Source organism: Eschrichtius robustus, chromosome 20 (genome assembly GCF_028021215.1).
Source record: "Eschrichtius robustus isolate mEscRob2 chromosome 20, mEscRob2.pri, whole genome shotgun sequence".
Lineage (NCBI taxonomy): Eukaryota > Metazoa > Chordata > Mammalia > Artiodactyla > Eschrichtiidae > Eschrichtius > Eschrichtius robustus.
The window spans coordinates 52,471,712-53,550,675 of record NC_090843.1 but is presented as its reverse complement, the minus strand read 5'-3'; the positions used below and the strand labels follow the sequence as shown (position 1 = coordinate 53,550,675).

The window sequence follows — 1,078,964 nt, the reverse complement described above, 5'->3', positions numbered from 1 at the left end:
AAAGATAAACTCTTTGTACAGACAGATAAAAGTTTTGGGTTTTTTTTTTTTTTGGCCGTGCCAAGCAGCTTATGGGATCTTAGTTCCCCAACGAGGGGTTGAACCTGAGCCCTCAGCAGTGAGAGCACAGAGTCCTAACCAGTGGACAGCCAGGGAATTCCCCAGATAAAAGTTTTTTGTTTGTGGGGTTTCTGTTGTTGTTAAGTATCTTCTTTTTTTTTTTTATAATGTTAATTTTTTTCCTTTTTCTTTTTTTTTTTTTTATTATTTTTGGCTGCGTTGGGTCTTCATTGCTGTGTGCGGGCTTTCTCTAGTTGCGGCCAGCTGGGGCTACTCTTCCTTGCAGTGTGCAGGCTTCTCATTGCGGTGGCTTCTCTTGTTGTGGAGCACGGGCTCTAGGCACGCGGGCTTCAGTAGTTGCAGCATGCAGGCTCAGTAGTTGCGACACGTGGGCTCAGTAGTTGTGGCACTTAGTTGTGGGCTTAGTTGCTCTGCGACATGTGGCATCTTCCCAACCCGGGGATCGAACGTGCGTCCCCTGCATTGGCAGGCGGATTTTCAACCACTGCGCCACCAGGGACGTCCTGTTTGTGTTTTTTAACTATCAAAAATGGTATCATTCATGCACCCAATGTTCACAGCAGCACTATTTACAATAGCCAGGACATGGAAGCAACATCAGTATCCATCAATAGATGAATGGATAAAGAAGGTGTGGTCTAGGACTTCAGGTTCGAGCCCTGGTCCGGGAAGATCCCAAATGCCATGGAGCAACTAAGCCCATGCGCCATAACTACTGAGCCAGCGCTCTAGAGCCCATGAGCCACAACTACTGAGTCCGCGTGCCACAACTACTGAAGCCCGCGCACCTAGCACCCGTGCTCTGCAACAAGAGAAGCCACCGCAATGAGAAGCCTGCGCACCGCAACAAAGAGTTGCCCCCTCTCACATCAACTAGAGAAAGCTTGCGCACAGCAAGGAAGACCCAACACAGCCATAAATTAATTAATTAATTTTTAAAAAAGAAGACGTGGTCTATATACAATGGAATATTACTCAGCCATAAGAAAGAATGAATGTTGCCATTTGCAGCAAAATGGATGGACCTAGAGATTATCATAGTAATTGAAGTAAGTCAGACAAAGAAAAATATCAAATGAGATCACTTATATGTGGAATCTAAAAAAATGATACAAATGAACTTATCTACAAAAGAGAAATAGACTCACAGACATAAAAACAAGATTAAGGTTACCAAAGGGGAGGGAGGGAGGGATAAATTAGGAGTATGGGATTAACATATATACACTACTATATATAAAATATAAACAACAAGGTCCTACTGAATAACACAGGGAACTATATTCAATATCTTGTAATAAACTGTAGTGAAAAAGAATCTGAAAAAGAATACATATATATATTGGGAATTTTCTGACGGTCCACTGGTTAGGGCTCCACGCTTCTACTGCCGGGGACACAGGTTCGATCCCTAGTCAGGGAACTAAGATCCCACATGCCGTGCTGCACGGCCAAAAAAAAAAAAAAAAAAAAAAAAAAAATATATATATATATATATATATATATATATATATATATATATATAAAATTGAATCACTAAAAAAAATGAAAAAAATAAGATCATTAAAATGTGAATTCTATGACTATTCTAAGACTGAGCTTCTTTTCATATCTTTAAAGTTATTTGTATTTTTCCTATAGATGATTTGGTTATATTCTTTCCCCAATTTTCTTTTTCTTTTTTTTTCTAAATTAATTAATTAATTTATTTATTTTTGGCTGCATTGGGTCTTCGTTGCTGTGCACGGGCTTTCTCTAGTTCCGGTGAGCGGGGGCTGTTCTTCGTTGTGGTGCGCGGGCTTCTCATTGCGGTGGCTTCTCTTGTTGCAGAGCACAGCCTCTAGGCGCGCAGGCTTCAGTAGTTGTGGCACGCGGGCTCAGTAGTTGTGGCTCGCGGGTTCTAGAGCGCAGACTCAGTAGTTGTGGCGCATGGGCTTAGTTGCTCCACGGCATGTGGGATCTTCCCGGACCAGGGCTTGAACCCGTGTCCCCTGCATTGCAGGTGGATTCTTAACCACTGCACCACCAGGGAAGCCCTTTCCCCAATTTTCAATTGAGGTGTTCATTTTTTTCTCATTGATTTATAAGTGCCTTTATATCAAGGATATTCTTTTTTATTTTTATTTAAAAATTTTTTTTATTGGGATACAGTTGTTTTACAATGTTGTGTTAGTTTCTACTGTACAGTGGAGTTCCCTGTGCTATACAGCAGGTTCTCATTAGTTATCTGTTTTATATATATTAGTGTACATATGTCAACCCCAGTCTCCCAATTCATCCCACCCCCACTTCCCCACTTGGTGTCTATACGTTTGTTCTCTACATCTGCGTCTCTATTTCTGCTCAAGGATATTAATTCTTCGCCTGGTTTGTGATTGGTCTTTTAATGCTGTTTATAGTTTCTTTCTTCTTTTTCTCCATAGAAATTAAAAGTTTAAATTTAGACAAGTCTTTTTCTTTTTGACTTCTGGGTTTAATGTCACGTGTAATGGAAAGATGGAAAGGCTTTCTCTACCTTAAAATCAGTGAAATAATCTTCTACATTTTCTTTTAGTACTTTAGTGGTTTTATTTCTTTATGAATTTTTAATTGAAGTATAGTTGTACAATATTATATGTTACACATGTACAATATAGTGATTCACAATTTTTAAAGGTTATGCTCCATTTATAGTTATTATAAAATATTGGCTATATTCCCTGTGTTGAGCAACATATCCTTGTTGTTATTTTATACATAATAATTTATTTCTTTATGATTTGCCAGCAGTGCTGGTGTGGTGCCTTTAACACTGCTGACAAAAAGACTGAAAAAAACCCCAAACCCAGGGAATTCCCTGGTGGTCCAGTAGTTAGGACTTGGCACTTTCACTGTCCTGGCCCAGGTTCAATCCCTGGTTGGGGAAAGATCCCACAAGCCACAAGGCTCGGCCAGAACAAACAAACAAACAAACACCCAGAATTCCATTCAAATTAGACTTGGATTCAAATCTCAGTTCTGACATATTTGTTTTGTGACTTTGGAAATGTTACTTAAAGCTTGTTTTTTCATCTGAAAAATGCGGATGTGGCTATCTCCCAGGTTATGGTAGGGATTAAATGAAAAAGTATGTAAAGCACCTAGTGAATTTTTGACTCTCAATAAAGGTTCATTATTATTGGCATTACATCATTCTCCCAGCTTTGAATCCTTTGTCCCTAGAAGCTGACACCTTTCTCCTCTTCATTTATTCATGTTTTCATTCAACAAACTCATATTGTGCGTCAGCTTTGTGCTTTCTTCTGTATTAAGGGCTGGTTATACAATACAAAGCTGAATAAGACACAGTTCATGCCTCCAAAGAGTTCATAGTCAATGGGAAAAGGGAGAGACAAACAGATGAACAGATAATTGTAAAACAAAGCAATCAGTGGACAAAGATAATGGACAATATCGTGAGGAGTAGTTAGGGAAGGCTTCCTGGAGGAGGTGCTGTTCCAGAAAGGACTATGTTTAAGGGTCAGAGGTGAAAGAACAGCACCTGCAGGAACTACAAGCAATTCCATGTGACTGGAACATCTAAGTCAGCCAGGGTGGGGGAGGAGCCTGTGTAGGTCAGGTTGGAGAACTTGAACTTTATCCTGCAGGACAAATGGTAAAGAGTTTCTGAAGCATTTTAGCGAGGTCAGATTTATGTAGCTCACCGGGATGGAGTTGGGTGGAGAGATGGATTTGAGTGGCTGAGATTGGAACCTGGATGAACAGCAGTTGCAGTCATAGACATACATAGGCAAATTAGATAAGCACTTACGAGATACGGATTGTCTGGGTGGGGTGGGGGTGGGAAGGAGAGGGAGAGTAACAGCAGGTACCCAACAAATATTTGTTGAAAAGATGGTTCACGGTATCTGACTTCAGTAGGTAGTGATGCTACTATCTGAAAAAGTATGGGAGGAACAGTTTTGGGGGGTGGGGGTGGAGAAAGTGAACTATTTCAGAGATGTGTTTGAAACAGTTTAGAAATGTGTATGGAACAACTGCCTGGAGACAGCCCTCAGGCAGGTGGCTCTAGGAGGGAGGGAGGGAGGGAAAGATTGAAGTTAGTCAAGAGACAGTTACAACCCTGTGAGCGGGTGAGATTAACGGGATAGGTAACCAGCCAGGATCCCCCAAGCCCACAATGTCAAGCGTGGTCTGAGCAAGGTTGCCAACGGTGGGTTCATGGCGGCAGGGGGCGCACTCGGACTCAGGGACGTGGAGCAGGAGGCTGCTGGGTCTCCCACAGCCCTGGGATGACAAGCCAGCTCCCAGAGCAGTGCCAGAGAGACCAAGCTGAATCTGCGGGAGACCGAGGGCCCTCCGAGGTTGTTGGACTAGTGCCTTCGATGGGCGAGATCCTCCAAATGAAGCTGAACCTCCAGAGCCTAGGTTCCATACCCCTGCCCTGGCAGTTCCTCGGGGCACGTCCAGGTCGCTTATCAGAGCAGGAGCCTGGAGCCCTCCAGACCCCGCTCACTTTCCCGGAGACCTGACTTGTGCTTTGCAGTTTGGCGCTGCCCACCGCGTCAACCTGCAGAGAGAGCCCTAACCTGAAGGAGATGTCAGGGAATGGGGAGTAAGGGGGTGGAGGTGGTGCCGGGCAGTGGGAATGGGGTGGTCAACTCCAGCAGGGAGCACCAAGATGACCGGTCTGGGTGAAGGTCCCCGAGGGGACCAAGGAGAGAGGGAACGGGGTGCGGTCGGGGGGGTCAGAGTCTGGATGTGGCACCCGAGGAAACAACGTTCTAGGAGGCAGACAAGCCCCAAACTCCCACTTGGGGATCCCCGAGGGACACCTTCCAGGGACCGGGCAGATGGCACCCAGAAATGGGGTCGGTGAATCAGGAGAGCAGGGAAGAGGCACACCATGCCTGGATAGAGAGAGGTCCGGGGATCCAGAATGCGCAGACAGCGCCTGGATGAGGGTTACTAGGGGCAGGAGAGCGAGGATTCAGGGCACAAAGCCCAAGACAGACAGGATGGCAGCGTTGCGTGGGGAGGCAATGGAAGTGGCGGGAGCGGGACGACCCATGCGGCGCCAGAGCATCGGGCGTGGTGCCCAAGGCACAGGAGAAGCTGGGGACGACGAAGCGGGCCGGAGGAGAGCGGAGTGCGGGAGCTAAGCTAGGTGCGCGAGGCGGACCGGCGTGCAGCTAGGGGAAGTCCGAGGGAGCCGGAACGCCGAGCAGGGGACCCAATCCAGAGACAGGGCTTCGGGGCGAGGCTCTGAAGAGGCGATGGGGCAATGCCTCTGGGGGTTCCCGGCCCGGCCGTGACTCCAGTTTAAAGCACCAGACCAAAAACACCGCCCAACCCACCCCCGGCGCCCCCCCAGCTCCCTTGTTTGTCTCCTAGTCCGGCCGGAACCGGCTTCTGCTCGCCGCGGGGCGGGCGGGTGGCTGCTGATTGGATAAAGCCTGTTTCCAGCCCCCACTCAGCCAATCAGCGTGTGGCAGTGTTTTCATCTAGGGGTCGGAATAAAAGGGCTGGAATAAAAGGGGGGCAGAAAAGGCGCCGGCCGGGCCCGATACACACCAGTAAGAACCGGGTGAGCTGGATCCGGGGGACCTGGGCCCCGGGCTTGGGTGCTGGGGGACAGAAGGCGCACGAGTAAGGGCGTAGGTTGAAGATGTGTGCATAGGAAAGGAGAGAGATTGAATGGATGAAGAGCCGCCAGCAAAGAGTTGACGAATCGAGGAGGGAGCTGGGGGATGGAGGGACGGGGGTCCACTTCCATGGAAACGAGCTAATTGCCGAGGAAACGGCCCCGGATGGGGGTCGTGCGAGAGACTCGCGCCGCCGGTTTGAACCGGCTTCTCCTCGCCCATGCGGGGCTCGCGTGGCCGCAGCGCCTAGCGACCTAGACAGCGGCCAATGGCGCGGCAGTTCCTGTGCCGTCAGGCCAATGAGCGGGCCGTGGGCGGGCCGTTGTGGAACTCCGTGCGCTGATCTTGTGGTTCAGGGAGCCCGGTCTGGAAGAGGGTCTCCAGTGCCGGCGGGCGGGCGCCAGTGTGGGCCCCAGGGAGTGGCAGCCCTCAGGTATGCACCTGCCCAGGTATCCGGACCTCAGGCTGCCTCCCCTGCCAACCCCCAGGCTGTGTCAATCCTTCTGGGAGCCAGGACTAAGTCCACGTCCCTGAGCAGGCGTTAGTCCCTTCTTGTTTGCATGCCTCAGTTTCCCTCCGAGTGAGCCGAGGGAGAAGTCTCCCTGTCTGGCCGGGGCGGCTCTCCCGGAGCTGCGGGCAGGCGGACGAGCCAGCGGCGGAGAGGGTGGCCCAGGGCACGGGCAGGGCTGGGGCTTCCTTGCTGCGCGCACTTGCCTCCCGGGCCGCAGAGGGGTGACAAGCTCCGCGCGCTGCGGCAGCGGCCCGGGTTGGCCGACCCGGCTGCATAGTGCTGGGCGCTGACGCTGAGGTCTGTGCGCAGGTGGCTGCAGAGCCGCAGCCCGAGCCGGAGCCGGGCCGCCGCGCTTCGCCTCGCCATGGCGCCCACCCTGGCCACTGCCCATCGGCGCCGCTGGTGGATGGCCTGCACGGCCGTGTTGGAAAACCTCCTCTTCTCGGCAGTCCTCCTGGGCTGGGGCTCGCTGCTCATCATGCTCAAGTCGGAGGGTTTTTACTCCTACCTGTGTACTGAGCCAGGTGAGCCGGGTGTTTGGACTCGGGGTGGTTCCTGGAGTGGGGGCTTTGGGAGAGGGGGGATGGGGGTGTAGACCCAGCCAGCAAGACCACCTCACTGCGCAGCACCGCCTAGTTAGCAAAAGGCCCATTTGATCCTCACCCAGCTCACACACACCCACAGTGTGTGCTGAGTACACATCACTGTCCCTGTTTTGTGGCTGAAGAAACTGAGTCTCAGATCTTCTGACTTGTCTGAGGCCGCACAGCTGTAGACTGTAATAGATCCAGAACCCCTAAGTCCAGGGTGTTCTTTCCAGCACCTGGGAGCATGACTGGACTCCTCTCCTCCCAGTGCCTGGCACATCACTTGCTTTGCAGTAAACATGTTGCTCTCTGACTGTAAGAAAGAGGAACTCCTGACTCAGTGGCTGGGGTACAGCAAGAGAGAGGAAGTGGCTTGGCCTCCAGCCGGTGGAAGGTTCATCTAGAATCTAGATGTTTTTCTGTCAGGCCATCATGGAGTCTCTAAAGGGCTTTTCGGATACAATTTCTTGTCTATTTTTGCTGCTTTATGATTTTCCAAAGGACATTTCCTCCCACAGGCTGTGAGAACATCTCAGTGGCCTTCTACCCCCATGGGTCGGGGGGAGGAGAGAGGCAAGGAGGATATTTATGGAAAGGACACTAGGTCTGTCCTCTCCCTTTGCCACACATTGGTGTTGCTGAATGAAGGCCGAGGATGCTTGTCTACAAGAAATCTAACCCCCACCCCTATGTTCACACCCGGTGACCTTGTGAAAGGATCCTGATTGCTGAAGGTCAGTGGGGTTCAGCCAATCAGTGGGACCCAAGTGCCTCTCACCCACTACCCTGCTACCTGCCTTTCTAGGCAACCTTGATAGGAAATGTTTTCCTCTGCTCTCTGTCCCCAGCAGTGACTACGTAATGGTTGAACTCAGTAATGTCTCTCCCCAGTACTTTTGTCAGCAGCCCCTGCCCAAGTTCCTTTGGATGGAGATAGCCCAAGTCTGACTCCCTGAATCACACCACTGGCATGCCCTTTTTTTTTTTTTTTAATTTATTTATTATTTATTTTTGGCTGCATTGGGTCTTCATTGCTGCGTGCAGCTTTCTCTAGTTGTGGCGAGCGGGGGCTACTCTTCCTTGCGGTGCGGGCTTCTCACTGCGGTGGCTTCTCTTGTTGTGGAGCACGGGCTCTAGGCACGTGGGCTTCAGTAGTTGTGGCACGCGGGCTCAGTAGTTGTGGCTCACAGGCTCTAGAGCGCAGGCTCAGTAGTTGTGGCGCAAGGGCTTAGTTGCTCCGCGGCATGTGGGATCTTCCCGGACCAGGGCTCGAACCCGTGTCCCCTGCATTGGCAGGCGGATTCTTTACCACTGCGCTGCCAGGGAAGCCCATCATGCCTTTTTTTTTTTTCCTAGAGTTCTAACTTTGAGGGAAGAGAAAGCCCAGCTCATGCTGCCTGTCAGCCCGTGTAGAACCCTCCCTGGTTTCCTACTCTGATCCTCCTAGAAGATTCCTGAGCGTTCCAAGTCACTAGGGAAGCTTCAGCTGGGAGAGGTTAAGGACAGGAGAAAGGGAGGGGATGCTGAGGCTGCCTGAGGGCAGAGAGTATATCATTTATAACCTTTAGCCTTTAGCCACTCAGAAATATTTCCTAATAACCTTAGGGTTCTTGGCAGACCTTTCCCCACATCAGCAAGAAATCTTGGGAGATGGGAGAGTCACTCAGACCTTGTTCCTTGAACAAGCTTTCTGCTTTGCCTGAGAGATGTTAGGAGATTAATGACTCTGGAAGGGAACAGGTTGGAGTGTTAGGTACCTCCTCTCCCTCCCTCTCTCCTCTCCTCGTAGATCATGACCCTTCCTGCTTGCCTCTGATGGATTCTTTCAGGCTGCACAGAGGGGTTAAAAAACAGAAAGAAGCACCATCCCCAGATGAAGCTTTTCGCGTCTCATCCAGACTGGAGGACTGTTGTAGTCAATTTTTTTTTTTTTTTTTGACCTACTGTGGTGTCAGAAGGTCAGATTCTAGGGTTTTTTCCCTCACATTGTCCACTGATTTAATTTATCTTATGGTCTTGGCAGCGCTGGGGCTGGTCACTTCATTCCTGCCTCAGCCTTGGCTTCTTCCTTCGTTGAAGTGGGAGGAGTCCCAGAGATTGTGCCGACGCAGTGCTGAGTTGGTGTTTAAACCCTTGTGAGGCTTGCCTGGTCCCTCCTGTAAACCAAAGTGAAGGTGAAGGGTCAGGATTGTGGGTTGAACATCAACTTCTTATCCCGTGCCTTTTTTCCTGCCTCTGATTTTGGTTTTTCTGACTATCTGGCAAACCCGCTGACCCAGCATCCGTGGCAGGCAGGCCTGCTGATTCCACACAGCTTATCTCTCTGGCCTCCTTGCTCCTTGTTTCTTGGAGTCTGAGTAACCTGTTGCCTTTTGGGGCCAGGAGTCCCTGTGTCTTGCCTGGCTGGGAGTGCCCGGAGGATTTAGGATCAAGATTTCTGCTTAGGCCTAATATTTTCATGCTTGGGGGACAGCTGAATTGCAGAGAAGCAGTTAGGCCATTTATTACCTTTATTGAATTAAGCTTGTGAAAAGCTGACCGGTCTACAGCTGATTGAAATGCAAATTTGTCAGCTTTTTGTTGCTTTTAGGACTGATGCTTTGGTTTGTTCTCGAAAGAAAATTTGCCTGAACCTGTTGAAAGTTTCTCAGAACTCTTTCTCGGGACTCCAGCCAGAATCCGGCCACAGACACGGTGTCGGGTTCCAGCATGTCGAGGTGGGAGAAAGAAAGAAAGAGCTGGGTTTTCCATTTCCCCTCAGCTCTTTATCCCTGTCTCCCGGACAGTCAGGATGGATGACAGGGGCTGGGGACCTGGGGCTGGCACTTGGCTTTGCCTCCCCACTCCCCCCTGGAATGGACAGGAGACCGACTGGGTTCCCAGCCCCGGCTTTTCCAGAACTGTGTCCTTTTGGCCGCCGGATGGCCGCTGTCACCACCCACACCCAAACTCTTTCTTCATTTCCTCTGTCAACCGGTGGCCCACTTCGACAGGGTCAGCTCAGGGGGCTGGTGCTACCTGTGGATGTTTAATCTCCTCTTTCATCTGACCTATACATTCAGTAAACATTTTCTGAGGGGCTCTGCTGTGCGCAGAGCAATCCGGGCCCTCAGGGAGTCTGTAGTCTGCCAGCATCTAAGAGTCATCACACATAGGCCTACATGATTCCAAGTGGTGGTCCGACCCCAACAGAGAGCAGGGTGCCAGGGGTGAGAGCCACCGCGGGGATCTGGTTCAACTTGGGTGGTGGGGGGGCTCTGTGATATTTAAGCAGAAGCGTGGAGGGCCACAGGGGTGAGTCAGGAGAGGAGGGGGCAGTGAGCCTCCGGGGTAAGCTGTGTGTTGAAAGAGAGGAGAAGGCAGGAGATTACTGGAGATCTGGGAAGGGGCTAGGGCCTGCAGGCCCCTGGAGAGACTAGATTTTATTCTCAAGGCAGGAAGAAGCTCCTGAGGCAGAAGAGATGGTCAGATTCACCTGTTAGCCTCTCATGAATTGTTGAGGGCTTGCCACACGCCGGGTGCTGGGTGGGGTGGGGGTCCTGAAGGTGGGAGACGTGGCCTCTGCCCGAGGAAGCCACGGTCCAACCCAGCCATAGACCCCAAGGCAGACCCCAGTTCTGTGCTCTTGACCACCACAGTTACTCTGCTTGTGGTGGCCGGGGGGGTGGCACCCCTCACTGAAACAAAGCAGGAAGCTGGCCCCCGGGACCCTGAGAGAGCAGGGCCAGGCCTGGTCCCCACCAGGCCGGACCGAGGCTGCAGATGTGGACAGGAAATGGTCCGTGCCACTTGACGGCCCTCCCTTTTTATGGTCTCCTCCCACCCTCAAAGGCCACTGGTGGTAGCTTTTGAAAACCCATCGTTTCACATTGTGTGTGTGTGTGTGTGGCCACACCGCATGGCATATGCGGGATCCTAGTTCCCTGACCGGGGATCGAACCCATGTCCCCTGCAGTGGAAGCTCGGGGAGTCTTAACCACTGGACCACCAGGGAAGTCCTTTCACTTTTTTGCTGCGAATAGGACTGTTTTCACTCTCTCCCCCCAGTTTATTTTGGATTTTTTTTTTTTAACTCGGTACTTGGGGATCAAGGTTGGGGCCTCCAGCCTCGGGACGTGTCACAGAGGAGCTGGTGCCCTTGGCCCTCCCCACCCACCCTGCCTGCCTCCTTCCCATGACCTAATTTCCCTCCTCCACATCTGCTGGCCCTACCTGGCTTCTTGGTGTCCCATTAAGGTCCTGTCCAGCTTGGTTGGCTTTCAGGGACCTTGTGGGAGCATCTTGGGGGCAGTCCCATTCTCACTAAGTGACATTAAGGGCCACCTGGCATTGCCCCGACACTGATAGCCTTGTGCGTCTTTATTCTCTCAGCATTTTCTCTCTGAAATGCCTCTAACCCAGGTGGTACAGCGTCAGCACAGCCTGAAGGTTAAAAGCAGGAGCTTTGAGGTCCAACCACCTGGATTCAAGTCCAACTTCCCCATATACTGTCTATGAGACCTCAGGGAAGCGACTTATCTGCTCTGACACTGCTGGTATCTGGATGTGGAATATGGGGTGAGGGAATATGGGATGGCGCTCGGTGACACAGGAACCACTGGCACGGAGCACAGTGGCCAGCGCACGCCGGCACTCTGCGATCACAATGCGGGGGCTGGGCCCTGGCCTACCAGGCATGGTCCTCTGACTGTGTCCTGCCTCGGTTTGCTGTGTCTGAGGCTGACCTCTCACCTACATACCCCCTGCCAGACTGAGATGCTGCTTCCTGTTGCCGGATAGACTAAGGATTTGAGAGAGACAGGAGATCCTGGGGCAGAGACCATAGCAGGGGGTCCAGAGGCCTGCACTCTGGGGGCTGGGGGCGCAGCTCGGGTTTGCAGAGGCCTCCAACCCGGTGCCGCTTGCTCCCTTGAGCATCATACGGTCAGCTGTTCTGGTTTGTTTCCCTGGGGTCAGGGGAGCCCCCTCCTTGATCCAGGGAGGTTAGGGGAGCCTCAGGGGGACCACAGCACCCTCTTTTCTCCCCTGCTTTCTCTGTAAGGATTCCGTGTGTGAGTTCGGTGAGTGGGGCCGAACAGGGTAGGCACTGTTCTCTCTTCCCTGCCCCGGGTCTCCTCCTAAGCAGCCTTACGCCTGTTCTCTGCACACTCTGGACACGCCAGTTCCTTGCCTGTCTTCTTGGTTCACCTTCCCTGGCTGGGCTGGGCCGGGACGGGCCACTCTGGCCACATCTGTAATAAGCCGGTGCAGGTGAGGCACAGAGCAGCCTGGACCGGGGTGAGGGCTGAGGTCTAGGCTGGGAGCAGAGGGGCACCCCAAGGGCTTGGCACTTCCTGGGTGCTTATCTGTTTGGGTCTCTCTGGCCCACAGTGGCCCAGGTGGTAGCAGAGCGATAGAAGCAGCCTGGGTGTGACCGTGTTTGGGCATCTGCTGGATCTGTGATAATTCGTGTGGGCTGTTTACTGCCAACAAAGCTTCGGGCTCACGGAAGGTTTAGTTCCCTCTGGGGCGAGGGGCACTCTCGCACTGCTCCCTGGGCTGATGAGAGGCCACCTGGGCACCCTTACCCCCAGCTCATTTGTTGCTGGACATCACTGCCTGGAGCTAGGAGGGCAGAGGGCCAGGTGGCCCCGTTGGCAGGGATTTAAGAGAAGGCAGGTGGCCAAAAGTGTAAGGTCCCTGCTACTGTTGTAGCAGCTCTAGGATGAAAGATGGGAGGGACAGATTCCCTTCCCTCCACTCTGACTTCTCTCCCCCCGAGCCCCCCTGTCTAGTTACAGGGTGACCAGATCTCTAAACAATTCAAGATGTTTTCGTCCCCATCTTCACTTAGAGCAGATCAGGGAGTCTGCCTTGCATATGTGTGTTGCCTTGGGATTTCACCTTCTCTGTCTCTCGGGGAGTACAGTCATGGATTTAGGTCCAGCTGTGGTTCCTCTCTGGGGAAGCTAGGAGCAGAGCACCCTTGTGCCTTTACTCAGAGCCCGTGCTGCCTCGCCCCCTCTGCTCCCCATTCAACCATGGCTCCCTGCTTGTAGCAGCAGATCCCACAGCACTCCCAGCGCAGAGTGATTTCGTGTCCTCTAGCGCTCTCACAAGCCAGCGATCCCAGACCTGGGGGTGCCCCCTCCACCCCCATCCACTCTGTCGCACCCCTGTTGGTTTGCTTGCACCTGCACACCAACCTGGAGGTGGCCGTTGCTTTGCCGACACCCTGTCCTTCCGCTTTACATTCCAGTTCCTGTTGCTGCTGGCAGAGCTGACACCCGAAACCAGTGCCAACCTGTGAAGCGGCTCTGCTTTTCCAGAAGCGGCCTCGCTGTGGACAAGCAGCTCAGGCCTGCTGGCTAAGGCAGTGTGTGTGACAGTTCTGAGCTGGATCCTAATGGGCTCAGATGACCCTGTTTGTCATGTGTTTTGGCTGCCAGCATGGTGGGGCATCTTTTGGAAAGCTGAGAGAAAGTGGTGGTGGGGGCGCCGAGAATCTGGCTTGTTAGGTTTTGTTTCTTTGGCTTCAGGAGGTTAACGTTGGGGCTATAATCTCCTTCGATCCCCTCTGTCTTCAAGTTGGTTCCATGTGTCCTGTTTCATTTCTTCTTTCTTGATCCTTTTGGCCAATGTGATCTGATGCCACTGTTTTCATTCATTCAGTAAACAACTGCTGTGTACCAGGACCAAGGGGAGGTGCTGGGGACACAGGTGACTAGAACACAGTCCCTGTCCTTCAGGGCCCCCAGCCCAGTGGGAGACTAGACATGAATTCATGCTGTGGATGAATGGTCAGTTGCGGAACTCTGCTCCCAGTTAGTGTGTCCAGCTCTGCTGCCAGCCATTACCCCCATTCCGAGCCTCCAACAAGAGGAGTAGTAATAGTAGTAATAACAACTTTTACCTATTGTTTATTGAGCACTTTCTATGCCTATGTGAGCTCTAGAATGTTATCTGGATTTCTCTTTTATCTTCCTCAAAACTCTAGAAAGGTAGATGATTTTTTTATATTATGCCCATTTTACAGATAAAGAAACTGAGGTAGAGATGAAATCACTTCTCCAAGGTTATACAAATAGGAAGTGGAGGAACCAAAATTGGAACCCAGAGGCCAGGTCCAGGCACGCCACCCTCACCGTGCCCCCTGCAGGGCCTGTTGGTCAGAGGCTGGCATATAGCATGATTCACCCAAGGTGCATCTTTTCCCGTAACCTTGGGTCACCCCCGAGAGAGACCCGGGCAGGCCTTGCACACCTCAGATTTATAACCCTGGCGCCAGAGGGCCGCATTCAGGAGGCACGCAGTTATCTGAAGAGAGGTATTTGCTTGAGTCTCCCAGCACGACCTCACCTCCAATCAGAGGCTGCTCCTTTCTCTGCAGGATTAGTCAGCATCTCTTAACTAGCAGTCCCCGAGACGAGAGGGTTCCTCCGCCGCGTGGCGGCCTATCCTCTGCCCTCCCACCCTCCGCTGCTGCAGCATTTTTTCCTCCGTCTTTTCGTTGTCTTGGTGCCAGGTGGACTTTGGAGGGTATCATGAAGGACTGGGATTACAACACAGGCGTGGCCACAGGGGACAGTGACATCATGACCCCAGCGAGAAAAAGAAGAAAGGTGCACTTCAACAAGTGAAAGCAAATTACTTGGGACTTCTCTTTTTTTTAACAAAACAAAACAAAAACCCTTCCCAAGGGGTTCCATGATACAGTGTATGTGGTGGTTGGTGCTGTGAGAACATCGGGGAGAATTTAGCACAGGGACTGTGTGTTTGAGAAATCTGCCGTCCTGGGCAGTAAAGGAGGCCCACTCACCCTTCCCCTCGGTTGACCAAGGGCAGCGCAGTGAGACCAGCAGCTTGTCCTTCCCAGGTGGTCTAGGGTCGGCCTCCTGTATACTGGCTGCAGACTGTTTCCATGGACAGAGCTGCAGAGAAGGTTCTAGCCAGCCTGGGGTCCCACTCACAGCCCAGGCTGGGTCCCGAGGCCTACTCTTCTAGGTGTCGGTTACTCTAGAATGGGAATCCCAACCTGGGGCTCGTGGGTGCTGCAGGGGATGCCTGAAGGCCCTGAAACTGTGGGCAAGACTTTGTGCATTTTCTAAGGAGCAGGAGCGAAGCTTTCTTTATTGGATTCTCGAAAGCATCTGTGACCCCCCACACAGAAGTTAAGAATCTCTGCATTATCGCTCCAGGGAGCTTGGGCCAGATAGACATCCCAGCCTGCTGGGGGGGTAGCCAGATTCAGCCCTGGCATTCCCAGTGGGCTGACTCTGGGTGGGCACCTGCCCCTCTGATCTTTGGAGATCGCTGCCACGACCCTGTGGTCAGGTTTCCCTCCCTCTACACACAGAGGATGTCACCAATGGCACAGTGGGGGGTACAACAGAGCCGGAGCACGAGGAGGTGAGCCGAATGAATGGCTGGCTCAGCTGCAAGGCCCAGGATGAGATGCTAAACTTGGCCTTCACCGTGGGCTCCTTCCTGCTCAGTGCCATCACCCTGCCTCTGGGCATCGTCATGGACAAGTACGGCCCAAGGAAGCTCAGGCTGCTGGGCAGGTCAGTTCTAGGGGTGGGGGTGGGCAGGTGGGACCCCTGGGCTGAGATTCCCCACTGTGGGTAATCCTGGTACCTGCTCTCAGGTGCACTGTGGAGCCCCCTAAATGCCTGCCCAGGATGGGCTTCCTACCCCATGTGCAACCAAATCAATAGCTACTGTGATCCTTGTATTGTGCCGATCTGCATAAAAAGTCACAGGGCTCAGGCCTGCCTGGGAGGGCCTGGAATCGCTTGTCATTAAGAACACTGGTTTCCAGTCTTCCTGATCTTACACCTCCATGAGAAGAAAGAGTTTGAATACATACCTCTAATATAAGCACATGGAGTTGTCAGTAATATACACATATATCATTCTTAATGTTCTATGTGCTTTATTTTTTTCTTCCAATTCTATTGAGGTAATAATTGATGTACAGCCCTGTATAAGACTGAGGTACAGCATAATGATCAGACTTACATGCATCATTAAATGATGACCACAGTAAGTTTAGGGAACATCCATCATCTCATATGGTGTTTTATGTGCCTTATGATACATATACCAAAAAATAAAAATTAAAGTGGCTGAGATTTAAAATTATAAAATAGAAAATTATAAAATTTCTAAAATTATAAAATTGTAAAATGGTATTTCCCTACCTCTGGTACCTTAGTGGGTCATCTTATGTACCTCCTGGGATGTGTTCCTGGGCTATAAAGCTCCAGATTGCCAGTCTCAGGGTCAGTCCACCAAGCAGCTGGCCCTCTCTGGCCAAGGTACTCCCCAAGCCAGTCCCATTGGAAATGAGCATCGTGCAGGGCAGTGGTTTGCAGTGAGCGAGGCCTGTAGCCCTGAAGGGAATGGGTGGGGGACCAGTTTCATTCATTCTTTGGAGCTTAAGTAGACTTGGTCCCCAGGTTAGAGCCAAGCAGAGGGGATTTGGAAGCTGCCATTCATCGCCCCTTGCCCGGTGGGGTTCTGTCCGTCCCCTTTTGCTGAGCGGGCACGGGAGCCTGGGGAATTGATGGTGTCCTCTCTCGCTTCACAGCCTTGGCCCGCTCCAGTGGGGGGCAGTGCGGCGGGGTGTTTACCAGATCTGGCTTTGGGGCTTGAATTCCAGCTTAGCCACCTGCTAGCTAGGAGACCTTGGAGAATTTAGTTTTTGTGTTTGTTTTTTTCTAAGTATTTGAATACCTGTTTTTTAAAAAATTTATTTTATTGAAGTATAGTTCATTTACAATGTTGTGCTAATTTCTGCTGTACAGCAAACTGATTCAGTTACACATATATATACATTCTTTTTCATATTCTTTTCCATTATGGTTTATCACAGGATATTGAATATAGTTCCCTGTGCTATACAGTAGGACCTTGTTGTTTTGTTTTTGTTTTTTGAGTTTTATTTTTCTCATCAGTAAAATGGAGCCAGTTATACTCCGTAGAATTGTTAAATGAAAGAATGTATGTAAATTTTCTGAAAGCATCTGACCCATAACAAATACCTCCAAATAAGCAATATTAAGAAAACCAGTAATAACAATGTACTATTTCTGTTTCTTTTTAGTGCCTGCTTTGCTGTCTCCTGCTTGCTGATTGCATATGGAGCAAGTAACCCAGACTGTGAGTAAGCTTTTCCTCTACCCTTTTGTCAGGGACTGGGGAGAGAGTGCCCAGAGGTGCTTGTAGGCCCACCTGCTCTAGAAAGCTGGGCCAGGCCTGGTGCTCACTGCTCAAATTAGAGAGACACCTGTTAGGCCTTTACCCAGTGACTTATCTCTGATGGGTGGCTGGATAACCAAATAATGGCCCCAGACAGAGGTCTGAGAGAAGCTCCCAGGGGGTGAGAAACACCCATCGCATTGCCGAGCCAGGCCAGTCCCCGATGGCCTCATTGATGCCAACTGGAGAACTAGGCCAGCTGCAGGGGTGTGTCTGGAGGTCATGAGCTGAGCCCCTTGGGGCAGCCCAGGCCAGCACTTTAAAAATGACTTAGAAGCTGCCTGGTCCCTAACCCCGTTCAGGTGGAGCTGATGCTGCAGGGACTTTTAGAACAAACACCAAAATAGGATTTGAGTTTCACCAAAATCTTATCCAGGCTCATCTCCTGATTTTTGGGTACCTGTATTTTTGGTTTCAGTGAAGCAGCTTCTGTAGGCCTCTCCCTTGCTGCTAAGGTTAGTGGAGAAAGGAGGACGGGGATGCATCTTTTGCAAGAGCCCAAGCTCCATAAAATAGGCAAGAGGAGGATGAGGCAGAGGCTGGGCCAGCTCCCCAGGTGTCCGGACTAACGCCTGATGGCTTGTCAGTCACTCAGCTGCGTTTGTTTGGAGCCGGCTCCTTACCCGGCACTGGGTCAAGCCCCGGCCTTCCTGAAGCTCAGCCGTGGTTCCCCGCTTATGAGCTTTCTGCTTCATTCCAGCCCTCTCTGTGCTCATCTTCATCGCTCTGGCTCTGAATGGCTTTGGTGGGATGTGCATGACATTCACCTCATTAACAGTAAGTACCAATTTTTTTAGGAAGATCTCTAGTTCAGTCATCTTCTTGTGAATCTGAGGCAGCTTTTATTGGCTTTGATTTCCTTGCTTTCCATTTGCCTGCATCTGCCTGGGTATCCCAAGCAGTAGAGGGTCGCTGGTGGTGAAGCTGTGGCGGCAAAGCCAGCTTCGGCCTCCCAAGCTGGGGAGGTACTGCAGGCAGAATGGAAGGCAGCAGAGCGGGACTCGCAGAGTGGCCCGTCCCCTGCCTCCTGACCGTGACTGAGGTGCCGAGGGAGCCAACTCACTCGCCATGTGCCTAGAGAAGGCAGGACCAGGGAGAAAAAACCTGCCACCTGCTTTCTTTTCTCATATTTTCGGTGGCAGCTCTTGCTAACAGGGCAACCTAAAAACAAACCTCTCTTGGAATCACCCTGCCCCTAACTGTTGCTTTGTTCAGAACTGAATGAAAAACTCTGGGGAACACATAGGCTGCCTCTCTGCTGGGTTTTCTAAATGCTCGGGCACAGGGAGCCCTTCTGGGGAGGGAGATCCTTTCTCAGGATGCTGAGCTCCCTCTATGGTAGCACCAGAACGCCACAGAATGTGCTTCTTTTGGAAGCGGGAGAGGCTGCAGGAAGGTCCGGGTTAAAAGAAAGTCAAAGAAGGAGGAAGAAGGGAGCTGGCTGCAGGCTCACCTGGTCAGGCAGGTGTGCCTTTCAGAGCTGGCCATTGGGAAAGGAGTGAGAATGCTAGGCTTTCAGAGAGATTTCTCTGTCCAACAGGAAGGTCTGGACTGTCTGTTTCCCCCTGAGAAAGTATTTATGAAACAATACCTCCCATCACTATTTATTTGCAATGCATTCACTTCTGCTTTCTCTTTCCACTAATGAGTCAGGAGTCATGCTGTTGAAGGGCCCTCGTTTAGCTTTGAGGGAGCCCTGGGGACTTGCTGGTCTTCTTGTAAGGAGCCTGAAGAGCTACTGACATGTCTGTGACCCCTTGCCTGCAGGCTGTGAGCCAGAGGCCAGGCCTGGCCCAGTGCCTCTTCTGTTCACCCTTCCTACGTTTTGCTTTGTTAACTTTGTCCCGGTGGGAAGGATGAAGTGCCTGGGTCTGGGTCCATGGAAATGGAACACTCGATGGGGTCTGTGCTAGGTGAGAGAGGCTCGGCCCAGGACCACATATGTGCTGTGCTTGGGGAGTGGGGGACACGCACGTATCTGGGAACTCTGGTTGCCTTGCCCCTGGTGGTGTGAAGGAGACTGACTTTGCACTTTTTTGTACATTTTAATTTATTTATTTTTTTAAAGCTACTATTTTTTTAAAAAATTTTTTTAAAGGAACATTTATTTATTTATTTATTTATTTATTTATTGGCTGAGTTGGGTCTTCATTGCTGCGCGCGGGCTTTCTCTAGTTGAGGCGAGCAGGAGCTACACTTCGTTGCGGTGCACGGGCTTCTCATCGAGGTGGCTTCTCTTGTTGTGGAGCATGGGCTCTAGGCGCACGGGCTTCAGTAGTTGTGGCATGTGGGCTCAGTAGTTGTGGTGCACGGGCTTAGTTGCTCTGCGGCATGTGGGATCTTCCTGGACCAGGGGTCAAACCCGTGTCCCCTGTGTTGGCAGGCAGATTCTTAACCACTGCGCCACCAGGGAAGTCCCTATTTTTATTTTTTTAACCAGGTAGGTTTATAAAAGATGGGTATATCTCCCTCCCTCTCAAATTCCCAGGGGAAAACAAATGTTGAAACTGTAAGAAATATGTTAGAACTGTCAAACGTACACAGATTCCACTAAGTTGTATAAATTGTGAAGCAGGAGCCGTGGTTCTGTTTGGTTTTTGACAGTGTGAACACGACCACCTCTTTCATCAAAATGAAAAATAAAAATCTGGCATCACCCCCATTATTTGAGCCACACTATGCCTATGTGATGGCAGTTCTGAATTTCGGGATAAAAGAAAGAGATGGTCTTTGAGGAGTTTACGCTCTGAAATACAGAAAGATGCTTTACTGTAATAATGCCTAAGACAACTAGATAAGAACCACCACACCGTGAATCCCCTTTAAGAAAGTCTTTAACGGGAATAAAGACTCAGACCTACTAGAGAATGGACTTGAGGATACGGGGAGGGGGAAGGGTAAGCTGGGACAAAGTGAGAGAGTGGCATGGATATATATACACTACCAAACGTAAAATAGATAGCTAGTGGGAAGCAGCCGCATAGCACAGGGAGATCAGCTCCGTGCTTTGTGACCACCTAGAGGGGTGGGATAGGGAGGGTGGGAGGGAGGGAGATGCAAGAGGGAAGAGATATGGGGACATATGTACATGTATAACTGATTCACTTTGTTATAAAACAGAAACTAACACACCATTGTAAAGCAACTATACTCCAATAAAGATGTTCAAAAAAAAAAAAAAAAAAAGTCTTTAGAATGAGTTCATAGTTCTTGTCCAAGAAACCTTTAGGGGAGCCTAGTAGGCTCATAAGGATTCTTTTTCTTTTCTTTTCTTTTTATGATTATAAAACAAAAAGTAAAAAGTCACTCTTTTGGAAATACAAAATGTGGACTGTAAAATCCTATAAGCCTAACTTCATCGGTTTAGAATGTAGCTCTTCATTATGAAAAATATAAGAAAATCTGGATATACTGTTGCTCTTTTTAAAAGAAATACTGTTACAACTTGCCTTTTTCACTTAACAATGTATCTTTTTTTTAAACATCTTTATTGGAGTATAATTGCTTTACAATGGTGTGTTAGTTTCTGCTTTAAACAATGTATCTTTTATGTCTTTTCCTGCCAGTCCTTAGAAATCTACCCTATTATTTTAAACCATGGAGATTGGCCTCATTATTAAACAGTTCCATGTTATTCTGTAATATAGATGTGCCATAATTTACATAACCAGCTTCCTGCTAATGGACTTTTGGGTTGGTTTCCAATTTTTCTGATTTATGATGCTGCCGAAGTGAACATCCCTGTGCGTGTATTTCTGTAAACTAAATTCCTGGAAGTGGGATTGCTGGGCCCCAGGATCAGCATGTTTTAAATTTTAATATAGATTGTCAGATGGTCTTCCCAAAAGGTTATACACAGATGCTAGCCTTCCAGAATGTCTGAGAGGTTTTCCTCCACACCCCTTCCGATACCCTGTCATTAATCTTGCAAACATTAGCCAGTCTAATCTGGTGAAAACTGATATACTAGGATTTAAAATTTTTTTCTTTGTTAGTGAGGTGGAGCACCTTTTCACCTCTTTTTTGTGATCATTTGTATTTCTTCTGTGATTGCTTCTTTGTGTCATTTGTCTTTTTCTACAGGGTTGTTTCTCTCTCTTTTTGTGTGTGTTTTTGAGCACTCTTTCACATACAAAAAAATTAGTTCTCTTTCTGAGTGAGCAAGGGGTCTTACCCTAGGTTTTTTAGGCTTCTAGGTGGTCCATGAATAAGCTTCAGGAGGGCTGGGCACTCCGTTGAGATTCTCAGCAAGCAAGCAAATTGTGTGTGTGTCTGCACGCGCGCACGCATGCACACGTGCCGTGCAGGTGCGTTTTTCTAGAGGAGGGTCTGTTGCTTTCATCAGCCTCTAGTAGGTCTGTGTGAAGCCAAATGCACTGCAGCAGGAGTGTTCCTGTTAGCTCTTGGCTCTCCCAGAGGGAGGTAAAGGCTGCACAGGCCAGATAGTGACCAGGCAAGAAAACCATCTGATCATCACCTGAAGCATTTGGTTAGCAGGCATCTGTTTAAGGGGGGCTGGTGGCTTGTCCTCTAAGGTCCCCATTCTTGGATCTAGAGCAGAGGTCAGCAAACTGCTGCCCCCAGGCCACGTCCAGACCACTGCAGGTTTCTGTAAACAAAGTTTTACTGGCACAGAGCCACTCCCACTTGTTTCTTTTGTGCTGTGGCAGCAGAGTGAAGTCGTTGTACAGAGACCACATGGCCTGCAAAAGCTAAAATAGTTACTCTCTGTCCCTTTACAGAAAAGGTCCAACAACCTTTGGTCTAGAGGCACCAAGAAGCTGCTCAATCACAACTCCCTGTTGGAAAGCAGGGGTTGAGACCCACCCCCAGCCCCTGCTCACTCCCCTTCTAGTTTCATGGCCCAACTCCCTAAGCACTTTTTTTTTTTTAAGGTGTTTTTTTTTTTTAATTTATTTGTTTTTGGCTGCGTTGGGTCTTTGTTGCTCTGCGCGGGCTTTCTCTAATTGTGGTAAGTGGGAGCTACTGTTCTTTGTGGTGCGCGGGCTTCTCATTGCGGTGGCTTCTCTTGTTGCAGAGCACGGGCTCTAGGCGCCCAGGCTTCAGGAGTTGTAGCTCGCGGGCTCTGGAGCGCAGGCTCAGTAGTTGTGGCGCACGGACTTAGTTGCTCCACGGCATGTGGGATCTTCCTGGACCAGGGCTCGAACCCGTGTCCCCTGCATTGGCAGGCAGATTCTTAACCACTGCGCCACCAGGGAGCCCCCTAAGCACTTTTTATGTCATCCGTTTCCTCCTCCCCACGCTGCCCCTGGCCTGAGGGACCTCCTTGGGCATTCCTCTGTCCCGTGAGGCCTCAGATAAGGAGCCTCTCCAGAACAGACCCCAAAAGGGGAACGAGAAGCAGGTCAGTGAGGGCAGGGCTGGAGCTCTTGGGCAATGTTCCTGGGCTGGCCGAGGCTTCTGCTGAGCAGAGCTGAATCTCGTTCTGACACAGCCCAGGCCTTTAAGAAAGCAGAACTATAAGGATCGGCTCCCGGAGACGCCGAGCTTGCAGCACAACGGTACTTTCTGTTTGGGTCTCCCACCCATGTTCTAATTGTGGGGACAAAGGAGTCTCCAGGGTCGCCTTTAGGAGCTTCCTAAATCAAATCTCCTACAACAGCTCTGGGGCCATGGGTAATCACTCCATTATAACCTGGGAATCTGGGGGGAATGTTGCCAGGGAAACCTTAATTGGGGGACTTTCTGAGTCCCAAGGGGTTTTGTGTTGCATGGGCTGTGGTATAAATAAAGATGACCGGAGACAGTGAGCTGCTACCCCCATTGGTGGAGAGGGGGCCCCAAGTTGGCAGAATGCCTTTTCCCCACAGGCCTGTAGACCTCCCTGCAGAGCCGGAGAGGTGTGTACTCATAGGTGATCCTGCCCCCTAGAGCAGAGACTGGATCCCATCCAGATGGGCTGCTTAATGGCTAGAACTGGCTTTCCCAGGTCCCTGCCGCAGAGGGCCCCGGGCAATGCGACACCCTCAGAGGAGGAGGGTGCGGGTCATTGGTGGTGCAGGGCACACCCCGAGGTGCCGAGCCTCAGCCTCCCCCCGGACATCTGGACAGCACACTCTGGTCTGTTTGCTCAAGGCCTCGCATTTGCACAAGTTTTTAACTCGCTTCATTGGCTTGAGGAAAACACCAGCCGGTGGCCGAGGCGGCATCTCTGGGCCGCCATCCGACGATCCGGGGCCGGGGTTGCTTAGAGATGGGAACAGATGCCGCCAATGTTGTGAACATGTCATTTCCACTTCATTACTCTGACCCCTGTCAGTGTGGGTGAGACGGGGAGTTCTGAGCTGAAACCCTCCCAGAAAAGTGATTACAAAATGTTGCCAGGCTCCTTAATGAAAAATTTCTCTGTGGGCTTTCCCTATTTGATTCATTGAAGTCTTACTCTGAACCTGAGGAAGAAGTGATCCCACGGGAGTGGGGATCTGGGTTTGAAGAGAAATAAATATCTCTCTTCAAACACCTGAGAGAAGGGGGAGGGAAAGGATTCGGGGTACAGCAGTGAAGCGAATGCCCCCTGGGGGTGTGTGTGGGAGTTTAGCATTCCTGCTCAGGCCAGGAGAGGGTCCCCAAGGCATCCTACGTGCCCCAGGTGCCAGGTGAGCAGGACTCTGCCAGTGCCCAGAGCCAGCTCTGCCTCTGGGTTTCTGTTCTGAGCCTTGAGAACCCAGAGCAGTCAGCTGATCACCATTGGCCTGGGAAAAATTCCCCCATCAGAGTGCTCCACATTCCGAAGTTGCCCCAGCACGTGACTCGTTCAGGGGTGGACAGAACGTGTCGTGGGGACATCGGGGATGGACCTGGCTGGGAAAGCAGATGAGGTGACTGGGGGTGTGGAGCCCCTCCTCCCCACCCCTTCAGCAGTGGAGCGGAAAGGTGACCACAAGGACCTTCTCCGGGCAGTGTGTGCTTGGAGCTGCTAGTTGTGAAGGGTTAGAAAAGAGCCTGGCTTTGCTGAGTCCGCTTGTCCCGACTGGCACCTGGATCCTGGCCTGTTCAGGTTGCACAGAGCTCTGCGTGTGTACCGCCGCCACATGAGGACAAGGCTCACCTGTGGAAGGCGCCTGAGGGCCAGAATGCCAGCCCCTCGCCCACCCGGGGCGGCATGCGGCTGCTCCCTGAGTACCAGGGGGAGCCCCCAGCTGGTGGGCTGGGGAGATCACTGATTTGGAAAGTCGGTGCCAGGTGGCTACACAGCAGCTCTTCTGTCCCGCCTGCCAGCAAGCCCCAGGCCTGAGTTGGGGGCCCGTGGGAAGAGAGACATCTTAAAGAGGGTCCTCCAAGGAGGACAGCCCACCCTCACCGTGCTGGAGCCTAGGATTCTGGTGATTCTCATCCAGTAGCAGCGCTCTGTGGCCAGCACTCCAGGGGAGGGGCCATCTGCAGCTGCTGTTTTCCCCTCTGGGAAGGTCACACAGCCTGTTTACAGTGCAGCCCAGGGGCTGAGAGAATGAGTCACCACCGGCTCACGCAGGGATGGCCTCCGCATGTGAGCCGGGCCAGCACGGAGGGCCGGTTCTGCCTGGCTGAACCCCCTCCAGCCCTAGTCCTCCCCGAGGCAGCAGGGGTGGTGGTGGGAAGCACCCAGAGCCCGGGAGGGGGCCTGCGCCCCCCACCTGCAAGTGCAGTTGTGAGCCCAGGGTCAGGAAGCCGCCCCTGCTGAGTGTTTTCCCCGCATCTGTCATTGCAGCTCAGCTACAGCTTCCTACTTGGCAGAAGACATGGTTCTTCCCCCTCCGCCCGACCCTCAAGCCGGTACTAGGGCACTCTGCTCAGTACTCAGCCACCACTCACTCTTATCACCAGGGCTTCTGAGTGGCCATTGTGTACAGCTGAGGTCAGGCAGAGGCAGAAGGAGAGAGGAGGGAGGGAGGGAGGGAGGGTCATGTGGAGACCAATGGGGGAGGAGACTCAGACAAGAAGATGAAACAAGAGAGTCTACAGCCAAATGCAAGTCCACCTGACAGTGTGGCCCTGGACTGTGGGGAGGGCGGCCAAGGAAGGTCAAGGGGAGAGAAGGAGGCAGGTAGGTCTAAAAGGAGCATCAGAAAGGATAAAAGAAATCTCTGGTGGGGAGAGCAAACAGAATGCTTAATAAGGGACGCAGAGAGGTGTGAGAGATAAGGGTAATTGCCTTGGTCCCCCAAATCAAGTGTGTACCCTTCAAGGGCCATGTGAGTTGTCCAAGACACAGAGTAACCCAGTGGCTATAAACATAAGCTTGACCTGCTTTGAATTCCAAATTTGACCCTTACCAGCTTGGGGGAGTCCCTTGGCTTTTCTAATCCTAAAGTTTTGTACCATTAAGTGAGGGTAATAAGTGACACCTGGGGCTTCCCTGGTGGTGCAGTGGTTAAGAATCTGCCTGCCAACGTGGGGGACACGGGTTCGCGCCCTGGTCTGGGAAGATCCGACATGCTGTGGAGCAGCTAAGCCCACGTGCCACAGCTACTGAGCCCGCATGCCACAGCTACTGAAGCCCGCGCACCTAGAGCCCGTGCTCTGCAACAAGAGAAGCCATCGCAATGAGAAGCCCGCACACCGCAATGTAGAGTAGCCCCCGCTCGCTGCAACCAGAGAAAGCCTGCGCGCAACAACAAAGACCCAGCACAGCCAAAAATAAATAAATAAATAAGTTTTTTTTTTTTTTAAAGTGACACCTATCTGGTAAGGATGTTTTGAGGGCTTTTAGGATAATAATAGTTGCTATTATAATAATAATGCTATTATATGATTTAGTATATTAACATAACTATGTTACATTATTATATAACTTAACAATAAGGAAAAATCCTCTGATCGAGCTACTCCTGGGCACAGCAAATGGGGGAAATTTCCTCTGGCAGGCATGACAGCTTTGGGAGGAAGGGAAGGAAGTAGCTTAAAGGATAAAACACAATTAGTATTAACATATGAAAAATAATTAACGCCCTCAGGGAAAACTTCTCATCTCCTGTGCTTGCTATTTTGTGACCACACATTGACTACTGCCAGGATGTTTATGCTTTGGGTTTTGCTGGTCAAGGTCATCCTTGATACTGTTTTCAGAGAGATTTCATCTGACACAAATGTTAGGTAGTCCCTAAAAGCTGAAACAGACTTTGACTACCTATTTAAGCACTTATATTGGTTAAAAAAAAAAAAAAAAAACCCCACCACGAACTAAGAAGGTAAAGGACAAACTAAGAAAACGTACCTACAGTATATGGACAAACTCTGAGGGTCTTTAATATATAAAGAGCCTATGCCAAATCAATATGAACAAATTAACATCCTCATAGGAAGAAAGGACAATAGGAATATAAATGAGGAATATAAATGACTGATTTTAAAAACCGTAGAAAAAATGTTCAAAGTCATTAACAATCAATAAATGTAAGTTTTTTCAATTTCAATTGGTGTAAGTTTTCTGAAAGGCAGTTTGGCACAGAGCATCACAAAAACTTAAAAATGTGTATTCCCTTTTGCCAAATGATTCTACCTTGGGGAATTTACCTTAAGGAAATCGTAGCTATATGCATGTATGTTTATCTTCAAGAATGTTCATTACAATGTTATTTATGATAAAAATTAAAAAGGCTCTGAGAACATCAGAGAAATGGTTGTGTAAATTATAGACCATCCAGAAAAGGAAATACCGGATAGTTGTTACAAATTATGTTGAAGATGAATACTAAATTACAAAATATTTGTAATATATCAAGTAAAAAAGAAAAAGTTTATAAAATAATATGTAGCATATGATCCCAGTTTGGTTACAAAGCTATAGGTATTTATGGGGAAAAGATTGAAAGGAAATATATCAAAATGGTAACATGGCTATATCAGGGGAATTTTTATTTCATTCTTTTTTTAAAATTTATTTATTTATTTATTTTTGGCTGTGTTAGGTCTTCGTTTCTGTGCGAGGGCTTTCTCTAGTTGAGGCAAGCGGGGGCCACTCTTCATCGCGGTGCACGGGCCTCTCACTATCGCGGCCTCTCCTGTTGCGGAGCACAGGCTCCAGACGCGCAGTCTCAGTAGTTGTGGCTCACAGGCCCAGTCGCTCCGCGGCATGTGGGATCTTCCCAGACCAGGACTCGAACCCGTGTCCCCTGCATTGGCAGGCAGACTCTCAACCACTGCGCCACCAGGGAAGCCCCCTATTTCATTCTTTATGTGTACTTTTTTCCAGATGTTTTACAACGGACACGCATTGCTCTTCTAATCAGGAAAAATAATCGTAATTTACATACAAGATGTACATGTTGGTAAGAAGGCTGCATAGTGTGGTTTGCCCTGAGGCTCTGTACACCCTAGGAATGGCCCTGCTGACTAAAATACCATGTTAGGGAGGAGAATTTTCAGGGTGTTGCAAAGAATGTTCCAGGCAGGGAGAGGCAGGGAAGCAAGGAGGGCAGCTGGAAGGTTACTGCGCTTTTCCAGGCATGAGGGCAAGTGTCTCATCCAGGACCAGATGTCAAGTCAGTCTCCTCTCCCAGCTTCCTGTTCTTGCCTGTCCTGGATCCAGTTCTGGGGAGAAGACTCCAGAAGATGAGGTCAGAGTTGCCCACTAGCCCCAAGCCCCTGTTGTTCTGTTCTAGCTTGGGTTAGGGTAGAAGGAAAAGGGCTACCTAGCAAGCAGTCTGCTCTTCAGAAGTATCCCCTCGTCCTGTCAAAAATTTGGGGACACTCTTTTTGCCCAAAGGTGACTACTGCAACAAAACTGTTCCCTGGCTTGACGGCACCAAGCGGCTCTTGTCCTCCATCTGCTCTTCTGGTGGGGTACTAAGCCCTCTTTGACCCCTTTCTTCCTCCACATGCCCTGGCTGGAGTGGCATCCCAGGCTGGAACAGTTTCCTCTTTCCATACAAGCAGAACTAATCTTTGGATTCTCCCTGGGGCAGATGTGGCCCCAGAAATGCCTGAGGCTGCCTTGCTGGAGAAGCCAGCGTGGCACAGCCCAAATATGTGAGCTCAGAAACCGAGGCATGTCCTCTGAACCACAGCATACCTGGGAGGCAGGTGTGCAAAGAGTAAGATTGTGCACCTTTAGTGCTCACTTGGATGTGCCTGGGCACCCATGAGCACATCACATTTCCTCTGTCTTTGGCTGGGGGAGTTTCCATATGCTCCTTATCTCCCTCTGACCCTGTCTGAGAAGACTGAGTTGACACAGGGGGCTGGTAGAAGAGCTCTTTGTGTGCTGGGGATTCTTCGGGTAGGCTGGAGAGCCACCCTGGCTTCATGCCATAGGATGGATTTGTTGGCCATACACTATAGATTTTTTCATGTTCCTTTTAAATCCTGGGATCCCAAAACATCTCAAGTTTCTTATTCATGTTTTTTTTTTTCTTAACAGTGATATTGAGACGTAATTCACATACCATACAATTTACCTAAAGTATACAATTCAATGGTTTTTAGTTTATTTATAGAGCTACACAGTCATCACCAGAATCAATCATATCACCCCAAATCACATCTCTGTACCCATCAGCATTTCTTCCTATTCCTCCCAGCTTCTTCTACCCCAACCCTAGGCAACCCCTAATCTATTCTCTGTCTCTATGGATTTGCCTATTCTGGACATTTCATATGAATGGAATCATACAATTTTGTGCTCTTTCATGACTGGTTTCTTTCACGTAGCATAATGTTTTCAGGGCTTATCCATGTTGTATTGATAGCATGTATCGGTACTTCATTTGTTTTTGTGGCTGAATAATATTCCATTGTGTGAATATACTACATTTTGCTTATCCAGTCATTGATGGGCATGGAGGTTGTTTCCACTTTTTGTATATTATAAAGAATGGGGACTTCCCTGGCAGGCCAGTGGTTAAGATTCTGCGCTTCCACTGCAGGGGGTGTGGGTTCAATTCCTGGTCGGGGAACTGAGATCCTGCATGCCACAAGGTGCAGCCAAAAAAACAAAAAAAACAAGAAACACTGCTATAAACATTCATGTACACATGGGCATATATTTTCATCCCCCTTGGGTATATATATACCTAGGAGTGAAATTTCTGGGTCATATGGTAGCTCTCTGTTTAACTGAGGAACTGCCAGAGTGTTTTCCAAAGTGGCTGTGTACCATTTTACATTCCTACCAGTAGTGTAGGAGGGTTCTGATTCCTCTGTATCAGCACCAACATTTGTTATTATGTGTTGTGTTTTTTTTTTTTATTATTATAACCACCCTAGGGGGTATGAAGCGGTATCTCATTGTAGTTTTAATTTGCATTTCCCTATGATTAATGATATTGAGTATCTTTTCATACGGTTATTGGCCATTTGTATGTCTTCTTTGGAGAAATGTCTACTCAGAAATGTCTATTTGCCCATTTTTTAAAATAAATTTATTTATTTTATTATTATCATTATTATTTTTTTGGCTGCGTTGGGTCTTTGCTGTGCGCAGGCTTTCTCTAGTTGCGGCGAGCGGGGGCTACTCTTCGTTATGGTGCGCAGGCTTCTCATTGCGGTGGCTTCTCTTGTTGTGGAGCACGGGCTCTAGGCGCACGGGCTTCAGTAGCTGTAGCATGCAGGTTTCAGTAGTTGTGGCGTGTGGGCTTCAGTAGTTGTGGCTCGTGGGCTCTAGAGCGCAGGCTCAGTAGTTGTGGCGCACGGGCTTAGTTGCTCCACGGCATGCGGGATCCTCCTGGACCAGGGCTCGAACCCGTGTCCCCTGCATTGGCAGGCGGATTCTTAACCACTGTGCCACCAGGGAAGCCCTATTTGCCCATTTTAAAAATGGTTATATATGTTTTTTTTTACTGAGTTGTAGGAGTTCTTTATATACTGCAGATACAGGTGCCCTATCAGATAGATGATTTGTACAAATTTTCTCTCTTCTGTGCGTCTGTTCGTTTTCTTGATGGTGTCTTTGAAGCACAATTTTAAATTTTGATGATGCCCCTTCTTCATTTTTAATTGTGGTCAAAACAGGCAGAAATGATGAGGGGCAGGTAGATAAACACATTCAAACCGCCTCCGTTCAGCAATAGCAGATTAGCTTGCGGGCAGCCATCACGTGGTCCATGTTTGATAAAACCCCAAAATGATTCCAGACAGGGGGGGAGGGGAACATATATTAGGTCCATATAAACACCTGAGTTCAGTGAAACAGGTTGGCAGATCCAGGGAGCGATTCTCAATGCCAGGGACCTTGTGGGTGTGGCTGGGAAACCTTCACCACATGGTACGAGCTCCCCGCAGGTTAGCAAGAGCAGCCAAGACTGCCGTTTGGGGAGGATGCACTTTGCCCCATGTCTCTTTGGATCCATGACCGAGTTGCCATATTATACCATGTCTGGATTTGTATGGAATCACTGGGGGTTTTAGCTTCGCAGTCGTGTTGAGTGGACCCAGAACAAGCTGCTGTGAGATGGGAAGAGTGGCCTCACAGGGAAGAGAGCCTGAGCCTCTCTTGCCGTTGCTCTTTCCAGATGGAAAAGAGGAAAGCCCTCCTTGGACCTAGAAATTCAGACGCAGGACTTCCAGGCCAGCCCCCTTGTCCACGCTGGGGGCTGTAGAATTCTGATTGGCACCTTCCGGAGACCTACTCTTCTCAGAACCAAAAGCAGCCTTTGCTGACATCTGGTCCTTTTGGGACACTGATATTTTTATTTATAAAATGATGATCTCATCCTCACATAGATTCTTACTTCTAACAGCCTCGCTCCCTTTGAAGGTTGCTTCAGGCTCCCAGCTTGCTTGCCGGCATCTCCTTGTAACCCTGCAAAGGCGGAAGGACCTGGCTTGTGCCGGAGAAGAGAGGAGGGATGCTTGCCAGCCAGGAAGTCTACCAGCTCTGTCTTCATGTGCAGAGTCTGAGTTCTGTATTACTCTCCTCCCCTTCCTTTATCAACCTCAGTCTGGGAAGAAAAAACTTTCAGTTAGCCGAGATTACCCCTGGACTGATGCCCCCATGAATTACGCAGGGAGGAGAGCAGATAAGAAATGGTGCCTGAGGATGCCGTGATTCTTTCTTCCCCTCCTCTTTCATCCGTCCCTTGCCTGTTCTCTCAGCAGAAGTCTCCCTTGCTTCTTATCTTTCAGCTGCCCAACATGTTTGGTGACCTTCGGTCCACGTTTATTGCCTTGATGATTGGATCCTATGCCTCCTCGGCAGTCACCTTCCCAGGAGTCAAGGTGAGGGTGTGTACTAGTGTCTGAGCAGAGGCCTCTTTTTAAGACTCCTTCAGCGCTCCCAGAAGAGGGAAGTCATTGTGGGCGCTGGGGCCCCCCTTCCCCCAAGCCCCACCTGGGGGAAGGAAGCACCTGGGCACCATGGGGGTAAGAAAAGAAACCTGCTGGGCCGGGGTTGGGGGAGGGGGGGTGGGGGGTTGGGAAATCCAAGCATATGACTGCAAGGTGTGACTGAAGGCTGCCTTTGCGTTTCAGGGCTGGGGACAGAAAGGGGCTGAGTGTTTGTCCCCAGTCTTGAGTCTAACTCTAGCCCCCCCACCCCCAGGTCTGTTGTTGTTGGGCTGTATTGCTCCCCACTGCCAGAGCGCTGCTCTCAGCCAAGTTGGTTCAGCTGTTTCCCTCCCAGTCAGGATTCTGAGCCCGTGGAAGTCACACAGGGTCAGGATGGAGCAAACACCTCACTGTTCATCAGTCCCAGTTCCTGCTCCAAATCCTGTTGCTCCTGAAAGGGCTTCAGAAGGGGCTTCTCCCTTCTGTGGCACCAGCACCAAATAAATCCCCTTTCCTGAGAGGTCCAAGGGGGAGAGGCCATAGGGCAGGAGGAGGAGGAGTTACAGGAGGCGTGGGCCAGGGACTTCCCTGGGGGTCCAGTGGTGAAGACTCCACGCTTCCACTGCAGGGGGCACGGGTTCGATCCCTGGTCGGGGAACTAAGATCCTGCATGCCACACAGCGCGGCCAAAAAACAAAACAAAACAAAACAAAAAGACATGGGCCGGCCACCTGGGCATCGAGGTGCTTGGAGGGGCTGGGGCCAGACGTCTGTGGATTTTAGGGATCCTCGAGTTCCTGGAGTGCAGAGGAGCCTACAAGTTCCCCCTCCTCCTCTTCTCCATGTCTAACTGCTGGTCCCCTCCCTGGGTAGCTGGGCCGCTGTCTGCCACTACTCTGGGGACTCTTGTGCTGGAAATCAATGGCAATAATGACATTAACAGGCTTGCAGGCTTCTCACCTGTCAGGCCCTGTCCTGAGCCCTCTACCCGCTTGACCCCCACCTCAACACCATGAGGGTACATGCCAGTGTCACACCCATTTCACAGAGGAGCAAAGCGAGACTTCCAACTGTTCATTCCTTGAGTATTTTTGGGGTACCTACCGTGTGTATGCTTCAAGGTACCAGAGAAACATCAGTGGACAAAGCTGGAGGTTCCTCTCAGGGAGCTGGCCTAATAACAGATGAGGAAATGAATCAAGAAGTCAAAACTCTCAGCCAGGGCTGTTCACTGTGAGCCAGTGATGTGACAGTGATGGGTGATCTGGGAGGGCCTCTCCAAGGAGATGACATTTGGTCCAAGCTGGAGCCATTTGGTCCAGGGCGAGCTAAGATTATTGGAATGCAGGTGCCTGACGACCAATCACCCAGGCTGCTGGGGCCATGCCTCCCCTCGCAGCTGAGTGCAGGGAGAACAGGACTGCTGGGTGCCCCTACCCGCTGCCCACTCCGGCTTCCCTCTGCTAGCTCTGCCCTCCGCCCTGCCCCGACTCCAACTGCTACCCCGTTGTGCCTCTCAGGTCATCTACGACTTCGGTGCCTCCTTCATCATCATCCTCGTGGTCTGGGCCGGCTGCTCCGGGCTGGTTTTCCTCAACTGCTTCTTTAACTGGCCCCTGGAGCCCTTCCCGGGCCCAGAGGACATGGACTACACGTAAGTGGGCGTGCGGTCTGCCCCCACCCCTACGCCGGCTAGGGGCCCTGGCAGCGCGACAGACACTCTCCTGTGGCCTCCAGGGTGAAGATCAAGTTCAGCTGGCTGGGCTTTGACCACAAGATCACTGGGAAGCAGTTCTACAAGCAGGTGACCACGGTCGGGCGCCGCCTCAGCGTGGGCAGCTCCATGCGGAGCGCCAAGGAGCAGGCGGCACTGCAGGAGGGCCATAAGCTGTGCCTGTCCACCGTCGACCTGGAGGTCAAGTGCCAGCCCGATGCCGCAGGTACCCGTGTGCGGGCCCCGCCTCCCAAGCCTGCCTGAGCTGTCAGCAGGGGCTTCTGAACCCACACCCGCACCCCAGCGACAAGGAGGGGGCGGCCGGTCCAGATGCGGAAGCTGCAGACCCCTCGGGGGGACCAGTGCCCGCTGAGGGCTTTGTGGGTACCATCTCCCTTAATCCCCATTTCATCCCCAAAGGGCCGGTGGCACCATCCAGCCTGCCTTACAGACGAAGGGTCAGCGAGGGTGAGGGACTCACGCAGCTTGTTTCGTACGGCTGGGTGGCCTAACCCCTGCGCCCAGCCGTCCACCTCATCCAGCGTGATTTGGTGGGCAGAGCAGGGCTCTCAGCCCCACGCGCCCAGCCCCTGGGTGGCGGGCGGGCCGCGGCCACGGCGGCACGGCCCGGTTCTCTCTGAGCACCCCCTTCTCCCCGCAGCGGCCCCCTCGTTCATGCAGAGCATGTTCAGCCCCATCCTGCTGCTCAGCCTGGTCACCATGTGCGTCACTCAGCTGCGCCTCATCTTCTACATGGGCGCCATGAACAACATCCTCCAGTTCCTGGTCAGCGGCGACCAGGATGTAGGTAGGTGGCCTCCAGGCCCCAGGGCGCAGCCCATGAGCGGCGGTCACTCCTGCCCGCCTGAGGTTAAGCCCACTGCCCGGCTGGCTGGAGGGTGTTGGGCTGGGCTGGACCAGCAGGGCCATGAGATGGCAGAATCCAAGGGCCTGATTGTGTGTCAGAGCCATTTCATCACAGCCGGGCCCAACTGTCCTTTCATGTCCCCGTCAGAGTTTCCCGGTTTAGGAGGGAGGAGAGGACTAAAATAACTACGTGTGTTTGGGGTGTGGGGATGTGTTTTTTGTTGCCTGAGTGGGACGGTTGACGTGTTTGTAAATGAAAACACTGCACAGAATGCGGTACTCCACCTGAGAGCTTGTTGAAAGGCTATCAGTCAAACCCAACGCCAAGAATTCTCCGGGAAACCGCAGGGGTGCTGCGTGGAGAGGCTGGGGGCCAGATGGGGGCTGGGCTACTGCGGCTGGAGACTGGGGCTCCTGGGCCTGCACCGGATCTGTGCCCTGAACTGGGAAGCAGAGCCAGGTGGAGCCTTCCTCGTGGGTAATCCAGTCCAGGCTTGTTACTTCTGGTAAACAGAACTGATAACCCACCTGCCACTTTTCCAAAAGAACACACAAGCTGATTAGAGGTTTTGATTCTACAAAGAAAGTCAGTACTTCCTCAGGGCCTGAGCTGAGTCAGCTTTAGTTATCCCTAAGCGGGACAAACACATCTGATAAATCCTTTTTATTGGCTGTCTCATTGGTGTGCAACTTTTTGGTTGGTTTTCCCCCCGCCCCCGCCCCGGGAAGATCTGCTAGGCATTGTAAGTTTTTAAAGAGAATGAGAAACCCGGCCTTAAGAAAAGGGGAGGGTGACAAAGAGGCACAGATAATGCAGGTTCTACTCCAAAAATGGGTGTTCGGACGTGAAGCAATGTGGAAAAACCCTATCACGCGCCCTCGCAAAAATTCGTAGCAAACGCAAGGATAGGAAGAAAAATAACCTGTAGCTTTGTTTCATCCAATGATATATATTTCTATATTTCTACCACAGGGACCCTTTTATTATGTAACATTCATTAAAATCTGTGTGCCACGCTCTGGGGAGAGATGACCTATCGTGTCTATTTGCCCTCTATTGTAAACCCTGAGGCCCAGACAGGTGGAGACTCTGACAGGTACAGAGAAGGGCCCTCACTGGCCCTTGGAAGGCAAATCTCCCCGCTGCTGAGTCATGGCCTTTTACTCTCTGAGAACTCTTTTGCTGCCCAAGAGGCATTTTTTCCATCTGTTTCCCGCATTCAAAAAGTCAATTTCAAGAAGTAGAGGAAGTTGGTCCAGGAAGTTCGGTCTGCAGCTGACAGGGCATTGGTTTTCCCCATCCTCCTCCTGTGGGCAGTTGTGCCTGACATCACACACACACACACACACACACACACACACACAAACACACACGTCTGGCTATCAGGGCCAGGGGGCCAGTAGATGGACGGGAGACCAGCGCTGGCTAGTGAGATACTTGGGCTGGGTGTGGGGTGGATTCTTTGCCCTCGGAGGGAACAAGGGCAGCGAGGCCCAGGTTCTGCCAGGTCTTCTGCACCCACGCCGCTTTCCCATCACGGTCCCCTGCAAACACCACAGGCCTGATTCACCAGCCCGCCTGTGACGAGGCACCAGCTGCACACGAGTGAGGCCCCAGCTGGCAGGAAAACGTCCGCAGACACCCGCGCTGGGCACTCTTGAGAGTCGGGGCTTGGTGGGAAATGGCGTGTGAGCTGGGCCCAGAGCTAGCCTGCCTCCGTGCCCCATCCCCCTGTAACAACCTTTGACATTTCTGCTCCTGACTTCACTCCTGTCTGCTTTTTCACTTTTGCTTTCTTGATGCAGTGATGGCTACCGGTAAGCCAGTGGGGGCCGGGGACGGGGGATTGTCAGGGAACACATGACATCCTCTCCTAGCCGGTCTCTGTTCAACTGAGAAACACCTCTCCTTGAACTCCAGACATCCCTCGGCCAGCACTGTGTTTGGGGGTGGGGCAGTCAACATTCAGCTTCTGTTTGTCTGAGAAATCCCATCGTAATTTTAAGGCCCTTTGAAGATTGAAGCCCTTACGTCAGAGCCCCTGTGAGTGGTGCCTTCCTGGTATATTTCTAGAGGCAGAAAACTGATGGCCCGTCACACACAAAGCCTCAGTCCCAGGCATTGGTAATTTTGTGGTTCCCAAAGTCATAGAGACTTCCTGGAGCTTCTGGGGGAAGTCATTGTGACATACTGGATTTCATTCAGCTGTTTCTTGGAAATAGGCGAGGACTTTGGAGAAAAGAAAAGGGTGGCCTGCCCCTCGCTCCGGCTTTGATTTCAGAGGTTAAGGTCTCCAGGCTCCCCTCATGACCCACAGTGACAAGGGGGCGGTTCTGGAGAAGATCCCAGAAGGGCTTGTGGGGTCCCAGACTCTGCCCAGCGCCCACCCCAGGCCTCTGCCGGCAGCCCCCGTGACCCAGCCCGTCTTTGTCCTCAGTGGGCCTCTACACCTCCATCTTCGGCGTGCTCCAGCTGCTCTGCCTGCTCACGGCCCCGGTCATTGGCTACATCATGGACTGGAGGCTGAAGGAGTGTGAAGATGCCCCCGAGGAGCCCGAGGAGAAAGACGCCAACCAGTGCGTAGGCGGAGCTCATGCCCCGGGCCCCGCCCCCAGAGGGAGGAGCCCACCGGTCAGGGTCAGGTGTTAGGCAGCGTCAGCGCGGGTGGGTTAGGCTTTAAAGTCAGCAGGAGAGGCGAGAGAGGGCTGTGCTCAAAGCTGCCCTTGCCCTCGCTCAGCTCAACACACGTTTTGGTCTGTTGCTTCTGTAAGGAAAGTCTTTTGTATGCAAAAGTTTGGGAGGCACGGAGCTCTCGGAGAGAGAAGGAGAGAAACCAGAGGAAGGTCTGTGCAGACAGCTATCAAACGTCCTGCTTTTAGGGCTGCCCTCCGATCCTTAGCACAAGCAGTACACCGGCAGACATCCTTAGAGTGGTCCTGTTTGCCTGCAAGGTCTGCTCCACTGGCTGTGAGTAGTAAATGGCTATAACCTTAATACATATCAATAGATCTGTTCATGATTGTGAGAATTAAGCAAGGGACCGGAGCCCTACGTTACAGAAGGGTTGGGCTCTAAGATCAGAGGATGAGTTAAATGCTGTCTTCTCTGACTCCGCCTTAGTACAATAAGCTCCTCTTTACTGTATCAGGCCCTGTGCCAAGCCCTTAATGCACAACATCTCAGGTAAGCCTCCCAACACCTCGATGAGTTAGACCCATTTTACAGATGAGGGGACTGAAGCTAGGCGTCTGAGTGGCTTGCCTGAGGTCACATAGGGAGAAAGTGGTGGGTCTGGGCCTCCCTGCACATCTCTGAGCCCTTGGATGTCATACAGTTGTCCATGGGGTATCTTTGTGGGTGTTGAGGCTGGAATCAGTAATAGTGAATTCACAGGGAAATAATTACAGAGAATGCTCTGTTATGTAGGTCAGGTCCTACAGCCAGAAGGCTGTTGGTGCCCATTCCAGTTCCATCTGCCGCATACTCGTTGCTCCTTCGCCCCTTCCTGCCGCCCAAGGAGAAATCCACTCGCTCCCTTTTTTGGCTTATTATCTGGCTTAGTGTCAGCTCCCTGCAGGATTCAGGTGAAGTTGGAGCCAGTAGTGAAGGAGGCTTTGCCACACCCTGACCTGGGCGCACTCTCCTCCTCCCTCCCCATCATCGGACCTCAGTCTTCACTGAAGCTGCGCAGGGCGTTGACACCCGTCTCCTCGTGTCTTCTTGCGTCCGACCTCTCCACTGAGGTTCACACTCCGCGCTCAGTCCAGGGGGTGCAGTGGGGAGTGTCCCTCGTGCTGGTCTAGCCTCCACAGTCCCTAGCACATGCTTGCGGGTGGTCTCTGAGTCTTGCACTGTCCACAAGCTGTGACTCCCGGGACCTGACTTCCTGGGAGAGCCTGTCCTCCAGGGAGCCCCCAGCTCCAGTGTGTGCTCTGCGTTTCCACAGAGGTGAGAAGAAGAAGAAGCGGGACCGGCAGATCCAGAAGGTCACCAATGCCATGCGGGCCTTCGCCTTCACAAACCTGCTGCTCGTGGGCTTTGGGGTGACTTGCCTCATTCCCAACCTGCCTCTACAGGTGGGTATGGGGAGAGGGAGAAGCCTGGTGGGGTGTGGGGTGATGAGACTGAAAGGTGCGTGATGTCTCATGGGGGAGCCATCAGCAAAGAGAACAGTGACTTTTCATTTGTTTAATTCAACCAACCAACCTATCAACCAGCCCGCTGTGATTTACCAAGGGCCTCCTACCTGCCAGGCTCTGTACGTGCATGATGCTGGGAGCAAGCTGTAAATGAAACTCAGATTGCGTTTCACAGAAGACTCTTCTCTATGAAAGTACACCATTCTTCTTGGTCTTTAGGCATCTTGCATACCATGAATACCGTCATCTTACCATTTCTGGAACCATGTGGTGTGGTTGTGTGGCTGCTCGTTTTGCACGTGCTCAAACAGCTGAAGTCTGATGTCCAAAGAATTCTGGCTAGTCTGTGGCATTGGTGGGAACGTCTGCTCCTCCAGTACAGGGGAGCCGCAGGAAAAAGACCGATGATCCCTTGGCATCTGGGTTCAAAAGTTTAATTCCTTCTCACAAGATTTCCAGTACCTTTGGAACCTGACTTTTGGCAGAGGGTTTGAGAAAGGTAGATTTTGTTACCTGCCTGGCTCCACCCTTAGGTCCCCAGAAGTGTTCTAGTTCTGATCCCCAAGTTTATGAACTTGGAAGGGACACAAGTGATGGCATTGCTTCCAGATGGGTGTGACCCAAGTCCAGATGGTATCTTGAACCAGGTCCAGGAGGAAAGCAAGAGTCCCTTTCTACAAGTGGCCGCACGTAGAAGTTCATTGGAAATCCAGGTGTGCACCACCCACAGGTGCTACCGTGTGTTTGTGCCAACACCGCGTGCAGCCAGAGTAAACCACCGGAGGCTCTACCAGTTCCAGATGGGAGTATTGCTGCATCCCTGGTGCCCTCCCGGCCTCCTGGTGGTGGCCCTCTCCACAAGACCGGCAGACCCTTGCCCTGACCACCCTTGTCCAGTCGCGGGGCAATGCTCAGTGAGGACAGTCATCTGCTTTGTGTTTTATCCAGTTCTTATTGAAAGACAAGTTGTGAAAAGGCAGCAAGGCATTTGGAGTGGAAAGCGGAGCCTGCAGGAGGATGGATGCACATTCAGGCACAGACCTCTCGCAGCACTGCAGAGAGCAGCCCTCGCCGCCTCCGCTGCCCACATTCCCGGAAACGGGTCTTGGCTGCTGAGCCCGATGGCAGGGCTGTGTGCAAAGAGCAAACAAAGGGTCCTGGGAGCAAAGTAGACAGCTCGTGGCTCTCAGGAATCGTTAACAAGTGCTTGCTAAGCTTGCCAAGCTTGCCAGCAGTGACCTTTCCTCAGGAAAGCAGAGCTAGAGGGGAGAGAGACAGCCATCTACCAGTAGGGCCTGGGTGACCAGGCAGGGAGACCTGGGCACAGTCCTCAGGTCCGCAAAGGCAGGAGTTGTGATCAGTGACCTCCTGCTTAGTGCTGTGTCCATATGTACACTTAAGAGCAGACTGTAGATGGGGGCAGGATGGGCGGAGCCCTGGGTTTTAGTGTTTGCCAATTTCCGCGGTGCAAGTGCTCTCGGCGTGGCTGATATCAACCAATACGGTGTCACCAACTGTGGAGTTGGGAAGAGACGCAGTAACACACCATCATACGATATTTACAGTAGACTAAAAAACCTTAAGAGCGGGAATTCCCTGGTGGTCCAGTGGTTAGGACTCCACGCTTTCACTGCTGAGGGTGCGAGTTCAATCCCTGGTTGGGGGACTAAGATCCTGCAAGCTGCACAGCGCAGCCAAAAATAAAAATATAAAAAAATTTTTGGAAAACAAAAAAAAACCTTAAGAGCACGGCTAATGGTAAAACAGAATAAAATAATTAGGATGTGCTGGGTTTTGAGTATTCATTAACTTTGTTTTCAACGTACAGTTGACCCTTGAACAGCACAAGTTTGAACTGCGCGGGTCCACTCATACTCAGATGGTTTTCAATGGTAAATACTGAGTACCACGTGATCCGTGGGTGGTTGAATCCGAGGATACAGAACTGTGGATACAGAGGGCCGACTATAAGTTATATGTGGATTGTTGGCTGCGTGGAGGGTCGGCACCCCTAGCCCCCCGTGTTGTTTAAGGGTCAACTGTAATTTGTTGAATTGTACGTTTATTACAATTGAACTGTTAGTAGTGACTGTGTTTAACTTAAAATCGGCTCTCAAAATTCTTGGCAGTTCAGGATTTGGCCCTGGAAAGCTGGCACAAGCTGACTCCAGGGCGCCAGTGCTCCCACCGCTCAGGACCCCAGGAGCTCTGGGGCAAGGGGACGAGGTGAGACCCTCCATGTCTCCTGCTCACACTCTGCTCTCCCTCCCTCAGATCCTCTCCTTCATCCTGCACACGATTGTGCGAGGATTCATCCACTCTGCTGTCGGGGGCCTGTATGCCGCTGTGTAAGTCCTGGGAGCTGTGGGCGGCCTGGTGGCCGAGGGTAAGGGAATGACCTGAGAGAGGTTCCTGGTGGGACTGAGGGCCTGAAGGGGGCCATCTTGCCCGCTTGGGGTTCATCCTCTTGCCTTAGGTACCAGGGCTTCTGTTGGGTGTGTCAGGGAAAGGCCATACCTGGCAGGAGCAGGTCAGTGGGCAGACAGTTGGGTGCCCACAAGCCTTGGCATTTAACACGAAGTCAGTTCCCCCAGCCAAGGTGCCGCTCGTTATTGCCTCGGGGACTGCTGCTCAGCCGGGTTCTGAGGCTGCCTCTGGCTGCTTGTGGGAAGGGCAGGGGGGTGGGTTCTAGCAGCCCACAGCTCAATGGTGACCTTCAAGTGGGCTTCAGCGGCGGCAGTGACATGAATAACTGAGCCCAGGATATGCCTGACAGATCCCACCCAGGGCCTCAAAGGGCTGGTTCTGTCCACAGCCTTCTCAGGCCTTGGCTAAAATGAAACCTGCCTCCTTTTCCAAGAGGCCACACACGCCTAAGGAACCATAGTTGTTCCTTCTCCTTGGGCCGGGCCTTGGCTCAAACACTGGAACCCAAACACCATCCACTGTCTCCCTCTGACCAAAGACTAGCCCGTTCCTCCAGCCGTTCCTTGCTAGGAGTCCCTTCTCACCTCTGGGACCACGATGCCTGATGTGGCCCCAGAGTTCTGGCAAAATCTGGCTAAGATTTTGCCAGAACTCTCTCCCCCTCTCAACAGTATCCCATGGGGGTCATTCCAGGTCTGCATGTTCCACCCCCACCTACCCCCCAGGCCTGGAGGAAGTTGTGGCTGCCCTGGCAGAGTCTGAGGGAGTCGTCCAAGGGCTGTGATGCTATGTTTCCGTGATTACGCAACGCTCCTCTGGAAGAGGGTGCAGCCAGGCCAGGCCCAGCCTCCAACCTGCTCCCTGGGCCTGGTTCACAAGCTGCAGACTCCTGCTGGCACCACATTTTCCACTCGGCTTGGCCAGACACCCATGGGCCCCGGGGCCTCATGCTGGTCCAAAAGACAAATCCGCTTTGCAGAACTGCTCAGCAGAAAGCAATCCAAGGATGGACACCCCACCATTCTCTGAGGCTATTCCCACTTCTTCTCTGCCACCGGAGGTGCAGCCTGGGGGCACCAGCACCTGGGGCCAGGCTGAGGACAAGCATGTGGGAAGCCAGAGCATGGCCCCTGTGGTGACAGGTTCTCTACTGCCCTGGCAGGTACCCCTCCACGCAGTTTGGCAGCCTCACGGGCCTGCAGTCCCTGGTCAGTGCACTCTTCGCTCTCCTGCAGCAGCCCCTGTTTCTGGCTATGATGGGTCCCCTCCAAGGAGACCCTCTGTGGGTAAGAAGGATTGGGGGGCAGAGGGTTACGGGCATCCGCCCCACTCTGCTGATTGGGAGCTGGGAGGCATCACTCGGGGGCTTCTAGAACCCCAGGACAGGCAGTTTGGAACTTTGGTTAGGATCAATTCAGGGACCCCTTGTGAATGGGCAGGAGGGACAGGAGGAGAAGAGTGTCCTTTCTGGACCTGATTTTGGGGTAAATCGAACCAAGTTGCTATCCCTGCTCCTCCTGCCAAAGGCCCGGATTCTTAACCAGGTGCTGTGAGCTTGTCCCAATCCCGGCCCCGCCCCTAGAGATTCAGATCAGTACGGTGGCCTGGCCCGGCCGTGGACAGCTGGGGAATTCTGTTGCTGGAATGTGGAACGACGGGCCCTCTGACCTCTTGAAACTCCTTGTTTGTTTTTCCTCTCCTCTCCTGTGACCTTCTCCCCATTCCCAAACTTGAGAGTGAGGAAGGGGCTGGAACTGGGCTCTGCAAAGACCACAGCCCCTGCTAGCTCCCTCACCCCACCCCACCCCACCCCCTCCCTTGATGGCAACTCTCGTCCCTGGTCCCTGCCTCCGCAGGTGAATGTGGGGCTGCTTGTCGTGAGCATGCTGGGCTTCTGCCTTCCCCTCTACCTCATCTGCTACCGGCGCCAGCTGGAGAGGCAGCTGCAGCAGAAGAGGGAGAACGACAAGCTTTTCCTCAAGCTCAACGGCTCGTCCAACCGGGAGGCTTTTGTGTAGTGCCCACCACCTCGGAACTGTGGCGTCCCGCCCTTGCTTCAGTGACTCAACGGTGTCCTCCCCACCCCAGAGGACCTCCACGCACCCCTAGGATCCTGTCCTTCACCATATTGGAGTCCTCGCTCCCTCCCAGGGCCCTGGTCCTGCCTCGGAGCTCTGCGGTGGAAGGATGGGAGAGGGCCCGGTCAGGCGCTTCTCCTGCTGGAAGCAGAGGCGCTCTGGACTTCGCTCAGCCACCCTCGAGGGGCCCTGGAGCCTCGGGGCTCCGTGGTGCCTGCAGGAGCAGCCAGGAGGACCCCGGGCAGGCAGGCCCTCTCCCCCCAGTGTGTCGAGATTCCGCCTCTTGCCAAAGCAGAGGAGTCTGCCGTCTACTGCCCACCACCTGCCCCTCGGCTGCATGTCCACCAACCACGCCTGCTGAGGACAAAGGCTTGCACTGTCTGTACCCGCCTCGCCTGGCCCCTCACCTCCTCCCCCGGCCAGTCTGAGCTGCCTGAGGAAGGAAGGACCCGCTTCCTGTTGTTGGTGCTAACTCCTTTGTGATTCCAGCCCCCTGTGGCCTGTCCGTGGCCTGTCCTCCTGTTCGAGGCCTGTGGAGAAGGCCCCCTGGCTTAAAGCCTGGAGAGGGGATGGAGGGCTGGATGGTCACATGTGGCTCAGGAGCTGTGGTCAAGGCCGAGCAGCAGTCCCTTCCCTCCTCCCTGAGGGCCTGAGCCGGGGGCACGTTTCCGCTGCCACCCTCTGTCCAGTCTGTGACCTGAAGGGAATTAAAGGGGCACCACACACAAACACACGTGTGCGCGCACACACACGCACACACACAGTTGTTTTCGTGAGGGTGGAAGTGAAGATGTGGCTGACAGACGTGGAGGTCCAGGCCTGGGTGGGAAGGTGGATTTGTGAGAGACCTAGGGGTGTGTGTGCATGTGGGTTGTGCGTACGTGTCCTGTGCATGAGAGATGTGTGTGGGATGGTGGTGGGATGTGGGTGCTGGGTGTCTGCCCTTATCCTCCCAGAGCCACCCCCGAGCCAGCCAGGCCCACAGCAAGCCCAGCGCCCAGGAGCCAGCCCTGCTCAGGGTTGGGAGCTTGTCCCAGGCTGCAGGGCCACAGCGCCCCCTGCTGGCAGACTTTCCAAGGGCCCTGGAGCTGTTTATGTGGGCGAGGCCCCCTTTCCTCTGCCAGGCGGGCCTGGCTTACCAACCCACCCACCTTGACTGCCCTCAGAAATGTGTCCGAGGCTTCCTGGGAGTTCTGAGAGGGGTGGGTTGATTTTTAGGTTAATTGTTTTGGTGGTTTGTTTTTTTTTTTTTTCCTTTTAAGTTTTATCAGACTCCTTTTTATAAAGCAATAAATCCATTTTCCTCCTGGTAAGGGATGCCCCTTCTAGCATATCAGTTAATGACTACATGTACCTGTTTTGAGCTTGAGAAGAAAAGGCAAGACAAGATTTTCTGCCCCAGTCGTACCCAGCGGCTCACCATCTCTCTGGGTGTGACTGCTGTCTCGAGAGGGGCAGTGGGCCAGGAAAAGACCTTCCTCCCCCGCCCCACCCCCAAACAAATGGGGCTTGTGCAGACACCTTACAAGTGTGGCCATCCCCTCCTCTGCTGCTTATCCCAGCCAGACAGGCTAATCCTGACCCCCTTTCATCCCTGCTCAGACTTCCTGTCACCAGTCAACCATGCTGAGGGTTCCTCATAAGTTCAGGACACAGGGTGACCCCAGGAGAGCCGCAGGCTCAAGGAGAGCAGAGGCAGGATATGGCGGAGGAACGGGTGGCAACAGGAAGGGGCAGGGGCAGGCCCAGGCCCGAGCCCCTTGAACGCACCTAATCTCCCTAGGCTTCACCCACTCATATTCAAAAGCAAATATTTGTTTTAAACAGGCATTTTTAAAAAAAGGGAGAGCCTGAGATCAACATTTCCCAAAGCATTTCTCAGAATGCTAGTTCTGTGAGATGTTAAGGTTATTCTCTATTTTTAAAACAGCGTTATAGTCAGATTCGGGAAATGTTGAGATAAGGTCAAGTGAGTTCGGCACTGGTGGGCTGTGTGCCTCTCCAGGGGGGTGTGGTGTGTGGCTAAGGAATGGCTTTAACCATCACAGCCGTCCTCCACATGTGGCCCAATGACCACGTGCAGCAGGAGCTCTTGGGGTGCTGGTTAATAACGTAGTCTCTGGGCCTTGCCTCTGACTTAGAGGGAAACTGAAGTCTACACTTTGCTAAGCCCCACCTGGTGGTTCTGGTGCCCCCCCCCCCCAACATTTGAGACCCACTGACAAAGGAGTGCAGTTTGGGGAAGCGCTGATTAGCAAGGGCCCTTCCACCCTTCCAGCTGGGAGAATATGTTGAGCTTGTACAGATATGGCCTGTGCTGTTCCCAGCAGTGCCCAGCCCAGCCAAAGTGGGAGCTGTGGCCTCTCTTTCCCACCCACCTGCAGGGTGTGTGCACTTTGGGGGAAGAAGCAGGCATTAAGAAACCACAGTTCAGGGTGGGAGATAGTCTAGAGCCAATAGTGCGTGGGGATTAGAGGCATGAAAATGGGAGCAGGATACCAGATGGGTTGGGTACCACAGGTGCCCCCCCCACTCCCTTGCCTGTCATTCTGCTCTGACTGTACAGGGTTGATGGATTATGTATTTTCCCAGTACCATCACTGGATCATGCTAACAAGCCAGGAGTTCATACTACCCTCCCTAATTTACAGCTGGAGAAATTGAGGCCCAGGGAGGTGGAGTAACTTGCTCAAGGTGAGAGCCAGGACTCATATATGGTTCTTAAGTCATTGGAGCAGCCAAGGCCCTCTAGATCAGGACACTCCGTTCAGAGCAGCAGCCCCAGGGGCCACCAGGCCTTGCGATCAGGGCGAAACAGCCTGAGGAAGGGAAGCAAACACAGGCGAGGTGTCTGTTTCTTGGCGCCAAGAGCTTCCTTGGAGAGAGTGGGGTGAGCTCTACTTAGTAGAGTCATCTTGGCCCTAGAGGCTGATGGTAACTTGGGGGAGCAAGTCTCTGGTCGCCCCAACCCCTGAGAGGAGTGCCCTGGGGTGGGGAAGGGACCACATGGCCTCGGCCCTCCATCTTCCTCCTCATTCTCCAGGCTTCTGGTGGGAAGGAGCAGGAAGTCGTGCCCAGCCCTGCGGGCTCAGAGTGAGGAGGGGGGCCAGGTCGGCCTCAGGAGTGTTGCCCCGAGCCCCACTCCTCTCTAGTCTCCCTGGACTTGAGTCCAGGTGTTCCTTTGTGGTTAGCTTCCTCCAAGCCCTCCTGGCCTCTGCCTGTGGCTCTCGCTACCTGGGCCTGTACTAGGGAAGGTTCCCACCCTCGTAAAGGCCATAGATGGGGCTGCAGGTTGTGAGTTCCTTTCTGTTTCTCTTTTTGTTCCTCTTGTACCCGGTGTCAGCCTGGTGAAAACTTCTCCTCAAGCCCTCCTTGTCCTGGCCCTGGGCAGTGCAGTGTGAGGAGGGCATCCCGCTGCCCTGGGCCCCAAGCACACTGAAAATGGGGAGCCATCCAGTATTGGGGGTACATGTGCAGGACTGTCCCAGACAGCGGCACAAAAAGCCCAGTGGAGTTTTTGATGCACTTGCACATCAGCCTGCATGAATTTAAACAGATACACACCACCGGGGGCAGGGGAGGCTGTGGACCCCCTATGGTAAGGGGCTCCTGTCGGAGAACTCTGAGAAGTCTTCTCAGCAGAGTCAGGCTTCCGGGGCTGTTTAATACGGTGCATTCGCGTGGGCTCTGGGGCAGTAAGGCGCCTTCTCTGTGGGGTTAGGATTAGGAGCCCAGGACCCCCAAAGTGAGGGGATGGGTTTTCCACAGGCTGCAGCGCTCCCCTGGGGTGGGGGTGGGGTCAGGGTGAGCAGGCGGGCTCTGGAAGCCTGTCCCACCCAGGGACTCATGCCAAGCCCTGGGGTGACGACCTGGTGTCCGGAAGGAGGTGCAGCGTCCTCCACGTGGGTGGCCCGCCGCAGAGCAGACCTCTCCCGCCGCTGGCACACAACCACCGCCTGGGCCCTTGGTCTCTGCAGGCAGCATGTCCAGCCCCGAAGTTAGTCTTTCTCAGCCTCCCAGGCAGATCCAAGACCGAACCAGGGCCTCTGGCCGCTCCCAGCCCCTCAACCCTTCCCAGAGTGAGACCATCTCCCTGTGCTGAGGAGGCTGTGAGGGAAGGGCAGAGGTTAGAGGCCCCACCACACATACTATCTCATGACCTGAAGCAAGTCCTGAGCCTCAGTTTCCTCATCTGTAAAATGGCAGTAATACTCTCCCTGGGAGGCTGGGTGGACATGGACGTCAAGCAGTTGCACGTTATTGCACCTTGCACTTAATCGGCACTTAACAAGCAATAGCATTATTTTTATGACCCTGGAGGAGTGCAGAGAGCACCGGGGATGAGGACCACGCACACCCACCCTCCCCCGCCCATATAACATGACAGAATAGGCAGCTCTGACCGGGACAGCCTTGTGGCCAAGTAAAGGAAGTGAGGTCTGTTTCTGCTGACCCCTACCCCTCTCAGAACCCCCTCTCTAAGCAAAAGCCTTAAGCAGTTGTCCCCTTGTTCACTTTTACGTCTTGCACATTTTGTTAAGAGACTTGGCCAAAGCTTCTCAAGCTAACCTCTAACTGGTGGATATTCGGGCACTCTTGACAGTTTTATGTTGAGGTGGGTGACTCAGAGCACGGCTTGTAGGCAGTACCTCCATGCCACCTTGTGAAACTGCTTGGCCGTGCCTCTGTGTGTGTGCGTGTGTGCACACGTGTGTCGAAGTCTGAGGTGTATTCCAGGCACGTCAGGTGTGAATGTGTTTGGAGGAGTGTGTGGGAGCTTGTCTGTGTGCCTGTCTACCTGGACGAAGAGGGAGAGGGTCTCATGTCGCTGAATCCCTTTTGGTGGCTGGAAAGGCCTAGGCAGGCCCCGTCCAAGGACCCAGCCCAGGCTCTCAGAGTGGTGCCTGTAGGGTTAACATGTTCCTGTGTCAACGAGGGTCAGTGCAGTGTCACTGACAGCTCAGGAGCTGACCCTGACTCTTCCTGGCCCTTTGCTGTTTCTAGCACCTGGCTTACTTCCTGGCACACAGTAAGCACTTAATAAATGTCTGCCGAAAATGGCTAAGAACTGCTTCCTCCTCGGCCCCTGTGTCTAAGTCACTCATTCCCTTGCCACTTGTCTCTTGCCTGTCACTTGTCTGAAACGTGCTCCCTGACCCCCACTCTCCCCTAGGTTGCACTCATTGCGGCCCAGCTTTGCTGTTGGACCAGCTTTCAGCAGAGCTGGGGAAGGGACAGAGGAAGGGCCCTCTTGGGTGGGAAGCCCAAGGCTGCTGGGCATTCTGGTTCTAAGGTGGGTGCTCATCCTTGCCCCTTTTCTTTTGCCCTAGGTCAGTGGTCATGGGCACACCTGCTCCTCCTACAGGTTTCCCACGAAGCTGGCCACTGTCCTGCCAGGCCAGGGCCCTGGGCAGTGGCAGCAGAAAAGAAGAGCCACTGGGCTTCCCCAAAGAAGCCCCAAGGAGATCCCCACGGCCAGGGAGGGGAGAGGATGGCCTGGTTGTCTGAGGCCTGGCTCCTGAGCCTGCTGGGCAGAGGGGGCTTGAGGCCCAGGGGAGGGAGGTGGGTGGCCTCAGGGGCCAGCTGGGGGTGGGTGAGCAGCAGGCCCCCTGCACAGCAGGCAGGGCAGAGGTGCTAGATGGATGTGCATGAGGGCTTCTACTCGTCAGGATTGCGAGCTCAGAAGCCGGGGCTCTGCCACATCCCTTTGCTGTGTCCTTCATTTTCCCACTTTTGATGGAGACACCACGGGGAAATATTTCTCTAATATAAGTAGAGCCACAGCACAAGCTCTGTGATGACACAGGGGCAGCTAGACCTTGAGCTCTCTGCCAGACAAGAGGACTTGGTGGGCACCATGGGGACCTGGAAGCCACAGCCCCATCTAAGGATAGCCTTGACACAGCTGCAACCAATTAAGGCCCTGCGTGAGCGAGCCCGGTGTTGCCTGATCTTCTGATTTTTATAAGAGAAGCTGGGAGTCCCGAGTTTTATATAAAATATCCCTATTTTCAGATGCTGGCTCAAAAAACTTTTTTTTTAAATATCACAGCTGCTCCAGTAGCTTTTCACCGTGTGCAGGCCAGAGACAGGGAGAGGAGGGTGGAGGTAAAGCACCGCCCCACGGCTGTTTCCTCCACCCGGGCAGACGCTATGCATGTCTGAACTGCAGCCCCACGCAGGCTGGGACCCTTCTTTTTTGTCTCCCCCAGACCAACCTTTGTCTCCCCCAGCCTGGCGCATAATGAATGCTGTTACGTGAGCAAGTGGTTACGCATTCTAGTCTAGCTTCTAGAGTGACCCCCCAGTCCCTGTTTAGGGACAGGGAATCATCAAGGCCAGCACGGGGCAGAGCCAGCCAACCTCAGAGGCCCGAGTCCCTGCCCGCAGGCTGCCCGATGCACTCCTCTGGCCAGGGGGACAAGCCAGGCAGCCAGGGTCACACTTTGTCTGCTCTTCTGTCTTGTCTGTCTCCCCACTAGAACGAATGCCCCCTGAGCACTGGTACGTGCACTGCCTTGGTCACCATGATACCTCCAGTGCCTCGAAACGTGCCTGGCATGAAACAGCTGCTCAATAAATATTTGGAGGATGAAACTTAAAAAGAGAGAGAGAGAGAAATAAACCAAAAAGAGGCTGAAACTGACTGAGACAGAGGCTGGGAGAAGAGCATGCTCTCAGCAGCCAGGAAGGGACAGAACAGAAGATGGAAACAGTGAAATGCAGTCTCTCTGAGATACACAGAGATGGGTTACAGGTGTGGCTGTGACGAAGCGGTAACAAGGGCCAGCCAGCCAGGAGCAAGTGCGGGGGTGGTCCAGAACCGTGAGATGCACAGACAGCGAGACAAAGGGGAGAGAGAGAGAGAGTACAAGGCAGAACAGAGAGAGCAGGTCATTACCCAGAGCAGATGGCAGTGATGGGGAGAGACAGAGAGAGGGAAACATGGAGGGAGGTGAGACAGGAAGAGAGGTAAAGAGAGACAGAGAAACACAGAGAGATGGAGAGAGGAGAGATAACAAGAGAGATTAAAGAGAGAGAGAGCGAGAGGACAGAGTTACAGAGGAACAGAAAGAGAGAGAGACAGAGGGGGCACAGAGAGAGAACAAAAATAAAGAGACAGGGAGAGACAGAAAGAGATACAGAAAGAATTTTTTTTTTTTTTTTGCCAAGTCAACATTTTATTAAAAAACACACAAACACGTACACAATGGTAACAACAGGAAAGGAGCCAAGATCTCCTATTTGGGGACAGGCTGACCACATGGTGCTCCCATAGGCCTCACTTTAAGAAAGAAGGTACCTTCAAGACCAGATTTCCAAGAGAGATAAATTAAGAGGTGGCTGTGTTTTCACAAGAGGTGAGATAAAGAGAGATCGACAGAAAGAGAAACAGAGATACCAAGAGATGGAGAGGAGAGACAGAAGAGGAGGTAGCTAGAGAGATGGAGAGAAGGTGGGTACAAAGAGGGAGGGAGGGAGAGAGACAAAGAAAGAGAGGCATGCGAGACAGAAAGATCGCTGTGACACTGGAGAGTCACGTCCTTCTTGCCTGTTCAGCCTGGAGCACGTAGAAGTAGCCTCGAGGGGCAGTAGTGTCCATCCCTCCTTCCTCACAGCATCCTTTCCTCCAGAATGATAATACAGAAATGTGCATATCCTGCATGAAGTTGCTTTATGCACATTGCCTCATCTACGATGCCCAGCAACCCCACATGGTAGCCACTACCATCGTCCCCATTTTACAAATGAAGGAGCTGAGGCTCACAGAGGTTAAGGAACCTGCACAAGGTCACACAGTGGGAAGTGGTAGGGCTGGGACTCCAGGGCATCAGGCACCAGGGGGTCCGTTCCCACAGTGGTACTGTTGACTCACAGTGGGGCACCCTGGAGAGTGCTGTGGGCCCCGCATGTAAAGCCTAACTCACTCTCTCTTTCTTTCTTTCTTCTCTTGCTGCGGAGCACGGGCTCTAGGCGCACGGGCTTCAGTAGTTGTGACTCGTGGGCTCTAGAGCGCAGGCTCAGTAGTTGTGGCGCTCAGGCTTAGTTGCTCCATGGCATGTGGGATCTTCCCTGACTAGGGCTCGAACCTGTGTCTCCAGCATTGGCAGGCAGATTCTTAACCACTGTGCCACCAGGGAAGCCGCAGGCCTAACTCTTATGCACACCTGAAGCAAAGCTTGCTAGAGTGAGAGATGTAAGAAGCAGAGCAACTGAAAATAAAACGTGAAGGAAAAAAAAAATGCAGACTTGTTCAGATACTGATTGTATCTAAAATAAACTACAGAATTACATTTTTTAGACGATTAGGGAAATCTGAACTTGGTATGAGATAATATCAAGAAATTATTAATTTTGTTCAGTATGATCATGGCATTGTGGATTCATAAGAAAATATCCATATTTCTAGAATGCACACGGAAACATGGAGGGCGGAGATGCCACGATGTCTGAGATCTGCTTTAAAATGTTTCAGAAAAGAGATGAAGCAAGTGTGGCAAAATCTCGCTAACAGTTGATTCTGGATGATGAGGAGTGGGGATTCCTTAAGGCCAGATCTTGAACTTGGCACTCAAGTTCCCACACTCCGTCCCACCTGTGTGTGTGTCCACCACATGAACCACTCATGCTCTGACCAGGGGCTCTACCCTGGTCTCCCCACCCCACAAATTCCGCCCACATAGAACCCTGCCTCTGCACCTTTGCATATGTTCCTTTCCCTCCGAAGATGCCATTTCCCTTGTCTAGCCAAATCTGTCTCAAATCCCCCTTGTCCCCAGATACTTCCTACACCTTTTCAGCCCAGGAGGCCTCTCCTTGGACCCTTTCCAGCACTGTTCCTTGTGTCACACATGGTCACCTTTATGGCCAGCTACCTCGGTCACTAGGTACAGTTTTCTGCAAGTGCAAGGCCTCCTCTCCATGAGCTCCTCCAGATGGAGGCTGTTTCTCAGGTGTTTTAATGATTGTTTTGCTTTTTACTTCCCCCAGTGCCCTGCATGGCCCTCCAAGCTCCCTCATCTCAACTCATTCAGGTCTCTGTCTAAACATGGCCTCTTTTTTTTTTTTTTTAAATATTTATTTGGCTGCACTGGGTCTTAGTTGCGGCATGTGGGACCTAGTTCCCTGAACAGGGATCGAACCCGGGCCCCATGCATTGGGAGTGCAGAGTCTCAGCCACCGGACCACCAGGGAAGTCCCATGGCCTCTTGTTTTTGGCTGAAACTCATGGCTTGTGGGATCTTAATTCCCCCACAAGGGACTGAACCCGGCCCCCAGGCCCCCAGCAGTGAAAGCCTTGAGTCTTAACCACTGGACCGCCAGGGAATTCCCAAAACACGGCCTCTTAGAGTCTTTCTTGACCACCCAACTAATACCACCCACACTGCCCACAGTCACCCTGTTCAGCCTCTTCATAACATTCACCTCTACTTGAAGTTATTTCTGCATTTGTTTATATTCTGCCTCGCCCCACCGAACAAGGGAAGGACCTTGTTTTTCTTGGTCATCCCTATAACCTGAGTGCCTAGAGGAAGGCCCAGGACAGGGCAAGGAGTTCAATCAATATTTTACGGAGTGAGTAGATGTAGCTTTCCCAGCTAGACTGCAAGCTCCAGACGGCAGGGTTTGATTACTTCCTGGAGAGAGCCAGCACATGGCAATTGTTAAATAATGATTTACTGTATTGGGACTTCCCTGGTGGCGCAGTGGTTAAGAATCCACCTGCCAGTGCAGGGGATACAGGTTCGATCCCTGGTCCAGGAAGATCCCACATGCTGCAGAGCAACTAAGCCCGTGTGCCACAACTACTGAGCCTGTGCTCTAGAGCCCGTGAGCCACAACTACTGAGCCCTCATGCCACAGCTACTGAAGCCCATGTGCCTAGAGCCCTAGAGCTCCACAACAAGAGAAGCCACTGCAATGAGAAGCCAGCGCACCACAACGAAGAGTAACCCCTGCTCGCTGCACGCAGCAACGAAGAACCAACGCAGCCAAAAAGTAAAATAAATAAATAAATAAAATAAATTAAAAAAAAAAAAAAGAAAGACATTACACTAAGATAGCAAGGTGAAAATCTCTGCCCCATCACATGCTAGCTTTGGACTTGAGCAAGTCTCTCTCTTTTTTTTTTTTTTTTTTCTTGAGCAAGTCTCTTAAGCTCTGCCTCCGCCTCACCTGTCAATGCGGATAGTAATAATACATTTCTGGTAGAGCTGTTGTAAGGAGTCAAGCCCTTAGAAGAGCACGTGCACGTAAACTTGGCCATTATTAATATTTTTTGACACAACTTCTTCCTAGATCTCAAACCACACCACCGGGGAGGCCCAACCGTACAGGGGCATCTGTTCCGCCTGCAGATGAACAGTCACCCTTAGGACCCTGCGGCACACCTCGGTGTCGGTCCCACCTACTGCCCGGGTCTTGCGCACGCCTGGGACCCACCCTGGACGCGGATGCCAGCGCCGCGGCCCACTTAAGGACGGGAGGGGGCGGGCCCGGGGAGGTTCCGCCTCCGCGCTTAGGTCAGCGCGCAGCGCTGCGCGTGACGCTCTGGTTGCCGCAGAGACGCCCCGCCCCCGCGCGGCGCTGCGGAACTGGAGCTCCGGGCGGCGTCGGCAGCGGCGCGGAAGGCGGCGAGGCAGGGGCGGCAGGAGCCGGCGCGGCGACCGCAGCGAGAGCGGCGAGGACAGAGCAGACCACAACGAAGGCGCACAGGCAGCCGGGCCGGGCCACGGGGAGAGCGGCCGCCGGGAAGCGGGCGGGAGGCTGGGCGGGCAGCGGGCAGCCGCCGAGCTGCGAAGCGACATGGTGCTGCTCAAGGAGTAGTGAGTGTCCAGCCGGCCGTGCGGAAGCGAGGAGGGAGGGAGAGTCGAGGATGACGAGCAGGGAGGGTGATGGCCTGGCGGAGGACGGACGGGGCCCGACGGGATGGAGAGCGCTGGATGGGCGGCCCAGCAGGGGCTGAGGGGACAGCGAGGGTCGGATAGGGCCCGAGGTGGGCCGAACGGGGTTAAAGCGGGAGGGACAGCACCTGAGGTGGGGCCCAAGGGGCAGTGAGGGTCGAAGAGGCCTGAGGAGAGGCTGAGGGGACAAAGAGAGCCGGGCAGGCCTGAGATGAGGTCAAGGGGACAGTGAGAGCCGGACAGGGCATGAGGAGGGGCTGAGGGGATCGAGGGTGCTGGATGAGATGTGCGGTGGTCCTAGAGTGGAGGCTAAGGGAGGAAGGGGCCAGCCAGAGCTGCAGGACTGGCTGAGAGGACCCACTGGAGAGGGAGGAGTTGTCTGAGTGGCTGAGGAACGGTCAGACAAGGGCAGAGAGGGCTGGGGAGCCGGGGAGCCAGCCAGAGTGGAGAGGGGTTTGGGGCTGAACAAAATACCAAGGGGCACTGGGAGATCAGATAAGACAGCTTCAAGAATGGAGTTGGGATGATGGGGCTGAGTGTTGAGGGCAACCTGGGGTGTGAGGAGTGGCTGCCTTAGGCATCAGGGGAAGGATTGTGATAAGTAGACACAGGAAAAGGACTAGGGAGCCAGGGTCAGGCTGAGCGACAGGGGAAGGGTATAAGGAGATAGCAGAGGGGACAGATGGTGTGACATGGTGCCCACGTGGTGGGGGCAGAGGACGAGGTATTTGGGAAAAAAGGCTTAGGATGATTGCTTGGGACTTGGAGACACTTGGGTGAGAAGTCCAGAAAATATTGGGCAGGGGCTGAAGTGATATGAGGGAGTTATGGTGATGGAGAGAGCTAGGATGTTACCAGGGAGGAGAACAGTTTGGAAAAAGAGTATGTTTGTGAGTAAATATACATGTTATTGGAGTTGGGGTGCGGGACAGGGCCAGCGTGTCTCTGGGGGATTCTCAGTCTTGGTGCAAAGAGATGGGGAAATTGCTCTGAGGAATTGATATTTTCATAAAGCCATTGACTGAGGGAAAATGGTGAAGAGTGAGGGAGTTTCTGAGTAGTTAATGGGCGGTGGAGATGAGTGACTTCTGGTAGGAGCTGCAGGGAGATGGGCTTGCTCCTGAAATCCACGGGACTGGATGACAGGTGGGGATATTCGGATTGCTAATCTTTCAAATATGAGATGACCCGTTCCTGAAGCTCATGGTTTCAAGTAAACATCTTAGGACTTTTTTTTTTTTCTCTTCAAAGAGGAAAGATTGGGGGTGGGTGGAGAGGAGAGTTTGGATGTGTACGTGCAGAACTTTCAGTGAAACTGTGCTTCCCTGGAGGGGAGGGCAAGTGGGCAGCATTCGGCCAGAAGCCCAGAAAGTCCGGAAGTGGGAGGTGTCTGGGTAGAGAGCAACTGGTGGAATTCACTTGGTAGCCAGGCAGGTGTGCTGAGAGCTGTTTCCATTTTGTCAGTGAAGGGACTTTGCCCCATCCCATCTGGTTTGCTCCTTGGAGGTGTTTAGGACTTTTGGATATAGTGTGGAGCTTTGGATAGCAAAGGGAAGAGACCCAGGTGTCATCCCAGCTTGACACCTCATCTGAAGAGTGTTATTTCAAAGCCCTTCCACCTCTATTTCTTTCTTTTTCTTTTGTTTTTTTTTTTTGGCCACACTGTGCGGCTTGGGGGGTCTTAGTTCCCCGACCAGAGATCACACCAGGGATCGAACCCGTGCCCCCTGCAGTAGAAGCGTGGAGCCTTAACCACTGGACCGCCAGGGAAGTCCCCCCACCTCTATTTCTTGACATCCGATCTGATGCTGATCCAGCCAGCGTACAGAGTTTTGTGTGGTGAGAAGGAAGAATCTTGGGAATCCAACAAGAGGAGGGCATGGTGCACTTTGGATTTTAATCTTGACTGTACAGATGACAGACTTTTCCCATTCTCCTGATTCTTTTTTTCTATTCCCAGTTGAATCCTAGAATCTGTAGAAACCTGTAGGTTTTTTTGTAAAGAAGGTCAGGCAGGGAAAGGAAGGGACCTTCAGAAGAGATCTGAGTGAGTTTTGAAGAGAGGTCCTCCCTTCCCAGTCTTTGTTCTCCTCCCCTTGAAGTCTGCCAGGGAAAGGTCCAAGGTGCCAGGTATGCAGAGCCTGCCTGGCATCCGCATTTCCTTTCTGCCCAACTTGTGCCCTATGTGTGCTCGGGCGTGTGTGTGCATCCCTGGGCGGGGGACCAAGAGGGGGGCATCAGAGACACCTGGCTGTGGCTGCAGCGCTGCAGCTCTGGAGAGTGCAAGTGAAGGTCACACTGAAGTGAGCACCGCTCCGGTCCCAGCCCCGCACTGCCTCTGTGGCCCTGTCCTTTGGAATTGCACCCTATTGCTGCTGAAGTGGTTTTGCTGCCAAGGAGCCAGGGAGAAATGTCCGGGTGTGCAGCTGTCCTATAGCAGCCTCAGAACATCCTGTCAGGAACTGGCTGATGCCCATCTCTTTTTGGGGGAGACTTACTGCCCGCCCAGGGTCTGAAGTTTGTCCCTGTTGATTTTTCTGACACTTCCTGTAACAGGATTCTCCTTGATTTGATTTCTGCAAATTCTTGGATGTGATTTTTACTGCTGTTCTTGAAGATAAAAGGCTTATTGTTTTCTAGGAAGTTTCTCCTGAGGGTGCAGAAATTGTGGCCTCCAAGTTGGAAGTATTTTTCTGCCCTGTTGGCTTTCTCTAATGGGAGGACAGCATTAGTGGCAGCATCCAGTAACCTGCAGGATTTACATTATTTGAGTCATTCTGGAGGAAGGGGAGTTAGCAGGCAGTAGAGACCTGGGGCCCGTTTTGTTTTTCCTGCTACTTTTCTGCTCTTGCCTTGCCTTGAGTGTGAAGTTTTTCTCAGATCCCTCTGGGTGTCTTCTTGCTATCTGGGGACCTTTGTGGGACTAGAAACTAGTGAGCACGCTCTTTACCAGCCTGGAGCAAGGATCCCAATTGGCAGGACCGCTGCATAGGAAGGAGAGCATAGCAGCACGTGCTTCACCAAGCATGCTAGATGCGGGAGGCTCCAGGGGGTTCCACCTCGGGTCTGGGAACTGAGAATCTAAGCTTGGGAGCTGACTTGATTCGTAGGAATACAACCAAGCGTTTTTGTCTCAGCTCTCTGACCTCACAGTTCTGAGCTGGGGGTTGGCCGTTGCTCTGCACTACAAATGCAAGCCACCCAGAGAAGGGTCGCTGGCCCTCGCACCTCTGTGTGTGGAGTTCTGACCAGTGTGGGATTTTGCTGGCCATGGCTTCTCCATCAGGTGATTGATTGGTGGTACCTCCAACAATTGGTAGTCATTGAAATGGAGAAGGAAAAGAAAGTGATCAGTTGGGGTGTCTTTGGACAGCTTCTGGAGGTCAGGACATAAGTTAGGTGTCCTCTCTTGATGGCTTTGTGGTAGTAGCTTGTATTGTAATATCTGGCCCCAGAGCAGAGATGGTTGGTGCGTGCTCTTAGGGTGATTAATTCTCCAAGGAGCTTGGCCCCTTCCTAGACTTTCACCTTGAGGGCTGTTGTTGGGAGGTTGGGTCCACAGAGAGGTAAATCCCCAGGACCTGCTTCTTTGGGTCTGAATCCTCATCTTGGCTTCGGAGTTTGCAGGGGTGAGTCCTCCTGTGTTAACCTCCTATGTTAACGGAGAGAGGTAGACCCATTGGCGAGTTTTGTTGGGGAAGATATTAGTGGGAGAGAGGGAGAAGAAGACAGCTCCAAATGTGAGTCAGAGGCCTGGGAAGTAGCTGGTGAGGGGACAGGTTTGCACTGAATCACAGCGTTCTAAATGAAGTGCCAGAAGGAACAGAGGGTCGTAGCCTTGAAGCACTCAGGGGGCCATTCTCTGCTGGGTTTTTGACAGTGAGTGTAGTGGCACATGCAACGAAACATTTAATACCATTCTAAGATGATGCTTTGAGAGCAGGTTTCAGAGCGTGAAGTTGATACTCTTTTCCCTCTCTTGCAGTCGAGTCATCCTACCTGTGTCTGTAGAAGAGGTAAGTCCTTTTTCTTCTTTTTATTCATAGTTGGATATACTTGCTTGTGACCCTTAGCTCAGTTGGGCTCCTGGCGGCCCACAGTAGTATCTTCTTATGGTTTTCATGTTTGTTCTAGCATAGAGATAATCAGTACTTGATGTGAATTTTCCTGGTGCAATTTTCAGTTGAAGGAAGGCGCTTATGTATCTGACCAACTATGTGCAACCTGCCTCCAGCTGTTGACCAGCGAGATAACTTTGAATAGACACTAAACCAGCCCCTCTTACCTGCTAGAACTCAGCCTGTTTGGGGACCTATTACTGAGGGGATTAAGTACGTGCATTTCTAGGACCTCTGTGACTCAACAGGGAAGTGTGCCCGGCTCTCTCTGGTTGTGTGACAAACCAGCAGGACTGGAAATCTCTGAGGCCCTCCCTAGCCATACTCCACGTGACTGCTAGGAAGACCGAGGCCCAGAACCCTTCTTTTACGGAGGGCAGGGAATGACAGATGGGCTTGGCTTGCCCTCTGTCCTTTTATGGTTCTTGGGCCTGACGTTCCTGTGTATAGGGATTTGGCAGGATTTGCCACAAGAAGGTTCATAGGCCGTGCTGACTCAGAGTTGGTCTCTGGGACAGCAGAAGACTGTCACAGAGCCCCCCTTGTCCCGCCCTTTCTCTGAACTTCCTTCACTCTCCTCTCCCAGCTCAGCCTTGTTCTTTGCTCCCTTTGGAATCCACAGGCCCCTCAGCTTTCAGTTAAGCTCGACTTTGGGTGAAGCTGCTCAGCCAGTATGGTGCCCTCAGTCGCTCTCTTTCCTGCAGTGTCAGCTCTTGTGATAACTTCCACTCTGTTCCAAATATGAAATGGACCTTCGAAAAATGAGATCAGGCCAACAGAGCCCGCAGCACACTTGAGATGAGACAAATGGCCTCTTGGCGCCCAAAGAGGGTGGGCAGGCATTGGCCCCCCGGACGATTGTCTCTGGTGGTGGTGGGCTGTACATCTGTTAAGAGCTGTGAAAAAAAAAAAGAGCTGTGGAGACCTGGGGGAGGGGTCAGGGTGGGCCTCGAACGTGATGTGGGAGTTCTGGGAAAGGAGGATAAGAGAAATGAGACTGGGGAAGCTGGGGGAGGGGATGGCTGGGTAGATGCTGTGATCCCTGGAGGCCCCTGAGATGTACATGGGGCCTGGGAACCACAGGCTTGGGCTGAGAGCTGTTGACTTGGGGGAGCCCTGCTAACCCATCTCCTTTGGGGTCCTTGCTCTCTTTATGAAAAAACAGCAAGTGATGATTTTCCAAACCAGGAGGCCAAGCAGGAAGGCCCCAGCACGTTACTTGCCCTGAAACTTGGGCGTCCGATGCCTCTCTCTCTGCTGTACAGGAGGACCCCACACCCCAGTGAGGAAGATGTCCCCCGGGAGTTCAGGAGTTCCTCAAGTGGTGTTTAGGGGTGAAGTGGATCTTTTTTACAGGGCGTTTCTTTTTTTTAAAAATAAATTTATTTATTTTATTTATTTATTTTTGGCTGTGTTGGGTCTTCGCTGCTGCGCACGGACTTTCTCTAGTTGCGGTGAGCAGGGGCTACTCTTCGTTGTGGTGCGCGGGCTTCTCACTGTGGTGGCTTCTCTTGTTGCGGAGCACGGGCTCTAGGCGTGTGGGCTTCAGTAGTTGTGGCACGCGGGCTCAGTAGTTGTGGCTCACGGGCTTAGTTGCTCCGTGGCATGTGGGATCTTCCTGGACCAGGGATCGAACCTGTGTCCCCTGCATTGGCAGGCGGATTCTCAACCACTGTGCCACCAGGGAAGCCCCTGCAGGGAGTTTCTTGATGGAATGACAGGTGGGAGTGTCTCTGAGAGGTGTGGCAGACCCAGGAGGGCCAGCACTGTCCGTGGGCACCTCTTGGCTGATTGCTTATGGTGGAGCCAAGAATGGAGGGAAAGGGGAACTCACCTTGAGAGCGTCCACAATTGGCGGTTTTCAGTTTGTGGTGGTTTGTTTTTGGAGCATTGAGGAAATTGTGGGGTGAACTGAGCCTGAAAGCAGAAGCTTGGGAAGTAAGCACTGGTTACGATTCATCTGTAAGCCTGGTGATGGTCAACGCATTCTCAGCCATAAACCACTGATGAGAAAGCAGTGCTTGGCCTGTGCAGCGTTGAAGCAGGAGCTGCTCTTTCAGTGGCTTGAACCTTAGTTCCAGAAGATCAGAAAATCTTGAATGCGGAAGCCAAAGAAGAAATAAGTAATGACCAACCTTCTCAGAGTCTTTATCGATAACCCATCCTGACTAACGGTTCCCATGGGAACAGCCCAGTGTCATGTGGCTGTTGGATTCACTTCCCAATTGGAGGCCCTCAGAGCTTTCTGATTTGGAAGGGGAATGAAAAGAGAATAGAGAAGCCCCTGTCTTTATGACCATCAGGACACTGTGTGTCCACCAGTGGTTCCTTGCTCAGTTCAGCCCGCCTTTTCCCCCTACTGTGGGTAGGGTTGTTTTACTTCTCATTTCCAGAGATGCATGGCACCAGGCCCCTTTGGTGCCTGGGCTGGTAGGTCCATGGGGGTGGGACCAACAGCTGTGCTGTTTTTCATGACATGTTTCAGGCCCACCCACTATATCTTCCTGGGCTCCCACTCCCAGATTGCCAAAGTGGTGGAGTCTCTGTTTTCCTTAGCTGTCTTCTTTCTCGGGAACAACGGAGCAGATCTCCAGGGCAGGGAGCACTGTCCTGGGCCAGAGGAGGCTGGAATCCCCATCTCCTTGGGGCTGTTTATCTGATTTAATGTTCTGATCCCCATCCCCCACCTCTACCCCATCTGAGTCTGACTGCTTTCTGCTTTCCCAGGGTGCAGAGCCACGGTGCCAAAGGGAACCCTCTGACATGAAACGTGTCCCTTACTTGTAGCTTGCGGAGGCTAGTTTTACTCACCTCTTAGGATTAACAAAACTGCCTTACATGTCTCATTGGGATTAAAGGATCAGAATATCAAGAGAGATTAAAAGGGGAAGATGCCAGCCCAACACACTGATCCTCTTAGAGCCTGCCCTCTGATTCCTGCAGCTGAAGAGGAACCAAATGAAGGGGATTAGTCTCTGCCGGGGCCCTTCCGCAAGCAGCACCACCAGCCGGCCCCCCAGGCCCCTCCACCGGCCTGGTAAAACCGGCCTCCCCTTCCCTTTAGGATTGCTGAGTCAGTGGTTAGATGTTCTTATGACTCTTCTCTGAAACAGAATTACTGTTGCCTCCTAGGAACCCCTGGCTCAGCCAAATCCTGACCCACTTGATAGGGGTTTTCATGTATGCCTCTGTTAGGGGGTGGACTTGGAAAAGCAGAGGGACAGCTTGGGGTTCCCTGGGGACACTGAAGCAGCCCTGATGTTGCTCTGGATTAGCAAGGTCAAGGTGACTGGCTCTCACCCAGATGTTCCTCTTTACAGGATTAACCCAGCCTTGACGGTTTGCCTGGCCCTTTCCTTGGCATCCTGTACTGCGTTTTTGCTTTGGAAGTTAGGGCTCTTTCAGCTTCGTGGTGAACAATGAATTGTCCTGGTGTGCTGCCTTACCTCCTTCCATGTTTTGCCCAGAAACGTCCCTGTGGTACTTAGGAGGCTGCCAGGTAGAGCAGGCCTCAAAGGGAGAAAGACCTTTGTCTTTCACTCCTGAGAGTACCAGGAGCTTGGGGAGGGGGCGTGGAGGGTGAGGAAAATCGATCCCCAACCCCTCCCCAAACTATAGTCAAGTTTCTTTTTCTCATACTCCCTAAACTGTTGTGCCTGGTGGCATTGGCCGTGATAGGGAAGATGCATCCTTTGGTATAGGCGTAACTTCCTGCTTTAACGGTTGCTGTTTATTCTCTTTTCACCTCATTTTCCCCTCTAGACAGCTTCCCTCAGAGAGAAGGGAGCAGAAGGGCCAGGCCTGGGCACTGCCCAGGTCATTGGCCCTAATACTGAGTTGTCTTGAGGGATCAGAGGAGCCCAGTGATCTTGACTGGTGACTTGATAGGGTGGCATGTGACCCAAATAAAGGAAAACTAGGCTTTGGCCATCTAGTAAGTGCCAACATAGAGGGTGCACCCAGCCAGCCCTGTGGGATAGGAATCTGTGCTATCTAATACGGGAAGCAGGGCGCTTGCTTCAGCCCCACCAGGAATCAGGAAAGCATCAGGAGGTTTGGTTTCCTGCAGGACTGCTCTCTGAGCTGCTGGCAGGGTGAGGAGGGGCCCAACGCTGGAGAAGAAACAAGCAGATGAGCCAGTTTTATAGCAGGGGTTGTGGATTTCACAGTGCACTGGGTACCTTTCTTTACAAGAAGTCATGTGTTAGGATCTGTTTAAATGAACGGGATAAAGAGATTTCTAACAACCAACCCAGATCTTGTTTGGGGATCTGGGACCAAAGGCAGGTCCAGGGCAAAAACTACCTTGGACTCTATTTTCTGGATAGTGGTGTGAGATTAAGCATATTCACCTGCCTCCTTAAGCCTTGAAGTAGGATGGGAAAATGGGAAAGATGAAATTAAACACACCTGATGGCTAAAGAGAGGCCATGGAGCACCGTTTCTTAGTGGCTCTGGGCGGATTTGGGCAAGGCCACATGAGAAACTGCGGGATGAGCTCCCGGATCAGGGGGTCCCAGAGCGATCTAATTGGACAGTTCCTGGGAACTGGACTGTGTGCAGCCATCGAGAAGATTCTGCGTTGGCAGTAACTCCCGTCTCTCTGTTTCTTCAGTATCAAGTAGGGCAGCTGTATTCTGTGGCTGAGGCCAGCAAAAATGAAACGGGTGGTGGTGAAGGCGTGGAGGTCCTGGTGAATGAGCCCTATGAAAAGGACGGCGAGAAAGGCCAGTACACGCACAAGATCTACCACTTACAGAGGTAGGTGGCTGCGCGGCAGAGCGAAGGCGTCCTGGTATCAAAGTGGAGACAGCGGATCATTCGGGGTGTTTTCTGAGTTGTTAGCTGGTTGCTCAAGTTGCTTCACCTGTGAGAGTAGGTAGAGGTGGTTCTTCTTTGCTTATTTAAAGGGTTGTTTGTTTTTAAATAAAAGTAGTACTCACCCCACCAGGCTCCTAGTCCTTAGAAGTGTGGGCCCTTCCATTGTCTGAGTACCAGAGTTGTGTGTGTGCGTGTGTGTGTGTGTGTTCGTGTGCACACACTGTGTGTGTAAATGGCTGTTCATTTCCTTTGTTATCTGACAGAGATGGGATCTCTTCTTTCTTATCATGTCATGGCTCTTTCACTGTCAGCATATTTGGCCTCATTCTTTTAAAGTACACGTCGTATCTTTGAACAAATGTGCTAGAAGTTGTTTCACCAGTCTTCTCTTGACGTATATTTACAGTCATTTCCAGATGTTTACATACAGTACTCCACTAAAACTCCTTCTGCACGAATCTTTTGATATACTCAATGTGTGTAAATCTATAGTAAATGTTCCTACAAGTAGAATTGTGGAGTCAGGTAGTATTTTAAATTCTGATATTGTGAAATCAGCTACCGGCGAAATTTTGGTACCTCTCTTTGGATCAAAGGCATAAGTATTTAAGAGTATAGCTTGAACTGATTGTTGTACCAAAATCCATTGCAAACCACAGAATTGCTGAATCCCTCACCAAGACAGTAATATTTCAGTAAACTGTAAGCTGGCCCAAAGGACATTGAAAGCCATAGTAAACATACACCAGCTTGAATGGAAATTGAATCAATCTAGTTTTAGAAACTACCCAGTACTGGAAAAAATAAACCTGCTATTTTTTTTTAATTGTGGTAAAATGTACATAACACAAAATTAACCATTTTTACCATTTAAAAAAAAATATTTACTTATTTATTTATTTATCTGGTTGCACTGGATCTTAGTTGCGGCAGGCAGGCTCCTTAGTTGTGGCATGCATATGGGATTTAGTTCCCTGACCAGGGATCGAACCTGGGCCCCCTGTATTGGGAGCACGGAGTCTTATCCATTGTGCCACGAGGGGAGTCCCACCATTTTTAAGTTCAGTGGCATTAAGTAACATTCACATTGCTGTGCAACTTAAACCTGAACCTTAATCTCTAGTCAATTAAGCTGAGCAAAGCAGTTTCATTTTCATTTGGTAAAATCGCTGATTTAATGTAGTCTGCTGATCTAGGGATGTAAAAGTGCCAGCCCAGAGGGGTCCAGGATTTTGTGAGTGCCAGAGCCAGGAAGAGAACAACACTGAAGTGGGGAAAAAATCTCATCAAAGGACTTCCTGGTGGTCCAACGGTTAAGATTCCGTTCTTCCACTGCAGGGGGCATGGGTTTGATCCCTGGTCGGAGAACTAAGATCCCACATGCCGCGTGGTGTGGTCAAAAAGTTAAAAAACAAAACAAAAAAGACCAACTCACCAGGATCCCATTTCCTTGACATTGTGCTCTTTTCCCTCCATGCCTTCTCCTCGTCCTCCTCTGAGTTGACTGCCAACCAATCCTTACTGAGCCACTAACTGTTGATTAGAATAAGGCTTAAGACACACCTTCTGGGGCTTCCCCTGTGGCGCAGTGGTTAAGAATCCGCCTGCTAATTGCAGGGAACATGGGTTCGAGCCCTGGGCTGGGGAGATCCCACATTGCCGCGGAGCGACTAAACCCTGTGCCACAACTACTAAGCCTACGCTCTAGAACCCACAGGCCACAACTACTGAATCCCTTGTGCCACAGCTACTGAAGCCTGTGAACCTAGAGCCCGTGCTCCGCAACAGGAGAAGCCACTGCAATGAGAAGCCCGCGCACTGCAACAAAGAGTAGCCCCCGCTCACCGCAGCTAGAGAAAGCCTGCACGCAGCAACGAAGACCCAGCGCAGCCAAAAATTAATTAATGAATTAAAAAAAGACACACTTTCCCCATAGCACATTTGTATTTTTTAAAGAGGACTTTGAAAAGAGATAGTGAGGCTGGTAGTAGGGGCCAGTTGGTTCCTCAAGACTCAGTTGGTCCAACCAAAGTGGCAGAGAGGAGGTCTGTACATATGGAGGGTGGGACATGTCTCACCTTCTCCCTTATGGAGAGGGTGGAAACTTTGAACTGCTACCTACCACTACTCTTAACCCCAAAACACCCAATTGCCAAGAAAAGAAAAGAAAACCAACAGTGCTGAATGCCGTGACCACCTCCCCTCATGAAGACCAAAGCCGCTAGTTGTCCCAAATCAGAAACCATGGGTTCACAACACCCTCTTCCTTGTTCATCTTATCAAGTCCTTTTTTTTTTTAAAGATTTATTTATTATTTATTTATTTTATTTTATTTTTGGCTGCCTCGGGTCTTAGTTGCGGCACGTGGGATCTTTGTTGAGGCATGCGGGATCTTTCACTGTGGCGCACGAGCTTCTCTCTAGTTGTGGCGTGCAGGTTTTTCTCTCTCTAGTTGTGGTGCATGGGTTCCAGAGCACGTGGGCTCTGTAGTTTGCCACACACGGGCTCTCTAGTTGAGGCTCAAGAGCTCAGTAGTTGTGGTGCGTGGGCTTAGTTGCCCCGTGGCATGTGGGATCTTAGTTCCCTGACCACAGATCGAACCTGCGTCCCCTGCATTGTAAGGCAGATTCTTTAGCACTGGACCACCAGGGAAGTCCCTCATCAAGTCCTTTTGAGTCCATCTCCTTGGTTATCTCCAGCATTTCCATTTCCTTCCATCATCTCTTGTCTGGATTACCACAGCAGCTCCTATCTGGTCTCCATGCTTTCCACTTCTCCGCACAGCTCCAAGCGTTCTGTCCAGAAGAAGATCTGTTGCTCCCTAGCTTAAAAGCTATAGATGGCCCTTTGCCCTTGGGATAAAGTCCATCCTCTTTGATGCAGCTACAAGATCTTTTATGACCCAGCCTCTGCTTGTTCTCCTGTATTCCCCACCTCATACCTTACACCAGCTACTCTGAACTTCTCTCTCTTCCCCCCAGCTTTTCCCACCCAACTGCCATCCTCTTGTCTAGCTCAGTCCTACCCACTCGCTACTCTGTGTAAACCTTCCTTTCCCTGGGGAGCCTCGCCATGCACCGTGTTCTCACAGTGCTCTGCCTGGTTAGTTCCACTCCTCACTAGAACGGAAGCTCCCTGAGGGCAGGAGCCATGTCTGTGTGATTTCTACATGCATCGTGGTGCCTAACTCATAGAAATACTTACCTGAATGAGTGTGGCCACGAGTGAGTGGATCTCAGTGGGCTGCTCTGTTCGGAGTTAGCTGTGTCCTGGAGGTAGCTTTTTTTCTTAGGCCTCAGGCACTAAGCTGATGAGGTTGTCGGAGCCTGCTAAGACTGCGGAGATTACCAGTTAAAAGCTGAGGCAGAGGAATACACATACCTTTTTTTAAACAAAAGAAACAAAAAGAGCTCATACGGTACCTGCTGCTCTGTAGCCTGAGATAAGAATTGAATGGAAGAAAATATTTTGTCCTGGGAGGCAGATGGCCCTGAGGCCCTCCTGGCTGCCCAGAACTGACCGTAGCAGATCAAGTCATCTTGGATCCCATATTCCAAGTTAGTCAGCCAGTCACTCTGGTCCACTCTTGAAGACATCTCATCCTTGCGATGTGTAGTACCACGCCCTGGGCCCAGTGAGCTCTGGAAGAGTGCGTAATGATCGCGTAAGGACTGATAAGCCGTGGCAGGTAGCCCGGAGCCTCACCTGCTGTCCTGTTCCTGGTGGGTAGGGGGGCAAGTTGCGGGTGGATGTTAGTAGCCAGCCGAGCTGGGGTGTCGGGCTCTGACAGGTGGCTTTTCACACACAGAGTAACCTGCTGGTCTCAGGGGAACTTGCATGTCAGCTCCCCACGAAGAAGCTGGAGCTGCAGCTGCAGCCTGGAGAATGTGCAGTAGAAGCCCATTGTCTTCTAACTCTCTCCTCTGTTTCTCTTTATAACCCTTTTCTCACTACAGCAAAGTGCCCACATTTGTTCGAATGCTGGCCCCGGAGGGAGCCCTGAATATACATGAAAAAGCGTGGAATGCCTACCCTTATTGCAGAACAGGTGAGTGCAGAGCTGGAATTTGGGCCCCACGGTGGATGGAGGGTGTGGTCAAGTAGGCTCAGGGGTGGCAGTGAATTGGGGTTTTGTGTCCCACCTTCATTTTCCAGATTAAGCCAGTGGAAGGATGAGCTTGGGGCCTCCCTTCAGGCCGGTAGTGAGTGCCAGTGTTGTCTAGTGCAATTTGGCAGCCAGCTGGCTGGGAACCACCAAGTAGCCATGGCCCAAGATGCCATAGAACCAATCCCTCCAATTTGGGGATGGTATGATAATTTTGGTTTTTACTGATTACAAAAGTAACGTCCTCTGTCTTGGAGAATACATATAAACAAGAAAATAATCACCCATGATCCTTTCATTTCTAGTCACTTAACATTTTAGTGTCTTTCTAATCCTTTTTTAAAATGCTTTCATATACACATGTATATAAAGTCTCCAGACACGTTTTTCAGCCAAATTTTGGGTCAAATCATACTAATTATTAAATTGTTCATTTTTACTCAGTAAATGGGAAACCTTTTCTCTGTCACTACATTTAAAAACTTATTAATTTTTTAAAACTTAATAATTTTTTAAAAATTATTTTTAAAAACTTATTAATAGTTGCATAGTATTCCATTGTATGAATGTACTGGGATCTTTTTAAGCTACTCCCTTATTGTTAGATACTGAAATTTCCAGTTTTAATAGGATGTATTCATGTTTGGCTTGAAAAGCAGCAGTGAGGCCCAGGGACTTTTGAGAGAGGCAGTCGTAGGAAGGGGCCTTGCAGGGTGACCTTCCTGCACTGGAGAAGGGCCAGACCTAGACACCAAGAAAACATAGCAAAGAAAACCCTGATGTTGTTGGGGAAAAGTTGAAATAAGCCCAATATTTGATGACAAAGGGTTTAGAAACAGCTAGCCCCCAAGTATGTTATATAACACCTGCAGTCCGCACACCAGATTTGAGTGAGGGGGACCAGCAGGAGGGAAGTCACTTCTAAGAGCCCTGAATCAGTGGCTTCCACTAGACCAGCATGGTTTGGTTTTTTGTGGATTTTTTTGGCTGCACCATGTTGCTTGTGGGATCTCAGTTCCTTGACCAGGGATTGAACCCAGGCCTTGGCAGTGAAAGCTCCGAGTCCTAATTAGCGGACCACCAGGGAACTCCCTAGACCAGCATGTTCTATAGTTGAAGGTGGGAATAGGAGTGGAATTATTCTCTTAATCTTCCCTAGTCTTCTATCTGGAGTTTCTAGAAAGGAAAGATTTGAACCTTCACAGAGAACTTTCTATTCTAGACATTCTGGAATTCTAGCAGGGGGTTCTCTAGAGGTCCCCTGGAAGTCGACTGTGAGTTAAGTGGCTTTTCCCCCAGCCAATCTACATTTGTTGGCACAGACGGTCTGCCTGTGGGGTCCTCCTGCCAGCCTCTGCTTATACTTCTCTTATTTGTTGGGACCTGGCACTCCCTAGATTGTATCTGATGAAGAAGATACATGTTGGAGACTTTGACTTTGGGAATGACTAAAGTCTAGATCACAGGGTCATTGCTCTCTTCAATCCTACGCAGGTTCAAGAACCTTGTATCAGGAGGTGCACAGTCATTGGTGGGACCTGGGATGTGTAATGCTTAGAGTTTTATTGCTGTAGCTGAAAATGCAAACATCACTATTCCCTAAGCATCAGGCAGGAAGCTGTTCAATTCTTGGAAAAGAGGCACGTACACACTTTCTTAAAAGACAGTGTGCACAGTGGCTGGGTGTGTCTGGTCTAGGGCCAGAGGTGAATTTTCTTGATGTGTAAGTGAGTTGCATTGAGCATGTGTCGTAAGAACCTTAGCCAACTTTGGCATAAAGGAGGCAAACGGATAGGGTGGACTGCTGCATGCCTGGGGCGGGGTTCTGGGTACACAGCTTGTGCCAACTGAGAGATGCCACTGTCCTCTGTAATTCTGGGGAGAGTGTGCTGCAGCTGACATGGGCATTTTTCTAGACGCCACATGTTCATTCGCATCTTCTGATCCTTGGCCAAAAGAATAAAAATGTAATTTCTAAATATTCCATGAAGAGGAGAGGCAGGGAGTAGGGGAGAGGAGGTTGGCTTCTTCAGTGGGTGCTGACTTTACAGTCACAACCCAGCGTCATACAGAATGAATGTCTTTTTTATATAAATTTATTTATTTTATTTTTGGCTGCGTTGGGTCTTTGTTGCTGCGCGCAGGCTTTCTCTAGCTGCGGTGAGCGGGGGCCACTCTTTGTTGCAGTGTGCGGGCTTCTCATTGCGGTGGCTTCTCTTGTTGTGGAGCACGAGCTCTAGGTGCACAGGCTTCAGTAGTTGTGGCTGGCGGGCTCTAGAGCGCAGGCTCAGTAGTTGTGGCTCACGGGCCTAGTTGCTCCGCGGCATGTGGGATCTTCCCAGACCAGGGCTCAAACCCGTGTCCCCTGCATTGGCAGGCGGATTCTCAACCACTGCACCACCAGGGAAGTCCCGCCTTGTGTCTGTTGATTAGCACTTTCTGTCCCAACAGAGGCCAAACTAGGAGAAGGTTGCTCAGAGAGCATAGACTCAGAATCAGGTGGTTAGTGGGAGAACCTTGCGGGCTAGTGTCATCAAACCAGGCCAACCTGACACTCAGGATGGGGCTGCTAGATGTGCCATGTACACAGCCCAGGGCTCTTGCTCCCAGGACAGTGCTGGAGAATTTCTGCCAAACTGGTCTCTCTGGACTCGCCCTCGATGGATATCATACCCTTCATTTCCTTTTTTGTTAAACTAATAACAGGGCAGTTATTTCAATAGCCCTTTTAGTTATAATCTTGATCTGATGCTTTCTTGCAAGTATCTTTCGTTGGATTCAGGGAAATTACTGATAGTCTCTTGGGTCGTTTCTATACAAGGTGGATCTTATCCCTTATATTTCAAATTCTCCTCAATCTCAGAGGTAACCTTAGTTTCAGTTTTGGAGTTATGGAATTTGACTGTTAGCCCCATGTACTGTCAGATGGGGCAGTGTGGCATCCATCTGAAATTGCAATAACTGCTGAAGTCAGAGGGTACAGAATGATCTGGGCTGTGGTCAGGAGGAGGGCTAGTCTGTTCCCCAGTGACATTAGAGCTGCAGTCATTTTCTCTGATAAATAATTGAACGGTGCTTTCCGAGGGGGTCTCATTACAATGATCAGGAGTGTGGAGGGTGAGAGGTTTGGTTACAGTGAGAGGAAGGATGCAGAGGGCAGATAGACAGTGCCTGGCCTACAGTGCCCTGCTCTGTGCCCCGGGAAGTGGTGGTGGGGGGACACCAGGTGACACTCCGACGGCAGAGCAGCGGGTCTCCACGCTTCAGCTCATCAGAGCTGCTCCCTGTCTTTGCCCAACTGGGAAGAGTCCTGAGGAGCCTGTAGTGGCATCGCTTTAATTAAATTCCATATTTGGTCTTTGGGAACTTTTGTATGAGTGAAACTTGAGAGTTGCTGCATTTGAGGTACCAGATGTACTCGCTGGGGCTTGGAGAGTGACCGTGGAGTGCCCCAGGGAGTGGAGAATTCTTCGCTTCCGTGCTCCCTGGGGGTGAGGGGTGGATATTTTATTTATCCTCATTAATCTTTTTCTTTCTTTTTTCCACGTCCTTGCCTTGGAGCAGTTATTACAGTAAGTATTTTCAGGGGGGTTGGAACTGTAGATGATTTATAAGAAAAGGAAAAATAAAAATGGAACTGCCCCGGAGACTCCTGGGTATTCCTCTCTTTCTCTTGGGTGACTTTTGGAGCTTTTGAGGCTTAATCCTTTCAGTCCTAATGAGGAACTTGTTAATTGGCAAAAAGGCCTCTTGCTTGAATCTACATTGGCAGGTGGCTTTGTAGGTGCAGCAGTCAGGACTGCGGCATACTAGCCCCGGGTCTCACGTGTACAGAATGACGCAAGGCTCTCCCCTGCTTGCCCCAGGCTTGGCCTTCCCAGGGTTGTACAAGAAGCTTCAGTTCAGCTGACCCGATTGTGACTTTCCCATTGGGGCATTTGTTGACCCCAGAGATCACTGACCCTTGGCAAAATTGAGAAATCAGCGAGGTTTCTTTTCCAGACCCAGCCCCTCTGTCAGTGCCCCTTCTCTCCGCCGTTCAGCGTCCTCATCCAGGTGCCTTGTCCCTGCTGGTAAATGTAGGAAGTTTCTGGGAACCTAATTCCCGCTGAGGAGTTAGGGGGTTAACGTGTTCCTCCTTTGAGTAGTTCCAACTTTTTAAAAGCACGAAGGGAGGAAGCTGATAATTAGCATGAAGGGTTAAATTAGCAAAAGCCTGGCTGGGGAGAACGGGCGCAGGTGGGGAACACGTTTGGTTGCCTGGGAAGTCTCCCCGTGCTTTTCCCATGCTGCCAGTCAGGCGTTACACCCTGTGCATGAGCCAAATAGGAGAGATACACGGATTAAATACATGGATTTTGAAGCCAGACACAACTGAGTTTGAGGCCCAGCTCTGTCGTTATCTCTGTGCCATTGGACAAGTCCCCTCACGCCTTTGAACGTAACTTTTTGACTGTAAGATGAGGGTGGTATTACTACAGCCCTCGCAGGCTGGGGTGAGGATTGAACGAGATAACACTCACCCGGCGTACTGTGGGCTCCTGGTACAGTTAGCTGTTACTATAAGGCAAAGGCTGGGGTCTCTCGACTGCCCGTGAGCAAGTAGGGGGGATGGTTACTCTCCAACTTTGAGCCTGGTGACTGTAAGGTTTTTTTTTCCCCCTTCCAGAACGAGTACATGAAAGAAGACTTTCTGATTAAAATTGAAACCTGGCACAAACCAGATCTTGGCACCCAGGAGAATGTAAGTAGCACTTCCCAGGAGCCCCGAGGACTTCCAGGCCCCAGGACGGGGTGTTGAGGCTCCATCCCTGCCAAGGGGTCTGATCCGTGGCCCCCTTTTTCCTGGCCAGGCAGGCAGTAGCCTGTGCCCAGATCTGTCCTACCAGGATGGGATTGCTCTGTCTCTAATCTGAAAAATATGATCTCCAAGACTCTTTATAGGACCTCTCCTAGTGCTGGGATTGGTCTAAAAATGTAACTCCCGGCACAGAGGAGGTGAATTTTTAAAACACCAAAATTAGGGAATTCCCTGGCAGTCCAGTGGTTAGGACTTGGTGCTTTCACTGCCAGGGTGGGGGTTCAATCCCTGGTTGGGGAACTAAGATCCTGTAAGCCGGGCTTCCTTGGTGGCGCAGTGATTAAGAATCCGCCTGCCGATGCAGTGGGCACGGGTTCGAGCCCTGGTCCAGGAAGATCCCATGTGCCGTGGAGCAACTAAGCCCGTGCCCCACAACTACTGAGCCTGCGCTCTAGAGCCTGCGAGCTGCAACTACTGAAGCCCGCGTGCCTAGAGCCCGTGCTCCGCAACAAGAGAAGCCACTGCAATGAGAAGCCCGCGGACCGCAACAAAGAGTAGCCCCAGCTCGCTGCAACTAGAGAAAGCCCGTGCACAGCAACAAAGACCCAATGCAGCCAAAAATGATAAATAAGTAATATAAATAAATTTATAAAAAAAAAAAAAAAGATCCTGTAAGCCATGTGGAGTGGCCAAAAAAAAAAAAAAAAAAAATCAAAATTACAGCCTCTGTAGAGCACAATTTGCCAGTACTCTTTAAATTTAAAATACAGGGGCTTCCCTGGTGGCGCAGTGGTTGAGAGTCTGCCTGCCAATGCAGGGGACACGGGTTCGAGCCCTGGTCTGGGAAGATGCCACATGCCGTGGAGCAACTAAGCCCGTGTGCCACAACTACTGAGCCTGCGCCCTAGAGCCCACAAGCCACAACTACTGAGCCCGCGCTCTGGAGCCCACAAGCCACAACTACTGAGCCTGCGTGCCGAAACTACTGGAGCCCGTGCTCTGCAATGAGAAGCCACCACAGTGAGAAACCCGCGCACTGCTACAAAGAGTAGCTGCTCACTGCAACTAGAGGAAGCCCCCTTGGAGCAACGAAGACCCAACGCAGCCAAAAATAAATAAATAAAATAAATTTATTATAAGTAAATATAATAAAATACACCTATCCTTTACCCCAGCAATTCCACACCTAGGAATTTATACTACAGTTATGTTTTCACATGTATGAAATAACTTATATACAAGGAGATTCATCTCAGCATTCTTTGTGTACCCAAAGGTTAAAAACAACGTAAGAGCCCATCAGTAGGACCCTGTTAAATAAATTGTTGTGCAGCCATATAGTGGTATATTATGCAGCCATTAAAAAGAACCAGTAGGGAACAGTCTTCAACATACACTGTTTAGTGGAAAAAGCACGATGTGAAACAGTGTGTGTACATGCTACCATCTGTATTAAAAGAAAAATCTCTACACTTGAATGTTTAGCAGTGGTGGTACTTGGGAGTGGACTTGAAGACAAGAGAAAGAGTTACTCTTTATCATATCCTTTTGTGCATTTTGTAAATTTATTTATTTATTTTTGGCTGCGTTAGGTCTTCATTGCTGTGCGTGGGCTTTTCTCTAGTTGCGGAGAGCAGGGGCTACTCTTTGTTGTGGTGCACAGACTTCTCATTGCAGTGGCTTCTCCTGTTGCAGAGCACGGGCTCTAGGCGTGCGGGCTTCCAGTAGTTGTGGCTCGCAGGCTCTAGGGCGCAGGCTCAGTAGTTGTGGCACACGGGCTTAGTTGCTCCGCGGCATGTGGGATCTTCCCGGACCAGGGCTCAAACCCGTGTTCCCTGCATTGGCAGGTGGATTCTAAACCACTGTGCCACCAGGGAAGCCCCTTTTGTGCATTTTGAATTTGTATCAGAATTTCATAGCATGATTTTATATCTGGTGCCACCTATTTGAGTTAGTTAATTTTTAAGAGCATCAAAATAAGCAGTATATGGCTAACCAGGCAACATCCCCATGAGACAAATGTATAGTCTTTACAAAGGGGGAACATATGGAAACAAAGTAGGTGATAGGGGAGTCCGGAGAGTGTCTTGGGCTGCTGCAGTTGTACTTAGCATGAAAAATCAAAGCATTAGTTCTCAAATGTATGTCCACTTAAAATCCATCCTTCCACTCCTTTGGATAGTTTTGTATGTACCAGTAGGAATCTCGCATCTATGGCTATGGGAACAGCTGCTACTAGGTGTCCATTTTGGGTAAAGGGTGCTTCGTAGATGATAAAAACTACACAGTGGTCCTCCTTGTTCCTGCAGGTGCATAAACTGGAGCCTGAGGCTTGGAAACATGTGGAAGCCGTGTATATAGACATTGCAGATCGAAGCCAAGTACTTAGCAAGGTAGGAACTGTTCAGTGATATGGGTGGCCTTTGAGATGCAGAAATGACTTCTAAGTGTCAGAGAAACCAAAGAACCATACCCAACTTGGCTCAAAGGGAAGTTCTCTCTTGGGTATTTTATGTTTTAAATGAGTGTTAAGAATTGCCTTGCCTTGACTCAGGGATACCACTAGGAAAATAGTGGCCCAGATGTATGTGTCCTGTTTGGCCTCTGGAAATTGTCACTGGATGACGCAGGTACTGTCCGTAGCCCTGGGGGTGATTTGCCCTGCTGAAGTGACACTTAGCCTGAAACTAGTTCTCTTTCTAACCTTGTGATTAAAAATATATATTGCCTGCCTATTTTGTGTTTAGAATACTCTGTTCTGTGGGTTCCATGTTGGGGGGTTGCCAGTTACATGAAAAGACAAGTCCCCTGCCCTCAAGACGTTGGTGGTCACTTCTCAGAGTAACAGACATGGCAGCAGCCACCTGGAAAGGACAGTCCACTGCTAGACCATAAAGTTGGAGAGATGGGGGACCAGGTCTGTCCTGCTCACTGCCCAGGAGGTATTGGTTTAGGGAAGTAAAGGACTAGGTTTCCCCCATTCAGTACTCTTCCTATTTGACAGAGGCCTTTTGGAATCTGGGCACAGGAACTTGACTCTGCCCATTGGTAGGGAATAAGTGTTTGCTCTCTGTACCCCAGGGGTATGATACCTCTTTCCTGGAGTCACTCTGTGTGCCTAAGATATTTTGTTTTGTGCATTCCCAAATAGATATGAAAGCCATCTTGTGCTTCTTTGCCTAATATCCCCACACTTACCCTCAAAAGATTAGTGGATTTTTCAAAAAAATTTTTTTATTGAAGTATAACATATATAGCAAAGTGAATAGATCATAAGTGTGCAGCCTGATGAATTTCCTCAAACTGAACATCGCCAGATATTTCTCAAACAGAAATACTAGCCAAAAGTATGGTGCTTTGAGTATTTTGTTGACTGTTTGTTTCATGTGAGTGGAGAGAAGCAGAGGCGGGGAAGATTTAATAAATAATCTCCTTAGCTTTGGGAAATGCTTTATGATTGTGTGTGTGTGTGTGTGTGTGTGTGTGTATGTGTGTGATTTGATAGCTTCGTTATTTTTGTTAAGTAGATGCCATAAGGAGTTTGCTTTTCATTGCCCACATTAGTCAATGCAGAGGAACAGCCCAAGAGTAAACTTTTGTTACTGTTAATTAACACACAGCACTGACTGCATTTTAAATCAGTGAGGGGAGACTGACGACAGTACACAAGAGGATTAAGTCTGTACATTGAACATTTCCAATAATGATTTTATTAAAGCAAGGCAGTTTAAAAACAAAAACAAAACAAGCCAGAGGGAGATGGGACTAGAAGATTTCAGGAATGACTGCGGCCAGTTGTTCTCAGCTCAGGCTGCCGTTTTAGAATCACCTGGGGAGTTAAAAAAAAAAATGCATGCAACCCTCCCCTGCAGATGTTCTTATTCACTGGGTTTTAGGTGGAATGACCCAGAAATCTGTACAGTTGACCCTTGAACAACATGGGTTTGAACTGCGGGGGTCTACTTAAAAGCAGTTTTTTTTTCAGTATTAAATACAGTTGCACACGATCTGTGCTTGGTTGAATCCGAGGATGCAGAGGAACTGCGGGTACGGAGGGCAAACTGTCAGTTGGACTTTTGACTGCGTGGAGGGTCAGCACCCCTAACCCCTGCCTTGCTCAAGGGTCAACTGTATTTTGAAAACATCTTCCTTGGTCATATGAATGTTCACTCCAGGTTGCAAATCCCCATCTTAAACAGTGGAAATACGTGCCTGCTCACATAGTCTGGTAAAAGTGAAAACAGGCCCTGGCAGACAAAATCACAGAGAGCTCTCCTCTGAGGCAAATGTAAACAGTTCTATATCTTGTTTATAACACTTTCCCAGATTTTCTGTGAGCCAGCAGCGTCAAGAATGGTATGAACTGTACTCTGGTGGAAAATCTGATCTCTTTCTCTCTCTCTCTCTCTCTCTCCTCCTCCCTCCCCTTCCCCCTCTTTGTCCCTCCCCCCTCCAACTCCAACTTCTCTCAGGATTACAAGGCAGAGGAAGACCCAGCAAAATTTAAATCTATCAAAACAGGCCGAGGACCCTTGGGTCCCAATTGGAAGGTGCAGTTCACACCCTCACCACCAGGGGGGGTGGGCTGGGGCCAGTGTGTGTGGGCTTCCCCCATGGAGGAGGGGAATGGCCCGCCCGGGCTAAGGGGGATCCAGAGGTCTGCCCTCTTAGTTAACTGCTTGCCTGTGGGTGTGTTTCTAATACAGCAAGAACTTGTAAATCAGAAAGACTGCCCATACATGTGTGCATACAAACTGGTTACTGTCAAGTTCAAGTGGTGGGGCCTGCAGAACAAAGTGGAAAACTTTATACATAAGGTAAGTGACCAGGGTGGGAGGCCTTCCCAGTGTGTGTTAGTGGGGGGTGTTTTGCCCGACAAGAGAAGATCATACAACCCACGTGGCGTATATCAACCCACGTGGCTTGATATTTTGGTTTCAGTTCCCAGACCCCCACTCCCCCTTGCACTGAGCTGTCTTACAGTTTAATGCTGTCCATCCAAGGGTACCACATGTGAAAGGTAAGGAAACTGAGGCAAAAGAAGGAAACAGGAAGGGGCTTTGCTGTGATTAAATGACAAATTAAATTCAGCATCTTTTCTATTTATTTATTTAGTTGTGCTGGGTCTTAGTTGTGGCAGGTGGGCTCCTTAGTTGTGGCTTGTGGGCTCCTTAGTTGCGGTCCATGGGCTCCTTAGTTGCGGTCCGTGGGCTCCTTAGTTGTGGCATGTGAAGTCTTAGTTGCGGCATGCATGTGGGATCTAGTTCCCTGACCAGGGATCGAACCTGGGGCCCCTGCGTAGGGGGTGCGGCGTCTTAACCACTGCACCACCAGGGAAGTCCCTCAGCATCTTTTCTTGATGCCAAAAGGCAAGAAGCACTATGAACCAAATTCTCCAGTGCCCTGAATTACTGAACTAGACAGACCTAAGGAGTTTTTTCCTTTTTTCTTTTTTTAACAAGAGAATCTCAAACAAAAGTATAATAACATGTAAAAATGGGAGACCCAGGAAAACTGAGCAACTCGCCCAAATGACACCTAAGGAGTTTCTATAGCCTTATTTCTGATGTGTGAGTCTGGTGAAATTGGGCAACATTCATAGCTGCTGGCCAGTTTTAACCTGGCTTTAGGCTCAAGAGACAAGGAGGAAACTTTGCACAGTTGTTTTGGGACCTTGACTTGTGGACTGCCTGTCTTGGTAGCATTTTGGGCACAGAGCCTCGCGGTGAGGTAGGCACCAACCCTCTCCTGGGGGCTTCCCCTACTTGAGGCCATTCCTTTCAGACACATGGAGGCACAGGTCACTGACCTGAGGGACTGGAGGGCTGATCCAGATCAGCCAGCCAGGTATCACTCCCCCTGCCCCCGTAAAGTGTGGATACTGGCACAGAGGTCGTGGGGCAGAGGGCTGCAGCAGTGGCCTGCACCTTCCAGTTCTAACTTGGGTCCCTCCTTTTTATAGCAAGAGAGGCGTCTGTTTACAAACTTCCACAGGCAGCTCTTCTGTTGGCTTGATAAGTGGGTTGACCTGACTATGGACGACATTCGAAGGATGGAAGAAGAGACCAAGAGACAGCTGGATGAGGTATGTGGGAGGCCAGACGAGACTCTGGGACTGTCACCTAGATAACCGTGAACATTACGGAGACTGTCGTGCCAGGGCAGTTCACTGAGGGCACCATCCTGTGGTTCTAGGAACATGTCAGCGTCCACTGTGGGTAAGGTCTAATGCCAGGCGATATGGGAACTACAAGGAAGAAAGCAGCCTGTGCTCTTGAACTTGCAGTCTAGTCGAGGTCTTGGCATATCCAGAGAGACAAATATGGCGGGCTGTGCTGAATGCCAAGTGAGTAATACAGTTGCTGCAGTGGTTCTTCAGAGCCGGTGGGGTGGGATGGTGCTGGGCTGCAGAGATGGAGGCGGCCCTGGGAGGAGGCAGGCTGGGCTGGTCCACGAATGCCACGCACGTCACCCGCAGAGGACAGCAGCAGCACACAGAGCTAACCCCTCTATAAGGGTGCTGGGAGCTATTTTTAGAGTTTGGAGCCTTTGCCTTTTTTTTTTTTCTTGGCCGTGGCATGGATCCCAGAAGGAGAGCTATCTGCTGCTCCGTGGAAGCCTGAAGACCTAACACTCCTCTTGCCTCATTTGGGGAATTTGGGGCTGCTTCCCTGCAAGGCTCACTCTGAGGAGATGGTCAGTAAATAACATTCAGGCAGCCACTGTGTGTGAGACACTATTCGGAGGGCTTTTCCACGTCTTGTCCCATCTCCTGTGATCCTCACAACCCCTGTGAGGACGCGCCACTGTTACCCCCACTCTCAGATGAGGAGGTAGAGGTTCTCAGAGTTCAAGGCCGTACCCAGGGTCACACAGCCTGCACGTGATACAGTCAGGGGAAGAGCTGTAGCACTCAATCACTCTGTCTCTTCTCCCTCTAAATGCCATTTGGGGCTCCCTCCTGCCTCTCGGGGCTAAAAATAAGGCAGGAAGCTCTGTTTCATAGGAACTGCCATCCATTGCTCCCTCCTTTCCCTGGGAGGGTTGGCATGGAGCCTGGGTGTCTGGCAGGCATAGCTTTGCACAGCCTTGTCTGGCTCTCCAGCGGGGCCTCAGGTGAGATGCAGGCCCGGGTCCACGGTGCCCCACACTACACAGGTGCTCCCGCTGCACTGTGCTGGTCTCGGTGGAGAATGGGCCTGCGAGCTCTTCCTTCCTTGATTTTACCCTCCAGGATGACACTTCCTGGGCTGACTCACTGGTTACAGTGGTTTGCTGAGTTAGTTCCTGTTGTAGGCAGATGTTTTAGTTATTCATTCAGGTACATTTGGCAGGGAAGTGGCAGGATTTTGGACACAACTCCTGATTCTTCTGCTAAGGATCTTCAGGAAGTGGTAGATTTTAATGTCCAGGGCTCAGACGATTCTAACAATGTAAGAGGGAGACCTGAGTCTTGTGGTCACCCGATTCTTGAGAAAAAGAAAAGAAACAGGTTACCAAATGGAAGAACACGGAGCTTTCGGGGTTTAGCCTGTAGCTTCAGCTGCCCACTGCCTGGCAGGCCAGCCAGAAGTACACTGGGGTCATGCAAGTGTTTGCTGACAGCCTTTCACTCTTTGGGTCGAATTCGAATTCTTGGTGCTGGGAGAACTCTCCTGAGCATTTACTGGATCTGCCTCCCTCAGATCCAAAGTTTGAGAGCACTTGTCCTCGGGGAGTTCTTTTTTTAATCCCCACCCCTTGTCTTTGCCTGTTTCTCCGTTCTGTGGATAATTGTGCCAAAAGCTTAGATGATCTCTGTCCTCCAAGATAATTGCAAAATGCAGAAAACCCTCTTTGGAATTGGAATTTTTTAAATAGTTGGCAGTGGAAGAGAAAGCAAAGCCACTGGGGGACATGTTCTGACCCCTTTAGCAACTGTATGGGACCTTTGTGTGCTGACTGTACTTCTGGCTCACTTCTCTTTTTTCTTTATTTTTCCTCTTTCTAAAAATATTTTTATCAAAGTTTTATTTTCAGAATTATACTTTTTTCATTTTTAATTAAAAAAACACTTTATTGAAGTCTGATTGACTTACAAAGAGCTGCACCCATTTAATGTGTACATCTTGATGAGCTTGCAGATAAATAGACATCCGTGAAACCATCACCACAGTCAGTGCCAAAAGCATATCCACCACCTCCACAAGTATTTTTATAGTTTTAAAACTCAGGCAGTATCCCAGGCTTATGAGGAAGTTGCTGCCCTCCTCTGCCCTGTCCCTGTGCTCCTGCCCCCAGAAGTAGCCCCTTGAAGTTCTCACAGTTGTTTCTTTTGTTAGTTACCTCCGAGTTTCTAAATAATAGGTTTATCCTCTTAATTCACAGTTTTTCAACTTCAGCTGTTAATTGCTCGCTTCTTCCTGTGGAAGGTTTAGCTCTTTTACTCCACCCACCACTCACACGCTCCTCCTCTCCATCCTTCAGTGTCACAATTTGGGGTTAACTGGTCATTCAGCATTTATCATTATTATACCTTTGTCATTGTTTTTCCCAGCTGAACCCTTTCATCTACTCTGATCTTCATTCCTTCCTTGGATAATTTTCTTGTTTCGTTAGGAAGTTAGTAACCGCGTTCCTTCTCTTTGTTAGCTTAGTTCTCTGTATCATTAAGTTTTTGAGTCTCAACAGGGTGGTTGGTTGGGTTGGTTGCACAATAATGTAGTTGACGTTGGTTCATTCTCCTTCATTTTGCTCCCACTTGGTGGGCACTTTGAGCTAAAGATCTCTTTAGTTCTGGGAAATGTTTTTGTGTTACCCGTTTCATCATTTTCTCCCCTCTGTTCTCTTTGTTCTCTTTCTGGATTTTTTTTAGTTAGAAGTTGGACCTCATGAATTGACCTTCTAATTTTCTTGTTTTGTCTCCTTTTTCGTCTCCTTCCTAGGGGAGGTTTTCTGAAGTTAACTTTTCTCTTCTCTGTTGAACTTAAGACATTTTAAAGCATTTCTTGTGCTGTGTTCTTTTTTTAAGTATTTTTTCTTTTTTTCTGCTGGCATCATTTTCCTTTTCTGAAGCTCCGGGTTTTGGTTCTTGCTTGGCTTTGAGATATCTCTGCCACCTGAACATTCTTTGTGTTCTCTGAGCTCCTTTTTCCTATGGGACTCTGTGTTTTCTGTTAGGGGCTTCCCTCAAATGACTGGGGGTGGGGGGTCCTTGGCTGTCCGTTCAAAGTGAAGAGTGAAGCTCCAAAAAGTGGTTGGAAGCTCTCTGAGTCAGTGGCTGGGCTTATTGAAGGGTAATCAGGTGGTTCCATTGGGGTCCCCCACTTCAGGATCCTGAGTCTATTTTTCTTGGGCTGCTCATTTTGCTTTGAGAGGACTCCCCAGTCTTTTGCTCATGGGGATGGTCAGGGCCAGCATTCTGGGAGCTGAGCTGGAGAAGGGTCCTGGTGGGCTCACTATGCCATGGGGTGGCTCTGACTTAATCCCATTGTATTCTGCATCATGCCCACTTCACCCCTAGCTGAGCCTGGGGTCCTGAGTTCAAGACCTCAGTGCCTCCAGAGAGTGAATCCCTGGGCTTTGCAGGAAGAGGGGGCGTTACTTGACTGTGAAAACTGGGGGAGGGAACACCAGGGCACGCCAGGCCCAAATGGTTCTTTATTCCCACTTTCAATGAAGTCACCTGTTTTCACCCCTAGCTGCACTCCCACTTTTAGAGGCACCTGGTGCCGCCAGTGCCCAAGCCTCTGGGTGACCTGCAGCACCACTGGGTCCCCTCCTCACCGGCAGCTCCTGCTGCTCTGCAGATTAGTCATTGCTCATCCATCCTTTTTCATCTTCCAGAATGCCATTTCCATCTTGTATCTGTAGTTGTCTCCTCTGTTCTTGTTGTCTTTATAGTTTTCTATCTTTTTTTATTCCTTTACAGTCATTGTGGTAGGGTTTTGGGGAGGAATAGCAACAAATGCATGTATTCAATCTGCCATGATTAACTGCAAGTTTGTGATAGAAATTATGACAGTTAGGGAGTTCCCTGGTGGCCTAGTGGTTAGGATTCCAGGCTTTCACTGCTGTGGCCTGGGTTCAGTCCCTGGTTGGGGAACTGAGATCCTGCAAGCTGCGCGGCACGGCCAAAAAAAAAAAAAAAATCAGAGAAATTATGACTGTTATTCTTTAAACCAATGCATAGTAGTCTGGCGTGGGTGGGTTGTTTTGTGAGTTATGAGAGGTCACTATAAGGCCACAGTCACCACTGCCATAACTCTTGTCCCTCTGTGGGGGTGGACCCACCATTCTTGGATTGAGGCTCAAGGATTTGAGAAATGAGATCAGGAGACTGGTCCTGGGACTTCCCTGGTGGTGCTGTGGTTAAGAATCTGCCTGCCAATGCAGGGGACACGGGTTCGAGCCCTGGTCTGGGAAGATCCCACATGCCGCGGAGCAACTAAGCCCGTGCGCCACAACTACTGAGCCCACGTGCCACAGCTTCCGAAGCCCACGCACCTAGAGCCTGTGCTCCACAACAAGAGAAGCCACTGCAATGAGAAGCCCGCGCACCACAACAAAGAGTAGTCCCAGCTCACCGCAACTAGAGAAAGCCTGCGTGCAGCAACGAAGATCCAACACAGCCAAAAATTAATTAATTAATTAATTAATTTTTAAAAAAAGAGATTAGTGCTTTTCCCTAAAAACAAAAATGTCAGGAAATGTGTGCCTGTAGGGGAGCAGTGGCTCTCCCTCCTTCCCTCGCTCCTGATCTTAAGAAACTCAATCTCAAAAGTGGAAGAGGGTACCTTAAAGGTCATTTAGTCCAATTATATGTCCAGTGCTTGAGTCCTCTCTGCAGCTTTCTCACCAGCTTGTGCTTGATCACCTCCTGTAATGGGGAACTCACTGTCTTATGAACATGGTGGTAATAAACATATCTGTATTATTTTTTTAAATTGAAGTACAGTTGATTTACAATAACATCTGTATTATTAAGAGAAGCTAACATTGAGGTCTTACCATGTGCCTGTCATGTGTGGTAAACATTTGACATATATGGTCATGAAATGCTCATGGCTACCTGTGCCATAGGTATTATTTTCAGAGAAGTTAAGGATACCTTCTAGTTCAGAGAATAGGTACCTCCTGGGCCTTGGTCATTAACTCTAGGTAATGAGACTGGGAGAAGAGGACTCATTTTAAAAATCTTAAGAAAACTTGTTTCCCTACTTACTGGACTCTCTAGAACATTTGCTGAAAAACAGCAAAGAACACACGATTAAGATCCTGCCGCATTTTCTTCCCCAGCCTTCCCTTGTGGGTCTTCCTCTCTAAATCTGTTGGCTCCTCTGATCCCTCCATAGCCCATTCCTCCTGGACTTTGTACTTTGGGATGGAGCTCAGCGGCTACATGGCGCTCTTGCTCTGCTGGCCCACCCTGGGAGCTGTCTCTGAGCCTCCGAGTAGCCGGCCTTCCTGTCTGTTTGCTTGTGTGTGAATGTGCCTGTCCCTTTCTCATCAACTGAACTTTGACGAAGAGGGCCTTTGCTCCATCCTATGACTTTTTGACTGATGGATCACCATCAGTTTTAGATTTTAAGTCTTAAACTCTGGACCGGTTACGCAGCAATTGTATACGTGTCCCTGTGCAGTGAAGTGCCTGGCAGGACACTACATCCTAGTTTCCCGTTTGGGTTTGTGGTAGACAGAAGGTCTGAGGATAAAGAGAAACCACTCAGTGCCTAGCTCACCTGCTGGGCTGTGGGAGATTGGAATCTGAGATTCCCATAGCGCCTGCAGAGGGCAAAGCTAGGTCTTTTGAGGCCGAGGGATCCCTGTCTGTGGAGTCTTAATTCCTTCCGCCCTGCCCAGAAGTGATTGACCCCAGCCAGGGCAGACCACCTGCAACATTGACCAGCATCTTGAAATATAGGAGCAGCTTTCTTTTCTTTTTAAGTAGTTTCATTTTTCAATATTAAGGTAATATATAAGCATTAAACATTTTTTGGAAAAGAGTAAAAAGTAGAAAGAAAAAAAACACTTGTACTCTATTTAAAGATAAGTACTCTATTTAAAGATAACCATTTTAAGAATTCGTACACACTTTTACTTAGCTGTGATGGTATTCCATGTGCCTGGGTGGTTCTCTCACTTTTTTCTCTGAGCATTGTAACAAAGCATTTCCTGCTAAAAAAAAGTTTCTTCACATACATGTTTCTAACAACAGTGTACATATTGCTCTGTACTCTGTCATCACCCTGTGTTGGATTTTCCTTCATGTTGTTGTAGGTTCTCACTGTTTTTAAATAATGCTGTGATGAAAATTTTTTATGCACTCAGTTTTTTTGGTAATTAGGATTATTTACTTAGGATAAATTCCTACAAGTGGAATTAGAGAATTTAAGACTCTTGTTACCTATTGCCAAATTTCTTCCCCCAAAGGCTGAATCTGTTTATAGAGTGGCTTTCTAGAGAGGTTCTTTTTTTTTTTCTTTAAGATTTTTTTTCTTTTTTTTTTTGATGTGGACCATTTTTAAAGTCTTTATTGAATTTGTTACAATATTGTGTCTGTTTTATGTTTTGGTTTTTTGGCCATGAAGCATGTGGTGGGATCTTAGCTCCCAGACCAGGGATCGAACCCGCACCCCCTGCATTGGAAGGTGACGTCTTAACCATTGGACTGCCAGGGAAGTCCCTAGAGAGGTTCTAAAAACAATTCCACATTTGCCTCATATCTGTGCACTTTCAGAACTAACTGGTTTGTGGTTACTTTTCAGTGTCTTAAACTGATTGGGTTTTTTTATTTTTTTTTACTAGCTTTATTTTTTTATTGAACTTTTTATTTTGAGATGATTATAAGATTCACATGCAGGTATAAGAAATAATACAGAGAGGAGATCCGTTTCTCCCAGTGACATCTTGCAAAACAATAGTACAATATCACACCCAGGAAATTGGCATTGATACTTTTACAAGTTTCTTTAAGTAAAGGAGTATTTCATACTTATAGTAAAAGCAGTTTTCAAAAGATAGAGAAAAATGTTAAAATTATAAGTCCAAATAAATAAAGAAAATAAGTAGATGAATAAAAGTCCCTTTCTTCCAACCTTCGGCCTCATTCCCTAGAGGAAACCACTGCTAAAAACAAACAAACCAGGACTGGAGCTTCTATTTTCATGTTCCTCGACTATATGTATATATATAGCCTGCAGTGGTTTGATCCAAGGAACACTACAAACATCAGATAAAATCTCTTGTGTCATTTAGGCCCCAGGAAACAGGAAATAAGCATTCTTAGAGCATTTCATTATAAGAATGAAATAATGCATTTTTATTTCAGTGGCACCCTCTGTGGGGGGAACCTTGTCTCTGAGAGTAAAGGAAGCTATCCTGTTTCCTGATAGGAAGTTGCATCTTATTTCAAGCAGTAGGAAAACAGGACCTGGCTTCGCGTTAGTAAATTAAAGCCAGGTGGTGGACTCTCAGGGTATACAAGGATCTGCTTGAGGCCCAGGGAGCTTTGGTCCCATGATACTAAATCTTAGCCTCCCTGATTATTGAAAATTTACATGAATGGTCCTTAGTGAGCAGACATTTAAAGCGTGCTTTTCTGTCTTTAAAAAATTTTTATTTTGAAAGAGTTTCAAACTTACTAAAAATGACAAGAAGAATACGGAGAACTCCTGTATATTCTTGAACCCAGAGAACCCATTCCTTTAAAGGAAAGGGTACGACCCGGGATCACACACTGCACCCTTCTAGTCTCAGTCTGGTGCAGCTCCTCAGTTTTCTGGGACTTCTATGACCTTGACATTTGTGGAAGTTACAGGCTAGTCATTTTGTAGAATGTCTTTCAATTTGGGTTTGTCCAGTGATTCTGCGTGATTAGATCCAGTTTCTGTATTTTAGGCCAAAACATCAGACTTCGGTGTTCTTTTCATTGTATTCTGTCTTTCTGTCCAGTTCTGGTGAAGTTACCTTTGTTCACCTGAAGCACAGCAAGGTGTTCCAGGCTCGTCTTGCTCTTTCCATGACCAGCCCTAGAATCAGCTGTATCACCAAGGAGCCCTGGTTCCTTTAGTGGAGGATGGTGTTTGGGTGCTGAACGTGCTCATTACTGGTGGGGTGTTGCTGCTCCCAGACTTTCTCATAGGATGGAGCTGGGGGACTGTAACATCTGTAGTTATTTCTGTATCTAGCTGACATATTATGATCGCACAGATACTTCCCATTCCAACCTAACACCACAAGGTTAACTTCTTGTCTTTTAAAAAATGTGACAGTGCCCTTATCCTTAACAAAACAAAAGCTGAGGAGGCTGTAGCTTAAAAGTGCAGGTTCTTGAGAGCTGTGTACACACACATCCCCTTCACGACACTGTTTGGAACAAAGACATAACAACACAGATAACATGTACAGAGTGCCAAGCACTCTGCTGTGCTGAGTACTCCACGTGAATATCTTAATCTTCACCACAACCCCATGACATGTGTACTAGTATCTCTATTTTATTATTACAGTAATTGAGGCTTAGCAGTGAAGTCATTTGTTCAAGGCCACACAATTTAGTGATGGAGCCAGAATGTGATCCAGGCAGTTTGATTCCAGCGCTTATGCTCTGTGTGCTCAAAAGCTGTTGAATGAGTAAAGAATGAAAGTTGAGCAGAAAACTCACGGATAATGAAGACATATCTAATGGGAAGTTAAAATATACACGTTATAGACATCCTGCAATTAGAATTTTCAAGTTGGAAAGGATTTGAGAGAGATGGCCACCACAGTATCCCCAACAAGAAGTTGTGTCCTCTGCTGCTTGGAAGGTGCCGGGGCAGGGACCACTCAGTGCTTCCAGAGAAGATCCCACCCTGTTTTCCAGCAGCCTTGCACTTCTGCCAAGCTGAGATCCACTCCCTGCACTCTCGATCCCTGTGTTCTGATGCCAAACTCTGGTGCCAAACTCTGCCCACCTGGCTGACTAGGCAAAGCCTCTAAGCAGAGCTCAGGAGAGGGAATTGCTGTTCCCTCCGCCTGGAATGCTCCCTGCCCCCCACCCCCCAGAGGGCCCACGGGATTTCCCCCCTCACTTCCTTCAGGTCTCTACTCAAATGTCACTTATCAGAGAGGCCCTCCACAGCCGGCTCATAAAATAGCACTTTCCCACAGTCTCTCCGTCGCAGCAGCCTGCAGCCCCACCCGGCACAGTTTGTTCGTTCTCCCCGCACCTTGTCCCAGAGCGTAAGCTCCTTGAGGAGAGACTTGGTCTGTTTTGGTTCACGGCTGAATTCAGGCTGGTTCAGGCCTGGAGCAGTTCCTTGCACAAAAAAAGATGCTTCATAAATATTTGCTGAATGAATGAAAGAAAGAGAGGAGCTTAAGAACTAAACCCCAACGATGGGACGCAAGGGAGACAAATGGAAATCATGGATGGTGGGACCAATGACAGAGCTATAAATAGTATGGCTTTTGCCGTGTGTACACAGAATTCTATTCTTCTGATTTGCTTTGTGCACAAAAAAATGCTCTACCCTATCCACTGGCAGGATTGAGAAGAAGGAGGAATGTATTTGTTGTAGAGTTCCATCAACAGCAAAAGCCTTCAATTTTTCCTGTTTTTTCTGTTCCAGATGAGACAAAAGGACCCAGTGAAAGGAATGACAGCGGATGACTAAAGCCACTCCTCCCCCTTCTGCACTGTATGTACCGCATTTCTCACTGAGCATGACATAGACGCCAGAATCGGTTTGGGTCCTCAAGGCTTAGCAGCTCACTCTGGAGGCAGAAAGCCTGCTTCTTTCCTCATCCTGCCCTCTAGTATTAATGATGATCGCGATGCTTAATAGCACTCAGGCTTCGGAAAGAGGAAGAGGTTATGACTGTTAAGACATTTCAGGGATCTATGTGATTGTACAAAGAACCACTCAGAGACAAGGAAAGGGTGGTGGGAAGTGCGGCTGGGGTGGGGGCAGTGGATGAGAATCAAAGCTTATCTGCACCTAATTACTCTTCCTCTCGTAACTTGAGCCATTTCAAGTTGAAGCTGGCATTCTGGGTGCTCCCTGTACCCCCCTGTGCCAGAGCTGTTCCCTGCCTCTCCCTTGGAATTTGCCGTCCAGACAGCTTTTCCTAGTGGTCCTTGTTGGGTCTGGTGCTTCATTTCCTTTCTCTCCATACCCTCTGATCCCAGACAAAGTCGTTCAGAGGCAGCATCTTTCAGATACTTGGAGAGTGTTTCTGCCCAGGTCATAGGACCAGGATGGGATGTCTCTTGTTTCACGTGGTCACTCTTTCCCAAGACCCTACATTCTATTAGCACCCAGTGTCCTGCACACCTCCAGACTTGCTGTTATTCCAGCAGCTCAGAGGGGATTAGGCATGGAATGAGAAGCCTGGTCCTGCTCCCCATCAGGCTCTGAGAGAAAATTATGTTATCAAATAAAGCCTGGTTGTCCTCTAGCACTACGGTGCTAAGGAGGCCTGGGCTTTCACCAGCAGTGAAGCAAACCGCTGCTCACTCTCCCTGCCCCGTGTGCTTGAGGAGAACTTCTGGGAGATAAAACGGTAGGATGAAGTGGATTGAGGAGATGCCAGCTTCTCATCACTGCTTGGACCTTAGTTTCCTCTCCCCCCGACAGCCCCCCACCACACTGCCTGGCATCCTTCCTTCCTTTTGCAATTCCCCCATCAATGATTTACAGTGTGTTTCTGTTTTCCTCTGTTGCTTCTTTAATAATTGTATTTCTCTTCTAGTTTTGCAAGACAGTGGTCAACAGGAAGGCCCAGCAGCTCCACCCTCCTGAGTGACAGGCCATCTTCGGACGCAGCCTTTCTGTGCCCATTCTTCAGGCAACTTTGATCCCTTACTGTAGTTAATTCTAGATGCCCTTTAATATTGTGAACAAATAGACTGTCTGGTATTACGAAGCCCATGTGTGCGGGAGCCTGCCCCTCTGAGATATGTGGCGTGTAGGTGGCTGTATTTACAGCTCCTCCCTCTCCAACCATTGTGTTCTTGACCCATTTCTGTGTGCCCCCGCCCCCTTTATTTCCAAGTGACATTTTTAGTCATTCAAAATAGCTGCCTTTTGTGATGTGGTGATTTTAAACGATTTACTTTGTTAGTTTTCAACCTTGGGATAAACTTGAGGTATTTTGCTTCCTGGGCAAATCTTTGCAATTTTGAGTGCTCACCTGGGGAGAAGGGATGAGTTAGAAATACATATTTTTTTCCCCTCCAGTTCCACAGAACAGCAATGTGGCTTCATAACTCTGACCTCTGCTCCCAGTAACCCACTGTTAGAGCGCTCTAGGCACCATGGAAGTACCCAAGGCCCAGCCAACCTGTTTTGAAAATTAAACAAATACAAATAACCCCTGCCCCAGGCATTGCATCTCTGGTCACTAGTCTTAGAAATACCTATGGTTTCTTGGCCCTCCTGTTGCCCACTCTGTATCTCCGCAGAGCCCGTAATGTGCCCGGGGCAACTCTATCTGGAGGGAACTGTCCCGTGTGGCCCTTAGAATTGAGTCTGCCCCCCGAGGAGCTCTGTATGTCCACGCTCCTCTTCCCTTTTGGGCTGGTGCTGCCACTCAGCAATAATCCCCTTTTCGCTGTGCTTTCTTAGATTCCTGTCCTCTGTCTGAGGCTGGTCAGGACACAATGGGTCTTGATCTTTTCATGCTGCACAAAACAAGCATGCAAAAAGCTTTTTCCCAGAACATGTTCCCCCATGTCTCCAGTTGCTGGAAAGGAATTTGGGGGTCAAGAACTCAGCTCATCCTGCCCCCATGCTGAGTTCTGCCCTGGACAATCAAAAGCAAGTAGCGATCGTAGTACGGAGCTCTACCGAAGCTGGCTGGTGAGAAAGTCCAGGCTCCAGGGGAGCAGAAGCTGCCGAGTGCTTCACCGTTCCCTGGGACTTGGCAGAGCCCGAGTATGCCTTCCCAGTGGGAGAATCTGAGATAGCTGTGGTGTCACCTGACATTTCCCAAACCTTGTGAAGTTTGTTGGCCGAGTGTGCAGTGACTCAAGCCCATGCTAGCCTGGGTGCAACTGCTAATGCGAGACCAAATCTCTGTTGGGGGAGTGAGAAGTAGAATGGGATGATCTGTCCTTAGGTTTTTGTCAGTTTGTTTTGCCTTACTCATTTCTAAGTGCAATAAGGGAGTGTCACACAGGATGAAACCTGTGACTTCCTGATGGCTGCTTCCCTGTGGCCCTCCTGGGGGTGGACAGACTCAGCGTGGTTAGCTCCCACCTTCATTGAGGCCCCTCTGGGGCCGGGAGATATCCTGTCACAGTCTCCTCACCTTGTGGGGTCTATAGTAGTGGATCTGGGGCAATTCAGTTGGTTATTAGCATCCCAACTGCTGGTAGCATTAATTTGACTGGGAAAGTTGAAGAGACATTCCTACTGGAGAAAAATATAAATGTTTTCCTACAAGCTCTGTATTAGCTATAATTATATTTGTGCTTAAAGCTTTCCCTTCTTACATTCATCAACTAAGTGAAGTCCAGATGTGGGTTAGCCTGGGAGAAACAAACGGTGATATTCTAGGCGGACTATTGTTTATGTGGTTTGAGGGTCAGCAGTTGTCAGTCTCCTTCCTTCAGCTCTTCTCTGAGATCCACACATATCACTCCAACTGTAGGGGCGGGGCTCGCTCCTTGTCGGCCTTTTCTCTGGCTCCTCCACCTCCACCTGTTGCCCCAGTTCAGCATCCACAAGAGCTGAACTGGCGTTTCCTGAGGTCAGCTGGATTTGGGGCTCCAGCCCACATCAACATAAGAAGGGACGTGCCTGGTCTGTTCCGTCCCCATGGATAGTGTCGCTGCTGGGCAGCAGTGCTGGCTTCTTTTAAGTACCCCCCTTCCCTCCTTACCCACCCCCCAAACTGACTAGCACTCAGAGGGGCTTATGATGCAAGGCTCAGCTCCAGGGGTAGTACCTGAGGATGTGCCACGCCCCTTCAGACCAGCTGCTTTCAGGGCCGCAGTCCCAGTTGGAAGCAGCAGTGCCTCTGTAGGAGGGGTGCTGGGCTCTGGCCTTCTCATGGAGAGCGGCTGGGGACAGGGTCAGTATTGTGGACATGTGTATATCTTCCCAAATTCTCTTACAGTCCCTGCTGGGACTCCCTGACATATTTTGGTTGGTTCCTAGTGCTACTTCTTTTACAAAATACACTTTGTAGAACTGATTAGATTACCTTGTTTATTTAATGTGAGTTTGTGCCTTTTTGTCTCAATCTTCCAATATAGGTTATATTGGGGGAAAAAGCAGTCTAATAAAATCCTAGACAGAGCTTTCTGGAGTCCAGCTTATTGGTGATGTCCTTATGTCCATTTTACAACTTAGGTATCCTCAAACTCTTGCTCATCTCCCCGATTTTACCAGGGAAGGATTAGAAAGATACAGGATATCTCTGAAAATTGTTGGCATGTTGATTTCTGTAAACTAAAACAATCCCCTTATCATTTTACTTATGCAGATATCATATTTCTGAAAGTAATTTGGCCACTTTCTACTGGCAGTATTTCCTTTTTGCTTTTGTCTCCCCTCCTCTCCACATCCCTTTTACCCATCCTACCAAGGGAAACATTTATTTAAGGGAGTTCTTAACCCTGGCTTCCGAGTCTGTAAACCTCATGAAGCTTGTTTGTAAAGTTGTGGGGCATTTTTCTGGGGAGAGTCATGGCTCTCATCAGTTCTTCAAAGGAATCCCATGCACCGTCCTGCCCCCGCCCCCCCCCCCCCCCCCAAAATTAAGAACCAGTGATTTGAAAGAAATCATAGTCTTTGGCACAGTAAATAATCTTCATTTCATGTTTGGTCGTAAATAGAGGCAGTGACTTATTTTTCGTTCACTGATGTATAGTTTTCTGAGTCCAGGAGCCCCCAAACGTCCAGTGTGTAACAGTTTGCATGAGTTTGAAAAGCGGAAAACACTTGAACGTGAGAGTGGAGAATGGAGGCGCTCACTGACCAAGAGGAGAGAGATTACCTGTAGTTGGGAAAGAAACTGGATTACAGGCCGGACAGTGGGTGCCTGCGCCGCCTCCCCTCGCCCTCTGCCCCTCGGGACGTTGGGAACCTGCAGGCAGACAGCGCCGAGGGCCAAGACCTCACATTCTGCGCTAGTGAAACACGACGCGCCGGGGAGGGACGAGACGGCGGCTTCCGCCGGAAGACGACCTCTCCAGGCCGACGTCGCGCGGGGCACGCTGGGAGCCTCCTGGGCAGTGTCTGGCTCACGGCGCGCCCCGGCCGCCGGGCGGGGCAGTGTTGTATCGGGTTCTGGTGACACGAGGACACGCCTCTCTTACGTCCCCGTCCCCTAGGCCCCTTTCCCCTCAGCCTTTCACCGTTTCGCGCTCCTTGGAGAGTTCCGCCTCTTCCCCCGAGCCCGCCACCCAGAGCCCTCCGTGCGCTCAGACCCCGCCTCTTACGGAAGCCGAGGCGGAGGGTTGAAATCCGGAAGAAAAACAATCGGGAGAGGGAGCTGGCCGGCTGCACCTGCTGCCCGAGGGGGGCCGATCGGGCCAGGACAGGCTGCCGCGGGGAGACGCGAGCCGGCCGGGCCACCGCGTGGGGACGATGGCGGCCATGAACCCACAGACCGAGCTGAGAGTCAGGACGCTCAGGTGAGGAAGGCGACTGCGGGCAGGCCGGCCTGCTCGGGGCGGGATCACTGCCTCCGACCCAATCGGGGCTGCGGGGCTGGGGCAGAACCAGACTGGGAGAGAAGGGGCCAGACCTACAGGGCTGCTTCTAGTTCAGAGGCCTCCCACATTCTCCCAGGCCCGTATCGAGAGGGCTATGTTGGGCTCGAACCCCGCACCCCCTCCAAACTCAGGCCACCAAGTTCTTTCCCACTTGGACGCCCCAAGCAGGTGGCCCAGTTGGGTTCTGGAGGAGGCAGCAGTGTTGGGCTGTTTGAAGTTAAAAACATAACGAAGCATTCTTCCCTTAGCTCTAGAGTAGAAACCTTGTTCTTACTTTGGATCAGCACATACATCATGGGGTCTGCCTGATCCCGTTGTGACCTCCTGAAACCCAAAATCAGATTTAGATAAGATCCTTTAGTGAAGTGACAATAGCCTGGTCTCATGCTTGTTCTTTAACGAGGAACAACGCTAATCACCAACTTAGTGCCGGTCACGATGCAAGGATTTGCTGCTAATCGTGGGACCTAAAAGTGGGAACAAGAAATCCCGGCTTTGGCTCTCCATCCACTTAGAGCAGGTCCCTGGGAAAACAAGGAGCGTTAGAGTAAAAGAGCTGCCTCTTAATCCTCCGTTGGACAGCAGGGGGAGACCGTAAACAAACGAAGCACGGAACCTCTGGCTGAGTGCCTGGGAAGGTGGTTATTGTATTGTTTTATTGATGTTCATATGGAGGGGCAGGAAATTGCTTTAAGCTGGCCAAGAATTTCTTCAATTTGTGCTCTTTAGAACATGGACCTCTAAGAACAGGGTCTGGTGGAGAAAAGATGTTTGAGGACATCCTGCCCTTTTCTTCTCCCCCCCCGCCCCCATTCTACACCTTCCACTGTTACAGGTCCTCCTCCTTACGGTGTGCCTAGGACTCACCTGAGGCTTGGTGGTTCTTCTTGGTCTCTGCAGGGTTTGTAGCCCCTGCCTGTTCTGTACTCAGCACAATCTGGGGGCTTCCTGGGAGCATTACTGTAACTATTCAAATGAAGAGATTTGCAAGTCTCTCCATCCCCTGAGCTGCTGATTAGATCCGTTGTTTCGCTAGGGTTTATGTGATGCTGAGGTGGATGTTATCCAACTGATGACTTTTCCCAAAAGAGGGTAGAGTCTTGAGAGAGATGTTGAGAAACATGTTATTTAGAATCTTCTTAGGCTCTTCTGAAATGCTTGGCAGAATTGGTTGTGCTCCAGAGATGAGTGAGGAAGGAAATGTGGTGCTGTTATCTCTGTTATTTTTGAAATTCCCCTGTCTTGCAGTACTAAGGCCTCTCACAAGGTGAAAACTGAATCTCCAGAATCTTTCTGGTGGTTGTAGCATCCCGTGGATTGAAGAGTGGGGGTGGAAAGTTGCTGACTGAGCCATAGATGAAGGGCTGGTGGAATTAATAAATTCCTGACGGTCCACCCCATCCACACCCCTTCCCTTGCCTGACTCCGAAACCTTTAGCCCTGCTTTGGCAGCTCTCCTAGTGTCAGCAGCACCAGTGCTGCCAGGTGTAGGGAGCTGTACGCCTGCACGGAGGAGCCAGTCCAGGGTGGGAATTTCCTGCTTCGGGGGCAGAGGTGAAGATGAAGGGCTTGTAGTTCAGTGGCCCTATTCCCTCCCCCGGATGCAGAAACACACGTTTGCCATTCTGACTACAGCGGATTGTGGTGCAGCCGTTAGCAGGCGCAGTCCCCTGTCTGTTACCTGGACGAGGACTCATCCTCCTTCCTCCATGGCTTCCCTTCTCAGCATACATGTCGTGACATGGAACGTGGCCTCTGCAGCACCCCCTCCAGACCTCAGTGATCTGCTTCAGCTGAACAACCTGAACCTGAATCTGGACGTGTATGTCATTGGGTAGGTGTCTGCAGGGCCCGTCACGCATCCCTGTATCCGAGATCAGGTTAAGCCTGACCAGTCCCAAGTTGTCCCTGTGGGGAACCGCTGTAACCTGTACGCCCTCACTCTGGAGTCTGAAGGCCAGGAGCTTTCAGCCTGCATCAGGGCCAGGCAGCGTCAGTTGTCCTGGATCAGCAATGGCAAGGGGTTGGCAGTCAACAGCCAGGGGAGGGAGAGACCACGGTCATGAGAGCCCAAGGCTGGAAAGTCGGCTGAGGGCAGTGCTAAATGTCTGCGGCAGAGGCAGTGCCCTCCAGGCCAGGGGGAAGCCTCTGACCTGGGATGGGCAGTTTGCAGGAAATGAACTGTGGGATCATGAGCCTCCTTTCTGACACTGCCTTTGAAGACCCATGGAGCGGTTTCTTCATGGATGTGCTTTCCCCTCTGAGCTTCGTCAAGGTAACTTATAAGTTCATGGGCAATTGGGAAGTGTGTCTCATCTCTTATCACTGATCCCTAGTCCTTTGGTCTCCCACTCCAGCTTTCATGCCGTTTCCCTTTTATTTAAAGGCCCAAACCTCAGTTGCACATGGCTCCCTGGAGCTCCTGCCTGCCTTGTGTCGTTCAGAGGTAGCTGGAGCTGAGCTGGAACCCCAGGGGCTAGTTTAGCACCTTGATATTTTTCAGGTTAGGAGAATTCCTTGGGGAGGTGCAGCAGGGCTTAGTAACACCTCAGTGCCTACCCCACCCCTCGCCTCCGATCTCTACTCTCAGGCCCAGCCTGAAATCTCGGAGCATAATAACTGCCACCATCTAGCGAGTGCTTACTTGGTGTTAAGCATTATAAGCAAACTCTTCATATACATTATTTTAAAATCTTAACTCTTTTGAAATATGGGTATTATACAGGTAAAACCAAGACTCAGAGGTCTCACAGGATGTCTGGGGTTCAGATCCAGATCTTTCAAACTTCATAACCCATGTTCTTGGCTACTGTACTTTACTGCTGTACTGATGATGTCTAAGGCTGACAGGTATCCCATGACTCGCCTGCTGGTATCAGAGGGTGTCCTCTGATCATAAGGGATATGCACCTCAAATTCTTAGGGGCGAAGAGGTTAGGAGAGGGGACACAGGTGTGGAGGAAAAAGCTTCTCAGTCTGTAGGGCCAGTATTCTTTGGGGAATCTTTAGACCATAGGAGCATCTACAGGAAGGCTCTAGATTGCTGGATCTCACCTTTCTGCCCTGCGCAGCCAAGGGATGAAGCACACTCCCACTCAAAATACCTCCAAGAAGCAATGCTCCTTGGAAATACCAGAATTCCTTTCTTCCCTTCCCTGGGTGACTGGATTTCTTCAGAATTAATTCTATTACCCTAATTTGCCTAAGGGTGCTGAAGCAAGAGCTGTGAGTCCTCCCGAGGAGGGCAGAGCCAGGAGGATGGCAGACAAGGTTTGGTCCTGCTGCTGAGGCTAAAAAATGCCAGCCCCCAAGCCCTTGGCTCCCTCCACATCACACTCGGGTCTCTTGCTGCAGACTTGGAGCTGGACCTTCTCGGAGGGCAGAACCGCTTCTCTCTCACCAACCACTCCCTTTCCAAGACGGGAGGCCTCCTTGTACCTCGGCTAACTGGCAAGGGATTGGCAGGATGGAATTGAGCCAAGGAAATGAGCTCATCTTGCGGCATGGACACAGCTCATTCTATCCATGCGGCCTCCCGAGGTTGGGAGAGCAGCCTGAGGGCCTGGCACCCAAAGAGATGACCTTTCTTCCCCAGGCCAAGAGTGGAGGTGAAGGGCGAGCCCTGCCTGCAGCCTATTCCTTAGCCAGAAGTTGCCAGCCACGGGTTGAGAAGCCTGGGGCTGACCCCCTTGGCAGGCTCCTAGGCTCCCAGCCACCTCCCTCTAGTCCCTTCCTTAGCTCCTCCTACTTCATTTCCTCCACTGGAACTTCCCCCGCGAGCCTCCTCCTGCCTTTCCCCACAGCCCCACCCCCACCTCCATCCTCCCTGCGCCACGCCCCCTTCCCTGCGGCTTCACGAAGTGGGCTGGTGCCTTTGTGGTAGAGCCCATCGCCCCAACCCACTCTATGGGTTCAGATTCAGCTTGAAACTCTTCCTGAATCTTTTATCAGCTCCCTGGGAGTCAGTCCCTCATAGTCCAGCCCTTCGCCCACTTCCATTGTCATATTTGCACGCGAAGGGGAGAGACCGAGACCGGGGGTGGAGAGGGGGGCGGGGGACACATCTGAAGCAACCTCTGCCGAACCCTAGTTTCTCACACCTCCCTCCCTCGGTCTTGGATTTGGGGTTCCCCCTGCTTTGCCTCCTCCACCCAGAGCTCCTGGCCTGTGGGATCAAGTTTCATAATTCCTGGAAGGCCGCAGTACACACTCCCCACCCGGGGATTTCCTCCTTGGCCTCTGCACCTCATGCTCCGGAAATAGCTACTCGGGTGGTGGGTGTAGACAGCCTGCAGCTGAGAGGGAGGGTCACTGGCCCATTCCTACCCCACCTCCGCGGCCACAGAGAGCAGGGATTTTGGCAGTCCTGATCCTTTGAATATCCAGGTAGTCCTACTGGTTCCTTAGTCTCTTTGAGCCTCAGTCCTTCATGTGCAGAACAGGGACGGTGCTGCCTTGAAGGGTTGGCTAGAAGATTAAACGCGCAAGGCAGTGTGTCAGTGGACGGTAGCTACTCTCCCCAATCTGTGAACACACGTCCTCTGCGCTCGCTCTCATCCCCTCTGCGTGGCCTTCGTACACACCAACTGCCCACAGTCTATATTATTTTTCAGTAGCATTTTCTTAATTTTTTTCCACTGAGCTATAATGTATACAGAAATTAAGTGTACAGTTTGATGGATTTTTTTTTTTTTGGCCACGCCACGCAGCATGTGGAATCTTAGTTCCTTGACCAGGGTTGGAACCCGTGCCCCCTGCAGTGGAAGCGCAGAGTCTTAACCACAGGACCACCAGGGAAGTCCCCAGGTGGATTTTTATATGTATATGCAGAACATGTTACCACTGGTCAAATCAAGATACAGAACATTTTCAGCACCCTAGAAGGCTCTCTCATGCTTCTTCCCTGCATTTACTTTCAAGAATCCCTAAACCAAAAAAATAATAGCTGCCAGTTAATCCAGCATCTTTGAGATAGATTCCTGCTTTATTAATGAGAAAATAGGCTGAGACTTGCCCAATATCAAATACTAAGAGCCCAAGCTGGGATTTGAACCCAGATCTGGCCCTTAGCCACTGTCCCATAGAGCATCTTTGAAGTTCTTTGAGCCCCGGCACACAGTACCCATGGAAACTCAGGAGGGCACTGAGGAGAAGAGCACCTGACCGTGCCTGGGCCAGGGCCGAAGAGTCGGTGCCTTCCTGATGGCAGGGTCCCTGGCAGCCTTGTCTTCTCTGCCCTCCACCCTCAAGCCCAGGAGCAGAAACTGGAACTTGCTTAGCTTCCAGAATACATCATTTGGCAACTGAGACTCCATCTGCACTGAGATGCCATAGGCCCCTGGGGCAGGACATCCGTGTGGATCAGGGCTCTCTAGAGCGCCCAGCGCAGGGCCTGGAGGGACACAAATGACCGTTGCCCCTCTGTCCTGCAGGTCTCCAGTGTCCGCATGCAGGGGCTCCTCTTACTGATCTTTGCCAAGTATCAGCATTTGCCCTTTATCCAGATCCTCTCTACTAAATCCACCCCCACTGGCCTCTTCGGGTACTGGGTAAGGACTGAGCTGTTGTCTGAGTCAAGAGCTGGGGGGCCGTCTCTCACTGGGATGGGCAGGGCTGGGGGCTTTAGAGCTGGGCAAATGAAAAAGGGGGTGAAATGAATCTTGGCACTCTGTCCAGGCCAGTGCCCTGCATAGCCGCCTTCCCGCCTCAGCGGGGCTTAGCATCCCTAGGATGGCAGGTGGATGAGCTGGGCTCTGAGGATGGAGAGGCCACTCTGGGAGCTGAGTGTCTGACTCCTGGGAGATCCCACAGGAGGTCTAGGATGGGAAAAGAGAGGTGTGTCCCCCCTAGAATGGCTTCCCACCCTTCTGCCCACCTACCAGGGGAACAAAGGGGGCGTCAACATCTTCCTGAAGTTTTACGGCTACTATGTCAGCATCATCAACTGCCACCTGCCCCCCCACATGGCCAACAATGACCAGCGGCTGGAACACTTTGACCGGATCCTGGAGATGCAGAATTTTGAGGCACGGGATATCCCCAACATCCTGGACCACGAGTGAGCATGCCGTTGTGAACTGCCGCCCCTGCCCTCTCCCCCAGGCCAGCCCAGGCAAGCGTGCTCTGCCCGGTCACTGCTCCCCAGCCAGAGGCAGTCCGCCCCATCTCCCACCCTCTCCCAGCCTCTTCCCTGACACCCCATCTGCTCTCCTCTGCAGCTTTGCCTACCTGAGGTCTGCAACACCTTCCCTTTCCCTGGCCGCTCTGCCCTGCCTAGAAACTCTGGGCACTTCCGAACATCCCAGGTCAAGAACCTCGTGGTTCCTGAGGTCCCCGGAAGGGCTGGTTCTCAGCCTTTCCTGGTGCCCAGTTGAGGAGGGAGGGCTAGAGCCTTCTCCACATTTGCCACGTGCCCCTTGGGGCTCGTCTCTTCGGCTTAAATGGCGGCAGGGTGGGGGCCGTGAGAACAGTCCCGTGGGGCCCTGCCCTTGTCTTCACCTGATCTTCTCACCCACCCCTCGAGCTTTCTGCTCTCTGGCAGCCCTGCAGTGAGTGGCCAGAACCCCTGTGGTCCTGCCTTTTCTGACCTCGTCACAAACCTTCAGGCCGCCTGCTTTCCTTTCTTTCTGAAGCCTCATTCTCTGGTTTGGAGACATGAACTTTCGGATTGAGGACTTTGGGTTGCACTTTGTTCGGGAATCCATAAAAAATCAGTGCTACAGTGACCTGTGGGAGAAGGATCAGGTATCTGATGAGGGGAGGGCCCCGAAGGGTGGTCTGAGCCCATGGTGGGTGGAGGTCAACATGAGATGTGGGGAGGTTCTCTAGTGCCTGTTCTCCTTTCCCAGGCCGCCCAGGTCCCTGTTACCAGGCAGGGTGGGGTCTTACAGGGCTTCGCCTCGCCTCTGCGGGTGGGGCAGCCAGTCCTGTCCGGCCGCCCCAGTCCCCAGCTGGAGGAGCGAGGACGCAGCCACTGGGTGTGCGTGAGATTAGGGAGCGAGAAGGGCTTCGGCCTGCTGTGGCCTTGCGCCATCGCCAGCCCTCTCGTGTCCCTGTTGTCTTTCCCACCCCCAGCCTGGCTTGCCTCCTAGAGGATGAGATATCACCCCTTTGGGGGATCCTGGCTACCCCAGCCTCCCCTCTGTCACACGTCTGCTGGTGGCTGCCAGGGAGATGGAATTCAGAGCCTGGTCCCTATAGTCCAAGAACTGGGAAATGGCAGGCAGCTGCCTCCCCTGGGACCATGGGGTAATGTTTGCAAAAGGATCCAGCTGATCTCCCGGGGGTGAGGGCGCCGGGGGCTGGGGTGCCGAGGCTGCCGCTGGGGCAGTGAGGAGGTGGAGTGGCCGGGTTTGACTCTTGCCCCACTGCGATGGCATGTGCCAGCCCTTGACTGTAGCGTGGTGCCGGGCCGTTGGGGCAGGACTGCTGGGAGATGGGACTGTGCCTTTCCCTCCAGCTCAGCATTGCCAAGAGACACGACCCGCTGCTCCGGGAGTTCCAGGAGGGCCCCCTGCTCTTCCCGCCCACCTACAAGTTTGATAAGAACTCCAACAACTATGACACCAGGTGAGGGGGCTCCACCAGGAGAGGATCAGCCTGTCGCAGATCTGGGCCTGGGAAGTCAGATCGTGCTGGCCCTAGTGGCAGTGGGAGCTGCCTCCGAATAGAAGTGTCAGGGAAGCAGGAATCGATCCAGCCATCACCTCTCGGGAGTGGCACCACCCGCCCCCCTCATGAGATGCTGACCGTGGGAGCTGTCCCAGATTGTCCGCAGAGAGAGCAGGAAGGGGAGACACAGTGCTGGCAGGAATAGGGGTTGGGGGCAGGGCAGGTAGGTAGAGCCAAAAGGGAGGGAAGACAGTTGATTGCTGACTTGAGGGGACTGTACTTCAGCATTCTGGGAACCCCTGCCCCAGAATGTTGTCCCTGTTGTCCCCGCTCCCCAGGGCTCTCTGATCCTACCCAGACAGGGGGGCAGAAAGCTTGGCTCAGCCAATTACTGGTATTACATAGCCCTGCCCCAGCTGTGAGTGGGTCGGGTACTATTTAGGAAGGTGAAGTAGTAACTGTCAGGGGGGAAGTTAATGGGGAATAATGTAGAGATAGTACATCTGGTAGTTAGAAGCACAGCTCTGCCCTTCATCAACTGTATGACCTTGGACACGGTATTTGAGTCTCAATTTTGTCGTCTATAAAACGGGGATGATAACAATACCTATTTCACGGGGCTGAAGAGTAAATGAGACCTTGCATGTGCTCAGACCAGTGCCTGGCACCCGGTAAGCACTGTGGTAACTGCTGTTGTCATTTTTATTTTATTTTATTATTTATTTTTTATTTTTTTATAAATTTCTTTATTATTTATTTTTGGCTGTGTTGGGTCTTCGTTGCTGCACGTGGGCTTTCTCTAGATGCGGCGAGCGGGGGGCTACTCTTCGTAGCAGTGTGCAGGCTTCTCATTGCGGTGGCTTCTCTTGTTGCAGAGCACGGGCTCTAGGCGCTTGGGCTTCAGTAGTTGTGGCACGTGGGCTCAGTAGCTGTGGCTCGTGGGCTCTAGAGCACAGGCTCCATAGTTGTGGCGCACGGGCTTAGTTGCTCCATGGTATGTGGGATCTTCCCGGACCAGGGCTCGAACCCGTGTCCCCTGCATTGGCAGGCGGATTCTTAACCACTGCACCACCAGGGAAGTCCCTGTTGTTATTTTTAGATTCATGTCTTCAGGTGGCAGTTTTACTGAAAACCTTTCTCAGAAGCTGAGAAAGGGCCAAGTGACCACCAAAACCTTAGGCTTAGGCAGAGGGGCAAAAGTAGCTCTGGCAAGAGGTCCCTGGCCCAATTTAGGGCAAGGATCCTCATCTCTTTGAAGAAAAAGAACCCCCTACATGCTATGAGGCTCTCTGTTTCAGCTGGAGCAGCTCCTTCATGTATTCCCCTAGCAGGACTGTCTTACGAGGGAGGTAGGAGGCGCCTCCAGGGCGGCCCAGGCCTCTGGGATTTAGCAGGTGAGTAGGTATGTCCACAGCCAGCCTGGGGTGAGAGGAAGAGCTGCTGGCCCAGCGCTGGAAGCCGTGTGGCAGAGCCACGATGTCCCCACCAAGCAAGGGGGAGAGCATGAGCCATTTCAGGTGTGTGGAGCAAGACAGAGTGGGGTCACAGCCAGGGCAGTGCACACAAGAAGAGGCCACGAACACTGAAAACAGGGTCCAGCCTGAGCTACAGTATAAGCCAGAAAGAAGGGAGGAGGTCAGGCTCCAGCTGGCCTGCTGGCCAGGTCCACAGCTGACAGTCTCCCCAGCCATCCATTGGAAATGAGGGTCCAATGGACTCACTGTGGAAATTGTCAGGCCTCAGTGGGACAGGCTGGGGCCTTGGGGGCTGGGACCCTCTACCAACTGACTTCAAAACCTCGCTTGCCAGCAGGAAGAGAGCTGCTGACAGACCGTATGGCCAGGTGTCCTTCTGCCCACACCCCTGGTTATGGGAGGGACACCAGCAGGAGACTGGAAGTTACTGAGATGACGTAGAGAGGCTCCGAGATGTTCAAGGTCTTACCCAGGTGGCTCAGCTAGTGATGGCGGAGCTGGGGCTCAGACCCAATTCTCTGGACTGTGTTGCCCACGATGCCTTCCTCTAGCCCACAGTGCCTCTGGGTTCACAGCCAGTCTTGCCAGCAGCAGCAGAAAGGAGGGCAGGATCGGGGGAGCAAAGGCTTGCTAAGGAGAAGGCAGATATTATTTCCACATAATAGGTATAATCCACATTGTGACTGACATTATTGAGTGCTGACCATGGGCCAGGCATTGTGCAGAGTGCTTTGCCCGCATCAGTTCACTTCATTCATACTGTATCTTCATTAGGTAGACGCTGTTCATACTGACTTTTTACAAATAAGGAAACTGTGTCTCAGAAGATCTAAGTAAGGTAGTAACAGAGTAAGTGACAGAGCAAGAATTTGAACTGGAGTCTGTGTGAATCCAGTTCCCCTTGCCTGGAGCCCAGGAAATGAAGGTATGTCTGGACAGGAACAGGGGCCTTATCGGGGGACATCCTAACTGAAATATTCCCAGCTGGGAGCTTCTGTGGTGGGCAGGGCCTGAGCCCCACATAGTGAACAGAAGCATTCCTGTCTGATCAGTCTGTTATTCATCCTTGAAAGCCCAGTTCAGACATCATCTGAACCATCTGAAAAGCCTTTCCTGACCCTTGCCCATTTCACTGAGAGTTCTCTCCTTCCCTTATGCTCCCTGCAAGCCTTGCACACACCATGCTTTCAGTGTTGCTTTTAAGACACAGCGTGCCTTTCTTGCTGTGCTATGAATGCCCAGCGCACAGAGACTGGATCTGATTTATGACCGTCCCTGGTGTGTAGCGTAGTGCCTGGCATATGTTTGAACTGGGAGCCTGAGAGGACAAAAGGAAAAGATAAGGTATTTAAGGAGCAACCAGTCTAGTAGAGGGACCCACCCAGAGTGAGAGAGCCAAATAAACACTCTCAAGTCCAGGAGTTGGCCCATAGAAGGTTCCAGAACTCTGTGTGGAAGTGCTGAAGGAGGGTGAAGCAAATGGTAAGGAGGCGGGCAGCTGAAGCCAGGAGGAGTCAATGAGAGTTACTGTCAGGGAGGCAGAAAGGAGCGCAGGCATTCTGATCAGTCAGCAGCGCTGGTGAGAGGCATCTTGAGTGGAGCTGACCCGCTGTACAGAGGGACCGAGCTGCATGCAGGGCATGGTACGGAGCTTTGCCCGGCCTCGGCAGCATCCCGGAGCCAAGATGTAATGAGAAACGAGGTCAGCTCCATTACACGGGAGGGCGAAAGGGCTGAGGGCAGGAAATCCTATTAAAGTCAGGGATTGCAATGGTTTTGTTACAGTCGACAGGAACCCAGTCCACCTCTCCGCTAGGCAGTGAGCAGAGGATGTTATGATCAATCTATTCAAGACTCGACTCCAGAGTTCAACGAGACACTTAGAAGCCATCATAGGGAGCCGAAAGGAAAAGTGCTCTCAGACCCAAAAATGGAACACATCACTACTTTTGGGTCAGTACACTGGCTCAAGTTTTCTAGGCTCTTAAGCCAGGAGAATCTTGCAGAGCTCCTTGGTTTTAATTTTTAGAAAGTAAAGACATACTACAGGCATACCTGGGAGATATTGCGGGTTTGGTTCCATACCACCGCAGTAAGGCTAATATCACAATAAAGAGTCACACAAATGTTTTGGTTTCCTGATACATAAAAAAGTTATGTTTACACTATACTGTAGTCTGTTGAGTGTGCGATAGCATTATGTCTAAAAAAAATGTACATACCTTAATTTAAAAATACTTTATTGGTAAAAAAATGCTAACCATCATCTGAGCCTTCAACAAGTCATAATTTTTTTTCTCAATAGTAACATCAAAGATCACAGATCACCGTAACAATTACAACAATAATGAAAAAGCTTGAAATATTGTAAGAACTACCAAAATGTGACTCAGAGACATGAAGGGAGCAAATGCTGTTTAAAAAATGGTGCTGGGGCTTCCCTGGTGGCACAGTGGTTAAGAATCCGCCTGCCAATGCAGGCGACACGGGTTCAAGCCCTGGTCCGGGAAGATCCCACATGCCACGGAGCAACTAAGCCCGTGCGCCACGACTAGTGAGCCTGCGCTCTAGAGCCCACGAGCCACAACTACTGAGCCCACCTGCCACAACTACTGAAGCTCGCGTGCCTAGAGCCCGTGCTCCGCAACAAGAGAAGCCACTGCAATGAGAAGCCCACACACCACAACGAAGAGTAGCCCCTGCTCGCCGCAACTAGAGAAAGACCGTGTGCAACAACGAAGACCCAACGCAGCCAAAAATAAAATAAAAAATAAAATAAATTTATAAAAAAATTAAATAAATAAATAAAATAAAAAATGGTGCTAATGGTCTTGCTCGATGCAGGGTTGCCACAAACGTTCAATTTGTAAAAATCACAATATCGGCGCAGTACAAGAAAAGCGAAGCACAAGGAAACGAGGTGTGCCTGTAATCTCCAGAAAGAATTCTTGTACTCAGTCACGACCATTGAGCCAAAAAAAGCATTAGTGATGGGACTTCCCTGGTGGTGCAGTGGTTGAGAATCCGCCTGCCAATGCAGGGCACACGGGTTCGAGCCCTGGTCCGGGAAGATCCCACATGCTGCGGAGCAGCTAAGCCCGTGCACCACAACTACTGAGCCTGTGCTCTAGAGCCCGCGAGCCACAACTACTGAGCTCGCGTGCCACAACTACTGAAGCCTGCGCGCCTAGAGCCCAAGCTCTGCAACAAGAGAAGCCACTGCAATGAGAAGCCCGCGCACCGCAACAAAGAGTAGCCCCCGCTCACCGCAACTAGAGAAAGCTTGTGCGCAGCCATGAAGACCCAACATCGAAGACCCAATGCAGCCAAAAATAAATAAACAAATAAGTAAATAAATAAATTCATTAAAAAAAAAAAGAATGAACAATACAGGTGCCCAGTGATGAATGTGGACCAGTCCATGGCAAAGGAGGAAAGGGAGACAGGCTGAGGTCCCAAGGAGGAAGGAGAGCCAAGCTGAGGTACTGAGGGGGAAGGAGAGTCAGGCTGTGGTCAGGACTTGGGGAGGATCCTGACGGGACAGCAAGTATGGGCTCTTGACCATAATAGGGAAGTGGAGGGGGGAGGATGCTTTGAAAGGGAGAGTGGTACTTTCATGTGGTTCATTCCCAAGTTTTAAGAATTGCTAGGCACTGAATGTCCAAGATTGGTTTGGAGATTGAGTGTCTGTTGTCTCTGGGATGGGAATACCACATTCCGATATCCCCTGAACACTCCTCAGAAGAGTGAAGGATTGAAACAACCCAGGAGCCCCGAGCAGAGGTGGTTTAGCCAGTTCCCACTTCTTGACCACTCCCTCGACAATGTCTCTTTAAAGTAAGCACTGTTATCACCCCATCTTAAGAGTGGAAGAAGCTGAGGTTTGGAGTGATGAAGTCACTTGCCCAAGGGCAGAGCTTTGTTTTAGACTAAGTTACTGGTTTGTTGTAAAAGGATATAACTCAGAAGCAGGCAGATGGAAGAGATGTGTAGGACAAGGTGTGGGGAAGGGGAAGGAGCTTCCATGCCCTCTCCAAGGGCACCACTCCCCAGATTCACTAACCTGGAACCACACAGCTCTTAATTAACAGGGGCAGAACCTTCCCCCAGCTGGTCTCTGATACTAGAGTCCGAGTTCACCACCGAGGCACCATTCTGCCTCTGTTGCTGGAAAACCATATTGCTATTGAAGTGATGGAAGTATATCAGAAATGTTTGTTTAAAATAGTAAGTGAATAAAGCAGAAGACAAAATAGAATTTCAAACTGATTATAAGCATATGAAGCTGTATATGTTAAGATTAGGTGGGCAGGGCTTCCCTGGTGGCCCAGTGGTTAAGAATTCGCCTGCCAGTGCAGGGGACATGGGTTCCAGCCCTGGTCCGCGAAGATCCCACATGCCGCGGAGCAGCTAAGCCCGCGTGCCACAACTACTGAGCCTGGCTCTAGAGCCCGTGAGCCAGAACTGCTGAAGCCTGCACACCTAGAGCCTGTGCTCCGCAACAAGAGAAGCCACCGCAATGAGAAGCTTGCGCACCGCAACGAAGAGTAGCCCCCGCTCGCCGCAACTAGAGAAAGCCCGTGCACAGCAACGAAGACCCAACGCAGACAAAAATAAATAAAAATAAAATAAATTATTAAAAAAAGATTAAGTGGGCATTTTTCTAAAATATATTTTTCACTTTTTTTTAACCATTTTATTTATTTTTTTTAAGATTTAATTTTATTTATTTTTGGCTGCGTTGGGTCTTCGTTGCTGCATGCAGGCTTTCTCTAGTTGCGGCGAGTGGGGGCTACTCTTCTTTGCGGTGCGCGGGCTTCTCATTGCGGTGGCTTCTCTTGTTGCAGAGCACGGGCTGTAGGTCCAAGGGCTTCAGTAGTTGTGGCACACGGGCTCAGTAGTTGTGGCGCATGGACTTAGCTGCTCTGCGGCATGTGGGATCTTCCCGGACCAGGGATCGAACCCGTGTCGCCTGCGTTGGCAGGCGGATTCTTATCCACTACGCCACCAGGGAAGTCCCTAGGTGGGCATTTTTGAGGAAAGAGAATGAGCTTGGGTTTTTGTTTTTTTTTTAGTTCTTTGGGTTTCACGAGCACATGTTGAGTACCTACTGCATGCCAGGCTCTGTGCTAATGCTGAGGATACACAGGAGATGCCAAGCGTCCGTCCTTACCTTCCAAGCTCACATGCTAACTGATAGGCTGACTGGGAAACAGTAAACTACAATATAATGTAATAGGAGATGTACTTGTGTAGAATGCTTTGGAAGCAGAGAGGTCAGTGACGGCTTTATGACTAAAACAGCACTGGAACTGGGCCTCTCCCTGTGACAAAGGGAGTTATAGATAGCAAAAGCTGTAAGAGTAGAGGCCCAGAGGCTTGAGAGGCTCACCATGGTGAGGTGGGTCTGGGGCAGAGGAGGGAGATAAGGTAGCACAAGGGGTGTCAGACTCCTGCGCACCTTGAAAGCCACATTTGGAGACTTGAGCTTTATTCTGGAAGCAGTGAAGACTCCTTAAAGGTTTTAAAGCAGCGAATCATCTGACCAGGCTATATGGTCTCTCTTATGCCCGTCAGGGAAGCTGGTGAGTAAAGAACAGGTGGGAGGTCTTTCACTTGACTCTTGAGAACAAAGCATCACAATAGCCAGTGTATGCAGAGAGTTTATGTTGTACGAAGCATGGTGCTAAACATTTTTTGTGTTTCATCTCATTTAATCATCTCAGCAACCCTATGACATAACTACTATTATCTCCATTCTACAGAGGAGGAAGCTGAGGCCTAAGAGGGGTTGGCCTGGTGATTAAGGGCACATGCTCTGTGGTCATGCTGCCTGGCCTTGAGTCCTGGCTCTACCACTCAGTGGCTGTGTGACTTTGGGAAAGTTACTTCCCCTCCAAGACTCATTTTCTCCGCTTGTGAAGAGTGAAATAAATAGTTCTGGTTGCAGGCATGTAGTGAGCATTCCCTAAATGCTTCCCTTTCCTTCCCTAAGGTCGGGTCTTTAGTATGGGGGAAGCCAAATTCCAGCTCAGGTCTGTCTCACTCCAAATTCCAAACCTCAGCTTCTTTGATGTTCTGCTGCTTTTGTTCAAGAAATAAGAAGGGCTTTAAACGGGATGTTTCTGAGTCACAATTCGATTGTGACCCTCTAGTCTACTGAGGGTCCTTGGCCGAGTCTGACAAAGGCCAGCATACTTTTGGTTCCATTGGACACCCTCCTGCCTGCTGCCATGCTGGTCTCCAGCTCTGGCCCGGGGGGGTCTCGTGACTGCTGACAGGCCCTGGTGTTAGGGAATCCAGCAAGCTCGTGGGTCCCTTCCTGCTCACCTGCCAACCCTTCTCTCCCCATTCTTCCTCTCCTCCCACCCCCAGTGAGAAAAAGCGCAAGCCCGCATGGACCGACCGCATCCTGTGGAGGCTGAAGCGGCAGCCCCAGGCCGCCGTCCACACCCCGACGCTGTCAGCCCCCCACTTCACCCTGTTTCCGAGGAGCTACGTCAGCCACATGCTGTACAGCATCAGTGACCATAAGCCTGTCACTAGCACCTTTGACTTGGAGGTAAATTTCTGGGCTGCCCGGCACTTGGCAGAGGAGCAGCCGTGCTGGGCCACACCCCCAGACCCTCCCGCCCTGGGTTCTCATGTCAGCAGATGCCCCAGGGGAGACCTTTGGGAGGACATGATTGCCTTTCCTCCCGGGTCAGGTATCCCAGCTCTTCTTAGGAGCTGTTGATGGCTCTGTCTGTCAAAAATGTGTTCAAACCCTTTGTCAATAGGTTTCCATTTCCTCTTGGTACTGTCCCTTGGGGCTCCTGAGTTCCATTATGCTTATTACCTACCATGTGAAGTAGGACTTGCTTTCATTTGTCTTACACCTATCAGGCTCAGGTTGCAAAGGGAGCCCCCTCCATCCTTGTATCTTGCCATCTCATGACCAAGGCGGTGTTCACCTCCTTTGAGCTGCTGGCTGCCCTCTTACTGTTTGTCTGTCTTTATACCACTGTGTCCCTTCACATGCCTATAGCTGTTCTCACCAGAGGCCCCCAAATTGGATTTGGGCCTTTGGGTCAGGGACCGTGAAGGGCCTGCGAGCAACTCCCTGGCTTCTTTCTTCAACCTGTCGGCAGCGCCCCTGACCTCCCTGACCCTGACGTTCCTCAGCACTTGGCTCTCTGCTTCGTTACCCAGCCGGCCCCCAGTCTCGTCCTCCTGGCAGGGCCAGCCATCCCCGATCAGCCTTTGGCCCTTCTTTCCAGCTGGCCAGCCAAGGTCTGATACTCTAAGGGCAGCCTGGTAGAGTTCACCAGTGGGTGCCCCTCCATCCCTCCCCACTGACCCTGACCGTTGCAAGGGCACAGTAAGGACATTCATCTCAGGAAAGGGAATGATGCTGTGGGACTTCAACCCCTTCCCTCCCCTGTGTGTAGCTGAAGCCATTGGTATCTGCCCCACTGATCACCCTGCTGCCTGAGAGCCTGTGCACCGAGGAGAGCGACCTGCTGATCAGCTACTCCCTGACCGCAGACTTCCTCAGCAGCCCCTGGGACTGGATTGGCCTGTACAAGGTGACGTGGCAGGCGGGCAGGGAGCCCACCAGTCGCACCCCCCACCACCAGTTTATCTATTCTGAGTGCTAATGGGAGTTGGGCACAGAGACTGCAGAGCTACCCTCATCCACCCCAGGGGTCCTTGCCCACCGAGGGGCTAGCAGTGAAGGGGAAGAGGCAGGTGGTATGATGGCCAGCCTTAGAAATGAGACCATCCTCTCCGTAGGACTTGACATGGGTCCCGTGTCCTCCCAGACCACTGACCACCCGCCCGATCCCCCCTCCCACAGGTGGGGCTGCGCCACATTAATGACTACGTGTCGTATGTCTGGGTCAGGGACAACCAGGTCTCCTTCAGCGACGGGCTGAATCAGGTACCTGCCCCCTTTCCTGAGACAGGTATTCCACATCTCCAGCAGGCGGGCTTGTCTGACCTCTCCCCTGTCTTCTGGAAGGAGCAGAGAGCTGGATACCTAGTCGCTGAGAGCTGAATGGGGCCTGGGGCCGTGGAGCTGATCCACTTCCGTCTGTCCTTCCCTCCAGGTGTACATCGACGTTAGTGACATCCCTGAGACTGAGGATCAGTTTCTCCTTTTTTACTATAGCAACAACCTACATTCTGTGGTGGGGATAAGCAAACCCTTCAAGGTAATGGATGCTGGTGGGTAAGAGGAAGGGTAGCCCAGAAGACTTGAGCCCATCACCAGTTCCCTGAGGCCACGGGCTGAGGAGCCGACCCCTACCATGGAGCCGAATCCTTTGGGGGATGGGGGAGACAGAAGGCACGGAGTGAAGCCTGCCCTCGTCCCTTCCGCTCATTGCCTGTTTTACCCCTGCAGATCCAGCCTCGCTCCTTCTTGGCGGAGGGCCCCCTGGATGAAGCCCAACCACAGATCTGAGCCGGGATAGAGTGAATCCAGGGCGGAGGCTGGAGCTGGCAGCCAGCTCTGCCTACCACTGCCAGGAGTGCTGGGGGCCCAGCCCGGCCCCCTGAGGAGGCAGCGGTATCCTCCACCTCCCAGGGGGACCTCTAGCCACACTCCTTTGCTCTCTCCAGTCCAGATCTCTGGAATCGGCCCCTTAAATACAGGTTTTTTTTTGCTGAGGTGTGAGTGAAACCAGCTAGTTTGTCAACAGTGAAGATCTAGACAGTCCACTGGATGTGGGAAGGACCCTCTGGCCTGCATCTCATTTCTTGATTTCCCCCACACACACTTCCAGCCCCGCCCAAGCAGGCCTGCCAGGCACATGCCCCATCTGGCACAGGCCTGCATTCTTGTCACGCCACCCTGGGCCTTAGGCTGCCTGGGAGGGGGAGTGCTCCCATTTGTACAGGCTGCGGAGACTGGTTGGCCCACATAGCACTGGGTTCCAGGAGTCTTGGCATCTCGTTGCCTGTCCCCCTGAGGGGTGGGCAGAGGATCTGGGATCCCTGCTTTCAGCAGAAGCAGATGACTAAGTAGGCAGGATGGAGGAGCCCTCCACCCAGGCTCTTCTGTAGGGGTTGTGGGCAGGCTGATGTGTGTCCTTCTGCCAGCAGCACACACACCCCACCCCCACCCCTGGCTCAAGGAGTCCAACTCAGGAAGTTCCAGGGTCTGAGCAGAGGACTGGACCCAGGTTCGCTTCTGCTAGTGGGTCAGGCTCCATGCCCCCAACCTGCCCTCTTGTGAAGGGCTGGCAGGTGGTAGAGGACCTATGGCCACAGACTTTTCCAGGGTGGTCCTTGCCCCGTCCAGGTCGTCTGCCCCTACCCTCGCCTGCCATCACAGGCCAGAAACCTGCCCTTTGTCTAGATCACTCTGGGACCTAGAAGTGGGGGCAGGCGGAGAGGAGAGTCAGAATCAAGATGTTCTGGAGAATCTGGCCCGGGGGTCTTCAGAGAGCATTCTCCAGCTGCTGTGTGGACACGGCCCGGCCCCACTCCCACCATTTGCCTCCAGCCACCGTTGACTCTACAGCCTGTTTCCAAGGAGAAGACACCTCAGGGAGCCTGCTCTGTGACTATTAACACCCAGCCTATGACCCGAGACTGAGGGACACTCCAGTTGCTCTGCATTCCTACTTCACCCTGGGAGCCATCAGGAACTGTCCCTCTGGCTTCTAGCAGGCCATGGCCGTCTGTGTTCTGTGGCTGTTGCATTGGGGGATAATTAGAAACATGGCTTTTACACTTGTGACTCCTTCATGATAGTGGTGGGAACGGGCACACTCTCCTGGGCCCTTGCTAGACTCCAGGACGAGGGCCCTGTTATCCAGACTAGACGATGTCTGTGGATGACAGATGTTGCCCAGGTGGGAATGGGATGAGGTTCTGGGATGGTGGCCCTCTGAGTCCCTGGTCCAGGTGGGGCATGCCTCTTATGGTGTTGGACACTTCGTTTACTCTGCTGCTGAGTAGGTAGAATGGGTTTCTTGGGACTGAACTCTCAGAAAATGTGCATACTCTGCTCTCACCGATTCATCCCTCCTCACCCGGCACTCCCTCACACCTTAGTCTTGAGCCTTGGTCCTGGGTTAAGCTCTCCAAAAATGTCACCATCTCTTCTCTCTGCCCCACCTCTCCCCTAGATCCCTGTACCCTGAGGTCCCCACGATAACTTCTATCCCTGCCCCCAACACACATACCTGAGGGACCCTGAACCCTTGAACTCACCACCTGTTTCCTTCTCATGCACAACCATCGTGGGTGCTGCTACAGAGCACCCTTCACCTGTAGACGGGGAAACCAAAGCCCAGAGGAGTGGCGTGATCCCTCCGAACTTAGCCAGGGAGCTGTGGTGTCATGCAGGACCAGAAACACAGGAATGGGGTCAAGACCTGGGTTCGAATGACAGTTCCACCTCTGCCCTACTCTAGGAGTCTCAGTCTCTGTAAAATACAAACAATGTTCCGGTTCACAAGATTATCGTGAGAGAACAATTACAAAACAAAAACAAAACACTATCCAGCTCTTCATTCTGATTGATGTAGCCCTGGGGCTGGACCTCAGGGCTCCTGACTCCAGGGGTCCCCCTGTTTCTCCTGTTTCTGGATCATGCTTGTCCTCCAGGTGCCCACCTCTCCCCTTTGCCCTTAAGTCTTCACACACCCCTACCTCTGCCTCCCGTTAGCAGGGAGGGGTGAGTCCAGCAGTGACTGAGAGGCGGGAAGGGGAAGGGGGGGTGCTCTCCCTCCTCTTGGCCCCAGTCAGGATATGGCCGCTCTGGGCCCAGCCCTGACCCGCTGGGTGGAAACAGGAAATATGTGAGACTTGGTGTGCGCTGGGTCTCTGTGCCTGGCTCCACGGCTGATAAGGGCCATTGTGTGGCCGCCGGGGATGAGCCTGCCCTGGATAGATGTGCTTCCCGGAGGAAGGAAGGAATGAAGGAAGCTTTGCTGGCCTTTCCTGGGCGGGGGAAGCTGAAGGGAGGGAAGGAAGGGTGCCCGGGGAAAGGTGCCTGCCCAAGGGGGCCAGGGGCCAGCGGCACAGGCCCGCTGGACTCCACCCCTCCCCTGCCAGCATCTTCCTCTGGAAAGATCGCTTTCCCCATCCACTTCCCCCTTCACACTTCCTATAAGGAATGGCCGGAGACCCGAGGGCTCAGTCCCAGGCCAGGAAAGTGTCAGCTGTGATTTAGCAACAATAAAGATAGAAAAACAGGAACATTTGGGGGTGGGGAACACCTGAGGGTGCTGCGGAAAAGTAAGGGGCAAGCAAGATTAAGGCTCCCCAACGCCAAGCCACCCAGGAACCAACCTCAAGCATTTGAGGCTCCAGAGCAGGGTGGGACAGGGGCCTCCTCACAGTGCACTCCTGCCTCTCCAGCTAACCCCTCTGCCCAACATGGCCAGTCCCCAGCAGCCTGGCGCCTCAAACTCCAGGGGCTCACCTGCTGCTGTGGGAGGCGGACAAGCTGGGGGGGGGGGGACTGCTGCAGGAGGGGCAGTGCCTATTGATGGATCCTCTTGGCTTAGGGCAGGATGTATATTCTGACTTGGGGAGTGGTCACTGTGCTCTCCAGCTGATACCAGCGAGAGGGCAGCGGGAGAGGCCTGGCCATAGAGCTGCTGGGGGGAAAGGCCTCCTACCCTTTGACCTGGAGCCCAGGGTCCCCCATGGGTGGCTGCATCAGCTCCTCTGGTTACCTGGGACAACAAGCATTTCCTCCATCCCTCAGCCCCTCCTCTTCCTGCCCCAACCCTGCTGGACCAAGAGGCCTCCCAATCAGACCTGGGCTGTTCCAGCTGTGTCCTGAGGCACTGGACCAGACACATCCCCCGGGGCTGGAGTTGAAGCTGAACCAAGCGGCCATCCCAGCGTGAGACTAGATTCCTGGTTCCGGGAGCAGCCAGAACCAGCGGGCGGGCAGGCAGACGGGCTTTTGCTCAGAGGCCCCAGTGCTCAGCACGCTGGCTATCCACAGACGGAATGGCCCTGCAAGTGGAGCTGATACCCACCGGGGAGATCATCCGTGTGGTTCATCCCCACAGGCCCTGCAAGCTTGTAAGCTGGGATGCTCTGGGCTGGGAGGAAGGGTGGCAGTGGCTTGCCAGGGCCCGGCAGCTTCCTCTCAAGCAAACCCCTTGGGAAAGAGGTGAGCAGTGCGGAAGCATTCTGATCCTTGGTGGGACAGGAACAGACCAGACAAGAAGGGGTAAATGGAAGGAAGAGGGTAGGGTTTAAGCCCACCAGGAGCAGAGTGTTTCCAAGCGGGGTCTGGGTTTGAATCCCTTCTCCTCCAGCTCCCTGATCCTCAGTGGGCTGGCCTATGAACTGGACTAACAACACCGAGGTGACAGGGCCGCTCTGAGATCTAAGGACCAGCGCATGCAAAGCTCCAGGTGTATATAGTACAGGCTCAGTTAATGCTGCTGCTTTCCCGTCTGGCCTGAAGAACAGACACTGGCCGGCTCAGAGCAGTAGCGTGGGTGGAGAAGGAGGGTGAATGGAGCGAGGCAGAAAAGGGGAAGAATTGACTTGGCCTGGCACGCAGGGCAGGGTCGGGTTTGCTCTAGTGATGCAAAGGCGCCCTAGGATGAGAAGGGAGAACCCCATAAGACACCCGGCGCCCAGCACTACAGAGAGTGGGCCCGGTCGTCAGCCGGAGGAGGGTGCGTGTGTGCGTGTGTGTGAATGACTGTGATGCGCCTCGTCCCCGGGAGCTGGCTGCGGAGTGTGCTGCACCAAGCCGCCGCGGACACGGACGCGGGCCGGGGCCGGGGCCGGGGCCGGGGCCGGGGCCGGGGCCGGCACCGGGGCGGCCGGGGCGGGGCCGGAGGGTGCGCGCGCGCGCCGGGGCCTGGGCCCTGCCCGGGATGACGACAGGGTGCGGCCTGGCCCCGGGCGGGCCCTGGGCGGGGAGAGCGTGCCTGGGCCGCCGACTCCGGAGCCGGCCACGCCGCCTAGCCTGGCCCCCGCCCGCGCACCCGAGAAGCCAAGCCGGTGGGTACGCGGAACTCCGGGAGGGCCGCAGCCGCGTGGCCCCGGGGGTGGGGGGGTGCTCCGCTGGCGGGCGGGATGGAGGAGAGAGTAAGCGGCCGGGCGGCGAGCCAGGCCCGGAGCTACGGTTGGGGAGGCGGGGGTCGCCGGTCCAGGGATCGCTGGGGCCGAGGGTGGGCTCTGCCCGGCCCGTGCGGGGTCCCAGGACCCGGTGGCGCCGGGACTCGGCCTGTTGGAGACTTAGATTTCTTGCGCGTAACGTGAGGGCGGCGAGGAGCGGCTGGGGTCGCGTGACACAAGCGCCCCGCGCGCCTTCTGGGGCCCTCCGACTGCCGGCTGTGCCTCCGGGTTCCGGAGCAGCCGCCCGGGCCCCGCCCCTTCCCGTTCCCCGCCCCCCGGCCCAGCCGCGCCAGTGGCCTCTGCGTGTGAGTGCGGCGGCTGGGGGGCTCCGAGATGAATGAGAGAATGAATGGCTGGCCCACGGCCTATTCAACGCCCGGCACGCTCCGGCCTTCTGCTCACACTCCCGGGCTCTGTGATTCATTCATTCACACAGGCGTCCACGAGGGGTTATTGAGCTCCCACTGTGTGCTGGCCTGGAGCGGGAGCAGTCTCCTGGGAGAGACTGACAAGGAAACCTTCGATCAGAGCGGAATGCGATAAGGAGGGGACTGTGTGTTGCGGGGAGTCTGGAAGGGGTTCTGGAGGAAGTGATACCTGAGCCGAATCTTCAAGGATGACTAAGAGTCAGTCAGGTGGGGAGGGGTTTGGGTGCGAGGGCCAAGGAAGCTGCAGGTGCAAAGGCTTGAAGCTTAGAGCCACGCGGCTGGTGGCAAAGGCGGAAGCAGCTCCTCCTGGCTGTGTGTGGTGGTGAGGAAGACATGGGGAGAGAAGGGACTGGAGACGGCTGCCCCTGTACCCACACAGGAGCGCAGGAGCAGTGGAGTAAACTGAGGACACAGGGGGCTACTGGAGTCCACATACAGGGGCCTGGCAAGAAGCAGTGGGTGTGCTTGGCATATGGACAGGTGCCCTATAAACCTTCACTCTATTAACATGAGATGTTAACTGATCGGATTTGCATTTGTAAATACCACAGGCGGCTGTGGGAAAATGGATTGGAGGGAGGAAGGCAGGGAGGCCAGTTTGGAGGCTGCTTGCTTGGTCCAGGGGCAGAGCAGTGATGGAGGAACCAAGGGGAGGTTTTAGCAGGTAGTGACCCCTTGGTGTGAGGAGTGGAGCGAGGAGGGCAGGCCTTTTGATGCCAGGCAGTGATGACTAGCTGGAGGTGCCTGCCTCCTCTTATCTTACAGGATACTGAACAAGGAGGATAGGTTAGGGGGCAAGGCGCTTTGTTTACTTCTGCTGGACCCCCAGGCAGAGGTGTCTGGCAGGCAAAAGGCCCATGGTTCTGGAGCCAGAGTGTACAGCCCTTGACTGGGGCCCAGTGAGATATCAGGTAGAACCCCTAAGTCCCCACCTTTTCTTTCCATTCCCCCTCGCAACAGTTCCCTTGAGTCTGGAACAGTCCTTGGTGGGGCAGCCTGGGCCCAGACTTAAGATATGTTTGATAAAAAAAAAGCTGAACACCTGTTCTGTGCCCAGCATGCGCTGTGGGTGAGATAGGCTATGGTTCTTTCCGCTGCCCTAACAGGCCACGAGGCTGCCTCAGTGGAAATCAGTTTCTAGCAGCAATCTGGGGGTCCTCAGAACACCCTCTCCAGACCCGCATAGCCCTGAGCTGGGGGAACACCTGAGGCTGCCCACTGCCCTCCCCACTCCAGAGGGCAGGCTTGGGGGCACCTGGCCCATACTAGGTAACGGGCACTGGATGACCCAGGTCTGCTGGGCCTGCGCCAACTTTATGGGAAACACCTCCCCAGGTGGGAGGAGACTCAGGCATCCTTGGGAAATAAGTCCTGGGTCACTCAGGGGTCACAGCTGCACCCCAGCCTGCAGCCAGCCCCTAGGTCCAGGGCCATGCAGGGGGCACAGGTCATGGGCCACTCCCTAGCTGCTATTCCTAAGGCCTACATGTCAATAGTCACACAACACCGCCAAGGGTGGGTACTGGGCACTGCGGTCACGGGTTCGCTAAGGAAGGTCACGGCCTGGCAGGTAGCATGTTAACCCTGACAGAGAAGCTGGGAAATCCTCCAGCCGCTAGGCAGGCGTCTTTCCCTCAGGGCAGCCCTGCAGGAGTAGACTGTGGTAGACTTCCCGGTTCCAATCCCACCTCTCCTTTTACTAATCCTGGGATCTTGAACACGTCATTCGCCTGCCCAGCCTCAGTTTCCCCGTCTGTAGAATGGGGGTAATAATACAGACCTCATGGCTCGGGCTGAGGGCATTGAAAGGAGTACAGTACCAGGAGACAGCGCTCCGAACGCAGGAAGCGCCCGGCGCTGCAGCCTTGGCCGCGGTGTCTCTCACACCCTCTGTCCCCCGCCTCCCTACCCCCTCTCCCGGGCAGGCGCTTCCGTCCAGTGAGGCGAGGCGGCCTGGGGCGGTGGCCAGAGACTGTGGTCGGGGAGCAGGCCCTCTGGCCCGCCTGGCAGCGGAGACGCCCCCTCCTTCCGCCACCGGGCGGCGGCTGTAAGGAAGTCAGCGGGCATCCGGGGAATGCGGCGGCGGGGCTCAGGCGGGGGTGGCCGGCCGGACCCCTCCGCACGCGGATTCCCCTCATTCCTGCCGCTTGACGCGGCGGCGGCCGGAGCGGGCACTGCGGCCGCGAGGCCCCGCCCCTCTGCCAGCTCCTCGCCTCGGGCCCGCGGGCGGCTGCCAGCCGAGCCAGCCTAGTCCTTGTACCGCCCCAGAGCCGTGCTCCTGGTGGGGACCGGCTGGACCCCCTTCCTCCAGTCTTCCAAGGCCCTCCCCTCCGGGTGAGCGGGAGGCTGAGTCCCCTCGCGGAGGGGGCCTCCTCCCGCCCTCAGCCCGAAGCTGGTGGCATTTAAGACCCCAGCCCCCTCCGCTCCCACCCATCTCCCAGCTGCGCGCGGTGGCACCCAGTCCCCTCGCTCCCTCCAGAGGGCCCCATCTCCCAGCTGGCGCCCCCGCCGCGGGGTCCCCAGGGCCGCGGGCGGCTCCGGCCGGGCTGTTGTTCTCGAGGTAATGAGCCTTCCCCACGACGCTACAGCCCGCACCTGCCGCAACCTCACTCCCTCCCCGGGGAGCCCAGGTCCGAGAGAGGGGCACGCTGAGGCTTTGGGTCCCAGCCCTAAGCTTTGGCCCCCTAGGTCAAGTCAGCATCCGGCGATTGCGCCTCGGGTTCCTTATGTGTCAGGTGGGGCACAGGTAAAGTTCGAGAGCTCTTTGTTAACTGGCAGGCAGACACGCCTGAGGGGCTTTCCCCGCTATATAAGAAGTGTGACCTGTCTGGCCCAGGACCTGGCTCTTAGTAGGTCTGCTCCAAGCGTGTGTGCAAAGAGTGTCTGGCCGAGAGAGGGAAGTGGTGTTTACTGAAGGCCTGGGAGGTGCCTTGGCGCCCTATCTTAGCCTTCTCAACCGCCCTTTGAGACAGGTATTAGCCTCGTTTTAAGGCTGAAGGAGAGGCTCCCAGAAATTAACTGACCTGCTGGCAGTCATACAGCTTGTGAGAAGCAGCCCAGCCTTTTGGAAGAAGCACTAGCCATCACACCCCCACCAGCGCTGGGATCTGAGCTAGAGTTTGCCCCCCAGGCTGCTGCCCACCGAGAGCCCAGCGAGGGCGGGGCTGCTGGGGGCTGGTTTGGGTAGAGGGAGGATGTCCTGGGCAGAAAGTATGGAGAGGTCCAGAGGGAAAAGAGAGGGAGACCCTCTCCAGAGGAAGGAGAGAGGTGAAGAGCCCCTGGGCACAGGGGCCCTAGTCGGGATGTCCTCGATAGGGGAGAAAGGTATTGCCCCAAATGCTGGAAGTCGGACGTGGATTCCCCAGATGGAAAGCTGAGCCCTCCATGGAGGCCGGGCACGCACCGCGCTCGGCAAAGGTGCTCTGGCTGTCCTCGTCCCTGGGGTACGCGCTCTGTGCTGACGCGGGAAACTAAAGAGATTTTCTAGAGACTTAAAGACACGGGATCCACCCTCCAGAGAGTGTACGGGGGTGGACAGTGTCCCGCACGGAGGCTCCGCCCGCCTGGGCGCGCCGGCCGTATTTGGACATTTCGTTCTATTTTTAACTTTCCCGGGACTCGAGGTTGGAGTGAGGGGGGGGAGGGAAATCCTGCTTCCTCCGGGACCCACGGGCCTCTGCCTAGTGAGTCCCGCGCCTGGCCTAGTGCGTAGTGTAGACACAAGCCCGGAAGTGAGTTCCGGGTCAGTGTAGACGCGGCGGCCGCGCGGGTTCCGGGCCCCACCCTGGAACCAACGAAGTCCCTCCTGGAAAACCTGACTCAGGCGGAGCCCCTGCCCGGCGGGGAGCTCCGCCCCCGCCCCCACCCCCACCCTTGTACCCACCCACGCCGCGAGATCCCCCTTAGTTCCTGCCCCACCCCTACCAGCTGGGGAGGGACCCCCGAGTCCAAGCACCGAAGGAGGCGGGGGTGCCCGGGGAGTCCCGCGCCTCCGAGGCTCACGGAGGGGGCGGAACGGGGGGCGGGTCGGCCCCTCCCTCGTGACGCCGCCGCCGCCGCCGCCGCCGCCGCCGCCGCCGAGCCCCGAGGCGAGAGCACGGGCAGCGGAGCAGGGCGCCAGGCCGACCGGGCAGGATGCGCTACCGAGCGTCGGTGAGCGGGGCTGGTGAGCAGGGCGGGGGTCCCGGGCGTCCCTCCCGGCCTCGCGGCGCCGCCTCGGCCCCGCCAGGAAGCGGGCGCGGCCCAGGAATTTCGGGTGGAAAAACGTCCCGGAAAGTTGCAGGGGGAGGAGGCCGAGGCAGGGAGGGCCGTGAGGCTCTCGGACCTGGGCCGGGCGAATAGCTCCCGGGGAGGGCTGAGAGCGCCGAGACCCGTCACCCAGAGGGCAAGGGGGCTGGAGCTCGGGCCAGATTTGGCAGCAGCTTCGGGACAGTATTGGAGGGGGGAGGGGGCAGTGAGGGACAGGCCTAAGAGAGGCAGGCCCCTGGCCAGACCCTGAGGGGTTCCCGGGCCAGAGATCTGGGTGGTCTGCGGTTGGAGGAGGCCTAGTGGCCTCTTGGGTATCTACACCCCCCTCCCACCACGGCGGCCACCTTGCTCTTCTCTGACCCTTGACACTCTTGGTGTCAGTTTTCTAGAGCCCTCAGACCCTTTTGAAGAGTGTGCTGTGGGGTGAGGGCCTTGTTGAGCCTGTACTTCTCCCCACCCTCTGACGGGGTCCGGAGGGAGCTGGGTTTTCCGCGGTAAAATCCCCACTCCCTTGAGGCTTTCCGGGGCTCTCAGGGGAGGAGTGTGTCTGGGGAACCTGGCAGCTGGTGGGGAGGGCGTGGTTCAGCTGTGGGAGGGAGGGCCCTCCTTCTGGGGTGGGTGATGAGCCCAGCTGGGATGGGAGGTCCCCTGGGGGAATCTCTCTCCTGTGGCCTGGGGTGGCCTCTTGCTAGGTCCCTAGACACTCTCCCCCTGGAGACTTTGGGAGTGGGCATGGGAGAGATGGCCCCACCCTGCCTGTAGAACTCACTTTGAGCTATTTGTCCTACAAAGCACCTGTCACACGTGGCCCAGAGCTAAGGGACTTGAGGTCACTTGGTCTATCTCGACTCCTCCTTCTTGAGAAGGACACAGCCCAGAGAGAGGAGGGGTTTTGTCCAAGGTCAACAGAGCATTCCTTCTCTTATTCTCATGACCCCCCCTTTCTCTGCACAAAACCAGCGTCTCCCTGGATTCAGTGGTCTTGCCCCCGTGTCCTCTGGGTGCTCTGTGCTCCAGTGTCCTGTGTTCAGGTCCCATGTGGTCTTTGTTCCGGGACTCGCGTCCTCAGTGTTCCGTGTGCCAGCTTCCTGCCATCCAAGCCCACTGTACCCAGCCTGGTACACCCGTCTCCTGGGTGTTCCCTGCGTCGTGTGTCCAGGCCCCCTGTGTCCCTGTGCCCCTGGTTGTCCTCTCAGTCCCGCAGTCTATGCTAGAGGGGAGAAGTGGCCTTCCCTTAACCTGCTGCCGCTGACCCTCTCCCATGGCCCCTCCTTGCAGGCCCTGGGCAGTGACGGGGTGCGGGTGACCATGGAGAGTGCACTGACCGCCCGTGACCGGGTCGGGGTACAGGATTTCGTGCTGCTGGAGAACTTCACCAGCGAGGCAGCCTTCATCGAGAACCTGCGGCGACGCTTCCGGGAGAACCTCATCTACGTGAGGCCCGAGTGGGAAGATGCAGGGGGTGCTGGGGGCACAGATGCGGGCTGTGAGGGAAAGAGGCTCAGGGGCCTCTGGGAGAAACTTCTGACCCTCCTCCCCTGACCCCCAGACCTACATTGGCCCTGTGCTGGTCTCTGTCAACCCCTACCGGGACCTGCAGATCTACAGCCGGCAACACATGGAGCGTTACCGGGGCGTCAGCTTCTATGAGGTGCCACCCCACCTGTGAGTGACCCCCCCTCCTATGAGTGACCCCCTCATCTCCACCTGAGATGACTCCACCCGACCTCCCACATGGAATGAATCACAATTCACATCTGTGAGGAATGCCCAGTGCCCACCCAAGGTGAATCTCTCTACTCCATCTGGGCAGGACCCCCCCCCCCAGCCTCCACCCCAACTCACACCCATGACTTATTCCCCTAGCTCTACCTGAACATGGCCCTCCAACCTCAGTGACCCTCTGACCCCCACCTCTGAGGGACCTCCCAGCCCTACCTATGAGTGACCTCAACCTTCACCTGAATGACCTCCAATCCCCCCACCCATGAGTGATCCCCTCAATCCTCCATCTGAATATGACTCCCATCCTCAGCTGGGAAGGATCTCCCTTGACCCACACCTTGGAGGGTTCCCCCATCCTCAAGGGTACAGCCCCTTGTGAACCCCACTAGACATGGGAGTGCCCACCCCCGGTCCTACCTGTGGGACTCCCACTCCCTGCAGCCACTTGACCCCTGGCCCCCTAAGCTCCTGACGGGCCTCTGCCCTAGGTTCGCGGTGGCTGACACTGCGTACCGGGCACTGCGCACGGAGCGCCGGGACCAGGCAGTGATGATCTCTGGGGAAAGCGGGGCAGGCAAGACAGAGGCCACCAAGCGGCTGCTGCAGTTCTATGCTGAGACCTGCCCAGCCCCCGAGCGGGGTGGTGCCGTGCGTGACCGGCTGCTGCAGAGCAACCCCGTGCTGGAGGTGAGGGGACAGCAGCATCTGGGGGGTGGGAGGGGCAGAGAGAGACTGCCAGGCACCCCTCACACCCCCGTTCACTCCTAGGCCTTTGGAAATGCCAAGACCCTCCGGAACGATAACTCCAGCAGGTTCGGGAAGTACATGGATGTGCAGTTTGACTTCAAGGTACCTGTGGGTGGGGCAGGGCAGGGGGAGTGGGATTCCCACTCAGCAGGCGCCCACTGGCCAGGTCTTTGGCACCAGCAAATATTTATTGAGCACCTACTGTGTGCCAGGCGCTGTTCCAGGTGCTGGTGGTGCAGCAGTGAAACAAAACAGACAGAAATCCTGCCTCCAGGGATATAGACAGTAAACAGAAAAATGTAATTTAGCTGACAAGTGTCACGGCAAAAAATAAAATGAGGCAAGGGGCGGGAGCAGTTGCTGTTTTAAATGAGGCAGATACAGTAGGCACTGAGAAGGTGGCATTTGGTAAAAGCTTGACGGAGACAGAGGAATGAGCTGTGCAGATACCTAGGAGAGTCCGGGCAGAGGGCATCACCAGTGCAGAGGCTCTGATGGGGAAAGTGCTTGATATGTTCATGAACAGCAAAGAGGCCAGAGTGGCTGGAGAAGAGAGCAAGGGGCCAAGGAATAGAAGAGGAGGCTAGATGCTGTGGGTCCTTTTGGGTCTTTGTAAGAACTTTTTTTAAGCTCTGAGTGGAAGGGAGGCTAGAGAGTTGGGGTTTTTTTGGGGTTTTTTTTTTTTTTTTGGCCGTGCCCATGTGGCTTGTGGGATCTTAGTTCCCCGACCAGGGATCGAACCTGTGTCTCCTGCAGTGGAAGCACGGAGTCCTAACCACTGGACCATCAGGGAAGTCCCGAAAGTTTGAAACAGAAGTGTGTTATGACCTCACTTTCCTCTTAAAATGATCACTCTGGCGCTTTGTTGAGAATAGATGGTAGAGAACCAGGCTGAGCAAGGAAACCAGTTAGGAAGCTGATGATTATTAAATCTAGATGACAGATGATGGTGGCTGGGCCCAGTGTGGTGGCAGTGGTTGGATTCTGGAGGTTCTGAAGGTTAAGGCAGCAGGATTGGCTGTCCGACTGGATGTGAGGTGTGGGAGACAAAGAGGTTTCCAGGACTGCAGACTGCTTGGCCTGAACACCTAGAACGTTGACCGAGATGGGAAGAGGGAGCTAGTTTGAGGAGGGGAGATGAACTCAGTTTCAGGCCTGTTGAGACTGAGAAGCCTGTCAGACATCCAAGTGGAGCCGCCAGGTAGATAGGGCTGAGCGTCCTCATTTCTCAGAGAAGGAAACTGAGGCCAGAGGGGGCGACTTGCCTGAGCCATTGGCAGAGCTCGAATTCGGAGGGCAGGAGAGGAAGGGGAAGATGGGCTCTGTCCCCAGTCCCCCTGAGCAGTCGCTACATCCTGCCCTGCCCACAGGGCGCCCCTGTGGGTGGCCACATCCTCAGTTACCTCCTGGAGAAGTCCCGGGTGGTGCACCAGAATCACGGGGAGAGGAACTTCCACGTCTTCTACCAGCTGCTGGAGGGGGGCGAGGAGGAGACACTGCGCAGGCTGGGCCTGGAACGGAACCCCCAGAGCTACCTGTACCTGGTGAAGGTGAGTAGGGGCCAGGCAGTGCGGGTGCCACCCAGGGAGCCCAGTGCCACGGCTAGAACCCAGCTCTGCCCTTCCTCCAGGGCCAGTGCGCCAAAGTCTCCTCCATCAACGACAAGAATGATTGGAAGGTTGTCAGGAAGGCTCTGACGGTCATCGACTTCACCGAGGATGAGGTGGAGGTGAGGCCTCTGCTGGGACCCTCCCTTTCCTCCTGTCATACCCTGAAAATCTCCGTCTACCTTTACACCCCGTTTCTACTCTAGCCGCCTTTTCCTCTCAAATTTCCTTTACCACCTCTCCCGCCTCCTTTTTAAAATTTATTTTATCTTTGGCTGTGTTGGGTCTTCGTTGCTGCATGCAGGTACCATAGTCTCTGTTTATGTGAAAATAAGAAGAGGCAGAAGGAGTTCCATTTCTGCCAGAGACAGTCTGTCTTTTGCTAATTTTTTGAAAGCAATGGGTTCTTTTTTTTTAATTATTTTTTTTATTTTTGGCTTCATTGGGTGTTCATTGCTGCCCACGGGCTTTCTCTAGTTGCGGTGAACGGGGGCCACTCTTCATTGCAGTGCACAGGCTTCTCATTGCAGTGGCTTCTCTTGTTGTGGAGCACGGGCTCTAGGCGCGCGGGCTTCAGTAGTTGTGGCATGTGGGCTCAGTAGTTGTGGCTCGTGGGCTCTAGAGCGCATGCTCAGTAGTTGTGGTGCACGGGCTTAGTTGCTCCGTGGCATGTGGGATCTTCCTGAACCCGTGTCCCCTGCATTGGCAGGCGGATTCTTAACCACTGCGCCACCAGGGAAACCCCTCTCCCGGGTCCTTCTGACCATCCACTCTGTGCCCCTGTGGGGCTCTCAGCCCCTCTTGTAACCCCCACCTGCCCCCCCGCCCCCGTCCCCCCAGGACCTGCTGAGCATCGTGGCCAGTGTCCTGCATCTGGGCAACATCCACTTTGCTGCCGATGAGGAGAGCAACGCCCAGGTCACCACCGAGAACCAGCTCAAGTATCTGACCAGGGTGAGTGGGGCAAGCAGAGGGCGAGGGCAGGGCAGCTGGGGCGGGGGGAGTGCACCCTCACCAGGCCGACCCCTTCCCTTGGCAGCTCCTTGGTGTGGAAGGCTCAACGTTGCGGGAAGCCCTGACACACAGGAAGATCATCGCCAAGGGCGAAGAGGTGAGGCCCAGCGTTTGCTTCAGGAGCTAGTGGGGGCGGGAGCAGGTATTGTACGGCAGCCCCCCTCCCATCATCCCCTTCCTCTGGTCTGCTCAGCTGGTCTTAGCAATGCTGGAAGGACGTAAGGCGGGTGGCTCTGGGAGGCTCAGGGAGCTGGCCAAGGTCGCACAGCAAGAGGGTGAGGCTGGAAGGAAGACTCACCTCCAGGAATGAGGCCTCTTTTTTTTTTTTTTTTTTTTTTTTTCAGGAATGAGGTCTCTTGTCTTACACCACCTTCCCTCTGGTGGGGCCACTGTGTCCTCCCCTGGTGCCCCCCAACCCCAGACTCATTGGGGGCGGGGAGGGCAGAGTGGTCAGTTTCCTGAGTGCGAAGGGGCCAGGGGTGGGAAGGGGCTGCATTCATCTCCCCATCTCACTCTCCACCCCCAGCTCCTGAGCCCGCTAAACCTAGAACAGGCTGCGTACGCGCGAGACGCGCTCGCCAAGGCTGTGTACAGTCGCACCTTTACCTGGCTGGTCACGAAGATCAACAGGTCGCTGGCCTCCAAGGTGAGGGCTTGGCCCCTGCTGCTCCCAAGGTGGCAGGGAGGGCAGACCAGGGAGGCCCGGGGCTGGGAGCTGGCGAACGTTGGGACCCATGCTCTCGGTCAACTGGCCCTAGGATGCTGAGAGCCCCAGCTGGCGGAGTACCACGGTCCTCGGGCTCCTGGACATTTATGGCTTCGAAGTGTTTCAGAACAACAGGTCAGCGCCCCGCTGTCCCCTTCCTGTCTCTCCTCCCGTCTCCCCGCCTCTCCTCTTCCCCGGCCTCTCACATCCCTGCCAGTGTCTTCCCAGCCACCTGGGTCCTGCTCTGTGTTTCTTCCCTTAGAGCTGTGGGGCCTCATCCCACCCCTCCCCTGCTCCTGGTCCCATGTCCCCTGGAATTACTGAGGGCTCCTCCACTTCCCTCACAGCTTTGAGCAGTTCTGCATCAATTACTGCAATGAGAAGCTGCAGCAGCTCTTCATTGAGCTCACCCTCAAGTCGGAACAGGAGGAGTATGAGGCAGAGGGCATCGCGGTGAGTGCAAGCCTGCGGGCATCCCCATGTGCCATGGAATTGACGTCCAGGCGTCGGTCTCCCCAGGAGAGGTGCCAGGGCCCCATGATGATGCCTTCCTCCCCTCTTGCCCCTCAGTGGGAGCCTGTCCAGTATTTCAACAACAAGATCATCTGTGACCTGGTGGAGGAGAAGTTCAAGGGCATCATCTCCATTTTGGTGAGCCGTCTGCTCCTCCAAGGCCCCGTGTTGGGGGCTGGGTGGGATGACATCACCCCTTTCCCCTTGGTCTCCGGGCCTGTCCGCAGAGAGCCAGAGTTTGAGCAGAGACAGGACAGGGCTATCTGTGGAGGGTGAGGTGAGGTGCTGGCCAGGTCTGGGAGGCTCCCTGTGACCTGCCCCTTTCCTCTGTGTCTGCGCCTCCCATGGGGACCCCTGAGTCCCTGTGCTCTGCAGTCCCTCCCCGACACACCCTTAACCCTCTGCCACACCCCCCAGGATGAGGAGTGTCTGCGCCCCGGGGAGGCCACGGACCTGACCTTCCTGGAGAAGCTGGAGGACACAGTCAAGCACCATCCACACTTCCTGACGTGAGTGGGCTTGTGGGGCCGTCCTGGGGCAGAGCCTGTGGTCCTGACGTGAGTGGGCTTGTGGGGCCGTCCTGGGGCAGAGCCTGTGGTCCTGACGTGAGTGGGCTTGTGGGGCCGTCCTGGGGCAGAGCCTGTGAAAGCCTGCAGTGCCCCCTCATCACTGAACACCAGTCACAAGGGGATGACCAGAGGAGGCACTAAGGGAAGGACAGGCACACAGAGCCGCGGCTCCTGGTGCGTCCGCAGAGTCACAAGCGAGGAGCACAGCTTCCTCCTTATCCTTTTGAGAATGAAACTTCCTAAGATTTTCCTAGCTTCCTTATTTGGAAATTCCTTTATATTTAAGGAATCCCCTAAAGCAGAGTGAGGGGAGAAAAGAAACAAGCCTCTCTGTTCCAGCTCTGCCCTGTGTATTTTGAGTACATCACCTCCTCTAATCTGAAGCAACCCCTAGAGGAGGTTTTACTGAGGTTCAAAGAGATGAAGCCACTTGCCCGAGGTTATCTCACATCTAGTTAAGTCCAGAGCTGGGACTCAGGCCCAGGGCTGCAGATTAGTTCCCCGACTAGGGATCAAACCCGGGCCCTGGCAGTGAAAGTGCCAAGTCCTAACCACTGGACTGCCAGGGAACTCCTGAGCAATTTTTGCTTAAGGGAATATTAAAAACCTTTCTCTGGAGCGAGCAAGCAAGGGAACCTGTTGTTTGTTCTCACTCCCCCCACCTGCTGTAGCAGGGGCCCCAATAAAGCCTTGCCTGAAAAAAAAAGAAAAAAAGAAAAAAAAACACTTTTTCTGGCTGTAAAAATAATGTCCCTCATCAGAGAAAAGTTGGAACGTGTGCAAAAGCCACTTGTAATCCTGTCACCTAGAGGTCACCACTGTTAATAATTCGAGACATTTTCTTCCTGCCTTTTTCTATACATTTTTTTTTTCGTAGTTGAGAACTTATTGTGTGTAAGGCTCAGGATGATGTTATATCCTGAGTATCTTCCTGTATCATCAAACAGAAAAATTTCCTCAAAACAATTCCTCCAGCGGCTCTAAAGCAGATACTCCACTGCTCTCACCCAGCCTCTGGGGGCCCCGTCCAGCCTCCAGGTTTCTGCTGGGAAAACAGGGCTGCCACGAATATCTATCTCTGTGCCTTAAATCTCTGCCTGGTCTCTCTGGTTAGTTGCTTGGAATTGTTCTTAAAAGTAGAAAACGGGCTAAAGGGTATAAACATGCTTAAGACATAAGTAGTCTCTTGGGGCAGATTCCAGTCTTAAAATGTAGTGGGCAGCACTCAGCCCTCTGAGCAGAGCCATGTAACAGCCAAAAGCAACGCCAAGTAGCCCTCCACCCAGCATGCCCTGGTGGTGCGGAGGCCAAGGTCCCCGTCCTGGTGCTGTGTGACCCAGGACAAAGCCATCTACCTCTCTGAGCCTCTGTGGCGGCCTCTGTGCAGGGAGGTGGCCCCGCCTTGCCAGCTTTTTACGGGATGCCTGGTTCCTCTCTTGAAGTCTCTTCAGCAGGCAGGGTGCATGGCTCAGGCCTGCAATCTGCAGCTTCTTCTCCCTGTCACCCCCAGACACAAGCTGGCTGACCAGCGGACCAGGAAATCTCTGGGCCGCGGGGAGTTCCGCCTGCTGCACTATGCTGGGGAGGTGACCTACAACGTGACCGGTGAGGATCCTGGGGCTGGGTCCCCACGGTGGGCAGGGAGAGGGGCTCTCCCTCCCCTCACCTCTGCTCTCTCCTTCCAGGGTTTCTGGATAAAAACAATGACCTTCTCTTCCGGAACCTGAAGGAGGTGAGGAGGACCAGGGGGAGGGCTCGCGGTCTGGGCTCTGAATGACCTCTGCCCCAGGAATCTGACAGGCCTTACCCTTTGCTCCCACAATGACGCCCTGCTCTGCCCTCACAGACCATGTGCAGCTCGGAAAATCCCATCATGAGCCAGTGCTTCGACCGGAGCGAGCTCAGTGACAAGAAGCGGCCAGAGACGGTGTGAAGGCTGTGGGACCCGAGGGGGTGTGTGTGTGCACGGGAGCGGGACCAGTGCCTGCATGAGCTGCGAGTTAGCAGTGTGTGTGTGAGTTCGTGTGTTCACTGGTGCCTGGCTGTGCATCGGTGTGTGTCTGGGAGGCTGCCCGTGGGTGCATCTGTGCTTACTTCCATGTGTACCTGTGTGTGCACTGTCTCTAAGTGTGGACACCTGTGTCTGTGCGGGCACTTGCGTGCATTCACCCCCACAGCAGACATTTGTAGTGGACATTGCTGGGCACTTTGGATACAAAAATGAATAGGTGCTCTCCTAGAAATGTGCACAGGGTGCTATGAAAACTTAGGGAGCAGCAAATTGCCTGAGGGAGTAGAAGAGGGGAGGTGGTCATGGAGGGCTTCCTGGAGGAGGAAGCATCTGAGATAACTTGGGAATGAGTAGGTGCTTATCAGATAGACAGAGGGCCCCACACAGGTACACAGTCCAAAAAAAACCAGGAGGTGGACAGGAAAGTGACATTTTCAAGGAGAGAGACGGGGAAAAGCAGATATGGCCAGTGGTGCCAGATGCAGGGAGAGCTCCAGTGAGCTGTGGTCAGAGGTGTGGCTGCTGGGCTTGGCAGGAGGAGTGCCAGGGCAGTCCCAGGAAGAACAAGGTCATGGAGAGGTAGAAGCCACAGTGCTGCAGGCCGAGACATGCAGGCAGGGAGGCCATGGAGGCAGCATGTTGTCCAGAGTCTGACTCCCTGGGACCCTGCCCTCTGCTCCCCACCCCCGCCCCTTCCCTGAGCATTCTCATCCTTGGCCTCATATCCCCCTCCCTGACCCTCGTGAGGACACACCCACTCGATCCAGGCCTCTCCAGCAAGCCATAGATTCCACTGATCTCCAAGTGGCCTGCAGGCACTCCAGACCCCAGTAGTCTATAAAGGGCCCTTGACTACCCAGTGTCCCAGGCCTGCTCCTTCTGTTTCCCTAACTCAGGGCAGGGACCACCCTCCACCCAGTCCTGAAGGATAGAAACCTGGGCATCATCCCTGATTCTTCAGCCTCCCCCATTGCCCTCATCCTAACAACCGTTGGATCTTGCCGGTTTCTGCTGCCTGAATACCCTTGCCTCTCGGCCTCTCTGTAACCCTTACTTCAGTTCGGTCCTCTGAGCCAGCCACAGCCTCCTCTGTGGTCTCCTGGCTTCCCATCTGTCCTTACCAACCATCCTCCACCTGTCTGCTGTAGAGCTATTCCAAAAGGCAGATCTTTTCCTGTCATTCCCTCCCTCCAAATTCCTCTTTGGCTCCCTATTTCCCTCAGGATAGAATTTAATCTCCCTAATGTGGCTCTCGAGTCCTACCGTGATGCTGCCTCTCTAACACTATCTTTTTTTCTCCCTCTCTGGGTCCTTGCACTGCTTGTGGTTCCCTGTGTACACCAAGCCTTTGCTCACTCGGTTGCTCTGCCTGAATGCCATCCCCTCCTGCCTTCCTTCTGGCTGTCTCCTACTTATCCTTTAATTCTCAGCTGAAGGGTTATTTTCAGAAGACCCTTCCTGATGCCCCCTACCCCACAGACTGAAATAGTTGCCCCTTCCTGATGCTTCCAGAACCCCCAGGCATACGCCCCTGGCATTAATGGGACCACAATGGATTGCAAATCTTTGCTGAGGCATCCGCTTCTCCCACAGGCCTGAAGTCCTTGAAGCTCCTGCAGTGCAGTGTACAGGGATAACGGTTGAACGCATAGGAGTAGGACACATTGTTTAGGAATGCAGCCCTGAAATTCTAAAAAGAGAAAGAGTGGCTGCCAAAGGAAGACATAGGATTGAGGTTGCCAGGAGACCTGAGCAGGATTTTTAAGACGGGAATGAGGTTCTTAAACTGAGGTCTCTAGCTCGGCCAGAGGGATGCAGGTGATGTAGTCTGGCCCCTTTATTGTGACGGAGGGGTGATGGGAGAAGGGGATGTGGAGATTTTGTTGACCTTCATGGGTTTATAGCCTCTGTCTCTAAACAAAGTATGGAAATAGAGCTTTCATTTTGCTTTCATTTTTGTTTTGTTTTGTTTTCTCCCACTAAATAGAAATGAGGGTTCTTAGCCTGTTTCTGGCAATCTGTTAATTTATTAGGATAGTTGTCTTTCATTTGGTTTCCAATAGGCACAGTAAATTTAGTTGAAGAGCACATCTATACCCTACAACTTGATTACATCTTTTTTTCTGGCTTTTTTGCATTTTTTCTTTTACCAAGTTTCAGTTCCTGCATGTAGAATTAAATAAGAAACAAAACTTGTAAAGTTGTAACATTTCACGTGGAAATGCTGCCCAGTCTTCAGGAGCTTCAGAATTCTGACCTTTGCCGAAGCTGGAATAAAGTGTTGTAATTAAAAAATAAAAATAAAAAAAAAAGTAAGGGCCCACGCAGGGCAGGGGTAGTTGTGGGAACTGGTTCTGTTTTGCCCCAGGGAGGGGTCTCTGGGGGGGTTCGGAGCTCTGCCACAGGGAGTGGCATCTGCAGGGGTTAGCAGCCTCAGCCCAGCTCCAACCAACCTTCCGTTCATCTTGGCTGAGCAGGTGGCCACCCAGTTCAAGATGAGCCTCCTGCAGCTGGTGGAGATCCTGAAGTCTAAGGAGCCTGCCTACGTCCGCTGCATCAAGCCCAATGACGCCAAGCAGCCCGGTAAGCCCTCTGTCTCCTGGACCGGTGCAGGCTGTGCCTCCCCTGCAGAGGCAACGGCCGTATGGCGGCAAAAGCCCTCTGACCACCCGGTTATCCCTCCCCCAGGCCGCTTTGATGAGGTGCTGATCCGGCACCAGGTGAAGTACCTGGGGCTGATGGAGAACCTGCGCGTGCGCAGAGCCGGCTTTGCCTATCGCCGCAAATACGAGGCTTTCCTGCAGAGGTGGGGGCGGGGCCTGGCTCAGCGCCAGGGGAAAGGGGTGGGAGGGTCGTCGGAGGCTCCTAGATCCTGGGAGGGAGGACAGCGATTCTCAGCCCCATTCAGGGACGGGGCTCTGAGCTGCTGCGGGATCCACACCAGGGGCCCCTCCATGCTGCAGGCCTAATGTCAAGCTTGGTAGAGCAAAGACCAGCCCTCCCCACCCCCCCCAGGCCCTGCCCTCACAGAGCAGCTGCTCAGGGGTCCATGAAGCGTGCATATCCACATGCCTATCTATCACCAGCGGAGATAGTAAAAGCCTATGAAAAGGGCAGAGTTTCCAATCAGCTCAGAAAGGATAGAGCAGCTTTGGGGTTATCCTGAGTTTGGGGTCTGGGGAGTCAATCAGGTGTGAATTCTATCTCTACCACTTTCTAGCCCCATGACCTTCGGCAGATGAGAAACCTCAGTTTCCTCATCTTTAAAGTAGGGATAGTAACAGAGCGACCTCTCAGGCTTTCTGTGAGCTGTGAGTCAGTGGGAGCACCCAGCAGATGCCCGGGAAAGCTGGTTTGGGACCCCAGAGAAGGATGCTGGCAGGGGTGGGGGCTGAGTGCATTTCTGCCCCTCCTGTCCCCAGGTACAAGTCACTGTGCCCAGAGACATGGCCCATATGGGCAGGACGGCCCCAGGATGGGGTGGCTGTGCTGGTCAGGTACCTCGGCTACAAGCCGGAAGAGTACAAGATGGGCAGGTGAGTGGCTCCCACGCCTGGTGTTTGGGGGGCACGGGGGTGGCAACCAGGGGCTGATCAGTGCTGCCTTCACAGGACCAAGATCTTCATCCGCTTCCCCAAGACCCTGTTTGCCACAGAGGACGCCTTGGAGGTCCGGCGGCAGAGCCTGGGTGAGAGAGGGGCCCCACCCTTCCTATCCCAGTGGAGTCCATTCTGGGGAGCAGGAAAGAAATCACTGCATTTGGGCTCCTTCTCCAGGAAGTCCGCCACGCCCACATTCAGCTGCCCTCCTCGTCACCAGCCCCAGCACCCCCTCTCCTGCCCTTGGATACACACTCAGCATGTTCTCATGTTGCTTTGCTCGCTTCCTTGCTCTTTCATTTACTCTCCCTTCACTTAATGCTCATTCAGCCACTCCCCTCACTCATGCCACTCAGTGAGGTCTGACAGTGCCCGGCCCCCAGCCAGGTCCCTTGCGCTCTGGCCAAGTGACTTTCTTTCCCAACTACAGCCACGAAGATCCAGGCCACCTGGAGGGGCTTTCACTGGCGGCAGAAATTCCTCCGAGTGAAGCGATCAGGTTTGGGGGCCCAGGGGTCTTCAGGAGGGCAGGGGCTAGGGTAAGGGTGGGGAGGAGATAGAGGTCAGCCGTCTGTGGTCTCGGCAGCCATCTGCATCCAGTCGTGGTGGCGAGGAACGCTGGGCCGGAGGAAGGCAGCCAAGAGGAAGTGGGCAGCACAGACCATCCGGCGGTGAGCACTGGACGCCATGGGGCGCGGGGTGCAGAGTGTGTGTGTGCGGGGGTCCGTTACCAGGCTTCTCACCCCCACCCACAGGCTCATCCGCGGCTTCATTCTGCGCCACGCACCCCGTTGCCCCGAGAATGCCTTCTTCCTGGATCACGTGCGCACCTCTTTTTTGCTCAACCTGCGGCGGCAGCTGCCCCGGAATATCCTGGACACTTCCTGGCCCACACCGCCACCTGCCCTGCGTGAGGTCCGTGGGCCCTCCCTGCTGACCTGGGAACCACCAGCATGCTCAGCGGAGGGACCTAGTAACCATGTGACCAAAGGAGCCATCAGGGAAGGGAAGGGAACTGGAGCTGGGCTGCAGAGAACGAGTTCTTTTTTTTTTTTTTTTGTAAATTTATTCATTTTATTTATTTATTTTTTGCTGCGTTGGGTCTTTGTTGCTGCGCGCGGGCTTTCTCTGGTTGCAGCGAGTGGGGGCTACTCTTCGTTGCGGTGTGCGGGCGTCTCATTGCGGTGGTTTCTCTTGCTGCAGAGCATGGGCTCTAGGCACTAGGGCTTCAGTAGTTGTGGCACGCGGGCTCAGTAGTTGTGGCTCGCGGGCTCTAGAGCGCAGGCTCAGTAGTTGTGGCGCGCGGGCTTAGTTGCTCCACGGCATGTGGGATCTTCCCAGACCAGGGCTCGAACCTGTGTCCCCTGCATTGGCAGGCATATTCTTAACCACTGCGCCACCTGGGAAGTCCCAAGAATGAGTTCTTTGCAAAGAAACAACTCAGGAATGGAAGAGTGATCCAGGTTGAGGGGGTGTCACTTAGGCCAAGGCCTGATGGTAGGCACATGCCTGTTGTCTTCAGAGGGAAGGGAGCCAGGCTGCCTGGGTGCCCTGACCTCGCTCACGCCCACAGGCCTCGGAGCTGCTGCGGGAGCTGTGCAGGAAGAACATGGTGTGGAAGTACTGCCGGAGCATCAGCCCTGAGTGGAAGCAGCAGGTATGGGGCTGGGAGGCAGACACTGGGGGACTAGCCAGGGGGCCACTCGAAGAGTGCTGGCCTGGAGGACCTTCACCCCAATTTACCACGTGCCCTCAAATGGATCCCAGCCCGTTTGGCTTCATGTATGAAGCCGAGGCTGGAGTAGATTTTGCACAGCAAATAGGGTTTATCTTCTAGACCAGCTCCCCTGGCCTGGTAGAGGCTGCCCAGAGCCCTGTGTTGAAAAGGCTGCAGCTTGCGTCTGATAGAGTAGTTCCAGAGAGAGACATTGGTGGCTGACGTGCCTTGTATTTGCCAACTTAGTATAGGATGATGCTAAAGGACCCACGCAGCAGAGTTAACCTGCAGTAGTGTTTTTTTAAAAAAATTTTTAAATTTTTTTGGCCGCACCACGTGGCACGCAGGATCTTAGTTCCCCAACCAGGGATCGAACCTTTGCCCCCTGCAGTGGAAGCACAGAGTCTTAACCACTGCACTGCCAGGGAAATCCCAACCTGTAGTAGTTTTTTGAGTATTAGCAACCAGCCAGGTCCCAGGCCGGAGCTTTATCTCAGGGGCTCCAAGGCCTGCTATGATGGGGAATTATCCCCAAAGTGGGGCCTGAACCCTGACACTACTGTCTGTCATGACCTTTCTGAGGAGCCCTGTGCCTTGGTCAGTGGGGATGGGGGTAAGGGAGAGAAGGGGCTAAAGGGGAGTGTTGGTGGCAGGGCTTAGCCTCTGGTGCTGGGGCCAGAGAGAGGGTGAGGGAGGCTGTCTCAGTTCCTGAGGCTGGGCCTGTCCCTGCTGTGATGGTCGCCACCCCTCTGACAGCCCCCCTTCCCTGCCCTTGTCTCCTCAGCTGCAGCAGAAAGCCGTGGCTAGTGAGATCTTCAAGGGCAAGAAGGACAATTACCCCCAGAGTGTCCCCAGGCTCTTCATCAGCACACGGCTTGGTGAGCCCCTGACTTTCCAGTGCGTAAGCCCTCCGTCACCATCCTAGTCCCCTCTCTTCTCCTCTCACCTCCCCCTCCCCCATCTGGGTTGCAGGTGCAGATGAGATCAGCCCCAAAGTGCTGCAGGCCCTGGGCTCCGAGCCCATCCAGGTGAGACCCTGCCTGCCGGCCACCCTCCATCCCAAACAGTTCTGCTGCCCGAGGACTGGGTGGGGGAGTCAGGGCCCGGGCAGAAGGTGAGGAGGCCCCTCAGCCACCCTCTGTCCCCAGTACGCCGTGCCCGTCGTGAAATATGACCGCAAGGGCTACAAGCCCCGCTCCCGGCAGCTGCTGCTGACGCCCAACGCCGTGGTCATTGTGGAGGATGCCAAAGTCAAGCAGAGGATTGAGTACGCCAACCTGACCGGTGAGCCGGAGTCCAGGGCTGGCTGGGGGGGGCCCCTGCTCTGACCCTTGATCCCTGACCCCTGCCCTCCCCCCTCAGGAATCTCCGTCAGCAGCCTGAGCGACAGCCTCTTCGTGCTGCACGTGCAGCGGGAGGACAATAAGCAGAAGGTGCCCCTCGCCTGGGAGGCAGGGAGGGGGCGGCTCCTCCGGCTCTGGGCAGGGCCTGACCCTTGACCCCATCTGGGCCCCCAGGGGGACGTGGTGCTGCAGAGTGACCATGTGATTGAGACACTGACCAAGACGGCCCTCAGCGCCGACCGTGTGAACAGCATCAACATCAACCAGGGCAGGTGAGGCGGGGAGGGGCGGGGAGGGGGCTGTGTGCGCGTTGGGGGGGGACAGGCCTCACGCACCACCTTCCCTCCAGCATCACGTTCGCAGGGGGTCCCGGCAGGGATGGCATCATCGACTTCACGACCGGCTCGGAGCTGCTCATCACCAAGGCCAAGAACGGGCACCTGGCTGTGGTGAGTGGGGCCTGGCAGCAGCAGCTGCCTCCGGCTGAGGGCCCTGGGGCCAGGGCAGAGCCTCTGGCGGCCAAGCCTTCCAACCTCAGCAGTGCTGGGCAGAGCCTGGGCACCTCGCCGTGGGTCCTTTGAGCTCCCACAGTGCCGAGGGTCATAAAGATGGCAGCATGGGGGGTGGGGACCAAGGGGATGAGGGTGTGCTGGGGGGCAGGGAGGCCCGCTCTGGCCTGGGCAGTGGTTCCCGTGGGAATAGGGTTGGAGTCTCCAGCGCCGAGGCCTCTAGACCGCTCCCCCAGCTTGCCCCCGCGCGCTGTGACGTATCTAAGCCGTGAAGATGAGTGCTCGAAGCACCTCTGCTTCCTGCTCACCACGTGGGCTTCTCCCCCATCCCCCAGGTGGCCCCACGGCTGAACTCTCGGTGATGAAGGCGCCCACTGGACCCCCCACTCCCGCCTCCCAGTGCTTTGCTCATCCCCTTCTCCCCTTCCCAGTTACCAAAGACTCGAGCTTCCAGACAGGGACCCAGGGACACCTTGAAGCCCACCAACAAACTCCTGCCTGCCGCTTGCCCCTCTCTTGAGGGAGCAGCAGGGACCAGGGAGCTGCCCCAGGAGTGGGCCAGGCCGGGCCACAGCAATAGGAAAGCCGGGGCCAGAGGCAGCCACGCCAGCCCCACTGCCAATGCCAAATATTTGAGAGAAGGGAACTTTTGCTGAGGTTTTCTCTGAGATTTTTTGATGCTTTATAGGAAACTATTTTTTAAAGAAGCCGTCTTCCCACCCCCAAGACACACTGGATGTGTTTTCCCTGACTCCAGCAGGGCAGGGAATGGAGCTGAGAGGGTGGGCGGTCTGGGCCTTGGTGCCCTCTTCCCTGCCCAGGCCACCCTCTCCTCCTCGTTTCCTTGGCACCTTGTCTGTCTGTCTGCCTGCCCACCTGTAGCCCACTCCAACATCCCCCTGGGGGTTGAGACCACCCTTGCGTGCCCCCTCCTTCCTGCCTTAAAAATGCCCTTCTAATATCATCCCAGCCTGAGGGCATCCTGGAGTAGGGACAGGACCCCTAGGGCATAGAATTTGGACGAATCTAGGGCATAGAGTTTGGACGACTCTGAGAGATCACCTAGTCTAGTCTCCTGGTGTGACGAGCAAGAGACAGAGGCCCAGAGAGGGGAAGGGACTTGCCCAAGGTCATCCAGCAGGTTGGGGCAAAACCAGACTACAGCCCTGTCCTCAGCACACCTCACTGCCTCTCCCAGGGACGGGGGCCCCGTGAAACAGGCTCATGCCTTAAGGGTGCCTGTGGCTTCCTGACCAGCAATCACCCTTGGGGGCCACCAGGTGGGAGGAGCACTCCTGCCTGAGTCCATGCCTTAGGATGACAAACACCCTGCCCATATACTTTGGCCCCAATTCAAGGAAATAGGGCCTTTACTGGCCCCTGACCCCCCTCCCTATCCTGGGAGCCTGGGGAAGGGGCCAGCCTTGGGAGGAGCTGCAGGGGCATCACCTCTTTCTGCTGCTTCTCCCCCTCCCCCCCCCACCTCCCCAGAGGGGCTGGGGGACTGCCCAGCTGCCTCTGCCCTCCTGGGGGATCTCAGCCCACTGCTGACACTTCTGCAATCCAGAGAAACACTAAATAAAGCAATACGTGTTTGCCAACTTTGGTCTCCTTGTGAATGGTAGAAAAGGGAGGACTTCCCTGGTGGCGCAGTGGTTAAGAATCCGCCTGCCAGTGCAGGGGACACGGGTTCGATCCCTGGTCTGGGAAGATCCCACATGCCGCGGAGCAACCAAGCCCTGAGCCCACGTGCCTAGAGCCTGTGCTCTGCAACAAGAGAAGCCACTGCAATGAGAAGCCCGCGCACCACAGCGAAGAGCGGCCCCCACTCGCTGCAACTAGAGAAAGCCCGTGTGCAGCAACAAAGACCCAACGCGGCCAAAAATTTAAAAATTAATTAAAAAAAAAAAAGAGAGAGAGGACCCCTAGAAGGCAACCAGGGGTCTTGTATTATAATTTTTGCCTTATGCCCAGAAGGAAGGAGGCTGGGCTCCCTCCCTGGGGGAAAGAGTAGGAGTGACCAGTAGCTGCAACATGGCCTCCCTCTTTCATTGACTGTCCATGGAAAGGCCACTCAGCCTGGCCCAGTGCTGTGGCGGAGGGCGGATCGTCACACAGTCCCTGCCGTGTGGTCCTCAGCCTGGCAGGCAGGCCTAGTGAATGGAAACAGCCCAGTGTGGGAAGTACAGGCATCAAGGGCACACTGACGAGAGATTGACTCAGGTGGGGATGAGGGTTGCTGACACTTGAGAGAAGATAACATTTGAAGTGGGTCTCAAAGGGTAGTCTCCAAACTCCACTGCAAGCGACAAACCCAATTCAAACTGGCTTAAACAGAAAAGGACGTTTATTAGCATTAGCAGCTTAACAGTTCCAGGGTAGGGCTCCTTCCAGGCACTATCAGGAATGTGTCTGGAACCATCTCTTGGCTCAGCTTTCCTGGGTGGTGGTGGCTTCATTCTCAGGCGGTTCTCCCCTCATGTGGTGGCAGCAGCAGCCACGGGCAGCTCCAGGCTTGCATTCTGTAATTCAGCATCGGAAGCAGAAAAAGAAAGTGCCTCTTGGGCTTCCCTGGTGGCGCAGTGGTTGAGAGTCTGCCTGCCAATGCAGGGGACACGGGTTCGAGCCCTGGTCTGGGAAGATCCCACATGCCGCGGAGCAACTAGGCCCGTGAGCCACAATTACTGAGCCTGCGCGTCTGGAGCCTGTGCTCCGCAACGGGAGAGGCCGCGATAGTGAGAGGCCCGCGCACCGCGATGAAGAGTGGCCCCCACTCGCCGCAACTAGAGAAAGCCCTCACGCGGAAATGAAGACCCAACACAGCCATAAATAAATAAGTAAAAGACTTGCAAAAAAAAAAAAAGTGCCTCTTTCCCAGTGAAAGTCTCAGGTGATTCTCAGTGGAGCAGCTTGAATGAGGTGCTCTTCCTTGACCCGGTCCATGTAGTGAGGGAGAAGAGCTCATTCTGATATGTGTCTGCCGGACCTGGGTCATGTGCCTGCTCCCCCCAGGCAGAAGCATGAACCACACCTGATCGCAAGGACCAAGACTGGGAACAGATGATTTCCCCCCAAATCAGAGTGCTGCCTGCAGAAGAAAGGGAGTAAGTGTTGCAATCTGCAACCCCAAAGCTCCCCGGCAGGCTAAGAGTTTTCCCCAAAGAGAGGGGCCTTGTAGGTAGAAGGCATGGCAGGTGCAAGGCTTAAAGGCAAGGAAAGGTTTAGTTTGGAGTCAGGCTACCTGCCGAGGGGTTTAGATTCATCACCTAGGACAGAAGTTCCCAAAGAACGAGATACCACGTAATGTATGACTTATCTTGGGTTTGGCACAATCCTGTGAACACACCTAGATTTGGACACCTCCCTGCAAATTAAGTTACAGAAAAATGAAAGCACCACAATAAGTTGTTCACTCTCAGTTTCCAAGAAGCTGACACCAAGAAGCCGACAGATAAGATAAGCATTGTGATAGGTGCAATTACCAGCTTTACAACTGTAACAACACGCCTTCCTCTAGCAAGTTGGAGCACATGTGAGAGTGACGCCCCAGACATAGCCCAGATGCAGCCGAGGACATGTCCTTTTGAGAGGTAACCAAGAATGCTTTGCATCCCTTGCTTACCTCCTATGGGAAGTGCAGTGTCCTCCAGGAGATGCCTGACACTTACAGGAAGCTAACTTTGAACACGTGCCTCCACTGGACTCTCCTTTCATTCATTTCATCTTTCGACCAATATTCACTTAATGCCTATATGCCAGGCTCTATGCCAGGTACTTGAGATATAGCAGGAGCAAAAAGACCAAAATCCTTGCTCTTACGGAGCTTGCACTCTAGAGGGGAAGAAAGGACAACGCATAAAACAGATCTGTAAAATTAGAAGGGGATTAGTGCAAGGAAAATCAAGCAGAGAAGGGGGAGTGGGACAGTTGGGTATGCAGTTTGCAGTGTCAAATGGGCGGGTGAGGGAAGGTCTTCCTGAAGAGGCAACATTGGAGCAGAGACCAGAAGGAGGTCTCTGAGGGAGTGACTGTGGAGATCCGGGCAGAGGGAACAGCAAGTCAAAGCATGGAGGAAGAGGATGGTTAGTGGGACCAGAGAGGAGTGGGCAGGAGGAGAAGAGAAGAAGGTAGGCATACTTGCATCTCACCACCTTCAGATGTTCTCGATTTTTCTCAGCTCCACGAGGACAGAGACAAGGAAGTTGGCACCCTCTCCTTTTTTTTCTTTTTCTTTTTTTGGCTGCACCGTGTGGCATGCAAGATCTTAGTTCCCCTGCAGTGGAAGTACAGAGCTCTAACTGCTGGACCACCAGGGAATTCCCAGGCACCTTCTCCTTGTTTCCTCCCTGCAAAAGGCATCTGTGTGAGCAGCTCTCCTAAAGGATGGGGCAATCAGGGGGATTTACATCGTAGCAAAGCAGACAAATGATTCTCAAAAGCCCTGCAGCACGTCACCCCTGGAACATCTCACTGACCTTTCTAGGAAGGTCCCACCTCCTGCCTTGGTTCCCAGCATGCTCTCCTCCCCTCCACCTGCCTTGCAATCCCCTCACTTTTCTCCCCAGAGCTTCCCCCTAGTGTCTGCCTCCAGACCCTACCTTTGTACATCTTTAGACAGGTCCTTGTCTCTGCAAAACTATGGGCTACCCACTGGGGGTGGGACATCTCTCTTCTTCATTATCCAGAAACTCCAGCAGATACTTGGAGATTTTTCTGTCTCCTTTCTCTCTCCTCGTCTCCATCCATGGATGAAAACTGGGCAGAAGTGTACTTTCCCACCAATACCAGTGGTGCCTATACACCCACCAACTTTTGTCTCTCCCTTTCTCTCTCACACACACTTTGCAAGATGTGTCAGTTTTCTCTCTAAATAGCAATTTTTGTCATCTTCATACAAATAATCTTTTTTTTTTTTTGAAGGAAAAGCGAGTGTGAGTAGCCCAACTCCAGAGGGTTTCATTTACATAGTACCCTGGAGTTGTGCAGCGCATGACTTGCACAGATGTACGAGGCAGTTTTCATCATTTTAGGAGACACAGGCAGGAAAATAGGTCCTTGAACCTCTGCTCCTGGTCCTTTGCTAAAATAAGGAATGTGGAACTTCCCTGGTGGTGCACTGGTTCAGAATCCACCTGCCAATGCAGGGGACAGGGTTCGATCCCTGGTCTGGGAAGATCCCACATGCCGCAGAGCAACTAAGCCCGTGCACCACAACTACTGAGTCTGCGCTCTAGAGTCCGCAAACCACCATTACTGAGCCCGTGTGCCGCAACTACTGAGGCTGCGCTCTAGAGCCCGTGTAACACAGCTACTGAAGCCTGCGCGCCTAGAGCCCGTGCTCCACAACAAGAGAAGCCACCGCAATGAGAAGCCCGCGCACCGCAACGAAGAGTAGCACCCACTCACCGCAATTAGAGAAAGCCCGCCTGAGCGCAGCAGCAGACCCAACTCAGCCTAAGTAAATAAATAAATAACTTTATTTTAAAAATAAATAAAATAAGGAATGCCTTTCTTTTTCTTTTTTTTTTTTTTTTTTTTGCCACACCGCTTGTGGATCTTAGTTCCCCAACCGGGGATTGAACTGCCCTCGGTAGTGAAAGCACGGAGTCCTAACCTCTGGACTGACAGGGAATTCCCAGGAATGCCTTTCTTTGGTTAGAGGGGAGGGAGTAGAGGACTTTGGTGTGTTTTTCTCTTGAACAGGGAAGCCTTCCCTTTCTTTTCTCCTTTCATCTCTGCTTCTCCTTCAGGCAACTCCAGGAGCATCTTCCTAAACAAGAAGGTCACATTCTTTACATTCTTTGTAGGGCAGATCTCAGGCTTATCAGGGGCCAAAAGCCACCATTATAGCTGTAAATCCTTATGTATGAAGGGGAGAGGAGGAGGAGGAGGAGGAGAAGAGAAAGGAGGAAGGGGCAGGGAGGCTTGCCTTCTTCTTGTCCCAAGGCCATTCCTGTTCCCACCTTGTTGGCCTCTGAATTTATAGGTTCTCTGCGCTCCGAGGAAGAACACACTTGAATAGCTGCTTGGTGCTGGGTATCCCCTCCTTACCAATCTCCTTGCTTATTTTCCAGCTTAGTTATGATTTGTTCTCTCCTCCCTCTCTTCTGTCTTCTCTTTCTTTGTTTCTTTTCTTCCTTTCTTCCTTCCTTTCTTTCTTTCTCCCTCACCCCCTCTTTCTTTTCTTTTCTTTTAAGGTATTTTCTTCTGTCATGTCCATGTGGGGGCTTAGAGGCATGGCTTCAGATCCCCATAGGCAGTCACTGGTAAGGTCCTGCCTTAAAAGTCCAGTCATCCTGGGGAAATGAAGAGCAGGCATGTCTCTTTCCCAAAGGACCAGAATTCACCCTGGGCTGGCTTCTTCTGCTGGCTTGTGGTGACATGCTGTGACTAAGCCAGGGTCATGATGAATCACCCACAGCAGGGAAGTTGTCCTTGCTCCCCAGCCCTTTCCAGAGTAGGCCCAGGGGTGTGTGAAGTGGGTCTGGAATAGGTGTGTTATTCATATAAGACCATAAAACCCAGGGCTGACTGATTTAAAAAAAAAAATCTATTTCTGCCATCCTTTCCCCACCCCCATCTCTTGCCATTCCTATCCCAGAAGCCTGAGGATAGAGCAGAGTGACCATAGCTCTCTTCTCCTCCCAGGATTTGAATCCCGGCTCCCAACTCAGTGGCTATGTGTAGCTGGACAAGTCACCTAACTCTCTGGCTTCATCTGTAAAATGGGACCAACCCATAAGGTTGTTGAGAGGATTAAAAGAAATGATCTATCTAAGGGCAGTTAGCTCTATGCCTGGCAAGTAGTATTCCCTGAATAAATGTTAGCTGTTTATTTTTAAAATTTATTTATTTGCTTTTTTTTTTTTTTTGGCTGCGTTGGGTCTTCGTTGCTGTGTGCGGACTTTCTCTAGTTGCGGCAAGCGGGGGCTACTCTTTGTTGCAGTGCGTGGGCTTCTCATTTGTGTTGGCTTCTCTTGTTGCGGAGCACGGGCTCTAGGCGCACGGGCTTCAGTAGTTGTGGCACTCAGGCTCAGTAGTTCTGGCTCGCAGGCTCTAGAGCGCAGGTCAGTAGTTGTGGCGCACGGGCTTAGTTGCTCCACGGCATGTGGGATCTTCCTGTACCAGGGCTTGAACCCATGTCCCCTGCACTGGCAGGCGGATTCTTAACCACTGCGCCACCAGGGAAGCCCTGTTAGCTGTTATTATGAAATGATTATGGAGTGTGTCCTACACTAGATGCCTGGCCTTTGAGGAGATCTAGCATGAAATGCAGACCTGTAAATGAAAGATTACAGTATAACAGGTAAGAACTCTAATAGAGATAATATGGACATTGTGCTGTGGATGCAGAGAGGGAGTGATGTGATGGTCAGGAAAGGGGAGGCATTTGAGTTTGAGATCCCAAAAGGAGTGAAGGATATTCCAGAAAGAAGAAACACAAGATTCATGTAGGAGCGGTGAAGATGAGACTGTGGCCTGGTTTTATGCTGTGAGATAAACTGGGAGTTCTAACACCTGGAGACTGTTAAAAGTTTTACACAGGGTAGCAGCAGATTCAGAGCTATAATTTAGAAAGTGCAAACTGGCAGATGTGTGCTATGCGATTAGGGGCAGCAAGAGTATAGAACACCAGTGAGCAGCCTGTCACATGAATACAGATATAGATATGGGATACAGAGATAGAAATGATCTTGACGGCAGGGAGAGCAGAGGATACCCATGACCACAATTAGAGTTTAGAGAATCTGGGCAGATGACTGCGAGCCTCAACGGAGAGAACTCCATACTTCCACCTGGCTTGGCACACTCTGTTCCCTTTGTCTTGAATGCTCTTCCGCGATTGCCATTCAATATTCAGCTCAAGCCACCTCCTCTGGGAAGCCCTCTTGGATTCCTCTACAGAGTGGATTAGGGGGCCCTGCTCTGTATTCCTAGAGCCCCTTGTCCCTTCCCCATCGTATCACTTGTTATTCCTTCGTCATTAACTGTTTCCTGGTTCCTCCTACTGGTCTGAGAATTCGGTGAAGAAAGGGCCCAGCCTTGATGACCTTTGCACCAGCAGGACAAATGTGGTCAGCTGTTTGCTGAATGAATCAATGAAAACAAGAACTTTAGCAGGCCTGGGGAGAAGCTGGAGGAACCATCAGAAAAAGACTGTCTCAGGGAACTCAGGCCCTGGGGCCACATCACCTTTTCTACTCTAATTTTGTCTCCTAGTCTCTGCCTAGAAGCCTGGGCCTTCCAGGAACTTGAAACCCGGAGGAGCGAAGAACCGCGTGGCCAACAGTGGACTGGTAGCTGAGGTCCCGCCCCTCGGCCCTAGACTCCGCCTCTCCACCCTCTGCAGTCCCGGTCCCCGCCACGCGGCGACGCCCAAGAGGCCGCATGCGCAATGCGCGCAAGAGCGGTGCCTTGCCCTTCTCCCAATGGCGGGCCGCGGTCCCCTTCCCGGCATTCTCCCAGGGGCAGGGAGCGCGTCATTTCCGGTGGGGAAGGCCTGCGGCCTCCGCCGCCATTTCGGGCGCTGCTGTGAGGCTGAGACCCGAACCGGTCCGCTGGGCGGCGGGCGCCGGGGCTGGAGGTGCGCGCGCGGCTGCGGCGGCCCAGTGTGTAGGCGCGGAGGCGGCCATGGCGGGCAACTTCGACTCGGAGGAGCGGAGTAGCTGGTACTGGGGGCGGCTGAGTCGGCAGGAGGCGGTGGCGCTGTTGCAGGGCCAGCGGCACGGGGTGTTCCTGGTGCGGGACTCGAGCACCAGCCCCGGGGACTATGTGCTCAGCGTCTCCGAGAACTCGCGCGTCTCCCACTACATCATCAACAGCAGCGGCCCGCGCCCGCCGGTGCCACCGTCGCCCGCCCAGCCTCCGCCCGGTGAGGGACGGACGGGACGGGAGGCCCCGGGCGGGGGTGAGGGCCGCGTAACTCCCCAGCCTGGCCGGCTGCTCCTCGAGAGCTGACCCCCACGAGGGACGTAGGCAGAGGGCCGGAGTGACCGTGGCCGGGGGACAGCCAGCTGCCGGGGCTTGCTCCCACGGACGAGCGGGAGTGTGTGGGGGAGGAGGAGCCGCTGACCCAGGCCTCTGGGTGTGACTTGGGAGGACAGCCCAGGGGAAGGGGAACTGCTTCGGCCCCAGGGTGGGGCTAGCGCCCGAGCAGGGCCGAGCAACGTGGGGACAAAAGAGCTGAGGGGGATGTTGGCACTGCGGGGGCATCACTTGGCAGCGGTGCCCGGAATGAATCCGATAATCCTACAAGTGGCTTTTTAGGCTTGAAACATTTCCTGCAGTGTTGGAGAGCCGGGTTTGGCCATACTCCCCTGGTGGCCTTTGGTAGGAAGTCACCACATACTGGCCGGGAGGGATGGAGACACCCTCAGGAAACCGGTCAGCTTTTTCCTTTCTTGGGCATTTTTCCAAAATACTTTTACCGTCCTCTTCCCCCGCGGAGGACGAAGGTGGTGAGCTAAGTGCCTTGGTTATAAAAGAAAGGCCTCTGTGACCAGCCCAGAATAAGCTGATGACCGGCTGACTGTGTCCAAGAGATCTTAGCGTCCAGAGACTGTCCTCCACAATGAGAAGGTTCTAGTTTTCAAAGCGATTAGTGGAGGAAAGATTTTTTTTTCAGGAAATAATTCAGAAATAAGACAGTGAAGACAATCCCTTCCCTGAAAGTGAACGGAACTTCATTTTTTTCTTGGACCTCAACATTGTCAGTCTTGTACTCCAGGGCCTCTCCTTGTTCAGTAACTTTGAGGGCTGTGACCTGAGTCTTCCTAGATGTTGGGAACAGACCCTGCTGAGCTGATTCTCTGAGAATTTAAATTATCTGCACCGGATCTTCCTTGCCAAAGATTGAGATGTGACTCTCTTACCCATGCCATTGGAGTTGTTTGGGGAGTATTAAGGAGATTTAGGCACTTAGTACTTGAGATTTGTGAGGTACAGAGTAATTCTGAGGTTGCTATTATCTGTGTAACAGCACCAAGAGTCAGCACCTTCTCACTGTTTGCAAGTTGAAGCAGTTTCGTCCTGACCAGCTGAGACGAGATCCAGGCCAATCTCTTGTGAATTAGGAGGGTCCTGAACCAGCTTTTGCAGACTTGCCCTTTTAGGAGAGTCCTAATTGAGATTTATTCACTCTGGCCAGAAATGGGGAAATGGGGTAGTCTCTTTGTTGTTAACACATACCAATTTTAAAAAGAGAGTGGGGATATTTTTTTTTAACTTTTTTTCTTTTTTCTTTTTAATAAATTTATTTATTTATTTGTTTGTTTGTTTATTTTTGGCTGTGTTGGGTCTTCGTAGCTGTGTAGCTGTGTGCGGGCTTTCTCTAGTTGCAGTGAGCAGGGGCTACTCTTCATTGCGGTGCATGGGCTTCTCATTGTGGTGGCTTCTCCTGTTGCGGAGCACCAGCTCTATGCGTGCGGGCTCAGTAGTTGTGTCTCACGGGTTCTAGAGTGCAGACTCAGTAGTTGTGGCGCATGGGCTTAGCTGCTCCGCACCATGTGGGATCTTCCCAGACCAGGGCTCAAACCCATGTCCCCTGCATTGGCAGGCGGATACTTAACCACTGCGCCACCAGGGAAGTCCCAAGCGTGGGGATATTTAAGCCCACAAGTTATCTGAGGTCTTTCTCAGTCTGGTTGGTTTAATAGCATTATAACATGAGACGGGAGTATTTTTGTATTTACCCTAAATCAAATATGTTCTACTTTTTACCACCTTCATGGTGCCTAGGGTTTTGCATTACTGTGCAGTGACATGATGGCAAACGGTCCCTGAAACTCAATTCTCAACATTTTGTTTGTGTATGTGTTTTGTTGGTTGCAGAATGTGGAAATAGCAGCAGGCAGTTTTATTTGAGCTTTCCCCACGTCTTGGTGTTAACGACTTTAATCTCAGCTCTTACCTTAATATTGAGCTCCACCTTTTCAAAACAGATATGAGGTCAGATCCTTGGCCCAAGAGAGAAGGTGAGGATTGCTAAAGTTTGTGCATGGGGTGTGGAAAGTTCATGGGCATTGTGGTCATTTTTCTTTCTGCCATGTACCCTATTTTCCACATAGGGCAATTGATTCAGTTGCTGTCTTTATAAAAACTACTTAATCTTTGTTCTCCCCCTCCCCCATCCAGCTCTTATTCTTTTGAAACCGCACAGAAGAATTTCTTGAATTTTAGAAAGGCATATACAATATTAATAGCTAACATTTATTGACTGGTTAGTCTATGCCAGGCACTTTGCTGAATACTTTATGTGCCTTGTCTCATTTACTGTCTATAACAATCTAGTGAGGAAAGTATTATGATCTCCACTTATTAAAATATTTCCATTTTATAGATGAGGAAACTGAGAGAGATAAAGTAAATTGCCCAAAGTCACGCAGCTAGTAAATGACTGAGCCAGAATTTGAACCTAGGAATTGTGACCTGAGAGCTGACACTGTTACACTGTACTCCTTTCTGTCAAAGCCAATTTTCTTTTGAGATCCCACAGTGCACTTTGAGGACTCAACACTTTTGTCTCTGCCCTGGGTCCCAGGTTCTGTTTAAAGACCAAAAGGAAAGAATGACAAGAAGAAACTGGCTTTAGTGTTCAGAGAATACACATCTGCTATCTATAGTTGGTGACAGAGAGGCTTTTAATAACCTTATTTGGCAGATTGAATATGGAAAATGAGCTTTTTGTTTAGGATTATATAGTGTATTTTGTAGAGATAATGTAGAGGACGAATTTGTATGGAATGGCTTAGATACAGATTTTAGGGGCATAGGGACAAAATAGACCAGGTATTCTCAACCTTTTCCAGTGAACCTGTTTGGTGTTTTTTTGTTTTGTTTTTTTAAAATATTTAATTAATTTATTTCTTTGGCTGCGCTGGGTCTTAGTTGCGGCATGCAGGATCTTTAGTTGTGGCATGTGGGATCTAACCTGACCAGGGATCGAACCCGGGCCCCCTGCATTGGGAGCGTGGAGTCTTAACCACTGGACCACCAGGGAAGTCCCCACCAGTGAACCTGTTCTTAACTTAAGCGTTTAGCTCCCACAGGCTACCAGTGCTGCCATTGCCTGGAAGTGAGCTGACTGTGCCCCAGGGCCATAGGACAGGGCTTGGTCAAGTCTACTGGTCATACTCTGTCAGCTGTACCTCTTGGGAAGACTTTGCAATCATTGATGGATCCACTAGTTTTTTTCCTCTTGGAACATGAGGTTTTACTAGACCTTGTCCAGTAGACAATCAATAAAACTGAGTAAATACGAGTTGGGAAAGTAGTTATAAGCTTGTGCTCTGAAGCCTGGGTTTGAACCTTCCTTACCTGCTGCTTGCTACTCATATAGCTTTGGGCAGGTTCTTTAACTTCTCTCTGCCTCAGCTTCCTTATCTGTGAAAGAGGGGAAATAGTAATACTGACCTCATAGGGTTGTTTCGAGGATTCAGTGAGTTTTAGTGTATTAGGAATGGAACTGGCATATAGTAAGTACTCAGTAAGCATTAGGTATATTAATCTATGTGGTTGAGAGGGAAGAGTTGAAGCAAGGTGGAAAACTGTTCTCAGCTTTGAAAGGCTTACAGCATGTCTGAAGGAGTAAGTGCTGGGTGGAGGGGGGTGGGGTGCATCAAGAAGCGTGAAAGAACCTTGGATCCAGTACATGGAAATAGGATGGCACCTGCCGTCACCTGCTCAACCCAGAGCCTCCCACCTGGTGCTCTAGTGGGTGAGTGGACCATAAAAACTTGCCTCGTTTTGGGGGTGGGGGTAGAAGCTAGGGTGATAACTGTTTGTACTGCCTCTTCAAGGTGGTGCTGGGCCAAGCCACTTCTGGAGATCCTAGCGGACTGCCCGTTATTTACTGCTGCCTTTTTGTACCTTCAGCATCTGTTTCATTTGTTTACCTCATCTTTGTAGTTCTCAAATCTGGTCCTCATGATTTGCTCTTTAATATCAGAGTACCCTTCCATTCATTGGTTCTGGAGAAGTTCTCCAGTGAGTTACTTAAAGGTTTTAGACCAAAAAAAAAAAAAATTCCTTGGTAAAAGGAGGTGGGTTTATTTATTGCAGAACTTCTCCAAGCCTTTACTATGCTCATGTGAAATTATGACTCTAAGAGAGGCAGGTATTGGATACTGGGTCTTTCAAACCAATTTGACCACGGAACTTTTTGAGAAGCATCTTGAGATTCTGTGGAAGCTTCTCTGGGAAACAGTGCAGCAGACTCTGGATTTGGGGATGAATTGAAAATTTCTAAAGGAATTCAGAGGTTTGGGGGTGTGTGTTAAACTGATTTGCTTTTTATTGGGCACCTATAATATACCAGCTACTTTCAGGAACTTTATTAGTTAGGTATTAGGCCCCGTGAGAAGTTAAATAACAGCTAATATAGCTAGGAAATAGCAGAGACAGAATTCATCAAACCTAGGCAGTCTGAATCTGCAAAGTATACCATGCTGACATCCACTGTTTTTAGGAAGTTCTATTTGCTTAGGAAACCGTACATCTTGATACGTCTTCAGTATACTTTCTTTTTTTTTAACATTTTTATTGGCGTATGATTGCTTTACATTGTTGTGCTAGTTGCTGCTGTATAACAAAGTGAATCAGCTATATGTATACATATATCCCCATATCCCCTCCCTCTTGCGTCTCCCTCCCTCCCACCCTCCCTATCCCACCCCTCTAGGTGGTCACAAGGCACCGAGCTGATCTCCCTGTGCTATGCGGCTGCTTCCCACTAACTATCTACTTTATGTTCGATAGTGTATATATGTCCATGCCACTCTCTCACTTTATCCCAGCTTACCCTTCCCCCTCCCCATATCCTCAGGTCCGTTCTCTAGTAGGTCTGTGTCTTCATTCCCGTCTTGCCCCTAGGTTCTTCATGACCTTTTTTTTTTTTTTTTTTCCAGTATACTTTCTCAAATGGAAGTCAGTGGCCTTGTTAGCCCTTTGTATTGGACAGGTAGTGAGAGTGCTTAAGCAGCCTCTATAAATAGCATAGGCAGAGGAGAAAGAGGGAATGAGAAAGAGGAAAGGAAAGAAGAGGAAGTGCTGTGAGACTGAGAGGCTGATGATGGAGCCACTGTGGTGGTGCCCATGCCAGAAGTGGCCTGGCCTGTTTAGCCCACAGAGCTCTTGGGTGTTCTTCATAAAACCTCCGGAGAGTGGTCTTGTAAAAACTGATGTAACTTGAGGGCTGAAATGCTTAGAAGTAATGAGTTGAGCATGTACAACTCTTTTGGTTAAAAGATACTTCTGACTGCATTGATTTTGATTTCTGATTGTGTTCATAACTGCACATTCAGAATCCAGCACAGGTTTAATGTAGAACAAGTCAGTGAGGTTTTCCAAGTCCCAGCTATGAGAACTCTGTTGTTCTGTTCTCTAGACTGACTGACTGTATCTCCTTCCTTTCCCGCCCTTCTGTTTCCTGCCTTTGGCTGTTTGTGGTTGGAAGGAGATGAACTAGGGAAAAGGAACCAGAACGCATAGCTGTGGTGAGGTTTGGGCTTATCTGGGACTTATGTATGTTCTGTTCCCCCTCCTTCTCTTCTTCTGGATCAGCAAAGCTTGATTGCCCCATACATCTAACTCTAACTGCTGCAGCAGTACACCAAAACAGGTATTCCTCTATGGAATAATTATAGTGTCGTTAGAATAGGAAAAGAGGGAATCCCCTGGCAGTCCAGTGGTTAGGACTCCATGCTTTCATTGTCCTGGGCCTGGGTTTGATCCCTGGTTGGGGAACCAAGATCCCATAAGCCGCTTGGCGTGGCCAAAAAAAAAAAAAAGAAATATATATATATATATATATATATATATATATATACTTTTTTTTAAAAAAGGAAAGGTAAAGAATTTATAGGTAAATTTTCACTTGGTGTTTTCCTTGTATTTTTGTGTCTGTTGGAATTGTCAAGCAAAAATCAAACAAAAAAAAATAGTGGGCCCAGTTCACATCATGAAGCATTTGAGCAAGAAATGAATTGAACCAACTTGCTACCTTTCTGGCAGATGAACTGACAGTTTTTGTTTTCGGAATTCTCACACTGATCTTTTTAAGGGACTTGGCTTAGCGGTCTTATTTGTTCTTCTAAACCCTATCCCACCCCCCCACCCCCCCACCCCCCCCCCCAAAAAAAAACAAAACACATTTCACTTGGGATAGTACAGTAATTGGAGAAACTATAACAATGGATGAAAGGGAGTAGTTGCCATCTTAGAATGAAAAGAGTACCTTAGAAGCGTTCAGGGGACTTCCCTGACGGTCCAGTGGTTAGGACTCGGTGCTTTCACAGCTGGGGGCCTGGGTTCGATCCCTGGTGTGATCCCTGGTCGGGGAACTAAGACCCCCAAGCCACACAGTGTGGCCAAAAAAAAAAAAAACTGTTCAGGAACAGAAAGAGCTGCTCTTTTATTGTGATTTTGTTGTATCTTAGAACATAATTTGTTGTTGCCACTGTTTTTTGTAAGAGCATGTCTCCAGTTGGAAGTGAAAGCCAGGGGAAAAAAATAATGTCTTCCTAAGACATGCTGCTACACTCCTTGCTTACCAACCACACTGTGTATGCTTGAATCCCCAGCTACGCTGTGAGTTTCTCAAAGCTGGGAACAGATTTTGATTTAACTTTTCCTCACTTCAGAGCTATGTTCATTAAGAATAATATCTAACATGGGACTTCCCTGGTGGTCCAGTGGGTAAGACTCCATGCCCCCAATGCAGGGGGCCTGGGTTTGATCCCCGGTTGGGGAACTAGATCCCACATGCTGCAACTAAGATCCCGCGTGCCGCAACTAAGACTCAGTGCAGCCAAAATAAGTAAGTAATTAAATAAGTAAATAAAAATATTTAAAAAAAGAATAATATCTAACACTTAATAAGCACGTACAGTCTGCCAACCACTGTCCCAAAGGGGTGACTAGTGAAAACCATATTAGCTGTTGTACCTTGGAATGTAGTTGGGTAAACTCTAGCAAGGGAGCTTTTCTTCCCAGGTGTCATCAGGACCATTTTCTAAGCCGGGGTGTTCTGCTGGTGTGAAGGTTCTCCCTACCACTTTGCCCTGGAGGCTTTCTTGACCAGGCAGTGCTAAGTAGGTCTTCTTGGAGCTCACACTGACCCTGTCCTTAACATAGTTCCGCAGACCTGAAAGTTCACTATAGCCTAGCGGTGATAGGTGAGATGGCCATGCATCTCGTTTACCAGACTTGAATAGGAATAATTGCCCATCAGTGATCCGCTTTAGTGAAGAGAAACTCCAGAATATAGCACCACCATGCTCTGGTATGGTCATAACCAAAATCATCTCTCCAGTCCTGTACTTGGAACTATTGGGGTTGCATTATGCTGGTGTCTGATGAGTGTTTGCCATAGATGGACAATCCTGGGTTTGGGCATGTTATTTCAACATCTTGAGTTGGAGAGACAGCCAACATTATTGAATGTGGGCTATTAACTTGTTTTAGTTTACAGCCATGAATTCCACAGATGGACTTTTGCAATATAAGAAATGTACATCTGTCCTCTCAATTGTGTCTTGATCTTTCTTTCATTTGGGTGAAAAGAGAAGGCACTCATCAGTACTCATTCTGTATTGAGGACTTCTGATTAACTTCCAAAGTTTATCTCTTCACCTGTCTCCAGTAGAGAATTTTAAATGTACTTTTTCTGGTCTTTCTGGAAGAAGTGTTTTCTTCTAACATTGAACGAAATAATTTGGTCTCATTTTTTTATAGAGTGGCGAAGTGATTTAGACAGCTGGGCTACCACAATGTTCCTGTTTCACAGCATTAATAGCAAAGGGTTTTAGATGGGTGGGCTAGTCTTAATAGGAGTGGGGAGGGTAGATTGGCTGTTTCCCTTAACAAAGGAATCGAACAAGTAACTTTCACAAAAGAAGTACAAATAGTCAATAAACAAGAAAAACATCAAACAAAGATATTTAAGAAGAGATATCCCTGCTGTTTGGCAAGGATATGGGGGAAATGGGAACTCAAAAACTACTGGTGGGAGTGTAAAACTATACAAACTTTTTGGAGGACAGTTTGGCAACATAAACCTTAATGTTATTTTTTTTTTTTAAACCTGTTTATTTATTTATTTATTTATTTTGGCTGCGTTGGGTCTTTGCTGCTGTGCTGAGGCAGGCTTTCTCTAGTTGCGGCGAGTGGGGGCTACTCTTCGTTGTGGTGTGCGGGCTTCTCATTGCGGTGGCTTCACTTGTTGCAGAGCATGGGCTCTAGGCGCACGGGCTTCAGTAGGTGCAGGCTGTGGGCTCAGTAGTTGTGGCGCGTGGGCTTAGTTGCTCCATGGCATGTGGGATCTTCCCGGACCAGGGCTCGAACCCGTGTCCCCTGCGTTGGCAGGCGGATTCTTAACCACTGTGCCACCAGGGAAGTCCAACCTTAATGTTCTTAATTTTTTTTTTTTTTCTTTTTGATGTGGACCAGTTTTAAAGTCTTTATTGAATTTGTTACAGTATTGCTTCTGTTTTATGTTTTGGTTTTTTGGCCACGAGGCATGTGGGATCTTAGCTCCCCGACCTGGGATCGAACCCGAACCCCCTGCATTGGAAGGTGAAGTCTCAACCACTGGATCGCCAGGGAAGTCCCTAAACCTTAATGTTCTTACCCTTTGATCCAGCAATTGCATTTCAAGGAGTTTATCATAAGGAAGTAATAAAAATGTTCATTAGTAGACCAGAACAAAAACACTCATAACAGCATTGCTTGCAATAGTGAAAAGTTGGGAATATTTTATAGCCATTAAAAGTCATATTCTTGAAGAATATGGGGAAATTTTTATTATATAAATATTATATAATAGAATATTATATAAAGTAAAACATTTTTATTTTACAGTAGGAAAAGGGGTAAGGTATAAAATGATAGTAATCTAGTTATAAAAATGTATTTATGACGTGTGTGTGTGTATATATACCTATATAAAAAACCTGGGAGGTTGTAACTCAGTGGATTATAAGAGTGTCCTGTGGCAGGGTTAAGGCTGATTAAAAAATAAACTCCAGGGGCTTCCCTGGTGGTGCAGTGGTTGAGAGTCTGCCTGCCGATGCAGGGGACACGGGTTTGAGCCCTGGTCTGGGAAGATCCCACATGCCGCGGAGCAACTAGGCCCGTGAGCCACAATTACTGAGCCTGAGCGTCTGGAGCCTGTGCTCCGCAACAAGAGAGGCCGCGACAGTGAGAGGCCCGCGCACCGCGATGAAGAGTGGCCCCCACTTGCCGCAACTAGAGAAAGCCCTCGCACAGAAACGAAGACCCAACACAGCCATAAATAAATAAATAATAGGAAAAAAAAACAAAAAAAAAACCTCCATGAAAAACAGTGTTCTATAGAGCTGTGCATTCCTTTATCAGGAAACCAAATAGTAAAGAATCCAATTAAGATATTGATATTTTGGGTGCTTAGCAGAGTGCAAGTTAAAGGTTTGTATTCCTCATTAGAAACTTTGTTTCTTATTTGAAGCAAAATACATTCATTTATTATCCTTCAATTCTAGAATCTCAGGATAGGGAGGGAATGCAGTTTAAAGTATGCCCTGTGTCAAAGGCCTCACACATCTTTGTGTCATGTGAATTTTAAGCATTCCTAATATGTCCTTCCTCTTGGACCCTTAGTGTGTCATTAGTTTGAGGATTTTAACACTTCTTTATTTTCCTGAGCATCCTTGTTTACCTTTTTTCAAGACCTGTTTGTTTCTAAGGGGACAGTCCAGTTTCCATGTTTTATTTAAGTGAAGATCTTATGAGTTGATTTTCAAGCAGTTAGCTTCTTAGTTTTTCTTTTTAGTTGTCAGAAGTGATACTGAGGTCATTAATTGTAGATTAAAAAGATAGTCTAAAACTTTTTCTTATTAGGAATCGTACATTCTAGGTGTGAAGATACCAATGTATGATCCTGGTGTAGATACCAAGCTCTCCCCACCTCTTCCTGGGATAGCTGCTGGGACTTATGAAAAAGGAGAGCTTGCTACATTTCCTGAGGTTGAAAAGAAGATTGTAACACAGGCTTGAACCGTTTGTACCCTGTAAATGGAATAGCAACAGAACACTTGGGGAGAATGAACAAGAAGTCTCCATGTTGCTCTGTCTTTGATCCAGTATGAGAGCATGTCATGACTGGCGTGGTTGGTCTATCATAGCCTACTGACTCTGCTGCAGGTGGTGATAGGCATCTTTCTTCCCAGGGAATGTTTGAGCTACAAAGTATGATTTTTAGTTTACTATTAGGAGAAGCAGTTATTTATTCTAGACAGGTTTTTTGTTTGTTTCTTTCTTTCTTTCTGATTAAATATTGACTAAATGTGTTTGGGAAATGCTTAAAATCTACATTGCATCTCCAGTATAATGTATCTTTAAATAATACCCTGCTCTGTTTTTTTCCAGGGGTGAGCCCCTCCAGACTCCGAATAGGAGATCAAGAATTTGATTCATTGCCTGCTTTACTGGAATTCTACAAAATACACTATTTGGACACTACAACATTGATAGAACCAGTATCCAGATCCAGGCAGGGTAGTGGAGTGATTCTCAGGCAGGAGGAGGCAGAGTATGTACGAGCCCTCTTTGACTTTAATGGGAATGATGAAGAAGATCTTCCCTTTAAGAAAGGAGACATCCTGAGAATCCGGGATAAGCCTGAAGAGCAGTGGTGGAATGCGGAGGACAGCGAAGGCAAGAGGGGGATGATTCCAGTCCCTTACGTCGAGAAGTATAGACCTGCCTCCGCCTCAGTATCGGCTCTGATTGGAGGTAACCAGGAGGGTTCCCACCCACAGCCACTGGGTGGGCCGGAGCCCGGGCCCTATGCCCAACCCAGCGTCAACACTCCGCTCCCTAACCTCCAGAATGGGCCCATTTATGCCAGGGTAATCCAGAAGCGAGTCCCTAATGCCTACGACAAGACAGCCTTGGCTTTGGAGGTACATAATGTGCAAAATGTAGAAAGAAGAGATCTGCTACAGGGTCTCCCTTTCAGACCTCTTAGAGCTTTGTAGGAATGCTGAATACAAGCAACAGCATTGTGATGTTGTTATAGATGTCGAATGGTACTTTACCATTAAGTACTGATTTTGGCATTTAATGTTGGGTTTTCTCTTTTTTATAGAAAACCTATTTTGGAATGAGTAAGCTTAAAACTGTATAACTGAATGTTCTGATTGATCTACTAAACCATACTTTGGCTACTTTAATAACACTACCTGAATTCACAGGAATTAACCTAAAATATTTTTTCTCATCTTCTATGTTCTAATCTGTTTCTTTCTTTCTGTTTATCATTATCTAAAACAAGGTGGGCTCACACAGATTTGAGTACAATAAGTGGTCTCTATCAAAATACTTAAACTAATTTTCTTATAAAAATATAATGTTTTTACTTTAGGGGGTATGGGGTTTCTTACCATTGATTGATTGTATTCATCAAGTAATTCAGGAGGAACAGTAAAGTGTATAGATATGAAGAGATACATACCCAAAAGTATTAATTCCCAGGAGCAGCAGGTTTACTTGGTCTTTGTTGTTTAATGCATTTTATAGACATGAAGCCAGTTCCTCCTGAGGAATGAAGTTTTGCCTTTTACGGGTGAATAGTTATCCTTGGTAGCCCATCTCCTCTCGCCAACCATTGCATTGTATTTATTCCTGTCTTTAGCAGTCACAGCTTTGTCCCTTATCTCCTCTCTTTCTCCTTCCCTCCCTCCCTTCTTTTCTTCTTCCTTTCTGAGTTATGCAGAGCTAGTGGTTCAGCATAAAAGCTAGTGTAGAAGTAGCATGCTTTCCCATCTTTCAGAGCCTTTCAGATATGGTAACTTGAATGTAAGTAGCTAAATTTCATAAGCACAGGCTGAAGTTATGTGAGCACAAGTTAGCCGAGAAGGTGCAAAAGTATATTCTTGTAAACTGAAATCTCTAAATTTTGTTTCCTTTGGGTCATGTTTATACACTGAGGCGTGGGAGCATTAGCCTGTACAGTGAGCTGGAATTTATTTGAAGTAGTCTCTGATGTTACTGGATTTGAAATTTTTCTTTTATATTCTGAATAATGGGTGCAAAAGAGGGTTAGTTAGGTCTTACAGGTTTGACTGAAAAATGTGTGTTTTTAAGAGATCATGTTGTGACTTAAAAGAATTGTGTCCTGGTTTTGATGAGGAATGAAATGTATGTTGTCTAGGTCACACCACTTTTTCCCACTTAGAGTTTGGAGGATAAGGAAAACAAGTTTCTAGCCTCATGTTTTCATTCAAGTTCAGATGATGGCAACAACCAACATGGTGCTGTGCACATGACAGTTGTGACTCCTGACATTTATTGCAGACTCTGTTAGCACTGGGCTGGAGTGTGAAAATAGCATTCTTGGAACAAGCCAGCTGACACCCAGGAGAGAATAGTTATCACATTAATTTTGCTTCCATTTGCAATTCCTTTCTCAAAGAGAATTGTTTTGTTTTGTTTTGTTTTGTTTTGTCTTTTGGCTGCACTGTGTGGCTTGCGGGATCTTAGTTCCTCGACCAGGGATTGAACCCGGGCCCACTGCAGTGAAAGCGCCAAGTCCTAACCACTGGACCACGAGGGAATTACCAGAATTGTTTTTTGTTTTTTAATAAATTTATTTATTTATTTTTTGGCTGCATTGGGTTTTCGTTGCTGCACACGGGCTTTCTCTAGTTGCGGCGGGCGGGGGCGACTCTTTGTTGCGGTGCGTGGGCTTCTCATTGTGTTGGCTTCTCTTGTTGCGGAGCACAGGCTCTAGGCGTGTGGGCTTCAGTAGTTGTGGCACGTGGGCTCAGTAGTTGTGGCATGCGGGCTGTAGAGCTCAGGCTCAGTAGTTGTGGCGCATGGGCTTAGTCGCTCTGCGACATGTGGGATCTTCCCGGACCAGGGATCGAACCTGTGTCCCCTGCATTGGCAGGTGGATTCTTAACCACTACTCCACCAGAGAAGTCCCACCAGAATTGTTTTTAATGATGCCTGCCTTGATTAGAGGCTTTAGTACTCAAAGATGGTTGAGCTGTTCTGCTACTGTGAAACCTAAATCTTGCGAAATAAAAACTAAAGTGGAAGACTAGTTTATGATTTCAGTAAGTTTTTTTTTTTGATTGGATATTAGTTTTGAGCCACATGTGTTGATTGATGAAGATAGCTTCTTTCAAGTTAGAACAAATACCCCCAAATAATAGCTTTAAAACACTGTATGTACTTAAAAAACATGATGTTAGTTTAGCATCATAGAAATCTGGAGCTGGAAAAGACCTTAGATATCCTTATTCGTTGTATGAAAAAAACTTACGTTGAGACAAATCGAATGGGTTGTTTAAACTAGTTGGAGGTGGAGATACGAGGAACCCAGATCTACGTTGGTGCCTTTTCAACCATACCCAGATTCAATCTGCGATTCTTTTTGTTTTAGAACAGTGATGCTGCCCTCCTCAGTGTACGTTTCATGTGGTTTCACTGACAGCATATCCTCAGTTGTATTCTCTATGCAGGGAGGCAGTTTTCCTTTCCCAGCTCTGGTTTTTCATAGGAGCTGATGCCTTATCCCTATTGAGATGAGGCTAGGAGGTAAGATTAGGAGACTCTGGCTTTCTGACTGTAGCATTCTGATAAGAAAAACATTCATTGCTATATTTGACCCACTATAAATTTAGATCTGTAGGGGCTTCCCTGGTGGCGCAGTGGTTGAGAATCTGCCTGCCAATGCAGGGGACACGGGATCGAGCCCTGGTCTGGGAGGATCCCACATGCCGCGGAGCAACTAAGCCTGTGAGCCACAGCTACTGAGCCTGCGCGTCTGGAGCGCGTGCTCCGCAACAAGAGAGGCCACGACAGTGAGAGGCCCGCGCACCGCGATGAAGAGTGGCCCCCTCTCGCCGCAACTGGAGAAAGCCCTCGCACAGAAACGAAGACCCAACGCAGCCAAAAATAAATAAATTAATTAATTTAAAAAAAATTTAGATCTGTAGATGAGCTAGGCACGTTTTAGTGGAGTATTACAGTTAACTTGAAATTGATAAATTAGAATCATTGCATTTTAGAATTGGGCAGAACCCTAGACATAATAGGGTTCAGACTGCTCCACAGTGCCCTAACATTTCCCAGGAGGTAGCTGAGGATGCAGGGTTCTGGGTTCCCTCTCTTGCTTTAATCAAAGCAACTCTGTTTTTCACTGTGTTATATATCAGTGTCTCTCTAAGATTTTTTAAGTACAGAGGGTTTCTGTACTTAAAAAAATAAATTAAAAAAATTGTTCAAGATCCACCTGTCCTCATCTTACAGATGGATGTTTCCTGCATGGTATATTTGCTGTGAACGGAGCCCTCCAGTAGAATATAAGTTAATGCCTATTTCCTCTTTTCCTACCCATCAGATTTCTCTAGTAGGAATGAAGCCTGTTGGAAAGAAGGGATTAATTCTAGCTAACAACCAAAGTAGGGGTATTCCTCTGCCCACTGTAACTCTGGGGGAATATAACTGAACCAGGAAGACACCATCTGTTCCATCCATAGCTTCTAATGAAGACAGATTTTAAACAAATGTAGATATGCTGAGTGTTTTGAAGGAGAAACACTGGAAGTAACACTAGAACAGTGCAGAGGCACCTTTTATTTTTTTGATCTTAGATTTGATCTAAGATTTTTTTTTTTTTAAGAAATGGAAGTTTATTTTTTTTTTATTTTTTTCTGGCTGCGTTGGGTCTTTGTTGCTGCTTATGGGCTTTCTCTAGTGGCGAGCAGGGGCTACTCTTCATTATGGTGCACGGGCTTCTCATTGCGGTGGCTTCTCTTGTTGCAGAGCCGGGGCTCTAGGTGCGTGGGCTTCAGTAGTTGCGGCCCACAGGCTCAGTAGTTGAAGCAGTGGGCTCTAGAGCGCAGGCTCAGTAGTTGTGGCTCACGGGCTTAGTTGCTTCGCTGCTGATCTAAGATTTTGATTTGATTGTTTTTTGTTTCATGCTTATGGCTCCATGGGAACTTGAATAGTGAATTTATCTTGTAAATTGCAGGTGTTAAAATTTATTTTATGCCTCTGTAGACTGTCCAGAATAATCACATTATCTTTTTTCTTTTTTTTTAATATTTATTTATTTTTTGGCTGCATTGGGTCTTAGCTGTGGCACACAAGATCTTCGTTGAAGTGTGCGGGCTTTTCTCTAGTTGTGGCGTGTGGGCTCCAGAGTGCGTGGGCTCTGTAGTTATGGCACTTAGGCTGTCTAGTTGTGGTGCTCGGGCTTAATTGCCCTGTGGCATGTGGGATCTTAGTTCTCCGACCAGGGATCTAACTGGTGTCTCCTGCATTGCAAGACGGATTCTTAACCACTGGACCAACAAGGAAGTCCCTCACATTATCTTTTTAAATAAATTTATTTATTTATTTATTTTTGGCTGCATTGGGTCTTCCTTGCGGCATGCGGGCTTTCTCTGGTTGCAGTGAGCGGGGGCTACTCTTCATTGTGGTGTGCAGGCTTCTCCTTGCGGTGGCTTCTGGCACGCGGGCTCAGTAGTTGTGGCTCGTGGGCTCTAGAGCGCAGGCTCAGTAGTTGTGGCACACGGGCTTAGTTGCTCCACGGCATGTGGGATCTTCCCAGACCAGGGATCGAACCCTGTCCCCTGCATTGGCAGGCAGATTCTCAACCACTGCGCCACCAGGGAAACCCCCCTGACATTATCTTTATTTTTATTTATTTATTTTAAAAATTTATTTATTTGTTTATTTATGGCTGCATTGGGTCCTCATTGCGGTGCACGGGCTTCTCATTGTGGTGGCTTCTCTTGTTGTGGAGCATGGGCTCCAGGCACGGAGGCTTCAGTAGCTGTGGCATGTGGGCTCAGTAGTTGTGGCTCACGGGCTCTAGAGCGCAGGCTCAGTAGTTGTGGCGCACAGGCTTAGTTGCTCCACGGCATGTGGGATCTTCCCGGACCAGGGCTTGAACCCGTGTCCCCTGCATTGGCAGGCGGATTCTTAACCACTGCACCTCCAGGGAAGCCCCCCCATTATCTTTAAATGTACTAATCATGTAACTTCCATTTTCTGGCATCTTGCCTTTGGTAGATAAGACTTCTGAGTAACCAAGGAGCTTCTCAGGTGGACTTAGGCATGGACCTGTCCTTCAGGGCACAGATAAGGGAAGGTGTAAAGTGCTTTGGGTCCCTGATTATATGCAGCAGTGACTACATCAACTCTACATCTCCCCATGTGGAACTCTGTGAAGCCTAAGTTATTTAGGCCTTTTGACCTATGTATGGAAAAGTGGAGTGAAGACCTTAATTTTCCCTGTGATCCAAAGAGAAAAAATGAGATTAGAAAGTATAAGAACCTGAGTGACAAGTCTTGGCTGTGTTCAGTTTGTCTTTTTCTGGAATTGTAGCTGTAGATTTCTATATTGTTCATTGAGACAGGTGTCTGCTTTCCCTCTCCTTCCATCCTTTTTGGACTTCTTCATTTCAAATTACAGTATCTCAGTGGGAAGAGAGTTTGGAAGTAACTAATCCAGCTTCTTGGACATTGAAGGCAGGCCCTCTGGTATCCTTAGAGATAAATTAAAATAATTTTTTAAATTAAAGTATAGTTGATGTACCATATCATGTAAGTTATAGGTGTACAACATAGTGATTCACAATTTTTAAAGGTTATACTCCATTTATAGTTATTAGAAAATATTGGCTGTGTTCCCTGTGTTGTAAATATATCCTTGTAGCTTATTTTAGTTTTTGATAGTTTATTTTTGTTTTTTTGTTTGTTTGTTGTTTTTTTGGGGTTTTTTGGCCACGCCGCACGGCATGTGGGATCTTAGCTCCCCGACCAGGGATTGAACCCGCACCCACTGCAGTGGAAATGCAGAGTACCAACCCCTGGACCGCCGGGGAAGTCCCCCTTGTAGCTTGTTTTGTACATAATGGTTTGTACCTTCTTAATCCCGTATCCCTATCTCTCTGCCCCTCCGCCCCCAGATGATTTTTAAACATGTATTTGAATTATCTCTACTTTTGGGGAGCTCTCTATCATCCACAACAGTGTAGTCTAGAGGTTCCAGACTTTCTTGGATCATAGAACCCATAGTGTTTCAGTAATATTTTACAATGTTCCAGGCCAAATGAAATACTTAACAGTTCCATTTATTAAGTCAGTAGGTTCAAACAGCTTAAATATTTATATCTTAATAACTTAGTACCCACTTGAAAAAAATAATAAAAATAATTGGAAGAAAAATAATATTTTTGTTTTTATAAAATAACTTCAGTTATTTAACTAATGAGATGTGTACACCTCAGTTTCTCAAACCTTGGGATCATATGGAACATTGCCACCTTCATTTCCTGTTCTACACTTATTTTCATGAGGTACTTGATTTTTATCATAGCAACTGCCAAAACCCAGCTTTACAAAGATATGACATCTTTGAAAGGGATGTAGTATAATCTGATGTCAAAATTTTTAACTGCCTCGAGCTGGTAGTTCACATGGCATAACAGATGTCAAGTATTGCTGTGTTTCCCTCAAAAATTTAAAATACTTGGTGGCACCCCTCTGAATTTGCTGCAGTGCCTCTGACACTGTACAGTTTGGGAACCTCAGGTCTAGTTCACTGGACTAGTTCTTAGAAAATTCTTTATGTTGAGCTAAAATGTACCTGCTCTATGTGGTCATCTCCCCACCTCTCACCAAGGGGATGGGGAGCTTAGTTGCAGTCATTATCAGTTGTTGAACTATAGAAAATCTTTTCTGACTTGGACTAGAATCAGGGTAAGACCTATCTTCACCACACCTATCACCAAAAGTGTGGTGCTTTTGCTCTACACCAGGAAGCCTACCTACCAGTTAAATCTCAAAGACCTGCAACTTTCCACCAATATGAGCCATGCCCGTTTCAGTCCATCTCTGAGGCAAGTGAATCATTAAGGCTGAATTGTCGTCACTTGGTCTTCACTGATTTGAAAGATTTTAGATGGGCCGTAAATATCACCTATTCCTTAGATCAGGGGTCTGCAGACTTTTTCTGTAAAGGACTTTATAGGCCATCTGGCCTCTGTCACTTTGCCATTGTAGCTAGAAAGCAGTCGTAGAAAAACAACAAATGAGCTTGCTGTGTTCCAATAAAACTATTTACAGAGGGGGCAGCAAGCTGGTTGTGGCTTATGGGCCATAGTTTGCTGACCCCTGTCTTAGATTGCTGTAGTTTTCTTACCTTTTTTTCCTCCTTCAGTCAAATCTTGGAATATTTACTAAGTGTGTTCTTGGTGTGTTTGGATATATTTGAAAACAAGGTCCCTGTACTCCATCTCTGTACTTGGTTTCCCTGGTTTTATTTATATGAAGTTATGTGTGTTTCCTGCCCTGAGCTCACTGGAATCATGCAGCAAATCTGGATCAAAGGAACGTTGGCAACCGTTGATGCCTTTCATGTTAGAAGGCAAACTAGAAAAGCAGTCACCTGAGGTTACACCAGCTGACTAGGTCACACAGCTCCCTGATGTCTCCTGTTTAATGCCATTTGGGCTCTAATTTCTTTCTCATTATCACTGGAACTTACTGGTGAAGGTGAACTGGGTAATCTTTTGCTCCTAGATCAATTCTTTTTTTTTTTGGCTCGTAGATCAATTCTAGGTTTGACTAATCTGTACCAAGATCATGATTGACCTTGGGAACTACACAGAGCTAGGGAAGAAACCAGTGTGTTCCTCAAGTTCGCTGGGAGTGAAGAAACTGAAGTAACCACATTCAGTCCTCTTTACAGATGGTGCCATAATTTACTTGCACTCTCGCTCCTGAGGATGTGGTATATGGTTGAGAGGCTAGGAACTGACTGGACACTAAAATAGTACCTTGGTGGTGAAAGAATCATCACTCTCTCTCCTTTACAAGGTGTTAGTGAGGTCTGCCTCATAAAAGGAAAGGTTAACTGCTTCATAGTGCTTTAGGTCCTTTATAAGTTCTTTCTTTTTCATTAGTATGCAGATGAGGATTTTTTTTCCATCTATAACTTGAATTTTGAAATCAGTAGTGTTAGAACTACAGTTATTACTGCACTCACTGATTAGTACATTCTTTTGTGTCTTAAAATTGTAACATTTCTGGGGCAAGTATTCAGTTTTGCTTTCTTTGTCTTTGAAGTAGTACACCAAGCTTCAAACCTATATGCATCCCCTGGTCTGGCCTTGGGGAATTCTGCTTCAGAGTGTTGTTGCTTAACAGGAAGAGGAGCACAATTTATGGTGTCATTTCTGACTTGGAGAAAGAACTGGACTTAGTGGAGCACCATGTTCCTAGACTGCCCCATCCCCTCCTGCACTCAGCCCCAGGCTCGACAGCTACCCTTCCTTCCACCCTGTTGGAGCTCGAGGGCCTCATGTGTTCTAAAGGATAGTCATGTTGCCTTTGGGACTTGTCTGTTCTTGACCCCAAGAGTCCCCATGTGCTTTGAATATTTTGGAAGAAAGAACCCATAGGGTATTATACATAGGGTATTTAATCTTAATAAGGTCTTCCTCAAAGTATTTGTACTTCAAGGCCGCTTTGGGCAGGTCAATTAGCCTATTAACCACTTACAACTTTCTTCTTTTATCCATTTAAAAATCAGAATCGTTTCAGAGTCATGACACAGCTTTTTTTTCCCCACCCTGTGGTGGTTGGACTTCTCTGCCAAGAACCTAAGCAACTGTAAAAAAAGATTTTGGATTCTAGAAGATGGAGTGCTTTTCCTGAGCCCTTCTCTGTAGGGTAGAACCAAGAGAGTGTATACATCAGAGATGTTGTATGATGTCAGACTCTGATGTTGTCCAGGGGACTAATTTGCACTTCATTCATCCCCCCAGTAACATCTTGCCGTATGGGAGCCCCGACTCATTTCTCCCTTCGAACTCTGAAGGAAGAAAGGCCTGAGGGCAGATCAGCAGGTTTTGCCCTGTTTGTGGAGAAGCTAGTGTGGTTTTGTGGTACTGATTAACAGCAAGGGGGTGGGTGGTCCACATTTCTACCTACCTGTCACTTAGAGCTCTTTGGGATGTGATTTGAGACAACACTTTGAACGCTTAAGAATAATGGCAATCTTACAGTATAAGAGAGGTGTTTAAACCTAGATTTTGGTATCAAGTAGAATGGTGGGCTTAAGGATGTATCCTGAAGAACCATCTTTTACAAAACACCTAGAAAAGCTGGATAAAACATAACAAACATTCTTTTCTTTTCACTTTTTTATTTAGATATGAAATCATTTGGTAAAACGTACCAATCCTAAGTATATAAGTATATAGCTCAGTGAGTTTACATGTATATATACCTATGTGACAACCACCCAGATGGAAGTATAGAACATTTCCAGCACTCCAGAATGTTCCCTCATGTCCCTTGGGTGTGTTTTTAATATCATTAAAGTGATGGATTCAGATATGACAGCTGGGATGTCATTAAACCAGCTTCTTGAAAGAAACTGGCCCCTTCATCCCCATCTGGAGGGGAATCTGACATGAGTGGCAATTTAGATTTTTGACATGAGCAAACACATCCCCTCAAATGTTTTTTTCTTTCTTAAGGCCAGGGACTTGTGTTATTCTGGGTCCAGCTACCTGAATAGCACTTTAGTGTGACATGAGTGTTTTAACAGATAGTACAAATAAATAACAAAAACGGTGGTGGGAGTGCTGCACTTGATATAATTTACTGTATCATAGCAAGGGGCTAGCAGCACACGGGTATTTATTCCGGTAACATGTGTGTGTGTATGTGTGAAGAGTGGGGAGTCACAGATAGTTGACAGTTCAGAAACAAGGAAAATTCACTAAGGAATAGTCACATTATGGAGTTTATGTAGAGGCTAACTTCTTGCAACACTGCAAGAATTTTATTTTATTATTATTTTTTTCATATTCTTCCCCTCGCACTTTTTTTTAAAATTTATTTGGCTGCATTGGGTCTCAGTTGCGGCACTCAGGTTCTTTCGTTGCGGCACGCGGGGTTTTAATTGTGGCGTGGGGGCTTCTCTCTAGTTGTGGCCTGTGGGCTCAGTAGTTGTGGCACGCGGGCTTAGTTGCCCTGTGGCATATGGAATCTTAGTTCCCCAATCAGCGATCGAACCCGCATCCCTTGCACTGGAAGGCAGATTCTTAACCACTGGACCACCAGGGAAGTCCCAAGGATTTTAAAAAGAAGAGAGCAAGTGAGATAGTCTGAGAACTAGAATTGGGGATATAGGAAGAAATCTTTTAGATTGTTTTTACTACCAAGGAAATTTTCACTTGATGTTCTGGGCTTCCTCTCTTCAAAGACTGTTTGAAAATTTTTGCTTGTCATAGTTGGCCTGCTCAGATGTCAGGAACTGAATTGGAAGATTGCTGGGAATAAACAGAACCCTGGTACTAGCAGCCTATAGGAACTGGATCTGTTTGGAAAGATGTACATGCAATATCATTTTTCCCTCTCCTCCCCTTACACCATTAGACTTCACTATCAACAAATCAAGCTGCTGCTTTTTCTCACACTTGTGTCTTATCCCTTGCCTATCTAATATCCGATGGTTTCTGTCTTCCTTTTCTCAGCATCCTATGACCCCCACAACCACTTTAGACCTCTACGGTTTTCAGATAATTCTTTAGGAAATTGTAGACTGGCCAGTAGGCAGCCTGTTTCCTCTGTGAGTGAGATCAAGCTGGTTTTAGAGAAGGCCCCGGCCTAGACTTGGGTTGGCTTTGGCCAGTAGTTGGCCTGCATTCTTAGGGAAGGAACCCCCAGGGCTGTGGGAGCATAATTTGAACGTTCTTGGTATAGCAGAAAGAACATAAATGGGCTTGGGAGCCAGGTACTTCTGGCCTCAAATCTCAGCCCTGTCATTGGCTTTGTGACCCCAGGTATAATATGTAATTGCTCTGAACCTCAGTTTCTCGTATGTAAAATGAAAACAATTCCTGTCTTATAGGGGTATAATGATTATTAGAAAATAATTTATGTAAAATGCTCTCTATAGTACTTTATGAAAGTTAAATATATAGTAGTTATTAATTTAATAAAACCAAATGAACAGTAATGTTTAGAAAGAACTTGCCTGCTCAAAACTCCGATGTTCATAATTAAAGGATAGTCATAAAGTTCTTTAGTCCAGTGACATTTGGGGACTTATCTCACCATTGTTAAATACTTTGCTACAGGATGAATCCATTCATCAGACTCACCTTGTCTTAAGATTCATAATAAGATAGAGGTATATCCTAGATTGTCAAAAATATCTGATGTTGCAACAGGAAGCTTTTTGTAACAGCAAAAACGTGATGTCCCCTTATTGTTAATGAACAAGTACCAAGTGGCATTGAGGGAGCGACAAGGTCTGTCAGTACGTGGTGGGGTGGGAGTGAGGGGACAGGCAGGCAGTGGCCTGCCAAGTAAAACTTGCTGAAGAAGGTGGGGTCTTTCAGGGAGCTGATGGAATTTGGAGTCTTGGCCTGTACCTGCTCAAGTGGGAAAAGCCTTGCCTTGGTAGGAAGGTGATGGGAACACTTCATTTTCTGGGACCAAATGAAGTATGCTTCCCATGATTGCCTTCTGCTCTACAAGCAAAAGCAGGCCAGGATATGTGTACGAGAGTGGGCTGGGGGATTGTGCTGCTATATGCCAGCGATGGGAGGGCAGTGTGGGTCAGGCAGGAAGCTAAGAGTAGTGGGTACAAAGATAAGGAATACTAGATCATTCTAGGTAGGGTTGCTCCTCCAGAGACACTTGAGATTTCTAATCATGTTTTAAGATCCCTTCTATCTTCTGTACTCTGTGTTTTTCTGCACTGCTAAAATCACTTCTTCCTCCTGCCTGCATTAACCACAAGTAATTGGTCTGGTGGCTGGGGCTTGGGAGGCAGCGAATAGCCATTTCTGTGATATCAGCCCTAGAGCAATCACGTGGGCAGGGTATGGCTAACCAGGAATGGAGTTTTTCAGCTTGCATTCATAACTGGAAATAAAGTGTTGTCCTTATTCTCCTCCTGCAGGTCGGTGAGCTGGTAAAGGTTACGAAGATTAATGTGAGTGGTCAGTGGGAAGGGGAGTGTAATGGCAAACGAGGTCACTTCCCATTCACACATGTCCGTCTGCTGGATCAACAGAATCCTGATGAGGACTTCAGCTGAGTATAGCTCAACAAACAGTTTTGCTCACAGATGGGAACAATCTTTTTTTTTTTTTCCAATTGCCATCTATACAATTTTCATACAGACGTCAAAGCAGTCTAGTTTATATAAGCATTCTGTTACCTGTGATCTCTTTTAGACTGAACTACTCCATCCCTAGTCTTATTTACCATATTCAGGGTACGAAACTGGAGGGCTAGTGTGTTAACTTTTGAATTGGCAATTCTAGATGGTAGCAGCGTTGCCTGAGTGTATCTGAAGGGATAGGTATCTTGCCTTTTTTCTTTCAGGCAATATAAATCAACCTGTGGAAAACTGATGGACAGGAGAGAAGTGTTGCACACTGCTTACCCTGATTTATTCAATGGTTTTATTTTCATTCTGAAATCATGCTATCAAATGGCAATAGACTGTTCCCTTCCACCCCCTTGAAGTAATCATGCACCGTGTGATAGTACCCAGTGGGATTGCGTTTTCATTTATACAACATGACCATTGTATGACTCATTCTGACAGTTCAAATCCTGAGAATTCTGAGGACACTACAAGAGGCATTTGTCTTCCTTCCCAGTCAGTGCTTCATACTTTTTCTTGGGATTCTTTCAAGCCTTGTAATTCTTTTTCTCCAAACCTACAAATAGGTTGATTCTCAAGATAAGTGTTATTTTCATTCCAGATGATAAGCAGGATGTGCAGAGCACTTTATTCAGTGCATAGCTTTAAGCCAGTATTGGATTCACTGCATGGACAGCGAAACTCCCAGCTCTCTGCCATCCCTCAAGGGGTCATAGTAGGTTCACATTGCTACCACAGCTAAGTAGACTCCTGGCTAATGGGATCCAGCAGGGCCATTCTCCTGAGTGCCAGTATCCTATCAGGGGACTCTGGAATTCGTCGCTTGTGTGTAGAGTGGAAGGACCAATCACTTAGAATATTCCATAGATGGTTGGGGGGCCAAATTCTGCCCTTTGCTTTATGTACAACTTGTATAAAAGTCAAGTTAAAATTACATGAGTTTGGGGATAGGGTTAGTGGTTTGAAAAACATTTGAACCAATCATGAATTACTTATGTATTATTAATTTCATATGACCAGAATAGTGCTTGAAGTACATTACGTTATAAACTGCCTTCATTTGGGGCTCTTTTTCTTTGTGTTCAAGTTTAGTTTACAAACCCTTTTAAGTATGGAATGGTTTATATGGGGTCAGGTGCTCCAAAGAATTGACTTTTAAGACCAGAAATGATCTAGGCTATATAGACTACAGTATGAAACTTTCAAAGTTAGTTCCCAGTCTAGAGGCACTTACTGGTCTGTGGTGTGATATGACCAATAGAAACACCTTGTTTTTTGCTTTGGGCCTCATTTTAGAAAAGTAATGTAGCTTTCCAATTGTTTTGCATAGGTTAAGATTAATTTGCGTTCATTGAACATATGCCAAATCATGGTATCCCAGTGACTAGCACAATGCCTGGACAGTTGGTGTACAGATACTTGTGTGAGTGAATGAGGGTTGTGCAGAAGCTCATTATATGGCACAGGGAAGCCAGCTGGCACAGGATTACATACATTACCACAAGCAAACTAATGAGTTGACGCTAATTTAATATATTTTTACCTCACACTAAGGTAATGCTTGATAAGGACCTTAATACTCGACTTTTAAAATGTTAGCACAGTGCTATGCACATAGTGGGTGCTCAATAATGTTGAATGGACAGATTTGCAATACTAGACTTAATTCCATCTGACTACTCTGTTAAATTTTCAGTTAGAGCATAGATACTGTAAAATCCAAATACACATTAAATCTTGGTTTCCTAAAAGTATGACATTTAAAATATTTGTAGAAAAGCTTTGTCACAACTGATTTGAATGTTTGTATTTTCTTTTGCTTCAATTTTGATATTGGCTTGTAATGTCTCTCTTCATCATATGTAATATTGGTGGAACATGCAACTCTACCCAAATCATAAGAATTTCTCAATGATCGGTTGTCCAAAGCCATTACATGAACTGTTGGATTAGATTTGGCTGGGTGTGGCGGTTGTTGGACCTTAAGAAATCAAAGGACTTCTTAAAAGTATCTTCCAAAAGCAAATGCTAGAATCCTATTTAAGTGCATATGTACATTATCATAGAGCAAAATAAACTGAAATTGGCTGCTATATTTTATATAATAATTTCTGCAAAAGCCCGTTTTTTGGATACTAATATTTGACATGATTAATTCTTATTAATTTGTTGGAATTGTTTATTGTTAATAATGCAAATAAATAATTTTTAATTATCTTTAAGTAACATTTCACTGTTAATGGTTTGAAATGGATGATAAGCAAACCAATTTGAAATAAAATATGAACATGTGCCATTGTATTATAACACTATACACTTTCTTGACAGTTAAATTTTTAAAAAAATGTTTTTTTTTTGTAGCATGTATTGTATATGTTTATAGTATATGTAGTAAATAAAAATATGGCCAAATGTTTGGCTTGGTGATCTTTTGAAGAAAGTAATCTTTGAATATTTTTCACAAAAGAGCTAAATCTTTTATGCTTAGGGAATAAGAGATAAAGAAACAATTATACACGCTCTGTGGGTACTCATAAAAGATGGGATCAATCATTGGTGTTATTTTGAAGAGTCTCCAGAAGTCATGAAATGATGATTTGAGGGGACTATAAGAAGAATGATTATGTAATGATTGGAAAGCTGGAATGATGTGAACAGATAACATCAAACTTGTCCAGAAATGGTTATATGTGGGTATAAAGAAATGGATGTGGTAGGGGCTTTGTAAAGCAAATGAGAAGTGTGGATGTTATACAATAGGTTTTTACAATGTTAGGGTAGATATTCAGTGTAATTCCTTCTTTTTTATGTAAGTAACACTTTTTTCAGGTTAGATAATTTAGGAAATTTAAAAGAGTTAAACGTTATGTTCTTCCCATCCTTTCTCAAAGCACATGTATATTTAGATGCATAATAGTGTGTGAATATATATACCTAAAAGGTTGATTTTATACTCCATAGTCTTATGTCCTGTGGGTAGTGAAGTTTTAAAATGAAAAGGACAAGCTTTGCCAGTCATTTATAGAGTATTCTGCCTTGGACCCAAAACAAACATCTAGTTACTGCTGTATACATAGCAGAGTATCAACCCAGAGTTAAAGGAAACTCTTGCAAGGGGGCCATCTTTGCTGTACACACACTTAACAGCAAGGTGATTTAAGTATGTTTCCACTTTTTATCAATAAGAAGCTGCCAAATCTTGTGATAGGTTGAGTGCTGGGTTCCTTTACATAGCCTGGAGTGCTCATAACAGCTCTTAAATTTTGTGACCCTTATCTTCAGATTAAAGTCTATTCCTCTTACAGATGTGGAGAGAGAAGTGGCCCTGTCCACAGATGAAAATATGAAAATGGTCTTCCAAAGTTTGGCAGGAGGAAGCTAAGAATTTGGAACTCTGCTGCCACACATATCATGAAGAAAAAGAAATGGGGAGATAAGGTAGGGGGCCGAGAAGAGCTAGCTCTTAAGAAGAAGTGACGTTCAAAAAGAGCAGGGCTTAAGGATCCTCTAGGGATACAGGTCGAAGCGAGCTTAACTTGCCTCCCCCTCTGGCTTAAATGTCGCTTTCTCAGAGATGTCTCCCCTGAACCCCTAAATCCCGTTTATAATCATCACATCATTCACCTTCACAGAGCTCCTCTCAGACTGTAATTATTTCTGTGATTTCATTCCACCTCTTCCGTTAGACTAAATCAGTTCCATCAGGGCAGGAGCCACATCTAATTTGTTCATTATTCTATCGCCAGAGCCCAGCGCAGAGCTTGGCTCACAGCCGGCAATACATATTTGTTGATCAAATAATGTTTTCCTTAGCAGGGTTTGAGTCTGGGGAATAGGGACCCAACCGGTTACCTCTCAGCTGCTGTCCCCAGTATCCCTGGTCTTGTGTATGCTTGAAGGCTGTAGGTTCATTTTAATATTGGTCAGAATAACACCCATTTCCGAAGGTCTTTCTGTTGTAGAAACATGAAATGCTTGACAAAGCATAGTCTCAAGGGTTCTCGTGCTTTCCTGTTCTTTTTCCATAGAAAAGGAGGTGACTGGATTATTTAGAGGGGAGCTATATTCATACAATGAAGATTATTCACTGGTTGGTATTTTAATTTCTAATTTTGACAATATTTTCAAAAAGGCTGAATTTCATTAACAAAAATGTCAAGATTATGTCTAAATTATCTTGTTCTAAAATACCAATTGTAATGGAAGTAGCTTAATATAGCCTAAACAATATTCAAAGTAGTTATTCCTTATCCTGTTGTCATTTAGGTCTTCAATTACAGACCTCAGAGGCAGCAACTCAAGAAAGCACCTAAGAGGGGCAGGTAAATTCTCTCTGTGCATTATGGTAAAGGGCATGACCCCATTCTAATGTGAAAGTAGGTAGGAAGTAAAGACAAAATTGGCCTGAGTCTGAGGCCCAAGTCCTTTTATGAGCCTTGTGATATAAGGAGAAAAGGAGAGAGCCAGATCCCATCCCCAAAAAAGAAGGTAACAAGAGGAAGTGGTTTATGTAAATTCTTTGGCCACATCTTTTCTCCCACTAGAATCAAGTTCTTCCTCTACTTTCACTTTTTCTTTTGAATAAGAAATTGCCCCAGTTTCTTATTTCCCTTGTTAAACATGCCTGAGGGGTTAGGTTTATGGCTGAACCAGCTAGTTGTTTCTTGTTCCTTAGCAAGCTCTGCCATTTGATCAAGGGCAGTCTTTTTTGTTGTCATGGCAACCAACATTTACATAAGCAAGAACTAGGGGAAAACATTGGTTGTTTGGAATGATTTGTGGTAAATTTCATCGTAATGGAAAGATAAAACACCAACTTGGTGGGCTAGCAGCTAGAATTGGGAACAACAGGATGAACTTTTCCTGTTCTTTTTAGTGACATCTATTTGATAGGTACCACTTTTGGCTATCAAAAAAACCCTGATGTCTAGGAAAAAAGGAATGCATGTAATGATCTTTAGTTCTGTCCTTGATCACATTTTCAGTAGCAATTAGGATATGGTGTATGTGTGAGTGCCTGTTCTTCTAAAGCAGAGGTTATTGATCCAGAATCTTGATCCTTGGGGAATCCACAGATAGACTCATAAAGGGTGTGGCAGAGATTGCTCACTCAAAGCCATGTTCTTTTCTTCCTGTGCATCCTACATTTTCCAGGCTTCCTTGTATTACATATGACCATGTGATTGAGTTCAGCCAATGGACTGTGTACAGACGTGCCTGCACCACTTTCAGGCCTGGCCTATAGAAACCTCCCACAGGTGCTCCTCCATGCTCTTCCTTTCCATCAGGTGGGAACGGAGATGACACCCAGGGCAAATCCTTCATCCACCTGAGCCCAAAGTGACGACACAGAGAAGGGCCTCTTTGGCTTGGTAACTGGCTTAATTAGCAAGAAATAAACTTTTGTTCAACCATATGTTTTAAAGTCAAATAGTTACATTAGTTAGCCTACTCTGACTAATACAAGGGAGTTGAATTGGATAGGTGAGAGGTTGACCAACTGTCAGTTTGTTAGGACCACATGATGCCAAAGCTTTGTTGAAATCAATAAGATACTTCAGGCACCTCAGATAAATAATTTTTTAGTGTGTGCCCTATGTAATACCTGAAATTTAAATTTAACTGGGCATCCTGTAGTTTTATTTGCTAAATCTGGCAGTTCTATTCCTGGTCTCCCCTTTAGAGAAATGCTGCTGCAGGGCTGCTGCTCTTTCCTCCACGGGAATTGAATTCTTCTGAAGGAAAAACAATCCAAACCAGGACAGCTAGGGCCAACCAGCTCATTCCGTAGCTCACATTCTTGTCATCTTTGCTAATTGCCCCAAGTGTAAATCCCCCTAGTCACCTCTCATTTTGTCACTGGCATCCTCAAGCTGTACTGGGTCTTCTCTTCTGTCCCCCATTTTTGTACTTTACTCCATCTTTGAAGCTTTTGCCAACCTGTTAGGCTCCCTACCACTTTACTGTCGCCAATCAAATTTCTCCTCATTTATTAAAGATTTTTGACGTCTGGCCCACAGTGTTTCTTCTTGCCAAGGTCTGCTGTCTTCTGGGGTTACCCATCCATCAACTAGCTTTTCACTTTTTTGACCACCTCAAATCCATTATCTTGTACTGTTATATCCCCGGAATCTTAAACATCTTACTCCCTGACCACTACTTTCTAGCCTTCCAGTTCTCTCACTGTCTTCCCAAAGCCTTTGCTCTTCCATTTCAAGGCACCTTCTAGTTCCTAAACTCAACTATCAGCCATCTACTATCCTTTTTCTTTTTAGTTAGATAATGAAGAAATATATATAAAATATTGTCAGGTCTCAGATATATCCAACTGCCCACTGGACACCTTTTGGATATCTTGAAGGCACCTCAAACTCAGTATATTCCAAACTGGATTCATCATCCCTTCCTTATCTGCCCCTCATACACATTCCCTGTCTCAATGTCTATCACCAATTGGCTAAGCCAAAAACCTGGGGACTATCTTTTATTCCTTCCTCTCGAGAGTTCATCACCCCATTTCTAGTCATTTACCAAGTGCTAACTCCTGAGCATCTAAAATCAGTTTACTTACCTCCATCCCCACTGCTGCTACCTTCGTTCAAACTGCCAATGTTTCTCATCTGGATCACCTCAAAAGCCACCTGGGTGCCTTTAGTTTTGGTCCCCCCAATCCCTTTGTTATATTGCAGCCTTGGTGAGCTTTCTATAATTTATATTACATTAGATTATATTCTCCTTCAGCAGATATCTAAGCTCCCTGCAAAGGGATACAGAGCTCTTTATGTTCTAGTTCCTGCTCCTCTCTACAGCCTCCCCTCTCGTCACTTTCTCTGCTGTACTCTGGGCTCTAGCCATACTGAGCTTGTGTACTTTTTTACCTGACCCACCTGCTCACCCCTCCAGGCTTTTGTACAGTCTGTACCTCTGTATGGCTCACCTTCGATTACTAGTCTTATCAGACACTCTGATTTGGGTTATGTATCTGTTCCATGTCCTCTCTTGGCAATATGTGCTTACAGTTGTCACACTGAACTGAAATTGCCTGTGCATGTGTCTGTCACAAGACCAAGACTTCTCACTGTATTTCCAACACCCAGCCCTGCTTGACACACAGCAGATACCCAGGGTATGTATTTTGAACAAAAGAATGAAAAACAGGATAGGTGGGCTAGAGGGCATCAAAAGCCAGGTGGGAGCAGTGGGTAGTATTACTCCTAGGGACTTAAAGTTAGTGTCAGTTAGCTTTTGCGGCAAAATAAACCACATCAATACTTAATGGCTTAAAACAACAATCATTTATCTTAACAATTCTACAGCTCAGCAGTTTGTGTTGGGTTGGGTTCTGCTGGACGGTTCTTCTGGTCTGGTCTAGTCTCACTGACATATCTGAGGTCAGCTTCCGGTTGGCTGGGGGCTGGCTGGTCTTGGATGGCCCTTAGCTGACCGAGTTTAGTCTCTGCTTCCTGTGATCTTCCATCCTCCAACAGAGCAGCCCAGACTGGTTCTCATGGCTATTGACAGGGTTCCAAGAGAACAGATGGAATCACACAAGGCCTCATAAGGCCTAGCCTTAGAACTGACACAGTGTCAATTCCACTACATTCTGTTGCTTAAAGCAAGTCATAAGGCCAGCTCAGATTCAAGGAGTGAAAAAATAGATTTCACCTCTTGATGGGAGAAGCTATATAGTCATACTGCAAAGGGGTGTGGATATAGGAAGAGTGAAGGATTGTGGCCACTTTTGGAATCTACACAGCTACCCCAGAGAAACTATTTGACTAAAATGTGTGAAGAAGCACAGATTCCTAGGAAGCATCATCACTGGGTGAGTCAGTACCCAAATGTTCATAGTTTTTCTTCATTTTATTTTGTAACTTGAACATTTTGCATGTGTAATCATGATTTTTAGTACCTGCTAAAATAGGTGTTTGGAACTGGACCATGGGGACTGTATGAGAAGAAAGGCGCTTGCAGAAATGTCACTGAGAATGAAGACTCTGACAGGAAGCTTCACAAGGGAAGGGGCTGTGTCCACTTTATTAACTTTTATCTGTAGCATCTCACATGATTAGCACATGGAAAGCACTCAGCAAATATTTGTTGAATGGTTAATAGTAAACCTCTATTTACTGTTGTAAAGGAGAGCTGAATGTCTAGTCTTATTAGCAGTATGGCTGCGTGTGGACGTGCAGGTGATGCCCTTTCCAAGGACATGCCGAGCAAGGAGGAGTGAAGCCGAAATCCAACCTGCACTGGGCTAACCAAGAAGCAGGCCTGGTCCCTGGCTTCATCTACCTGCAGGAGGCATCATTTTAAATTCAAAAGCACATTTTGCTTGCTAAGCAGTGAGCCCCTAGGGCTGCATATATGTGGAAAGGGCACCTATTTTATAAGTCTCATAAAAGTGCCCTGTGGGCTAGCAGGGCCCTGATACTCAACCTAAGGTAGCAGAGAAATGGTTTCTGAGGAACATGAGATGGCACAAAATGCACAAAGCAAGAAAATTAAGTAAGCACAAAACACTGTTCTTACAAGTGGATCAAGATAAATGAATGAGGGATTGAGAGAAACAGGAGCAAGAAAAAAACAAAGACTTAGGTTAATATGTCTGAATCAAATTCAGAAACCAACTGAAAGTTAACAGACCAGAACATTGAAGCACCCAAAATATGATTTGTTTCTATAAAAGGCAAATCTATAGAGACAGAAAATAGATTAATGGTTGCCTGGGGCTGAGAGTAGGAATGGGGATTGACTGTAAATGCGCTCACAGTTTCATTTTAAGGTGATGGAAGTGTTCTAAAATTAGATTGTGGCCGTAGTTGTACAATTCTGTAAATGTACTAATGGTATATTGAATGGTATGCTTAAAATGGGTGGATTGTATGGTATGTAAATTATATCTCAATAAAGCCATTTTAAAAACATTGCCCCTTCAGTGTTAACGTCACTAAAAGCGAACAAGACATTGTTTCTGTTGTGATACAACAGGAAGCTCACAGCAAGCATCACCTCTGAGGCATTCAAACCCCCCAAAATTGACCCTGACTCTAATCCAGCTATTAGTTTACAGGAAATGTGAGGAATAGGGGAACAAGTTAAGTAACACCATAAGAAGTTGAAGAAACAAATCCAGGATGGGAGATATTCTATAAAACAAATGGCCCAGTTTCTTCTGAAATCAGTGACATGAAAAAGGACAGGAAGAGATATCTGTTATGGATAAAGAGACTTCACAGACCTATCAACTGACGCTCTCTGTGAATTTAGTTTGTATCCTGACTCAGGTAAACCAACCGGAGAAAAACACCAGACAAACATGGGGAAGTGAACATGGGTTGGATATTAGATGACGTTAAGAAATGTTAATCTTCTGGGGTGTAATAATGTTATTGTGATTATATTAACAAAATCTGTTAGTGATACTGTGGGAGACAAAATAATAGTCCCCCAAAGAGGTCTATATCCTGATCCCTGGAACTTGTTACCTTACATGACAAAGGGGGTTTTGCAGTTGTGATTAAGTTAAAGACCTTGACCTGAGGAAATTACCCTGGATTATCTTGGTGGGCCCAATGCAATCGCAAGTGTCTTTATAAGAGGGATACAAGAGGAGTCCATGAGAAAAAGGAGATGTGACAGTGGAACCAGAGGTTGCAATGAGGCACTTTGAAGATGGAGGAAGGGGCAGTCAGTCATGGAACGCAGGCAGACTAAGTTGGAAATGGCAAGGAAATGGAGACCCTTTTAGAGCCTCCAGAAGGAACACAGTCCTGCTGACACCTTGATTTTCTTATCCACCGGAAGCATAAAATAATATATTTGTGTGTAAACCACAAAACTTGTAATTTGCTGTAGTAGTTATAGGAAAGTATTACAAATATCTTCATGAATATAGCCTTTTGGTTCAACTGAATTATTTTTAGCACAAATTCCCAGGAGTAGGACTACTGGGTCATGGCTGTAACCACCATGATTATATTGCTCTCCAAAGGATGTTTACCAATCGTCAACACTGATAACAGAATAACCTAGAAAGTGTGGACCACCATTAAACTTTTAGAAGATAAGTTAGTGGACTTCCCTGGTGGTGCAGTGGTTAAGAATCCGCCTGCCAAGGCAGCGGTCATGGGTTCGATCTCTGGTCCAGAAAGATCCCACATGCCGCGGAGCAACTAAGCCCGTGCACCACAACTACTGAGCCTGCGCTCTAGAGACCGAGAGCCACAACTGCTGGGCCTGTGTGCCACAACTACTGAAGCCCGTGTGCCTAGAGCCCGTGCTCTGCAACAGGAGAAGCCACCGCAATGAGAAGCCTGCGCACCGCAACGAAGAGTAGCCGCCCCCAACTTGACACAACTAGAGAAAGCCCGCATGCAGCAACGAAGACCCAATGCAGCCAAAAATAAATAATAAATAAATAATTTTAAAAAATAAATAAATAAAAGATTATTTAGTATGCTTATAAGTATGCCTCCTATAGCAATGTGAACGTACTTAACACTACTGAACTCTATACTTAGAATTGGTTAAGATGATAACTTTGTTATGTGTATTTTACCACAATTAAATTTTTTATTTTAATTTTTAAAAAGAATTAAAACATTAAAAAAAATATTTAGTCGGTTGCGCCAGGTCTTTGTTGCGGCTCGCGGGCTCCTTCGTTGTGGCATGCGAACTCTTAGTTGCAGCATGTATGTGGGATCTAGTTCCCTAACCAGGGATTGAACCCAGGCCCCCTGCGTTGGGAGCGCGGAGTCCCATCCACTGTGCCATCAGCGAAGTCCCTAAGAATTTAAAAAAGTATATCTCAGCCACTTTATTTGTATATTTTTATTACCAGTGAAAATGAATCTATTTCCATTTATTTACTCCTTGAATTTCCTCATATATGAATTACCAGGTTATATCCTGTGCATATGTTATTTATTGGACTTACTGTTTATTCAAATAGTCGATTGTTACTTTTTTAAAAATAAATTTATTATTTATTTATTTATTTATTTTAGGCTGCGTTGGGTCTTCGTTGCTGCGTGCGGGCTTTTTCTCTAGTTGCGGCGAGCCGGGGCTACTCTTTTCGTTGTGGTGCGCGGGCTTCTCGTCGTGGTGGCTTCTCTTGTTGCGGAGCACGGGCTCTAGGCGCGTGGGCTTCAGCAGTTGCAGCACACAGGCCCTAGAGCACACGTGCTTCAGTAGTTGTGGCTCGCAGGCTCTAGAGCGCAGGCTCAGTAGTTGTGGCGCACGGGCTTAGTTGCTCCGTGGCATGTGGCATCTTCCTGGAGCAGGGCTTGAACCCATGTCCCCTGCATTGGCAGGCGGATTCTTAACCACTGCGCCACCAGAGAAGTCCAAAGACACAATAACCTTTTAAAAAAATAAGCCCTAAACTGCAAGATCCTGTAGGCAATGAGTAATCATATTTTTTAACATCTTATTTCCTTCTTGCAGTGGTTAGTACACTGCCGTGTATCGGCGATTATTTCCTCAAGACAGGTCAAATGAGTTATTTCTATTAAAGGAGATTCTTCAATAAAGTTGAAAGACTCCTATTTAGGGGTGTGACCTATTGACCTGGTGATGTTGGTGACATATCCATCAACACAGCAGCATGAGAAGTTCAGTACCATACTGCGGGAGCCACCCTCAGTTCAGCACCATGATTTTTTTTTATCAGTTTATAATCCCAGATGCTATATCATAAATGTTTCTCTTTATATTTTTGTTGCCCTGTCCACAATTTCTGCCCCTTTTAGTTCTGTTGGTTGAGAGAACAGGCAGTACAGTCAGAGGATCAATCTAAGTTTTCAGATTTCTGCCTTTTCAGCAGTTTCTGAAAAGGCACCTTGAGATAGACTTTAGCCAGTCTTGGGAGACTATTCAGGAGAGAAGACCCAGTGGTTAAAAAGGTGTTACTCCTAATCTCTGCACATCCTGTGGTCAATATGGCAGCAGGGCCAGCTTTGTAAGGTGGGGTGGGTTTTGCGAACATGTGGACCAACTCTATGATTTGGCCACCCCTATTGGGGGATCACCCCTATTAAATGATCACCCTCTACCTCTTCACTGCTACTCTTCTCAAGAGAACCCTACACTTACCAATTCCACGTTCTCGCCTTCTTTGTGCTTCAACCAAATGCAGTCTGGCTTCCAACACCCTTTTGAAACTGATCTTGAATGAAGGTCACTAATGACCTAATTGCTATATCCAGTGGCTTTTCCTCGGTGCTAATCTTGATGTCTCTGGAGAATTTAATTCGACCATCCCCTTATTTTTGAACTCTTCTTACTTGTATTTTATGACACTGACTTCTCCTGGTTCTTGCTCAAGCTTGAACCATACAAACATTAATAAACATAGCTAACATTCATTGGGTATCAGGTTCTTTTCTTGCAATCTACCACTTACAAGGAAAATTCCATTCTCATTTTATAGGTGAGAAAACTGATGTGTAAAGAAGTTGAGTAATAGGCTTCCATTGCACAGGTGATAAGGAGCCTTTGAACCCAGGGATTCCAAGAGCAGAGCCCATCACCTTTGCTGTGATGTGTCTGGGAGGGATTTCTAGAGGCCAGCAAATTCAGCTGTTTCACTTCATTTCTGCAAAAAATGCCATTGGGATTTTGATAGAGATTGCATTGAATCTGTAGATCACTTTGTGTAATAATGTTATCTTAACAATACTGAATCTTCTGATCTGAGAACACAGAGTGTCTTTCAATTCGTTTAGGTTTCCTTTAATTTCTTTCAGCAATGTTTTGTAGTTTTTCCAGGACGTCTTTCACCTTCTTGATCAGTTTATTCCTATTTTATTATTTTTGATACTGTTATGAATAGAATTGTTTTTCTTAATTTCCTCTTTGTATTGTTCATTTGCTACTGTATAAAAATACAACCGACTTGTGTGTTGCTTTTTGTATCCTCCAACTTTGCTGAATTTGTTTATTTTCTTACCATTTTTTTTTTTTTGTAGAACCCTTAGAGTTTTCTACATACAAGGTCATGTCTGTGAACAGAGATAATTTTGCTTCTTCCTTTACAATTTGGATGCCTTCTATTTCTTTTTATTCCCCAATTGCTCTGGCTAGAATTTCTAGAACTATGCTGAATATAAGTGGCAAAAGGGCGCATCTTATCTTGTTCATGATCTTAGGGTGAAGCTTTTGGTCTTTCACCATTGAGTATGATGTTAGCTGTGAGTTTCAAATATGGCCTTCATTATGTTGAGGAAGTTCCCTTCTATTCCTATCTTATTATTTTTATCATGAAAGGATGTTGGATTTCGTCACATTATTTTTTTTGCATCAATTGAGCTGATGATTTTTTTGTTCCCCTTCATTCTGTTTATGTAGGGTATCAATTACATGGATTGAATTTCTTGAAATAGCCTTCCATTCCTTGGTTAAATCCTACTTGGTCTTTTAATATGCTGCTGAATTTAGTTTGCTATTATTTTGTTGAAGATTTTTGCATCTGTATTCATAAAGGTTATTGGCTTGTAGTTTTCTTTTCTTGTAGTGTCTTTGTCTGGCTTTGGTATTAGAGGCCAGGTAATGCTGGTCTAACTAAATGAAATAGAAAGTATTCTATTTTTTTGGAAGAGTTTAAGAAGGATTAGTGTTAATTGTTTAAAGTGTTCCCCCCCCCCCCAAAATATTTATTTATTTATTTATTTTGGCTGCGTTGGGTTTTCGTTGCTGCACACAGGCTTTCTCTAGTTGCGGCGAGCGGGGGCTACTCTTCAATGTGGTGCACGGGCTTCTCATTGTGTTGGCTTCTCTTTGTTGCAGAGCACGGGCTCTGGGCATGCGGGCTTCAGTAGTTGTGGCATGCAGGCTCAGTAGTTGTAGCTCACAGGCTCTAGAGCGCAGGCTCAGTAGTTGTGGCGCACGGGCTTAGTTGCTCCGTGGCATGTGGGATCTTTCTGGACCAGGGCTTGAACCTGTGTCCCCTGCATTGACAGGTGGATTCTTAACCACTGCGCCACCAGGGAAGTCCCTGTTTAACGTGTTTTGTAGACACATTCACCAGTGAAGCCATCTAGTCCTGAGATTTTCTTTGTTGGAAGATTTTTTTTTCTTTGATTGTGGTAAAGCATGCATAACATAAAATTTACTATTTTAATAATTTTTTAGTGTACAGTTTAGTGGCATAAGTACATACATTCACATTGTTGTGCTGTTGGGAAGTTTTTGATTACTGATTCAATCTCCTTATTTGTTATACATCAGTTCAGATTTTCTATTTCTTCTTGAGTCAGTTTTGGTAGTTTGTGTGTATAATCTGTTTGTACACACAACATTTCTGATACCAAGTGTGTGTGTTTTCCACATCAAGCAGTTTTCCAATTCTCTGTGGATACCAACTGGGTGTTCTATAATTTCATTCATTTTTGACACTACCTGGAGTTAATACAACCAATTATACATTCAAATTAAGGGGAATAAAAAGTGCTGCTGGAAAATGGCACCGGTAGACTTGCTTGACCCAGGGTTGCCACAAACCTTCAATTTGTGAAAAAAAACACAGTGTCCGCAAAGTGCAATAAAGTGAAGTGCAACAAGACGAAGTATGCCCGTACAAGAGTTTTAGGAGCTCTCTGGTAAGAACCAAGGACAAAGACCAAATATATATTTCTTATTGTATCATGATATCACAGTGTGTTTCTAGGAATTTGTTCATTTCATTTGTTATCCAATTTATAAAACTCTTACACTCCTTATTTCGGTAAGGTTGGTGGTAACGTCCTCACTTTCATTTCTAATTTTAGTAATTTGAGTCTTCTTTTTTTCGTAGTCAGTCCAACTACAGGTTTTTCAGTTTTGTTGACCTTTTCAAAGAACCAGCTCAGTTTGTTGATTTTCTTTTTTTTTTCTGTTTTCTATTTTACTTATCTCCACTTTAATATTTTTTATTTCCTTATGTTGTACTTCTTGTAGTTCCTTAAGTTGTACAGTTAGGTTATCAATGTGAGAGCCTTCTTTTTTTTAATCTGTTTAACACATATATATTTTAATTGAAGTATAGTTGATTTACAATATTTCAGGTGTACAGCAAAGTGAATCAGTTATGTGTATATATATATATATGTATTCAGATTCTTTTCCATTACAGGTTATTACAAGGTATTAAATATAGTTCCTTGTGCTATATAGCAGGTCCTTGTTGTTTATCTGTTGTTTTTTTTTGGCTGTGCCACGCGGCTTCTGGGATCTTAGTTCCCTGACCAGGGATTGAACCGGGCCCTCGGCAGTGAAAGCGATGAGTCCTAACCACTGGACTGCCATATAGTAGTCTGTATCTGTTAATTCCAAACCGAAATTCCCAATTTATCCCCCCCCTTAACAAATATTTATTGAACACCGGAAGTGTGAGTGCTTAGATCTGATCCCCAACTCCTACGTGCTAATCGAGGTATTTACTCCTCACTCCCTCAGGTTTCCTAAGGATGAGACTGCTCAGAGGCTCTGACTGTACCCGCTGCATCACAGAGATCTACGCAGAGCACGATGGGCATGGGGGCTGAGGGAGGAACACCCATGTAGGCAGTGTGGATCTCACCAGGTACATTTATTCATGCCAGCAGGTCAGTGGCAGGTTCCCATCTGACACAGCTTGCTGAAATCTACAGCCAGACTGACGTTCCAGGTAAAGCTGGTTAATGATGACCATGAGCAGGCGCAGGACTTGAAGCTTTCAAAGCTTTACTTCTTTTATCAGTACTCCTGATTTTATAAATGAAGCCCATCAACCCCATTCCTACCCAAACCTCTTGGTAAGTTTGTGTATAGTAGGGCTTCACGGGGATCCAAATATTTTTAATAAAGCTTTGAAACATATGGGTGTAGAACCAAAGACTCAGGCTGCCCCAACCTGCAAGATCCTTCTGCTTTTTAAAAAATTTTTTTTTAACATTTTTTTGTTTGTTTGCGTTGGGTCTTTATTGCTGTGCGTGGGCTTCCTCTAGTTGTGGCGAGCGGGGGCTACTCTTCGTTGCGGTGCGCTGTCTTTTTGTTGCTGTGGCTTCTCTTGTTGCGGAGCAGGGACTCTAAGTGCGTGGGCTTCAGTAGTTGCAGCATGTGGGCTCAATAGTTGCGGCACACGGGCTCAGTAGTTGTGGCTTGTGGGCTCTAGAGTGCAGGCTCAGTAGTTGCGGTGCACAGGCTTAGTTGCTCTGCAGCATGTGGGATTTTCCCGGACCAGGGATCGAACCCATGTCCCCTGTGTTGGTAGGTGGGTTCCTAACCACTGTGCCACCAGGGAAGTCCCCTTCTTTTTTAATGTAGACATTTACAGCTATAAATTTCCCTTAGCAGGATTTTTGCTGCATCTCATAATTTTTGGTATAGTATATTTTCATTTTTATTCATTTCAAGGTATTTTCTAATTTCCCTTGTGATTTCTTCTTTGACCCATCAGTTAGTTAAGAGTGTTATTTAATTTCCACATATCTTCAGATTTTCCTAGTTCTCCTTCTCTTATTGATTTCCAACTTCATTCCATTGTGACAAGAAAAGACACTTTGTATGATTTCAATCTTTTAAGATTAAGACTTGTTTTGTGGCCTAACATATGGTCTCCAGTTAACTTTACAGATGAACATGAAGCTCAGAGGTGAAATGACTTTCTGAAGGTCACACATTTGTTTAGTTATAGAATTAGGGCTAGAACCCAGATCTTTTGATTCTTAGTCATTCATCATTGACATCTGATAAGATGTATTAAAAGTGTGAAGGGGCTTAAGGAGCCAAACTTTGCTGGCTCTTCTGCTTTCTCCTATCACTTGAAAGTAAGTATTCTCCAAGGTTTTGTTTGTCCTCCTACCTCCACACATTCTCTAGCTGCTTCCATTGCAGCCTCCCTCCAGCTTGGAATGCCAGTCCCCTTTTCCAATTCCATGCCTGTTATTTCTACTTTAGTGATATGTGAGAACCTTAGAACCAACATGTGATAAAAGGAACTCACGTTTTTCTCTGCATTCCGTCAGCAAATTTTCCTAGCATTCCTTTTTTTGTTGTTGTTAATGGTACTGCCACTCATTATCCCAGTGACTCAGGGTGGGAAGATTGAAGGTCAATTTTAATTTTTTTCCCTTCACAAGGTCTTCAAATCTGATTAGCTGCAAACTGTTGTGGTTTCCCTCTGTAATACTATTCCTATTTGTCCTTTCTTTCACATTTTCACTGCTATTCTATTACCTTTTGCCTGTATTATTGTAATAACCCGATAATTCATGCTGCTCTTTAATTACTGCTATACAATATTTATAGTCTTTTTAAAGAATAACTATGATGGTGTCATCCTCCTCGCAAAATCATCAAACAATAGCTTCCTTGCACCCACTGAATAAGGTGCAAACTTCTCAGCTTGCCATCCAGGGCTCCTCATAATTTTGTTCCAAGCTTTTTATTCCACATTTATTGCAGACTTTACCACACGGCATATGCTTTAATTACCTGAGCTTTAGTCTTGCAACACATACTGTATTGAGTACAAGGTGCTGCGAATCCATTGGGAAGCAAAACAGACCAGGTCCTTTCCCATTCCTGCCTCCTGGATCTCAATCTGATCTTGGACCTACTCTTCTGCACCTTGCACTCCAGACCAGGCTCCTCTAAGAACTTCCCTGTTCCTACCCATGGTGGGCCTAAAGGGGAAAAGGAGGCTGCGGGAGAGGAAGAGGAAAAGATTGCAAAGTGCGAAGGTGAAGTGTGAAAACTGCAGCCTTCCTTCCCCTATGAACTACAGCAGGGCCCAACTCTTTATCCCGGAGTTAAACGGGTCTGAATAAGGGCCAAGACTGGGCTTGGCTGAGAAAACGGGGCAATGGGAGAGAAGGTGGTTTCAGAGAGGAAGGCTTGCCATTTCAAAAACCGTTACAGCCTCTCGTTTCTCAGTCCGCAGTCCAGACTCTCCTGCTCACTCTCTCCTGGAGCGGTCCAAGCTGGCCTCACCCGGCCTCTCTCGCTCCCTCGTGGCGCTCTCCCTCCCCGCAGTCGCAGTTCCCGCCTAGAGCAGCCGCTGAGCCCACGGAGGAGGGGCGTCTTGCTGGTTACAGCCTCTTCGGGCGCTTAGCTCGCGGACCCGCCCCCCGCGCCAGTTGCCAGGGAGCGGTTGCCATAGAGCTGAGCAGTTGTCCGCGTGCGCAGGCGGAAGTCCCGGATTGAGGCGCCGCCATTTTTGCTGCCCGGGCGCGGAGCGAGAGGCTGAGAGTTGGAGACGCTATCCGCTGCCATCCGTCGCGCAGACCCTGCCGGAGCCGCTGCCGCTATGGATGATCGGGAGGATCTGGTGTACCAGGCGAAGCTGGCCGAGCAGGCTGAGCGATACGACGGTGAGTTGGCGGGGCAACGGGGGGCTGGAATTCTCGGACCCTATGCCGCCGCCCACAGAGGCCGGGAGCAGGAGACAAAATGGCGGCATCATCTCCAAGCCTGGCCCGGGGACGTGGATTCGGGAAGCAGGAAATGGCCTCTGGGCTCCCGGAGCGGTAGGAGGCTCAAGGCTCAGGAATTTGACCCTTTCGGAGTCCTCAGCTGCAGACATTCGCGAGCCGAGGAGACCAAGGCCATAGGGTGGAGGAGTTGGTTGTAAAATGGCGGCTGGGGGGAGGGCGAGTCCCGGGGCGGGGGCGGGGGAGGAGATGGCGGGTGCTGTCTCCGGGCGAGGAGTCCCCAGGGGAGTTTCTGGGCCGGTTTTGGGACGTGGTGAACAATTTGGTGGCGTGATGAGGGAAGAAACACCCGCCACATGGGGGAGAGTGGCGACTGGGCGCTGTAGCGCGGGCGCCTTTCAGGGAAATATGGCGGGTGGGGGCGGTGGCTTTTCCCCGGAGGCCCAAAGTGGGGCGGCGGCTGTGGAGTCTCACAAAGGAGAACCCTTGTGAGCGGAGGGCTTCTCTGGGCTTGTGGTGGGGGGCCGTCTTGGATGAGGGTGGGGGAAGGGGGGAGAGAGTGGGAATCACTGCAGTTCATCCTTGGGCGGAGGCCAGCTGAGATGTTATGGTCGGATTTCCTTCCCGTAGGCCGGCACACCTTGTAGCGGGGTTTTTTAGGCTTTCCGTTCAACCTCGCCTTTTTCTAGGGAGGTCTAGAAAAATCTCTTTCACGCTCCCTGTTCTCAGACTTATCCCAGAGAGCTCGAAGTTTCTGTAATCATTTTCTGGCTCCATAAGTTGTGGGTTCTGCTGGATAGAACATTGAACAGGAAACAAGGAGATCATGACTCTTAGTCCCTTTTCCATGCCTGTGCTTCAGTCTACCGGTATTTAAAAATGATGACTTTCCTGTTTACACGCAGCGTTATGACAGATGGAAGGACCTGTTGAAAAATAAAGTTTTTTCATGTAACGTGTAGTAACTATTTTGGTTGACTCCCCTGGCTTGGAATGCGTGTTCGTACTTCACTGGGGATATTCACTTATCCCAAAGCACTCAGCAGAGACTTGGGTTTTTGTATTAAGAACATAAGGGATCCCAGCAGATCCTGTTTCCTTTTCTCCAATTTTAGTAGACGGCTTTATGTACAGATTCGAACAGTTCTTCTTTGTTCATTGCTCCTTTGTCCCTAAAGGTGCTATAGTCATTTTTCAGAACTTTATCGAAGTGGCCATTGTGTCTGTTTGCTCAGTCCCAAACTGCTGCTTTTTTAAATTGCCCCTCCCGGCCTGGGTCCCTCCCTCCCCCCATTTTGGACCTAGGTATTTGAATTACCCCCACATCCGTTAAACTAGTATTATCAAAACAAAAAATCATATGTATGCTTTTTGTGTTTTTAATGCTGTTGTGGGGTGAGACATGGTTGGAATCAAGTGTCAGTGATCTTTGGATTTTTCTTCATTAAACCATTTATTTTTCAACATGCTGTGTGGGAACCTTGCTTTCCTTGAATGCCTGTTTAGTCATGTGAATAGCCTCAGGGCTAGTCCCAGTCTGTCATCATACATTAGGATTCAGGAATTTGAAAATTAGGAGAAAAGACCTCGAACTCAAATTCAGGAAAGATCACTAAATTTCGTTTTGTAAATCCTTAAATTGCCGTTTGTATTGAACAAGATTTCTGTTGGGAGGGGGAGGGGAATAAGATGGGGAAATACAGCTCAAGGTCAGACTTGTCTTTATTTCAGCGTTTAAAAGTCAAACAAATGTAGGTGTGCTTGTAATGGAAGTTTTTTTCTTCTTCCCCTCTCCTGCCCCAAATAGGTTCCCCTCTTAATCTACCAGTGCCCTTGGGAAGAAACTCTAAATTGTATTTGAATGTTTTTTGTTCTGTAGGGATTTAGGCTTTGAGTAAACCTGCTGTGATCACCAAAAAGGACATGGAGGAAGGTTTTTTTAAGAACTTGTTTTAAAAACTGATTTGGAAGCTTGTGATTGTAGCTTCCAAGTAAGTGACAGTTTAGTGTGAAAATCATATTTTTGGAATTGGGTGTTGAGGATTTTTGACCAAAGGCTTAATTGGTTATTCAACACAGGACTATAGAGCCACATCCTTACCGTTGTTTAAACATTAGGGTTGTCCTTCAGGATCTAAGGGTGGGGGGTATATAGGATGTCCCAGGTGGAGAGGATCTCTTGTGACCTTTGGGCACAAAATTGGGAGGGATTCATTGGAAAGGAAGAAGAGGAAAATAGTCATTAGGAATCATCCTCTACCTTTGTCCACTCCTTTATTGGGTGCAATAATTCAGTTTTGTTTGTGGTCACAAAAAAATGACCCCATAGTTATAGTTGCCAAACAATTTATCAGGTATGCGGAAGGTGAAGAGTGCTTTTGATGATTTGGTTTGGTGTAGTTGGATATACATATTGGCTTTTTTCCTTGTTCTTGCAGTACCTTTAGCTTTTATCTTGCATGTTATGTTGAACCTAGTACTTAAACTTTTTTGTGGCATCATTTAACTTTGTTCTGGGGAATTGGAATCAATTGATGCAGATTATTTAATGGTACTGGAGGACGAGCTAAGCTGTGTTCAGGAAAAGGGCAGTTTGGTGTTGCAGATGGGAAATATTGAAGTTTGGGGCTAGGACTGTTCACTTTGAAGATCAAATCTAGCATCTTATCATGTAACAACAGTAGTCTAAGGGGTGGTTTTTGTATTATTCATAACCATATTAAGCAAGCCCATCATCTCTTAGCATTTCTGAAGTCTTAACTTCTCATGTATATGAACCATATTAGTATGGGAAAGTGGGGAATATAGAGGGGGGAAAATGAGTAGTTTCTACATTTTTTGAGAATAGAGCGGTCAGCATAAGCTGCATTTGGGTTGTGGGGTAGTGCTGGTTTTGGCCTTTTTTCACTTTTCTTCTCCATGTGATGATTAGCTCCACATGAGGTAGGGGTAACATTTTGATGGTCGTGTTTGATTCAGTCTGTGAACGCAACACCAGGAATGCATCTGTTCTGTGTCACTTGAGAGCTGTCCTTTTAAGACACCAGAGCCTCATCTCTGGCTTATTTTGGTAGTCAGTGAGGGGTGGGGGGCACCCACCCCAACAAGGAGTTTTGAATTAGCTCCTTAATATACATCTTGTTAGGAAAAAAAAAATGGATGAGAGTAAATTGACTTTAGTAATGAGTTTAAAAGCACAGGTTAATTATCAGTTCTTTGACTATAGGCCAGTAATAATTTTTATTGTTGCTATTTCACTTAATGCTGAAATTAATTGCTATTTCAGTTAATGGAGTTAACTTTATTGAATACATTTCTTTTCTCCTACCTAAACATAAGCAGAGTTGGATAATGCAATTAAAAAATTTCTCCTACAAGTAGCTTTTGGTCTTTGTATTTAAGGTAGATGCTCTTTTGTGTATACTTTTGTGCATATACACAATGTATTATTCAGTGTATTTTGTTGGCTTACAAAACTATAGAATATAATGAAATCATGAATCATTGCAATTTGAGGTGGTGATGGGGTAAATTCTTACTGTGGACATTTCTAGGCACCCTTTTCACCTTTGAATTCTAGTATGGGGAAGAACACAGATACTAAACTGAGCAAATTTTGGATTCATTAAGTACAAGCTAACCCACTGAAAGTCCATACGAATAAGCAGGCTTTTCATAATTGTTTTATAGCTTGGTCAAGGGAATATGAAATATCTTAAAAATTTCTTGACTTTAACCTGGTGTATAGCAAGTGAAATTTCAGCACAGTGAATTAATGTATCTAATTTTACAAATGAGTTTCAAATACTTTAAGAAGCTGATCTGAAAGCATGATTTTATTTTTTTTTAAAGGGCTGTAAGGCTGATTTTCCAGCAATTTTTTAGCCTTATATTTAAGTAAAGTGTATTTAAACAGTAATGACAGGCATAGGATAAAGGTTAAAATTTTAAACTTTATGTTATATAATTTCATATTTATATAGAACTTCACATTTCACAGACCACTTTCAGAAAATTTTTTACTTATTTCATGTGATACTGAAGTAGGTAATGTTAATTCCATTTTATGGTTCAGGAAAGTGAATTTGAGAAGATTTAGTGATTTTTTTTTTTTATTTTAAATTTTCCTGTATCACATGATTAGTTGGCAAGTATATGGCAAAGCCAGAACTTGTCTGTCTGATGACCTTTAGACTGGTACTCTTATTTCTCCTGAGCCACTCACAAAAGACCCATGTGTAACTAAATCAGATGGTGCCTTGTGGGAGGAGGGGTATACTTATTTTTTTTAGCAGTTACTTCACATAATATGTTTTGGTATTTATGACTTGACTCATATCCATTGTAAATAGATAAGATATCTTCATACTTGTCTAAAGAAACCTCTTGTTTTCTTTCAAAAACAAGGCACAGTGAATGAAGTTAGAGTGATGAATTTTAGGTAGTCTCAGAGTGTGTTTGTATTTAGGTTTTTTTGCTTTATCACAATTTCTATATTGGGATATAACTTAATGCCATAAATTTCTGTAAAGTACTTCTAAAACGTTTCTGCCCCTTACCTTAGTCTTAATGAATGCAGCCCTTAAAGATATAGTTATAAAAATTTGAGGGGCAGGGAGGTTGGCAAATGATTCTCAAGTGTTCCAAATAGTAGCCTAGCTAGCTGTCAAGCAGAATCTATTAAGGGGTAGTGGGGAACAGAAACAAGATTGTTTTCACGGTTTTTGAAATGGTCAGTTAACAGTTTGATACAGTTAAATACAGATACATCCCAGTTGACAAATTGGTTTGCCAAGATAACATTACTTTGAGCTCATTAACTAAATATTCATGCAAGTCACTCTCCTAGGAACAATTTCAGAAGCTCGTTTAAGTTTACTAAGTTGTAATAACAGCTGCCATAATAATAGAAGGGTCATCATAATTTATTCAAGTCAGGATACCTTGAAATGAAGGGGTGCCAATTCATAATGGTGCTGAAACTACAAACTTGCCCTATGGTCGTCCTACTTAAGCTACTAGTTGTCTCATTTAGAAAGTTTCCTAGGCTCTGTCCATCCCTCTACCACCAAGATATCTTAGATCTGAATCCCCAGAATATTGGTTTTTTTCTTTCAAATGAAGTTATTATTTGGCAGAACATAAGACAGATCAAAGACAAAGTGAAAGCTTTCCTCCTCTCACTCCCCTTTCCCCCAAATGGGAGCTGGAAACGTCAAGAATACAGTAGTTGCTGAAAATAGAGCTTACTGGCGTACTAACTAGTCAATCAGACTGATAATGTCAAAGCCAAGTATGTTGGTTTTATGTATGTTTACCTTGAGCTAGATCTGTGTTTAAAAATACTTGACTTAGGTGCAGACCCTTAGCAGCAGGGTCTGTCTTAAGTTTAGAACTTTCCAAATAATATTTTTAAAGTCTCACCCACGTCTTGTTATGATCATTATGTTTAGAACACTGAATCCTGAATAGTTTAGAAAACGTATGATCATGATGCTGGTTTATCTTTTTGAAATTTAATCTTGAATTTATTGCCCTGCTTCCAGTGATCGATCCATCATAGTAGCTGGGCAGATCTGTCATTGGTAGGCTTCATTTGTGATCAGGACAGGATTTTATCTAGCTAAAGCAATATAAAATGTATTAAGCCCTTTTCTTCACATATAAAAATTTGGAGGAGACACGTTACTATGAATAAGAATTAATGACTTTTGGACTTCCCTGGTGGTGCAGTGGTTAAGAATCCGCCTGCCAGTGCAGGGGACACAGGTTCGAGCCCTGGTCCGGGAAGATCCCACATGCCGCGGAGCAGCTAAGCCCGTGCGCCACAACTACTGAGCCTGCGTTCTAGAGCCTGCGAGCCACCACTACTGAGCCCGTGTGCCATAACCACTGAAGCCCGCGCGTCTAGAGCCCGTGCTCCGCAAGGAGAAGCCACCGCAATGAGAAACCTGGGCGCCTCAACGAAGAGTAGCCCCCGCTCACCGCACCTAGAGAAAGCTGGCACGCGCAACGAAGACCCAATACAGCCAAAAGTAAATAAATAAATTTATAATAAATAAATAGTTACCTTGTTAAATTTGCTTGTTAGGAAGTCAGAATACTTAAAAAAAAAATGACTCATACTTTGGTGGATGTAATGTAGTGCAAAGGCCTTGGAATCATCTGGATTCCTCATCTGTAGATTGGGGATTAATGATATCTACCTTGCTTGGTAATTTCAAGGGTGGTTATGAAGTTGTGGGATTTTGTAAACTGCAAAGTATAATTATCAGGTAGTAGTATTAATTGTGAAAACTTCCTCTTACCCATTGTCGGAGATGAAGTAAATGTTTTTGCTGTTGATCTACATTCATATTAGAGGGTAACGTACCTTTTTTGAGTTATTCTGAGCAAGTGTATTCTCATGGGTTTAGTGTGCAAGTTACATTTGCATAAAGGTTAGTTCTCAAAACAAAATCCTTAATCTTAACTCATCTGTAAAATTGTATATCCAGAGGATGAAGGTTGTCCAGATTTATTCCCAAGCAGTATAACCTATACTTTGGCCATGTTGAGGTATGTAGTACTTGATTTTTTGGCTGCACCTTGTGGCATACAGGATCTTAGTTCCCTGACCAAGGATGGAACTTGCGCCTCCTGAAGTGGAAGTGCGGAGTCCTAACCATTGGACTGCCAGGGAAGTCCCTGGTATGTAGTTCTTCCTTTTTTCTTTTTAAATTTATTTATTTATTTTTCGTTGCGTTGGGTCTTCGTTGCTGCATGCGGGCTTTCTCTAGTTGCGGCGAGCAGGGGCTACTCTTCGTTGCACTGCATGGGCTTCTCATTGCAGTGGCTTCTCTTGTTGCAGAGCATGGGCTCTAGGCACGTGGGCTTCAGTAGTTCTGGCACTCGGGCTCAGTAGTTGTGGCTCTTGGGCTCTAGAGCGCAGGCTCAGTAGTTGCGGCACACGGGCTTAGTTGCTCCGCGGCATGCGGGATCTTCCTGGACCAGGGCTTGAACCCATGTCCCCTGCATTGGCAGGCGGATTCTTAACCACTGCCCCACCAGGGAAGCCCTAAAATTTTTTTAAGGCTAGACTTTTTTTTTTTTTTTTGGCCGGCTGTGCAGCTTGTGCTATCTTAGTTCCCCAACTATGGATCGAACCTGGGCCCTCAGCAGTGAAAGCGTGGAGTCCGAACCACTGGACCACCAGGGAATTCCCAAGGCTAAAAATTGTTTTACTCTTTTTTAAGGGAAAGTATGAGTTAATTTTAGAGTGAGAGGCTCCTCTGTTTTTAGGCTGGTGCATGAAGAAGAAAAATGGTACATATTTGAGTGTCAAGATTATTGTGTTTTGAAAAGCCTTAGTATTCAGAGTATGTACCAGGCACTGTTCTAGACAACTTGGGATGCACCAGTAAACAAAACAGACAAAAGGTCTGTTCAAGGGGCTTATTTTGCAGTGAATGTGTAAATGCTTTTAGAATTACTTTTCTGTTAGTATGTGTAATTAAGAGTTAATTTGAATTAGTAACAACAGTGGTGTTTGGTACAATGTAAGGCATTATACCTGGTGCTGGTCCCTGTCCCATATCAAATTCTTTCTTTATTGACTACTAGTGTTAAGTGGTATTAACAAACAAAAGTTTTCTCAAAAAATTATTTTCATTGACTCTGTGATAATAAAACCCTGTAACAGTACCATCTGCTATTTATTAAAAACTATTCCAGGTGCTTAACATTCTCTCAATCCTCAAAAGCAACCCTACAGAGTAGGTACTTTATTTATTTATTTTTATTTATTTATGGCTGTGTTGGGTCTTCGTTTCTGTGCGAGCGCTTTCTCTAGTTGCGGCAAGTGGGGGCCACTCTTTCCTCGCGGCGCGCGGGCCTCTCACTGTCGCGGCCTCTCTTGTTGCGGAACACAGGCTCCAGACACGCAGGCTCAGTAGTTGTGGCTCACGGGCCCAGTTGCTCCGCGGCATGTGGGATCTTCCCAGACCAGGGCTCCAACCCGTGTCCCCTGCACTGGCAGGCAGATTCTCAACCACTGCACCACCAGGGAAGCCCTCAGCCATTTTTGACCTACAAAAATGATCATTTTATATGATTTAACGTAATGTTAAGTTGTGGTTGGAAGGCCTGGAAGATGAGGCTTCAGTATACCCCAAAAGGCATCAAGCTTTTAAGGAAGCACCAGGATTAATGAAGGACTGTGCACGAATACTTTCCCTCAGAGGCTGGTTTAGCTTTTTTACTTACCTTACTTGAGTTGACCTATTTTCACTTTGTAGGTCTGTTCTCTGCTTTTTTTTTTTTTTCTTTTCTCACAATAATGGATTCAAATTTGCTGTATTTGCAATTCTTTTAATGCAGCACTTTCAGGGTCACTTTGGCATGATAAACTTCTCTTGGAACTGTGTGACATAGGGACCCCAGATACTTTGATCATTTTGGAGAAAAGGTGCTGCATAAAATACTGTTTTTTTCTCCTGAATAACATGAATGGAATTTCATCCTTTTTTGCTAGTTGTCAGGATAAAGAGAATGTACAAGGCTGCTACCCTCATTGTTCTTTCCAGAGGAGAGTTGGTCTCAGTATTATACTTTACAGTTGGTAAAATGCAGTTGTAAGAAAATGTTTGGATTTATTAGATTATGTAGTATTAATATGGTTCCTTAAGTGTAACCAGTGGAATCCCATTTATTAATGTGGAATTTTTCTTACTGTTTTATATTTTAAATTACTGTTGTCTTTCTGCTTTCCCCTTATGCATTGTGAGATTCTTTGTTTCTAGCTTTGAAATCTTAACTAGTGCTTATTCCTAAACCCCCTGGCTTTTTCACATGGCCATTGAAGATGTTCACATGTTATTTTATTTAATCAAGGAATAGAGAGATTATGGGACTTCCCTGGGGGCACAGTGGTTAAGAATCGTCCTGCCAATGCAGGGGACACGGGTTTGAGCCCTGGTCTGGGAAGATCCCCCATGGCATGGAGCAGCTAAGCCCGTGTGCTACAGCTACTGAGCTCGCGTGCTGCATCTACTGAAGCCTGCGCGCCTAGGCCCCGTGCTCCACAACAAGAGAAGCAACCGTGATAAGAAGCCCGCGCACCACAACAAAGAGTAGCCCCTGCTCCCCGCAACTAGAGAAAGCCCACATGCAGCAATGAAGACCCAACACAGCCATAAATAAATAAATAAATAAATAAATTAAATTTATAGAAAAAAAGGAATAGATTAAACAGTATTGAGTAGAAGAAAAATACCACTTTGTAATTTCTTATTTATTTATTTTTGGCTGCATTGGGTCTTCGTTGCTGCTTGTGGGCTTTCTCTAGTTGCGGCGAGCAGGGGCTACTCTTCGTTGTGGTGCGCAGGTTTCTCATTGCGGTGGCTTCTCTTGTTGCGGAGCACGGGCTCTAGGCGCACGGACTTCAGTAGTTGTGGCACATGGGCTCAGTAGTTGTGGCTCGTGAGCTCTAGAGCACAGGCTCAGTAGCTGTGGCACACGGGCTTAGTTGCTCCGAGGCATGTGGGATCTTCCCGGACCAAGGCTCAAACCCGTGTCCCCTGCGTTGGCAGGAGGATTCCTAACCACTGTGCCACCAGGGAAGCCCTCCCACTTTTCTAAAAAAAATATTTATTTTATATTTGGCTGCGTCAGGTCTTAGTTGTGGCATGTGGGATCTTTCGTTGCAGTGTGCGGGCTTCTCTCTAGTTGTGGCGCGCGTGGGCTCTGTAGTTGCCCTGCGGCATGTGAGATCTTAGTTCCCCCGAACGGGGATCAAATCTGCATCCCCTGCATTGGAAGGCGGATTCTTAACCACTGGACCACCAGGGAAGTCCACAATTTTCCCGATTCTTTTTTTTAACTACAGAAGCTAAAATTAAATATAAAAAAGTTAAACAAGTACAGCCCTATCAAGTAAAAAATATTGACAGCTACTCCAACCTGCCGGATGTATCTGTTGTTGACAGTTTGAATATACTTTTAGAACTTTGCTCAAGTGCCAATGCATGTATTCACAAACATACCTTGTTTTATTGACTCTAATGTTATTGATATAACATGCATCACACTAATACAGAAGAATGCTAAATGCATCATGACATGCCACTGACTAAGAGAAATCTGGGTTTCAGAGATGTTAATGTAAAAAAAAAGTGTCCTAAAGATAGATACATATTTATAGTATATACACATAATGTACTGCACTCTTTCATAGAAATCACATTATATATGTTATTCAGCCACATGCCTTTTTCCTTCAACAAAACATTGTGAATATAAAAAAGGTTTTTTAGAACAAAAATTGGGGACTTCCCTGGTGGTGCAGTGGTTAAAAATCTGCCTGCCAATGCAGGAGACACGGGTTCGATCCCTGGTCTGGGAAGATCCCACATGCTGTGGAGCAGCTAAGCCCATGAGCCACAACTACTGAGCCCACGAGCCACAACTACTGAGCCCGCATACCACAACTACTGAAGCCTGCATACTTAGAGCCTGTGCTCCGCAACGAAGACCCAACGCAGCCAAAAATAAATAAATTTATTTTCAAAAAAATTGGACCATTTCAACCAGACTAACATAAAAACTTTTAAAATGTCTGGTTTGTTCACCTATGTCAGTCTACCTTTAAAGAAGAAAACCTTCCCAAGGGATTTTACTGTGCAGCCAGGGTTGAGAAACACGGGAATAGATCGTTTCTCAAAGCCCTGACTAAGTCACTGAGGGTGCTTATTAAAAATTAAGGCATTTGATCAGTACTCAAATTTAATACATATCTCCGGGTATACAGCTAGATTTGACTAGATGACCTTGTAGAGCTCCCTTCTTGGAGGCTGTCTTAGCTGTTTTTTCAGCAGTGAATTGCCAGAGACCCTGAGTTGGAGAATATGGGAAATTCTGTGGCAATATTGCATAGTTTTTTGTTCAGTTTTTTTAAAAAAAGGATCAATTAACTCATTTTTGAGTGGTGCTGCATACTTTGAGTGTGGACCTCTTACTGTTTTTTCCCTTCATTTACGTAGTTTATTGATTTCTGTCGCTTTTCCCTGTATCTGCCTCTGTATTTTCATATTATGTTTTTTTAAAAAATATATTTATGGTGCATTGGGTCTTTGTTGCTGCATGCGGGCTTTCTCTAGTTGCGGCGAACGGGGTCTACTCTTCGTTGAGGTGTGCAGGCTTCTCATTGCGGTGTCTTCTCTTGTTGCAGAGCACGGGCTATAGGCGTGTGGGCTTCAGTAGTTGTGGCACGTGGGCTCAGTAGTTGTGGTTCATGGGCTCTAGAGCGCAGGCTCAGTAGCTGTGACGCATGGGCATAGTTGCTCCGCAGCATGTGGGATCTTCCCAGACCAGGGCTCGAACCCGTGTCCCCTGCATTGGCAGGCGGATTCTTAACCACTGCCCCACCAGGGAAGCCCCCAGAGGTCTTCTTTAAGTAGAGATTATAACAGGAGGGTTGTGATGGTGCCTGGGATTTCTCCTTTTTCATTAAGCCCCCAGGTGATGTCTGATGTTCCTGGTCTGTAGACTACACTTCCTGTAGCAAGGATTATAGACTATGTTCTTCAACTGCAACTTTGTCTTAGTTTGAGTTTCCCTAGAAGTGGACCCTAAAGCAAAGATTCAGGAGCCAATGATTTACTTTGTTGGGGAAGTAAACATCAGTTGGGGAGTGAGGGCCAGCAGATTGTCAATAAAGGTGTATTATCAGGCTAACTACCACTGTGGGCAACTGTAACTGAATGACCCTGGAGGAACTTTGAGAGCCATTGTCAAGCATATGTTTCATAGCCTTCTACTGGAAAAAGATCCCATCTGTGACTTTCATAGCTAGAGAGAAGTCAGGACCTGGCTTAAAAGCTTCAAAGGACAGGCTGACATTCTTATTAGGTGCTAATGCAGCTGGTGATTTGAAGTTGAAGCCAATGCTCATTTATTGATTTTTTTTCTTAAATTTATTTTATTTATTTATTTATTTTTGGCTGCGTTGGGTCTTTGTTGGTGCGTGTGGGCTTTCTGTAGTTGCGACGAGTGGGGGCTACTCTTTGTTGCGGTGCACGGGCTTCTCATTGCAGTGGCTTCTCTTGTTGCGGGGCACGGGCTCTAGGCGTGTGGTCTCAGTAGTTGTGGTGCTTGGGCTTAGTTGCTCTGCGGCATGTGGGATCTTCCCAGACCAGGGCTCGAACCCATGTCCACTGCACTGGCAGGCGAATTCTTAACCACTGCGCCCCCAGGGAAGCCCCACATTTATTGATTTCTGAAAATCCTAGGGCCCTTAAAAATTATGCTAAATTTACTCTGAGCTCTGTAAATGGAACAACAAAGCCTGGATGACAGCACATCTGTTTACAACATGGTTTATTGAATATTTTAAGCCCACTGTTGAGATCTACTGCTCAGAAAAAAAGATTCCTTTCAAAATATTGCTGCTCATTGACAATGCACCTGGTCACCCAAGAGCTCTGATAAGAGATGTACAATGAGATTAATGCTGTTTTCATGCCTGCTAACATAACATCCATTCTGCAGCCCGTGGATCAAGGAGTAATTTCGACTTTCAAGTCTTACTATTTTTTTTTTTTTTATTTAATGTGGGATCTTCCCGGACCAGGGCTCGAACCCATGTCCCCTGCATTAGCAGGTGGATTCTTAACCACTGCGCCACCAGGGAAGCCCCAAGTCTTACTATTTATGAAACATATTTTGTAAGGCTGTAGTTTCCATAGTTAGTGATTCCTGTGGTGGATCTGAGCAAAGTGAATTGAAAACCATTTGGAAAGGATTCAACATTGTAAATGCCATTAAGACCAAGTTCACTGTTCTTTATTTAGCTTATTACTGCTTCAAGCACAGTGTTAACACTTCTCTAAGTGCTTACATCTTCCTGGATTCCTGTTTGTTTGTTAAGTCTTAAAAGAGGCAAGCAAAGAAAAGGATTTTAACATATTGTTGAGTTCCTATTATGTGCCAGGGAGTTTACGATGCAATCTCATTTTAACTCTCGTGTGATGGGTATCTTCCAAGTTGTAGGTGAGTAAACAAGTTCATAGAGGTTAAGTGACATAGGTCAAATAGCATGTAAGTGAATATCTAAGCCAGAATGAAAATCTAATCTGCATCATTCTGGCTATAAATGTGGTTTCCTACCATGCCGTTTCCCAAAGTGTGTGTGTCTTTTGGTCCACCTAGTAACAGTACAAGTGATATGTAGATATGACAAGAATAGTAAAAATGTTACTGGAATAAAATATAAGACCTCTTTAGAGAGGCTTCCCAGATCTCCTGTTTTGTTTCAGCATCCTGTTCATTTCATATAGTACTCGACACAAAGTGTATTTAGATGTCAGATTTATTCTGTCAACTTTAAGCCATTTAAACTTTTGCTTGAAGAAGAATCCCAGGGACTTCCCTGGTGGCACAGTGGTTAAGAATCCGCTTGCCAATGCAGGCAATACGGGTTCAATCCCTGGTCTGGGAAGATCCCACGTGCTGTGGGGCAGCTAAGCCTGTGCACCACAACTACTGAAGCCCGTGCATCCTAGAGCCTGTGCGCTGCAACTACTGAGCCCATGCACCGCAACTACTGAGCCCACGTGCTTAGGGCCCATGCTCCACAACAGTAGAAGCCACTGCAATGAGAAGCCCGCACACTGCAACTAGAGAAAGCCTGCATGTGCCGCAACAAAGACCCAGCACAGCCAAAAATAAGTAAAAAATAAAAAACAAAACAAAACCCAGGAGTGGCTTCCAAATCTTGGCCAAACTGTTTACTCAGATTGCTTTTTAAAATAAGTCTTCTTGGGGGCTTCCCTGGTGACGCAGTGGTTGAGAATCTGCCTGCTGATGAAGGGGACACGGGTTCGAGCCCTGGTCTGGGAAGATCCCACATGCCGCAGAGCAGCTAGGCCTGTGAGTCACAATTACTGAGCCTGCGCGTCTGGAGCCTGTGCTCCGCAACAAGAGAGGCCACGATAGAGGCCCGCGCACCGTGATGAAGAGTGGCCCCTGCTTGCCACAACTAGAGAAAGCCCTCGCACAGAAACGAAGACTCAACACAGCCATAAATAAATAAATAAATAAAAATAAAAAAAAAAAGTCTTATTAATATATGTAAGATACATCTCAATATTTTGTTGGTTTTAACAAAGTATAACTAGTGATTACTATAGCTTTTTATCTCTCTAGGAAAATATGTGATATAAGTCTCCTAAAGCTACAAACATCAGCTTTTAACTGTATTTTTAGATCCTTTCCACATTATTTACTGTTGGAATTAAAGTAGTTAAGAATTTTTTTTATTTATTTTTTTTGGCTGCGCCGCATGGCTTGTGGGATCTTAGTTCCCCAGCCAGGATTGAACGTGGGCCCTCGGCAGTGAAAGCACTGACTCCTAACCACTGGACCACCAGGGCATTTCCCAGTTAAGAATTTTTTAATAGATTGACTCACAATTTTGAGTAATGTAAAATCTTAAATTGTGTTGTCGCACTCAGTGATTTGGAAGCACACTCATACAAGTGCAAAAAACATTTTAAAGTGATGGCATCACAAACTTTGTGCAGACTTAGGCAGGTGAATTATTAGTGATGAAACTAAATTGTCAAATTTGGCAGGGATTTAATGTTCAACAGCCAATTTAAGTCACGTTAGTTTTCTGAGAATGTTTTGTAACCAGCTTAATCTGATGGGCTTATGAGAGTATAGCTCTGTCAAAAATCATGTTCCGTAGGGATCATATTGAATTTCTTTTATTAGCTGACAATACCTGCCCTTAAAATTGTCCAAATCAAATTTCTTTTCCATGCTTTATGGTACAGAATTATTGGTGCCAGTGGAGTATTCGTCAGTGTGACAGAGAAAATGCATAGTTTTAGAAAAAATTTGGTTCTTACCTGTATATTCCTAAATATTAAGTCATTGCTACCAAGAGATACGACTCTTTTAGAAATCTGTAAGACAGGATGGTGATTGTCATTGGGTTATCCATATAAATTGATTGTTTAGTGGTTGTATAAATTTTGCTTAGCTGATAATTTCACTCATTTTTTGGAGGTTGTCTAAGTCCATCAGATCATCTGAAAGCAGCATAACACCTGGACATTCACATAGGTAACTTCTGTAGAAATGCTCTCATTGATTTCATGAGATCAGAAGTATCTGAGTGAAGACTGCTTCTCTTGTGTAAATCTAGTCAAACATTTTCTGTGACTTCCTTTTTACGTGAAGATCCATATGGTAAATTCCTCTTAGGTTTAGTACCTTGGAAATATTTTCTCCAACAAACTTGCATATTTCTTGTTATCAAATACAGGAACAAAATTTAGCTTGGGACATTTTATTTTATTTTTTTTATTTCTTTTTTTTTGGAGTTTTTAAAAATTTATTTTTGGCTGCATTGGGTCTTTGTTGCTGCGTGCGGGCTTTCTCTAGTTGCGGCGAGTGGGGGCTACTCTTTGTTGCGGTGGGCGGGCTTGTCATTGTGGTGGCTTGTTGTGGAGCACGGGCTCTAGGCATGTGGGCTTCAATAGTTGTGGCACATGGGCTTAGTTGCTCCGCGGCATGTGGGATCTTCCTGGACCAGGGCTCGAACCCGTGTCCCCTGCGTTGGCAGGTGGATTCTTAACCACTGTGCCACCAGGAAAGTCCAGCTTGGGACATTTTAAGTTGTTGCTTCAATTGTCATTAACCATAGACAAAATTCGTGGTCTGTGTTAATTAATTGCCCATAATTCCTATGCGTATCTGTGATCTTACAAGTAATGTCTGGTTTGATAGCCTTTTTTTTTTTTTTTTTAATAAATCTTAGTGTGGTTTCATTGGGGTTTTTTTTTTTTTTTTTTTAAGCTATATTGAGACACTGTAGTGCGCCCTCCCCCCTTCTTCCAACTTCTTGTACTTGGGCAACAGCAGGGTCATGTGAGCTGTTTGGCCAGTGAAATGTGAGCAGGAATTGTATGTGTAACTGTGTACACGTAAGTCCCTTACATACGAACTTGTTCTGTTCCGAGAGCGCGTTTGTAAGTCCAATTTGTTACTAAGCCCAACAAAGTTAGCCTAGGCACCCAACTAACACAATTTGCTGTATAGTACTGTACTGTAGTACGTTTATAATACTTTTCACAGAAATAATACATAAAACAAACAGTACCTTGAAAAGCACAGTAGTGCAGTACAACAGCTGGCATACAAGGGCTGGCATCGAGTGAACAGGCAAGAAGAGTTACTGACTGGAGGAGGGAGAGGAGGTGGGAGATGGTAGAGCTGAAGGATCATCAGCAATAGGAGACAGAGGGCAAGCTGCAATTTCACTCACACCTGACGTTGATGGCACAGGTTCTGGTTCCTTGATGGATTCAATTCTACCTACCCTCTTGAAAAAATGATCCAGTCATGTCTGGGTAGTAGCTCTTTTTTTCTCGTCGTAAATGACACGGTAGGACTGGATTGCAATCTGAACGGCTGCTGCAGTACCGTTCTACGTTTGGGTCCTGTGCCTCAAAAAACTAAAAGTGCCTCCTCAAGTAAAATCTCCTTGCCATTTCCCACATTGTGAGTCTCTTTGATTCTTCAGTTACTACTTCTTTTGTCTCTCTTCGTCCTTTCTGTGGGTCTCCGATTCCATCAGGTCTTCATTAGTAAGCTCCTCATGTTGCACGCAAGGAGTTCAATGAAGTCATCCTCTTGCAGATCTAGCTTGAAATAAAGACACTATACTATTGTACTCTATACAGTACTGTAAAGTACACAAAAGCACAACCACTTGTAAAGGTTGCATGCACGTGGCAGTGTACTCCAGAAAGGTGAACTGACTTAGGTGATTGGACATGCTAACGCATGTTCGTATCTTTGAAAGTTCACAACTTGAAGGTTCGTATGTGGGGGACTTAACAGAGACAGTGACCAACCCTTTCCTGATTCTTCTGTTTCTTCCCTTGCTTCCTTGACTAGAGAAGCCTCAAGTACCGAACTGTACAGCCCCAAGATGGTGAACTCTCACAAACATTTGAGTGAGAAAGAAACCTTTGTTGTGTCAAGGCTCTGAAATTTGGTGAATAATTTGGTTCCCAAGCTCACCTGTCCTATCCTTTGGGAATACAGAATTATCAATCACAATTCAGAAAAGGTTGAAAACGTGATTACTGTTTCTTGTACTTTCAATTGTGAGATATTAAGTAGATTACATCCAGGCCTCTCTGCTTTCCAGAATCTTAGGGGAGGCAGAGCTGTCTCAAAATTACATGCCAGCTTTTCTAAAGATCATCCTTTGGCTGGTATGTTAAATATGTGCATGCTATATGAAGGACATTTTGCTTTCATGGCATGCCTCAATATGAATGAATCATTAAAGGGCATAACACTTCCCCCTTCTGTGCACACTAAGTCTCTGGTGGATTTCCTTCTTTTCATTCCTTAATTTCTAAACCATATCTTTTCAGAACTAAGTATTGAGATTTTAAGGGAGATATTCATCACATTAAGCTCTCTGGCCAGCCTGAGCTCTTTCGTCTTAAGCCTTTTAGTTCTCCCCTTTGGTCCTCAATCTAGTTATTCTCTACTGTTGCTGGCACAAGTCTGGTTTTCTGCTTTTTATTCATTTGGGAACTCCCCCACCCCCCTACCCCAACCCATGCAAACATCAGGTTTTCCTTTGCTGCTGTACTTATCTTCCCCACTTTTGACCCAGAAAACACAAATATTTTTTCTGTGTATGGTACAAGAGACATTCACCTTCATACATCCCAGCTTTCAGTGTTTGGAAATGTTCCCAAAATTTAAACTTTTGACACTGGGGCATTCCCTGGTGGTCCAGTGGTTAGGCCTCCACGCTTTCACTGCAGGGGGTGCGGGGTTGATCCCTGGTCGGAGATCCCGCATGTGGTGCGGTGCTACCGAAAGAAAAAAAAAAAAACAAGTTTTTTCTTCAGCAACTGGGAAAATACTTCCAAGATATTTGTTCTCTTCCTTTTGCTGTTCTCTTCTAGTGCAGAATGGCTTTCTGTGACGGTGATTCTTTTCTCTTTATTATAGTATTATCCTTATTTGAGGTTTTTAGTTATTTTGTAAAGTGTCTCTAAGATAATAGTCATGTGATAAAGTGAAAAACTCAGTGTGAGGGGAAAATGGTGGTGTTATATTGAAAAGTATAGTTTTTACACTTCTATTTTAACAATAGATCTTTCTCTTTTGAAGAAGTACTCTCATTTAATATAAATACTAATATATCTTGGGGGAGGGGTAAAGACTTCTCTATATGTCAGTCCAGATGTATGCATATAAAATATATTCTGGGGCTTCCCTGGTGGCGCAGTGGTTAAGAATCTGCCTGCCAATGCAGGGGACACGGGTTTGATCCCTGGTCCCAGAAGATCCCACATGCTGCGGAGTAGCTAAGCCCGTGTGCCACAACTATGGAGCCTGTGCTCTACAGCCTGCGAGCCACAACTACTGAAGCATGTGCACTCTAGGGCCCGCGTGCTGCAACTGCTGAGCCCGTGTGCTGCAACTGCGGAAGCACGCACGCCTAGAGCTTGTGCTCCACAATAAGAGAAGCCACTGCAATGAGGAGCCTGTGCACCGCAATGAAGAGTAGCCCCTGCTCAACACAACTAGAGAAAGCCCGCGGACAGCAATGAAGACCCAATGCAAACAATACACACACACACACACACCCCCCACACGTATGTATGTATGTATGTACTGGGACTTCCCTGGTGGCACACTGGATAAGACTCTGTACTCCCAACGCAGGGGGCCTGGGTTTGATCCCTGGTCAGGGATCTAAATCCCACATGCATGCCACAACTAAGGAGCCCACATGCTGCAACTGTGGAGCTCGTGAGTCGCAACTAAGGAGCCTGCCTGCTGCAACTAAGACGTGGTGTAACCAAATAAATAAATAAATATTAAAAGAAATATTGTAACAAATTCAATAAAGACTTTAAAAATGGTCCCCATCCAAAGGAAATTAAAATATATATATATATATTCTGATAGATCCCAAACTAACAATTTCAAACAACCATGCCTGATAACTAATAATTGGTCTAGAGAGATTTTTACTGAGGTGATTTTTATCATTTCAACAAGGTGAATTTTACAGAGAGTTCTACAATTTACAGAGGTACCTTGGTTTTTTTCCCCTTGGCTTTTCCCATGATAGTTCTGCATCACCCCTGAGATAACTTTGCATTGTTTCCATTTGACATAATGATTTGGGAAGCTTGCCTTCATGCAAGCCAGAAATAAATTTATTGTCTTAAGTTTCTTCTCATGTTGGGTCTTTGGAGGAGTTTCTTTTCAACAGTCCCTACTTAACTGAAGATTTTATCAATACTATCATCATCATGTCTGTCATCTGGATTACTTTTCATTGAGAAGGGGGGACTACAGAGTTTGGGACAGAGCTACTTAGTTCATCTTCATCGTGTGTGTGTGAGAAAATACACATAACAAAATTTACCACGTTGATCATTTTTTTAAAACAGTGATACATATTTTTTAAAAATTATTTATTTATTTGGCTGCGCCAGATGTTGGCTGTGTTATGCGGGATCTTTGTTGCGGCATGTGAAATCTAGTTCACTGACCAGGGATTGAACCCTGGTCCCCTGCATTGGGAGCTCAGAGTCTTTTTTTTTTTTTAATTTATTTTTATTTATTTATTTTTTTTTAGCTGTGTTGTGTCTTCGTTTCATGCGAGGGCTTTCTCTAGTTGCGGCAAGCGGGGGCCACTCTTCATCGTGGTGCGCGGGCCTCTCACTATCGCGGCCCCTCCCGTTGCGGGGCACAGGCTCCAGACGCGCAGGCTCAGTAACTGTGACTCACGGGCCCAGTTGCTCCGCGGCATGTGGGATCTTCCCAGACCAGGGCTCGAACCCGTGTCCCCTGCATTAGCAGGCAGACTCTCAACCACTGCGCCACCAGGGAAGCCCAGCTCAGAGTCTTAACCACTGGAGCACCAGGGAAGTCCCACCACGTTGATCATTTTTTAGTGTATAGTTAAGTGGTGTTAAATACATTCACATTTTTGTGAAGCCATTACCATCCATCCCCATGATTCTTTCCATCTTGTAAAACCGAAACTGTATCCATTAAACAGTAACTTCCCATTGTGCCCTTAGCACCTGGAAACTAACATTATACTTTCTTTATGACTTATTTAAGTATCTCATATAAGTGGAATCATGCAGTGCTTGTGTTTTTGTGACTGGTTTCTTTCACTTAGTATAATGTTCTTACGGTTCGTTTATGTCGTAGCATATTGCAGAATTTCCTTTTTAATATTCCATTGCATATATATACCTACCTTTTGCTTATCTCTTCACCCGTCAGTGGACACTTGATTGCGTCCATGTTGTAGCTGTCATGAATAATGCTGCTATGAAAATATCCAGATATATCTGTTCAAGATCCTGCTTTCAGTTCTTTTTGGTATATACTCAGAAGTGGAATTGCTGGGTCATATGGTAATTCTGTTTTCAGAATTTTTCAAGGAACTACCATACTGGTTTACGCAGCAAATGTACCATTTTACACGCCCACCAACAGGGCATGGGGTCCAATTTCTCCACATTCTTGCCAACACCTGTTTTCTGGTTTCTTGATAGTGGCCATCCTAATGGTGTGAAGTGGTAGATGATCTTAGTCTTTTAAATAAAGGATAGAGCTAGATTTATTTCCCCCTTGATTGTCTTGCTCTAAATGCACCCTAGGAGGCTCTTGATTGGGAATCAAATCTGGTTATTATTTAAAGTGGCACTTTTGTATTCTCTGTTGTAGATTGCTTTGATGGGCTTATTTCCTACCCTCTCCTTTTTTTTTTTTTTTTTTTTAAACATCAACCAGCCACTTTTCCATATGAAAGACAAGTTATAACCCTTCACATTCTTTGTGCCTTTTCTTGATAATGTATAGCAGATGAATTGGTAAGCCTTCTAGACTACAGTATACCCAGTTCTCAGAATATCCCCAAATGCCTTGACTTTTGTAGTATGAAAGAGTTTTGGTCTTCTTTAGTCATTTCATGTACAGAATTCAAGATCAGATCATATAATACTAGATACTTCGTAAGTCCCTAAGATGCCATAGTCTTGTTAATTGGGTATATTATTTGAATGTACTATAGGCATTTAACTGAAGTTTGATAACATAGGACACCTATACTAAATTCCCCTTTATGTATTTAATGAACAGAATTCAGACCTTCAGGATGATTCTTTGGGTCTCAGAAACTTCATTAGGGACAGATATAGCTAAATTTTCTACAAAATAAAATGGGCTGCAGAAAAAGGGCATATTGAAATTGCTGAGAAGGGACTATAGAATCTCTTGTTCTATCTAAGGGGGGGGGATCCTTAAATAGGTTTCATTTATCTGTGATATAGTCAGGCCCACCAAAATATATTTCTCAATCTCTATTAACATAAGTTCAGTTTGCGTTCTTCATTCTTTCGTCAAATGTTTGTGTGCCATTTATATCATTAGATACTGTACTTTTCTGGGAATAGAGAGATAAAGACACAGTTAATGCCCTTTTAGGACGGTAGTATTTGATGGGAAGAAAAACACTGATCCTCAACACAGAGAAAGGAGTATGAACATGGGTTGGAGAGCACAGTAAGGCTTTGCAGAATAAGAACTTGATCCAGAGGAATGAATAGTGTCCTAGACAAAGAGGAAAGGTCATGGGTCAACTGATCAATCTTTACATAAAGCAAACCCAAGACCTCTCCAGAACCTTGAGTGACAGAACCTTTTTAAGGCAGTGTTTGATTCTGTGGCCCTTTTCTGTCCTTGGGGTGTTTGCCGTTAGTGTTTTTGGACTTAAGAATTTGTTTCTGTGAGCACACTACTTGGAAAGTTAGTTGAATGTGGTGGTTAAGAGGGAGCTCAGGCACTTAAGTTAGATTGTCTGGGTTCGAATTCTGGTTTTACCACTTAATAGCTGTGTGACTTTAGGCAAGTTACTTTCTCAGTTTTTTGTCTTTAAAGTCAGAATTATGTGTTCTGACAGCCGGCAGACATTTTTTTCCATGTTCAGAGAAATTATGGTTATGACCCTGTATACTTTGGTAGGAGGTACATGAGTCCTATTATCCAGTATAGAGCCCGCTTGTTTTCCTGTGACTGATTCTGAACAGTTTGCCTCCATCCTGAGTCTGGCTCTTACTAGAAACTGTAGGCCCCCCTTTAGATTTTGTACTCTGTCTTTATAAAATTAAGACTATTGGACCTCAGCAGAGACCTGTTTTACCATCTGGCAGGGACAGTCTTGGGAGAATCAAGTTTACTGGGATGTTGTTTACTGTTAGTGGCATGGGAGCATCTGCTCTCTGCTAGGCATTGGCAGTTAAGGTTTTTGAAGATAATGTTCTGGGAGGTTAACTTGTAGGGGGAAGAAGATGTAAGCAGGAATAAACCACATTTTAATGTATTAAGCGTGTATGTCTGTTGTCATTGAAATCATTTATCTTGCATCTATTCTTATAAAAGCAAACGAAAGGATCCCCATACAGATGAATTCAAATGTTCAAATCTGAGATAATATGATTAAATCAAAGCATGACTGTGGAGTCAGAGTGCCTGTTGTAATCCACTGAATTTGTGATTTTGAGCAAGTTTCACCCTCACAGTTTTTAGTTTCCTTTTATAAAATGGGGATAATACTGGTACCTACCTCAAAGGTCTGTTCAGATTCAGTGCATTCAGATTCAGTGTCTGTTCCGGTGCAAAGCATTTGGAACAGTGCCTACCGTGAGGTGTTTTATTTGTGAATGAGTATATCGAAGCAATGTGTAAATAGTTCAAAGAGCAAAAACCAAGAACTAAAGCTAAATTAAAGTTGGAGTGCAAAACATTTGACTCTCCTGGCAGGATAGTCAGTAACAAAAAGAAGCAAGCTGGTTTAATGTAATGGATGTCTAACTAGGCTATTATCACTCAATGAAGGAGAAATGACCTGGAACGAAACAAGCTTAGTATTTGGTTAAGATGTCCTTTGAGTTGTGAGGATTATATGTTTCAGAGTTTCTGTAACAGTGGTGATTTTCAGTCAGCTACCTGTTGTCCCCAAACTATCAAGAGTCCCAGAAATTATATTTTATTGCCCAAAACTCATGTACCAAACTGCGCATCCACAAGTAGTGATTTGACCATGAGTTGCAGTTCTCTGGTTCATAAATTGTGATCATATCTGCTGCAGATAGATTTGACAGCCTTCCGCCATCTGAGAAATGCTGAGATTGCATTGATAAAATAGTTGCTGCAATAATGATTTCATGAAATACTAGTGTTTGAGAAGGTTATGTGAATATAACTGGTGTTAGTCCTCTGCTGATGGAGGTTTTAAGGGTGTGGCTGGTCTAGAGTTTTGGATAAATTAGGGTTTTCACATACTTTTGGGGTATATTATAGTTAGGATTGTGTTTCTGTTGCTGGTGTTAAAAAAAGGATAAGGATGACACCAGTGTTATGAGAATTTCTTTATAGTCATAATTTGTACAGATTGGTACAAAGCACTGGTTGTAGAACTTCTAGCTCTTTTCTCTTCTGCTTCAGGCTACTACTATCCCTTAATCTAGTTCCTTCAGGAATGAAGAAATTCTGAAGATAAAGGGCTATGAGGAGTAGTTTGGCTTTTAAAAGTAACTACTACAACTCCGTAATAAAAAGGCAGATAACTCAAAAATTGTCATAACATCTGAATGGTATTTTCCAGAGAGCATACACAAATGGCCAGTTAGCATATGAAAAGATGCTCAACATCATTAGCCAAGGAAATGCGAATCAAAATCAGAGATAACCACTTCACGTCCACTAGGATGATTATTAAAAAAAAAAAAAAAAAAAAAAAGGAAACGTGTTGGTGAGAGTATGGAGGAATTAGAATCCTCTATTGCTGGTGGAATGTAAAAATGGTGCAGCCCCTGTTAAAAAGTTCAACAGCTCCTTCCTCAGAAAGTTATCATATGACCCCACAGTTCCACTTCTTAAATATATATTCAAGAGATTTGAATGCATACTTACATGAATGTTCATAGTAGCATTTTTCATAATAGCCAAAAAGTGGAAAGTCAACTCAAATGTCCGTTACCTGATGAATGGATAAGTAAAATGTGGTTAACACTTATATACATTCAGTAAATGAAGTATCGATAGATGCTGCTGCACTATGGCTGAACCTTGAAACATGCTAAGTGAAAGAAGCCAGTTACAGAAGACAACATACTATATAGTTCCATTTATATGAAATGTCCAAATAGGTAAATCCATAGAGATGGAAAGTGGATTGGTAGTTGCCTAGGGCTGAGGGATTTGGGGATAAATGGGGAATGACTGCTAATGTGTATGGAGCTTTTCTTTTTCGAATGATGAAAAATCGATTATAGTAATGGTTGCGCAAATTCTGTGAGTATACTAACAACCATTGAATTGTATGCTTTACATAGGTGAGTTGTATGTGCATTATAGAGCAGTAAAGCTGTTATTTAATAATAACAGATAACTGCTACTTTTCTATTTGTACCACAGTCTTTTGTGCATTGTTTCGTGGCTTTCTCAATGAAGGGAATTATATACTTAATTGAAGCTGCGATAGTAGAATATCATTGAGTATTTAAAATATATTTCTCCCCTCACATTGTAAAACCATTATATGATCATTGCTGAAAATTTCTAGAGCACAGAAAAATGAAAAAAATCTGTCATCTGGAATAGTACCCAGAGACATACCATTGTTAAACTTTTAGTGGTATTAGATATTTGGGTAAAGTTTTTCCATATGTAATGTTGCAGAGCTCTACAATTTAAAAGAATTATGGTCTTTTTTTGGTGTAGCTAGGTTACTTTTTAAATTGCTTTGTTGTTGGAACAACTTAGATGAATTACTGGTTCACTTCTGAGGCATGTTTAATTTGTTGTTAGTTTTTGAGAACTAGTATGGCAGTGAGCTTGAAATGATACCCTCTTTACTCCACTGCCACTAAATTTAGCCTTTTTTTCATGGCTGTGGTTAGAAAAAAAAAATGGATGTTTCAAATGAATGTGCTCAGGCTCCCACAGATGGTCTTATATATGCCTTAATATTTGTTTTTTTAATGCTTCAGAATTGCGTTAAATTCAGCTGTATTGAGGTAAAATTTATAATACACTACTTATACACATAAAATTCATTGTTTTTTTAAAAATTTATTTTTGGCTGAGTTGGGTCTTCGTTGGTGCGTGTGGGCTTTCTCTAGTTGCGGCGAGTGGGGCCTACTCCTCGTTGCAGGGCGTGGGCTTCTCATTGCGGTGGCCTCTCTTGTTGCAGAGCACAGGCTCTAAGTGCGTGGGCTTCAGTAGTTGTGGCTCACGGTCTCTAGAGCGCAGGCTCCGTAGTTGTGGCGTGCGTGCTTAGTCGCTCCATGGCATGTGGGATCCTCCTGGACCAGGGCTCGAACCCACGTCCCCTGCATTGGCAGGCGGATTCTTAACCACTGCGCCACCAGCGAAGTACCAATTTCATTGTTTTGATAAATGTATTCAGTTGTGTAACCACCACAGTAGAACAATTCTGTTACCCCCCAAATTTCCCTTGTACTCCTTTGCTCATAAGCCTCTCACTTCACCCCCATATCTTGGTAACCACTTACTTGCTTTCTGCCTTTATAGTTTTGCATTTTCTATAACTTGATTTAAATGGAATTATAGTCCTTTTTGGTCTGGCTTTTTTCCTTTTTTTTTTTTTTTAAATGTCTTTATGGGAGTATAATTGCTTTACAATGTTGTGTTAGTTTCTGTTGTACAACAAAGTGAATCAGCTATAAGTATACATATGTCCCCATATCCCCTCACCCTTGAGCCTCCCTCCCTGGTTTGGCTTTTTTCAGTTAGCATCATGTTGTTTGAAATTCATCCATGTTGTTACTTGCATCAGTAGTTCATTCTTTTTTATTCTTGAGTAGTATTCCATTGTATGGATGGACATTTGGGTTGTTTTCACCTTTTGGCTATTATGAATAAAGTTGCTGTGGACATGTATGTAAAAAAGTCTTTGTGAAGATATATATTCGTATCTCTTGGGTGATACCTAGGAGTGGGCTTGCTTAGTCTTACAGTGTTGAACTCTAAGAAACTACTGAATTGTTTTCTAAAGATCATACCATCTTAATATTTCTATTTAACTTCTATTTTTTTTTAAATTTTTATTTATTTATTTATTTATTTATTTATGGCTGTGTTGGGTCTTCATTTCTGTGCGAGGGCTTTCTCTAGTTGTGGCAAGCGGGGTCCACTCTTCATCGCGGTGCGCGGGCCTCTCTTGTTGCGGAGCACAGGCTCCAGACGCGCAGGCTCAGTAATTGTGGCTCACGGGCCCAGCCGCTCTGTGGCATGTGGGATCTTCCCAGACCAGGGCTCAAACCCGCGTCCCCTGCATTGGCAGGCAGACTCTCAACCACTGTGCCACCAGGGAAGCCCTTAACTTCTATTTTTAAAAAAATACTTATTTATTTATTTGGCTGGGTCAGGTCTTGGTTGCAGAATGCGGGATCTTCATTGCGGCATGTGGGATCTTTTGTTGCGGCACGTGGGCTCTTCGTTGCGGCACACTTGCTTTTCTTTAGTTGTGGTGCGCGGGCTCCAGAGTGCGTGGGCTCAGTAGTTGTGGCATGTAGGTTCTCTAGTTCTGGCTTGCCGGCTCAGTAGTTGTGGCACTCGGGCTTAGTTGCCCCCGCAGCATGTGGGATCTTAGTTCCCCGACCAGGGGCTGAACCTGAGTCCCCTGCATTGGAGGGTGGATTCTTAACCACTGCACCACCAGGGAACTCCCCCCACTATGTAACTTCTTGATATTCCTGAAGGGCTAATTTTTGGAAACATATCATTTCCTGGGATTACACATAATTTATCATATCATTAAGCAGTGTTTCATAAAGTCACCATCTGCATCGTACTTTAAGGTATGCTTATGCTTAGAATGTATGCTAAGGGTGCTTGTTAAAACGCAGATCCTTGGGTCTCATCACCAAAAATTCTGACTTAGTAAAAGTTGGAGAGCCACGTGCTAATATGGCATTTAGTTTTTTCTAAAAGCATAGTTTTCATTAATATATTTATTCAGTTAGTGTTTATTGAGCTGTTTTTGGCTCTTCCTTTGCGTTCACGTGCGTTTTATTAACTATTTTTTCCTGTACTTGGGATCTCCCAAGGTTTATCTGGGCCCCTTTCTTTGCTCGCCACCTAGTGGTGACAAATGAGAACCATACAAAACTTTGCTGATGAATGAATTCATAGGAGGTGGACAGTGCCCTTCTAAAGGAGGAAGGATTGCAAATACCCAGAGATAAGTTTGTGTTTGTGACTAACCAAATGCTCAGTATATGTTTGCTATATGAATGAATTCCCTTTTCTCCAGTGACTACTTTTTGGGGAAGTTCAGTTTATTTGTATTTAATTGGGGAATGATTTGTTTGAGAGAAAATGCATTTTAGAGCCTGTAAATTTAAAACTTTTGTTTTAAACTGCTAGCTGAATTATTTTTACTGGGAAACGGATAGGTGTGCACTCCTAGTTCTCTTAATATGGGAGAGATGCCTCCAAGCCATACTGAATTATACTTGATACTGTATGAAGTCATTTTGGTTCCATGCAATTTATATTCTAGATCCTGTTTTTTCTGGGCTCTTAATTTACTTTATCTTTTACATGGTTTTAGTTTTTTACTCATACTAGTTTTGATGATTGTGAAGTTATTTTGTTAAAAAATTTGTTTTTTGTTTTACATTAGCTTGACAGAAAAAGATCTACTGTGATAGGGATGTTTCAACAAAACATAGTTTGTACGGTCTCATTTTACTTTTCACTTATAGAAATGGTGGAATCAATGAAGAAAGTAGCAGGGATGGATGTGGAGTTGACAGTTGAAGAAAGAAATCTCCTATCTGTTGCATATAAAAATGTGATTGGAGCTAGAAGAGCTTCCTGGAGAATAATCAGCAGCATTGAACAGAAAGAAGAAAACAAGGGAGGAGAAGACAAACTAAAAATGATTCGGGAATATCGGCAAATGGTGAGATTGTCATATCCTAGACAAGTTTAAAGAATGATGTCTTAGGTGGTGGACTGTTTAGAACATAGCCTAGTACACACATTGTTGTATACCTGTGTAATGTATATTTTACATTTTAATGGATTTACATCTTTCACTCACCTGGATTGGGAATTACAGGCTATACAGTATTTCGGGACAGAGGAGAAGAACTTTTTTTTCTTGGAAGCTGCAGAGAGTAGTGTTGAGCACCACACAAGTAAAGAACTAACTAAATCTTTGTTTTTATTGTGGTAACTACAAAATACTTCATTGAGTGACTTGAAATTACCATTCAGGACAATTTAACAAATATTTGTGTGCCTATTGTATGCCACACCAGTTGCTAGGTGTTATGTGCAAAGTTGAGACAGTTACAGTTAATATCTTTATGGAAGATCAGTCTAGTCATTGTTTTTTTAATAGAATAGAAAGTATCAGAGGGCATTGGACATTATTTCATAAAGTTATTGTTTCACATATTACATGTGGGTATATACAGATATGTAATGTTTTTATTGTGGGTTTTGGTCAAGAAAGTTTGATCTAGTTCTCAACCAGAGGTGACTTTGCTCCTCAGAGGACATTTGGCAATGTCTAGAGACATTTTTGGTTGTCACAACTTGACAGTTCTGCTGGTATTTTAGTGGGTAGAAATGGGGATACTGCTGAGCATCCTGTTATGCATAGAATAGTCCCCCACTGTTGAGAAACTGATTCTAAACACACTCTTTAGAGTACAGTGAGGGGAATAACAGAAGCAGTCACAAAGTTAGCATGGGGAGTAGTAAACTTGGTAGGGGGAGGGAAAAGGGAAACGTTTATTGACTAACACGGGGAGATATTTGTAATATATATAATTGTGTAAGATACTGTATTTAATCTTTAAATGACCGTGTAAAGGGTAGGTATTACTCCATTTCATAGATGGGAAAACAGGTGTTCTGAGTGATTAACATACCTGGGGTTACAGAGAAGGTGGTTAGCTGGTACCAGTGTGACCATTACTTTCAAATATGTTGAAACAAACAATATGGATTGTCAGTAAACAAGTTTGGTGTCTCAGAGGGATGAGGAAATGAGAAAGTGCTAAAGCGGTAAGTCTGTGAACTAGATTGTGGGATTTGGGATAAGTAGGAAAGGAAACAGGAAACAAAGAGAGGAACTGGTAAATTGGAAGATGAAAGAGTCAAGAGGCTGGAATTTAAGACTTCCAGGATAGAACAGCATAGTTAGGAGTATGGACAAGTGAAGGTCATGGAGTTGAGATGAAGGAACTGTGTTGAAAGGAACATGATAATACCTTGGTGTGTGATACCCGGAATTGGAGAGGTAAGCTGTAGATACTCAGTGAATGTGGGTGAAGAGCCTGCGGAGATCTACTGATAACAGAAATTGAGAAATTAAAACATAGTGGATGAGCTTCCAAGGAGGAAGGGTTTGGAGTATTAGGAGAGCAGTCATACTGAGTCAGTGAGGAGTTAAAGAGATTCAGAAATCATCCTTCTCTTAGAGCAGTCTATCTTTACTTGAAAAGCCATAAAGAAGGTAGTTCATTCAGGAGAGAGCTGGTTTTACTTAGAATCAGAATGAGATTATAGGAGAAGAGAGAGTGGGCGAATTATTTACAGTGGGAAGGAGGAGGTTCCAGAGGGCATGAAATGAATTTGGAAAGGTTGAACAATGTCACTGTAGTAATAGAAAATGGAAAGCAGACTGTGTATATATGTTTAGGAGTAGTGTGCGTTTTTGGCATGATAAACGAATTGGGACGAGTGGCAATATTTCCTTTAGTTTACAGATTTTTGGTGTTGTAACTGGCTATGGATCTACCACTCAGGTGGTTGGCTGTTGAGCATAGTAGTGGTTAGAAATGTGAGCCTTGGAAGCAGAATACCTTGGTTTGAATTTTTATTCCATCCCTTACAAACTGTGACTCCAACCATGCAACCTTACCTGGGTTCAAGTTCTCACTCTGCCTCTAAGTTCTTTAAGTTAGTGATCTTTGGGCAAATATAGTAATCTTTGTTTTCCCATGTAAGTGGAGATAATAGTTGCTACCTCATTAAAGAAGCTACTTAATATAAATGTGCTGCACTTAGTAAGTAGTAATCACTGTTCTGTAGCTGAACCGTGAGGTTTTTTTTAAGCACTTAAGTAATGGCACATTAGGAAGAAAGACTTTCCATAAACCGGAGACAGCTTTTCTCTGCTTTTGTGTCAAGAGAGGGAAGGGCGGTTTGGAGAAGGGTATGCATGTTCTCTTCTCCAAAACAAGAGATAGAATGTGATAATTTATATATAATTTCTTAAACAATTTTTCTGACTTTTTTATCAGGTTGAGACTGAGCTAAAGTTAATCTGTTGTGACATTCTGGATGTACTGGACAAACACCTCATTCCAGCAGCTAACACTGGCGAGTCCAAGGTTTTCTATTATAAAATGTAGGTTCTATACTAGAAGGGAAAATGTCAGATTAAATGTTGGCTCTCTTAGAATCATCACTTTTTTATGTAGGTTTACAACATTTTATTTAATGTTGGAATGATAGTTACGGGAGGAGTGAGTCTCAAGAATTAAATTAATTTTTGAATACTCATTTGCAGATTCACTGCTAAGAAGAATCAATATTACTGCATTTAAGGTGGTCAGACTATTACTGTAAAAATGTACTAGGTTTCGCTTTACCTATTTATATTCATTTGCTTGTGTGGGGCTGCCCCCCTAGCTACAAGCAGTGCATTACACAGTTCAGTCTTAACAATTTATATGGAAGTTTTATTTCATGATTAACAAACTGTTGTGCCATTCTTTGGAACCACTTTTTATATTTAATTCTTGTCTATCAAGTGATAAATTTGTTGATTTTTGAGACTTTTCAGTTAATTTCTCTAGGATTTTGCTTATATTTGGCAATGTGAAATCTCTGAGGAGGAAAACTAAATAGATGAGTCAGTCATTCCTGAAAGAGACTTTTTGAAATTATTGAAGTGTACCTGTTTCATGTTTTTGTCACATACTTGATCTTATGTAATATAGAAAATTTTTAACAACTTATTTAAAAAGCATTATTCCTAATTCTGTTCTTTTATTTTTGTTTTGTTTTAGGAAAGGGGACTACCACAGGTATCTGGCTGAATTTGCCACAGGAAATGACAGGAAGGAAGCTGCGGAGAACAGCCTAGTGGCTTATAAAGCTGCTAGTGATATTGCAATGACAGAACTTCCACCAACACATCCCATTCGCTTAGGTCTTGCTCTCAATTTCTCCGTATTCTACTATGAAATTCTTAATTCCCCTGACCGTGCCTGCAGGTAGGTCATGAAAGAGAACAAACGCTCTCACTATGAAAGTAAAAAAGGTTACAAAGGAGAATAGCTACTTGTTTTTTGTCTTGTTCCTTGGGACTGCCTTCGTTGGCTTGGCCCTGTAATAAAGAATTATTTTGGCTTTTAATGCAGCTGTTTTGGATGATATGAAGACAGACCTATCTCATTTCACTAGGATAGCAGTTAGGATAATTATGTTGATGGGGAAAAATTTGATTGGTAGATTGAAAAGAATCTTGTTACAGAGTAAGAGGAAGGAATGAGGAATTTTCATAATAGAATTATCTTCATTTCTGTATATTAGCTTTCAGTCTTTATAGCATGTGTTTAATATAGTTATGCTCTTAGTGTACATGTCATTTTGTATTTTCTATCATAAAATTTGGCATTTTATTGACGTATGTAAAAGTACTCCACCATTTATACTTCAGATTGTTCCCAATTTTTGATACACATATAAATTTGAGGAATATTTTCATGTGCATAGCTTTTTACTTTTTAAATATACATAACATGAGGTTTAGCATTCTGTTTTTTTTTTTAAATTTAATTAATTAATTTATTTGTTTATTGGCTGCATTGGGTCTTCGTTGCGGTGCGTGGGCTTCTCGTTGCGGTGGCTTCTTTTGTTGCGGAGCACGGGCTCTAGGCGCGCGGGCTGCAGTAGTTGTGGCTTGCGGGCTCTAGAGCACAGGCTCAGTAGTTGTAGCACACAGGCTTAGTTGCTCCGCGGCATGTGGGATCTTCCTGGACCAGGGCTCAAACCCCTGTCCCCTGCATTGGCAGGCGGATTCTTAACCACTGCGCCATCAGGGAAGCCCTAGCATTTTGTTTTTAAATGTGCAATTCAGTGGCATTAAGTACACCCACAATATTGTCTGTCACCACTATTTCTAAAACTTTTTCATCACCTGAAACGAACTAATCACTAAACAATAACTCCATATTTCCCTCTGCCCCAGTCCCTGGTAATCTCTACTTTCTGTCTTTATGAGTTTGCCTATTTTAGATACCTCATGTAATAGGAATAATGTATTTGTTCTTTGTAACTTCAGTGTTCTTGAGTATGTAGGAATCAGATATTCCATGAAAGGATTTTCCTGATGTAAGGTGGATTCATTTGAATGCAAATAAATATTAATTTATCTAAAAACATTCTAAATGTTGCTAGTCGAGTTTGTCCGAACAGGTAATATGTCTTAACTAATAAAGAAGCTATAGCTGTTTAGCTGATAGTACTGGTCTTTCATTGCCATTCTCCAGGCTAGCTGTCCCACACGTAGCTTCAACTTAGTCCTTTCCATGCTTTTGCTTTAATCTGAAGTGTGCCATTTGTGCTCTTTTCCTACCCATTAATTAGTTCAAATATGACTTCCCCATTTGTTCCTCCTCTTGGGTCCCTAAAGTACTTTCTCCAGGATAGCACTTCATCCTCCTTTTATAGTAGTTATTTATGTGTCAGTCCCTCTATTCTTAGATGTTTTAAAAAGTTCATTGTGGACCCAGGTTATGTCTCTCTTTCCTCTTTTCTTTTCCCCACCCCGTGCCCATCGTCACTTGGTGTACATAGTACACAGTACTCAATAAGTGAATGTGAATTTTGTTTCGTTTTAACTGTAGTAATTGGCTTATATGATCACATTTTTGTGAGTTCTAGATTGCCTGTTATTCTTCCTTGCTCCATTAACATTAAATTCTATTGGATTAAACTGTGAGGTACTGTCCCAGAATTTTCTCTTTTTGCATTAAAACTTTGTTAAATAAGTGAACTGTTGACTAGAATTTGGAGATACCTTTAATATGCATGTATTTTGGTGATGGATTAGAATGGGATTTGGTCTGCTTGTCAAAAGCATAGTCATAAGTGGAACTCCAAAAGTTCCACTAGTTCCAAAGTTAATGGATTACAAAATTAAAAAGGGAGTTAATAGGAAGTTAATTTTCATCAGTTACATCTGCTTTTCCTTTATTTCAGTGCCTAAACCCAAGCATTCAGTGTCGCTATTACTGTGTGATAACTGAAGAAAAGACTGAAATTTAACTTACGTCATTTCCAATTCTGGTTTTGGACTTTTTTAGTTTATTTTTGTAATACATTTATGTAAACACTTGTAGGTTGGCAAAAGCAGCTTTTGATGATGCAATTGCAGAACTGGATACGCTGAGTGAAGAAAGCTATAAGGACTCTACGCTTATCATGCAGTTATTACGTGATAATCTGACACTATGGACTTCAGACATGCAGGGTGATGGTAAGGAGACTGAAGTTAAAGTGTTGTCTCTTTCAGTTGTTGGACCTGTTTACTCTTAGAAGTTGGGATTTCTTTACATTAAGCTACAATTTAGAGTCAACAGCCTATCCTCCAAACTATCAAATTTTGATTACTGCCTTTACCGGAAATGATATCAAAGTACAGTCTTCCATTTTGGTCTGTAAGATGATAAAATAAAATAACTTTGGGAAAGGGGATCTTTTGTTAATATTCAGAGATTTAAAGTTTTGCCTCTAATACTGTTTGCTAAACTTAGTTTACCTCTTCTCTCACACTGTGATTTGAAAGATGGAGGGAAAGGAAGTAGTTCATATTATCATTCCTCAGATTCAATTTTAGGGGGTCTAAGGTTAATTGTATTTGATTGTCATGATCACTGCTTTGGCTGACTGGTAATCCTCAGGTTAAAACTAGATAGTTAGGGGGAAGGGTAAGCTGTGACAAAGTGAGAGGGTGGCATGGACATATATACACTACCAAACGTAAAATAGATAGCTAGTGGGAAGCAGCCGCATAGCACAGGGAGATAAGCTCAGTGCTTTGTGACCACCTAGAGGGGTGGGATAGGGAGGGTGGGAGGGAGGGAGACGCAAGAGGGAAGAGATATGGGAACATATGTATATGTATAACTGATTCACTTTGTTATAAAGCAGAAACTAACGCACCATTGCAAAGCAATTATACTCCAATAAAGATGTTAAAAAAAAACAAAACAAAAAAACTAGATGGTTATAAGTAGATATTTATGAAGCATCTTTTCTGTGTGGAAATCTTATCTAAAAAAAGAACTAGTTTACCTCTGTATTCTACACAACAAATGGCATGTCCTGCCCATAGGTCCTTATTTAAGAGGTGTGGTGTAGTGTCTTGTTTTCTAGCATTGCAGTTGTAAATAGTTACTAGAATATTTTATAAAATTTAATCTTGTGATGGGTGGTGGGGTGGGGTGGGTGCTTAATGTTTCTTCCAGATGTAAAAGGCCAAATTTGTCACATTTCTTGATTTTAAAGGATATTTTATTCTGCCCATTTCTAAAGAATTGTTTTAATCCATGGTACATCATTGGGGGGGGGGATGGGACGGGGAGATGGACACAAACTAGTGTGGCATGATAATTATGAGAGTTTTTGTAGTTGGTGGTGGTGGTATGGCGAGTGGAAATAAAGTTTCTTGTCACTTTCAGCTACAGATCCTTTAAGAGTGTATTACCCAAACTGAAGCATATGTTGTATTGCTTGAGGCTAGCTGTACTTTCCATTGGTCAAACCAACATGTTGTACTGTATTTGGAAACATACTTTTTAAAGATGTATTTGAAAATGGGTGTCAGGGCATGTAGGTTGGCAGTGGAAGGATAGGGTCAGATTTTAGAATTATCTTGGGTCATGGTACTGAAGTGAGAATTAGGTGACTCAGCTTCTAAAGTGCACCAGCTTGATGAACTATTTAGAAACTTGACTAGGGTTGGCTTGAGATATGTGGCACATGTGACCTACTTGCACACTTTACCAACAAAGCCAGATGGAGCCACAGATGACTTTTCATTCAACACAGCACTTGAGGGGCAACCACTACCAGTCTGTGCGACTCAAAACCAATTTAACCGTCTCTGAACTAATGACTAAGGTTCCTTCCAGCTTTAAATTCTATTGTATTCTAACAATAACTACTAAGAAGAATGGCCAAATAGCTGTGGACTCTTCACAGTCACCCCCAGCTCAGAGAAGACTAATATCTCTCTGCCTGTTTGAGGGGCTAAAAGGAAAGCATGTGGAGAGTTTGGTAAGCAGTATTGACCTATAATATAAGTAAGCTCTATACCCCTTTGACCTCTGGGGATGTTTTTTTGAGGGTGAAAAATAACAAAAAGAAGGTGACTTTGAAAGGCAATTTTTTTTAGACATTTGATGCCAGCTCTTATGACTAAGTTGCTAGATTACAAAAATAAAGTCTGTATTTTTCATTATCACTCATAACCAAGAATTGATTGAGGGTAGACTGTATGTCACTCCATTTTTATACAGAACCAAAGATATGCTTTTTCTTGGTTATTGAGCATTGTTTTATGAAATGGATCATTTAAAAATAGGGTACCTTTAGATTTCTTACGTTTTCATAGTTGGGAAGGTTCTTTGTACAAAATATTTTATTACATTTTAGGATAGATTTCTCTTTAATCCTAAAACACTTAAAAATCTAGTGAAATTCAGTTGCATCAATTCCTTTTCACTTTGTAAATTGACCAATTAATTAAATTTGGTTGAAACAGACTGATTTTCATTTAAGAGGTTTGTCACAAAATATTTGGAATTATGAAGCAGTTTAATGTGAAAAATTGAAGTGGTCTATCTTGAAATTTTAGCAATATTAACAAGCTATCTGAATTTACAAATTGTTGTCGGTACTAGGAAATTATTTGCCAGTTTTGCTAAAAGGTAGAGTATTACATGTTTCATTAAACTGGTTTTGTGATTTAGAATCAATGCTGAATGTAGAAGAATTTTGGTCATGAAATTGGTCAGGATGTTACTTGCATTTATTTTAAGGATTATTTAGATGGTTTTCTCCTTTTTTACTTTAAATATGAAAAATGGTGTCAAAAACCTTTTGAATTGAGGGTTTCTAAAGGAAGAAAAGTATATGTTGTTCACAGGCCTTTACTTACACGTTTATATGTTTTTAACTGCAGAATATGTTAATGTCTGTCTGGGTCTGTTGAAACATAATTCTTTAAAGGGAGCACCACTTTCTCATCAAGTGATTTCAGTCCTTTTCTCTTAACCTGTGGTCAGAGGACTGTTAAATACACAAGTCCATAGAGAGGAAATGTGTTCTCTCTGCCCGTTCCCCTCCTCCCCCCCCCAAATCTAGAAACTGGGCAAAGAAATATGTATCTGAAGATATGTATGTATCTTTTTGCCCCCCTTCTGTATACCTTTTAAGAGGATATTATTTCTTCCTCTTAAAAAGGAACAGATTATTTCTTAGAGTGACGTTCATACAAAGTAAAAAGACCAAAATCTGACTCCCCTAAATCATTGATGTTTTCCTTTGTCCTGCTCTTGGTTTATTTTTCTTGTAATGTTGCTTTCATATGATTGTTCTCCCTCCCTTTCTCCTTGCAATATAGATTCCTAAAGGAAAATCCAACTCTTCCTTTCCTAAAAACTCTACTTTGTAAGTCATTATCATGGCACAGTGAATTCTGCTTTTGGTTTTGGTTCTTCACTAATCATGCCTGCATATCATCATCTTGTCGCTTAAAAAACTGCTTGTTCTACATTCCAGGATGTGAAACCTTCTAAGACATTTATGATCTGCTACCCCTGTCTACCTCTGTCTGGGTGTGACTTATGTGACAGTATTTTTATGCCAAAGTTACTTGGAACTTTTGGCAAATCTAATGGTTGCTTACGAGTAAATTAGAGTGTGCTCTATTGTTGTATGTTAACCGTATTTTGGCAGTGTATGGCTGTTAAAAATGAGAGTGAACATTCCTACCATTTCCTAAGTTTGAATACATTATTGTTCTTTGGGGGAACAGTTGGGTGGACCATCATTTCTTCCCTCAGTAAATAGTTACTTTTGTCTTTCCTTGCACGTCTTTTTCTAAATGTGAGTCGAAAATCTTTATGTACATTAAGTACTTTTAGACGTAAACAATCAATGTCAAATATTTTTATCACAAAAGAAATGTTAAAAACACTGAAACTACCTTTACTTAATAACCCTTATTGCCATGACAACATTTATTGTATCAAGGTCTTTAAGACTGTTTAAAAGCATTCCTCAGAGTTTTGCTTTATGTCTGTAGGCAGCCGGTCTTAGTGTCATTTGTCCATTCTAATTAAGTAATTTAACAAGCACTATGAATGGATGGGTTGTCTGAACTATCATATTATGATTGTTGGGTTAGTTAATTGATTTTTCATTTATTTTGATCAAACTAGTAACTACATAGGAATTACAAGTGGTTTGTTAAAGAAGAAGAATGTAACTTTTACCCGTTTATTTTTTGGCAGAAGCCTGCATGCTTCCTTATTATGGCTGACTTATTTAATGCTTATTAATAGGTAGATGATTCTCTGGTAAATAGGCTGGCTTTCTGTTGCATGTCATAGTGCAGTTGAAACTCCTCAGGCTAATCATCATGTTCAAAGGGAAAAGAAAAGTGGCATGAGAGAACTGGTCCAAATGCCCTTCTTTAATAACCTCAGTGGTCTGGTTTACTTTGAGCATGCTATTCCACTTTGGAGTGAGAAATTGTGGTTATGGTTTGGTGTGACTGTCCAGGATACAAAATGTGTAAAATACTCGTTTACAAAAGCAGAATCCTCCCTCTAAAACTGTAGAACTCCTTTGAAGAATTTTGCTGCTCAGTTCTCTTATTGAAACATTTCTGATAATGGGACCTGCAGAAAAATTAGATTTTGCAAAAAATTATGAAGTACTCTTGGTTCTTGAAGAGGTGAGGTTATTGAGAAAGAGTATTTTGACTCAAGATATACATGAAAGCTTGAAAATCATTTTAATAATATGGTTACCTTGGCTGTCTACTTAAGAGCTTTTTTAGCATAAAAACACTGACTTTTACTGTGCATCAGTTTTTTTTTTCATCCTGTTGATCATTCAGGACCTTGATCCAGCAGCACCTCTTGGCTTAGGCATCTCAGGTGTCAAGGTAGAAATCCTAGCAATTGTAGCAAATATAAGGAGTCTTTATGCTTGGAATGATACCTTTGTGACCACAACAGCCTAGTTTGCCTAGTTTAGTCATTATGAAATAACTAACTGTCATTCTTCTTTGCAGGTGAAGAGCAGAATAAAGAAGCGCTGCAGGATGTGGAAGATGAAAATCAGTGAGACATAAAAGCCAACAAGAGAAACCATCTCTGACCACCCCACACCTTCCCATCCCACCCCTCTTGGAAATTCCCCCATTGTCACTGAGAACCACCAAATCTGACTTTTACATTTGGTCTCAGAATTTAGGTTCCTGCCCTGTTGGTTTTTGTTTTTGTTTTTGTTTTTTAAAAAACAGTCTTCAAAAGTTCTTAAAGGCAAGAGTGAATTTCTGTGGATTTTACTGGTTCCAGCTTTTAGGTTCTTTAAGACACTAACAGGACTGCATAGAGGCTTTTTCAGCATTACTGTATTGTCTCCTGCCAGATGTGGCAAGATCACCATTAGAAATGGAAATTACATTTGAAAGCCATTAGACTTTTAGGTGATGCAAGCATCTAGGAGAAAGGTTAATCACACTGTAGAGGTGTATGTGGTATCATTTTCCCTTTTTCTAATTGTTTAAATTGAATTTTATACCAGTGTTTAAAATTAATTGGATGTTAGCTTGAGGTGGTTAAAGGTTGTTTGGGGAGTTTGTTGTAATGATTTTGCTGTAAAAAGTGTTTCAAACTCTGCTGAAATGTTGCTGAAAAGCATGGTGCTGGTAACAGTTCAACAATCCGTGGCTGCTCATTCTTGCCTACTTTACTCTCCCTCTGAAGCAGGTTAGCATTGAAGGTGGTAATGGAAAAAGCCTGCATGCGTGTTCAATTCTTTGTTTCTTCTCCTTCCCTCTCCCCCTGGGCCCCGTCCCTCCCCTCCTTCGCTCGCTCAACCTCTTTTGTTCAGTATGTGTAACTTGAAGCTAATTTGTACTACTGGATATCTGACTGGAGCCACAGATACAGAATCTGTATTGTTCTTACTGAAACACAGCATGGATTAACATTAAACTTAAATAAAACAAACCTAAATTAAAAATGCCAAACATCATTGCGCCTCCATCCTTTATCCTTCTAAAATAAAATCTCTAGTCTGAACATGTTGATGATACTATTTGCCTAAATGTGAAAAAGATCCCATTTATTTTTTTCCTTCCGTAAATCACTTGTCTGTTTCCCAAAAATGATGTATATTTCTGGGGGGAAAATACCTGTAACCTGGTTGTGAAGAACAAGTATAAGTAGTGCAAGTATCCTGTCTTCTAAACCAGATAACAACACGATGTTTATTTTAATCATTAAAGTGCCAGTGTGTATTTATAATACAAGGTGTAATTGTGGATCATCTAGCATGGAATTTTTGGGGTTGTGCAACCAAAGGCTGAATGTGTGAATGTGTCAGAATAATCCTCCTTAGGCTGAGGGAAAAATCCCCCCTGCCCCAATCAGTGACAGGAACAGAGAAGAATGATTAAATTCATTCTCAGTAGTACACGTACACATGGTAAAACAATAGTATGGTAGTCCCCTTTATTAGAAACACTCAATGTAAATAATATCTTCCAGAGATCATAGACATCAGTGTATATAGATATTTAATTAGTATAGATCGTTGTCAGGCATTGAGATCTGTCTCATTCAAATGACTGCCTCACATTGATGTACTCCTGATTTTTGGAAAAAACCAGTTGACTACTTTTGGACATTCAGATTATTTCCAGCCTTGCTATTGTAAATGGTGCTGCAGTAAATGCATGTGTATCTGTATGATACATTTCTAGATTTCGTGTGTCAGAAAACGTATACTTTTCAATTGGTAAATACTATCTCCCTCCAAGAATTGTTCCACATTATAGCCCCATCAACAATGTATGAGACTACTAGCTTCACCACACTTGACTCGTTGCTAAATGAGATGTTGACACCAAAAGTAAAACCTTGGGCTTGAGTTCTTTGTAGTAAAGACTTGGGAAATCAGTAGATTAGTGATGTACTGGTAGTTCTTATTAAAATAAGTGTAGAATAAACAATGTTTTTGTGAATTGCTTTTCCATCAGATAATTGGAGACGATTGTATATAAATTGTACTCTTTGGAGCTACCTCCAAGAAGATTATCAGATTTGTTTTTTTCCAGCAGTAAATGTTGCCAAGTGTTGTCTGCTGCATCTCAGTCCAAAACTAGAGGAATATGTTAAGCTCTATCACAGATTTTTAAACTGCTAATAGGATTCAGGGTTTTGCAGGCCGCTCCCACACTAAACACTAATGTGTGAATGCCTGGACTTGGAAGAGTTTGAATGAACACATAGGTCATCTTTTTACAAAATAGTCTGGTTTGTGGAGGTGATTCTGCCAAGTTGGGTTGTCACATGAATTTGTTGAGTGAAAGAGTTCCTTAGTTGACTGTGTAGACTTCTATTTGTGTTCAGCAAATTCAGGATGCCATGAGCATTTTCAGTGGTGTGGCAATCTTGGTATGGAGAAAAAAGAACTTGCCATCCAAAGAAACCAATGAAGGCACTTGGGAAGGACAATGGTGATTAGTACAGGTCTTTAGAAAGATCCCTGTCAAAGATTGCAAGACAGCGAGCGAAGACTGCAGAAAGGGGACAGCCCTGTGAGGGACAGTGTTACTTCACTTCCTGTATCTGTTGTCTGGGAGGTGGAGTGTTTTTTTCAGCTCCTGGTTTAGTCATCTGGGAGGATCAGTTGATTTCGATAGTTACCATTACAACTTGCATGCAGTTGTTTTGATATTTTGGTAATTGCTTTGAAAAAAGTTTTAAACCCAAAGGTTTTCTAAAATGTTAGGAGCAGCAACAAATGGGTTTATACCCATACTTGGGTTCTGTGATGGGTGGCCAGAAAGGAAGATTTCCAAAATTATATTTTGCTGCTTTCTAGGAAGACAAGAATTTAAGTTAGATCATAGTAAGGGCGTGTTGATGGAATAATATAAGCAGTGACTCCTGCTCTAGACGAATGCCGCTTGAGAGTTTTACAAAACAAAATCCCATATTAGTTGCTATGCTCTTGATCCTAGGACAGTAGAAGAGTGATCATGCTGAAAAAATTGCGTAAAGATGAATCTTGCTTTGTTTTGAAATTTTTAACAAGTTCACAGGGATCCCTGGTAAAATTCTGGGATGCTTCATTAAAGGAATTGTTTTTCTTTCTTTGATTTGGATTTAAAGTTTTATTTTCCCCCTCAAAATTTTCTTAAAAATTGAGGTATAGCTGATTTGCAGTATTAATGAGTTTCAGGTGTACAACAGTTTTTAAAGGTTATACTCCATTTATAGTTAAAATGTTGGCTATATGTATTGTTTACCTCTTAATTCCCTACCTCTGTCATGCCCCTCCCCCCTTCCTCTGCCTACTGAAAAGGAATTGTGAGCTTTTAGAGGAAGTGGTGATACTGGATCCAACCCAGATCAACAAAATTAAACCGTCTAACAAGATATAAGACATCTCTCTCATTTCTTTGAGTTCCTAGACTTGTGATTGGTATTGACAACTAATAGCTAACATTGAGTATCAGCTATGTACCAGGCACTGTGCTCATTAGGCAGTGTCTAGCACATAGGTACTTGATAATTAGGTAAGTTTTCCATCTGCGTTTTTTAAATAGGAAAACTGGGATGGGAGAAGTTGAGGAACTTGTCCAAAGCCACAAAGCTAGTAGTAGTCAAACAGGATTCAGAGTTGGGTTTGTATGATTCTTAACCATTAAGCATTCTTTTTCTTTTAGGCTGTTAGTGTTTTATTGAAATATATTTTCCCTACCCTAAAGTGATCATCTAAAAAATATATTTTAACATTTCTGAGATCAGTATATGGTTTACAATTGATATATGCCTTTTTTTTTTTTTTAATTTGTTTATTTATGGCTGTGTTGGGTCTTTGTTTCTGTGCGAGGGCTTTCTGTAGTTGCGGCAAGCGGGGGCCACTCCTCATCACGGTGCGTGGGCCTCTCACTATCGCGGCCTCTTTTGTTGCGGAGCACAGGCTCCAGACGCACAGGCTCAGTAATTGTGGCTCACGGGCCTAGTTGCTCCGCAGCATGTGGGATCTTCCCAGACCAGGGCTCGAACCCATGTCCCCTGCATTGGCAGGCAGATTTCTCAACCACTGCGCCACCAGGGAAGCCCATGCCTTTTTGAAAAGCTATAGTAGACATTAAGCTGTAGTATAAATAATTCATATTAGAATTGAGGAAATAGAATATAAATGATAAATACATTTAGGGCTCTTCAGTGGCTACCGTCTAAGAAGAGGATTACTGCCTAGATTAATTTTTTTGGCAATTTGTTTCTTAATCTGTAGCTTAATTTAGAAATTTAAAAATTAGTGTTTTTTTTAACAGGTGGAGCAGTTCTTCCAATTTAAAACAGTGTAGCTTGGACAAGTAGAGCCATAATCCAAATAGATAACCAGTGATTATGGATTGTCAAGTTGCTGCAGTGCTGTGACTGAGTTTTCCAGATAACCTAAGTCTTATTGTTCTTAAAAAGTTCCTTGGGTTTTGGGCATTTGTTTCTCACATAATTGATGTTAAGAATGTGTACTTGCACAACCCATGCGGTATGAGTCATGTCCGGGAGCTTTCTTCCTATGTCTAAAGCTATCATTGACCATTTTTTTCAGTTGTGCTGAAAAGTCTTGGAACTCATGCTTCCATCCCATATTGCTTGTTTCTGAGTCTTCCACAAAGACCCTTTTGCATTTAGAATTCTGGAGCTATAGGGTTGTGGTAGGGCTTATTTCAGCACCTAAGGCTTCTTTCCCATTAATTAGTGGTACATTTGTAGTGTTAACAGGCCACAATAACTGCTGAACTCCCTCAGAATTTGCTTTCAGCAGAGTTCAAGTAATAAACGTTTAAAAACTTTTTTTTCCACTTAACCTCATTCGTCATTAAGGATATGTAAGCCAAAACGAGATGCTAATTTCACCTTGCCTAAGATTATAATTATAGTTGGCAGTGATTAGATTTATAGAATACTTTGTTGTGAGGATGTAGAGAATACGTAAGACTATTGTTGGTATTTTTTTTAAGTAAAGTTTTTATTCAAGTATAAAGAAAAATACATCAAAGGTGTACAGCTTAGAATTTTTACAAAGGGAACACACCATTTAACCACCACTCATATCAAGAAATAGAACAGGACCAACATCCTAGAGCACTCCATGCCCTCATTAATTTATCCCCTTACCCCTACAACTGGAACCAGTATCTTGATATTGCCATTGATTAATTTTGCTTAGTTTTTGAACTTGATGTAAATGGCATATATACATAAATGGCTTGTTTTTTTTTCCTCTTAACATTAGGTTTGTGGGATTAGTCCATATTATTGCCTGTAATAATAGTGTATTTTTATGACTATGTAGTATTCTGTTGCATTAGTATACCACCACCTGTTCTATGGATGGACATTGGGTTATTTTCAGTTTTTGGATGTTACAAATAATGTTGCTGTGGCCATTCTTTTACCTGTCTTTTGGTATATACATGTATGAATGAATGTTGCATATATATCTAAGAATGGAATTGCTGGGTCATAGGGAATACATGTGTTCAGCTTAGTAGATACTGCAAAACAGTTTTCCAAAGTGGTTGTACTGTTTTACAGTCCTACCAGCAGTGTATTAGAATCCCAGTTGCTCTACATCCTCACTAGCATTTGGTGTGGTCACTGTTTTTAGTTGTAGCCTTCTGGTGGGTGTGTAGTGATATCATTCTGGATTTAATTTGTGTTTTCCTGATGACTAATGAGACTGAGTACTTTTTAATATGTTTATGGACATTTGGATATCTTCTTTTGCCTGTTTTTCTGTAGGTTGTCATTTTCTTATTGATTTGTGGGATGTCTTAATATGTTTAAGAATAGAGTGTATCTTTGTAGTTATTGCAATTATCTTCTCCCATTCTGTATCCTGCTTTTTTATTATCTTAATGATGTCTTTTGATGAGCAGGAGTTCTTAATTTTAATATAGTCCAATATATCTGTACTTTCCTTTAAGGTAAGTGCTTTATGTATCCTATTTAAGAAATATTTGTCTACCCCAAGATTGTTAATCTTTTGTTTTTCTAGAAGCATTGTTTGACCTATCATATCTAGATCTAGAATCATCTAGAACCTATTTTGTGCATGGTAATAGGGAGACGTTAAAAATAACATTTTTCCATATGGATATTCAATCGACCCAGCAACATTGTTCCATTGGTCTATTTGTCCTAGTGCCAGTGCAACACTGTAGGAATAAAATAATTCAATATCTGGTAATGTAAGTCCTCCAGTTTTTTTGTTGTTCACGATTGTACTGATTATTCTTGGCTCTTTGCATTTCCATATACACCTTAGAATCAGCTTGTTAATTTCAATGATAGAACAGCAACAACAAAAACCTGCTGGGATTTTGATTAGGTTTTTACTGAATCTATAAATAAATTTGGGAGAATTAACACAGTCTTTACACAATTATGTTCTTTTAATCCATGAACGTAGTATATTCTTCCATTTATTTAGATCTTTAATTTTTTCCAATAATGTTTTTTCTTTTCTTTTTTTTTGTGGCCGTGCTGTGTGGCTTGCGGGATCTTAGTTCCCCGACCAGGGGTCCAACCCAGGCCGCAGCAGTGATAGCACCGAATCCTAACCACTGGACCACCAGGGAATTCCCATGTTTTGTGGTTTCCTATGTAGAGGTGTGGTACTTTTTATTGGACAAATTTCTAGGTATTTGATTTTTTGTGTGTGTTATTTTAAATAGTATTTTTTTTCATTTTCCGGTTGTTGCTACTTACAGTAATACTATATATTGACTTTGTTTTCCATGACCTTGCTAAGTTAACTTATTAATTCTAACAGTTTTATGTAGATCCTGAGACAGGACAATATAAATGAAAGTTTTAAATGAATGCACCCTTTGCTTGTGTGTGTATGCTTACAAATAAATGTAAAATATGTTCACTTTGGCATTATAATAGCAAATTAGAAATAACCTAAATGAACATCAATTTTGGTTCACCCTTACTATGTATACTATGTTGCTGTTTTAAAAAAATTAGGCTAAAACATTTCTGCTAATGTCGTAAGTTGTTTGCATACAATGTTAGATGAGAATAGTAAGATACATAACATGCATAATCTTATATGTATAAAACAGGAAAATATTCTGTATGTGTATTAGCCTGTCTTTAGGAAATTTCTGAAAGATACAACTTCTTTTCATAAAACAGTTTTATTTGACTTAAAAAGTCATGTATGTAAACTATACAGTTTGAGAAGTTTGGGGATATGTATGCACTTGTAAAACCATCATCATAATCAAGATAGCCAAGATAGCCTTCAACCTCAAAAGTTTCCTTGTTGTACTTCGTAATTTCCTCCCTCCTGTTTCCCCTTCCTTTCATCCCCAAGCAACCACTAATCTGCTTTTTGTTGTTTTACATTAGTTTGCATTTTCTAGAGTTTTATATAAATGGAATCATATAATTCATGTACTCTTTTTTTTTTTTTTTTTAGGGGGGAGATGGTCTGGCTTCTTTCAGCATAATTATTTTGAGATTCATCCATGTTGCATGTGTCAGTAGTTTATTCCTTTTGTTGCTGGGAAGTATTCCACTGTTACGATATACCACAGTTTGTTTATTCACCTATTGATGGACATTTGGGTTGTTTCCAGTTTTTGTCTGTTACTAATAAAGCTGCTATGAATGTGACAAGTCTTTATGTGGGCATACATTTCCTTTTTTTTGTGGATAAATAGGAGTGGAATGGTTGGATAGTATGGTAGGTGTGTATTTAGCTTCTTAAGAAACTGCCAAACTGTTTTACAAAATGATTGTACCATTTTACATTTCCACCAGCAGTGTCTGAAATCTCCTGTTCCTCCACATCCTGTGCAGCACTTGGTATGGTTAGTCTTTTTGCAAGTACAACGTACTATCCATTGTACTGTAGAGCTGGCTTAGTCTTTTTAATTTTTCCATTCTAGTAGGTGTTTTTTTATTTGTATTTTCCTAATGACTAATGATGTTGAGCATCTTTTTATGTGCTTATCTGCCATCTGTATATTTTCTTTAGTGAGGTGTCTATTCTAATAACAATATTGAGTCTTCTGATCCATGAATAAGGTATATCTCTCTAATAGTTTAGGCCTTTTAAAATTCCAGCAGTGTTTTATACTGTTCAGTGTACAGGTCTTTCACTTCTTTTGTCATATTTGTCCCTAAGTATTTCATAATTTTTAATGTTTTTGTATGCTTTTTAAAATTCAATTTTTGATTGCTCATTGCTAGTGTATAGAAACAACATTGATATTTGTGTATTGATCTCATACCCTGCAGCCTTGCTAAACTCATTTAGTTTTAGTAGTAGTGTTTTGTTGTTTTTGTAGATCTCATCAGATTTTCTTCGTAGACAATTATATTTTCTGTTAATATAAAGTTTTAACTTATTTTCTTCTCCTGCTCTTATGTGTTTATCTTGCCCGATTGCACTGGCTGGAACCTCCAGCACAATGTTATATAGAAACGGTAAGAGCAGACATATTTGTATTGTTCTGATCTTGCGGAGAAAAACATTCTTTCACCATTAAATATGATGTTAGCTGTGAGTTTTTCATAGATGCTCTTTATTAGGTTGAGGAGTTCATTTCTGTTCCTTGTTTGCTGAGAGTTTTTATCAGGAATGGATGGATGTTGGATTTGTCAGATGCCTTTTCTTCATTTATTGAGAAGAGCATGTGTGTTTTCTTTTTTAGTTTAATGTAATGAATTATAATGCATATAATGAATTACAGTGATTGCTTTTTAAATACTAAACCAACCCTGCATTCCTGGTATAAACCCCAGTTGTTACGTATTGTCCTTTAAAAATATTTTTGGATTTGCATTGCTAAAATTTTGTTTAAATTTTTTTTTTTGCATTTATGTTCATGAGCCTGAAAGTTCTGGAGTGATGAAATGTAAATAGCACCAAAAGTTTTTCTTCTGTGGCATTAAGGACAAGATAAGAAGAGATGGATGGTCATAATAGATCTTCAAGAAGGAATGGAAGAACACCTGAAATGGTAATATGAAGGTAAGTTATAAAAGACTTATTTCTCAGTTTCTTTAAAAATCTTTCAAGTGTTTAAAGCAAAAATTATAACTATATTGTGGGATTGATAATGTATGTAGGTACATCATACATATGGTAACTATAGCATTAAGAGGCAGCCAAGGGATGGTCAATGGATACATTTTATTGTAAATTTCTTATATTTTACTTGAAGTGATACAATATGAATTCTCAGAAGACCTTGAGAGGTTGAGAATATATATGGTAATACTTAGGGCAAGCACTATATAGAAATAATGCAAAGAGGTATAGCTAAAAGTCAGTAGATAACAAAGATGGAATTCTAAAAATTATTTATTTAATCCAAAAGAAAGCAGGAGAGGACAAGAGCAGTTGTGCTCCCAGGTCTTCTCTCAGGGAGAGGTTGAAAGCTCAGTAAGACTTAATTTTGAGATTGGGAACTTCTATTAGGTTTTTTTTTTTTTTTTTTTTTAATGGCTGGAAAATTCTCAGCAGTGTTGACATTGGGAAATGAATCTTCTGAGGAGTTCACAGAATTGTTCTGCAGATTATACTATGTTGTGCTTGAAATGTTAAAGTCAGCTTTTAAAAACATGCCCAATAATTTTCGCATTTAAAAGTCTCTTTGCTGATTGAACTGACATTTCGGCTGCCACCCATTGCTAGTGAGACAATTTGCAATTTGATTTCAGTTGGGTAACTGCCTGATAAAAATTAATAGTCTTCAGAGGAACATAACAATCTAGAGTCCCATTCTTTACAATAACATGGATACAATCCAAAACTACTCAGTACATGAAAAAACAGGAAAACGTGACCCATACTCAAGAGAAAATCAATGGAGATTATCCCTGAGAAGACCCAGATAAGTAAATTAGCAAAGTCTTACTGTTGTTCTTCCACCATAGCAGATAAGAATTTTAAAGCTTCTAGTGTAACTGTGTTCAAGGATGAAAGGGAAAATATGTTTGTGCAAATTAAAAGAGGAAATTTCAGTAGAAATACTGTAATTATAATAAAGAACCAGGTGGACGTTTTGGAACTATAAAAAATACAATGTCTTGGGAAAAAACAAACGGGAATTCCGTGGTGGTCCAGTAGTTAGGAATCAGCGCTTCCACTGCCTGGGGCCCAGGTTCAATCCCTGGTCAGGGAACTAAGATCCTGCAAGCTGCACAGTGCAGCCAAAAAAAAAAAAAAGAAAAAAGTTAAAAAAATACAATATCTGAAATAAAAATTCACTGGATGGGCTTCACAGCAGAATAAGGAAAATAACAGAAGGATTCGTGAACCTGAAGTTAACTCAATAGAAATTTTCCAATCTGAAGGAGAAAGCAAAAGATTAAAAAAAAAAAAAGAGTACAGCCTCAGGGGAACCTGTGAGATAGTATACACATCAAAAGGTCTAGCATATGTGTAAATGTAGTTCCAGAAGGAGAGAAGAGAAAAAAATGGGATGGGAGGGAATTCCTTGGTTGTCCAGTGGTTTGGACTCTGCGTTCTCACTGCCAAGGGCCAAGGTTTGTTTCCTGGTCGGGGAACTAAAATCCCACAGGCTGCATGGTGTGGCCCAAAAAAAAAAAAGAGAAAAGAAAAAAATGGGATGGGAAAAGTATGCAAAGAATGACTAAAATTTTCTCACATTTTGTGGAAGACAAATATATAACAAGTCCAGTGAAAATAAGAAAAATAACTACAAAGAAAATGAATACTTGCTCACATTATAATTACACTGCTGAAAAATCAAAGGAAAAACATTGAAAACAGCATACATGTATGTTGACAAATGGACAAATCATATACAAGTGAGTATCATTTCAAATCACTGACTTTTCATTTGAAATAACAGAAGCCAGAGAACAGCAATATTAAAGTGCTCAAAGAAGAAAAAAGCCAGCCCAGAATTCTATACTGCTGAAAACATCTGTCAAGAATGAAAGTGAAATAAAGATATTTTCAGATAAAAGAAAACTAAAAATTATTTGGGAGCAGGTTTTACAGTAGGGAATGCTGAATAAAGTTCTTCAGGCTGAGAGGAGATGATATCAGAAGTGAAGATATTTAAGAAGGAGTGAGTGTTTAAAAGAGTAATATAGAAATATTACTTCTTTAAGAGAGCATATGACTGTTTAAAGCAAAAATTGTAACATTGTACTTTGGGGTTAATAGCGTGTAGCTGTAATAAATATGACACCAATAGCATAAGTACAAGAACTGATACACTGGAGGGCTTCAACAGAAGGTTTGAGCAGGCAGAAGAAACAATCAATGAACTTTTGAAGATAAAGCAATTAAAATTATTTAGTCTTTACTTCCCTGGTGGTGCAGTGGTTAAGAATCTATCTACCAATGCAGGGGACATGGGTTTGAGCCCTGGCCCGGGAAGATCCCACATGCCGTGGAGCAGCTAAGCCCATGCGCCACAACTACTGAGCCCGTGTGCTACAACTACTGAAGCCTGTGTGCCTAGAGCCCGTGCTTTGCAACGAGAGAAGCCACCGCAATGAGAAGCCTGCACACAGCAACAAAGAGTAGCCCCCACTCGCCGCAACTAGAGAAAGCCCGTGTGCAACGAAGACCCAACGCAGCCATCAATAAATAAATAAATTTATATATAAAAAAATTATTCAGTCTTAGGAGCGTATAGAAAAAAGAATGAAGAAAAATGAGTAGAGCTTGAGGGACATGTGGGATACCATCAGACATACCAACATATGTGTATTGGAATCCCAGAAGAAGAGGAAAAAGGGGAAGGGGCAGAAAAATCATTTGAAGAAATAATGGCCTCAAGCTTTGCAAATCTGAGGAAAGGCATGAATATACATGTGCAAGAAGCTCAATGAACTCCAAGTAGGATAAACCCCAAGAGATCAAATTGCTGAAATCCAAAGACCAAGAGAATTTGAAATAGGAAGAGAGAACTGATTCATCAGTGTAAGGGATCCTCAATAAGATTAGCAGCTGATTTTTCTTTAGGAACCATAGAGGCAAGAAGTCAATGGGATGACATATTTAAAGTCCTGAAAGATAAAACTGTCAAGCAAGAAGTCTATCTCTGGCAAAACTATCCTTCAAGAAGGAAGAAGAAATTAAGACATTCCTAGATAAACAAAAACAGAGGAAATTTATTACCAGTAGACCTGCCCTACAGGAAGAGCTAAAGGGAGGTCTTCAGGCTGAAGTGAAAGGATGGTAATTCGCAGCCACACAAGAAAATAAAGAACACTGGAAAAGGTAACTAGTAGGTAAATATAAAAGTTAGTGCTATTGTACTTTAGATATGGTTTGCAATTTCTCTTCCTTTTATATGATTTAATAGGCAAAAACATAAAACAATAATTATGAATACATGCAAATAGGCATTCAATGTACAGAGATGTCATCTGTACCAAAAACAGTATAAAGGGGAGGGACAGAGGTTTTTGATTAAAATGTATATTTCTGAAACTAAGTTGGTATTATTCAAAGTAGGTTGTTAGTAACCCTCAAGGTAACCACTGTGAAAATAACTTAAAAATATATAGGAAAGGAAAAGGGAATCAAAATGGTACACTACAAAAGATTACATATATATTTGAAAAAGCAGTAATGGTGAAATTGAGGAACGAAAACCATATAAGATATATAGAAAACAGATAGCAGAAGTAAATCCTATATCAATAATCACACTAAATATATGTGGATTTTTTTTCTCTTTTTTTTTGCTGCACCGCACAGCTTGTGGGATCTTAGTTCCCTGACCAGGGATTGAACCCAGGCCCTCTGCAGTGAAAGCGCAGAGTCCTAACCACTGGGCTGCCAGGGAATTCCCATAAATGTAAGTGGATTTAACTCTTCTATTAAAAGGCAGAGATTGACAGATTGGATTAAAAAATCCAATAGGACCCATATATGTGCCATCTATAGAAGACTCACTTTAGATATAAGGACACAAAAGAGAATGAAAATAAAATAAAAGGATGGAAAAAGATATTCCCTGCAGATAGTAACCATAAGAGAATTGGGATGGCTACATTATTGTCAGAATAAATAGAATTTAAATATAAAAAGGTTACAAGAGACAAAGGACATTATATGTTGATAAAAGTTTCAATATAACTAGAAGATATAACATTTATAAACACATGCACCTAACAAATGAGCCCCAAAATATGTGAAGTAAAAATTGACAGAATTGATGGGAAATAGACAGTTCTACAGTAATAGATGGAGACTTCAATACCCCCTTTCAGTAATAGGTAGTACAACCAGACAGAAGATCAATAAGGAAATAGAGAACTGGAACAACACTATAAACCAATTAGACCTAACCAACCAACCACAGGAGAATACACATTCTTCTAAAGTACATATGGAACTTTATAGGATAGACCATATATTAGGTAACAAAGCCTTAAGAAATTTAACAAGATTGCAATCATACCGATAACCTTTAAGCACAATGGAATGAAACTAGAAATCAATAACAGAAGGAAAACTGGAAAATTCACAAGCATGTGGATTTTAACACTCTATTATGCAACCAGTGGGTCAAAGAAGAAATCACAAGGGAAAATAGAATACACCTTGAGATGAATGAAAATGAAAAGACAACATACCAAAATGTAAGAAATGAAGGAACTGCAGTGCTATGAAGGGAATTTATAGCTGTAAATGCATACGTTAAAAAAGATGACACCATGAATTGCTTCTTTGAAAAGATAAACAAAATTGACAAACCTTTACCTACATTGACTAAGAAAAAGAAAGAAGACTCTAATAACTAAAATCAGAAATGAAGGAGGACATTACCAATTTTACAGAAATAAAAAGGACTATGAGGGTACTGTGGACAACTGTACACCATCAACTTGGATAATCTAGATGAAATGGACAAATTCCTAGAAACATACAACCTACCAAGGCTGATCCATGAAGAAATAGAAAATCTGAATAGACTTATAACTTGTAAGGAAATTGAATCAGTAATTAAAAATTTCCTAACAACAACAACAACAAAAGCCCAGGACCACATTGTTTCACTGGTGTATTTTACCAAAGATTTAACGAAGAATTAACACCAGTCTTTCTCAAACTCTTCCATAAAATTGAAGGGGAGGGAATACTTCCTAATTCATTCTATGAGGACAGTATTAACTCTGGTACCAAATCCAGACAAAGAAACTAAAAACTACAGATCAATATTTCTTATGAATATTGATGTAATAATCCTTAGGAAAATAGTAGCATACTGATTTGAGCCTCACATTAAAAGGATTATACACCATGACAAGTTAGGTTTTTTCCTGGAATACAAAGGTGGCTCAACATATGAAAATCAATTATACACAAAACCCCAAATAACCCAATTAAAAAATGGTCAGAAGACCTGAATCAATGTTTTTCCAAAGAGGGTATGCACATGGCCAACAGGCACATGACAAGATGCTCAACATGCTAATCATCAGGGAAATGCAAGTCAAAACCACAATGAGACATCACCTTACATCTGTCAGAATGGCTATCATCAGAAGAACACAAATAAGTGTTAGAGACGATGCTGAGAAAAGGGAACCCTCTTAAACTGTGGTTGGAAATGTAAATTGGTGCAGCCACTGTGGAAAATGGTATGGAGGTTTCTCAAAAAACTAAAAATAGAATTACCATATTATCCAGCAATTCTACTCCTGGGTATATATCCAAAAGAAGCAAAAACACTAATTTGAAACCCTTATGTTCATAGGAGTATTATTTACAATTGCCAAGATATGGAAGTAACCTAAATGTCCATCAGCAGATGATGGATAAAGAAGATGTGGTACACACACACACACACACACACACACACACACACTCTCAATGGAATACTACTCAGCCATAGAGAAGAATATAATTTTGCCACTTGCAGCAACATGGATGGACTTGGAGGGTATTGTGCCAAATGAAATGAGTCAGATAGAGAAAGACAAATATTGTATGATACCACTTATCTGTGGAATCTAAAAAATACAACGAACTAGTGAATATAACAAAAAAGAAACACAGGGCTTCCTTGGTGGCGCAGTAGTTAAGAATCCACCTGCTAATGCAGGGGACATGGGTTTGAGCCCCAGTCTGGGAAGATCCCACGTGCCGTGGAGCAACTAAACCCATGCACCACAACTACGGAGCCTGCGCTAGAGCCTGTGAGCCTCAACTACTGAAGCCCGTGTAGCTAGAGCCCATGCTCCACAACAAGAGAGCCCACTGCAATGAGAAGCCTGCACACTGTGACGAAGAGTAGCCCCCCCTCGCTGCAACTAGAGAAAGCCCACGCACAACAATGAAGACCCAATGCAGCCAAAAATAAGTAAATTTTAAAAATATATTAAAAAAGAAAAAAAGAAAGAAACAGACTCACAGATACAGAGAACAAATTAATGGTTACCAGTGGGGAGAGGGAAGGCAGGAAGGGCAATATAGGGGCAGGGGATTAAGAGGTACAAACCATTATGTATAAAATAACTTATAAGGATATACAACACAGGGAATATAGCCAATATTTTATAACTATAAATGGAGCATAACCTTTAAAATTTGTGAATCACAATATTGTACACTTGTAAAATATATAATATTGTACATCAACTATACTTCTATTTAAAAAATCACACAAAGAAAATCAATCAGTATAATACTCCACACTCACAGGATGAAGAAAAAATACCTTCGGTTGATGTAGACAAAACAGTTTACAACATTTAACACTCTTTAATGATAAAAAAGAAAAAATTCGGGCTTCCCTGGTGGCGCAATGGTTGAGAATCTGCCTGCCAGTGCAGGGGACACGGGTTCGAGCCCTGGTCTGGGAGGATCCCACATGCTGCGGAGCAACTAGGCCCGTGAGCCACAATTACTGAGCCTGCGCGTCTGGAGCCTGTGCTCCGCAACAAGAGAGGCCACGATAATGAGAGGCCCGCGCACCACGATGAGGAGTGGCCCCCACTTGCCGCAACTAGAGAAAGCCCTCGCACAGAAACGAAGACCCAACACAGCTGTAAATAAATAAATAAATAAATAAATAAATAAATAAACCCAAAGTTAAAAAAAAAAAAAGAATTTAGTAAAATAGGAATGGAAGGAAACTACAACATAATAAGAGCACATATGAAAAACCCACATCTAGTATCATAAGCAAAGGTGAAAGACTAAAATCTTTCCCCCTGAGGTCAGGAACAAGACAAGGATGCCCTTTTTTGCCATTTCTTTCTTTCTTTTTTTTTTTTTTTTTTAGCCACACGGCATGTGGGAATCTTAGTTCCCAGACCAGGGATTGAACCCGCACCCCCTGCATTGGAAGGTGGAGTCTTAACCACTGGACCACGAGGCAAGTCCCTGTTTTTTTGCCATTTCTGTTCAACACTGGAAGACCAGTGTACTGGAAGTTTTAGCCAGAGCAGTTAGTCAAGAAAAATGAAATAAAAGGCATCTAATTTGGAAAGGAGAAATAAAATTATCTCTGTGTGCAGATGACATATGATCGTTTTAAAAAAATTTTTATTGGAGTATAAAAAGTTGATTTACAGTGGCAGATGACACGATCTTATATTGGAAAGCCCTAAAAATTCCACAAAAAATTGTGAGAGCTAATAAACCAATTCAGCAAAGCTGCATGATACAAAATCAACATACAAAAATAAGTTGCATTCCTGTCAAGTAGCAATGAACAATCTGACAAGGAAATTAAGAAGACAATTCCACTTGCAATTGCATAAAAGAGAATCAAGTACTTAGGAATAAGTTTAAGAACAGTGTGAGGGACTTCCCTGGTGGCCAGTGGTTAAGAATCTGCCTGCCAATGCAGGGGACACGGGTTCGAGCCCTGGTCCGGGAAGATCCCACATGCTGCAGAGCAACTAAGCCCGTGAGCCACAACTACTGAGCCTGCGCTCTAGAGCCCTTGAGCCCTAGAGCCAGCGTGCCGCAACTACTGAGCCCCCATGGTGCAATTACTGAAGCTCACGTGCCTAGAGCCCGTGCTCCTTAACAAAAGAAGCCACATCAATGAGAAGCCCGTGCACCGCAACAAAGAGTAGCCCCCAAGAGTAGCCCCCGCTCACTGCAACTAGAGAAAGCCCGTGCACAGCAACAAAGACCCAACACAGACAAAAAAAAAAAAAGTGTGTGAAAGACTTGTACACTGAAAACTATAAATATTGCTGAAAGAAATTGAAGACAAATAAATGGAAGACATCTCCTTTTCATGAATTGGAAGACTTAATGTTACAGCGTCAATATTATCCAAGGTGATTTCCAGCATTACTCACAATAGCCAAAAGGTGGAAACAACCCAAGTGTTCATCAAAAGATGAATGGATAACCACAATGTGATATATTAATACAGTGGAATGTTACTCAGCCATAAAAAGGAACAAAGTTCTGATATATGATACATCATGGAGGAAACTTAGAAATATGAACCTGAAATAAACCAGACATAAAATGACAAATATTATGTGATGCCAATTATATGAGGTACCTAGAATAGGCAATTTCACAGAAAGTGAAATAGAGGATACCAAGAGATGGGGTAAGGGGGAAATGGGAAGTTACTGTTTAATGGATACAGAGTTTCCGTTTGGGATGATGAAAAAGTTCTGGAAATAGTGTTGATGGTTGCACTACATCGTAATATACTTAATGGCACTGAATTGTAAACTTAAAAATAGTTAAAATGATAAATTTTATGTATGTTTTACCACAATGAAAACATTGACAATGAAAAGGATTGCATCTACACTAAATTTTAATCCTTTGTTCCCTTCACTTTCTGTCACACATTTCCATGATACCTCAGTGCTCATAATTAAAAATGGGAACAGCTGCATGATATTCTAGCCTTCAGATGGACCATAATGGAATTTATTCACTCTTTGTTGATCACTTAGGTCATTTTCTTGTTTTTTTCGTGTTTGCTCTTGGCTGTTTATACTAGCTTTTTTTCTTTTTGAATGGTTGCTGTCCTAGGATACTTTGGCGCTGCTCTTTGGCTTCTTTCCTTTCTTTCCCTGAGCTGGCACCTCTCCTTCCTCATTTCCCACTGGCTCAGGGACTTCTTGTGAAAGACACATTTGACCCTATGTGCCTTGCCCACAGGCATGGTTTTATCCTGTGACCTCACCCTTGGGCTCTTTGACCCAAGGAGGTGAGTCATAACCTGGACTAAGCTGTTTCTGTCCAGAGAAGCTAAACTAAGATTCAGAAAACGTTCTTTGGTACCTGTGGAGACCCAAGCTGAAAGCCACTCTGACCTGGTGCTAGGCTACTATTTTGGATGATTTATGTGTTGATGAATCAGCTGAGAAAGTGTGCTGAGAGAGAGGCAGTAGGATGGAGGAGAGTGCAGAGTGGTGGAGAGGAGGCTTTGAGAGATCTTGGTTTCTCAGTTTTCTGCTTCCCATAATGCAGTAAGTTCACACTGGCTCACAGTTAGCTCCTGGGAAGCCACACAAGTGCTCCCCAGTTAGTTCCACATCTTCTCCAGATAAGAGATCTCGCCTGGCTGTGGCCAGGAATCCCACAGAGGGGAATTGGGGCTTGTGACAGATGGGAATCCATTGGGCAAAGATGAGTGTTGCATTCGGTCGAGACTGACAGCAAGGGCCATGAGGGTGAGCCCTGGATAATCTTCCTCAGCAGAGTGAGACCCTGCTAGTTTTTGGAGCTTGGTGGCAAGTGGGACCTAACCTGCAAGGGACCTGGTGGGACCTGAGAGTCTTCTACCAGGTCTGGCAACACCATCTCCCTCATCTAGCTGCATAGTATAGAAATAGGGTATGGACTGTGGAGCTACAAGTCTTCAAATACCAGTTCTATCCCTTAATTATCCTTGGGCATCCTCCACTGTTCCTCAGTTTTCCCATCTGTAAAATGGGGATTTTGATATAATTATGAGGATTAGATGAGTATAACATGTAGAGCAGTCTGCATATCTTACTGAGATATGCACTATATAGATATGCAGCATCTATGCAGTATATAGATATGCTGTATATAGATATGCACTCTATATATGGGTGTTATTGCTGCTGATACTGCAATTCTGGCACCTCCTGTCTGGTCAGTTATTTTCTTAGTGTTCTTAAGGACTCCCTTGTTTTGGCCGTGCCACTCTGCATATGGGATCTTACTTCCCCGACCAGAGATCGAACCTGAGCCCCCTGCAGCGGAAGCGTGGAGTCTTAACCACTGGACCACCAGGGAGGTCCCAAGGATTCCCTTCACGTTGAAGTCGCACAGGAACAAATTGCCCCCAAATAGTCCTCTTTTTCCCTCCTCTTGTGCTCAGGGCTCGTAGGGGCAGATGTGTGGGGTTGCTGCCTTTATTGTGGTGGAATATTTAGGGGGAGAGCAGAGTCCACCATAGCCTCTGCTGGTGCTGGAGCACCCTGGAGATTTGGGGGCTGTCCAGGGTGTCCTTTTGAGGAAACAATGCCCTGACCAGGCCTCAGTGTCCATGGAGGGTGGTCCCACTCCCAGAAGAGCACGTCTGCCCACGTTCCATCTGTCACCTGTCCCTGCCTCATGCATCCCAGGGGCCTTTCACAGCCTCTGAGCCTTATGTTAGTTTTGCCATCGGTGCCCCACCTCCATCTCCAGACTTGTTCTGTACAGTTTTCCTGACCAGGAGATGATCTGTTTTAACAGTCCCATAAAGAGCCTAACACATTTCCTGTTCATGCCCCAATGAATCTTAGTGATCAGGATGTTTACTACAACCCGGCTGCACTGGACCATGAGTCTGCTTCCTTGTGCCCATTGCTGCTGGCCATGGATGTGGGGACATGACCCTCCTGGTGTGATTTGTTTCTAGATCCCCCTTCAGTCCCTGCCTGGAGCACTCTCTCCCCCACCACTGGATAATAAGGAAAGCCATATCTTCTGCCCATCCTGGGCTGCCACCTCCCCTGGGGCTCTGAGTATGCAGTGGAGCTGGCCTTCCTCACCCCTGCCTGCTTTCTCGGCCCTTCCCAGGCCCATTTCTGCAACCATTCCCTTCTTTTCCTCCTTAGTCCCCCTCAGCCCTCCTCCTTTCTCTTTCTCTTCCTCCTTTCACTCTTTTTTTCCTTTTCCTTTTTTTTAATTGAAGTATAGTTGATTTACAATATTGTGTTTGTTTCAGGTGTACAGCATAGTACCTTAGTATTTTTGCAGATTATATTCCATTATAGGTTATTACAAGATAATGCATATAATTCCCTGAGCTATACAGTATATCCTTGCTGCTTCTTTATTTTATATATTGCAGTTTGTACCTGTTAATCCCATACCCCTAATTTGTCCCTCCCCCTTCCCCCTTCCCCCTTCCCCTTGGTAACCACAAGTTTTCTCTATGAGTCTGTTTCTGTTTTGCATATACATTCATTTGTATTATTATCGTTATTTTTTGTTGCGCCCCACGGCATGTAGGATCTTAGTTCCCTAACTAGGGATCGAACCCATGCCCCCTGCAGTGGAAGTGTGGAGTCTTAACCACTGGACTGCAGGGACGTCCCCATTTGTATTATTTTTTAGATTCCACATATAAGTTATATCCTATAGTATTTACCTTTCTCTGTCTGACTTACTTCACTAAGCATAATATTCTCTAGGTCCATCCATGTTGCTGCAAATGGCAGTATTTTATTCTTTTTTATGACTGAGTAATATTCCATATATATACGGTGTATATATATACACCACATCTTCTTAATCCAGTCATCCATTGATGGACACTTGGGTTGCTTCCATGTCTTGGCTATTATAAATGGTGCTTCTGTGAACATTGGGGTGATCTTTTCGAATTAGTGTTTTCATTTTTTATGGGTATATACCCAGGAGTGGAATTGCTGGATCTGTTTTTAGTTTTTTAGTTCTGTTTTTAGTTCCCATCAGGGAAGTACCTTCTGCCCATTTTTTGATCGGATTGTTTTTTTGATATTGAGTTGTATGAGTTGTCTGTATGTCGGATATAACCCCTTGTCAGTTGCATCATTTGAAAATATTTTCTCCCATTCTGTAGATTGTCTTTTCATTTTGTTGATGGTTTCCTTTGCTGTGCAAAAATTTTTAAGATTAATTAGGTCTCATTTGTTTATTTTTGCTTTTCTGTCTTTTGCTGTTGGAGACTGATCCAAGAAAATATTGCTACGATTTACGTCAGAGAGTTCTGCCCATGTTCTCTTCTAGGAGTCTTATAGTTTCAGGTCTTACATTTCGGTCTGTAAACCATTTTGAGTTTATTTTTGTATATGGTATGAGAGAATGTTCTAATATCATTGTTTTACATGCAGCTCTCCAGGTTTCTCTGCACCACTTGTTGAAGAAACTGTCTTTTCTCCATTATATATTCTTGCCTCCTTTATTGTAGATTAATTGACTGTAGGTATGTGGGTTTATTTCTGGCCTCTCTATTCTGCTCCATTGAACTGTGTGTCTGTTTTTGTGTCAATACCATGATGCTTTGATTACTGTAGCTTTGTAAGTATAGTCTGAAGTCTCCAGTTTTGTTCTTTTATCTCAGGATTGCTTTGGCAATTGGGGGTCTTGTGTGGTTCCATATAAATTTTAGGATTGTTCTAGTTCTGTGAAAAATGTCATGGGTATTTTGGTGGGGATTGCATTAAATCTGTAGATTGCTTTGGGTAGTATGGTCATTTTAATTAATTCTTCCAACACAAGAGCACAGGATAAATTTCCATTTCTTTGAATCATTTTCAATTTCCTTCGTCAGTGTTTTATAGTTTTCAGAGTATAGATCTTTCACATCCTTGGTTAAATTTATTCCTAGGTATTTTATTTATTTTTGATATGACTTTTTTTTTTTTTTAACTTTTGGGTTTATTTATTTATGGCTGTGTTGGGTCTTCATTTCTGTGCAAGGGCTTTCTCTAGTTGCGGCAAGTGGGGGCCGCTCTTCCTCGCGGCGCGCGGGCCTCTCACTGTCGCGGCCTCTCTTGTTGCGGAGCACAGGCTCCAGACGCGCAGGCTCAGTAGTTGTGGCTCACGGGCCCAGTTGCTCCGCGGCATGTGGGATCCTCCCAGACCAGGGCTCGAACCCGTGTCCCCTGCATTGGCAGGCAGATTCTCAACCACTGCGCCACCAGGGAAGCCCCTTTTGATGTGATTTTAAGTGAGATTTTTAAAAAACTTTCTGATGTTTCATTATTTGTGTATAGAAACGCAACAGATTTCTGTATATTACTCTTGTATCCTGCAACCTTGCTGAATTCATTTATTAATTCTAATAGTTTTTTTTTTAGGTGGAGACTTTAGGGTTTCTTATATAGAGTATCATGTCATCTGCAAATAGTGACAGTTTTGCCTCTTTCCTTACAACTTTGATACCTTTTATTTCTTTTTCTTGTCTGATTGCTGTGGCTAGGACTTCTAATACTATGTTAGAAGAAGCAGTGAGAGTGGGCATCCTTGTCTTGTTCCTGAATTTAGAGGAAATGCTTTCAGTTTTTCAGAGTGGTCTGTTGTATCATTTAAGACCTCTGTTGCCTTATTGATTTTGTTTTTTGTCTGCATGATCTGTCCATTGATGTCAGTAGGGTGTTAAAATCTCCTACTATTATCGTTGTATTGTCAACTTCTCCATTTATGTCTGTTAGTATTTGCTTTATATATTTAGGTGTTCCTGTATTGGGTACCTATATGTTAGTGAGTATAGTATCCTCTTCTTGTATTCATCCCTTTTTCATTATATAATGCTCTTCTTTGTCTTTTGTTATAGCCTTTTTAAAAAAATTTTTTTATTTTTATTTTTTAAAATTTATTTTACTTATTTTTTTGGCTGCATTGGGTCTTTGTTGCTGCGTGGGGGCTTTCTCTAGTTGTGGTGAGCAGGGGCTACTCTTCGTTGTGGTACGTGTGCTTCTCATTGTGGTGGCTTCTTTTGTTGCGGAGCATGGGCTCTAGGCGCTTGGGCTTCAGTAGTTGTGGCATGTGGGCTCAGTAGTTGTGGCTCCTGGGCTCTAGAGCGCAGGCTCAGTAGTTGTGGCGCATGGGTTTAGTTGCTCCGCAGCACGTGGGATTTTCCCGGACCAGGGCTTGAACCCATGTCTCCTGCATTGGCAGGCGGATTCTTAACCACTGAGCCACCAGGGATGTCCCTAGCCTTTGTTTGAAAGTTTATTTTGTCTGATATGAGTGTTGCTACCTCTGCTTTTTTGTTGTTTCTATTTGCATGAAATTTCTTTTTCCATCCCCGCACTTTGTCTTTTTTTTTTTTTTTATTTGGCTGCGTTGGGTCTTAGTTGTGGCACGTGGGATCTTCACTGCGGCATGCAGGATCTTTTGTTGCTGCACGTGGGCTTCTCTAGTTGTGGCATGTGGGCTCCAGAGCACGTGGGCTCAGTAGTTGTGGCGTGTGGGCTTAGTTGCCCTGTGGCATGTGAGATTTTAGTTCCCTGACCAGGGATAGAACCAGCGTCCCCTGCACTGGAAGGCAGATTTTTTTTCTTTTTAAAAAATTGTTTATTTATTTATTTATTCTTATTTTTGGCTGCGTTGGGTCTTCGTTGCTACGCGCAGGCTTTCTCTTAGTTGCGGCGAGTGGGGGCTACTCTTCATTGTGGTGCGTGGGCTTCTCATTGCAGTGGCTTCTCTTGTGCGGAGCACATGCTCTAGGTGCACGGGCTCTAGGTGCACGGGCTTCAGTAGTTGTGGCTTGCGGGCTCTAGAGTGCAGGCTCAGTAGTTGTGGTGCACGGGCTTAGTTGCTCCATGGCATGTGGGATCTTCCCAGACCAGGCAGGGCTTGAACCCGTGTCCCCTGCATTGACAGGCAGATTCTTAACCACTGCACCACCAGGGAAGCCCCTTATTGTAGGTTTTTGATTTGTGGTTACCATGGGGTTCATATATATTGACCTGTAATTATATCTAATTGCTTTAAACTGATAATCATATAAGTTCAAACATTCTAAAAGATCTACATTTTTTGCTCCCCTCCCCCACATTTTGAGTTTTTGATATCATTTTACATCTTTGTGCTTATCCCTTTACTGTTTATTGTAGTTGCTTCTTAAAATTAAAAAAAAATCTAAGTACTGGCTTATTTAAGTGATCTTTAATCCTTACTATATATTTGCCTTGCCTATTGGGATTTTCCCTCTCCTATAGATTCTTCTTTTCCATTTAGAGTAGACCCTTCAACGTTTCTTTTAGGGTAGGTTTAGTATTGCTGAATTCTTTTAGTTTCTGCTTGTCGGAGAAATTCTTTCCTTCTTTTCTAAATGATAATCTTGCTGAATAGAGTATCCTAGGTTGCAGGAGTTTCTTTTTTAGGGCTTTGAATGTATTATGCCACTTCCTTCTGCCCTGCAAAGTTTCTCCAGAGAAATGAGCTGATAGCCTTGTGGGGATTCCCTTGTATATGACTCTCTGTTTTTCTCCTGCTGCCTTTAGAATTCTCTCTTTACCTTTAATTTTGCCATTTTAATTATGATATGTCTTGTTGTGGGCCAGTTTGGGCTCATCTTGTTTGGGACTCTCTCTGCTTCCTGAAATTGGATATGTTTCCTTCTTTGGGTTTGGGAAGTTTCCAGCCATAATTTCTTCTAGTACATTTTTGATCCCTTTCTTCTTTTTCTGGAACCCCTATAATGTGAATATTGGCACATTTTATATTATCCCATAGATCTTGTATGTTGTTTTCTCCCTCCCTCCCCACCCGCTTTCTTCTTTCTTCTGTTCTTATTGGGTGATTTCTGTTATTTTATCTTCCAGGTCACTTATGCATTCTTCTGTGTCATTTAGTCTGCTATTCATTGCTTCTAGAGTGCTTTTTATCTCAGAGATTGAATTATCAATTTTTGATTGGGTCTTTTAAATTTCTAGTTCCTTGGTAGAATGATCTGTGCTTACCTCTGCTGTCTTAATTCAGTTAGCATTTTTATTACCAACTTTTTGAATTCATTGTCTGTAGACTGATTCTCTTTTTCATTATTTATTTCTTCAGGGGTTTTCTCCTGCTCTTTCAGCAGAGAGTAGTTCCTCTGCGTTTTCATTTTACTTAACTTTCTCTGTCTCTATGAATTGAGGTGCAACAGTTATCTGTTACGGTCTTGAAGGGGTGTTTTTATGTGGGAACATCCCTATGTAGACTGTGTAGACTGTGCCTAACATCTTTGGTGTGTGGGTTGAATTTGATGTGGATGCCAGCCCACTGCTTTCCTCAGGATGTGATGACAACTATCACCTTGATAGGGGGGTACGGCTGGCGTTGGAGGAGCCAAAGACTGTGCAGGGTGTGAGGCGAGACTTCCTGTCTCCTCACTGGCCGCAGTCGCCCTGTTGGGTGGGATCTGCTCCCAAGCTGCTGCAGTGGAAGCCCTGAGGGTCGGGCTGGAGCTGGCTCTGTTCCCTTCAGGTGTGTGTTTTTCCTTCTGCCCACACTGGAACCTTTGCCCCGAAGGAGGGGAGTGCTGCAGTAAGCAGGGTTTGTGTGCTTACACATGTCCAGTGTGCTGCTTGTGTAGGTATCTGCAGTCCCGCCCAGAATCGGATCAAGGTTGTCTTTTCCCCTATTGTGGTGGTCTCAGCTCTAGTGTAAGGTTGTGGCGTGGAGTGGGTGCGCTGGAGCGTTTGCTTGGGGATCATGGCATTGTGGTTGCAGGAGTCGAAGTGGCTGCACTGTCATCAGAAGTCTGGGCTACTTCTGTGGCGCTGAGTAAGCACCAACAATGGCCATCACTCAGCCTGTACCATACCCCAGGCCCATGGGTCACCTCTGTGTCCCTAGATCGAGTCTTTTTCCAGGATGTGGCTGCCCTAGATTCAGTGCCAAGCTGTGGTGTGGAGTGAGTGGGGCCAGGGGGTTCACTCAGCTTGGGTCAGAGAGTGTGGCAAGGTGGCAGCTGCTAGGGCAGACCTCTCTCCGCCGTTTGGTGGCAAGCCAGCACTGCGTACTCCTCACCAGTGCAGTCTAGGCTTCTCCAGCCTTTCTATGTGTCCCAGCTGTTCTCCAGGCAGCCGAAGGGTCTTGCCTCCTCTGTATAAGACCCCAGGACTAGAATGCCCAGTCTGTCTCTCAACCTGCTCACTCCCCAGGGTGAGTGTCCACCTGTACGATCTCCCTTTTCCTCTTAGTTCCCTCCCGGGGGCACAAGTCTCAACCTGATGCTTTTCTTCCCATCCTACCTGGGATGGGATTATGGGGGAATCTTTCTTGCAGCCTTGGTTGTATAGGAGTCCTTCTGCCAGTTTCCACGTAGTTTTTGGTGAGAATTGTTCTACATGTAGATGTATTTTTTGATGTGGGGGGGAGGTGAGCTCTATATCCTCTTACTCTGCCATCTTGATCCCCCTCCCACTCTTCCTTTCTCTCTCCTTTCCTCCTCTCATTCTCTCCCTTTCTCTACTCAGGGAACTCTGTGGTACTTGGGGTCATTTCTCATCTGTACCCCAGAAGTCTTTGGAGCTAACAGGAGTCTTGTGCATAGTCACCTGGGCTTGGATCCGCCATCTTCATAACCACATGCTCCAGACTCATGGATTTGGCTCCTTTCAAACAATGTCCATATTGGCAGCTTTCATCCATTCATTCAACAAATACTCGAGGCCTGCCCTACGCTCAGTCCTGGTCTGGGGTTACTGTGGTAAACAAGACAGGTGTGGCCCTTACTCTCATGAAGGTTAGTGAGGGGAGAAAGGAATAAGCAAATACACAAGGTGATTTTGGTGGTAAGTGCTGTGAAGAAAAGAAAGCAGGCTGATGCGGGAGAAAGTGACTGAGGTTGTCAAGACAGGCCTCACAAAGAGGTGATGCCCGAGACCTAGATGATCAGATTGCACTAGATCACCAGGCAGGTTTCTCTGTTGAAAATAACAGGATCCGACTCTAGTTAACGTAAGCAGAAAAGGAATGCACTGGAAGGGTACTGGGTACTTCAGAGAATGGGTGGGAGGCCTGGAAAATTAGGCCAGCACAGAGGCGGTTGCTAAGGGAGGTTGGCCAGGACACTGACCAAAATCATGCTACAGCTGGTTCTTGTTAGGACCCAGCCACCGCTGCTCTGGATACTGACCTCGAACCCTGGACCCACGGGCACACCACCACCAGAGGGACCTCCAAACTGGGCCTGATCACCGCAGACCACAGGTTGTTCACAGGTAAGCCAGGGTTGCTCCCATCTCACACAGAGTGAAAGCCACAGACTTTATAATGTCGTCCTTGATCCGGTCCCCTGTTCCCTATGCTCTCATCTACCCTTCTTTCCTCGCCCCAACCTGCTCCACCCACATCGCTCTCCTTGCAGTTCCTGTCGCCCCAAGCCTGCCCCCACCTCTAGGGGCACTGGCTGTTCCCTCCACTTGGAGCACTTCAAGTCTCCCCAGAACTACCCCCTTCACCTCCTCCAAGCCTAAGCTCAAAAGTCACCTTCTCTGGAGGCCCACCACATCTCCCTATTTAAGCCCAGCCTCCCCTGCCCACAGGATTCCTTTATGCCTTTTTTTTCCCTTGTCATCTTTTAACGTTATGTTTACTGTTTATTAACTGTCTTGCTGATGAATCTGCCCCAGGTGCCTAGACCAGTGTCTGTCTGGCCTTGGAGTTTACACTCCACAGCTGTTGGTTGGATGTGTAGATAATAACGTGTCATAAAATGTCTTGGGAGGCATAAGTTGAATCCTGGTCTGTCACTAACCAGCTGTGATTCTGCACAAATATTTTACGCATCTGTAACATGGGCACCTACCTCAAATGGATTCTTGGTTAAGAGTAAATGAGACAATGTGCAGAATAAGCCCTGGTTGCCGGGGTCTCGTTCTTTCCTGCTCACCCATTCAAATCTATTAAGATGAGTCTCCCAAGCCCATATGATCACAATGAACGTTTCCATTTACTTTGGATTATATGTCATTATAAATATTAACAAATAAGACTTAAAAAGGACACCTTCGGGTAGGTCAGACAAAAGTACAAAAATTGTGTGTGGGGCTGCAGTTTCAGGACTGTTTCTGCAGCCGTCACATGATAGCAAAACGGTGGTAAGCAGTGCACGAGTCTGCGTCGAAGACAGCCAGAGTCCATGCATCGGGAGGTTCTCTCGGTTGGAGAAGGAACAAAGGGAAGACATGCTCGGGCCAGGAGATGCAGTTCCTCGCTCTCGCCACTAGAGGTCAGGAGGTTACCGCTTCAGGGTTGGAAGACGGGCCCGTGGGGGATTGGCTAGTGGTGGTGGTGGGTGCTGAGACTAGGCAGGGGGGTGGGGGTGGCGGTGGATGCCACACACCTGGTGACCCCCCCTGGTTATTGACATCTGACTTTGGAATGACTTTGTTCTGTTTTGTTTTTGTTTGGCGTCAAATTCACCGTCTTTGTGGGGCTGAGGGAGCAGAGGAAAGATGCCAGGTTGGGGTCAAAGGGAGAGCTCACACTGCAGCTTCTCAAAGCGCCTTTTTCTCTAACAAACAGAGAGACAACCTGTAAGGGGTCCAGAACAGTGCCAGGGTCCTAGTGAAGGTTCTCCCTGGGAGGTCTTCTACCCAAGTGCCCCATCCTGCACTCAGGCTAGCTGTCCAGGAGCCCCACCTCCCAGCCTGACTGTCCCTGTGGTCAGCTGGGACCATGTTTAAGGACCAAATCTGCTCTTGCACAGTCTAGGGCAGTAGAAGGCCTTGGGCTGGGTGCCAGGTGTCCTGGGTTCTTATCCCAACTGGGTCCTGTGTAGGCCCCTTCTGCTTGCTAGGCCTTAGTTTCCCCACGTGTCTAACAAGGAAGTTGTACTAGGTGAGGCTCTAGGTGTACTTGTAACTTGGCCATTCAGCATTTCCGTGTGTTTGTTTACAGGGAATTCGTGAAGCTCCTCTCTGAATGAGAAACCTGCCCCCACCGCCCAAAAGGCAAAGCTAAGACGATAACCCAGAGTTCACCTAGACACAAGGTTCCTCATAAATAGACTCAGCCTCTCTGAATCTCCTTCCTCATCTGTCAAATGGCGATGGCAATTAAACCCATCTCACAGGGCTGTGAAGATTCATCAAGACAGTGGTTGTAAAACCCTTACCACACAAAGCCTTCTTAGGGAAAACCAAGACTCCCTGACCAGCAAAGTTTGCCAGGTACTGTATGGGGGCTGGAGTCCTGTTTCCCCTGCAAAATGGAAAAAGGCTGATGGGCACTTGGTGGGATTCACATCATCACCCCAGGCCTCAGATGGTAATGTGCTTTGTGTCTGCAGCATAAGGTCTAGCCCCAGTGCCCCTGTGAGCCCTGTACAAGCGTTGGTGTGGGTGTGGTGTCCAGAGCTCTGGGCTGGAGGTGGTGGGGCAGGGGCCATGGAACCTGGTCTGCCCCAGCTGTGGTAGGGCTGGAAGGCCTCAGGTAGATCACTTTCCCTCTCTGGGCTTTGTTTCCCATCAGTGCCAGTGATGGGTTGAACACAGAAATTCCTGGGTTCTGCATTTGTTCATCCAGCATTCCTGAAGGCCCCTTAGTCGGCAGGAAAAGTTTGGGGCTTCAGGCCTGGGCCCAAGATTCTGATGCCCTCAACCCCTTGCTGGAGACCTTCACCCAGGGTGCAGGGGGCTCTTTCGTAGCTCCTGGAAGACAGAACCAGCCCTTCCCAGAAACGAGGCCCTGGACTGCTGCTGAGTACTCCTGAAAGGGATCTCAGTAGGGCTAGGATGCAGGGGCAGCCACCTGGGGCTCCCCTCTTCCCAACCCTGAACCCAGAAGGGCCCTGGGTGGGGGGGGGGGGGCGGTGGGGGAAGGGGAGAGGAGGGTAAGGACAAGAAGGACTTTTTGGTTCTTTTCATGCAAAGAAAAACAGACTCTTTCTCTTCTTGACTGCAACTGACCTGATGCTTGAGCTTGGAGCGAGAGGCAGGATCCATCCTCCAGCTTCCTCAGGAGGAGAAAGATCAAAGGTAGGAGAGCTGGCTCTGAGAACTGAACTTGACCGTGCACCAACATCAGCTTAAGCCACTCCCCCTATGTCTACAAACCCAGTTGACCTGGCAGCTAGGGGTGGGGTGGGAGCAGGACTGGGTGCTGTTGCCCCTAACAAACACTGCTCCCTCTCCCAGAGAGACCCTGGGTCCCAGACAGTGCCCCTGGCCCACATCACCTTTCCCCTCCAGGCCTTGTATATGGTTCCCACTGCTTACACTGCTCTTCCCCCTTTGTCTGCCTAGAAACTCCACTCACTGTTCAAGGCCTTGCTAAAGCATCACTTCCTCCAGGAAGCCCTCCCTGCTCTCCCAGCCGAGTCAGCAGAATCCACAGAATGTGCAGGTGGGTCAGGCTGGCCTTGGCATTCCTCACACCCCCATTGTAATGGTTTGTTTCCAGCTCCCTGACTAGATGGGGACCTCCCTGAGGGCAGGCCCTGGGTCTCATTCATCCCCAGGGGCCTGTGGAATCACTGAGTGAAGCACTTGGACTGTGCCCACGTTCACTGGGAGCTCCAGGATCTTTACCAGACTCCTGGCTCTCAGGTCAACTTTTTTCCACCCACCCAGTCATGCCAGAGATGAACAGATACAGTCAGAACCTCCTTTTGGGAATGAACTTTCTTCAGAGTCCTGTCTTGCCCCTGCCCAAAGTCTCCTTCTCTTACTGCCCCTCTCCCTGATGGCACCCCTGCTCTCTCAGCCTGGGGTCCCCTGCAACTCACTGCTGACCTCTAGTAGGATCCTTGTCTTCTGGACTGCCCCATCTACTTCCTCCGGGTGGGTGCTGAGGCCAGGGTCCTCTTCTTCCACCTCTGGCCCTCTCAGGCCCCAGGGGGCCGAAAGCAGGCCCAGCTCTCTGCCCCCGCTGTCCCTCGGTGGGGCTGGGCCTTCCACGGCCTCTAAGTGGGGGCTGCAGTGGCTCTGTGTCCAAGCAGGCATCCTGGATCTCCCCAAACATGGGGGCGAGGCCCTTAGTGGCAGCTGAGGAAGCCCAGGGCCAGGCCTGTGCTGGGCCGGGCAGGGGTAGGTGCAGCGGGCAGGCGGGGGTGGGTCAGTCGCTGAGCACGGCCCCCGGGAGCTCGTTGGTGAGCGTGTGCCAGCGCTCGATCCGCTTGTCCTTGTTCTTCAGGCAATCAAACCAGTGCTTCAGGCGCTCGCCCTTGGCATTGATGCCCAGAACCACGCCGCCTGCAGAGGGGAGCCGAGAGGCAGCCGGGACAGGGTGACCTCTGACTCTCAGGGTTTCTCTGGAACCAGTACCCCCTGGCACCCCTCCCAGACTTTGTGCTCCAAGGCCAGACTCTCTTCCCTGCCCACCCGCTCTGAGGGTGGACCGTGGTCTGACTGCCACACTCTTGGAGCCCCACCCCCCCCACCCCCCCACTCCCCCAGTCAGGGCCCAGGGATCCTGCTCTTCCTTTACCCAGGACCAGAGCAGTACTGGGGGGCAGCACAGTGGCATGTGTTGGTGCCAGGGCAGCTCCACTGTGCACAGCCACCAAGCCCACCAGAAATTTGGGGCCACAAGGGCTCAGAGTCCAGCCTGAGGGGCTGACCATCATCACCTCTTACCCCTGCTCCGCCACAGACTGCTGTGTGACTCGGCCAGGCCTCTTTCCCTCTCTGGGCCTCTTTCTCTGTCACATGGGGTCAGGCTGGATCATGTCTATGGCCCCAACTTTCCCCACAGGCCAGGAAGGCGGGACTGTGGCCTGATTCAGGGCCCCTGCCCTTTGCTGAACCCAGGATGGGCATGTTGCTAAAGAGCATTCCCATCGTGTCCTCTCACCGATGAAATCGTTGGATTTTCCAATGTCATAATCCCAAACGGTGATCTCCAGGGTCTTCTTGGCCAGGTCCCCGTGCTTAATCTCATAACAGAATTCCTGGTGGCCAGAAGGGGAGTGTCAGGACCAATGACAAGTCGGCCGGTGGCCAGGAGGGTGGCCAGTGCACAGCAGTGGGTGATAATGGATTCTCACCCATCTCACCCACTTCCCTCTTAGAGCCCAGCTGAGATCCTCAGGGTCCCCCTTCCCTCTGACCCACCTGCCCCTTTGTCACTGAAGCTGCTTTTCTCAGGATCCTCAAGAGTCTCCTTATTGTAAGTCAACGCACACTTGGCAGCCTTGGCGTGCTTGACCTCTCTTGGGTCTGATTCTGCTGACCACGCCCTCCTTTGTGGAACCCTCTCTCCCACCAGCTTCCAGGATCCTTCAACATCTGGTGTCCCCCTCGCTCCCTGGCAGCACCTCCTCGGCCTTCTCTGCCTGCACCCGAGTCACTCAGGCTCTGTCAGAGGCTCTTCTCCCTCATCTCGTTCCTTGGAGCTCCTCTCCGGCTGCACCCACCGCCTGGGCTGAGGACCTGGGTATCTATCTGCGCCCACCTTCCTGGGGCCGCTCACATCCTCACACCACCCCCTCCACATCCAACATGGCTACAGTCCCATCAGTTCAATCCTCCGAAGAGTTTTCCAGGCCGCTCCTCACTTCTATCTGCACCACCTTGGCCTGGTTCAGCCTGGCCTCACTTCTCCCACCAGTCCTCCTATCCCACGGCTGGGGCCTCTCCTGTCAGTCCCTCCCCACCCTCCAGCTCCCACAGTGACCCTTGAAAAACCCAGTCCCTCCGGGGTCCCCTGTCCTGAGGGAGATTGAGTGGCTCATGGCTTCACCAGCCTCTCGTACCTCGTTGAACTCTGGGTTTAGGGTTTTCTTCTTTACTGCTGTCTTATGTTTGGATTTCTTGTCCACATCTGGCTTCAGGTATCTGGAATTATAACCAATCAATAGACAGAGGGTAAGAGAGAAGACACTCTTGAGTACACGTGGAGCCAGCAGGGCTTGGAAGAGAGAGATTCCCAGGCCTCCCGTTCATCCTAACCATCGGTGTCCCCAGCACTACTCTGTGACAAAGGTGAGCAGTCAGTGCAGTGGGAGAAGCAAGTGGGTCCTTCATCACCTGGACCTCTGTTCACAGCCCATTCCTGACGTCACAGAGCCCCTCCGTCCCCTAGGAAAGAGGATTTTCTTTATTTCTGGAAGTCTAATTTTCACAGCTCACATTTCCCACCAGAAAAACATTTTTAGCAAAGTTGGTCCCTTGCTAGAGCTCTTCTTTTTGTAATAGCAGATTATGGAGATAGAATTCACACGCTATAAAATTCATCTTTCTCAAGTGTATAACGCAGCGGTTTTTAGCATAGTCCCTGAGTTGTACAACCATTGCTGCTACCTCACTGGAGCTTTGAGGAAGGAAAAAAGGTCTTTTGGGCAGTGACAGCAGTGCTTCCTGCAGGGAAAGAGGGAAGCCCTGCTTGCGGGCCAGCTCCCTCCATGGGCATCAGCTCCTTAGACTTGGATGCAGAACAGCAGTCTTCATCCGGGGCTCAGAAAGGTGGAGGGACTCACCCAAGGTCACACAGCTGCTCGGCACAGGGCTGGTGCTCAGAAGCCAGGCCCTCTCCTTTGCAAAGCTTCTTACCCTGTCCCTGCATGGACACTAGTGACAATTGCCCTGCTCCTGCTGACAGGACCACATCTGTCTCACCCACCACCAGCTTCCGGTACCCAACTTGATGCCTGGCACTGGGTGGGATCAGTGAACATAGAAAGTGGCACCTCATTATTGCTTTTCTGTGCACTTTTTAAAAAAGTTGTGATTGTTATTACATAAGAAATACTGGTTCATTATAGAAACACTAGAAAATATGTATTAACAGAAGTTGGGGGTGGAGAGAGAAATGAATACACAGGTCTGCACAAAAACCTGTTCTTTAGCAGCTTTATACAGCCGTCAGAAACTGGGGACAGCCCCCATGCACTTCAACAGGAAGTGACCTGACGGACGACTACTTGGCAATGCAGACCTACAGACTGAACTCCGGGCTCAGGCACCACGCGGCTGGCTCCCCAGAGCATTAGGTTATGTAGGAGTTGCCTTTATAAGAAAGTCTGGAAAAGGCAAAACTGTCGCGACAGAAAACAAATCAGTGGTTGACTGGGGCCAGGGGACCTTTCTGGGGTGATGGTATCTGGGTCTTAACTGTGGTGGTGGTGACGAGATTGTATATACGTCAGTCAGTCACACTTCAAAAGGGGAGAAACCTACTGGATGTAAATTATACCTCAGTAAAGATGACTTTTTAAACAGGTTGGGGGGTTCCCTTAAACCCTCACCCAGAGATGGTGAATTTCTGCATTCCTTACAAGCTTCCATGCACTTCTTGACTCGTCTTTGCCTGTTTTATTTTGGGGGCCAGGAGGAGGGATGGGGGCGGTCCTGCACAATGGGAGTGTCTCCCAGCCCTGCCTCTGGAAGACCCTGAAGGGAAGCTGTCCCAGGCTCCCTCAGCGCTGCACGGCCAGTGTCCATCTAGTGAGCCTCACAGGGCCCCAGCTAGGGGTCATCGCCTGTCCTGCCCCCAGGCCTCTGTCTATGCTGTCTCCCTGCCTGGAGTCCCTTCTCGCCTCACCTCACCACTGTAGGGGAGCTTCCCGAGGGAGTGTGGCCTGTGTGGGCGAGAAGTGCACCCTGGCCACGCTCCAGGGGCCCGCGCATGGTTGCTCACCCTCGCTATCAATCAGCACCCCCTCCTGCCTTGGCCACCAGGGCTCATACAGCCTCCCTACCAGTGCCACCGCTGGTGCCTTCTGCACAGCGACTGCTGCTCACCTGAGGCCCCTAGCAGACAGACAGCAGACGGCTGGAGAAGGAAGGGGTTGCCCAGGGCAGCACAGCAAGTTGCTTTGAGCTTTCTCAGTGCCCCTGGGTGTGAGATGGAGATGGTAACAAGTACCGCACGGGGCTGCTGGGGGGCTTCAAAGAGGCCTAGCACAGCCCTGGCACCCGGCAATTACTCGGTACGTGTTAATGACGATTGTTTGTTAACCATCATCAGACCCTGAAGAACTGGACTTGGGGTCAGCTTCCAGCCTAGGGAAACTGAGGTAGCTGTCATCTGGGGTGAAGTTTATAAAAGTAAGGGTGCCGACAAAAGGTCTTGGCCCATCTAGCTTTGCCCCTCGGCATCCTCCACCTGGCACTTCCATGTAGTGCTCTTCTCGGGGCCCCAGATGCTCCGCTCAGAATCTCACCTGTGCCTTTATTTCCCCTACTTTTAGCAAAGAGAAGGCCCACGGTCCATGAAGGGGCCTTTCAGAGATAGGGAGCCCTGAGGAGGCCTGAGCAGCAGCCCCTGCAACTCACCCAGGGAATTTCAATCAGATGTAGGGGTTTCTAGGCTGCTGGGGGCCTCCCTCTGATACAGGGGGCCACCCACAGAGCTGCCTGTAAGGCCACGTTGACCCGGCCCATGGCTGGAGGGTGGGCCCAGCAACTACCACACCTGTGGCAGGGGGAGCCCCAGGCAGAGTGGACAGGCCCTGCCAGGGCTACCTCTCCCTGGCTGTGGGAGGTGGCTGGACCCTCTGTTGTACCAGGTGAGACCCTATTTTCTGGATAACCCAGCACGAGACCCTGGAATTCCTATCAACTTGGCAGGTGGGAACTGAGCCCGATTTAGAAATTTCACACCAGCCTTCCCTGGTGGCCCAGTGGTTAAGAATCCGCCTGCCAATGCAGGGGACACGGCTTCGAGCCCTGGTCTAGGAAGATACCACATGCCGCGGAGCAACTAAGCCTGTGCGCCACAACTACTGAGCCTGTGTGCCTAGAACCCGTGCTCCGCGACGAGAAGCCACCGCAATGAGAAGCCCACGCACTGCAACGAAGAGTAGCCCCCGCTCGCCGCAACTAGAGAAAGCCCAGCGCGCAGCAACGAAGACCCAACGCAGCCAAAAATAAATAAAATAAAAATTAAAAAAAAAAAAAACCTCTAGCATCACAGTTACAGGTGGAGGCACCGTCCTCCCTCCCCGGAGACAATCACTACAGTATCACACTGGTGCCCCCCACTACAGTTTGCTTTGGGCTCAGCATAGCTGTGTCCACGTTCATTCACCTGGTCCTCACTTATTCACTTCAATTGCATAGTACTCCACTGTACGCAGATGCCACATCTTATTAATCTGGTGAACACTAGGCTGTTTCCATCTTACCGCTATCACAAGCGATGCTGCAAAAGCAGCTGTACGCCAGGGCCTGGGTCTCTAGGACACAGGCCTGGAAGGGAAATGATGCGGCTACAGGGCGTACGCGTCTTCCTAGGTTACTGAGTGTCACTTACTTTCCCGCCACTGTTTTTAAGAGTCTAATTGTTTCCTGAGCTATTACAGCATTTCCGTTCCCAGTGGTCTCTGATCCGCTGGAAATCACTGTCTTGCTAATGGATGAAGTTGGGGCCCAACATTGTTTTTTAAGCAGAAAACCGGTAGTCCTTGTGATGGCCTCTGTCACCTGGGCCTCCTTACTGTCCCCTGAGGCCAGAACCATCCCTGCTTCTTAACTATCTTAAATCCTCTGTCCCTTTCCCTGAGCAGAAACACCTCCTTTCTGCTGAGCCAAATTTCTCCCCAAGTCCTACCCTTCAAGACAACCTCACTACGTCCATCTTTTGTCTGTGGAGCGCACCAAAGCACAGGTGGTGGTCACCAAAAAACAGGCTTTATCCCTCTCCAAACGGCCACCAGCTCCTGCCTGAGCTAGGATCACAGCCTGTCCTGACCCAGGTTCACGGCTCTGGGGCCCCTGAGTTAAGTCTCTCCCCAGTGCTACCAGAAGCCCCACCTGGCAGAGCTGGGTGGACCCCTCCCTATCTGTGTCTGTGGTACCATAGAGCATTGCCCACATGTGCCCAGCCCTAAGTCCTGATGGAGTCCCTTCACTGGATCTCCCGGCCTCCTGTCCCCTCCCCCAACCTGCTCACAGCCCTTCCTGGGCCCCATGACCACAGAGAGACCTGAACCAAACACCAGGAGATAACTGCTCTCTATCTGTGTGACTGGGCTGCCACTCAACTTCTGTGGACGTCAGTTTCCTCATCTGAGAAATGGGTTTGGCCAGACTCAACCCACAGAGTTGCCCAAGGAGCACAGAGGAGTATGACCTCGTGGGCACAGCACCCCCTGTGCTTCACACAACTACTTGCCACGTGGACTACTGATCTCGACGCATGGACCTCCCAGTCGCTGGAGGTGAGAAAGTGGGGAAGGAGGCGGCTGGCCTGGGCTGCACACTCACGTTTTCACGTAGGGGTCCGAGTAGCCGTTGGCGTCCATGGCAGCCAGGTGTGCGCAGCGCACGATGCCAACCAGCAGGCCCTGCTTCTGCGAACTGTACTTGAGGGAGATGAGGATGCGGCCCCGCTCCTCCAGGGACTTGTCTTCTGTCTTGTCCACCTGTGGGGCAGGTGGGCGGTCACTCGGCTGTCCTTGCCTGCTCCCACCTCTCCTGCAGCCACGGGCCCGGGCCAAATGGAGCCTGGTGGGTGGTGAGGGGTCACCCTGGCCCTGGCCCCCTGGAAGGTGCTTCTTGGAGCTTCTTAGGCACATTCCCAACCCCAGGGGGAGCTAGGAGGCAGGTGGGGTGTGGCCTAGGCCTGCGTCCTGCTCCTCCCTCCACCCCGCTGGTCTCCCCGCCCTGGCCCTCCACTCCCTCCCATTCTGAGGAGCCTGTTAAAATGCCCTCAGATGCCTTGGCCCCTGCCTAGCACCCTCCTGTGGCCCATCTCACTCAGGGATAAGGCCAGAGTCCTCCCAGCCTCCCCAACCCCCCAACCTCTGCTCTCAGCTCCCAGGACCCCCTCCTCTCACTCTCTCTGCCCCTCTCATTTGACCTCTTGCCTGTGCCTCCCACAGGCTGGGCGCTTTTCCATACAGGGCTTTGCACCTGCTGTTCCCTCTGCCTGGAATATTCCCTGCTCGCCAGGTGACCCCTCCCAGAGCACCCGTCTAACCCATTGACTCCTCTCATGCTTTCTTTCTCGGCCCTTATCCCTGCTGAACAGACTATCTGTTTGGGTGATTTATTTCATTTTTGGTCTGTCTCCTGCCCAAACTTCATGAGGGCAGGGAGATTTATCTGTCTCCCCGGCACCTGCAATTGTGCCAGGCACATAGTAGGTGCTCAATAAATGCTCCTGGGCCTGCGCTCACGGCAGGGTGGGCCTTGGACGGCTGCAGAGCCCACGACTGGAGGTTGTGGCCCACTCACCGGCAGCTGCTTCTCCAGGCAGATGCTGAACGTCTTGGTGTGGTTGGGCTTCAGCTTCTTGAGGGGCACCCGCGTCTCCCCGATGAACTCGTTGTGGCGGAATTTGTCCTCGTCACACACCGAGATCCTGGAGGGCAAGGGGCCTCTCAATTTGCTTCCAAAGTCAGTGCGGATTTGCAGGCGGTGGGCCGGGGGGTGTGGGGAGGGCCTGCCCTGTGGACAAGGCTGGGTGGGGTGGGGGAGCCGGTGGCCTGGGGTCTCACCCACCGCAGGGTCTTTCGGATCATGTCTTCGTCTGTGATCCCGTAGTAAGTGAGGGTCTCGTTCCATGTGGGGTTCAGAGTGTTTCGGAGGGTTTTCGTTCTGAGCTTATTTGCCTGGAGAGAGCAAAAATGATCCTCTGAGTGTCAGAGGGTGATGGGCAATGTAATGGCACCAAACACATCCCAATCCCCCAGATCCCGTGCGTAAGCACTCTCCCCTGGCAAAGGGGGATTAACGCTGTTGTTAATCAGCTGACTTTAAAACAGGCCGACTGGGGACTTCCCTGGCGATCCAGTGGTTAAGACGCTGCACTTCCAATACAGGGGATTTATCTGGATGAGGTGGGTGGGCCACGTCCCACGTCATCACAGGGCCCTTAAAAGTAGAAGAGGGAGGCGAGAGAAGAGTCCGAAGGAGCGTGACAAGGGGAGAAAGTCAGAGAGGCGACACTGGCTTTGAAGATGGAGGAAGGGGCCACGAGCCAAGCAAAGGGGGTGCCTCTAGAAGCTGGAAAGGAATGGGAAATAGCTTCTCCCCTCGAGCCTCCAGAATGGAACGCAGCCCTGCTGACACGTGATTGTAGCGCAGTGGGACCTATGTCAGACTCGCACCCTGCAGAACTGGAAGGTATGAGATTTGTGGTGTCATAACCCACCCAGTTGGTGGTCATTTGTTAGCGCAGCCCTAGGAAACTACAACAGGAGGATCCTGCCTCCCAGGTGCGTGCCCAGGTGTGTGGCGGGGGGGAGGGTGTCTGCAGGAGGTGTGGTCTGGGCGGCTGGGAAGCCTGGCTTGGACCTAGATTCTCTCCCTCAGCCTCCTTGCCTTCGCTCAGGCTGGCCCCTGCCGGGAAGGCACCTCTCCTGGAGGACGCCTGGGGGTTGCCTCCCCTCCTTCCTCAGTGCTTCCAGAGATCTTGGTTCTTAGACTCCTTACCTGCCTTGCCCCCTTCAGACCCTGACTTCCGTAGCCGATTCCCTTTGATGTCCCCCACAAACCGGCCCAGGCTTTGAGGTCAGACAGCCCTGGGTTCAGATCCCAGCTCCACCACTTACATAAGCTCTGTGGAGCCCAGTGGGTTACTGACCCTTTCTGAGGGTCAGGCTCCAGGGCGTAACACCACATCTCTCTCAGCCTGGTTTTTAGGACCTTCTCTATAAGGTGCTCTATGAAACTCTGCCCTACGAGGGAATCTATCCTATGGGTGGTCCCTAGGATTCAGCAGCCAGGTACTGCCGACTCGAGGTCCCAGGAGTCTAGAGACGCACGGTCACTGAGCCCCCGAGTTGGGCCCCTTCCCCTGGTCGCGTGGCCTTCACAGCCCTGGGGGGCCCCCCTGCAGCATGAGGACAGAGAGGCCTGGAGTGGGGAGCTTGCTCCTCCAGGTGTAGTGGGAGGGCCACTGCCCTTTCTCCCGCAGCCCTGCCTTCCCTTCTGGGGTGGCGCCCCCGGACCAGGGGGAGCCCGGGCCCCAGAGTTAACTCAGGCCCCAGCAGCCTGTGGCTCCTCAGCCCGGGGTGGCCACCTGGGGGTGGGACCCCCCAGTTGGTCTGCAATTGTCCTGAGCAGTGTTGGGGGAGGCCCTCTGCCCAGGGGGGTGCCCCCACTGCTGATTCTTCCTATCAGGTCACTCGAGGGCCAGGAAGGAACTCCCCAACTTTGGCTTCTCAGAAGGCGGCCAGGACAAGAACACCAGCCCCTGGGCTCTGCTGCTCACCCTCCTGTGTCCTGTGTCCCCTGTCCCTCTGCCTCCGCCCTGGTCTCTACTTGGAAACAAAGCTGCTGGGCTCCAGTTGAGTCCCCCCTGGCATGGGGTCTGCCCTACTCACCCCTTGAGGTATCTGTGGGCTAGGGAAGGACCCAATTCTGAAAAGATGTGACCTTCCCTTCCATGAGATTACAAATAAAACTACACTGAACTGTAAGATGTATGAAAGAAGTCTCATCAAGTTCTTATCTTCCAGTGCTGAAGGCCACCTTGTTGCTTTTCATAGAGAATTAAAAAAAATTTTTTTTTCCTCTCCTTTCATAGATGCACCTGTTGGGCTGGTCTGCTTGTCAGGTCATCTGGTACAGGAACAAGGGTTCTGTAGTCAAATAATTTGGGCAGTTGCTGACTACTCCATATCCCTTGTGGGGCATGACAGAGCAACCCATCAACACATTAAAGGCTCTGGTAAGTCCTGCAGTAAAGAAACCTGTTTAACAATGTTTCCCAGTGTTATCTGGCCACAGAACCCTTTGTTTGCGCATAGTATTAACGTCCAGCTGAGAGTGTTTCTTATAAAATGCTGGCCTAGAAATTCTCCCGGGGAGTTTCCCCAATTCAGTAGGCAGGTGGTGCTGACTCAAGGTCCCTGGGAGGCCTAGAGGGTGTGGGGGTGACTGGGTGCTCTGGGTGGAGGTGGAGTGAACCCCTCAACTTGCTTGGGCTCTGAGTGGGTGTGGGAGCTGTGGGCCTCCCTGGGTGCCCCAAGCCCAGCCTGGGCCCCAGTCACGACGGGCAGGCCCCTCACCTTACTGGCTCCTGGCAGCAGGTGCAGCTTGACATAGGGGTCTGCCAGCCCATTGTGGTCCATCGGCTTCAGGCCCTGAGCAGAGGAGAACAGCAAAGGGTGTCACTGGGGGCTTGGGGACACAGAGCAGCCAAGGCCTCCAGGCACCTGGGTCAGCAGGCATCCCCGCCCCCTGGGCCTCCTGGCTGGGTCCATTCATGACCCTCTTCACAGAAGCAATCCTGCCCCACACCCCCAGAATGGGGGATGGCGAGGAAGGCTCCGTGCTGGTGCGATCTCCCCCCCCCCCCGCCCCCCCAGACGTCTGGCCCTGGGCAGGCGACATGGGGTGCCTTTGTCAGATCAGCCTCTTTCTGTTTTCCTTATCTTGGAGGCCAGGTGACCACTTTCTCTGAATGAGGCCCTCGTTCTCCTGCTGTGGTCAGGCCTTTCCTTCTTCCCAATCCCCCTTCTCCCTGCTCCCCATGCACTGCGACTTCCCTCACCGACCCTAGGTCCTTGTGACCCTCTATTCGCTCATCCACATGCTTCCCTCTGCGGCCATGGGAAAACGTTGTGTCCCCAGAAGCCACACAAGCTGGCCGGCCGTGGAGGGTCCCTCCACAAGATGGCACCCCTCACTCACTCTCAACCACCAGTCAAGTGTGCACAGCCAAGGAACTCACGGAACCATAAACAGACAGGGGCCTAGGTGACCTCATGCTTGCTCCTGTTTGTGATAATCGTCTATTCTGCTTCCGGGATGGCACACGGGGATGGAGGAAGGCAGCTGGGGCATGTGTGGGGTAGAGCTGGCAACCCCACAACCTCATTCAAAGATGAGCTGCAAGTTGGCTGCTCATGACCAGCCCACCTCCCCCACCTCCCAGGGAAGCTGAGACTCTTCTCCCCCCTCCCCACCTTGGTTCGGAGGAGCTCCCAGGCAGGGGCTGAGATCTGAGGTGGGGCCTTCCGACTTCCAACGAGCACTGCTCTGCTACCCGGAAGGGGCCCACGGGTTTTAGAGCCAGGCTGGCCGGGGTTCAGGTCTCAGCTCCTGCACTTATCAGCTGGGTAAGTGGATGACTTCATCTGCCTCCTGAGCCTCGGCTTTATCATCTGTAAAATGGGATAATAGTCCCCACATCTCAGGGTTGTTGGGGGAGCTGAGGAGGCAATGCTGACGCGGGGCCTGCTGGTGGGGCATTTGCTCCCCTTCCCCTACATGCCGGGCCCCTTGAAAGATGCCGGAGAAGCGGCTGAGGGCAGAGGCATCTGAGCTGTGCCGGGAGCTGCCTGGGCTCCAGCTCTGCCCTGCTCCGTGGGGCCGGCTCCAGGACGAGGCTTGGCCGGGCGGCCCTGCGTGCACCGTGGCAGAGAGGCAGACCTTCCCAACACAGGCCTCTCATCCCGCCTCTCACCCTTTCGCACGAAGGTGGAACTTTCCAGTTCTGCTGTGGATATGAGTGCCCGTATGTGCGTGTGCGTGCGTGCGTGTGTGTGTGGTGCGGGGGGTGGGGGGGGGGGTGTCTGCCGCCAGGCCCTGTCCTGCAGGACAGCTTTAGGTACTGAGCACTCACTCATTTAATGCTCACAACCACCACATAGGTGGGGATGATTAACCCTATTTTACAGATAGCAAACTGAGGCAGCTCTGCTCACCTGGAGGGAGGGTGGCCAATCTAGGGTCCAGAGCTGGGGCATCTGGCATCCTCCCAGAGGCCCCCAAGGGGCTCTGCCTGTCGGCCTCAGCCTTCCTACCCCCTGGGGCTCCTCCTCACACCCCAGCCCAGCCCCAGCTCCTCCCATGCCTGCACCACCCCTCCCCTGCAGAACTGGATCTAAGCAGAGGATGAACTGGAGAATGTGGGAGCGACCATGGCTCAGGGTCCTCCCATCCCCCATCTCGAATGCCTTGAGTGATACAAACCCAAGTGGACACACGCGTGTGCACACACATACACACACACACCCCAGTACACCCACATAGCCCCTCTAGAGCCTGGGTAGGGAAGGCGGGGCACACAGCACAGGCGGGGCCTGGAGTCTGGGTGGGGAGAAGGGACGGCTCTGGCCAGAGCAGCCTGGCAGCCAGGGCCCATTCCCAGTCCCCAGGCCTGGACAACCTCTACACAGCTGGGTGGAGGGAGAGGGGAAGGGGTCTGCCGGGGCCGTGCACCCTGCCCTCCACCTCAGCACAGCTGGGGGTTATCAGATTCCCAGCTCTGTACCTAGGGCAGGTCTGGAGCCCTTTCGAGGAGGGCAGGGAGGAAGGCAGGGCACGCCCTGTGTCACAGCCCGGGCAGCTCCCAGAGGAGAGGGCAGGGGCGGGGATGGTGCTGGCCCACAGGGACACTGCTCACCGCTGCCACGGCAGTCCAGCCACGGCGGCCCAGGCCGGGTGGGGCACAGCCGGGGCAGAACGAGGCAGCCTGCCCCTCTGGGTGAGCAGAGCCACGGGCAGGGTGGGGGAGGGGCAGAGAAGCTCGCAGGTTGGGGGGCTGGTGGTGCGGGGCTGGGCGTGGGCAGCGATGCCGGAAGATCCTCGCCCCGAGCCGGGCCCAGGCCCTTCCACAGCTCTACCGGGAGGTCTACCAGGCCGCACGGCTGCCCTTACCTTGCGGGAGAGCATCAACTTGGGCACCTTCCTCCCAGGGGGAGCGTCGCGGTGTGGGGACGAAGGGAACAGCGTGGCTGAGAACAGAGCTGACCGTGCCAGCCCGGGGCAGGACCAGCGTGGGGTTTACAGACGCCCACGCCTCCACCCAGAGAGCAAGCTCAGGCCGGTGCGACCAGAGACTAATCCCCCGCCTGGCGTGGCGTCAGCGTCCAGAGCCTCCTCGGGGAGTCCAGAGGCACCCAAGTCCAACCCTTCCTCTTGGCCTGCAGGACAGGCCTGTCACCTCCCCGCCTGCCCTTCCCTCCTTCGACAGCTCCCCAGCTCTGGGGCCTCTGTCTCCTGAAAGCTGCCCGTCCCCCGCCATTCTCTCTGGCTTCTCTGTTCTACTCTTTCCCCCGAAAGCCTCGCTGTAGGGGAGGCAGCTACATCTCAGGAGCAGCTGAGATGACTGAAGCGAGAACTCCCTCCTCGCCCTTGGCGCACAGGTGGGGCCTACCTTGGCCTTGCTGATGGTGCAGTGGAGAGCGTTGTTCTCCTGGTCGTAGAGCAGGCTGAAGTCCAGCGTGCCCAGGGCGGCTGCAGAGAGGGAGGGCTCAGGTCACGCTGGGCCCACACGGTGGAGAAGTGTTACCCACCCCTGCGCGGCCGGACGAGGTGCCACAGTGACCGTGCTGACTGCCAACAGCAGAGCGCCTGCTGCATACTGACCCCAACCCTGGGAAGGAGGCTCGGGGGCGGGGGGGTTAGGCCCGTCACCTCCAGACACCGCGAGCGGTGAACTGAGAGTCAAAGCCGGGCAGTGGGCCCCTGACCCCTGCGCCGTGCCTCGCGGCCCATGGCTGGTCCAGGGTGGGGCCACGTGTGCCGCGCGCTCAGCTAAAGGGGTTCCTGTCCTCCTGGTGCAACCACCGGCCAGGGCTCCACACCTCAGCTCCCCCTGCCTCTTAACTGTCCCAGGAGTGTGCGAGAAGGCAGAGGGGTCAGTCTCTGCCGCACTGCAGGCCCCAGCCCGGCCGACTGGCTGGCCCACTCACCGCCCCCCAGCAGCACTTGGGGCTGCGGCTCCCTGGGCAGGCTGTGAGGAGCGAGGTAGGCCCGCGTGCTGCTGCCCCCAGCCTCTAAAAGGCAGCGAGTGATTCCCAAGGGCTGGGCAGAGGGTGCAGCAGTGATTGGATGCAGCTGCCACCCTCGGGCGTGATCACACACGGCAGCTGTGGCTTTTCTCACTGACATGGTTCCCGGCCTGAAGGCCAGGATTGTGGGTGGGAGCAGACCTCAGGCGCAAATCTCTTCCCCGCGAGGTACACATTCACAGGATGTCTTTAGAAGCCCAGACCCTCCTTGCAGGCTGCTGGGCTGGCCAACTGGCATCTCATTCATTCATTCATTCTTTACCAAGTGTTTACAATATGCCAGACTCCAGGAACGAAGATATCAATAAGACAGGGTTCCTGCCCCGAGGAAAGCGCAGCTTAATGGGAGGAACAGATGAAAAGGATTGGTCACAGCAAAGTTTCGTGGGCCAGGACTGATGGAGGGTTCACAGGGGATGCCTGGCCTGGATGTGAACTGGGGCCATCAGGAAAGGCTTCCTGGAGGAAGTGACGCTTCACCTGAGCCATGCAAGACGAGTAGGGCTTGGCCAGTGCACATTGGGGCTGGGGGAAGGGGCATTCCAACCACAGGCCACCCCAGAGGGTGGGGGGCGGAGTGGTTGGAGTGATGCTCGGGGGAGGCCAGGGGTGCCCAGTGTGCATCTAGAGCAAACCACAGCCTGCTGGCCGAGTCCAGCCACTACTTGTCTTGCACCCCAGCTCCTAATACAGGGTCAGGCACACAGCTCAGTGTCTCTGTCGTTGTCTGGCGGGGGCACCCGTAGGGTGCGAGACCTGCCCTCTGACGTCTGACCCTGGGTTCAAATCCTGGCTCTGCGCTTCCTTGCTGTGTGACCTTAGACAGTGTATCTAGTCTCAGTGTGCCTCAGTTTCCTCATCTGCAACATGGAGACACAACAGCATCCACCTCATGGCATTGTGCTTTAACACCATGCCTGGGGTACAGAAAGAACTCAGTAGATAATTATAGAAGGAGCAGATCCATTTAGGTGATTTATCTAGATAACTGTACTTGCCCCTCTGAGACACTTTCTGGAATGAACTCATTCTGAATTGGATCACTCCCCTCCCAGCCTTTGTGAGCAGAATACACAAATGGTCACTTACACTTTTCAGAATAACCTGAGTCATTGCTATGACTACGGTTACTGTTCTGTGTGTCAGAGTCCCAGCCCAGACACAGAAGGGCATGTGAGATGATTCCTCCACCGAGGGATCCCAGGTGGCCACTCTTTTTTGAGGTTTTCTTCATTTTTTCCGCCTCCTCCTTTGCCATCAGCTTGAAACTCCTGTTAGAGTACCTGCCCCTGGTAGCACAAACAGCTCTCGCTCCTATTCACTAGTTACTTGTTTCTTCTATGAAACCAGGTGAGAATACTTGTTAAAACTGTGTCTAAACTAAAAGTCAATAGGCCATGGGACTTCCCTGCTGGTGCAGTGGTTAAGAATCCGCCTGCCCATGCAGGGGACAGGGGTTTGAGCCCTGGTCCGGGAAGATCCCACATGCCGCGGAGCAACTAAGCCCGTGCACCACAAATACTGAGCCTGCGCTCTAGAGCCCGTTGAGCCACAACTACTGAGCCCGCACACCACAGCCACTGAAGCCCACATGCCTAGAGCCCGTGCTCTGCAACGAGAGGCCACCGAAATGAGAAACACGCGCACCGCAACGAAGAGTAGCCCCCGCTCACCGCAACTAGAGAAAGCCCGTGTGCAGCAACGAAGACCCAACTCAGCCAAAAAAAAAAAAACAAACTCAACAGGCCTTGAGTGGAGCCTAAAGTCCTTTTCCCTGAGTGCAGCATGCGTGCTTTAGTCCAGATGTATCTGGCCTCTTGCTGCCTGTATCCTAGCTCCCCTCCGTGCGGGTAAGCAGGTGAGGTGCTGTAAGGGAGTGTGATCTATCACCACGTCTGTAACAACTAACAGCCATGGGCCCAAGCTTCTCCAGGCCCAGGCTTTTGTAATAATAGTCTCTAAAGCTCTTGGCTTTGCACGACACTAAATCAGTCTGCTGTTCCCTTCAGACCTAACCTGTGGCTTGTGCCCCCCAGACATTAGCCTCCTGAGGGCAGGGACCATGCCTCGGCCACACCTCTGACACCGGCAAAGAGCAGATGTTCAATCTACACGGCCAGTCCATCCAAACCAACTCATTCTCCAGCTGCTCATGGGAGCAGAGATGTGGTGTGATGCTCATCTGTTAAAACACACAGTCCACGATCTCTGCCCGGTTCCCAATTCCAGAGGAGGACAAGCCAGCAGACAGAGTCCCCACTGGCAAATTCAGCTCCAGGCGCGGAGAGGGGTCCCTTCCACTGGCTCTACAGACATCCGTGTTTAAGGAAGGCCCGATGCTGCTCAGTGAAACCAACACTGGTATTCACTTCCCAGGAAGGAACAGCAAGCCCAGTGCTGCCCCAGGATGGGATTGATGAATTTCTTCGAACTCCAATGCAAGTTTTATAAGAAATAATAGTTTATAAATAGAAGCTCAGTCACCATTTTTAGAGACTTGCCGGTGGTGGAGCTCTCTCATTGCTCATAAATAAAAGCTCTCTCATCGCTCATAAATAAAAGTCTTTATTTCCTATTTGGAGAAACGAGGCTCAGAGAGGGGAGGTGATTTGGTCAGGGTGGCACAGCAGAGCTGGATGCAGAATCCAAGCCTCTTCACTTCCATCCTGATAGCTCCTGCCTTAAAGCTTAGTGGCTTCCAAAAATTTTTTGTCTGCTGCTTTGTTTAGCTGAACTCTTGAGAGGGTGCAACGCAGAAACAAAAGAGAGAAAAACAGAATTGCTCTTGGGGTGTGGGGAGCGGGAAGGGCTCAGCCACCGCCCTGGAGGAGCCTCTGAGTTGAAAAACCCCCTGGGCTTGTGCAGGCAAGGCGGGCCCTGAGGGCAGGTGAAGGTGCTTGTCTGTGTGAGCCACAGGGTCCTGTCCTCCAGCCACTCAAATCACACCTCCTGGCTAAAGTTAACATCCTTGGATAAATAATGAGGCTTGGTCACTAATGGGCCTTTGAGAGTTGTCACCAGCTTGTTGATAATTATAGAGCTTTAATGGGGCTAATTCAGAGACAATCAAGCTCCAGCCCCTGTCAGTTCCTCTAAGGCAGCACATTCCTCTGCTCTGCTGATGGAGACTGACAGCATCATTTTGACCTTGGTTTGCACCTGGACTTTCCTCACCCGTACACCCTTGGGGCTAGGAAACCAGCCCTGGTTTTGTCTTGTTTTGGTTTTTTAAGAAAAATGTCAGCCTCTGAAATAGTTTAAAAACAACAACAACAACAACAAAAAACATGGCAAGAACCACAGAAAATGATCAAGGCTGCGTTGAAAGCATTTCATAGTTGGGGAAACTGAGGCACTGACCAGGCGCTGCAGGGGGTACAAAGAGGAATGAGCCACACATCATATAGCCCTGCTTCTCGGGAGCTCAGAGGCAGAGGGTTAGGACTTCCATAAACCTATTCATTCTTTACATTGTTCAAAAATTTTCCACTGCCACCCGGACTCAGTTCAACCTCCTTGGTGTGGCATTCAAGGCCGTCTGTGATATGACCGCTTCGGCCTCATCATCAGAGGCCTTTTCCCCTTGCTCCAGCCACTCGACTCTTCCTCCTTCCACTAAGCCAGGCTGCGTCCTCCCTCCTCCCAGCCTCAGAGCACCCTCTCTGTGGGGGAACTCTGTGCAAGCCGGTGCTTCCCATTTGGGTTCCTGACTCCCTGTCCTCACTGCTGGGCTACTTGTGTGTCACGGTTTCCATGAACTCCCTGATGGCAGAGATCGTGTCTCAGGCATTCTGGAACCTCCACACTCAGCACAGCGCCCGACACCTAGTTGGTCTTATAAGGTTAAGTGCATAGAAATACGGTCCGGGTAGAATATGACTTGGCTCCAAGGAAAGGGAATCACAGCCAGCGGGTACAGGGAAATTATTCGAGCTGAGGGACTTCTGGGCAGGCCTAACAGCGATTCCTCCCCTCCATCCTTGCTCCAGGCCTCTGTGGGGATCAGTCCTGACCTAGCCCAGGGTGAATCATGCAGGGGCAGGTGTAAGCATGGGCAAGAGATGTAATTCTGGCCGAGACAGAAGGACAGATCTCCTGGGGACTTCTGGGAGAGGCTTCCTCACTTTTAAACTGAGACATGGGAGAGGAAACTGATCCTTATCAAATTTAGGATCTTATTGTTACATGTGATGTCTGGACCTGCAGCAGCCACCTTGAACCATGAGGGAGGTCAGCCTAAGAGGAAAAGGGCATGGCCAAGTGGAAAGACAGAACCATCACCACTGATGCTGCTGACGAGCGGCTGCATGAATCCACCCCAGTGCCACATGACCTCCATACTCCTCACTGTTTAAGGCACTCTGAATTTTTTTCTGTTACCTACAACCCCCAAATATCCGAGTCATTACAGCTTTGAAGAATGGACTGTTTCCACAGGTGGAGATTGGGTGGGAGGGCATCTCAGGCAGGGGAGCAGCACATGCGGAGGGTGGGACATAGGACCCATCAGGAGGGCAGCAAGCAGCGGAGTCCAGCTTAGCCAGGCTGCACTGTGGACCACTGGGAGGGGAAGGGCACTGGGGGGACACTTCTAACTGTAACATTTCTGCATCTTCTCCCCATCAGTGCTCCTCTATTAGATCAATTTGGAACCTGTCAATTTTGTGCTTATGCCTTGAGGTGACTTAATAAAGGATGGGCTTTAAAGAGAAGGAAAAAAAGGCCGAATAAATAAACAGCACTTCACTCTCAGCCTTGGACAACAGAGCAACCGTCCTAATTTCTTTTTGTTAGAACAGACATAATCCAATAATTAGGGCAGCAGATAGCATAACCCTGGCTAAAGCTGTAATGAACCATCTGGCTTGAATCATTTAGGCTTATTGTCGGGATCTGGTTGTCAGAGCTGAGACGGGGGTAAAGCCTGGAGTATCGGGTAGAGAGCGGTTCCACCCGGAACCTGGTCCCCCCATGGGCAGGAGCCAAGATTTCTGTGCTCCCATGGTGGGATGTTTATTCGGCCACTGAGGGGGTCTGAGCCCAGGGTGGCTGCCCCTTGAAGGGAATGAGGGGGCCAAGCTGGCCCTGGCTCAGCCACACACCGTCCACCTTGGCTCTTTTCAGCAGAGTGCCCTGGTGACATGGGTGTGGCCAGCCCATGGTTCAGGCTGGCAAGGCTGTGTCAGACCTTGTACCGCTGACCTCACGTGCGTCTTTCCCCTGGCAGGACAATGAGCTCTCTGGGTCCGGGGCCCCAGCCCTGTTCCCTCTCTGCTGCTAGGAGAGTGTTCTGTGAAGGACTGCTGAGTTGATGGACTGAAGATGGGGCACTTTCGGGTCCCCTCCTTGCCTGTGGGTTCAGGGACAGCCAAAAGAAGCAACCAGATTTCTCACCTCTTAGCCGTATGTCATCAGAGGGCCCTGAGTGGCACCAGGAGGGCCTGAAGCTCAGGCAGAAGCCCTGACCTGCTCGCTTGCTCCCTTGGCATAGCAGCAAAGATGCTGGAAATGGGAACAAGTTCCTCACCTCTTCTTCTGGAGCTGGCTGAAGATTCAGGGCATGCAAAGGGGTGACCTGGGTCTCAGTTAGGGCCTGCCCAAAGGCACAGCAAGTGCCTTGCCCAAGCTGCCAGGAGCTGGGGGGGGGGGCGGGTGAAGATTCAGGATACAGCCCGGAGGGCAATAAACTCTCCCGACCCAGTTTCCCCAGGCCGGCAGGAAAGTGGAGGGAGAGGACTGCTCCCCATCCCCATGCCCAGAGGGCAGGGCCTCATTACGCCAGGCTTTGGCCAGAGGGCTGTGGTCCAGGCCCGAGAAAGTGCAGAGCAGGCAGCTTCCCAGCACAGGCCCGGCTCTGAGCGACCCACGGTCTGACAAGCCTCCTCCCACTTGCTCCGCCTGGGCCTCCCTAGGTAGGGTGATGAGAGGTCGGGCCCCACCTCTTCCCGCAGTGGTCGCCCCCACTGTCAGCTTCCAAAGGCACATTTTATTCTGGGGGAAACTCCAGACCCCCAGCCTGAGGCCCGTGTGGGCATTCAAGCCAGACGCAGCCAGCCTCGCTGCGCTGCGCGGGGGATGGGACCCGGCAAGCCTGGGGGAAGTCGGCGAGCGACCCCTGCCCCGAGAAAGGTCCACCTCCCAGGCAGGGCCGGCGTCTGACTCGGGTTTTCCAGCTCTGAGAGTGACGCGGCTGGGGCTACAGCTGGGCTGGGGGCCTGGCGAGCAGCGCAGCCCCCACCCCCACCCCCACCCCCATCCCCATCCCGCGTAAACCCATCCCGCACCGCCCGGCGACCTCTTCGTTCTCGGTTTCCCTTCCAGTCCCGGCGCGGGCACCCTCAGAGCCCAGAAAGGCGCCAGGAGCGCCAGCCGGCCGGTCCTCGGCCCCGGAGGCCCCGGGAGCCCTGGCGCTTGCCTACTACCTGGGGCTCGGGGCTCGGGGCTCAGCCCCGGAGGAGGAGGCGCGGGCTGGGGTGGGGGGCCCTTCCCGGCCGGGGAAGCGGGTGTAACAGGTGGGCGAAGGTCGGCGGCCCGGTCGAGCGCAGCGGCGGGACCAACGGACGCAGGAGGAGGAACCACCAAGGTTTCTCCAAAGGACAAGCGGCCCCGCGGTCCCCTGGTCCTCGGCCCCCACGCCAGCCAAGCCGCCGCGCTCTGCGGCCGCCGGCCCCACCAGGGAGGCCGCCCGGCCCGGGCCCCGGGCGCCCTCTGCCTCTCGCCCAGCCCGACCCTCGGCCGAAGGGCCGGTCCGCCGCGGGCTCCGGAGCGGGGAGCGACCGCGCGGCCGGCAGCAACTGGTGTCTCCCCGGGGCGCAGTTCCGCCCTGCCTGGGAACAAAAGCCGCCGCCCGCGCCGGGGCTCCCGGCGGGCGGGCCGAGAGGGGGCGCGGCGCGGGCTCCGGGGAGCTGGGTCCCGGAAATGGGACACCCCCGGGGGGGCCCCCAAACTTCCCACCTCTCCGATCCGCTCGGGGGCGGTGTCGGGGCTGTGTGTGCCGGGCGCGCGGAGGGCGCGCGGAGATCGCACAGCGCGGCCGGGGGCAGCGACACAGCGGCGGGTGTGCCGGGGGAACCGAGGTCGCAGGGGAACCGAGGGCGGGCGAGGTCGGGAGCGCGAGCAGCCGCGCAGGGGAGGGGGCGAGAAGCCGGCGGGTGGGAAACTTACTGCAGTCGTCGGACTCGTAGCCGTCGGCGTCCGGCTCGTCCTCGGGCAGCTTGGCGGGCGGTCGCGCCGTGCTGCGGCCGGGGCCGGGGCCGGGGCTGGCGCCGTAGGCTCCAAACAGCTGGTCGACATCCTCGTCGTCGTCGCGGGCGCCGTCGGAGGGGCTGCGGCGGCCCGCGCTGGCCGCGGCCGGGCGCGCGGGGGCGTCCGGGGGTGCAGCGGCGCGGGGCCCGGCGTCCGGCGGCAGGCCCCGCGGGAAGCGGGGGAAGTAGTCGGAGATCTGCTTGATGGGCCGGATGGGGCCGGGGCACACGTCGATGGCCATATGCTCCTGGATGCTGATGGTCGCCTTCTCCCCGCGCCGCCGGAGGGTCATGCAGGCAGCGCGGCCCCGCCCGGGCGCGGCCCGGCCAGACCCGGCGCGGCCCCGGCCCGGGGGCGGCTCAGCAGGCCCGGCAGGGCGCGGCGGGGGCTGCGGGCATCGCCGGCGGCACCCCCGGACGGCCCTGACGCGGCTGCTGCCTGCTCGGCGGCGGCCGGCGCGAGTGAGTGCCAGGGGCCGGCAGGCAGGGGGCGGGCCCAGCCCGCGTCACCGGCAGCCGCCGAGCAGTGCGAGAGTGCGGGCGGCGAGGGCGGCGCGGCGCGGAGCGAGCTGAGCGGCGCCGCACTCACTCGCACTCACACCGGCGCGCACGCCGGCCCGGGACCCCGCGCGCGCACACTCGGCGGGCAGGGCCACCGGGCGCCTTCCACTCACGCACCGCAGGACGGGCGGGGAGCTGAGCAGGGACCCGCACATTCCCGCGCGTGCCCGCACTTTCTGGGCTCCGTTCACACAGGACACATACCGGTGTGCGAGGACACTCCCAGCGCACAGAAACGTGTGCAGAACTGGGCGGAAGCTCCCACTGCTCACACCTGCAGGACACACGTACCCGTACAGAGTTGCTTGAGGCTGCGGTGGCACCGTATACCCCCCAGTACACACACATCCCTAACAGGACACACAAACAGCACTCGTCGAGGTGGTCAGGGGACCCAGGGCACCCCTGTCCCCAGCACACCTAACAGGACGTACGAACACACCCAAAAAGTGATCAGGGGACTCAAGGCACCTCCCAACCCCCAATCTAGCAGGACACACAGCCACACTCCTAGGAGTGCCGGACAAGATGCTCACACACGAGCAAGACATCCACAGCTGTACAAGGTCACTACTGGCACAGTCTGTTCACCCTTCCTCTCAGGTCACATACAAACACACTCTCTGTAACCGGGAGTCAGTCTCTCACTTGGTCTGTGAGTAGGTTGAGGGACCCAGCCCCCGCCCGCCCGCCCCCCATGGTCAGGAGAGGATGAGGGCAGGCAGGGCTGGGCATCCCCAGGGAATGATGAGTGAGGCAGAGGTGGAGCGGTAGGGTGTGGCCGGCCCACAGGCTCAGGCTTCCCACATGGTCAGATAACCAAACAAATGCCCAGCCCTGGCTGCTGTCCTGCTTTCCCGGGAACAACGCTGTGTTGGGAACGGCTGCTGCTTATACAGGTGTGTCCCCAGAAAGCCCTGGGTACAGACGGAATCCTGTTCACTCTCTGGTTTCCACTGAACATCAGAAACGCTTATCTTCTTGGCTGGGTCCCTTCCAGGAAAACTGAATGCAGGACCCCAAGCCTGTGCCCCTCCACCCACCATAACCCCTGTGGAGGTGTGGAGAGCAGAGAGAAGAGAGAGGAGGCCTCACCTTCATCACTTCCAGTTGCATCATTCTGGCAGATCATTGGCTCTCTCTGAACCTCAGTTTCCTCAGCTGTGAAATGGGGCTACTTCCAACCTCACAGCATCGTGGGGAGGCCGCATCTAGCACAGAGCATGGCAGATAAGAGGTGCTCACCAGCGTCGGCTTTCTCTTCACCCTTCCCTTCGGGAGATGAGACTCATCGTGAGACATGTGATGGAGATCCGCATGTTGTTTCACGGCAAGTTCTGAAACGGATGGTGAAGGTCACCACCCACCCTTGAAACCTACGGTATACTCTGTCAAGAGCCTTCAACAGCTGTTATCTCACTGATTCCTTTTATCACCCCACGATGTAGGCAGGGTACGATGTTCCCATTTTGCAGGTGAGAAAATTAAGGCTCAGACACAGTGACTCGCCCAGGTGACTGCTGGCTGGTGGCAGAGCTGGGGTCCTGACTCTCTGGAGGCTCCCACTGCCCCGATCCCCGCCTCTCCCTCCTCACCCCTAGAGAGCAGAGCTGGAAACACAGGTAAAATCCTGCTCCCCAGAGCTCTTCCTGAGGCTTCTTGGCTGGGGACCGCCCAAACTGACGAGGAAGAGAGAGGGGGCCGAGAGTCTTAGGGGTTACAGTGGGAATGAACCAGCCTGGGAGCTCCCTAAGGACAATCTGGGATCCTGGTAGGAGAGAAATTCAGCCTTCCAAGAGTCAAAGGCCAAGCGAGGGACAGGAGAGCCTGGAAGCCTAACACAGCGAGTGGGTTTCCCATTCCCAGGGATGCGTAAGGGGATTAGTCCTTAAATAGGCGCAGAGTGGCTTCTGTGCTAGAGGTGGCTGCATCACAAAGCGATCATGTAATGACACGGGGCACTAAAGTACAGGCACTGAACCATCATTTCGTACTTCATTCACTTGAGGAGCACGAGAGTGTTGTCACCATCTTACAGATGGTGAAACTGAGGCTTCAGGAGGTCGAGTGACTGGGAATGAGAGCCTGGATTTCCTGACCCTGTGCCCTTTTGATGGCAAGGCTCTACCCGTGTGTTCACTGGGATGTGGGGACAGAGGGGGCTGATCACTTCCTCCTGGCTTCTTGACTTTCTGTGGGTCTGGCTTTCTGGAAGATCAGCCCCCGGCTCTTGGCTCTGCAGGTGCTGGCTCTAGGGAGGGTCTGGAAGAAGTGGGAGCCAGGATGACCACTGGAGAAACACGTGGCATATCTGAGGCCAACCTCCAGCAGGCGGCAGAGTCAAGGGCCACTCTGCGGTCTTACTTCATCCAGCTGTGAGCCCAGCTGAGGTGAGGTAGGGCTCCCTGGAGGGGTAGAATTGGTGTTATCTGGGCAGGTGTCTAGTTTCTAGAAAGAGTCTGGGCAGGGGAGTTAGGCAGACGGATTCAAAAGCCAGTGTCTCCCTCCTCCTAACTGTGTCTGATTTGGGGCAAGCTGCTTAACTTAGGCCCGCAGCGTCACCTGTGGAATGGGGGAGGCCATGAACAACCTCGTGAGAAATGAAGGTAGGGATGCCTATAAAGCGTCTGGCCCAGTGCCTGGCACGTAAGAGGCACTCAGTGAATCGTCATTCTCTTGCCCCTGCCTTCCCGGTGCAAACCATGGTTGGACGCCCTGTGCCTGCCTCTGTCTCTCCACCAGTGAAATGCAGTTGGCTGCCTTCTTTTCCTGTCCACTGCCAGGACCAGATGAGGACGCTGGGGAAAGTGCCTTGAGAAGTGAACGTACTGGCCAAGGATGGGGTGCCGGCTGGCATGTGTGGGGATCTTTAAACAGCTGGACATGTCCAGACCCCATCAATCATGTTGCCTTCCATCCCCCACACAGGGGTGGGCAGCTTGGCAGCTAGACTCGTCCTTGGCAAAGTTAAGTGGGTAGACTCACAGCCCTCAGGAACCCTGCACTCTTTTTTTTTGGCTGCGCTGCGCAGCATATGGGATCTCAGTTCCCTGAGCAGGGATGGAACCCGTGCCCACTAAAGTGGAAGTGCGGAGTCCTAACCACTGGACCGCCACGGAAGTCCATGGAACCCTGTACTCGATTCTCCCCCACGTGCTTCTCCTAACAGGCTTCTGCCCTCCCCCCTCCCTCCCCAACAGACTACAAAGGCCCCTGTCCAACAAGGTAGAAGTGGGTTCCTCAAAGGACGGCCCAGGTACCTGTATCCCTGGGATGCCTGCTAATAATGCAGATTCCAGGCCCCTACCTCACACCCACTAACTCAGATATGTGCGTGAAGACTCAGGGTGCATCTTAACAAGCACGCCTAGATTATTTTTATGCACAATTATTTTTATGAGAATCGCTGGGTTAGCAGGTGCAAATGGTTTAACATTCTCACCTGTTTTGCTGTCCCCACACTGTCCAACGTGCAACACTCAGCGGGGAGGGTTGGAATTTCTAGAGCGCTTTGGCAAAGTCCCAACAGGGAGTCTGAAACACCCCACATCAGGCATTGTGACTTCTTTCCTGGCTGAGAGCGACCAGTTAAAGCCTTTCCTTCCAGTAGGTGAGAGGCATTTAGGGGAAATGACCTCTACCCTGCACTTGGCTGGACGTCCTTGGTTGGCATCTCTGGCTGGTGTCCGTGTGCCCTGGGAGGAAGGACCCTCCCTGGCCCTGGTCTAACGTGTAACCCCAGTCTCCATCCTTCCCTGATTACTGGAGGAGCTCTGGGCTTGCTGTGCTGATAGAAGTTTCTCTGTACTGATAGGAAATTTTAACCCAAATGAGGGGCTGATGGAAAAATTCCAAGCACTTGCTGTTTGATGGAGAGGGGCCTTCTGGGGGCCCTTGTCCATTCATTTCTCTAAGAATCCACACTGTAACAAATATTTATTGAGCACCTACCCTGTGACAGGCTCCAGGCTGCGTCCTGCAGGGGGCCTGATGGTGAACAAAGCCCCATTTTTCTTTCGATTCCAGATGACAGAGGGCAAATCAGGAAGGGAGGGGAGCTATCCACTCTGGCCGCCCCCTGCCTCTTCCTCAGCCCACGCCGGGGCCTCAGCCCGGGAAGCGTGCAAGTCGATGCACAATAAGTCGATGGAAGCGGTTGCCATATAGCCTGTGGCTGCTGAGAGGCAAACTGGATATATTAAGCAATATTAAAAATGCAGCTCTTTCTGATAATTTATTATGCACATTTCATAAACATATTATACTCATCACAGTACATTTACTAGCACTGGGCCTACCAGTGGGGAAAAGTTAACACTTACCTAATGATGTTATTTCACAGATGTCAAATGTTCTTGGAGCTCTCGTGATGGGCTAAATGGCTCAAAGAGATGCTCGTCTCCTTCTCCTCCTGGGACACCTGTTCAGTGGTTTGCAGACCACAGGTCTGTCAGCACCCACAACTCCCACTTTCTGAGGCCTGGAGATGGAGGACCTGGCCCAAGGTCACGGGAGGCTGACCCAGGACTTAACACCCAGGGGCTGAGTGGAGGGACTACGGCTCTCTCTCCCTCTCCACATAGGCCATGGTCTGGGCTGCCGGATTGGAAAGAGGCCAAGGTGAGAAGCTCACCTGGCAGGAGGGGCTTAGCCCAGGATCAGGCTGCCTCTGGCTGGAGATCAGATGCCAGGGAGGGATAATGCTGAATCCTTAGGGGAAGCTCCAGAAATAACCTGCTGAAGGACAGGGTGTGTAGCCTGAGGCTTAGATGACAGCAAGGATGAGGCAGCACCCTCTGCCCCCACCCTAAGAGGCCTGGGGACTGCTGGAGCCCAGGGGCTGGTTCGAGTGTCTTCTAGAGTGGCGTGAACGTTTCAGCATTATGAATGGGCTAGAATGGGCAGGAGCTCTAACTGGCCGTTTTGAAACTGAGAGCCAATAGCCACGTATGTTCCCTCAAAGAGCTTTGAATTATGATGCAGTTCAGAAGATATTAACAATGCAAATGGTGGCTTCCAATTTTAACTCATTCTACTTTTGAAATCTATAAAATATTTCGGTCATAGAGAAAAGGCCTAGAGTATAACGTAAAGACCCACAAGCCAGCCTAAAAACAAAACATTTCAGGTTTCTCAAAAAGCTAAACATAGAATTACCATATGACCCAGCAATTCCACTACTAGGTACACATCCAAAAGAACTGAAAGCAGGGACTCAAACAGATACTTGTACACTAATGTTCACTGCAGCATCATTCACAACAGCCAAAAGGGAAACAACCCACGTGTCTACCAAGATATGAATGGAGAAACAAAATGTGGCATATCCATACGATGGGATATTATTCAGCCCTGAAAAGTAATGAGTTCTGCTCTATGCTACAACCTGGATGAAAGTTGAAAACACGTTAAGTGAAAGAAGATAGACACAAAAGCACAAATATTATATGACTTTCCTTATAGGAAATGTCTAGAATAGGCAAATTTATAAAGACAGAAAGTAGATTAGAGGTTACCAGGGTCTGGGGTGAGGGGAATGGGGAGCTTGATGGGCACAGAGTTTCTGCTTGGGGCGACGAAGGAAGTTTTAGAAATAGAGAGCAGTGATAGTTGCACAATATTGTGAATGTAATTAATGCCACTGAATGCTACACCTAAAAATGATTAAAATGGCAAATTTTGTGTTTTATATATATTTCACCACAATTTAAAAAATTACAGATGCATTTGAAATCCCCTGATCTTCCTCCTCCATCCCATTGCTCTCCCCGGGGGCCATCACTGTCTTGAATTCCATAATTATCGTTCCACACATTCATTTTTATGTTACTAAATATGTATGCATCCATAAACAATATATGATATTGTCTTGCACATCTTAAAACTTCATATAAATGGCATCATACTGTACACATCCTCATTCAACTGATTTTTTCACTTACCATGGTTTGTGAGATTTATTCCTGCTGATGCGTAAACTATAGTTTGTTTTCATTGCTGTATAACATTCCACTCTGTGACTACACCACAATTTATTTCTCCTTAGTCCCATCATTGGACATTTAGGTTGACTCCCACACTTTGCTATTGCAAACCTGTTGCCATGGATAGTCCTATCTCCTGGCCCACATGGGAGGGTTTCTTTGCAACTTCCTGGATAGGGAATTGCTGGGCTGAAGGATATATGTATCTTTAGCTTGACCAGATAATGCCAAACTGCTCTCCATAGTGGTTATGACCCTTTCATTCCTATCAGCTAGGTCTGAGGGTTCCACTTCCTCCACACCCCCATCAACACTTGATGTCGCCCGACTTTCGAATTTTTGCTGGTCTAATTGGTGTGAAAGGGCATCTCATCATGTTTAATTTGTTCTTCTTGCTAACTAGGTGCTGTTGCATTTTTTCCCCACTAAGAGTGGGTGTGAGCTGACAATAGATAAATGTAGCAAATTGAAAATTGAAGCATTTCTATTGATAAGGGGTAGGTTAAATACAGTATGACTCACCTTTACAATGGAATATTATTATGTAACCATTAAAAAGGACAAGGCAGCTCTGTGTGCACTAATATGGAGGACATATTGAGATGCTGATGCACTAAAAATCTTTTCATCACAGATATATTGTCTAATAAAAAAGGAAGAGGCATAAAACAGTGTGTTCTCTTTGTACATAAAGATGTATATACACATGTATTTATATATGCATAAGATACCTCTGAAAGAATAAACAGGAAATTGATAAAAACTGTTCATCTGTGAAGGGAATTGTAGGGTCAGGGAAATTTTTTTGCTCTGTGCATTTACACTACACATATGTATTACCCGTTAAACAAGAAATTCATAGAGACAGAAGGTAGAATAGAGGTTACCAGAGGCTTGGGGATGGAGAGTGGGAGGTTATTATTTAATAAGTACAGTTTCTCTTTGGGATGATGAGAAAGGTCTGGGAATGGATAGTGGTGATGGTTGTACAACACTGTGAATGTACTTAACCCACTGAATCATACACTTAAACATGGTTAAAGTGGCATATTTATGTTATCTATATTTTGCCACTATAAAAAAGTAGGAAAAGATGTTAAAAAAAAAAGTAGGAAAAGAATAAGCCCATGATGAAAAAAGATTTTAACTGTACCCTTTAAAAATAATAATTATTTAAAATGTTGTTCCTTTCTGAATCTCCGGCCCCTGAAGATAAGTCCTAATCCTGGCTCCACAGCGGGGATGGTGGGAGCTGGGAGCCAGGACCTGGATCTAGCGGGCAGGGGTCTCCACCGGACGGGAGTTGAGACTTCCAGAGTCCCCCAGAAGACAGAGATGCCAGCTCCTGAGGCCTCACCTTGGCTAAGCACTGCCTAAATCCCCATCAAGACTCTGGTCCCATGAACTTGGTGGCCTGGGTGGCCCATGCAGCTCTGTGGTTCCCCAGCCCCACACTTCCTTCCACTGCTGCTTGCCTCTCAGCCCTGTCCCCGTGGCTCGCAGATCCCTGCTTCTCCATAAACAAGACCTCTGATGACCTGGGCCTCTCCCACCATTTCGCCCAGCTTGGCCCTCCTCCATGCCTTGGCACTGGAGTCTCCCCAGATCCTTCTAATGCTCTGCCAACGTGTTGTGCCCTAGCGCCCACCCCCTCCGTGCCATTCTCACGGCTCCGGATGCCTTTGCCCCTCAACACGACAGCCCCGGCCCGGTACCCCTCCACCAGCAACCTCCCTCCCAAGGGCTTCACGTCAGCCGCCACTTCCCACGGCCACACCCCGGGCCCTGCCGTGCCCTGTCGCTGCGCTACTTCCTTAATCACATCTGCAGCCCAGGCAGGGTGGGGGGATCAGACACCAGAGAAGGAAGACCTGGTTCACAGGGCGAAGCAGCTTCCTTTAGTCTCCCTGCTGCTGCAGACACCTCGCCTGCAGGTCCCTGCATTTCCACCTGAAAACCTCTGCGGGTCCCAAGCCCCCAGCAAAAGCCCAAAGCACAGCCAAACAGAGGACACCCCGTAACCTGGCGTTCCCCAGCCTCTGTCACTTATGCACCAGCTTCTCAACTGGGACCTGCGTTATTATTTACTTTAAATCAACGTGCATTAAAAAAATGCTTTAAATACCCAGGTTAGCTTTGTCCTAACCATAATATCTGTGATGGGAATTGATGCACTGGTTATATTTCTCTACTGCACATTGAAATAAACATATAATTATTACAATAAAATTGTTTTCATTAAGTAAATAAGGTTAAGTCAATTGCCCAGGGTCTCATAACCAGAAAGAGGCAGAGCTAACACGTGGCTGACATCACTGTTCTCCCAGCCCCCATCAACCAGCCAAGTGTGCTGCACGGTGAAGCTGAAGACGACAGAACACAGCTCTGCGCAGGTGCGTTGCAGGGCGGGGCGAGCCTGTCTGAGGTTTGCTTGGCATCCTCGTGGCACCTGCCAGCTCTGCGCTGGCTCACCCCTGCACACACACACAGGGCAACGGCCCAGGGGCCTACGCTCCCACGGGGCCAGGCCTTGGTGCTCACCTTCTACCTCTTTAGAGAGCCCAGGGTCTGAGTCAGATTAGCAGCATGGCAGCCCTACCTCCCCTGCCCCCAGCTCTAGATCCCCAGCGACCAGCAGGCCCGCGCAGGAGGCAAGGGCTTGTCCTCAGTCCTGAAACGTGAAGGCAGAGAGTTAGGTCAGCAAACGGGGTGGACGGAGGAGGAAGGGGTCCCGGCAGAACGGCTGGCAGTTGAGCTGGCTGCAGCTTGGGCTGTGAAGCGGGGCGCTACAGGGGCGGGGGGTGGAGGCCTGATGGCCCTGCTGAGCCTTACACCGCCCCCCTCCTGGGGGTCTACTTTCCCGCGGGCTCCCCTGCCTGCTGGGTGAGTGTGTGAGCACTTCGCTGCGTCCGCTTTTAGAGTCAAAGACTCCAGGACGGTGCAGGGTCCTCACGGCTCCTCCAGCCTCCCCTTGCACTGCCAGCCCGGTGCCCAAACACACCCATCGCCCAGCCGGGCTGCTCCACCTCTGCCTGCTGCCCTCACCTCCCCCCCACCGCCCGCACACACCTGCGCTGCCCCGATGCTCAGGTGTTGTTCCTCCGAGGCCAGGAATTCTTTTCACGATGCCCCCTCGTGGCTGGGTCTGTGCCTCATTAGAGCTCTCTTCTCACTTTCCGTGACTTCTGTTCCAGCGTCTGTCTCCCCGAGTTTCTTGAGGGCCTCGAGGGACGGCTCCATCTTTGAGACCCTCAAGCTGTGCGCTCAAGGTTGACACGCCTCTGGAGCCCCGGGGGCTTTCCCAGGACTCACCCCCGGGAGCCCAGGCTGCAGCCCAGGGCGGCCCGGGAATCGCCCAGGGTCCCAGAGTTCAGAAGCTGGGGGGCAGGCAGCCTTCCACAACACAGCCAATGTTTGTTAACATGGAAACCTAGGCCCAGAGAGGTGACCTGACCTGTCCAAGGTTGCTCAGTAACTCTGAGGCAAGCCAGGGCTCGTGCCTCTGTGCCAGCCTCTGTCCTGGGGACAAAGAGGGTGGTTTTACCCTTTCCTGCCACTTGGGATTCTTTGGGTGCAGCCTCCAGCTCAGGATTTGAAGCACATCCCAGATACGCCGGTGGGGTTTTCCTGCTCCCTGGGCCCTGCCTGGGTTCTGGTGGCCCTGGTGGTGACTGGAACTTGACCCCTTCCCACAAGGCTTTGGCAGAGGATACTTAGTCCTGAAGAGGAATCCATTTCCTTTCCTTCATCCTATCCTCCTCTGTCCAGGCCCATTGATGCAAGCCTAGGTCTGCCTCAGGGCCTTTGCACTAGCCAGCAACTCCTCCAAAATATCCTTGTACCACATCATCTCATGGGGGGCTCATTCCCACCTTTTAGATTTCAGCTCAAGGCCATCTCCTCGAGAGGTCTGACAACCTGAACAAGGCAGCTGAGTTCAGGTCCTGTTTACTGTTCATTGTGGGTGAGCTCATTGGAGGTAGGGACGCAGCACAGTGCCTGGCCCATAGCTGGCAGGCACTCAATTCACAGTGGCTGAAGGAAAGAATCAAGCACATTAGCAGCCAGGCCAACCAGAACCAGCCGAGGTTGTTGGGGAGAACCTTGGGGTTACAGGCAGGGCAGCTGTGGAAGGAGGGAGGCAAGGCCAGCAGAGGCCTCGCCAGCCCGCCCGGCTTCTCCCTGCCTGCACAAGCTCCCACCCTGGGCAGGCGGTGGCCTTGGAGACAGCAGCGTCCAGAGGGAGGAGGGAGGGAGAGCAGAGGGTCATCCATCAGCCGGAGACGTGGAGAGCCTGGTAAATCAGGGAGGCTGTCTGAGGCTCCTCCACCAAACGTCTGCCTGGTGCTCCGGACGTCTGGGAGCCTGGTGGGCAGGCGGAGGGGCTGCTTCAGCCCAGCTCCTATGGGGACTGCGGACAGCCAAGGCAACCCCAGGGACACCCTGACTGAGGAAGGAGGACAATGCCCTCCCTCTCCCTGTACCCCCAGGCACCTCAGTGTATGGCCAGTGACCTTATACAACTTTCACCCCATCCTGCAAGGCAGGTCATTATTTTGTTTGACTTACGTTGAATTTCAATATACAAGAGTACAGAGGTTGACATATCACATCCCAAAACATACCCACCAAAATCAACATGTTCTTTTTTCAGAGACCTTTTTTAGCTTAAAAAATGTGAACTATAACAGAAAATTGCATAAAACGCAGATGCACAGTGTAATGAATAGTTATAAAGCAAACACCAGTGTAATCACCACCATTTCATCACAGAAGTCATGAAGTAGGGAGTTACGATCCCTCCCTGCCCAAGCTGTCCATGATGTGTCTGTCTCACTCCACGCTTCCCTTGCCCCCTACAAATTCTGATTTTTATGACACCATTGCCTAGATTTCCTGGTCTTTTAAATATATAAATACAATAAAACATTACAGACAAAAATGTCCCTTCCTGAGTCCCATCCACTCAGCGGGCAAGCATAATTATGATACATCATTCCAGGCTCTGTCTGATGTTCTTACTATGCATACTTGTATTAGAGAAATACTGTTTTATATAGTTTAAAACTTTTCACAAGTGGCATCAATACTGGGTGTATTATTCTGCAACTTGCTTCTTCACTCCTCTCTAAATGCTTTACCAAAAGACAGCTTTATTGAGGTATAATTTATACACCATAAAATTCAGCTGTTTCAAGTGTATGATTTAATGGTTTTGAGTAAATTTACAGAGTTGTGCAACCATCCGCACAGTCCAATTTCAGAACGTTTCCATCCCTCCAAAAAAGTCTAAATGCTTTCTTGTTTTCTCTCTTTTCCTCTAAACGCTTTTTTAAAAAAATAAGTTTATTTATTTATTTGTTTTTTATTTTTGGCTGTGTTGGGGTCTTCGTTGCTGCACGCGGGCTTTCTCTAGTTGCGGCGAGCGGGGTCTACTCTTTGTTGCGGTGCTCAGGTGGCTTCTCTTGTTGTGGAGCATGGGCTCCAGGCACGCGGGCCTCAGTAGTTGCGGCATGCGGGCTCAATAGATGTGGCTCACGGGCTTAGTTGCTCCGCGGCATGTGGGATCTTCCCGGACCAGGGCTGAACCCGTGTCCCCTGCATTGGCAGGCGGATTCTTAACCACTGTGCCACCAGGGAAGCCCTCTAAATGCTTTTTTTTTTTTTTTTTAATAAATTTATTTATTTATTTATTTATTATTTTTGGCTGTGTTGGGTCTTCGTTTCTGTGCGAGGGCTTTCTCTAGTTGTGGCAAGCGGGGGCCACTCTTCATCGCCGTGCGCGGGCCTCTCACTATCGCGGCCTCTCTTGTTGCGGAGCACAGGCTCCAGACGCGCAGGCTCAGTAGTTGTGGCTCATGGGCCTAGTTGCTCCGCGGCATGTGGGATCTTCCCAGACCAGGGCTCGAACCCGTGTCCCCTGCATTGGCAGGCAGACTCTCAACCACTGCGCCACCAGGGAAGCCCCCTCTAAATGCTTTTTGATACACATTTTAATATCTGCCCTCTATAAAGCTCCTACTACGTGCCATGTGTTCTAAGAGCGTTACCTATGTCACTCATTTAACCCTTGCAGAACCTCTGTCAGATGAGTTCAGAGAGGGTGAGGAACCGCCCAAGGTCCCTCTGCTAGAAACCGATGGAACAGGCCAGCAACCCAGCCACCTGAGCCCAGAGGCTGCAGAGCAGCTCCGTTCCCCGGGTGCTCTGAATTGCACGTTCTTCCTACTATAAGCTACGTTGGGCGAACACTTTCATCACACAGATGAGACACTGCAGCTCAGAGGAGCCAAGTGACTTGCTCGATATTCCCGGGGTGGGAACCGGCAGAGCTGGGATTCGGATCCAGGTCTTTGTGACTCCCAGGCTCCCCCTTTTCTGGTCCCCTCTGCTGCTTTTCTCTTTTCATTACAGAAAAGGGAAAAGGGAGGGAAAGGAGGGGGAGGCTGGGTGGAAAAGGAGAGAGAGATGTCAGAACCGACCTCTAAATTCGTGCATGTACCCACAAACACACTGACACAGCCGCACGTGCGCACAGAGGGCTGCACACACCTGTGTGGGTGCACATCCACCCAGGTGCACACGCACAGCTGCACACACACTCACCTGACCAGAGTCAGTGTTCAGAGGCCCCTTGTGCTCAAAATGAATAGAATGTCAGAGAGGGAGAGAGAGAGAGAGAGAGAGAGAGAGAGAGAGAGAGAGAGAGAGAGAGTGTGTGTGTGTGTGTGTGTGTGTGTGTGTGTGTGTGTGTGTGTGTGGAGTGGGGGATTCAGCCTTGCCGGGTCCCTCGGTGGCCCCTGTGTCAGGGTCCAGACCTGGGAAACGCTCCATCAGGGGCAGGGCCCCTCCCTGCGGGGGGGCTGGGCCTCCGTTCCCACAGCCCCCTCTCCTGTCCCGGTGTCTGCTGAGGGTCTTTGCTAAATAAAGTCTCAGTTCCAGGGAAACGGAGCTGGGCGTGATCTCCGGGGACTTCACGGAGCTGTTGGAGCCGCAGGGCCAGCCGGCTCCTGTGCTGCCAGGAGCCGAATCCACCGTGTCTCTGCTCACTGGTCTAGATGCCGCCTGTCCCCAAAGATCATTCCTGTCCCTGGACTCATGTGAACCTACACAGACATGCGAGGGGCATGGGAGCCCCGCTGAAAAAGCAAGAGCAAACGCTGAGTGAGCACGCGCTGTGTGCCAGACATACGGCCTCGACGCAGGTCTGTGAGGCGTGCACGGCGACCACTACCATTGCAAACATGGGGAAACCCAGGCGCTGGGGGCCTTCTGCAGGACCCTACAGCTAACAAGAGGTGGGCTCTGGATGCAGACGCGGGCTGTGTGTCTGCTCCACGTGGCACGGGGAATACCCAGCCCCCCAACCCGTGCAACAGCACAGTGAGTTCTGGCATCCAGCCCCCAAGCCTTGGTCCTGCCTGGTGACTTGCAGAAGCTGCTAAGCTGACAGGATCGCGACAAGGTTTTTACCCAGCTGCGGCAAAGTGGGAACAACAGAGGACAATGTCGTTACTTTCTCACAACGTTAAATTCCCTTAATTCAAAAAAGTTGGTCTTTTCTTGATTCTTTTTCCTTTCTTTTCTGAAATGAGAGTGATCTCATATGATGGTTATGATTTTATATTCTTATTTGGCAAGATAAAAATGTGAGCAGCTGCATGCCAGCCCCCAAATCTGCGGGAGGTTTTGTTTCTGGTTGATGGACCCCCGAAAGTTTGGGCCTCTTCAGGGTACCCACCACTCGGCCCACCTCAGCCTGGAATTGGGACTTCTCCTTCTGTATCAGTCCTCTCCAGTTTCATATTTGCATTTGCCAAAACAATCCAGTTGAGGAAGTCCTGTCCAGGATGTTTAAAATCTTTATGCTACCAGCTCAAACTCTGGATTGAATTAACAACGGAATAGAGGAAAACTTTCTTCTTCTTTAGTCGTCAAACTTCAAGGGAACCTCAACCTGGGAACTCAGCCAGTTCCTGGGAAGTGAAGAATCAAAGACCTCTGAGCAGTAAAGAAAAATGTCTTTAGAACAGAGCTCAGCTCGAAGTCCAAGCTTTGGCCTTAATGGACATGAAGAACACTGGTTTGGTAAAGCTTGTTTATCTCCCTTCCACCAGCTAACGCGGCGCCCCCAGGGGCAGCGGGCAGGAGGTTGGAAAGGAGGCCGGCAGGGCTGTCTGGGGCAGGTCTGTTTAGGGAAAGGCAGCAGCTCAATATACTGGGGCCATTTAGTACTGGGGGCCAAGGGATCTCCTCACGTCCACAGCACCCTGAGTAGTCAAGCAAAGTTTAGAAGACACTGATACGTTGACCTGGAAAAAAAGGGGTGCTCCTAATACACCTCAGAAAGATTTCCATGAAACTGGCTAAAAAGCAAGCACAAGACCAAAACCAAAACCAAATAGACAAGGGAAGGGATAAACTTCAGCTGTGTGGAAGCTTCGGAGAGAGTGGAGAACACTATAGGGTGAGTGCCTGGGCTGGGTGGGAGGTGGGGGGTCAGACAGCCCTCCCCCTCCCCCTGCCAAATTAGCAGTGCAGGGGCAGGAGCTTACCTGGGGGAGCTGCCTCCTGGCACGGGCCTGGTACCTCAGATGGTCCCAGGGTCATGTGTCCAACTGCAGTTCCCAGCCTCCCCTGTTGGAGCTTGCACCGGGAGCCTGGGAGCTATCCTGTCCCCCCGCTGATCATGTGAAGTGGGCGCAGCCAGAGAGAGCAGGCGAGGCAGGGCATTTACCGCTGTTATCATGAGTGAGGCACCAATCCGAGCAGGTGTCATGCATTACTTCCTGTAATCTTCACTATTGTTCTCTTCAGGAGACTGAGTCTCAGAGAGGTTAAGTTACTTGCCTAAGGTCACACAGCCAGTGGATGCCAGAGCTGGAAAAAGAACACAGCTTTGTCTGACTCCAGGGCCTGGGCTTTCTGCCCTTGACTCTTCAGCCAGCTGGTGGCAAATCCTGCCACCTGCAGCTTCCAGGGAGGACACACCTGCTTGGGCCCAGCTGTGCGCCAGGCCTGGGATTAACCTCACATTCTCTCTCACCCCTGGGGCTGCGCGGACAGCGGCAACCAGAAAGCTTTCATTTATCTTTCCCCAGATACCAGCTCTGACACCTCCAATTTCTACTGCAGTCACAGTGTTTTCTGAGTCAAGCAGGGTAAAAGGAAAATCGCTCTTTCCCTGGAATAATTTTTCATCTTGTTATTTCCATTAGCTGACTCTGCTTGAGCCTGTTCCACGTTTGAATTCCCAGCTTGGAAATCCCTGGGCTGGGCAGGAAATACTGCTTCCCTCCTAGGAGCGGATGAGGGGGGTGCTGCCAGCAGTTGGGGGGCAGGGCATGGAACACAGTGGGGAGGGGGGCTGATAAAAACCAGGGCAGGAAGGAGGGGGCATTTTTGTTTCTTCTGACTCCAGAGGAGGGTGTGTGGTGGAGTTCCACAGGGCTCTGCTGGGCTGATGGGTGTGGGTGGCAGAGGCCTGCTGGGACCCACAGCCAGGGGGCCCAAGGAAGGCAAAGCCATTGGCAGGAAGGGGGGTGGTTCCAGAACACTAGAGGACTCTAGACCCATGCCCCGGACCAGGGCACAGAGTAAGGCTGCTTGAGGATGCTGATTTCAGTTTTTGACAAGTTGAGAATCCTCAGGGGACCATGTAGATGAGCACAAGCTTAAGAGTAGGGGGCTGGGCTTCAAATCCTTGCTCTGCCACTTGCTAGCTGTGTTATCTCGTGCAAGTGGCTTAACCTTTCCCAGCCTCAGTTTCCTCATCTGAGAAGTGGGAGGAATATGTCTGCCTCCCACTGTCGTGAGGACTAATGGGGGTGAAGTGTGTGAGGGGCTTAGTCTAGCATCCAGTGTGGCCCGTGGGACCCAGATGTCAGCTGTTCACGGTGAGCGACCCTTCCCAGTGTGCCTGGGACCTTTCCAGGCTTTGACACCAGAAGTCCTGCATCCCAGGAAATCCCTTAGGTGTGGGGACACTGGGATGGGTGGTCATCCCGGATGCGGTCTCCATGCTCCTCAGATCCAGCAGGGGAGCCTTCAAAGTCCACTTAGGTGCTCTGGGAAAGGCTGAAGCCTTTGCTAAGGTTTCTGCAAAACCTGGGGTGTTTGCATCACCTCTGGCTCGGGGGTCTTGCTTTGGCCGGGTTGACTCCATATTGTGGAGTGGGTATCATTTCCATACTAAGATTCTGAACCACAGAGATTCAGATGTGAAATTCAGCCCCTTCTTCCCCCAAATCCGTCTCCACAAGGTACGTGGGTGTGCAGGTGACACTGTGGACGTTTCAGGTGGGGTGGGAGTGGCTTATATCACTGCAGAGCAAACAGCATCACAGGGAACAAGACAGGCCAGTCCTTCGGCCCCCTTGGGGGCGTGTGGCCATGTGGGGGGCAGTGGTGGCTTCACTCAGGGATCCCCAGCCCCACCCTATCTCTCTGGCATCACTCTCTGACCTCTCTTCCTTCCTCTAAATTCCTGTTCATTTCTATCTCTTCTGGGGCCTTGGGCCCCAGTTAGACTATGTTCTCAGGATCATCCACGATCAGCCTTAAAAAGTATTTTCCTAAACAAAGACAGTTCCTTCCCCAAGAAGAATGGTGGGGCCAACCATTCAGATAACAGCAGGTTGTTGCACATGAACTGTGTTGAATGATCTGTTTAGACTGGGAAGGACCTCAGGGTGGGGGAAGGCCACACTGGGGATCTGTTCCTGGTTGTGCAGGGCTCCCTTCCCTGGCTCTTTCAGAGACAGTGCCCCTGGGCTCCCATCGATTTCCCTCCTGGTGCTCCAGCCCCTGTAGCGGAGCTGCTGCTGTTGAGGGAGCCCTCTTTCCCAGGTGACACCTGCCCCAGGCTGGCTCTCACCCCGGAGCCACAAAGTCACCACCTTCAGGGCCGGAAGACCCTGGAGCACAGCTGGTTCAACCTTTTATTTAATGGGGAAACCGAGGCTCATGCTGGCAAGGCAACCTGTCTGTACCCACACGCTCGGGAGGCAGCAGAGTCAGGACAGTGAGGAGAGGGGTGCAGCCAGATGGGCAGCCGGACTTGCTTCTGCCACACCCCAGGCAGCAGCTGCTTTGGGGCCTGGAGGCCCGGCGCCCGGGCAGGGTACTAATGGAGGCTCCAAAGACCGGGTCCTCAGCAGCCCGGGTCTGTCTCAACATCGGCTCTCCCCTGGGAGCCTATCAGCTGCTTGGAACTGAGTGAGCCCCAGGCAGGGGACCCCACAGCTTGTGGAAAGTGTAGGCTCCTGATCTGCTGGCCTTTCCCTAGGGATGGAGAACAGACGGGCCCTGGACTTGGGAGTGTTTCTATCCATCCATCCATCCATCCTCCCTCAGGAGAGCAGTCCATCCTTCTGTCCATCCTCTGTTGTCTTTCAGTACACTGGTCCACACACAATAATCATTCACTTATCCATCTGCCCAACACTCCACCCATCCACCCCTCCCTCCTTCTCTCTCTCTCCCCCTTCCTCCACCCATCCACCCCTCCCTCCCTCCCTCTCCTCCTTCCCTCCCTCCCTCCCTCCATCCTTCCCTTCCTCCCTCCCCCCTTCCTCCATCCATCCTTCCCTTACTCTCTCCCTCCCTTCCTCCCTCCCCCCTTCCTCCATCCATCCTTCCCTTACTCTCTCCCTCCCTCCCTCTCTCTCCCTCTTCCTCCATCCATCCTTCCCTTACTCTCTCCCTGTCTCCCTCCCTCCCCGTTTACCCATCTCTCCACCCAGCAATATTTCTTGACAGCTAACCAGGGACTCAAAGATGCATAAGACATGACCCTGCCTTTAAGGAGATGGGGTGGGGGTACGGGTGGGGGGGGACGGACTCTAGGGAACCCAGCTCAGCTGCACCTCAACTAGAGGCAGCGCCCAGGCGGCAGGCGCTGGGTGCTGATCAGAGCAGGCTCTGCCTCGGGCGGGGGGCAGGGATGACAACACCCAGCTTTAGGTTCCCTTTTCCCCATTAAAGAGCCTGGGCAGAGAGGTGGAGAGGCCGGCAGTGGGGAGGGAGAGGCTTCACCCGTCAGCTGCTCAGCAGGTACAGTCAGATTTAAAATGTCCCCAAAGAGTGTCTGCTGAGAGGCAGGGGGTGAGCGCGCTGAATTATTTCTCCAGTAATTGGCACTGAAGCAGCTGCAGACATCCTGCGGTCTGCGTCAAAGAGCGCAGAGCTTGGCCTGTCTCGGTGAGGCCTTGGGGGCAGCTTGTCCAGGTCTCCCAGGGTTCTTCCAGCTTCCACCCGCCTCTCCACTCCCCCTGCCCGCCCTCCTCCCACTCCCCACCTCCTGGTACTGACGGAGCCACCAGTTCTCCCTGGCTTTCTGTACAAGGCAACCTGGGGGGCAGGGCTGGGCGCGTGCAGGTCGGAGCCCTGGCCAGCTGCTGGTGAAGGGACAGGGACGAGGACACTAGAGCACCGAGGCCCTTCACTGCAGGGGACAGCCTTGCGGGGGGCTCTGCCAGTGTGTGTCTGGCAGGGTCCCTTTCCCCAGATGGTCTGGGCAAGGCCAGTGCCAGGTTTTCCTTTAGTCCCATCCCTCCAGTGTGCAGAAGAGCCTTTGGTGGCCCTTCAGATGAGCAATTTGAACTGACTGGTCACACATGTTTTGTAAACGGTTGGATCTTTCTGTGTGCGTGTGCGTGTGCGTGTGCGTGTGCGTGTGTGTGCTGTCCATCTCCCCTGGCAAGGGCCCCTCCCAGTGCATTTCTGGCTGGTGCCTGGGGCACCTCTCCCACCGCGGGGCTCTCCACCTGGTCTCCTTATGCCGGAGGCTTCTCTCCCTCCCTGGGGGCGGAGCGCAGGGCTGGGGCGGCCCGGGGTGGAGGATCCAGACAGCTTGGTCAGTTTCCAGAGGCTTCCTTCCTGCCGCAGAACCAAACAGAGATCAGGTCAAAGGGAGCCCCTATGTTGGCAGTAGGGGTGGGGATGGGTCCCACCCCTGCCCCTGGGACTTCCCATCTCTCCACCCCCTCCCAAGGGACCTCCGGGGAGCAAAATTAGAAAACTACTTAGTGCAGTTGTCTCATCTCATAGATGGGCTGGCAGCAGGGCCAGACAACCGGTGTCCCCAGGCTGCCCCTCAGCAGAGTGTGAGGACCCTCCCCGTCAGGCCCTGACCGTGGATCTGGCCATACTCACAGGGTCTGCACCCAGAAAGAACAGCCAGGCCAGCCAGGACCAGCTACATAATTTGCGGGGCCCAGTGCAAAATGAAAACGTGGGGCCCCCTGTTCAACGTTATTGAGAATTTCGAGACAGTGACAGCAGAGCCTGAAACTGAGTGTGAGGCCCTGTGTGACTGTACAGGTTGTGCACGTGCCCGTGAGGCCAGCACTGAGGCCAGTCAGCTTCCAGCCATCGAGGGAGCCGCTCAGGTCCCCGGGTGACAGCTGTTCCCCATGCCATGAGCCACAGGGGGCAGAGAGATGCAGGACAGCTTCCTGCCTTAGAAGGAAAGGCAGAGCCTCGTGTGCTGCTGGTGGGAATAGAAAATGATGCAGCTGCCGTGGAAAACAGTGGCGATTCCTTAAGAAGTTAAGTGTAGAACTACCACATAATCTAGCAATCCCACGTAATCCAGCAATACACCCAAAAGAATTAAAAGCAGGGTCTCGAACAGATACTTGTATACCAATGTTCGTAACTGTCTTACTCACAATAGCCAAAAGGTGGAAAAAACCCAAATGACCATCAACAGATGAATGGAAAAACCATGTGACCTACCCAGTGGAATATTATTCAGCCATAAAACGGAATGAAATTCTGACACAGGCTACAACATGGATGGACCTTGAGAACACTAAGCTAAGTGAAATAAGCCAGACACAAAAGAACAAATACTGTATGATTCCACTTACATGAGGTACCTAGAGTAGTTAAGTTATAGAGACAGAAAGTAGAACGGGTGTGCCTGGGGGTGGGGAGGGAGGAATGGGGAGTTAGTGTTTAATGGGCACAGGGGTCACTCTGGGATGACGAGAACGCTCTGGAGATGACGGTGGTGATGGCTGCACAACAATGTGAATGGATTTAATGTCACTGAGCCGTACACTTAAAAATGGTTAAAATTTATGTTATGTGTATGTTACCACAATAAAAAAAAAATAAAGAGAATAAAGGAAAGAGGGGCAGGTGGCGTGGGAAGACAAGACAGTTGTGGAGGTTTGACAGTTGAGATGGGTTGGGGGCTGTGGAATTGCAGCTCCCGGTCCTGGAGTTCAGGGGTCATGTTCAGGTGCGGCTCCCACACCCCTGGGAGCAGTTGCAGGTCAGTCCAGAGACAGGCTCTGGCTCCAAAGGTGCTGAGAGGCTATTTGATTGATGGAAGCTCCTGGAAACCCTCTAAGCCAAATCCTCCTGCTTATACAGGCCTGAAAAGACAACTGCTTCCCTGAACCTTCCCTGGGTCTCCCGATAAGGGAGGACTCAGGAGAGCATGACGTGTGCTCAGCCTCGCTGGACACGAGACAGCGTCCAACGTGGGGGCAAAATCTCTGCGCAGTGACTGAACTTTATTCTCATTTGTTAATTAGCAGAAGGAAAATACCCCAGTGGGACAAGGGGCTGACTTTACCCTACTCATCTAGACATTATGATCTGTGTCTTTCTCTGCCTGCACAGACCTCCCTCCCCGCACTGAATCCTGATTTGTTCTCACCAGACCGCCCCACTGCTCAACCCAGCATGGTCTTTGGCATCTGACTGCTCCGCATTCAAATACAGGCACTCTTGACCTCCCTGGGCCTCAGTTTCCTCTTCTGTAAAATGGGAACATTAGAAGTATCTGCTGCATAGGTGGGTGAGGATACCTAAAGCATGCAGCAGGTGCCTGACTCAACAGATGGTGGCCATGACGATTATTACACAGCAAAATGCTTCATCTCTCCCAGGCCCTGGCTCAGTGGAATTGAGGGCACTCTTTGTTGTCAGCAAGCAAAGTGGTGTGAGGAGGCGGGAGCTGTGAGTGAAGCAAGGGAGGGCACCACCTGGGGTCCTTGATGGGCCTCCAGCCAGGCAGCTCTCCTCTCCACTGCCTGCTGCTCCCCGGCACGGCACTCGGGGAGAACACGTCGGAGACAGTTCACCGGAGAGGCAGGAACAGGAAGAGATAGAGATTTCAGGCTTCTGGGAACCTAGGGATGTGATGCCAGAAAGTGGGCGTTTTCTCCTTTGGGAAAGGTGCCAGCCCCCATCTCTGTGGGTAGAAGTGACTCACCTGCTTGGCCTGTGGATGCTCTTTGCTCCAGGGCTAAGGAACAGCTGGGGGCGGGGCCTCTGTCTAGGGGTGGGATGCGGCAGCAGGACTCGGTCCCAGGCTTGTCTCCTCGTCCAGTGGGGCACTGTGTTTCCTCTGCCAGCCGGGTCCTCATCACCCGCCCGCCGCTCCCCTGCCTGGGTCAGTCTAGGGGTGTCAGTCCAGGGAGACACAGGTAAACTGGTTCCACTAGATCCATGGGTCTTCAGAGCTGGTCTCCTGCACTTCCCTGGTGGCGCAGTGGTCAAGAAACTGCCTGCCAGTGCAGGGGACACAGGTTTGAGACCTGGTCCGGGGAGATCCCACATGCCGTGGAGCAACTAAGCCACAAAAAAAAAATGGGTGTGCCACAACTACTGAGCCTGTGAGCCGCAACTACTGAGCTCGTGTGCTGCAACTACTGAGGCCCGCGCGCCTAGAGCCTGTGCTCCGCAATAAGAGAAGCCACTGCTCAACGCAACTAGAGGAAGACCGCGTGCAGCAACGAAAACCCAACGCAACCAAATAAATTTAAAAATAATAATAATAATAATAATAATAATCTGCCTGCCAATGCAGGGGACACGGGTTCAATCCTTGGTCTGGTAAGATCCCACTTGTCGCGAAGCAACTAAACCCATGCGCCACAACTACTGAGCCTGCGCTCTGGAGCCCGCAAGCCACAACTACCGAGCCCGCGTGCCACAACTACTGAAGCCCTCGCACCTAGAGCCCGTGCTCTGCATCAAGAGAAGCCACCGCAAATAAGAAGCCCGTGCACCGCAACAAAGAGTAGCTCCTGCTCGCCGCAACTAGAGAAAGCCCGCGTGCCGCAACTAGAGAAAGCCCGCACGCAGCAACGAAGACCCAACGCAGCCAAAATAAAAAAAGTGGGTCTCCCAATGGGGAGCACCAGCATCACCTGGGAACTTAAAAATACACGTTCTCAGCCCCACCCTGGAGCTCTGAGCCAGAAGCTCTGGGGTGAGGTCCAGTGACCTGTGTTTTAACAAGCCCACCGGGTGACTTCGATGCTGCAGAAGGGTGGGGGCCACTACTGAACCTCAGCCTCTAACACTGCACTTGACACTTCGGCAGCTGCCCAGTCAATACTGGATAGATGAACCATTATTCCCTGAGGGGAAGAGCATGACCATCTGCTGTGTCCCAGGCTCCATGCAGCCACTGCACTTACCTTCTTACGTCATCTAAACAACTCTTGAGGCAAGTGCCACGTCTGAATCCTACGGGGGTCATGACTAATAGCAGTGGTAGGAGTTTTACAAGTGCTTTCAAGTTTTTAATTTCCACAACAATCCTGTGAAGGAAGTATTATCCCCATTTTACAGATGAGGAAGCTGAGACAGAGAAGTACCCATAATTTCAGGTACTAAGTAGTGGAGCTGGGATTCAAAATCAGGTATCCAAAGTTCATGAGCTTTCCACCTGTGGTCTCTTTCAGGGACTACTTGGGTTATCCAATATTTGGGACAAGTCAAGTCATTTCTGCGCTCCATGATTTTTACAGATGCCACAGACCATCCTCCACCCCTAACTGTGAGAGTCTCAGCTTCAAAAGTTAATTTGTGAGTTGGATGCTTGAGACTCAGAAAGCAACGATTTCTTGGTTCCCAGACCCACCATAAAGAACCCTTGACTCCTGGCAGCTCCCAGACCCTGGTGGAGGTATCTGCATCCCATCTCTGCCCTAAAGCTGAAGGCTTCCGGGGTTAACACATGATGAAACTGCTTCAGAACCCCATCAACCTGGGACACATCTCTAGGAAGCACATTTGGAATTCACCCTGGAGGCTGTAAGGATTGGGTCCTTCTCCTAGACTAGGTCTGGTCCAGGCACGGGGTTCTAGTGGGAGCTGAGTGTGGTGGCTTGTGCTACATCAGGTCTGAGGAGTCTAAAGGGGGTGTCGGTCCCAGCACGGAGGTTCCTGAGAGCCGGGAGGCAGAGGCAACAGCCCCTTACAGGCCGGGCATTTGGATAAAGGGACCTCTGGGGCTGTATTTTCTCTGCAAGGCAGGTCCTCATCGCCTCTTTATCTTACTTTCCTGCTATGGCTCCAGGGCTCTCACCCACATCCCACGGGTTTATCCTGTTTGATACATATTTTTCCACAAAAAATTCCACTGTTAGAAATATAATTTGGTACAAAGTTAAAAACTGTACTATAAAATTTGTAACATAGGGCAGCAATCTCCTGCACCACCCCCCATCCCCAGCCCAAGTCCCTCTCTAGGCAACCCTTAGAACTCAGCCATTTCTGCTGGTGTTTACCTTTGTACTGAAATCTCATGCTGATTCTACTTCTTGATTTTTCAGTTTTATATATTATTTTATATGTCATGCTATAGAATATCATGATATCATATTCAATCTCTCCAACACAGGTATGCTTCTTATCCTGTTTGTACATCCTTGGGTATCTCCCCTGTCCTCATGCTCCAATCTGGGCTGGCTGGCCTTGGCCTCTAGCCCCCACACACAGCCACTGCCAACATCCTGGGGACTCTCTTTGCCTCTCTCCTCTGTTGGATCCTCAGTTTCCTGTGTTCCTGCGTCCTGGTTTTCTCCCTTGTTTGGTTGGAGCACATCCTGTAGTAGCTGCCTGAGAAAGAATGTATGGGAGGTAAATTAAAAACAAAACAAAACAAAACTTCACAAGTCTGAAAATATCTTCATTCTACTGTCATTAAGATTTGGGTGGATATAAACCCAGATTAGAAATTATTTCCTGCCAGAATTCAGAAGATACTTCTTCACTATGTTCTGGCTTCAAAATCTGCTTTGAGAATTTCAAAGCCATGTTAATCCCTGACCCTTGGTATATGACGTGTTTCGAAAAATTTTTTTTCTCTTTGGAAGGTCTTAGGATTTTTTTTTCTTTAGGATTTTTATCCTGGTGTCCTGAAATTTCATGAGAAGGCTTGCTATAGTTCCCTAAATCTTTATTCTGAAAGATTTCAGACATATAAAAATAATTCAAATATGACATATAATGAAATATTATAAATATTACAAACCCATCTATCCATCGCTGAGATTAATGAAACATTATCAGTAAAGTTGAAACCGTTCCTTGTGCCTCTTCTTCTCAAGATGTATCTTGAAAGCTGTTGTTTATCCTTCCTATGCATTTCTTTATTCTTCCACTGCATAAAATATATGTTAATATATAACATTTTTGCATGTTTTAAAATCTCTACATAGACGGTGTCATAACATATTTATTTTTTCTGCCATCTGTTTCTTCGCTCAGCATTGTTTGTAAGAGTCATCTATACCGAGCGTGGCCTGACTATATCACAGTTTATGGATCTAGTCTTCTGCCGATGGTATTTAGGTTGTTCCCAGTTTTTAGCTAATAAAAAGGTACTGCTCTAAACATCCTGTGCACATCTTCTGGAACACACATAGAAGAGTTTCTATAGGGAAATGGTTCTTGGTTCTGCCAGCACGTGGAGCCATCTGGGGAGCTTTACAAAATCCTAAAGTCAAGGCTGGGCCCCAAATTGATTAAACCAGAATCTCTGGGGGCGCATCCAGCATGAGTGTGTGTAAGGCTGGCCGAGTGATTCCAATGAGCTGTCAGTGGCGACCACCACTGCTCTGGACCCGTGCTCCTCAGGGTATGTGGTCCTCCAGCCAGCAGCCTCATCTGGGAACTTGACAGACGTACATGCTCAGCCCCTGGCCCAGACTTGGTGGGTGAGAATCTGTTTTAGCAAGACTTCAGGTGATTGCACTGCACCTGCAGGCCAGGTGCATCTTCATCTACAGGTATTGCCACATGGCAGCTCACGATGGTTGTGGCCCACCGCACGGCTGTGGTTTTATGTCACTGTGCTTGGCACTCGGTGGGTTCTCGCTCTATGGAAGCTCCTTTCCTTCAGTCCTAGGAGATATTCTTGTATCATTTCTTCTACGATTTTCTCTCCTCTCTTTTCTGTTTCTTGGCTTGAAATTCCTATTAGTTGGAGGTTAGACCTTCTGCATGGATCTGATGTTTTGGTTGTCCAGTGGTCTTGACTTTTCCTTCTTTGTTTCGGTGTTTTACTTTCTGGGAGATTTTCTCACATCTTCCATCCCTTCTAATGCCTTTTAAAATTTCTGCTATCATATATATTTTTTAAATTTTCAAGAGCTTTAACACTTCCTTTTAAAAAATGACACTCTCTTCCTGTCTCACAGGCAAATATCTTCAGAGGATTGTTCTCTGACCCCTTTCTTCTGTGTACTGGAGTCTCTGTACCTTCGGCTGTTGGTTTTGGTCAACTGCTGGTGCCCCTGGCTGTTGCCACTATGTAACACAGCAAAGCTAACAGGAAGCTCTGTACATGTGGGTCGGGCTTGGGAATGGGGGCCTCATAGTGGTGACTGGGTAGAGACTGGGGAATTGTCAATATCAGGATCTGTCAGTCTTTTCTCTTTGCTCAGTTTCCCAGAGAGAAATTCAGTAATGTCCTGCCTTGGGGTGGCTGGATGGGAACAGGCCCAGCTGTCAGCAGAGGAAGGGGGCTGAGGGTCTCCCCATTAACCATCGCTTCACCCCAGCCTTTGGCTGGTCTTGGGGTTCCCAATCCAGAATCCTTCTAGTTCAACCTTGGCCAGCTGTACACCTGTCTTCTACCAGGATCAGAGGAGGGCAGTCATGTGCCATCTGGGCTCAGGTCTAGCCACTTCTTCCAACCAATACTATTTTCACAGCATCTTGAACTTCCACCTTAGGGATACCTGGTCCCTCCATGTTCTGAGCATTTGGGGGATTCTGCAGAGAAAATGGGCTTGTTAAGGGCTGCCAGCTCCCTTAGACACTTTGGGGAATGGGGGAAGGTGGCACTAAACAAGTTATACTCTTCCATCTTCCAAAGTTTTCAGACCTCTCTTACCTGCTGCCATCTTTGCAGTTCATGCCATTTTCATTCCTTTATGTCATTTTGGTGGGGTTTGGGGAGACGGAGGAAATACAGATGTGTTCAGTCCACAGTGTTTAACCACAAATCCTTGCCCATTTTACACGCATTTTGACACATGTACATATAAGTTCATAAAACTCATTTTGATTATTTGTACGTTTTATTTTTACTTAGATGGCCTTGTTTTTCCCATTCAACGTTAGGTTTGTGAGCCCTTCTAACCCACGCAGATCTAGCTCATTCCTTTTACTGTGGCTTAGCAAGTGTTCCAGCAACCAGCACATTTTTTTCCATCCATTTCTCTACTGATGCATCTCAGAAACACAAGCGATTGTGGCCTTTTGATCAACACGCTGGCTCAATGCAAATTCTAATCTTTATTGTTTTTATTCTGAAGCATAACTTGTCACAGGGAAACAGTGTTTTTATTACTTTTTTTTTTTTAACTGTCTGCCAGCGACAAGGGCAAAAGAGCTAATGGTGGGGGCCTGAGAGCCTGGAGAAGAAGGCCCTTCGAGGACCAGGCACGGGGTGGTCAGGAAGGAGGGTGTGGACGCCATACACACAGAAACACACATTCTCTCTCTTCCAGGAAAGGTTTTCCAGAAGCATCTGCCCACACTTTGAATTAGGTGTTTTTCTGCCAAACTGAGCCTACTGAAGAGGAGTGAATTAATGGCTTAGGGAGCTTCCCGCCCAGCAGGGGGCTCAGCTGAAGGCGGCTTGCTCTTCAGTGAGTGAATTCACAGCGTTCACCAGAACCCTTTCCAGCTCCACCAGCCCTCGGGGAGGCCAAGGAGGGCTTCCAAGAAACCTAACAGAGAGCCAGGTTCAAGAGCAGCTCCTGGGCCAGGAGGGAGGAGGCTGCATCCACGCTCAGAGCCGCAGGGGAAGGGGAAGGATGGCTGGATCTCTCATCCCACCTGCTCTGGGCTCCTCTCCGGGGGCCACGCTCAGGTGTGAAGGGTCACGCTCAGGCTTTGATTTCTTTTTCCGTGAATACAAATATGGAGAAAGCCCTGCCTGGCACCCTCTGGAATTGCAGTGCAGAGGGGAAGCCCCAGAAGGTGGGTCTGAAGGCCTTTCCAGTCCAACTAAGACGAGAGCAAACTTAAAATGAACATAGGGGTAGACTGGGGGTGGGGCTGGGGGCAATAAATAAAGGTCACGGCTGAGGGGAGTGACTGGGGTGGTGGTGGAGAGGGGGGCTCCCAGGAGAGAAGGGGTGCAGAAAGGCACTGGGTGGGGGGAAGCAGACTCAGCCCCGCAAACACTGGTTTGTTGAGTCAGAGGTCACGTCCGACAGGGCTGGCGGTGGAGGGCCCGGGGATTGGTCAGGAAGGAGCCGGCTAGGGTCTGGCTCCAGCTCTTGCTCTCTCTCTCAAGCTCTTCCACCGGAAAGCCTGCCCCATGCACCAAGCACGCCTCTGCTCAGGGCAGGCAGAGGGGACCGTCGGAGCCCACGTCAGCAGCAGGGGCTCGCCCAGGTGTGCCTTTTACCTTTGGGGGAGAGAAAAAAAGGCCACTATAGGGGGAGCAGAGGCAGAGTCCCACCCCAGTGACAGTGTGAACTTTGGGAATGAAATGCAGGGAAGGCTGACTCCTTGCTGGAGCGGCCCGCACCTGAAGCAGCTGCCCCATCTGAAACTAAGCAGGGGGCTGCCCGGGAGGGCCGGCGGCTGAGGGCTGGGCAGGGGGCGCCTGCATGCTGGGCCCAGCCCTGCTCCGCTGTGCTGTGTCATTGCAGGCAAGTCGCCCAGTCCCCGTGCTTCAGTGTGGCCATTGATACCTGGGCTAGTCAACACAGGTGATCTCGGGAGGCCAGCAGGAGCAAATGGACGTGGGAACATACAACCTTCGTCTAGGCCAGTCCTGTCCAAGTAACAGCTTAAGCCCTGGAACCCTGTCTATGTGCTGGGCCACACAGCCTGCCCCATGATTACTGGACATTTCCTGAAGACCCACTCAGGTAGGTACCCCACATGGACCCTGGATCTTACCCTCCCTGCAACCTGCAAGGGACACAATGTGGTCCCCATTTCAGTGATAATGGAACTGGGCACTGAGAGATCAAATATTAGGTTGAATCTTATGGATTGGCCAATATTTAACTGTTTTTGATCTACAAAAATGCAATTTCATGTGGTTCGACCTGATGGTTTGCCCAAGTTCCCATGGGTATGGGTGGCAGGGCTGGGACTGGAGCTTGGGCCTGCTTGATTCCAAACTGCCCTCTCTGGGGGATTGCAGGAGGCGAGGGTAGGGGGGAGAGGGTGCACGCCCACGGCGCCTCCCTCCCTGAGACCTGCGCACCCAGTGTCACAGTCTGTCTCTGTCCCTCGTGACCATCAAGAGGGGAAATGAGGGAGGAGGAGGGAGGGGAAGGGAAAGGGGAGGGGAGGAGCGCTCCCACAGGGTTTCCTGTGGGTACTCCCCACCCCAGCAGGCCTGCAGCCGTCCCCGTGCGCGGCAGGGGCACCAGATGCTGCGCTGACCCGCACAGTGTGCACCGTGGATCCTCTGGTTGTAGATGCACTAAGTCCAGCTGGGGCTTCTTTCTGGAAGGAGGCTAGGCGCCGATCGTGCACCTGCACAATTTTCTCCCGCTTGAGTGTGAGGACTCCCCTGCCCCCCAAGTGCATGGTGACCTCAGGTTGGCCGAGGCAGGTGGGAGCTTAGACTCTTGCCCTCGGCTTCCACACTGGAAGCCCATATCTTCCATATGGGGATAATGAGCCTCCTGTCTATTTGGCCAAGAGAACGAAAGTTGACCTTGGAAGTGCAAGGGCAGACCGGCCTCCATGCCGTCAGCTCTAGGGGTCCTGAATCCTCCCTCTTAGGATTTGGGCCTGCCCTGGCCTGGGCTCTGTTTTGGGTGAGTTGATTGGCCTTCCTCAGCTATGCGGTAGGTTTCTGGAGGTCAGGGACTGTCCCCCACCGCACCCGGCCCAGGCTGGGCACGCACTGCCTGGCGAATAGCAGCTGCTCTGAAAACGGAGTTACTGTGACTGTTAGGCAGGAAGGGAAATGCTCTGAAAGATTATACATTTCATAAAGCAGAGGATGGAAACAGCCAGCCATTGTTACAGTTACTGAGAACGGATAGGGACGGTCACCACTGTTCTTCTGGGTCCCTCTCTCTGTTCATTGTGGGCATGGATGGGTCTGGCTTGCCTCTGTTCGACTGGCACCTGGCACAGGGCTCGTAAATGCAGAGAACTGAAAACACCCCCTAGCACTCTCCAGCGCAGAGAACTGAAAACACCCCCTAGCACTCTCCAGCGCAGAGAACTGAAAACACCCCCTGGGTGGGGGCAGATAGAGAGGAAGTGGGTAGGTTGGAAGGAGGAGCTTGGTACTCACTGTGGCCTTTTGGGTCCGGCCAGGGTGGGGCACCCCACTGCGGGTCCGCAGAGCCGGTCCGGTCTCGATGGCCAGGCTGCTCTGGCTCCCTGAGAGGTGGCTGGGTGGGCGGGGAGGCCCCATCTTTGATGACTCCACGCTGCCACCTGCAAGAGACCACATGAATGGTTCAGGGCGGGGTCCTTTGGGCCTTGAACTGAGACAGGGACCATCTCAGCCTGACAAGGAGCTGATCTAAAGTCTCCTCATTTGGAATTGTGACCTGTATCTATGGGACCATCTGCCAGAGCCCCTTCCCCTGGGAACCGCCACCCCCTCTTCCCCATCCACATGGCTGCCATGTTCTAGTGGGACCCCACCCTCTGGCCACTGCCAACTGGCCCACAACCTACAAAGGCAGTCGAATGGGCCCTCAGGTCATCTCACTAAGGAACAAGTAGTTACCCACATGAAAACTGGCAGTGAGGTCGAGTCTGTCCTGCCCTCGGAGAAGGAGGGTGTCGTGGGGAAGCGTGTAAATTTCTGTTAACCCAACAAGAGGGACCTTCACTGCTGCCTCTGCAAACTAGAGAATCCTCACTCGGACACGGTTGTTAGCCCCTGCCCGGCCCAGAGAGCAGACGTGGGGCCTGCAGACTGCACTCCTTCTTTCCATCTCCTGACCCGCTTGGTCGCAGCTGAGAGCCCGTGTGAAGAGAGGGGACAAGAGCTGCGGTAGTGGGAGGTGAGGAGCGTAAAACCTGCCCTAGCAACCAAGGCTGGCAGGTAAGTGTCCTCCACACTTTTCTAAGAGAGAATCTGCAGCTTGAAGGGGCCTAAGAGACCGTCTAGTCCGGGGACAGTTTTCACCTCAGGCATCATCCCCGCCTACTGATACTGATCCCTGGGAAAACTGCATGGAGGAGGCTTCCGAAGCCATGTCAGGCTCTGGGAGAGAGTACCATGATCAACTAGTAATGTCTGCCATGGGCACAGGAGTGCCAGGCATTGGCATCTCTGACCTAGTCCAGACTGCCACCCCCGGCAGGAATTCCTTCCATATCAGTTCTGGCAGAAGATCACCCAGCCTTCCACTTCCCATTTCCTTCCAGTTTGAGGCAGTTATTGAAAAGCTTTCTTCTTAGGTATTAAATTCAGCCTGAAATGTCATGCAAGTATCCTAGTTCTAACCTTTGGAGGAACTCTGAATGAAGCTGGTCCTTTTCCTGGGAAGGTCCTTCCTGTGTCTAAAGGAAAGCAATGGAAAATGTGCCCCCAGGCCTTCTCTGCATATATACCTGAGCCTCCCTTCCATATGTTTTTTTTTTTGGCTGCTCTACACAGCTTGTGGGATCAGTTCCCTGACCAGGGATTGAACCCGGGCCATGGCAGTGAAAGCCCGAATCCTAACCATAGGCCGGCCGGGAACTCCCCTTTCCATCTGTTCTTGAGTGGTGCCAACACTTTAGCTCCTAGCCCTCCCAGCTGAAGGCCCATTTTGCCTCCCGGATCTAGAACAACTCCACAGACCCACCCACTGGGGAGCCACTAGGGAGCGGTAGCCTGAAGAAGCAGCAAAACCACTGCCCTGGGGGCTTGGGGAACAAACAGTGCAGCTTCCCACACTTACCCGATTCCCCCCAGGGTTTGTCGCCTTTCCGGTCCCTGACCCCAGTGGGTGGCAGTCTGTCCTCCAGGCTGGAGGAGCTGAGATCTGAGTCGCTGTCACTGTCGCTGGAAACCACTGGAAAAGAGACACCAGCACAGGAGGTCACCCCCACTGGCCACCACCGGCAGGCGTGTCAGACAGAGGGGACCGGGGCAGGCCTCTTCCTTCCAGGACAAAGTAGCATAGGACCTCCGCCGGCCCTGGTGTTCGGGGCATGGGGACAGTGGTCCGGGGATAGGGATGGCAGGGTACTCCTTTCTGTCAGTCAAAGAGGTGAGCCCCGGTGCGAGGAGGCTGGGACTCGGGGGGACGGTGCCCAGTATGACCAGCACCGGCAGGGAGGGCTCAGTCCTCAGGCAGCCCTCTCCACCCATCACCCCCTCCCTGTGGCTGAATCAGAAGCCTCTTGCTGGCAGGAGCTGATTACCCGCTTTGGTGCAGGTCCAACTGCACCTGGCAGCGTTTAAAGGTGCCCGGCCATGCTCTGCAGGAATAATTCCAGTCCTCGCTGACCCTGATGGAGGGCTCCAGGCCCCTGACATACACTAACTCAAGGAAGCTTCAGAACAACCCTGCAAGATAGGAAATAGCATTGTCCCCATTTCACAGGCAAGGAAACCGAGGCCCTTGCCCACAGTGGGATTCTTACTCTGGCGGGCTGGCTCCACAGCCTGTGTTTGTAACCACTCTGATTCCACCAGAAGAACTGAACTGGGAGCCAGCAGGCCTGGGCTCTCATCCCAGCTCATCCAGCAACTCCCAGTGGGGTCTTGTGAATGCAGAAGGAGCAAGGCTGGTGGGGCTGGAACCCCAGGAGAGGGAAGGGGAGGGGGAGCTCCCACAGCTGTGGCGGAAACCCTCTTTTCTGGACTAAATGCAACCATATTTGGCTGGTTAATCAACAGTGGGAGTCATAATACAGGATCTATTCACACATTAAACACTTTTAATTTTAAGCATAGAAATGTACATTCATTCGCCAATCTTTTGATGGAGGGCTTGGGTGCTTCTTTGAGATCGACCCACATGGTCTTTCGTGTTTAAACTGCATCCATATTGCATTGTGATTCTCAGGTTCAGTTTCTTTAAATTGGAGCAGATCTTGAAGACATGGGCAAGCAAGAATCCTCTGTTTTTCCATTTCTTTCTCTCTCTTTTTTTTTTTTTTTTTTACAGTTGTGCTGCCTACACCTAATTCAATAGCTTTTTTAAGCAAGTCACTTCTACCAAGTCTTTCCAAAGTCTTGGTTTTAATGAAACGACTCTGTGTCTTTTCTGACTTATTTCATCAATTTATATAACATTTAATTAAATGATGTAATTATAATAGCAAGTATAACCACACAGAAAGGTTTGGGATCACAGGTAACCAGCTCGCATAGGTGACTAACTCAGCGGGTGGGGTAAGAGTCAGTGTGTCTTCCCCAGGAATGCAATATGCTGGTTACGGAGGGAGTTGAGTGCTTTCTGCCAGGCACTGTGCTAGGCACCTGGGAAGCATTATCTTACTTGATCTGTAGAACAAACCTGAGCCATAGGGACATGTTTGGTGGGAGATGATACTGGAAACAAAATCAATCTATATCAAGGGCGGCTAATAGGTTTCATCTGATGCTCGAGGCCCCTCTGGAGCAGCGTGCAGAGGAGAATCCTGAAATTGCATTAAGGCCCAGCAGGGAGAGAGTCTGGTCAGTTAGGGAAGCCCACAGTGGTTACAGGAAGGGAAATGGCAGGACCTATGCCATGTAGCTTCCACCTGGATCTAGAGCCTTCTGGAAAGTCTTCATGCCTTCAGCCTGTGTCACCTTTCAGCTAAGGAAGTCACAAGTCATAGAACCAAGCAACCAGAGGGGCTGGAGCTGGCTGACCACTTCAGCCTAAGAGATCCTTGACCCTGTGCTTCCACAGCAGGGCAGCCATGCTTCGAAAGCTTTAATGACTAATTGGTTCTTCTCCCTCCCTCATTCCCACATCTTGCCAGTTTCACCTAAGCGGTTCTTCAATCAGTGGCCTCCTCACCCTGGTCGCTGCCCTTGCTTCACTCAAGGCCTCATCGTCTCCAGCCTGGATTGCTGTGACACCTCCCAGCTGGGCCCCATCCACAGGCACCTCCTTCTGCACAGGCTCCGCTAACACACAGGTCCCGGCTCACCCTTCTTTACAGGCTCCCCGGGACCTACAGGATCAAGCCTGAACTCCTGCGCTCCACTACTTCTTCAGCATCATCCCGCACAACTGGCTCTCCTATCTGGGGCTCCTCTGGCCCCACGCGGCCTGGAGCTCCTGCCAAACTGCCGGTCAGCACCTCCCGCAGGGACTGGCTTCCCTCTACCCAGAATGCCCTGCCCACCCCTCTTCTTCTGGCTTAGTTCGTGTACCACCTCCTCCAGGAAGCCTTCCCTATGGCTCCCACCTGTCTGGTTGAACGCCTTGTGTGTTCTGCTGCACCTGCAGCAACTACTTCCCGCTTTAAGTGTTCTGTGTGTGTTTCCCCCAGCAGACCGAGAGGCTCCTGGAGGGCAGGGGCCAAATTGCACCACAATTAAGGCCGGCGTGCTTCTCCTGCAGAGCCTGATCCGTGGGGGTGGGACGAGAACGATGTTAACAGGATTGTTTCCAGCTTTGCCTTCCTCTGTCTGCTCAAGGATTTTGCCTCTTCTGCTGTTTCTTTCCCTTCTTGCCCTCAAGGAAGAGTTCTGCTTTGGATTTCTGGGCTTTTGTGATGTAGAATCAAAAAGAGATGGGGACGGGAGGGGTTGTGGTCCACACGCCCCCTTTACAATATTTGAGAAACGCAAGTAAAGGCCTGACTTATTTTGCAATTGCTTTTCAGGTCCCAGACTGGGTTTCTTTGATTATGAATCCACCGAGACCCGATTTTATGGGCATCAGTTTTATAAGCATTTACGTATTTTTGGCTCATTCACTGACTGACTAAATGCCAACTCTGTGGGTCCCCAGACAAAGGGAGTGGGAGGTGGCAGGAGGTAGCAAGCAGCTCCCCACGTCTGCCTTGGGGCAGATGCAAAGGAACTGGGGAGGATTCTGCCCCCTCCCGCAGCAGGAGGAGGGGTGTCCAGCAGCCTGTTAAGCAGTGGGAAATCCCTGAGGGGAACACGGTTACTATTCTCCGCATTGGTTTCCCCGTCTCTTTGGCAGAGATGCTTACGGGTAATTTATTCCTTTTTCCTGACTTGGAATGTTCCGTCTCCCCCATGTTTGATATGCAGGACCTTCAAAATTCTGGGGCAGGGTGGAGAATATGAGGCTGAGGCAGTTGGGGGGGTAGGGGACATGACATGGGGCTCCATGGTATGGAAATAATGCCTGGATTCTTTGGTGCTAATGAGCAGACGCCACAGGGCACAACATACCAAGAGCTTGAAAGGAGGCGATGGGAAAGGACATCCCAGGACTCGGGTTATGGTGGCCCCTCATTCACCTCATTTCTTCGCTCTGCTCCCTGTTCTGTCATCTGTGGTACATGGTCACAGTGCTGAGCTAAGAGTGGGCTTAAGCTGCAAGAAGACTGCTATGCTATGTTGCAAGAGCATTTTTTGTTGGGAGGGGTATGTGTTGTCCAAGCACCAACCCTGGAGGTGGGGTTCGGGGGCCATATTGCCTAGTTCCCACTTGATGCCTATGCTGTGCAAGGTTTAGAAAAAATAAACCTCCCCAAGTGACAGTCAGTTGTCTTGTTTTTTGTCTCCTTTTATAGACAAGGGCCACAGCCATGGAAGTGGGGGAACAGCCCCAGATGACAAATGAGCTCACAAAGACATCACAGAGCAGAGAAGCAGCCAGCCAACGACTCATCCCTTTTGGATACGTCTCCCTCGGCTCAAGCATCCTTGCTCACTGTGTCTGCGATTTCAAGCAGGGGGCCAAGCCTCAGCTTAGAGGTCTCTGTGGTGCAGACTCAATCCCATTTCTAGTCCACTCTAATAAACCCCACTCGAAAGGAATAAACCCAAGGAAGTCGGCAGTGTCGACACCTGGCCTCGGCACTTATGTCAGTGGGAAAGAAACGCACCAAGGAGACACTGCAGAGAACATCCCTGGACACAGCCCAATGCAAACGCTGTTTATCCAAATACTCCTCCGGCAGCAAGGGAAGAACTTTTTCTTCTTTCTCCCCCTCCAAATGTTGCTGTAAAACCCGAACCTTGGCTAATTTGCCATTCGATTGCCGCTGCCACCTTTTTCTCTGCACAGCAGCTGCAATCGTAAATCTTCCAGGTCTATTAACAAAGCTTTTAGGCTGATAAATCTTTTGGTTCTTGTTCTTCCATCCTCAACAAAACACTCTGTGTGTCTGAAGGCTGATTTTTTTCCTCTAATTCCCCAAAGGCTGAGTCCAGGATGGCTCGGTCAGTAACGAGCGCTTGTATTCTGCCCACGCCTGATTTTCAGATTGGAAATGGGAAAACACTAGGGAGAAGACTGTCCCGATAGCTTCCCCAAGAAGGAGGTGTCACTAAATGGATTCACCCGGGCTCTGCCAGGAGGCAGGGAGGAGGGGGGCCTCCCCCTCTGCAGTGGCTTGAGCCCCCGGACCACTTGCTTGGGGACCTGGTGTCCCTGAGATTTTCCCATCATGCCGCAGCAGGGCTGCCCCACTCTGCCCAGCTCTCATCCTCAGAAGCGGACAGCCCCAGCACCAGCCATGCCTCCTTCTCTGGGGAGAGGCCAGCTTTTTTTTTTTTTCCCCCCCTGGCTCACTCTTAGATGGATTTGCAATTTGACTGTCACCATGGAAACTCAGAGTTTTGGTACATGAAGGTGGGGGGAAGTCTTCCCTTTTGGAAAGTCTTTCCTGACTGCCTCAGAGAACATGTGTGGCAGCTGCCGGCTTGTGGAGATACCTTGCCTGGGACGGTCCAGGGGACAGGCAGGATGCTGGCCACTTGACCTCACAGCACTGCACTGGGATTTGGGGGACCTGCTTCCTGCCTCTGCTCTGCCACCATCTCTCTTTGTGACCCTGGGGACACCTCTCAGGGCTTCATCACACACAAAAGGAGGCCAACCTAGACAGCCACTCCGGGTCTGAATCCTAGGATTTAACTTCGGGTCAGGTTTGTTCCATCAGTGGGGAGACCCCAGTGCCCCACTCTGGTTGAGAGGCGGGGAGATGTGACTTTTGGGCCACACAACATCTGCCTGCCTGGCACAAGGACAGCCAGCAGCCTGTAAGCTTGGGAGGCCCTTATAAGCATCTGCTGCTCTGCTTGGAGGCTCCCAAAGCCCCAAGAAATTACGGGAATTAGAGAGGAAGAGAGATATTTTCAGCAAACATTCTGCCAAAGGCAAAGCAGATGGTGGAAAATTTTGCATACTAAAAGCAAAAAAAAATTTTTTTTTAATGTAAAGGAAAGAGAAGGCCCTGGGGAATGCAGAGACGTCCCCAGTTAGCCTTACCCAGCCCTCCAGGCTGGCACGGCTGCAGAGAAGAGTCACAGAGCTGTCCCCAACAGGTGAGGGCTGCCCCACCTGGGAGTAGGGCCAGGCTTTCAGCCTGAAATCCCACCAAGATGCCTCCCAAGTCTGGGGCTCTGTTTGGTGGCAGCAGGAGCGAGGTGCGGGGGTGGTGAAGAGGCTCTGAGTCACACAGTGTCCTGGCTCTGCCACTTCCCAGCTGTGGGACTTTGGGTCGGTTTCTTCCCCTCTCTGTGCTCAGCAGGCCCACCTATGAAATGGGGCAATGATGGATCCTTTCCTGGGTTGTTGTGAGGATTAATAGAGATAACACAGGCAGTGTCTGGCACGTGGTAGGTGCTTGCTAAATGGGGGCTATTTTATTTGATGGGGGGGCATCCTGAACTCATGGCCCACACCATCTGGCACAGAGCTGGCCTCTGCACTCACCATGTTCGGTGCCCGGGCCAACTTCACAGGGGTGGACTCACCTTTTCCAGGGGAGCTTAGATTTCCAAGTTGTGTTTCATAAGACACTGGAGGCACTAGGTGCCTTCAGAGGCTGTTTGGAGGCCGAGCTGGGATTTGAACCCAGGCCTATCTATTGTTGGAATCTCCGCTCTTTCCTCCTCACCCAGGATGCAGGGCACCCCATGGGTCTGGCCTCACCCCAAGGGCTCTGGTCCCTTGCAGGCAGGTCAGTTCATCCTCTGTCTCCTCAACATGCCTTTTCCCGCCAGAGGCAGGGGCTGCAATGTGTGCGAGAAAAACGTCTAGTTCACTCCCAACATCTAGGGTTGAATTCTAGCTCTGCTTTGGACACTCCTGGGCAAATACCTTCATCTCCCTGAACCTCAATCTTCTCATCTGTAAAATGGAGACAATAACAACTACCGATAAAATAAGATCAAGAGATCAAGTAGGACAAAAAGCATTGCAAGTCTAAAAAGCCATACGAGCCTATACATATTTTTGAAAATTAGATTCCAATTCATCCTCCAGGAACCCATCCAAACCGTGCCTCTGTTGGAAAATTTCTCCAGCCCAAGGATGGAAGACAGGCCCTCCTTCACTCTCCCCACAACTGCTGGGGCAGCTCTTCTGGCCCCTCTCAGACAACCCGTCATTGCATTTCTTTTCCTACAAACACCTGCCTCGACTTCCCCAACTGTACCGGGAACCCCTTCAGGGCAGGGTCACGTCTTAATTGGCGTCTGGCTCCTTCCCTCAGCCCCCATCACTGGGCCTTGGGCCAAGCAGGCACTCAGCAAATACGTGTTGACTGCTTTCTGAAAGAGCCTCCCCAGGAGAGAACGCGGCACTGTGCAGAGACAGCAGGACTGATGGTGGTCAGCAAGGTGGTGGCGAGCCAGCTCGGGCTGGGCTCTCCACCAAGCAGGCGCCTCCTTGCAGCCTCTCCCAGAAGGACACTCAAGTGGGACGAGCGAGCCAGGCGATGGTGGCCTCAGCCTGAGCTAGGCACAGACTAATGGGGGGAGGGGCTGTAGGAGGCCGGTTGCCATGGACACGGGATGAGTGGGATCTGGGGAGAGGAATGCACTGTTCATGCAAAACCTTCTCTTCTTCCAAACCCCAGGCCCGAGGACAAGGACGGGCTCTTCCTTTGTTTTGGAAACTCCCTCCAGGGTCCCAGAGAGTCAGGGTCTGGACAATAAGAAATGTAGTCCCAAGGCCAGGGGGCCTGTCCTCATAGGGGTGGGCTGGGTGGAGCCAGAGAGGCTCAGAGCCCGCCCCCCTCCCTCCCTCCTGGACTCGGAGTCAGGAGATCCGGGTGACCCACCCTGTCCAGCGGCCTGATCACCCTGGGCCTCATTTCCTCACCTCTGAGGTGGGGATAGTCACAGGACCACCACAGAAGGAGGGGTGAAGGAGTGGGACCTGGGAGCTCTCCTTCCTTGGTTCCCCTTCCAGGCTGCCACCTGGGACCTCAGCAGGGACAGCACAGACCAGTCCAGGAATTGAGAGTTGGGGAGTGGAGGGTTTCCTGTGCTTGCTTATTCATTCGCCATTGATTTTAGTTAACTCCCTCCTTGGGGCTTGCAGACAGACAGGAGGCACCAGATAATGAAGATGAATCCTCAGATCAATAGCAATGGGGTAGCCAGCATTGAAATCCTGTGGCCCTGCCCTGGCTGGAGGAGCTCCAGGTAGAATGGGAGATGGACGGATGGAAGATAAGAACAGCTCCTTCCAGAGAGAACATGATACTCTGTAGGGGAAGCGGAGAGTGTTCAGGGAAAGAAGTCAGGAAGGACTTCCTGGAAGAGGTGGAATTTAAAGATGGGCATGATTTTGGCAGATAGAAATGCTGGGACTGGGGTGTGCCAGGCATCCCTGACAGAGAACAGGAAAGGCAAAGGCCAGGTGGTGGGCTTCTCCAGGGCCAGGATAGGCTCAAATGGAAGGCTCCAGACTCAGGCACCTAGGGGACGAGGGGCTGGTCTGGCTTGGATGTGCTCTGCACTATTTCTCTCTGGCAGGTTATTGCTTCTGATTTGTGGCAGAGATGAAGCAAAGTGGGCGCATACCTCCTGAGGGTTCCTTTGCTGGGATGCAAAACGCATCTTCATCCGCTCCATGACGTCAGTGCTCTCTCTCTGTCCTTCTTTAGGTCTCTGTGTGTCTCTGGGTCTTTGTCTTTGACTTCATCTCTTTGTGCCTCTCTTGTTGATGGTTTAAAAAAAAGCTCTCTCTCTGCCTTTGCTTCTCTTGTCTTTCTTTCCCTCCCTTGTGTGTCTTTGTGTCCCTGTGTGTTTTGAGTTTTCTTGGGTTTGTCTCTTGATCCTTATTTCTGTTTTGGTCGGTTTCTCTCACTCTCCAGTCTCTGCACATGTCTGTCCGTCTGTCTCTGGGTCTCCGTCTCTGTTTCTGTCTATCACGTCCCCTCAGAGTCTGGCCTCAGGGTGTATCCCTCAGGTTCCCTCACTGGGGCTGGAATCTCAGTCCCTGCTCAGGCCCATGGCATCTGATCTCAGAGCCTAGGTGGGGGGCTGGGCTGCCAGCTTTGCCCGGACTCCATGTGGACCCCAGGAGCCACTGAGGCAGCGGCGGCCCAGCCCCTCCTTCCTGTATGGAGATCACCGGACAGACAGCTTCTCCCAGCCTCTGCCGCCACTCCTGGACCAGCGAGCGGAAATCATCCTGGCCCCATCCGTGGGGCCGGCCTCCACCCCGTGATAGACAAGAGGCCCGGGGAGAGGACTGCTGAGCCGAGTGGAATCAGCACTATCTCCCAGGGCTTTCTTGGAGTCAGACAGGGCAGGCAGGCCCAGATTTATTCACTTCACCAGGTCCCCAAAGGCCGAGAAATCTAGAGTGGGCGGAATTAAGCTGTAGGTCCACACGGCGAGGCAGGTGAGCGGCTGGAGAGGGGTGTGCTCTATTGCACTTGGCCAGAGTTCTGCGGTCATCTGCTCAGCTGAAGCCGGGCTGCCTGGGGGTGGGGCCTGTTTCCCCAGTTCAGCTCAGATGGGGATTGCAGGGTTGGCGGGGGCAAGGAGTCCCAAGACCTCACCTTGCAGCTGAGGCTGTCATCGGGTTGGGACAAATTAGAAGCGATAGCCATGCCCCTGACCTCTGTGGTGTGGCTAATGAGGGCCTCCTGCTCTTGGAAAATCAACCCCCAGGCCAGCGAAGATGCCTAGGACAGGCAAGAGGGCTGCAGGGGGCAGGGGTGGGGCGCAGCAGTGGGGACAACGGTGGCTCCTGGAAGCTCAGGGCTTCTATTCTGGGGGTGGCCCCTCCATTCACACATGCCAGCATCGAGCTAGCGTTTGGCTTCACCAAGGGCTCCGAAGGTCAAGACAAATTAGTAACGCATGGGCTTCTCTTTCAAAACACAGCCACGCAAGACATGGCCAGGCCTCTGTTTCCCTGAGACTTGGGAAAAGGGCAAAGTTTCCCAAACACCATGGGGATTTCTCGTTCTGCCCACGCCGAGATTACAATGTAAATTATCTGCCTTAGTTTCCTCTTCTATAAAATGGGACGACAGTAGTACCCCCAGCACAGGTGTCAGGGGATTACACAAATGCACAGAGCCTGGCACGGGCTGCGGTCCACGGCGGCTGAAGCCTGAGACCTGCCTCTTTCACCTGCACAGACCAACAGGCAAGTGGCACCCAGGCCCTCAGCTGAGCCTGGAGGAACGGTGGCCGCACAGAAGACTGACTGTCGGTGTTTGCCCGAGCGGGGCTCACGGTGGGCTCGGGCAACTCAGCACCACCCACCCCCTCTCCTGCCCCCGGCGGGATGGATGGCGTCCCATCCCTAAACAGCTAGTGGGAGCCACAGACAGGACTGCCCAGCTAGGACGTGTTTTTGTTTATTTATTTTTTGGACCCAAACAGCCGACCTACACCGTGAAGACCGGGGTCAATGGCTTTCAGGGTGCCGGGCTGGGCACACAGCACCCTCCTCAGGTGGTTCAAAAGCAGCCGCTCGTCCCTCCTCTCTGAGCAGTCCTTTCTGGCTCACACCTGTCTGTGTGTATTTGGTGGTTTCTATTATATTTATACATTAAAAAAGCCCAGGTACTTCCAGCTGCCCAGGACTCTAGAACCCATGCAGGGTGTAAGACGAACTGAGACAGGGAAGGTGATAATGAAGCATTAGAGACAATCCTGGGGACAGGACCGTGAAAGGAAGATTCAGGAAGTTCATAAGCACTTAGTGACCGTCTTCCACAAACACAGGGCATGGGGTGGGGGGAGGGGGGATGGGATTCCACTGGCAGCACATACCCGGAGTGTGTGTGTGTGTGTGTGTGTGTGTGTGAGAGCACGTGTGTGTGTGTGTGCAAGCGCGTGTGCGTGTGTGTGCGTGTGTGTGTGTGAGAGAGAGACGGGGCCACTGCTGAAATGGGGCTGGTCTTTCCGGTAGACGCAGCCTCAATGTACAGTCTGGGAGCTGCTTTACCACCTGTCAGAAATTCCTCCATAAAGTCTCATCCCCTTGGATTTGGAACCGTGAGATATGAGAGCTGGAAGAGAACGGACTCTCTGTCCCAGTCGCCGTCATCCCCATCCTCCTCATGGGGAAACCAAGGCCCAGAGAGGAAGAAGGACTTTAAAAAACTAAAGTTTTCCTGCCCGGGGATCCCCTATTAAAACACAGGAGGGTCTGCAAGGCCTGACCCCTTAAGCCCTTATTGGCAAGGCCCTGGGGGCGACAGTGGTGGGTCACCTCCACAGAAGGCGCAGAACCACCGTGGGCAGGATTTGTGGGGTCAGGGTAGGAGGAAGGACCCCCAGATGTGCCATGGTCAGGCTCCTGCCTCCCACTGGTCAGGTGAAGGGTCAGTGAGTGAGGTGGGCTGGATGTGAGAAGCCTTCACTTCCACAGAGACGTGCGCCCACTGTTTTTGCAACAGGTGTCCCTGCTGGTCTAACTTCTATTCTCTCTCTTTCACTGGGATGTGGAAACAAGAACTATTTCACTTTCTCCTTAATAACCCAGCAAGGGTGATGATCAAAGAGCGTGAGAGACAATAGGGAGGGGTGGGGACTGCAGCAAACCAGAGACTGCAAGGCCTGGGTGAAGGGGGAAGCTGCCACTTAGCCTGTCCAATTTTTCCAGGGAGGGGCGGTATTGCCAGACCTTCTGATTTTCAAAAAAGAAGCCAGAACCCCATATTCTTTTTAATGAACATTCTCTACCTTTAAAAAAGTTGTCAATGAATTTAAAGCAGTGAGTCGGATCGAGTCACTGTTCCATCAGTTTGCGACCTATAACAATGGCAAATGTCCAACCCACCCAGGACAGATGGCATCCCACCTCCAAACGATGAAGCCCTCCTGCTCTACTCTGCCTCCTTCTCCAAGCCTTGGCCAGCCTGCCCCCACCCCCCGCCCATGCCTGCCCCCTACAACACACACTCCCAGCTGCTCTGAAGGCTGCAGGGAGTTCATGTACCACGTCCAGGCTGATGTGATAGAAACGGCAAGTCCTGAGTCTGCTGGGGAAACACTGGGGGTGAGTAGGGAGTGGGGGAGAGGGCGCCCCGAGGAGCTTCCAAAACGCTCATTTCTCAGGAATAGAGAGAGAAGGAAGGCGGCATAGCAACAACTGGCTGTGGGCAGTGAGCAATCCTGTCTGAAAATAAAACATTTTACAATCCACAACCGTGGCTCATTAAGAATGAATGGATCTACTGGTATAAATAGCATGCTGCGTTAAGAAGTCAGGAAACAGCATATGCGTTTGATGGAAAAACGGCTGCCGCGAAACTGCTTATTAGCTCAGTCGGCTGCAGCTCTGTGCTAACAAGACACAGGTCTCGGGTTCAAAGCCATGCGGCTTTCTCAATCTTGGGCCATAGACTGTGTCCTCATCCCCCCAGCCCTGGTCACAACATGGGGTCATAACTCTGGATACACAGTAACAAGCCCCACAGTAAGCTTCCCCCAGTTTCTGAGCCATAGTATATCCCTACTATAATATCCAGCCTCTGCTTGAATGCTCCCAGTGACAGGGAGCTCACTGCCCTGTAGGATACAAAACACCCAATTCTGTGATTCAATGGCTATTGAGCAAGAGATACAAATTTCTCCCTGCTCTGTCCCAGCTCTGCCTTTGGGGAAAGCAGCCTCAACTGGGCGTAACGGGCCACACCATCTATAATGTCTGACGGGTTACAGGCTTGATGCATAAAGGGCATCCTGAGCAGGAGGGAGTTGGGCCAATCACGTCCTCCCCAAGTGTGGACATGGGTCCTGAGAGTGGGGGCAGAGGCTGAGACTGAAGGGCATGCAGACTTGCAGCTGAGTACCAGCTGCTGGACGGGCAGCGGCTGGGGAATGGAGCTGATCCGAGAGTTCCCTGAGAAGCAGAAGAAGATGCTGCCATATCCCCCCATCCCCACAGGCCTCGAAAGCCTACCTCTCCATCCCTGCTTCTGGGAGAACTTCCTCAGCAGCCTGGCAACCAAAAACCCTTGAACCAAGTCCGAAAGGGGAAAGCCAGTGTGTGTGGCGATTTGGGCAATAGCTTTACTCTGAGCTACACTCAGAGGGGAGGAGAGTGGGCTGGGATTCAGGAGCCTGGATCCCAGGCCCTCTTAGCTGCAGCCTATGCGACCTTGGGCAGACATCCCCCTCCTCATCCATCACTTAGAGTCAATTTCACGTCCTTAGCTGCCCCATAGGCTGTTCTGAGCATCAGATGAGATAATGGCTGTGAGTCAAGGAGCGCTGGCTGAGGCCAATGCAGTACCAATGACTCGGCTTCTCCAGGGGGACAGGAGACGGCGGCGTCAGGGCGGGAAGGCTGGCTGAGGGGTCATTCAGGAAGGGCGGCCCCAGGAAAACATTTGCAGCTTAGCTGAGCCAGACCACTCAACCCAAACAACCCCGAAGCTTGCTTTCACTGGACTGCAAACAGAACCACAGTTCAGGATTTTAAAAAAATTTTTGTTTAAAACCTAGTGAACCAATAAAGTGGTAACAAAACTCTGATTTTTCTTAAAACTACCCAGCTGGAAAAAATCCAAAACCTCGAAGTACTTTTCCAGAACAGACCTTGAAGTGACCAGTGTGTCATTCTGTTCAGTTCCATCCAGGAAGCCTGTGCTCTGCTCAGGGGGATGACGGAGGGTGGGAGGAGGGAGGGTTCCTGCGGAGGGTCCTGGGGAGGGATTGCGCCCGGGGCCTCAGTGGGGAGGGGAAAGGGAATTTGCCTCGTGGCTACTGGGAGCTCAGAGCACCTGCCTGTGCTCAGCCGGGGGTTTTTGGGGTCTAGCGGGGCGGGCAGAATGGAAAGGCCTCCCCAGGCTGGCCAGGCCACAGGGCAGTGACGAAAGCTTTAGATGGCGATGGGCCTCCGGCCCCCACCCCCTGCCTGGCCCCAGGCTCCCTAAGAGAGGCGAATACAGCAAAGCCTCACAGATCCAGGAGTCGGTCTCCTAGGAACCTCGGCTCTCTGGCTCCCATCTGAGAAAAGGACACACACCCTAAAATACCCCCGGAGTACTGTATGGACCCGAGACTTGGGGCTTCAGCGCTGCCCCCACCCCATCGCAGGTGCACAGCCACAGCTGGCAAAGGCGGGGCAGGCCAGCCACAGAGCAGACCCAGGGCAGTGCTGTCTCCCAGTCACAGCACTGGGGGCTGAAGAAGATAAGCGCCATCATGTTAAGTGTCCTCGGCCTTGGAGGCAGAGAAGCACAAAATCCTATCTGAGCAAAACTGCCACACATAATGACTTCAGTCAGATCAATTCAGCTCTCCATCAATAGGGCATCAGGCTCCCCCAGCACAAGTACCAGCCTGCTTCTATTATAATGCAAGGCTGCAGAAGGGAAAAGCTTAAGTTTCCAGCCTCCTCTTTAATCTTTCTTCTTTTCCTTGTAGTAATGGCTGGAACTGTAGCAATCATCTTGTGACCATGAGGGAAAGAGCAAGAGATATCAAGACATCTGTCCTGACCTCACTGAGCTGCTGAACCAAAGCTGCAGTTGCCTCCTCTAAGCTTTCAAGTACATGAGAAGGGCTTTCCTCGTGGCACAGTGGTTAAGAATCCGCCTGCAAATGCAGGGGACATGGGTTCAAGCTCTGGTCCGAGAAGATCCCACATGCTGCAGAGCAACTAAGCCCGTGTGCCACAACTACTGAAGCCCGTGTGCCTAGAGCCCGTGCTCCACAACAAGAGAAGCCACTGCGACGAGAAGCCCGCGCACCGCAACGAAGAGTAGCCCCCGCTGGCTGCAACTAGAGAAAGCCCCCGCGCAGCAACAAAGACCCAACGCAGCCAAAAAAAAAAAAAAAAAAAAAAGTATATGAGAAAAAAATGTAATCTCTTATTACCCAAATATGCCAGATTAATATCCCTACACCCAGCAAATATCTTTCCACACACTGCCCGAGGGTGGGAATCCAGCTGAGAGGAAAGATGCCTGCAAAAGAGGTGGGTCCAACTCGAAAGAGATTAAGACCTAAGAGCCCACAGTACTGGTTCCACTATTTACACCTTATATTTCACAGGGGAACAAAGAGGCCTGGGAGTACACAAAAACTGACTATATTTATTGCTGCCATAAACTTGGAGCAACGACCTGCCAAGGGAAAGTAGCGCGGAGCACGCACTCCAGTTGGATTGATTGGGTGGGAGGGTGGAGCCCTTTCCCCAGAGGCAGCCAGGTCAGACCCAGGGTCAGTCACAGGAGGAACTCAGGTCACACTGTTTCCCTACCCTATCCTGGAGAAAGAACGAATGTCCTGCTGTGAGCAAGCTTGTAGGGGGCTCACCAAGGGGTCTGCACGCAAATCCTGGACCAAAATCAACACCCGGTGTCCACAGGAGGGAGAGCATAGCCAACTCAGGTAGTCAGCCTACCTGTCCTGTAGGCGCCAGAGTGTCTCTGAGTTTGACACAGAGGAAAGAAACACTTCTGATGTTTCTCTAATACATTCATTGTGTTATTTCTAACATTTAGATCTTTAATCTGTCTGCAATGCGTTTCTGGATACAGATGGAATGGGATGGAAATCTAATTATGCTAGCCCTGGCTGATAAATAAACCAGTTATTTCCCCATTGAACTGAAAAGCCACCTATGTTTAGCTTCCATACATCCTTAGGTCTATTATTTTTCTATTCTGTTCCACTTATCTATATAAATAGATATTCTATTTATTCTGGTGACAACACTACACTGTTTCTCTTCACTATAGTAACTTTAAAAAAAATTGAAGTACAGTTGATTTACAATGTTTCAGGTGTACAGCAAAGTGATTCAGTTATATATATACACACACACACACACACACACACACACACACACACACACTCTTTTTCAGATTCTTTTCCATTATAGGTTATTACAAGATATCGAATATAGTTCCCTATGCTATACAGTAGGTCCTTGTTTATCTCTTTTACATACAGTAGTGTGTATTTGTTAAACCCAAATCCCCAATTTATCCCTCCCCTCCTTTTCCCCTTTGGCAACTATAAGTTTGTTTTCTATGTCTGTGAGTCTATTTCTATTTTGTAAATAAGTTCACTTGTATCATTTTTTAAGATTCCACATATAAGTGATATCATATGATATTTATCTTTGTCTGACTTACTTCACTTAGTATGATAACCTCTAAGTCCATCCATGTTGCTGCAAATGGCATTATTTCATTCTTTTTTATGGCTGAGTAATATTCCATTGTGTGTCCTTTGATAAGAGTCTATAATTTTCTCCATGTTTGACCTATAATTCTTTTTTAAAATTTGTTTGTGGGCATTTTACAATTTTTGTGGCAATTATGAATGGATTTTTCCACTTCTACTTCTAATTAGTCAGTATAGAGTAAAACTGTTGATTTTTTGGTGTAAACTATTGATTTACTTTGTGTCCTGTCACTTCCCAAATTCTCTTATTAATCCTAGTGGGTTGTTTTAGTAGACCCTCTTGGGTTTTCTTGGTATACAATTACGTCACCTGCAAATAAGAGAATTTTTTCTTTTCCAATAGTGACAGATTATTTTATTTTCTGGCCTTGTTACATTAGTTAAATACTACAGAATATTGTTGAATGATGGTGATGGAGGTACTCTTGACTTGTATTTTGATAGAACATGGCTTCAGTGCTTTATCAGTTAATATGATATTTGGTGTTACATTTCTGCTTTTTGGGTAATTTTATCATATTTAAGTATTTCCTTTTATTCTCATACTACTTAAACTTTTTATTTAACAGATTTTTTTTTAACCTTGTAGAGGAAGACATTTCAAAGCAAGACAGGAAACCTATGAGCCACAAAGCAAAAGAAAGACATACTTGACTTCACAAAAATGAAAAGAAATTGTTTTTAACTGGCGAAATACTATCAGTAAACACTAAAGTCAAATAAAATGTAAAGTCAAGGAGAAAAAGGTTTGCAACCCATTTAATACCCCTAAGGAGCATCTACAAATCAGTAAGAGAAAATAAACAATATAATAAAAAATGAGCAATGAGTTTAAACAGGCAAGTTTTAAAAGAGGAAGCTTAAATAATCAATAAATAATAAGAGAGGAAGCTTAAATAATCAATAAATAATAAGACATGAAGAGACGTTCAAATGTACAAATTAGAAAAATGAAATATCCTTTTTCCTCTAGCCTACTGGCCAAAATGATAAACACCAAAAATATTCATGGCAGGCAAGGATGCAGGTATAGATGAGTATAAAAAACTATAACATTTTCAGAATATAGTTTGGTAATGTCTACTGAAATTTAAAACACACAATCCGTTTTTGGAAACCTGCCCTACGGAAATAGAAGCATCAGATACATATAAGGATGTTTCAGTACTGCCTGCAGTGGCAAAAAGCCAGAAATCATTTGAATGTCCATCAATAGGTGAATAATTAAATCACAATATATGATATGATGGGATTTTACTCAGCCATTAAAAAGAATAAAATAAAATCTATATATCGATTGACCTGGAGGGATGCCCATGATATTCTTTTAAGTGAAAAAAGCAACATGCAGAGTTACGGGTAAGAGGCTATTTTTGTTGTTAAAATAAAAACAAAAGAAAACATAACCCTATATCAAGTATATGTTGGTAGGAATAGGGAGAAAGGGGTTTGGAGATGATGTCAGGAGAGATTTTAATTCTTCATAGACTTTTGAATTGTTTAACTTGTTAAAAATTTATCAGGTATGCTCATGTAATTAAAAATTAACCAGGACAATTTAAAGGAGGAAGAAAAGGGACCTGCCACAAAAACATCAATACATTTCACTTGATTGCTCTGTGGCCTGCAAAGTTCTTGGCTTCTGTCTATTGATTCCCCTTCCTCTTCCAAGTGAAGTGAGCTGGGATGGGCGGGGGGAGAAGCTGGGAGGCACAGGTGTACCTGCCCAAGAGGGAGGGAGGGAGAGAAGAAGGTGGTGGGGAGAGAGAGAGAGTGAAAGAAAGAGGAGAGAGTGTTGCAAGGGGCGGTGAGGGGGGTGGTCAGAGAGAGGGAGCTGGTGTCAGGATCAGCTCCCACATCAGGGAGCAGGGACTGTGGGGCTAGCCCTGGAGACAGGAACGCGGGAGGAGAGCTGCCTCAGGAGAGCAAGGTGGTTTTCACAGCCTCCTGGGCTGTCCACCAGACCCCTGACCCACGGGAGCCTGAGGTCCTAATGAAAATCCTTCCATAGGCCTTTCAAACATCCCGGAGCAGGTGGGTAGTTCATTCCTTCATTCTTCCACTCAATCACCTAATAAGCATCTACCTTGTGCCTCTCCCATGCTACGTGCTGAGGAATCGGCCTGTTCAGGACAGACACGGCCCTGCCTGCAGATAGCTTCCAGCGTGGTTGGGGGAGCCCACACCCCAGTGCTGGTCACTCTGTTTCTGTCTGGCCCAAGCTCAGTTGGGGCTGAATGGGGTGCTACGAGGGCCAGGCTTAGCAGACAGGCTCTGATCTGGACCACAGACCGCAGCTCTGACCCCAGCCTGCTGCCTGGCACCCCGCACCATTGATGATGGGGCTGCAGATGGCGAGGGGAAGCCACTTTCCAGCGGCCTTGTGCTCTGGGGGCCTGGGGGGCTTCCAACCCAGTCTGCAGAGGGAGACCGAGTTCACACCGGGGTCGGGGGGACCTCCACGTTGCCTGGCCCGGCCTCACTGCAAAGTCAGTTAATAACGGTGCCAACTCCAAGTGTGTGGGCCGCTGGCCTCCTTGCCCACATAATTAAAAGGGCATCTGTGTGTCTGCGTGGCTGAGGAGGAGATGAGAGAAGGTCCTGCCCTTCCCTAGGGATGTGTGTGCGTGCGTGCGTGTGTGTGTGTGCATGCACGCGTGCTCACGTGTGCCGCACTGGTGCTGGAGCAGACAGGGCACTGAGGCCCCTCGGGGTGAGGCCTCAAGGTCTCTCCTCCTCAATCTACGGGAAACAACGTTCTAGACCCGCCAGTGTCCCCCAGCTTCAGCCTCCACAGCCGCATCTCTTCCCTCGGTCTGAGGGACACAGATGCACCCCGACCGGGCAGGGGCAGGAGAAAGCCCCAGCGCTGAGGGTGGAAAATCACTCCGCTCCGGCCGCCCGCTGCCCCCTGACTGCCCAGGTTGCACCTGCACTTGCCGTGGTCCCCACCGAGGCTGCTCTGTGGCAGTGATGGCAGGGAAGGTGAACTCATGGGAATTAGAAGTGCAAACAGAGCCCAGGAGAATTAGGCAGGAAGGCTGGCTGCAAAAACCCGGGTGATGCCGAGAAAAAATATCTGGAGAACAGACGCCAAGCTGTTAATGCCAGTTATGTCTGGAAGGGCTGACCTACAGGGGATTTTTACCTCTAAATTATATCATTTGACAACTTTCAAAACTGTATTAATAAACATGCCTTACTTCTGTAACAAGAAAACCAAAGTCCAAATGACATGAAGATAAATGCCAGGTCATAATCCAAACATGGAGATGTTCGAGAGCCCCTCAGAAGCAGCTGCCATGTCTACTCTCTTGGGTCCATCGTCCCCAGTAACAGGATAAGCCCTCATCCCTCCGGCTGCCATGTCTCATGTAGGACCCTCAGACCCTGAGTCTTGGGCTGAAACTCCCGACACTTCAGGGCAGAAGGAGCCAAAGCCCCAAGGGCAGGACCCCACCTTTTGGTTCCAGCTCTGCCACACCGAACTGAGAAAATCCCTCCTCTTCTCTGGGCCTCAGGCTACTCATCTATAAAATGGGGCTACAAAATACCTGTTCTGTCCACCTCCAGAGTCTGTTGTGAGACCAGGAACTTTGAAAATAAAATCACAAGCACTATAGCATCATGCAAGCAGTGGAGAGCCGTCCACCACCCCAAGCACTGTTATCATGACCCATGGGGCGCGTTCCCCTTCTGATGGTGGCCACTTAGGACACACCCACATCAGTGCAGTCACCACAAACACCAAGGGGCCCTGGGCACACCGTCACTTTGCTTGTTAAGACCAGGGAAGCCAGGAGTCCCCCGTCCTGAGACATAGACAAGCATTGAGAAGAGGTGGTACAGACCTGCCTTAGAAAGATGCATTTTCATACTTTGCAAAAAACCTCAACTGACATCACATTTCTGCACAGATCCATAGTGCTGTCCATGGCATTCCCGCCCCCAAATTAGTGCTTGCTGGTGAAACGGCCCCCAGGGGACCCTCCTGATGCAAGCAAGCACCCTGCTGAGGACCAGCCGCCCACGTGGTGCAGGCGGGGAGCCAAGGGCACAGAGAGGAACAAAGACCAGTGTGAGCCACATGGAGGGGTGGTGGGCCCTGGCCTGGTGCATGTGGCACTGCTTGGTTGGCTGATGGCTCAGATGTTGGTTGCCATCCCGGAGAGGGGGCAGTGGGGACTTACCTCTGTCTCGGGCCCACGTGTAGACGCGGCCGCTCTCAGTACTTCTGGGCTCTTGCTCTGCTGGCTCCATGGGCAATGGTCGGAAGTGGGGGTGATCGGCCTGGCCGGGGGTCTTCAGGGGCAGGATGTACTTGGGGATCCCTTTGTAGAACCAGGCCCCCGACCTCTTCCAGACCTGGAGGGGGAGACATCTGCTCAGAGCACAGGATGCAGAGCAGTCCTCCCTGTACCCTGCTCCCAGCCGGCCCCGCCTCCCAGAAGGCGCTCAAGAAGCCACTGCATTCCTCCGGCCTGCCCCTTCCCCTCGAGACTCTGGGCAGAGCGACAAGAGGTCAGAGGAAGAGCTGGGCTGGCCACGGCCTGGCATTGACCACGGTCTTGGAGAGCTTCTCGGGATGTGATCATCTCTGTGGGGGGCACAGACGGGCCCGGAGCTTACAGAGAGCCACAGATTAGAATTCAGAGCAGCGAGTGCAATAAGGTTCCTGAACCCTTAACGCCTGCTTCAGAAAACGCCAAGGGCTCTGTAATCTCTTTCCTGATGAAGGAAATGTGTTCAGGGTATTTATAAGAAGAGTGGGAGCATGTGAAGGAAGGAGGTGACCTTTTCTGAGAAGAGGAAGCCTTGGCAGCTCAGAGCAGATGTGTGGGTTTGAATCCTGGATCTGTCATCCCGCAGCCGGGGGATCTGGACGCATCAACCTTCGTGACCCTCAGTTTTATCATCGGTAGGTGGAAGGCAGGAACAGTGCCGGCTCCCAGGGCGGCCATGAGGGTCAGGCTTGCAAGTGAATGTAAATTCCCATAGCCTGGTGCCAGGCACAGAGCAGCCACTCGACAGACATGGTGCCCACTACTGTCACTGTCACCTTCCTCCTGTCATCTGACAAACGTGCACAGCTTTACAACCAGGGGACCAAGTCCCCTACTCAAAAGGGACAATTTAAAATCAAAAGGCCAATCATCAAAAAATCTACAAACAATAAATGCTGGAGAGGGTGTGGCGAAAAGGGAACACTCTTGCGCTGTTGGTGGGAATGTAAATTGACACAGCCACTATGGAGAACAGTATGGAGGTTCCTTAAAAAACTAAAAATAGAACTACCATACGACCCAGCAATCCCACTACTGGGCATATACCCTGAGAAAACCATAATTCAAAAAGAGTCATGTACCCCAATGTTCATTGCAGCTCTATTTACAATAGCCAGGACATGGAAGCAACCTAAGTGTCCATAGACAGACGAATGGATAAAGAAGATGTGGCACATATATACAATGGAATATTACTCAGCCATAAAAAGAAACGAAACTGAGTCATTTGTAGTGAGGCAGATGGACCTAGAGTCTGTCATACAGAGTGAAGTAAGTCAGAAAGAGAAAAACAAATACCGTATGCCAACACATATATATGGAATCTAAAAAAAAAAAAAAAAAAGGGTCTGAAGAACCTAGGGGCAGGACAGGAATAAAGACGCAGATGTAGAGAATGGCCTTGAGGACACAGGCAGGGGGAAGGGTAAGCTGGGACGAAGTGAGACAGTGGCATGGACATATATACACTACCAAATGTAAAATAGATAGCTAGAGGGAAGCAGCCACATAGCACAGGGAGATCAGCTCGGTGCTTTGTGACCACCTAGAGGGGTGGGATAGGGAGGGTGGGAGGGAGATGCAAGAGGGAGGAGATATGGGGATATATGTATATGTATAGCTGATTCACTTTGTTATAAAGCAGAAACTAACACACCATTGTAAAGCAATTATACTCTAATAAAGATGTTAAAAAACCCAAATCAAATCAAATCAAAAGGCCAGAGTCTGCCCTGATTCTCTAGAGGACAGTGTTTCCCACTCCCCAACTCCTCTACACCAACTGGATCTGTGGGATGTTAGCAGGGACCAAGCCAAAAAAAAAAAAAAGAAAGAAAAGAAAAAAGAAGAGTTCTCCATCATGTTCATCAAGAAGCACCAAGTTAAACCAAGCTCTGTTACTGCAGGACTTCTCAGAGCCTTTAATATACCAATGTGCACAGGGCTCTCCAACAGAGCAAAAGGACAGACAGTGCTTCCCACTTGGAACCTACCCAGCAAGTTTTCCTAGAGGAACTCAACCCTAGTAATGGGTCTGCAGAACCTTAACTGTAGCACTTACTGTTCCCTCGTGGAGTGAGGTGTATCTATTTCTCCAGGTAGACGGCAGTCACCTCCTTATGCTCCAGAGTGCCAGGCACAGGACCACTGAGTCCAAACACTGTCCTGGGCACGAGTCCCTCAGCCCTCCCTCCCAGCTTCCCTGCGCAGAAGGGTCTGCTTTTGTGTGTGGCTCTTGAATAACATAGAGATGAATGTTTCTCGGAGCCGCCTTGGAAAACCCTTTCTGATCCTCTCGCAGCCCTCCTACGATACGTAGTTATTTCTTTGAATCAGTAATACATGCACATGATCTAAAATTCACAAAGTGCGAAATTAAAAAGTCTCCTTTCCCATTCCCAGAGGCATCTGGTGATAACGGTTCCTTGAGGAAGCTCTATTATTATTCCCACTTTCCAGATGGGAAAACTGAGGCTCGGACAAGTTAAGCAACTTGCCCAAGGCCAGCCTACCATTCTATTGGCCTCTACTCCACACTGAAGGTTCCCGGAGTCTCATCCCAACAGTCTACAGATGTGAAGTAGGGGATTGCTAAATTGTGGCTGAGCAGGGGTAAATCCTCAGCGGGTCACACATCACCATCATGGATGCTAAGTGTCTAGATGCCTAGAGGGCAGGGAAGTGCCACATAGGGAGAGGAAATAAACACAAACAGCCGCCACCAAGGCTACCCTGTCCTTGTAGAGCTGCTGAGTGGCTCCTGAGACCAGGTGTCCAAGTCCAGGGCCATGGGGGGCTGGTGAGGGGCTCACTTGGCCTCCCTCTGCTAAGCGAAGGCCTGGGCATCCATCGGTGCTGGCTTTGCCTGCCCTCCCCTGGGCATGCCAGCCTCCTGCCCCCAACATGTCTGGGACTCGGGGGGACCAAGTGAAGCAAGCCCTCGAAAGTCATCTGTGAATGGTGGGGTCTGGGTGGGCTTAGGACCCTCATTGCACTGCCTCTCTGACCCCCACCATGGATGTTGCTTTGCCTTTTTTCCCCTGAGAAATACACACATATCATGCAAAATTAGGACAATAACAAAAAAGCAAAATGAGGAAGGTCACACAGATAGAGCCCTGCTTAACACTGTGTTGTGAATCTTCTTACACCCTTTCCTGGGCATATATACAATTCAGTTTTCCTCCCTCCCTCCTTTCCTTCCTTCCTTTTTGGAAGAATAGGGTCATGTAGGTGTTATTATATGATACTTAACTATATATCACAGCAGTTGTACTGTGTTAATACGTAATGGTCTCCACATGAAACTATGGTTCTATAGTTTGGATTTATTAAACTTAATTAAATCAACCCCCCACTGATGGGAGTTTAAATTGTTTCCAATTTTTTACTCTTCTGAACAGTGCTGCAAACGTCATTGTGGCACACCCATCATCAGACGGCTGTCGGTTACTGCCTTAGGAAATATCCCCAGGAGTGAAACTGCCGGGTCAAGGGATATGTATACATAGATGATGACGTATAGTGTACATAGATGATGACGTATATCGTCAGACTGCCCTCAGGAAGAAAAGTCAAATCCCCAGCGGGGCACTAAGTGACTTCAGGGGAGGGACCCCACATTACACTCTCAAGTGTGTTAAAATACACACATTATAAAATTTACCATCATAACCATTTTTAAGTGTACAGTTCAGTATGTTAAGTACATTCACATTGTTGGGTAGCCCATTTCCAGAACTCTTTTAATCTTGTAAAACTGAAACTTTACCCATTAAACAAGTCCCCATGCCTGTCTCCCCCAAACCCTGGTGACCACTGTTCTACTTTCTGTCTACGAATTAAGTGGAATCATACAGTACTTGCCTTTTTGACGTACATACAGTATTTGTTATTTCACTGAGCATAATGTCCCTAAGGTTCATCAACATGTGTCAGAACTTTCTTCCTTTTTTGAGGCTGAATAATATTCCGTTTTATGTATACACCACATTTTCTTTATCCACTCATCCACTGATGGACACTGGGTTGCTTCCACCTTTTGGCTGGTCCTTTATTTTTGTCTGTCTCTCCCACCAGAGTCTACCAGCCGGGAGGGAGGCCCAGGGCGTCTCTGCTCACCACTGGATCTTTAAGCTCCTAGCACACGCCTGACACACAGTAGGTGCTCCGTAAACACCGGCTGAATGACTGAATTGGCAGCCGTGGGTTGTTTGCTGGAGCGTGACCCAATCCATATAATCTGTCGCCTTCCTGGGGAACTGGCCGGAGGGTTTCACCCAAGTTCTTGTAATTAATCAAGTGGATTTACCACTTCAGATTCAAAGAGGGATAAAGAGGGAGTGCCTAGCAGGGCGTGCCAAGGTGCACATCCCTGACCTTGAACTTCAGGGCACAAGGCAGCCACGTGCTCCCAGTCTTTCCTCGAGCACCAGTGAGACCCACAGCCCCGGCTGCCCCTGCCCACCCTGGCATATCACAGCCAGCGGGCCCCATGCCATCAGCTTCATTTCCTGTTGCAACGATACACCTCCACCCGTACCACCCACCTAAAAAACACTGATCAGTCAAGTGCTTTTGGAAAACGGGATAAAGAGCACAAGATCCAAAGTATTAGGTTGAATTGCATGAAACTACTGATAGTCAACCTTTTTTGTGTGTGTGTGTGTTCAACCATTTTTGACCTATAAAAACCCCTGTCAGTTTCACACAATTCACCCCGATATTTATGCGCAGCAGGGGCCATGGCCCCACGGGTCTGCCAGGCGTGCAGCGCCTTCCTGGGGTCCAGAAGGCAGGTGAGTTCATTGTAACGGGGCCTTGGTCTGTCTGTTTCTCTCGTGCTGGCGCTGCAGTCGGGGTGGAAGGCCAGATACCGCTGTGATGGGCAGAGACCAGACCAGACTGGCTGGTGATCCCGGACCAGCTGGAGAAGCAGCATTTTCTGAGTCCCCAAGGCAGAGGGACGAGAGCACACAGGTGCATCACTTGGTATGGGGGGCACACCGTGTAGAGGTGCATTCAAGACACTGTCGGGTGTTTTGGAAAATGCCTTCCACATGGGAGAGTCAAACTGGTGAGGCGAGGGGTGAGGGACTCCCAGTTCTGAGCAGCCATCTCCCCTCCCCCCACACCAGTCCCCGCAAGTCCTCAGACCTTCTCCCGCCTTGCAGCCTGCCGCCACCCCATAAAATGCAGTAGCTTTTAATCATGTGATTTCTGCTATATGCATCCAAGTCTATCACCCACAGCCTGACATCAACACTTGACCCCGTCCCCAAGAACAGTGGTGGGAAAAGCCCTCCGTGGAAATTAACCCCCAACCATTCCTGTCTAGGGCCGCAGATGGGGAAAACCTTTGCTTTTTGGAGAAGCCGTGTGATTCTGCAAAGCCGCGCTCTGCTCCCCACGAGTGGTTCACTGTGATAAGGCCAGCAAAGCAGCTAGCCTTGAAAATGCCATTTAATGAGAAAAAACCCACACAGCCCCCATGGCACTTGCGGGAGGTCAGGGTGTGGGGTGGCTTCAGCCTTAAATCCTCCCCTCGCACCGCCTCGCGCTCTGTGCTCTGCCTCGAGGTTTTCATTCCAATTTCACCTCACTGCCAACCTGACAGCAGATACTGATGGATATTAGCCAAGCTGTTCCCAGGGAATTTTAATTACCATGATAACAATCGCTAATCATCGGCGTTTCCTGAACGGCTGTGGCTGGAGAAGGTGGTAATTGGCAGAGCCCGTTGGACAGAAGGGCAGGTCTAGGGCACTGGCCTCCAGGGAGGATGTGGGAGGGGTGGCCTAAGACCTCTGCCCCTGCTCACTGCTCTGCCTTCCGTGTGTTACCACCTCGCCCCACCTCCCACGCAACTCAGGAGTGCACCTGCGTCAACTCAGGGGAGGCGACCACGCTCTCTGCTCCTCACCCCAGGGCTGGGAGTGGGGGGGACAGTCTGGCCTTTGCACATGCTGTTCCTTGCACCTGGAGTGCCCTTCACCCTTGGCTCCATGAGGCAGGGACACTTCCCCTAGGAAGCCTTCAGTGCCACTTTGTGCATCATCAGAGCAGCTCTGCTGCCCCGTGGCTCTGCTGCCCCAGACCCTCACCCAGCTAAGAAGCTGTGAGCTCTTCCAGGGCAGGGCTGTGCCGGAGCCATCCCTGTATTCCCAGGACCCAGCTAGGAGGCTGTACGTGGCAGGAATGTTGCTGACTGAGTGACTGAATGAACAAACCAAGTTGGCAAAGCAAAGGAACTGTCCCCGGGGGACAGAGCGTGGGACTCTGCCTTCAGGGGGACCATGTTCTGTTTGCTTAACAAGATCCAGTCTTGAAAAGCCATGGGAAATGGCCTGTTACTGAATGTCTCTTAAAGGGTCCACCCACCCTGGCAGGGAGACAGCATAGCTCTCCCTACCCCATTACCTGAACACACACACACACACACACACATACACCTACACACACACACACATACACCTACACACACACACAAACACACACACAGTGCTGGCTTCCCAGGAGCTCTGACAGGCAAGCTAGACTCCACAACGTGGCAAATAAGACCCCAGAGCTCTGCCAGCTCCTGCCTCTCTCCCCAACACTGGGGATCAGCCAAACATAGCCACTCCCACTCCCGGACCACACTAAGCTGTCTCACGCCTCCAGGCCTTTGTACATGCTGATTCTTCTTCCTTCCCTGGGCTGGGAGAATGAAATCCAGCCTTTAGGAAATTACATTTATCCAGAAGCTTCCACAGAGCCAGGCAGGTCTCCCACTGCAGTGCACACACATTGTTATGAACGCCTATTTACATGTCTGTTTCTTGCACCAGACTGAAAGCACCGTGACAGCAGGAGCCCCCCAGGCCCCCCAGCACCTGCCAGCACATGCTAGATGCCTGACAAATACCCATCAGCTGAGACTACTGACCACATATCCAAATTTCAAGGCTTTAAGTAACTCAGCTCACTTAACAGAAACGCTGGCTCTTAGAGGGTGCTATGGACTGAACTGTGCCCCATCCCCAAATTCATATATTGAAGCCATAAACCCCAGGGTGATGGTATTTGGAGATGGGGGTCTTTGGGAGGTAATTAGGTTTAGATTAGGTCATAAGGGTGGGGCCCTCACGATGGGATTAATGTCCTTACAGGAAGAGATACCGGAGAGCTTGCCTTTCTCTCCTCTGTGTAAGGACACAGTGAGATGGCAGTCTGCAAGCCAGGAAGAGAGCCCTCACTGGGAACTAACTGTGCTGGCACCCTGATCTGGAACTTCCAGCCTCCAGAACTGTGAGAAATAAACTCCTATTAAGCCCCTTGTCTATGTTATTTTGTTATGGCAGCCCGAGTTAAGACAGAGGGAGACATTGCCTGGGAGGTTGTAGTAGATTAAACATGGTCCCAAATTATTTTCCTCTTTTCCCATCAAGAGGTGGAGTCTATTTTCCCCACCCCTTGAATCTGGTCTAGGCCTGTGATTTGCTTTGACACATAAAATGTGGCAGAAGTAACATGTGAAAACTTCTGACCGGTTTGGAACGCTGCTGCCATCATGAGACAGCCTAGTCCAGTGTACGGAGGACAAAAGGCCACACGGAGAAGAACCAAGACACCCCAGCCAACAGCCAGCACCGGTTGCAGAGGAGTGAGCCTTCTTGGACCCTGACCTCAGTCAAACTGTCAGATGACTACGGTCCATGAATGACACCAGGAGACACCAGCAAAAGGACCACCCTGCTGAGACCAGCCCAAGCTGCAGATGAGCAAATAAATGATTATTTTTTTAAGGCATTTAAGCCTCCACACCTCTGGTAGGACATCCAACCTCTACACACTTCTAGAAAAAGGAAACAATTGGATAGGTTGGTAATTAACTGAATAAAGTAGGAAAGTTAAATTCAGGGACTTAAAATATATATAGGCTCATTCATCAAATATGAACAACATGCTGCGAAAAAGGAACAACTGGAGAATAAGAAAAGGCCCCTAGAAATTAAAAATATAATGCAGAAATATAAAAATGTAAAATAGAGGCCGGAAGATAAAAATGAGAAAATCTGGAATGTGGAGCACAAAGATGAAGAAACAGAAAAAAGTGGAAGAAATGATGAAGACAAAAATGCTCAACTTGAGGGGTCAAATTCCTAATAATAGACTCCTCAGAAACAGAGCAATAGAAAAACATTTCCAAGAGCTGAAAGTGGACATGAGACTTCAGATTAAAAGGTTTTTAATTGAATTTAAGGCAGAAATAAAGCAAAGGAAAATACATACTCATAAAATCACTTAGTTATAAATATAAAAAGATCCTAGAAGCTTCCAGAAAGAAAAATAGGTCTCTTACAAGGAAACCAGAATTAGAACAGCATCAGACTTATCATCGGCACACTGGACACTAAAAGACTTTGCATCTAGAATTCTACCAAATTGTCAATCAAACAAGAGAATAGAGACATTTTTAGACTTGCAAGGACTCCAATTTTCCTATACATGGTCCCTTTTTAAGAAGTTACTTTAGGATGAGCTCCAACAAAACAGAGCTGAAAAACAAGAAAGAGGAAGACAAGATCCTAGAAAAAGTGTCTCCAACTCAGGAGGTGAGTCAAAGGGAAATGCCATGAAGACGGCTTTCAGTAAGTAGTGCAGGTTAGAGCCAGAAAAGGGTCTGCAGGGGTTTCTGACAGGAAAAGAGAAGGCTCCACGCAATAGAAGGTAAAATCAAGGAGCTGCATAAAAGGACATAGAGTTTCATTATTTTTTTGTCAATGAGAACAAAGGGCAATAAAAAACTCCAAGGGAAAACTAAAATCATACCAGAAAGTCATGGTCCAAATATTAGGGAACTTAAACTGTGACGTGGTTTAAGATATAAAGAGTTAAAAAGAAATCCATTTGATCATGATACTAGGAATGTTTTCCTTTGGATGGTCCAGGGGTCGAGGTGTCGCAAATTACCAAAATGTGATCTTCACATACCATTTGACCCTGAGATGTTTAATGTTTACAAAATGATAAAAAAATTTAAATCCCTAATAATTATTGAGCACTTTGTATGTGTCAGGCACCATTCCAAGAATTTTATATATAACTTATTTAACTCTCACAAAAATCCGATGAGGTGGGTAGTATTAACAGCTCTGTTTTACAGATGAGGAAATCAGGCACAGAGAGAACACATGACACAAACAGGGAAGAACAAAATAAAAACTGGACCCCAGGCAGTATAGCTCCAGAACCTGCCCTTTTCACCCTCTTACAAAATCATATACAGGTTTGTGAAATTAAATGCTATTTATTGATTTTCAGCTCTTAGAATTAATTAACCTAGAGACAAAGTGTTGTTTTCTTAGATTCTGTATTTGTCTATTTGGCATCCTTTAATCACAGGGCCAAACCAATGGCCCAAGCCGTTTACATCTCCCCTGTGATGCAGCTTTTGCAGGCATGTGAAAGTCATATTACAAACCCTCCAACCGATCCTGAGTCCACACTCTAACCACCCCCTTTACCTAACTCTCACTCACCAAGCCAATATTCCCCCTGCCCTAACTCAACCCAGGGCCAGGTACCAGGCAACCAGGGCCAGCCTCTATGCCCCAGCGGCCGCTGAAACTATTCAACCTAGCCCACCCTAAGATACTTACCCTGCCCTGCTCTGCCTTTCCCGTAGAAACCCCATTAAAGGCTGTGGCGCATGCTTTCCCTTCACTCCTTTCTGCCTCTGGTGCTTCGCCATGTGGCCCTGAGTGGCATGGAATGCCCCCTTCTTTTGGGAACTGTAAGCAATGAATTCTTCTTTCAATGGCATTAGCCTCTTCCTATCATCACTCAGTCACCTTTGTAAACTAAGATTGAGGCATAAATCACAAAGCATGGAAGAATTAACTACAGCAACAGAACAATCTAAACGTTCAATCCTGGCAATCTATTAGTAAGGGTGTCATCTAGAAAAGGAGGGAGGTGAGAGTAGGGGAGGGAAGAACAGAGGCATTCGTACCCACAACTCATGCAGAAGGAGTGGAGGTGTGAATGTTAAAGTTGATGGAAGAAGAAAGAGGCAAATAGTATAGAAAGTTACAAATGTAATCAAAGAGTTAATAAATAATAACAGTATCAGAAATTAGGAGGAGAGAGGGCAAGCAGAGTAGTCCAAGCTAGCCAGCTCCTCATCTTTCAGAGCATGGAGTCGAGTCCATAGAGAGTACCTAAAGCTGATAAATCAAGAAAGTCAGGGCATTGCTGGGTCGTATGGTAGCTCTATATGACCCAGCAATCCCACTACTGGGCATATACCCTGAGAAAACCATAATTCAAAAAGAGACATGTACCACAATGTTCACTGCAGCAATATTTACAATAGCCAGGACACGGAACCAACTTAAATGTCCATCGACAGATGAATGGATGAAGAAGATGTAGCACATATATACAATGGAATATTACTCATTCATAAAAAGAAACGATATTGAGTTATCTGTAGTGAGGTGGACGGACTTAGAGTCTGTCATACAGAGTGAAGTAAGAAAGAGAAAAAACAAATACCGTATTCTAACGCATATATATGGAATCTAAAAAAAAAAAAAATGGTACTGATGAACCTAGTTGCAGGGCACGAATAAAGATGTAGACATAGAGAATGGACTTGAGGACACGGGGTGGGAGGGGGAAGCTGGGGCGAAGTGAGAGTAGTACCGACATATATACACTACCGAATGTAAAATAGTTAGCTAGTGGGAAGCAGCAGCATAGCACAGGGAGATCAGCTCGGTGCTTTGTGACCACCTAGAGGGGTGGGAGGGAGACGCAAGAGGGAGGAGATATGGGGATATACGTGTGCATATGGCTGATTCACTTTGGTGTACAACAGAAACTAACGCAGTATTGTGAAGCAATTATACTCCAATAAAGATCTATTAAAAAAAAAAAAAAAAGTCAGGGCGGGAGTCAGCATGTGAACTAAAGCAAGCAGTCCATATGTGATGGGCTGGGTGAGGGAGGGGCGGGACAGGCGACTGCCATCCTCCAGCATAAGCTCTTCAGAACAATTGGATTTTTTCTTAAAAGCACATGCATGTATTACTTTGATTTAAACTAAAGTATAACAGATTGGTAATTGGATGTCAATGTTATTAAATCCCTGGGCTGCTTGGCAGGTTGACACATGGTGTTGGAACGGTCTGTGGCTGGTATGTTGAATCTGGATGTGCTGGTAGGGAAGGAAAAGAAAGCAGTAATTAAATTTTTTGTAGTGGGGCAAGATAGGAAAGGCTTAGTCAAGTGATGGTTAGTTTGAAAACACCAGCACGAGTTCACAACACTGACATTTCTGCCCCTGCAGAAAGACAAGCTCCCCCTCTGATGTCACTGCCCACCCCTAACCTCCAGGAGTCAGAATTTTGACAATGGGAAAACCCTGGACAACTTTTCAAAGGGAACCAGGGCTTCCCGGCATAAAGGCAGGCAGAGCTGGATCCCTCTGAAAAGAGAAAGGGCCCAGGGCATCACGCTGTTAGTTGGAAGAGACGCTTCTCTCAAGACTGCTGGGCAGTACTCAGTGACCAGGTTTCCGTGGTGACAAGCTGAGTATGAAAAGCCATGGTTACCGCCGAGGGCAACAAGCTGATACTGAGCAAGGCGAGTCAACACAAGATGTGCTAAGGTAACGTGCACATTTATTTTCAGCATTACTTTATGCCAGAAACGCTATCTGTCCAGTCAAACCAGATTAGGACCACACGACTTTACAGCTGGATTATCTGCTACCCTATGCAAACAGGATGGAGATGCGGCATGTATACGACGTGTGTGACTGTGGCACGGATGTGACTGTGCAGGTTTGTTTAGGGTGAGGAGCGAGCGGGGCAGAAGCAGGTCACAAGCCTGTGTCACACATGTGTAACCAGAGGCAGCCTGTGGAGACGGCATCACCTGCCGTCCTATGTGCCTAGGATGACGCCTCCACCTGCCTCTGTAATCAGAAAAGGGCTGTGATCCTCATCCCCCAAAGGTGCGTGGATCCTATCAGCAAAAACTGAAAACAGAGGTGCATCCAGTCTTCCTAAAAAATTGCTCAGTTGACAAACAGATGAATTAAAATAAAAAGCTCCAGAATCGGGGCTCAATGGTACCAGAAAACTCACCAGGATCGGTGAAATAAATGAAAGGTAGAATTCAGTCTAGATAACTAATGTAAATATAACTGAAAAGTAATAAAAATGTGAAAGAAATGATGCTTAGAAATAGGTAACAATAATAATCTGTCCCCAAATTTCAGATTGTCCCAACAAAAAGCAAGAAGTAGCTGGGAAGAAAAAAAGCATTGGGTTCCTCATTTTTCAGGGCAAGTGGAGTTAATAGGCACTGTTTCTACTGTAATGTAAGCGATTAGACAAATATTGGTTGGAATAATTAAAAAGCTATATATGCATATATACACCTATCTGTCTGCCTGTCCACCTAAGACAACTAGCAGAATTAAAACTAGAGAGTTTTTCATACTGAAATACTTGATTTTCTGATAGTTTTATTTTTCTTCTTTCTTTCCTTCATCTCTTCCTCTCTCACTTTCTTGTTTTGTTTTAAAATTTTTTCCTTTTTCTTCTTTTGGTAGGAATTAAGTTTAGAGCAGTCGTCTTTCCTCACGGCTTGCTTCCCCTCCCTCAGAAAGGCGAAGCTTACAAACAACTTCTGAAGAGGGAGTCTGCAGATATTCATTCATTCGAACAGCATTTATTCAGTACCTCCTATGTGTTAAGATTGAGCAATGGAGAGAAATGATCAAATGTCCTTGCAGATGGGTGGCCCCAGGACCTAAATCCACAAAGGGCTGGGGTCTGTGACTGTTTTTCGCTGCCATGTGAGAGTGTGTTCATGGCCTGCCCTCAGGAGCTATTCTGTCCGGGGAGGGTTTCCCTGTATTCATCCTCCCAGCACCTGGGGTGGAATCCTCAATCTTGCGGTGTAGAGCACAAGTAAGCAATCCAGAGTGAAGCCAGGGCAGCGGGGCAGAGCTCCCCTCCCAGCCCAGGCACCCACCAGCCACCCACCAGGTTCTGGCTCTCTACTAATCCCTTCTAAAGTGCTAACTAAGAATTGAGGTACTAGAGAAAGGACTTGAGGATATGGGGAGGGGGAAGGGTAAGCTGTGACAAAGTGAGAGAGTGGCATGGACATATATACACTACCAAACGTAAAATAGCTAGCTAGTGGGAAGCAGCCGCATAGCACAGGGAGATCAACTCGATGCTTTGTGACCACCTAGAGGGGTGGGATAGGGAGGGTGGGAGGGAGATGCAAGAGGGAAGAGATATGGGAACATATGTATATGTATAACTGATTCACTTTGTTATAAAGCAGAAACTAACACACCACTGTAAAGCAATTATACTCCAATAAAGATGTTAAAAAAAAAAAAAAAAGAATTGAGGTGTTAGGGGAAAGCTAAATGAGACCCCTCCCAGGAATATTTGCATATTTGTAATTTAAAGGATAACACTTTAAAACACATCAGGCAGGGCTTCCCTGGTGGTCCAGTGGTTAAGACTCCATGCTTCCACTGCAGGGGGACGTGGGTTCGATCCCTGGTGGGGGAACTAAGATTCTGCATGCCGCAACTAAAGATCCTGCGTGCCGCAACTAGGACCCGACACAGCCAAAAAAAAATCAGGCGTGTGTGTGTGTGTGTGTGTGTGTGTGTGTGTGTGTGTGTGTGTGTGTGTGTGTGTGCGCGCGCGGTGTTGGCAAGCCAGTGAGAACATCTCCACCATCCCCCCACCCACCCTTCCCCGTATTGCTGGCTGCTTTCAGGCTCCCTACACAGGGCCCAGGCCCCAGCCTCACCAGGAGACGGGCTAGAAATTAAGCCCCAGCAAAGACAAGAGGGCACGCACCTGCCCCTTCTTCCAATGCCCGTCCCTGCCCACCCCCCACCAGGAGCCAGAGCCCTCCCCAGGGCCTGAGAGAATTTCCCCTTCATTTCAAGTGTTTTTTTCTTTTTTTGCCTTTATTTATTTTTTATACAGCAGGTTCTTATTATCTATTTTATACATATTAGTGTATATGTGTCAATCCCAGTCTCCCAATTCATCCCCCCCACCCCCGCACACACACACACAGACACTTTCCCCCCCTTGGTGTCCATACGTTTCTTCTCTACATCTGTGTCTCTATTTCAACCAGGGCAGCCTGGGCGGCAGGCAATTGCTAACAGAGTGGAAACGAAAAAATGCAGTGAGAAGAAATATTCTGAGGGTGCTATCTGTTTTCCGGACAGATAATTAAAACCCCTTGGTTAGATAATTTCAGAACTGGAGGAAATGCTTTGGCTTCCATTAACCCCTGGTGAGGGGTATGCTCTGGCTAGGTTTCTGCACCATTACTGGTGAGGAGCGTTTGCCAGCTTCAGAGGGAGGTGGCATCCAATAAGGGCTCGTGATGGCTGCAGGGCCATGTGCCCCGGGGTCACAGGATTTCTGGGGCGGGCGGGTCAACCTCCAGCTCTGGCCTCACCCTCTGCCATGGCCTCCAGGGGTGCCCCGCTAGCCCTTGCACCTCCCAGATTATCTGTAACATGGAAAGGTCCCTACAAGTCACTGAGAACAGAGACCCCCTATCTTCCTTCTCTCTCTGGTCCCAGAGAGATTGTCTTCTCCTTTGTCTAGAATGGTCTTGGAAGTTTAACAAATCCACGGAGGAGAATGATGCTTTCACTACTGTTCTTAACTTTTTTTTTTTTAAGTAACTATTTCTTTTTTTTTAAAATTTTATTTATTTATTTATTTATTTATGGCTGCGTTGGGTCTTCGTTTCTGTGCGAGGGCTTCCTCTAGTTGCGGCAAGTGGGGGCCACTCTTCATCGCGGTGCGCCGGTCTCTCACTATCGCGGCCTCTCTTGTTGCAGAGCACAGGCTCCAGATGCGCAGGCTCAGTAATTGTGGCTCAAGGGCCTAGTTGCTCCGCGGCATGTGGGATCCTCCCGGACCAGGGCTCGAACCCGTGTCCCCTGAATTGGCAGGCAGATTCTCAACCACTGCGCCACCAGGGAAGCCCCACTACTGTTCTTTTTTTTTTTTTTAAATTTTTAATTTATTATTTATTTATTATTTTTATTTTTGGCTGTGTTGGGTCTTCGTTTCTGTGTGAGGGCTTTCTCCAGTTGCGGCGAGTGGGGGCCACTCTTCATCGCGGTGCGCGGGCCTCTCGCTATCGCGGCCTCTCTTGTTGCGGAGCAGAGGCTCCAGACGCTCAGGCTCAGTAGTTGTGGCTCACGGGCCCAGTTGCTCCGCGGCATGTGGGATCTTCCCGGACCAGGGCTCGAACCCGTGTCCCCTGCATTGGCAGGCAGATTCTCAATCACTGCGCCACCAGGGAAGCCCCCCCACTACTGTTCTTAATTACTTGCTTCATCAACACTGTACGCCCACCTCCTCTTAGTCTTTATTTGCATGCAGCATGAAATCCCTTTGAATCCCGAATATTTAACTATCTTCCCTGTTCCAGCACAGACCTGAGAGAGGGCAAGCGTGCCGCGGTGGTGTTTGGCTGCGAAGCCAGCCTCTGTTCCCAGATGGAGTGGGCCACACACGGCAGGTGAATAGGGCTGGAATCAGAAAACTGGACAGGCCGGCTATTCCCAGCCAGGTCTTTTCAGAGGAGCTTCGTGATTTTGATTCAATTCCCAGAACAACAAACATGCCTCTGTGCAAACACAGTCTCAGAAACATATTCCAAAGCCAACATGAAATGGTTTCTGGGCTGACCCCTACTTGGCAGAGCTCGTGGGTCTTCCGGTGTTCCGGCGTGTGGTCTTGAATCACGGACGCCTTCTTCGGTTATGGATTTGATTATTGCTTCATTTCCTATTGGTCTTGTTCCTTCTTGGGGAAAACCAATAATTCTGAGGTTCCGTTGCCTTCTCTGTCTTCCAGATTCATCATTGTCTCCGTTATTGTTTTTAGCTCTTTGGGGTTTTTTTTCCCCCCTGCATTCTGGGAGATTTTAAAGGTTTTTCTCCATATCACTGATTCAAGCTTTTTTGGGTCTGATTTTTGGTGATCTCCTGTTACCTTTTGGGTGTGTGCCTGTGAAATTTAGCGTACACACAAAACCGTATGAAAACACAGTGTGTTTCAAAGAACCACACTGAAGTAAACACCTGTGAACTCTTTAAGAAATTAAGGGCTTCCCTGGTGGCACAGTGGTTAAGAATCTGTCTGCCAATGAAGGGGACATGGGTTCAAGCCCTGGTCCGGGAAGATCCCACATGCCATGGAGCAACTAAGCCCATGTGCCACAACTACTGAACCTGTGCTCTAGGGCCCGCGAGCCACAACTACTGAGCCCACACGCCAAAACTACTGAAGCCCGTGCACCTAGAGCCCGTGCTCTGCAACAAGAGAAGCCACCACAATGAGAAGCCAGTGCATCGCAACAAAGAGTAGCCCCTGCTCACCGCAACTAGAGAAAGCCCTCACGCAGCAACGAAGACCCAACACAGCCAAAAAAATAAAAATAAATAAATTAAAAAAAAAAAAAAAAGAAATTAAATATGACCAGATCTGAGAAGGCCCCGTTGGCCCTCCCTGTCTTCCTTCCAAAAGTAACCACCATCTGGAATGTTGTGTGAAGCAATCCTTTGCTTTTCTTTCTATTTTTAAAAACTGCTTCTATGTATATTTCTAAGTAAAACATTTACCATTACCTGTTTTTGAACATCGCATTTTTGAATCACTGTGTATTCTTTAGTGACTTGCTTTTTTGCCCTTTTGCTCATTGGGTTTTTAATTCATCCGTTGAAATTTACCTGTCTATTCCACCATGAAAGGTCATTTGGGCGGTTCCCAGTTTTTTGTTGTTACAACAAATGCTGCTACGTGCGTTCTCGGTCATGTTTCCCGGGAAGCACGTGTGAGAGTTTCTCCAGGCTGTACAGCTAGGAGTAGCGTGTGAGGCTGAACGTCATACACAGACGACACTCAGGAGGTGCCAAGTGCAACGTGGAGACGAAGCAGCCGGGATGCCTACCGAATGGCCCTCTCATTTAGTTTGCAAACAGGAAGCATCAAGAGCAGGCCTATGACAATGACCCTTGGGTTGACGCAGGGCGGGGAGCAGCAGGCAAAGTTCAAGGGTCAAGAGGACAATCAGGTGCTGGGACCCAAAACCAGGTTCAGGGATGTAAGTAGTTAGATAACACTCAGGGCCAGGCTGGGCTTCAGCTGTGGGTGCGTTAGCCTGGGTTGGGATGTAATAACTTACAAAATCAGGGCAAGGAGAAGCGGGGCAAGGGACCCAGGGGTCCCCCAGACAGTCGGGGATCACTTCGTTGGCCACTGAGGGTGAAACCTCCCGTGTTCCTCCAGCCTGTGGGCCATCCTGGAATAGGAAGGCTGATTCTTGAAGGCAGTGGTCGCCAGCTTGGTAGAAATCAGGAGGAAGCTGGTCTAGTGGCAGTAGCCTTTTAGACAGCCCAGGTTCTGCCCGTCCTGCTGTGTCACCTTGGACCTGTCACTTAAGGTCCCAGAGCTTCCGTTTGGTGGGAGGAGTGGGGACACAGGGCCCCACATCTGGCCCAGACAAGGACCCCAATAAAGGCTGGTTCTCTTCTTCTTCCTTTTTTCACGGAAGGATTTTCTGGCATAGCAGGAGGACACGTGTCTTGAGTTATCTCCTTAGGAGAGGGGATGGTTGTGTATTTCCAGGGCTGGGCACCACCTAGGAGCTTAATAAATAGCTCCTAACGGATGGAGTCTCACTCTGCTCCCTAGTCCCCATCTGCCAGACAGCTGGCTAGTGGAAGGGGAACAATCGTGCCAGCCAATGTCATTTGGCATCTGGAAAACGTGCAGGAAAAGCTGATTATCCAAATTTTTATTCCAATTAACGCAAGAAAAGGACCACATTCAGATGCTTTCTCCCTAGCTTTTCGCCTGCCTCCCCAGGGCCATGTAAAAGAGGGTATCATAGCAGGGAAAGCCAGGTTGTGCAGGCCCAACAGGGGGGGAGAGGGGGGGTAAGCGGGTTGTGGTGTCAGGATGGTGTCACACCAACTGATCACAGGGTCAGTGAAGCTGCCACACCTTGTTATTCTCAAGCCTGGTCAAGGGGACCACAGGGTTCCCAGCCCCGTGGACCGCTGAGCACACCTGGGTGGCTGAGTAGGCGGCGGAGGGGCAGCCGGTGGTGCAAGAGCCAAATGCTAGGACCTGTGGGCCCTGTTCCTGGTGGGCCAAGGGCTTACTATTGGAGCACATCGACTCCCCGTGGCCAAAGAGCCTCCGGGGACCAACCCCTCCTCCACCTGCCTCGGGGGAACCCAGGACCCCCTCACGTGGAAGGAGGGGAGTCTCACTGGTTCCATGCTGTTCTGTGAACACAGGGCACTGGGTGTGGCCCCATCCTGGGCTGCTCCTTCCCCAGAGAGCCACTGGCCTCCCCGCTACACCTCCTTCAAGTCTTTGCTCACATCTCGCCTCCTCCAAGAGGCCAACCCTGGCCAGTCTCCACCCACACCCTTTTTTATAACTGTGGTAAAATGTACATAACATAAAATTTACCTTTCTAACCATTTTCAGGTGTACAGTCCAGGGGCATCCAGTGCATCCACACTGCTGTGCTACTGTCCCCACCATCCGTCTCCAGACCTTTTTCATCTTCCCATACTGAAACTCTGTGCCCGTTAAACAATAATTTCTCATTCTCCCACCCCCAGCCCCTGGCAACCACCCTTCTACTTTCTGTCTCTATGAATCTGACTATTCTATGGACCTCATATAAATGGAAATCCTGGGGACTTCCCTGGTGGTCCAGTGGGTAAGACTCTGCACTCCCAATGCAGGGGGCCCGGGTTCGATCCCTGGTCAGGAACTAGATCCCGCATGCTGCCACTAAAACACGCCGCAATGAAGATCACACGTGCCGCAACTAAGACCTGGTGCAGCCAAAACAAATAAATAAATATTAAAAAAAAAAAAAAGAGGAAATCCTACAATATGTGTCCTTTTGTGTCTAGCTTATTTCACTTAGCATAATATCCTCAAGGTTCTTCCATGTTGTAGCATGTGTCAGAATTCCATTCCTTTTTAAGGCTGAATAATATGAATAATAACAGGCATAGACCACATTTTGTTTACCCATTCATCCAATGGTAGATGCTTGGGTTGCTTCCGCCTTTAGGCTGTTGTGAACAATGCTGTAAGGAACACTGTATATACCCAGAAGTAGAATTGCTAGATCATTAATTTTTTGAGGAGCTGTCATACTGTGTTCCATAGGCTGAGCTATTGTACTTTCCCACCATCAACGCACAAGGGTTCAAATTTCTCCACATCCTCACCAACACTTGCTATTTTCTGCTTTTTAAATATTAGCCATCCTAATGGGTATGACATGGTGGTTGGTCTACTTTCAACACGGCTACCTCCCTCCCCACCCTGCACCCCACACTCCTGATCTCTTTGCTCTGTTCTACTCTCTTCTTCCCGTGCAACATCTAATATACTGTATAATTTGCTCATTTATTAAGTTTGGTTATATTAGGGGAACCACTGACTGAAACTGCCCACCCTGGCCAGGCAAGATAGTAGCCATTTGCGTGAGTTATCTTAACAACAGGAGGTCCTGGTAAGGAACGGGGAACTAACAAGCTACCACCAACCGGAAGAATTCAAGAAAGGTCAAAAGGAGAGAGGAGACGCCAGCCCATATGTCCTACCAACCTCCCAGAATCCTTCTCGCTGGAATCCATCTTGGCTGAGTGATGCGAGCGCCACCAGGAAAGACCCTGAGTCAGAATGAGTGGCCAGAGACAACCCGGAAACTAACCCCATTACCATAAAACCCGAGTCTGCGAGCCACATGGCAGAGCAGTTCTCCTGGGTTCCCTTACCCTCCTGCTCTCTGCCCGGGCGCCCCTTCCCAATTAAGTCTCTTGCTTTGTCAGCACGTGTGTCTCCTCGGACAATTCATTTCCAAGTGTTAGACAAGAGCCCACTCTTGGGCCCTGGAAGGGGTCCCCCTTCCTGCAACAGTTATGTTTATTGTCTGTTCCTTCTCTCCTCCCCTGGTCCCTGCTAAAATGTAAACTCAAGGCAGAGATATTTGGCTGATTCATTCATCACTATTTTCCAAGGGCCTAAGACAGTGCCCAGCACATAGTAAATACTCAATGACTATTATATGAATGAATGAATAAATGAATGAATGCATGAAGAGACAGTAGAGTTGTCAGAAGGAGTTTTGGAGGCAGACACACCTGGCTTCAACCCCTGCTCCATCAATTACTACCTGGTGTCTTTGGGCAAGTGACACGGGGACAAGAGTGAATACCTCACTGGGCTCCAGTGAGGATGAAGCGAGACACTGACTGGCCCACAGTGGGTGCTGAGTTAATGCCTGCTACTCAGAGCCAGACTGGACTCCCCAGCTAGGACACCAGGCTCAGCGGACTGGAGTGCAGCGGTGAGAAAGTCAGTTCCCTCTTGGATCAGGCAGCACCTCAGAGAGGAAAGTTCTTTCTCCAGCGCATGGATACAGGCTCAGGTAGGCACCCCAAATAAGGGGCAGGGAGGGGTGGGAGACCACTCTGCCTCCCCACAGGAGGAAGGGGGGCTGCTGGGCCCCAGGACCCTCCTCCTCCTGTTGCTTCCGCCTGTGTGGGAGGCCAGGAGCCTGCGTTGATAGCTGCTCCACTTGGCAGAGCAGGGCACGTGGGCGATGGCCAACACACTGAGGAAGTGTGACCATCCGGGTCCCCTGGGGCCGCAGTGGCAGCAGCCCAGAGCGAGCCAGACACAGATGGCGGGGCGCTCGGGCAGCCGCCCGCGTGCCAGCCTCCCACTCCTGCGCGCACTCCCGGGCCTCCGGAGGCGACCCTCTGGCAAAGCTGTTTGCAGCAAAAAGCCAAACTGCAAGTAACAGCAGGGCCAGAAGAGAACCAGAGTGGGGAAGCAGACGGCAGCTTGCGGTGAGCACGGGCTGCCCTCCTGGGAGCCAAGTGCCACGAGGATGCTGGGCTCGGCTGGCATGGCTGCTTCCCACGGGCTCCAGCTGGGAGCGAGGGAGCCCCTGATTCTCCCAGCCTCCTGCAGGCTTGTGCCAAGGTGGACCCTCCCCAGGGGCCCTAACTGGGCTACTGGTTACCCTTCAGCCTGGGGGTGGGGGGGGTTGAGATGATTTAAAAACCGCCATGTGAAGCCACTTTCCTACTCCACAAATTCCCCTTTCAGTCAATCAACAAGCCACAAGGAGAGAGGGGCCGGAAGCAGGAATACAGACCTAGCATCGATGGGCACTGCGGCACTGCGGGACCCCAGCCAGGGCCATCTGTGATAAGACTACAGGGAAATCAAAAGCCCCCTGCTGGGAAAAGGTTCTAAAGTGATCTAAACAAGGAACCCGCTTTCCTCTTTCGCAAATGTCTCTTTCAATCAGCAAACCTTTCCCGAACACCTTCCATATGAAAAGCCCTGCAGGAGACACAGTCAGTGTTGGTGCAGCCCAGCCTCTACTGAGTTATAATCAGGATGCGGAGTGAAACCGGGAAGGCACAGCTGACGCTGAGCGGAGAAGAGTGCTCTAATTGTATTAATCAGCTTCCAATTACTTACAAATTGGCCTTCTCCCCTTTCTAGCTCATCCCCCTCAGAGAATGCCTGCATCCTCAAAGAAGCCTTCCTACTCCAAAGGTACATTTTAGAGGCTGCAGGAATGGTTTCTAGAATCCTGGGGAATCTGGATTCCAATTAACTTTCCCCCTGATTACAGTATAACTTTGAGTGAGTCACTCTTTTTTTTTTTTTTAAATGAATCGGATTAAAGGCTAAACAATCAATGACGTGAATTTCTGGCTTGCAACGTCATGTGTTTAGAAGCCCCTGATGAGGTCCTTCCCAAGCTCGCACTAACACACCCAAGAAAGCTCGTGAATAAAGGGCACGCGAACACCAGCACAGGAGTGATCTGACATTTCACCTACAGTCAGTCTCCCCTCTGAAGACAGGCGAGTGGGATGGATGAAACGGGTGTCACTGGCCCACCCACCCTTGCCTGCCTAGCAGGGATCAGGGTGCAGGATTGGGGCTGCCCCTGGGCAGCCTTCCTGGCGTGGCATGACTACGGGTTTCTGGTGCTGCTCAGGGGCTGTCTTCCCTCCTCTAATTCCGTCTTTATGGATGGGAGATAGACTCCCAGCAAACAACCGGCAGCAGTGGGAAGGAGCTGGCAACAGTGAACTGCATCTGGGAAGGTGTGTTTTCTTAAGTAAAGCTCAATTGTGGGAGAGTGGGGAGAGGGGGGAGAGCCAAACTAGGGGCTACAGATTTCCAAGTCCTCCCTAGTTCTGATGGCCAGAGGGCCAGGTCCCAGGAGAATCAAGGTACCTCCTCCGTGGAGCAGAATCCCAGACAAAGGAGAGGGGCTGTGAGCAGTGCTTGAGCTGCTTCTGGTAAACCCTGGGCCTGCAGCTCTCACAGCATCAGGAGAGGGATAAAGGCACATGTGCAACCACCAAGACCAAACACAGGAAACCACCAAAGTCAGACCAAAAAAAAAAAAAAAAAAAAAGGAATCAGTGACATGGAAGAATAGTTTTAAGATTTTTCGGAATGGAGGGAAAAACGAAAAGAACTTGAAAATGACTTGGTAGAAGATGATAAATACACAAGGCAGAGAATGGAAATGCACTCTTCAAATTGTAAGTGCTCCCAAGAAGAGACCAGACTAGTTCAGGAACAAAGCAATAAGCAAAAACATAATTGAAAAGCTTTTCTGAATGGAAGATCCAAATATGTTTGTCCTAGACAAATATCAGTGAAAATGACCTAGGCATATCCAGATAAAATTATTAACTTCCAAATATAGGCATAAATAATACTACCAGGTTATTTAAAAGGGAATAAAAGCATACGCCTGGCTTCAGACTTCTCCCCCACGTCTCCGTTCTTGCCTTCAGAACTACTTTATGCTGAGCATCAGATCTTGTCAGGCTGCCTTCTCCTGTTCTCAGTTTTGACTTCACGGGCTACATCTGCTTGTTGCCTACACCGCATCCTGGAAACTGTCTTCTGGTTCACAAGGTCCTTCCCTGGGGTTCTGCAGGTGTGCCTGATGTGCTATTTAACCAGTCCACTGAGGGATGTCTCATTCCCTTCTCTTTCTTTCTTTCTTTTTTTTTTTAGATTTTTTTTTTTTGATGTGGATCATTTTTAAAGTCTTTTATTGAATTTGTTACAATATTGCTTCTGTTTTATGTTTTGGTTTTTTGGCCATGAGGCATGTGGGATTGAACCTGCACCCCCTGTATTGGAAGGCAAAGTCTTAACCACTGGATTGTCAGGGAAGTCCCTTATTCCCTTTTCTGTGTCTTTAAATCTTGAACTTACATCAGTTTATTAATTTGCTGACAAGGAAACCAGGAAAGTGACCAAAGAACGTGCCCATCCACAGAGGGAACAGAAATGAGGTGGGACAGGGAGCTGGGAGGCCGAACACTTACATAAGCAGCTGGTTTAATTAGGTAAAGACTGTAGTTTCGTGTGGTCACAAAAACATCATATTCATGGCAGTCAGTACAGTGGATATCAGGGGCCAGGGACGCCAAGCTGTTGGGAGTGCCATCCAGGGATCAAAAATAAAAAACAATGAATAAGAAGCAAATGATAAGGAAACATCTGTGTCTGTTAATGACAAGGTTTACTGCTCTAAAAAATTACTGAAGTATCATTTGATTGAGTTTGTGAATTCCTTAATAACATTTTTCATTTTTAGAAATGAAAATGGTTCATTTGGTTCTTTTTCAAATTTGCTCATTCTTTTTTCAAATGTCCTATTTGTTCAGTTTGGCTTCTATTGCTTCTCTTATCTCTTTTACTGAATTTAAAAACTTATTTGGACTTTCCTGGCAGTCCAGTGGTTAGGACTCTATCCATGCTTCCACTGCAGGGGGCACGGGCTCGATCCCTGGTCGGGGAGCTAAGATCCCACATGCCGTGCAGTGAGGCCAAAAAAAGAACCTTATTTATATTTCTTTCACGGTTTCACTATTATCTCTAGTTCTCTGGGCACTGATTCTCCTAGTCGTTACATTTGCCTACTCTCCCTCATGGTGGTTCTTTTCACATGTGGTTGGTTAGACAACAGAAGCCAAACTCACAGAATTTTGAGTGGGAAAGATTATGATCAATTGCATTATCAGTCAAGTCACTGTCTTTTTTGTATAAAGGCAACAGCTATTACCAGATAGCAAAAGACTCAGAAAATACACTGTCCACATGTCCTTATTTAAGATCACATAGCCAGCTAATTATAAGTCAAAAGCAGTAACTCAAGGGTCTATAGGAAAAGAGGGACTATAAACACTGATGTTTATTTTTCCCTTCTAAGTAACCATTCTGAGGACATAATCTCAAATGTAGGCAAAGAGCTCTGTACACAGATATATAAAGCAATTAGCAACGAGAAGGAAAAAAGGAAATAACTCAGATGGCTTAAATGAGCAGAATATCCATATGACAGAATGTTTACAAAGAGTTATTGATTACACTGAGAACTGCTTAGGATAAAATGTTAATTTTAAAACAGAGATTCAACAATATAAAGAAAAAAGACACAGAAAAAAGATAGAAAGTAATTATGCCAAAATGTTAACAGTGATTGTCTCTGGATGGTAAGATCATGGATTTTGGGAGGGTGTATATTTCTTTCTATACATTGTGAATGTCAGTGATCCGTATTAATTTTATAATCAGAAAAGAGTAAAATGTACAAAATATTTAAAATATGAAAACTTCTAAGGGTAACAACAGTCAAGAACTTAAATATCTGGGGTAATATTAAATAAGAAAGATGAAATATCATGGTACTAACTCTGACATTATAGTCTATAATTTATACTCAACACAGTAGCCAGAGTATCCTTTAAAAACTGGGGGAGGATTCAGGTCACGCCTCTCCTCTACTTCAGACCTTCGAGGGCTCCCCATTTCACTCAGAGTAAAAGCCAAAGTCCTTCCAAGGATCTACAAGGACCAACATGGTCTGACCCCCTGCCACGTCTCTGACCTCCTCTCCTGAACCTGACTTTGCTCCAGTCACACTGTTGTCCTTGCTGTTCCTCAAACCTACTAAGGACATACCTGCCTCAGGGCCTTTGCACTTGCAGTGCCCTTTACTTGGAGTGCTTTCTGTCCACACAGCCACATAGTGTGTTCCACACCTCAGCTCAAATGACATTTTATCAGTGAGCCCTTTCCTGACCCCTGTATAAAATAGCAGCTACCCCTATGTTCCCATCACCCCGTCCCCTTTACCAAGTACTTTTTCACCATCTGTGACATGGCAGAACTTACTTTATTGCGTATGTGGTCTCCATCTCCCATGAGAAGAGTTCTTTTGCCTGGTGCACAGAAGATGCCCAATAAATAAGCATTGAATGCCCGAACAAATAAATGCGTGAGACTGTAAGCTCCTCAAGAGCAGAGGGGCTGAAGCTGACACCACTGCATCACTGAAGTGCACACAACAGGCAGCAATGCCAACCTGACGGTCCCAGGGACATGTAACCAACATTCGACTCACTCCAGAAAAAAATACTTATAATTACAGCCAAAGATGACAGCAGAGAAGAGTCAAATGGAAAAAGATGATAAGGGTGTTTGGGCACAGTAATATGGGAGTTTCCATCAGAAAAGGCAAGATCTTCCATCAGGACATGGGTTTTGCTGCACGACAGAACTCCACATTTTTATCACAGACTCAGAACCAGCTCTATGTGGCACTTAAAATGACATTTCAAATGCTCTTTCTATTTAGCTATCTCTTTGTTGCGATTAGATATTTTTCTACGGAAAAAAAAAAAGGCATTAGGAAACCAATTTCCCTGGCACTCTCCCACCCCAAAAGCAGGCAGGAAAATGCAGTGCTTGGGTACGGTATCCACAGGCACCCGGACAGACACACATACTTTCAGGGCCCGTCCACGCCTCCTAAACGTCCACAGTCTGCCTGGTCCTGCAGAAAAGGAATACAGCATCCTTGATCTTGCTCAGTTTTATCAGCCTCTAGAAACTCAAGGACAAACTGATAGCATAGTGCACAGCTTCATATTCTTTACTTTAGGAAAGATAAGAAAATTCATCCTAAGCTATTTCAGACTTCTCCGGGCATTGGAGCGCTCGGAGATTAGGACGGGCTGGTGGTGGACGCTGCCTGCGGTAGCTCAGGACTGTTAATGAGCGTGAGGGTAACTCATGGTGGGGCTGGACGGGGGCAGCTGACCCCCACCCAAGCCCTCCACTAAGTTATTACATTTGCTAAATTTGTCTTTCCTCTCATCCCCCTCCTTTTCCTGGACAATTCCTTTATCTCTGTCCTCCCCACAGCTCAGCCGCGTCTTGTCATCCTGCTCAGGAGTCTCCTGCAAGATATTATTTTAGGGAATTTTCCTCTCTCGTGGATGCCTGCGTCTTAAAAGGGACCCCTTGAAGCCCAGAAGGACCTCAAGTTCAGAGGGGGAATTTCCAGCTGGGTAAGAGAGGTAGGCTTCTAATATTGATGGAGTGCCTATTCTAGGCTGGACATTCTGTACACTTTGTCTACTGTAATGACGTTGCTGAATTTTCACAGTATCTCCATGAAATAGGTATTATCGTCTCCATTTCAGGATGAGAAATCAGGGACTTCTGGGCAAGACAGACTAGAATGTTAGTTCACGCTTGGAGGCCCTGCCTACTATCTTCCCTGTTCCAAAGGCTCGGCAGTGACACATGAAAAGATTCCAACGAGGAAGCTCAACTGTGCTCAGAAGTAAGATCTATATCTCGATGGATCAGAAGCTCCAAATATTTACTATTTTGAGGGGCTGAAGGCACAGCCTGCTGACTCAGAACCCAGAAGCAGGTGGAGGGAGCTGGAAGATTGGTTTTCTAGGGGTACAGGGACCAAAAGTCTCCCATGGGAGGTGGGGGACCGGTCCCTGAAATGGGGGCTGGTAAAAGCATTTTCCATCTGAGAGAGGAAGTTGAAAAAAGCAGAGATACCACCTCACCACCGTCCTAAGACTGAAGCTTATCTGTGGATGTGAACAGTGAGAGAAGCTGGAAGAAGCACACACGTAGCCAGGGCCTGGCCAGACCGCCTATGGCTTTGACGATTGGCTCCAGGAATAATCCCATTATCGCTGTGAACACGCAGCTCATCACTAACCCAAGACAGCTGGCCCTGCGCCGGGGGACCCAGGACCTGGGTGGAGGCAACTTGAAATCACTTGGCAAGGAGAGCTGGGTGGAGGTGACGAGCAAGGAGAGGAAGAGAGAGAGACGGACTCCCACTCCAGATGAGCAGACAAACCCCAATTCCAAAACACCCGAGGAAAGCGGTCGCTGAGAGAGACAACCAACAAAGAGTCTCCAAGATTTAGCGAGCTGGAAAGCAGTACTGAAGAATTTACCCAGAAAGTATCTCAGAAAGGTAAAGAAAAAAACGAGAAAGCAGAGTTGGGAGCTACGGAGAATGGATGGAGAGGCTCGGAGCTGTATCCCACAGGGTTTCCAGGATGGGAGACTTGGAATGGCAGGGCAGCAATATTCCAGGATATCATGGCTGAGGATTTCCCCTAACTAAAGACACTTTATGGAGCCTCAGATGAAAGGCACATATTAATCACCAAGCAGATACGTAAAAAAAATAAATCCACATCCAGAAAACCTGGGGCATCTCCCTCTACCCGACTCCTTCTGTTCCTGAGATCCCTGGCCCATGACCTCCCCCAGGAGCTGCCTGACAATGTCCTCCACTGTTTTAGCCCCACTCCTGATCCTGGTACAGTGAGGAAAGCCCTGGGTTTGGGGTTGGGAGACGTAGGTTCGAGCCCCCCATCTGTTACTGCCTCAGAGTCCTTGCTGAGCCTTGATTTCTTCCCTTCAAATGGAATCAGAAGTAGAATGACAGAAACTTAGAACCAGAAGGGACTTTGGGGGCGGCGTCACCACAGCAGACCACGGCTGTCAGACCCACTAACTAGCTCGGTGCCCACAAGATACTTAACCTCCTGTGTCTCCATTTCCCCATCATTAAAAGGGGATAAAAACAGCACCGGCCCCGGGTGTTGCATAAGGACGAAATGAATTCATTCGTGTAAGGAACTTAGCACGGTGCCAGGCACAGAGTAAACCTTCAACCCGGGGCAGCCGTTTCTGTTATGATAATAATAACAGATGCCCATGAAATGCCACCTGCAACCTACACTCAGTGCGAGGGGCTCCCCACTGAAACCACGGACCCCAGGCAGAGCAGAACCAGGGCCCATTGCCCCCTCTGCACTGGGGAACAGGCAAGCCAGCCGGCTGTCCTCCCCACTCTCGTCCCGGGCAGCCCCTGGTAGGCCCTCCTTGGCCTTCTGAGAAGCCCCTCTCCGTGACCAACCATGAACTTCCCCGAATTCGTGCACGCCCCGGCCCCACCCAGGCCCCCCCCAGACCCCGCTGCCCCGGGTACCCTACCTCTCTCTGCTCACTGCAGATCTTACACAGCCACAGGGGCCGCTTCTGGCCGGGGGAGGCCTCGATCCCGCATTTGGTGCAGACTTTCTACAAGAGAGAGGACACGGGAACATAAGCACTCAGCCCCTTCCTCCTCAGCTGAGGGGCTGGGAAAACTATAACCAAGGAGCCCTTTGGCACCTTCTGAGGGGATGGCTTTTGCTTCAGGCCCCAAGGGGAGATAACCCAAAGGATACAGATCATCTAAAACCCGTAGCTGGCTTTGGGGCACAATAGGTGTGCCCATCCAAGGATCTCCGTGATAGAAATTCACCCGCACAGGTACATCCTGTTGGGATCACGTCAAAAAAAATAAGCTTGCTGAGAGTCACAGCTGCGTCATTTTCAATAGCAAGGAACTGGAAACAACCCAAACGCCCAATGCCAGAGGCCGATCCAGGCAAACACAACTGAATATGATACGGCCTTAACACAGCAGACTGTGTTGGTCCCTGGAAATGTGGGCAGGAAATGATGTTATTCAACAAAGAAAACAAAAACAAACAAACAAAAAAGAGCATGGAATAGTGAAAGGAAGGGGAAGACCAGGAACAAATAAATAAAAAAAAAAAAAAAAAAAAAAAAGAACATGGAGCAAAGAAAACAGACATTTGTATATAACCATGCAAAAAACTCGCTTGTGTGCCTGACAAGGTAAGACAATGATATGGTGAGAAATACCAGTGACCGCTTGGGCACTTCCTTGATGCCAAGGCCCTTCATTTAACGATCCCAGGACCCCTATTATATAAGAATTAGGCCCATTTTACAGGCAGTAGTTTGAGAATTGCTCAAGTTCATGCAGCAAGTAAGTAACAGACTCAGGTCTGCCTCTAGAGCTGCTGTATAACTGCCCCCAGACACGTAAGCAGCCAGAACCTAGTCTCTGCAGCGCTTCTCCTTCTACAGAGTTGCTGAAGATCATATAACTTCTCGGTACATATTTTGCTTCCCCAAGATGCACAGCCACAAGCCCTGGTGGGAAAAAGCCAGATGAAAAGCACCAGGAGGCAGAGGGGCACTTGGTGGGGCTGAGGCCTCTTCTGGGCTAACCCAGGCAGAGTCTGATTCAGGGACAGCGTGTCCTCCTCAGAGAACAGTCACACCAGCTAATCAATCCATCTTTCTGCCGCTGCGTGGAAGCCGCCCGGTCCCTGCGGGGCTTGGGGCTCTCTCCTTCTCTCTCCTGTCGAGGGAAGGCTACATCTGCGGCTTGGCCTTTTCTGCAGGCTGCCAACTGAGCAAGGAGCACACCTCTCCACGGAGAGGGAAATGTCACCAACTTGGCTTTTCAGAGCGTGTTGTCACCGCCTGATTGGGCAGTGGGACCACAGGAGGTGAGGAACCAGCTCGTGGCAGGAGGGGAGCTGTGACACGTTCGTGGGGGGTGTGCATTTGCTTCCATCAGACCCGCAGGTACAAGAAATGTCACTTTTCTTTTCTTTCTCCAAATAAACTGTAATCTGCTCCAAGCTCCTGTCCCCCTGGGTTGGCAGGAAAGTCCATCCCAGTCTGTCTGGGCTCGGCGCTCGCGAAGGTCCCAGGCTTGGGGTCTTTGGTGGCGCAGTACGTCTGGGAAGGGTCCCCTGGGTGCTGCCAGACCGCTCACTGCTGTGCTGCTCTCCCTCTGAGCTCCCACGGTCCCTCGGAGGGGGAAGGGGCCTGGCCACTTCTGTGTCAGGCCTGGGTTTGGGATCTGTGCCAGGCTGGGGTGCCGCCTCTCTGGGGGCCAGCAGCCTGTCCCCCTGGAGCCCCAAGCTACCAGTCTGGAGACTCTCCCTTCCCCACTAGAGCTGCCTCTTGCTACCCCTTCCAATGCTCACCCCAACCCTTCTACCTCTAGGACAGGGGCCCCCATAAGCCCATAAGATGGGCCTCAAGAAACACACACGGGCCCCTCCTTCCTGGGGTAAAGAGAGGAAGGAGGCGCTGAAGCCAGCTGGCTGTTTTTCCCGCTCATTCCCATGATCCCGTAGAGATGATACACATGGGAAAATTAGTGGAGCCATCTCAGAGAGGTGAGGTTTTCCTCTTGTGTTTTCTACATGCTTGTAGGGTTCGATGACAGCTTGTCCTCCAAGCGCGCAGTGTGCCCTGACCCCCTCCCAAGGCTGCTGAATCAGACGACGCTGCCGGGAATCGGGAGAGAAGACCAGTTCCTCCCATTATGGAGCACCAGGCCCTGCCACCCCGGCAACAGAGCGTGAAGGAGGTGGGTGTCATGATGTCCATCATACGGGCGAAGAAAATGAGGCTCAGAGATGTTGAAGACTGCCCGCAGTCCCACAGTTGGTAGCGACAATCAGGATTTGGGAAGCTCCCCTCTTCCGGACCTTAGGAGAGCTGAGCACCCACGTGGAGCACAGCCCTGTGTTGGGAGGGTGGGGCCCGGTGAGGCACCCAACGCTCAGTCCCAGGTCGGCCTGCCTGCCAGGCCAAAGGGCATGTCTGGCTGCCTTGAAGGAGTGACATTTCAGCAGGGTTTGAAGGATGGGTGTGCACGTGCCCTCGATAAATAGCATCTGATTGATTGACTGATCATCTATGCTGTTGGGCGGCAGGGAAAGAAGCTAGGAGAGAGTGCTTGAAAGCTGTGTCCTGTCTTCTACCCAGAGAACACAGCACATGGAACCACCTGACCCGGGGGCAGGAGCCGTGTGGACCAGTCGCCTTCCAGAGGCAGGGTCAAAGGCTGTTGGGTCAGCTCCCAGTCCTGGTGGGGGAGGGATGGATGGCATGTCCCAAATGTTCTCTCCTCCCCTTGTCCTGTGGGGTTCTGGAGGGAGTTGGGGGTGACATGACGGGGCATACCCTCCCTGGCCCATGGGCAGCCCTGTTTTCAGGCTGCCAGCCATCACTAGTGGAACCCCCGGTCAGTCCCGGCCATCTCTTGGTCCGTCTTTACAAGCTCCAGCATCTCCAGCTGGGGAATCCGGGCCAGCAAAAAGATAACATGCCCCAGTTCAAATAATACATAGTTGCTGTTCTATTAAATCTCGACCAAGAAGAGAATAACGAGCCTTTTCCCCTTATGGGCTTGGTCTTTGTTCCAGGTTCCAATAAAGAAAATTAAGCAGGTGGTATTTTAAAAAGCCAGTGAGAGAGAGCGTGAGCTGGCCACAACATCAACTCAGTGCAAAGGGAACACTGCACAGTCGTGTCAAGGACAGCCGGGCCTGGAGGTGGCCACCAGCTTCCCTGCCAAGTGGGTTTCCATTGAGCGGAATTGCCCCGGGTGAGTGAGCGCTGGCTTCCCGGGCTTGGCTCTCTCATGCTTCCTGCAGCCTCAAACTGTGTCTGAGCGTTAAACAAACCAAGTCTAGGGCTTCCCTGGTGGCGCAGTGGTTGAGAATCTGCCTGCCAATGCAGGGGACACAGGTTTGAGCCCTGGTCTGGGAAGATCCCACAGGCCGCGGAGCGACTAGGTCCATGTGCCACAGTTACTGAGCCTGCGCATCTGGAGCCTGTGCTCCGCAACAAGAGAGGCCGCGATAGTGAGAGGCCCGCGCAGCGCGATGAAGAGTGGCCCCCACTTGCCGCTACTAGAGAAAGCCCTCGCACAGAAACGAAGACCCAACACAGCCATAAATAAATAAGTAAATTAAAAAAAAAAACAACAAAAAAAAACAAAACCCAAGTCTAGCTTCTGGGCCTGACTCAGACGCTCCTTGCATTCCTTTTGCAAATGTACATCCCATCCCAGAACATGCACGGGGAAAGGGGGTGGCTCAGGGTGTAGCCCGCGGGACACAGGCTTTGGGGCAGGGGAGCACAGAGTCTGCCATTCAGATGCAAACTTGGACTTGTTACTAACCTTCTCTGAGCTTCATTTTCTTGTCCTGAAAACGGTGGTAACAGGCAGGCTCATGTCACACTTAGGAGGGTCAAGGGAGATGACTGACGAAAGCGCTCAGCACAGTATACGGTAAGGAGCAGGCAGCAACCACAGTCCTGCACAGCTGTCTCAGTGAAGGATGCCACACCCATCAGTCATATAATCCATCTCCAAGAACTCTAAATCTCACTAGAACTGTCCACTCTCCTCCAACACCCTCCCTACCCATACTGCCATCTCCGGGGCCTGCACCATGGCCCCACCCCACTTTGGCCAGCCTCCAGTTGGTTCCCAGCATGGAAGCCAGCGTGATCTTTTCAAGATGCAAATCTAGTCACGTCCTGTCTACCGTCCTTGCCAGCTTAAGAGCCTCCAGAGACTTCCTGTTGCCCTCTGGATGAAGACCACACCCTTCCACATGATGCATGATGCCTGCTCAGGGTAGACCTATCTCCTTGTGACCTCAGCTTGTACCCCTCTCCCCTAGTCTACTGCCTCGTTCTCCATCTCGAGCCCCAGCCGTGTTGGCCTGACTTCAGCCCCTGGTCCTCAATCTGCTTTTCCTGCCACTGGACCTTGGCATGTGCTGCTCTCTCTGTCTGGGATGTACCTGATCACACGCTCTCCTTATTAGCTTATGCATCCTTCAGACCTCAGCAAAAGCAAAAGCACCGCTTCTTCACGGAAGCCTTCCCTGCCTTCTTACCCGGTTGGAGCTTCCCTAACAGGCTCTTGCCTCTTCTCCTCCGCTGAGACTTACCCTCATTTGTGTGGCTGTGTAACTACGGTCGCTTCCCCTACTAGGTTGTCAACGACCAGAGGGCAGAGGCCGCGTCTGTTTCTGTTCACCTTCCTGTTTCTGGTATCTGGCATGATGAATTTTTGTGGAATAAACGAATGAACAAATGAGAGCCACTTTTAACATTTAACATTTACTTTTAACCTGAGAAGGCAAGATGTGGCCCCTCCTGGAATGTGCCAACCTGCTGGGGGGAAGAGATGCACAGAAACAGGAAACACTCACTGGGCAGCAGGGGGCAGGGGGTGCCCCGTCTGCACTGAGTGATGCTGATCGGTCAGGCGACGCGAGATCAGACAAGGAAGAGCCTCCTCTGGGGTGGGGTGTCAGGGGTGGTGGGACTGCTGCCCGGTGGGCCTCACTCTCAGTGGGCGGGGCAGGAATCCAGGCTGGGCTGGCCACAGAGGAAATGACACTGAGGGTCCTTTGCTAAGGGTGGGGGCAGAGATGTGTGCCCCGCCCTCCACGTGACCACTCCTGCCTGCCTCCCCAGGGGGGCATCCTGCAGGCTGCCTGTGTGTTCAGACGCTTTCCAAGGTCTGTGGGGTGCCCTCCTGGGCATCCTCATACCCTAGGCCACTTCGGTCACCCCAAGACTCCCTGGAACCCCGCCTCTCCATCCAACATCATCACCTTCACCTTCCCACACTGTAGGTCAGAGTCAGAGGCACGACAAGGTCTGGGAGACCACAGAGCTCGGGCACCTCACTCCCAGGCCGGCCTTCCCATCCCCACCGTGAGCCCCTGACTCATTCCACGCAGAGCCCTCACGCTCCACGGCGGAGTCCCCAAGCTGCCGCCGAGTAGAAGGGAGCAGGTGCGGTGCCCACGCGGGGGTGGGAACGAAACTGCTCGCACCCCTCCAGAGCACTTAGTACCCGGGAATCAGCCACGCCCTCCGTGACAGGCCCTGAAGGCTTCGCTGCGTCATCCATCACACAGAAAGCGGTGTTCCCGACACTCAGCCCACCAAAGAAAGACGAAATTGTGCTTAAATGTTCCATACAAGGAGGCCAGAAAAACGTACGCTGTGCTGCAGGAATGAATAATGGAGATGGTTAATTTGAAAATATTTGGTGCTTCAATTCAACAAACGTTTACTCAATACTGGATGGAAGGTGCTGTTCTAGGAATGGTGAGGATGAACAAGGCACGGCCCTTTGTCCTCAACGAGGGTTCCATCGAGCGGAGGACTTGATGAACGAGCAAAACTCATCTGGAAAAGGACTTGCCCAAGAGCTTCAAGTTTCACCGACTGAAATTTGTCAGTGAGACGGTCTCTCCTTAGGAACCAGGCAGCAATGATGCTCATGGAGTGGTCGCCCCCGACCCTCACCCCAGGAAAGCAGGGTAAAGAAATGGCTGTGTCCAGACGATCACAGCACAGGCACGAACAACGTGAAGAAATCAGCCCACGAGTGTGCATTTCACGCCAGCCAGTGTGTTCCCCATGCTAGAACTGGAATCTTCAGCAAGGAAAAAAATCCGATTGTGTTTTGGAGAAAGGTACTCGGCGATAAAAATGACGACGTAAACAGAAAGAATGAAAACAATCACGACGGAACTGTGTATATACTGACATGGAGCAATGTTCACAATAAATTAAGTTAAAAAAGCATGTTATAAACAGTAAGCCTAGTGTGATTCTCTACCATATAAATATGTATATGTGCCTATATCTATTTAGAAGTAGATATATGCACAGAAAAATATCTGGAAGGAGACCGGCCAAAACATAAATCGAATTGTGCTAAGTCGAAATCTATTTTAAATGGGTAAGCAGAATTCCTATTTAAAGGAAGGCTATGCTAAATGTTTTGGGAAATCACTTGCCCCGACTTCACTTTCTGACCCTATCTGGATTTTTGTGGGTCAGGATAGATTAAAGAAGCTGAAGGTATAGGCACGAACGGGAGGGAGACTGGACCTGTTGGTTGAGTGTGGCTCAAATGTAGATAGTCAGACTTGCCTCCACCCCCCTCCGCCTCCGCAGGTGGTGTCCACGGGTCACTGACCCCTCTGATCACAGGATCAGTCCTGTTCAACCCCAAGACATCAGCCAGGCTTGGAGGTTCATCACCAGCCCTGGAGGGCCAGGAATGCAGGGGCTAGACACGGCCTCCTTGCTATAGACAGACTCAGTATCTGGAACCCAGGTTCTGCTGCCAAATGGCTTTCAGTACGTTAGATATTGATGTACGTATTAAAAATATTTATATACTTTAGATATTGATGTACATATTATAAATATTTATATACTTTCTCGAGCCCTGGTGCTACACCAGGCATCAAGGTAGGTGCTTTATGTAGAATCTCACTTAATTTTCATAACCACACTAAGAAGTGGGTATTACGGTCCCTATTTTATCAACTCAGGATCTGAGGCTTGAGGCTAAGTAACCTGACCACGAGGAGCTGGGTTGTGAACCTTGTGCTCTTTGAGCCCCAGGTTTCTGCTCAGACAAGAGACTCATCCAAGCCTTCCTTCTCCACCGGCGGCTCAAGTGAAGGCAGGGCTGGCTCCCTAGGCCCCGGTCCCTCCTCCAGAACACCAGACTCGGTCAAGCCTCAAGTGGGAGAGGGCACAGCCAGGGCCCTCCTCTGTTCATTAGGACACAGTCTGGGGGCCAGCAGGGCTGAGGGCATGCTGACCTGAGCCCTGACCACTGCAAATACTGAGTCACCCAAAGACGCACAGCCTTAAGAATGCCAGCCACCTGCTGCCTGGCCTGAGACAGAAGCCAGGAGGCGACCGGAGAAGAATTTCAGAAGGAAGACAAGTCTCTCTGTGCTTCCAACACTGGTGCCATGCCGGGGAAACGCCAGCCTTCCTGTGTCCCGGCTGCGGGTGGCAGGTGTACTAACCCACGCAGGGCCACTCTTCACCTCGGTCTCTGGAAGGCTGCCCCGCCTCCTTTGAGTGAGCCCTCCCCAGCTCCCCACTAGATGAGCCGCTGATGCTGCGTGGGGACCACCTGCAGACCCCAGCCCTGGGCAGCCCCCAGCCACCTCTCCCAGCTGAAAGGCAGCACTGCAGATTTCAGGACTAGCCTCCAAAGCACAGCCTTCCATCTCCTGCCACTCGCTACCGTGAGCTCCGCATCCTGAGCAGAGAGGAGGGTTAAAAAGGCAATGGGGGGCTTCCCTGGTGGCGCAGTGGTTGAGAATCTGCCTGCCAATGCAGAGGACACGGGTTCGATCCCTGGTCCGGGAAGATCCCACGTGCCGCGGAGCAACTGGGCCCGTGAGCCACAATTACTGAGCCTGCGCGTCTGGAGCCTGTGCTTCGCAACAAGAGAGGCCGCGATAGTGAGAGGCCCGCGCAGCGCGATGAAGAGTGGCCCCCGCTCGCCGCAACTAGAGAGAGCCCTCGCACAGAAACGAAGACCCAACACAGCCATAAATAAATAAATACATAAATAAATTAATTAAAAAAAAAAAAGGCAATGGAGGGAGCTCGAGATGAACATTCATAAGCGCGTACTAAAAAGGCATGCCTAGGAGGTGGCTCTGGATCACCTCTGTGCTCGTGCCCCACTGCGTGCCTGATGGGACCTGGGGTACCTCGGGCAGGAAGAGGCTGCCAGGCTGCCGGGAGGTGGGGGCGCCGCTGGCTCCCCGCCCCCACCTGCCCTTGTTACTCTTCCTGGTCCTGCTTATCCTCAGCATCACCCCTCAAAACGGAGACTCCGTGCTCGGTTTTTGCCTCTTTCCCAGGCAAACGTGGGAAGCAAAGATTTGAGCTGTCTCGACGGGCCCTGGGGGCATGCCTGGTGGGTGACAGGGGGGCCAGTGGATGCACCACGGCTGCAGATGAGAGTTTGGGCAAAGGAGCGGAGACGGGTTATTCAGTCTGAAGCTGAGAGGGAGGTTTTAAAGACCAGCAAATCTAATAACGTACGATCAAAAGGGGGACCACGTGAGACACGGCCCTGGGTCTCGAGGAGTTCATTCATTCCTTCAGCAGGCGGCTGTGCGGGGCACGGTGGGTACTCAGCCCCTTGGGGGGAAGAGACATGCAAACACTGGATTGCGCAGACGGAGCACTGACTCCTGGTGAGACTGAAGCGCGCCAAGGCAGAAGCACTGGGTGGAAGGGAATTTTGCACAAATCATGGAAGGGATGAGGGCTGAGGGGATGGCCGGGGGAGCCGGTGCGTCTCAGGCGAGGGCCAACGTCGACCCCCGAGGCTGGGGTGTGCCCCTCTGAGGGCGTGCCAGACCCTCCAGGGCCGAGGACAGGACACTTGTAGCGGGAAAAGCACATTCAACAGTATGCTCACCTTTTTCAAACATAAAATATTATTTTGAAATTTCAAATAGCATTAAAAAAGGTGGATGGTTTCTACATTTATCTAAAGGGAGTCTGGGTTTTGAAAGGCTAAACGAAACTGCTCTGAAGTCCCGATGGGGAAGAAGGACAGGTGGGGACTCCACACTTCTCCCTCTCAACCTCTAAGGGGACCTTGGGTCTCACGGGGCCTTGTGTGGGGACAGGCGATGGCACTGACTCTCCCCAGGGGTGAATGAGGGTAGAAATCAATGGGCGTCAGACATAGAAAGCAAACTTATGGTTACGGAAGGGGAAGGGGGTGGGAAGGGATAAATTAGGAGTTAGAGATTAACAGACATACACTACTATGTATAAAACAGATAAACTACAAGGACCTACTGTATAGCACAGAGAACTCTACTTAATATCTTGTAATAACCTATAACGGAAAAGAATCTGAAAAAGAATGTATCTATATATGTTATATGCACATATAATATGTGTATATATAACTAACTGAATCACTTTGCTGTACACCTGAAACTAACACAACATTGTAAATCAACTATACTCTAAAATAAAATTAAAATTAAAAAAAAAAAAACCAAGGACCTACTCTATAGCACAGGGAACTATATTCGATGTCTGTAATAACCTAAGTGGAAAAGAATCCGAAAAAGAATATATCTATGTATATATAGCTGAATCACTTTGCTGTACACCTGAAACATTGTAAATAAACTATACTTCAATTAAAAAAACAAAGTAATCAGTGAATGGTTCTATAAGGGGTTCTCGGGCGCAACCCTCCTAAAGTCTCCCAGGCCTGGAGTGCACCCTAGGGCCCCCCCGTCCCTGGGCAACCTGCCGAGGGGGAAGACTCTGGGGTAGATGGAGTTCAGCCCACGCGAGGGCTCCCTGACCCGCGCTGAGCTTTCCTGAAGCTCTGACCGTGGCCGGCTCCTCCCCGCCTGGGTCCCGCCAGTCCTTCGGGGACGACTCCTGGAACCCTCACTAGCTCCTTCCAGCCCTAAAGGAAGAAACCCCTCGCTCCTGGAACTGACAGGGCCTGGGCCATGGTTGAGCTCATCGAGTCCTCTGGCCTCTCAGCCGCGGGCCCACATGGCTCCATCCAAATCCCTGGCCCAGCGGTCTCCCGGGACCACCACGTCACACGGCGGCCTGCAGCTCTCCCACCCCACTCTGGCCGGGAGGGAGTCAGGGCAGAGGAGGGCCCAGGTGGTGGAGGAAGCCGGCTCACATCCTCTTGCTCCCTGCCAGGTGGTTACTTAGAGTTACAACTCATGATAATGATAATAGTCACCGTTTACTGAGCACTTATTCCATGCCTGGCGCCCAGCTCAGCGCTCAACACACGTTATCACATTTAATCTCGTTTATGTTCACAACAGCCCTGTGAGGGAGTTTTTATGATCCGAATGCCTTGGATGAGGAAGGCATCCTCATCCTCAGAGATCTTGGGTAGCTTGGCTAAGTTCACGTCACCAGGAGGTGGCAGAGCCAGGATGGGGACCCAGGTTCATAATCATAAAAAGCAAGAGCTTATATAACACGTACTGCGTTGCTGGGCACGGCAGGAGTGCTTCACACAGATTAGTCACTCAGATGACGGCACTGGGGCAGACAGCCCAGGTAACTTGTCCGGGGCCACCCAAGGAGAGTAAGTGGAGGGCCAGACTGGGGTCCCAGTCCCCATCTTGCCTCTCACCCATGCCCGCTCTGACCCCCACCCTAGTTGAGAAGGATGCCGATGGGGCCAGGAAACGGATGTCCTGAGAGAGAGGAAGTGGATGGGGTTCTCCAGTGGACAGTGGTGGTCTGAAGACACATGGCCGAGACAGACACTGGCCATCCCGGGAACATGAACTCAGGGAATTAAAGGCCCCAGACACAGCCAGCTCCAGCCTCCCCCAGCCAGGCCATGGTTGCATAACCAACCTCTGTTTTCCCGAAGCATTGGGCTGGGGCCTCCCACAGATGATCTCTCACCCAGAGGCGTGCCTGCCACCTGGTAGCCGCCTGGCCCAGGCTCTGTTACAAGAGCACAGCCAAAGAAGAGGCTGGATCATTTTGGTTTTCTGTCCTCACAACCAGCATCCTAAAAACACCCTGCCCCTATCAGCAGCCTCCCAGCTAAGGCTACAAGTGAGCCTGGCTTCCTCTGGGGCTGGCCCAAAGCCATAACTTGGAGGGAGGGCCAGGCAAGGAGCCCCTGGCCAGGTGTGCCGAGCAGATCCTAGCTCCGAAATTCTATGGCTCTAGGGTGTGCGACCAGCCTGTGGGACGGACCCCCAAAGATACTGAAGTCGCAGCCCTGCTTTTGGAACGCTTGAAATCTCCATGGGAAGGCCAGGTGGGGGTCTCCGGTGGACCTTCACCATCCCTCCCCCTAGAATTCGGTGGGGGAGCAACTTTAGCTGCAGGTTGGGCCAATGACGTCAAGAGCATTCAGCAAACACTTCCTAAGGCCCTGCTGCTACCAGGCCCTGGACTAGGTGGAGAACACAGCGAGGCTCGCAGGCTGAGGGCACAGAAACGAGAAGACGGATGCACACATATGTGAGAGCCTTCCTCCTCGGCCCCTGCCTGACTCGCCAGCCTCACCAAGCCCACCATGCCAGCCCCAAACACCTCACTGCCTGTTCCCAACACTCTAGGTACTTCCCTGCCTCTATGCGTTCACCCAGGCTTTGCCTCATGACTAGCGAACTCCTACGCATCTTTCAGGAACAACTCAAATGTCTCCTCCTCTGTGACTCCTTCCTTGATTTCCCCCCAGGGGAAGCACTAGTTACTCCCTCCTGTGTGCTCCCAATATGGGTCAACATCTCTAGAGGAGTGTTAATTGCATCATATTGAAATTGCCTATCCCGTGACTTTGCCCCCTCTAGAAAAAGGACATTGTTGTTCTTGTTTAAATTCCTAAGTTTAGCAGGCGCCTGGCACGTAGTTGGCTAGGAAGGAAGGGAGGGGCTGACTGACAAGCATCATGGGCTGTGGGGTTGGGATTCTGCAGACATCTGGGGGCCGATGGTGGTTTTTAAGGAGGGGAGGGGCACGATCAGATCTGAGTTTCAGAAAAATCACCTTTGCTGAAAATACAGATTCAGTCACTCCTCGTCAATTTGTCCTCGGTATTCTCAGCAGAGGCTCTTTTTCCAGAACATTCCCAGATGCCTATGGAATTCCAATCCTAGCTGGGTACGGAAGGTGAGGAAAAGGAAGGACTCTGGTTCATTCTAGAGGCTGCCAGCTGGCCAACAGGATGGACGGTGGTCATGTTAACAGAGTGGGGACGAGCGGCCGGCAAAATATTCGGCTTTGGACACATGGATACTTGCAGTGCGAGCGGACTCCTTGGAAGAGCTGTCGCGCCGCAGGTGACACCCAGGTCCAGAGCTTGGGAGGAAGGCAGGGGACAGAGACGAGGGAGGGCCAGCACACGGCGTTGCCTGAAGCTTGGGAACGCAAGGCAAGTGAGAGGCCGTGTAGATGGGTGAACTTTCGATACTGATCTGAGTGCATCTACCGTCAGTTTCACCACCCTTAGAACAGGTGCTTCAGGAGGGGCCGAGGCTTGGCCTGACCCTGAGGTCACTCTGGAACTTGGACTGGTGCTTGGCACACTGTAGGTGCTCCGTAAATGTTTGTTTAGGCTGAAGGAGATATGAGCATTTGGGCTCTGATGGAGCTGGTGGCGGGGGAGGGCATAAGGAGGGGGAGGGGCCTCCGTGGGGGTGGGGCCAGGACCTGGGGGGGCAGGAGGGGCCCCAGCGCAGAACCAGAGGGGCGGGGCTGGATGCAGACAGTCGGCCAGACAACAAATTCAAGCTGCTGGGCCAAAGAGAACAGGGTGGGGAGTGGGGAGGGCTTGGGGAGACCAGGGAAGGCCAATCCAGGGTCCACAGGAAGCCAAGTTAGCACAGGTTCCCCCCACCAGCCCAGCGTGGACATTCAGCCCTCGGCAGCCTCACCTGTCCCAGGGTCAGCACCGTCTTCTCTGACTTTCCAGGGTTATCCTAACTCTCAAAAGGTCAGTTTATGTGAAAATACCCTCTCCCTTCTCTGTGCCCACTCCAGTGCCTGGACACAGTAAATGTCCTCGAAGCCAGTAAGTACCTGTCATTGGAACTGATTTTTTTTTAATTTGAAAAATACAGCGGACTTGACAAACACCCTAGGGCTTCTTAACAGTCCAGGAGCAACAGCACTAATGATCAACTAAGGGCCCTGGTGATGTGCAGGAACAGGGCTCCAGGGAGCGCGGTGACAGGTCTGGGCCAGGTGGAGTCAGGTCTGACCCTCAGGCCTCGGAACTCCCAGCCCGGTATGCAGTTTATGCTGCTAAGGTCAGCAGCCTGTGCTCAGGCGATGAATGGACTGAGGGCCCTGGATACCAAGTGGCGGCGGTTAGACTCTATTCTAGGCAGTAGAACACAGTCGCAGTAGACTGCCACTGAAGACTTCAGCCGGAGGGAAAAAGCCACGCTTGAGCAAGACGAAGAGCAGAGAAGCAGAGAATGAGCTAGAAAGCGGACGATACTCCACTGCAGGCAGTCAGGAGCCGGGCGGGGAGGCCCCGCAGTGGCAGGTAGGTGCTCGGGCCTCACTCCCTGGGGGCCCAGACTACACTCCTGTCTGCGCCTGGAAACTCAGCAAAGGCAGATGTGGTTCTTGGGCAGAGGGGTCTCTGGAAGGCTTGGCAGATCATAACCCCTCTCAGCCTCAGTTTCTGCATCTGTAACCTGGGAGAGTCATCCCTCCTATGGAAGGCAGGACGACAAGGGTGAGGAAAGGGTTTGGAAGGGGAGAGCTCAAAAGTCCCCTCTGAGAAAGGCCTGGCTCCTTCCTGGTTTGGAGGGCCGGGCTCAAGGGTGCCCTGGTGAGGACCCGCCTCCCGTGCTCCCCTCCGCTCCCTCTATCCGCAAGAGCGGCATCCTGGTTTACCCCGCGGGGAAACAGAAGGACAGGCTAAATCCACCTCCAGTTAAGGTCAGTGAACAGCAAACAGCTGTGCGGGAAGCGACACAGCAGGAAAAACAGGGGCAATTTGAGAGCGATGAAGAATCGCAGGGCCTGCGAAGGGTGGCAGCTTGCGGGGCGCAGCTGGCGAGGCGAGGGCCACGTGGGCGGCGCTGGCCACAGCTCGGACTGGAAATGTCATTATCTGTTATTTACCGTAACAGAGGACAAGAGGCTGCACAAAATTACCGTTCCTGGTAACAGCCGCTAAACAGATTTGCCAACACGGCTTCCTGCTGCCGGCGGGCTCGCTACACTGACCAGACCCCGGGAGAAGAGCCACTGAGGGGGGTAGCGAGGGGCCCAACGGGGTGCCGGACGGATGGATGTCTCAGTGGGAAGCCTGGCTGGTGTCCCCAAACCCAACCCAAGCCCAAGCCTACAGACACTCTGCCCACTCAGGGAGGGGCTGGCCTCACACTGACCAGTGACTCAACAACCACAAACACCCACGTGTGTTCAGCTGCTGCTCAGCCACCTTAAGGGTGTGACAAACTCTGGGGGGCAGGGTCCTGCCTCAGGGGTGCTCAGGGTGCCACACCTGTCTATGGATGGGGAGTCCTAGTGTTGGGGCTACCATCCCTTCCCCAGTGTTGCGGGCACTTAGCCAATGGCCTTTGCACTCCACGGACAAGCTGGCACCAGACAACACCTTCCTTTGGGGGTCTCCTGCGTGTCTTCAGCTCTCTTTACTTCCCAAAGGGCATGTGGGCAAAGTTCTGAACCAAGAGGTAGGAGGAACTGCAAGGCGCTGGCTGTGCCACCAGGAGCAAGTTATCCCTCTGAGCCTCAGTTTCTCCATCTGGAAAATGGGTATAATCACTGCCTTTTGCCTACCGACCTCCAGGGTACTCTGAGGGACTTATGGCATCACAGGAATATCAGGGGCAGAGGGGGCTTTCAGAAGCACATGCCGACCCCCACCCTGGCTTCCTCCTGCTGCAGACTCAATCACAGCCTGAGCCAAAGCCAATTGGGAAGCAAACCTGCCGTGGCTTTAAAATAACAACAAACCGAGCTGTGTTCCGGAGATGCAGAGAAATGAGCTTTAGCTCACAGCTGTGGCTGCTGCTGCTCCCTGATCTGTGCAGGCCCCCGGGGAGCAGGTTCTGGGGTGGTGATCCTGCAAGGACTGGGCCGACCTGAGCTTCACGGGAGGAAACTGCTGGACAGCCCAGGAGACCCTCTCCTCCAACCCCTCCAACTGCTTCCTTTCACAGGGAGCACGAGAGGCCCAGAGCGGGAAGGGATTTTAACCCGAGGTCACAGGGGGAGCCCAGGGCAGAGCTCTCCTGCACTCCTGACGCCCGGTCCACTCAGCGCAGGTGCAGGTGCAGCAGTCAGTATGAGTTTAGGCAACACTGGCCCCGCCCCTATCCCACCCCACCAGCTATGTCCATCCTCTGACATACACAGGGACCCGCGTCCTCAATTGGACTTCAGACACGGGTAGGATGTGTGTATCCGGGGAGAGTGCTGAGCAAAGGAAGGCAGCAGAAGCTGAAGTACAGAGGTCTGCGGCCCTGGGAGAGATGCAGACGAGGGGAGAGGCCAGGCCTAACAGGGAGCAGGATGAAGGGCGTCTGGAGCAAGAGAAGGTGGGCCCAGGCCCAGTGTCCCCACCCCAGTCCTGCCCCTGAAGGGCGTGTGAGCAGCCTGGAAAAGACGGAGTTACAGGGAAGGGAAGGGCGGCTGATAACTAAGCAGGGGCCTGGCCCGGCGTGAGCTCTCGATCACTGGCAGCTTTTGTTAACTCTTAACCATCTTTGGAGTCCCCATCCTGGTTGTTCTTGCCTGAATTCAGGCCTTTATTATTGCTAATTGGATAATTCGGCATCCGACAGGCTCTCTCCAACCCACTACACGTTCCCTCCTCCAAATCCACCTCTGGACTTAGGCTCCCCAGAGACCCACCTGACAGTCATCACCTGCTTAGCACCCTTTGATGGCTCTGCCGCCAACAGCCTGGCACACGGGGCCCCTTCGTGATCCTCGCTTCATTCTCTCCCTCCCTCAGCCTGCCTCTCGCCATCACCCCCTCCTTCTCCCTCCCTCCCCGACATGCACCACCTCTGCCAAGCGCCCACCAGTCCCTGCACTTCCTCCTGAAATGCACCACCCCTGCCCCTGGGTATCCACCCTTCCAGGCTCAGCTCAAAGTGAGCTCCACGCTGCAGCCTCCCGTACCTCTCAGGGGCCAGCCACCCCCGCCCCTCCACTCTGGGATCACTCCATGCCATCTGCATCTACAGCACTTGTCACACCGAGCTGCATTATCTGTCACCAGGTGAGTTCCTAGAGGGCAGGGCTTGGCCAGAAGGTGAGCTAAGTGGGCAGGGTCTCCAGATGGCCAATGACCATGGCGCTGGTCTCTCTCCAAGACACTCTGGGCCTTGCCACCGGGAGCCCAGACTGGCTCTCAGCAGCTCCTCCGCTGCCTTTGTCCTGATGACCCTGAGTTGGAGGTCAGTGTCAGATCGGGCTATCAGAAGGGCTCTGAACTGCACAAAGTGGAAAGAAAGAAGCTACTTTGGAGGAGGAAAAGCCACGGCCCAGGCACCAGGGCAGCAAGAAAGAAGGGTGCCTTGACGGAGACGTTCTGTTCGTCAGACTCCTGATGGAGGCAGATGTTCCAAGATGCTGTGTGGGGTCTGGTCCAATCCTCCCATCCCGGCAACGGCAGCCAAGTCAATTCCTGCCAAGCAGTCAGAGCGGGCCCTCGGGGCAGACGAATTAAGTGACTTTTTCCGGGAATTTAGGAAACAACGGTAGCTGAATGAAAAATCCATCTTCGTAATGAGGCACAAACACACGTCTCCTAACATCTGAATTAGGTCGAGGAGGAAAAAGGACATTGCAGGGCCAATTTGGAGGCAGCTCAGATGAAACAGCTGTTGCTCAGGAAGCTTGCTGTTTTTGCGGCCGCACCTGAGGGACAGAGATGCTGAGCGCTGGGTCTGGAAAGGGAGCCGAGGAAGACTTTCACTGCACCTCCCATTCGGGAGGGAGGCCCTGCAAAAAACTGCCCCCTCCTAACCCTCGTGCACTGTTGGTGCGATTGTAAAACGGTGCACCCGCCGGGGAAAACCGTATGACGGGTCCTCCAAAAACTAAACAGAATTCCCCCATGATCCAGCAATTCCACTTCTGGGTATACACCCACAAGAACTGAAAGCAGAGTCTCAAAGAGATATTTGCACACCGATATTCACAGGAGCACGATTCACGAGAGCTAAAACGTGGAAGCAAACCAAGTGTCCATTGCCAGATGAATGGATCAGCAAAACGTGTTACGTACACAATATTATTATTTAGCCTTCAAAAGGAAGGACGTTCTCACACGTGCTACCACATGGATGGACCTTGAAGACATTATGCAAAGTGACAGAAGCCAGTCACAAAAAGACAGATACTGCATGAATGCTTATATGAGGTACCCAGAGTAGTCAAACACATAGAGACAGAAAGAAGTGGGGTGCCAGGGCCTGGGGTGGGTGGGGATGGGGAGTTATCATTTAATGGGTATAGAACTTCAGTTCTGCAAGATGAAAAAGTTCTGGAGATGATGGTGGTGATGGCCGCACAACAATGTGAAGGTACTTAACGCCCCTGAACCCTACACATAAAAATGATTTAAATGGTACATTTTATGTTTGTACATTTTACCACAAATTTAACAATAAATAATTTTTTAACTTGCCTCTGATTTGGGGGAATCCAAATTAATCCAAGGAGCAGGGTGGGGCAGCTGCCACCACACAGACCCAGCAAGGGCCAGGCTACGGAGATGTGAAGGGTCATCGGTGGGGCCTCCCCCTTCCCTTGCCTCCCTGGCCTCCTTTCTGGTCCTCGCTTAACGCCGTGCTCTTTCCCGCCCAGTGCCCCGTCCACGCCGCTCCCCCTGCCTGGGATGCTTTCTGCCAGATCCTGCGTTTCCTCATTCCAGTCCCAGCTCAGACGTCACCTCTTCATAGAGGCCCATGCTGCGCAGCCGAAATAAAATAGCCGCCTTCCCACGCCCTCCCCACTGGCTGTTCGATGCCCCCCACCTTCAGTTTTTATGTTCCTGCCTCCCACTTTCTGGAGTTGTTGTATTTACTTGTCCATCTCGCCTTTCTAGCTCATAAACTCCATGGGGGAGATGTGGTACAGCGGTAATGGCCAGGATGCTCGGAACCAGACTGCCTGGGATCAAATCCTGGCTCCACGCCTGACCGGCTGAGTGATCTTGGGAAAGGTACTTAACCATTCTGAGCCTCAGTTTCCCCATCTGTAAAGGGGGGATGATAAAGGTGCTGAGCCCACTGGGTTGACGGGAGGACTGTTGTTGGGTTGATAGGAATGAGTTAACAAGTGAAAAGGCCTTAGAACAGAGTCTGGCACAGTACTGACAAGAGAGAAGTAAGGGGTCTCATTGTGACAAGTGGTGGGTACAAGGACAAGGCCTACCTTGCTCGTCACGGTACCTGCAGGGCCTGGCATATAGTCAGTACCCTATAAAACCTTAAAGAATGAATGAATCAAAAAACTCTGCAGAGAGATAAGACCTTCATGAAATTCAGTTTCATTTTCGAGGATGGGCCTATGGCGCTGAGTCAGCTCCCAAGGAGGTAAAAGTCCCCCAAGAGGGCTCCTCCATTCTCCTGCCCACATAGGCCTGGGCCCCTTGAGGTGGGCTCAACCCAGCCTCAGGTGCTTAGCTTTTGCATTGGGAACATCCTGAGAACATTCAGGCTGCTTCTGAAGGTCTTGGGAAAGTAGGTAGAAAAGCTGGTTCCCCCCAGTGGTGGTGAGGGCAGCTAGCCGGCCACTGCTGGTATCCACGGAATACAGGGGGAGGGTGGGCTCCGGACAAGGCCATGTGGGTGCACCTGGGGTCCTCAAATCTGCCACTGCTTCACCTTAAAGTGTGTTCTTTCTTTGTTATTTGTTTGCTTATTTATTTGTCCTCCCAAATATTATTTTACCTTTCACATCTAAATGTGAAATCAAGCTGGAATTGACTTTTGTGCCTAGTGGGAGGTAAAAATCAAGATCCATCTTTTCCATATCATAATCCGAATGACCATGCGTTATTTATCCAAAAGACCATTCTTTTCCCACTGCACATCCGTGTCTCCTTTGCCATACACTGGAATTCTTATTTTCGCTCATTTTTGCAGCAGGTGTATAGAAATACAGGCACACCTCATTTTATCGCGCTTTGCTTTACTGCACTTGGCAGATATCGCATTTTTTACAGATTGAAGGTTTGTGGCAACCCTACATTGAGCAAGTCTATCGGCGCCATTTTCCTGACGGCATTTGCTCACTTTGTGTCTCTGCATTACCTTTTGGTGATTCTCACGATATTTCAAATTGTTTCATTGTTATTATATTTGTTACGGTGATCTGTGATCAGTGATCTTTGATGTTACCCTACTCCCTGAGACACAACAATATTGAAATTAGGCCATTTAATAACCCTCCAATGGCCTCTAGGTGTTCAACTGAAAGGAAGAGTCACATGTCTCTCTCTTTAAATCAAAAGCTAGAAATGGTTAAGCTTGGTGAGGAAGCCATGTCAAAAGCCAAGCCAGGGGACTTCCCTGGTGGCACAGTGGGTAGGACTCCGCACTCCCAATGCAGGGGGCCAGGCTTCGATCCCTGGTCACGGAACTAGATCCCACATGCATGCCGCAACTAAGAGTTTGCATGCCACAACTAAGGAGCCCGTGTGATGCAACTAAGGAGCTGGCAAGCTGCAGCTAAGGAGCCTGTGAGCCACAACTAAGGAGACTGTGAGTCACAACTAAGGAGCCCACATGCTGCAACTAAGGAGTTGGCGCTCCGCAACTAAGGAGCCCGCCTGCCGCAACTAAGACCCAGTGCAACCAAATAAATCAATATTGAAAAAAAAAAAGAAAGCCAAGCCAGACTAAAGCTAGGTCTCTTGCACCAAACAGTTAGCCAAGTTGCGAATAAAAAGCAAAAGTTCTTGAAGGAAATAAAAAGTGCTACTCCAGTGAACCCATGAATGATAAGGAAGTGAAACAGCCTTATTTTGAATATGGAAAAAGTTTGAGTGGTCTGGATAGAAGATTAGACCAGCCACAACATTCCCTTAAGGAAGGGCTTAATCCAGAGCAAGGCCCTAACTCTATTCAATTCTATGAAGGCTGAGAGAGGTGAGGAAGCTGCAGAAGAAAAGTCTGAAGCTAGCAGAGGTTGGTTCATGAGGTTTAAGGAAAGAAGTCGTCTCCGTAACATAAAAGAGCAAGGTGAAGCAGCAAGTGCTGATGCAGAAGCTGCAGCAAGTCATCCAGGCGATCAAGCCAAGATAATTAATGAAGGTGGCTACACTCAACAGCAGATTTTCAACATAGATGAAACAGCCCTCTACTGGAAGGAGATGCCATAGCCAGAGAGAGGAAGTCAGTGCCCGGCTTCAAAGCTTCAAAGGGCAGGCTGACTCTCTTATTAGGGGCTAATGAAGATTTAAGTTAAAGACAATGCTCATTTACCATTCTGAAATCCTTGAGCCCTTCAGAATTATGCTAAATCTACCCTGCCTGAGCTCTATAAACGGAACAACAAAGCCTGATGACAGCACATCTGTATACAACATGGTTTACTGAATATTTTAAGCCCACTGTTGAGACCTACTTCTGAGAAAAAAAGATTCTGTTCAAAATATGACTGCTCATTGACAATGCATCTGCTCACCCAAGGGCTCTGATGGAGATGTACAATGAGATTAATGCTGTTTTCATGCCTGCTAACACAACATCCATTCTGCAGCCCATGGATCAGGGAGTAGTGTCGACTTTCAAATCTTATTATTTAAGAAATACATTTCATAAGGCTATAGCTGCCATTGATAGTGATTCCTCTGATGGATCTGGGCAAAGTCAATTGAAAACCTTCTGGAAAGTATTCACCATTCTAGATGCCACTAGAACATTCATGATTCATGGGAAGAGGTCAAAATATCAACATTATCAGGAATTTGGAAGTAGTTGAGTCCAATCCTCATGGATGACTTTGAGGGGTTCAAGACTTCTGTGGAGGAAGTAGATGTGGTGGAAGTAACAACAGAACTAGAATTAGAAGTGGAGCCTGAAGATGTGACTGAATTGCTGCAGTCTCATGATAAAACTTGTACAGATAAGGAGTTGTTTCTTATAGATGAGCAAAGAAAGTGGTTTCTTGAGATGGAATCTACTCCCGGGGAAGGGAGTAGATTGTTGAAGTGAAGATTGTTGAAATGACAACAAAGGATTTAGACTATCACATAAACTTAGTTGATAAAGCAGTGGCAGGGTTTCAAAGGATTGACTCCAATTTTAAAAGAAGTTCTATTATGGGTAAAATACTATCAAACAGCATCGAATACTGCAGAGAAACTGGTCATGAAAGGAAGACTCTAAAGTGTACATATAACTTTTATATGAACTGGGAAACCAAAAAATTTGTCACTGTATTGCAATATTTGCTTTACTGCAGTGGTGTGGAACCAAACCCACAGTATCTCTGAGGTACGCCTGTCTGGATTTTTTTGTATGTATATTAAACTTGTATACAACCACCTTGCTAAATTCACCAACTAATACTAACCATTTGTATTTAGAGTTTTTCAGATTTTCTAGTTATATAATCATGTTTTCATGATAATGACAGTCTTAGCTATTCTCCAATCCTTATGCTACACATTTCTTTTTCTTGTCTGATTGCAGTGGTTAGGTCTCCAGCACAATGTTGGATAGAAGTGGTGATAAAGATACATAGAACTTGTCTTATACCAGACTTTACGAGAAAAATTTTCAATAACTATTGAGTATGATGTTTCTTCTCCTGTGCTCTTTAATAAGATATCCCTGCTTCTCCAAGGAAGGGAAAGCATGAGATAATGAATGCTTTGGTCTGAAGCAATGGAGGCACAGCATGGCACAGCAACTCACCCTGGGGGACCCAGCTCCCCACTATCTGGCCAGGTGACCTGAGCAGCCCACACCACCTCAGCTGAGCCCCTGTTCTCCATCTGTGACTCTGGAACAGCCTCAGCAACCCTGATTCCCTTATGGCTTTGCCCTAAGGACCCAGAAGGATGACTTTTGTGAAAGTGCTTTATAAACTCCAAAGGACATCACAAGGTGAGACAGTGGCCTCCATGTTCACTGTTTGCAAGAGCGAGGATGGCCTGAGGGAGGATGCAGGAGACCCTAAGCTGAGGGTTTGGGGGTGTGGTGCAGGGGAGAACATGCGGAGGGCAAGGGGAGCAAGACAAGCAGAGGGAAGGCGGTCACTTGAGGTCCTTCACCACCACCCTGAGCCGGGCCTGGGGCTGGGACCTTAAAGCAGGGTTGTTGTGTTTTTTTTTTGGGGCTATGCCATGCAGTTTGTGGGATCTTAGTTCCCCGACCAGGGATTGAACCCAGGCCCTCAGCGGTGAGCGCACGGAGTCCTAACCACTAGACCTCCAGGGAATTCCCAGAGCAGGGGTTTTCCAGCCCAAGGAGGATCAGAATCCCCAGGAGTGTTGTTTGTTAAACACACTGCCTCTGTTGGCAGAGTTCCTATTCAGTGGGTGCTATGGATGAAGTGTTTGTGTCCCCTCAAAATTTGTGTGTTGAAGTCCTAACCCTCCATGTGATGGTGTTTGGAGGTGGGGCTTTGGGAGGTGATTAGAGTTCAATGAGAGGTCATGAGGGTGCGGCCCCCGTGATGGGATTAGTGGCTCCAGGGTTACTGCCTGCTGTGGGTCTGGGATGACCTCAGCAGGATACCGCTCCTCAGAGCCTTGAGCAGGGTTGGGGACAGGGATCAGTGTCTGCCCTGGCCCCTTTCCTCCAATGGCCCCCCATCCTGGGTGGGGGATGCCTGCCCACCCCACCCCACCCCACCCCCATCCCACAAGCTGGATGTCCCCTGAAGGCTTTGAGCAAAGTGCGGGGCTGCCTCACTCTTTTTCACCAGGACTCAGCACACATTACCGAGACCATCATTTCATGGGCAGGCTCCTCTGCCCCCACACGTGGAGCACATTTTAGCTGAGACCAGAGAAAAATCTGATTGCTTCCCCCGCACAGTGACAATGCCATCCTGGGCTCAGGCGGGCTCTCCAGCAGCCCTGCCCAGCCTCCCTATTATTGGTGAAGCCAGACTCTCAATGAAAGTGAAAGCTGGCAGACTCAGATCCTAAGCAATTAGGAGGGCCAGGCCTCTCTAATTAACCAGCCAGCCCCTCTCCCTTCCCACCACAGCCTTCTGATGATGAGAGCAGGCAGCCTGGGCATGCAGGCCCAATTAGAGGGGACGCTGCTCCGAGGACCAGCATCATGGGTTCCACCCGCACGCTCATTAGCTTGTGGCCGCCGAACACTGCCAGGGCTTTTGCTCGGGACACCGCCGTGTGGCCAGGAGCACCTGAGGATCTGCCCCCCTGACATGGATCTGGATGCTTCCCACGTCAGAGATCTCCCCAGCATCCCTTCTCTGCAGTCTGCCCTTGCCCACGCACCTCCTGGGAGCCAGTGCTATAGCCATTGCAAACGGTGGGGAGGTGGAGAGGAGAGATAGAAATAAATAGGGAGGCACCCCGGAAATTGGTGAGCCCAGAGTGGAGGGCTCCTGATACCCCCAATTTGGTCAGTACCTTGTTAGATCTCTCTCAGCCCCCGAGGGCTGCCTCTGAAACCCCAAACACAACTGTAATTAATTACCCATAATCATTTAACACCCACTGCCTAGAGGGCAGGCATCTGTGTGTCTTTACACTGTATCCCCAATGCCTGCACCAGTATATTGTCATATTTATAGGACGACACATATTTGTTGAAAGAGTGAATAGATGACATTGTCTACCCCTCCCAGACACCAGAGAGCCCCTGTACAAGGGCTAAAGCTTTGCAGGGGGCTGTGAGGTTAAGTCTGGGCCTCCCTCCTGATTGTCCAGAGACTTGGCTCCTAAGCGACCACCACCTGGCAGAGTGGCCCAGGGTGTCCTCCGTGTCTTCTGGGCCTGAATCCTCATAGTCAGGCACTTGCCCAGCCCATTTCCAGCTATATGCCTCTGCCGTGCTCTTCTCCCCTCCCTGGAATGCCCTTGGCTCTGCTTTCAGCCTCTCAGAAGCCTAACCAACTTTCAGGAGCCAGCTCCTCCAGGCAGCCCTCCTGATTGTTCTCAGTCCTGGAAACCCTGGTCCCAACCATAGTCAGCATCGCTCTAGAGGGTACTGTCTGCCCACCTTGACCATGAGGACCAGAGGGAAGTGGCCGTTCTGGACCCTTCTCCTTTTGGAGTCCCCTAACCCAGAATTAACTCAGAACAGGCTGAACAAGTGATTGAGTGTTAGGTTCACCTGAGGAACTTGCACAGAAATCAAGTTTGGTTTCCCTGCTTAAGACATCCAATCCTGGACAGCTACAAAGGCTTCCAGAGGGTTTTATATAGATTACAAAAAATTTGGGAATAACTGTGGGAACACCAATTTTCAGTTCAAGAAAACATGAATTGTACGGAATTCCATGGCAGTCCAGTGGTTAGGACTCAGCAGTTTCATTGCCGGGGCCCAGGTTCAATCCCTGGTCGGGGAAGTAAGATCCCGGGTAGAGGGGTAGGGAGGAGAGAGAGAGAGAGACAGAGAGAGAGAGACAGAGAGAGAGAGACAGAGAGAGAGAGAGAGAGAGAGAGAGAGAGAGAGAGAGAGAGAGAGATGAAGGAAGGAAGGAAGGAAGGAAGGAAGGAAGGAAGGAAGGAAGGAAGGAAGGAAGGAAGGAAAACATTAATTCTAAAAAGGAGAACATACGTTGCTATTGGCTGAATTGTGTCCCATCAAAATTCTTGTGTTGAAGCCCTAATCCCCAATGTGACTGTATTTGGAGACAGGGTCTTTAGTAGGTAATTAAGGTTAAATGAGGTCATAAGGGAGGGGCCCTGATCCAAACGGACTAGTGTCCTTATCTGAAGTAGGAGAGAGACCAGAGCTCTCTCTCCACCATGTGTGGACACAGTGAGAAGGTGGCCGTCTGCAAGCTAGGAGGAGAGTCCTCATCAGAAACCAGACTGGCCAGCCCACTGATCTTGGACTTCCCAGCCTCCAGAACTATGAGAAATCAATTTCTGTTGTTGAAGCCACCCAGTCTGTGGTCTTTTGTTATGGCAGCCTGAGCTGACTGATCCATGGGATATCACTAAACCTCTTCTGAGATGTATGTGAGGTTGGTTCTATTTTTGTAACACCTGGGCAGTCTGAACAGCCAGGACCTCGAAGCGAATTAATAATAATAACAGGAATCCTTTACTGAGTGTTTGCAATGGACCCGACACTAAGGGCTTCCCTGCATTAGCTCATCTACTCCTCACACCCACCCAGTGATGATGTAGTTCTATTTCCCCGTTTACAGATGAAGAAACAGAGGCCCAGAGAGGTTAAGTGGCTCATACAAGGTCACTGCAGTGTGCCCAAGCTGGAGCACAACCCAGGTCTCTCTGCATGAGAACAGCACTTACTGGCAACCCAGGAGGACCTCCGTCCCCTCACTGTGCAGGACCAAGTGACCTCTAGCCCTGGCCCATTGGGAATCTAGGACCCGCTTTCCTTCTTAAGACCCTCAATCACCCCTCTAACCCCTCCCTATTTGCTTAGAATACACTGAAGAGATTGATTCCCTTAGCGTATGGCCTTTGTCCCTATGTTGCCTTGTCCCCGACCTCATCATCTTCCAATGACAGCCATTGCCACCTAACTCATCTCCTGCTTTCCTTCTATGTCCCCCTGCAACGCACTTGCCAGACAGCAGCTAGGCTCTCCTCTTAAAAACACAAACCAGGTCACATTACATCCCTGCTTGAAACGCTCCACTGACATCCCATGAAACTTAGAATCACATCTCAACTCCTGACCTTGACTTAACAAAGCTCTTTGTGATTGGCTATGCCCACCGCTCGCTCCCTCTGCCCCAGATGCCTTCATTAGTTCCTTGAACATGCCCAGCTCATTTCTGCCTCAGGGCCTTGGTGCTTGCTGGTCCCTCTGCCTGCAACACTCCTCCACCTGGATCCTCCTGGGGCTGCCTCCTGCTTGTGGTCAGGTCTGAGCTCACAGAGACTCAACTTGAGCACCCTGTTTTAATTCACTACAGAGCCCTAGGTCTACATAACGTTATTTTATATTTGTTTATTGTCTGTCTTCTCCTACCCCTAGAAAACAGTCTCCATGAGAGCAAGGACTTTATCTTGTTCATGGTATCGCCAGAGCCTAGAACAGGGCCTGCACACAGTAGACCCTCTACTATTTGCATAATGAGTAAATGAATGACTGAATGAATGACACGGTCTTCTCAAGGATGGATGAAGATAACCCCCGCAAATGCCCATCATTCAGCTGTGGCCCTAATTGGCACGCTCTCCTCCCACTCTCACCCAAGAACAAGTCCCCTCAGAAACTCAGAGGGCTCCTTATCTCACCATCCAAGCCAGGACCAAGTCTTCAGCCTGCTGTGAAATAAGAACAATTTCAAATAGAAATGTCTTCCTGAAAACCATGGGGTGGGGGTGGCGAGAGTATCTGGAAGAGCATTCCCCCACCCCCACATCCACTGAGGTTCTCCCCTGGGACTCCCACTGTTGCCTAGGAAACGGCTCTGCAAGGAGCAGCGGGCATTAACCCTTCAGCAACCAGGGGCAGCAGCCTGTCTCTGCGGCAGAGGCCCCAAACTTTTCCAGGGAAAGGAGACAAGGCTCTGACAGCCTCTTCATGGTCCTGCAAACCCGGACATTTATAGTAGTCACGGAGTTGAGGGGCAGAAGGAGGAAACAGGCTGTTGGGCCTCATTCTCCCAGGCAGAAGTCACATACTAGAACCCCACCTGCCCAGGTGCTGGGAGCAAGACATTCCTGAGTCCCTGTGCCCAGTACCTCGTTGGTATCTATCTAGTCTAGGCCTATGGAGGCTTGCGGAGGAGCGGCACCAAAGTGCCCACCCCCTCCCTGACCCTCAGGCCCCTCCCACACCTCCACTGTTCTTGGGACCCCTCACCAGTTAATCCACATTCCTCAGCCCAGTTCACCACATGCGACAGAACAGGGGAAAAGGAACCTTAGCTGAAATCCTGGCTTTCCCACCTATTCATTTGGTACATTAACTTTTTTACACCTTGGTTCTCTCATCCAGATTTTGAACATCACTGAAAATGCCTTTGTCAAGGCTGCCAATGGCCTCTGCTGCCAAGTCCATGTTTACTTCTTTGACGTTCCCATATTTTACAGTCCTCTCAACTCTTAACGCCCCACCCCACCCTCAGTCTTCTGTTCCCTGTTAATTCTTTCCAGAATTTATTTCTTCCTGAAATCTTATCTATTACTCTACTATTTACTATTTACTTTATTTATTTACTTTACTATTTACTATTTATTATTACTTATTATCTATTACATTACTTTTTTTTGGTTCCCTCAAGAGAGAAAGTTCTTTCTGTGCCTTGTTCACCAAAATAACTCCAGGCTTAAAATAATGACTAGCACATGGAAGTTACTTGAGAATGGGTTCTGGTAAAACTAGAGTGAAAAACAAAAAAAGAAAAAGACATGGTGTCTTGGGAACAGTGCTTCTAACCTAGGAGGGCAGTAAAGGGAGGTCCCATGATGACAGCTATGCAGTAACTACTGTAGGCTAGAGCAGGAATAAGAGTCCAGAAGAGTTTCTGGCAGGGGAAAAAAAAGTAGGCTTCACACAGTAGAGAGTAAAATTCAGATGCTAAATAACCTTGAGGACTGGAAGGCACATTATTCTTTGGTCAATGTGAAAAGAAAGGCAATTAGAAACTCCAGGAAAAACAAAAAGTTATTTTAAGAAGTCTTGGACTCAATATTAATATGTGGCATAATTTAGAACAATCAGTGGAGTATAAGAAAAGGAGAAAATCCACTTGGCCTTGCTGCAAAGATCATTCTCATTTGAGTGGCCAGGGATCAAGAGAGCAGACCAATAGAATAGGAAGTATAATCTTAGCAAACTGTTTGGCCCTGAGGAAAATTGTATTTATTTAGTGACAACTAATAACATATCCTGAATACTTATATGCCAAACAAGGTTTTAAGAGCTTTGCATATAATATCTAATCCTCACAACTCTCTAAGATACATATTATCATTATCCCTATTTTATAGATGAGGAAGGTGAGGCTTAACATAGTAAATAAGTTTTCTGAGGTCATACAGCTAGTGGAAGAGCTGAATTCACACCCAAGCCTGTGAGACCCAGAGGTCCACTCCCCAGAGCTGGCACTAGAAGCCTGGCCATTTGACCTTCAGGCCCCAATCCTTCTTGCCAAGAAGCATAGGATACCATGTGTGCACACATGTATGCACGAACACGCACGCGCGCGCGCGCGCGCACACACACACACACACACACACACACACACACACACACACACACACTCCTGGGAGCCAGGATGCAAAGCCACAGAGTAACAGGGCTGGTCCAGGCTGGGAAGCCAGAGCAGGGCCTTACCTTCCTGCAGTCTTTGCAGAACACCGATGAGCTGCCCAGGAAGCCCAGCACCTCCCCACAGAGCAGACACTGGGAGAGGCCATTCCCCATCACATTGCTCCTCATGGTCTCCAGCCGCTCCACCAGCCGCCTGCAGCACAGGACACAGAGTCAGATGGCACGTGCTTCCTGTCTCCAACCAGACCCCTGCCCAGGTGCGGCTGCCACGGGGCCCCAATACTATACCACTTCGTGGGGGTTGTTCCCTCACCTGGGGTACTGTTCCCTGCCCCATCCCTTCCCCTGGCTAACTCCTAATCATTCACTCACTCACCAGCCATTAACTGGGCACCTACAACATGCCAGACACTGGGAATATCGTAGCAAACAAGCCAGAGATGGACACGGTCCCTGTTCTTATGGAATTTATGTTCAATAAAGGGAGAAAGTCCATAAACAAGCAAACTGACTTCAGAGGGGGGGGGGGTGTTATGAAATAAAATAAGTGGGGCTGGGAGGGAGCAGGGCATGTTAGATGGTGATTAGTGAAGGCCTCTCTGAGGACATTTGAACTGAGAGGTAAAGGATGACAAGGACCAAACACGTGAAGAGCTGGGGGAGCATCCCAGGCAGAGGGAACAGCAAGTACAAAGAGCGAGGCCCTGGCGCATTAGAATGGTGAGAAGGCCAGGGGGGCTACAGTGCCTGGGATGAAGGAGGCTGGAGGGGCGAGGAGGGGCCAGATTACACGGGGTTTGTAGGTTGGATTGGTCTTTGAAGTTTGGATTGTTTTCTAAGATCAACGCGAACCCACTGAAGAGTTTTAAGTAGAGGAGTGATCTGATCTCAGTGACATTTCTAAAAGCTCCCTCCAGCTGTTGTGAGAAGCTGGGATTACAGGGGGAGTCCGGTGAGGAAGCCGGCAGGAGGCGGCGGGAGGTCTGGGGAAGGAGGACGGAGAGCAGGACGGGCTGTATTTCAGAGTCATCGTGGATGGATTTGGGGGAGGAGAGGTAAGAGAAAGATCCAGGATGGAGTAGAGGCTTTTGGCTTAAGCACCTGGGTGGACAGAGAAGCTAGAGGGAGAAAGAGAAAGAGGTCCTCTTTGAACCCCACTGGGCCCAGGATAGGTGCCTTCCCTTGAGTCCCACGGCCCCCCAGCCCACCGTGACCCCTGTTTCATGACAACCTGTCATACAACACTGCCACGCCCACAACACGCGGCCACTTCTGCTTCTGTTTCGTTGGCCGCTGTGTTTCCAGTGCCCAGTGGATTCCCAGTGAGCATTCTTGAATGCACGGAAGACAGGGTGTGGGTACGTTACGTCCTGTCACTCTCATAACCGCCCAGCGCAGAGGATGCTGTTTCCCCCCCACTTTAAAGGTGAGAAGATTGAGGCTCCGAGATGTGAAGTCACTTGCCAGCGTTGCACAGCTCCTCAGAGGTAGAGCCAGGGCCACACTCAGGCCGCCCCAAGTCTCATGGCAACTCCACTCTCTCCCCTGGGGCGATCAGGCCCTGCCTGGGGGCCAACGGAGGGCAGACTGGGCGCCCAGGCTGCCTCTGCCCACCTGCTGGCACTCCTGACTTCCACAGGAATCACCGTCCCTCTTCCAGGGACCTGCAGGGTTCCGGGAGCAAAGCCGAGTTCGGCCCTGGCCTGACACACTTGTTTTTGGGGGACCCCCTCTCCGTACAGCCCTGTGACTCCCACTCATGGAAACACACAGGACGCACCTCCTCCTTCTGAGATGATTAGCTGCCTCCTGGGCCATTCCTGCCCCAGCCAAACCCAGTGCTCACAGCCAGGGCCAGACGACGTGAGCGGCACAGGGAAGGCAAAGGTGGCAGCCCAGAAGGGTGAGGGGGGGGGGTGCAAATGCTTCCCACAGCTGCGGGGAGCCCACGGGGGACACCCCTCACCAGCTCCCAGCACGCCCTCCTGGGGGAGCCGGAGGGATGTGGTGCTGGCCCATCAGTCATCAGCACAGGCACCTCGGAGACCTGCAGAGCCTTGCAGGACCCTCGGGCTAGGCCTGAGAGAGGGAGGGGCCCCAGCCAGGTGTGGTGGGGAGAAAAGAGCAAAAGACAATTAGTCTGTCAGATACAAACCCTTTTTGTAATGAAATGGTAGTAATACATCAGTGTTACGGAGGCACAGACAACAAACTGTTTGGACAGCAGTGGTCTTTGTAGTGGTGCTTTCACTTTCTAGAACTGTGCATTTCTACAATGTCTGACTTTTTAAAAATGATCATCTATTTAATAGAAAAAGATAAATAGAAAAAGAACAAGGAGACCAGAATCAAATTAATTCCTGCCAGTGCCCCTGCATTTATGTTTTCCTCCTTGTGCCTGCCTGTGTTTTTCAGATTGTCTAGGAAGTATGAATTGCTTTTGTAATTAAACAAAAAAAAAAGACACAACAAAACTGAAGACTATGTAGTAGACAGCTCTGGATGCCGGAGGCCGGAAGAGCTTAGAATAAGCTGGAGAACGGCTCCTGTTGGTCTTTGATGGGAGAACCCACAGTTCAGCCTCCACATCAATCTCTCCCCTGGCTGAACCACAGGGACCCTCCTTTGTGCAGAGCTAAACAGACCTTATCGTGTTTGACGGCACTCATTCATCCTCCCCACAGCCTGGGGCCCATACATCAGCCGCTATCCCCATCTTACAGAGGGGTATACTGAGGCTTGGACAGGCTGGGTTAGGAATCTGCACGCCAGGGGTGTTCAGGCAGAGCTGACTCACTCCCAGTGAAAAGCTGGAACTAGGAGCCAGGGCGCCAGACGCCCAGCCCACTGATCTGGCACTAAATGCCCTTGCTTCCCTCTCCACGGCCTCACTCCTGCCCCATCCTGGGAGCAGCCCTTACCCGATTCTCTGCTGTTCCAGGACGTCAAGCCGCTCGGCCCTCTGGATGACCTGCAGGATGGCCTCCACCTCAACTGGGCTGAGGCACTGGCTCTTCCTCTGCTTCTCTGTCTGGTAGGTGTGCACAGACCAGCCCGTCTGCAGCCTTGAGAGAGAACAACACAGAAGTGCAACCCCAGTGCAAACCGGCATCCCCGCCACATCCACAGAGGTCCCCTGAGCACAGTCTGTGTGTCAGGGGCAAGGGGTTCAGACACCAGCCTCCAAACGCTGCCTCTGCCACCCGCCAGCTCCCGGGTCCCACAAGGATAGCAGCACCCCCTTAGCACCTCGGGCGGGTTGGGGGGAGACAGGAGCATGGAATGTGCAGAAGGCCACGGCCACAGCATGAGCGGTTTCAAGGGAACAGCACAGAAGATGACCAAGAGAAGAATGAACACCCAGATCTGAGTTGTACAAGAAAGCGAGATGGAGTTTATTTACTATGGGACAGGAAAGACTGGTAATTAGGTTAAAAACAAGCGCTGACGATAAAAGGATATTCACGCAGCATTTTGAAAACTAGAGGGATGCAGGGCAGGAGGGTACCAGCAGCACAGGAGGGGCGGTGAGGGCTGGCCAGGGCGGCGAGGCAGGGCTGGGGCCCGGCCCAGAGCCCCAGGACTGAGGGGAAGAACTCCAACCCTTTCTATTTTTCTGGATGGTGAGAGTGGCAGCAGTGGACCAAGCCCCAACTCCCTGCCCTGGGGCCCAGCTTCTCCCAGACTTCCTGTGCCAGGTGGTGGGAACACAGAGACGGACAAGGTGGCAAGGTCACTGCCCTCCAGAACTACAATATTCTGGGGGAGACGGATGCCCGATCAGTTACAAAAAGTATTTATTTACTGAAAAATTCGGAGAGTGATTCATTCAATACCTATTTATTGAGCATCCACTGTGATGCCAGGCTCGCCAGGTGCTGGGACGAGCCACTGGGCAGGCCACGCAGGTGGGCGTGAGGAGGATGTACAAATAAGGGGAATTGACCCAGGTAGGGGAGCAGCTCTAGAAGGGCTCCCCTAAAGAAGCGGCAGCAGGCAAGAGATTGTGACACAGGATGCAGGGCAGGAAGATGAGGGTGTGGATGTCTTCCTGGTGGTTCCCTGAAACGGATGGACACTGGTGGTCTCACGTCACCACCCGGTCCAGCTCTTGCATCCAAGCGCTGCCGACACTGTGTAAGTTAGGAGAGCTAAAAAGCATGTCCTTTCTCTGTGAGTAGAGAGAAAGCCATCCCAGGCTGGTTAAGGTGAAGGACTCAGATTCTGAAGTCCAATGGATGGTCTGATCTTATGGCTCTGTCCCTTCCCAGGTACGAGAACTTGGACAGCTGCTCATCCTTGATTTCCTGATCTGTCTCTTTAAGGGATGCCAGGAAGATGAAATAAGGAGGGTATATAAAGTGCCCTGTACATAGCAAATGCCCAGTTGCTTAATAAGTGGCAGTTAGTGATGATTTTTGTAATGATCATGGGTGAGACCATTAGGAACAGCTTAACCAAAGAGGTAGCATTTGTGCTGGGTTTTGCAGGATGAATAGGAGCTCCCCCAATGGAAGCAGGGAGCTGGCATTCAGGCAAAGGACACTGAATGTGCAAAGGCATGAAGGCATAAAGTAATGTGCTGCATTGGAGAGATCCGGACTTCTAGACTGCCTATTTCTCCAATTAAAAAAAAATGCCTTGGTACAAACTGCTATGTACAAATAAATAAGCTACAAGGATATAGTGTACAGCACAGGGAATACAGCCAAAAATTTTTACAGTAACTTCAAATGGAGTATAATCTATAAAATATTGAACCACTATGTTGTACACCAGAAACTAATATAATACTGTAAATTGACTATACTTCAATTTAAAAAAATACCTTGCCCTAGACTAATACTTTTTTAAGTGACCCTCACAGAGCTGGGGAAAGCAAAGAATGGGAACGGGGCAGGACTCGCGGGGACAGGAAGGGAGGCCAGGCCTTGGAGTGGGCAGGGGTACACATTCACCTGTCCTCTGTGCACTGGGCGGACTCAGGGCGTTTTGGTCTCGAAAAGGGACCCTCCACCGCCCCACCCTTCTGGTTTTCTCCGTCTGAGCATTTCAGGGACACTGGCGGTTGGTGATTGGCCAGGGGGAGGAAAATTGTAAAACAGAGCCCCCGAGCTCAGGGGCACCCCACCTCCACCATGTGAAAAAGGCAGGCCAAGGAACACAGAGGTGGGAAGACGCCAGCACTGCTACCCGTCCTGGTGGGCACAACGCCTACACAGCCCAGGGCGCTGCGGACCTCCTCCCCCTGGACCCCCGTCATCCTGCAAGGCAGGCCTCCCCATCTCTCAGAGGAGGAAAGAGGCAGGGTGCAGTTAGATGGCTTTCCAAAGGCAAGGTGGAGGTCAGCACGCTTCCTGGCCTGGGGAACTTACATCCAGCGGCTGCCGACAGCCACACCAGGCTCTCCTTTTCTGCCTGCCTCTCACCCACAAGTCCCGACAGTTTACATCCTCTCATTCGACCTCCTTCCCAGGCTCACTACTCCTGGCCAGTCAGGCCCTGACTCCCGCTTACGGCCACGGCTGCCACCAAGCATCTTGCCCACGGCAGGGCACCTCCACACAGCCAAAGGAGGCCGACTCAAGGCTGCCAGACGTAGACGGGGCTGCAAACCCTGAGGAAGAAACTTCAGTGGCGCCCAGAGCCCATCTGTATGTCCCCTCACACAGTGTACATCGCCATCAACTGCTCCTGCTTCCCTTGTGTTCCGGGCTGCATGCTGTCTCCAGGCCTTTGCTCAGGCTGTGCCCTCCACCCGGGGTGCCTGCCCCTCTCCCTAAACCCCCTTTCCACTGGTTCACTCCTGTTCCTTTTTAGGACATCTTTTAGACGTGATCTTTACAGGAGGCTTTTCCTAGATCCCCTCCAAGACGATTTAAGAGTCCACTCTCGGAGTTCCCTAAGGCCCGGGCAAAGCTCCACCACTAGGCTTAAACGTTATTACAAGGCAAAGTGGGACCTTCTGTCTTGCCCTTTAGAATGTTAAGTCCCAAGGATCAGGCCCTGCCCCATCTGGCCCCTGCCCACCTCTCCATCTTCCTTCCATGCCATTCACCCCCTCGCTCTCTGCATTCAAGCCACAGTTGCCTCCTGCCAGGTCTTCTACATGCCATGTTCCTTCTACCTCAGGACCTTTGCACCTGCTGTTCCTTCTGCCTAGATGCTCTTCCCCCATATTCCCATCTAATATTTACCCCTCCCCCAGGATTCACCATAAGCATCACACTCTCAGGGAAGCCTCCCCCAAATCCCAGATTGTTAGCACCTCCCCTTCACCGGACTGCCTGTTTCCACCTTCAAAGCAGCTGCACAAGGGTAATTATGTGTATCATGCTCACTCCTCCCCATCAGTGCCTTAAGACAAAGGACCATATTGGTCTTGTTTACTGCGGCACAACAGTCCTGGCACATAGTAGGGGTTTAGAAAATGTCTGATGGTGGCTGGAGGATAGGAGGACAGACCTGAGCTGGAGCCAGGGAAAGTAACCTCCCCAGGCCTCACAGAGGCACAGCGCCTGGCTGCGGGGATTTGTAACACTCTCCTTTAAGGAGCCTGGCATTACAAGGCAGCACACCCCGGGGAGGAGATAAAAGCATTTACTCTTCTAAAAGGTGCTACGGGCTTCCCTGGTGGTGCAGTGGTTAAGAATCCCCCTGCCAATGCAGGGGACACGGGTTCGAGCCCTGGTCCAGGAACATCCCACATGCCGCGGAGCAACTAAGCACGTGCGCCACAACTACTGAGCCCGCGTACCACAACTACTGAATCCCGTGCACCTAGAGCCCGTCCTCTGCAACAAGAGAAGCCGCTGCAATGAAAAGCCCGCACACCACAACGAAGAATAGCCCCCCGCTCGCCGCAACTAGAGAAAGCCCACACGCAGCAACAAAGACCTAACTCAGCCAAAGATAAATAAATAAATAAAAGGTGCTACAACAGCTTCTGGCTGCTGCTGAGCGCAAGACCAGGTCATGGGGAACCAAAGGGAATGCCGGCGGGATCACCAGGGGTCACACTGGGCCCTCCTACAAGAGCACAGCTCTCGCCAGCTCCTCGCATCCAGCCACGGAGGACGCATCATCTCGCCTGGTGTCAGAGGAGAGAGGGAGAGAGGACCGTTTCACCCCTGGTCTCTCCCCCACAGAGGCCACACGGGGGCTGAAAGAGCCAAGCCATTCCAGTGAGCGGGACAAATTAACTGTGGTGCAGAGTCCTGCAAATCACGCAGGACTCCACTCTTCTTGGGCATTTCAGATTAATTTTTCTGTCCTCTTTTGCTGTTTCAGCTCTGTCCCCTGCAGGCTCACAATGTTTAATTGCAGATTTCTTGAACTTGGTCCCCACTTGGGAAATGCTGGCTCCTGTACCCGGCACGATTTGACAGATGAAGAGGCACTCTTGGGCTTATCTGACCCCAGGGACCCCCAACTCCCTGGAGGGACAGGAAGAGACTAGAAGGCTGGAGAGGCATCTGGGAGCCCCTGGTCTCCAGCCACGGAGGGGGGCAGTGGGTGGAGATGGGCTGATCTAACTACAGCCGAGGGGTCACCAGGCTGAGAGGTAACAGGAAAACTGGGGGCAAACCAGAACAAGAGAGACCCTGACACGAGCATGGCAGAGACCTGGGATGCTTCAAGGCCGGTTGCGTGTTTCAGCCCAGAGGGCAGCTCTTCATAAATTAGACAAGCCTTTGGTCTGTCAGCTCAACTATGAAGCGGGCGCTCAACTATGAAGTGGGCATCCAGAGATCAAGGGCTCCCCGCTGCCAGGGACTCAGGGACTGAAGGCTCAGTGATGGGGGATTTATACTCCTAACAGAGAAGGTAAAGGAAGTGGCCTGGCTCCCTGGAGCCTACTGTGATCGAAAGAACATAGGCGTGGGGTCAGATGGACCCAGGGGAGTCCCAGCCCTGCCACTCACAAGGTGGGTGAGGACCTCAGCCTCACTGTCCTCATCTGAGAAATGGGAATGCATTCCATTCGGCAGTTACATGAGTGAATGGCTGTTAGGCACCCAGCTCAGCGCCAGGAGTGTGGTGTGTATTAGACGGGCACTTGTCTCCAAACTGCTCTTTCTGGGGGCCTGGGACTGAATCTTGTTAAAGGAAGGAGGGGAACTAGGAGCGGGGGGAGGGAAGGGAGGGCCCGGCCAAGCCTCAGAGGTACGCACTTGGCTCGCAGGGCAAGCTGCCGATCATCGGGGCAAACCCACTGATCATTCCCACTGCCGAAGATGGTGTCGGCCATGACGTGGAGCACCCAGCCAGGGTGTGGAGTCACATCTGAGGGGAGAAGAGGGAAGAAGAGCGAGCACGTCATTGGCCGGGGTACGGACGGCAGACAGGGTCCCTCAGACGCCCAGAACCGGTACTTCCAACCTATCCCTGTCCCCTGCCCCGGCCCCTGCCCCGTCCCCTGCCCCGCCCCCACCCGAGGATGTCTGGAATCTCACCAGCAGAATCGCTCCTCCAGCTAAATGCTATTCCCTCAAAGCTCCTCTTTCAAAAGACTCGTGATTCTGGGAGGGGTAGCTAGGTGGATCACGCAGCTAAGTGACAAGGCTGGACCTGACTGGCAGGATGTCGAAGGGGCAGAATCGGAAAGGAGAGAAGAGGTACGCCTCAGCAGTTTTCAACTTAGCGGGCAAGCCCCAAGGGCGTTTGAGCCCTGCACCCTCCAAGTACTACCCCTGCTTTACTTCACAGGGACCACAATGAAGACGGCCCCCTTGGGAGTCCTGCAGGGAGGCGACCCTGCTCCAGAGCTTGCTGGTGGCTTAACTTGCGCAGCTTAGCTTCGCTGGCTTTCTCCTTGCCACCAACGATGTGCGTTGGTGGGGAGGGTAAGGAGGGGAAGAGAGAGGGATGAGTCTGAGGGAATCCCAATCCCAGAGCAAAGACGAGGGGCCGTACTGAGTTATCCGCACTCCCCCAGTCTAGTCCCCTCCAGACCAGTGGTTCTCAAACACAGGACTCCTTTACGCTCTTAAAAATCACTGAGGTTGGAAATTAGTCTGGCAGTTCCTTAAATGTTACATAGAGTGACCATAAGACCCAGAAAGGACCTTGAAGTACAAACACAGGAGAACAGGAAACATATGTCCACACATGAAATTGTACATGAATATTCACAGCAGCATTACTCACAACAGCCAAAGAGTGGAAGCAACTCAAATGTCCATTAACTGATGAATGCATAAAATGTGTACAATGAAATATTGCTTGGTCATAAAAGGGAATGGAGTACTGACACAGGCTACAACATGGATGAACCTTGAAAAGACGCTAAGTGAAAGAAGCCAGTTACAAAAGACCACATATTGTATGGTTCTATTTATGTAAAATGTCCAGAATGGGCAGATCCATAGAGACAGAAAGTAGATTAGTGGTTGCCAGGGGCTGGGGGTGGAGGGGAGGGAGGAATGCGAGTGACTGCTAACGGGCTCAGGGTTTCTTTTTTGGATGATGAAAATGTTCTGGAATTAGATAGTGGTGATGGTTGCACAACTTTGTGAATTCACTAAAACCACTGCACTGTACCCTTTAAATGTCCGAATTTTATGGTATGTGAACTACATCTCATTAAAAAATTCTATAAAAAAATTCTTGAGAACTCCAAATGATATGGGCTATATCTATTGATATTTACCATATTAGAAATTAACACTGAGAAAAAATTTTAATTGTCAATTCATCAAAAAATAATAAACCCATGAGATGCTCACATATTTTATTTAAAAACTATATTTTCAAAACAAAAACAGTTAGCGAGAATAATGGCATTGTTTTGCATTTTTAGAAATCTATGTAATGTTTGGCTAAACAAAAGTCAGTAGTCAGTTTCATATCTGACGTTTCATCCAATCTTTTGTGATATGTAGATTTGCTAAAGTACGTGAAGGACATCTAGACTCCCACAGATACATGCTATAGCTGGGAAAGGGTGGAGTATTTTAATAGCCTTCCCAGATAATTGTGGACATTCTTCTTTCATACTGTACACAAACTCAACAGATGGTAGTTTCTTAAAGATTAGTTCCAACGTGGCATTCATGCCAATGAACTTTTCACCTGTATAGTTGTGAGAGAACTTGACCAAGCGTATTATTATTATTAAAATAGTTTTTACTTTGTGGACCCCCCAAAAGGCGTTGGGAACCCCCAGAGATCCCTGGACCGTGGTTTGAGAACTGTTGTTCTAGACCAGTGTCACCTATTTCTGTGATGACCAGCAGGGGGCAGCGTGCAGACTGCAGCTAACTGACCCACTCAGGGACCAAGCCCACTACCTTGACCGCAGTGGGCTCTCTATTCCACTCGGCTGATCCAGGCACCCACTCCCCATTGTCAGCCACCTTGAGAGCGAGACCTGAGTTAACCCAGGCCCCAAAGAGTCGCGTGTGGAGTCCCCATGGCCAGGCCCAGTGCTGGGAGGGCTGCTGGTGCCCCCGTCACCAAAGGCCTCCTCACATTCAAAGTCTTGACCTTCTCCCAAAGGAGACTCACATCCAGTCCAGGAAAACACAGGTGGGCTCAAATATGACACGCTCATCAAACAACTTTAAACCAGTCCCATTTCAGCTACGATTTGTTTTGCTGTTTTTTTAAATAAGTTCTGTTATCTTGTGAATAGCGCAGTCACACTGCTGCACGGGTGTGAAAAGCGTTACTCTGTTCCAAGTAAACATTTAAAACACACTCATCTCAGTAGCCCTGTTTCCTTATTATTTTTAAAAAATATTCTGGGAGCTTCAAGAAATGGAAGTGATGGGGTGTCCCTAACGGGGACAGGCTGTGCCCAGGGTTAACTAGGTGTCCATCACCTCATAGGCGCTGCCATTCCTGCCGTGGCCTGCAGGGGGCACCGTGTCTCGGACCACTGCTCCCAGCGCTAGAAGGCCCTGAGCCTTCCTGCCCACCCTGCTGCAGCTGGGTGCAGTGAGTATGCAGGTGGCCCCTCTGCTCTGCCAGGCACCCTCACAAAAGCAGGGATGCACCAGTGGTGACCCAGAGGGAGGGGCAAGCCGGGGAATCTCAGGGTGGGAATTCCATCGTCTGCAGAAGCTTCTGAACCAAAAGGGAGTGGAGCTGAGCCGGGGGAGGAGGTGGGAAGAAAGAAGGGACCCTGTGCTCTCATGCTCGAACCTTCACCTCCTTTACAGCGGGACAGGTAGGGACGTCCAGGAGACAGCAGCAAACACAGGTGGAGAGGCACAGCACCTCACTGCCCCAAACACATCACCCCCAGATGAACCTCTAAAGAATGAACTTCTTTTGTCCCCTTTGGGTCACTTCTTTTTTTTTTTTTCTTTTTTGATGTGGACCATTTAAAAAGTCTTTATTGAATTTGTTACAATATTGCTTCTGTTTTATGTTTTGGTTTTTGGCCGCAAGGTATGTGGGATTTTAGCTCCCTGACCAGGGTTCAAAACCATACCCCCTGCATTGGAAAGCGAAGTCTTAAACACTGGACCGCCAGGGAAGTCCCTGGGTCACTTCTTAGGGGGCCAGAGTTTTGGGATCACTGACAAGAGAACCCCCAAACTTATAGTTATCTGTCCTCTGACCCATCTGAGGTCTATTCCTTTTCTTTGCTTTGTTTTTTTAACTCGAGCCAAAATGACTCTGCAACCACCCACAGGATCTGTTCTGTTCTTCATCAATCTAATTATTTTTTGTTGGGCAGAAGAGAAGAGAATGAGGATGAGAGACTGAGAAAAGGTCACACCTATGCGGGTCTGCTAACCCTTAACCAATACTACTTTTTCTGCATCGGGTCACCTTGCGCTGTAAGTATGAAGGGAAAGGTTTCGTGGCAGTGAGGATGACTCAACTAGGAGAGGAAAGACCTGGAAAGTCTGGCTTTTATGCAAACTTACTGGAAGACCAGGAACAATCAGTTATTTTCCCTGGGCCTCAGTTTTCCCATCGGTACCCGACGGAGCTGAGACAGACAGGCTGGAGGGATGGCCCTGGGCAATTCCAACAGATTCCCACCCGCCGAGTTGCAGGAGGGAGGCAGGGATAGCAGGCGGGGGACTGGAGAAGGATCCTGGGGTGGGAGGTTGGTCGCTGCTCCAACCCGGTGGGGGGATCTGAGTCCCCACCCCAGCCTGGTCCCCAGGGCAGGGAGGAGGAGGCATCCTGGGTCCCCCACCCTTCTCGCTTCTGGAGCTTTGAGGAAGATGAGCCCACGGAGCCAAACACCTCAGAGAGGTCCAGGGAGATGAGAGATGTCCCCTCCCGGGGCCTGGGGCCTTGGGCGCTGGTGGCAGGGTCTTCGACGATGGTAAGCTCACGGCTGAGCATGTCCACAGCGGTGGCTCCGAGCAAGAACTCAGGCCCCGTCCAGGGACTGCGGTGCCTGCCCCGGGCTGTGGCTGGCACCTCGGAAGGCACAGCTGTCCCTCGCCCACGCGGAGCAATCTCGGGACAGGTGGTGGGAGGGGAAGGGCAGCTTGGGGAAACATGTCTTAGGAAACTGCCAACAGAGTCAGCTTAGGTTCCCCAAACCTCTGCAGTCTGAGCTGGCTGCCAGCTCCTCGCCCGCCAGTTGGCCCCTGTCCCCGGCTTCCCACACCCCGCCTTCTGCCAAGCTGTGTGCTCACTACCACCCAACACACCTCCTGGGCTCTGCTCCGCCTCCAGCGGGGACCTCGAGGAGGAGCAGGGCAGGAGGTGCCCTTCCCAAGGTCCAGGCCCTCTTAAGAGCTGGGTCCTTCAAACTTCCAAAGAGCGGTCCATGTGAGCTGAATACGGACCGCACCCTTGTATTGACACACTTCAATCTGTCCTGGACAAAAATCAGATGATGAGGTGACTTCCCTGGTGGCACAGTGGTTAAGACTCCGCACTCCCAATGCAGGGGGCCCAGGTTCAATCCCTGGTCAGGGAACTAGATCCCACATGCACGCTGCAACTAAGAGTTCGCATGCCACAACAGAGGAGCTGGCAAGCCGCAACTAAGACCCGGAGCAACCAAATCAAGAAAGAAATTTAAAAAAAAAAAAAAAAAAAAAAAAGAATGGGATTTTTGCATAAGAGAGGTATAGATCCAATTTGGAAAAAAAAAAAAAAATCAAATGATGAAGGACCAAAACAGGGGCTTAAAGAAGGTAAGTAAAAAGCAGGAAGGCGAACCCACACATTCACAAGTGGAAATGGCCCAGAGCCTGGAGGGGGGCAGAGGCAGCAGGGTCTGCAGGCGGAGGGCTGCATGGGGGCTCTGGCCTTGCTCTAAATGAGGGGAGAAGCGGCACCTGGGGCCCAGCCTGTCTCGGAGGTCCTTCCAGCTGTGAGAGGGAAGAGGCCGAAGGATGGGGGTGTGTGTGCGTGTGCGCGCACGTGTTTGTGGGCTCCCTGGGGGGCCTGCATCCTCTCTCCATCCCTGCACAAGGCCGGCTACAAAGTAGGTGTTTAGTGAATAAACTGCAGTGGAGCTGATTTCATCAGACAAATGACCTTTCCCAGACAAGCAGGAACTCAGACAACACGCCAGACACGCTCGGAGCAGGGCTGGGCTCTCACTATGTTCTGTGGCGTGTTCACTCCCAGGCAGTCTGTTCCTCAGGATTCCCCACGTGGTAGTTAGCGCCCAGGTGCTCCGGCTGAGCCACCTCCCTGCAGAGGGGCCCACCGGGGCCTCCGGGTGCCGCCTGCACCCCGCTGGGCGAGACAAGCTGAGCAGCACCCTCCCCAGCGCTTCTAAACCCTGCAGCACAAGGGCTCAGGGGACCCTTGGGGGGACAGAATCACAAGTTGCCTGGTGCTGGTTTCCTGAGAAAATTCCTAGGGGGTGGAGGTTTGTGAGCCCCAGGAAACTTTCAAGGCAGATCTATGAAAGCGAACATTCTTACAGGGAGATCAACTCTCCTCTCCTTAAAGTCAAAAGCATGTCACCCTGGCATTAGTTGCTGCAGGCAAATGATGGAGTCACAGCCGACTCCACTGGGCAACAGTCAAAATGCAAGCTCCCTGTGGTCTCTCCCGGGCACTGCTGAATATGCACCCTAAACGCACTCAGCACCCACCCCCCAGATGAAGACTCACCATCTTCGTGTAAGATCTTCCCATGTTTTCCTAGGTGTCTTATACAGATTTTAAATAAAATTGGGTTCTTACTACACATGCTGTTTGCTCTGCTTTCTTATCATACTGCACATTCTCACCTTACTGAAAGTCCTCAAAAACATGATTCTTAATTGTAACTTAGTATTCTGGATGTATTTTATCACTTTCCTCCTGGGGGAGGCACACAGATTGTTTCCAATTTTGTTCTATTATATTCAGCCCTAAAATGGATATCCTGGGACATAAATCTTTGTGCCCACTTCTGATTATTTCCTTAGGATAAATTCCCCAAAGGGAAAGGAAATGTATTTTTTTTTGAAATGCACCTCCAAAGAGCATCTAGAATCATTCACTACAAAAAGTTCTGCTGCAGGCAGCTGTGTCCCGTCGGCCTCATGTGGACTTTTGTATTTTCAAACTCAGAACTCAGAGATGGAAGAATCTGTCTGTAAATCTCCAACAAGTTGCTTTTAATAATGTGTACAGTCCTAATCATTAAAAAAAAAAAAAAAAAAGACCTCTTCTCTGCAAACATTCAAGTCTACTTAAAAGAAGGCTTCTCCCTCTTAATGGACTTTGTGGGCTTAGAATCTGGTGAAGCCACACCGGCCTGAGAGCCTGGTGACCCGGTGGTCAGGTAACACCTCGTCAGCCGAGTTCTCTCTACAGAGGGCTGGGGTCTCCACCTCCACACAGGCCCGCAGAGAAGATGAAATGAAAACACACGCCTGTAACCTCCAAAGAACAGCTCCCATCATTACTAATCCAGGAAAACACTGCCGTTTGACCCAACCTTCCAAATCTTACAGTCTCTTTAACACAGCCTGGAAAACGTTTCTAGCCTGCAGCTGTCTCTGAGATGTACCAGATTCTGAAAAAGATACCGGAGGACAAAACAACCCGCCCCTCGAGAGGATCACACCCACGCACGGAGGCTCTGCCCTGCCTACAGGACCACAGGGACAAAGGCAACTACCAAGCAAGGAGAGCTCCTCATGGCCCGCACCTCCTCCTGGTGGGGCTCCCTTTCCACCTTCAGACCCTGGTGTTTTCACCTCCTTGGTTTTATTTCAGGGGAACTTTCACTGGTACATACAACTGAGCCATGTCTGACGCCCCAGGCTGGGATGTGAATGGAAGAGCTTTCATGGAGCCGTAGGGTCTGACCTTGTGGCAAGAGCAGAGATGATACAGGGAGAACAGCGAGAAAGAGGCGGGGGGGATGGAAGGGCTGCAAGGAGCCGCAGGGTCTAGGAGGGGACACCACGTGCAAAGGCAAACACAAGTCACCAACAAGTGCAGGACGCCGGGTCCAAACAGCCACTGAGAGAGAACAAAAGTGCATCTTTCCACACAGGTGCAGGTGGGTCTTCCGGGCGCGGATGAACCAGGATGAAGGAGACATGAGGCCCAGCCAAGAGCAGCAGCCATCCCACAGACTCAGAAGCGATAAAGAAATGTTGTAAACCTCCCAGTTAGGGAATGGATGTTACGTGGCATTACCATGGCAATAGGTAACTGATACAAATGGCATTTGGTAGACAAAATCCCAACCCTGACCTCAATATCCTGCTGAGTCCAAGTTCCCAGAGCTGTTTGGAGTTTGATCTGCAAACTGTGAGCGGTGGAAAAGCCAAAAGGCCAGATGAGGGAGGCAAAACAGGAGACACAAGAAGCAAGTAAAACCCATTCTGTGATCCTTTAGTCATGCCTGCCCTGGGTGTGGGAGGGGAGGGTGGCTGCCCGTTCACTGCTGCTGCTGGGTTTGCCATTCAGACAACTAACTGTGCCTGGGCAGGGGCGGCGGAGGGCGTGGTGGTGGTCAGGGGGAGGAAATGAGGGTCTAAAGGAGGGAGAAAAAGCAGGGACGAATATAAAAGCATACTGGCCACCCAGCCCGTGCTTCCCGAGGCCTCAAAGACACCGTCTAAGAGCCTGCAGTTCTACACCCAGGGTATTAATATTCCAGGGAACCCTTAGCAACAGGCCCTGACATCTGCTCTGTTACTATGATTCGGGAAACATGATAAGAGCAGCAAGATACGGTGAGCGGAGACATCAATGCTTCCTCCACCTGTCACACTGCACTCGGAGGATGAAAGATTCAGACAGGAAGCCTCAAAGGCCTGTCTGAAACCCGAGGGAACCTCTCTTGGGCTAATTATGCACGAGGCAAGGCTGGAGAGCATTCAGGAGATGAGACAGGAGTCCCGGGGAAGCTACTGCCTGACAAACGTCCCTAGGAGTCACCCTATCAGCGGGCACCGTGCCAGATTTGCTTCCTTGGGTGACTTCTCTCCCCCTCCCCATTCGATTCTCCCCCTATCTCTGCCCAGACTCTGGCAAAGGCTTCCCAGTTGGCCTTTGGACCTCCTGGGGCTCACCTCACCCCCTTCACTTGTAGCCAGAGAGATCATCCTTAAAGTGTAGGTCAGACCATGCAATTCCCTTGCTCTAAAACCTTCAATGGCTCCCCAGTGCCAAAGGGAAAAACCCAAGCTGCACTAAGGCCATCCATGATCTGGCCCAAACTATCCTTCCAGTCTCACCTGCCACCACATCCCTCCGCAAGGTCCACACTCTCGTCACTGGGAGCCTGGATGTGTTCTGGCTGCTCAGCTTTGTTTCTGGAAGTTCTCCCGTGACCCGCCTTCCCTGTACACTGTCTACCTGCAGAGGCCCAGCACCAACCCTCTGGGGATTCTCCTCCCCACCGAACCCCAACTCGGAATTGACCCCCTTTGTCTCCCCTCAGCATTTCACTCCACTCTGTGTCCTGGAGCGGGTGGGTCTTTACTTCTGTTAACCCCACGAAGAATGCAGCTCTTAGGACACAGGACGCAGGTCCACCTTTACAGAATGAATACTGACCTTCGAGAGTTTACCACAGCCCATGGAATAAAGCCCAGCATCCCTAGCCTAGAATTAAAGGCTGGGCACTGTGACCTCCCCCCGCCCCTTAACCTTCCTCCCAGCCACACACAGGCCCCTGCACTGAGCAGGTCTCACCTATCCTGCCTCAGGCCCACTCTGCAAAGCAGTTTATACCAACTAAAACTGTGGGATGGACTTCCCTGGTGGTCCAGTGGGTAAGACTCCACACTCCCAATGCAGGGGGCCCGGGTTCAATTCCTGCTCAGGGAATTAAGACCCCGCATGCAGGTCGCAACTAAAAGGGCCTGCATGCCGCAACTAAAGATCCTGTGTGCGGCAACTAAGACCCAACACAGCCAAATAAATAAATGAATTTTTTTTTTTTTTTTAAAGTTTGAAACCCCCAAAGGGCTCTAACTCTTGAATGGTCAACAGTAGCCCATCCGGCATAATGTCACAGTCAATGTTAAAAATGACAAATGACCTGGAAAAGGGTTTACAGCAAGAGTAAGTGCCAGACGTGTAGACCACATCATAGACACATTGACAGCACAATATAACAGTCATGGGCCCACAAGGAAAATGCAGAGTTCGTGTGTCAGAGAGTAGGGTTTGGGATTACAGGTGAATTTACTTCTGGAGCATTTTTCTAAGGATGACTTAGGAAGAGTCAAACAAATGAGGGCACCCTACCTGTCCTCATGGCCCACTCAGGTTCCTCCTCTCAGGTGGGGCTCTCTAAGACCCCTCAGCCCTAACTCAGATTCCTGCAGCCTTTCCTGTCTGTGCCCTGCAAAAAGCAGTCCATCCTAGACGCCCCAGGGCACATCCCCACTGAGGCACAGGGCTGAGTGTGCTGCTGGCCTCAGAAAGACAAGTGGTACTGCTTTTGTCTTCGTTGCCCTCATTCATTCATTCAACAAACAAGCTCTGAGTGTTGACTCTGCGCCAGGCACGTGCCACATCTCAGCTGGCTGCAGGGCGAGCCGGGGCAGCTCCCTGTACCCCTAGAAGGCCTCACAAGGTGCACAGGTAGAGCCCTACTTACCGCTGCAGGGTCTCCTCCCCGGGGAAGTAAATCCTCACCCCAAACGCCCACTCCAGTGGACCCAAATCCCTGCCCGTCTCTTTGTCTCGCTGAAACTGTTTTCTCACTTCCAGGCTGCAGCAGTACTTGCAGCCTCCAGCCGAAATGAGATGCAAAGCATCCCACTTCGTACCCCTCTTGCTTCAGGTGCCAGCCCTCCGAGTTTAACAGCCACAAGCTCTGCCTACGTGTCCCCAGAGGCACAGCTCACTTCTGTCATTTCTAAAAGGCCTGAAACAGAGCAGGTGGAGGTCCCAGATCAAGACGATCACAGAGTTGATGGCGGCCGACTCCAGGGCAACCAGGCTCCTCAGGCAGGACTCACCCTTGAACACACGGGAAGGAGGGGAGTCTCGTAGGCTGGCTGCCGGGCCCAAAGCAGTGGTCCAGTCCCCGTTGGACCACGTGGTATTAGTCTCCGACAGCCGCTGTAACAGGTACCACGAGCTGGGAGGCTTACAACAGTCCTAGAGCCTGGAAGTCCAAAACCGAGATGTGGGCAAGGCCAAGCTCTCTCTGCAGGATCCAGAGAAGAATCTGTCTAGAGAAGCATCTCCCTTAGCTTCTGCTGTTTGCTGGCAATGCTGGGTGTTCCTTGGCTCGTGGCTGCTTTGCGCCAGTCTCTGTCTTCATCTTCACATAGCATTCTTCCCTCTGTGTCTCCACGTGGCCGTCTCCCTGTGTTTCTATCATGTTGGATTAAGACCAAAGGAGATTCCAATATGACCTCATCTTAACTAATTACATCGGCAATGCCCCTATTTCCAAATAAGGTCACGTTCTGAGGTTCTGGGCATTAGGACTTCAACATGTCCCCTTGTGGGACACAATTCAACCCATAATACATGGGGAAAAGAGAACCCAGAGCCCTACTTTGGGGGTGGGGACAGCAGACATGGTGGGCCCTTTATGTACACATAGATGTTTAAGCTGGTCTAAAATGCCCCCTGGAGTTCCTGGGGTCCTCAGGACCAGGAGAGGGGTTTACATCTAAAACAGGGAGTTGTCATGGTTGATGCAAAAAGTGGATTCAGGAAAACAGTCTCCTTTGGTCATTGCTTGTCTTGGGAGTTCTTAACAAGGGAGCCATGAACTTGGATGGGAACAAACTGTATCTTCATTTTCATTAACCTGTAACTGAAATTACCTATTTCCTTTCATTATGAATATAGGCAACACACCAGAGTCATTCTAAAAGTACCTGTGTCTTAGTCATTGGTAGAATCACAGATATTTTCATACCACAATACTGAGCTGCAGATACCTCGAAATATTATTTATGCTCACCACTACTTTAAAATTACAATAGTTATTAGACCTACTGCAAGGCTGTTTACTTAATGATTCAAAAAAGAAGCACAGGGACTTCCCTGGTGGTCCAGTGGGTAAGACTCCACGCTCCCAATCAGGGGGCCTGGGTTCAATCCCTGGTCAGGGAACTAGATCCCACATGCATGCTGCAACTAAGAGTCCGCATGCCGCAACTATAAGCCTGCATGTTGCCACTAAAAGATCCCGCATGCTGCAACTAAGACCTGGTGCAGCCAAAATAAATAAATAAATAAAATAAATTAAAAAAAAAAAAAAAGAAATACATAGGTTACTGTATCAAAAGCTTGTTTTTTAAAAAAATATTCTGATAATGATAAGTCAATATAATTGGCATCCTCTGTAATCCTGTTTGTGCATTTAGAGCCATTATTTTGAGAAACATTCGATTGGATTCACCAGACTGTCAAAAAAGAAGTCTATGGCGGGCTTCCCTGGTGGCGCAATGGTTAAGAATCCACCTGCCAATTCAGGGAACACGGGTTTGAGCCCTGGGCCAGGAAGATGCCACATGCCGTGGAGCAACAAAGCCCGTGCGCCACAACTACTGAGCCCACGTGCCACAACTACTGAGCCCACGTGCCACAACTACTGAGCCCACGGTCTTAGAGCCCCTGCAACAAGGGAAGCCACCGCAATGAGAAGCCCGCACACCGCAACAAAGAGTAGCCCCCGCTCGCTGCAACTAGAGAAAGCCCGAGTGCAGCAACGAAGGCCCAATGCGGCCAAAGATAAATAAATACATATTTTAAAAAAAATTTTTTTAAAACAAAAAAGAAGTCGATGGCACAAAAAATAAAGAACAGGAGATGGAATTGAAACTCAGCTCAAAGGTTACCAGAATAAAAGCAAGCCTTCAGGGTAAGCAGGTGTCCGTGGCTCGGGGGACTCTGCTCAGAAAATGCCCAAGTCGCCCATCCCAGGGGCTGCCAGGCACCTGGCTTGGGGTGCACACTGAGGGGTGTGAAGGCTATTTGTCTTTTCACGCAGAAATATAAGCCTGTTTCCATCTTAGCAATTTGTGTGGAAAGTCCCAAGCAAACAGAGTTTTTGCAAAGGAAATCTGATTTCAGCTCATACCTGAGAGCTGCTTATTGGAGGAGCCCAAGAGAAACCTCTCCATGAAGCAGAGAAGCCTCTGGAAGGAAGAGAGGCCCACCCCTTCTCACCCAAGCCTCAGGTGTGACGACAGGGTACTCCTCCGTGTGCTCAGGTCCCGGGAGCGGCGGCCTCTGACAGCCCTGCCAGGATACCAGCTCTAGGCGGCTCTTCTCAGGCTCTGCCAGGTCCTTCAGCCCACTTCTTCCGCCTACTTCCCCAGAGCCGGGGCGGGGACCCTGGCCCTGGCTGTTTGCATAAAGCCAGGAGGCAAGGCAACCCCTGCTGACCTTGCTGCTATCTGTGGCCAGCTGTCCTCTCTCGTTCATGGAAACACAAACAGACGGTTCCCTGTTCCAGCTCCAAGGTTAAGTACGTGCTGCACAGGTGCCAGCTGTCAACTTCTCTGCACATGCCCTGTTCCTCTGGCAGAGGCTAAGACCCCAAAGAACTGGGGGTGCCCATCACGAACGACCACGGTGAGGACTGCCAAAGACTCAAGCCAGGCAGAGGGCCATCTGAGAGTGAGAAAGGGGACCACCCCCAGAATGTGGCTTGGTACAGAGAAGGTGAGTGGAGAAAAGGCCAAACAGGACCACCGGCATTTTGCAGGTAGTTTTGGAGGCTTTTAGAAGGAGCCGGCACATGCGCTGCACATGCGCAGCCTGGCCCTGAGCTGCCTAACTGGGAAGGGAAGGCAGCCGACTTTACAGGGCACTGCCTACCTGCCAGGTGCTGGCCACAGGCTGACCAAGTGAAACTCATCGCAATCCCAAGGGGATGGCACGCCATCATCCCCTTCCAGAGAAGAGGCTCGAGACCTGATGCTTGAGAGGTGCAGCCACTCGCTCAAGGCCACGCAGCTGGCTCCTGGCACTCTCTGTCACCCTCTCTGCCCCCAAGGAGCCCTGGCTGCAGCGTGTGACACCTAATGAAAGCAATAAGCCAGGGCGCATTCTCCAAGCCTCTCCCACGCTCCCAGCGCTCAGGAATTCACAGAAACCGAGACCTGCAGGAACTGGACGAAGAGGAGTTCTGAGAAGGCTCAGAGTTACCTGGGCTGGAGCAGGGCTGGACGTACCGCAGAGGATGCAGGCTGGCATGGGTTTCCCAGAGCAGGCAGCCAGTGGCTGGGATCAGAGGTGCGAGGCCCGGGAGATGGGCAGCAGGTGCTCAAGCGCTGCTGTGCCCCACCTATGCCCACAGGGCAGAGCGGCTTGAAGCCACAGGTCTCTGACAGCCCCTTGTTCCCCACCATTCCCACTGCCTGACCCAGGAGCTCACCCAGAGCTCAGTCACCCTACGATCCTAAGTGGTTCCCCTGCATCCTGGCTCCCCGCCCCCCGCCGACCCAGCCTTCCCTGCCACCAGAGAGGCCCTGCAAAGGCCCGGCTCTGCTCAGACACTTCCAAATCAAGCCCAATGTCCTCACTTGGGAGTGCATGGCCATCCACAGGCTCTACGCCACCTTGCCAAATTTATCTCCAGACAAACAGAAACACTTGGCATCATATCCTGTGACTAAGCCCAGGCCTCCTCCAGGCAGCCCCCCTGCTGCTCCCCAGGCCATACCCATTGCCCCAGCCTGAAGCAATGACTCCCTCCTCGGCACCTTCACAAACACTTTTTACCTCTTCCCAGCACTTCCCAGTTTTGGGTGGTTTATGAAAGCGTCTGACCTCGCCTTCTGGACCAAACACTCCCTGAGAGCAGGACAAACCTCGTGCCCAGATGACACTCAAAACACGTGCACCAGAATAGAATTGAGAGTCCAGAAATAAACCCATACATCTGTGATCAACTGATTTTTCAACAAGAGTGTCAAGACCACTCAAGGCAGAAAGAAGAGTCTTTTCAACAAATGGTGCTATGAAATCTGGGCAGCCACATGCAAAAGAATGAAGTTAGACCCTTATATCACACCATTTAAAAACTGGACTCTAAATGGATCAAAGAGCTAGTAAGAGCTAAAACTATAAAGTGCTTAGAAGCTAATAGAGGGGCAAATCTTCATGACCTCAGATTTGGCAGTGGGTTCTTAGAAATGAAAATGCAAACCCAAACCACAATGAGATACCCCTTCACACACCAAAAGCATAAGCAACAAAAGAAAAAAAATAAAGTGGATGTCATCGACATTCAAAAATGTTGTGCACCAAAGAACCAATGCTAATCCTAAATGTTTTCCTGAACATACGTCTATTTCAATATTTTCATGGTATATTTATAGAAAAATATTAAAAGAACAAAGGCTCACCATATACACCTTTTATTAAATTTCATAAACAGCAGAATTATTATTGCTTTCCATCTCTTACTTCCTATAACTTCCCTACTTCTGTAAACCTGATTCAAATTATTGTCCTGATTTTTATAACTCAGGTCTATCTCGGGTGTTGGAGAGAAAAATACAAATGTCTATTAATAAACGCTGCCTTTCAAGATTTTGAACAAACTGGGTGGCTTCGTTGCCTGTACCTTGCTACCCAGGCCCATACAGCCAGCACAACCCACCTTTTTCTCATGGGTATGAATCTTTAAAGTTGAGTATGTGACTATGTAACCCTGGAAGGTAAGGATGCTACAAAAGCTGCCACTCCGGTCTTGGAAATGTCTTCACCCCTCAAAATGTGTTCACTTGTGCAACAAAAGATAGGTATAAGTATGTTTGTAGTTAAATTGTCTTCAATGCACCCAAACAGGAATAGTTTCAAATGGCCATGTAGAGTGCGATAGAAATGATTCCTAAAATGGAAAAAAAGAAGGTGAAAAGATAACGCACAGAACGGAAAAAAAATATTTGCAAATCATATATCTGATAAAGGGCTAGTATCCAGAAAATATAAAGAACTCCTACAACTCAACAATAAAAAGACAACTCAATTAAAAAATGGGTAAAGGACTTGAATAGACATTTCTCCAAAGGAGAAATACACATGCCTAAAAGCACATGAAAAGATGCTTCTCATCATTAGCCATCAGGGAAACGCAAACCCAAACCACAGTGAGATACCACTTCACATCCACTAGGACGGCTATACTTTTAAGAATGGAAAATAACATGTGTTAGCAAGGATGTAGAGAAATGGGAACCCTCATTCATTGCTGGTGTGAACGTAAAGTGGTGCCGCCACTGGGGAAAACAGTTTGACAGTTCCTCAAAAAGTTAAATATAGAATTACAACATGACCCAGCAATTCTAATCATAGGTATATACCCAAAAGAACTGAAAACAGGTTTTCAAACAAAAACTTGTACACAGATGTTCATAGCAGCACTATTCACACTAGCCAAAAGGTAGAAACAACCCAAATGTCCATCAACTGGTGAACAGATAAACAAAATGTGGTGTAACCAACAATGGAATATTATTTGGCCATAAAAAAACAAAGTGCTGATTCATGCTACAACATCTATGAAGCTCAAAAACATTACACTAAAAGAAGCTGGCTGCAAAAGACAACATAGCAATATGACTCCATTTATATGAAATGTCTAGAATAGGCAAATCTATAGAGACAGAAAATAGATTAGTAGTTGCCTAGGGCTTAACGGGAAGGAGGACACGTAATAGCTAAAGGATATGGGGTTTCTCTTTGTGGAGATGAAAATGTTCTAAAACTGGCTGTGGTGATGGCTGCTCCCATCTGCGAATATACCAAAAACCACCAAATTGTATACTTTACATGGGTGACCTCTGTGGTATGTGAATTACATCTCAATAAAGCTGTTAAAAAACAAAGCGTGGGGCACCGTGAAGAATGAATCGGGGGTCTGGACAGGGCAACCAGCTACACAGTCTCCAGGGGACAAGGAACTGGCCACTTACATTTTACTGTCACCCTCTGGTGGCCTGGGGACAGATTAACTGCAAATTAACCTCAATAATAAAAAACAACAGATGGTGCATTTGTGAAAACACTGCGGGAGAGGGGCAGGGGAGAGAAAGAGAGAGAGAAAGCAAATATGGTCAAATGCTAAGAATGACTGAATCTAGGTGGAGGGATTTCTTTATACTGTTTGTCCAGCTTTTCTGTAAGGGTTGAAAACTTTCACAGCAAAACTTCCATAGTGAGCTCTCAAAGGCTAAAGCTGGAACACTTTGCACAACAAAAAAATAACAGTAGTATTGGATTATAACCCATAAGATAAAATAAATATCTGTGAGTCTTTATGATATAAATAATTGAATAAATATATAAATTAATAGGGAAAGGGGACAACTCTCTCTTACAGAAGGGCACCAATTAATAAATACAGGCACACCTCGTTTCGTTGCGCTTCACTTTATTGCGCTTTGCAGATACCGTGTTTCTTAACAACTTGAAGGTTTGTGGCAACCCTGCATCTAGCACGTCTATCGGGGCCATTTTTCCAATGGCATTTGCTCACTTTGTGTCTCTGTGCTACATTTTGGTGATTCTCACAATATTTCAAACTGTTTCATTATTATTATATTTGTTATGGTGATCTGTGATCAGTGATCTTTGATGTTACTACTGCAAAAAGATTACAACTTGCTGAAGGCTTGGATGATAGTTTGCATCTTTTAGCAATAAAGTATTTTTTAATTGAGGTAGGAACATTGTTTTTTTTTTAAGACAAAATGCTATTGCACACTTAATAGACTACAGTATCATGTAAACATAACTTTTATATGTACTGGGAAACCAAACAATTTGTGACTCACTTTATTTCGACATTTGCTTTATCCCAGTGGTCTGGAACTGAACCTGCAATATATCTGTAGTCTGTCTTGTACAGAAGGAATGAAGGGACAGAAGAATCAGCATTAAAACACACCAGTAGTAACTGTTGCAGGTCAGATCCATGGATGGACCCTAAAATGAGTAAGCAAAAGTTTGGGGAGAAACAGGACACTTACATAGTCTCAAGGTATCTCCCCTGGATAGTTATTAATTACAAAATAAAAAAGCAGTAACTTTACAGGGGAGAAAGCTGGCGGACACAACCTTAACCAAGTGATCAAGACTAATATCACCAGTGATAAGACATACGGACATCACATCCCTCCTGAAACAATGTACTGAGAAAGACATAACATCGTTTGGGTGGTATTCTTGCCCGAAATGCTAACTGCAATCTAATCATGAGAAAATACCAGACAAATCCAATCAGAGGGACATACTATAAAACAACTGACCAGGACTCTACAGAAACATGAAGGTCATAAACGATAAGGAAAAATTGAGAACAGTCGTATTCTTATATGAGATGTTAACAGGGCAAGCAGGGTGAGGGGTATGCAGGAACTCTCTGAACCATTCTTGTAACATTCATGGAAGCCTAAAATAATTCCAAAATAAAAAGCTTTAAAAAGTTTTCATAATTAAAAAGCAGCAGTTTTGATGAAAGGTGTCTGTTGTTTGGAATCATATATACCAAGCAGTACATGATGTGCTGTGCCCTCGTAGGACGGTGCCGACTGGGGTAACATCCCCTCCCTGCCCAAAGCAGTAGCTGAGGCCCATCTGGGGAAGGTGAGAGGGGACTGAAGGGGTGACCGTGAGGGCCCCCACTTCCTCGCATGGGATCTGGGCTGGAGGGAGCAGGAGATAGTGGAGGAAGGGGTGAGAGTATCTGCCAAGGTCTTTGCTTATTTCTGAGACAAAGGATGACTCCACAAAAGGGAAAGAGGACGTCATCTAGAATTTCACACATGTGGCCTTCTTTGTGTCTGACAATTTGTATGACTTTTATTGTTTGAAACTGTTGCACTTGTAGTATTTCTATACTTTCAGATGGCCTGGATTAAATACTAGACGACCTTTTTAACTAAATAACTTTCCAATCTACTTAGTAACTTGTTTTCACTAGTTTTGCTTTAACAGTGAGTAGGGTCATCCACGACCCTTTACCTCCCCCATTAACCTGGTTAATGAAGACCATGTTGTTTGATTACCACTGTCTATGCTATGAATGTGTTCTCCTCGTGGAGAATTTACAGTGTGTTCACTGACCCACCAGCCAGAGACGACACTGAACTGGGGTCCAGACAAGGGAAACAGAAGTGTGATAAAATGTTAATAGTAGAATCTAAAGTGGTGGGCATATAGGTGTACACGGCAAACTTCTTTCAACTTCGCTTTATATTTTAAATTTTTCATAATAAACCAGTGTTAAAAAAAAAAAGTAAAATTACAAATGAGTATCTTGGGCAAACAAACTGTAAACCCAGATTCACAGCCTCAGCGGGAGAATGCGCCTAGGAGGCTCCATTTGCAGAAAAACACGTGCACACCTGTCCCTTCTCCCCGCAGGTATCTGCAGGCGACAGGGCTGTGTCTGAAGGAAGGAGAAGCAGTGGGACGTCCCTGTCATGGCCAAGGCTGGAGGCCTGTAGACACAGTCTCCACATAAATACATTCAGCTCCTTGGGTTCAAACCAAGTCAGAAAATGGGTAACAGCCACAGGTTTTGTTAGCTCTGAATGAATTTGGCAATGGATGCGCAGGCTGACCAAGCAGGTCCCAACCTGGTCACATACCCTAGGTGGCCCTGCCAATGGCTGATGAATTCTCTTCTTCTGCCAAAAAATAAAGGGCGGTGGTTCCTTCTGAGTCTGTTCTTTGGGGCAGGTATCTGGGATCTACATTCTCACCCTGTGTGAATTATTAGCTCAGTGACCTTGGGCGGCTTCCTTCATTTCTCTAAGCCTCGGTTGCCTCACCTGTAAAATGAGTAGCAGCCTCCCGGCCTGTTGGGAAGAATAAATTAGATCAATGGTTCTGGAACAGGGTGATTTTGTTCCCCCACGAGACATGTGGCAGTGTCTGGAGACATCTCGGGGGCAGGGGTGCCACTGGCTACAACCCAGTGGGTAGAGGCCAGGATGCTGCTAAACATCCTACAATGCGCAGCTTAGCCCCCAACAACGTAAAATTATCCAGCTGAAAATGTCAAAGCGCCAAGTTAGAAAAACCCTGATTTAAATGGTACAGGTAACCCACCTAGCATAGGACCTGTAACACTGTGCGCTCTCGGTGCGGGGCTGCAATCATCGTCATCATCATCATCATCATCACCACCACCATCATCATCATCACTATCACCATCATCACTGTTATCATCACCATCACCACCAGCACCACCACTATCACCATCATCATCACCATCACTATCATCACCACCACCACCACCGCCATCACCACTGTTATCATCATCATCACCATCACTATCACCACCACCACCACCACCATCACCATCATCACTATCACCATCATCACTGTTATCATCATCACCACCACCACCACCATCACCATCATCATCACCATCACTATCATCATCATCACCACCACCATCACCATCAGTATTATTAGCCTGGAACTCCCAGTACCCAGAAGAGCACAGGTAGGGAGCATCAATGACAGCGTTTTACTAAACTGAACAAACAGGTCATTCCTTTGAGTTAAGGACATTCCAAAATGTCCCTTCAATCCCCTAAGCCAGTGGTCCCCAGCCTTTTTGGCACCAGGGACTGGTTTCATGGAAGACAATTTTTCCATGGACCGGGGGTGGGGTGATGGTTTCAGGATGATTCAAGCACATTATATTTATTGTGCAGTTTATTTCTATTATTAATTACATCAGCTCCACCTCAGATCATCAGGCATTAGGTCCTGGAGGTTGGGGACCCCTGCCCTAAGCTCACCTGAAGCATGTAGGAGCTGTGAGACAGGTAAGGGGAGTGGGAGTGGGGGTGCCCTGGGGAAAGGGTCCGAGCAGATGATGGCAATACCAGCCGACATCCTTATTTAACACCGAATGTGTGTGAGTTCTGTTCTAAGCATTTGACGTGTATTAATTCATTTTACTCTCTCAGTGACCAAGGAGGTCAGTTCATAACAGAATAACACATTCTAATAATATTCTATTATTACTCTCCACTATGATCATAACCACTGAACTGCTGTTTCCCTGATGGGAGGGAGCAGTGGCTTTGCAGAATTCACCCTCTGCCTGTGGCCAGCCCCGCCGCTTGCCTGACTGCTCTGCAAAGAACCTTAGAAGGCACGGTCCTGTCTCCCAGCAGCCTGCAGGGAATGTGGACGGTTTCCGGGCCTTCCGTTCAGTACTGTAGGAAATGCCCAGACAAGGTCATTTCTGGGCAGGGCAGATGCCTGGTGAGCAGAATGCATGTCGACTGGGAAGAGAAGCCAGCATGAGGGGAAAGGCCATGTGGCTTTCCAGAGAGGGGTGGGGGACATGTTGGTGAGGCCACCTCAGAAATCAACCCCAAGGCCCATCTCTAAAGGAGCCAGGAGCTGGCCAGTCTAGAGCCACTGCTGGGAGGACCCCACCAACCTGGTCATTTTCCTGCCTCTCTGCCTCTTCCTCACTGCCACCAGCAGGATCTCTACTGGGCCTAGGGTTCATCCTCAGAGAAGTCAAAATGGGTAATACCTGGGGTGCCTACACTTATAGCCAGCCTTGGAGACACAGGAGCCCAGGGGACATGGCGGATAGAAGGAGTGACCAAGAACAGATGAGTGGAACACATCTCGGGCTCCCGACAGGGAAATGAGAGGAGGCTGGGGAAGGGCTGAGGCTGAGCACTGGGTACCTGCTGGGACGTGGCAGGCTCCCCACATGCACACACACCCCAACTGTTCACTGTAAGCACAAATGGAATTCTAGTGGGTTCTGGGGTCTCAAAGACTAGGACACAAGGGAAACCCAAAATGTCACACAGGAGAAGCAAAAAGTATGTCTGTTAATTATCTATGAGAAGACCCACCATTTACTGAGCATTTACTATTTGTCAAGCTTGGTGCCAAGTGCTTTATAGAATCACCTTTATTTTTCACAGTAGGTTTTAACAACTCCATTTTACAGGGGAGCAAACTGAGGCTCAGAGAGGTGAATGATGTACCCAAAGCCATAGGAATTCAGTTAGTAGGTGACAACGCCCAGGATTTGAACTCCAAGCTCAAGCCCTTAATTTCAAGGGTATCCCAACTTCTTGGCACTAAACAGAACTATGTGTGTTTTGGGGCCTTATCCCATGCCAGTCACCCCCACTTACCCACACAATCTTTCCTTATCCTTTCAGCTAAGTCAGAGACAATGAGTAAGATTCTAAATAGGGAAAACACTATTTTTCAAAAAATAAGAAACCAAACAACCCAGTTAAAAATGGGCAAGAGACCTGAACAGAGACCTCACCAAAGAAGATATACAGATGGCAAATAAGCATAAAGATGCTCAATGTCATATGTCATTAAGGAACTGCAAATTAAGACAGCAATGAAATACCACTACAGACCTATTACACGGCCAAAATCCAGAACACTGACAACACCAAATGCTGACAAGGATGCGGAGCAACAGGAACTCTAATTCATTGCAAAATGGTCCAGGCTACTTTGGAAGGCAGTATCTTACAAAACTAAACATACTCTTACCATATGAGCCAGCAATTACATTCCTTGGTGTTTACCCAGAGAACTGAAAACCTACATACATACACATACACCACAAAATGGCACACTAATATCTATACCAGTTTTATTCATTATTGCCAAAACTTGGAAGCAACCAAGATGTCCTTCAACAGGTGATTGGATAAATAAACTGTGGTATATCCAGACAATGGGATAAAATTCAGCAACAAAAATCAGCCACCAAAAAGAAAAAAAAATTTAATAAATAACAAAATGAAAATGAGCTACCAAACCATGAAAAGACGTGGAAGAACCTTAAATGCATATTGCTAAATGAAAGAAGCCAATCCAAAAGGCTACATACTGTATGACATTCTAAAAAAGACAAAATTATGGCGGCAGTAAATAGATCAGAGGTTCGGGGGAGAGAGGGAAGGATGAATAGGTGGGGCGCAGGGGATTTTTAGGGCAGTGAAACTACTATTCTGTATGATGCTGTCATGGTGGATACATGTCATTATACATTTGTCAAAACCCATAGAACGTACAACACCAATAGTGACCCCCTTACTGAAATCTATGGGCTTTAGTTAATAATAATGTATCACTACCAGCTCATCACCTGCAACAAATGTGCCACATCAATGCAAGATGTTAATAATGAGAAATTGGGGTAAGTAGGGGGTACATGGGAACTCTGTACATTTCAATTTTTTTCTGTAAACGTAAAACTTTTTTTTTAAAGTCAAATGCTACCAATACAATGGAAAAAAATTTTTTTTAATTTTCTTCTACAGAGAAGAAAAAATATTGCCCTAATCTTCATCAACGGGAAAGAATCTTGAGATATTAATATTATTACAGTTAGATTTGTATAACGTGTCATACCTTTCAAATTGTTTTTGTGTTGATTAACAATTTGATCTCATCCCATCTGCAAACAAGGAAAGTGCATGCTGTTCGGGCCTTTAGTCCACAAACGTCTTGTCTGTCCACACCACGTGGCCCTCATGGGTGGGGGACACAGCCTAGTGCTGAAGATGGATAGGTCTTCATTGCATGTATCACAATTTGAATGTGTGCATTTATTTCTTTGTTTACTTGTTAATCTCTGGAGAGGGGCCACCTCTGTTTTGTTGGCTGTGAATACCCAGTGTGGACTATACATGAGTGAGATGAATTCTGAATGAATCAGACAATGGCTCTAATAGATGCTGGGACTGCACAAAGGACAGTGGGAGCAAAGAGCAGTCTCAGTTAGGACTTCTCTCTGTGGCAATCCCAGAGGGCTTCCAAGTGGAGGAGAGTCTGGCAGAGAGCTGAAAGGAAAAAGTAAGGCCTTGGCAGGCATTAGGCAGGCATTCCAGGAAGAGAGACATCCTGGTAGAACTGCTGGAAAGGAAGAAGCCTGTCTGAAAGTTAGAGCTGGAAACTAACTCAGAGAATGGCTAGTTAAGGTCAGAGGCAATTAGGACACAGCTTTCGGGCACTAATTTAGGGCAGGTGAGATCACAGACCTGGGGCCTCCTTGGAGCCAGGGGAAACAACAAGGGGCACCTTTATTCTCAAGCTTTCACCTAAGTCAGGCTGACAACAGAGGAAAGAGAACACAGATTTCCCCTTCTCTCTACACGCACATCCCCCGACATCCAGGGACGGGGAGTGTGGCCAGAAACAGGCAGGCCAAAGGCACAATGTCTCCAAGGTCAAATTTTCCCATTCTAAGCCGTATGTATTAATTATTTTAAAATTAAAACAATGCTTCTCCCCCACCCTAAGTGATATCCTCCCAAAAATGTCTCCCAGTAAAACTGATGTTCAGGATTGCAACTCTAGTTTTCTGTCTCACAGCAGTAAGAGCAGCTAACGCTGACACGGCACCTTAGCTATATCATAACTCATGCAATCCCTGCAGCAACACTGGGGGGGGCCAGCACCCCTATTTTACAGTCACACCCCAGCACACTGCATGGAGCAGCCCCACACCAGACAGGGGAGCAGAGACAGTGAATTCTTTCTCCCAGGTGGCATATCTGGTCCACAGTCTCATTCCTACAATGACACAAGTGCGTGTCTGGAATCAGGCGCTGCAGTGAACCGACTGTATAATTTGGGACAAGTCCTATTTCCCCACACCCTGCTTCATTCTCTGTACAATGCAGGTTTTGTCCAGGGTGAACACAGTAAAAGTTCCAAACACAGGGCCTGGCACACAGTAGGCCTTCAAAGGGAAGAAAAACAAAAACAACCCTGATTTTTAAACCAAGCCTGTCTCTGAACTCCTGGGGAAATTCTCTGCACTAGAAGGAAAAAAAATGGGAGAATTAAACAAACAACAACAATCTGTAACCCAGATGACCGCGGGTCCAGCTGATGAATGAAATCTTGGCCCAGGGCTGCCAGCCAGGCTGCCTGGGCCTAACTGTAGGGCAGGAATCAGCGCTCTGACCCAGAGAGGAGCTTCCTTCGGCCGACCCCACCCGCTTCCCCCAGAACATTCCACACTCAGCCAGGAGACCCCAGGAACAGGCCACTGGGCCCAGCCAGGAGAGGCAGGCACCTCCCTTCTAGGCCTCTATGCACAACCTCTGAGCAGCACCCCTGCCCGGCTCCCACTGCTTCCCTACAGAGAGACCCAGAGCTGGCTCCTCTGCCCCAGACCTGCCTCTCTCCAGCGTCTCTAGGCAGCCAGCCAGAGCCAGCAGGAGACAGGCCGGGGGGCTGAGCCGCTGGTCCTCAGCCATGGCTCTAGTTCGGCCGCTTACGCTCTCTTTCCTTAGGCCCCTACCTGGTCTTCCTGCCTCCAGTCCTGGTACCCACTACAAATAAATGAGTCTCTTCAGATAGTCATGAAGCACTCCCCGCCTCAAGCACCTTCAATGGCTCCCACTGTTCCCTGAATTAAGTTTGGGGTCTGTATCCTGGGATTCGAGACCCTCCACAATACAGTCTAAACCCGCCCTCCAGTCCCGACACGACCCATACGTCGCAACGAAAATGGATTATACCAAGATTTGCACACACGCATTTGCACACTTGCCAGTTCAGATGCACCCTCTCCCGCCTCCACCTCGCTGGATCCTACCCCTCCCCCACCCCAGCTTACTCTTCCAGGAGCCCTTTCCTTCCCGAGCCTCTGAATTTCTCCAGCGCGCTCTTCCCAAACCTCAGGTGTTCCCATGCCACCTGCCATCAGTACTACTCTTTACTTAATATTTTCCTTTAAATCAACACACTCTTTTACTTAAATTTATTTTCAAAGGAAACTTTATATCTCCACCATAAATAGAAAACCGTATCATTTGCTATAAATAGAAGGGAACTTTAAAAAGTTACGTTCTAATGCACATGAAAATACATAGTCATTAAAATGTTTTAAGTGCTCATCTGTGGAATATACTTAATAGTAATGTATAATATACTTAAAAATCCTCTCACACTCTAAGAAACGCCGCCTTGGCATGTCTTTATTTTTGCCTCCTTCCGGCCCTTGGTTTTTCTGGTCCTGTCCCACAGTTATCTGAGGACTTGTCACAATCTTATCCTGGTTGACCCCAAACAGCACTTGGGGGGCTGCAGCCCCTCTTCCAGTGCCTACACACAGCGTGACGTGCAATAAAAATATTTAACGAAAGTTCCATTTGCTCAGCTATAGTAACATGGCCCCTTTCTCCACCTGGCCCTGGGCCCATCTGCCTCTCAACTTTCCAAAATACACATCCTCTCCTCCAGCCACCCCTGAACCCACCCCTGTCCACTGGGGTCTCTCAGAGGATGGTACAGCGAGTGTGGCAACTGTCAGGGAGGTGCTCGGGGGCTCCCCCCCATTCTCCGACCCCTGCCACCTCTTCCTGGGAAGCAGCAGGCCCTGGGGTAACCCGGAAAAAGCAAGTCAACCATTAACGACACTCTCCCAGCACAGACACACCCTTCCCCGGTGTTAGCAAAGTTCTGGGAAAACTCCTGGCTCCAGAAAATACAAAATCTTCCCGTCACCTCATTGCCAAAGACCCCAAAACACCTACCAGGAACCGAGGGGGCCTGGCCTGGGCCTGGACCTGCTGGCACCCCAGGCAGAGGAGGTCCCGCTCCTGCCTACCACGTGTTGTCAGGGGCGACCCTGATGAAGATGAATCACTGGGACTTAAGTCAATAAGCGGCAGCTGCGGGAAGGCCCAGCTGGAGCCAAACCAAGGCCTGGATTCTCCTCGGTGGACGGTGGACGGAAGCCCAGCTGAAGCCCGGCCACGGCCAATCGTGGGTGACCAAGTCCCCCTAACGACATCTTCTAAAACTGAACAGATAAGGGACACTTTCTATTAGCGGGAGGCCTCCCTTGGGAACGTTTGCATTCTTTTTGGTTTTTTTTTTCTTTTTTTAAAGTCTTGCCACTTTTACAAGTTTCAAGGATTTTGTTGTTATTTAATTAATTAATTTATTTATTTATTTTTTGGTTATCCATTTTATTTTATTTTATTTTTTGTTGTTGTTTCTAAAAAGGGCACATTTTATGGAAAGGTATCAAAACCATTCATTCCAGGCAGTGGTCATACGTGGGGTGTCAGCATCTCGTGACTTCCTGAAACTTCAACTGCTGGGGGCGAGGCATCCATCTGGGTGTAGCTCCCCAGGAAGAAGGTTTACCGAGGCCCAGACAACGTGACCAATGCCGCAAATGGAGTGGCCTCCCACATGCAGCTCGAGGAGGACAAGGGTCATGAAGGGACAGCCTGACACCTGCCTGCAGGGAGAAGGAAGGTGACAAGGATCCCCTTCTTGCCCTTTTCATAGTGCGAACAAGCTAATGACAGAAAAAAATGTGGTGGTGAGAAGAAAAACACCACATCTAGCAACTATCCCTCATGGGGAACAAAATCAGGTGCTACAGAGAGGGATGGATGGACACAATCATGAAGAGGTTCTCAAACTGGGTTCCAAGGAGCCTTAGGGGGGGGTGCCATGTACCTCTCTGGGGCTGCTGATGTGAAATGAGGGGGAGGTGGATAAAGGGGATGTATTCCAACCTAGCCCAGGGCAAAGCTGCTCTTGTCAGCTTCCTCTACTGGATTTTCAGGGAAGACAGCCTTTGAAGAAAAGATTCTGTAGCTAAAAATGTTGAGAAGTGCTAATGTGTGATCCCGGTTGTATCACGTAGGAGAATGTGATGTGAGTCTCTCTGAGTCTGTGGAAAGCAGTCACCACATACCCAGGTGTGCCAGGAACCCGCTGGTCCTTCATCCTGAGTGGGTGCTCTGTCTGACTTTAGGAGAAGTGACAGGTCCAGCCTGGCCACTCTGCCCTTCTCCTGGCAGGACCACAGGCTGGAAACTGCAGGCACAATCAGGCCAAGCCTTGAGCTGAGTCAAACGTCCAGATAAGAGACTCCATAGAGATGGGGCCCAAACGCAGACATTAGAGGCAGATTTGTGGATCCAGGGACCAAAGGCCAAAGAGAAGTGAAAAGTGGTGTCAGTGACTGGAGGCGGCCTCTGGGACAGACACGGTGGAGAGAGGTTGGTTTCCACGTGCTCCCAGCAGCTTGCTGCACAGAAAGGCCGACCCTGTTTGAAGGTTCAGGATGGACCAGACCTGAGGATGTGAAGAGGCCCGAGTGTACATGCTCCACTCAACAGAGAACAGCGGGTGCGCTGCTGTCCTGCTGTGCAGTTGGCGCCCTGAAAGCTGCCTCCAGATGGCCGGGGCCTCTGCCAGCCTTTCACAATGGGCGTACATTCTGTCTGCCCAGCCTCCCTCTCTTTGAGAACGACTCCTCCTCAGGGCCAAGGAAATCATGCCCAGTTCTTCTGGGTGGGAGAAACAGGCCCTTCCTTCCTCTTCCTCAGGGTGAATGTGACTGGGGCCGGCTGATTAGAATATCCCCACCCACTGGGCACAGTGACTGACCGAGGCCCAGCTTCCCTGGGCTCTCACCAGAGTTACTGAGAAGTACCCTCCTTCTCTGTGACAGCAAGCTGTGAGAGCAATGTTGGCCTGAGATGGCCAATGGCCATCTTGCTGCCACTTGGAAACAGCCTGAGAATAAAGCCAAGCAGAGCTGAGAGATGGAGGGAGATAATCAACTGCTGGATCCAGCCATGCCTGAACCGCTCGTTTGGTTCCCAACTTGCCAGGTCCACAGAGTCCCCTTTTTGCTTAAACTAGTTGAGCTGGGTCTTTGTCATTTGCAATCAAGGGCCCTGGGTATGTCACCTATCCAGGAGCGGGAAGGGGTAAGAATGCACCACATGTACTAACCTGAGTGAGCCTGATGTCTTAACAGAAATGACAGGAGCCCTGGAAGTAAGCTTCCTGCTCCCATGCCAACTACCCCTTTGGAGCCCTGTGCCAGCAGCTGCCTGGCTCAGGCATGTCAGGGCGGCAGTTGCTTTCCTCTGAAGCACCCAGCGCTCATTCCTAGGCTTACTTTGGTTTCTCTGCAGCAGTCACGTGGTCCACAGGGAGCCCCCTCCACTGGGGGCTTCTTCCACGGTCCCTAGATGATGTGGCAGCCTCCCCTGTCTCAGCATCCGCCCAGACCACTGCAGGAAGTTGACGCACTTGTTCACACCCCCAGGGACACATGAAGCTGCCCTGGGTCATCCCAGACCCTTGGCTCATCTCCCAGGTTCCAAGTTCAGGCTCCATTGTCCACCTCTGGCCACCCCAGGTCGGCCGGTCTTCCGGGCTAACGCAACCGGAACGAACGTGGAAAGGAGGCCTCACGTGCTGGCTCGAGAACCTTCAGCACTAACACGTGAGCAGCGTGTGCATCCATTAGCATCTCTCCACCCTGCATCATCCTAGGATCCAGGGTCACAAGCAGCAAGGTCCCATTGCCATTGCGTCTCCTCACTCTCCAGTCAAAGCCTCACCAGGTGGGCCTGAACAGTGAAAGTAGGCGCCAAACTGCTTAACAAATCCACACATAAGATGTGCAAGAAGGAGGCCAAAAGGAATAAACTGAATGACCCATACGTGAAATGGAGTAATTTGATAATTAATATAAATAGTAAATAAAAGTTCCCTAGGTAAGCGACAGAAAACACACCTTAAAGAGTTCAAGAGGAAGGAAATTAGGAAAGCAAAGCTCTATCTGGAATATCAAAGACTATGCTCAAGATAACATGCTAGGACTTCCCTGGTGGCACAGTGGTTAAGAATCCACCTGCCAGTGCAGGGGACACGGGTTCGATCCCTGGTCCGGGAAGATCCCACATGCCTCAGAGCGACTAAGCTCGTGTGCCACTACTACTGAGCCTGCGCTCTAGAGCCTGCGAGCTACAACTACTGAGCCCTCGTGCCACAACTACTGAAGCCTGCGCGCCTAGAGCCCATGCTCCGCGACAAGAAAAGCCACTGCAATGAGAAGCCCGCACACTGCAACGAAGAGTAGCCCCCGCTCGCCACAACCAGAGAAAGCCCAGCACGCAGCAGCGAAGACCCAATGCAGCCAAAAATAAATAAATAAATTTAAAAAAAAATAATATGCTACATGTGATCAATGTACATTCTGTTTAAAATTAGAAATATGTTGGCCACAGTGCTATTGGGTAAATCAGCTACACAGAACCCCCTAGAGAGCTGGGCCAGGCTGGGGGCGGGGGAGGGCAGAGCATGGCTGGGGCTGAGTCCTGGGGCCAGAACCTGCAGAGGGTGGTCCCCAAGGGTCAACAGGCACAGGAGAGGAAGGAAGTAAACAAAGTCCAGGGAGCCCAGGCACTGCCTCCACCACCCCCAGGCCAAACTGGGGCCTCCCTGATTTCCCCAGCTCTCCCACCAGCCTGCCCCTGCCTGCCTGGGGCCCCTCCCACCCCATCCCTGCTCCACTCACGAATCTGCTGCCCAAATCAAGCCTGTGGGCAAAGCTCCAGCAGCTGGCTCAGACTCACCTTTCCTGGTGCCCTGAAAGCACCCCAAAGTCATTCTGGCTCTTCTCTCCTCCAGATCCACCTCTCTGCCTCGGCTCCTGCTGCCCCCAGGGCCCCAGATGTCCCTCCCTCCACCTCATCCTTCCAGACCCAGCAAAGGGTCCTGCTACACCATGGAGCCTGCCTTGCTTTCCCCTTCCCTCTGGTAGCAACCTCTCCTCCCCTGAAGTCCCTTAGCTCCTTGCCTGTCCCCTCCCTGTAGCACTGAGCATTTGACAACTTATACTTATGTTCTATCTTCTACTGGGCAGTCTGCAACCGCTTCACCTCTGCACTCTCTTTATTCTTTCATTCATTCATTCCACAAATATGTATTGAGCACCTACCATGTGCTGGACCGTGTGCTAGGGCTGGGGATACCATGATGAACAAGACAGACACTGTCCCTGCCACCTTGGAACTCACATCTCAGTGGGGGAAACACTAAACAAACAAACGTAAATAAATATATCCGTATGTGCTGTGATACGGGCCATGAGAGAAAGGCGCAAGGGGGCATGATTTGTGAGCTCTGATGTAGAGAAGAGTCAGGAAGGCATCTCTGAAAAAGTGATGTGAAACTGGGATGAGGCGGGTGAGCACAGTGGGTCAGGCACTCTTTCTAGGCGCATAATAGGTGTTTTCTAAATATCTGTGGAACAAGTAAATGACTGTAATGAGTCAGAAATTCCTAGTATGTTTCCTGTGTCCCTCCAGACGCACTTACGACCCATCATCACCCTGATGGGTCCCTCCGACTGGCACCTAGAGGCGGTTTACAGCAAACACACCTTCTATGGACAACAGGACATGGTGTCCACTCATGTCACCCCTGCAGAGGTGCTTGCCACGGCTTCCTGTGGCTCTCCACTCAGAATTCCCTCATGACTCCCAATACCACCATCACCCCCAGAGCTGGAATAGCAAGCAGGTGGTTTTGTCCTGTATGCCGACTCCACATCGTTGGTAATAGCCGCCTGGAACACCATGCTTGAAGGACTGCAAGGCTCTCTCTGGCCTCAGTGGGAAAGGACTGTGATTGATTAGTGATGTCTAGCGTGGGAGGAGGAACAGAGAGCAGGGGCACATGTGCCACGAATTTCCCTTGCCCCTCAGGGTCTCGTGGATGACCACCCAGGCAAGAAATTCCCTTCAGATCTAATTGCCTGGAAAAGCACTCAGCGTCTGGTTTCCGGCTCCTTATGGACCCCATGAACCGTGTAAATAATACATTTTTTTTCCTGCTTTGATCACTCATTAGCTCAGAGCTAAATCTGTGGTTCAACCATAGTAAACTGGGCATAGCTCTATGGCCTGAATATATGTCTTAACTCTCTTCCTGGTTGTGACCTTCCAGTTAATCTATGTTTTTCCTGATCTTATTCTTATGGGTTTCTATTTAATTACATACACACACACATACAAGCATATCTAAAAAATACCTATACATAGCTCTGGCATCAAGTATCTACTTTATACCTTTTTATTATAAATACACATTTCTCTAATTTCTTATACAGTCAAGATATATAGAGAAATATATGTTCTTGTTAGTATCTCAATCCCTTTATAGAACAAGACGGAGGCATAAATGGAGGGATGGATGGATGACAGACAGGAAAACCCGGAAGAATAAGCTACAGTCTGTGCCTGAGAGAATTCCGAAGATCGTTCCACTCTGTTGTGAACAGAGTCCGGGATCCAAAATCAGAAGGCAGGCTTTTAGTCCCAGCTCTGACCAGCTGTGTGGCTGTGAAGGGTAAACAATTACTCACACACCCCCTCCATCCCATGCCCAGGCAACCTGAGGGTTTATCAGCTATTAAATGCATATAAAACAATCTGCCCTACTTCCTTCACCAGGTTATAACAGAAATTAAATGCACAGGTTTGCGGCTGCTACTCAGAGGTGAGGCACGAGCTGCGCGCCACCAGCGTCATTATTAGCACTGGAAACAACATTCCAGGCAACCAGCACACGGCTGTAAAGAAGAAGACGCCAAACCGCTCAGCCTCCTATAAATGCTGCAGGAATTCAAAGAGAAACGGGCCTTTGGAACTCACATCTGCATGCAGTGTCCTTCCTTGTCCCCCACTCTCTGACGTCTGAGAGAGTATCTGACTAAAGGACTTCAAGTCCCTGCTTCTCACAGCGAGAGAAAAAGCCCCGTCCAGGATCAATCCCCCTCCTTACCACTGGAAATGGCTGTCCCGGGGTGAAGGGCCTGGGGCTCCCAGGGTCTCCCCGCCCCCAGTGGTCTCCCTTCCACAGCATTCCCTGCACAAAGGGCGGGCGGCACAGCACGCGTTACCGGCAGGCCTGCTGAAACCAATGAGCTGAGGCTGGAAACGGTGGGGCTGGGGACGTGATTGGCGGCTGACCCTCACACATGCCTCCCACTGGACCTCACAGACACTTCCTGTCCCCTCCTGTCCCCAGTCAGAGGCCCATTTATTCCGCAACCACCAGGGCTTCCAGGCATCCGACTCAGCGCCACTGAGTTTCACACAGCAGGTGAAGATGAGACAATGACAGTAACTGGGGTCCTTTTCAACAAGCTTTTCAGCAGGACATGAGCTGGACCTTGCTTTTCTGGGAGAATGGACAGAATTCACAAAGGCAGTAAGACTAATTCTAAATTCTGGAATGTTCCCTGCCCAGTTAAGGGCTGAAAGTGGAGGCCCAAAGGAGAGGGGAGATGGATAGTCAGAGGGCTGTTTACAAGCCAGTTCAAGTGATAAAATAAGGTCTCGTGTGGTTTATCCCTAGGGACAGACCCATCTTAGGCAGTGAGTTCTCCAAAGTGGGGGGGAGGGACCCTTGACACAAGGTCGCTTGCATCCCATTGGATGCCCCTTCTTCTCCCTGGTCTTACCAGCTGCCCAGCTGCCTTCAGGCGTGGGCTCCAGAAGCCTCAAATTTACACTGGGACCAGCCTCCTCAGGCCCAGCTGACTCTCCCAGGGGTGCACTCAGCCCAAGCTGGCATATTGAGGTCCCTTCCTTGAGAATCTAGGAAATGGGCTAAGAGACTTCAGTTTTAACTCAACTGCTCTCTGGAATAATAAGATGCAAATTTAGGAGCTGATGGAGGGGCCGTTTTCCCCAGGTGGGAACGCCCAGGGAAGAGAAAGGTGGTCTGCGGTGAGAGAAAAGGGAGAAGAGCCGAAATAGAGGATGAGCAGACACAAGGCAGAGGGAGGGCTCCTGGGTTTTCCTCTGGCCCATGTGCTTGATCCAAACCCTTCCAGGGGCCTGGGCTTCTGTGACATGCTCCAGTGTCCTGGCAATAAATCCCCATTTCTACTGTTTAATGTCTACTGTTTGCAGCAAGGCTGGCCCTAGTTAGCCACAAATCCTACTTAGCCTGATTAACACGATGTCCATTTCCCTCCCCCTCTCTCATTAAGCACAGAGATCTCAGCCACTCTCTGGGCTGATTAGGAATACCTGGGAGGATGCAAATCAGTGGCCTGTGGAGAGCAGAGGTTGCGTTGCCAGAGGGACCCAGGTCTGGCTCCATCTAGTGCGGTGACCTTGAACAATAACCTCCCTGACAGGTAGGTTCCTCTCTCACCTGGGCTACCGCAGATGCCTCCCCAAGTCCACTCCTGGCCCTTTCCAATCTGTTCACCAGGGCTTCGCTGGTGGCGCAGTGGTTGCGAATCCACCTGCCAATGCAGAGAACACGGGTTCGATCCCTGTTCCGGGAAGATCCCACATGCCGCGGAGCAACTAAGCCCGTGAGCCACAACTACTGAGCCCGTGTGCCGCAACTACTGAAGCCCGCGTGCCTAGAGCCTGTGCTCCCCAACAAGAGAAGCCACGGCAGTGAGAAGCCTGCTCACTGCAACGAAGAGTAGCCCCCACTCGCCGCAACTAAAGCCCGCGCACAGCAGCAAAGACCCAATGCAGCCAAAAATAAATAAAATAAATAAATTTATTTTTAAAAAAAAGTCACAATGAGCTCTTCAAAATGCCAGCCCTGCAACGGAGCCACCTACAGAAATCCTCCAGTGACTTTCTACCGCTCTAATGATAAAACCAAGGGCATCCCACCCCACCCCACCCCAGCCCAGCCCACCTGGGGCCTCTGTAACACACCACACTCTTTCCCCTTGGGGCCTGCAGACACCCTGATACTCCTCTCTGGGGAATGCTTCCCCTAACTCTACTCCCCCCAACCTCCTTCGCCTACTTACCCACTTTGATTTTTTTTTAACTAACACCATTATTGAGATTTAATTTAGGTACTATAAAATTCACCCTATTAAAATGTACAATTCAGTGGTTTTAGTATATTCACAGTTATGCAGCCATCACCACCCTCTCATTCCAGTACATTTTCATCTCCCCAAAAAGAAACCCTGTACACATTAGCACTCAGTCCCCATTCCCCCCTCTCCCCAGCCCCCAGAAACCACTAATCTTTCTGTTTCTATGGATTTGCATATTCTGGACATTTCATATAAATGGAATCACACAATCGGTGGTCTTTTCTATTCTTTATTTCCCTTTTTGTGCTCTAATCTTTATTACTTCTTTCCTTCTGCTTGCTTTGGATTTAGTTTGCTCTTCTTTTTCTACTCTAAGGTGGAACAAGGCTATTGATTTGAAGTCTCCTTTTTTAATATAGGCATTTACAGCTATAAATTTCCCCCTGAGCACTGCTTTAGCTGCATCCCATAAGTTTTGGTATGTTGTATTTTCTTTTTCATACATCTCAAAGTATTTTCTAATTTATCTTATGATTTCTTCTCTGACCCACTGGTTATTTAGGAATGTTTTTACTTTCCACATATTTGTGAATTTCCCAAATTTCCTTTTCATTATTGGTTTCTGATTCCATTCCACTGTAGTCAAAGAACATACTCTGTATGATTTCAATCCTTTTAAATGTACTGAGGCTTGTTTTATGATGCAATATATGTTCTCTCATGTGCACATGAAAAGAATGTGTATTCTGCTGTTGTTAGGTGGAGTGTTCTATAAATATCTGTTAGGTCTACTGGGTTTATAGTGTTCTTCAGGTCTTCTATTTCTCTATTGCTCCTCTGCCTACCAGTTCTGTCCATTATTGACAGTGGAATCTTGAAGTCTCCCAACTATCATTATTTCTCCCTTCATTTCTCTTAGTTTGTGCCTCATATATTTTGGGGGCCTGTTGTTAGGTGCATCATGTTTATAATTGGTATGTTTTCCTGATAAATTGACCCTTTTATCATTACAAAATATCCTTGTTTGTCTGTAGTAAATCTATTTTCTCTAATATGAGTGTGGCCACTTCAGGTTTCTATTAGTTACTGCTTGCATGGTATATCTTTATCTTTTTACTTTCCACCAATGTGTATCTTTGGATCTAAAGTGTTTTGTAGATAGCACAGACTGGGGTTTTTAACTTATTCTGTCAATCTCTTTTTATTGGAGTGTTTATTCCATTTGCATTTAATATAATTACTGATAAGATAGGATTTATGTCATTTTGCTACTTGTTTTCTATACAGTCTTATGTCTTTTTGTTCCTATACTCTTCCCTTATTGCCTTCTTTCCTGTTAAATAGGTATTTTCTAGCATACCATTTTAATTCTTTTTTTAAAAAAACTTAATTTTATTTATTTTTGGTTGCGTTGAGTCTTTATCGCTGTGCGCGGGCTTTCTCTAGTTGTGGTGAGTGGGGGCTACTCATTGCGGTGGCTTGTGGCTCACGGGCTTCCGTAGTTGTGGCACACGGGCTTTGTTGCTCTGCGGCACGTGGGATCTTCCTGCAGGGCTCGAACCCGTGTCCCCTGTGTTGGCAGGCAGATTCTTAACCACAGCGCCACCAGGGAAGCCCTTAATTCTCTTTTATTACATATTTTTTAGTTATTTTCTTAACAGTTGCCCTGGAGATTACAACTAACATTTTAACTTAAAAAAATCTAGGTCTGATTAATTCCAACCTAATTTCAATATATACAAAAACTTTGGTCTAATATAGCTGTTTCTTCCCCCTTCTTTTATGCTATTATTATTATACGAATTACATCTTTGTACATTATAAGTCTGTCAACACAGTTTCATAATTATTGCTTTACGCAGATAGGAGAAGAGTTACAACAAAATACATTTACACCTTTAAAGATGCTCCTTATTTCTTCTTGTGAATTTGAGTCACAGTCTAGTGTCCTTTCATTTCAGCCTGAAGGGCTCTCTATAGTATTTCTTGTAGGGCAGGTCTGATAGCAACAAATTCAGGTTTATTTATACAGGATGCCTTGATTTCTCCTTCATTTTTTTTAACATCTTTACTGGAGTATAATTGCTTTACAATGCTGTGTTACTTTTTGCTGTATAACAAAGTGAAACAGCTATATGTATACATATAACCCCATATCCCCTCCCTCTTGCATCTTCCTCCCACCCTCCCTATCCCACCCCTCTAGGTGGTCACAAAGCACCGAGCTGATCTCCCTGTGCTATGCGGCTTCTTCCCACTAGCTATCTGTTTTACATTTGGTAGTGTATATATGTCAATGCTACTCTCTCACTTCGTCCCAGCTTACCCTTCCCCCTGCCCGTGTCCTCAAGTCCATTCTCTACATCTGCATCTTTATTCCTGTCCTGCCCCCAGGTTCATCAGAAACTTTTTTTAGATTCCATATATATGTGTTAGCATACGGTATTTGTTTTTCTCTTTGTGACTTACTTCACTCTGTATGACAGACTCTAGGTCCATCCACCTCACTACAAATACTTCAATTTCATTTCTTCTCATGGCTGAGTAATATTCCATTGTATATATGTGCCACATCTTCTTTATCCATTCATCTGTTGATGGACACTTAGGTTGCTTCCGTGTCCTGGCTATTGTAAATAGTGCTGCAATGAACATTGTGGTACATGTCTCTTTTTGAATTATGGTTTTCTCAGGGTGTATGCCCAGTAGTGGGATTGCTGGGTCATATGGTAGTTCTAGTTTTAGTTTTTTAAGGAACCTCCATACTGTTCTCCATAGTGGCTGTATCAATTTACATTCCTACCAACAGTGCAAGAGGGTTCCCTTTTCTCCACACCCTCTCCAGCATTTATTGTTTGTAGATTTTTTGATGATGGCCATTCTGACTGGTGTGAGGTGATACCTCACTGTAGTTTTGATTTGCATTTCTCTAATAATTAGTGATGCTGAGCATCCTTTCATGTGTTTGTTGGCAATCTGTGTATCTTCTTTGGTCTTCTGCCCATTTTTGGATTGGGTTGTTTGTTTTTTTGATATTGAGCTGCATGAGCTGCTTGTATATTTTGGAGATTAATGCTTTGTCAGTTGCTTCGTTTAGAAATATTTTCTCCCATTCTGAGGGTTGTCTTTTCATCTTGTTGATGGTTTCCTTTGCTGTGCAAAAGCTTTTAAGTTTCATTAGGTCCCATTTGTTTATTTTTGTTTTTATTTCCATTTCTCTAGGAGGTGGGTCAAAAAGGATCTTGCTGTGATTTATGTCATAGAGTGTTCTGCCTATGTTTTCCTCTAAGAGTTTTATAGTGTCTGGTCTTACATTTAGGTCTTTAATCCATTTTGAGTTTATTTTTGTATACGGTGTTAGGAAGTGTTCTAATTTTATTCTTTTACATGTAGCTGTCCAGTTTTCCCAGCACCACTTACTGAAGAGGCTGTCTTTTCTCCATTGTATATTCTTGCATCCTTTATCAGAGATAAGGTGACCATATGTGCGTGGGTTTATCTCTGGGCTTTCTATCCTGTTCCATTGATCTATATTTCTATTTTTGTGCCAGTACCATACTGTCTTGATTACTATAGCTTTGTAGTATAGTCTGAAGTCAGGGAGCCTGTCTCCTTCATTTTTAAAGGATGTTTTTTCCAGATATAGACTTGGTTGATGGTCTTTTTGTCTCAGCACTTTGACTTTCATTCCATTGCCTTCTGGCTTCCACGGTTTCAGGTGAGAAGTCAATTGTTAATCTTATTAAGGATCCTTTGCCTAATTAGTCTTACCCTTCAATTCTGAGCTCAACCACCTCTTCCTCCCTGGACTAGGTCAGGCCTTTTGGTACATGCCCAGTGCTCTGTACTTGTCCCCTGCAGAGATGATCACAACTGTAGTTAAATAATTAATGATAGAAGTAGCTCTCCAGTTTGTTTCTATCACTAGACTGTAAGTTCTGTAAGGCAAGGGCCAAGCTTGCGTTTTTCACCACTCTATCCCCAGAGGCAACACAGTACCAATCATACTGTAGCCTTTCAAAAAAACATTTACTGAGCAAGTAATACTTTACTCATCCTAAAGTAGGCTGAATTATTGGTGTCAATTCTTCTCTCTGTAAGAGTATGAGATAGCCACGCTCTGCCATGGCTCAGTGGTAGGCAGGGTGATTCCCTGCCCCTTGGCTTGAGATTGGCCATGTGACTTGCTTTGGCCAAATGATGTCAGTGGTGATGATGTAAGCAGAGGCTTGAAATGTGCTTGTGCAACTGAGCTTGCACGCTTGCACTCCTGCCTGTAACTATGACACAAACATGCCTTGGTGGTCATTGGTCCAAGTGGGATAAGAGACACATGAAACAGGCCTAAACCCAACTCACAGCTTAAAGCCAACCAAGTCCCACTGAGAGCAGCCTAGGTCAGCCAAACCCCACCCAACCCACAGATACATGAGGGATGAATAAATACCTATTGCCAAATGCCAGTGGGTTTGGGGTTGGTTTGTTACACAGCAATATTGTGGCAAAAGATGACTGAGACATATGCTCTGGCAAGTCTGAAGAGTGGGAGGAAGTCCTGGGGAAGGTCTCGCACCTGACCCTTCATATGGCCCACAGTTGGGTCTGGGTTGACTCTACAATCGGATGCACATCCCGTCTCTAACTTACAGACTAAACTTCCCCAAATTCTACAGTCCCACAGTGGGGATACTCATCTACCAGCCTCCTGGAGCAGCCCAAAGTGTATTAAGCACCTACACAGTGACAGGTGCAGAGTGGGTACTTGATAAGAGTTAGTCTTTGTCCTCCTCCACCTCCTCCACCTTCTCACCCATTCCACCCCTGGGCCTGAGAGTGCACCTTCACAGCCAGAATATTTGCAGCCTCTTCTCTGCTGTGCACCCTAACCTGTCCCAGGGGCTGGCCCTTCTTATTGCCAACTGATCCCCCAGACTCAGGTAAGACGAGGAGACAGGGATGTGGCAGGTAGAGCATACCTCCTTACACTGTAACTCTGATTCCATGTATGATCTAAAATTATATTTATTCATTGGAAATTTATAACTGCCTATTTCAAGGAGGGCTTGAGGCAGCTTATGGGCTGAACACAATAAAAAAATAAACAACTTGAGGATCAAAGAGAACAGAGGCCAGGCAGAGAGCAGAAAGAGGAGGTGGCACCAGAAATCTGATGCAATACATCGGACTCTGAGATTTCCAGCAGGTGTAGAAACAAGACAAGCAAGCGGGCTACAAAATTCAATATAATGAAAGCAGCAGCCCTCAAGCCTGGGTGTGAACCCCATTCGCAGGCAACTCTGAGGCCAAAGGACATGCATCAGGCCAAACTGGGGAGACCGCAATACTAACAATAATAACCACCATCCATGCACCAAACACTGTTCGAAGTGCTTTGTACATGACTTCTCACGGAGTCCTCTGAACAATGAGACAGATACTATTATTATCTCCATTTTACAGATGAGCAAACAGAGGCAAAGCAACTTCTCAAGGGCACAGGGTGAGGGAGTGGCAGAGCCAGTACGAACGCCTGCAAGTCTGAGCCCAGAACCCTTAACCACTAAGCAAGTCAGCTTCTGCTTTGCTCACGCTGGGCCCAGCCACAACCCGGAGACACTGATCACTGGGCCTCTGGCTCTGAGTTGGCTGTAGGCCGACCTCCTTCCCTGTTGAGGCCTTATCCCCCACGCTTCTGAAGATCTGTCGCTAGCCTAGCCTGTTTGTCAGGACCCCATTACCTCCTGATAAGACCCTGCAGATGACCTGCCTCGGTTCCCACCTGCCACCCTCTGGAGATGTGCCTTATCTCCCTCCCCACCTAAACCTGCACTCCCAGAACATACCCCTTGCCACCCAGCCCTCCCCAAAGTGTATCAACTTCCAGCTCCTCTGACCTGCCTCAATTTGCTATCCATCCACATGCCTGTCCCAGATTCCAACACAAACTCTAAGAGTCCACGTTCTACATCTATCAGCAGAGCCCACCATTGAGAGTGATGTACAGTGAACGTCCTCTAAGGCCATGAACCCTGGAGTGCAAGCCTTCAGCCCCTGACTAGCTACCGTGTGAGCCCACGCTCCGGACACCAGGTCTGTACCAAGAAAGGCCAGCCCACAGTTTGGTCCTGCCTGCCCCCTGCGCCTGTCCTCTCTGCCCTGACCTCACAGTGTCCTGGATACAAAGTCTCAATTCTGTAAAGGCATTTTAGATTCCAAACAGGGAACTCTCACTCCTGAGTTACCCCCTTTGCTAAATTATCCCCCTTCACCCTGTCAGGGGTGACCCAGTTCACCACACGACACCCAAACCTGCAGATGGGCTTGGGGAAATCTGAGGCCGTTGCAGCCCACGAGGCCCTTTTACATGAAGTGAGAAGAGGTGACCCTCGGTGGAGGCGTGTCTCTTCCACCTGTTGGAAAGTTGCTGTCATAAACTGATAATGCTAAAACAAGATGTTTCACGGCCATGTGTGAGAAATTCGCCATCATAAACCACAATGGAAAGCCTCTTCCATGCAGTGCCCTTGTATGGCTCCCAACCCGCAAAAATGACTTTGGCAGACCTGCTGCGTCCACATCCATGGCAGCTCTGGCCAAGCAAGATACTCAAAGCAGCTAGTTTCCTGCTCCGCAGAACCCTGTAGACGCGGAGACCACGTGGTCAAGAATTACACCCACTTTCTGCTGTGCTCACGTTAAAAGTGGAAGGTCCTAACAAGCCCCAGGAATGGGAGAAAGGTCTTCGTGTCCAGGCTGGGGTCATCGGCCCCCAAGCAGTGGCTTCTGCAAATGAGGAAAACCGCCAGCAGGATTAGAACTGGCGGGTAGAGAAAGTCACCACAGGAACAGGCTCTCAAGAAAAGCCAAGGAATGAGACCTGGGAAACATGGAAAGCAGCTCCGTGGCTGCTCCAAGACACGGCCTGGGCTGATCACTACCATTTGGGGTTAGAAAGAATTTCACATTCATCTCTGACCTTTTCTTGGCAAGCCTCACCCATGGCACCGACCCCCGATCAAATACCTGCCCCGACCCTGACATTAATGAGGACAACCACTGACAATGCTGAGACCAGTTGAAATTGGGTCATTTCCTGTCACTAACCCGTGTGATTCAATGACATTAAAAAAGAAACCAGAAGAGAATTCATTTCTTTTTTTACTTGTAAATGAGGCCCCACTTAGAGCAGACCAATTTCAACGTTGAGCCTTCTGAGGCAAAGGGTCCCTGAGGGATGGCGTGAAAGAACTTGGGGCCTAGCCCTTGTTTTCTGATCATGGCACCAAACACCCCCTCATCCAACCCCCCTGTGCTCTACATTGAAGAGAAATAAACCCGGTTTCCAAAAATGAAGTCTGGAAAATAATACAGACTCCTACATTTCACCTTCTAAATTAAGCCAGTTACTTAAGCTATTAACTTTCCACTGGGGACTGAGAGAAAATTGTTTCAAAACTGGGAACTAAATATAAAGTTAGGCGGAATGGGACTTTGCTGGTGGTGCAGTGGTTAAGAATCCACCTGCCAATGCAGGGGACATGGGCTCGAGCCCTGGTCCAGGAAGATCCCACATGACGCGGAGCAACTAAGCCCATGCGCCACAACTACTGAGCCTGCACTCTAGAGCCCGTGAGCCACAACTACTGAGCCCGTGTGCCACAACTACTGAAGCCCACGCACCTAGAGTCGTGCTCCACTACAAGAGAAGCCACTGCAATGAGAAGCCCGTGCACCACAATGAAGAGTAGTCCCTGCTCGCCGCAACTAGAGAAAGCCTGCGTGCAGCAACAAAGACCCAACACAGCCAAAATAAATAAATAAATAAATAAATAAATAAATAAATAAATAAATAAATAAATAAATTTATATTAAAAAAAAAATAAGGTCATGTAAAAATTCAAGGATTAGCTAGACGCAGCTTCTACTCTGGGTTTTTAGCAATAGGAGGGGCACACTCCACCAAAGTTTTGGTGCTAGCAATTGGGCACACTGTATCCAAAAGGATTCTTCGATTGCAAGCAACAGAAACCAGGTCTGGCTGACTTCAGCAGAAAGGGATTTACTGGCAGGATACCTGGACGCTCAGAATTGATGGGAAGGCTGAAGGTCCTGATGTGGAAGAACACAGGAACCCCGGCAGCTGCAGAGCCTGGGCCTCAAGGTCTCATCAGCTGCCACCGTGGGAATAAGTGGCTCCAATACCCTTTCCCTTCCTGCTTCACTCTGCTTAGATTTCACATCTCACAAAGAATGGCCTAGCAGAGTAGCCCAGCTTGGGCCAACATCCCACCCCTTGACCTGGGTGATGGCTACGTGGCTGTGTTCACTTTGTAAAAATTAGACAAGCAGTACATTTAGAATTTATGCCGTTTTCTGAATGGATCTTATGCGTCAGTAAAACCAAAGATAAACCTAATCAGTAATTCCACTCCTAAAAGAAGTCAAACATGGAAGAGAAATAATACACATAAGAGAATGAAAACATATGTCAACAAGAAGACTTATGGCCACTCCATTTATTATAGCCCCAAACTTACCATATGACCAGCAATTCCATTCTAAAGTATACATCCAAGAGAAGGGAAAACATATGTCCACATAGAAACTTGTACATGAATGTTCATAGCAACATTCTTTATAATAGCCCAAAGTGGAAATAATCCAAATGTCCATCAACAGATGAATGGATAAACAAAATGTGGCATAACCATACAATGATATATTAGTTAGCCATAAAAAGGAATGAACCTTGAAAACATTACAAGTGAAAGTTAGGGAAAACCACATATTGTATTATTCTACTTATATGAAATGTCTAGAATAAGCAAATCCATAGAGACAGAAAATAGATTAGTGGTTTCCCAGGGCTGAGGAGGTTGTTGGGAGAATAAGGGGAGTGAATGCAAAGATACAGGCTTCTTTTTGGGGTAATGAAAATGTTCTGGGACTAGTTCGTGGTAATGGTTGTACAATCTTGTGAATATACTAAAAACCATTGAATTATATACTTAGAAATGGTGAAGTTTATAGTAAATAAACTATTGAATAAAAACAGGGACTTCCTGGTGGTCCAGTCATAAAGAATCCGCCTTCCAATGCAGGGGACGTGGGTTCGTAGGGGAACTAACATCCCACGTGCTGCGGGGCAACTAAGCCCCTGCGCGTCAACTAGAGAGGCCGAGTGCCGCAAACTACAGAGCCCACGTGCTCTGGAGCCCATGTGCCACAACTAGAGAGAAGCCCACACACCACAGCAAAGATCTCATGTGCCACAACTAAGTCCCAACACAGCCAAAAAAAAAAACATAAACGCAAATGCATCTATTAAAAAATGGAATACAGTGTGACTCCGTTTATAAAAGTTCAAAAGTATACAAAATTTTAAAACGTATTGTTTAAAGACATAAACCTACATGGTAAAGTTATAGAGAACAGCAGGCTAATAATGATAACAGAATTCAGGTTAGTGTATCCCCTGGGGATGAGGAGAGAGGAAAACCCACCTAAGGAGAGGCATAAAAACAGTTTCTAAAGGGCTGTTGATACTCTGTTTCTTCATTTGGCTGGGCATATGTCTGCTTTATTACTCTTCTTTAAACTGCACATATTTGTTTTATATGCATATATATCTATTTCACAATAATTTTTTAATCAAATACTTTCTTATATTCCAACAATATCCAGTTAAAGATAAGACTGGGGGGAAAAATGATCCTATTCCCTAGCAACAAAAAACATAAATCAGGGGCTTCCCTCGTGGCGCAGTGGTTGAGAATCTGCCTGCCAATGCAGGGGACACGGGTTCGAGCCCTGGTCTGGGAAGATCCCACGTGCCACGGAGCAACTAGGCCCGTGAGCCACAATTACCGAGCCTGCGCGTCTGGAGCCTGTGCTCCGCAACAGGAGAGACCGCGATAGTGAGAGGCCCGCGCACCGCGATGAAGAGTGGCCCCCACTTGCCACAACTAGAGAAAGCCCTCGCACAGAAACGAAGACCCAACACAACCATAAATAAATTTAAAAACAAAACAAAAGGGCTTCCCTGGTGACGCAGTGGTTGAGAGTCTGCCTGCTAATGCAGAGGACACCGGTTCGAGCCCTGGTCTGGGAAGATCCCACATGCCGCGGAGCAACTAGGCCCGTGAGCCACAATTACTGAGCCTGCGCGTCTGGAGCCTGTGCTCCGCAACAAGAGAGGCCGCGATAGTGAGAGGCCCGCGCACCGCGATGAAGAGTGGCCCCCGCTTGCCGCAACTAGAGAAGGCCCTCGCACAGAAACAAACATAAATAAATTTTAAAAAGTGCTGAGAATAAATTAATTTAAAAAACAAAACAAAACAAAACAAAACATAAAACACCTAGGAATAAACAAGAAATGTTCACAACCCCCATAAAGAAATCTATGAAACTTAAGTGGGTGCTATAAAAAAAGAGAATGACAGGAAGGAAGACACGAATCAGTAAGAGACAGACCATATTTCTAGAGAGGAAAACTCAATATCGTTATTATTTTAGAAATTTATTGTCATTCCAAATTAGATTCTAATGATATGTACAGAAGAGCTATAAAATGATTATAAATATCATAAAGAAGAACGACTAAATGGGCAAGCATAACCAAAGAAAAGCTGAGAAAGAATCTGCATGGCCAGGGGTTAAATTTAAAGTCATAATTTTAAAAATCTGATAGTAGAAGAAAGAGAGGTCAGTTAATGAAAAAAGAGAAAACCTGGAAGCTCATATGTTTGTGCACGATAATAAAGCTAACATTTAGAGTCAGTCGGGGGAAGGGTGAAGGAAATCTAGTCCAAGACCAAAATCTATTAACCTAATAACACAGGTTACTGGACCTGGGAGGCTAAGGGAGAGGGGGGAGGGAGACTCTCATGTTTTGCCTTTTTGAATTTTGAGCAACATGGTTGTAATGTACAGTTGACCCTAAACATGGCGGAGGAGGGTCAAGGGCATCAACCCCCTTGTAATTGAAAACTCCCGTATAACTTTACAGTCAGCGCTCCATATCCGCAGTTCCACATGCTCAGATTCAACTAACAACAGATTGTGTAGACCTGTAGTACTTATTTAGTGAAAAAAATCCATGTATAAGTAGACCCACAGAGTTCAAACCCGTGTTGTTCAAGGGTCAACTGAATAGTCCAAAAAAATTAAATTTCAATTTCAAATGTAGTTGGTAGGAAAAGAAACTGAACTAAAAGAACTGGCGGACAATTTGAGAAGAAATAAAATCAGGCTCTAATCTTATACCATAAACCAAAATAAATTTTGGTAGGATTAGAGTTGAATGTAAAAGAGAGAGCTGAGTGGAAACGCTGACACCAAATAAAGAACGAGAAGAAAATATAGGTGAATATTTATCTGAACGTGGGGTGGGGAAGACCTTTCGAACCCAAAAGCAAAGGAAGAAATCACAAAATGAAAGGACTGATAAGACTTAACCACATGGATCAGTCTGCTGGGGCTGCGAAAACAAAATACCATAGACTGGGAGGCTTAAAAAACAGAAATTTATTCCTCTCAGTTCTGGAGGCTGGAAGTTCAAGATCAAGGTGTCAGTCAATTCAGTTCCTGGTGAGGGCTCTCTTCCTGGCTTGTAGACAGCAGCCTTCTTGCTGTGTGTCCACATGGCCTTTCCTCAGTGCATGCGTGAGGACGGAAAGAGAAAGAGAGAGAGAGAGAGAGAGCTCTCGGCCGTCTCTTCTTATAAGGGCACTAATCCCATCATGCGGGCCCCACCCTCAGGGCCTCATCTAACCCTAAATACCTCCCAAACATTCCATCTCCAAATATTATCCAACTCTTGGAATTAGGGCTTCAACATATGCATTCAGGAGAACACAAACATTCAGTCCACAACAGCACATAAACATTAGAAACTTGTCTATGTTTAATAATAATAGTAGAAAAACAAACACTGAACTGAGAAAAAATGTATTACATATATGTCAGTCACTATTCTTATGGATAAATAAATGTTAAATAAAATATGGGTTATAAAATCATTCAGGGACTTCCCTGGAGGACCAGCAGTTAAGACTTCACCTTCCAGTGCAGGGGGTGCAGGTTTGATCCCTGGTCAGAGGGCTAAGATCCCACATGTCTTGCGACCAAAGAAGCCCCAAAACATAAAACAGAAGCAATATTGTAACAAATTCAATAAAGTTTTACTTTAAAAAAATAAAAAATAAAATCATTCATATAGAACGATCTCAATTTTTAAACATTAAACGTGGTTATCTCTGGAGGCTGAGAATCACAGATGTTTAATTTCTCCTTTGTGTTTTTGTGCATTTTCTAAATTTTCCATAATGAATACGAATTACTTTTAAGATTCAAAAAAACTACCATTATTTTTAAAAAGTGTCATGTCATGTTCAAGCAACATCGGGGGCCATAGGGTCCAGTTCTGCAAAACTTTAGGAGGATGTTTGATGGGCCAGGTGCCCAGCACGGCCTGGACTGTGATCCGTCTCACCCTATAGACTCTACAAGGAACCCCTGAAAGAGGCAAGTCCTTCTCCCTGGAGGAAGCAGGCATGATGGGGATCTTGCACCAGTGAAAATCCTGCCCCATGGAAAACAGACTTATTCGAGATGGCTCCAAAGGGACAGACCCAGAAGCGAAGTGACAAAGAGACAGATCTCAAGACCTCAGCTCAAAAGAGGGAACAATTTCTACCTCTATGAGCTGCCCCTAAATGCAAAACACCATACAGTGAGCTTCGTGTCACGGTCCATCCATGACTCAGGCATAGATGGAAGAAGGCTTCTTGCATGAGGAAGGGGGATAAATTAGACATTAATTTTTAATTGTGTAATTACTTTTCCTTTTAAAAATTTAAAACAGATTGTATACTTAAAATGAATGACTTATTTGAGGTATATAAATTATACATCAATGAAATTATTTTTAAAAGTTTAAATATCACAGAGAAGGCTAAATTTCTCTTTGATTCCCCCCACCACACACACACACACACAATCCTGATGCCCTTCCCCCTTCCCCGGAGATAACAGCTATTGTAAGTTTGGAATGCCTTTTTCTAGACCTTCTTATATTCTTTTACAAGTAGGTATGTGTTACTTATATTTGTATTCATATGAAGTATGAAGGACTATGTGAAAACGTTTCTATGAAAGGCATCATAATGTATTCAACACTTGGAAACTTGCTTTCTTCACCTTGTAATCCGAGAGATTCATCATTATTGTTATAGAGAGATCCAACTAATTCTTTCTCAAAGCTGCATAGGACTCCCAGGTATGAAAATGTGAGCTGATGTAGCGGGTGCTATTCCACCACCAGCAGACATTCAAACTGTGTAGAGTTTTTCACCGTGGACTGCAAACTGCCACAAAGGCTGTCTCAGAACTTTCCACCTGTGCACACATGCCAGGTTTCCTTTAGGGCAGACCCTGGGAAGTAGAATCCTTATGACGTAGGGCAGATGCTTTTTAATTTGACAGGTCCTGCCAAATTGCTGTCCTAGCCTCAGATCCCATGGCTTTAAAAACCTGATCCCTGTGAAATGTCTTCTTGTCAGCTTCAGCTCAGCGTTTCAGCCTACCTGGCATATTCTGCACCTTGGTTTTGTTCCATTGCTCTCCATAACTATTCAAATCATCCTCCAACCATGAGATGGGCTGCCCTGGTCACTGGCAGCACTCAAGCCAATGGCCACCCATGGAGGGGACCTCTTGAATGGGGAGGAGGCCCTTCTAAGCTTCTGTGAATCAGAAGATGCTCTGCCAGTAAATGAGAAGGGGATGAGGGCTGAGCAAGAAGAAACTGTACAAACCCCGGCATCAACTCAACTGCTTGGATGGGCTGGGCCTAAAGAGGAAAATGCAATCAACACGTTGGAAAAAAAAAAAAAAAAGCATCAACACGTAAATTAGGTGTGAGCGCAGCCGACTGAGTCAGGCAGGCCTGGATATTGACGATCGTTCACCCTCCTCACCAGGCAAGCCAACCACCAACTCTGTGATGATGCCCACCAAGGTCACCGAAACACCTGACCGATTAATTGTCTGCGCTATACTAAGTGCTTTTACATAAGGTGTTAACTCCGTAACTGTGGTCTTACATAAGGTGCTCCAGTATTTTTAGCAGCATATAACTGCCATGTGAAAGGAGGAGCTGATCTCCCGGTGAATGCCGCTCACTTTCCAGGCGGGCGCAGTCCTAGAAATGCTGATGTTTTGCAGGCAGCCAGCCCACTGCTGTTGGAGGGGTGAGGATGTCTGCACAGAGGGTGGCAGCAGCAGCCATATTCCGCAGTTTCTCCAGGCCAACCTGACACCCCGCTGACTAGCAGAAGGCGACCCACGTCACCTCCTTACCCCCAGGCCTCACGGCAGGGAGAAAAGGGCTGCTTCATGGGCAGAACCCAACCAGCCACCTCCGAGCTTAGCAAGCTCTCCCCAAACCCCATGGAGTAGATGGGGACGGGAGAAAACCAGAGCTGCCCCTGGCCCTGCTCCCACATCCCCAGAGCCGTCTGCCCCAGAACCTGGGTGCCTACCCTCATGTCACCTCCCACCTCTCACAAGATATCTAAGATTCCGGGTATAGTGTCAAGTGTGTGGCCCCTATGAGGGAGTGGAGAATCAGTACTCACGTCCTGGGTTGAGGGTCGCTGCTGCCTTTTTCTCTGTTTCAGTACATTTTATTGAAGTATCACACACACACAAGTACACATACTAAAATTGGTGAACGTCGAAAACATGAGCACACGTATGTGACCAACACCCAGATAGAGAAACCGACCATCACCAGCCTCCCAGAAGCCTTCCTTGTGCCCCTGGGAACTACGACTCCGACTTCGAACACCTTACATTCATTCTGCCTTTTTTGCACGTTATATAAATGGAATCCTACGGTACATGCTCTTTTCCGTCTGGCTCCTTTGCTCAGCAGTGTCTGCATGATTCCTCCATGACGTTCCATGTGGCTGCGGACTGTTCTGTGGTACAGTGTTCTATTGTATGCATTCACCCCACTGTATTTGTCCATTCTACTGCCAAAGGATGCTGGGTGATTTTCAGTTTTGTGGCTATTAAAAATAGTGCTGCTGTGAACACTCTAGTACGTGCCTTTTCACTGCAGCCTTTTGCCTCTCATAAGATATAAAAAGTTGAAAACAACTGCTTTAAATCAAACCTCGAGAAAGCCAACCTGCTCTATTTCTCCAATTCACCCTCTCATTCTTTTTTTTAAATAAATTTATTTATTTATTTTTATTTATTTTTGGCTGTGTTGGGTCTTCGTTTCTGTGCGAGGGCTTTCTCCAATTGCGGCGAGCGGGGTCCACTCTTCATCGCGGTGCGCGGGCCTCTCACTGTCGCGGCCTCTCTTGTTGCGGAGCACAGGCTCCAGACGCACAGGCTCAGTAGTTGTGGGTCACAGGCCTAGTCGCTCCGCGGCATGTGGGATCTTCCCAGACCAGGGCTCGAACCCGTGTCCCCTGCATTGGCAGGCAGATTCTTAACCACTGCGCCACCAGGGAAGCCCCACCCTCGCATTCTTTAAACGCAGTCTTTCCACTATCTACGTGGTACCAAGTAAAGAGCATGGGCCACAGGAGTCAGACTTCCTAGTACTAAAGCCCAACTCTACCGCCTACTTGCTCTGTGTCCTTGGGCAAGCACTTAACCTCTTTGTGCATCATTTTCTTTACCTGTAAAATGGGGAAAACAATAGTATTTCTGCCTTCATTTGGTTGAGGATTAAATAAAGGAATAAGGGCTGCACAAAATAAGCACCCATCAAAGTTAGTAGCTATGATTATGGCTAAAGGCACCCTGTCTCTCTCACCCCTGAGGCACCGTGTTCTGGGTGGCCTCTGTCAGGATAGCTGAGCAAGGCTCTCACACAGGAGGAGACAGCAACTAAAGACAAACAATTTCACCACCTCCAACTGGAACGAAGCTGTACCAAAAAGCCCTCCCTAATTCCCTGGCGGTCCAGTGGTTAGGACTCCATGCTTCCACTGCACGGGGCACAGGTTCGATCCCTGGTTGGGGAACTAAGATCCCACATGCCGTGTGGTGCAGCCAAAAAAAAAAAAAAAAAAAAAAAACTGTTCTAAAAAGACTCTTTTCTTTTCTGTTCTCTGTTCTCGGGGTTCTCTGTTACACCAGACCATGCGCTTTCCCTCTGTCTTTCCAGCCATCAAGGCTGCGTGGAGGCCACAGCTACTGTCCTTTTACCCACAGGGCACTGGATTTCATTCAAAATGTGACCTAAACCAGAGGCACCATTCGGGGTCATTATTAATGGTGTGCCAGCAGCCTGGTGACAAGCTGCTGGGGTGTTAACAGTGCCCAGAAATCACTGCCTGAAAAAAACCAATGTTTTAAATGTCCCCGCAGAAGGAGAGTCAAATGGTGTATTTCATTTTTTTAGGCGACAAAGATGGAAAAAGCCCCTAGAAGCATACGGTGCAGAGACCTAGGAGCGAGACTCTAGGCCTCGCATTACTGGTTGCCGTGGCAACTATATTTCACATCAGGAACTCATTTTCATATGATAGTGACCTGTGGAGGGAAGGGAAGGATAGCTCCTAAGGAAACTTAGTTGCAGGTGGTACTGTTTGGGGATAGGGTTGATTTTGTTTTCAAAAAAAAGCATTTAAAAGTGTCCTAAGGGGGACTTGCCTGGTGGCACAGTGGTTAAGAATCCGCCTTCCAATGCAGGGGACGTGGGTTCGATCCCTGGTCAGGAAACTAGATCTCACTTGCATGCCTCTACTAAGAGTTTGCATGCCACAACTAAGGAGCCGGTAAGCCACAACTAAGGAGCCTGCCTGCCACAACTAAGACCCGGTACAGGGGCTTCCCTGGTGGCACGGTGGTCAAGAATCCACCTGCCAATGCAGGGGACACGGGTTCGAGCCCTGGTCTGGGAAGATCCCTTAGAACAACTAAGCCCGTGCGCCACAACTACTGAGCCTGGGCTCTAGACCCCGTGAGCCACAACTACTGAGCCCACGTGCCACAACCACTGAAGCCCACATGCCACAACTACTGAAGCCCACGTGCCACAACTACTGAAGCCTGCACGCCTAGGGCCCTTGCTCCACAACAAGAAAAGCCACTGCGATGAGAAGCCCACGCACCACAACGAAGAGTAGCCCCCGCTCGCCACAACTAGAGAAAGCCCGCACGCAGCAACGAAGACCCAATGCAGCCAAAAATAAAATAAATAAAAATAAATAAATTTATTAAAAAAAAAGACTCGGTGCAACCAAAAATAAAATAAATAAAATAAATAAAAAATTTAAAAACCCTTACTAAAAAAAAAAAAAAAAAAAAAAGCATCCTAAGGGACAGAAATGACCTGAGGGCTCCTCGGGGTCCTCTGTTCCATAACTCTTACTTAAGACACACATACACACGGCCTGTTTTCGAAGGCCTCTGGGGCAGCTGTCACAGCCTCCCCTAGTCATTGGTCCCACCATTAAGCCTCTGTTCTGTTACAAAGTCCTTTCCTGGAGTCCAGTGGGGTCCCAAGCAACCAGATGACGACACCACCAGGACAGCCTGCACATCCGGGCCAGGTGCTAAGAGGACCTGTAACACGCTCCCTGGACTGAAGCGTATGCTTTCCTGGACAAATAGCAACCCCTACTATCAAAAAACAGTCTCAGGAGTCAGACAGACTTGAGTTTCAACCTCTGTTCCACCCACCTACAAGCTGTGTGGTTTAGGGAGGTCCCTGGACCTCACGGGGTTTGTGTCCTCATGGGGAGAATGAAAACAAGAATCCTAGCTCCTACCCCTCTGAGGGCTGCGCGAGTAACACACACGAGGGATTGCTTGGAAAGATCAGCACACGCCCAGCACATACCGACCACTCAATAAACAGCTGCTATGATTAAGAACCGGAAAAGCATCTCTCATACCCATGATACAACTGGAGGCTAATAGCAGAGAACAAAGTATTAAGATGGGTGGCACAAATGGTAATGAATCCATCCATGAGCCCAGAAGTGCAGGCCTGTGGGAATCTGAGACTCGAACAGTCCAGGAGGGAGGTGGGATTTGAACCAGACTCTGAAGGATGGCCAGAGGTGTTCTTGGAGGTTAAGGGGAGGAATTCCTTTATCGAGAGCCAACAGGATACCCAGTCCTGGAGACCCGGGAGGAAAGGAAGAGGCTTCAAGGACACAAAGGCGCCTGCGATCAGCAGCCAGACAGCCAGCCGTGGTCCTGAGGGCACGGTGGAGTGGGAAGGCCAGGAAAGAGGCCCCCAGGGCAGCTGGGAGAGGCAAAGCTTTCCCAGGGAGACAGCTCTGAGCTGGGTCTCTAAGACTAAGGCCGAGAGGGCCGACCATGGTAGGGAGGGAAGAAATCTCGGGACTGCAAAGTGGCTCTGGAGGGTGAGGCCACACGACTGAGGAGCTACAGGAGCTCAGCTTTGTGCGGGAGGAGACCAGGAGCCTCTGAAGATTTCCTAGGGGAGAGGGCTCAGCAACAGGGTAAAAGCAGTAGTCATCCAGAGACCACTGGTCTAGAGGTGACATGCCAGATGGACTGCGGCAGCTGGAAGGGATTCTGGCATCAGGCCAGCGAAGGGGCCTCTGACCTCCTGCCTGAGACATTCAAGGCCTGGAACAGTAGCCTGGTCACAAAGGGGCAGGGAGAGGCGAGACGCTGCAGGGAGAAGTGAGTGTGACAGAAGGGAAGGAAACCCACTGCTGGGGAGTAAGGAGGACACGGTGAGTTTGGGGTGTCACTGGGCATCCAAGGAGCCAGGACTAGAGCTAGAATGGGGGTGGGGCGGAGAGTTCCCTGAGGGATCCCGAAGCAAGTTCTCTGAGAAGATAAACACGGGGCCTCACACAACGTCCCAGAAAAGAGGGAAGGGGCGTCAGAAGAGGAGAAGGAATGATGGAGAAACAAGAACAAAATGTGGAGAGAAATCACAGCAGAGAAGGCTGCAAAGAGGGGCCTGCTTCCCGGGCAGAAGGACTTGGCAGCAGGATGAGGCCGACAAAAAAAATCGGTGTTTGGAAACAAGCTGACTTTCAGGGAAGCAGTTCCAGCAACGTGGTGGGGACAGCAGCTCAGGCTGCGCAGGAGTAAGAGGGGAGGCATGGGGCCAAGAGGCAGGCAGCAGGTGCAGAGCCCTTGCTGGGACAATGTGACAGGGAGAGAAAAGAGGAAACGAAGCTTTCTGCTCCATTGCATGGGTTTCCCCCCCCAAGAGATGGGAGGCCAAGTGGACGTCAGAGGCAGGAGGATGGAGGGGCACCCGGAGACCGGCACAATCTCTCAAGGTGTGTGTGGGGGGGAGGGGCAGAGACCAGACTGCAGCCCCGGCTCGGCCAATGCTCTTACCAGGGTGTCCCGAGACACTCTGACTCCCCCAGACCTCCAAATGCTGGGGGATCAAAAGTTCTCACGCAGCTGCACAGATGAAGCCTGATCACCCCCCCAGCCCTGAACTCACGGAGGATGGGTGCCCACCTCCCGCATCACACCTCTCCCCAGGGCCACCTCCAGCGGTGGGCATGTCACAGACCACACAGGTGGGAAAATCAGGACCTCCGCCTTCTGAGCCCCAAGCAGGGGACAAAATTCCCAGACTTCCCAGCAGAACCCTCGCTGCAGCCCAAGAAACGGGGCTTCCACACCCACAGCGCACGTGTCACAGGCACCACTGTGAGCCCAGAGTCTTCATCCTGAAGGCAGGGAGCCCCCCTGGATGGATCTCTACACTTCCTCCAAACCTTCGGCTGAGAAAAACAGAGCTTGGCCCGACTGCTGGGAGCAGGGTTTTGGGAAGACTGGAAAACAAACCCGGGGCAGGATTCTCAGGCTGAAAGAGGTGCTCAGGGTGAGGAATCCTGTCTGGCCATTGAGAGCTACCTCCATCCCGCCCTCCTCACACCCTCCTGGGCACCAAGTGCTATTCGATTCCCACTCCTGACCACTTAACTGGGGGCGAAAGCCCCGATGGCCAGGGCCCAGGCCCACCATCTGGAGCGCGGGATCCTCACCGAAGGCGAGGCCGAGCGCGGAGAGGTGGTGCGCGCCGTCCCCGCGGGGCCCCTCCCGCGCACGTGCGCGCCCCGCGGGTGGTCGGTAAACACCGTGCTTGTTGACGCGCTCGCCCGGAGCGCTCTCCCCAGCGCCGCCCGCGGTCCGCCGCCGGTCTCGGCCGCCCACTCGCTCCCCGCGACCCCCCAACGCGGGCGCACGACGCCCCCCACCCCCCGAGGGCCCCAGACAGGCTAAGGGCCGGACGCTGAGCACCAGGCGCTCCGGGGGCCGGGCCCAGGCGCTGGCCCGAGCCTCTCGAGACCAGTCCCGGGCTCCAGGCCAGGCGGGCGGCGGGCACGGCGGGAGGGAACGCGGCTCGGCCCTGCGCGCGCCCCGCGGCCCCCAGGCTCGTCCCCACCCCGCGCGCAACAGCTCCCCGGACCCACCCGCCGCTCCAGGGCCGCCCCACACGCCCCCGCGGTCCCCGCCACCGAGCCGAACGCACGCCCCGGCGCTCGCAGACCAGGCCCCGAAAGGGGGGCCGCCCCCGGGACGCCAGACTCACCCGGGGTCCGGCCGGCCTCCAGCACGCTCCCTGGCTGCCCTCTGGCGGCGGCCGCGGGAACCCGGCGCTCGACCCGCCCCGCCCCGCCCGGCCCGGGACCTGAGGCCTCCGGCGGAGGACCGGCCTGAGGTCACCCTGTAGGCCAGGGCCCTTCTGGGTGACTGTCCTCGCCGCCGAACCAGTCTCAACGACCCCTTCGTTTCTGGGTAACGAACATCCCTGTCTGTTCCCTAAGCAGCTCCAAGTCCCCAACCCCCCAAATGAGCCATTCTAACCGCCCAAGGTGCAAAAGGAGGGCAGGTATGACTTCTGGGGCCTGAGACAGCACCTGGCACCTGCTGCAGCTCAACGTGTGTTTGCTGAATGAATGAACGCTCCACTGACGGATGCCGGACAAGCTGTGGCAACTTGGCTCAGTCACTAAAGGAAACAGCCACAAAAAAAGACCCATCAGCCCTGTGTCTCAGCTCCCCTGTTTCAAGAACATCTGCCACATTCTCCACTTCCACCCACCCGGAGCCTCGGTGCCTGGCTTTGTATGCAGGTGGGGTGGGAGCGAGAAGCTTGGAGGGGCAGTGCTAGAGCCCTGTTACCCTTCATTCTCTATCAGGAAAACGATTCGACCCAAAACCTGTTTATGAACTGATTTCCTGAGATAACTCCAGCATCAGTTGCTGAGTGATGACCAGATCTGGAAGTCTTGGTTTCCAGACTCACACAGCAGCCTCCACCAGTACCTGGGTCAGACCTCCGTTTGGGTTCTGGATCTTGCCCATGGGAGAGGTGATCTTGGGTAAGTGAGCACATCTCTCTAAGCTACCACTGTCCAGTAAACTTTCTGCCATTATGGAAATGTCATACTGCCATGCTGTCCCCTAGCCAGCGGTCACATGGGATGAACTTTTTAATTTCATTTAATTTTACTTCGTTTAAGTTTTATTTCGCCAGTGCAGCTAGTGGCTAAGCCTCAGTTTCTTTATGTGCAAAAGGGACGTGATAGTCCCATTGGGAGGGTTGAGTGAGATCATGGAGAAGCCCCCGATTCTAGGCCTGGCTCACTGGAGGGGCTGTCGAGTCATTAGCATCATCTTCACCACCGTCATCACCTCACTCAGCCTGAAACCTCAAGGCTGTAGGGATTCTACAGGCTCTAGGCCACCTACCCACCACCCCACAACCGCCCCTGCAGGCAGGAGTCGCTCACACCGCTGCTTGCACAGCCCGTGACATGGCGCTCACCACCTCTGGGGGCACCTAGCCTCTCTTTGGACTGCTGACCATGGGAGAAAGATTTCTACACTGACCTGAAGTGGCCTCCCTGTAGCACCTCTTCCTGGCTCAAGTTGTACCTCTTTGGGGCTCAGAAAAAGTGAACCCCGCTAGCCTTCATCCCTTCAGTATCAAAGCTTTCAGCAAAGCACTGCTTGTCCTCTGCTCTGTGCCAGGCTCTGGCTAGACTGGGGATTCGCACTCATTTCACCGAACTGTTGTTTCCCCAGGCCTCACCACATTGTCCCAGTGACAGTAACAAAACAGCATTTGTCTGGCTCTGCCCCATGCCCCGGGGGTGACTCACCGGGGACAGCAGACACAGCCTCCCAGCTCGCTTAAAAAGCCACTTCCTGCTCTCCTGGCCCGGGGTTCATTCCCTTGGCCCGCAAGGCAGTACATTGGTCCCGGCCCATTCCTCCCCCCACACCCTCCACCATAACCTCCTCATCCTCTTGGTGTTGGGTCCGTCCTGCTCACTGCAGAGGGACACACGCTTCCACACATGCGCACACACCGGCACACACATGTACGTACCGCCCTCGAGCAGCCCCGAGCTGCTGCGCAGCCTCTCACTGCAGTGTCCTGGCGAGAGTCTGCTGCTGAGGCCCTTTCTTTTGACCAACTCCTCTTCCCATAGCTTGGGGAAGAGCACCCTGCCCGCACCACCTCCGCAGCCAAATTCAGAATGGCCTCCTCTCCTCTCTTTTTGCGACTTGGTCCAAATAAGCTCACGGCTCCTCTTTCTTCAGATGGATTTACGGGATGATGGAACAACAAAAACAGAAAACCCCTTCAAGAAATCAAGGGTGCCTATGAGAGGGGCATCTCGCTCCCCAGGTGGATGCTGGCTGAGCTGGTGACTCTCTGTAGCCCAGGAGCAGAGTACGGTGAGAGAAGAAGTTTAGGGGAGTTGACTCTGCCTCCTGGACTTTGGGGGCCAACGTGAACCTAGAAGAGGGTCACTCAACCGTAGCTCTATTGACATTTGGGCCAGTTAATCCTATGCTGTTGGCCGGGGGTGCTGTCCTGTGCCTCGTGGGATATGTAGTGGCATCCTTAGGCACCCACTCCCCAGTCATGACAAACAAAAATGCCTCCAGACCTTGTCAGTTATCCCCGGGTGGGGGGGGGTCCACCCTCCTATCTTCCACCCCCCATCATTGAGAACCATGGATCCAGAGCCTGGTGTATCTTTTTAGCCTAAAGAGTTATGGAGGGGAGGGCAGGAAACTGCTCTGTGCTTACAGTAGTGGGACAAACAGGATAGGGTAGGCAGGCCTGCATTTCCACTATTAGGCCAGGGGAGAGGCCAAGAGGAAACTGTGGAAAAGAGCTGTGTTTGGTCTTGAAGAAGTTCCTGTCCAAGAAAGTGGCTGGTGGGACAAGGGAACCCTAGCTGTCAGAGGCTGCAGGATGTTGCTTGGGAGTCAGGTGCTTAGAGGGAAGCAAGAGAATGCATCACATAGGGGCTCCTGGAGAAACCTTCAAATGCCTAATCCGGAGGAGATCAAAGCAGGAAAAAGATAAGGGAGGGAGAGAAGAGAGCTCGCCTCCTTCCTCCCTTGAGAAAAACAAGGCTATTTCCTGGATTGACATCATCAAGTTGAATTTGTTCAACAAATTCATTACACAATCAAATAAGAATATTTTTACCCAGACTTCTGCTTCGTTCAAGATGGAGTAACAGAGACCAGAGTTAGCTTCAGGCCTGAAACCACTAAAATATCAGACAAAATATATGAAACAACAACACTCAAGACATTGGACATCAGGCAACAAAGCAAAGTGATTCCTGGGAAAGAGGAAACAGCAAGGTGAACCCTACACTACTCAGCTTACTGCCTGGCGAGTTTCCAGACCATGGTTCAGAGAAGGAGGAACCTACCTGAATGGAAGAGACAGAGTTGGATTCTGGGGAAATGAAACCAGTTAGAATTCTCAGGGCAGAGGACTAGAGAGGAGAGAGATACACAGAGAGAGAGAAATCTAGAGATCTGCAGAAGTTCCCCCTCAAGTATTCAGTGAGTACTGCTCAGCACAGGCGTGTGAGAAAATTATGCGAGGCTGGGGGATGAACCACCCAAAAGGATTAGTGGGAACAATGCCTGGTGCTCACACAAGGCTGGAATAGTGCCTGTTCCCAAGAGCCAAAGTGGAAAACATCACAGTTCAGGGGCCACTAGTTAGAATACTAAGAAAGGTCTTGCTTTGAGGCTAGAGAAAAATTAACCTTAGACTAAATCCAGAAATCCAGTTCTGGTCCCACTTAAGAAAGCTTAAATTCAAGATCGGAAAGGATAAAACTCTTTCCCAGTAAGTTAACTGCCACAACCAAGTTCAAGAATGTTTATAGGAATTCAGAAATATTCTGTACCCAACAAGGTAAAATTCACAGTGTCTGGCATCCAACAAAAAATTACCAGAACACAAAAAAGAAGGAAAACACAACTCATAAAGAGGAACAAACTCAATTAATTGAAACTGACTCAGACATGACACAGATGATAGAATCAGTAGGCAAAGGCATTGAAACAGTTACATGTTCCAGAAGCTAGAGGAAGGCTTGAATATATTAGGTACAGATATGGAAGGGTTTTTTTAAAAAAAAAAAAGACCCAAATTGAACTTCTGGACATGAAAACTACAATGTCTGAAATGAAAAATACACTGAATAGGATTAACGGCGGATTAGACATTGCAGAAGAAAAAATGGGCAGCTCCCCTACAAAACCCTCAGTGAAGTCTGCTTAACTCGCTCACACTTTTGTGTGAGTTGATTTTGGTGGACAACTCAAAGAAAGTGTTGAGTTTTTTAAAGAAAGTGTCCTTGCACAACAGCAAGGACAGGGCCCAAGGCAGGAAGCCTTAAGACAGTAAGTGCTTCACATTAGGGACGGGTCCTGCTTTGATTTCAAAGCAGGCTTGGAGGAGCCCCAGCTGACACCCTAGTTATTAAGAGTTCTTTCCCAAATTTTCTTTGGTTGCTTCTGCAAATTTCACCCCCGCCCCCGTGCTGCCAAAAAGGCCCAGTGTTCCTGCGACCACAGCAGGTGTGTGACTTGGAGGAGCATTGAAATCTGCTACGTGAGGAAGATGGGTAAAATACTAGGTCTTCAAGAACCTCATAGTTCAATTGGGAAAACAGAAACATAAAGAAATCATCTCTGGGGCTTCCCTGGTGGTGCAGTGGTTAAGAATCTGCCTGCCAATGCAAGGGACATGGGTTCAAGCCCTGGTCCGGGGAAGATCCCACATGCCATGGAGCAACTAAGCCTGTGCGCCACAACTACTGAGCCTGTGCTCTGGAGCCCACAAGCCACAACTACTGAGCCCACGTGCCACAACTACTGAAGCCCGCACGCCTAGAGCCCATGCTCCACAGCAAGAGAAGCCACCGCAATGAGAAGCCCACACACCGCAACGAAGAGTAGCCCCCGCTCGTTGCAACTAGAGAAAGCCTGCGCACAGCAATGAAGACCCAACGTGGTCAAAAATAAATAAATAAAATAAATAAATTTTTTAAAAAAAGAAATCATCTCTGGACAATGGCGTGCAGGCTGTAACATGCTGCCTATTGTGTACTGATCTCATGGTAGACAGATGCCATAGAAGTAGGACATTGTTTATCTCCATTTTACTGCTATGATAGTTGAGACATAAACACCTTAAAGAATTTTCCCAAGGTCATACAGCAGGTAGTAGCAGGGCCATTATGCTACCTTACCCCTGTGGCTACATAAGATACAAAAGAAACAGAGGAGTGAACTACAGTGTGGCAGGGCTCAGATCCGGCTTTTCAGAGGAAACCCTTGTTCAGCCTCCCAAAGGAGTAGGAGTTTGCCAGGTGGGCCAGATAGGGAAGGACATTGCAGGTAGAAGGAACAGCAGGTGCAAAGGCTCAGAGAAGGCAAGAAAGGGGATGTTGAAAGGTTGGGAGTGGTGAATGGTGAGGCAGAGCAGAAAATGAGCCCAGAGTGGTAGGTAGGGACCAGTGGGAGAAGGGTCCCGGGCACCTGGCCAATGATGTGGATTACAGCTGGCCAATCATTTCCAGTCTCAGATTCTTGAATTCTGAGGCACCATCAAGAAGTAGAGAGAATCAGCAATCTATTTGTGTGTGTGTGTGTGTAAAGAAGACATGCCTCTTCTCTATTGAGTCTAAGAGACAAAGGTAAATAGATATTGGCTTACACAGATTCACTCCCACAGATGGGACTGCTTGCTAATGGAAGACTTTATGAATAAAATACATACTCATTATAGACTTTTATATATTTCCAAGTGCCACTGATTGATGTAATAATCTGTGGCATAGACATTCATGTCCTCAGGTTATAGACGTGCTCATTTATGTGCCCAGAGACACACTGGCACAAATTAGTGATTAAAGCTCAAACTCTCTTCTTACTTCAAGGCATGTGGTGTTCTTTTGGTCCAGTAAACCACAGCTCTTCTCTATGTCTCCTATGACACTTTCAGAAGATTGGAGATGGGGAGCAGGCAGTGTGGACAAGTTAGGTGGCAGGACACCACCAAGAGCCCGAGGATTTCTGGGTGCCTGTAGTGATCCAGGACCACATTGGCTGGCACCCTCTGGCCACCTAATCAGGTGGAAGACCCAGAAACCCTCACTCTTGGCTTCCCAAACTACAGGGACGACCTCATTGACTTCCACCTTCCATTTGACAAAGGCTCTTTCCTTGACCAAACTTCCATCAGGTACCTCTGAGCCCTCTTCTCAACTAGGCCTCAACCTTGGCCTGTGAGAACTGCAACTCCCAACACAAATGATTTTGTCCACTCTCCCACACACAGAGACTTGAAAAAAAAAATTCTAGCCTGGCTTCCAGCAGTCTAAGGCCATGGTGTCCCTGCAGTGACCCAGTCCCTCCCTCCCTCCCTCTTGAGTTTCTGTCTGAGAAAGCTCGTCTGCCAAGGGAATTTACCATTTGTTCCAGCCAACGCCTGCTGACAGGCTCCTGGCCTCCATTTCCTTAGAGCATTTATTTTGAAAACTTATTGTTGTAAATCCTTTCTCTGTGCCTTTGAGATGTATGTGTATCTCCTGGAACCCAGGAGTGTCTTTCTCATGGACCTGGGAACTATTCCTTTGAACTATAACCATCAGGGACAATGGGGCCCCTGTGTCTCAATCTCTGTAGGCAGGTCTCTTGGTTGAGTGCCAGTCACCAGACTAAGATGGCCTAATCATACTGACATTGACCACTTACTTGCTTTTTGTAATTTTTCACTGTCTTGACTCTGCTTGAGTCCTCACTCACTCCCCTTCCCTACTCCCTTACTCTCCCTTTAAAGGCCAAGTCCCCTCTACATAGATCAGAACCAAGCTCGGTTCTATTCTAAAGAAGTCTCTTTCCCCTGCTGCAGTAGTACTGAGTAAAATCCGTCTTTACCGCCATTAACTATTATCCAGCTTTGTTTTTCTTTAACACTTTCTAGAAATGTTCCTGGTGAGTCGGAGCCTTGGGGCTCCCTCATCACCTCAGAACCAACAGGCGTCCAGGATCGGTGTTAAATAGCAGCCCACAAAGGCAAACATGAGGGCAGCAATTTAGATCTTTGAGTTCCGGAAATAGACTGGGGGCCAAGATGTAGAACAATCAAGGAAAGTTCTGAAGGAAACTAAAGTCCCCAGGGAGGCTCCAGCATCCTCATCAGCGCAGCACTTAACTACAGACGGTGTGGGGAAGGGGCTGTACAAACAGAATTGCCTGTGTAGGTCCCAGCTCCCTGGGGTTTGTCATATGAAGAGACAAGCAGAAACGGCCCAGACGTGAGGAACAGACCATCACATCTGAAAAGCACCCAGACCCTGTGTAAAGAGGCATATTTGGGGGTGACATATTCTTCTACCCTTCAGGATGAAGGCAGGACATCTAGAGCAAGAGTGTTCAGGGGGAGGGAGCAGGAAGTCAAAGACCTGGGCTGAGACGTTTGGACATGTAGGAGAAACAGCTAGGCGGTCAGTGGGTCAGTGTGGTTGGAGGGGAGTGAGGAGAGGGTAGCAGGTGTTAGCAACCCCTTCACACTGCTCTACTTCTTCTCCAACGACACTCTCTTTGCCTTTGTCCCAAATCAGCCTAAACCAGGCTACCTCATTCTGTTTTAGAAGCTCCCAAGTAGTCTGCCATATGGCTATAATGCGATTTACTTAATAGGTTATAGGATTTTTCTTTTCCTTTTTTTTAAGGTACCATGAGGTACAAAGTGAAAATCAGGAAGCAGTTGGAGTGGCTTATAAAAGGAGGAAAAATAAAGAGCAAGCCTGCTCTCAACAGTTGCAAAGCCCGGGGCAAAAGTAGATGGAGGCCCACATACCACATGTCTAAATATTAAAAGTGATAAAATAAATTGACATCCTGTTAAATAAAATAAATACCATCTTTCTACCTTGACAAATAGACCTTCATACCAGTCTGGAAGGCCAGATTTAAATTTAGAATTTCTGGCTCTTTGGGGCTCTGCACCCAGCCCATGGCCTGCCCCCTCCTCTTCCGACACCCAGCTCCATCCTGCACTGAGAAGGCCCTTGAATACATAGGTCTGGACACCTCAGCCTGCCTATTGAGTTTCCACCTATGCTGCCCTTGGCCTAGGGCTACTCAGGAGGATGGACTCAGGAGTGAGGCCCAGATACATCCTACAAGCAGGCAGGGGTCATTTGGGCAAGAAATTCCAAGGTGCCAGGTACTCAGACTGTGGGCCACAAGCTGGAGGAGGAATGTGAGGTGCTGGGTGGGAAGGACCCCTTGATTCCACAGACTTCCTGTCCCTTAGGGAGGGATACAGTCGTGGGGGGAGAGTCAGAGCAGTGTCCTGTGAAGCACAAGGCCCAGGGCAGGAACCCCACTTGCCCAAGTCTAAGGCTGGTGCTGCTAAAGAGTGGACACTGCCTGTCTACCTTGGGGAAGGAACTGACAGCATGGAGAAAGTGGGCAGGAAAGAGCGAAGGGCTGGAACCAGCAGCCCAGCCAGCTGGGGGGACCAAGGTGGAGCAGGCATCAGGGAGGGACAAAGCTGCAAGCTCTACCCAAGCATGCCTACGTCAGCACTGGCCAAAGGGGACAACCTGATCCTTACAGAGGAAGAAACCTTAGCTCCTACCAGCTCATAACTATAACAACCACTGGAACCACAAAGAGAAAGTACAAACAAGGAAGCTGAAACAAATAATGAAAACACTATCATCTCTCCTGTTGGTCAGTGAACATCTTTGTAAAGTCACCTGTTTTCCTGCAAGATGCTAGATGTGTAAAACTGGGAAGGTGGACTCCAGGCCCAACTTGGAGGCTAATTAGCATTGAGAGGTGAGCAAGTCACTTTGCATCTCTCTGTTTCCTCATCTATCAAACAGGGATATACTTGCCCTATCTCTCTCTACTTGCAAGGGATTTTTGTGATTATTCCAAAAAAATGTATTCCTTTGCTGGATGTGAATTTTGTCTCTCGAAGCTGATTGGCTGGGTCAACATAACCTTGATGCAACCTTCACGAAAATCGGGAAGAGAAGTGGCCAAGCTGCCTCCTGCCAGATAAGCATCCAGGCGAAGAGGACCAGCTGAGAGGGAAGACAGGCCAGCCTTTCTTGGGAAAGGAGGGCAGCCGGTCTTTGTAAGCACCCGTCTTCGAGCACCAGGGTCAGCAGGGTAGGGTATCTGGAAAGCAAACCCCAGACATCTCCATTAGCAAGTGGTCACCTGCACAAAGGACCTCTGTGATTTCATTTCACTTAGCTCCTGGGGACAAAAGCAGACAGTCAAGGGACAGATTACAAGCACTCGCTGTGTGCAGAGCTGTAGGGGATACTTTAGGGAGCTTGACAGCAGGTGAGAGATGGAGGAAAACAGAAGAACAGAAAAGTCTTTTACAGAGCAATGTGTTCACTCATGCCTGTGTATGGATCAGTACTAATGACCATCCTCGCTGAGTACTAAGAGTGCCAAAATGTATAGATTTGATGCCATTCCCATCAAAATCCCAGCCGGCTATTTTGAAGAAACAGACAAGATGATTTGAAAATGTATATGGAAAAGCAAAGGCTCTAGAAGAGTCAAAACAATCTTCAAAAAGAACAAAGTTGGAGGACTTAACATTATTTAATATCAAGACTTACTATAAAGCTGCAATAATCAGGACACTGTAGTATTGCTGTAAGGAAAGACAAATAGATCAATGGAACAGAATAGAGCCCAGAAATAGAGTCACACATATACAATTAGTTGATTTTCTACCAAAGTGCCAAGTCAAGTCAGTGGGAAAGGAATGTTGTGGTGCTCCAAGGACAATGGTGCTTCAAGGACAAAGGATGACCCTGCCTGAAAAAGTGTCAGCGTTACACCCCCTACCGGACTCTTACTCGCCCTCCCCACCATGTTGCGACGGTTACGAAATTCCTGAGCCCACCTGGGTGATGCCCACCTGGGCAATGGGACCTGTCCCAAATAAGGAAAGGCATCTGGCCTGTCCCACTCCCACTCTATAGAAGGAAGGTATATGTGCCTCGACCAATCAGTAAACAAAATTTTCACCTCGGACCGTTCTTTTGTTTTCTGGCTATAAAAACTGATCAATAGCACATGTTCAGGCTTGACTCTACCAGACTACTAGGAAGTTGGCCCATTGTTCTGGCAGCAACCCTTCCCTCTAATAAATTCTATCTTCTTTACATTCTGCCTTGTGTCTGGAAATTCTTTTCCAACCCGCATTTGGACCACGACAAATGTCTTTTCAATGAAAATTTCTAGAACAACTGGAAATCCGTTTGGAAAAAAAATGAATCTCGATCCCTATCTGACTTTATTCACAAGATGAGTTTGAGATGGACGGTGGGCCTAACCCACAACCATAAAGCTTCTTGAAGAAAACAGAAGAGTACTTTTGTGATCTCGGAGTAGGGAAAGATTCCTTGGCCAGTATACAAAAAGAAAAAACTTATAAAATGGCTTCATCAGAATATAAAACTTCTGCTTACCACAAGACACCACTAAGAAAATGAATTGACAAGCTACAGACCTGGAAAAAAAAAATCTCTGCAGCAATATATGTGACAAAGGATTTATATCCAAGACATGGAAAGAGCTTTTACAAATCAACAATAAAAATATAAATATCCCAATGACAAAATGGGAGAAGACTTCAACAGACACTTTACAAACTAAGTTACACAAATGGCCAATAAGTAGTTTAACAAGTGCTCAACATCATTAGTCATCAGGGAAATGGCACTTAAAACGGCAGGGAAATATAACTTCATACACACTAGAATGGCTAAAATCAAAGACTGATGTTTCAGTTATCTATTGCTCCGTAACTTATCACCCCAAAACTTAGTAACTTAAACAATTACAATCATTTTATTATTTCTCACAGTTTCTTTGAGTCAGGAATTCAGGAAGGGCTTGGCTTGGTGGGGCTGGCTTGGGAGTCTCTCCTGCTGTTATAGTCAGACTATGGCTGGAGGTGGAAAAGTGGGGGCTGGAGTAGCTGGGGCATCTCTCTCTCTCTCCTTTTACATAGTCTGGGGGTCTCTCCATGTGGCCTAGTTTGGGCTTCCTCACAGCATGGTGGCCTCAGGGTACTCAGGCATCAGATGTCTTAGCAGGAGGCTCAGGTCTCCAGGAGCAAGTCTTCGGCTAACAAGGTGGACGTGCCGTACCTTTTATGACCTGGCCTAAGAAGTCACACGGTGTCACTTTCACCATATTCTACTGGCTACATGTGGCTCCACCAAGCCACCCTGATTGCGTGTGATGGCCCACTCCCCCCCCACCCCCCCGGAGGGTTTTAAGCAAGAGAGTGAAATTGTTCATCATCTTAAAAAGTTCCGGGCTTCCCTGGTGGTGCAGGTGGTTAAGAATCCACCTGCCAATGCAAGGAACATGGGTTTGAGCCTTGGTCTGGAAAGATCTCACATGCCGCCAAGCAACAAAGCCCATGCGCCACAACTACTAAGCCTGCGCTCTAGAGTCCGTGAGCCACAACTACTGAAGCCTGTGCGCTCTAGAGCCCGTGCTCAACAACAAGAGAAGACACCGCAATGAGAAGCCCGTGCACTGCAACAAAGAGTAGCCCCCGCTCGTCGCATCGAGAAAGCCCGCACGCAGCAACAAAGACCCAATGCAGCCAAAAATAAATAAATAAAATTATTAAAAAAGAAAAGTTCCTCCTAGCAGCTATGTGGATTTGGAAGCAGAGACCATTTAGGAAGGGGGTGCAGAAGTTCATGTCCCAGACACGGTGGTCAGCCCTAGCCTAGGTGAGGGTACAGGGAGAGGGTGGGGGTAAGGAAGACTGCCAGGGCTCTGGACTGACCAGTTGTTTTTGTTCACGGAGATGAAGAATGATGGAGAAATGAGTTTGTTTGGACACGGTGGGCTTGAAAGGCCAGGATAGACATATGAGATTGGAACTCGGGAGATTAAAATTTAGGAGAGAACACACAGCATTTAAAAGGGCACAGGGGACTTCCCTGGTGGTCCAGTGGTAAAGAATCCACCTTACAATGCAGGGGACGCGGGTTCGATCCCTGGTCAGGGAACTAGGATCTCACAGGCCACAGGGATGCAACTAAGCCTGCAGGCCGCAACTATTGAGCTCGCGTGCCTCAACTAGAGAGCCGACGTGCTGCAAAGTAGAGCCCACGCGCTCTGGAACCCGCACGCTACAACTAGAGAGAAGCCCTAGTGCCGCAATGAAGAGCCCGCATGCCTCAACCAAGCCCCTGCTTGCCACAACTAAGACGGAAGGCGGAAGAATGAAAGAAAGAAGGAAATAATGGAAAGATATATAGGAAATAAAGGAAAGAATGAAAGAAAGAAGGAAATAATAAAAGGGCACAGGAGTGGAAAATGAGTGTCAACCCAAGCATTCAGAATCTCGCTACCCACCCTTCCTCTTATCACCGCCGACCAAGCAAGCGCGCAGGATGAAATGCGCATGGGCACATCTCCACCAGCGGCTCCTGGGCGGCAGCCTGCGGATTGCGCACGCGCGCGGTGTGCAGCGGTCGCCGTGGAGACGCGTGGCCCTAGCCTGGCCCTCGGCGCCCGGAGCCTGCGGCTCAGCCGCAGCGGGTCTCGTGCTGCCCCAGGCGCGGGGGGCGGCCCCGCGGGCGGATGGACTGCGGCGGTGGGGCCGGGGCGCCGGGGGATGGCGAGAACGAGGAGGAGGAGCGAGAGGGCTGCATGGCGGCCTCGCAGGGGTCCAGACTGCCCCCCGTCTCGGGCTGCGCCTCAGAACTGACCAAACGGAAGGTGAAGAAGAAAAAGAAGAAAAAGACCAAGGGATCTGGGAAGGGGGACGGTAAGAGGAGCAGCTAGCGCGTCCGCCTCAGCTCCCATACCTGAGATTCTTCTCCGAGGACACCCACCCCACCCCTCAGAGACCCCCACCTACGTGGGGACCTTAAGCCCAGAAACAGAAACTCGCCAGTCCCAATCAGAGGTCCTCCCTCTCTCCGCACGATGATGATCCAGTCCTCCGCACAAAGACCATCCATGTCCGCAGAGACCCCAAATCCTGCGTCGAGAATTCTCAGCATCAATGGAGACCTTCAACCCCACACAGAGACACGCCACAGAGCCTCTCAGCCCCACCTGTGACTCCTAGCTTTACACACACACTCACTCATCTTCCTCATCCCTCAGTCCAAGCTTAAAATCCTGAACATCTATACCTTCCCCACAGAAATCTCAAGCCCTCCTACAGAGATGCCCCCATCCTCACACAGAGACTTTCCCCATCCACAGATACAAAGGCACTAGTGACAGATGCTCTCACTCATACACAGAAGCACAGGCTCCTGCCTTCCGCCTGGACACCCTCCTTTCACCCTCATTTGTTAGGGGCACCTGCCTCTGGTTGCTATGTAGACACCCAGGACATGCATATAAAGTATGCTCCCTGTACAGGCCGCCCTTCCTTTTCCCTCATCTACCAAGGCCACCCTTCGACTGCACACAAACACCATCACACCAGTCACTGCTACACACTCTTATAATCCCTGACACCCTCAACAACACCCCCTTCTATCAATATAATCACCAAATAAAGCTAAAGCACAGATACCCCAGCAGGCAGACACATTCACAGTCTGCACACACAAGCAGACACTCTGCTACATACTCATATGCCTAGACCTCTCCACTACACGTATGACCATACACGTGGGGTTCTCACTCCAGGCCCTCCTGTGGACACTTCATAGACGTACACCCACTAACAGCTGCCACAAAAGCACAGAGCCCTACGGCTCACCGAGCTCCTCTCATAGAACGCCCTGGGGGCTCGACAAAGGCCCTGAGCACCCATTTGTGGAGAGAGTGCAACAGTGACATAGAACACACCTGTCTACGGGTGCTGTAAGTCTCCACTGTCCTTGTGTGGTTCACCTCGGTGGCTCTTGTCAGGGAGGTAGGTCTCGTTGACCCTGGCACAGCTGCCCTGACCTCCAGCACGACTAGTCCTGGGTTCAAGTTTCTGGGTCCTGGCCCTCTTTGTACAGAACCAGCTCCCCTGACAAGCTGAAGGCAGAAGGAGCGACGGGCAGATTATAGTTACTTCTCCAGTTGGGATCATAAGAAAAAGGCAAGAAAACAATTCTGGAGTTTAGGTCAATAAGCTCCATGTGTATCTTTTTAGCTTAGCTTCTGCCTCTAAAGATTACAGCGGCATGTACCTCATACTGTCAGCAGGGGACACCAAATAATTTTCAGGGAGTAGGAAGGTATAGGAATGCCAAGAGAGGAATTTTTTCTTATTTTCTTCTCTCTTTTTTTGGTGGAGGGAGGGGGATTCCTCTCTCCCAAAGAAATAGGATGAGCTGATTAAAGAATCACAAGTAGTAGTATTGTATATGCATGTTATATAATTCAGAAGGGCTGTTAATATTTTTAAAAATCAGTGTAAGCCACACAGCAAAAGTATTTCCTGGCTTGGCAGAATGCTTTCCACAGTCAGATTTAGGAAGCTTTTCTGTTGTTCTTCATTTCTTCCATCATAAAGTGTCTGGGAGTCATAGGCTCCCAGAATTGGGCAGTACCTTGGCGAGCATGTGGGTAGGTGAGGTGGGGGGCAGTGTGGAAAGGACAGGGCCCTGGCAATCGGGTGTGTGTTCAAATCCCGGCTCTGCCACCTGCTTTGTGACATTGGCAACTGACTGAAACTTTGGGAGTCTGTTTCCTCACCTGGAAAATAGGGCTGACAGCCTTTACCCAGAGGACCTGGCTCATAGTACGTGCTCAATAAATGGTTCCTCCGTCCCCAAAATGCCAACCCAAAGCGTGTAGGCAGTGGATGTGTACGGGGCTGGTGGGCTTGGCCACCTGAGGCCCCAGGTGAGGAGGGGCCTCCAGGTCCCCCCTCACATCTTTAGTGGTTTGGGCATCACCGCCAAACAGGCTGAGGGCAGGCATCACAAACGCTAACACCACCCATCTGCTCAGCAGATAAACATCAGAGTCGAGGCCTGAAGACTCAGCAGCTGTCTCCATCCTTCCATGACATCTTAAGTCCCAGCAAAGATCATGGCCTGGGGCCAGAGCACAGACAGGACAGGGATGAAAGCAAGCTCACCCCCTCTTACTCCTCCGCCGTATGTCTCTCCCGCTTTGCCGAAATAGAAGAGACCCTTTCCAACCAGATCAACGAAAGTCTGCGTTGGGATGGCGTTCTCGCCGACCCAGAGGCAGAAAAGGAAAGGATTCGCATTTACAAGTGGAACCGGAGAGAGCGGTACCGGGTTTGGGCCCTGAAGGGCTTCCACTCTGACCCCGGTGACGAGGAGGCCCCAGAGGACCCAGCCTACCTCTCTGACCAGATGGCGGCAGCGGCGGCTGGCAGCCCTCGCTGACGACCAAGCGCCCCAATCACTGCTTTGAAGGAAACCTTATCCCGAAGTTCCTCCACCTTGATGCTCCACCTGGGTGAAAGCCCACCTGTGACACGGACAAGCTTATCATTTATCCTTACCACACATTTATGTGTTAAGAAAAAAAAGAATAAAAATAAAAGGAAATCAGACCTACCTCTGAAGGAAACATGTGTCTGGTGTGTTGATGAGCTCAGCTCACCTTCCACCAAAACGCCGCCTGAGGCCCCGGAAGCCACAGCTCCTTCCTGAAGAGTGTAAGCAAGTTAATGAACAAAATTCTTTTCTGAATGTCCTTTTTTTCTCAGATAAGCTGGCATCTCTTTGTTATTTAATTTCCCATCACAATTAGATATCTATAATCTCCCCCACCCACAAAAAAAGAGAATGTGTAGATTGTATCAATTCTAAATTTTAAACTAATTTCTTGGGTAAAATTCCTCACACAGCATGCTTTCAGAAGCCCAAGGAGAATGCCCCGAATTCCCTAAAGCCTTTTTTTTTTAAATTAAATATACTCCCTGCCATGTGTTGCCTTCAAAATAAGTGAGTTCCGGAACATCGTCTTTGGGAGGTTATTATGGAAAGTCTCAAAAGGAATATTGCTTCTCTTATCAATATGGGCCTCCTCTAATACCCCAAGACAGCATTTCAAGCAAAGTTCTGGAGCATTAAAAGGGCCCTACAACACTACTTGTTCTAAGTTAATATTCTTCCTTTCCACAAATATTGAGTGAGGGCCATGTGCTGCCTTAGTTTGGGTTCTTCCAGAAGCAGACAAAGACTGCACTGCAAGTAGATTATCTCAATGGAGAGGATGCAGGGAAGGGGAGACGGCCAATCCAGGACACTATTAAAGCAGCTTCCATACTGGGCAGCAGGGCCTCAATCCCACAGGGAAACACTGTCAGGATTATCCCCGCAGAGGGTGAGGGGGCTGGGGTGTTATACGCCCCAGAGGCACTGGCTGATGGGTCCTGGGGGTGTTGGTTTCCTGGCATTTCCAGCCTGCCACATGCGGACCAGAGAGCAACCTCAGCCGGGGGGGCGGGGAGCGGGGCGGGGGGGGGGAATCGCCCTCAGGCACAAAGCAGCAGCCTGAAAGCTCCAAGAGATAGAGGTGGTCTCTGGGATAGCATTGGACACCTGTGTCCAGCACAGTGCAGGCCCCGAGGGGGACGGAGTGGACATTTAGGATGAGATTCCTGCCTTCCAAGGAGGTAAAGACATACAGTGCACTCAGGAGAAGTTGAAAGCCAACACAAAACATCACAGAATGCCTATTTGAAAGTCAGGCGAAAGTGGTCCTCTTGGTCTCCGCTAGCCCCCAGCTGGCAGAGCAGCCCCCTACCCCTTCCTTAAAAGGACAGTGACGGTTTTCACGTCGGCCACCAGACCCTGGCAAGATAGACTGAGGGGCTTTCAGAAGAGCCCTCTCCTCCCCTGGACAGGAGGTTAGCAGCCGGGCCTGGCAGGGGCCCTCCCTGTGCCGAGGCTGGGCCTGTTCCCTGCTGCCAAGTTGGGGCGCACCCATGGAATCAAGCAAAGGGCACTGAGGGCTCAGGCACAGCTCCATGGGGAGGAGGAGATGGGAAGTATGCTAATACTCAGACCTCACCCAGTGAGCTGGGTTCAAGGTAAAGACAGCAGAGGGTGGGGCAGTTCAGTTGGCATTTCCTGTGCCCTCTGGCTCCGCCATGGTGGCTGGGGGTGCGGTGCATGTATGAGTCTGAGGGCACACCTGCCTCGGAATACCTTGGTCTCTTGGTATCGTCTTCCATGGGGCGTGGGTGGCCTGTGGCCACCTTTCCGCCATGAGATATTCTGGGATAATGGTGAAAATGATGCACTTTGACCTCAGAGCTGCATTTTTCTCTTTCCCACCACATGCTGTGTGACCTCAGACAAATTGCTTAACCTCTCTGAGCCTTAGTTACGACATCTGGAAACAGGGATGCAAATACCTACCTCAGTGTTGTGAGAATCAAATGCAGTAATTACATAAAGCATTTAGCACAGCGCCTGGCCCCTAGGAAGCGCTCAATCTATTGTAGGAGTTTTGAGCAATGATGTTTTAGGTGGGGTGGCTACACAGCCACCTCATCAAAGGGTGAGCTTCACAAAGAAACGTGGCTTCAGTGACTGGCTGATAGAATTCAAACAAACTGCAAAACAAATTACAGGGGTCTGGAGCAAGAGGGAATGTAGGAGGAATGAACCGAGGGTCTCAAAGTCCAGTGTTCTGGGGAGGGGGCTTTGAGCCAAACAAGAAAGTGCCTACTTGTAGCCTGGAACTAAAGGGGAGTCTGTGCTCAAGATATGAACAGAGGAAGCAGGTGGGGATTAACTCTTCCACAAGCACCGAACTGGCTCCAACTCAAACCACACTAGATTAGAAGTTTTAAGTATATTTCTCACATCCAGACTGTTTCAGTGAGGACTCTTTACCCAATGAAAACTGGCTTACTGACAAAACGGAGTGACTGATTTATAAGGCCAACAGTCCAGGGTTGGATATGGCTTCAGGCATGACTGGATCCAGGAGGTCATACTGTGTCATCAAAATTTGTCTCTTTCTCCACATCTTGCCTCTGCCTCTCTGATTAGCTTCATGTTCAGGCAGGTTCTCGTAACAGGATTGCAGAAATGGCCACTGACATCCTTATAGTTCATCGAAGAAACGAGAGTCACTCCTGTATCCATATCAACCCCAGAGAAGATCTCTGGCCTGGCACAGTTCATATACCCATCAATGGACTAATCACAGTGGTCAAGGAAATGGAGTATTTGCTGCAGAGACCTAGGGTATGGTGGGGACATGGCGGAGGAAGCCAACCCCACTGGACACATGTACTGAACAGATTGTCATAGAATCTATATAAAACCTACATAGAATACAGAGTGACTCCCTAAAGAGATGCCAAGTAGATTTGTCCATTACCCTCCAGGTGAAGAATGATTCATTTTTAAAAGAACTTGAGGAAGGGTCATGGGGGTGGATTGCATAGCATGAGTTAATCTCAACGACCCAGACTGACTGCACACTCATCTCCAGAACTACTGACCCTTGCCCAACACTATGGAATCTATTAACTAAAGATGAACAATACTGTGTAACCATGGGTCCGTGAGCTGTTTTGGAGCAGAATGTTATCAGCTGGTCAGCACAGTTTAGTAATAATTGGGTTTATGATTTGCACCTGGTTTTGGTGGCGCCTAGGGGGTGGATTTCAACCTTTAAGGCTAGAAGCTAGCCTTAAGGTCAGGTAGCTAGAATGTGCCTACATGACCAGCTCACTCTAAGACACTCCCACCCTAAGTAGCCCACGGGTTTCCACACTAGTAGTGGTTGGAGACTCGGGAACAAAGCGCTACTGTTTGAGCCTCGTGCATATCCACCGTGGACACTGCAGGAAAATTCCAGGGATGTTACGACTTCGGTGTGGATTGGCGTGGTAGATACGGCAAAAGTGATGGAATGTCTCTTCAGAGATGAGGTTACAAAAAGAGAATGTGTTTGCAGGAAGGAGGGAAGGATGAACAGGGCTGTGAAACTATTCTATACGAAACTGCAGTGGTGGATACATGTCATTACACATTTGTCCAAACCCATAGAAAGTATAACACCAAGACTGACTCCTAAACTATGGACTTTAGTTAATAATAATGTATCAATGTGGGCTAATTAATTATAACAAATGTACCAACTCATGCAAGACGTTAACAATTGGGGAAACTGGCGGGGGTGGGGGAGAGGTTCACGTGGCAAGGAATCCGCGTCCCCCGCCAACAGCCCACAGCCCCACGCGTGAGCTCGGAAGCACGTTCTACCCCTGTTAAGCCTTGAGGTACCACGCCCTGAGTGACATCTTGGATTACAGCCCGTGAGACCGGAAACCAGAGGCATCCAGCTGAGCGACACCCAGATCCCTGAACCACAGAAACTGTGTGATAATAAAGTTGTTTGAAGCCACTAAATCTGGGGGCGATTTTGTTACGAATACAGTTGGCTTCTTCCCTCACCATCAGCTGTGCTTCTCAGCAAGCTGCGTCCCCCTCGACCTGAGGGTGGAAAACCCGAAACCCAACCTTCTCCTAAAAGCCATGTATTATCGGGCACCCCAGACTCCCACCGCTGGTGCTCCGAGGAGGCTTAAGTTTATATCCAGAAGCAATGCTGTGCCCTGCAGGGTTGAGGGGGGCTGCTGGATGAGTTAAGTGACAGGTAAGACTGAACGGTTTCCACCTGTTACGCTCACACCTGGAGCTGTCGACAGCTATTTATATTTTCATGGTCTGTGTTTTGCCTCCCGCCCCGCACCTTGTAATTATAATATCTTAGGTCATTTTCTAGTTTATAGGTTCTTCTATCTCATTTGTTCCTCAGTCAAGATGTCCTCTGAGTGGTGGGAGCCATTATCTCCACGGTACGGTTTAGGCTTAAAGAGAAGAGGTGAATTGCTCAAGTCACACAACTTGTAAGAGATGGGCTCCAAGGTCTCCAATGGTCTTTTTAGAAAATGTGTATCAAGTCACTGCTCAGCCTGCAGTTCTCTGCTAATTGCTGCCAGGATACTGGGAATAACCATCTCGTGGGTCAGGCTCCTCCCCGTCCAGGAGTGGGGTCCAGGGGCGGTGTAGGTATCACACACCCAACATAATACGATTCCATCTCCGCAACCATCTCTGAGATGCGAGGTGTCGTGACCCCAATCACGCATAAGGAAATGGACACAGAAAGGGAAAGTGACCTGCTCAGCGTCACTCAGGGCCTAAGGGGAGGAGCTGGGATGTCACACCCAAGTCCGGTTCGTTCCAAAGGTCCAGCTCTTTTTTTTTTTTTTTTTTTACAAATGAACTTATTTACAAAACAGAAATAGACCCACAGACATAGAAAACAAATTTATGGCTACCAAAGGGGAAAGGGGTGGAGGAGGGATCAATTAGGAGGTTGGAATTAACATATACACACCACTATAAATAAAATAGATAACCAACAAGGACCTACTCTATAGCACAGGGAACTGTACTCAATGTTTTGTAATCGCCTATAAGGGAAAAGAATCTGTAAAAGAATATATGTATATCTATATCTATCTGTCTATCTATGTACATAACTGAATCACTTTGCTGTACACCTGAAACTAACACAGCATTGGAAACCAACTATACTTCAATAAAATAAAAAATAAAGATTTCTTCCAACAACAACTCAGTTTGACAGTGTATCCTCTTAGATGTATTAGTGTAATTTCTTTCTTCACATCGTACATTCAATTACTTTTCATGGCTCCCTCCTCTGTGTTTTCAAACACACAGTGCAAACTTCTGTTATAGCACTCATTGGAGGGTATTTGGGTTACCTGCGGTTCTAGTTACTATTGTTGAAAGGTCCAGCTCTTAATCGCTGTGCTGTGGTGCCTCAGATGGGCTCCCAAAGCAGCGGGGAGCCAAGCTGCACTCCCTCCTGGACTTCGACAGCCACGGAAAGAGGCAGATGAAGACAGAACGGGGGCTCGTCGGCAGGGCCGGTGGCTGAAGCCGGCTGGGGTGTAGTTGAAAGGAGGGAGTCCTTCCCGGGAACTGCGGCTGGCAGGGAAGCTTCCTGGGAAGAAGAGGCCTGGGGAGGTAGAAATCCCCACCCACTGGGCTCCAGAGGGCCCCAGGGTGATAGGAAAACACTCTCTGGGGCCTCCTGGCCATGCTGTGTACTTGTTCATGGTCAAATCTGGCCTTTGAAACTCCTGACACACTCCCTTCTGATCATCCCTGGGAAGGGCTTAGGAAGGATCCTCTCTCCCACCTCACCCCAGGCCCGCATGCCCACCTGTGACTACTTAGCGGCCACGCCTTGGCGCTGAGGACGGTGCCAAGGCCTCACTGTCAAAACAGGGGCCTGGGACCAGCAGCACCCACAGGGCCTGGAGCTTGTTAGAAACTCTCCGGCCCCAGGCCAGACTTCCCGAATCAGCTCCCCAGGTGACTCATACACGTTGATGTTTGAGCAGCTCTGGTGCTTGGGAGACAGTTTCCCCAGATCTCTCACGTGTTGCGCATCTTGTGAGGAGTCTCTGACCGCCTTTGTTTTTTCTTTTTTTTTTTTGGCCGCACCATGCAGATGCGGATCTTAGTTCCCAGACCAGGGATCCAACCTGCACCCCCTGCAGTGGAAGCGCGGATTCTTAACCACTGGACCGCCAGAGAAGTCTCTTTTTGTTTTCTTTTTTTTTTGCCTTTGTTCTTTGAAGGATGTTGGGGTGACCAACGGCCTTGGAAGATAGACAGGGTCTCGATTCCAGTTCCTAAGCTCAGAGTTCCTCTCCCGTCAAACACCCTTTATATCCCAGTGCCACCTGGCCCCCTCTGCATCATTCCGTGGGAATTGAGGCTCTGGAAACCAACAAACAAATGCTGACCCTCTAGCTATTGCTGTGACTCATAAATCATCCTTTGTCTCTGACCCAAGAGTCTCATGTCTTTAGCCAACATCCATGAAAGTGTGGAGGCTAATGTGTTAGCTTGCAAATAGTGTAAAAGCTCAGACGCTACACAGTTCTTAACACACTGACCATTTAACTCTCTGGTTTCTCTTCACTTAGATCACCAGAAAGCTGTACCATGTTCTACACGCAGGTTTTACTTCTCAAATTACACAGGAAATGCATATATATTACAGACAAATTAGAAATTACAGATAAGCAAAAAAATGTTTTAAAAACACCCAATAGTCTCACCATTCAGAGACACTGAGCCTCATCTGTTTGGTATCCATCCTTCCAGTCTTTTTCTATTCAAGTCTCTACATACAGGAAAACAAAATTAATGGGTTAATAATACATGTGTTGTCTTCTAATGATCCTCTTAAAAACATAGCATGAACATCTTTCCAAGTCACTAAATTGACATCCACAACAGACTTTGTAAAGCTTGCCTGATATTTTATTGTATAGACTATTTATTCAATCCCTATTTGTGGACATTTACTTGGTTTCCTACTTTTTGGCGATTCTGAACAATTTTGCAAAGATAATCCTTATATGCACATTTTAGTGCAATTGTCCAGTGCTTTGGGTACATTCTTGGAAGCGAAATTACAAGCCAAAAGATAATTAAAACAAGAAACACTGGTATGGCTCTTAACTCATGGCAGGTACTGTTCTAAGCACTTTGCATGTATTAACTCATTTAATCTTCACAAGCTGTCTATGAGAAAAGAACCCTTCTTATCCTCATTTTACAGAAAGTTTAAGGGACTTGCTAAGGTCACACAGCTAATAAACGATGGAGCTGGGATTTGAGTCCAGGTGGTCTGGTGAAGAGGTCTAGAATAGGCCACTCCAAAATATGCCACTTTGGCATAAAGATTATTTTGAGCTGAAGGCCACTGAGAATCAACAGATGTAGGAAAAGTTCTTTGCTTTCCCCTTATCTGCCTAAAAGCAGGGCATCAATTTCCCTTTGTGAAGTTGGCATAGGTTGCTCCCGCACCTCCTATACCATGATGAGGAGAGCAACTCTTGTCACCAGAGACAGAGGCACCGAGATGAATCTGCATAAACAGGCCTTGTTAAATAACCCTTATCTTCCATTGATTTCCCCAGTTATTTCCTAGTCATTTTCCCACAGTTTATTGGCCCTAGGCCCAAACTCCCTTTCCTTTTTCTAATGACTTCTCAATTTATCACCCTTTGTTAAAATGGTATATAAGCTCCTGAGTCTAATTTCCTTGGCTTTTCACTTCTGTGACAACCCCGTGTACGTAAAAAATATTAACATCAACAACACTGTATGCCTTTTCTCCTGTTAATCTGTTTTTTGTCAGTTTAATTCACAGGCACCATGCCCTAAACCTAAGAGGGTAAAGGAAAAGTTTTTTCCTCCCCTCCCCTGGCTCCAGAGTCTGTGTGTACCCTTACCATACATATAAGTGCCTATTTTAAATGCCCTCCTTGTTTTTCTCAAGAGTCCAATAGGAAATGGTACTGGAAGAATATACAGATCTTTGATTTTGTGCCCCTTAAATAGATACAGGTGGTGGGAAAGTCCTCTTTGAACTTAGTGCCAGGAAACAGCCCTGTCTTTAGAGGTTCACTGCCTTATACTAGATACTGTCACACAGTCTTCTTTCCATTTTGGCCATGCTTGTAAGGAAGCTCAAGACTAAGTTTTATCCTCACTTACAGCAGCTCTTTGTAGTCTGGATTCTGGTGAAGTTCCTCTCCAACCCCCCCACCCCTTCACTATCTGGCCTTTATCCTTTTACCCTGGTTTTAGTGCCTGTATCACATAGAGAGGGTCTTTTTTGTAGTCATCCCTATTCCCTTTTGAAAGTAAATAGATACAAATAAAGACTTGAAAAAAAATGAATAAAAGAACTCATTTCAACTAACTTTTTGGACCCTTATTGCTTTGTAAGAACTTCTCCAGGTTGGAAACAGTGGCGCTGGCATTCAGAACATCCTGTTATTTGTGCTGGCCAGCTTAATTACCTGCCCTAAGCCCCAGTGCTTTTGGAGAAAAGCAGTAATTTGTAATTACCAGCAATTGGTTTGACACACCCCAGACCCCTGCATTCTCCTGCATTCTCATTCTGAAAAAGAAACCAGCAAACGTAAAGAATAGAAACCTCCTGGGAACTGCCTGGCAGTCCAGTGGTTAGGACTCCGCCCTTCCACTGCTGGGGGACTGGGTTGGATCGCTGGTTGGGGAGCTAAGATCCTGCATGCCGCAAAGTGAGGCAAAAAAAAGAAAAAAAAATAAACAAAAAACCCTTTATGCTCTGATGACTAAAAGCAATGTTGTCTCTTAGACTGGTCCATTCAAACCACCATCAAAAGCTACAGTTCTCCAAAATCAGTAATGGTTTATCAGGGAAATAGGAGTGATTTTTATTTTCTCTAATATGTATTTTCCAATTTTTAAAAATGATCACTTATCAGTTGTGTCATAGAAACATTATTTAAGATATACTTTTTCCAGTATTTTAGTATCGAAAATTTCAAATATAAACAAAGCAGACATAGCATAATGAAACCCCATGTACCCATCACCCAGTTTCTAGAATTTTCATCTTCTACCATTCTCGCTTCATCTATATCCCCATCCATTCCCCACCCCTCTCACTTTTTATGGTTCTCTTTTCTTTGGGTAAAAAATTACATTAGAATGCATAGATCTAAATTGTATAATCTTGACAAAGTATATACCCACGCAACGTACCCCCATCATGGTATAAAACATTTCCATTCCTAAAGAAAGTTCCCTCACTTCTCTTCCCAGTCATCCAAACCACATACACCTAGGCAATCACAATTAATTGTTCAACTTAGTTTTGCCTGTTCTAGAATGTCCTGTATATGAAATCATACAGTATATATTCTTTGGTGCCTGTCAGCATTATGTCTATGAGATTCATCCATAATGTTTCATGTAGCAGTGATGTATTCCTTTTACTGCTAACTGGTATTACATTGTAGGAATATACACCAAGGTGGATCAGTTCTCCTATTGATGGATGGACATTCCAGTTCCTTCAACATATGACTGTTGCGAACAAAACTGTCGTGAACATTATATATTTTATGGACCTGCATTCATTTCTCTTGGGTAAGTATCTAATGGCATTTCATTGTGACTTTAATTTGCATTTCACTGCTAGCTAATGATGTGGAACACTTTTTCATGTGCTTATTTTCCATCTATATATCTTTCTTTATGAAGTATCTGTTCAAGTCTCTTTCCCATTTTTAACAGGGTTGTTGTCATTCTTATGTTGACTTGTAAGAGCTCTTTATATAGTCTGGATATAAGTCCTTTGTCAGATGTGAATTTTTTTTTCAGTGCATGGCCTATTTTTTATTCAATACTTTCTTAATGGAGTCTTTGAAGACAGAAATAAATAAATAAATAAATAAAATAAACAGTTTGCTTTTCTTTTCAGATTTTCTATTTCATCTCATGTCAGTTGGGTCAGATAAAGTTTTTTAAAGGAATTTTTCCTTTTTGCCTATGTTGTCAAATTTGTTGGCCTACAGTTGTTCCTAATATTATCTTATTATGCTTTTGGTGCCTGTAGGATCTCTATTCAGTCATGATATTGGTAATGTATGCTTTCTATTTCTTAATCAATCTAGCTGAGATTTATCAATTTTTTCAAAGAATCAAATTTTTGTTTTTAAAATTTTCACAATTGTTTGTCCGTTTCTATTTCATCAATAAGAATCTTTATTATTTTCTTTCTTCCTCTGACTTTGGGTTTAACTTGCTCATCTTTTTCTAGCGTCTTAAGGCAGAAATTGCCATAAGGGGGCGTTAGGGGTGGGAGCTGCTTCCTACAGTTACTAACAATTGGGATTACTTCCCCTTATTCTTTTAGCCTTCCAACATCTATGTGGTCAACTCTCTGTATGAAATCCCCTTTGTTGGAAACATCTTGTATGGTTTTAGTTTTCCAGACTGGGCTCTGATTGTTATACATACGAACTAGCATTTCTTAAAGTGCGTTCCAAAAAACACTAGTCCTATGAAATGCACATACGCTCTTTGGTCTAATGAGTTTGGAAAACGTTACATACTAGATCTTCCCTTTTGAAGATTATCAATGCATGTTACCACATTAAAGGCTAAGGTAGATTATTCTACAGCAAAAACTCACTACTTCTCACATCCATGGTGGAAGTATGGGTCCCTGACCCACTGATGTGAGCTTTAGCCATGCACCTTGCTTTGGCCAGTAGAAAGTGGGTGGAAGTACCAGGGTGCCAGTTCCTAGTGTAGACCTTAAGAGGTATCGTATGTTTCTACTTTCTCCTCTGGGAGCTTTTGACCTCTTCCATGAGAAGAATGCAACCTTCCCAGCCTACTTCAGAGACAAGGGGAACAAACTTGAACTCAACACCTAGCCTTGGGCAGAAATGCCCTATCAGACCCATAGACTCGTAAGCAAGAAAAAAATGCTTGCTGCTGTATATCACTGTGATTTTGTGGGGGATATTACATAGCAAGAGCTGATTAATACACGGGTTCCAAGAAGCCTTCAATAAGCATGTTTAGCATTGTTCAACTTTTCATTTCCCCAAACTTATTTGATCACAGAACCTTATTTTACTCCACAGAAAGCACTCTAGGAAATAATGATATATACAAACCACCTGATAATGATTATACACCAAAATAAAATTATGAGAATTTAATTTTGACAAGAGGCATTCCACACAATAGGAGTCATTACCTAATCAATAGAGTTATTCATTTCTTAAATTTCTGGGAAGTATACCAAAAGGGCTTTCTAAGATTTATCATATTACTATTAATTATACCTACTGCTGCTTCTCTTGAGGGCACCAGCTGAATCTGATACACTTAAAAAGGTTGAAAAATTGAAACATTATTAGCTTCAACACACTTTTGCCTCTCTCTCTCTCGCCACACACACACGCACACACACACACACACACACACACAAATTATAGCTTTAATCCTACAGGCTTTAAATATTTTTCCATCAAAACCTTGGAACTGCTGATTAGCTCATTCATTTTATGGAAAATTTACACCATATAACCTAAAAGGCAAAATTAGCCCTCATTGTCATCCCCATCAGCCAAGTTAGACTTAATTTCTATTAAAAAGAGACTGGCTTTTAAAATGTATTTGTAAGAATGGTAATATGTAATCCTGGGACATGTTTGTTTCTGAGTCGCAACTCAAAGACTAACGGAAGAGGCACAGAGCCTCGCCATGAGTTTGAGGCTGGAGTGAAATAAGATGCCTTCACTTTCAGTAGCTCTTACTGACCCTCTCTTTCGCTTTGCCCAAAGGGACTCTTCCTCAGGGAAGACAATAGTCTGAGACTGAAGAGATGTGGGTGGCCATGTGAAGTATCATCATTCTGACCGCCTCACTGTATGAGATATTGCAAATGAGAACTCCCAACGCGGGCCCACCTTGCTTCCACCACCATGACAATACATGTGCAGGACGCTTGCTGCAGGCATGCACAAAACCTACAGTGGATCCTGGTGCCCAGACACCATGTTTCTAGCTGTCCCTTTGTCCTACCTACAGGTTTTTCTAGCCCAGAGCAAAATACCACAATAATATTCAGGCTGGGTGGACTAAGGTGCGTATTTCTTCTGCAAAGTGGGAGGAAGGCGATTTGAAAGGGAAGGTGGGAAGGGGCTGGCCTGACAACGTCATTCACAGGTGCATCTCAGAGCAGATCGGCTTTGGGAAAGAGTACACATCAAATCTGGGAACAAATTCCTTAACATTCCTGTGCCCAGGAACCCCTTGGAAAATCTTCTTGTACCCCCAGGAGAACGCATGCCCCAGTCAGAAGTATTGTACTATTAATACATAATCACGTCTTAAAATTTCTCAAGAGGAGGAGCCGTTTCTCTCACTTTTCTCAACCAGGCATTATGAGTTTATTTTAAAAAAAGGAAGCATCTCCAAGTGTTTTTAAAGGATAATTTATTATTAAATGAAGAAGTCATAAAACAAAACGAAGTGAGACAGATGTCAAAGATAAATTTAAAAAGTCGTTTTCATCAAATACTATTCCTAAGGTGAGAAACAGGAAATGTATCAAATGAAAAGGTACTTATTCTTCTTCAAAGGTCTGTGATTTCAAAAGAAAACTTTGCTCTGAAAATACAAATCATCCTTATTACATAAAAGACATAACTTAAGAGTCTGAGAAAAAAGACTTTTTAACTCATAAGTAAACGGTATTTCCCAGACTCCCTTAGGAATGTTTGTTTTTCATCAGTGGGTTTTAAAAATCATCGCTTCCACCTTGCAAACTAACATGAATCCAGCACGGATCGGCAACATGCTATCCACCCTGACGTGTCCCCTTACGTCTTCACATGCTTCCTTTTCTGCAACTTTCAGCAAAGCAGATTTGGGGAAAAAGAAAGGATTTGAGAGAACTACAGTTTGGTCCCTAGTGAATAACTTAAAACAAAATCTGCTTTTCCATTCACATGACACATGTGCAGTCGCTCACTTCTACTTACTTTACTGATCTATTTCGTATCAAAAAATCTCATACATGCATCTCAGCACGGGGCTGTTTAAAGGCCGCGTTCTCTACCCCTCGTCTCTCTGGCCGAGCTGCCCATGACATTGTCCTGGGCTCATCAAGTGTCTCCACTGGGCCAGAGCAAAACCTTGGGAATTCTCTTACCATAGTTCAAAAATTACATTTACCACTTGTCTTAAATGACAAGATTATGAAATCAGAGAGAAAAACCCATTTTTAATCAATAAATGCTGCGTAATTTACTCTTCCAAACGCAGGAGGCTGCTCTGCATGAAGACAGGAGACTATGGGGTCTTGGAGTGACCCCTCGAGGGGTCCCTGCTGAGCTTCACGCTGGCAAACTCGGGACCATGGAGCTGATAGCAGGCTCCACGGAAGGGGTGCTTCCAACCAGGTGCACGACAGACTAAACACTGTTCAACCTGAAGAGGACAGCAGACCACTTGGCCCTCTAGGCCTCTGATGACTTTAAATGACAGTGATTATCATCACACCTGCTCTCCTCAGAACAGAAGTCCCTGCTGTGGCTCCAGGGTACCCAGAGAGCTCTCAATTCTGCTTTCAGGACAGATGGAAGCCATCAGCACAAACCCGGAGATGCAGCGGGAGTCCGAGCTTCCAGGACTCTGCAAGCCCCGAGCACTTGACATAACTTGGATGCATTCAAAGGAAATACCCACGGTTTTGTTCTCTCTGATATAAGAGCAAAAGCCATCTGCCACTTTCTTTACTCAAAATCCACAGGGATCGGCAGGAGAAAGAAGTACGGGCCGGGTGAGGCAGGGCGGGCAGGAGGCTGAAGGCCAGAGGCAGCCTGGCACCCGTGCCCTCCTGACCTGGCCCAGCCTGTGTCCCCGCTTCTGTGGCCTGTTCAGCTGAATTCACAGTTTCTTCCATTCACACGCGACGCCATGATTGTCACACTAAAACGAACGCTTAGACGTGTACGGTCACCCCAGCGCCCAGGCTTTGGAGCCTGACTCGTGGCGTCCTTCCCTATGCTCAATTCTCCTTTGCTTCCCTTGGCTGGAGGCAGGGAGGTGGATTTCCTTGCTTTTTCGCTTAGACCTCAGGCACCAGCAGAATTCCTCCGCAGTGTTGACCAAAGGTCACTGGAAAGGACGCCCAGCCTGATGAACCAGATCACCAGAGACATCTGTGTCCACCTCCTCCCCGGGGCTGTCAAGTCCTAGGTGTGACCGTCGGCTCCCACTGTGAGTGAAACGCCCCCTGTGGGCTCCCCCAAAAGTGTTTTCCCTAAGCAATCTTTCAAAATGCCATTTCTCTCCAAAGGACCCTCTGCTATGTTTCGCCTTATGAAAAAACTAGGAAAGTATTTGGAAACCCCAAAATACATATCAGGAGAGTTACACAAGCCTGTGGAGACATTACCAGACGCCAGGGGTTCAAGGCGCTTCGCCAGAGTCCGAGCTTGGAACCCACCCGTGGAAGGAACCAGAACCAAGCTGTTGCCCCCAGACTCAGCCACCAGTTGATCTGACCCCACTCTAGAGAAAAGTACAGGGTGAACGCCTTCCTTCCTTCCTTCCTTCCTTCCTGCCTTCCCCTTCCTTCCTTCCTCTCTTTCTTTTTTTTGAAAGGCATCTTATATTGTGGTTTGGGGTTTTTCGATATCACAAAAAAGATTTAGAGAATTCCAAGAGTTTTGGTTAACAGGAAATACAAATGGAAATTTAAAAAACCAGAATGGAACTCAACTCTCCAGATTGAACCCATATGGGTGTCACAGCTCACTGAATTAGCACCACTTTCGTAGTAGTGAAGACACCCGGGGCAGAAAGTTCTTCCAACTCACTTTTTCCATCTCAGAGATTTTTTCCACGCTCTTCCTCAGACAAACTGACTGATGGAAGAAGAGCGCTCCCCTCTTCCCTATTTCGAAGTGTGGCCATTTTCCTTTTGCTCTAGCCATCCTTTTATTTTCTCATCAAATTGAGACTTCGGGGCAGCTACGTAGCAGCAAACTAGGAAACACACTCCTTTTAAAAACAATTGGAAAAAATTGTAAAAAATCAAATTCTTTCAGTAATTAGAAGATGTTGTGACTTTTTTTTTTTTTTTTTTTTTATTCCCCAGGCTGGGCTTAGAGGTGTCTCTGGGTTAGACTCTTCTGGGGCTGGAGTGACACACAAGGGCAGCCTGGCCCAACCCAACCTGGACAGGAAAGCCGGGCCAGCCCCCCAGCCTGCTGCAGTCAGCTCTCCTCCGACAGGTAATCACCGCCCACGAACTCCATGGCTTCGAGCTCCACGCTGGACAGGAACCTCCTCAGTGTCTTGCGGCAGTTGTAATCCAGGGTGGTGGTGTAGACGGTCTTGGGGTACTTGGGGTAGACGATGGTGGTGCTGAGAAAGCGGGCAGGCTTGTGGCGCGGCTCAAAGCGCACCTCAGCCTTGTAGTTGCGCCACGTGCAACTGGGAATGCAGGTGATGGTCTGGCTGCAGGAGGCCACTGCCAGGCCCAGGGGCAGGTGGACGTCGTCGATGAAGTGTCGCTCTGAGTCATACTTGACTGAGGACGTGTACCTGAGCGGGAGACATAAGGCAGCGTGAAGCCGCTCCTCTGAGCTGGGGGCACAGGGATCCCTACCGTGAACTTGAACCTTGAGATGTGGTGACTCAAGGGAGAAGCCGCACGGAGTTTATAACGTGCTCACTGTGTGGTCCTGTCCTAGCACTTTACTTCCAGGATCTAATTTAATCTTCCCAACAACCCTGGGAGAAGAAATCGGGGTGCACAGGTTAAGGTCACAGTGGGAGGGAGCGGTAGAGCTGGGGTTTCAGTGCAGACATGCAGGATTCCCAAGTTCAACCCGCACTCACTGTTCCTCACTGCAGGCGGCAGCCCCTGGAGTCGGCTCCCACTGACTTAAGCTTTGAGACTTTGGCCAAGTTACTTAACTTCCAAGCCTGTTTCCTCTTTCTGAAAAAGGTGCCCAATAGAATGGGGGAGCGTGTTAACACAGCGACTGCTGTTGGTGGGAATGATTATATATAACAAGGCAGATTCTCCTGTCCACGGGGGATGAGTGGTTTCTCTGTCCCCTGAAGTGAACAATCAGCTCTTTGATGAGAGGAGAAGGGAACCCAGACATCCTGAATGCTGGTTCTGAAAGCTCGGTGATACCAAATACTAGTACTGGGGCCACCTCTGCCTTCGGTTTGGAGACTCTCTCAAACCCAGAGAACCGAGATCTGACCTTATCCATCACAGCCAATTACAGTCTTGTTTTCCATAAAATAAATTAACATCCATGTTCCTCAGCAGCTACTTTATAATTTTTTTAAAGTCCTTCTTGGGCAATTTGGGAATTTTTTTTTTTTTTGGAAGCAAAGCATGAATTCATATTACTTCCTAATTATGGCATCTTCATAGATACTAAAATATGCACAAGCGGGACCTCCCTGGCAGTCCAGTGGTTAGGACTCGACGATTCCACTGCAGGGGGCGAGGGTTCGATCCCTGGTCAGGGAACTAAGATCCCGCATGCTGCGAGGTGCGGCCAAGAAATTTTAAAAATTAAAAATATGCACAAGCATCACACATAGACAAACTGAACAGCACTGCCCCTCGCCAGCCCCTACCCACTGGTCAGAGAGTAAGAATCGGCACTCTTTTTTAAAATGAGTCCAGTGGAAACATCTCTTCGCCTTGGGCAAGTAGGTTAAAAGGCTGGGAAGCTCATGTCATTAAGTCACGTCCCCATTTTGTTCAAAATACAAGCTCCTCAGGAATAAAAGGCTGAACTGCTCACCTCCAAACTGGTGAGCCTCCTTTGTTCTGTGTCAAAGGGCCCTTTGTATTAATGCAACGGAACTCCATCTCTAAAGCCACCAGCTACCAAAAGTAAAATTCCTTTCTCTAAAAAGACGTATCTTTAATGGAGCCTCTCAATGGATCTCTGCCCCCAGATGAGCCTGGACGATAAATTCCCCGAGGAAGAAGAACAACGGTACTTGCCCAGTGAAATCAGAACCTGAGGCGAGGTCACAGCACCTTGACACTGGGGTGGGGTGGGGTGGGGTGAGGTGGGGGTGGGGAGATGTGGAAAGAAGCTTCTAGAAAGAGGAATTACTTTATTACAAATTTTTAAACATCTGATGGCCATGATAAGTGAAGTGCAAAAAGCAAGTTTGCAGGACTTTATGTATAACACGATCTCATTTTTATTTTAATAAGTGTATCTATATTCAAATGGTTAGAGTACAGAAAAAACATCCGAAAGAGTACCCACCAAACTATAAGAGTCTTTGGCATACTTCTGTCATTGACTATTTTTTTTTTAAATAACAAGCGTTAATCACTGGAACAAAAAATTGAAAATAGAAATAAAATGAAATCAGGGCCTGCTATATTTACCTTACTTCCGTTGGTGGTAAGGGGTCAAACTCCACTCCTTCGCCAAACGACAGGGGGCATAACCTCGGCGAGCAGCCAGAGCCCAGGGCGTTGGGGAGAGAAGCTGGATTCTGCAACAACAGAAAATGCAGTTAGATCACAGGCCCATCCGATGCTTTCCCCGCAGAAGGTCCTGGCTCTAGCCTCCAGCTGATGGGCCCAACTGAGATTTGTGTCACCCTCCAGGGAATGATGCCAGCGAAGGGCTGACCCACAGCACGGGAGGACCACTGGACAGGGCACGGAGGGTGCCAAGAGGTCTGCTCGAATCCCACGTCTATCATGAATGTGTGCCCTCAGCAGAGTCACAGCATATGCCCTGTGACCTTATTTGCACACAGGGGGTGTCCCTTTCCATCGATGAGGTTTTGTGGAAGGATGAAAAGAGGAAACAAATTAGAGCTCAGCGTCGTTACCGCTGCCAGACCCCGGGGCTGCTGCATCATCCCGCGGCAAGGCGGTGAGAAAACCGCCATGAACTGGGAGTTCACTAACCAGAACCTTCAATTATGTGCCCCCAACCCTGTCATTGTCTCAGCAACTCTTCAGAAAAGGCCAAAACCAACAAAGAGAAATGCTACAAGGGATTTTTTTTTTTTTTTTACACTGAAGATTCAGTCCAACTTCCCCCATGTCCTCTGCCTCTGAGGCTACCAGATAAATACCCAGCCAAGATGGAGGAAACTGCAAACTCATTGGGAAGATGAAAACCAGAAAGTTCTCCATGTCACCTTCCACTATCCAGAAAACTCAAAGAGCCAGAGCACAGCATCCCAGGGGTTCACCGCCTTCCAGCCTGGTCAGAGCATCGGGCTTTCTGATTCACCAAGTAGCCTGAGTAAGAGACGGGACCATCCTCCACACAGCTGCTGGTGTTTCACCTGATCTGACTGGAATCAGGGCTTCTGTGTTAAGCGAGCAACAGAGAGCAGCCCTTTGGGTTCCTGGGCTAACTGGGAGCTGTCATTTTCTTTGTCTGATTTGAGAGAAGAACCTACACTTGGGCCAGGGTATGGCGGTGGCAGCCCCACCCCCATGTCTTCCAGGAAGCAGACATTTCTAGAAGGTCGACTCTAAGACTCTTATGTTATACCAGGACAAGGTGTCAAGTGGGGGCATAGAGTGGACATGCAAAAGCCAAAGGGGACCAGGTAGGTCAGGGAGAGGCAGGGGGTCCCCAGGGTCCAGCCCTGAACTTGGTGGGGGGAGAGTTTAAGAAGCCTTCACTGGGGCTTGAGAACCCAGCTGGGGGAGGGGGTAAGGTGTGGGCACCGGCTGCCCCAGAGCTTTAGGAAACAGCCCCCAGTAGTGACAGGGGGCCCTGCGCTGCCCCAAGCTCTCTAGCTGCAAGACACTCCCCAACCTGGGGGTGCCTTCCGGGAGTCCTGGGGGCTGCAGGACGACGCAGCCACCAAGAGGAAGTAGGTGCCACCCAGCACTCACACGACAGCCTTCTTCCAGGTATCCAGACAAGCACTCGGTTCTCTTGCCCCTGCTTCCTCTGCTCCCTCATCCCTGCCACCCAACGCTCCCTGAGCACCCAGCCTGCTCCAGTGCATGCTGGGAGTGGGGCAGGGCAGCAGGAGTTCTACGCATGAACAAGGGGCCTACCAGGGAAAGGGGGCGAAGTCACAGCCTTTGGCATGGTTCTGGGAAGCATCCAGGAAGACTTCCCAGAGGAGGTGACAAGTTGGGCACTGCAGGGCTGGCAGGGGTTTGACAGGTGGAAAAGCCAGCTGGGTGTTGGGAGAGGTAGAAGGGGATGGCTGGGAGGGAAAAGGCACACCAGGGGGAGAAGCAGCATCAGAGGCACCGATGCGTGTATCTGCCTGTGGTCAGGGGATGTGGAAGAGGAGGCTAAAAAGGGCCAGATGGCGAGGGTTCTGAAGGCCACGATGAAGCAAGTGCTGCCTTCTAATGGAAATGAGAGGATGCACTGATGTCCACCGAGAGACAGGATCATTGGTCAAGAATTCCACGCACCATCAAAGGGGGTGGGTCCCTGAGGAGCAGCAGCTGCCACTGACTACTTCACCCAGGGGAGAAGGCTGCAAACACCCATCCCCAAGGGGGAGGGGTGGCCTCAGAGCCCCACTTTCAGCTTGACTGTAGGCAGGATGTGGGTCCCCTGGGCTCTAGGTAAAGGCAATAAACACCACCCTGTGAGCCATTTCTAAGGTAAAAGGGACCTCGTGTTTTTTCTTTAAATAAAAATTTTAAAATAAAGTAAAAGGACTCATTTTTGAAAGTTTCCACCCACCTAAAGGCCTCCCACCCATCATGTGCCAGACACGGGTTAGGTGACGGGACAAGAGGGACCACGGATCTGAAAAGGTCCCCTCCAAGGCCACTAACAGTCCCCCAAAGCTGGCCCCCTTTGCTCTCTGAATCGGGGAGCCCGAGTACACCCCTCTCCCCAGCACCGACCGGGAGGGGAAGCAGGCCCGTTGGAGCCACCGGGGGCGAGGGCAAAGCCCGGAGGTGCCTGGGGGAAGTTTGCTCTCGGTGTCCCTGGACCCCTCCAGCCCGGCAGGGTCAGGAATGTGGACGAGCCGCAGCCTGGAAGCCCCGGGGGCCGTCACCCCGAAGGGAGGAGGCGGTGGTCGCCTTTCCCGGGGCTCCCGGGCCTCCCAGGCGATGACAATTTTCCAGCCACCGGCTCCAGCTGGCCGGGCTCTCGCCGCGCTCCCGCCCCAGGCTCCCAGCGCTGGCCGACGCGCGGGCGGCGGCGGGGACAGCGTGCCGCGGTAGGGCCGATACGACCGCTGGGGGTCTCCGGGGCCCGGGCGCGGGGGAATGGAGAGGATGGGGGGAGGGGCCGAGGCGGGGTCACTCACCGGGGCCGCGGGGGTGGCCGCCGCGTCGGGCTCCAGCGCCCCAGGGGCCGGCGCCCGCTCCCCGCCGCCGCCGCCGCCGCCCCCAGCCGCCGCGAGTGCCCAGTGGCTGGGGCTGGGGCTGGGGGGCAGGCCCGAGTCCGGACTGTCCAGGACGCCGTCGCCCTTCTTCTTCGCGTCCACGAGCTCGGGCACATCCTGCAGGCTCAGCCGGCCCACCATGGCGGTGCGCGCGGCGGGGCCGGGGCCGCTGCCCGCCGGCCGCCCTCCCTGCCCGCCGCCCGCGCGCCGTCCGGGTCCGCCGGTCGCCGCGCTCCCAGGCCCGCCCCCTGCCCCGCCCCGCCCGGGGTCCGACCCGCCCGCCCGCAGTGGCGGAGCCGCCAGGCCGGGCGCCAGGGGCCGCTGCGCTCCCGCCGTGCGCAGCCCGCGCTGCGCTCCGCCCGGCCGCTCAGCCCGCCCCGAGCGGCCGATCACAGGAACGGGGGGCACCGGCCCGGGCCCCCGGCCCCCCGCTCCGCTCGGCCGCCCGCCCCGCAGCAAGCCGACCCTGTACCCCTCTCGCGCCGGGCCCGAGGGCGCCTTGTCCCCTCGCCCTGGCCCAGCCAGGCCGGCAGGCGCTCATATCTCGAGCCCTGGCGTCGGGCGGGAGGCAGAGTAGAGCCCGGGCCCGCAGAGGCCGGGGGAGCCGGCTGAACCCAGCGAGCAAACAACTGGAAATTATTAATAGTTAATGTGCTTCGTATGGTTCCAGCCGCCTCTTGGCTCAGCCGGGCGGGCTCTCAGTTTGTGTCTGGCTCTCATTTCTGCCCCGGAGGAAAAGAGCGCCTACTCCGTTTCTCCTCAGGGGGCTCAGGGGCTGGGGGCTGGGGGCGGAGCTGGGAGGAGCGCATCACTCCCTGGCCTGGGTGCTCAGCGGAACAGGCCGTGGCCACACCAGGCAGGAAAATTCTGCGTGGGCGCAGACTGGACCTCGAACCAGACGGACGGGCTCAGCAGGCTGCCCACCGGCTGTCTGAAGGGCCAGGGGCTCCCTGGTGGGGGTCACAGCTTTTCAGACGGGGGACTTCCTCCTTAGTTTGACAGAGAAGCCCTATCTGAGTGGGAACTTGCTGCAGTAGCTGCCAGCTGTAGAACTGGGCTGTTCTCAAATCTAAAAGTATTAGAAAGTTCGAGTACTGTTTCTAACAGAGACCTCCCTGATTATCAATAAGTATAGGAAGTCCCCACCTCCCGCCAGCCACTGTACCCTGGGGGTTTCTGATGGGTGCCCAGCTAGGGCCTCAAGCTGGAGCTTGCGCAGACCTAGCCCACAGGTGCCAGCTCTGAAGAGGAGCAGTGCCCTGGACTAGGGACTTCCCTGGCTAGATGAGAGGTGGGCGTGGTGCACACCCCACCATAGCAGGCCAGTCTGTGTCCTTGCAAAAACAAAGGATCCTTGTCCTGCTTGGGACCTGGTGAAGTCCAGATTTAGAGCAGGTAGATGTTCCAGATTTGCTGGGAAAGTTCAGCCCTCCTACCCTCCTCACTCATTACTTTCAGGTAAGGAAACGGAGAAGGAATTTGACTTGCGCCAAGTCACACCGCTGGTACAAGGCAGCTTGCTGTGACCAGAAAGCCCAGGATCATCCCCTCCATAGAGAATAAAACCGGGTACGTGCGGTTGTGTTGGAGGTCATTCATTCAGGACCTGCGGGAACAGATTATAAAATCAAGCGTGCACAGTCCTGGATCAATGGTTCCTGCAAGGACATACTGTAAGCAGTGGGTCTTAGAGACTGGGCCAACTGTGTGGCTACAATTCCCTACCCCTGTTGACCTCACCATCTGCACATCCCAGACTGCCCCCAACCCGGGGCATCACGGGAGGAATCTAAGAGCTTCCTGGGGGTGTGGAAAGGCGGTCTGCTGGCAGTGGCAGGACCCGGCGCCCTAGAGGGAGTTTGCCCACCAGCATTCCCAGGTAGATCCTGAGAACTCTTCCCTAAGCTTGGCCAGCTGGGAAAAGGTGTCCAGGAAGATGGCAATTGCTCCCTCTTCCAAGGTCATCAGTCCGGAAGAGGAGGATGAGACTGAGGAAGGTCATCATGCTAGGCCAGTGCAGCCACTGTCTCCACCAAAGCCTGGATCGTTGTGGATTGTCTTGGGAGGGATCGCCACCTGGACCCGCTAAAACATGGAATCTAGGGGGAGCCCTGAATTGCCACCTTCTGAGGGGAATTCTGAAGGTCTTAGATTACTCACATTCTGACAGAGATCCACAGAGACATCAAAGCTACCGAAGTGAGCAAGGGAGTGTGAAGCTGCCAGCTTTGGAGGGTCCAGGCAGATCAAGGGGACGCCTTTGAGGCACCCCTTCCTCCTTGGCACTGGGGTCATCAAGCAGGTGGCCCCGGACTTCACGTGGGCATCTCAGCCATCAAACTGGACCCAGGAAGCGTCTATGTCCCAAGCTCCAGCCTATGACAGTTCCGTCTGATCCCCAACATAACCTCTCCCCAACTCCAGAAGAACATCTTGGTTTAATAGAGATCAGGACATCCTCAGGCCTCAGGACAATTGCCAAGGAGCTCCCAAAGTGTAAGATGATTGCATACCCTGGCCTCCTTCCTTACAGAGTAGCCCAGCACTGATACACACACAGGAAACTGGAGGGGCTTGAAGAGGAATTCAGCCCGGGGACCTGACACTGACGGAGAAGCTGCACCAAAGTCTTCCCCTCCATGGTTCCCAGAACCCTGCTGAGCCAATCAGAAGACATCTGGGACCCCAGGTTTGTCCTCTCCTGTCCAGACTGTCTTCAAAGAGCTCAAAGATAAGCTGGAGCTGACTGGAAGCTGCTTGGGTTCAGAGGAGAACGTGCAGGGCATGCCCGGCCAGGCCCAGGTGTCCTGCCTGCACTTGCATCTCCGTGAACTCGTGGCAGTCCTGGTGGAGATGAGCAGAGGGCTTCTTACAACAGGAACCATCTGACTTCAGGCTGCCCATGAGCGCCCCTGGGTGGGAGAGCCATGCAGCACAGACCCTGGAAGACAGCTGTGTTTCGTCAACCCTGAGCCGTGAGTCCGCACTGCATATCTGCTATAGTCCTTGGGAAGAGCCCCACGCCCTGGGCTCATCATTGTCCTACATCTTCTGCCAGATTGTTTTCCAAAGGACGTTTCTTAAAAAAAAAAAAAAAAAAAACTCTAACCAAGGCTGGGGAAAGACAACGGATTCCACTTTACCCCCTCCTGGTCTGGCTTCAAAGACAGGCCTTCTTTTGAGGAGCATCTGGGTTGCACCTAGAAATCAGGGGTGAGTTGCACAAAACGAGACCACGGACCCTGCCGAAAGAGTGGCCTCTCCTCAAAGCTGTCCTTTCCGCGCGGCCATCATCCCCTGCCTGGATCACAGAGACTGGTGTCCTCATAGGACTTGGCTTCTGGCCCTGAGGCCTCTCCCAGCAGGGTCTGAGGAACAAAGCTGCGTCACAATGAATGCCAATCCTGCATTTTCCCTTTTTCTCCACTAAATTAAGCTGATGCCCAAACGGGAGTTGAGTCAGACAAGAGCAGGGCGGGACCCCCCACAATGGCGGCTGCTTATTGTTTTTGGAGCAGCGCGCTGGCGTGTGCCCAGGGCCCCAGGCACCTTGTGGTTTCAGCCCCCTGGGTCTCCGGGCTCCGGAAACCACGAGGCAGTGGCTTGGCCTTAGTATTAAACCAGGTCCCCCCTTGCCTTCGTATACACCCATGTCAACCAAAATGCTTAAAAAAATAGGACTTTATTTTGTTTCCTTAAGTGTCTTAAGATTAAGGTTACTGGTTTCAAAGAGCATGGAAAGGGAACTGCCATATTCGATAAAGAAAGAAACTGCATTAAAAAGATGTACTGACACAGCCCAGCCCACAGGAGTCTGTGCACACATGTGTTGGTGAGCTTGGTTCATACCTCTGTGCTCCCGGGACTCACAAAGGTGGCCTGAACTGGAGGCCAGGGACACCAAAGGCTGGCCATTTCAGAGCGAAATGGGCCTGAGGGAACAGGCTCCTTTTCTTTCTTTCTTTTTTAAAAAAAAAAATGTATTTATTTATTTATTTATTTATAATATTTATTTATTTATTTATTTATTTTTGGCTGGGTTGGGTCTTTGTTGCTATGCGTGGGCTTTCTCTAGTTGCAGTGAGCAGGGGCTACTCTCAGTTGCAGTACACGGGCTTCTCATTGAGGTGGCTTCTCTTGTTGCGGAGCACGGGCTCTAGGCACGCGGGCTTCAGTAGTTGCAGCACACAGGCTCAGTAGTTGTGGCTCACGGGCTCTAGAGCGCAGGCTCAGTAGTCATGGCGCACGGGCTTAGTTGCTCTGCGGCATGTGGGATCTTCCCGGACCAGGGCTTGAACCCGTGTCCCCTGCACAGGCAGGCAGATTCTTAACCACTGCGCCACCAGGGAAGCCCCCAGGCTCCTTTTCTGACCCCTCACCTGGGAGACCACCAGGTCAGGTGGAGAGGTGGGATCTGGCCCAGCCTCAGTGGCGACGCTCACCCAGACACCGAATGAAGCTTGGGGTGGAGTCAGGCCAGTGACCCCTGTGTGGGGAACCCGAGGACCCCAAATACAGGCTCCACCCTTGAGGCCTCCTATGTGTAAGCTGAGAGCTGTTCTCCCAAACGCTCCCTAGTTACACAGAAAAAGGGCCGTGGCATCTGCAAAATAAAACCCAGATGGGATTTTGCAAAGAGCTGGGGCTCACGGCCTCGTTGGAACGGCATCAATACACTTGCACTCCTGGCTCCGTTCTGCGTATTCACACCAGACAAGGACTTGCAGCCCAGAAAAACAGCCCTTAGTTGAGCAACTGAAGTTAAGACCCTTGGCTCCTTGGCTGAAGGGCGTGATAGAAGGGTGTGCAGGCAACAAATGGCCAGTCTGCACGGCCACTCTCCAAAGGCAGCCTCCAGGACCCCCGGGGGATTTCGGTCTGAAGGCTGCGTGGGAAAGGATGGAGAGTGGGAGCCCGGGGGTGGCCAACTGGCTCTGCTGTCCTTCCCTGGAGCCGGTGTCCCTAAGTGCATTCCTCTCCTCCCCCAAATTCAAAGCAGAATACCCACCAGCGGGAGGCGGCTGTGGTTTGCAGCTATGTACTGTTCGGAACTCCTGAGACTTGCTGAAGACATTTACATGCCTTTGAAGAAATGTTTTTTAGTTTTGAGGAAAATTAGCCAGGGGTCGGGTAGGAACTTGAGGTGAGAGAAGAGGGACCAAGGAAAAATTCCATGCGTCTCATGTTTTCCCAGGTCGTATCAGCTGGGGGTTAACTGGAATTTTATTGACTCTTGCCTTGCACTTCTGCAGGATGACCCCAACCAATGACAAGTATTTCTGGAGGTCTCTGTCTCTCATATGCTCATAAATAAACCTGGTTATATGCAGAGGATGCCTGCCATTAATTTTCTTTTCCTTTTCCTGCACCCACTGCCCCAGCCTCTGGTTCTAAGTTGGGTGACAGTGCCCTACACGGCGGCCCTCCAACAGGCTGCCCTTGCAGAGACCACCATCAGCTCCACCAGGCACTTAGAGAGGGGCTGCAGCCACGCCACCGCTGTGGGTACCAACGCCCCGGGCACTGTTGCCAGTGCTGGTGGCGGGGGGGAGGGCTACGTAGCTCGGAGGTGCCGGAGCTGTGCTGTGGTCCGCAACTAAGTGCCTCTCGCCCCTTCTGGTTGCGTTTATAGGGTGGTCCTGAGGCAGTGCGGCTTCCTTTATGCCTGCCTCCCGCCCTAGGATTCAACTTGAACCGTGCAGGTCTGGGCCAAGAGACAAATAGTAAAACAAGCAAGCAAAAAACCCCTTTGAATTCCAAATCCCTCTCCCCTGAGCCAGGCTTACCCTTCTGGGCCCTTCTCTTGGGATTTCTCCAAGATGCTTCCAGGTCCTGCATGCAAAGAGCGCGTCTGGACCTGAGAATGACGGGGATACTTGACTTCAGTCCCAGCTGGGCCCCCTGCCCCACCAGACACCCATCAAATATCACCCAACTCCCATCCCAACACCTTGCTTTTCAAAGACTGAAAGGTAGACTCTGCTATTTCCAGGGATGCCTTTTTTAGCATCAGGGCTGTCTGCCATCTGAGAAAGGACCTTCTGCTGTTAGCAGGCTGTGTTGGAAGCAGAAGCTTCTAGAATGTCAGATATCATCATCTTACAAACGCCAAGACAGGGCACAATTCTACCTATTCTCCACGCTTGTCATAAAAAGAGCAGTTAATACGAGCTCAGCCCGGGCCTTCCATCACACACGGACATTAAGGAATCTGGGCTTTGTGTTCCTCGTTGAAAGACTGTTTATCAGCAGATACCCTGTTCTTGTTCCCCAGAATCCATTTCACCTCTACTCCCAAGGCTGAGAGCTCTTACCAAAACCTGCTCTGGGTTAGAGTTTTTGGGGTTCGTGTGTGCTCTCCTGCTAGACCCATTCGTTCAATCAGCACCTACCAAGGGCCTACTTTGTGCGAGACAGAGTGTGAGAGCACAAAGGGAGCCTCACCAGCCTGGTGGAGAGAGGGAGGTGAAGATTGGGGGAAGATTTCTGGAGGGAGTGACACCTGTGCTGATACTAAAGCAGCAAATAAGGAACAGGCAGGCAAAGAAGGGAGGAGGAGGTGATGACCAAAGCTCTGCCATGAGGTCTCTGAAGATCTGGTCATCCTTCTCCCCTGGCTTAGATTCACTGAGTGGAGAGCATTGCAGACTTGACAAGTGCCCCAAGTTCACTGCCTCTGGAGTCAATTAGCTCCATTCCCGGACATGCATCCTGCAAAGTTGTTGCACTGGTGACAAAGGGAAGCAAGAGTTAGGGTGGCTGGTTTAGTCCAGCTGTGCTCCTGGAAATGCCATGTCAAGGACACGGCAGCAAGCTGTTACTTTTCCTTTTGCACTTGTCACGGGTGTTGTTTTGTGACTGTACTCTGGCATACAAAATATTAATTCTCTTTTTATTTTTTTAAACTGAGCTCAGTTTAGCTTGTAAACCCCCAGTTTCTCTCTAGACCGGAAAAGTGTCTTGCTCACAGTATAGTTCTTCTGGAAAATGACCAGTGGCTCTTGGGTAATTACTACTCTCATCCTTCCCTTTTGCCTGGGTGGCGTCTGGGGAGGCTTCTGTAACATCACAGCAGCAAGGATGGGGTGGCTGGTGGTGAGTGCCTGGTCCGTGGTCATCTTCCTACCTCTCTGGACACTACAGAGGAGAAATTTGCTCTGCTTGGCCAAGGAATGCCACCCTCTGCTTTTTTTTTTTTTTTTAAATGGCACTGGTTGGCGTTTGTGCCTCTACAACGTAGTTTTTTGTTTTGTTTTGCTTTTTTATTTAATATATTTTTGGCTGCATTGGGTCTTGGTTGCTGTGCATGGGCTTTCTCTAGTTGCGGCGACTGGGGGCCACTCCTCATCACGGTGGCTTCTCCCGTTGCGGAGCACGGGCTCTAGAGCGCAGGCTCAGTAGTTGTGGCGCGCAGGCTTAGTTGTTCCGCGGCATGTGGGATCCTCCCGGACCACGGCTCGAACCTGTGTCCCCTGCATTGGCAGGCAGATTCTTAACCACTGCGCCACCAGGGAAGCCCCACCCTCTGCTTTTCATGTCCATATGCCACCTGATCTGTACCCTAGTTGTCCCAGCCTGAGGTCTCTTCCAATGAGCTGGCCCTTTCATTACTTCTGGGAGCTCAGGGAGCTTGGAAGCCATCACCTCCCCATGATGGGGTGTGAGGGACTCTGTGAGGTGTGCCCGCCCTTGGGCCCACCTGGCCGGACAACACTCTCAGACACTATCTCTCCTCCTCAGGTGCCTTGTTGAACACCTCGCTTCTCTACAGGGACTGCAGTCTCCCAGGTTAATTGCTGGAAGCCAGGCAATGGCTTCTAGGTCAGGGTTTCCCTCAAACTTATGGGGGTTTCTCTTATACTGGGGCTCAGCCCAGAGTGGTAGGGTTCTGGATTTCTTCTCCATGACCTTCCAGCCTCAAAACAAGTCATATCCCCTCTAGTTCTTCCTTTTCTATTGATACCTGCTGGTCAAAAGCCCCCCTCCCCTCCCCTCTTTTTTTTAAAATAAATTTATTTATTTATTTATTTACTTTTGGCTGTGTTGGGTCTTCGTTTCTGTGCGAGGGCTTTCTCTAGCTGCGGCAAGCGGGGGCCACTCTTCATCGCGGTGCACGGGCCTTTCACTGTCGCGGCCTCTCTTGTTGCGGAGCACAGGCTCCAGACGCGCAGGCTCAGTAGTTGTGGCTCACGGGCCTGGTTGCTCCGCGGCATGTGGGATCTTCCCAGACCAGGGCTCAAACCCGTGTCCCCTGCATTGGCAGGCAGATTCTCAACCACTGCGCCACCAGGGAAGCCCCCACCTCTTTTTTTTTATGGAAGAAAATGTTTATGTCAAGATGCACTGTCCCTCTGCTGATGGTGCCGGCTGTGTGCAAAGTCCTCCAGCATTTTGGCCCTTAAAATGTAAAGGGTAACTTTTAGAATAAAGGACAAAAACAAAGCAAAACGCCATTCCAACAATTCTTGTAACTCTCGTGGCTTTCAAGACTTTCTTCGCTACTATAGAATCACAAAGTCTCTACAGGAGTTCAGAAGCTAAGAGTTTGAGCTGTTATCTCCAGAGCATCACTGCCAGAAGACAGTGCATACAGGGAGCCCTGCCTGCTGATGGGGTCTGGGGAAAGGGCAGAGATAAAGAACAGAAGGGATGCTCAATTGAATATCAAACTCTGCATATAGCAAGGATGACCGCTGCTTTCATGAGCGAACCAACAAAGCATGTCCTCTAGGAGCCCTGACCATGAGGGAAGCCATGGGGCTTTTGCTCAGTTAGAGTGGTTTCTTGCAGCAAGACACCGCACTGGTTGGGTCACATTTGGTTTTGTGCAATGAAAGCCAAAGGGGAACTTCTGCTTACTGGGTTTCTACAGATAGAGCTGCAACTACATCCTCTCAGTCAAGAAGCAGGAAAAAACATCTAGGGCAAGTGAGGATGTGGAGAAGAGGGTACACACGTACACAGGGTCGATGGCAGTGTGCAGCATAACAATCTTTGCAGAGGGCATTTTGGCGAGAGGTAGCAACATTTCAAATGTGCGTGCCCCTTAATCTTTTAAAATGGGAATTGAACGATTTTAGGAGAGTAGCCTACAAAAAGGTGGGCACAAGTAAGCAAAGATATTTACAGAAAGATTTTCACTGGCGATGTGTTTCTCATTGCCAAAAAACAGAAACCTATTTGTATACTGATAGGAGACTGGCTAAGTAAACGATGGTCTATCTCAACTATAAAACACCATGTAGCCTTAAAAAGAATGAATGGCTCTATATACGCTGAGGGAAAAGATATCCAAGATTTCTTGTTTAGCTGTAGAAAAATATGCAAATATGCTTAATATTGATTTTGTTTGCAAAGTGCCCTCCCCACACAGTGTAAGACAGAGAAAGTCTGGAAGGGGAGTAGGACTTTCGATATATTTCTATATTGTTTAAACTTATTAACATGAATACTGTGTACTTTAAAAATGAGTATTATTATTGCAATATTTTATAAGGTGAAGAAAATAGAAACAGCAGTGCAGAAACACTCAAAATCATTGGGGTTAGCAGTCATGAGAGGAGGTCAGTGGAGCGAGCCTTATGCCAGCTTCTTCGCAGAAGCCCTCAGAGCAAAGAGGAACTCCGTGGGCCCGGCTGGGAGACCACGGAGAAGGGCTTCCCCATGAGGAAACCCCACCTGCCAGGCCTGACTGGGACTGAGAGGCTTGATTTGCTGGGGCAACTTAGATTTTTCTCTTGGTTTCTGTGACTGGTGTTTGTATAATCATTAAGAAAATGTTTTACGATTAACTAACCATATTGGTTGACAAAGAGAGTTGTCAAGGGTGCCTGACTCTAAGGCCTTGAGACTGAGGAACTAGGAAAAGGAAGGGGGTGCCCTTTAGAGACGGGGAATTTCAGGAAGGGAGCCAAGTGTACCTGGAGATGCTCCGCCCAAGTCGATGATGGGACCTGCAAGCGCACTGGGGTCGGCTGAGGGGGACGGACAAGGGCTACAAATCTGAGAAACCTCAGAAGGCATAGCTGGTGTTTATGCCTGTGATGGGCAGAAAAGTTCTCTGAAGGAGTCTGGAGTGAAAAGCACAGGAGGCCTAAAACCTTGGGGCTTAACCACAGTCAAGGTTCAGAAGGAAAAGAGCGTCAGTGACGGAGACCAAGACATTAAGGGAGCCAGGAAAGCAAGGCATCGAGGGAGTGAAGGGGGAATTCCCAGGGGCAGGGAGGACTCACCAAATCCATGGAGAGTGCAAAGACGATGAAAGTGCGGCAAGAAGGTCATCCTTCCAGAGAAGTTTCTGGAAGGTAGTTGAGATGGATGCTGAATAAGAGGGAATGCACATAGGGGCTGGAGGTGATGGCTGTAACCTTTTGTTGGAAATGGTAACAAAGGCCACAAGAGAAGTAGCCCGGGGGCCTGGGAGGGTGGTGGGAGATCAAAGAAAGCATGGAAGCCCTGGTTCACTTCTTCAGGCAGAACGGAAAAGGGGACAAGCTCCGAGAAACTTGGTGGGAGTGCAGGAGGGGGGAGGAAGGGACGGGTGGGACTCCAGGGAAGGCCAGCCAGGGAGGGTGGAGTGGTGAGTGGCAAGTGGGATATACAAAGGTGGCTTGGATTTTGCCAGTCCTCTTGCACAGTGGAGGGCAAGCTCATGACTGGAACTCTCGAGGTCTCAGTTTCCCAACTGATAAATGAGGAAATTTGACCAAAGTTCTAAAAACAAATAAACCCACATACCACCCAACGCTGATGCTCCAATTCAGAGCTTCCCAACTAGAGAGCTGGGCCGTGGCCGGAGTGCACAGCAAATGCCCACATGGATCCCCTCAGCCCTGGCGAGCCGGTTGGCCGGGGCGGGGGCGGTCCCCTGAAGCAGCCACAGTCCCCAGGCCCATCAATATGGCCCCGGCAGCCTCTTCAATGGGTTTGGCCCAGTGTGATGCCAAGGGAGCACAAATGTCATCATTTCTATGCTTCAAGTCCTGAAAAGGTTGGGAAGCATTGCATGTACACAGACAGACGTGCGAGGCCTCAGGAGTAAGATTTGGGCCTTGTCGGGATTTTGAGAGAAGGATAGGCTTCCTTGCAAATGTTGCCCAAGCCCCCTCCCCCAGTTCCAGTTGCAGAGTTTTGTTCTTAGAAAAGAGCTGCCTCGCACAGGGGCGCGGGGGGGGGGGCGGGGGTCGGGGGTGGGTCCTTGCCCTCTGATGTCCTCTTTCTAAAGGCGGCAAGGCTCAACCCAGAAGGCGGCCTCCAGCGTGACTCGGACAGGATTTGGGTGACAGTTCAGGGGTGTTGGTGAGTGGGTTGTGGACCTCAGGTGAAAAGCTGCTCTCTCCTGTACAAAGGTGACACCGCCAAACACCTCCTCCCCTCTAGCAGCAGCCGCTGATGAGGGCAGCAGCTTCCAAACTGACTTCTGTGGAATCTGGAATTCTTGAGATGTTTTAGGGGGCAAAGGAGCTCCACAAGGCTTTGATTCTAACCTCCCTTTAAGGATGCATACTTTAAGCCTATTCTAAAAACTGAACATTCGAAAGTAATAACATAACATGCAAATGTGTCATTGGTGCAAATATAAGATTTTACAGATCCTTGGTGTGTTAACCTGCACTGCCAGGGCTGTTCCGTCCACGGAGACCTCAGGACAAAGAGTCCTTGTCACATCTGGGTAACCAAAGAGTATCTGGGATCGGGAGGAGGGCTTGTTTAAAACAAAACTGATACTGTTTGCAAATTCTTAGCTGGATTAAATCAAGATTTCTCTATTCTATGCAACCAAAGCAAAACACAGAAATAAACTGGATGCTGGGGTTGATGCATATCAATTGCCATCCAAAACCTTAGCTTTAAAATGCTTTCTATTTAACTGAAACAGTTTCAGTGTTCTCACTGATTTGCTTTGAAAGATACTTGAACTCACAAAATATATTAATAAAATACTTTTGTCTATTCGTAGAGTGAGAGTCCCATGTAAAGTTGGGTCTCATAAATTTGAAAACCACTTGCGAAGTGCAAAGAGCATGGACGACACCAGTCTTGGCTCTGCTACTCACGAGCCACACAGCCTTGGGCACATCATTTGCCCCCCAGGCTTCCAGGTCCACAGCCATAAAATCATACCCACTTAACAGGGGTTTTGATCCAATGAGGTCTCTTAACTATCCAGGAGGCAGTAAATACTCAGTTCCCTCCCCATCCAATAGCATGGAATGGCCTGGATCTCACAATCAGGTATTATTTGCATGCCAGACAGTAGCTGGGCTGCAACTATGGCCCAGGGCTTAATCCCCTGGGACCATAAGGCCCGTCAGCACCCTTCTCTGACGACTGAGCGAGCCAGCCAGCCGAGGGGCCAACGCTTGGGATCCGTTGAGAGCAGTGCCAGGGTTGCAGCAGGGCGTGGGTATGAGGTTGGGAGAGGGGGTGTCTCTGTGTGTGCACTCATGTTTTCTTTACACAACACTGGCCATTTTTCCATTTGCCTGCTAAAGCGCTTCGGTGGCTGCCCCAGGCAGCCCAATCGCAGGACTTTAGTCTGTGAAGAATTCCGTGGAATGCGGTCTCTTCAGCAGGTGGTGCGCTTCCCCTCTGCTTGAGAAGGGCCTTCCTTTTCCATCAGCACAAAGCAACCAAGCAGAAGAAGCTGGAGTTTCTCTCCACCGTCTCACCTGGTGCCCCTGAAAGTTGCAGCCTACTTGGTAAATACTTCTCATGGCCCCAGAAGTAAAGGGAAGTTTTGTTGAGAAGCTGTTCTTAATTTCTCACGTGTTGAAGAATTACCCCAAACACCAGGAGGCACCGGCGATTGTGCAAATTCTATTTGATTGCTGAGCAGAAGCTACCAGAGCTCTCAGATTAAGTGATAAACATTCCTAGGGGACAAAGCATTTACACAGCTTTTCCTCCGTATCACTCTTATCGCCCAGCATTCTCTGTATCAATATCCCCAAAGGGGATTGGAAGAACCAGGCGGGTACTTCTCAGCTGATTACAGGGATTCCGCGGGCCTTGGGAAAGGTCTGAACATCTTTGAAAGGCAACTGTGAAGTAATCCGAATAGCTGGTGAACTTCTGGCTTCCCTGTTAGGTCTGCCTGTCCCAAGATAATCTTGCTTAGCATTTTCTGGGCATTAAAGGTCCAAAAAAAAAAAAAAAAAAAGAGTGCAGGCAAGAATTTTGTCCCTGCCAGGACTGGCCAGTTGAAATCAGTTCTGTGGACACTGGACACCATTTCTAAAGACATGCTTTTTGGAAAGCAACCTTTGGCAATCCTTCTCATTTGCATTCAGAGGAAATGTGCCACATTTTCCGCAACAGGCAGTCCAGCCAACACCACCGGGGAGGGAGGAAGCTCTTTTCTCAGTGTCTGCAGGTTTATCCCTAAATGCTACGGAAATAGCAGCTGCCGAGGCAAGGGGAACAGAGGATGGAGAGTCTTTTAAAACGCTTGAGTTAAGTCGGATATCCCAGGCAGCAGACCTAAAAAGGCAAAGGCTCCATATTCCGGTGCTTGCTTCAGATGTGGTCTGCACCCAGCAGCAGGCTGTGTCGTCACATGGCCATCCTGTTCAAGTGAGCCCAGGGACAGAGCAAGCGCTGTGGCCACCCACTTGGGGTTCAGGCCTGGCGAGTGATAAGGAGCAGGTCACATTTCACACGGCCTCGTGGCTGACAGAGCATGTGCACAGCTGGCTCTTGTGTGACCTTCACGGCCCTGTTAATTATACGCGCCCCCCGCCCCATTTCATGGATTCTGAAAACTGCTTTTGTTTCAAACGGACACATTCTTTATATCCCACTACTTACCTGGTTATGTGTGTGAGAAGGAAGAGAACCTGGCAGGTCAATCATCTGGCAGCGTTCTTCTGGGTGGGGTATACGGAAATGTTTCTTTTCTCATCAGATTGATTTCTGGCTACCCTATTGAAGTGGTGAGCTGGTGAAAATAAAGAATGGAGACTAGGGAATGATCTTGAAGCCAACCTAATGGAAGCGCTGCCACAGATTTTCCAGGGCTGAGGGGAACATCAGACTTCCCCAGAGGTTCACTGCAAAATGCCCACCCAGCTATTAAGGAAACAGGATTGACTTACTGTGCACAGGACAGAAGGCCTCTGGCAGTCACATGGAGAAGCAGGCTGTGATTGGAACCGGGAGGCGGAGAAGGGAAAGTCAACGGGATAGAAATTCGGAGCACAGGGAGGATTCCGAATCAGAAGCAGAACGCTTTATACCTATTTACAGAGGGTTTCCACCACCGCTGGACATGCCGGGACATTGCCGATGAACATCACGTTCTGGTTTCGTGCTGTCAGGGAATGGGCGCATCTTCACCAGGCAGAAGGGCAGACGCCGAGAGGGGAGCCCGGGCTTCATGGGCTTCACGGGCTCGCTAATTCTTTCCCATAGCCTGTTCTGTTTTCTGTCAACAGTGAGGAAATACATCCTAGCAAATGACATCCAGTAATGCTTTAATTAACTGTAGTATTTTATGCTGCGATATGCACCACGAAGTCACTTCCAGATGGGGGAAAAATGAATGATATTTACACAAAAAAGCAATCCCTTTATTTCCAGGAATCGATATCTCCCAAAGGTATAGAACCTTGAGGGTCCAGGGGTCTTATCTATTTTGATAAATACTAGAAAGAGACTGGAAAAGTTTCCTTACTGTGTAAAACGTAACAGTACTCTTTCTGCACGCCAGCTTTTCATGTGTCCTTGTTTCCAAGGCTATTGTTTAAATGGCCCAACACAGTTCTAAGGATTTTATTTTTAGCAATCTGACTTGGAGGAGACAAGAAGTGTGAAACACTTGCTTTCACCCTCAAGCAAGTTGGTTATTTTGGAGATTTCTCTTCCTAGAGAGAGGAATTACATTTCCAGCTGTGAACTTGTGGCATTTTCCCTAGCGTGCCGTAAACGGGGGACCAGGGCTCCCTGTCCAATGGCAATTCAGGACGGGCTGGTGTCACGTCCCCTGCATCCCCTGCTCGCTCGCCCTGCCTGCCCGTCACTCTTACATTGGTCCTTGGACGTCTGCTTTCCGTCCTGTTCCACCTGCACCGAGGAGGCGCTGCCCGAGGCATGAGAAAGTCAGCGCCCTTTCCTGGGAAAGTCCCAGGTACTGGGTCTTTGTTCTTCAAGAGAGGGAGGCGTGGCAACAGTTAGCTTCAATTCCAGAACTGAATCTGGAGGTCAAAACACCCCGTCCATGGTGGTTCCCGTTTCCCTGTTATGATCCAAACAGAACTTTCTCCAGCCTGGGCACCTCTAACTAGTAATCAGGAAGTCTGTCCAGAGTAAAAACAGCAGTGAACTCTTTATCAATTATAAATTACGAATATTTATTTTAACCACATAAGGTGACTCTAAGTTTTTTTTTGTTTTTTTTTTTTAAGGGGCTAGAGAAAGCGGAGGGAAGGAACCGGTACAGTATCTATATAATTTAGCTGAATAACAGAGTTGTTAGCTACTGCTTTTATCAATGAGTGCTCCTTTATATATATTATTTCAAAGTGACAGTAATAAATAAACCTTCTGTTTGGGGCTTGATCATCAAAACAAGAAGAATCCTAGTCAGTATGGGGACAGCATGATTTCTGCCATGGTCCCTACCACCAACACAAATTCAAAACTCAAGCTGCTGGCTATCACCAAAAAGAAATCTTTACCATTTGGGTACCAGCTCAATTATACAGTAATTACACTTGCTTAGAGTCAGAAAAAATATACATTTATGAAAATGTGCAATAGGAACCCTTCAATAAAGCAAATTTCTGTTACAATGCTTCTTCACAAGAAGTAAGCATTATAATCACCTATGGAACTTTTAAACCTAGATGCTGGGCCCCACTCCAGACTTAACTGATTCACAATCTCCATGCATCTGTACTTGTAAAAAAAAAAAAAAAAAAGAGCCCCAGGTGATTCTGATGCAGACCCCCCAGATGAGAAACATGCTCTGTCTGTACAGGACGCACACAGGGCATGCAGCGCCCATCAACAAGACACTTAACGTAACTCCTACTGACTTCTGCTGGCTCCTTGGAGATTACTGACAGTGCAATAAATCAAGAAAGCAACTTCCCTGGCTGTGACCACCACCCAGGGGGCAAAACAGCAGCTTGACATCTCAATGCCATTATGGAGACTTCCAGAAAATGACTCCTCGTGAATGAAACACAAAGACAAGTGTGGATCTGTAAACACTGAGAGTGACAAGAACCAGGTGTGCGAGTCCACTGGGTTTCCAGCTCCCAGGCCGAGGACAGATGGCTGAAGTGGCTGTTTGGAGATGGGCCCATCACCCCTTCTTTCAAGAGTGGGAAGAGAACGTTAACCTCAATTAGCTCAGGCTGGATAACTTTACCAGAGCCACACCATGGCTATCTGGGCAGAGTGAAATTTATCGACTGAGCTGCCCAGGTGCCCCCCCCAGCCCCTTCCCTGCCCTTCCAGCGCTTTTCTTATTTAGCCAGCTTTTCCTACTAGGGCTTAGCTAAAGGCCACACCTCTTTCTTCCGTCACACCTGTAATCTTCCACTTCATCACTTGGGCCCTAGAGCCAAGCCCAGAGGACATCTCTTAAGGGTCCGGCCGCAGAGGGAACCTCACACAGCTGCAGGTGGAGGAAGGGGTGAGTTCCAGGCTTTCTCACCCACGGTGCTGGGATAGAAGCATGGAAAGGAACAGGACCACATGCCAGAGGGTGTGACTGCGGCGGTGAGGCTACAGAGTCAGTGACAACTGGACCAGTTGGGAGCAGCCCGGGACCAGCAAGTGAAGCCCACGGAACCTTCACCCCCAGCTGCCTCTGCTGCAGGAATCAGGGACCATCTCGACTGCCTTTTTATAATCTGACTGTTACCCGTCTTCTCCGATTAGGACAGGAATTAAGACAGGACATGGGAGAAACATGTGAATGACCCAAATGCCCCAGGAAGTTTCAAGACTGATGATCTGAGAGTCGGGGAAGCACAGGAGAGGTGGGGGGCTTCCGGGGATCTGGGTGCTGGTTGGGGGGGCGGTCACTGGCCAGGGGGAAAAGTGCCCCTTGGACGCTCCTACAGTCTCTTTTTAATTAGCTTCTCCAGTTTGCGGATGCGAGATGACTCCTGTTCTGGAGTTGGAGCCAGGAGGGACAGCGAGCCGGAGCCTTCGGGCCCTGAGGGCGGGGCGGGGAGCCTCTGGCGGAAGAGCTCCAGCATGCTGCTCTGCTCGCTCCTCTTCAGCCCCTGAGGTGGAGAGAGAGAGGAGGGTGACGTCAGCTCTGGCCCCGAAGGGCCCGAGGGCAAGCGCAGTAACTGGTATTCACTGGGCTGAGGATTAACGCTTTCTTCAGGGAGATACCAGCCCTGGGTGGCAGCCTGGGAGAGAATCAGAGGAAGAGAAGAGGCAGCAGGAGAGGAGGGAGAAGGGGCTGGGAGGGCGGAGGACAGGCGGCAGGATGCGGGAGGGTAGCCTCCTCTCCACCGAAGTCCCGCTGAGCCTGGCTCTCTGCTGGGCGCCATCAGAACGGGGACATTCACAGGCCCCGGTTCCTCCTCCTCCTTAAAAGCCTTCTGAGAGTTGGGTCTGCAGCCTGGGCCAGGCACGGGCACTTTGAGATAGCTCCCGGGGGGCCCATATCCCATCCCCCAGTTAACCACCGAGCGTGAGAAGAAGGTGCCCGGGGACGAAACAAAACGCGGAGCTAACCTTCATGTCCAGAATCTTCTGGAAGGTTTCTGTGTTGCAGTCCGTCAGGAGTTTGATGTAGTTGTCCACAAACACCACCAACGGCTCGTGAGGGGCCATCACGACCTACCGAGGGAGAGAGAAGAGAGTAGGCCTGCCGGGAACACTCGTGATCGGAGGCCGAGGATTATCCTTCCTCACTTGCAGGCCAATCACAAAAAGGACTCTGCACGATCTCCTTAGGTGGCAGCAGCAGCTGCAAACCCAGAAATGTCCTGACAGCCTGTTTCATCTCGACATTCAGGTAGAGCAATGTTTCCTAAATTTCCTAAATCATGAATGTAACCTGGATTGCTTCGTAAGTACAGCTTCCTATGTCCCTCCTCTGAAGGTTCTAAAACAGAGGGCCTGGGGGGAGTCCCACGTGACTTTTTAAATCTCAGGACCACGGGAAACACTCTGTTGCAGGGTCCCCTGTTTGAGACATTTCGTAGGTTCGTGGTACCTGCTCCTTCTGTCCTGATGTATCACTGTTCCCGAAGGATGGCCTCAAAAGGCACCGAATTAAGTGGATTTTCTCAAAAACAAAAACCCTAGAACAGCCTCACTCTTTTCAAGACTTAAAATCTGGAACTTCATTTAACTACATCCAATTCATGTACCAACAGCAGGAAAGCGATGGCATCGCAACCCTCACATTCACTGCCATTTGGTTTTCAGTGTGGTGTCTGATTTCCTTCCTCCAGCAGACTTTTTTTTTCCCCCAGAGGCAACCATTGCTTCAACTTTCTTTTTTTTTTTTTAATTTTAAAAAATTATTTAATTAATTAATTTATTTGGCTGCGTTGGGTCTTCCGTTGCGACGCATGGGCTTCTCTCTAGTTGCGGCGCGCGGGCTCCAGAGCAAGCAGGCCCAGTAGCTGCGGCGCGCCGGCCAGCAGGCTGGTTTTGTTTCGAATTTCTGAGAATATGACTCAGACTGGCAAGGAGTATTCACTCAGAAATTCTCTCTAAACCCTGCTCTCCACCCTGGTGAGTAAACCAGCTAGGGAAGAAATGGATTAGGCTGCTTCCAGTTTCCTCAGGCCAAAGCCTGAGGTCTGTGTGGGCCCCTCACCTGGTCCCACCCATGTCAGGGCCTGCCGCTACTCTTCACTCCTCCATTATTTGAGTCATTCTGTTTGGAGACAGACCTGAAGGGCCTGCAGGCCCTGGCCTTCTAAGAGCATCCCCTGGCAGTTCCGTTTTTTCTCCAGCCTTCTCTCCCCTCCCCAGTAGGCCCCCTTTCCCCTTGACACGTCCAGATGGAAATCATATGCAGGAGCTCAAAGCTTCAGACATTCTCAGCATCATCACCCCATGTATGTTTTATTAAATGGGGCTTTAGAAAACCCATTTGCTGATTAGAATCAGTTATGCAACATCTGTTCAAAGTTCCTCTAAAGTGGCAGAGTTTAGAGCGCCAAAGAGGCTTACGTGGACCGGAGTAACTGAGAGCTGGGCCACAAATCCCTGCTGAGAAGCAGAGAGATCCCTGACTTAGACGCTGATTCACAGTGGCAACGCCACCCAACCTCCAATCTTGGTCAAATCTTATTACAAGAGAATCCCACTACGATGAAGAATTCATTCGTCAGATAGAATTACTGACCCCCCAGTAACAGTGCACTGACTTTCAACAATATCTGATGAGGCCAAAGTCTGGTTCAGCCAAAGAATGTGGACAATCTTTTAGGACTGATAGGCATAGGTCCTAACCTGTGCTTTCAAAGACTAGTACTCAGTACTCCTTGGAATAAGCAATCAGATAACCAGGCCCTTTTAACCGAAACCTCCCCCCCCCGGCCCCCCCCCCCCCCCCCCCGAGGAAGACACAAGCCCCACCTTGAGGATCATCTCCGCTCGGGTCATGCCTTTCACCACGATCTTTGTGTAACTGGCTGGGGCTTTCCTCACCACCTGAGAGCCGATGGAAGGCAGATCGAGCAGGACCATCTTCAGCGAGTGGGTGTCCAGCAGCAGCTGAGGGAAGAGAGCAGAATAGAACCAGCCGCTTCACAGGGACACGATACCTAAGTGCACGCACACTGATAAATAACATTTTCCTGATTTTAAATGTAATACGCTCTCATTGGAGAAAATTCGGAAAATGAACAAATATAAAAGGAAAAACATGAGTGATAGTTACTATGACCCAGGAAAAAACAGTAAGATGCCACAGTTCAATGTGGTATCATTCCCACCAGTTTGTGTGTGTGTATAACAAGCTAGAGTTATACTGTATAGACAGTTTTACAACCTGGTTTTTCCACTTAATACATGATGTTTTTTGAATTCTATTTTCCCATCTTGGCAGTCTTTAAAAAAAAAATCATGATTTTCAATGGCTATACAGTACTCTATGCTGTGTGTGTGTGTGTAACTTTAATATTTTTAACCATTCCCCTACACTTTGTTTCTAGATTTTTATTATTATAAATAATAAATACTGTGATGAACAGCTGTGCAGATATAATTCTAGGTCTATCAGCGGCATTTCCTTAGGAGACAGTCTTTGGGACAGATCAAAGGATAGGACATTTGGAAGGTTCTTCTTACATATCCTGAACTGCTTTCTGAATGGAATGTACCTATTTACATAGTGCAGACTGCACCCACATCAGCACTGAAAACTGCCATAAAAATTTTGCTTATTCAACAGGCAAAAAATGGTAATTCCGTACTGCTCTATTTTGGATTTCTCTGGCTAGTGAGGATGTAGGAGATTAAATCAAATTTAAACATCAGTATCTTTGCAACAAACTGCCTTTTTCATTCTTTCTTTTTTTTTTTTTTGGTTCTCTTGGATGCCAATTACTTGGAAGGCTATCAACTTTCCTGATTGCCCACCAACTGCAGGCACAGAAATGGCATATATACACTGGCCTGTTCAGACAGTTTCGAAGAATGGAATCACATGCCCACCAACCAGACAAAGGTAGCAGTAGGGTGACAGTCTCGCTACTGCAACTCTGATGGTCAATCTTATGTTCAGGACAGGGCTTGCTGTATCTGCCACTGCCTGCTCCTCTCAGAAAGCTTTCCATAATTATATCAAGCAGGGGTGGAATGGTATCCCTTCAGGCCCTATGACACCCTGAATTCTCTCATTCTCCCTGTACTTTGCTATGGACAGGAGAGTTAACAACTAACGATAAGACAAACTCATTAATGAGAAACACTATTAACTTAATGGTCATGGTGATTATAATTTTGACAATGGTATCAAAATTTGGAGAAGCCATCAGTGTTTTACTTGGGATAACACAGAGGGAAATATTGCTCTCAAAAAATGGTGAGGTACTGAAACAGACTGATTCTGAAGTTTATATGGAGAGGCAAAAGACCCAGAATAGCTAACGCGATATTAAAGGAGAAGAACAAAGTTGGAGGACTGAGCCTATCCAACTTCCAGACTTATAATAAAGCTACAGTAGGGACTTCCCTGGTGGGCCAGTGGTTAAGACTCCGCACTCCCAATGCAGGGGGCCTGGGTTCGATCCCTGGTCAGGGAATTAGATCCCACATGCCACAGCTAAAAGATCCCGCGTGCCACAACTAAAGATCCTGCATGCTGCAATGAAGATCTCGCACATGGCAACGAAGATCCTGTGTGCCACAACTAAGACCAAGTGCAGCTAAATAAATAAATAAATAAAATAAAATAAAATAAAGCTACAGTAATCAAGACAGTTTAGTACTGGTGAAAGAATAGATAAATAGATCAACTGAGAAGAAAAGGCCCAGGAATAAATCCACGCAAATATAGTCAACTGATCATTCACAAAGGAGCAAAGGCAATTCAATGGAACAAAGACAGTCTTTCCAACAAATGGTGCTGGAACGGCTGGACATCTATGTTCGAAAAATAAAAATAAAAGGGAATCTAGACACAGACCTTACACTCTTCACAAAAACTAAATCAAAATGGATTACAGACCTAAATGTAAAACAAAAAACTATAAAACTCCTTGAAGATAACATAGGAGAAAACCTAGATGACCTTGGGTATGGTGATGACTTTTTAGATATAACACCAAAGATATGATCTGTGAAAGAAATAATCGATAAACTGGACTTCATTAAAATGAAAAACTTGGGCTTCCCTGGTGGCACAGTGGTTAAGAATCCGCCTGCCAATGCAGGGGACACGGGTTCGAGCCCTGGTCCGGGAAGATCCCACATGCCGCGGAGCAGCTAAGCCCGTGCGCCACAACTACTGAGCCTGCGCTCTAGAGCCTGCGAGCCACGACTACCGAGCCCACATGCCTGGAGCCTGTGCTCCGCGACAAGAGAAGCCACTGCAATGAGAAGCCCGCGCGCCGCAACGAAGAGTAGCCCGCGCTCGCTGCAACTAGAGAGAGCCTGCACACAGCAACGAAGACCTAACACAGCCAAAAACATTTAAAAATAAATAAATAAATAAATAAATAAATAAATAAATAAATAAAATTTACAAAAAAAATAATAATAAAATAAAATAAAATGAAAAACTTCTGCTATCCAAAAGACAATGTCAAGGGAATGAGAGGACAAGCCACAGACTGGGAGAAAATATTTGCAAAAGATACATCTTATAAAGGACTGTTATCTAAAATATACAAAGCTTTTTAAGAAACACTCAACAATAAGAAAACAAACGACCCAACTGAAAAATGGGCCCAAGAGCTTAACAGATACCTCACCAAAGAAGAGAAATAGATGACAAGTAAGCACTTGAAAAGATGCTCCATCCAGGGAAATGCAAATTAAATCAGCCACGAGACACCACTATACATCTATTAGAATGGCTAAAATCTGGAACACTGACAACATCAAATGCTGCTGAGGATGTAGAGCAACAGAACTCTCATTAACTGCTGGCGGAAACGCAAAATGTTACAGACACTTTGGAAGACACTTTGGTGGCTTCTTATAATAAAACTACACATACCCTAACCACACAATCTAGCAATCATGCTACTCGTTATTTGTCTAGAGTTGAAAACTTATGTTCAAAAACCTGCACACGGATGTTTTTAACAGCTTTATTCATAACTGCCAAAACTTGGAAGCAAACAAGATAACCTTCAGCAGCTGAATGGAGAAACTGTGGCACACCCAGACAATGGATTATTACTCAGTGCTAAAAAGAAATGAGCTATCAAGATATGAAGGAACCTTAGGGCCTTCCCTGATGGTGCAATGGTGGGGAATCTGCCTGCCAGTGCAGGGAACATGGGTTCGAGCCCTGGTCCGGGAAGATCCCACATGCTGCAGAGCAACTAAGCCCGTGCGCCACAACTACTGAGTCTGTGCTCCAGAGCCCACCAGCCACAACCACTGAGCCTGCGTCACAACTACTGAAGCCCACGCGCCTAGAGCCCGTGCTCCGCAACAAGAGAAGCCACCGCAGTTAGAAGCCCATGCACTGCAATGAAGAGTAGCCCCCACTCGCTGCAACTAGAGAAAGCCCGTGCACAGCAACGAAGACCCAACGCAGCCACCAAAAAAAAAAAGATATGAAGGAAACTTAAATGCACATGACTAAGTGAAAAGGCCAATCTGAAAAGGCTACATATTGTATGATTCCAACTCTATGACGTTCTGGCAAAGGCAAAACTATGGAGGAAGAAAAAGATCAGTGGTTGCCAGGGGTTGGGGGTGGTGGGTAAGATGAACTGGTGGAGCACAGAGGCTTTTTAGGGCAGTGAAACTGCTCTGTATAATACCATGATGGTGGATACATGTCATTATACATTTGTCCAAAGCCACAGACTGTATAACACCTAGAGTGTAAACTGTAACACTGTAATGTAAACTATAGACTTTGAATGATAATGATGTGTCAACACAAGTTCGTTGATTGTAACAAATGTACCACCCTGATAGGAGATGTTGATGATGCGGGAGGCTATGCTTCTGTGGGGCAGGGAGTATACGGGAACTCTCTGTACCTGCCCCTCGACTTTGCTGTGAACCTTAAACTGCTCTAGAAAATATAAAGCCTTAATTTTAAAAAACAGTGGGAAGCTACACTAAGGAAAGAGTAATTTCACGCACTAATGTTGCTATTCGAAGGCCTAAACTCTGTAGGTCATTCAATGGCAGACCAGGAAAGTGCTAGGATATTTTGGACTTTTCTAGGTTTCCAGAGATGAACATTCTCACTCTCCTAGTGTCTGTTTTTTGAGAAGGCCATGGGCTCACAGAGAAAGGCACCCAAGCATTCAGAAGGCAGATAAGTATAGACTGTCAGAGGCACCCCCACAAAGCGCCTGGTATCAGAGCAGTTCCCAGAGCCCCACTGGAAGTGAGCACTGCTCATCCTCAGAGGGAACCCAGCACGTGCCTCTAAAAAACAAGTACGCTCAATTCCATGCAGATTAAAAACCCAGATATAAAAAGAAAAACATTAAGAAGAAAACAGATTATTTCTGTAGGGAAGAGAAGAATGTGAGACAGAGGAAAGATGGAAAAATCTACCTTAAAATAACATAAGTCTATAACAAAAGACACATAAACAAAGTAAAAAGACACAAACCGGGAGAGGATGTCTGCAATACTGCCAAAGGGATAATACTCAGAACACATAAAGATTCCCGAAAATCAATAAGAAAAAGACCAGCAACCCCAGTAGCAAGAATAACAGCGGTGTGGCAAAGATCTGAACAGGCAACTCACACACACAAAAACAAAACAAAAACAAAAACAAACAAACCACAACTCAAGCACTCACAAGGTGTGTGAAATGATACTTAACCTTATTAGTAATCCAGTAAATCAAAACCACAATTGTGTACCATTTCGTACTCATCAGAAAGGCAAAAGTAAAAAGGTAAAAAATACCAAGTGTTGGCATGCATATGGTGCAATGAAACTCACACTTAGGATGAGAGTATAAATTGGTTGAGGCACTTTGGGGGAAACTCAGTACTATTTCCTTAGTGGAAGATGTGCATAACCCGTAACACAGCACTCATATCCTTTAGAAAAATTCCTGCCCATGTTAAAAAAAAAAAAACAAAAAAAAAACGATTCCCTGCATCCACTGTTTGTAAAAGCAGAAGACTGGAAACAACGTAAATGCCCCTCAACGGTAGAATGGATAAACAAATGGTGGCATATTCATGCAATGGAATATGATATTGAAGTTAAAATGAGTGAACACAAACAACCTATACCAACATAGACAAATCTCAGAAAACATTATGTTGGGCAAAAAAAGCAAGTGGGGAAATGATATGTATAGTACCATTTGTATAAAGTTTAAAAATATGTAAAACAAAATTATATATCTTTTGTGAATAGATACACATGTAACATATCAAAACACATACGGGAATGATAAAAATCAAAATCAGAATAGTGATTACCTCTGGGCATGTAGGGAGGTGAGCGGAAGGGTAGGGTCCACGGGGGACTTCAGCCATAACTGTAATGATTTACTTTATATAAAAAAGATCTAAAGCAAATGTGGGAACATGTTAAGATTTGACTAAGCTGAGCGGGAAGCTGATATTCTTGACATTATTTTCTATACTTTTATTAACTGGAACTATGTCTTTTTCTTCTTCTTCTTTTTTTTCCACACTATGTTATTTGAGGCCTAGTGAGGGTTCAACTTTATCTTCCATACAGCAAAATTTCAGAGCCTTGTCAAAATCAAAGGCATGTCTTGGCATTATTTGCTAGCAGGAAAAAAAAAATCAGTGATTATTTAAAACTGTATGGGGATACTTCCTGTTTTTTCTGTACTTTCTATTTCCCAGAGATATATTATATGCATAAATAATTGTACAGTCTTAAGTGACAGGAAGAGTTTTGAATGAGCCAGACATAACTCTCTAGTGTCTCCCATATTTTGAGAGATAGGACTTTTTCAATTCCCGGCCAGTCACAATAAAATTTTGTCCTCACCAGACAGCTGTACAGATGGAAACCTTCGTTTCAGGTTTTACCGGGAGTAATGTAGTCAGAAAAGGTGGGAGCTTGTCTGATAGGCTTAGCAGCTGTCTGTGGGCAATGAAGGTGAAAGGCCCCATTTATCATGAAAATCTGCTGGCTTTCATCTTTGAAAATAGCTAAAAGTTCATCCTCTTAGGCATGAGGCATTGGGCAAGAGGTGGCCATCCACCAAATTTGTTTGAGCCTCAGAGATAAATTTTGGGGTGGTGTGGCTCATGTTCTTGATGGGCTACTGGGGTGCAGATCTGGCCAGCATGCTATGCCTGGGAAGGGTCATCACCCAGCAATGGAAAGCTCTGAGGGGTTTACTTCTTAAAGAGCCCCTACCACTCTTGGGGGTCATCATGACTATCATAGTGACGGAAACCTTGAGTAGACAAGATAAAAGGCCCACTGCTAGAAGGTAAAGGGCCATATATACAACGCTAAGTTTCAAGGAAGTGACACAGAAGAGACAGTTCAAAATATGAAGAATGGATGGACCAAGGTGAGGACATGCCTAGTTTCTTTCCTCTTTTCTTTTTTTTAAAATTTAGGTGTAACTTTCATACAGTAAAGTACACAAAGACCAAGTACATAGCTTGATAAACTATTACATATGTATACACCTATTGCCTCATTAAAGATATGGGACATTTCTCCATTGACAGAAGAATGGATAAAGAGATGTGGCATATATATATATGGCATATAAGATGTTACGGAAAAACCCGAACGAACTTTTTGGCCAACCCAACACACACACGCACGCACGCACACACGCACGCAAAATGGAATACTACTCAGCCATAAAAAGAATGAAATAATGCCATTTGCAGCAACATGGATGGACCTAGAGATTATCATACTAAGTGAAGTAAGTCAGACAGAGAAAGACAAATATCATATGATATCACTTATATTTGGAATCTAAATGAAATGATACAAATGAACTTATTTACAAAACAGAAACAGACTCACAGACACAGAAAACAAACTTATGGTTACCAAAGGGGAAAGGGCAGGGGGATAAATTAGGAGTTTGGGATTAGCAGATACACACTACTATATATAAAATAGATTAACAATAAAGTTCTACTATATAGCACAGGGAACTATATTCAGTATCTTGTAATAACCTATAATGGAAAAGAGTATGAAAAAGAATATACACACATATAACTGAATCACTCTGCTGTACACCAGAAATTAATACAATATTATAAATCAACTATACTTCAATTTTTAAAAAATTAAAAAAAAAAAAAAAGATATGGGACATTTCTTGCATCCCAGAAGGCTCCCTCAGGTTCTCTTCCAGTCAACGCTCTCTCTTCCTTCCTAATAAAGATGACCACTCTTCTGCCCTCTGTCACTCAGGATTGGTTTACTGCTCACTAATGTGCTATGAACATTCTTGTATATGCCTTTGGTGGCCATACGCCCTTATTTCTCTGGGGTGGCATCTATGCAGAATTGCCGGTTCAAGGCGTAAGCATATGTTTAGCTTTAGTACAGACTGCCAGATAGTTTTCCAATTTGGTTGTGCCGATTTCCATTCCTACCAGCAATGCATGAAAGTTCCAGTTGCTTCACATCCTCACCAACACTTGGTATCGTTGACCTTTTTAATTTTAGCCATTCTAATATCATTGTGACTTTAATTTACATTTCCCTGGATGATTAATATGCTTTTTGGCTTTTTTGGTGAGCTTCTTTCTGAAGTGCCTATTCAAATCTTCTGTCATTTTTCTACTGATTGATCATCTTTTTCTAATTGATTTGTTGAGGTTTTTTTTTTAAGTAATTTTTTCAACTTTATTGAGGAATAATTGACAAATATACTTTAACTGCATATACTTAAAGTGTACAAGGCGATTATTTGATATACATATATATTGTGCAATGATAACCAAGATCAAGATAATTAACTCTCCTTTTGTGTATGTGGTAAGAATGCTTAAGATCTACTCTCAGTAAATTTCAAGTATATCATACCATATTATTAATTACAGTCACCATGCTGTACATTAGGTCCTTAGAACTTATTCATCTTAGAACTGAAAGTGTGTACCCTTTGACTTACATCTCCCCATTTCCCCCTTCCCCCAGCCCCTGGCAACTAACATTCTATTCCCTGTTTCTATGAAATTGGTTTTTTTTTTTTTCCTTTTAAGATTCCACATATAAGTGATATGTTGAGAGATTTTTAAAAGTATATACTTAGAATATGAGTACTTTGTTACATATATTGCAAATATCATCTGCTACTCTGGCTTGTCTTTTGAGAAAAAGAAGTCCTTAATTTTAAGTACTCCAAATTATCTCTTCTTTTATGATTGGTACTTTTAATGTTTTGTTAAGGAATCTTTGCCTAACCTACGGTCATAAAAATATTCTCTTATTAGCTTCCAGAAGTTTTGTTGTCTTATCTTTCACTTTCAGAGCTATAATCCACCTGGAATTGATTTTTTAAAAACTGAGATACAATATACCATAAAATTCACCTTTTAAAAGTGTACCATTCAGTTCCAGACATCTCAACACGCCACAAATAAATTCCATACTCATTAGTGATCACATCTCTTTTCCTCCTCTCCTCCACCCCTTGCCAACCATTAGTCTACTTTCTGTCTTGTGGATTTGCCTGTTCTGGACATTCCATATAAATGGAATCATATGTTATGTGACCTTTTGTCTGTGGCTTCTTTCACTTAGCATAATGTTCTCAAGGTTCATCTATGTTGTAGCATGTGTAAGTATTTCACTTCTATTTAGAGCTGAATAATATTCCCTTGTAAGGTTAAACCATTTTCTTTATCCATTCATCAACTGATGGGCATTTGAGTTGTTTCTACTTTTTGGCTATTATGAATAACGCTGCTTTGAATAATGCTGCACAAGTGTTTGCGTGAACATACTTTTCCAATTCTTTTGGGTTTCTATCTAGGAGTGGAATTGCTGGGTTACATGGGAACTCTATGTTTAACATTTTGAGAAAATGCCAAATTGTTTCCCAAAACGGCTGCAGCATTTTCCATTTCCGGTGTATGAGGGTTCTAATTTCTCCACGTCCTTGCTGGAACTGACTTTCCTATATGGTGTGTGGTTAAGGTCAAGATTAATTTTTTTTCCACATGGATATTCAATTACCCAGCACTGTTTACTGAGAAGACCATCCCTTCCCAACTGAATTAGTGCCGTTTTTGTCATAAATCAAGTGTCTATGTATGTGTGGGTCTATTTCTGAACTTGATTCTGTTCTGTTGGCCCATTTGTCCCTGTGTGCTTAATTAATTCAGCATTAAAATAAGTCTTGGTATCCTGAGGTTTAAATCCTCCAACTCTGTGCTCTCTCTTTAGAGTTATTTTAGCTATTCTTGGTCTCGGCACTTCCATCCAACGTTTAGAATCAACTTACCAATTTCCTTTCACACCCACATCCACCCACCCCTACTGGGATTTTACTGTATCTAGAGATTAATTTTGGAAGAATTGACATTTTAAAAATATTGAGTCCTTTAATACATGAATATGAGCTTTCCTGCCATTTTAAAGGTCTTCTTTAATGTCTCTTAATATTGTATCATTTTCTGTGTAGAAGACTAGCACATTTTTTAATCAACTTATTCCTAGCTATTTAATGTCTCCTAATGCTACTGTATATGGTTTCATTAAAAATTTTTCATTTTAAATTGTTTGTTGCTGTTATATGCAAATATTAAAAATAATTTAAATACTGACCTTATATCCCACACCCCTACTAAATTTATATTCTAATAGCTTGTCCGTAGATTCTTTTGGATATTGTCATTCACAATCACATTCTCTGTGAAATGTGAAAAATGACAGTTTTGTTTCTTCCATTCTAATCTGTGTACCTTTTATTTCTTTAAAACTTTCTTTTATTTTTTGTCTTATTGTTCTGGCTAGGACTTCAAGGGCAATGTGGGATAGAAATGGTGACAGCAGACATACTTGTCTTGTTCCTAATGTCAAGAGAAAATCTTTCTATATTTGACCATTAAGTGTGATGTTTATGGCAATTTTGTTTTTCATTAACTGATTCATTTCTTTCATGAGCTGGCTCGGTCTCCCCATCTCCAGGACCTTGGTGACCCTGCCAATGCTTGTAAACCCCTGTGGAGCATGGCTGTGCCTGTCTCTTTGCTCTGTGTGGCACAAAGGGAGGACCCTTTTGAATGGGTGATAGAAGAGGTTTCAAGCTCTCAGTGGGAAGGATGGCCTCATAAAAATCAAGATGGGCCAGAGCTTAATGAGACAGAGAAAAGCGAGCAGTTGGGTAGTTAAGAGATTCAACAAGGTCTTTAGGGACTTCCCTCGTGGCGCAGTGGTTAAGAATCTGCCTGCCAATGCAGGGGACATGGGTTCGAGCCCTGGTATGGGAAGATCCCACATGCCGCAGAGCAACTAAGCTCGTGCGCCACAACTACTGAGTCCGCGTGCCACAACTTGCCACAGCTGCTGAAGCCCGCGCGCCTAGAGCCCGTGCTCCGCAACAAAGAGAAGCCACCGCAATGAGACGCCCACGCACCGCAACGAAGAGTAGCCCCCGCTCGCCGCAACTAGAGAAAGCCCGCGTGCAGCAACGAAGACCCAATGCAGCCAAAAATAAATAAATAAATAAATAAATAAATAAATAGAAAGAAATGTAGATGTTAAAAAAAAAAAATCACGTTATTTAAAAAATAAATAAATTTATTTTTAAAAAAGTCAATATGGTCATAATGTGGTAATATGTATGATGGAATACTGTTCAGCCTTAAAAAGGAAGGAAATTCTGAAACATACTACAACATGAATAAACCCTGAAAGCATGCTAAGTGAAATAAGCCAGACACAAGTGGACAGATGTTGTATGATTCCACTTATAGGAGGTCCCTCGAGCAGTCATATTCATAGCGATAGAAAGGAGAATGGTCGCTGCCAGCAGCTGGGGCAGGAGGGGTGGGGAGTTAGTGTTTAATGGGAAGGGAGTTTCAGTTTGGGATGATGAAAAAGGTCTGGAAATGGATGGTTGCACAACAATGTGAATATACTTAATACTAGGAACTGTACACCTAAAATGGTTAAAATGTTAAATTTTATGTTATGTATGTTTTACCACAATAAAAAAAGTCAATATGGTATATAAAGATAATACAAAGGAAAATATTTATGGATCTAAAATATTTTGAGCAATACAGTTCATGTCTATACTTCATAGACATGAACTGTATTGCTCAAAATATTTTATTTTATTATTTTATTTTTATTTTTTTAAGAATTTTTTAAAAAAATATTTACTTATTTATTTGGTTGCGCTGGGTCTTAGTTGCAGCAGGTGGGCTCCTTAGTTGAGGCATGCGAACTCTTAGTTGTGGCATGCATGTGGGGTCTAGTTCCCTGACCAGGGATCAAACCCAGGCCCCCTGCATTGGGAGTGCAGAGTCTTAAACACTGTGCCACCCGGGAAGTCTCCTCAAAATATTTTAGATCCATAATACAATAGATCTAGAAGGAGGCGTGTGGAGAGTCTGATTCAGGGCTCTTATTTAAACATGAGGAAACTGAGTCCAGAGCAAGGAAGCAACTGCTCATGATCACAGGGACCATTAAAAGCAGAGCGGGGACTGGACCCCAAGTTTTAGGGTCCTTTTCCCGACACCACAATGTGTTGCTTCCTCTCTGGTAAGCAGTTTGTGCAAATGGATTCCTTTTTTAAAAATAATTAATTTATTTATTTTTGGCTGCGTTGGATCTTCGTTGCTGCGTGCGGGCTTTCTCTAGTTGCGGCGAGTGGGGGCCACTCTTCGTTGCAGTGCATGGGCTTCTCATTGCGGTGGCTTCTCTTGTTGCGGAGCACGGGCTCTAGGCGCGCAGGCCTCAGTAGTTGTGGCGTGTGGGCTCAGCAGTTGTGGCTCGTGGGCTCTAGAGCGCAGGCTCAGCAGTTGTGGCTCACAGGCTTAGTTGCTCCGCAGCACGTGGCATCTTCCCAGACCAGGGCCCGAACCCCTGTCCCCTGCATTGGCAGGCAGATTCTTAACCACTGCGCCACCAGGGAAGTCCCTGGATTCCTTTTCTACTGTGTGCTCGGTCATAGATACTGTGGCCAAAAGACTAATTAATGACCCTGCAAATCCCACAAGACTCTCTGAAAATCACAAACTAGCAAGAAGCATTACACATACTGGTATGGTTCAGCTCCACGTGCCCTTGCAATTGCTCAAGTGGACTCTGGGGCCCAAAGAGAAATAATTTACTTTATACAGTAATCAGGAAGAGAATCAAGAGCAGGAAAATGTCTCCTTTCCTATTTTTGGCACAAGTATTAAAGTGTAGTCTAAATTTAGGATCTAGTACTTCTGTGGCAAAGCAGAGGCATCTGAGATTAGGCCTCAATCTTTGCTTTGACTCTCACAGCTTTTGTTAAAGTTTGGATTACAGTTGCTGCAAGACTTGCGGCAGAATCTGTTTTAATCTGTGAACTTCTCTTTGTTAACTTCTTGGTTCCTATGGTTTTGCTGCCTGAGTGATCACGCCTCCAGCTCCGTGACTGCTTGGGTTTCTAAGGCCGGATACTCAGGGCAAGCACGGACCCAAGCTAAACCTGAACTTCATGTGGGAATCCTCCAAGGGCCACGTTGCCTTTAGTTCTCACCCACGGCCTCCCCCAGGCTGGGCCTGTTGAGATCTATGCTCTCCTGTCACCCACTCCTATTTGTCTGGGGTCTGAGAAAGTAAAACACCAGTTTCACAGATGGTTTTCTCATCCACATCTCAAAGCAGAAGTAAATACTGGCCAAATTGATATATTTCTGAAGGTGCGGGCTTTGAAGTCTGAGCCGATTATTTTAACATTCTTTTAAAGAAAAGAAAATCTGAGGAAAATAGATAAGACATTGGGTTCATGTGACAATATGAAAATATCATGCTACTGGACACTAAATGAGCTTGTAAGGCCTGGGCAGAGCTGCAAACTCATGGAAACATGCTCCCAATGAGTCAACTTTGTGTTCCAGTGGCTTCATCAAGTCTAGAGACAGAAACCTAGTAACTGAGAATCTAAAGCTTCTCTCAGACACACAGAGAGCAATCACTCCGCGTCCTCTCCTACCACACACAAAAGTGAGGTGAACAGAGCGGATTCCCGATAAACATGTGCTAATGAAACTGGGCGTGCTGGGGCATTATTCTGCTGTTTCCCGAGGACAGAATTCGTTCTGTGTTTATGACATGCAAGAGGTAAGAATTTCCAAACACTGACATTCTACACTCAGAGACAGTCGGTCAGTGTCTGAATCCACGCAACCTCCCAGGAAGTTTGCTGAGACAATATTTCTGACTCTGCTAAGCTGATCAGCCAGACAGCCTACAGCAAGCATCGACTAGATGTTTCTATGTGGGGAGATGGGCACTGACAGTGGAAACAAACTATCAGGAGTAACAGCTGGCATTTGTTGAGGGCTTCTCATATGCCTGACGTTGGGTCAAGCACTTCAGTGCATTATCCTGTTTAATCCTCACAACTACCCTGTGAGGCGCTGCTGGGAGTATCCCCATTTTATAGACGAAGAAACTAAAGCCCTGGAAGGTTAAGCAACTTGTCTAAGGACAAACACCTTAGGAGGTGCTCAATGAAAATGTTTTAAATAAATGGATGAATAATTTAAGCTGCCAGGTCATCATTCTGTCCTCAAAACAGGGAAATCAGTGATTTTACTTCTCCACGGTAGCTCTGTACTAGGAAGTTATGCAGTTTGATCTACGACAAAAGCCATAAGGAACAGTCCTATCCCAGTTTTGTCTTACCTGTTCTGCTCCCACCATGCTAATTGGCTTGCACTTGAAGAGGTGGGTGATGAACTTGGGAATGAAGGAGCTGTGGATAAAAAAGAAGTGACAAATTAGGCTTATATTCTCTTTGGTAAAGAACTGCAGAAACCTTTTTTTTTTTTCTTTTTTTAAGGCCCCACTTCCTTCTGTAAGAAAACTGAGAATTAAAGTAGACACTACTGTGGCCTACAAGCATCCATTCTTTTTCTTGCTAACTGTAGCCCTGGTTTTATTTAGGTAAATCTGGCCTTGGGATGCTGGGGAAAAGCTGATCCCTCCTGAACTACAGGGGTGAGTTCTAATCAGCCTCAGACAGGCGGAGCATGGGGTCCCTTGGTGACTGCTGTTGGTGCTGATGTGGCTTGTGATCGAAGCCCGCCGGAGGGAAGGACTTCATTGCACTGCTGGGGCAAGTCTCTCTTCTTCTTCAGGGTATTCGTGTATTTGGATTTAACATCTAGAGCTGCCATTTTACCACCGTTCTAAGGATGAAGCCAGGCCCAAGGAGAGCAGGGTAAGTAAAGAACCTGGGTCCTTAATGACATTGCTGAACCACTGAGGCAATCAGCTTTGGATCTGTCCTATCTCTGGACTTTGGTTATATGAAATAAAAAAATTCACCTCTGTTTAAGTCAGTCTGAGTCAGGGCTTCTATGACTAGTAGCTGAAAACATCCTAATAGATAATGATAGTCGAATATACGTGAGGTAGTTATGCGATCTTAAATGCAAAAAAACAGGAAATAAATGCTAAGGGAGTAACTGTCAGATCAGGGAACAAAATACATGATCTCTAAAAAATTTACTGGGGACTGAAGGGCAACCTGGGCCAGGTAGATGGATGATGCTGGTGTGGGGAAAGGGAGAATATGATTTTAATAGGTCAGGAGGGCTTTTTAGAAAAAAAAACTGCAGAGGCCTGTGTAGGGAAGGCTGAGTTGTACTGGTGCAGAACAGAAGATGTGGGAACCAGAAATGCCTATAATCAGGCCAGATTGAGAGTGAACGGACCAGGAGAAGAACACAGGGCCCACGACGAAGGGAGGACCATGGCAATAAAGGACCTGGATGTCGAGGTAAAGCCTGGCCAGCCTCTCCCTCTCCTCACTCTTCAAACGCTGCTCTCAGGCTTGTGCTCGCCATACTCTTTGCTCTCGCCACATTTTTTCCGGAATGCTGGTGCCCACTCTGATATCCAGTGGCCTATTGGACATCCCACTGGCATGGCACCAGTACCCCGACCCCAGCATATCCAAGACTCAGCCCCACCCCAAAACCAGGCTCAGGGGACTGGATCTCCTCTGCCCAGTCATCCAAGTCAGAAACCGCACCCTTGCCCTCAACCCCAATATCCAATCAGTTCCCAGCTCTTCCCTGAATGCCCACACCCACCCCTCCTGACCATCCCCCTGCTGCTGCCCTTCTCTTTCTCACTAGAGCTTTTGCAGTTGTTTCCTAACTGGTCTCCTAGCCTTTGGCCTTATCATTTCTAATCCATCAGCTGTCAAAGAAATTTATCAATATTTCAGATGCAAATATGATCAAGACGCTCCCCTGATTACTATTCTTGCAATGGCTGCAGACAGGCCTTCCTTCACTGTCTTGACTCTCTCTCCCCAGCCCCATCTTGCTAAGCCCTGGCACCCTGTGCTTCAAGCGGGTTGGGCCACTTGCAGACCCTGTTGACTCTGCAGAGGCTATTTGCTGCCTCTGTGCACTTGCTCCCACTGCTCCCTCTGCCTGGAATGCCCCTCCCCACGGCCTTGCAGGTCAGTGCACACACGTCTCCCGGACTCTGCTCGAGGACAGCTTTCCTACGAAGCCTTTCCTCAGTCACCTCCACCATACTCTGCAGAGTTCACAGACCTCTAGCCTCATATGTAACCTGCTCTGTTACACTTATTTGCTTACACGTCTACTTCCCTCCACTTGACCGTAAGGCAGATGAAGATAGGGACCACGTCTACCAAGCCAAAGCACTTAACTCTGCCTCTGGAACACAGCAGGTGCTCAACTGACTGCACGTTGAATAAATAATAAAAAATAATGGTAACAGCTAACACTTTTTAAATGTCAGCATGGTACCAGCACTTTACCAGGACGTTTTCAAGACTTCTGATTTTATCCCTCCAACCACTCCAGTAAGAGATCTATCATCTCCATGACTGAATGGAGGAGAATCAGCTGAGTGGATGAGGGAAGTCACTTATGGTTCAAACAGTCGTTTCAATCAGCGGGGTGATCCTGATGTCTAAACAGCAGAGACTGTGGTTGCTTCAGAGACCCAGTGGAGGCAAAAGGAAACATCTAAGGCTTTGCATTAGTGAGATGAGAAGGGAAGTTAAAAGGAAAGAAATGTCAGCTCCAGATATCAGATCTACGGGAATGCCTGCCGATTGATCAGGAGGGAGTGAGAACAAGGGCCTCTGTGGAAGGGATCCTTCAGGCTCTAAACCAGAGCCAAGTAGTGTGAGACTGCATTACGACTAATGGCAATGACGTACACAGTTTATAACCTATATTACTTCACACTAGAGTAGGCTTTGATTGTGCCCTTGAACTGGCTCTGTGTGCTAGACTATAGGGGGTGGGGTGGGGAAAATGTAGGGACCAGGGACATGTCTTTGTGGGAAGAGTTCCAGCAATGTGATGGGTAACTGCCAGAGGCTCCTCCAGGCCGTCGCAGTGGTGGCAGTTACTGCTCTTGGCTGGAGAAGGGTTTTCTCACAGCCCCCCATCTGAGGGTTCTGGTCTTCAGCTGGGATTTTATAATGATGAGAGGGTACCGTGGATTAGATGAGAAAACCACTTTCTAAATCACAGGTTAAACTTCTCCAGATGTGAGAGGTGGGCATCCTCTTCCCAGCTCACCCAATATGGGCTTAGTAATGAAAGCAAAGGGCTCTCAGAGAATGTGAGGCGGATGCCGGGACCAGGTAAGTAAGTGGACCCCTGACTCACTTTAACTTTAGCGCCATCAGACCCCTGTGCATCGCACTGGAGATTCTTGGCCACGGTCAATTTTTATAGAGACGCTGTTTCTACCCGGGGTTACGGGGAGTGTCACAGTGTGATTTATCAGCAATGCTTTTAACACGCGCTAAGGAGCACCCAGAGAGTGGAGGGAATGTCAGCTCCTGGTCCACCTGCCGCCCCGCACATGTTAATGCCTCCCGCGAGAGTCCACTCGAGCCTTTCCTGACAAACTGGGAACTGAAGCTTACGCCACAAGCCACTCCATAACTGTTGCTCCTTAGGGATTCGTTTGTGAGGGAAAGCCTTAATTGAATACAAATTGGGAGAGATCTGGGGAAGACAGAAACTTGGAGCCCTCAATCACCCTTTGGGACTTGGATGAGAACAACCTAAATTCAGTAGCTGGGACTGGGCCAATCTTCCTGAGGCCCTTGCCTGCGAAGTCTGCCAAAATGCTTGTCTGATACTTGGTCAGAGGAGGCACTGACCCTCCGCGGTGTTCGGTCTCCAGAGAAACAGTGCTATAGCCAGATGCTGACTGGCAAGGGACCAAACTATTTCCCCTCTTTAAAACAAGCCAGAAATGGCCACACAGGAGGACGTGGCAGGAAGACACGCAGCGCAGTGTTCACTCCACCTACTTGGCAATGGACTGGCTCCCTGACTTGCTCTTCCCGATTTCTAGTACCTTCCCTGGGCTCACGCATGTCCACAAGCGGATATATTCCAGCAGCCACAGTAACAAGTGCTACGAGGAAGGAGGAAGACAAGGCTCAAAAGAAACAACTCATGGTTCCTACCCTTAAAAAGCTTATCATCTAGTTGGAGAGACAAAATACATACATGAAATGTTGAAAAATAATTTTAATTATCCAAACCTGGGGGGAGGCAGGGGTGCCATTATGTCCACATAATTCAAATAACAGGAGCTCCCCACTCACTTCTGTCTGTCTTGAGGGGCTGGATGACCGTATGCCTGCTACTGTTATTTATGACTTTAAGCACCAAATTTGGTTTGATTATTACGCTTCTCTGGGGTACAAAAAAATTAGTTGGACGGCGGGGACACCTGGGTTGGGCGCATGCTGGCGGTCGGCATGGCACTCAGAACAACCCCGTGATGAGGACGTGCCGGGACTTACTTTGCAAATTTAATGCAGAACTGCGTGAAGTATTTCCGCGTGGAAGCCAGGTTGTCACGGATGATGGGGACGTTCTGTTTAATGTGAAGAATGACAGAGGTGACGTAGGGGCTCTGGTCACCAACATGCTCCACATTCTGCCACTGCATCTGAAAATGGAGACAGGGCAGGACAAGCCTTTAGATCCTGTGCTGAAGGAGAGCCTTACCTGTTAGCAAGGAAGGGGCAGGGGTGGTGGAAATGAGCCCGTGACTTGCTGTCACAGAGGCCGATTTGTCTTGGGGGGTTTGTCTCTCCCTGTCTATAGGAGCTAATCATGAATAGAAACAAGTAAGCCCACCTTTTCCCTGACAGTGAAATGTGCATCAGGTACCTTTTCCTACCCTGTCCCTCTCAGGCTTGAAGCAGGCTTCCCTCCTCACCTAAGTGCCATCTTCTTTCTAAAGGAACCCTCACCAGGCAGAGGAACTGGATCGTATTCTTCTACGAGCTCCTCCACCTGAAAGGGGCTGTGGGTGGACAGGGGAGAGACGTCTACTTCTGACCAGGCTGGCAGCTTGGGAAACCCGAGAGGTGGCTGGGCCACATGAAAGGAAACCTGGAGTGCCCTTCTCTCAGGTACACGGGGAGGAGTTGGGGATTTTTTTTTTTTAATTTATGGCTGTGTTGGGTCTTCGTTTCTGTGCGAGGGCTTTCTCCAATTGTGGCGAGCAGGGGCCACTCTTCATCGCGGTGCGCGGGCCTCTCACTATCGCGGCCTCTCTTGTTGCGGAGCACAGGCTCCAGACGCGCAGGCTCAGCAGTTGTGGCACACGGGCCCAGTCGCTCCGCGGCATGTGGGATCTTCCCAGACCAGGGCTCGAACCCGTGTCCCCTGCATTAGCAGACAGATTCTCAACCACTGCGCCACCAGGGAAGCCCCCCCTTTTTTTTTTTTTTTTTTTTTTTGCCGTACCCTGCAGCATGTGGGACCTTAGTTCCTCGACCAGGGATTGAACCCGCACCCCCTGCATTGGAAGGCTGAGTCTTAACCACTGGACCGCTGGGGAAGTCCCGAATTGGATATTTTTTTTTTTTTTTTTTTAAAAAGTAAACTAGAAACGATATGACGTGTGAGACTTGCTTCAAAATAATCTAGTGCTGGGAGGAGCAGATGAAACAAGATTAGTGAAGCTGGGTGGTGGGTACATGAGGTGCATTATACTGTTTTCTCTATTTTTTTTGAAGTGTAGTTGCTGTACAATGTTACGCAAGTTACAGGTGTACAATATAGCAATTCACAACTTCTAAAAGTTGACGTGTAGTTGATTTACAATGTTGTGTTGGTTTCTGAGCGATTCACAGGTTTGAAAGGTGGTGCTCTTTATAGTTCTTATAAAATATTGGCTATATCCCCTGTGCTGTACATTGTATCCTTGTAGCTTATTTTCTCTGCTTTCTGGTAGCTTATTTCTTCTACTTTTCTGTTTTCTCTACTTTTGTATATAATTGAAAATTTCCATAATCAAACATTAGACCCTTACTCCCAGAGCCTTCGGGGTTATGTGGGATTTCAATCAAGGGGAAGGAAAGAGGATCTCTGGCAAACACGAGGGGCAGGTCAGAGGTTAAGACAGTGCCACGGGGAACGGGGCAGGGACTGTGTGGATGGCAGGTGCGGGGGAGACGGGGATCACTGAGAAGCCCTGTGTGGCCCCTGACCAGGCCATGAACAAAAACGAGAGACCTGCTGGGCTTAAGTTCTCACAACCTGAGGAGAACTAGGGGAAATGCCCTGAAAACATGTACAGTAAAATGGAGAAAGAAGCAGTGGTGTGATACTGCCTCCGCCTCGGATACACACGGGAGAAGGGAGGTCTTACCGGCTCCCAGCCTGCCCCGCGCTGGGGCTCTGCTGAGTCAGCCTCTCAGAACGGAGCCGGGCTGTCTGGCAAAAAGACCCTAAGCCGGACACAAACCATGCAACACGTTCATAGAACGAGGGCAGTAGTTCTGAGGCCTCGATGTCTCTGGCAAGAAAATACTATTTTTACAGAGCTCTTGGGGAAAGGAAAAATTCAATCCTGAGAGAACTTGTTTAAAAGAATCATATTGTACATGGATGACCCCCCAGCTCCTGGGAAGCTCAAATGACTCTGTGTTTTACCCTAATGCTTCTTCAAGTCAGCAGATATTTATATCCTGAAAGCTTTCAGTCTGTGCAAGCACAGAACCATGGCAAAGCAGGAAGGCACCTCCGTCTTCATTTTACAGATAAGAAAACCAAGGCCCAGGCACATGAAGTCTTACGCAAGCTTTCATAGTGAGGCTCCAGAAAGAAAAGGGTCTCTAATGCTCTTATTGGGAAAAAAATAAAAATGAAGAATGGAGAGATGGTAGAAAAGTCTAATATGAACTGACTTTATATTCTAATTCTTTGGCTATGTGTAATGTTTTCCTCTTTTTCTTCTGTTTTATTCAAGAGGCTTCTTTTCCCATCTGATTTTAGAGATGTGACCCATCCAAACAAGGAACATCCTAGGGGGTTTTAAATGAGCGCACAGGGTTGAGGCCAGAATTGGCAGGTGCCGTTGGCACCTACGCTTCATCTTCTGCTCCCAGCTCGGCAGCGGCTCCGGAGCAGCAGGCCCCGGGACGGCACAGTCAACTGGGTCGAGAGCGGGACGCACCACCCCTCCACCCGATGCAAAGCTCGGCCACAGTAATGACCACTGTTTTCCAAGTCGGCAGCGGTTTATGTTTCAACAGCTCAAAAAGTTCGTAAACAGTTATCTACGCACGACGGTTCTCCACGGACAGAAGATGACCACAGAGGGAGGTGGTGGCATGTCCTGTCATCGGTTACAAAGCAGCTCAGGGGCAAGACGGAGTGTGCGGCGTGAGAGTTCAAGTTCCCGCTGGAGAGCTATCTCCTCTTGATCACCACTGGCCACGTCAATACGTGCCCACGTTGGGAATCGGTGTGAAAAGATTGGATTTGCCTTAATACTTAAGCCAGTTAGGACTCCACCGGTCAAGTTAAAGGAAGTATTGGCAAAAGTCAAGTAGATTCGCAAGTTTAAATTTAAGTCAGCTTTATGAAGTAAGAAAAGAATTTAAAGTACTGGAAAACAATGACAGTTGACATTGCTTGGACTATTTTCTAAAAAATGAACAAAATACAGTCAGCGGTGATGCTGTCCAGCCACTGCCTAGGATGGATGCTTTGCCGTCGCCCATCCCAGTGACTTCGGGTTTGGGTTGTAACTTGAGTGACCCAATATACCTACATCAGGGCCTACCGTGTGCAGGTCGCTTGGCCCGGCACTTTGCGTACATCATCTCATTACTATTCAGACATGATCTTACTCACAGCGGTCTTATTGACGAGGAGACTCAAAAAGCTCAAAGAGGAGAGGTCACCTGCCCAAAGTCACACAGCTAGTCAACAGCAGAGTGGAGGCAGCCCAGGCCCATCTAAAGCCCAAGCACTATACGAGGCCACTTCCTAGACACTTGTTAAAAAACGATTTAAAACAAAGAAAACAAAGAAAAAGAAAAAAGCACTCAACTGGCCCTAGCTCAAGGGGAGCCTGGTTTCTCACGGAGCAGCTAATGAAATACACGGTGATCAAGCAAAGTTCTCTTTCAAAAAGGGACACAAACGGTAGCTTGCACTGGAAGAACAAACATCCTGTAAAGCCATCAGTCGAAATAAGACTCCAACTTTTTCAGATGAACTTTGCATCTGACCTTTAAAATTTACCCCTCCATACTTCAACTTCTTCCTTCTGCACTTTTTGTTTAGAAGGTGGGGTGGGGTTGAATACCGCTGGTGCTATGTAAACAAGAAAAACAGTTTGCAAAAGAAGCGGTAACTAAGATGTAGGGGTGACAGAAACAGCAAGCAAGGAAAGGATCAAGATGACAATGCCAGAGCCTGTGGGATCCCGCACTTGGCCTCAGGGAGAGGCTGTGAGGCCCGGGGCGTCGCCAGCGCCCGTGGTTTCTGCCACCTGGGGAGGAGTGTGTGGCCGCACCTCACAAGGAGGGCCGGGTAGATGCTCACGCTTCCTGGCGAGAACCCACAGGAGCGGAGAATTCCGACCGTCCACTGATCAGAGGACAGGGCTCCACACTATGGAACTCACTTACCATGGAACTTGTGTTTCTGCATGGCTATGTAAAACTTACAAAGGGGTCTCCTAAGAAACTGATTTTCCTTAAGTGAGAATTCAAATTCCCAAGTACTCCTCTTGACCACGGGACTAGAGCTGTACAGAGCACGGACTCAGACATGTGGCGTCTGGGAACGCTGCAGGTCATCAGAGTCTTGTGCTACAGTTTAGGCTCCTGGGCCACTGGCCCCAGGCAGGCACACATGCACACGCACACACTCTCATGTCTGTCGGGGCTACTTGTACTCGTAGGACAAGCGTGTGCTATGTTTCTAGGCACCTTCCCCATGTGCAGCACTGAACCAAGTACTGTGGGCGGAATAAAAAAGAGGAGGGAACATCTATCGAGCACCTACTGTGCACCAAGCACCATGACTGGCATTTTCCTGTGAACCTACTGCTTATGATTATGCAGCGAAGAAGGTATTCTTACTCCTGCTTTACAGATGATAAGACAGGCTTGGGGACAATAAGGGACTGGTCTAATGAAGCATAACTGGTAAGTCCGAATGGTTGAGATCTAGCTATTGGTCTGACTAACTCCAAAGTCCATGTTCTTTCCGCTTTACCATGTTGCTTTCCAAAAGGAGTGTTACCACCTGAAATGAACTTGAAATTCGCTGAGGGATCTGGGGGGCAAGCAAAATCTATGTACAGAATGAGCTTGTCCGCAGTAGATGATGTAGTGGTGGTGATGGTGGTGCAGAGGGGGAGGAAAGGATGACTCTCCTCACCTCTTTGCTCAGGGATACACGTTCCTTAACTCCAGGAGGAAAACCGAGAAGACCCAGGATAGAAAGTGGAGCAAAAAAGGCTCTAAGAAGATATGTAGATATAGGGACTTCCCTGGTGGTGCAGTGGGTAAGACTGCACGCTCCCAATGCAGGGGGCCCGGGTTTGATCCCTGACAGGGGAACTAGACCCCGCATGCATGCCGCAACTAAGAGTTTGCATGCCGCAACAAAGATCCCACGTGCCACAACTAAGACCCGGAGCAGCCAAAATAACAAAATAAATAAATATTAAAAGAAGATAATATAGGCGTAGATTTTTTTTTCCCATTCACTGCTGGGCCAATGGGAAGGTGAATTTGTATAACCTTTCTTTTTTTTTAAAAATAAATTTATTTATTTTTATTATTTTATTTTTGGCTGCATTAGGTCTTCCTTGCTGCACGCGGGCTTTCTCTGGTTGCAGCAAGGGGTGGGGGCTACTCTTCGTTGCGGTGCAGGGGCTTCTCATTGCGGTGGCTTCTCTTTGTTTCGGAGCACGGGCTGTAGGCACACAGGCTTCAGTAGCTGTGGCACGCGGGCTCAGTAGTTGTGGCTCACGGGCTCTAGAGCGCAGGCACAGTAGTTGCGGTGCATGGGCTTAGTTGCTCCGCGGCAGGGGGGATCTTCCCAGACCAGGGCTCGAACCCGTGTCCCCTGCACTGGCAGACGGATTCTTAACCGCTGCGCCACCAGGGAAGTCCCTGTATAACCTTTCTTAAAGGCAATTTAAAAATATCTATCAAAAAATCTTAGCATTTTACATAGCTTTAGATCTCTGCAATTTCCTTTACGGCAGTTTATCTGAAGTTAATAATTACGAAGGCTCAGAAAACATACACACACACGAACTTTTCCACTGTCATACTGTTTATAAATGTGAAAAACTGGAAATAGCCTAAAAATCCATCAAAAGTGAAATGATCACATACATTTCAAGGGCAACAGATGATAGTACTTAGGATGAAGGAATCTGGAGTCACCAGTCATGAGTTCTAATACTGTCTGTGCAACTTGCTAAGTGAGTGACTTGGGCAAGTGACCAAACTCTCCGAGCCTCAGTTTTCTGACCCATAAAATTGGGATGATGATAATGTGTATAATCTATACAGTTATTGAAAGACAGCACAGCGAATGCTCGTAACATAGTACCTGGCATGTATTAATTCCATGGTAAGTGTTAACTACTGTTACGATTTTAACAGTAAATACTCTGTACTATGCAATACTATGCAATCACTAAAAGTATTATAGCTCTAGATCAAATGACACAGAAAACTATTAAAACCTGCTAAATGAGAAAAACAGGTTACATAGTAGCTAAAGTATAAACTTATTTCATTTAAAAATATATGCATAAAAAGAAAGACTGAAATATGTCTATTAATCAGAATTATGGGTGATTTAAATTTTCTTCCTTTTAAAAATCTGTAATTTTCTGTAATGAAGGTAATTTGTTTTGGTCATAATGAAAAAAAAAATCTCTTTTACGAAGAAAGAAAGATGTGCTTTGATTATAGGTGGTACATGAAATTGAGGATTTCTTAACCATGGAGCTCTGTGAGCCTCCTGAAACAGATCTACATTTTAATGACAGAGGGAAATGAGAACATATTTGAGGACTGACTGTTCTACCTATTTTGAAATGTCTTTGGGGGATAGTAAGGCGGCCTCCTAAATTAGTACATGTTCATGATCTTGAAACCTAATAGAAATTACATGCCAGGCTGTAAGGAAATTTAATTTGTTCAGTTTCTTCTTTCTGGTTTTTTTTTTTTTTTTTCTTAAAACTACCATTAATGGGCAAAAAGCTAAGTTTGTTTGATTTTGGACAGACTTAGATTCTTTAAATCTAGTGATGTGAGTAGCCCTAGGAAAAAGGACAGAGTGAGGAGAGGACCACAGGACCTTTTAAGGAAGCCGCAGTTTTTTTTTTAAATCCTACTTGTTAAAAAAAAAATCCTACGTAAGGCCATAAGCAGACATACTAATTCCTAAGAATTCACAGAATTTACATTTAAAAGACAGAACTCTTCACATTTCCACCAAAGCACTCCAAACAACTTCCTTTTCAAGAATCAGGAGACTTGGATTTATTTTTGGCTTCACTGTTATAAAGCTATATGGCTTTTTTTATGAAAAAGAAAACCAAGCAACACACACCCCAGAATGACAATTCATTAGTTTTAGGGAGAAACGTGCAGAGCAGACTGCACTACTTGGGTTGGCTGCTCCACCCGATTTCTCCCCTGTAGGAAAGTCATAGTGTCAGACTGAGAAATGCTGAAGACCAATATCTAACAGGACGCTTGTAAATGCTTGAAGAGCTCATAGTCAAAGTAAGCATGAATGCACACTCGTGTGAACCCAGCAGTACCGGGCACACACTGTCATCATTTCCCCACTTTTAGGCAAGTTACTTAAGCTCATTTTTGCCTCAGTTTCCACGTGTGCCAAAAACACTAACTCTTACTCTGTAAGTGCGGTGTGGTACAATCCTGCACAAAGGGGAGACCTGAGCCCTGGCTCTGCCACATGTTATCTAAGAGATCTGACAAGCGACCTAACTTCTCTGAGTTTCGGTTCCCTTATCTGTGAAAGAGGGAAGGAACTAACACAGGTACCTTACAAATTTGTCAGAATTAAATGAGATAATGCCTTTGGGTGCTGATTCCTGGTAAGCGCTCCGTAGATAACAACTTACTATCATCTCACAGAGCTCATCTAAGAGAATAATGCAATATGGGAGGGGAAAGTGGTCTGAAAGGTAATTTTGACATGACTCATCATCAACACTACTGTAATCTCCAGGTTACAGTTTCAGAGAAACCACTAAACTCTCCTCATATTTCACTTCCTCCATGTGGGCCTGGCCTGTTTAAAGACATTCCTGTGGATTTTCTACCAAACTTTGCCCCTCTGTGTTCTCCTCTCCTTTTCCAGCAGCAGGGCTCTTGCCCACAGCTGGGAAGCTAATAGCTAGATGTGGGCATTTCCTATTTCTGACTTTTCTTCAATCAGCTCCAGGATGCTACTTGTTGAAGAAAGAAGCCCTGCTATTAAGTACCATCCAGGAGCATCACATCATCCTCAACAGCACTTGGATGCGCCTGGAGGCTTCCGGGAGTCTACAATCCTGCCGTTTCCAATAAAGATGCCCAAGTTTCCTAACCTGTGTCTACCAGCTCTACCCAGCTAAATCTGTTCAGGAGAGTTACTACCTATGTCTCACTTTGTCACCATTCTTTGGTCAAATGGGTGTCTACAAACTTTTGTTCTTCCTGTCTTTTTTACTTTCAAAGTCATTCACGGAGTACTACAGTTAAACAAGAACTGTGCTGTGCTGTGGAGGTCAAAAAATGAGTAAGACACAGCCCGTGAGTTGTTCAAAGCTTAACGGGGGTGGGACACAGATATAAAAATAATTGTACAACAAAGTAGAGAGTTAGTATAGGTGCCGTGGTGTCTTGAGGGAGAAAAACACTCTGGATGAGACAAAAAATGGTGACATTGCAAAAGACTCAAAATAGCCAAAACAATCTTGAAAAAGAACAAAATTGGAAGACTCATACTTTCTGATTTTAAAGCTTACTACAAATCTATAATAATCAGAACAGTGTGGTACTGGCATGAGGAAAGACATACAGATCAATGGAATAGAATTGAGAGTCCAGAAGTAAACCCATGTACTTATGGTCAACCGATTTTTGACAAGAGTCTCAAGACCACCCAATGGGTAAAGAATAAATAGTCTTTTCAACAAATGGTACCGGGACAGTTGGACATCTACATGCAAAGGAATGAAACTGAATCCTTACTTCACACCATATACAAAAATTAACTCAAAATGGATTGAAGGCCTAAATGTAAGAGCTAAAACTATAAAATACTTAGAAGAAAATATAGGTGTAAATCTTCATAATTTTGGATTAGGTAATGGTATCATAGGTGTAACACCAAAAGCACAAGCACCAAAAGAAAAAATACAAAAATTGAACTTCATCAAAATTTAAAACTTTAGTGCTTCAATGCACATGATCAAGAAAGTAAAAAGACAACACATGGAAAAGGAGAAAATATCTGCAATTCATGTATCTGACAAGGGGTCTAGTATCCAGACTATAAAAAGAACTTTCACAACTCAACAACAGAAAGACAATCCAATTTTAAAATGGGCAAAGGAGTTGAACTGACATTTTTTCGAAGAAGATATACAGCTGCCCAGTAAGCACATGAGGAGCTGCTCAACGTGTCAGTCATCAGGGAAATGCAAATACAAGTTGAAACCGCAATGAGATGCCACTTCTCACCCACTAGAATGGCTATAATTTTTTTTTTTAAGTGTTGATGAGTGTTGATATAGAAAAATGAGAACCTTCACTCGTTGCTGGTAGGAATGTAAAACGGTGCAGCTGCTGTGGAAAACAGTTTGGCAGTTCCTCAAACGTCACACGTAGAGCTACCAGATGACCCAGCAGTTCTACTCCTAGGTATGTATACAAGAGAACTGAAAACATATTCACACAGAAACATGTACATGAATATTCATAGCATCATTCATAATAGTTAAAAAGTGGACTCAATCCAAATGTCCATTGACTGATCAGTGAATAATCCAAATGTGGTTTAACCATATACAAGGGAGTATTATTCAGCCATAGAAAGGAGTGAAGTACTGATACATGCTACCCCATAGATGAACATTGAAAACATTAGGCTAAGTGAAGAAATCCAGTCACAAAAGGCCACATACTGTTTGATTCTATTTATGTGAAATGTCCATAATAGGCAAATCCCTAGAGACAGAAAGTAGATTAGTGACTGTCAGGGAAATGGGGAGTGACTGCTAATGAGTATGGGGTTTCTTTTTCGTGTGATGAAGATGTCCTGGAATTAGATAGTGGTAGTGGTTCCACTGAATTATACATTTTAAAAGGATGAATTTTGTGGTATGTGAGTTATACCTCAATTTTCTAAAAGGAGGCAGACATTTGAACTGGATTTTAAAGTGTGAGATAACGGGGCAGACAAGGGTGGAAAGAGAATTCTAGGCAGAAAGAACAGAATGAGAAAAGGTGTGGAAGCCACAAAAAAAGTAATGCATTCAGAGAAAGAAAAGTGGCTCGGAGGCTGGAGTATAGTTATACACACAGGAGTGGCAGAACCAACAAGGTAGTGAAGGGACAAATCATGAAAGCCCAGTATGCTAACCAAGGAGATCATGGGGTGCCTTCAATGAGAAGGAGGTCTCCTCGCAGGAGGATGACGTAACTCAGTTGCTTGGCTCAATCCATCTTGCCAAAGAAGCCTCCTTCCCTCAACTCACAATCATCTAACGACACCACTCCACTTTGGCGAGCCCAATGCTCATTTTCTCACCGTTCATAAAATACATTTATTTACAGCACCAATTATTCTAAGTTTTTGCCCCACCAGAATATAAACTCCTTAAGGGCAGCCCTGTTTCCAGTCTTGACTGTGCAGGTGCAAGCACATACAGAGTTCTCTGTGGAATTCCAAAGATGTGTAAGGAGATTGGCAATTCTGACAAAGTTCTGAGTTTTCCTAACTTTATAAACCTTTGTTCATATTGTCACTCAGTTCAGAATGCCCTCCTAATCACAAATTTGTTCAAAACTTTGCCATCCTTGGTGGTCTATTTCAAATGCTACTTCCTTAAAAGAAGGCTTTCTTTGCTTCCCCACCTGGATGCGAACTCTCCTCCTTTTTTTTTTTGTTTGTTTGTTTTGTTTTGTTTTGGCCACGCTGCACGTGCGTGCGGGCACAACATGTGGGATCTTAGTTCCCCAACCAGGGATCGAACCCCGCAGTGGAAGCTCGGAGTACTAACCACCGGACCGCCAGGGAAGTCCTGAACTCTCCTCCTTTGAGAAGGGTGTATTTTGTACTTCTGGTACTGATTTCCTCATACCTTAACCCCCCCCTCATCTCACACATCTCTTACCCCACACTTTCTGGAATCTAAGCACCTTGGAATAAGGTCCACGTCTTTCCCAGCCTTGGGACTCCCAGCACTGTGCTGGGTAGAGTCTGAAATGAACTGTTCAACTAGCAGCAAAAATGATGGAATCTCAGACAGGAATAAGCATTATCACAAAACAAAAGTTTTTAAAAATCCTAGAAGAAACTACACAGAACAGAAGGCAGGCATAAATAACAGAGGGTATTTGTTGAATCGGTTTGTGACCACTTGGCTTGTTTATATCTGGTCATTTTCATCACATGGATTTCATTTTGCTAGAACTCCAGAAGACTCAGACAAAGAGTAACGGCCTCCCAGCTGCTGCCTTCCCACGTCTGTGGTTTTCCTATGATGTAAACAAAAGATTCTGGAGGTATGGTCTCTGTTAGTGTTTGCTGGTGGGTCTGGTGGAGAGATGGGTGGTGGGGGCAGTGTGAGGGAAATCCACCTAATGAACTGACAGTTCATATAAGCAACACCTGGAGTGTTAAACCCCCTACAACTGTTATTTTACTGAAAAAAAAATCCACTCTTCCTTTGGTAAATGTAAAAATTCTTTTGCCAGCTGCATTCCAATCTAAAGTGTGTGGCAGTGCAGGAGAGATGGCAGCTGGAACAGATCATGTTCAGGATGTAGGGAGCGTTCCCCAGCAGCGAGGGGATAATCAGAGCCCAGAAAACGAATCTTCAGAGTCACGTTCCTTTCAGAAAATGAGTGAGCCTCCGTTTGCCTGCTTGGAGTGTTCTGCTTGTAAACACTCGGATGCTGGAAACACACATCCATATCTGATTGGTGAAAGGAAGGGCCTTTTGAATGGAAACTCTGTGACATCAGCTACTCAGGACTCCCCACTGAGAGTCATAAAACTCCGAAGCTTAAGTTTTGGTCTTAGCCCTATTTTTGTTAAATATTTACAATCTACTACAAAACCAAATTCACAGCAAATGTCTGTTTACACAACCTTGTGGACACGGCCACTCCTCCTGACAAGAGGGTAAGAGGACTAACGTTTATTGGCACCAGGCCAGTCACTCTCCTCGTGCTCTGTCCTCACAATGCTCTGGAAGGCAGATCCCGGTATGTTTCACATACCGATGAGGTAACTTGGGCCCAGAGAGGTTGTTACTTGCTTAACACGCCCAAAGGAAAAATGGGAAGAGTTAAGTCTGTCTGATTCCGAAGCCAGTGTTCTTTCCACCGTACTCTGCTACTGGTCAGTATGCCCCAGAGAAGTTCTTCCTCTAGAATTTGTAAGAATGCTCCAAGAGTCTACAATTCTAGAATAGGCATTGGCAAACTTTTTCTGTAAAGGGCCAGACTGTTTATATCTTAGGCTTTGCGAGTCATCTAGTCTCAGTTGCAATTACTTAACTCTGCCGTTGTAGCACAAAAGCAGCCATAGATAATATATAAATGAATGAGCGTGGCCGTGTTCCAATAAAACTTTATCTGGCAGCGGACCAGATTTGGCTCACTGGCTGTAGTCTGCCGACCCCTGCTCTAGAAGGTTCAAAGAGTGGGCAACTTCGTGTTATTTGGCTTAGAAATCAATGAAGAATTGCCTACCTCCAACTTAATTAATCAACAAGTATGAGTCTTCTCTATTCTACATGGTCCATGAACTTAAGGAATTGATATTCTTTTAGGAAGAAAAGACACAGGCACGTAAAAGCCAAAGAGCAACATGAAGCTGCACGTGGTAAGCGCCAAAGGAGGGGCCTGGGGACTGAGGGCTGACTGACGGGCCACCAAGATATTAGAAAACCAGGGTCTGCAACCTGATCAAATGATCCTGCACCGGCACGAGAGCGCAGAAAGAGTCGGACAAACTTCTCAGTGGGCAGGAATGAAAATGAGTCCGAAGTGACCGCCGTAAGCACAAGTTATTCTGGTGAGGCCACACGAAGGGTTTTTGGCACGTGTCAGATGCTGATCAAAGGCGACCTCACGGACTTCCCTGGTGGAGCAGTGGTTAAGAATCTGCCTGCCAATGCAGGGGACACGGGCTCGAGCCCTGGTCTGGGAAGATCCCACATGCTGCGGAGCAACTAAGCCCGTGCGCTACAACTACTGAGCCTGTGCTCTAGAGCCTGTGAGCCACAACTACGGAGCCCCAGAGCCACAACTACTGAAGCCCGCGCACCTACAGCCCGTGCTCCGCGACAAGAGAAGCCACTGCAATGAGAAGCCCGTGCACCGCAACGAAGAGTAGCCCCCACTCGCCGCAACTAGAGAAAGCCCGCATGCAGCAACGAAGACCCAACGCAGCCAAAACTAACTAAATAAATAAATAAAAACGATTAAAAAAAAAAAATGTAACCTCTCCTTCAGACTTAGGAAACACACCTGCTCCCCGTCTCATTCTCAAAGGACAGGCAATTGACTTCAGGTGCAAGATCAATTGAGTGCTTTAGGAAACTCCTGGAGGGCTCCGTTCTCCTCCCAACCGGTGCTTTAAGCGCTGAAGAGCCTGCAGGAGCTACAGGCAGGGCAGGGAGAAACCACCTGGGGTCACTCTCGGACGTTCAGGAAGAAGCACTTCCTAAAAGCTTACCTTGCTCATGGCTGTCAGGGCGGGGTCACAGGCAGCATCGAGATCCTGAACCAACAGCTGAATGCTGCTGGAGATGACACTGCAAATCAAACACACCACTGTGGGCACAGCTTACAAAAGTGACCTGTGAACGAACGACTGACCGACACAGCCCCTTCCAAATGTTTTAGGCACCTGTGTAAAACTTAGATTCACCATTTCCTCAGAAAAACTTGAGTTTCACTTCAAAAAGGAATGAATGACAAGGAGGAGCGTTTTGGCTCCGCCCTCCTTCTTGCTGTGTGTCCTGGTCTCACTCGGATGTGTTCCTACTCAGTCAGGACACCAGATTCCACGGCTCGTCTCCCCAGTTGCTACACCCAGAATTCCTCTGTGCTACCTCCTCCAAAAGGACCCGTTTGCCCAAAATGTTTAAATCAGATCTTGGGGGGAGGGGGGGAAGTTGAGAGAAAATGACCTAAAAAGAGAATTTGGACTTTTCCTCAGTAAGCGGCTGATGTGAAAGCAGAAGCTTGGCTTTCCCAAATCTCATTTAACCACCAGGACAAAATCCTGCCAGGTAGCACCAAGGCAATAACTGTTTCAAGAAGACTTTACAGGCTGAACTCCTTGGACAGACACTCTTCCACCCCAAATACACTTGCCCTCCCCCGCCCCCCAGTGGCTAAAATCAGGCTGCTCACCCTTTACACCCTTGAAACACTGGAGGTGGGGCTGGCCCTCTGTAGATTTAGCGGGGCAGATAGGAGGCCCTGGACCTGACCTTCCTGCAGGGATGGCCAAGGGGGGATTTCTTCTCTCTTGCTATTCTAGATAGTGCAACAATAAGGCCCCCATAAGCTAAAAATGATTGTATCTGAGGAGCCAGGATGGGGGGCAGCTGCACCAACTTCTAAGGCTCCTTGGTGGCTGGTGGAGAAAATAATCCTGATCCAACAGAAGGCCCTGGAAACTTCTCAGGTTCTGTAGCAACCTACGCTGACGGCCTGAGACACGCTGCTGCTCCCTGCAGGGGGGGAAAGGCGGGCCTCGAGCAGGCGCGCGAGTACGTACGTGCTGAATGTGTCCATTTCTCCAGTCAGATTGATTCGTTCGGTCAGACTTACGTCGACCTTCTCCTTGAGTTTCTCTTCCAGCTGTTAGAGAGTAACAGAGAGAACAACAGGCTTAATGATTATCGGAAGGAGCAACGTAACAGTAACACCTAACATTTACTGAGTGTGAGCATTCCGGTATAATTCCAGGCACTTTTCGTGTAAGGACTCATTTAATTCTCACTGCCCTGCAAGGAAGATTCTTTCATGATCCTCCTTTGATATATGAGAAGATGGAGGCATGCCCTATGCAGGACAGTGAGTGGCAGGGCCGGGAATCAAACTTCCTCCAGAGCCTGTGCCCTCTGGCCCTGCGCTGTACTTGGTTCTCATGACACACTGACAATTTAAACAGATCCCCATTTTTAGGATACTCCCTGCCTCGTGAACTGCCGGCTCACCCACCGACACTGGAAGCCTCCAGTGGTGGGTGGCAATAAAATCAGGTGAAGTATTCCCTGAGCGCTGGGCTGGGCTGGGCCACCCACCGCGTTAAGGTGTTGAGGGATACCAAAGTAAACAAAGGAAACACAGTCTCTGCCTGCATCGTCCTACAGCCAAGGGGGAAGAAACGATGGCCACGCTCCCAGAAGCCCCGAAGAAAAATACAACTGACCGGGAATTGTAAATGTCTCAAAACATCCCAGGAATTGCTTCACCTAGCATCCCCAAACCTATTTATTACAGGAACTCTAAGAATAATGAATGTTCTGTCTTAGATTCAAAAGTGCCTCTTAGGAATGGGTAAATTAATGTAACCTTTTGGGAAGGCAATTTATTTAAAAGGCAAACATTTAAATATACACACTCTTTCGGCCGGCGATTTCACGTCTAGAAAGATATTTCAATGAGTAATGAGAACAAGGTACGGAGATGCACACGTGTTCTTTGCAGCATTCATGAATTCAACCAGTATCTACTGAAAGTCTATTCTGCGCCAGGCTCTGTCATAGCGTAAGGGAGTTAGCTGGTGAACAAAAACAGATAAGATCCTCTTCTCATAAAGCTCACATTCTGGTGTCATTTATATTAGTGAAAAACTGGAAACAATCTACACGTTTATAAGGGATTGAGGAGAAAAATTACGGCGCAGGCTCTCAAGGCTTCAACTCTCTAGTGGCCTTTCCCTGTTAACACTGAAAATAAAATCCAAACTTCTAACTATGATTTGGGTCCCTTTAGGGCCCGCATCTTGCTTTGCCCCTTGTCTGCTTGGCTTCAGTTATACTGACCTCTTAAGGTTCTGGAAGACACCGGGTCTTTTCCCCATCAGGGCCTTCACACGTCCTACTCCCTCTCTCCGAAGCACTCTCTGCTCCCCCGTCCTAGCCAGCTCCCTTGCTTTGCCATCCCCCCACCCCACCACTCATCCCTTCCAAGCTCCTCAGTTGGCAGTCTCCTTCCCACCCCTCAGGTCTCTGCTTCAATATCACCTCCTCTGGGAGGCCCTCCTTGACTACCCTACCTCAGTAGGCAACTCCCTATCTAGCACTGCAACATCTGTTTCCTTCCTAGCACTTACCACAAAATTGAGGCTACATCTTGCCTTACTTATTTATTATCTGGCTCCTTTATTAGTTCTAAGTTCCATGACAGTAAGAAATTTGTCTACTCTGTTCACCTCTGTGAATTAATACCAAATACAGTGCCTGGTACATAATCAATGCTTCATAAAGATCTCTTGAAGGAGGGAATGGCACACCCCATGCAGGTGTTAAGCGTAAAAGTGTTACAATTAATGAACCGATATTGACACATTATTGGCATTGTTTTTTAAGTATTATTTTTCAATTCTTCATTGCTTGGATTCTCAAGGCTCTTTGGTTTCTCCCTCCATTTCCTTTTGCAACCCCCCGCCCAACCCCCTGTGCTTTTTTCTTAAGGAAACTGGGTTGTTTGCCCCGTAGATTTTCTCATAGTTTGATCTCATTGATTGTATCCACAAGGTACTAATTAGCATGTTCCTCTATCCCTTGTATTTCCTGTAAATTGTAGCTTGATGTAAAAGCTTGATCAGATTCAGATTTTTTTTTTTTTTTTTTTTAAAGAAAACTCCTTCATGGGAATTCCCTGGCGGTCCAGTGGTTAGGAATCGGTGCTTTCACTGCCGTGGCCAGGGTTCAATCCATGGTCGGGGAATGAAGATCCCACAAGTCACACGGCACCGACAAAAAAAAAAAAAAAAAGAAAGAAAAAGAAAAAGAAAGAGAGTAAAAAAAAAAAGAAAACTCCTTCATGATGGTGCTGTGTACTTCCATCAGATAACATAATGTTTGGTTGTCTCTCTTTTTGTAATGTCAGCAGCCATTGATGGTCAATGCCCAGATCCATTTTTCCATTAAGAGGTATAAAAGAATGATATTTGTATTCAATATCTTTTCTTCTTCATTTATGAACTGAAAATCTGTTATAAAGATATACTTTCCACTGTCAGTGATTTGGTTATCCTGAGGTACAAGTCAGACAGGAAAGGCAGGATAAGAACTTTTCCTTTATTTACCAGTATTCAATTCATACCAGTGGTTTCTTAGTATCTTCCGAGGTGATACATGAATTTTAAAAATCATTATAACCAAATGGATTTAAACATATTTGATGTTTTCAATCGACTGTAGCTAATATTCTCACTGATTCTTGTATGTCTCATCTTTGACCAGTAGAGTTCATTCAGGCTGACTCCCATAATTAGTTTCCTAAGGCTGCCGTAGCAAATTACTACAAACTTGGTGGCTTAAAATGGAAATGTATTCTCTCACAGAAGTCCAAAGGGAAGGGTTGGCAGGGTTGGTTCCCTCTGGGGGCGCTGAAGGAGAAGCTATCCTGTCTGCCTTCTGCCTCCTGGTGGTGGCCGGCAATCCTTGGTGTTCCTTGTCTTATAGACGCATCACTCCAGTCTCCACCTCCATCTTCACATGGCCATCTTCCCTGTGTCTTTGTGTGTTAAATCTCCCTCTCCTTTCCAGGGACATCAGTCATTGGATTTAGGGCTCACCCTAAATGCAAGATGATCTCATTTGAGATCTTTACTTAATTACATCTTCAAAGACCCTATTTCCAAAAAAAGGTCACATTTATAGGTACAAGGGGTTAGGACTTGGACATATCTTTTTGTACAAATAAAAGCCACTACAGGGGCTTCCCTGGTGGCGCAGTGGTTGAGAATCTGCCTGCTAATGCAGGGGACGTGGGTTTGAGCCCTGGTCTGGGAGGATCCCACATGCCGCGGAGCAACCGGGCCCGTGAGCCACGACTACTGAGCCTGCGCGTCTGGAGCCTGTGCTCCGCAACAAGAGAGGCCGCGATAGTGAGAGGCCCGCGCACCGCGATGAAGAGTGGCCCCCGCTTGCCGCAACTAGAGAAAGCCCTCGCACAGAAACGAAGACCCAACACAGCCAGAAATATATAAATTAATTAATTAAAAAAAAAAAAAAGAGCAGATCTTCCTATTCTGAAGCTGACTGATCCCAGAATTAAATTATCCCATAATTTAAAAAAAAAAAAAAAAAAGGCCACTACAGGACTTCGCTGGCAGTCCAGTGATTAAGACCCTGCACTTCCATTGCAGGGGGCACGGGTTTGATCCCTGGCTGGGGAGCTAAGATCCCACATGCTGCACGGTGCAGCCAAAAAAGATAAATTAAAAAAAGAAAAAAAAAAAAGCACCACTACAGCTCCTAAGTCCTTCTGAAATGACTCTCATAGTCTTTGATATTTTTCTTGCCTTTTCTATGACATGATGTTCCAGGTTCATCTTGTATAGTTCTCCAGACCTGGAATTAGTCATTTCTCCAGGAATCTCTGGTTCCCTTCAGTGGAAAATGGTATTGACAGATCACAATATAGGTGCCAAGAATGTATTTAATTTTATAATCAGTAAAAACAATTTTCTCTAAATAGCAAAAAACTGGCTACATCTATCATGAGTCATCAAAATGGTCTCTGATCTACTAGTATGTCTAGAACTTCTAAGGATCTGCTCTAGAAAAATAATGCAAGACATATTAGATGTTCTTTGTAGGATTACTCATAAAAGCAAAAACTTGAAATAGCATAAACAATTATCAGGGATACTGTTAAATGATTTACAGTATAGCCCCCCCTGACTGAAATATTATGTAACCATAACAATGATGACAAGAAAGACGTGACAGAAACAGGAGAAATGCTAATACTGTGATGTTAAAAACAACAAAAGGATATGAACGTAAATTAAGTTAATTACAGCATATGAAACTATGTTCATGAAAAAGGATTGAAATGCTCCAAATTGCTGATATGATTATTTGAGGGTGATGGGATTAAGAGTCATTGATTGTATAGTTTCTTTTTTTTTGGTACTGTGCCTATTTTACTTTTAAAATACTATATTCATACGTGTATATGTCTTTCTCTTTCTGCACACACACAAAATAGTTAAATAGTATTTCTTCATCCAAGAACTCTGGGACCCCTGCCTTGGAGGTCCTCACAGATATCATCAACCTGCCCGGGAAGTTCTGAGACTAAATGGGTTGCTGTTTCTGGCTCCAAGGCCAAACCTTTACAGGTCATTCCCTGTGTGACTCAGTGTGACCATGTCCCTAAGCAGAGCACACTACTGCATCCGCCTCTGGCTGGCTTAAGCTCAACTGTGAAGTTTTGGGGGGGACCCTTCCCATTTGGCCTCTTGTATTCTTGCTCTGGCTCACAGGTGCTCCAAGCTATACTGTCTGAACTGTCAGTCACGACTGCCTTTCCTATGATCTAGGCATGTAGAAATAATAAACTCCAAAAGGGAGGAACAATAGAACCTTCCCCAGTTATTTTCTTTCTCTTGGCCTTAGGTGAACTCCAGACCGAATGTGGAAAGGAACTTCTAATCCCACATCTAAGGCTGAATGGAAACTTCTTCTGGGTCTTCCTTCTGCTCATGGGAGCTCCAGCAGAGACATCACCCTTTCCTGCTTCCCGGTTCCTGAACGTCAGCATCCAAACAATGGTTATTTGTTTCTGCAGATTGAGAATGGTCCATAAATTTCAGGAGACACATAAAAGCCCAAAGGATTTTCAATGAGCCTGGTAACACTCCTGAGAATGGCATCACTGGTTGTGACTCATCACCACTAAGGCTGGGGCCTACCACCACTACGGTTGTAACTGCTTTTAGCACGTGGGAGACAGGGCTACTGACCTATTTTCAAGAGGGCACGTCATGCTCTTTGAGTAGCTTACACAGCTCTGGGGAGGAGACCAGTCGTACTTTCTTGCCCAGTCTCCTTTTAACAAGGTCCTTCTGCAAGGGGGCTGCCTGGGCCGCCCCCTGGCTGGACCTCGAGTTTTCCCCTGTGGGAGACCAGCTGTTCTGCCCAAGGTTGTGTGTGGCCTCGTTGGGGCCCATACTCTTACCCACTGAGCTAAGTGGCCCAGGCGGTTCAGGAAAAGGAGGCGGTGGTGCAAGGGCAGCCCGGGCGGCTCACCTGCTGCGTGGTGGCCAAGCAGTACTCTGCAGTGCTCAGGATGCTGCAGATGAGGCAGAGCTCCTCCAGGGTGAACTTGGCCACTTCGGAGCCCTCCTTTTCCTTGAGGAGGCTGCTGATGGTCAACCCACCGCCGCTGCTTGTGGTTCTGAGGAAAAGGCATAGGGACTAGTCAGGCCAGCACTCCTCATTTGCTTCCTGACCCGGAAACCGCACGTTGTAAGACAAAGAAACGGGGGAAGGAGAGGCTGGACGTGGCCCAAACAAATCCACACACAATGAGGCCCTTTCCGAGTGACCTGACCTTGACTGTCATTTGTTTAAATTCTCTGACCATCAGAAATAGGAAGAGACGATCCCAACAGCGAGCCAGTCATCAGTCATATTAACTACGATGACTCTGGTCTGCTGAGCGGCCTCTCTGCTTAGCTTGGAATTTCCTGATCTCTGGAGCTCATTCAGAGTCATGTGTAGCGCGAAAGCTGGTTCCCCAACTGTTTCTCTCAGTTAAGAAAATTCTGCATGGGAGCTTGTCTTTGTGCTTGTGGAGGGGTTCAAAAGTGAATGTTAAGACATGGTTCCTGGCCAAAGGCCTGACTGCCTCAAGAAACAAAAAAGCATGTCATCTCTTCCTACTGATCTAATCATGTGATCACAAAAAATAAAAAAGCAGTTTTTAAAATAACTTCCTGCAGTTATAAATAAAATTTCAACTGTGAGAGTCTATTTTTTAAGAAGACAGAATTCAATGATATTTACCTTAAAAATAAGAGAAAATTTTCCTTTAAAACACACACACACACACACACACACACACACACACAGAGACACCCTAAACTTCCCAGTCTTATAGGTAATCAAAGATTTGAAAACATCTTAATTTCTAGTACTTATAAGGGTGTGAGGACACTGGCTGTCTCTTCCACTACGGGTTAGGAGCATTAAATTGTACAACTTTTTTGGAGGTATATTTCAGGAGCTTAAAAAAATGTTCAGACTCTTTGACCCAGTAGTTCTACTTCTGTTCAAGGATGCTCTTCTGAATGTTATTTAAAATACCAAAATAGTGAACCCAACATAAATGGTCAATTAAGAGAATGATCAATAAGAAATCTCAGAAGTTAGCTGGGTCTTCTGTATGTGGGAACATCATAGCACCATTAAAAGTGTCTTGATGGGGCTTCCCTGGTGGTGCAGTGGTTAAGAACCCGCCTGCCAATGCAGGAGACACGGGTTCGAGCCTTGATCCGGGAAGATCCCACATGCCGCGGAGCGACTAAGCCCGTGCGCCACAACTACTGAGCCTGTGCTCTAGAGCCGGTGAGCCACAACTACTGAAGCCTGTGCGCCTAGAGCCCGTGCTTCACAACAAGAGAAGCCACCGCAATGAGAAGCCCGCGCACCACGCGCACCACAATGAAGAGCAGCCTCCGCTCGCCGCAACTAGAGAAAAGCCCGCGCACAGCAACAAAGACCCAGTGCAGCCATACATACATACATAAATAAATAAATAAATTTGGAAAAAAAAAAGTGTCTTGATGAATATTTTTACTGTGCTGACTGTTCTCTGTTCTTCTCTTCCCTTTTCACCGCTTGGGAGACTGACCTCTGCAGACTTATCACCCAGGCTCCCCAGCCCTCTGGCCTCCTGTTGGTTTCAGCCAACAGCAGAGGCTGTAGGAAGTCGGAGAGGTTGAGGAGAGAGGAGTCAGAGTAACAACTAGCCCTCCTGCTCCCTCTGCTTCAGTGTGGTCCTGGCAGTGACCGTGGCCCCTGTGACTACAGTTTCTGTTGGGCAGCCCTTTGTCCACAGCCCTAGCTCTCAAGTGAGTTTTAAAGTAGTAACAATTACCCACTAGAGTTTGGATGCTTCAGAATCCTCCGTTGGTTCCTTTCACCTGCCCCCATTTCTGTGAACAGTGGCTTTAGTAATAATATCCCAGCTGAGTACCATTTGTTTCCTGCTGTGACACTGACTAATACACATGGCAAAATGCTCGCAGCATGACAAAGCAGCAGGGTATAAAACTATAAGCACTATAGTCCAGTCCCGTTAAACAAATAAACAGAAGCATGCAGTCACACACATTACATATATAAAGAAAGAACAGAAAAATGTGTACTGAAAAGTTAAACCTGTTTTCTCTGGGTGGTGAGTTTTATCTTCATCTTTGCGCCTTTCTGTGTTTTACAAACTTGCAGTATTTTGATCATCAGGACAAAAGTTATCAAAAATTTTAAAATAGTGTTTATCATATTCAAAGAAATTCTCATTTGTAAAACATGTCTGTTACTTCAAATCTCTTGTAGAGCGAAGGGATTTTATTTTTCTTTCCTCCCAATTATGTAAAACTCCTATATATGACACATTTTAGTGACAGTGACAGAAACTAAATTCCAAACTGTTGAATTTAGCTATGGGGGTGATTTATAATTACTGGATTCTGAAGCATTGCTTCAGATCATATTCTATTACAATAGAAATTGCTATATAACCAAAATATCTCTAAAACTCTAGTCGAACAATCCATTTATTTCAAGTAATAAGCTATATAACAATATTTTAATGCCCCAAAATAACAGAGTGAAGTCGCTATAATTAGGAGCTGTGCTATGCAACCACCTTTCCCCAAATTCCACCACATCTTTAACATTAGACTCAACCCAGGAGAGCAAGATACACACACCATAAGAGAGACTTTGGCCTGAATGAAACTGCCCTTGCTGTTCAAAAGTCATTGCTACCACCACCCCACTTCTTTTGCCAAGTACCTATCACTGAATCCATGTAAACTAAGCACATCTATAATGGGACTGACTCCCCTGAGTCCACCGTGGCAGGATCTGACCTATGCTAGTGGCCAGCGTGGCAGCACTGATTTCCTCTGGCGGTCCCGATCAGCTGTGGAATCCCATTTGAGAGGAAACAGTCTAAGACCCCTGGGAACTCCATAAGGGTGTTTTCCTCCCTGATACTCTTGGCAGTTTAGTGAACAGCTTCAGGGTGGATTTCCTTAAAGATTTCCATACTTAGGTATATTCAGAATCTCACTTCTCCGGTCAGATCAGGAAGAACAGGACTCACTTGGGCAGGTTGCCAGAGAGGATTTTCCAGGCGTACTCTCGGAGGTACTTCTGGAAAATAGTGGTCAGGGCGATCATCGGCTCCCCGGTACTGAGCTGCGAGCACTGCACCATGCACTTCTTGTAGTAGACAAAGAGGTCGGCACAGCTGGGGAGCACGGCGCCCCCCTCGTCCGTGTTGGGCTTAGGGGGCCCCTGGGCTTTGAAATCGGCCACAAACCGATCTATCAGCTCCCCAAGGTTTCTGGGAGGAAGAAAACATGAAACGTTATTTTATTTCAAGAAAGAGAAAACAAACGTGCTTGACTGCCACGAGGCGATCACTCCTCATGCTTTTTACATTTAAAATTGGACCCGTTTCAGTAAGTCGGACAGAGAAAGACAAATATTAGATGATATCACTTATGTGTGGAATCTAGAAAACAATACAAATGAATCTATTTACAAAACAGAAACAGACTCGCAAAAATAGAAAACAAATGGTTACCAAAGGGGTAAAGGGGGGGGGGGATAAATTAGGAGTATGGGATTAACAGACACACACTACCATATATGAAACAGATAAGCAACAAGGATTTACTGTGTAACATGGGGAACAATATTCAATATCTTGTAATAACCTATAATGGAAAATAATCTGAAAAAAATAACTGAATCGCTTTGCTATATACCAGAAATTAACATAATACTGTAAATCAACTGTACCTCAATAGAAAATAAATAATTAACTTAAAACATTTTAAAAAACTGGACCCATTTTTATCAATATCAGCATTAACTACCACCACCACTCCTACAATAACAGCAGTGATAAAATTTGGCATTTGTGTGCTGTTTTATACTTTTCAAGGCACTTCACGATCACATTTGACCCCAAACCCCTGGGAGAAAGACAAGGTGTTATTGGACCCTCTAAGAGATGAAAAAAATAAGGCCCAGAAAGTCTGTCACACGATTTAGTGGCAGAGCTGAGCCTAGAATCTACCGCTTAAGTGTGTGCACTGGTCTTACTACCATATTAGTACCAGCTCCCCTTTCCACAAATGAAAACCCTAAATAATGACAGTGTTCATTTTCTGAACACTTATGGTGCACCAGGCACCATGTCAGCTCTTTATAAGAGTCTTTATAAGTGAACTTCACTTAATCTTCACAATAACCTTATGACGCAGGGACCAAAACTATCCTCCTTTTCAAAAAGCGAGGTGCAGAAAATTAAAGGACCTTGTCCAAAGTCATACAGCCAGAGAGTGGAGGAGCCAGGATTAAAAACCAAGCAGCCTGGCTCTAAACCTCATGCTTTTACCCACTCTACCCTACTACCTCCTCAAACACAAAAAGGTTATGATGTCAGCAAATATTTAGATATCATTAACCTTAAAGGTACCCAGCAGGCAGACAACTAAACAGAGAGAAACTGTAAAGAAACAGTCTAATGCTTTCTTTCTCCTTTAATGCAGTTTCTTCTTAACAACTTCCAAAATCAAAGGTGTAAGAAATCTTGGGAGGAGAGAAAATACTGAGCAGCTCCAGGCTAGCCCCAGGTCACGGTGGTGATGATGGTTGCAACTTTCTCCCATTTCCCATTCAAACATCACTGAATTTGCCTCAGTCACGCTGAGTCATCACTGTTCACATCCAGCAGGGCTATATTGATTGGTCCCTGCACAGTTGTGCTCTACGAAAAATGGGGGAGGGGAGGGCGTTCCCACCCCTCTTAACACTTTGCATCTTTTTAGTTGCTATCTAAGGCAACAGGAATCCAGCTGTGCTTTTTTTTTTTTTTTTTGTATTTATATAACAGTCAAGAAGAAAAAGACAAGAACCACATGCAGTATTAATGAGTAGGAACAGGAGAAAATCGACATTTTACTCAAGAGCTTTTGTTATTGAAAGTTTATTACATCCAGATATAGCCACTGTGCCCTCAAAGAACTTCAGGCCTAGGACAGTCCATTGTGATGGTGGTGATGGTTAGCAAGCAGAGAAGGAGCGAGTTGGTTGACCTTGGAAAGCTCCAGGGTGACCACCCTCCTTCCTCACACCCTCCTCTTGTCTCACCTTTCCACTTAGTTTCCCACGTCTCCTCCACAGCGACCCCATGCTCCAGCCAGACTCCTCTCAGCTGCCCCTCTGCGCCATCTCTATCCCCGACTCTGTGCATCTGCCTGGATGCGTCCCCTGGTGGCTGTCCCGTCACCACCTGCCCACTCACCCTCCCAGCTCAGCTCAGGGGGCACCTAGATAACTCCTACTCACGCCCATCCTCTATCTCAGTTGCAACTTCTTTTTTTTTTTTTTTTTTTTTAATTAATTTATTTATTTATGGCTGTGTTGGGTCTTCGTTTCTGTGCGAGGGCTTTCTCCTAGTTGTGGCAAGCAGGGGCCACTCTTCATCGCGGTGCGCGGGCCTCTCACTATCGCGGCCTCTCTTGTTACGGAGCACAGGCTCCAGACGCGCAGGCTCAGTAATTGTGACTCACGGGCCCAGTTGCTCCGCGGCATGTGGGATCTTCCCAGACCGGGGCTCGAACCTGTGTCCCCTGCATTGGCAGGCAGACTCTCAACCACTGCGCCACCAGGGAAGCCCTCAGTTGCAACTTCTGTCATCTGTACCACACTGACGACTATCTTATTTTTTTTTAATACTTTATTATACAGTGTGAGGATGTCAGCTATTCAGGAAACACGCTGACCTTCTCCCATCCTGGGCCCGTGGTGGGCCATGCTCATCAGGAATGGCTGTGTCTTTCTCACTGATCTCCAGGGTAATTTCAGAAGCCTTCCTGAGACAGCACTGTAGCCAGTCACTTCTTATAAGCTGAAGTTGGCAGAGAAGGTGAAAGCTGCTCGCTTTATAGTGGTAGAATCTTCTTCTCTGTGTCACATATGTTATCGTGAGACTCTTGAGAGCAGGGATAATGTCTGTGTTACTTCTGCTCCCCCGAGGCCCAGCCCTCCAGCTTCTGTGTGAAGCTAAGCTCCCAGTTACGCTGGTGCCCGATACGTACTCGGCGGATCAACCTCCATGTTTTGTTCCTAAGGGATGGGAGTGGAAGGGTCGGGGCTGGTGCACTGGAGGAGAGCACGGAACAGCAGGGGAGGGTCCCTCTCGAGTCTTCCCATGAGAGACTCTAACCTCCGAGTCCACAGTGCCAACCAAAACAGGGGCGAGAGCTCCAAGGCACTTTTGCCTGAACCACTCCTCTAATGCCGCTGGAAGCTGAAGCCAGGATACTTCCTCACCTGCCTCCTATTTCGGAGCCAAGCTGATGAGTAAGACTGTAAAATTAATTGTGATCATAGAACAGAGACAAAATTTCCCCTTTAAAAAAAAAAACAAAAAACTAGCTCTTTCGCCTCCTCGCTTCCAAGATGACCAAGAAAAGAAGGAACAATGGTCGTGCCAAAACGGGCCGCGGCCACGTGCAGCCTATTCGCTGCACCAACTGTGCCCGTCGCGTGCCCGAGGATGAGGCCATTAAGAAGTTCGTCATTCGGAACATCGTAGAGGCCGCAGCCGTCAGGGACATTTCCGAAGCGAGTGTTTTCGACGCCTATGTGCTTCCCAAGCTGTATGTGAAACTGCATTACTGCGTGAGTTGTGCCATTCACAGCAAGGTAGTCAGGAATCGTTCTCGGGAAGCCCGGAAGGACCGAACACCTCCACCCCGATTTAGACCTGCTGGTGCTGCCCCACGACCTCCATCAAAGCCCATGTAAGGAGCTAAGTCCTTAAAGACTAAAGAAATACTGTTCCCTGGAAAGACAATAAAGTGGAAATTATACTTAAAAAAAAAAAACAAAACTAAACTAAAGATCTTCCATATTCTGCAGAATGTCTCTTGGGTTACTGTTGACATTGTTCTCTGGTGTGCACGAGAAACAGACCAGAGTAACCCACCCCTCGCCCCTTCCATCTTGCGCTCTGCATCAGCCTGCTTCCATGCCACACGAGACACTAGACAACGAGGAATCAAATAGCTTCACAGAAGAGAAGAGGACAAGTCACCCGGATGGGAACGGGTAAAGTTCATGAGTTTGCAAAGAGGATGCAATCCAATCAAATATGGATGGAGCACTTAGTATGCACAAGGCGCTGTGGGCAGCAAGTATAAGATATAAATGAGTTCAACAACAAAAAAAGCAAAGGTTACCATTTCTTCCAGGCACCAAACACTACCCTGAGTTTCGGCAAGATCTTACAGGAAGGACCACTGGAGAAGGGAACACGGGGCATGCTGACCTGTCGAATGGAATCACAGGGATGCACCTTTTATACCCTAAAGCCATGACAATCAAGTAAGAGTTTAAAAAGGGTCAAGTCCTGATTACAGTGCTGCGGGGGGGTAAAGACAGCACCTGTCCATTAGAGGCTGTGACCTATTGGGAAAGATGGGACCTTCATGCTTATGATCTTCAGATCTCAAGATGGCAACAAAATGCTAGTTTTGCAGTACAGACAATATGACCAATTTGTTTTAGACAAAGGAAATAACAGAGGAAATTCCACAGCAGATTCAGGCAAGAGAATAAAGGCCTGGAGTCAGAAGTAAGTACAGAATACGGTGTGAGGGGGAGAGGACGGGAAGAAGGAGAGGGGTTGGCTGAGGTAGAAGACACAGACTGAGAAAAGTCTGACCTGCAGTTAGGTTCATACACACCTCTGAATTCCCACAGCAAACTGTTCATACCTTTACCCCTCAATGCTGTGTTCCAAAAACTTTTTTTGGTCTCTCTCTCACACTAGGCTATGTGCCTATAAACTAGGCACTGCACTGGCTACATTATAAATACAATCTCACTTAATCCTCACAACAGCCCTGAGCAGAAGGCATTAGTATCCCTGTTTTATAAATGAAGAAACTGAGGCTGAGAAAAATAAGATAACTTGCCCTAGGTCACAGAATTTCTCAGAGCTGGAATTCGAACTGGGGCCTGTCTGACTCCAAAGCCAAGCTCTATCCACTATCCGATGCTTTGATTTCAAAACTCTAAAGCGCTATACAGATACATGGTATTACGATTATTGCTGTGATTCACTTTCTCTGCAGCTTAAGGAAACGTGACATGGATGCAGATGGTGTCTTTTATCCTCTTCCCTGTAGCTTGAGCTTTTAACTCAAGAACTGTATAAGCATTTTGCGGGTGCCATGTGAAATACTGCTGGGAGTTCCACTGATACATAAAACGACCTAGGAATAAAGACTATTGCAGAGCGGTGGCAGCAGAGGGGAAGATTAAAACACGGAGAGAAGGAAAACCACACTGCACACCAAGCTTAGGTATGGATGACCAAGGCCATTTCTTCTGGTGGGTCTGCAGCTGACATTCACAGAAATAGTATTCTAATTGGAAAGTACAGGAGTGATGGCTCTGGGGGAGGAAGATGGTAGTCAGAAACAGTGGACAAGGAGGTAAGTACGGGCAAAGCGGCTTAAGACCCCCCAGGAAGTTAGAGAACTTGTTCATCCAAGGATGCGCTGACTAATTTGCACCCCTACCCATTCCCTTTGGTTGGGGCAGAGGACTTGGCTCTGATGTGGCCAGTAGGGAGACAAGCTCTGGCTTGAGCACACCTGGGAGATGGGTTCCACACAGGTAAATGGAGCAGGTAAATACATGGAGGATCCTGGGAACCAAGCTTCTCACTGCTGTAGAAGGTAGTTACAGACATGGAACAGGGGACGCCCCAATAAACCCTGAGGTTAGGTTAGAATTGGAGTTATTGGCACAGACTCACAGGTTTTAATATATAAATAGGTATAAAAGTAGATAGATATGTAGATATACACATACATATATTTCTTAGGTCTCTTAGCTCAGAGGACGTAGAAGCATGACACCCCAGCAGCAATGAACATATATAATACACAGACTTAGTTTCTAAATATCATATCCCACCACAGGAACAAGGGATCCTGGAAAAATGGATGACTCCAGGACTGGGTTAGGAAAGTACAAGATGAGCCTGGTATATTTTGTTGGGCCAGAAAGAAAGTACTCCAAAAACGCTAGGGGCATGCAAAAGAACGGAAAACTAGCTGGAAGGGGCCGAAACCAGGACAATTTGAGCATTAAAACAAATAATGATGGATCCTGGAAGAGAAAAAGGACATTAGTGGAAAATCTGGTAAAATCCAAATAAGACCTGGAGTTTAGTGAATAGTACTGTACCAATGTTTACTAGCTGATTTTGATAATAACTGTACTACAGTTATGTAAGATGTGAACACTAAGGGAGCTTGGGAGAGGGAATATGGGAAATCTGCACTATTTTTGAAGTTTTTCTGTAGGTCTAAATTTATTCGAACATAAAGTTAAAATAAAAAAGACAGTAATGACTATAACCCATTGAATAAAATAGGAATCCACAAGTCCCTGCTGATACAAATAAATGGGGAAAAGAGAAGGCTGTTTCTTAAAACAGAATAAATGTAGAAGAAATGATGGAATTGGAAAAATAATTATTTGGCAACTATCTTAGTAATAAATGATTCAGGCAAGTGTCATTAACAGATGGTAAAATAAGTAAGTGAAAGATGAGAAAAAGGCTATTTATATGGTTTCAAGGTTAATCAACACTTATTAATTAATACAGAAACCTGGCCAATACCATCTAAACCAAGTAGTAAAACTGACCAGCACAAGTTGTGGGACACATTGATACTGTGTGTCTCCTGACAAGAGTTACTGAGAAGAACGTGGCGCCACTTCTGTATGAATCATAAATCATGAGCCAGCATCAGTCAGAACCAGACTGAGGAACATCCCACAAAGTAACTGGCCTACACGCATCAAAAATTTCCAAGTCATGGGACTTCCCTGGTGGTGCAGTGGTTAAGAATCCACCTGCCAATGCAGGGCACACGGGTTCGAGCCCTGGTCCGGGAAGATCCCACGTGCCGTGGAGCAACTAAGCCCGTGCGCCACAACTACTGAGCCTGCGCTCTGGAGCCCGTGAGCCACAACTACTGAGCCCGCGTGCCTAGAGCCCGTGCTCCGCCAAGGAGAAGCCCGTGCTCCGCCAAGGAGAAGCCCGTGCACCGCAACGGAGAGTAGCCCCCGCTCGCTGCAACTGGAGGAAGCCCACGCGCAGCAACGAAGACCCAACGCAGCCAAAAATAAAATAAAATAATTAATTAATTAATTTTAAAAAATTTCCAAGTCACGAAAGATAAAGAAAGAATAAATTATTCTTCTGGACTGAACCAAAGAGACATGACAAATACATGTAACCTGTGATCCCGGAATGGATTTGAGATCTATAAAAACCAGGATTGGGGCAAATGGGGAAAGGGAATGGGGTCTATGGATTTAATGGGAGTGCTGCATCAATGTTACCTTCCTGATTTTGATGGTTTGTACTATGGTTACATAGACTGTGTCCTTATTTACAGGAAACACACGTTGAAATATTAAGGAGTAATGGGGCATCTTGCCTGCAATTTGAGAATTTGAATCTCTCAGGAAAAACAACATGTATGTGCATATATCTGTGAGTATGTGCGTGTCTGTCAGTGTGTGTGTCAGAGGCGGGAGAGACAGCTGTTAATTGAGGAACCTGGGTGAAGGTACACAGGAGCTCTATGTACGATTCTTGGAACTCTTCTGAAATTAATTCAAAACAAACAACAGGCAACATTAGTTTATAGAGAGACTCTAGGCTTCACCCAGCTAGAAGGGGTGGTGGGCTCTATTTCAACGAAAGCTATGACGGGGAACTCAGGAGAATGGGCAGAAATGGAGTCCCTAATAATTTCTTGGACTGAGAATGTCACTGAATGGAGTGAAGCAAGTGCCTATGGAGAGAAATCTCTCCTGCAAGTCAGCCAAAGAAAACGCCTACATCCCCAAGAGTAGAAGAGACACTACTAACTTCCTCCTTGGACACCGACAAAAACTGAGAAAGCTGCTCAAAGCACAAAAGGACAGCTCAGCCCAGCCAGCTAAGAGGTGGCCAAGGGACATCCCCACTCCTCCTCCCTGGGCACCGGCGCCGCAGTCCTCCTACCAAGACTGGGCTTTGGGCTGGGGCAGGTGCTGCCAGGACTCTCCCCGGGCAGGTGGGAGGCAGGGGAGATGGAAGAGTGGACCCCATGCCAGGCCCACAGAGAGCTGGCAGCACCAAGCGGGCCACCCAACCACCTGAGAGTCCAGAACAAGATCACCAGAAGGGCAGGGCAGGCACAGTTCCCGAGTGCTGTTTACTGGTGCCGAGTGACAACATGTCATGTCATTTATTCCTCACCGCTAATCCTGTGAGGGGGACATTATTCACTTGACCGTAGAGAGCACAAAATAAACTCGGAGAGGTTAGGGCCATGCTCAAGGCCCCAGGCTGGTGAGTGCAGAGCGCGGACTCAAGTCCAGGTCTGTCTGGCACCCAGGCCCACGCTCTTTCCATTACCCTGGGTTGGGTCTCGGTCATCGGGGAACTTGTGAATGGTCTCAGATTTTCCTCCCTTGCAGCTTTTTGAGTCAGAACTACAACAAGAGTAGTAGTTTGTCCCAAATCAGTCCCCACCTGAGTTCCTTCCCCAGTCTTAGGATTCTCTGACTTAAGGGAGGACGAACTTTGTAGAACCCCTTGAAATTGTACTCAAAATAGTGTGTGGGTTTATGTGGATTTTTTTTGGCAAGAGGACCTGTGGTTTTCATCGGGTTCTCAGAGGGATCTATGACTCAAAAAAGGTTAATAACCTGCTGCTTTAGGGATTATTTTGTCTGATGCTCTCCTTTAACAGATGAGGAAACGGATTTCTTGAACTCTGTTTTCTACTTCAAGCTTTTGCTGTTTATTCTGGAGCGACAACAGCACAGCCTACGCAGTTCTCCTACGAGAAGCTTCCGCTACTGCACTAGTGCTGTGGAAACATCCCAGCGAGGCCAGACGGCAGGATGAGGGGCCAGCACTGCATTTTTCATACAGAAATGGAGAGTCCCTAAGGAAGGGAGGGCTGGCTCTCCGCCCAAAGTCTCATGAACAATGAGTGTGCTTTATACGAATCAAGGCCATGCGAAGAGAGTAGATCCCAGAATTACACCAGATAATTCAGAAAACTGACTCTTTAGACCAGATAAGTTTTGAGAAAGTACATGGTTATCTCAGATGTGCACTTTAAACCCTGGACCCAATAGCTTTTAAGCCTTTTAAAAGATAAGAATTTGGATTGATAAGAGAAGAGAGGGCTTTGTCCCAACATAGTCATACGGGTGGGCTGCTCCAAGACCTGTTCATCTAACAGGCAAATAGCTGCTCCTTTTCCTGCCCCGTAAGGGTGTCTTATTAACATCCTGAGAGAAGACTTTGTGAATGCAGAAGAAAGGGTGTTTTCAAAGGACTAAATGGCAATAGTAACTACTGCCCTTCTGCATGCCTGCAGACATAAGCCCAATAGATGGAGAGCAGGAGGAAAACTGGGCTTTTACAGGGCAAAAAACGTCAAGGCAACTTGTTCTGTGTGAGGTGGGGGGCGGTGAGGAGATTGCTGTTGTTAACGTAGAAGCTCTTTTACGAAGTTAATTTTCTGGGGTTTTAATATGAAGCATTTTGTAATCAGGGAAGAAAAGAATAGAAGCAATCTATCGATATAAAATCAAAGAGCTGAATAACAATAATGTTCCATTTGAGACACAAATAGCCACTTGAAATGTTCTCTTAAGCTTATGGTTTACCCTTGAAACATACTTGGAAGCAAGAATGTGCTAAAATGAAAGAAGCATTTAAAAAAAAAAAAAAAAAAAAAGGACTGGACTTCAGCACCTAAATGCTTTTTCCCCGAGAACTCCCCTCAAGAACTTTCTCACAGCTGCTGTCCTCCCTGTGTGAGCCACTGTCTGGTCCTCCTAAGCGTGTGTTCTTTAGGCTACGGGCCTTTCCTCAGAGTCTGGACCAGCCTGTCTCTGGTCAGTTCGGCCTGTTCCAGAAACTGGGCCTTTCCAAAATGTGCCTTCCAGCATGCAAGGGCCTTCCACAGCTGCTCTGGCTGCGGGCAGAGATTCAGGGATGAAGAGGGATCTCTGTCCTTCCCATGAACAATGGGTACTGGAACATGACCATACTCTTCTGGCTGTGAGGGAACCTGGCTGCAGTGGGCTGCTTTGTAAACATTTTCTGGAGCCCCTCTGTAAAAAGCATATACGTTACATGGATGATAATTCATCAAAGAAAATAATAACACATCAGCCCAAACAGGAAAAAACAAACAAACCAACAAGTGGGGGAGAAGAGGAAGCTCTTCCTTATAGTAGAACCCTAATGAGTAAATATAGAAGAAATGACAGAAACAGACGATCAACGTTTGGCAAACACTACAGTAATCATTGTTTCAGCCAGGAATCAATCGTCAAGGGATGTGAAAAATGAGTGGGCAAAGTATGATGAGACATGGGATATTTACATAGTCCCCAAGTATCCCCCCCGCAAGATACTTACGAATTACAGAGCAAAAAATAGTAGCTTCACAGGGAGAAAGCTGGCAGACACCACTTTAGCAAGTGGTCAAGGTCAACCTCAGCAATAACAGGACAAATCCAGGTGAGATGCCTCCTGGCATCACGCACTGGGCTCTGAGATGGACACAATGTCACCTCTGTGGTATTCTTGCCCAAAATGCATAACTTTGATTTAATCAAGAGGAAACATCACAAACAGAAATTGAGGGCTTTGGACAAAATAGCTGGTCAAACACTCTTTAAAAGTGTCAAGGTCATGAAAGACAAAGAAAAGACTGAGGAATTATTCCAGCTTAACGGAGCCTAAAGAGACCTGACAACTAAATGCATGATTGGATCTTGGACCAGAGAAAGGACATTCGTGGGAGAACGGTATCTTCCTGTTTTGATAACTGCGGTTACGTAAACTGCTAACATTTCTCTGGGCGAAGGGTATATGAGAGCTTTTTAAAACCTTTTGGTAAGTCTAAATGACTTCACAGTGAGAAGTTAAAACAAATTATACTTGAAAACATATACATTAGAGATGAGGCTTTCTTTCTCCACTTTCCAGCACCTGACATCGTAAAGCCTCACGGGCTGACATACAGAGTGGGATACGGGCTCAGCGCCCACCTGGGAAGTAGGTGCTGGGACCTGTTTGGAACCTTGTTAGAGTCAAACTCAGGCTTCTGAGATTTATGGACACAATACATGATAACACTCAAAAGGCCGAAAAACATCCTTAACAGGTTTCCAGGGAGGGTAACGGGTGCCCCAAGTCCCTCCTTCAACCTCTAGAAGGAGCTGTGCCCTTGTGAGGCCCCAGCCCTGACCCGAGGAGCGAGAAATGCAGAAGGCAGCAAAATGTTCACCACTCACTTGTCCTGGGACTCAATATACACGTAGAGATGAGGCTCAAAACACTTGGAAACAATGCCGTGAAATGGATTGTCTGGGGCTTTAGGCTTCTTTGGCTGTAAAGGGAAAAAAAAAAGAAAAGAAGAAAAGAAAAAAGAAACCCTATACTTGAGTCATCTTTGCAAACTTTCAAGCAGTTTCAAAGAAAACATCCCTTCAAAGTTCACTCCCAACTTACAGATAAGAAGCACTCAGCGTAACTAGACTGCGACTATGTCCTGTATTATGAGTCATGCCAGTTTGTGAACAATAAGCCAGCTTTGTTGGCATCATTTACGTGCTCTGTGCGGTGAAAGATTTATTGCTACTTTGATAACACATGCGTTTTCAATTTGGAAGCTCTTCATCATCTGACTGATGTTTTCAGAATGTAAATTCTAGCTAATAACAGCACCACAGAGCTGTGCAGTGCTTTGGAACATAGAAAGTGCTTTCACACCATCCAGTTTTAAAAGCCTCCATTTACTGCTTGTTATTATGAGCCAAGCACTTTGGTACGAAATATCTCATCTATTCCTCAAAACAATCCTCAATATAGGAATTATTACTACTATTTTACACCTAAAGAAAGGGAGGCTCAGAGGGTGTTAGCAGCCCGCCTCAAGGCACATGGTGAAGTTTCCTGTCTCCTAAACCAGAACTCTTTCTAGTAGATCACTGCTGTCTTGCGGTGCTTCCTAAGACTGTTGAATTTCACCAACAAATATAAGAAAAAAAGAAAAGTAGGGGGTCAACACAGGGTTGCTAACTTTTTATTTTGCTACTTTCTACTCTAACCACAAGTTCCTAAAAGAAAGAGTATTTTATACCCAAACATTTTATAAGAGAAAATAGCCGCATAAAAGCCGTCCTTCCCAAGAAAAGACAGTTAGTTGGTGACCTTATACCAGATAGAAAGACAAAGAGATAGACAGACAGACAGGCTGGCTGTTTTGTCTTTACTTTTTGCCTTGCACCAGCTAAAACCTGGATCAGTACTGGTCCCCAACTGAAACTGGGAAACCACTGATAAAAAGGTCATCTGGGCAGGCAAGCATTTAAAAACTATTATTTGCTACTTAAATTCCCTTTCAAAACATCTAAAAAATAAACAAGGATCTTCCTACATATTTCTTTCTGTTCCTAAAAAAAAAGCCAATTCTATCTATTTCTGTTTGTTGGGATCTGAAAATAGATAGAGGTCCTTGAGCCTTTGCTGGGCTTGATAGAAGAGTACAATCTGGGTATAAATTGGCATGCACAGCACACCTGTTGAATGGCTCGTTATCTTTTAATAAAAAGAGGAAAAGCTAAGCCCCCTAATGACAGACAGAAATGATTACCTTCTTCTAGTAATTAAAAACAAATAAAACGTTGTAATGGTTAAAAGCATCTGTAAAAACTGGTAATGATCACCAAAAATTAAATGTCAACTGTAGATATATCCCATTTAATTTCATATTTAACTCTTCCCTTTTCACCTTCTAAGAGTTCCATGTCTTTAATTTTTTTTTGCAGGATTTGAAGAAACTCTGGTCCTTCCTAAGAATAACTACAGTCTGGGCTATTTTCTCTTATCATCCAGAAGCCACTGCCAAAGTCAGGCCTTAGGCTGAGACCGTAAGAGACTCTCATTGAGTTTAAACTGACTGGATTCAAAGTCCCACTTCATTTCATAGATGCCTTAGGAGTTTTTCCCCATTTCCATTAGTTTAAAATGAGGGATCCATGATGTAGTATGATGGTTGTGAAGTTATGGTCCTTATCTATTTGTTCTACATTTTCCAAGTCCGTTACCTTTTTTAAAAAATTATTCTATACTTTTCAATAAGATGATCAGATAAATGAATAGACAAATGTGCTTTAATCTGAATAACTTCTGTAGGATTAGATATCCTGATTTTAGAACTGGAAAATATGGCCACTATAGCCAGATATCTTTTCATTAATTAAAATAGAATCTTCATAAATATTATAATTATTCCCTTTAGTTATATTTTCTTCCCTTGACAAAAATATTCACACATCTGTAGGATAGCTTCTGGAAATTATAAATGGGAGTTTATATAATATAGAATGTTGTCATGTTTTAGATCAACATGTGTATTTTGTACTTGGCTTTATTTACCTACTAATTTATGTGTACTTTTCCAACTATTGACAATGTTTCAATTTATCACTCTTGAATCACATTATAAAATTTAAATAAGTCTGTAAATGAGATAATAGTATTGTACTAATGTTAAGTTTTCTGATTTTGATCTGTAGTAATTTAAGTGAAAATTCTTTCTTAAGTGAATATATTTCCTAAAAAGGAAATACATACTGAAATACTCAGAGGCAAAGGGCGTGATACCTATAAACTTACTTGTTCTGAAAGAGAGAGAGGGAGGGAGGGAGAGAGAGAAAGAGAGAGAGAGGGAGGGAGGGGGGAGGAAATGGTAAAGTAAATGTAGCAAAATAGTAACAACTGGTGAACCCAAGTGAAAGACAGTTGAGAGTTCCTTGTAATATTCTTAAAACTTTCCCTAAGTTTGACATTATTAAAAAAGAAAAAAAGTTTAAAATAACAATAAAAAACGTGGCAGATAATCCCAGGTACAGTAGTGGAGCATTTTGAGAAACGGCCTATCACCAACACTCCGGATGGCCTGGAGGACCACACTATGTGGGGAAACACTAACATCCACGCCTGAGTGAAAACGGGGTTAGAGTCAACGTCCTGGTTTTGATAACGCACTATAGTTATGTTAGCCGTCAGCACTGGGGCAAGCTGAGAGATGGGTACCCAGGACCTCTCTGTGCAACTTCTTATGAGTCTATAATTATTTCAAAATAAAAAGTTTTTTTTTATTTTAAGTGGTTCAGCAGAGTTAGACTCTGAATGTGAAGAAGTCTTGGGAATATCTTAACCTATTTATTTTGCTTATATTTTCCTTTTTATGTACGCACAGAAGTGATATAGGATAAAAATGTATGGATAAGTCTGAAGAGCTCATTCAGTATAAAACACAGATTCTAATGATTAAGGAAAATGACTACATGATATTCCAACAAACTCATCCTGATCAGTCTCCCAGAGGCCCCGTGCTGGATGAGGCCCCACAGAACCCTCTGGATGTGGCTCAGAGAGCCGCACAACCAGACAGCGCAGGTGGCCCGACCCCCGTCCCCACAGGGGAGCCCGCTCCGCCCGCTAACGGCGCTCCTGACAGTGAGAACGGCCCTGTCGCCATGGCTCTCTGTCCTCATACAGTGTTTTCAACGTGAGTTGGAAGCAAGAGGGGAACGATGGGAGGGATTGCCTGAAGTTTCCTTTTTTCTTTTTTTCCACAGGGCTGCCTCCTGCCTCTGGCTGCCTCATAGCTGTGCTCATATTTAGATGAAATGGGCTGGAATTTCGGCTCATACTGGTGTCTCCCTTTGTACCGTCCAGCTCCCCAAAGGGTTGCTTCTCAGCTTAAAGAATATACTAAGTCATTTAGCAGTAGCACTCAGGCTGGATTTTGGAGTGTGTGAATTCTGTCCAAAAGCTGCAGATGTTTAAGCTATTTCCTCCTGGAGTTTGATGGAATAATAAAAGGTTACTGTTGTCACAGTAAGGAGGTCTGCAGCTGGTCCCATTTCCTTTTATTACTATCCAGTGTAAACAGATTAAATCTAACTGCTCGGATCACCAGAAGGGTACATTTTAAAACCAGAAATTCCTTATTTCTTCTCTCTTCCTTTTATACCCTGAGTACCCTCAGTCCCTGTTCAGATGCCATTTTTTAATCATCAGGAACATGTTGGCAACTGATTGTTCAAACTAAATACCTCTTTTCAAGTTCACGCTCCCTTCTCCGTAGCCTAACTGCAGCGGTGAGCAGGGAGCGGCCCTCACCTTGAGGGCCACCCGTCTGCCAACTGCAGTGATGCAATGGGTTGGGTAACCCAGGACAACTACTGGGGCCTCCCCCCCACCTCTGGCCGAGCTCACCGCTAGCATCCTGTGGGCTTGCCCCGAGCGCCCCACCTGGCTCCTCATCTTCCTGTGCGCCCAACGCCAGAAGCCAGTGAGTGGCTGGGAGGAGGGGGGTCCTGAGCTCCCACATCATCAACCACAAGTGGGACAGGTGCTGGGGAGGTGGTGGGAGGTCGGGGATGGCAGGTGAGGAGTCATTAGTCACCGGCGTGTACGTTTTATTACTAACAAGTAACAGCCCGTGAAGCTGCGGGTGGATCATTTAGTTCCGGGGTTTTCAGTACTTTCTTTTTGAACACACCTGGAACCCCTGATCCAAAAGCAATTTTATCTGGAAGTCCATGAAAAAAGTGACTCAAAACAGAACTGCTGTATTTGGAGGGACTTAGGGCCCTGGCCTCATCCCAACTCCCCACAGTGACATCTGACAGGGCACCAAGGAATACAGCTGGAAAACCACTGGCTCTCTCTATACACGGAGAAACGAGGGAAGTCTAGAGAGAGTAAAAACCTACCTAAGGTCATGCGGGCAGCTAACAGCAAACCAGAGTCTGGCATCTTCCCCATCACGTGACTCTGCTTTACCCCGTGTACCTGTGTTCTGTGTCCTTAGAATGAGCAGAGCAGGTCTTTGTCTTTAAGATAGTAACCTCAAGCTGAAAAGATGAGTAAAAAGTTCCACAAGAAAGAAAAATCATATGTTACCTGGCAAAACTGATTTTGTAGCTAATGGGGGCTATCATAATCCAGTTTAATAATATCCAGAGATGACTAGCGAAAGGGATAACTTTTCACGGCAGCATCTGAGTGTTCAGCTCCACAATTCTGGACATGACAATGGCAGCCACCTGCACTGCGGAGACACGAGGGCCCTGAAAACGTCCCAGCTACACAAGGCCAGCTCAGAGGGTGCAGGTGCCCAAGCGCGGGTGGAGGACACACGAGAAGGATGAGCTCCACACCCAGAGTCTTCTTTCCCATCCCAGTCCTTCCTCCCAAAATGTGAGAGATGCATTTCTTTAGTTAGAAGAAATCTTTTGTTTTCTCCCAGCCTAGCTGATATGATGGCTTTAAATCAATTATGTCTAATCCCATAGATCTCTGGGATACGGCCTCAAGGTATCCCTTCAGTTTTATCCATTCACTTTTATTCACGGGATGCATTTCTGTGTCCTCCACTCTTCAGGGGGACATCACCGATGTAATAGAAGGAACGCCAGAAAAGGAATTCTAGTCTCTGACTTCTAGACCTAGCTTCTGGTCTCAGCTCCTCCACTTTCAAACTATGTAACCCTGGGCTAGTCACTTAACCTGCAGCTCCCATATAAAATCCTATAAAAGGAAAGGCAGGCATTGTGAGGATGAAAGGGAATAAAGCGTGGAAAGGACTTTTAAACCATAAAGCACCATGAAAATGTGAGGCATCCATGTCACTATAATTATTTAATCGATGGATCAGACACATTTGATGGCGTCACTTCAGAACTGCTCCTGGAAATTCTGCTCTCTTGGCTCCTGCCAGGATTGTACACCTACCCTCCCCATGCTAGGAATGCAGGGTTAACTGCAAAGTGCATGGCTACGGGTTTCCCAGAGCTGCTCTTCCCAGTAGGCCTCCCTTTCAGTGATGTCTGGAGCAAAAACAATACCATAAAATAATCCTCTAGCAGCCAAGTGTAGAAAATTAAAAAGAAGGATCACTAATCCAGACAGGAAAAGTCCTGATTTATTGCTCTAAGCTCTCTCATCATAAAATGGCAGTGAAACAAAAACACCATTCTGTGGGATGAAGGGAGAGGAAATTTAGAGTTGGACAGAAAAAGCTGAAGGAAATGAAAGTGCTGGTGTGCTCTGAAAAGTAACTCTCTAAATATGCCATTGGTCACCATGGTGTTTCCAGGCCTCCCCAATGGCTTCCAGACGAAGGTGCTCGGCTTACGCTGAGCGGAGACCTCTCCTGGCTGACGGTGCTGCTAACTTCACCCGGGACCTTTCAGCCGCTCATGTCATCACTAGACCAGATCAGGGGACAATGGAAAGCTAAGCTGACAAGCTTGGGAGATGATGAAGGAGGCAGGGCAGAGTTCTGCTGCCCCACCACATGGGCTAATTAATTAAGCTTGGCCGTGTTGCTAAGGCCGGTGTGCCATTCGGGAGCCAAGGGGTGGGGCGGGAAGGGCTGCTCTTTCACTCCGGTTTCTAAATGCACTTTCAGATCAAGGCCTTCTACAAAGACCACCAAGGTTGTAATCTCTGAATGTAGTCAACAGCCAAGGGATCATATTTAGAGCAAGGCAGACCCATTTTCAGAAACAAACATTAGATAGGTTGCGCAGGGAAACGCAAACCAGACTTACTTGCTCTACGTCTCCTTTTTCCATCGCCAGTTCCTCCATCTCTGTTGCTGGCTCATCTTCCAGGAAGGGATTGGTGGATGCGGGTGGAGACTCGAGTTTTTTCTGTTGATTAGATGTGAGAAACAGATAGGTATGTTCTGAGCGTAGTCAGTAGCTTTCCCCACTGATCTGCTTTTTCCAAGTCTCTCCAACAGCTACATCATGAAATCCGATCTAATGAGCAAAAACTGAGACAACCTTGACCACATTCTCACCTCCAGGCCTTCACACTGCTTCTTCCTCTTCCTGAAACCTTACTGCCCACCCAAACCCAATCCAAAGCTGCCTAAAATTCCCCGTCATCCTTCAGTCTTCAAGTCAGAAGTCCCCTCTTCTGGGAAGCCTTTCTCACCTGTCAAGTCTGGGTTAGAAGTCCCAGTCACACACTCCCATCCCCCCCGGTATGTCCCCTACCCAGGTATTTATTAAAATACCACAACTGCTCATTTATTTGTCTTCTCCCCACTAGCTTCTGTGACAGCAGGAATCACATCTGTCTCGTTTTTATCTCTGGTGTCTGGCATGTCATAGGTCTTCATAAATATGAATGAGTCAAAATGCCAGATGGGTTTGAATTCAAGAACAAACTATAGGACTTCCCTGGTGGTACAGTGGTTAAGAATCTGCCTGCCAATGCAGGGGACATGGGTTCGAGCCCTGGTCCGGGAAGATCCCACATGCCGCGGAGCAACTAAGCCCGTGTGCCACAACTACTGAGCCTGCGCTCTAGAGCCCGTGAGCCTCAACTACTGAAGCCCTCGTGCCTAGAGCCCGTGCTCCGCAACAAGAGAAGCCACCGCAATGAGAAGACTGCGCACCGCAACGAAGAGTAGCCCCTGCTCGCCGCAACTAGAGAAAGCCCGTGCGCAGCAACAAAGACCCTACGCAGACAAAAATTTTAAAAAATTTTAAAAAAAGAAACTATAGAGCTAATCTTTTGTGTTCTAGATTATAGAGAGAAGTCCCTTCCCAAATAAGTCTCATTACAACAACCACAATAAAATCTTGAGAAAAATTACTCCCCAGCTCCTGAATGCGACCGTTCTTTCAAAAGATATCATCGAGTGGGACCTCGGGCTAGCGGGAAAGCTGGAGGCAGGAGATGTGGGTTTTTAGCTCCAACGCTGCTGCGGTGGCCAAACCGTCTAGCTTCTCTGAGCCCCGGCGGCCTGATCTGCTGAATGAGGAGGATAGAGTTACAGGACTACTTGAGTGATTAAATGTGATAAAGCATGTGAAACCCTAGGAGAAGCACATGATACATATTACCGATGATGATTCCAGTGTGACAACAGAATCGAGGCAGATCTTTGGAATTTTTTACAAATTCTACCTCAGGATGTTATTTATGCCAGGGAGCTGGGCGTTCTAGCAGAAAGGGAACTAAGTGGACAAACAGGATAAAAGGGATTGGCTGGTGCTGGGGAAGCGGGGAAGGGGAAAGGAATGACTCTCTGGAGACAAGAAGCTGGGTGGAGAGGAGTTTCTAAAAGTACTTATGACATTTGAGCATACATCAGTGGAGCAGCCTGAACTAATCCCTACGCCAAGAGGGAAGGCAGATGGACCACAGTGTGTGAATGACTTTGTCAAGTGCCAGGACATCAGCTGAAGATATTACCAAAAAAGAAAAAAGAAAAAAAAAAAAAAAAGAACCAACCAACCAACCCAGAAAAATAAAAAATAAAACTTAAAAACAAAAACCACACCTGTGTGGTTTAGGCTTTAAGACAATTCCACTTACACTCATGTAAACTACTTAATTCTTGGCCAAAACACTTGGATGCTATTATCTAGCTAGACAGAGCCTTGGTGTATGAAGAAAGCCCTGTGATTAATGTATTAGCTCAAGGTAATCAGTGGTAGGACAATGATTTTTGTGGTATCCTCTGGAGAAACAATATGGTCTAAGAACCCAGCAAACATTTCAAACGGATACACTCGGAACTTTGGCTTCTTTGCCTGATACGGAAAAAAAATCCTTATAAATGTAAAGCAATTTACATTCATTTTCAAAATTAGGATATTTTTAGAAATGTTTCTTTGAAAGCCATATTTCTAAGTTTTAGTTGTCTCTGTGAGGGTTGCTGGTGTTTTAGGGTGAGGGTGAGAAAGGGAATCTAAGCTTCAACAACAAGTTAAATTAGTTAGTAGCACTGGATTCCTGATCCCACTGGCTCAACAGTGGGTTTGGGGACCATACTGAGGAGCTGAATCTCAACGATTCTGAGTCTTTCAGTCCTCTGGAGGCGTAAAGAGCAAGCCAGCAACTGAAGGGAAAAGCTTTGTTCAAAATCATTCAGCCACAGAAACAGGATATGAATTTTTGAACCAAACGTTCCTCATCTATTGCTAGGTCTACCAGGGTTGATGATAACGTCTCACAATTACATACAGCTGGGCCTCATTTTAAAAACAATGTGTTCCTGGAAATCATGACAAAAGGGGGACATTGGTGAAGTGGACTGAGGGTGTTCCTGGGCTCCATGGGCTCCATGCTCACCGGTGGAGCATCCAATGGGTGGACCTAAGTCGTAAGAAGGAAACATAAAAGGCAACAGTGAAAAAGCAGAGCAACGTTTCAGGCCGTATAATGTGGGCTACTTGTTGGTGTCACCGGGTCAGGAGCTTCCCAAAAGGAAAGGTGTCTTTCCTACTCCCGCAGTCTCTCTCTCTAGTAACATACTGATGAGATGACCAGGGAGTCAGGGGCACTCAGGAACTTCTTGTTCATTTCAGGCACACACATTCCAACCGGGGACCAAGCTGATACCAGAAAAGGGATTCACTCCTCCATTCACCCACTCGACAAAGGGATGTGCTGGGCACGACAAGGAAAGCAGGGAGCGAGGTGGGTCATCCTCTGCCCTCAGGGAGCTTACAGTCAGGTGGGAGAGACAGACTCCAACCAAATAATCACACAAGCATATGTGAATATTTGCAGGAAAAGCAAAGGTTACGAAAGGATGCAACAGAGGGTCACAGAAGACTTCCCTGAGGAAACGACGTTTGAGCCAGACCTGAAGGATGCTCCACAGTTCAGCGTGGGGGGGGCGTGGGATGGCCGGGGCTTTCTAGGCAAAGGGACCAGCACGTGACGCCATCCATTCCGTAGTCATGTGCTGAGCATCTGCTCGGCTCCAGGCACACTCTCAGGCACCGGAGATGCAGCTCGGAGCAAGATAAAGAAGGGAGGCACTGCGATGAAAATACAATGTAGGAACTGCGCTGGGCTGGGGGTGAGGCCGGGGAAGTGCTTCTTCATATGGTGACCCGAGAGGGCCCCTGTGAGGAGTGGATTTTTGAGCAGAGACTTGAATGAGGAGAAGGAGCCAGTGGGGCAAAGACCTGGAGAAGAGCATTCTCACCAAGGGGATCCCATGCAAAGGCTGGAATGAAAGGAGGAGGGGGTGAGGGGGCGGGGCAGCCGGGACCCAATCACACAGCCTGTCGTGGGCCGTGGGAAACGTTAGGTTTTCTTCTCAGGGCAACTGGGCAGTCACTGGGGGTTTTAAACAGGGCAGCGGTAGGATCCAGTTTTAGAGTCTGAAGAGGTTGCTGCAGTGTGCCAGGCGGGGCTGATGTGGGAGTGGGCTAAGCTAGAGCTGTGGAGATGGAAAAAAGTGGCCAGACCTGGGGCATCTTTAGGAGAGAGTCAAGAGGACTTGGTGAGAGAGTGGATGTGAGGAGGAAGAAAAGAAAGGAATCGAGAGTCGTGTGCTTTCCGGCCCGAGCAACTGTGTGGCTGGTGCAACCACTGACTGAGGGACGGGGCTGGGTTCGCGCCCAGGCTCTACCACTTGGGTATGTGGCTTAACTTCTCCATGCTTCAGTCCTTCTAGCTGCAACATGAAGGGATATCAACACCCGCTGCACGGAGCTGTCATGAGAATTAATGAGATAACGCACGCAAAGCATGACTATGTCTATAGAGCAGCTTCACACGACGGCCGGCTCATAGGGGAAGCTCAGCACATGGGGGCTGTCGTTAGTGTTTAATCGGGGTGGGCAAGTCACGAAGGCAGAACCGTGGCTCTGCCTCTCTCAGTGAAGCAACTCTCCAGAGGGAAAGAGCGGGGAGCACAGGACTTCGAAGACTCACAAAAAGAATTCTTTTTAATCACAAGTGAGATCCTGTCCCTACTATATCGTCTCTTTGGGAGCTCTCCAGGAAATGAAAGCAATGCACCCATCAAATTACAAGGCTTCACCCTTCTCCCCTAGTCTCCAATGAAGCCCTCAAAGTAACGCCTGTACCACCATCCTATTGGCAAATGTTATATCATAAAACCCTGAAGGGTGGACATAGACTCCTGCTATATAGTGGGCCATGTTACTGCTCAGATTGATTTGCTGTGATAAAAGAACAAGTCTTTGCAGGCAGCCATCACCAGCACAACTGAGCCTTCTGTGCAAGGGCCCCTCAGGCGGAGCCAACCAGACCATGCTTCTCATTCCTGCTCTGCGGCTGTCAGAGCCCACAGAGAATTACAAGGTTAGGTTTAGATTTGAAAGAACTCAAATGACATATTCCATGAGCTCTGGGGCTGCTAAGTGAAACAAAAATTTGCCGAGAAATGAACGACTTTCCAATTTTAAAAGGATTCATTCTTTTTGCTATGATGACAGTTGATTTCAAGTCCATACAGGAAGGAAAAATTCTTCATTCGGCAAGTTAATTCCTACTAATTAAACCACATGGGACTCCCCACACCCACCTTCAGAACCACAAGGGCCACAGGCCAGCAAAGCTGTCTAATTTACTGTTGGGAGGAGATGGTCAGGCTTTAGTCAGTAGTGCATCCATATCTGGGTCTGCCTGCACACATGCCTTTCTGAGGCCTTAGCTGGACACTTCAAATTATCAAAGAAGGAATTCTGAAATTTAAGATGAATGTACTTCCTTTCTCTGGAGGAGAGAGCTTTCATTATGAGGTGAAAGTTCCACAATTTCTGCGTTTCTCATTCCATAAACACTTTACTCCGGCCCAGTTCCTGATTTGTTCTTAAAGAGATGGCTTGGAGGCTTCAGCTGATAGGACGGTAAGTACAGGACTATTTGCACCTGGTTTAACATCACTGGAACCCCTCTTTTGTTCTTGGTACCACCATGTTCATATCTTATGTTGTGACAGTTATGTATAGGTTTCTTTCTCCTAATAGAACATAAGCAACTGTCTGATTCAATTTTTCATCTTTTCCCAAGGCCCTGCACCAAGACGGAGCTTGAAAAACACTTGTGGATAAATGCTGATCACATGAGAAGCACTAAATAAAGTCCTCTTCAGACACATGGGCAACACTGTCTGTTTTTTGTAAAACAAACAGACAAACAAACAAAAAAACCCGGTGTGTGTGTGTGTGTGTGTGCACGTGCACGTGTATGCTTGGAAGAGTCTCAAATTATACCCCAAATTGTTAAACAGTGCACATCTCTGGGGAGAGGGATTTAGAGTAATTGAGAAAGAAGAGATTGTTCTTTTAAAATTTATTTGCGCTTTAACAGGCATGTATTACTCTCCCCCCTTCTCTCTTTTTGGTAAACAAATTACCTGAAACGTGAAGATGATTTATAACTAAACTCAGACAATATTTTCTAAAACCCTTGGTATTTTAAAATTGTGATATAATTAACATAAAATTCACCATTTTAAGGTGATTTTCACTTCAGTGCTTTCATAAAGGCTGAATATAATGTTTAACCTTAAATCTAATTGTCGAGTCCTTAATAATGCATGTGGGCATAGCTAAATCATACCTAGACATTTGCTTTTAATTTCAAGGCATTTTAATTTACAGACTTTTCTTTTTTTTTTTTTTTTTGGCCGTGCAACACAGCATGTGGGATCTTAGTTCCCCGACCAGGGATCGAGCCCATGCTCCCTGCACTGGAAGCGCGGAGCCCTAACCACTGGACGGCCAGGGAAGTCCCTTAATTTACAGACTATTTTAAATCCCTCCTAAAGGGTCAGGAGTTTAGGCAATTAGCTAGAAGGCTTGGCAGCTCCCTTCTTCCAGTAACAGTTACAGCACAGGGTGTTATAAGCTTGTTGGGGCTGGGATAGTAAAAAACAAAACAAGCCCTGTCCTTAAGGCTCTTTCATCTAGATTTCTAACAGATGTCAAATCGCATCTGTCAAAAATAGAGCAAAAGATGATGCATCACATGGATCAGATAGGAAGGGCTTTCCAGGTGAGCCTGTCCCCTCTCAAGCTCACCCTCATTGTTTGACTGTCAATCAGTCACCAAGGGGCTTAAAAGGACCTGAGTGATAAAGTGAAGAGGGGGAAGGGCACAGGCCTGGGAGGGTCTCTGGTCAACTTGGCTCCTTGGCTGACTTCTTATCTGCTCTATAATCTTCCAAGGAATTTGCTAACTTTCTATGAAATTTGGCATATGTTAAAGGGTACTATGATATACTCTGGTTCATTTTGTAGTTCTGATACCCTGAAACAAAAGGGTGACCACAGAAGATTTTCCAAAAGGTATATCCTGGGATCAAGGCACGACGGGGAGGAGGTAAGGAGACAAGGAGCAGCCAGTCTTCAGGGGGGGTATCCAGTAGCTAGTGTGGCCATCAGGCCAGGTGGCCCTCCTGGCCCAGGCCAGGCCAGCCTCTTCCCAACCCTGTCTGTTGGGAGCATGGTCAGTGGTCATGACTAAATCCATCGGGGTCCCTGATGCTGAGGCTTACAGGCTACTGACGAAGGTGTGGCCCCAACTGCCCACAGCAAGGTGTCGGCAGGACCAGGGTCAGAGTGAACATCACCGACAGTGAGAAGCACGGCGGTTCACATCTCCCCACAGCAGGGCTGCAGTGAACCAATTCTCCAGGACCTGGCCTGCCTTGTGGAAGAGGCCAGAGGAGTTCTGTTGCCTTTCTAGAAACTAATCTTTAAGGGAAAATCCTCACAGGCTATGGAGCAGCCATGGTCAGGACTTGGAAAATGCAGAATGATGACCGGGTCACGCTAACTGTGACAAAGAACAGTCTGGGGGAAGAGCTGACTTAAAGACGTCGAGTGACTTGGAGAAGTCTGTGCAGAAGACAGCTGACCAACTGGAGGGATGAATGAAAAGCTCCTGGCTCAGCAGGATTTCCTGGCCAAGGATCTGTAAACTGAAACTCTCTGCAAACTTTATAGGAGAGGCAAGCAACAGCTGAGCAACTGGAGGAGATCTCTGTAAATCGATTATGCCAGAACATTTCAAAACCAGAAGTCCAAAAAGGAAGGGATTGGTGGGAAAGGTTCAGGGGTTCCTAGTGACCAGGAGCTGGAAGGCTGCAGCCCAGGAGCGTGGCCCTGGCAGCGGGTGAAAGCGGAGAGGCTGGGCTGCCCCAAAGAACAGGTACCTCCAGCCCTCTCCTCCCTCAGACAGAAGTCGGTTAACAGCTGACCAACTGCTGCTTTGACATTCCTATACCAGCTTTCCACAGAAAAAGCGCTGTCTTTGCAAACTTACATTCAGCTCCTGCCTATTTTTCACGGTCTCTACGTGGTTACCCTGCACAGCAGCCTCACCTGGTGTAGAGGGGGCCTTCCCAGCCCACATTACTCCAGCTCTTTTGACCTTTGGGGCATTTCCTAGCACAGGTGAGGCCTGACGTGTCCCAGGACAGCCCCGAGTTTACAAGGTCTCCTGGTCATCAGGTACCACAGGGCCGGCCATTCGTTCCCCTACGACATTAGAGCTCCCTAAATGTAAAACCAAAATCACTAGGAAGAAGGGCCCAGCCAAAGGAAGGGAGGAATGGCTCAGAACAGGTGTTTAGGACTGCTGTTATTCAAGCACTCTTCAAGGGACACATTTCCTGAACAGTGAGCCGGACTACTGGCTCCCGGAGCCCGACCCCGTGCACTACCCACCCTGCCCGGCAGGGAGCCGTGTGACGCAGGCGGACACCCAGCTGGGGCCTGTGCTCAACACTCAAACCGCCTGGTCCCCAGGCAGATCCCTGGAGGGCTGAACCGGAGCCACACAAGTCTCTGCTGGAAACCAGGCCAAAAGCACAGCTCGGGCAGGGAGGAGAGGAGCACCAGCATGAGGACGTCAGGTGGGCACTGAAGTCAACCAAATACTTCTCAGGAGGGACACAAGCTTCTCTCGATAGCATCTGTGTGACCTGCTGCCTTTGGGGATTTGCATTTTCTTTAAGGGCACTTTCATTTGTCTCATGTACTATTTTTTTTTTCCTTGTTAATAAGAAGAAATCCATTCTGAACATGAGTTAACAAGCAGAGGAGCGTCCATATATCTGTATATATATAGTTTTATTTGTTAAGTATGGAAAGAGTGCTTTGTGGTTCCCTGCATTTTATTTTAGTGAGGTCACGAGTGGCCCTGAGTAGACAGGGTTTTATGGTCTTCCCTTAAAACTAAGCGCTGCCATCACCACGCTTCAGCCCACTGCCCTGAGGGACCAGCTCCTTACGTGCCTACTCTGGGGCAGGTCTTGGGGGGCGGCAAAGAGGGGATTCCAGTGAGGTCCCAGGATTTTATGACCGGCAGGGTGGGGGCCAGAGAAAGTAGTAGAGGTGACGGGTGAGCGACAGAAAGGCACTCTAGGCCCAATCTCTGCCTTGCCCCTGCTTCAAGCACAATAGCTCAGAGTTTTCTATATGTGCCTATTAGCTGTGTGACCTCGAGTAAGTTTCAAAGGAGTATTTCCTACAGTTGATGAAGCAAAGCGATGGACTGCAGGCAAACGCACCTGGCACAGTGTGAGATACACAGTGGAGGTTCCCAAACTGTGAGCTCTTATTCTGTGTGGATCCCACATTACAGTTTGTTAGCAGGAAGAGTTTAGACTCACAGACATTGAAAATAAACTTATGGTTACTAAAGGCGAAAGAGAGGGAGAGGGATAAATTAGGAATACGGGATTAACAGATACACACTACTATATATAAAATAAACAACAAGGACCTACTGTATAGCACAGAAAACTATATTCAATATCTTGTAATAAGCTATAATGGAAAAGAATCTGAAAAAGAATACATATATGTATAAATGAATCACTTTGCTGTACACCTGAAGCTAACACAACACTGTAAATCAACTATACTTCAATTAAAAATGGAATGAGGAGGAGGGGGAGGAGGGAGAGGAGGAGGGGGAGAAAGTTTGGAAGTCACTGTTTGGGCCATCTCCCTCATTTAAAAAAAATTGAAAAATAACATTGTTAGACTATGTAAAAGCAAAGTTTAAAAAGTATATAAATGCATTTGTATAAGAAAAATTCAAACAAATTACCAGAATAAAATGAAAAAAAAAAAAATTCTTTGCTTCTCTACCTAGTCTCACTCTAATTTCCTTTCCCCAGAGACATCCATCCACTGTTATCATTTCCAGACCTTTTTCTTACCTATTTACATACATAAATATGCTTCTCACACAAATGGAATTATGCCATATATACTGGGCTGCAGCTTACATTTTGCACCTAACATATGTGAGAGGTTTTCTTTCTATGACAGCACATCTAGATCTATCCCCCATTCTACCACTTTCAAACTGCTATACCTATTCCACAGCATGAATTTACCATATTTTATTTAACCATTCTTCAATGACGAACATTGTAGAAATCTCCAATGTTTTCTGCTTTTAAGGCTGCAGTTCACCTCTTTCTTGGTACATTTCCTCTAAACATATCCTAATTGTTAATAAAACTCAAGAGTTGATAATGTAATAAGGTATTTGTGACTGAATAAGTGAGGCCTCTATGACTCACAGAATTACTAGTCTTTAAAATGGGGCCTATCCTTAGACAAAATGATGACAGGACATTCTAGAAACATGAAGTACTGCATAATAGACAAACAATAAATCCATACAGAGTATTCTGTATGACTATTTGCACAAATTCAGCAAAATCCCTGGGATGGGGGATTAAGCACTTGAGCCAATGGATGGAACCACCACAGTGTGAAAGACTGAAGTGAAGCCCACCCACCCAGGCCACTGATTTCCTGGTCCAGTCTCCCTTAGGACCGTCTTACCAGAGTTCCATCTGTCAGGGTACACCCGGAGAAGCGTTTTGCAAGAAACCCCTCAAAGTTAGTCGTTCTTTGAATAGCAAAGAGAAGCAATTTCACTTCAATTTCCTTAGCTCTGGTACGCATGATCTTGGCCAGTTCTGTCCTTCAAATTAAAGATATAAGAATGTTGTCAAACAAACTGATCATTCAAGATAAGACAAAGTAAGTGGCTTTAGCTTATACTATAAAAAAAAAAAAGTATGTGGTCATTTCAAAACCTGAGGTCTATCACTAAGTTTAATGCTCAGGGAATAGAAATACATATTCTAAATAACAATTTTAAGATGAAATTATCTACTAGTCAAAAAAAGAAACTCAAGGATTATGGACATCAATTTGTTTACATGGGTACTACAATTTTTATCTTTAAACTTCTCAATAATTTGTTAATAATATATATGAAGCATTTACTCAGTATTTTATAAAAATGCAAATATTCTATATAATTTCACAAGTCATTAAGTACTGAATTACAAAGCCCTCCCTCTTCCAGAGAGCTCAATAATCACCTCTTCCACCAGACAGCAGGAGCCCTGGAAAGAGACGTGAGAGACGGGAATCCCCGTGTGAAAAGTGACAGGTACATGTCTGGGTGGTTCCTGCCTGTGAAGCTTACGTGACGCTCAAGTGTCCCGTCTCGGGATGTTAAGCGGTAAGGGAGCAGTAACACAAGGGTTCTTAGGAAGCACTGAGACATGGGTCATCTTTCCTCATAAATAAATGACAAAAACCAAATAGAGTCTCTGAATTTATTTGAGAATTATGCATCTGTCGGATTTTAGCCAAAATTCGAATAATGAAAGCTTGGCAGCAACACTGACATTAGCTGACGCAACAGCAGCAGATGTGTTGGCTTTTGGGTACTCCCAGTCTCCTGCGGACTTCAGTTTTCACAGAAAATGAATTTTGCAAGTCACGGAACTGGAGGCTAAAGCGAATTACTTATCAATTTCTCAAGGAATTCACTCTTTCTTTGCTTATCAGGACTCAGAAAGTCATAACCACAATCAACCTTGAATCAGTACAAAAAGGTTATCTAAATCCAGTAGCAAATGTGTTCCTGAAAACCACCACCACAAAGAATGTACAGCACCAAGGGTGAACCCTAATGTAAACTACAGACTCTGCTTGGCAATGATGTGTCAGTGTAGGTTCAGCGATTGTAACACAGGGTACACTCTGGTCGGGGATGTTGATAATGGGGGAGGCTATCTGGTGGGGGGATGGGGCAGCAGGCGGTATATGGGAAATCTCTGTATCTTCCTCTCAATTTCGCTGTGAACCTAAATCTGCTCTAAAAAAATAAAGCCTACTAAAAAACAAAATCAACAGCCAATATCCCTAAGAAATCCCCACGCCCCCCACAATGTACCCTTAAAGCATACAACTTGACTGTACCTATGATTTTAAGAGAGATGACTACCATGAATTACTCTAAGGTGGTTCACTTATGCTTAGATATGGGACTTTTTAAAAAATTAACTTGGAGTTGGAACTTCCCTGATGGTCCAGTAGGTAAGACTCAGCGCTCCCAACGCAGGGAGCCCGGGTTCAATCCCTGGTCAGGGAACTAGATCCCGCATGCATGCCACAACTAAGAAGTCCACATGCCACAACTAAAGATCCCACACGCGGCAACTAAGACTCGACACACCCTAAACAAATAAATAAATAAATAAATATTTTTTGAAATAAATTAATAAATAAATTAACCTGGGGCTTCCCTGGTGGCACAGTGATTAAGAATCTGCCTGCCAATGCAGGGGACACGGGTTGGAGCCCTGGTCCAGGAAGATCCCACATGCTGCGGAGCAGCTAAGCCTGTGTGCCACAACTACTGAGCCTGCGCTCTAGAGCCCGTGCTCCGCAATAAGAGAAGCCACCGCAATGAGAATCCCATGCACCACAACAAAGAGTAGCCCCTGCTCGATGCAACTAGAGAAAGCCCACACGCAGCAATGAAGACCCAACACGGCCAAAAATAAAATACATAAATAAATAAATAAATTTATAAAAAAATAAAAAATAAAAAAATAAATTAAGTAACTTGGAGTTAATGTAATTGTGCACTATTAGAAGGGACTACATAACCAATAAAAGCCCGTTCCCACCACTGTTGTGGTAAAGCTGCAAGCAAAGATAAAAACTTTTGACTCTAGCTTTAGCTTTGTCAATAGATACGTTGATCTATACTTCTTGGGCTTTAATTCTTTGATATAAAGAGACTATCTGGGACTTCCCTGGTGGTGCAGTGGTTAAGAATCCACCTGCCAATGCAGGGGACACGGGTTCGAGCTCTGGTCTGGGAAGATCCCACATGCCATGGAGCAACTAAGCCCGTGTGCCACAACTACTGAGCCTGCACTCTAGAGCGCACGAGCCACAACCAATGAGCCCGTGTGCCACAACTACTGAAGCCCGCGCGCCTAGAGCCCGTGCTCCACAACAAGACAAGCCATGGCAATGAGAAGGCCGCACACCGCAACAAAGAGCAGCCCTTGCTCGCCACAACCAGAGAAAGCCCGTGCGCAGCAATGATGACCCAACGCAGCCAAAAATAAATAAATAAACAAACAAACAAATAAATTAAAAAAAAAAAAAGAGAGACTATCTGTTCCTGGGCTACACTCATGGAAAGTGAAGACAGGATGAATGAGAGAAGGTCTTTAAAATGCTTAGAACACTCAGATGCCAATAATATTAACTATCCAAAGACTATAAACACTGTAGTAGGGGTGGGAAATGTTCTCAACAACTATTTCCTGAGTGTCTACTATGTCACTGAAGTAGATACTGCCCCTGCCCCTCTGGAACAATCTACCCAGCAAGTAGACAAGCAGAACAGGGCTTCCCTGGTGGCGCAGTGGTTAAGAATCCACCTGTCAATGCAGGGGACACAGGGTTCGAGCCCTGGTCCGGGAAGATCCCACATGCCGCGGAGCAACTAAGCCCATGCGCCACAACTACTGAGCCTGCGCTCTAGAGCCTGCATGCCACAACTACTGAAGCCCACGTGCCTAGAGCCCATGCTCCGCAACAAGAGAAGACACTGCAATGAGAAGCCTATGCACCGCAATGAACAGTAGCCCCCGCTTGACCCAACCAAAGAAAGCCGGTGTGCAGCAATGAAGACCCAATGCAGCCATAAATAAATAGATAAATAAATAGATAAATAAATAAATAAATTTATTTTAAAAAAAAGAAAAGCAGGACAATGATGGATGTATTCTCACTGCACATTGATACAGGTGATACAGACATGTGGGAAAATGTGAGGCAATGAACCGCTACAGGGAAATCTAGTTGATGAGCTTTTAGTTGATTAAGAAGGCAGGCTGGGGGGCTCCCCTGGTGGCGCAGTGGCTGAGAATCTGCCTGCCAATGCAGGGGACACGGGTTCGAGCCCTGGTCCGGGAAGATCCCACATGCCACGGAGCAACTAAGCCCGTGAGCCACAACTACTGAGCCTGCGCGTCTGGAGCCTGTGCTCTGCAACAAGAGAGGCCGCGATAGTGAGAGGCCCGCGCATCGAGATGAAGAGTGGCCCCCGCTTGCCGCAACTAGAGAAAGCCCTCGCACAGAAACGAAGACCCAACACAGCCAAAAAATAAATAAATAAATAAATAAATTAAAAAAAAAAAAAAAAAAGGCGGCAGGCTGTTCAAGGCAAGGGCGAGGCTATAGGAAAGTCCTAGAGCAAAGATAAGAGCAGACTTAGCTGCTGTGTTGGGTATATTTTGCTCTTAAGGCAAAACAAACACACAAACAAGTGCTCTGGCTACAATCTACTGGCCCAGGGCTTCTCATGTAACCTTTGCCATGTCTCCTTATCAAGTGTTTACCTTGCCTTCACATAATGCTCTCTCCTCTAGGGTTGGAGCTCTAGAGTTGGAGAAGGCGGGATATAGCTACAGCTGGAGTTTGGGACTTGGTTTTGGGTATACAAAATCTGACTCGCAAGAGGAAAGGAGTCTTCTGAGTGGAGTCCAGCACAGGTGAAGACATTCTCATTAAAATGATGACTTTCAAACAAACAAACCAAAAAAGGTGGGAGTGGTACCAAATCCACAAGACAACACGGAGCCTGTAGAGACTGGGGGATTGGTTTCAATCAACTGGTTTCAACTGATTTCAATCAACACCAAAACCAGTAGAGAGTTGGCATCTACCTTGTGATGTGGCAAAATTCTACTGCAATCCTCTCCGCCATGTACCACTCACGTGGGAACATCCGGCCGTATTTCTCCTCATAGTCCACAAGCTGGCGCTTGATCCAGGCATAGCGCCGGTCAATCTTGTCCAGCCAGGCAACCTTGGGGAGGCAGGGAACAAAATCCACCCCAGTGCTTACAAGTAGTATTGACAGTTCAAGAAAATAAGCAAAAACATAGAACCAAGAAAAACAAAACCGATTTCTCTATTTCTCACGGTTTCAGAGTCTAGGCTACTTTTTTTTTACTTGATCCAGAGGTTCTTAACCTGGGGTCTATGATTGGGCTTCAGGGTTCTACAAACTTCCTGAAACTGTATGCAAAGTTTTATGCATAGGTGCATTTTTGGGGAGAAGATCTGTAGCTCTCATTAATTTCTCCAAAGGGTCAGTGACCCCAAAATGGTTAAGAATTGCTGAACTGTACAGTCAGCCCCTAGGATTCATGGTCCAACAATCAACATTTTAAGACAGTAACACTAATAAAATATAAATCACAGACTTGAGAGCAATCAATTTTCAATAAAATTCAAACGTAACAGGGCTTCCCTGGTGGCACAGTGGTTAAGAATCTGCCTGCCAATGCAGGGGACACGGGTTCGATCCCTGGTCCGGGAAGATCCCACATGCCGCGGAGCAACTAAGCCCGTGAGCCACAACTACTAAGCCTGCACTCTAGAGCCTGCGTGACACAACTACTGAGCCTGCAAGCCACAACTACTGAAGCCCGAGCGCCTAGAGCCTGTGCTCCGCAACAAGAGAAGCCACCGCAATGAGAAGCCTGCGCATTGCAACGAAGAGTAGCCCCTGATAGCCACAACTAGAGAAAGCCCACGTGCAACAACAAAGACCCAATGCAGCCAAAAATAAAATAAATAAAATAAATTTTAAAATAAATTAATAAATTCAAATGTAACATCTGATCTCCTTTGGTCAATACTTACATCTTGGTTTTCTTGAAAAAGTACTAGATATTCTGACAGATGCTGTTTAATAAACTTTTTGATGATTTCTTGTTTGATTCTGGGGTCCAAAATATTAGCAATCAGACAAGCATCTCGTAGGACATTGCTGGGTCCTCCTGGCCTCTGGTAAAACAAACACACACCAGTTCAAAAGCCAGAAGTGACCTTTAAATCTTATGGCCTCTGACAGCTGCTGCTTCTTGTTCTACTCATGATGTTATTATTACTTCCACTCCCCTGACACTCATTTTTGTGCTGTGGATGGATATTTTAGTTACTTGTTCCTTGATGAAAGAATCATTAAGCTAGTCTGCAGTAGCCAATATAAAAGCTACTCCATGAATCAGCAATGAGACATTTTAGAAACAGGGCCAGCAATGATGGTAGGAACTTTTGCTATCTGAGCTGAAGTCACCTTGCTGAAGAGCCCTAAAAATCAGAATGATACCAGTCTCACTCCACACATGCCAATTTCCCCCGATTCTAACCTTGGATTCCTGTTCTTAAGGTGCTCTATTTGTGCCAAACAGTGTGCTGGCATTTAAAACCTAAACCCAGGTTCTAAACCACCAGCATTTTCCCACTGATAGGCAACCATGCAGACAGGCAGCCAAAGGTAAAATATTATGATACTGGCCCCCTGACCTGAAAAGAAACAGTAGAAGTAACTATCAAGGGGCTGTATTGATACATCGTGGTGGGAAGGCCTTTGTATTACTGAAGGCAATTCAGTCTTGCTGAACCTTTCTTTATAGTAACTCACTGAATGAACATGGCTGGCTGAGTGGGTTACAGTGAAAAGAACACTTGGCATCTGCTCTTGGCTTGGCTAAATAGCCACATAGCTTTGGCACAATTATTGACACTCATCTGAAATATAAGTGAAAAAAAATAATGGACTTTAACTAGGTGATGATTAAGGGTCTTCCAAATCTTTATGATTTTTTTTTTTGTCAGTTCTGCCCAATTTATCCACCTCAACTGAAGTTCAAGAGTTTCCTAAGCGTTACCTAAGCTGCCCGAGAGCTAAATTGTTAAAATTCTGACTTGCTCCGCGCTGAGTGGCTGTTCTGTCATTCACTGCGCACGCTGACTGCTCAGCTTTGGCTTCTAGATGAAAAGGTTTGATCTGACAGAGAAGTCACGAAAGCCAAAACCTATGGGCTCATGGGTTCAGATTTTTTCATTTTAAAAGGACCTAATAGGTAACCTTTGGGTAATTTTTTTTTTTTAAAATCTTGACTTCCATTTGTGAAACAGTAATAATAACACAAGGCCTTTAAGAGAAGTCAATAGTCATTCAGAAGGAAAAAAGAAAACTCCTAAAAAAAAGTCGCCCAGACAGAGAAAAGGGAAGCAAGTTGTTAAAGAAAACCATTTGTCACCTCATCTGCCTCCTGGGGTCTGAGAAAAAGATATAATGTAGGTCAACATTATTTTTTTCTAAATTATAAAGCTGGGTTTCATCCACATTTTTCTGAAACTTCTTAAAACCAGGGTGAACAGCAGAGTATAGTAGAGCAGACCCTGGACTAAGAAGAGGCTAGTGTTTGTAATTTGTGAATACCTTACAACCCCTTTTTACAGGATAGCTTTCCAATATCCACTCCCTGCAGTTACAGCAAGTGAATAAGGAAGATGAAGTCCACAAAGGAACGTGATTTACACATAAATCACCTGATTGCTAGAAGTCAGCCGGAATCTATGACATTAAAATCAGAGGCAGGTTTCCTGTAGAAGGTAATCTACAAAGCTGGGGCTGCTACCCCCACCTACTTCCTAAGTTTCTTTTATGAGGCGCAAAGAAAAACGATTAAGATATTTCCAGTTATTGAATTATAGAGCAGATCCAGGAAACGTTCCTTGGCTCGGTGAATGAACATATATCGCCCCCCATCTCCACCCACCAAGTGTTGCTTGCCGGCGTGTGCTTTGGGTCACTTCTGCACTGCACAGTTCTTTCTCCTGAAATAGCTCAAATAATAGAGGGGGGAAAAAAGCTTCTGAGGGTTCTTCTCTCCCCAACACATGCAAAGCATTAAGATTATGTCTGCTACAATTTGCAGGATGGCGCTGAAGGCAGTTACCCCGGCAGTTACCCCGGCACGGTGACGGCCAAGTGAGGCAAAGCTTGTTACATGAGAAGTGTAACCAAATAGCTCACAAGTGAAATACCGTGGGCTTTGCAGACACAACACAAACAGCTATGCTACCAGTGAGAGCTAAAGGGATTAATCCCAAAGAACAGGATCATTAAAAGCCAGCCTCCTAACTGTGTCACTCCGAGAGTTACATAAGCCTGGGGACGTTCCTCCCAGTTGTCTCGTCACCAAACTGAAACCAAAAAGTTATATAACGATCCTAAAAAACACTGCGGCTTGAAAAAAAATTTTATTATTATTATTTTTTTAAAACATAGCCATGAGAAAAAGAAGGAATTTACTGGGCAGACATCTTGGGTTTGACACACATTAAATTAAACTGAAACAAATCCTCACTTTTTGATGCTGGGAGGACACAGATGGGGAATCAATGTCGCTTTGGGATATTTAAAATCAAGGATGGTCTCATTACCCTGAACCTCTAGCAAACAGACTTTACGGCTGCTGGCAAACGCTTCTGGAATGGTAAATGAACAGTAGCTACAGTGAGTGTGCATCAGGCGCAAATGGTGATAATATCCAAAGACTGAAGGGAAAAGGCAAAACAATACCTTGGTACCCTGGGAAGGAAATGCTTCTTCGAAATCAGCCAGGATTTGCTGTCCTAACTCGGTCTGGGCGGCCTTCACTCTGTAGGGAACAGAGAACATATCATTGCCTGGTATCAATTTCCAAATGTCCGTAAGTAGTTATGCACAGATCCGTAGGGGTTAGAACTGTTGAAGTCTTTAGGGATCATCCAGGAAGCGGGGAGGGGTGGCTAGATAAGAGAGGTCACACATTGGTTAGCAGCAGGTTTATGACCAGGACCCAGGCATCGGATTCATTCTCACTACGGATTTTCCACATCCCAAAGTTCTCCTAGGCCACCTCTCACCCGTTGTGAGGTAGTATATGTTAATCTTTACAAAATGTCATTAGGGGGTAGTTATGCTGCAGGAAAATGCTATATAATAATGCCCAAATCACATATAAATCCATTTCGGGTTACTGGTATAACTACTCTCCAGCTCCGTGGAGTACAGGATGGGAGGAGGGCTCCACAGTGCTTCAGAGTCGCTGTTTTTTCAACCCGCAAACTAATATCAGGATCCCAAGTTTTAACAAGAGAACAAAAAGAATGTTTTCTAAAGCAAAATAGATCCAAATGATAAAATGAACTGCTAATTGAGGGTGAAGGCCACTGAATGAAGATTTAAGTTCTCTCAGAAGACTGTGAAGATGAAAACTGAGTTATACTGAACATGAGTTAGAACAGGGAAGTCGGTCCTGAACACGGTGGTTTGTATGGAAGCGAGGAGCTCAAGAAATATTTGTCAGCTGAGAGGAAAGAGGAGAAAGGAGAAGCAGCTGGGAGGGAAAGGAGCTACGGGTCAGCCTCCTGCGAGGAGCTTGCCCTCCACCAGCCCCAGGAGCTGGATGCCTCCCACCAGCCGTCCTCAGAGCTGGACGGCCCTGAGCCTGAGGCAAATATTTTATCTTTGCTAAAAGCACCATAAAATAACGTTCTTCCTTTTTTGGTCTCCACCCTGTTACTTTGGAATTAACTTTATGAAGTTTCTAGAAATAGCGAACAGCTCAAAACCACAATTTCTTTGGCTACTAGGCAGTGCCTGGCGACGTACTCAGATTTTTTTTTTTTAATGAGGGGACAGTCAGGACCCAAAACAGTTTGGTTTTTCTATGGCATAGTTATAATTATGCCTTATTCCAAATACTTTCCAGGGTTTTTCCACTATCTTCAAAACTTTTAAAACCACTCTTGTAGGTGGGTTTGCAGCCTCTTTAGTCACCTTCCGAGGGGGTTAGAAATGACAGAGATAAGGCTATCACCGGAGGAGCCCCCAAGGCAGAATCAGGGCCATCCATCTACAGTTGCCCAGTGGACCACAGGAAACATTCCTTGAGTGTGAGCTCTGACAGGACAGAAGAGAACATGCTTTTGTTAAACCATTGCCTCCAAGGTCTTATGACTCCACATGACAGGCCAGGCAGACAGACTGCCCTGGTGCCAGGTCACAAGACGGAGCTTCCAGAGCCTCAGGCCCCTCTGTTCCTCCTCTCCCCTTGGCAGCGCACAGAGAGCACAGGTTCCCTCCTAAGCCACAGGATCATTCCTGGAGGGGGAGCTCCAGCCCCGCCAGGGACAGTCACAGTCTTATTCTCAGGGCTCCTGAGCACTTGAGTGATAAAGATGGTCCCAGCTCTGCCTCTGTCACCCTACCCAGCCCACCATCCCCTAACTCCATATTCTTAACCAGATTTGAAACTGTGGTGCCTGAGGTAACATGGATGGACCTAGAGATGACCACACTAAGTGAAGTAAGTCAGAAGGAGAAAGACAAATACCATATGCTAACACATATATGTGGAATCTAAAATATGACATAAGAACTTATCTATGAAACAGAAACAGACTCACAGACATAGAGAACAGACTTACGGTTGCCAAGGGGGAGGAGGGGCGGGGGAGGGATGGATTGGGAGTTTGGGATAAGCAGGTGCAAACTATTATATTGGGTAAGTTCGTCCACATTTTTCCGTAAGATCTTATGAACTTTTTGGCCAACCCAATATATAGACTGGATAAACAACAAGGTCCTACTGTATAGCACACAGAACTATATTCAATATCCTGTGATAAACCATAATGGAAAAGAATATGAAAAAGAATGTAGGGCTTCCCTGGTGGCGCAGTGGTTGAGAGTCTGCCTGCCAATGCAGGGGACACGGGTTCGAGCCCTGGTCTGGGAAGATCCCACATGCTGCGGAGCAACTGGGCCCGTGAGCCACAACTACTGAGCCTGCGCATCTGGAGCTTGTGCTCCGCAACAAGAGAGGCCGTGACAGTGAGAGGCCCACGCACCGTGATGAACAGTGGCCCCCACTCGCCGCAACTAGAGAAAACCCTCGCACAGAAACGGAGACCCAACACAGCCAAAATAAATAAATTAATTAAAAAAAAAAAAGGAATGTATATACATGTATAACTGAATCACTTTGCTGTACAGCAAAAATTAACACAGCATTGTAAATCAACTACACTTCAATAAAATCCATTAAAAAAAAAAAAAAAGAAATTGGGGTGCCTGAAAAGATAACCAAAGCCTATGATAAATACAGAAGTACCAGGCTGTGATTTGCAGACCCCCTTGCCTTCTTCTTCAATCCATTCCCAAGGTCACCTCTTGAGATAGTCTAGACTTAGCTGTGCCACTGGTGAGCTACGTGTAATCCTAATTAAGCCACTTCCCCTATGTGGGCCACGACTAAGAATGGTTGTGAAATAAGAGGGTGGGGATGGAGGCCTGGACTAGATGCCTTTCAGTATCCGCTCCAATACTAACTATTCTACCACACACATCGTACAGCGCTAGCTGGCAATGGCATCCATCTTTACAGGTGACTGGAAGTCGGATGTTTAATTAATGTTGGAGCAGAATAATAAGCTTTTGCACATAAATGTTTCCAAGCATAGTTCCTGAAGTTACTACCAGTGACTCAGATGAAAGAGAAACCATTTCCCTTACTAACAATAATGATGGCATCTATAAACCCAAACCATGATCCGTGCACTTTCAGGGTGAGATGTCAAGAGCAGTCTTTACGATCAGTTGCCTGAGCAGGATCCTAGAAAGACGTCAACATACTTAAAAGAACACAGCTTCGGTCTCACTCCTTTATACTCCTTCCTCCTCCAAAGATGAAAAGTAAGTTCCTACTGTGAAGAGATGGAGCAACAGACTCTGTTAGCGGAGCATATATGTGAGTTCAGCTACCAAGACTTCCTAGTCATCGTTAGGAAAATCAACCTACCACTACTAGAGAAGAGGGGAAATAACAATTCCTCCTGGCATCCAAATAAGCTCGGCCTGGTTGGGTGGTGACAACTCAGTGCTGACCACTCGTAGGAGAGGAAAGATTCCCTGTGCTGCCCGGAAAGGAAGGTGAACCAACTGTCTCCTAGCATCCTCCACGCCATGTGACCAAGGGCTGTTCAAGGGCGTCATTCCCTAAATGTGCTATCAGATTTCATAAGGGGTGGCAGCAGAGGGACAGCAAACTATGAAAACCACTTAGACATTTATGGATAAAATAACCCTGATGCTTCCAATACCTTGCGAATGACAGTCCTAAAGAAAAGACCCTCAATGATTCGCAATAAACTGACCTCCCAAAATACAGAGTCTGTACCAGACAGAATGGTTAGTCAGTCAGATTAGTCAGACGCTCCATCTCCAAACAGACAGAATCTCAACCCAGAATCTTAGAGTGACTCAGTGGGATGATTTGAGATCATCAAGTACAACCCTTACACTTTCTTTTGAAACTTAAGTTCTTTCTGTCATAGTCACACAGCTAGCCAGGCCTTTTCTCTCTTTTTTTTCAAATTTTATTGAAGTATAGTTGATTAGCCAGCCCTTTTCATTCTCCACTTTAGTTTCTTTGATCACTAAGCCATATGATCCCCTCAACCTGCCAAGTACCTGTCATGTATAAGAGGTCAGAAATAGCCCTGAAAAATATGTTTCAGTTCAAAGGTTTCATGGGTTTCAAGGAATGCAAGAATCTTCCATTCTTCCTCAGGAAATACTGACTGATTACTAGACGCATTTGCTTTCATGGATATTCTTAAGCCAGAGGATCTGACATGTAAAGATGACATTAAAGAAAAAAAATCTTTCCTTCAACGCTACATTAACGTTTAAGCATTTTCCAGAAGGGTAGATGGAAGAAACAGCTATATTCAAATCCAAGCCTATGAACTTCATATTTCAAATGTACAGGCAAAGATTTCAGAACACAACCCTTTGTATGACTTCCACAGTTTACAGACAGCAAGCTATTAAGTTAGAGAAGCTGAAGCAGCGCGCTGGATGTTAACTCTTCTGCCTTCTCCCCTCCCCCCAAACAAACAAGCTATTTCTATCATTTCCAGATGGTTCTACCATCACTATGTAAACATAAGGGAGGAATATTCACCAGAAATGATGCTAAAAATAAGAAGTCTGGACTTTGCTCAAACTTTTAGTACCTCTTGAAAAAGAACTGTAGTCAGACACTGGAAACGAGAGATTCCTTCCCTTCCGTTATTTTTCGTGTTACTTAATAGTATATATTCTCTATTAATGAACACATTTTTTTTTTTTTTTTACAAATAGAAGTTGTGAAATGAACTAAAAGAAAAGTAAATCCTCCTGTGTTTGCAGCAACCCTACATGATAATGAATGGCTGGAGCCCCAAACTATACTGATAGAATGTTATCTTTTTCTATTTTTAAGGGGAGTGTTATTACAGCAGTGATCACAAAGTTCCTTCAAATTTATAAAACCACTTCTTTGAAAAAAATGTTAAAAGGCAAGGAATCCTAAAAGAGTGCATTCTCTTGTTTGTCCCTATGGTGCTTTTTTATAACTAAAATTCAGTTCTGCCACATTCCTGCCATTCAACAATGCCCATCTCACGCAACCAATGGGTAACCTACTCTTCCCCACATCTCCTTGACCTCATGGTCACTGTCATGGTATGGTCTTCATCTTTTCTAATCCAGAACATAGCCCCAACCTCCAGTCTCTTGTACCTGTAACCCACAAGAGTTTTACAAAATACAAGTGAGACCATGCCTTTCCCCGCTTAAAATCTTTTATTGTCCACAAGATGAAGAACGGATTCTTTAGCGAGGCACATAGAATCTGACCCTGCCTACCCAGACAGACTTTCACCTTCCATTGTCTCCCCAAGTACCTCGATGTTCTCTCTCTCTCCTATTTCCCCCCCCCCCCTTCTTGTCTTGGTGGTAAGATCCGACCCATTCTTTTAAGATCACATTAAAATTGAATTCTTCTATGACCCCTATCCTTGGCCCCTGAAGGGTCAGTCTATCAATTCCCTGCTGTGCCTGTACATACACTATATCCATCCTATACTGAAATTTTCTATTAGTGTCTCTCATAAAAATGGTGAGCGCTTTGAGGGCAGAGAGTATGTGTTTCTTATCTTTGTGCCCTCAGCCCCCCAGCACAGGGCCTGGGATACAAAAGTGTGTGGTAAGTATCTATTAGGTGAGTGAAGAGAAGAACAAGTGAACAGGAAAAAAGGTCAACTCTGGATTATCAGGAGGGTAAGGGGAGGTGATGTTGCCTCTCCTCCCCCCCCATCCACTGAGAGCGAGTCTGCCTTCTCCAGCCAAGCTTCCTTCTTTCCTGCAGCTCACAAAGCCCCGTCTGTCTGCTCTCCTGGCTGCTTCACATCCCCAGTGTGACATGGCGATCAGCCAGCTCTGAGTGTGAAGGGTTTAGGAAGGATAAGGGAAAGGGTGGTGATTTCCCGAGTATCCCGCCAAGCTCTGTTCCAACATTCCTTAACAGTTCCTTGGCATTTCACCTCTAAGATGGCACCCTGAGCACGCAGTGCAACTCCTCCCCTTCCTGTCCCAGAAACTCAGAAATAATGAAAAGATTTTAATAAGAATCCAGAACTGGGCAAGAAAAGGAGTGGTAGGCTAGAAACTCTGGTAGGAGAGGATTGAAGAAGGAAACCCCTGCCTAAAATGGCTTCTCAAAGATGAAGGACATGAGGGGAGTGGATACCAGAGCAGGAGGGGGGCCCCGGGGAACCGCTGGAGGGATACGTTGGGGTCCTGCAAGAGAAGCAACGAAGCCAGTGCCCAGGTCTCACCCCTGCCTTGAACGTTCACGTCAGGAATGGGTGTGGGTCTGAGAAGCCCAGCAGGGACCAGAGGGCTGACAACATCCAGGCAGATCAGGGAGCCCTCGGGCCCAGAAGATAAGCCACCAGCATATCCCACCTGGCAGTTCCCCCAGCTCCAGCTCCACCTCACCTGAGAAGCACAGTCTGTGGCACACGTAGCCGAGCGGCACATCCCGCCTCCCCCTCACGAGCAGGTGACAGTAAAAGAGCATCCCTGATCAGAATGACAGAGAATCTCAGAGCCAAAACTGAGCGATCAGCTAGAAATCACCAAATATTGGAAGAGTGCAAACACCAAGAAAGAGAGTCATCGTGCTCAGCAAACCAAAGACCTGACATCAGAGGACAGAGAAATAGAACAGGTGACTCAGAACTTTAAAACGCATATAGATTATACTCCCTGAGAGACTTAAGAGGATACTATGCCCATGAAAAAAGAATCAACTAGATACCCTGAAGATTAAAGTTGGATTGTTGAAATAAAAACTCAACAGCTGGGCGAAATAACAGGATGGGCAAGATTGAAGAATAAATTAAAACAGGAGGGTTGAGTTGAGGAATTCAGCTTAACACAACAAAAAGATACAAGGTATTTAAAAAAATTAAGAAACAAGGCAGCAGATCTAGAAGTTCCAATATTCATGTACTAGGGATTCCACAAAGAGAGAACACAGAGAACAAAGCATAAAAACTACTCGAAGAAATAAAGGAGGACAATTTCTTGGAATTTAATAAACTCATGAGTCTTCAGATTAAGAATACAATTAAGGGGGCTTCCCTGTGGCGCAGTGGTTAAGAATCCACCTGCCAATGCAGGGGACACGGGTTTGATCCCTGGTCCGTGAAGATCCCACATGCCGCGGAGCAACTAAGCCCATGTGCCACAACTACTGAGCCTGTGTTCCAGAGCCCGTGAGCCACAACTACTGAGCCCGTGTGCCACAACTACTGAGCCGGCATGCCACAACTACTGAAGCCCATGTACTAGAGCCCGTGCTCCGCAACAAGAGAAGCCACCACGGTGAGAAGCCCGTGCACCACAATGAAGAGTAGCCCCCGCTCGCCACAACTAGAGAAAGCCCACGTGCGGAAACGAAGACTCAACACAGCAAAAAATAAATAAATAAATTAAGATACAATATTAAAAAAGAAAAGAATACAATTAAGTACAGAGCAACATGAATGAAAAGAGACTTATGTCCTAGTAAAATTCCTGATTCTCCCACCCCCAAATCTCAAATGCTTCCAGAACAAAGTAAATAGATTATCTTATAAAGGAATAAGAATGAGATGGACTTCAGATTTTTAATAGGCACCAGACGACAGATTTGCTTAGTTTACACTACAACAGCCACAAGGTGGAAGCAACCCAAGTGTCCATCAACAGATGAATGGACAAACAAAATATAGTCTATATGTACAATAAAATATCCAGCCTTAAAAAGGAATGAAATTCTGATAAAGGATACAACACAGATGAACCTGAAAACGTGCTAAATGAAATAAGCCAGACACAAAAGGACAAATAGTGTATGATTCCACGTATATGAGGTACCCAGAATAAGCAAATTCATAGACAGAAAATAGAACACAGGTTACCAGAGGCAGGGAAGAGGAGGCAATGAGTATTATTATTTAATGCATACAAAGTTTCTGTCTGGGGTAATAAAAAAGTTTCGGAAATAGAGTGGTAATGGTTGTATGATACTGTGAATTTATTGATACTTAATGCTATGAAATTGTACACTAAAAAATTATTAAAATGGTAAATTTTATGTAACGTATATTTCAACACAATTTTTAAAAAGGAAAAAAAATAAGTAGGCAACATGAATAGACCAATTACCACTGAAGAAACTGAAAGGACAAAGATCTGCCTTGAAAACAGGTGACACACCTAGATGGTTTTACAGGCAAGATCTGCCAGATCTGACAAAGGATTAGTATCCAGAATACATACAGAACTCCTACAAATCAATAAGGAAGGGATAACTAACTCAGTAGACAAACAGACAAAGGATATAAACTGGCATTTCACAGAGGAAATGCAAATGGCCTATAATCAAGTGAAAAGAAACTGATCTCACTAGTTAACAGAGAAATGAAAATGAAAGGAACTAGGTACCATTTTTCATCCATCAGATAAATGAAAAGGAAAACTGACAATATCAAGTGTTGTTGAGGATATGGGGAAATGGGTACTCACACACTATGCAGATGGTACTATAAATAAATAAAGCCTCTTTGGAGGGCAAAGGGGCAGCAGTTATTAAAATTTTAAATGCACGTGACCTATCACCCAGAATCTATCCTAGAGAAATACTTGCAGATGTGCAAAAGGGAGTATACTTTTACAATTAGAAGCAAACAACCTAGTGATATGAAAATGGTTAAATAATCCGTAGTATGTTATACTACAGAATTCTATGCATCTGTTAAAAAGAATGAGATAGGTTTGTATACACTGATGTGGAAAAACCTCTAGAATACACTGCTAAGCTAAAAACAAAGAGAAAGCTTCAGAATGAAGCATACACTATGAGATCATTTAAAACAAAACAAAGCAAAATAAACCCACAATCTAAAACTATAGATTTATTAAAATGCACAGAAAAAAATCTGGGGGATAAGCATTAAATTGATAATAGTAACTACTTCTATGGGTAGCATTGGGGTGTGAGGTATAGTTAAAGAGGACTTAAGTTTCATCTGTATGTTGACTTTTTTCTAATAAAGAAAATGTATATGTGTATTACTTACATAATTAGAAATAAAGTAACTTAGAAAACAAGAGGCCTGCAGCCAACAGGCCTCATGAGAAAGCAGAGTTGAAAATGATGGCTCCTGCTAAGTACCGGCCCCTTCGTTTCCTCTTTTTTGCCAAAAAAAGGTTGGGATCCATCAATTTTGACTGTCTCTTAGTATTTTCCCTGCTGCTACTTCTAACAGAAAAGGCATTAAATTCCCCACCCCTCATCTTCCTTCAGATCCTCATCTTCCTTCTCTTTAAGCATCTGCCCTTCTTTCCACTGGCTCTGAATCTGGGATTACAACTCAACAGAATAGGAAGTAAAGAACAAATTTAAAGAGGCTAAGTCATCATTTTGTCACATCTGAAGTTCAAGGGCAGACTGTACTTGCAAAGACTACCACAGTGATCTCTCATCCCACGTGCTCTTCGTTTTTTATTATTATTTTTAAATAATACTTAAAAAAATTTTATTTATTTTTGGTTGCATTGTGACTTCGTTGCTGCAGGCTTTCTCTAGTTGCAGTGAGTGAAGGCTACTCTTCGTTGCGGTGCATGGGCTTCTCATTGCAGTGGCTTCTCTCGTTGCAGAGCACGGCTTCAGCAGTTGTGGCTCGTGGGCTGTAGAGCGCAGGCTCAGTAGTCGTGGCGCACGGGCTTAGTTGCTCCACGGCATGTGGGATCTTCCCAGACCAGGGATCGAACCCATATCCCCTGCATTGGCAGGCGGATTCTTAACCACTGCGCCACCAGGGAAGTCCCCCACGTGCTCTTTATACCAATGGGACTTTGACACTCCTCCCGTTGGGGGTGGCGGAGGCTATGTCCCTTCCTCTTGAATCCTGACAGGCTTGTGACTACAGAAATGACTCTCTGTGACTTCTAAGACCTGGTTCTCTTGGCATGCTCATTCATGGCCCCAGCACCACCTCACCATGAGGAAGCCCAAGCAGCCCAGGGAGGACAACCCAGCTGAGCTCGCAGCTGACAGCAAGCACCAATCTGCCACCCATGAGATTAAACCAATGGATCCTCCAGTCCCCTGTGGAGCTGCCCCAGCTGACGCTGCACGGCCCTGCTGGGCCAGCCCACATTACACGAGCGAAATAACTGTTGTCATCAGCCACGAAGTCCTGGGTTTTGTTGGTTTGTTACAAGGAAGCAGACAACTGGAATAGTTGCCCTCACGAACGTGGGCTTGGTTCACTCCAGTGAACCAGGCCAGCAACTATCTAACACAGGTAGTGTTAGAAGACATGGTAAGGAGGTGGTGAGGGGACATAGAGGGGACGTCTGCAACAGACAGAGTCAAATGAGGTGACCTCTGAGGCTCCTTCCCACAGTGAGATTGTACAATGAACATCCTGAGCTGAGTGCTTAAGCACTTCCCAGCACCACCTTTTCTTAAAAGGGAAGATCGTTTTCTCCAATGACATTTTACCTTTCAGAAAGCTGCCGGATCTGTGGAATTCCCATATATTTGTGGAAGTGCTCCAGAACATTCATTACGCCCTGAAGAAGATTAGCAACTTCTCCATACTGCCTTCTCCTGGTCATGGCTCTGCAAGGAAATAGGAAGTTGAGGACTCCAGAAAAACACTAAGGACACAAGATACAGATATGGACCAACCTACTCTGTGCTCTAAAATAGACATCAACTCAACTTAATAAGCATTTCCTGAGCACTGAATATATATGGTGCTGTGCACTGGGGGAGAAAAAAAATAAGACCGGGTCCAAATCCTTAAGGGGACATGAGTTAGTAAGGGAGAGCGACAAGGACACATCTAAGTAGTACCAAGTAGGATGAATGGAGCTCTAAACAGAAGTCTAAGTTATGTGCTCTGGGACGTACAAAAGAATGTGTGAGTGATGGAGTCCCCCTGGGTGGGGGAAGGGGAATCTGGGAAGACTATGGATTTGGGATTTGGGTTGGGTATTATGGATTAGTTGGCTTTTGACAGACAGCAGGGGTCGGGATGTTATTATTTGAGGGTTACGGCATTTGAGCAAACCAAACACATCTCAGGACACAACAAAGAGCATGTATATGCACTTACATGTTAACTCAAATCTGTAGACTTTAAGCCAATGTTAAGCAACTCTGTGTATGTTTAGGTATGCTTAGTTTCCCTGCTGCTAAGGTTAATGAAGCTTAAATAAAAGGATGCTGATAAAATCAACAGTTACACACGGCAAGGAAGGAACAAACTATTAGATCTAAAATTTTCATTAGGATTGGGTTTTTTAATTAAATGTATAATTTATGACTTCCTTTACAAGGCATTTAAAAAGACAGGATCAAGTTCAAGCCAAGGAGTTACGTTGCTACCACTGCCTGGTCTGCTGGTTTGTTGGAAAGCACTGAGCACCTGGGGAAAGGGACAAGGACACGGGCCTGCTGACCTCTCGGATCACTGCTCGCAGGAGAACAGGCCAGGGTTCACTGAAGACCATGCAATGTCTGGGAGAGACCAGGAAGGAGTCTGTCCCCTATTCGCCCCAACTTTGGATACTGTGTCTAAATTCCTATGGAGGTGCTCTTTCTCTATCCACACATGAGATTACACTGAGGCTGGGACAGGGGCAATTCTCATGAGACAGACCACAAAAGTGAACAGGAATATCAGAATCTTCTAGGAAAGGAGGCCTTTGGGCTGCTTCGTTGTGGTCAATAACCAACTCTTCCTTTTAATACTGTTTCTCATGTTCTCATGTACCATTCCCTATAGTTCCCCTATAAGCCAAACAGAAAGCTTCTGCCTTTGAACAAGTGGGTGGAAAAAAAAAGAAAAAAGTGGGTACAAGGATCTGTTTCCATAAGGCATGTTCAACGACAGTGCAACTGAGCCCAACACAAGCAGGAAAACTTGCCAATGTGCAGGCTGGGGGCGTGATTACAGCCCTACACTGCCTCGTCAGCCTCCGTGGTAGAGATCTACCACACGGAAACGACCTGTGCTCTTGAAGTCATTCTCTGCATGCTTTTTGGGCCCCTTCAGACTCCCCTGCCCCTCACCTCAAAGTCTCGGGTGTCTGTTACACGTTGAGCACCCGAGGGCACAAAGCCAAAGTGGTGACTAAACATCTGAGACTGCTTTGCAGGAAGTGGGCCAGGATGATGAGACTCTCCTGGCTGAGAAGTAAATAAACCTACAGTGCCATCTCCTCTGTGACACATTTATTTCCCGTGGACCCGAAAGGGACCGCTGACGTGCTTACTCAAGGGAATCAACGCCGCCCGCCAGCATGTGCAGGTGGTTCAGCGTCGTGATCGAGGTGGTCAGGTGGCGTTTGGCGTGATCTAATTGCTTGATGTCGCGGGTGATTTCCTTCACCTAAACAGTGAAAAACCACAGGAGAAAAAGGAGGAGGGTTAAGACAGACGTCAACCGGTCTGCAAGTGGCCTCGGGAGACAATAATGCAAACGAAATAGGGACAAACATGCCTCGTGTTAGCCCTTGGAGAAAACACAGGTGTCCTCCCAATACATACTCAAAATAATTTCCTATCAGCCCATTTACATCTAATTTGGCATTTCTTCAGCAGACTTTACCCAGGGTTACAAAATCCTCAGTTGTGAGAATGAAATGAACTTTATTCTTCACCCCAAGTAAAGTGGAGTGAGCCACAAAGTAATTGAGTATGGAGCACACGGTGTCCAGGAGCCAAGGACGGCGGATCTCCTCCTGAACAAGATCAGGGAAGTATGCCTTCTGGCACCGGGGTTTCCAGGTTCGGTACAAAATGGATAGCATAGTATGAGTCAGCTAATTCTATTGAGATGGGCTTTATTCGTGGATCTAGGGTTTATTATCCGGTCTCCAGAAGATTTCTCCTCAAATCTCAAGAAGACTGAAATGTAACCCCCGCAAAGTAAGCTTAACATGACACCATTAAGAGCAGAGTCTTCAGGGAGACAGATGGCAATCAGGGGAGTAAAATTCCAACAGTGTTGATCCAGCGGGTCCAAGAGAAAGAAACTCTGTAGCTGGGAACGTAAGTATATTTCAGTCACTAGAAAAGTACATTCAGTAGTGAGGTGGGAACAATTCTCCACCTTTACTAACCCTAGGCGGACTCTTCCACTAAATTGCCTGAGTCCATGCTGAACAAGAAACTTTCTGAAGAGCAATTTGGTTCCCCAGGTTCTATGACACCTGGAGGGAAGGGAGCGCCCTGGATACCAGGCACAAACATCCTAGTTACTGGAAACACAGGTCTCCCATTAAAAGTGAAAAAGGCTGGTAGTGAGTTAAATTCACATGACCTGATTTTTTAGAATTTGATCATCCTGGGTAGAGTTATGAAGTAAAGGTCACGACCTGTACAGCTCAAATCCACACCCACAAACCCGCAAGGCTGACCTGGATCCTAGCAGAAAAAGCCTCTTTCACGGGGACTTGGCCCATCAAGCCTGCTCTCTCTGTGACCCTCAGGCCGCCAAAATGTCTCTGTTTCTATGGTGGGGGTTTGGGGAAGAGGTGAAGAACCTACCACGCCTTTACCAAATAACTGAGTTTCGGGGGAAAGACGATCAAGAATGATATAATAAACTAGATATAGGAGTTCGGCCTTATAATCTAATCACCCTTCCAACTCTGAAATAAATCATCATTCTCTTTCCCACCAAAAAAGAAAATCCCTGTACCTCTTCCTGGGTTCCTTAGCTCCAGCACTAGCATCAGGGGTCTTGAACTACTGTTGTAAAAGTCAGCGTCATCTACCACTCTTCTCGTTCCTGCAGGTCCTGCATCATTAGTCAGTCATTAAATCCTGAACATTCTTCCTCTGCCTCATCTCAAGAATCTGTCCTGCTCCTCCTTCAGGCCCTCGCTGCTTTGCCCCGGAGCTCACTGGTCCCTTCACTCCCAGTGTTCCCCATCTCTCCCCATCACACACCCTGTGCTTCTCTAGACAAACCCAACTTCTTGTTATTCCCCAAATAATTTAGCCCTTAATCGCAGCTCACGCAAGGGGTGCTCAGGCCAAAGTCACACGAGACCGGTTCGCAAAACAGAACGCTGGTCGTTCATTTACCTTAACTGTTACCCCTGGGCAGCCAAAAAAGGACAGAACAGGACATGGCAGGTTTGGGAGTCAGACAGTTCTCGGGTTGAATCTCGGCTCTTCCACTCACCGACTCGGTGTCCTAGACCAAGTGGCTTCGCCTCACTGAGTCTCAGTTTCCTCACTGATAAAATGGTCAAACATAAAAATAATAATGAGAGTAAAACCGAGTTCATAAGGCTGTTGTGAGGGCTATCCTCTTCTTCCCTTTAGCAAAGCGCTGTCTGGGGAAGCAGACTGCTTTTTTTTTTTTTTTTGGCCACACCACACGGCTTATGGGATCTTAGTTCCCCGACCACGGATCAAACCCACGCCCCCTGCATTGGAAGCGCAGAGTCCTAACCACTGGACCGCCAGGGAAGTCCCAGACTGCTTTAAAATAGAACATCTAATGGCGTTAGGAGCGGACTACTCAGACTGTTACTGCATCCCCCCTCGGCTTGCAGAGGGAGCGTGGTCCAGACTAGCAGATCAGAATCCTAAGTGCTCACCGAAGCTCTACAATTCTGTGATGTACACACAAATATTACCTCCACTTCACAGAGAGGCAACTGAGGTACAGAGGGGGTAAGTAACTTGCTTAAGGCCCCCAGGGAGGAAGGAGAGAGGGTGGATCTGAAGGCAGGCGGTCTGACGTCAGAGGCCATGCTGCTCACTAATGGTATCCAAGCGTCCCCTCTCCCACCCCACCACCCCACGCCCTCCGCTGAAGCCGGGCCCGCCCCCGCCGCCTTCCACAGCCTGTCCAGTCTTGCCAAATGGCCACTGAAGAGAACTGAAGGGTCCATGGGAGTGTGACCTCGGATCTGTTCTTGAGTAGATTATAATAAGATGTAGGCAGAGAAGTCTGGGAGGGTTTAGGAGTTTTTATAACCAAAACGAGTAGGGGGAAAAAAATGACATTAATAATAGCTTTCATTCATTAAGCAACTAACCCCAGCCCAGTACTATGCTCTGTGCTCTTCATACGTTGAAATCTTACAACATCCCTTTGAGGTAGTTATTATTCTTATTAAGAGTGGAAGAAACTGGCGGGCCCCTCGGTCGGCGGAGGCCTCTGAGCACATCACCCGAGGGCAGCACTGCGTAGAGGGGTACCTTAATCAAGCCCCTCAGCACGTATCACAGGCAGGATGCGGCCCACCTCCCAGATCCAGGTCCAGTTTTCAAGCAATGCCAAGTCACATGTCATACATCTGAACTGAGAAACACGTGATATCAACAACTGCTAGAGACAGGAATCCAAAATGACTAGGAAACTATTTTGGGGAAAGGAGAAGAAGAGAATTTTCCCTGTTTAAAAACAGGGCTGCAAATACAGGGCAGCAGAGATAGTGAGTCACTACATGTCTAGCGGCACCTCCTGAATGGATGTCGTCCCAGGGCCAGCATTGGAGACGTGGGTGCTGTAGTTGGCAGGAAGAGGGAGAACAAGTCTATTAACTAGTATGACTGGACGAGAAGCCAACTTCCTCTTCTGGCACAAAAATGCCAGGAAGAAACCGAAACTCACCATTTGCTCCGATTTTTCTGCTTTGTCCTTGATATCTTTGATTTTTCCAAAGAGTTGCTGAATCGCTTTCTGGGCCTCTTCAAGTGCCTAGAATAAGAAGAATAAATGAAAAACAAGGCAGCACCAGTCCCTACACTGTGATCAAGTGCAGCCTCAGAAGAAAATGCCTAAAGCTCTCTTACTTCGTTGCACTTGCATTGACAATTTTACCAGACCTGAGACCTAAGCAGCAGCGGCAGAGGGAGTCCAGCATTTGGATACAGGCAAATAAACACTCAGAGTTCTTGCCAAGTTGCATCATAAAGTTTTAATTTAAAAACTAAACTATTTCCCTCTATATCAGTGATTACTACACATACTGATGACAACAAATAAATAAGACATGCACATCTGTGTGTATGTCTGTGTGTGTGTGTGCGCGTATGCAGTAACCTTCAAAAGCCTGAAGAGAGACACAGGTGGCTCCAAGTTGGGGGTAGGGGAAGCTCTGGGTTTTGAGAGTTCCAGAAGATGGTGCCTTCAAAAAAAAAAATCACAGCTGTGCACGGGGACTCCAAAACCGTGGGCAAACCTTAAAGACATTTGTAAGTACCCCACTTGGAAACCAATGAAATGAAGTTAGAAAGGAATACTTACACCTAACGGTGAGCTAAATGTTTCCACTGAAATAAAAACCAACAAAGATGGATGCCACCCATTAAAAGCATTACAACCCACAGTGGTAATTGCGTGAGTCTGGGAAGCAGTATTAGGGGAGGGGAGAGGGCGCTCAGCCGCACACGTGAAGAACACACGTACTGGTGAAAGAGGCAGCGGCCAAAGAAGAACTCCCACTTCATTTCATTGCACGCACTTTATTTTGGATTTAAGAGTGGCCTGGGGACTTCCCTAGCGGTCCAGTGGTTAAGACGTCGCCTTCCAATGCAGGGGATGTGGGTTCGATCCCTGGTCAGGGCACTAAGATCCCACATGCCTCGCGGCCAAAAAACCAAAAACATAAAACAGAAGCAATAGTGTAACAAATTCAATACAGACTTTAAAAATGGTCCACATCAAAAAAATAATAAATAATAAATTTAAAAAAAAAAAAAAAAGAGTGGTCTGTCCTAACATGGCTTCCCGAGCCCTTTGTAAACGTAATGCCAAGGCCAGCATCGCCCTAGAGCTGTGTGTGGCCATCTGTGCCTGCAAGGGGGAAACAGCCGGCCTCCCTGAGAACACCCTGAGAGAGGAAAGACAGCAAAGCTGCGATGTGGGGAGAAAGTCAAAAGCCCTGACAGAGTTATTTGAACCTCCGCCTTCAGCAGAACCCAGCAGAAGAGCTACCTCTAGACTGTGAACTAACACGTTTTCTTTATGGCTGAAAAACATCCTCAAAAAGCAAACTTAAGTCTGCTTCCGCTGCAGGAAGTTCCTTCCTTGTTGGAAGGAGGGATTGTATCTCCCTGTCTTTCCCGGGTTTCCGGGAGGCCCACTTCTCCTGATGCCGGGACTCCTTCCTTCCCCTGCAGCTCCTCGCCCTGCGTGTGGCTCAGTCCCAGACAGAGCGCTCTTCTGACCTTCATCTCTGGGATCTGCAGGGGTTTCACGCCTGGGGACAAGGATGCCGAGCTGCTGCGTGTGACTACGTTACGGCTTCCTCTGCCCGTTTGTTGCCAAGTCTGAGGTGATGCTAGTCGAATAGACAGCGGCTCACACCACCTCCTGGGACAGGCAGGGAGTGGGCGTTTGCTCTGCTGGATCGCTTCACTTATATCTACCAAGGCTGGGGAGCAAAGAAGCTTTTATACTTGTCACTTCTGCCGCCCGGACAGAGGTATTTTAATCATCAGAAGGTTTGGTCTTAGAACAACAGTTGGCATTGCTATCAGAGACCAAAGTCCGTAACTCGGGAAGTTTTACCTGAAGAGTAGTAACCAATCAAAAGGGGCGACGGAATGGAATTGGGTCTCACTGGCAGCCCCTCTCACACCCATTCCCTCCCAAGAGGGTGCCTCACTCAGCAACTGCTTCCTCTCTGCTTTCTACCATCCTGCCTTCCTCACTCCCAGATTCAGCACCCCCAAAACAGTTGTGGTGCAGTGAGAAATCCCGCCACTTTCCAGCCAGAAGGCAGGAGTTTGAGGCCTGTCTCTGCGGTCACATACCAGAAGGACAACCTCTCTGGGGATCAGTTTCCTCGTCTGCAAAGCGGTGACGATGCCACCTACTTCAGGTGTCGTTGGGAAGACTCAATGGCATGATAGGTGTTGAAAGCTACACAGATATTAGGTCTATTTCCAGGGCTTTTGACCAGCCTGGGCAAATGCGTGTTTGCACCTAGGGATACATACATATATATCAAGTGGAGATATCAAGATGGACATATGAGTCTGGAGCTTGGAAAAGAGAAACTGAAATTCAGAAGTCATCAGCTTATAGATGACACTTAAGCCTGTATGACTGAAAATCACCTAGCAAGAGGGTACAGACAGAAGAGAAAAGAAGAGAAGAGAAGATGGCCCAGGGCTGAGCCCTTGGACACTCCAATGTTCAGCAGTCTAGGAGAAAAAAAGGAGGGAGGAAAGATGCAAGAGAAAAACCACCAGTGACAGGAGAGAAAATCAGGGACTATGGTGTCACAGAAGCCAAACAAAAGTGTTGGAAGGAAGAGGAAGAGTGATTATGTCTTACATTGTTGAAAATTCACATAAGATTAGGACAGAGGATGACCACCAAACTGGACACCAGGGAAGTCGTTGATGACCTTGACAAGAGTGATTCCAGTGGAGACAGTGCGTGTGAGAGCAGGGGCCAGCAAATGATGGCCTCGGGGCCAAGCCCAATCTGCCACCTGTCTCTGTAAACAACGACAGCTTGGATCACACCAATCCCATTCGTTTAGGAATTGTCTGTGGCCACTTGCTCCACACGAAAGCAGGGATGGGTAGTTGTCAGAGACCAGATGGCATATAAAATCTAAACTACTTACTACCTGGTCCTTAATAGAAAATGCTTGCTGACTCCTGGTATAGACTATTTTTTCAAGAAGCTTTTATTGTGAGAAGACAAGAGAGTAAACAAGAAGAGGAGAAACTGATTGGGGGGTGGGGGGTGGGTAACGGGACAATTACAGAAGAGAAGGACTTTTTTATAATGTTCTTGAATTGTTTACTGTTTAAGTACCAGCTCTCTAACAGGGCTGTAAGTATCCTTTAGAGTGTGGCCCAAGGATATGAATGGCACTCTTAGATCCCCTACGGTTCAGGCAATTGCCCATTCTGGTGGCCAGAATGACAGGCCCAGCTGATAATTAGTCTCAGTATAAATTACCACTAGCTCCTTCTCACTCCAAAAGTGACTCTGATGATAAATTGTATGATCACCTCAACTACAGCATCTAACCAAAGCTGGAGCACAGCTGGAACTCGACAAATATTTGCCAACAGATTAAAAACATCGTGGGGCGCTTCTCAGAAGAGTAGCAGTGCTGCGGGTACTGTTCTGGATGAGGCAGGCCGACACCCACGGCTTTCCCTAACTCCAGGCACAACGGTAAGCAGTGGTTCAAAAACACAGCATCAGGGCTTCCCTGGTGGCGCAGTGGTTGAGAGTCTGCCTGCCAATGCAGGGGACACAGGTTCGAGCCCTGGTCTGGGAAGATCCCACATGCTGCGGAGCAGCTGGGCCTGTGAGCCACAACTACTGAGCCTGCGCGTCTGGAGCCTGTGTTCCGCAACAAGAGAGGCCGCGATAGTGAGAGGCCCGCGCACCGCGATGAAGAGTGGCCCCCTCTCGCCGCAACTGGAGAAAGCCCTCACACAGAAACGAAGACCCAACACAGCCAAAAATAAAAATTATAAATAAATAATAAATAAAAAATTAAAAAAAAAAACCACAGCGTCACACTTTCTGCAACTGTTATCTATTTGGCTAATGTGGAATCTAATGCTCCTGATGCTGCCAGGGGTGAGTGAATTCTAACCCCCCGGAACCTTCTAAAAAATGTTGCCTCATGGCACGGAAAAGCACTACAGAGGCCCTTGCCGGCAACTGCTCACCTTCTGGGGCACAGCTTGCATGAAATTCTGTGATCTTGTTGGCCATGTCATGGTATAAGGATGTGCTGATGGGACTGTAGCCATCATCTTCTGGCCAAACACTCTAAGACATATGACATTCTGCTAAGAAAGGCAAAAAGGGCCAGTTCTATACTTAGATCTCAGGGCTGAAGAAGTTTCCACGATCCTTTCTCAGCGAAAGGGTTTCTATCCCTATTTTTCTCTTACTCTCCATCTGGCATCCTACCAGAACTGTCTCTGCTCAAGGTACCACTTTTTTCTTTCAGCAAACAAGTAAGACTCACACAATCTTAACATTTCACAGTCTTAAAGAAAGACAAACTGTCTGCCAGATTTTTTTTTTCAGGCTGGAATACCTTCACTTGTTATAACAATGCACTGAAGTCGAGGAAGTTTAATATAATTCACTTTCCAGAGTCAAAAAGGTTCTTCTGAAGCATTCATTCCGTCAGCAAGTCCATTCTCAACACACACCCTAATATTTGATATCTAATGTCTAATAATCAATCACACAGGAGGAGGAGTGTTTTGTAATTGGAAAAATCCTAAGACCTACAAAAGGTTAAGATTTTATTTTTAAGTAACACTAAAATACTTTTATACCTAGCTAATCAGAAAATGTGCTGAAAGAAAGATTCTGGCACTGTCCCTAGACACTCCTTAAAATAAAATGTGGCTACTTTTCCATTCCAGGCTGTACGTGGATTAAAAACAGAACTAATCACCCAAAAATGTCTGCTTTCAATCCACCCTTACTGGAGTTTCTGAATCGAGCACGGGAGCGTGGCTGCAGCCTGCATGGGAGGGTGCTATTAGGAGGCAGTGACTGTGGTCGTCCTCTTCACTAACTCAAATCCTGCAATCAGAGGATGCAAGGCGACCCACCGAGCTGACCCAGAAGGCTCAGCAGAACCAATTATGCTATCTCTGTATTTTTGTGCATCATTAACCGTAACCGTTATTCTTAATTTTCCTTCCCTCCTGAAGTAGACTCTGAACAGGCTACCAAAGCCACACTAGGTCACGTGTGCAGAAGATAAGCAGCATGGAACCTCGCACAGACCCCACTGCTTTCTTCTTCTTTCATCTCTTTTTTCTCCCCAGAACTGTGTCGGCCACCTGTGTAGATAGAGCGGATCCCAGCCAATGGAAATGCCTTGAGAAATTAACATCCCCTCTGGCTCTTAAATGCATCTAATTTTGCAGTTTGCTCTATGAGAGAATTATATTGCCTTTATCCTGTGAGCCCACGGGCAGCCTTTAAGAGATTTAAAACTGAGATCCCATTTGCTGCCACTACAGGAAGGAGGAAGAGGCTGCTCATTTTCAGAAGAACTAATATGGCATTCTGTTCTTTGAAAAAAAATAAGGTGCTAATATTCAAGGTTACTGGGAAGAAAATGATATTTTCCCACTTATTCTGCTATCATTTCTGTGGTCCAACTTTACATCTGTCTGCCGGTTCCCTTCCTATTATTTGGAAAAACAATGCACTGTTTTAGTAAAAAGCAGGGGTTTTTTGAACCAGCAGACTGGGATTCGAATGCCGGCCTTGCCACTTACTGCGTGATCTCTGGTAAGCCATCGAACCTCTAGGAGGCACAGACTCATTTCTAGAACAGGGACAACAGTCCCAACCCAGAGACTTGTTGTTGGGAAAACAGGGCTTAGCAGTAAACACCTTGGGTACTGTTTACTCTTTACTGCCTTCCTCCCGGGAGTCTTCCTCTCACTGTGTTCTGAGTCGCTGTCCCAGAGGCACACCAGGCCTAAGCTGGGCCACTTGGAGCTTTTCTGCGATTTTTCAGAACGAATTGGGAAACAAAGTTTCTCTCTCTCTCTGGTGGTGGCATCCCCACGATGTGTAATTAGGTTAGATAGTAGCTGGTCTCCAGGTAGAGACAATGAAGCCGACACCCGGACAGAGACACAGACAGAAAGACCCACAGCTGTATTCCAGTGCCGCCTTCTGCTGTTTGAGAAGCCCAGCAGAGAAACTACTCTTTCACAGACTGACTGTTCAAAACAAGACACAAGAGACTTCCAAATAATCCCCCTTTTGCCTATGCCAGTTTGAGCTGGGATTTTGTCTTCTGCAGTCAAGAGAATCCTGACGGAGGACGCAGCTCATAAAAGGGGTTCACTAAATGGTAATTATTAATATTATTCCCAGATCTCCCAGATAGAGTGTGACATTTCAGATGAGACTGCCCCTCTAAGGACCAAAGGTTGTCGACCCGTATTTTAGCTTTGCAAGTAGGCTGGTTAAGTTCAATATCTGCAGGCACACACACACGAGTGGCTCATGGATCGGAGGGTGGTCTCCTTGAACCATGTTGTAAATGAGCCATTCTCCAGGGTAAAAAAAAGTTTCAATCTTTTGTTCGCCCCGTCAACAAAAAGTGAGTGCCTACTATATGTACTAAGCTAGATACGGAGAGAAAAAGGTCGCAGACGGGGACATGTCTTTAAAGAGCTTGTGAGGGATATGTAAGAAACAGAAGTAACTAGAAGATGAGAACGACAGAAAGAAGGATGAATGTCAGGATCATTTGGAAAGCAAAGGACTCTGCAAAAATGTTGCTGAGGGCGACCACATCTGATGAGCCCTAAACAAAGTGCCCTGTGACATCCATTAAAGGCAGACACCTACGGGTAAGTAGTCTCTATTTATGGAATGTCCCTTCTTTTGACACTACTGGCTAGCCTGGCACCACTGAGAGCTGTTGCTATGGAAACAAGGCATCCCCGGCTAGAGCAGAGGTGCTTTAAGAACTCTCAGCAATAAAAACAATGCAGCCCATTCCCCGCAATGGTGCCAAACAGGAGCAGAGGCTCCAGGAATCTCACCGCCATGGACGGCTGCATGTGCACAGCATCACGCTTCTCTGTGTCCTTGAACACACTAGGTACCTTCCAGGCGTGGCAGCCCCGGTCAAATGCCAGACGGGCACCCATCAGAGGCAAAGCATTGGTGCTAACATTAATTCCTCCACAGCCCATTCAGAAACCTTGAGTATAAAGGGGCTTTACTTAAAGCACAGATTTCTTTCCAAGTTTGTGAACCAAAAGAATGTAAAGGGCAAAAGGAGTAATTTTCACCTTATTTGTTAAAATGCTCTGTTCCACCTGTTACTTTAATTTATGATTTCTGCAAACCACATCCACTGAAAATGTGAACCAAAGAGTTCATTTTTATTGTTTTTAGGAAACAAGCCAGAAATTAAAATTGTAAGACAGGGCTGGGACACAAATTCAGCAGTACCCAAACAAGACTGAACATTCAGATTTTAAAGTTCTGCTTATATCTGTTATCGCCCGTAACTTAGAATCTGTTCCTCCTGAAATAGCGGGGAGTGGGGAATGCACTCATGCACAGCCTCCTTTGATGAAATGTAACCCCTGAGGATGAGCGTATTTAAAGCAACAACTCCAAATGGAGCTGGAGAAGGAAAAATTCAAGCAAGAGTCTCAGTTGCTTTGCTGAATAAAAGGTACAGAAATGCAATACTGTAGAAAATGAGGGCACATTTAAAGGAACAATCTGCCTGAGTTTAACAAAGGACTATTTCCCGCAAATGGCTAGGACTTCCCAGTTGCCAAGTGAAATTCAAATCCCCCATTGTAGTCACTCAGTAACTCTCATCTATATTATGGGTTTTCATTCAGGGCTTCATTTGGGGTTGACTTCTGGATATTCCTTCAGCTGCTTTTTAGAGACACCTTCTGTACCAAAGCCCTTTAGGCTATGGCCCACCTTGGGGTTTCATCTGGATGACTTTCTGTTCCTGTTTCACTTTCCTTCAGGATTGGGTCCCATGTGTTCAGGACCACAGGTGTGCGGTGAATGCTCAGTTCTCTCCTTCCCTCCTGGAGTTCCTCTCTTGGTCCAGTTTCTTCTTCAGGCTGAGAGGGGCCCAGCTGGTTAAGGAGGCCATAGTCACTGTCACTGTTTGGATTCCCTTGTGAACCAGTTAACTTTTCAGGTTCTACAGTAGAAAAACAGAGGCTCCCAAATCTGCTTTTAAAGTTTGTCCCTGTTTAAAAAGAGAATTTGGTATACACAGGGATGGCCAGATCAGAAAATCTGGACCTGTGATTAGCTCACCCAGTGTAATTTGGGGCAAGTCACAGAACCTGTGTGAGCCTGTTCCTACAGCTGCAAAATTGGGAGAATAACATCTATGTGGCCTAATTCAGATCTTTGGAGGATGAAGTAAAGTAATCGATGCAACAATGTTTTGCAGAATGTAAGATAAACATGTTTATTTGCTTTTTTGGTTTTGTTTTGTTTTTTGGGGGGTTTTTCTTGGCTGCATCTCGCGGCTCGTAGGATCTTAGTTCCCCGACCAGGGATCAAACACGGGCCCTGGAAGTGAAAGCGCTGAGTGCTAACCACTGGATCACCAGGGCATTCCCCAAGATAAACATATTTATATTGTAATAAAACGTAAGCACTATATATTAAGACAAACAAATCAAAATGTACCTTCTGCCTAAGCAACTCAAAATGTGTCTTTGCTTATAGTGAATCAATCAAGAATGACACATTAGTCTTCCAGCAGTACCTTCTTCATTCTAGAGATCTGGGTAACTACAGGGCTGACAAGTGTACTGGAACTTGACCACAAGATGCTAATCCAGAAACCAAAATCTCCAAATATCAGAATCTCCAAGTATTCGATGGAAAAAAAAAAAGTATAGCACTTGGCTTAGCATAAATGATATTATCATATGAATAATAGTTGGCTGTCTGTCCCTACTGTTCTCATGTGACTGAGAACAAGAAAAGTTCAGAAGTATGACAAGAAGACAAGGGTGAGTAACTAGGTCGGAGATGGGGTAAAGACCCCTCAATTCACCTCTTCTGTTTTATAGAAGATGGTATTTGGACCATCAGATTTACCTATCAGTAAGTATATCTGTAGAAGAAACATCCCCCTTCTGGTTGGGGGCCATTATGAGAGTGACACTAATGTAGTTTGCCCAACATGAAATTCTAGGTGTCACATACAATGCCTAGAGGTGAACATAGCATCTGCTCAGAGGGTCCACAATATACCATGGAAACAAAAATCAGAAATCCTGGCATGTGATCCAATTCTATATGAATGACCATAAGTGTCTTGTATATTTTAGAGCTTTGATTTAGACAACTATAGAACACCAAACCAAAACAGACTAAAAAGGCATTATCTCTGGTTTGGCAAAACTCATCTCCTTCCAGATGAGACCTTAGAGTCCAAATTAGAGTGAAGGAAATTTTACAGCTATGTTACAGACTCCTGAAAATAGGGATTTATGAATGGAAATGTTGATAGAACCACCACAGAACTGAATTCATGCTGCTCTAAATTCTATATTTCCATGGATGAAAGAAGGGAGAGAAAAAAGGAGGTCAAGTTCTTACACGAAGTAACATAGTTTCAAATTCCCATCCATTGTTCAAACACACCTGGATGACTTCCCCTGTCAAGGATCTAAAACCCAGAAAGCTTCATCTTGTCAGCAGCAATACTGCAATTTTTCTCATGGGCAAACTCAAACTAAGGGTGGAATTTTCCTTCCATCACTAACAACCAGCAGTCAAAAGCAAGAGTAACCTGGGTAACAGCCAGAGCAGCTACAGTCGTGACGAATGGCATTTTCCTCTTTAGATGCAGAGACTGTAGTTTAAACTTGTGACTGCCCTTAACATGGGAACAAGCAGATTGCAAAAGTTATGCTTGACCTTCTTTCTTGGCTCCTGTAGAGTGCCAATGTACATGGAGACGGCTCAGAAGAATAATAAACTTCAGTGTTCCTCCTTGGCAATACTATTTTCCTAAAACCATTTTCAATAATCATGTTGCACACAAGTGGGACTTGATGTGTTTCTAAGGTCAGGAAGGAAATAGTCCAAATGCTGGACATGCTAACTAAAAGAAATCATCATGGTATTTTCTTTTTCGGAGAGGGCAGCAGCATTATTATTAGGTACTGAACACAAAAACTTAAGCCTGTAACTAATCTGAAACACATCGTCTGTATGGATTAAATGAAGACAAAACAGGCTCGTCTAGAGGAAAAATATATTAAAGTTCAGAACAATATGGAAAAAACTGTCTCCATTTCCATTTAATGTGAAGGAGATTAAATATTGAAATGATTAAAAATTACCATATGATCCAGCCATTCCACACCCTAGGTATATACAGAAAGGAACTGAAAGCAGGGACTCAGATATTTGTATGTCAGTGTTCATTATGGCATTGCTCACGTCCATCAACACATGAATGGATAAACAAAACGTGGTATACACACGCAATGGAGTATTACTCAGTTGTGAAAAAGGAATGAAGTTTTAGAACAGGAATGAAAATCCCAGATACACATACCAGGACAATACACTGTGACCCAGCAGGTATTTAAGGTGGGTTAAATATTAAAAACAAAACAAAACTAAGCTAATCATCAAATGGAAAAACCATATTTAGATTCCACATATAAGTGATAATACACAGTATCTGTATTTCTCTGACTTATTTCACTAAGTATAATATCCTCCAGGTCCATCTGTGTTGTTGCAAATGGCAACTTTTCATTCTTTTTTCAGGGCTGAGTAATATTCCATTCCATATCTATCTATCTATCTATCTATCTATATATATATATCTCACATCTTCTTTATCCATTCATCTGTCAATGGATACCTTATGTTGCTTCCATATCTTGGCTATTGTAAATAATGCAGCTATGAACATTGGGGTGCACATATCTTTTCGAATTAGTGTTTTCATTTTCTTTGGATATATACCCAGGAGTGCAATTGCTGGATCATATGATAGTTCTACTTTAAGTTTTTTGAGGAAGAGTGCTAGATTCTTAAAGATTGGTTGCAATGTGGAATCTGAAATCTTATTACTGAACCTCTGATACTATGCTACATGAAAATCCACTGGTCAGTTGTGCTTTTGCCCAAGATGCAGAAAGCTCGAGTGTTGCTCTAACACTAACAATGAGAAAAAAAATAAACAGCAAAATCACAACATTTCTTGAAACTGCCAGAGAGCTGAAGGCAACCAGGTTTCCTGAAATCCAAGAGATGGGGACACCCAAGAACTGTTTCATATGTGGCAGAGCCTAAGAGGAAGATGCAGATGCTATCCCAGCGGACAGGAAGGAATCAACTATGGTTTTTAACAAATTGCTAAGGGCCAAGTGTGGGGCTAGTGCAACAGCGTGGAACCTCTGGGAACTGCATAGTCGGCAGGTTGCACCCCTCTCAGGCTCGTTTCCAAGACCTGCACCGGGTGCTCGTGAGAAAACCTGCAAGCAGAGGGGGAGACCAGAAGGAGCCTCCCTTTGGGGTGCAGATGTGCAGGAGATTAACGGGCACTGTAGGAAAGGCTGGAAGCCTTGATAACCTTCACCCTTGCCTGAACCCACCTCTCTAAAGCCTTAAACCTCTGAGTGAGGGGCGGCCTGGCAAATGTCCGAGGTAAGTCTTAAGGACAGAACAAGAGAACAGAGCCTTTCACTACCTCTGATGCAACAATTCTGGGCCTCGGGTAAGCTGTGCTGCGACTTCCATTCACAGAGAACAGCACACCAGGGGACAGTAAGGAGGCTTTCAGAGCAAGGAAACCTACAGGTGCTTCAAAGCAGGGCGGTAGGGATGGAAAGGAGTGGAGCTGATGGAAAAGCCACAGGAACTTGAGAAATGCCTGGATGCACAGAATTAGGAACATGGATATTCCAATGGTTACCTCATAACCAGCAGCAGCAGTATTACTGCCATTTGCTAGACAGGACTGAGCCTGATGTTGTGCTTGTTGTTTTGAAATAGTTAACTCGAATCCCCACCACCCTGAAGTAGGTATTATCATCTCCATGTCCCAGATGAAGAAACTGAGGTTCGGAGAAGTAATTTGTCCAAGGTCACCCAGATAGAGAGAGTGGCAGGAGCCAAACTTTAAATCCAAGGCTCAGGGTTTTTCATTTGACCAGGCTGCCATCTAATGTCACATTAGGGACAGTGTCCAATTCCCCCAATCCTTCGAGAATCCAAATACAATGCTCAGTCCTGTACATAGAGGAGAGAGAAGATAGCTGTCTGGATTCCCTACAGATTGTTTAAAAATGAGAGACCTTAGAGGACAAGTGGCAGAAGGTTCTAATATGCAGCAGACATGTCCTCCTGCCTAAAAGCACTATACAGGCTCATGGGCGATAAAAAAGATGAAGTACAGTGACAAGACTGCACCTAGTCCCTGCAGCGCTCGATACTGGACATTCTATGAGCCCTTGCCTCAACGACAGCCAACAGTGCACTAGGAGCAGGGGAAACGGAACACTCACTTGGATGCAACTTATCAAATAAAAGCAAGCCAACCCTGACCTCTGCACCAGATGGAAGAAATCCTGGTTGGGGAATGGCGGAGAGTCCCAGTCAAAACCAGGGACGCTGGCCCCTGCAAAAGACTCAACTACACCCTGACTCCAGCACTGCCCCACTGAATCACGAGGCATGCTGCACTCCCAGGCCATTCTCACACCTTAGCAATTGCTGAAGTTCATTCAGTGTTGTCTGCAGTCTGAAAAATATAATTCAAAAAAAATCTAAAAGAAACTAAAAAATGCCTAACCATTCTCGGTCACAAATGGAAAAATTTGAGCCTAGATTTTAAAAAGCTCACTTGCTTTAGATTTGGTATGTTTCAGTAGGAGGAAGCACGTGACAGTTGCCTTTTTTTTTTCCTCCCCAAACTATTCATGGTCCCTCTACTACTTTAAAGTATTTTTTAAAATTAAATTAAATTTATTTATTTAGTTGTGCCAGGTCTTAGTTGTGGCAGGCGGGCTCCTTAGTTGCAGCAGGTGGGCTCCATAGTTGCGGCTCGCCGGCTCCTTGGTTGTGGCATGCGAACTCTTAGTGGTGGCATGCACGTGGGATCTAGTTCCCTGACCAGGGATTGAACCCGGGCCCCCTGCACTGGGAGCATGAGGTCTTTACCACTGTGCTACCAGGGAAGTCCTGGTCCCTTTACTACTAAGTGCCATTTATTTTCCTCCATCGATGGGCTTCATTTTCCTCCCAAAGAAAAGATGAGAAAGGATATATTTGAAATGATGGAGGGGAAGATTCAAGCCATCTTGCAAGAGAGCTGACAATTATAAAGTGATAATCCCACATGATGAAGATCGGTGCTATACTGCGAAGTCCGTCTACCTAGTTCAGGGTCTTGGAGAGCACAATTATTTTTGCTCTAAGGCCTGACTCAGACGATATACTAATTTTGAGGTTGAAAAGCAAAGAACACTTTCTCCTTGGAAGGCAACATGCTTTGCTGATTTAGTTAATAAATCTTTACGATATCTCTATGTAAAAGAGAAGAAGGCAAGTATGATTAGCCTCCTTTGCTGAGGAAAATGAAGAACATGCAAAAATTAAGAAACACAGCCTTGAACGGATACCGAAGACCGGAAAAACAATCCTTTGTCTCCTGGGCCTGGCACTTTGTACTAAAGTGAGGATAAGAAGAGAAAAATGAGAAGTCTCTAATAGCATGCCACATGACTCTGAACCCATCCTGGTCAACCTTTTTATATGCAACTTGAATGAAGACATAGAAGGCCCATCTGGCAAATCCGCTCATGATAAATGGAAAGGTCATCAAGATTCCAGAAGGTCTCAACAGGCTGGAACAATCAGGCAGAACTGGCAAGATGAAACCAAGAGTGAGACACATAAAGTCCAGCACTTAATTTCAAAGAATCCCTTAAACAAACAGAAGAGGGGAGAGTTTAAAAGCAGTTCGTATGAAAAAAATATTGCAGATATTGCAAACTGTTGGCACACAGATGTGTTTCGTTTGGCCTTTGAAGTATTTGTGAACAACGCTAAACCAACATTTAAAAATTGGGGAGACTCACGTAAAAATCCAAATTTCCGGCTTCTCTTGAAAAACTGATAGATCTGGCAAACTCCATGTCTGTGCTTAGACATGACAACAGTGGGTGAGGAATGAGCTGTGGCTCTCTCCTTTAGACAGGGCATCCACTCCCTCAATGGATGCCCGCAGTTGCGTCCTGGCCTGTCAGAGCCATTTAGGTAACTTTCTTAGCTCTGTGGGCACCTCTTTGCAACTCTTGACCTGGAAGTTTCAGATACCTGACAGCTCAGTAGAGGCCCACCGTGTGATACACCTGCCAAAAATTTCACCCAATCCATGGTAATGGAAGAACTGTGTCACAGACTGCTTAGAAAATCTAGAAAAATCAATGAGTCTTCTCTCCAGACATATGTCTATTCATATAAAAATTTACAATTAATTTGTGGGAGTTGAAAGACCCCCCTGAACTCCCAGTTCCCAAGTTAACAAGCCCACTCTAGAACAAGGAGGTAAAGTGTCCCACTGTATGTTCACACAGTATGTCTACCCATGGCCAGGAGGGATGCTGACAAACTTCAAGGCAACCAGGATGATAAAGGGTCTGAAATCATATCGTAAAGCTGAAGAAACTAAGAGTGGTTAGCCTAGGAAAAGGAATGCTCGGAAAGGAACATAATATCCATTTTTAATTTTAGAAGCTATAATAAGGGACAGGGATTAGGTCTATACCTGTCCAGCTGGCAGAACTAAGATCAATGAGAAGTTACAGTGAAGTCTATTTTACTATTTCAATTCGGTGTAAGAAAAAGAACTTTCTTACAATTAAAGCTGTACAGGGGACTTCCCTGGTGGCGCAGTAGTTAAGAATCTGCCTGCCAATGCAGGGGACACGGCTTCGAGCCCTGGTCCGGGAAGATCCCACATGCTGTGGAGCAACTAAGCCCATGCGCCACAACTACTGAGCACTGTGCCACAACTACTGAAGCCTGCGTGCCTAGAGCCCATGCTCTACAACAAGAGAAGCCACCGTAATGAGAAGCACACGCACTGCAACGAAGAGTAGCCCCCGCTTGCTGCAACTAGAGAAAGCCCATGCGCAGCAACAAAGACCCAATCAGCCAAAAAAGTAAATAAATAAAATAAATATTTATTAAAAAAATAAAAATAAAAAATAAAGCTGTACAAAACTGGAACAGACAGTCCTGTGGAACAACAGAGTAGTGAGTTCCCCATCGCTGCAAGAATCCAAGCAGAAACAGAATAATGAAACGTCACAGATGTGATAGAAAGGATTCCTGAACCGGGTGGGAGGTGGTTCTACAATTATCTAATGCTTCTTCCAAATCAAAGTTTTAGTGAGCAGAGCTGAAGATGGCAATAATAATTTTCTTCCTCTCCCAAACCTTAGTCTTCCTGTGATGCAATAGTTAACATTATAGCCAATCTCCACACAAGACACTGAAGGAAACCCAGGAAGGAAGCCCCATGACTGATCCTCTCTTGGCGATTCTCAGTGAGCCGACTAGGAATTGATAAAGGTATGGCCACTCTTGAAATTTCACATGCTAACTTTTTCTTCTTCTAACTCACTCCTCTATTTGCCTCTCTTTCTACCTCTGTTCAAGCTGTCCATTTTAATTCTTGGGAAGCTGTGTAAGTTTCAAAGCGTTATCAGCTCATGTACTTACTGAATTGACTCATCCACAAAGTTTCAAACATGTGGGCATTTAATTAAAGCTTTTGCCTGATGATTTCAACAGATAAAAATGGGGAGAATTCTGTGCTGGATTAATTTTGTACAAGCACCACATTCTGGTTAGAAAAGGTCACGGACTAGACCACTTCAAGTCCACCCCCATAGGAGGTGGTCGACATCGAAGGCTCTCCAAAACCTGCAGCAGAGTGCTAACCAGGCGGCAGGTGTTTCAGAAATTTCGAGAAACTAAAGAAACTGACTCACTGTGTCTTCAATTTCTAAATCACTCCCTCTCCACAAATAATTTTTGAGTCAGAAACACTGCTTTCCAAAAAGAACTTTTCTGCTAAAGACGTCTTTTAAGACACCACAAATGTGAAGTCAACACTTTCCCCTGTTTACATGGATTACAAAGCATATCTGTTCAAGATGCACACAATCAAGATGAAATATATAAAAGGAAAACTTCCTTTTGTCCATATTACTGCTCTCCCCTTCTGAGTTGTTCCCCAGAAGCTTCGGAAACAAGTTCTGAAAGCGAACCTTTCCTCCGTTCCAGGGAAGAGGGGAAACTGGGGCCTCTTGACCTATAAAACTCAATATTTTGGAACATCCATAATTCTCCCAAGTCCATGCCAGTCAAATGGAGTCTCTCTTTAGCAAACCACTGGCCAGCTGGGGTTGGACAGCAAGGTTCTCACCCCTAGGAGTTGACAAGGATGGGACTCAAAAGCTCCCTGGAAAAAAAAAAAGTCTCTCCTTCAGCTTGCATTACAAGCTGTTGGAAAACACAGATGGAGGAGATGACAGGAAAAGCAATTACTTCTTCTGGGCTTCCTTTCTGTCTGGATGCTAAGGAGACGGATACCAAATTCCATCACAGATTGAAATGCTATCTAAACATTCTTGAAAATGTGGTCTTGCTCTCTGAAATATGGCCTGCCTTTGCTGCAGCAACCTGTAACCTATTAACATGTGAAGGTAGAGAGGGCCGACTTTCCTCCAGGCTGCCTAATTCTGGGCCTGCCTCTCCAACAACGCTCGTTTGTGACCACAGGTTAAAACATAAATAACTAAAAGATATATATATCTACACAGCATGACCCAACAGAAAGTCCTGATGAATCATTCACTTTATTTTCACATTCTTGGAACTGTAAATACCTGAGACTCTCTGAAGTATTTCAAGGTTTCTAGTGAGCCTTTCTAAATATAGGTGGAAACACACTAAACAGTAGTGTTATTATTTCAAATATTACTAAGCTGGGACTAGTCATAAACAAATCAAGCTTTAAACATCTTTAAAGGAACACACACACTGGTCAAAATGATGTTTTATGGGAGAGGCCTTTTGTTTATTTACAAATAATAAATACTCTCCCACAGACCTAATATTCAATACAGTTGAATAAAATGTATTGCAGGTGGCCTATGTGTTCTGAGAAATGCCAAGATAAGGAAGATACAGCTTTTGCCTCAAGGACCTTATATACGAGCCAAAGGGACAAGATGTATTCACTGATAAGTCAAAGCAGATCATGAAAGCCAAATCAAAAGCACGGGCGCAGGACTGTAGGGGTTCATGGACAGAGAGACTGTACATCTAACTAATGGATACTGGGATCGATTTTCTCATCTGTGAAATGAGAGGAGTGGACCAGATGAGTTTCAAGCCCCTTCGGGTTCTAAAATTCTGATTCCTTTGGTATATACCATTGAGCCAAACAGAAAATTTCATAAAGGAAGTAGTATTTGAACTGGGTATGATCTTGAAATGAAGCTACTGGAAGAAAAAGAGAAGAGAGAGCATTTTAAGCAAAAAGAAGAACATAAGCATAGGTCCAGAAAGCAAAGGGCATGCTTGGGAGAGTGCTAGGCTTCCAGTGTGGATGGGTCACAGCAGGGGACAAAACTGGAAAGGTAGACTGAGGCCTTCAATGCCATGCAAAGAAGTTGGATTTAAGTTGGTAGAGAGCCCACGGGGGTTTCTGAAGAGGTAGATGACATGACCAGACATATATTGGAAAGTGAAAGAGCAGAATGGGGCTGGAGTGTTGGCCGGCTACCCTGTTACTCTTTGTTACGTCTAAGGGCCCTATTTACACAAGCCTCACCTGCCAGAGTGGTGACGCTTCATGGGAGAGACCTAGATAAACAAAAACCAAAGCAATAAGGACTAAGAAGCAAGCAAGGCCAGGAAATAGGATCAGTTGCAGGAAACTAAGATGTCTACACACAAATATTGATGACGACTACAAGGAAGATGGTAGACTACTTACAAACAGGCCAACGGAAGATGACGAGTAAGAGGAAAAAGAAAGTCGTAAAAATGTAGGAAAAATAGAGAAGCGGATAAAACTAAACATATAAGAGAAAAAGAAAAACACATATATAACACCTGTGAGCTACTAGAGGAAACCAGAATATGAGAGATCATAGCTGAAGCACTACCCCCATAAAATCACACTACCCCCATAAAATCTGGGCAGCATAATGAACATTTTAAAAAATTGGCTATACACTAAATAATGTCAAAACAGGACAAATAACAGAATTGAGAGGTGCACACAGCCGACCTAACTGAATGACTGTTGAAGAGGGCAGGCCGGACACTGTAAGAGAAGACTAGACAGGGCACGATCAGCACTTCTGTAACGAAAGCAATTCCGAAATAGGACGTCTAAGCAGAAGACTAGAATCCAGATGAAAAGGAAAAATGGTTAACAGGATAACATCTGGCCCCCCAGTCACTGAAGAATACCTCTTCCCCATACACTGCTTCTCCCCTTCATCCCCTTCCAACAGCCCTCCTTAGCTAGATCCAAAAAGAACTATAAAACTTTGAAATGAATCGACAGTTACCTGCTAGGCAACAAAACTAGGTATGAGGAATTATAGCTGTGTCAGGTTACTACTATCTCTCTCTCTTTCTTTTTTTTTTTTTTGCAATATAGCAACTTTATTTCCATCTTGATTTCAAAAAAAATTTTATTGAGGTAAAATACACATAACATAAAATTTACCATCTTAACCATTTTTTATTGTACAGTTTCATTGACCTGTTGTGCAACCATCACCACCATCTAGCCCCATAATTCATCCTGTAAAACTGAAACTCTACATGTATTAAACACTAACTCCCCGTTCTCCCCCAGCCCCTGGCAACTACCATTATACATTCTGTCTTTATGATTTCCATTACTCTTAAGTACCTCATATAAGTAGAATCATCCGATATGTCTTTTTGTGACTGGCTTATTTCATTTAGCATAATGTCCTCAAGGTTCATCCATGCTGTAGCAGATGTCAGAATTTCTTTCCTTTTTTTTTTTTTTAATATTTATTTATTTGGCTGTGTCGGGTCTTAGTTGCAGCACATGGGATCTTCATTGCTGCATGCGGGATCCTTAGTTGCGGCATGCGGGATCTTTAGTTGCGGCATGTGGGCTCTTAGTTGCAGCATGTGGGATCTAGTTCCCTGACCAGGGATCAAACCCGGGCCCCCTGGATTGGGAGCGCAGAGTCTCAACCACTGGACCACCAGGGAAGTCCCCACACCTTTTTTTTTTTTTTTAGAATTTCTTTCCTTTTTAAGGCTGAATAATATTCCAATTATGTACCGACCATATTTTGCTTTTCCATTCATCTGCCAATGGACACCTGGGTCGCTTCCATGTTTTAGCTATTGTGAATAATGCTGCTATGAACATGGGGGTAACAGGTATCTCTCCAGGACCCTGCTTCCAATTCTCTTGGGTATATACCCAGAAGCAGAATTGCTGGATCATATGATAATTCTTTTTACTTTTTGAGGAACCACTGTATTGTTTTATACAGCAACTGTACCATTTTACATTCCCACCAGCAGTGCACAAGCATTTCAATTTCTTCACATCTTTGCCAACACTTGTTGTTTTCTGGTTTTTTGATATTAGTCATCCTAATGGGTGTGAGGTGGTACCTCATTGTACTTTTTTTTTTAAAAAAACGGTGTTTTTTTTTTCAAGAGAAACTATGTATTTATTATAATTTTTGGCTGCGTTGGATCTTCGTTGCTGCGTGCAGGCTTCCTCTAGTTGCAGTGAGCGGGGGCTGCTCTTCGTTGCAGTGCGTGGGCTTCTCCTTGCAGTGGCTTCTCTTGTTGCGGAGCACAGGCTCTAGGCACATGGGCTTCAGCAGTTGTGGCTCGCGGGCTCTAGAGCACAGGCTCAGTAGTTGTGGCACATGGGCTTAGTTGCTCCGCGGCATGTGGGATCTTCCCAGACCAGGGCTTGAACCTGTATCCCCTGTATTGGCAGGCGGATTCTTAACCACTGCACCACCAGGGAAGTCCCACTCTCACTGTACTTTTGATTTGCATTTTCCTAATGATTAGTGATACTGAGCATCTTTTCGTGGGCTCATTGGCCATTCATATTATCTTCTTTGGAGAAATGTCTATTCAAGTCCTTTGCCCAGTTTTTAATCAGGTTGTTTGCTTTTTTTTTGTTGAATTTTAGGAGTTCTCTATATATTCTGGATATTAATCCCTCATCAGATATATGATTGGCAAATATTCTCTCCCATTCTATAGGTTGACTTTTTACTCTGTTGATAATGTCTTTTGACACACAGGTTACTGCTATCTTTTGCAGCAACAAAAGTAATATGAGGGACTTCCCTGGTGGTCCAGTGGGTAAGACTCCGTGCTCCCAATGCAGGGGGCCCGGGTTCAATCCCTGGTCAGGGAACTAGATCCCGCATGCGTGCCACAACTAAGAGTTTGCATGCCGCAACTAAGACCCAGAGCAGCCGAAATAAATAAATAGTTTTTAAAAACACGAATATCAAAATCCCAACAACTTAGCAGATAGATAAAAGCAGCAACCTTGTTGGGTCACAGTACACAAAATAAAGGAGGGCTCAGAGACGGCCGACATTAAGGAGAAAGACAAGGAAACTTTGGTTTTCTCATTTCAGCGTGCATTTCACCCTGGACCTGGGTGAGCTGTGCTACAATATATGCTTCTGGTCCAAGGGACGCTGAGTCCCTTGGCTGGTCTGGGCAGCCTCCCCCTGCTACTACTGGGACAAGTCATGCAAGTTTCCTGCTGTGGATGGGACAGATCAGTTAAGGAAGTACTCTGTAAGCAGGCATATCAATATTTTGGTCACTTGGTTGTGGGGTCTTGAAGAAATCAGGGGATATATTTAATACAAAGTAAAAAGTTACTTACTTGCCGGCCATCCTGCCCCACATTTGTTTGACCTCTTACGACAGTGCGAATGTTGTCATCCAGTCTCCTAGCAAAAAAAGTTAAAGGTACAAATCATTAAAATATCTCGATTCCTTCAAGACGAAAAGACAACCCTCAAAACGGGAGAAAATATTTGCAAACGAATCAACGGACAAAGGATTAATCTCCAAAATATATAAACAGCTCATGCAGCTCAATATTAAAAAAACAAACAACCCAATCCAAAAATGGGCAGAAGACCTAAATAGACATTTCTCCAAAGAAGATGTACAGATGGCCAAGAAGCACATGAAAAGCTGCTCAACGTCACTAATTATTAGAGAAATGCAAATCAAAACTACAGTGATGTATCACCTCACACCAGTTAGAATGGGCATCATCAGAAAATCTACAAACAACAAATGCTGGAGAGGGTGTGGAGAAAAGGGAACCCTCTTGCACTGTTGGTGGGAATGTAAATTGATACAGCCACTATGGAGAACAGTATGGAGGTTCCTTAAAAAACTAAAAATAGAACTACCATATGACCCAGCAATCCCACTACTGGGCATATACCCAGAGAAAACCATAATTCAAAAAGACACATGCACCCCAGTGTTCACTGCAGCACTATTTACAATAGCCAGGTCACGGAAGCAACCTAAATGCCCATCGACAGACGAATGGATAAAGAAGATGTGGTACATATATACAATGGAATATTACTCAGCCATAAAGAGGAACGAAATTGGGTCATTTGTAGAGACGTGGATGGATCTAGAGACTGTCATACAGAGTGAAGTAAGTCAGAAAGAGAAAAACAAATATCGTATATTAACACATATATGTGGAACCTAGAAAAATGGTACAGATGAACGGGTTTGCAGGGCAGAAACTGAGACACAGATGTAGAGAACAAACGTATGGACACCAAGTGGGGAAAGCGGCGGGGTGGTGGAGGTGGTGGTGTGATGAATTGGGAGATTGGGATTGACATGTATACACTGATGTGTATAAAATGGATGACTAATAAGAACCTGCTGTATAAAAAAATAAATAAAATTCAAAAATTCCAAAAAAAAAAAAAAATCTCGATTCCAGGTTGACCAAAAGAAAAAAAGCTGGGATTCCCTGGTAGCACAGTGGTTAAGAATCTGTCTGCCAATGCAGGGGACATGGGTTTGATCCCTGGTCCGGGAAGATCCCACATGCCGCGGAGCAACTAAGCCCATGCACCACAACTACTGAGCCTGTGCTCTAGAACCCACAAGCCACAACTACTGAGCCCGCGCGCCACAACTACTGAGCCCGCGCACCACAACTACTGAAGCCTGCGCGCCTAGAGCCCGTGCTCTGCAACAAGAGAAGCCACAGCAATGAGAAGCCCGCACACCGCAACGAAGAGTAGCTCCCGCTCGCCGCAACTAGAGAAAGCCCGTGCGCAGCAACGAAGACCCAACTCAGCCAAAACTAAATTAATTAATTAAAAAAAAAGTTAGTAACGTATCCATCAATATTTGCAGATTGCAGCTACTTATTCAGAGGAAAAAACAAAGATGTTTGGATGATAGGAGGAAGAGTCAGGCCTTGGACCTCAGTGAGGGGGCAGCAACTAGTGTAGAAGCCAAGCCCAGCACAGACTGATGAGTCACCTTTGTTATTTTTTAAAAGGCTATTTTCACTTAATGTTCAGAGCCATTCAAAAGGACCAATGTAACTTTTAGTATTTGTCATGGGGTAAACCAGACGTGACAAAGTTGCTGAAACTTTATGGGAACAAGCCAGAGAATTCAAAGTATCCCACACAAAATCCTTCCTCAGTAACATCCTAGGAACCTTAAAAGGGATGAGGAGACAGGTGATATGTGAAAGCCATGCCTCACCACCTGGGCCCTGATCTGCAGGAGGCGGATCTGTGGCCCACACTTCCTCTTTCTCCTGCAGCTGAACAGGGGCCATTTAATGGCACCTCAACCGGAGAAATTTATGTCAGTTTATGTCACTTATGTCATTTTTCATTTGAAGAACCGTTAAAGGTATGGTGGGAGAAAGCTGAAAATAACTGGCTTGCAAGTGATTTTTGTTTCTGTTGTTGTTTTGGGATTTTTTTGGCCGTGCCGTGCAGCATGTGGAATCTTAGTTCCCTGACCAAGGATCAGACCCGTGCCCCCTGCATTGGAAGCATGGAATCTTTTTTTTTTTTTTTTTAACATCTTTATTGGAGTATAATTGCTTTACAATGGTGTGTTAGTTTCTGCTGTATAACAAAGTGAATCAGCTATACATATACATATATCCCCATATCTCCTCCCTCTTGCATCTCCCTCCCACGCTCCCTATCCCAACCCTCTAGGTGGTCACAAAGCACAGAGCTGATCTCCCTGTGCTATGCAGCTGCTTCTCACTAGCGATCTGTTTTACATTTGGTGGTATATATAAGTCCATGCCACTCTCTCACTTTGTCCCAGCTTATCCTTCCCCGTCCCCGTGTCCTCAAGTCCATTCTCTACGTCTGCATCTTTATTCCTGTCCTGCCCCTAGGTTCTTCAGGACCATTTTTTTTTTTTTTTAGATTCCATATATATGTGTTAGCATATGGTATTTGTTCTTCTCTTTCTGACTTACTTCACTCTGTATGACAGACCCTAGGTCCATCCACCTCACTACAAATAACTCAATTTCGTTTCTTTTTATGGCTGAGTAATATTCCATCGTATATATGTGCCACATCTTCTTTATCCATTCATCTGTCGATGGACACTTAGGTTGGGAAGCATGGAGTCTTAACCACTGGACAGCGAGGGAAGCCCCTCACAAGTGATTTTTGGATCATGGGGGAATTTTCATTTTCTGTGCAAACCCTGTAAAACTTAGTGGTCTCTACTAGAATTGTTACAGCTAAAGTCCACCAAAACAATCAACAGGCTTCTTTGTATTTATTTTTAGCTGCATTGGGTCTTCATTGCTGTGCGCAGGCTTTCTCCAGTTGCAGCGAGCAGGGGCTACTCTTCGTTGCGGTGCGTGGGCTTCTCATTGTGGTGGCTTCTCTCGTTGCAGAGCACAGGCTCTAGGCATGCAGGCTTCAGTAGTTGTGGCGCACGGGCTTCAGTAGTTGTGGCGCACAGGCTTCAGTAGTTGTTGCACACGGGCTCAGTAGTTGTGGCGCACGGACTTAGTTGCTCTGCAGCATGTGGGATCTTCCCGGACCAGGGCTTGAACCCGTGTCCCCTGCATTGGCAGGCAGATTCTTAACCACTGCGCCAACAGGGAAGTCCCTTCTTTGTACTTTTTAAGGCACCCAACTGAACAAAACATTAATGGCAGAGGTCTTCACCTAAAAACCCAAAGGTTGTCAGGGAAAAAAAAATCATCTCCTGGATTCAAAATGAAGGCTTCTCCTCATCACAAGTTAAAAAACAACAACAACAACAAAAACTATATTTAAAGTAATAATATCAACCATTACAATAATAATTACAACAAACAAACTTTGAGTATCTATCATGCGTCAAAACTGGAAATTCAGACATGGATAAACCAGAATAAGGCTATTTGGCAGAAAGGACATCTGATGACCACCCTAGACATCCTCGATTAATCACAATGTTTAGTCCTGGGACACCACCCGCGCCAACCAGCAGATCTGACCATATTGTTAGCTGATACATGGCCAAGGGAGACATATATAAGCCCAGCTTCATATCTAAGCCTTGGGGATACAAAAAAAAAAAAAAGGGTAAATCTGCTAGAGAAATAAAGCCACTAAAATATAGCAGAAATGCTTTTGTCTCCTTTTATAATCAACTGTTTTGAATAGCCTGGTACAGATTCCTTCCTTTTTTTAAAATAAGTAATTGAAGACTGATCAAAGAATCGAGTTCTTTGCCACAAGGCTCATATGGAAACCCAGAAAAAAGAACTATTTTTAAAAAGATTACCATCTACAGCAAACTTGAGATTTTAGTGTTCTTATAGATAAGTGTGATCCAGAATGTGATTAACTAAATGAACAGCATACTTTCATTAATTATTAATAATCACACGGTGTTACTTACCTTATTTTCAGTCTAATTTTGTTCACGACTTCATCGATGTTTGCCAGAGACTACAATAAAGAAGGAAAAGTGCCAGCTATTATTTCACTTCCTGGAATTCCTCTTTCACAGAGAAATGATGAACTATAATGGGTATTTATGATGTCTCAAAGAAACTAATCATACGGTATGATACAACTTTTACTTAAAAAAAAAAAGTATAGAGAATTCCCTGGCGGTCCAATGGTTAGGACTCTGTGCTTCCACAGCAGGGGCATGGGTTCAATCCCTGGTTGGGGAACTAAGATCCTGCAAGCCTTGCAGTGCAGCCGGGGCGGGAGGGCGGGGGAAGTATAGCAGTAGTTGGCAACAACTGCAAAATCCAGCCTGGAATCTATTTTTCATAAATAATGTTTATTGGAAAACAGCCATGTCCATTCGTTTACATATTATCGACAGCTGCCTTTGAGCTACAAAGACAGAGTTGAGTAGCTGCAACAGAGGCTGAATAATCCATAAAGCCTAAAATTACTATCTAGACCTTTACAGGAAATTTCCTGACCCCTGGTACGTAGGATCGTGACAAACTCGTACAACAAAATCCTCACAGCAACAAAAATGAATGAATGGGGCTTCCCTGGTGGCGCAGTGGTTGAGAATCTGCCTGCCAATGCAGGGGACACGGGTTCGAGCCCTGGTCTGGGAAGATCCCACATGCCGCAGAGCAACTGGGCCCGTGAGCCACAACTACTGAGCCTGCGCGTCTGGAGCCTGTGCTCCGCAACAAGAGAGGCCGCGATAGTGAGGGGCCCGCGCACCGCGATGAAGAGTGGCCCCCGCTTGCCACAACTAGAGAAAGCCCTCGCACAGAAATGAAGACCCAACACAGCCAAAAATAAATAAATTAATTAATTAATTAAAAAAAAAAAGAATGAATGATTACAACAGACAACAACGTGGATGAATCTTACTAACATGATGTTGCGCGCGCACACACACACATACACACAAACCAGACACAAGAGCATATACTGTATGATTCCATTTACAGTATTTCAAAAGTGAAACTATTCTCCTGCATTAGAAGTCAGGATAGTGGTTAACTCTGGCGGAGGTAGTGACTGGGAGGGGCAAGAAGGGGCTATTTTATAAATGTTTTATTTCTTGGTCTGGGTGGTGGTTACCTGGCTTTATTCATTTGGTGAAAATTCATCAAGTTGTACATTTAGGATCTGTATATTCTTCCACATTATGTTAAACGTCAATAAATAAATACCTCTATTTTTTTCTAAGTGTCTAGGTCCATTAGAAAAAAGCCTGGAAGGATAAACACTAGTACTTAGAGTCTATATTAGTAGCTGTAACCTACGAAATCAGTAGCAGTAGTTGTAATCTATGAAGAACAGGGATTTTAAGTTTTTCTTTTTGCCTATGAGTATTTTCTAATTGCTCTATATTGACAATGCACTGCAATTGCAATTATAATAAAGTTATTTCTATTTTTAAGACAATGACAGTAAAAACAATGGACTAGTACCAATTTAGTGAGCTGAAAACATGAGGAAAGGGTGCCCCCTAATGGAATAGAGGTGGTACAATTTTATAGCACCATTTTAACTGAAGTTTTCAAAATATAATTTTATAAGCCCTCTTTCCCTCTCTCCCGATAGATATTTTACCTCAGAAGGAATTGGGGGTGATGCAGGAATTGTGCTTATAAATTGCTACCGGCAACCTGTGCTGGCAGGAAGAGGCAGGAGCCTGCCAGGCACAGGTCTGATAAGAGAACCAGGTCACACATAAAACAGGATGAAATCTTGCCATTTACGACAAGATGGATGGACCTTGAGGGTATCAAGTGAAATAAATCAGACGGAGAAGCACAAGTACTGTATGATTTCACTCATATGTGAAATATAAAAAGTAAACAAACAAAAAAGCAAAATAAATGAACAAGGGCTTCCCGGGTGGTGCAGTGGTTAAGCATCCACCTGCCAATGCAGGGGACATGGGTTCGAGCCCCGGTCCGGGAAGATCCCACATGCCATGGAGCAACTAAGCCCCTGTGCCACAACTACAATGCAACTACTGCAATGTCCATGAGGTATATAGATGGATTTTGCCCAAGATTTAGCAATAGCTGACAGAAATTATAAATCATGCCCCTACTTTCTACTACCTTTTACTTTCTATTACCTTTTAATTCCCCTTTGGGGAAATAAAGGTACCCCTGTGTCATAAATTTCCTGAATTACCTAAGAAACTTCACTATACATCACCATGGATGTGGGGACATAATTAGACAAGACATATAACTGAACCTGTGGAACAACAAATGTCTTTTGCTACCTTCAGTAGTTTAAAAACAAAAACCCACAAAAACTTATCAGGAAGAAGGGAGAACCTGGTGGTTCCCTATATACATAATTTTCAAATCTAACAATTTGTTGTGGTGAGTTAGCTGTCTTGATAGGCTGGGGTGAATTAAATCTCTTCGTGGCTAAAACTGCTCTCTTTATACCACTGTTTCCAAATTTCTATCTCCAGCTAATTCCTAGAATTCGTCTTTCATAGAAAATGATGAGCTCTTAGGAATTCCCTGGCGGTCCAGTGGTTAGGACTTGGCGCTTTCACTGCCAAGGGCCCCGGTTCAATCCCTGGTCGGGGACTAAGATCCTACAAGCTGTACATGGTGCAGCCAAAAAAGAAAAAGATGAGTTCTAAAGGCTACCTGTGAAATCTCAGAAAAGACAATCACACAGTATGATACCATTTTTTCCAAATTTATTTTAAAAATCAGCATGTCCATCAGAAAAAGTTTGGAAGGATATATGCCAAAATATTAACAGTTATGGCAATGATGGACTCCAGACTCAAATATTCAACTATGTATTTCTGCCTGGATGGCCCAAATATGTTCAAAACTGAGCTCACCTTTACCCCCTACTTCTACCCTACTTACCACTAAAACTGGCTCTTCCTCCTTACTCCCAGTACAGGATAAAGGGGCCAACACCCACCCACAGTCTGCTGGGCTAGAAATCAAAGTTGTGAAATTTACAGAGTAGCTTTCTAACTCCAGGCTTATCCTGCCTACCTCATTCCCATGTTTCCCCTATTACATTCGAAAAATCCTTTCCACTTCCCAATTTACTACAGAAAATTGGGGGTGGGGCGGGCAACAGGACAGACGCTTTCAACCTAAGGGTACGATTTCTAATAATATGCTCACTATACAGAGAATTCCACACTAACACAACAACAGTATTTGGTATTAGCTAACCCTCCCCCTCCCAAAAAAAGCTGGTTACAATGGAGTCTAACTTGAATTTAACTCTCACTTGCTTATCAAGGTCTCTTAGATTATGTAGTATAACACATAATACATCATTAATGTTCAGGATGAGCCAGAAGCCACTGCAAGAAGGAAACTCTATACTTACTTGCTCTGTTGGGAACAGGGTGTTGATATACTCCACAGCATTGAAATCTGCTCGATCTAGAGGATCCTGGCTTGGAAATACCTACATAAAGATAGAGAATTAAAAATCACGTATCTTTCTGTCTTGCTTTATGTATTATTTCTTTCCTCCCTATTGGTTGGTAAGTTTTTTGAAAGCAAAGACCATAGCTTTTTTTCATTTTACGAGGCTTAACAACAACAGACGCACAATAAAATATCTGGTAAAGTAAATCTGTAATTTTCACCAACATCTGTAATTTTTTTTTTTTAATAAATTTATTTATTTATTAATTTATTGGCTGTGTTGGGTCTTCGTTGTTGTGCGCAGGCTTTCTCTAGTTGCGGCAAGCAGGGGCTTGCAGAGCACGGGCTCTAGGCGCACAGGTTTCAGTAGTTGCAGCACACGGGCTCAGTAGTTGTGGCTCACGGCCTCTAGAGCACAGGCTCAGTAGTTGTGGCACACGGGCTTAGTTGCTCCATGGCATGTGGGATCTTCCCAGGCCAGGACTCAAACCCGTGTCTCCTGCATTAGCAGGCGGATTCTTAACCACTGCGCCACCAGGGAAGTCCCAACATCTGTAATTTTAACATCTTGGTAAAACTAAAAGAATGTGCAATAGTTAAAAGTTCCAGATATCCACGAAATCCCAAGGACAAGGTAAAATAAGTGGGCATTGTACACTATCAGATTAAGCCAGTGGATGACATGGTTGTATTAAGGGTATCTTGATAACAGACTTATTATACACCATGTCTCAGTGATGTCTCAGCAGTAGAAGTCACTATGCATCAAAGCGATTATTATGCTCAGACAGCATCAGGAAGTGGAGAGCTGGCATTTAGGAACTGTCCATCTCTTTTACAGAAGAAAGCAAGCTGCCTTCTGAGAAATATAGCTAACTCCCTTCAAATGTTGCAATTTGAAGAACATGTAACAAGGTGGGTTATAAAAGCAGTTAAGTGATCCCCTGGGTACTAGATTTCACCAGCTCAAGGCAGTTATTCTGGGAAGCAAATTCTTTTTTGAGGTCTGCTTATTGGAGAAACCTATGCTAGAATTCAACCTTACTAAAAAATAGGAAAAACTGTGCTCTTCTAAAACCCTTGTCAAACAATAACTGACTGCATTATTTGTTTCTTCTATTGGAGCCCACTAGGTCCAAAGGGAATGAAACGTATGTCTCTGGGAATTCCCTGGCAGTCCAGTGGTTAGGACTCATGCTCTCACTGCGGGCGGCCCAGGTTCAATCCCTGGTAGGGGAACTAAGATCCCACAAGCCCTGAGGCAAGGCCAAACAAACAAAAACAAACAAAAAAAGAAACGTATGTCTCTTTCTGGCAGATGGAGGTGGGTGGGAAGCAGTGTGACTTGAACACCAAAACCTTTGCCCAGTGGCCTGGCATCCTCAGGATCTGCCAAATGTGCTGTGAATGAGTAATCCAACCACTCCACGGAAAACACATCTAAAAATCTATAAATGGGATAATACAAACAAATAACTTAGTACACTGGCAGACCCATAGTAAGTATTAATGGTCAATAAATATTAACTATCAGTAATAGAAGTAGTAATGTTTTACTTCAAAAAACTTCCCAGGGGTCATTAAGTACGGCACACCCCTCCTTTTCCTAAATCCCCTACACCAACTTCTTTAAGGGAGATTTTTCTCCCTTTATCAGGAGCGTTACCCTGTACAAGGGTCTAAATTGCTAGTTCTAATATCATCACTCTTAAAAACTCCATACACTTGAAAAGAGAATTTAGTCAACTAAAGAGTCCCTGCAGGGAAGAGAAGCCACCTGGGAATATTCTTCAACCTAACCCAAACTACTCAACAGCAGAAATTCTCAACTAAGTATGGTACAGGGTTTTTTGGGTTTTTATTTTAACCTTTGCCCCTCTGCTTTGCGCTATGCTTCAAAAATAGAGGTTACCTCTTCCCCTCAATTCCGAGTCACTCACAAGGGGCTAGATGGAGAATCCGGAACACTGTGACACCAGCCCGATAAATGAATGAACAGCCCCGCAACCCCCAAAACCTGAGGTTGCTACCCATGAGGTCCCTTCTTCTAGGTGCATCCTTTCAGGAGACACATCTCCTTTGCCCAAACCCACCAGGATGCCCCACCCCCCAAAGACAATCAAGGCCTAGAAAAGATTCTCTCCCTCCTCTAGATTCAGAAACCCCTTCCCACCACCACTTCCCACCAAAACCTTTTCTTGCCCTTCTGCGCCTAGTTCCCACGTCTCCCACGAAGACCGCTTCCTCGGCGTCCCACCCCAGGTCCCACCCCCAGAGCTGCCCCAGCCTCCGCAGTCTCCTGTCGAGGGGCGGAACGCTCACCTGCTCGATGGCGAGCTGCACGTCGGGCGTGAGCTGGAGCACGGCTTCCAGCTCCTCCACGAACTCCAGTTCCTCCTCCTCCATCATCCTGCCGCCCAGCTCCCTTCCGGCGCCCAACCGACCCCGAGCCGCACGTCCTGCAGCCACCCACGCCCCAGAACAGCAACCGTCCAGCGGCAGCGCTCCAGCGAGCCTGGGCTCTGTCAGTCAGTAGGGCACTTCCGGGAAGCCGGGCACTTCCGGGATCCGGGGCATTCTGGGATAGCGGAGGACTGACCTCTGGTCCCCCGGAGGAGGCGTTCCTGTCACCTTCCGGAGTCTCCCCGGGCAGCCCTGTAGTCCGGCGGCTCCCACCTGCCCTCACCCCTCCTTAAGATGGTGGGGACCCGCTTCACCTCGCCGAAGGCGCCCTCCCCCCTTGGACCCTGGCGCTGGGGAGGGCCCGGACGCTCCGGCAGGACCCCCCAGTGAGGGTGCGCCCCAGCAGCGTCGCGATCGATTGACAGCAACTCTCACGGGCCGCGAGGCCGGCGATCCTTCTGCTCCCAGGGGCCCCTTGCTCAGTGGCAGTAGGTGTCCCCCCAGCCATCGGGGGAGAAATGACCCCAGCTGGTAAGTGGCGATGTTGCCAAGGAAAATTGGTAGGATGGGAATTTGTCCACTTGACAAGAGTTAAATTCCCCGTGTGCCCAGCTTCTAGGCAGCGTTTTCTGGGGGCGTCCGCACCCAGGGGCCCCTTGCTCAGTGGCAGTAGCGGGGGCGGGGAAAAAGAGCCAGATTAGGCAGTGACCCGCCCTGGGGAAATGTTGACTTTCTGAGACTCTGAGTAGCTGGAGTCGAAGTCACGGTCCACGAATGATGAGCTGTGTGATCTTGAACAAATTACTACATCGGCCCTGCTTACCCTGCAAGGATGTGGCGAGAGATAAAAATTAAAAGCGCTATGCAAATTTAAGCTAGTAATACAGGTAATATGAGTGTGTCTAGCCCTTATGCACCACAAAGGAAAAAGCCAGGTCACCCTGTGGAACCACTTTTCCTCCAGACACAGTGAGATAATTGCAGACAAGGGAAGAGTTGTTTTATCAGTTAAACATGGTAAAACTCCATGATGAAGCGTCCCTGGCCCCAATGAGCTTTTTTTTTTTTTTTTTTAATCAAAATTGTGGTAAAAAAAAGATGGGAGCAATATAATTTCTAACAGTAAAGGAAGGCTTAAAAATATAAATCGGTTACATAATAGAATATTATTGACTCAAAATCATGGTTTTTGAAAATTATTTAATGACATGGGAAAATGTGCATAATATATTTCAGAAAGCAAAAATATACAGCATGGTCCCAGTTTACATGTGTGTGTATTTTGTGCCTATAAAAATTATAGCAAGAAATATTACTTTTCTGCAGGTGATGGAATGCATTCTTTGCACATTTTCCCAAAATGTCTATGAGCCTGTAGCATTTTTATAATCAGAAATATAAATGCCTTTTTTTTTTAAAGGAAATGATAATTATATCCATCTTTCTTGGATGTTTTTCATTTTTTATATACAGTAAGAAATAACATATACAGTAAAATCCACCCATGTCGTTTAGAATGCCGTGAGTTTTAATAAATGCATATAGTCATGTAACCACTGTCACAATCAAATCCTAGGACAGTTCCATCATCCCCCCAAATTCTCTCATGCCCCACCTCATCCCCTGGCAACCACTGACCAGATTTCTGTCCCTATAGTTTGACTTTTCCAGAATGTCATATAAATGGGATCATACAATATGTCACCTCTTGAGTCTGGCTTCTTTCACTCAACGTAATACATTTATATATCATCCATGTCGTTGCATGTATCAGTAGTTTATTTCTTCTTGCTGAGTGGTAATCCACTATATGGATATACCACAGTTTGTTTATCCATTCCCTGGCTGAAGGACATTTGGGTTGTTTCTAGTTTGGGGCAATTATGAATAAAACTGCTATAAACATTCATAGGCAGGTTTTTGTGTGAACATAAGTTTTCATTTCACTTGGGTAAATACGTAGAAGTGGGATTGTTGGGTTGTATAGTAAGTCTGTGTTTATAAGAAACTGGTCAACTGTTTTCCAAAGTGGGCTGTTATCATTTTCGCATTCCTGCCAGCAATGGATGAGCGTTCTGGTTGCTCACAGCGCTTATGTTTAATGATGATAATAATAGCTCACATTTCCTAGCCCTTACTATATGCCAGGCACCATGCTAAGTATACATTGTCTCAATCTACATGGCAGTTCTGAGGTTGGTAGTTATTATCTGCTATTCACAGATGAGGAAATTGGGATGTAGTTAAAAACTAACAAAAACCGTTCCCAAGGTTCCATGTCATCAGGCCTGTCATCAGCCCTAGTCCCCTCATTTTTGTTTTCTGGCCTGTCATCAGCCCTAGTCCCCTCATTTTTGTTTTCTCTGCTTCCAAGTGGCCCACAATGTCGTGGAGAGTCATGATACCAGGGTGACCAGCTCCAATACAAAGTCATGCTGTCCCATTGCCACTGATTGTCCTTTTACAAGTCCCTTGTCAACTCTCATTGCATTCCCCCTGCAACCCAAACCTTTCCCTATGCTGAAGCTCCCAACTCCATTATCCCCCTTCTCCCTATTTCCAGATAAGATAATAATAATGAATATAAGTTTGAGTTTAAGAGAGTTACACGGTACAAAAGTCTAGGAAGATGAAAGAGCAGAGAGATAGGTGGACATCAGGTGAAGAAAACTGCATTAAGTAGTAACAGGCTAGACTGTTTATGATAAGCAAAAGAGAGAAATATCTTTAATAGAAGGAGGAAGCCTGGAAAGACAGATTATACACTCTTAAGATAAATACAATATGGAAGTGTACAGATATGAGAAATTTGGGTATGAAAATAGGAGCATGTGGTATTCTCACAAATGAGCTGGGCTTTTTATAAACAAAACAATTTCCTGTTATGGAATAGGGTACAACTGATGATGAAGTCATTATAGAAGACATATTTTCTACCTTGAAATGTCACCAAATGAGGAATAAATTCAGTTTCTAATACTTAAAAAAAAAAATCTTGGAGACCCTGTCCTTTAATCCTTTAATCGGTAATGGGAAAAAGATGGAGAAGTAAAGGAGAAAGTACTACAACAGTCTGTAGGGGAGTGTTAGAGTGCATCTCTGAGGATAGCATCAGTATAAAATGGAAAAATAACAGTAACCTTCCAAAGGAGGAATTTTCATAATGTTTCTCTTTGTGCCAAAAAATTGTAAGCCTATACAGGTAGGCTGGAAGTACTAAGTAATTTTAAAACAGACTTTGTTAATGAGATCCAGTGAGATCTCTAAATTTCATGTGCCTCTGTCAATTTACTGCTTTTTTCTAATTCTGTTAAAAGGAGTCTCCAATATCCTATTATATTTGCAACTGGTTTCATTATTTTTGAAGTAGCTGTACTGTAATAAATTGAGTAGACATTGTGCAGAGGATGTTATTTTCTAAGATCGAAACAGTGTCTTTATTACATTAAGAGGGATCTCCATAACGATCCCAGCTATGCCTTCTCCTGAATAGCTGGGCTTTTTATGAAACTTCTCATAAAAAAAAAAATCACAGAATGTCTGAATTACGTGATCTTTACCCACTAAATGCCAGTAGCATAACCCCTTCCCCCAACATTGTGATAACCAAAAATACCCCCTACAAATTTCCACAATGCCTCCTTATGACCCTCAAGCACAACCACACTTAGATCCTGTTGTCACTATAGGTGGCAAAAGCTCCCAAGCCAACTTATAGTAGAAGCATATAGTTTAATTTCTATATTAAATCTTGTTCAAAATGTCTTTTGGGCGCTTCTTTATGGACTGTTTTAAGTGCATGACTTTTCATGATGACAGTTTCTTTTGTTGTCTTTCATTCCGGAATTTTCTGCACATCCTGGACACTGGCGTTTGTTCTTGACTGACATTCCGATAGTTCTGAATGTTCCCATATCCTAGACACCCAGTTTTGTTTTGATTGGTACTCCGGTTCTCCGTGCATGCCCCCTGATTAAATCTAAAGAGATTATAATCTCCAGCTAGCTTCAGCAGCTCCCCTGTTCCCATCAGTGGTAGCTCAGGAAATCAGTCACGCCTATATGCTTTTATTTTATTTATTTGTTTGTTTTATTTTTATTTTTGGCTGCGTTGGGTCTTCGTTGCTGCGCGTGGGCTTTTCTCTGGTTGCGGCGAGCGGGAGCTACTCTTTGTTGCGGTGCGCAGGATTCTCACTGCGGTGGCTTCTCTTGTTGCGGAGCACAGGCTCTAGGCTTGTGGGCTTCAGTAGTTGTGGCTCGTGGGCTCTAGAGCGCAGCCTCAGTAGTTGTGGAGCATGGGCTCAGTTGCTCCACGGCATGTGGGATCTTCCCGGACCAGGGCTTGAACCCGTGTCCCCTGCATTGGCAGGCAGATTCTTAACCACTGCGCCACCAGGGAAGTCCCTCATACATGTTATTTCTTAGTCTTCTCCATAGTTCTTGATGTAGGTGGGACAGTAGGGTGAGAAGCCAAGGTCAGGCGGCTAAGTGCTGGCCTGCTAAGATGACACCGAAGTCTGTTATGTTCAAGTGTTTTTGCTCTTAATGCCTCTCTAACCTACCCAAGCCAGGTCCTGGTACAGCATTACGTATAAAAATCAAGGCCATTACTTTCCAACAGCTTATGTGACACTTTCACACTTTAAAAAATGATGACTCCTCAAAAGTGTGTTAAATGAATGTCATTTTTTTTTTTTTTTTTTTTTTTTTGGTCATGCTGCACAGCTTGCAGGATCTTAGTTCCACGACCAGGGATTGAGCCCGGGCCCTTGGCAGTGAGAGTGCAGAGTCCTAACCACTGGACCACCAGGGAAGTCCCTGAATGTCATAGTTTTTTAAATATTACCTTTTCATGTAATTTTCAAGGCAGTGTGCTTTATCAAATTTCTAACTATAGTTTTCAAAACCCTCATACACTTGTACAACACAGGAAAATGTAAAAGTCATTCTTAATTCACCTCACCCCACAGACACAAAACCAACACACGCCCATACACACTTCTCTCCCCACACTGTTAGTCTGGTGTTCCCCTTCCAAACCTTTCTTTGTGTGATTATGTAGCAATATACGTACAAGCACATTTATAGTTTTTTTTTAACTGTAAGTTACATCTCACTGTACTTATTGTTGTGATTTATTCTTTCCCCTTTAAATTTCCAGTATGTTCTGGAGATCTTTCTCTGTATTTTGGTCTATCTCTCCTTTTAGAGGCTATGTAGCATTCCATAGTTTGATCATACCATAAAATATTTTATGTCAGACGGTCTCCCACTTGACTTACGATAGTTCAATTTACAATTTTTCAACTTTATGATAATGCGAAAGCAATACGCATTCAGTAGAAACCATGCTTCAAATTTCGAATTTTGATCTTTTCCCGGGCTAGCAGTGTGCTGGGTGAATATACTCTCTTGTGATGCTGGGCAGGGGCAGCGAGCTGCAGCTCCCTGTCAGCGAGGCAATTGAGGGTAAACAACTGCTACACTTACCCATTCTGCTTTTCACTTTCAGTACAGTACTCAATAAATTGCATGAGATGTTCAACACTTTATTATAAAATAAGCTTTGTGTTAGATGATTTTGCCCAAATGTAGGCTAATGTATGTGTTCTGAGCACTTTTAATTAAGATGGGCTAGGCTCAGCTATGTTGTTCAGTAGGTTGGGTGTATTGAATGCATTTTCAACTTATGATATTTTCAACTTACCATGAGTTTATCAGGACATAACACCACCATAAGCTGAGGAAGATCTGCATTCCACTATTGGATATTTAGATCATTCCTAATTTTTCTTTGCTATTACAAACAATGCTGAATCCTTGCAGTATATATTTATACTTCTATCAGCACTGAAAGGTGTCTATAACCCTCATATCATTATGTACACTGGATATTATCAGTCTTGTAAATATTTACTTGCACATATTCTCTAATTCACAGAAGCTTTATTATTTATTTATTTATTTGGCTGCGCCGGGTCTTAGTTGCGGCACGCGGGATCGTTGTTGCTGCGTGTGGCATCTTTAGTTGCGGCACATGAACTCTTAGTTGCGGCATGTGGGATCTAGTTCCCTGACGAGGGATAAAACCCAGGCCCCCTGCACTGGGAGTGCAGAGTCTTAGCCACTGGACCACCAGGAAAGTCCCACATAAGCTTTAGAAAGAGCTTATGGAGTCCATTAAAAACACGCTGGGATTTTGACTGGAATTGTATTGAATTTAGAGATCAATTTGGGGAAAGTTGACATGTTTACAATATTGAATTTTTAGGCCATGCTCTCCATTTATTTAGGTTTTTATGTCTTTCAGTAAAGGTTTGTGGCTTTCTTCATATAGGTCTTGCATATTTCTTGTTAGGTCTAAAACTAGTGATTTTATAAATTACAAAAAAATTGTAAATGGTCCTCTTTTTCTATTACCATTTCTTATTGTTATTTGTTGGCTTATAGAAAAGCCATTTATTTTTGTGTGTCAATTTTGTATACAGCCACCTTACCTCAACTGTTTTATTCTATATTTCAGTTGATTTTCTTATTTTTTCTTGATAAATTACCATATTGTTTGAAAAATAGTGATAGTTGTTTCTCTCCCTTTTCAATATTAAAATCTTTTTTGAAGGCTAATGTGTGTGCTGCTATATTGGCCAGGACTACAATAGTAGATGTTAAACAGCAGCAGATTGAGTGGACATGGTATTTACTATCTAAACAGGAGAAGAAAACATATAAGGACAAACCGATCAAGCCACTGCATATAAGGACAAACCGATGCAAGCCACTTACTGCATAAGGAAACAATGGATTTATAACACATAAAAGAAGGAAAGTGGCAGACTCTTGACCACCAAGTGCTCCCTGTCCTTCATCTTACACTAATATTATTTAAAACCTTCCAAATCCTTCTAAGACCTCTGCTAGGCAGCTCCATCATGTTACCTGGCAACGTGGGAGTTTGCTCTGTCTGCAGAGCAAATGTATTTCAGCCTGGCTCTTACCTCAACAGTTCATTCAGTCTTTAGACTGACCATTCATAGTTCATGAGGTCAGTCACAGACAAGTGTGACACTCAGGTGCCACATAAGCATGTGCTAAGATGCTTGTGGCTGAGGTTCTTTTTTTTTTTTAACATCTTTATTGGAGTATAATTGCTTTACAATGGTGTGTTAGTTTCTGCTTTATAACAAAGTGAGTCAGCTATACATATACATATATCCCCATATCTCTTCCCTCTTGCATCTCCCTCCCTCCCACCCTCCCTATCCCACCCCTCTAGGTGGTCACAAAGCACGGAGCTGATCTCCCTGTGCTATGTGGCTGCTTCCCACTAGCTACCTATTTTACGTTTGGTAGTGTATATATGTCCATTCCACTCTCTCACTTTGCCCCAGCTTACCCTTCCCCCTCCCCGTATCCTCAAGTCCATTTTCTAGTAGGTCTGCATCTTTATTCCCATCTTGCCCCTAGGTTCTTCATGACCATTTTTTTTTTTTAGATTCCATATATATGTGTTAGCATACGGTATTTGTTTTTCTCTTTCTGACTTACTTCACTCTGTATGACAGTCTGTAGGTTGATCCACCTCACTACAAATAACTCAGTTTTGTTCCTTTTTATGGCTGAGTAATATTTCATTGCAGCTGTATTTACAATAGCCAGGACATGGAAGCAACCTAAGTGTCCATCAACAGATGAATGGATAAAGAAGATGTGGCACATATATACAATGGGGCTGAGGTTCTTGTTGCTATATATAATGAAGATTCCTTCCCAAAGTATACTTCTAAGTCTCTGTAACTAATCACCTCTCTCTGCATTGTTCTTTTTTTTTTTTAATGAAGTAGTTAACTTACAATGTGTTAATTTCTGCTATACAACAGTGATTCAGTTATACATATATATACATTATTTTTTATATTTTGTTCCATTATGGTTTATCCAGGATATTGAATATAGTTCCTTGTGCTATACAGTAGGACCTTGTTATCCATTCTATATAAAATAGTTTGCCTCTGCTAATCCCAGACTCCCAATCCATCCCTCCCCTAGTCCCCCTCCTCCTTGGCAACCACAAGTCTGTTCTATGTCTGTGAGTCTCTTTTGTAGATAAGTTCATTTGTGTCATATTTTTATTTTATTTATTTATTTTTAATTTATTTATTTATTTATTTTTGGCTGTGTTGGGTCTTGGTTGCTGCATGCGGGCTTTCTCTAGTCGTGGCGAGTGGGGGCTACTTTTTGTTGCGGTGCGCAGGCTTCTCATTGTGGTGGCTTCTCTTGTTGCAGAGCACGGGCTCTAGGTGTGTGGACTTCAGCAGTTGTGGCACATGGGCTCAGTAGTTACGGCTTGTGGGCTCTAGAGCGTAGGCTCAGTAGTTGTGGCACATGGGCTTAATTGCTCTGCAGCATATGGGATCTTCCTGGACCAGGGCTCGAACCTGTGTCCCCTGCATTGGCAGGCAGTTTCTTAACCACTGCACCACCAGGGAAGTCCTGTGTCATATTTTAGATTCCACATATAAGTGATGTTGTATGGTATTTTCCTTTCTGTTTCTGACTTCACTTAGTATGATAATCTGTACATCCATTCATGTTGCTGCAAATGGCATTATTTCATTCTTTTTTATGACTGAGTAGTATTCCACTGTATATACGTACCACATCTTCTTTATCCATTCATCTGTCGATGAACATTTAGGTTGTTTCCGTGCCTTGGCTATTGTGAATAGTGCTGCTGTGAACATAGGGGTGCATGTATCTTTTTGAATGCTAGTTTTCTGCATTGTTCTTAGTTTCCAGCATTTAAGTTTTCACCTACAATCTTGCTGAGCTGTAATTAACTCTTGGCGTTGAGATTGACTGTGCATGGCACAAGACACTACAGACTTAGCTTCACAGGAATGCTTTTCCTTCATTCATTTCTTAAGTACCAAGCGCCTACATAACTGTAGTTTACTACATAGGTTAATAGAGCTCAGCCTATAAAAAGAAAAAACTAGATACTTAAATAGGAGCTTGGGTTGCTATAGATATTATGATGCCACTTTAAAAACAGAAACTGAGAGTGCTAGTAAGGATGAGAATCGTAATATTTTTAAGGATAAAGTTACCAGAAAGGATGAAGGCATTGTCTATGTTTGTGTGCCAAGGTGTGTCTACGAACAAACCTGCTCTCACACCAAGAATTCCTTTCAAAACCAGTGAAAACACACTTTGAAAGATAATCTACAATAATTCAAATATCAAATCACTTCTGACTTATTAAAAAATGAGGTTTGTGAAAATCTTAACATTGAAAATGCTTATGATAAGTGAAATATTAATATTCAAAATTAATTTAAAGGGAGTTCCCTGGTGGTGCAGTGGTTAAGAATCCACCTGCCAATGCAGGGGACTCGGGTTTGAGCCCTGGTCCGGGAAGATCCCATATGCCGCAGAGCAACTAAGCCCGTGCGCCACAACTACTGAGCCTGCGCTCTAGAGCCTGCAAGCCACGACTACTGAGCCCACGTGCCACAACTACTGAAGCCCACGCGCCTAGAGCCCGTGCTCCACAACAAGAGAAGCCACCGCAATGATAAGTCTGCTCACCACAACAAAGAGTAGTCCCCGCTCACCGCAACTAGAGAAAGCCCAGGAGCAGTGACAAAGACCTAACACAGCCAAAAGTAAATAAATAAATAAATTTTAAAAATTAATTTAAAGCATGATCTCAATGAAATATATAATAAATGCATATAAAGAAGACTGGGAAGAATTCTACTAAAATGTTAATAATCTGAGAGTAATATCTCTCAGTGGTGGCATTATTTGATTATTATTTTCCATATTGCACAGGTTTTACTTTTTAAAGTATTACTTTTATGACCAAAAAACTAAAAAAAAAAAAAAGAAAGAAATCATATGAGTTAAGTAAAGTAAGCAAAATCAACCTTTTATGGAATTACTTATGAGACATGAAGACACTGAAAATTGTTGACCTGATGATTTAGGAAGGCAGCTGAATTTGTTCACAGCAATTTGCTGGTTCTAACTCATTTCAAAGGTAATTTCCTTAATGGATCAACGTCCTTGAATACTTTTTAAGCTTGTAGGACTCACTCTACTTTTAGTTAGGTGTAGCCATCGGCAAACAAGCAAATTTTTGCATTTATAGCAAAGGAAACGCGTTTGTGAAAGGACTTTGAAAAAACATAGAGCAATACACAAAGGCAAGCACTATATAATCAGCTCTTTGTGTAAATTACGGTTTTTATTGACAGGGATCATTATCACTGTGTACAAAAGCAAAGACTTTCCTGTGGTGTGCAGCTGTGGCCACTGTTTGCAGAAGCCACGTGCTTGGGTGTGACTGTGCTTCGCTCACAGTTTGCTATTGCAAATAGTCCAGGATAAAACTGAGGAAGCTGCAGTCTGGAAGCTGGCTAAGGCAGGCCTAGGGCATCTTCAACCCAATAGATGTTTATTGAGAAGCTTACCAGCAAGTAACTGTGCCGTGGGGATACCAAGAGAAAGAACAATAATCCCTGGCCTCTGCCCTGCATATAGTTTTTTGTTGTTTTTTTTTTTTTGTCTGTGCCAAGTGTCATGTGGGATCTTAGTTCCTGGTCCAGGGATCGAACCTGTGCCCCCTACAGTGGAAGCGTGGAGTCTTAACCACTGGACCGCCAGGGAAGTCCCTGCCCTGCCTATAGTTTACATGTATTTTTGAAAAGATTTCACCTAATTCTCACAGCCACCCTGTGAGTTAGGTAGAGGAACCCCCATTTACAGGGAAGGGTAGGTAGTTTTCTCCATGTCACACAGCTTCTGAGTAGCAGAGCCAAAACGGGCACTCAGGTCCTCTACTCCTAACCCTGGAGCTGAATGCCATGGCTGCCTCCTGGATAGATAGGCCCCACCTGCCCATCAGGAGCATTCAGTCTGGAGGGGAAACACAAATGCAGGTATCAGCGAAAGGTGTTGATCAGGTGTTGTTACTGAGTGCAAAGTACAAGAGAAAAAAAAAGGAAGGCAGCTAACTTCCTCCTGGCCACACTCTGAGTCCTGAGAGCAAGCTGCCTCCTTGAAATGCTGTCTGGCTTTTGCTGATGGTAGCCCGAAGGGAGTGATGTTCCATTAACGGCCATCACTTTCTTTCTCTTTGTCTGCCTCATTTCATCTTTCTCTACGTCTTACAGCCCTTTTCCTCTTGTTCGCTTGTTGTGAATTCCAATCTCTGGATCCGTATCTCTATGCCTATTTTCCTGTGTTGAAGGCTGTACCTTGGCCTTTTTATTCCCTGTATCTATCTCAGTCTCTTCCGGTGGATCTTCTTTCTGTGCTGTATCTTTCTCTCCATGTCTCTTCCCATCACTTCATTTCTCCTTTTCTCCTTGCTCCTGCTCTGTTTCTGCTTCACCTGTCCCTAATGCAGAAAGGAAGTGAGGTTGGTTCTAAACAAAATAATTTTCATTTCAGAAGTGTTTCATTTTCTCTGTTATGACTTTTAAAGTAGATGAGTGGATGGAGACCTCCAAGTTCTCTTTCGGTTCAGATGCTCGATGTGAAGATGTTTCATGTGTGAATCTCAACCTTTTTTCTGATAGATGCAAGGTAGCAGCCCACACATCACATATCTTAATGATATTCACTTGAGTATTCTCAAAGCATTCTACAAGTAAATATGGAATTTTCAATTTAAGGTTGGAGAAACCAGGGAGCAGACGTGGGGAGAGTCGTGTATCTTATCCCCTAATGGTATCCAGATTGGGATCTAAAGGAATGGAAGAGATGGGGACCAAAAAACAGGATCATATACCTCAGTGGCAGAAGAAACCACCTAGAAACCCCACCACAGCCCTCCCAAACTGGGAGCTTTATTAATTCCCATTCAAGGGGTGTAACTCTGATTTGGTAAATAAGTCTTAACATCCAGTAACCCAAGCTCACGCCTGAAACCCACAAAGGAAGCATAATCAAAACCTCCTTAAATCCCAACCCTACAGCATGAAGTAGTTGAAATCACCCTGGAACATGAATCAGCAGTCCAGGGTCCTAATTTGAGACTTGCCACTTCGTAGGGTGGCAATTCAGTTTACCATTTGCATCCAAGTTTCCTTATCTATAAAATGAAAACAATATGTTCACCTACCTCACTGGGTTATTTTAAGAACCAAGTGAGATAATATATGTAAAGTGCTTTGAAAAATTATAAAGTTATATATAAATATAAAATGGTGTTAATAGCAGCATCAGAGCCCATAAACTCCACTCCACACATTTATATTTGTGGGTAAACAATTAGGAACAGTGGTTATTAATCAGAAACCACATTGTGAAAAAGAATTATGTACTCTCTCCTTGCTTATCAAGTTTGAAGGCAGAATAGTCATTAAGCACATTGACCTTGAAGGCAGAAAATACTGAATTCAAATCCCAACTCTGCTACCAGCAGTGTGACCTTAGCAATATTTTAGTTGCTTTGGGTCTCATTTTGCAGACACACACTCACTCACACAGAGTGAGGACAACAGATTTTTCGTGAGGAATCAATGAGATAACTCATGCAAAATGTTGGATCCAGTACCTGGCACATAGTAAGTACTCAATAAGCATTAGCTTTAAAAAGTATCAAACATTTCTTGAGCGCTTGCAATGTGCCAGGTATAACTTAGGAAACGGAACAAAAAGATTCTGGGGTTTTTTTTGTTGTTTTTTTGGGGGTTTTTGGCCGCACCAAACGGCATGCAGGATCTTAGTTCCCCAACCAGGGATCGAACCCGGGCCTGGCAGTGAGAGCGCCTAGTCCTAACCACTGGACCGCCAGGGGATTCCCGACATGGTCCTGTTTCAAGGAAAGCGCATACAAATAAAAACCAACGTGCTCACTACTCAAATGCAAAGGCAGTTTAGAAAATGAACTTATAAACCTGCCTGGAGAGACAGGTAAATTGAAACCTTCTTTCAGGAGGAAACATTTGACTCAAGACTTCTGAAGGGTGAGTAGAAGTTTGTGTAAAAAAAAAGCTTGATGCTTTTTGACTTTATCGTTTGCCCACTTGAAAAGCCAGGGCTCACTTTATGCTTGTTGCCCTTCTGGTGATTCAACCTAAACATTTTGGTGACTTCATGAGCATGGTGTTGGAAACTGATTTTACTGGTTATTTTCTATGCATGAAACATCTGTTGTTTTGTTTTCATTTCATAGACTCCTTAAGAGCTGTACAAACGACTTCTTGCATAGGGAGTAGATTGATTCCCATCACTGAAAAGTACTGGCATCCTTGATGCACGTTGCTGATCCCTTTAAGAAGAGAAGGCAGGGAGGACTTGTGACCACTTGTCCCTCTCTGGAAAAGCTGGAGCTGGAGGTGACTGGGATAAAGGGGTAGGGAGTAGAAATTGCAATGCAGAAGGATTTGTTGTTCTGGAGAGAATGGAAGATAGCTGTCCTTTACCCTCATGCAAACGTGAATGTACAGAAAGCTTTTTATTTGCCAGATATCTTGCTACCAAATTGAAGTATCTTTCTCATTTCACCAAGGGTGTTACCGGTGAATTTGGGAGTTAGAGATGTTGCCCTAAGTGGAAGAAATATCAGACTTTTCTTTGGGTTTTCTGCTTCCTTAATGTTGCTTCCTAAATCCCTCACCTTAACTACATATACGAAGACGTTAAAAGCTGTGTTTACATCGGCTTCTACACCAGCAACTGCCATGTTAGAGAAATTTAATTGACATTTAAAGAAATAATCTGTTACCTTATAAAAGTCGTAGAATCTTAAGAATTTTGAGCTGGAAGAACCTAAGAGAACTTGTAATTCAGCTTCTTCATTTCACAAATGAGGAAACTGGCCCAGGGAGGCTGAGCCCAGCTGCTCCAAAGTACTCTTATGGGGCTTTGGTTAGCATTTTGCATGATGGTGATTTGAAGAGATGCACAGTACCTTTCAATTGCTGTAGACATAAATGAATTGTCTTTCCCCCCACATTTGTAAGCTGAGGAAGATACAGACCAAAGTAAAACTCTGGCAAGTCCGAAGAGAAGAGAAGCCAGTAATACTGAAGTTACTGTATTGGTGCCATGTGACTGGTGCTGAGTGAAAATGATTCGATTCCGCCCACCCAAGTTCAGGGCATTTGGCCCGAGAACTTTGAAGTAAGGACGACGCTGTCAACAACAACAACGAAACAGTCACCAAGACGGGACAGCATCTTGACCCAAAGCCTAGAGACAGTACTGCAGTACCACGGAAAGTCTGCAGCCGTGAGATTCCACCTCGATGTGTGGCTGGAGAGAGAACTGCTGGATCGATGCTCCTCTGGAGAAATTTCGGCGGTTGGCAGGACGTGGAAAAGCCATCTCTGGCCGGCAGAAAGACCATTTCCTTAAGCCTCCCACTTGGAAGCGAGAGTGCTTCATAGATAAGTCAGGCGGGCAGACGGCCTCAAGTCCACCCGCCCTCTCCTTCCTTCGCCGGGAGAGACGCCCACCGCCCTGTTTGCGCCGGGCCACGCCCCTGCCCCGCGGGCTCACCCCACCCTACTAGTCGGGGGTCTAGACCCGCAGCCTTTTCCTACCTGGCCCCCTCAGGGCCTCGCCCACCCGCCCGCCTCGCCCGCCTCGCCCGGTGGGCAGGTGCGGGGCAGTTCGTCAGCCAGGCGGGTCCCCGAAGAAGGGGGAGGCGTCCGCGGTGACGGAACAGAAGCCCCGAGAGCCTCGGCGCTTCCTCCACGGCCTCGGCCCGGCGGCGGCCACTCGCGCGCCGCTGGTCGGAGGCGCAGCGTCCCCTCACTCGCGGCCCGGCGGGCAGCAACTCCCGCTGCCGCCTACTCGCCGGCCGGGAAACCAGGGGAAGCCTCGGGGCCCAGGGGCGGTGGCGGCGAGACCCCGCCCCGCCCGGCAGGCCCGCTCCTATCGCGGTCCGCGGCCTGGTCACGCGGGGAGTGGCGCCGCGGGCTCGGGACTAGCGCCCGGCGGCTGCCGGAGTCGCGGCGGGCCGGGGCCGGGGCCAGGGCCTGGGCGGGGGGCGGAGGGTAGAAATAGGGGCGGGCGGGCCGCGTCAGTCCCGGAGCCGCGCGCGCGGAGCCGACCGAGCCACGCCGAGGGCGCCAAGCTAGGCGGCCGAGCCCGAGCACCCATGCTGCTGCCGCTGGCCTGGGGCTCGCTCTTCTTCCCGGGGCTCTTCGTGCTCTGCACCTGGGGGCTGCGGCGCGCGCGGCCCGCCTGGACCCACAACGACTGCGTGCTGATCAGCACCAGGTACGGGGCGAGGCCGCGCCGCCGCCCGGCCACGCGCCCCGGCTGCGCCCGCCCAACGCCGAGCCCAGGGCGGAAAAGGGGGGCGACAGGAAGCGAGGGGGCCGCCTCCCGGGTCCTCGCCCAGTCCACGGCGCGGGCCGGAGCGCTCCGAGGACCCTGTGCAGCCTTCCCCCGGAGGGAGGGAGGCGGAGGAGGGTGGAGCGGGAGCAGGCTGGAGGGTGGGGGGCTGCCCACGCTGATGAGGACCGGGAGGGACGTCTCCCCGCTGCTGACATCTGCCAGCTGCTTTGGGAGTCGGGAGCGCGGCGGCGGCCCTACCGTTTTCCTCGGCGCCCTCTCGGCCTGGGGAAGTCAGGTTGAAGAGTTCTGGCTTCATGCTGTCCATAGGACTGGACTGAGCACGCTTCCCGTCCCCCCTCCCCCCTTTTCTCTTTTCTGTCGTACGTTAGGCTGGTTTCTTCAGTGCAGGCTGTGTTGGCCACCGGGTCTGGGATCATCATCATCCGCTCCTGTAGCCACGTGATCACCGACAGGTAACATCTATTGCCAGGTGAAAGCTACACAGATCACGGCGCTGAACTTTTTCGAAGCTTCCGCATTTGAGTGGCTCACGGGTCCTAGTTCTTTATCAGCATGTGCCGTCAGGCAGCTGATTAATGGGTGAAACTTGGGCACCATAACTAGTTCCCTCCTCCTCTCCTCGTCTCCTTCAGCATCGCCAGCTTAGGACAAAGTAAACTGAAGAAATGCTAGGGCATGACAGAGCCTGAGTCTGATTTAAGGTGGCGTGTTAGAGGACAGTGTGGTCCAACGATCCAAGTTCTTTATGCGATAGATAAATGTGAAAATTATTCAAAAGTGGAAGTATGGCTTTTGGTTCTTTTAAATGATCTCCCTGGGGTTCTGCTGTGGAGCATTCATTGGCCAAGATAGGATGTGTGGTTAGCAGAGCCCTGCTATGGAAAGGAACAAATCCACCACCCCTTTCCTTACAAATACTGCTCTTGTCTTTCCTCTGAAAGATGAAGGTGATGAAGAGTTTTCTGGAGCTTTCAGAAAACTGACTCGAATGGGTGTGAAAGTTCAGTCCACAGGCAGGACAGGAAATGTGCATTCAGTGAAACAAATCATAGCGACCAGGCTGGTCTACTTTGTATAGTATTTAGACCTGGGTAACAGTGGTGTGCCCCCCACCCCCTTTTAAAGCCATCCTTTTCACCTGTCTTCCTAGAATCACCCTTTCCTCCTCACAGTTAAGTTGAAGAGCAATTGTCATATGTGCAGGGAAAGTTAATAGCCTTTCCTGATCCCTTTCTCATGTTGACTCTATTAAGTGTCCTGGTTTTCACCTGTTGGGAATGGAATGGGAGGGGAGCCTGAGAGGGGCATCTATCTCACTGTGGCCTGCAAATTTAGTGCCTGGCTCTTATTTGGGATTAACCCTGTCATCACGATTTTCGTGCTTTTCTTTTGCCTTTTTTTTTTTTTTTTTTAGAGAAAACCAGTTATTGGCGATGAATTGTAGATGCTGAGAGAAGATAGGTCAAGTGACTTTGATTGCATACACCAAAGACTAACAGCATTTTCTCAGCTGGGTTCAATTTTTATTTTAATTGAGCATTTTCTGATGGTGCAGCAAGCTCCCTGACTGACCCCAGTTTGTCAGGTCAAACTTGAAACCTGCCTCCTTTGCAGAGATTAAGCTAAGACAAATGCAGCCCCACGGCACTTGAGGGCAAACAGCAGGCAGCTGCTACACATTTCAGGAAGAGGTGTGCACACAATTAACTTTCAATTCTGTAGCATGGTTGTGTTCTCCCCTCAGAAGCCATGTGTCTTAGTGGCTTGAGCATGGTAGCAAATCTAAGTTTGGCTTTTAGGGTCCTCCTTTTGTATATCTTTATGCCTTAGGTTCATCCTCTGCTTGCAAAATAGAGACAGACACCACCTTCTGTGCCCTCAACTTACATGGATGCACAAGGATGCTCTAAAGGCACCTAATCATCTGAAAAAAAAAAAAAAAAAGCTTTTTGGGGTTTATAGTCTGTACATCCAAATATTTTTCTATTCTATGTCTTTTAATTTTAGGCCTTCATATAGAATGTCTGTAGGTAGGAGGGGGTGTCTATGAATCTTCCCAAACTATCTGCAGGGTGTGGTGCGGGGCCAGGGATATCATCAGCTCCTTAAAGAGACCCAGATCTGTACAAGGGCTCAGAGTCACACAGCTCTAGGCAATTTCTCAATGTAAGCGCTTCCTTTTTTTTTTTTTTGGCCACACCGCTGTCTTGCGGGATCTTAGCACTTACATTTAAGTAAGTGCTGATACTTTTTACATTTAAAAGGACTCTCAATGGGAACTGAGAGGAACCTGGCGGTCCAGTGGTTAGGACTCCGCTCTGACTGCTGAGGACCTGGGTTCAATCCCTGGTCTGGGAACTAAGATCCCACAAGCTGCGTGGTGTGGCCAAAAATAATAATAATAATAAAAGTACTCTCATACTTTTAACTTTCTAATCTTCACAATAACTTTGTCAGGAAAGTAAGACAAGGATTATTATCTTTTTTTTTTTTTTTAATTATCTTCATTTTATAAAAAAAGTTAAGGTCCAGGCTAGTGCTAGCTAAGATTATAATCCAGATCGCTTGCTGGTAAGTCTTCAGGGAATTCAACTAACAGCCACAATTTCGCATCTCATTGAATTGGTGCTGTGTGCAAAATTTTAAAACCCTAGGCTCCACTCAAGGGGAGAGGTCAGTTATATTTCAGATGAGTTTTTATAAATTTATTTATTTATTCATTTATTTAATTTTCGGCTGCATTGGGTCTTCGCTGCTGCACGCGGGCTTTCTCTAGTTGCAGTGAGCGGGGGCTACTCTTTGTTGCGGGGTGCAGGCTTCTCATTGTGGTGGCTTCTCTCGTTGCAGAGCACAGGCTCTAGGCACGCGGGCTTCAGCAGTTATGGCACACGGGCTTCAGTAGTTGTGGCACGTGGGCTCTAGAGCACAGGCTCAGCAGTTGTGGCGCATGGGCCTAGTTGCTCCGCGGCTTGTGGGATCTTCCCGGACCAGGGCTCGAACCCGTGTCCCCTGCATTGGCAGGCGGATTCTTAACCACTGCCCCACCAGGGAAGCCCCAGATGAGTTTTTAATAGCTCTTCATAGTTGTTTTACTTTGGAATTGCTTCAAGAAAGCGATGGAGACCACAGATGGGCAGTAGAATAAATATTGCATCTTTTTGCCTCATTGGAACTTGGCTAATTAATTTACCTGAATGTATATTAAGTTTGCCATTACTTGTTTGCCTATTTCACTGCTTACTCGTTATTTAGTTTTGCTGTGGTAAGTGTGGAATCATTCAGGAACAGAAATGTGAATGGCACTCTATATTCCCAATGTTGCAGTTCAGTGGACTGGCTCCTTAGGTTAAATGAAGAAAAGGTTAAAAATACAGATTTGAGGTCCTGGGCACACCATGTGTAGTCTCTGAGGCGTGGAGCCCTTTATAAGCACTGCAGGCGATTCTGATGTTCAGGTAGTTTGAGAACCATAAAACTAAATGGTTTCTTCTACCTAACACATGGGCGCTTGATAAAACTTTGCTGACTTAGTCTAATCCTTCCCAGGATAGTACATAATTTCAATTTAGATTTTTTTTTTCATGTATATTTTCTGTAGAGTGACTATTTGGGGAACAAAATTTTGGAAATTGTAGAGACTTCCCTTCTAATCTGCTCTGGGACAGTGATAAACTATCATTTTGACTCAGCAAATATTGATTCAACCCCTTTGGACAAGTAAATGGGAACATTGTCTTTTGTCTTAGCTTCTCTTTTGGTATCTATTTACTGTAAGGTAGTCCTTGAGCTCTGGGCTCGTTTCCAGAGATATTTTTCTTAATGAGTGAAACTGGGTTTAGCCATAGTATTGTAGAGAAAGTGGCCAGGGTTACTTCCTGGAAACTCCCTAGAGTGGGGTTGCAAACAGATGCAAGAGTAGTGCCCCAACTATTGAGCAACTGAGTAGGTTAAACTGGAAATACTGGGTTTGGGATTTGGGTCACTTTCCAAACCTGTTTCTTGGTGGGTCTGTTGAATCACTGGTAGAGATATCTGTATCAAAGTCAGCTTATATCACAAAGTACCAGAAAATCCATTACAAATGAGTAGCTAAACCAGGCAAATAGTGACGGCAAGTCACTGAAACACATGGTGCTGAATGAATCCTTGCTTTCTACCTTTGACACTTATGAGTTTGCCCTGTAATTTAGAGAAAGTTGTTCACTCTCCTTGTCAGCTTCAGCATGTTCATTGTAAAGTATCTGGAGTAAAAACAGCTGATGAAGTACAAAGCTGATGCAGATGTGTTTAAGAAGAGGCTGGCTGTGAGCCTTCATAACTGATATCCATAATTGCTTCTTGGACCACCCATATGCTTTCTTTCAGGCACTGGCTTGCCCGAGAGTATGTCTGGTTTTTGATTCCATACATGATCTATGACTCCTACGCCATGTACCTCTGTGAATGGTACCGAACCGGGGACCAGAGCAGCAAACATACCCTCACCATTTTTCGAAACTTCCTCAGTAAAAACCGCCTCATGATCACGCACCACGCAGTTATTCTGTTTGTCCTTGTGCCGGTCGCACAGGTAATGGCCCCCCAGGACAGGCACCAGTAGGTTCAGCCACTCGTTTCTCCTGTTGAACTGGGTGTCCCAACCGTCTGACTGCCCCCTTTTCTTCCCCTTTCCTGCTGCCCCCACTGCCCTCCTGCCAGCTGCTGCCACAGTATAGAAAGGAATTAAATCTGAAATGTCTGCGATCCTCTTTACTGGCAATCCCCCAGCCCTCTGTGATACCCGAGCATTTGGCAAAGGTTCTGCCTTTAGTTCATACAATATAAAACCAATATATAATACAAAACAACATAAAAATTGTTTTAAAGAAATGAGAGTAGCTCTATCAACTGGTTATTTGCTCTGATAGTGCCCAGAGAGGGCTGTTTGCATTATTCTGATGTCACAAAAGCACAGACTCTCAAAGCAAACAGCCTCATAATTTCTCCCCAGATCCATTTTTCCCCATTAAAAAAACTCACCCAACAAGGAAGAGAAATGGGAATGCAGAGGGGAGACTAGTAATTCCCAAGTGCCTACCAGGTGACAGGTGCTTGATTTAAAAACTTGTAGCTTGGGGACTTCCCTGGGGGTCCAGTGGTTAGGACTTCACCTTCCAACGCAGGGGGTGCGGGTTCGATCCCTGGTCGGGGAGCTAAGATCCCACATGCTTCACGGCCAAAAAACCAAAACATAAAACAGAAGCAATATTGTGACAAATTCAATAAAGACTTTAAAAATGGTCTACATCAAAAAAAAAAATCTTAAAAAAAAATTTGTTGCTTTCTAATAATGATTAGAAATTATTAGAAATAATTGGAAATGATAATTAGAAATTATTAGCCCTATACCATAGATGAAGAAACTGGGGCTCTATGAGTTTACGTACCTCACTCGGTGGTACTAAGAGACAGAACTGCTATCCCAATACTGCTTTCTTTCTTTTTTTTGGCCGCGCCTCGTGGTTTGTGGGATCTTAGTTCCCCAGCCAGGGATCGAAGCTGGGCCACAGCAGCAAAAGTGCCGAGTCCCAACCACTCGACCGCCAGGGAATTCCCTATACTGCTTTCTTGAAAGGATAAAAGAAGAGGTAGAGTGCATGACATTCTTTAATAAGTCTCTCTTGATTGTGTTGGGACCCTAACATCAGGCATGGGGCCTGGTGCATATTTCGTGGAACTGAACTGGCTTAAGTGCCCTTGGCATGACTAAGTTGGATACCCAAAAGTGGGCTGCAGAGTTCCTTTTGGCTGACACTGAAATTCTAGAGAAAGCTCAGTGTGTGATGCAGTTGCCTCTGGACCATGAGGATTCCAAGCGCCACTGCTATGGAGGCCGCACAGTGTGAACTGGTCTGCACTGGCACGTTTAGCACTTCCATTTCCCTGCATGTTGCTCAGGGTTACCCTTTTCAATAGCCCTAGTTAGAATTTTCCTTCCGGTGGTTCCTTAACCTCCATTACTTACTTCCCTTTTTCCTCTTTTCCTCTGCAGAGGCTTAGGGGAGAGCCTGGGGACTTCTTTGTTGGCTGCATCTTCACGGCAGAACTGAGTACTCCGTTTGTGTCGCTGGGCAGAGTTCTGATTCAGGCACGTATGAAAGGAGTGGCAGAAAGAGTGCCGAGGGAACAGACTCTGCTTCTCCTTGGCAGATTAGGAGGGTTTGGAGAAACTCCTTTAGTGCTACCAATAGTGGGGTAGGAGACCCTTGAACAGACTTAAAGGTCAGTTGGTCTTTCGAGCCAGTGGGATTGAAAAATTGTACATTTGATTCAAATTTGATCCAGTTCTTCATATATATTTTTCCTGGCCACAGAGTTTCTCTAACCCACCATTCCTGTGCTCCTGTCAGCTGGGTGGCTTAGATCAAATTTCACATCACTGTTGGAAACAATGTGAGGCTCTATGCATATACAAATACGGCAGTGTTCAATCATCTTTTCTACAAGTGTCGGAAGAGGAGACGCTTGGCCTGTCCGTTGTGGGACTCAGGCTAGTCATTCCCTGAAAGTGATCCTGTGTTCTCCTTCCCTCTTTTGCAGCTAAAGCAGCAGCACACCCTGCTGTACAAGGTGAACGGAATCCTCACGCTGACCACCTTCTTCTTATGTCGGATCCTCCTTTTCCCCTTCATGTACTGGTCCTATGGCCAGCAGCAGGGACTGCGCCTGCTCCAAGTGCCGTTCCACATTCCTTTCTACTGCAATGTGGCCAACGCCTTCCTCGTCGCTCCCCAGATCTACTGGTTCTCTCTGCTGTGCAAGAAGGCAGCCCGGCTCTTTGATGCTCCCCCAGCCAAAAAGGATGGTTAATTGCTCCATGAGTCAGGCAGTGAGGGCGCCTCCTCCTCTCAGTATTCCCGTGGACCAAACTGCAGATTGTGCCCTGGGTGGCCTCAGCCTTTTGGGTATTGATAAGCAGAGGGATTTGAGTTTTTCTAAAGAATATTCCTATCAATCACCTCCCGCTTCTAACCTGCCCCTTTTGCAAAAGCACTTTTTTCTTAGTAACAACTATTGGATCCCCTCAGACCTCCACTGGCAGCAAGGTGGTTTTAATGCGAAGCCCAAGGATCCTTCCCTGGGTCTTATCTCAAGGGCTCTGGAGGTAGAAGCACGGGGTGTGGAGATAGGTGGACCAAGGAGATAAGGAGCTGGGCACCTGCCTGCTCTTCGTATTGGCGGCTCCCCACCTTTCCAGCCACTCAGGGTGTGTCCACACATACTGGGCCAGCAGAAGCAAGTGATGACTTGGTTCTTGTGATGTTGGCCTGGGAAAATCGTTGTGGGTAGGTAGTTTTTTTATTGTTTACTAGATAACCTGTTGGTCCTTTGCCTCATCCTTTCATCCATGTGCCAACATTGAATTCTCCTGTCTACCGACGTCTGGTCAGAAGTCTCACTGGCGGGGTCGGGTAGGTGGCAGGGATGGGAACCTGAAGCACCTGAGTAGGTAGGAAGGCCAACAGGTCAGCACCTCTGCAGGCTGACTTGGCTAGACCAGTGTCAAACTTGTGAGCTTGCTGTCAACAGTCACAGATACTATTCCCTTTTTAGCATGTCCCTCAATCCCAGCTTTCCCCATATCCACATACACAGGATGCTCTTATTAAAAACTATAGGGGTAAAGTGAAATGATGGCTACCGAGCTATTCTCTGGGTAACCCCACTCCTTGACATTGTCCTTTTCCTATGAAGCAGAACGGACTGCTGTATTCGAAACCATGAGATCTCTCATCTAGACTGCCTCCTGATAAGCCAGAGCTTGTGGTCCAAAGTCTGTTCCTATCTGACTTAACTGCCATTTAGCCACAGAAGGCTGGAGAGCAAGAGTGGAAGTCAGCCCTGGCCAAATTATGTTCTGTGGACTGACTCCTTCACCCACCATTTACAAATAGGATCCTCTGGTGCCAACACTAATTGTTCCTGAACGACAAGGATGGGTTTTAGAAACTGCTACCATGAAGTTTTTTCCCAAGCAGTAGTGAAAAACTAGATTTTTAAAAGTGCCTTTTAATTCACTGTTGTCTGTGAACTTTTAAAGTACTGAGTGTGTAACAGTGTCTCATATTTTGACTATTTCAGTCTTTCATGGGTGCCATTTAAAAAACAAAATGCTGTTAATTTTTTTTTTTTTACCGTTTTGTTTACTATCAGTATATCTTTATAAATCACCCCTGTGGTGACTAAATTGCACTAATATTTTTGAACTTATTCTCATTTGTGAAATATATCCATGCCGACTTCTGGTAAGACCTGTCCTGTGACCAACTTGAATGGCCGCTGTGTGCTACTGTTTCTGTTCTGTGTTCTTCTCCGTGTAACTGGCAGAGGTGGGCTGTTGCAGGGGAAGGGGGTGTGTGAATGCGTTCAGCCTCCAGCAGAGCCTAGCTCATACCTCACTCTAACATGTTTCTGTAATTCACGGTGCCAAGAGTACACTGCAGAGTTCTAGAGTTCTAGCCCAGCAGTCACGTAACTTTAGGCCCTTTCTTCTCTTCCCAGGTGAATCCCAACTAGGAGTCAGGAGGCTGGAAACCCAATTGTAGGCCGCAGACAGAGCCAGCCCACTTTAGGTGGCGGGGAGGGAACTTGAATACTGCCTTACTGTGATGGGGGGTATGGAGCTGTCCTTCCTTGCCTCCCAATTAAACACTTCACTAACGAGTCCTCATGGTTCTGGAATATATCCTGGGCACGCATTTGCACACACCATTCCCTGCTCCCACATGTTCTTCAAAACGGTGACAACCGGAACTTCCCTGGTGGTGCGGTGGTTAAGACGCCATGCTCCCAGTGCAGGGGGCCCGGGTTCGATCCCTGGCCAGGGATCTAGATCCCACATGCATGTCACAACTGAGTTCGCATGCCGCAACTAAAACAGCCGGCGAGTCACGACTAAGGAGCCCACTTGCCACACTAAGACCCAATAGATAAATAAAGCAAACAGAAAAACAAACCAACCAACCCACGACAACCCACCCAGACAGAAGATAATTACACCCATCCTTTAAACACATCTCTGCTGTGGTTACCAGACAGTATCAGCACAGCCCCTTTGAGATGCACTGAATGGACAGAGTTAACACTGTGGGGCAGAAGTCCTCGATTCAGAAGAGACCCATTTTCCTGAGGTCACTGACCTCCCTCCCGCCCACCCAACATTTAATGTTCTTGGTCCAACCCTCTCCTTTTACACTGGTTGCAGGCCTTGTGGGCACACAAATCACATGGCCAATTGGTAGCAGAAAAGAGTCCTTTTCCTAGTTCCTGCCCTTTCCAAGATACTGCGAAATGACTCTTAAAGAGAGTTTCAGTGCAACAGAACACACGTACCTTGTAATCTGTCCACTTGGGTGGTTTCACCTTTAGACTTATTTGCCAAATTCTAGGGTGGAGAAGTCCAGTGATGAACGTGTTCCTCCCGGCTTGACTTGATCTTCAAGACCGGCTGAGCCCAATTTCAGAGTGTACTGATGAGCCTAGACTATTGATAAGAAAGTCTCAAAAGAGGCAAGATAAAACTTAAAAGAGAATTTTATTACAATTTGTATGTTACAAATACCTAAGAAACTATTTTCTTTACAGTGTTGTCAGATTTTTGGGCTTGTGTACAATTTCACATAACCGAAACATTTGTGTTTTTCAGCTGTAGCCCCCGTAGACCCGGCCAAGTTGAGGCCCAGCTGTTTTCTGACCCACGAAGGTCAGAAGTTGCTGATCTTCTGCAGGAGGGTCTGGCGCCGCTCCTCGGGGCTAACGTTCTCAGCGATGGACTTTAAGAAGTGCTGCTCATTTACTTTCTGGAGCAAGGAGCTGACCGAAGGGTTGGTCTTGCTCAGGGTTTCGTAGCAGGTGAGGATCTCCAAGGCCAAAACATACAGTGGTTCACACACCTCCTGGTGGAGCATGGCCATGATGTGCAGAACGTGACAGAACACCTGGGTGTAAAAAAACAGGGTTTCCTGGGTCAGGTCCTGCTCTTGTCCTTGGGCCCAAGGGCCAACTGACTGTGTCAACCGAACGGAGTCCAGGAGGTTCGTCAGGCTGTTGCAGAGGAGCTTGACCACATGGCTCCAGCCTTCCACAGGGAGCCAGTCATGGCAACTCTGGCTGCAGAGAAACTGGAAAGCTCTCAGCAAGAGTACGGAGAGTTGGAGCTCCTGGGCAAAGGGCTTCAGGTTGAGCAGAGGGACAAACTGAATATACTCCAGGCTGTAGGGGACATGCAGGAGCTGCGTCTCCAACAGTCTCCTGGTCAGCTGGTGAAGGCACTGCCACTCCTGGGGGCTGCACCACGGCATGAGCTGCACCAGGGCCACCAGGAAGCCCTTGCTGAACAACCTGACCTCCTCAGGGTTGCCCACATCCACCACCAGCAGGGCGAGCATCTGCTCAGAGATGCCACTGGAGATGGAGGAGCACTCCATCCAGGCCAGGAGGCCCGTGCCGGGCCCATACCTGGGGTGGGCCTGGCAGGTCCACTTGTCCTCAGAAAGCTTACAGATCTCGAAGAGCGTGGTTGGCACCTCACACTTGAAGTGGCCCCCAAAGAAGCTCTGCAGCCTCAGGCCCACAGTCCAGTCCAGCAGCTCCAGCTTCCGGTGGAGCCAGGACAGGGACTTGACCCAGGTGTCCGGGGAGAAGTTCTCGGCGTTAGCCGACACCACCTCACAGAGGCGCTCCAGGATGTGGATCACCAGGTCCTTCCCGTCCAGGGAGAGGCAGCGCTTCTCCCTGGGGAGCTGCCAGTATCTGCTGAAGCCATCCAGGAGCTGGCACAGGCTGAAGATGAGTGGGAACGGAGAGCAGGTCTGCAGCCAGTATTCCTCTAGACACGTGTTTGCTTCCAGAGTCTGGATGAAGATCCTCAGACTGAGGTCCACCTCTTTGACATCGAGCATCAGGAAAGGCAGGACGAATTCCTTTAGCACCTCATCTGGCTCGAGAAGAGCAGCGACTGGAATCCCTTGGGGCTTCACAGGACTCACCAGGCATCTCAGGAGCTCCAGAAACTGCTTCTCTTCCCTGGGTGTAGAGAACTTTGTCCAGACTGTTTCTTTGAGGCAGGACACCACGAACGTGGTGGAGGGATTTGGACCCTGCTCTTCCGTGAACCTGAGGGCGGGGAAGGCGGTGAGAATCTGAGCCAGGAACCTGTGGGTGCCAAGGTTGACCACGGCCATGCTGCACACTTTCTTCACCGTGCTCTCTGGGTGCAGAATGACTAGGCGGGCCACAGAAGCGATGGCCTTGGCCAAGCCCTGTTCAGAAGCGCTCTGCGCGAGCTGGTTAAAAGTCGTGTTGAGGTCTTCCTGAAACCCCTCCAAGTGACCCAACAACTTCTCAGAGAGGCCCTTGCGCCCCCAGGAGAGCAGGACGCCCGAGAGGACTTTATTTTTATCTGGCAGCGAGAGGTGTGCATGACACTCCAGGATCAAGTTGATGACCTGTTTGATCTGGGGTCTGAGGACAGCCCTGTCTGTCGCGCTGACGTCCATCACTGCTTCCAGCAGCTTTAACACCAGGCCAGGCTCCCGGAAGAGAGCCCGGCTGTTGGCCAGGCAGGCCAGCCACTCATCCGAGAAGGCCCACTTCCTCTCAGAAGCGAAAATGTAGCACATTTCCATGTGCCGGTCCATCTTCTGCTCGATGATGGCCATGGCGATGGAGGCAGTGATGTCCTTCTCGAAGCCCTTGTTCTTCAGCACCCTGTTCGTGTCCCTCAGGAAGTCCCCCACGCACTCCGCCAGCTCAGAGGCCACCTGCCTCTCTTCCTTGGACAGGCTAGTGGTGTCCAGGTAGAGCTTCAGGTGCTGGCTGAAGGAGGTCAGGCTGTCGCACAGCCGGTAGCTGTCGTAGCTCGTCCCCTGGCTGCCGCTGAGCGTGGCCTGCAGCTCCTCCCGCCACTCCCGCAGCAGGCTGTGCAGGGACTCGAACCCCACAAGGATCGTCTCGCTCGGCAGCCTGGCCAGTGAGGTCAGGCTGATGTCCCGCTCTGCCTCCTTCACCTTCTCTGCCAGTGCCTGCTGGTGATATGGGTTCTGGGTGTCCGAGTTCCACACGGAGATCACCGTGGCCAGTTTGTCTAGATACACAGTGGCGGACACTTCCTGGGGGTCGTCCTCCATCAGTGCAAACACGGTCAGCATGTCAGCCAAGTTGGCCAAGGCGCAGCACCTCATCCCAGGGCACCGGATCCTATCCTGGATTTGCTTCAGCCCAGTGAGCAGCATGGCCAGCAGCGGCATGGTAGGACACACATCCGGGTCAGACTTAAACCTCTTTGGAGGGTGGGAGAACTCATCTGAAGAGGACAGGTACTTATGGGCCATTGTCCGGAACTGGGAGAGCAGGGGGTCCTGCTGATTGCCCTTGTGCTTCATCATTTCCCACCAGACGTCGAGGAAGAAGGCCACATCCTTTGAAGAAGTGTCGATAGTCATGTGCTCCAGAAAGCGCTCTAGTTCTGCACGGCAGACAGTGGTGGGCAAGGCCATCAGGAGCTGGATAAAGAGTCCGGAAGCTTCCAGGGACTTGAGCAGCTCAAAGAGCACCGTGTGATTGATGGTGGGAATCATGTTGCCCACGGAGAAGAACACATCTTCCTGCCACAGGGTTTCAGTGTCAGAAGGTGTGATAGGGTAGGGCTGCAGAGCCTTGGCCCAGATGATGATCAGAGCTTTCTTCTTCCAGGCGAAGGGCTGGGAGCAGGCGGCGGCAGAGGAGATCTCCCTCAGGGCCTCCACAATCGGCTGCCCGACATGCTCCCAGTCAGACTTGGTCAATTCTGCCAGTGTTTTGGGGCGGAACAGCTGCTCGGCCAGCAAGAAGCCCCCATGCAGAACAGTCATTTCTTCACAGATATTCAAAGGTCCTGCACAGACAGAAGTCCAATAGGATAGAATGTGGTGAAAAATTTTCAGAACAGCAAGCAGAGGTTAGAGGGAGAGGCAGCAGTTGGTCAGCGGGCTATCATTATTAGGGTTAGAGATGAAAAGGGTTCTGAATGAAATCAGTGGGAGAGGGGGAAGAAGGGATGGTTCTAGGACCTGCTGCAGAGCTGAAGTCAAAGGATTAACCTGAGGAATAAAAAAGGACTCCCAAGCTCTCTAGCCTGGAACTGGGAAGACAATGGGCACTACTGCAAACAGGGAAGACGAGAGATGTGCTTGGAAGGAACACTGATACGTTTTGGTCATTTGGAGTTTGAGGTAGAACATTAAGGTAGAAACGTCCTCCAGCAATGGAAACACGGGGCTGAAGCTCAGGAGGAAAGTCAACCTTGAAATGTGACTCAGGGAGGAGCCTGCCCAGAGGCAAGGCCCTCCAGCAAAGGATGGGCCCGCAGAAGATTTGGGGAAGAAGGGCTGGCTGAGAGAGAGAAGGAGAAAGAGCGCAAGGGCAGTACCAAACTACAGCGGCCACCAAGTACAGACGGCAGGACTTGACAATTGAGCTTCTAAGTAACGATACAGACTAGGAAGGGCATGGACCAGGACTGCCTGCACAGCAGCACTCAGACAAGCCCTGCTTCTCTTTTTTCTCTTAAAGCCTTGTCTTGGAAACAGATTTCAAACGTTCTGCCTTTTGGGGAAACAGTTCAATTCCCACAGCTCTTTCCATCAAAGAGAATAAGCTACTAATGGTCCTGGTTCTCTGGTAGAAGCCAAGAAGTAGATAGAAAAAAATTCTGTACTAGATTCAGAAAAGTCCTTCTTCAGTGAGCCCTGAGTTGACATAGACTTAGCAAGGAGGGCATCTTGGGATGTTTAATTAGACATGGGTTTAAATCCTAGCTCAGCCATTTAAAAGTGGTGTGATCTTGGACAGATTACTTCTCTGAACTTCCGTTCTGCATACGTGGGGATAATACAGACTTCACATTATGACCGTCAGGATCAACTAATACATACAGTCAAGCCCTTGGCATTGGGTCCACACCCACTGTTGGCTTCCAATCCCATCTCCCAGGGCTGTTGAGGGTTAAGTAAGATATAACAATTAAGAATCAGGCTACAAAGAGCCTAAGTGCTCGATAAACGCTGGTTCTCCCAAACCTTTCCACTGTTGCCAGGACCAGAATCTCGTCCCTATTCTCCAGCTCAGAAACAGGACACAGGTCTTTCTTAGGTATATTTCCTTTGGCCCAGAAACTAAATCATCGTACAAACATTGCTCACTCTTCAATGTTCCTGACTCCTCTCCCTTTTCCCAGGGCCCCTTCCTCAGTCCCTCAGGCCCCCAAGAACACAATTTCCCCATTTTCATGGGCCAGGAGACTCTCCTGCCCCTTCCTCGGGAACAGCACTCCTGTGCAACCCACTGGTGAAGGCGATCCATCCTGGTGCCCAGTGGCTGAGGCAGACTCCCAGGAAGAGCCAGGTTGCTGAGAGGTCTCCCTGGGGGTTCTGGCCCTTCTGTCTGGTTCAGGCTGCTCTCCCCGGGCCCCCCAAAAGGCTCCCTTCTGACTCTGTACATTTAATTTGATTGCTCTACCTGCTCAGCTGAGATGTTTGGCCCCCGAGACCCACCTTCCAGAGACAGTAAGTATATACTCATGACACCTGAAGGAGTAAGTCCCAGAAGCAGTTAATGGCTGGGCGAATCCCAAGCGTTTTATCACGAATGGTTAACTGGCGCTTGTGAGTGCCCGCTCCTTATGTTTAAGCGCTTACTCTGTACCAGGCACTGTGCTAGTTGGTATGTGTATCTTTTCATCGTCAGATCAACCTTTTGAGGACCATTCCTGTTTTAGAGATGGAAACATTAAGACTCAAACAATTTGCTCAGGTTGTAAGAACTACAAAGCGGTGGGCTGGGACAGAGATCACCACAGCTGCAGGGCTCCAAACTCTTCCAACTCTACCCTTCCACCACGGACGAGCTGGCTGGGGACAGGGACCAGAACATTTCTCAACAGCCTACTAATACTGGCACATCTTGGGGAGCCTCACCCCAGCTGTCCCAGAACAGCCTCTTGGTCTTATGCCCTTAAGAGCACATCCAGCAGCGGGGGAGGCTGGGCAAGGAGCCGCCGATTTATACCAGCTCTCCCCTCCCTTCTCCCAGACCTGGCATCTGGAGAATCAAGACGCACGTGCCACCTCGGCTGCTGCAACCCGTGCCCACAACTGCTGGTCTGAAGAACGCTAGCCCTGCCCAAGGCACCGGACTCGACACTGTACACACGTGACCTCAGTGAAAACTCCCCCAAACTGTGAGGCTGATACGGTATTATCATCCCCGTTTATCCACGAGGACCTCAAGAGCGTCAGACGCTTGCTCAAGAACTTAGTAGACGTTCAATAAATGAGATCGTTGGGGATACGGGATTCCCCGGGGCGCCGCCGGAGCCCGGCCTTTTCCAAAGCACGTGCCCGAACCTGTCCACTCTCGCGAACGCTAACTTCACATCCGCTGGCCTCTTCACGTGGAAAGGGGCCTGGAGCCGACAAGAGGCGAGCGAAACGGCGGCGGGCTAGAGCCCGGCCCCCCCCGACCCCCGGTCTCCAGGACACCCCCGCCCTCCCAACACCCTCCCCGTCCCGGAGGTCTCCCTCAGCCCGGGCCCGCTCAGCACTGCCTGGTCGCCGGTTGCGGAACGCGGCCCACGCGAGCCGAGGGGAGCCGAACACCCACCTAGATCCATGGCGGCGACGCTGGCTGCGGCGCGGGTCGCCCCTCCCCCGCCAGGCCGCGAGGGTGGTGCAAGCGTCACGGCACAATGGGCGGCCCCGGGGGGCGGGACAATGGGCGGCGCCTCGGCCCCCGTCCTCAGTCTCAGCTCGGGCTCTGCGCGGACCCCAGTATACCTCCGCCGCTCTGCGCGCACGCGCGGTCCCGCCTAAGCGCCCGCGGCGTCGGGACCGCCAGGCCCACAGCTCCCCCTATCAGCTCGAGGCCTCTAACTAGGCAACAGGCAGGTAGCCGCGCCTCCATCCCACAGCGTGCCCCGCCCCTCCCTCTCCCCGGGGCCCAGGCCCCAAACGACCGCCCCCTCCCAGCCCAGGCTCCGCTCGGCCGCGCGTCTCGGCAGTTCCCTGCTTCCTGGGCCCCAGTCTGTCCTACCTATTAGCTCCGTCCCTGGCCCCGCATTCTCCCGCACCCAGTAATCCCCGATTCCTCACACCCCCGCCACAGTTCACCCTCACTGAATGCCCCTACCCAGGCTGCCCACTAACCCGCATGGACTCACCGCTCCCTGAGAGGCTTCCTCCCCCGCAGCGGGTCTCTTCCCATCAACTCTTAACCATAAATTTCAGTGGCCGACGGGGAGTCCTCCTGAAACTCTCCGAATCACAAGGACATTGTGGGACAGGTGAGATGGGCAGAAAGTCACATCTAGGAGCACTAAATGTCCCTGGCTTTAATAATTCCACTCAGATGTCAGACAAACATGGATTTCATACTAACTTTCCAGGCTAACCTAGAACTCCACAACACAGGCATTCTAAATCTCTCTGGATTTAAACCCAAGAGATATTTGAACTTCAACTTAATATGCTAGGACCACAACCCCTCAAGTCGAAAAACAAACTGACTACTCTGAAAACACAACTCTGGAGAAACTGAGGAACTTCGCAACTTCATCTGCTTAAAAACACCACCTTGGGCAAAACTATCTTTAAACCTTGTTTTGTAGCTGATTATACCATTCCCAGAGATGGGAAAGTAGTAACTTTTGGTTTAAAATTACTAGCTGCCCTGTGCAGAGGTAAACTTTTGGATTGCTTGATAAAAGGCCAAAGTGGTACAGTAAATGGTTTTAGGATGAATAAAATATTAAAGACTGCAACAAAGGAAAAATGACAGGCAATGAGAGAAATAAAAGGGGGCTGATATCATGAAGCTAAAATGTCCCAGGTAGATAAACAGCATTCAGTTCTCTCATGTATAGCTGTACATTTAAGAGAAAAATTGGGGGTATGTTGCAACATAAGATAAACAGATAAAGAGGAATCTGACATGTGTTTAGTACTTACATAAACCACTTATTTTACTGTAACAAACTTAGAAGGCCACATCAGGGACTTCCCTGGCGGTCTAGTGGTTAAGACTCCGCCCTGCAATGCAGGGGGCGAGTGTTCAATCCCCGGTCAGGGAACTAAGATCCCACATGCTGTGCAGCACGGCCAAAAAAAAAACAAAGGCCACATCACAACAGCCTAATACAGTGGGGGAAGTACAGTTTCTTTTCAGGAGAAAAGAAAAGTACAGTTTCTTTTCAGTATTACCAGAGATAAACATCAAGAATTAATAATCTAATTAATTAATTAGAAAATCTGAGAATTAACAAATCATAGTCTAAAGAAGACAGAGGCATTTACTTGATTATTCAAAATTCATATAATAATTTCCCCATGCATAGAAAAAAAAAAGTGAACCAACTGTCTAGAGGAGGAACATAGCTTGATTTGCTTTGAAACTCACAATTGCTTCCCTAAGATAATTTAAGTGGAATGAAAAGTGCTGTGGAGCTGGGAAAGAATTTTTTCCTCTCAGTGAAGGTAAGATAGCCCTATCAGAAGGTGAGCTGAAACTCACTCTGAAATTTCCATACCCTACCCTGCCAGCAAGGGAGAACAGCAGAGGCTATGATTTACAAGTAATTTCATGTATATTGTACAGGAACTGGTATCTTCTGAGTCAATCCTTTCCAATTTCATCAGTTTCTTCCCTATAGTTTGAACCTGGCCACCACTTTAAATAATGAGTTTTACAGGTTGGTTGTAACAGCTTGATTTCAGAAGCATAATTTCAAAAAACATTTCATAATAACTATGCCCAACTTAATTCTATTTCCAGTGATTAAAATTGATTTGTTCTGCAGAATCAAATAGAAAACAAGAAAATATTAAAAAAAAGATTTTCATGCTGAAGAAATCATCTAATCCATCACTAAAAATCTAACATGGTCTCTTCTTACGAGGATTAAAAGAAAGAGAAAAAAAAAATATATATATATATATAGAGAGAGAGAGAGAGAGAGAGAAACTAGCACAGAGCCAGGTGTGTAGCAACATAACACATTAGATCCTTTTGTCTGTTCGCTCTGGCTACTCAAAAATTTAAAGCAAAGAATGTGGGAACGTTAACCAAGTCTTTTGGTTCAAGGCACAAAATTTCTTTAAAAGTTTTCATTGGTCAAGGCCTGCCAGAGTAAGACATTAGAACAGCATACTGTCACCAGGTACTGGAAGTACTCCTGCTGTAAGCAATTGATTTGGGTTTATTTGTTCTCATTAAATCTACATACTTATCAAAATTCCCTCGATCCCCAACCAAAGGTCCTGTTCAATACAGCTGTTCCAGGCTTCAGAAGAATGTATTACTAATCTAATACAGTTACACACAAAATGTACCGTTCCAGGGATGGCATAGATGACAGCACGAGTTCTCCTCTAAATGGACTGATAATGAAAGGATTTTCTTTCTAAAATATATCAGAGCTCTCAAAGATTAAAATACACAAATCTTCACCACCCAGCCTCTCTGCCTATACAGGAAACCACCAAGTTGTGAGAACATTTGTCACATAATGCACACATCAGGCCTCACAGGTGTTCGACAGGAATCACTAATGCTTGTTCCACATGATGTCTTCGGTTAACCTGAAGCCTTTGGTTTATTTCGTGCAGCAAACCAGTCATCACTTTTATCTTCTGCCATTGCCTGTAGAAACAGAATTGGAATATTTATTTATTCTCAGTCCATAAAATAAAACATATAGTCTACTTCGTACCTCACTGCACTGCCCACAATCAAGAAATTAACAATTAAAAGATGTTCAGGGACTTCTCTGGTGGCACAGTGGTTAAGAATCCACCTGCTAACGCAGGGAACACGGGCTCGAGCCCTGGCCCAGGAAGATCCCACATGCCGCGGAGCAACTAAGCCCGTGCGCCACAACTACTGAGCCTGCCCTCTAGAGCCTATGTGCCACAACTACTGAAGCCTGCGTGCCTAGAGTCTGTGCTCTGCAACGAGAAGCCACTGCAATGAGAAGCCCGCGCACCGCAACGAAGAGCAGCCCCCGCTCGCCGCAACTAGAGAAAGCCCACGCGCAGCAACGAAGACCCAACGCAGCCAAAAATAAATTAATTAATTAACTAAAAAAAGAAGAAAAAATGTTCATTCAGTATAGAGTCTTGTGTTTACTTTGACAGAGGATGCTGATGGGTATCAAGCAATCGCTTGTTAGTTCTCATTTTGCAGAGTAAAGGGCGGAGCCTGCAGCCGTAAAGTGTGGCTGATGCTGGCTGGAGAGCAGGCCAAGCACACCTGGCTGTGGGCTCTTCGGAACAGGAAGTGCGGTCACTCTGATGAGAGTCTGGGTGGGCTCTCAAGAATCTTTAGTGCTCAGGAGACTCAGTCTAATGATGAGACCAAATGTGAAAAGCTATTTTGATGTCTTGGCAATGAGCCTGGAATGATTTCCTTTTTCCACGCCTCCTCCCACACCATTCCGCTGATGCTGGTACTGTTTGGTTTGGAACCTCTTAATTAAAAAAGAAGGCTTGTTAATAACAATATGTTTTGGTTCCACCAGAGTCCTTTTATCCTATCATTCCATGAGGTTGAGGTCATAGAAAGGGGCTTGTGGGCGGGGAGGGCGGGGGAGCCCAGCTTAAAACTGAAGTCTCTTTTTAAAAAATTTTATTTATTTATTTATTTATTTATTTATTTATTTATTTATTTAGGCTGCATTGGGTCTTCGTTGCTGCGCACAGGCTTTCTCTAGTTGTGGCGAGCAGGGGCTACTCTTCGTTGCGGTGCGCGGGCTTCTCATTGCAGTGGCTTCTCTTGTTGAGGAGCACGGGCTCTAGGTGTGCGGGCTTCAGTATTTGTGGCTCACGGGCTCTAGACTGCAGGCTCAGTAGTTGTGGTGCACGGGCTTAGTTGCTCCGTGGCATGTGGGATCTTCCCGGACCCAGGGCTCGAACCCGTGTCCCCTGCATTGGCAGGCGGATTCTTAACCACTGAGCCACCAGAGAAGCCCCTAAACCGTTTTTTAAATTACTGGATTGATGCTTTAGAGAGCTAGTGCTGGCATCAGGGATTGACTGGAGGGTGGGAGGAGGCTTTTGCAGTATTGCAGGTGAAAATGAGAGCCTTTTCAAAAGGGAAGTAGATAGACAAAGGATTTCAGAGGTAGAACTCACAGTTTCTGGTGACTAATTGCTAACAGAATGTAGGGGTGAGGAGAAACAGTATTCAAAAATGGCTCTGTTTGTAAATCTAAAACTATTCTAAAATAAAAAGCATATTAAATGTTAAAAGAAAAACTGGCTCTGAGGATTCTAGCTTAAACAATTGTGATAACAGATATACAGTGCTATTCAGGGGCGGGAGCAGAGTATAGAAGAGGAAAAAAGAACTGGCTTTGAAACCTGAAAGACCTCTGTTTGAGCCCGTGCCTGCCACTTACTGAATGTATAATATTGGGTGACTTACTCTTTTGAGCCTCAGTTTCTTCATCTGAAAAGGGAATGCTATCCACCTTGTAGATTATGGTAAGAGTTGCAGAATATACATAAGGCACTTAAGAACATGTCAATATAGGAGATGCTTAATAAATAGTAATTTTTATTTTTCTATTATATTAATGAAGAATGGATTTGAAGTAAGATAAATTAAGTTATAGGCATGTAGAGTTGAAATGTCCATGGTCTATCCAGGTAAAAAGTTTCTTTGGCTATAACACTAATCTGACAAAAAAAGCATTAAGCATAAAAGAAAAAGTTGATAAATTGGACTTAGAGAAATGTCTGCTCTTCAAAGGCCTGTATTAAGAAAATAAATAGTCAAGCCATTGAATGGGGAAAGTATTTGCATTTGCAGATTATCTAACAAATGACTCATATCCAGAACTCCAACACAACAACAAGAAAGAGAAAAACAGTCAAAAAATTTTAAAACAGGAATTTAAATGGGCCTTGAAAAATAAGCAAATACTCAAATGAGAGAAGGGACATTCTAGGAGAATAAAATAATGTGAGCAAAGACACAGAAGAGTGAAAATAAATTTATATTTAGAGGTTAGAGAATGGCTAAAATGTGAAATAGATCAGTGGTGTGTCTTCCAATTAGTTTGTCATGAAACTCAATGGATCAGATAAATTATTCTGGATTGACATAGTCCAATTATATTAAAGCTAAATAAAAAATACATAGGGCAGTAAAGAAACAAAAAAGGCATTAAGGATATACTGTTGGGAGTTCCCTGGTGGTGCAGTGGTTAAGAATCCGTCTGCTAACAAAAAGAATAAAATACCTAGGAACAGACCTACCTAAGGAGACAAAAGACCTGTATGCAGAAAACTATAAGACACTGATGAAAGAAATTAAAGATGATACAAACAGATGGAGACATATCATGTTCTTGGACTGGAAGAATCAACATTGTGAAAATAGACTATACTACTCAAAGCAATCTACAGATTCAATGCAATCCCTATCAAACTACCAATGGCATTTTTCACAGAGCTAGAACAAAAAATTTCACAATTTGTATGGAAACACAAAAGACCATGAATAGCCAAAGCAATCTTGAGAAAGAAAAACGGAGCTGGAGGAATCAGGCTCCCTGACCTCAGACTATACTACAAAGCTACAGTAATCAAGACAGTATGGTACTGGCACAAAACAGAAATACAGATCAATGGAACAGGACAGAAAGCCCAGAGATAAACCCACGCACATATGGTCACCTTATCTTTGATAAAGGAGGCAAGAATATACAATGGAGAAAAGACAACCTCTTCAATAAGTGGTGCTGGGAAAACTGGACAGCTACATGTAAAAGAATGAAATTAGAACACTCCCTGACACCATACACAAAAATAAACTCAAAGTGGATTAGAGACCTAAATGTAAGGCCAGACACTATAAAACTCTTAGAGGAAAACATAGGCAAAACACTCTATGACATAAATCACAGCAAGATCCTTTTTGACCCACCTCCTAGAGAAATGGAAATAAAAACAAAAATAAACAAATGGGACCTAATGAAACTTAAAAGCTTTTGCAAGGCAAAGGAAACCATAAACAAAAGACGAAAAGACAACCCTCAGAATGGGAGAAAATATTTGCAAACGAACCAATGGACAAAGGATTAATCTCTAAAATATACAAGCAGCTCATGCAGCTTAATATCAAAAAAACAAACAATCCAATCCAAAAATGAGCAGAAGACATAAATAGACATTTCTCCAAAGAAGATATACAGATTGCCAACAAACACATGAAAGGATGCTCAACATCACTAATCATTAGAGAAATGCAAATCAAAACTACAATGAGGTATCATCTCATACCGGTCAGAATGGCCATCATCAAAAAAATCTACAAACAATAAATGCTGGAGAGGGTGTGGAGAAAAGGGAACCCTCTTGCACTGTTGGTGGGAATGTAAATTGATACAGCCACTATGGAGAACAGTATGGAGGTTTCTCAAAAAAACTAAAACTAGAACTACCATATGACCCAGTAATCCCACTACTGGGCATATATCCTGAGAAAACCATAATTCAAAAAGAGTCATGTACCACAATGTTCATTGCAGCTCTATTTACAATAGCCAGGACATGGAAGCAACCTAAGTGTCCATCGACAGATGAATGGATAAAGAAGATGTGGCACATATATACAATGGAATATTACTCAGCCATAAAGAGAAACGAAATTGAGTTATTTGTAGTGAGGTGGATGGAGTTAGAGTCTGTCATACAGAGTGAAGTAAGTCAGAAAGAGAAAAACAAATACAGTATGCTAACACATATATACGGAATCTAAGGAAAAAAAAAAAAAAGCCATGAAGAACCTAGTGGCAAGACGGGAATAAAGACACAGACCTACTAGAGAATGGACTTGAGGATATGGGGAGGGGGTGGGGTGAGATGTGACAGGGTAAGAGAGTGTCATGGACATATATACACTACCAAATGTAAAATAGATAGCTAGTGGGAAGCAGCCACATAGCACAGGGAGATCAGCTGGGTGTTTTGTGACCACCTAGAGGGGTGGGATGGGGAGGGTGGGAGGGAGGGAGATGCAAGAGGGAAGAGATATGGGAACATATTGCATGTGTATAACTGATTCACTTTGTTATAAAGCAGAAGCTAACACACCATTGTAAGGCAATTATACTTCAATAAAGATGTTTAAAAAAAAAATTTATTTTTATTGGAGTATAGTTGCTTTACAATGTTGTAATTTTTACTTTTTAAATCATCTTAAAATGTGTAAAATACTTAGGTATTTAGGGTTGAAATGACATGGTGTCTGAAATTTGCCTTAAAATTCTCCAACAAATATCCCCACTGCCAAAAAAAAAAGTGGGGTGGAAAGGAATGATGAAAAATTATGGCAGAGTTGAGTGGTGACAGTCACATAGGGATTTTGTACTCTTTTGTGTATATATGGAATTTTTAATCATGAAATATTAAAAATAAAATCTGTTATGGAAAGAAATGGACAGAAGACAACACACAAATGTTGGTGAGGACGCAGAGCAGCTGGAACTCCTATATATACATGGCCAATAGTGTAAAACAGTTCAATCACTTTGGACAACTGTTCGGCAGTTTCTTAGAAAGTAAAAGCAATTCCCTTCCCAGGTATTTACCCAAGAGAAATGAAACATACGTCCACAAGAAGAGTTACATGAGAATGTTCAGAGCAGTCTTCCTTATAATAGATAAAAATCTGGAAAAAACTCCAATGTCCACCATTGGAAGAATGGATAAGCAAATTGTTATATTCATAAAATTGAATACCACTCAGCAAAAAAAAAGAATTCTAGCATGTACAATTACACTGAGGAATCTCAAAAAGGTTACGTTGACTGAAAGAAGCCATTCCATTCATATGAAGTCCAAGGACAGACAAAATTCATATGACAGAATTCAGAACAGTAGTTGCTGCTGGGAGGAGGGGTTGGGAACTAGAAATGGGCACAACAGAACTTTCTATAACAATGAAAATACTCTATATTTTGAGTAGTGGTTATACGAGTATATGTAACTGTCAAAACTCATCAAAGTGGACACTAAAATTTCTGTACACTTAAATTCTATGTATATTTTACCTCAGTAACAACAATGAAAAATGCTCGTTTAGAGCTTAGTGAGGAGTGGGAACTAGAAGTTAGGAAGTTGAGAATGGATGATGGCTGAAGCTCTGCGTAGAGATGACCAGAGTAACAGGTAACTTCTACTCAGAGAAGAGAAAGAATGTATAATGAGAGAGTAAAAGACAGCCAAAGTGGGACCGTGGGAAAAATCATTTCAGGATCAGTCACAGAAAAAGGTGCCTGTGGCTGAGGGGAAGCTGTCAGAGAGAAAGGAAGATGGCAGGATCCCCAGCATCAAGGGAGAAGAGAGCTCAAAAGAGGAGGAAGTTGGGGACTTCCCTGGTGACGCAGTGGATAAGACTCCGTGCTCCCAATGCAGGGGGCCAGGGTTCGATTCCTGGTCAGGGAACTAGATCCCACACTCATGCCACAACTAAGGAGCCTGCGAGCCACAACTAAGGATACCGCCTGCTGCAACTAAGACCCGGCACAACCAAATAAATAAGTAAATAAATAGATAAATATTTTTTTTAAAAAAAGGGGAGGAAGTTGGTCAGCGATATGAAAGAGAAAGAAGAACAATCTAGCCAATTTGTCAACTAAGAGGTTGCCTGAGATTCTATTTTCCTTTATGGTAAAATTTGTAAACGCTATATTTTTTGTACATTTCCAGCTTTAATGAACAACAATTGAGTGTCCGTTATTTTGTCAGCAGTTTGCTAAGCTCTATAAACAACACAACAATCCTATGAGGTGGATAATCTTATTTCCTAAAATTTTTGGATAAAAAACTGCAGTTTAGAGACTTGAATTTCTTAAGGTCAGTCACACAGATACTAAGTGACAGAACCAGGACACATTGATTCATTCCTTTCAGCAGCAGCAGCAGAGTATTCACTGAGTGCCAGCTACATACGAGGTATGTGCTAGAAGCTGGGGTACAACACTGCATGCTGCTAAAAGATCGTGTTTGATGAGGATAGAAAAATAGTCACTGGATTTGGCAAGAGGAGGTCACCGATGACATCAACGCGTCTCACTGCGTGACAGGAGCCAATGCGGAACAGAGTGAAGTGTGAATGGGAGGTAAGAAGTAGAAACAGCGTGCAGGGAGATTTTTAAAAGAAATCTGGAGAAGGGATATGGGGTAAATAGAAGATTTTTAGAAGATACTAGAGTTAGTTTGTATGCTTATGAGAACAATTTGCTAGGAAGGAAGAGAACGATGCTGTAGAATGGAGAAGAGATGACCAAGGGGCTAAGGCAGTGAGATGGGGTGGCGTCGGGGCACTTCCGGTCACCGAGCAGAACAGTGATGTATTTAGCAGCAGTGGTTCTCCAAGGCAGCCCGAGGTGGAGGGAAGGCACACATACTGCACCCAGATAAGAGTCACATAGGTGGGAATGAAGTTGACACAAGTCTCTGGCTCAAAAGTCACCTCAAAAGGACACGGTTCTGAAAGTAAGAACTGGCCCCTGATGCTTGGGTCCTTCTTCATACACATTTAACAGCACCCCCTTGAGCTGAAGGTGAGATAAATTTAGAAATGAGACTCACGTCATCCAATAATTTGCTTCCCTCTGGATCCATCTTAGAGAGTTCTCGAAATGCTTCATCCCCCACAAAGCAAATTTCATGTCCATCCTACACCAAAAGAGAGAAAAGAAATTTGGCAAAAAGACACCTCAGAAGAAAGCCCTTGTGCAGCCTGTCCTGTTTGTGGGTAATACTTACAGGGTCTGCCAAAATGATAACTTGCACTGTTGCTTTCCCTGGAGTGTCCAGGCTCACCAGGGGAGTCAGAATCTTCTGGTTCTCCCTTTTCATCAAATCTTCTAAGTCTGACAACTTGAGGAAAACAAAAAAGCAAAGTGAGCAAGGGGTCCTACGCCACTCTTGGGCTGTGGTCCTCGAAAGCCCCAGAGGAATCTCAAATCAACCACAAAACTCTGGCGCCACTTGTTTGATTTTATTATCTCAGCTGCTCTTGAGACAACTGTTGAACTTGATACCAAAGCCACAATCAACATGAACCTAGAGAAGGGAGGGTCAAGCTTCCTAGCTGTTTGAACTAGCTAGTCACAGAATTTAAACAAAAGACCTGGTACCAAACATTACCTCTTTCTGGGGGCAAGAAAAGGCAATTCGTCCAAAAGCTGTTGCATGATCAACTGCCCCTTGGATGCCCTGTAGCTCCAGCTTACACTGAAAAGACATGAGAAAGCGGGTTTATTTTTCGGAACAGGTTACGTGGTAAAAAAAAAAAAATTCAAACAGGGCTAAAGGAATAAAGTAAATTCTAAGTCTCCCTCTTACTCTCACCCCAGAGGCAACCAGTCAGCAGGCATCCATAGGCATTTACCCTTTTTTCTTTTTTACACCAATAGTAGCATAATTTATGCATTATTCTGTCCCTTGTTTTTCTCCAATTAATGTTCCCATCTCAGCACATAGAGACTCGCCTCATTCTTTTTGATGGCTGCTTACTAATCCATTCTATGGCTGAACCATAAATGGTTGAACTATTGCTTGAATCCACAGGGCATTTAGGTTATTTCTTACATTTTGCTATTACAAACAATGCCGCAGCAGATAACCTTGTACATACTTCTTTGTGCATGTGTAGGATAAGTACGTTTGTAAAATAAATTCCTAGGAGTAGACCTTCTGGCTCAAAGTAAAAGGACTAAATCATGCTCAAATGCTAAGTTATTAAGAGAAAAAAAAAAAGGTCATCATTACAGCATTAAATCTTGCCTACATCTCTTCTGACTCAGCAAATCCACTCCTGAAAGGACACATTCCCCAAATATACACAAAGGTAATATCTGGGTGGTGAGCTCACTGGCAATTTTAATTTTCTTCTTTCTGTTCTAAATATTGAATTACTATGAAGAAACTATGAGAATAACCTTCATGTTAACCTCATTTATAAGCCAAACTCATAGTAACAGATTATTTCTCTCCGAGATTGCTCACCTGGTTATCAGCATAGCCCAGCAAAGCCCTCTGCTTCTTTTCATCTTTTTCATAAACTTTCATTCCCAGTAGACTAGACCAGTAGTTCAAAGACTTCTGAAGATCAGACACTGCTAGAGTTACTTTTAATACAGGATCTGTAGGGTAACGAAACAGCAGGAATGAACAGGGCAGTGCAAAGGAATGGAATAGAAGGACCCAAACAGGCTCAAGTATATATAAGAATTTAGGGGCTTCCCTGGTGGCACAGTGGTTGAGAATCTGCCTGCCAATGCAGGGGACACGGGTTCGAGCCCTGGTCTGGGAGGATCCCACATGCCGCGGAGCAACTAGGCCCGTGAGCCACAACCACTGAGCCTGCGCGTCTGGAGCCTGTGCTCCGCAACAAGAGAGGCTGCGATAGTGAGAGGCCCACGCACCGTGATGAAGAGTGGCCCCCGCTTGCCACAACTAGAGAAAGCCCTCGCACAGAAATGAAGACCCAACACAGCCAAAAATAAATAAATAAATAAATTTTAAAAAATAATAAAATAAAAAAATAAAACTTAAAAGAATTTAGTTTATAAGAAAGGGATTTTAAGTCAGTGTGAAAGGGCAGATTATTCAATAAAGATAAATGGCATTAAGATAACTGGCTTCCGTGGAGCAACTAAGCCTGTGCGCCACAACTACTGAGCCTACATGCCACAACTACTGAAGCCTGCATGCCTAAAGCCCGTGCTCCGCAAACAAGAGAAGCCACTGCAATGAGAAGCCCGTGCACCACAACGAAGAGTAGCCCCCAGCTCCCGGCAACTAGAGAAAGCCCACGTGCAGCAACGAAGACCCAACGCAGCCAAAAATAAATAAATAAATAAATAAATTTATTTTTTTTTTAAAAAAGATAACTGGCTTCTTATTTGGTGGGAAGAAGCTACACCTTTAAACTAAACGGCAAAATACATTCCTGATGAGTTAAATGATTAAAGACTGAAACCATGAAAATACTAGAAATGGGTGATTATTTATTTAAACAATTTTGGGGTGGAGAAAGATTTTTTTTTTTACAAATAAGATCTTTAAAAATATTTATTTTATTTATTATCATTAATAAATGTGGTGCACGGGCTTTATTATCATTAATAAACGCGGTGCACGGGCTTCTCACTGCAGTGGCTTCTCCTGTTGTGGAGCATGGGCTCTAGGCGCGTGGGCTTCAGTAGTTGTGGCACGTGGGCTCAGTAGTCGTGGCTTGCAGGCTCTAGAGCGCAGGCTCAGTAGTTGTGGCGCACGGGCTTAGTTGCTCCACGGCATGTGGGATCTTCCCGGACCAGGACTCGAACCCGTGTCCCCTGCATTGGCAGGCGGATTCTTAACCACTGTGCCACCAGGGAAACCCAGAAAGATCTTTTTTTAAATCTGACACTAAAGATAGAAAAACCATGAAGAAAAAAATGTGCTAGGTTAATTACACGAAATGGAAAACCCCTAGACAACAACCAAAAAAAGAATTACTATCAAAATTAAAGAATAAACTACAAAGTAGGAAACATTTTTTTATCAACATATATGACAAAAAGTCCTTAATATTTAAATCACCTTTAAACATCAATAGGAAAAAGATTCAGGTCCTAGAAAAATAGGCAAAAGGCACGAAGCGGTAATCCACAAAAGGAGGAACTGGAACAGTCAATGAACATATGAAAGCATATTTGACCTCACAAAGAAATTAGAATTCAAATAAAACATTTTGTTATCTAATTAGCAAATAATTTTAAAAGTTCACAGTGTTAACTGTTATAGTACAGGGGGAAAAAACCACAATCATGTAATAATGGCAGAGTGTAAATTAGTACATTTCTGAGCAACAATTCGACAGAATGTATCTAAAAACCATCCACTGCTTTTGAAAGAGCAAGCCCATTTTCAGCAATTAAAGAAGTGACTGTGGATGTATGAAGGCCTTTCCTCACAAAGACATTCATCACAGTGTTGCTCATAACAATGAAACACCAGAGACAACATGAATATCTAACAACGGACAACTGTTTCTCTTCCTACAATGTCACACAATGGAATCCCATATATATTTAATTATATATTTATTTCTTTTGATAAAAGATTGGAAAGATATACTCTAAAATGTTAACAGGGACTTCCCTGGTGGTGCAGTGGATAAGACTCTACGCTCCCAACGCAGGGGGCCCGGGTTCGATCCCTGGTCAGGGAACTAGATCCCACATGCATGCTGCAACTAAGACCCAGTGCAACCAAATAAATAAAATAAGTAAAATGTTAACAGTGGTTATCTGTTTTCTTCTTCCTTATTTTTGCATATCTGTGTGTCTAGGGGAAAAAAATCTATTTTTTTGTAAAAAGAATAAAAGTTATATTAAAACACTTAACATTATTGGAAACTTTTATATTGTAAAGTGACTTTTTTAAAATTTACATATTAATTCATTTAAAAACAATAAGAATATTACAACATTTTTTTTGTGAAAAATAACTGTGTTTTCCAAAACAAGCAATGACAAGAACAGCATCGTTTTACATTTTTGTGAATCTCTTTAAGGTCTGGATTAGTAGAAGATAGCTGGATTCTTACATCTGCTTCTGTATCCAGTCTGTTGCAATATGTTGTTTAGTTGAAGCATATGAAGAAACTCCAGCTTCTGAGACATAAGTTGTTTGACGAGTATCTTAATAGTCTTTTTGGATAGTCTTTTTAGATATTATACTAAAATTTTTCTTTAAGGAGTTTGTAAAGTGACTTTTTGAAGAGCTGTTCCAAGTCTGTATCTGACTAGGATAAATTCAATGCATTTTTCTTCAGTTTTCACTGCCTTAGTCCCGTTTGCTAGACTAGCAATACCATGGCTAAAGCAAGGTGTTTCTCACAGGTGCCTCTACCTGGCAGACTGTTTTAGTTTTCCCCATTCACTGAGAAATCAACAAATTCCAGCTGATTCAGACCCTGAAGGGAGGTAGGGGCAGGAACAGTCATAGTGTGTGAAACTACACAGGAGTGATTCATTCAAAGAAGTATGGACACCAGCTAGACTGATAGATTTGACTATATCACCAACCAGAAATTAATGCCCCAAAGGTATTATCATTCCAAAGAACAAAAACATCTTATGATGAATCTAGAGACTGTCATACAGAGTGAAGTAAGTCAGAAAGAGAAAAACAAATATCGCATATTAACGCATATATGTGGAACCTAGAAAAATGGTACCGGTTTGCAGGGCAGAAATTGAGACACAGACGTAGAGAACAAATGTATGGACTCCAAGGGGGGAAAGTGGAGGGAGGTGGTGGTGGTGTCATGAATTGGGAGATTGGGATTGACATATAAAATGGATAACTAAAAAGAACCTGCTGTATAAAAAATAAATAAAATTCAAAAATTCAAAAACAAAATAGTGACCAAAAAAAAAGATTCTATGGAAAACTTTTCAAGTTACTTGGAGGTAATCAAGAAGATGTCATTAGAAAATATTTGAATTTTAATGTCAATACCCTAAATTGATATCTTTGGAATATAAAAACCAAATCTAGAAAGCAAAGAAAAAAAAAATCTTATGATTGTGAGGCCCTCCATTATTTTATGTACTGAAACATTATTAAGACTAGGGAAAAAATGTATAATGGAATGAGTGGCAGGAGTTAAGTTTCAAAGTTAGTATATAAAGCACCTATCACCTATCAATAAAAATACTCGTAAAAATCCCTTACATTACCAGTGAAGTTCAGAAATACCATCTCTCAATAAGTCCCACAGTACCAGCCTGACCTCCCACACTGGAACATCGCTCTTTCTTTTGCTGAGCTCCAGATGAAAAGCAAGTAGCAGTAGGGACTTCCCTACTGCCTTCCAATGCAGGGGACGAGGGTTTGATCCCTGGTTAAGGAACTAAGATCCCACTTGCTGCGGGGCAACTACAGAGCCCGCCGCGCCCTACAGTCCATGCGCCACAACGAGAAGCCTGTGTGCCGCAACTAAGACCCAACGCGGCCAAATAAATAATAAATAAATAAATATTAAAAAAAAAAAAAGAAAGAAAGAAAAGCAAGTAGCAGTAAACACAACAGTCAGGCTCAGTATGAGGGGCCTCGGGGACTTGAGGCAGACCAGCGGGGAAAGACCGTCTTCACCTCAGGTCCACTTAGGGCCCTGTGTTCACTGACTGAATGGCAGGCAGAAGTGCCCTTGCTGTTCACCAGTATTTTTTTTTTCCCCTTTTCTTGCTTTTGTTCTTCTCTCGGCAGAGCAGGTAGCAGAATTTGCAGGAATTAAATACATGTATGACGAGGACGCCTCGCACGTGAAACGTCATGCAGTTTCTCTCCCGCTCGCTGTGGCGGTCAGGGTGGTGGGCTCCTCACTTCATTCACCCACACTGACCGAGAACCAGCACTGCAGTCTGGGAAACTGACCTTAGCTGGAGGATACGACTAACTGGTCTAAGGATAATCCTATTTCTCTTGCCTGCCAGCGATTGGTTCAGGAGCAGGCATGTGAATCAATTCTGACCAGGAAGTTGCTGGAAGATTCTAGGAAAGTTTTGCTGTGCTCTTAAAAAAGAGCCACAGGAAGTCAGTTTCTCTTTCTCCTACCAGATGAGAATGTGGAGGCAGGTAGCCCCAACTGCTACTGGCAGCCACCCTACAACCCTGAGGGGGAGAAGCAGACCCTCGAGGACAAGAGGATGCAGAGAGAGAAGATTTGCGTCCTTGATGCCATTGCTGAGCTGCTGAGTCGACTAACCCTGAAGTCTTTCCTACCCAGAGAATGCCTGCTCTGTGAACTAAAACATTTTCTTACCGTTCAAGCTACAGTTGCGTACCTAATATCTGCAGCTGCAAGTATCCTACACAGATACATTACCAGTAGAATAGATAGAACCAGTCCAGAACCCCTATAGTGATGCACTCAAATTCTGATATGAGAATGTAATTTCTGAGAGGACAAATAACAACACTGGCTGGGGAAAGATGTGTCACGTCAATATAGAAAGACTCCACAGGAGACAGAAATCGAGCTCCCTCTCTCCTTCCATCAGAAGCCTTTAGACAGAGGGCTTTTGTCAGTGTGGGGATAATTACCTGACTGAGATGGACTGCGGTTCTGCAAATAGAACTTATATCCTCCCGGGGCTTTGGTTTCAAAAACACCTTCTGCCACTTCACTGAGTGGCCACTCCAGCTTCCTGGCATTGCTGACAGCCTGGCTAGAAGCGAGCGTGATACCCTATGACAAACAACAGTATCACCCAAGTGCGTAATCACAACAGATCTTTTATAGAAGGTAATGAAGCAAAACCCCACTGCCTTTACGTCAAATCACCTAAGATTTAATTGGCATTCAAAATTTTCTGCTAGTAATTTTGAAGTAGGTTTTGGACATTTTTCTCCCGCAAAGATTCCAAACTTTGTGAATTGTAGGATAGGAACACAAATGCCAGAGAAACTTGATTCATTTAATACCAAAGATAATCTCTCCTCACTTTCAAGATCTGGTCAGAGAAATCTTGATCTTACCCTTGGCTCGCCAGCTACTTATTTAAAATGTTCTGTTTTTAATTTTGCTTTTTAAACCAAAAAACATAAACCAACTATCGAGGCATTCTTTATTTAAGTTAATCAAAATGCCTAAGAATGTGCACTATGCCTTCCGATGTGTTCGGCCTCGTTTCTAGCCTGGACTGCAGATCAGCCTCTCTCTGCCTCCAGTCTTGTCAATCCATCATCCACTCTGCAGCTGGAGTAAACTTTCTGAAACCCACCCTACAGTCTATTCTCAAGACGGCAACCCCATGCTGCTTTTCCTCTGCTTAAAACCCTTGATGGCTCTTTATTTCACTCAGGGATGCCTTACGATGGCCTGAAAGGGCCAAGACAATCTGACCCATGTCATTTCTGAGCCCCTCTCCTCCCCTCTCCCCTGGCTCTATTCCAGCCATGCTGGCCTCCTCACGTTTTCTCAAACGCGCCAGGCGCTGTTTGAGGGCTTTTGCACCGGTTGTTTCCTAGCTGAAATGCTCTTCCCCGAGATATCCACACGGCTAACTCCCTTATCTCCTTCAAGTCTTTGCTCAGATGTCACCTCCTCACGGAAACCTGCTCTCAACGCCCCACTTAAAATTAAAACTGGTCAATTGCCCCATACTCCCAACCCCCCTTACCCTGCTCTGTTCTGCCCCCATTACAATAATCACCTTTAAAATATTCAATAACATATATTATATTACATTATATTATATCATATTATTTATTTATTCATTCATTCATTGAAATTTATTATTAGTTGTCTGTCAGGCCCTGGGCCCCCTCCCCTACCAGGCACAGATTTCTGTCTGTTTTGTTCACCGCTTATCCGAAGTTCGTGGAACAGTGCCTGGCACGTAGCAGGCACTCAATAATAAATCATTTAATACATAGGTCATTTCACATATTTGTTAACATATACGTAAACTAAACTCCTAGAAGTGAAACTGCAAGGTCAAAGGGTAAAGGTGCTAATTATTTTGATACTGCCAAACTTGAGGCTGCACCACTTCACACTCTTATTAGTAATGCATGAGTGTGGCAGTTTTCCCACACCCTTCCTCACAGTGTGTTATCACACCTTTTGATTTTTGCCAATCTGATAGGTGACAAATGGCAGCTCGGAAGTTGAACATCTTTTTCAATGTTTAAGAGACTTCCTCTTTTTTTTACTATATAGGGATTCTTTATATATATGGGAGTTCTATTTAACCTGTTTTTCTTTTTGTTCCATGAACTGAGGAGCAGCACAGAAGGTACCTTTCATCAGGGCTCTCTTACTACCAAAGTCTCCTGGGAGGACCCACAGTGGAGCCACCAAGCTGTTCTCCACCTACATGGCTTCTAGTACCTGCAGGCCCACTGATCAACATCTGACCTGAGCCCATTAAATGTTTATGGCACCAAGATGGTTTTGCTCTTTTTTTTCTCCCTGATTTAAATTTGGAGAGTAAAGAAAAGAACGATAAGGAGAAACACAGAGACCCTCATATACACTCAATCACCAAATCCTATGAACTCTACCTCTGACATCTCTCAAATCCATCCTCTCTCTCCCTCTCCCACCACTGCCACGTTTGTTAGTTAAGGAGCTGCTGGTGGCTGTATAACCTTTGTGCTGGTTGCCTCACTTCCAGTCCTGCTCCCCGCCAACCCAACCTCCCTGCTCTAGCCAGGGATTCTTGTACATTGCAAATACTGTGTCGTTCCCCTGCTTAAAAGCGGCTCCACTCTGCTTTTAGAATAAAGTCTGAACGTCCTGATATGATGTGGCCCCTGCTCACTCCTCCAGCCTCAACTCTACCCACTCCCTTCTTCACACACTAAGCTCCAGCCAGCGTGAGTTACTCACCGTTCTCTGAGCGCCATGCTCCCTCTCACCTCCAGGCCTGTGCACATGCTGAGGACCGCCATCTCACCCTCCCACCCTGACCCCCCTCACCTTGCTCAGACGTCACTTCTGGGAAGCCTTCCCTGAACTCTCATCTGTCTGAGAATAGGCTGGAAATTCCTCCTGTGTGTTCCCACATTCCCCTGTTCTTATCCCTATCTTAGCACTTATCACACGGTGTTCTTGTTGTCTCTTTACCTGTTTCCCCCATCAGACAGGAAACTCCTTAGGCCAGGGAACATGCTCTAAATTGTATCCCCAGGACCTAACAAGGTACATGGCATAGAGCAAGTCACAAAAAATATCTGTTAAATGAATAAATTAGTGAGCGGCATGGAGAGTGAGAAAGAGAAAGAGAAATTTATTAATCTGTTATATCTGAGCAGTCCTTTCCATTTACAAAACACTTTTACATACATCTGATCCTACAAACTTCCATCTAGGTACCATTATTTTAACATGAGTTAACAGGAATAGCGAGATCAAATGAGCAAAATAACATCTAGCATGAGGTAGAGTTGCTCAGTAGATTCTGGGTAAGAATCAGTTACTCCTCTCTTGCTACGTATTTGGGCCCAGTGACATTCCTTCTTGCACACAGTAACTGCTCAGCAGATGGCAGATCCTATTACTATAACAGGTGCACAACAACTTGAATTGCTGAATGCGTTAATGAATGCAGTGCATGCAATGACACCTTCTTTCTATCCTTAAAACCATCTCAGATTTTTCTCTGACTAGGATTGACTGCAGTCGCTCACCCCAATCACAACTGTCCACTAGAGAGAAAATATTTCTCTGGATGGTGATGAGGACCTGACGATCCATTGACTCTGGCTCTTCCACCTCCCGAGATTCAGTCATTCCCCCAGGGGAGTCTTGTCTCCTTCAAACCTGTCTCTAAGTCTTGAGCTTGATTCCTAAATGGTGGGAGAACACATTTCATCCTGAGCCAGCTTGGAGACAGGGGCCCAAGCAGGTTTCTTGGTTTTGTTCTTTTTTAAATAGAAAATATCACAAAACTGATCACTAAACTGCACCCCAAAGCCATCAATCAGTAGTCATAGTTATCTACAGCCGCATCAGTGACCTCTCTAAAAGGTACAGCCAAAAATCTGCTAGAACAAAATGATATTTACCATGAAGTCATTGCCAAGCTTGTAGTTGCCAATGCCGTAATTGTAAGTCAGTTCTGCAACAAAATGATCATCCTCAGGTCCAAATCCCACCATTGTTTTACTCCATTTTCCATCATAAGGCCTAGAAAAATGAAAAAAAATGAACCCAGTGACCACAGACAAAATCTGCTTCAGGCTGCCCCCAAAGAACTATTGGGACAAAGAGGTGGGCAGTCCCTTCTGGTCCTCCAAGTACCCATAAGGATGAGATGACCTCAGCCGGTGCTAAGAGCAGCTGTGCACAGCGCTCATGGGCCCCATCACCAAAGGCTCAAAAGACCATTTGTCTGGCACTTACTTGAGGGAAAGATTTGTTTACCTTTTCTTTAAAGTAGGGAGCTGAATCCTATAGGGACAGTCGTCTCACCTGACCTTAACTTATTTTTTGCCTACTCGTCAAGCATGCAATTCCCATCAGGCCTTGGAATTTCTCAGCTTGCCATGGTTACTAAGCTTAAGAGATATTCCATAAGACATTGCTTCATCCACAGCATATACTTATTTGTGACCCTGAAGCTGCCTCCCTAACTTATTGCCTCCTTAATTTATTCTGCTGCCTTCTACTCGCTTTGAGAAACTGCTTTCTGTTCTTCAGGGGTATTCAGAGACTAAAGAAGATTTTAAGAAACAAGGGGTCATACCCATTACAGGCAGCTCTGCAGCCTTCCTCAAATTCCTCATGCCGAAGAATCTGGTAAGGGAATGAGAATAAATGGCAAAGTTGTCCTAGTAGTACACACAGCATATTTAGCACAAACTGAAATGTCAAAACACAGACATTATTATTTGTAAGCTTTCCGTGTAAAACAAACAAAAGATAACGAGCTGTATATCTTTCCCAGGCTGGAAGTAGTAGAGGTAAGAAAGATCGGCTTGATACCAAGGGTCAGGCAACCAACCACAGTTGTAAAATCTATTATATTTAGATGGGGAAGCAGTACTGTGTAGTGAAAAAAGTGTGGCCTTCACTTAGTAGCTGTGTAACTCTGAGAGCGACATATTAGGATCTGAGTCTCCTAATATGTTGTGAAAATAGATAATTTATTAAAGCATTTGACACAGAACCTATACTACACAGTAGGCTCTCAATGTGTCAGTTTCTGTTTTCCTTTTTGAGTCCCACAGCTACTGCTCCAGTTCAAGTTCCCATCACACCTCTCACAGACGATTAGAAATCATCTTACTGATCTCTTTCCTTAATACCACCATAAAATTAAGTCCCTAAAGCACAGCTCTGATCACACCACTGCCCTGTTCTAAAATGTAAGAGAGCTCCCCACTTTCTATGACATCAAATCCAAATTCCTTAGCATATTATTCAAGATACTATCAGGGACTTCCCTGGCAGTCCAGTGGTTAGGACCCCGCGCTCTCACTGCCAGGGCTGGGGTTCGATCCCTGGTCAGGGAACTAAGATCCCATGAGTCGCGTGGCGCAGCCAACAACAACAACAAAAAAACCAAAAAAACTAAAGGCACATAAAACTAGTGGTGCTTCCCAAACATATCTTAACTTTGCATTGGCTGTTCAGTTTTTCTAGTATACTCCTCCCTCTAATCTAGGTCTGTGGATATCCTACCTATCTTTAGAGGTCACCTCAAGTACAAGGTCTCCATGAATTATTTCCTGAGGACCAGGTTAGAGTTAAAGCTCTCCTCCTGTTGTACTTTTATAATAATGGTAGCTAACACTTACATAATACATACCATGTGTCAAATACTACACAAATAATAATGTGTTTAATCTTTACAACCACCCTTTTATCAATGAGGAAACACATTAAGAGAGAGCTCTGTGGTTTTCTATCATCAAATTTCAAGTACCATTACCATCAGCAATGTACAATTCCCACCCCCATTCCAAGCCAGGAGTTTTAATTGAGGACAGACACCAGGGTTATTTTCATCTTTGTCACCAAAGCCCAACACAGAACTATGAAACGGGTGATATTTTTTAAATGACTGATGAATTCAGGTAACTCCCTTTGCACTCCATGTCTCCTGCGGTGTCTCTACATTAAATCGCACTCTTGCACACTGTAAACAAAGAATGTTGCCTGCAACTCCATTTCTACAAGGACCAGGGCATCAGCTACTGCAGTGGCCCACCAACAGTGCACCTTGAAGGGAATTCATTATGGAGAAAAACAAGAAGCATTCCATGCTTTGGATGCTGGCCCTAGATATTTAAGATGCATATCTAAGGAATAATTTCAATGAACCCAGAACCCATCTTCTGGGACTTCCCTGGTGGTGCAGTCGTTAAGAATCCGCCTGCCAATGCAGGGGACCACTTCCTGGTCTGGGAAGATCCCACATGCTGTGGAGCAACTTAGCCCATGCGCCACAACTACTGAGCCTGCACTCTGGAGCCCCCGAGCCACAACTACTGAAGCCCGCGCGCCTAGAGCCCATGCTCCGCAACGAGAAGCCACCGCAATGAGAAGCCCGCGCACCGCAATGAAGAGTAGCCCCAACTCGCCACAACTAGAGAAAGCCCGTGCTTAGCAACGAAGACCCAATGCAGCCAAAAATAAATAATTTATTTTTAAAAATCCCAAGTTAAAAAAAAAAGAAGCATTAACTTGAGATGTCTGCTTTTGTGATTAGCAGTAATCTTTTGATGTTCAACTACGTGGTTTTGTTTTTTTTTTCCCCCCCAGAAAAAAACTCATATATATTCTAGCTCCGCCCTTGCCTCTTCAGGGCAGTTCCTCAGAGCTATCTTGAGCGGCTGTCTTCCAGGCTATAGTCCTCAGTAAGGTCCCCAAAAAGAACTTAACTCGAAAATTTTAGGTTGTGCATTTTTGTTTCAGTTGACAACATCTAAAGTCCCTGCTTATCAGGAAGCTCCCCAATAGCTTCCACCAGCGCCTGCCACCCAAGTGATCTCTGCAGAATCACAGCTGCTCAGAGCTGGAGAGAGGCCACTTCCAGGTGCTGGAGACGAGGATGGGTTCTCACTTCACACTTAGATCTGGACTATGGAGAGAAGAATTGGAGCACTCACCCAGAGAGACTGAATATCCAAGAGACCATTCAAACCAGCAACAAGAGAAGCAGAACTCTGACCAATGCTGATATCTAAACCGAAAGGCTCCAAACCAGAAGAGAGTCATTGTTCACCGGAGGAGTATTATACATAACTTTTTATTTACTGCCTTTCCCACTAGACTAGAAGCTTCGCAAGGCCAGGAATAAACATTCGTGAATAAACTTAAATGAAAGGACGTGTGTGGGCACACAATCGGCGACTGGTAAGTGTGACCCCCTTTCAAAGTCCATCTAACCCAAGCCGCGACTCGCGACGCTTCCTGAAGTTGAAAACCACAGAGCTAATGGAAAGTCTAGGGGCTAAGGTCGGACACCCGGGTTCCCGCTGAAATCCACATCACACCCTTTTCTCCCCTCCCTCGGCCATGTGGGGCTCAGCCTCCCGCGACCCCCTCGCGCGCCAACCCCTCTCCGCCCCGTCTCCACCTTCATTCCCAGGACATCACGATAGAAACACGCCGTCTGGAAGCGGTTTCCCACTTTGAACACGAAGTGCAGAGCCCGACGAGTCGCCATGACCACCCGTCACTCGTACAGCGCCGCACCGCCCACAGAGGACGCCGGCGCGGTAGTGACGTCACAGATCGCCGCCGGCGCGCCTTCGTGACGCAGCTCACGGCGCAGGGGAAGATGGCGGTGCTGGGGGAGTGCGCGTGTTGGGCCACGCGACCGTTGCTGCCGGTGGTGCGGACTTGGGAACTCGACGCGCGGCGCTGGGTCCGGGCGCTGCGGCGCAGCCCCGTGAAAGTGGTGTTTCCATCAGGTCAGGTCGTGGAACGGAAGCCCGGTCCCGGGAAGCAGCCTCGGAAGGCGGCGGCAGAGACCAGTCCCCGCGAACAGCGACTGAAGCAGTCGCGTCAGGTTCCCCCATCCCAGACCCCCAGCACCTGGGAAGAGTCGGGGCTTCGCTATGATAAGGCTTTCCCTGGAGACAAAAGGCTGAGGTGATGTGTTGCTGAGGCTTGTCGAGTTTTCTCGTTTCTCTTTCCTCCTCAGGACGAGACCTTGACCACTTTCCTCCCGTTGGAGGACTTCTTCCAGCACAACTCGCTGGTTTTTATTATGCACGGAGGGCAGGATAAGTGTCTTTCTAACAGTTCGGTTCTTTTCCCTGCGAAGCTCTTCATGTCTGTTAGAACTAGATGTGTCTCCGTAACGAGGATGTTGGTAATTCCCCGTCTTTTTGTTTCCACCCACAGCAGTGTGATGACAGTAGTTAAGTCCAGGCCATTTCGGGAAAAGCAAGGGAAGATCCTGTTGGAAGGTCGTAGGCTGATTGCAGATGCTCTCAAGGCTGGTGCTGTGCCCAAAGTTTTCTTCTTTAGCCGTCTGGAATACATAAAGGAGCTGCCCATTGAGAAGCTGAAGGGTGTTAGCCTCATTAAGGTGAAATTTGAGGACATCAAGGATTGGTCCGACCTAGTAACACCACAAGGAATAATGGGTCAGTGGTTATCCAGTGTGTCTGTAGAAGTAGAGACTTGGGATTATTTGTTCATATTTGTCTCGGGCAACAAATTTTATTTAAACCAAATTCAGAATATTACTGTGCCTAACCTTTTCTTAAGACATCCAGAAAAATACAGTTCTCAAATCTGTGCATCTTGTATTTTCAGTGGAGACTCAAGCCATTTTTTTGTCGTTTGTATTGTGGTTTTTTAATAGTCTCTAGGGAATAATCAGTCTTCCTCAGACCTTATTTTTTTGGGGTCACTTCTTCAACCTTAAGTGTTCAATTAAAAATTAAGAAAATGTTGGGAATTCCCTGGTGGTCCAATGGTTAGGACTCGGTGCTTTCACTGCTGGGGGCCCAGGTTCGATGTCTGGTTGGGAAATTAAGATCCTGAAAGCCACGAGGCACGGCCAAAAAAAAAAAAAAAAAATTAAAATGTTTACCAGAAGATTTAGCCTCCATTTCCACAAAACCTCTGCCAGTGTGGTAATACCTATATATTGTTGACCCCCTTATTCTAGAAGCAGGTGTGAGCAGTAAGCTGCAATTTATCGCCCTGTTTAGCCTGTTGAACAGGAAACCTTGTCTTCATTTGATTGAATCCAACTCAAGATTCTAATAGACTGTCTGTTAGCACTTAGAAAGTCTTTTTTCTAAATATGGAAAGACTAAACTCTTTATACTTTTTTGACATTCAAGATATGAGAATCGAATGTGTGAGTGTAGAGATTTCTCTTGGATAGTAAGGGATAGTTGGGGCAGGGAGGGCGTTTTCTTCAAGATTCTAATGTTTAGGCCAGGGCCTCTCACACCAGTTGTGCGTGCATATTCCCTGTAGTGGGCTCACTGTACAGCTGTTAATTGGGAGCGGAAATTCTGGGGACCGTCTCTTGTTTCCGTAACCCAGCAAGTCCTAGGAATCTGTGCCCCTGTGCCCAGAACTCTCCCGTAGGGTGGGGACTTGGACTGCTAAAGTCCTCCACTCAGTCTAAGTAACTGTGCTCTTATTAGCTATAGTTGTCCTTGGTAAGGACCCGGGTTTGATCTCTTGTCGGGGAACTAAGATCCCACAAGCCATGCAGAGAGGCCCAAAAAGAAAAAAAGAATAACTGGGTTACAGAATAATTTCATGGAGTGTGATTTTTTTTTTTTTTTTTTTTTTTTTAGGTAAAAGAAAAAGCACTTATATATGGGTAGATGGACATACACGTAGGGAGATGCATGGAACAAGTTCTGAAAGGATACACTCCAAGGTTGAAAGCAGTTATGAGGGAGAGGAGGGCACTGAATTTCTCGATCAGAATGTTTTCACCTAGTATGTAATTAAGTACACAAAGAATGATAAATAAATGAAAAGTCAAATTACTCCCCATGCCCACATCAGACAAATGAACCACCTTTTTTGTTTCTTTAGGGATTTTTGCCAAACCTGACCACGTTAAGATGACATACCCAGAGACTCAGCTTCGCCACACACTGCCCATATTGTTGATTTGTGACAATCTCCGCGACCCTGGGAACCTGGGGACAATTCTGCGATCTGCTGCTGGTGTAGGCTGCAGCAAAGTGTTACTCACCAAAGGTAAGAGCACTTGTTACTGGGTGGATTAGGTGGCCGTTTGTAAGTGAGCTGGCTCTGTGGGCAGACATGCATGTATTTGAATCTTGGATCTGTCCCTTGGTAGCTATGTGTAAGTAAGCAGTATTCTGAATGTCAATTTCCTCATCTGTAAAGTGGGCATAACAGAATCTACCTGGTAAGGTTGTTCTAAGGATTGAGATGATGAATATCAAGTACTTAGCACTGTGCCTGGCACACTCATTCATGTTGATTATCTTTAAAGTTATTTTGACATCTGCTACGTTATTAAAGAACTTATAATTAATCAGGGAAGAAACAGATGCTGGTTTGAACACTTGGTTGTCTCCTCTCGTCAGAAATGGGAATTAGTAGCCTTGGTTCCAAACAGACTTGCCTAACAGTTGGGACATGCCTAAAAGGGCTATTACAGCCTGGGGGGAGCGGGGAGGGAGAGGATCATTCATCAGAAACAGTCAAGCTACCATTTGGTGTAAAACGAAGTGGTCCCATTGCTGAGACTTGCCTAAATTGCTCCTGCCAGCTCCTCCTCCCAGTCACACCTTGTTGGGATGCATCTCTCCGCTGGGATGAGTGAGGTGCGGGGTTCCATCATCAGTACCCAACTCACCTGCCTCGTTGAGACCTCTGAGAGCAGGTGTGGCCTGGGAATGCACCTGTATAATCCAGGCAGTGTGGTTTCCACATTGATGCTGGCGGATGGTGTGTGAGAGGTAGGGAAAGAGTAGGAACACTTGGTGTGGTGGCCGGTGTTGAGGACACCAGGATGAGGGGGAGTCTCATCTTGTCCCTTGCTCCCCACCGGTGGAGGGGTCAGACTAGATGGCGCCCCTCCAGTCTGGGCCCCTCTTCTGCCCACCCCTCCTGCCACCTCTTGGCACACAGCCCACTTCCCATGCCTTGTCCCTGTGGTTGGGGGTCCATGTGAACAGTGTACATTCTGCATGTCTTTTTTTCCTTTTTAAACTTGGTTTGCCTACTTAACCTATCCTGAAGTTTGACAGGCTAACTTTTAAGATAACTTATAATGAGGAGACTCATGCTAACAAGTCGGGGAGGATAGTGGATATGTGGTGCCCTGGTCCTGCTGTCTCCCGACCTGTGGGAAACGCCAAGTGTCTGCTGATGCATAGAGGTAGTTGGGTTTAGCACGACTGCACGGAAGGGAGAGGAAGTGTGTATGGAAGAAAGGGCTGTGGCCTTGGTTCTCCCTGGATTACTGTAATTGCCTCCGATCTAATTTCCCCATTTCTAGCATCTTCCTTGCTCCAATCCAGATTCAACATGGAAGCCAAATGGGTCTTTCTAAAACATAAACCAGATTTTGTCACTACTTTGCTTAAAATCCTTCAGGGTCATTATATTGTCTTCTGGATAAAATCCTAAACTCCTCAGCCTGGCATACCCAACCTCCTTTAAATTGGTCCTTTCCTGCCTCCGGTCTCATCTCCCACCTCACCCCCATCCCACCCTCACTCAGTAATTGGCCCAATTACCTTACTTAGTTTTTCTTCCCACTTCTGTAACTTTGTCCTCTGACCCGGTCATTCTCTGACAAAACCCTCCTAGCCTTCAAGATCCCGCTCAGTGTTGTGTTCTCGGGTGGTTTTTCCTGATAGCCCTGCTTTGCACAAGGGTTTTCTATTACCTTGTTCATGCTTCTTTTACATCAGTTATTACTGATAGCGTAGTCACCTGCTGAAATGGCGTCCCGACGCCATTGCCCACTCCATCATGAGCTCCTTGAGTTTGGGGACTTTAAGGCTCTCGCATCTCCCGTCCAACATCTGGCACGTGTGTGGTAAATGTTTCTTTTGTTTGTTTTGTTTTTTGTTTTTGACCTCACCACATGGCTTGTGGGATCTTAGTTCCCCGACCAGGGGTGGAAGCACCGAGTCCTAACCACTGGACCACCAGGGAATTCCCTGTGTGTGGTAAACGTTGAAGGGATGAATGAAATCTGTTTCAGCACTAGCAGGAACGAATGCTCCAGGACCTGGGCTGGACACCGCCATAGCTGGGGAGGCAGAAGTCCCAGCCACCAAGAAGGCCACGCTAGGACGTTTTTTGCTTTATCTCCTGATCCAGAGTTAATCTGATTTACTTCAAAGTCCCCATGTCTGGGAAGGTTTGTAATGTTAATTGGATCCTTTTATTTTCTAGGCTGTGTGGATGCCTGGGAACCCAAAGTGCTGCGGGCAGGTATGGGCGCACATTTCCAAGTGCCCATCATCAACAACGTGGACTGGGAAGCAGTGCCCAACTACCTGCCCACCGACACCCGCGTCTACGTGGCTGACAACTGTGGCCTTTACATGCAGGCCCAGGGCCAGGCCCAGGCCCAGATGTCTAATAAGGCCAGTGACTGCGGCTGGGTATGTGACCGACGACCCCTACAGTTTCACAAGTATGAGGAGGAGGAAGAGAATCTAGAAAGTGCAGCCAATAAAGGCTGGCTCCCTGAACTTGAGGTCCAGAGTTACGACTCAGACTGGACAGAGGCACCTGCAGCTGTGGTGATAGGTGGGGAGAGCAGCGGCGTGAGCCTGGAGTCCCTGCAGTTGGCTGAGAGCACGGGCGGCGGGAGGCTGCTGATCCCCATCGTGCCCGGTGTGGACAGCCTGAACTCGGCCATGGCTGCGAGCATCCTGCTCTTTGAAGGGAAGAGACAACTGCGGGTGAGGGCGGAACACTTGAGCAGGGACGGGAGTTACCACTGAGAGGGGATGTGGAAGCCAGTCCTCAGTTTTAGGTCGTCTCTGTGGTTAATGGAAAAATAAGAACTTCCCTGACTTTCTGCTTAGCCTCAAAAATACCAAAGGTCAAAATTCCTCCTGAGATCTCCATCTTCTCACCGACTTTTATATATGTGTGTATATGTACATGTGCGTGTGGGTAAGAGAGAGACAACATAAGTAAATGCTCCTCATGGCTCTATGTTTTTAAAAATTGTCCACCAAGGAGCATCTTTGTGCCCAGAAAGTTGCTGAGGGCGTCACCTTGGGTAGGGAGGACCCCTCCCTCCACAGCTGGGGGTGCTCTGCAGTCATGGAGCGCTGGTTAGAGGCCGGCCTTGGTCACTCACTCCTGTGATCATTGGTCAATGGAAATTAAACCCCTGTGAAGTGTAGACCAGCAGATTAAAAAGGTTTATGTCAGTGTGGTCAGTGGGTCTCAATGCCTGTCTTTTCATCTTTGGCCTAGTGATGAGGACATTGCTGAGATTAATGACCCAGGAAGCTGAGGGCTACAGGTGATGGCGTTCAGTAGCTGGCTCTTCTTTTAGCTTGGCTGTGTTAATCTCTGTGATTGTTAATTCAGGCCATGACTTAAACACTGTTTATGTGTGACACAATTTTTTCCCCCCATTTCTGGTGAAAGAGCTGAATTCATCAGGTGGTATTACACCTTCTTAGCACCTCTGCATATATCTTTTTGAGAACTTGGTTCAGAAAAGGAGGAAACAGTTCTTAAATCTTCAGCTTAATCCTGCATCTGTCAGCAAAGCTGTACCCTTTTTACTAGCTTCCTGCTGTTAGTCCTACTTTGTATAACACTTTTGGTTAAATGTAATGACTTACTTGTTTACATTAATCCCCCATCCTGCTTAAACAGAACTGTTAGGAAAATGCCACTGTTCCTGGAGGCTGTGTGAACAGAGGCTCCTGTGAGGGGAGAGGCTGAGGTTCTGAGGATGAGAGCTTGGGGCCCTTGAGCCCACAACTCTGCAGCAAGACCCTGCTGTTCTTCTCCCTCTCACACCCCCAGGGCAAGCTGGCTCCTTACTCACCAAGTGCCAGCGGGATGTAGCCAGGGACACGAGGGCAAAGGCAGGTGGTCATCGCTGTGTAAGTCACTGTGTGTGTGTGAGGTGGGATGGCGGGAACTAGAGTATGGGACCTAGTTCAAGCAGTGCTTTTACAACCACAGCGAATATGGTTGGAGTTGAGGACAAAGACACTAGCAGTGTAGTGTCACCACGTCCCTTCCATACAGTGGCCCCTGTCATGGTTGGGGTTCCTTGGGAGCCTTTCAGCTGCTCATCACAGGGAGGTCCAATGAGTTGCAGCATGCCCAAGACGAACCGTGGACCCCTCCCTCCCCCCTTGGCTCGCCCAGCTCCCTGGTAAGACCAAAAGGTCATGCAAGACCCTGCCCCAAGTGGTGCCCCAGTGGGATTGCTTTGTTATGTTTGAGGGGAGGGGTTTTTAAAGGAACAATCTGGCTGTGCTGTCTCAGGGTGACTGGCCGGAAGTTGCTCTGGTGTCCCACTCTGGTCTGGGGCTGCCCAGGGCCCTGCACAAATGTTGGGTGACAGTGACCCCCAAAATGTTCTTGAGACTCACCATCCCCCATCAGCTTTTAAGAAGTAGAAAAGCCCACAGCCTTTATGCTGTGTTGAGCCCACAAAGGCTGGGGCCCTCTGCCAGCTTCACAGCTATAATGCCCGTCACACCAGCAGGCGAAATTGGGAGCGGTGGACACCGGGGGCGGTGGACACCGGAGAACAATACCACTCTATTGACAGTCTCCCAACACCTTGGAAAAGTGCTAAAGAAACACGAGGCTCGCAGAAACTAACACACCATTGTAAAGCAATTATACTCCAATAAAGATTAAAAAAAATAAAAAGAGGCTCATGCCTTTTCAGCATGAAACCAGTCTCCTGCAATTTTTGTCCCTGGGTTATTGTTCCTGCTGACTTTTATTGTAAAGTAAAAACCACTGAAAGAACAACAAACCCTATACCTTGTCTTTGTTCAGAAAAACAAAGCACCGCAGAAGGGCACACCTAGCAAGTCATTCTATCATCCTGGGTGTAAAAAGGAAAAGACATTTACATCCCATTCACTTTATAGTCAATGACTTGTATACCATGCCTTGTGAGTTCTTTTTGTATATTTGTGGGTATAACTTAGAAGAGGGGAGGGCAAATTTTTCTTTCTTTAAAATGATTACAGGGGAAGCAAATGGTGAAGTTGTTTGCCTAGTGATGGAAATTAGCCATCTGGAATTCTTCTCTGTTTTGAGGCCAATATTTATGTCACCATTTCCCCAGGAGACAGGAATGAAAACTGAGCAGTGTATGACAAGTAAAACACATTGCTTGGCTGAAAGAGAAGCCTTCAGAAGGTTGGCCAAGCTGCCCCTTGCTTTTGTGTTGCATGTGGCTGTAATGGTGATTTCCGCCACAAGGGGGCAGTCACGCCTCAATCACTCCCAACCCTGAAGGGAAGGGTGGGGATTCTTCCTGGATATAACTTGTGAAAGAGGATGGAGTCAAAAGTCCCCCTCCACCACAGTAGGCCTTTTGCAAGCAGTTTGTGCTCAGAGGTGCTAAAGTTGAAGACCCACCCACATTGTCATTCATTCTCGGCAGAATCTGAAGTATAGAACATTGGACCAAAAACTAAGGAGGAAATGGACAGAAATGGGAAGTAGCTGCCTCAGAAAAAACTAGCACATCTTTTCCCCTTGAATGGAGCCTCTGGGAAAGCAGCTCTGGACTAATGCTGATGTCCCCAGGTGCCTGGAATTCACACTGAGAACCCACTGCCTCACCCCGCTTAGTTTCAGGGCAGGGGAGGCAGAAAGGTCCTCTTCCCTCCCCGAGCCGTGGCTACTAGCTCATGTTAGAATCTCAGTCATTAAGGCCCAGAGGATAAGCAGACCTCGGGGGACTGGTTTCCACTGGGGCCTTCTACCACCTGCCCCAGGGTTATTAGCAACACCCGATGTCACCAAAAGCTGAACTGCTCCACTTCTGTTGTGCCACCACACGAAGACTCCAGGATCAGCGCCTCGCCCAGGGTTCCCCGACTGGTGCTGAAAACCACCGGCTGTGCTGTGGGCCCCTCTTGGCCAAGCCGCCTCCACCCGCTGTGGGAGCAGAACTGACTGGCCCACCCGAAAAAGGTGTTTTAAAGGACACACTTGTGCAGACACCTTTAAACTCCAAGATCTCACGTCCTCCGCATCAGTGAACACGCAAAAGAAAGAAGCTAGAAGCCAGACGTGCTGCTGTGGGTGACTGACAGTCCCTGAACCAGGGTCCCGCGTTACCTTGGAGCAGCTGCAGGCGCTCATAGCCTCAGGAAGCCAGGCCGCTGCTCAAAGGCCAGGTACTGAAAATCTGCATACATCACGCATGGTAGCAGCTCTGTTCTTCACATCTGTTTTGTAGGGAGGAGCAAGTTTTTCAACTAAGGCCTCATAGTTGGAGAAGACCATCACCAAAGCTGATCCTTCCTCAAAATGCAAGAAGAGAACTAAGGTTGGGGAGAGACGTGGCTGCAGCAGGGTCTGGCCTCCCAGCCGCCCTTGCACCTCTGTGACCCCAGGCCGGCAGAGTGGCTTGACTGGCTGGGGACTTCATATCCTGTGATATCAAAGGAGATCTGTTTTGGGGGACTGGGTCCTAATCGTGCCTCCTCCCATATCCCACTTCTAGCCCGTGTGGGTGACTTACTTGTGTGAGGCAAGAGTGCCCAGGAGTCAGACCTGAGGCCGGCTGCCTTCCTGGGGCTGCACACTGGCCTACAGGCCTGGGGACAGAGGCTTTCATGAGGTGGCACATTGTTGCATGGAAACCCTACAGCCCCTCAGAACAAGTCCTACCCAAATCTAGTCACACATTTCCTGACTCGGGAAGTATTCCAGAAGGCCAAGAGGGTGAGAAATACTTAGGCTGAAAAATGCAGCAGAGTTACTTCTCTTCGTGCTTTCACACTTAGGAATACCTAGAATGTCCTGATGTCAGATCTACCCTCGTAGAAGGAGAAATCCCAGCCATAGAGTAGACCCAATATAAGATTTTCCTACATCCGAGCTTTTTGTTTCCTGGAAAATATTTTACCCTTCACACATGCACCACTTGCTAATAATGAACAATCAATAATGAAGCGAATATACAACAGCCGTTTGTCCCCAAAGCATTTTCCCTTGAGCAGCCTGCTTGGAGGAAAGCAGTGGGCGCTCTTGTCCCTGTTGGTGTCAGCAAAGAGGGACTTAGGTTTGAGTGCTCACTGAACACAGCTGCTGCAGGGTAAATGGAAGATCCTGAGCTCCAGGCTGTCCTCGGTTCACGCCGCAGCACCCGGAGAGAAGCTGCAGGGGCACTGCCGGACCTCCCACAATCCACACCGCTCACTGCCACCATGTTCAGCTCCTGCTCCCAGCGGGCAAGCAGGGGCCTGCCCGAGGGGGAGGTGACAGTGAACAGAATGCTTGCGCGACTAGAGGGGCTGGACCAGCTACTTGCTTGGGCCCCTCCCAGGGCTGCCACTCCAAGCCCGCAGGCCTCTCCACGTGTACACGCACACGCGTGTGTAGTCTCCGATGACCTCATTGGGTCCAGCTGCTCCGTTCCTGGACCACATTCTACTATGTCCATCACTGCAGAATTCCGTTTGCTGCCCTGGAACAAGGCCGCAGGACTCGGAGAGAACAGCTTTTTAGTGGCTTTAATTAGGCAACAGGAAAAAACACAGTCTGGCTGAAAATTACCACTTGAAGCTTCGCTGATGCCAGAAAAGCAGAACAGGCTCCCTGCGCTTGGATGAGCGAGAGTCATTGACAGCGAGAACACACTTGGGGCGGGGGTAGCAGGCAGCCCCCTCACTCCTGGAAAAGAAGCTGATTCTCAGTCGCCCTCTGGCCTTTACAGCTGCCCGCTGTACATGCCAACCCCACACACATACTTTTTGTCTTAAGCAGATCTTTATTGTTGGGGACAGGTAAAAAAAAATCTCATCTCTGTTGTGAAAATGGGTAGAATCGGATCTGGAAGTCATTGTGGTGAACACAGATCTGGAACCCCAAGGTGGCATTTTTACAGCCACCATCCTGCCTCAACCTGCAGGGCATGGTTTCCCTTGCTGCCGGCGGAAGACCTTGAGTATGTCACAGCTGGTGTTTTAACCTGCTTCCGATTAGCGACAAGAATTTTAAGATATTTTGGAGCTGCTTAGTGGGAATTAAGATGCCACCCACTTCGTCTGCATCAATAACCTTTAAGATCTCTCGCACTATAGAGACCGGGATTTTTCACTGGTGAGGTGATCCTCCCCCAGCATTTTTCCCCCAAAGTCGCCACCGTATAAACCAAAAGCACCTTTTTGGTAAACCTTCCCATTGATCTTAACCTCCACACCCCCCTCCAGAAGGGGAATTCTGCTGTCAAGGGTCCAGTTGACATTAGTGGCAAGTAGTTTAGTCAGCCCTGCATGGACCGTAGAAGGATCACAAATGACCTAATTTTTCGCTGCAGTGACTTGCGAGGAGGACTCCTCAACTGGACTTTGTTTCTTTTGCCCCAGAAGGTTAAGTAGTTGCTAAGAGAGACCACCTTTGCTCCAAGGCCATCATGGTACAGGGCACAGACAGAAATCCCGACCATCCTCCAAGTGAGGGTGACCTCACCTCGTCCCCACACCCCCCGCCCCCCAGGGAGACACTGGCAGGGCTCCCGGAGCAGCCCCTAGCCCTAGGACAGAGCTAGGTTTGAGAGTCTCCAACTACTGCCCCATTCTTCACAAGAGGACCCGTGCTCAACTCCTTGTGTTTCTCCAACTGGCCTTCTCAGGCTTCTGAGCACGTGTTCCCGTGAAGGGGGGGAATGAATACGTGTCCACAAGGATGTCTGTAATCGGAGACTCCACCCCCTGCAATAGCAAGTCAAACCCGGAGAGGTGGCAGCCAGAGCTCCAGCGGGGGATCTGCCTCTGGCGCTCTAATCCAAACGAACATCCCGGCTTCCAGAGCATTCGACAGATGACCACGTTAGGGCTTGGTTCTCAAAAATTCTGAAACATAGCTGCCAAATATCCAGTGAAAGTCAAGAGGATCTTGTGTGTACACCCCCCCCCCCACTGCCCACCCCATGGAGCACAGCACAAGCCAAAAGATTTTTGTTATGAAGGACAGGAATGGCCAAGTGGTTGATAACGTCCAGAGATGCCTGTTTTATTTCTTACTAGGTGACTGCATTTCAGGCTGGTAACAGTAACAGTCTAATTACCAACTAAATTTGTACCTCTGAACTACAAATCAGCAATCCCACTCAGCAAGGAGCGATGGTGTCAACAGCTAATTGGAGGGGGCTGGGTTTTCCAAATAAATGGTCTTGATTGGCTGTGAGTGGAGCCAGGGGTGAGGCCTGAGATTATTTTAAAGGCCCTGACTCCTGACTGAGATAGGCTGAAACCCTGTGAGGCCCTACGCAAAGCCTTCCATCCCAAATCCTAAGAGCACAGCTGTTAGCTTCCTTTCTGTGGTCAGTTCAGCCCAAACAAGGAGCTGAGCTGGGCCCAGCAGAGCGGACCCAGGGCCTGCTCTTAGCTGACCTGTCTTTGGTCTGCACTCCCACCTCAGGGCACAGCCCTTTCTGCAGGTTCTTAGGAAAAAGCTAGGCTTCTGGTAATTTTTTTGTCTCTTTTAAGTTCTGCTTTGAGAAGAAAAGGGAATGCAGGGGTAACCAAGGGTGGGCAAGGGCACCTCAGCAGAGCTCCAGCAGCCCCAGGCCCAGAGCCGGGCTGAGTCAGGTCTGCGCTGGTGAGCGGTGCCCCTCCGGGAACACAGGGCCACCGCATCTTCTTGGGAAGATGTCCAAGGGGGAGAACTTAGTAACAACATTCCAAGATTGTAGGGGCCGTTCATCTGAGAAGGTAGAAACTGGGAGAAGGTCAAGATCAAGGAAGAAAGAGCTAGAAGGAAGGAATGAGCAGCTCCTCATCACATGGGAGGCACTCCATCAAAGTAAGCAATTATTACGTGAATCATTACCGTAGCTACTCTCTTCCTCACCAGAAAAGAACACAAACTTCCTTTGAGGGCTGGAGAGCCCCTGCCCAAGAACCGGCTGACAAGCTGGTGTTTTTCCGTCAGACCAAGACAGACCAAGTCACTTAGGAAAGGACGTCCTCGCCAGCAGCTCTGCACGGAGGCCTCCGCGGCCGCCGCCCTCTCCCTGCTCTACCCGCCGCGCGTGTGCCTCTGAACCCTCGGGCTCTGCACGTACGTGCTGGCACCTAAGGCAGAGCCAGAGCACCGATGCTCTGTCCCTTGGTGCCCACTTGACAGAAGAACACCCTGGCAAATACCTCACCAAGAGCTAGGGACCAAGAGAACGCTGCAGTCCCAGTTCGGGCCGGGTTATGCCAGCCCCGCGAATCCCAAGCAGAGTCTCCAAACACGGAGGTTCTTCTGCTGCTGGAGAGGATGTGCACCCTAGGGTGCTAGCTGAGGAGTTAATGCAGAAAACAAGGCACCACAGAGAGGTTGGACACTTGGGTTGTGTGATTCGGGACACCCTGGAAAAGTCCAAGGGTGGAGGGAAGGGCGGGGGAGGGGGAGGAGAAGAATGAGTTTTAAATAACATCCCGGGAAGCTGGAGCCCGACTAGATGGGCTCTGGTTTGAGCTTTTCTGCTAGGAAGTCATTCACAAAGGCCTCCACAATGGCAGGGGTGATCTCCTCCACGTCCATCACGTACTTGGCCCGGGCTGACATGTCCAGAATGGTGAGCAAAGGGGCAGCCTCGGGCAGGTTGGTGTAATCTCGCAGGGAGTCGGTCATGTCATCCTGGAAGTCACCAGAGGGAAAGAAAACCAGTAAGTTTTCAAGAAAGAGGGTAGAGAGTCCCCTGGGCCCGGACTCCCCCAGACGGCCTAGGAATGGAACCACCCCATCATCCTGGAGAGCGGCCGGCCTCCAGGAAAGATGGGCTCTCAGAACGGGGAGCAGGGGACCCTGCCCTGCCAGGGGGAGGGGGAGCCTGGTTCACAAAATTCTCTCTCTGCATCACCCCAAACCCCAAGCAAGTCATCTTTTTTTATTAGCACGAAAGCAACTTTAACTTGTGAAAATGGGATGTCCTTTGATTACTTACTTTTGCAACCAACTCTCAATTATCTGCAGCCCCACTGTGGGCCCAGGCCAATCTGGACTTCAACTTCAGAATGTTTTTAAAAAAACAGCCCACTACCCCCAGCCCCACAGCTGCAGCGGGGGCAGGAGTTAACACCGCCAGTTCAGAAGCCGGGGCCCCTGAAGTGCTACTGAAGTTTACACGGGTCGCTGTATTTATCATACGTTCCCAGTGACGGTCCTGAGGAATTTCCCTAGTATCAGGTGTAGCTTTATTAAGTATAAAGGCAAAGAGAAATCCAAAGACAAGGAGAAAGATTTGTAAGGGAGCAACCATCTGAGATTACCTTTCACGCTGCTGATACAGGAAATGGACTCTCTATACCCATCCCCAGGTTGTCTTACCATAAAATGTGCAAAATTCTCCACTGAATGAAAAGACCTGAGTCGCCCTGCTGAAAAAGGGCTCGGGGTATTCTTGGCCTTAAATGCTGGTGAGGAGGCTCACCGGTTTCTGAGACAAAAAACATTTCTTTCTGAAAGGGCAGTTCTTTAGGAAAGATGATTAGTGATTGTCTTTTTTTCCCCCACCCTATAAAGAGCATGCACTTCCCAGCAATGCCGGGTGATTCAGCATCTCTGGCAGCGTTCACCCAACTCAGGGCCTCCATTTGGGTTAATAAACAATCTTCACGATAAACAGAGGGGAGACACCTGGACAAATACCATACATCCACTTTCCCGGGAGCAAACACGGGGAGATGAATTTTTACGTCTGTTAAGGCTTCAGAAGGGGCAACTTCTGCCTGCGGGAGAGGACAGGATCAAGACAAAGCCGAGGCCCGCTCAGCCCTGGGGGAATGTGAAGGGCCTAAGTCCAGGGCTCAGAGGCCCCCAGTTGGTGCCTGACGTTCCAGCGCCCTGTGCGCCTTCCTGGCTGCCTTGCTTCTGAGGTCAGAGAACTGGACCAAGAGAGCTGCCAAGGCCAGGAGCCGAGGTGCAGAGCAGGGGAAGGCCTGGTGGTGGGTGGGAGAGCTGGAGCAGCGGTGCCCCTGGGCCTCTGCCCAACCTCCTGGTCCAGGCTGGGCAGCCCGTCTGCCAGACCCGCACGGACGGAGGGAGCGAGAGCACTGCTTCTGGAGTCACTCCTCATCTCACGTTCACTCCTCTCTCTGCCACCCACTTAATGCAGGCCTTTGGCAAGAAACTTCTCGGAGCCCAGGTCTCCTAAAACCTGTGAAACGGATTCAATAATGGCTCACGTGGCGCTCCGCGAGCGTGAGAGCCAGCCAGCACGCACAGCCCGCCCGGGCCGGACTCGGAGCGGTCTCACCCTCTCTCAGCCTCACTCTCCTCGTCTGTGAGACGGTAGCGATGATGTTCCCTGCCCACGAGGTGAGGAGCACGTGGGCGGTGCAGGTGAGGCGCCTCGCTCGGGGCCTGGCCTATAGGTAACCTGCCACTGCTCCTTTTCAGCCACGTTTGTAACACGGCCACCGGAGCCCTCCAGCCCTGCCCCCGCCCCGGCTCAGCCCTTTCTCCTCTGCGCCCATCTTTTCTCTCCGAGCCGTTCGAAAGGGGTTAGAGTTTAATACATTCAGAGCGGCTTCCATTTGTGCTTTGTGTGGAGCGGGCTGGGGACCCCCAAGGCAGGGCCCTGTGAACCTGCTTTGTTCCCTCCACCCCACGGCTGGGCAGGGTGACTTCAGCTGCCTTCCAGGGGCCCGCAGAGCAGGGGCGGCTATTGAGATGATGAATGGGTGGTTCAGGGTGTCGCGCCGCCACACCATCCCCTGGGATCCAAACACAGTGTGACATGAGCAGGGGGCTCTGACCAACTGGAGGTACAGATGGGAGCAAGGAGGGCAGGGGGGCTTCAAAACGTGTATCTGTCAATAACTGGCTTAGGCCGGTGCCTGGGTAGGGGGAGGCAGCGGCGCATGCGCGGAGGGTGGCTCCAGGGTGGGGACCGAGGGGGCGTGGCTGCGGCCACCTAGCAGATTCCACGTGTGCGGGACCCAGGCTCCCAGACCTCGCGGGAGGCGGCCCAGCTTAAGGCCCGCCCTTCGTCCCTCCCCCTCCCCCACCCCCGTTGGTGGAGAGCCTTATGCTCGGTCCAGCCTAGCTGAAGGCCCTCCAGGGACAGGCCTGGGGTGGGAGAGACACGGATGCCAGGAACGTCAGCACCCTCCCTGGGCTGGAGGGGTAATTGCAGGTCGGAGTGGTGGTCGGATCCCCACCGGCATCCCGTGATGGGAAAAGGCCCCGTTGCGGGCTGGGGGAGGGGACTAACCGAGAAGACACTCTGTAAAGCACCAAGAGTTTGGTTTGGACCCAGCCCAGAGGGAGTAAGTGTTGATCGCGATCTTTGTGGCTCCCCAGCAGCCGGGGTGGGCGTAGCCTGGGTGCAAGGGGCGGGGGCGGGGGGGGGCGGGGAATGTCTGTCGTGGGAGGGCCTCCTGCGGCCCTGAGGCTGCTGTGTGAGAGATGGCAAGAAGGAGGCGGCAGGGGCCAGAATTGGTTTTCCTTGACATCTTTTTATGCTACATTTATTTGTGGAGTCTTCTGGAAGCACGGTCACCCCAGACCCCCTTCAGACATCCCCAAGGGCTGTATCACTGGTGTTCTAAAAGCCGGCCAGCTGAGCCAGCCCCGGGGGCCAGGCCACAGCAGCACTCACCTCCCCCGCCACAAAGAACAGAAGTGGCGCCTCCTCCTCTTTGGCTTTGTACTTGGCGATGATCTTCTCAGCTATGGGCTGGATCAGCTGCTTGGCCGCCTCGGACTCCCCGTCATCCTCAGAATCTGTGACAGGGGAGAGAAAGACACAAAGACGCACTGGCTTGTCAGTCAAGATGGAGTGGTGCCTGGGTCCAGGGCCTGACTTGACCATCTGAGCAGCCCCTGAATGGAAGAGAAGCCTCTCCTGGGACACCAGCCTCGCCTCCTGGGTGCAGGAGCGTGCGTCCCCAGGCATAGGCCAGCTTGCTCGCTGCTCTCACACACAGGCTGTCCTGAACCATGCCCCCAGGAAGAACTCGCTTCACCAAGTAGCGCTAATGCCCAGGCAGATGCAATTCTGTTCACTGAGCTCTTCACAAACCCACCTTGGAAGCTGAGCCTCCCCTAAGCCAGGACCTGAGGTCCCGGCAGTTTTTCTCACAATCACACAATGAGATGCCGTGACCGCGGATCTCTGACTTCCTAATGGAAATGGCAGAACTGGTGGTGGTGGGTCAGGACTGTGGTCTGATCAGCAGCTTTGGTGGCGGTTGGGAGGCACCAGGGCACTGGCAACTTCACATCTGGCAGCGGGACTTGGCTGGGAAGGGACAGGCTGACTGCAGGGGAGAACCCCCAGCCGGGCTCCCAGAGCCCCCTCTGGGCATCTCTTGCCTCCAGTGAAACAGCAGCATGGGAGCAGCTCACTCCTGCTGAACGCTGAATCCGAGAGCAAGCACAGACCGGGGGTGGGTGGAAACAGGTGCCCGCACAGGACCTTCACCCAGAAGTGCCACATCGCCTGGGAGGCCCAGTGTGCAGGCTCGGCACCACACACTCTACATCCACATTTAATTAGCTCCGTGATGCTGGGAACTCGCTTTGCCTCCCTGGGACCCTATTTCCACATCTGCAAATGGCCAGTGAGGTTCCCTACGGTCCCTCAGTTCAGAATTGCTTCCCAGGCCCCAGGATGTGGGCATGTGAGCCTGCCTAGGAAAGCCCCAAGGTGAATGGTCCCCCAAGGCCATCCCCTCCCAGGGCCTCTGTCCTCCAAGCAAAGGGCCAGCCTGCAAGTCAGTTTGCTTCAGGACTCCCTCAAGTCCGCATGTTGGCTCCCCGCCTGGGGGCCCCCAAACCAGAATTCCAGAGAATGGGGGTCGGATGCTGCCTGCATTCTCCAGCCCCCTCAATGTGGTGCATATGGCAGCAGCTCAGCCATGATTCCGGTATTCAGATTTACTTTAAGTTGGAACCAAGCAACAAGTCCCAAGGCAGAGGGCAAGGTGGCCCTTGGCCAGCAGTTGCTCCGTTTGCAGAAGGAACCAGGGTTACCCCATGGGCCTGCAGGGAGCCTGGAGTGGGTGTTCTGTGTCCTCCTGCTGTCACCCACTGAAAGCCAGAGTGGGAGACGCAGGGAGACTGAGAGGCTCTCAGCCCCGGAGATGCCGCCTGAGGCCGGGCCCTGCTCCAGCCACCCTGGGGCAGCTCCGCAGAGCACAGGTGAGCGGCGGCAGCAGCTGGGATGAGCCTTGGCCTAAGGGGCCCAGCCCCCCACAGCTGCTGTGCTGCAGCCCGGCCCCCAACAATGGGTCTGTTCATCACGGGGCCGAGGGCTTCCTCTCGGGCTGACCTCTTCTTCCCAGCTGGCAGCCGGGAGCAGCTAGGAAGGAAAGCACAGCAGCAGCGCCCAGAACACCACCGCCCACAGGGGAGAACCACGAATAAATCACTGGGGTCAGAAGCACGGCAGCCGCGGAGACAAAGGCCCAGGCTCTGCGTTGCTGGCGACAGAAAGAAGGTGCAGGGACAGACTTCCCCGACCCCCACCCAGTGAGCTCTGCCCATCCCGTCTCACCCTGGGGCTCCCGCTGAGCTTCATACCTACAAAAAGGACGAGGCAGGGGCCCTCGTTGAGCTGCACGGCATTGGAGTCGGAGAGCTCCAGCACGGGCTTGGGGTGCCACGGGAAGCCCCTGCAGTCCTCGTCGTTCAGCACCTCCACCCGCCCCTGCCGCGTGATCACCTCCCCCTGTGGGTCCAGCACAATGAGGGTGGGGATGCCTGCAAGAGAGGGCGCGAGATTGGCCACGGACCCACAGTCCACGGGACGGCCCCCTAGGACACAATTCAGCCGGAGAGCCCTGGGATGGACGCTGGGCTCAGCCTCTGAAGAGCCAGGGAGCCCCCCTGGGTTGGCAGGTAACGTCTCCACGGGAGCCTAAGCAAGTCACTCCCCCGCCCCCCGCCTCCTGGTGAATGCACTGCAGCTCCCACCTTATCCCACCGCCACGTAAAGATCAACAAGGCTGTGCGTTTCAGAACTCAGCCCGGGGGCTTGGCACATAGAAGCAGAGGAGAAGTCCTAGAGAGATCCCCAAGAAGCAGGAGCTGCTCCCATACCTGCAGGGGGTCTAGACCTCATGAGGTGGTGTGAACACCCGCTCCCCTGCAATGCAGCCCAGCACAGGTCAAGGGCGGGAGGGCCCCACCCGTGCGAGCACAGGGGGCCTGTTGGGGGGAGGAGCCTGGGACAGGGGCTGCCAGGGGCAGGAGGGCAGGAGGAGGACAGCTGGCCGCCACCTCCAGCCCTGCTGCTGGGGGAGGTCCCAGCACTCGCCCTGAAGTGGGGGGGGGGGGGGCAGTCCCTGGAGGGAATGTGCTGACGGCAGTGCCGTCGCCCTCACGTTAGAGTCCTGGGCCGGGGTAAGAAACGCAACACAAAGCGCCCCGCGAACCACAGCCCGCCTCTGACCATAAAGCCTCCAGTGGAAAATCACAGGAGATCCCTCCCGGGTTACAGTTGTGTGTGAGTTTTCCACCTCCCTGTTCTTTGTACCCCATTCCCCGCTGCTTCTCCTCCAGCCAGCACCCACAGCCCACAGAGGCAGACTCGGCCCTGCCCTCTGGGGACACTTGTCTCTCCACTGGCAGTTGGTCCCCTCCCCCCTTGCACTAACCAGCTGCCTCCCCTCTGGAGCTGACTGGAGCTTTAATTTTATATGGGCCAGGGAAAGCCAGAGCAATTTAATATTTATAGATTCCACAGCATTCAGTCGGTAATTTGCTCCGCTGACATTTTACTTCGCCACAGGGGGCGATGCTGAGGTACCAGAAATACAGCCCTGGTGTTATGACCTGCATGGTGGCTGGGGCAGCGGGCATGCAGTGGTGAGCCTGTCTGCAAAAGGAAAAACGAGTCTGTTATGTCCACACCTATTAGAAGGAGTGGCTTGGCAAGTTGGGGAACAGGTCCAGAGAGAAACAGACTCTGGGGACTGCCTTTCCCACAACACACATCACATACAAACGCACGTGGCCACAGCCGGCACACTCAGGGGCTTTCAGGATGCGCCCAGAGCTGTCCGGGCCTCCTGAGTTGTGTGTCAGAGTACAAGAGACTCAGGGCATTTCCAGCCTCATCCTCACAATGGCATGTCATCCCCCAGAGGCCTGGGGCTCACATCAGGTGTGTCCCCAACCAGGAACGGGCTGGGCTTGAGTCAGAAGCCTGAAGGGAGCCTGGGGCTGGGGCCCATGACACGACAGGCTGACCAGCTGCAGACAAATGCCTCCCCAGCACCATGCCTCATCTCAAAAATGCCTTGGCAAAGTTCTTTAATCAGTTTCTGAAATTGGGCGATTTCAAGTGTTGGGTTAAACCGGGGCCTGCCCACTGCTATGATTAGACACTGCGGCAGGCCTGTTTGTAGCCCAGACGTGGGATGCTGAGTTGGTCTGTGGAGGGCAAGCAGGCACAGAGGACGGACAGAGAAGGCAGGACAAGTAAAATCCAAAGGCAAAGAAGCTCACTTCCTGGTTTGGTGCCTCGGTTTCTCCAAGTGACTACTCTAAGGGGCTTCTTTGTTACCACGGCTGCAGCCTCTCTCCAGTCATTGCTGGTGGGGACCAGGACGGCAGGGCAGGGACACAAGCCCCCCCAGCTGGCTGCTGTGGAGTCCTCGCCAAGTCAACAGAGGAACAGCTCCCCTGGGCCCCCGGGTCTCCCCACTCCTCCCCCACGGCTACGCGAAAACGAAGTCCCCCTTGTATTTGGTGCTTCGAGCCCAAGATGATGAGGTGCATGTGACTGTGGAGTGTAAACAGAAAGCGACTCGGTACAATGACCACAGACTTCAACCGAGAGAAGCCCATTTCCGGCACACGGACAGAGAAAGAGAATCAACAAGCATCGGGCCAGGCCGCCTTCCCATCACCGGATCTTGGGTTAGCTCGGCCTCGGAGCCCTAAGTGTGTATGTTCCTCCAGAGATGAACCAGCGGGTGAGAGAAGGAAGCTTGCTCTCTGGGCATCTGCTCTGTGCTCCGCACGGGGCGTGGGACCTCACTCACTCCTGGAAGTACGATTATCCTCCTTCTGCAGATGTTCAAGTTGCCTACCTAAGGTCGTCTGGCCAGTAAGTGGCCACGGTGGGACAGGAAGCCTGGTCTGCCTGCTGGAAAAGCTGCCGCTCTTTCTACCAGTCAGGCCAGTGGTGGGGGCTCTCACAGCCCCGGGCTGGGGACTCTCATCCCCAAGGAGGAGCTGGGCAGGGCAGGCCCTGCATCCACACTTTCTGCACCACCCACCTCCCTCTTCTCTGAGGCTTTGGGGAAGGAGGCTGAGATATGATCACTTCTCCCCTTTCTCCCCCGCCCCCCGCCCCATCAGGCCTTTCCTGCTCCCCACCTCCCTTGAAGCAGGTTCCCCGAAGCAGAGACTTCTAAGGCGAAAATAGGGCAGAGCCTCTTATGGGAAACTTAAAGGGAATGGAAAATTTCTAATCAATGCCTTTGTACAAAATAACTGCCACCCCAGCAAGGGGCTTCACTGAAGGGAGTGAAAAGGGAGCAGTTCGTCTCTGCTTCTCTTGAACATGTCGTTTCCCAGCTGGGATGGCTGGAATGGTTGGAGGAAGAGTACAGTAAGAATTCTAAGGAAGATCCAGGAAAGTCACTTAACTGCTCAGAGCCTCAATTCCACACCGTCAAATCGGGGTAGTGATAGTTTCCTGTCTTACTTGGGAGCTGGAAGTAAAATGACAAGTAGAAGATGCTTTCGAGCAGACCATCTGGCACACAGTAAGTACTCTGTAAATATTAGCTCTTATTATAAATAAGTTCATCATTATTTTTTTTAATCATCCCTAAGTTGATCATTTGGCTTGCGAGAAGGGACAGAAGACTGGTGCCTTGCTCTCGTGAGATAAACAGAAACCTCCACGCTGGCTGGAGGGAGTTCGCTAAAGAAACAGATCACCGAGGCGACGTCAACACCACAGGGAGGGTTCCAGGGACGGTATAATGCTGCCACGTGTGCGGTTGGTTTTCTCTCGCTCGCACCACCCCAAGCTTAACCTCTGCGAGTAGAACACACACTCTATGCTCCTAGAGAGGGCTTCAGCCCCAGGCCTCCGCCCAGGGGAGCTTGGGTGGGCCACAGCAGTGCCTCAGAATCCCCTTCAGCATCTCCCTGAAAACCTAGAGAAGAAGGAACAAGGCCTAAGAAGCCGGCTCCATACTGTTTCCTCCTGGGAGGAGCCGATTTGTGAGTATTTAAAACCATCTCAAAGCCACGTGCGGGACTTCCCTGGTGGTGCAGTGGTTAAGAATCCGCCTGCCAATGAAGGGGACACGGGTTCGAACCCTGGTCCGGGAAGATCCCACATGCCGCGGAGCAACTAAGCCCATGCACCACAACTACTGAGCCTGCCCTCTAGAGCCCGCAAGCCACAACTACTGAGCCCATGCGCCACAACTACTGAAGCCCGCAGGCCTAGAGCCCGTGCTCCGCAACTAGAGAAGCCACCGCAATGAGAAGCCCATGCACAGAGTAGCCCCTGCTCGCCGCAACTAGAGAAAGCCCGCACACAGCAACGAAGACCCAACGCGGCCGAAAAAAAAAAAAAAGCCACGTGCACGGAGACTGTCCCACAGTTGCGTTTGGTTGCTTTCCTATCACCAAGGAAAGAGGGAGTTTCAAAGGAGGTGGTGGGTCTGGGGCAGCACCTGGGGGTGGGAGAGGACCTGGTCAGGGCCGTAACCCAACTTTGTTTCTCTGCTTCTAGATGGCAGTGTGATCACAAAGATTGCTGGCAGTGGGGAAGAGAAAGGGGAGGAAAAGCAGACCCCAAGACCGGAAGAGTGGGTTAGGGCACGTGGCAGGGCAAGTGGTTACGTGATCACGGAAATAAATGGTCATCATGAACACTGTAGCAGTATGGAAATGTTTGTAATACATGGATGAGTTGAAAATGCAGAATACACAGTGCTATGTGTACAATTACAACTATGTAGAAATATGCTTGAAGACAGAGACCAAAAGGACTCAGAAAAGTGAAAACAGTTGTGCTAGGAAGGCAGGAATGTGGGTGAAATAGATACATATTTAAGTTTTGTTAAATGGTATTATGATGAATGCCCTAACATTAAATAAAAATCAAACAGGAACCACAGGGCAGCAGGGGTGGGATGACAAATACAGACCATGCCTTGGCAACATCAACCCCAGTTCCGTTCATCACATCCCTCTTTTCCTCCCCCTCCTACTCCCCCAAACCTTCCCCTGCTGGGAGAGTTAAGGAAAGGAAGAAGGCAGCTGGTTTGAGTGGTGAAGCTCAGAGAAACCCAAAGGAAGTCAAAGGGATGAGTCTGGGCCACGTGAACTCAGCCAGAAGGCCCGTATCAGGAGGCACAAAGAAGACTTTTTTTTTTTGACTGTGCCACGTGGCATGCGGGATCTTAGTTCCCGGACCAGGGATTGAACCCGAGCCCCCTGCAGTGGAGGCTCAGAGTCTTAACCACTGGACAGCCAGGAAGTCCCAAAGAAGACGTTTAAAATGGCAGCGTTCTTGTAATACAGAAAAGCCAGAAATGACCAAGTATCCACTGACAGTGGAACTGATAAACAGGCTGTGGTACAACAAAGCACTTCACGGCACTGAAATAAACCAGATGTAAATATCAACAGGGATAAGTCTCAAAAACATAATGTTTAGTGAGAAAAGCAAGTTGCATTATGATATTACAGCATGTCAGCACTTAAGTACACTTCTAAAAACACACCCAGCACAACTATACATTACTCGTGGATTCAGAGACGCAGTGAACATCTGAAAACAGATGAGGAATATTCACAATGACTGGATGATAGTGTCACCGCTCTCCCCCACTGGGGAGAAAGAAGGGGCAATGCTCCACGGAGGAGTAAAGGGAGCCCCACTTGGTCTGTGTTTAATGCTCCCATTCGTTGATAAATACCTCAGGCAAAGATGTCAGTTCTAGGTGGTGGCCACATGGGTGTTTGTTACATTATTCTTTGTCCTTTCCTGTTTTTCCTTTTTTTATGTTTTCAGAATGAAACAAGATGAGCAGAGAAGAGCACTGAGGCTGCTCTGTAGGCCCCTAGACAGCCCCCAGCCGCCCTCCCCAGGCCCAGGGGGCCAACTCCACAGAACCTGCGCCAGCCCTTTAAATACTGAGATTTGCCTACAAAAAACACCAGCGTCGGCCCCTCGCCCTCTACTCACTGAAAAACACAATGGCTGAATGTTTCGTTTCTATAGAAAATAAAGAGACTCTGCCTCAAGTCCATTTTGTGAAAGGGGCAGGGAAGAGGGCAAAGGAAGGGAAAGAGAGGAGAAGGGCGGGAAGTGGATAAGAAAGGCAGGGAAAAGGGAAGAGGAGAAGAAAAAGCCAGAGGATAAGGATGAGGAATAAGAGGGCAACAGAGAAACAGAAGATAAATAGATCCCGGGAGAGCGACGGGCCTCACACAACTGCCTCCTGGTCTTCCCTGCTGCTCTCCTGGTGGCAGGGCCTCCATCCACCCCAGGCCCTGTTCGCTGGCCCCAAAGGCGGGGGCGGGGGTTGGGGGGAGAGGAACAAAGCCAGCGAGGGCCTCTAACCCAGGAGAGAAGGGGCTCTGAGCCTCCCTGCGCAGAACATGGTATTCTCCAACAGCCAGCATTAGAGAATCGCTAATGGGATCTGCCTTTTGCCAAGTGCGTCTAAACCCTTTCCTTAGAAAGGCATTTGTCAGCAGCTTATAGGGCTACAAATTCCCCAGTCTGCACAAAGCGCTGAGAGGAGGGAGGCCAACCCAGCTACTCCCCAAGGCAAAGGAAGTGGATGGAGGCCACATGCCAGGCTTTGGTGAACTCCAGCGGCCCCATGAAGACTGCCAGCTAACACGGCCTGGGCTCAGGCCAGAGCACCCGAGGGACCAGCAACCAGCCTGGGAGCAGACGCCTCCTCAAGGCCTGCAGCACGTCCTGCCATCTCTGAAAGGGGTGACTGGAGGGCACAGCCTCAAGACCCAGACTCTCCCACCACCACCTGGATGGACACCTGAACGAAGTGGCAGCATGTTATACAAGGGCTCCTCGGGATGCTGGGAGATACTCAGAATCCGGGGGCGCTCTGAGCCCAGCTCCCAAGATGCTCAGAGGATTCCGGGTTCTTCTGCATTGCCCACTTTCACCCAAGCCTGTCCAGGTGACACAGAGGAGCTCTGCCCTCATGGGCCTCAATATGGTCTGATCAAGTCATTTGCACGCTATAAGGCACAAAGATAGGCCAGGTGGAGGTGGCTCAGCTTGGGTGCGGGCAGGGGAAGGTACCTCATACTGCTCTGTGAAAGCACCCTCATCAAAACGTTCAGGAGGAGACAGAAAGTGGGGTGAGAGACCAGGACACAGAGTCAAGCAGGGAGCATGAGCTCCCCCAGATACAGCCCTGCGGGATTTGGAGAAGACCAGACAGTCGGTGGAACCCTCCACTGACTCTGCATATGTATGGAGTGTATGTACGTGCACATTGTGATACTGTAACATAATGAGGCGTATATATTTGGCCTTCATCCCCAGCTCCTGGCACAGAGCTCCTAAAACCCCTATAATTTCCTGAATGATTGGGGTGATAGGAACATCTTTTGTTATAATATTTGGTCTTAGTCCCAGATCCTGACACAAGAGCTTCCAAGACTGTTGGAATGTAAGTGGTAAGAGTGAGTGTCTTTTTGGATGCTCACGAGATGACGGGTCTGGGTCGCCAGAGAGACGTGGTTAGAAGGTTGGAACATTCAGCTCCACACTCTTGACCTCAAGAGCTGGGGAAGGGAGAAGGGCTGGAGGTTGAGTTCATCACCAATGGCCAGTGATTTAACCACTCACGCCTACATAGTGAAACCTCCATAAAGGCCCCAAAATGATGGGGTTCAGAGAGCTTCCAGGTTGGTGAACATGTGGAGGTGCCGGGAGGGCGGTGCACCTGGAGAGGACACGGGAGCTCTATTTGAGCAAGAAAGAAGAAAGGGGATGGGGAGACACACAGACACTGTGAGTTATGGACCTGATGATGTAAAAGATGCTTCATGGTGGAGAGGAGGGAGACTGAGGGAATTCAGGAGAGCCGGCCATACCCCCACGGAAGCAGGCCTGCTGACGAGAGAGACACTCACCCAGGGGAGGAGTCTGGGCCGCGGGAGATGCCGACAGGGAGGAAAGTGATGGCCCCGGGACCTCAGGCCCCCAGCTCCACACCCCCAGCACCCTGCTCCCGGTCCAGCCTGTGCGAGGCTGCAGAGGCATCTTCTCAGCAACCCCGCCCCCTAGAACAGGCTGTGGATTTTCTCTACCTTATATTTTGGTAGTCAAACGCAGTGGGATGCTGACTGGTAAGATCAATGGAAAATGCTGCCAAAGAACTTACTAACAACTAATGCGCAGGGGACCCCAAAAAATGCCATGAAGCTGAAGTACCCTGTGAGGCTGCAAGGAGGCAGAGGCCGCCTGGGCCACCTGCCCTAGAGCCCAAGGGAGCAGCCTCTCTCCCCTCACAGGTAGGCCTGTCGTGAGCCACAGCCTGAGGTCTGGCTACAGTGGGAGCTCAGTGAGTCCATCAGAAATATCAGAGGATAACATGCCTCTGGGATTTCTCTTCCAGTCTAGCTTAAATGTCACTACTGCACTGATCTCCCCTTAATCAAATTTTTCAAAAAGCTCCAAAGTCCAAAGCGCCAAGTTCAAGGACCACAGCCTGGTGCTCAAGGCCTTCTGTGATGTGGCATCACCAGCCTTATTACCCAGTCTGCCCTATAGTACACCATGGACATCCTACTCTGGCCTTTGCCCTGGAATGTCTCAAACCCTCTACCTAAATCCCATCCATTCTGTAAGGCCCTGCTCTAGAGTCACCTCCTCCAGGAAGCCTTCTGGGCTCAAGAGCTCCAAGCCAGAGTCTCGCGTGAACTCAGACTATTCCATTGTGTGCCCTTCATGAAATGCTGCCTTGAAAAGGATCCTGTGTGGCTCTTCCACACTCTCGTTTCACTGTGCTTTAGTGCATCTCTGGGCCAGAGGCGGACAGACAGATCAGGGTCAGCCGGCAATGTCTGACAGGCTGCTTGCAGGAATGACCCCTAAGGCTTAGCCAAAGAGGTCAGTGATCAAGTGAGCAGTTGGCAGAAAACACTGTGCCAGGGAGAGAAGCCAAGAGTGAGGAAGCAGGAGGCAGAGAGCTCGGAAAGCAGGCTGGTCCAAGCTGAGGAGGGACTAGTACAGATGGCAGGGAGTGTACACCGTGGAGCCAGCAGACAAGGAGCAGCGGGACGGGCCAGGTGCAGGACTGGGCTGCAGAGGACACTTGCTGGCCAGAGCTGGGTTCTTTTGTGTGCCTGCCCGCCCGCTGCTTGCCTGGGCACAGGGCCTCTCAGATCAGCTCTCTGACTCTCAGCTGAGGGCTCCTTGAAGTCTGGGAACCACATATGTACTCATCCTCACACTGCCAGGCCTTAAGAGACTGAGCCAAATGAATGCATCTCTGAAAACTCTCCATTCTCTTCCTGCTCATTTGTGGTCACCCGCATCCTGGCTGTCTGGGCCCACCTAGCAACCAGGGCTCCTACTGCTGTACTATTTACATGTTGGTAGCTGGAGAATCCAAAGGAGAGTTCCCTTCTCTGCTCTCTGAAGGCAGACAGAAAACAATCAGTTTAATTTTTTTTCCTTTTTTTTTTTTTTTTGGCCACACCATGCAGCATGCGGCATCTTAAGTTCCCCGACCAGGGATCAAACCCACACCCCCTAAAGTGGAAGGATGGAGTCTTAACCACTGGACCGCCAGGGAAGTCCCACGATCAATTTAATTTTTTCGTGCCCTGCCAATGTCTGACAGAAGGGTACCTTCTAGCCTCAGCTGTGTGTCCAAAACTTGTGTGGAATCTTGCAGGGCTTGTGATTTCTCCTTAGGAGATTGCTATTCTGTGCTTACCCTGCCAACAAGGGCCCCAAGAAGCATCTCACAGAGCACAGGGAGGGTAGAAACCCCCACCCTCAAACTGGCTATGCACGATATAGACTGTCCTTTGGTAATTTATTACTTTCAGGTGACCTCAGGGCCTTAGCATCGACCACCAGAATATGACCTGCACCTCACTGGCCTCCACCTCCAAGAAAGGGCAACTCCCTTCCTCAGAGAGGAAAAGGCTGTGCTTCACTGAGGACATGTGTTTGGAAAGATGCCTCCATATAGAGAGGCTGCCTGACCGAGCAGAATGGCCAAGTGAAGCCCAGCACCCGCTCTGCTCTCTGGGACAAGTTCAGTCTTCTGAGCCCTTGTACAAAGTGACACCTATTTGACCAGCACTTTTTAGTTCTTCAAAAGATATCATCCTACTGTAGTTATTTCCCAATGTAAATCCCATCTTGTCCACTCAAGGGCAGCACTGGGACACCCTTCTGGTTTCTTATTCCCCACCAAGCTCAGTGTACAGTATTGGTGGTTAGTTGGAGCTCAAGAAATAGAATCCTATGCATTTAAATCTACTCCAGCTTTTTTCCAAAAAGGATTTGAGGCTGCTTAAAAAGTGCATGATATAATCCAATAAAAAATTGATGAAAACATCCCACTGAAAGGAAAACAAGGAAGGAAGAGAAAACAAAGCTAGGGTCAAGGGCATGCAGAGAAATGGTCAGCTTTGTAAAACTGCTAAAGGTGGTTACAAATTCAGCTCTGAGTTTTCTAGGGGCTAAAGCAAGGAAAGAACTGTGGTCTGTGATGAAATCCAAAGTATACGAAAGATGAAAGCAAAAACAAAAATGCATCTCCAACTGCAAAAGAAGTTCAGTTTTTGCTGGGTGCTAGAGGGTAATTTCCTGAACATAAATTCCTACAAGTGGGATTCTGAAATTAAAGGTTTTATAGATTTTTAAGGCCTCTGGTGTACATTGCCAATTTCGCTCCTTGAAACGTTGTCCTGATTTAGATTCCTACTAGTAGCCTGCTCTCTTTCCTATACTGGGGATTATCTTTTTTTGGAAAGTAGACTTCTTTGCAAATGTGATAGACACAAGTTCAGTGTTTTCATCTGTAAATCATGAATGAAAATTATTCTGAATATTTTTCTTATCCATTCTGACAATATGCATCAGGTAAATTGCCCACCTCATATCTTATACATATTTTCAACTAAATTGTTCGTCTATCTCTCTTTTTGGACTGGTATCTGGAAAGAGCTCTTTTTCTATGAAGGATATAGATTCTTTGCCACATGTGTTATTAATATCGTTAGTTGCCTTTCTGTTAGTAAGCTTTTTGACATCCAAAAGTTTATCTTTTTTAGGTTGTAAAATCAAATATTTCCCTTTTTTCCCCTAAGTCAGTCAGTTAAATATTAAGTGCCTACTCTGTATCCAACAGTGAAACTGCCCAAGTTTACTGAAAAAAGTTAGGTTAAGTAACTTGCTCAAGGTCAGTCAGCAGTAGGGGGGTAAACCCTCAGCAAATACTTGTTGAATGAATGAATAAGTGAATTGAGAGATACGAAGTTTTACTTATCCCCACCAAGTGGCAATTCAACCCTCTGTTTAGTACGACTGGCCTAGGATCATCAATTTTCTCAAGCAATACAGCTCCTACCCCAAGGCACACATGTTTTAAGGCTCTCTGCAAGCAGAGTGCTGGAAGGAGATACTCCTGGGCCATCTCCTTTAAATTAACCAACTTGGTACCCGTCCTTCTGGACCAGTAAGCCATGTCATGTCTCTCCACTTCTGTTTGGAAAGAAAACTGCTTTCATCTTTTTTATTAGTAGGAGGCATAAGGCTCCAAATTTCTCAAAGGATTACTAGACCTAAACTCAGTGCCCGAAGTGTGGCCCCTGGCCAGCAGCACCGGCATCGCCTGGGGGCTTGCTGGAAATGCAGGATCTCAGCCACACCCCAGAACCACTGAATCCGAATCTGCAGTTTCGCAAGATCCCCAGGGAATTCTTATGCACATTTGAAACTGAGAATCACCAATTTTAAATGAAATATTAATTTTTTGAAACTAGCTCCTGACAAAGCCAAATGCTTACTCTACATGGTGAAGAAAAAAGGTTAAAGAACCTGATGAGTTCCCCCACAAGCTGTGGAGTTGGTGGGTAGATCTTGATTTGTCTTTTTTTTTTTTCCAATTCCTATAAACCAAGACACTGAGAACTCAAATATTAGCTGTTATCTGTCTAGGGTTGACCAGGATCTGGTACCGCTGATACAAAGAGAATGAATTTAACTCTTAATAGGCCACCAAGAAAAAACCTGGCTGGGTGAAGGCTGGGAAGGAGGTATTCACATAATAAAGAATAAAAACACAGATTGTCTCACTAGTCATCATTATTGCTGAAAAACACCATGATTAGCACTTCAAGTCCAAGTCTTCAACACTCTCAGGAAATCAATTTTCTTGCCTAAAAGGCAATAATACCCCCTCAGCCTTCACTATGACACTTCAGGAACGTGAGAAGTATGGGATTTGCATTATCCTATTAACGCTCCCAGCGACTCTTTGTGGCACATTTATCATCCACATTTTACAGACGAGGAAACCGAGGCTCAAAGAGCCTGAGTTAACAGAACCAAAGGTCACCCTCAGGTCTGTTTGACAGAAAGAACCTCGGGATAGGGTTTTGGCCGAGTCATTGGGCAGGTGTTCTCCATAGCCCAGCCACATTAGAACCCACTAGGCCAGGTGGTGAGAAGTAGCTGTCTCACCGGGACAAGCACTTTAAAAAAAAAAAAAAAAAGATGGCTTTAATGAGGGATAATCTACATACCTTAAATCCATCGCATGTTTTTAAGATGCTAAGGAATGTGAACATTCATGGAAATAAAGATGTTCTTTTCCCTCGAGAAGGAAAGCCAAAGAGGTGGTGAGCCCAGATGAGCAGGTTTCCAAGGAGCCCACGAGTCGGGCACGCCTACCTTGGATTCCATACAGCCGGTTGAGGCGCGACCGCCGGGCCTCGTCGGTGTAGGGGACGGCGAGCCACGGCATCTCACTGAAGTACTGTTTGAATGAGTCCTCTGACCTACAGAGACACACACACACACACACACACACACGGAGACAGAGCCCTATTACCCCCCAAGGCACCACCACTGGGTCCTCCCCACCTTCCACCAAGTCGTGCCCAGGGCCCTACAGATGCCAGGGCTTCTAATCATTGTGCTCCTCGGACACCAGGTGGAAGGAGGACACTGCCCTACCCGTTCCAGTGCACACCCCCAGCAAAGCTCCACACCACAGGTGGACGCCAAACTGAAATGCCAGGCCATTTCCACATCCCGCTGCTCTGCATCCTACACATTCAACTCACGCTTAGCTTCTCCTTTCTCAACACTGACAGGTCCTACTTTTATGAGGAGTCTAGATGTTCGGATACCACATTCCCCGCAATGTTTGTAATCTGTGCACATAACAGTGATGCGTACAGGACACTTAACCAAGCATATACCTACGACTCCATGTCTAAGAAACTCTAGGAGTGATAAATCTAATCAAGTGATAGAAAGCAGATCCGGGGATCCGTGGGGCTGGGATTTGGGGGTGAGGATTAACTGAGAAGAGGCACGAGGGATTCTTTTAATTGACGGGAACGTTCTACACCTTCACTGTGATGGTGACACAGGTACATACATTAGTGAAAATTCATTGAACTGTACACCTAGAATGTATGAATTTCACTGTATGTAAATTGTACTTCAATAAAGTTGATGTTTTTTATTATTTATTTTGGCTGCGCCATGGGGCTTGCAGGATCTTGGTTCCCCGACCAGGGATCAAACCCACACCCTCAGTAGTGAAAGCGCGGAGTCCTAACCACTGGATCGCCAGGGAATTCCCAAGTTGATGTTTTTTAAAGCTTTAAAAAAGTGACTCCTCCCTGTGGCATACCTTCAGGCTTGCCCCACTCACATGCCCGGGCGGGGAGGGGGGGGGCTGCGGTGTAGTGGGGCGGGGCCCACGGGCCAATAAACTGAGCACGGCATCATGCAGACATCAAGGGTACGACAGTGGACACAAGGCCCTCCGTGTGTTGCCATCTCAGAGACCCTTCTGTGAACAGAACACCTGGTGGCTCGGGAACTGGGGCTGGAGTTTTGAGATGAAGGAAGGTCACTGATGAGTAAAGCCGGCAAGAGGGCAAGAAACAGAGGAGACTGAGGCTAAAAGGCCCTGACATACTCCAGGAAGAATGTCTGTTCTTGTTTTGAGGAGAGCCCCTAGAAAAAGCACGTGGCCAGAACTAAGAGAAATGACTGCAGAGCCCGCTAGGATAGGTGTCACATTCCATTAGTCTCCGGCTTTTTTCTTTCCATCCTCCCCCCTCCACATCCTTTCACCACCATCCACAAAGCTGAACTAATCAGAAGAAAATGCATCCTAATCTCAAACGCCCCAGGCCAGAATTGGGATGTCCCTTAATATTGACAGCAAGGATGGGTTTTTCTTGGCTCCCCTTCAGACAATTACATGAGTAAATATGAAATGTATCTGTCCCTCCGACAATCATCCCAGATATGTCTTCCCTGATCCCTATCCCCCAAGCTCTAAGCTAAAGAGGCGAGATGTGTATGGCAAGAGACGTCCACCTAGAGAAAAGGGGAGATGCACCGCCACTCTCCCCAGCACGCGTTACCTGTCTGCACTAACAAAGATGATCTCGAATTTCTGGCCTGCCTCCTTGATCTTCCGGTAGGATTCCACCAGGACCCGGGTGAGGCTTCGGCAGGGTGGACACTGGAAGACACGAGTGGGATCCTGCAGCCTCACGCCGTGCCTTCGCCTTCCCAATTCCCAGCCACCTGCCCGTAGAGGCCAGGTCAGCAACACCCAAGCAGGATTCGGATCGCGTTTCCGGTTTATGGAAGAGGCAGAAACCAATGTGCCTCTCGTGATGGCGCGTATCCAACACAGGCCCTGCCCCATCCACCTGAGTGCCAGCAGGCAGCAGTTAAAACGAACGCCCGCGGGGACCATGAGGAACCGCATCAGAATGGGTTAGGAGGACTCCTCTTTTTATTTATTTATTTTTTAGGGGGAAGGACTACCCTTTTAGGCCCGTCCATAGAAGTCATTTTCTTGCTGCTAATATCATTCATCACAGTAAGCACGTGCAGCATGCCAGCAATGCATCGGGCACAGGAGAAGGCAAGAATGCCGGGAAATGACACCTGAGCAGTCACACCTCCAGAAGCCAACCCCAGCTGGTCCTGGTGGTGACATCACTGCTCCCTTCTGTCTGGACTAAAGAGGGACCAAACACTCACCCAGTGTGCAGAGAAATAGACTCCCACGTGAGACCCCTCCAGGCTGCTGCTCTCCAGGGACTGCCCATTATTTCTAAGCAAGGGCCCTGCAATGACTTCCCTGAAGGGTTTAGGCCCCCAAGGGAATTCCAAACCTGAAACAGGCAACAGACAGCGAGAATGTTAAGACTCTTCCTCGTGGCCTCTGACCCAAAAGGCCTCAGGGCTGCAGAGCATGACAACTTTATCACCAAACAGTATTTTTTAACATATCCATAGGATCCGCAGCTAAAGCAGGCATAAAAGCAGGACTCATCCACTGGCAGAGCCCTACCTACCTTTAAGGCAATGGTTCCTGAACCTGGATGACCACAGGACCCATCTCCTGGGGGGCTTCTGAAAAGTACAGAAGCCCAGGTCACCCCCCACCCCCAGTCTCAGGATTCAGGGGCAAGGCTGAAGATGCATGTCCAAAACAAAGCAAAACGACTCCCAAGTAACTGTGATGATGGGACAGTTGGGAAATCACTGCCTCGGGTATTAACCGTGAGTTTCTTCAATTCCCACCCTGGACTCTCAGTGGCTCTCAACTCTGCATTTTAGAATCAGCTGGGGAATTGTAAAATTCCCCACCCCCAGAGATTCTGATTCAGCTGGTCTGGGTTGGGGCCCAGGGAACCAAGTGAGATGAGAATTTCAGTCTACTGAAAGGAAAGGGTAAAACCACTCAACCCAGATGGTCGACATTCTGGTGACACGTAAGCCCCAGGCAGGAAGAGCAAATGATATGCTCCCCCACTCAACAGAACAGTGTTTTCTCACAGGGTGGTCCAGGGACCACTGCCTCAAAATCGCCTGGGGTGGGTGGAGGATGGGAGGGAGAAGCACAGCCTGGCTGAAAAAGCAGGTGGCCAAGCCCACCCTGAAACAATTGGATCCAAAAATCTCTGGGGGTGGAGGCGGGGAAGCTGGGTTTTTAACAAGCTTCAGAGTGGGGTGTGTGTATGGGGTGTGTGTATGGGGTGTGTGTGTGTGTGTGTGTGTGTGTGTGTGTGTGTGTGTGTGTGTTTACATTTCAGAAGGTAAAGACTTGGTTCTACCTGCCCTGGTTTTTACTGAGGACAATTCTTTGAAGCAGGTGAAATTTTTACTGGGAAAATTTGTGACCAGGGTTGAATCCTCCAGTTGGCTCAGTAAGTGAGGGACAGAAGATCTTATAACATTTTTATGACTTTTATGACTTTTATGACTCCAGTGCACTGGGTTGGGGGGCGGGGGTTGAGGGAAGGAGAGAAACAGGCCCTGGACAGCCTCTGAGCAGGGTGATGAGAGCCACCCAGGCACAGCCAGCCACCCGGCCAGTCAGCAAGACCAAGGCTTAGGACTTGAGCAGCACCAAGAACTGAGGGGCCCTCACCGCCAGGCCAGCAGAGCAATGCAGGGATTGCGACTTTGCTACGGTAAAATTTTAATGAGAAAAAAACCCCAAAACCACACAGCCTGCCTCTGATTGTGAAGGTGACAGCTGCCGTTGAAACAGCGCTAGGAGTCGGAATCTGGGCTCAAGCCGCTTCTCAATGGCCTCCTCAGCCCTCAAAGCTAAACTTCCTTTTTCGGATTCCATCTCCGCTGGCCCATGAATTAAAAGCCCCCACGAGGGACATTCTGATCTCCGTAAAAATCTTAACCATGACCTGGAGAATACTGTAATTTCATCAGGACAATATTCTCTAGCCAAATAAACCCACACTCATGTATTTCCTTTATACACTTTCTACCAACAGGGAGGAGGGCAGGGCAGGGGGGTAGAGCAGGGAGTACGGGTGGACAAAGCAAGGTCTTACCCTCTGGGTCATCGCGGATCACCAGCAGCCCATTCCTGCACACGACCTTCCCGGTGGTGGCGTCTAAGAATATTAGTGATGGAATGTTGGAAATTCGATATTTGTTCCAAAGTTTAAGCTATAAGAAGAAAAGTAAAAGAAGGTGGTTAAATCCAAACCAGATTAATTGCAGAGTTCTTCGGAGCCTCCTGGGCCTCAGGGGTAGACAGGCTGGAAAACACGAAAGTACAGATTAAATGAATTACTGATTGAAAGCAGGGCTGGCTGGGCGAAAGGGACAAGAGAAGCTACAATCCCACTTGTCCCTGCAGCCTGAGACAGTGGAGCGGACCCCAAGTCGGAGCCACACCCAGGCTCAAGTCGCAGCAGAGGCCGACGGAGAACCACACTCGCCCTGGGTGAGCTTTTCTCTCCTACCTCCCCCGTGGGCACTGTCTCTAAGAAGCACGAACATGAAGATGGATTAGGCATCTTTCAAATACAGTCAGACCTCCACCAGGTAGTTAAGGCAGGAAGGGAGGCTTTTTATCGGTGCCTCTCCACCCTATCAGCAGGCAAGTGTTCGGTCGTGTCCCCTTGGCCCCAAGGGAGAAGGGACAAGGGCATTCAACAGATGACCAAGAGGGGGCCCCTCTCCCCACTTCACCAGGTCCATGCGCCAAAGTATCGGTAGTTGCTCTAAGTGTGTGCCACTCGGCCTGCAAACACTTGGGAAGCACGATCCTCAGCCAGCCCCAACCCGCATTTCCCTGTGCCACTTAAAACAATCCCCAGTCCTTGGCAGGTTCCTGCAGTCAGCTGCGCCAGCTGTCAGAGGGCCAGGGTCTGAGAGCCGAGGCTGAGAAAGCGTGAAGGCGACAGCCCAGGGCTAGGAGCCGAGTGTGTGCTGGCTCCTTTGTAAGCTCCCGGCCGTCTGGGTGGTGTTGCTCAGGTGGGCCGCTGAGAGCTCTGGAACTGAACTGCCAAGGCCAGAAAGTGACGTCATGAAATGAAATGTTGAACTACCAATGCACCTCCAGAAAAGAAAGAAACGAGGGGAGATTGCAGGATGGCCCACTGGTGATTCAGCTGTGAGCCTCCCTTCCGGGGGCCTGGGGCCCAGACAGGAGGGGCTGGCCCTGTGGGCACTGGCACAATAGGGTATGGAGGTGTCGAGGGAAACAGGCATCAGAAATCCAGCTGCATAAAGCAGAGGAAAAGGCATGGGAGGCTGTGATCATTGTTTTTAACTCAGTCCCAAGCAGCCAGGGAGTTGGGCAGGGTATCTGCCAAGAAATGTGAGGCCTACCCTGCCTATGGAGACCTGGGTCTTGGCAGGAAGGGTTGTGGGACCCCCACCTCTAACTGGGTGGCCCCCCTTAGTGCTGCATGTTTTTCCCAGCCTCACGTTTCCATTGGGCTCCCCAAACCAGCCAGGACCTCAGATCAAGGGTGACTCTGCCCATAAAGTTTCCAGTGACCGATTTTGCACTATTCCCGAGAATCCCGATACAGGATTCAGATTAAACATTCTTAAGAGGTTCAACAACAAAACAAGACCATCCTACCAGTGGGATTAGCTTTACAAGTTTGCTGGTACCAGGATCCAGCCAGGTTAAAAAAAAAAAAAAAGTTGGGGGGCTGGGGGGATTATCAGATTTTTCTGATTTAAAAAGTAACTACTGGGGGGGGGAAAGTAACTATTGGGAAAAATGGGAAACATAGCAAACCACAAAACTGAGATAAAAATAACCCATGACTCATCACTTATGAAAGCTTAGACAATTTTATATTCCACCAATGGCAAATGAGAGCACCCGTTTCCTGGTACTCTCACCAACATTATCACTACCATTAGTTTTCCCAATTTGATAGGAAAAAATGATGCTCATTTTTGTTGCTTATCTTTCTTTTACTTACTGATGTTTAGGAGATACACATCTATCTCACTGTTATAAATACACTGTTTTTCCCAAGATACTTTTTTTACAAGTGGTAAGTGCTGCAATTCATTCAACAGATATTAACTGAGCACCTACTATGTGCCAGCCCAAGGGACAAGAAAGAACAAGGCAGATGACGTGGCTGCCTTTGCAGAGCTTCTATTCTAGTGGGAGAGACAGACAATATAAGCAAGAATATATAGAGAAAAATAATTTCAGGCCCTTGTAAGCAATAAAAATAAGCCAGAGCAGGGTAAGAGTGAAGGCACACTGGGGGGAGTGGTACACGTTTTAGTGAGTGCTCTGGAAGGCATCTTTGAAGAAATGGCATTTGAGCACAGACCCCAATAATGACATGAAACAAGTCCCGTGCACATGGGGGGAGGCTGAATGGGGAAGGTGATAGTGGACGCAGCCAGACAGTCGGGGGGGGAGCCACGATGAGGTCAGAAGGGCAGTCGTGGACCAGATCTTCAAGGCCCTGTAGACGTGTAAAAATAACAGAATTTTGCTTCTAAGCATACAGTCAGACCTCCATATCCACAGGTCCTGCATCTGCGGATTCAACCAAGCGCAGATCAAAAATATTCGGGGGGAAAAAATATCAAGAAAGTTCTAAAAAGCAAAGCTTGAATTTGCCAAGCGCAGGCAACTATTTACATAGTGTTTACATTGTAGGTATAACTATTTACATTACACGTACACTGTATTAGGTATTGTAAGCAATCTAGAGAAGATCTGAAGTGTACAGGAGGATGTGTATAGGTTATATGCAAATACCGTGCGATTTTATATAAGGGACTTGAGCATACGCGAATTTTGGTATCTGCGAGGATCCTAGAGCCTTGGATGACCAGGTGAGGTCATCCAAGGAGAAGACACGGCTACAGAGGAAAAGGGACCCTAGGGGAGAGCCGGGTACCGCCCACAGCAGGCGGAGGAGTGATGAGTGACACAGGAAAACAGGGAGACTCCAGTGTCCCAATAGGCAGGTGAGCATAGTGTTTTGGAGAGGAGAGTGTAGGCCACTGTGTCAAATGCCCTGAGACGCTGAATAAGATGAGGTCAGAGAACTGACCAGTGGATGTGGCACCAATGGTCACATATGACCTTGATGGGGTCAGGGAGGAGTCAGTGCAGGGGTGAAGCTGACAGACACACTGGAATGAAGAGGGAAGGACGGGGCACAGCTCTGTCCAGCACACACGCCTACAATGGGCCTGGGACCCAGACAAGTCCGAGTCGTCCCGACAACACGTGAAACATCAAGAGGAGAATAACAGAAAGAAGAAAGGTTATAAAAAGAGGAGAAAATAGCAAATAAGGGGCTGAGGTAGTGACTATAGGCAACTCTCTTTAAGAGTTTTGCTGTAAAGGAAGCAAAGAAATGGGATCGTAGCTGGAAAAATACATGATGAGGTCAGAGGGAGGATATTTTAAAGATGGGAGATACTGTAATATATGCAACTGGGAATAATACAGAAGAGAAAGAAGAAAACTGATGAAAAGGAAAAGTGTAGAAGCAAAGTCCTTGAATAGGCAAAAAGGTGGGATCCAGGTCACAAATGGAAAGATGCAATTGTAAAAACCGCTAATTTTTAAATATACAGTCATTCCTCGGTATCCACAGGGGACTGGTTCCAAGACCTGCCACAGATACCAAAATCTTGGAATGCTCAAGGTGGCCCGCCATATTCTCGGTTCCACATCTGCAGATTCAACCATCCACAGATAGTGCTGTACTATAGTATTTACTATGGAAAAAAAACACCAAAACTGTGTATAAGTGACCCACACAGTTAAAATCCATGTTGTTCAAGGGTCAACTATACACATTTCAAAGTAGTTTTTTAGTCTGAATAAAAAATCATGCCATTTGCAAATAAAAACAACTTCATCTTCTTTTTTTAATATTTATATTACTTATTTCCTTTTCTTGTAGAACTATTCTGGCTGGAATTTCCAGAACAATATTAAGTAGCGAGCATCCTTATCTTCTACCTGACTGTAATGGATATATCTGTAATATTTTACTATCATATGTAATATTAGCCATTGCGTTGAGACAGATATCCTTTAACATGTTAAACAAAACAGTCTTGAATATTATCCAGCCTGAAAAAGGAAGGGTATGCTACAATAAGGATGAACATTGTGGACATATGCTAAGTGAAATAAGTCGGTCACTGAAAGACAAATACTGTATGATTCCACTTAAATGAGGTACTTAGAGTAGTCAAAATCATAAAGACAGACATTGTAATGGTAGTTGTCGGGGGTAGGGGGGATGGGAGAAAGAGTTACTATTCAATGGATGTAGAGTTTCAGTTTTACAAAGATGAAAAGAGTTATGGGGATAGATGGTGGTGATGGTTGCACAACAACATGCATGAATATATTTAATGTCACTGCAATGTACACTTAAAAATAGTTAAAATGGTAAATTTTATGTTATGTCTATTTTACCACAATTTTGAAAAAATAGCCTTCCTTAACTCTTTGAACAAAAGTTTTATCAGGAAAAGGGCTTCCCTGGTGGTGCGGTGGTTGGGAGTCCACCTGCCAATGCGGGGGTCCTGGGTTCGAGCCCTGATCCGGGAGGATCCTGTATGCCACAGAGCAACTGGGCCCGTGTGTCACGGGTGCTGAGCCTGCGCTCTGGAGCCCATGAGCCACAACTACTGAGCCCGCGTGCCACAGCTACTGAGGCCCGCGTGCCTGGAGTCCGTGCTCCGCAACAAGAGAGGCCACCGCCGTGAGGGGCCCGTGCACCGCGGCGGAGAGTGGCCCCCACTCACCGCGACTGGAGAGGGCCCACGCGCAGGAGCGAAGACCCGGCGCAGCCATGGGTAAATAAATAAATAAAACAATGGATCTATTAAAAAAAAAAAAAGTTTTATCAGGAATGGATGGTTACTTTAAGGTTATTCTTTTGACTTGTTGTGGTGTATTTCATTAGTAACCACTCTACGGTTAAACCATCCTTGCCTTCATAGAAGAAATCTTCCCTGGTCACATGTATTGTTAAGGGATCACTATAATCATATCTCCCCAGGGACTTGGGACTCCCACAAGCCAATGGCATCTTGTAACAACAAGCTTTTTGGTAGCTAGTCTTTTTCCTAAAGGAAACTGTAGCCTGTGAGCTTTAAATATAAAGATGGCAGATGTAATGTGATTGTAATAGAGCGGTTTGAATGTAGGCACCCATATTATACTTGAAACATAAGCATGTGATTGGCTCTTGGCTAGATATTTTTCGAGGAATGGTGGCTTATGGTACCTGGGCAACATAGCCCCTAAATGCTGGGCCACTCAGTGTGAGTCAGGACCATCCCCCAGCTGATGTCATAAAAGGAGGACCTGAGGATGAGGCCTGCTTAGTGTAGTACCTTTTAAGACTCTAAAAATAGAGGTGCTGTCCCCTCCCCCATAACAGATAAGGAAGAATTCAATTTTTTCTGGGTCCCTCATGTAGGCAGAAGGACTATAACACCCTCCCCTTGTCCTACCTCAGATCACCACAGATATTTCTTTTCTCCCAATATCCTCCTTAGAGAGGGAAGAAACTGTAACCCCTATGACCCTTATCTTCCTCCCTCCCTAGAGAGCCTCCCCTTTCTTTCCCACTGGATCTCAAGGAAGACAGGAGGTCATGGCTGTGTTTTGTCCCTTGTTGTTAGACCTTGTTTCCAAGTAAAGGCCCACTGGGTTAGTGGGAAAAAATTATGTTTCTAGACTCACATCTGATGCTGAAAAGTTGATCCTTTTGTAGACTAACATATCATGGTCTAATTTTATATGATAGTGATTTATTTAGGAACTTATATCATTCATCAGTGATTTATAGATTTGCTTGGGACTATCTGTCTCAGGTTTTAGCATCCCGATTACTCTGCTCTGAAACTGTGCAGAAGGCATAAGAATGATCATTCCAACCATGTCAATTTATGTTAGAAAAGTCACACAGGTCCGCTTTAATGATTCTTTTATGCCAACTGGAAATGAGCTTAAAGAAATGATCACCAAGATTCACCTCTGTGCCTTTAAGTGTGGCTGACATCTCAAGTCCACTAAAGGTTTTCAAAAAGGCCTCTTAAAACATTGGTTTCATAACCATTCTGGGGTCACAGACACTTTTGATGATAAAAGCTACATATAGATCCTTTCCCCAGAGGAAAATACACATGCACAAAAAAGTCTGTGCATAATTTCATAGAGTTCGTGATTTCTTTGAAGCCAGGTTATTGAACCTGTCTGATTCCAAGAGGTCTATGGACCCCAGAAAAAGACCCCCTTCTTTTAAGAGTTCACTTTAGTACATGGCTTAACCTTGATTCAACTGGGAGAACTATGATACTGTCCCATCTTTACTCTTGTCATGAAAATTTCCTCTAATAAAAATCAGCATTTACCTAAACTCGAAGATGACGCAATGGTGAAGAGTGGGAGGTTAAAATCTCCCTATATGCAGCTGCCATCTTCCCAAACTTATTCAGAGCTGGGTACCGCCGGTGGTCTCCAATTCATCCCTTTGCCTTCAGGATGGTGAAGATCAGAACCACCTGGGACAGAGCACTAATGTTGCTTATTTTTTAAGGAACCCTAGGAAATGAGCTCATAGTCTTTCCTGGTATGATATTAGAGCATTTAACCAGAGTCAGGAGCATAAGTGCTTCTACATTATCTCAAAGTTCTTCTTGGGAGGAAATAACGGTGGTGGAGGAAGCAAATGGGCTTCGGAGGGCCTGGGTTTCCATCCTGGCCCTGACATCTCAGTAGATGTCAGTAGGTGACACGGTACCAGACCTTGGGCAGGTTACGCCTGCTGGCCTAGCACGGTCATACCCACACCGCAGGATGAATACGGAACTTAAACGACGTAACGTGTGTGGAGACACTCTGAAAACTAAAGCATTACACACATGAGACACATTATTAATATCTGAATCAAATTTATGCTTATTTCCCCCTTGTCTTGTCAGCATCCTTTTCGAAAAACGTTTTCCTGTCAACTCTATTTTAAAGTTAATCAATCAACTGCATAGGCTGCATATAAAACTCCTCAGAAAACAGGGATTTCCTTCTGCAGCAAGTGGTCTTTTTGCCATAAGCACCTTCTGCAAAACACGTACATATTTGGGGCCCAGTTTAATGTGGTCCGTTTACCTTCCCCCCCCCTTTCTTCCTCCCACCTCCCATTTTGGATTTCCAGATTTTAAAGGGGCATCTGGATTTTTTTTCTTAAACTGACCCTGGATTTTGCTTTTCTCTCTTTTTAAGAGAATTCTGACCTCACGTCTGATTCTGGCTTGGAAGTGTGAAATACCGTACAGTCTGCTACCAAGGAGCGTAGGAGGGAGAGGAGCCTTGCCAGGCGGTTCCCATCCCAGCACCTGAAACTGGGAGGTGGATTGAGGGCAGGAGCTCCTTCCAGGTCACCGGGACAGAAAAGGCTAACGGCTACTGAAGAGGTTCATTAGAAGGGCCACGTTGACCAGCACTGCTGCAGGTGGGAGAGACCCAGTGACTTTTACATCCAATGCCTGCTCTCCCTCCAGTGACCGTCCTGGCACAACGTCCACCCAGAGTTCATTTTGATGCCACATCCCACCTCCTTTCATAGCTACCCAGAGGCTAGGCAACTCCAAGAGAATGTGTCCCAGCAAACGCCCAAAGCCTAGAATACAGAAGCAAGGCAGCAAAGATGAAATAGACTAAAAGAAAGAGGAGACGATATTAGCTAGACTTGGCCAAGAGCAAAAAGGATGACAAACCGGGCTATCGGGTTACTTAAAAGTTCCCATTCCTCAGCCTGGTGGCAGGTTCTGGTTAGCGATCCCAAGGCTGCGGTAGGAGTTGTCATCCCAGGAGTGCCGACCAGAAATGCTTTTACAGTGACCCACCGAACAATGAAGCAAATATCAAAAGGGATGGGATTGGGGACTGGTAAACTGTAAAAATGCAGACTCTAAAGCTGAGCTAATCGGAAACCCTGGTGGGATTAGTCAGCGCCCACACATGCCACAGGGAAATGCAACCTGGCAATTTCTGAGAGGCCCCAGCTCCTGAGGGTGACCCAGAATCTGCTTCTCATTCTGAGGACTGGGTCTTGCACTTGACTGGGGGTCTAAGTTTTTAATTTCTCAACAGCTGCTGAAAATCTGTGGGATCAGGCCAAAGCTAACATAGATGTAGGATTAATCAGCCAGCTCCTTGGCAAGGTCAGCTGGAACCTTCTCAGGCAGGCCTTACCCCAGCCCTTCCACCGAAGGCTGACCACGGTCAACACCATCCTTTCTGGAAGCAGCATGTGAAAACAGATCTTCAAAAGTATCCCTACCCTTTCTAACCAAACATGACCAAAGCCCATTATATATGCAGTGTGAGAGGGAAATCCCCCCCGTCCCACTGTCCAATGTCAAGGCAGTATATACATACACTAGAGGTTACTCAGCACAGGCTCTGGAGCCCAGGTCTAACTCTGCTCCCGCCACTTGTTAGTTGGTGACCTCAGGCAAGCTACCTAACACCTCTCTTAGTTTTCTCACTTGCAAAATGGAGATAACAGTACCTACACACCTCACTGGGCTGTTGTAAAGATTAGATGTGTCATATACTGTGCTTAGAATAGGGCCTGACCCAGGTTTGGTACTATGTAAGTGTTAGCTGCTATTATTATTATTGTTGTTGTTGTTGTTGTTATCCCAGAACCATTCTAAATGCTCCAGCAGGACCTTGTCCTCATATCCCCAGAGTTAAGACCAAACCTTGCTTCTGAGGCAGGATTCCCAGTGTGTGATTTGGCCTGAGACTCCAATTTCCCAGCCTGGTACAACGGTTGGCCAAGTACAGTGCTTTTGGCACATGTTATGTGTTCAGTAAATGATGGTGAGCAAATGGAGGAATGACAATGGAAGGAAGGAAGGGAGAGAGGAAACACTGTCGACGGGTCAGCCAGACTAGATGCCCAGCTACACAATCAAGTTCAGCCATTTAAAGGGCTTCTTGATGACCAAGACTCTTCCTTGTTCCTTGGGAGACTTGGGGGCCCAGAAAGCTCTTTAAACTGCAGAATAAATTACCCAAAACAAGTGCTGGTGGAATTAAAGCTCTTATGCCTTTATCTAACAGTGTCTCTGATCCCTTCCCTTCCCCAGCTCTCCTCTGTCTGGAGGCAACACAGAGAATGGACCAGTGAGATCAAGGAAGAGGTGCGGGGGGACTGCGCCAGGCTGATCGGAACCTGCACCAGCTTATGAGAAATCAAAGCCCTCCCAGTGGACGCAGCTCTGCAACTAGATTAACAATCAATTTCCCCTTCACTACAGCTGGTTTAGAAAGAGAACCTGTGCCCTAAGGGTCATAGAGCGTGAGGTTTACAAAATAACATGTCCTCGCCGCTTCCTGCAGACAAAGGCACCAGGCATGAAATACACCACACGCTCTCCTTCTGGGTCCATCTCTGCTACTCCAGGCTGCAGTAAAAAGAAAAAGACAAGACTAGGTAGGAGGGATGTTATAAATTTACTCTCCATTTCCCCAAATCTCAGAATAGTAAGTTTTCTAGCTGATTTACAGCTGACCTAGCGGGGCTACGCAATCCAGCAGAGATTCACCCGGTGTGGTTCACTTACAACAATAATCAAAGTGCCACAGGGGACATGAAGGGTGTGAGACAACAGGCCTGCCTTCAGGAGCCTTACGGTTTAGAAGTGGAAAATGGTAAAAATGGTCAATGTTATATCTATTTTACCACACGCACAAAAGTGGAGCTGTAACTACTTCTGCGCAGGCATAACACGCGGTAACTGCCAGGAAAAGTGAGCAAAAAGGGCCAGAAGGAAGCCTGGCTCCATCTTAGTTTAATGAACGTGCCAGGAATGGCTCTGTGTGTTCAATCAAACACGCTTACTGTTTCAAACATCCTCCATAAAACCACTGTGATTCCATGTAGGGGCAGCCCCAAGAAGCAACAGTTCAGGGCTGAGTTTGGTCCTTGCTGGTCACTCCAATCTTTAGTCAGTACTTCTATCAGAAGGCAGTATGGTGTAGGTAAAATGGTTAAGAACATGGTTCTGGAACAGACTGCCTGGGTTCAAATCCCAACTCTGCTACATCCCTGCTGGGTGACCTGGGGCGAGTTACTTCACCTCTCTGAGCCTCTATTTCCTCACGAGTAAAGTGAGGATAATAACAATACCTGCTCCATATTGTTGTTGTTACAATGAACTGGATTAATATACGTATAAGGCTTAGAACACTGCCTGGTACACAGTAAGTGTTCGATAAATGTCAGAAATGATGATGAGGCCTAAAGAGGACACTGCCATTTCTCCTTGACCCTAAGTGGAAAAATGTGCTGACCCCTCTAACCCCCATCAAGCATCCATGTCAGCTGTAGGTTACATTCTGGCGGAGGCGGGGGTGTGGGAAATGACTTCTTAGGCCTTGTGCAATTTGGGACACTGCAGACATAGGAACCAGGCCAGGAGACAACCCTGCAGAGTAAGTGCGGGGTACTCCCAGCCTGGTGCTGTGGGGACTTGTTAAGTTTTTAAGAGCCTCACTTTGCTCTGCAAGATATTCTTTCACAACAGGAACCACTCTGCCGCTAGTATGAGGTGGAGGATCTGATACGCTGCTTCTTCCTTTTATCTCTTTATCCAAGAGACGTCTGTCCTTGTCAGCAGCCAGCCTTCTACCACACACCTCACTGGCTGACAGCAAGCTCTGCTTCTGTCTTAACTTGTGGCTCCAAAGTGCTGTCAAAGCCCTGCCGCTTCCCAGCATGAGGGGCGCATACTATGCTTCTATTAGGTCCAACACAGAATCACCACTGCCCCTTCATCCTTCCTCCAAGCAGACTGCTGTGTTCTGGGGGCCTCCAAATCCTCACTGCATGAACGTGGGAGGGAAGCACACGTAGCAGCTGAGAGCACAGGCTCTGGGGGCAGATGGCCTGGAATCCTGGCTCTGCCCCTCAGGCAAATTACACAGCAGCCCCCCCAGCCTCACTTTCTTCAATGGCAAAATGGTCCCATGGTACCTACTGGGTTGGCCAAGAAGTTTGGGTTTTTCCGTAAGATGTTACGGAAAATGCCGAATGAACTTTTTGGCCAGCCCAATACTTCCTAGGGTTACCATGAGGATAAATAAAACATATGACGTGCTTAGTAAACACTCACATGGGAACGCTTCTAATGTGTGTCCTTCCAGAGTCTAGTGGTAGAGAATATGATGAAATCTTTCTGATGAAAACCCATCTAGGGCAATGGGCCCTGCACATAATCAAACTGCAAGGGCACTTACTAAGCAGTGTTTGAAAAATGGTGATCAGGACATCACAGGGCCACTGGCCCCTGCCAGGGCTGGGACCCAGAATAACCCACACAAATAAATACAGAATAGATTACAAGAGGCCTCCTGCCAGAAGGTAAGCAGATGGGCTCTGATGAAGGAAGGGAGAGCAGAGGAGGATCTGCTTCCCCAGCAGCGGCTCTGGGAGGGGCAAAAGCTCCACTTCTTCGTGGAAATGCAGATACTTTCCAGACCAGCATCCAGTCCATGATGTTCCTTCCTCCTAACAGGGGTGTGGCAGAACAACTAAGAAATGGCCACTAATTCTAACTACGACCACCTGAGACAAAAGGGACTGATGGTGCCCATGCTAGTGGACATGAGAAGCTTAAACATTTAAAAAGTGGTGTTTCATGTGGCTAGGACGCCTGGGCCTGGCTGCCAGTACTGGCAGTGGGCTGCAGCTTTGTGACTCTGGTGACGAAGCCACAGTGGGTTCCTATGAATGAAGCTGCATCCCGTCTGCAACCAGCAGTCCAGAAGGAGCCGACACGTTCTAAGACACGGAGGCCACAGCCTCCGTCCGCTTTCCCTCCTTCCTTCCTGGGAGTCACTCACCAGGCAACTTTGCTGCTAAAGGTCCTTTCAGAAAACTGCACCTTCGGACTGGCTTCAATCAACAACAAGAAAAAATTAATGGGATAAGAAATGATGCCCACAAATATAAAGACAAAAAACGTAAATGTTTTCTCCTTACCCTTTCAAAAGTGCTAAAATGCAAAATTACTTCTTAATCCCTCTCACTCACCTCAGGCTTGGGGAGTCCTGTTCTCCGAACATTTGGAACCTGGTCCCATTTGCAACTCCAATTAAAGAGGTTCATTGACTATGCCACACAACTTCCTGTCCTAATGAGTCAACAGGCCAGGAGGTGAGCAGTTGCTGGGATCACAAAGGGACATATGGCTGCCAAGTTCTTTCTGGCTGTCACCAAAGACGGAGGAGAGGCTGCTCTGTTTCCCTGTCTGCAGTTTTCACAAGCTGACAGAGGGATTTCCTAAAGCCCCATCTGGTATAAAAGCCTCTACTGGGCAGAGTGGTTTGGAACAGTAAGGGGGTGGCTGGTAATAACATATGCCATCAAGAAAGAAGAACTAAAGAAGAGGTTGGGAGTTTTCAGAGGGGAGAGGATCAGGAGCCAGAACCACTCTGGAACTGGAGAGACCACGTCGCAGCTCCCCAGGCACTCACTTCTGGGGGGGATAGGGTTTCTGTGGCTTGTGCCATCATGGATCCTTCTGCTGATATTATCGGGAAAGTTTGCCCACATTCACCCAGAGCAGTGTGTTTTTCCTGGAACACTGGGATCTTGGGTCTGCCACCTCCTCTGAGAGACGTGTCACCATACAAGTTCAACCCAGAATGTTTAAGTTCATACCAAAGAGCAATAAATTCTGAGGGTCTGCACACCAGGTTTTTATAGGGCCCATAAGGTTAAAACAAAACAAAAAGGGAAGACAGGAACCCAAGGAATAAGGACTGTGGGGAAGGAAGACTGCCGTTCCTTGCAGAGTTGGGGATTCTGCTGGAGGAAGCTGCTTGTCAAAGTAGTGGTATCTCCCACGTTCCCCCCTCCCGAGCCAGAAGATGGTAGATGCCATCAATTCATACCCACTCCCCACCCCCACCCCCGCCCCGGCCCCCCGGCCCCAACCAATTCATCCCTCACAGTTCAATACAAAATGTAAGGCCGTCAAATTTGGGAACTGGCTATAGCTGATAAAGGGACTTCGGCAAAAAAAAAAAAAAAAAAAATGCCAGCAAGGTTTTGTTTTCATTTAAATTTTTAAAAATAAAAACCCAGGGACTTCCCTGGCGGTCCAGTGGTTAGGACTCTGAGCTTCCACTGCAAGGGGCATGGGTTCGATCCCTGGTCGGGGAACTAAGATACTGCAAACCACGCATGGTGTGGCCAAATAAATACAATTAAAATCCATACTAAGAAAACTTCTTCATCTGAAAACAGATCTTCCCCCAGGAGACAGTGTTCATGCACGTTCCTGAGGGAGGACAACAGAGCTCCCCCAGTCTCCTCAGTTCTCCATGACCTTGGAGCTCCAACCTCTGATTTTCCACTAACTCTCAGACTCAGCACTTGAATGACATGTCCAGCATGGACTTACTGCACACGATAGAACCCCTAGGGCCAGGTACCACAGTGAAAAGATCCAATGAGAAAGAGAGGGAGATTTCACAAACTATGGGAACAAGGGAATTTAAGGATGCGACGTGATCCAGCAAGTCAATAGCAAAAGAGAATTCCACCCTTCTAGAATCCTACTGTGTTCATCCTTCCAGGGCTCAAAACCATCTTGTGCCTCCTCCATCTGACGAGTCCCTCCAGGAGACTAAATCTTACGCTGCTTTTGCATCTTCAGTGCTGCGCACCTGGTAGGTATTCAATACATCATGATGACGACGATGATGATGACGACGACGACGATGGTGACGTTCAGGCCAAGAAAGTATGTTTACTAGCTTCTCACATTTGACTCTACAGATGCGGCATGAAAAATAAGCAAGCTGGTATTTCGTTCTCACACATTCATCATGGTTCCTAAACAGCTACTAAGTAAGTTCTTATCCAAAAAACAAATCAGGCAAATAGGCTCAAAACTTTCCGCAGCTTCCAGTAGATTAGGAATGCGATTGCGTAACACCTCCTAACCCAAATGCTGTAAATTACAAGTCAGAGGGGTGAGCGTTTCCATGTCCTCTCTCCAAATGAAAATAGGGGCCGGAAGTATGGTTTGTGAGAATTTCAGCGATGTTTATCATTTCAGCACCATCCATACCTGCTCCACCGTGAAGCCATCAGCAGAGAACTTCTTTCAATTTCCTACTTGATTGTAATTTCATCAGGGTTTATTTTATTTTTTTTTTTTTTTTTGCCCTGGCTGCACAGAAAGCTCTGTTTCTTGGCAGAACTTTCTGAGTGCCCAGTTAAACCCCTTGTTACCACTTTCCTGCTTCAGGAAGTCCCCACGGAGCCCCAGCCAAATGACAAGGGGAGGAAAGGAAACATTTACAATGATGTGAGAAATTCTCAGTCTGGAAAAAAAGATCAAAGAGGATAGTCATAAGGGCCCTTTCTGCACGGAGCCGGGCACACGAAGGTCAGCCATAAATTGGACTGGATTGGTCCATGATGGGAACAACATTACCTCACTGGGAACCCAGCAAGCCGGGCTCCTCTAGAGCTCTGAAACCAGGGTCAGCCACGCTGCTATGTGCTCTGGACCAGCTGTGTCCCCAGCAAAAGGAATCGTATCCTATACGAAGAAGCTATGCTCGCCATGCTCCAAGATGCCTTTATATAGAAATGGATTGTGTGGCCTGCATTGTTCCCCTCCGCCAGCTCTTGAAATGAAAGGGTTCCACGGCACAATGAAATAAATAACAGCAGGGAGAGAGAAAGAGGGAGGTAAATTGTTTGGAAAGTAGAAGACGGGGTGGAAAAGATGAAATTCAAGACAGATGTGTGAGAGCTGCAAACATATGTCCTTGAATTTATGCATCCAAGTGATTCATGTAGAATAAGTAAGAAAGAGCTACGTACCCAATATAGAAATAAATATGGGAGTCAATACAGAACAAAGTATTACATACCCCCATTCTTACAAAGAAACATCCGTTCACATCTCTCTTTCTGCTAAATAAAGCTGTTATAAAACAGGGCGAGTGACGGAACTGAGATGAAATTATTAATTAAGCCAAGGGTCTCTGTCACTCTCAGCAGATGTCAACCACTACCAATTTATTTCCAATGACTGAATGTAGATTTCTTACCCCCGAAAGGTACTGCTGCTGCTTGCTTTAACATCAGCAGCATTTTAAAAAACAGTAGTATTTGCCAAGTTAATGTCTGACCATTAAGAAAAAAAATCAAGCAGGAAATTTAGATGGGTGTTTCCACAGAAACACAAAAGTCCAAGACATTGGCCGGAAAGACATTTTTACAATGCAGTATTAGTGTGTGTTGTTTAACTTCTAAACAGCTAACTCCAAGGGGCCACCACACAATTGGTTCCAAATGCCTCATTCTGAGAAAAAACACAGGCGGCCTGCCCCGCTGGTTAAAGGCTCTCGGTTTGAGACTTCAGAGGGTAACAAGAAAGAGGAAAACGGCATGAAGGCCCCGGTTGGTTGCGAGATGTCCTGGAGAAATGGGGGCGAAGCAGCGTCACACGATGTGACACAGGGGGTGGGGAGGTGGCTGAGTTTCCGGAGATGTCAAGTGTCACGCTCGGCAGAACATTAGGCCTCCACCCCGCACGGGCCTAGGCGCTCATTCAACAATAGACATTAATTGAGCGTCCAAAACCTACCAAGTATTTGTGCCAGATGTTGTGGGACCATAGAGATTGAGGACAAAGGTCCCCACCTTCACGGGCGGAGAGGAGCCTGCTTGCTAAGCACCTGAGCCTGCTCGCTAAGCACCTGAGCCTGCTCGCTATTTGGATGCTCGACCTGGGATGCCACTCCCTGCCCCCCCCCCACACCCCCATCGCCCCCATCGTGAGGACCCTGGGGACATGTCTGTTCCCCGGGTGCCGGCCTCAGGCCACAGGTGACTGCAGCAAGCGTGGACACTTGATCTGAGGCCAATTCTACTCTCTCCTGGGAACTTAGAAATTGAATACAAAGTTCAGTTCAGTAAGGGCAGAGCTCCCCAACCAGAGATCTATAAAGAGGTTTAAGGAGGGTGCCATACTGATCCTCTCAGCCCTTGGGGCAGCTGGGTCTCCACCCGCCCCCCAAGTCCTAGGCCTCTGGTGACAACCTGCTCTGTCCCTTTATCCCAGAAGACACACAACGATCATTTTCTAAGTGTGGCAGGGATGTGAAAAAGGTGAAGTACTGATTAGGCGACGGTGGAGGTGGGGACGAAATCTCATGTAAAATGGAGACGGGAGTAGCCTTGCTGGACCAGGGACAAGAAGGAAATAACACAGTCCTGCAGCCCCCTATCCTCCCAAACAAACAGATGGGACAGCGAGGAAGACAGACACTAGACAGTCAGGGACCGAGAAGCAAATGAGAGAAACTGCACAGCAGGGAGAGACACCCGTTTCTGAAATCCCATTCTGGTCCCACCGCATCCCAGCTGAACCCTATTTCCTGAATCTGGATGCCCGTGTGATTAACCACTGTATTCTGAGAGCCTGCCCCAATCTACTGATGCCAGCTTGAGCAAATTTCTGTTCTTTGTAAACAACTCCTAACTAAGACAGATGTGGGGATATGCGTGCTCGGAGGGCCCCTGTGTACCACGGAGTCCTCACGGCTCCAAACCCCGGCAAAAGAAAAGCAAAATTACATTATGCTCTTAACCCTTTCCAGTCTCTTTCTCATCTAAACTTCTTCTGTTACCCCCACAGGATCCTGGGGCCCTGGGGAGGAAACTCCTCCCTATGCTAGGGATGCAGAGATGGGAGCAAGATGACTTGCCTACGATGACAGAGCAAATCAGTACTAGGGCCTCTGCTCTCTGCCAGCCACCAACTTAAAATACAGTACTCCTTACACATGAGCCTAAAATACTACATGCAGATGGGAGAAAAACTGGCCTGCCTCTCTGACTTGTGGGTCTAAGGGAAGGTGGCCGTGGTGGTCAAACTGTCACAAACTTGCAGAGAAGAGGCCTTTTTTTGGTTTTTTTTTTTTAATATCTTTGCAGATCTCTTTATTTTTATTTTTAAAAATTTTATTATTTTTAATTGACGTATATATATATTTATTTTTCCTTTGGGAAAAGCAACAAGTTACATACAATGAAGTATGTTTTTAATTGAAATTATTTATTTATTTATTTATATTTTTTTAGTTCCCAAGGAGAGGGTGGCTCTCCCGCCAGGAAGGTCCTTCATTCTCTTTGGCTCCAGGAGACACTCCCCTGAGATGAGTCAGGAGGGAAGAAAGCCTGAGGGTTTCCTCTACAGATAAGATGAGTGGCTACTTTTAAAAAACCCCACATCTTCTACATTCCCAAGGTATAACAACATGTGTGACATTCAGGAGCAGACACAGCAAGTCTTTGCCAACTTTCATTCTCCAAATCCAGCTCAGCGAGGGGCGGCCCTCTGTGGACACTCCCAGGCCAAGTACCTTCTATGTGGGCCAATTCCAGAAGCCACCGGTGCCGCAGAACCAAAATGGACAGAGTGTGTAAAGTTTCTGAGGTTGTGACTGGACTGACTTTCTCCTCCAGGACGTAAATGTCCCAGTGAATCAGACCTTGAATATGCCACTAATCACTTGCTTAGGAAACGTAAACTGCTGAGGCCTTCTGAATAGAAACCACACACAAATTGATCCCCCAGGAGTGCGGACTTTCTGGGACATGCGGACCACTTTCAAGAGCACAATAATTCTGTCAACCTTTAGCAGAACCGAACTGTTAAATGTCAACAAGTTTCAGACCGGGCTCCAGACCACCCAGAGAATCACCTGCGTCCAAGAGCAGGCAAATTCAGTCAAGAGACCGGGTTCCCGTGCCCTCAAGCTCTGTTCTTTGCTCGCAACAATGAGACCCAGTGCTGCCCGGGCTGAAGCGAAGGAGGCCAGGACAAAGGGTGAGGCCGAGCTCCTCTGAGAGCAGCTCTGGCTACAGACAGCAGGGAAAGGCCCAGAGAGCAGGGGACAGCGCAAGCAGGGGAGCTGAGGGTCACAGAAGAGTGAGTGCATAGTTCCCCGTGTCCCCCAGTCACCACGAAGGGCAGGCTGAGAGAGCAGAGGGAAGTCGGCCAGGCCGGCCGGGTTAGCTCACTTCTCTGACTGTTCTTGCCTCACAGGGTTGCTATGAGGATTAAACGAGATGGAAAATCCAGATGGCTCCTTCCAGGCCCATACTTCCCAAACTCAGTTGTTCACATATATCATTTACAGTTTGTATCCCTAACTCTCTTATTTACTTATTTTGCTTTAAATAAGCCTTTTTTTTTTTTTTAAATAAGGCTTTTATGTAAGAAAAAAATTTTTTTTATTTTGAAAGGAAATTTGATATTGCTGCTGTAAACAGAAAACCAGTACCGCTTACCATAAAAAGAGGGTAAGCGTCAAAATAAAAAGAACAAAGCCCAAACGATTATTAAATTGGATCTAGCCCCTGTTGCCTGCAAAAGGCTCTGAGGTCTGCTTTCTCTGTTGAAAAGGAGACGAGCAAGTGTTCCAGAGCTTTCTAAAGAAGGGGTGCACATCAAGACTTCCTCCTGATATAACCAGAGACGTGAAATAGAGAATTGAAAAAATATGATATAGTTTAACCAACGGCTCCGATCCCAGTAACAGCCCTGCCACCTCAAATTCCTCAGGTCCAGTGCCAGCGGAGGTAGCAGCGAGAAGGGGGATGAGAATCCGGTGGGCTCGGCTTACCCCTGCTTGCCAGCCGAGGCCCCAGAGTCTCCAGAAAGCTCTTTGTCAGGAGGAAACCCTGCTGGCTCGGTCTGAGCTTTCCTGCCATCTGGGAGCACCACGATGACTTCTCCCCACAGGCCCCAGCAGGGAGAACCCGCCTCGGCCATGGCCAGTGACGTCTCCGTCAAGGAACCTCATAAAACTCAGCCTGACCAGGAGGCTGGCAAGGTTCCCCTGAACACTTGGGGTTACACTCATGCCAAACCTAAGTGCATCCACCCTTATAAAGGAGGCCTGGAGTTCAGCAAACATTGCACATTGGAGGGAAAGAGCGTCTCCCAATGTTTAATACGGTATTTCCCCAGATGACCTGCATCAGAATCCCCTGGGGTGATATAGGTTTGGGGGCCCCACCTCTGAACCACTGAGTCTGACTCTCCGGGGATGAGATGCAAACATGTAACTTTTAAGGATGCTTCCAGGTAACACTTATGCCCACTGAAGTTTGAGTCCCTCTGCCTGTACTGCCCTCCAACTTCCCAGGTTATTTCTTATTCATCCTGGGGATCTTGGATCAAACATCACTTCCTCAGGGGAGCCCAGTGCCCCCTCTTGCCCCCCAACAAGTCTAGACCAGGTTCTCCATGATACGTCCAAGCCCTGGTGCACTTCCTTCATAGCCCCGATTTTCATTATCTATTTTGTGTGGCTTGTCGAATCATGTCTGTCTTCCCCGCTGGCCTGCAGAGCTCCGTGCGGGCAGGGCGGACCATGGAGCCCCCAGGGTCCAGCATGGTGCCTGGCACAGAGTAGGCACACGCTAAAAATATTTGTTGATTAAATGAACGAATCTGGAATCCCTGTTTCCAATTCTCATTTCCCACCCTACCTCACTCTTCTCACTAAGGTTTTTCAGATCCTTGAAAGTCATAGCAGGTCCTGGGAAGGGGGGGCCCTGTTGCTGAGATCTTTTAAATGATTCCATCTGCTCGCCCGAGTAGAGTTTTAAAAGTTAAAAAATTTTCATACACTGACATATAGTAATAGGGGCGGCTGAAAGCCTTCACAGTGGCCCCTGCTCTTCTCAGCCCTTGCATCTCCTGGGTCCCACCATGTCCTAACAGGACAGCTATGCCCAAGGTTACAGGCAGAGGAAGGGCATCACTTTCTATGCAATCCAAAATACCTTCCCTAAGGCTAACAAAAAATTGACTGCTCCCCTAGAATCAATTTATCCCGTAAGTTCTATTCATGAATAAGTTTGTTGAAAAGTTTTGTTTGAATTAGCACAACTCTCTCTGAAAACATGCCCCAGAAGGAAGCAACCCTCTCATTCTTCAACAAGTATAGACACGGCCCCATCGGATCCACCTCCAGTTCTGGCAGCCAAATACCCACAAGTGTTTAGTCCTGCCATGGGATATATAGAATAAATTAAGTTTAGGGGGGAGAAATCATAAAACAAGCCTCTAAGCCTAAAGACGCTGTGTACCTTGGCAAGGGGAATGTATGTGCTACAACAAATCCTATCCACTGTGCCAGAGAACTCAATCAAAACCAGCAGAAAACGATTCCTGTCATATGAGACAGGCAACTCGACAGCAGTCCCCAAGGGGAGATGGAGATAAGGGGGTCCAATCTAGCCTTGCATCTGCCAAAATTCTTTTCCATGATGGCTGAAGAAAGAAAAGGCCTAAAACCCTAAATAATAGGAGGCAGACATTTTAAAGTCAAGGCATTTGTAAGCACAAAACAAACACTAAACCCCTCAGGAAAGCTTTCTCACTGTGGTCTTTACCTCTGGGATTCTAACTGGATGTGCTCCAGTAAGAGAAGAATATTAAGTCGTTGTGGAGCATGCTCTAGGCTGGGATCCTACCAGGTCTTAAAGTATGGCTCCACTGGCAGTGCTAAGCACTTGTCTTTCACTAGAAGCTCCAATTTCCATGGCTGAGCTTGCCCTGCCATCTGGATGGCCAAGTTCACCTGGACCAAGGTAAACCTGAGCTAATTAGTCTAGAAGGCCCAGCCATATCATCCACAGTAAAGTGAGATTGACTCACCCCTGGCAAACAAGACAACAGAGAGTACCGATTAGTTACTTTGCTGAATAAGTCACGGTTTCTCAGGCCGATATTTTAAACGAGGGGCAGGCTACCTCACACCCCTGTTATACCTTTTACCATTCTGTGGAGAAACCTACCAGAAACATCAGATTATCTGTGGCTTTGAGGGGTCTCTGCTTCTTCAGACAGGAAAAAGGTCATAGGCCAAGGGCATGAACTCAACTCTGGGCTATGGAGGCTCATTTAGAACCTGTACTGTAATAGTTCAAGAGTCACTATCAGAAATGTTTCCTGGGGGAGCAGTTTCAACAGATTAGGACAGGTTTCCATTCATTCCGGCTTCTTTCTCTTCTTTGCAACTTGTTCTTTTTTGGCCACACCACAGCTTGCGGGATCTTAGTTCCCTGACCAGGGATGGAACCCACACTTTAGGCAGTGAAAGCTCAGAGTCGTAACCACTGGACCATCAGAGAATTCCCTGCAACTTGTTCTTAATGATCTAATAAGTGATAGCACTTTTGGATGAGCCGGGTACATGCCACCTCCAGAACAAAAACCACAGAAGCCTTCTTTTACCATCTATAATGCCAGTTTCTCATCTCCAATGGACAAATGACTTTGCTAATTCACTGTTGTCAGAACTATTCAAAAGCTAAAGTTGTTATTTTCGGAAGACACTTGCCAGCTTTTAGTTGATTTGTAAATTAAGTAACAGTCCCACGTGACAAGCAGCTTCCTTTGGGTACCATCACCAAGACTTCACCAGGAACCAGGATCAAAGTTAGGTCGCCTGTGAGGCATCTGTGGAGAGTTTTCCTTCTTGGCCAAGGTGATTGAATGGTTTTACACATTTTAAACTTTGTTCAGTCTCAAAACACCATATTGGGTGGAACGTGGGAACTCAATCACTCCCCCGTCAATCTGGGTCCTAGAGCAGATTCACATGAGTTTCCAAGAGGAGTTCTTTCCCTACCCCACCCTCACCAGTCATCTTCCCTCGGTGAAGCCCAGTGTGGGATGGCCTTCCAGCCTGTTCTTACTGGGCTCCTTGGCTTTCTCAAGAGGGCACCAACCTAACCCCAGCTCACCCATGGTCCAGGCTTGTCTGGGAAGTACAATATTAAACTCATCGCCATTTTCCTGAGTTCATTCTCTCCACATTCAGGGAAGAATGCTTGCAGAATACACTTGCAGATGACCTAAAGTATGTGTCTACTTCACAGCAGAGTGGCAGGGAGCTGAACTTCATACTGACTGCTCTCAGAAGCAGTTTTACTAAACTTCTCTTTGGTAGAAGACACTATCTTCTTCATCTCTTTGGCCATCAGAGTCTATCTATCAACAGTTATCTTATGAAAACTATACATTTATAATAAGATATTGTTGAAGGCAACAGACCACACAAATTCCTCTCTATGAGGTTCCTGGAAGAAATGCTCATGTTTTTCTTAAGCAGTTGGTTTTATTTTTATCTTACAGATATTGGGGATTGTGGAATAGACACAATTTCCCTTTCCTCACTGGCCATTAGGAAGTTCATGCAAAATTTTATGTTTCTATGTGGCAGGTGTACAGGTCACCATGATACGAATTTTTACTCTTACTGCTAATTCTATTCTGTCCTCTCCTTCCTTATTTTTCCTATTTTATTTCTACCTTATTTCCATGTTTATCTTATTTTGCTTCACCTTTATTTTATCCTGCCACAGTTTACGCTTCCTTATAAGTCACCTTTTTTGGAACATGGATTAGAATATGTATGCATGTATTCTGTTTCTAGAGGAAACCGCAGTGCCTTGATCTGAAATAAGGGTTTTTTGTTTGTTTGTTTTTTTAAGACATATGCCAAACTACTGGGAGACGCTTAGTTTTAAAGGACATTTTTAAAGGTTGAGCATAGAAGCTATCTGTATCAATGGTTGCCACCTTCCCAAATACAACCAGAGCAGTCAAAATATGGCATTGGGCAATGTTTCTCTAAGTGAAATTCCTTACCTATACCTAATGGAGATCTTTTCTTAGGTGACACAAGTATTCCCCAATAAATAATACTGAATCAAAATGTTATTCCTTTTTTCAATTTTCTTTCAGTACTGGCAATTACTTTAGGGGAAAGTCTTAGTTTGATGTCAATAAGTGATTAACATTTTTCCAGCTCCGGCTCATCTCCCTTTTTAATAATGATATAAATCTAAAATTTTAAAGTGAGTATATTTAAAGAAAAATATGAAGCAAATGGTAATACAGCTGGTATCCTGACATGACTAAACCACAACGGTGGTACTGGAATGACTGAGATTTAGAAAATATCAGTGAAAACCTCATACTCCCCTTTCTATCCCATTCTAGCCAAGAACAGGCAGTGGTCACTTTCCAGAGTTTATTTACTGTACTCTGAGCACCCTGACATGATCAAAATGGGCTTCATCATCCAAGGGAGAACTAACAAAACGATTTAATATTGGAAGGATCTGGTTCAAAGGCCATCCCACCTCCACCATCTCAGAGAGTTTCTTTACCAAGAACATTCACCATTTGAGAGAAGGACCGAATCGTTCCAGGAAATGCTTTCAGATCCAGTTTCCTGTCCAGCTCTAGTTTTCAGATTAACTCTTCTAAGTCTGCCTCCAAAACCATGTTTAACAGAAACTATTAGAAGTGCTTATCCACGTTTACCCATAGTTCACAGTTGTCATTTGGAAGTGGGACAAAGAATCACTCCCTAAACTTACTGAGGAGCTAAGACCAGATATACTGGAAGAGATTCCTACTGAGGTCATTTGGAGTTTAGGGGAATTTTTGGTTTGGGTTTTCTCCTAGTTTTAATTGCTTATAAAAGCTCCTTAATGTCAAGTAAGGAACAACAACAACAAATGTGAAAAGTTAACTTCCCCAAAATGTTTATTCTAAAGAAAAAATTTGTTCCCAGCAACTATTATGCAGGAGGGGATTAAAACTAGATAATATTATATGAAAAGGAAAGGGAAGCCCAAATTACTCAAGTGAAAAAACAACAGCTGCACTAAAAGGCCCACCAGAGAAGCAACTTATCTGCTTAGTCAGAATCTGTTTCACGGATCCCAGATCTGCTCCGGGGATAGAGTCAGTTCCACCCCTGTCAAAGGCGATTAAAGGGACCATCAAAACCAAACTGAGACATCTTCATTCTACTTGAAAGGCCTGAACCTCAGGGCCTCCCAGTCACCCGTTAATTATCCTCCCACGGGAGAGCTTTGCCTTTTGCACAGATTACCAAGCAATAGACAAAACTAAGCAAATTAACAGAGCGAGGTAAGATAGGGAATGCCACACTTCACTGTTTCTAACTTGTTTTCTCTGGTTATGGCTGGCCCTGAGAACCAGCACCTCAGACCATTCCTGTGTGTGTATAAAGAACAGGTCCTGATACAGACAGGTGTTGGTTGCTTTCACAATAAGGAAGACAGAAACTAATGAAAATGGTTATTTCTGGAGGTAGAAGTGAGACTTTTCTTACTATATTGTTTTATACAGTTTTGGCTTTTGCACCATAAAATATTTTACGTACTAAAACAATAAAATTTTTAAAATGTATGAGGGAAAAAGCAAATCCTAAAGTTGAATATGAACAGAAATATATGAGCCTAACTGTTATGATAATTATATTATCTGCACAAAAAAGTGAAGTCACGCAAGTGACTTTTGGATACAGTTTTCTGCCTGTTCACCCTTATTTGGATGTAGCCAAAGGACAAAAAGAACTGAAAAGATCTACATCAGCAGCTGAATTCACTTAATAAATGGTACTAAACTTAAAAAGAAAAAGAGGGACTTCCCTGGCAGTCCAGTGGTTAAGACTCCATGATTCCAATGCAGGGGGCGCAGGTTCGATCCCTGGTCGGGGAACTAACCCACATGCCATGAGGTGCGGGCAAAAAAAAAGAAAAAGAAATCCTGAACTTTACTTAATAGGTTTATTGTTGGCCATGATATCAGTGTTGTCAATCTGTAAACAAGGATCTCACTGTGTGACATGAGGGACGTAAATATGCAATGGGGACAGTAAGGAAATACCCTGTGATACTGGTTCTAAATTGAACATATCACTATGAGCTCAAGATGAAAAAAAAAAAATTAAATTTCTTAGTTCTTTCTACTGAAAGTATCTGGAAGCAGTGACAACCCTAGCAATAAGCACAATTTATGCCCAGAGTTTGGTTTCTAAATACCATTTCTGCACTAAATGGAAACAGGGCTTCTTAGAGAAACAGAAGTCTTGATTCCAAGACTGGGCCAAGGAAAGGACAATCTGAGCTTGAGCACTTTGCTGTGTCAGAAAAGCAAGGAGATACTCATAGAACATTGGGGGCACGTTAAAAGGACCCAAGAGCCATCTTGGAAAGGATCTCATTTACCGAGTTTGGCGTAATTAGAGTACTAAAAACAATTATGCAGTTAATGAACTACAGCATTTTTGAAAAATCCATGAGTCTAAAGTGATACTAAAAGGCGGGGGGGCACAAAGGTCTCTTCTTTATAAAAGAAAGAGGGGTAGGACTTCCCTGGTGGCGCAGTGGTTGAGAATCTGCCTGCCAATGCAGGGGACATGGGTTCGAGCCCTGGTCCGGGAAGATCCCACATGCCGCGGAGCAACTAACCCCGTGCACCACAACTACTAAGCCTGCGCTCTACAGCCCGCGAGCCACAACTACTGAGCCCACGTGCCACAACTACTGAAGCCCACGCGCCTAGAGCCCATGCTCCACAACAAGAGAAGCCACCGCAATGAGAAGCCTGCACACTGCAATGAAGAGTAGCCCCCGCTCGCCGCAACTAGAGAAAGCCCGTGCACAGCAACAAAGACCCAACACAGCCAAAAATAAATTAATTGATTAATTAAAAAAAAAAAAAAAAAGAAAAGAAAGAAAAAGGGAGAAGGCCTCTTCTTTTAGAAAAGTCCTGGCAGCCTCAGAGGTTACTCCATCTCAGGCCAGGCCCCATCAAGTAAAGACTTTTTAACTGAATCAGCAATTAAACTGCTGGATATGAGCTAATCTAGTTTACTATCTTAAAATACATACTCTTGGTGAGACAAATGATTTGAACATGGGTCAGGGTAAGGCCAACATTCAAATAACTTCTTTGCTGCAAACGCTCAGCTGGTGCCAGCCTCAGGCTGGAATCAGAACACTTGAGTGGAAACATTTTACAGGAAAGAAAAATGATGCCAGCTTGGTCAGCAAGTTCCCTGGCTTCTCCAGGGAATTCTTTCCAGTCCCTTAAACTGTGTTCAGGGTAGGGCATGCACAGCTTCAAAAATATACCCTCCCTTTGTTGAAAGAAAAATTCAGTAAAAACTATGTAGCTAAAAGACACTAATGGCTTTTTCTCAAAGCCTGGGAGAACAGCAGTTTGGTCCTCTTGATAAACCCAAATTCGTGATTAAGAGAAAAATAGCTGGGACTTCCCTGGTGGTCCAGTGGTAAAGAATCTGCCTTCCAATGCAGGGGACGCAGGTTCGATCTCTGGTCGGGGGACTAAGATCCCACATGCCGCAGGGCAGCTAAGCCCATGCGCCACAACTACTGAGCTCACGCGCCCTGGAGCCTGCACGCCACAACTAGAGAGAAGCCCGCGCACCGCAGCAAAAGATCCTGCATGCCTCAACGAGGATCTCGCGTGCCAGCAACTAAGCCCGACGCAGCCAAAAAAAAATAAAATAAATAAATCTTTAGAAAAAGGAGAGAGAGAAAAATAGCTTAATGTGGGAGACTCAAGTTTAAACAGATGTATTAGCAGTCAATTAACTTGCAAAGGATACGCAGAATATGTCAAACTGTTAGGTGAACATTCTGGATGAGGATTCTGCCTAGTCCTGAAAGACCCTCAGAGTTCCAGGAGCCTGAGCTATTTTGAGGGGCACCGCGGGCGACGTGCATTTTGTCCTGGGCCAGACTGTGGGGCTTGCTGTGTACTGTGTCCTGGCTGGGCCTCTGCAGTAGCCCCAAGTCTCTGCCTCCATTTTGAGAACCCTTACCTCCATCTCCTACACTGTGGCCACCTGCAGCCTGTGTCACCTTACTAAAACACCTGTTTAAAACCATTTTCTATTTAAAACCCTTCTGACACCTTCAAGATGAAGTCTCCACTCTTTGCCATGTAAGACTTTTGCTCCCATCGCTCTTTCCAGCTGCCTACCTGGACCTTATACGTCAATATTTGCAACTGTACCTTGGACTTCCCTGAACTCACCCCACCCTCTGTCCTCTGCATATGCCGTTCCCTCTATCTGAATCGCCCTTCCCTGTCCCTTTTATCTGACTGCTATTCGTTCATTAGACTTGATAAGAATCTCTGAAATCTCCCTGACCTCATCTCTCCCAAACTCTCGTCCAGCCAGCAGAGCGAGGAGGCCTGAGCGCACCCTTGCTCTCACCCCCGTACTCCGTGCCACCGCATCACGCGTACCACAATTCTCTCCTGCCCCCACTGACACCGAGACTCCCCCAGGAGCAGACGCCATGGTAGCCCCAGTGCCACACAGGCCCTGTGCCGGGTTCACCATCCAGCACGTGTTTGTGGAAGGAGTAAATGAGCAGAGAGGAATATCCAGGAAGGACGAAGAGGACAGATACTTCCTTTCATCTCAGAAATCACTGCACGAGTGAAAGGTGCAGAGCACACAGAAGCCAGGCCATTCGGCTCTTCATGGGGTTGGTCGGTCTTTGCAAGGCTGTCCAACCCTTCCAGAAGTCAGCAGGCAGCCAGATGGCACACCACCCACATGCGGGGGCCTTTATCAGCTCTGGCCCTTCTCACAGATGAGCCTCAAGACTTGGGTGAACCCTGTCCGCCAAGCAGTCCCGTTTCTCGTATCTCTTTTTCCATTTCATTATTTGTTAATTTCCCATCTCCAATCTGTTCCTCTTTAAAGTGCAAGCAGTCGTAACACACACTGGGCTACATCAAAGGCCAGAGTGCCTTGAGGAGGCATCCAGAACAGGCAGCGGTCCTGCAGCTCCTGACACTGACTCGGGAGCGTCCCAGCTTCTGACTCACCAGGCACCTGCTCAGCCTCTCTGATCAGCAAGCTCTGGGCAGGCGACTTTAGGTTCCAGGGGGCAGCCTGTCACGTCTCTATTATGATCCAACAAGGGTTTCAGATCTACACAGGTTACGAAGTGGAGGAAGGTTTCTAAAGCGCCCGAAATGGCCCTGAGCTGTAAACGGGATCATCTTCTCAAAGCATTTTGGCAAAAGTTCCTATCCCTGTTCACTTACACGTATTTTATACTCTGAGTAATATTTCTGCAGCATTTAAACTTAATAAGTTAGAAAGAGCCTGTAAGAATAATTGTTGTACGTAAGTTTCAATTGAAACACAGCTCTAGAGCACTACCCACTAGGAAAAGACTTCTCATTTCCAATACTTGGGTCTGTAAATTACCTGGCGAAATAAGTGAAAAGGAAAGAGAAAGTGTGAAATAGGTAAAATCTTGATGTTTTTTATTTCCTCTACTCTTTTGTATTCTGTGGACAAAATTAAGTGCTAAGTTCTGCTGATTCTTCCTCCAAGTGTCTCTGGGAACTAGTGACCTCGGTGAAGCATTGCCCCAGTGTCAAAGGTGGCGTGCAGGATGCCTCTGGGAAGGCCAGCTGTCCAGGAAGAGGGGGATGGTGCCAGGCAGAGTGCTTGCTTTAAGCCAGTCGTTCTCAACCGAGGGTGATTTCATTTTGGTTGTCACAACTGGGGAGAGAGGTTGCTACTAGCATGTAGTGGGCAGAAGGCAAGGATACTGTTAAATATTCTACAATGCACAGGACACACACACACACAAAATTATCTGGCTCAAAACGTCAGTAGTGCCAGGGTTGAGAAGCCCAGCTCTAAGCCTCTGCTGGAATTCTTCTGGTTTCCATCTGCTCCTGAATCACTTCCTAACTCCAATTCTCCAACACGGGTATACAGGTAACAGATTAGAGAAAGGAAGGGAAAGTTAACTCAGCAAGTGTCTGGCTCTGCCATGTGTTAGCAATAGGGAAAGCACCTTGAATTTATTGTGTAATTTGGAAGACTCACGGGCAAGCCTTAACAGTCTCATTTTTATAATCTGGCAAGAGATAGGAGGCCTAAAGGAACATCATGGAATAGGAAGGGCCAGGTTGAATGGGGAATCCTAGCCCCATAGTCTTTCCTTCTGAGCAAATAGTTTGGAATCACCCGCACTTTCGGAGCTTTGATATAGGCTTTGATTTTAAGCACAGTGATCTTCACAGCTCTGATTCTGGAGCCAGGTTTGCAACCAGCATTAATCAAAAGAATATACACCTCTCAGGCCCCTTCCCTCAGCAACAGTGGTGAAGACTAGTGTGGTATCATCGCCTCAGTGATGAGATAAACAACAAAATCTACTACTGCTACCAGTCCAAGGCAAGTTTCTAAATCATATCTTTTTCAAATGTAAATCATAGCACATGCATTTTTTTTTTTTTTAAGTTTTGTTTTGTTTTGTTTTGGCCACACCGTGTGGCATGTGGGATCTTAGTTCCCGGACCAGGGATCGAACCCGCGCCCCCTGCACTGGAAGCGTGAAGCCTTAACCACTGGACCACCAGGGAAGTCCCATGCATGTTTTTGATAAGCTTCCTCGAGCGGAAAAACTTCAAGTACCCAGGCTAACTGGGAATTACATGTTTTAGCCATGCCCGATCTAGCCATGCTACATTACTGATGAATTCTTAAGAGTTACTCCCAAGCTTGTAAAATGCTTTTGTGAACAACATGTCACAAGGCATCTGTGGCGCTATTTGCTTTATTTCTTGGGAAACCTGAGGGTGGGAGTATGGGGGAGGAATTGTCAAAATTCGGACATGCCCATGGAACTATGTTATGCATGGAATTTCATACACCATGTGTGCTGCAGCCAAACAGTAAAAAAAAGTTGAGGGGCTGTGGTTCTAATACAGAACAAAGAAGGCCTGAAATAATACCAGCTGTAAATGGAAGAGCCTGGGACGGCAGGGAGAGTTCCAGTATCGTCCTGATCTTTCAGCTAAGCTGCCAAACACTCAAGGCCAGGACACGGAACCACATCATTAAAAGACAGAAAGACAGACAGAGAGGTGAGCCAGCATGTGTGAGCACTGCACCTATGATGGTAAATTTTCTGTATCAACTTGACCAGGCTACAGGGTACCCAGATATTTGGTGAAACATTATTCTGGGTGTGTCTGTGTTTCTGGATGAGATTAACATTTGAATCAGTAGACTGAGTAAGCAGATTGCCCTCCCCAGTGTGGGTGGGCCTCATCCAACCCACTGAAGGCCTGAATTGAACAAAAGGCTGCGTAAGGGAGAGTTCACTCTCTGTCTGTCTTCCAGCTGGGATATAGGTCTTGTCCTGCTTTTGCACTTGGACTCAGACTAGAACTTACATCACTGGCTCTCCTCTGTCTCCAGCTTGCCAGGTGCAGATCTTGGGACCTCTCAGCCTCCAGAACTCTATGAGCCAATTCCTCATAATAAATCTCTTCATTTAGAAACATATATATATATTTTTATTTATACTAAATATTTTAAATACATTAAATATAAAGAGATAGTTCCTATTGGTTCTGTTTCTCCGGAGAACCCAGAGTAACACAAAGCCCAAATCAAAGAACTTTGCAGACCACAGAGAGAGTCTGTCACCTTCAAAATTATACACCGGACAACATCATACTCTTATTGGAAACTTCTTCCAGCTTCTGCGTATCTGAGACCTCCTGAGCCCTTGTGCTCGACAGTTTGGGGGAAGTGAAGTTCTACAAGCTTTGTTCACATTAATAATGATGATGATAATGTCCAAATGAGTTTGTAGGAAATTGCCTCCCTCCATCAAAGAAAAAGCAAATCCTCCCACAGTTGATTAAGGAAAAATGTTTAAACCTGCACTTATACCATTTCCTTGGGGAAAAACAGGAGGCGGTCATTCATTACATAAGACAATGAAAGGGCAGGGGTGGGGGGAGACAATGGGGGTCTCATGAGAATGAACACTTCTCAGTTTCTTTTAATTCTCCAACACTCACTCCTAACACAGAATCATATTCTTCTGCATAAGTTCTCTCCTCTCAAGCACAAGCCCTTTTTCACAGACAAAGGCAACCCGTCATCACTGCACAGACAGTCCTGCATGAGAAACAGAATCTGCTCTAGATGAATAAATAAATAAATTAGCTGGGACAAATGACAAAAATGACAAGAGGAAAGCATAATTCTGAAGAAACACATTAACAATGCAATTAACATAATGCAATGTATTGTTAAAAAGTGAAATAACATTAGTTATCATTGGTTGAGCACTTTGTGTCAAGAACCATGTGCTTATTTAGAACAGTGTCTGGGGCTCAGAGTTACTGCCATGTAAGTATTAGCTATTTTTATTATTTAATCTTGTTACAAGTTAGAGCAAGTGAAGGGGAAAGAAGAAGAGACATCTGAGCTGCTTTTTGAAGAATGAACTGGATTTTATTAGGCAGGTTGTGAGAAGGATGGGGTAAAGCAACCAAGACAGAGCGAGAGGCAGGGTAAAGCCTAGCACGTTTTGGGGCAACTGCCAAGTTTTTAGGATTGTGGAATACAAACTTTTGGAGACTAGTAAGGAGGGTGGGGAGCAGTGGGAGACTGAGTCATAGGGGCTGACAAGTGTGACTCTAATTGACGTCATCACTGAAACAAACTATTGGAAATGAGGCCAGACCTAGAAAACCTGGACTGCACTCTGGGGACATAGTCTGAAGGGGGAGATAGACAAGAACTAACTAGAATATGGGTGACGGATGCCATAACAGAGATCTGTAGAGCCAAGTGATAAACACAGTGGAGGGAAGTTTTCTTAGAGTCAGTGACAGCTGAAGGGACAATGTATACGGCTTACTTTGAGCACAACTTCACCGGACAGAGAAGAAGGGAAGGGCATCCCTGGTGGAGGAATCAGCATGCACAAAGGTGCAAAGGTGTAACAGTAGGTGCTGGTTTGAGGATCTCTGGTGCAGATCAGTGTGGTAGAGGGTAGTGCCAAGGTAAGAGGGCAAGGAAGCAAGGTGGGGCTCGGTGGTAGGAGGCATTGGAGTCCATGCCAAGTTCTGGACTTAATCCATCAACAATGAAGGTTTGTATGTAGGGCAGTGACATGAACAACTGATGTTGTAGAAAGGTCACCCTGGAAGTTGTGTAGAGGGGGTGAGACTGGAGGTCAGTGCACTAGTTAAGGGATTACTAAAACAATGGGGCTGGGATCTAATTAGATTCAGAGAATGGGGGGAGTTGAGAAATGCCAAGGTTTGTAGCTTGCGTAAATGGTCAGTATAACCTTGTTATCAGAGTTAACTAGAGCCTTAAAAAGCAGGTAGAACCAGTTAAAAGCTCAACTGTTTGTTGAATGAATGAATGAAAGAATGGGTGGGTAGAGAGAGAAGGAGAGAACAAAGTGGAGGAAAAACTGGTGGAGGCTGGGGAATGAGCTTGGTTTTGGACCAGGGAACCGGAGGCCTCTCCAGCAACCAGGTAAGGACACCACTGGCTGAGTGATGAGTGGGAGATGTCGCCTTTCCCCATCCTGGGAGGCTACATCTTACATGCAGAAGAGCTAGAAGGGAAGAGCCTCTTGCAACTGCCTCTTTTTGGCCTCCAGTGAGGGGGGTCAGCAAAAAGGATGATTCAGAAGAAAGAACTTGGCTAGGTATGTGCCTTTCAAGCCAAAGGGCTCTAGAAGCTTCTCTCACAGGTATGGAATTCAACCACAATGCCCACTGTGGGGAAGCACTGTTTTGGTCCAAGAAGAAAATGACGAACAAAATGACATTAAGACCAATTCATCTTTCAAATAGAATCTCTGGGCTATATTTTGTTTGGTTAAGAATGGAAATTCCACTTTTATTCCAAGCAAATCTTCTGACGCACCAAACTCAAGGATGAGGTTTCATTCAAGAAAAAAATTTTTTTTTAATTTATTTTATGTATTTATTTTTGGCTGTGTTGGGTCTTTGTTGCTGCGCGTGGGCTTTCTCTAGTTGTGGCGAGCGGGGGCTACTCTTCGTTGTGGTGTGCGGGCTTCTCACTGCGGTCGCTTCTCTTGTTGCGGAGCATGGGCTCTACGCACGTGCTTCAGTAGTTGTGGCTCGTGGGCTCCAGAGTGTAGGCTCAGTAGTTGTGGCACACGGGCTTAGCTGCTCCGCAGCATGTGGGATCTTCCCCGACCAGGACTTGAACCCGTGTCCCCTACACTGGCAGGCGGATTCTTAACCATTGCGCCACCAGGGAAGCACTAAGAAATTTTTAAAACAATGATTTTAATGATTTTTAAAATGATCATTATCGGGGGAATGGTCTTATCATTCAGGGCATAATTCCTAATCCTGGTCTCTGAAGACAACACACAGCCCTGAGCGAATCATTCTCTCTTTTTTTTGTGGGGGGGGGGGGGCAGGGGATGTTTATTTCCTCATATGTAAAATTAAAGAATTTAATTAAATAACTTTGGATTAACTACCAGCGCTGAGGTTTATGATAAGATTGTGATTAGGGGCACATAAAAGGAGAAAAATATCTTAATAACTGCTTCTTTATTGCCTGTTGGAGCCTTTCTCAGTAAACTAATAAATTGCACTTTTCCTGGAGAGAAAAATCTTGGAAATGACCCATTTCCCCAATAGGAGATCATTTCCTGTAATTCACATGTGGTAGAGTTAAAAAAGATCATTTGAACTTAGCTCAGATAGGTCAGGGAGAAAATTCAAAATAAGTATTTATTTTTCTGATTAAAACCAAACAATCAGACTCAAAATAGGGAGGCCATAGAAAAGCCACAGAATCTTCCAAGCGGCTGTGAGCTGCACACACAAAGACCTCTACTAATGGCAAGAAGAAGCAGGGAAAAGAGGGAAACGTGCTCCCCCTGCTCCCCCAAGGAGGCAGAGCTGGGGTCTGTTGGTCAAATTCCTTACACATATTAAGAAGCAGAGCATCCTTTTAGCCAAAAAAGTAAGTTGACTGTGAAAGACAGATACTTCCAACTGGAAACTAACTAGGGCATTTGGTCTGAAACTATGATAAGGCTATCTGAAATGTGGCCCTTCTCCAACGAGGCTGATCAGACCAGGGTCCACTGGCTCAAACACGTGGAAATCTCTCCCTCCCTTTCTGCTCCCTCTATGCCAGGTGGCATGAGCCCCACCTCTGCTCACACTCTAAACAATCAGAAGGTGTTAGGTATTGGAGTGAGGTACAGAACAAAGGACAGAACATCAGCTGGAGTCTGAATGGTTGTGGAATGTCTTCCTGGGAAAAGTGAGATTGAAAATAGGTCTGAAACGTGAAAAAGAGTCCTAAATGTGAAAGGCAGAACAATGAAGCTTGTCCAAAATAACAGAAGGTGAAAGAAAACACTTAGGATGAAAGCCTCAGGGTGCTGAAAGATTTCTTATGACACAAAAGCACCCATCCTTAATGAAAAGTCTGACAAATGTGACTTCACTTTAAGATTAATACCTAATTCTATTTATATAAAGCTCCCAAACAGGCAAAACTAAACCACAGTGTTTAGGAAAGCACACTTAGGTTGAGAATTCTGGACGGAGGCAAGGAAATGACTGCCATTCACGGGGATAGCTCCCTTTGAAGGCGAGGAAGGGCTTGTGCCAGGAGAGGGGCACATGGGAGGCTTTGAGAGTCTGACAAAGGTCTATTTCTTGATTTAGATGCAGTCATATGGGAGTTCACTTCATAATAACGCATTAACTCACTCATTTATGTCTTTTGCACTTTTCTGTATGTATGTTATACTGGACATAAAGGTTTTAAGAAAAAAAAAAGTGAAGGGGAATCAGACAGCTGAACTACAGAACATATGACCCCAAAGAGCCTCTACACAAGTTCAGGAAGAGCCAGTAAGCACAAATGAACCTATCTACAAAACAGAAACAGACTCACAGACATAGAGAACAGACTTGTGGTTGCCAAGGGCGAGTGGGGGGAGGGAGAGGTATGGAGTGGGAGTCTGGGGTGAGCAGATACAAACTATTACATATAGGATGGATAAACAACAAGGTCCTACCGTATAGCACAGGGAACTATATCCAATCTCCTGGGATAAACCATAATGGAAAAGAATACCGAAAAAACAATGTATATATATGTATAACTGAGTCACTTTGCTGTATAGCAGAAATTAGCACAATATTGTAAATCAACTATACTTCAATTAAAAAAATTTTTTTTGAAAAAAAAAAGAAAAACAGCCAGTAAGGATAAAAGGGAGCTAGCTTGTCTTCTGTCAGTGATGAGCAAAATTCAGACAAAGGTCATTCAAACAAACCATAAAAAAAAGTATTACTATGGAATTATTAATTTTTAAGGTGTGATAATGATATTTTGGTTGTGTGTGTGTGTGTGTGTTTTGAAGGAGTCCTTATCTTTTAGAAATAGCAAAACATTCATGATGGAAATGATAGGCCATCTGGGATTTGCTTTAAAATAAGCTGGGGAGGAGTGTTAGTGCAGGTGAATATGGAACAAACAGTACTGGCTGTGAACAGCTGAGGCTGGGTGATGAGGGTTCCTTATAGTATCCTCTCCACTGTGAAACGTGAAGTTTGGAATTTAACGTTGTTTTTTAAAAAAGAAGGCAAGGGAATACTATCTTGGAAAGATTCTAATACTGGTTGTTCAATAACTGGGAAGAACTCTCCCTGGCACCACAAATAAACATATTTCTTAACATACAGAGGGGGTCATGTGCCTACGTGGGCACCGCTCAGCTCCAATCCCTGCCTAGAACAAGAGTCAGCAGCAGAGCCTCTCACACACATAGTTGTATTTAATCCCCAAAATAGTCCGGAAAGGTGGGCATCATCATCAACCCCATGTTTATATATAAGAAAACTGAGGTTAAGAGAGGCTAAGTAACTTTTTTTATGGAGCCAGAGCCACTGATAAAGCTAGAACAGAAAGCAAAACCTCCATTCTGTTGTTATTTCGACAACAGAAATAAGTGATTATAATAACTAAAGCCTGTTACATCTTATAACCTCCTGACAAGAATCTGAAAATGCCTCTAACGCTTAGTGCCTCCAGATGGGTAGAACCAAGTGATATTAAAACCAAAAACTTATGCAAATGTGTATTTGACAAAGGATTCCTACCCGGACTACATAAAGAACTCTTACAAATCAACAATAAAAAGATGAACAGCCCAATAAAAAACGGGCAACAGATTTGAACAGACACTTCAACAAAGAAATAGGTGGATGGCCAAAATAAGCATATGGAAAGGTAGTCCACATCATTAGCCATCAGGGAAATGCAAATTAAACCCACGTCACACACACAAGAATAGCATAAGTAAAGACTGGCAACACCAAAGGCTGGTGAGGAGTGGGAACAAAGGGAACCCTCACACACTGCTGGTGGGAGTAAAGATGGTACAACCACCTTGGAGAATTGTTATAAACGTAAATATACATTTACTCTATAACCCTACAATACTACTCATAGGTATTCACCCAGAGAAAATGAAAAATATATCCATAAAGAGAATTATACAAGAATGTTTATAGCAGCCCTCCCCCACCCCAAACTGGAAACAACTCACACCTCCATCCACAGAAGAAGGGAGAAATTGTGACATGAGTGTTCATTCAATGGAATACTTCTCAGCAATAACAAAGAGCACACTATTGATACATGCAACAACATGGACTGTCCTTATGAACATTAAATGCATACGTATGATTCCATTTATGACATTCTAGAACAGGAAAAACTAAATTATAGTGACAAAAGACCAAAAGTGATGGCGGGTGGGGAGGACCAGTTGACTGGAAAGGAGCATAAGAGAACTTTCTAGAGAGACAGAAATGTTCTATATCTTGTTTTGAATGATATTTACATAACAGCTGTCCAAACACATTGAACTAAATACTTGAGATCTGTGCATTTTATTGTATTAAATTACACCAAAACAAAACAAAGCAAAAAAACATATGCCAAAAAGAAAAAGAAAAACCAAACATTTGTTCCTCCATCGAGGGGTAAGTAATTGAGAATTCCAGAGTAAACATGTGGGGCCTGCCAGCTGGGCGTGTTCGCTTTCCCATGAGCAAACACCTCCCCTCCCTATCCTTCTCTGTGATTATTCTCTGTCTCGGTGAATGGCACCAACTACCCTCCACCCAGTTTCCCAAGCCAGAAGACTGGGAGTCCAGCCATACTCATCCCTCTTCTTCACTTCTACTCAGTCACGTCCGCTCCTGAATCTATCTAACCGCCCCCACCCACTGCCTGCCCTCCATCCCAACTGCCTCCTGACCATTTCCAGGCTGGCTTTCCAATCTGTCCTCATCCCAAAACAAAATCCTCTACCTAACATCCTTTTGTTGTTCCTGGTCACCCTGAGGATAAGGACCAAACTCCTCAGCAAGATAAGCAAAGGCAGTCAGTACCCTTCGCGCATCAAACAACTCTTTGCTTTAGATGTTACAGCTGCCTGGAGCGCCCTCCTCCCCCTTAAAGCTCCCCTCCCTCCCCTATCTTCACACCTGTCCACCTGGTGAGTCCCTGTTCTTCCTTAAGACTTAGATCAAGCAACACCTATTCGCACAAGCCTCTCTCCTAAGCACCCCTCCTCGGCCCTCTGCCTCAGACATCCTCTTACACTGGCGCGTGGCTTCTATGCTTACAAAACGGCTTACATGACGGGGCCAGGCACCGGGTGTGAGCACATTACATATGTTAGCTCATTTAATAGCAATTATCACTCTGCACAGTGATGATTGGTTTTCTTTTGTCTAAATGGACTCAACTGTAAATAGGGGTTATTCTGTTCAACTAGTACCTTTTCAAGCACCAGGAAAATATAGGTACTAGCTTAACTCTTTGCTGAATAAATGAAGGTCACACAGTGAGGGCCTGAAACGGTTTGCGTGTCATTTTACTTTGACAAGCAAAGTGAACATAGAGGACATCTAGGCAAGACGCCAAGGCTGCTACCTGGCTTGCTGTGGCAAAACCCAACTGTACCCGAACGAGTTTTTAGGCATAAGTCACTCGCCACACCCAACCGTCTGGTGTCTCTAGGGCTCTAACAACCAAGCTCCTTACAACCACCTTGTACAAAGTACCCACTGTATACCTTGCACTGTCCTGGTCTCTCACGTAATTTAACCCCTGCCACAGCTGGAAAGGTGGGCATCACCATCATCCCCATGTTTATGTACAAGAAAATTGAGGTTCAGAGAGGTTAAGTAACTTTGTTTAAGGGATCAGAGCCACGGAATGGTAAAGCCTAGAACAAAAAGCAGTTCTAAGGCCAAAAACCTACCTTGTTCCCACTCACCACTCTGCTTCCCGGGAAGACAAAAATGGGAAACCTTGAGAAATGGTTTCTCAAGGTTTCTCAATGGCTGCCTTGAGACAATGTTTTTTTGAGTCACTGTTATATGGATGTATATCCACTTTTTGTAGAATGGGAAACCAAAACTCACTGTGACTCTGTGACCTTGCTGAGGCCCCTCAAAGAGCAGCGACAGGAGCGAGGCAGGAGTGGGGTCTGTTCTGCACCCCCAGGCAGCTGCCAAACGGCTGAACAGCAGGTCCCTAACTCCACGCTCACCCCACGCATCACATTTCCTACCTGCTCAGACCCACCCTATAGCTGCGAGTTACAGTGACCAACTGGGCTTGGGCTTAAGGTATAGAATTTCCAGAGAACTAGGGATATGATCACAATATGTTTATAGTCTCTAGTGGCTCTGGATTAAAATAGCAAAAATCTTTAAAGCCAAAAGCCTAGTAGGTAAAGACCGCAGAACTAAGCAGAGAATGTTTTGCAAGAGTAATGCCTTAAGGGACAGGGGATGTGCTGGAGACGGTCATTCTGGGAGGAGAAGCTTCAAGGCTTTGAGGATCTAGAAGACACTTGTGGGAAGCTGTTTGTTTAAGGCGAGGCTGACTCTGCTGGCCGCAGAGGATGTGAGGAGGCCATCAGTTCGAACCCTCCCAAGAGGTGATAGGAAGCGGAGAGCTGGGCTGATGGAACTGTGACCCCACGGAGCATGGAGCCTGCAGAACCCAGAGCATGTGGGGAAAGTGAGCTGGATTCTGCTTCGCCATGAGTAACCCTGAGACGCAAGCCAACGCGGTCCCCCAGAGCCAGGCCCTGGAGCACCAGGAGGAAGCTGGCGGGTGGGTGGCCCCATCTCTCCCGAGGAAGGGCGGATGGGTGAGAGAAAGATCTCTAAGAAATCGATCCAGCCTCTTCCTCCTCCATGGTGTCTTGGAGATCAATTCACAGAATATAAAATTCCCATTTTTAAATGAAAAAAAAAAAAAAAAAAGGACAATTTGCTAACCTTTCCTTCCCATTCCTTCGTCCTTCATACCAACATGTGCAGGAACTGGGCCAATGAGGACAGGAAGGTAAAGACTGGGAGTGAGAAGAGAGCTGATTTGGATAAAGGAGCCTGACCCTCTGTTACTGAATCTTAAGTTTCTCAGACTTGGAAACACCTTGTTCACAGCTGAGGCCTCTCCTTCTCTCTCTTTTTCTCCCCTTTTTTCCCTGAGCTCCCTGGGCAGAAGCTGCTCCCTGGCTGTTGTAAAAGTAGTCTTTGTTTTTGGAGTTCAACCAGCACGGGCCTTGAATTTCCATTACATCCACAGCTCCAAACTCCTCCTACAGCACCTTCCCGACCTCAGGCTAAAGAAAGAAAAAAGCCGGCTGAAAACAACCTGGGCTAAGACACTAAAACCTCCTCTGCAGAGAGATCACCTATGAGGAGACCCTCCAGAATCCTCTCCCAAAAGCAGGCACCACCCTGGGAGAACCAGAAATTCCCGTACAGACAAGCATGGAATAAAGCTCACTTAGTAAAGAGTTCGGGGGTGGGGCTTCCCTGGTGGTGCAGTGGTTGAGAATCCGCCTGCTAATGCAGGGGACACGGGTTCGAGCCCTGGTCTGGGAGGGTTCGAGCCCTGGTCTGGGAAGATCCCACATGCTGCGGAGCAACTGGGCCCTTGAGCCACAACTACTGAGCCTGCGCGTCTGGAGCCTGTGCTCCGCAACAAGAGAGGCCACGATAGTGAGAGGCCCGCGCACCACGATGAAGAGTGGCCCCCACTCGCCACAACTAGAGAAAGCCCTCGCATAGAAACGAAGACCCAACACAGCCAAAAATAAATAAATTTATTAAAAAAGAAAAAGACATCTCTAAGAAAAACTACAGCAAACATCATTCTTAAAGATGAAACATTAAAAAAAAACCCCATTCCCTCTGAGTGCAGCAACATGGGAAGAATGCTCATTATCATCACTTCTTTAAAAAAAAAAAAAAAAAAAAAAAAGAGTTCGGGGGTGACTGAACCCCTGAGGTCAAGGTACGGAAATGGGGTCAGCAAGGCCACAGGACCTTGGCCTGGTGAGTGGGATGAGTACATCTAAAGAAAGACTCGGGGCACCGTGGGTGGTGGTGTAGGGGCGTGGTCAGCAAAGAGCGGAGAAAATCAGGGTTCACAAAAGCAAGTTCTGGAAGTATGCCTGGCACTGCCTGGGAGACAGAAATTCAGTGGTCACAGGAGCTGGGGACAGGTGGGGGGAAATGTCCCTCCACCTCTCCATCCACCTGCCTAAAAATCCCTCTGGTTCCTAATTTGGTTTCTGGTCCCCTAGATAACGGGGACATGCATGGTCCTGGGTGGGGTATAGATGTTCAGATACCAGAAAAGGGATGGATGGGCCCCTTGTGAATCAATAAACTAGCCTGAGCTGATGTCTCATCACCTCTGTTTCTCATCACCTCTGGAGGTCCTGCTAAAACATGTTTCTAGAATGTGAACAAATAGTTCTCAAGCAGCTGTATCCCCAAACACCAATCTAGAACCTAGGGAACCAGAGATCAAAAACATGGTTTCCATACTCTCACATCTGATTAATCCACCCCAATAAAGTCACCCAGTGAATTAAAGATCCCAGTCGAGAGCTGGCTGACCTCAGCCTGCTAACAGCCATACACTGCTTGCCAGGGCTGCCCACTGTCCCATGCACAATGAAAAGGAAGTATTAAAACCCGTTATTTATTATTATTATTAACTTGTGGGTTTTCCCCTCAGATGTATAGCTGAGGACAAGGAAGAAAGACTGAGGTATGTATGAAAGAGGAGCCTGGCAAGTGCCATCTCAGCTAGGGGTGAGAGAGACAGCTAAGATGAAGCAGTCTGCGTGAGATGCGCTGGTATACGGGAGAAGCCCAAGGAAAGGGTCTTGTCACAATGACGGGTCCCATACAGATCAGGTGAGGCTTGGATGGTGACCGTATTGACAAGATGTGCAGGTCTGAGCAGGAGGTGCACACTAAGAAGGGTTAAGGAGTCCACAGTCTTCCATTTCTCAGCCATGAATGGTCTCTGGAATTAAATGGCTTTTTCCTTTTCTTTTTGCAGCTGCTCCATTCTGAAGACAGGCTCTATGGCCACCTGGGGACTAGGATACATGCTTTTCATGCCCCTTAGGAAATCCGAAACAAAAGCTCCAAACACAGCTCCAAACCCTGGCTGGGAACCACACAAAAGACGGAAAGAGGCTGCCATGAGGTGGGGTCCCTCAGAAGTTAAAGGCTCCGCGTTCAGATCCTTCACATTCTGGTCGCCGTGCAGGATTTCTCAACCAAAGCTTTCGGGTCCCAAGCGTCAGGCAGACTGGACTGCTGCCAGGAAACTACGCAAGGCTATGTTCTTGTACAGAATCTTTCCAGCATTATTCTTGGCTCTGCTAACATTGCTTTGGCTTTAAAAAATCAATAAATAAAGCAAGCAGAAGGTCCCCTCACATCCATGCTGGACCAAAGATATTCCTTTCCAAGCCAAAGGAGTATCTAGTCCAAGGAGATATACTCTGCTGGACACCTGATACCTTCACATGATTTTTCCTTGGGAGGGCCAGCAGTACCCAGGTGACTTTGCTACATGAGATCAATGTTGCTAGGCTACCAGAAATCACTGTGGTAAGGAAACAGCCAGGGATTCCAGGGCCAGGGAGGCAGGGGGGGTGGGGATCAGCAGGAGAAAGGGGTGCGAGGACAGGAAATAAAGTCCCAATGACACAATGACTTTTAAGGCTCTGAAGAGAAATTGCTGGACCCTGAAAGTTTCAGTTCTAGAAAGTGGATCAAAATCCTTTCCAGTGATCTTGAAAGATATGACAGAAAGAAAGTGTAGAAATAACAGCTCTTACTCCTCTGGGTGCTTAGAATCCTGACCTAAATCAAAAGGAAGAATGCCTTGATCTCATTCTAGTATTTATTCTAACATTTTTGCTTGACAGTCTGGGTACAACAAACAAACTTTTATCTAGTAGGAGCTCAATAAATACTGGTTAGTGGACTGGCCAGGACCCTCCCAGGGAAGAGACCACAGCAGTAAAGGATCAACAGGAGAAAGAGAGGATGTGTGCAAGTTCTGCAGCAACAGGGCAGCGGGTGATTCGTGGGTGTGATGCAGGAAGCTCTTGTCACCAAGTCAACAAGGATACCTTCTGCTGCACCACGTATTTGGAGATTTTCCAACTCCCAGGCATTTTCAGTCCTTTACCCCTTCCACTAACATCCCACAGCTTACTTCTGAGTGACGAGGCCAAGAAAAGAATCTACTTTGTCAGAACCAGCCATAGGTAAACAAATACAAAGAAAGTGTGTGCTAGCCAATTATATAATAAAACAGAAATGCAGGCTCGTGGCAGCTACGTGACCCAGTGTTTCCATCCACTTGATGTAGGTGAACCTCCATTACTGAGATGGCTTCTGGCTTCCGGCGAGGGTGAAAAGAAGAAGGTTTTCCATGGGTTTCTATAGGCCTTCTCTACCTCCTTTTTCCTAAGGAAAAGCAAAATGCCACTAAACCCAATTCACATTCAGTGGGAAGAAGTACAGTCAAGTAGAAAGAACTTAGGCTGATGTCACAGAGGCCTGAGTCTGAACCCTTGTTCTGTTATACCCCACTGGCCATGAGGTCCAGAGCTAGTATACTGAACCCCTCTCCAAGCTTCAGTTCCCTTGTTCATAAGACAGAGATGTCTACAGCTATCACACAGGTTGCTGAGACAACCAGGGCAGATAATCCACATTCAGAAAGCACCTAGGACATAGCATGTGCTCGGTAAGTGTTCCTTTCCCTTCAACTTGGGTTTATACCACACCTAAGGGATGTGGTGCAGGTATCATCGTAGGTGTAGAAAAGGACAGAAGACTAGGCTTAAGGAGCTTGTAATGCAAAAGAAAGAGAGTGAGGGAGAGAGAATTCACATCTTAGAACAAGGCTGGAGAAAGTTCAGCAGAGAAAAAAAAAAAATAGAGTGCTCCAAGGTCTTCAGACAATTGCTATTATCAATCACAATGAAAAAATACAGATGGGATATCAGAGGACTTTCTGATACATTGGAACATACACAAACTTTGACTGATCCACTCAAAATTCCAGACTCAAAAAAACAAGAGGGGGCTCCCCTGGTGGCGCAGTGGTTAAGAACCCGCCTGCCAATGCAGGGGACACGGGTTCAAGCCCTGGTCCGGGAAGATCCCACATGCCGCATAGCAACTAAGCCCATAAACCACAACTACTGAGCCTGCGCTCTAGAGCCCACAAGCCACAACTACTGAGCCTGCACGCCACAACTACTGAAGCCCGAGCGCCTAGAGCCCATGCTCTGCAACGAGAAGACACTGCAATGAGGAGCCCGCACACTGCAGTGAACAGTAGCCCCCACTCACCGCAACTAGAGAAAGCCCGCGTGCAGCAACGAACACCCAGTGCAGCCAAAAATTAAAAAATTAATTAATTAAAAAAAACCCAAACAAACCAAGAACCAGAAAGTGGGGAGCTTTTCTAAGTCTTAGAGCAGCGGTCCACAACCTTTTTTGGCACCGGGGACGGGTTTTGTGGAAGGCAATTTTTCCACGGACGGGGTGGGGGTGGGGTGGGGGGGAGACAAGTGGTTCAGGCGGTAATGCGAGCAATGGGGAGTGGCAGATGAAGCTTCGCTCCTGCTCTGCAGCCCGGTTAGAGCACAAAGAGAAAGCATGACAGCCTTCTGGCTAAAGGCTTGGTTCTGGTCAGGAAACAGGTTCAAATCTCAGCCCCTCCACCCATCAGCTGTATGACCCTTGGCTTCTTGGAGAATCCAGTAATAAGGCAGAGCATTAAGCCCAGTCCCTGCATATGTTAAATGCTTAATAGGTGGTGAAGATACTGTTCTTGCAACACACTGAAAAGCTCTGAGCCCTGATACCTGGAGTGATTCTGCAATTCAAGTCAAAGAGCAGACTGTGGGAAGGTAGGGATAAATGAGAAATGCAGATTAATCCTTCCAGGCTGCAGGATGCAAAATAAGGGTGGAGCTCGGGGTTTCAAGTTTAGGGCCAGGGATACTTCTTGTACTTCAGAGTGAGGGACAAAGCACCGGAATGTTCTGTCCTTGCTCCCCCTGACTTGCCACACAAAATGTACCCTCACCCCCTCCCCACAAAGAGGGTGCACAAGCACGGCCAGTTCATGAGCCCTTATCATTAGTCTAAAGAAAAATGCCCCAAACCCAAGGTCCAAACTTGCCAAGACATTACATTTGAAACAACCGAAGTCGACACCTCACGTGCGAAGGATCTTAATTAAACCACATCAAAAATGCAAACACGAACTCAGTGTCTGTACCTACTTATTATGAAATAAACTTGATTAAGAACAAATCCCTTTTAAGAAGAGGAAAGAGCCCAGCAACTCTCATGCACATCAAATGCTGTTCTCAGTTAGCCCTTTTCCTCTGAACTTCACAAGGTTACCAGCAGGTGGGAGATAATTAACGTTTTAATAAAACTTGTTTTACATGCCTCAGTTAAACCTTTTTGTTCTGCAAAGTTTTTCCCTCTCCAGCCCAAAGATGCACCCACAAAGGAGGATTTTTTTTTCAAAAGATCATTTTTCTGGTTACGTTTGGGGTTTTATGACTTCAGGAAGATGAGGGTGGAGGAGGTAATGTATGAAAAGGACTATTTCTCTTTATCCATATTTACATTCTCTAAGGGAGTAAGTTTGTTTTTTGGATTCTCCTCCCAGCCCTATCAGGGGAATAAAGCCCTTGCTCCCACTTGACAAGACTTATGGAGCAATGAGAGGTCTGCGGGACCAATGCAAGCCACACCACCCAATTCTTGAGCACAAGCCCTCCATTTGCAAGAATTGCTGACTTTTACAAAGCTTGCATTTTTCCCTTATAAATCTCGTCTTGAAAAGCAGTCATCTTACAGCTTACCACCCTTGCCCGCAAACCTCAGCATCCACGTAAGCCCTTTCCAGTATAAAAATGCTACTTCGTGGGCAGTTTCTAATTAATTAGGTCTTCAACAGTATTCCCTGCTGCCCATAACACAACGTTGGCATTACAAAAGCTAACGGTAGCGCATGGCAGAGAGTAACTCATGAAGTCGAGACAAGGAAGACAACTGTTTTCCTTAGAAAAGGAAACCGAGGCAGCGAGAAAACACTGACGTTGCTTAAATACAGGGGATCTGAACCTGAGACTTGGGATTTTAGTTCTGGATGGATCCGACTGCATTTAATTTGAGAGTAACCTAAGCTAACCCCACCATGCACAACCCAATAATTATAATTTTGGGCATTTTAATCGGACTCAGACCTCAGGGTTTGAATTTAAGAGGGTGAGCGTTAAAGCAATATGTGTAGGGATTACTGATGAAATGCTGCCTGCAAGTTACAGTTCAGTTTCTCCTCAGGACTTTACAAATCTTCCCGGGTGCCTCTTTGCTGCCAATGCACAGCCAGGCCTCCCACCATCCAAATGCCAGGTTCCTCTGCAGCCCTGGAGCCTCACGACCAACCCCCCCCACCACCCCCATGCACACAACCACACCTGCGTGAGAGTGTACAGCGGGGTTTCACAATCTTGGCGCTACTGACTTTTCATTAGGGCATTGGCTTCCGCACTGCAGAATATCTGGCAGCATCCCTGGCCTCCACCCATTGGATGCCAGCAACACCTGCCTGGTTGTGACAATCAAAAATGTCTCCAGAAGGCACAGGAGACTTTAGAACAGTGAAACTACTCTGTGTGACACCGTGATGGTGGATACACGTCATCATGCATCGGTCAAAACCCACAGAATGTACAACACAAAGAGTGAACTTTAGTAAGCCATGGACCTTAGTTAATAAGGTATCAGGGGCTTCCCTGGTGGCGCAGTGGTTAAGAATGTGCCTGCCAATGCAGGGGACACGGGTTCAAGCCCTGGCCTGGGAAGAGCCCACATGCCATGGAGCAACTAAGCCCATGCGCCACAACTACTGAGCCTGTGCTCTAGAGCCCGCAAGCCACAGCTGCTGAGCCCAGGTGCCACAACTACTGAAGCCCGTGCGCCTAGAGCCCGTGGTCCGCAACAAGAGAAGCCACTGCAATGAGAAGTCCGCGCACTGCAACAAAGAGTAACCCCCGCTCGCCGCAACTAGAGAAAGCCCATGCACAGCAACAAAGACCCAACGAAGCCAAAAATAAAAACAAAAAATAAATAAATTTATTAAAAAAAATAATAATAAGGTATCAGTATCGGCTCATCAGTTGTAACAAATATACCACATCAATGCAAGATGTTAGTAATAGGAGACACTGGGGTAAAAGAAGGTGTATATGGGAACTCTCTGTACTTCTGCTCAATTTTTCTATAAACCTAAAACTGCTCTAAATAAATAAAGTTTACTTTTTTAAAAAGTCTCCAGACATTGCCATATGTCCCTAAAGGGCAAAAATGTCCGGTTGAGAACCCTGCTGCAGAGGGCAGGCCGAGTCCCTCTCACTGCTTTATTGAGTGCATCAGCCCAGTTGTATCAGGTCACACTTCCAGAGGGAGGGTGGAAAAGGTGAGTTTTCTGAGTATACCTGGACTGTGGAGACTCCTCTAGAGGATAATCTTATTAGGGGAGAAAGCGAGGAAATCTCTTAGGAAAATCCAGGCAGAGGCTGGACGGAGGGCCTCAATCCTCCATCCTGGCCTCAATCCTCCATCCTGGCCTCAAAGACAGTACCTCGACCACTGTATTCAGTCTTTGGTAAGAACGCCCTCCTTCCTTGGTGTTCACTTTGTCAAGAATTCTCTCTACAGCCCAGTAGCCTGAGACAAGGAATGAAAGCATTAGCCTTCCGGGAGGCCAAACGAAATATCTGACCCTCCCTGACCCAGGGTCCTCCTGGTGGCGGCTTTCTTGGCTCTGGCAGAGATGATGGAGAGAGGGGAACACGTCCACTCTCCCCTGCTTTGTATGACCTGTGCTAACATGCTCCTTCCTGGCAGGGTGCATAACTGGGACTGACAATGTGAAGTTTAAATCCACCTGACAGATAGCGACACCACACCTGAAATGTGGGCAAACACAGGTCCTCCTGCAACCCATTCCGCCAGTCACTCCAGAGCTTTACCAGGAGTCCCAGCTCTTATTTTTTTTTTTTTTTTAATTTTTATTGGGGTATAGTTGATTTACAATGTTGTGTTAGTTTCAGGTGTACAGCAAAGTGAATCAGTCATACATATACATACATACACTCTTTTTTAGATTCTTTTCCCGTATAGGCCATTACAGAATATTGAGTAGAGTTCCCTGTGATATGCAGTAGGTCCTTATTAGTTGTCTATTTTATAACCTGGGAAATTGGGATTGACATAGACACACTACTATATAAAAATAGATAATTAATGAGGACCGGCTCTCCCTCTTCACCTCTGACCTGATTTCCCTTTTCTCTCCTACTTTCCTTTCACTCCTTCCCTTTATAGTTCATCTTCTTTAAAAGAAAAAGGAAGAAGGGACTTCCCTGGTGGTGCAGTGGTTAGGACTCTGCGCTCCCAATGCAGGGGGCCTGGGTTCGATCCCTGGTCAGGGAACTAGATCCCACATGCATGCCACAACTAAAAGTTCGCATGCCACAACTAAGGAGCCCACAAGCCTCAACTAAGGAGCCCGCCTGCCACAACTAAGGCCCGGCACAACCAAATAAATAAAATAAATAAATATTTTTTAAAAAAGAAAGAAAAAGGAAGAAAAGAGGCTCCCCAAACAAGTGGAAGAGTGAAAGAAGATAACACACAAACCAGGAGAAGGGCTCTGGGGTGCGCTGCCGTGACAAAGCTCGGTGTGGGGACAAAATGGAATTAAATACCACTCGAAAGCCGATACAATAATACTTCCCAGCTCAACGAGACCTCATCTTTCCCAACATCATTCATTTTTCTCTACATGGTCGATATCTTCCAAGGTTAAATCTTTTGGTAAAATGGGCCTCATGAATTGTTCCTACACCTTCCAGGGTTGGGGGGAGGATTAAGTGTGTCTCTACTACTGAACACAGTGCCTGGCACGGTGGCCATGCTCACTAGATGGTTTCGCCTATTCTCTTTATTTTTACTTCAACTTCATTTTTAACTGAATCTAAACATTTATTAATGAGACTTCCCTGGTGGCACAGCGGTTAAGAATCTGCCTGTCAATGCAGGAGACACGGGTTCGAGCCCTGGTCCGGGGGGATCCCACATGCCACGGAGCAACTAAGCCCGTGTGCCACAAGTACTGAGCCTGCGCTCTAGAGCCTGCGAGCCACAACTACTGAGCCCGCATGCCACAACTACTGAAACCCGCCTGCCTAGAGCCCGTGCTCCGCAACAAGAGAAGCCATCGCAATAAGAAACCTGCACACCACAATGAAGAGTAGCCCTTGCTCGCCACAACTAGAGAAAGCCCGTGCACAGCAACGATGACACAACGCAGCCAAAAATAAATAAATAAATAAAATAAAAATAAATTTAAAAAAAACAAAAAATAAACATTTATTAAACCCAGTCCCCCCACATCTCATCTCATCCACTGTGGCCCAGGGGAGTTTCTCTGGAACTGACATTTGTTTTTATAGGGAGAGCTGTTCCTGGTAATAGGACTTTCTCATCTAGTTCAAAACTCCTAGAGGACCAAGCAGCCTCAGCCACTGAAACTGACCCAGGCTCAACCACTTGCACGTGGCCACTCGATTACAACTCACCCACTTCTCAGTTGCCAGATATCAGAGACTATTCTCTCTTTTTTCAAATCGGTCCCTTCTTATGCCTTACTGTTTAAATTATGCCTCTTAGAGAAAAATCCCTGCAGCAGATAAACACAGGATCTGGAATGGAAACTCCAGCATGCCCAACAATAGTGCCACTGTCACACACACGTGAGCTTTCGTGAAACCAAGGGATTGGCAACCCAGGGCTGCCGTGCCCAGGAAAATTATTTCCTGTGGGAGAAAGAAAACAACCTTCAGCTCCTGGCAGGTCCCGGGCAAGCCCAAGCCAGGCTCACTGGAGAACTTGAATGCTCTGTCTTTGGGGAGGGGGGCTGGAGGTAAGGGCCGTTCCCACCCTCACTTGCCCTGGTCGGGAAAGGCAGTAGTTGGGTGAGCATCAAGGCTGCAGCATAGACGCCTGGCTTTTTCCTAGGAAAGTGGAAACAAAGCCACCATGGGCTGCTCAACACCGCTTAGGGGGCGATCAATTAACAAGATGGGTCATGTGGTCCAGAGAGAAAAAAGAAACTCCATTCCTGTTTGCAAGCACCTTCCAGGGTCGGATGCATTTTTCTCCCATCAGTCAGATGCAGAAAGGCAATCACTTCAATTTAATAAGAGAAGGAAAATGCTGAGCTGCCTTATTGACATCCTGCATGTTCCGCTATTATTGAAAGGAAATAAAGAAATTACAGGACGCATACGCTATTAGCTTCATAATGCCCTGTCCCAGGGTAATCAGCAAAGACTTCTTCAATACAGGGTGCTCTGCAACTTGGTGGTAAATGAATCCTTGCTTCAGGATTATTTAAGGATGACTGGACATTGTGCATCTACAAGTTCTCCATGTATTGAGCCGCCGAACAAAATTCAATTCTCAAATAACTACCCGTCCACGGCTGCCCCTTTCTTTCCTCCTGCTGTTCATCTTTGTTCCCACCTCAGCACCTGCCCCTCCTCCCTGGGCCATTCTTCCTCTAACTCAGGGTTTCTCAACCTGGGCTCTAGTGGGCCAGATAGTTTCTCTGTGGTGGGGGCCGTCCAGTGCACTGCAGGATGCTCCCCCGAGTCAGGCCAAATTTCCCTGAGGGCAATACTCTCCCCCCCACCCCCCTCCCGCCGCCCCTGCCCCGTTGAGAACCACTGTCCTAATCGCTTACTTTGTGCTCTTTGGGGGTAAAACTTACCACTGCCTGGAATACTTCTGGTTCCGTTTTGTTGTCAGAACCAGTCTGGACATCACCTCCTCTGGAAAACTACTCTAACGCCACCCCCCCCCAAAAAAGGAGCAGGGCTGGGATTCCTCCCCTGTGTGCCCTCCCCGCCCTGTACATGCTTTTCTGACAGCACCTATGTTACAGGATAATTGTCTCCTTACTTCATTTAATAATTCATCCATCCATTCATTAATTCAACCAATATTGAAGTGCTGGGTATAGGAAACAGGACCACAAATAAGACACTGGGTTCCTGCTCTCATGGGCTTATATTCTAGTGATGGAGGACAGGTAATAAACAAGAACAAGAAAATGGCAGATATTAATAAGAGCTACAAAAAAAATATAGCGGGTGTCTCCCCCCAAGGGAGACTTAGCTCCTTAAGGACAAAGACCGCATTATTCATTATTTTATCTACAGGAATTAGCAGTGAGCCTTAAAAAAACAAAAAAACCTAGCCTTTTCCTCCTTTCTCTCCAGGCATATGTCATTTTCTGCTCTCTGTTATAGGGATCTGGGAGGGATTCTCTCCTGGGGGACAGTAAACTTCTTGAAGGGAGGAACTGCCCAATCCATAAATTTTACAGAGAGAAAATCACAGGGTTTTTGTTCAATTAAATGATTTTCCTCAAGCTATAGTTTTGAACACTAAAATTTTACTAAAGATATAGCTAAAAAGCTTAAGAGGAGAGACAAGCATTTAATAGATGGGGAAACAGAAGCAGCAACTTGCCCAAGGTCACACAGCCAGTAAACTGGACGAGGCATCTGCCTCAAAAACCAAGCTTTCTTCCCCACCACATATCACTGCATCTTGTAGAAACAGACAGGCACAGATTAGGTTAAAATGTCAGAGAAAATCTCTTTCCTGACAGAAGGCTGTTGGCAAACCATGGCTAGCATTGGGGATCCTCCCTGGGTGGGAACGGGGAGGTGGTGAGTTTATTTACAGGCAAAAGGGAGCTGCCAGTTCAAGGAGAAGAAAAATGAATGACATTAATTTTTCAGATTCTTACCACTGGGACTGAGCCTCTACTTCAGCACTTTACTAGCAGGGCCAAAAATCACTCCAAAACTAACGCCTACAAAGAAGAGGGCCAAAAATGTTTGCCTTTTTTCTTTTCAAGGAAAGAAAGGTTTGTATTATATAAAAGCTGGGATCGTTCTGCACAGATGTTAAAAATGACCCAATCCGTTGGGTTGGAAGCATCTTCTGAGAGGCAGGATGGCTCTGAGGGACGAGCATGGACTTTAGGAAGACAGGTCTGTATTCTACTCTGCATCTACTTTAGCCTCTCCAAATTCAGGGGTTTGGAGGGAGGGGGTATGATATCTAAGTTAAGGGGGATAACAGTACCTGGCACAGAAGTGGACACGGACCTCTCCTGCAGTTTACACCAGGTAAGAACCTTGGCCTGGGAAACAAGAGACCTGGTTTCACCTCGCAGCTCTGCCCTGACTCAGTGTGACTCAAATACTTCAAATGCCCTGACCTCAGTTTCCTTTCTGGTCCCTACTTCAGATCATGGTCACAGGATCAAACGACACTTCAGCAGTTAAAACCAGAACAATGCCCGGCAAATTGTAGGCACCCAATAAATGTTAGCTAAATCTGACATCAATTGGATTTTGTCCTATAAATGCTCACCATGCAAATTTCCCTCGACTTGCTGTTTACACATGGTTCCATCCGTCTGACAGCAATACCAGTCAGCCCTCCATGGTCATCTCCCAAAAATACCCCTGCAGTGTTTGCTCCAGCTGTTGAGTCAAGAATGAACCTGAAACCAAGGGCAAGTATTATTGCTATCCACCTACCTCTCACCAATGTTATCTATTATTCACTGCTCCCATACATTCAAAGAACAAATATCTATAATCCATCCCAGACATAAGTCAACATTAGCTCTATCATGCTTAGAAACTATAAAGGGAATAGAAAAAAAAATTTTTCTTAATTTCGAGGATCAACATCTGATATCCACGACCTTCAGGCAGAAGGTATGAGAAAGTCTTTCTGAACCCTGAAAATCATGGTGAAGGTCTTGAGCATTCCTCCATAGGGACTGGCACAGATTGATTAAGGGGAGAACAGTGATGACAAAAGACACACAAAAACATGCTGCCTCACTGGACTCTTACCCTGCCCTGCCCCCCCAAAAGGGTGAGCAGAGAAGGCTATTTAAAGTCAACAGTCATTGGGTGGCAATGCCACAGGCTTTCCAGGACTTGTTTTCTTTCCCCCAAAACCTGTTTACAAAGAAGTGAAGAAAGGAGAGCATAGCCTACAGTGGCGCCTGTCTCCACTTAGCATTTTAATTTTTTTTTTGGTGGGGGCGGGGCCACGCTGCACGGCTTGCAGGATCTTAGTTCCCCGACCAGGGATCGAACCCACACCCCCTACAGTGGAAGCACAGAGTTTTAACCGCTGGACCGCCAGGGAAGTCCCACCACTTAGCACTTTAACGCTGCCCCCCAGACAGCTCACCGCAACGAATGATGAGGAACACAACAGCAACAAAAGAGCTAACAGCTATCAGGTGCTTACCTCTTCCATTCCGCCATGAGCTTTATGTGCATTAGCTCACTTAGTGTCCAGACAAATCTCTAGGTGTTAACATCCCCATTTTCCAGATGGAACACTAAGGCTCAGAGAGGCTAAGGAGCCGGCCCAAAACCACACTACCCATAAGTGGCTTGGCCGGATGTGAACCCAGGTTGTCTAACTCCACAGCCTGAGGACCGAACACCTGCCTTAATTCGAAGATCAGAATAACTCCCTTCTGGAGTGATCCCCTCAGAGCCCTCCCCCACCCTTCTGGGTTCTTGAGAAAATTCACGTGCCTTTGTTGGTGGGGAAAAAAGTCACTAGGCCTGCGGACAAGGAGGAGTTAAGGCCACACTTGTGGACTTAGAACTCGGAGTAGTTTTCTCAGTTTTGTGGGCTGGAGCCAGACTTGTAGCATTAATTTTAATGTAAATTTTTTTGGAGGTGATTCATGTAGAATTCCTGCCAAGAATTTTAATAATTAGACTGAGTTAGACCAAACTCTGTCTGTGCATGCCTAACAATATCTGCTGATTTAACAGTTATCCTGGAAGCCCCACAGAACCCGGGGAAGGCCTGGCCATGCAGGCTGCAAACGGGGATGGTCAGTGGAGAAAGACACCTGTGAGCCCCCCAACTTTGGCCCCCCATCCTACGAACAACTGGCTCCACTTTCCTAATATCCCATTACCACCAGGGACCAGAGAGGAAGGGATGAAACCAATCAGAAAATGCTCATAAAAGAAAACCTTTCCCAACGGTCCTTTCTACCACGAGCTGAGGGCTATAAAGTGTTCCTCTCTAATGTGTTGATTTTCAGTCTTTTTCCCTGCTGTGGCTCAGTGCATTCCCATTGGCAACGGGGACTCATCCGCAGGGTGGGATTTCTTTAAGGAGAGGGGGAGCTGGGGGGGGGAAATCCAAATCTTTACTCCCCACCTGTGAAGAATCAGACTCTTTAAGGGTGGGGACCTGCAGAATTTGGTAGAGGCCCTGAAGAATCTGTTTCCCATCCTCCTCTCCCCCTCTCTCCTGGTCACACACAAGCACATACATACACACACGTGTGTCCTCACACACAAACTCACACTCTCACACTAACAGTACCATGGATCTAACAGACAGCTCCCAAACGAGGACGGTGCCAATGAATCAAGCCTCTCCTGAAAGGTGGTGTCATTAAAACCACAGAAATTATATTAAAATTATAAAATAATTTACAGGCTTCTTAAAGCAGTCTTCAAAACAGAAAGGGAAATTTAGATCAACCTCTCCCCAAATAATGGGTAATAAAGGGTTATATGCCAGAAGAGTAAAATATAAAGGCATATTATTTGCATAAGACACAAATAATGCTATGGAAAACCATGGAAAATGGTTTTAGCCATTGCTGTCCCATAGAAATATAATGTGAGCCACTTATATCATTTTAAATTTCCTGATAGTCACCTTTAAAAGGTAAAAAAAAAAAAAAGGTGAAATTAATTGTAAACAGTATCATTTCAACATATAATCAATGCAAACAAGTATTGATAGGGTATTTTACATTCTTTTTTTCATACTTAGTCATTGAAATCCAGTATGCATTTTAAACACTTACAGCACACTGCAATTCGGACAAGTCATGTTTCAGGTGCTTAAGAGCCATGGGGGGTGGGTGGCTACCATATGGATTACTCTGCTCTAGGAATTGGTATGGTGCAACTTTTAAAAGGTCCAGAGTTCCAGCTTACTTCTAAATTGTATATTTCTGAATGACTGGCCTGTAAGTAATGAATACATACTATGTTCTTTAAAGGTTTTTTAAAAAGAAAAAGTGTTAAGTTCATGCTTGCCCATTTACTACTAAATGGCTCTGGACAAGTAATTTCAACCTTCTTGAGCTCCAGCTTCATCAACTGTAAATGGAGATGAAAAAAAATGTCAATATGATTTCCCTTACAAGGGCTGTTATAAGGATCATATGCTCTATGCGTATGAAAGTGCTGTGTACTGTGCTATGCAAATGCTAATGATCATTCTTACAGGTCCTGTAAGAGAACAGCTTATCCTTGCAAATCAATAGCATTCTTCTCTTCAGACTAGAAACGTTTTGCCCACAGCTGTCCTTCCTTCCCAGAGGCTTCAGAACAGTAAGAAATGCATATTTCTGTTACCCTATCAGAAGCTATAAACCTACTTTACAAGAAAAATCCCATCAGAATTTCCAAGTGATATTTAAACTATTTTGTTGAATAGATATTTTGTTAAAATGAAGACCCTGCTTTAAAAACAGGAAGGCATCCCTGGTTGGCAAATTCTAGAGGGAACCAACTAGCCTTGCCTCCAAGAGAATTAGCCAATTCAAAAGACACACTCTGAACTAGTGAGCAAAGATGGAGAACACTCACCCCCACCCCATCCACCCACCTGCCCCACCTTGTTCCTTTTCCTCCAGCCTTCTGACTCTTTTAAGAGTTTTCCCAAATTATGTGTGAATTTGAGTGGTTAGAAACAATCAATATTTTAAGATTGAGAAGAGAGCTGCTGTCTAAATATTTCTTGATGGTTGAACAAAAGACCTTCTAGACGCCCCTCCCCACCCCAATCTATGATGATAATGGATTATCAGTAACAGTAACAATCTATGATGATAATGGATTATCAGTAACAGTAACGCAAGCCCTGAGGAGAGATGAAATGAATAAGTGAGTAGTACGTAATTATTTTATGAAGAGTGACTTATACAAAGAGAAACCAGAGAAAGCTTTTGTCTTTGAGAATTCACTGAAGGCAGATAACAAATCCTTGTTCCTAAAGGCCATCTGAGGTACCTGGCATTAGCACCCTTCCCTGCAGACACAGACCCCTAACCCAGGAGACACACGTGAAGACCACGAGTGACAGCATCCTCACTGTACAGCTCAGCCATACGTAGAGCTTCTGAGGTTTGTAAGCTCCAGATTATAACTAAGATCAGCCTTTCCCAAAGTGTGCTCTGCACTATGTTTCCAGGCATTTCACATTTGGGGTTGGGTGGGTGGACAAGCAGGAGTTCCATGGCCAGATGAGTTTTGGGAAATCCTGGACCACACGAAGTTCAGCAGGTTCTTCTACTGCTCAGAGACTTTAACAAGACAGTGTCCTGCGGGAGAGAGGGATCTGATCATGGACTGGACCTTTCTTCAGATATCAGATCTGTAGTATCCTCAAGTTGACATGATCACGTCTTCAGACACTTCCACTTTCATAAATGGTTACAGAATATACTGGGTGGCAGAAAAAAAAGAAAGCAGGTTCTCTCCTGAAACCAGCTGAATCTCTGTTTTGTTGTTTTCACACTTGTAGAACTAACTGCACATCAAAGCTGACCCTCAGAAGCGCCAAACTCAGCACCCACTGATATAACTGCAGTAGCTTCACCCACCTACCTGTGATTTCTGTTCTACCTCCCAGGCTACCCCCAGGCCTCCCTCCCTATAGACACCTGCGGCCCCTAATCAAAGGCATTCCTGCTTTTGCACCTATAGGTATTGATATAAAAGGTGTAAACATCCTGGAACAAAATATAATCATAATAACTTTTACTGTCTTAACCTCGTGTTCCACAGAGCTTGCTCAGAGTAGGAATAACAAAGAAAGAAACATTTCAGTTCTGACCTCTGACTTTTCTCCTCTAGACTCAATTGGGCTGTTTCAAAAACCATGTTCTACTTCTTTGGACTGAAGCCATCATAGTTAAATCTGAACAGTGCACGGCACTGGTTCCCAAACGTGGGCCAAGGGCCCCTGGAAGAGGGTCTCAGGGTCATTTCAAAGGTCTTCCAACCACATGAGCACCAAAAATTGTCTGCAGACCAAAAAGTCAAAGTATAACTACTATTATATGAGGGAATCCGCGAAACCTTTTGATGTTAAAAAGAGATCCTCATGTTTTAAAAAACTGGAAACCAAAACTAGCGCTTTTAATAAATACACCCCTTGCCAGTAATCTATCCTATTAGCAAGAGAATAACACAACTCAATATCTTCTTTTAAGTTACAGATTAATTAAATGACTTTAAAAATTCTTTGATTTTGGGCTTCCCTGGTGGCGCAGCGGTTGAGAATCTGCCTGCCAATGCAGGGGACACGGGTTCGAGCCCTGGTCTGGGAAGATCCCACATGCCGCGGAGCAACTAGGCCCGTGAGCCACAACTACTGAGCCTGCGCGTCTGGAGCTTGTGCTCCGCAACAAGAGAGGCCGCGACAGTGAGAGGCCCGCGCACCGCGATGAAGAGTGGCCCCCGCTCGCCGCAACTAGAGAAAGCCCTCACACAGAAACGAAGACCCAACACAGCCAAAAATAAAAAATATATAAATAAATAAAAATTAAAAAAAAAAAATTTCTTTGATTTTGTTTCTCAGTCTTAATCTCATGAGACATGGCAAAATTTGAAATGACAAATGCTCATAAACCCAAACATCACTCAACTGCCCTCCTTGAAATTCTACAATTTTCTATTCTTCGGCAAGGAACAGATTAGATTTTGTGTTTATTTTTCAGTGACACCAAATAGAGGGAGCTCCTGGTGTGTCTTTAGAATAAAGCCTCAATATAACATTTTGACAAGACCTGCACTAATTAGAAAAACAATATAGCCACCAAAACCATGATGACCTCTGACGATTCACAAAAGACAGCATTTCTTTATTTCTGGGGAGTTTCTCAAGCAATGAAAAATGGAGGTATATAAACTTGTGTTCCAAAGGAAACAAAAGTTAAAGAACTACTGTGAGTGATGCTTATAAACTAGACTAATGGGAAATGGCATACAATGGATAACATATCTTAAGAAATGTTAGCAAGTAAGATCTCCTTTAATATCTATTTCTATCCCCTATGGACATTATAGAATCATCATGAAATACTCTCAACATAAAGGCAATTTATTTGCCAGGAGAAAAATCTTAAAAGTCATTTCACCTATTCACAGTGAAGATTTCATGAAGACCTACAAAAGCAATCATTTTTCTACTAAAAGTTCTATCCAGTTCTCAGTTGGAGCAACATGTCACATCTTCTATATCAATCTGTGGCTTAAATTCTAATCCTTATAACTGGCATAGAGAGATAATAAAATGTTTTCCAAATGCTGTGGGAATTTTTTAAAGTTCCCAATGCATAATAGTGTCGGTTTTTTTTTTTTTAAGAATTTATCATCAGTTTCAAGTTAGAGTTCAGTTGCAACAAATACTCAGAACTGATGACTTTAAAAAAAACCCATATTTTCTCTATACAGCATTATTGCTTCGATGAATTAATGCCAACAAATGTGGTCAGTATTGTTTCCAGATTCTTCAAGCAATTGTACTCCTTGTATGGTCGACCCAATCCCGTCTGTACTAGATTACTTAATTTTCAGTCATTTGCAAACTCAAAAGTGAAAATGTAGAGGCATTTGGGCCACTTTACTCAGCAGTAGAACGCGAAATGTGGGCACAGTTCATAGACTTTCTCACATAGGTCTTCTCAACACAAAATATACTGTAGAAAGAACTCCCTCCCTACATTGAAAAGCCTTTGGGAGGGCAGTTTCCATTTTCTGAGAGAATACTTTAAGAAAGATTCCTTCTTGTTATAGCTTATCATTTGTTAGCTTTTTTTTTTTTTAAGTATCCTTTGCTGATTAACTCCATTCTGTCTATTCTCTCAAAGGACTCCAAGTTCCCACAATACATATGTATTCAATTTTATTGCTTTGCACTTGATATATTGCATTGTAACTGTTCAAGGCATTTTTTTGTGAACATTATGTTTCTGTCTCCCAAACTATACTCTAAGCTTCTTAACAATAAAAACCATGCCCTGCCTCCACCTTGGGATTTTTTTTCTTTACTGTGACTGCATTTAACCTATACATTTATTCTGATTAAATGACATCTTTACAATATTTCGTATTTCCAGCTAGTCTGTTTCTCCATTAATGCGAGTTTCTTTTCCTTTCATGTCTAACCAAAGTTTTGTCATTTTCTCTACAAAAACAAAACATGAACATGGTAAAAAAAAAAAAAAAAAAAAAAAAACTTCCAGTGAGTCTCTCTCTCCCCCCAGATTCCACTCTCACCCTGAGAGGTAACCCCCTCATGCAGCTTCCAGAACATGTTCACGCATATGCATATTTATATAAGCATAAATATCTTTTCCCCACCCCTTGTTTTTAAAAAGCTGGGCCAGTTATCAATATACTACCTCTCAGCTGGCAAAGAAAAATTATTTAAAAGGATCAGAACCATTTTCATAGATTAGGCAAGAAGAGTGAATTTGGAGCCAAGAGACAGTAAACTGATATTGGGCACAGAAACGAAATATAAGCACACTCCATGTGACACCAAGTACAAATCTTTTCTTTTTTTAAATAAATTTATTTATTTATATATTTATTTTTGGCTGCACTGGGTCTTCGTTGCTGCATGTGGGCTTTCTCTAGTTATGGCGAGCGGGGGCTACTCTTCGTTGCGGTGTGCAGGCTTCTCACTGCAGTAACTTCTCTTGTTGCGGACCACAGGCTCTAGGCACGTGGGCTTCAGTAGTTGCGGCACACGGGCTCAGCAGTTGTGGCTTGTGGGCTCTAGAGCGCAGGCTCAGTAGTTGCGGCGCATGGGCTTAGTTGCTCCACGGCATGTGGGATCTTCCCGGACCAGGGATCGAACCTGTGTCCCCTGCATTGGCAGGCGGATTCTTAACCACTGCACCACCAGGAAAGTCCCTACAAATCTTTTCAATGGCTGAACAGTATTCCATTGTAGAGATACATCATGATTTACTTAACCAGTCTTTTATTCACAGGCACTTACACTGTTTCACATTTTAGCTAATATTGCTACAATGAAGACATCTTTGTTTATATTTGTAAATTCTATTGGATAAATTCCTAGAAATTGAATCAGGAGGTCAAAGGTTACATACGTTTTGAGTGACAGTGCCAAAGAAACTGCATCAGTTTACACGTGTGCCTGCTTCTCCACAACTTTCCAACACCCTGTCATCAAATGGTCTTTTTGCCAATCTGATAGTGACGTATCGCATTCTATCAGTTGCACTTCTTGCATTATGAGTGGAACCAGGCACCTTTTCATATTTACAAACATGTTTATATTTCTTTCTCTGTTTGAACTCTTAACTCAAATTGATTTTAGGAGCTCATTATGCATTAAGGAAAAAAATGGCCCTTTTCTCAGTTGTTTGTGTTGGAAATACTCTTTCCCAATCTATGGTTTGTCATTTGATCTCGTTTCTGGTATTTTGAATCAAACAGAAGTTTTACATGAGATTCATCTCTTTTATACTCACCAACAAAATCTAGCTTAATTTTCTGAACACAAGTATATGTTAACTTCCTTCCAAGAGATGAGAAGTCAGACAGAAAAATTAACAGTCACCAAAAATCCTTCCCCTGAATTTGTGAGAATTTGGAGGAGCAAATAGCTGTTAACTAAACCACTGCCAGCACCCAATGACGTAATTCACGGAAAGGGGATCTGCAGATCCCTGGAAAGGCACATTTTCTCCTTTTGTTTGCGAAGTCCATATGCTTGTCAGCTTCCCAGAGGCCAGCGACCCTCTTTGCCTCCAGTAAAAGATGCCTTGGCTTAGCCATTTCAGAACAGAAGTGGTTACAGATGAAGATTTTGGCCCTTGCCCTGCCACAGCAGAGACTCTTCCACGCAACACCCAGGTCGATAAGCAAAGAAAGGAGATTTGGTCAATTTCCCAGAGAGACTATGGACCAACACAAGACCAAAGGAAAAAAATGATAATGAGTCAGGTTCTTCAACTACCCACGAAGTCCCCAGGCAATGAACAGATGACAGACGTGCTCAGATAGCTATTTCTCTCCTGGCACTTTCTTCTTCTTCTTCTTTCCAGTAAAAGAACAGAGGAAAATGAAGTAGAAAAAAATACTAAAAATGATTTCTCTCTTCACCTACACTGGCTTAAAGTCACTTACGTTACGGCAAGGATATTAACCCTAATAAGAATGGTGTGTCCCTCCCAAATTCAGGGAAGATTTTTAACTTCAATCTATTTGTTCTTGGTATTTGAACATGATGGTACCACATTAATGTCCACACAAGTGGGACAGTTCAAAAATAATCAATGATTATTGATGATAAGTTCATGGCATCGAGAGTAGAGATAGAGGAAAGAAAGAAAACAGGATGAGTAAAAATACTAAAGGGGAGTGAGGTGGCAGAAAGGAACTTGTATTGGAAAAATGGGATTTTATAGTTGAGAATAAATAAGTGGGATTATGATCAGAACCTTCAGAGTATAAAAAAGTAAAATTCTGATGACCTCTAGGAATTGTTTCTAAGAAAGGAATAAAAGTGAGAATTAATTAGTACATAGTATAATGCTCACCAGCTTTGGTACAGGAACAAAGAAAGTACCTGACCAACAAGGATACGGTGGTGCTGGAAACTTGGCAGGTGGCAGACCCAACAAAGCAAGGGTGACAGTTCTCAGAGACTAGGACACACAATACTAAAATGGGCAACCATATACAGGGGGCAAAACGGGAACTTTCAGGGTTTCCCCCCTAGGTCTCTTCCCCTCCCTAGAGTTTTGGTCTCCAAGCAATCGGTCCTATGCTTTTGTTTCTATGCTCAGTTTTAAACCACATTTTGAAAAGGTACTTCTTGAAAGGCAAAGATTGGGAGAAAAATACTGCAGCTCTTAAGAGCTCCTGTCTAGCTGCCAAAGCATTGTTTTAGTCAAATGTCAAATGAAAAGGGAGAAACGATGATGATTTTATTTGAATTGCTTCCAAGGAAAAGTAACCTCCAGCAAAACACTGGGCCCACTTTGCTAGAAATCCTGGCACGTCGACAACAGAGATGGAAGAAGAAAACTGCATCTTCCAGAAAGCATGGTATCAAACAGGAAAAACCACAAGGAGTGACATGCTTTCAGGTTCCTGTGGCTCAGGATCCCTTTTACTCTTTTCTATTTCTTTCTGCTGTAAATAAAATTATTTTTAATTTTCCCTAGAAGGGGGCTTTAAAAATGCTTAAAGGTCAAATCTCTTGTTTTAAGTAAAATTAATATATTCCAAATTTACTGACCTAAATAAGGAGAGAGTGAAAATCAATATAAATATATTCCAAATCTTTAAAATTAAGATTTCAGAACATGGTTAAATGATGGTCCCTCCTGGTAGAATGTGAAAATACATCCCACTAGATTAGCTACTGTAAATATCTGAGGAATCAAGGTTCTTAAGTGTTCATGGATTCCAGGGATCCCTATGGTCCAGAAGTGAATGTTACAAGCAAATGAGGGAAGGAAAAGAAGAAAAGATGGGGCAGTGATCTTGGAGAGGTGAAACTATTGCAAAGTACCTAGAGCCTTAATATATTACACTCAGTTCATTTGTAAGTTACAGCAGCCAACAGGCCCCTAGGTTAATCACCATCTTAACCTCTTCCTTAGAAATGTCCTTTCTTCTTTTTTTTTTTTTTTTTTTGTGGTGTTTCACTGTCCTTTTCTTTCTCCAACTTCACTGAGGTAAAACTGACAAATTAAAGCTGTGTATATTTAAGGTATATAATGTCACGATTTTATATACATATATATTGTGAACTGATTACCACAATCAAGCTAATTAACACATCCATCACCCCACACAGTTACCATTTTTTATGCATGTATGGTGAGAATACTTAATATCTACTCTCTTACTAAATTGCAAGCATGCAGCCCACTATTATTAACTATAGTCACCAGGCTGTACATTAGAGCCCCTCCTTAGAAATTTTCCAAGGAAGGCAGATATTTTCTGGAGGTCTTCATCTTCATTCATTACTCAAATTTATTTGACACTGTGTCCTGTTCCGTTACACATACTGGAGATACAAATCAAATAGACTTGGCCTCCGGTGAGATGGCTTATTCTTACGTGAACAGAAGAATGAAGTGTTCTGGGTCTGTGACTCTCTTACTCATGAAACGAAAGCCAAGCCACAGGTGCCACCTTGTCGTTCGTGGCAACTGTCCCAGATCCTCCTTGTTCTTTCTCAACCTGCTCCCACTCTCTGGTCATGCTGCCACCTCCTTCCTGACCCTTGTCTTCATGCCCCATTTTTTAACTTCTCGCCTACTCCCTGAACTTAGCACCAGCACCTCTGGGCGCCTTGGCTTGGCGGTCAGGACTCCCTCAAGGACACGGCTCAGACCCACTTCACCATCTCAGCCCAATTCCGACTACCCACCCCGACATTCCTACCTGGTTCAATCTCCTGGAGGTAAACCCTGGCTCCCAGCTTGACAGGAGGCAGGTACAAAGTACATCATGGGAGCAATGGGAAGGCGCAGCTAACTCTTTCCAGCAAAGCTTTGCAGAGGAGGTGATGGCTAAATGGAGTCTTAGAGGACGAGCAGAGTGGAAAAGGGTGGGAAGAGCATCCCAAACAAAGGGGAGAGTATGTTAGTGAAGAAAAATAAAGTGTTTTGCAGTCAGTTTTGTGGACAAGAACCCCTAATGGATAATAAAATGTTTACTGAGCTCCTACATTACGGAAGGCACATGGCCCAGGACAGGGCACAAAACAGAAACTCATTAAGTGTATGGACTTAATCAAATAACAGTTTCATTTAAAAAGTAAACTCATGCGTCTAAGTCAGAAAATAACCTATAACGTTATCTGACTAGAAGTACCCAAAACAAAAACAACCCAGAAAATTCAATATCACCTCTCCCAAGACAACAGAGCCTTTTTTTCCTTCTGTAATCAAGCACACAATGACAAATGAGGCTGTACAAGGCCTGTCCTTTGTGCCAGAAACAGAGCCACAGAACCCTGGGCCCAAAGGGATCTGCTCTTGATTAAGGTTAGTTTCCTTTGTAACGTTCATATTGGAGAGGAAAGGAAGGAGGATCGAAAAGGAAACTGGAGGAGCCCAAGATGCATCAGTGAGTTTCATCACAGCATTTTATTTCCTCTGTGAACTTGACTCAGGGAGCTCATAATGCCCATCTTCATTTGGCTACTGAGTCAATAATTCACTTCAGTTCTAACAGCCTTACGGTCTTAGCCTCTTGCCTTTAAAAGGGTCTGGTTGAACCCTTGGTGAATTTAAGGACTCAGATAACAAAATAAATTAAATCGAGTTTGCACAGCCTCTTATTAAAAATGTTTCTGGGGTAATTATTCCACCTAAACAGGCTTCGTTACAGGGTTCTGTCAATGTAGTGTGATAACTCCTTAATTCCATGATGCTGTCAAATGTGACTATTGTTGTAACAACAGTGAGAAACCTCTACAATCTCAGCATGACTGGAAGTTAAATTACTGCTGCCAGTTTTGTGAAGACTGAGTCAAATCCCTTTCCACACACCTACTCTTACTGTGGGTTATGGAATCTATATCCCCCAGGCCTCACCCACTGAACCCCCTGCATTCATCTCATTTAGTCCTCCGATGGGAGAGAGAACAGCACCAATCAACATTTATCAGGTAGTGAGTGCATAGCTCTGGAGGCAAGCAACAACTGGGAAAATAATGTTGGAAAAGAATTCAGAAAATCCAACTAGATGCAAAGTGGTCTTCAGAGGAAACAGCGGGACATACCTGCCCTTCAATCTTAGCAGACTATAGTGGCGTGCGAGCTCATCTGTCTATACCCCCCTCTGCTCACCCTACAAACTGATATTCACTAACCTCCAGGCTTCAACTCCCATGGGCATCCTATGTTTCTCCATCACCCATCTAGACTGCCCACCCAGTTCCATCACGTCCTCCATGCTAAGGACATTCACCTCCATTCACTTTAGGATAGCAACATCCTGAATTTTTAACACCCAAATACTCCCAAATCCAAAATTGCAAACTTAGAAATCCTGCTTCCCATTCTTTCATCTCTCCCAATGAGCTACCTCTTTGGCCTTGGGGAATCTGACGACATCTTCTGAGTGTTCAGATTCAGCCTAATGAGCCAACATGCCCAGGCGGCTGCCCTCTCAGTCAGGGGTAGCTGAGGACACCTAGGCCCCACTGGGTTTGACTTCACAACCCAGCGGTGCACCTGCACAGATCCCTGTGCCCGGGCTTGGCACAGTCTCTTACCCCATCCTTCCAACATTCTCAGCCCCAGGGTCCAGCTCCCCACACCTCTGCCCCCAAGTGACCGGCCCTCACCAGCTCCCTCCGGAACCGCAGTGCTCTCCCAGGCTCTCCACCCTTACCCAGATTGACTAGCCTATTCCCCGGGGTCAGTCTCATCAATCACATTCTCACTGGCAGCATCTACTACATTCTCGACTAGCTCTTGGTTTACACCACATTGCTAATCCATCCTCCATTTCCTCCTCTTCCACGGTATCAGGAGGATTCTACATCGCAGAAGTGCTTTCAGTGATTCTCCTCTAGCTCCTTTTCTGGGGCCCACAGCAGTTGTTCAGAAGTTTACCAGGTCTTCTGCTCTCAACAATCTTGTCTCATCTTCACCATGAAAGCAGAGGGCATCCAGTAAAGACTCTTCCAGCCTCTCCTCAGCTCCTTCCCCCAGTCTCGGACGATGGTACCCCACTTCCCACAGCCAGCTCTTCCACCTGTGCTCTTGTTTTGTTATCCCAAACCTGCCGCTCTAATGCTATGTGACCTTTAAAAGTTACCTCACCTCTTTGTGACTCAGTTTTCCCATCTGTAAGATACAGAGAAGAGCACCTATCATAGATCTGTAGTGAAGACTGAGCAGGACACACGTGTAAAGCACTGAAAACAGTGACTGCCACATACACGGTAGTAATTTCCTTTACTGCTCCCTCTCCTTCTCCTCAACCTACCAATAGAGTCAGGTCTTTGTCACCCAAAAATCTAGCTGTTTATCCTCAAGCAACCGCTCTCTTTCTCTTGCTCAGCACCAAGCTTCGTGACTCACCACTGCCTCTTTCTCACCCCGGCTCACTCCCTGGCTCCTTGTAGGTGCCCTGGGAACTCTACAGGATCGGCTCTCAGGGAGGTCACTGATGACTTCTAATGGCAAATGCACTGTCAAGTTTTCAGTCCACTCTGCCATCTGAAACCACTGCTCTCCAACTCTTCCTTGAAACTCTTCACTTGCCTCTCGTGGCTGTTTTGACGGTTTGTCTTTCTTGGTCTCCTACACCAGCCCCTCTGCCTGCCCCTGAATGCCAGGGCTGTTGGTTCCACTCTTGGCTTTCTCCTACCCTCGCCTCCCTGCCCCCGCCCGCCCCAAAGATGAGCTCATCTGCTCGCACAAGCTGGACCATGCCTGGAGTGCCAATGATCGCTCATTCATTCCTCACCCGGCCTCCCTTCTGGGTTCTACCTGCCTGCTGTCTCCATCTGGTTATCCCAAGTGAGTCTCAAACTCAACAGGTCTAAACTGAAGTCACTGCTTTCCCCAAACCTGCTTCTTCCTCTGTATTTTTTTTTTTTAATAAATTTATTTATTTATTTTTGGCTGCGTTGGGCCTTCGTTGCTGTGCGCGGGCTTTCTCTAGTTGCGAGCGAGGGCTACTCTTCATTGCGGTGCACAGGCTTCTCACTACGGTGGCTTCTCTTGTTGCGGAGCACGGGCTCTAGGCATGCGGGCTTCAGTAGTTGAGGCTCACAGGCTCTAGAGTGCAGGCTCAATAGTTGTGGCGCACGGGCTTAGTTGCTCCGCGGCATGTGGGATCTTCCCGGACCAGGGCTCGAACCCGTGTCCCCTGCATTGGCAGGCGGATTCTTAACCGCTGGCCACCAGGGAAGCCCTCCTCTGTATTTCTTATATAGGCTGATGACATCATTATCAACCCAGCTCCTGCTTCAAACCTTTGGTAGTGTGCTGGGCAAAGGACTTAATTCTCATAAACCCACTTTAATGGGTACCATGTGACCAAGAGATTCCAAGAGATTCTCAGGTTCCTGTATAGAATATGCTTAATACATCTCTGCGACCATGTTGGTAAAGAGAAACGGGCTAACCCTGTATTCATGGATGTAGATTCCAAGTGTAAGAATCATTAGTCAGAAATGGGATAGGGCAACAAATAAAATCAAAGGGGTACATTCCCAAAGCAAGAGCTTAACATAAGACCTAGTTAGCTCAAGGGATGGGGAGGGGGTTAAGTTGGGGGCTAAGAGCAAGAGAGATGGAAGAAGCCTCAGTTCTTACAAGGCGCTGTGTGTGACTTCCCACGGCCTGAGCTATGCTCACCTCCTCCCTACTCCTCTCTGCAACTGTGATATCCGGGACTTCCCTGGCAGTCTACTGGTTAGGACTCCATGCTCTCACTGCCAAGGGCCCGGGTTCTATCCCTGGTCGGGGAACGAAAAATCCCACAAGCTGCGCGGCGTGGCCAAAGAAACAAACAAAAACCCTGATATCCACTCTGTTCCCAAATTCCTCCAGATTTCTCCTGTTTTACCTTCCTTACCACAACTATCCCACCAGCTCAGCTCTTCTCTGTTTCTCACCTTACAAACCACGACCACCTATTAAGGTGGTCCAAGAGACCACCTGGGTCCGAGAGAGAGACCCAGCCTTGAGTCTCTCTCTTGTGGTCAATCCTTCTAAGCCATAACTGTGGTCGTACCATTTCTCTGCTTGAAAACTCTCAATGGCTCCCAGTTGCTATTAGGAACAAGCACAAGCTCTTTGGCCTTCACAATCCAGCCCTGACCTGCCTTTCCTGCTCCCATCTGGCATCACTATAGCTGCCACAAATGGCGTACCCTTTGCCGCCATGGAACACACCACGCTGAGCCCTTCGCCCACCACTCAGGCACTTCTGCTGTCTGGAATGCCCCTCCTACAGCCACCTGCTATCACTTCTCTTTAACCTGCAGTTAGTTGCAAACGTCTCATCAGCACTGAGGTTTCCTCCTCAGGCAGAGAGCTGCTCCTTTCTCCATCTGCCAGTCTTCCCTACACACAATGGGCCCCTCAAGGGCAGAGCCCTAGTCTTATTCAGCCAGATTATATCCCCAGAGGTGCTTTTACAGTGTCTGAGAAGGAGACATTAGTAAGCACTAACCCTTTTACAGGCACCATCTCATTTAATCCTCACAAGAACTAGGTAAGCACTAATTATCATCATTTCCAGGTGAGTGAGTGAGGCTGGCCAGCAGCTCAATAATGTTCCTGAAGGACAAACTGACTTTACCTGGTGAATGGTTACAGCTATTCAGCCTTAAAGAGACCCTCAATCAGGCCAGGGTCATTAAGGAGACAAGGCTCCTGGCCATTCCTGCACACAACAGAAAATTTTGAAACACTGTCTGGTAACTCCTTCCAAGAGATTCTCAGGTTCCTGTATAGAATATGCTTAATACATCTCTGCCCTTTGCTGCCCCTCTCCCAGAAATGGGGTTTCTTCATCACTGGAGGCCTTTGTTTTACTTGATGACTGCAATGCTAGTTATTTCTGCCCAGATTGGTACGGGTGAGAACTTTGCTTACAAAATATCTCCTCAGGGGACTTCCCTGGTGGTCCGGTGGGTAAGACTCCGTGCTCCCAGTGCAGGGGGCCCGGGGTTCGATCCCTGGTCAGGGAACTAGATCCCACACGTATGCTGTAATTAAGAAGCCTGCATACCGCAACTAAACATGCGGCAGTGAAGAGCCCGCATGCCGCAACTAAGACAGGCACGCCAAAATAAATAAATAAATATTTAAAAACAAACAAACAAACAAAATATCTCCTCAGAATTCCACCAATTAAAAGCTCATTTGGGGAGTTTGGGACCGACATATATACATTGATATGTATAAAATGGATAACTAATAAGAACCTGCTATATAAAAAAATAAATAAAATTCAAAAATTCAAATTTTTTTTTTTAATGAGAACTTACATCTATATTCTGGACATAGAGCTATTAGTTTTTGAAATTTTTTTTTGGAATTTTTATTTTTATTTATTTTTTTATACAGCAGGTTCTTATTAGTTATCCATTTTATACGTATTAGTGTATATATGTCAGTCCCAATCTCCCAACTCATCACACCAAAAAAAAGAAAGCTCATTTGGATGAAATACTCTGGGAGGAAAACATAAAAGACCAAAACTCACTAAAGAAGTAAGAAACTTGAATATAGTAATAATCACAGAATATCTATACACTCTTGTCAAATTACCACCTGGCCGAAAAGGCACTGGGCTCAGACAGGTTCACAGGCAATTCCAAACCTCTTAGGAACAGACAATGATCATGCTACTTAAACAATTCCAGAGCCCAGAAAAAGGACTGTGGTGAGCTTTATTTTTTTTTCTATTCTTTTCTATGTTTTCTGAAACTCCACACAGAGCATATATTACTATATTAGAAAGAAACACTTAACCTATTCAAATTATAGGAATTTTTCATAAGGAAATAATTATGGATTTGTTCAAAGTTTTATCTGTAAGTGAAGGAATTATACTTTTATGTATAATCCATGAGCGAAAATCAGAAAATGAAAAGTCCAACAATGTATTCACTTATAGTTTGCAGACCTACTACAAGCCAGGCACTGGGGATAAAATGGTCAGTTGAATAAGAGTTTATACTCTTGTAAGGAGACAGACATCAAATAATCTCCAAAACATACATATTATAAACTCTGAAAAGTGATACAAAGTAAACACCTAGGTTACAGTGAGAGTGCATACTGTTAGGGAACCGTTGACCGAAATTGCCCACCTTGGCCGGGCACTTGCACGAGTTATCTTGCAACAAGAGGTCCCAATAAGGAACACGGTGCTGCCACTGAAGACTAAATTCAGGAGGAGAATCCTGGAGGGGCCAAAAGGAGGGAGGAGACGCCAGCCTATAATATGCCCTACCAACCTCCCAGAATCCTCCTCACTGGAATCCAACTTGGCTGAGAGAAGCGTGCGCCGCCAGGAAGGATGCTGAGTCAGACCAGATATGGGCCAAGCAAGATGAGTGGCCAGAGACAACCTGGAAACTAATCCCATCACCATAAAACCTGAGACTGCGAGCCACATGGCAGAGCAGTTCTCCTGGGTTCCCTTACCCTACTGCTCTCCGCCCAAGTGCCCCTTCCCAACAAGGTTTTTGCTTTGTCAGCATGTGTGTCTCCTCAGACAATTCATTTCCGAGTGTTAGACAAGAGCCCACTCTCAGGCCCTGGAAGGGGTCCCCCTTCCTGCAACAATATGATACAGTGAAGGGGGCCTTATCTGGGGATCAGGAATGATGGAATATCAAGCAACTGTTCAAACTAATGATATGTTGATGAATATTTGATGACATAGCATATTCATGACATAGTAAGTGAAAACTACAAAGCAATATGTACAGTTTAGTTTCACTTTTGTATAAAAATTATATTTACACAGAAAAAAAGGTTGGAAAGATACACAAATCCAGTAAAAGGCAAAAATGTTAGCCATAGAGAGATTTATGGTTCCTGTTTTCTTGTGCTTCTCTGTATTTTCCAAATTTTCTTAAAGATCTCCTATTACTTACATAATAGTCTTTGTGAAAGCCTCATTTGATTTTTTAAATTCTTTTTTTTTTATCCTGGTAAGGTATACATACCATCAAATTCACCATTTTACCGTGTACAATTCTGTGGCATTAAGTACATTCACATTGCTCTGCAACCGACACCACCATCCATCTCCAGAACTTTTTCACCTTCCCAAACTGAAACTCTGTGCCCATTAAACACCAGCACACCCATCCTCACCATACCCAGACCGCCCCCCCACCTCCGGCTCCCCCAGCAACCATCCCCCAGCAACCATAAAGCATCATTTAATTTTTTTTTAATAATTAATTAATTTATTTATTTATTTATTTATCCTTGGCTGTGTTGGGTCCTCGCCTCTGCGCGAGGGCTTTCTCCAGTTGCGGCAAGCGGCGGCAACTCCTCATCGCGGTGCGCAGGCCTCTCACTATCGCGGCCTCTGTCGTTGCGGAGCACAGGCTCCAGACGCGCAGGCTCAGTAGCTGTGGCTCACGGGCCCAGTTGCTCTGCGGCATGTGGGATCCTCCCAGACCAGGGCCCGAACCCGTGTCCCCTGCACTGGCAGGCAGATTCTCAACCACTGCGCCACCAGGGAAGCCCCATTTAATTTTAAAATTCAAACATTTAGAGACCAAGCCTCATTCACCCTTTAAATGTCAATTACCATCATCTGCTAAACTCCCATCACTAGAAAACACAGCCCATAAGGCAGGAGTTAGAGTTTTATAGAGCTGGGAGACAGGTCTAGGTGGCAATTTGGGACAATCAGAGGATGGGAGGTGAGGGGTGTGGTAGTAGGAGGAGATTCTAAAGCGGAAGTTTGCCCCAGGGCCCTGGGAGCAGCCAGCGTATTCAGGTGCAAGGACTAACCAACCATAAACCTGTTTCTTTCAGTTTTCAGCGCGCACGCGCACACACACGCGCGCGCACGCGCACGCGCACACACACACGCGCACGCACACACACACACACACACACGCGCACACACACACACACACACACACACACACACACACACACACACACACAGATGGAGAAGAAAAGAGACAGAAACTTAAACGTCAAAGAATCAAGCCTCCCAGGAACCAAATGCAGGAATTTCCTTCACAATACCCTTGACAGCTGGCCTTGTAGCACCTGCCCGAACACATCCAAGGAGAGGGGTCCAACAGAGCCCTGACATTCCAGACAACATCCAGACAGCTTCATAAATCCCCAAACCCATAAATGCAGAAAAGGTTGTAGAAGCTTCTGGCTTTTCCTTGTTTTTTTTTTTTCTTTCCAAATGTCTCACCTCCCACTACAAGTTAACCCCCTTTTCAACCTTCACCAAAACGATCTCACCAGAAAAATTGTTGTCTTGGCTCAAGCCCCTGGGAAAATGTTCCTTATTTCTCTATGAAGTACAGTAGGTGGTGGACCTAGTCCCAGTACAGCAAAATTTATCATTCTAGTTTTTCATTTATCCCAAACTCCTTTTTTTTCCTGGCTAAGACCTATCCCTTCTTTGGACATCTTTGCTTTTTCTTTCCTAACGTCATCCATATGAGCAGCTGATATTCTTTTCAAAAGAGCCATTTTTCACAAAGTTTTAATTAGTTAAGAGTTACAACTGAGTTGCATTTCAAATCTGTATCTCAGCAAAATTACAAATTACTACCTGTCAGGAACCTTTGGGATCGCTTAAAGCTCTCGAAAAATCAGGGCAGTGTTAGATCTGCAAATTCTAAATCTATATTGAATAGTACTGTCTGTGTGGTCACCCCACCCCACCTTCCTCTCTTTATTAACAGCAGCATCCCACATTTCTCAGGATTTGTAGAACATGGTTCTAGGTAACAAAAGCATCTGCTGTTAAATACATTTATCCGTCTTCCCACCCAGTGCAGCCAGGAAAACTGTTTATAATAACCTCACCCCGCCTCCACCGTCCCGCCGAAGATGAATGGGTGATATGATGGAGAGCTAGAAGGGGTACAGGAACAGGACGTAAAAGTAACAAGAGGTAACCGGAGAGTTTGAGCTGATCTGGCGGAAGCGCAGGGGCAGGGCTACTTATGTGGGAAGCTTTGCATACCAGTCAGAGGGCACTGGGCTCCTGGGGGCAGAGAACAGAGGGAGGTCCTTTTTGGAGACAGGCTGAAAGTTAGAGGGGTGAAGCTAATTTCAAAATATCGCCTAGAGATAGCCCTGCCCACCTCCTCATCAGCTGTCCTTCAATTACTCAAGTCTGCACTTAATGTTCCTTCTACCTAGAATCTCACAAGCTGGAGAGGCTTGTGTTAACAAAGGCAACTCCTCTGAGAAGCTGAGCTGGTGGTAATTAAAAAAGAGAGGAGAGGATAATCAGAGATAAAGGAAAACCACAGCCTGGAAGCTTGAAGCAGACCGTGGCCAAAAATCTGGACGCATTATCTATTTCACAGGATTGTTGTAAGGAACTAACGAGGATGCAGATGAAGGTGTCCTGCAAATAAAGTGCTATCCAAAGGTACAGAGTGCAGAAGTGGGACTCTTAATGGCTCAGCACCACTTTAAAAAGTGACATCTAACTTCCTATTTTACTTCAAAAGTAAAAATGGCAATATGGGAAAAGGTGGGTATGCCTGGCATATCTGACTTCATAAGGAAAGCATTCGATGAGATTTTCTCCGTGGAATCCTGTGGACAAGATAGAGATCTGAAGGCTGGATGAGGTGAACTGGTAAGTGGCCAAACCAAGACGCCCTCAAAGTGCAGATTATTAGATGAACATTAACCTAGAGGGAAGTTTCTCACTGGGCTCTAAACGACTCCCTTCTGACCATGTCCAGCTCTACATTATTCTTTTTTTTTTTAAATTTTATTTATTTTATTTTTGGCTGTGTTGGGTCTTCGTTGCTGTGCAGGGGCTTTCTCTAGTTGCAGTGAGTGGGGGCTACTCTTTTGTTGCCGTGCGCGGGCTTCTCATTGCGTGGCTTCTCTTGCTGCAGAGCACGGGCTCTAGGCGCACAGGCTCAGTAGTTGTGGTGCACGGGCTTAGTTGCTCCGCGGCATGTGGGATCTTCCCGGACCAGGGCTCGAACCCATGTCCCCTGCATTGGCAGGCAGATTCTTAACCACTGCGCCACCAGGGAAGCCCTCTACATTATTAATTCCTTTGAAAAAAGGTATCGGGGAATATTGTAAACTCATACAGATATCACGAAACCAGCAGAAGACAAACACTATAATCAGCTGTCTAAATGCAGTATTCCGAATACTTTTTATGCCTGCAGTTTACATTTAATCCCCAGGCAGTAAAGCAGAGGCCTTAAATTGATGAACTGCATATGTGCTTTGTTTAGCTTGCCCAATGTTAAGAAAAAATTTAAACTGGCTAATAGCATGTAAAACTTAGCTGGTTTCACGTAAAAATCCAGACTTTAAGCTTGGAAAAACAGAAGACCTCATTCCTGCAGGGCAACATCAGCTGAAGGTGTTGCCATCTGAGCCCTTGGATGAGCTGTGCCCCATCCATTCTGGGTACCTAACATGGCCCAATTCATCCCATTTCACCTGCCAGGCCCCTACTGGCATTTGACTTGGTGACTCCTGCAGTAAACACTGGTTCATATTATTAAATGTATCCAATTTGATCGTGCATTAAACTAATTCAACCTTCTCCCACTTTCAGCCTTTGCAGGGTTTCGCTCCTGTGCCAACATCCAACATCTGATCACAACTTCATGGTGAAAACCTGTGCATACAGAACATCTCAGTTTTCTGGTGTGCTTTCCTATCCTGTGGTTTATTTAACCCTCCCCAATATTCCAGGAAGTCTGAGCTTATTGTCTATATTATGAGGGAGATCTACTAGCTAACAGGGGCCAAAGGCAAGATTTCAGCTGAGGGCTGGGGTCAAATCTTAATCTACTATCTCCCACCATACCATGTACCCCTCAACCCCTGGAGACAGCCCCGATTCCAGGCTGACCCAGCCAGAGGAGATTTAAGTCCAGATTGCAAAACTGCTGGGCTGCTCTGAAAGGGGCCAGTATGTGGAATCCTCGCTTTACTTCCGTTTTTAATCTTCTTTTAAAAAAACTGTAGTGTTTAATCCAAAGACAGCTGATTCTCATTTACACTTAACCTGTGTTGAACTCACATACTAAATTTTAAAGCTCTGCTCTCAAAAATGCATTTTGCTCTTTAAGATCTCCTTGGTAACACTCGTAATTGGTATCTGGGCTACAAAGAAAAAAAGAAGAAGCTTGGACCCAATCAGTGACTGGAGTTAAAATAAAATCCAACTGGAAATCCAACTAAGTAAAGTTCCATAATGACAGCTGTACAGCAGACTCAGAGAATAACCTGTCCAAATTGGAGGAGGACTGCAAAGTCCCAGGAAAGGGGGACTCTCCGAGATAAAAAGGGAAATTCAAGGGAATTCCCTGCCGGTCCAGTGGTCAGGACTCACCGCTTTCACTGCCGACGGCCCGGGTTCAATTCCTGGTCGGGGAACTAAGAGTAGGAAGATACCAACATTCTCAAATCATAGAAAGTTAATTTAGAGGTATGGATATAATTACCAGAATTTAAAAAGAATTAAAAAGCCACAACACTTAAAAGTGGTAACTCTTGGGGCTTCCCTGGTGGCGCAGTGGTTGAGAATCTGCCTGCTAATGCAGGGGACACGGGATCGAGCCCTGGTCTGGGAAGATCCCACATGCCACGGAGCAACTGGGCCCGTGAGCCACAACTGCTGAGCCTGCGCGTCTGGAGCCTGTGCCCCGCAACGGGAGGGGCCGCGATAGCGAGAGGCCCGTGCACCGCGATGAAGAGTGGCCCCCGCTTGCTGCGACTAGAGAAAGCCCTCGCACGAAACAAAGACCCAACACAGCTAAATAAATAAATAAATAAATAAAGTAGCTATTAATTAAAAAAAAAAAAAAGTGGTAACTCTTGGGAAGAAACTGAGAAAGATCGCTTTTTATTATAAGCCTATGTATACTGTTTGATTTATTTTGGACCATAAGCATATAGTATTTAATTTTAAAAATATTTTTACCTATTTAGAAACCCAGGAAAAAAAAAGGTAAGGCAAAGATCATCTAAAAAGTCTGCGTCGGGACTTCTCTGGTGGTCCAGTGGTTAAGAATCTGCCTTCCAATGCAGGTGGACGCCAGTTCAATCCCTGGTCGGGGGACTAAGATCCCACATGCCGCGGGGCTACTGAGCCCACGTGCCCCAACTAATGAGCCTGTGCGCTCTGGCGCCCGTGTGCCACAACTAGAGAGGAGTCCACAACGTACCACAACGAAGAGCCCGCGTGCCGCAACTAAGACCAGACGCAGCCAAAAATAAATAATTAATAAATTTTTTAAAAAAAGTCCGCCTCTCTATCTAGCTACCAGTGTTGCAGAGTTTTACCTTGAGTAGCGGTTCTTAAAGTGTGATCCCTGGGCCAGCAGCATCGGCAGTATCACCTGAGAACTATTAAGCAATGCAAATTGGGGGGCCCTACCCTAGACCTAACTAGTCAGAAACTCTGGGATCGAGCCCAGCAATCTGTAGTTTAACGAGCCCTCCAGGTGATTCTGATGCAGGCTCCGGCTTGAAAATCATAGGCCTTGAGCAAAACAAAACTCTATGGCAGTTTTTGGTGCTAACAGTTCCTCAGCTGAAGTGTTAACTATCCAATCAGGCCACCTCAGGTCAAGGCCTGAGCCCCTTCTAAGAAAATATGCATTTTAAAGGATCTCTAGAGTTAGTTTCCCCAGGGCCAGGGCCACAAAGAGGTGACCTCTGCCCTCTGTGAGTTCTGGTGGGAGCCGGCAGCAAGGACCCACCTAGGAAGAGGCTTCTGAGAGGTCCCCATTTGCCACACCATCACTGGGCAATACGTGGGCTGGGTGACCCCCTGGCTGAGCAGCTGAGTGGGTTGGGAGTGCTCTGTGGCTGGCTTTGCATAAGTCACCTGCTATTATAAGGAAGCAAGAGGCACTTCACTTCTGACTCCTGACGTTCTGAACAGAGATCTCGGATATCCTCTGGCTATTTCTGACTTAAAATAGACCAAAGAGGGAGGGGGAAGCAAGATCTTGCATCCTATATACACTCTGATGATGGGCTCCAGGGTATACGCTTTGCCAGCTCCTTTCTTCTGCTTCTCTTTGGAGGGAGTCAGAGTTCCGGGAAGGTAGAGAGCATTTCATGACTCTGCAGAGCCCTTGACAGACACAGCAATCAGACAAAGCCTCAGAATCCTTCTTAACACTCAGTTCACAAAGCTACAACTAATCAATGTTGGCAGGCAAGATGCAATTTATCATATAGCCGGTTCAGTACACCCAAGAATTCTATCATCAAAGAAGCCCCAAAGAATGACAGTTACCCTAGCGTCTCTTAGTAGAAACAGGTGACTGTCATTAATGATTTATAATTTTCCACATATTTTCCTTCTTAGGGTAATGAATTTCATGAGTTTATTACCGGCTACATGAAATGGGACTCATTCTCCTTTCCCCTAAACAGCCTTGCTAGAACTTAGGTCTGGGGGTTGATGGGCTGATTTGTGGGCCTACCTATCCTTAATAAGGGAAATTGAAAGTTCCAGAAACCAATTTAGAACTGGTTGGAGCCCCACGTGAACATAAACAGAGCGATCTACATTTTTAGTCCTGTTCCCTTCCTTCAAAGTGCTTCTAGTACAGTTTGGAAAGCAAAACGAAAATTACAAATCAGCATAAGTAAGTGCCCAATTGCTGACGAGAAAATAACATCAAAGTTCCAAGAAGGGAATATCCGAGAGTTGGAGAAGGCTTTGTGGAGGGCATAATTGGGTTTGGACAGGCAGAGTGTAGAACGGAAGACATTCCAGGCAGGAGGAACAACCAGCACAAAGAGAGGGGAATGGTAATGAGCAGGGGTGTGGGGTCTGTGAGGAGACAGGCTTGCCTGCGGGGGATGCTCTGGTGCTTAGTGAAGATTAAAACTGAACTTTGGGCAGGGGAGGAGCAGCGCCTGGCACTAAGGGATGGGCCCAGTAGGCAATTGGGAACTACTGCTCAAGTGAGTCACTGAGTGAAAGTGGCATTTGAGAAAGATTAGTGCCTCAGCATAAGGGATGAACTGAAGCTTGGGAAGGTACAACAGAAGATATGGATCTATGGTCTACTTTCTTAGGTCTCTTCTGGGTACCACACTGAGTGGTCTCTCGTCTCTCCCTGCCTGCCATCCATCCGTAAGACAAGGAATTAAGAACAACCTCCTGCCACATCCTCCCACTACCATGGAAGAGGCCCCAAAGCTCCTGGAAGTTACCTGAGGGCTGGTAAATCACTCTGGGGTCTTATGGACACAGTCATAATGAATGAATTACAGTGGCAGCAGGGTATAATGGTGAAGAGCTTGGGTTTGGAGTCAGCCTGCCTGAGCCTGTTTAGATTTGAATCCCAGCTGCATCACTTACCAATTTGTGATCTTTTTTTTTTTTTTAATTTTTGGCCAGGCCACGCGGCTTGTGGGATCTTAGTTGCCCAAACAGGGATTGAGCCCAGGCCCTCTGCAGTGAAAGCGCCTAGTCCTAACCACTGGACCACCAGGGAATTCCCACCAGTTTGTGAGCTTATGAAAGTTACCTAACTCCCTGCACCTCAGTTTCTGCATCGATAAAATGGGTCTAATAATAGCACTTCCCTCATATGGTTGTTAGGTAGATTAAATAAATAAATACATGTAAAAATTAAACCAATGTCTTGCACATAGTAAGTGTTCGTTAAATGTGGCTATGATCAGTAGTAGTAGTATCCAACACATTAACTATACTTGTTCTAAGATTCTTTTTATGGATTATTTATTTCGAGTCAACCAGTACATTGGTTTTTCTTAGAAAGTCTACACATCCCTCAACTGCATCTGAATCCACATAACCACCTGATATTCACATACAATTTTAGAACTGGAGAGGACTTAGAATTATTCAGTCCAACTAACTCCCTCTTTCAAAGATGAGGAAACTAAGACACAGAAATGCTGTGTCAGTGCTCAGTAAAAATATTCTTTCCATTGATTTTAATTGTCCAAGATCACAAAGGAAATTAGAGATGAAACAGCCAAGCCCCCTCTTTAAACTGCTCTGTCTCAATCTTCATGACCATTTGTAATAGCCCCTTCCCACCAACTTCAATATTTGCAACTTGACTCTCCCAGGAGGACTTAAAATCCACTCATTTCCAAATCCTCAAAAGTTCCAAAAGGTAAGATAACTTAGTATCTCATTCCAGGTGCTGCTGGGCCCAAGACACAATATAGTCACAATCACGTAAAAGGTATTCGGTTTTCCTGTTACGATTTTGTCCTCCAGATTGAGGTTACTACTGATGGAAGCCAACACCTGCATCTAAAACATAGAACGGGGAATTCCCTGGTGGTGCAGTGGTTAGGACTCTGCGCTCTCACTGCTGAGGGGCCCGGGTTCAATCCCTGGTCAGGGAACTAAGACCCCGCAAGCTGCACGGCATGGCCCAAAAAAAACAAAACAGAACCATTCTAACTGGCGAGTGTACATCACAAGACCAAGGCAAGCCTTTGGTTGAAGAGCTTGGCCAAGGGAGAAAATCTGATTAACAAAAAGATAAGCAGCCAAAAAATAAATTAAACGACTGCTCACAGAGAGAGCATGAGAGAAAGGAGGTGTGGAGACGTGGTGCACACAAAGAGGGACAGAAGAGCTTGAAGGATAGGGATGGGGGAAGGGTAAGAACGGATTTTCTAATATTAGACTCGCCACATGCTTAATTCCCAAATCCGAGCCAAAACGGGGTCCCCTGTCCTGCCGATGAGTCCCAGTCAGCTTTCTGTGCCGGAATACTGTCTGCAGCAGGACTGGGCATGAATGCCAAAGCAAATCCCCTCCATCTCAACCCCTCACTGCAACACAAAATTACTCACAGGGCTTATCTTGAAATGTCCTTTCATCTCTGCCTCCCCCTGACTTAAAACAATGCCTGTAAAAAATATTCAAGACCCCTACAGTAAATCCATATCCCTATTATGCACTTACTATAAAGCTGTTTATCCTGAACAATACGTGGTCAGTTTGAGAAATATGCCTTCATTTAAGCTGCTTCTTATAAGGTAAATAAATAAAGTCTTCAGGAATACCAGAACACTATCAATTTGGACTAAATTCACGGATTCCAGTGCAAGCAGCCAAGGTCCTCGAGCCTTGAGCACAAACAGACCTAACCCTGTATTAATTGAAAAATAAAGAGATGGGGGAAGACGTGGTTACGTGCCATGTTATGTGACTTAACAAATGACGTGATGTTCTCGCTTCCATCTAAGTGGCATTTTATTTTTAACTTTATGATTATAAAAGTAATAAATGCTGACTACAGGAAACTCAGGCAGTACAATAAGAAGAAAACCAGCAGATCACTTCTGAAAAAGTTCTTGCATTGATAACTGATGTTCAATAAAATCCCAAGTCTGGCCAAATTCCAACCCAAGGAAGAACATTGTCCTAACCCGTTTCCAAGCTGACTTCCTAGCTGGGCAGAGTATTCATTTGCTGCCACTCACGATTGCATCATTTTGCTGTGCTCTTTAAAGGAACCGCAGGTCTCCACCCCAGTTGCTAAGTTTCATCTCTGGCAAGAAGTCACCACCTCTCCTATATTATGTGGTCTATCTGACAGCCAAAAACCCCCTCGGCTTAACAACATTGAGAAGTGGGGGGCTACCACTGGATGAGGGTGCCAGCAAGACAGGGAGAAACCAGAGGCGATTTTGTGGGTAGCCGAGCAGGCAATGAGATTTGGGAAAGGGCAATTCTTGGGAACTGAGAGCTATGAAATCGATCAGGGTCAGGGTGTGGCTGGGGGAAAGCTCAGAAAGCCCTTGAACCTTCTGGTCAAGGCAGAATAAGGAGGAACCTAGGTGATAATGTTTGGAGAAGATCTGGTAAGGTCGTGTGAAAGGAACCAGACACCAGCTTTGGGGTCCATGGAGGGCTGCAGTAAGCAAGCATTCTGATCAATGAGCTATGTGCACGTACATTCAATGTGTATATACTGAGCACCTACTGTGTATAAGGCCCTGCCTGGGCTGTGCAGAACATGACCAGGAATAACAGAAGGCGCTGACTCTGACAGATAGAGCCCTGGGAGAGAAGGCTATTAATGTGGGTGTTGACGGTTGTGGTCCTTCAGAGAACACACCTTTCCTACCACGCCAACCACATGAGGGTCTGCTTAGCATCCTTCAAACATCCCCCAATAAAACCTGCATCCCTGCTGCCATGAGGTTATGCTGTCCTCAGACCCCCTCGCCCTTACATCAGTTGTCCTCCCAAAGATGGACCCACTCACATAATCAGGCTTCAACACAGAGGGCATGGCTAAAGCACTCTTCTCTCATTAGACCAAAAATGTTCTTGTGACAAAGCCTTCTGGTTCTGTTTTACCTTTTTCCTCCCATTAGAGTGGGAGAGATGCCCTTTAAGCACGGCAGCGGTGCGTGCTCAGAGCGGCGGTGGGGCAGGTGCAGCCCTCACACGCTGCCGGCTGCTGTGCGCCGTGCGAGGCCACGGTCAGCGGTCGCCCCAGGAAAGCCCTCTCTGTGAATGAACACGCTCGGCCAACGAGTCTTTCCTTCTGTGCCTTCCAGGCCCCCAAGGCGACCTGAAGACTGGACGCTGCTGCGGAAAAGAACAGACCTGGATGCAAAGCGCTAAGCTGGAAAGAAACAGGGAGAGAAGAGCAAGGTATGCTGGCTTGCCTCCTTTCTGGGATGCCAAATCCTGGCCTCACGTGCAACCAGTGAGGAAAGAAGGATGGTGCTGACACCCGACTTAAGAGGCGTAGGCATGTCGCTCAGGTGTCAGAGGTGTCAGCTGAACCAATTTTCAGAATATGTGGCCTTATGATAATAGAGTTTCTTCCTAACTTGCAGGTACATATGGAATACTTTATAACAGCATTACAGTTCACACTTACACATATAAACTCACCTTTTTCTGAAAAAGTTAAAATGATATAAAACTGGGAGCGTCCCAGAAAATGCAGGACATGTGTATCACCTACTGACATAAAAGAAACAGATAATCACCCTTTCCCTCTGGTCCATATAAGCTAATCTTTAGGGTTATTATGAGAATTAGAGAGCTAATATGCATAAGCGCTTAGAGTAGTGTTAGGTACAGTGAGTGCTATGCAAGTCTGTTAAATAACAAAAAAGGATAACATTTTTAAATGCTATAGTTTGGTACAACATATCTTTAAAAATCTGAAGTGACCCCAGAGACTCAAAGTTTATGAGGAAACTGTCTATACCCTCCAGGGGCTCCAAGACCAAAGGGGAGAAAGAGCCCAGGGCTCCAGCCACAGGGCCTGTCTGGCTAGGAAGGTCTGAAGCACGGGGCCGCTCCCCTTCTGGGTAAGTGCCTGGCCACACATCCCAGATGAAGTGCCTTTCACTGAATTTCCCTTGCTAGCTTGGGGTGGGAGGGAGTTTAACTGGAGCACCTTAGGCTTTGGCTGGGTAAACACTTAAGTGAAAGAAAACCTGAGACTGAATCAAGATATACATGTAATTTTAAAAGGTGACATATATCAATATATGATATTTTGATATATGAAATATTTGAACCCTGATTAGATACTTGATGTTATTTAGGAATTATTAATTTGGACGGTACAGTCATAGTATTGGTTATTTTTCAAACCCTTACCTTCTAGCGGTCACATTTCAATATTTATGGCTGAAATGATACAATGTCTGAGATTTTTCCTCAAAATAATAGGGTGAGAAAGGGTAGAGATGAAACAAGATTAGCTATGAATTGATTATTGCTGCCGCTGGATGATGGGTGTATGGGGTTCATGAGATTATTCTAATTCTGAATAACTTCAAATTCTCTGTAATAAGAAATAATTTCTGGTTGTGCTTTTTTTTTTAAGAAAAAAAAAAAAAGGGAGAGGCATGTCTAAAAAGAAGATCCCAGGCCTTGGCCAGAGGAGAGAGAGACTGCTTTAGAGAATTCGGGAAACAACAAATACCTCAAGAAAACCACCAGGCGATGGATGATCACAGCACCATGAATACCGAAGTAGTGGTTGAAGGGAAAACTTGGGGCTGGGGTGGTGAAAAGGAAAGTAAAACTGAATATTCTCCATAATCGAGAAGAACATACGTTCTTCCAGGGTTATTGCCAGTGAAACCTCATTTCCTTCCGAACACGTACACGAAGTTGCTGGGGCTTCTCCCTACCTCCCCGCTCAACACACTCGGACTAGACAATTTCACTCTTCTCTGCGCAGATTCCAGGGAGGTATCCTGGAGACAGACATCAAAGGAATTAGAGCTGGCAGCCCAGAACAGGTCATGCTGTCAGAGGGAGGCTAGGAACCACATGAAAAGCAGAAAATTCAGAGGGCGTTTTATTATTATTATTATTTTTTAAAGAGCTCAGAAATGTCTTTCGTTTGAGTTTTAGTTTAAGAACAGCTACCTCTGGGGGGATGGCTTTGAAGTCATATAGCCCAGAGCAGCACTCAGCAGCAGGCCAGCAAGGGAAGGAAAATGCTGTACCCAGCGGAAAAAAACAGAGGGATCCACGCCGGCTGAGGGGTTAGTCTCACTTCCCTAAATAATAACCTGGAAGATTTATGCTTGGTATAAGGACAGGAAGGGAGGGAGGGAGGGAGGAAAAGGAATCACTGCTAGATAGAAACAGTGTAGCTGGGACCAGATTTGAAAAGGCAACCAAGGCTAGACTTGCAATTGCCCTTCTAAGCATCAGCAGCAGGATATAGAGATTAAGTGAAAGAGACCCTGGTGAAACCCAACTGAATACAGGGGCCAGCACTGGAGTATCAGAGTGGCCTGAGAGCTAGAATACAGCTCTTGAAACGTCACTTGGACTATTTCAAGGCTCTAGAAAGCAGTGTCTGAAAAGCACGAGATAGGGGTCCAAGGGCAGAGGTGTGGTATCTACATCAGGGCAGCAAGAGTTTACCCGGATGTGACAAACCGGTGGGCTGGCCACAGTCAGAACTTACAGCTATCGGGAAGAAAAAAGAAAAAAGCCCCGAGCATAAAGTTGACCCCATCTCAGCAGCTCCAGCAAACACAGAAGAAAGAGAAAAGAGAGGTTCCCTACTAGCACTGCCCATGGGTGTCACATCTTCACCGCACCCATTGGGAGACTGGAGAGCCGAAATAGCGAGATAAATTTATACTAACAAACTCAAGATCCGAAAAGTGGTTCTGTCGGCAACAAGGCAGTCAGAGGGGAGCCAAGTTGAAATGACATGCCCTGTCTGTGGGGAAATACAGTACCCGACAAAACTTTCTTCATTCCAGGACAGACAAACAAACAATACAAACTGTGAAGCTTCCAGAAATATTCTGTAACACAACAGCAATATGTAAAATGTTGCATTATGAAGATACAGAGAGTAGACCAGTGGAAACAGAAGAAAAATGTGGAAAATGTATGCTTGTTTTCAGGCCAAAATGTTTTTTTTTAAAAAGCTGAATAAAATGAGAAAATACTGTAAGGAAACCAAAAATGCAATTGCATTTTTAAAATTTCCATTTAAAGACAACTTTAAAAACCCAACAGAACCAATCCTACAGAATTGAGAAGAAGAATTTAAAAAAAGCAGGGAAAGAAAACAGGAAAAGAAATTAAATTAATGAATAAAAAGACGAAATTGAGGCTAGAACAAATGAAACGGAAATAATCACTAAAATATAACAGAATCTTTGACCCAGTAGTTCTTCTTAGGAATTTATCCTACGCAAACGACCAAAGACATGCACAAAGATGTATATAAAAGCAAGTTTAGGGACTTCCCTGGTGGTCCAGCGGTTAAGACTCTGCGCTCCCAATGCAGGGGGGGCCTAGTTCAATCCCTGGTCAGGGAACTAGATGCCACATGCCACAACTAAGAGCCTGCAGGCCGCAACTAAGACCCAGCACAGCCATATAAATATTTTTAAAAAAAAGAAAAAAAAAAAAAAAACAAGTTTATAACAGCACTGATGATTACAGCAAAATTTGGAACTGGCCTAAGTTTGCCATAACTGGAAATTGTTAAATGTTAAATTATAAATTGTTATTTATAAATTATAAATGGTTCCTTTATATAGTGGAATATCATGTAGCTGTCAGAGATCCCCTTTTAGAAGAATTTATTCTGGACTTCCCTGGTGGTGCAGTGGTTAAGAATCTGCCTGCCAATGCAAGGGACACGGGTTCGATCCCTGGTCCGGTAAGATCCCACATGCCGCGGAGCAACTAAGCCCACGAGCCACAACTACTGAGCCTGCGCTCTAGAGCCCACGACCCACAACTACTGAGCCCATGTGCCACAACTACTGAAGCCCATGTGCCTAGAGCCCGTGCTTGGCGACAAGAGAAGCCACCGCAATGAGAAGCCCACGCACCGCAACGAAGAGTAGCCCCTGCTCGCCCGCGCGTAGCAAAGAAGACCCAACATGACCAAAAGTAAATCAATCAACAAATAAATTTTTTAAAAAAAGAATTTATTCTTACATGGAAATATGCACACATAGAAAAAGATAAGGCTAACCTGTGACATAGGAACATCAGTTACTTCCGGTAGGAGGCCTATAGGTGATTTTTCCCTCTATACACTTTTCTGTATTTTCCAGTTTTCTACAATGATCCTGTATTACTTCTCAAAGAGAAAAAAATCCCAATAGATGTTTTGGTAAAAGAAGAAAAAAAAGCCTTGAGCAACTTTAAAATGCAACAATACGGCTACCAAAAATCAATTCCTCTGAGGTCAAAGGCAGCTCCCCTCATGAAGCTATCGCCTGGACAAGTCTCCCCACTAGTGCTCAGGATTGGCACCTCACCACGTGCCTTATTTTACAACAAAAACCCAGTGAGCTTTCCAGAACACTTAAAAACAGGATTCCACTGCACAGCCATAAATTCACTACATGTGTTTGCCTCCTTGAATTTACTATGGGGTAGGCAGGCACTAGACTCCATCCTCCCCTCCCTGTGCCAACATACTTCACTGTTTTTAAATAAGCTGTCAATTGCTAAAGGTAAATATTAGGGTTAGCTCCTTCCCAGGCGTCATAATTCTCTCTCAACTCAAATGTTTGTGAATTTTAAATCTCTCAGCGGAGGTACTTGTCCTGCACGAGGTTACCCTGTGAGCAACACTCCATATTAATTGTTCCAGTGCACGGACCTCCAGAGAAAAGTCACAGACAGGGAAATGGAAGCTCCAAGGAGATCTACTGACCGAAGGGTTCTGAGATCACAATGGAAAGGCAGGGATTCCCTGGCCAGGTCCCACGCTCTCACCCCCAGGTGGGTCTACTCTCTACAACTTATACACTTTGACCACGTCACTTCTCCCAGCCTTCAGTTGTTGAACATAAGTAACACCTTGTCACTAAATCATACATTTTTCTTTATTTTTTTAAATATTATTTTATTTATTTATTTATTTATTTGGTTGTGCCGGGTCTTCGCTATGGCAGGCGGGCTCCTTAGTTGCAGCTCCAGGGCTCCTTAGTTGCGGCACACGGGCTCCTTAGTTGTGGCATGTGAACTCTTAGTTGAGGTATGCATGTGGGATCTAGTTCCCTGACCAGGGATCGAACCCAGGCCCCCTGCATTGGGAGCGCAGAGTGTTATCCACTGCGCTGCCATGGAAGTCCCCACAAATCTTTCTTTGAAAGAACATTACTGGGGGCTTCCCTGGTGGCGCAGTGGTTGAGAATCTGCCTGCCAATGCAGGGGACACAGGTTTGAGCCCTGGTCTGGGAAGATCCCACATGCCACGGAGCAAATAGGCCCGTGAGCCACAACTACTGAGCCTGCACGTCTGGAGCCTGTGCTCCGCAACAAGAGAGGCCGCGATAGTGAGAGGCCCGCGCACCGTGATGAAGAGTGGCCCCCGCTTGCCACAACTAGAGAAAGCCCTTGCACAGAAACGAAGACCCAACACAGCCAAAAATAAAAATAAATAAATAAATAAATTTAAATTATTTTTTTAAAAAAAGAACATTACTAACAAATTTGAAATTAATCCTCTCCCAAAGTCTCCATAATTGCCAGTTCTGTTTTATGAACAGAAAAAAAAAATGAGGTTACAAAAGGAAAATCAGATATTCATAAAATCAGAACACTGGAAAAGACCTTAAAATTTAGTTCAATGACTCCTGACAGATGAATGGATAAGCGAAATGTGGTATATTCAAAAAGACAACCGAATATTAGTCAGACTTAAAAACAAAGGAAATCCTGACACAGGCTACAAGATGGATGAACGTGACTGATAATGCTAAGTGAAATTAGCCAGACACAAAAGGACAAATACCGCACAGCTCCACTTAGAAGAGGCTAAGAAACAGAAAGTAGTCAAATTCAGAGACAGGAAGTAGAATGGTGATTCTTAGGGGCTGGAAGGAGAGGGCATGAGGAGTTATTAACAGGTACAGAGTTTAAGGTACAGAGTTTCAGTTGGGGAAGATGAGAAAGTTCTGGAGATGGACGGTGGTGATGGTTGCACAGCAATGTGAAAGTACCTAATGCCACTGCACGACACACTTAAAAATATCTAAAATGGTAAATTGTTATGTACATTCTACCACAATAGGAAATATAACCTTTTTTAAAAAAGTCATTTAGCTCAACAACTCTTCCACTAAAAAAATTACCTGCTGGACTTCCCTGGCGACGCAGTGGTTAAGAATCTACCTGCCAATGCAGGGGACACGGGTTCGAGCCCTGGTCCGGGAAGATCCCACATGCCGCGGAGCAACTAAGCCCGTGCGCTACAACTACTGAGCCTGTGCTCTAGAGCCCGCGAGCCACAACTACTGAAGCCCGCGTGCGTAGAGCCCGTGCTCGGCAACAAGAGAAGCCACCGCAATGAGAAGCCCACGCACCGCAACAAAGACCCAACGCAGCCAAAATTAAATAAATAAATAATAAATAAAAGATATAATGAAATAAAATGTTAAAAAAAAAATTACCTGCTACATAACTTGCTTGGAATCTAGGTGACTCTTGTTCCAATCTTGCCCATATTAGACCCAAACTCCAAGGAGATCAAATATATTTCTGACTTTGAAGTTTAATGTTTATACCGACCCTCCCTATAAAAGGACTGCCTCCTAAAGAAGTGATTTTTCTGGGAATTCCCTGGTGGTCCAGTGGTTAGGACTCGGTGCTTTCACTGCCAAGGGCCCAGGTTCAAGCGTAAGTAAGTAAATAAGTAAATAAATAAATAAATAAATAAAGGAGTGATTTTCCCGTCAGCTGCAAAGGCCACGCTTTGTGCTCCTGTGAGTTGAGGTGCCTTCTCTAACCTGTTCACTTCGCTTCAGCCAGCAGTTACGCTGTGAGCCGTGGGAGGGCTTTTCCAGTTAAACAGATGGCAAAGGGCCAAGTTTGGTGGATCTTTGTGTATTTATTTGTTTCAAGTAGCTAAAAGAGACCAGTGCTTTCTTCTTTTATCTAAAAAGTCGCTCTGCAAGTCTGCCAGTTGTTGGGGTGAAGGTGGTGAGAGATGTAGAGAGAGAAGGAAACCCTCTCCCTCGTTCCCACCTCGAAAACATCACCCTTTGTTTTGGGCTTCCCAGCGAGTTTGTATTCATCCCTCTTAGAAACTAAACAAATAGAAAAATCCAGAAATGCTTGGGCAGAGGTCAAAACGTTTTAAATTGTGGCCAACGGGGTCAGTGTTTTCTTCCAGGCGAGGGTCGCACAGGGGAAACTTTAAAAACCTATGATAACAAACCTCCTACCAACTGTGAAACACAGTAAGAAGAGAAAATTGGGTGCAAAATAGAAATGGATTTTTCTAAAATGGAGGCAGATGCCCCCAGGGCTCACCAGAAAGCTCTAGGAATGGTTGCCTTGGTAATCAACAACATACTATTTTGTAACAGAGAGCATTTCTCTCTAAAGTACTCGTGGAATTGCCAAAAGTAGCTGAAAACGGTTTTCTCCAGGCTTCGGGCCTGTCCCTGTGACAAGCCACGCTCTCTGTCACCACCCTGGCCTGCGCCCTCTCGTTGGCCTCCCAGGCCAGCGTTTCCCCTCTAGTTCCTCCAACAAAACTGTACCGTAATAATTCTGCTCACACACCACCATCATCTCATGCCTCTGCTCAAAACCCTTTAATAGCTGCTTAAGTCATTGTATATTCAGTGTAAACTTTCTGCTTCTCCAGCCCCACCCCCAGTGCAGACTTCTTCACCTCTATTCCCAACAAGCACTTCCATCCCAGGCCCTCTCTGGCCCTGGGTTCAAGTCCCCAGTCTGACTTTTCCAGCTGCGTGGTCCAGAACACTTATGTGACAGAAGGAGGCTGGGTTTGGGGGACAGGTCTGAGCTTCGATCCCCCGCCTCTGTCACTTGCTAATTTGCATGGCTTGGGTAATTCACTTTACTTCTCTGAGCCTCAACTTCCTCACTTGAAGAAAGGGGAGTCACAGCACCTACCTCACAGAGTTGTTTGGTGGATAACATGGAAAAGAGCAGGCAAAGTGCTGGCATGGTGCTCGGTCCCTGGCACATTTTTCCTCAGCCTCTATAAATGTGAGTTCCACCAACTCCCAGTACTGTTGTCAGGAATACACACCGGGGAAAGCGCTTTGAAAACAGTCCAGTGCTATTCACAATAGCCAAGACATGGAAGCAACCTAAATGTTCATCGACAGATGAATGGGTAAAGAAGATATTATATATATAATACATTTATTACTCAGCCATTAAAAAGAATGAAATAATGCCATTTGCGGCAACATGGACGGACCTAGAGATTATCATACTAAGTGAAGTAAGTTAGAAAGAGAAAGACAAATACCATATGATATCACTTATATGTGGAATCTAAAATACGACACAAATGAACATACCTACGAAACAGAAACAGACGCACAGACATAGAGAACAGACTTGTGGTTGCGAAGGTCGGGGTGTTGATGGAGAGGGATGGATTGGAAGTTTGGGACTAGGAGACGCAAACTATTATGTAGAGAATGGATAAACGACAAGGTCCTACTGTATAGCACAGGGAGCTATACTCAATATCCTGCAATAAACCATAATGGAAAAGAGTATATATATGTGTGTGTATAACTGAATCACTCTGCTGTACAGAAAAAATTAACACAGCATTGTAAATCAACTGTGCTTCAATAAAATTTTTTTAAAAGTCAAGTGCTATGTGGAGAGTATGTGTTAAGACCACTTTTGAGCCACACTGGGAAATCTCCCTAAATATTCCTTCTCCCTGCCCTTCCAGGCCAAGGCAAGTCCTGCCCTTCTTGGGGGAGCTTCTCTGACCAGTCCAAGGGGTCCCGGGCTTTCCTTCTGACTCCTATACTGTTCCACACGGCTGAACGCCGTCTTCTCTTGTTTACTGCTTCTCTGACCCACGTAGGACTTTTTCACTGTGAGAAGGCTATAAACTCCCTGGAAACCACGCAACCATACTCCTGAGTGCTCCTGGGCCTCCCTGTGCAAAACTCCCCGCAGGTACCCCACAGATGCCCCACAGATCACCACGTACAGACAGAGCACAGTGTTGGGAGTTGCTGCCCCAGTGGTAGCCCCTAAAGCCAAAATCACCAAGAGGCCACCAAGGGCCAAACCGAGCCCTTAGATGTGTTGTTTGACACACACACAACGTTTTAAATTTTAATTAGTTAATAATACTGAGAAATCAGAAGACTCCACAGTTTGTAAACATTTTGCGAGATGTGACCATCCAGGTCTGCGTTCCAGCAAGGCTGCTCCTTTGAGATGAGGATGCTCTCCCCCATTTGCCCCAGGCTTGCCACTCTCCCTATCACCTCCTGACTCACACTTACCAGTTTACGCGGGATGGAGCTGAGACAAAAGGAAATTACTTTTCCCTCCTAAGTCTCTATCAAAGGTTAGAAAATAGAAGATACACTAAAAAGGATCTATGTTTCCAGAAAAACAGGCAAGAAGCATACTTCTTTGTAGAAAAGAAAATTATTCCTATATGTTTCCTGCGCACAGAAAGTCTATGTGGAAATTCCCCACGTGCTTCATGCAATCAGGTGGCAGTTAGTATCTGAGCTTGCTGCCCAATGGCATGTCCTAGAATGCCAAGCGGGTCTTCAAGGAACCTCAGGGAATAGATGAGCATTTCCCAGATTGTAGAGTTAGAAGTTAGACCCTGAAAAGTCAGTGGCTACTAAGATCACAGAGTTTGAAGTTAGATACTGAAAAGTCAGTGGCGACTAAGGGTTTGGATGTTTCTCCCAAGATAATGAATAGAGGGGTCCAGTGAAAGTACCTAAAAGCAGATCACGGGGGCCACGGGGCACGCAAGTGACCCAACACCACTTCCCACTTTCAGGGTGTCTGGGGCAGCCCTCTCCCATGTGCTATCTGCTTATCTCTTGGATTATTTTTTACCTTCTCTCTCTAGAATGTTGTCAATTCTGCCCTTGCACAGAAATGCTAATCTTTCAGAAATGACCAACCAATCAGGAGGTCCTTTGGGTTACGTCAGCAAACCACAGGCTGGAAATGTCCCTGGGGTCCTGGGACCTTGGCTGTTCTCACCCTGTTGGCTACTCAAAGGCCTCTTTCTTTGCTGCCACAGACATTCTTCCCTGGGGTAGGAGAGACTGTGTGTGTGTGTGTGTGTGTGTGTGTGTGTGTGTCTGTGTTGAGGGAGCTGGGTTAACTAAAAAAAAGACAAGAGGTTGATGGATTCTACATGCTTAAAAACCTCAGAAGGCCATTTCTGAGAAGTGAAGGTTTGCAATCACTCTCCTGAATTATCTCTTTTCCAATTCTCTGTGTTTGGGGTGCTCAAGACCTTAGCCTGCCTTACCTCCAGCAACACCTTGACTGAGAAATTCCTGTCAAAAGACAGAGGCCATATTTGCTTCCCAAATGTGCTGTACACCATGTTCCCCATAAGACATGGTAGGGCACAGAGAAAAAGAATAGGCTTTGGAGGGAAAGCCAACTGACCAGGTGATTCTGCCACTTACTAGCTCGGTGGGCACATCTCTTATCTCTCTGGGCCTCAGTTTCCTCATCTATACAATGGGAGTAATGATGCCTACCTCATAGAGTTCTTGTGAAAGTTAAATAAGGCAGCACATGGGAAGTCCTTTCCAACTCCATGCTTGACACCTGGAAGACACCTCATTAAGTGACAGCCTGGGCCTGTTATTAGGCAGTTCAGCACATCTCCAGGGACAGGTGGTAGAGGCAGAGTTCAGATACTGGCTCCACCATTATGAAAACTACTCAGTCCAATAGTGCCTCACTCAAAGGGTTATGTGAGGATTAAATAAATAATACAAAGCAGTTAAAGGACTTCTCTGGCAGTCCAGTGGTTAAGACTCCACGCTTCCAAGGCAGGGGGCGAGGGTTCGATCCCTGGTCGGGGAACTAAGATCTCACATGTGGCACAGTGTGGCCAAAAAAATTAAAATAAAAATAAATAAAAATTTAAAAAAACAGCCTTCTCTTAAAAAAAAAAAAAAAATACAAAGCATTTAGATGGGGCCTGGCAAAGTCGGCACACCCAATATGTAAATGAAAGCTGTAATTTTTATTCTTGTTATGACTGTTTATTCCCTCTTTATGTGTCTCATCCCAGATCATGAAGCACTAGATACCTGAGTAGAGTACTAACCTAAAAGCACATTAACCCTAATGATCATCAGGACGTTATCTGAGACGGACCAGAGCTGCATGACTGCTAGGGACTTGATACAGGAAGGAAGGACACATCTTCCAGCTGACTCTTGACTCTGTGTGTATGGATGACGGGCTGAGAGACGGTACCTACTCACTTTCCTAGACATCATGGGCAGACAGAGTGGGTTTCCCATGCATTTAACTCATTTTACACAGTGCACATCCTACGTACCAGGCATGTGCTCCACGCTGGGGGACATAACAGTGAACAAGCCCTGGGAATCTGTATTTTTTTTGGCCGCACCATGCGGTTTGTGGGATCTTAGTTCCCCAACCAGGGATCAAACCCTCGCCCTCAGCAATGAAAGCGTGGAGTCTTAACCACTGGCCTGCCAGGGAATTCCCAGAAATCTGTATTTTTAAAAGCTCCCCAGGTGACTCTGAATTATCAGCCAGGGTTGAAAATCACCACCTGATGTTTCACTTGGAACAAGCACTTGAGGGAAACCTAACAGAACTGGGATCCCAACACCATTCCTTGTCTCTCCCTGCTGCACTTTGAGATGGAGACCTGTATTCCCTACAATAATGTGGAATCCACACATGAGAACAGGAAGAGCAGAGACGGAGCCTCCTCTTCCCTCCACTGGCCTCCTTTGCTACAGCCCCACCTCCCTTCTGGAAAGAGCAGCAAAGTGAGGTCCCTCTACCCCCCGGGAGCCTCGGGACTCATCCTGAGCTGCAGCCTGGGGGAAGCAGCTGGGGCTGGTGCAGGCAGACATTATCCATCCTTCGGCTGTTTGTAGGTCCGACATCCTGTGATAACAGCCATTTGCTCAGCAGCTTCTGGGAGGGTAATGATGAGGCCAAACAACTCTACAGCCAGAAGTAATTTGCCCCAAGTACTGGTCCTGCCTGGAGGCAAAACAATTAGTGGGTTGATGACAGCCTGATGCTTGAGAAATCATTTTTTTAAACAGAAGGGGGGAAGAAACGTTGCTAAAGAAGCCCTTTAACTCAGAAGGCAGTCCCATCCACCTTACAAATTCAATGCCCTCTGAATACACATCCATCAGTCACAGCAGGGAATCTTTCAACTCGAAAAAGAGCAAGAGAAGGAATTCAGATAAACATCACGGACTGCAGCAATAACGCGGGTGCCGATTCACCCCTTCCCCTCAAGGCAGGAGAGAATCAAGGAAGAATTTCAAAATCTTTTTATACCATTAAAGAAAGGGATCCGGTGGGGGAAGGGAGTGAGGACAGAGATCAAGAAGCTTAAGGTTTGCTATTTTAAGCTCAAAATAAATCATAAGAAAGAACTGGAAGGTTTTTTTTTATTTTTAAGATCTTATCTAAGGCCGGAACAGCATCTAGTGTTTGGCCGGAGGGTGGGGTGAGCAAACCGTCAGCCCAGGATCAGTCTTTTCACGCCCTCGTCTAGTCCCCCAAAACAAAAGCAGAGTCTGTCACGTGCTTCCAGAATTTTACAATCTTGAATTACAGCTTTCAAATAATTCAGATTCCACTATAACAAATCTCAGAAAGGGGAGGCAGACTACAAAGGAAATCCAGCAAAATATACCCAAAGAACTGTACCCAAAATGGTAGCAGGGCAAAGAACCAGATGACATGGTAAATTTGGCCACCAGAGGACCAGCAAATAACACGACAAACGAGTAAAGACAGCTCCGTAAGAAATGCACATTCATTATTTCCCCAAACTACTTTAGGATCCACTGTTGTCAACTATTACTTTCTAGAAGTCTAACTTTAGACTTAAGATTGGACATGGTCCAATCTTTGATCATTTACGAAACAAAAGCAAACCATCCAGGACCCTAGCATCGTGCATATAAAAAGCATTTCCTTTAAGAGAACCAAAGTTCTTTAAAATTGATAGATATCAGTGAGGTGCTTGGCCATGTCAAGGTCTGCACCTGTTAGGATCGACAGCTCAGGTTTGGGTTGTTTTTGCCACGTCGTTTCATCAGAGCACTACTCCGTTTTGGTTTGGTCCCCTCAGATTTTCTTTCCTTTTCCTCACATCGGTGAGAAAAGTGTATGTACGCTCACATGTTAACAAATACACACATATCTATGTTTATAAAATGGATCTCTTCTCCCCCCCTCCAAAAGCTTCTTTACCTACTTGAAGATTTAAAAGCTTATCACTCCCATCCTTAGAATGTTCTAACCATCACAGGGTTGGAGATAAGTGTTGTAACCACAGCACTCAGGAACTAGACTGCAATCTCTGCTGCTTATTCTCTCTGAGGAGATGCCCAAGTTCTCTTTTGGCAGACACGTGTGGTTAAATCCAGGGTCTTTTTCAATAAATACATTTTTTACATGTGAGCCAGGGGGCTGTCTGTCAGCTGTGAAGAAGCAAACCTCCTGCTACGGGCGTGCTCCCAGCAGAGGCTGGCAACCCCGCTTCCATGTATGGAAGTGAACGAAAGCAGTAAAACCTCAGGCATGAGTCTGGGCAGGGCTGGGGGTGGGGGCAGCATTCCTCACCGTGAAGCAAATCCTGGCCCAGAGGGATGGACTCTGCCCGGGGCCTGGGGTCCCATGGATTCCTCAGTGGATTCTTTAGTGGAACAGCCATAGCGCAGAAATGATGGGAAGCAGGAAAGCAACGGGGCACCCGTTAAGTGGAGGATCATCCGCTCAGAGAGCATGGACAGAAGGGCCCAGGCTGTCCCGGGAGCAAAGCCCGAGCCCTGGAAATCAGTGCCACTGGGAGCCCACATGCGCTGACCTCAGCACACTGGAATGCAGAATTCTCCCCCACTCGCAGACCACGGCCATCGTCCCCACAAGGCCAGCACCAAAGGAAGGGGAAAGCTTATGTGTGGTCTAAGAGACTCATGACTGAGGCAGAAGGCACGGTTACCCACTTCTTGGGCAGGGCAAGTCTGGGAGTTGCAAAACAGTTTAGGTGACATTGTGGGGGAAGAGTCAGGTCAAGGCTGGAGCCCTGCAGGCGCCGTTGACCATATATGCCTCTGTGCCTCAGTATCTCCATCTGTACAATGGAGATAATAACTTAGGTGCCCCACAGGGCTGTGGTATGAAGCCTGCAGTGCTGTGTGCTGTGCCTGGCACAAAGTAAATGCTGTCAAATGTGAAGTACTGTCACTAACAATAGTAAAGAATAGAAATGGCTTAATGAAGACTTATGGTACCCTTCCTAAATTGATAAATCCAAGCGGTACTTTTCAAACTTTTCTAACATTTCATGTTCCCACCGTTGCTCACGCTCTCTCTGATACACCTTCCTTTGGCCTCTGTGACCACCCCCCCAATTTGTGTCCCTCTATCTGTTCCTTTGTTGTCCTGTCCCCAGGTCTCAGCTGTGTCTCCCCAGCACCTCCTCTCAGGCCACCTCCTTCTCTCCCCACACACTCTCTGGGACTCTCAATTCTTCTCACAGCTCTCTATTTGTTGCCGACTCACAAATCTTTCCCAGGCAGAGACCTACCTCTCCACAGAGCTGGAATCAAGCAGTCAGACAGTTGAACATCTCTACTACTTTTACTCGCCCAGCCTCCACTTTCCCTACCTCAGCTGGTGACGTTAACTCCTTCCTGTCTCACCCCCTGTCTTAGCTCAGGCTGCTGTAACAAAACCCAGAGACTGGGCAGCTTAGATAACAGACATTCATTTCTCACAGTTTGGCAGGCTAGAAGTCCAAAATCAAGGGGCTGGCAGATTCAGTGTCTGATGAGGGCTCTCTTTCTGGTTTGCAGACAGCTGCCTTCTTGCTGTGCCCTCACATTGGGCGGTTAGGGAGCGAGCTCTGTACCCCTCCTCTTATCAGGGCACTAATTCCATGATGGGGGCTCCATCCTCATGACCCCATCTAAACCTAATTACCTCTCAAAGGTCCCACCTCCAAATACCATCACTTTGGGGGTTAGGGCTTCAACACACGACATTGGGAGGGACATAAATACTCAGTCCATAGCATCCTCCAAAGGCAAGACACAACCATCGATTATATTTCCTAATGCTTCTCAAACCCACTCCCTCCTTCCCATCTCCGTCACCATGACCTCAGGGCTAGGCCCTCATCATCTTTCCCCCTCCAGTCCAGTGCTGTCCAATACAAATAAACACAATTTTAAAAATTTTAGTAGCCACGTTAAAAAGTAGAAAAAAAAAAAACAAGTGAAATTAGGGAATTCCCTGGCAGTCCAGTGGTTAGGACTCAGCGCTTTCACTGCCGAGGGCCTGGGTTCATGCCCTGGTTGGGGAACTAAGATCCCGCAAGCTGCGTGACGTGGCAAAAAAAAGAAAAAAAGAACCAAGTGAAATTAGTTTGTTTTTCTTTTTTAACTAATTAATTAATTAATTTTATTTTTGGCTGCGTTGGGTCTTCATTACTGCACGTGGGCTTTCCCTAGTTGCGGCGAGTGGGGGCTACTCTTCATTGTGGTGCATGGGCTTCTCATTGCAGTGGCTCCTCTTGTTGCAGAGCATGGGCTCTAGGTGCACGGGCTTCAGTATTTGTGGCATGCAGCCTCAGTAGTTGTGGCTCACGGGCTCTAGAGAGCAAGCTCAGTAGTTGTGGTGCACGGGCTCAGTTGCTCCGCGGCATGTGGGATTTTCCCAGACCAGGGCTCGAACCCATGTCCCCTGCATTGGAAGGCGGATTCTTAACGACTGCGCCACCAGGGAAGTCCCTGAAATTAGTTTTAATTGTATAATTTATTTAACCCAATATATCCAAAAGATTATCATTTCAACATGTCATTGGCATAAAAATTATTGAGATATTTTACATTCTTCTTTTCTGGTACCACATTTTTTATATCCAGTGTATATTTAACACAGCCCATCTCAACTAGCCCACCCACATTCAAAGTGCTAACAGCCACACATGGCTAGTAGCTACCATACCGGACAGCATGGCTCTAGTTTCTGTCCCTCAAGTCTACTGTCTACACAGCTACCATGGTTATATATCTAATCTGATTATGAAATGTCCCTGCTTAGTCCCCGTCAGAACACAGTCCACACCCTGATGTCCCTTCATTTTCTGCCCCACTTACCCATCTAGCTTTGTCCCTCACCCTCCACTCTGCCTCTCATTTTAGAACTTTTTAAAAATATTTATTTATTTATTTGGTTGCACCGTGTCTTAGTTGTGGCAGACGGGCTCCTCAGTTGCAGCTCAACGGCTCCTTAGTTGCAGCATGCATGTGGGATCTAGCTCCCTGACCAGGGATCGAACCCGGGCCCCCTGCATTGGGAGCACATAGTCTTAACCACTGCACCACCAGGGAAGTCCCTGCCTCTCATTTTAGACTCTAGCAACGAGGAACTGTAAAATGCAGATTATATAACAATAAGCACGGTTTGATACTAACTTTGTTTTAAACACACACATTTATCTGTGTATATATATATATATATACACACACGCATAAATATATATATATTGGGTTGGCCAAAGAATTCGCTTGGGTTTTTCCATAAGATGTTAAATGAGCGAGAGTACAGATGATGGGTATATAGTTGCAAAGAAAAAAATGCTGGAAAGACATGCACTAAAACCTAAACAATGGCGATCTCTGGTTGGCGGAATTTAGATGATCTTAAGTATTTTTCCTTTTGCAAAGTTGTATTTTCTAATTTTTTAAAATAACACAAAATTTAAAAGGTGGGGGGGGATAAAGTAACTTGCTGGAGGAGAGAACCCTAAAGCCAAGCAGTATTAAATAGAAGCCATTCTGCACGTTTAGCATAATATTTGGGAAAAATGGGTACATTCAATCCTCGTGATTCATGAATTCCATATCTGTGAATTTGCCCATTTGCTAAAATCTCTTTGTAACCCCCAAATCAGTCTGGTGACACCTTCGTGGTCATTCTCAGACGTGCACAGGGTGGTGAAAAATCAGAGTCACCCACCACGTGTGTTCCCAGCTGAGGTCAAGGAAGGCCATGCTCTGCTTCTTGATTCAACTCATACGATAAACAAGTGTCCTTTTCGCAGTCTGTTTAGTGCTACATTTTTTGCATTTTTGTGCTTCTTTTGGCAATTTCACTGTTTGAAATGGCCCCCAAGCATCGTGCTAAAGTGCTGTCTAGTGCTCCCAAGCACAAGGAGGCTATGATGTGTCTTAAGGAGAAACTGTGTGTTAGATAAGCTTCATTCAGACACGAGCCATAGGGCAGTAAGTTCAGCATTACTGAACCAACAACATATACTGAATAAGATGTCTTCAAACAGAGACACACATAAAACCAGCTCTGCACACAGTCACCGTGGAGGGCGTGACCACGTGCACAGGTTCACCACAGCCCCAATGCCTCATCTCCTCCCTGTACACAGCACACTGCAAACCACAGCTTCAAGGGGACCTGTCCTGGGTTTCCAACAATATTTTAACTTTTTTTTTTTCCTTTTGGCCATGCCACGCAGCATGCAGGATCTTAGTTCTCCAACCAGAGATCGAACCCACACCCCCTTCATTGGAAGCGCAGAGTCTTAACCACTGGACTGTCAGGGAAGTCCCTCCAACAGTATTTTAAAGCACACCAAGATGAAGCAGCATCAATAAGAACTGACTTGGGCTTCCCTGGTGGCGCAGTGGTTAAGAACCCACCTGCCAATGCAGCGGACACGGGTTCAAGCCCTGGTCAGGGAAGATCCCACATGCCGCGGAGCAACTAAGTCCATGTGCCACAACTACTGAGCCTGCGCTCTAGAGCCCGTGTGCTGCAACTACTGAAGCCCGCACGCCTAGAGCCCATGCTCCGCAACAAGAGAAGCCACCGCATAGAGTAGCCCACGCACCGCAACGAAGAGTAGCCCCTGCTCGCCACAACTAGAGAAAGCTCACGCACAGCAACAAAGACCCAATGCAACCAAAATTAATTAATTAATTAATTAATTAAAAAAAAAAAAAAAAAAAAAAAAAGAACTGACTTGAGAAACAATTCCCACTCCTAATTTTCTGAACATCTCAATTCTCCCTCTAGGAAAAGTCAAATAGCTGGTCTGACGCAGCAGCCTCCTTTCCAAGCACTCAAGGCCGAAGCCAAGTATGTGTCCAGGGCTGTGCCTGTCTCCACTGTGGCTTCCATCTTCCTGCTCAGGTTGGAATGACCTCCTGGGAGCACAGGTGAATTCCCGTGACCCGGGCCCCAGGCCGGGTGCCAAGGGTTCAGATCCCGGCTATCCCTCAACACGGGAAGGGCCCTAACTGCCTGGACAGGCCCCAGGGAACTGCTTCCCCTCCCTTCCCTACTGGCCCAGCAGGAACAAATACTGTGGCAGCCAAGTCAGCCGAATGGAATTTCTCTTTAACACTTTTGAGCCTCATCAGCCCAGACACAGGACTTGAAGCACCTGGCTCTTTTTAAATCCTTTCTTTACATTTCACATTTCAGCCCTGGTAATCCCCTCGTTAAGTGCTGTTGTTCAGTGGGGTAACATGCTTGTTTTTTCAGCCACTTGAGGCTTTCCACAGAGGAGGTCTGGCCGACACCCCGGGCCTGACCCCAGCCCTCCCACAGGAAAACAGCTCTGCTCTCAGGAACAAGCTCTTGGGACCCGGAAAATCATCCCGTGTCCTAGAGGCCAAGATACACAAAATTACTCAGGAAAAATGGGACTGTGGCATTTCCCTCTTTTCAGGATGCTTATCTCTCTGTTCTCTGAGCAAAGTTTGGCAACGGCTTACAGGCACGGGTTGGCCTTTTTTTTTAGGGCCACCAGGAAGAATGCCAAGGAACACCACTGACCCAGCAATGAGGACCCTAGAGGCTGGAGCCTAAGAGGCTGGTCAGCCACGTGGCTGCCTCCTTTCTGGGCCTCAGTTTCCTCATCTGTAAAGGAAGGGGGTTGCTACCCAATCCCCAACATCATTTCCTGTTTAACATTCAATGATCACATTGGCCAATGTTATGTAACAAGAGCTTTTGTTTCATTGTGATTGCAGTACAAATATACGAAAGAATGTACGCCTTTGTTTAACTTTGAGACTCACCTTTATGCTTGGAATTTCATTCCTCTTTCTACTGGAATTCTGCCAACCATTCATTCATTCATTCTTTCTTTCAATAAATGTTTGTGCCAAATATGTATTAATCAGATCTATCAAATGTACTAAGTATGAACGACACAGTGATGAAGAGCACAAGAAACTGCCCTCAGAAACGTTCTGGTCTGGCAGAACAGAACAGTCACCCCCTCCTGACCGATGACGGTGTGCCTCGCGCTAGGCTGAAGGCTTTTTACTGCGTGGGCCAAAAGGTTCATTCGGTTTTTTCCGTAAGATGGCTCTAGTAGCACTTAGTTGTCTTTAACTTCATTCGAAACAATTTTGTTAGATTGTATGTGACAGCTGTTATATCAGTGTGCATTTAAAAAAAAAAGTTATCGGGCTTCCCTGGTGGCGCAGTGGTTGAGAATCCGCCTGCCAATGCAGGGGACGCGGGTTCGAGCCCTGGTCTGAGAAGATCCCACATGCCGCGGAGCAACTGGGCCCGTGAGCCACAATTACTGAGCCTGCGCGTCTGGAGCCTGTGCTCCGCAACAAAAGAAGCCGCGATAGTGAGAGGCCCGCGCACCGCGATGAAGAGTGGCCCCCGCTCGCCACAACTAGAGAAAGCCCTCGCACAGAAACGAAGACCCAACACAGCCAAAAATAAATTAAAAAAAAAAAAGTTATCAAAATTGGTGAATTTCTGGACTTCCCTGGTGGCGCGGTGGTTAAGAATCTGCCTGCCAATGCAGGGGATGCGGGTTCGAGCCCTGGTCTGGGAAGATTCCACATGCCGCGGAGCAACTAAGCCCGTGCGCCATAACTACTGAGCCCACGCTTTAGAGCCTGCGAGCCACAACTACTGAGCCCATGTACCACAACTGCTGAAGCCCGTGCACCTAGAGCCCATGCTCCGCAACAAGAGAAGCCACCGCAAATAAGAAGCCTGCGCACCGCAATGAAGAGTGGCCCTCACTCACCGCAACTAGAGAGAGCCTGCTGCGCAGCAAAGAAGACCCAACGCAGCCAAAAATAAATAAATAAATAATTTTTTAAAAAGGCACCTGGAACAGTTCTTTACTCAAAAAGATAAAAAGTTTTGGGAAGATGGAATTATGAAGTTGTGTGAAAAATGGCACAAGGTAGTGGAACAAAAGGGTGAATACGTTGTTCAATAAAGTTCTTGGTGAAAATGAAAAATGTGTCTCTTATTTTTACTTAAAAAACTGAAGGCACTTTTTGGCCTACCCAATATATTACGAGTTACCTCAAACCTCCAGGGCAACCCTACAAGTAGGTACTACTATCATTCCCATTTTACAGATGGGGAAACTGAGGCACGGAAAGAGTAAAGTAACTTGCCCGAGGCCTCAAAGGTAGAGAGTAAGGAGAGATGAATCTGAACCAGGTCATCCACAAGAGGGGTCAGCCTCTCTGGCTGCTGTCTGATCAGGTCGTGGGACTTTCAGTTCGCAGAGCTCCTGCTGGCAACCCCAGCCCTATTAGAACCAACACACCAGACATCATTCTATAGGCTCTAAATTTGTATATATCATATATATCATTCATATACATATAGGTATGTCTCATATATTATGTGGTATCTCCCCAGCTAAATTATAAATGCCTTTGAGAGCAGGAACTTTGTCATTAATTTCTCAGCATCCTGACACTGCCTGAGGCAAATGAGATACTCAAAAAACGTGACGAGGAATTAATTCCCTGGTGGTTCAGTGGTTAAAACTCAGCGCATTCTCTACCGTGGGCCCGGATTCAATCCCTAGTCGGGGAACTAAGATCCTACAAGCCACGTGGTGTGGCCAAAAAAAATAATAATAAAAATAAAAATTAAAAAAAAAACATGTGACTGACCGAGACTGTGCAGTGCCAATACAAAGCAATGAAAAGTGCAAACTTGATTTTTGTAATATAAGCACATATGAAGAGAGAAATCCAGTTTGGGAACGTCTTAGTCCCTGTCATCGCTCCCCGTCTCAACACTGTACAGGAGTGGAAAATCACCAGAGGACTTTCCTTCCCGTTATTTACCAAACAGACGCCCTTAACCCAGAGTTTCTTCTTTATGATCTAAGGAAGCGTATACAAAATGCATTTCTGCAACCTGGCCCAGGATGAGGTTCTTTAGTTCAACGTTGGCCTCTTTGGTACAAAAAGCATCTGTTTCTTACTATATGGCCCGTCTGGAATCCAGACCCTCTTTCTCATCCCAAGCCCAAGCCCCTGAGAGAGGCCACCATCACCTTGCAAACAGGCCACTGCAGGCGGCTTCCCAGAGTCTTCACACACAAAATTGCAACTCCAAATCAGCATCACCTACGGTGTATTTTCCTGACCATCTGCCGATGGAACTTTTGTTTTCCTTAGAAAAGGTTAAACTGTTCCCCACTGAGCACGGGAAGCCTCTGTCACTCATCAGTTTTCCAACATGCATCATCTCTCTCCATCCCATACTCACTTCCGAGCTGGATCAAATGAACTTTCTCCTTCTCAGCTTTCCCCCTTCATTCCCACATGGTTATTTATATCCAGAATATCTTTCTTTCTTAATCCACTGGACTATCCTCCCCCTCATTTGAAAAGGTCACTTTCAAGTTATTCTTTCCAGAAAGCTTTCTTGAAGTAGGTGGCTGCAAGCTGATTCTTCCCCCCCACCCCACGTTTCTTTGCTACATAAGAAACAATGAGCAAGTTACCCATCCTTCTGAAGATGCCTCTAACTGCTAACTAGATCCAAAGGAGGGGAAGAAAAGCCCTGCACTAAAACGAAGCATTCAAAAACTGGATGCACACTCTTTCAGGCAAGAGTCCCATTATTTTCTTCACATATACTTAAGTTTTCATTACAGAAGTGATTACATCACTTGGAAATCAGTGACCCACCGCCCATAGGCGCCACCATCCCAACATAACAATAAGCCACTTGGGGTATTTATTTCAATCTTTCTTCTTACATAACTGTTTAAACAGTGTTGCAGTCATGGTATCTGTGAAATTTGGGATCTTGCTTTTTTGAATACAATATCTGAAGTATAGCTCTGTGTGCCAGCAAAGGCATTAAATCATGTTCAACAAGATTCTGAGCACTGTAATTTACTTAATCACCCTGTGATGAACATTTAGGACATTTCCAAAGTCTTACTATCATACACAGCTTTAAAGAATACCTTCATGAAGGTAAGTAAGATGAGGCAAGATCATTGGTTTTGTTGACACATTTAGTCTGCAATTATGATGAACCGTTCAGAAGATATTCTAAATTGACACCAATTCCCTTTCCATTCTTAAATCAAGCCCCCTTTAAAGGTTCACCAGATCTTTGTAAAGTTTGCTTTTCATAATTTCTATTATCTATTTAATAAATCTATTTAATTCCCATAGCAACCCTTTGATTTTCCATAAGCAACTTGCCTACATGAATCTACCACCGGATGAGTAATAAGTATTCTCAGCTGCCTCATACAGAAAAGAATAAGGAATATTCAGGGGAAAGGGAAAGTGTGTGTGTGATCTGGGTAATCACAGACTTTTGGTGTAATATTTGTATGTTTTTCTCAAAGCAACAGATGCATTCCTATGATGCTGTAGGAGACTTTTTCTAAGTGGCAGAAATCACATTTCAAATACCTCTTAGGAGCTCACAATCTAAAACAATCCGGCCTAATAAAATGGAGATCCTTCCGTAATGAAAATAGTAGTCACAGCCCCTTACTTTTTCTATTTCATAACTTTGGATTCTGGAAGTGATGGATTTTCTAAAAGTGCAGCGTGTTTTAGTAAACAAAAACTTACACTAAATACAAGTTGCCTAATACTAGTTACTACAAAAGGCACAGCATAATACAAATGGCTGGCCTGGGGAAGCCTTTTGTCCCCATATAAATCTGAATACTCTTAGAAGGGGAGACTGACAGCCTCAGAGAACGAACCTCTTAATTTATTCAAACGGCAGGGCACAGAAGTGGGAATTTCACAGACGCTGTCTTCTCATTGCTTTATGTTAGTCCTAGAGGAGGCCCCTCTCAGAGGACAGAGAAAATGCTTTCAAGGTCTCCTTAGCCCACCATACTCTCAGCGTGTCAGGCTAAGTCACTTTCCTTCTGGGGACAGCAGTAGTTTGGGGGGATCCTGTTTCTTGTCTCCATCTTTGTTGGGCTCATTACCAAGGGAGACATGATACCAAGTTATCATAGGGCTATGAAACTACATTTCTAGTCTTTGCCCACCTGAGACAGAAAAACTAGCACCTGTCAGGGAGCCAATGAGCAAGATATGCAAAAGGCTTGGTTAAAACAAAAACAAAACAAAGTATGTCTGTGTGTCAGGGCCACACACACACATACATGCTTATACACATACAAAATACCTTTTTTTTCTTTTATTGAAGTATAGTTGCTGTATAATATTATATAAGTTATAGGTATATAACAGTGATTCACAATTTTTAAAGGTTATACTCCATTTATAGTTATTATAAAATATTGGCTATATTCCCCATGTTGTGCAATATACCCTTGTAGCTTATTTTATACCTAATAGTTTGTACCTCTTAATCCCCTACCCCTAAATTGCCCCTCCCCCCTCCCCTTTCTCCACTGGTAACCACTAGCTTGTTCTCTGTATCTGTGAGTCTGCTTCTTTTGTTATATTTACTAGTTTGTTGTATTCTTTTAGATTCCACATATAAATGTGGAATCTAAATGTATGTATAAATATCATACAGTATTTGTCTTTCTCTGTCTGACTTATTTCACTTAGCAGAATGCGCTCCAAGTCTATCCATGTTGCTGCAAATGGCAAAATTTCGTTCTTCTTATGGCTGAGTAGTATTTTGTTGGTGTGTGTGTGTGTGTGTATGTGTATATGTGTATCACACCTTCTTTATCCATTTATCTGTTGATGGAAACTTAGGATGCTTCCGTATCTTGGCTATTGTGAACGATGCTGCTATGAACCCTGGGATGCATGTATCTTTTTGAATTAGTGTTTTTGTTTTTTGCAGATATATACCCAGGAGAGAGTTGCTGGATCATAAGGTAGTTCCATTTTTAGCTTCTTGAGCAACCTCCATACTGTTTTCCCAAAATACCTCTGAAGAGACACACAAGAAACTGATAATGGTGGCTGCTTCGGGAAAGGCAAACTATGGCCCACAATGGAAGTGACACTTACTTTTCCCTGCATGCCTTTCGTTTTGTTTGAAATTTCTTCTAACATGTGAAGGCACTATCTTTTCAGAAAATAGAAATTAGTTTCAAATACTAAAATTTGTTTGTGTAAAACAATACTTAAGCATCTACATTTATATATACAGTATATACTTATTTTTTTTTGGAAGAATATACAAGACACTATTAACAGTGGTTATCTTTGGAAAGAGAATTATTTTTACAACTAACCAGTGAAACGCTGGCTTTCTCTTGGAAATGGGAAAAGTTAGTAAGTGGAAAAACAGTGCTTAAGTATATGCTGAATGAAGGAATACAAATGGCTTTTTAATGTAAATAGCAGTAAAGCCATAATCTGTGCTGTGTATGCACACAGACGAACAAATCCCACTCTCCTCGTGAAGGAGCACCATGTCTTGTTCCAAGGATCTGGATTTACCCTGTAACTACTGCCTCTGTGGCCCTGTCAACTGAAGAACAGACTCAGATGATCTCAGGGAAAATGTCATTACTTGAGCCTTCACAGGAAAGCAGTGCTTCAAAAAGTGTTTAAAAACTAGAGTGTTCCACACCACAGCCCCTGCAAATTAATACTTTCCACAAATCCAAATGAAAGAGAATACGTTCAAGTGGTATTAAGTAGTATTTTACTCTTAAGAACATTTGTAAAAGCTTAAAACAATGCATCCAAGGGCTGAGGCCAGAGACCTTCTGCAAATTTAGGCAAGTGATTTCCACCAGGAAAGTGTTTTAGGCATTTAATTCCAATTCATCTTCGTGCCTAACATTTGAAATGTCAGAATTCTTAGGTGCCAAGTTGTAAAGCACATTACAGATTCATGTGTAATCGTAAATGGGCAAATACGCTTGGGCAAGAAAGCAAATGCATTTTAAAACAAGGTAAATTGTTCAAAATAAAGGGGTTAATTCATCCTAAAAAGCCAAATATTAAGAAAAATCTATCTGCACAAGTACGCTGGGTTGCTTTGTCGCTAGTTACTGTCTCTTGCTCAGTTTGAAACAAAATGCCACACTTAATTAATTAGCCAGCCCAGTCTCATCCTGCCTGCGCCTGATGGGGAGAAGGAGCATTACAGAAAAGACTCCCTCAGGCTCTATTAGTGCCCTAATGAGACGGTGGGGGGTGGAGGGTGTTGGGATGGGGACAGGGCAGCCACTATTGCCAGGCAGCCTTCAGAAAGCACAGGATCTGGGCCTCCTGGACAAATCAAGCGCTCTCAACTACACACCAGCTGCTGGAGGTGTCTGGCCACAGCTATTCCTACAGGATCTGCCGCAGGAAACAAATGTACCATGGCTCCACGGATACCCAGCTGACCTAGCAACTCTTCCTATAAGGTATGAATTACATCAGAGGGGGAGAAAATGTGCACATTATATCAGCTAACTGCAACCGACATATGGAATATCCATTTTCAAAAGGGCAGAAAGAGGTAGATTCTGCAAACTACAGGTTGGTGAAGTTGACATCTGCCCTTAAGTAAAACCTTGCAGGTTATCACAGTTACTAAACACTTCGGAAAAGAAGTGATCAATTTACAAGCAAGCATGGGCTCACCAAACACAAAGCATTGCAGACTATCTTCCCCCGAAAGGGAAACAGCAAATATCTAAGTTATAGCAAGCTACCTATTAAGGTCTCCTAGGATGAACATGTTAACCAGATGGAGAAATGTGGGCCGGAATAATGATACAATTAGGCAGATTTAGAACTGGCTGGATTTGAAGTTGGTTGAACAACTAACCAACAGACCATTATTAGCCCAGAGGAAGCCCCTAGTCATGTGCCCTGGGACTCCATCGCCAGACATAGACAAGGTCTGGAAGGGATCACATAGTTCAAGGTCAGAAGGGGCTATGATCATAGTGGATGACCACACAGGCATAAAAAATAATTCAACAGACTGCAAAAACTCATCAAATCTCAAAAAACTGATTCTTAAAGGTGACAGACACAATACTTGGGACTCGGTTCTCATTTGTTCAGGTAGTAAGGTTGGTGAAAAAGACTTTGGAGTTTTGTTGACCAAAAGGTCTGTGAATCAACACCGTGCGATGTGAGTGTCAGCCTCAGAGCCACCTGTGCCCCCAAGGTGACCCCCTCCACCTGGACTTCTCAGATACAGGAGGCTAGGACCCTTTTGAACCTAGGACTCAATATTCCACAGACCTAGATAAAGAGGGAAATACAGCTAAGAAAAGGTTGGGAACGTGGCAAGTAGACAGACCCAGAGACAAAGACAATTTAAATGAAAGGGAACAACAAATAAATGGTCAGGAGAGGCGGGAAAGATTTGAGATATAGGTACCAAATGCAAAGTGGAGAGCTTATTTGGATTCAAACAAACCAACTGCAACAAAAAAAAAAATCATGAGACAATTATACAATTGAAATACTGGCTGGATATATGCCGATATGAAGGAATTATTAGATTTTTAAGGTATGATATGATGTTGTGGTTATTTTTTTTTAAAGAGTTACTTAGTGAAATGTTTAAGAAGGAAGTGATATGATGTCTGGGAGTGACTTCAAAGTAATCCAGTGAGGGGTGGGGGCAGTGGGTGTCCCTGAGTTGATTGTTGTATCTGGGCGCTGGGTGCATGGGGGTTCCCTATACTATTTTCCCCACCTGTATGGTGTTTGAAGTTTTCCATAATAAAAAGGTAAAAAAAAAAAAAAAAAAATGGCGGGAGGAATAGGCACAGACCAGTATCTCTCCCCTCTCCTTTCCCAGCTCAAAAGTGAAAATAGAAGCCACTTAGTAAAAGTGAGCATTCAATTAGTCAAAGAGATAGTCTAGAATCATACCCACATTCAAAGACATGGATATGTCATCACGTCAACAACTGACAAAGAATGATTATAGTCCTAGTAAGAAACTGAAGAGACACCAGATTACATGATAGGCCATTAGAAGGAAAGAGCCAGGTGTTGAAGGTAAAGGGGATACAAAGAAAGAAAAAAGCTGAGAATTCTTCTCTCCTATAATCTGAATAACCATTTTAAAAAATGGAATGGGGACTTCCCTGGTGGTCCAGCAGTTAAGACTCCAGGCTGACAATGCAGGGGAGACCCCGTGTTCCATCCCTGGTCAGGGAACTAGATCCTGCATGCCGCAACTAAAGATCCTGCACACGGCAACGAAGACCTCACGTGCCGCAACTAAAACCCGGTGCAGCCAAATAAATTAAATTAAATAAATCATTTTTTTTTTTAAAATGGAGGGACTTCCCTAGTGACGTAGTGGATAAGAATCCGCCTGCCAATGCAGGGGACACAGGTTTGATCTCTGGGCCAGGAAGATCCCACATGCCGCATAGCAACTAAGCCCGTGCACCACAACTACTGAAGCCCATGTGCCTAGAGCCCGTGCTCCGAAACAAGAGAAGCCACCTCAATGAGAAGCCCGCGCACCGCAACGAAGGGTAGCCCCCACTCGCCGCAACTAGAGAAAGCCCGCGCGTAGCGACGAAGACCCAACGCAGCCAAAAATAAATAAAAATTAAATCTTTAAAAAAAAAACGGAATGGCATAACCAAGCACCTGGGTACACATTCCAGTGACACTATGTACCAGGCACTGTTCTAAACAATTTTCAAATATTAACTCATTTAATCCTTAACAATACAACCCTATAAAGTAGATACTATTATCTCCATTTTACTGACCAGAAACTTAAGAGACACACAAGTTAGGTAATTTGTGTCACAGTCACATTGCTAGAGAGTGACAGAGACAGGATTCAAATCCAGGAAACTTGATCCAGAGTCCATACTCTTATGCACTGTGCAACAGATTTTAAACATCCGTTTATAATGGGGTATTTTTGAAGGTCTGTGGGTTTAAACACTTTTCTAAGTTGCAGTCAAGCATGTGCCCAAAGGTGAAAAAAGGCTGCTCTCAGACCCACATCCACTGCCATTCAGAGCTCAGAGGGCAACACTGTGATTTTGCCTATTGCACGTTGTTCTGCCCAATCTTTATATTTCACATCAAACCCTAAAAAATGAGTAACAGATGAGGCAGCTGTGCTGTGAACCACCACGATCAAAAGAAAACTGTCTTGACCTGATCACGTACAAGGGGGAAAAAAGGCAGCACCTTCTGATTTTAAGCACACTCAATCCATTCAGATTTTCATCCCAGGGATATTGACCAAAAAAGACAAATAAAAAACTGTAAAAAACCGATTCATCTGGATAAAATTCTCCTAGGAAAACAAAGAGGGAAATTCTATCCCTAGAACAGCAAAACTTACCACACCCTATTTTATGACTACTCAACAATGATCCAAGATAAAAGCATTATTAACTGTAGAAATATTACTAGAATTTACCTGTAACTGGGGTCTCAAAATAATCTGAAGGGGAGTGGGTGATAGATGTACTAGAAAGGAATGCTGAACTTTAAGCTTAAATTGTTTTTTAAAAAGGGTTTTCTGAGGTGTAGTTCATACAAAAATCCATTGTATATCTGGTCCAAGAGTTATATGACCAGCAAGCAGCAGAAAATTTATGTTTGCATTTAATCACAGATGCCACAGAACAAAAGTTTCCATTACAGGGTTTCACTACAGAATAACAGCACTCAAGCAACTTTCAATTACTATACTTCTTACTTGTCATAAAGCAGAAAGCACATGTTTGAGATTTCACTGGAAGTTAGAACAGCAGTTTCTGAAAACCTCATAAAAGGGAGGACTGATTTAGTCCTAGGATCTCGGCAGGATACCTGAAGTTCAATTTTGTCTCTGAATAAAAGCACGAAAGCAGCCCCAAGGCTTTGCATAGGATGAAGGGGAGTTGGGGACACTTCACTGGCTGATCTAAAAAAAGCCAAATGATTAAAAGGCCCTTAGAAACCACCACCACGGAAAGGCAGCAACAGAAAAGACGTTCTGGCTCTCCTGTCTTCCCAGCAACAGCAAATGTTTTAAGTGGTTAAACTATCTCTATCTTATTTCAGAGTCTATCTAGAGTGAATCCACTCAGAAAGCGATTTGTTGAAAAGAGAAGTTTCGGCTCCCTCCTCTTCCCTGGAGAATGTTTGATGTGCACATTTTTTAAGATGCAATTTCTTGAACAGAAAGGACCAAGTTGAATTTAAGAGAGTTCAGCTGAGCCCTTTCTTCCAACACTGAGACCCTGATCTAATAATTGGTTCCCTGTGAATCAATTCTCCAACTCAAACATACTTTGAAAAACTAAAATGCTTAATAGCTACTGATGACTAGTTGCTGGAAGACATAATATGCATGCAGTTTGAGTTCCTTGGAAGAAAGATGCTAGAGAAACACAAACTATTTAGGAAATATAAAAGCATGGAATGATAGGCCTGCAGCTTTTAACTGACTAAGATTTTTGACGTTTCAAAAATGGAGAGGCGAGTCTTTTTCTATTTTTGAGCACAGAATTACAGGGCAATGGAGTTAAACATTCACTTGCTCATGGAAGTACTCTTGAAAGCACTTATTAAGAAACAAAAACAGAATTGGGCGATTGGGATTGACATGTATACACTGATGTGTATAAAATTGATGACTGATTAAAAAAAAAAAAAAGAAACAAAAACAGCCACATACTGTGGGTATATACAATTATACAATTCAATTAGGGTCCAACTCTAATATTAAATGTTAAAATCGAGCTAAGTACCAGTGAAAGTGCACATTCCAACTCACACAACGTGCTTTCTGTGACCATATTATCTGACCGTCAGCACCAAAACACTGATCATCTTCCCCTCCCTTTGGCTGGTTTCTGTCTTCAAGGAGCTTAGAGTCAAATGAAAAAGACCAAAAAAAAAAAAAAAAAAAAAAAAAAAATCACAAAAGGCTAAGTGCTAAGACATCTATGTACTCCATCTATGGATGTTCACAAAAGCATCCCACCTAGAGAGGAAAGAGACAGGAAAGCTTCTTAGAGCAGGGAAACCAGGACTGATTTTAGAAAGATCCAAACTCAGCCAGGTAGGAGGAAAGAGGACACTGCCCAGGTGGGAGAAGAGGCAGGAGAACAGTAGGGGACCACGCTTTAGAGTTTGGACTTGACCCCAGAGGCTATGAAGAAGTACTGAAAAATTCTTAAGCAGGAGAATGACAAGATCAAAGTTGTATTTTTGAACTTGTCATTCCATTCCAGAAACAGTCCAGAGCAGTACTGCTCAAGGTGGGTCTGTAGCCCAGAAGTAATCCATCAGTTCTTTGTTACTGGTCCATGACTGGGCAGGTACAGAAATGGAGAGTGAGCACCTAGAATTGTTTACAGCAGCTCAACATTCCAGCAACATCCAAGCTTGTGACCAAAGGTCTCATCTTGTGGAACAGGACAGAGACCAGTCTGTGTGTTGTCAATCCAGTGGGGAGTTGTATGTGGTTCAAGCTGTACAGTAGTCCTGTATAACAGGGCCACGTATGGGTGTGTGACTGACTGGAAACTAACACAACAAAAGGAAACTGATCCTTGATTATAGACAGTTTGAGAAGCTCTAGTCTTGAGAATCAGGGGTCAGCACTGGTAGCAAAGAGCCCATGGAGGAGGCTGCTGTGGTCCAGATGAAATATGAACTCAAGCAGGGATGGTAGGAATGGAGAGAAAGGGTCAGAGTTGAGAACTGTTAAGGAGATCAACAGGGCTCAGTGCCTTTTATTTTTTTATTTTTTATTTTTTAAAATTTATTTATTTTATTTATTTATTTTTGGCTGCATTGGGTCTTCACTGCTGCGCACGGGCTTTCTCTAGTTGGGGCGAGCGGGGGCTACTCTTTGTTGCGGTGCACCGGCTTCTCATTGCAGTCGCCTCTCTTGTTGTGGACCATGGGCTCTAGGTGTGTGGGCTTCAGGAGTTGTGGCTCACGGGCTCCAGAGCGCAGGCTCAGTAGCTGTGGCGCACGGGCTTAGTTGCTCAGCGGCATGTGGGATCTTCTCAGACCAGGGCTCGAACCTGTGTCCCCTACATTGGCAGGCGGATTCTTAACCACTGTGCCACCAGGGAAATCCCTCAGTGCCTTTTAGATGTGAGGGGTGGGAGAAAATCAAGGATGACTCCTGAGACTCAAGAACTCTTAGTCACTTTTTAAATAATGGTAAGATGTAAAGCAACAGTGTGCAAGAGCTTCGTAAAAGTCAGGATCAGCAAAAAGATTCTGAATTCATAGCTCTTTTCTTTGAGTGCCTTTGAATAAGTATAATGATAAATTAATGAAATACAGAAACCTAAACACCCCGGTGGTTAACACTGAGCACCACTGGGGATTCAGAACATGAAAAAAGAACACATCCTATGCCAAGCTTACACTCTCCCCCGAAACAAAATCGTGCAGTAAGGAGCCCAGACTAGTTCAGAATGGGGCAAGCTGGAACCCTGGGGTCCCAGGTCCTAACAGTAAATAAAGAAGAACCCCCGCCCCCGGCCATCCCCCCAACTGAGGGACTTGTTCATCCCCCACCCCAGCTGTATACAACACAAAGCCTTCTTTCTCCAATTTGCGCAGGTATTAAAACAAGGCCTCAAACCACAAGGAACGGTGATAAAAAGGGGGTAGGGGCGGAGGAAACGGGTAAATGAAATCAATGACCCTAACCTCAAAACCCACTGCCTTCCTCTGTGCTCGGGTTCATATCCCAACCCGTATCAGGAGACAAATGGATCAACAAAAGCTGTGGACAGCTGGTCCATCAGGCCTGAGCCGCTAACTAGACGACAAGTATTAAATCCGCAAATGGCGACAGGTCTGAACAAACCTATCCTACAACATTCCAGAGCTGGGAAGGGAGGTGGCTCCGTGTTACGGGGGTGAGGCTTCTACAGCTCCAGAGACCAGAGCGGGCACCGTCCATTTCCCACGCCAAAGAGCAGCGATCCTGCAACCCCCAAGCCGCCCAGATTTGAGCAGCTAGGATCAGCACAAGACACGCCTAATGGCTTTGGCAAACCACAAAAACGATCCCCCAAGCACGTAATTAATCTCTCTCAAGAAGAGTGCCCCATCATCTGAAAGCTGTTCTCCTGTATCATGCCTGGCTTCCCTGATTTGCTGTCTCAAGTTTCACTGGCAGATGTAAGTACGAAGCTCAGTAAATACCAGTACTATCAGTACCTTAAGGAACGATGTTTGTTATATTCATTTGCTTTTGTTTCATTTTTCTAGATCTTTCTCCTCCATTGTAAGCTCTTCTAGGGCAATTCTTTCAACTCCTTGCTCATATCTCCTTGTATGCTTATAAAAGTCATTTGGTTTGAAAAGTTAAAAATACGCCTCATAACAGTTTTGGAATTCTGTCATGTGATATATTCCAAAGGCTCACACTATAAAACGAATTACTGAAGTTCATGGTCATTTATTAACAAATAATAATTGCTAGCACTTATTGAGCACGTACTATATGCCAGGCACGTGTATATTATCTTGTGTCGTCTTTACAACAATGCTGTAAGGCAGGTGCTGTTGTCATCTCTATTTTATAGGTGAGGAACCTGAGACACAGAGAGATAGGATAACTTGCACAAGGTCACACAGCTAATAAATGGCAGAGCCAGGATCTAAAGGACAAGAGTCTGTATTTTCAGCCATTACACTAGACAGCTTCATTATGCAGAGAAGAAAAATGAGATTAAAAAATACATTACAAATAATGGAATGAGGAAAAAGCCTCTCAAGGAAAATTGGTCTTATTACTTTAATCAGACTGTTGTCTTTTATTAGATGGATCCAAGTCCTGGAAACACAGTCAACAGAGGGAGCCTGTCCTGGCTGGTCCAGGCTCCTTATGTGGAAGGCAGAAAACGCCAACATTCAAAGCGGTGCCTTTTTGCCATCTTTTACCACCTCGAAAGTCATTTGTCAGTGTTGTAGAAATCATTCTCTTAGTGGCTAGGGTATTTGGATTGAGGGAGAAAGCACTGGGAGAGATAGAGCTGTAAGACTGTCGGGGTTGGTACCAAATCTCACCCCATCCAAAGAGCCAAAGTGATTCAGGTGAATTCTAGGCCAAGCCTCTGATTTAATCTGAACCAGAATCACCCAGAGCAAACAACCCTGGCGGGGTACAGGAAGATACCACTTCCCCTGGCCGGAGCAAGTGGACCAGAGATGCTAGACCAAAGGCCCTAACTCTGCCGCTCTCCTGCTCTGACTTTCTCGTCCCCTTTCTGTGGGGCAGGAAGTTCTGGGACCACGCCAGAGCCCACCAAACCTGTCCAGATCAACACCAGCAATACTGAACTTCCCTGGTGGCGCAGTGGTTAAGAATCCAACTGCCAGTGCAGGGGACATGGGTTTGATCCTTGGTCCGGGAAGATCCCACATGCCGCAAAGCAACTAAGCCCGTGCGCCACAACTACTGAGCCTGTGCTCTAGAGCCCGCGAGCCACAACTACTGAAGCCCTCACGCCTAGAACCCGGGCTCTGCAACAAGAGAAGCCACTGCAATGAGAAGCCCTCGCACCGCAACGAAGAGTAGCCTCCGCTCACCGCAACTAGAGAAAGCCCACGCGCGGCAACGAAGACCCAACGCAGCGAAAAATAAATAAATAAATAAATAAATATATATATATATATATATATATATAAAAAAAAAAGACCAGTGGTACTGCATCCTTTGATGTCAGGGCACGCACACTGACCAAATGTTTTCCATCAGGCATCCAGCCCAGGCAAAGCTGAGCCCTGTGTCTCTAATACCAAAACCAGTGCTTTCCTCTGTGATGCTGAAGCAGATCCCAAAGATCAACTCTCCAGTTTTGACAACTAAGTAACCCATATTAGTCTAAAGGGATACATCAAATCCCAAAAGTCCGAATCTTCACCACTTTCCAACTATTCATCACATTTTCTCTCCAGAAATCTGAAAAATGGCAAAACAAAACAAAAAACAAACCTACTTATTAAAACAAATCTAACTGCCTTAACTTCAGGATTATATGTTTCCTGACAACACGGCTCTTATAAAAGCACTCAAAGTTCTGTTATCATCTAATTACAATTTCTATACAGCTCGTTATGTGTGCTTAGAAGCCAAAAAGTGAAGCTTCAATTACTTTTGTACCAACCACTAAAGCAAGTAGAAACAGGACAACCTTCCACAAAGATTTTTTTTTAAAAAGATGCTGGAATCCTGTTATTTGGTGTTCTCTCACAGTTCCAAGCAAGGTGAGAGGAGCCATGCAAAACGCAGTTTTAAAGTCTCGGCCATCCTGAGACTTTCTTACTATATAAAGGGGAAATTAATAAAAGAAGAAAAAGAGAAATACCACACTGCATTTTCTTTCCCTACCATAATTTTTCAATTTTCTTTAGAGAAATGCCAGCCAATAACTAATTAGAACCATATCCTTTGTTATCCCAGTGGGAAGTATACCAATGGATTTAAGAACAAATGTTAATGAGAACTTAAAAAAATTAGTAATCTGGAACTTTGGTTTCCCTTCAGTGTAAAAACAAAATTCTCTCCTTTAATGCTATTTTTATAGTTGGTGAAACAACATGGACAGAATCCATCAACAAGAAGCTAAGCTGTCTAGCCAGTGAGCACCCTGAACTGCGGGTGCCCTGGGTTTTTCACTGCTGTTATCACAGAATTGGCACCCCAAGATCACAGATTCCTAAGCACCCCAATTTCAAATAAGAGAGACAAAAACTCAGAGTTACAGAAAAGGAATTTGGTTTACATCTCTTTGGTTTCAAGGGGGAAAATAATTTCTTCCAAAGTGAGTACATAGCTGTTGTAATTTCCAAGAGTATATTTTCCATAAGAAACACAGCTGAAGTTCTTTTACCTGGTATATCACCACAAATAAGAATATTTCTAGGATCAAATCTTGAGTTGCCTATTCATGAACATCAAGGAGCAGAAACTACCTCCTCGAAAACTGGACTTGTTTTATTTTTTTAATAAACGTATTTATTTAATTTATTTATTTTTGGCTGCGTTGGGTCTTCCTTGCTGCACGTGGGCTTTCTCTAGTTGTGGCGAGCGGGGGCTACTCTTCTTTGAGGTACGCGGGCTTCTCATTGCGGTGGCTTTTCTTGTTGCAGAGCACGGACCCTAGGCGCGCGGGCTTCAGTAGTTGTGGCTCCAGGGCTCTAGAGCGCAGGCTCAGGAGTTGTGGCGCACGGGCTCCTTGGCATGTGGGATATTCCCCCACCAGGGCTCGAACCCGTGTTCCCTGCATTGGCAGGCGGATTCTTAACCACTGCGCCACCAGGGAAGCCCTGGACTTGTTTTAGACAACAAAGTGAACTGTAGAGTGTGAGTCAGAAAAGCTCTGAGCAAAAATAAATTTTTAAGATGCTAACACACCATGGTTTGGGCACGGGCCAGCAATCTGAACTGTATTTTCAAATGAGGTTCTGCCCTGTGTCATCCAGACTCTCATCCTGGGGGAATTAGCAAGTCCAGGCTGGAGCCACAGACCACTTTTTTTTCATGCAAAAGGACTGGCCAGAGTGCAGTGAACTAGGCACGGCCTATGTCATATCAGATATTCTCCTTTTTGGAAAAAAAGCTTTAAGCATTTGCAAAACATCTCAATTTGCCCCATATTTTTACTATCCAGCAAATTTATTTCCCCCACCTGTTGTGGAGGAAAACACAACAATACGCCTTAGGTCTGTAACATTTTACCATCACTGTGTATCTGCAAAAGATAGAATTCATTTGTACTGCCCAATAAGGACATTATTTTACATGGACTTTGGTCTACAACAGAAAATGGACATAACAATGAAAATATTTCTTGATAATTCACTTTCTAGACATTACTCCTCCCCAAAAGGATCATAAAAACCACCACCAAGGAAAACAAAGGATTCCCATGTTTTAAAGCAAAAAAGGACTGGCTATTCATATTCAGGCACCACATAAATCAAATATGGGCATGATCACCTAAAAAGTCGTTAAAACGCCAAGTTTTGCCTCTGTGTGGTTAGTGAGCCCATGTTTCTCCAATGTTAAATTTACAAACTGTATTTGTTAAACTGTATTTCATATTTTAAATACCAAGTCTGTACCTTACACTGCTTCCATGGATGATTTACTCGAGACATATGGGGTCACAGTCTAATCCTTTTACTCTCACTAAGTTTAAATCATGCTTCTCAACAAGATTCTGTACACATTAAAGCAGCACATGGCAGCCCTAAACGCCCCCAGAAGAGCCCTTCTCCTGTCCACTCCATAAAATGAGAGTTTCCTCCGGAAAGGAAGGGGCTGGATTCACACGTTGCATCAGGCATACTAATTAAGCAAAAGCGCTCCAAAACTTTTTCTGTTTCGATTCATGGCAAAATTTCCTGAATTCGTTTTATTAAAACAGACATCTTCATCCAACAGACACACTCAAAAATCCAAGCTAATTTCAGCAGCAAACGGGGTGGGGTGGGGGCGGCGGGAGATGAGAAGTTGACAGCGAGGTATAAATTTCCCCCAATCCTCGTTCTTCCGGTCAATCTGCACCTATGGGATCGGTTCAGCATTTAATTCGATGTCAAGGCAACACTGGCCCACCAACCAAGTAACTAAGAGCTGCACCGACGGGTCTGGTCCGGTGCCCGAGAGGCATATAGGGAGGATGGCTGGACAGCCAGACAATGAAAAGCTCCCCGGGGGCCACTAGTTCAGCCCGGGGTAGGGGTGGGGGGCGGAGGGAAGGCGAAGGCAGACGAGCGAGCTCCCTTCTCGCCCGAAGCCACGGTCAGCGGCCGACCCCCCCCCCCCCACAAGGGCGGCTGGCGGCCTGGCCTCGGCCTCCGGGTCCCCGGCCACAGCCGGAGGAAGCCCCAGGCAAGCCGATTTCTCTCGGAAAGAGAGGAAACTTCCTGGTTCAGGCATTATGGGTAGGGGGCTAGCGCCCTCCCCCACCACCACAGGTATCCGCGGGGAGTCTAGCGCTGAGGGAAGGAAGCGGCCCCTCCCCGCGCCTCTGCCTGGGGGTGGGGGTCACCGAGTCGCGACCCCCGAGCGCAGCCACCCCCTACGCGAGGCTTCCCACCATGGGGGAACCGGGCTCTCGACTCCCCAGGACGCGAGTCGGGGTCCCGGGGGTTTCAAACTTCCCCAGCGGGCGCGGCCTGGCACCGGCACCGAGTAGTTGCCGCGGGAGCCGCTAGCCGGCGAGGTCCCGGGACGGGGAGGCGGGCAGAGGCAGGGGACGCTGAGGGGCAGGAGGGGAAGCTCGTACACGACGGAGGAGGGGTCGGAGGGGGCGCCGGGGGGCGGGGGGGGCAGCGAGGACCCGGCTCCCGGGAACTCGCGGGCTGCGCACCCAGGCCGGGGACGCCGACGAGGCCGGCGCCGCCGACGAGGCCGGCGCCGCTCACCTTCCTGTGCTTCTCCTTGTAGGGCAGCGCCAACCACGGCATGTCCCGCACGAAGTCCTGCCACTGCCGCTGGTCCTGGTCCGAGGACACGAAGACGATCTCCAGGCGGCGCCGCGGCTCGGGTTCCGCCGCCGCCCCGGCCCCCGGCCCCGGGCCGGCCCCAGCCCCTGGCCCGGCCGCCGCGTCCCCCCGCAGGCGGCCGTAGAAGGCGGCCAGGCTGGCGCTGAGCTGCGCGCAGGGGGCGCTCAGGCTACAGCCGAAGTAGAGCCCGAGCAGCGAGATGCCGCGGGCAGCCAGCGAGTGCACGTCCACCTCCTCGCCGCCGCCCGTCACCAGCTTCTCGCCCAGCAGCTCCTCCAGGAAACCCGACATCCTGGCCCACCGCTGCCCGGGCACGCGGGCACCCGGGCAGGCAGGCGGCGGCGACCGCGCTCCCTCGGTCCGCGCGGCGGGTAGAGGCGGCGGCAGCGGCGGCGACGGCGGCGGCGGCGGGCACTGGGGAAAAGAAAGCCCCGCCCGTGGGGCCCGCCCACGCCACGCCCCCTTTGTAACAGTGCTAGCCGCCTAGGCACTGGCTGCTGCAGAGGGCGTAGGGGGCGCGGGCTCCCGCCGCGTGGCCGAAGTGCTCGGGAGACAACCCTGGCGGAGGACTTTCCATTTTCACACAATGTTACCTTCAGCAGGCTAGGTCTTGCTCGGCACTTACTTCTCTGTATGTTTTGTGTTCTCTACTATAAGAGGACTGGAGGACGCCACCTCTTTTATTTCTTGTGTAGCTTCTGATCTAGCTAGGCACATGGGAGGGAATCCACCATAAGTACTTGTGGGTTGATCGCAGGTCTCACTGTGGGATTTCAGTCCCCAGGTCGCCGCGGCCATTCCTCACCAGCGATTGGCTCTCTTCCATCTCCACAAATATAGGGACCAGATGCCACGGCATCTCTAAATCGAAGCTGGCTGCTTTCCTGAACCGGTTCCGTGGCTTCTATTAAATCTGTTGATAGTTGAGAAAAATTCTAGGGATTTTTTTTTTCCCCAGCTGGCAAGACGCTACCCTATGCTTAGAGAGAACCTGGATTAAACAGGTGATCTGTGGCAAGTCTTCCGGCCTCCCCACCCCGACACACACACAGTCGAAAAAATAAAATGTACACCATGTCCACCCGCAACAGAGGAACAACAGTGTGTCAGCTCAGCTACCAACAGCCCAGTGAAAGGATGGGACGCCCCTCTCACAGCCCTCCACCAGCCCTTTGCAAGTTATTTCTTGGGCATCTACCGCCATCTAGTGGAAAGGGTGAAAAAGAAAACGAGATACTGGCAGCCAAGCAGAATGTTTATATTTTATAGCGGCTTTCCACACACGCAAACACACACACACAAATCATAGCCTGCTTTACAAAAGTTCATTTAAACCTCAGAATATAACTGCAAGCTTTTGGCACACACATAAATCTTCACGCTTAAGGTTCCCAATTTTCTGGGATAGAACATGGAATTGTACTAGTTTTCAGTTCAGTGAAATGTTACCACATAAAGCGGTGAAAGAGGTGGAGGTGGAGGTGGACGCCACGAGCGGACTGGCAATCTCTTGAAATGATATCCACTTTCTTAGTATCCACCTAACACTGCTGCTCATTTCACAAGTAGGATCTTTGGACTGAGGATTGCCTTTAGGCAGGCAAGAAACCTATGATAAAGGCGAATTCCAAGCTCATTTTTAGTGTCATGCCAAAATTCTGTGCGACTGCAGGGACAGTATTATTATCCAACACATGGAAAGCATCACTTTTTAGTGAAAACATGTAAAAGCTATTAACATAGCAGACATTAAGTTGTTAGATATCTTTTTAAATACTGAAAGTGGGTTAAAGTGTTTTATTTTCTCATCCAAATCATATTTGAAACACCCGTGGGTGGGTTACATCAGGCCCCATCCAAAGCATGTGAGACAGATAGATTCCTACACCCTGACGTTTTCAAGTGAACACTGAAGATATGGAAGAGAACCATAAGCATCCTATGGAAGACGAGGGACAAAGTATTTGGTGTGGAGGGAGGTGAGGAGGGAATTAGGGGGGATTGCAAATTGGGGAAATAGTGAAGTCATTATTAGAGTACTTAACTTTGGTATACTATACGCAAGTCTGTATAAAGAGGTGGTATGTTCAGCATTTTCCTTTTATTATTTGACAGGAAAACACTTTCTACTGGAGTGTGTCCAAACCAACATCTGGCACCTGGGAAAGTGAGAGTTTGAACATACCGCACATGAAATATAAATAAAATTTAGAGAATTGTTGGTGCAGCAGGCCTTGGTTAGATGCCAAATACTGCAGCTGCCTTTTAAAGGGGTGTGGAAAGAGGGGATCTGCAATGGAAATGATTCCAAAATCATAGTTCTAGTGGGTGTTTGTTATGAGAAGAAGCCTGAGGAGACTCACTGGGCTTCCTGTAAAGAATAGCCAACATCATTTGGCTTATGGAAAGCACTCTCTCTGCATACACGGTTCAAGAGACCCACTTAAAGAAAATGTCCCAACTGGTATTTAGCTAGTTATGTTACATGAATTGACCTGCTATTCTGCAAATTATTATTGTTTTAAAATATGTGTTAAGGAGCCACAACATACCTGACATTTATAGCACATACACATTACAGTTTTCCTTTGGGGAAACTGCATTCTAAGGCACATGATGTCATACAAAACATGCACAGAACAAATACATATTTGTCACCTTTAAGATTCATAAATCACATTCCTTGGTCTTCAGTTATAGTAGCATAAGTGCACAAAGATGTATGTGTACAGATAGTTATTGATACACTGGTGAAATCAGAAAAAGACTGGAAAACTGGAAAGAGCCTAACTATGTATCAATGAGGAGGATTAAAGGATGGCACATTCATCATTTGGGATACAATCTAGTCATTGAAAAGAATTAAGGAGATTTCTATGTACACTGTATCAGTCTGTGCTCTCCAGAGAAAGAGAACCAATACAGAGAGACATTTGCTATAAGGAATTGGTTCACATGATTATGGAGGCTGAGAAGTCCCAAGGTCTGCAGTCAGCAAGCTGGAGACTCAGAAGAACTGATGGTATAGTTAGTTCCAGTCTGAGTCCAAAGACCGGAAAATCAGGGGAGCTGATGGTGTAAGTTCTAGTCTGTATTGAGTCCAAAGGCAGGAGAAGACCTATGTCCCAGCTCTAAGACAGGCAGAGAGAGTGAATTCTCCATTACTTTTTATTCTATCCAGGCCTTCAGCTGATTGGATGAGGCCCACCCACATTGGGAAGGCAATCTGCTTTACTCAGTCTACTGTTTTACATGTTAATCTCATCCAGAAACACCCTCACAGACACACCCAGAATAATGTTTAACCAAATATCTGGGTACTTGGGACTTCCCTGGTGGCACAGTGGTTAAGACTCCGTGTTCCCAATGCAGGGGGCCTGGGTTCGATCCCTGGTCAGGGAACTAGATCCCGCCTGCATGCCACAACTAAGAGTTCACATGCCGCAACTAAGAGTTTGCATGCCACAACTAAGGAGCCCGTGTGCCACAACTAAGGAGCCAGGTGAGCTGCAACTAAGAAGCCTGCATGCCACAACTAAGGAGCCTGCCTGCCGCAACTAAGAGCTGGCACAACCAAATAAATAAATAAATATTTTAAAAAATATCTGGGTACTCCGTGCCCCAGTCAATTTGACACATAAAATTAAACATCACACGTCTACCCCTTGTCAACTTGGCACCCATATGCATCTCCTTAAACCATACTTACTCTCCAAATAAAAATAATAACAGATCATAATCCTGCCTAAAATGATACAAGTATCCTGTATACAAGCAAAAATGCACTGACTCCATCCCCATAAGAGACGGTAAAGTCGTTGAGGATGTTTACTCACCTTGATATCCCGTAACTTAAGTACAATGATGTAAAATTAACAATACTTACATACTACAATATAAAGTCAATACATTTTATGTTACATTATAAGGAAATAAGAGATAAAAGGAACAAAGATGTTCGCCAAATACAAACACACACACATATATTCATAACAAGGAAGAAATACTCATGACAATATAGCCCTCATTTCTACAACTGATCATGTGATCATAGCTGGTATTTATAACCACCTTCTTCTACTACCTTTTTTGTATTCCTTTTGACTTCAGCAAGCACCTTAGCTGGTCATGGTTCTTTACCTGGTGGAGTGACTCAAACCCTCATTCCTGAAGGGTCTAGGCCATTAGTAGTCCTGCCAGGACTAGGTTACTGTAGTTTTCCTTTGACCTTAATCACAGGGTATGATAACTAAGAAATGCCCTAAGGGGTCTCCCATATTGCAGATACGCTCTTCCTTACCTTCACTGTTGACTAGTGGTCCAATTTCCCCTTGGTGGTCAGGATCAATCATTCCACCCAACAGAGTAACTCCCTTCTTTGCCTGTTAACTCAGAGGCATGAGATGCCCAAAGTGGCCAGGTGGCAGTCTTAACTTCCTGTGCAATGGAATCACTGTTGTTTCTCCTGGTGGAAGCACTCCTCCCTTTGGAACTAAGACCTGTAGGCCAGCAGAGCATGACGTTGTGGGAACAAGAAGCAAAAATTTTGCTAGTGGGTCACTAGGGGTAATAGTGATCGGTGCCCCTCCCATTTCCACCTCTCGATTCCTGGCCCCGTGACTCCTGGCTATGGGAGAAACAGCACCTTATACTACCGTTCCACCAAACCAGCTGCTTCAGAATGGTTGAGGAACATGGTAACCAGTGAATTCCATGAGCATGTAACTTACTTGTGCCTTCAGGGCCTGCTTGGGCCCAATCGCATATATTCCACATCCATATGATGATGAAGTGTCCCTGTGCACACCCAACCTTATGGCTTGGTGGGGCAGGTAACACCCAGTTCATGATGGACGGCTCAGGTAGCATGGTAACTGATGCATGGTGGCCCAAGTGTTCAGCCTCTATGAAGATCCAGTAGCAGGCCACGTACTGTTTCTCCAAAGGAGAGTAGTTATCCACAGAGAATGGCAGGCCTCACCTATAGGGGCCGCCAAAGTCTCCAAATAGCATCCCTATCTGCCAGTGACCTACCTCAAGCACCATCGGATCTGATGGGTCATATGGCCCAAGGGACAGGGCAGCTTGTACAGCAGCCTGGACCTTCTGCAGAGTCTTCCCATGTTCGGGGACCCACTCAAAACCAGCAACTTTTGTGGTCACTCAGTAAACAGGCCAGAGTAACACACCCAAATGAGGAATATACTGCCTCCAAATACCTGGGCACACTGTGGCCTAGTCAAGTTGACAGATAAAATTAACCATCTCTTGCACTGATATGAAATATCTCTAAGATGTAGCACAAGAGAAAGTAAGGTGCAGAATAGGTAGGAAAGACTAAGCTACCACCTGTAAATTTTTAAGTGGAGAAAAACACATATATATGTATACACAAATATAATGCTTATGTATGGAGGAAATATATCTGGAAAGACATTTAAGAAATAGTAACAGGGGACTTCCCTGGCGGTCCACCGGTGGTTAAGACTCTACGCTTCCAATGCCGGGGGCGGGGGTTTGATCCCTGGTCAGGGAACTAAGATCCCACATGCCGCGCAGTGCGGCCAAAAAAAAAAAAAAAAAAATAGGAAAAAGAAAAAGAAATAGTAACAGGTTGCTTAGGGAAGGGAATTGAAGAACTGGGAATAAATGTGAGAAAAACATGGAAGGTATTATCTAGTCCAAAAAGAAAGTACTTTTTGCATTTTCAAATAAGAACTTATTCAAGGATAAGATGCTATAAATGGAGAAAGAAATATTTAAAGTAAATCAGGACATCTCAGAATAAAAGAGACAGAATGTCTCACACACACAAATTCAAATGCCAGTAAAACAAAGCTGTTAGCACAAAATGAACACTTTGATTATAAAAGTTTTCCAAGTCCACTTAGTTCAAGAAATAATTGAGTCAACAAAATGTGAATCAAAATTGATTCAAACAAAAAATGTATTCCATTTAATTGGGAGTTCCCTGTAAAAAGATTTTACCTGTAGATTAATGCCCTAGTACAGTTTTTGCATCTGTTTTATCGTTTCCTTTTTTAAAAGCTGGGCTTTGGTGGCAGATCCACTGATAAGGGAAATTGCTTGATAGAGAGGTAAGTGAAACAAAATATGGAGTGAGATTTGACAAAGATCAAGATGAGGGAAGGGAAAGAGGGGCATTGTCCTCACTGGTTACAGCAGAAGTGTGCTGCTTCTCTTTCTGGCACCAACTTGATATGTAACCTTGGGAATTCACCATCATAGTTCTTTCTATATTTCATTTTATCCCTCAGCAAAGCAGGACTCCGGTCTCTAGTTTTTGAAGCCTCTTAACTCTTTTCTGAGTCAGAAGTGTGAGGTGCTAGAAAAACATTATGCATATTCCTATTTGCCTCCAATACTTTTCAGAGCAAATCTCAGGATCAAAACTTGTCATCAATGTGACCCTACTGCAGATATAGCCAGAGTGTATGATTCATTACCTGAGTCTGAAATAGGTCCTAAACATCCACCAGACTGCCAGACTATAGGCCAAATCTCCAATATAGCTTTTCATAAGCAAAGTCAAAGCAACAGCAGAAGAGATAGTAAGCAAATCTGGATTGTTGGGTCTGGGTGAGTAAATAAAACCTCCAAACAATTATGCTGTGGAAGAAATCTGCTCCAGAACATTAAGACCACCCATCAGAATCAGAGTCTAAGGATCTGTCACTGGAAACAGTACAGGATACCTCTGTTGTCACCATGGCTATCATAGGTCAAAGGCAAAAAGAATTAAGAAATAATAATAATAAATATTTTGTAACAATTTACACTTGACTGAGGACAAGGCACAAATCAAAGAAATGACACTGAGTCCAAAAGTCCAAACTCACCTCCCAAACACTAAAGACCACACATTATTGCGAATGATTCTGAGCCACCACTTTCAGATCCAAAAGAGATTATGAAAAGCAGAGAACTGAGAGACTTCGCTGGTGGTCCAGTGGTTAAGACTCCGTGTTTCCACTGAAGGGGGCACGGGTTCGATCGCTGGTTGGGGAAATAAGATCCCGCATGCCGCATGGCGTGGCACGGCATGGCCAAAAATTTTTTCAAAAGAAAAAAATTTTTAAATGGTTAAAATAGCAAATTAAAAAAAAAAAAAGCAGACAACCAGGAATGGAAATATTCGAGGAAGCGCTAAACTTGGGCGGAAGCATATGTGTCTTCCTGGGCACAAGTTGTAGAAGCAACACACCAAGTTTAGGCTTTATCCTGGCACAGAGAAGAATTCTGAGCAGGGCACATGATCACGCTTCAGTGCTGAAAGACCATTCTGTGGATGGTCTGAAGAAGAGCAAGAGAGGAGGCATGCAGACCAATTAAGAGTCTGTTAAGTGAGGGCTCCCCCGGTGGTGCAGTGGTTTAGAATCCGCCTGCCAATGCAGGGGACACGGGTTCAAGCCCTGGTCCGGGAAGATTCCCACATGCCGTGGAGCAACTAAGCCCGTGTGCCACAACTACTGAGCCTGTGCTCTAAAGCCCGCGAGCCACAACTACTGAAGCCCGCGCGCCTAGAGCCCGTGCTCCGCAACAAGAGAAGCCACCGCAATGAGAAGCCACCGCAATGAGAAGCCCGCGCACCGCAATGAAGAGCAGCCCCCCTCGCCGCAACAAGAGAAAGCCTGCACGCAGCAACGAAGACCCAATGTAGCCAAAAATAAATAAATAAAATAAATTTATTTTTTAAAAAAAGAGTCTATTAAGTGAAAATTGACTAGAGCCCAAACCAGAGCAATGAGTCTAAAAAGGAAGGATGGATTTGAAAAATATTTAGAAGGTCTGTAGGGGATGCAGGAAGCAGGGAGTCTCAGACTGATGGAGCGCACGGAAGCACTGCTCACCTGGGTGGGAAACTCAGGACGAGCAGGTTTGAGGAGGAAAATAAGTTCTAATTTAGGTCCACCCGAACCCTGTAGCCCCGTAACAGCGTCCACCTGTGGGTACACAAAATAAAAGCCACACCACCTGAGATAAACCCTCTCTTCTGCCTCTCAGATCTGCTTCCCTGACCTTGGGGAGCCTGATTTGGAAATCTGATTTTTTTTTTTTTTTTTTTTTTTGCTAACTGCTCCCCTGATGGGTTCAGGCTGAACTTTGCTTTCTGAGGTCTCCTGCTGGGGCTGGAGGCTTCTGTCTTTATGTTCCCAGTTCATGGCCCAGAGCATTTCCTGACAACCCTCACACCAGTGCTGCCTCCTGAGTCCTCAGAGAGCCCACCTGGGGCCAAAGTCTCTTCTCTCGGGGAGGGATGGAGGGATGGAAGCTTCCCCCTAAAACCCAGGTTGGCCTCAGCATCCTGAGCCCTGGTCCCGCTCTCAGTCCTACAAACTCTTCTTGTCCTTATGCCACACCAATGCCCGAGCAATGCATTCGATGCCTGGCTCTTATTCTGCTGTCTGCTCAGAGGCCTACCTGCCAGTGTTTCTTGCAGATCAACAGAGCTTGTGAGTGATCGGTGACTCAGCTGTGGCTAGCTGAAAAAGTTATTTATAACCGAAAATACAGAACTCTACCTGCCCTGCCTGGGTCAAGGCCCCAGCAAAGCCATACTCCTGCTGTGCCCCTCCTAGAAAAGTTCCTTCTCAACCCAGAGGACTCCAGGCTTTCTCATTCTGCTCTGAAAGTAATATCAGGACACGGAAAGCTCTGGGTTTGGGGAGGGTGGTGAGTGGGAAAAGGGATCACTGATGGTTTTGTGCCTGGAGAGTAAAGCAGTATGGCAGTACACCCAGGTAGGGGCAGCCTCTGACCAGGTGCGGTATCTTATCCATCATTCCTTCCTAATTAGAAACTCTAGCCAAACAGGTGTGCAAGGCTTCAGGTGGCCCTATGTTAAAACTCACCTCCTGCCTTATGTGACCACATGTGACAGGTGGTGCAAGGATTGTACCAAGTCTTGATTCCTAAACATCCTTGGATTTCTTCTCTGACCTACACTCCTCACATGAAGATGAAGCCATCCTGGTGATGCTGGTGGATGCTGTCACTTTCTTGGGGTACTTCAGCTCCTGCTCCAGCCCAGCTCCAGCCACTTCTTATTAATATCTTCTTCATGAGTTTCTCAGCTGTGCTATTTCCATCCTTAGCTCCTGGCTGTCCTCTGGTTTTGGAGGACATAGATCAAGGCCCTTTAAATACAAAGTCACGGGCTTTCCTGGTGGCACAATGGTTAAGAATCCACCTGTCAATGCAGGGGACACGGGTTCAAGCCCTGGTCTGGGAAGATCCCACATGCCGCGGAGCAACTAAGCCCGTGCGCCACAACTACTAAGCCTGCGCTCTAGAGCCCGCGTGCCACAACTACTGAGCCCGCGTGCAACAGCTACTGAAGCCTGCGTGCCACAACTACTGAGCCCGTGTGCCACAACTACTGAAGCCCGCGTGCCTAGAGCCCGTGCTCTGCAACAAGAGAAGCCACTGCAATGAGAAGCCTGCTCACCGCAACACAGTAGCCCCCGCTCACCACAACCAGAGAAAGCCCGCGCACAGCAACAAAGACCCAACACAGCCAAAAATAAATTAAATAAGTAAATTTAAAAAAAAAAGCTTTACATACAAAGTCACTTGTCCAGTACCCACCACGCACGTGACTCAGTTGGCTACTCAGAGTACCTATGTGGCCAGACCTCCTGCCAGCGACGGGACTATTCAGACTACTCACTGTTACCAAATTCACAGCCAACGCAAATCCACAGAGGACACACTGCACTTCTCAACTCGGACCTCCTCATTCCATCCCACTCCTGCTATTTCTTTTACTTCTGCGCTCCTGACATGCTGAGAGAACTAGAGGCCAGCCAGGCTCTCCCGGACACCTGGGGTGAGAGACGATCAGGCTCTCCTCCAGTTCAGCACCTCCCCATCTGTGCCCCGACCTGGAGTCCTTCAAGTGATGGGTCATCAACCCAGAGTGTTCTGACTTCCTACGACCCTGCCTGTGAATCTCATTCATCCTGAAATGTCTCCTATTCTTTCTGACCCACTGAGATATCGCCCCACCTCTGTATCCTTGCGGCCAGAACAGACAACCTGTAACATGAGAGCAGCTGGACTTTCAGTGAAGCTATGGCCAGATAAAGTCCCTAGGGTGCTGGCAAAGATTCAGGCCAGGGAAACAGACATGGGAAACCACTTCTCATTTTCGGAATATGCTTGAAGAGGTTCAAGTTTTCCATCAGGTGAAACGCATTCCACCTATGGAAGGAGATGGGTGGGGGAAGAGAGATACCAGATCAGTGTATCTGTGTCTCCATTTGTGATTCGGGCCATTATGTTCCATAAAAGGCTCCCTCCCTCACTCACCATGGTTACAGTGGATCTCGCCACATGCAGACTTGGCTGGTACCTGAAATCTGAGGCAGACCCTTTATTTAGGGATTAATTATTGCTCTCTAACTAGTCCCAGGGATTAATTGTTTAGATCGCGCCTTGCTTTCCAAGGCCACCTTGCCTGGGACTTGCCTAGGGCCCTGTCCCAACTTCTCTCAGATCCAGCTTCGGCTCTTAAGACCTCAGCATGAATCAGAGCCCTGGGCCCCTCACTCATCTGGAAGGAATGGGTGCTTGGCAGGGTGTGTTGAGCCTGAGGTGCCTAAAGGAAATGTCTGGTTCTTGTGTTGATGAGAAGGGTCGAAGCTGGAGATGAAGATTTGGGAGTCATTCCTGCATTAGAGGTGGTAGTAGAAGCTACGAGTGCGGATGAGTTGCTCAGGTAGAGTGAGCTGCATGAGAAAATAAAGGATGAAGCCCGAGAGGACCAACAGGAAAAGGTCAGGCAGCGGTGCCTGCACCGAAGACGGAGAAACTGGAGAGGCTGTAGCACTGAATTAGACTCAACAGCTGGGGAGTCACCAGGGACCTTAGGACAAGCTGTTTCAGTGGTCTGGTGGGAGAAGAAGCAGAGTGAACCACAGGCTCTGCTCTGCGGCACAGAGAACTCTGGCTGCCAAGGAGGTATCTCTGTCTCTGTTGACTGGCTACCTCACTACCTTCTGTTTCCATTTATGTTCCTCTTAGCTGATATACCCAGACACACTGCCAGTCTGGATCAATACAACAGTTGGGGATCTATTTTATACCACAGAAACTACTGCCAAAGATTTTCTGGGTTCATACACGGTGCTGTCTCACAGTTAACCTTCAGGTCCTCAGTTTGCAAGCTAGTAAGCACTTTAATTGATTCAGCATAATATAAATTCGGCTTCTCATGGCAATGCTAGTCCCACATCATTAATTCCATTGACAACAGCTGGCTGGCGTGAGTAGCAGCCTCAGCTTCCCTTGCTCTCCGTCTAGCCATAGCCACCTCCACTGCCTATCATTGTCTCATATTAAGCTTGGTTAGCATCACTATTTTTGTTTGTTTGTTTTTTGGCCACGCTGCGAGGCTTGCGGAGGCTTAGTTTCTCAACCAGGAATCGAACAGGGGCCCTCAGCAGTGAAAGTGTGGAGTCCTAACCACTGGACCGCCAGTGAATTCCTTTTTTTTTTTTTTTAAAAATAGCTTCACTCATTTTTTGGCTCCTCCTCTCTCCCCTCAACGGTTTAATTATTGAATAAAACATTTATTCCATACATTTATACCACGCTTTCACGTTGATTTACAAAGCACCTTCCCCTATTGGCATCTCACAACACACGCTAGGAATTATTAGGCTGGAAGGGCAGTGGCGGGGCGCGCGCACCCCCTGCTGGCGTCCCGGCGCGCTGCAGCCTCCCTTCCCTCCCGCGCGTCAGGAGCCCGAGAGAAGGCTGAGACGCTAGTGCCCGCGCAAGGCTTCCTGGGAAATGTCTGGGGTGTACGTGTTAAACTACAAATCCTGATACGCACCGCGCTGCAGCCCCGAAGAGGGTGCTTTCTGGTGACTCTGAATCTTTGTCAGTGTCGTTGGGACTGCTGCACAAGGCTGATTCAGTGTTCACAGGAGGTTTTGGGAGAACATGATAGCTCTTCCGCCGGGTGTGCACGAACGGACTTGGCTTCCGCTGCTTCCTCGGACTCGCTCGGTGTGGCGAATCTGCCGTTGCGGCACGGTGGCTGGGAGCGCAAGGCCCCACGGGAAGCTTGTGGAATCTGCTGTGGGAAGAAGGACGCCAGGTTTCTTGGGCAGCTACAGTCATGGCGGAGACGGCCCACGGTGCCGGGGGCTCCGCTCCTGGGGCGGCGGCCTCCGCCGAAGCCCCGCTGCAGTACAGCATTCTTCTGCAGTACCTGGTGGGTGACAAGCGTCAGCCCCGGCTCCTGGAGCCTGGGAGCCTGGGCGGGATCCCGAGTCCGGCCAAGAGTGAGGAGCAGAAGATGGTCGAGAGGGCGATGGAAAGCTGCGCCTTCAAGGCGACGCTGGCCTGCTTGGGAGGTGAGGCGAGGAGGGGGGCCTTTGGGAGGCTTAGGGCTTGGGCGGCATAGGGGTCCCCTGCCAAGGAGACCACGCGCCTGGGAGGCGAGGAGTCCATGGGCTTCGACCTTGACCCACCCCCGCCTGGTTCAGTGAGCTCGAGCAGCGCCTCCCTAGACCCCGAGGTTGGCTTTCGCCTCTGGAAATTGGATCAGAGAATCGATCCTGGGTCGGGACCTGGGGGTTATAAGATGGTTGACTTCATTCATTCATTCGCTTTTAAATAATCATTTTTCAGCAGTTTGTTACTTTGCAACTATCACGTGTCAGGCGGTGGAAAGACAGGGTGAGAACAAGATCCTTGTTCTCATGAAGCTAACATTTTAATATACATAGAAAATTGTTGAGAAGGAGCCTGGAGGAGAGCTCCGCAGACACAGGGCACAGCACCTGCAAAGGTCTGGCCGGAAGTGGCTTGAGGTTGGAAAAACAGAAAAGCCAGTGAGGCCAGTGTGACTAGACAGCAGGGAAAGAGGGGGAAAGAAGTCTGGACTTGGCTTTTTTTTTTTTTTTTTTTTTTTTAACGTTTTGAGGATTTGAGAATGTAGGTGTCCCTCCTGTATGCAGAGTAAAGAGGGTGGCCATTTGCAGGTGATTTGAAGTCTCATTGAGAATGAAAGGCAATTAAGAAAGGAATGTAGTGAGAGTGCACATGTGAAGTAGAGCAGAAAGAAAAAAACATCTTTTTTGGTTGGGGGAAGGCCAAAAGAGGAGGTGAGACTAGAGCGTGTCCTGGAGGATTGAGAGAATGGGGTTAGACAAAGAGGAGGAGAAACAGCATTTCAAGTTGGGGGTGGGGTGGGGGATTTGGGCTTTTTGCCTGCAGGTATTAGGGCAGTCATTGATGGTTTTTAAATTATTTTTTTTTAATGTTTTAAAATTTTATTATTTATTTATTTATTTATTTATTTATGGCTGTGTTGCGTCTTCGTTTCTGTGCGAGGGCTTTCTCCAGTTGCGGTGAGCAGGGGCCACTCTTCATCGCGGTGCGCGGGCCTCTCACTATCGCGGCCTCTCTTGTTGCGGAGCACAGGCTCCAGACGCGCAGGCTGAGCAATTGTGGCTCACGGGCCTAGTTGCTCCGCGGCATGTGGGATCTTCCCAGACAAGGGCTCGAACCCGTGTCCCCTGCATTGGCAGGCAGATTCTCAACCACTGCGCCACCAGGGAAGCCCTAAATTATTTTTTTAATGTTTATGTATGTATGTATTTATTTTGGCTGCGCTGGGTCTTAGTTGCGGCATGCGGGATCTTTAGTTGCGGCATGCGAACTCTTAGTTGCAGCATGCATGTGGGATCTAGTTCCCCGACCAGAAATCGAACCCAGACCCCTTCATTGGGTGCGTGGAGTCTTACCCACTGGACCACCAGGGAAGTCCCCATTGATGGTTTTTTAGAGGGTAACAAGTGGTCATGAGCATGATGACTCAAGGTGGAGTGTGATGAAGGAAAGGAAAGTCTGTAGATAGGGAGACCATATAGGGAATTTGCTAGACTGAAGCTCCGTGAGACAGGGACTGGGTCTTTGTTCATCATGTGCCTGACCCTAATAAATACATATCTGTTGAAATGATGAATGAGTCTTGGTAGTGCTCCAGGGGCGAAGTGATAAAGGCCTTAGACTAGGATGATAATTGTGGACATAGGGTTACAGGGGGAAGCAAAGAAACAGTCAGAAATGCCCCTGAAGTTTGGAGCAGGAGTGACTGGAAAGAAGGAGCCATAAGCAGGAAAGTCTGGAGGGGAGGTGCCCATGATTTCATTCAATGTATACCGACCTTGAGGTGGCAAGAGGACGTCCATGTGGAAATGTCCAGCAGGCTCAGGAAGGTCAGCTGTGGACAGCAGTGTGGGGTTTGCCATTTGGTAGCTTTGTGACCTTAGGGAAATTAGTTAACCTCTCTGAGCCTCAGTTTCTTCAGCTACAGAAAGGAGAGGATAATAATATCTATCTCACAGGACTATTGTGAAGAATAAATGAGGCTGTGACTATAAGGCGTCAGAGTAATTGGCACATGGTATTTACCGAATGACTATTATGGATGTCACCGTCGTCAAGGGAGTGATTTGCAAAGTTGATACCTGAACTTGAGGGTGACTGGTTTACATGTGAGAATGTAGAGAGAGAAAGAGGGTTAAAGACTGAATTTTGAGGAATGTTAGAAAATGAAAGGAGGAAGAAATCCAAGAAGAGTCAGAGAAGAAGCTGCCAACAGGATAGATCCTGGATTTTGTAATGTGGAAACCAGACAAGTAAGAGTTTTCCAGGCAAGAGGGGGCGTCCTCTTCGCTGGTGGCCATCCAAAAGGTGCTATTTGAGTATGACCCCATTACAGTAATCCAGAAAACATACCAAAGAAATCTTCATCTCTGTGTTTGTTTTTAGGATTTGTCTTGGGAGGTGCATTTGGGGTGTTCACTGCCGGCATTGATACCAATGTGGGCTTTGACCCTAAGGATCCTTACCGCACGCCTACAGCAAAAGAAGTTCTTAAAGACATGGGGCAGAGAGGAATGTCCTACGCCAAAAATTTTGCCATCGTGGGCGCCATGTTTTCTTGCACTGAGTGTTTGGTAGAATCTGTAAGTGTCCCTGCCTTCTGACAAAGCCTTGCCTGTTTCCATCTTAGGACTTCTTGAGAGAAATACTCTTAATGCTGCTAGAAAGCAGGGCAGAAATGTCCAATACTTGCTAGATTAAATTTCCATTAAATAGTCCCTAATGTAAACTTTTTGTGCGTTTATGATTTGGGCTTGCATTATTCTTTACTTGTTTTTGTAGGCTAGAAGTTGGTTAATGATTTTATTTTATTTATTTATTTTTTGGCTGCACCGCGCTGCTTGCAGGATCTTGGTTCCCCAACCAGGGATTGAACCTGGGCTCCCTGCAGTGGAAGCACGGAGTCCTCACCACTGGACTGCCAGGGAATTCCCAGTTAATGATTTTAAACAGAATACTTACTGGGGAACTGAGAAGAGATGTTGATTACTTGTCAAATGTTACACTTGGTTTCAGCGCTCTGGTACCGCCTGCAGGAAGCATTTATGAACACATTCAAATTTTAGGAACTATACTTTTGAAAGAGAAAAAGATAGGTTTCCTTTGGGGAGGGACTAAATTAGCCAGCCAGAAACCCCGTCTTTTTTTTCCTTAATCATCTTGTCTGGCTTGTTTCTTTGGCTCTGAACTGCTCTTCTCCACCCACAGTACCGGGGAAAATCAGATTGGAAGAACAGTGTCATTAGTGGCTGCATCACTGGAGGAGCCATTGGTTTTAGAGGTTAGTAAACAGTTCTCAGATGGTTTTCTTTGTGGCCTTGGACAACACGCTGAAGTTGACATTTCTAAACACATGAGCATTCCAAGGACAGCCCAAGGCATATGTGGACACCTGATATTCTTCCCTTCTGACAAGTAAATCGCGTTTGCTTCTGTGTTAACTCAGTTTTGGAAACTTCTAGTATCTAGATCAGGGTTTCTGATCCTTGGCATTGTTGACATTTTGGACCAGATAAATGTTTGCTAGGGGGAGGGGGGCGCTGTCCTGTGCATGGTAGGACTAGTAGCGGCATCCCTGGCCTCTATGCCCTAGATGCTCGTAGCATGCTTTAGTGGTGACAAGTAAAAGTGTCTCCAGACACTGCCAAATGTCCCCTGGGGAACAAAGTCACCCCCAGGTGAGAACCACAGAGAGATCTAGATCTATCTTAGAAAAAAGAACTGCCCCCATCTTGAACACACGGGAAGAGCTTCCTCATAATATGCAGGTGTGTGTTGCTATGCAGGAAAGTAGAGAAGCATAGCTGGGCCCCATTTGTCCAAGTAGCAGGCTCTGCTGAAATTTCAGTTCCATGCATTGCAGACAGTTAGGCATCTTTCTTCATACTATGCAACTGTCATTTTAATTTTGTGTATAAGTGATCACGGTAATGTCTTTTTGCACCTTAGGGTTCTTAGATTTCTACCCCTTGAAAGCCAAATACAGGTATTGTAGAAATGTTGGATTATCATCTATAAACAACAAAGAAAAACACCGGTTCCCTGCCACTTCTCCCTGTTGGTGTGTCCGTCAAGAGTGTGGTGCAGGGCGTCAGTGACTTAGCGTTCTTAACAGTGTACGTTGCTGGGCTGCTCTCCATCTGCTGTGCCCGGACTTACCCAAAGCCAAAAGCCTTTTTTCTCGTCTTCTGAGAGGCAGGATGATTTGCTATCGTTGAAACCTGATTTTCCTCCTCAAACAGCCATTTGTGATTTATGGAGTAACTTCCCCTTTGGTCTTCCCATGTCTCAGCTTTGCCAGGGCCTTTGAGAGGCTCAGCTCCCTCTAGGATTGCTTTGATCACCTTCCCAGGAATGTATTCCGTAAACAAGTCAGGGTAACAGGCCATATGCTTTCACTTGATGCTAAGGGCTGGTTCTCTTCACCAGTTTCCTGCCTGTGAGGGGCCATTTTCAGGAGGCTGGAAATAGTAATTCTTTAGAATGAGAAAAGTTAAACGAACGTGCAGTTGGATAAAAGCACACCGGATCTCAGATCGTGTGCACAGCTCCACGGAAGTCTTCCAGCTCTCTGCTAGGTTGAATGATTTAGAACACGTACGCCAGTTTCTTTGCACCTGCGGGTACCCAAACTTTTCCTGAGTGCAGCCTGACCCAGCGTCTGTCACCACAGGTAATGTCATTTGTGTTTGCTTTACAGCTGGCTTAAAGGCTGGGGTCATTGGTTGTGGAGGTTTTGCTGCTTTCTCCGCTGCGATCGATTACTACCTACGATGAGAGCAATTGCCTCCGGGGAAGGACGATGCCAGCCCAGGATCAGAGCTGTCCTGTGTAGGGCAGTTTCTGCCCTGCCATTCCGGGGCACTTGCTTCAGAGACTGAAGACATTTGTTTTCCCTCACGTAGTTGGTGTTGTGAGGGAACCACCTGGCTGCAATCTGCCACCTCCGAGCAGCCACGCTCTCTGCTCCTGGACTCCAGCCAGGCTGTGGGGGGCTGTGCCACGCCAGCCTCTCTCTTTCGGGCAGATCAGGAGTCAGCGTGTTGACCTGTAGGGATTGAGTTCCGCAGAGGTTCAGTCCTGACCACAGTTGGCCCTCTGGTTGTTTGGTGCCGTGGGAACGGAAGGGACTTGACATATACCCGGGAAGCTGTTCCACCTTGGACCTCCGTGCCGTCATCCATCTCACACATTGGGGCAGGGCAAAGTGAATTTATGCCATCCGACCGATTGTGTCATTTTGTTTAGTGTTCTGCTATCCTTGTTAAAAAACGTATATATACGTATTGATTTTACAGTTTACAAGGTTGGCTTATTTTTATTTTCAAATTCCACCATTGCCAAAAATGGTTCCAGGTGCCCAAAGATTGCACATACATAGGGAAAGCGTGAGCAAACTCCTGAGAAGTTTGGGAATGTTAGGTTCCCAGGGTCTGCAGAGTAGTGTTATCCTCACTGAGATTGTTGCATTGGCCAGGGCCTTCCCCCAAAGAAGCCCAGCCTAGCCGTGTCCTAGGATGCGTTGAAATTCCACGCATAACCCCTGCTGGCCTCTTCTAAAACAACCCTCCTGTGGGCGGGCCAGTGGGAATGCCTGCGGTCTAAACCACACATTGGTGTTCTGCTCTGACCACCAGACCAGGCCCGGCTCGAGGACACAGTGTGTGAAGGGTCCTGCTCTGGTCATCCTGGTGACTAAGTCACAGCGGCCACTGGCTACGATCAGACCGCCCTGAGGAGCTGTCCACCACCACTGTGTTTGTTTCTCTGGCGTCAGTGGTTTTTTTTCTCCCTTAAACATATCCGTGTTTTTGACTTGACCTGGTAGCCTTTTTCTGACAGTAGCAGCTCAGCCTAATTCTGTGCCATATGCAAAGAAACAGCCTTTTACACTTGGGATCTGCCGCAGGTGCTGCTTTACTCGGGTGCCTTGGTGGTGGGGTGAAGATGAACTCAGGACAGGCAGGTAGCTTGGTGGGGGCCACGTAATTCCAGCCACCTTAAGCCAGTGGTAACGTCTCCTCTTTGTTCTACCTTTGCCTTTTTGCCTTTTTTTGGCTTTCTGCCCCCTGGTCTGCTGTCTTCCAGCTCACCCACCCTTAACCATAATTCAGACTCAGCTGAACCATCCAGACATCCTGAGTGAGTGTGTGTGTGAGATAATGTCAAACCCAGCTGGTAACACCTTCCTCTGGCCACGTCTGCTGTTGCCTTTGGAATGAGTGAGCTAGTACACAAGGCTCATGTCCTTCTATGGGGAATTCTAGAGAATGCCTGTCCCAGTCTCAGTCACGAGGCTTCACTGCTGCTAGGCTGGCTGGAGTATCCTCACAGGTCAGAGAACAAATGTAGGAGTGTTTCCTCTACCGTCCGCAAATAAGTCACCTATAAGCACTTAGAGCAAGAGTAGATACTCCTACCCTGGCACCTGTTACAGTGCTAGAAGCCCAGCATCTTCTACCATCCAGTCTAGTGCGTGGGGTCAAATACATTGACTGACTGAGTACAGGAAACTCTGCCCTCACGACTGCCTTGAAAAAGATGAGCCCCGGGCTGTCAGTAGCCATCAGTTCAATAAGCCAAGCATTGTCCACGTTGACTATTCAATCAAGAGAGGAGATGAATAGTTTCCTGTTTTAGATGGCTAAGGAGGCAGTATGAGCTCATAAACCAAACACCAATTTTCAGAGACATCTGTTCCTGATCTCCAGAATAAACACAGTGTCCAATGGCTTAGGCTGGTGGGAGCCTACATTAACCCCACTAGCTCTCTTACAGGGAGGATGGGCCCTCTAGGGGATCCAGCCTCTCCAACAAGCAGATTAGGACAAAAGGCTGCCCCAAAGACCTACTTCCAAGGAAAATGTAGAGAAAAGTTTACATAAAATAAGCCTCCACTTGAATGGACAACTTCCTGCCATCTCTCTGAGGCATACTGATGGCCACGTCCCTGGTGGGGCAGTTGTATTTCATGAAAAGAACTGGCTGGTGACTGAGCTGGAGGCGTTTGTGAAAGAGCAAGGAGAGGGCGTGGGCTCACCTCCCCCCAAAACTGCCACAGTCCCCACAGGCCGAAGGGAAGCTCAAGGGGGAGTTCACTAGGTAAATAGATTCTTGGAAGCACATCTGGATGCAGCTGGAAGAGTTAAATATTTAGATTGGTGGTCTTCCCTGGACTCCTGAGAACACAAACGTCCACACCACAGGGCTGAGTTGTGTGCAAATGTTGGGGCTTTGCATTTTTTTTTTTATTAACATTTTCCTCTCACGTGGTTTACATCAATTTATAATCTACGTAAGTTGAAACAGAACATAGACCAAAGAAAAATATATCCTTACCAACTTATTAAAGTCAAATATTAATGAAGTGTCCCATCCTACCTGTATCAGCAAACACCGGCAGCCCACAGCTGTTGCCAGCAAGGACTGGCGTGCAGGATTCCTGTAGCCTGTCTGATGGGCCTCTGTTGGCACAGCCTGCCCTGCTGGGCACAGTGGCTGGGGCTTCTGGGCTGCACAGTCCCTGTCTCGTAGGAGAACCCATGGGCTATTTCCTTGGTGCAGCTCAGTCCAGGTCTGGTACCCGACCCTCCCCACTCTTGGGGGTGGAATTTATAAATATTCTGAGCCTTTTGCATTTCTCAGCCCTTCCGGCCTTCCTCCCATTCTCATTGCCTAACTGAGGTTGGGGGGCTGCGGTAGCTACCTGATGCTGAGAAGCAAACCTCCCTTGTTTTGGGGAGGTGGGAGGCACCCATTTGGGGCTGTAAATAGCTCTAGCTGGGCCCCCAGTTCATTCCAGTCAATGGCTGTGGAAGCAAGAGCCTTCCATGCCACATACTAGCTCCTGAGTGCCGAGCAGACTCCAGGGATGATCAGACACTGGGGATCTTTAGACTCAAGCGGCCTTCTTTCTCTCCCCCGTCTCAGGGAGCAGGGCTCCTCGCTAAGCTGCTAGCAGGCAGCTAGGGGGTCAGTATTTCCCTCCTCTTAGGCATCTCTTTCCTCCGATGTGCACAGAATGTGTACCGTTCTGCCCATGATTGGGCAACAGGTGTAAACAAGATGAGAAAGGGCCCTTCCTCTCACTGAGCAAGTGCTACGGCTTTAGGGCCCTAAACCCTTCTTTAAAACAGCCCTGAGCTCAAGCTAGGGGAGCTCTTCTCTCCAATCCTGAGGGCCTAGAATCTAGTCTCCGCCACATAGGAGAGCCAGGGAGCTGTGTACTGCAGCTCCAATCTCTGCAGCCCGGGAGTGCCTGCCCTCCCAGGCTAACTGCCAGAGGCCGGCGGCCGCTGCTCAGGTGGGAAGAAATTGCACTTTGGGGGTACTTCTCACTCCTTTCCAGTGCTGAGCAGCGGGCCTCGGCGTTGGGATCGGAACCTGCTGATCCCCTACTCTGGAGCAGAGCGTCCACACGAGGGTCCCCTGCAAAACCCAGTCCCAAGAGAGGCAGGTGCCTGTGTCTCCTCATTCTTCCCCAGCTCCTGGAGTTTCCCCGAGTTCACCCGCAAGGCTGCATCTAGAAGCCGGGGGTGGAAGGCAGCACCATGACGGCTGGCTAGCTGGACCGTGCCTGCCTTTCCCAGGGCCTGGAGCACACGTGGCCGTGGGGGCTGCCCCTGGCAGTGCTTGGCTGTGGAGAAAGTGTAAACCCTAAGGCAAAGGTGCCACGAGGTACGGGAGGCACCGGGAAGGTCTAGCCCTCCTGGACAGAACCTGCCTGTTTCCGGACACCTGCTTCAGCCATAGTAGCTGCCCTCCCAGAAGCCCAGCTCCACGAGAAAAGCCACCACAACTGCTTGCTGCCGAGAGCCTCTTTCCCCCCAGCCCAGGACACCCAGCGCTCCCTGGCGCTCCTCTCAACGTCCCACCTGTCCTTTTTCCTCGGCGGCCTGACCCTCCCACCTCCCCCAATTCTTTCCTGACCCTCTGGCTACCTTGATAGCAGGTCACTTGTGAGTCTTTATACTCAAAGGAAATAGAACACCAACGGAAAAGGAACTGAAAAGCAGAAGAAACAGTCAAAGATGCCTCACTGGTACTGGAGACAGAACAGATAAACCCAGAAATGGAGATTCTCAGGTGGAAAAATCCCAGAAATCCGCTCTCCAGCCTGTGCTAAGCTGAGGATTAGTGTGAGTCCGTCTCGTTGTCCAACATTTGCACAGGCGGCAAGGCAAGCAGGTGCGCTTCCGCAGGCAGAGGGCAAGGAGAGGCCGGGGGCGGCAGGCAGCGGCATGGCACGGGCCACCACTGCCACCGCCGCCCAGGGCCTCCTCAGAGCTTTCGAGGCGCTGGATCAAAAACCAAGGCTGCACATGCATGCAGGCAGGCTGGGAGGGAGGAGAGGGCGGAGGAAGACCGAGGGGAGGCTGCCAGGATGACTGCGATCTGGGAGCAGGGCCAAGAGAGGAGAAGCTGGCAGCAGTCACAGAGCGCAAAATAAAAGCCCTTGGACTGGACTCAGGAGGAAAGAAAGTGTTGGAGGAAATGAAAGAACAAAGCAGGCTGTCTGTGTGCCCACACCGGGTCGGTCACTACCTTTCCTGCATGACAAGTAGACGTAAAACAATTCCCGAACAGCACGGAGCATTAGACACAACTAGAGGAACAGAGGGCAGAGCCCGGGGTGCGCAGCAAGGCTGGGGCCGGGTCAGCTGGCTTTGTACAAGGTGGCACAAAAGATGCACGTCTTCCAGTTCTTGGAAATCTGTGTCCCTTGGAGTCTGGAGCGCTGGGTTTGGGAGTTCTCTATTGTAGTCCTTCAAGTCTGGGTTGGGTCCCCGGCTGGAGAGGCTGGCTCGGGCCACCCCGCCCAGACGCTCCCACCTCGGGCTACACATCGGTGGAGAAGTACAGTGTGTTCCGCTTCAGTTCTGCGAAGGAAATGGGGGGGTGCTGCAGGTAGTAGAGGAGGACCTGGACCTGCGGGAAGACAAGGGAGACTGAGGCTGGGGTCCTCGCCCTGGAGGCCCTCCTCCGACCCGCTGAGAAGACGTGGTCTCCAGGCTGGGCCCCTGTGGCTCCCCGCTTCCCCTTCCTCAGAAGCCCAGGTGTGACTGCCCATTTGCAGCAGTAGAGGGCGCTGCAGGGCAGAGGGTGGGGAGCCTGGGGCCACTTCCCCAACCTCAGTCATAAACTTCCAACCTGCTCCAGAGCTTGGCTTTGGCTTGGCAGCCCTGCTTCAGACCAGACCCTGCCCTGGGTCTTATAGGGCTCCCAGGGAAGCTTCCTGACCCTGGAAGCGATGCTAGAGCTTCCATGCGTGGGGACAAGGCCCCAGATTTTTCTGATACCCCTAGGCTTGCTTTCTGAGGCCCAGGCACTCCCAGGATTGCAGCCAGCACTTGAGACAGACAACCTCTGGGCCCCTGGTCTAGGTTCCTACTTTTCAGCAGGACTGTCCAGAGCCCTGCCTCCCTGGTGACATCCTACAGACCATCATCCCCGCTGTCAGGAGGGGAGGGGGTTAGGAGTCCTAGCTGTTCTCTCTCCACCCCTCAGGGAGGCTTGTCTCTCCCCTCCAGCAGCCGCAGGCCTGGGCAGCGCGTAGGTACCTGTGCCATGACATCGTGGGACCAGATGTCGGCAGCCGACGTGAGGTGTGCTTTGCTCTCCACTTCTGAGGGTCTCAGTAACGTGGGGCCAAACACAGTAGCCAGGTTGTGAAGGGACATCTTGTTGACGGGCTCCTTCTCAGCAACCCTGGCGGGGAGGGGAGGGGAGGGGAGAAAAAAGTCATTTCTGGCAGCCGTGTGGGGCTCCAGACCCTTGGCTGTTACCACTCCTGGAAGGATTCCCACAGGTGGTCACTAGCCTCCGTCTCCTGAGGGTAGAGACCGCTTGGTAGGGAGGGGACTCAGCCAAGGGACCAAGTTCCGAGCTATGTTCCAGTACGTTCCAATAACAGATTCCCAGCTCCTGGGCCACCCCTTGAACTGATGGTAAACTGTCAGAGCCAGAAGGACCCACTCCAACTCCCTTGCCTTAGAGATACTATCACTGGTTCAAGAACTTTCCCTATAATAATTCATGCTCATCACAAACCCTTGGGTAGGTAATGTTATCATCTCCACCGTACAGATGAAGAAAGCAGAGTACAGAGAGGTTAAGTGACTTGCCCGAGGTTACACAGCTAGCAAGTGGCAGAGCTGGGATCTGAACCCAGGCAGTTTGCCTCCAGAGCCCATGGTCTTCCCCACCCTGTGCGTTCCCCACAATCAGCCCAGCCGTGGAGTGGGGCCCTGAGGAAGAGTCCAAGCAGGCGGGGCTGGGCAGGGGGCAAAGGCCTGAGGCTCTGCCTGCTGCGCTGTGGCAGGAACAACCCTCATCCCAGATGGAGCCCAGGGGCTGTTCTCCCAAGCTTTTCCAGAAGGGTCTGCCTCATGGGGCTCCAGAGCTGCCTCCCTTTGGATCTTCCTCTGCTTCTCTCGCATAATAAGCCAGATGCTCTGTAGATATTTCCCGAGTGACAGCAGGGGCTGCCATCTGTGGCTGGTGTCCAGCAGGCTCAGTACCACCCAACTCATCAGAGAGGCCCTGTGCCCCCGCCGGTCCCAAGCAGTGTTTCTGGGGCTGAGACCCAGCCACCCCGAACAGCGCCCCTCGCCCCACTCCCACTACACCGTCACTCCACCCTCCAGGCCGGAGCCATGGATGCGCCTGCTGACTGCTTTGGAAACAGGCAGAAAAACACTGCCATGCCAGGAGGCAGCTGTGCAGCTGGCCCAGCCCCTCACCACACACACACACACACACACACACACCCACCCCAGCCAGGGCCCAGATGTGGGAACAGAGTGTGCCCGGTTCCCAGGGTGGAAAACCTAATGAATTTTCCTTCCCATCCCTCCTCTGTGTATCCTCCCCGCGGTGCTCGCCAAACTATTTGGGAATCGGTTGGGACTTCGGTCCTGGCCAAACCAGAGGGAAAATGTCTCATAATGGGAAAAACAAGACAGCAGCCCAGGCGTTCCCAGGTCTCTGGCCCTCCAGAGCCTGGCCTGGCCTGGTGGCCGAGCCGCCACTGGGAGCCCGGGCCTGAGGGCTCACGGCCCCTCACCGGGGGCTCCCTGGTCCCGGGTGGCAAGTGGACTTAAAGGACGCCTGGGGACTTTTCCTCCCCACTCACACCTGGGATCGGTCCTGGACTCAAAAGTGAGTGACAAAAAAAAAAAAAAAAAAAGTTAGTGACAAGGTCACCGTCAGGGCTAGCTTCCAGTATGAACTTTGCTGCAGGCGTAACTTGAGCAGCTGTTGGTTTGACCTGACTGTGGAGGGGGCAGAGGAGAAGGTCGGAAGGGCTGTAGTTTAGGATCTGGGAGATGTGGCTTCTAAGGGCAGAGCTGCTGCTAACCCCAGGCAAGTCCCTGCTGGGCTGGGGACTCAGATTCCCCATCTGTTCGATGAGCTGTGGGTCAAGACCAGCGGGCTTCAGATTTTTTTGACTGTGACCCACAAACGCACACACACACGTTTGACCCGATCGTCCAGCACATGCAACGTGCGTAACTGAACAGAACAATAGGCACACTTGCTGCTCGCAGCGCACCCCGAGGCTGTCTCTCCTACTCCGTTTAAAAAATGCTAAGTGGACCGAATGACCTACTGACTGTAAAATCCACCTACAGTCCTTGGCTCTAGCCCTGCCTTTCTAAGCATTCTGTGGCCAGTAATTGAGGTTGCCATTAGGACCCAAGTATTTCTCAAAAGAGAAGAATGTGAACACGAGAATTTGAAGAGCAAACTCTCACCCTGCTATGGTGTCCCAGCAGACACCAGCAGACACCAGCACCCACTTGGAGGCACGGAGGATGTGGGTTCCCCAGCGGATGTGTCCTCCCCCCAGCTGAAGCCTGCCCTGGCTCCCTGCCCCCTCCCCTGGACTGGGCCCCTCCCCATTACCTTTTCAAGTGTTCCAGCAGGAAGAGGAAGGTGATGAGGTTGGGGTCTGGCAGGGAGCGGAGCAGGTGCATCATGCAGTTTTCCTTGGCAGCAGGGTCTGACAGGGCTGTGGGGAGAGAAGGCGCTGGGGCGGGGCTTGGCTCGGGGCGGGGAGGCCTTAGCCAGTGCCCTGTGGTCAGGAGGCTGCGGGACGCTGCGGGAAAGCCCAGGCTGCAGGGGGTCAGGGGAGCAGACCCTGCAGGGAAGGGCCTGGTATTTCCCCAACGGTGGGCTACTGGAGGTTCCTACAGGAGGCCCCACCACAACCTGTAACTCAGCCAGGAGGCAGGCTGGTGGGCAGCAGACACTGTTCTTCCCCTCCCTGCAGAGGCCTTTGGGGCTGGAGCCATTCCCCATACCTGGACTGTAAGGCTGAGTTTAAGACAGTGATGTCATGGCATGAATGTTCTCTCTCTCTTTTTTTGGCCGCACCACGCGGCTTATGGAATCTTAGTTCCCTGAGCAGGGATTGAAACCAGGCCCTCTGCAGTGAGAGCATGGAGTCCTAACCACTGGACCACCAGGGAATTCCCTGAATGTTCTTTTTCAAGCACCTCCGCTGCCGGAGCCCAGCAGTGAGCTGCCTTCCATGGGCTCCTCATTCCTGTGATCCAACCCAGGAGAAGACAAGGCAGGAGGGATGCGCCCAGGCCAGGATTTGGCCCAGGTGGGTAGAGGCCGGAGCCCTGCCAGCCAGGGCTCCCAGCTTCCTCCCCACCCTGGGCATAGGTCAGAGATGAGACAGTGCTCCTTTTGGAAGGCTCGGTACAGGCCATGTCAAGTGTATGCCAGCTCACTTCTTCTTGGCCCCAGGGCACCAGCCCCTGACCACCCACCTCAGGGCAGATTTCCCTGGATGCCTGGGTTTCTAGGCAAGGAGGTCAGTGTCCAAAGAGGAAGCACAGAGGGCAGCCCAGAGGGACGAGACGGGAAAGGGGCAGGGGAGAGAGTGTCCAGCCTCCAGATGAGGCCCCAGCAGGCCACACCTTGCCCTCCAGGCCACTCAGCCACACGGCCCCATGCACTGGGCAGATCAACAAGCAAGGGAAGCCACAGATCTCCTCTCTCACTCTTTACTGGTCAGGGAGGCCTGGCTCAGCCCAGCCCTCAGGCCCCCACTGGAGGCTCACCGATGCCCTCCATGAAGGCTGGGTAAAGTCGGTCTGTGAGGAGGGGCTCGGGCAGCTCCCGGAAGTATAGCTTGAGGGTGCCAGCGATGGCGTTGATGTCCATGTCACTCAGCATCAGCAGGATGTCCTTGTTATCTGTAGGGGAGACGGGAGGTCAGGGGCTGTGCTGGCTGAGCCACCTCCGTCCCCCACGCAGCCCTCAGCTGGGCAAGTAGCCCTGTTCCGTCCCTATATCCATCCTGAGACAGCCTGCCCGGGACACCCCCCCACTCTGTCTCCGGTCTGGTCTCCCCAGGAATGGCAGGATGTAGGTAGTGCCCACAGGTGGCCTGTGACTCAGCTCCGTGGGGGGAGGGGAGCATAGATCATCATCCAGAGTCCTGGAGCCACACTCACACCACGTGTCACATGCCCTCCTTCCAAATGGAATCTCCCCACTGCTAAGCCCCTCTCTGGAAGGCGCTGCACATTTTTTATACCTAAAATCATGTTCCGACAAAGCCTCAGCTTCCAGGTGGCACAGAGGAGCCGTATGCCAGCACGTCCCCAGCTCCCCACCCCAGGCTCCCCGAACACGTCTGCCGGGCAGCTGCCCACACCCACCGGGCCCCCTCTCAGCTCCCACGGAATCAGCACTGCCCGGCCAGTTCAGGTGTCCTGACTACTGGGTGTGCTGTTGCTGCAGCCTGAATGGCGAGATAGGGGAAAGAACCAGAAAGGTCAGGCGCCACCACCGAGGAGCCTACAGTCAAAGCGAGAGGCAGCAGTGCCCCTCCCAGAGGGCACTGGGGGCCCGGGAGAAGGCGGGGGTGCCTGTGCCAGCCAACCCAGGCTCAAAGCCCTTTAGTTTCCCTGCAGCCCACCGGGCACCAGGGAGCCAGCAAGAAAGCCAGGAACACAGACTCTGGAACCCGAAAGATCTGAGTTTAAATCAGGCTCAGGGCTTCCCTGGTGGCGCAGTGGTTGAGAATCTGCCTGCCAATGCAGGGGACACGGGTTCGAGCCCTGGTCTGGGAAGATCCCACATGCCACGGAGCAACTGGGCCCGTGAGCCACAATTACTGAGCCTGCGCGTCTGGAGCCTGTGCTCCGCAACAAGAGAGGCCGCGATGGTGAGAGGCCCGCACACCGCGATGAAGAGTGGTCCCCACTTGCCGCAACTAGAGAAAGCCCTCGCACAGAAACGAAGACTCAACACAGTCATAAATAAATAAATAAATAAATAAATAAATAGATAGATAGATAGATAGATAGATAGATAGATAGATAGATAAATAAATAAATAAATAAACGAACGAACGAACGAACGAAAAAAAAAAAAATCAGGCTCAAAGCCTATATACTGAGTAATCCTGGGCACGTGACTTGGCCTCTCTGAGGCTCAGTTTCCTAATCTGTAGCAATGGACAAGAGACTGGAGGGCAGGGGGTCACCCCATGCCGTGCTGCGCTGTAGTTCACAGACCGAGGCTCCTCTGCCATTGGCTCGTCCAGGCCTCTCCGTGGAAAAGTCTCCCGCTTCCGCTGCGCTCTCCTCCCAGCCCCACGAGCCTGCCTCTCCTCCCAGCCCCACAAGCCTGCCGGAGCGCCCCGTCCCCGCTGCTGCCCAGCTGGGCCTCCCCGACTCACTGGCATCAAAGACGGCCTTCAGCGCCTGGATGTCTGTGGCCACCCCTGATATCCGGTAGATGCCAACCTCCTCGATGCCCCTCTTCTCCACCTCCTCCACACACTGCCGGACGATGTAGGGCACCTTGGAGCGCTCCCGCCTGGTGGGGAGGGGATGTGAGGGGAGGGAGGATGGAGGGAGGCCCCCCAGTGAGAGCGGTATGTACCCCTTCTCTTCAAACCTTGGCCTTGGAGAGCTCTGGCTTCTGGGATCAGGAGGTGGGGGGCAAGGAGAGGGCTGAGAAAGAGGCCACGCCACCCCACCCCAACAGCCTGCCCTGCACGCTGAGGGACAGCAGGGGACAAAGGTGGGAGGGAGGAAGTTTTAGGAGATCAACCCAAAGACTAAAGGAAGAGTGTTCCTCAGAACAGAGGGCTCAGATTCAAATGCTGTGGGGGCACCCAGCAGGTCACCTACAGAGGGGGGTGGGCCAGGTCCTGGAGACAAGGGGAGGGCGGGGGGCTGAAGGGTGCCCTCTCCCAAGGAGCAGCCACTCCTGGGATTCCAGCCTGCCACCGTCACACCAAGACTCGGGCCTACAGTTGTCACATCTTCCCACCTATTACAAGAAGCTGACGATCTGGGATCTTCATGTGCAGTCTCCCAATGCTTAAGTGCTGGCTCATTTATTTCTAAAGCATCGTGTGAGGCAGAGAACACACCTCTGCAGGCCACTTTTGCCCTCCAAACTGGCCGTTGTGACTGTTGAACTGGAAAGTGACTGTTGAGGGGCCAGACGAGGGCGGGGCACCTGAAGGGCAGGGCTGGCAGGGACCCCGGGCGCAGCACCTACTTGGTCACCACGCTGATCTTCACACCGAAGACGCCGGTCTGCTTTTTGGACGGGGTCCTCTTCAGGCTCATGTCTCGGCTGGTGAATTTCATGGAGAATTCCACTTTGATCTGGTTGGGGGCAAGGCAGGCACAATCCCCCAGGGCGTGAGTGCCCGAGGAGTGCCCCCCAGGACTGCAAACAAGGGCTACCTCTCCCACCCAGGGCTCCCTGAAACACCTACAGGGTGGGAGCGGGAGGGGTGCAGGCAGAGGAGAGGGGGGAGGGGCTGGGCTAAGGAGGCGGGGGTCCGACAGCCCCCACAGGGCCCCAGCAGAGGCCAGGCTGCCCACCCACTGTGCAGACACTTCCTATCTCTCTGGGCTCACCCCATTCATCTCAATCACATCTGTGTGCCAGTTCTTCGTTTCTACAGTTTGTGGATCCAGCTGCAGAGAAAGAAGAAAGAGGACGTGAGAGAGAGAGATGACAGCTGAGACCAAGCCAGAGCTCTCCCTGCTGCTCAGCCACGGCTCAGAAGTTGGCTAAAAGGTCAGGAAGATGGAACTGGGGGCTGATGCTTATCTTGACATCAGTCCTTCAGGGGGCTCCAGCCCCCAGGCCCCTCCTGCCCTGGCTAGTGCAAGACTGCCCCCACTCTGGGAAGGAGGTGGGGTGCGCTCTTAGGCACATTCACCCATCACCTCTCATTCACTCCTTACCCCACCCTGTGAGATGGGTATTATCACCCCATTTCACAGATGCAGAAACTGAGGCTCACAAACCGTCAGCAACTTGCTCAACATCCTGAACTGGAGTTGACAGCAGGGGATGTAGCCCGTGTGCCTGGAGGTGGTGAACGGGAGGCGGTGCCACATAGAGGTGAAGAGCCCTGGGTCTGAATCACAGCTCTGCCACTGCCCACTGTGTGACCTTGGAAAGTTTTCACCTTGCTAAACCTCATTTGTTTCATCTGTTCACTGCAGCCAGTAAAGAACCTGCCTTGCTGGACTGTCGTGAAGACTCAGTAAGATAACGGGTAAATGGTTGGTCTCCCAGAAAGCAAACACTCTGTAGAGGAGGCCCCCAAACTGGGCAGGAGCCCCAGGGAGGTGCAGATGGCAGGGGAAGCACAGAGACATCCCTCACAGGTGACCAAACGGGACGCCGTTTCTCTGGCTCAGTGGCCTTCAAACTGTTTTTCCTTGTGCATCCATAAAGTAATTTGGAAAAACAATGCACACCCTGGCACATTTTTAAGTCAACATCTGAATATTTCCAGAGCAAGTTTAAATAGCTGCAAAGAATATAATTTCCAGAATAATGTAAATATTTACATCTTAAAATAAAACTGTTACATCATTCTTTTAAATGTATTCAGTGGAATCCAAATTCCATAGTGATTTGATATCCACCATCATCCATTTAAAAAAACACATAAACAAGTTCTTCTTTCCCTTGTAGAAACCCTGCAACGTTCCTTTTTCTCCTTGATTTTGTGTTTCTAGTCTATTTCTCCCAAAGAAATATGCCCTAGTTTGCATTTTTCTTTTTTAAAGTCTTTTATTCCTCACCCTATTATTTTGCTTCAACAAAAATATCTGTATAAATGGAAATGAAAGATTTCCTGAGACCACTAGGCTCCAAATGTTTGAAACATATTCTCAATTGGTTATTACAATGATTAGCAATACATAATTAAAAATTTAACCAACACATTACAAATTTTAATAAATACTCAGCAGCAAAGTACCATTTTGGTGGAATTACATCGCTTAAAGAGATGGGTAGAGCATTTTTTCTGTTTTAGTTCATGTATGTACACGAATATTTGCTAGGGTGAAATGGGGTTTTAGCATCAATACTGTTTTTTTAATTTTTATTTTATTTTTTTAATTAAGGTTTTATTCTAATGAGAGTCCACCGAGATTTTTACCCAGGGAGTGACATGATTTAATTAGCATTTAGCACTGCTTAAAGAGCTTGTTTTTTTTTTTTTTTTTCTTTTTCCCTGGCCGCACAGTGCGGCTTGTGGGATTTTATTTCCCCGACCAGGGATAGAACCCATGCCCCCTGCAGAGGAAGTGTGGAGTCTTAACCACTGGACCGCCAGGGAAGTCCCTTGGTTTGGTCTTTAAAGATGTAAAGGATGAAACATCTTGTTCACATAAAGTAGATGGGGCTGAAAATAGTTTTATCATTGCAATGTTTGCAATTCTTTAACCTCTTTCCTCGGTATTTGCCTTGAATTGCATAGATACCTATTATCACTATTTATTTTAAATGATCTCAGCTGACCATTTCCATCACTTTTGTGGAAAGAAAGAACTGGAAACCAAGTGACTTGCGAAAGGGTCGGAAACCCAGCTTTTAGAGTCTTTTACTTTCTCAACTCCTACATCAGCACCTCAAGTGGCCCCTCTGTTGCCACCCAGGAGGCCTGGGAGCCCTGAGCCGAGTCCCCAGGAAGCCTCGGGCTCCCCTGCAGAGCGAGGTGGTGGTGCAAGGCCCTTCTCTGGCGGGTCGCTGTTTGGCAATAGCACTGTTGGGAACTGAGGACCTGCAAGCTGACTGCTTTCAAACTCTCCTGCCCTCGTACCCCTGGACCGTCTCTGCACCCCCAGGGCATGTGCGCCATGGTCTGAACACTGCTGCTCTAACAGGCCCCTCGCCACAAAGGAAAGCTGGACCCGAGTCAGTCCAGGGTGGCTGGGCCCCGGGGCTTCTTACAGCTCGAGGTAGGACCCCCGCACCTTCTATCACCCACACACCCGCTGGGGACAGGGGGCACCCAAGCCTCCGACAGGGTCTGGGCCCTGCATCTGGGCCCAGGCCCAGCCTGAAGAACAGGACAGAGGGAGGGTGGCGTGGAGAGGACTGAACACCACCTCAGGCATGCTAGGGAAGCGTGTGGGACCCACAGCCTGGCTGCTGCCCCGGCTCTCTGTTCTACAAGGCTCGGAGCCAAGTCCTACTGGGCCCCTGACACCTTCCTCCCCTAAACTTTTTGTCCCAACCCTCACCGGGCCTGTGGCGCATCCCCTCCCGAATCCTGGGTCTTGGACACAGGGCCTTGGTCTGTCCCCAGCCCTGACCTCGAGCAGTGGCCACCTGGCGCAGAGACATCTCCACTGCTCTTCGTCCCCTGGGGCAGATACTACCCTTGAGACACACATTCTGGAATGACTACCTGCTTCTAATGCAGGTCTCTCCAGGCATCAGCATAAGCCTCAGGCCAATTCTGTGTTCCTGGACCCTAGTGCCCCTCCCCTGGCCTAGCCTCCCATGACCTGGCACCTCCTGGCAGCTGCTGTGGACTGAGCCAGTGGTCCCTCCCTGGGTCCTTGAGTGCTATGTGGACATAGCCCAAGTGGGGAAAGTGCAGGGAATGAGAGTCAGACCGACCTGGGTCCAAATGTTCACTCTTCCACTCAACTGTGTGAATGTGGGTAAGTCACTTAACCTCCTGGAACCTCAATTTCCCTACAGGGGTGTCCATACCTGCCTCAGAGCGTTGCCATGGAAAATAGTAACAGCGACTGACGTGTTGTGGGCATTTCCTATAAGTCTGGCTCTATGACAAACCCCTTACATACAGCATCTCAGTCAATCATCATAACAAGCCCATGAGGTTTAAGCCTTTCTAGCTGCTCCCCTTCTACAGATGAGACCCCAAGGCTTAAAGAGAACGAGGAGTTTGCCCAGTGCTACACGCCTAGGAAGTGAGAGCTGGGGTACAAAATCAAGTATTCCTGACTCGCCTCAGCTAAACCTGCAAGATCCTGCCCAGCCCAGCTAGGTGTACAGCACCTAGCCTGGCGTCCTTGCCTCTTGGCAAGGCAGCTGCTGTGATGATGATTTATGTAGAAAGGAGACATCGGCCCTCCACGGTCTGGCACCACAGGCTGACCTGGGTGCTGGCAGGCCGACTCCAGTACAATTCTTTCATTCCTTCCCTTCCCATCACTTCTATTCCAGCTGCCAAGTAGCAACCCTACGTTTCCCTGGGAGCATCTGAGACAGGGCCTTAGCAAACCCTGATGCTAAGGCCTAATCCCAGCCCTGCTTCTTCCAGAAAGCCTTCCCAGATAACTCCAGGCCTCAGGAACCTTCAGTTCCCCTCTGCCTCCCTGCCACACTAGGACCCCGTCCCCTGCACAGTTTGCTGTTGTTTCAGCCTGTCTGAGGCCAGGTCTGGGTAAGGTGGCACTGTCGTGTTTTACTGTGAGTCCCGCCACCGCCCTATTCCAAATCCCCTCTGCAGGTGCGGGCCCTGCTACCCGCGTCGGGAGGCCTGCCCAGCCCCTCGGTGCCCCCTGCCCAGCCCCTCGGTGCCCCGACAATGAAGCCCTGTCTCCCAGGAGGCCAGCAGCCTCCAGAAACCAAGTCTATTTCAGGATGTCATTTAAATACAGAGAAGGGAGGGTGCAGAGTAGAGGGGGACATGGCACATTTTCCAGAGAAATAATGCTGTCTGAATTGCTGTGGTTATTTATAACCCCTGGGAAATGTGGACTTTGCTATTTCCTGATTAGATTAGCGCTGGGGGTGGAGGAACCAGCTCCCTGGATGTCAGTGGACAGGAACACCTGACCTCTCACCCTCCAGTCCCAGCCGATAGGTGCTGTGCCCCCCCGCCTGGGGACCAGGTACCAGGGGGACACCAGATCACCTGAGGTAGTGACACAGATGGGGCTGCGAAGGGCCAGGCTGGGGAAACCCCCCAAGAGGGGCCCCTCCTTCACCACACAGGTAACAAAAACGCAGTGGGGCTCGCCCCAAGGAGCACAGGCAGGAGACAGAAGCAGGCCATAGAACATCCTGGAGAAAGTTATAAACGAGTGGCTGAACACAGCCTCTGGGAGCAGCTCGATTATGTCCTTTTTGCCTTTGCATTTAGACCTGGTCAGGTCATGGTTGCACATTCAGACCTCTCCTGTGGAGAAGCCGCTGCCCTCTGGGACTGATGTCCCCGAGAGAACCCCCCAGGTCCCCTGCAACAACATCCTGGGCCCCTGCTGGGAATCCTGCATCCCAGGCAAGGAGTCCACAGAGTCTGAGAGAGAATCTGGCAGGTGGCAGGGAGGCTGCCTCACCTTCCTGGGCCTCAGCAGCCTCACGTTTAGGACAGGAAATGGGCTCCCCAGCCTTGCAGGGGGCTGAGAGGCTCTGAGGCCCTGAGCCCAGGGGAGGACGCTCTATGTGCACCCAAACACCCCCCAGGTGGCGGGTGCGGCCTTCGTTTCAGGAATGTCCTCAGGGGTCCCCTCTGAGGGGTCTAAGCCCTTCCTCCCACCTGTTTCTCCCCAGCCTGGGGCAGGAGACCCTAATGTTCTCCTTCTCTCTGGCTCCAAAACTGTTCACACGGCCACTTCCTAGTGCTTGGGATTTCAGAGGCACCGGCGAGTTTGGGGGCCCCCTTCCTGCTCCCCCTAGTAGGTGACAGAGTCCTTCGGACGGTGGGCACGGTCCTCCCACCATCCCACACTCCCTCCACCACGCAGCTCGCCCGCCCGACGGTCTCCTGATGGTTTCTGCTGCTGCCCCTTCCTGCGGGCCCTCACGTGGGCTCCTCAATCCACAAGGAGGGGTCAGTGCGGGATAACCTGTCACAACTGGCAGCTACAGTCCCAGCACAGAACACAGAGCAGCGGCAGAGTTACTTTGGGAGGTAACACGGGGCTTGCGGGTGACAGGGACCCGTGAAAACAGTATTCACCTGGGCTCCCAAGGGCTCCCAAGACCCCACTTTCCCACCCTGTGGCCCCTTGGCGCTGAGCCTCTTCCCTCAAAACCTCACACTGTCATTTCCACAGCACAGGCCCTGAGGAAGCCCACCTCCTTGTGCACGACCCCTGACCTCCTGTCCCTCTTGGGCTCGGCCCCACTCTTTCTTTCGTTGAGCACTGCTCTACCCTCTGCCCTCTGGGCCTGGGGCCTGGCATCCTGGGCCTGTCCTGGGTCGGTGGCATGGACTTCACTTGAAGCCCAGAGTTGTTTTGGGGGCTGATAAAAACTAAGTGCAGTGAACCATAGTATAGCTGAAGTTGTCACCCTCACAGGCGAACAGGACACCGAATAGAAGGCAGAGGTGTGGCTGTGTTTTGGGGACCCGGCCGGAGGCTGAGCGCTGGGCCGTGGAGACCAGGCCCTGAGCCGGGTGTTTTGTCTGACGGGGGTATGTTTCCTGTGGCTCCCAGGTCAGTGGCCACGGTGGCGGCCCCGGCTGGCCTTCTCCTGCCCTCCCCCAAGTGCATGCACATGCTCTGGGCTGGTCCCCTTGGGACACCAAAGCCAGCCTGTCATTGGGGCAGACCACAGGCGTGAGAGGCATGGTAGGGCTGGCAACAGGGGGAACAAACAGGACACTGCCAAGAGCCTGCCTCCCCACCCCCCCGGGAAGGGTACTGGAGGGTTCCGTCAACGTGGCCGCTTGAGAGAAACTCAAGAGAGGCAGGGCGGAGTGGGAGGGGGCGCTGGGGCCTGTATGCTGGCTTCTAGCTCAGCAGCTGGTTTAGGGGAGACCACGGTCAGCCTCAGTAAACTGACCCCATTTTCCCAGAGGCCGGGCCCCCCCCACCATAAGGCCAAGCAAGCTCTGTCCCTCCAGCCCTGGCCCTGCAGGGTCAGGCGCCCTCTCCAGGACAGCCACACGAAAGGCCTGTGCAGACCGTCCTGCCGGGCACCAGGATGAGGCCACTTCGCCTCAGCTTGCCTCCCCTGCCCCCCAGAACTGTGAAGTTCCCTGAGGCCCACATATGGGAAGGGTTTAGCGGCTCTGAATGAGGCGTTTATTGAAGCCAGGTTAGCCCTGTGGAACCCACTGTGACCTGCCCCCCCAGCGCCCTGCATTCCAGGGCTCAGCCTGCTCTGTGCCGCCGCGCGTTTAGCCCTCAGGCCGGCACAGCTGCAGACAGAACTCAGAGAGGGCCCGTCTTGCCCCGAGCCCCGGGGCCCCGTCCTCCTCAGAGCTGGCCTGCCCTCCACGGCCTGCCCTGCCTGGAGACTTCACCCCAGAACCAGGCCTCAAACCAACAGCCAGGAAGCTGTCCCGCCCAGCTCAGGGCCACGAGCTGACACGCACAGGGTCACTCTTGGGAAAGGAACTGGTCAGGGCTAAAGCAACACAGGGGCAGCCCCCAGCAGCCCTGTCCCCAAAGGGAAGGGGCCACCTTAGAGGTCAAAAGTCCCAAGCGAGAGGCTCCCCGAGGTATGACCGCGAAGTCTCGTGCTGCTGCCACGGAAAGAAAGGCCAAGGGCCTTTAGGACTGCCATGGGCTCAGCGGCCTCCCTCCAGACTTAGAGTGGTTTGGTGAGAATTATGAAAGTCCTTCTCTGAAGCTGACTTCATCCTCCCTGCCCAGGCCAGGAACGCTGTCTGGGCACAGAGCCTGCTGGTGAGAATGAGGCTCGGCAAGCCCACCGCCTGTACCCGCTCTGAGGGGCCTCGTGGTGGACTCTTCCCAGGCCCCACGTGCAGGCCCATTTCTGTGCACAGCTTGCGAGGCTGGGTTCTACACCCCCGGAAGCTCCCCATCCAGGGCACGCAGCCTTGACCCCAGTGGGGCCCCATGACCACCCAGACAACCAAGAAACAGCCGCAAACCCGAGTGGGCCCTGGGCCTCCTCCTTGGCAGGGGGGGCATGATGGCTAAAAGCACTTCCTGCACTAAGCCACTGAGTGGGACCTCATCGTGTCACTCTCTGAGCCTAAGAGCACCTCGTGGGTTATCATCACCTAACTCACATCATGAGCTAAGAATGATGCCTGGTACTCAGCACCCGATCAAAACATGTCAGCATCACTAAAACTGGGCTTAAACTCGCCAGTGGCTTCCCGCTGCACTCAGATTAGAAGCCCACCTCCTGGTCAAGGCCTGCAAGGCTGCTGCCCCCTCGGTCCAAGGTCACTTCCGATGCTCCACACAGCCTCCGTCTGCCTCTGAACACACCGTGGTCCCCCCAGGCTGCAGGGTTTTCACCTCTGCCTGGAAGGCATCGTGCCCGGATCTTTCAAGAACCCTTGTTGTCATTTAAATCTTAGTTCAAAATTATCTCTTCAAGCAAGGCCTCTCCCCTCTGCTTTATTATCTAATCCGCTAGCCAATTTTATCTTCCTCGCAGTACTTGTGCAGCATAAAATGATCTCATTTATTGCCTGACTCTCCTATGGACAGCGAGTTCCCCGAGAGCAAGGCCTCTGCCTGGGCTGCCTCTGGAGTGCTCAGCACACGGAGATGCTCCGTCAATATTCAGAGACCAAATGAACAAACTGGGCTGTGCAGGCTGGAGAAAGCAATGCCCTTTACTCGGGACAGGGGTCGAGAAGCCCCACATTCCTGCTCGCCTCTCTCCTCCCGTGCTCAGTGAATGGCTGGCCGTGGCCCAGGGGCAGCCCTGTGACCTCTTCCACCCAGACTTTCCCAGCATGTTGAGAGTTTAAGGCTTAGGCGTAGGAATCTTGAGACGTGGCCAAAATCATCATATGAACTGGATCTAGGAGATCATCCTGTTCAGCTCCTTCATATTATACTGATGCCAGAGAACCAGAGAGGTGAAGTGATCTGCCCAAGGTCACACAGCAAGTTAAGACCGTAGACTCAGGATTAGAAAAACGAGGCCTCTTGACTCCTACCAGGCCGGTGCCCTTCCTTCTCTGGCCTCCTAGGCTACACCAGCCTGAGAGGAGGGGGGGCCGCTCCAAGGAGGAGGGCAGAGCACAGAGGGGGCATTCAGGTGTCTGATGGGAAGGGGATCTGTGGCTGTCGCTGCTCTGGCTGTGCCCATCTGAGGCACCCACCCTGGCTGGGGTCACTGTCCAGGAGAGAGATGGTTCCAGCTTCTGGCTCAGGCATGAGTTCCACTCTCTCTCAACCAAAGCAGAATTGGTGAAATCACCGTGGGGCTACAGGGCCCTCCCAGCCTCTCTGCAGCAGACTCCCACCGGCAGCTCCCACGGTCACTTCCCACCTCTCTAGGCCCACCTGGGGGGACCAAGGACAATGGGGCCTTAGTCTAAGGCTCACTGGGATCCAGGACTGACTCTGGCTTTCTCCCGGGGATTGGGTAGGCAAGTTCCAGGCACGGGGATGTGTGTTCCTTTGGGTGCAAGGGAGCTGTCAGAACACGAACACCCTTCCAACTCTCAGCACGATTTGATGGGGAAAAGGAAGCCAAAATAGCACCTGCGGACCAGCTCCTGACAATCTGGGCATCCAACAAGGCCACTCAGCAGAGGGCTGGGCCTTTCCAGACTTGGGCGCCCTGACCAGTGCCTGGTAACTCCCCCACACCGGCACCTGCAGAAGTTTCTGGGCTCTTTCCAAAATGTCTGCCCTCCTGGGCCTTCACGGCCTCTGGACAGTCCTGCGCCACTGGGCTTGGACCGCACTGGCAGGCCCAGCTCTCCCCGGTCCTAGGCCGTCCAAAAGCTGGGCCACCAAGCCCAGCATGGCTGCCTGGCCAAGCCACCTGTGGACCACAGAGATGCTGGAGAGGGCCGGTGCCCCTTCTAACCTCCCCCGGCGCCAAGAAACAGCAGCTTGCCAAGTGCACTCAGAGCACGGGTTCCTACCTGGGGATCCGTGACCCTCTCTGAAACAGCATACAGTTTGTGCATGTGCGTGGCTCTGGGTCTGGGTGGAGCTCCATAACTGTCATCAGATTCTCAGAGTTGAGGACTCCTGCTCTGTGGAATCAAACAGGCCTCTTGGGAGCCAGCTCAGTGGAGAAGTGGGAGCAGGGGGGGTCAGGAGGCCACCCGTGTGGCTCCAGGAGTAAGATCCTCTCCCTCTAGGGATTATGTATGCTGGCTGCAGGGATGGAGGGAGGTCTCACTACTCCCCCTTCCAAGCCCCCAGGCAGCCAGCCTGGTCACAACCCTGGCCCACATAGAGGCCAGGGAGGAAATGGGCTGGCCGCAGGGGTCTCCAGCCCCGCGGAGAGGCACTACTGCCCGCTTCCGACAGCTGAGGGATCGCTATAGGGGTGTGAATGGGCATGTGAATGGTGAAGACAGGATGCAGGTCCCTTCCCTCCGGCAAATAAGGTGGAGGGGGGCAGGGTGGGAGAAAGGGGGTAGGGCAGAGAGGTGGGCAGCCGGGGCAGGAGAGGTGTCTATTGGTGTCTAATAAGGTTTCAAGATCTTTCTTGATGCCCAGAGCCAGATGATGAAGTAAAAGTAAATGAGCCCAAGACATCTCTCTATACCCCAGCACCCTTCTACCCTCAATGCCTGGAACAGCCAGTGAATGGCTGACTGAGCCTGGGGACATGCACATGGTTTACATACCTGATGCTACCTGTTACGAAACTGTCAGGTTATATTACAGACTCTGGGAGGGGTCTGGAACTGTCCTGCAGTTGCAATCAAGATGACAAAGAAAGGGACCCTCCTGAACCCTAGGTTCCCAGACTAGTGGCCCAAAGAGGGCTCCCCATCCCGTCTTTCTTCGGGTTGCACCTCTGACCTTCCCCAGAAGTAGAGGGGAGCAAACCCCATCTCAGAGCAGGTGGACTCGTCCTGGAGCTCAGCAGGAAACATCTCAATTCACCTTGCTGGCCTCTGGCTTCCTGAGAGAAGCTCTTTGGTGGTGGGGAATTCCCAGACCCATGTGGCAACCCCTCGAAGCAGAGGCAAGGTCATCAGGAACCATCCTCAACTCTCCCCCACTCCCCTGGACCCTGCCAGTTCAGCCTGAGTCCTCACCTCCAGCCAGTATCTGGCCTGGTCTGGGTCTGGACGTCTTCACCTTGGCTGCAGGGCAACAGTAGGGGCATGGATTCCTGCCCCTCCCCACCCCCGCTGCCCGAGACAAAAACTTCTGGCCTGGCCGCTGCTTCCCTGGGGCACTCCTAGCCTCTCTGGCTCCCACAAGTGACCCCATTAAAACCTTTGGACACTTTGTGGGATAGGGATGGGATTCCTCGTTCAGTCCTTCTCCCTCCCAAGTGCAACCTAAGGATCTAGAAACAGGCAGGATGGGAGGAAGACCAGGCACTGAGCCTGGTCTCCTTGAGGGTGATTTAAAGCCAAAAAAAAAAAAAAAAAAAGGAAAAGGAAAGTAGAAATGTGAAGCTAAACGCTGAGAGCACTGGCAGAACCCACAAACTCCGATGCCACGTGTCTCCTCTGCTCAGTGCTTGCACAACAAGCCAACTGCCAAGTCAGAGTCTGGAGTGAGGCTTCAGCCGCAGGACTCTCCTCGGGGACAAGCACAACGGCAAACAGAGCCCCACACTGAGGACCCAAAGGACAGTCTGCGAGTGGTCCCTACCGCCCCTCTTCCAGCAAGCACAGACTCCTGGGGCCAGAGGCTCCACAGGCTAACACCGGGCTTTCTCCATTCAAACAGATTCTTCAGCCCCAGCACCGGGTCCCCCGATGACTCACATACACCCCCCTCCAGGCTTCATGAATCTTTAGTTAAGTGGCAGCAGGAGGGCCACAGGTGTCTCAGGCATCCACAGCGTCGCATCCTTGTGGCAAAGTTAAATGAGGAGTTAATGAGGTGACCCCTCCCGTCGGGCTGGGCAGTACCTGGCACCCTGCCCCCACCCACCTAAGCTGCTGCCCGATCCCAGCCCCCTCGTCTGGCAGTGAGCCTGCTGCACTGAAAAAAATAGGTTAATGCAGCTGGGAAAAGAAGGGAGGTGGGCAGCGGGTCTGGCTCCACAAGCCTGCCTGCTCACCCACCAACCCCGGGCACAGCAAGGCAGGCACAGCAGGGTGAATGAATGTCCCTCTGTCATCCACGGTACAGACCCTTGTGTCTGCGATGCCAACATACTTTTGTCACACAGCAGGAGCTAGGGGACTGAATCACCTGCCGCACAGAGCATCCCAGCGCCAGAGCCACCCTGCAGTTGCACTGATGCCTATCAGCTCAGCAGCCCAGAGCCTGGCTGGCCTGCCACCCTTGCCCAGAGGGCACCATCAGACACAGAGCTGTCAGATACCACCAGAGGTGAAGCTGGCTAAAGGATTCCTGAAGCGGCTGCTTGGTTTTGGTAGTCACTAATGCCCAGGGAAAGAACTGAAAGTCTGGAGTTTCAAGGTTTAAAAACTGCCCCCTACCTGCCACCCCCCAACCCCGGCAAAGGGGCAGGTAAACCGGAAGGACTCTGTTTGGCTGGGACTGGGCCAGGAACCTGCTGGGTCACTTTCTTACCAACCTCTAGGTCTGGAAATGGACAATGAGCTTTGGGCTGGTGTCTGCTGGCCTCAGCAGGGGCTGGGAAGGGGGTACAGGCAGGGGACGGCTCCGGGCTGCCGGGCACAGACAGCTGCCTCAGCACAGAAGGGCTCTGGTAGCAGCTGAGGCCAGCAGGGCTCTGCTAGCCTCGTCCCTAGAGAGGCTGAAGGTGACACAGGGGCCAACGCAGGACAGCTCAAGTTGCTGCCCTGCCCAGCACTTTCCAGGACTGATGTTCCCTCTGGGAGGTCACGTATGCCCCGTTGGAAGAGGATGAAAGTAGATAAGGAGCCAACGGGCCCAAGATCACATCCTCTTGCAGGTGCCAGGAGCCTCTATGCTGGCTGGCAGTGAGGACCTGCGCAGAGGGACCCCCCTCAGACCCCCACAGGAGGGCTTGTAAATCCCCACCAGCAACACAGACTAGCCAAGCCTCTGTTATCACTACCTGGAAGGACAGGCATGGCCCTGGCCAGCCGGGACAGGCACCCTGCGACATTTGCTTAGGTGGTTAATTTGGTCTACAGTTATCAAGCGCTTACTGTGTGCTAGGCGATGGTCTGGCTCTTCCTCAGACGCCCAATGCCAGGGCCCAAAGCCAGCCCTGCGGCAGCCTGCCCAGCTGCAGGACAGTCAGCTTCTATCTCAGATTTTCATCCCCGCCCAGGTCTGGGGCGGCAGGCAGGATGGGCAGTCTGCCCTGGCTCAGCTTGGTCTGAGCTGCCTGCTGGGTCAGGAAACCCCTGGCACACTGACTGAGTTGCCTGGTGCCTGACTGGCACTGGGCCAGCAGGCCTCTGGGTGGTCCCTGAAGAGGCAGCCTATAGCCCCCAGACTCGGCAGCACCGCCAGCTCCCCACAACCCCAAAGAAACCTCACACGGCGGTGGTACTGAGGTGTTTCCGCCAGTGCCCCTCAGCAGAAGGGGCGGCCACTGGACGCAGGGGGGCGGGGCTGGGCTGGGCGCTGTAGGGGAAACTGAGACCCAGGAGCCCCTCGCCCCATCTGTTCATATTTCCACCCGCAGAGGCGCAGAAAGGAGCCAGGCAGTCCTCTCGCACAGGAGACAGCACCCCTCTTCCTGAGACAGGGACAGAGGCAGAGAGAGCAGGGCTCGGAGGCTGGGGTAGCAAGAGCGTTAATCATCACGTTAAGGCCACTTACAGCCAACCCACAGCTTATCCCAGCCTCTGTCCCAGGGTCCCTCCGTCAGGTAGGAGGCGCAGTGAGCTCCGAAAAGGGGCTGCCCAGAACCCCAGCAGGCCCCCCGCCCGCCTCAGTCCCTCTCGTCCACCCCCGCCGACCCGCTCGAGCCCCTCGGGCACCTTTTGGCGGAGGAGCTTGCTGCGCACGCGGCCCCAGAGCCGCGCGCCGGTGTTGGGGGGCCGCTTGCTCCCCGGCTCCTCCAGCGGGTCCAGGCAGCAGCGCTCCAGGGGCTCGCACACCGCCTTCAAGCTGCAGTCGGGCTGAGGCAGGACGTCGGTCATGCCGGCGGCAGCGGCAAAGCCCGGCCCGACGGCGAGCCTGCCTGCGGGGCCAGCTCAGCTCCGGGGACGGGGAGGCAGGGAGGCGGGGAGGCGCGGGCCGCCGGGGCTCCGGAGCCGCTGGAGGGAGGGTGGGAGCGGGCGCAGCCTCAGCCGAGCCGCCGGGACTGTTACTCGAGCCGGGCAGGGAAGCGCACGGTGCGGGGCTCCGCTTTCTCCTCCCTCTGCGTCCTCCCTCCCCGGAGACACCGCTGGAGCAGCACCGGCTCGCTGGTCCCGGCCAGGCTAGCGGGAGGCCAGCCCAGAGCGCGCGGCGCAGCGCCCGAGGCTGCCGGGGAGCCCCCGCCCCCAGCCCCCCCCCAGCGGAGGAAGTGACTCAAAAGAGGCGCGGGAGGCTGCCCCCTCCAAAACACCCAACCTCCCGGTTTTAACTCTTGGCAGGCTGAGCCTCCTCCTCACCCACCCTTCGGCCCTCCCTCCAACCCCTACTAAAGTAAGTTTGACGAGCAGCTCAACCAGCCGGTCTCTTCCCCTCTAGAGCCCTGGTTAACCCCTTCCCCACCAGGCGGTGCCTTGTGGCTGGGGTGTCTGCGGGAGGCTGGGGGAAGCCAGAGGGGGTCTGCAGCGGCCAGGGCTCAGGGCCAGGAGCCATCAACAGCTGCCCTCGTCCCGGGCAGAGGACCAGGACTGCCCTGGGGTTCTACTCCTGCCCCAGATGCCTCCCTCAATGCCAACTCAGTGACAGGGCCCGACCCGCGTGGACTTCTGTGTAAAGAATAAAGAAGATCCCTAGCTGGGCAACCTCCTGGGCTTTAGCAGCCCCAGAGGGAATCAGCTACTATGGACCTTCTCTGGGGACATGAGCAAAAAAATCCAAGGACGACACGGGTTACAGATGCCCAGCAAGAGGTGCTCCTCTCATGGGCCACTTCTAACCGTCGCTGGTGCCCTTCACCAGAAAAGCCAAAAAAAGGGCTGTGCTGCTGGGGGCAGAGGATGTCCACTGACAAAACGGCAATAAGCCACTCTGTGCTGGGTGCCTTGGGATAGAGAACTAAGAACTTGTTCTTGACTCTCAAGTTGATGAATGTTCATTTCACAAGGTAACAAGTCAGTGTCCGGTGTTTGGAGAACAGAGAAAGGCCTGAACCCCAGATGATTAGGGTCCACACAACCCAGAGGCGTCCAGGCGTCACACCCTGTAGAGCTTGGCACGGGGGAGGAAGGAAACCAGTATTTTCGCAGCGCCAACCGTGAGCCGGGTCCCATGCAAAGGGCGTTCAAATATCTGCTGGCGTTGAAGCCTCACGACTTCTGTGCCGTTGGTGGTATTGTTTAGAGTTGTGAGGACTGGGGCTCAGGGAGATGAAGCTCTCGCCTGAGGTCACGGAACTGCAGCTGGCTAGTGACAGGTCTCCTCCAAAGGCCCTGGCGCTCACAACCACCGAAGTGTGGCTGGTTCTCTGGATTCGGGGAAAAGAGCTGGGTCAGGCCACCAGGGCAGGTGGGTCGGGGCCCAGAAGCAGCCCCTGGCATCTGGAATGCACCTGCTGAATGTCAACCAGCACACACGTCTTGGGGTTTATCATCAGAGCCCGCGGTGCTTTTGCAGAAAGGGGTGGCTTCCCCACAGAGGGAGCCAAGACTTGATCACGACAAGAGACGCCCTTCACCGAGCTTACTATGCGACGGGCACCACGCTAACCCTCCACGTGGAGAACCTCACTCACTGCTCCCCCAACCTTAGGAAGTATTGTCCTCACATCCCCATTTTTCCATTTGAGGAAACTAAGGGTACAGAGAAGCTAAGCCACTTGCCCAGACCAGCCTGGGCCAGGCCACGAACAGAGGTCTGGCTAGGCCCTCACCACTGTGATATCCCAGTGTGGCAGGGTCTGGTCCTGTGCTGCCTTCTGCCTGGAGGTGGACGTGGAGTCCTGGAACTCTGCTGGACTCTGGTGGTCCCTGCAGGGTGGCTGGGCCAGCCCCGTCTCTTCTAGGGCTCCATGCTCCACACCTGCTTCTGCACAGTGCAGACAGGGCTGGGCTGCCAAGGCTGCACAGAGCTTCCTCCTACCTGCGCTGAAGTTGCCCAAAGCCAGTGCAGCTAAGCGGGGCAGAGCCACAACCGTTTTCCCAGCAAGCCCTGAGTGGGAGGGGAAGAGACCCACCAAGGCAGGGACATGCCTGTGTCCCCTGCCCAGCTGGGGCCGGAGCCACCCTTCTTGACCCACCCCTGACCTGCTCTCCCAGGGCACCTGGGGGCCACCTCTGAAGAGAATCTCCCTCCAGCCCCATGAGGGGCCAGCAGCTGCCCCCACCAGCTGCACAAAACCCACCTCCTCCAAGGCTTCACCCATTCCTGTGGTCTTCACCTCTTCATCCCAGTGATTTCATTCAAGAGGTACTGACTGAGGGCCTGGCTATGTGCCCAACCCTGGATAGGGGCTGGGGAATCACAAAGATGAATCAAAAGGCTGTGCTTGACAAAGCTGACAACCCAAGAGAGGAGAGGAGAGGAGACAAAGGCTTAAACACCTCTTAACAGGAGGCAGAAAGGCATTCATGCATTTGGCATTTACCAATCGTGCACCTACCACACGTCACACCCAGATGGACAAAGCATCGTTTTTGCCCTCAAGAAACCCAGTCTTATGCTGCAAGAACAGCACAGATCAAGTGCCACGAAAGCTGAGAGAAAGGAGAGGAAAATTCTAGTCAGAGAGAATCAGGGAAGGCTTCCTGGAGGAGGGGTTGGCGTGGGCCAGAAGAGAAAAAGGTCACCCTCCCTGGCTTTGCTCTGCATCCCTCAGCTAATGGGCAAGTGCTGGTTGTGTAACTGGCCGGTAAGGTGCCATTATAATTGCTGACCACGTTCACCTGCTGCAGACACATGGTCCGTGCTGGGCACTGCCAACTGTTAACTTCAAAACTGGCCCCTCACTGGCTTTCTAAGGTTCTCTGACCTCTATCTGGGTCACATGCCACAGGATGCAGTTTGGGGGATGTTGAGTAAGGTGCGTCCCCCGCCAGGTGTGTGGGAGAAGGGGGGCAGTGCAGATCCTCTTCCCAAAGCTTTATACTTGTCTGTCTTAGGAACCCCAGGCTCAACAATTGTCTGGGTAAAGCAAGCTCTGATTGGATGAAAGATGGCCAACTGGTCTCCATGGTGACATAAGCGCCTTAGCAGATGGATAGCTGTTGGGAGGCTCTTCCCTTGAGATGCTCATCTTTCCTTCCTCCCTGTGGGCTGGGGGTTCTCTCTAGGGACAGCACAGACTTGCCTTCTCTTCCCCAAGCCTGGCTCACTGCTTCCTGGAAGCAATGGTCTAGGAGCAGGCTGCAGCAGGGGGGTTGGGCAAGACAAATGTTCCTAGCGAGTTCCTCAAAAGCAGCCATCTGAGTTCTGGTCCCTCCAGCCCACCACAGACCCTTCCTCAGCTTCACTGGGTGGGCTAGGCTCAGGCTGTGCCGGCCACCCTGGAAGTGACGGCACCCCTTTCCCCTCTGTCCGTCCTGGCAGAACCGGCCTCTGAGGATGAGCAAGGGCCCCCTGTCTGGATAAACAGAGCCTGGGTGGGAAGGCCCACATGAACAGATGTCGCTGCCTTTGGAATTAAAAACATTCCTAGTAGACTGTCCCATCCTCCCTCACCCCCTCCCCAGGCTCTCTGCCAAAGGAATGAGAGGGGCCATCCCCAGGGAGGTGCGGGGCAGGACCCTGGGTTACACCGAGGGAGGGGTGTATACCTGGGGTGGCTGGGACCGGCCACCCAGCACAGCTATGATTGAGGCAGAATCAGGCTAAAGTGATCAGCAGAGGCATCACTGAAGAAAAAAAAGGTCAACAGGGAATATATGCAGCCTGAGCTGTGTGGGCAGGAGAGGCAGGGACTGCCACCAGTGCTGCCTTGGTGACAGCTGGGGATGGGGACGGCTTCCAGGCAAATCCTCCAGCCTGTGAACGCGAGGAGGAAGTTTCTTTCTCAGAACCTTGGGGGACGCTGCTGCTACTTCTCCGGAGTGACCTCCTTTTCCCCACTGGAACGACTTTTATCCTCCCTTCAGCCCAGACTGGAACCCCGATTCCCTGTCCCTATCCTCCAGCCAAGTGACTTGAAGGCAGGAAAGGGGGTTTCTGAGCAGCCAGTTAGACCAAGGCCACAGGCACCCCAGCAAGGACAGCCTGGGAGTGAGGGGGAGGGGAGAGCCCCAAAGGGCCACCCAGAGAGGCTGGGTGCAGGAGCTAGAGCTGGAGAGGAGCCTGGGATGGCGCTGAGGACGAGGACCGGCAGGGGTGTGGCCCGGGGTCAGCCAGGTGCGCTCCCTTCAGCCCCAGGGGAGCAGCTGGACAGGCCCCGCAGGAGCAGAGCTGGGAGGCAGGGTGTGGGTGGAGAGCAGGTGGTGTCTGAGGCTGGGAGGGCTGCAGAAAGGAAGCCCGTGGTGGTTCCTGCCCAGAGACAGGCACCGGAGTCCAGCCCGAGAGAGAAACAGCAGGGCGGGCAGCGCACAGGAGCCCGGGGCCCACGCAGAGGGGGTATGAGTTGGCAGGGAGGGTGGCACATTGCAGGGAAACTGTGAGAAACGGGGGCGGGAGAGTCCCTTTAAGATGAATGGCCCTGGGGTCCTTGCATTCCTAACGTGTGTTCTCACCTTGTTCTGTACCGACCCTAACCCAAACTGTGGATCGGAAGGGCAGAGATCTTCAGAGAATGAGAAAGTGAGACCTGTTTATGTTTTTCCATCCACACTTTTTGAGCATCTGCTATGTTCCAGGCCTGCATTAGGCCTGGGGCCAGGAACACTTTGCTCAGAGTCACTGAGTCGCCAATGGCAGAGCTGAGCCTAGAAGCTACGTTTTCACTCATTTACCCATTCATTCATCACTGAATAGATACCCACCACATGCCAGGTGGGACGGACCCTGAACGGGTCACAGCCCACTTGGAGCTGTGAAACTCCAGACCGAGCCCTAGCCACCCCACCACTGACCCACCGTCCAAGGAGATAAGTGCCAGCAACTGGGGACTCTTTCAGGCATCCAGGCCAGGACTCCGGGGTCTGGGCCCTGCCTGCTAACAACTGTGCGTGGGGTTGCAGGTCTCTAAGGTCTGGAGCCTCAACTCTGTAGGTTAGTGGTTACTGGTAGCATGAGATGGCCGCCTGAGAGGGGGATGGGGAGCGGCTTCCAGGATGTTGGGACAGGGGGCAGCCAGGATTCAAAGGTAGTTGCTCCGCAGCCCAACCTCAAGGTGTACCATGACCCTCCCGTCTCCCAAGGTCTGGCCGAGTCACAGGACAGTGCAAAGCACGGGCTGTTCTGCACACAGCCTCACCCTCCACTCTGCCTGGCCACCCCAGGCTGGTGTCTCGAGGGTGCTTGTTGGCTCTAGGAGAGGCTGAGACAGCCACAGAGCTTGCCTGCTTCAGGACTGTCCTAATGTCCTACTGGGCCCTGGCAACTCCTAGTAATTCTCACAGCATATTTGGTCACGGAAAAAGGGTGGAAAATCCACTTGAGCCTTTGGGAACATCTTGTATACCTAAAACAAAACCCACCAGGGACAGAGTGGGTAGAGCACACCCACCACACATCCATCCATTCCTTCCCACACAACTCATGGATGTAACTCACAGCCAGACTGACACCCAGACCCCCTTGGCCGCTTGCCTGCTCCCAGGACGGAGGCAGTATGGCCGGGGTCTCCCAGCACAGCCAGGGGCCAGAGCGCTCCAGGGGTCCTGCCAGGCCGCAGACTGAAAACACAACAGCCTCAGGCAGGGGGGTTTGAGAGTAGGTCAGGGTCCACTGAGCCTCCATGCTTTTTTTTTCTTTTGCTAATATTAAACAACTGTTTTCCACCCAACTCTGAGCTCCAAATGAACAGAAGAAAGCTCCTGGGAGCCACGGAACCGGGGTGTGAGTCCTGCCTCGTCACTGTGGCAGCCACTCCCCCTCTCTGGGCTTAGCTTCCACACCTGTCAAACAGGATCTTGGACCAGACAAGTGGTCAGCAGTGAATTTTTTTTAAGCAGAGGATATGCCCCGCTTTCTTTCTAAATGAAACCTTATGACAAAGTCTCCCTGCCCCCAGTCAGCTAACGGCAGAAGCAGGGAGCAGAGGCCCCTGGCTGAAGTGGGGTTCCAGGACCCTACCCACTCACACTGCCTTTGTCCACCACTCCCTGCCTTGGGGGCACCTCGGGTCGCCCCAGTAATCCCCAAGCCCCGCAGACTCTGAAGCCTCTGGTCCTCCTTTAAGGACAGAGGCTTAAAGGAGGACAGTTCCCATGAGAACTGCTATTCCTCTACCACGGCCATTGGCCCTCGCTCCCCTCCAGGGTGGGTAGATGTGGAAGTCGGGAGATTAGGGGCTTTTTAAGGAAACTTTTGGGTCAGAGTCCTGGATCTGAAGCTCATGTTTTGTCTCTACTTTTCTCTCTGCTTTGGGGAAACTCTGGGCCTCTGCTTTGCTGGTGTGGGCTCCCTTCGGTGGCCTTACAATAGGATAACACTTATCTCATGGAGTCAGTCTGGTGGTGTTTTCTGGGTCACCTCCGGCCTGAAGCCAGTGCAGCTCAGCTCTTGCCTCCAAGGGTGTGAGCAGGCTATGCCTCGCTTTCCCTGTGCCAGCCCATGGGGAGTGGGTGGCACCTGGGGGTCGGGCCCTCACCAAGAGCCACCACTGCCCCCACGGCTCGTGCCACGGCCAGGCTGGGCTGCGCAGCGCCCACAGTGAGGGAGAGCCACATAAGGCGCCCCCGATCAGCATTCACGTACAGCCTCAGCCCTCACTCAGGGAGTCCCTGGCAATTCCCCTACTAAGTCCTTTTCTCAAAGGTTTTGAATAAAATCAAAGGCAGGACCATCCCAGGAGGCTGAAGTGGCAGCCTCCGCCGGCAGGGAGGTGAGCAGTTACTGGGAGCGTGCAGTAAGCCAGGTACTGCTACCTCCAAGGACTCATCTGATCCTTGCACAGGTCTGAGAGGGAGCCCCCGGAGAGGTCGCCTCGCTATTAGATGGTGGAGCTGCGATCAAACCTGGGTCTTCTGCTTCTGAGTCTAGGAGCCCCTGGGCCCAGAGCTGGGAGAGCACCCTTCTTCGGTCTGTGGAGAGGGGGGATTGTTCTCAGGGCCTGAAGGAATCAGTTCCCAAGGTCCTCTCCAGATCAGCTTCTCTGCTGCCTCTCACCTCTCCCAGGTGAGCCGGGGGAGCGGGCACCACGCCTGCCTGCTAAGGGGGCATTCCCACGCAGGGCAGGAGGCAGAGGAGACCCGTGCCTCTGTCTGTTTCCTGCCCAATGCTTCCTGTCTCCAGAACCCCCTGGGCAGAGCCCAGGCTCCCCAGATCAGGAACACCCGGGAGACGGAGGCGGCTGAGCGGGGGCCGGAAGAGAGAGGTTGTCCTACAAGTTTGGGAAGGCCTTTGCACAGCAGGGCGGGCCCTCTCGCAGGATCCTGCCCCTGGCTCTCCCGCATCCCGCTGCCCACTCTGCTCTCCAAGTACAACCGAGCCGTCCAGACCTGCCTTGAAGAGGGACAGCAGGTGAGGCACTGGACAGAGAACGGGTCTGAAAGAGCTCTAGTCACCTGGGCCCTGGGAGGAGGTGGTGTCAGAGGCAGGGAGAGGAACAGTCCCGGTGCCCCCGTCCCTCCCCGTGTGCCTCTGGGCTGGCACAGTGGTGATGACGGCAGCGAAGGGAAGAGCCTCACATGGACCTGCTGAGAGCAGCAGGCAGCATGGATATAAAACACGGACTCTCGAGGCAGACGTTTCCCTTGGACGTGCACACCCAGCCCAGGCTGAAGGCAGGGGAGGGGTCCATCTTCCAGGGGAGAGGCTGGAAAGCCACACCCTGCATGGCCACTGCGGAGTCCCAGGGTGGGGAGCTGCCTAGCTGCCTCCCTGCAGGCAAGGTTTTCTCACAGCTGCCCTTCCCCCGCATCCAAGTCAAAACTGGCCACTCTCAGGGGACAGGGCCTGGCTGTGGTCGGTGTGGCCTGAAGGATGCATGGGAGAAGGTGTTAAGGACACCCGGTAATGTCCCCTGTCGTTCCACCCAGGGAGGGACCCAGGCACTCCTGGTACCAGCTGTGAGGAACCAGAGTGGAAGGGGTTCTGGGTCAACCAGGCCAACACCCCAGATCCCAGCTCCAGGGCAGTAAAGCTGGGATGCTTGACCCTTGGGCAGAGTCAAATAGGGACAACAGACACCTCGGGGGCCAGAGGGAGGGACGTGGGGTGGGGAAGCCCTCGACTCCTGCCCTAGCAGCCTCCTGACCTGCGCTCACTCCGAATTCCCTCATGCTCTGCAGAGTAATTGAAACCAGAAGTAGTTCCCGCTGACAATGACCCCTTGTTCCCAGCTCATCACTCGCTCTGGGCCAGACCGCACCACGCCGAACTGAACGCGGCTCTGAGGGGGACGAGCCCAGAGCTGCTCAGCCCGGGGGTGGGTGGGGGCACAGCAGGAAACCTCAGGCTGGCAGGTGGTGAGGCCCCAACCTTGACCTCCTGCCCACTCCAAGGTCGGTTCATCAAAGCTAGTCTGACTCCAACAGCATAAGAAAACAGATGTAGCCTCAGCCAACCTAAGGCCCAAACACAGGGGCCACTTGCAGGTGATAGCCTTTGGGAAGGGGGTTTGCTTGACAAGCTACACCCAGAATCCCTGCAGGAAGGCGGAGGACAGTGGACCTGGACCTGCCAGCTTGGGCAAAGGGTTGTCATCACTAGACAAGGACAGGCCTTGTGCCAGGTCCTGTGCCAAGGGCCTCACGGACTTTCCCCTTCTGTTCTCTTTACAGCCCATTTTACAGATGAGGAAACTGAGGCTCAGAGAGGTAAAGTAACCTGTTCACCCAACTAATGAATGGAGAAAGCTAGACTGAAGCCCAGATCTGTCTGGCCTCAAAGCCCCTTCAACACTGACTGAACGATCGCAATTCTCCTCTGTTCTGTTCACTACATGGGGAGGTCCTGTTCATTCTTTGCATCCACCACACAGTGCCTGCCACTTAGAGGGAGTTCAACAAACAGAAATGCGGGAATAAACTAGTGAAAGCGTGGATATGCACTGACCAGCTCTTTCAGGGACATTCCATCCTTTGAGCCTCACAACAAGCCTGTGATAGAGGCAGAGTGGGGATAATTGCCCCCATTTTAATAGATCAAGAAACTGAGGCCTCCAAAGATCAAGGGACCTGGATGCATTTTCCCACCCTCAGCCCAGTGTTCTTCCTACACTGTCAGGGTAACTGCACTCCACACTCAATCTATCTAAACCACTGACTGAGGGGAGGACAAACAAGTTAGGAAAGGAGGGCCAAGGAGACAGGGATGCCTAACCCGGGGGAGAGAAAGCCAGCGGGGGTCAGCTGTTTTCTTCAACTAGAAGAGGCTAATGGTGACAGATGTAAGCTTTTACATGTAGAATGGATAAACAACAAGGTCCTACTGTATAGCACAGAGAACTATACTCAATATCCTATGATAAACCACAATGGAAAAGAATATTAAAAAAAGAATGTGTATATATGTATAACTGAATCAATTTGCTGTATAGCAGAAATTAACACAACATTGTAAATCAACTATACTTCAATAACAAAATATTGATTAAAAAAAAAAAGGCTAGGGCTTCCCTGGTGGCGCAGTGGTTAAGAATCCACCCGCCATTGCAGGGGACACAGGTTCGAGCCCTGGTCTGGGAAGATCCCACATGCCGTGGAACAACTAAGCCTGTGTGCTACAACTACTGAACCTGTGCTCTGGAGCCCATGAGCCCTGAAGCCCGCGTGTGTAGAGCCCGTGCTCTGCAACAAGAGAAGCCACTGCGAAGAGAAGCCCGCACACCGCAACGAAGAGTAGCCCCCCTCGCCACAACTAGAGAAAGCCCGCGCGCAGCAACAAAGACCCAACTCAGCCAAAAATAACTAAATAAAATAAATAACTAAATAAAATAAAATCTTAAAAAGAGGGTAATGGTGACCAGTTGTGTCCTGGGGATTTGGGGGCCTGATCTCTGTTACAGCTGGAGAGAGATGAGCAACCAGGGGTGGGGAAGGGGGTGTGGTAACCCTGGGTCTGGAGGGAAGGAGGCTAAGAAGTCTCCATCCTCAGAGACCATGCTCTTCTCCTCACTTAAAAGTAAGAAAGTCTAAGGCGGAAACAACCCAAATGTCCATTGATGGATGAATGGATAAACAAAATGTGATCTATACATATAATGTTATGCAGCCTTAAAAAGGAAGGAAATTCTGACACACGCTGCCATACAACATAGATGAACCTTAAACACATTGTGCTAAGTGAAATAAGCTAATCACAAAAGGATAAGTATTGCAGGATTCCATTTACACGAGGTACCCAGAAATCGTCAAATTCATAGAAAGTAGAATGCTGGTTGCCAGGGGCTGGGGGAGGAGGAATGGAAAGTTACTGTTTAATGGGTATGGAGGTTCCATTTGGGAAGATGAAAAGTTCTGGAGATGGATGGTGGTGACGGTTGCACAACAATGTGAATGTACTCAATTAATGCCTCTGAATTGTAAACCTAAAAATTATGAAAATGGTAAATTTCATGGTATATATACTTTACCACAGTTGAACAAAAAAATAAGGTCTAGATATTGTCAGATGTACCAATCTGGGCTCTGAGAACACACCCAAGTCCTGAAGGCAGGAGACTGGCCTTCATGACCTACTTCTGAGTGTCATTTCTAATAGCTCTGACCTCTCACAAGCTTCCAAATGGCCAGGTCAAGAATATCAAAGAAATCACCCTCCTTTCCCCTTCAGACACAGGCTCAAGATGGGAAGAGGACAGAGGGCGAGGCTCCCAACGGGCCTAAATGTTGCAATGGGGGGATGGCGTGGAGGGAGTGAGGGGGAGTTACCACTCCAGGCATTAGGACAGCTAGAGCTTCCTTCTTGGCCTGGAACCCTGCCCCAGCTCACCCCAGGGTCTTGAGCTCTCCTATGCCCCAGGGGACCCCCCCCCCCCGCAGCAGGCTCATAGGAAAATGTAGCTGCCTCCCACCAGGGGGAACAGGGCCGAAGGTTGGGGGCCCGTCCCCAGGCTTGTGGCTGAGCTGGGAAGGGGGGGAGCAGGGGCAAGAAGGGGATCCTAGGTCTCAGACCCCTCTCTAGTCTGAAGTCAGTGGCAGGAACTGAGCTGTGAAGTCCTCAGGGAGAACTCTCCCCTCTGGCCCAGCCAGTCAACAAGGGCTGGATCCTGGGAATATGCTAATCAGCCAGCGAGTAGGTCCCAGTTGGGGACAGCACATCTGGAGCCTGGAGCAGCATGGTTGGAAATAGACTGGGATAAACATACAGGAGTCTCCTAGGGCCAGGGAGCCAAGGCAGAGGAAGGGGGGGCCTCTTGGCTGAGGGGTTCCTGGGCCGGGCAGGGGCGGGGCAGCAAGGAGGAAGCAGACAGTGGGGGGTGGCCTGGATGGAGAAGCTGGAGGTCTGGGGAGGGAAGGGAGGGCTCAGAAATGCACCAAGCTGGTGGGATCTTCTACTAAATTTGCAGTGACAAAGGGCTGACCCCTAAGAGTCACAGGCTGACATCCAGGTCTCCCCCTGCCCCGTTCACTCATTTGTCCAGCAGCTGACCAAGCACCACCAAACTGGGATCAAGATCCCGAATCTGGAGCCTTTGCTCAACCCCTAATGAGCTGTGTGACTGCGGCTACGTCACTCACCCTTTCTGGTCTCAGTTTCCTTCTCCCCTCAAAACAGGATTGGATGAAATGCCCTCCAGGATTCCTTCTGGCTATAACCCTACCGATCCCTCTTCTTTCATTCATTCCTTCAACCTCCCTCTTACTTGCACTGCTCACAACCCCTCCAGCTCAGGGCAGGCGGGATCCTTAATTTCCTGGGACACTCCCTGTGCATTCCTGCCTCCCTCCCTGCTCTGGGCCACGTGGGCCCTTCCCCGAGAATGCCCACCCCACTGCTTTCTGCTGATCCAGAGCCTGCCCACCTTGCTAGAATAACAGAGCCTTAAAACGGCAATTAATGCGCTGGCCATTATGTAAATGATTTTTATAAAGTACTTCTGACAATGTAACAAAAAAGGTAATTATAAAGACTACATTCAGACCTAGAAAAAAGGGGGTTTATGGTAATGTTACTTGAAAACAGAAAAATAAGACAAAATACGCACCATCATTAAAACCATATAAAAATCTGTATACCTGAGGTAGGGAAAAGGCACAAAATAAGATGGCTGTTTCAGAGGAGTGGGAGTAGGGATGGTTAGTGATTATGTTTCAAGTCTCATTATTATTATTGCAATTCTCTTTCTAATATAAACACTGCTTTTGGAATTTAAAAAACCCAGTGCTCTCAAATCCCTCACTCCACCTCCTCCTAGAAGCCTCCCTAACTCTAGCCCACAATGATCCCTCCTTGTTTGAATTCCTGCAGCACAAGTTTCCATCTTATCATGCAGGGAACAGTGGGAGGCTTGCCCTGGAGAGGGCAAGGCAGGGGCTCTGGAGACTCCGGGCTCTCCTACCCGCTGGCTGCCTGGCCTTGGGCAGGTTCCTTAACCCTTTCGTGCCTCAGCTTTCTCATCTTTAAAACTGTGATAACGGGCTTCCCTGGTGGTGCAGTGATTGAGAATCTGCCTGCCAATGCAGGGGACATGGGTTCGAGCCCTGGTCTGGGAGGATCCCACATGCCGCGGAGCAACTAGGCCCGTGAGCCACAATTACTGAGCCTGCGCGTCTGGAGCCTGTGCTCCGCCACAAGAGAGGCCGCGATAGTGAGAGGCCCGCGCACCGAGATGAAGAGTGGCCCCCACTTGCCGCAACTAGAGAAAGCCCTCGCACAGAAACGAAGACCCAACACAGCCATAAATAAATAAAATAAAAATTTAAAAAAAAAAACTGTGATAACTTTCCTACCCCGTAGGGTACTGTGAAGATCCCCGGGGTAACAGCTGTGAGCGTTAGCCCAGCGCGGGCTCACGGAAAGCTCTCTGATGTGACCACCCCCCACCCCACCCCACCATCATCAGCCGCAGCACCACCACCATCTCCAGCATCGTTATTGGCATCTTGCCTTGTTCCCTAGTGGCGTGGCATACACCGATACTCTCGCCTTTCCAGTCTGGCAGTAGATTCCTTGAGGCCAGGCCCCTGCACCTCAGAGCAGCCAGTCCGTTAACGGGCACACTGCAGAAGCAGAGGAAGTCCCCCTCCCCTGACTCTTTTCCACGCACACTCATTCTGCTTCCTTCCAGGTACACCAGGCAGAAACGTCCCCTGCCGGGAGGTAAGAGGACTCCAGACAAAGGATAAAGAGGGATGCAGGGCTGGGAAATCGCCCCAGCTCCTTCTCCAGGCCACTAGCCATGCACTGCCCTTCACCCAGGCTGAGGGATTCCCTGATGAAGGCCTGGGCCGTGGAGACACAGCACAGAGGAGAGAGCAGCGCCTTCCCTGCACACCGTCAGCGGAGGCACCAGGGCCTCAGTGTCCTCATCTATAAAATGGGGTGGATACGACCATCCTTTTCCTCACAGAGCTGTTGCAAGGATCACATGAGAACATTTGGGAACGGGCCTCCAAGAGCACAAGTGCTGGACACACATGTTGGTGATTAGCGCTGCCATTTGTCTGTCACTAAATGCTGCCCCTTCCCCACCCCCAGCCTGCCGCTCCAGGGTCCCTGCCCCCATTGCCACATGAGGCCAACCCAGAGACGGAGACTCATTTTGGAGCAAACGCCTGGAGCTTAGGAGGCGGGATCCCTCGCTGTTCTCTAGATGAGCTGAGGGAGGACAGGCTTAGGAAGAAGTGGGAGTGACAGGAGTGGGCCTTCTGCCCCTGCCTTTCTTTCAGGCCACCTGAACATCCCCAAGGACTTGGCCCCTACTGTGAGGCCACCTTTAGCTCCATCCTCGGCGCCTGCTGAAGCGGAGCAGAACCGAGTGCCAGAGGCTGGTGCCAATTCCCTTCCTTGGACACGAGGTGGGAGGGGAGGTGGGAGTGGGCTGTGGGAACAGACGGTTCTGTGGCTCCGTGGGGTTCAGTGCAGTCTCTCCAACCCAGCCCGGTCATCCTGGGTGGCTCCGAGGGTAGTCCCAGGGTGAGAGGACTTTACAAGGCACGGCACACCCCTGGTGGGGACAGCCCGCCCTCTGATCCACAGGAAAGAGGGCAAGACAGCTCCACATCTGAGGACAAGGCCTGGGCCTTGGGGAGTTGAGGGCTGGGAAACTTCACAGCCCTCCAGAGGATGCTGTCTCTGAACTGGAGGCTCACAGGCCCAGGTCAGCTGGCAGCAGGAAGGTTTGTGTTTCTTTTAATATCAACTCCCAGGCATTTAACATTCCTCGAAGCTTAAACACAGAAACATTTTCCTTACCAGACTGTGCTTTCTGCTTTGCCAAACATAACCTGGCTTCCTCCCCTTCCCCCACCGCCTCCATCTGCTCCTGTCTCCAAGATGTAATGATTTATGGTGTGTTTCCCCTGGGGCCCGTGCAGCTGACAGCAGTGCGAAGGAGGGAAGCAACAGGGCTGCAAGTCCAGGTGGGGACAATGCCTTCGAGCCCTGGAATCCGGGGTCTGGGGGTTTGGCGCCCACGGTGCTTACTGAGCTGGCTGCCCAGGACACCCTTTTAAACTCTTTCATTCTGCAGCCACTAAATGACCCGGGGGCGTGGCCACCGGTCATGCTTCTTGGCTGGGTATCTCCTGAGGCTGGACGGGCCGGCCCAGGGATGTGGAGATGGGCCTCCCGGTCCTCATCCCTGCAGGAAGTAGCTTCCCGGGACTGAATCTAGAGCTCACCCTCATCAGCTCCCATTTCCTAAATAATGAAGGACCGGCTCGTGGTTGCCTGGCAGCACTATCTCCCTGGCGACGGTGCTGAAGAGCGAGGTGCAGGTCCCCAGCATTAAGAAGGGATGTGCTCAGGAACATGGGGTGACATGAGGCAGATGGCTGGGCCCCCACTGAATGGTGCCATCTCCCTTGTTCACACACAGGAGCCTGAGACGGGGTCGGGGCGGGGGGGGGGGGCACGCAAGTCCCCAGGGGGACACTGCCACCAAGGACACCCAGCCAAGAGTCAGGTACCAAACTCTGCAGCCTCAACAGTGCATCAGAGAACAAATGCTTCCTGCGAAAAAGCATCATTCTACTCCCCGCACCCAGATCACACCTGGGGCAATTGTTAAGAAGCCTATATGTATATGTATAGCTGATTCACTTTGTTATAAAGCAGAAACTAACACACCATTGTGAAGCAATTATACTCCAATAAAGACGTTTTAAAAAAATAATTAATTAAAAAAAAAAGAAACCTAGAGTACCCAAGGCCCACGGCTCAACGGCAGGGTGTCAGTTACCATTTCCTTTGATTGCACGGTCAGAGAATCCACACCCAAAGCAGGCTACTTGTGTCAAAAGCACGAGGCCATACAAGGTGCCAGATGGAATGTGGATAGCTCCACACTGAAGGTCACCCCTCCAAGCCTGCATCCCCTAGACAGGTAAGTGAATAGCAGCCGTCTTCAAAACTGGCAGAATTTCCAAAGACACAGGCTGCAAACAAAGCCCTTTTCCCTCTGTACATCTGTAAGGCACCGAAAAACGTAGCGGAGGCATATATACTCTTACCCTGACTCAGGATCTGCCCCTGCTCGTACCACAGGACCCACCCTAAGCCAATGAACTCCTGGCACAGGTGAGTAAAGCCCAGCAACCCTAGCAACAGGTCAGAGACCAGCCCCCAGCAACTCAGTTGGATCCTAAGCCCTTCCAGTCCCGTGGCAAATGCTTGGGGTCTCACTCCTCCCATGGCACACAGGGCTAATCCAACACAGCTCTCATGGATACAGCCTCAGAATCCTTCTTAACACAGTGTTCCTGGAAAAAGCCACTAGTAGGCTAAAGATGGGATGTGAAAACAAAGGTAGCTGTCATCCTTGTAGTCCGTCCTGCAGGAGTGTGGATGATCCACTGGCACCAGATGTGGAAGCCCAAGGAACCAGGCACATGTGGGCTTCTGGGGCTAAAATAAGACACCATCTCCAGCAGGGGAGAATAACCACCTCGGGAAACGTTTCTCGGAACAGCTTTGAACCCAAGTCACAAAAGGCCAATCACCCTGACCAAGAAGGTGGAGGAGAAGGACGCCTTCCCCACTGGCACCACCTCCTGACAGCTCCCTGAGCCTTGCCTTGGTGCCCTGGCTGTGCCTGCCTCTCACCTGGATCTGCCCTTTGCCCATGATCTTGTCCACGATCTCGTTGTTGTCCTTGTTGACCTTGGTCTTGTCATAGCACTTCTCGTAGCACAGGATCCTCAGGGACTGAGACCCCTCCAGCTCAATCTCGAACTCCTGGGGAAAGATGGGACAGGGTCCTGAACCTCCAAGGCTGACCTGGCTTCCCAGTGGCTTCTCACCCCACCTCTGCAAGGGTGAGAGGGGGTGAGGTGGGCCTGTGAGGACCACGTCATGAGGCCTGGAGCAGAGTCCTCATCCTCTGGAGCTCCAGAGGCCTCCAAATCACTGAGGAAGTGGAGTTGAGGGCTTGAGCTGTAACGCCGTGTCTAGATACAAACCCGAGATCAGAGCCAGATGAGCAGGGAGGGGAGGGCAGAGGGGCCAGAGGGACAGAGCTGGCCCAACAGCAGGCTTGGCTGTCCCGGACCAGCCAATAGAACATGAGCACCAGGAGTGGGATGGGCACGGTGGGGGACAAGCCCAGGGGTCCCCATGGGGACACCAGCCCCTCCACTCACCTCGTCCCACTTGGGCTCTGTTGTGTCCCGGAACACCCTGGTTTTGGCTTTGCTGACAAAGTAGCCAAAGGAATCCACCTCCAGGGTACAGTACAGGTCTGCGGGGGGGACAGGCAGAGACACACCGAGTGAGGCCCGAGGCTCAGGTACCCGGGAGGGGAAGGGGGATCACTCGTCGGTCCCCCCAGCATCCCCACGGGCGGTCTGCAAATCCACACACTCCCTCCCGGGGCTCAGGCCCTGGCAGCCTTCCCCTCCGTGGGTGGTGCCAAGGTTGTTTCCCAGGGTAATGGTGTGTGTTGGAGGGTGGCTTTGGGGTACTACAGCCAATCCTCTGCAGTGTGAATCATGAGGCGAGGGGCAGAGGTCAGAGGATGGACATAAGTGCCCCTCCCAGGCCCCAGGAGCTGCCCAGCTGGGCCGTCCTCCATCAGAAGGGCTTTCCTACAGAGGGGAGAGCGGGTACAGCCATCCCTGAGTTGTCTCTAACTGGGTGTGACAGAGACTAGATGTAACCGGGTATCCGAGCACAACAGGATGTGGGCGCAGGTGAACAGGCGAATAATGCAGAAGGTCTAACGCACCCTGGCCTCCATCGGAGCAGGGACGCGTCTGGGTGGCTGAGAGATGGAGGGGCGTGAAGTGCCCCTTAATTGATTCTGCTATGAGCGAACCCTTTGTCAGGGGCCAGGGGATAGTTCCTGGGATAAAAGGAAGGGCTTTGCAGTCAGACTGTCCGTGTCAAATCCCAGCTCTGCACAAACCACCTACCCTCTGTGCCTTACTGCTCTCACCTGTAAGTCAGGAATGATGACGGTGCCTGCACCCTAGGCCTAACGTAACGAGTTTACTATAACGAGAAGCCATGGCTGAAGATTCACAAGGTTTAACTCCCCGAGTCAGAACGAATGTCTCCGTGGGTCAGGGGGCTGGTGGAAGGAGAAGGTGAGGACTGTCTGGAGGTGAGGGGAGACCCTGTAGCAGCACCTCACCCCATGTCTGAGCACCCTGACCCAGTTTGAGAGGTAAAACCCCTGCTCTGGGGGAGTGGGATGCCCCACCCCAATGGGCCTGCTCCCTGAGGCCCATCCCAGCCAAAAGGACGCAGAGAGACAGTAAGCATGAGACATCTGGGCACCAGGAGATGGGAGGGCCCTGGTCCAGCTCAGTGGGCTGCAGACTTGGGCGTGTGTCACAGCCCCAAGGAGCTGACTGACCAGGAATATTCCTGGGCCACCCCCTCGCCAGGGGATTCTGTGGGTCTGGGGAGGGTCCTGGAAGCTGTCGCATGTACCACCAGCACAGCCTGGAGTGATGAGTGTGGTGGTCCTGGCCATACTGAGAGAAGGGCTGCTCTAGAGGCAAAAACGTGGGCTTCAGTGTCAGAAGACATGGATTTGATGCCACCACCTGTGTGCCCTACTGGGCCACCCTGGGAAAGTCCCTGGAGCCTGCTGGGCCTCAGCCTCTTTGTGTGCCAAGTGGGAATGGCATCAGTGACCTCAGAGGGATGCCAGGAGAATCAGAGCAGGTAACGCACCTGAAAAGGCTTTGAACGTGTCAAGCACTATCCACTCGCTGGCCACGTTTGCATTTCTCCAGCATCTAGTAAGGGACCGAGGCACACAGTAGGTGTCTGGAAATAAACTACTTTGTTCAGCATTTCTGAGCTCCTGTTCATCCAAGGATTAAGGAGATGTGGTTTCTGCTCTCTAAGAACTCATAGCAGGAGAGGCAAATTTTAAGTGACAAAACAGTATGACAGGTGCTGCCCTGGGGTGATGGGAACACAGAGAGGGGAGGCAGATTTACTGCAGGAATTCAGGCTTCACAGTGAATGTTTATTAAATGACTGTTTGCGAGCCAATGGCATAACGTCTCCGTGGTGCACTGCAGGGAGAGAGGCAAAGGGCAGATCTCACCCGCCAGAGGGGAAAAGAGGGAGCGAGAGGAGTCAGGAGCCCTGGGTTTCTGATCCTACGTGATGTTAAGTCCTTTTATCTCTCTGTGACTCAGTTTTCTCATCTGGCAAATGGGGAGAAACTATTAGCTGTCTAACTGACTCACAAATTCCTACAGGGAGAAAAATTAGATAAAAATGGAACTGTATTTTGTGAAATACTAAGAACTGCACTGATGTAGTAGATGGTGATTTAGAAAGAAAAAGAAGTGTGTGTGGCAGTGTGCTGGCACTACACATACAGGTCATATTTAAGCCTGCTCTTAGGTCCGTATTAACAAGCATGATTGCCTTTTATGGAGAAAAAAGCTGAGGCTCAGAGAGGTTAAGAGACTTGCCCAAGGTCACACAGCTTGTAATCGGCAGATGTGGGATTGGAGCCCCGTATTTCTGATACCTGGGGGTGGGGAAGGGCTTGGGGAAGAGCAGACCTTGGAGACAAAGGGCAGGGATGATCCCCTGCCAAGAGGAGCTGGTTCCTGGCCTTTGGGGGAATGCCTCACATCTCAAAGGAGCTGGCAGGGCCCCGGCCTGGGCAGACAAGAGCAGAGCAGGTGAGCAGTGGGAGGCCCTATGCAATGGGTCCACAGGGACTTTCTGTGAAAGGATGAACAATGGCCCACCCAGCCTCTTCCTGGGGCTGGTGGTCAGGGGTACTTACTGGCTGACTGTTTAAACCCCTTGGCAGAGTGGACGATGACATGGAGGAAGCCATAGAGTCCTGGAGACTCGTCGTCTGCAAGAGAGAAAAGGCCCCAGGGAAGGGGGTGATGAGAGGCCTGCTTCTTCCCCTCCTCACCCCAGGCTGGTTGGATGCAGAAAGGGCGTGAGACAGTCTGTGCCTTGGTCCGACAGCACCACCTGGTGGCCAGATGAAGAAGCTTCCACAGTCCACTGCTTCCTGGAATGTGAGCCAATGCTCCTTTCTCCCTCCACTAAGCCTGGGTGGCCAGTCCACACCTTCCTCCTGGGCCAGGGACTTCGTCCCATTTCCCGTGGGGCACTTTCCCTCCCACATGAATCCTGCCTATCCCCTGGCTGCCCGACTCAGCTTAGCCTTCCAAATTTGAAATTAACCGATATGAAGTCACTCTGTGCCAAGCAAAGAGAAGGTCCAGCTCCGCCTCCTCTTTGGGACATACGGGGCAGATGACCCCCACTGTGGAGGAGAGCTTGCCTTCAAACCCCTCCCCTGCTCCAGAACCTCCCACAGGCGCCTCAGCTTGAACAATATACTCCCTTCCTTGGCATTCAAGGCCTTCTAAGATCTGATCCCTGGAAACTTTCAGCCGTTATTTCTCATACACTACTCTCATCCACCTACCCTTCCCCTCCACCACCACCCTGCCCCATGAACTGGCTTCCATGAACTGACGACCTCAGGAACATATTAACAACACACTCCCGGTGCACCAGGGCGCCAGATCTTCTCTCCAGCCAGAGGAGGCCAGGGAGTAGTTGGGGCTGTCTGGAGACTCAGCAGAGAACAGCCCCTATTCAAACTCTCTGTGCACCTGGCAACTGAGTCTTCCCAGCCCAGCGGAGCAGAGATCAGCCATTTGTAGCCGAGTGTCTGGCTAGGTCTTTGTGCAAGCCCCCAGCAATGCCCTGGGGGCTTGGACCTGCTGATTTGAGTAACCTCGGGTTCCAGATCTTACCGTCTTTATTGCTGGTGACAGGAATGTTGTGTACAGTCCTAAGTTTGAAACAGGATCCCGTGAGCACCTGGAGCTCCACTGAGCTCAGGACAAAGGCCTGGAGATCTGTAGAAGGAGACAAGAGAGAGGGGAATGTCACCACAGGTCCACTAGGACCTACTGCTCTTCGTTGGGGGCTACTGCAGGAAAAAAGCTGAGCTCTAGGGGCAGAGTGGGTCACTGGCAGGGAGGGAGAGTAGACATTCAGCTGGGGATAGCCATGGGTGCTGTCGGAGGGGTAAGAATTGGAGGGTCTAACTAGAGAGGTTCATGAATGTGTGTACGAGACAACAAGAGCAAGAGACAGAGAGCTGGACAACCCTGGGCTTTGGGTCAGTCCTACTGCTAATTCACCGTATGCCTTAGGCAAATCACCTAAATTCTTTGGGTCTCAATTGATCAGTAACGTCAATTAAGTGCCACCTGCCCTGGCACTTTACAGAGTGACTGTGAGGGCTAAAGAGGAGACTTTGGACATGAACGTGCTTGGAAATGCAAAAGGCCCATTGTTGCCATGGACACCATCAGGGTAGCGTAGGTGGGGCAGGGCTTTACCTTTCTTCTGTAGTTTCTGAATTGCTTCTCTCCACTCTGACCTCTCATAGTCTGAGGACAGTAGGAACAGGTAGCTCTGTAGAAAGGAGAAGAGAATTCAGTAGGATGACCAGAGTCAGGCCAAGGACATTTCTGGATCCTGGGGCCCACAGTGAAGCTCCTTTGTACCCAGGTATCTCTAGGCTTGGAGAAGGGCAGCTGGGAGGAAGGCCTTCCTCCTAGGAAGCCTGGTGACAGGAGTGGCAGTGCCAGTGATGGCCAGCAGAGGGCACTGGCTCCCCACCAGCAGGGAGAGGGAGTCCAGGGCTGGAGCCACAGCAGCCTCCTTGGGAATTGGGGGCCTGATTCCCACGGGTCAGGGCCAGGAGCTATAGAGAGTGGGCAGCCCTGGACCGAGGAAGGGAACTGTCTCTGTTCCATCCCCGCCCTTCTGACCTTTCCATTCCTATTGTGGATCCGAAATGGGATTGTGGGGGAATTGAGCAGCAGCAAGAACTCATTCTCAAACATCTTCTTTTTCAGGCGCTCGATGGCCCGGCTCTGTCCTTTGTTGGCTTTCTGCAGGGGACAGAGGGCACAGACGGTTCTCTTCACACTCAGACTCCACTTCTCACCCAGTAGCTCTATGTACAACATTCCCCTGTGTAGTCATCATTTTTTTCCCCTTTTCTATATTTTATGATGATTTGATGTCTTGGGGGGCCAGCCACAGAGAAGACTGCTCCTCCCAGGACATGCTAAATCCTAAGCTAGTAAATGACTCCTCTGTGAGTGCGTCTTTCATGTGTAGACCAATCAATCTTGAATCCACACCTCCAACCATCTCCTTTAACTAACTCACACACAATCCAATATTTCCTCTGCCCTAGATAACCCAGGGCAACTAGACACCACTACTCTAGCCCAGAGCCTGCTGTCTTATTCAAACTAGCCGGTCCTAAGTTGTTTCCTGTGGAAAACACAATCCAGGCTCTGGGCCATGCACTCCCCACGCTCCTCCTGCCTCTTGACCGAACCTGGTGCTTTCCCACGTGGCAGGCCCCCTTCTCTTGGAAACTATAAGTAATAAAATAAATATAAGTAATAAAAATCTTCCAGTGGCATCAGCATCTCTGAGTTGTCACTCAGTCATCTCCATAAATTAAATCCCGGGTACCACTGAGACACCCTGCTTAAAAACTGCAGACACCTTTCAGCATAAAGACCCCACCTCCGGCCTGGCACACGGGGCCTCCCCTGGCTGGGTTCCAGCTTCCACGTCCAGCGGATGTCCCGCCACACGCCCCCTGCACCCTCCACCCCAGCATCACGCTATTATTATCCCTGTTCTCTAACAAGCTGTTCCCCCTCTCAGTCAGTGTTCCCTTCTCCTCCAGTTTTTCAAGTTTATATTTTATAAAGGATCCCTTTCCTTTTATTAACTGCTATCATGTTTCATGTCTCTGTTCCAACGCCGTCCTCAAGCTCCACAGTTAGAATGCATCTCTGCAGCATTTTTTTTTACCCACTAGACTGGCAAAATTGTGACAATTGCTCACAGCTGGCGCTGTGACAGTGTGGGGGAACAGTGACTGTGACACAATGCTGGGGAGAACATGATCGGATGCAAACTTTTCAGAAGGAAATCTGGTAATGAAATGCACAAACCCTCTGCCCCAGACATCCCACTTGTAGGGAGTCTACCGGAGGGAAATATGAGTGCAGATTAAAGAACGAGAAACAAGCTAAAGACTCAAATACGTTGTCATGTGGTTGGGCAACACGAGAGGATGCAGCTGTTAAAAAGGATCTGATAGATTAAATTGCAAAACAGCACGTGTAGTCTAATCTCATTAGAAAATAGATATATACACACACACGTATAAGCATAGAAGAGTCTAGAAGAATACACCTCAAACTGTTGATAATGGGGGGGGTGATGATCAGTTCTACTCTATACACTTTGATATTGTGAGCATTTCTTGTTATAATAAGCCAGTGTTACACTGGTGATTAGAAAAAAATTGTGTTTAAAAAATATTATTAAAGAATAAATTGCTGCTTCTTTTGTGACTCAGAGAACAACACTGTGCCTCTCCAGTGACTCTTATCATGTTGTGTCACATGCTGTGGTCACACACAGGAAGGAATGTCTTCATTCTCCACTGGATAAGGAGGTCTGTGAAGCACCTGGCACACCCCTGCAGCCAGCAGCCAGTAGAGGTGTGTAAGCACAGATTCAGCTAAGCAGAAGGCCATGTCTGCACACCCGGGGAAGGACGGAGGGCACAAAGCCTGCTGCTCCCAGGACCGGGTGAGAAACATGCATGCAGGATGCCCCTGAAGTGGGGATGCTGGACAGAGCCTGATGGGGAAACAGGCTCCACCGAGGCAGGGTGAGCCTGGCTGTTCAGGAGGAGGACACCTGTGCTTGTCAGGGGGCTCCCTCCGGGCAGATGCACCCGCAGTCTGACCCTCAGCCCTAGGACATTCCCCTGAACCAAACATCCCTGGGGTTATTACTGTGGTCTTCCTCTCCCCTGTTCAAAGAGAGATATCTGGGTGTAAAGAATCCTTAGAGGCCATTTGGTCATGTATTTCTCAACAATTGTTCCCAAAGCACCTGTTTATTACGTGCTAAGTACTAGGGCATAGGACTGAAGAAAATAGCCCCCTCACTAGAGCTGAAATTCTAGTGGGGAAAAGAGAAAGCAGAGCGTGCAATTTTAATTCAGTACCAACAAAGCCAAGCAAAGAGATAAACGTCTGGAACCAGGAAGCCGGGCACCCAACCCAGACTGTAGCAGGGAGACATCAGGGAAGGGTCATCAGGTGAGGTTAGGCCTAAGGCCGAGCCTGGATGGGTGAAGAGGAGAGACCAGGCCAACCAACCAAGGCCCTCCACGCTCTTCCTTCCATTCATGCGGAAGGCTCTGCCTGGAAGGTGCTTTCCTCTAGCCACTGTTTTCAAATACATGAATTTAAGGCTATCCATTGTCCTCTAAAGAGCACTTTGGCTACATCCCATGGGTTTTGATATGGAGTGCTCTCATTTTCATGCAGGTCTAAACAGTTTGCAGTTTCCATTTTGATTTCCTCTTTATCTTGAAAGTTTAACTCCCCAGGCATATATTTAACTATATTCTAGTTGTTAATTTCTAATTTTACTGCACTGTAGTTTGTGAACATGACCAGTACACTATCATTTTTTCTTTTCAATTTGAGATTTCCTATGCAGCCTAATACATGATAAATGTCTGTGAATGTTCCATGTGTGTTTGACAGAATCTCAGTTCTCTGTCAGGACACAAGCTTCTGTGCATTTTTAGATCATGTGATATTCAAGGCCCCCTCTGTTATTTATTTGCCGACTTGATCTGTCCATTTCTGAGGGGCCTCCCAGGTCCTTTCTCTTGCATACATCTTGCTTTTCCTTAAGAAGGACTTTTTCTTCTCTTGCTTTCCTATTCTGCAGTGTTTGGCATACACTGTTCCCCAGGAAACGTCCCATAATTAACCCCACTGAATTCTGAGCACTGACTCCTTGGCCCGCCCTCCATATGCTCAGTGCTAATCTGCCATGGTTAGAGTCTTTCCCTGGGCACATAAATGTATCTTGAAGACTATAAAGAAAGGCCTCCCACTCTTACATCCTGCCTCCCTTGTCAGACTCCCAAACCTTACCACTTCCCCTCCCTCCACCTCCCTGGCACACCCAGTTCAAAGGGCCCCAATAAAAATGGCCAACTTCCCTGCCCCAGCTGATGCCAGGCTCTGCTTACCTCCTTCTGGATTTCACTCTTAAGGGCAGAGATCTTCATTTTCATGTCCTCCAGCTCGTGGTCTGGGAAGGGGTGCACCTGGGGACTGGCCTCAGACTCCTCAGGGGATGGAAACACTAGGTCAGCCAGGGGGATGTACCATTTGCAGTCATATTGCTGGTGCTTCCTGCAAACAAGTCAGAGGGAGATGTGAGCCAGAGAGGAATTTGGATCTTCAGGCCTGAACTGCTGGAACCAAACACCACTTGAAAGGGATTTACTAAGAACTCATCACAGGCAAGAACGATTCCCCTCCTTGAGGAGCCGAATCAGGGAACACTCGTGGGATAATGACAGCTGGGTTCTAGGGTCAGGCAGCAGTAAGGGCTCTGGACCTTGGGCCTGCCATTCTTCTGGCCCAGAACAACTGATGTTCCTAAACAGCCCAAACCTCTAGGGTATGAGCAAGAGTGGTCTCATGCTTTCCTGTTCCCCATCCCACACTCTTCCTTCCCTTCTAGCCTATCTATACTTAGCTTATATTCATTATCTTCTAGGCTAGAGATAGAATACAGATGCTATTTTGAATGCCAACTTTTATCAATAGAGGTCACATGGGATACTGAGTTGAGGATTATAAAGCCACATCCAAGGGACTTCCCTGGTGGCGCAGTGGTTAAGAATCCGCCTGCCAATGCAGGGGACACGGGTTCGAGCCCTGGTCTGGGAAGATCCCACATGCCGCGGAGCAACAAAGCCTGTGCGCCACAACTACTGAGCCTGCGCTCTAGAGCCCGCGAGCCACAACTACTGAAGCCCGTGTGCCTAGAGCCCGTGCTCCGCAACAAGAGAAGCCACCGCAATGAGAAGCCCGCGCACCACAACAAAGAGTAGCCCCCACTCGCCGCAACTAGAGAAAGCCCGCACACAGCAATGAAGACCCAACGCAGCCAAAAATAAATAAATTTATTTTTTAAAAGAAGTAGTAAAAGAGAAGTAATCTCTGAGAATGTACCTTAAAAAAAAAATAAAAAAGAAGCCACATCCAAGTCTAATGAGAAATGGTGCCATGGTCCACTAGTTATGTCTGCCTTGGGCAAAGAACTTAAGGCAGAGGTACGTATACTTATGACTGTCACCTCCGCTTTACAATCATCTCAAATGTCATCTAGTTCCAGGGAGTCATCCCCTCTATTGACACTCATAATAACCTCTCCTTCTCTCACTTCGCCCAGGACTTCGGTTTGCACCTCCCTGCAACACTGAGCGTATGGCTTGTCTCCCCTGGCATACCGTAGATGATAAGGAAATACACGTGGAAGAATGTGGGAGTGAATACTGAATAAGCTTGTCTGCTCATGACACAGAGACACCCATATCACTGGGTATAGTGATGGAGCTGGAAAGAAGCTTTCAAGTCAGATTAAGGTTCAGATCCCATCTCCTCCACTTCAGTTGTGTGACCTTGGGCAACTTATTTAACTTTATTCTAAGCCTTTTCTCTCATCTGTGAGATGGGGATAATAATACCTACTTTGTGGAGTCACTGGGCAGATTAGAAATAATACATTCAAAGCATTTGTCGTGGCACCTGGCATGGCATAACCACTCAATAAATGATAGCAGCAGATTTAATGAATATTCACTGAATTGCAGTTAGCAAAAATTTAGAGATGTCTAATAAAAGGAGAATGCTTAAGTAAATTATGGCATATCTACTTGTTACATCACGCAGGAAAGTAAAATGATGATTATGAAGATTAGGCAGCAACAGGGAAAATGCTTATGACGTGAAATGGAAAAAGCAGAGCCCCAAATTGGGTATTCACTCTGATTACAAGTATACGAAAAAACATAAGAACATTTTAAAAAACTGGAAGGAAATACAGCAGCAGGAGACTGATGCTTATGTTCAGGTGGGTGATGGGTTTTTTTTTTTTTTTCTCTGTAATCTGGTTGCATTATCTTTACAAGTAAAACCATGATTTATTTTTAGAAAAAGGCTATGAAGTAAAATAAAATTAATTAATATGTTTTTTAAAAGGGGAAAAAATGCAGACTGCCCCAGGTTGCTGAGGGGCTCCACAGTGGGCAGGGTCTAGTCGCTCTCCCGCCCCCCATCTGCACACTCACCCCGCCGATGTCTTCTTTAGCTTGGCGCACAGTAGGACGTCTGTGAAGAGGAAGACATGCCGCAGCTTCCGGGAGCCCTCCGACACTTCCACCAGGAAGCCGTCCTTCACCAGCTGCCGCGTCTGAGGGAGATGGTACACCCACCCCCGCCTGGGAGTCAGCCCAGGGCCCAGCCTGCACCCATCCAGCTGTGGGGGTGAGGGTGGGGCTCCAGGGAGGGACCGTAGTGTCTGGTGGTTAAGAGCACTGGCTTTGGGGTCAGGGACGTGGGCTTAAATCCAGACTCTGCCACTTCCTGGCTGTGATCTTGAGGGCAATTTCCCTGATTTCTCTAAGCCTCAGTCTTAGCAACTGTAAAATGGGGACAATGATATTTGCCCCACAAGGTAGGAGTCATGGTGTATGTAGAACAGTTAGCACAGTGCCTGGCATGTAAGATGTGATCAACAAGTGGTAGCTTTCCACTTCCCTGCAGCTCTCAACAGCTCACACCTGGATGGACCCACCCTGGGTCATGAACACTCCCTCCCACCCCCACCATAAAACCCCCCTAACCCTGCCTAAGATGTTGATCTAGTTTCAGCTAAACCTCGACCTGCAGAACCACTCAGGCCCGTTTATACGGTCTCTGACCCTGGACTTCCCTCTGTGGGGCCATCACAGTGTCCTGGGGAACCTGCAGCCATCTCTAACCTGGGCTCTGGCTGGTCCACAGCATTTTGCTCCACGCATAACTTCCAGAGCCTCCTCCCTGCCACCCTCAGAGCCAGCAGGCTGCTGTGGGGCTGTCACTATCTGTCCCAGCCTTCCCCGTATTATGTGCCGTGTGACCTATATACGTTGCAATATGTAGGTGAGCACGTAGAAAGTATACAATTCAGATGATCTGAAACTGGTCATGTTCTAGGGCCTCTGGAGCTCTTTCAGACATCCGCAGAGTCCAACAAACTGGTGACATTCCAGGGTTTGCAAACCAGGGCTGGGAGCTGCACCAGGGACAGCTCTCTGTACCCTATTAGTCACTCTCCAGAATGTGTCCCTCATTACTTCCCTCCCCAGGAGACACTGGAGGCTCGTAAATGTCACAAAAGGAGCATAAACCCAGCCAGCCTTCACTCCTAAACGTCACTTAATTACCTCTCTTGGACAGGAAACCCCGTATGCGGGCCAGGCTGCTGACCCATGCAGGTAACTGTCCCTTTGATTGTTCACATTGCTTCCCCTCACTGAGGTGTCCCCACCCTTCCACCAAAAAGGGCCCCCAGGGAACTGGAGCTGCTAGCCACACCTAGGCGCCCACCTGGGACAGTCCAGCCACCTGGCAGCCTCAGTCATCTCTCCCTGACTCCACAAGCTCCCTCAGCCTGAGCCATTATCTTCCAGGAGACTCTGAGGACATCATACTGCCCAGAGCGGGGTGTCTGCATTCAAGAACGAGATAGCCAGAGCCCTGGTCTGGGGGTCAGCGCATGAGGCTTGCAGACAGATAACCCCAGCTAAAGAATCCAGTTCCGACACTTATAGCCGAGAGACCTCATGCAGGAGACCTGGAGAGACTCTCCGGGGCCCCGTTTCCTCTTCTGCTCCTGTGGACTATTACGAAGATTAATGAGACGCTGGACTTTAAGCTGTCAGTCCAGGACCTGAAGGCCTCTCCTTGGCTGGGAATGAGAGATCAGGGTTGGAGAGGCACAGAGCATCGGGCAGTGGTGCCCGAGCGGGCAGCAGAGCAGGGACGGGCAATCTGGGTGCCAGGCTATGCTGGGTCCTGAGCTCACCTCCCCCTTGGGGGTTGTGACTGCAGTCCGGCGGGGGTCAATGTCCTCATTGATGCTGGACAGGAAATTCTGGGAGATGCGGAGGGCATCCTGTAGCAGCGGGTAGTCTGGGTGGTCCACAGGTGTGTGCTTCAGCAGGTCCTGGGAAGGATGGGGTGGTGAGTTGAGGGGAGCTGTTCTGGGGCTTAGTGAGAAGACAGTGGGGAGAACTCTATCCTCGCTAAAAGAATTCCAAGGGAGACACTAGGGACCCACACTCTAACCTGGTCATGCCTGCAAAATCTGAAATAAAAATTAGGGTCAGAGCAGCAGGGGTGAGGGCAGTGGTGCCCCTTTATTCCTGCTGCGGCCATTACTCTTCCCCCGGGCAGCACAGGCCAGGTGGAGTCTCATGTCACCAAGCAGCTGGGAGAGACACCCCCCTACTCACCCCACAGCTGCTCCAAGGACACTGGAGACCATCAGTCAAGGGATCGGGAGGCAGGAAGTGCCTGCCTCCTAGGGAGCATTTGGCCAAAAATCAAGCTTAGTAGCCAAGCTATTTTTAGGCCCTGGACACATCAGCATGGTCACCACAGGCCAGGCAGGTGCAGTCAGGGCCCAGCGACCCTCTGCCCAGCTCCCCAGATGGGCTGTTCTCAGCGACTCCAGTGCCCGCCCACCCTGAGTTCAGTCTCCCATCCAACTCCTAAGCCCTCTCAGGACACTCAGGGGGTACACACTCACATGTAGGACAAGGGTGCTCCTGGTTACTCGGTCAATGGGCTTGTAGAGCAGAGCTGTTGGGGGCAGGGGCAAAGGAGACAGGTCAGATGAAATACAGGGAGCAGCTTGAGACCTTAGGGGGCAACCTTATGCCCCGACCCGCCTCCCTCCCTTGCATGGACACCCGCTTACAGGAGGCCAAAGTGGGTTCCATGGTAACCCACACCTCCATTTTCACCCCAGGCAGGCCAGACCACACCAAAAGGGGGACACACAGCTCTGGTGGCCCAGGCCCCCTCCCACCTGCCTCCTCATCTCATCTCCCACCAGACGTGATTTCTTCGAGGGCTGTGCGTCCCCCAGGCCCGTCCTGGCCTGACCAGGCTCAAAGCAGACACAGATACTCCTCTGTACCCTCCACGATGAATCACACAGCCTTACCCCCCAGAGCTCCAGGACTCTGGGGGTCACACCCGGGACCCCAGAATGCAGGAAGGAGACACTGTTTTTCCAGGGAGGGCGGTGTCCCCGTGCCCCATCATTCTCATATCCCTCTGGTCCAAGGCCTGGCACCGCCAGCTGGGAACAGCATGCTTCGTTCTGACCCACACGGTTGACCTCATCTCCATGAGGAAGACCCCTCTCCACGCCCTCAACCCCCTCCTGGCTGAGGGCCAAGGAGGCATGCCCAACCTCCACAGAAAGGCTCTGCTCTCAAGCTAGTGGCAGCTGGGGGGCAAAGATTTCCTAAAGGAATTCAGGTGGGGCTTCGAGTATGAGAGCCCCTGAAGAGGCTGGGAAAAATGCAAGCTCACCAGGGCCCCCACTGGCCACACCCCTTGGTGACCAGGACACCAAATGAGGATTGCTGGGATTCAGCAGGGACAGGCGGAGGCGGCAGCTGGCCCACTGACACTTCCAGACAAAGCTCCTGCAAGCAGCTGTGCCCTGCCCCTCCCAGCCTGGGGGGTTCAGCTCCGGCCCCGCACCTGGACACCTCTGTCCATGGGGTCATGACCTTTGTCCTCCTGCCATGGGAGCAGTAAGAGGCAGGATGCTGGGCTGGGGAGGAGGACCCTGGAGTGGGTGTCCCATGGGACCAGGCTGTGACAGGTCCCAGAGCTGACATTCATGTCCCAGCCAGCCCCCAAACCAGAGAGTTCCCCAAAGCCCTAGATATAACTACCCTGCGCATTGCTCAATGGACACTTTGGGGGATAATCTGCTGGCTACGGAGAAGATGCAGTCTCAGTGGTGTGCCCCGAGCCTCATCTGCTGGCTTTGCCTGGCTGCCCATTAGAATCACTAGGGAACTCTTAAAAGATTCAGATGCCTGTTTCCCCCTCTCCCATCAACTAAACAGCAGGCTCTGATGGGCAGAACCCAGGCATCAACCTTTTTAAAAATCTCCTGTGCTGATTCTGATATGTCATAATGGTTGAAAACCACCGCTTTATGCAAACACATCTCCCATGATTTATTTGCAGCCCTTTCTTAATTTAGCAATGTCTAAAGCCCCTCCCCATGGGCTACGGGAGCTAGAATGGACAGGACCAGGCTTGGGGTATCTCGGGACAGTGAGGGTACAGCCCAGTTACCAGCCCAGGAGGGGGCCAGTTCTGAGGCTGTCTAGGGTACCCACCTGTGGCTCAGCCCATCTGCAGGGGGAAAAAAAAATCACTCCCTGAGAACCCCAGAGACCCAGAGAAAGTGCAAGCTCAGCAGACACCTGCCAGGGTGGGCCCTCGAGCTCCCGCCCAGGGAAAGCTGATACTACAGTGTCAGCTCCCTCTGCCCCTCTGTCAGGTCCCAGGAGGAAGAGGTTTCTGACTAAGCTCAGAGGTCTGCACAAATGGTGGATTGGGTTTCAGACGGGTTATTAATATGCCTATAGTCACCTCAAGAGTCCACTTGATTGTGGCCATGGAATGAGTCCTAATGCATCAGCCCCAGGTGGTGGAGGGGCAGGTGGGAGGAAGGGTGGGGAGAGGCAAGTGCAGCGAGAGGGCCCTGGGGCCACCGTCAGATATGGAAGGAGCCAGCGCAGCCCTGATGTTCGTGTTCTCCACGGCACCTGCGCACCTGCTTCCCCTGAGAATGCAGGGTGAAGAGCCCACCTTTCCCCCCTCACCTGCTCCACGGCTCCAGCAGGCTGGCCTGCTTCCTGCCTCTGCTTCACCCACTCTCACCCCTCCTCACCATGGGGTTCCTGTTTCTGGGACAGACACCATTCACCAAGTTGCAATGCCTGTCTCTCCCCCTCCTCCAGAAAGCCTTCCCCAACCAGGATTTTCACAAGCAACACTCACAGCGCCTAAAAGTCAAACCATGACATGTGCAAGCTGGCCTCTCTCTAGTTTGCTGAGTACTTACTCTGTGTCCAATGGCACTGTTTTACATGCGTTATTTCCTTTAATTAAAAAGGGAAGCAATTATCACTAGCCCCATTTTACAGATGCAGAAACTTCTCGAAAGCACAGAGAAATTATGTAACTTGCTCACAATCACAAAGCCGTAAGGGACAGCTGGGTTTTGAATCTACCCATGGTCTACACGTGCTCCTATCTTTGAGACGTCCCCTTCCGTAGGGGAGGCAGCACCTGCAAAAGCTCGGTGGCCCTCGGGAGGATTCTGGGAAAGATTCACCGGGAAGGAGTGGATGAGTGGGCCTCTCTTGTTGCCAAGGTGAGCCCCCTTCTTAGGGGCCTGGGTCACACGCGACCTTCCTTGCACCTCCACTGCGTGTGGCCTGGAGCCCTGCAGACTGGGTGCTCAGCACACAACCGCTAAGGCAGACAACTGCAGAGTGAGCCCCAAGTCGCACAGCCTCCCTGGTACCCCACGACCAGCACCCCTTGGAGGGGCTGAGAAGATTCAAACAGCGTGGTCAGCAAGGGCTCCTTCACTCCTGACCGCTCACTTTAAAGCTGACTTTGTTGCAGGGACTAAAGAAACCCTGAACTCCAGGTCCCAGGCCTGTTTCACTAAAACTAAGCTTCTTTTGGGGGAAGAAAGAGGAAGCAAAGGGCTGACCGTTTCCTCTTTAGGGAGACTGACTGGAGACTTGACCAACTCCTAGACCAGACCAAAAAGGGCATTTTCCCCTCAGATCTAGGACCAGGCCAGTTTCAAGCCTGTCAGAATCTGAGCCGAGGGGCGGGGACCCAGATCAGCTTCTGCCTGTGACTACAGCTGTCCTGCTGGGACAGCTGGAAGGGGGCGACCTCAGGGGCTATCTCCATCACGAGCAGTCTTCAATGCAGGACAGCCCGAGAAGGTGAGGGGACAGCTGATCGCGCACAGCGGCCTCCGGGAAGAGCCCGAGAAACCTCAGCATTGCTCCTCCAGCATGCTGCCACCCCCCTCTGTTCAGCCTTCGACAAGGAGCTCCGGGTTACCACGGAGATATGAGAGCAAAGTGGCTGAGAGGGGTGCAGAGACAAAACGCCTGGTGGGAGAGAAGGTCCTGAAACCAGCTGCCTGCCACAGGAGCCCAGAGCAGCTGGCCTGGGGCAACATTTGACCCTTATGCCCCTGCCAAAGGCAGCCTGGCTTATCCCTCAGGTACCTCTGGCCTCGGAAGGCGGGGCCCACTAGCTTCCGGACACTTCCTTGCCTAGATCTGTGCCAGCCTCCTCTGAGCAAGAGCCTGGCTGACTGCACACACCTGTCCCAGGACCCCCTCCCTGAGGGAGCTGCAAAGATGCTGCTCTGTCCGTCCCCCCTATTGTATGGGGGGTGTGTGACCTTCACGAACCAGCAGCCGGCCACGCCCCCCTCTCCCACCAGCATTCACGGCCAAGACCTCAGCTCAAGGGTCTCCAGTGGCTAGAAACGAACCCCCTGGGAGCAACCCAATTCCTTCCTGCTCCCAACCACATCCACGTTCTCCCCTGCCATTCAGAGAGGAGAGAGCGAAGGCAGTGTGTGCACTCCAAGCACACAATACCCTGGCCTCTCACGAAACAAAGAGACTCCCAACTTCTCCCTCCAGCCGGGGCTGGCGCCCTCCCGCTCCAAGGCACTGCCATCCAGACCATCTGTCACTCTCCGATTGGCCCCTGCTGACCCCTCTCCAGCCCCAGGGTGGCCACCCCTGCAGGCCCAGCCTCGTCACTTTCTCTCCTTAACAGCCTCTCCAGGAAGTTGCCCCCAGCCTCTCAAGCTGAGCCACTAACTCCCCACAGATCCTCGGGGGTACCTGGACCCTTCTAGCCTGGTCCTCCCATCTCCAAGCCACCCTGCCCCGAGTGGCCCCCAGACTTCAACTCCAGGCTGGAAGCTGGCCGGCACGGGGTTAACATAGGTCCAGCCACTTGTCCCCCCCTCCCTGCCCTGCTGCCCCCCAAACCTTGATGGCCACATTTCAGCCCACTCCAGCCAGCCCCCAGAGGTGGGAAGACACACCACCTCTCGGGAGAGGGGGCCTGGGTTACCATAGGTGCAGTTACAGCAGAAGCGAATGATGAGGAGAATTTCCATGGCAGCCTCCGTCCCCGCGGCAGGAGCTTGCGGCCATCGCTCCCGGCTCCCCAGCTCCCATCAGCCGCCCGCCCGGCCACTCAGCCACCTTCCCGGCTGCTGCTGCACAGCCTCGAGAATCAAGCAGCCGCTTCTGAGTGCTCCTCTAGCAAGGGGGAGGGGAGCGGAGGGCTGCGTGCGTGGAGGGGGGAGGAGGAGGAGGGGAGTGAGCCGCCTGCTGGCATCCTAGGGAGGAGCACGTTTGTAGCTGGCCAGCTGCCTGGGGACAGAGGCTGGATTCCTCGCATGCACACACTCACACACACACACACACGCACGCGCACGCACACACACAAGCAGGGCACCGTAGTCCGCAAAGCCAGACAAAGGAAGGTGACTGTTATCCAAGCCATTCCCCAAAGTACCTTCCATAGTGACTGACGTGTGGCTGTCCTTGGAGTCCTTGGGACCTTTCACTTTCAGTTCCTGCCAAACAGAGGAGAGGAATCACCACCTGGCCTGTCCCCCGAGCCTCCCCATCCCCCATCGTGAGCATGGCAGGAAGCAGGGCTCTGAAACCCAGGGGTGCAAATAGGAGAAGAGAGACAAAGACTAACAGGTGCAGGCCTCCCTCTGCCTCTCTGCTTACTGAGCCCCTGGGCCACACCCATCACCTCCTGGAGCCTCGGGGGTCCAGCAACTCATACAGGCCAGAAGGAGGGCTTCCAGGGACCGGAGAGGACTGCAATCCTGGTGCTCCTCAGACTGGTGCCCTGAAGCCCCTCCCCAGCAGCTCAGAGGGCCTTCCAGAGGAGGACCACCCCCTCCTCCACCCCGCAGCAGCGGCCACTACTCAGAGGTCTGTACACATCAGCCCAGGGCCAACAGGGTTTCAGTGCACAAGCACCAGCGCACCAGCTGGTCCTTGGGCATGAGCAGCCCTTGAGATAAGGAGCGAAGGGTCCCACACACCTGCACAGGGGGAAGCAGAGAGGTGCAGGGCAGTCCGAGCTGTATCTTACCCATATTGAAAGGGACTCACCCAGCCACCGGCCCCACCCGCACTCCCCACCCACCGTGCCTGGGCTGGGCGTCAGAGAGGAAACTCAAGGAAGGAAGAGGCAACATCCCTCCTGGATCCCATGCAAAGTGACAGGGAGTGAGTGCCGGAAACAGACCCCAGGGGTGGCTTATCTGATCCTAACCTCTTTCATCTGCCTTTAGAGTCAGAGGTTCCAGCTCCAGCCCTTGCCACTGGACCAGTGTGGCCTGTAATTGGAGCTGTAATGCAATCCCCACTTGGAAGACTGAGTGCATGGTTGATGGGGGGGTGGGGGGGGGGTGGGTTCCCAGGGGACGTGTCAGCAGGAAGGCGGGGACGAGGTGAGGCCAAGGACAGGTACCAGGTGATGTTGCCTGCTCTGCCTGGGGGGAAATGCCCAGGCAGTGGGGAGCTCCACACTTCCTACTCCTGCCTCAAGCTGTTTTCTAGACAGAGAAAACCCCCAGGGACTGAGCCTGGGGTGTGGGGCTGGGGAAAAGGGAGGTTGCTCAGCTTCTCAAGGCTGTGTCTGGATTCCCAGATTTAGGGAATTTTTCTCCATGTCCCCTTCCAGTGCAGCCTAGAGGTATGAAATCACTCTGCTGCAGAGGAGGAGGGCCTAATTGCAGTAATTAAGTGGCAGCACCAGTGGGAAGTGATGGCGTCTGCGCATGAGTCAGGGTGAGAAGCCACTGGCAGCAGGCCACAGGCCTCGCTCTGCCCTTGGGGCCAGCTGGCTATAAGAGGGGCCTGGGGAAGAGCGCAGGGGTTTCTGCCCACCATAGGGAACAGGCAGTCAGCCCAGGCTAAGAGGCCCCCCCCCAACCACTCTCTGGACCACACATGACCCGGGCACCCGGGCAGCCTTGGCAGGGTCACTCTGAACACAGATGGGAAACCCAGTTTGTTCCCAGGGAGGGCGGGGAGCCATGAGAGGAAAACCCTTTCTCCAGCCTCATTGCTCCACTTAGAGGGACCTTCCCAGCCCTCACTCCACTCCGTCCTCCCAGGCAGAGGGTGACTCACCTGACCCCTAGGTTTGGGAGAAGAAACAGAGCTCAGCCCTCCTCTCTCTGCCCCCAGTAGATGTGTTTGAACATGGAGGGGAAGTGTTAGCAAATCCAGTGTGGCTACAGATCCATGGCCACGTTTTTCCAATCCGGCTTTGACTAGTAATCAAGCTGGCATTTTCACCTCCATCTGCCCCACTCTCGCACTGCCTCCCGGCTGATTCCAAACTTGGGTATGACCCTTATAACCCCAGTAGTTTCTCGAAAACTATCCTGCACCTCACCAACTTTTCCAGCATCAGAGCTGAGAGAGAAAGCAAAGGATTCAGAGGGGCCTATAAGGCAGGACTTCCAAAACTGCAGAAGGAGCTCCCTTTCCTTGGAACCAGAGGTTCTCCTTCCCCAAGCTTGGAGCTGGGTGTTGTGATTGTAAAGCCAGTGGCCTGGTGGGGGTGGGGGGTGGGGGGGTATCCCTGAGATCTTTTTGGCTCAAGGGGTGAGCTGGGCTGTGCTCCTGAGGAATCCTAGAGCCCTTCCCTGCCACTTCCTGGATAGAAGTGTCGGCGGCAGACAATGCCACATCTTTGCCCTGCGGAGGAGGGTGGTGGGAAGGCTGGGCTGCAGCCGCAGGGACAGGCATATTCCCAGCCAGAAGATCTAGGGCTTCTTCTCCACGTGGCCTTTGTCCGCTCTCTATGGGACTGCAAGGATCTTAAAAGATCACCTAGTCCAGACTCCCTCAAATCTTCCTGATTATAAAAATCACCTGGGGAAGTTTGTTGAAAATACAGACTCCTGGGCTCCACCCCAAACCTTCTGGATTGAAGCTCCAGGGAAGGTGCCTGAAGATCTGCATTTTAAACAGTGACCCTGGTGGTTCTTGTTGTCAAGCAAGCTTGGGATGAGCTGGATCAATCCAGACACCTCATTCTACAGCAGAGGAAATAAGCCCAAGAGAAGGGAAGTGACTTGCTTAAGGTCACCACAGTGTGGGAGAATGCTGCCTTTTTAATTTTCTTCTTTGCTTCCCCTGTTCTAATACAGAATAACCTAAAACAGAATAACAAAATCATACATAAAGCGATATTCTTATGTTAAGAGGGAAAATGTCAAGTGCAAGAAAGCAAATCAGGCTAAGTGTTACTCATCAGGGGAACCATTTTCCTCACTGGCAATCAGGGGAGGAGAGGCCCTAAGGCTAGAAGGCTCTGAGCAGCCCCCCAAACCCCGAGTCGTAGGGGTGGCTGTGCAGGGAGCTGCCCACCTCAGAGATCTTCTGGAATTGGTTGTTGGACTGGCTGCACTTCTCAGCTGTCTCCAGAGCGACTTTATAGTTATCCACAAATGCTTTGTACACGCCAAGCTGGCTGGCCTGCAGGGAGAAGAGAGAGAAGGGCAGGAGAGGGACGGGGAGAGAGGATTAATGAATGGATGAAAGCATAACCAGAGCACCTGGAGCTCCCTTAGCACTCAGAACCTCTAACTCAGTCCAAATGGCTAGCTGGGAGCAGAAGGAAAAGGCAGGATGAACATACTACAGTATCCCTCTGAACTTGGTAGTTTCCATGGAAACTGGCTCAGCCAATAAGGTTAACAAGGGGGTATTGGGGGTTGGGGGGAGCAGGGCACGGCCTTTGTTGGCATGCTAAAATTCAGTTCATTGCAGCATTTGGCTTTATTTAGCATCATCAAAGTCTCGCACGGTTTGAAGCCCCTTAATGCCTCACCCAGTCTTTCACATCCTGGAATTAGCTGAAGCAGGGGGAGACAGGGAGAGGGGTGGGCACGTGTGGCCTGCTCAGTGCCCCACTCCCCATGCTCAGTGTGGGGAACTGCATTTAAAGGCGCAGTCCCCACTTCCCTCGGCCTCCCTCGAGGTCCCTTTCCCCACCTCCTCAGCCTTCAAGGAGCCAGAAGTCCTTCCTCTCTACACATTTGCATGTCACTTTGAACCTAACACAAAGCTTTCCACAGCTGCGGACCACACAGAGCCTCGTCGCCTCCTTGGGGAGGCAGAACAGATGCCATCAGCCCTTTCTGCAAAAGGGGAAACCAAGGCTCGTTAATTCAATTCCGCAAATACTTACGGAAAGCCTTCTCTGTGCTCTGCATGTACATTTCCTCTTACCAGAACAAAGGGTGGAGATTCTAATTAAACCACAATGAGACACTACTTCATACCCATCAACCTGGTCAAAATTGAAAAGTCTAATGATATTAAGGGTTGGAAAGAATGTAGGAAAATAGGAACTTTTACAGACTGCTTGCCGGGGTGTAAATTAGTATAATTATTTGGAGAGTAATTTGTCAATAACTAACAAAGTTGAAAATATGCACAGCTTAGCCTTCTACTTAGCAAATCCTCGTCTACAAACAGACCCCCAGGGCTATGCTGTCCCGTATGGGAGCCACTTGCTACACATGGATATTGAGCGTCTAAAATGTGACTAGTCCAAACTGAGATGTGCTGAGTGTAAAATACACACTGGGTTTCAAAGGCTTAGTATGAGAAAGAGAATGTAAATTATCTCATTAATTTCTTAATCTTGATTACATGTTGAAATGATAATATTTTGACTCTACTGGGCTAAATAAAATATATTCTTAACATTAATTTTACCTGTTTATTTTTACTCAATGCGACTACTAGAAAAATTTAAGTTATATACGTGGCTCGCACTATATTTCTACTGGAAAGCACTGCTCTAGAGAAACTTGCATATGTGTGTGCACAAGAAAATGTGAACAAGGGTATTTACCCGCCTCACTCTTTCTTTTGTGAAAAGACTGGAAACAAATGCTCACAAATAGAGGAACCCATACACAGAGTGCAGTTAAAATGGATGAACTAGATCTTTGTGTAGCAACACTGACAAGTTTCAAAATGAATGCTGATTGAATTGCAAAATACATGATACATATAGACACACTTATATACACTTTAAAAGCACGTGCAATGCCATAAAAAGATATATATGCGTAGCAAAAACACGAACTGCAGCCTAGAAGGCTACATACCAAATTCATGCCAGTAGCTGCTTCTAGGTTGAGAGGAAGGGCAAGAGGAAAGGGAGAGAGAGAGAGACTTCATCCTCATCTGTAATGCTTTATTTTCTTGATTGAAAAGTCTTTCCATATATCTTCAGAGCTTAACATCTGTTAATTCTGGGAGGTGACTGCACCATTGTTTGCTACATTATTCTCTAGATTTTCTGGTTAAAATTTTTTTCAATGAAGTAGCAAGGACGTTCAGCTGCTGCAAGGCTTCTACCCACCAAGGTACGAGGGGGGAAGTGGGCTGCCCCTGAGCCCTGCCCCGGATCGACTCTGCTTTCTGCAGAATCCCTGTGTTCCTCAAGGATCCAAAGAGGTCGGTGGGGGATCTGGAGCCACCCAGGGCAGAGACAGAACTCGAGGAAGTTGGCAGGTGGGGCGCAGGAAAGCCAGAGGGGAAAGTGAGAACTGGGATGCTTGTGAAGAAGCCAGGGCCAGAGCCGTGCAGGTCTCAGCCCCAGATGGGCCAGACTTTTCAGAAAGGAAAATCCCAGATGGGGAGGGGTGGGAAGGGATGGAGTTCATTTCCTCTTCCAGAGGGAGTCCTGGCCCACTGGTGTCCCGAGCTACAGGGGATGTGCTAGCCAGTCACTTCCTAAACCAAAGTATCATTGCTATTCTTCTAAGTATGCACATTCCTTGTCCCCCTTCCCACAGAAGGATAAAGGCTGGGTGCTCAGGGTGGAACGCTACCCTCCTATCCCACTACAGAAGGGAGTAGCCGGAGGTGAGCCAGAAGCAGGAGCCACCTGGGCAGAAGGTCTGTGTGCAGGGGTCACTGGCCATCCCAGGCACTGCCATCTCCATGGAGCACCCTAGTCTGCAGGGTCCAAGGAAGGCCTGGCCTGCCAGGGCCATTAACTGGGAAAGTGGAGGTTGCTTGGAAACAGCAGCTTGGCACTGGGGTGATCCCATAAAACAAATAACAGAGATGCTAATTCCCTTCTCTCAGTAATGGATAATCAAATACCCGGAGACCAGCTGAAAATAAACTGTCTCCAGATGCCTGGCCTGCCCGGCCTCCTCCCAAGCCTGTAGCCCCAGGGGCTTCAGACATCAGTTCATGATGCAGGGGGAGGGAAGAGGGGGGTAGCAAATTCATGGCCAGGCCAGTGAAGCTCAGACCAGAATGGGGAAGCCTGGTGACAGCAGGGTCCAAGTGACAAAGATTAAACTGGGACAGCCTTTCCACTATGCTCCAGGCTACTCACTCCTACCCGCGCCCCACCCCTCCCCGCGCCCCCGGGGTTTGCTCTCTTCTGCCCTCCTGAGGGCTGAGGAGAGGCTGCCCACCAAGCCAATCAGCTCGGGCTCCTGGACCAGGCGGGCAGTGATGGCTGTGCGTTCAGCCTCCCTGAACCGGGGCCAGCACTCTGGGGCTGCCAGAACCAGAAGTGTGGAGTTCCCTGGCAACAACGCCTTTCAGGGGTGCTTCTTCCTAACGATAATAATAATAGCAGTAATAATAGTAACGACAGTAATGATAATGGCTAACTACTGGGTATTTACTAATTTACTATTTTCCAAGTCCTGTTCCAAGAACTTTTCAGGTATTAACTCACTCAGTCCTCACAACAATCCAATAAAGTAAATACTATTATTATCCTCGTTTTCACAGATGAGGAAGCTGAGTCAGGAGAAGTTGGGTAAGTTGCCCAGCGTCACAAGCTTAACCTGTGGCAGAACCCGGATTCAAACCCAGCTGCGACCTGGCTCTAGAAGCTGTGCTCATCTCTGTAACACTGCTGTCCCTCAGGACACAGACCTCAGGTCCTGTGATGTCTCCTCAATGCCTTTCCAACTGCTCCCTGGTCCCAGGGGTCAAGGACACGGTGCACTCATTCACTCATTCATTCACTCACTCACTCACTCATTCATATATTGACCACTGGGCTGGTTCTGGGGGTCCAAATTGAAGAAAGTACAGTCTGTCCTCCTGGAGCTTATGGTTCTGGGGAGTCAGGCAGTTTAGTGTTCACGGAGGGGGCTGCATTTGAGAGGCTGTGGAAGGCTTCTCCACGGAGGTCATTTCTAAATTGGAAACTGACCAGAGAAGCCAGACAAGACAGAGAAGGACATTTCAGGCTAGAGCGCAAGTACAGAGAGGTCAAGCGTGCTTGCAGTGTGAACTGAGACCAGAAGGTTCGGCGTCGGGGGCGCAGAGGGTGGGGCGGCAGCAGCCAGAGGCCAGGGGTGGCCTGAGGCCAGCAGCAGAGGGTCTCATAAGCCACTCCTCGGAGCCTGGCCTTTATCCAAATCCCTGAGCAGGGGGGACTTGAGGTCCTGTCAGGAGTTTCGAAAACGCTCTCCTGCTTTTAGGTAGAGGCCAGAGGCTGCCTGGGAGGCAGGTCTGGGGCAGAAGCCACTCATGAGGCCACAGCAGTGGTCCAGGTGAGGGCGCCAGAGGGCTGGAGAGAAGCAGGTGGCTGTGAGCTTTAAAGAAGTGGACTCCCTGGGATGCAGGGAGGTGGAAGGGGGTGGGGGAGGGGAGGTGCCAAGGATGAGCCCCCGGGAGTCATGGATGTATGGGGGTTGGGACATGGCCGCACCCACTGAGACAGAGGCAGGGAAAAGAGCAGAGAACTTCAGAGCCAGTGAGTTCAGTGTTGAGCATGCTGAGCTTGTGGCCTAGGGGCATCCAAGCAAGAGTCCTCTCCATGTAAGAAGAGCAGAGCCCTGTCCATTCAACAGGTCCCACCACTGCAGGGGAGGAAAAGGAGAAGCACTGCTCCCTGCCCCCCACCACTCATACCCAGAGGATAGGGCCACAGACTCCTGAGCTCCATCCTGCCTGCTGGGCTGGCAGAAGTTACGTGGCGGAGAGCCGGGTTGGGGGCCCTGTGGGTCTGACTGGGGGTCCTCAGGGGACACGGCCAGAGACGGACACTGCGCTGGAGGAGAGGGTGTCTCTGCGAGTCGTTCCCGAACAAGGCCGCACGCTACTTCCACCTCCTCGCTCCTTCTCCCTGCCCTGCCATGCGGGTGGGCTGGGCTCTTAGTGCTTTCCGCTCCAGGGTCCTCAGGGGAGGATCGTTAGCTGGCATGGTCTCCCACGCGACTCTTCACTTCAGAGGCAGCACGGAAGTGAGGCGAGCGTCTGACGTCTCAGGTGAGCAGTCCCTGCCCGTCCACCTGGCACTTGCCCCTCTGCCGGCTGAGGTACAGGGTCCTGCAGCCCAGCAGGGGAGCCTTCGGTCCAGCCCTGGAGCCCCCGGGTGAGAGAAACAGTGCCCTGCCAAGGGCACCCACCCACATGGCCTGTCTCTGGCAGCCCTAGAAGCAGTCTAGGGCTTCACTGGGGGAGGCCGGGAGTCGGGGCAGCAGGCCCAGGTTCCCCATAAGGCAGAAGCCCAGGCTTTCCTCCAGGACTCAGAAATGACCCAGGCCTTCAAGGAGGCCAGGAGGTCTGGGGCTGACCAGTCCTCTCTCAACACCGGCAACTCCACTGAGGCCCCGGGTAAGGGCCCTCCATCAACGGGAGACTCACCAGCTTCTGGAAGAGGTGGCCCATGGTGACCTGGCTGTCCCACTGCTGCACCTTGGGGCAGAGGTTGTCATAGAACTCCTTGTGGATCTCATAAATGTCCTGGATCTTGTAGAAGATGGTCTCGATCTGTTGGATGGTGAGCACGGGCTGGGAGGTGGTGGCAGTGGCCTTCAGGGGTTTCATGGGCTGGGAGAGAGGAGGAAGAAAGAGCAGAGGTGAGAGGCAAATAAACCGGAGGGTCAGCAGGCCCAGGGCCCAGATTAGGCCCTCCTGCTGCTCGAGTTCTGCCCAGATAAGGCCACTGAGGCCAGGGCACCTGAACCATGGTTTGAATGGGGCAGCTGCTGTCACAGGCCCCAACAAGCCACCCATTACTGTAAGAAGAGGGAGCCTGGTCCAGCAGTCCCGCCAGGTCTGACGGATGGTGCCAGGACACATTTCTCCCACCCCGTGTCCCCTGAGGGACCTCTGGTTCTCAGCCTGTACTGGGTTTGCTTGATGGTTTAACAGGGTCCATAGCTTTCTTCCACAATGGCCTCATGCTCTGAGTCATAAGCTCCCTTGTCATGCTTCAGTGGAAAGGAGGGGTGACTGGGAACTCAACCCCTTAGCTATTTCCTTCCAAGAAACAGAACGTGATTCTAGGACTTGGGGAATAGCGTTTCTAAGGGACCCAAACCAATCTCAGCTGCACTGATATCTTAAGTTCCCATCACTCAGTATAGAGAGAGTGAGCGGGTAGCACGCATGCCACCGTGCTACCTCCCGTGCCCATGGCAGACATTGCTAAGCAATCACCGTGATCTTTCTCACTGAGCCCTGTCGTAGCCTCAGACTCTTTCTCAATGCTGAGGTTGGCATGCGAGATGACATGCAATAGCCCTATCTGTCATCTCTGCTTGCCTACACCAAGATGCTCCAAGGCCTGCTGGTGGAGAGGGTGAGGTGACAGACAGAAGCTCAGGACCATCCCCAACACTTGCTGGGAGCTGAAGTCATCACCTTAAAGCCCAACATTAAGGGAAAATGAGGCTTGGATACATTTTCTTCAGTGTGATTTCTGTATTTTCTAAATCACCTCCAGTGAGTAAATATTAATTTTATAATCAGGAAACAAAAGCTGTTAACATTCATCATTGAAACAAACAATAAACGATACTGAAGGATAAAGAGCTCCTCCATGGTTGACCTTCCTTCAGCCCTAAAGCCCCCAAAGATGCCCAGACTGCACACCGAAGGCCCTTCAGGGGAGAGGGTCCTGGAACCTGCCCCATAGAGAAGGCACGGGGGTGGGGAGGTGGGGGGGAGGGGTACGTTTACTTGAGAGAGAGAAGCCTAAGTCAGACATGGCTGGTGTCCTTCGTCTACTGTGAAGCTAAAGTGCTGTGTGGAAAGAGGCCTTTGGCTTAGTCTGGGTCATTCTGGAGACCCAGCGGGCAGAAAGGAGAAGTTGCAGGCGCAGGTATGGGCTCACTAGAGCCGCCCCCCACTATCTCACAGGATTAGGTAGCGAGCTTTCGACAAGAGAAGCACTCCAGCAGAGAATGGGTGACTCCATGCTGGGCTGCAGGGAAACGTCCACTGAGGGAGGCCGAAGTTACCGCTGGCTCACCCTGAGAGAAGACCCCCGGCTCGAGCCAGCCACAGCAGCCGGGTGTCCAGCCAGGCTTCACTCTCTCCTCCCATCTGTCTGTCCACAAGGGGAAGTCCCATCTACTTAAAAACCCAGACAATGCTCTGACTTCTGGCTCCCCTGTCCTCCCAGCTCTAAAAAATCCAGACGTGATGATGAAGGCAGGAAAAAGCAGAAGTCCTCCTCTGACCCTCTCAGTGCTGGAACCAGTGAGGCCTTAATGTCCAGCCCTTTGCTAGGAAAGCAGGCTGGGGTTCGACCTGGTGCAGGCCAGGCAGTGTGGGCCAGAGTCCCAATTCTGCCGCTTAATAGCTGTGGGCAAGTCACTTAGCATCTCTGGGCCTCAGCAGCCTTACTTGTGAAACCGGGATAATATTACCTTCTCAAGAACACTGATGGGAAGATCAAAAGCCATAATTTATCTAAAATATTGAGTATGTGCCTGGCACATAGAGGGCAATCAATAAATGTTAGCTGCTACTATTATTACTATTTACCCCACAAATAATGGACCAAGTGCCCATGTAAGGCCAGACCAGGGGGTGTAGGGGGTATTCAGTGATTCACTAATCACTGCTCCCATGGAGCTTCCCATCTAGTAGGGGAGACAAACAAAACACAAGGAAACAATCAAACACAAAATCACACATAAGTGCAATGAAGGAAATAAGAAGGGGATGTCCTGCTGAAGGACAAGAAGGAGACATTGACCTGAAATGGAAGCATGGGGGCAAAGGGGACAGGATTTCAGGCAGAGTTCCTCAATGCCTGGTCCCAAGGTGGGAATAGCTTGGGGAGAGAGAGGAGCTGGAAGCAAGCCAGTGAGCCGGTGTGCTGCGAGCAAGGGGGTTGGCGAGCAGGGCCCTAAAGGAGGGCTGGAGGGTGAGCAGAGGCCAGATCACACGGGGGGAAGGAATGCGGCTTTTAAGTCCATGTAATGACCTGGCCTTCCCTGGAGGGATTGAAACAGGGGGGTGACGGGGTCCAATTTTCCCTTTAGGAGATTATTTTTATGACTCATGTTCCTTGCTCTGGACAACGTTATAATCTATTTGGGTAAACTGGACCAACACAAATGAAACATTTTCGTGGACAAAGCAAGAAACACTTATTACTCGACTTGGACTGTAAATACCAACCAACTGGCACAGCTCGGAGAGGGCTTCACAGAGGAGGTGATGGGAAAGGGCCTCAGAGGGAATATCAGAGTAAGTGGAGGGTTGGGGCCTGGGGAAGCATGCCAGGCAGGGACACAGAGGGAACCGGAGCCAGGAGAAAGGAAGAATGTTCTCCCCACCCCAGGTGGGCAGCGACATTGAGCTCACGCCTCCCGATGTTCCGTGAAGGATACAGAGCTGGCCCTTGGGATCAGTCAGACTTTATCCTTTTTACCTCTATCTACCCAGGTCCAGGGGAGGGTCCAAGTCACCACGGAGTCCCTGTCCCAGCCGGGGTGCAATCCCCACCCGGGGGGAATAAAGGAAATAGGAGAGAACAGTCCTGGGGAAGAAAGGGGGGGGGTCAGGATTGCTCAGAAGCTGCTGGGGAAGCACTCAGGCCTATGCAGGGACAAGACACAACTGCTGTGCTTCCTCCTAAAGTCCCACTCTGTCTGCAAAAGGGGAAGCGCCGGTGCTCACCAGGGGCAGGTCACACAGACAGGGACTGCGCTTGGGGCATCAGGCCGTTGGTTCTCAGGACAAGGTTGGGGGCCTTTGGGGGAAGGGAAAGTGCTGGGTGCGTGCCCCTAGCTGGCCTGAGACCCTTAGAGGCAGTTATTTTTATCTGGTGAAGCCCTGAAAATAGGCCTCGGGCGGGGAGGGCAGCAGAAAGGCACAGGCAGCCCTGCTCTCCTGAGAGAGCACACCAGCTACCCCTCCCTCTTCCCAGAATGCTGCAGCAGAGGACGGGGCGCCAGTTCCCCATTTTATTAGAGTTAACTCTGGCTCTGGCGTCCCATGAAGTGCCCCTCAGGAAGGCGGGCCAGGCAGGTTCGAACTTCTTTCAGGACTTCACACTGTCATTTGTCTCTTCTGTCCCCCAGCAAGTTGCCTTTTGCCTTTCGAAAGCAGGGAAAGAAATCGGCCCACTTCCTCTACCTCCTATCCCAAGAGGCCTGGAGGCTGCCACATGCACCTTTGTTAACTATCACCACAGGCTGGGGGCGGGGGTGGAGGGGTCGGGGGAGCGTCCTGAACCTATCTTACAGGTAAGGAACAAAGCAAACTCCAGAAGGAGAGTCTAAGAGAGGAGGGCCAGGTGGGACCCAGGGCTGGAAGGTGCTGAAGGCAAAGGCAGGCCAGAGGCAGCACCCAGCTCACTTGCAGCCTGGGGAGACTTGCAGAATTACGTGCATTTGGTCTGCCCCCCTTCCTCCACTCCCCACCTCAGCCCCAGCTCCCAGAGCCTCTTCCCTTGTCATCTGAGCCCATCAGGAACCTGGAGGTTTCTGGAAGGTTACCACACCTTGCCCAGCCAGCAACCCAGGCGGCGGGAACAGAGCCTCCTGTGTGGCCTCCCTGTCTGCGTCTGTGTGTCCACAGTCCAGGCTACACACGCCCAGCTGTTTGCGTATCAGGAAGTGTGAAACTGAGAACAAACACTCAGGAGAAGAGCTGCGGGAATGGGGGTAGGGTGGCAAGAAGGAGAGCTGGGCGTGGGAGGCAGAGGGAGCTGGGGAAGACAGGTTTTCTTCTCTGAACGCCTTTGTCAGATCACCCCAAAGAGCAAAGGGCTTAGCTCCTGGGTGGCTGGGAAGGGCCCCCAGCTCCTGGAGAGAGAGGAAGGCTTGATTCCTCATCTCTGAGGCTTATTATCTGAGACCGTGGCCGTGGAGGGTCCTGCCCTCTCTTCCGGGGGGGCCTCCAGGTGCAGACCAGGCCTCCTGGCTCGTCCCTCCCTAGCTCTTGCCTCTGCTCCAGAAAGGACCAAGCCAGGATGAACAAGCTAGGGGAAGAGGAGGGACCTACCCCGGGTCACACCCCAGGACTGGGAGCCTCAGCCTCACAGTTTTTGCCTTGAGAGCATGAGCTGTTAGAAAGGCAGGCAGGGAGGGAGTGTCTTGGCCCCTAAATCTGTTATCTTTACCCAGACAAATGGAACTCAAATTAGGCCCAGTGACAGATGAGAACCAAGCTGGAATCTAAGGGGGGCACACTTCTGATGGGAACATGCACCTCCCCTTCCTTCAGGGAACTGGTGGGTTGATAGAAACAAACAGGCTCTAACCTGCGCTCTTTCCCAGAACAGGAGAAAATAATAGAATCTGCTCACACTCAGGCTCTAAGACCTTCCCCTGCAAACTCACTTAACCCTCACAACAACCCCATGAAGAGAGTACTAATATTAGTATACCCAGTTTGCTGGTGGACAAAATGAGGCACAAAGGTTCATTAATCTGCTGAAGGTCTACAGCTAGTAAGCAGTTGAGCAGAGATTCAAAGCCAGGCAGTCTGGTTCCTTTGAACTTCTTTCAAATATGCATCCTTTAAGTAATGACAACTATGCCCCTTTGTTTGGGCACAGCAATTCATAGTTAATAAGGTATATTTCATCTGCCTGTCCTCCTTCCTTCGGATAATATTTCAGTGTCTAAGTACCTGGCACTGTACTAGGTCCCCAAAAGGATCACCTGATTTTCTCAACCCCATGAAGGAGAGAGAGAAGGTAATGGCATTGTTTTCATCTTCAGATGAGGAAACTGAGGCTCAAGAAGGTTACCCATGGCTTGCCCAAAGCCGTTTTTTAAAAAAAATTATTATTTATGTATTTATTTATTGGCTGCGCCGCACAGCATGTGGGATCATAGTTCCCCAACCAGGGATTGAACCCTTGTCCCTTGCATTGGAAGGGCGAAGTCTTGGCCGCTGGACCGCCAGGGAAGTCCCACCAGTGGTTTTGAAAACCGACAACGCATGTAAGAAAGCATGTGGCCCAGTACATATATACACATATCCACACAAGCCAAAAGTTGCATGAAATAGTACTTATTCTTACTACATGGGATGCATGCCGACATTTTCTTTCTCATTTGCTTTAAAATGCTGGTTCACCCCACTACACTGATTACACTACCCACTAATGGTTAAGTTGCACAGTTTGAAAGACAGGGCAATAAGTCTACTATTAATGGCAGTGTCAAGTCTTGCCCTAGTTCTGGCCCCAGACCAGAGTCCTTATGGACCTGCCAAACTGTTCCTCCCTTGAAAAAATGACTGTGCAGACCAACAAACTCCCAGTGAGATTGACCACCAACTCATCCCAGTGTGTTACAAAGCAGCTACACATCTCAATAGTTACTCCTGGGGTAATAAATGCCAAGTCCCCTGGGACACCGGGTGACAATACCTCATATCGCAGCAAGTACATAAATGCGTATCTTACAATTCTTGTAAGAATGACTTTCTACTGATTTACATCTACCTTTCTTATCCCTCCTTTTTCTGATATCAGCTGATGTCTCAGACTGCGCAACACCCAGGAAAGAGAACTTTACATGCCACAATCACTCTGCATAGTAAGTATCCAGACGCATCTAATATGCACTTTCTTCAGAGGCAAAAACATCTTATATCTGTGTGGTTACTTTTACCTTTTGAAAACATTGTATTATTCCCCTCTCAGTCCCATTCTCACAACAACGCCTCCGTCTTGGAGAGGAAACTAAGGCACATTCACAGAGGGCGGCAGCCTGTCTAATGCCTCAGAGCTTCTCAGAACGATACAGACAGCCCTTCAACTCACATTTCCTGCCAGAGGGCCTCAGGATGGTGCGAATGGTTAACTATTCCAGGGAGAAGGAAGGAACGGGACTAGGGATGACAAAGAGGTCTCAATGTGATTGACTGGTTGAGATTGCCCAGAGTACCAGCTGGAGTCGGAGGCCAAGACCCCACCTGGACAGAAAACTGTGATCCATTAGTAATGCCTGCACTATAGTCAGGGATGAAGGAGTGTCCGCCACCCCCAACCAGGTGGTGCTTCTTCTTCTACCTTTCCCAGGGCAGGTAATGGAGAATCGGAGCTGAGAGGCCTTTTCAATGACCTTGGCTGCCAAGCCATAGGCAGAGTAGTACCACAGACCCCGCCCCTGGGAAGGACTGGTCCAGGTCCCCCTCCCTCTCCAACTCCAAAAGCAGTTTTAGAGCACAAAGGCCCCAGAGTATACACTCACCAGCAACAGAGCTTCCAGCTGGTTAATATAGATCTCTTCGCTGGCCAGGAACCCCGAGAGAACCAGCTTCCTCATCTCCAGGCCTTTCCCTGCTTCCACCTGTAAAAGCAGATCAAAAGCCAACAGCTCATGAGAAAGGAGACCAAAATCCTGAGCAGCCTATTTTCTTGCCTTTTTTCTCTTCTTTAACACTTTTGCAGGGGATAAAAGCCAAAGACTTATTATAGAAAATTTGTAAAATACAGAAATATAAAAGGAAAAGCAATCACCCTTACTCCTACTGCTAATGTCTTGCTTTAATTCTCTCCCATCCTTTTTTTTCCCCACATTTCCTTATTTGTAGCCATCCACCTTTCAACCTTATAATAGTGAGCAAGATAAAAAAGAACCTGACCCCATGTGTGGGAGCAATTTAATGGGGGGGTGGGGGGTGGGATACAGACAGTTAAGAAGGGAAATCAGAGTCATGACTGAGGCAGGGCATGGTCACATGGAGGCCACAGCAGGGGCCAGAGGAAGTGCCCAGCGGAAGTGATGTATAAACAGAGAGGAGTAGTGATAGAGAGGATGGGATGGAAGTGGGCATGGGACCCCGGCCAAGTGGCCTTCCAGCTACACCTCTGACTATATCTTCCTGTCCCCGGGGGTTCAATCCCACAATGGAGGGTGCTGGCTGTGGGCCATCAACTTTACCCCATGTACCCCCCGACCCCCGCCAGCATTTCCTGACTGCCTGACTGCGTAAGGCACAGACACCAACAGGCCTCCTCCTCCTTCCAGAATGCCTTCTCCTCTATGGTAGAGATCATACCCCATTTAGCCTTGAGTGGCCACCAACTAGCACAGTGCCTGGCACAGAGAAAGTGCTTGAAAACTTTTCCTGAGTGAAAAGACTTATAATTCTTCTTGTCACCTAAGATCCCCAAGTCATTCCTGGCCTCCTCTTCCTCCTCTCTCCCCCTCTGCTGCCACACTGAGTCCCCAAGCTCTTCAAAGTGTCCTTGCTCGTCTCTTGCAAGGATTCTCCCCTCTGCTCCACCCTGTCCTCTGCTGTGGCAGACACCCACAGCATCCCACTCCCCACCGGATTCCAAGTGCCGCTCTCTCCTGCCTCCGCTCCGCTCACCAGAGCCAGATCAACATTCCCGGAACGCCACCCTACACCTGAGGCTTGTCAAAGACTTAATACTGCAAAATGTGATTACTGGGGGACTCAAGTAGGTTCTTCACTCATTGATTTATTCATTCAACAAATGCCCACCAGACCCTGTAGATACAATGGGAAACAAGCATTCAGTAGCCTCTATGCTCATGTGGCTTATAATCTAGTGGGAAAGAAAGACGTTAAAAAACAAAAGCCGAAGCCGCATAGCACAGGGAGATCAGCTCGGTGCTTTGTGACCACCTAGAGGGGTGGGATAGGGAGGGTGGGAGGGAGACGCAAGAGGGAGGAGATATGGGGATACATGTATATGTATAGCTGATTCACTTTGTTATACAGCAGAAACTAACACACCATTGTAAAGCAATTATACTCCAATAAAGATGTTAAAAAACAAACAAAAAAACAAAAGCCGAGTAAATATAAATATATGACTATAAAGTGTGATGGGGGTTCAGCATATTCTTTCCTTAAACACCTGTAGTGGCTCCTAGTGCCTCTCCCAACTTGTCCAATCTCCCCAACAGCCATCAGATCTCTGCCTTCCCAACATGCCAGGAATGTTCCAGCCTCCGAACTTTGGTTCTCGCCGTCCCTGCTGCCTAAAATGCCTTCTCCCACATGGGCTCTTCTCTCCTGAAGACACAGCTGAAGCCTCTGGCTTGCAGTGTCAGCTCTTGTGTCAGAATCTGTGGCACCGCCGCAGCACCTGACGCGTGCCCTATCTTGTTACCTGCCCGGTGATTCTGTAGGGTCTTTGAAGCACCTGCGTCACGCTCCCCTGGACACCCCTAAAGCCCAGCACCACGTGATGTCCCTAACATGTGGGCACCTGCCATTTATTAAGCCTTGTAAGTCCTTTCCACTCTCTCACTTAGCTTCGTCCCTCTCTCAAATACCTCCCTGAGGGAGGTACTATATTTTTCCATTATACGAATGGAAACAAACAAATAAGACTTAAAAGAGGGAGGGGACTAGCCCAGAATCACACAGCCAGAAAGTGGCAGAGCTGGGATTCCCCTGCAGGTCCTCGAACACCAAATTCTGGTCTCGTCCACTGCTCTGATGATTTCCTCACTCTCTTGTTCCTTTCTCAAGCTTCGGATGCTTAACTGGAATCTCAAAACAGATCCCTCTCTGGGCATCAAATGCACACCCTTAGCATAAGCTGGGAGAGTGTCTGAAGCTACCAGAAATCTCCTAAGTCTGAAGGAGAGCTGCTTTCCCCCTGCTGCATGGCCACCCCAGCATGTTCTCACAGGCTGTCCTGCCCTTTCCCCAGGTGAAGGACTTAACCCTTGACCTTCCATCAGCAAACCAGTTAGCAATTTGTGCCGGAGGCTGCCTCTCCCAGAGTCTCTGAAATGTAATCCAATCCTGTGATAGAAGAACAAGGTCCTGCCAAAGATGTCCACCGCCTAATCCACAAAACCTGTGACTATGTCACCTAATGCGGCAAAAGAGACTTTGCAAATGTGATTAAGTTAAGGATTTTTATGTGGGGAGATTATCCTGGGAATTATCAGGTGGACCCTATGTAATCACAAGGGTCCTTGTGAGAGGGAGCCAAGAGAAAAGGCTATGGAGGGATGGAGCCCACAGAAGGAGAGGGAGAGGCGGAAGAGGACGGGGAGATATTGAGTGCGAGACTGAAAGATGCTCCACTGCTGGCTTTGAAGGCAAAGGATGGGGCCATGAGCCAAGGAATGCAGAGGGCCTCTAGAAGCTGGAAAAGGCAAGGAAACAGGTTCTCTTCCCTAGAGCTTCCAGAAGGAATGCAGCCCTGCTGACCCTTGAGACTTGTAAGGGAATAAATCTGTGTTGTTTTAAGCCACTAAATGTGTGGTAATTTGTTTTCGGCAGCATTAGGAGACCAGTATGGATGCCAAGCTTTAGGGAAAGACAATGGTTAGTTATTGATGGCTTCACAAGTACCAGGCACTGTTCTAAGCACTTTCCGTGGATTAACTCACTGGAATCCCACAGTCTAGAAGGTGTGATCATTATCCCTCTGAGGCACAGAGAGTGGAAACTGCCAGCTGCCCAGAGCTGTGGGCGTCGCAGGCAGGCAGCACCCCCTCCAAGGAATGAGACCGGAGCTCGGAGCACGGCTCGCAGCCCTGGAGGTGGAAGTGGGGGTCGAGGTCAGACCTACTGCTTCCCCAGTCTGACAAATGGGAACTCGCCCTCCACGTTGGGGGCCAGCGCTCCCCTCCTGTGCCCCATTCCCTTCCCGTTCCCTGCCAACTGGGGATTTGCCTGAGGGCCTGGCAAACACCCTCTCAGGGAAGTCACTTGGGGGCACAACGTGAGCTTAACTGTAGAGCTGGCTGGACCAGGACCAGGGTGAAGACAGGGTGACTCACAGCCCCACCAAGCCTTCACCCACCCTGGCATGAGCACAGACCCTTGTGTCAGGCCCCGTGACAGCCCACTGCAGCAGGACCCACTCCTCATGAGACTCCAACCTCAGAGTCCAATCTTGAGAGAACCCCCCAAAAGGCAGTAAGTAGTCACCCCCAAGAGTCCCCACTCTGGGCCACATTCACCCTGACATTTTGGCCGGCATGGGGGTGGAGGTGATGGGAAAGGATGTGAAATTAAATTCTGTGCATTTTACCACCAGGTGGCCTGTTGTCAGTTACGGCCCAAAACCTCGTCCATCTTCACTTTCCTCAGACCCCACCTGTTCCTGGCTTGGAATTACCTGGAAATTCACAATTGTTTCTTCAATCCTCCTGGAGCTATTCTTATCCCATAAAACATCAGGGCTCAACATCCATTCACTCATTCCCCACCATGTGCCCGGCACTGGGAAGACAAGTGAAGGAGACAGTCTCTGCCCCCAAAGAGCCTTCCAGAGGTGCCCACACACCCAGAATCCCCAGGGAAGGGAGTTTTCCGGAGTTCAGGGCCCCCAGAGCCCGTGCCACGCTGCTTGCCAGTCCTGCAGCACAAGGAAGCTGCCATCTGAGTGACACTGTCCCCACTTCCTCCCCAACTGGAGCTTACGAAATGCAGCAGCCACGGGGGGCTTGTTCATGCCCAGCATTTTACATAATCTGCTGGGCTGAAAGTGTCAGCCTGAGGCCTCAAATCCAAGAGGCCAAGTCACTCTGGTAGGGACAGTATCTGCAAGTAAGGCTTAGCTGGCTCTGGCCTGGCCTGGTCTTCTACCGTCCAGGCCAAATAAAGTCTCCAAAGGTTTGGTTCCAGGCCAAGTCAAGACTCTCTCCAGGAGCCTTGATCTCCTCCAAGACAACAATGTGGGCTGAACAGGCAGGGCCACTTGCAATTCAGAGCCTTAGGCCAAGCAGCTCCGTAGACAGTAGAATTCAGTCCACGGGCCACACCAGTTTGCAAGGAGCACCCCGGGGGTGGGGGTGGGGGGGGCTGGTCAGAGCGGATGCCACTGGGTCTAGGCACTATGTCCATGCCAAGTATCAGCCTCAGCCTCAGGACAGCTGGCCCCTCCCTGAGTTGAGTCGATGCAGGGAACCCAGCCATTCTCTCCTCTCCCCAGCCCTAGGCACCAGGGAGGTCTCTTTCAGCTAATTCCTCAGCAGAATAGAGTGGGGGGTGGGGCGGGCACTGCTGGGGGACCCTCCTAAAGGGTAGATCTCCATATTCTGGGCTCCCTGCTGTCTGAAGCTGCAGGCAGGTCCCATGGGGTCCAGCAGTGTTTTCAAAGTTCAGCTATTCACATCCCACACCTTTGCAGTTCTGTCATACATACCACCGGCACTATTATTTACTTAATACTGTTCTTTACAACAACTGGCTTCTTAAAAGCACAGCCTTATCCCAAGCATTATATTTGAAATCACAGGAAAGACGTGCATTTTTTTATTTTTATTTTTGGCTGCGTCACACGGCATGTGGGATCCTAGCTCCCTGACCAGGGATGGAACCCGTGCCCCCTGCAGTGGAAGCGCGGAGTCTTAACCACTGGACCACCAGTGAAGTCCCTATTTTTTTCTAAGTTACATTAAAATTTACGCCTAACTATTAAAGTGCAAAATATATATCCAGGTGCCACCTAAAATCATCTCTCAAATCATCTCATATGTGGCCCACACTTCGGGAAGAAACCTAAGTGGGGGACACAGGTGTGGCCATCACTGCACATGGAGGGAGCAGAGACCTGGACAAGTGAAAAAGAAACACAGGTGGTCCAGATAATCCATTAAAAATTGGCACAGAATTAACCTGAAGGGTTAATCTGCATTACAAAAGGATTTTAAAATTCCTGACAAATGAGTTCCTTTAAATAGCAGCCTTTATATAGCAAGGCCCCTATCAGCCCTAGGTACCTTTAAATAGAATCATATGAAAGATTTGGGGTGGGCTTCCCTGGTGGCGCAGTGGTTGAGAATCTGCCTCCCAATGCAGGCGACACGGGTTCGAGCCCTGGTCTGGGAAGATCCCACATGCCGCGGAGCAACTAGCCCTGTGAGCCACAATTACTGAGCCTGCGCGTCTGGAGCCTGTGCTCCGCAACAAGACAAGCCACGATAGTGAGAGGCCCACGCACCGCGATGAAGAGTGGCCCCCACTTGCTGCAACTAGAGAAAAGCCCTCGCACAGAAACGAAGACCCAACACAGCCATAAATAAAAATAAATAAATAAATAAAATTTAAAAAAAAAATAAGAAAGATATATTAAAAAAAAAAGATTTGGGGGATGTACACAATACTTTACAGAGGGGAGGTGACGCTGCTATCAGTATTCACATTATTATTAGTTTATAGACCATTAACTCCTCAAAGGGGACTGTGGGTTGAAACACATAGCAAGCTCCAGCTCCAGCTCTGGAGAAAACCACTGCCATCTTCACATCTGTCCCCCAGGAAGATGAAGCATCTCGGAAATTACACTGAAAACAGGATTGATTTATAGGACTGGCATCTGGACATGTGCTCAGGAACACGACTACTGTTTAAGGTAAGTACTCCTGAAGTAAAGTAATAGCAAAGAGAGAACTGCCTTGGACTTCTACCAGCCGCCAAGAAGAGTCTACCATGCAGGAGTGTGCCCAGTCCACAGCCCAGGACAGGAGCACACCCTCCAGAAATGAGCCCTGACCTCACACATGTACACGTGCACATGCACACACACGTGCACACACACGCGCCCAGTCCAGCCCTGACTCAACGAGAAGTGGTCCCTCCTCCTCTGAGTTTAGTACCCTTTTATCAGAACCCCTCTCATGGCCCTGCCTACTTTCTCATTATATTCCTATTATCTGGGCACTTGCCCCCTTACCCTGAACTGTGAACTCTTTTTGAGAAAGGACGAAGCCTTGTTCACCTGTCTCCTCCCCCAGGCAGCCTGCTTTGCATAGAACACAACCTGACAGTGTTTGTTGAATGAATCAATGAGCTTTCTGTTTGTCTTCTCTCTCTATAGATGGCCAAGCCTAGTAGAGGAGAAGGGCATCCTAGACGTGTTCAGGCTGGGACAGGGGGCTTGGAATCCCCCAACACTCAGGAAAGGGCCCCTCCCCCCAGTGCTGGAGACAGGTCTGGGAACGCTGAGGCGGCGAGGTAGAGGGGAAGACTCCATCTTGGCGCTCACAGGGCTCTGGGAGGAACAGCATTTTTAGGTGTGATGTGCACCCAAGCCCCTTTGGTATCCGTGTGCTTCCTCCTTAGAACACCTCTGAGATGGAATAAGGCCAGGGACATGGTACGCCCTGTGTGGGCCCCGTGGAGCCTCACTCACTCCACCAATCCACTGGACACCAGCCACACACCAAGCACTGTGCAGCGCTCACAATGAAAGCAAGAGGGCCCTGCCCTGGAGGAGAGAGGCAGACATCTAGAGTTCCAAACAGAATGAAATAGGGGCTAGCCCGGTATAAGCCAGACTAGAGGTCCAGAGTAAGGCAGGACCCATAAGGCAGCATATGAGTGGAACCCCATCTGTGCTGGGGAGGGTGTCTCAGAGAAGGGCCATTAGGAACCCACGGAGGTCCCATCCCACACACTACTAAGCTCCCAGCAGGTGCTCTTGGTTCATAACCAGACTTTTCCCCATCCTGTTCCTGGGATGGCTGGGCAGACCCTAAGGGTAAGGCCTTGGGGGCCCAATGAGAGATGTGACTTACCCCAGTGTGCCGAGCTAGCACCAGATGAGAAAACCAGGGATGGGGCGCCAGCCACTGCCAGCCTCCCGTTACGGCTCCTCTCTGCCCCACACCCCGGCCTACAGCGACCGCTCCACCCCTTCCACACATCAGCCATCTACCCGTGGGTCTGCAGTCTATTTTTACCTCCATTAGCTCCTCCTCTGACCCACACTGTAGCACGGGTGGAGCAGGGCAGTGATCCCCATCTTACAGGAGGGACAAAGACGCCCAGAGAGGCTCAGCGACAGCCTCCCGCCCAGAACAATGCTCCGTGCACCATGCCCTCTGGGGTGCAGTGCTGCCAGGGCAGACAGGCTCGGACCCCACAAGACGGGCGCTCTCTGTTAGGCAGCCTGGCTTGCAGTCTGTGAACTCCCTGCCACACGTTCTCACTGGCCCTCCCTTTGAGCCACAGAACAGAGAGGAGGTGAGCAAAACACTGAGGTTAGAGGTGAAAGAAAGTTAGGACGGTGTGGTGTGCACGCCTTAGGCAGCACTGGTGTGCTTTCAAGTGGGATCCCGGCCCCTGGGGCGGGGTGGGGGGGCAGGGGGGGGCGTGAAGAGAAGGGGATTGAGGCAACCGCTCCCCTCCTGCTCTACCTTCGAGGCAACTTCTCTGATTAAACAGAGGCATTGCTGCCGAGAATGCCCACAGCCCCAGAGTCGGTGGGCTGGGGTCCGGCAGACGCTTCCTGCCTATGCCCACCTTGGGTAAAGTGCCTAGCCACCTGGCTCCTGCCTCCAAGCCAGCCGTTACCGCCCCTCTTCAGCTGATCCAATTCTTTCCCTTCAAGGAAGTTCAGGGACCTCTGGCTCTCCATCTCTCCAAATGCTCTCGTGCCCTAGCCCAGATTCACCAGATTCCACTTGCTTGGAAGAGAGTGGCTCCCTTGGCCTGAACTTCACAAGTGCACTTATCCCACTGCTGCCATGGAAACAAGGAATTACGGCCTCCTAGTTTCACGTCGGCCAGCTCCTCTGGGGCAGCAGGCTCACACCACTGGCGTGCCCACCAGGGGACTCATGTCACTGCCAGAGAAAGCCCTCTGCACAACTGGCCTGGGGAAAGCCAGCAGCCACTCCCCCTGAGGACAACTGGTCCAGGGGGAGGCGGCGGGCACTGCGCCTCTCCCCCAGGAACAGCTGTGCCCAGAGCACAGCCCCTCTCATCCCCTGGCAGGCAGGCGCCAGCCCCTCTCAGGCTGAGGTGCTTCCACTCGGCCGCAAGGTCTGTGCACAAATCAGCCATTTCTGCCGCACAGGCTTCGGCAGTCAGAGCTGCGAGCCCTGCCCCCTCCCCCGACAAGCATCCAGGGCGTGTCACATTCCCACCTTCACAGCCACCAAGAATGGGGACCCTGAGCCGGGGCTGGTCGGGGTTCCCAGCTCGCACTCCTCCAGGAGAAACACATCTTCATCCTCCAGGACCTTGTCCAAAAAGCCTATCGCCTCCTCTTCCTCTTCCATGGCAGCGGGAGCCGCGGAGGGCAAACAGGAAGCAGGGTCCCAGCAGTAGCGGCAGCGGCAGCCGTGGCCGCCGGCGCCCGGGAGCGAGGCCGGCAGGCGGGGACGGGAAGAGCGTGCAGGGCAGGCCTAAACCAGCACGCGGGCCTCCCCGGAGTCCGTCCTGGCGCCCGGCCACCGGCTGCCGATGAAAGGCTCCATTATGAGCCTTCTCCCGCCCGCCGGCTCCGGGTCCTCCCGGAGAAAGGGGAAGCGGGGCGTCCGTGCGGCCCCGGCCGCCTCTCGCGGGGAGCTCCGCCGCCGCTGCCGCCGCCGCGATTCCAGGGCTGTCACCGGAGCCCGCGCGCCCCTGCCGGCCGCCGCGGCCCTTCCTGCCGTGCGCGCCGGCTCTCCAGGCAGGCGGGGCCCCGCTCCCTGCCGCCGCTCCCAGCCCGGCCGGGCGCCCCGCCGCCGCCGCCGCCGCCGCCACCGGCCCCACAGATCCCGCCCTCCTGGACGCGGAGGTTCGCGTTCGCTCTCAAGACACAGGAAATGCACGACTCGACGGGTGAGGTGGAGCCGTTCCCTCTCTGCGGTCGCCGGGCCAGCCGGCTGGCGGAGGCTTCGGGAGCGCGGAGGAGGGGCGACGGGGCCGCAGCCGGGCCGGGCGCAGGGGGAGGTCCGCTTCCCAGAGACAGGCTTTATTTACAGCCCCTCACCGGCCCCGCGGGCAGGCGGGGGCGGAGCGGACGAGCAGCTGCCCGCACAGCCTCGCGGGCCGCCGGGCCAACCTCGGTGTCACCTTGGGATGCCGACAAGCCCCTTCTCACTTCCGCCTCAGGCTCTGACACCTTTGAGGAAGGGAGGCCAAGCCCTGGTGAGAAACCATAGTTTCTTTGCATCGCCACCGTGGCTGAGGGAACAAGGCTTTGTGCAAAGGAGGCCTGACCTGTCTCGCCACGAAAGAAGCACAAGTGCCAGCCAGGGGCTGCAGCGGGGCCGCCTCGAGCAGCCGGAGGTGCCACACCTCCTACTCACAGATGCTGCTGATTAGCGACACCACACCTCCTCGGAGCTCTTTTCCCTCAACAGGGGCCTGGGCCCAGTAGAACCAGCCCCACAGGGGAGGGTACACTTAACCCAGGACCAGGAGCACGCCAGCCCTGCCCACCCCCAGCCTGCTTCCCCTGGCTTCTTCCATGGTTACAGAAGCTAAATCCATCCAGAGGGTGAAGTGCACACTCTGGTCCCCTGGCCCCATCCAGAGATGTAATCCACCTACTCATGGGGGTGGAGTTTAAGGGCAGCAGCTGGGAAAAGCTCTTTCACAACACCTAGGGCAAAGGTTGCCAACTCCAGCACCCAAGAGGGTGCAGGTAAGATTAGTTAGTGAAATGAGCCAGGTAGGGTGGGACCAGGTGAACCGAAGAAACTGTCACTCAGCTCCAGCTGCTGGCTGCCAGGGGCAGTGCAGGCTCAAGGTTGCCCCATCTTGGATTGTTCAAGAGAAGCTGGAATCCGGATTTTTAGGTGATAGCTCTCAATTTAAAAATGATGGCAGATAAATTATATTTAAAAAACAAAACATGATGCAGTCTCAATGAAACACATCTGTGCACTGAATCAGGCCCACAGACAAGGTTGCTGCCTTCTTGCAGTTGGTTGTGTTTCTTTGAGGGAAGGTTGGGAGGGGTGTGTGTGGGGGGGGGTGGGGTGTTGTTCCTTGAATATCACCTCTGTCCCATTTCATCACTGGACCTGGCATCTTGGAATCAAATTCAGCTTCACACATGACCAGCCCACTACTTATCTTTGCAAACCTGTATAATAGGTGCCACCAGCCAGACAGATCAAGTGAAAACTCCAGATTCTGAGTAATGAGCCCTGAAGCTCCAGCCCCACTCACGCCAATCCCCCCAATCTCCCACCAGCCCCCAAACCATGTCTCTAGTCAGGGATTTCCTCAAAATCCTAATGATTCTAGCTCACAAGTGTCTCTCCCAGTACACAGTTGCCAGACCAGCCAGTGTGGTTCTTAATGATACAGTGTCTGAGTTGTCCATTAATGCCTCGTGTGTCTACCACTGGCCTCCTTATGCACATGGCACATCCCCTGCCAGGTGGCAACTGTATGGCCACAGGGGGAAGAGTCCAACTCTTTGCAGCTCGTTTGGAAATGCATTCCAAAGGGGGGGTTAACAGTGTGCCATCCTAGGCCCACCTGGGCTCATCACCTCTCCTTCCCACTGGGCATCTCAGCTGAGAACAGTGCCCTTGGCTGAGCCTCCAAGCTGGGTGGAGGGCTGAGGAAGAGCGAGGAGGGAAAAGGAGAGGAATGGACATGGTTCCTTATCCCAACTCCCCAAAAAAGTCCACGGAAGTTCTGAGCTCTAGGTGGGGCTCCTGCCATTCTATTAGAGCAGAAAACCTGTCCTCACCAGTAAAAGGTTTCTCCCTGTCACTATAGCTGAAATGCAGACCAAGGGATTTGGGGTAGGTTCTCTGGGGCCTCAGGGCTGATGGGTTCCCCAGAGGCACACCCCCCCCCCCACACCCGCCCTCTCCCTCAGTCCCTGGTTCTTCCCTGTCCCCGCCCTGGCTGGGTTATAAATAGCCAGGGTAGATCTGAAGGGCCCTCTCAGCCACAATTCCTCATTTGGTTTGGGCGGGTGAGGCTGTTCCCAGCGCTTGGGAACAACCAGGCCTGGCATTCCCCAGGGCACAAGTGTGCCAGCCCGGGGCTCTGTGCCAGTCTGTCTCCCATCCTGCAGGCTCCGAGTGCACGGCATGGGCTGCCCCCTCCGCTCGGACAAGCAGGTGTAACGGGAGAAGGGCCTAACAGTCCAAGGGCCCCCCCGCACGGTGTCCCTTCCCCCACCCAAAGGAACATGAGGGGCCCTCAGGAGTCTCCGAGAGTAGCCCTGTCTCCATTCCCCATGCCCCTACCTAGCACGGCAGGATCGACACCCACTTCTTCCAAACCCTGAAACCTCTCAGAAGCTGCTCCCTGAACATCCAAGGCATCTCCACTCCACCCCACCCCACCCGGGTTGGCTGGAAATTCCAGTGAGTAATCTGAATGCCCTTCCATCTCCACTGGGCACACAGACTCCCCTCAGAGGCCCTCAGTTCTGCCCCTGGAGGGAAGTGACTCACAAGTCCCAACGGTGTTCCCTGCCTTTCCCCTACCAATGCCCTGGACATGCGCTTCCTCCCTGCGTGCCCTACAACTCTGCCTGCTTTCGCCTGGCTCCTGATCCTCCTCTCCAGAGAAGCAGCTGCTCCAAAGGCCTCCAAACTGCCTTATTCCAAAGTCAGAGGCCTCCTTCTCTCCTCCTCAGCCTCTGCAGCCTGGACGCTCTTAAATCCCTCAGCTTCTGTGGCCATGCTGATGCTGCCTGTGATCGCTCTGGTTCAGGCTGGCCCTTCTTTTTCACCCATTCGGACCAGGCTGCAGCCCTCTCCTCTCTATCCTTGGAGAACTCATCCCTTCTCACTGCTAGGCCAATGGCAGCCCATCACCATCTGCAGCTCCAACATCTTGCTCTGCTGGAGTGTGACATCTGTGCTGTCAGCTGGTTCTCCTCACTTGGAAGTCCCATCAGCAGCCCCTCAGCTCCACATCTCCAGACCAAACGACCCTTCCCCCTCCCTAAACCAGCTTCCCCTTCTGGCTTCTCCACTTCTGTTGGCGGGGCCGCCATCTTGTGACTCTTCCTTCCCTCAGGCCCCACATCCCTTTTACCGAGTCCCCTTGGTTCTTCCTTCTCTTCCTTTTCCAAAGCCACCACCCCAGCCAAGGTTTGTAGAATCTCACACCTACGTTAACCACAGTAATATTCCACTTTGACTTCCGATCTCGCCTGTCCATCCATCTGTTCACTCATAACGCGGAGAAGGCCTGGCATTACAAATACACAGATCTGCGAGACACAGGCCTTGCCGTTAGCATGCTCTCAACCCACAGGGGGTGAAGGACATATCAACAAATGAGGCAGTGTTCTCACTGGTCAACACGGTGGGAACACGGGACAAAGGCACTAACCCTGCCTGAGAGGTAAAGCTCCACAGAAGCGTGGCCTCTGAGCAGCATCTTAAAAAGGGGAAGGGTTTCCAGGCAAAGGGAGGAAAATGTTTTGTAAGGAACCCCAGGAAGCACAGCTGGAGGACAGAAAAGGGGCAGGTGATGAACTTGGAGAAGTGGGCGGGAACCACTCCCCCATGAACAAGGGGCACGGACTGAGATTTCAGACACCCGCCAAATCCACGCTTTCCAAGCCACCAACAGTTTACTCTCCCCAAACCCAACAGCCTTCTCTCACACTCATTCTCCATCCCCTCATTCCCTTACCCACTCAATCAACAAGTATCTCTTCATTGCCCACCATGCACCAGGCGCCGTGCTAGCATCCAGAACACAGCCACAAGTGGGACGCTTTGTCTACCTCCGTGGGGGCTGATGGTCTCAGGGACAGACTGACCACTGCGAGCCAAGGCAGGGCCAGGGGAAGGGCACGATCTCAGAACTCTGGGGCTAAGGTACAACTCTTCCAGAAAGAATAACGTGGAAATATGTATTGTGACTTAATATGTTCTCACCCTCTGAGTCAGCACCTCCACTTTAAGGAATTTTTCTGCAAAAACATTTCTACAGGGACTCAAAGATCTTTGTACAAAGATGTTCACTGCAATGATGGTTATACCAGTGAAAGACTGGAAACAGCCCAAATGTCTAACAGAAGGGGACTGGCTAAGTGAATTATGGTACAACCATTAAAAGAAACACTGCATACAGTCATGAAGGAGAATGAGGTAGGTCTTTAATTACTGATATGCAAGATGTTCAAGACTTATTAAATAACCAGAACAAATTGCATAACAGTATTAATAGTATGATCCCATTTTTTAAAAAAGTGTATATATATATAATATATACACAGAGAAAAATGTATTTTTTACATATATGTGTATATATATATATATATATATGTAATATCTCACATGGAAAAAGAAGATGTCTCTTAACAGACATTCTCTCTGTAGGATGAGACTTAAGGAGACTTTCACTTTCCATAATTATATGTTCCTGTAAAGTTAGAATTTTCAGTGATGTAATCAGGAAAAATAAAAATTATTTTTTTTTAATAAAGAAATTAAAAAAAGAAGTGTGATAAGTGCTATAATTGGGCAAGTAGAGTGAGCTCTGGGGGCACAAGACAGAAGACATATCTGATGCAGCAGAGGGGGGGAGTCACAGAAGGTTCTCCAGAGGAGGTGACATTAAAACTCCTACCTGAAAATGAGCACGGATTAGCCATGCCAGGGGGACTCAGGGGCAGACAGGACAGCATGAGGCATAATGAAATGAGTTCAGGCTGGGTGGCAAGGCTTCATCCATTCAACCAATACTTATTAGGCATCTCTTATGTGCCAGGCGCAGTTCTAGGCACTACAGTTTGCAATGAGCAAACATTTTGGTACAAAACTGACAAAGCTCCATGGCAGAGCTCCCATTCTAGCTGGGGGGTTGTAATGAGGCTGCAGAGGTAGGCAGAGGTCAAGTGGTCAGGTCAGGCACGGCCTTGACAGCATTGCTACGGGCAGGCACTGAAGAATTTTACAGGGAGTGGCCAGACAGTGTCTCAGTGCATCCCTCCTGCTGACATCAGATTACTCTTTCTAAAACACTGCTCACTCTGTACCCAGCAGGAAGCCACCAAGTCAGCCCTAACAAGGGCAGTGGGGCCCTTGCTGATGACTCAACTGATCAAACTGTTGACAACAACTTCTGCTGTTTGCTGTCCCATGAAAGGGCCAGGTGCATTCTCACCTCCAGGCCTTGACCTGGCTTGGAGCCCCCTCTCCCTCCTCTCTGCCTATCCCTGGCCCTTCCAACTTCCTTGGCAGGAGCTCAAGTCCCACCTCCAGACTTTCTGGAGCTCAGCAGACCCTGGGCCAATGAGAACTGACCCCAGGGGCCAGTGCCGGGGGCAGGTGGAGTCAGCCACAGCTGCAGATGGAATCAGACTCATCATCTTCTTGATAGCCGTCCTCCTCCCTCTGCCTTCCCTTTTTCTGCTATAGCAGAAGTTACTCCAAATCATATATAGAGGTCAATTACATGAAGCAAATGTTGGATATAAGCCACTACATGACACTGTTTATATAGTAAAACAAAAACAAACAAATAAAAAAACTCTCCTGGATGATGGATTTGAATCCTCGTTCTGCCTCTTGCCAGCTGTGTGACCCTGGGCAAGTCGTTCAAACTCTCTGGGCCTCAGTTTCCTCATCTGTAAAATGGGGATAATTCTAGCACCAACTCTAGTTTGCAGGGAGGACTAGTACACATGGGGCAGGGCCTGGCACATGTTGAGCCCTTGGCAGGCACCAGCTATTCTCCTCTTCTTTGGCAGGGGTGGTGGTGTGTGGGGAGTGCAGGAGGGGGGAGCCTTAGCCCACTCCCAGCCTCACCTCCCACATCTTCCAATGAACCCAAAGCCCGGCCACACTCGACCATTCTCCTTTTCTCACACCTCCAGAGGTTTTCCCACATTCCAGAACTTACACAGCTCCCTTTATGTAGAATGTCCTTCCTGACCAGTGCCCAGGCAGAACACTACCTACTCTCTGAGGCTGCCTCCTACATGCTCCCCTCCTTGATTCCCCCACCTGAGGTTACGTGGCTCCCTCCTTGGGATGTTGTATTAATACATCTCTCAAGCCTTGAAATTGAGGGACTGTGTGTGTGTGTGTGTGTGTGTGTGTGTGTGTGTGTGTGTGTGTGTGTAGGGGGAGTGAGGGGCAACCCCTGTTCATGCTAATTCCCCACAGCACCCAGAACAAGTTCTTGTAAAAAGTGGGTGCTCAGGGAGTTCCCTGGTAGTCCAGTGGTTAGGACTCTGGGCTTTCACTGCCGTGGCCCGGGTTCAATCTCTGGTTGGGAAACTGAGATCCTGTGAGCCATGTGGCGCAGCCTAAAAAATAAATAAATAAAGTGGGTGTTCAGAAAATACTTAGTGAGTAGAAATGACTCCAGGAGGCTTAAAGGGCAAGGCAAAGGGTCTCCCAAGAAGATAAATCAAGGGGTTCAGGTTGGGTGGATGGTACCTAAGGAAACTGGTCATCCACGGTGACACCCTCCAAAGGCACCTCTGCCCAGCAGGAATGCCAGTGGGAGCTGAGCCACCTCTGCCAGGACTAGAGTGGGGATGGGAAGGCCCGAGGGCAGCCAGAGCTGGGGGCCCATAGAGAACCGGGTTCACATCCCAGGAGAGATTCAAAGTCAACTATCACCTCGGGAGCTGGTCCTCCTTGTGGTGCAGACTGTGCGTTTTCACAGTCACTGTGTCACTCGGTCCTCCCAGCAGCCCTTCCAGATAGGATGTATTTATCCTTATTTACAGCTGAGGGGACCAAGACTCTACAGGTTATCCAAAGTCACAGAGCCAGAAAGACGTAAGGCGAGGGCACTAAGGTTCCTGTTCTGGAGAGGTGGCAGAGAACAGCGGTGGTGAGCCCCCACCACTGACCAGCTGTGGGACCTCAGGTGGGTTATGTCACCTCTTTGCACCTTAGTTTTCACATCTGTAAAATGGGGCAGTAATGGTGCTTACTTCCCAAGGTGTGGTGAGGACTAAATGAGTTAGTATTTATAAAGTGCTACAACAGTGCCCGGCATTTAGTAAGTGCTATGGAAGCGTTTCTCTTCTTTCTCTTCTTTCTGCCACACAGGCAGGAGGGTTGGGGGGGGGGGGTCTGTGTGGCTTTCCAGATAGAAGCAACCAGCCCATAACCCTGTGGGAGGAAGGTCCACAAGAGCATCATCAGAGTATCATCGTGGAAAGAAAGTGCTAGCACCCACTAGTGGAGGAACTAGGTGAGGAGGATGGAAAAGAGAGTCTGGGTAAGAGCCAGCCTGCTGCTGGGATACTCCCTGCCCTTCTGCACCCTGGCAGAACCCAGAGCCCAGGGGGCCATCCAGCCTCTGCCCCCTGGCGGCTCACCTGTGTGGCCAAACGTCTCAAACTGAAGGCGTTCTCAGGGGCAATTTCACACCTCCTGGTGTGATTAGGCGGGTCGGTTGGCCTCCCTGCCCCACCCCCAGAGACTCCCGAGCCTCAAGGACAGAGAATGGGTCTGGTTCACTCTCCTATCCACCGTCCCTGGGACCTGCAGGAGATGAGCAAACCTTCACCGAATACACGTTGCTCTGGAAGTCGCCTTACTGGCCGATGTGAAACGCACAGCACAGTAGCGGGGAGAGGGCGATCCCAGACAGGCTGTGAGCATTACAGGGATGCTCCAGGTCGGCTGGGTGTGGCCAGCCAGGGAAGCCCAGATCCCAGCCATGTGTGAAAGGGGGGGCGATGGGCCAGAGAGGCCAGGGAGCACCAGCCACGGAGGGGCTGAGGACCACAACCAGGGCACCGTCTCCCTACTTCCTATTTACATCCCCCTCAACTCACACAAGCCAAGGAACCCCCTGAGCCATAGCTTCTTCATCTACAAAATGGGGGGCTCTCCCAGTGGTTGCAGGGATAGGTGGCGATGAAGCCCGTGGGCACCTGGCACAGTACCTGGCACGTAGGGGGAGCCAGGCAAGCTCCTCCTCTTTGGAGTGGGGACCAAAGATTCAGAAAGGGGGCAGTGGGGAGCCAGGCTGCTGAGGCAGGAGGTCGGCAACCTGAGGAGAGATGTCTCTGGTTTTACCTGCAGCTGGAAACTCCTGAGAGGCGTAAGGATAAAGGGCAGCCGCCAACCCACCCAACCCAGGCCTCGAACGCCGTCCAAAGAGAGCAGACTGGGACGCCACCTCAGATGTTCCCGGCTCGCCACGTGGCTTCTCCTTTCACCTAGAAGCGACTTCCTTGTCCTGCAACCTCAGATCCCAAACCCCAAGGCTTCAGAAGGGACCAGGAAGGGAAGAGGGGGCAGCAATTCGTCCTAGCTTCATCCCCTGAGACTGTATCTGCCCTCCCTCCCTGCTCCCTGGCCAATCCAGTGCTACTTGATTCAATTCCATAAACACCGGGTGAATATCCCTAGGTGCCCGGGAGCTGCTGATGGGGGTCCCAGAGATGATTGGGGATCAGGGCTCCGGATCTCGCAGGGCAGACGTGCCCCACGAGTAACTGTGCACGGTCCCCAGACAGAGGAGGGCTCAGCCATGGGCTGGAAAACCTTCACAAGGGAGGTGGTGTCTGAGGGGACCTGGGAGCACCACACAGACTCCAGCGTCAGAAAGACCCAAGTTTAGGGATTTCCTGGCAGTCCAGTGGTTAAGACTCCGCTCTTCCAATGCAGGAGGCACGGGTTCAATCCCTGGTCAGGGAACTAAGATCCCACATGCAGGCGCGGCCAAAAGAAAAACAAGAAAAGAATAAAAGAAAGACCAAGTTTAAGTATATCTCTGGCTCCCCATGTAAAAGGCTCAGGGCGAGTCTAAGTAGCTGTGAGGAAGGGGGGGTTGTGCGGGGGAAGGGGGGAAGATGAGAAGGTTGACAGTGGTGATCATCTCAACTCCCCCCACCTATCTTTAAATTATCCTGCCGTCTGGAGACTAAACTCCTCAATTCAGCAGTTAGTGCAGTACTAACATGTACAGACTTTACAATTTATAAAGCACCTGCCTGGCACCATCTCACAGAAGCCTCCCGACAGCTGTGTGAGGTCAGGAGGGAGGAAATTCTCAGTGTCTTCACTTTACAGATGAGCAAACTGGAGCTCAGATGAGTGAAATCCCTCAGGTCACGCAGCTAGAAAGTGGTGGCACTGAGACAACAACCAGATCTTCTCTCTGCCTTGTGGCCCCTTTTCACGGCGCCTCCCAAGAGGGGAGTCAGACAAGTCCATGGCTTGTGGGGCACACGCTTTTCTGAATGACCACGGTCCTGGCAGGGGAACGTGTGCCCCGCTTGTCAGTGAGATGGAGAGTCCCGCCCGTCCTTCCCAGGGTGAAAGCAGGCCCTCTCTGCTGAACTGAGCCACCGGAGGGAGCTGTACTCAGCCTGGGCTTGGGGAGAGTGAGGGTCTGCAGGGCGGGGCTTCAGCTTTCACCCTGATACCTCGCTGGGCTGCACACTGGGGCACATCTAAGGCGAGAGCAGAGTGAGGCTGCAGGGCGTTCTGGGGAGTGAAGAGCATTTGTCCTGCAACACCGGAGACCCGGTTTCATCTGGGCTACCACACCTGGGAGGACAGATCTGACCCCAGGAAGGAGGTTGCAAAAGCAGATTCAGTTGTCGTCCAGCAAATATTCATTAGACCTGGTCCTCGCAGTGCTCTGGGCTCCCCACCCCTCTAAAGGCTGGTGAGGAGAGTCTCGTGGGCCCTGGGCGCCAAGGACCGAGGACCCACAGTGAGCCAGGCCCAGCGCTGCAGGCCTCACCTGAGCTATCTCAGTCCGTCCTCTCAGCAACCCTTCAGGTGGTTAGTCCTATTTAGAGATGAGGAAACTGAGGCTCAGAGGGGTTATGACACTGATCCAGAGTCCCACAGCTAGAGAGCAGCACATGTTCATCTATGCAAAGCTCATGTCCCTTCCATTCTCTGAGCTGCTGGGAGAGTAAGACCGTGAGGGCTAGTTTTATGCATCAACCTGACAAGGCCACAGATACCTAGACGTTTGGCCACCCATTATTCTGGGTGTGTCTGTGAGGGTGTTTCTGGATGAGATTAACACTTGAATCAGTTGACTGAGTAAAGCAGGTTGCTTTCCCAGTGTGGGTGGGCCTCATCTAATCAGTTGAAGGTCTGGATAGAACAAAAAGGCGAAATAAGGGAGAATTCACTCTCTCTGCCTGTCTTTGAGCTGGGACATAGGTCTTCTCCTGCCTTTGGACTCAATACGGACTAGAGCTTACACCATCAACTCTCCTGATTCTCCAGCCTTTGGACTCAGACTGGAACTAACTATACCATCAGTTCTCCTGGGTCTCCAGCTTGCTGACTGCAGATCTTGGGACCTCTCAGCCTCCATAATCTAGTGAACCAATTCCTTATAATAAATCAATCCTTCTCTCTCTGTATCCTAATGGTTCTGTTTCTCTGGAGAACCCTAATATAAAGACCAAACCTTGGGCTTCCAGGAACAAGTTGCATGCACATTTGGGTGTGGAATGTCCGGCTGCCAGAGGCCAGATATCTGAATATCTAGAACAATCATCTGATTTGGTCCAAAAGTCCCCTTGGTTCCCAACGCCCCAACAGGAAGCCTGGCAGGGAGGGGACCTGCCTGGTCAAATGAGCAGAGCCAAGTAACAGAAACCTTGGCTTTCTTTTTCTTTCTTTTTTTTTTTTTTTTTTAAACTGAAACAGCCCCCAAGTACTCAGAAGAGGTGTGTCAACTCTCTCCAGCACCCCAATGTACACAGCAATACTTGCTGAGTCCACTAGATGGGGCCAGTGACACAGCAGAGAGGGCAGAAATGCAACTCAGGAGGGAAAGGCAGGCAGGGGGTACACTGGGCTGGAATCTTTGCTAGGATCCCCAAGCTGGATTAACGCTCCCCACCCCTACCTTGTATAATTTCTAGCCAATGGTGCAAAAATTAATCCTGGGGTTCCCAAGCACTTTGGCCAGTTGTCACTGTAGCACCTCTTGGATTTCAAAGTCCTCAAACCAAGCTCTTCCCTTGTGAGTCGCCAAGCAAAATGGGCAGCATCGTAGTAAAGGAAGTCCTTGCCCTGAAGCCTCAGAGCTCCAGGTGGGGGCATCTCCCTGTTATGCCTGTGACCCGTTTCACTAGAGAAAGCACCTGAGTACCTTTCACCAGGGAATCTGAAAGTAGATGGACAAGCACTCCAGCAAGGTGGTCATGTGACAAGGGAAGGAGACAGGACAGGAAGCAAGGAGGAAGGCAGAGAGGAGAAAGGGAAATAAATGGCTTTTCTCTTCAGCAAGTGGCTCTAATCTGGCCACACGTTCTCAACTCTCAGCCAGGATTCCTGGTGAATCTTTCTGCAGCAGCTCACAGGGGTAATAGCTGAGTCTCCGGGATGGGAGGGGGATGTCTCTAAGCCCTGTTGTGGTCAGAGACCTAAAGGCAGAGATGGGAAGCAAGAGCTGTCACTTTGCTTCCCCTGGTTAGAGTCAGTTCAGGTCCCAGAGCACCCTCTCCTCCATCAGTAGCAAGAATCCTGCCCCGCAGGTCCAAGATGGCTGTCTCTCACCTGCCACCCTTCCTTAGGACGACAGGACAATACCCCAGAATGTCAGCTGTGGGGGGCCTGAACCTGATCAACGCCCTTGCCCATCACTTCCACCTCCCACCTGCCCCCACCATCCCTTCCCAAACTTGCACTGCCTGGCAGCTGATAAGCTCTGCCTAGGCCTCTGTTGCCATGGCAACAATGTGGCTTCTCCCAAGTGGGAAGCCGGTTGCCAAGGCCCTTGTTGCCAAAGGCTATAACAGCCACCCTGCTGTGTGAAGAGGGGGTGAGAGCTCTACGCAGGGGTGGAGGGTGGACAAGGAGGCTGGGAGGGAAGGAAGCAGGGGGTTCGCAAGAAATGGTAGGGTCCAGGCAGCCCCCTGGCTGGAGTGGGGGTGTGCTGGGCCCTGCAGGAGGGAAACAAGTATCTTGCAGCAACTCAGTGACTGCTCCTCGAGGGTATTAGAGGGAAGAAAGGGGATCCCCCTACAAAACACACCTGGACAAGCCCCCTACCAAGCAGGACCAAGCAATCCAAGCCCCCCCCCGCCCCCCGCCAAAGGAGAAATTTGATTCTTTGATTCTTCCCAATTTCTGAAAAATAGCCCCCAGGAATCCCTCTGTCTCACTTGCTCTTGTGTCTCAGACACACTCGCACAAACTGAGCACGGACAGAGCTGGTCTCTGGGCCCAGGAACAGCATTAATTACAAGGATTGCAAACCTCCTCGCATCTCTACCCCTCCGCCTGTCTCAGAGTACATCCTCAGTATTGCTTGTAAAATGCTTCTCTTTGGAGCCGAGCTCTCATCGGTGGACAAGAGGAGAGGTGGACACCATTACGGCTCATTCCCTTCCAGAGTCAACAGAGGAGGGCTGGACGGGGCCCTTGGTCCTCAGGGAATGCTACAGAAGCTGCTCACTCCCCCCACTGCCGGCACCGAGGCCAGCCTTGGTTTGCTGAGCCGGCACCTGTGCATTTATAGCCCACAACTCACATATGCAGCCACTGCCCAGCCCGGGCCCAGAGAGGAGAGCCTGTTCCCTCCGCAAGGCCCCATCCTGCTAGAGGAGAGCTGAGAGAGAAAGCTGAAAGAGGAAGTGAGGTGTCCAGGAGGCAGGGGGAGCAGATGGCTGGTAGAAGAGGCAGGGGTAGGTGCAGCAGTGGCAGAAAGAGCAGCGGGGGGGCGGGGGGGGTGCTACTCTGAGAGGCCCAGGACCGGAATGAGATGATGAGGGCACCAAGAGCAAGCCCAGATTTCCCGAGTCCTGCACCCCAGTAGCGCCCCAAGCAGAGCCTGGCCCACGACACCCATGCCTGCCTACACGCCTCCCCAAAAGCCCCCTCTTCCCAAACCTGGAAGGAAAAGCAGGTGTACCTACCCCAGGTGCCAGCCCCTCTGGTGGGGTGGGGGAGATGCTGTCCCCGCCGCCCTGGTTCCGGGCACTGAGCTGGGGCGACATGGTGGGCGACTCATCGATGTATGGCATGGTCTCCGAGCCCTCCGGGGGCCCCTTCTGCTCTTCATTCCCCTCTCCGTCGTAGTCGTCTGCCCCGTAGCTGAAGTCTGAGACAAGGAACAAGAAAGGCCACTGAGAGTCCTCCACGAGGGCTGCCAGGGATTGGTAGCGCAGTGGGCGCCAGCGGCGGTCCCCGGCTGCCATGCCCCGGGCCGCACCATCCACGCCCAGCCCGGGCAGGGCTGCGCGTCCCGGAGCGCCAGCAGGCACCAGGAGCTGCGGTTCAGGGGCCGCTGGGAGTCGAGGGGGTGCGGCTCCGCAGTTGCCACCCGCTTAATAGCATGTCAGTCGCGTATTTCGAGCTGCTGTTTCCTTTGCCTCCTGCCTAATTCCGAGTCTAAAAATTAACAGTGGGAGCAGGAGGCAGGACGCTTCCAACTCTCCTCTCTGAGTCACCATTTTGCTTTTTATAGGGAACAAGGAGGTGCGGGCGGGCCCGAGCGATGTCACTTCCTGAGCTCCTCCTCTTTGGGTACCATTTGTACACTGAGCCCCATCCCTGGATGGGGGGGCAGAGCAGGGTTCGGGGTGGGGGCTGAGGAACGGCACCCGAGGCAGCCCTCACCCCTCGAACAAGGCTCCGCACAGGTCAGAGCCCAAGGCTGGCAGAGCATGGGCCAGAAGGCAGCCCGGGCCTGGCAGGGACGCGGTTGCACAGCAGACTTCTCAAAAGCCGGCACTTACTTCTGTAATTTCAATGTAGGATTCCTTGGGAAAAGGAGGGAAGAAACAGGGAAGTCAAGCTGCTGTTAACCCCGTCGGCGCTGCCAGCACCACTCAGGGGCCAGAGCCCCCGCCCAGACACCCCCTCCCTGGACAGCAGGCCGGGTCCATGCGGGCGCAAGGCAGCATCTCAGAAAGGCCCCCATCACACCCCACCAGTGGGGGTCTCTCCTACAGCTGTGTGAGGGACCCTCCCCCACCTCCACCCCTGGCTGGGTCTGTCCCATCATCTGCTCAGATATCACTTCCTCCACAGTGTCCCCCCTGGCGTCCCAGCTCAGAACTACAGTGCGTGGCCCTCTAGTGCCCCCAGCGATCCTGCCCATTCGTCCCTGAGCGCCTGGCGCGGAACTGGGTGACAGCCATCGCTGTGTGCCCAGCAGCCACGGCCCACGTGGGTCAGGATCTTGGGAACGTGTGTGGAGTGAGTGAATGGGCAGAGGAATGCACTGTCCCTCTCAGGTCTGAGGCTTGAGCCAAGTTCTCAGCGGGGCCCTGGCTCCTCCTCCTCTGTCACAACACACCAGCCCCCGGGGCAGCCGGCAGCCTGAGAATGGTGTCAACGGGTCACCAGGGCGCCCGGCCACGGCCACACTCAGTCCAATCTGCCCCTTTGGCAGCCGAGAGCGCCCCCCAGCCTCGCTGCACCTGTTCCTGCCGACTTCCTCTCCAGTCCTGTGCTGACGGCCCATTAAGCTGTCAGGGACGTGAGCTATTATTTTTTTCCCCAGGACAGGCGTGCACGTGAAGAACCACAGGACCTAGCAATCCAGACACTGGGATGTGTGTGTGCCAGGCACGGGGGAAACAGGACCCACTGCCGGGAGGACACAGGGCTTCTGTCTCAGGAGCAGGTGGGGGTGAGCCGACTCTGCTATTTCCAGGGGGCGGGAGGGAGGAAGAGGAGCCACAGCATCCGGGCTGCCCCAGTCTGGCACTGTGAGGGAGCCCGGCTGTTTGGTGAGACCTACTCCCTTTGGAGAAGCACAAGGAGGGAATGAAACACCACGGTAACCTGCGGTCTCTCCTCCAGGAGGCTCCAGGCTGCCCTGTTAGTGCCTGGAGTCAAGCGGGGGGTGTGAGGTGTGGTGAACACTGGCCTGGCCATCCGTTCAGATTCCAGCAGGCCCCGCTGATTCTCCTGTACACTGACCAATTCCCAGGGGTCACAGGACCAGAGCCTTCAACTCTCAAGATATTTCCCAAGGGCAAGGGTAGAAGGGACCACAGGGAAAGCGGTGAGGCTTGACTCTACCGCACAGTCTGCAGCTGCCTGGGTCACAACAGGGCGGGAAGGTCTCTGCCAGCCTTCCGCCACGTGTGCCCAATTCATCCTTATCAGAGTGGTGCCCCTGGACCCACATCTCAACCTAGCCACATCGGGGAGGCTGCTCTCACGATCCCCAGTTCACAGACAGAGTCACTGAGTCTCAGAGAGATTTGCACAGAAAGGATCTGAATCCAAGTCTGTCTCCAAATGCCATCTTTCCCCCTCTGAATCTCACTAATCTTCTAGGGAAATGTCCTTCTACAGCCCTCGTCAGGGGAGGCTGACCAAGGAGGGGAGAGAGGGGTGCCAGCCACAACAGCGGGGCGCCCGGGCGTGGAGGAGAGTGCCCTCAGAGCTCTCTGCAAATGTTCCTGGATACTGTCCCTTTCATTCCAACCTCCTGGAGACCCTGACAGCCCAGGAAACCAGCCAGAGACCCCGGAGAATCCTACCAGGAAAAGGGATACAGAAAAGACAGAGAAACCAACCCTTTGAGAAAGAAGGAGCCCATGGGACTCAGGAGGGTGGGAATCTGCCAAGCACAGCCTTCAGTCTGTGTAGGTCCACAGACAGGAAGGCTGCGTGGACCATGGCTTGGCCACCAGGTGTCAAAAGAGAAAAGGCAGAGGAGGCTGCTGACAGCCAATATCCATTTCCCCTCCTAGTAACAGAAATCTCACTATCTTTGGAGTGGCAGTGTGCTCCGTGGCTAGCTAAAAGGCTACTTTTCCTAGTGGTGTGGGCCATGTGATGAAGTTCTGGCCAATGAGATGTTGAGTGGATATGTGTGGAACTTTGAAGAAAGTTGCTGAGATTGTTTTCGCTGGAAGGTATTTTTTCCCTCTCTCCATGCTTCCTCCTTCTGTTGCCAGTTTGGAAAGCAGATAGGAGAGCTGGAGCTCCAGCAGCCATACTGAGCCATGAGGGGACCTTGAGGATAGAAGCCAGTGCTGAATATAGCTGAGCACAAAGCTAGGAGCCTGGGCCCGTGATGGCACAGTGAGCCAACATACCACCCCAGGAATGTCTACCTCTGGACTTCTTTTACATGAGAGAAGAAAAATGCCTATGTTATTTAAGTCACTGTTATTTAGTTTTTATGTTATATGCAGTCAAACCTAATTATAACTGATCCAGATGGTTTTCCTTGACATTCTATCTGGGTGCTTTTCCTACGGTCTTCACTGTTCCTTCTAGTCTCCTTGGTGGAATCCTCTTTCCCTGCCCACCCCTTAAAAATTGGTATTCCCTATACATCCTTACAATAGAATACTGCTCAGCAATAAAAGGGACAAAATACTGAGACACACAGAAATGACTCTTACAGGCATTATGCTAAGTGAAAGAAGCCAGACACAAAAGAACACATCCTGTATGGCTCCATTTATATGAAGTTCTAGAACAGACAAATTTAATTTACTCTTGGAAAAAAAATGAAAATTGTGGTTGCTTCTGGGGGTCAGGTAGGGACAGGAGTTGACTGTAAGGAGCACAGGGAATTTTCTAGGGTGATGGAAATGTTCTGTATCTTGACAGGGATTTGGGGTACACAGGCGGATGTGTTCATTGACTTCATCAAATAGTACAGTGCATCAAAGATTTGTGCATTTCACTAAATATTTAACTCTAGTTAATGACATGCATGTTTAAGTGTCGAAGTGAAATGTACTGATGTCTGCAACTTACTCTGACGTACATAAAAAACAAGATGGGTTGATGATATTCAGAGGGGTGGCCAGATGTGTGATAAAGCAAGTGGAGAAAAATGATAATTACAGACTCCAGATGGTGGGTACATGGCTGTTCACTATACAATTCTTTAAACTTTTCGGTATGTTTGAAATTTTTCATAATAAAATGACGGGGAAAAATTGGTGTTCTCCGGGTTTCTGTCACCTCTACTTTACTCCCTCTCCCAAATTTTATTTATATTCTAGGGAGAGGTCTGGGCTGCAGACCCATCTCTTTGATTGTTTCCTGGACAACTCCACCCCCAGGAACTTCAAACCCAAGCTTTTCCTGAAGTTAATCTGCCAGATCACTCAAGTTGGAAACCTAGGAGTCATGCCAGATTCCTCCCTCTTCCTGCTCATCTCCTACACCCTGAAATATCCCCACTCCCCATCCACCTTCCCACCCTCACCAACTCTTACAAGGACAATTCCAACACTCTCTCCCCGTGACTGCCAGACTGCAAATCTGATCGCGTTTCCCCACTGTTCAAAATTCAACAGTTCCCCATTCACTTCAAACTCCCTGGCTCAAGGCCTTTCATAGTCAGCACCTGACTCTTCCTTTACAGAATCGTATTCTGCTGCCTTGTAATATCAGACATCTTCTAGGTAGGTCCCTGAAAGGGTCTGAATAGTAGCCCCCAAATATATATGTCCAAATCCTAACCTTGGTACCCATAAATGTGACCTTATTTAGGAAAAAGGTCCTTGTGGATGTAATTAAGTTGAGGATCTCTAGATGAGATGATCCTACTTTAATTGAGTGGGACCCAAATCTGATGACATGTCTTTATAGGAAACAGAAGGGGAGAAGACACAGACACACAGAAGAAGGCCATGTGAAGATGGAGGCAGAGATCTGAGTTATCTGGCCAAAAGCCAAGGAATGTCTGGAGCCACCAGAAGTTGCAAGAGGCAATGCAAGGATTCTCCCCCTAGCGCCTTGGCAGGGAGCATGGCCCTGCCGGCACCTTGATTTTGGACTCTGGCCTCCAGACTGTGAGAAAATAAATTTTGGGGGTTTTTTTGGCCACGCAGCTTCTGGAATCTTAGTTCCCTGACCAGGGATCGAACCCATGCCCTCTGCAGTGGAAGCACGCAGTCTTAACCACCGGACCACCAGAGAAGTCCCCGTGATGATGTTTTATTTTTACTTTGATTTTTAAAAATATCTTTATTGGAGTATATAATTGCTTTACAATGTTGTGTTAGTTTCTGCTGTACAACAAAGTGAATCAGCTATATGTATACATATATCCCCATATCCCCTCCCTCTTGAGCCTCCCTGCGATGATTTTTTTTAATGGCAGCCCTATGAAATTAACACAGTCCCCAAACACACAGTTTCCCACCTCTGGACCTTTGCACATGCTGTTCCTATACCTAGAACACTCTCCTCACCCTTTGACCACCCAGCGAAGTCCTATTTAGCTTTCAAATCCAGCTCAGTTCCACCCTTCTCCTATGAACCTCCTTGCCTCCTGAATATATAAAGCACTTTTGCAATCCAATGAGAAAAAGACAAATACCTCAACTTTCTAAATGAGTTAGAGAAATGAATAGAAAATTAAAAAGAGAATTGCCCAATGTGTGTGTATATATATATATATATATATATATATATATATATACATATATATATAACATATATATGTTAAATGTTAACTTCACCTGTAATCAAAGAAAATGCAAACCTCTCTTTTGCAATTTTCCTATCAAATCAGCAAGGAAAATACCCAAGCTTGTAAGAGAACAGGCAATCTCAGAATCTCTTGGAGGGTATGTAGAACTGGCACAACTTTTCTGGGGTCAACTTGGTATCAAAAGCTTTAACAGTTGGTACAGCTTTTAACCCAGCATACTCTAAGACTGTGTCCTAAGAAATTAATTATAAATGTACATAAAAATAAAGTTACAAGGTTATTCATCACAGGGCTGTTTATGATTGTGAAATATTAAAAACAAGCTGAATGATTAATTATAGGGACTTGGGTAAATTATGGTACTTCTCCAAGATGGACTACTATGTAGTCATTAAAAATTATCTGGATGATTTACATCATCTTATTAAGTGCAAAAGAAATTAATAATGGTATGTACAGTATATTATGTTTGAAAAAAATGTCTGTATGTGCATATGTCTGTATGTTGTCTGCAAGGCAACAATACAAAATAATTCTAAAGCATTCAGATTCTGAGAATTTGGGAGCAATTAATACATGATCTCTGCTCTCTAGGTTACTAGCAGACGCTGCTTGTCTCCTACTCAATATCTATCTTCTCTCCTTCCCTGCTTACCTTATGCTGGTTTTATATGAGGTGGCAATGAACCCAGTCTCTGGCAAAATACCCACTTCCTCTGCCTCTCTTACAACTAGGATTGGCCATTTGACTTAGTTTTTGGTCAAGGAGATGTAAGTGTAGACCTCCGGCAAGGCCTTTGCTCTGATAATTAAAAAAGGACTTTATACCTTGAACTCAGATGTGATAACCAGAGCTACAGTGGCCATGTTGCTGCCTTGAGGAAATGATCAAGAAAGAACGCAGACATTTCCCTGATGTTCCTGAGCTACTGAGCCACGCTAGAAACAGCCTACCTCATTTCTTGCTAAATGGGAACTATAAGCCCCTATATGTTGGATTTTCTGCCACTTAAAATGAACACATTCCTAACTGAACTCCTTACAGCCCAGTAGAGGAAGGCAGTCCAATAAGCATGAAAACATCCTAGATGCTATGACAGAAGTACCTCACAGGCAAGGCAAAGAGGAGGGAGCAGGAAACAGTATGGGTGAGAGGATGGCTGGATGGGCTTGGGTGATACTCCAAGGAAGGTGGTTTATCACTGCGGCTAAGAGCAAGGACCCTGGGGTCGCACAGTTTAGGTTCCAATCCAGGCTGAATCACATCCCACTCCTCTGTGCTCAGAGGAGTGGCTGGTACAAGGCAGCCACTTACAAATGGATATTGGTTAAACCAGTGGCCGTGAAAGAGGATGACAAAGAGATGGAGTGCACAGGGCTACTGCGAGGATTAAGCTGGATAACGCATGCAAGGCACTTAGCACATAGTAAGCACCCAATAAATCTTAGCTGCTATCATTAATATAATTAATCGAATCTTGAGAGATGTGTGGGTGCTTGCCAGGCAGATGGGGGACAGGAGCAGAGTTCCAGGCAATGAGAAGAGGCTTGGCAAAGGCACAAAGTGCCTTAGGGAACTATAAATAGCCCAGCCTGGCTGGAACACTGAGTGAGCAGGGGGGTGAGGGGCAGATTGCACTGGAGAAGTGGGCACAGACCAGCACACCAAGGGCCTTGTGAGCTGAGCTAAGAGTTAGGTAGGACCCAGGGAAGACGGTTGATCTGGACCATTTCCTGCAGTGGGATCTTGCCAGCCACATCGTTGTCGACCATCTCTAACTTTAGATAATTTCTCCCAATGGATGCGTATGTTCCTCTGTCGAGTTACAATGCAGGCAGAATCCTGTGACCTCCAGATCGCCTAGGAATCGCCCAGATTGGGACCACATGTGAATGTAGGGTTACCTATTCTAAGCCTGTGATGGAGTCTGTGCCAGATGAAAGGATATGAGCCAACCAGTGACAGACCATGGAGACCTCAAACATGCTCTTTCGGGGCAATGTGGAGAGTTGGCCAGTGGGGGTAAGTTCAAACCCAAATGACCAGCTCTCGTTTCTACCACCTTCAGCTCTGGGAGGCGCAAGGGCGGGGGGTGGGGGGGGAAGGGGCGCCCAGGTGGCTGGAGGCACACAGGTGTCAAGCTGTTTACAACCCTCCCCTGAGACTGCCCATCGCCAACGACTGATGGACACAGCCAAGAATCCATCCTGGTATCCCAACCCCCAAAAACAGATGCTGAGGGAAGTTTAAGGGTTCTTTCCAACCTCCTCTTGGACACTCTAAGAACCTGTGGGTACAGGATAAAGATAAGTTCCAGGTGTGGAACGGTCCTGCTCCCCCCAGCAGGGGAGGTACAAAGGCTGATATTAGGTGATAAACCCATTTTCTGCCCTAGAACTGAGGGAGCGCGGGTGGAGGGAACCTTAGGAGAACAGCGGAGGGAAGCTCAGGCCTGACCATCCTTCCCACCAAAGCAGCATCAAACTTCCTCAGAGAGCATCAAAAGTCTCTGTATGCCACACGCTGTGTCAGGTGGTGACAGAGCCACAGGGCACAGACTCCGTCCTCCCCTCCAGGACCTCACAGTGTTGTCCTAGCATGCTCACTGTCATCTGTGACTGGGCTGGGCTGTGGGCTGTACACTACCTCATTTCACCATCAGAGCAACCCTATGATGGATAAATCTTACAATGTGTTGAGCAAAAGAAACCAGACACAAAGGAGCACATACGGTAGGATTCCATTTCTATGAAGTTCAAGAACAGGCAAAACTAACAGCGATGGAAGTTCACAGTAGTGGCTACCTGGGGGTGGGCTGCAGGAGGCAGTGGGTATTGACTGGGAAGGGGCATGAGGGAATTTTCTGGGTTACTGGAAACGTTCTACATCTTGATCTGGGTGGGTACATGAGCAGACGTACGTAAGAGTTCATTAAGCTGTATGCTTAACACTGGTGCACTCAAAGTTTTTTAAAAATTTAAAAACCAAGTTTAAGTACCACCATTGTGATTCTCATTTACAGTTGAGGAAGTGAAGGTATAGGGGGTTAAGTCACTTGCCCAAGGTTTAAAGGCTGTTAAGTGCACTTAACAGACTAGCCAGCTAGTCTGACTCCGGGACCTGTGTTTCAACCATTATAATGTGTAGGACCTGTACAAAGAGAAAAATCCACCTGGGCAGGTTGCTCTCAGGGCCCATGAGTGGAAGAAACAACCTGTGTCAAAGTCTGGAGGAGGAAGAGGGCCGTTTGGCGAAGGGTCTGAGTGTGCCTTAACAGAAGTGAGAGAAGAGGGGCAGGAAGAGGCCATTTCCACTGAGGGGGACAGAGCTGCAAAGACCCGGGGCAGGACCACGCCCTTCTTTTCAGGGCACTGATGAACAGACTGGTGTCGCTGAAGCTGAGGTCCCTCCTGCACGGGTAGAGTCCTTCCAACTTGCCACTCCTGTCACTAGCTCCCAGCAAATGATTCTGTCCCCTGCTCAGACCTCCCCTGGATGCCGGGCGCTGGATGCCGGGCACTGGATTGAGGCCTGCACTGACCCTGCTGTGAAACCGTGCACATGTGGTTTCCCGATGTCGGACCCTCCCCTGGGAGGTGCACAGAGCTGCCCATTTCCCCCCAGATCCTCTAACTCCCCCACACATTCCCAGCGGGCCAGGACACTGGCTGTTCTCAACAGGTGGGTCCGTTCTGAGGCTGATAAGCAGCACAGTGACCCTCATATCCTTCACACAGCTAGAGGCACACAGGGGTACAAAACTTGGCCTCTTCTCCCACAGCAACCTGGGGGAAGCCAAGATCCCCAAGGCAGACTCAGAGTCCAGAGCCTTGGGGCCACAGAACCGGGAGGACTGCTCTGCGGATCGTCAGCTGGTTGGCTCTGGCCGCCCCAAGCTTCAAGTTTCTTATCTTCGAAACAGAATAACAATGCCCGTGTCACAGGCTGGTTGTGAGACATTAAACATCCTGGGGGTTAAAGAACTTGGACAGCATCTGGGCAGAACAGTCCTCAGTAGAGGTTGCTGAAGGAAGAGGAGAAAGGGCTGGACACTTTCAGGGCCCCGTGACCCCAGCTGACCCCGGAGATCCCATTGGGAGCCCCTCAGCAGTGGCATGGCACCAAGGTGAGGCATCCTGGGACCAGCATCTTTCCCATGGGACAAGCCGCCTCCTTCTCAGCACCTCCTGCTCTACAACTGATGGAAGAGGGAGCTGGGAGCCAGGACAGGGCAGTGGTCAAGGGCACGGGCTTTGAGTTAGACTCAGGTTCCAATCCCAGTATTATCACTTAAGAGCCATGGGACCTTGGGCAAGCTATTTAACCTTCCAGAGCCTCAGTTTCCTCATCTGTAAGATGGGGATAATACACAATGCCTATACCTCATGAGGTTTTTGTGGGGTCCCCATCAAAAACTAAATGCAATGCAAGGCACCTGGTCCAGGGCAGGTGCTAAATAAACAAGTAGCTATTATCATTACCACCCCAGTCCTCTTCCTGAGCAGTAAGTGCCCTCAGAGGTCTCCTAGTCCTTGAAAAACAAAACAACAACAACAAAAGAAACAAACCAGAGCTTTGGAAACATACAACTGGGCTAGGCTCTAGCAGGCTTTCCTTCATCAGTGGACCCAACTGTTCATTGGTCAGCCTACGTTCAGTAGGCTTAGCATCAAGCAAGGCATCACAGGCCATGGGAGTGTTTAAAATTTGAAGTTGGGAATTCCCTGGCAGTCCAGTGGTTAGGACTCGGCGCTTTCACTGCTGTGGGCTCAGGTTCAGTCTCTGCTCCGGGAACTAAGATCCCACAAGCCCCACGGTGCAGCCAAAACAAAAACAAACAAACAAACAAACAAATAAATAAAAATTTGAACTTCAAGACACCAGTTCCAACCTTCCCTGCACACTGGAATCCCCTGGGGAGATTGGTGTCTGGCTCCCACCCCAGAGATCCATATGGAGTTGGTGTGGGTTAGCCGGGGCAGCAGGGCTGTTAAAAGCTCCCCAGGTGATTCTAATGTATTGTAAGGCCGAGAACCACCAGTTTCAGACAAGGACCCTGAGGTCACAGCCCCTAGAGTCAAATGAAACTAAACTCTGAAAGAGCCCCAGGAAGCCATCAGCCAGGCTGTATGAGAAGCACAGGAAAGGTTACTTGTAAGAGGCAGGATTTGACTTCAGCCTTGAAGGACTGGGAGGTTTGCTGGTGAAGAGGTGAAGGAGGCGCACAGACAGGGCTTTACCGTGCGCAGGCAGGGAGGGCAGCCCCTGTCCCATTCACACAAGAGTCCTCAGACTCGGCCTGCAGCAGTCGCCTGGACCGCAGGATGGCTTACCCCTCACCCCCAGCTCTTCCGGCAGGCCTGGGGCAGGGGCACTAGCCCCGCAAAAGAGCAACTAAAAGACCCGGCAGAGGGGACCCGGTAGCTGGTTCCCGGAGGTGCTACCGCGTAGCTGGAACGCTCAGTTCTGGCTCCGCCCCCGCGGCTTGGAACAGACTCAGGCCCCCCGCGGGGGTGCGGCTCGGACTCTCTGGTTGCCATGGAGACGCGAACCGATCCTCCACTTCCAGGCTCCCGGGGGAAGGAGGCAGAGGCCGTGGACGCCAGGAAAAGCCAGGACTCCAAAGCCTGAAACAAAGGAGTCGTAGGTTTTGGGCATCAGTAGCTGGGGCAGACGAGGCAGGCGAGGGAGGAGGAGCCTGCCAACCAGCCCTGGGCAGAGAAGGGAGAGCGGCTTCACCGTGTCCAGGCTAAGAAAGATGGATGAGAAACGCTATTATCTGCACCGTGTTTTACAGTGTACAAATCAAGGCCACAGCCAGGATCTCATTTCATTCTCAAAACCCGGGGAGGTTGTCAGAGTAGATATTACTCCCCCATTTTACGCAGGGGAAAACTGAGGCTCAGAGAGGTTCTGGGTCTCATCCACAGCCACCTGGCTAATAAACAACTGAGCCACAACTTAAAGCCTGCTCTTTGGATCAAGTCTATTGCTTGTTGTACTTTGACATAATTCCCCACCCGGCAGAGGGGCCTAAAATTCCTAATTGATCTGTAGGAAATGCAGTTATATGTCCACCAAACATATGGGAATAATGGTGCAGAATGACCAGATGACCTTACCATAATGGAGGAAAACTTACTTCATGTGTAAATGAGCAACAGTCATTCAACAAACATCTCCTAAATTATTACGTACCAGACACAGTGACAGGAACAGACCCTAAGCAGGACTCAGCACTCCCACCTCTGCTAGCCAATGATTGGCAGCCCGGGCCAGAAGTCAGACAGAACTGGGTTCTGGTCCCAGCTCTACACAGCCTCTCCTTCCTCACTGGAAAATGGGATGATGCAGCTGCCATGCCCAGTCCACGGGGCTGCTTTGAAGACCAATGAGAGACGCCAGACAAGAAGAGTATTTCACAAACAGTATAGTGGTCAATCAATCAGACCAAAAACATAAAAAATAAAATAAAATAAAAGTCCTCTACAAAGAAAGTCAAGTGCATATTCATTTGGCCTTTGGTATATTCTGGCTTCCCCACTAGGTGGCAGGAGTCTGGAAGGCAAGGATGGCCCTCTTCTTTTTTTTTTTTTTTTGGTTGCACCAGGTCTTAGTTGTGGCAGGAGGGCTCCTTAGTTGTGGCATGCACGTGGGATCTAGTTCCCTGACCAGGGATCGAACCTGGGCCCCCTGCATTGGGAGCACAAAGTCCTATCCACTGCACCACAAGGGAAGTCCCAGGATGGCCCACTTCTATTTACTTCATATTATTCGTGGCACTCAGCACAGTATTCACACACAGTATTCACACAGGATGCTGGATAACTGCCGACTGGCTGATACAATCCCTTAAAAATCCTCTAATCTCTTCCCATAATAGCCAATTCAATTACTTAGGGTCTGGGGCCGGGAGGTCACTGACAAATCCTATAGGAGTTCTAACCTTTGATAGAGTTAACAGCTTTAACTTGCCTCCTGCTTCCCCTCCAAACTGTCATGAATTGATAACAAGTAATGATCCTGGACTGATTTGACTTAAGGCTCTGTTCTTCCTCCCCTCTCCCCGCTTGCTGGTGGGAAATGCAGCTGGGCCCCCAAGGGGGAGAAGGGGGAGCAGCCAGGAGGCGATGGAGGAGGAGGAATCAAAGGACCATTATGACAATGACCTTTGGATTCAATCCCATTTATCACTGGCCTCAGAGCCCCTCTCCCATATATGGTTTCATGAGTCCTTTGGGTATTTGTGAAAAATTAAATGACTCTCAATCTAGTGCTGAGAAAAGGCAGGGACAGTTCAGAGAACACACATGTAATACAAGGTCCAGAGAGGCCAGTAAGACTCTCAAAGGGCCTTGCACATTTGTGGCAGCCAGGATCAGAATCTATGATCCCCCCTGTTACATCAGGGGCTCCCTTCAATCCCAGAGCCTGGTGGCTCCAGGCTCCCCACCCTCACCTGCAGAATCAGCCAAGACATTCCCAACCTGCACATGCTTATACACCCTCACCCATACACCCACAGAAACACCCTGCACCTCTGTCCGTTGCTGCCAGGAGGCCAGGCTCGCTGGCATTCAGCTCAAGCTGCTGGCGATCCACTCAGAGTCTCCTCAGACCTTAAAAAATTTCTACGATTGTCCAGGGCCATAAGAGGGTGCCTCAAAACTCACGTCCTTCTCCCTTCCCCTCAGCTCCAGAGTGCCAGTGGTTTTGCCTGCTCCAGCTTTGTCACCCACTGAGGGGAGATGAGAGGAACTCCCCAAGTCAATGGCCTCTTCCTTAAACACCAAAGTCACCTTTCCTCTGCGTGGTGTAAAGCCAGGTGAGGGCTAAGCTGGGGAAGGGCAATGGGGTTCCCCCCGCCAGCTCGTTTCTTCTCTTTGCCCACACGCACGCGCGCACACACACAGAGGAGCACACACATATGCACACATACACACACACATACACAGACACACTCACCTCCTTAAGGCCCTGACGCCCCTGACTCCCACTGCTCTGGTCAGCCCTCATGCACAATTCTCCCTCTCCTTCTTCCCCTGCGGCAGTGACCTTGAAGGCCTTGGGTTCCAGATGGTGCAGCCTCCATTAGGTTGGGTCCCTGAGTGACCATGTGGAGCAGAGGCCCCACCTTACTTGCCATGGACCAGGTAAGCAAGTAGCAAACCTTGCTTGTGCTCAGTCATGGGGATTTCAGGGCTAAGCTGCTTCCCCGGCATTACCAGCCTGCCCTCCAGCTCCTCCATGTGGGGTCACCTGGCTATCCCACTCTCAGAGAGGCTCCACGTGTCCTTCCCAACACCTGACAGTCACTTTCTCCTAAGCCACCCATGCCAGGCTCGTGGTGAACCACCGCTGCCCTCCTCCTGTCCATGAGAGAACCAGGAGTCCAGCACCCTCTTCTGAAGGCAGAGGGGAAGGAAATCCAGAATGTTCTCAAGCAAGTAGGTTGGTGCCAGGAGCACTGACGTCTTAGTGTTTGGTAGAAGCAGACATCAGAGGACTGAGCCTTCCCCGTCAACTTGGTGAGCCACCCACTCTCCTAGGGCCAAATCAGTGGGCCCATCCCTGACCAAGCCCCAAGGATGGCCTATTGCTGATGTGTGAAGTAAGCCCAAAAGTAGACAGGGAACACCCATGTTCATTGCAGCATTATGCACAACAGCCAAAAGGTGGAAGCAACCCCAGTGTCCATTGATAGATGAATGGATAAACAAAATGTGGCATATACATACTATGGAATAATATTCAGTCTAAAAACAAAGGAAATTCTAGCATGTGCTACAATGTGGATGAACCTTGAGGACATTACACTAAGTGAAATAAGCAGTCACAAAAAGACTGTATGACTCCACTTATATGACGTTCTTAGAGTAGTCAAATTCACAGAGACAGGAAGTAGAATGATGGCTGCCAGGGGCTGGGGGTGGGGAGAGAAGGGGGAGTTAGTGTTTAATGGGTGCAGAGTTTCAGTTTTTCAAGATGAAAAGAGTTCTGGTGGTAGATGGTGGTGATGGTTGCCCAAAAATGTGAATGCACTCAATGCCACTGAACTGCATACTTGAAAATGATTACGATGGTAAATTTTATGTTATATGTATTCTACCGCAACTTTAAAAATAGAATAAAATATAACTTCAAAAAAAGCACATAGGGAAGGAGCAATACCAGAGAAACTCTTTCATGGGAATTAGCAGGGGGCACAGGGACTAAACCAGGCCTGGAGCCCATCAGTTTCCAAAGACAGCTTTCGAGTCACCTTCTGAGTAACAAAGCCAGGTTCCACCTCCATAGCTCATTTCTGTTTTGCTGCCAACTTCCTGGCACAAGACAAGCCTGGCTCTGCCCTAGGAAGGGGCTGCCAGGCATCTGTCAGCTTCAATTCCAATACTCCTTCCCCCATCAGGCAGCACCTGGGCACCCACTACAAGTTCAACCTTCCAATGGCAATGGCAATGTCTTGGGGAGCATGCAGAACCCCAGGGGTCATGGCTGGATATGAAACTTCCCCCAGGTCACCCCTTTTCCCTGGCTCTGTCCCTATCCCTCTGTCACCTCCCAAGTCCTCTACTCAGATCCACACAGCTCCATCCTCCCACCTGGCAGCAAGAGATGCCAGCCTTACCTCCCACAGGAAGGCAGCCTCCTCCAAGCATCAAGCTCAGGACCAGACATGGCCCAGGGACTGACAGGAGATGGGGGGGTTGGGGGTCACAAGTGGTGGAAAGGAAAAAGAGATGTTTCAACTCGGCTCTCATAACAAGGGCGGCTGTAGACCACATGTCAGAGAGGACAGGAGAGAGACAGGCAGCAGGGCCTCCAGGGCTGGCAGGACCTGCCCTGCCCCAGGTGTTTACACTGGAACCATCTGTGTGCAGGCAGACTGGCGGGATGAGGCCAGAGCAGCAATGGCCAAAGTTAATTACCTCTGCTCCCAGGAGAGCTCCTGGAAACGTCCCTTCCATGCCTGAGCACCTGAGCATGAGAGGAGAGAAGGGGCACAATTCCCATAAAAACTGGCTGATGTCAGAGGCCACATCTCATACACAGGACCTGTGGGCAGGCAAGTGAGCACAACCCAGTCTCTCAGGAAAATAAAAACAAGATTCTAAACTGGGGGCAGAAAAGGGTTACAAGGTCTGGAGGCTTCCCCTAGGAGGCATGAAAGGACATAGTCGTGTACTGTGCTTTCATATGCTCTGCAGCCTGGCTACCAGAATTCAAATCCCAGTTTTAGCTGTGTGACCTCGGGCAACTTGCTTAACCTCTCTGTGCCTTAGTGTCCTCCTTTATAAAATGAAGCTACTAATAATAAAACTATTTCATAGAGCTTTTGTGACAGTTAAATGAGTTAGTTCAAGTAGAGGCACTAAGAACAGTGCCTGCCATGTAGTAAATAAGGTTAGTTGCTGTTATTGTTGATTTCCTTATTTTTATTATTATCTTAATTATTTCCCCCTACAATCCTGGCCCTGGGGAAGATAGGAAGCCCAGTTTGTCTGGAAGCAACTGCATGTTGTGTGGGTAGCAGACAGGTGACCCAAGCACCAAAAGAGGCACAAGAGAATGCCCCCCCACACATGGCAACTGTGCTCCCACTTTCCCTGCCTGCTCCTCCTGGGGCCCCTGTCCACTCTCAGCGCTAGATCTGAGTTCTTTCCTGGGAGCCCAGGGCCCTTCAACACAGTTAGGCAAGCAATCCAGGCACAAGGTCTGCAGCAATATCCTCCACAGCTCTACACCAGAGAGGGCAGAGCACCCAGCCTCCTGGGAAACACGAAGGGAGGGAGAGAGGGAAGAAGGGAGGAGCATCACACGCAGGTACAGGTCTCCCTGGGCCCCCGCAAATGCACAGGGCACAGCCATCAATACACAGAAGCTCACAAGTGCAGCCACGAGCCTTCCTTCCCACTGCCAGTATATTAGGGTGTATATACTCCTCCTCAGGGTGGGCCACACAAGCTAACTCGCTATCATCTTTCCAGAAGGTACGAGCAGAGACAGTAGAACATTTTGGTCAAGAGCTCATGCTCTGGAGTCAGACTGCCTGGGCTTGAATCCCCAGCTCTACCTCTTACCAGTTGTGTTACCTTGAGCAAGTCACTCAACCTCTCTGTGCCTCTGTTTCATCTTCAAAATGGAATAATAGCAACCAAACTCCCAGGGATTCTGTGAAAATGAAATGAGTCATTATATCTAAAGTGCACTTCGAAGAGTGACGGCACCATCTGAGAATTAGCTGCCGTTACTATGTCTCATGAGCTCAGCAAGTCAGATCTTATGACTGCCAGGCTCTCGCTGGGGCCCTAGTGCTCTTCTGGTTCTACATCTTACCCTGGACCAGTTCACCAGACCCGTCTTTGTTGAGAACTCATCTGACAATTGATCCACACCCGTAGAGGGCCTCAGGCAGAAACCCCAGGCTGTCTCTGTACCAAGTCTGGGCTTTGTCAACGCCCTGCCCTGACCTCACCAACCGCTTCCCAGGTTTTCCTCTGTCTGCAGGCAACGCCCACATCTCTCATTCTTCCCGTTCAGAAATCAGAAATAGCTCCAGTCAACCATTCGCCACATAGAAACTGTTTCTCTGGGGAGAGACACTGCCAAGATTTTTCCACTAGAAGATGTACAGTGTGTCTCGTTACTGGACATCCTAAGAATTCCTGTTTCTAAGGGCATCTGGAATCCAAAAGAACACCAGTCATAAAGCCCAAAGATTTCGGTTTAAGTCTTTGGGCAAGTCACTTAAACTCTCTGGGTCCCAGGGCTTTCTCCCCTGCAGAACCGGGACAGCATCACCTGCTCCCGAGTGCAGAGGTAAGGAGATGATAAAACGATGAGGCAGTGTCTAGTGCAGTGCCCAGCACACAGAATGTGCTCAATGTGGCTGGAATGTAGACTTTTTTACCTCCTTTCCCACTGCAGGCAAAATGTGAGAGGAGAGATCTGAACTAATAAGTACAGTGCTGGCTTGGCCAAGCAGCCGTTACCTTTAGCAAGATGATGAGCTCTGTCAGGTGGTTTCGAAAAAAAATCATGACACAGCCTGGGCAGGTTTCATTGGCTGGGATTCAGAGCAGCCCTCCGTTCTGGGTGACAGGTTGCATCCTGGTCCCCTCCCTTCCCCCAGAATCTGGTTTACTTGGTCAAATCACCCACTGCCGCCAGAATGAGGCAGAAGGGAGCCAACTGTGTCCTCTGTCACACATAACCAACCTGGTCAATGCCCACACAGTTTCTGGAGCAGCTGTCTATCATGCCCACCTGAGCAGATGACACATCTCTCCATGGAAGGGCTGGGAATACAGACCCTGTGTGCCTATCACAAGACAAGAAAACCACACCCTGCGACTAACTAACTCATCCTCCTCACTGGTTTGAAGCCTAGTGGTCACCATAGCAACAGGCTCCCGCTCCAGCCTGCCAGGCGGGGCTGATGCAATTCTAAGACAGCGAGCAACTCCAACCCAGCTCACACTGCTCTGCTCCCACTCAGGGGCGGGCGAGTGGGGAGAACAACTGAAGAGGGAGGAGATGGGCACACACTCTACAGAAATCTCTGCTCTCCCCCAGTTCTGTTTCTAGGGATCTAAGGAAGGAAGAAGTGGATTCCCCTCCTGGGTCCCTAACAAATATAATGTCACTGCAGTGGCTGCCACTTGAGGAAGATTCATCTCCAAAGCCTTAGGAGGTCTGGAGGGGCAGGCGACACACTGTACCATGGGCTTCTCTACTATAATGTGGCCCCTTTCTCCTTCTGAGCCAGCACCCCACCAGCTAAGCACACCCGCTTCTCTCAGCTCACAGGCAGCCCTGCCCTGTAGAATTCAACAAGTTGTATAGTGCAGCTTTACAATTCTCTGCTCAGTTGTGTTCTCTGCCCGAGCTGTACTAAAGCACCCATAAATCCGGAACTCCCTGCAAGCTAGAATGTCCCCGTGGTATCACAGAGCGCCATCCTCCCAGCTCTCCATCCCGCTCCGCAAGGGTCTCTGGCTGCCCTGGGGAGTCTTATTCACTGGCTAGAGTCAATGTGAGACAACAGTCCTGCACCAAGGACATACCGGCCAAGAGCCACTTGACCTCTTAAAGCACACAAGTCCCCCAACCAGAAGGAACAAGCCCTCAGAAAGGAGGGGGGGTCAAGCCACACACACACACACACACACACACACACACACACACACACACAAAGGAAACAGGGACGGAAGCCACCTTAGGATGAGAGCCTGGCGATGCTAGTGGCCCTCTCTAGGCTCCTAGCGCCTACCCATTGACGCAGGCTCTCCCTCCCAACGCCGCTGTCCTGGTGAAGATGCCTCTAGTGCCAGGAATGCTCCCCTCCTGCAGGCCCCACTCCCTTGCATCCCAGCGGCCACTTCCCGCCCTTTGCTCCCTCCTACCTGGCCCGCATCAAGGGCATCCACCCAATTAGGAGCTGGGCCTCAGCACAAACAGGCCCTGCTCTGGGACCTTGCACCCTGCTCTGGGAGGAGATGTGCAGGCGTGCAGGTGAGGGGAGAGAAAGCACGTCTCCGTGGCATCCCCCCCCACATGCTCTCAAGGGCGGGTCACGCGGGGTCCTCCCAGTGGTCACCCTGACAAATGCGGAAAGTGATTAACTCCAGGGGGGCCACTCGGGAGATGGCGCTTGGCTGTGGGATGTCCCATTAACGCTTCTTGTGGGAGTTTCCAGGACTGCCGAGAGCAGATGGGCAGAGACGGTAAACTGTTAGAGATGGAGGTGGCTCTCCAGATATATAGATCAATGCAGTAGACTTGAGAGTCCAGAAGTAAACACATCTATGTATGGTTGACTGATTTTTGACAAGGGCGCCAAGACCATGCAATAGTTTTTTCAACAAATAGTGCTGAGACAACTGGATATCCACCACAAAAGAATGAAGCTGGGCCCTTACTTCACACCACATACAAAAATTAACTCAAGATGGATCGAAGATCTGTAAAACTCTTAGAGGAAAACAGGGGTAAAGCTCATGACCTTGGATTTGGCTAAGGATTCTGAGATATGACATCGAAAGCACAAACAACAAAAGAAAACATAGATAAACTAGACGTCATCAAAATTTAAAACTTTTGTGCTTCAAAGGACACCATCAAGAAAGTGAAAAGAGGGGCTTCCCCGGTGGCACAGTGGTTAAGAATCCGCCTGCCAACGCAGGGCACACGGGTTCGAGCCCTGGTCCGGGAAGATCCCACATGCCGTGGAGCAACTAAGCCTGTGCGCCACAACTACTGAGCCTGCGCTCTAGAGCCCCGAGCCACCACTACTGAGCCCGCGTGCCACAACTACTGAAGCCCATGCGCCACAACTACTGAAGCCCATGCGCCTGGAGCCTGTGCTCCGCAACAAGAGAGGCCACCACAATGAGAAGCCCGCACACCACAACGAAGAGGAGCCCCCGCTTGCCGCAACTAGAGGAAGCCCGCACGCAGCAACGAAGACCCAACGCAGCCAAAAATAAATAAAATAAATAAATAAAGTTATTAAAAAAAAAACAAAGTGAAAAGACAACCCACAGAATAGGGGAAATCTGCATATCATATATCTGATAAGGGACTTGTAGCTAGACTATATAAAGAAATCTTACAACTCAACAATAAAAAGACACATAACCCAACTTAACCAAAAAATAGACAAAGGATCTGAATGGACTTTTCTCCAAGGAAGGTAAACACGGCTTCCCTTCATTCAATTGACAGATATCTGATGTGCACCTACTATGTGCCAGGCACTGTGTCAGGCAATAGGGACACAACTTGGAGGCAAAGCAGATTCAGCCTCGGCCCTCAGGAGACTTACACCCAGTGGAGAGATAGTACACATTTACCACGTGCCTGGTACATGTAGTAACGCACTCAATCCCCACAGTGAAGTAGGTACTCTGAGAGCCCCCAATTTATGGATGAGAAAATTTAGGCACAGAGAGGTTAGGTAACTAGCTCAAGATCACACAGCTAGTAAATGGTGGGGCTGAGATTCACACCCAGGGTCATTTTCTCCAGGGTCCATGTTCTCAACAATTACATGATATTGAGTATTATTAGAAGTGATTCATTCTATTGGGAGTGAGAGACGGCTGCTCGAGGGAGGTGACATGAACTGGGTTTGAAGGTCTTCATCAGACAAGCAAATAGGGAAGAAGGCTTGCAGAGGCACAGAGGGAAGAATCCACGCAGAGTTTGGGAAACACTCGGGTGGAGGAGGGCCGGCAGTACTAAAGTAGAAGGTTTAAGTGCAAGGTGAGGGGTGGGGAGAGTGATGCGGCTGGAGGAGCCAGCGGCCTGCCACACAGGCCCAGAGGCTATGCTGGGCAGCGGGAGCCCTCCCTCCCACAGGACAATGGGGGGCCACGGAAGGGTTTACAGCAGGAGGGGGACCTGATCTGATTTTGGTTTGGGGACACCCTAAGGTGGCTGGGAGGCGGTTCCAAGGGAAGGCAGGTGGTCTGGCTGACCAGCTGTGGAGGGCTGGGGAGAAACGATGACTCGGGTGCATGTGGTAGACAGCAGTGCACTGGGAACATCCCACACCATCCTCCACCTCATTGCATCCATGTCTATAACAAGAATGCGGGGTGATGGGTAGGGGGGCATCTGCTGGCTATCAAGGGACAGAAGGAAAAGTGCTCATTGCGGGGCATTACATGTCTATGCCCAGATGACCCCCAGGCTGGACTCCAACGTGATCCTCATTGAAAACAACGGGAGCCCTGTGGGGACCCGAATGAAGACACCCAACCCAGAGCCCACACCAGAGGGAAGGCGAATATTCCACACCCACCCCACCAGCCCACACCAGAGGGGAGGTGAGTATTCTAAGGAGCACACACTTTGTGGGGGGCCGGGGGGTGGGCAGGCCTCTGGCTGCAGTGGGCTTGTGAGTGGAGCAGTGCCAAAAAATGAGCCTTTGCTGAGAGGGAACCTGGGGCCAGGTGGCTGCTCCCTCCACATGGGGTCACAGCGAGAAAATAAACCTCTTTTCATGTTAAAAAAAGAAAAAAAAAGAAAGAAAGAAAAGGGACTTCCCTGACAGTCCAGAGGTTGAGATTCCACGCTTCCACTGCAGGGGGCATGGGTTCGGATCCCTGGTCAGGGAACTAAGATCCCACATGTCGCATGGCGCAGCAAAAAACCAAAACAAAACAAACCAAAACAAAAACCCCGAAAAACCCAGCTGTCTCTTGAGTATCAGGTTGGAAACCAGGTAGAAGGCGAAGCCAGATGCTGTACTGAAAGCTTTATGAGCATTATCTCATTCAATCCTATTAACAAGCAAGTGGTGAGTTCTATTATTGCCCCCATTTTGTAGATGAGTAAGAGGAGGCACAGGAAGGTCAAATAACTCGCTCATGGCTACCTGGCTAGTTAATAATGGAGCTGAGATCTGGACGCAGGCAGCCTGAGTGCAGAACCAGCTCTTCTTCTTTTTTTTTTGGCCATGCCGCCGGGCATCCAGGATCTTACTTCCCCGCCCCTGCACCCCTGCAGTGGAAGCACAGAGTCTTAACCACTGGACCGCCAGGGAAGTCCCAGAACCAGCTCTTCTATCCATCTTCAGCTTCCTTTTAACTGGGTGTTTTGACCTCTTCCTAGTATAGCCACTGTGCCCAGAGATACTAACAAAGAATTAGATAGATTTCAGCCCTGAGGCACAGGTGAGCTCAGTAGCACCCCAGCTGAGCCCAACACACAGCTACCCAGTGGCTAAGCTTGGAATCCAGATAGTCTGATTCCAGACACTACCCTCTCTCTTGCTACCTGACTAAATCAGTAACACTACAGCGCACACATTTCTAACATGCCGCAGGGTCTGGTCCCTCAGGTCACGGCCCATGAGATGCAGCAACTACAAGGGCAAGGCCAGAGCTAGAACATGCCCAGCAGGAGCAGGGAGAAGACAACAGCCAAGACAGATGGAAGAACAAGAACCAGCAGGCACCCTCCGTGGTCTGGTGCCAAGGGGTGTGCAGGCAGACAGCCCAGGGGGGAGCAGCAAGGCCATGCCGTGCGCCTGCCTGCTGGGCACGGAACCACAGGGCCACCACGCCGGACACATGACGGGGAGCGTGCAGCCACTGCAGGTTGACCTGTTAGTGGATCATGCAATCAGTTTGGCAGGTCACCTTTGAAATGGACTGAAAAGGAGCAACTCACATACTAAGGGAGGATAGTTTTATGAAGCTAATTCAGATACACACACACACACACACACACACACATAAGGTGTGTGAGCTGTGTTGCAGTATAAAATGATTTCCCTACTAAGGATTTTGTCCAAAAATGTAGGAGTACCATTGTTACCACTAAATAAGCTGTAGTTTATTCCTATAATAGAATTCTATGCAGCTTTGACAATGAATAATCTGGAACTATAGGCAAAAACAAAGTCCAAAAAACATAATTTTAAGCAGAAAAAGGCAAGTCACAGAAAAATACTTCTACTATGAGTCTATTTATATAAATAGCAGGCAAAACTACATTTATATTATTTAGGGACACATAACTTATGTAGTAAATCTCTAAAGAAAAGGAGGGAATGATTAACACAAAATTCAGGACGGTGGCGGGGGGCAGTGAGGTTGATGGGTTGAATTGTGTCCCCCCCAAAATTTGTTGGAGTCTTAACCCCCAGTACCTCAGAATGTGACTTTTTTGGAAACATGGTCTTTATAGAGCTAATCAAGGCAGAGATCGGGTGATGCATCTACAGATCAACCAAGGAGCACGAAAGCTTGCTAGCAATCCACCAGAAGCCAGGAGAGAGGCATGGCCCTCAGAACCTCAGAGGAACCAACCCAGCTGACACCTTGATTTCAGACTTCTGGTCTCCAGAACTGTGAGACAATCAACCCCTGCGGTTTAAGCCCCTCTACTCTTTGGTGCTTTGTATTAGCAAATAAATACAGTGAGGCACACAGCAGTTTCTCAGGACTGGCAATGGTCTCTTGAAGTTTAATGGAGGGCAAATGGATGTTTGTCTTGTAAGTCTTTATTAATCCAAACCCAGACATTTCATATGCTCTTTCGTATATATGATACATTTCCTATATAAAATAGAAATAAAAACCAGGTAGGGGTAGTCCAGCCATTACATTTTGTAGTGGAGGGCACAGAGGACCTGCCTAAGGTCACCAGGGAGTAGCTGAGCTAGGGGAAGATCCCCGGTCTCCTGCTTCCCAGTTCAGTGAAGGCCACCATCACAGCCATGGCCCAGAGGTACCCAGAAAAGGCTGAATTCTGTTCAGAGTACAGGGAACCTGGAACTCGCAGTCCTCTGGGAGTGAGCAGGGACCCTGCACTCTTTCATGCCTTGATCTATCCATGGTAGTCTGGTGAAGCCAATGGTCGCTTTTGCTAAGAATGTTTTGAAATGCATTAAATACACAGGATTATAAAGGAAATCAATTATATTAAAATGCTATTCTAGCCATGGGGACTCTAGTGAGTCCAACAGAATGAACTGATCAGGGCCTGTATACAGTAAGCACTCAATAAAAGTCAGTGGTGGTTATTACTGTTAACTTTAGGAGCTGCTTCCATGTCATTGGGCCTGGGGTCAATGATACTGAGAAGAGAGACCCAGGGATCCACAGCCCAGAGCCTGGGCACCACTGCAGGGCCTGGACTCAGCTGAGGGATGAGGCATGCTGGTAGGTCCTCCGAGCAACCCCTACGTGGCTGGCTAAAAGTAATGACGGCATCCATTCTCCTCTGAACTCCAATGAGGTACATTTCACCGCAGGGAGGCTCATTAAATGACTTGCTTGATGCCATATGAACACTAAGCAGGGGCTCCGGTATTCAAATCCAGGCTTTCGCAATTCTGCAATTTCTTGTTCCTTTACCCATATGTCCTTTGGAGATGAGAGGCTCCCCAGCAGAAGTGAGAACGTGTAAGACTCATTCTGTCGGGGGTACCTAGTGAGTGTTTATCAATAATAAGAATTATCCCTTACTCTGGTATTAAATGATGAACACACACTGTCACCATTCATCATCTTAGCTGAGTTTTACAACCCCAGGACATACACGGGGCAGGGATTTCTAACCCTCCCTTTGCAAATGGGGAAAGATGCAGAGAGAATGATTTTACCTGGAGTGCACCCCTCCAGGTCCATTCTCCCTGCCTCTCCACGCTGTTTTCTGCCCCAGCAGGAGATCACAGGAAGGGAGGGATGCGAGAGAAGCTGGAATATTTCTCCCCGCAGCTCCTCCCTGTGGGCCACCCAGACTGTGTTGCAGCCCCTAGCAGGAAGCCGCCCACATGGCCTCTAAGTCTCCAGGTATGGGAAACCAGACCCTCCCCTCACCCTGCCCACATTTTGGTCGTAGTCTTGTTACAAGCTCTCCCCAAACCCCCCAAGCTGGGTGTGTCATCTGTTTCCTGCTGGACCCTGACAGATGCGGCAGTTAAGCTGGGGACTCTGGTCTCCTGATGAATGAACCAGGGCATCTCTGAACCTGCCAACAAGCATCTACTGAATAGTCCCTTGGGGACATGTGGGGAAGGGACAGGGAGAAAAGGAAGATGGCAGAGACACGGAAGGAGGTAGGAGCAGAGGCAACAGGCCAAGCTCTTGGTCTCAGATTTCTCTTTGAATTAACTGGAGTTAACCTTCAGAATATGGGGAAAGACCACAACACTGAGAAGCTGGGCCTGGGGGAGGCCTGTGGTGGGAAAAGAGGTGGCAAGACTTGGAATCTGGGCTTCGGGCCAGGAGAGCCTCTAGTGCCACCTACAAAGCGTTCAGGAAACTGATCTCTGGTCATAAGCTGGGACAGGACGGGGCAGCCCCTTCCAACAACGGGCACTTCTGCACTGCTACTCACGGGGTGGGTGGGGGTGAGGACAGGCGGGCACGTGATGCCCTTGAGAGAAGGGAGCTGCGGGCACCTGATCCTCACCTTGTCTCAAAGAGCCAGCCAGGACTCTAGAGAAGGCGAGATGGCACCTACTGGTTTCCAGACCCTGTTTCCAACTCATCCCCTTTGGCACAGGCATCCAGGGGTGGTGCTGGGACATGGGGCCACTTGAGTCTTCTATCGTGCTCTGGCCTGTAGCCTGGCCTCTGCCGAGAGCACACAGTTGGGCTGCGTGACCAGACCTCGGGCCACAGAGAAGAGCAAGGAGGAAGACTCACCTCAGGGGGTGGGTCAGTGGCACATGGATTGCCTTCCTTCTACTTTTAGGTATTTTTCTAGTCCTCAATAACTATATGCATTCATTTTATAAAAGGAAACACATTCTATCCTGGAGAACCATGAAGAATCTCAAGAAGAAGAGGACATCACATTGTGGCACAGTTATTTGTGAATTAATAAAATTGCAAAGGACCTGGATTAGGGTTTGCAGCACCTCAGGGATGAGCTAGAGGCTCTTTCACCTGGTGACAGGCTGGCACATGGCCAGTACCTCCGTGACATTCAGGGGTGGTGGGCAGGAAGAGATAAACTGCAGCATGCGCTCCTCATGCCTGGCTGAACCCTCTCTCCATGCAAGGATCTCGGGGGGAACCCGGGAAGTCACACCTCCCTCTGGGAGCGTGCTGTGTTATCACCTGCTTTGTGAAACCATCCCTGTAGGTTTCCATGTCCCTGACCTTAAAGAAACTTTACATCTTTAACTGTGGCAGTTGGTAGGCAAGATGCAGCAATATGTCCTATTTAACACCAAGAACACAGGGGCCAGATTGCTTGGGTTCATATCCAGCTCATCACTTACTAGCTATGTGTCCTTGAGCAACTTATTTACCTAACCTGTGCCTCTGCGTTCTCAACTGTAAAGTGGAGATAAGCATCTTCTTCATAGGATTATTGTGAAGAGTAAGGGGATTAATATACAGAAAGCACTTGGAACAGCGTGGGACACATAGCCAGTGCTAGGTAAGTGACAGCTATTATTACTGGCACTTTCCCATTAATCACTCATTTTTTGGTGTCAATTTTATAAAAACAATCTCAAGGGCTTCCCTGGTGGCGCAGTGGTTGAGAGTCTGCCTGCCAATGCAGGGGACACGGGTTCGAGCCCTGGTCTGGGAAGATCCCACATGCCGCGGAGCAACTGGGCCCGTGAGCCACAACTGCTGAGCCTGCGCGCCTGGAGCCCGTGCTCCGCAACAAGAGAGGCCGCGATAGAGACAGGCCCGCGCACCATGATGAGGAGTGGCCCCCGCTCGCCGCAACTGGAGAGGGGCCTCGCGCGGAGACGGGGACCCAACGCAGCCAGGAATAAATAAATAATTAATTAATTAATTAAAAAAAAATTTCAATGTTGTAATTCTTAAAAAAAAAAAAAATTTCAATATTTCTGTGACTGCTTCATAGAAAATATCTCATCAGCTTGGCCTCTAGGGGTCAGAGGGTGGCACAGAGGAGAGAAGAAAGTAATGAAACTAGCAAGGAACATTTAGATGGCGCCCTTGCTAAGCGTTACATACAATACATATCATTTAATCCAGCAATAGGGACACCATATAAAATGCAAGACGCCCAGTACAATTTGAACTCTGGACGAGTAACAAGTTTTTGGTATAAGTATGTCCCAAATATTGCATAGGATATACTTATGCTTAAACAAGTGTTCATTGTTAAACTAAACCTCAAATTTAACCGGGCATCCTGTATTTTTACTTGCTAAATATTTGGCAACCCTATTGGTGGGGTTGGTAAGCTTCTTCCCATTTTACAGGTGAGGAAAATGAAGCTCAAAGAGGTGAAGTAAATTGCCCGAGGTAGTTTTGTCCCAGCAAGTATTCAAAGGCTCTGGTTCCCCGTCGGCAGCAGGCCACTTCCCTCCAGCTGCTCTGCTCTCAGAAGGGGGACAGGCCTATAGCCAGAGACACAGCCCTCGATCACCTGCCCGCAGCCAGGATGTGCTCCTCAGCCCCCAGGCGGGAGCCTGAATGCAGGAAGAGATATTTTTTTTTCCCAGAGAGGCTGGGGGGCTACTGCTCCCCAAAACCAGTGCACGGGGAGCCTTCCTGCAGGGGAGGGAGGTTGGGAGGCGACGGGGAGGAGGTCCCATGAGGGTTGCAGTCAGCCAGGGCGGCACCCACAGCTCTTCCGGGAGCTGCCCCTGCCTGGGGCTGAAATCTGGAGGCAAAAAATCACAGGAGAAAACTCAGGAAGCACCAAAGGAAACTTCTCCGGAAGTCCTGAAATATTTCCACAGCTAGGAGAGAAAAGTTTAAAGTGAAAGCAGCTATGGGCTGGCCTCTCAGAGCCCAGGGTATGACCACAGCATGCTGGTAGCCCCGGCCCAGGTCACAGGGCCCCCTCCCCAGAGCTCAAGCAGATGGCCTGGCCTCCCGGGCTCCACAGAATGCCCCACATGCTCCACTCTGCTCTCCAGACTCCAAGCTGGGGCTTCACTTGAGTCATTCTCAGCTCTATTTTTACTGGAAGGTGACAAGAAACAACGAATGTTCAAAGCAGGACAATCAAGTCGCCTGATTCCATGCCTCTGCAGGGCCAGGGACCATGGCTGGCCTTTGCTGGGAGCAAGGACAGGAAAGGGGGTCCAGGAACCTCTGGAGGGCTTCTCTCCAGACCCAGGAGTCTAGAGCCCATTCCCCAGTCTGTAACTTCCCAGGAAGGTGACATGCAGCTTCCTCCTCCCCTGGCCAAGAAAGGCCAAAGCACATTCCTCCAGGCAAAGTAATGGCTTGTGCAAAAAGCACCAAACTCTGGCTGGGGATGGCGTGTCTGGGGAACAGTGAAGGATTCCGTGCGGCGGCAGGGTGGGGAGTGTGGTTAAGAAAGCCAGGAGGTGAGGCTGGAGATGGTGTCTGAAAAGGCTTCCGTGCTGTGCTAGGAGTTTAGATTTGATCCTCTAGGAAGGAGGGAGGCGGGAAGGTGCTAGACTAGTGAGGGAAGGAATCAGATCCTCCAGGAGGGCTTGAGGACCCCAGGGCCTTCCTACTGAATGGGCATCACCTGGGGGCTTGTTAGAAACGCCAAACAGGAGGCCCTGCCCCAGACCTGCTGGACCAGAATCTGCATCCTCACAAGATGCCCCAGCTGATTCGTATAGTCTAGGTGAGGCCCTGAGTTACGGCTGCGGTGGAGAGAGGGTCACCGGTTGGACCTCTCCAATAGCCTTTTCTGACTGCCCTTCTGCCCTCCTCATGCTCAGCTCTACTGCCTCCTTGCGTCCTCCCTGCTCCGTGATTCTCTTAGGTGGCCCTTGTGCTAGAACGCAGCCCCCGAGAACATCCTTCTCTTCATACCCCCTCACCAACCACAAAGCATTTCCAAGCTCCCACGTGCTCGGGGCAAAGGGAGATAGATGCACGCAGCGGTTAAGAGTCAGTCCCCAAATTGAACTGGGTGTTCAGAAGAGCTTTGCAAACACACAGATGCTGGGCCCAACCTCAGGTTCTCATGCCGAGGGCCCTGGCACTTGAGCACCTTTGGTGAGGAGCACAAGCTCCGGCATCACACAGACCTGGGTTTAGAGCCCAGCTCAGCTTTTCCTAGGCTGTGTGACCTTAGGAAAACTGTTTACCCTCTCTAGGATCATAAAAAAAAAAAAAGTCTCCTCATCCACAGAAGTGGATAAAAATAGTTGAGACCTCTGCAGGGGGGGTTGAAGATTAAACGGGACATTGTTTGTCAAGTGCTTAAGGACAGTGTCTGGCACCCTATAAATGGCAGCCTTTGTTATTCTTCTTTGTGCCTCTAAGGAGTTTAGGGTCTGGCAGAGAGGAAATGACAACGGGTACAAAGCCTACATAGGTAAACACTACAAAACAATAAATAAGAAAGAACTCAATGTTGTGGCCCAGCAAGCAGTGCTGGGTTCTGAACTGGGGTGCTCACCAAGGCCGGTGCTATAATCACGCACAGGGGCTTCCTGGAGGTGGTGGTAGCTTGAGCTGAGGCTTGAGCACAGAGGTTGGCTGTGGAATGGTGAGGGTCTCACTGGCTAGAGCAGGGGGCACGTGCTGGGATGCTGGCAGATCTTAATGGATGGGTAGTGCGAGGTGTCCCCCAGCATGGGGGATCTTGAAGGCAGTTTGGATTGGATGTGGAAAGTAAATGCCTCACTGAAGGTTTCTGGGCAAAGGAGAGGCGGATGGAAGTAGGTTTAGTGTAGTCACAGGCAACTGGAGGGGGAGTGGTGTCTCAGGTCAGGGAGGGGGCCTGAGGATGCTCAGGTGTCCGCAGCAAGGGCCTGGCTGTGGTGGCAGCCACCGCGGGTCCCCAGGCAAGAAATAGCTCTTCATCCAATTTGCATTCCATCCTTCCTTTCCAGGGTGCAGGAGACAGAACAAGATCCTGCTTCAGGGGTCTAAAGTTTCTGCACCCAAAGACGGCACACGATGCCCACTGACCCATCCAGGTCAGGAGCTGCCACAGGGTCTGCAAAATGTCTGCAGACCAAATGCCAGGGGAAATGGCCCTTCCACATGGCTGGGTGGCACACCAGCTGGTCTCTCATTAACCCTCTCAATGATGCACTAGAAAATTAACAACTAAGGCTTTCTGCTCCATTAACACCGACGTTGGCCCTTGGTGGGGGGGGGGGGTGGAGCGGGACAGGTTTTGTCTAGACAGAGGAACTCATAAAGTCCAGATGCCTGGGCTTCTGCCACTCAGGAAGGGGGTGGGCAGAGGAAACCTGGTATGTCTCCCATGGTGGGTGCCTCCCATGGTGAAGTCCCCACCAGAGACCAATCACAATCACAAGAGGCCACTCCCTCTTCTCATCCTTAAGATGAGGTTAACAACCTTTCACAGCTTTACTGTGAGAATTAAATGAGATTGTGAACGTGAGAACACTAGCTCAGGTGTGGTACCCACTAGGTGTCCCATCAATTGCTTTGTTATTTTTATTTTTATTGGGAAACAGAAGGGTCTGACTTGGTTCAGGGTCCACAGTCAGTCCCCTAGGAGAGGTTATAAAGGACCCTGGAGCCCTGCTACCCAGATCGTGGTCCCTAGACCGTCAGCAGTAGCATTGGCATCACCTGGGAGCGTGCTAGAATACAGAACCTCAGGCCTCAGTCCAGCCCTACTGAATGAGAATCTGCATCTTAACAAGATCCCCAGGCTATTAAAGTGCACAGTGGAGTTTGAGACTCTGCTCTAGTATATTTGGTCCTAGGAAAAAACCATCTTCTCCCCTCTCCTCTCCCACCTCAGGAAATAACGGGGCCCAGGACCCCGGGTGGATAGAAGTAGAGGATGCTGATGCCGCAGGGCCCTCTGAGTAGCTCCTGCTTGCTTGCCATGCTGCATTTAAAGCACACGAGAGCACATGTTGAGAAAATTACTCCCTTCTTGATTCCTTTCAATCTTTCCCACTACTGTTTGGTACTAGATGTCTTTAACATTGATTCTCTGTTTCCTTCCCTTAAACAGAGACATAGGAGGCTCAGACCTAGAGCTTTCCAAGGGCAACAGTGTATAACTAGAATTAATAACACTGTTGAGTGTTTAGTGCATTTATTTGTAAGGAAACTTTTTATTTATTGCAAGAGATACAGATCTTCCATTCGTTTCCTTTCTAAGTAAATGGTATTTAAAACAATGAGTCAAACTGAAGAAAAACAGTTAGGTCCATAATAACAGAAGTGTGTGAATCTGGCAAAAATCACAACACGTATATAAATCACGGCAGTTTGGTAAATTATTATCCCTTATAGTTCATAAGAGCCCTCTGAGATCAGCTCATCTACTTTTTTCATATTGCAGGTCATGAAATCAATGTAGTAGGTCATGACCAGCACTTCTTGGGTTTGTTTTTAATGGAGTGGAATGGAATGGAATAGACTAGAAGAGCATAAAATTATGAGAACATTGCAAATGTGATAAAACAGTAAGTACTATCCCATAAACTTTTGTTTCAGTTTGTGTGTGTCCTGGCTTACAATGTAAAATGTCTGTATTCTGTATGGGCTGTGGCCCAGAGAGTTAGCAAGCCACTCATGTAGTCCACTCTCCCTTTGGTAGGTGCCCCTGGCCTCTGCTAACTTATTTCCAATGGGGAGGAGTTGACTCCTTTGGCCAGACCATCCATGAGCATGTGTCGAGGTCCCACCACAGCTCTCTGACTCCTCTCTCACGAACTGACAATAGTAGCCCCTGCCACAAGTTATTAAATGGATGCTTCCCAGCCCCACTCAGGTGAGGAAAGACTCAGGAACCTGCACAGAAAGAAGTGTGGAGATGCACTAGCATGAAGACATGTCATTTTTGGAGGGACAGGATCCCCATCACCAGGATCTGCTCTCCTGGCCCTCTGAACCCTCCCAGGCTTGGGCAGCCCTGTTTCATTGGTCTTCCCTGAAAGATGTCTCTTCCCTTGAAGAGCAGTGATGGAGAGGGGGAAGGAGGCTGGGGGAAGAGCAGGAAGAACAGGAGAAAGCTCTGGGTGGGGGAGGGGATAGAGTTCATCACTGGGTGGCACTTGAAGGATGGACTTGTCAAGGCTGAGCCTCGGGCCAGCTGCATCCTGGACCCACAGGGAGGGCAGGAGCACGCCAGGGCAGCAGGAGAAAGAAGGCTGGGGCAGCAAGTTCAAGGTGGGGGGAGGAAGGGGTCAGGAGCACATAAGGCCCCAGCGCCAGCTGAAATTTCACATTAGCCCCCCTACAAACAGACGAGTGAGCCAAGGGGAAGGTTCATGGGTCCCTACACCCTACCAAGCAGGAATTCCTAAAAATGCCCACAGACTCAGAGAAGGAAGTAAGCTGCCAGTGACATCTTGAGCAGCAAAGGGAAAGGACGAGAATGGAGTTGTGGGACCCCTTCCCCTCCCCCATGTCCCCACTTTTACCTTCCTGCTTTGCTTGTCAGCTCAAGGCAGTCTTTCACCCCCTTTATCATACCCCAAAAACTCTCCACATGCAAACCCTTTGTACAACAAGCCCTCCTATCTTGTTTTAGCCTTTCTGGCTCCAGCCGAAGAGGGGTCTGCTAAGGTGAGAGGCCCCAGGCACAGGCTTCCTCCAGAGGCCTGAACTCTCGGCAGGGCACTCTGGGTCTGCACTGGAGCTGCCCCATCGTTAGCATGCTTTGTGTGGGTGAGTTCAAATGCAGAAGCTGGATCTGTGGCCCAACTGGCCCTGGGCCTCAGCAAAGGACCTTAGTGCGCAGTGGCCTGATTTATGGCCGAGAGCTCTCTTTATTTTCCTTTGGAAACTATGGGGGTGAATTTTAAAAGGCCTGAGATCAGAGCCAGCGTGCCTGGGCTCTGCCAAGTCCTCTCTTCCTCTAGTTCCCACTTACTTGTCCCTTGCCCTGCTCTGCTCTGGAAACTGGGCCTTCGCTGTACCCCATCCCTACCCCCAGAGTCTATTTTCTCTCCTTCCTCTTTATTTATTTTAGGGTTAACAAACAGTGCCTCTTGCCAATAATCCAGGGACGAGGTAACTCTGGGATATGGGTTCCAAGTACCCATGGGAAGCCTCTCAGGGCTTCAGATTCCTCATCCATAGACCAGGGGGATGATAAAAGGTACCTTGGTGGGCTGTTAGGATAATGTAAGGAAGTACCTACCACAGCATCTGGCACATAGTACGACTGGTTAAACTTTATGTTTTCTGCCATTCTTCCTAGACCAAATGGAAAAATCTAATTTCTATGAACTTGGTCGGACTAACGGGCTTTCTTTTCCTTGGGCCCAAGGATGAGGTTTCTATGTACCTTTGCAGAGCTCAGACACATTTCCCTTAAAGGTCCCCATTGCACAACTCCAGGGGTGCCGTCACAAAGAGCACACAGCCACCCAGACCCCAAACCTCTCAGAAAGGGATCTTTCTCACAAAGCTGTACCTTCAAGGGAGAAATTCACTCAAAAAGATGGACTATATGCTGCTTAGGCCCAGGGTAACTTGCACCTGAACAGTGACCGCAAGTGAGGCAATCAATTGCTGTTGTGGGTGGTAGCTATCCCCCAGCTGGGGAAATAACTAGGCTTAATTGTACAACATCTTCAGTCTCCATAATCTTGATCCATTAAACCCTTGCTGCTGGCCAGGAGGCAATGCCCAGGAGGAAGGGGTTAGCCCAACACACTAATAGGATCAGCCCTTCAATCCCATGAAGGCAATTATGGCCACATCCTTCCCCAACAGCCCTGAGTAAACCCACAGATCCCTAGCCAATTTGGGGCTTTTCTAGGCAGTACCAGCTCCACTGACACCCCAGGAAGTCCAAGAGCTATGTTGCCTGGAGTGACACGGACTCAGCTCCATTGACATTGGTCCACCTGAGTCCTCCCAGCGCCCAAACCCTTCTGGAGACGTTGCTCACCTTTGACAAAATGCCTGACCACATCTGCTACGTCTACCTGTGGTCTACAGGGACACGGAAGCCGCAGAGGTGAAGGTGGAGGAAAGAGGGGAAGGGCACCTGATCGATTAGGTCACCACAGAGCCCGCCCCGTCTCCCGAAGACCACACTGACACTGTCAGTTTCTATATGGCCAGTAAACCCATATTTGTCTTTCGTCCCGCAGTGTGGTAAGGAAGGAAGGGCAGGAAGAGAAGACAGAAATAAAGCACAGGGGCAGAAAACCGAGTGAGAGGCCCAAATGAGGTCTGAACCTGGGGGAAGAGAACTGGCTGTCCCATCTGCAGTGGGTCACGGTTGCAGCCGGCCCCACCTCAAAGGGCTCTTTGCCAAATGCCTTGGGCAGGGAGTAGGCTTTGGTGTCTATCCCCAACCCTCTTATGGGGGTGCATCTTCTAGTTTGCCTGTTGCCCTGATTTCCTTCTTCTTCCCCATTTACAGGATCAGGTTCTCCCCAAGCTTCAGAGACAAGCAGAACGCTCCCACTGCCAATCAGGGCCATCCATGGCTCCATCAGACCATATCTTGCCCAAAGGAATGCAAGCTAGGGCAGACCAAGGCCACAAGTCAAAACAATCAGCCTCTCCTATCCAGCCCTGGAGACAGGTAAGCCTGCAGGCCTCTCCCCCTGGTACTCAGTGGAAAGTGCCAAGACCCTGTAGGTAGAAGGTGGTGGGAACTCCAAGCCCCATGGATACCCCTCAGCCTACCAGAGCCAGGGGCCCGGCTAAGGCAGATGTCGTGGAGATGACATGCAGTTGTCCTGAAGCTGCCTTCCTCCTGGTTTGCTCCAAAGGGCTCAAGCTGAGCCAAAGAGCTGCAGCACCAACATTGGTGGGGAAGGCTTCCAATCACATAATCACAAGCCCTAGCAATGCGTGGGACTCCCTTGGGGGGTCTACAATTACCAAATCCACACAGCCAGAAACTTGTGAATGGACCAGCTAATGGGTTTATGGTGTTTGCTGGTGGAGTAAGGAGTTAAAGGAGCCAAGAACCCAGAAGTTTTCTTTTCCCTCTCATACTCACTCACACAACCGGAAATTACTGCGGGCTTATTATGGCACAAGGCACTGGGCTAGGCACCAGCTGAGAACCTAGTCCAACACTCTGACCCTGCCTGTCCCCTCACACACTTCCCAGCCCCTTCCAAACTCCTCTGCAAGCCTTTCGTGGATCCCTGTTCAGTGACAAAGGCCGTGAAGAGCTGGACAGCTGATCAGTTCAATAGCACTCCTCATCTTCAAAGCACTTGAGAAACATTAACCAATTAATCCCCGTGGCACCCATGTGAGACATCATAGCCTCACTTTACAGAGGAGTGTGAGTAAGGAAGGTACCAGAATCGCCCCTGGACCCAGAGAACAGCCCCAGTCTTCCATCCTACCGGCTCTCCCCCCTTCTTCTACCCACCTAGCTAATTCTTCACAAATGTTCCTGTCATTCCTTCCTTTTTCCAAAGAACAATAACAGCAGCAATCACAACAGCAACAAAAAATCACATTTCTCTGACTAGGAGACTTAATTCTTCTGCCAGGCCCACCTCTGGGACTCCAGCAGCCACGTCAAATATGGGCTGGTGTTGACAAGCAGGAATACATGACTGAGGCTTAGTCATAGGACAAGAAAGCATCCATTTGCAGGTCCACACTGACTGTCAGGCCAGTGGCCTGGTCCTTGGTGCAGCTAATATAGGAATAAGGTGGGAAACTGAGGCAGGTTCATGATCATCTGGAGATGAGTTTTTATCCCCACAGCCCCAGATGCTTTCCTGGCTATTGGACAGGGCACTGAGTCTGTAAGGGGCATAAAAATATCACCAGAGATTTCCCTTGGAAATGTCGCTTGGGGTAACAGAAGTGAGATCCAAAGGCAGGTTCTAATAACTACAGATGATCATGTTCTGCCTTCTATGAGGTCCAAATAACTAGAGGTTTTGCTTGGCTCCATAGTCGGCCTGTTTGAGGCCAGAGCTAAATTGCCTGGGACAAAAAAGAGGCTGGAATGGCAAAGGAAGAGACCTTAAATGTAGCCCTCAGTTCTCTTTTACACAGATCCTGAAAGATTTCGTCTCTACTCAGAGGAACAGAGAAAGTTTCAGAGCACCTCCCGTTTTTGTTATTCCATAGAACTTAGTATGATCCAACCTGATCCCGTGGTATAGAAGAAAACCAAGAGAAAGTGGTGTTTAGTGGAAACAGTGGTGAGAGAAAGACAGAGAGAAGATAAAATGAAGAACACAGGCAGAAAACACGTGCAGATAGAAACACACCAGCTCCAGGGAAAGAATCTAGGCAAGGCACTGAGGGGCAAAGCTGACACTATTACGTTAATGTAGGAAAATGAACGGTCCAGAGACAGGAGGTGGGGTGGCTGGAACCCTCATCCATCACACTAGTTTACCAGGGGCAAAGACCGTGCTCCAATCAGTCCCAGATCACACGGGCAGCTGGGAGCCAACCCATCTCCTTGAGTCAGACAGATCACCATCACTACAGACCTTCAGGACTTCTACTATAGGGGAAAGAGGCGGTCTGAGGTTCACCCCTTATCAAGTGACCATATCAGCCTGCAGTGGAAGTGTGCACATATGCTAAAGCCAGAAAGACTGAGCCGACAACTCCAAAGGTAAGACGTGTGTGAGGGGAGGGGCTGTTTGTTAGCCTGGCATCTTAGGTGTAGAGAATCACCAGCCTCAGTGAAATTAGACAGAACCTCAACCACCCCTGCCCTGGCTCCAGGACCAGCCCCCAGTTCCTCCAAGAGACACAGAGTCAAGTTAGGCTCAGTCATTCAGACCACTTATCCTGCTGGACCATTCTGGGGAGAACTCTGACAGAGGACCAAAGAGACAGATGTCCCCCATTCCATGACATTCCAAGACCTTGAATAAGTTCAGACATATCTAGGTGACACTCAGGGTCTTCCTAGGGTATGATCTAAATCCCAGCTTTGTCACTTACCAGTCACGTGACCCTGGGTAATGATTTTAGCCTATTCAGCCTCTCTTCCTGTAAAAGGGAGATAAGACTACCTATCTTGCGGAGTTGTGAGGTATGGAGAGACTGGATGGAGTGCCTAGCTCAGTGCTGGCATAGGGTAGGTCCTCAGGAGATGCCACTATCACTGCCACCAGGAGCAGTGCTTAGAAGGAGCCTCTGTCACTGGGTCATTCGCATCCCTAAGAAGTACACTGGCTACCCTGTGCCCTGGGTACATCCCCTTTACAATTCCTGATGGATGTGGCTTTTGTGGGGACTTGCCACCCTGTGAGCCTGTAAGCAGAAAGCTTCCTGAGAAGCAGAGGAACTTCCTCTGGGAGCCACAGAACCATGCTGCCAGGCAAATGACAGCTCGGGTATTTGTTTTAATTTAGGCTCTTGTCAAGAGGAAAATTCATGGCTAACAGCCCAAACATGACTGCACAGCACCTCCCCAGGAAGCCTCATTCTACGGCTCTCCAATCAGCTGTTTGGAAGAAGAAGGCAAGGACTCCTCCTCACATTGCTGCCAAGTTGGTGTCCCCCCTCCCCTCCATCCAGGCTGCCCCAGGAGCCCAGAGGCCAGGGCAGCAGCAGAAGGGTAGACAGCTCAGATGCCAGCCTGCCTGAGTCAGGGCTGATAAACCGGCACCCCCAAAGAAGGCCTCGGTCTAATTCCCTTTTCCCATCCCACCTTCCTCCAGTCGGAAATTTTCAAAGCACCCTCAGGCAATTTTGCTCCTTTGCTCCAGGTTGTGTATGTGTGTGGGGTTAGGTGTTGGGGTGGGTTGGGGGGTGGTAGGAAAATTTGGAAATGATCAGATGATCAGGTGGGGGAGTCTTCTTTAAGGCAATGAAGAGAAAGCCAGAGACAGGTTTCCATAGGATTCTATGCTCTGGGAAATAGGGAAAGCAGTACTGGGTTTTGCAAAGAGTCAGAAATATTCAGGAACATAAGCTGCATGTGAATATGAGGCATTGTTGTGACTGTTATTTGCAAGAGCACAGCTAAGAGAAGGTCACTAATCCTTCCTTTGGGTCAGGAGCTGATCTGCAGCAGGGCTCTGAACAGATGTGTGCCCCATTCAGGCAAACACACGTGCACACACACCACACAGCGACCGTGGGCCCTGACCTTCACCCAACGATGCTGGCCTCTGCAGGGGAAGGAGCAGGTGGAGTGGCTAGGCTCGGCGCGGGACTGACACCCAGGGGATCCAGCTTTGTCCCTTTGATGTTGAAAAACCAAAGCAGAATGGACCATCACAAGGAGAGCTCCTGGGGGGAGGAAAGGAAAGGGAAAAGGATGGGGATGGGGATGGGGGGAAGGAGGAAAGGAAAGGAAAAAGGATGGAAGCAGAAGAGGGAGAAGAAAAAGGTATGGGGAATGATGGGGACCCAAGGGGATACAGAGGTCAGAGGTTGGGTACTGAGTACTGAGGAGCCTCCAGGGCAAGCCTTTGGGGTTCAAGGCATCACCTTGTCCACTCCGCCCACCATAAGACTGTTACCAAGGAATTCGAGCCAGGTTAACCCTTAAAAATGTCCTTGTCCCATGGCATCCAGTGTCCAGAACCAGAACCTGGCTCCACCTATCTCCCCCAACCCCTGCCCCTGCCTCAGGACTCTGGGCTAGGAGACCTAGCAAGAGAGAGTGGGAGGGTCCCACTGAACCGATCAGGGAGGGTGAAATCCACTTACTATCTTCTTCAGGGGCTATCAGGACCCTCTTCCTGTACCACTGAAAGCTAGGGGAAGGTGTCTCAAGGGAGGGGTGGGAGAAATGCAGTGCTTTAGCCACCTAAGCAAGTCGGAGTCGGAGTCGGAGTCGGAGTCGGAGTCGGGGTCGGGGTCGGGGTCGGGGCGCTCAACGCTGGGCGCAAGCCCCCAGAAGGTACGAGCGCTCAGTTAACACATCCCCAGCGGCAGTGCAATCACGTGATCGCGGCAGATTTGGGAGCGAGGGGGTGGAGACGCCGCCGAGGTTAGTTTTTTTTTTCTTTTTTGGGGGAGTGGAAGGAGGGGAGAGGGGTAGGGAGGGGGAGAGTGCGGGTAATGATGAGCCTGGCAGGAAGTACTGCTGAGCTGGGGGTTTTCAGGTCCTTCATCCAAATGGCCCCCACGGAGACGTGCACCTACCGTCTCCCTTACCACACGACCCTACCCCCACCCCGAAACACACTGGTCTCAGGATGTCCCTGAGGTGGCAAACTCGGGCGCCAAGACCAAAATGGCCTTTCTGCTTCAACGTGGACAGAAGGAGCAGCCAGTCGAGGAGCGGAGGCAGCACCCTACAAGGTCTCTCCCCTCTTCCCCAGGGTTGGGGACTGCTCGGTTACACAACAGGTGGGAGAGGGGTGACACAGCTCTCCTGGGCCCGCCGGTCCACTGCGCACCCCCTCCGGCTTGAAGTCCACTCTGGGGACCCCATCCGCGGCCGATCGCGGAACCCTACGCCGCTCGCCCGCCTGCCGGCCTGCCGGGCACCTGGGCGGCCGTGCCCGCAGCCCCCAGTCCGCGCGGGGCTCCCCAGAGAAGCCCGGCATCGCGGGCCCCGGGGCCGTCCAGGCGCAGCGCGGGGCGCCGGGGCCCCTTCCCGCCTGGCCTCCCCTACCCGAGCGCACACGTACTGCTGTAGAGGGTGTCGATCCAGGAGAGGCGCGGCAGGCCCCGGTGGCTGAGCGGCTCCATGCCCGCGGCTCCGCGCGGCGGCGGCGGCTCCGTCAGATCGGAAACCCGACCCTCATCGCACAACAAAGGAGGGAGGGCGCGGGCGGCGGGCGGGCGGCCAGCTCCAGAGGCCGAAGTTGCCGAGCGCTGGGTGGAAGCCGGGGGAGGCGGGGAAACAGGTAGCAGGGAGGACCGAGCCGGAGCTGCCCGGGAGGAGGGGAGGGCGGGCGAGGGCCGGCGAGCGCCCCCGGGAGCCCTTCCGGCCCCTGCGACTGCCGCGAGCCCCGCTGCGGTTCCCAGAGCGGCGGCCCCGCAGCCCGCCCGCCAACTAGCAACTTCTCCGGGGCTGCACGGCGCCCAGGGGCGGGGGGGCGGGGGCCGCGACCAATAGGCGCGAGGCTCCCGCGCCCCCTCCCCGCAGCACGCCTCCAGACCCGGGAAGGGGTGTGGGGAGCAGCCGGGGTCCCCACGCGAGAGGCGCTCCAGCCGGTGACTGAGGAGTGGTCCGCGGGGGGTCTCCGGTCTGCGGCGCAGGCCCAGGATCCTCTTCCTCCCCTCTCTGGGCTCGGCCAAATTCTGGCAACCCGCTGACTAGGTGCCGCGGGGAGACCTACGAGCCCGCAGGGGTGACATCACCTGCCACCCCAGGATCTCTAAGCGCAGTTTCAGGGGCCAGTGAGGCTCCCAGGCCCCTCCCCTAGGCAAGCCTGGGGAGCGGCGCTGACAGGGTTAACGTCCTGCCCGCCCGCGGGAAGCCTTGGCTGCCCTAGGACTCTTTCCTTCCAAACCTTAACAGTGCCTCATCTATTTAAACACCCTTGACCTAAAGGCCGGGCGGTTCCTGCCCTACACACCAGGGGGCGGTGGCTGGAGAAAGGCGGGAGGCCGGGGCTCGTCGAGGGGCTGTGGAGGATAAACTGGGTTACAGGAGAGACCCCAGGGTCTCCGCTGGGTTCCCTCCAGGAGCCTTCTCTGGGGATCCCAGCCGCAGCCCATGTAAGGAGGGACACCATGTATGCCTAATCACAAGCTGAGGGAAGGCTGGGGTCAAGATGCCTTTGAGAACAGACCTTTAGAAACAAAATTCCTTCTAAGACCCGCCCCCCCCCAAAGCTGTGAAGAGGTTGGAGTGGGGGAGTTTTACACCTGTGCCCTGGGTGCAGGTTCTAAATGACCCAAGGCAACTTGGCTGCAGATTTGGTCCTACAGGCCTCCTTGGAACAAAGGACCCTGGAGAAGGGACTGGAGAGGAGGGAGGGAGGGAGGGTCAGGCTAGGGTGGTCCAGGGCAGTGGGGCTAAAGCTCCTTTCCTGAACCCAAGGGAAGGGAGGCAGCGGGCCCACAAGGGAACTCTGCCCTGGACCATTTACCCTGCTTTTACCTCAGATAGTGAGGTTTCTGATAATGGAGCAGACCCTCCCACCCCTCATCTCCAAGCAGCTTTAAGGGCAAAGACATCATGGGACCCAGGTCAATGGACAGGGCTACAAGGTGAAGCTCACCCTGGCCTCTATAGGGGGCAGTGTTGTCAGCATCTCCAGAGCATTTGGTGGGGGGGGGAGGGCCTCATCATCTCAAACAACCACAGATCTAGTTCTTAAAAAAAAAAAATTTAATCGAAGTATAGTTGACATGCAATATTATGTTAGTTTCAGATCTTGTTCTTAAGAGGAGAAGCAGACCCTCACCCATGATGCTGAAAGGAAGCCTGCACCCAGCCCCTGCAGCTGCTTAGGTAGCGGCCTCCAGAACTGCCCAAGGGGAAGTGGTGGCCACTAGGCTCACAGCAGGTCGGGTGAGCCCCTGGGAGTTGCAGGGGAAGATGCTCTGGGGAGTGAAAAGCCTCCACAGGTGGCTGCGTGGGTGTTTTTCAACCTAGAGGTGACACTGTCCCCTCACTGCATCCACTTGGCTCTCCCCCACCCCAGGCCTCCTGGCTCAGGCTCTGGATCTTGTGGGTCTCCCTGCTCAGCTGTCACCCTCCCACCGTCTCTGACTTGCACACAAGACTGGGAGGACCAAGCAAGCAGGCACCTGGAGCTTGGCAGAGAGGGGGGCGTGCATCTCCAATGAGATGCTCCAGAAATAGAGCCAGGATGGAAGAGGAAGCAAATGGGCTCCTGGAGGAACCAGAGGGAGGACGGTGAGATGGAGGAGCAGAGAGGGGCCCAGGGCCTTTCTTCTTGCCACACGGAAGGCACAGAACCCAGAAGAAACGTGCAAGCAGGAGCCCAGCCCAGGGAAGCAGCAGCACTGCCCCCTCCCCAAGAACCCCCATCCCCACCAAGGCAGCCTGGGCCCTCTCTGCACACTGCCTGATGGCCACATCTGGGCACTGACTGCGAGGAGGCCATGGATGTATGTTTCTGCGTGAGTCACATACATTTGCATACATTTTACATTTTTATCTACAAAGGCTGGAACAAGCTATTTTCAGGCTAAAATGTTACAGTTGCTCTCCTTAACATTGCCATAGTTTGCTTTTTTCTACCTTCTGTCCAAGCCTGTCCTGGACCTCCCAATCCAGAACACAATATAGGGGAGAGGGGAGAGGGATCTTGGAGGCAAATAAGGAGGAACACTTCTAATACTTAGCAGAGAATGCCTGCAGTGGACCTGGCTTGGATCTTAGTGCTTTGTTTACATGACAAACTCACTGTTATCTCAGCTCCTTCCATTTTCCAGATGAGCAAACTGGGGCACTGGTCAGCTAAGTAACCTGTCCAGACAGTAAGTGGAGGGCTGAGACTTGAACCCTGGCAGTCTACTCGTGCAGTTAAAATGCCATGCATGCTGCCTCCACTGTCAGGGTTGAAAGCAGGATGGCAAAGGTCCCTGGAAATCTTCGCGGGTCCGTGGGTTAGAGACCACCTTCTAGAAAACTCTCCCAATCCTCTTGCATCTCCATACAACTGTCTCACACATGTGTCCCAGGAAAGGGCAGTTACTTCAAGATCCCTTGATGCCTATATGGGATGGCTTCCAAAAGATATTAACATCACACATGTTAGACATTAACATTTAACCTTGGCTACAGAGACAAGTGTGTGGAAGCACCAGGGTGATATGAGACCAGGACAGAAGCCTCCAGATTCCTGGCACTGAGGATGGAGAGGAGGTGGGGGGAGACCCAATACCACATCCTAGGAAGGAGGGAGTTACAAGAGTCATTCTCATTCGCCTTGCGCCAAAGGTGAAGTGCTCTGCCAGCAACCCCCATCTGTCAGAGCAGCAGGGGGACGTTCCGTGGACAGGCCACCCTGATTCAGCTAAGTGTGGACCTGCCCATGCACCCCAAGGCACTGAATCAGCACCCATCACACCTCGTCCTCCAAGCCTGCACTAACCATTTGCTGTCTAGTCCTTTGGGTGAACATGCTTCTCCTTCCCCTCTGGCCTGTGCATTCAGTCTGTCCTGGCTCCCTGCTTCCCATAGCAACGGGCCTGCTCCTGCCTCACCACCAGATTTAAGGGGGATTTAAGTGTAGGTTGCTGGGATCACTGGGCTGATGATGAGGGGCCGAGTGGGAAGAAGATATATCCCATCCTGAAGGTCAGCGGCCTTGCCCTTAATCCCCAGGGCTGTGCTACTCACTCCCTCTTCAATGGGAAAAGGGTGACCATGCTTAGAAACAAAACTGGGTATTTCCATTTTTCTTCCCTCCTTGCTGTTAGCAACTCAGCTCCACTGTGCACAATAGGAAGTCCCCTGGGAGTCCTTGCAGGGGTCACTGTTGATGAAGAGGATGTCCATTCACCTCTTCCCACTCTGAGGCCCGCAGGGAGCACCAGTGTGAGCAAACTGGAGGTACAGGTGGTCAGGGGTGGGGTGGTGGTGGGCTCTGCATTCAAATTAACAAAAACAAGGGACTTCCCTGGTGGTCCAGTGGTTAGAACTCCTTGCTTCCACTGCAGGGGGCATGGGTTCGATCCCTGGTCAGGGAACTAAGATCCTGCATGCCGTATGGTGCAGCCAAAACAAAACAAAACAAAACCAAAACCAAAATCAGACTGATAGTCAAAAACCCTTTGGTACCCTTCCTGGCAGATCAGCTCTTTAAAAGCTGGGACTAGGGCTTCCCTGGTAGCGCAGTGATTGCAAATCCGCCTGCCAACGCAGGGGACACGGGTTCGAGCCCTGGTCCGGGAATATCCCACATGCCGCGGAGCAACTAAGCCCGTGTGCCACAGCTACTGAGCCTGCGCTCTAGAGCCCGCGAGCCACAATTGCTGAAGCCCACGCGCCTAGAGCTCGCGCACCGCAACGAAGAGTAGCCCCTGCTCGCCGCAACCAGAGAAAAGCCCACGCGCAGCAGCGAAGACCCCAAACAGCCAAAAATAAATAAATAAAATAAATAAATTTATTAATAAATAAATAAATAAAAGCTGGGACTGCATCTTTTTTCACTGCACTCAGCCCAGTGGATGAATGAAGCTCAGGTAGACCTCCAAGGCAGCCGTTACTACACTGCGCCCCCAGATCAGCTTTCTGCCAAAAGCCCAATAGATTGGCATTCAATAATACATGCTGAATAAATAAAACTAATGACAGCTAACTTTGAGTGCTTCTTAAGTGCCAGGCACTGCTTCACATAGACTACCTTTCTTAGTCCTCATAATAAGCCAATGAGATAGGCACTACTATTCTCTCCATTCCTTCCTGCAGAAGCAGGAAGGCTATGCTATTGGCCAGCTAGCAGGTGGTGATACTTGGAAATGAACCGAGATTCTGAATCCAGAGTCCACATGTGTAATCTCTGTACCGGGCTGCAATGAGTGAATAAATGAATAAACAGAATGAAGTTAAACTCAGGGAGGATGAAATTGGAGCTACAGGAGGAATGTAATTCCAGAACTCCCCAGAGCCACCAATGATTAAGCAGAAAGAGAACTGGTTCCCAAAGAGAACCACATCTACTACAACAGAGCAGATGACCCTGGAGACAAGCTAGCTGCAATCAATCCGATGACAATTTCCCGAACTCCAGTCCCCGCCAAACCCCACTTTCCAGCCTCAGTTTTCACATCTCTAGGTGGGCACCCAGGTGGAGCAGGGAGATGACCTCCAGGCTTCCTATCTGCCCTGGCAGACCCCGGATTGGCCTGTTTCTGTCTCCTTGCTTCATTTCCTTTAACCTCTGTACAGTAAATCAGCATTTACCCTTCTAAGATTCACCCTCACCCCTTGGGCCTGGAAAGAAGAAAATTCCCCAGGCCTCTCCTGGGTCGCCTCTAAGTGGGAAGTTCTGGCCTAACAGTCTGTCCTTTGCCCTCTTCCTCCCCGTCTTTTCCGAGGCTCCTCACTTTTCCAGCAGACAGCGAGATCTACAGGCAGCACAGGCTTACTGGAAGCCCTCCTCGCTATTCATTTCTCTTCCAAAGTTTTGTGTCAGCTTGAGTCACGGGAGAGATGTAAGAGTCATGGCAAGATGTAAACCAAAGGATTACATTCACCTCCTTGTTGCCTCCCTCGGCACCATGGTCGGGAGAAGCACGGTGACATCCAGGTCCCTGTAGCTGTGAAGCTCCTCACCACAGACACCCACACATTTCTCGGGGGCTGTGTTGAAGCCCCACTCCCATGGCTAGGGCCACAGTGAGTCCAGCATCCCCGGAAGAGTAGCTGCCTTGGAGTATACTAAGCAAGCTGCAATTTCAGGAGGGTCTCGGGCCAAGCCCCAGCTAAAGTGGCCCTCACCTGACATGGCTCGGATCGTTCCACCCAGGGGTCAACATGCGAGGTTTCTGAGAGCAGATCAGAGGGCTCAACAGTAGGGCCTGGAGCCCCCTTCCTGATTTACTTACCACAGCATCCCCGTCAGCATTTGGAAAGAGGCAAGCAGAAGAGACGGAAGGATTCTACAAGTCCCCAAAACCCAGAGACAAAGTTCAATGGCTCCAACCTTATCAGCTCCAAGTGAAGTAGAGGCACGTCTATCTGGGGCCAGAGCTCACAGGCTGGCCCTCTGCCCTCCCGTGGTCACCATTCCCCTGAAGCTGGCTGTGCTTCTTGCTCTCTCAGCCAGAGTTCTGCAGGTGCCTCCCAGCCCTGCGCTGCTCTGCCACGAGCTCTGACGCCACCCGCCAGGCTGGCCCTGTCCCTGTCAGGCCCAGGAGTGGCTGCAGGGGCTGAGGGCTGGCTGTCAAGGAGACCGGCTCCAAGAGGTGGTGACTCAACATTCAAGAAGGTGAGGACAAAGGAGCATCAGAGCCTAGCCAGTGGTGCTTGTCATCAGTGGAGTCTCGCTCTGGGGTTACCGTTTAAGTTCATGGTGTGTGGCCCTGTCTCTTTAAGGACCAGGCCTCTTTAAGAGGAGTTCCCTCTGCAGTCACTCCAGCCACCAGTGGTCCTGCGGCAGACAACAGGGACTCCCGAGCGCCATCTGGTGGTCCAACAGAGCAGCACCTCAGCCACCACACACAGTCCTGCCACCCTGGACACAGTCCAGCCAAGAGGCCTGGAAATAGCCGCACCAAAATCTCAGCTTCGTCCACCGGATTTTGCTCTGGGCTTTTGGGTTACCACTGTGAGCAATGAGGCTATAGAAGTCAGGAGGAACTCCCTTTGGGGTCAGGAGACAGCAGGAGCCCCCATGAGTGGCCTGGGAAGAATAACCATCCCACTGGACCAAAGCTTCCCTAAGATATTCTGAAATTGGGGGACTTATCCAGTCTCCCTGCTGGTCATCCGCAGGACATAAGGCCTGTATGTATCCTGTTCCCATAAACACTGGGAACAGTAGTTCTCAATTAGGGAAGGGCTAGTTTGTATTGCCCCACCAGGAAGTATATTTGAAAATGTGTAGGAGCATTTTAAAGCCAGAGATGTTAAAATGTCCTGCAGTATGCAGAACTATCCCAAAGAGTGTCTGTCCCCAAATGCCAACAGTGTTAAGAACACTACTTGGTTAGGAGAAACAGAGGCTTGTTTCTTAGCAAGCTCATACACACACACACACACACACACACACACCACCGTTCTTCTATTCCCCATCATTCTGCCTTTGGAGTCCTCCCTAAATTTTACCTTTATAACCTTAGAGGTGGAGAGAGGGAGTGATCTGACCAAGGCCCCCTTCACAAGGAATGCCAGTGCCCCTGGCTGCCCCTCCCCCAAAGCCAGGCACACACTTGCACCCAGTGTGCGTTGGGTCGTTATGACCCTTAGATGGGAAAGGCAGACAGGCTGGCAGCCTAACTCAGACCGCTGGGAAGCAGCAGATGGACTCTGAGAAGAAATCACAGAAGACTGGCCCCTCCTTCCCCCAAGGGACCACCCTGCCTTCCTTCCCACATGGATGACTCAACCTAGCTTTGCTCTCTGTCTCCAAACTGTCCCGTGACACCCATCTTTTACATAAGGCACTTTCAGGTACTGATCGTGAAACCCGGTGAGTCCTAATTTCTCCTTCCCCAAGCTCACCGCATCCTGGTCTGGGCTGGTCAGCTCAGGTTCGTGAACACTGTCTGGTGCCAGTGGCTGACATGAGAAACCAACACATGTGACATATGTTCTAATGAAGGGAGAGTGGAAAAAAATGAAACACTGTCTGCAGTGGTCAGTGGAAGCCACACAGTGGTCACATCTGAGCTGGGCCTGTTGGTCTGAGAAGTCGTAGGCTCATGAGGCTGATATCATAGCTAGAATGATCAATTGGAGGAAGAAGTTTTCCAGCATCAAACAGCAACTAGAGAACACTTCCCATTGCTGTCAGAATAAAGACCACATCCTTTTAGTGGCACACAAGGCCCTGTGGCCTGGCCCCTCACCTCCTCTCAGCTTCATCTGGCACATTCTTCTCCTGGTTCTCTCTTGCTTTTTCAGAACTTTTGAACAGGACGACATCTCTGGCTAAAATGCTCTATCCAACTCTGCCCAGATATCTCCTATCTTCCCTCTAATCTTAAATATCACTTCTGCTAGGAAGCTGTCCCTAACCACCAGACCGGGGAGGCCTGCATTTCAGATTACTCAGTGCTCTAGTAAATCACCTAATGCCTGTCTCTTCTGCTAGACTGAGAGCTCCGAGAGGGTATGAAGCTCATCTCACTTGTTCACCACTGTACCCCTGGCACCTTGAAATAGTGGTTTCAATGAATGAATAAGTAAATGAATGAATGAATGACCAAATATGCTCCTCGTCAAAAAGACCTTAGAATGCGGGAGTACAGAAGCTTCAGCCGACCCAGCTCCAACTGGAAAGAACTGTCGGGGGGAATTCCCTGGCGGTCCAGTGATTAGGACTCTGCGCTCTCACTGCTGAGGGCCGGGGTTCAATCCCTGGCTGGGGAACTAACATCCCACAAGCTGAGCAGTGCAGGAAAAAAAAAAAAAAAAAAAAAAGACAACGGTCAAAGCCAGTTGGAATGTCATGTCGAGAATGGTCTCACTCTCCGAAAGACGCAGAAAAACAACAGGATCCTAGAGTCATATCTAGAGCAGAAGAATTGCTGTTCCAATTAATTCTCTAACTGCTCACACAAAATCCCAGCTAAAAACTCCCCAGTGTCCAGGGTTCCCTTGCTAAGCAGCCAGCATTTGATGCTGCACTCTTTTTCACCCAATCAGACTCCAACAAGGAAATGGAATAGAAACTGAGAAATGGTTCAGCCCACTAAGGGAACTTTGGTCTCAATTTTCAGAGGCCTTCTCCTAGGCCTGTCCCAAATTTGCAATTAATTTTGTTTTTAGAGGAGGGAGGCAAACAGTAGCTCTCCTCTGGGAAAAACCAGTCTCTGGGTACGTTCCTGTCCTGTCTCTCCTCCTGGTAGGGTGCGGACACTGGGAGTCCAAGAAAGAAGATGCCAGTGGCCTGCAGCTACGCTGAACTCCCCTGTCCCAGGGGGCTGTAGGCTGAAGCTGTCACTCACCAGCTTCCAGTGATAACTTTGACGCCCCTTCAACCAGACAGATGGGAAATCTTGCTTTCAGCTCAGTGATGGGAGAAGGAGGATGGAAACTGATTCTGGGCACCCTGTCTTCCTGAGGACCCAGCTTGAGAGGTTCTACAGACTGCCTGACGGACGGACAGACAGACGGACAGGGCTTGGGCAGACCCTCTGTGGCTGCTGCTTGCACTGAGCTATGGTGATCACTGGGCAGACCTGAGAGCCCTGGAGGGCACTACATCAGACTCACACGGTCTGCTGGGCACCTGCGAAAAGGGAAGCAGGTTTCTTTTCATTTTTCCCTTCACCAAAACAGAAACAAATACAATGCCCAATTATTCGTCCAGGTCTGATTTGTTGGGCCTTGGGTCTTGATGGTACAGGAAATCACCCTAGGCCACTGGGGTCAGTAACCCAGATGGTTAGTCCTCTAAGCTACCTGCCAACTTCTCACCTACTGCTTAGTAAAGAAGTTCTGGCGTAGTTAATACCCTTTGTGTACTTCTCTTCCCTGAAATGAAGGGACCTGCCGGGAGGAGGTAGTGGTTGACAACAAAGGGCAGAGGAAGAGTAATAAAGGTGACAGCAACAAACACATGGTGCTTACCGTGCCAGGGCTGATCTGAGGACTGCATGTATTAAATCACTGAATTATCACAGTAACCCCCAACTACCCCAGAATCCAAATTTTTGCCCTTCAACACTCTACTTCCTCTCCCCAACAGAAGCACACTAAACTGAGCACACCCTGAATCCAGGTCCTGGCTCTGCCCCTAACCTGCTGTGTGACCTTGAGGAACTCTCTTTCCATCTCTGGGCCTCTGTTTCCTCACCATGACATGCATGGATGAAGGTTGCCCAGTCTATCATTCCTTGAGAGATGACCAGGAAACAGCTGATAAGGGAGAGGAAAACTTTCTTCTTTCCTACGCCTCAGTTGCCCAAGATTTCAGGAAGTTCCATGGGTTATGAGGGCTAGAAAAGTTACTCATTACCTCATCGAATATTCCCTGAACCCTATATAAATAAGACTGTGTTCCTTTGCTCAGGATGCTTATGACAGTGGATTTGAGACATGCCCAGAAGTCACCAAGAGGCAAGGCAGCCCCTGCTGTGTCCAGAGAGTGGTCTAGACAGTACGTTATGGAGGGAGTGGGGAGGGTCACCACTTGGAACTGAGTTGATGACTAAACGCTTCTTGGAGGAAGTGCCATTTGAACCAGGGCCTGGAAGGACATCTCACATTTCACTGGCAAAAATGGTGGGGTGGGGAGGCAGGCATTCTGGCGGGGGGTGGGGGGGAAGCATAAGCAATTACACAGAGGCAAAAAGTGGATGAGGAGGGGGACCAGAATGGATGACTGGGGAGAAGGTTCTTTTGGGAACTGGGGGAGAATATAGACTTGATAATCTGATGTGCAACCTCAGCATGAATCAGGGACACAACAGAATCTGCAGCTTTTCTTAGGCCTGTCTTTATAAAGAAGCCTTTCTGGGACACCTCCTCCCCCTGCAATGCCCACAAAGGTTCAGGACCACCTCCCCTCCCTGTGAGTTTGTGGGGCAGAGGCACTAATTCCTGAAAGCCCTTCCATCAATGTGTCCCCGGCTTCACCAATATTTATGTTCTGGGCACTGTGCTAAGCACATGACTTTCACTCACCTTTTTTCCCCAGCTTTATTGAGATATAATTGACAAATAACATTTTATAAGTTTAGGGCATACAGTGTGATGACTTGATATAAGAATGTATTGTGAGATGATTACCACAATAAGGTTAGTTAACTCATTTATTATCTCACATAGTTACTTTGTGTGTATGTGTGTGGTGAGAACATCTAAGATCTACTCTCTGAGAACATTTCAAGTATTCGATACGGTATCGCTAACTAGAGTCACCGTGTTGTACGTTAGAACCCCAGAACTCATTCATCTTATAACTGAAAGTTCGTACCCTTTGACCAACATCTCCCCATTTCTTCCGTCCTCCAGCCCCTGCTCACCACCATTCTACTTTTTGTTTTTATGTAACTCTATCCTTTAATACATGACACTTCTATGTGGAAGACACAATCATTATCCCTACTTTATAGAAGAGACCCAAAGTCACACCTGTAGTAAGTGGTAGAGCCAACTTCACAGTCAGATCTGACTGGGTCCAGAGCCCAAGCTCTCAACAGCTTTTTTTTTTTTTTTCCAGTTGACTTTTTTTTAAACATCTTTATTGGAGTATAATTGCTTTACAGTGGTGAGTTAGGTCCTCAACAGCTTTTATGGACTGAATGTTTGTGTCCCCCCCGCCCCATTCATAGGTTGAAGCCCTAATCCTCAATGTGAAGGTATTTGAAGGTGAGGTCTTTGAGAGTAATTAGGTTTCGATGAGGTCATGAGGGTAGGGTCTCCATGATGGGACTGGTGCCCTTATAAGAAGAAGAGAGCAGAGCTCTCTCTCTGCCATGTGGACACACAGCAAGAAGGCAATGACCACAAGCCAGGAAGAGAGCCCTCACCAAGAACTCGATCATGCTGGCACCTTGATCTTGGACTTCCCAGCCTCCAGAACTGTGAGAAAGTAATACCTGTTGTTTAAGCCACTCAGTCTATGGTATTTTGTTATAGCAGCCTGAGCTGATCAAGATACCCACCATGGACTGTGCCTGTCCACCTGTCATGACGCTGCATAAGGCATCCTAGCCTTTGACATCACAAGATTCTTCACTGGCAAGGGAGCCAAGGTCCCGGGCATTCCAGGCAGATTTGGCACCTGACACTAACATGAATTTATCAGCAGAGCTCTTAAAGCTATTCTCCAGACAAAAAAGGACACAGAGGGAATTCCCTGGCAGTCCAGTGGTTAGGACTCCACGCTTCCACTGCAGGGGGCACGGGTTCAACCCCTGGCTGGGGAAATAAGATCCCGCAAGCCGCTGGTGTGGCCAAAAACAAAAAAAAACCCAAAGAAGACACAAAGGTACATTTCCATCCTCTTTCTCCTCAACTGAAGTCTGACAAGCTTTGGGATCTTTTGACTACTCCTTGGGCATGAGGCCTGTAGCTGGAGTGTCCCTGGTGGTGAAGGTGTTTTGCAATGCCATAGGAGTTACCTAGTCTCTGGGGTATGTCTCTCACAAAAGCAGCCCCCTGCCTTGCCTGGCTCAGGTTCAGCCAAGTATTGTAAGGAGAATTTTAAGGAAAATCATCCCTTAGCGAACCTGTCAGGGGAATGCAGGAGAAAATTGGGGTATCAGCTCTACATCCTGCCTTATCCAAATTTTCATGCTTCCACTGCCCTGGCCCTAAAAAAGAAGACCAGTACACTCAGAACTTTCTCGAAAATTCTTTGTTCTCTGAACAGAGCTAGAGGCCTTGGGGGAAGGTAACACCTCATGGTGAGGGATAAGAGATTCACTTTCCTAAAGAAGGACACTGTGCTTCTTAGAAACCTTCCCACAGAATCTCAAAAGGCAAAGGCTCTGAGGAATTTCAGTCCCTGACCCTGGCCCCTGCAGTGCCACCTGTGCGGAAGCACTTTTCAGTGCTGCAGGGGTTGGCTAATCTCTGAGGCATCTCTCCCACAAAGGCAGCCCACAGCCCTGCCTGGCCCAGGCTCAGCTGAGAATTATTAAGGAGCACTTAGAGAGAATCCTTCCTATTCCAGAGCCACCGGGAAACAGGGCCTGATCTCAAGCTCTGCGTGGAGAGGGTGAGGGCTGGGAAGTGGGAGCTGCAGCAGCCTCAGCTTCCTCTGAATGATTTCAAACATCTGCCCCTGCACATCCCTTCCAGGGTGGGCCCCATGTCCAATGTCCAGTCTGACAGGTGGCAAACAGGAAGACCCTGTCCCTCTGCCCCCTGACCCCTCCAAAGTCTCAAGCCCTGGACACTTCCTTAGATCTTAGCCATGACTCGGATGAAACATGGTTCCTTACCCTAATCCCCCTCTCACGGCCCAAAGTCTTCTAGACAACTCATTGCCCAGTCCCTTACATGCCCGCTGAGTTATTTTCCAGGTTCCTATTTCTATCTGATTACTCAAGTTTCTTTCCTCCAAGAAGCCACATGCTCGTCACATGGGGGTAGCCATAGGTCACTGGTGGGGGGGAGAGGGTGCTGGGAAGAGTCCCCTTTCTGGACCCCAGAGCCTTGGGTAGTGGCTCTCCACTCCGAGCAGCCAGCATTCCAGGGAGCCCGGGAACACCCGGGGGAGACAGTGCAGCCCCAAATGAGATCTTGACTTGGTTTCCAGTTTCCCCAGAGAGCAGTCTCTTTTGCAGGAGGCCCCTGAACATGGGCTCTGTGTCAGGCAGCCCAAAGCAGAAGGCAGTAGCAACCACTCCGGACAGGCCAGGAAGGACATGGTGCCTCCTCTTAGCACCAGCTCGCCCTGGCTCCGGGCCCGCTCTGCCCCTCAGATCCCTGGCTCTTGGGACAAATGCAGTGTTGGAGCAAAGCTGCTGAGACAGGAGCCTTTGGGCTGGCTTCCTGGCTGGCTAGGGCCTCCACACAGGAGGTTAGTTCTCTGGGGGCCCTCAGGGAGGCTGAGCTGGTTTTTTTCTGGAGGTAAGCGGGCCGCTTTTGTAAAAAGAGACTCTATGTGCCTCCCATCACAGCGAACCACAGACGAGGAAGCAGCCACAGAGGAGCTCTGGTGGGGCTCCTTGTTCCCGAGGCCACACATGGAACTGCACACGCAGGCAGGCCACGTTTCTTTCCAGGCCCAGCCACAAGGAGCTCTGACTTCCTACAAGACCATGAACCCCAACAGCAGGACACGTGGACAGTACTTCTGCTGATTTCTAACGTGGCCTTAGGACCAAAAACGAAGAGGTTCTGCCTTGTCCAGGAGAACATGGCCCGAGCCACTAACGGCAGCTGACTTTCCACCTGGCCTGCCTGATCCTGCTGGCAAAGGTGCTTGGCTCCAAGGACAAGACACTCTCTCCCACGCGGCTGGTGAAGGTGTGGAAGCTTCTGTCGGGAGTGGTCAGGGTCACAGACACCTCATTTTGGAAAACAAGTTCTCTCTCGCTCTGCAGGTGGCAGGGAAGAATGGGGAAACAGGAACCGGGCTGAGGTCCTGCTGTGAAGAACACCTAAGCTGTCGGCTCAGAAGCCACACTGCAATTAGCACCCTGTCATTTGCTCATTTGTATGCATTTCACAGGTCATCAGAGGCCTCAAAGAAGGTGTGAGGCGTATATGCTGTTGGGTTTTTTTAACTATAAGTTTATGCAATTTGTTTTTCCTGTTGTGAAACTAATAAAGCCACAATTAAAATAAAATTTAGACAGTAAAAGAGTAAAATGTGATCTGCTAATGCACCACCCCACTAGCATTTTTCAGCCCTTTCTGGTATGTGCACCAGGGCTCTCCGGAGTGTGCTCAGGAGTTTCTAGGCTACTGATCCTCGGCTGGTCCAGCCTTCGTTCTCTGCCCCTGTCCTGTTACGTCCAGCAGGGCAAGTGCTACCTAGACAAGCTATGACCTCACTCTGCTCAGGGTCTCCTTGGCCCCAGACACAAAGATGAGCCCCTGTGTGGAAACTCTAGTTCGCCATCCAAGATTGTTCACAGTACAAGTAAGATGTCTCTGGTTCCTTGGGGGAGGGAGGAACATCACCCGCTTGTCAGCGCCACCAGGGACACCAGAGATAAAGTCTCATCTTCAGTGTCCTTGGTAGGAAGCCGAGAGCTGCTCCTGATGGGGCCCGAGGCCTCTTACTTCCTCGGGGCTGAGTGTCAGCTTGGAGATGAGAAGGGAGTCCTGGGGTTGGCCAGGGCTACCCACCTGCCTCAGAGGGGCTGTCCTAGTGATGTCAGCCCTTCAGCAAAGGAAACTGAGGAGGAGGAGGGGAGGGAGGAGCAGGGAGAATGGTAAAGACAAAGTTAGGTGGGAGTTCATTGCCTAAACCCTAACCCCTGACAGGGACGGAATGAGTGGAGGGCTGGGTTTGCCGTTCCCATCTCAGGAAGGCAGGACAGAGAAGTGCTGGCCAAACTTTTTCACACGGCGGCGTGTGCAGGAGATGCCAATGTTTGCACAGCATGCTGCCATAAGCAGACAAAGCTGCCAGCTGTCAGAGGTGAGGGTGGCCATTCCGCTGCCCCATGACTTGCCCTGAAGCTGAGATGTCAGTATTTCCCCACACCTTCAGCCTGTTCTAGGCACACAGATCGGGAAGCCCTGGGAGAGGGAGTGGGGAGAGATGGTCTTCTGCTTCCAACAAACCCTCCCAAGTGACCGCAGGCTTCATAAGCATTTCAGATTTTAGAAGCCCCCACAATGCCAAGAAAAAGCCAGTGAAACTCCCTCTAAGGCAGCAATGCCAGCCCCCATAGCAGGTGAAACGAGGCAATGTCCGGGTGAATTCACCCTCACACCCAGACAATGGGGCTGAGGGCACACTGCCCAGGAGGACATCCTATCTGCTGGGCATGGCTGCTGATAAGGCAGAATTGACAGCCTGGAGGAGAATGCCACGGCTTGGGCCAGACATTGGTTGTGCCGATCTTGTCACAAAGTTCCTGTTTCCTGGCCAAGGTGGAGACTGATACTTACTTTTACAAATGCAGAACTGCCAACACACTAGCAGCTCTTCTCTGATGCTCCCGGCCTGGGTTAGCCCATCCCCCCATTCCAGGTGCCTGGGGGTAGGGACACCTGCTAATTCCCTTGGGCACTGCTACCAGGAGCTTCGGTCCCCTGCAAGCAGCTGCATCACCCAAAGCAGCTCACATCAGCAACAGCTTCAAGAGGCCAGCCTCTGGGCTGCTGCTGTTCCGGATGCAGAGCTTAATGGTGTAGGTCAGGATGTGGGTTCTGGAGATAGAACGGACCTGGGTTCAAGATCTGGTGTCCTTAAGCAATTCAACCTCTGAGCCTCAGTTTCTTTCATGGTAATATGATAGTTATGGTAGCTGCCTCAACTTCATGGTTGAAAGTATCAAATGAGGTTAACAGATGTTAGACCCCTCAGGGCAGTGCCTGCCCCATTATATCCACCCAAGCAAAGTTAGCTATTATCATTATGTTGGTTGAACTTTGCATGCACACACACACAGACACACACACACATGTTTCACACCTCTCTCCTGAGGGCCAAACAAGGCAAAAAGTGAAACAGCCTGGCTGAAAAGATTACCGCAAACCTAAAGAAGAGATACTGTGACTTATACTGAGCCCACCAAAGCCAAACCACACACTTTGTTTCCTGTAGATGTCTCATTGTCACTGCAGAGTTAATTTTTTAGCATTTTTAAGAGACAAAGCAACACTATTCTTCTTAAGTGTGCCCCCTCCATACTTTGCTATTCAGTAGCAGCTGGAATAAGAAAAAGAAGATTCCATCTAGAAAAACATAATCTCCTAGCCTTCAAGTCAGGGCTGTCATACTTGAGAGAGGCAGGAGCTTCTACATTGCTAAAGATCACTGTCCTTGAAAGATTTCAAGGACAATGGAAGCTGAAAAGTCGAGTACAGTATATAAGCTCTCCTGACAAACAGAATTTTCTCCAGGGCACCTATGTAGAGTACCCTCTTTGAGTAAAAGGGAAACTGAGGTCTGAAGTGTTTAAATGTGTTCAAAGAAAAAAAAAAAGATATATGAGTAATTTTATGTTAAAATTATAAACCTTGGTTTACCCAAAGTAAACACTCAATCAAAATCCTGGACCAAAAATATTTTCTTATAATCAGAAATTAGTGTACCCCCTCCCCACTACACACAATTCTACACAAATAAATTATAAATTTTAGGACATGTCTGAGTATTATTATAGGGACATGTGATCCAGAAGGACCTCTTATAATAACAGATTCAGCTATGCTAGAGCCCCACAGCTCACACTAAAGAGAAAATCTCTCGTCTATGTCTATTACTCATCTTGAACTTCAGTGTGATGGCTCATTCTAAATTGCAAATTGAAAGGGTATCCTTCCTGCCTTTTCATATACTCTTCAGCAAACAGTCTCCAAACACAGATGTGCCAGGAAAACACACACACACACCTTTAAGGGCACACATTTAAGGGCATTTAAGGGCATTTCCCCTGTGGACAAGAGGCACAGCTTCCCAACTCTCTTCTTAAGGTATCATACCCCCCTCCCCCATGGTGTGCCCACCAGAGTGTAATATCGCCTTCTCATGCTTCCACATATTAGCCCTTGGTAAATGTTGCATGAAATTTGATGATCCTGTTAGGGAAGGGAAGATGATTCAGAATCATCTATTCCTAATCCGCAGACGCTTGATGAAAGCCTGCCTAGGTTTAGGGCTTGTTTAGAAACACTGCGGCTGGAAACAGTTGGCTTGAAGACAAACGGCCCTCTCATTTAAACGAGGAGCCCCCAGACGCCTGCAGCAATGGTAAATTCAACTCTCCCCGCCCCCTGCTAGCTTCTCCATTAGCTCACGTGAGCATCAGATCGGATGGGGCTTCGCAGCCGGGCTCCTGGCCAGCTCCCCGCCAGCTCCCACGGGGTGGGGCCGCAGGCTCGCAGTCACGTGACGGGGGCTGCGGCATTTAAATGTGAAATCCAGCACCCGCAGCTAAACCTCGAGGGCTACCGGCGCTGCCACAGTCTGCACGCACGATTAATCCGACATCAAATCAGAAACCCCGTGGTGGTCTGCAGCTCATGGAGCCGGGTAGGCGAGGCAGCCTGGGTTTGTGAGGTTTACGCAGTTATTGCAGTGCAGGTGAATTCCGAGTCTTGGGCCTGCTTTCTGTGACTCTCGCAGGAAGGCAGATGCCACAACGCTCTGGGGGCCTCTCTACACACTCGGCAGTTGGGGGTGGTGGTGAAGGGAGGCCCAGGCTCTCCCTAATACGTGGGTGTGGCATTTATGTGGGAGCTGACATGCCTCGGCCAAACACCAGAAGGAAGCGGCAGACGTTCAGGGAGGTGCTGCCTGACGCGGGATGTGAAACCACCTCCAACCTTTATTCTGTCTTTAAAAATAAATAGATCAAACAGCTTTCATTTTCTGGCCTCGGTGCTGGGTCCACTGTGGAAGTCCGTGGAGCAGAGCCGGAATGAGGGAGAAAGCACAGGCCCACCTGCCCAAGGCGCCGGGCCGGCCCACTTCCTCTTGGCTTCTCCTCCAGCTCTTCCCAGGTGAAGCCACTGCCAGGGTCTCCCGGATTTCCCCCAGGGCACTTGGGGGAAGAACTGTTAGTTAGGGTCCCCAGCACCCGAAAACTTTTCCTGGAGGCACTTCAAGGATGTCTTTTCAACACGCCCTAGGAAAACGGAAGATCCGAAATCCAGATGAGGGTCGCCTGAAATTCAAATTGTAAATCAAGGGCTTGCCCACTCAGGTCTCCCAAAGGACAGCTGCTAGAGGAGAGTATAGCTGAGCTGAGAGACCCCAGTGTCCCTTGGGACTCCCTCAGACCGGTTTGGGTTTGTTAGAAATACACCACTGAACAAGACTCATTCTTTTTTTTTTCCCACCCAAGAGTAGTGCCTCCATCTCCTGAAAAAGAGGCACTGGCTCTTTTCAAAATGAGAAACATGGGTTCAAACTAACTAGCTGTGTGCTCCTTGGCACATTACCCAATCTTCTTAGGACTCAGTTTTCTTATCCATAAAATGGGGTTAATACTAACCTCTTATGGTTGTTGTGAGAATAAATGAAGCAATGCAAAGATTAGAAAAATACTTGTACATGTGCCAAAAAAGGACTAGAAGGATATAAAATCTACAACAAACTGTTAACTGCAGGTTCCTTCTGGAGACAGGATTGAAAGTGGTGGGGAAGAAATGACAAGAGCTTTCATGTTGTACTCCAAAGACTTCAGTACTGTTTGCATATTTTATATTGAAAATACATTTATGTTTCACGCAGGGACTGCTTCATGGTAGATACTCAGATGTTAATTTTTAAAACTGAGATCTTAGTTCTAACTTAATTTTCCTTTGGAACTTCTGGTTCAAGGTGGAAAACTGAATGCATGTAGTTTTTTTGTTTGTTTTACACCATTGTGATAAATTTCTCATATGCCTCTCCCTCTTAACCCAAATCTCTAGACATGATATGTCACATAGTAACCCCAAACCTATAACAGCCCAGGAAAATAACACAGGGTACTCGCAAGGATGAGGAATTCTAAGTAATCCCTGAAAGGAGGGGATGTGGGTATTAGATTGAAAGAGGAAGCCACAGGTCACAGCATGCCTAGGACAGGATTGCTGCCAACACGTGGGGTGGGGTAGGGCGCAGGGAAGAAGCAGATCCTGGAGCAGGAAAGCTTCCAGGGACAGCTATCTGGGAGACAAGTGGAGAGGAAGCAGGAGGAGCCCAACAGGCTCTGGCTCTAGCTCTCTTTTTCACACTTGGCTTTTATTCCATTTCTGGTTCATGGAGATATATATCTTATTTTTTAGCCCACCTATACCTTTTAAATGTTAAAAAAAATGTTTTATTTATCATGCCTTTGTTTAGAGCAGAGGGATAAACTTAAAGCATGAATTCACAGCATGAAACTTGATCAAAAGTTTGAGATGATCAGTTTTCCAGGAAAATATACAGATAACGGTTTGAGAGGAAAATCCTGCAAGAGCTTCCAAACCTTTACCAACAGAAAATGCCCATGTTATAAAAACTGTTTCAGGACATAGAAACAGCTGGGAGCTACCTAACTAACCACTATGCATGGTTGTGCAGGTTGTGTACTGCACAACTTGATGCCATGTGAGTGAGTTGTGTAGTGTACAACTGAGCCGCCCCAATCCCTGTATATCAGACCAAATAGGGTTAATCCCAGGAATATAAGCCTAGTTCAACATTAGAAATCTATTTGTGTAATTCACCACATTCATAGATTAAGGAAGAAAAAACATATTTCTCATATCTTAACATATGTGATAAAAACATTGTTAAAAGTTAACACCTATTTCTGCTTAAAAAGAACAGAAAAAAAAATACCCCTGGAAACTAGAGATAAAAATTACAACAAATTTCCTTAACTTAGGGAAATCTAGAATTAGCATACTATTCAAGGTGAAGTGTTAAATGTATTCACATTAAACCTAAAAAGTGGGCAAAGAATAGCACAAAGAAGAGGAAATACGAATAGCCAAAGAATATAAGAAAAGATACTGTACCTTATTAGTAATCGGGGTCATATGTACATTGAGATGCCATTTTTTTGTCCATTAGATTGGCACGAGTGAAATATAATAACAAATATTGGTGAGGGACTAAACTGGTTCTCTCAAAAAGTATGGCGAGAGTATAAACTGGAACAACATTTTTGGAGGACGATTTGACAATATCTATTAATATTTTAAATGCACATATTTTTCAGCTTTGCAATTCCATGTCTAGATATTCTCTAGAGAAATATTCACGCAGGTGCACACATGGGTTGTGTACCATACATGGTTTTTCACTGTGGCATTGTTTGGAATAGCAGAAATTGGGATACCCTGCTGAGGATTAGATTTGTCCCTGTTGCCTTTTCTCTAGCAAGAGGAGTGCTGGGAAAAAAGTAGTCTTGGAATCACAGACCTTATAACCTTATAATTCCTTGGACAGCTTCTCTTAGAAGATCAACCACTTTGGAGCCACTGACATGAAAGAGGGATTAAGAGGCCCCCCTGTGTTCTGAGGGTTTGAAAAGTAGTCTGAGCCCCCCAGATGGGTCCCCAGCGATGGAAAGGATATAGTGGTGGATTCTAGAACTTGTCCTGCCTGGCCTTCCTGGGCAGATTGACACATGGGAAGCAGCTCTGCCTGTGACCTGAAGGATGTGGGTGTAAGGAGCAGGTGTCCCCAGCTGAGCTCAGCACTGAGGAATGGACATTGTCTTCTCTCCAAGAATAGCAGCAGCCTGTGCTAGGTCTCAGTCAGTGCATTCCCACTGCCTCTGTGTACCAGGGACATCTGTTGGCCTGTGAAATGAGAGGTCCCTCCTGTTAAGGAGACTTGGGTGTAGTGGCACCAAGCACTGCTCCTTCTTTGACTCTGTGACGGAGAGCTTCAGGAACTGCTGGAAGGCACGTGGGCACTGGAGCTGAAGAAATAAGGAAAAGTGCCAAATGATGTGCCCTCAAGATGGTGGAGCCGGTGCTATCACTTTCATAACTACTGGTCATCCAGCAAAGGTGTGGTTGGTATTTGAACAGCAGTGGCTGCCAACAGTTTATAAAGACCTACCTTGGGTCTTATGAGACAGTTGAAGATGGTGAGCCCTTAGCATGGGTCTCTATTGTCTATACACTTAGGTGGTGAAAACCTGCTTACCAGCCTAGTCCCACAGTGAGACTGAAGGCTCTTGAAGCAGAGATTTGAACCCTTTCCCCTGGCTCACTGCTTGGCACAATTCAGGTGTCAATAAAGGTTGCTTTAATGGTGCCTGCATCCCTTTTTCACAGATAGAAGGAGTTTATGGTAGCCCAGAATTGGTCTCTTGGGGCCATAAAATCAGACATGCAATGCTTTACTCTCGGGAACCTGCTTTGAAGTAGGTGATGTTTTATTGTCCAAATCCTTCTCTTTTAACCCTCTAATACTTGGTGATTTAGATACCCCATAAACATTGAGATTAAAGGTATTTTGTTGACCTTTTTATTGGTGGGTTTGGAGGTTATAAGTACTCCATGCTCTCACAGTGACTTTTAAAAACTACCAGAAAAAGTTCCATTTATCAAAGTCCACCAGGTTTGCCTATTTATAAACTCAGCAAATTTACAAATTGCAGCAAAACTGTCATCTTAATATCACATTGATCTCTGCTGTCAAAGAAAACACACATACACACACACACACACACACACGTATTTCATGCCACCTAAATCTATTGATAAATCAGTGAAGGCTGATCTCTTTGAGAGAGGCAGAAAGTAATGGAATTCGGAGAGGCAGAAACTCAGCCTGCCTATTGGGACTTAGGGGTTGTCGCTTGTCACCTGGTTGGAAAGAAGTGACCCTACCCCAGTGACCTCCTTCCCCAGAGCTCAGCAGGGAGAATGAATGTGGGTGAGCATTCACACCTGGAACCTGACACCTTCAAACACCATGATCACTATCTAGGGGCAGCAAGAGGGTCACCTACATAATTCAAATCACAACTGGCCAGGTGTTTTGAAATAGCAGATCTCAATGGCTTTCTCTGTACCACCATCCAAGTGTCACTCAGCTTTCTGCTGCTGTGTTTGCTCTCCAGGCCAAAGGTCACCTTGGGCTGCTTCCTCCCTCTAACTGCTTGCTGGCTCCTAACACAAATGGATTATTTAACCGACTGTCTGGCAACTCCTTATCTAATCACACAAACACAAAAGGGCTTTTCCTTCCACATTTTGCTTAGAAGCATCTAAAGTTCTTAAGTAAACTGGAGATTTCTTTTTTTTTTTTTTTTTGGCTTCCTTTTTAATGTCAACCTTTAGGCTGTATGGACAGAAAGGGCCTCACCAGACATATACCAGCAATTCTACTTCCGGGTATACACACAAAAGAATTGAAAGCAGGGTCTCAAAAAGATATTTGTACACCAATTTCATAGCAGCATTATTCACAATAGCTAAAACATGGAAGCAACCCAAGTGTCCATCGATAGATGAATGGATAAGCAAAATGTGGCATATACATACAATGGAATATTATTCAGCCATAAAAAGGAAGGAAATCCTGACATCTGCTACAGCATGGATGAACCCTGAGGACATTATGCTAAGTGAAATAAGCCAGTCACAAAAAGACAAATACTGTATGATTCCACTTACATGAGGTACTCACAGAGTAGACAAATTTCTAGAGACAGAAAGTGGAATAGTGGCTGCCAGAGCCAGTGGGAAGTGAAGGGTGGGGTATAATGGGTGTAGAGTTTCAGTTTTACAAGATGAAAAGAATATGGAGATGGAAGTGGTGATGGTTACAAAATATTATGAGTGTATTTAATACCATTGAGCTGTATACTTAGAATGGTTAAAAATGGTAAATTTTATATTATGTGTATTTTAACACAATAACATTTTTTGAAAAAAAAAAAAACCAGAGACATAATGTACGTAGCCTAACTCTGTTTTCCACATTTGGTGGTAATTGTAATACAATTTCTTTTTCAATGAAACAAACTATAAAAGTGCACATCAAAAAACAACAACAGGGACTTCCCTCGTGGTCCAGCGGTTAAGACTCTGCACTCCCAATGCAGGGGGCCCGGGTTCATTCCCTGGTCAGGGAACTAGATCCCACATGCCACACCTAAAGACCTGGCGCAGCCAAATAAATAAATAAATAAATAAATAAAAATAAAAAAATAAAAATAAAAAAAAAATAAAAATAAAAAAAAAAACAACAACAAAAACACCAGACACCGACCACCACCTCATATCAAGCACTTAGCAAAGCCTGCCGAACTCTGGGGAGCTGGGCTGGCTGCTGAGAATCCCCTTGGACCTGTTAAAATATAGATTCCAGGTTTTGCCCAGATCCACTGGGATTCCACTTCAGTGGGCTGTGGTAACAGGAATCTGTCCTTTTACAGTGTCCCTAAAGAGAATTCTGACTTGCAGTCAGTACTTCATCTCGATTATTCCAGAAGTAGAAGAATGATAGTTTAGTAAGTTCCTCAATTATTCTTTCAGGTTAATCAGCAAACATTTGTCAAGTAGGCAAGACACAAAAGATACTGTGGCAGGTGCTAGGAAAATAGAGGGTAAATAATAATGAGTTATTACTTATTGAGTGCTCACTAGGTACAGAGAGGCGAAATAACTTTTAAAAATCCTCACAACTAGTAAATCTGATGCCACAGCCTGCCTGCACTGTTTACCACCATAAGCCAGTTCCTATCTTCAGCAAGCCTTGTGAGATGGGGGAATCCCTGAGATGATCATAATAAGGGGCAGAATGATACAAGTGTTAAATTGAGACGCAAAGACAAGTCCTGGGTGAGGAGCCATATTTGGGACCACAGTTTGGACTCCAGAGATTTTTCACCTTTTCATTAAACAGTGAAAGGACTCTGAAATTCCCTAGCAAATTCTGGAATGGAATCACAGAGAATCAACCCATCTGACCATGAGACAGATCCACAGAGGTTTTTTTCCTAACAGAGATCTTTCTTCAAGACATGGCACCAAACAAGCTGCAGCCTGAGACCAAGGGAGAACCCTGGCTATTTCCACTTTTCAGTTTCTAAAACCTCTTTATTTTGTAATGTGCTTGGGGTGGGAGTCGGGTCAGGCTGGGAAGTGGTCAGACGTGAAACTGAAGATTCTGGATTTTCCTTCCACGTGGTGCCGGCAATTGATTCACCCAAAGACTGTGATTCGGGGTACGGAGAGAGGTGTCAGTCAGTTTGGGACCCAAATAGCAAATTCAGGGGCATCTAAAATCAGGAAGATGACCCTGTTTTAGGTGACTAAGCAGATATTATTTCATCTGAATTAAGGCCACAGAGGTTGAAGGTCATTTCTAACTCAGAAGAAGTTCTTCTGTGCTGGCTTCTCAGAGATGGTGTGTGAACTGCAGCAGAGACACTGTCTTAACCCCACAGTGATCGCATGTCTTCAAAGATGACAGGCTCTGTGGTTCCAAAGAAACAAACTGGTTAAAAAAAGGCAGGGCAAGATTTTTTATTTTGAGGAGATATGAAATGCTCTATGAGGCCCCTTTTCCTTTTTTTTTTTTTTTTTTTTTGTCTTAATCCTAAAGATTAGCTATTAGAGAGCTCCTCCAACCTAAAAATTTATTTTGGCTTTCATCAATATTTAGAATTTATCTAGTATATTTTATTGTTCTCTCTCTCTCTCTCTCTTCCTATTTCCCCATGAGTAACTCCCTTAATTTTTAAATCACCTACCTTAACAAGGCCAAATGCTAAATGTCTACAATTAACCCAATATAAAGGAAGAAAGACGGAGAGATTTAAGATTTGAATATAAAAATTCTGATTGTAAATGTCATTTTTCCATTAATTTGCCAGCTATTTCAATGTATATGTAAGCACCATGGCTAAGTTGTATTTTCCTCCAAGTAAGTAACCCAGACGAAATACTATTGCTCAAGTCTAATTCTGATATCCTAAATCAATGCTTTTATGGTATATATGAACTTGAAGCATGAAATGAAAAAATAAAATGGTTGTTTCTCTCCTTCTTCCCCCCAAAAACCAAACAAAAACAAGGCAGTCACCCTTGGAGACATTTCATAGGCGAAAAGGAACAAGAAAATAGGTCCAGGGAGATGCTGATTCGGCGCTTATTTAATATGACCGTGGTGGCAAAGACAGTTGAGGGTTCACCAAATATTCCTGCCCCAGCCCCCTCCCCAGAGTAGGGCCGTTGCTGGGAACCAGCTGCCCAGTCAGGGGCTACATTTGCCGGGACCCCCGCCTCTAAGAGGGGACATGTGCCTTGTCTTTGCCAATGGAATATGAGCAGAAGAAATGGATATCAGTTCTGGGCTAAGAGAGTTAAGAAGCAAGTGTGTCTTCACTCTGGTTCTCCAGTGCCCCCTGATAACTGAGAACCACAGAGATCTAGAGGAGGGCAGATCCACAAGAGTGCAGGAGCCTGGATTCTGAGCAACCATGGGAAGCAAACCTGCCCATCAGGAACATGTGCATATACTACACTTAGCCTGTTAAGCCACTGACACTTTGTTACGGTGGGTAGCACTACTCTGTTACATTCCAAGGTGCTGAGATTAGGAGCTGGAGGAGGGAGTAAACACTTATTAGTGAGTTAAGACACACACTAGGAAATAAATACATTTTTTTTTCCTTCTATGGGAAACTGTGTAACACAAGGATTATCATCTCAAATGCCTAAAACACTAGGCAGGTACTAGGTAGTATAATACCAGGTAGTATAATACTAGTACATATTAACACCTAAGCAGTACTTAGTATGTGACAGGCACACTATTCTAAGCACTTATTCTAACTCATTTAGTTCTCACAGATTTGTGAGGTAAACGGTTATAATCCCCATTTAGCAGATGCGGAAACTGAGGCCCACAGAGGTTAAGTAATTTGCCTAAGGTCACATAACTAGTAAGTGGCAGAGGCAGGATGCAAGGCCAGGCAGCTCTGTTCACTACAATATACACACACCTCTCACAATGTGAGTGAATAAAGGGGCCAGATGAAGCTGAAGCAATCAGCGAAATCATGTCCAATCTCAAGGGGTCAGCTACTCAGCGCTACCCGTAATTTCCACATGTATTGTAGACCTTCCCATCTTTCAAGAAAACTCAGAAATCCAGATTTTATGTAAAAATCTCCCAATTTTAAATTGTTTCAATTTTGTTTTAACCCCCTGAAGCCCAAACAAAGCACATCAGCAGACTGCATGCAGCCCGGGGCCAGCCACTTGCCATCCCTGCTTTCAGAGCAGCTGTCTCCAAGGATCACACTACCTTCTGTTTGTCCAGAGGCCCTGGGGAATTCTGGGTCTGGTAGCCAGAAGAAGACTCAACTCCGCAAACAACAGCTCCTTCAGGCCCACTGATATGAATAATTAATTTGTTTTCTTACTGCCAGCCCACAAAGGTTACCAACAAGCCCGGCATTCAGGAAGAATGCCATGCCCTTCTGAGACAATGAGGACAGGCATGGGGGATCCTGGGGGTGCACAGGGGGCCCCATAATGAAGTCCAGCGTGGTGGCCTGTGCTCAAAGGGAACCTGTGCATGTAGGCACAGACCTGTGTTGCACACTCCCTGCCTGGCTGCCTCAGTGGGGCCATCAGAGTATCCACAAGGCTCATTAGAGATGTGACACTCAGTGGCTTTCTCTGCTGTCAGCGGGAGAGGGCTCTGAATTCCTCAAGATGCTTTAAAATAAAACAAAAAGGCGCAATTATGCAGCCAAACCGAAGGCAAGGCAGCTGCATACAAAGCAGGGCTTTCTTCCTAAAAGGACCACAACCTCAGCTAGACAATGGTGAGACCTCACCTTCCTCCCCAGGGTTCCAGCTGTGAGGCATCCGTAATTGGATGCTCCACTGCTGCAGCTCTTGGATTATTCAAACTGCAGGATTTCCAGAAGCCTCGGGTTTCGATTAAGGATATGACCAGGCAACAAGATGCGCAAGATACCGTTTTTCACCCTTATTGTCTATTTCAGCAATGCAAATGGCCAACAACAGTAATGTTTGTGATGATAATAAAATTAGTCAACACGCTCTGCTTACTAAGTGTCAGGTGCTAAGTGCTTTATATATCAAGTTATTTAATCTTCACACAAACTTAATTAGGTATTGATATCATATTATTATCAGTCTAAGATAAGGAAACTGAGGCACAAAAAATTTAAGCTAGCTTAAAGTCACATAGCAGTTAAGTGGCAGAGCTGGGATTCAAACCCAAGCAATGTGGTCCTAGACAGTATGCTCTTGAGCACCATACCAGCGGCTGTTTGCATTTATACAGAGCTTATTGTATGCCAGGCCCTGTGCTACATATTTTCTGTACATTATTTCATTTAGTCTTTACAACATCAGGTGAGATATAATCATCTCCGTTGTACAGAAAAGGAAATAGGTTTATAGAAAAGTGAAGTAACTTGGTTAAGGGCACAAAATAACAAGCAGCCTACAGCCTGGATCCAAACCAGGTTCCTCTGATTCAAAGCCAAGCTCTTAACCATTACTTGGGACAGAGTCCCAGCTCATCCAATTTACTGGTGTTCATAAAAGTAGGCCTGGAAAATCATCTAGTCCAATCACCTTATTTTAGAGATGAGGAGCTGTAGCCTGGAAAAATTAAGAGTTAGTGGTGAGATGGAGTAGAGTAACTTTGGCCCCAGAAAGAGCTGGGCTCTATTCCTAGCCCTGTTGTTTATTAGCTAAGTGACTCAATGTTTCTAGACTTATTATTACTATAGAATAAGAATAATAATACTTGGTCTTATGGGACTATACTGATTAAAGTACGTGTGTAATATATACTTGTACTAAGCACTCGGCATGGCAAAACCATATCATTATAGTCAGGTATCCCCAAATCACAGATTGATAGTTTCAAACTTTTGTTTACAAGTCTGTTCTTTATGGTTTGAAATAAAAGTGTAAGTGGTGAGTAGGTTGTGAGGAAGCCCCCCACCCCCGATCTAATCAACAGACAAAGACCTTGGAAAATTGCATTGTACTCCTGCAACTTTTCTGAGTGTCGTGCTCATTCCAAATGTGCAAAATCCCTGAGGAAATCACATTTCTCAGAGATCTGGGCAATCAGACATTTAGGCATTCCAACATCACAAATGAAGTTAAAATATTACCATCATAAATGGATGTTGAATTTTGTCAAAAGCTTTTTCTGCATCTACTGAGATGATCATATAATTTTTATTTTTTAATTTGTTAATGTGGTGCATCATATTGACTGATGTGCAGGGATTAAACCATCCTTGTATCCCTGGGATAAATCCCACTTGATCATGGTGTATGATTCTTTTAATATACTGTTGAATTCAGTTTGTTAATATTTTGTTGAGGATTTTTGCATCTATGTTCATCAGTGATACTGGCCTGTAATTTTCTTTTTCTTGTGGTATCTTTGTCTGGTTTTAGTATCAGGGTGATGCTGGCCTTGTAGAATGAGTTCAGAAGTGTTACTTCCTCTTCAATTTTTTGAATAGTCTGATAAGGATAGATGTCAATTCTTTAAATGTTTGGTAGAATTCAGCTGTGAAATCCTCTGGTTCTGGACTTTTGTTTGTTGCGAGTTGTTGTTGTTGTTTTTACTGATTCAATTTCTTTACAGGTAATGGTCTGTTCATATTTTGTATTTCTTCCTGATTCAGTCATGGGAGATTGTACATTTCTAGGTATTCATCCATTTCTTCTAGGTTTTCCATTTTATTGGCACATAACTGTTCACAGTCATCTCTTATGATCCTTTGTATTCCTGTGGTGCTGGTTGTAACTTCTCTTTCTTCATTTCTGATTTTATTTATTTGGGTCCTCTCTCTTTTTTCTTTGATGAGTCTGGCTAAAGGTTTATTAATTTTGTTTATCTCCTCAAAGAATCAGCTCTTAGTTTCATTGATCTTTCCTATTTTTTTAAATTCTCGATTTCATTTATTGCTGTTCTGATCTTTATTATTTCTTTCCTTCTACTAACTTTGCGTTTTGTTTGTTCTTCTTTTCCTAGTTCCTTTAGGTGTAAGGTTAGGTTGTTTATTTGCATAAATACTAGGATAAAATATTATCCTAAAGTGTGTTTTATTCTGTCAATCAAATAAACAAAGTTGCATAGATATAATCTATTCTTTATGGTAAAAAAAGTCTCAAACCTTGAGACTCAAACAGACTTCCTTAGGGGAAGATATTCCATATATGTCTTCATGTTTGCTGTTAGAGAGAGAGCATTCCAATATGGCCTAAGACAAGGAAGGACATCAAAAGCCTGTGCTGGACCTCTCTGGAGTCTGTTGATACATATATTTTTTCTTGCTTTTGCTCTGTATCTTCTGTAAAAAAACAAAAACTTAGCCATGAGTACAATCTGCTCTTGAGTCTTATAAATCCCTCCAGCAAATCACTGAATCAAACAATGGTGAAACTGTTTAGCCACTTCTAACATTGTTTTTCACATTTTTGAGACCTACCCTCTCATATACACATACAAACAGCTATGGTTACCACTTGGCCTTAGTGAGAAGGGAACTTAGAGGTTTTCAGGAAATTACTTTGATTTTTGAGGCTCAGAGAGCCATTCTTCTGTATGAAAATAAGTCAGGTGTTTGTGTCAGTCAAGATAAATGAGGTAATGCTGCAGTAACTAACAGCACCAAACATTTCAGTGGCTTCAAATAACAATGGTTTATTTCTCACTCTAGGACATGTCCACTGAAGGTTGAATAGGAGCTCTGCTCTGTATTGCCCTCCCTCTAGGACCCAGGCTGACAAAATTGCCACCATTTGGAACAGTATACATTGTAATAGCAAAGGGAAAAAAGTGCTCTGAAGGGTCTCATACCAGCATGAAATGCTCTGGTCTGGAAGTTGCGCAATCACTTCCATTCAAATTCATTGGTTAGAACTAGGCAAATAGTCCTACTCAATTTCAAGGGAACCAGGAATATAATCCTACCTACCACGTTCCTGGAGAGCAAAGGGGAACCAAAATGTTTAGTTTATGGTCCTAATGACTAGCACGGTTCTTCATTAGCTGGGGAGGGCCTAGTTGGGCAGGTTTGAATATCAGCCTTTCTGTGCATTGACCACCTTCAGGAAACAGCACACTCCTCTCAGGAAGAGGGGCACAAAATGGCAAGTTCTCAACTGGTGGGCAGGTGGATGTGGTAGTAAGCCAGAAGGGCAGACATCAAAATCTCCTTGGGGCATGTAATGTTTGAAAATAGCTTCAGGAAGAAAAAGCCACCACATCCCTTGAGAATCACAGCTCTAGAATACGTCTTATCGATTGGTCCTACTGGTCCAAAAAAAAAGAGGAGAAGGGAGAAGAAGAGATGAAGATAAAGGTAAAGAAGAAGAAGAGGAAGGGGAAGAGAAAATGAAAAACGTTTTAAATGCTTAAAGACCCCAATACTCTGCCCAGGTATTCCCAATCCCACAAAATTCTTACTTGAAAATGTACAATCTTTCTTTTATTGTTCAATAAACACAGTATGCCAGCATGGTGTTAGGGGCAGGGATACTAGAATTTTAAAAAATGGTCATCCTCTAACACACAATTTAGGGGCTTGGAATCCAGTGGGGAAAACAGAGAGGCAAACCATTTTAAATCAGTTGCTCAAATGAATGTGCAAGTTCAGGGGAGGACTGTGGAGCCAACACTGGGCTGGTTTTCCAAAAGCCATTCACATTCCCCTTCTCCCTTAACACTCTTTACTATAGAGGCTGAAGAGTGAACACTCCTGATTCCCCAGCCCTCTTTGCAGCTAAGGGCCATATGACCCAGTGTTGGCCAATAGCATGGAAGTAGCAGTTGCTAGGTAGGACTTGGGGGAAAGTCTTTTAAAGGGACAGACAGCCAGTATGATCACTGCAGTCTAATCTCATTAGATTTAGGGGCTAGAGCAATCGCTTTGTCTTTAATGTGGAAGATAACTGGGGCTGGAGGAGAAAAGCTAAGGGCAGCACAATAAGTTATAGCAGTGATTTAGATTAGAGGTAATGGAATAAACCTCTGGGTATTCATCAACATTTATTGAGCATCTCCCGTATGTCAGGCACTACGACATTCTGGGGCTACAGAGACACATAAGATACAGGTCAGAATAAGGGTGCCTCTCACCATGTCAATCACAACCCCAGGGCAGGAATGAGGGGTGCTCGTGGAACCTCAAGTTTGGGATATTCTGCCCCCTGCCCCAAGTTCAGGAAACACAAATGGGGTAGGATGGGGCCCAGAGAAATTAGAGCCAGCCCCATTCTGCAGCAAGTCAAGGGGCACCAGGACTGTTGCAGTAATGGGAAGAAAGCGACTTAAGAGGCGATGCTCCTTTTATGTATACATCTCACCCAAACAAGCCCTGATGTTCCTCCAAATCCAGTCTAGTTATTTTAAATCACTGCATGTGGCAACTTAGAAAAGGAAGTGGCACAGTTGTAGGAGAAGCCTAGGCTCAAAACAGTCCTATTTGACCTGATGAAAATGGTCTGGAATTGGAGAGTGACAATGACTGCACAACTTCGTGACTATAGTAAAAACCATGCCTATCCATTTTAAACAGGTGAATTTTATGGTATGTGAATTATCTCTCAAGAAAATTAATTAATTATTTTAATGGGAGAAAAAATAATTCCACCACTTAGCCCTAAGCAAACTTGGGCTTGTTGGTTAACAGGTCAGAGCCTCAGTTTCCTCATCTGCAAAATGAGAATAGTATTACTTTCTTTACAGTAAGAACAGAACAGTAGACTGTTCTGAATATTAAATGTGACCATGTAGGTTAAGCATGTAACACAGTGCCTTGCAGGTAGTAGAAGCAAAATATCTTCTAGTTCCTTTCTTCCTAAGTGCCAATAAAAATTTTAAAACAATCATTTTCTCAGCCGTAAGATGTGACATAAGCTCTAGACAACCTCCCTTCAGACAGTCTTATCTCAGGCAGACAAGAGCAGGGATCAAATGGGAAGACAGGAACACAAACAAGCTGACGCTCACTGCGGAAAGACTGAAGATTTACTCTGCAGCTATGCAGTGCAGAAATAACAGGAGCGATTCAAGCAGTGTGAAAACAGCTACACAGACAGAGCGGTGTTAAGGAAAGTCAGGCAGGCGCAGACATTTCTGCTTATCATTCTAGTTTAGTATCCAAACAGAATCCAGTTTCCAAAATAGCCAAATCCACCCCAACACCTGGACAAGTCCGTGTGGCCACAACACAGCCCTGATGTTTAGAGATGACCCAGGCCCCACTCTCCTTGCTATGGTTCCTCAAAACCAGACTGAAGCCAAAACAAACCTTACACAACCAGAATTGCTGGGCACAGTACCACATTAGGGAATTTAAGTCTTCACTGAGCTTCTCTTTTGTGACTATTAGAAAATCAACCAGGTACTTTTCAAGTACCTGCTGTGTGCCCAGCCTTGTGAAAGATACTGTTGCGAGGGAGAAAACGAAGCATAAGCCCTGATCCCTGCTTTCAAGGAGCCAGCTAACCTCTTAGTTTGAGAGCAACACTTAACAGTGAACATATAAAAGGCATTGTGCCTTGCACAGAGCAGTGGTTCAGTTGTTATTTGTTCATTGGGTCAATGAATTAATAGATGGCACAATAATAAAACAATTGTGTACATGTGGGGCTCACTCTAAGAACCACAAGATGGGTTGGAGTACTTGGAAAAGGCTTGTGCCAGAGGCTGCTAGTTGCCTACTCAATATCAATTCTTCCATTTTTCCTTGTAATAGAGCCCATATTTTATTTGAGGTGGCCATATGCCCAGATAAAATACTACATTTCCCAGCCTCCCTTGTAGCTAGAGATGGCTAGTAAGATCTAAACAGAAATTGTCATGAGAGGCTTCTAGGAAAGTGCCTTAAAAGGCAGACCAACAGCTGCTACTCACTCTTATGTCCTTTCTCCCTTTCTTCTAATTCTTGTCTGAAACATGAATGTGATGGCTGGATTTCCAGCAGCTATTTTGGACCATGAGGCAACCTTGAGACAGAAAAGCAAAAAGAAGCCTAAAGTTTTAGCCACAGCAATCAGAGAAGAAAAAGAAATAAAAGGAATCCAAATTGGAAAAGAAGAAGTAAAGCTGTCACTGTTTGCAGATGACATGATACTATACATAGAGAATCCTAAAACTGCCACCAGAAAACTACTAGAGCTAATCAATGAATTTGGTAAAGTAGCAGGATACAAAATTAATGCACAGAAATCTCTTGCATTCCTATACACTAATGATGAAAAATCTGAAAGTGAAATTAAGAAAACACTCCCATTTACCATTGCAACAAAAAGAATAAAATATCTAGGAATAAACCTACCTAAGGAGACAAAAGACCTGTATGCAGAAAATTATAAGACACTGATGAAAGAAATTAAAGATGATACAAATAGATGGAGAGACATACCATGTTCTTGGATTGGAAGAATCAACATTGTGAAAATGACTCTACTACCCAAAGCAATCTACAGATTCAATGCAATCCCTATCAAACTACCACTGGCATTTTTCACAGAACTAGAACAAAAAATTTCACAATTTGTATGGAAACACAAAAGACCCCGAATAGCCAAAGCAATCTTGAGAAAGAAAAATGGAGCTGGAGGAATCAGGCTCCCTGACTTCAGACTATACTACAAAGCTACAGTAATAAAGACAGTATGGTACTGGCACAAAAACAGAAATATAGATCAATGGAACAGGATAGAAAGCCCAGAGATAAACCCACACACATATGGTCACCTTATCTTTGATAAAGGAGGCAAGAATATACAGTGGAGAAAAGACAGCCTCTTCAATAAGTGGTGCTGGGAAAACTGGACAGCTACATGTAAAAGAATGAAATTAGAACACTCCCTAACACCATACACAAAAATAAACTCAAAATGGATTAAAGATCTAAATGTAAGGCCAGACACTATCAAACTCTTAGAGGAAAACATAGGCAGAACAATCTATGACACAAATCACAGCAGGATCCTTTTTGACCCACCTCCTAGAGAAATGGAAATAAAAACAAAAATAAACAAATGGGACCTAATGAAACTTCAAAGCTTTTGCACAGCAAAGGAAACCATAAACAAGACGAAAAGACAACCCTCAGAATGGGAGAAAATATTTGCAAATGAACCAACTGACAAAGGATTAATCTCCAAAACATACAAGCAACTCATGCAGCTCAATATCAAAAAAACAAACAACCCAATCCAAAAATGGGCAGAAGACCTAAATAGACATTTCTCCAAAGAAGATATACAGATTGCCAACAAACACATGAAAGAATGCTCAACATCATTAATCATTAGAGAAATGCAAATCAAAACTACAATGAGGTATCATCTCACACCGGTCAGAATGGCCATCATCAAAAAATCTACGAACAATAAATGCTGGAGAGGGTGTGGAGAAAAGGGAACCCTCTTGCACTGTTGGTGGGAATGTAAATTGATACAGCCACTATGGAGAACAGTATGGAGGTTCCTTAAAAAACTGAAAATAGAATTACCATACGACCCAGCAATCCCACTACTGGGCATATACCCTGAGAAAACCATAATTCAAAAAGAGTCATATACCAAAATGTTCATTGCAGCTCTATTTACAATAGCCAGGACATGGAAGCAACCTAAGTGTCCATCAACAGATGAATGGATAAAGAAGATGTGGCACGTATATACAATGGAATATTACTCAGCCATAAAAAGGAACGAAACTGAGTTATTTGTAGTGAGGTGGATGGACCTAGAGACTGTCATACAGAGTGAAGTAAGTCAGAAAGAGAAAAACAAGTACCGTATGCTAACACATATATATGGAATCTAAAAAAAGAAAAAAAAATGGTCAGAAGAACCTAGGGGCAAGATGGGAATAAAGATGCAGACCTACTAGAGAATGGACTTGAGGATACAGGGAGGGGGAAGGGTAAGCTGGGACAAAGTGAGAGAGTGGCATGGACATATATACACTACCAAACGTAAAATAGATAGCTAGTGGGAAGCAGCCGCATAGCACAGGGAGATCAGCTCGGTGCTTTGTGACCACCTAGAGGGGTGGGATAGGGAGGGTTGGAGGGAGGGAGATGCAAGAGGGAAGAGATATGGGGACATATGTATATGTATAACTGATTCACTTTGTTATAAAGCAGAAACTAACACACCATTGTAAAGCAATTATACTCTAATAAAGATGTTAAAAAAAAAAAAAAAGAAGCCTAAATTCCTGATGATCATAGAGTCACCATTCTCTCCCTGGACTGCTTATCTCTAGTATTCTTTTACATGAGAGATAAGTAAACATCTATCTTGCTTTTTTGGGTTTTGTCGAATGCAGCAAACCCATATCTTAACCAATACAAGGTTCCACAGAAAAGCCAGGCCTTAAAGGAAGGGTTGGCTTTGCAATTGGGGAAGTGAAGCGGGGAGGGCATCTCAAATGCCAGAAAGAGCACTGGAAAAGACACTGGCAAGAAGGAGCACTGGCCGAAGCCAAGTGGGTAGAGAGTAGGAAATAAGGAGAAGACAGATGATGGTTTTGCAGGGGAGACAGGGCTTGACTGGGGAAGGACCAGGGACCACAGAGGGCTGAGAAAGCTTGTTTCCCTCTGAAGGAGCAAAACATCTCTGGAGCTGGAGAAGGGTAAGAAAGGAAACAAAGAGGCAGATGAAGAGGCTTGGGGACTTTATTCCATGAAGAAATGTGAGTATGAGCTGTGGCCTGGTTCAGCCAGCTGAAAGTTCCCGGACTGAAGACAGTAACAGTAATACCATCTAAGATTTATTAAACACTTACATGCTCTGCTGTGTGCTATGCACCCTATACACATTATCTCACTGAAGCTTCATGACAAATCTATGACACAGTCCTATCATTATCACCCCTATTTGGCAGACAAGGAACTGGGGCTTAGAGAGAGTCAGTAACTTGTCCAAGGTAAGCCTCACAACCCTGCAAGCTGGGGAACATCCAGCCCGTTTTTCAGATGCAGAAAGTGTTTGTACCATTCTTTCAAAGCTAAGAAAAGTTATGGGGGACCTCCCTGGTGGTGCAGTGGGTAAGAATCCTCCTGCCAATGCAGGGGACATGGGTTTGATCCCTGGTCCAGGAAGATCCCACATGCGGCAAAGCAACTAAGCCCGTGCATCACAACTACTGAACCTGTGCTCTAGAGCCCACGAGCCACAACTACTGAGCCCGCGTGCTGCAACTATTGAAGCCCGTGTGCCTAGAGCCCGTGCTCTGCAGCAAGAGCAGCCACCGCAATGAGAAGCCCGCACGCTGCAACGAAGAGTAGCCCCGGCTTGCCGCAACTAGAGAAAGCCTGCGCACAGCAATGAAGACCCAACGCAGCCAAAAAAAAAAAGAAAAAAAAGAAAAGGTATGAAGATCCTGACTTTAAAACACAAAGAGGGCTTCCCTGGTGGCGCAGTGGTTAAGAATCCGCCTGCCAATGCAGGGGACACGGGTTGAAGCCCTGGTCCGGGAAGATCCCACGTGCCACAGAGCAACTAAGCCCATGAGCCACAACTACTGAGCCTGCGCTCTAGAGCCCGCGAGCCACAACTACTGAAGCCTGTGTGCCACAACTACTGAAGCCCGTGTGCCACAACTACTGAAGCCCACACGCCTAGATCCTGTGCTCCACAACAAGCCACCGCAATGAGAAGCCCTCGCACTGCAACGAAGAGCAGCCCCCACTCGCTGCAACTAGAGAAAGCCCGCGCACAGCAACAAAGACCCAACGCAGCCAAAAATAAATAAATAAAATCTGTAAAAAAAACCACACACACAAAGATTCAGAGTCAAACACAGAGCCAATTGCTTTGTGAATAGTCTCTTCACCAGAAGAAAAACAGATGAGAGGAACAGAAAACTTTTCAGGCTTGGTTACATTTACCTCTTGTAGAGCAGGAAGACATTGTTAACATACCCACCCACACCCCCTGGCCGAATGATGTTCATGAGGTGTAGACGTTGCTAAGATGGTGGGGGGGGGGGTGGAGGAGTGGGGCATAGCACGCATTAAAGAACCAAGCAAACAGTGAGGCCATGTCAGCTCTGGCTACAGATGAATCGTAGCCAACCATCAGCTCACGTGTCTCAAATAGTTTTTTAATATCTCTCCACAACAGGGAATGGGAAAAAAATTACTCCCTCACAGCTAAGGCTGAAAATTCAATACTTTGACTTAAGATATTCAGACACATCCAATGAACACAAGGAATTCTTCCTGGAGCAAAAATCTTATTAATCACTAATGGGAAGGGGAAAAAAACCCATCAGGTTCCAAATGAACTAGGTAACATAAGTGCCTAGTAGGAAATGCATTTCCCATGAAGATTAAAAAGTCTCCATTGGCAGCCTGGGAGAATCAGATGCCAGGGCCTCCCAAGTAGTAGAGAAATCTGGAATTCTACAGCTGGTCCAGGACAGCCTTACATGCTGGAAGTTAAAGAGTGTCAGCTTTGTAAGCCTGACCCAAGTTCCAATGCTGACTCCACCACGGGCTGTTTGATGCTGGGTAAATGTCCTCACCTCTCCCAGCCTCGGCATATTCACCTATAGAGTGGGACAAATAACTTCCACCCACTAAATGAGGCTAAATGAGACAGTCTGCTGCTCCTGTTACTATGATTTTAATAGCAGGGGTCCCCAACCCCTGGGATCTAATCCCTGATGATCTGAGGTAGAGCTGATGTAATAATAATAGAAATAAAGTGCATGATAAATGTCATGTGCTTGAATCATCCCGAAACCATCCCCCCGCCCTGGTCCTTGGAAAAATTGTCTTCCACGAAAACAGTCCCTGGTGCCAAAAAGGTTGGGGACTGCTGTTTGACAGGACTCACATCTTAAGTTTTCTCTGATTAAAATTCCAAGAAAGAAAAGGCCATAGGATGCAATGGAAAAGAGCCTAGATCTGGCTCCTAGACCCTGCCTTGAGGGTCATGAGCGTGTGACCCTGAGGTTACTTTTAGGGCTCCAGGGTCCTCATCTGTCTGGAGAGGGCCAGGAAGATCCTTAGACCAAATCTAAGATCCTTTCTTCTTCTGGCTCTTGCATGTCACTGAGGTTCTAAATGGCAGTCCTTACTCAGTCACTCATTTCAGGATTTAACAAGTTACCTAGTGGAAAGTTGTATATCTAAAAACCTTTGGTTTCCACCCCGGAAGCAAAAAAGCCAGTGAGAACCTTGAGGGCAGGTCACCGACTTTTGCCATCTTGACCCTTAACACAGACCCGGCACAAAGTAAGACCTGCATAAATCCTTGTCGAGTGGAATGGACAAGTGAATGAATGAAGGATTTCCAAGGGCTGGCAAAAATGACTGTTCATCCTCCACTAAGCAAAGTTTAATGCAAGGAGAAAATGCTACAAATCTAAATTATTAATGATACTTACTTTGTCATCTGAACTACATCAGAATACCAGATGAATAGCTGCTGCCAGTCAAAAGGATGCCTGACTTGGGCTTTTGCTGGACGAGTGCACTTTGGTCCACGTGTGGCATAGGGGATGCCACAGGCTACAGGAGGGATATGTAAACTCCTAGAAGGACATGTTACCCAACCTCTTTGGCAGGGTTGGCACAGAAGCATGCCAACATGAAAGCAAAAATACCAAGACCTCCACATGTGGGTGTGCAGTTGTGTCTGCCCAAGAGCTCCCAGCTGAGGAGGGGAGATCTAAAATCCAGTAGGTGGTCTGCTCACCTGTGAGGCCAAGTCCACGCAGGAGCCCCATGGGCAGGTGGCAGCCCTCATGGTTGACCTCAGCAGCAGATGAACTGGGGTCTGCTGGGGACTTTAGTGATAAAGAAAATAATAATAATGCATACACATTACACATACACACATATGCACTTAATGGTCACTGTGTGTAAAAAGTAAACTCTTTAAGTATTTTATTTTAGGTAATTTTCATAACTACCCTGGGAAGTAGGTGCTATTGTTTGAGGCAGTATAGTTTGCTGTTTAAAAGCACGGACTTGAGAGTCAGACTGCCTAGATTCAAATCCCAAGTGCCACTTACAAGCTGGGTAACCTTGGGCAGGGTTATTTAAGCTCTCTGAGCCTCATGCTTATCATATGTAAAATGGAAATAATAATAGTGCCTGTCTTATGAAGCTGTTGTGTGGTATAAATGAGTTAATACGTGTAAAATGCTTAGAACAGGAGTGGGCAGAAAGTAAGCCCCCAGGAAGATTAGCTATTCTTGTTATTTCTGTTAATAGAGACTGAGGTGCCGAAAGGCCAGTGGCTTGTCCATGGCCTCACACCTGCTGCGGGGCAGAGCCTGGGCACACACACAAGTCTGTCTTCAAAGCACACATGACCCAACACGGCTGATTCTGGCTCTGGGACCCCCACCCCACCCCATTCACATTACCACCTGCATCCATGCCAACGTGGCCTAGTCTTTCTTGGTACCGACCAAGCCTGCAAGGTGCTGAAGGGAAGATACTAAAAGAACTGGCATTCTAACTGACTTAAACCCTGATTTGCCTACTACGTGTAGAACAGACCCAAGTGTGTCCTGGTATGGGGATCTGCCCCTTAGCTAAGAGAAAACGGGCCTTTTCCAAGGAGGGGAGAACCTCTGCCTTTGAGCCTTTTTATGTGAGGCCTCACATGCTCTCCTCGAAACCCTGAGAGGAAGGCAAAGTCTGAATTGTGCAATAAAACCCCATCAGGTGAGGTTCTCTGAGTAGAGATAATGGGCCTGATTGCTGGTGGAGAGGGAGAAACAATTTGAGGGCCAATCCAGCAAGAGAGCCTCATGAGCCAAGATTACCACTTTGCCCTGGGTCCTGCACTGCTCCTGGAAGGTTCTAGAAAGAGCCAGAGCCTTGCTAGAAAAAACACATGCATCATAGAAAACCAAACCATCTGTTGTGGTACATATATACAATGGAATCTTAGCCATAAAAGGGAACGAAATGGGGTCATTTGTAGAGACGTGGATGGACCTAGAGACTGTCATACAGAGGGAAGTAAGTCAGAAAGAGAAAAACAAATATCGTATATTAACTCATATATGTGGAATCTAGAAAAATGGTACAGATGAACTTGTTTGCAAGGCAGAAATAGAGACACAGACATAGAGAACAAACATATAGACACCAAGGGGGGAAAAGGGGGGTGGGATGAATTGGGAGATTGGGATTAACATACATACACTAATATGTATAAAATAGATAACTAATGAGAACCTGCTGTGTAGCACAGGGAACTCTACTTCACTTTGCTGTACAGTAGAAACTAACACAACATTGTAAAACAACTATACCCCAATAAAAAAAGCAAAGCAAAGAAAACCAAACCATCTGTGATCCAGAATGATCTGGGAGTGGGAAGCTTTGAAGCATTAACTCAAAGAAAATGACCCACAGTTGTAGTTAGTTAATACTATGGGTGCATACTATGTGCCAGGGCCTGTTCAAAGCCCTTTAGAAATAATATCCCATTTACTCTTCATATCAATGGTACGATGTAATCTGTATTTATTAGTCCCATTTTGCAGATGAGAAAACTGAAACACAGAAAATTCAAATAACTTCTCCCAAGGTCACACAAGCAGTCTAGCTTCAGAGCCCACGGTCTTTATCAGTATTTTCAAACATTTTGGCCCAACCCATGGCATGAAATACATTCTACATCAGGACCCAGTATACACTCACACAGTTATATAGAACTGAAACAAAGCTTTAAAACAGAATACTACTCACCATTACCATGTGCAGTGCACTCTGATGTTTTCTATTCTATTTCATTAAAAAAATATATCATTCAACAAATATTTATGGAACACCTATTATGTGTTAGACACTGTTCTAGGCTTTGGGGCTATGTCAGTGGATGAAAGAGATAAAAATCCTTGCCCTCTTGGAGCTTGCATTTTACCAGAGAGACAGAGTGAATAAGATCCACGTGCAAAATCGTAGCATCTGAGGTGGTAATTTGGTGAGTGCTACGGAGAAAAGTAAAGCAGGGAAGGCCAAGGGTGGCCAGAGACAGCCTCATGATGCTTTCACTCCCCACCACGCTGATTTCAGTGGGCTGTCACCCACAGCGGGAAAACCCTGGCCCTTAATCTCTCCACTCCAGCGCCTCCTATATGTCTGGAGGCTCTTCCTCCTAGATTGTGCACACGTGCACACTTGTATGTGACTACGTGCACATGTGTATACATGTATAGGCATGCATGGATACGCTGCATGCATGTATGCATACACATGTCCACCCCATTCGCTTCCTCACTGGGGACATTTGGGAGACAGGAGGCAGGGCTCCCACATGCAGCTTTCCAGGGGTTCCCTACACAAGCCTGCCCTGCAGAGGGGGTCCTGTATGGGGCCTAAAAAACAGCCCAGGCACTGTGAGCCAATGCCACAAGCGCCAGACATATGCCCCGGCTGGAGTCTTCAGTCAGAGGAAGGAAAATCTTTTTATCACTGGTCCACCCAGAGGGAGCACCTCTTGTAAACTGTTAGGCCAGAGGGAATGCTAGTTCCTAGTCTGAATCAAGGTGCTCTATGTGCTAGAGTGCCCTTAAGAATAGAGGAGACAGAGCACAGAAATAAAAATCACTCCCCGGGGAAAATCCAGTGCATCAAGCACACCTGGCAGGGTGATTGAAGTGGGTCTGGGGGGGGGAGACGGGATTGGGGCCAGCTCTAAAGCAGCTCTGGGGGACTTCCCTGGTGGCACAGTGGTTAAGAATCCGCCTGCCAATGCAGGGAACACAGGTTCGAGCCCTGGTCCAGGAAGATCCCACATGCTGCGGAGCAACTAAGCCCGTGTGCCACAACTACTGAGCCTGAGCTCTAGAGCCCGCGAGCCACAACTACTGAAGCCCGCACACCTAGAGCCGTTCTCCGCAACAAGAGAAGCCACTGCAGTGAGAAGCCCACACACTGCAAGGAAGAGTAGCCCCCGCTCGCCGCAACTAGAGAAAGCCCACGTACAGCAACAAAGACCCAACGTGACCAAAAATAAATAAATAAATTAATTAATTAATTAATTTAAAAAATAATAAAGGAGCTCTGGGCCACTTGGGTAGCCTCCATTGAGGGCATTTGGAACTTGGCACTAGAGTGAAATTTTCAGACTCTAAGTTAAAGGGGCACATAAAAATGTTACTAGCATGGGCAGCAAAAGCATTACCTATGGGAAAAGCAGCCATTCTCTGCTAATGAATAAGTGTAACTGATCACAACAGATGACTTGATGGCCATTCCAAATGCGCTTTTAGCAAAGTGGACAGTTTTTTTCATTCAAATGCAAGCTCACCTAGATAAGATCTAATAATGGAGATTTTGGAAGAATCCCAGCATCAGTGATTTCTTTTTTTTCCTCCTTCACTGAGCAGGAAGGCATCTTAAGTTCCTGGTCACAGCTTGACCCAATCAGATGACAATTTATGCTTTCCCTATGGCTGAGGAGACCGTGACAGTCCCTGGGGCAGCAAAGGATCAGTCACAGGACAGCCCACATCCTTATCTGCCCTTTCCTCCTTAGCCCTTTCCCCACTCCCGACCTATGGGGAGCTGGGTGGCTGGAAGACACATTCCATTCAATGCAATCGGGCTTCCCCGGTGGCACAGTGGTTAAGAATCTGCTTGCCAATGCAGGGGACACAGGTTCGAGTCCTGGTCCGGGAAGATCCCACATGCCGCGGAGCAACTAAGCCCATGCGCCACAACTACTGAAGCCTGCACGTCTAGAGCCTGTGCTCCGCAACAAGAGAAGCCACTGCAATGAGAAGCCGGCACACCACAACGAAGAGTAGCCCCTGCTCGCCGCAACTAAAAAGAAAGCCTGCGTGCAGCAACGAAGACCCAACACAGCCCAAAATAAATAAATTAAATAAAATTAAAAGAAAAATTCAATGTAATCATCCACTTATTCAATAAATATTTATTGAGCACTTACTGTATGCAAGGCACTGTGCTGACCACTGAAAGGGGATTCCACCACAACATGGCTAAGACCAGGTTCCTGTCCTCAGAAGAGAGGGCAGATGTGAGGAGAAGCAAGAAAATGACAGGAGGCCCGAGTGGAGGTCCCAGCTCACTCCAACAAGTACTTAATCCTTCTGTGCTTCAGTTTCCTCCTTTATCAAATGAAGGCACTGCTCTAGACATGATCTCTGGGCACTAGGCCAGCTCAACAACTCTATGATTCCAAGCCCTCCCCTTCCCACTCAGGCTCCTAGGCGCCTAGGAAGCTGACAGATCAGGTGGTGCCTCCTAGGAAGGGGACAGTCAGCAAAGGAAGGGGGTGGTGAGGATTATTATGTACCTTTCCCACAGTGAGAGGTTCTTTCATTTTGGCCAGAACACAAGGTACAGGCTGGAGAAGATGAGCGATAAGTTCAGAACATTAAGTGGAAGATTTAGACTTCCACATCAAGGAATCTGGAGGAAATGGGAACCACTGGAGTTTGTGCAGAGAAGGATACTATCAGTGTGGGTGGTGCAAGGGAATCTCACCGACTTGCAGAGGATGAGTTGGGGGGGTGGCGGGGAGGGCGGGGATGTTGCAATACAGTAGAAAGGCTGAGGCTTGAAGTGAAAGATTCCTCCCTTGGTCTGGTCGAGCGCATGCATCATCCCCTCATCCCCTCCCATCGCCATAATGCTTATTTTCTTAAACTCGCCCAAGCCGAAATCACTTGGCACCCTCTTTTTTTTTTTTTTTAAGTTCCACAAGTGCCTTCAAGGTAAACAGGTAAATTTTATCTCCCTTCTGCCCAGGCGCCTGAGGTTAAACAGGACCAACGAGGTGTGCCAGGGAGGGGTGGGGAAGCGGCCAGCAGGCGAGGCCCAGGATACAAGAGGCGGGGATCTAGAGAGGAGTGCGCCTACCTGCAAAGGAGCCATCCTCGTGGTCGGAGCTGTTGTGGCTGCAGTCACTGCCCCTCTCGGGCGAGCTGTGGCTGGGCGAGTCCCGCTCGGGCAGCCCCAGGAACCTCTTGCGCCGCCACGGTGGGAGGGGCTCGCGAGCCCTACGCTGGAGGAGCTCCTCTGCCGCCGGGGGCGAGCCCCGCCCGTCCTTGGCCTCTGCCTCTAGCTGCTCCAAGTCGCGGCTCCCGCGCGGCTGCCGCCGGCTCCCGAGGATCAGGTGCATCCAGCGATGGGAACTGTACGCCCGCGCTGGCTTTTCCGCCTCATCGCAGGTCCCGGGCCGGCAAGGGGTCACGAGCAACTGGCTGAGGGTGAATTTCTCGTTCAAATCCACCATCTCGAAGTCGTGGTCACTGCTGTCGCCCCCATCGTCCGCGCCCGAGGCATCCGGCTCGTCCTCCTCCGAGCCCCGCCCCGCGCGGGTCCGGGCGGACCGCTCCTCTCCCGGGGCGCTGGGAACTGTGCCATCGTGGCCGGGGGGCGCGCAGTCCTCCCGGGGCCTGAAGAGGAGGCGAGGCTGCAGTAGCTGCTGGTGGATGGCGGCGGTCAAGCTGCGAACCGCGCCCCCAGCCCCCGCCGCCCTGGGCCAGGTGGGAAGGTCCCGGCACAGGTAGGGGGGACTCTCGGCCTTCGCGGTCACCTCCGTGGAGGGGAGCGAGGGGCCCGGGGGCTCTCCGCCGCCGCCCGCTGCGCCCTCCTCCTCGAGCGGCGCCGGCTCCCTCTCCGGCCCGGCCGGCTCATCAGCCGAGGCCCCCCTGCTGTCCCCGTCTCCGCCCTCCAGGCGCCCGCAGCCGAGGTCCCGCTTCTCCAGGGCCGCCTGCAGGTAGACGACTTTGAACTTTTCCTCAGCCAGCACCTGTTGCAGCCACTTCAGGTTGAGTTTGCTGCGCTCCAGCTCGCGCTCCATGTCCAGCACCGAGTCCAGCTGCATGATGGGCGCCTCCTCCCCAGGGAACTCGGCCTGCCAGTGGCGCTCAAAGTCCTGGGGGTCCCACATGCCGGGAGCCCCTTCGGGCCTCCGCGGCCCAGCTCCTCCGCGCGCAGCGGGCTGGTGTCGCGCTCGGCTCTCTCCGCGCTGGCGCAGTGGCCTGCCCTTCACTTCAGCCCCAGAAGAGAATAAGAAAAAAATAATAAAGTTTTTCCCCTTCCGCCCTCGTGCCTTTTTTTTTCTTCTTCTTCTTCTTCTTCTTCTTCTGGGTTTCGCCTCCCTGACGTCAGCGGCCACCGGCGGCGGCGGCGGAGGCGGGCGCCTGGGCGCCCAGGGCCCGCCCCGGGCAGGACGCGCGGAGCCCGCGATCTGCAGTCCCCGCGCCCTGCTCTGCGCCCCGCGGGCTCCGGTGTCTGGAGAGCCGCGGCGGGGGCGGAGCCTCGCGGGCGAACTCTGGGTTGCGCCGGCGGCCGAGAGGCTGCGAGAGGGCCTGGCGGGGCGGGCCTGCGGTGCTGCCCACTCCGGAGGCGCCGGCGATACTCGAAGCTGGCCGCCTTAGGCCCGGCTCCCACCTTCCTGGCCTGTCTGGCTGCGCCGCTCCCGCCGCCGCCGGCGCAGTTTGCGCCGGCTCCCTGCAGCCGAGCGCGGGGCCGCGCGGCCGGGGAGGTGGGAGCGGCGGGGAGGGAGCGCGCAGGGTCGCCCTGGGCCGCAGCCAACCTCCGGTCGCCCGGCCCTCCGCAGCCTCGCCTGTCTAGGGTCCGGGCGGCGCCTGGGGCGGAGAAGGAAAAGGTGGGGGGAAAGGCGATGTGGCGCGGCGGCGAGGGCAGGTGCTGCAGGGCTGACCGGCGGGGTTGTCCTCAGCTGGGATTTATTGAGAGCCTTGAACTAACTTGTCCAAAATCACGGAGCTGCTTAATCCAAAGCTGGGGATAAACCTGTTTTGGTGGGTTTTTATTTTTATTTTTGAGAGCCTTTAAAGCTTTCTCTCCACTGCTCACTAGAGCTTTTCGGGTGAGAAATAGGCAAGGGTGACAGCTCCAAGTGGCTCTGCTTAGAGGCTCCTGTGACTTCAAAGCTGAGGATCCTCCCATGTGACTTGGTGTGACGGAATCAAACCATGACTGGCAGGGGCCTTAGACACCTGGGCGTCTAAAAGGACCCTCCACTCCGCTTCCTCTTTGTGGCCTCAACAGTTCCCCTGGGGAGGAAAAAAAAAGCTGAATACCGGCGCCTGGCCTGACACTCTGGGTGGGGCGGATGGAGGGCTCCCGCCTCGCCTCCTCTTCACACCTGGCTGCACCACTTTTCTAGGGTCTTCGGTGAGGTCCCACTGTCTGCAGAGAGAGGGCCTGATAAACCGTCTCGTGCTCTCCGCAAGGGAGGACCTTGTCGGTGATTCACATTTTCTTCGTTTTAAGGATGAGGAAATTGATCCTGTAAGAGACTAAGTGACTTGGCAGCTGGAAATTCTTCCTGGCCACAGTGCCCTTTGGGGACTGGAGCTAAACTCAGCGACCTCTCTCTCCAGATCCCTGCCACTAGCCGCTCACCTGAACCGTGTGAACAGGCCACCCCTCTCCCACCTTCCAATCCCTTTCAGCCTATCCCTCAAGGCTGGATATTGGAAAGATACCAGAAAGTATTTCTTAACCACAAATGAGATCGTGTCATGCTTCTGTTCAAAACCCTCCGGTGGCAGGGACTTCCCTGGCGGTCCAGTGTTTGGGGCTTCGCCTTCCCATGCAGGGGGTGCGGGTTCGATCCCTGGTGGGGGGGCTGGGATCCCACATGCCTCGCGGCCAAAAAAAAAAAAAAAACCACCAAAAACATAGAGCAGAAGCAGTATTGTGTCAAGTTCAATGGAGACGTTAAAGATGGTCCACATCAAAAAACAAAACAAAACAAAATCTTCAAACAAAACCCTCCAGTGGCTCATGACGCAAACCTCCAGGATGGAGTCCAGACTCCACTGACAAAGGAGGTCCTCCCAAATTTGCTCCCTGCCCACCTCTCTGCCTTTCTCCTAGGCTTTAGCCTTACCAACTCCCTGCTGCCTGGGGGACTCCAACCCTCCTTTAAGACCCAGCTCCACCTATGAGAAAACTTTTCTGGCCCCTCTCCCTCCTCTTTGTGTCACACTCCATCTTGTACATGTCTTTATCTTTGCCCTTGTTCCACTTTATGGCAATTATTAGTGACATCTTTTGTTTCCCTTTCTCATAGCTGCTCTCAAGGTCAGGGATTGTGTCTTTTCCAGTTTTGTATTCTTGCTGCTTCTTGCAGAGTGTGACCGACAGATAGCTGATAATTGTTGAATGAAATGAATGAATGAATGAACAGGCAGATGACCGAATCCTCACCTTGCACTTCCTGCTTGGCTGCTCCAGTTGTGAATCACTCTGGGCTGGGAGCAGATGTGCTTCCCACAGAACTTCTCAACTCTGGAATTTCCTTCCTTGACAAAGTCTGTGTTTACTCACTTTCCCAATATCCCTTCTTCCTTTTTCTTTCTCTTTTCTTTTTCTTCCTTTCCTTCCTTCCTTCCTTCCTTCCTTCCTTCCTTCCTTCCTTCCTTCCTTCCTGCCTGCCTGCCTGCCTGCCTGCCTTCCTGCTTTTCTTTTTAAATTTGGTGTGCCACTGGTATGACTCGTCTCTGTGTTTGTCTTTGGGCCCGATTGCTATGGAGAAATGGATATGTTTTAAAAAACATTAGTTGTGTATTCCCCAGCTTGTGTGATTTCTCAGTCCTTCACCTAGTCCCTTAAGCTGCTTTCTCTTCCACCTTTGCTTCGTATTTTGACGAGACTGTCTCTACCTCCTGAGAGGCCACCACCATCTTTGTCTACTGGGAGGGACTGAGGTGCTCCCAATGCCTACAGCCAGCCAGTGCAGGGTATTCCATCAAGCGGAGTCCACAAGGATCTTGGCCTCTGTTAAGATTTCAGAATGGGGGAGAAATGCAGCACAGCAGACATGGATAACCCCAGTCAACAGCGTATTGATTGGACGATGTTTCCATATGTATATTTAAATGCACAAAGGAAAAAACCCTGTAAGTTACTATAAGCATCAATTTCTGAATTTGTAATTTCCCTGGGAGGATAGTTTCAACTCTGTCCTTTAATTAAAGCAGCAGTATGATTCCCTTTTGGTCCAAGGAAGCTGTTACCAATACCACTAATTTTTTCCACGAGGACCAATATAGCCAGAAATGCCAGCATTCATCATCTGTAAACAGATCCCAGGAGCAACCTTCATTGTCTCTAGCTGGTGGATAGTTCAGCTTTATTACTTGGCTTTGGGTCATCATGGGGGCAGGGGTAGAGTGGCTGACATTTATTGAGTCCACACTTCTAGTGGCCATGCATCTTTGATCTCATCTAATTTTGAACAACCCTGTAAAGAAGGTATTATTGTCAAGATAGTGAGAGAGAGAGAAATGGAAGATCAAAGAGGTTAGAGGTCACACAGCTAATTTTCTGGAGTCTAAAGCTCAGTAGCTTTGCAAGGGCTTGGCCCAGGTGCATCTGGTCATTAGCATTTATTCATTCAATAAATATTTGTTGAGCACCTATTAAGCTCCAGAGCCTGGCAAATAAAGTTTAAACTTTGTAACCTGGCATATCAGACTCCTCACAATGGATCCTCTGACCCCAGCCTACTTGTCCAACCCCATTTCTTGAATTTCTTCTGCTTGCTGCACCCATTCAGGCCCCCAATCTGAGTCACCCCCAGAGAAGATGCCTTTTCTGTTCTGTGCCACCTCCCTTTGGCCCATCTTGGATTCCTGCGGCAGCTGCAGTGGACAGTTCCCAAGGGCTGCTGGGGTCTCACCTCAAACACCCAACCCTGCTACTCTCCACTTTTCTGTCCTAGGGTTTTTCTCAAGCATTCCAGATGAAAGCTTCTATGGGGGGAAGTTATTCTGGGGCATCCCATGGCCAGTGGAAATGGGAGTTGGTTAATAAATGCCGCAGGCTCCTGTCTTTGGAGGACCTGAGGCATATTCTGCATGGTTGCTCAGTGGTCTCCAAGAGGAATGAGTCCCCATTGTTCACAGTGGTAATCAATCCATAATGAGCTCTCTATTGGCTTTCCCTTCTTGTCTGTCTCCCTCTCCCTCACTCCTGCTTCCTGGGATAATCTCCCGACTAAAATACTTGTACCGGGTCCTTGTGTCAGTTCCTGCTTTGCCCCTCTGGTCCCCCAACTAAGACACCCTCCAGCCTCCCCACACCCTCTCTGATAGCCACACAAGGCGCTTCACCATTCCCCCACTTACTCCCCCATCTCTCTTGTCTTCCTTTGCCATGTTGCTTCCTCCCATGTGAAAGGATGAGATCCCTTTTCACCTGTCCAAGCCCAGCTCACCTGTGACATTCTCTCTGAAGCCTTCCCTTCCCCAGGTCCAGTTAGGCATGCTTGTCTGCAGAGGGATTTAACTTAGTCACACCACATTGTAATTAGTTCCATGGCTCCTTGAGGAAATCCTGGCTCCAGCCAGCTGGTACCTCTTATTCCTCCAACTGCCACAGCCCCTGACACGGTGCCAGAGTCAGTGCCTAGTACACGTCTGCTAAGGGAATAAATGAATGATGAATGAGTGAGTGGACTCTTTACACCATAACCTCACGCTATCTTAAATCAGGACCACCCTTACCCAAAGGAAAAGTGGGAAGACACCTCTGAGCTCATGCTGTCAGGAACTCTGCTTTTTACAAAATTCCTTTAGATTAACAAGCAGCCTCTATGGAAATATAAAATGTGACTATCAGTCATTCACACTTCAGTGTGAACTGCTTCTCCCTTGCTTTTTCCAGAGTTATCTGAGGTTCGTATTAGAGGGCTGGGAGTTTGGACTAGGAAGGAGAATGGAAGCAGAGTGCAGCCAGAAGGAGAAGGGTAACCTGGGGAGAACTGGGCTAGGGTGAGGCCTGCATCTTTGAGTGCTAAAGGTGTGAACACAGAAAAAAGGCCCCTCTTTTTGGGGACCCTCTCTACCAGGCTTGCTTCCTCTAATGCAGGAGTTCTCCTGAGTACAAATTAGAATAACCTGGGGGAGCAATTAAGACTATTCAGCCTTGGACTTGCTTCAATGCCAATTCATCCAGAATCTCAGGAATGGGACCCCACATCGGTATTTTCTTTCCTTTTTTTTTACCTTTATTGAAGTATAATACAATAGATTCATTTGTTTTAAGTATGCAGTTTGATGAATTTTGGTAATTGCAAACCATCATGTGTGTAATCTCCACAATAAACAACATACAGAATAGCTCCATCACCCTCAAGAGTTCCCTCCTGCTTTTTTGCAGTCAACCCCTTTTCCTGACTCCCAGTACCAAGCAATAATTGGTTTCTATAATTTCTGTCACTATAGTTTTGCCTTCTCTAGAGTTTCGTATGAATGAATGTATCTTTGGTGTTTGAGTGCTGAAGTTCAGTGTCCTGTTTTTGAGTTTCATCTGTTATGTGTATTTATATTTCATTCCTTCCCTCCCTCTCCCCCCAGGGTCAAGTGACTAGGCATTTTAATGTACTTTGTCACGTTCAACCCCCATCGTAGTGCTGTGACAGAAGTATTATAACCACCTTGCAGATAAATAAATTATGGTTTGATGAGATTGAGAGAGTTGGTATAAATTACCTCCTTTTCACTGTTGAGCAGTAAGTATTCCATACTATGAATATACCCCTATTTGTTTATCCATTCTCCAGTTGCTGGCCATTTGGCTGTCTTTTCGTGGACATAGTTTTCATTTCTGTTAAAAAATACTAATACATAGGAATGGGATTATTGGGTCGATGACAATATATGTTTAACTTTATAACATCCTGCTAGGGACTTCCCTGGTAGTCCAGTGGTTAAGACTCTGCCCTTCCAATGCAGGCGGCACCAGTTTGGGGAACTAAGATCCCGCATGCGGCTCAGCAAAAAAAAAAAAAGAAGATACTGCTATGTAATGTTTTCCAAAGTGGCCGTACCAGTACCATTTTCCATTACCATCCGCAATGTCTGAGAGTTGCATTGCTCTACATCCTTGTTAACACTTAGTGATGTCAGTCTTTTCATTTTAGCCATTTTAGACTGTGTGTAACGGTATCTCATCATGGTTTTAATTTGTATTTCCCTGATGACTGGTGATGTATAGCATCTTTTCATGTGCTTTATGGCCATCTGTATATCTTCTTTGTGAAGAATCTATACAAATCTTTTGTTAATTTTTTATTGGATGTTTGTCTTCTTATAATTGGGTGGTAATAGTTCGTATATTCTTTATTCAGACCTTTTGTCATGTATGTTTTGCAAATAATTTTCTCCTAGCCTGTGGCTTGCCTTTTCATTTTCATATCTGTAACCTTTGAACAGTGAACATTTTAATTTTGATGAAGTACATTTTATCCATTTTTTAATAGTTTGCACTTTTTGTGTCCTGTTTAAGAAATCTTTACCTAACCCAATGTCACAAAGATTTCTCCAATCTTTGGAGTTTTCCTCTAGAAGTTTAATAGTTTTAGATCTTATGCTTCAGTTTCTAAGCCACTTTTAATTTTAGGGTATGACATAGGATAAGGGTAGAGATTATTTTTTTTCCATGTGGATATCCAGTTGTTGCAGCACCATTTAGTAAAAAGACTCTTTTCCCTATCAAATTACTTTGGCAGCTTTGTAAAAAAAAAAAAAATCGGTTGACCATATAAGTATGGATCTATTTTTAGACCCTGTTCTGTTCCATTGATGTATATATCTATCTTCATGGCAATACCTTACTGTCTTGATTACTGTAGTTTTATAGTAGGTTTTAAATCAGACAGTGTAAGTCCTCCCACAGTCCTTCTTTTTTTTTTTTTTTTTTTTTTTTTAGACAGACGCTCACTGCCCCTGAGATGCCAGGTTCTTTTTTTCTTTTTTTTTTTTTATTATTTATTTTATTTATTTATGGCTGTGTTGGGTCTTCGTTTCTGTGCGAGGGCTTTCTCTAGTTGCGGCAAGTGGGGGCCACTCTTCATCGCAGTGAACGGGCCTCTCACCATCGCGGCCTCTCTCGTTGCGGAGCACAGGCTCCAGACGCGCAGGCTCAGCAATTGTGGCTCACAGGCCCAGTTGCTCCGCAGCATGTGGGATCCTCCCAGACCAGGGCTCGAACCCGTGTCCCCTGCATTAGCAGGCAGATTCTCAACCACTGCGCCACCAGGGAAGCCCCCACAGTCCTTCTTTTTAAAAAATTGTTTTGGCTATTTCTAGGTCCTTTGCCTTTTGATATACATTTTAAAATCAGCTTGTCAAATTTTCAGAAAATTCTGTTTGGGTTTTGGTTGGGATTTCATTGAATGTGTAGATAAATTTGGAGAGAACTGCCATCTTAACCATATTAAGTCTTCCAAACTATGAACACAGTGTATCTCCCCATTCATTAATATCTTCTTTTATTTCCCTTAGCAATAGTTCAAGTTTCACTGTGTAGGTTTGCACATCTTTTGCTCAGTTTCTAAGTATTTTATTTTTCTTGATGCTATTTTAAATGGAGTTGTTTTTTATTTCATTTTCTAATTGTTGATTGCTGGTATATAAAATTACGGTTGGTTTTTGTACATTGATCTTATATCCTGAGACCTCACTAAATTTATTCATTAGTTTTAGTAACTTTATTGTAGATTCATTATGGGTTTTTACATTTTCGTTTTGTTTTATTGAGATACAGTTCACATGACATAAGTCTTGTCATTTTAAAGTGTACAATTCAGTGTTTTTTGGTATATTTTCTCACTTGTATAACCATCACTATTATTTATTTTCAGAATACTTTCATCACCCCAAAAGAAATTTTTGCATCTGACCTCTTTCACTAAACATAATGTTTTCTAGGTTCATCCATGTTGTAGCATGTTTCAGTACTTCATTCCTTTGTATAACTGAATAGTATTCCATTGTATAAATACACTACATTTTGTTCATCCATTCATCAATTGATGGCTATTGGGTTGTTTACACTTTTGGCCTATTATAAATAATGCTGTTATGAATATTCATGTACAAGTTTTAGTGTAAACATATGTTTTCATTTCTCTCTGGTCTATACCTAGGAGTGAATCATATGGTAACTTTATGTTTAACTTATTGAGGAACTGCCAAACAGTTTCCCGAAGTGGCTGCCCCATTTTAATTCCAGCCAGCAATGTATGAGGGTTCCAAAATTTTCCACATGTTCATCAATACTTATTATTTTCTGTTTTTTTTAAATCATAGCCATCCTAGTGGATATGAAGTGATATTTCATTGTGGCTTTGGTTTATTTATATTTCCCTAATGATTAATGATATTGAATGTCTTTTCATATGCTATTGGTCATTTGTATATCTTCTTTGGAGAAATATCTATTCAAATCCTTTACCCATTTTTCAGTTGGGGTTGTCTTTTTTTTTTTTTTTTTAATTATTTATTTATTTATTTATTTTTTGGCTGCATTGGGTCTTGCTGTGCGCGGGCTTTCTCTAGTTGCGGCGAGAGGGAGCTACTCTTTGTTGCGGTGCGCAGGCTTCTCGTTGTGGTGGCTTCTCTTGTTGTGGAGCACGGGCTCTAGGTGCACGGGCTTCAGTAGTTGTAGCACGCGGGCTTAACAGTTGTGGCTCGCGGGCTCTAGAGTGCAGGCTCAGTAGTTGTGGTGCACGGGCTTAGTTGCTCCGCGGCATGTGGGATCTTCCCAGACCAGGGCTTGAACCCGTGTCCCCTGCATTGGCGGGTGGATTCTTAACCACTGCGCCACAGGGGAAGCCCAGGGTTGTCTTTTTATTGTTGAGTTGTAAGAGGTTTTTTTTTAGTATATTCTGGATACTAGACTCTTATCAGATATATAACTTGCAAATATTTTCTCGCATCCTGTAGATTGTCTTTTTACTTTCTTTATAGTGTTCTTTGATGCACAGAAATTTAAAATTTTGATGGAGTGCAGTTTATCTATTTTTTCATCGGTTGGTTGTGCTTTTGGTGTCATATCTAAGAAACCATTGCCTAACCCAAAATAATGAAGATTCACCCTGATGTTTTCTTCTAAGAATTTTGTAGTTTTAGCTCTTCTATTTAGGTCTTTGATTCATTTCAACAGATGGCTTGAGATAGGGATCCAACTTTATTCTTTTTTTCTCCCCAGCTTTATTGATATATAATTGACATTTGAGTTTAAGGTATTCAACATGATGATGTGATATGCATACATATTGTGAAATGATTACCACAATAGGGTTAGCTAACACCTCCATTCCCTCACATAATTGCCATTTCTTTCCCCATAGTGAGAACATTTAAGATCTACTACTCTCTTAGCAACTTTCAAATATATAATACAGTGTTGTTAACTATAGTCACCATGCTGTACATTAGATCCCCAGAACTTATTCATCTTATAATTAGAAATTTGTACCCTTTGAGCAACATCTACCCATTTCTCTCACTCCCCAGCCCCTGGCAACCACCATTCTACTCTGTTTCTATGAGTTCAGCTTTTTTAGAATCCACATATAAATGAGATCATATAGTATTTGTCTTTCTCCGGCTGACTTATTTCACTTAGCATAATACCATGAAGGTCTATCCACGGCAGGATGTCCTTTTTCCCATTGTGTGTATATGCACAATGGAATGTTATTATATATATAATAATAATAGAATTATTATTCCATTATTATTATTAATAATGGAATATTATAACATATATAATTATATATATATATTACATCTTCTTTATCCTTTCATCCGAAGATGGACATAACGTTGTTTCCATATCTTGGCTATTGTGAATAATGCAAAAATGAAAATGGGAGTGCAGATAGCTCTTCAATACAGTGATTTCATTTCTTTTGGTTACATAGCCAAAAGTGGGACTGCTAGATCATATGGTAATTCTATTTTTAATTTGGAGGAGCATCCATACTGTTCTCCATAGTGGTTACGCAAATTTACATTCTTAAGTAGTGCACAAGGGTTCCCTTTTCTCTACATCTTACAACACTTGTTATCTTGTCTTTTTGATAATAGACAGTCTAAGAGGTGTGAAGTAGTATCTTATTGTGGTTTTGATTTGCATTTCTCTGACGCTTAGTGATGTTGAGCACCTTTTCATGTACCTATTGGCCATCTGAATATCTTCTTTGGAAAAATGTCTATTCAGGTCCTTTGCACATTCTTTAATTGGATTATTTGGGGTTTTTTTCCTATTGAGTTGTAAGAGTTCCTTATCTTTTTTGGATATTAACCCCTTATCAGGTACGTGGCTTGCAAATATTTTCTCTCCATTCATTTTGTCGATTTTTTTTTTTCTGTGCAGCTGATTTTTAGTTTGATGTAGTCCTACTTATTTATATTTGCTTTTGACGCTTGTGCTTTGGTGTCATATCCAAAAAACTGTTACCAAGACCAATGTCTAGGAGCTTTATCCCTATGTTTTCTCCTAGGAAACATAGTTTTATAGTTTCAGGTCTTATGTTTAAGTTTTAAATCCATTTAATCCATTTAATTTTTGTGAGTGGTGTAAGATAGGGGTCCAATTTCAGTCTTCTGCATGTGATGATCCAGTTTTCCCAACAAATTTTATTGAAGAGACTTCCTTTCCCCATTGAGCATTCTTGGCTCCCTTGTCAAATATTAGTTGACCGTAGATGCAAGGGTTTATTTCTGGGCTTTCAATTCTGTTTCATTAGTCTATGTGTCTCTTTTTATGCCAGCACCATACTGTTTTGATTACTATAGCTTTTTAATATAGTTTGAAATCAGGAAGTGTAAAGCCTCCAGTTTTGTTCTTCTTTCTCAAGATTGCTTTGGCTAACTGGGGTTGGTTGTGTTTCTATACACTAACAAAAAAAATCTGATTCTTTTTCATTCCATAGATCAGTTATATGACATTCACTTTTGAAGGAAATTTCTGCCCAGCCAGTGTCTGCAGTTGTATTTTGTTCTCTTCCCCCAGCTTTATAACTAGAACAGCCAGATGGAAGAGACGCATAGGGTAAGTGTGTTGAGAAGCTGGAGCTGGTATACTGAATTAAGAATATGCAGATTATAACCTGCTGAATGAGGGGGCCCAAGCCACCAACATGGGGTCAGCAGGTAGCTCCCTCAACATTCGAGCTTCCACTTTGGAGAAATGAAACCCATGGGGTCATTTTGATTGAAAGTGCACTTTCAATGCATCCACACAAAGGAAGTAGTCACAAGATTTATTACTCACAGATCCCAGAAGAGGGTGGGGTGGGGCACAATGAGCTGGGGGAAGGCAATCCTTCATCCCAGTTCAGGAGCGAGTAGGAGACAGAGAGCACAGTAGCAGGCATCTATTACTTATAAGGTGATTGGGGCGGAGGTCACTAACTTCTCACAGGCTCAACACTACGTGATATTTTTTTAAAAGATGCCTTAGGAGAAGCAAAGTGGGAACTTGGGGTGGGAATCCTAAGCTCAGGTCTTTATCTAAATGTTCAGACTCTGGGGGTGTGCAAGGTTGTCATACTGTAAAAGGCTTAGGCAGCAACTCAAAATAGCTGTTTTCTCATCACACAAGGTATGGGAAAAAGGCAAGGAGCTTCCATGCCCTCTCTGAGCACACCACTCTCCCCAAACTTCCATGTGTTCACCAACCCGGAAGCTCCCCAACTTCACTTTTTTTTTCCTTTTTGTTTCTGTTTTTTTGAATTTTATTTTATTTTATTATTATTATTTTTTATACAGCCCCAACTTCACTTTTTTTGTAGGTGGGTATCCAGCTCTTCCAGCACCATTTGCTGAAGAGAATATTCTTTCCCCATTGAATGATATTGGCACCCTTGTTGAAAATCTTCAAAAATTGAAAATCAAAATAGAACTACCATATGATCCTGTAATTCCACTCCTGGATATATATCCAAAGAAAACGAAAACTCTAATTCGAAAAGATACATGCACCCCAATATTCATAGCAGCATTATTTACAATAGCCAAGATATGGAAGCAACCTATGTGTCCACCAGCAGATGGATGGATAAAAAAGATATGGTATATATATACAATGGGATATTACTCAGCCATAAAAAATGAAAAATTTCCATCTGCGACAACATGGATGGATGTGGAGGGTATTATGCTTAGTGAAATAAGTCAGACAGAAAAAGACAATTACTGTGTGATTTCACTTATATGTGGAATCTAAAATATAAAACAAATAAAAGAATATAACAAAACAAAAACAGACTCAAAGATACAGAAAACAAACTAGTGGTTACCAGTAAGGAGAGGGGTGAGAGGAGGGGCAAGATAGGTTAAGGGGATAAAGAGGTACAAACTAGTAGGTATAAAATAAAGAAGTTACACGGATGTAATGTACAGCACAGGGAACATAACCAATATTTTATAACAACTTTATATGGAGTATAATCTATAAAAATATTGAATCACTATGTTGTACACCTGAAACTAATATAATATTATAAGTCAACTATACTTTAAGAGAAATAGAAAATCAATTGACCATAAACATAGGGTTTATTTCTGGACTCACAATTCTATTTCATTTATCTATACCATTTATCTTTGTGTTACTATCACACTGTTTTGATTACTGTAACTTTGTAGTAAGTTTTGTAATCACAAAGTGTGAGTCCTCCAAATTTTTTCTTCTTTTTCAAGATTGTTTTGTCTATTCTGGGCCTTTTGCATATTCGTATGAATTTTAGGATCAGCTTGTCAATTTCTGCAAAAGAAAATCAGAGGAGATTTTGACAGGGATTGCACCGAATCTGTAGATCAATTTGGGGAGTATTACCATCCTACCAATATTAAGTCTTCCAATCCATGACCATGGGATATCCTTCCATTTATTTAGGTCTTAATTAATTTCTTCCAATGATGTTTTATAGTTTTTAATGTACAGGTCTTGCACTTCTTTGGTTAAATTTTTCTTATTTTATTATATTTAAAAATTGTAATAAAAACATATAATATAAAATTACCTTCTTTACCATTTTTAAGTGTACAGTTCAATAAAGTTAACTATATTCACATTGCTGTGTAATGGATCTCTAGAACTTTTCATCTTGCAAAATTGAAACTCTATATCCACAGAACAACAACTCTCCACTTGCGCTTCCCCTACTCCCTGCAACCACCATTCTATTTTCTGTTCCCATAATTTTGACTACTCTAGATATCTCATATAAGTGGAACCATACAGTATTCGCCCTTTTGTGATCGACTTATTTCATTCAGCATAATGTTTTCAAGGTTTATTCATGTTGTAGCATGTGACAGGATTTCCTAGTTTTTAGGGCTGAATAATATTCCATTGTATGTATATACATTTTCTTTATTCATTCATCTGTCAATGGACATTTGGGCTGCTTTTACCTCTTGGTTATTGTGAACAATGCTTCAACGAACATGGGGGTGCAAATACTCTTTGAGATCCTGCTTTCAATTCTTTTCAATATATAACCAGGAGTGGAATTGCTGGATCATATAATACTTCTATTTTTAGTTTTCTGAGGAACCTCTATACTGCTTTACATAGTGGCTACACCATGTTACATTCCCACCAACAGTGCAGAAATGTTTCAGTTTTGCCACATCCTCACCAACAACTGTTATTTGTTTTGTTTTGTTTTTATAGTGGTCATCCTAATGGGTGTGAGGTAATACCTCAATGACATTTTGATTTGCATTTCTCTAATGATTAGTGATGTTGAGAATCTTTTCATATGCTTGTTGACCATTTGTATATCTACTCTGGAGAAATGTCTCTTCTGGTCCTTTGTCCATTTTTTTCATTGGGTTATTTTTGTTGTTGTTGTTGAGTTGTAGGAGTTCTTCATATATTCTGGATATTAGGTTCTTATCAGATATACGACTTGCAATTATTTTCTCCCATTCCATGTTACCTTTTCACTCTATTGACTATTTCTTTTGATGCACAAAAGTTTTTAAGTTTGATGTAGTCCCATCTGTCTATTTTTGCTTTTGTTGCTTTTGGTGTCATACCCAAGAAATCATTGCCAAGTCCAGTGTCATGAAGATTTCCCTTTATGTTTACTTCTAGGAGTTTTGTAGTTTTATGTCTTACATTTAGGTCTGGTTTTTGTTTTTGTTTTTTTGTGGGTTTTTTTTTTTTTGAGTTAATTTTTGCATATGGTATAAGGTAAGAGTCCAACTTCATTTTTTTTGCATATGGATATCCAGTTTTCCCAGCACCATTTGTTGAAAAGACTGTTCTTTCCCCCATTGTGTGGTCTTAGAACTCTTGTCAAAGATCATTTGACCATAATATGAAGGTTTATTTCTGGGCCCTCTATTCTGTTCCATTGGACTATGTGTCTGTCTTTATGCCAGCACCACAGTTTTTATTACTGTGGCTTTGTAAATGTTTTGTTTTACAATAAGAGAATTTGCACTCTTCCCAATGAACCAAAAATTGCTATTAAAAAAATTAATCTCGGGGCTTCCCTGGTGGCGCAGTGGTTGAGAGTCTGCCTGCCCATGCAGGGGACACGGGTTCGAGCCCTGGTCTGGGAAGATCCCACATGCCGCGGAGCAACTGGGCCCGTGAGCCGCAATTACTGAGCCTGCGCGTCTGGAGCCTGTGCTCCGCAACAAGAGAGGCCATGATAGTGAGAGGCCCGCGCACCGCGATGAAGAGTGGCCCCCGCTTGCCGCAACTAGAGAAAGCCCTCGCACAGAAACGAAGACCCAACACAGCCATAAATAAATAAAAATAAAATTAAAAAAAAAATTAATCTCAAATAGGTCTTGGAGATCCTTCTATGACCATACATGTTGTGTGATTTTTTCTTTCTGACACCAATCAATTCTACAATTCTCTGACACTAACAATTTAATTCAATCCTGACACCAACTTCCTGAAGTAAGTCAGATCCCACAGGATAAGGGTTCAGTCCCACAAGACTGCCCCTACTTCAGATGCCAGCCACAAATGGGGGCCCAGGCTACCCACATTTCTGCCCAGTGAACTACAAATTTGAGGATTCCCATACCCCACCCTCAGGTTTGATAATTTGCTAGAACAACCCACAGAACTCAAGAAAACATTATATGTACTACTACAGCTTATTATAAAGGCTACAAATGAAGAGCCAGGTGAAGAGGTACACAGGGAGAAGTCTGGAAGGTCCTCAGTGTAGCACGGGTTGGGGTTCACCACCCTCCCAGGATACGGATGTGTTCGCCAACTCAGAAGCTCTCTGAATTGTGCTGTTTAGGGGTTTTTATGGAAGTTTCACTGTGTAGGCATGATTGTTTAAATTATTGGCCATTGGTGATTGAACTCAACCTCCAGGTCCCCTCTCCTCCCTAGAGGGGGAGGCAGTTCTAAGCCTCTAATCTTGTGGTTGGCTTGTCTGGCCACCAGTCCCCATCCTGAAGATATCTAGCCCCCTATCATGAGTCATCTCATTAACTTACAACAGACAGTAAATTCCAAGGGTTTAGGAGCTCTGAGCCAGGAACTAGGGACAAAGACTAAAGGCTTATTTTTTATTTTACCACAGGTGTAGATCTTCCTCATTATTTTTAGTACCTTCATGGCAGTCCACTGTATAGATGTACCATAATTTATTTAAACATCTGCTATTGACAGACATTGCAGGCGTTCGCCTACTCCTGCTATTGCTAACAGTGGTTTATTGAAATATCCACTATTGATAGATGTTGTCAGTATTTGCAGTCTTCTCACAAACACTAACAAAGTTGCAGGAAACATTCTTGTTGAGTATTCCTTTAGGTTAGATTCCCAGAAGTGGAATTCCTGGGTCAGAGTATATGTACCCTTGACATTTGGATAGACACTGTTAAATTGCCCTTAAAAATCCTGTACCAATTTGTACTCACAACAGTAGTGAATGAAAGAGACCATTTCTCCCGACCCTTATCAAAAGTGGATGTTTCAACTTTTTTTCCTTTTTTTTTTTGGCCGCATTGCGGGTCATGTGGGATCTTGGTTCCCGGACCAGGGATGGAACCCGCACCTCCTGCAGTGGAAGCGCAGAGTCTTTACCACTGGACTGCCGGGGAAGTCCCTGGATGTTTCAACTTTTATTTTTTATTATTTATTTAGTAAATATATATGTGTGTGTATATATATATTTATTTATTTATTTATTTTTGGCTGCATTGGGTCCTCGTTGCTGCGTGCGGGCTTTCTCTAGTTGCGGTGAGCGGGGCTACTCTTCGTTGCGGTGCGCACGCTTCTCATTGCAGTGGCTTCTCTTGTTGCGGAGCACGGGCTCTAGGCGTGCGGCCTTAAGTAGTTGTGGCTCATGGGCTCAGTAGTTGTGGCTCGCAGGCTCTAGAGCGCAGGCTCAGTAGTGGTGGCGCGCGGGCTTAGTTGCTCCGCGGCATGTGGGATCTTCCCGGACCAGGGCTTGAACCCGTGTGCCCTGCACTGGCAGGTGGATTCTTAACCACTGCGCCACCAGGGAAGCCCCTTCAACTTTTAAAAAATGTTGTTGTGGAAAATTTCACATATTGTGCGAAAGAAAGGGGATGATTATAAAGATTTCTCATGTGCCCATCACCCAGCTTGAACTCATGGCCAATCTTGTTTCATCTAAACTCCACCTTCTTCCCTACTGTCACTGGAGTATTTTGAAGGAAATCCCAGACACAAAACATTTCATCTGTAAATAATTCAGTATGTATTTCTAATACAGGAATTTTTTAAAAACATAACCACAATCCCCTGATGACAACTCAATCAATTAACAATAGGTCCTTAACAACCTAAATGCCCATCGACAGATGAATGGATAAAGAAGATGTGGTACATACATACAATGCAATACTACTTAGCCATAAAAACGAATGAAATAATGCCAACTGCAGCAACATGGATGGACCTAGAGATTATCATACGAAGTGAAGTAAGTCAGGAAGAGAAAGACAAATACCATATGATATCACTTATATGTGGAATCTAAAATATGACACAAATGAACCTATCTATGGAACAGAACCAGACTCACAGACAAAGAGCAACTTGCAGTTGCCAAGGGGGAGAGGGGGTGGGGAAGGGATGGACTGGGAGTTTGGGATTGGCAGATTCAGACTATTATATATAGGATGGATAAACAACAAGGTCCTACTGTATAGCACAGGGAATATATCCAATATCCTGTGATAAACCAGAATGGAAAAGAATATGCAAAAAAATGTATATACGTGTATAACTGAATCACTTTGCTATACAGCAGAAATTAACACAACATTGTAAATCAACTATACTTCAATAAAATAAAAAAATAGTCCCTTAATATCATCAAATATCAGTCTTCAATTTCCCTATTGTCTCATAATTTTATTGGTAGTTTGTTTGAATCAGGATTCAAAACATCCCATCGATTACAGTCTATAAGTCTCTTTTAACTTATAGGTTCTCCTTCCATGTCCCCTCAACCCCTGCCTTCATCTGTCCTTTTAACTTATTTGTTAAAGACATTAGACAGTTTATCCTGTAGCGTTTCCCACAGTCTGTATTTTGCTCATGGAATCCTTTAATATGTCCCTCCTGTGAATTGGTAGTTAGATCTAGAGGCTTGATCAGATTTAATATGGGGGAGAGGGTAGGACTGCTTTGCAGGTGGAGTTGTGTTCTTCCCTCAGATGGCAATCATGTCGTCATGTCTTTTCTTGTGATGTTAGCAGCCATTCATGATGAGTGCAAATGGTGTTATGCCATCATTCCTTCTCCATGTAGCAGCAGGAAAATGCCTATAAAGAGAAACTTCCGGGCTTCCCTGGTGGCGCAGTTGTTAAGAATCTGCCTGCCAATGCAGGGGACAGGGGTTCGAGCTCTGGTCTGGGAAGATCCTACATGCCACAGAGCAACTAAGCCCGTGCGCCACAACTACTGAGCCTGCACTCTAGAGCCCGTGAGCCACAACTACTGAAGCCCGCATGCCACAACTACTGAAGCCTGTGCGCCTAGAGCCCGTGCTCTGCAACTAAGAGTAACCCCCGCTCGCCACAACTAGAAAAGCCCGTGTGCAGCAACAAAGACCCAACGCAGCCAAAATTAAATAAATAAGTAAAGTTTTTAAAAAGAGCAAAAAACCCCAAAAAACAAAAAGGAAACTTCCCCTCATCAACTATTTGTTTACCCAGAGGTATAGTTCATATATGAAACACAGGATGATTACTTGACTCTTTACCTTTATTTCCAATTTTTAAAAATGAGTTGGTTCACTAGTATCCTTGAAAAGTAACCAGTGAGGTTTTCTTTTGTTTTGACTTGTTTTTAGTGTAATGATAAATTCAGGGATTTAACTGTATTTATGCATTTTGTTCTATTATAGTTATTATCCTTCTTGACATTCAAATTGTCCCATCTTTGGCCAGCGGGAGCTTCCTCAAGGTAACTTCTGAGGCCTTTTGACATCACTCTAGTAGTCTTTGATAGTTTTGTTGCTTTCTTGTTTGACAAGATATTTCAGGCTTATCTTATATATTTCCTGTCCTAGACATAAAATCAGCTGTTTCTCCAAAGAGCTCTGGTTCTTTTTAGTGGGAAATGGCATTTGGAGACCTCAGTCAAGGTATTAGAGGCATTTATTGCTATTGGATTGGTCATTGTTTATAGGTCTTTCTAGGGGAAAAAGCTAAGAAATATATATATTTAAACCATGTCATGAGTGTATAGTGAATTTTGCCATTAATATTCAGGATGACAGAATTTTCACTTACTCTCAAAGATCTCACTTTCTCCTTCTTCCTCCTCAGAAAAGAGCCCTTGTTCTCAATAATACTAATTCGATTACTCACATAACAGCCTCACGGGATCGGTCATCACTTTGCATGTCATCTGTGCCCAGGGACCCTGCCAATGCTCTCTGTGTCATTCTAAATCTAGTATATGTGCCACTGAAGTGAGAACAAACTATATAATCCTGACCAAACTGAAAGGTGAAAAATTGTATCTCATTCTACTTTCATTCTGCATTTCTCTGGTGATTAATGAGGCTGAGGGGGTGTTTCTTCATCACTGGCAAGTCAGTGGTTTAAGTCTCTTCCCCCAAATTGTTGGTATTCTCCACACCGCATTTCCTGAACTTCAGTCATCTGCTTAGTATGTCTTTTCCCAATTAACAAATCACCCATGCTATTATTGACTGAATATATTTTTAGTTAATGAGCACCACCCCCCTCCTAAGTAGTCATACACAAGCATAATAAACATGAATAGATTTGGTGTCCACTTATATACTTCCCTAGTGCACATTAACATAAATACATTACTCTTAACATTTAATAAGTGGGTACCACCTGAAATCATCTCATGTACAACCCACCCGTGGTATGAGCACCACACTCCGGGAATCACTACCCTACAGGCTTTGGCATTTTGTGATGAAAACGGGAGGAGAGACGTCGGTCATTGCCCCGTGCCCAACTATCTTTCATGAGAAAGACCACGTTCTGAGAAAAGCCAGACCAAATGCCTGCCTTCACTTGGTGCTGGATGCAGCTGCACAACAGCAATAATGTGCTTTACCATTTGATGTGGAAAAGAGGAACTGGGACTTGATTTGCAGTGCTGCCAAGAGCCGGCTGGGTGTCTTGGGGAAACCACATCACCCCTCAAGCCCTCAGGTTCCCCATCCATAAAATGGGGAAGTTGGAGGAAATGATTTGAAATCCCTTCCAGGTTTGAAGGCAAGGTTTGGAACCCCTTCCATCTCTATGCACTGAGAGTTCCTAGTTTAGAAACATTTTATCCCTTCAGAGTTCCTGGCTCAGGACTGGTGCTGGGTGGCTCCAGTCCACACCAGCAAGCCTCTCTCTGGTGTCACTGGCAGAACTAACACCTAAGCAGCTAACCAGCTCCTGAGCACAGGAAGCGCCAAAGGGCAGCTGAAGCATTAAAGCAGCCCCGTCCAGATCCTGGAGGGGCTGGGGTCAGGGCAATGCAGGCTGTGTGATCATCACAAGAGGGTGAGACTTGCCATGAGGTAAGCACACAGTTTATGTGTTTCTAAGAGAGAGAGGGAGAAAGGAAGAAAGACAGAGCAAGTTAATCAGAACTACTTCTCCAGGAGGTGGGGGTGATGGGGTCGGGGAATGGTCTCCAGCCCCGAGTACACAGGAATACACAGAGGTGGGCTTCTCTCACAGAGCAAAGGCTAAAAGCAAACAAACAAACAAAAACCACCCAAAACAAAGAAAAAAAAGTGCCTTGAGGTATTTTGTTACTCAAGCAGGGCCAGGGCCAGGGCCAGGGCCCCCAGGGCCCCCCCCCCCGCCGCCCCCCCCCCCCCCCCCCGGCCTCACCCAGTAAGGTGTGTCTTGCTAAGAAAAACACCACCACCTGAAACTAACATAATGTTGTATGTCTGCTATATTTCAATTTAAAAAGGGAAAAAAACACAACACATTGTTCAGTGGCATGCGTGCCTCATGTTATCTGTTTAAGGAAGAAGCTGAGTTACCAGTGATGGTATCTTCTATGGAGATGGCTGTGCAGCTCAGAGGGGTGTAAATTGCACCCAATCTGCAGGGAAAGTCATGGTGAATTACCGTGGGTCGTACCACCTAGAAGAGCAACAGATAGATCTGTGGGGCGGGCCATTTTCTCATACAGTTACAGGTACAGAGGAAACCATACATTGCTCTGGACGGTGGGTCAGGTAACCTGTTTGGGGCACTAAGCTCAGCTCCAAACAGTCAGTGCTGGGGCCACCCAAGCATCCTGTGATCAACCAATGCTCATGACCCTGACATAGATAATCTCTTCCAGATGCCACACCCACAGAAAATACTGCCCCAAAGGAAGTTGTTTCTTCTCACCAGAACAGCATCCAAGACCTATTGCAACATTTACTATTTTTGTGTAAGTACTTAAAAAAAAAAAAGTCTGGTCACGTCCTTGTAGCTGTGTGCGTGTGTGTGCGTGTGTGTGTGTGTGTGTGTGTGATATCTAGAGAGACAACCTTCCTTTCAGCCCCTTTCCTCAAGTGCTGGGGAAGGTTTGAATCCTGAACCATGTTTGACTATTTCCCTGGGATTTTTTCCTGCCGTGGGTTCTTCTCCTTTGAGACTGGCTGCCAGAGTCAGCATGAAAGATTCAAGAGGCATCAAGAAGTTTCTTTATACCTTCCCAATATTTCCCCTCCTTGCTGGCAAAATGACTCAGGTTCCTTAAACTAGATCAGGCCTTATGTTCTACATCAGGAAGCTTATTCTGTAAAGAGCCAGACAGTAAATATTTTAGGTGTTGTGAGCCATACAGGCTCTGTCCTGGCTACTCAACGCTCTGCTTAGAGCTAGAAAGCAGCCATAGACAATGTGTAAATGAATGAGCACAGTTGTGTTCCAATAAAGCTTTATTTACAAAAGCAGGAGCCAGACTTGGCCCCGTCAGCAAGAGGTTGCCCACCCTTTGTTCTATACCTACAGAGATGGCAGTGGGATGGGGGAGGGAGAGCTGATATTTATAGGATATTTACCACATGCCAGGCACTGTGCTAGCACCTTCATACGTGGTATTTCATTTGGTCGTCACAAAAATCACTGTGTGGAAGGTATAATCAATATCCATATTTTGTAGCTGAGGAAACTGAGGCTCAGAGAGGTTAAGTAACTTGACTGAGGTTGCTCAGCTGATGTTAGGATCCAATCTCAGGTAGGTGAGGTTCAGAAGCCTGTGCTCTTTAAGAATGCTGGAGCTCACCAAATCCAACATCCTCATTTTATAGAGGAAATGAGAATAGTAGGGGGAGATCAGACCAAGACAAACTTGTCTTCTTTCTTCAATTTATACAAGAATGGTTCTCATGACGTCACCTGGGGCATAGCAACTCCCCTCCTGAATAAGTAGTCTTCAGTAGGGACTCTCACTTCCTTGGGCCAGACACCAAACTTCCTCTTCACATGCTTTCCATCCTCCTGCCCTTATCCTCTGCTGAACTTCCAGTAACACATCATGGAAACAGCTAACAATTTTCCCTCACTGGAAGATCTATATTTCTTGTAGCATTGATTATGAAGGCTTGAATTAGCTGGACAACTTTATGCTGCAAATAATAGAAACTCCAACTCAAGTTGGCTTAAAAAAAATAAAGGTCATTTATTGGCTCACATAACTGAACGTTCAGAGACGGGGTTAACTTCAGGTGGGGCTTGATATAGGTTCAAACAGTGTGCCCAATTTCTCTCTGTTGGTTTCTCAACGTCCTCAGTTTTAATCTCAGGCATGCTCTCCCTCATGGTGGCAAAATGGCTGCCAGGCACTCCTGAGGCTACATCCTTCCTTATTTGCATACTTCTGCCCCAAAAGGGGGCTTCTCCTTCCCAAAAACACCAGCAAACATTTCCTTGCATCTTACTGGCTTGGGTTAACTACTCATTTTACACTAATCACTGCATCCAAGGGCTGGGACACTCTGTCTTAAGCTAATCAGGATCCATCCCTGGAACTGTGGGGCGGGGTTAGTTATATCTAAACCACGTGGCTGAGGGAATTCCCTGGTGGTCCAGTGATTAGGACTCCGTGCTTCCACTGCAGGGGGCATGGGTTTGATTCCTGCTCAGGGATCTCCCACAAGCCATGTGGCACGGCTATAAAAAACCAAAAAACAAAAAGTACCACATGGCTGCGAACCAGGGAAGGGTTAATTCCCCCATGAGAAATTAGGGTGGTGTGGACAGAAGAGGGGTTGGCAAACAAAAATATCTGCTCTGAGTTGAACTAAGGGTCCTCAAAAAAGAGCTCTCCCGATTCCAAGAGTTCATTGTGTCATTCTTTCACCTCCTCAAGGCAGAGGAAGCTGCTTTTGCATACATGATCCCTCCCTTATCTTCTTGGAGTTAAGGGTGAGCCTCTTCTGCCATCTGCCTGGCAGCAAGCCACAGTGTGAACTGCATACAGGGTGAATGTGGGGCGGCTACGTACCTAACAGGCGCTTCTCTGTGGCCAACTGTGGGACTTCAGAAGTGACCCACTGTAGGAGGGTTTTGAGAAGTTTTACACAGAGGAAACAGCCTTGCCAATAGCCACTCACCCACTGTTCAGGATGAGTAAAAACTGATGCCAGAGAAGTGAGAAGGGCAGCGTGCTTATTTCACAAATTTGGTGATACCTTGGCTCAGGTTTAATGCCGTTTAGGATGCCCCTGCCCAGAAGCCCTCTCAGAGGAGGTCAGAACGCCATCAGCAAATTATTAAGCTTGCCAGCAGCCTTTTTCAGAGTTCTCATCAGCAAACGATACATTAGTGTCACCACGGGGCAGCTTTGCTGAGTGCCAAAAGTCCCATGAGGCACAGCTCAGGTTCCAATTTACCTGTGAGTAGGTAGAAGCTGCAGACCCATCTGTGCTTCCTATAGGGGGAGTGCCAGGCATCCTTTGAAATCCTTCCAGCCCTGGGATGAAGACAAACCTGAGATACCAACACAGCTGTGGATCATTTGTGGGGAAAAAGTCGACGACATCAAAGCCCGTGGCATTCAGTTGCCTCGCGTTCATTTTGGTTGTGATGCATTTATGTGTAGACGGTGCTTGGCTGTTTTACGTTGTTTAATTGTTTGTATTTTAACTTTCTTCCTGATTTTCCTTGCAGTCAAGAGTCTTCACAATCTTTGAGGAGTGTTGCTCTGGTTAGCTCATTTGGTTAAAAGCCAAAATAAGGGCAATTTCACTCCCAGGTATATGTTCCCCAAAGAACTGAAAGCAAGGACTCAAACAGATACTTGGACACCAACGTTCATAGCAGCATTATCCACAACAGCCGCAAAGTGGAAAGAAACCAAATATCCATCAACTGATGAATGAAGAACTAAAATGTGGTATATCTATACAATGGAATATTAGTCATAAAAAAAGAATGAAATTCTGGTGCATGCTACAACATGGATGAACCTTCAAAATATTATGCTGAATGGGGCTTCCCTGGTGGCGCAGTTGTTAAGAATCCACCTGCCAATTCAGGGGACACGGGTTCAAGCCCTGGTCCGGGAAGCTCCCATGTGCCGCGGAGCAACTAAGCCCATGCACCACAACTACTGAGCCTGCGCTCTAGAGCCCGCGAGCCACAACTACTGAAGCCCGCGAACCACAACTACTGAAGCCCACGCACCTACAGCCCATGCTCTGCAACAAGACAAGCCACCACAATGAGAAGCCCGTGTACCGCAACAAAGAGTAGCCCCCACTCTCCGCAACTAGAGAAAACCCACGTGCAGCAGCGAAGACCCAATGCAGGCAAAAATTAAAATAAATGAATAACTAAATTTATAAAAAATATATTATGCTAAATGAAATAAGCCAGGCACAAAAGGACAAATATTGTATGATTCCACTTATATGAGGTATCTAGAATAGGCAAATTCATAGAGACAAAAAGTAGAACAGCAGTTACCAAGGGCTGGGGAGAAGGAGGGATGGGGAATTGTTGTTTAATGGGTACAGACTTTCTATCTGGGATGATGAAAATTTTCTGGAGATGGATGGTAGAGATGGCTGCACAACATTGTGAATGTATTTAATGCCACTGAATTGTACACTTAAAAATGGTTAAAATGACACTCTCTCACCCTGTCACATCTCACCCCTCCCCCTCCCCATATCCTCAAGTCCATTCTTTAGTAGGTCTGTGTCTTTATTCCCATCTTGCCACTAGGTTCTTCATGTCCTTTTTTTTTTTTTTTCCTTAGATTCCATATATATGTGTTAGCATAGTGTATTTGTTTTTCTCTTTCTGACTTACTTCACTCTGTATGACAGACTCTAACTCCATCCACCTCATTACAAATACCTCCATTTCCTTTCTTTTTATGGCTGAGTAATATTCCATTGTATATATGTGCCGGGTGAGAGAGTGTCATGGACATATATACACTACCAAATGTAAAATAGATAGCTAGTGGGAAGCAGCCGCATAGCACAGGGAGATCAGCTCGGTGCTTTGTGACCACCTAGAGGGGTGGGATAGGGAGGGTGGGAGGGAGGGAGATGCAAGAGGGAAGAGATATGGGAACATATGTATATGCATAACTGATTCACTTTGTTTTAGAGCAGAAACTAACACACCATTGTAAAGCAATTATAGTTCAATAAAGATGTTAAAAAAAATGGTTAAAATGCAGACAAAACTATAATTCAAAAAGATACATGCACCCCTATGTTCATAGCAGCACTATTCACAATAGCCTAGACGTGGAAACAACCTAAATGTCCATCAACAGATGAATGGATAAAGAAGGTGTGGTACCTACATAAAATGGAATACTACTCAGCCATAAAAAAGAATGAAATAATGCCATTTGCAGCAACATGATTGCAACTAGAGATTATTATACTAAGTGAAGTAAGTCAGAAAGAGAAAGACAAATACCATATGATATCACTTATATGTGGAATCTAAAATATGACACAGGGGACTTCCCTGGTGGTGCAGTGGTTAAGAATCCGCCTGCCAACGCAGGGGACATGGGTTCAATCCCTGGTCTGGGAAGATCCCACATGCCATGGAGCAATTAAGCCCGTGTGCCACAACTACTGTGCCCGTGTGCCACAACTACTGAAGCCCACACGCCTAGAGCCTGTGCTCTGCAACAAGAGGAGCCCGTGCACCACAACGAAGAGTAGCCCCCACTCGCCACAACTAGAGAAAGCCCATGCGCAGCAATGTAGACCCAATGCAGCCAACAATAAATAAATTAAAAAAAAATTTTAATAAAAGAAAATATGACACAAATGAACCTATCTATGAAACAGGAACAGACTCACAGACATAGAGAACAGTCTGGTGGTTGCCAAGGGGGAGGGGTTAAGGGAGGGCTGGTGTGGGAGGTTGGGGTTAGCAGATGTAAGCTTTTATATATAGAATGGATAAACAACAAGGTCCTACTGTATAGCACAGAGAATTATACTCAATATCCTATGATAAACCATAATGGAAAAGAATATTTAAAAAAAGAATGTATATATATGTATAACTGAATCACTTTGCTGTACAGCAGTAATTAACACATTGTAAATCAACTATTCTTCAATAAAAAATGGTTAAAATGGTTAATTCTATATTATGTATATTTTACCACGATTAAAAAATTGTTTCTTAAGTCAAAGTGAGAGGTAAAATCGACGTAGGGGCCTGTTAGCTCCATTCTATCTCATAAACCATGTCAGCTGCATTCCAAGCCCAGCTGGTGATTAGAAATTAGTGCCTTTGGCCAGAAGAGAGTTCATCTCAGGGCAATCTCTTCTGGTTGCTGGGAAATAGAGTCCATCTGCTACTTTAATAGTGGGTTAGGAGGTTGGCCATGACACTGAAGGTTACACCTCAGAGGTGTAAATAAATAAGGCATCCACATTGTTCAAACATCAAATAAAACAAAACACGGGGAGTAAAAAGTCTCCCTCCTACCCTTTTCCCATCCACTCAGTGCCCATGTCCCTCAATAGGTGACTCTTGATTTTAGTTTTTTGTTTATCCTTCTAGAAAAATTATGTGTATACCAACTACTATGGGTATATGTTATTTTTCTCTCTTTCTTTTTTTACCCAAATGGTAGCACACTGCTCCGGACTTTGCCTTTTTTTGTTAGAATGTATCTTGCTGAACTTTCCATAAAATACATAAGGAGTTTCCTTACCCTTTTTTTTTTTTTAATTAATTAATTAATTAATTAATTAATTTATATTTTTGGCTGTGTTGGGTCTTCGTTTCTGTGCAAGGGCTTTCTCTAGTTGTGGCAAGCGGGGGCCACTCTTCATCGCGGTGCACGGGCCTCTCACTATCGTGGCCTCTTTTGTTGTGGAGCACAGGCTCCAGACGCGCAGGCTCAGCAGTTGTGGCACACGGGCCCAGTCGCTCCGCGGCATGTGGGATCTTCCCAGACCAGGGCTCGAACCCGTGTCCCCTGCATTGGCAGGCAGACTCTCAACCACTGTGCCACCAGGGAAGCCCCATGGAGTTTCCTTACTCTCTTTTTACAGCTGTATAATATTCCAACATATGGAGGGACCATAATTTATTTAACCAATCCTTTATTGTTGAACATTTAGCTGTTTCCATTCTTTTGCCATTACATAATTATGAATATCATTTTGCACATGTGTAAGGATATCTGCAGGAAAAAATTCTGGGACTGCTAGATCAGAGGGTACAAACATTTGTAATTTTGATAAATACTGACAAATTGCCCTTGATAGGGGGTGTCAATTTACCTTCTTACTGGTAATGTGTGAGAATGCTTGTTTTCTGACCCATGCAGTCTGATATCAAATTTTTGGATTTTTACCAGTATAATGGGTGAAAAATGATACCTCAATGTGGTTTTAATTTGCATTTCTCATATGACTAGGGTTGAGCATCTTTTTATAATAAGAGCCATTTCTCTTTTCTTTTTTGTGGACCATCTGTTTATATCTTTTGCCCACTTTTCTCTTGGGCTAGTAATCTTTTCCTCTTTAAATATTATGGAAATTAACTCTTTGCCTGTGATTTGAGTTGAACATATTTTTCCCAGTTTATCATTTGACTTTGTTTATATTTTGCGTTGAAAAATTTTTTTATGTAGCCAAATTTATCAATTTCTTTTTAATGGCTTTTGGATTTTGTGATATAATGAGAAAGGCCTTGCTCCCTTTGGAGTTATAAGAGAATCCTTTCATATTTTCTTCTATTATTTTCATGATTTCATTTTTCTTCCATTTCAAACTTCGATTCAATTGGAATTTATCCTCATATGCAGTGTGAAGTCTGAATCCAACTTTGTTTTTCAAGTGGCTACCCAGTTGTTCCAATACTACATATTGAGAAATCAATCTATTCCCCCACTGCTTCTAGATTCTATCTGAATTAAATACTATGGGATGGAACCATAGTCTCTACCCTAGGTGGATTCCATCTTTTGTCCCCCATCCCTATGGGACTGCACAAAGTACATCTTAGACTCTCAGCACATTTTCTGGAAAAAGTGACCCCAAGTGCTCTGCTCACCAACCCGCTTTCCCAACCTCTCCCAGCCCTCATTCGGTAATTGATCCCTATCTTATTAACTCTTATTAAAATATTTTTGTTATACTTTGTCTAACTTAAAGATTTTTCTTTGTGGAAAGTATTCTTCTAAATTACCTAGTCCACTAATACCAGAAGAGGAAGTTCTGGGTTTTGGTAGCAGAGGTCCATATGTTGAACCACCCTTGAACTCCTGGAACAAACTCCATATGATATATTAATTTTAATATGCTATATTCTTTTTATTAATATTGTAATTGAACTTTTTGCATTAATAGTAATTAATGACCTGCACCTATGTTTTTATATTTAATGAAGTCTTCACTGGATTGGTATCAGTCTTGTGCTCATATTTCTAAAAGATTTTGGAAAACTTCCTTCTTTTTCTATAGCATGTTTAAACAGCCCTGGGATTATCTTCTCTTTAAAGGTTTGTTAGAATTCCCTTGCGAAATCATGTAGTGCAGTGGTTTTAATTGTAGTCATTGGGACCCTTGCTGGGGGGCTATGGAGGGGAGAAGTGTAATCTAAATGACAGACAGTATTTGATTCACACCAGTGCACACAGCTGGAGCTGGAGCAATTGTGTGATTTAAAACAATTTAATTCTAGTAACATTTCAATACTATGAAATTATAAAGATTAAATTTTTGTGGGTTTTTTTTTTTTTTTTTGCTCCAAGAGTCAAAAAGCGTTAAAGTCTTTTCATTTACTTATTTCATGCTCTAGCCTTTTTCAGAGATCAAAATATTAAAACACTTCCCAAACATTTATTCCACCTTTCTTGGCCATCAGAGCTCTAGAGATACGTATAGTTGCTTCAGGCCATAATGATAACCCTCCCTCCAATACCCAAAGCTAATCTCCTATAAAATTTGACATTTTCTCATCAGAAAACAGTTCCTATTTCTGGGCTTCTTATCTGTGCTGTTCTCCCCCACAGGCAGAGGGTTTTACCTCTTTGATTACTCCTATAAGTGGAATAAATGTGATCATTAAGAATAAAGATGAAGGCAAGATGGGGAGGTGGAACATCAAATCTATACTCTAAAGCAAAATCAAAACAAACAAAACCTCAATAACAGCATAAGCCCAAAAGTCCTTTAGGACAAAGTGTTATTTATTAATGGGCTATTTTCACATCTCCCCTCCTGAGGGAAAAATCACTCACAGAGACTCTGACGCACAGCGAAAGGGCTTTGGGTCAAAAGTGACCTCGGCAAGGTGGCCTGGGGTTCCATAGGAGATAAGGGATGTAGAGCGTAATTTGGAGATTCAGAGTAATAGGAGACTAAGGGCATCTGCACTGGAACCTCCCCTGCCCCACAACCCTGGGAAAGAGGGTGGGAGTCAAGTTCACTGCCAAGGTAAGAGGTGGTTGAATTTCAGAAGGATGTTGTCGTGTCCAGCCAGTATGTACCCTTACTATGTGACTGGTGTGATTTTGCTGGCTAAATGAAGTTAGTTAACCACTAACTAGGGGAAGCTAGAAATTCTAGCTGCCCAGATTCATGTCTGTCTCTGTCTCCAGGCTATAATCTCCTTGAAGACTGGGATTATATTTTAATCTCTGATTCCTCAGTGTCTGGCACAGAGTGCTTGCTCAGTACATGAAAGAATGAAATAATTAAAAGAAAGGTTTATATGAATTCATTCATTCATTCATTATGTATCATGTATCCGTGTTAGCCTTGTGTCGGTAATAGATCAGAGGACAACCCTGATCTTTGCTCTAATGGGATTTGTGGCCCAATGGTACACGATGCCCAAGCACCACAGGAGATCGGATGAAGGGTGATGGATGTGGGCTCACCCTGCGCTCTAGAGACGCTTCGCACCTGCTGTCGGTGGGACCTGCAGAGCACAAAGCAAAGGAGTCTTGAGGGAAATGGCTCAGACTCCGGGGGGTGCCTCTCTTTGCCTTAGCCCCCATGCGGTGGGTGGCGATGCTCTCTTTGGGTGTGGAAAGATGAAGAAAACCGAGGCGCTTGCCTTGACAGCCGCTCCCAGCCCGAGGCCCAACAGTGCAGAGATTGTAATCTACATCCTTGCTGTTACCAGAGAAGGAAAACGAACACAGAGACGGGAAGAAAACACACTTTCTGTGCAGATGGTGGGGGTGTGGTTTCGCAAGGGAGGGAGGCCCGAGCTCTAAATCAGGCAGTGGCGCGCCCCCTGCTGGATCTAAGATTGTTCTGCAACTAGCGGAACAAGGGCTAAACCAGGTGGGAGGATGGCCGCAAAGTTGGAGCAAGGAATAAGGAATGTTCCTCCTCCCTCCCAAATGCAGAAACCAAATTGCCAAGGGGAAGAAATCTACCAAGGCTGATCAAGGGCCCTCCATCTTCCCAACCTTCTGGGGGAATCAGGAATGGGTAAGCGGTGAACAAAACTCCATCTGTAACCAGGGCCTTGGCTAAGCCCTCTTCTGGCAAATTCACTACCACTTAATGCCTCAATTCCCATCTTGGGCTCAACCTGGGGAAAAATGTATGAATTATTATAAAACAGCTGTCCCCCCTCTTTTTCTGCAAATATAAGAACACTGGGCATGGGTAATAATACAGATAGCATTCTTGTAAGGTCTTTGTATCTAGCTTACTGGCATCCCCATCACTCCCTCCCCAACAGCATATAATTTGAGGATTTTCTCTAAAAGAAACAAACAAACAAACTTTAACGCCCCCAACTAATCTTTTCCAAATAGCAACAATTATAAATTCCAAACAAAAACTTAGAGGCATGTGAGCCTCTCTTAGGCTTTTCATTTTAATCGAGCTGCTAATTAAAAGCTATAATTTAACAAATAATGACCTAACCATCCCACTTTGAAATCAAACAAAAACCTACCACTAAAACGTTGGACTAGATAATGAATCCAGGCACAATTCAGACTCCTGCTGGGCCCGTGCTGGCCCCCTTCCAGCAAAGGGCCTGACGCCTTTGATTAGCGGCAATAGTTTTCCAAACCATTTGGAGCAAACTCACTATGGGGAGGATAAGTGAGCAATTTGTGAGGCTAAGTGTTTTTTTGGACCCACTCCCACTGCTGATGGAGCAGGATGAATATTTATCCCTTCTCTGCCCTCATTCATTGTCACTTGGTCAATTTCATTTTCTCCCTGGCCCCTCTTTGGCCCCTGGGGAAGAATGTTGTTCTTGAGGTAACAAGCAGGAAGGAATCGCAAACAGGAAAACTAGAGATGAAACCAGGTGATGCTCACTGCATACAGTATCCTAAGTGGTTAATAAAACAATAAACGATGGAAGCACGACTGCTTCCCACCTACCACGCCCCCTCCCTTAGCTGGGAATCTGGGCATCTGTGCCAGGCTATAAATAGTCTCCTGTTCTGGAACCTCCCCCGCAGCCCAAGCTCGCACCAGTTGCCAGTACGTGCCATCCAGTGGCTCTGCAGGAGCACTCATTCTCTGAGGCAGGAGGACCTCAAACACTGGCCCTTTTCTGAAGTCCTAGGAGGGGAGAGAATTGGGTACCTCTGAAAAGGCATCAGGTAGTGGCAGAGCACTCCCCATGGATCCGAGGCAGGAGGAGTGGGCACTGGGTGAGACCCTAGGAGAATACGGATCTTGGACACTCAGTCTATCTGTAGGTGCAGGGAGGAAGGAGCTGCCAGGTGTATGCATGTCACACTGCCACTTTTAGGACCTCGGCTTGGGCTGTTACATCCCCAGGAGCTACTCCGGCCTTGAAACCTTAAACCCTAATGGCCCTTCTCTTGATACAATCTGTCCTTTATCTCCCTCTCCCCATCATTCTACCTGTACCTGTTCTTCAGCCTCAAATAGACCTGATAACGGTCATAATCGTCATCACCACCATCATCACTGTCATCCTTAAGGCTACTACATATTGAGTGCTTACAATTCACCCAGCACTTTGAGAAATACTGTACGTGGATTGATTCCATTAATCCTCCCAACAACCCTAAACCAATAATAATAGAGTTTTTAATCCCTTGTTCCCTCATTTTTTAAAAAATATATATTTATTTATTTATTTGGCTGTGCCGGGTCTTAGTTACGGCATGCGGGATCTTTAGTTGTGGCATGTGGGACCTAGTTCCCCGACCAGGGATCGAACCCCGGGCCCCCTGCACTGGGAGCACAGAGTCTTAGCCACTGGACCGCCAGGGAAGTCCCCCCTCATTTTCTTCCAGGCTCTTTCTGGATTCTTTTCTTTTCCTAACCAACTGTACTGCACAAGCCAAAGAGTTCTGAGTGCCTGCTACCCCTAGAGCCCTCCTCTGAGGAAAGTGGTTACACTGGTGGGGGGCAGTTCTTGTTTTGTCTTGTGTCATATCACTGGACTATGCTTCTGGTGCCAGTGGTTTCTTCTGGGGGTGGGGCCCAAGCCCAAAGTGGCCATGGATAGGCTGGACATCAAAATGACCACCCACCCATGATATGGGTCTGTGAGAGTCTGTCTAACAGAGATGCTCTATATTGGATAATGACAATGTCACCCAATCAGATTTTCTCTGGAGGGATGAATGTGAGATGCACACTGGGACAATGGAAGGCGACCTCCACAGAGATGACAAGATGACAAATGATAACTATACGTACCTGGATTTGTGTTTACTATGTGCCAGGTGCCCGGCCGAATGCTTCTCAAATTTTATATTATCTTTCAGCAGTCTTACAACATAGATACTATTAGCACCTCCACTTTACAGATGAGAAAACAGAGGCTTAAGCAAGTTAATCCATTTGCCATAGGTTACACAGCCATGGTAGGGAGGAGATCCAAACCCAGGCAGCGGGACTGAAGATATTAGTCTATTTCTTTAAATAATAAAAATTTTTAAGTTTTAAAAAGATAACACTTGGTTGCCAGGGGAAGGGGGTAGGGGGAAGAAGGGATGAATAGGCAGAGCACAGAGGGTTTTAGGGCAGTGAAGCTACTCTGTATGATACTATAATGATGGATACATGTCATTATACATTTATCCAAACCCATAGGATATACAAAGCCAAGGATGAACCCTATTGTAAGCTGTGGACTTTGGGTGGTAATGATGTGTCAGTGTTGGTTCATCGACTGTAACAAATGCACCACTGTGACGGGGGATGTGGATAATGGGGAGGCTGTGCATGTGTTGGGGCAGGAGGCATACGGGAAATCTCTGTATCTTCTGCTCAGTGTTGCTGTGCATCTAAAACTGCTCTAAAAAATAAAGTCTATTTTAAAAAGATAATAGAGTCACATGGCCCAAATGCTTTTTTAAAAAAGCATAAAAGAGTATTCAGTAAAATGTTCATCTCCCACCTCTGTTCTCCATCCTTCCAGTCCTACCCCACCCCGGTCTCTGAAACCACTATTATTTCTCATTTATCCTTCAAGAATTTTTTCATGCAAAAAAAAGAGAATTTCTTTATGCAAATGCAAGTATGTACATATATTTATATATAAACATGTATATTCTTATTTTACACAAAAGTAGGATTGCTGGGTCAAAGGGAATATACAAGTGCTATGTTGATAGCTGTTGCCAAATTGCCCTCCGTAAGGGTGATGCCCTCTCAGGTATGGCTGCCGGGAGGGAAACTGGCCTCACTCTGTGCAGAGGGGGCCTGTCTTCTCAACCCTCTGTTAGACCAGAACCTCCTCCATGACGGGAATTCCAACGAGCCAGTGTCCTCGTTCTCCCTGTGTCCCTGGCTCACTGTGTGGCTGCCATGAAGGCATCCCTGCTACCTCACTTCCCTGAGGATGGTAACGCCGAAGGCGGTAGTTCTCACAGTGTGGTCCTGAGACGGCAGCATCAGGACCACCTGGGAACTTGTTAGAAATGCACATTTTCAGGCCCTGCCCCAGACCTACTGACTCAGAAATTCTGGAAGCCAGGCATGTTCTAAACAAGCCCTCTGGGTGATTCTGATGCACGCTTAGGTTTGAGAACCACTGTCCTAAGGTAAATGAAGTCCCTTCCTTGTATCTTGAAACAACCTCAAAATCCAGCCGGTACCCGACGGTTAATCATCCAGTCTGTATCTCCACACTCACCGCTCCCTCGGGCTTCGTGCTTCTTTAACCCTCTGCCTGTTGTGAATATCTCCACTTGGATGTCCCACAATCACCCCAACGTCAACGTTTCCAAAACTGAGCTCCTCATTTTCTGCTCAAGACTCATTCCTCCTCCAAAGTTGCCTATTCCAGGCAATTCCTTTACAACTTAAGTTGCTTGAGCCAGAAACCTTGGAGTCATTCTAGACTTTCCCCCTTTTTCACTCTTTACATCCAATCAAGCACCAAGGCTTGTCTATTTAAAAATCTACTCCCTCTTCCCCACCCACCCTACTACTCCACCTCTAATTCAAGCCTCCATTATCCATTATCTTTTGCCTGGACTGGTGCAGTAGTCTCTTTGCTGGTCCTTTTGTCTCCAGTCAACCTGACCCAGCTTCCTCCATACCCAACACAGTTTTCTGCACCAGAAACTCCAATTCTGCACCCAGTTTTGACATGTGGCCTTTTCCCACACACCAAAAAATTCTCTGACACTAGCTGAATTCTGATACTATTTACTTGGAGGTAGCATCAGCTCCCACAGGTTAAGGGCTCAGTCCTATAAGGCTGCACCCCCCCACCCCGCCACTTCAGATGCCGATCAAAAGTCTAGGTTGTCACCTGTGCTTCTGACTGACTGACTATAGATTGGAGGTTCCAATGACCTTCCTAAGGTTCAATTAATTTGCTAGGGCTGTTCACAGAACTCTGAAACATTTTACTTACTATAGTACTGGCTTATTACCTAGAACTCAGGAACAGCCAGGAAGAAGAGCAAGGTATGGGCAAAGGGCATGGTGTGCCACTCTCTCCAAACCTCCATGTGTTCACCATCCTGGAAGCTCTCTGAACCCAACCATTTGGGGTTTGATGGAGGCTTCATTACAGAGTTATGATTGATTAAATCACTGGCCATTGGCAATGCATTCAACTTCCAGCCCCTCTCCCCTCCCCAGAGGAACTGGGGACTGAAAGTTCCAATACTCTAATCACATGGTTGGTTCTCCTGGCAACCAGCCCCCATCCTAAGATACAGTCTAATAGTCACCTCAGTAATACAACAGTAGACATGTTTATAACCCTCATCACTTAGGAAATTCCAAGGGTTTTAGGAGCTTTGCGCCAGGAATGGGGATGAACACCAACTATATACTTATTATAAATCACAATATCACCATCTCCTATTGGTTCTGTTTCTCTGGTGTGCCTGACTACAAGGCACCTCCCTGGGTCTGGACTATTTTCCTACTCAGGCTCTTATTTGATCCCAGATAACAGGCTGCCTTAAAGAAAGAAAATTAAAAAAAAAAAGCAAAATATTCATTTTTCACGGCTGTGAATTCACCAGAAACAGGAGCAAAACTTTGTAATGCTTAGGGATTCCAGCAACTACTTTACACTATTTTGTGTCTTCCAGTGAGAGGAAGGGTATCTTGATAGCATTATGTTTGGTTGTTTGTTTGTTTGTTTTTATGGTGATGACTCTTTCTTTCTTTATAAATTTTTTTCAATAAATAAAAATTGTATATATTTAAGGGGTCCAACATGGTGATTTGATATACATAGTGAAATGACTACAGTCAAGTTAATTAACATACATCTCCTCACATACATACTGTTTTGTGTGTGTGATGAGTGCACCTGAAAAATATGAGATGCTTCAGGAGTTTGGGTCTCATCCTTGCACAGGGGCCCTGTTCATCTCCTCTGTATTTTTCCAATTTTAGCATATGTGCTGCCGAAGGGAGCATTTGATAGCATTCGTTTTGTGTCGTATCTCTTCATTCTTTAGGATGTTTCTAGGATACAGAAATATCTGGGCTTGCAGAGCTGGAATTTTTCTTGAAAACTTTGATTTTTTAAAAACATCAAGCCTGAGGACTTCCCTGGTGGTCCAGTGGTTAAGACTGCGCTTCCAATGCAGGTGACGCACGTTCGATCCCTGGTCGGGGAACTAAGATCCCACATGGCCCATGGCACGGCCAAAAAAATTAAAAAAGACCAAGCTGGGTTCATCTGTAATGACAGTTTGTCTTGTAACCTAACTGCCTTTATTTTATCAGTTGTGGAAGGATGCTCTTCACTTTGCTGTTTAACAAGGTCAAATTGGGCAGCTTTTAGGTGCAAAATTGGAGCCTAGTTCTTTACAATCAAAAGTAAAGCCTTGCTAACCACATTGAATGATGTGGGATTTGGGTTTTCATCGGCTGCTATTTCCTTGATGGACACATTGACTTACTCAATCCCAAATCCTTAGAGCAAAACTATCAGATGTTAATTCTCTCCAGCAGCGTCTCCAGCAGTGTCCAGAGATGGGCTTTCATAGCTAGGCTGCTTAGGGTGAATCTATTAATTGATTATAGGAGCTGTGTGAACTCCTCGGAGGGATATTTGCATTTCAGAGGCAGGGTTCAAGTTCAAGTCGTCCTTCTCTTCCCTCTTCCTCTTCTCCTGACTGAAAAGGGGCTCTTTAAGGACAGGACCCCCTCTTGTTTATCTTTGCATTTCCCCAGCCCCTCATGAAAAGCCTGATGATCAAGAAATACCCATTAAATAGAATCAATGGAATCTGACCATCTGTATTCATTAGGACTCTTTATATTACAAACAACAATTCCATCTAAAGGCACTACTTAAATAATAAAGAGACTACTTTGGCTCATGTAACTGAACAGTGTGGGTAGATTTTTAAGTCTGGCTTGATCTAGTCTTCAAATAATGTGACCAGGAACCTGGGTTTTCTCTTACCAACCTTCCTGGCTCTCCTTCCTTGGTGCTAGCTCCATTCTCAGGCCTGCTCTCCGCCATGGTTGCCAGATGGAAATAACCATCCCCCAGAGCTGGAGCCAGGCTCTTGCCTATCCAGCAGGTGAATCTACTCAGGCAATTTCCACACAGGACGATGAAGGCTTGAGATTCTTGGAAGCTCCAGCAAACGTCTCTGGGCTTCTTATTGGCTTTGGCTGGCAACTGCCCACACCTGAACCCTGTACTACAGCCAAGAGGATGAGACCTCCTGACGGGATCCCACCCAGTGTGCTGAGAATGAAAGAGCAGTGAACCTCTAACAGAAAATGAAGATCATTTTGGTGGGAGAAGAGGGAATGGGTGTCAGGAAAACACCCAGAAACCCCCACGAGCTCCTCTGTGGGTGGAGGTGGTGGTTTGGAGCAGCAATTCCTTTGTGGATGCTGTTCACGCCTCTCTCGAAGGCTCTTTGGCCCCTTCACGCTGGAACAGCTTCAGGCAAGAGAGTCAGAGACCACATAGCCTTGGAGAGGATGAGGAAAGGCTTGACTCCCCACCTCTCACAGGTGCCCCCAATGCTTGCCAGGTTTCGGCAGCCTGTCAAGACTTCTCTTTGCCTTTCCCTCAACCACTAGACCCCCTAATTCTCAGGCAGTTTGCATACCTTTGATAATATCTGCTTGCCTCAACTTCATGCACATGGGGGAGTTTTTCTGTTCTTAGGAAAAGACCCATCAGTCTGATTCTTGTAGACCTGGGACTCAATTTTATTTGCATAAGTGAGATATTCATTGCTTTGAAAATTTCTGTAGCACTTCCCGAATAAACAAAGGTGCCATTCCTGCTCTGCTAAGCTTCACCCCTGTGACATGGGGATTGAGAGTGAGGCCTCTGACAGGGAAAGGCTGCCCCCAGTTAAAGGAGGCTAAAAAGACATGACAACCAAAGGCAATGCATGGACCAGGGGGAAAAAATATAGAGCTCAAAAGGACATTAATGAGGCAATTGACAAATTTGAATATGGACTGTGGATTAGATAATAGTATTGATTATTTTGACAATCGTACTCAGGTTATGTAAGAGAATGTCTTTGTTCGTAGGAAATACACATGGAAGCCTTTAGGGGCAAAAGGAGCAGGATAGGATGTCTGTAACTTTCGAATTGTTCAGGAGGAAAAAAACATAAATATATACATATATAAAGAGCAAATGAATAATAATGCAAATGGGACAAAATGCTAAAAATTGGGGAATCTAGGTAGAGGATTATGGAAGGTCTAACTGCCTGGGTTTGAATCCTGGCTCCACTGCTTGCTAGCTAGCTCTAAACCTCTCTAAGCCTCACTTTCCCCATCTGTAAAATGGAGGTAATAGTAGCAACTACTGCATAGGCTTTTTGGGAGAAATAAATGAAAGAATTCATAAAATGAGCTTAGCACAGGGTCTGGCTCATGGAAAGAGCCAAGAGTAATAAATGTTAGCTATTTTTATTACTATTACTGTCCCACAGTTCTCCCAGTCGCTGGGATAAAGAGATATAAATAGAAACTATTCTCTCTAGGAGCATACATGGCAGGAGATGCCGGCCAGAGGGAGATTTTTCCCCTCATATGGAATAGACTTGATCCAGTGTCACATTTTGTATGCATATGGTGTTACCTATTATTATGTATTATGTAATGCATACGTATACCATATGGTAATATGCTTTAAGTATTTTTCTTCAACTTGCCCCTTTTACTCAACACAATGTCTTGGAGATCTTTCCATAATAATACCAATAATAATTAACATTTATTGAAGCTTACCATGTACCAGGCATAGTTCTGGGCACCTTCCATGTATTATTTAATTCTCACAACAATCCCATGAAATAGATTCTCTTGTAATCACCATTTTATGGATTAAAAAAACTGATGCTCAGAGAGGTTAAGTAACTTGCCCAAGGCCATAGTACCAAAATTTGAACTCAGCCTGTCTCCAGAGCCTGTGGCCTTAATCACTATATTTTTCCATGCAGGTGTATACAAAGATCTATTTCACTGAAAGAAAGTGACAGGGAGTTGGGGGGAGCTACCTAGTATTTCATAAAATGGTTATACCCAAAACTCATTTAATCATTCTAACCCAACTGATAGACATTTAGGTTATTTCCAATATTTGCTATTTGAACTAGTGCTGCGATAAATATCATGGAACAAGCCTTGATAATATCACTATGTGTCTGACACCAAAGAAGGAAGAAGTTAAAAATATTTGAGAGAGAAAAATTTAAGCAACAAAATAAAGTAGTATTAAACCAAAGTTATATTAAATTATACAAGATAAATATTGATGAGCCCACAATGAAATGAATGAATGAATGAATAGGAAAGAAGAGACAAATCTCCAGTGCAGAAGAATTCCAAATAATTTGAAATTCCACCAAATACATGTGATGTGGTATCCAGGATGGGATCCTGGAACAGATAAGGAACATTAAGAAATTAAGGAAATATGAATAAACTATGGACTTTAGTTAATAATAATAATGTATCAATATGGGTTCATTAATTGTAACAAATGCACCAGGTAAGAGGTTAATAATAAAGAAAACTGGGTGCAGAGCATATGGGAATTCTCTGTACTATTCTCTCAATTTTTCTGTAAATCTAGAATTATTTTTAAAAGATAGTCTATTCCAAAAATTTTTAAAAAAATACTGGAGAGGCTTCCCTGGTGGCGCAGTGGTTGAGAATCTGCCTGCCAATGCAGGGGACACGGGTTCGAGCCCTGGTCTGGGAAGATCCCACATGCTGCAGAGCAACTAGGCCCGTGAGCCACAACTACTGAGCCTGCGCGTCTGGAGCCTGTGCTCCGCAACAAGGGAGGCCGCGATAGTGAGAGGCCCGCGCACCGCGATGAAGAGTGGCCCACGCTCGCCGCAACTAGAGAAAGCCCTCGCACAGAAACGAAGACCCAACCCAGCCAAAATAAATAAATAAATAAATAAATAAATAAATGTGAAATTCTTTAAAAAAAAAATTTAAACCATCAAATTATTTAAAAAAAAAAAAATACTGGAGAGCGAGGGACAAAGTGTAGGTTTTGTAAGAGATGGGAGGGGAGGGGCTTCCCAGCCCAGCAGGGGAATTATTTTATTTTTTAATTAATTTTTATTGGAGTATAGTTGCTTTACAATGCTGTGTTAGCTTCTACTGTACAGCAAAGTGAGTCAGCTATACGTATACATATAGCCTCTCTCTTTTTGGATTTCCTGCCCATTTAGGTCACCACAGAGCACTGAGTAAAGTTCCCTGAGCTATACAGTAGGTGCTCATCAGTTACCTATTTTATCTATTCCCCAGGAGGGGAATTAGCTTCAGACGGCAGGAGGAAAGGAGGCGCAGGTGGGTGCAGACATATTTTTGTAGGCCCTCGGCAGGAAGTTGAGGGTTCCCACCTGATGGCCTCAGTCTTTCCTCTACGACACAAGAGGTGAGGGTGGGCTATCTGCTGAGAGAGGGCCTGTGGAAAAACTGTGGGTTGCAAGTGGCAAAAGTATGGAGAGCCCCTGAGAGGAGTGCAAGAGGAAGCTGACCAGGGGCAGAAAAGAGCAATTTCCTCTCACATCACAGGTTTGTGTTGCCCCAAAAGTCAGAGCCTTGGGCCGCAGGCCTAGAAGCTTAGCTGGACCGTCTCCTTGGAGTTCCACTACTTGACCAGCAGAGGGCGCCAAGACACCGCCCAACTTTTCCACACGCGGTCCTGGATCTCCCAATTTTCTCTCTGATTCCAAGAGTAAAACGTTCTTTTTTGAGCCAGCCATATTTGAAGGACGATAAACTCTTTGAACTAGCCCAAAGGAACACCTCTGAAGAGCAGGAATTTAGTTATGTGTCTCAGAGCTAATGTCTTTTACTTGCCTCCTCCCTCCAGGAAGTGCCGGCAAAGCAGAGTACATGACCGCCATTATTGAGGACCTACTGTGTGTCGTGTGATGTGCCAAGCGTGTCTCATTTAATCCTCACAAATCACCTCTGAGGTAGTGGTTATTATTACCCCATCTATAGAGGAATAAATGGAGTCTCAGAGAGGTAAAGGAGGTTATCTGAAGATCCTTCCTATTGAGAGTAGCCCTATTCCTACTTGGTTTCAGTTAACAATCAACCAATTAACAATTTTTCAACAGGTGTGTGTGTTGGAAAGCTTGCCCTGGGAGATGCTCTGTGAGAAAAGCATCCTGTGTCAATAAATTTGGCAAAGCTGCAAACTCTTTCCATTTCTGTGAACTGGGCATAAAAATGGTCACGGCAAAGGGCTGTCCTGAAGCTAAGCTAGGCCTCTGCAGTGCCTGGAGAATGTCTGCTCCCTCTCCCCACTTCCCTGACCCACCCCAAGCAGGTGGCTCTTTCGTTTATGGGGTAATGATACAGCTAAATTGGAGGAAAATTTTCATATCGACCCCCAAGAAGTAATTGAGGATGGAACAATAGACAGAACTGAAGCTTTGGAGTCAGGGCAAGTCTCTGAAGTCTCTGAGATTTCGTTTTCTCATCTGAAAAACAGGGCGACAGATACCAGAACCTGCAGGATATCGTCAAGAATCAGTAAGCACGTGGAACCCCCAGCTAAGAGCCTGGCCCTGGGAGACCCTGGTGAGGGAGGCGCCAGGACCTGGGGACCATGAACCGGAATTGTGGCAGGACACGCACGGCCACCCTGCAGGATTTAGGCGCAGGATTTAGGCGGGTGACCACCTGCCTCCTCGCCTAGCCCCTGGGTCCCCCCCTCGCCTTCCCCTCCACCCCTTCCTCACAGTACTTGCTCCCGGTCGTAGCTCGTAAATCTCCTTCACACAGAGGGCGATAAATTAGTGGGGTGTGAGAGACCCCCCCCCCCACCTTCCTGCGCCCTCCCTCCCCCTTCTGGGGAGGACTTCGGGAGCAGGAAGCCCCTGGGACGGGGGTGGGCGGGGTCACCCAGACACGCCCACTTCGGCTTGTTAATTACAGACCCAGGGTCTGCAGGGCCTGATTTATGGCGGGGCGGGCTGCGTCCTGTGGCTGGGCAAGTCTAGGGGAGCCTGGAGGGGCGGGGGTGACGGGGGTGGGAGGGGTGGGAGGACAGGAGACCAGAGAGGATCCCTACTGAGCCTGCGTGTCTGGAGCCTGTGCTCCGCAACAAGAGAGGCCGCGACAGTGAGAGGCCCGCGCACAGAAACGAAGACCCAACACAGCCAAAAATAAATAAATAAGTAAATTTTAAAAAAAAATCTGATTTATATTAAAAAAAAAAAAAAAGAATCCACCTGCCAACGCAGGGGACATGGGTTCGATCCCTAGTCCGGAGAGATCCCACATGCCATAGAGCACCTAAGCCCATGCGCCACAACTACTGAGCCTGTGCTCTAGAGCCCGCGAGCCACAACTACTGAAGCCTGCACGCCTAGAGCCGGCGCTCCGCAACAAGAGAAGCCACTGCAATGAGAAGCCCTCGCACCGCAACAAAGAGTAGCCCCCGCTCACCGCAACTAGAGAAAGCCCACGCACAGCAACAAAGACCCTACGCAGCCAAAAACAAAAAATTTTTTTAAAAAAGATGATATTAGGGACTTCCCTGGTGGTCCAGTGGTTAAGACTTCGCCTTCCAATGCAGGGGATGCGGGTTCAATCCCTGGTCGGGGAACTAAGATCCCACATGCCTCACGGCCAAAAAACCAAAACATAAAACAGAAGCAATATTGTAACAAATTCAATAAAGACTTTAAAAATGGTCCACATCAAAAAAGAAAGATGATATTAAATGCTGTAGGAGATAAATCCCCAAATCTCAAAGGCTTTAACATAAAAGTTTCTCACTTGTGTAAGCATTCACTGTGGGTGTATCCCCATCAGGCAGTTTTCCTGGGCAGCTCTCCTCCAGGCAATGAAGGGCCTGGCTCCTTCTACCTTTTGGCTCTATCATCTTTAGCTTGTGGCTCCCATGGCTGCCCTAGGTCTTTGAGCCAGGAGGAAGGGGAAGGAGTGTGGAGGCTGCATATGGGAAGTTATCATGGACAGGCCTGGCAGTGATACACATCACTTCCACTCATATTAAGAGGAGAACTCAGTCAACTGCAGGAAAGGCTGGGAAATGGTATAACTGCTGTATTCATTATCTATTGCTATGTAACAAATTACCTCAAAACAGATTGGCTTAAAACAACAATGAATATTTATTACTTCACAGTTTCTATGGGTCAGGATTTGAGAAGCGGCCTACCTGGGTAAGTCTCTTCCCCTTTTGTGCATGATGGAGTATGTATGTGATTCCTAGAACTCCTGCAGCCATTCTGCCACCATGAGGGAAGCCACCTTGAGAAAGAAATATACATAGAAGAGATATGAAAGAATCACAGAAGAATAATCATGTGGATGATTAAATTAAACAAAGGGGTTTTAAAATTCCCATGGAACTGTAAAGAGCCAAGAATACTCAAGAAAATTATGAAAATGAGCAATGAGGCCAAGGGACTGCCAGATCAGACAGGCATTAAACAGAGATGGCTGGAGGTGGCATTATAGAGATGTGACATTACGAATCATTGGAGACATAATAAACTATTCACCAAATGGAGATGGAAAAATTGGCACTTGGGTTCCAATAAAAATAAAAATCCAGTAATAATGAAAGCAATCACAACAACGATAATGGCTACCATTTGTTGACACCTACAAAGTTTTAGAAATTTACATTTGATTTATTTATGTCTATTTTCACACCAACCCCACCAGGTAGGTATTATCATTTATTATTCCCACTTGACAGATGAGAAAATTGCATCTCAGGAAGGCAGACCACACATGGCTCTCAGTCTCCTGGGCACTGAGTAGGAGCCCTGTTTCTCCTCCCCACAATAGCAGGACCCTGTCCCGAGAATTCCAGTTCAGGGGCAGTGGTTGCCTCTCCCAGGAGACAGGAAGACAGAGCCCTCCATCAATGCCAAGCCAGGCCCCAGGAACCAGAATTCCTCCTTCACCCCTGACTGACCCTGGGGCAGATCTATGGCTGATTAGACCCCAGCTAAAAGCACAGAGCCCTCTTTGTCATTGCTTTAATGAGAAGCCAATCACCAGGTCATTAGTGGGTGGAGGTGATGAGGAGTTTGGTACTGGGGTGGGAGGGAGGAGGGTGCTCTTGGCTTCTGGATGATTTACAGCTGCAGTGCCAGGCTGCCTGGGGAAGGGAGCAGAGCTGCAGGAGGATGAGAAAGTTAGAGCACCTCAGAAGAGCCAGGACCTCTTATGAGAGCATAGCATCTGTTTTATTTAATCCTTGCAACTAATCTGATGAAGCAGTATTATTGCATATCCCCATTTTACAGATAAGGAAACTGAGGCTCAGAGAGGTTAATTAAGCATTTTACCCAAGGCTATACAGTTAATAAATGATGGTCTTATTCCAGAGCCCAAACATCCACTCTGTTGTTCACTGTTATAGGCACAGCAGAAGTGAATGTAGGTGAAGGTCCAAGAAATATTCTAGCTTTAGACCAAGAAGGAACAAGCAGTCAGGAGATGCTTGACTGAGTGATGTTACTTTGTGGGCTGGGAGTAGGGACAGGGGAAAGGGATATTACATAAGCTTGGAAGAAAGTACCCCTGGGATGCTGAGTAAGTCTGCCAGAAACAGGATAAAAATGACACAATAACTAAATATTATGAAGTGCCAACTATATGCCAGGCATTGCACCAAGGGCCTTCCAGTTATGAGGCAGTTACAAATCCATTTTGTAGCTGAGGAAACTGAGGCTCAGAGAGGTTAAGTTACCTGCCCCAGGTCTCAAAGCTGGTAAATGGTAGGTACAGGGACTGATTTGGGAGTAAGAGAGGAGCAACAGGGCAGTTACTTACTCTCTGCTCTAGATTGTCAGGATTTTGGTCATAAACAACAAAACCCAACTTGGTTCACTTAAGAGGAAGAGGAAGCTGCTGGGCAGCTCTGAGATAGCTCACAGGATCAGTAGAAAATTTAATGGGATTAAGTTTGGGAAACTCATTAGAATTAGAGGAAACTGGGTGGCTGGAACCACAGCCCAGCCAGTAACCTCCTGAGGATGCCCCCACAGGACACTGGAGGCTACCGGCCCAGTACAGGCAATTTCTCCCCAGGAGCCTGTTTCTCTGGGACACCTGCTCCATATTCAAGTCAAGGAGTCAAGTACCTAGACTCCTGTCTGTCCTAGCTGCCAGGAGTCTTTCCCACCCAGAGCACTACCATGGAGGCGTCCCTCCCCTAGATAGACAGACTATTAAAATGCTGCAGAGCAAACAATGACTACAAAAAAAACATTCACTGCAAGCCCCATGTGCCCCGGGTCTCCCAGCCCCTGGGAAGAAGTGACCAGAATGCCATCAACTCTCTGTCCTTCCTGAGCCTCCTCCCACATCCATAGTTGGACTCTGCATTGCAGAGAGCCCATCACTAGGGGCTGCCCAGAAATCTCAGGCCTCAGATTCTTGAAGGAGGATATGGAGATGGTAACACTTTCCTTTTCATCATCTGCTACCTCCAGCTGGCCACCCCCATGTGCCAATTCTACTTTCCAAACAGGTGTGGACTCCAGCCCACCTCTCTCACAACCTGCATAACTCAGGCCCCTCCTCTCTCACCTGGATCTTTACAGTATCTTAACTGGAGTCTGCCTTAGATCCCTTCTCCACACTGTTCGAAGGAGCTCTAGCTGCCATCCAAACATGACTGTGTCATTCCTCAACTTAATATCCTTTTGTGGTACCCAGTTATCTACAGGATGAAATCCAAGCTTTTGGGCATGATGCCTAGTAACCCCCCAGCTTCATCTCCCATCACCCCCTGCTCTCTCATATCATGGTTTGGCCAATTTACTGTATTTTCCTCATCATATTATGATGGTTTATACTTCCAGGCCTTGGCACACCCTGCTCCCTCAACCTTCTATGCCCTTCCACCCCTTGTCTGCTTGGCAAACTCCTATTCATCCTTTGAAATCCAGTTCGGGTATCACCTCCCCTGTAAAACTTTCCTGACCCCTCAGAGAAGTTCATACTCCATCCTCTGTACCACTTCCAAACCTTGCACGTTCTTTTGTTTCATGCTATTGAAATAACTGGTTTACAAGATGGTATTCTGCACTAGATGGCAAACTCCATGAGGGCAGGAACCATGTCCGATTTGTTCATCATCGTACCTTCAGTCCCTAAGCCAAGACTTGGCAAACAGCAGTCCTCAATAAATGTGTAACTTAATTGGCCAGGAAAGGCTTCCTGAGATCATGGGGGATAAATGTGAGAGAAGAGGGTTTCAGTAGACCAGGGTTGTGGGGTGGCAAGAGCCAGACTTGGTTTGTGAGGGCTGAGAAGTGAAGCAGGGAGATGAAAGGAAGGAGAAAAGGTATTAAGTCCAGGATGTAGGGGAAGACTAACTCAGAAAGCAGCCTGAGAGAGAAAGCTGTAAAACGAAGAGAGGGACAACTGATGAGACAAGGTCCCCAGAAGAGATGGGGTGGAAGCAGGAGAGGAGAGAAGAGGACACACCCCAGAGCACAGCAGGGATACCTGGGGAGGGAGGAAGGACACTAAGACATAAAGATGGGTGCTGTCTGAAGAGGGGTGGGGTGGCGGGAGTACTCATCCAGCAGTCAGAGAAAGAGAAAGCTAATGGGTTTTCTTTTGTATTTAAGACTCATGAAGTGAGGGGATGGAATAAATATTTAATGGCTTCCCATCTCTTGCCAAGTAAAAGTGCAAGATATTGCAGTAGACTGTGCAACCATGTCACCAGCTGGAGCTCACCTCTTGCTCTGCCCCAGCCCCACTGGCCACCTTGTTGCCCCTGGAACTGTTAGACACGCTCCGGCCTCAGGGCCTTTGCACATGCTGTTCCTGCTGCCTGGAAGCTCTTCCTCAAGATAGCCACAAAAATACCTTGTCTCATTCAAGTTCTTACTCAGATGTCACCTTCACAGGTGGGCTTTCCCTGATCCCTCCCACCCCCACATTCTCCACTTTCTATCTTTTCTGATTTTATCTTTTCTGTACCATTTATCACTTTCTAATATACTTCTAATAGTACTTATCTACTACATAAATTACTTATTTTCCTTATTATTTGCTCTCTGCACTTGAATGTGACTTCCGTGAGGCCAGCTTTTTGCCTGTTTAATTCACTACTCTGCACCAGTAACTAGAACAGGAAGCAGTCATCACATTTTCGTTGAATGAAGGCACAGAGCCTGAAACTGAGCCCAGATCTGCCAGATTCCAAATTTCCCCCACGCCAAGTTTCTCTCTAAGTTGAACGCTGAGGATCCCGGTCTGGGAGAGAAGGGAGGCTGCGGGCCTTTCTGGAGGCCAGCTCTCCGGAGATGACGGGGTTCTCAGGACCCCCTGGACTCGGTTTCTCCGGAAAGCCCGTCCCTGGATCCCGGCTTTCTCTCCAAGGTGGGAGTTCTGTCTTCCCTCGGGGGAGCGACGCCGGAACTTCCCGGGGAAGAGCAGGAATTTCTGAAATCCAGGCCCCGCCGAGAGGTAATAGGCACCTTCGCGGCCGTCAGCGGAATCGCCCGGCCCTAAATCACGAGCGCGGCCCCTCCTCCCTGCGCCCGCCTCCTGGCGGCCCGGCCGGGAGAAGCGGCGCTCCCCGCGGGGGCGGATTCCAGCCGCGCGGCGGGAGGGACGGGCCGCCGCTGCAGATGCCGCGGAAATGCCTGCCCCGCCGCCGGCCTTTGAAGTCGGCCCAACCCCGCTCGAGGCCCCCGCGAGCTGCACGCCCCGGGGGTCGCAGCCGGGGATCACACGGGTCCCCTCGGATTCCAGGGATTCGTGGGAAGGGGGCCAAGTGGGGCGGGGGCGCTTCTATCTGGGAGCCCCGGCCATTTGTCAGGAGAGTGTGGCCTCAGAATTATTAACTTGGAGCCGAGGGTCATTTCCTGACGTGTGCGGGGAAGGGCGGAGGAGCCGGCCTGGAGAAGTAGGACACACGGGAAGGAAAAGCCAGAATTGTTTTAGGGAGGGGATGGGAGGGCAGGCCCGCTCCCAGCATCGGAAAACTTGTGCCCTTGGGACATTTTCTTTACTTTCACTGACCTCCTTTTCATATCAATTTGAGAGTTCATGGTAGGGGGCCAGCAGAGAAATCTCTGGTTCAATCTCATTTTTTTTCCTTGCTGATATTCTACGACTATATTGTTACGTTGGAGCCCCAGAGTTGTCTATTGCCATGAGTTTTTTTTCCTCCATCCAAATATAGGTGGGGATGTTCTCAAGTTAATGTGCAAGAAGAAAATTGTGTGTACTCAAAATTATCTTTGAATAAAACTTAAATTAACCTTAAATAAGTCATTATGTGTACAATCCTGAACAGTCATTCTTAAGCAAGGTAAAATTTAGATTGGGCTAGATTCTGGAAGAACAAATATATATATATTTCTGAACATTTGAACCACTTTGCTCTTAACTCAGAAGTTTGAATTCAATAGATCTGGGGTGGGGTCTGAGAAGTTATAATGTACTGCGGCTTGCCACTACAAC

The 1,078,964-nt window shown here is 48.1% G+C and overlaps 18 protein-coding genes, 2 long non-coding RNA genes, 1 other non-coding gene and 2 pseudogenes across 42 annotated transcripts; 12 read left to right on the top strand and 11 right to left on the bottom strand.

Moving 5' to 3' along the window:
* The first annotated feature begins 5,608 nt into the window (after window positions 1-5,608).
* SLC43A2 (solute carrier family 43 member 2) lies at window positions 5,609-46,846 on the top strand. 3 transcript variants are annotated; one of them, XM_068530287.1, is made up of 14 exons: window positions 5,609-5,647; window positions 6,526-6,740; window positions 15,139-15,346; window positions 16,891-16,946; window positions 17,746-17,822; window positions 31,107-31,199; window positions 32,768-32,901; window positions 32,985-33,187; window positions 33,623-33,769; window positions 36,267-36,405; window positions 37,776-37,905; window positions 40,243-40,316; window positions 41,558-41,681; window positions 42,252-46,846. In XM_068530287.1, the coding sequence occupies exons 2-14, from the start codon at window positions 6,581-6,583 to the stop codon at window positions 42,411-42,413; spliced, it is 1,707 nt and encodes a 568-aa protein (XP_068386388.1). In that variant the 5' UTR covers window positions 5,609-5,647; window positions 6,526-6,580; the 3' UTR covers window positions 42,414-46,846. The 3 variants fall into 3 exon arrangements, with proteins under 3 accessions (XP_068386388.1, XP_068386387.1, XP_068386389.1); XM_068530286.1 differs by lacking the exon at window positions 5,609-5,647 and adding an exon at window positions 6,059-6,138; XM_068530288.1 differs by lacking the exons at window positions 5,609-5,647; window positions 6,526-6,740 and adding an exon at window positions 7,481-7,537.
* Window positions 46,847-53,188: 6,342 nt separating this feature from the next.
* On the top strand, window positions 53,189-88,263 carry PITPNA (phosphatidylinositol transfer protein alpha). Its single transcript, XM_068530345.1, has 12 exons — window positions 53,189-53,299; window positions 57,363-57,393; window positions 62,111-62,256; window positions 66,273-66,364; window positions 69,986-69,993; window positions 71,091-71,165; window positions 73,532-73,615; window positions 75,695-75,772; window positions 75,929-76,039; window positions 77,185-77,307; window positions 86,816-86,884; window positions 87,939-88,263. The coding sequence occupies exons 1-11, from the start codon at window positions 53,280-53,282 to the stop codon at window positions 86,858-86,860; spliced, it is 813 nt and encodes a 270-aa protein (XP_068386446.1). The 5' UTR covers window positions 53,189-53,279; the 3' UTR covers window positions 86,861-86,884; window positions 87,939-88,263.
* A 3,248-nt stretch (window positions 88,264-91,511) lies between these two features.
* Window positions 91,512-110,718, top strand: INPP5K (inositol polyphosphate-5-phosphatase K). Of its 5 annotated transcripts, XM_068531117.1 has the most exons (12): window positions 91,513-91,830; window positions 93,638-93,745; window positions 94,078-94,186; window positions 97,344-97,460; window positions 97,794-97,969; window positions 98,544-98,655; window positions 99,371-99,480; window positions 107,373-107,559; window positions 108,428-108,565; window positions 108,838-108,921; window positions 109,091-109,195; window positions 109,387-110,718. In XM_068531117.1, the coding sequence occupies exons 1-12, from the start codon at window positions 91,784-91,786 to the stop codon at window positions 109,444-109,446; spliced, it is 1,353 nt and encodes a 450-aa protein (XP_068387218.1). In that variant the 5' UTR covers window positions 91,513-91,783; the 3' UTR covers window positions 109,447-110,718. The 5 variants fall into 5 exon arrangements, with proteins under 5 accessions (XP_068387219.1, XP_068387218.1, XP_068387217.1 ...); XM_068531118.1 differs by lacking the exon at window positions 108,838-108,921 and having other exon boundaries at window positions 91,512-91,830; XM_068531116.1 differs by lacking the exon at window positions 91,513-91,830 and having other exon boundaries at window positions 93,513-93,745.
* A 2,120-nt stretch (window positions 110,719-112,838) lies between these two features.
* Window positions 112,839-136,426, top strand: MYO1C (myosin IC). 6 transcript variants are annotated; one of them, XM_068531454.1, is made up of 32 exons: window positions 112,839-113,033; window positions 120,044-120,199; window positions 120,315-120,430; window positions 120,979-121,177; window positions 121,259-121,339; window positions 122,608-122,787; window positions 122,868-122,966; window positions 123,685-123,798; window positions 123,884-123,955; window positions 124,385-124,504; window positions 124,617-124,699; window positions 124,912-125,017; window positions 125,135-125,215; window positions 125,495-125,586; window positions 127,157-127,251; window positions 127,332-127,378; window positions 127,493-127,573; window positions 130,135-130,240; window positions 130,346-130,463; window positions 131,080-131,193; window positions 131,269-131,345; window positions 131,687-131,755; window positions 131,843-131,927; window positions 132,012-132,171; window positions 132,830-132,913; window positions 133,758-133,851; window positions 133,946-134,001; window positions 134,122-134,257; window positions 134,336-134,406; window positions 134,491-134,588; window positions 134,666-134,765; window positions 135,161-136,426. In XM_068531454.1, exons 1-32 carry the CDS (start codon window positions 112,959-112,961, stop codon window positions 135,185-135,187), a joined length of 3,192 nt encoding a protein of 1,063 aa, XP_068387555.1. In that variant the 5' UTR covers window positions 112,839-112,958; the 3' UTR covers window positions 135,188-136,426. The 6 variants fall into 6 exon arrangements, with proteins under 6 accessions (XP_068387555.1, XP_068387560.1, XP_068387557.1 ...); XM_068531459.1 differs by lacking the exon at window positions 112,839-113,033 and adding an exon at window positions 113,859-113,976; XM_068531456.1 differs by lacking the exon at window positions 112,839-113,033 and adding an exon at window positions 113,884-113,972.
* A 6,896-nt stretch (window positions 136,427-143,322) lies between these two features.
* On the top strand, window positions 143,323-169,323 carry CRK (CRK proto-oncogene, adaptor protein). 2 transcript variants are annotated; one of them, XM_068530670.1, is made up of 3 exons: window positions 143,323-143,697; window positions 154,227-154,592; window positions 166,804-169,323. In XM_068530670.1, the coding sequence occupies exons 1-3, from the start codon at window positions 143,457-143,459 to the stop codon at window positions 166,809-166,811; spliced, it is 615 nt and encodes a 204-aa protein (XP_068386771.1). In that variant the 5' UTR covers window positions 143,323-143,456; the 3' UTR covers window positions 166,812-169,323. The 2 variants fall into 2 exon arrangements, with proteins under 2 accessions (XP_068386771.1, XP_068386770.1); XM_068530669.1 differs by having other exon boundaries at window positions 154,227-154,762; window positions 166,804-169,322.
* Window positions 169,324-182,672: 13,349 nt separating this feature from the next.
* Window positions 182,673-182,852, bottom strand: LOC137755414 (ATP synthase subunit ATP5MJ, mitochondrial pseudogene; annotated as a pseudogene).
* Window positions 182,853-185,190: 2,338 nt separating this feature from the next.
* Window positions 185,191-224,844, top strand: YWHAE (tyrosine 3-monooxygenase/tryptophan 5-monooxygenase activation protein epsilon). Its single transcript, XM_068531702.1, has 6 exons — window positions 185,191-185,348; window positions 213,251-213,450; window positions 215,807-215,913; window positions 216,578-216,784; window positions 218,915-219,051; window positions 223,882-224,844. Exons 1-6 carry the CDS (start codon window positions 185,285-185,287, stop codon window positions 223,932-223,934), a joined length of 768 nt encoding a protein of 255 aa, XP_068387803.1. The 5' UTR covers window positions 185,191-185,284; the 3' UTR covers window positions 223,935-224,844.
* A 27,002-nt stretch (window positions 224,845-251,846) lies between these two features.
* On the top strand, window positions 251,847-259,581 carry LOC137755613 (uncharacterized). Of its 2 annotated transcripts, XR_011072032.1 has the most exons (7): window positions 251,847-252,018; window positions 252,690-252,961; window positions 253,664-253,768; window positions 254,036-254,135; window positions 255,999-256,166; window positions 256,564-256,714; window positions 259,382-259,581. It is a non-coding gene; the product is annotated as an uncharacterized lncRNA (long non-coding RNA). The 2 variants fall into 2 exon arrangements; XR_011072031.1 differs by lacking the exon at window positions 259,382-259,581 and having other exon boundaries at window positions 256,564-258,023.
* Window positions 254,706-275,959, bottom strand: DOC2B (double C2 domain beta). Of its 2 annotated transcripts, XM_068531815.1 has the most exons (9): window positions 275,587-275,959; window positions 267,786-267,865; window positions 264,691-264,765; window positions 262,178-262,287; window positions 261,911-262,037; window positions 260,939-261,096; window positions 256,486-256,567; window positions 255,585-255,681; window positions 254,706-254,983 (listed from the first exon to the last, which is right to left on the bottom strand). In XM_068531815.1, the coding sequence occupies exons 1-9, from the start codon at window positions 275,957-275,959 to the stop codon at window positions 254,847-254,849; spliced, it is 1,239 nt and encodes a 412-aa protein (XP_068387916.1). In that variant the 3' UTR covers window positions 254,706-254,846. The 2 variants fall into 2 exon arrangements, with proteins under 2 accessions (XP_068387916.1, XP_068387915.1); XM_068531814.1 differs by lacking the exon at window positions 254,706-254,983 and having other exon boundaries at window positions 255,436-255,681.
* Window positions 275,960-305,749: 29,790 nt separating this feature from the next.
* Window positions 305,750-418,150, bottom strand: RPH3AL (rabphilin 3A like (without C2 domains)). Its single transcript, XM_068531816.1, is given in 9 exon segments — window positions 305,750-305,788; window positions 305,790-305,899; window positions 307,363-307,476; window positions 327,149-327,323; window positions 355,735-355,821; window positions 384,219-384,348; window positions 387,077-387,220; window positions 392,330-392,441; window positions 418,046-418,150. Coding segments are annotated over 8 exon segments (876 nt in total). The 5' UTR covers window positions 392,407-392,441; window positions 418,046-418,150.
* A 40,794-nt stretch (window positions 418,151-458,944) lies between these two features.
* Window positions 458,945-461,972, top strand: LIAT1 (ligand of ATE1). The gene is given in 3 exon segments (XM_068531774.1): window positions 458,945-459,098; window positions 459,101-459,310; window positions 461,455-461,972. Coding segments are annotated over 3 exon segments (768 nt in total). The 3' UTR covers window positions 461,859-461,972.
* Window positions 461,973-476,991: 15,019 nt separating this feature from the next.
* On the bottom strand, window positions 476,992-482,449 carry RFLNB (refilin B). Its single transcript, XM_068531135.1, has 3 exons — window positions 482,181-482,449; window positions 479,305-479,414; window positions 476,992-477,470 (listed from the first exon to the last, which is right to left on the bottom strand). Exons 1-3 carry the CDS (start codon window positions 482,397-482,399, stop codon window positions 477,140-477,142), a joined length of 660 nt encoding a protein of 219 aa, XP_068387236.1. The 5' UTR covers window positions 482,400-482,449; the 3' UTR covers window positions 476,992-477,139.
* Window positions 482,450-490,520: 8,071 nt separating this feature from the next.
* Window positions 490,521-496,584, bottom strand: LOC137754105 (uncharacterized). The gene is made up of 4 exons (XR_011071732.1): window positions 496,496-496,584; window positions 496,355-496,399; window positions 496,068-496,197; window positions 490,521-490,655 (listed from the first exon to the last, which is right to left on the bottom strand). It is a non-coding gene; the product is annotated as an uncharacterized lncRNA (long non-coding RNA).
* A 999-nt stretch (window positions 496,585-497,583) lies between these two features.
* Window positions 497,584-624,972, bottom strand: VPS53 (VPS53 subunit of GARP complex). 2 transcript variants are annotated; one of them, XM_068530769.1, is made up of 22 exons: window positions 624,775-624,972; window positions 622,409-622,489; window positions 618,987-619,036; window positions 614,932-614,998; window positions 594,084-594,170; window positions 590,722-590,837; window positions 588,941-589,060; window positions 578,590-578,668; window positions 575,856-575,999; window positions 574,871-575,013; window positions 570,663-570,804; window positions 560,616-560,717; window positions 554,277-554,371; window positions 542,959-543,201; window positions 539,874-540,021; window positions 534,377-534,459; window positions 533,324-533,402; window positions 519,859-520,007; window positions 515,718-515,787; window positions 501,825-501,962; window positions 499,962-500,066; window positions 497,584-499,498 (listed from the first exon to the last, which is right to left on the bottom strand). In XM_068530769.1, exons 1-22 carry the CDS (start codon window positions 624,859-624,861, stop codon window positions 499,328-499,330), a joined length of 2,499 nt encoding a protein of 832 aa, XP_068386870.1. In that variant the 5' UTR covers window positions 624,862-624,972; the 3' UTR covers window positions 497,584-499,327. The 2 variants fall into 2 exon arrangements, with proteins under 2 accessions (XP_068386870.1, XP_068386871.1); XM_068530770.1 differs by lacking the exons at window positions 594,084-594,170; window positions 614,932-614,998; window positions 618,987-619,036; window positions 622,409-622,489; window positions 624,775-624,972 and adding an exon at window positions 592,541-592,612.
* LOC137754712 (small ribosomal subunit protein eS26 pseudogene) lies at window positions 546,315-546,746 on the top strand (annotated as a pseudogene).
* A 14,882-nt stretch (window positions 624,973-639,854) lies between the features above and the next one.
* On the top strand, window positions 639,855-648,879 carry TLCD3A (TLC domain containing 3A). The gene is made up of 5 exons (XM_068530120.1): window positions 639,855-640,094; window positions 640,544-640,627; window positions 644,541-644,745; window positions 646,207-646,302; window positions 646,755-648,879. The coding sequence occupies exons 1-5, from the start codon at window positions 639,973-639,975 to the stop codon at window positions 647,022-647,024; spliced, it is 777 nt and encodes a 258-aa protein (XP_068386221.1). The 5' UTR covers window positions 639,855-639,972; the 3' UTR covers window positions 647,025-648,879.
* An 851-nt stretch (window positions 648,880-649,730) lies between these two features.
* Window positions 649,731-658,203, bottom strand: GEMIN4 (gem nuclear organelle associated protein 4). Of its 2 annotated transcripts, none has more exons than XM_068530115.1 (2): window positions 656,410-658,203; window positions 649,731-653,088 (listed from the first exon to the last, which is right to left on the bottom strand). In XM_068530115.1, exon 2 carries the CDS (start codon window positions 653,063-653,065, stop codon window positions 649,919-649,921), a length of 3,147 nt encoding a protein of 1,048 aa, XP_068386216.1. In that variant the 5' UTR covers window positions 653,066-653,088; window positions 656,410-658,203; the 3' UTR covers window positions 649,731-649,918. The 2 variants fall into 2 exon arrangements, with proteins under 2 accessions (XP_068386216.1, XP_068386215.1); XM_068530114.1 differs by lacking the exon at window positions 656,410-658,203 and adding an exon at window positions 655,854-656,129.
* Window positions 658,204-658,425: 222 nt separating this feature from the next.
* On the bottom strand, window positions 658,426-679,480 carry GLOD4 (glyoxalase domain containing 4). Its single transcript, XM_068530119.1, has 9 exons — window positions 679,348-679,480; window positions 676,510-676,559; window positions 675,830-675,950; window positions 672,359-672,503; window positions 667,268-667,404; window positions 666,407-666,493; window positions 666,023-666,136; window positions 665,846-665,932; window positions 658,426-658,886 (listed from the first exon to the last, which is right to left on the bottom strand). Exons 1-9 carry the CDS (start codon window positions 679,435-679,437, stop codon window positions 658,821-658,823), a joined length of 897 nt encoding a protein of 298 aa, XP_068386220.1. The 5' UTR covers window positions 679,438-679,480; the 3' UTR covers window positions 658,426-658,820.
* A 64-nt stretch (window positions 679,481-679,544) lies between these two features.
* On the top strand, window positions 679,545-686,632 carry MRM3 (mitochondrial rRNA methyltransferase 3). 3 transcript variants are annotated; one of them, XM_068530116.1, is made up of 4 exons: window positions 679,545-679,865; window positions 680,121-680,365; window positions 681,789-681,956; window positions 684,138-686,632. In XM_068530116.1, the coding sequence occupies exons 1-4, from the start codon at window positions 679,552-679,554 to the stop codon at window positions 684,692-684,694; spliced, it is 1,284 nt and encodes a 427-aa protein (XP_068386217.1). In that variant the 5' UTR covers window positions 679,545-679,551; the 3' UTR covers window positions 684,695-686,632. The 3 variants fall into 3 exon arrangements, with proteins under 3 accessions (XP_068386217.1, XP_068386218.1, XP_068386219.1); XM_068530117.1 differs by having other exon boundaries at window positions 679,604-679,684; XM_068530118.1 differs by lacking the exon at window positions 679,545-679,865 and adding an exon at window positions 681,542-681,689 and having other exon boundaries at window positions 680,283-680,365.
* Window positions 686,633-690,910: 4,278 nt separating this feature from the next.
* On the bottom strand, window positions 690,911-832,679 carry NXN (nucleoredoxin). Its single transcript, XM_068531717.1, has 8 exons — window positions 832,190-832,679; window positions 713,976-714,093; window positions 712,153-712,286; window positions 711,522-711,622; window positions 709,804-709,910; window positions 697,446-697,625; window positions 695,521-695,645; window positions 690,911-692,555 (listed from the first exon to the last, which is right to left on the bottom strand). The coding sequence occupies exons 1-8, from the start codon at window positions 832,559-832,561 to the stop codon at window positions 692,373-692,375; spliced, it is 1,320 nt and encodes a 439-aa protein (XP_068387818.1). The 5' UTR covers window positions 832,562-832,679; the 3' UTR covers window positions 690,911-692,372.
* Window positions 832,680-844,162: 11,483 nt separating this feature from the next.
* TIMM22 (translocase of inner mitochondrial membrane 22) lies at window positions 844,163-850,000 on the top strand. The gene is made up of 4 exons (XM_068531718.1): window positions 844,163-844,656; window positions 847,082-847,278; window positions 847,904-847,976; window positions 849,396-850,000. Exons 1-4 carry the CDS (start codon window positions 844,419-844,421, stop codon window positions 849,470-849,472), a joined length of 585 nt encoding a protein of 194 aa, XP_068387819.1. The 5' UTR covers window positions 844,163-844,418; the 3' UTR covers window positions 849,473-850,000.
* A 1,904-nt stretch (window positions 850,001-851,904) lies between these two features.
* ABR (ABR activator of RhoGEF and GTPase) lies at window positions 851,905-1,030,751 on the bottom strand. Of its 4 annotated transcripts, none has more exons than XM_068531713.1 (23): window positions 1,029,701-1,030,751; window positions 946,362-946,546; window positions 924,091-924,189; window positions 917,285-917,470; window positions 912,008-912,115; window positions 909,117-909,177; window positions 904,252-904,304; window positions 903,526-903,666; window positions 901,748-901,869; window positions 899,636-899,801; window positions 896,310-896,432; window positions 895,875-895,950; window positions 895,281-895,385; window positions 894,284-894,358; window positions 891,663-891,760; window positions 891,127-891,258; window positions 861,601-861,660; window positions 861,233-861,342; window positions 860,400-860,539; window positions 858,772-858,906; window positions 857,603-857,708; window positions 855,256-855,403; window positions 851,905-854,623 (listed from the first exon to the last, which is right to left on the bottom strand). In XM_068531713.1, the coding sequence occupies exons 1-23, from the start codon at window positions 1,030,734-1,030,736 to the stop codon at window positions 854,534-854,536; spliced, it is 3,555 nt and encodes a 1,184-aa protein (XP_068387814.1). In that variant the 5' UTR covers window positions 1,030,737-1,030,751; the 3' UTR covers window positions 851,905-854,533. The 4 variants fall into 4 exon arrangements, with proteins under 4 accessions (XP_068387814.1, XP_068387815.1, XP_068387816.1 ...); XM_068531714.1 differs by lacking the exon at window positions 1,029,701-1,030,751 and adding an exon at window positions 985,807-986,143; XM_068531715.1 differs by lacking the exons at window positions 946,362-946,546; window positions 1,029,701-1,030,751 and adding an exon at window positions 932,716-933,467.
* Window positions 1,030,752-1,066,329: 35,578 nt separating this feature from the next.
* On the bottom strand, window positions 1,066,330-1,066,436 carry LOC137755717 (U6 spliceosomal RNA). The gene has a single exon (XR_011072100.1). It is a non-coding gene; the product is annotated as a U6 spliceosomal RNA (small nuclear RNA).
* Window positions 1,066,437-1,078,964: the final 12,528 nt, after the last annotated feature.

Excerpts from the sequence above, each read along its gene's own strand:
- MRM3 (XM_068530116.1), top strand. The coding sequence starts at position 679,552 with ATGGCGGTGCTGGGGGAGTGCGCGTGTTGGGCCACGCGACCGTTGCTG. Across the intron at positions 679,866-680,120 it reads CCTGGAGACAAAAGGCTGAG|CAGTGTGATGACAGTAGTTA; the intron begins GTGATGTGTTGC and ends TTCCACCCACAG. Across the intron at positions 680,366-681,788 it reads AACACCACAAGGAATAATGG|GGATTTTTGCCAAACCTGAC; the intron begins GTCAGTGGTTAT and ends TTGTTTCTTTAG.
- ABR (XM_068531713.1), bottom strand. The coding sequence starts at position 1,030,736 with ATGTGGGACCCCCAGGACTTTGAGCGCCACTGGCAGGCCGAGTTCCCT. Across the intron at positions 903,667-904,251 it reads GGAGCACCCTTGTCCTACAT|GACCTGCTGAAGCACACACC; the intron begins GTGAGTGTGTAC and ends CATCCTTCCCAG. Across the intron at positions 855,404-857,602 it reads CTGCTGGAACACTTGAAAAG|GGTTGCTGAGAAGGAGCCCG; the intron begins GTAATGGGGAGG and ends CCTCCCCGCCAG.
- PITPNA (XM_068530345.1), top strand. The coding sequence starts at position 53,280 with ATGGTGCTGCTCAAGGAGTA. Across the intron at positions 62,257-66,272 it reads AAGATCTACCACTTACAGAG|CAAAGTGCCCACATTTGTTC; the intron begins GTAGGTGGCTGC and ends TTCTCACTACAG. Across the intron at positions 75,773-75,928 it reads CCTTGGGTCCCAATTGGAAG|CAAGAACTTGTAAATCAGAA; the intron begins GTGCAGTTCACA and ends TTTCTAATACAG.
- DOC2B (XM_068531814.1), bottom strand. The coding sequence starts at position 275,959 with ATGACCCTCCGGCGGCGCGGGGAGAAGGCGACCATCAGCATCCAGGAG. Across the intron at positions 264,766-267,785 it reads GCACCATCAGCAAGGCCAAG|GGCCTGAAGCCGATGGACCA; the intron begins GTAGGCCCCACC and ends TCCTCTGCTCAG. Across the intron at positions 262,288-264,690 it reads TGCTGCCAGGAGCCAGTAAG|GCAAATAAGCTCAGAACGAA; the intron begins GTGAGGGGCCTG and ends TGCTCTCTCCAG.
- INPP5K (XM_068531116.1), top strand. The coding sequence starts at position 93,513 with ATGCAGAAACACACGTTTGCCATTCTGACTACAGCGGATTGTGGTGCA. Across the intron at positions 97,461-97,793 it reads CTGGCCTCTTCGGGTACTGG|GGGAACAAAGGGGGCGTCAA; the intron begins GTAAGGACTGAG and ends CCCACCTACCAG. Across the intron at positions 97,970-98,543 it reads CCCAACATCCTGGACCACGA|CCTCATTCTCTGGTTTGGAG; the intron begins GTGAGCATGCCG and ends TTCTTTCTGAAG.
- GLOD4 (XM_068530119.1), bottom strand. The coding sequence starts at position 679,437 with ATGGCGACTCGTCGGGCTCTGCACTTCGTGTTCAAAGTGGGAAACCGC. Across the intron at positions 676,560-679,347 it reads GTGATGTCCTGGGAATGAAG|ATTCTTCGGCATGAGGAATT; the intron begins GTGGAGACGGGG and ends TTCCCTTACCAG. Across the intron at positions 672,504-675,829 it reads AGCTTGGCAATGACTTCATG|GGTATCACGCTCGCTTCTAG; the intron begins GTAAATATCATT and ends TGTTTGTCATAG.
- TIMM22 (XM_068531718.1), top strand. The coding sequence starts at position 844,419 with ATGGCGGAGACGGCCCACGGTGCCGGGGGCTCCGCTCCTGGGGCGGCG. Across the intron at positions 844,657-847,081 it reads GACGCTGGCCTGCTTGGGAG|GATTTGTCTTGGGAGGTGCA; the intron begins GTGAGGCGAGGA and ends GTTTGTTTTTAG. Across the intron at positions 847,977-849,395 it reads AGGAGCCATTGGTTTTAGAG|CTGGCTTAAAGGCTGGGGTC; the intron begins GTTAGTAAACAG and ends TTTGCTTTACAG.
- RFLNB (XM_068531135.1), bottom strand. The coding sequence starts at position 482,399 with ATGGTGGGCCGGCTGAGCCTGCAGGATGTGCCCGAGCTCGTGGACGCG. Across the intron at positions 479,415-482,180 it reads CGGCCACCCCCGCGGCCCCG|AATCCAGCTTCTCTCCCCAA; the intron begins GTGAGTGACCCC and ends CTGTTGTTGCAG. Across the intron at positions 477,471-479,304 it reads TTACCACCAACGGAAGTAAG|GTACACGTCCTCAGTCAAGT; the intron begins GTAAATATAGCA and ends TCTCCCGCTCAG.
- NXN (XM_068531717.1), bottom strand. The coding sequence starts at position 832,561 with ATGTCGGGTTTCCTGGAGGAGCTGCTGGGCGAGAAGCTGGTGACGGGC. Across the intron at positions 712,287-713,975 it reads GATCCGCGATGACCCAGAGG|GTTTGGAATTCCCTTGGGGG; the intron begins GTAAGACCTTGC and ends TGCCTGTTTCAG. Across the intron at positions 695,646-697,445 it reads CTGCCTCGTCCTTTTTGTAG|ATTCTGAGGATGACGGGGAG; the intron begins GTATGAAGCTCA and ends CCCCTGTCACAG.
- TLCD3A (XM_068530120.1), top strand. The coding sequence starts at position 639,973 with ATGCTGCTGCCGCTGGCCTGGGGCTCGCTCTTCTTCCCGGGGCTCTTC. Across the intron at positions 640,095-640,543 it reads TGCGTGCTGATCAGCACCAG|GCTGGTTTCTTCAGTGCAGG; the intron begins GTACGGGGCGAG and ends GTCGTACGTTAG. Across the intron at positions 646,303-646,754 it reads TGGGCAGAGTTCTGATTCAG|CTAAAGCAGCAGCACACCCT; the intron begins GCACGTATGAAA and ends CCTCTTTTGCAG.
- CRK (XM_068530669.1), top strand. The coding sequence starts at position 143,457 with ATGGCGGGCAACTTCGACTCGGAGGAGCGGAGTAGCTGGTACTGGGGG. Across the intron at positions 143,698-154,226 it reads GCCCGCCCAGCCTCCGCCCG|GGGTGAGCCCCTCCAGACTC; the intron begins GTGAGGGACGGA and ends GTTTTTTTCCAG. Across the intron at positions 154,763-166,803 it reads AGACAGCCTTGGCTTTGGAG|GTCGGTGAGCTGGTAAAGGT; the intron begins GTACATAATGTG and ends CTCCTCCTGCAG.
- YWHAE (XM_068531702.1), top strand. The coding sequence starts at position 185,285 with ATGGATGATCGGGAGGATCTGGTGTACCAGGCGAAGCTGGCCGAGCAG. Across the intron at positions 185,349-213,250 it reads GCAGGCTGAGCGATACGACG|AAATGGTGGAATCAATGAAG; the intron begins GTGAGTTGGCGG and ends TTTCACTTATAG. Across the intron at positions 213,451-215,806 it reads TTCGGGAATATCGGCAAATG|GTTGAGACTGAGCTAAAGTT; the intron begins GTGAGATTGTCA and ends CTTTTTTATCAG.
- SLC43A2 (XM_068530287.1), top strand. The coding sequence starts at position 6,581 with ATGGCGCCCACCCTGGCCACTGCCCATCGGCGCCGCTGGTGGATGGCC. Across the intron at positions 33,770-36,266 it reads CAGCGGCGACCAGGATGTAG|TGGGCCTCTACACCTCCATC; the intron begins GTAGGTGGCCTC and ends CTTTGTCCTCAG. Across the intron at positions 37,906-40,242 it reads TTCCCAACCTGCCTCTACAG|ATCCTCTCCTTCATCCTGCA; the intron begins GTGGGTATGGGG and ends TCCCTCCCTCAG.
- MYO1C (XM_068531454.1), top strand. The coding sequence starts at position 112,959 with ATGGCCCTGCAAGTGGAGCTGATACCCACCGGGGAGATCATCCGTGTG. Across the intron at positions 121,178-121,258 it reads AGAGCAACCCCGTGCTGGAG|GCCTTTGGAAATGCCAAGAC; the intron begins GTGAGGGGACAG and ends GTTCACTCCTAG. Across the intron at positions 131,346-131,686 it reads GGTCCGGCGGCAGAGCCTGG|CCACGAAGATCCAGGCCACC; the intron begins GTGAGAGAGGGG and ends TCCCAACTACAG.
- VPS53 (XM_068530769.1), bottom strand. The coding sequence starts at position 624,861 with ATGATGGAGGAGGAGGAACTGGAGTTCGTGGAGGAGCTGGAAGCCGTG. Across the intron at positions 622,490-624,774 it reads TGCAGCTCGCCATCGAGCAG|GTATTTCCAAGCCAGGATCC; the intron begins GTGAGCGTTCCG and ends ATCTTTATGTAG. Across the intron at positions 554,372-560,615 it reads AAAAAGGAGACGTAGAGCAA|CCAAAGAAGCCTAAAGCCCC; the intron begins GTAAGTCTGGTT and ends TTCCCTTTACAG.